The 1,153,433-nt window shown below is 42.2% G+C and overlaps 3 protein-coding genes across 6 annotated transcripts; all 3 read right to left on the bottom strand.

The window, feature by feature from the left end:
• Positions 1 to 193,871: 193,871 nt before the first annotated feature.
• On the bottom strand, positions 193,872 to 196,733 carry DKK1 (dickkopf WNT signaling pathway inhibitor 1). The gene is made up of 4 exons (XM_054983944.1): positions 196,500 to 196,733; positions 196,250 to 196,403; positions 195,148 to 195,285; positions 193,872 to 194,122 (listed from the first exon to the last, which is right to left on the bottom strand). Exons 1-4 carry the CDS (start codon positions 196,731 to 196,733, stop codon positions 193,872 to 193,874), a joined length of 777 nt encoding a protein of 258 aa, XP_054839919.1.
• A 25,069-nt stretch (positions 196,734 to 221,802) lies between these two features.
• LOC129332770 (cGMP-dependent protein kinase 1) lies at positions 221,803 to 378,912 on the bottom strand. Of its 4 annotated transcripts, none has more exons than XM_054984006.1 (12): positions 378,669 to 378,912; positions 374,694 to 374,759; positions 355,037 to 355,111; positions 285,009 to 285,105; positions 244,689 to 244,828; positions 240,605 to 240,694; positions 233,236 to 233,377; positions 230,188 to 230,351; positions 227,790 to 227,912; positions 227,605 to 227,667; positions 224,971 to 225,037; positions 221,803 to 222,446 (listed from the first exon to the last, which is right to left on the bottom strand). In XM_054984006.1, the coding sequence occupies exons 1-12, from the start codon at positions 378,776 to 378,778 to the stop codon at positions 222,348 to 222,350; spliced, it is 1,236 nt and encodes a 411-aa protein (XP_054839981.1). In that variant the 5' UTR covers positions 378,779 to 378,912; the 3' UTR covers positions 221,803 to 222,347. The 4 variants fall into 4 exon arrangements, with proteins under 4 accessions (XP_054839981.1, XP_054839984.1, XP_054839983.1 ...); XM_054984007.1 differs by lacking the exon at positions 221,803 to 222,446 and adding an exon at positions 222,780 to 222,896; XM_054984009.1 differs by lacking the exons at positions 355,037 to 355,111; positions 374,694 to 374,759; positions 378,669 to 378,912 and adding an exon at positions 328,098 to 328,200.
• Positions 378,913 to 447,135: 68,223 nt separating this feature from the next.
• On the bottom strand, positions 447,136 to 1,139,196 carry LOC129332771 (cGMP-dependent protein kinase 1-like). Its single transcript, XM_054984010.1, has 7 exons — positions 1,138,886 to 1,139,196; positions 1,055,542 to 1,055,708; positions 793,375 to 793,488; positions 561,400 to 561,505; positions 513,663 to 513,726; positions 449,838 to 449,915; positions 447,136 to 447,234 (listed from the first exon to the last, which is right to left on the bottom strand). Exons 1-7 carry the CDS (start codon positions 1,139,194 to 1,139,196, stop codon positions 447,136 to 447,138), a joined length of 939 nt encoding a protein of 312 aa, XP_054839985.1.
• Between the last annotated feature and the right edge of the window lie 14,237 nt (positions 1,139,197 to 1,153,433).

Here is a 1,153,433-nt window from a genome sequence, read left to right as displayed (position 1 = left end):
AAGAAACCATGTTCTTAACCAAGGGTTGTAAGTAATAATCCACATACTGTGCCAGTGGCTCCAATATAGAGTTACTAGCTGAAACAATGGGTCTCCCCAGCGGGGGGGTGTCCCTCCTTATGAACTTTCAGTAGGACATAAAAAGTAGGAATCCTTGGAGTAGAATTGATCAAAAATTTACATGTCTCCTGTGTGATTAACCCAGATACAAAAGCCTCCTCTACAGGCACTTTAATAATATTTGCTATGTGATTAGTGGGATCCTGGTTGATTGGAAGATAACTGAGTCTATTGCCCAGCTTGAGTCTCACCTCGTACAAATAATTTCTAGTATCTAAAATTACAATCTCCCCTCCCTTGTCTGTGGGATTGATGACTATACTCTGATCCGTGGCTAAATCATTAATAGCGCTTTGTTCCTTCTTTGTTAAGTTATTCCAACCCCTCCTGTTAGATCTTTCAACCTGGGATATATCCCTCAAGACCACCCGCTCAAAGGTAGATCTATTGGGATCCATGATGGGGGGAGTGAAAGTGGATTTGTTAGTAAACATCCTATACTCAGGTTGAGGTGTTACAGAGTCACCAAAATGCTTCCTCAACTTTAACAACCTGGTAAGTTTAAAGAGGTCCACACGAGTTTTGAATGCATTATATTTTGGACTGGGAACAAATCTCTATCCTTTATTCAGAATATGTTTATCCACAACCAACAGTGGCCGTGATGATAAGTTAAACACCAGATTTACCTCTTGTTCCTTCGTGGTGCCTTTGAACCTTTGCCTAAAAAACAACCCCTGTTCTTGTAAGTTACAGTTCGATTCCTCAACTGTCTACCTGAGGGACCTTCATCCCCCAACTGTCTGGTTCAGATGGATTGGAGGTCTCATAATCAGAGACCTGATTTCTAGACCAATTTATTTTATTATCATTCCTCTGTTGTTTATCTCTCCACTCTCTCGCTATAATTCCGACAATCTCTCTGATATTTCTTGAGTTTGACATCCTTAATCCTATTTTCATAGGCTTTGAGGTCTTTATCCAATTCACGTAATTTAGCTTTAAACTCATCTTCTGTCTGTGTCTCTTTAAGAGTAGTGGAAACCTTGTCTATTTCCACCGCTAACATATCAGATTCTAGTTGTGCTATATCTACCAGTAGAAGTATCAAGTCCATGGAACACTTGTTTAGAATTGCCATCCACCTGGGCCGTTTCCAGACGGCTTACCTGCACCCGGGACGTCGTGCCACGTTTTGGATTGTGCCGGGGGAAATGCGAAATATTGAGTTTTCTCGCGCGAGTTTTGCGCAACATCGTGCAATACTCGTGCGAGAAAACGCGATATTTCATATTTTCCCCGGCATGATCCGAAACATGGTGCGACGTCCCGGGTGCAGGTAAGCCATCTGGAAACGGCCCTGGACTTAAAGTCTTCGTTATCCTGAAACATTTCCGGTGGCTTGTAAATACATAAGCCATGGGAGATCTTTTTAGTGACATGATAGTGACTAAGAGACAAAACATGTAACTTTGTCTTCATTTGCCTGACCCTGAGGGTTTCCAACACATTCCAATCATCTTTCCTTTTGCTATTTGATTCCACAGTGAATAGAGTATGATTTTTCAAAATCCTATCATGCTCCGTGTCCATGTATGCAAACACTTCCTCTAAACTGCTCATGGCCCACACAAAATAACTAGTGACCCAGAGGGCAATTACAGGTAAAGAGTAACAACCAAACCAACAATCCCCGCAACAACACTTCACCCAGTATTACTTAATATTATTCACACTGCAGGTGCAACAGACTAAGTACATAATATAGTATAACATAAACATGTAGGAGGTTGTACATAAATAACAATCTTCCATTATGTCCCAACTTTTACAGTTCTTCCTTTGTGGTATGACCACTGCAAATTAGTCCATATAAGGCTTGTCTTCAGCCCGACGTTAAGTTTCAAAAACAGAAATATAAGGCTTATCTTCAGCCCGACGTTAAGTTTTGAAAACAGAATGACTTGTAGCATGGGGAACCCCGTAGGCAATGACTCGGGTGAATCCCGCTCCAAAATCTCCCAACAGGACTCCAGACACTCTCCCATTTTGGCACGTCTTTTTCACGGGAAATTTGTGTTCTTTTGTAAAATAAACACCAGTATATACAATACCACCAGAATTATTTATCTCTAGAGTATATGTTACCTCCCCCTAGAAAATTCTACTCACTGATACACAGCACATCAATTTCACGACCGCTTCTCTCGCTTGGTCTTAAGCTGGTACGGAACATCCCCAAGGGCGTGTATTTAAAGAGATGATCATTTCTCTCATTAGCCAAAAAACAGTAAGTTTTTGGTAAGTAACATAAATAGTTTAACTCTTTTATAACTCCTTTTCTCATTTTTCTGCAAACCTGGGGGGCATATCTGCAGAAGAATACCCCCTATCTAAACCTAGTCCCATTCTTTAGGTCCATCAATTATTGGATATAGGATATAGATGTCCTGCCCTTCAGCCAAAAAACTGGTTTCTGGAGTGAGTTAAATATTCAAATCAAACAATCAATGTATCACTAAATAGCAAAACAATAATAAACTTCTTCTCCTTGTGCCACAGACATGATCTGAGCTATTTACATTTATATAGGCATGCTTGGAAGATTCATTCTTAGATTTCCCCCAAGCATCTTGTCTAATTTAGCCCTAAAATATAAGAGTATCTATGGCCTTTAGTATGAAAAATACAGCAGTGCAAGTATTTTTTTTAAGGCCATTACAGCTCTTATTTTAAAATGAAATATTTCTTTCTTCGGTGTAATTAGTACTGCCCAATTGATTTTTGCAGTTCTGCATCATTTTATGCCATTGAGATGAATGAAGCTGCAAATGAGCATCCGTTCCTGCTTGTACTTGGTAGTTTGTGGTTCTGCTTGTGACAGCACAGAGCACAGAGGCAGATGCTCTTGCCAACAAAACAATCATTCGAATTGCAACATTACATGGTGAAAAACATACGCACCGGTGAGAATATGTTTAGTTCAGCGTATTATACATTAAACAGTTTATAAATGATATTGGCCAGTATACATCCATGCAAGTAAAGAAGTCAGAACTTCTCAAGCTTGGAAATTAATAAGACCCAGAAAGTGAGCCCTGGGATTTATTTTCTCACCAGTGGAAACTGGGATTTACTTGCCTGTCTCCAATCTAGCTGTTGTGGTTTCCATGGGATCTACTTGTGAGACTGAAAGTCCCAGGAAAGTTTCAACTATGCTGTGTCTCTGAATCATATTTTATTGAGTCAGATGGGGGGAAAGGAGGAATCTATTTGAAAATAAATTTTATTTGATATACCTAAAACAAAACAGGCTTTACAGTCAATATATATGTTTAGAGCCCTGTGGTGCAGAGTGGTAAGCTGCAGCCCAAGCTCTGCTCACGACCTGAGTTTGATCCTGGTGGAAGCCGGGTTCAGGTAGCTGGCTCAAGCTTGACTCAGCCTTCCATCCTTCTGAGGTTGGTAAAATGAGTACCCAGTTTCCTGGGGGTAAAGTGTAGTTGACTGGGCAAGGCAATGGCAAATCACCCCGTAAAAAGTCTGCCAAGAAAATGTCATGATACAGCATCCCCCGAAGACTCAGTGCTTGCACAGGGGTCTACCTTTACCTTTTTTTTACTTACCAGTATAAAGCTGACTAAATGGTTTGTGTCCCGAGTCTGTGGCTCAGCCCCTGGACTTGCCAGGAGAATGGGACAGGAGACATCTGGGAGGCAGCTGCCCAGCCACCCCAAAAGACCCCCAGGGCCAGAACCTGCCAGCACCCAAGGGAGAGAAAGAAGCACCAAAGCCCCAGAGGGTCAGAAGGAGCAGGTGGAAGCCAGCCAGCCCCACCCTCCAGTGGGAAGCTAAGAGCCCTGCCAGGGGAAGTAAGGACAGGCAGGAAGGGGGCAGGGCAGAGGAAGAAGGCACAAGAAATAGGGACAGCCAGCCCTCAGCCAGACAGACAAATACCTTACCAGTAGGACAGCAGAAGCAACACAGGGCCATGCCCTAAGCTGCAAACAGGGAGGAAGGGAGTAATAGAGACCAGCTGAGGCTGCTGGAAGCTCAGAGCAGGGGAAGCTTGGCAGCCAGCCAAGAGAGCACAGCTGTAGCTGTCCAACGCAGCCAAACTAGCTACCCCAGGTACAACTGCTTGAGGCAGCCCAGGCCAATGCTAGGAGGCAAAAGAGGGGTGTGGCCTGGCAGGTGGAGCCTGGAATGAGGGACAGGATATAAGGGAAGTCCACCCACAGGGCATGGTGGGTTGTGTAGGAGCGAGAGCAAGTGCATGCATGCACGTGTGCATGCACGCACAGTGGAGAGGAGAGAGGAGGCCGAGGCCGAGGCCGAGGCCGAGGCCGAGGCCAACAGCTGGATGGGGGCAGCTGTCATGGAAGGCTGCCGGGACAAGGCCAGGTTGAGGGGACCTGCGAGTGGGTGTGGTATACCCCCCTCCTTCCACAGAGCGGGATCCCACATATTCCCTGAAGTTCCTTTAAGGCGGAGGGCGTCTCACAGGTCGGTGCCCTGGGCAGAACTTGACATCCCTGAAGGTCCTTTAAGGCAGAAGTCAGGCAGGCTGGCATCTCACCGGGCGGCGCCCTTGGCAGAACCTGACAGTTTGCATAGCCCTACCTGCTGGTTAGCAAGCCTATATAGAACTACCATTTTTATGTTGCTTTTTGGAAGCACCTGCTGCTGAAGTGCATGCAAAAAGTGGAAAGATGGCTTTACCTACAGACACAGTGAGGAGCAGCAAGGCCACGTGGTATCAGAAAGGATTCCTCCATGACTCTAATCCTTGGCTCGTGATTCACTTTGGTACCTCCTTTTATATATGCACACTTTTATATATACACTCTCCTGTTTGCTAAAGATCCTACAATCTTCAGGAGGATTGGACCCTGGGGCCCAATTCTGTGGACCCCTGAACAAGCTGCTCCTAGCCACTCTCCATTGTTTCCTTTTAAACTTTGTAGCCCCCAACCCCACTCCACCCCTGCTTGGGATTCTCTGGTTCTACATTAACTTTCTTGCAAGCTTACTGTTGAACTAGAGAATCCCAATGTCTTAAATTGTTCCTTTAAGAAGTAATATTTTGAAAGGGCACCAACAGCTTGCAATCTAAAAACAGCATCATGTGCAACATCACAAATGATATAGGGGCACAATTCTTGGAAGATGTGGTACAGCTGCTTGGAGCAGTCAAATCCCTTGAACTACTTTTGGTAGAAAAGTTCTTACGTTGCATTGACATATGGCCCTCTCTGCTTATATTAAGACTAAATTTATTACGAAATAATATATAGAGAAAAAATCAGAACCTGAATAACACACACACATGCTTGCATTTTATGCTTGCCTTTCTTCTAAAAACCTTTTCTGTCTTTTGGTAATGTCCGGGTATTCATGCCCATTGCTTGAACATCCTGTCGTCCTGTTTCTGTATCATCATGCTGTTTAGAGGAAGTATTCTAAGTGCATGATTTACGATGGTCTGCTTCTGTGGCTGGCAGAATAATAGTGTGTTATGGAAGAAACTGATGGAGCAGAACATAATGTGGGTTATGGGAAATCGCAAGGGTATCAGCTGTGCCACATTTCTTCCACAAGGGACCTCTGTGACAGCAATTTGGTAATCACCGTAGTTTACTTGCACTGCTGCCAATCTCAGTATTCCAGCGGCTGTGCAACTTCACAACAGCAACCAATCATTCAACAAAAACTGAAGCAGAATTTTTAATGGTAATGAAAACAAGTGTGAAAAAATAACATACACGAGATATTAGCTGTTGTTTAAAACTCATTGGGCTGGAATCCATTCAACCAAATTTGCTTTGGAGGCAGGGGACAGAGCTATTTATTTAAAGTAAAACATTAAAGCAAAATATATGCACACATTCCATCTTTAATAAAGATGAAATTGCAATGCCGACTACTTCAAAATAATTTTAAAAGTAACTACTAACCAAATGCCCTCACTCATTAGCTAATACCTTGTGTAAATATTTGCCCTACCTGGCTGCCCAGTTCCAAACCATCTACCTCAAAAGTTCTGCTGCTTTCTCTTTTTCATAGTAGTCTGATCTCAACACACAGAACACCAAAGAAACTTTAAAAATTATCTTGGTGTTAATTCTGCAATATTTAATTTTATTTATTTATTATTTATTTCAGATTTGTATTCCGCCCTCCTCGCGAGCAGGCTCAGGGCAGATAACAACATATTAAAAATACAATTAAAATTTCATGTACATTAAAAACAACACATTTAAAACAGGATGGTGGACAGCCTTCATGGGGAGGGTTAAGATTTATACACCCCTTTTTTCAGACTGGTAGAGGCCCAGCCTCAGCCATATGCCTGGCAGAACAACTCTGTCTTGCAGGCCCGGTGAAAAGATAGTAGGTCCTGCCGGGCCCTGATTTCAGCAGACAGGGCACTCCACCAGGTGGGAGCCAGGACCAAAAAGGCCCTGGCTCTAGTCAAGGCTAGGTGGGCCTCCTTGGGGCCAGGGACCACCAACAGCTGTTCGTCCACTGATCAGGGTGTCCTCTGGGAAATATATGGGGAGAGACGGTCCCGTAGAATTCTATGGACCTTAGAAGTGATGTTTTTATAGTTTGGGATATTTGTTTCACTGACTTTCTTATAGAGAACAAACGTGGATTGTAGCATGTGGCCATTCCTCTGGGTACAGGGGATTACCAGTAAGCAAAAAAGAGAAAAATACAACTTTGAAACAACTCCTCAAATCACTTTTTACCCTTCAGAAGTAGAACTCAAAATATAAACAGGGTTTGTTTGACAAAGAGGGATGGAAAATCAAAGCAGGGTATACATATATAAATGCTCAAACGTGGGTAACACAATTTAAAGTGGAACCACAAAGGTGATGGTCTTTTATTCTCTCTCTGTGGCCTTTTGATTTTCTGCAGTTTGATTTTCTGTCTGGAATGTTGTTGCTGCTGCTCTTGGGACTGCTGGAGATTTCCAGAGGCTGCAGTTTTCTTTAGGATCTTCATCAGGTTGCTATGGTTGCCAGTTCTGGTTTGGGAAATTTCTGGAGATTTAGAGGATGGGGCCTGAGGAGGGACTTCAGTGGTATATAACGCCATAGAGTCCGCCTTCTAAAACAGCCATTTTCTTCAGGGGAACTGATCTCTGTAGTCTAGAGATCAGTAATAATTCTGAGAGATCTCCAGCCACCACCTGGAGGTTGGTGACTTTAGGCTGTTTTCTGCACATAATAGTACTTCTCAGATAGCTTTCTCCTCAGAAACTTCCATCTTTCTGTTTGGTGCAGTGGTGGTGGGACTCTAATCTGGAAAACAGGATTTGATTCCCCACTTCTCCACTTGAAGCCGGCTGGGTGACCTTGAGTCCGTCACAGCTCTTCCAGAGCTCTCTCAACTCCACCCACCTCACAGGGTGATTGTTGTGGGGATAATAATAACATACTTTGTAAACCACTTTGAGTGGGTGTTAAGTTGTCCTGAAAGGTGGTGTATTAATCCCTGATACTGATTGTACTAATCTCCCACTGCGTAATCCGCCTTGAGTCTCAGTGAGAAAGGTGGACTATAAATGACATAAATAAATAAATAAATCGAATGTTGTAGTTGTTGTTTTCTCAGATGATTTCCTATGCTCCCTCAAGGACAAAGAACTGTTTCCCTCACAAATGCTACTGGGGCAAACCCATAAGATCATATATATGGCAGGATGCACTTCAAGGGACTGTTTTTGTAACTGAAATATAGCTGCTACTGATCGGTGGCTTGAAAGCTAGATTTACTTCTACCTTAAGTGAAGTGTTCCCCAAAAGATGGATGTGTATCAAAATCCTTCTGGTCACAGAAAAGCTCTGGTGGATCCAATAATAAATTGGTATTACTTGTTTTTCAAGGGTAAAAAGAACCGGGGGTTGGGCAGCCCAATCAGATCATTTATTCGAGGAGTGTGGGGAGGACTTACTACAGTTGAGCAGATACACGAATTCATTTCTAAATCTAGGCACTAGAGGGCGCCCACTGCATTTTAAATGAACCTTTAAAAGCTGTGTGTAATCATTAACGCCCAGCTGCTTTAACCACACTTCTTGTGGTACTGACAATTTACCTAGTGATCTAGCTGAAACTGGAAGCTTCGTGTCAAACTCTGCAACAAACAAGAACATTCACATCCATTTTATCAACTGGCCTTACTATGTTTATTCATTTATTTGCTTCTTTTATGTTCCTCCACCTCTCTTCCATTTTATCCTTACAATAACCCTGTGAAGTGAATGTGTGTGACGGGTCCATGATCACCCAGCAAGCTTCCATAGCAGAGTGGGGATCTGAATCTGGGTTTTCCAGATTTCCTGCTACACCATGCCGTTGCTCCACAATAACTTCACAACAGGCCTTACTATATAATTTGTGTTGTACGTACACTTGAATGAACTTGTGTGTTCCACTTTATAGAGACATAAAAGTGTATAATGTAGGAACTAGTGAGCATGGTGCTGCTCTAGCTTTTGTTTCACCAAAACAATTTGTAAGCAGCTATGCAAACCAGCAAGTCCATCGCTAGCAAAGTATGGCCACCTGTTACAGCTTCACACACCCCTTGGTTTTCATTTCCCCCAATTTCAATAAGTACGGGTTTATTGAGTTCCTGGTGGGCTGTATCTTACAAAACTAGTGACTGTATTCATCTTGGTGAGAAGGTAGTTATACTGCCCTGTTGTGCACCTCTTCTGTTGAGCAGATTCTATAAGCCAGTGCTATGAGACTCTGCCCTGTGACCTTGGGCTTACAGGGTGCCTCCAAGTTCCATTATCTTTCATGCTATTCAGTATCTACTTCAGAGGTCCCTAATCTTATTCAGTCTTCTGAGGACCACAAATGCCACAGGGGGCAATCTGAAAATCACTGTCATGCAGTGCTGGGGCCAGTCACAAAGTGTTGTGAGGTTGCAAGCCAATCATCCTTCTACGATGAAGGCAGCTGTTTCTGCATGGGTGATCCCGGCAGACTCGAAAGTGATGCCAACTGAGTTCTTCTTAATCTCCTCCTGCTCCAATAAGGTGGTAGAAAACCAGGTTTGGCTTTTTGTTTTGGGAATGAGAAGCCGTGTCAAAGAAGCAAATGGGCACCAGGAAAACCATTCGTGAGTACCAAGGTGCACACAGGGCATCGTGGATCTGTACCATGAGGCCCTAACCCTGTCCTGCCACAGTGCTCATCATAATGCTTGGTATCTTGTTTAAAGTTTTAATTGAAAGAAGTAATGGTATATCAGACTGTAAAATGACACAGTTGAACTAGATGACCCTAGAGGTCCCTTCCAACCCTATGATTCTATAATTCTATGACATTGAATCTCGCCATGTAATTTGTGACATAATGGAACCGGTTCCCAACTTTGGTGATAGAAACATTAGACACAACTGTGCATGAAACTGAATAGATGTTATTTGAGAATTAAGTGATAGGTTAAAGTACTGATGTGCATAAAGCCTGGAATAGTATATATCAATCGTTCTTGATGCTTTGGTCAATTTTAAAAGCATTCTTCAGACACTGCATCCATAAGAACATGAAGCTCACTAATGGAGAGCATCTGGTCCCGGAAATGCTCTTGATACATGCAGTTGGTGTCTAATGTGAACTGGGCAATGCTGGGTTTTCCATGTACATAGTGATTCCATATATGCAAAGTAGAACTCTGAAAAAGCCATGTATTCTCCATTTTACATGAAACAATGACCACACATACTGACTGCATTGTAGGGACTCCATGATCCTGATACAGACAGTTGGCAAGCTCCCAATGTGTGAACATAACATCAGAAGAGGACTAAGCTGACTGTGAAATCTATCTTTGGAAGGCTGGAATGGTGGGGTCGGCTCATGATCTAGGCCAGCACCCAATGGTAAGGGAGTCAAAACTAATCACAGTAAAGTAAAACTTTTCTTTGTGTCTGAGGTACCATTAGGTTGTCAAACCAGCATTTTCTGAGATCGAGGCTACCAAGGGGCACATAATTCCTGAGGCCAAGGTTGCTGCAGTGGAGGGGTAAGGTTGCCAAATCTGGGATGGAAAATTCCTGATTATTTGGGAATGGAGCCTGAGGAGGGACTAGGGTTGGCAGGTCCCCTGAGGCTCAAAGTAGGGGACGAGGGGTGGGATGGGTGCAACAGGAGTACTTACCTTCTGTGCGCACTGTGCACGTGCACTCTGGAAAACTTCTCCATTGTCCAAGGAACTGAATTGGTAAAAATAGGTCCCCAATCTAGCATTGTGGGCTGATTTTTACCAAATTGGTCCCTGGCGTGACCGCATGCTTCCATGTTGTGCCAGGAATGACATCATTCCCAGTGAGATGCAGAAGCATTCTGGATCATGTGAGACAGCACTTGGGGGGGGGGTGTTCTTGACCCATTCTCATGTCTCCCCCCCCCCCGCTGACTAGTTGAGAGGTGGCAGTGGTTGGAGATGGAGAAGTCTGGGATCCCCCCCCCCCCGACTACAGAAACACTGGTAGTCTCAATTCAAAATGTATAAACTTTAAAGAATGTGAATTTTAAAATTGAAGATAGTGGCAGAGTGATAGGGCTGCTGGGGCACAAAAGTGCTATATTCATGTGAGAAAACTGCATAATCATGTGATCCAGACACATAGGAATTCATTTGGATATAATTCAACAGTTTACCAAACTATTTGACTCCCTGCTTACAAATGGTGAACAGAATATGAGCTGAACCAGCAGATGGTTGAGAACGTCTACTTTTTTCCTCAGCCAAGCTTGCTTACCCAGCAGAGGAGAAATTAAAATAGCCTGGAGGCATTTTTAAGGTAAGAATTATGGGTTCCTCCTTTTCCTTCTATCTCTTCATTACTGTTCTGAAGGAAAGAAGATGCAGAGAACTCTATCTGTCTTGGAATGTATAGTGGAAAGTGGTGCAGAACTTTGTAGGACTTTGTATGCTTGGTCACAAAAAATATGGCACTCCTAGCCAGTGGCAACAGACACTTTGGCTGGGGACCACAATTTGCCTCCCTGAAGGAGGAGGAGGCAGCTATGCTTTCCCAGCCATATGGGAATGCTGGAGGCAGTGGAGCAAGAGGCCTTATAGTGCTGCTCCACCCCTCAGTGTTTCATTCGTGCCTTGTGCTTGGCCCACCCACCTCACCCTATTTCAGTGCAGGCTTAGCCGGTTGCTGTTCATCAGGCTCAAACCACTGGGGGATACCTCCGAACCAACTCAGAAACAAAGAGGCAAACCTCTCAGAGGTAACAAAACCGTACACTTAACAACAATTTAACAAACAATTTTTATGGCTATTGCTCAGTAATTTTTAAATATTATGCTGTGCTTTAGGAAAAAACAGTTATACAAACAAATAGAGCAGAGATGGCGATGCTATGCTCCGCCAAAAGAGTCCAGGTGGTTGTGGAGCCTTCCAAAACTTGTCAAAAATTAATTTATTTTGCTGTTTTTTCTTTTAGGTGTGAGGAAAGAGTTCCATTGAGAGCAGTCCAAACAACTTGACTTGCTCAACACAAGCATAGTGTAATAAAGCTTCTTATCTCGAGCCACACGTGGGATGTGTAATCATTTAAAGCTGATCGAGGTCTGAGCTGGGCGTAGCCTAATGGGCGTGGGTCAGCATTCTCATCCCATTTCATATTAATCACTTTTTCAAAGGCTTATTATTTATCAATCTATCAAGAAATAATAATGACACACATGATTATTGTCCTATACAAGAATCTCATTCCCACCAATGTACTGCCAGAGATACATACCTTATCTACTCAAGTACATGATCATCTTATCCGATTTTCCATGCATTTAATTTTTGATGGACAGTACCATGGCGTGCCTCTTGCATCATGTCTTAATATGCAAAATTAGTTAATTGAACCTTCCAAGTCAGTTAGTACACTTAAAGAAACAAGCATTTTTGCAAACATTTTTACAAAAAGCAAGTGAAATCCATGCTGCTGTTTAAACCATTTGGTAACAAGGAATTGGTTTTATAAATTCATTCTGATTCGTACTGTAAAAGTTTTTGCTGGGGTCATATAACCTCATTAGTTTTGAGGACTGTCAATACTGGCTGGGGGGCACAATTTGTCTCCCTGAAGGAGGAGGAGGAGGAGGCAACTATGCTTTCCTGGCCATATGGGAATGTTGGAGGGGGTGGAGCAAGAGGCCTTATAGTGCTGCTCTGCCCCTCAGTGTTTCATTCATGCCTTGTGCTCATCCCACCCACCTCACCCTATTTCAGTGCAGGCTTAGCCAGTTGCTGTTCATCAGGGCCAGGTAGGAATTTTTTCTCCTTTTCCACAATTGGCAACAGGGTGAGGAGGTTTTTTGTCTACCTTGCACTGTTTGTATGGAGAGGTAATTGGCTTAAGGTGGGTCTGTTAGGAGCTGCTTCTGGCAGGTTAGAAGTTGGGGAAAATCAGCAGGCCAGTGAGCCCCCTTGGCATATCCCCATTGGTGGGGAATTGGGGTCTGTGAGGAGCAGCTGCCTGCTTTACGGCCCAGTGGCAAGGACAGACGCCCTGATGGGAAACCCCTGGACAAGCCAGTCTGCCCCCGCAGCTTTGCAGCTGGGTGGGGGAGCTTTAAGGGGTGGAACCACTTTGCCTGGCTGGGCGTGTCCCAGCCATGTGCATGGATGGCTTGCACCCGGGGCAGCGAGGGTTCACCCAGACAGGTCAGGGCGGAGGTCCAGGAGTGACCCCAGGGCCTGACCTGTACCGCTAGTTAGGCCCTTGCCGTGTTGACAGTTATGTTGTTGTAATTTAATAAAGCGACTCTTTAGTTCCCAACTCTTGTGTCTGCCTCTTCATTCCGAATTGGGCGGGGGGGATCACTCTTTCTTTGGAAGCTTCTCAACAGAATTGAGAACTGCAAAAGAAGCAAAGTAGGTTATCTAACAGCTTTCTCTGATTTAGTAATGTAGTTCACATCTAATGTCCTAAGAGCATGTAAACTATGACAGGCCAAATAATTATGTGGACTTTCCCCGTTTTCTTTACTTTGAAAGATAATTGGTACTCAAGTGCCATTATGTTAATCGGGCCTCTTGTGGCCAACTATATTTTAATTTTTTGTCTTTTAATGCTACTTGCTGAAATGCTTTTACAGTTTGCTCTTTTTTTGTATAGTAAGAAACATACACAATAAAGCAGTCATCTCTTTCTCTAAATGTGATGGTCTGTCATGAAGTCATCTTGGTCTTGTGTAAACAATCTATCAGTAATATTGTTTGAGGTTTTTTAATGCAGCATGTATCTTCTATGGCTTTCTAATATCCATGTCATAAAGTTTGGTATTCCTCATTCCTGAGTGGTGGGAAGTTTCAGGGTAGCTTTACAAGTCCAGCTACCTCAGGAAAAAGAAACAGAGCATGCACTATTTCTCTGATGGCTGATGGCTGTTTACCAGTATACAAGTTGTGCAGGTATGAAGCATGTAGGCATACAGGCAGGCACTGATAGGATTAAAACAGCAATACACTACAGCAGTTCCCCTAGAAACACATGTTACCACATCTGGTCAAGCCCATGTGTTTTTCTAGGCCATGACTATCTGAACATAATTCAGTTCTTCAAATGGAGCCATATTTACAAAATGACCTTGGAGAATCAATTTATGTTCTGCATCCCTTCCATAGACTCACTCACTCTCTGGACCTCAGTCTAGACTGGACTTTAACACTGATTCATATTTTAGCAAAACCTCCTACAAATATTTCCCAAGCATGAATAGCTGTATGAACAATTCTGCCACCCCATAAATCAGTAGCTTTGACTCGGGTTTGTGGGGCTACCACATAGTTTGAGTGGATAAAGGCACGCGAACGCATGTATCCCCATACATGTATCCCCCATGTATGTCTTTCTACACATACGTAGAAAGAGAGAGAGAGACCCTGTAGAGTCAAATCAGAAGTTTATTGAGCATCTCAGCCCACTATGCTGCAAACCAATCAGGATTGGGCCCTCATGGCATTTTTAAGCAGCTTTAAAATGGAGGGGGTATCCACAGGTTGGACCCATGAACACCATCACATTTAGTTTGGCCCTTAATTCAGTTATGGGGCAAATACGTAGAATGCAGAAAGAAGAAATGTTGTTCTTTGTATGAGAAACAGGCCCAGCTGGGACTGCAGACCTAGTTGGCCCTAGAGATACGCATTGTTTCTGTATGACGACAACGGACATGCTAAATGGTGACAGTAAAGACACTTTGTGGCAAAAGGCACAATGATGTGTTTTCTGGAGGTCCTTAATTATGCTTCATTACTGCTAAATGCTGGTTTCTGGCCAAGGCATTGCCTCATGCTCCAGCATCCAAATCTACAGGAACTTCCCAACCTGGAGCTGGAAACGCTTGGATGAGTTGAGGAGGGGGGGTGGTCTCTCTAAGACTTCCACAGGGTTTTTTATCTGAAATGATACTATAGGGTTCAGTTTACCCATTACTACAGTCCCCAATACAGGATTTCCCCCTGAGCTGTGGTTTCACTCTGAATCAGGAACCCATGCCCTAACTGCTGTAGCAGTTAGATTATCAAATCAGGATCTGGCAGACCCAGGTTCAAATCCTCACTCTGCCATGGAAACATGCTGGGTGACCTTGGGCCAGTCTCATTCACTCAACCTAAATTGTCTCACAGGATTGTTGTAAGGATTAAATGGAGGAGAGGAGAATGCTGAAAGTGGTTTTGGGTCCTCATTGGGGAGAATGGTAAACTATACAGTAGGTAAATAACTCTAAAAACTTGGAGGGCACTTAAAATAAATGTTGATTGATGAGTGGGAAGGAGAGAAGGAAGCATGACAAGGGGAGAGGATATGGGGGCTGCCAAGAAGAGAGAAAGAGGCAATAGTACGGGGAAGGGAATACAGGAGTAAATGAAGTGACCCTGCAAGTCCTTGCAGGTTCCCTGTTTGTATAAGATATATTCTTTTTCTGCATATAATTTGTATAAGAGCAGGCATAATTACTATACAACAATAGTTATAGGAGCCCCGTGGCGCAGAGTGGTAACCTGCAGTACTGCAGCCCAAGCTTTGCTCACGACCTGAGTTCGATCCTGGCGGAAGCCGGGTTCAGGTAGCCAGCTCAAGGGTGACTCAGCCTTCCATCCTTCCAAGGTCGGTAAAATGAGTACCCAGTTTCCTGGGGGTAAAGTGTAGATGACGGGAAGGCAATGGCAAGCCACCCCGTAGAAAAAAGTCTGCCAAGAAAATGTCGTGATGCAACGTTCCCCCATGGGTCAGTATTAATGACTTTGTACTTGCACCTTTACCTTTTAAACAATAGTTATATTCAATACCAGCTATACTGGTATTGAATATAACTGTTTTTCCTTTGGACTGCATTCTTCAAAGACTTTATATTTACCAAAAGGATGCTTAAGCTGAATACCTATACAACCAGCCTGAAGTTTGAAATTGATGCATAAGAATATAAGTGTACGTAAAGAGCTATACTGAATCAGACCCAGAGTCCATCTTCTCCAGCATCCTGTTTCCAAAAGTGTCGAGCATCCAAGCACCAGCCTTTCTTCTCTTGTACATGCCATCATCTCTGAAAAGGAGGGAAAGGCAAAGGACATGGCAGAGGCAGAGTCTATTCATTAGGAATTTCACAGGCAACTGAGGAACCAGATCAGCAAGCTAGCCTTTTCCTTTGGTAAAAAGAATGTTTCAACTTCGCCCCACTTGGCAAAGAAAGAAATTGAATGACCATTTACAAAGCGGTTACTTTAGAAGATGTGCACTGAATCACTCTATAAGACAGTCACCTGCCATTTAACCACAGTTTTACATTTACTCAGCAATTGGAAGAAGCAAAGGAACAATAGATGGTTGTTGTGGGTTTTCCGGGCTGTATTGCCGTGGTCTTGGCATTGTAGTTCCTGACGTTTCGCCAGCAGCTGTGGCTGGCATCTTCAGAGGTGTAGCACCAAAAGAGGTGTAGCGTCTTTTGGTGCTACACCTCTGAAGATGCCAGCCACAGCTGCTGGCGAAACGTCAGGAACTACAATGCCAAGACCACGGCAATACAGCCCGGAAAACCCACAACAACCATCGTTCTCCGGCCGTGAAAGCCTTCGACAATCCAAAGGAACAATAGTTTTCCTACCCACTTCTCAAAATGATACCGACTAGCTGAACAAGTGATTACAAGAACGTTGATGATAAGATACCAGGTAGCAAATAATTGCATCCATCCCACATTGCTTCAGCACCAGCAACTGCAGTGAGCTTCTAAACGTGGGTACCAGATTCCCCCAGGGGCCAAACTTGGGGGGGGGGGCTAGGAGGAAGCAGGGCACTTGCCTCCAAACAGATTTTTTTTTTATTTAGTTGGGCTTCAGCGTGACCTACAGCTCTTCTGTGCTGGAAAATGATGTCATTTCCCAGGGTGATAGGGAGCATGGGAGTACACACATGCACTTCTGCCCCCCAGGCACCTTTCCCTCCTGCCATCCAGGTGAGCATGGCTGGGGTTGGGGCAGGTGGGGGCAGAAGATCCCCCACCCCAGGTGAGGAACTGGCAAACCTAATAAACACTCCAGTCTTCAGAAATTGTAATTACTGATTTGCGCTCATATTCAGGGAAGCAAATGCTGGTTTGCTCACTACAGTTACTAGCTCCTCATTCTCAGATAGCAATCTAAATATAAAACAGCATTACTTCTATTTGACAAATGTTCATAATCTCAGTCAAGGACTACGGGCCAACTCATTTGGCAATTGCAAGTGAAAAGCTTTCCAATGACTTCTTCCTGCGCTTCTTTAGGACTGGGTGAATGAAGAACCGCATGAACAGAGCTGGCCAGCTGCTTGGCTGCTTCTCACCTGATTACTGCCTTCTGGTAATTACTCCCAGCAGGGTAATTTTTATTTCTGATTACAAGATGTTTGACTGTACAAAATGTTAAACATGTGAGTCCTAAAAAACAATTAATTAGAGATGCTTACATTATTGCTCATCATTGCTTTTCAGTAACAACATTTGAGCAAAGATCCAGTTAACTCTGAAAAATGTGACCTTCCATTGTGAAATACCAATATGTCAAACCAGGGCAGCAATATTAGAACAATTCATGTGTGCAAAAGAACTGCAATTCTTTAGATAGTATCCAATGGTTTAACACAGCTGCAAAAATCTGAAACATTAAACATGCCGTCGTCATCATACTTCCTCCTATCATTAGTTCGTAATGCTACAGTCATATTTTCATAGTGGTACTCAAATATTATTAACCTTTTTGCTAATCATAAAATCAACATTTTTTATGGGAGGAATGTTTCTAGCTAAATAGGAGTTCTGTTAACTTGAGCACTTATGAGATGAGATGCACAAAGGTACCGGCTGGATATTAGGAAGAACTTTTTCACGGTCAGAGTAGTTCAAAAGTGGAATCAGCTGCCTAGGGAGGTGGTGAGCTCCCCCTCACTGGAAGTTTTCAAGAAGAGGCTGGATGAATATTTGTCAGAGGTGCTTTAGGCTTATCCTGCATTGGGCAAGGGGTTGGACTAGAAGGTCTGTATGGCCCCTCCAACTCTGTGATTCTGTGATGATAAAGTTAAGCTACAAGAACTGAAAATTAGACAAACCAGATTTGTTCAAGATTTGCTGATGTATTTCTTTTATTAGAAGGAAAAGTTATCCTCAAGTATTCTTGATGGTGCAAGTACATTTTATTGCACGCAACTCAGAAGCCTGTATTGAGAAACTATTATTTCGAAAGCAACAGATTTGGAAATTATGATTTGAGAAAACAGAACATTGACATCAAGAGGAGTTTTGTTTGGTTAAGGAATGTACAAGTTGGCCTGAAGAGTCTAGCATGGAAATAATAAAATGATCATTAAAGGACCGAGAAACTTAAAGACGGATTTGCTATGGAATGATAAGAGAATTCCAGAAGATACTACACAGGAAATAGTTTTGTCAGTATACCATCAAAAGAAAGGCAGGATACATAAATTTGCTTTAAATCTCAGAACTCTGAACGCCTGAGTCTTAAGAACATTACATTTATACGGCAAAGTTGCAACTGACTCACTGTGACCCCATGAAGTTTCACCTCATGGGGTTTTCAAGGCAAGAGATGAGCAGAGGTGGTTTGCCTTCCTCTACATAACAGCCCCAATCTTAATTGGTGGCCTCCCATCCAAGTACCAACCTTGCTTCGCTTCCAAGCTCTGACAAGATTAGGCTAATTCCGGGCTACTACGTTTATGTCAAGTACCACTAAAACAATTGTGCAGGTTGCTTCTTTTGAGACCTTGTGCATTCCATTTACTAATTAAAACAAAACTTTCAACAGCCAGTGTTTGGGCTCAGATATGTTATAGACAACATGTCAATTATTGGTGATGCTTGCTTAGCAGTATGTTTTCACATATCGTTTTGGGGTTTGTTCATCTCTTGCTTTGAATTTTGCCATAGTTTGACTCTTTAAAAATAAAATGGTTGCTGATTCATGCTCTAGTGGCTTATATTTTCCTCCATATTGCATGTATTACTGTAAAGGAAAGATTTTGAAAATGAAGACTGGCTAACCATGATTCATTCATTTATTCAAAACAAAATAAAGAGGACATCCTGACCAATTCTACCTGTTGCCTCAGCTGCAACCATCTGTCTCAACTGTAACAAACATCCATCTCTGTAACCCCCTTTGTTTTCTAATTGTGACCACACTATTTACACACTCATTTAGGTGATCTCAGAGATGACTACATGATATATGCACCTTAGTGCTCCATTCAGAGAAGTGAACAAAGTCAGTGTATTATTATCCCCACAATACAGCTGGGAAGTTGGAGCTGAGAGGAGTGGCTTACCTGCTGAGCTCATGGCAGTAGTGGGTTTCAAACCAGCAGAATGCTGATTGGCAGCCCAAACACTTAACCAGTATGCTGCAGCAGCTCTCAGATATATGCAACTTCCCAATACCATTTTTTTAAGAAGAGGAATTGGGTAGTATAAACTGTTGCCCTGAAAAATAACTATGGCCTCTTCCCACACAGTTTTAGGTTTATGATGTTGCCAGAACAATAGGGGAAGGATCTGTGCACAGATGCTCCAGCACCACTGAAGTAACACCCAAAGGGCCCTGAAGTAGCACTTGCCTCTGTTAGGGAAACTTTTTTCCTCCAATAATCACCACAATATTTAGAACTCTTTGTATATATTATTCCTATAACCCTGACAATCACTCTGAAAGGTAGGCTCTGTGTTGTTGCCCCCCAGCAGCAGATGGGGCGGGAGCCAATTGAGGCTGAGTAAGGGTGGCTTACCACTTAGTGGAGTTCATGGTAGGGACATGATTTGAAGCACAGATGTCTGATTCATAGTTTAGGCAATATGCCACACTAGCTTTGTAGAAATATGAATGCCGGCATGGTTCCCCTATCGGTTGGGAGGGGGTAAAAATTGGAGCACTATAGTGGTTTTCCTGTCAGCTTCTACTCCTTGGATCATTCTAGAAAACACCATGTAACTGTCTTTCTGACATCACTTTTTTCTTTTTTGTCTCTTTCTCATTGTGTGTATGCTCATGCACACACAGATGCTTTCACTGGAGTCTCTCCAAAAGCACTCCTGTGGTAGGCAAATGTTATATCAGCAGAGGCCTCTCTGTTAATCAAAGAAGGTGGTGACAGAAATAAACTCTTTTATTAGCATTTGGGTACATGTACTAGTCCTTTAAGCCTTCCTAGTAAAGCAGAGCACTCTGAAAGCCAAGTCTTACAACTTGGTGGCAGTGGGTAAAACATTTGGAACATACAGCATTGCCTGTCATAAATATTCATGACCTCTTAGAACAGATTTGATACTGTCGTGCTTAGAGTTTGGGACCACACATCACTGCCCAAGGCATGGTTTTGATCTCTGAACCACCTCTACATAAACGGCCATTCTGGCTCCATGCTCAGGATTAAAAAGAGCGTGCAAGAGTGAACTGGTGCCTCCTTCAAATATTATTAACCCGAGAAGAAAAACAAATCTTGTGGTGACAGATGTGGTTTACGACATAAGCAGGCTGTTGTCTCCATGGGTATTAGTGTAGACAAACAGCCTGGAGCAGGAGAGAGACGCGCAGCTCTTGTGTGGCTCAGTACATGCAAGGAAACAGAGAGCAGTCGGCTGAGTGTGTTTTCCATTAACATGGGAGATGCTTGGCGACAATTTCACCCTGGTTAAATGACTGACAGCCATTTACCACCTCAGGCGCTGTCACCCTTACTGCTCATTTATAGGACAATAAAGAGGCTGGCTCCTGGGCCACTTTCTGGCATGCCAAGTACCGTTACATGTTTTCTTTCTGTGTACCCCCAAACAATAACTGTAGGATGAGGAATAAACTGGACTAGCAATTCTTAGTGAAATAATCTAAAAGGCTGAAGCACTTACAAAGTTGGCTCATATGATATATGTTATAGCAACGTGGACTTCATTGCAAGATAGCTTGCTTTTCTTTATTCTACAATACAATTAGTCAGGCATGGGTTGAATCCACAGCATTTTCCACTAACACAAGGACCATTTTTGCTGATTCCTTGCTTCTGCTTCCGCCCAATGATCTCCCAAAAATTCTGTTTCTGGGTAAAAGTGTCTGTGTGGGGCTTTGCACCCAGACAGGGGGATCAGCAAAAAATCACCCCTTTTCTGGTTGTGGAAAGAACCTTTGACTTCAACCACATTTGTTACAGGTATCAAACTTTCAAACTATTCTTTCATAGTAATGTCCAGATGCTATCATTATAAGAGGTTGGATCCAGCAGTAATTTCAACAGATAGAAGGAATTTTTGTCAGCACCACAGGATTTTTTCACGTCTCCCATCCTCCTCCCGCATCCCAAAATTCTCCCTTAGATCCAGGAGGACCCCAGGAATGGCATGAGGCACATGTTGGAGGTCTGCAGTGGTAGGGGGATCCTTTGCTTCATCCTGTTTTCTCTCTGTTCCTCTCGGAATCTTGCCCTGCTTAAGGGACATCATGCTAGGCCACTTGTATTTGGATTTTTCCATGGCAATGAAGGGCAAACTATTATTGAGGGAAAGAAAAAAAAAGTCCTTCATACTTAAAAGGAAATAACTGGAAAAGAACGTGATGTCAAAAAATGGAAAAGAACTTGATGTCATTTTATTCTTACACAAATTGTTACTTTACATGACCAATGGGAAAATCATCCTGTGGGAACGTAGAATCTAGAGAAAGATGAGTGTAATATTCAGAAACATATTGCATATTTGGTTATAGTTCCAGGAGATCAGAATCTGGAGGAGATCCAGACCAAGTTTTCATTTTAAATAGGCTGGATGAAGGCAAGCTGCTGTGGAGGACTCTTCTTAGCTCTCTCTCTCTCTCTCTCTCTCTCTCTCTCTCTGCTTCATAACATTTACTTTGAAAATATTTGAACTTTATCTAAGCAACCCACCCACCCCCAGCATATTCCTGAATCCCAGCACCTTACAGTGGGGGTAACATCGAAAGAATATGAGAAAATGCAGCTACACATACTTAAAATTTGTTTCAGTTGAGAATGAGGACTAAGAGAATTCACAATTTCAGAGGTATTTATGGTGGGGACCCTGCAAAGGCCTTCTCAGCAGTATCTCCGATTATCCGAAACTCGTTTCCTTTGGATTTGCAGAGGGCCTCCTCAAATATAAAGCTTATGGCACCAGTTAAAGATCTTTTTTGTTATTCCGGAAACTGAACTCCTTCCTTGGCAAAAGTCTTGCTTGATGAAAAATGGGAAGAAAAATAAGAGAGGGACATACATCCTGATGGATTTGTTAGTGCTAGATCAACTCATACATTTTGCTGGTGTAATTTCCCTTTCTTATTATAAACTTTCCCCCTAATACTCCTGATGTATCCATAGGCAAATTGGGACAGAGGCTTTGTTATTTACTTATAAAATACATGGTGCTAATCATGCACATACTTATAAATTATGGGAAATTTTCTCATGTCCAGCTGTGTGTAACATCAAAGCCGGTCTCCACAATCACTAAGGTTAGCCATGATGACTAATACTGGAACTCTAAGCTCAGTTACACCCTTCTAAGTCCATTGAAGTTATTTGGAAGTCATTTTCACTGTCAAACTTATTGGCTCTATTTAGGAGTGCACTGCCAGTCTATGAAACCCAGTGGACTTAAGTTGCTAGCTTCTTCTGTTAATTATTTTTAGTCATCATGACTAACTTTAGCTAGATATGACCCCCAATTGGGAAGATCCTTAGTAAAAATGCAAAAATAAATTGTCTTACAGAATATGCTTTTTTCCAGCATGAACATGGAGATTGCCTTTAACTATCATGGTGGACAGACCTACCTTACATGGATTTATCTAATCCTGTTTTAAAGTCATCACCATACCACTGCAGTGCAGTGGTCAAAATGTCCGCCTAGGATCTGAAAGACCAAGGTTTGATTCTCTACATTGCCATGGAAGCTTAGGCTAGCTATTTTCTCTCAGCCTAAGCTACTTCACAGGTTGTTGTGAGGATATAACTGAAGTGGGGTGAATGATGATGTAAGCAGTTGTGGGGAAAAGTGGTTTATGATTATCTAAATGAATAAATATGTGGCAGTAAATTATGTGAGTTGATGAGTAGTGAATGTTCAAAAAATCTTCCTCTCAGTTCCATATATTTGGGACAAGCAGCATGCCCTGCCCATGAGCTTTTTAGAGGCACCCAGTTGGCCACTCTTAGAAACCAAATGCTGGAGTAAATGGCTGTTTGAGGTGAACTAGCAGGGCTTTCATGTTCTCATGATCACTTCAGAGAGTTCCCAGTAAAATTCCTCTATCCTTCTGTGGCTGCCTATGATTCACTTTAAAGCTGGTGAAAAATAGGTAAAGTATTTGTATTTAATCATGGCAGCAGACAGAGATGGCTTATAGCGAAACCACTTATTTGCAGACAAAATCTCTATGGAGCTAGTCAGAAATCTCTAGTCTTTAGGATTGTCAATCTAGCACCTTTCTGAAGTGCTACTCTAATTAAAAGTCAAACGCAAATCTCCCCTTTTGAATGTAAGTGCATAATAGAGCTCTTAAGAGAAAAACTATCCTAATGCAGGGTCATCCACAAAGGAGACACAACAATCTTTATCTGAACTCCCTGGCAAAGGAAAATGAAGGATTTTTTGTTGTTGTTTTGCTGCATTTCCTAACGTTGTCTCCACTAATTAAATAGCAGTTTAGCTACTTGTGCACACTTTGAAGTTTCATTCAATACCTGTCCTGTGTTAAGTCAACAAAAGGCGAGCTCTAAGGCAGTGAGGGGTTTGCGATTCCCTTTTTGGCTGCCTAATTAAGTGTAATTACTTTATTTTGTACCAAGGTTCATACTTGTAACATTGCCTTGTAATAATTTAAATTGCATGCATGCTTCAGGGGGACTGTTTGACGCCAATGAGGAGACATTCCTGCTGTCCCTCCCTTGTGGTAGCATCAAAGTCAAAAGTACAGGGATGTCATTCCCCTATCTGCTTATTAACCTCATTACAAGAGAAACTTACCAGAGGTGTTGTCTCGGCTGAAATGGACAGGATATATATTGACCCATATGTGTGGCTAAGGTGGGAAGGGGGAGAGGTTGTTTCTGGACATACCAAACCTTGGAAGTTTGTAAAAATCTTTTAAAGCAATTAAATGTTTTGAGTGGTTAATTGGCTTGCTTTCCAGCAATGGATGGATTAATTTAATATTAGAATTAGTGGTACATTATTCCAGTACAGGCAGATACCCTGTGAAGATTTGTCTTGACAACATATACACTAGGAACAAGATTTAAAAAAAAAACTGATGAAGTTGTCACTAACCACCTTTTCAAAGGTGATCGAGTTAAAAATGAGCCTGAGGCAGATTGTTTAATCGACGAATGTTTCTAGTCTACCAAAATCCTATCTGCAAAGCATTGAAGTAAAAAAAGAGTATACATTTAAAAGATTTCTCTTCCAAGTTCCTGTGATTTATTTTACGAGCATAATATTCTTTCAACAAAGTTTAAAAGAATTCTTCTTAACTATCACTATCTTTGCTTAAAGACTTTTAAAAGTGTTCTACGATTCGAATTTCCAGCAAGCTCTTCCATTCACTTTCCCCTCCTGAAATGTTAACAAGAAGTATTAAATCAGGAAAAGTTTACTAATGTCATAGGAAATGAAAATTACAAGCCTTTCTAAAAAGATGAGCTTAATGATCTTTGGAAAGGCTCTCAGTAACCAGCCAGAATTTTGATTCTAACTTTAGTGATTAATCATATAGTAAATCTGGGATACACTAGCACTAATAATAGGCTTGCCATTGAATCTTTGTTGGCTAGTGAAATAATAGTATCTTTTCTGAGTGTCAGAGCCCTCCCCTTTTGTTAATGGTGCCAGCAGGTCTACAATGCTAGCAGTTAAAGCTAATATGAGACTTAAGTCTCTCAAATTGCATCCAAGTTTAAAGAGCAAAGGGGAGCCGAGGGGTGGAGAGGAGCGCGCCACACTTCTCAACTTGAGAGAGACAGCTAATTGTTGTAGTGCCGGGGCAACTTTACAAGGAATGCAGGTAGAAGAACCAATTCAGTCAACAATCAGAAGTGGCCCTTTTTTTAAAAGTAAGATTAACATTATACAGTATTGGAGGAGCACCCATAAACAGAATTATATCACATAGTTTAAATCTTAGCACTGTACCTCCTAAGTCAAGTAACCACAATAGGACAACAACTATGTAAGTTTTGAACGATTCTAAATTATTTCATATTAAAATCTGTATTTTTAATACATAAAAACCATTGGAGATTCAACAGCTAACTCTTTTTGTTATCTCTGTTCATGTGGTGCATCCAATGGGTTATGGAGATACCACATAAACTGATAATTCATCTGGGAAAGTTTGACTCTATTTTTATAATATTTGTAGCAATATCCTCTCTTTGGGATCCAAGTTTGTAGCTCAAAGAGAAAAACTAAACTACATTCCTGTGAGACTGATTCACATTAAGCAATACACATTACATTGGGCATCAGTTAGATAGAGATGTCCATGGTCATTGTCATTTTTTTTTGGATAGTAGGTTGGTTCCAATGCAAAATTTATACAGAAATGCAAGAAGAAGACTGCAGTAGCCAATTATGCCAAATCAAACTTAGTGCATCACTACTTGCACAATATTTCCATTTGCACAATAATTTGTGCAACCAGTATCTAGTACATTTTTATCCTACCCTTCTTCCAAGGAGCTCTGATTGACATATGTGGGTCTGTGCTCCTCCATTTCATCTTCACAACAGCCTTGTAAAAAAGATTACGCTGAATGGGAGTCACCGGTCCAAGGTACACAGCAAGCTTCATGGCAGAGTAGGTATTTGAACCTACTTCCAGATCCTTGTCCAAAATTCTAACCACTACACCATGTTGTCTACTTGCAGTAGTCAACTCTGTCCTCTAGGTTTCAGGGGAACATTACAAAAAGATTGCAATGGCAGAGAGAGTCTGTCCCTGTGGAGCAGGCTTGGTCGAGACTAGACATGGGCAAGAACAGCATTACGAATGAAAAAAACCACCGAACAGGCCACTCGGCTGCTCACAAATGGACTGTTTGGGTGCGCCACTGCAGCCGAACAGATGGTCAGTGCAAGCCTCGTTCGTTGCGCTCGGTCGCCATTCGGGAAGCTAGACTCTCAGGTGCCTTCAATCAATTGCCTCAGCAATGGAGGGGGGGGAGTGCCTGAACTCTGTCTGCACTCCCTCTGTCACCCCGGACACCCCAATCAAAGCCCAACTTAGCTTGATGGGCAGGTCTTCCTTCCAAGCGTGGAGCTGCAAATCAGTTACAATTGATAACGTGGGAGCAGACACCAGGGGAGAGGGACGTAGGAGGGGGGATGTTCTGTGGCCATGGGAACTCCAATCTCATCCTTGCAAACCCTGTTAGGCAGTTCTGACTGCCAACCACAGGCCTCCTGCATTTCTCAATCAGTCCTCAGCTTATAAAAGGGCACTGCACTCCCAGTTCTGGTTTCACTTTCAGCAAGCAGTGGAGTGGGACAGAGCTGTTGATAGCCTTTTGGGAGAGAGACAGGGAGAGTGTGTGGTGGGTGGGATAGGGAGCTATCCCCTCTGGTTCCAGGGCTCCTGCCAGGTCCTGGGGCCAAGCTCAGTGGGCACCTCGGCTGAGGGCTCACCCTGATCATTAGTACCTGATCTGGTCAGGTCTCTGGGAGTGTTGGGCTAGGGCTCTACCCCCTCCCTCCGGGAATGTATAACTCCGAGATCCATACTGCAATCTTGACCAAACTTGGGTAGTGTCTGGAGAAGAGCCTGCTGTACATTCCCTGTGATTATAGGCTCTCAAAGTGCTAAGGGGGGTGGTGCTCTGGCACCAACGAACACTGAACACATTCGGTAACAGGACATGTTTGGTTCTGGTTGGCTATTCGTGTTCGTCATCGGGAACGAACACTGAACAGCCTGTTTGGGTTTTTTTTCCTGTTCGTGCCCGTATCTAGTTGAGACTACAGAGCATGCACTGCTTCACTGCAGTTTCTACCGGGAAGCATGCAAGAAAATTTTACATCCCTTGTTTAGGAAGTTTTCCACCTGCTCAGATTTGGAAATCACAAAGAAGCTATTATCTGATGCAACCCCACAGTTCAAATAGGCTTACACTTAGATTAAGCAACAGATGACCACAGTATCTAACCCATTATGTATGATACTGATTTACTTATGCACACATTATTCTGTGTCTGACCCAAGGTCCACCAGCTGGCTTCAAATGGAGGAGTGGGGAATCAAACCTGGTTCTCCAGATTATACAGTCCTACTGCTCTTAACCATTACACCAAACTGGCTCTCCAGTTTGGAACCCATTGTGCCCTCCCTCCCTTTCCTTGTCCCTGAATTCACTGTTTGGATAGTCCCGCGCCAACCTTTTTTTTTTTTTTTTTTTAGAATACTGGGAGGCAATTAGCAGCAGAGTTCTTTGTGAGTGCTCTGGTGTAGTTTGAATTGTCTGCTTGATGCAAAACGGCACTTCTCTGCCAGAGCAAAAGCTTCAAATCTTGCTGCCTAAACAAAACAGCATTCTCACTGGCCATCTCACATAATGTGACCATATTCTGGGACGGATGGAGCGGAGGGATTCTTAAGACAAGCCCACTCACCCCCCACCCACCCACCCTCCGTTTCCAAATCATTGTGATCATGAGCCCCAGTTACAAAGAAAGGAAATAAAAAGTAAACCCAAGAAACGATCAGTGGGGAATGTGGATTGCCATCAAGGAATGGGGCGGACATTGCTTAAAGGGATAGAATGCACGAACATCACAGTGTGTGTGTGTGTGTGTGTGTGTGTGTGTGTGTGTGTGTGTGTGTGTGTGGGGAGGGGTGCTTGGCTGCTTCTTCTGTCAGGCTGTCAGGCTGATCCCAAAAGGTCTGTCCAAATGAGAAAAATGTAATTTGCAGTCATAGTTTGCAAGGTCATGAATCTGCAGTCTTGATTTCACAATACAGCCTTATAATAAATGACATTACAGCGTTATAAACCTTCCCTGGTTTGAAAAAAATAATAAAAAGGGAGGGTGTGGAGAGCTGGGGGGAGAGAGGGGTTTCCATCAGGTGACCAACCAATCAGCACCCAGGCAAAGGAAAAGGGAGGGGGAGAAGCAGTACAGGACTGAAAATTCTGCACATATATAAGACATTGCAACAGCGACTTAACACGACTTCAAAAAAAAAAGTTGCCATATGTGCACAGGGGAAAAAGTCACGGAAAAACCAAGGAGTTTGATTCTGCATCTTATACCTCTTTTCCTTGTGCAGAACTCTGGAGATTCAGAAGAAACAGAATGGAATCTGAATCTCTGTAAAATGACTGTGCAGAAAACACCTGTATTTGCACTCTCTGAATTCATTATTACCCATTCATTGATGTTCAAGATTCCTCAACTATGTGATCGAGTAGAGCATCTTAATGGATTATTGTGATCTGAGAGCTGGTGTAATGATTTTAAGTAAATGTGTGTATGTGTCTTTAAATGCTTGGTGTAGTATAGATGAAGAGTGGGGGTGAAAGAGAGGGATGAGTGAGTGGTATGATTGGTTGATGACTGAGAGTGTGGGCAGAGTGAATGCAGTTTTAGACTGTGGGCCAAGCTACAAGGGACGAATGACACAGGTTGGACACTTGTCAGCTTCCTTCAAGTTTTGGTGGGAAATGTAGGCATCCTAGTCTTGCAGCTTGGCTCTCCAACTGCTGTCCAATGGACTTTTCAACTGTCATTGGTCCAACATTCTGCCAAGCTGCCTACATTTCCCATCAAAACTTGAGGGAAGCTGACAAGTGTCCAACCTGTGTCATTCATCACTTGTAGTTTGGCCCTGAGAGTGGAGAAAAAAAGATTCAGTCAGGGCAAGAGGGGCAAGCTGTGTGCAGCCTGAGTATTTTTAAGCAGTTCTGAGAGAAATATTTAGTCAGGAGAAGTTGTGTGCAGCCTGAGCTTGTTTATGTTGTCAGAGAAATATAACCTGTGTGGAAACCTGAACTGTGTGTTTGTGAAAGAACATTCAGTCAGGGAAAAGCAGGCAAACTGTGTGTGCACCTGAGAAAAGGTCTTGTAATTGAGAGAGAAATTAATATCAAAAGCAGGCAAACTGTGTGTGAAGCCTGAGAGAAGATCTGTGTGACTGGGTTTAAGTAAAGTAACTTTAAGAATTAAGAACTACTCTTTGGAAACCATCAAGTTTTAGAAATAACATAAAACCGATATGCTTCTTATAAAAATAAATGTTTATTTTGTTTTTTTAAATCCCAGAGTTATTCCTATATTCCATTCCTTTCCTCAGGGCCACATAGTACCATGAAAAGCCTTACCCTTGGGCACGTTACTAAAAGGAGAAATTTAAGTTATTCTGGAATTTAATTCCTGGTGGCAGCAATCTACCAAAAGGGGGCAAGAATAAAAGGCTTAAAGACCAAATCTAACCAAGAGAAAGAAAGGGGCCATAACAGCTGGTTTAATTGTTTACCATTTGTGATTTAGAACCTACAACAGTCTTCTATTAATGAGGAAGCTTTCCTCTGACAGAGCAAGCCTTCATGTGACCAAACAAGGCTCTAACCTTGAAAAGGAGTCATGGCTTCAACCTTCTGTGTTACACATAAAAGGAATGTACTGTTCAAATATCATCATTTTTACCTGAATGAATGGCTCATTGCAGTCTTACAACAAGTTTACTAAGACAGGATGCACACGTGTAAAAACCTTGCAAGTGACTAATCTGCATCTTGCAACTAAAAATATATATAATCTTACAAATAAGTAACAACAGTTCCCTGCTTCTCTTCTTTACAATATAGCTGGAAGTGTTAAACTTTTGTATGAAAAAGTATGTCCACCTTCCACAGGGGAAATAAAAATACATTTCTTTCTATATGCTATGCATCTGATGAAGAGAACTGTGATTCTCGAAAGCTTATGCTACAGTAAAGTTGGTTAGTCTTAAAGGTGCTACTGGACTCTTTTCTATTTTGCTACTACAGACTAACACGGCTAACTCCTCTGGATCTTTCTATATTGTATCTGGACAACACCCAACAGTGTAGTTGAGTCATGAAGTCAATGGGCATAAATAAGTGTAACTGCTTTGGACTGAACTGTAAATGCGTTTAATGAAGCATCAGTTTAAAGGGGCATGCTACCAGATCAATCATTTGTGTACAGCTAATTTCTCATCCAGATTGTCACAGGAGTTAAATGTATATGACTTCCCTTACATCCTTTTGCCTCAGTAAGAAATGGTGCTGAATCACTGCTCTGCCTTCTTATTTACAATTCTTGTGAACAGGCTTCCTTGAATACTTTGCTGCTGTGGAATCAATACAATTTAAATTTACAGTATTCACTGTAACTTTTGATGCCAAAGGCACAGCCTCAGTTTTGCATCTAACTAAATATCCTTTTGTATTTTCTCTGCGATCTCTTTCCATTCCACAAATGAGACTGAATGGAATTCAATCACTTCCTCTTCTTCACACACAGCCATTATACTAGGTCCCTCCATCTTCTTCAGTATGGATCATTTTCAAGAGAACAATAATGAATGGAAACCTGTTATTTAGACCATTTAAAGTCCATGCAGAAGCATGAGGTGTTTCTAGGGTTCCCAACTCTGGACTAGGAAATCCTTAGAGATTTGGGGCTGGGGCTTGGGCTGGGACTGGGGAGGGCAGAGTTCAGGGAGGGGCCATAGAATCTTCGCTCCAAAGCAGTCATTTTCTCCAAGGGAACTGCTGATCTGTTGTTCGGAGATCACTTGTATTTCCAAGTGATATTCAGGCCGCATCTGGAGGTTAGCAATGCTAGGTGTTTCTGTATGTAAATTATTATTTCTTCTGCTTTTCTAAGCTAGTTAACACATCAGCTTATTCATTTCTACACACAAATTTCTCCACTATCATCATATTAGTTTTGATGATAAAATTTGATTACTGTTTAGGAACGACATTTTTCATTTTTCCTTAAAACTACCGTATTTTCGGTTTGGGGACTTGAAGGTGCTAATTTTAGTAATTTACCTCCTGTTGTTTGTATCTTGGATCATTTGTGTGTTGCCAGACACACAGTCTCCTTCTTTCATGATAATATTCTCTGTGTAGTTACTTCCTCCTATTCCTTCCTATCCCTCCCATTCATTTATAACATTATATAATGCAGCCATCACTGCTTCAAAAGCCCTGTGCAGATCCCACAGTCAGTTCAGTTAAATGTATGAAAGTGGAGAGAAGGACCAGCTTCGAAATGTCCGTATATACTCAAAAGGCATAGGGTAATCATTCATTAATATCTTCAGTAGTAGTGTTTTCAGCATTCTGTAAGAGATATAAGATCACTTCTAGTTCATAAGAAGTATATTTAATTTTCTTGCTTTTATTTCAGCCAAATCAAGGCCTATTTTCACATGGTGATCTGCTTATTAAACAAGGCTCGATTATAAGTCTTTTGGACTTTCCTGTTTCTACAGTAATTAAAGCAACAAATTAGCTAAAGGTTGCAATGTGGAAGAAGACTGGTAGACTGTGGTCACGACATAGATTTATGGATTTTTCTCTTAAGCTGCTTTCTTCGGGAAGCTTTGATAGAGAACACATGATCTCAATTATCATCAGCTCTGTGTGGTTTCTCTGTTGGGTTCTCTCAGACTTTAGAAGGCAGAGACATTGCACTACTAAAACCTTTAATGTATATTATTGAGAGCCTTGCAGCAGAAAATTGGGATATAAACTCAATACAAATGTATAATAAACTTAAATATAAATACAAATAAATACTTTATAATTCAACCACAGGATTATTCTTGATTCATCGCCTGAAACTGGACTCCCCAAAAACTCATTACTTTTTAATTCATATGTAGCCAGAGATTAGTTTTCACTGAGGCAGTGAAGTTTTAGCTGAACTGTACCGCTTTGGAGTAAAAGTACAGGCTTATGTGATTTTCAGTGAACCCTAAGCAGAGTTACTTCAGCCTAAACCCATTAATTTTAATGGGCTTAGACTGGAGTAACACTGCTTAGGATTTCACTGTCAGTGTGTAAATGCAGATGAACATCCGTATCTGCACGAGCTGCAGATATGGAAGCTTGTTTCTACATATAGAAATTAAGTTGAATTAAGACACCCAAATTTATATATAAATGGATATGATTTTTTCTTCTTCTTAGTCCAATGACAAAAAACCAACAAAACAATTTAATTGGCTTGAAGCCAGCTGGGTGACCTTGGGTCAGTCACAGCTCTTCCAGAGCTCTCTCAGCCCCACCCACCTCACAGGGTGATTGTTGTAGGGATAATAATATACCCTCTGAGTGGGCGTTAAGTTGTCCTGAAGGGCAGTATATAAATCTAATGTTGTTGTTGTTGTTGTTGTTGTTGTTGTTGTCATTATTAATTTTGATACACTGTTGTTAAAATTGATATGCCATAAAATAATGTTGGATCATCTTTTTTTACAAAATGAAATGTAATTCTAATGCAATAGCAGTGATCACTGTCCAAGGCCTAGTTCTCTTCGAACTTGTGAACTCATGTTTGGGCTGTACCATTTCAAGATGGGGAATCACATGGAATACCCCTCCATTAAAAATAGCCCCACATATTTAAAAGGTGTGTGTGAGAGGATGTTCTAGCTTAGCTTTCTTCTTGAGGCATTTTGTTAATGTGCAGGGATATTGGGGGTTGTATCTAACTGTCCCTCTTGAACTGGCTGATGCCATCCCATCTAGAGGCAGGAATAATAGGGATATTAACATAACTGAGGAATAACTGAGGATGACTTAAAGCACAATTCTAAACTGAGTTACACCCTTCTCACCCCACTAACTTCTCTTTAGGATTGCGTGCTTAGACATTGCTAGCACTGGGATATTTAAGCATTTATTCATTTCAGAACTTCAATTTATAAAAATACATTTTATTTACCTCTAGCTATCTTCATATGAACGTATTTCTGGCTTACAAGAATCCAGTGGGTTTTAGTGTTTCTATAACAATCTTATCTTCTGTTCTGTGGGTATATTGCTACAAAAGCCAAGCTTCATAAATGGTAAAAGGAACTCCCTAGATAATTCCTAACTTGATTTTCTTTGAAGAACATGCATATTTGAATAAGTAACTGATAAAGCATACAGGCATTTTGCTGACCAGATTCATGATACTAGCAATGAGGTTAGTAAATTGCAGGATGGTGCTGTGAGAAAAAGGAGGAGGGCTGGAACATTCTTATAACTGAGGAAACACGTAGTCAATCTGGACAGTTCCTTATCCAGAGAGGAGAAAATGTAATGTGCCAGATGGGTTTCTCAGCTGAGAAAATGGGGCTTTTAAAGTTCTTTCTTCATTCTGCTGAACTGCGGTTTTTAAAAAATGAATCCTTGTACATATACCAGCTTGCCACAAGGTAGGGTTTTCTACCATGTGACTGCTTGATCATCTCAAATAATACAAGCATAGTGCAATTTTTATGCACATTAAAGGCTGGTGTCTTTACCAAGTGTAAAGTTTCTCCATATTTTCCTAACAATTATCTCTATTAATAGTCTACTGCTGATGATGCTAAGTGCATAAGGCATTCAACAGACTGTCAAGTTTTGTAGCTAGAGTTTAAGGAACAGTTTTCCTTTCCTTTCTTTTCTGTCATAATTTTAGATTTCGTGGTTCTATTGTTTGTTTATGCTGAAAACTTTAAATTCTTGCAGTTTTTATGAGAAATGTTTCAGTTTATTAATTTTTCATTGATATGTTTGAAGGGTTTTTTTTAAATTGACAAACTACATGCCAACATCTTTGAATTATGTTTGTTCATGTATTGGGTGGGATATGAACATATATACCACCTATGAACCAATCAGTTGGGTCTTAGGCCTGGTTTGAAGGCTAAGACAGCTTTGATTGCTCTGGTCAATCAAATAGACCAATAGCAAATAGACCAATGTCCCATTATTGATCCCTCTTAATTTCTCTGTGGTTTTTGATACTTACCATTCTTCAATTTTGTTGAAGGGCTTGGAAAATGCGGTGAGGTAGGATTCGGTTTCGTTTTCCCGGCCATGTCAGATGCTCCTCTCAGCAGGTCTGGGAGGAAACGTCCGAGCAGCCTGACCGGGCGGTTGACCTGCAAGGGTTAACCCCCAGGACTCCCAGTGAGGGAGCGAGGGGTCCGGAGCGCTGCGGGAAGAGCCCCCTGAATGCAATGCAGGGGGTAAATTGCCCGTTTGCTCCAACGGAGGCCGGCAGACTGGCGCAGCGCCTCGCGTGCTGCCGGGCCATGGAGAACGGCAATAAGCAGATTTAAGGTGAAAGCCTGTAAGTAAGTGAATCCCTTCTGATTCTTAAGCGTATGCGAAGGATTGGTGGGAGCTGAAGCTAAGAAGGCGCGGATTTCTTCCCCCTTTACCGAGTTTCGGAACTCAGTTGGCGTCCCCCCCCCAAGATGGCGACGAAAAAGCAGAGCCCAGCAATGAGTAAATCGGTGATGGCGACGCTACAGGGGAAGGGGGAAAGTTTGGAGGAAATGGTGAGGCGAGCAGTCTTTGATGCTGTGCAGCCCTTTGTAGCGAAATTGAATGAAATGGGGCAAAAGGTTGATTCAGTGGAAAGCGAAGTGAAAACCATTAAAGAAACAGCGACCGGAGCAGAGCAGTCTGCACACGAGAACGCACTACTCATGAAAGCAACAAGTAAGGAAGTGAAGCTTTTGGAGAATCAATTAATAGGATTGCAAGTGGACCGTGCCCAAACGGTACTGCGTCTTCAGAATGTAAAAGAGGAGGAAAATGAAAATTTAAAAGATGTGGTGTCTGGACTTTTTGGATTATGATTATGCCATAAATCTCTCCTCTTAATGTGCTTCAAGCACTAAAACTACTGCCCAAGCTGGCAGAAAACATGGAAGCTGCTGCCAAAGCAAGGAGAATCATGGAAGCCAGATTCTGGATGGGGGATGAAACATGCAAACATGGGGAATGACAGGCGAGACCAGCTCACCCCCTCCTATGCCCCAGAGGCACGCAAAGGATCCTGATGCAATAGGGCCTTTCCAGAGTTCCTGAATTAATCAATGCAACACACCCTATTGATCTCCCCTTAACCACTCTCCTATCCTTAGGCAATTGAGAGAGCTGACAGCATCACCCATCCACCTCGCAGGTCATCAATCATAATTGATAACTTTAGTTCTGCCCAGGAAGACCTAATCAAACCTTCCTAGTTCATCGTCACACCCTGGAGATGGTTTACTGGCTTATTGTCCCTCTTCAGAGCCAGTTTGCCAGCTCTTTGTCGTGTCCCAGAGACAACTTCTTAATCCTTTGTCCCAGTCTCAGAAACGACGACTCAAGACTTTGTTTTGGGGGTAGAAAATGCAATCTTGCCCCTGGGTAGGATCCATAGTATAAATTAGGCTGCCACCGCCCTAAACTGTGTGCATGCTTTGGATCAAGCATCCACCCTCAAACCTGATAGCTGAGTGCAAATAATGCAGTGAAGTTACGCTATGCTGATTAAAGAGGCAAAAAGTTTATTTGAGGAAATACATACTTGAGAGTAAAGAGGAGAGAGAGATTCCTTGCTATCTGACTACATCTTGCAGAGAGAGAGGAGAAGTGTGGCAGGAGAGAGAAGAAGCAGGATATTGCCCTGTTTAGCCCAATAGGAGACAAGACAAGGAAATGACCCCCAGGAATCAAGACAGATGCTGCACTCACTGTCCTAACTAAGTGATCCTTGCTGACCCCTGCATAGAAGGCTCTTCTTCCTTCTTGCTGCTGCAGTACACCATACATTGCTATTTCCAACAAAAACTTCATTTGAGCCCTTCCACCTTGAAGCACAGGCTGCTCAACACTCTTCTCTCCTGGATGTCTGGATGGTAAATATAACCCAATCCCTCAAACTCTCTTTCTAGCTAGCTCTGAATGTGTGTTTGTATGTGTGTTGTATGCTATTGATCTTTGTTATTTTCAGTAAGGGGGAATAAGGTAATGGTGGCTGAGAAAGTAAATAAGTCAGATAAACAGACTGCAGCCCTGAACTAGATACCCTAGGGTAGCCAGATCTTGTCAGATCTCAGAAGATAAGCAGGGTTGGCCCTGGTTAGTAATTGGATGGGAGACTACCAAGAAAGTCCTGATTTGCAATGCAGAAGCAGGCTTTGGCAAACCACCTCTGAATGTCTCTTGCCCTGAAAACTATGTGATTGACATGCCATAAATCAGCTGTGATTTGGCAGCAAAAGTCAGAAAAAGGGAGTGCCTGGAAGTACTTTTGGTCCCATCTTGATTAATGGAAAAGCAACTGTTGCTTTAATTAGGGCTGCTTTCTTCTCTTTACACCTGATTTGGAAACTGCCCTCTTTTCTTGTCTCTATTGACCTAGCCAGTCTGATTCATGCTTCTGTAACCTCTAGACTGTTGTAGCACAATGTGCTGGCCTACCGTTGGTCAACTCAAAAGCTTTAATTAGTGCAAAATGCAGTAGCTTGCCTACTTGTAGGACTTAGCTGGTGTGAACATGCAACACCGATCATGAAGCAGTTACAACAGGGTTCATATATGTTTGAGTTCAATTCAAGGTCCTGGTTCTTACTGTAGCTGAATGACTAGAGGTGGGCATTGACTGGGAAAAAACCATGGACCATGGGTCCATGGTCCATTGATTTTCACAGACCATGGACCACTGAGACCCGCCCCAGTTCACAGACTGGTTCATCAGTCCATGATCCATCAATTCTGGAGCGGTGGGACCACCCCTTCACGCTCACAGATGCCAAACTCACAGCGAGTCTTCAGCAGGCTCTCCTCCAACCACCCTACAAATTTGGCCAAGATTGTAGTTCAGACGTCTGAGTTACAGACCCCCAAAGCGACCACCCCCAGGAAACTTCCAGTACATAGAATAGGAGCTGCAACTTGTATTGGCTTGCAGCACCAAAAAGTTGTAATGAAAATGTGGGATGGAGTTGGAGAATCTTCCTCTGAGAATGGAATGACAGCTCCCAGAGTGGAATGATGGTTCCTGTGAGCAGAAAACCTGCTCTGGGCCTGGAATGGGGATGGAGAGAAGTACTCTTTGAGGGGGCAGTCAAGGAGACGTTATGGGGGAAACAGCAGGAATATTCCTTTAAAGGACACAAGGACAGAGACAAAAGGAGAAACAAGAGTGAGCCCTCAGCAGAGGAAGCCCAATAAGTTTGCACCTAGAGCCTGACTGCAGCTCTGAGACTGGGTTGGGGCACAGCCCTAGGCTAGCCCACTGCCCCACAAGAAAATAAGAATTGAAAGAAAAAAAGGAGGAACAAGAATTAGCCCTCAGCCGAGGAAACCCAATAAGCTTTCTCCCACCCAGCAAGCCCCAAGCCTCCCTCTCGTGATGCGCAATGCAAAAAAACCCCTCCTGCAGCAAGCAGTTCCTCACTCGGTAACTGCAGCTGGAAAGTGAAGCCGTGGCTCCACACTGTCTTATATACTAAATGCTCACATAGAGAATAATGGGAGCTCTCTGGTTGGCAGGTTTTCAGGGCTAAGATTAGTGTGTTTTGAGGGCAGCAGAAGGTCTGCAGGTGGCTCCTACGTTGTCTAGGGAATTGATTGCTCAGCACTGAGATGTCTGGTTTCATGGACCAACGGACTGGTCAAAGTTCGTCACATCTGTGAAAAAAGGTGCGTCCCACGACTCGCTGGCTTGCAAATGCCGAACTGGCCCAGTCCATGTAACAATTTGGTTCATTTTCTGGTCCATGCCCACCTTTACATTAAACACATAAGGTGTCCTTCTACATTTTTAATAGTCCCTTTAATTGGCATGCCTTACAGCCCATTTTGTCCTTTTTAGTCCCTCATAGTACATTCAAGAGTTCTCAGTCATTTCTCATTATCCTGGCCTTTTCCTTTCTTGTTCTTCCTTACCTTGCCAACCCATGATGATCTCAGCACTTGGTAGACCAATCACATCAACTCACTTCTTAGAAGCTGGTTAACAGTGCAGCACAGGACAGTAGTGCCAACAGACTGCTTGTTCCAGTTTCCATTGTTAGGAGCAACCTACATGTCAAAGGACAGTATGGTATTTGCTTACCGTCACAAGAATTAGAAAAACGATATAGTGGTTGGGCATCTTTGGTCTGTATTTATCAACCATTAACAGTTTTTGCCTTTGTACCCTCAAATCGACTTCTGCTATCCTGAGAGTGAAACTTGTATTGAGAAAGAAAACTAGAATTTTCTTGAACGTAACAAGCACTTATGAGTTGTTCCTTGGCCATCCCAAAGTATCTACTTTTAATTTTTTTTTTTTAAGTTAGCAGTAGTTATGACCATATCTGTTTGGGACGAGAGAGGCTATAACTTTAAATACACAATTAGGGTGAAATTCTGTGCTGTCTCCATCCATCATGTTTCACTGCATGAGTCCCATCATCCAATTTGGAAAATGATTGTAATAGACTTTGGATGTCAGCTTGAGTCTGAGAGGAGTAAGCATACACAGTCGAGTGCCTTGACTTAAAATTTACGTCTATTAACTTGCTAGATTTTACTCTTTAAATCTCAATTGCAAAGTAAATGTGCTTCATTTAGCCTGGATCCAGCTATGAAAGACCATGGGTTTTTACAACAGTCTGGCATCACTACCTAGAAGTAATTTTCAGCACCACTAAATAACAGTCTGGAGCCCTCACTGCAGCAAATAAAGTGTTTTCTCATTTTCTCTATTCACCCTGCATTTATTCATCAATTTGCCTTACTCAAATAGAGGAAGTTTAAATTATTATCTGGAAGTTTATAAAATACTCATTTTAAAAAATGCAACAGGGAGTTCTGCCAAACCAAACGGAGCCTGTGTACCTTAACTCTTTTGAGAAAATGGATTTTAGGAACCAAATTCAAATGCTTCCTCTACTGTTTTACCCCCCACTCCATCCTACACATACAAATGTTGAATCACCTTGTTGTATCCTGTTACATATTTGTTTCCTTCCTTCCTCGCTTGCCTTTCTTTGCAATATAGTAAAGAGTCCAGTAGCACCTTTAAGACTAACCAACTTTACTGTAACACAAGCTTTCGAGAACCACAGTTCTCTTCGTCATATGCATGGAGGTTATGAAGAAACTGGCCAGATATATATAGGTGGTGAGGGAAGGGGGGAGTAGATGCAATCAGTTGCAAAAGTCATAAAAGAGGTGGAGTGCACAATCCAGGCTGGATGTGACCCCTCCCCTCCATAGCTGAATCTGAACAGAATGCCTGAAAGGCGGTTACTTCGTATAATGGGATAACCATTCACAGTCTCTATTCAAGTCTGACTGAGTCAAATTTACATATGAATTCCAGTTCAGCAGCTTCCCATTGGAATTGGTTTTGAAAGGTTTCTGTTGAACTATAGATCCAGAGTTAGCCATGTTAGTCTGTAGTAGCATCTGATGAAGAGAACTGTGGTTCTCGAAAGCCTATGCTACAGTAAAGTTGGTTAGTCTTAAAGGTGCTACTGGACTCTTTTCTATTTTGTTTGTTTGTTTGTTTGTTTGTTTGTTTGTTTGTTTGTTTGTTTGTTTGTTTGTTTGTTTGTTTGTTTGTTTGTTTGTTTGTTTGTTTGTTTGTTTGTTTGTTTGTTTGTTTGTTTGTTTGTTTGTTTGTTTGGCTCAGGGCGGACTATAGTGACCTTTAAGTCCTTGATGGAATCTCCTAGTAGACTGAAGTGTTCTCCCACTGGTTTCTGGATGTTGCCATTTTTAATGTCAGATTTGTGTCCATTTATTCTTCTGTGCAGAGGTTGGCTGGTTTGTCCAATGTACAGAGCAGATGGACATTGAGGGCATATATGAGGCACATTAGGGCATATATGGCACATGAGGGTATATATCACATTGGAGAATGAACAGCTGTAAGAGCAGAGATAGTGTAGTTGACGCCATTGGGTCCTGTAATAGCATTTCCTGGGTATGAGGGCAGAGTTGGCATCTGGGTCTGCTGCAGGGTCTGGTACTTGTGTTGGTGACTCTGCTAGCCAAGTCTTCGCAATGCGGATGCAAAGTGGCTTACATCATTCTCCACTCCTCTATTTTATCCTCACAACAACCCTGTGAGGTAGGTTGGACTGAAAATAGTATGACTGGCCAAAGGTCACCTAGCAAGCTTCCATGGCAGAACAGGGATTTGAACACTAAATGTGCTGGGTGTGGGAAGTGGCAACCTACACTTCCAACAAGCTCATTTAGTTAAAGACGTAAACTTTCCTTTAAACTTCCTTGAGTTAAATAATTAATTTAGTACAAGAATTTTTGAACTAGAAAAATAGAGGAAGAGAGCAGCATATTAAAAATAACAGTTCTGTTTTTATTAAGCTATACATTTCCTGAAAAGGCCTTTAATTTTACAAAAAGTATTAAAGTTTACATTTTGTGTTTCTTGAAATACCAGTATTAAATGCTAATCAACTTAAGCTCAGATTCCTAAAAGCTGGATGTATTTGTTATTTTAAGGTAGGAGTTCCAAACATAGTCATTATGGTAAACTCAAGAAGTGTAGAGGAACAGCAGTAATAACGTAGGAATGTTTTGACCAAAAAACATTTGAGAAACACGAGTGAAATTATGCCCCTCCACTGCGATTTAAAATATGAAGTTTACAGCAAATACCTGAAACATCATTTATATGGCTAGAATGTAACATTTATTTTGTTTTATGCCCTCAGAAGGCTTTCCCAATTGGAAGTGCTCTAATGTATGGTGATAGCAATGATGTTTTGCTCCAAATAAGCTTCATGTCAGGAAGTGGACTTGAGTCCAGTCTGCAAACACCAGACATTTAAAGTCTAATATGCCTTATCGTTCAAAAGATCATATCTGAACCGATAAAGTCACCCCAGTTGAATGCTTCCTCTATCCACTCATTGTCACAGTCATGAGAACTGCCATATCTTGTATCTCTTGCTAATATTTAGATTTTAGAATGAGAACTGTTCTACTTATGGGCTGCTTAGAAGTTATAGCCTCTGACAACATGGAATCCCTTCTTACAATGTCTGTTAAATAATAAATTTGTTGTGGTTACACTTATATTATCAAAGGGGTGTCAGATGTGTTTCAGTGAACTTGGGGACAGACAGCAAGAAGATATATTTTTTAACGTATGTGTTATTTATAGTCCGTCTTATTCACTGATACTCAAGGCACATTACACAGTGTGAGTCAATACACTCAACAGCTGGGATATTCAATAAAGAATACAATAGGATATGGGTTGCAGAAATCTGAAAACAAGCATCATTACAAATACAGAGAGGAAACACTGCATAAAACCAAACACAAATAATTTGACATGGCATATTAAACAGTGCAGAGACTACCCACCAGAAGGATACCTACAGCAACAGGCAGCATCGTACAGTCCCTGTCCCTCTACCAGAACCTCTCTCTGAGCCATTTCTTACAGCACAGCACAGTGAAAAAGCCCTCCTGAATAATTCAGTTTTACATCGTTTGAGGAAAGCCAGGAGAGCAGGAGCTCTCCTGACCTCTCCAGGCGAGCCATCCCACAAGGTAGGAGATACCACCAAGAACGTGTGCTCATGCGCAGCAGCTGAGATGAAGTACAGCAAGGCATAGAAGGGAAAGGCCAGAAGATATGAAAGACAAAAGCAGAACAAGAGACCGCAGCAGGCAAGGTGGTGCACATCTTTATGGAGCAGGGAATAACACTTGGCCCCACTTGTCTATATGGTTGCCAATCTCCAGGTGGGGCCTGGAGATCTCCCAGAATTACAATCGATCTCCAGACAACAGAGATCCATTCTCCTAGAGAAAATGACTGCTTTGAAGGGTGAACACTATGGCATTATAACCTGCTAAGGTCACTCCCTTTTCCAAACCCTGCCATCATGAGTTTCCTCCCAAAATCTCCAGGAATATCCAAACTCAGGGTTGGCAACCCCACCTATTACTTCTCAGTGTTCCTTGGTGCAGCTAGTATCCCTGCTGTTCCCTTCTTTGACTTGACAGATCTTAGAAACTAAGCAGGTTCAGCCCTGATTAGTAATTGGATGGGAGACCACCAACGAAGTCCAAGGTTGCTATGCAAAGGCAGGCAACAGCAAATCTCTTCAGTTCATTTCTTGCCATAAAAAACCCTATGGGGGTCACCATCGGTGGGCTGTGACTTTATGGCACTTTATACACATGAAAGCACCCTGTATATTTTATATGGTCCCCAGAACAGAAAACATTCTGAGAAGTTTAGCAACTGCTTATTTCGCAAAACGAAATTTGAGCTTTAGATATTTATATGCCACTTTCCTCACCAGAGGGGATCCAAAGTGACTTATAATACAAAAATGCTATGTAAATGAACTAACAGGAAAGGAAAACAAACAGATTCCGAGTACAGAGAAGGTCTCTCTCTCATTCCGACATCAGATCTTCTTCGCAGTTTCAGGCTACAGCCCTCAGGCTAGAAGCAAGACTAACATCTCTGTGGCTCCTGCCATTCAGTTCATACCACAGGCTTGCACATCTCGGCCAGCTGAGGCTTAAAGGGGGGCAGGGCAGAGACCACAGATCAAAATGACCCATTTGTTTTTGTTCTTTGGGTTTTTAGGACTGCTTCTGTTGTGTGTTTCTGCATTTTTCAGCAGTACAATTTAAGGCAGCTTCACAAATGCATTGGTAGACTATGAATAGCGTTATGTACTGTTTCTCAGTCCACTTCCTGTTATAGTTCCATCTCAAGGACTTTGGAGTAAGCTGGCCCCAAAAGCAAAGCTGGAAATGGATATTTAGTCACTTTGCACAATCTTCCAAATAGATTTCTGGAAAGAAATCGTTCCCAATTAAACTCAGAAGTGTCTATTGGCATGTCCTATTCTCACAATACAATTGCTCCTTTTCTCATGTGACAGTTAAGAGTCCAACATGTGGGGCAAGATTGCTGAACACATTGGTTTAGGTTTCTTATTGTTTAAGCAATAAGACTATGCTATTTGCCCCTCACATAGATTTCATCCCAAGGGTAAGAAAATAGCTGTGCAATAACAGTCCCAGATGATAGACATCTTTTGTAGAAGATGCAGTTATAAGAGATCAAAATGCCTTTTTCCAATCTAGCACAACCACTGCGGTGGAAAAACTGCATTTTACTAACAGTACACACAGTGTTTTATTGCTGGGAACATGTGATTTGGCTGCCAACAAGCGCCACTAGTAAAAGGAGCAAGTAAGCTGTGGTTGTACGTAGGCACCACTGGAATATATGTCAGAACATGAGCCCTAAACTTGAGACATACTAATTATCAGGAAGAATGCAGTCTGATCCTCACTGTCAAACTCTTGCTGTAGAAGGAACTAGAGGAAAGCAACAAAGTAAAAACAACACAGCCTTTCCACTTACAATAGGCCACAGAGAAGCTCTGATGTTACTGTGACCCCTATGTATATTCCAGGTCAGGCTTGCTCAGAAGTTTTTATCCTGTTCCTTGTGTTAGACCTGCTTCATTCTACTGTACCTTCTGCCCCAGTTTGGCAGTCTGACACACAAGTTGAAGACATAACTGTGGCAACTGTGGGCCAAGCTACACATGACGAATGACACTTGAACAGCAAGTGTATTTCTCCCTGTTCACTTGCCCTCCACTCAATCCACTTGCTGTTCAAGTGTCATTCGTCATGTGTAGCTTGGCCCTGTGAAATCCATCATGGGGCTTTCTAAGATGTTATCCTATTGCTCATTACTTTGGCAACTAACACAATGCCACCTATTTACTCACACCATTTTGATTCCTTTTGAGAAACTGATTGTTTTTCATTCTTAAGAGATTGGCTATTTCATCTTCTTTGTCATATGTGGGAGTGCAGATAACACTCTAAAACAAAAGAAAACAGAAACAAATATGAATACATATGTGCTAACAAAGCCCATGCACCTTGTGATATCATTTGCTGTATCATTTTTACCTTTCTTTAGTTTAGAGTTGCCAGCTGTAGCTTAGGAAATTCCTGGAGATTTGGGGGGCAGAGCTTGGAGAGCGTAAAGTTTGGTGAGGAGAGGGAACTCAGTAAAGTATAATGCAATAGAGTCCACATTCCAACACAGCCTTTTTCTCCAGCGGAACTGATCTCTGTGGCATGGAAATCAGTGGTAATTCTGGGATATTGCCAACCACTACCTCAAGGATGGCAACCGTGCTTTAACCAACCCCTGAAAGGAAGGGGGTAAGCCTTACTGCCAAAGATAGTGAGTAGAGGTGGCCAAGGTCCAGAAAACGGACCAAAATTTTGCACGGTCCAGCCTGGTTTGTGGTTCACAAACACACAGTTCATGGGACTCACCTTTTTCACAAATTTTGGTCCATTTGGGCCACTCCGTTGGTCTATGGTTCGTGAGTCCAGATATCCTGGTGCCCATCTATCAATTCCCTAGGCAATGGAGAGGATGTCCGCAGATCTTTTGCAGCCTTTAAAGATTTAATAGGCGGCTCTGCCTGCTGAGCAGAGAGCTCCCATTCTGCTCTATGGAGCAAGAATGAATTCTCTAGACAATGGAGGGGTGGATGTTCTGCAGCCAATCTTAGCCCTCAAAACCTTGATAGGCAGCTCTGCCTGCCAACCAGAGAGCTCCCATTCTGCTCTATGGAGCAAGAAGCAAGAACGAATTCCATAGGCAACAGAGAGGTGAACATTCTGCAACCATGGCAACATCAGTCTTAGCCCTCAAAACGTAGATAGGCAGCTCTGCCTGCCAACCAAACAGCTCCCATTCTGCTCTATGCGAGCAAAGAGGAAGAATAAATTCCCTAGGCAACAGAGGGTGGACGTTCTGCAGCCATGGCAGCACTAATCTTAGCCCTCAAAACCTTGATAGGCAGGCAGCTCTGCCTGCCAGCAAGAGAGCTCCCATTCTTCTCTATGCGAGCAAGGAGCGAGAATGAATTCCCTAGGCAATGGCTGGGAAGGTGTCTGTGTGGTGAGTGAGGGGGCTCTTTCCCCACCCTTTTCTGTTTGATTTTGTCTCATTGCAACTCTTTGGTGCTGCTAGCCAATGCAAGTCAATTGGCATTTGCAACTCCAGTATCTACTGGAAGTTTCCTGGGGGCGGCTGCTTTGGGAGTCTGTAACTTGGACGTCCCAAATGCAAGCTTAGAGGGTGGCTGGAGGAGAGGCTGCTGAAGATTCTCTGTGAGTTTGGGCTCTCTGGGTGTGAAAGGGGTGGAGCCAGGGCTGCGGGAAGTGACAGACCACAGACCAATGAACCAGTCTGTGAATGGGGCTGGTTCATGGAAAGTTCATGGTCCGTGGTCTGTGAAAATCGATGGACCATGGGGCGGTGGTCTGTGGGGGTTTCCTGGTCCATACCCACCTCTAATAGTGACCTTTCCTGTCCACTTTCCTGAATGCAGTAATATATTCTTTTACTTAGCATCAAAGGAGTGGTTATAGGGTGCTCCTCGGTCACAAGATGCCTATTGGCAACAAAAATAATACACAAATGAATTTTTTTTAAAAAAAATGGGAATATGTTAAAATCAAAACAGCAGAACTAGTTTTTAAAAAGGATTAAACCTATACAATGTGGTGTAATGGTCACAACATTGAACTAGAATCTGGGAGACCCAGGTTTGAATCCCCATTCTACCATGGAAATTTGCTGAGTGGACTTGGGCAGTCACACATACTCTCTCTAACCTACCTCACAGGGTTTTTGTGAGAATAAAATTCGGAAGAATAGAATGATGTAAACTACTTTAGGTATACATTAAGGAGAAAGGTATAAATGATGCACATAAATAAACATAAACCATTACCCAACTGGGTGAGAAAAGGGAGAAGAAAATGTAAAGCAAAACAATTGTCAATCATTTGTTTTAAAGCAGCCCTCAAAACTGAGAAGAACCAGTGCCAGGAAGATAGCTGATCTCAGCTGATTTTCTGTAGCCCTTATTGCTTCAGATGGCAAAATACCTGGAACCAGCCTTGCCAGTACCCACAGATTTTCCTCTGTAAATTCTTCCCATCTGATGTGATTTTTTTCATCAAGCTTGCTACTGATTTTCGAGGCCAGCTGGTCAAATATTGATTGAATGACTGGGGATGGGGGACAAGTTGAGCACCCCTGTTCTGCCTCCATATGATTTTCTGTAAATGCCCATCAATGTTAAAGAATTAACAGTGCATTGGAAATATCATTTCCCTGCATAATGGGCAGTTCTGCCCTTAGCTTTTCTCAAATAGAGAATTAAAGAGTAGGCTTACCAAACTATACCTGACTGCATATGAAAACTCATACACAGATCTATAGTTCACAGAATGTTTTTTTAAAGATCTGTTTGTTGTGTGTTCACTCAGCCTCCCTGACTGCATCTGAATTAAATATCACCAATAGCATTCAGTATCTGCAAATATTTCAAAGCACTGTGCATCATTGTTCTATGCAGTGAGTGGGGAGGAATTCTTATCTCACCAATAGCTTTCAAAAAGATACATTATAGTATGTTATGGAAAAAGGGTGTCCCCCCCGAAGTTTTAGCTTTCAGAGTTCTAAAACTAGATTTGCATATGCTGTAAACTGGATTTTGAATGCACGTACACAACTTTCAAGTTAAGTTTTGTGAATTTTGGAAAATAATTACAACCATACTACATTACATAATTATCACCAGTGAACGGGCTAGATGGACTTTTGTTCTGGTCAATCCCTACGATACTAGGAAATTCAACCTCTGCTCAGGAATCTATGTGGGTTACTCACATTCAGTACAGCACAGGGTTCCTGTCCCATTATTTGCTGTGTAGGGAAGCTGTAATAACTCCTAGACAAAGCACAGTAGAATTAGTATTATGTATATGTACAAGGTTTTTGCACCACATTGTGGATGTTTTTATATCTAATGTATGTATTTTTATTTGATTAATTAAATTATATACCAGTTTTTAATATTTTCTCTTACAGTCATAGTTATATTTTTTTCTTTTGTTTCAACGTCCTTGGCTATCTTTCATTTGCACGATTGTTGTTTTTTCTCCCTTTTTCATTGTCCTTATCAGAAGGTGATGCTGCAAGATATGGTGAGATTACAGGGTTTGATACAAAGGATTCACTAGGATGCAAGTTCTGTAAAACTGCATACTGCTCGATATCCAATGGACAGCAATGAAAACTTCAAATGATGAGAAGTCACCTTTTGTATTCCACCCTAACTTTTTATTTTTCCATGATAATAATTAAAATAGATGATTACGTAAGAGTTGCCTGACATTGTATTACAATACAAACAACGTCGTTATACTGAATCTTCTTTGGAGGGCTTGAGTTCAGTACAACTTTAATTTGATTTTCACGAATTCATTGAGTGCTGAAGTTTCCTCTTAAATTTTCCTTGCAGCCAGGCAAACCGCACATTAAGGTTAACTGCTGTAATTTGACTTAGAAAAAATACTTTACAGGGAAAGTGGTTTAATTGGGAGTATATTGGGTGAATTAAGGATGGCTCTTTATGAACAGCTTTGATTGAAAATAAAATAAAATTTGTGAAAACGAAAGCCATAAAAATGATCCAACCCAACTCATAAATGGCATAACTATATCTTCTAAGCTAAAAGTTTAATAGAAGACATTGCCTGCTTTTCAGAGTACCAGATTCAAGGGCAGCAGAGCATGCAGCAGACTGTGGGTAATTGTGGCTGCTTGATGATTTTATAATAAGATGGTATGTAAATTTCTTTGGCAACCTATTGCTGCATGTTAGCGTGATCTGGGAGAACCAGGGCCGTTTCCACAAGGCTTACCTTATTCTGCAAAATAGCGAAATCTCGCGCGAAATCTCATGAGAAGACGCTGTTATCGGGTCTTCTTGCACGATAACAGCGTCTTCTCGTGAGATTTCGCATGAGATTTCGCTATTTTGCAGAATAAGGTAAGCCATGTGGAAACGGCCCAGGTGTGAATCACCACTCAGCCATGAAGTGACCTTAGGCCACTCCCACTAACCTACTTCATGGTGTTGTGCTGTGAGAATAAAATGGAGGAGAGGAAAATGATGTAAACTACTTTGGGTCCACACTGGGGAGAAAGGTGGGAGTATGAATACAGTAAATAAATAAATAAGCTGCCTTAGAGAAATGTGGATATAAATAAATAAGCATCGCTGCTGTGGCACGGTAGAGAATAAATTTTTAAACTCTGGTTTTAATGCTGTGGAGAGGGTTGGTTGGTTTTAATAGTTTTAAAATGTGATTTTATTATGTATGTGGTGGTTTGTTAGCCATCTTGGTGGCTCTTGTTAGGGCAGAAAGGTGGGGTATAAATTTTGTCAGATAAAAAAATAAAATAAAAAACACATTTACAGTCCCATTCCTGTCCAGTAGTGGTATGGAATTAATGTAGCAATATTATTGTCTATAGCAGGGATTCTCAACATGGAACTCATGGGTGCCATGGTGCCTGCCAACATCTTTCCTGTCACCCATCAAGTATTCTTAGAAAGTGGGCAGGTCCTGGTGGGGCTTTTGCTCAGCAGGGCTTCTTATTAGTCATTGGAAATCTGATTGGCTGTGCCATTTTTTAAAAAAAATTCTTTAGCAGCAGCTGCCAGCATAGCACAAGGACCCTCACTTTGTGAGTGAAGGTAAGCTGTGTGTAAGTAAGGAAATTTTTTCAACAATATATTCATTTTAACGGCAGTATTTGAGTCCAGTGACACTTTAGAGACCAACAAGATTTCCACAGTTGACAGTCAAAGTGCCCTTCTTCAGATTTAAATGGCCTCCTGTTAAGCAGAGCTTCTGCATCAAATGCTGAACAGGTATGATCAGAGTTATGTATAACCTCACTCCCTGACCTTTTGTGGTTGCCTCCACCTCTTGGGGCAGCAATTCTGTGGTTGTGCCTACCACCCTTTGTCAGAATTTCAAAGATGCCTGTGGGCTCAAAAAGGTTGAACACCCCAATTGAACAGGGCAGTCATCTCCTACTTCATCTTCCAAGTATCCAACAGGCTTCCTATACAGGGTATAATCCAGTCAAAGTGAAACATTTTAAGTTTATATCCAGGTAACCCAATCTCGTCAGATCTCAGAAGCTTAGCAGTATTGGCCCTGGTCAGTAATGGAAGGGAAACCACCAAGGAAGGCCAGGGTTGCTATGCAGAGGCAGGCAATGGCAAACTACCTCTGAATGCCTCTTGCCTTGAAATCCCTATGTGGTTGCCATAAGTCGGCTGTGACTTGACAGCACACACACAAATGTCATGGGATACTTATGACACAATCTTAAACTTCGACTACAGCAACTTTGATTGGTAACTACAACCCCATATTGGTATATTTTGGAGATTCACTGCTGCAATCCTAGCTTCAGTGTGAGTACTGTACGAGTCAGAACTGGCCGATGTCAAGAGCCTGTCAGGGAAGCAGAACTTATCCTACATCTTGAACCCTCTCACTGCCCAGTCTCCATCCCTGGTGTTGGTGTATTGTAACTGCATCTTTGCGTAGCATTATAGCATGTGTAGTAAATAATTGATTAGTTGTACTAGCTTTGCCTACATGGGATTCCTCAATCCCAAAGTCTGCTGAATCCTGTAACAGAATAATATGTTGCTAAACTCTGGATATATAAGAAGTCAGGCTACATTTCCACTATGTATATGACTGATATTTAAAGAACTTGAGTAGCATCAACATAAACTTTATTGCACTCGCTCATAGCCTTTGCAAACAACATTAAAATAAAACAACTATCCAGACAATCTCAATACTGATTAATGCCCATAAAATATCAATTAAAAATTTAAATATATAATAATAATGAAAATCATAAATCTCAATAGCAAGAAATATAAAATAAACAGTAACTTGCTATTCCTATCATAATTCATCAGATCCAACACAGAACTTACAATTTATCCATTAACCAAACTAGCAATACAAGTTTTTGACAGTCTTTATAACCGAAGTGGTAAATGTTGCCAATTGTAATGTTACTCATTTATTTCTGTCAGCAAGCAATATCAAAAGTTTAATCTGGTCCATCTTTCCTGGATACTGTAATAAAATATTTCCAAGGTATCTTTCACATTCTACTGTGAATCTTGGGCACTGAAAAACCACATGGACTAGGTCCTCAGTAGATCTCTGATCACAAGGGCAGACACGTTTGTTATATAGGATCCCATTATAATTGCACTTATTCAATCATATTGTTTAGGTTGAAAAACAAAGGGGCCAAAATACAAGCCAGGAACACTCCTTTCGAAGTTACAACTGGGTTGGATGATTAGCCATGAATAACTTCAAGGAGCAGCATTGCCTACACAGAGTTTAAACTGTACTTAACCTCATGATAAATTAAAAGATTTAGGACGAGGAGCCTTCCACATGTTGCTCTGACTTTGGAGAAGATCCATAGGATTACAGTACTTGCTTTTGTCTTAGAAATTCTTTTGATCTTTACAAAACAAGTTTAATTATAAACTTCATAGCTACAAGGAGTTAGCTTTAATACATAAATAAAACTACTTTCATTGCCTAGCAGATTCCAAAGAAGTATTAAGACTCAGGGTATGGTTTTAAAGGACAACAAACAAGATCTGGTCCATGCCGGATGGGAGACATTTGGTGAATAAGTTTGTTGCCTTGAGATTTATGGTGGAAGAAAAGTGGAATACAAATAATAATAATTTTGGAAATACAAGTATATATACATTTTTCCAAAACTGTTTTAGAATAGCAATGTAATAATCCAATCCTGATTCTTAAGCACTAGCAAATACAGAGGGCCTTTTCAGTAGCGGCCCCATGGAATAGTCTCTCCAGGGAGGTACACTTAGCCCCTTCAGTCTTTAGGAGACAGCTGAAGACCATTTTATTTAGGACAGCATTCAGTTAGTTTTTACTTGTTAATAATTTAAATTGTGGTTTCAAAATGTGTTTTTATGATTTTAATGCTTATTGTGTAATTTACATTGTAAGTTGCCTTGCGTTCCTTAAGGTAGAAAGGCAGTTAATATTTTTTTAAAAAAATAAATAAGCAGAATGCCCACATCCATACTGTGATTCAAGCTTTCAAACATTCTACTCTTCAAATGAAAACTTAGGGACCACACCTGTAACTGGAAAATATTTCAGAATCAAGAGATAGTTTAATAAAGGAACAGATTGTTTCCCCTATGAGTTTTCTCCTTGTCAATAACTGCATCAGATCAGAGTGTCAAGGCAGTCCCTTTGGACTGCCTAAGTTTAAAGAGAAGTTCCTTGAGACACCAAAGTTTAAGAGACCAGATCTAAGAATATATGAAGAAAACATATTTTTTTTAGAAAAAAAAATAGCTATGATACAGACTCCAGTGTTGCTTATTTCAGAATAAATATTGAGTTTTGTTTTCTTTGGAAAAGTTAAAATTGTACGGGTTTTTTTGGTCCTACCACACTTCTCTTTCAGTGTATTATTCCCCCCTCTGATATATGTATTGCTTTCATGTTAATCTTGGCTGGTCCCTTTGATCTAGTTTAATAATAATAGTGAGAACTTGGTGATGTAAGAAAATCTAGACTTTTCATATTGTCTCTTTGCTAGCTCAACTTCGACAGGAATGGTTTCTCTGCTTGGTGTTCTGAAGCCATAAACACGTGGTTTTCTTTTTGTGGTTACATCCCAGATAAAAACCATGTGCTTGTAGTGGGAAATGTCATGAAGAACAGTTTTCTCATGGCATTCTATCAAAGAGGAGAAATCTGAGGATTAGCAATAAGCAAGGGGGGTCTCTGAAAAACAGTCATTTTAGCTCATTAAAACTTTTGTTTTTATTTTATTTTAATGTAGAGTGTCAACCTACTTTGGAAACTGGTGCATGACCCACTGTAAGGCATTTTTTGTGCATTCAGGGAGTTACCCATGCCTCTGCAATTCTCTACTGAAATGCTGAATTAACAGTGAAGAACTGGATTATTGAGTATGTCTGGAACACATTGACTCACTACTGGCTAACTCCTCCTATGTGCAGAAACCCACAGAAGGATTTAATCCAACAAATTACACATACAATGATCATATTTGAAGTGAGGAGAGGAAAGATTGTGTACCTTGTACACAATTTTGACACCCTTGTGTTTGATCTTCTTGTAATTCTTATCAAAATGGCTTTATTGTAGATTATTACCACAATCTTCCTACCCTGGTTTATGTTCACAGATATAATTAGAGAAATATGGACATGGTGCTACCATAGCATGAGGCTGTCTGGACACCAGATACCAAACATCATTCAACTTTGTGGTTTGATCAGAAATTTAAAATTAAGAGGCTTTCGTGAATTTTTTTGTCTTGTCTTGTCTGTGGAATATGATACTGATACTGAAGATAAGGAGATACAGACAACCATTTCATACACATCTTTACCTGAAGTGTAGTGATTAGTGAATTCTCATTATTGCTTGACAAAGTGATACAAACAACTGATTTTCCCGGTGGCTACTTACCTCATGGTAAGTTACCATTTGGCAGTCATCTGTATCCATGGATATTTATAGCAATGTAGCAGTTACAGAATCAGTCCATTCTTCTGTGTCACATGTGAAAAGTGTTGGTAACTAACAGTGCTACTCTTATCAGGTCTACTCGGAATTCTACTCAATGGGGCTTAGTCTCAGTAAATGTCTTTAGGATTCCACCATTAAATTAAAACGATATCAGAAATGCTTGAGTTTGTTGCTATGTTCACACAATCCTCTCGCTCATCCAACTTCCCTTCTGCTTTTACACATGGTGTTTAATCCAGAACTAACTTGTTTGATCAAGCTCTATTTTTTTATTTTACAAAATTTATACCTAGCTTTTTTGCCTTCATAAGGGACACCAAGTCAGCTAACAAATTAAAACATACTTAATAAAACCATATTTTAAAACCAACAAAAACAGACCATTAAAACAAGAGAGAAAGCCCTCTCCCAGGTTGCTACCTGCCTAATCTCAGAAGGCAAGGGCACCTGAAGCAAGGTCTCCAAAAGTGACCATAGTGGTTGTGTAGGTTCAAAAAGGAGTAGGCAGTCCCTTTATAGCCTAGTATGGTTTGTCCCAAACCATATAGGGCTTTAAAGGTCAGCACTAGCACTTGAATTGGGCGTGGAAATAGATTGGGAGCCAGTGTAGCTGGACCAAGACTAGAGTAACATCATCTCTATGACCCACTCCTCTTAATAGCCCAGCTGCAGATTTCTGCAACTATTGAAGTTTCAGAACACTTTTCAAGGGCAGTGCCATCTAGAGCACATTGCAGTAATCTAATCTAGACAAAACCTGGACATGCATCACAGTGGCCAGATCTTTTCTGCCCTGGAAAGGCCAGAGCTGGTGAACCAACTGAAAATGATAAAGGCACTCCTGGCCACTGCCATCACCTGCTTATCTAGCGGCAGGCCTGAATCCAAGAGCACCCCCTAACTCCTGATGTGTTCCTTTAAGGGGATTGCAGGCCCATCCTGAATGGGTGATATCTTAAACCAAAGGTCAGATCTTACACTCACCAGTAGCACTACAGTCTTGTCAGGATTAAGCTTCAGTTTCTTAGCCCACATCCATTCCAAAACTGCCTCCAGGCACCTCCAGGCCTCCTTGGGATCAGCAGGAAGCATGAGATAGAGCTTAATGTCATCTGCATTTTGGTGACTACCCAGCCCAAATCTCTGGATGACCCCACACAGTGTTTCATGTAGATGTTAAAGAGCATAGGAGATGAGATGGTACCTTGTAGGACCCCACAAACCAAAGGCCAAGGGGCTGAGTAGCAATCCCCTGAAACCTATCCTCCAGGTAGGACCAAAAACACTTTCCAATTCCAGCCCAGAAAAGCAGTCCAGAATGATACTATGACTGTTGATATCAAAAGCCACTGAGTGATCCAAAAGAATCAAGAGAGCTGTACTCCCTCTGTCCATCGGCTGCACAGGTCTTACACCAGGGTGACCAAGGCTGTTTCAGTCCCATAGTCAGGCCTAAAACCAGATCGGAAAGGATCTAAACAATTTGCCTCATCCAGGAAAGCCTGAAGTTGTTCAGCCACTGCCCATTCAATCACCTTTCTCCACCTGTCTTGCTCTTCTCCCAACACCATCTCTTTAATAGACATGGGCACAAACCTACAAAAAACCAAACCACGTGATTCATGGTTCGTCACATTTCCATGAACCAGGAACCAGGAACTTCACGACCCTTTCCCAGTTCATGAATCAGGTTCGTGGTTTATCGTTCATGGAATTTCACTATCACACATCCCAAGGCAGCTTCAGCTGATGGGCTGAAGTCCGTGCAGAGTGTGTGAAGCGAACAGCCCCTGTTTTCCTGTTGCCATGGATGGAAAGAGAATGGGGGCTGTCAGTTTGACAGAACCTGCACCGGCTTCAGCCCGGGGGCTGCCCTGGGCAGAAAGAAAATGGGGACTGTCAGTTTGACAGACCTGGTGTTGGGGGTTGCACAGCAATGAGATATAAGTTTGCAGAGTAGCAGAGTTTGATAATAGCATAATGGAAATAAGTAGACAGACTTCTGTGATTCTAGCGCTATAAAAATACTTTTCCTCCAAGTGCAAGCCGAGTGGTGCTGGGCTTCAAAGGAACAGTAAGCTGCTTGGATTCCTTCTGCTCTGCTCCTTTACTTTCATTTGTGACTGGGGTGGGGAGAGAGAGAGAGAGAGAGAGAGAGAGAAAATGAATTAGTACAAGGCGAGTGGTGCTGAGCTCCAAAGGAACGCAAGCTGCTTGGATTCATTCTGCTCTGCTCCTTTACTTTCATTTGTGACGGTGGGGGGGGGAGAGAAAATGAGTGAATGAGTGCAAGGTGAGTGGTGCTGAGCTCCAAAGGAACGCAAGCTGCTTGCATTCATTCTGCTCTGCTCCTTTACTTTCATTTGTGACGGCGGGGGGGGGGGTGGGGAGAGAGAAAATGAGTGAATGAGTGCAAGGCGAGTGGTGCTGAGCTCCAAAGGAATGCAAGCTGCTTGCATTCATTCTGCTCTGCTCCTTTATTTCATTTGTGACGGGGGGAGAGGAAGCTCTTTTAAGACAAAATATGTTAATTAGTTCGGACAACTGTATGAGTTGTTGTTTCTAAACTAAAACCTCAGTATTCAGGTTTAATTGCAGTGTTGGCACTTTGAAACAAATAAGTTGGTTTTGTGTTGCAGTTTGGGCACTCGGGCGTCCTGGTTTTACAGCTTGGCTCTCCATTACAGCTGCAAGACCAGGATGCCTACATTTCCCATCAAAACTTGAGGGAAGCTGACAAGTGTCCAACCTGTGTCGGGCGTCACTTGTAGTTTGGCTCTCAGAGGATGCTTCCTGCTTCTAATCAGTCCTTCTCCCTTTGATTAGCCTTGATGTCCGAATGCAAGAGCCTCAGCAAATTAGAATTTGAATACACTCCATAAACCAGGATTCTAAACTGCAACAACTACAATTAGCTGTATGTGTGTGTTCCTTGGATCCACTTGCACATCCTCAGATGCAGATATGAGCCTTCTCCTTCCTACTGTGAAGTGCTGACCGCTGATGCTGCTACTCTCTATGGACGTCCTCTATCTCCTAGACTGGTAAATATCACTTGTCTCCCAAATCTGCCTCCATTTTCTTCTGTGCCTTTCTAGTTAGCTCTCTGTGTTTGTCTTGTTATTTCCCCTTAATAAAAAACATTCCTGTTGAACACCCAGCTGTTTATTAGAGAATCCTCTAAGGGAATGATCCTGGTATACACGGGTGGATAAGATCCCTAGTTACCCCTCCTCTCGTTGCGTCTTCTTGAATGCTAATTCCCCCATCTCAAAGGAGACCCCCCCATTTAGGTAACAAAACAATACAAACTACTAAGCTTGCTCCATCAGCCCCTACCCGGGCAAACAGGATGTGTCGCAAATTGCAGTGGCTTGCCACTAACCACCAAACCACTCACTAAGAACCGTTCACCTAGACAGAAGGTCAGTCATTCTTTATGTCCAAAGAGCGTGTTTGAGTGATTACACCCTTAGCTGTTGTGGCAAAAAGTTTCTTTTGATAACTGCTGGAATTGTTAAAAGAATTCCAAGTTGTAAATAGATTTGAAGAAATGAAAGTAATAGGGCTAATGTTGTCTGACTCCAAGAGACCAACCTTATGAAGGAGCAGTTGAGGCCTGTGTTTAAATAGTTTAGCTGTGGCACACTTGAGCTCCTTGGTCTTTAGGGTTGTCTCCGTCAGAGAATTGATAATTATAGTTCTTTGCCTAATGTTATGCTTGACCCCGCAATTACAGGTATTGAAGCTGCCATTAAGTTGCTTTATCATAAGCAAGGGTCTGATAAGGGGCACATAAGTAGTACTTAATGTCAAAATGCCATGTTATGGATAATGTGGATGTAGTGCTTATCTATACTATTTATGAACCAACAAACAATATAAGTATTTCCATTCTTTATAAACTATGCAGTTTCAGATCAAAAGTATCCACCATCTCTTGTTCAATTCATGTACAGGCTGCCATCTCTCATTTACTCTGTTCCCCACTTTAAAAAAAACCAACAATTTAATTAGCTTATAGCTAGCCGAAATTGCTAGCTAAACACCTATTTGGATTGGAGAATTCCATGTTGAAGCTTTGCTGGGGTACTTTATAGATGTAAGATTGTATCACAAGCCCAAGTGACAAGTAGGGATGTACATTCAGATATTTCTGGTCCAAATATATGTATAAAAAATAACTTACTAGTAGGTAAAAGGTAAAGGTAGTCCCCTGTGCAAGCACCGAGTCATTACTGACCCATGGGGGGGATGTTGCATCATGATGTTTTCTTGGCAGACTTTTTACGGGGTGGTTTGCCATTGCCTTCCCCAATCATCTACACCGTACCCCCAGGAAACTGGGTACTCATTTTACCGACCTCGGAAGGATGGAAGGCTGAGTCAACCTTGAGCTGGCTACCTGAACCCAGCTTCCGCCAGGATCAAACTCAGGTCGTGAGCAGAGCTTGGGCTCTGCGCCACGGGGCTCTGTCAACTTACTAGTATTATGCGGTATATTCAAGTATCCATAGCAGTATTTAGGATTCTTAAAATACTGATAGTAGTATCCTGAATATTTCAGGGAATATTCAGGAATGTCCTGGACTAGGATTTTAATGCTCTCGGGTCTTTTCTTTTTCCATTTAACAAATTTTCCAGGCAGTGAGAGGAAGAGGGGAAGGAGGCAGCTATCCCAGAAAATGGGGGTCACACATTAAGGGGAGCACGAAAGCTATCTCTGCCCAATCTTGACAATTCTCTATGCCTGCTTGAAACTTAGTTCTGCTCCCTCAGATATTTTTGAGCCTTCCTCCCTGGCCAAGACGCTGGACGTTCGAAGCCCCCATCCTCTGTGGACTACTCCTGTAATGGTAACTATATCCCGAATCCCACACTCTATTCCAACCACTGGCTAATTTCCTAGGACTCTTGTGTGCTTGTACAAACCGTTTATTTGTATTGTGTGTGTGTGTATTTTCCCCTTTAAATAAAAACTACTCTTTATTTCAAAGAACACCTGTCTTATCAATTTCCTTGGGAAGGGGACTCTGTAAAAATTAGTGGAGGATCTCGTTTGTTGCCCCTCTCACATAGCCTTCTCTTAGCTGCTAATTCCCCCAACTCACAAGGAGACCAATTCCAGTAACAGATCCAGAACCTGCCCAGGAGGTGGCGCTATGTACTGTATTTTTTGTTGTTGTCCATCTAAGTGATACCTGTTTCTTTGCAAGCCACTTCCCAGTGGGGAGGAAAACAGGATAAAAATACTTAAATAAAAAGAAGTGACTGTTTTCTTCTTCACTGAGACATTAGTATAGACTTAGAAAACCATAATGCATTATGAAAGATTGATCCTTGTATTTCTACTATACTGTTTATCTCCACCACTGTCAATGTTGGTGTACCGGCACATCATACTGATTAATGTTGTCACTGTTCATTTGGACTACATCCCTCTACCCAGTCTGGAATTTAGTTCTTCACAAGTGGGAACCCACAAGGACTTGCAAGGAACATCTCATTCCCTCCTATGCCCTCTCCCCCCCTCCCCAATAGCCTCTCCCACTTTTCCTGCTTCCTTCTGTCCTTCCCACTCACCTTTGACTGTTCCCCTACTTCACCTTTCTCCCCGCACTGGCAGTCTCTCCCCTATGGCCCAGTGGTGTGATGCTGATTGAGCCAGGCCCAATTGCATGGGGAACCTGCTAGGACTTGCAGAGGGTATTTCACTTTTCCCTGTATCCCCTTCCCCCAAACTATTTCTTCTTTCCTTCCTCCTGGCAGCCTCCATATGCTCACTTTTCCCTACATCCTTCTCTCCTTCAAACCCAATAAACATCTTACTTTTTATCAGCCTCTCATCTTCATCTATATTCATCTATATTTCTTAATTTACTTCATTTATATATTGCCTTTCTCCCTAGTGGGGACCCAAAACAACTTACATCCTCCTCCTTACCTCCACAGTACCCTCACACTGAGAATGTCTTTTACTGATAGAAACCAGGACCCAAATGCTGGCTAAACTATTACTGTTGCCTAGCAACAACAACTGAGAACTTCTGGTTAAAGCTACAGGTGCTCCTTTTATCATTTGAGGTTTTTAAAAACAGCTCCCCATGAATTTTTTTAGCTTTCAGATTTTTCTGTAAATCTGGTGCATTTTTTTAGGTAGGTAGGAAGAACTCCAATCTCTGGATTTAAGCATCCTCAGAACAGGGCCGCTTGGCTATTGTTGTATAAGATACCTATTTCATTAATGATTTTATAAAGACAACAGAATTTGTATTGTCGAAGGCTTTCACAGCCGGAGAACGATGGTTGTTGTGGATTTTCCGGGCTGTATAGCACAGCTATACAGCCCAGAAAATCCACAACAACAACAGCATTTGACATTAAAGTAGCGAGAGTGGTGGTGGCCAGGGAAAGCAGAAATATGTCCCATCAAAACCAAAAATAACACTTTCATGACATGATCTGGCAAAGTGGTTGCACTAGGCTCCACAACTTGAAAGAGGATGGCATGGTTAGCAGCAAGTATAGCACAATGTTTTAACTGTGGTTTGTGGCCTTTACCTTGAGGAAATTATCTTGAGGGAACTGCCTTGTCTTACAGCTGGAATCCTTATCATTTTATTAATTATACTCAGGAAAATTAAAGGAGATGTGTCTACTAAGTTACCTATGGAAACATTTCTCTGAGAGGTTGTCCTTTCTTCTTTTCTTTTCCAGTGTAGGGTTATTTGAGTTACCCATTAAATCCATGCAGAATGAGCCATAAAGATTAGTTGGAAGTATTTGACTAGCTGGAATTATATAATGTAGTATAAATTTTCACTAGGGCAGTTTCCCCAGAGATGCATTGCTACCATTCAACAGTTCATGAACATTTTAAAAGAATAAAGCATTACTACCTTTTTAGATTGTTTTTTATTCTTTCTTTTTGGATCATTTGTTTAACGAACTATCCTTATACTGGTTTTTCAAGAAAATGAGAGAGTCACTGGAAATAAGATGGCAGGGAGGAAGATTATGCAGATTTTTATCTTTATTGTGCTATTGCCATTTTACGAGTTTCTCATTACGTCTTTTACAATATTAAAAATGCATAATGAAAATTGAACATAATAGAAGAGTAATATCATTTAAAATTTTGCCCTGCATCTTTCAATATCATTTCCTTTGTATTGCTTTTTCAAGAGCTGCAAAATATCAAACTTCCTTTGTAACATACACCGAAAGCTAACATTGGATTTTTTTTTCATAATCTGATTTATGGGACCAAACAAAAGCCATAGGTTCAGCATCTGTTATTAAATTTGGGACTAGATTAAAAATTACATGTTTTGCACAGTTTTATCCATTTGAATCCCAAGACGTAGAATATTTTGGTTCAATAGTCTTATTAGTTGTAATCACATGGTTACTTTTTTATATCTCATTTTCCTAAATGTCAGCCTACATTTAAGAGCTTATTCATACATACACATAGCTATTTTATTTCCTCACAATCCTTGCCAACATATGAGGTTGCCTGGAGAATGTCAGTGCGGACCAGGCTGTATACAGATACAGCTAACAGCCAGTAGCAACAATTGTTGTGGATAGTAGTTACACTTTTCTTAATTGCTAAGATGATATGCATTCCTGCCATCTGTTACTCTTGTTCTTTATTGTTTTTGAAGCCGGTGCTCAGTGTCACTGGCAGCACTGGGACATGGGCAACTGGGAGCATACAGTGGTGAATATAGGAACCCTGGCAGAATAAAACTGCTGGGAAGGAATTGGAAAGAATTGCAGTGGAAAAGCTTGCAAGAGATGTAGGCATGAGAGTGGGATGGCAGACCCAGACAGAGAGAGAGAGAAGAAGGAAAGACGGGGAGTGTTGGAAAGTATTAAGACTGCCAAGCAGATAAAGCCCAAATTCTGTTGTTTCCAATGGCTAGTAGCAGTTCAGTTCCATCTAGGCTGAGTTTCTGTTCTCCTTGCAGGTATTAAAAGCCTGAGTGGGGCCAGAGGAGTGAGTCAAAGAGCTCTTAGCCCAGGGTCTGAGTGGTCAGCCTCTTCAATCAGGCCCAGACTGAAACATTTGTTTTGCTGCTTTATAACTTTAAATTAGTATGTTTTAGGAACTGCTATGGAGCCCTTTGGGGAGATAATGGCATATAAATGCCATAAATAAAATTTAAATAACCTGCGAGGTAAGAGCAATTGTTCAGCTCAGGTAGCTTACCTCAAGGGGCAGCTGAACAATATACCAGAAACTCTAGATCTAGGAATTCTTTTCAGACTGTTTGGCTAACAGTCCCTGATAGTCAAATGTCCTATTATACTCTAGTTATCTTTTGGATAATTCCTTACACGTTTTTAAAGTGTGCAAAAAGTGGTGTTGGAAATAGCTCTCCATCCTAAGGACTGCTTAGGAGAATGCCACTCTAATCCTAAATTAAAGATATGGCAACAGGAAGGAAGTCCTATTATTTTCAGTACAACTTGCTTCCAAAAATGAATTTAGAAACAAAAGATCCCTTTTTAGCACAGGATTTCAACTTACTTCTAAATAAGCTTACTTATGAGAAGGATTGTGCCTCTGGAGCCTAGTCTTAAGAGTTTCCTGTGCTTTTGCATATGTTTAATCAGTTCTATGTTATTAGTGCCACAGACAAAATATGGATGCATCTAATGATGCATGGTAAGCTGTGGATGTTTTTGGAACTGACTGGTGCCCTGCATCCCCAGATGTCTCTGATTGAAACCAGATGTGCTTTGTATCAGAAAGACTTCTAACAACATCTATGGGAAGCTAAACTGAGTAAGTGAAGCCAGATAGGCCTGCTTTGATTTAAATAAATCAAAGCCCATCACAGTCATAGTAATGAATAACTCAAGACGAGAGAAAACATGAACAATAAGAGAAGTCCAGTCGGAATGCTATCAAAAAACGAACAGAGGCCTTTGGTTTGAAACATAGGACAGTCATTATAATCATGGAAACCAATTGGTAAGCCCCAAAAATTAAGGGCCCAAATAGCAGACATAAATCAAGAATAAAGATTTTGATTACAATGGCCTTTTTAGTCATGACAGCACCTGAAAAGCAATTTTTCACTTGAATCACTGTGGGCACAAACACCAAAGCTCAGGCTAATGATATAAGACAAGGTCTTGAGCTGTAATTAGGTTCCTTACATCAAGTATCTGGCAGAGGTATTAATGAATCAAGGCTCCAATAATTACAGCTGCAAGGTTTGAAAAGTATTCAGATAGGAGTGGGGCAGAAAGATCTGATTTTGCTTCCACTAAACTAAATGCAGCTTTGCATTACAAATAAGAGAAAACACAAAATATCTTTGAGATCCATGGAGGTTACACTTCTAGAAAGGCAAGATATTAATACTGAAAAACACTTATGGCCATTGATTTTGTAATAATTCCACATTCATCCAGGGCAACAAGGTAAATACCTTATTGAAATCTGAGCAAGGCATCCTTTAGATCCTATCTCATTCAAAACTAAAACTACTAACAAGAAGGAATGCGAAACTGCATAAAAAGTCTTTCTGCTGCCCCTAAAGAGCTACCTTGAATTATGCAGTAGAATATTACCAAATCATGAATGTTCCACAATAAATTTCAACAGAAATGTATAGACTATTGTTTTAATAATAGAAACCAATGGGTAAGCACTGAAAATTATGACTAGAGATGGGCATAAACAGAAAAAACCCCGAACATGATGTTCGTTGTTCATTGCCATCCATGAACAAGGACTCACAAACAACCATGAACATGACCTTGTTCATGAACATGTTTGTGGTTGGCTGTTCGTAGGGGCCAGCAGGCTCTCCTCCAGCCATCATCCAAGTTTGGTCAAGATCCCTACTGCACCACTCCCAGAAACCTGACCTGAGCAGGCACCAGGAAAGATACCAATAATAAATAATAGCTTGGCCCAGAGCCTGGCAGCAGCCCTGAAACTTGAAGGGGTAGATCCCTATCCCACCACACACAAAGAAAATTCAAGCTCCAATGCACTCTCTCTATCAAAATGCCAACAGCAACTGTCGCCACTATCTGCAAAGTCAGAGCTGGGAGCCCCCCTCACCCCTGGTCTTTGCTCCCTTGTTGTAACAAACTTGGAGCTCCACACTTGAAAGGAAGACCTGCCTATCAAGCTAAATCGGGCTTAGATTGGGGTTTTCAGGGCAACAGCAGGAGTCCAGACAGAGTTCAGACAATCCCTGCCTAAATTGCCAAGGGAATTGATTGCAGGTGCCAGACTGTCTGGCTTGACAAACAGCAAGATGAACAGCAACAAACGAGGCATGCAATGACCACCTGTTCATTTAGAATGGGGCCTCACGAACAGCTTGTTCGCGAACAGCAGATTGGGCTGTTCGTGGCTTTTTTTTTTGTTCGTATTGCTGTTCGTGCCCATCTCTAATTAAGACCCCAAATCACAGGCCTAGAACAAGAGCAGAGATTTTGATTATAATGGAATGACAACCCTTGAAAAGCCAGTCTTGAATTGAATAGAAAAAGGCAATTAAATATAAAGAAGTAAAAAAAATTGTGCGCCCAAAATGTCAGGAGGAGCTGTGAGCCTCATTTGGTGCAGTGAAACCTCTTATAACTTGGTTGCATTGTCAGACGTCAATGAAGGGTACTAAACAGAAGCAACTTTTATTAAAAGGATAAAAGTAAAATAGGGTTACCAACTCCAGCTTGAGAAATTAAGAGACAGATCCTGGGGGGAAGGGCGCAGTTTGAAAAGGGGAAGGTACTCAGCAGGAATGTGATGCCACAGAGTTGGCCCTCTGAAGCTGCCTTTATCTCCAGGAAAACTGATCTCTCTAGTCCGGAGATTATTTTTAAAGTAGAGCCATGTGTGGCCCTAACTTGAAGTAGTAAATGGTTTCAGGATTGTTACCCACTGCTGAACTATAGAAACAATTTATATGCTAGCACAAATTATTAGAAATCCAAGAGCTGCTTAAATATTATTTCCATTACTTAGGACTTAAAGATGCCCATAGAGGGGAAATAAAGTTGGATGCATGCAGGTTCATAAAGTCTAAAGAGTTGGATGTATGTCAAGCTAGTGGCTTAGTGGGTGAAGCTATCTTTGTTTATCTCTGAGGAGATAAAATGTTCCAATAAAAGGAGCAATTAGATGGATCAGAGCTTCTGGGTGACTGTCTCGGTTGCCATCTTGGATCAGCTTGGATCCAGACTGTTTAACTATACTTACACAATTAATGAAAGGGGGAAACACTGTTTCACAGCATCCTAACTGAACCTTGTACCTTTGCAGAATAAGACCTGTGATGTTCAAAACTGGCTAATAAAATACCACCACTGTGGTATTATCCAGTGAAGCACCTCCATGGGCAGAAGAATTTCCACCTGTGAAACATGACCATCTCATCACCATCATCCTGCAGCCCAAAACTGCTTTTGCAATCCTACATTAAAACTAGGGGGGGGGTTGTAATTTAGGATGCAACAGGAAGGAGGAGAAGGCAAGAAAATCACGTGGGTAAAGCCACTGGATCTAAGCCAGGAGGATCTTCCAAAATTTGATAATAAATCATATCTACACCAAATGTGCAACAATGCACTAAATTATCCAAACAATGTGTCTTTTTAATTTAATTGTGGCTTGACTCTTAAATTTTAAATCCACTTTGTTACACTGAGTTCCTGATAAAATGTTTTCATGAAACTGGCCATGCCTGTTTTATACCATTTTTGCTATTATCAAGAATGTAGTCACAACTGAAGAAATAACAGCTAGTTGTTAACTCATCCGCTGCTGTGCTGTCACATCTCTCCCTAGAGGGGCCTTGTAAAAATCTGCTGATACCGATGATAAGAATAACTTATGAGCCACGGGACTCCTGAAGCAGACAGCAACTTTTCTCCCCTTTTCAACACACACTTAGAGGGCTGTTACTTATTATTATGGAGGAAAGAAAAGCAGAGACTTCCGCAAGAAACTGGAACCTCAAGCAACTCTGGGATCCCAGCACATGATATGTCTTGGTTCAGAAAAGTAAACAGGCTGAAACAAGAAAGCTATACAACTGATAATTGAAGACGGGCTGCTGTCTTCAGCAGCATCCCATGTCAATATTAGATGCTGCAATTGCAAGTGTCACGGGCTGGGCCAGCCCAAGCAGGGTGGTGCAGGTCCAAACCTTGATACCAAGTCCAGAGGGAGTTTCAGGAGCCAAAAGCTAAGTCAAAGCAGTGGTCAGAGCACAAGCTAATGCCAGAGTTGAGTCCAGAGTCCAAGAGCAAGGTCAGGCACAGTCCAAGGTCAGTTACCAGTAGTGTCAGGTCCAACAGTAGGCACGGGCAAGGTTCACGGAGCACGGAGTGGTTGCAAACAGTAGAGACATTGCTTCCACGCCTGGCTGTTGCTCCTGACTGGCTTTTATAGCCAGGCATGGTTTTCAGCCAGCTGCTGGGGCTCCATCCTGAAGCTACTCATCATCACCCTCCAGCAGCTGGCGTTGGCTCAGGAGCCGAGCACTGCCCGTCTCTCCTGCAGCTCCAGTCTCTGGCGCTGTCTGCAGCGTTCTCTGGGTGTGGGTGAACCTGGGGGGGTGGAAGCCTCTGGCTGGGCTTCCCCTGTGGTGCTGGCAGTCCCTGGCTGGGCTTCCCCTGTGGAAGTCCCTGGCTGCACTTCCCCTGTGGTGCTGGGGCTGGAGAGTACTGATGGCTCTGCTTCAGCTGCTGGCTGTAGGCTCTGATTAGCCAACAGCTGTGGCTCCTGATTACCAGCCTCTGCTGAGTCAGGGCTGGCTGCATGGAGCTCCTCTTCTCCTGAGGAGTCCTGGCTGGCTACACGAAGCCCCTCTCCTCCTGAGGAGGAGTCCTCGCTCTCACTGAGCCCAGGCTGGACCATGACAGCAAGCTTAACTGTTGGGATATAGTCCATCAAAAAAAAAAGAACAAGCTGTTTTCAGGTTCACTGTTGATGGCTCCAATGTACCTCCAGCTGGCTCTTCCTTTGCACCCAAGTCTCCACAGAACACACTCCCGGGATATTTTGGCTTGTGCTCATGCTGTTCAGCTGAGAGAGAGACCATCATGGAAGCAGCATTGGCAATGAAGCCTTCGTGGATGGTTTAATGCTCTCAGTATGGGGATGTCCAAGGAAAACAGTATGTTAGTGCAAACCCAACACGCTAAAACTGTTAGTTAAGCAGAGCCACAACTACAGTTGGGGAAAGAGAAAATGGCTTCTCAAAATTTAGATACAGGGCCACCTCCAGAAGAAAAGCACATTCCCACAATTCCAGATGGCATTCTACAAGTAGATCTACTCTTTTTTAAAAACCCTCCCATTCTGGGGCCCTTTGTGGCAGGTTGGGCAGCTTCCATAAGAGGAGATCTACACATGAGAAAATCACACCGATGACACGATCCGAAAGTCTTTAGTACTCTCTTCTTCAAAAAAAATTGCGAAATTTCTTCAAACTCAGTGACGAATAAAGCTATTATTAAATTCACCCTTATGCTAAATTATCCCGATCCAATCCAAGCCACACAGTCGCGACCGACCCTCGGCTACTCCGTAGATCGACCCCCTCCAGGCCTTTCTGTCCTATAGCGCGTCGAGAGAGAGCTGCAGAGTCTCGCAGTGAAGTTTTTACAGGGTAGTTCACCATTGCTTTCCCCAACCCAACACACTTAGCCGTACGACAGCCACGAATGGTAAGTCATACGTTGCCACCCCCTTGGCACTTTGAGCCAGTGTGGGATAAGGGGGCATGCTAAATTATATACTATAAAAATATGATTTCTTTAAACTCAGTGAAAGAGAGAAAAAATATCAAATTCACCCTCATGCTAAATATATTAGGCAACCTGATATGATACTTAGATTATCTACTGCAGAATTCTGAGTTGGAGTGCCTTTCCATGTTACTGAATGTGGCACAAAACTCAATATTTTAATCTGAAATCCAGACAAGGGATTCTCAGGGTATGCTTCCACCTAGGATGTAGACATATTTTGAGATTGGATTTGCTGAAGCTTTTTCTTGTAAAGTGGAAACTCAAACCCCTCCCTGCATCTCGCAATGCATTTGCACATAAACTTACCAGCAATTCAAATACTGATCTCAAGCATGGATAGTGACCCACCTACTCATCAATCTTCAGACGTCCTTTGCACATTATTGAGTTAAATATTTGTCACTTTTAAAAGGGGCCCTGTAGCAAACAGTGGTAACACAGGAGTAGGTAGCATGCACAGTCAAAGACAATAAGAATATTTCATGTGATATAATCACAAATGAACACAATAATAAACAAAAATCAATGATGATACCAGGTGCACATATAAACCAATCAATCACAAGGTAAGTACAATATACAGTGGTGAATGTCCACACGAAATGTAAAATCCATGTGATTGATTGGTTGATATGTACACCTGGTATCATCATTGATTTTTGCTTATTATTGTGTCCATTTGTGATTATATCACATGAAATATTCTTGTCTTTGACTGTGCATGCTACCTACTCCTGTGTTACCACTGTTTGCTATAGAGTTACGTTTGAGTGGGTTCCTCTTTTATTTTTGCCTGACTTTTAAAAGGGGGGCAGAAAAAGCATTCCGGGGGGGGGGGGTAAGATGGGTTTGTAAGATCTTTTCATTGGGGACATTAGAGACTGAACCTATGATCTTTTGCAGACATAGCATATGCACTACCACTGAGTTACAAATCTCTTCCACATATCAGTACTTAAAGTCTCACTGATGTCAGTTATAAAGCAGGATAGACATATAAGACCAGCTGTGGATTAGTTTTAGGAAATACAAAGATATTCTGAGCAAAAGGGCAATTTCAGGGCAGCGAAATCAGTGGTAATATTAAACCCTACAAGCACTGGACCATATTTTTGATCCTAGCATCCGTATTTATTGACAGAATTCCTGTAATCTAGGGGAGAAGGCAGAGCAGATGAAGGACTCAACTGGATCACCATGAACGAAATGTAACAGTGTTATCAACAGGGCCATTTAAATGATGGCTCACTTCCTGGTTATATGGTGTCCATATGGTAGAAGAACAAGAGTGAGGTCATCCTTAGAGGGAATGTATGGAAGATCAGCGGAAGGAAATGCTACAAGACTGTTGTGGGTTTTGCATACAACCATGAAATAAATGTAATAAGTGTGTATGTATTGCACGGGGAATAAAACAGAATGTGTACAATCAAATACTTTTAAAAGCATTGTTTGCAAAAGACAAAAAATATGAATGTGTTGTTACGAGTTCATTGACAGAGAATAATAGAAAAAACATGGCAGCTTTAGATTTCATTATTAAATATTATTTTACATAATATTTAAAGGACAATATGCCAAATTTCCATTTTGAGCAAATCATACTACTGTAAACAACTGATTTGCTCAATCAGTTGTGTATTTGTGTAGTTAAATAGGAAACTTATTATCAGTAATAAGTTCCCTATTTAACTACAGCAATACACAGATTCTAATATCAGTTAGCACATGCAGTGGTGCACACCACTCACTGTCCAGCAAGTCAACCACAATGATAAAATGCAAATAAATCAATCATGATTTGGTGAGGGTATTACTAACTTAGTAAAAAATACACTGTCTTCCCACCAACTAGAATAGTCAAAGGATAGACAAGGCTTATATTTCAATCAATATCTAAAAACTTAGAGCATATTTTCACATTGCAGCAACTGCATTTGTAAGCCCCCCCCATCTGAAAGAACACGCAAGGTTTCTGTTGAACTATATTAAAGGGCAGCCCCTTTGAAGCGCTTCCTGAGATTAGTGTGCATTGATCTGAACACTGGGAATTCAAAAGTAACTAGGAGAACGGCTTAATAGAGATCATTTTCATTCAGATGTGCTATAATGAATATAGCCTTCTTGATGGTAGAGAAAAGAGAAGCACCAACCACTTACATAGCCCTTTGTTTTAAAGGATAGTTGGATAATCACAATGGAAGCTCAGACGTAGCCCATTGCATATGAAACAAAAACTTTCTTCCTCAATACATAGGTTTTTAGAAACATCATTCTTAAAAAATAGTATATGACAGATTGCAAAATGTACTAACATTTCAAAGAGCTGCAACTTTGTGTGGGGGGGGGCAGGGAAACACTCTGCTGTTTAAAAATATGATTCATTTTTCCAAAGTCTCCTCCTTTGTGCTAGTATAGCTAAGGGCTGCAATGCTACATGCAGGCTGTATAAACTCCATTGATCTCATTTGGTTTGTATGTGTGTATCGCTCTGCTGGATTATGAACATTGTCATGGTGTGCTGGACAGAGAGACCCCTAGGTGGAACAGTTATTGCTGTTTGCACTATGAGCCATGTGAGGAGCCGGGATGACTATACAGCCCCCCTGACAAGAGACCAGTAGGGAGGCTCGCCTGATGAATGCAAAATTGGCTTTAACCAGATGCTTAGCGGAACATCTCTGTCTTACAGGCCCACCTCAAGGATAAAGATCTTGGTGAGCCCAAGTATCTACAGACAGAGAGTTCCACCAGTTTGGGGCCAGGACTGAGAAGGCCCTGGCTCTGGTCGAGGCCAGTTAAGCCTCCCCGGGACCAGGGATTGGGCTTGCCTGGGCTGTCCAGGCCAGGGTTATGGCACTCTCCTTTAGGAAATTTCTCCTTTAGGAAATGTATTGTATTTGCTTTCTTTTGTTCTTCTTGAGCATGTGTCCCATCATTCCTTGAGCTCTTTTAACTAGTAAAGATAAACACAATTCAGTAGAATTGTTTTTATTTAGTTTGTCAGCTTGTTTTAAGCTATATCCAAAAGGATTATTTTATTGTAAACCATAGATCATTTCTCTAAGACTTTCTCCCCCATAGTACATACAATGTAATCATTCTCCTGCCCTGTGAATCATACTTGATTTCCCCCCCCCCTTCATTAAATGTCATTGCATAGAAATTCCAGAAACATATGGAGGAAACACTTTCTTTTCAATATTTGTTTCTGTTTTATAAACTATACCAGGCAAAACATAAGAATCCTTCAACTACTGAGACACCATACAGTTTATTCTTCTTAAAGATATGCCAACTGTAGTTACATATTTTACTTCCATACAGTCATGAGATGTATATTAATCCAAGGAAACAGTAATTTGCAAAAAAAATGAAACAGTAATTTAGTATTGAAGTTTTGCATTGCACGTGCTGTGTTCTGTATTAACTGATGCTGAACTCCTTTAATTACATTGACATATAGGCAATGTGATTTCTTTTCAAAACAATTTTTCAAAAAGAAATGCTTGCTGTGCTGTGTTTTACTACAGTTTCCAGGAGTACACCTTATGGTAGTTTTTTAGCAGGTTTTTCAACTCCTAGTGAAAGCCTAAGCAGAGTTACTCAAGTCTCATCCTATTGAAGTTAATGGGCTTAGACTGGAGTAACTCTGTTTAAGATTAAACCGATAGTGATTTAACAAGAGACCACCTGCTTTCCAGTCAGGAATTGCTGTTTCATATAGAAGACATCAGAGGAACAAGCAGATAGGCGTATTGTAATTTGTTTTCCATTGGATTTTCCAGATAATTTTTGCAAATTATTGCACTTAGTTTTGTTGAGTTACTAACTTTAATCTTTAACAGCTGCATTTCAAAGATTTATGATTTTAATACAACAAAATGTCACATTTCTTTAAAATAAAAAGATTTGGGCTCCATTACATGTTATAATCGCTTTTTGTGGAGACCACTTTAACTTGTTCATGTCAACACATTTGTGGTTCACCAGATAGATCAGATGATGTTCTTCACACCACTGCATTCCTTTGTTTTTCTGGACTATTTGTGGCCTTGTGGAGAAAATAATCTGAGCTACGTGGTGAACCACTACACATAAAAGTCTGGCCAGAAGGAATAAGTTAAAGCAGCTCCCATGAGGTGGCTACAATATGTACAGCAGCCTTTAGCTAACTAGACAGACAGAGCATGCCTTTGGTCTAATTAAGTTCCATTTCATTCAGTGGGGCTTAGTCCTGAAAGTGATCTTCACGTTGCAGTGTTAGAGTGTAATGGCAAGATTAGAGTGCTGAACTAAAACAGCCAACTAGGGATATGCACCTTGGGGCAAAAAAAAGCATTTTTTTTCAGATTGAGATTTTGGAAAGAGCATAAATGCCAGTATTTGATGGTATTCAACTTCCTGGTACAATTTTATGACTAGAATTATTTGGATTCCATTATTCCCTGTGGGGTACCTTTTTGAGGGGCTGGAGCAGCTGTTTATCAACCAGATGACACCACAAATGCAGGGGATCTGGTGCTGCCTGTGTAACAAAGACCTCTTAAAGTTCAAGCTAATTAGACCAAGGGGTCCAATTCTATAGGCCCCCTCGTCACAGAGCACCCAACAGTCCAATGGGGGGAGGGGAAATGGCCCTCGAAAAGGGCTTTGTTCCCATAGAAGAGGGAAAGAAGGAGAAGGAGCTTGCCAGATCCACAGCTCTGCTGGGCCCTTCACTATACTCATGCCCACCAAGAGCCACCTTCCCCAGGCTAGGCAAGACTCATGCTGGCTTGGATCTGCCTTCCCATTTCCCAAGAAATCTGTTAAAGGGATCTTTAAAATGTCAGACCTGGTATTCTCAAATATTTCCAGGAATATACAGGCCCTGGATACTAGTATCCAAAAGAATTCCAACTACTGTTTTGGATACCCAATTATATCCCCAAAATCTCAGCCAGTTCCCCTCTAATTAAGCTGGGTAAATACTTCATATATTGTATGTCTGGCCGGGCCTCTGAGAGGAATTTTATGAGGCAGTGCAAAAAAAATTCAGGGCCCCTTTCCTGCTCCATTAGCCATCTTTTTTATCCATAATGGTTTTAAGCATAAGGTCAAAAAAGGTTAAAAATAGGCTTTGTATTTACTTAAAAATGAGCTTTCCTTGCCTTTTTTTGGGAAAAATTTCTAATGACAGCATCAAAATTAATTGTTCTGGCTATGTTTGATTCAATACTCAGCCTGGCTAAATCCACAAGACGTTCTTCAGACATCGTAGACCTTAATTTTTTTTTAATCAGCTTGAGTTTGCTAAATGATCTCTCTGCAGAAGCTACTGTTGCTGGAATTGTTAAAAGAATTTGTAAGCTGACACAAACATTTGGAAACAGGTCACCAAGTCTGTATTCTGTTAATACGTGCAACAGATCCAGTGGTTTTAATTGTGCATTTCCAAAATTTGCCTTATGTACTAAAGGTAAATGCTGCTTTTCTGTCAAAAAAATCCTCATCATTAAGGTCATCAGGATATTGTTTTGATAAAAATAAAGCTTTTTCTTTCAAGTCACTTTCAGACATTTCCATAAGAAATTGAACTTTTCAGCCAACTGCTTCACAGCATTGAATCATACAGTTAATCCTGCTATAACACTGTCTACCAAAACATAAAACACAGACTTTCTGAAGTAGGCTTTTTCTGGTGAATCATGTGTGTCATTCATTTCCAGCAAGTTACCATCAGGTCTGTTATCATGCAGCCTCACCCTCTTGTGCATAACTCCACCACATCCATGAGATAATTTTATTTCTATCTTAAGGGTAGATGCAACAATTTTGGCTTCATTCCACATGCATTTCCAGTTGTTTCAAAGACGACACAAAATATCTATCTATTGAAAGAATCCCCAAATCCTATAGCAATACATTGCTGTAGTTTTGAAAGTGCTACTTAACTGTTTTTTTATTATTATTATTTCTTCTCTAGGCATTAGTTAGTTGGTCACTCCTTTGAAACTGTACCGCACCATTTTAGGTACCAGAAAAATGGAGAGCATGAATGTGTACAGAGTGCACATTCCTTGCCAATGTTCTCTCCAGGCTGCACACAAGGCAAAAGGAAATTTTAAAAAGCCTCTGATCAGCACCCCCCCCCAATCCTTTTCATGCAGATGGGGTTTCTCATTGCTTTAGAAAGACTCAATTTTAGGAATTGTCCTTTTCTACAATAGATACCACCTCTCCATTTAAAAATGGAATGGAAATTGAAAGAGGAGCTTAGGAGTGGTTGAAGCAGCCCCCCCCCCACACACATTACCATGAAAACACTAACTGTTCTTCCATACCTAGCAAAAAAAAACCCCTCAAAAAACAGAAAACAGCAGCAACAAAAAAAAGAAGCTATTTCAACAAGGAAACATAGGGCCTACCCTTTCCCAGTTTTCCATTTCCAAAATACAACGTAATGATAACATAACTGAAAAGTAAAATAAAATAGAGACTTACTTTTTCCCTATTAAAAGGAACAGAAACTGGTCCTTAACAGAGTAGCATTGATTGCAGAGAAAATGTGGTGATGGGTGGTTGGAGTATGCTGGCTGGTGTGAATGTGAAAGTTTTAGAAAAGTTTTAGTTTTAGAAAAGAAGTAAGACATCTTTATTATAGGAACTCCATACTTGGATAAGAAAGTGGAGAGATAGATTCCTATCTACCAATCTGTTTCTGAGGAGGAAGTCCTGAGATTAGCAATCTACGCATAAAAGGATTGTTCAGGGCAGTAAAAGAGTAAACAGTAAACAGATGCTCTGACCTGTCTTTCTAACTCTATGGTTTCTCCCCCTCTGAAACCTGAGAAGAGAGACAGAGTTAGAAGTGGAGTCTTCTAACATTCCCCAAATGTAAATTGTAGCCAAGCAATTATATTGCAATTATGTCCAACAGAGGCCTTGCAATCCAACTGTTGCTACATTGAAAATGGGTACAGCCAGCCAGGGGCAAGGACTAAGCTAATTAGTGTGGGCTATAGCCATAGGTATTTTAAGGCAGTATATAAATTCTTTTTTTATTAAAATTTATTTGTATAAATATAAGCAGAACAGAAAAAAGAAAATAACAATGATTGCACAATTATAATTATATCAAAAGAAAAAGAAAAGGAAGAGTAAATATATAATAAAAAATATAAATAACTCAGTTTTTTTATATCCAGCACATATCAATCCTTGAATGTGTTTGGTGTCTGTCAGAAAGGAAAGTATAGTTTCCAATATTCAGAGTTTTGATACTTCAAACATCTTCCAATTGTAAATTTCTATATAATTAAACACATTTTTGGGAAGTTTGCCCTCTTTGGTTTTTTTTCACCTACCTTTTTTTTCCAGATCCATTACCCCATTCATGGCTCTGAAGATCATTATCTTGAAAGTTGAAAATGGATTGGAAAACATTTTCATAAAAATTTTCTCTTGTGTTGTTTGGCACATTTATTGTTGCTAGTGTGTAAATCTTGCCTTCTAGGAACTTGATTTTCAAAATAATTTATCTTCTGTCAGAGTCTCTTAATTCTTCTGTAACATTTATTTGTTATTTTTTATATAAGCCGCAATTCCTTTTTTAAATTATAAATTCTTAATAAACACACAAATACATATGGAAATTGTAACATGATACAACAGGAGGGGTGGACAGTCCTGTGCTTCGCCTGCCATTGTAACTGAGTTCCTCATATGAGCTTGTCACTGCTTGCCCCCCATGGCCAAATCTGAGGGGCCTTGAGCCCCTCAGCCCCCATGTAGTTCACTGGTTGCCCAGGGGAGCTCAGCCCCTCTGGCCAAATCCGGGGGGGGGGCTTGAGCCCCTCAGCCCTCCTGTAGTTTACACCTATGTACACCAACATGTCCACTACAACAATGGCAAATGGCCTAAACATTCTGTTTGCCTGGCTGGAGAATGGAGAGTCACATGATCTTCCATCTGGCACATGCTGCCCCTAGTGGAAGAGCTTGAGAAAGCAATGTAACAACAAAGTAAAGGATAAAACTATGCTATGTAGGCCAATAACATAAGATATAAATTCTAGTCTTCATATGCAAACTGCAGGAAACTCTTGGGCCACCTTTGGGCCTCTTTGGCCCCCCTCTGGGCTCATGGGCCCCGGTGTGATGCACCTGCTGCCCCTCCCTCTGATAGGGCCTGGTGTCTGGTATTCCTCAGTTCTGAGCAGACTTTTCAAAAGGTGGCAGGAAGATTTGTGGATTTTCTCCTGACACATACACCATAAAATCTTTTGCTGTAACTCAAAGAAAATCAGCTCTGGGTTTGGGGTTTCCTGCTTTTTTAAATCCCCATTCTTAAATCTCTTTTTCTAATTGTAATCTTTCTCCTTCCCAAGTGGTTTTTCTTTTCATTTCTTTAGCTCTTCCTATTTCTCGAGTTCTAAGTTCTGCTTCAACTTTCTACTTTTCCATTTCAAACTATTTTTGTTCTCTCAGAAACTCTAAATATTCTTGATTGGGGTTGTACATCACCTCACCTCGGGGTTTCTCTCAGCTGTGGTTCTACAAGGCTCCACACTACTTTGTAGCAGTATAACTCTCAGTTCTTTTACATTTTTTCCCTCATGAGGTAAATTTAACTCTTTGCACTTCTGAATCAGTATCCTTCATCCCTAGAAACTCTGTCATTTTTCTTTTAATTGTATTTCCTTCTACAATTTTATTAAACCTCACAAGATTGTGTTATTTCTTTTATTTATTTATTTATTTATTTATTCAATTTATATACCACCCATCCCAGGGGATCTGGGCGGTGAACAGTTAAAATTGATAAAAACAAAAACTAAAATTAATATACAAATAATAAAACAAATTAACAAGGTGCAGTGGTGGGGAGAACCTTCCCCACCCCAAAGGTGGGAGGCCGACATGGCACCGCCCCCTTCAATCACCAAACGCCTGGCGGAACAGCTCTGTCTTACAGGCCCGGCGGAACGATAATATGTCCCGCTGGGCCCGGGTTTCCATTGACAGAGCGTTCCACCAGGCTGGGGCCAGGACTGAAAAAGCCCTGGCCCTGGTTGAAGCGAGGCGGGCTTCCTTAGGGCTGGGGACCACAAGTAAATATTTATTCGCTGATTGGAGCAATCTCCGGGGAACGTACAGGGAGAGGCGGTCCTGAAGATATGCCAGTCCCAACCCACTCAGGGCTTTAAAGGTAAGAACCAACACTTTGAACCTGATTCGGAATTCAACCGGAAGCCAGTGCAGCTGGCGCAGGACAGGTGTGATGTGTGACTGGTAAGGTATACCAGTCAGGACCCGTGCCGCCGCATTCTGGACCAGTTGTAGTTTCCGGATCAGGCCCAGGGGTAGCCCAGCGTAGAGTGAGTTACAGTAATCTAGCCTGGAGGTGACCGTTGCATGGATCACTGTAGCCAGGTCCTGGGGCGTCAGGTAGGGGGCAAGTTGCCTGATCTGACGAAGATGGAAAAATGCAGACTTGGCAACCACCGTGACCTGGGCCTCCATCGATAGGGAGGCATCCAGGAACACACCCAGACTCTTTACCACTGGCAAAGTTGCCAGCGGTGTCCCATCCAGGGCAGGGAGCTGGATCCCAACATCTGGCAGCCCCCGTCCCAGCTACAGGACCTCCGTCTTCACTGGGTTCAATTTCAGCCTGCTCTGTTTCAACCATGCCGTCACAGCCTCCAAAGCTCTGGCCAGATTGTCTGGGGCCGTGTCTGGCCGGCCGTCCATCAACAGAAAAAGTTGGGTGTCATCCGCGTATTGATGACAACCCAGCCCAAACCTCCGCACCAACTGGGCGAGGGGGCGCATATAGATGTTAAATAACATTGGGGAGAGTATCGCCCCTTGGGGAACCCCGCACACCAAAGGGTGACGGGCCGATAGATCTCCCCCGAGCGCCACCCTCTGTCCCCGACCCTGGAGAAAGGAGACCAGCCACTGTAAGGCTGTCCCCCTAATCCCCACGTTGGCAAGGCGGCTGGCCAACAAATCATAGTCAACCGTGTCAAACGCTGCTGTGAGATCAAGTAACACAAGCAGCGCTGACCCGCCTAGATCCAGATGCCTGCGAAGGTCATCTGTGAGGGCAACCAAGGGTGTCTCCGTCCCATGGCCAGGACGGAAGCCAGACTGGAATGGGTCCAGGACTAGAGCATCATTCAGGAATTCCTGCAGTTGTACCGCCACCGCCCGCTCAATCACCTTGCCCAGGAACGGGAGGTTCGACACTGGGCGGTAACTGGACGGGTCGGTGGGGTCCAAAGATGGTTTTTTCAGGAGGGGCCGCACTACCGCCTCCTTTAACACTCCTGGAAAAACCCCAGAGCTCAGGGAGATGTTAACAATGGCCTCCAGATGGTCCCATAGCCCCTCCGAGCTGGCCTTCACCAGCCAGGATGGGCAGGGGTCCAGAGGACAGGTGGTTGGCCTCATCCCCTGCAGGATCCTGTCAACATTGTCCTGGGAGAGCAGCCTGAAATGGTCTAATACGGACCCAGAAGACGGCCAAGGGGTCTCCAGTTCCCTTACTGTATCAACAGTGGGTGGCAGGCCACGGCGAAGGGACAAGATTTTACCCGCAAAATAGCTCGCAAAAGCCTCGCAGACAATAGTTGAATTAAGAATTTGGTGGTCTCCCTGAGAGAGGGAGACCAAGGACCGAACTGTTTGAAATAATTGAGCCGGGCGTGAGCTAGCGGATGCAATGGAAGCAGCAAAGAAATCCCTCTTTGCTGCTTTCACTGCCACCTCATAGGCTTTCATAAACGTCCTATAAGATGTTCTTGCCTCTTCGTCGCGCCCCCGCCTCCACACTCGCTCTAGTCGTCTCAGAGACCGCTTCATCTGGCGAAGCTCCTCGGTAAACCAAGGAGCTACCCGTTTGCGGGCTCGGAGAGGACGGCAGGGGGCAATAGCGTCGATGGCTTCGGAAAGACGGCCATGCCAATCATCCACCAGCTCATCTAACGTACTGCCAGGGGGCATCGGATCCCGCAGAGCCGCCTGGAAACCAATTGGATCCATAAGCCTCCGCGGGCGAGCGTAAATCCGCTCACCGCCCACCCGGGAAAGGAGCGGCATGCTCAGACGAGCCTTCAGAACAAAGTGATCTGACCATGGCACTGCATCATAGGCATCTAGGACCACCATCATCCCCGCCCCAAAAATCAAATCCAGCGTGTGACCTGCTTGATGCGTGGGAGCCGAAACAAACTGGGAGAGTCCTAGGGCCGCCATAGAGGACACCAGGTCAATGGCCTGCATGGAGGCATCGTCGTCAGCATGGACGTTGAAATCCCCGAGAACCAAAAGTTTCAGGAATTCCAAGGCCCAGCTGGCCACCGCCTCCAAGAGACCAGACAGGGAAGATGCAGGTGCAGTAGGCGGTCGGTACACCACGCATATTGCCAACCTCTCCTCGGCGTCCAACACTAGGCCCACACAATCAATGCCAGTAATTTTTGGGGTGGGGAGTGGTCTGAAGGAGAAAGACTCCCGAATGAGCAAAGCCACGCCTCCCCCCGACCACTTGTCCGGGACTGGTGGAGGACCGTATAACCTGGGGGGGCTAGTTCTTTCAAAGCGACCGTCTCGCCCTCCATCACCCATGTCTCGGTCACGCAAGCCAGGTCCACATTCAATGCTGCAAGATAATCCTGCAGCGTTTTGGTCTTATTATTTATGGACCTGGCATTGCACAGCGCCAGTGTCGGAGAGTGGTTTAATATCCTAGCCCCACAACAGGTATATCTTGGGATGGGACGCAGATTGGAAGGGCACCGAGCCCTACCATGTCTCAATGCCCTTCCCTTCCATAATCTGCTCCCACCACCATACCTCCCGCGTCCCCGGATCACTGGGATCCCCGACCCCAAGCCGGCCTCCTCACCAATGATCATAGTGCTAACCCACCACCCTCACAAAATCAACAGCCCACCAACTATCACAGACTAAGCTATCAAACATACACAAAACCCCAATACCCTACCAAATTAACAACATAGACTACAGTAACTAACACACATAGTATAAAAACAATAAACAGTAACAAGGCGAGAAGTCCCCTAGCAGCAGTCTTATAGGCTGGAGCAACAAGGGGCGGGGCCGGGCAGATGGAAAGCCCAGCCCTTGATGGAAGCAGCTCCCCCGGCAGCAGCGGCAGCAGCAGCAGTGCAGGCCACAACAACCCCTGTAGGCTGGAGCAACAAGGGGCGGGGCCAGGCAGATGGAAAGCCCAGCCCTTGATGGAAGCAGCTCCCTTGGCAGCAGCGGCAGCAGCAGCAGTGCAGGCTACAACAACCCCTGTAGGCTGGAGCAACAAGGGGCGGGGCCAGGCAGATGGAAAGCCCAGCCCTTGATGGAAGCAGCTCCCTTGGCAGCAGCAGCAGCAGCAGTGCAGGCTACAACAACCTTTGAAGGCTGGAGCAACAAGGGGTGGGGCCGGGCAGATGGAAAGCCCAGCCCTTGATGGAAGCAGCTCCCTTGGCAGCAGCGGCAGCAGCAGCAGTGCAGGCTACAACAACCTTTGTAGGCTGGAGCAACAAGGGGCGGGGCCAGGCAGATGGAAAGCCCAGCCCTTGATGGAAGCAACTCCCTTGGCAGCAGCGGCAGCAGCAGCAGTGCAGGCTACAACAACCTTTGTAGGCTGGAGCAACAAGGGGCGGGGCCGGGCAGATGGAAAGCCCAGCCCTTGATGGAAGCAGCTCCCTTGGCAGCAGCGGCAGCAGCAGCAGTGCAGGCTACAACAACCTTTGTAGGCTGGAGCAACAAGGGGCAGGGCCGGGCAGATGGAAAGCCCAGCCCTTGATGGAAGCAGCTCCCTTGGTAGCAGCAGCTGCCAAGGTTTCACTATGTCGCCTTCCTTTATAACAATTCTATTTCCCTCATAGAATTTGATTGAACACACTGGGTGAATCCCCACTAGTGGTTTTCCACAGTTCAGCTTCCAAATGACCTTGATTTTTTTTTTTGCATTTCCACATGTGGGAAGGCGATCCTAGCAGAAGCTTCGAAGTCACTGCAGGTTTTGTCCATTTTTTTCCTTCCTGCTTTTCCCTGACTTATTTTTCCATTTGCTGCAGATTACAGCTTTTAATCGTGCAAAATTCTTTATCCAATGTTCTCCCCACCCTTGCCCTTTTCTCCCACCCTTTGAATCAACTAAATTTGATTGGTTGATCACGTTCTCCAAGCCACACACACTATCCTTTCCCTTCCCTGCTTATTTCTCTTTTTTTTAAAAAAAAATTATTAAAAACGTTGCAACATTTCTACGTCTATGCAGAAACATATCCTGTGTCACGTGACAACAGCTGCCCAGTAATGGGTCCATTTTTCAATGCCTCAGATTTGTTACTTGTTGCTTGCTGACAGCTCAGAGCTGACAGCTTCTGAGGCAGAGGGAAAGCGGGGTCATCGGTAACAATTTTCCCTCCAAATGTCAATAACCAATACTCATTCCACAATATCGGTGGGAAATGCTCTGACCTATTAGATGTGTTTGTTTGATGCAACGTTTATATGTAGCAACGTTTTTTTGAGGAAAAAAAAATTAAAAAATGAAGAAGATGCATGTCTGTTGACACTTCCCCCGGAAAAAGCAACGAGGAATTGATTTTTATAGTGGCAAATTCCGCACGATGGACTTTGAGCATGATGAAATGAAATGTCAATGCAAAACAAAAGCCTTAATGTGGAATCAGGGAGTGGTGGATTCGTATGACTCCACTGCAGCATGATTGCTCAGAAAGTCTGATCAAAGTTGATCATGCAGAATTCCCCTTTATCTCCTTAGCTATCTGTCCCTTCAGAACGCCTTTCTCTCCGAATGTTCTTCCCAGGATATTTTATCCCATTTAGAATATTTTCTCCTCCTCAGAATGTTTTATCCCACTACTAAGCCAACGTGCATCACAACTACACTATTTTAATTGTATGGTTAGATATGGTGTGTCTTTAACATTCTTGTTATTTCTCTCTCACACTGGATTTGTAACGCTGCCACCAGGAATTTAATTCTAATCTGATTAATTAACCTTTCCCATAGTATTGTGCCCAAGCTTTAAGGTTCCTTCGTTAGAGACTATGTGGTCCTGAGGATGAGTCTGCTGTATAGGAATAGCATATTACTCTAGGTTTAACAAGAAACAAACTAAAACTTTATTTGTACAAGAAGCATATTGCCACTCCAGTCGGAATAAAAGACAGAGACCATATTGGGATATAAACAGGGCCGCTTTATTAATTAACACCAACATAACATAACCTGTCATTGCGGCAAGGGATCTAACTGCGGTGCAGGTCAAGCCCTGGGGTCCTGCTGGACCACCGCCTTGACCTGTCTGGGTGACCCCAGCTGCCCCGGGGGTGTTCCATCCGAAGGATGGCTGGGACCCGGCGGCCAGGTGAGTGGTTCCCCTTTAAAGCACCAGCCCCCACTAGCCATGGAGCCTAGGGGCGGCCTTGTCAGGGTTCCCCACCAGGCAGTCTGCTCTCGCAGCTGGCAGCCGTACAGCCTCACCAGCCGCTCCTGACAGACCCCCATTTCCCAACTAATGGGAATGTGCCAAGGGGTCACCGGCCCGCTCAAGCTATCCTACCTGCCAGTGGCCAAACTATATACAACCCACCATACCACCAATTCAAAATTTTTGCAGTGTGAGGTAGGCGAAAAACAACTTCCCAGTCAGCCAATTGGGGAAGAAGAAAAAATTCCTACCTGGCCCCGTAAACCGGCGACCGGCTAATCCCGCACTGTAACAGGGAGAGGTGGGTGGGACGAGCAGACACGCGGCGACTGAGGGCGTCCTATGGGGCGGAACCGGCTAACTAGCCGTTTGCTCCGCCCCTAGGCTGAATGCCCGAATGGGCAAAAGCGCGGGCTGCCTTTGCTCCTTCCGGAGCGGCAAACCCGGCCCCCATTCGAGCAGTCTTTCTGCCGAATGGGAAGGTGCCGAATTGCCACTCCAGTCGGAATAAAAGACAGAGACCATATTGGGATATAAACAGGGCCACTTTATTAATTAACACCAACATAACATAACCTGTCATTGCGGCAAGGGATCTAACTGCGGTACAGGTCAAGCCCTGGGGTCCTGCTGGACCACCGCCTTGACCTGTCTGGGTGACCCCAGCTGCCCCGGGGGTGTTCCATCCGAAGGATGGCTGGGACCCGGCGGCCAGGCGAGTGGTTCCCCTTTAAAGCACCAGCCCCCACTAGCCGTGGAGCCTAGGGGCGGCCTTGTCAGGGTTCCCCACCAGGCAGTCTGCCCTCGCAGCTGGCAGCCGTACAGCCTCACCAGCCGCTCCTGACAGACCCCCATTTCCCAACTAATGGGAATGTGCCAAGGGGTCACCGGCCCGCTCAAGCTATCCTACCTGCCACTGCTAAGGGTCAAGCCTCTGCTTAGGCCCTAGCACCCCACAGGTGGCTTATGGCCAACCTGAGCCCTTGCCGCAAATCCTCCAGGAAAATTTTGTTGCCACTCACCGACAGGTGGACCCCATCACTACAATAGAGGTCAGCCACCTCAGCCTTAATAGAGGGGTGTAGCAGATAAATCCCCAGACCCCGGCCCAAGGCCTTCTCCAAGGCCCTATTGGCCCTATGACGTGCCCGTTCAATCCCCACAGGGTCCAAAGCTTCCCTCCAAACACGGCGGGGAAGCATTGCCGACCATATAATGAGTGTGCCAGGCCAACGCTCCCTAATCACCCAAAGGTCGGCCTCCGCTTGCAAAGATAGGGCCTTACCCTTCACCAGGCCAAGGTCATTGCCACCGAGGTGGATGACCAGGATGTCAGGCTGAGGGCCGTACCTTCCCTCAAATAGGAGTGGCAAGAGACCAGGCCACCGCAAACCTCTGCGACCCTGCCATTCCACCGTAGCCCACAAACTGAGGCCCAACTGCGAGCCGAACTGGGTCTTCTTTGCTTGATGAGCAGCCCAGAAGACCATACTATGGCCACAAATCAAAACCCTCTTCCGCGTGTAGCAAGCCGCTGCACCTGCAAAGAGACCAAAATCAAGAAGTGTTCACCTCTCCGCCCAAAGGGCGAACATAAGACCGGAAGGCCGCCGACCGCCAGCGTCCCAGTCGCTGTATAACTGGGCCTGGGTAGCCCATAGCCGCGGCCGTCGAGGCCGCCCCGATCCTAAAAGAATGAGTCCCAAATTTTAAGCCGCCGAGGCCCAGTTCCGACAAAGCCTTCCCAGTGACAGACCAAAACTGATATTTGGTCAATGGGGAGCCATCAACGTGCCTGAAAAGTGGCCCGTCACCCTCTCCCCGTAGATCCACGTAGCACCTTAAAGCGCTAACTGGGCATAAACCAGGCTCTGCACAGATGCCCAAACGTAACATGAACCCCTTCCCCGACTGGTCAGTCTTGGACCTCCGTACCCTGAGGGTAACTTCGTCACCTTCAAATTTGAGATCCTGCGCCCTCAAGGCATGGCCCGAGTGATCAGCCCGTGACAGAACCACCAGCTCGCTGACCCTAAGCGCCCCAAAAAACGCGGTAAGGGCAGCCGCATGAAACAACGCCGCCTCGAACTGAGAGCGACATAACTTATCCCAAAGCTCACCTAAGCCCCTGAGAATAGCAGGGGAAATTGGCTGTCTGTCATCCCTACGAGTCCCTGATTCACGGGTCCACCCTTCAAGCATTTTCCGCAAACGGAAATCGCCTGTCCTATCCGCAAGACCCCTGGCCTTACTAGCGAAGGCCAAAGCTGCTAGCTGACCCCTGATGGACTTAACCGACAACCCGGTACCCCTCTGGGCCACGCAGAAATGCATGAGGTGCTGCACTGGTATGGGCCATACCTGCTGCAAGCCCGCATCCCGCCTAAAACCCGCAAATTGACGCACTGCTCGATCATACGACCGCCGCGAGCTGGGGGCCAGTGCTAGTTGAATAGCCCTTTCAGCCTCTAGCCTCCAAGGTTCCACAGTTCCCACGGCATCGTGGTCGGCGCGGCGTCCGCCTCGGGGGCAAGCTGCCGAAACCGGGGAACCTGAAAGCGAGACAGAGCATCTGCCATGCTATTGTCCAACCCAGGGACATGCCTGGCCAAAAACAAAATATTCAGTTTTAAGCACCGGAGGGTGAAGGCACGAACCAGCCTCATGACCCTCGCTGACCTAGATGTAAGAGACCGGAGGACATGAACCACCGCCTGATTGTCGCACCAAAAGTGGACAGAGTGGTTTGCAAATGCGTCCCCCCAGAGATGCACCGCTACGAGGATCGGAAACAGCTCCAGGAAGGTGAGGTCTTTACACCATCCCTTCCTGACCCAGTGTACTGGCCACCGCTCGGCACACCAGTGTCCTTGAAAATAGACACCAAACCCAAGGGACCCAGAGGCGTCGGACGCGACCTGCATATCAGCCGTTAACGTGAGCGGCTCCCTCCAAAATGAGACCCCGTTAAAGTCCCGGAGGAATGCCTCCCATACTTCCAGGTCTTCCCTCATCCCCTTATTGATGGAAAGGCGATGATGGGGGAGACAAAGCCCCCCCATGGCATCACACAAGCGCCGGAGGAAGGCCCTACCGGGAGCCACGACCTGGCAGGCAAAATTTAAATGCCCCACCAGCTGTTGGAGCTCGCGCAACGTGGCTTTCTTTTTTCCTTTAAAAAGAGCCTGCCGAGTCCGAAGATCAAAGAGCTTCTGGGCAGGCAAACGGGAGGCCTGCCTGACTGTGTCCAGCTCAATCCCTAAAAAGGTGAGGGTAGTGGCTGGACCTTCCGTCTTCTCATGGGCGAGAGGCACGCCCAACTCCTCCGCCAAGGCAATAAAGCCCGTCAAAAGGCGGTGACATTGCCCCACCCCGGGGGGCCCAATGAAAAGGAAATCATCTAAATAATGGGCCGTAGCGCGGCATCGAAGCCGTGACCTGAGGGCCCATTCCAGGAACGAGCTAAAACGCTCAAAGGCAGCACACGAAATCGAGCAACCCATCGGCAATGCCCTATCCATATAAAACTGGCCATCGAACGAGAAGCCAAGCAACTCAAAGTCGTCTGGGTGAACTGGCAGAAGACGAAATGCGGACTTTATGTCGCATTTCGCCATTTCGGCCCCCACCCCGCATCGCCTTACAATCTGGATAGCCTGATCGAAAGAAGTGTATCGAACAGAACACATGTGCTCCGGGATGGCATCATTCACTGACCCGCCTTTAGGGTAGGACAAATGATGAATGAGCCGAAATTCCCCCGCGGCTTTCTTTGGGACCACACCTAGGGGCGACACTCTCAAGCACGGGACCGGGGGGGGGGGCGAAAAGGGGCCCAGCACACGCCCTTCCAAACATTCTTTAGCTATTTTACACCTAACAACCTCCTCCATGCCCACAACCGAACGTAAATTAGAGGACATGAAGGGGGCCCTAGGACCCTGAAAAGGAATCCTAAAGCCGTAACAAAAACCTTCCAACAAAAAGCGCGCTTCAGCGCGCTTAGGGTACTCCCCAAGGAGGCGTTTAAGGACCTTCAGGTTTATGGGGCTGGGGCCCTTTTCCAGCGTTAGCTGGGGGCCCCCCGCCCCCACTCCCGCCCCCACGTCTTCCCGCCCTCTTGGATTGCCTGGTGCAGGAAGTGAAAGGGTGGGGGCCACCACAGATCGGGCACTGGTGTTTAAAATTACACACCTTTCTGGAGCACACCCCTTGGGAACTAAAGTCCCAGCACAGTAGCCGGGGTTGAACCGGCTGCCCCGCGGATGCGCGGGTGCCCTGTGCATTCTGACTCCTCTGCACCAGGTGGCCGCTATCCGAGCGGTCACCCGCATTTGGCTTGGCCGGGGACATAACCTGCAGCCAAAGCTGCTGGTGTATCCTGTCCCACTGCCAGGTCGGGTTGAGAGCGGCACGCATACGGAATTCCTCATCGTATTGCAGCCAAGCTGCACCAACGAAGTCCGTATGTCCTCTGTAAATTATATCGATGTATTGAAATAACTGGGCAGCCTTCCAAGGCTGGGACCTAGCCACCACGCCAGCATAGATCAACATGCCTGGCAGCCAGTTGTGCCAGTTCCGCTCTATCTTCCTGCGCTTCAACCTTTCCTTATCGCGATCATCTAATTCCTCTTTATCTTTCTTTTCTAACTCTCGGAACAAGAGATTGAAAACATCTACATATTCACCACGCAGAATCTTATCCCTGGTGGCGGGTGTTAAATGATCACCTAGGGGCATCGCTGTATCCCCAAAAGGCATAGCCCCAAATGGAATGGTGCTGTAACCGTGCATCCCCCCTGCAGGAAAGCCCCATGGATAACATCCCCACTGATTAAAGTGGCTCCCCGGTGCTTGGGAACCAGAGACCGGTGGAGCCTGTCCTGAAGACGGGCCAGCTACGTCGCTACTAGCTCCCTGAAGCGCATTCCATGGCGCTTGCAGCCATGCAGGACTAGCCCCATAGCACTGAGGGGTGACTCCCATCGTGGGAACCATGTGCCCCTGGGGTGCAGAGGGTAGGGCAGGTACGTGACCCCATTGCCCCCAGGGCCAAGACCCTGGTGTAACAGGTGCAGCCGACTTACCATCACCTTCAGGAGGTTGAATTGCCACTGCCACCTGCCCAGATTCCTCCTGCCCGCTTTGCTCCGCTGTGCCGCTTTGTTCACCTGCTGCGGTTACCGTCGCTGACACCTCGCAGGCTCGCTCCCCAGCTGCTGGTGTACCTGCACTTTCCAGAGCAGAAAGCCTGTTAAGAACATCCCGCTGAAAGGTGGCTGAAGAGGCCAAAAGGGTTGAGCGAGCCCTCTTAGCCCTGCCCAATGCTGGGCCACCTGCTCCCCTGGCTTGTTCTAAGGCAGCCAAGCGGGCCAAGATGTCTTGCCTGCCCTGCAAATCACCCTCATCCTCTGAAGAGGATGAAACTGGGGCAGGCCTTTTTGATAGGGGACGCTTCGCCGGCTGTTTTCCCTTAGACAGCCCTTTACCTTTCCCAGGCATATTGCACTGCCGGACCCGTGCTGGACTAACAGGAAAAAAGGGGGGGCACTCAAATACCCTGTTCAAAAGGCTGTTTGCCACTCCCCACAGCAACGGGGACAGAAAAATTCAAGGCCCGCACCTAGCCCCCACCCTGTAACACCCACCCTGACAACGAGGGGGGGTGTGAGATGGTACCACTTTACTGGGAGGGGGGGCGACGCACCAGTCCCTACCCCGCCGCTTTCCAGGGGGGGAAGGGTTGAAGTATGAGGGAGATACCCTCACAGATAGCCACCCACCGGAGGCAGGGGGGGGAACTCGCCCGCCACCCAATATGGCCCCCCTCAAGCAAAGTTCCCCTGTCCCAACGGCCCTGTTGGCCCACCGCCAATCGCTGCCAAAAGGGGACTCACAACCCCTCGACTAATTAACGCCGCGGCGGCGCAAGCCGCGGCGGCAAAGAGACAGACAGGCCGCAACAGGCCGAGCCGAAAAGGCAGATGCCGGGGCTCCTGCCCCTCTTCAGCAGCCACGGGCCGATCGCTCCCTCGCCGCGGCGTAAAACGCCGATGCAGCCGGCCCGCTTCCGACGGGCCGCAGAAACGACGCGGGCCCGTCTGCACACTGCAGCCACGAGTAAGTTCAGCCGACGGACGGCAGCAGGCCCTCCACTCAGCCACCAGCCCTGCCGTCGAGGCCCGCCAAGGCCGCCGCCCGTCCACCTGATGAGGCTCTTAAGGCCTGTGCGCAGGCCTCGCAGCCGCCGGCCCTGCTCTCGGAGAGCTGCGAAGAAGCACCTCTCCCACGAGCAGACACGCGGCGACTGAGGGCGTCCTATGGGGCGGAACCGGCTAACTAGCCGTTTGCTCCGCCCCTAGGCTGAATGCCCGGATGGGCAAAAGCGCAGGCTGCCTTTGCTCCTTCCGGAGCGGCAAACCCGGCCCCCATTCGAGCAGTCTTTCTGCCGAATGGGAAGGTGCCGAATTGGTTTCAGAAAGTTTAGCAACTTTTCTTCAGTAAATGAAACCATGTATGTTAACTGTGGCCTGAGGTATCACAATCTTTCATTTCACAATCATGCCTCTCTCTAAAATCCTCCTTTCTCTTCAGAATCTACTTTGCTCAATCTTTATTTCTTTAGCTCAGTTTAATCTTTCCCTTTTTAAACTCAGGTTTCTGTCAGCTTCTTCTCCTCACACTCTTATAATACACTGACAATATTAGGATTTGACTCCCGTTAGCTCTTAATATGTCCTCTATAAGTGTTCTACTTTCCTCTTAGAATCTTAATGCTTTTCACAGCACTACATATTACTACATAATTGGGTGTGTTTGAGATGACTCACTTTTTATCCTTGTGCAGGTGCACTCGTGGGGATAAAAAGGGAGTCTCAGCAGCATGCCTTGCCTTCCAGCCACCACGGCAGCCTCCTTGGAGGCTGCTAGGAGTGCCGATGCTCCCTGCACCCCACTCCAGCAGCTGGGAGCCAAGCGGGCAGAGCACCCCAAGCAGCGGGCGTTGAGGAGGAGTTGCTGAGTGGGAGCCTCTGGCACAGGCCTCTGGCACAGGGGCCTCCCGAGCAGCGGCACTGCCCCTGTGAATGAGGAGGCTGACTGGGACCTCCCAGCACTTCAGGTTGCCAGGCCTTAACAGGTAGCCAGGGGAGGCCAGAAGCAACAGAGCTGGTGCTAAGCCCTATTCCAGCTGAGGGCCGGGATTCCTCAGTGCCCCCACGAGGGTGGTGCAGCCTTGCGGGCGGAGACAAGTTGCACACCTCCCCTCTCTCAGCGAATGCTGTTGGGGCTCCAGCATGAGAAGTAGGCAGCCAGCAGACCCCTGAGCCCACCACACCTCACAAGCACTCCAGAAGGCCATCAGGTTGCCAGGAAAATTCCTGGAGATTTTAGGAGTGGGGCCTGGAAAGGGTGGGGTTTGGGGAGAAGAGGGACCTCAGCAGAGTATAATGCCATAGTCTGCCTTATAAAATAGCCAAGGAAACTGATCTCTATGGCCTGGAGATCCACTGTAATTCCAGGAGATCTCCAGCCACCACCTGAAGATTACACACCAGATACTAATCCCCATCATGAAACACTACACCACTGGCTTTATGCAATAATTATAAACAGCTCTAATAAAGTGCAAGTGCAAAAAATAAGTACAGTATCTTGAATGTTTTGTCTCATTGCCTTAGAGCCCAAAATAAGCGGGTAAATATACATTCAACATCACAATATTTCATCCAAACCGGAGCTGTTGGAAATGACCAATTAGGTGCTGACGGCTATAGCTCAAAGATAAGTATCCATCCAACAATCAATATTACAGGATATTACAGGATATATACATCACGTGCTCTTCCGGAGAGGGGTGGTAGAGGTAAATGCTGCTCTTCCTTTGTGGCAGAAGTAAGTGTTAGTTCTTGTATCCTTTACCACAGGTCCAGATGCATGTAGCTATCAAAAGATGGACGCCTCCTGAAAGAACCACTTGCAGGGGGGACCCCGTAGGAAGACTCACCATGGGTGTGCCCCTAGAAAATCACAAATTCCCAACAGGATGCCAGCTACTTTCCTGTTTCGTCATACCACTTGCTTATGGGAAAATTAACATGTTCTGCAAAATAAGCATGGTATAAATGATACCACTCTAACTACCTGCAAAACTGAAAATCTAAACAGTCTCTCATTTGTATGGCAATCTAAAAAAGGTAATTAGAGTGGATAGATCTAAGGATTTCAATAGAGAATTATTGAGGAGAGAAGCCTTTGGGACCTTTGAGTTGAACTGCACAGGACCACACAGTTTGAACACAATGATAGATTATTCCTGCTTCTTATAAATGTGTCCAGTTTTCTGGGAGAATAAAACAATGCATGGAGTAAGGGACAGATATAGGAATTGTTGAAACATGTACCGTCAATGTACCTTTAATGAATTAAGAGTGTTAATGAGGTAAACCTAAGTTCCCCTTTAAGAATCCACCCCTGCGGCCGGGTCTGTACCAGCCTTTTGACCAAAAGAAACAGACATGGTCGTAAATTTGAAGTGCTGAGATGGAGTGAGTACACTTTATTGAGTGAGTACAGAGTGAGTACAATTTATTGGGACACATGCACCCCACACTCTTATAGCAGTGGGTGGTTATGATCTAAATTAACAGGTGTCAACAGCTATCTAAGATTTTTGCTATTCTCCATCAGCTTCAAAACCATTCTTCCTCCTCTCTAATGGATCTCAACTTAATGGATCTCAACTGTCGTTAATCTCAGCATTTTTCCAGCTCTCATTGGCTGTTCCCCAGGAGAAGAGGAGCTGAAACTATTCTTGTCCATCACATTGGTTTTCAGTTGAATATCAGAAATTCAGGTTTGATTTGATGTTGATTGTTTTCTATTTCTATGAACAGCTCTGGAAGTTTTTCCAAGGCCCTTCCCACCCCTATTCAACCAGCTTCCATATAAAAATTATTAACCAATAAGAAAGTATTTTGCTCCCCCTGTACTAAGACTCATCTAATCAAGGAGTGAGATTGAATAGAACTTGGGTCAGGGACTTTTGAGTTGTAGCCCTGTAGAACTCATGTCAAATCAGAGGTGAACTCCTAGTGGGAGACTGAGAGGGAGCAGGGACGTGGGATGGGGACGGCTAGTGACATTATGATATTACTTCTAGGAAAAATCCAGAAACAGTATCATGCCTGTTTAGGAATTGTCAGAAACTCCATGGTAAAACAATAGAGTTTTCAGCAATTCCTAGAGAGGTGTGTAGTCACTTCTGGATTTTTTCCAAGAAGTAATGTCATACCATTGCCAACATCCCCCTCATGTCCCCACTATTGGCCCAATAGCCATTTTCCCTCCCACCACTTGACAGGGAACTAGCAACCCTGATTGTAATCAAAACTAAAGACAATGCCCTTCCTCCTACCCATTCATATCACTGCTGACTGTGACAGAAGCAGAGGTGCTAGCAGGAAGAGAGATGCCCCTTCCACTCTAGCATTTGCTGGAATACTGCTTCAGAAGTATCCCAAATGCTGGGGAGTCTAGGAAATGTAGTTTCCTGACATCCATACAAAGGATATCATGAGGAGATAATGGCAACTGAACTGGAATGGGGTTCAAAGAAACAAATTTCCTATTTTTAAAAAACAAAATAGTTAAGTTGCCAAGCCCAATACCAGACTAAACTAGGAAGAGGTTTCTACATCTCTAGTTATTTTGTAAGTGCTGTGAAACAGACGTAAAGCTGATTAGGGAACTTTCAATGTGAAAGGCCTACTTGGAGAAAGTCTGCAAGCATGACAGAAACTACACTAAACAGATTCTATATTAAAGAGCAGATCTCATGGAAGAATGTTTACAATCAATCTTGTGCAAAGTTACTTCAGTCTAAATCCATCAATTGACTTAGCATGGAGTAACTCTGCATAGTAGTTCATTGCCATAAAACAAAATGCAATTAAAATTAACACACTTTAAAGCCCTTTCATAATTTTGACATGAAGAAATTAAAATAGTTTTATACCAATCTCAAGAGTTTTTCTCTTGTGGGGATAGAAGCATGAGATATTGTGGTGGTGAGTGACTGAACATTAACTCAAAAGAAGTGGTAACTTAGCTGGACCAAAACAATCCAAGCATACTCTGAACTTCTGGGAATACCAACTGCCACCATGCCAAAAAATTATGTATATTTCTGTCTTGTAGCATTGCAGAACAAAATATATAACAAAAAACTTGAGCTTCTAGAAAAAGATCAAGCATACCAGAGAGAATCACTGTCTAATTTGAGATAAGGTTGCAGGCTGTTACTCAAAGAAAGAAAAGATTTTTGGGGAAGCAGAAATCCCAGCTGAGCTGCCTTTTGGTACAAGGTGAGGGAGATAGTGAAAGGCAGAGAAATCTCCAATTCCCTCCTCAATTGACCAAATGCTACCTTAACTCAATCATTCTACTAAAAAGACCCAACCGGATGTTCCTGAATATTGCTTCTTAAGGAGACTGATGTAATTTTTTTTTAATGTGGCTAATCTTCTGGTTCTGGCAATTGTACACACACAGTGGGGGAAGCTTGGGAACTACAAAAGAATTACATCAGTACAGCAGAATACTGCAATAAGCTTCCCATTGAAAAGAATACCAGGCCACATGGTTCAATACCGTGTAAACAAACACTTCCGGGCACTTTTTATCTCCTTAAATAGAAAGTGTAGTGTCCAACTGTTAATTTAATATTGGAGGAAGTGTGGCAAAAAATAGTAAATAGGAAGGGGTGTGTGCTACCTCTTTCTGACCTCTCGTGGTTAGTGTTGCATGCTGAACAAAAAACTGTTGTAAGAAGAGCAAAACCATAGAGCTACATATGGCAAAATAATTGCTAGCATGCAGGCTAATGCACTGAGGACAGAAGGCTGAATAGATTAATCTCTGAGCTAAGGTTGAAGGATATTAGACCTAAGGTACATCCAAATATTGGGGATTCTCTGTTTCCTGTTATTACTGCCACCACGAATGCAAAGGCATTCTTAATGGCAATGTGGCACTTACTCAGCAGTTGTGTGTGTACTTTCCTCCACAAGTCACCATTTCCCCGGCGGTTTCCCCTCACCATATCATTGAAGGATTTTTTGAGGTTTCTTTTATTGCTTAGGGTTGCCAGGTCCTCACCTTCCTGGTGGGAGTGGGGGGCCCTGGCACTCACCTTGTGAGACTTCTTGCACACTCTTCCAGCGCGGCGCAACAATGTCACTCCTGGAAATGACATCATTGCATACATGTGGAGTGCGCCTGCTGCACACTGGCCCAGGGAAGTTTTTTGCCTCCCGGGCCCATTCCCTGGGGCCTTTTCCCCCTTATGGCCAGGTGAGTGGCGGCAGGGGGGAGAGGCTGGGAGCGGGGGATCCCCCATCCCCATCAGAGCACTGGCAGCCCTAATGTAACTATTGTGCAATAATGTCAAGCTGCCACAATCTGCTCGTGCATTTTCCCCACACCATAACAACAAAGGCCTTTTTCAGAGTTTTTAAAATATTGTGCAGTAATATTACTTTGCTATGGTCTACTAGTGGCATCTGGTGCACCCGTCCCTCCCTATCCCTATCTCCTCACAACTGCCATTTCCTCCCTTCCCTCACACAAGCATGCTTTTTTCTGGCTTTTAAAACTATGGTAGTAGGTATATTGATAAAGCACCATAACACTACAGCACTGCACCTACTACCAAAGGCACAGGGAAAGGGGATGATGAGCATAAAGAAGGGATAGGGAGGAAAGAATGGAGATTTGCCCTAGTCTGGATGCTCTGTTACTACTAGAAATGCCTTTGCGCTTGCAGTAGTCATGAGTCTCTAACAAGGAGTTGTCCCCTTGTAGAAGCAGCTGTCATTCATCTGGATTTTTAGTTCCCCCACTTGACAGAAGCTGAGAGCAGAATACAGTAAACAAACACATCAAAATAATGAAAACCACAAAAAAAGCATCACCAGTTTGGTGTAGTGGTTAAGAGCAGCAGGAGTCTAATCTCCACCCACTTCACAAAATGATTGTTGTGGGCATAACAACAACATACTTTGTAAACCAGTCTGAATGGGTGTTAAATAGTCCTGAAGGGTGGTATACAAATCGAATATTGTTGTTCTTGTTAAAGAAACCCGTCTTCACACTTTCCTTCTTCTACTATCCATTCTTATTCCTGGTCCTCTCAACAAAGAAGAACTGGCTAATATGATGAGAAAGAAATAAGGCAACGGCACAGCTTTTGGGTATCCTGGCAAGGCATTTGATGACTTCCTGCTACGGTCTGCTTTTTGCCTTCTCTTGCAAATTATTATGTGATTTCCAGACTATAGATCAGTTCCCCTGGAGAAAATGGCAGCTTTGGAGGGTGGACTCTATTGCTTTACATCCCTGCTGGTTTCCTCCCCCCCCCCCAAATGCCGCCCTTGACAGGCTTCATCCCCAAACTTCCAGGAATTTCCCAAGCTGGAGTTGGCAATCATATCCCAAGGGTAGGAAGAGTCTGACTCTCTTCTCTAGGGATAGGCTGGAGGTAAAGGCAGACATGCACTTCCCAGCAGCTTGCTTTGCAGAGGGAAATATCAGCCTGCACTACTTCCTGGCCACAAATGTAAAAGCTGGCTGACTCCTGTCCCAGCAGTTGGCATTAGGACTGGCTCCAAATTCAGAGACTCTTACAGCAGCAGACTCCATATTTGTGTCATGGGATTAGAATCCTTTCAGACAACAAAAGTGTTCTATTTTCTAACCTCAGCAACAAAAGTTTTAGTAAAAAAAAAGTTGTCCACTTCTCTTCCTGAGACCGCCAATTATTTTTAGTAGACTTTATACAGTTTTGTATCCGATTGTTAAAAACAGCCCTTTTCCTCCTTCTCTACTCCACAAAGCCCCAAGCAATATTTGATTTCATTTTCTTTTGCCTTTTTATATTTGTTTGATTGCACACCATGGCATTTTCTACAGAACCTTTCCCATGGGCCTTTCCTCCAGAGATTACCCTGCCCCAAAGTATTAACTAACTATCCATATTCTGCATTCCATATCTGTCAATACATACACATTTGCTGAGACATCACTGATGTCTTTCTGTTTCCTTGTAGTAGAAACCATTCCAAAGAAGGGTCACTAACTGGATGAAGGAAAATAAAGCATTGGAGATGCCTGGTGATATCATCTTCCTGTCTGCAACCCCACCCCACTCCCAGCTCTGTAGCAGCAGGCACCTTTCCAGCCCTGCACCACCGGCTCTGTCAGTACCTTAGCTGCAGGCACTGCCACAGAGCCCCAGGCCACCTTGCCTGTCATGACAGCAGATGCCAGCAACCATGCACAATGCTGGGGAACAACCCCCAGCCAGCTTTCCTTTCTTTTGCAGTTGTCTAAGCAGCTCAGCCTGGATGAGGTTCACAGGAGGTCGATGGCAGCATGAGCAGAGCAAGCACAGGCCCCAGGCTGCCATGTGAGCCACTGGAGAAGCTTCAGAAGCAGCAGAGGTAAGCCAGGCAGAGATCAAAACAAGCACCCTGCCCTGGGCTGAAATGGAGTGGGCGGAGCCAGGGGACTGCAGAGTCTACCCAGTCCTCCCATCAGATAGGCTGAAAGACAGGCCACTCAGGGAGGCTAGGTGAGGATTGGGAGGAAACCCAGGGAGGTGGAAAAAGGGGAATCCTTTAAAAGCTGGTTCCTGTGAGGGCCAGCTAAGGAGGAATCAAGGAGGGGCAACTAGTCCTGGACCCATTCCAGTCTGGCTTCCGTCCTGGCCATGGGACGGAGACAGCCTTGGTTGCCCTCACAGACGACCTTCGCAGGCATCTGGATCAAGGCGGGTCAGCGCTGCTTGTGTTACTTGATCTCACAGCAGTGTTTGACACGGTTGACTATGATTTGTTGGCCAGCCGCCTTGCCGACGTGGGGATTAGGGGGACAGCCTTACAGTGGCTGGTCTCCTTTCTCCAGGGTCGGGGACAGAGGGTGGCGCTCGGGTGAGATCTATCGCCCCGTCACCCTTTGGTGTGCGGGGTTCCCCAAGGGGCGATACTCTCCCCGATGTTATTTAACATCTATATGTGCCCCCTCGCCCAGTTGGTGTGGAGGTTTGGGCTGGGTTGTCATCAATACGTGGATGACACCCAGCATTTTCTGTTGATGGACGGCCGGCCAGACACGGCCCCAGACAATCTGGCCAGAGCTTTGGAGGCTGTGACGGCATGGTTGAAACAGAGCAGGCTGAAATTGAACCCAGTGAAGACGGAAGTCCTGCAGCTGGGACGGGGGCTGTCAGACGTTGGGATCCAGCTCCCTGCCCTGGATGGGACACCACTGGCAACTTTGCCAGTGGTAAAGAGTCTGGGTGTGCTCCTGGATGCCTCCCTATCGATGGAGGCCCAGGTCACGGCGGTTGCCAAGTCTGCATTTTTCCATCTTCATCAGATCAGGCAACTTGCCCCCTACCTGACGCCCCAGGACCTGGCTACAGTGATCCATGCAACGGTCACCTCCAGGCTAGATTACTGTAACTCACTCTACGCTGGGCTACCCCTGGGCCTGATCCGGAAACTACAACTGGTCCAGAATGCGGCGGCACGGGTCCTGACTGGTATACCTTACCAGTCACACATCACACCTGTCCTGCGCCAGCTGCATTGGCTTCCGGTTGAATTCCGAATCAGGTTCAAAGTGCTGGTTCTTACCTTTAAAGCCCTGAGTGGGTTGGGACCGGCATATCTTTGGGACCGCCTCTCCCTGTACGTTCCCCGGAGATCACTCCGATCAGTGAATAAATATTTACTTGTGGTCCCCGGCCCTAAGGAAGCCCGCCTCGCTTCAACCAGGGCCAGGGCCTTTTCAGTCCTGGCCCCAGCCTGGTGGAACGCTCTGTCAATGGAAACCCGGGCCCAGCGGGACATATTATCGTTCCGCCGGGCCTGTAAGACAGAGCTGTTCCACCAGGCGTTTGGTGATTGAAGGGGGCGGTGCCATGTCGGCCTCCCACCTTTGGGGTGGGGAAGGTTCTCCCCACCACTGCACCTTGTTAATTTGTTTTATTATTTGTATATTGATTTTAGTTTTTGTTTTTATCGATTTTAATTGTTCACCGCCCAGAGCCCCTGGGGATGGGCGGTATATAAATTGAATAAATAAATAAATAAATAAATAAACTAGAGCATGTTGTCACCTCCTAGGCAGGAGGAGGTGGTGCTACACTTGGCCTTTCCTGCCCTTCTGAGGTCTGAGGACGCCTGCCTGGGGAAGCGGGCAGGATGGAAGATTGTCAAGTGGGGGTGCCGGTGAGGGAAGAGCCTCACAGGAGTGATTAATATGTTATTTTTTAAAAAAAAATAGAATCAATAAAAATGTCATTCCATTCAGGGCACAAAAACCATCTGTAAAAATATGCAAATACTTATGTGAAAAATACTTATGTGAAAAATAATCACAAGTAATTAGATGAACAACACCATCAGTATTCTGAACTGCATATATTTATCAGAAAAATGTTATTTTAAAAATAAATTTATTCATATTTTATTTATTTCAGAAAAATCATGTCACTTCTTCAGACAAAATAGTACAACTATAAAAGGTCAGAGACTTAGACTATAGGCTTTAGACTATAAGCCTAAAATGTTATCTATGAACAACCCTAGGGCTAGAAGCAGAACATAAAACACCTTTTTAAAAGATGGAACATTCCGTTCAAAGACTGGGTAAAGAGTAAAGTTGCCAGAATGGGCCTAGGAACCAGCAGGGGAGGGGGGAGTGGCAGAAAAATAAATAAAAATAATGCTTCAGCCTACTTGCTGGAACATTATTTCTGGGGTACAAATAGAAATAATAATGGGTAACTCTAGGAACTGAAGGACTCTATGGTGAAACACCATGGTTTTACCACAGAGTTTCTGGTAATTCCTAGAGCTATCATTGTCACTTCTGGGTTGTACCCTGGAAGTGAAATGCTAGGAACTGGGCTGGAGACTTTTTTTTTCTGTCACTGCTCGGCGCAGCAGCAAGCAACAGAGAAAATTACTTGTAGATTGCCTGCCATAAGTTGGCAAACAGTAACCCTAGGAAAGAGAAATGTTTTTACCTGGCATCTAATAATAAAGTAGCTGCCAGACAGATCTCAAAGAGGGTCATCTCAAAAGTGAGGCATTCCCACTGAAAAAGCCCACTGCCCACTTCTGCTGGTAGAAGCATATAGAGCAGGAGAATGGTGAGGAAGAACTTAATTGATGGAATGGACAGTAGAGGAGGACACCATCTTTCAAGTACCCCTATCATAAGCCATTCAGAGCCTTAAAGTTTAAAAAAACAATCAGCACTTTGAATTGTGTTCAGAAACAAATGTGCAGCCAGGGCAGATTTTCACCATTGGGATGATACAATTCTTGTATTCAGCCACCAAGAACAACATGGCCACCATATTTTGGAGAAATTTATATTTCCAAACAGTTCTCAAAGGCAAACCAATGTAAAGTGTATCACAGTGATCTAACAGAGAATGGCTCAACATGGTCAGATTGTGGATTTTGAGGAATGGCCATTGCTGATGTAACAACTAAAGCTGACAAAAGGCACTACATTCCAAGAAGGAGACTTGAGCCTCCAACTGTAGATCAGCAGCATCCCCAAGCTATGAAACTATTCCTCCACTTCCTGTGCCATATTTCCACTCCACCCTACAGTGTCCATTAACTGATTCCAGGAGAACCTGCATATTTACAATGCTGAAAAAAGTGAACAGATTGGCCTGCCGTAGAGTGCCATGGAACCAAAATATTAATATGCATTAGTTATCAGATGTAAATGATTATTTTTCATATGTTAGTGCAACAAATCTATAAAATATACTAAATATAGTAATCTAGGGTTACCAGCTTCCAGATGGTTCCTGGTATTCTCCTGGTATTAAAATTTATCTCGAGAGATTACAGAGATCAGTTTCCCTGGATGAAATGGCAGCTTTGGAGGATGGAGTCTAATGGTATCCTATCCCTGCAGAGCTCCCTCCTCTCCCAAATGCTGGCCTCCCCATGCTCCACCCCCCCCCAACCAGGAATTGCCCAACCTGGAGTTGGCAACCCTAAGCTTAATGGATTCTGTATACAAATTCTATCTGAAGCTTTATTTTCTTTCCTATGAATGAGTGAACTCGTATTGGGTTTCTTCTTCTTCTCAGCTTCCTCTCTTGAGCTTTATACAGCTCTAATGTCCTAGATCATTTAAAATCTGCTTTCACAAAGAGCGACCTAAGAAGCTGTGGTGAATGGCCATGCAAATATTTGTCCAGGCAAGTGCTCTGATTGTATATGCAATGTTAACTTTGATGGCAGATCACTACTCTAGAAAATAGAAAGCTCTCTTCCAGAACCTACCAATACTATCACCTGGCCCATGTTGCTAGCAAGTGATTCTTTACTTGCATTTCCAGATGGCCAAGATGCCATGAACAGAACCAGATTTATTGTGGATAGGTAGAAAGAAGCTGCATCACCTGGGCAAACTCACTTTGTCAGGAGCTTGCGTTAGATAAAGAATAGGCCAATGGTGGATTTGGGGCTGTCTGGCCACTGCTTCTTATACTAGCTGCTGAAAGAAGCATCTGTGTAATCAAGCACATATCCCATCATTACAGAGTATAACACATGAACTGTCCCTTATTCTTTTTGCTTAGAAGGAAAACAAATCACAGTCACTGGAAAAGAAATGGTCATGGCCTGAACTCCAGCTTAAATTCATACATTCATTTTTTATTTCTTTAAAAAAATGTGGCCGCTACTGTTGTTAAATGACCACTATTTTGCATACAAACATCTTGGTGCCCTGATTAAGTCAGTTAAGAAACCACATCATTCAAAGTCAGTTAATAGTTCTGAAAAAAGAAATTCCTTTCTGAAATTAAGACCTCAGTTGAAAACTTCAGTCAAGACCTTCTAGTTTTTGCGCAGGGGTGGGAGCAGGATTTAATTTGATTAAGAACCATTCTTACCCAAGAGATATTACTGACAGATTGCAGCCGTTTCCTTCAGAAAGATACATGCGTGCACATACGATGGCACAGAACACATATTAAAAATTCAGAGCACTCTGTCAAACCATTGCTTAGAGATCAATTCATGGTGGTCTTCAGCAATGTTTTTGTTCTGGCACATTAAACAGACTGAAGACATATGTCTGAATTTAAGACATCCTTTTGGTTCTCTATGCATATGAGCCAATGGAGAAATTTGAACTATTTCAAAGCCCTAAAAAAAAAAGAAAGAAGGAAAAAGAATTGTAGACACATCCTTTGTTTAGGCATATATTTTTAATTATCCTGCCTTTTACTATTCTTCTCCAGTTGAGTATAATCAGACAAAATATATCCTGCTGGGCATTGTCATACTTAATAAAAGTAAGGCTGAACATCTGCAAATGTGGCGACAGTGAGGCGCATATGATGCACCAGTGGTTCTGCTGCAGTCCTAGTTAATTATAGCACCACATGCAGTAGTAATAATGTAATGCTCTGTTTACATTAGTTCTAGCACTTCCGCAAGACTTTTGCTGAGCTGGGGTGCTAAAAATTGGCAGCTTAGTAGCACTCTCTGTGATAAGGGAAACTCAAATAGGAAGTGTGGAGGGACAAAAGGGATTCAGCTCAGCAAGGGAGGGGGAATGGGAAGAGCTTATGCTGTTGAACCTGATCACAGTCTGATGCAAATTTAGAGACACCCCATCTTCCATTAAATCAGTGGAATGAGTGCAAACCAGAGAAAGGAATCAGGTTCTTCTTCCCTCTTTCCTATTGATGTTGGTGGATCCACCATACAAGATGTGAGTCAGGGCCTTCTTCCCAAGGCTTTCCTGAGACAGTCAATATTAAAACAAAGCATCCCCCTTGAGCTTCGGTCTGATAGGACTCCATCTTCTCTGCTTCAGTTTCTACAGTCTTCAGTGGTACCTTTCCAGCTCTCACAGGCGTGGCCCTGGCTCTAGTTCTCTCTCAGACCTCTTTCCCCTCCTTCTCAGAAAAAAGGCAAGTCTTTCCTAGGTCAGAATCAGGGGCTATCGGGAGATGTCATTCCTCAGTATTTCCACTCCTTATGCTTTCCAACATGCACCAAAATATACATCATTTTGAGAACCACCTAGAGACACACCTATGCAGTAAGTCTCAATTCAAAGAGATTGTTTTAAACTATGTCCCTTTTAAAACTGAATATGGCAGCAGATAAGGAGCTGTAGCAAAAGCACTAATCATGTGAGAAAGCAATAGAATTATGCAAAACAGGCACATCGGAATTAGTGCAAGCACATTCAAACAGCTTGCAGTAGTTTGATGATAAAGCAACTGCTTTACAAACAGAAGCACCCCAGGTCCAACCTCTGGAATCTCCAGTTAAAAGGATCGAGTGGTAGGTGATGTGAGGTAGAACCTCTCCTGAAGAGCTGCTCCCAGTCAGAGTAGACATTACTGACCTAGACGGACCAATGATCTGACATTATAAGGTAGCTTTATGTGTTTAGGACCAGCTGTTTGCAACCAGCGAACAGGACATGAACTGAAATGGTGTGTTTCAGCATGGCTAATAAAAGTGAGACTGTCTCACAGCGGCTGACAATTTGCGGTGCGGATATAACCACTAAAGAACTTCATGGTGGTCTACTTTATGTGAGTTGTTTTTAGGTGTGATTATTGGGTGACTTCGGAGGAAGTTTTGACAAAACAAGATATTAGCTGGCTCCTTGTTGAGTCGCGAGGTCCTTGTACCCCTGCTACAGCACCTGTGGAAAGAAAAGAGTATAAAGAACATTGAAGACTTATCATTCTCACTTTTATGGATATTTGACTGTTGAAGCTCAGACGTCTTTTCTTTTTGCTTCTGATTTACACCAGCACCTGCATTAGAAATATAAAATATAAAATAGACTGTTACTGTTGTTTGTAATATCTTTTTGTAAAATTATTGTATATTGGATTTGGACATACAGATGCCATTTTGTATATTGATATTTATTATATATATTCATGTAGCACTTTGTAATATAATTGAAATATACATATACTTTCTAGAATTTTTTGTTATTGTTCCCCTCTGCATTTTTGTATTTTTATAAAAAGAATGACAACACTGAACATAGGCCTAAGAAATTCAGGTTAGATGTGAGTCTTGGACCCATCACTACATCTCTCACAATGGAGGCTAGGCATGAACGTTATGAACTTCAGCTCATTCACCACCTGTCCTTTAGCAGAAGGCACAATGAAGCTACAGTAATTCATAGAGTTGAAGAGACGTTCCCGAGTGTCACCTGGCAAAGCTTTGGCCTCACTCTGTGTCTAGTGTTCAGACCATTAATCAAGGACTCTCAGTAATTAATTAATTAGTTTGCTTTTGTCCACCAGCAGAATCTGTCACAGTTAACATTTCCATTATCTAATAACTGGATCCATGCCCAACATTTGAGTAAATCCGCAGCTCAGTTTCCTCCTTTCATTAGTTGTCTAAACAGTTCTAATTTATACACTTTGAACTGCTTGCCAAACCCACCTCCTTGTTCTGACAGAATCTACCTCTGAACAATCCGCATTCCCCACCTGGAACCTCTGCACTTTTCTTATTTGGCATTATTTGAAGGATGCTGAACCACCACTCCTTCCCTGTGACCAGTCACACCTGACCCCTACCTAAAGCCTGACCCCTACCTAAAGCCTGGAAAGAAGAAAATCTGTTATTTTGAGATTCTGCCGCTTGTCCTATTACTAGGAACAGAAACCATCCCCATCCTGCTTTGTACCCTCCCTATGCTTTTGACTGACTCCATACATCCAGTGTTTGTGTAGCTGCAAAGTTCCCATCTGGCACAATGCTATATTTGCCCCTGCTGGATTACGTACTGCCCTTGCACCGGGACCTGTTTCAGTTCGGGACCTTGTTGGACTTCAGTATTGATAGCTATAATTTCTCCCCTGCCTCATTCTTTTCTGGCCTGTTCTACTTGCTTAGAATTTGTTTTATTTTTAATTTTTTAATTTATTTGTGCAAAAAAGGGAAAAAACAAAAAAGAAAACAAAAAAGAAAAACGATGGCAAATCTATACATAAGCATCTATAAAAGGTCTCCAAATATCTAAAAGTAAGCCCATATGCAATTGCTGTCTACATGCAATACATTCAAATGTTGTGAGTTTATAAGATTCTCAATCCAATAACATGTGGGAAGTGGGCTTTTGTCTTTGTTGGCTGTAGCAGCTGTAAAGTCATAGAAGGTCCATTTCCATTGACCACTGGTTAGGTTCCAAGAGACAGGCAAATAGTTATAAAGTACATAAACATTCTCAAAAACATTCCGATACAAAATTAATATAAGCAATGACTTCCTTCCAAAAGGACCAAATAACTGGACACGTTCAAAGCATATGCTTAAGAGATTCTCTCTTGAAGAGACTCTCTTGGACCCTGTATTTAATCCTTTACTAAAAAGGCGCTATGATGTCCAATATACCCTAAACATAATTTTTTGCGGAATAGGTCGCAGTTTAACATCAAAAGCAGCAACTGGTATAAGGCTTAAAGCCACATCCCATTGCTTTGGCAGAAGGGATGCTCTAGTCTAGCTCATTATTCCATTCATCTCTGAGACTCTGCGTATCATATTTATATACCGACATGAAATACTTATAAACAAATATTGTAGGTTTAATTTTCTGTATTGATTCAATAAGAGTTTCCAAAGTGGGGGTGGGGGGAGATTCTGAAACACTTAAAGCTGCAGGGACATATTTGAACACCAACAAATGTTGCAATTGTAACATTCAGCAGAAGTTGGCAAATCATATCTAAACCTCAGCAGAGAAAATGACAAATCATCATAGCCTATCAATTAAGGTAAAGTAAAAATCCCTTTGTAAGTCCAAGCCTTCCATGAAAAAGATTTCCTCCCGATTTTTAAAACTAGATGGGACCATAATGTTAGTTTAGCATCTGAGAATGGGTCAAATGGATACTGTCGATATATTACGCGTCATTCTTTTCTAATGGCAGAAATTGCAGGAGAAACAAACCCCCTTTTAACACGTTACTTGCTTAGAGTTTAAGTACTAGAAATAAATTGCTTTTTAGTGGGTACTTAGTATTTAGTACAGAGACTTTGGTATTATTTGACAGCTTACAGTTTCCTATCCATATATTTGCATTGTTTCCCATCATTGACTTATTTCTGATGTTCACTATATTAGAAATGTAAATCCCGCTGTTCCTTCCAGCCTTGTAGCAGCAGCTCACCACTTAGTCATGGACCCCTTTATTATTGATGTGAAGGTCACTGTTTGGGTCTGAGGGTATAATTAAATCTACCATGGAACGATACATCATTGGATGATTCACGCAGGCAGCCCCATGAGGGCAGAAAGGCAGAGTAAAAACATTATTAATAAATAATAAAGTAAATAAATGTTGCCACTTGATACTGAAATGTTGGAGAAGACATGAACCAGCACTTGTGATTGAGAATTGGGCCTTGCCTTTCCTCTCAGAAAAAGCCTTCAAAGTGACTCTGAACTAACCCATAGTGTCCCAGCATCAAACTCTAGACAATCTATTCATAGTTTCCAGAGGGAGGAGGGCAATATCATAAAACAATGTTTTCCTTTCAGATGCTTTAGTCTGAAGAATGGGGCTGCAAAGGGGCTTTGGAAGGACTTGCAATAATGATCTTTACAGTCTAGTAAGCCTGACAAACCACTGTAATGCACCACTTGAACACAAGGCCAATGGACAGTTTATGGTCTGCGGGTCTGGTGGTATGATGATGCCAAGAAAGCTCCTTTCTTTGTGTTACCCAACTCAGACATATCACAAAGAATAAGCAGCTTTCACATTGTAGGGCCTATTCAATGGCCAGATGTAACATCTTTCCATCAGCGGTAACAGAAGGCCGGTATAAAAAGGTGCCATTGATAGAGCGGCTCTGCCTGTGTGGGTTGGGGAATATAAAATTGATTGAACATGTATTATTACATTGTAGGTTCTATGAGGACAGTAGAGTAAAGTTTATTCATCCTTTATTAAAGAGGCTTCATGGGTTCATGGACGAGAAAATAAGCCAAAAGCTACTTTTCGACCCTAATCCTCAGTATATACTGAATTCCGCCAAATTTTTAGCTATAGTCCTCAAAATTTGCAAAGATAAAGCCCAATGCAGTAGGGTGGTTGTGGACTCAAGAGAATGAGTAGTTCCTGCATTTTAACTGTAATTCTCCTAGCGAAGGTGGGGACATTGCATTTGTATAGTTTGGTTTTTAGTGTATTTTTGCTTATTTATACTGCTACTCTGGGTTTAATACAGAGACCTGTGCTGGTTATATACCAAATAAACGAATACTTGATCTTGAATAAGCAGCTTGAATGCATCACACGACACCACCAAAATACATCTGTAAGTTCTAGATCCTTAATTATTCTTTCTTTTGTGTATTGGGGGAATGGCACATAAATTAATAGTGTAGCTTCTCTTTATTAAATTTAGACTTGTCCACATGCTGATATTTATGCACCAAAGTGTTGTATCATTCATTGAAAGAAAACAAAAAAAAAGCCTAATCTGTTACTGTTAACTTTGCTTTTGCAAAAATCACTTCCCACCAGCAACAGTGTGGTGGGAAAGTAATGGGCTTGTTGTGGAGTGCCTTGAAATAACACACAAAAGACCCTCAGTACATGTGCTCTCCAGCTGTCCTCTGGATCTCTGATTGGGGAAACACAAAGAAGAGAAACAGATGCTGTAATTTTAGGAAGTTGATACTATGGAGTATTTTTTCTCTGGACTTGGATCATGCATCAGAGACAGAATCACTCCTTCATTAACCACCTAGCTTTCATTTACCAACTAGCACCACAACAGGAGCAGGGAATGGGGATGGTATTATGATTATCTCCTGCGTCCTTCCTCTGGTCTTTGGACATCAAACTATTTTTATTTTTATTTCATTTATATCCTGTCTATCTCCCCAACGGGGATCCAACATGGCTTACATTAGTCTCCTCTTTGCCATTTCTCCTCGCAACAACCCTGTGCAGTAGGTTACGCTAAGAGTACATGACTGGTCCAAAGTCACCCTAGCAAGCTTCCATGGCAGAGCAAAGATACTGGGTCTCCTAGTCCATCACTCTAGCCACTACACCACACTAGCTCTTACCCGAGCTCTACTTTTTGGACCAGTCAACATGTCTTTGCCTTTCCTGCTGTGATAGAAGCCCTCTGCAGACCTGTGTCCACATGTACATTGTGTATTTTATCTTTTATTACATATTGTTGTTTTAATTTATTGTATTACTGTATAATGTTGTAACCCGCCCTGAGCCCACTTGTGGGGAGAGCGGGTAAGAAATCTAATAAATTAAATTACTGGGAGGCCAGAAACTATGCATATTTCCACCCAATATACATGGTCAGTGTGTTGTCTAAACAGGGCCAATGCAAGTATTTTGGCTGTGCGTAGCATTGGAATATGTGAACTGATCATTGGATTTCTAAGGGTTCTGATTCTCATACATACTGAATGTGTAAGCAAAATATGTGCATTCTGACAACACTGGCAACTGCACATATTGGGAGCTCCCAGCATGCCAATTGCCAGATTCCCATTATGCATAGACATAATGTCTGACAAGGGCTATATTCATTCCGGATAGATAGATAGATACAAAGGATTCTTTTCCATGTATGATTTATTATATAGGTTTGCAAGTAAGCTGTCCTACTATGCTTGCCTTTAATTAATGTCTGAGCCACTAACAATATAATTATAATAAACTGAATTATTTCATAGGATGTCAAATGTAAGATCAAGTGATCAACAGCATAGTTCCTGCAGCATGTGATATTCTATCATCTACCCATCCTTTGAGAAGTGCAAGACAGCATACATTTTATTTATTTATTTATTTATTTATTTTATTTTATTTTATTTGACTTATACCCCTCCTTTCCTGCGAGCAAGCTCAGGGCAGCTTCCAACAACATTCCAATAAAAATACAATAAAAAAAAATTAAAACCACTTAATTCAGATGACACGGCTGTCCCTTTTCTACTTTATCCTCACAACAGACTTGTAAAGTAGGTTAGACTGAGGGAAGGCCCAGAGAACTTCACTGCAGAGTAGAGGTGTGTACCATAGTTTGCCTAATCCTAAACTGAAGCACTATGCCACAATGGTTCATTCCATATTCCAAAATTTGTTTTTGAATACTGGTCACATTCTTAAATCTGGCTCATGGAGATTTTTTTTTTGAAGCAATCCCCAAGTCTGCAATTTATTTGTCTTCACTATCACATCCGTGCTGTTACTAAATTATATAAAAGCAAATGTACTTCATTTGTTCTTATTACCTAGGGCAGGGAGGGACACATAAAACAGGACTATACTCATAGAGAAGGTGGTGTATCTGGATCCATCAGAGATATTCCAGGATTATTTTTTTTTAAAGCAAGTCCCTAGCTTTTGGCCTAAGGTAATACAAGCAAACATATCAGCAATATTCTACTAAAATTTTACACATTAAGATGTAAAGCTGCGCTTGCATTCCACTACTTTTAAATTTAATGTTGTCTTTGTTTTTATTACAACTTCCCCAACCTTACACCTAATAATTATAGACTGACCATGCAGGGGAAAAAAATCCTACTACAGGGTATATAGGGCTAGGATACACATGTCTGCAAACCCAGGGGAATCCCCAAGTTTTCAGGAAGAAAACTGGTTTTTAGAAAAGTAAAGCATTGGCGATAATAAACCCTCAAATGGTAAGATCAAGAGGCGGCGTGGCGTTGGCTCGAAGCGAGATGGACGCATTGTGCTGAAGCTCCGTCTTGATTCCACCCCAGGCCCCTAAAACAACACATTCTACTTCACGTTTCTGAAATTGACATGAAGGATAAGCAGGATCAGTCTTTCAAGAAGCAAAATATAAAGGCTGTAAAGAATTTACAAACGTTGTATTGTCGAAGGCTTTCACGGCCGGAGAACGATGGTTGTTGGGGGTTTTCCGGGCTGTATTGCCGTGGTCTTGGTATTGCCAAGACCACGGCAATACAGCCCGGAAAACCCCCAATTTACAAACGTATTTCCCTAGTTCTCAGGCTGAAAGTGCTGAGGGGGAAACGGAGGGAGGGAGGGCTAATATGGCGGCCGCGGGAAGCTCAGCGGAGGCACGGAAGCTACCGGCCGTACCCTATGACCCTGCACTGAAAACGCTGCTAAAAGAGATCGAAATGAGCTTTGCTGATCGGATCTCTATCATGATGGAGCCCCTATCTAAACAAATAAATGAAGCTGGTGCTAGATGCGGTAGCTCAAAGGACGGACCAAGCCTTGTCCCAAACGGCAGCTTTAAAAGACGATGTTCGGCTCCTCCAGTCTGAGAACAACAAAGTCCAAAGCAAAATCCTGGACATTGAATTTCAGCTGAGGAGTTCTAATTTGAAGTTCAGAGGACTGGAGGAGGATTTTACAGCAGACGTAGATCTTTCTACTTTTCTCTCTGACTGGCTGGCAAGTGAACTACAATTGCAGGAGGGAGCAACCGTCGCCATTTCTAAAGCGTACAGAATTGGCGCCAAAAATAATGAAAGGAGGAAGGGGCCGAGAGACGTAGTGGCGATGTTCGTTGATTGGAAAATAAGAAAACAAATCCTGGAAACGGCCAGAATGAAAAGGTTTCTAACGTACAAAGGAGCAAGAATTAATGTTTTCACAGATCTCCCTTCTGAAATACTTGAAAAACGACGGCAATTTAAAAGCGTAACAGAAGGTTTCAGATCGGCCCAAGTCGACTACAGCTGGACCCGCTTCTCTACGCTCCGTGTTAATATCAACGGCAAGATTCATTTCATTTCGACACCTGAGGAGGGACGTCGCTTCATGCAGGAGCTCGGCATTGAAATCGCCATGGAGACGGAAGCGGGCGCACAACGGAGGAAGCGCAGCATGCCTTTATCGCCACAGAAGACCAACAAGATTGCTGCCCGTGATGCCTAACCACGACGGTTCTGATTGACATGTCTATGTGAAGTAGAATGTTTAAAGCTAATACTATCCATTTCATTTGAGGGGGGCGGGGTGGGATTGAATGAGGGGCTTTTTTGCGCTATTTAGCTCCTTTTTACAGGCAGTCCTTTCTGTTGGTCTGAAGCTGAAGCTCAGAGGGGTTCTCTTCGCTGAGCTTCTGAAGACTGCCTAGCAACGAGATAACCAGTACTTAATTACTAAAGTTTTATTTGCGATCTCCTTGCTTGCCCTGCCACTCAAATAGCCCACTTGACTCTAATTGATAGATCAGCTGTGCGGGGGGCCACCACTGTGATTTTCAGCCACATTGAGATCTTCCCTTCCCTAATTAATTAACACCACCTTCCCAACTGTAATAAACCCTGACACAAAACGCGCTAGTTGCACTAGCTGATTGATTAATTCATTGAATATATTTCAAACTAGAATAAGGGGGGGGGGGTAAAGGGAAATCTTTTTAACAGTACTTGATTTTGGGGGGATTGATTCACATTGCTGAAATTAGTAAACACTATAATCGCATAGTTAATAATTTTTATTTTTTATTTTATTTCTACCACATAAGGGAAAGCCAATAAATTCTCCAATTGATCAAATATACCCCACGCGATTGACTACCCATTAGGGATTGGCAGGGCTCCATAAAGTGATATAGGGGTTGAATCTTAAGATCTCATCAACTGTTTTAATATTTAATCAACTTGAAATATCATAATTAATTGAGGGGAGAGGGAGGGGGGTTGTCTAATATTGGGGGGTCTGATTAATAGCTTATTGATTTTGCACTGAATGAGGACGTAAGAAGCACTATCAACAATTAATTTCTGAGTGACCGCCTCTTATTGATTATCCTTGAAGTCACTTCATATCTGTGTATACGTATCAACTTGATCTCCTACAGAACCACTTGCAAATTCCTCCATTAATTGATCATAGCTGCTAAACCATCTATCCATATAGCCTAACATATAGATACAGGGTAATCAACAACTTTATTATCCATTTCAAATCGACCTTCACAATCCTGGGTGTCTTAGAGACGGGGGAGGAGGGTCCTATTATTTTGGAGGAGTCAATCTTGCAGTCAGCTGTCTGCGAATTATTGTGTGATTCCTCTCTCATAACCAGATTGGTTATATGTTATATGTTATATAGTTGGATTTAAGGTATAATATTTTCTCCCTACATGTAAATAGTTAGAAGAACTTAACTGTGTTTGGCACTAGTGTTGATAACTTCTTATTTTGCCTACCTTACCTGCCCGTGCTAAGCTGCACTATCTTAACGCAGTACTGCTTGGTTGGCAACGGAAGCACCTTATTTGCTTGTAACACTCCGATAGTACCACTTTGGCCTAAAGAACCTCACACTTCAATCACAGGGTACCTGATTGCTTAGCAATGACCTCGCAATCAGGTTTGCATGTTGTCACCCAAAATTTAAGGGGGCTTAACAACCTTATAAAAAGGAGACGGGTCCTATCGAAATTAGCAAAACTTAATGCTGATGTGATTATGATCCAAGAAACTCATCTCCATGCGGTGCACGATGAGGAGCTTAAGGCCCCCTGGATTAAAATGCAGTTTCATGCAAAAGGCTCCTCAAAGGCCCGAGGAGTGGCAATACTGTTAACTAAAAATTGCCAGTTTGTACATAGGGCTAGTCTAAAAGACTCTAAGGGACGATACCTCTTCATCAAAGGCCTACTGGATGATCGGATGGTCACACTGGCCTCAATATACGCACCTAACGCAAGCCAGCTTGATTTCTTATCTGAAACACTGCAAAAACTACAGAACTTTCAAGAGGGACCGGTGATAGTAGGTGGGGACCTCAACTTGATAGAGAACCATAAATTGGATAAATCCTCATTTAATCGTACCAACGCCAATCCCAAAAAGGTACTTAACGCTTCATCCTCAACCTCGAAGCTGCTGGCGCTCCTCACTCGCTTCCATCTAATCGATGCCCAGAGGGAGCAAAATAAATATACAAGGATCGATTACATTCTTGTATCAACAGACCTTTCTAATAGCGTGAGCCACTCTGAGATAGGTACCATAGATTACTCGGATCATGCCTGGGTGGACTGTAGGGTAAACCTAACCTCTGAATATCCTAGGGAAAGGTATTGGACCTTTAATAAAAACCTCCTACTCAATGATAGCACTACTACAATGATAGAACAATATATTAAACAGTATCTAGAAGAAAACAGAACGGGACAAACCTCAACCCAAACGGTGTGGGACGCGCTTAAAGCGGTGTTGCGAGGGAGGTTAATAGCGCTCTCAGCATCTCTATACAAAGCTAAAACGCAGCAGAAACAGACCCTGATTGACAAAATTAACACCCTTGAACGTCTACACAAAAGGACTGGCAGTAAAAAGGTATATAAACAGCTACTACACGAACGTAAAACCCTAGAGGCATTGGAAACTCAGCAAATTCAGAAAAATCTTTTATACTTAAAGCAAAAATACTGGTACCACTCCCCTAAATCCCTACGATACCTAGCATGGAAAGTAAAAGACAAAAAAATCAATAGGCATATCAGGCTTATCAAGGATTCCAACAACCGGGTGCTCACTGGACCTGTCGACATAGTAAAAGTGTTTAGAGACTTTTACGCCAAGTTATACTCCTCAACCAAGCCAGACAAAGAGAAAATCAAACTATATCTGTCTAAGCACAAAAATATTAAACAATTAGCGGAGACCCACAAGATGATAATGGACAGTCCTATCTCCAGTGTTGAGCTCCTTGACTCCATCAAGGGCTTGAAACGCAATAAAGCCTCGGGGCCGGATGGCTTCCCGGCGGAATTTTATCAGAAATTTGCGGCGACACTGCACCAGCCCTTGCTTTCGGCCTGCAATGACATTTTTGTGTTAGGCACCTTACCTGGAACATGGTCAGAAGCTAACATTACATTAATTCCCAAGGAGGGCAAGGATCCTTCGAACCCTAGCTCTTACCGCCCAATATCTCTTCTAAACACAGACTATAAAATCTTTACCTCGATCCTAGCGAAAAGGCTGAACTCTTTTATAGGGAAATATATTAGTAAAGATCAAATAGGCTTCATCCCCAACAGGGATATCTCGGAGAACATCTATAAAGCTTTAAATATACTAACTCATAGCAAGCATTACAATCAACAACTACTGCTCCTATCCCTAGATGTAGAGAAAGCTTTTGATTCACTTGAAATCTCTTACCTACAAGAGCTCCTGTCCCTTATGAATTTTGGTTCTGATTTCCAACATGTAATTAAAGCCATATATGACTGCCCCCATGCAAAAATTAACACCAATGGTGTCTCCTCCCGCTCACTCACCCTCCACAGGGGCACACGACAAGGTTGTCCGTTGTCTCCCATCCTTTTTGCTCTAGCGATCGAACCCCTTGCTGAAGCTATAAGGTCTAATGTGCAAATCCATGGAATGAAGGTCAATGACAACACCTTTAAATTGTGTCTCTTCGCCGATGACATTTTGCTGTTTATCTCTCACCCTCTAGACTCCCTGAAGTACCTCCACAAAGAATTGGCCCAATTTGAATTAATCTCAGGGCTAAAGGTTAACCAGAATAAGTCTAGTCTCCTCCCCATAAATTTACCTGCTCCTGTGAGTAACAAAATCAGACGGCTCTACCCATATCAATGGGCACAATCCCACTTACATTACCTAGGCGTAAATATCCCCCAAAACCCAGACCACCTGCTCCGACTTAATCACCAGCTGCTGATGAAAGAAATTAAGAGTGTATTATTCAAATGGAACAAACAAATGTTATCTTGGTTTGAGAGGTATAACTTGATCAAATCCTTCATCCTTCCAAAACTAATATTCCTTTTCCGAACAGTCCCAATACAGATTCCCCATCACTTACTGAGCCAATGGCAGACGTCCCTCAATAGGTTTCTTTGGGATCATAAGCGTCCCAGAATAGCTTTTAAGATCCTGAGGACCAAATGCTCTAAAGGGGAATTTAACTTCCCTGATGTTGGCATGTACTATACAGCAGATAGGCTATCGGACGTAGTTCAAATCTTGCACCATAACACACACTTTGACTGGATGGATGTGCTGCATCCACAACATCAAACCCACACGATTGGCGAACTATTCTGGACCAATACTGCTCACCGCTCCACTTCATCGAGCGGAAACATCTTCCTCATGGCCCTTCTGAAGCTCTGGGATAAACACAGGTACAAACTGATCCCTAAAATCTCTAGATTCTCACTATTGACCTCACATGACGGGGCACCGCCTCAACATAATAGTGCAAACTCATCAACCTGGGAGAGCCTTAGGAGCAAGAGGCTGACAGATATAACATCTAAAACTGGCATCTTAGACAGAGCAGAACTAGCCCGCAAACTCGGTGGGGAGGTTCCGTGGTACCTCTACTTTCAGTTAACCTACTTTTTGAGACACCTGGAAATAGGGCACGTCCTATCCAAACCTATGACGGAATTTGAAAAGATTCTTGAACCTGATTCTCTCTCCCGCAAAGGGCTTCTGTCCAAAATCTATAACATGCTGATTAACTCCCATACTAAACAGAATGAGACACTGAAAGATAAATGGCAACTAGATTGCGGTGTTGACATCTCGCAGTCTGACTGGGAACGGGTTTGGACTTCCAAACTACTAAGCACCCCAGTCATTAATGCCAAACTACAAAATTACAAAATCCTTCACAGGTGGTATCTTACCCCACAGCAGCTAGCAAGGATAGACCCCAAAAAATCCCCTCTCTGCTGGAAAGGGTGCGGTGAGCAGGGAACGTTTATACACGTATGGTGGGGATGCCAATCCATTCAAGGATTTTGGCGCTTAGTCTTCAAAGAAATCAAAACCATCACCTCGCATGCTATCCCTCCTAGCCCTGAACTGATCTTTTTGGATGTCTGGACTGACTCTCCTGTACCTTGCCAACGGAGGGACCTAATTCGCACCTTTCTTGACTGCTGCCAAGAATGCGATAGCAATCAAATGGAAATCACCTGTTCCCCTGGATTTACACATATGGTACAGGATGGTGTGGGACCATCTTATAATGGAAAAAATATCTGACAGATTGCAACTCTCTACAAACCCCTTGAAACCCTCTGACTTTGCATCCAAGTGGTTCCCTTTCTTGGATCATCTAGCCAAAAATGAGTTCTTAGCATCACAGCTGCCCTTTCAGGCAATCATAAATCCAGAAGTGTGAGTGATCAAGAGGCCATTGTGGTACTGGAGTAGTTATGTTATCTTGTCCATGAGATGTAGTTCAACAATCATCCTTGCTTGTATGTTCGCAGATTAGGTAAAGTGTGTCAGCTAAGGTATATGTATTAGAAATCTCCTCTTGTGTCCCAATTGTATATACAGAAATCGTTTTGTGTATTGTTATATGATATATCCTCTTACAGTTGATGTTGTTATGACTTATTGTTAATAAACTTTTAAAATTGAAAAAAAAAAAAACCTTGATGCAAATACTGCAGTATCCTCGTATAGTGCTATTAGGAAAAAAAAATGGTAAGATCAACATCTGTGCATGAACAGACATCCCAAGGGGAAAAAAAACAAAGGTATTTTGGGTTCCCAAAATGGTATTGGACACTACAATAGTGGCCATGACTGTCATGGAGTGTGTGTGTGGGGGGGGAGGACTTCCTTGTTTTGGTTGCAGGGGGGAGGAGAAGTATGGCTACCATGAGGCATTCATGAACTGCTGCAGATCCAGACAGACCATTGCTGTGCTAGACAGACAGGCAAACACCAAACAGTATGGGTATTTTTAAAAAACTTACTATTTAACTTAATAATTTCTATATGACTGATTGTGATTATTGTTTCAACAAATGGTCGTCGTGGCCATGCAATGTGAACAGTTGGGAGATCACTGGGCAAACAGAGGCTACCAATGGAACACAATACATAGGTAGCAAAGCAACCTGGGGAATAGGCTTAGGGAACCTGAACTGCTGAACAATCAGCTTCCTGTTCTGACAGGCAAGTGGGACATGAGCCAAACCACCATTTACTTGAACATGCTGATAAAGTTATAAGTTAATACCCAAAGTGCAACATGTATACCTCCTGCATATCTGCCATGAATGCATATGGGTTCTAAGTTCTAACTATGGCTCCTGCGAATGGGGGAAGTTCTTTTTTACTCAGTGCCTGTTATCTTGCAATGTTTACTTTCTCTTTCCCGCTCCGATGAGCTATTGTCTTTGACAGCCAGCCGAAGCTGGCTCATGATGTGCTTCTCCTGAGAACCAAAGATAAGTCCATCTTTCTCACTGCTTGCTCTAAAGAATATCTCACTCCAACCCAGGCTCACCCCAGGCTAACAGCCAAAATTAAAGCGGGAATATGCCCTATAACTAACACTGCTAGCTTTACCTACCTCACTTCTGCCAATTTCACTGTCTATGAACCTTGTACTGAATGGATCTCTAATAAAGTTACTTCAACTGGAACACCTACGTGTTAACTGTGGAGAACTTGGGGACCTAACTGCCAGGGACTGACATGACCCAAGCACACTACTAACTTACATGATATGGAAATGGAGGGATCAAAAGAAATAGCAGCTCTTTAGTAAAGCATCTGCTTGGCAGCAGAAGGCCCCAGGTTTAATCTCTGGCATCTCCAGCAGGCAATGTGAAAGCCCTTTGCTTGATATTTTAGAGAGCCACTACCAGTCTGAGTAGACAATACTGACCAGGATAAACCAATAGTCTGATTTTAGCATAAGGCAGTTTAGTGTGTTCATACAGAAAGTGTCTGTGCATGTGTAAGTGGGGAGGAGGAGATGAAGAAAACAGGGCTGCAATGGCATGTCACCGATATTCCAACTTGCTTGTGGCTCTGTATAACCTGACATATGAAAACAGTTATATTTGTTACATAATTTTCAGATGCTTACTCCTTCTGGTTAATTTTTCACTGACATATACTGTTTTAGAGAACTGCCAAGATGTCTACAATTCTTAACAGCTGGACAACCCCAGTATAAATATTCCCATTGTGTCCTAATTCTCCAAATCTTTGTGGTTGCCCAGAGGAGCTTCTGTAAAGGGGCAGCGTCTGGCGGAATTGGAACTGGCGGTTAGTGAACGGCCACAAATTGAAGACAACAGAATATGTCAACCACAAGATTAAAAATAATCAAGTACATAAGAGGGATTTTTTAAACCAACAGCAGAGCAGCTGATGTATGGGTGGCCTACCCTAGACTGTGTTCTTTTTTTCTTTCTTAAGTGGGAAAGTATATTCTTCTTCTAAGAGAAACCTATGAGGTTGCTACACTACCAGAGAGATCCTACCAGAGAGACCCTACAGAGATTCTAATTGGAACAGGAATTAAACCAAGGAGAGGGCCTTGCTGAGATTTTTTTTAAAAAAATGGTCATTTAAATGATACATTGGAACAATGGACAAACAAAGAAGCATATTGGTTAAGATCTTCTTCCTAACAAAACTGGAACCATAGTAGCAAACAATGTACAAGGGGGTGAATGTGTTGTACCACATTCTGCAAAGACTGCAACAGTGTATAAATCCTTTTTCATTTCATGAATAAAGAATTTTATAAACCTTAATCTGCCACGCTCCTTGTAGCCAAGATAGGACCACCAAGTGTCAAGACCTGCAGTTTCCTGGTTTCATACCTCTTCTCGGGAACAGGAGAAGGGCTGAAACATTAAAGTGAGCAGACAAAACCAAGGGGATGTAGTATTTGGTGCTTGGTTTGAAAGATGTTACAGTTTGCTTCTTCCCATGTTTATCAGGCTCTACCATGCAGGTGACAGGTTCCTTCAAAGAAGAATATTTAGGTTAAGACCCTACAATTTTAGAAAGGGAAGTGAAAGCAACACTACCTGGAATATCAATAGAGCTCTTTAAGCTACAGAAACTGAGTTCATCAAAATTTTAAACAAATATGGGGGAAAAAACAATCGCCCACAGACTGGAAACATTCTATACTCTATTTATGAAAAAAGGAGCTGTCAAAGACTGCAGCAACTTTTGACCTATTATATTAATTTCCCAAGAAAGCAAAGTGATGCTCAAATTTTTACAATAAAGACTGATATCATGTATGGAATAAGAAATGTCCACATATTCAAGCTGGCTTCAGAAAAAGGAAAGGCACTAGACATCATATTGCAAATTTATGATGGTTACTGGAGCACGCCAGATAATTTCAGAAGAAAATCTGTTTGTGTTTTATAGATTACAGCATGAAAAACTATGGACTGTTTTAAAAGAAACGTGTGTGCTGCAACATCTGATTGTTTTGATGTACAACTTGTACTTGGTACAAAAGGCTTCTGTTAGAACAGAAAATGGGGAAACAGAATGGTTTACAATTGGCAAAAGTATCACACAAGGATTTATATAATATCACCCCATCTGTTCAACCTATATCCAGAACATATCATAAAGAAGGCTGGATTTTTTTAGATGAAGGTGGACTGAGACTTGGTGGACGGAACATTAAGAATCTGAGATATGCAAATGACACCACATTACTGGCAGAAAACTGTGATGGCTTGAAATGACTACTGATAGAGAAGGAGAAAGTGGCAAAGCAGGATTACAGCTGAACATCAAGAAGACAAGACTACCAAGGAATTACATAATTTTAAGGCTGACAATGAAGAAACTGACATTATTAAAGGTTTTCCATTCCTTGCCTCAATAATCAACCAAATAGGAGGCTGCAACCAAGAAACCAGAAGGAGATTGGAAGGTTCATGAAGGAACCAGAAAAGATCCTTAAGTATAAGGAAGTGTCTCTGGGGACCAAGATAATCCACATTATGGTATACCCTATTACTATGTATGGATGTGAGAGTTGGACAACTTAGAAAGATACATGAAGAAAATTGATTCATTCAAAATGTGATGTTGGAGGAGAATTTTGTGGATACCATGGACCGCCAAAAAGACAGATAAGTGGGTTCTAGCCCATATAGAAGTCTATCAACAATGAACTATATATTCTAGTGCATATGTATTTCGATCTTCAAAAACAGTCTACAGTGACACATTGGAACTGAGTGTAATATGTCAACATATTCCTCAGAAATCTTCAAATCTGCATAGATGTTGCACAAGAAAAAGGCACAATTTATTTTACCTACATCATAAATCAGAATTAAAAATGAAAACTGAAGAAAGATTTTCAGGAGAGGGGAAGGAGATGAGCTCGTGGTCTATCAGAACATCTGGCCGTTTTGTTATTGTACAAACATGAAGGCCTGAGGCAGTATTTGAAGGATTTACTTCAACATGATTGATAAAGGATGATTCCGCATGATCAATTTTGATCGGACTTTCTGAGCAGTCATGCCGCGGTGGAGTCCTACGAATCCACTTCTCCCCGATTCCACATTAGGCTTTTGTTTCGCACATTTCATCGGCTCAAAGTCCATCATGCAGAATTTTTGACAGGATAAAAATCGATTCCTCATTGCTTTTTCTGGGGGAAGTGTCCAATGATGCACATCTTCATTTTTTTTAATTCCCCCCCCCAAAAAAACATTGCTACACATAAACGTTGCATCAAACCAACACATTAGAAAAAATTTTCTCACAAAAAAACGTTGCTACACATAAATGTTGCATCAAATAAACGTATTGGATAGGCCAGAGCACTTCCCACCAATATTGTGGAAGAGTATTGGCTATTGACATTTGGAGGGAAAATTGTTACCAATGACCCCGCGTCTATCTTTCCCGCTTTCTTCGTGAACAGTGTGGTTTCGTGATAGGTGTTGTGTTGAGGACGGTCTCTTTCTCCCTCCATGAAATGCCTAGACCACTAGTTGAACGCTGAAGTCCCTCCATCACACTTTCACTCTACCTCAGAAGCTGTCAGCTGTCAGCGAGCAACAAGTAACAAATTTGGCGTGTTGTAAAATGGACCCGTTATTGGTCAGCTATGGTCATGTGACACAGGATATGTTTCTGCATAGATTTGTAGAAATGTTGCAACGTTTTTTTTACATTTTTTTTTTTAAAAAAAAGAGGGGAAGGGAAAGGGTAGTGGGTGTAGCTTAGAAAACATGATTGGCCAATCAAATTAAGTTGATTCGAAGGGCAAGAGAAAAGGGCAAGGATGGGGAGAACATCGGATAAAGAATTCCGCATGATTAAAATCCCTAATCTGCTGCGCTTGGACAAATAAGTCGGGGGAAAGCAGGATGGAAAAAAAATGGACAAAACGTGCAGTGACTTCCAATCTGCTGCTAGGATTGCCTTCCCACGTGTGGAAACACAAGAAAAAATCGAGGTCATTTAGAAGCTGAAGCAGGGAAAACCATTCGTGCGGAATCACCCAAAGTCTCCTCATTATATAACTCTCAGAACATCACACATGGTTAAAGAAACTTTCAAGTATCTATATTGAAGGATGAGACCTATACTAGATAGCTATCAGACAGCTATATGAATAACACCTTGTCTAAAGGAAGTACAAAATACTTCAATGAAATACACTTTACCAGAAAAGTATAAAGCATATGGCAAAACCAATGGCTGGTAAGTGTTTAGGAGTGGCTCAGTACAAGACGGATAGATTGGTAACCACCTTCAATAACAATTATTGCATAGTAAGAGAAGGCAGCAAACCTGAGAGCTTTACAGCTGACAGTGGCAAGGGATTGGCTTTCTGGGATCCTCTGATTTATAGAACAATAATTTCTAGCCCTGCCTCAAAATGCTTGCAGTTCCATTCTCTAACTAGCAGCTTCAGTCGCATAGAGAGTACAGAATTAGCACCAGATCTCCGGGGCTCCCAGTTTGAGCCACATGGCACCTAAGTATTAAAATGTGGAACACATTTTATACATATTCTTCATTAACAAATTTCCTTCAGCTTTAAACATATGATAATTAGTATATGGAAAATACAGGTACTGTATTTGTACTTAAGACAATTCTCTTTTTAGCTTTGTATTATTTCGAAGGAAGCAATATGTATGATCTGACATTTAAATCTGTACTTATGGTGATTTCTTATGTAAGATTTCTTCCAGTTAAATGTATATTCAGGGTTAATCTCACTAGAAAACTGTACACAAACCTAGAAAAAGATGCAAATTCTCCGTTTTATACTTGAACTTAGGGATACTCCTGTGTATTAGCAAATGCATTTGGTGTGGATCCGCAGCTGTTATGTGGCAAGGCCAAAATAAGCCATACTCATATTATTACAAGCAGAAAGCACGATCTAAAACGTCATGCAGTAAGAGTTTGGCCTTCACTGAGGAAGCCGCATAGAAGACTTAGATTCAGGGCTGGCCTGACTATATAGCAACTTACGTGGTTATCTAGGATATCTCATTTTATTTTATTTACTGTAATTATACCCCCAATGGGGACCCCCCCAAAGTGGCTTACATAATTCCCTCTTCTCCATTTTATCTGCACAACAACCCTATAGGTAAGGCTGACAGTGTGCAACTGGTCACCCAACAAGCTTCATGGCAGACTGGGGATTTGAACCTGGTTCTCCTAAATCCTAGTCCAACACTAACCATTACAGTACACCAGGCTGAGGTGCAAAAAAGCCAGGTCCTCCTCGAGCTCCTCTCCCTGTGCTAGGGTTACGTACCACTCTGGGGCAGACAATTGCCAGGAAAAAGTACCAATCTCCCTACTAGGAGAGATCATGGCCTGGGAAATAAAATGGCTGCCAGGAGGTACTTACCAAAGTACTAGAATAGGACTCATGCCAGAGTTTTTGTGCAGATGCACACAGCATCACCTACCAGTGCACACCTCTGCTCTGCCTCATTTTGAACCTGCCAGGACGTGTCCTGGCAGAGAAGGTGGGTACAGTTGTGGGTCTTTGTGCTTACCTGGTAGTTGTTAAAAGCTTCTACCCACACAACTTAATACTGCAAGCTTCTCTCACAAGTTGTATCTGATTTAGGCTGGGCTCCTGAGTAAGTGAGCTGTGGGGTCACCCCATGTTTGTTCCAATAAAAATGTGGGTGCTTTTGCATTGCCATATCAATTAGAATCCTTTAGGAAGGTTCAGTAGCTTTCTTCTTCCAGCCAATCCCTCTGCATTTGCTTGCTTCTCTGTACCTGCCATTTCCCTCTTCCTAAGTATCCCCATATTTTCCAAAAAGAATTCTCCTTTAAAATAATCCTTCCTGCCACAATTTTGGGTATGATTTAATCAAACAATTAAGTGGTCTTGTAGTGGGTTTTTTTTGGTAAAAATGCTAACTATGATATTTATTTATATTTATTTTAAACGTGTCTATCCCTCCCACTCTTATATTGGAATGGCTTTTGTTAGTCTTTAAGTTGCTGCTGGACTTTTGTGCCTTCAACAGTAATCTGATGTGATTAAGCAAGTTATGCTTTTTTAGACATGGATGTAAAGTGACAGAAAAAAAGCTTTGCTTAGTTACTTTTTTCATGACAGGTTGTTGTTAAAGGTTGTAAGAACAGGATTAGTCAAAGGAAAAGATGGGGCAGCACATCCATCTGCTATAGCACAGTGGTTAAATGGTTCAGCTGCAAATCAGCACTCTACTGGTTTGAATCCCTCTACAGCCATGAGTGCGGTAGGTGGCCTTGGGTAAGCCACTCCTCTCAGCCCCAGCTCCCCAGTGGTATTGCGGGGATAATAATAACACCAACTTGTTCATCGCTCTAGGTGAGGCACTAATCTGTCTAGAAGAGTGGTATACAAGTGCAGTTATTATTATTACTTGATCCAGGAACCTTCCTGAAGCAAAGCAGATCTGATCTGGCTCATGTCAGCTTGGTAGGTTGTGTAGCCTTTATTTATTTGTTTAGCACATTTTTATCCTGACCTTCCTTCAAGGATCTCAGAACAGCAGACATAATTTTTCCCTCCATTTTATCCTTACCACAAGCCTGTGAGGTAGGTTACTTTGACAGCATGTCACCAGCCCATTGTAAAATCATAGTTTGCCTAGGGCACCCCAAATCATTGGGCTGGCCCCCAAATGGATTCCCACGGAACAAAGAAGCAGAGTCAACGGGGAGAGCACCAAACACAAACCTGGCTCCTTGGTACAGGCTTTTGAACACTTATATCAAGCTTTTGTTAATGGGATTTTGTTGCTTCATCTTCCATTTCACACACAACCATTAGAAGCCCATCCACAGCTTGTTATGTGACATACAAATAACACTGGGAAGCAGCCAAACATTCACAGGCTGTTTGTTTCCAAATCATCCCAATAAAGTTAATGAAGCAGCTATGAAGAAACCATTTGCAAGTTGCAGTCCAAATCAGCATTGATCTGGACAGGATGAACTATATTTACAGTCCTAAGGAGAGCTAACTCTTCTAAGCCTATTTACTTCAGTGGGTGTAGAATGGTGGTGTTTGTTTAGGATTGTACTGTTCATGACTGACATTTCAGCTTTGCTACATACGAAGCTGAAGTTGGTTCTCAGTTCCCAGTTCCTTATTCGCAGTTCCTTATTCGTTATTCGCAAAGCCAAAGAAAAATATTGTGGGAAAACTGAAAAGCTGTAACTCCAAAATGAAGTTTGCAGGGGCAATGGAAGACACAAGAAATACCAACTGTAGAAGACTGGATTTATAAATTGCTGTACATGGCAGAAATGGATAAAATGACAAGGAAACTTAAAGATCTTGACCTAGGACAATATATTGTTGATTCGGGGAAATTGAAACAATTTTTGGAAAAAAAGTGGGATGTAAAAGGAGAACCGTGGCAGTTTGAATTTTTTTTAAAAAAACAATGTTGCAATGAGAAGAGAGAAGGGATCTTACCATTTAGGGGGAATGTAATTATAATCTAAGCTAATATAATATTTAAGGGAATTTTACATTGAATATATGAGATAATGAGAAGGGGTAAATAGATATCTCAATGAGGTATACTATATATGATATATAACATAAAATAACGGGTTAGTGGATCAGACTTTACATTATAACACATAATGTTGTTATGCTATATGGTGTTGTGCGCTGTGCTACATTGGTGGCATAGCATACAATATATATATATAATATATTACTATAATATATACTATATTGATAGTGTATTTGATGGAGTATATGCCTAAAAGAAAAGAAATAGAATAAGTTTAAAGTAAGATATATATATTATATATATATATATATATATATATATATATATATATATATATATATATATATATATATATATATATATATATATATATATATATATATATATATATATATATATATATATATATATAAGTAAGATATATATATTATTACTGCTATATATTATACTATATTGTTATGTTATATTGATATGAGATATACTATATTGATAGTATGTTTGATAGAGTTTATGTAAAAGAATAAGAATGTGCATAGAGTAAGAGATATTATGATTCAAAGTTGGTAGGAAAATATAAATGAAATAGATTTAAGTAATAAGAAGAGTTAAGGGTTGGAAGGCTGTTGGAAGTCAATAGGGAGGGGGGAGGAAAAGGGTGGGGGACAGAGTAAGGGGAAAAAATGGGATTGTATGTGTTAAATTTGGAAAAATTTCTTTTGTTTTTCCACTCACCAATAAAATTTTATTTATGAATGAAGTTTGCAGGGGCACATATTATACACCTTCATATTCAGAAGCCTCAGCACTCTAAGTGGACCTATACTGGGTCATCCTACAAAACCCAGATCTTGAGTAAACAGCTTCAAAATAGGATGCCCCCAAAACATTTCAATAAGAAGAAAGGAGCGGCAGCTGCAGCAGAAAAATACTTTGGATCACCCCAAATCACACAGATCTGAACTCCAGAGATTGTCCCCTACAAGAGGACATGTGCTGGTGCTGATCCAGTCTCTGGTTCTGGACCTAAGGCCTCCTATGTGGCCTGCCTGAAAAAACTTGTATTAGGCATTGCTGTGAATAAGGAAGTGGGGAACTATAAGCCCTCTGAAACCCAAAACAATCTTTGGATCACCCCAAATCACACACCCCTGAAGTCCAGAGACTGTCCCCTACAAGAGGACATGTGCTGATGCTGATCCAGTCTCTGGTTCTGGACCTAAGGCCTCGAATGTGGCCTGTCTCCAAGCACCCTGTATTAGACATGGCTTTGAATAAGGAAGTGGTGAAGATATAATCCCCCTGCAACCCCAAATAATCTTTGGATCACCCCAAATCACACACCCCTGAACTCCAGAGACTGTTCCCTACAAGAGGACATGTGCTGGTGCTGATCCAGTCTCTGGTTCTGGACCTAAGGCCTAGAATGTGGCCTGACTCCAAGCACCCAGTATTAGACATGGCTTTGAATAAGGAAGCGGTGAAGATATAAGCCCCCTGAAACCCCAAATAATCTTTGGATCACCCCAAATCACACACCCCTGAACTCCAGAGACTGTCCCCTACAAGAGGACATGTGCTGGTGCTGATCCAGTCTCTGGTTCTGGACCTAAGGCCTCGAATGTGGCCTGACTCCAAGCACCCTGTATTAGACATGGCTTTGAATAAGGAAGTGGTGAAAATATAATCCCCCTGCAACCCCAAATAATCTTTGGATCATCCCAAATCACACACCGCTGAACTCCAAAGACTGTTCCCTACAAGAGGACATGTACTGGTGCTGATCTAGTCTCTGGTTCTGGACCTAAGGCCTCCGAAGTGGCCTGCCTGGAAAAAAACTTGTATTAGACATGGCTTTGAATAAGGAAGTAAGGAAGTATAAGCCCTCTGAAACCCAAAACAATCTTTGGATCACCCCAAATCACACACCCCTGCACTCCAGAGACTGTCCCCTACAAGAGGACATGTGCTGGTGCTGATCCAGTCTCTGGTTCTAGACCTAAGGTCTCCTATGTGGCCTGCCTGGAAAAAACTAGTATTCGACATTGCTGTGAATAAGGAAGTGGGGAACTATAAGCCCTCTGAAACCCAAAACAATCTTTGGATCACCCCAAATCACACACCCCTGCAATCCAGAGACTGTCTCCTACAAAAGGACATGTGCTGGTATTACAGTATATCTGAATGGGAATAATAGGAAAGGGCATAAAAATCAACACTCTAGTCCAGGCTCCAAATCTGAGCAGACCCGAGACCAGGGCTGCTTTGAGAGAGAAACTTTTCCGAATACAAGCTTCTTGAAGGCAGCTGAAAAGGGAGCTCACAGCACCAGAACCACTTTGGGGGGCAGAGCGCTTATATTTCCCCCACTTTCCCCCATTTTCTTATTCAAAGCAATATCTAATACAAGTTTTTTTCCCAGGCAGGCCACATAGGAGGACTTAGGTCCAGAACCAGAGACTGGATCAGAACCAGCACATGTCCTTTTGTAGGGGACAGTCTCTGGACTTCAGGGGTATGTGATTTGGGGTGATCCAAAGATTATTTTGGGGTGCAGGGGGGCTTATATTTTCACCACTTCCTTATTCAAAGCCATGTCTAATACTGGGTGCTTGGAGTCAGGCCACATTCGAGGACTTAGGTCCAGAACCAGAGACTGGCTCAGCACCAGCACATGTCCTCTTGTAGGGGAGAGTCTCTGCAGTTCAGGGGTGCATGATTTGGGGTGATCCAAAGATTATTTTGGGTTTCAGAGGGCTTATATTTTCACCACTTCCGTATTCAAAGCCATGTCTAATACAGGGTGCTTGGAGTCAGGCCACATTCGAGGCCTTAGGTCCAGAACCAGAGACTGGATCAGCACCAGCACATGTCCTCTTGTAGGGGACAGTCTCTGGACTTCAGGGGTGTGTGATTTGGGGTGATCCAAAGATTGTTTTGGGTTTCAGAGGGCTTATATTTTCACCACTTCCTTATTCACAGCAATGCCTAATACAAGTTTTTTCCAGGCAGGCCACATAGGAGGTCTTAGGTCCAGAACCAGAGACTGGATCAGCACCAGCACATGTCCTCTTGTAGGGGACAATCTCTGGAGTTCAGATCTGTGTGATTTGGGGGTGATCCAAAGTTTTTTTCTGCTTCAGTTGCCGCTCCTTTCTTCTTATTGAATTGTTCTGGGGGCATCCTATTTTGAAGCTGTTTACTCAAGATCTGGGTTTTCTAGGATGACCCAGTATAGGTCCACTTAGAGTGCTGAGGCTTCTGAATATGGAGGTGTATAATATGTGGCCCTGCAAACTTTATTTTGGAGTTTAGAGCTTTTCAGTTTTCCCACAATATTTTTTTTTGCCTTTGCGAATAATGAATAAGGAACTGCGAATAAGAAACTGGGAACCAACTTCAGCTTCTAGGTTAAAGATAACTTTAAGGATTGGGACAAGTTAAATTTGTCCTGGGCTGAAAAAATACTGCTAGTCAAATCCATGATTTTACCTCTTTTCTTATTTAACTTTCATATGCTGCCTATTCATCTCACGGATCAAGATATCCAGTCATGGCAAAGTCTCATAAATAAATTTATCTGGGCTAACAAACGCCCTAGAATCAACTTCTCAACCATGAAACGTGCCTCCAATAGAGGTGGATTGGCTATACCTGATTTAAAACATTATTACATGGCTGCTCAATTAGCTAATATAGTGCTTTTGTTAAATCCTACAGAAAATTTAGACTGGAGCTATGCTGAAACGACACACATTTCCCCACATGACATAAAAGATATAATCGGGACAGATCATAAAAGCAGACCAGTTCAAACATTTACCAATCCTTTTCTGAAATCTACTCTAATAACTTGGGACAGGGTAAGGCAATATCTACCCCCTACTCCTTCTCCGTTATCATCCTTCCTGGACCAATCTTGGTTTCCACCTGGAAAGGATTAACAGTGCAATCCTAAGAAGAGTTACACCAGTCTAAGCCCATTGAAATCAATGGGCTTGGACTGGCGTAACTCTGCTTAGGATTGCATGGTCAATCTCATTCCAGAAATGGAAGATACTTAAGAAAAGTAGAATTATGGATATAACTAAACAAGAGGCCATCCTAAGTAAAGGGCAAATTGAAAAAGATGCAGCTGATACCTTGCCATGGTACCAATACTTACAACTGTCACACCTTATAAACAGCCAACCAATTGCAAATGCTTTGAAACGTGAGCTAACAGACTGAGTTCCTGCTAAAACAAATATCATCTCAACATAAGGGACTTATAGCAAGAATTTATTCCATTTTAAACCTAAAAAAATGAACATCCACCCTTAAAATACCAAATGAAATGGAATAGGGATTGCAAGAACATACTAACGGACAACCAATGGGCCCTGATTTGGTCAGGCAGACACCTAAAAACTAAAGCAATCAATATTAAAATGTCATCTTTTAAAATAATGTCGAGATGGTACGTGACACCTAGTTCCCTCCATCACCTTAATCTTACTATAGCCCCGCTTTTTTGGAAGCAATGCGGCCAAATTGGAGATTATATTCATCTCTGGTGGACGGGCCCTAAAATCCAGTCATTCTGGGACTTAATCTTGAGGTCTGTTACAGAAATCACAGGCTATGATGTACCTAAAAATCCTGAGACAATCCTGCTGGGTCTCTGGGAAGACCCAACAGTACCAACGATCAGGAGAAACTGAATACTCTTGTTATTAGCTGCAGCGAAAATGCTTCTTGTGTTATATTGGAAACAAGACAGACTTCCAAAATTGCAGCAGTGGTACCAGAAAGTGTGGGATATCTTCACCATGGAGAAAATAGCAGATTATCTTCACTCTACTGATAATCCACAGCATCATTCAATGTTCTTTACACAATGGATACCTTTTTTGAGCCATCTTCATGCTACCAATAAACTGCCGAATGCAGATATGAACACTTTCAGCTTTTTGGCAATCTTATGAGTCTTCTCTAGTATTGAACCTTCTCTAACAATAATGTACTTTTCAGTGATAGCTGATCTCTTATTGACTGTTCCAAGGTTCACTGTTTATGTTTTTTGCATGTTATGTGTAAAATTTTTGTTTAAATTGTTATGTATTCCAGAAAATCAGAAAATAAAAAGTTCAAAAAAAGAAAAAGAAAAAAGAACAGCAGACAGCAGGGTTTTCTGCAGTGGCTCGGGGCTTTATGTGCACCCAGATCAGGTTTTCAAACCCCCTCCCCATTGTCTGGAGTTAGCCTGAGGCTTAAAATATGGCTTCAAGCCAATACCGGTTGCCTGGCTGGAGGCTCCAACAAACAATCAAAAAGAGATGTCCTATCTATCTATCTATCTATCTATCTATCTATCTATCTATCTATCTATCTATCTATCTATCTATCTATCTATCTATCTATCTATCTATCTATCTATCTATCTATCTATCTATCTATCTATCTATCTATCTATCTATCTATCTATCTAAAGACAAGTGTCCTGACTGACTCATCAGTGCCCAGCCCAAACCCCTGAACCTAAAAGCATGAAATATGGGGAGAACGTTCCTTTTGTGGTGTAGAGGCTCACTAAGAAGGGATTTTAAGAAATTTGGCCCCTAAGGAGGTAAAAAGGGGTAAAATGTGTTTTCCCATAGGGTTACAGCTTCCTTGTGTGGCTGGGAGGCTGCTCATCCCACTTCCCCTGCCAACTGCCAACTCAGCCGCTGTGCTCTGAGGTCATTTGCATATGTGGCCCTGATTGGTCATCATCCCAACATTCTAAACAGTACTCAGGACACATTCAATGACTCCCTATGGAGTTCCTCAACATGCTCAACCCTACTGACTTCCAAGCCCACAAGCTTCTCCTCAAAGTGGGGGCTCCAAAGTGGGGGGAAACCACCCATGAGGTTTATAAAGAGGTCCTTCAGTAGAAAAATAAGGTTGTACATATTTTTCACTTTATTTCTTGCACTACAATCTTTTCCTTTTAAAAATCTCTTCAATAAATGTTACATTTCGAAATTCACTTCATCAGTTTTAGGCATCAACACCCTTCGCTTTATTCAAACACTTTTGTGAAGCTCGGGTACGATGGTATTATACTACAAAACCAACTCAACCCGCCCCCCCAAACCAAAAACGTTACTTACCCATAAATATTATAACTGGATTTTAAGTAGTTAAATACCATAGCGAAGCACGGGCATCAAGCTAGTTAATATATATAATCAACCAAACAAAGGAAACTGCTTCCCCATAGATCAATTCAGCCAGTGGGTCAAAATGAAGGTGAATGCAACAATAATGGAAAGGGGCTGTGTGTGAACATTGGATGAATGTGAACAAAACTTGGCGACATGTCGGTCAGAAAGCTGAACAAAGTGTGGTTATTTGGAGAGGGATTTGACTAAAGCGTCAGTAAGTGCATGGAGAGATGATTCAAGCATATAGAGGAGAACAGCAGAGCTGATTTGAAGAGCGGGAGACTGGCTAAGATTGCCAACCTCCAGATGGGGCCTAGAGTTCTCCTTGAATTACAGCTGATCTTGGGGTTCAGATGGAACGTAAGTTAAATATGAGCAGCCAGTGTGATGCAGTAACAAAAAAATTTATATTGGAATAGATATTAAACACGTCTGTATGCAAGCATCTGATGGACAACATAGTGATATGCGGAAGTCAGCATGGATTTGTCCTCAATGGGTCCTGCTAGACCAACCTCATCTCCTTCTATGATCAAGTGACAGGCTTACTGGATCGTGAGAATTGATGTAGTTTATCTGGATTTCAGTAAAGCTTTTGGCAAGGTTCCTCATGATGTTCTGATGGGTAAACTAGAGGACTGTGGACTGGACTCTAGGATAGTTAGGTGGATAGGGAACTGGTTGGAGAACCGCACTCAAAGAGTAGATGTCAATGCATTTCATCTGAATGGAGGAAGGTGCCCAGTGGGGTGCCACAGGGCTCGGTTCTGGGCCTGGTACTTTTCAATATTTTTATAAATGATCTAGATGAGGGTGTGGAGGGGCTATGCATTAAATTTGCAGATGACATCGAATTGGGAGAAGCAGCAAACAAAATCAGTAGATAGGGATAGAATTCAACAAGATCGGAACACATTGGACAAGTGCATGGATGTGAACTAGATGCAATTTAACAAGGATAAGTGCCAAGTTCTACATCTGGGTAGCAAAAATGAGGAACACACATACTGGATGGGGGATACACTTCTGGTTAGCAGTGTGTGTGAACAAGATCTTGGGGTTCAGATGGAACGTAAGTTAAATATGAGCAGCTAGTGTGATGAAGTGACAAAAAAGGTAAGTGCGATCTTGGGGTCTATCAACAGAGGCATAACATCCAAATTGCATGATGTCATAGGGGGACATGATTGCTCTCTTTAAGTATTTGAAGGGCTGTCACTTAGAGGAGGGCAGGGAGCTGTTCCTGTTGGCAGCAGAGGATAGGGTTTAAATTATGGGCCAGATGATACCAGCTGGATATTAGGAAGCACAGTAAGATGGGCTTCGGAGGGGTATAATGCCACAGGCACTGACCTCCAATGACACCATTGTCTCCAAGAGAGATAACGTCACCATATGGAGTTCAGTTGTAACGGAAACAGATCTCCAGGCAGGTTGGCAACTACTGTAAAGAGGTGCTTCAGACACCCCAGTTGCCAATACTCAATACCACCATTGTCTCCAATTTAGGTAAAATAGGACATATGGAGTTCAGCTGAAATGGAAGGAGATCTCCAGGTACGGCAATCATAATATGGAGGGTACTCAGTGGGGTATAATTCCACAGAAGCCACACTCCAAAGCCACCGTTCTGTTTGAGATAATTAAAACTTGTCATTTGAAAGTCATTTGTAATGCTTGGAGTTCTCTAGGTGGGTTGGCATCAATTGTCAGGTAGTACCTATGTGGGGTATAATTCCACATAGGCCAGCCTAAGAAGCCTCCATGTCTTGGAGAATGTTAAAATCTGTCATTTGGAGATCAGTTGTAATTTGTGGGGATCTCCAGGAGGGTTGGCAACCACAGTGTCATCAAGCCAGGCTGCCTTAGCATGGACCTGCTTGCTGCCAGACCTGCCACTGCCTCCCAAAGAACTCCAGGAGCAGTGAAGGCTGAGGGTAAGGGCAGAGGCATGGACCAAGCACAGGAGTGCATGCCTGGCAGACCACGGCCTTCCCCCTGCTGAGGAAATGTCAGGAGAGCCAGTACAGGATCTGATCTACTCCTCCTGAGTAGCAGAGATGAGCCAGCTTGGAGAAAGAAGCTTAATGAACCCAGCCTCACCTGTAGGAGAAACTCCCTTTATAAGGCCACAGCTAGCATGGGCTTAGCTAGTCACAGCTGTGGTATTCTGGACTTAGCTGTTGGTGAGCTCTTAGGTTCTGGCTGCCTGAGCCTTGGTGGGTCACAGTCTTTGATTTTGGAATCTGTTACTTGACCATGGAGTTTGACCTGAGAATCTTTGTTGTTGGCCCTGTTGTCGTCAGAACTTGCCTCCAACCTAGTAAGCAGGATACTTTTAATCCTTCTGTTTCTATTTGTTGTTCTTCATTATACTCTTAGATTATGTTGCTGCTGTTTCTGTTTGTCATGAAAATATGGTTTAGAGCACATTATACTAAGTGATACATGTGTATTCTAATGAACTTTGTTTTAGAATTTCATTAGGCTGTCTTGGTTTGGGGCATAAATTGAGCCAAATGTGTAAGTTTGGTTTTCTATAGTGCCTTTAATAAATATGAATCTGCCTTTTGGATCTCTTAGTGTATCTTTATGTTGGAAGGGTAAATATTTTTACTTTACCCTTCCAACATAAATTTTAAATTTCAGGTATGGGAGAGACGGAGCTCTTTCAATGTGCTATCATTCTCTTCAACACCGACACCACACCCTCCACTTTTCTCCGTTTCTCAGCTTCTTCTGGTGGTAGCTAGGATAATTCATCCAATGAAGTAGGTCCAGGTATTTCTGCTATTCTTAGTGCAGAGGTAGTCAAGTCACGTTTATTATTATAGTCTGCAACCAGTACATATAAAACCATTTGCAAATCAGTTTAAAAACAGTCGAGATTGGATACAGGGGAAGAATGATGAATAAATATAAGAGTAAAAAAATAAGATCATCATAAATTAGTTGTTTAAAAGGTTAAAATACATTCAGTCTGCCTTATGCGATTTACGTTGCTTGTAGACCTGGCCACAGAATCTTGCTACTTGATGTGTTGTCTGGTGATTCCGATCAGACAAAAGATAATCAAGATTGATTTTATTTGAACTTCCAGGGAATCTTTCTACTAATGGACTGATGGTTTCCGCTCTAATTTTACTGTGACTTGGGCAATTAAAGAAGATGTGCTCCATTGAGTCAGTTTCTCTTAGAGGATAGGAGCAAAGCCTAAGAGAGTAAGGGACAGCTTTAAACTTTCCTTCCAGAATGGCAGAGGGTGGAGTTGAACTCCGAGCTAAAGTAAATGCCCTTCTGGAATTACTGGATTCAAGAAAATAAAAATAGGCTGCAGGAGCGGCAATATATTTAGTAGTATCTGAAGAAATAAAACCTGGTGCTCTAAGTAAATCTGTTTGTCTTTCAATGTCTGTCACTCTCTGCTTAATGAGTGATTTTGCTCGGTCTAACCCCATGACTAGCAAACTTTGAGGGGAAAGACCCAATTTTCCCAGGGATTTCAGAGTCGCCTTTTGCCAATTAGATTGAAATTTGTCTTGGAATAACAGAAGGAGCAGCCCTTGCGGGTTTAGACGTCCTGACAGCCATTTGAAAATTGAAAGGATGGTGATTCTGGCCTATACCCTTAACATTCCTGTTTCCAGTCTAAGCCATGAGTTAGGCATGCATTTGGGCACTTGTAATAGGGCTCTAAGGAATTTGGACTGCACTCTCTCAAGTTGAGAGAAAGAGGTGGATGGCAGCCCCAAGAATGATCCGTAAACTAATTGGGCCAATGGTTTGGCTTTAAACAATCTGAGTGCAGCCAGTACATACTGCCCCCCTTGTGATCGATAGAATTTCAGTATACCGTGTGCTGTTTTTTCTCCCACGTCAGCAATGAAGCTGCTATGTGTTGTTTTGGTACCTGAAGCTTGCAAAACTACACCCAAATATTTGAAGCTGGTAACTTGTTCTAACTGATGCCCCTGAAGCTCCCATCGTCTGATCTTTGGATTTTTACCAAAAGCCAGGATCTTAGTTTTTTGGTAATTAGTTAGAAGGTGTTCAGTATCACAGAATTGGGAGAATTTTTTTAGGGCTCGTTTCAGCCCTATGGGGGTCCTAGAAAGTAATACAGCATCATCTGCATAGAGCAATATGTGAATGTGCCTATTTGCTAATTTGGGAGGGTGCAATCCAGGGTCATTCAAAAGGTTTACCAAATTGTTGATGTAGAAGATAAACAGAAAGGGGGCTAGAAGGCACACCTGCCTGTAAGTTTGAATGGGGTCAGACAAATGCCCAATTCGGCTGCACCTTACTCAGGGCAGTTTGGTTGTGCATAGCCCCAAAAAGGAACAGCAGTCGCCTATCAATAGAGGAGGTCTGCAGTTTCCTCCAAAGTCTATTTCTAGAGGCTGTGTCAAAAGCTGCTTTTAAATCAACAAATGCCCGGTAAAGTGATGCTTTGTCTCCTGTAGCGTATTTCTCTACAAGGTGTTGCATTACTAGGCAGTGATCTGTTGTTGACCTGCCAGCTCTAAACCCAGCTTGCTCATGAGCAATTATATCCTCCTGTTCTAGCCAGTCTAAAAATTTCTCCAGCAGATGTTTTGTAGACAACTTGCTTACAATGCTTAGTAAGCTGATTGGTCTATAATTGGATGGATCCTCCTTTCCCTTCTTATGGAAGGGGACTACTATAGCCATTCCCCAATCATTGGGGATGTAGCCGGTTTCATCAATATAAGTAAATAGGGAGGCTAGGAAAGTTGCCCACCAGTCCTTATTTGTTTTTAGTAATTCTGAAGATATTCCATCAAGCCTAGGGGCTTTTGCATTCTTTAACTGGCTAATATAAGCTTTTACCTCTTCGGCATGAACTGGGGGGCATTTGTCCAGATTTTCTATTGTTAGGGCAGGAGGGGGTTGAATAGGATCATTATACATTTTTTGGAAAAAAGAAGTCCATTTATCTGGGGGGATACAGGAAGCCAAGGGGGAGGCGGCTGTGGAGGCGCAGTTTGACACTAGTTTCCAGAACACCACTGAGTTTTTGCTCGTAGCTGCTTCAATTATATTGGTCCACAGTTTTCTGGTATGTTTTTTCTTACAGTGGGCAACCAGTGATTTATCTTTCTTTTTTTAAAATGAAAGAGAACGATATGCATCCTGGCTGGTCTTTTCATCAGCTCTCAGTGCTAGCTTATAGGCATAGATTAAAGCATTTTTAGCACAAATACAGCTTTGATCAAACTAAGGTTTAGATGACAAATTGGTCTTGACCAGTTTTCCCTCTCGAGCACCTACCAAAAGTGGCCTTAAGGATTGGACGAGGTCATCATAACTCTTTAAAGGATTTTCAGATTTTGAGGAAACCTTAAAAGCTTGACTATATAGTTGTAGGTTCTAGTGCAGAGGTATCTTTCCCTGCACTTGTTCCTCTGCAGCAAGTATGCTCTGCGCATTGCTACAGTAGAATTTCCCTACTTTCCTCCCTTTTATTGCAGCCATGAAGCTGACTTTCTGCCCATTTCTTTCCAGACACAGCAGAATAGCTGTGAAGATTTTAGTGTTTTCCACTCTGCCTCTTCTCTTGGTGTTGCTGGGATACAGTTTGCTCTATGAAGTGGGTTTTTTTCTTAGCTCTGGAGGCAGTTTCCCACCTTTTCCTTTTTGTTTTCCTTCTCACTTCTTGCTTGGCTTCCTCAAGTTGCTGAAAAGTTTCTTTTTGTAGCATTGGAAGCTATTTCTCCACCTTTTTCCTGGCTGGCACAACAGAGTGTCTTCTACCCCCGCCCCCTTCTCATGTTTGCTGTGAGACAATGATAGAATTATGTTGTACTTGAAAAGGAGATACTTTTGTCTGCAGTTACTTTGTTTGTTTGCTTTCTTCTTTTTAGCTGGCTCTCTGGAGAGCTAAAAAGGAGTAGTTTCAGTAAGGATTGTTCTTCTCAAGTTGACTGAGACTTCTGAGATAACTTTGAGTCTTCTAGACTATTTTGAGATGCAGCAATGACTGGCAGTATTATCTGAAAGCAGGATGATATAACTCATAAGGTTTGCCTTTTTTGAGAGTTAATGATCTCATCAGGGTGGATTTGATTTAAATCAAACTGATTTAAATCACGATTTAAATCACGATTTAAATCATTAGTCATTAAGGCTTGATTTAAATCATAGTTTTCTACATAAACTGGTATAACTTTAATATGCAAGTAGATGCCTGCCTTACCGATAGGTAAAGGAACTTCATTAAAGTATTCCCAAACTGGGTCTCTTTTACGGCCTGCTGCCATTATAGGTTTTTTCCTCCAAGGAAAGAATGTGATAAACCTCAGGTCATACACACAAAAGATCCAAAGATTTGTGCAGTATTGTGCTCAAAAAGTTTCACTTTCATTTTGTACTGCTTGCCCCTCCCTCCTCACACTTAGTTTCTTCTTGTGCAGATCTAGTCCACTCCAAACAATCAGAAAAATATTGTTTCGATTCACTGAACTTCTTGAAACTTAGCACTGGAGGGGTTGATTCTGTCTTCATAGGTTTGTAGAACAATAGGATTAAGGTCTTTTTCTCAACTCTGTTCATGTTATAACATTTTTGCTGTGAAGAAGAGGCATGTGATCTCTGCTCAGCTGACACAAATTCAGTTTTGAGAACTGCAAAACCAAGCATCTGTGATAATATCTTGTAGGCAGAGAAACTGCCCAATAGTCTTACAAAAACCTCTGGAAGAGCATGACATTGTGAATGGATTAATGGAATTTATTTACCAAAAAAATTAAACATATACAGCCTTATTCTACATAATTAAAAACTAATCTTTATTTCATGATGGAATAACCTTTGGATGGTAATATATTTTCCTCAAAAAGCATTTTATTTAAAAAAATCTAATTTAAATTTAAAAAAATACGATTTAAATAAAAAAATCTGATTTTTTTGATTTTTTTTAAAAAAAATCATTGATTTTTATCCACCCTGGATCTCATATTGCCTATCCAAAGCCATACCATACTGCTGTTATTCAAAGAACAATATACACGAATCGCTAGCATCTTTTTCACCTTAATAATTACTTCAACTGGTCCACTTTGTTGGGGAAAAAGGTTTAAAAAATAGCTTTTCTTCAGAGGTGCACTGGATCTTGAATCAATAGAGAGTCAGCACACGAGTTTAGCTTTTAAAATCATTTACTTCTAAACAAAAAAAGGTTAACAGGATTGCCTACAAAATAACAAATGCCTGGAGCTACATTCTCACTACTGGTTACAAACAAAGAACTGGGATAACTGAATGGAGAATCTTCTTCTTCCTCTGTCTTCTTGACCCTGAAAGAAAATCACCTGACCTGTTGACCAATAACAGTTTACAAACACTCTCAAGTTTCCCGGGCTTGCAGATTATTGGCTTTGAGCCAGGTTCCCCTTCCAGGTCAATCTAAACAATAGCATGGTAGGTAAACACATTAACCCCATAATGACTGAATCTCAGACCTTGCAACACACATATATTCCAACACATTTATGGTATAGGTTTCTCATACTTGTTTTACATATTGGTAAATGTCTTGTTGGGGTAGTGGTGCTCATTTGAGAGTCTTTCTCCATCAGGCTGCTCCCCTTGCCAAAGATTGCTGGCATTGATTGTGTGGGCCTGGTGTGGGATGCCGAGGAGAATATAGCCATCTGTCTGGTGTACCGATCGCCCAGCGCACCAGCAGATGCTGTGCCTGGCCTGTTAGAGGCAGTGGCTGGCTGGGCCTTGGAGTACCCCAGACTTCTGGTCTTAGGGGACATCAATGTCCATGCCGATGATGCTACCTCCTCACAGGCCATGGACATGATAGCATTAGGACTCACAGGCATTAGGACCTCACAGGCCATGGCAGCATTAGGACTCTCCCAGTTTGTATCAATGCCCACACATCGAGCAGGACACACACTGGATTTGATCTTTGGGTTCGGGATACAGGTGGATCTGGATGAAGCTATAGCTGTGCCATGGTCAGACCACCTCATCCTGAGGGCTTGTCTGGGCACTATGACCCCCTCCTGCTTGGGCAACTAGCTGATTTATGCTCACCCGTGGAGTCAAATGGATCCAATTGAATTGCAGAACGCTCTGCAGGATCCAATGCCCCCTGGTGGCTCATTGGATGAGCTGATAGAGGACTGGAATGCCTGTTTCTCTGAAGCTATTGATGAGATCGCTCCCCGTCGCTCTCTCCGCCCCCGAACTAGTTGCTCCTTGGTATACTGATGAGCTACGACAAATCAAATGGAAGCTGAGATGGCTAGAGTGGGTGTGGTGGCGACTCCATGATGAAGTGACAAGAACATCTTATAGGATGTTTATGAAGGCCTATAAGATGGTACTGAAAGCTGCAAAGAGAGACTACTATGCAGCTTCCACTGCGTCCACTAGTTCTCGCCAAGCACAACTTTCCAGAGTGATTTGGTCTTTAACGTCCCTCACACATGGGACAAATAAAAATGTAAATTCGGTAATAAGCTGTAAGCCTTTTGGAGACTATTTTGCGGATCAGATCTTGTCACTCCGCCGGGATCTGTCCACCACAGTTGATGCAGTATGTGTACTGGAGGCCCCTTGGTTGTCCTCAGGTTTGATATTAGATCAATTCAGGCCACTCTCCCAGGAGGAGGTGGGCAGGGTCCTGCATGCTGTGAAACCTACCACATGCCCACTGGACCCATGCCATCATGGCTGGTGAAAAGTGGTGGTGATGGGATTTGGGCACCATTAGCTGACATCATTAATCTTTCTCTGAGTTCTGGTTTTTTTCCAGACTCACTGAAAGAGGCAGTGGTGTGGTCCTTATTAAAGCAACCATCACTAGATCCTGCTGATCCAGCCAATTATCGCCCAGTTTCGAATATTCTGTTCCTGGGTAAGGTAATTGAGAGGGCGGTAGTGGAACAGCTGCAGGTATACCTGGGTGATGCCTCTATCCTGGATCAATTCCAGTCCAGCTTCAGGCCTGGCCATGGTACAGAGACGGCTCTGGTTGCCCTCACAGATGATCTGCGGCGACACCTGGACCGGAGTGGGTCGGCACTGCTGATACTTTTAGATCTTACAGCAGCATTTGACATGGTCAATCATAATCTTCTGACCCACTGCCTTGCCGATGTGGGGATTCGTGGAACAGCCCTGCAATGGCTGAACTCCTTCCTTCACAATCTAGGACAGAGGGTGGCACTCGGGGAACAGATGTCTGCTTACCATTCTTTGGTATGTGGCATCCCTCAGGGGGCGATTCTTTCCCCAATGCTATTTAACATCTATATGTGCCCCCTTGCCCGGTTAGCCCACAGCTTTGGGCTAGGTTGTCACCGGTATGCGGATGACACTCAGCTCTATCTGCTGATGGATGGAGTTATGACCTTTACTTTCTCTAGGGTAGATTTTTCTTTTAATATATCCCTTAACCCTCTGGGTAGTCTGCTGCCACCAGGAATATTTTATTCCAAGATATTTTATTTAAATTTTCCCTTTGGTAACGTTACTAAGCGTCAGGCTCCTTTGTGGTTCTATGTAGCCCTGAAGATAGGAATGGGATATAGCAATGACAGCTACACTGGGATATAACAAAACAAAAATAAACTTTTATTTAGTCAAGAAGCGTATTGGTTTCATAAACGTAATTCTCGGTTCTTAAAGTTACTTCAGTTACTCTCATTCACACAGCTGGCCTCTCTTTCCCTGACTGAGTGTCCTTTCACTGTTGATATCTAAGTGTCAAAAGCCAGTGTGCAGAGGCTTTAGATCAGAACGATCAGTATGACAGGTAGACACATCAGGTGACATAGAGTCAGATGGTTAAGTTAAGAGTCAGGAGACCATGAAGTGAATGACTCAGCTAAACTCATGCATGTATCTGATTGGGTGTCTACATGTATATATAGCTACTATGTACAGTATGGTAGGGGCTTCTTGCAAGTCCAGGTGTAGGCGAAGCACTTTGTCTCTCTGGACTGTAAACTTGTATATATTGCTCTTAATCCACCTATAAATAAATTGTATTATACACCTTTACTAAACAAACAAGGTGTGGACTCTTTGTGGATCCTCCTTACGCTGGTGCAGTCATGCTGAATACACACTATTCAACAGGGCTATGGGCCCAGATAGACTGCGCCAAGCTGAGGAGGCTCTACTGAAGTAAAGACGCAACAGAGTCGGTGGTGGATGTTGGCACCTGACGGCCGCGGTCACTCAGAGGAGGAATTATTGGCGGTGGAAAGTGTCAGTGACCAGGAGGAGGAGGAGGAGGAGGCAAACGAGCTCCCTCAGATCGGTGCAGAAGCAAGTATGGCACAGAGTACGGTCATGTTGGTGGAGAAGCTGACCTCCATTTGGTCGTTACGTATGGAGCATTTTCTAAAGAGAGAGGAGCTGTGGAAAAGTGTCAGCAACCCCCCAGCAGCCCGCAATGATGCGGAAAAGATTGCAGATGAGCGTGCTTTAGCTCATATCATGCTGGCTGTGGGGGATGACCAATTGCTTCACATCAGGGACTCAGCTACCAGTTCAAAGGCCTGGGAAGATTTGAAGCTGATCCATGCCAGAACATCTGCAGGGTCATTAATTATGCTGACACGTCGCCTCTACAGACTTGCTTTCAAGCCGGGGGAGAGCATGCAGAAGCATATAAACAGTTTGACGGAATGCTTCCAGCAACTGTCTGCTCGTGGAAAGCCCATGGAAGACTCTGATAAAGCATACATTCTGTTATCAAGTGTGCCTGATGTATATTTTCCTCTTATTGCAACCCTTGAGAGCCTGGAGCCAGATAAACTCACTTATTCCTATGCTACGTCTCGTCTTCTTGAGGAAGAGGCTTGTGTTTCAACATATGGAGGCTGGCATTCAAGGGCGGAGCAACGAGCAGACGGAGGGGCCCATCGAGGGGTTTCAGCCACTGACGGCGGAGGAGTTGCTAGCAAGCAGTGGGAGGTCACCCAGTTGTCAGCAGCAGCCGTGAGAAGATGTTACAGTTGCGGCTCCACTTCTCACCTTTGTCGCTTTTGCCCGGACAGGAGAAGAAAACAACAGAAGCAGAAGCAAGGACGTGTACAGGAGCCTCGGTTTCCGGATGAACATGCGAGGCTGGTCACTGCATCTACTGCAAATACATGTTCCCAATGACTACTGGATAGTGGCGCTACTGAGTCCTTCTCCCGATCGGGGGAGGTGCTATATAATTTACAACGAAGCATCCTGCAGTCTGTGTTGTTGGCAGATGGGAGAGAATCTTCAGTGAGTGCTATGGGAACTTTGCGGTTTACAGCTCTGGAGGAGGACTTTGCGCCTGTATATTGTGTTCCCTCTTTGGACCATAATCTATTATCAGTAAGTAGGTTGACCCAAAAGGGGTTTGAAGTCCGGTTTATAGGGGACAAATGTTCTATAAGCAGGGCTGGCAAGGTTCTAGTGAATGGGGAGCTGAAAAACAATGTTTATATTGTAGAAAATAGGCAGGCAAAGGCTGACACGGTTACAAACAAGTGTAGCCATGACAATTGTGTGCATTTATTGCACAGGCGTTTAGGGCATGCTAGCTTTGGGGTTATAAACAAAACTCTAACACTCCTGAAGGGAGAAAAGGTGTCAAGCTGCTCAGAGTTCCTAGACTGCACTGTTTGCAAAGCAGTCAAAACAAAGGCATTCCCTGTAGCTAAGAAAAGTGGCTGGGTGTCTACAAAGCCACTTGAATTAATTCACATGGATCTGATTGGTCCATTCCCCAAAAGCCATTCTCAAAATTGTTATGCCCTGGTCCTAACGGATGATTTTAGCCAGTACTCATGGCTGTATGTTATGAAACACAAGTCTCAAACTTTTGATTTGTTTAAGGTTTGGGCAAAAAGAGTACAAAAACAGTTGGGGCTGGACATAAAGGCCATCCAGTCTGACCAGGGGGGGAATTCATGTCTGTAAAGTTCTCTCACTGGTGTGATAAAAATGGTGTTTTGCACAGGGTAGCAAATACAAGTGTGCCACAAGAAAATGGTCTGGCAGAAAGGCATGGTGCCATTATACAAGAAAAAATGGCTGCTATGTTAGCTGATGCTGGTTTGCCAAAAACTTACTGGGCTGAGGCAATTATCTGTGCCTGTTATGTGGTAAACCGTCTGTGGTCCCGTGCTGTGAATGAAATACCTTTTAGGTTACTTTTCAACAGGGACCCTAATCTAAAGTTACTAAGGGTGTTTGGCATGACTTCTTGGGTGCATATCCCTTTAAAACAGCGCAGAAAAGGGGGCCCAAAAGCTTCTAAGATGATATTCATTGGATACCAGAGTGGCATGAAGTCCTACAGGTTCACCAATGAAAACAAAAAGGTATCTTATAGCCGGTCCGCCAGTGTATGTGAACATGCAAGTTGGAAAAGGCTTCACGGGTATGAGAGTGAAAGCCAGATTGCGTTGCCAGTTACTGATGAAATGCCTGAAACAAGTCCAGAGGGGGATGTGAGTGTGAAAGAGGAGATTAGTTCTCCAGCCAGGCAGGTAACACAGGACACACAGAGGTCTAGTCCTCCTATACGTGTGTCCAGTCGTCCTAATAAAGGTGTCCCACCTCAAAGGTATGGTTTTGAAGCTGCAGCAAACTGTGTACTGGTAAAAGAGCCAGCTAATTATTCAGAACTTCTCACTTATGAGGGGGAAGAGAAAAAGGCTTGGCTCGAGGCCATAAAGGCCGAATATCAGTCTCTAACTGACTATGAAGTGTTTACAGTTGTACCTTAGCCAAAATACACAAATATCATTGGCTGTAGGTGGCTGTATAAGGTGAAACGACTTCCCTCAGGTAATGTGCAGAGGAAAGCTCGCTTGGTAGCCCGTGGTTTCTCTCAGGTACAATTCCAAGACTATGACCAGGTATTTTCTCCTACTGTTAGGCCTGAAACAGTAAAATTAGCCTTATGTAAGGCAGGGGCTCAACACAAAAACATAGATCATTTTGATGTCTGTACAGCCTACCTCCATGCTCCTATACAGGAATGTTTATACATGAGCAAATACCAGGGTATGAGGTGTCAAATAAACATATGGTGCTCAAACTAAACCGAGCTTTGTATGGGTTGCGTCAATCAGCACGAGCTTGGTTTCAATACCTGTTGCAATTACTAAAAGCAGCAGGCTTTGAGCAGGGCAAAGGTGATGCCTGTATTTTTACAAAAATAGTAGGAGGTTCAGAAGTCCAACTCCTTATTTTTGTAGATGATATATTGTGCATATATGAAACAAAAGAACAATTATGTTGGTTTACACAAATAGCTAAAGATATTTGCAAAGTGAAACATTTGGGTCCTATCTCCAACTATTTGGGAGTGCAAGTGTCAAAAACCCAGGACGGATTTTTCAACTGAATCAGAGAGATAAAATTACAAAGTTGTTCTCAGAGTATGGATTAACTGAAGCACATGGTGTGTCCACTCCTATGACTACAGGGTATATCAGGGAGCCAGATGATTTTCCCTGGGAAGATGTACAGAGATATCAGTCATTGGTGGGCAGTCTTTTGTATCTCTCATGTTGGGGCCATCCAGATATAACACAAGCAGTAAACATGCTATGCCAAAGGTGTGCTAAGCCTTTCCATAGGGATTGGATAGCAGCAAAACGCGTCTTAAAATATCTAAAGGCTACTCTCAACTTCTCTTTGGTTCTAAAAGCCACTGAACCTATGCAGATCACTATGTTTTGTGATGCTAGTTGGGCAGATCGCCCTGACGGTAAATCCACTACAGGACTACCCATATTTGTAGGAGGTGCTCTCATTGCACATAAGACATTAAAACAGTCTTTGTTGGCACACTCATCTTGTGAAGCGGAGTTCGCGGCCATGAGCCAAGGTATCTTAGAGCTGGAAGTAATACAACAGCTCATGTCTGACATGAGAATGCTTTGTGCAGTACCCATTGCTGTTTATGGGGACAATACAGCAGCACAACAGTTAGCCCAAGATGGTGGAATCAAAACACGCAGTAAACACATCTTAATCAGGTATTTGAACGTAAGATGTGCTGTAGAGCAAGGATTCATAAGATTGTTTAGATGTACATCTGGTGACAATATAGCAGACATGTTCACTAAAAGTCTGTATGCTGTACCATTTGAACGATTACGTGATGCCTTAAACTGCTCTCATACTGGCTCATACTATAAATACTATACTATACTGGCTCTCATACTATAAATAAATTGTATTATACACCTTTACTAAACAAACAAGGTGTGGACTCTTTGTGGATCCTCCTTAAGCTGGTGCAGTCACGCTGAATACACACTATTCAACATTCACAAACATGCTCAGTTCAGGTTCCACACAGGTTATATTTCTCTCATAAACACTTCAACATATTCAGGCAGCACACAGTTAGCCTGCTTTCTTCTGACTAAAAATTTTCTCTCTACTCTCAGTCTCAAACTGCATTCACTCCACCCACCCTCTCAGTCCTCAACCAATCATATCACTCACTCATCCATCTCCTTCACCCCCCCACTCTTCACCTATCTCATCAAGCATTTAAAGATACATGCACACATTTACTTGGAATCATTACAGATGGCCAGTCCGATCTTGCTTTGGATTCCTTGGTCAAGGGTCTTGAGGCTGTGACGGTATGGTTACATCAGTGTTGCCTGAAATTGAATCCCCTGAAGACAGAGGTTCTGTGTCTGGATCATGGGGCAATCGAGCTGGGAACCGGCTCCCAGCCCTCAATGGGGTACAATTGAAACCTTCATTGATGGTGAGGAGTCTGGGTGTGACCTTGGATGCCACACTTTCAATGGAGGCCCAGGTCATGACTGTTGCCAGGTCTGCCTTTTTTCATCTTCGACAGGGCAGGCAACTGGCACCCTATCTTTCACCCCAGGACCTGGCCACAGTAATCCATGCAATGGTCACCTCCAGGCTAGACTACTGCAACTCACTCTATCCTGGACTGCCCTTGGGCCTGACCCGGAAGTTACAGCTGATCCAGAATGCAGCAGCACGTGTCCTTACCGGAACGCCCATCCAAGCGCACATTCATCATGTGCTATGCCAGCTGCACTGGCTTCCAGTGGAGTTCCAGATCCAGTTCAAGGTGTTAACCTTGGTATTTAAAGCCCTTCATGAACTGGGAGTTCCATACCTGCGGGACCGCCTCTTCCATTATGTCCCCTGCAGGGTGTTGCGCTCTGCAGACAAGCAACTCCTGGTGGTCCCTGGCCCAAAGGACATCCATCTGGCCTCAACCAAGGCGAGGGCTTTTTCTGCCCTGGCCCTGGCCTGGTGGAATGATCTCCCCGCTGGAGATCTGGGCCCTGTGGGACCTGTTACAGTTTTGCAGGGCTTGTAAAATGGAGATGTTCTGCTGGGCCTTTGACTGAGTGCCAGCGAGTGTCCTTCTTCTTCCATCTAAGACCACCATTTCTTCTGGAGCTGCCCTCAGCCATCTGCCATGCCTGTATACGGACTCCCAATATTTGTTTAAATCATTTTTTAAAAAATATTATTGATTGTATGTTTCTGTGATTTTAATGTATTTTTTAATGTTGTTAGCCACCCTTAGCCCATCTGTGGGGTGTGCAGGGTATAAATCAAATAAATAAATGTTACGGTGAGCTTTTGAGCTGCTTGATGTCTGTGGACAGGACCATTTAGGGGGTGCTCAATAGGTTTTCTTAGTTGCATTTTTTCAAGAAAGTAATCTGTATAAAACTATGCCCCTCTTGAGGTCTGTGCCCAAGGCGACTGCCTAGTTGGTCTAATGGTAGCACTGGCCCTGTCTATAGTTATGGCAAACAGAAATGGGGAAAGGGGACAGCCTTGTCTAGTTCCCCTTGCTATATGGATATCTATTGAATGTACATTGTTAGTCCTAACTGTAGCTTTTGGAGAAAGATAAAGAGCATTAATGGCATTTTAGAATTGGTCACCAAAACCCATTTTTTGAAGTAAAAGTTTTAGATATGGTATTTCCACTTAATCAAATGCCTTCTCTATATCAAAGGCCAGAAGTAATGCAGGGGTTTTGTATGCTTCACAGAAATTAATTATACTTAAAGTGTTACATGTATTGTCAATAAGATTCCTTATTGGCATAAAGGCAGTCTGGTCAAGGTGAATGTAGTTGGTTATTTAAATTTAGAAAATCTTTTGGCAAATATGCTTGTAAAGAACTTTTGGTCTTGATTCAGTAAGGGTATTGGTTGAGAAGATTTAGTATTTGTAATATCGTTGTCCTTTTTTGGAGTAACTACTATTTCAGCCTCTGACCAAGATAGAGGGATGCTACCTCCTATCATAACAGAGTTGCATGTGGCAGTTAGTGGAGTTGAAAGTAGGTGAATGTATTTTTTTGTAAAAATTTGGCAGGGAATCCATCCCTGTATGAAGGTTTATTATTTTTTTCAAGGATTTGATAGTGACTGTAACATCTTCTGTTGTGATTGGTTGGTCCAGATATTGTTTATGTTCTTGTGAATTGTTTTCCAAATAATTTCCTGTGATGATAAATAATATAAAATATGATTAGTGTCAGGATTGTCTGATGTACAAATAGTTTGGTAGCATTCAGCAAATACATCGGCTAATTTTACAGAATTAGTTCGAGTTTTTCCTGGGTGCCTTTAATAGCTTGTATAGAATGTGAGGAGGTTTTTTCCTTTAATTTTCAAGCAAGTAAGTTTATAGATTGGGTGGCCTTTTTTGTGTTCATCTTCTAGTTTTCTTATTCTAGATATCATTTCATTTCTAATGTTTTCTTTTTGCTCTTCATGACAGGAGGCAATGGAGATTAATTTCCCTCTAAGTACCACTTCCATAGCATCCTACACATGGATTTGAGGAATGCCACATAGTTTATTTGTTTCTATTGTTTAATTTCTAAAGAGACTTCAGAAGAAATGGGGAAAATATAAGCCCTCTGAAACCCCAAATAATCTTTGGATCACCCCAAATCACGCACCCCTGAACTCCAGAGACTGTTCCCTACAAGAAGACACGTGCTGGTGCTGATCCAGTCTCTGGAATGTGGAATTGTTAAATAAAAGTGATTTATTTAGTTTCCAGTTTGTTTGATGTCATGTATTCTCAGTGTACATTCTGTCCAAGCATTGTCTGTCCACAACTTGTCACCAATCCTTGATGTAAAGAGTTTGACTAATTAATTTAGGAGATAAGAATATGTCATTTAAATATGTAATTTAGAAGATAAGAATATGTAATCAATCCTTGTGTATATATTGTGGATAGAAGAGAAATATGTATAGTCTGTTACCAGTGGGTTTTGAAGATGTCACTAGATCAATAGATAAAGCCTAAGAGCCATTAATTGATCTTAGCAGCTTAGTAACTGTATTGTTAATTTTAATTGCTTTGACACAATAGGAAGTAAAATTTAAAAGTTCATTCAGAGAGGAGTGATACAAATGTTTACTGCTGCTGACACATTGATTTACCCGTGCTGAACGAAAGCAGAATGGAAAGCCAAGAGAATCAAGCGCACTCTGCATGAAGACAGCTCGCCAGGTTGTTTTGATCCACAAGCAGCTCTCCACACTGAAAGCAGTGAAAGCAGCTTTCTCATTAATCATGCTTTGCTGTATTATCCAATAAAATTTTTAAAGTTTGTATATGTACACTCACACATTATGCAATGCATTTATATTTTGTATCATTTTCATATTTATCAAAATACTTAATTTCACAGGTCAAGGGATGGCATCATGGAAATATAAATAATAATAATAACTGTGCTTATATACCGCTCTTCTACACATATTAGTGCCTCACCCAGAGCAGTGAACAAGTTAGTGTTATTCTTATCCCCACAATGGAGCTGGGGCTGAGAGGAGTGGCTGACCCAAGGCCACCTACTGAGCTTATGTCAGTAGTGGGATTCAAACCAGTAGACTGCTGATTATGGTTTAGAACACATACTTCGTGAAACATATGCATTCTAAATAACGCTGTATGAACTTCACTGTAGTTCTTTTTCTAGTACGGTGTATAACTGGTGCTTCTTTATCTTTGACAGCCAATTAAAAATAGTGAACAGTATCAGATAAATGTTCTGTAATTGTTAGCAGAGACCAAGGATGACCTGGTCATGTAACTTTTCCTGTCATTTTTACTATCCATATCCCTTACCTTGCAGCTGGGCATAGTGGTACTTTCGGCTAGGTAGAATGTCACATGATTGGAAATAGTAAAAAAGAATTAAATTATGATTGGTTTGATATTTATCTATGTTATCATATGAAAAGATCTTAGATTTCCGCATAAGATAATATATAAAAATGGTAATCCAAATAGCAGATCGGGTTTTGGCCAAAAGAAATCTCATGAAGATCTAGGCAGGAAACTTATCCTTGTAATATGTGCTACGGTAACTTAAATGCATTACATCGTTAATCTGACTGAGTTAGATTTCATTAAAAAATGTTAGGAAAATTAATTCTTGTGTTCATCTGTTCTATTTTTCTATGTTTTATTTAAATAATCATTTATATTTTGATACCTCACTTAATGAAAAAGACTAGCGTTTGTTAATGAAAGAAGCCATTAAACTCTTAGGAGAAGTCTGTCTCCTGGTTGGAAGAGTGCAACAAAAACATCCATCCTGTTAATTTTGTACTGACAAATAGTTTCTCTAAAACAGAGAAATGTGTTTTCAGTTCTCACTTGAAGGTTTCAAGCTGCTCAAGAATTAAGATAAAACTACTGAGTATTTAATACTTTTTATTTAATGATTAAAAGTTATGTTTAATATTTATGCCTAATATGATTATAGAAGCAATACTGTTTGAATTATATATATACTTATTTGAGTTGGATTGTTAGTAAAATTACAATTTTATGAAATTTTTACCTTTTTATAACATAACAACATTGTACCACAAAAGTTTTAAGTTCTGTATGAAGAGGTTGCCAAAAATAAAAATCCCCATCCCCATCCCCATCCCCATCCCCATCCCCATCCCCATCCCCATCCCCATCCCCATCCCCATCCCCATCCCCATCCCCCATCCCCATCCCCATCCCCATCCCCATCCCCATCCCCATCCCCATCCCCATCCCCATCCCCATCCCCATCCCCATCCCCATCCCCATCCCCATCCCCATCCCCATCCCCATCCCCATCCCCATCCCCATCCCCATCCCCATCCCCATCCCCATCCCCATCCCCATCCCCATCCCCATCCCCATCCCCATCCCCATCCCCATCCCCATCCCCATCCCCATCCGAAGACGAAGACGAAGACGAAGACGAAGACGAAGACGAAGACGAAGACGAAGACGAAGACGAAGACGAAGACGAAGACGAAGACGAAGACGAAGACGAAGACGAAGACGAAGACGAAGACGAAGACGAAGACGAAGACGAAGACGAAGACGAAGACGAAGACGAAGACGAAGACGAAGACGAAGACGAAGACGAAGACGAAGACGAAGACGAAGACGAAGACGAAGACGAAGACGAAGACGAAGACGAAGACGAAGACGAAGACGAAGACGAAGACGAAGACGAAGACGAAGACGAAGACGAAGACGAAGACGAAGACGAAGACGAAGACGAAGACGAAGACGAAGACGAAGACGAAGACGAAGACGAAGACGAAGACGAAGACGAAGACGAAGACAAAGACAAAGACAAAGACAAAGACGAAGACGAAGACGAAGACAAAGACAAAGACAAAGACAAAGACAAAGACAAAGACAAAGACAAAGACAAAGACAAAGACAAAGACAAAGACAAAGACAAAGACAAAGACAAAGACAAAGACAAAGACAAAGACAAAGACAAAGACAAAGACAAAGACAAAGACAAAGACAAAGACAAAGACAAAGACAAAGACAAAGACAAAGACAAAGACAAAGACAAAGACAAAGACAAAGACAAAGACAAAGACAAAGACAAAGACAAAGACAAAGACAAAGACAAAGACAAAGACAAAGACAAAGACAAAGACAAAGACAAAGACAAAGACAAAGACAAAGACAAAGACAAAGACAAAGACAAAGACAAAGACAAAGACAAAGACAAAGACAAAGACAAAGACAAAGACAAAGACAAAGACAAAGACAAAGACAAAGACAAAGACAAAGACAAAGACAAAGACAAAGACAAAGACAAAGACAAAGACAAAGACAAAGACAAAGACAAAGACAAAGACAAAGACAAAGACAAAGACAAAGACAAAGACAAAGACAAAGACAAAGACAAAGACAAAGACAAAGACAAAGACAAAGACAAAGACAAAGACAAAGACAAAGACAAAGACAAAGACAAAGACAAAGACAAAGACAAAGACAAAGACAAAGACAAAGACAAAGACAAAGACAAAGACAAAGACAAAGACAAAGACAAAGACAAAGACAAAGACAAAGACAAAGACAAAGACAAAGACAAAGACAAAGACAAAGACAAAGACAAAGACAAAGACAAAGACAAAGACAAAGACAAAGACAAAGACAAAGACAAAGACAAAGACAAAGACAAAGACAAAGACAAAGACAAAGACAAAGACAAAGACAAAGACAAAGACAGCCAGGCCCCCGGGGGTCGCGGCTGCGCCGCTCCCCCCGACGCCCCCCGCCCCGCCTGCGGCGGGCCGGGGGCCCCCGGGGGTCGCGGCTGCGCCGCTCCCCCCGACGCCCCCCGCCCCGCCTGCGGCGGGCCGGGGGCCCCCGGGGGTCGCGGCTGCGCCGCTCCCCCCGACGCCCCCCGCCCCGCCTGCGGCGGGCCGGGGGCCCCCGGGGGTCGCGGCTGCGCCGCTCCCCCCGACGCCCCCCGCCCCGCCTGCGGCGGGCCGGGGGCCCCCGGGGGTCGCGGCTGCGCCGCTCCCCCCGACGCCCCCCGCCCCGCCTGCGGCGGGCCGGGGGCCCCCGGGGGTCGCGGCTGCGCCGCTCCCCCCGACGCCCCCCGCCCCGCCTGCGGCGGGCCGGGGGCCCCCGGGGGTCGCGGCTGCGCCGCTCCCCCCGACGCCCCCCGCCCCGCCTGCGGCGGGCCGGGGGCCCCCGGGGGTCGCGGCTGCGCCGCTCCCCCCGACGCCCCCCGCCCCGCCTGCGGCGGGCCGGGGGCCCCCGGGGGTCGCGGCTGCGCCGCTCCCCCCGACGCCCCCCGCCCCGCCTGCGGCGGGCCGGGGGCCCCCGGGGGTCGCGGCTGCGCCGCTCCCCCCGACGCCCCCCGCCCCGCCTGCGGCGGGCCGGGGGCCCCCGGGGGTCGCGGCTGCGCCGCTCCCCCCGACGCCCCCCGCCCCGCCTGCGGCGGGCCGGGGGCCCCCGGGGGTCGCGGCTGCGCCGCTCCCCCCGACGCCCCCCGCCCCGCCTGCGGCGGGCCGGGGGCCCCCGGGGGTCGCGGCTGCGCCGCTCCCCCCGACGCCCCCCGCCCCGCCTGCGGCGGGCCGGGGGCCCCCGGGGGTCGCGGCTGCGCCGCTCCCCCCCGACGCCCCCCCGCCCCGCCTGCGGCGGGCCGGGGGCCCCCGGGGGTCGCGGCTGCGCCGCTCCCCCCGACGCCCCCCCGCCCCGCCTGCGGCGGGCCGGGGGCCCCCGGGGGTCGCGGCTCCCAGTCCGTTCTTCACAGCAATGCCTAATGCTGGTTCTGGGAGAAACGTGAAATCGATCAGCACCAGCAGATTTCCTCTTATGGGGGACAGCCTCTGGAGTTCAGATCTGTGTGATTTGGGGTGATCCAAAGTTTTTTTCTGCTTCAGCTGCCGCCCCTTTCTTCTTATTGAATTGTTCTGAGGGCGCCCTATTTTGAAGCTGTTAACTCAAGATCTGGGTTTGGTAGGATGACCCAGTATCGGTCCACTCAGAGGGCTGAGTCTCCTGAATATGGAGGTGTATAATATGTGCCCCTGCAAACTTCATTTTGAGGTTCAGAGCTTTTCAGTTTCCCCACAATATTTTTCTTTGGCTTTGCAAATAAGGAACTAGAAACTGCGAATAAGGAACTGGGATCTAGGAACCAACTTCAGCTTCGTAAGCTACATGTTAGAGACAAAACAAAATAATTATTAATAGGCTCTGCCATCTTTACAACAATTTGTGAACAACTTTAGGAACAGATTATTATTCAAATGGGGACAGTTCCTCATTAAATGCATCCAGCTGCCCACAGCATCTACCTTATCTGATATTTGTAAAGTTTTGATTATTCTGAGCTATATCTTTAAAATCTGTTACAAGTGTATATTGAGAAAGGAAAGAGGGATGATTGCCTGCAGAGGTCCAAACTTACATGGCAGATCAGTTTTCACTATAAAATGAACCTCACCTTTTATGTCTTACCACACACTATGGTTTCAGATACAGAAAGAAGTGACAACTCTTCCTGCTTCTGGTAGTTTTAAAAAAACGTGCTAATGTTCTGATTTGCTGCCACCTTCAACAAGAAGTGTTGCTTCAAAATGGTTGAGATGAAAGTTAGAAATCATTTCAGTTTTCAAAAGCTAACAACAACTGAATTAAATCTGGCTAAAGAATACTAGATGTGAACGCTTTGTGTTTGCTAAGTGGGCTTGGCTTTTATCTTCCAGCTGCATTGTCTGCGTGCATTGTTTGTTGCTACCAAAGCAGTAAATGTTGTTTGGCTTCTGTGGAAAACCCAAAGGCCCTGCGAGCTTTGAAGTGTTTCTCTGACTTAGTGTCACCTACTGTTCTGTCAGCAAACTGAGATAAACCTGATGGACTCAAGGTGTCTGGTCTAATTCCTTTATTGACACATTGTCTTGTCTTCAAATACTTGTGTAAATGAATGTGTCCACATAGTAATGCCTCTGTAATGGCCTGCCAGATAAAGGTCATTGTTTACCTACCAATTCCTTGCTTCCTAAGTTCTTAACAACCTCCAGATCTTACAAATTAGCACCTCGCTGAGATCAAAGTGGGTTTTTTTCTTTTCTTTCTACAATTACTTGCTTGCATAGCAGAGCCAAAGGAGACACTTCTAAAATCTCCCTTGCCTTTCTGAAGTCTTTATTTTACATAGGACAAATGGGCAACATTTTTACTCTTCAGAAAGAATTGGTAGCAAAGTGCTGTCCTTCTATATAGGTATGTTAGAGACCCGGTAGAACATTTTCCAATTTCCTTCCCATTGGAAGCAGGAATGAAATGTAGCACAAGCTTTCCAGAACTACAGCTCTCTTCGTCAGATGCATCTGACGAAGAGAGCTGTAGTTCTCGAAAGCTTATGCTACAATAAAGTTGGTTAGTCTTAAAGGCGCTATTGAACTTTTTACCATTTTGCAACTACAGACTAACAATGGCTAACTCCTCTGAAGGAATGAAATGGAAACTGTCAGTCTGAAGAACCTTCTTGGGTCTTGAAAAAATGTCAGTTGCATTTGTATATGTTGCAGAGAAAGTCTGAAATCTGGTGAATGTTTTCATATGTGAACATTGACTATCCCAGACAAATTGCAAATGAATGAAAATACAATAATGCATACATATTTAGGACTGTCTCCTCACTACAGTTATCAAAATCCCCTGGTATATGTCTGTTGGAGAAATTTTAGTTTCCTCCTATGGCCCAATGTAAGAGTTCCCCATATTCTCACAGTCTGACTGAATGATCAAGGCAACAAATTCTGCTAATTAACGAAGACAACGTTTATTGAGAGTAAAGTGCCCAAAATAAACCCGATGCATGCATTAAGACAGGGTGCATGTCAGAAACATGCCTTGCTCCTTCAGTTATACCCGCTCTTAATTATGATACAATAAACAATAAAAAAGGATGGCAAAGACAGATATAAACAATCAAAACAGGATTTTCATGATGTCCATAGCTTGACAAGATTGGCAGGTTATGTACAGAGTTGCACAGGTCGTGCTATACAATATATTTTAGCTGGCACCAATAGTTATCTTAAACATGCTGAGAAACAGCATACTCGAGGCTGAGCCTAGAGACATTAAAGGAATCCAGCCTTTATTTTGTCTTGTTTATGCAACCTAGCTGTAATTTTCATGTCTTTCCTTTGAGAACACTTTCTCAAAACAAAGAAACATTATGAAATGTACATAAAAGAGAAGAAGGAAGAAAGTTGATAGGGCACAGTTCATCTAGACCAAGATCCTTTAGCAGTAGCAGGTGGTACCCCACCCCCCAAATTCCCTAACAATGTCCAGTAAGTGGGGTGAAAGATTCTTTTAAAAAATCAGGAACTGATTTGTGAATGTCAGCATTCTCCATGGAACGAGCTCATCTTCCAAAATCCTTCTCTTATGCACAATCAGTGTACATCCCATTCAATGCTTGGTTCTTTGAAGAAAGGGCTGATTTAACGTTAAGCAATGAGCATGTGTTCAGCCCATGAATTTTTTTTGCTTACTAATGGGCCATCTCAGAGCTTTGTCTGGATATGCTACTGCTCAAGCAATTTTGCATTAGTGCATCAAATGTCAATCTGGCCCTCAGAGCAAACTGAAATCCAGAAAATCTTCCTTGAAACAGTTGATCTCAATCGGGCTTGGACCGGGGATCCAGACACTCAGGCACCAACAATCTATTCCCCTGGCAACAGAGCCAGGGGAATGCCTGAGCTCTGTATGCCCTCCTCCTGTCGCCCTGGAAACCCGAATGGAAGCCCAGCTTTCCTTGATCAGCAGGGCTTCCTTCCAACCGTGGAGCAGCAAAGCAGTCACCAGTTGGGAGAAGACACCCAGGGGAGGGAGGGGGAAGGGGGTGTTCTCCATTCATTCATCCTTTTTATATCCTGCTCTGCTTCAGAATATGCTGAGGGTAGCATATGGGGTGATCCCATCACACAGGCTTTTAAACTTCAAGAGCCAGTATGGTTGGTGTAGTGAGTAGAGATGGGCATGATCCAAAAAAAATTAGTGATCAAGGTGATCGTGGATTGGTGCCAGCAACGATCCCGATTTAACGACCCGCACCGAGCATCTCCCGTTCCCGATCCATGGATCGTGGACTGTGGACCGTGGATCGTGGAGGCAAAAGTGGAGGGGCGCCCCGCTGTTCCCAGCAATACAGGAACGGTAGGTGATGCCAGCGGCATCTGTGTTTGTGTTTGGCTGTCTGTGTTTGGCCGTCAGAGCTGCCTATCAGGGTTTGCAGGGATGAGATTGGAGTGCCCATGGCAACAGAACCGTGGAGTCTAATTATATCAGTTTTTTCTAGATTTCTAGTACCCATCAATAGACAAGATTATAGTTCCAATAAAAACTGTCCAGATAAATAAGTTCTGCCTGAGATTAATCAAAATAGAAAACTTACCACTGAAACAGATATCCAAAATTATCTGTCTTGAACTTTTTTTAAAAAAAAAATTTTTAAGACATTACTGGATTCAATATGTTACCATAACAGGTACGTACACCAATGATTTTTAGAAGGTGGTTTTTCATTATTACAATAAATGACAAATATTTATTTATTTATTATGTTGGATCCTGTGAAACTTTCTGCTGCCTGAAGGAGAGGATTTTCCACCGGTTTTCCCCTCCCCACTCACTGTAGTGGTTAAGAGCGGCAGGACTCCAGTCTGGAGAGCCAAATTTTATTCCCAACTCTTCCGCTTGAAGCCAGCTGGGTAACCTTGGGTCAGTCACACAGCTTCTTGGAGCTCTCTCAGCACCACCCACCTCTCAGGATGATTGTTGTGAGGATAATAGTAACACACTTTGTAAAGCACTCTGAGTGGGTGTTAAGTTGCCCTGAAGGGCAGTATAGAAATTGAATGTTATTATTATTATTACAACCCTACAACTTGAAAAAATACATTTGTATTTTAAAAACTGTTTTCATATTTGAAATGTTTTGCCACTATGGGGACCCTGATTTGAGTGGAAAGGCAGCATACAAAAGTAATAAATAAATAAACAAACCTTTTCTGGGGCGGGGGGGGGGTCTATTGTCTCCCAGGAGCAGCATTTGGGAGCATTTTGGTCATCAGTGGCAGGGAGTGATTCAAACATTGTCTCTGAGCCAGCTAACATACAACTACAGTGGTGTGGGTGTCTGAATGGCATACACGTGTGTGTATACAAACATGTTATTGTGGCCAATGGCATGCTTCCTTCCCATCTGACAGCAACCAGAAGGAAAAGCACTTTTCATGTGGCAAGAAACCACACTATTTCTCCCACTGTTTTATTCACACATTTATTCCCAAAGCACTAGGATCATCTCCATGGAGGTCAAGTTAGTTCCACGTAAAGGAAACACAAGGATCATTCTTCCGGGTGTTCAAAGAGGCTCTATATATGAGATCCTGCAGTTTGTACATCTGTTTAAATTATATTAATTAACTCATTGGTTAGAAACCAAATGCTAGATTTTTACAAAGCATTTTCTCGATTGACTTCCCTAATGAGCATTCCTGTTTGTCCCAATGAACTCACAGAGGGATTAGTTTCTGTGTGGCACTGCAATATATACATTAAGTAGTAGCAAATAATGATTTGGCGTCTTGAACACAGAAACTGAAATGTCAGGCAGACATTTGATAAATTCAAATAAGTTAGAGAGCAGAAAACAAGCTGAGTTTACAGTTGATATTTATATTACACATGAGTATACAGAGTGACAAAGGAAGTCTCTTAGCTCACAATTTTCAAACCCCTTTTCAGTACTGTAGCTGAACTAAACCTATGGTTTGTTTCAACATTAAAGACAATTAGCTGTCAGCCAGACTTACAGTGCAGTCCAAAAACGCTTCCCTAGGAATAAGCCCAATTGAATATGAGCGCTATCTTAATTATTTTGTTCCACAAATTTTGTTGTTCTTATTTCTGTCATTACCAGAACCCGAATCTTGGTTCTCTACAAAGTTTCTGACCACTCAGTATCAATCAAGGACTGTATCCTTCATAAGAACTTGTACCTTTCTTATACAATTCAAATTTGTTTTCACAGGGGTTATGCAGAAGAAATTAGAGCATGTCTCTGCTATTCCAGCCTCTCTCTATTTTTAGTTTGGCGAGCTCACCTCCATACTTTTGAAGAGTTCCAGAAGTTGTCTAACCGCTAACATGGGCTGTTTCTTTTCTTTTTAAAGGAGAACTGTCTTAATGTGTTTGTGTGTTTGAGCACATATCTCTTGTGCACACAGAATTCAGCTTACTGGATCTCAAGCAGTTATTCACTAACTGCTGGAGTATAGAAATGTCTAATACACAAAGAAGAAGAAAACAAGAAAATCTGCAAGGGGTAGCAATCTCTAAATAGACAGGAATGTATGAGGACTTTCTTTCTTCAGGGCATTTCTTCCTTGTCTGTCTGCAGAATGCTAATTTTAGGCTGTCTTGCTAGAAATCTCTACACTTCACTCTTTCTAAAACTAGCTAGGTAGCTAAATTTATTTCTGCACTGTCCTATCCAGTTTTGTCAGTTCTAGTAACAAAGCTTTTGTTAACTTTAAATCAATTCAATGCCATGACTGCTGCTTATAGGGTTGCCAGGTGGTCTCCCCCCAAAAACAGATGGGAGCCTAGCACTCACCTTAATTTTTTCCCTCTCTTGCATGCATAGTACATGCACATTCCCAAGTCCAGCATGCTGATGTCACTTTGGCTATGACATCATCACTGGCACTGGTGCCCGGGCTGGTTGGCTGTTCCTGCAGGCATGTGTAGCCTCAGGAGGCCAAAAGAAGTGCTGTGGAGGTTGCTCCCGGGCACCCAAGCTGGGTGGCTGCTCCTGCAGGCTCACAGCCTCAGGAGGCTGGCAGGGGCACCATGGAGGCTGCTCAAGTGCCCAGCTGCTCCTACACGTGCATGCAGCCTCAGAAGGGCAGCAGGAGCACCGCAGAGGCCGTGTCCAGGTTGGCTGGCCACTCCTGCAGGCGTACACAGCCTCAGGAGGGCAGCTGAGCACCCAGGCTGGCTGACCACTCCTAGGTGGCACTGTGCAGCTGCAGGAGCGCCACAGAAGCTGACCAGCCTGGCTGGCTGGGAAGCATTTTCCCCAAATAGTCCCCCCAAATACTGGATTGTCCAGGTGAATACTGGACATCTGGCAACCCTTCTTAGGCACTCTGCTGAGTGCTTAAGTAGCTAGAGTTGATTTTGTCTCTGGATCTGCATATCATAGGAATTTACGGTAATGCTAATTATTGAATAGGAATTTATGCTGATTCTGAAGAAGACTTAATTGCATAGACATAAACCTCTTTTTGCTCATTAATTTCTTTTTCCCTTTCCCCGATGAGTACAATCTGCTGCTTTCTAAAGTTAACTGTCCCTTCTAGTCAGTGAAGAATATTAAATTCTGGTCTATTAGGAAAATTAAATGATATGCAAGTGGCTAATGACCTGTTCTGGGAATTGAGAAGATTATGTTTTCAAATCATTTTAATTTTGAACTGTCCGACTCAGTCAATTTAACTTTACAGGAGAGATCTAAAAGCTTTTAAAAAGGGACTCATTAAAACCAAATGGTAAAATAATTTTAATTTTATTTTCTTAATAAACTGGGATTCAGGTTCAAATAACAAATGTTACATGCTCAGCTTAAAGTTTTTGAAGCATTCCAAAAAACAGATGGCAAATACAGAAACTGGCTCACAGATACTAAAAGGTAAGTCTTTATTGATGGTTCAATACTTCACAATAACATCATTAAACTTTACACAGGATGGCTCCATTTCCTTTCCTTTCCCGATGTAGGACATTGTATGATTCCTTTGTATAGCTTGTCCTGCTACAGACACACACATCTACCACCAAGTTGATCACATCAAGTGTCACACAGGATTCTTGCACATTTTCTCATGTGAAGGCAACATCTTTGAGCAGAAACACTTAGTCTTGTGAATGTAAAAGTCATTTGGCAAAGAGAGGAAAGAAATGACAGCTTGTGAATCCCAAGACAATAACTAGTATAATAAAACAGCGAAGAATCATAATAGTGAGTAAAAGTGTGTGGACGGAGGGAACAAGCCAAATCAGAAAGTAGCCAAGGATTGAGACAGGTACAAGGATAAATTCAGGGATTAGCAGGATTCTTGGAACCTCAGAGCAGGGAATGGGAAATGAAGAAGCTATATCAAAGTCGTCTGCAAGATATAAGGAGTGATGAGCATACCATAACAAAATTCATTCAGGAACTTACTGCTCTTTATTACCACAGATAGAATGTAATACCAATCTACCTGAGAAACAAGTATCATAAAAATGAGGTATTTGATTATTAATGTCTAGGATGTTTGTTTGTGTTAAATCCCTTTTAGGGCTTGGGTCTAAGCAACTATCACAGCCTGCCAGTGGTACATGTGTTCAGGTTTTAAAGGATGGATGCTGAGTCCTTATTTTATTCACAGCCTTTCATTTCAATGTATCCTTAAATATACCATGCACACCAAAATACAAGCAACCTACTATCAAGGGTCTTCTGGTCTCTCTTTGTGCTTCGAAAATTGAGGGTGCTTGGCACCTTAGAGTAGATGCCCAGCACTTTACACTGTCAAGCTATAAATAAACAAGAGTTATGTAGCTATTCCAAGTTCAGTAAACTAAAACTAGGGGTCCGTTCAGTTCAAACCAATTCTTATCCTATGCTATTTGCAATGTGCTATCTTTAACTCAAGATCACAATTTTTAGCAAGTTGGACTAGAAAGTCATTCAGACAGGTTGGAATTTTGCTGGCTGCTGGCAAGCTTTGGGTAGTTATTTCCTGTTCCTGTTATTTAGCTGCTTCTACAGATGGTACAGAATTAGTATGATAGATTTCCAGCATCTCTCATTCTAGCTCAATGGCTAGAATCATAAACATGGATAATAGTATTCTTTTCTGAAAATATGTATATGGGGAATGGAAGAAAGAGTTTCTACATTTTATAAAAATGCATCCCATGTATCCCACTAAGTATGCTTATTTATTCAAATATTTATACCCTATTTCCCATCATCAAATGGTGTCTCAATACTGCTATGATGGACCTCCCCCCTCCTTCACTCTCCTATACTGAGGCAGATTTTCCTGCCAAATCCAAGTTTGCTTGCTATGGCTGAGCAGCCCCAAGTAGCATGTCTCTGTTTATGGTTCTAAAGTTCTTTTTGTCCCGCCCTGATAAGCAGTTATATTTTTGACTTTTTAGCCCAGCCCAGACACTGGATAAGGAAAAAGCAGGAGCTCTCTTCTTCTTTGATGAAATGACACTAGAAGCTGAATAACTCTCAAAAGGAACAACAACTTTATTGAATAGGCAGGGATGGAATATGGGCAGTCAGGGGATGAAATGGCTGAGGTGAAATTTTATGGTAGAATAGAATACTTTAAAAGTAATAGGCAAAATAGTTTTCTGGCAGCTTAGTTTCAATGTTTACAATCCTTACGAGTTAGAGGTATATTGTTTAATACTTTGGTTAAAGCAACAATGTTTCTTCATAGATTTCCCTTTTCAACTCAGGTGTTCTGACATTAGTTCAACATTGTTTTCCCTTTACAACAGACCTGGAGTCCTCCTTGGAACCAAATCCCTTCTATACACTGGTCAGGAATTATTATTCTTCACGAAAGAAGACATAATCCTATTGTAGGAAATAAATACTTAATTAGCAGAGTTTAAGGCAAAGATTGTGCATTGGAATTAATGAGAACATACATACACTCCAGTATAGCTCTGTAAGAATACTTTACTACATGAAGGATAAAAAAAGGGTTACATTGAAAGAAAATAAGAAATTGCTATACTGACTTGCTAGTAAAAGGTAGTCCTAAGACTTAGAGCACAAGACTGATTGAGTGACTGAGACAAAGCACAATAAAACTTCAGTGTAGAGCTTCATTTAATTGCCCCTCCCAATAAACAGGTTGCCCAATAGAAAAGCCGAATTCTACTTGATTATGCTTCAAGACTTCCCTTTCCATGGCAGGAATCCTTACTCGAGGCCTAAGTGGTTACATGCAAATAAGTTTACTAACTAACTAATACAAACAGTTTAACTATTTCATGAACTGATATGAAAACACTTGCTAAATCCCAACACCTATTCCCTTGGCTTGAATGAGAGTCTCCACTTACTACCCACTCATTCTGCCAAAAACACACAACCAGTTCTACCTTGACTGTGTAAATGGGTTTCAACTTGTGCTAGCTTTTATACTTGGAATCCTTAACTGAAAGTCTTTCTTAAGACAAAGTTGTTACAGTCAGGGCAAATGTTTTCCTTTCCCTCACTTCAGAGGGGAACCTGTCTGATCCTCCTTGTCAGACTCACACACTCTTTGAACTAACCCCCTCCCCTGACTGTAAGCACCAACTGTCTTCCTGATGGCTGGTTCTGACTGGCCAATCAGAGAGAGGATGGAGCAGCCTGTCAATCAAGTTCTCATTCCAGGCAGTCGTTAATTCCTTCCCTTCCAGCTCTGAGTGCTGCACTAAGGAAACCTTCTTTAAAGTGAATTCTGTCACAACGGCTTACAAAAACAGATGTAAACCAGGGCACATGACTATATTCAACACACAATAAATAGTTTATAATGGATTGAAAAGAGATATAAAATTAACTTTGCAACAAGTATACAGCTGTTCAACATCATCTAGTTCAAAGATTCCTTCCCAAAGCCTATTTGAAAAATTCCAAGTTTAGCAGTGCCTCTGGAATTATGCCAACACAGGAATCTTTTGACCTTCTCTGGGAGACTCTTTCAAAGAATAAGTGCCAAGGCTGAGAAAAAGCATGGCAGATGTTATGGGCTTCCAGTATGGACCACTCAGGTGCTCCTGGAAGACTTAAGTAAAAAATCAAGTAAATACTAGAAAACACAGCTTAGGAGATAAGAACCAGTATCTTCAGTTTGATCCAGAAGCAAATATGCGGCCAACATAGTTAACATAAAATTGGAAGAATACGAATAAACTTCATAGCTCTAGTTAGCAAATGAGCTGCTGCATTCTCTACCAAGAGACCTCAGAGGCAGCCTCACCACTGCACGTTACAGTAGTCCTACCTTCATGTCATGAAGCATGGCCAACTTATGGCCAATTTCTACTCTAACACAGTTGAAAAATGCACTTCTCACCTTCTCAGTCTGCACTACTCAATCTGATCTTATGGCCACAAAGTAGGAGCTAATCAAACTCTCAAACTCTTCATTGAACTCACCCCATGTAGGGTAGCAAAGGTCAAGACATCTGCTTTACTGACCAGCGTCACTTCCTTCTGGTCTGTATTCAGCTTGAGTTCATTATCCCTGTTTAGCCACTTGGCTGATGCTTCTAGGAATCAACCCAAAACAGAGACTGCACCTTCTATTGACTTATTCAAAGAAATATGATGCTGAGTGTTACCAACATACTAAAGATACCCAACCTCAAAACTCCAGATTATCTCACTTGGAGATTCGTATATAAACAACACTGACAACAGAACTAATCCCTGTGGAGTTTCACAGTACAGATTCCATGTCACTTTTAAAAATACAACTGTATATTATATTTATGTGTCTTAATTTTTTTCCACTGGGGAGTGAGACAATTTTGAGAGGAAAAACCCCCCACCATCCAAGAAAAACGTAAGTATCCCTTGTGGATTCTCCCGTACGAAGCCTCTAGTGGTTGCTTTTTCATTTAAATACACCAGGGAAAGTTGCATAAACTCCATCAGGTAGTTTGTCACCTCCTGCTGATCACCAGCGATTGACAAAAGAGAATACAATACAGGAGGGACAAAATATAGTGGTTTCAAAGAACAAAATTTTAACCTCTTATATCCATTTAGCTATACATTACACTCTAAAACCAAACATTCTCATATCAACTTGTGAACAGTTATATCACATGAAATTGTAACAAAATTTTCTCTGGGAATCCAGTTGACGTCCCCAAATGGAGGACATAGGGGTGTGATGGCAAAGGTAAGTCTTTGGCAGTGGAATGTTTGTTGTGCGTATTTTCTTCCTTTTTATAGGTGGTCTTGAGACACTCCAATTCAGGAAGATGGAAAGCACAGTCCCAAGTATAGCCCGGAACCAAGGCCGGCAATTTTCTAAAGTTCTTTGTCCAAACAGACTTCCTCAGGGGCAAGAAACTGTTTTTGCAAATAAAAAATAAAGACAGAAACATTCTTATCACCTCCCTGTTCTGTATCATTCCCTCCTGTATTGTATTATCTTTCGTCAGTGTCTTTTCAGGGGGGAGCCAACTTTGTTTAATCCTTTCCACTAATATGATCACCAGCGATTGGCTTGCGACTGGGTAAACCTCCAGGAGATTGCCCACCACCAGCGGGCAACTGGCAAGCCTACTGGGGTTGTCAGGTCCCTTAAGACCCCCAGCGGGAGACTGGGATGCTGGCAATTAACTAACAATTTTTAATCGTTATTGTAATTGTTGTTGTAAGTATGTATTCATACTTACACTTTAAATGGTGATGAAGAAATATGAACATTTACGTTGCATAAAAAGTGCATGCATCCTTCAAATAATTGGTTCATGCATTCTTCAAATAATTGGGTTTTTTAAGAGAAGGAAAATGAAAAGTGCCTATATGTAAGTGCTACAGTGCTTCCATGTTCAGTCACTAAAGTATGTTTAAAAAAAATCAAAATGACTCAAAATGATTTATTAAAAATATGAAAAATAGCACACGGTTGGGCAGGGGGAGGGATATTGTTACCTATCACTAAGACATTTTCCAGTAGGAGTCTGTGACATCCATCCATCTTCATTCCTTACAGTAGTAATATACCCTCCAACTTTTTACAGATGAAAATAACTGTGCAATAAATGAGGATGGCCAAAGGTGGAGTCTGGCAACCCAATAATGTGGCCTAGTAGAACAAACATAACCCAAACGAAAATGAACCATAAGCGTAAAGAATGAATTAATGCTTCTTGTATGCTACATACTGCATTTATATTTTTATATGATATTAGTTCAATTTTATAACTAAGGAATAGTGGGCAGCACAGCATCAATGAACACAGGCTCTAGGGTCACCTCCATGGCTAGTAAACTTCCAAAGCGAACATATAATCTGTTCCCTTCCACACAACTCCTGAGAAACCACCACATGCCTTTTTCTCATTGCTGAATAAATGCTGTCTCCTGCTTCTTACACTGGGAATTCAGAAGGAGTTAATCACAAGCCCAGGCAGGAGCTTCAAGTATATTGGTTGATGAGCACACACCCTCCTCTCTCTCACTCTCACAAAAAAATCCACTTCCGGTTTCCTTTCTCCCTTATTTTTCGTTCTAGCAAATCAGTTCATTCATTCATTTGTTCGTTCGGTTCATTTGTTCATCCATTCATTCTCTCTCTCTCTCACACACACTCTTTAAAAAACCTTACTAGTACAGCAAAAGAACAACTACATCTTGATGCTTTATCATAAAATTAAGGTGTGTGCATAAGGCTAAATAAAGTCCTTTATTCCCAAACTCTTCTTTATTTGGAAACTTCTCCATCTGGCTTCCCCAACATTAGCCAATAGCGAAAGCATCTAATTTCCATTCAACACTGAGATTTTGGGGAGGGAAGTTCAGAGAGGGGAAAAAATCAGCAGATTCATTAAAAGAACAGATTTTATGTTAGTTTTTCTTCTTTGCTGCCTTAGTGAAAGCTTTTATAGTTATTAGTTCAACAATTAAGGGTGTGTGTGTGATTATTATAACCTATGTGACAACCTCCCCCCCCCCCCCGCCGCCACTATATACAAACACTTTTGGAGATAGCTTTTACATGATGCTGAGCTTCAGTTGTACTGCTATGTACACATTTTTAAATGAAAAACAGAACATTTGTTTGTAAATGCTTTTGCTTTAAAATCAGGATGTTTGGTAGGTAGGGTTTCCCTGTGACAGAATTCTAAAAAAATAAGGCTGTCTTATCTGGAATGAGTAATAATTGCAATAATATTGCAATATGAATAAAAATTGCAATTGTAATATGCTTTCTGCGGAGGGGGGCATGGCATTTCCTCATTAATAAATACAGTATCAGCCTCCTCCACGGAAGAACTACCTAGAATAAAGACATCTGGAAATTATTGTGCTATAAACATATTGTCAGAGTGGGCCTATAGTAACTTCTTCACCCACCTCTGACCCCTTGTCCTTTTTTACTTCCTAAAGAACTCCTAAAAGGTTAGGCCCCCTGTACCAATCTGTCTTCCTTGGACCAACATGTTGACTCTGCAATGCTTACATAACCATCTCTGTTAGGAAGGCATGTAAGACCAGACTATTTGCATGTGGGTTTGTGCAAAAAACATAATTTAAACCTAGTAACAGAAGCTAATTTGAAAAAAAAAATGATCTTTTTTTAACGAGTTCTATGTGCACAATTTTTCTTCAAAATGTATATCAGCAGGGTGAGTTCCTAGCTAAGGAAGAACCACAGGCCAATTAGAACTTTAAACTGTTGAGCAGCCAGCGTCTAATTTAAGTCTCTACATTTTGGCTGTTTTATTTTTACCATTTAAAGAAAACTAGTTCCACACAGGGTATAATCATGTTTGTTTAAGGGCAGTGTGTACCTCTGTGTGAGTGTATGTGGGGGAGCTAACAGCTAACAGGCAAATTTGCTTTAAGCAAAGACATATGGATAGAATATAAGAAAGATGGATAGTTTGCTCTCTTCAAGATATGAGAGCATATATTGCCCATCTGAAAAGAGCTTTCAGTGGCTGCCAATTCAAAGTTCTGGCGCTCACCTTTAAGGCCCTAAATGGCTTGGGATGAGGTAAATGAAAGGCTACTTTCTCCCATAGCAATCTGCACACCAGTTAAGAAAGGCATCGGAATGCCCTGTTCACTAGTGATAGGGTGAATGACAACTAGAGACAGGGCCTTTTCTGAAGTGGCTCTCCAGCTGTGAACCATGAAGTTGATTTGCATGATGCTTACAAAGACCAAGGTAAAATTCTTTACATTTTATCTGGGTCTTCTCTTGATGTTAATTGTCTTTTGTTTGATGGTATAAATTGATTTATGGTGCTTATTGATTGCCCATTGAAACCGCTTACTATAACTTTTATTCTGCTATTTAATTGTGTGGTATTGTTTGGATTAATAATATTGACTTTCCAAGTGGGAGACCATGGCAGCTGGTACAGGTGGGCCAGGCCCAGCTGTGCCACAGCTGGACCAAGGTACCTTTCACATTCGTACTTTACAGCATATCCATACCTGTTTCGCATCTCATGTTTACAGAGGTTTCACACTTGCAAGCTAATCATGGGATGCAGTATCCCCTGTTTTCCCCTTTGCGGGCATACCGCAATTTTAATTTTGAAGCCGCTGCCGACTCGTGGCTGACCCGGTTAATACCAGTGTGAACACTTTTATCCCCTTTTTGCTTCTCCCCCCCCTTCTCCTTTTCCACGGGAGCTGATTGGGCTGTGCAGATCTGACCACACCCACTCTCCTCAGCTCCCCGACCACTTTGTCAGCCCCCTTTTTTAACATTTTAGTGTTTGGTAGCAGTGCGATGAAGCGTCCCCAGCCCACCCAGCTGGCTGGCGGCAGGGAGCCAGGCACCCGCCTGGCCTGGCCCAAGAGCAGAAAGCAGAGCGCATAGTGGGAGGGAGACAGGCAGGGCTGGGGTCACGGAGTGCAAGTGTGCCCCGACACCTCCATCCAAGCAATACCCCCGAAAGGCTTGGCTTAGGCTGTGCAGCATGCAAAGTGCTTGGTGCTTGGTCTAGGGCTGAGTCGACTTTAATTTTCACTCAGCTGCCTCTTGCCCTTGCCAAATCCCGGTGGGTTTGTGAACCAGGGATTATCTGTGGTTCAGAGCGAAGGAGGGCAGAAGGCTGGGAATGAGCAAGGGGCGCGGGGAACTCTCCCTCTGGCAAGGCCTCTGCTCAGCTTCTCCTCTCTTTTGGCTCTCATTCTTGCGCCCCCCCCCCCCTGCTCCTGCATCCTGCTACCATGGCTTCCTCATCACATTTGAGCTGTTTGCTTCTCTACACTGCCCACTCCTTTTCCTTGAGCTGATCAGTCTGTGTGAATCTAATAAAACCCACCCTCCACAGCACCCCTTCTGCTTTTTCTGTAATTTTTTTTTGTATTTATAAAAGACAGTAACATTTCAGAGTTGTACATCTTTTTTTTTATTATTGGATAAGAAGCAATGCTCTTACATTACTGCTGTATGGAAAAAAGGTGCCACGGGAAATCACCACCAGTAGGTGTGCTTTCTGGCTCCACAAAGAACCACTTCTGTTCATTTGAACATTGGACACGTTTCCCTTTTGATTTTTAATGCTTAATATAAATGATAATGATGGCCTTAAAAATGGCAATCGAACAAGCATGAAGAGTCTACATTTTCTCCAAAAAGATCACCACACCCCACCCATTCAGGGTTCACATGATCGTGTGAGACCAATGGTGGCAGGAAAATTTGTTGGGCCAGACAATCAGCTCTCAACACCCCTTGGAGCTATTTTCAAACGTGAAAAGTTAGGGTGCGAAAATGGCTGCACAGAGACGCAGTACTGATGTGCATAGGGAGGGGGTGGGGTTTCAAATGGTAACATCACAACGTTACAACACATGCACAAACTTTTTTTTTTTAAAGAGTGACATGAATTCCAAAGCCCACAAAGCCTGCAACAAAAGTGGGGCTTCAAAGCGAGTGTGAAACAAAACACAGGATGCCAATTCGAAACTTCTCGGACAGTGTGAAATGCGTGGGTGCTGAGCCAAATCTGTTGCAATCATGGTGACTCCTCGAAAATGGCGCGTTAACCTGTGAATGTGAAAGGTACTCAAGTTGTGTGGGTAGCAAGTTTGCAGTGGTCACTGCTGGGCCTGGGTCTATCCTTGGTGAGTCCTCCTCCTTCATCAGGAGACACAAGACTGGGGAGGGGGATAGGACCTTTTCCATTGCTGTTTTGGCCCCCCAGGGATCCCTCCAATAGCTTGCTTTAGCAATATTGCTGTGTTTGCCTAGTAACTTCCAAAACAGCCGCTGAAAATTCAGCAGGCATTCATTTCTTAAAGCTACAGGCATTGTTTCTATTGTTTAATTGCCTCCTGGGTTTTGGGTTTTTTTTTTTGCTTTGTTTAGATTTCAAACTTGTAATCTGGGACTTCTTGCAGCTTTTCTAGGTCCATTTTGCAGCTCTGTTGATTCGCACTCTATGACCTGGTTTAGCATTAGATATATGATTAATTTATAATGGGTTTATGTTTCATTTGATTTTATTGTAAAATGATTTGGGCATATTTTTATGGGAAATATGGCTGACAAACAACCTAAATAAATATCCAGTGGTAGATGCTGAATAGAGGGAGAACAGAAAGTTTCAAAGTTGTTCAAGAATGAGGCACAATACACATGCCAAAGAGCAGTAGGGAGTTAGCATCAAATATTGCGCTATACTGTTACAATGATTGCTACTAAACATGTAGGAGAGCTCTCTGCAAATTGCAATGTACCACAAAAGCAGTTACTTTATCAATAGGCTTGCCAGGTTCCTCCTATTAATTATTGAGTGGTTGGGGTAGGAGTCGTAGGCACTCTCCCCTTCTGTTCATGTGTGCTGCAGTGCCAGTTGATGATGTCACTTCCAGTGCAATGGTATCATATTTTCATTATTTTTGGGGTTGATTCCTAAAGAATCGACCCTGAATGAAAGTGGCTCACTGGATCCAGGACCAGCTCAGGAGCTGGGATTGGGGGTTTTCCTGTGTTTGTACATCTTTCTCTGTTTTTTGTAACCAAGGGAAAACATGCAGGATATAAATATCTAAATAAATGTGCACTGTATATTAAGAAGCCATCTTCCTTGTAGAAACTGCAATAGACTATTCCAGCCATTCCTGTTCTTCTGTTTTGCCAAATGTGTATTCAAAGTCTCACTTCTCTTCCTGCCACCTTGTCTTTGGAATACATCTAACTTCTCCTGTACAGAAAAAACACACACACACAATCATTAATTATGGCCAACTATTTGATCCATTTAGGGAGATTCTAATGTGATTTCTCCCCCTCTGGGAAGATTCTTGGTAGCATCAGACAAGTAAATTGTATATTGATGACTTCCTCCATCATCAAGGTCTGAGAGATTCCACTTTCAAAGCAATTCTTTTATGCTGAAGGCCACTTCATACATTATGCTTCTTTGTATACAATCTTTACTTTCTTAAGTAGGCAAGATGTAGCCCTTAATCTGAATTCTCATAAAAAGTATTTTTAGTACATTTTTATCCTGCTCTTATCTCAAGGGACTCAAGGTATCATACATCATTCTCCCTCCATTTTATCCTCACAACACGCCTGTGGGTAGATTAAGTAGTCTGAGATAGAGTGACTGGCCCAAGGTAACCCAGCAAGCTCCACAGAAGAAATAAGGATTTGAACCTAGGTTTCCCAGATCTTAGTCTGATCCTCTAGCCACGCTGGTTTTACATTTGCTTGAAGTCCAATTTAAGCTCCAGTAATAGTGGACAAGCTGACCTGAAAGAAACTTGCCTGCAGTTGCTGATCTCCTTGTGCAATATGCTGTTGCTGTCAGATCTGTGGCTAAATAATAATTGTAATCCAGACTACCTTCTGCAAACAGACAAGAGTCCGTTGTTTCCAAAAAGATTTACTGAAAAAGCAATCATTATAGTCCACTGGCCCAGATGCAATATCTAGGCTGGTACACGTGTATTGTTACGAATGACAGGCAAAGCATAAGGTACAAAGTATCAGAACCCAGCAGACCCAACCTCCCCGCATAGTTCTCAAAACAATCCCTTTGAAGCTGAGAAAGCGAAAGTTTCCCAAGGCTGGAAAAGCGATAGCCAAAACAATCCTCTTCTGTGAGATAGCTGCTTGGAACGTCTTGGCATCTGTGAAGAAAGTACTTAGAATACTGAAAGAATTAAAATGGAGTCTCTTTGGTTACAGACACAGGAGGAACAGTCTAACCCTGACATTTCTGCTCCCCCTAAGATGCCCCTCCCCCAGGTTTATGCGGATAGCGATTATGAAATGCCTGAACTAATCTAGGGGCATGAACATGTACAGAGTGCACCCATTCATCAAACCCAGAGTCAAAGTCTTTCCATCTGATAAGATAAAATAGCTGATTTCTTTTAAGTTTAGTGTCATGAGTCAGCCCCAGCCCCGACTGGCCACCTTACCTACTGCCTCAGAGTCCTCCTCAGAAGATGAGCAGGAAGGGCCAGCAGAATCTCCTCTGGAGTTGGAAGCCCCTGCAGAAGCTATGGGAGAGGAGGAGCAGTCAGAAACTACTGCTGCTGCTCCAGAGGGAATTCAGCAGGAACAGCCTGGAGCTTCTGCAGAGACTGTCAGCGACGAGGAACAGCCAGAAACCTCCACAGAGGCTGTAAGAGACAAAGACTCCCCCAGGGCAAGAGCGAAATCCGAGCCTCTGGTGCCAGCTGAAAGGAGGAAACTTAGAGATAAGGCAGCGTTTCTGGAAAGGCGGAGGAGTAGCCGGCTACAAGCACAACACCGGGCGGGGCTGTTCGAGGAGAGGCAACAGCTGGCCCTCATTAGAACAGCAATAAAGGAAGACGCTGAGAAGACCAAGCGTGGAAGCAACTCAGCTCGCCACTCCCTGCTACCTGGACGTTCGTATACCCTGCTCTACTGCTTGTTTGGACTTTGACCTTGGCCTGCCTATTGACTACTCTTCTGCCTGCCGCTCTCTCTCTCTCTCTGACTGATAGCCTGACCCTGACACCTGGCCTGACTCCTGGACCCTGGTTTGCTGTCTTGTAATACTGAACTCCTGCCTGCTGTGCCCAGCCCTGTGCGCGACATTTAGAGTCCAAAATTTGTTGTACTTCATAATGGGTTTGATCATCGATCAAGGTTGGGATAGGAGGGGCTCGAGCGTGCCATTGGTCTGCTGGTGGAGCCCTTTTTAAAAGGCTGACATGGAAGGTATCATGAACATGGCGCAAGTTCTTTGGCAAATTTAAGGCAACAGTCACTTTATTGATTACTTTACAGGAAAGGGTCCCAGAAATTTCAAAGCTAGTTTGCGGCTGGTTTGTGTTACTTTCAAGTTTTTTGTTGAGAGGTAAACAAGATCTCCTGGTTGTAAATCCCATTTGTCCACACGATGACGATCGGAGTATTTTTTGTAATCCTGTTTGGCTTTGTCGAGATGCTTTTTAATTAGAGTCCATTGTTGAGCAGCTTCCCCCCACCAGTCTGAAATGTCCTTGGCTGCTGAAGTAGGAGGGGGGAGCGCTTCAAACGGGAATAGTTTGAAGTGGAAGCCATAAACGACTTTGAAGGGAGTTTCTCCAGTGGAGGCATGCACACTGTTATTATATGAGAATTCTGCTAGGGGAAGCAAATCAACCCAGTTGTCTTGTTGAAAATTAATATAACAGCGGAGGAATTGTTCTAATATTTGATTAGTTTTTTCGGACTGTCCGTCGGTTTGAGGATGATGACTTGAACTTAAACCTTGCTCAATTCCCATAATTTGTAGAAGCTCCCGCCAGAAGTTGGCAACAAATTGCCCGCCGCGGTCCGAAATCACCTTTGACGGAAAAGAATGCAGTTTTACAATGTGTTTTAGGAAGATATCTGCTAGTTTTCGAGCTGAAGGTATAGTGGTGCAAGGTATAAAATGATCTTGTTTGGAGAATAAATCCACTACGATCAAAATACAATTGTGACCCTTGGAGGGGGGAAAGTCGGTGATAAAATCCATGGATATGATTTCCCATGGTCTGTTTGGCGTTTCTAAAGGTTGTAACAGTCCCGGGGGTTTGCCCTTGCAGGACTTGGCACTAAGACAGATGGGGCATGACGCTACATACTGAGAAATGTCTTTGCGCATGCCCGGCCACCAAAATTGCCGTTGCACTAAATGGAGTGTTTTTAAGTACCCATAGTGTCCAGCCGTAGGGGCGTCGTGACGGCGTTGTAATACTTCTTTCCTTAAACTGCTGGGTACATAGAAGCGGTCTCCCCAAAGCCATTCTCCTTGTTCAGATTGTTGCAATTTTTCTTTGGGTACGTTTCCCCCCTCCTTTTCTACTTCAGCTTTCAGTTTTAGTCTCCACCCTTGATTGGGTTGAGGAGGTTGGGTCGCGTGGCTGCACGTTGTTACCACTCCCCCTAATTGCGTAGGCGAAAAGACGGTGTCTATCGTCTCTTCCCTCTTGCTCTTGTGTTGGGGCATGCACGACAGAGCATCGGCAAGAAAGTTAGTTTTGCCAGGCAAAAAGTTTAAAGTGAAATTGAATTTAGAGAAATATTCCGCCCAAAGCAGCTGTTTGGCATTTAGTCTTCTGGGACTGCGTAAGGCTTCTAAATTTTTGTGGTCCATCCACACTTCGAAAGGATGACGGGCTCCTTCTAACCAATGTCTCCAGGCGGCGAGTGCCGCTTTTACAGCGAACGCCTTCTTCTCCCACATATTCCAATTTTTTTCAGTTTCCGAAAATTTCTGGGATAGGAAGGCATAGGGTTTAAGTATACCGCCCTCCCCCCTCTATAAGAGGACGCCTCCAATTGCAGTGTCGCTGGCATCAACCTGTACTATGTAGGGGGAATTTTCATCAGGGTGTTGTAGAACGGGCTCAGAAACGAACTGGGTTTTAAGGTGATTGAACGCTGCCTGGCATTCCGGCGTCCAGGACAATTTGGCACTTGGTTTTTTGGCTTGGTCCCCCTTGTCTTTGGTTTTTAACAGTTCAGTTAGGGGGAGTGCTATTTGAGCAAAGTTCGCTATAAATTCCCTATAGAAGTTGGCAAAGCCCAAGAAGGATTGTAGTTCTTTGTGGGTAGTGGGTGTTTGCCAGTTTTGTACGGCTTGTACTTTGCCTGGGTCCATTTTTAGACCATCTTTAGAGATGCAATATCCCAGATAGGTAAGTTCCGTTTTGTGGAATTCACATTTGGACAGTTTAATGGGCAATTTGTTACACATTAGAGTAGTCAAAACTTTCTTCACGCGCTCTACATGTTCCTCTTCCGATTCGGAATAAATTAAAACATCATCTAGGTACACTACTACTCCTTTGTATAAGAATTCATGCAGTACTTCATTGATCATGGACATGAAAACCGAAGGGGCCCCGGCCAGGCCAAAAGGCATAACTAAGTATTCATACTGGCCGAGGGGCGTATTAAAAGCGGTTTTCCATTCATTGCCTTCTCTGATACGAACGTGGAAGTAAGCATCTTTTAAATCCTATTTTGTAAAGATTTTACCTTGGGCCACGACGTTGAGTAAATCTCGGATGAGTGGAATGGGGTAGGCGTTGCTGGAGGATACGGCATTTAATCCTCTAAAGTCCGTGCAAAGTCTTAGTCCCCCATCTTTTTTCTTAACGAAAAGTACTGGAGCAGCGATTCGTTTTCGTTTTCGCAGCCATGTTGGACGCTCCTCTCGGCAGGTCCGAGAGGAAGCGGCCGAGCCGCCTGGCCGGGCGGCTGATCTGCAAAGGTTAGCCCCCAGACTCTCAGGCAGGGAGTCTGAGTCCGGGACGCGGCGGGAAGAGCCCTCTGACAGATCGAGGCAGGGGGTAAATCGCCCGTTTGTCCCTATGGAGGCCGGCAGATGAGCGCGGCACCTAGTGTGCTGCCGGGCTATGAAAAACGGCAAGGAGCAGGATTAGGCGAAAGCCTGCAAGTAAGCGAATCCCTTCTGTTACTACAAGCGTATGTGAGGAGTGGTGGGGTCTGAAGGTTAGAAGACTCGGATTTTTCCCCCCTCATAGAGTCTCGGAAGATTGGCGGTTTCCTCCCCCCCTAAAATGGCAGCGAAAAAGCAGAGTCCTTCTCTTGGCAAGTCAGTTACGGCGGCCTTGCAGAGGAGCGAGACGCTTGAGGAACTGGTTAAAAGAGCGGTTATGGAAGCCATAAAACCCTTTGTTGACAAGCTGAATGAAACAGATCAAAGGGTGGGCTTAATTGAAAGCGATGTGAAAGCCATTAAAGAAGCAGCGGGGGGGGGCAGAGAAGTCTGCCCGGGAAAGTGCGTCAATTACGAGAGCAACAAACAGGGAATTAAAGTTGGTGGAAAACCAGCTGACCGGACTGCAAGTGGAGCGAACACAAACCATTTTGCATCTCCAGAATGTTAAAGAGGAGGAAAAAGAGGATTTATGGGATCTCGCCTCGGAACTTTTAGCGACACCCACGAGGGCAACTAAAGAAGAAGTGAAAAGCGCCATTTTGGGAGTCTGTCGGGCATCTTCAAAATATGCAACGAAGCGGCAGCTGCCTCGTGAGATTGTTATCGAGTTTTCATCTAGGAGGGTCCGGGACAGTATCCTATATAATTCATACAATGCGGAATTGGACTTTCTGGGAAATAAAGTCAAGATATTGAAGGACGTTCCATTTTTAGTGTGTAAGAAAAGATTTAAGTACAAGATGCTGGCAGCTCTTTTGAGGGAATGGGACATAAAGTATCAATGGCTACTCCCGGAAGGAATCGGGTTTAGTTATAAAGATAAAGCTTACAAGATTAATTCGGAAGATCAGCTAAGGGATTTTGTGGATAAAAATCCAGAATTTGGACCAGACACCAAGCAAAAAGAAGAGGATCCGAAGCCTGAAGGGAGGGGGGAGGCAATGAGCGCTCCGGCGGTAGCTGCGCAGAGGGAATTGCGCCCGAGGCCCAGGGGAGGGAAAAAGATTTAATTTGAACTGTAATTTGTAATTTGTATGATCAACCACTCCGTCACTATTTTATTAAGCTATTTTTTTACTATGGCAGTATGAAGGGAAAGCATTGAAATGTAGTGTTTAGTGTTTGTAGGTTACCTTCCCCTTTTTTCCACCCCCCCTTCCCTTTCTCTTTTTTCTCCCTTCTTTCCCATCCCTTGTGCTATTGTAGTCTTTTGTAGTTACTGTTTTGTAGGTTATGTATGTATGTAGTAGTTTTGTATGTTAGATATTGAAAAATAAAAAATATTATTATTAAAAAAAAGAAAAGTACTGGAGCAGCATGCGGGCTATTAGCGGGTCGGATGAATCCTCTTTGAAGATTTGTGTCAATGAATTTGCGGAGCTCTTCACGTTCGTTAGGACTCATGGGATACAGTCTGCCTTTAGGTAAAGATGCGCCTGGTAATAGCTCCACGGCACAATCCGTCCTCCTGTGGGGACGTAAAGAGTTGGCTTCTTCTTCAGTGAAAGCTTGAATATAAGCCCTGTATTGTTTAGGTATTTGGTTGATTTCTTCTTGAGTTAGAAGGGCTTGCTCAATGAGGGTAGGGTCGTTACCCCAATTTTGGTTCCAGCGGTGATTTTTACATGTATCATGGGAAAAAGTGATACTTCCAACTGCCCAGTCTATATAGGGGTTGTGATCCCACAACCACCTGCTTCCCAGAATCAACGGATATTTGGCGGTGGCACTAATTATGAATGATCTTGTCTCCCAATGCTGTCCCATGCCTGTGATGACTGGCATGGTTTCGGTAGTGACAGGATTCATATTAGCGCCATCCATCTGTTCAAAGATGACCGGAGTTTCCAGTTCTTTAATGGGAAGTACTAATCCATTTACTAGGGCTGGTGAATTAATGTCTCTTGAGCAGCCCGAGTCTATGAGAGCTTGAACGCGGACATGCGTTTTTCTTTCTGGATTAACCAATGTTACTGGTATGAAGCGTATGGACCCATGAGGTCTGTTCGGAGTAGGAACTGCCATTTGGGTCCTTTTACGACAGATCCATTTCGTTTCCCGAGGTAGGACTCTCTGGATTTTCCTCCCTGATTAGAGCGGTTGAATCATAGTCCATAATTTCTTCTAGTTCTAACCCTCTCTCAGGAGGATTTCTACGAAATGCCCCTCTGCCTCTTGTTGCTCTTGGAGCGGGCGTCGGGTGGGTTGGCGCGGGTAGAGCGGTGGGGGCTGGACACCTTGGCGGGAACGGAGTTCTTTGCACAGGCCTGTACAGACATTGCGCTGCAAAGTGACCGCTTTGTCCACACTGCAGACACAATCCTTGTTGCCATCTAGCATCTCTCGCTCCTCTGGTAGCGTACCCAGCACCCCTACTTCCTCTCACCAGTACTGAAGAGCGCCTTTGTCCAGTGTTTTGCTGTTGCTCGACTAAGCGTACTTCTTGCATGCGATTTTCTACTTCACAAGCTAACTGAACCCACCCCAAGAGTGTGGGGGGATTATCTTGCATGAGAGCTCTATCCAACAATTTGGGATTCATGCCTTGTTTGAACAGAATTATTTTGGTGGACTCCTCACACCTTGGGCACTTAGCAGCCAACTGTCGGAATTTTGTAACATAGTCTCTAGCCGACATGCTGCCGTGCATAATAGACTGTAATTCTGTTCTGGCTCTGCTTTCTTCCAAGGGGTCTTCATATTGGGCGCGAAGCACATTGACAAGACCCTGGAGAGTATTCAATTCGGGGGCCCCTAAGTCATAAAGGGCTACATACCATTCTGCCGCCTTTCCTTGCAGACGAGACTCCAAGTGTTCGATTTGGCTGGCTTCGTCTCCGAACAAATGTCCCCAACGGTTAAAAAATTGTAAGGCTTGCACTAGGAAGAACCCTAGTTTGGAGGGATCTCCATCAAACGTGGCTTCCAGTTTCACCCACCCCATTGGCAGTTCCGGGGCTTGGGCGACCGGCGCCAGTAGAGGGTAATATTCGATTGGTACTGGTTGGGGCTGAGGCAGAGGGTAATGGGGCCCCGGTTGAGGTTGCAACGGGGGAGGACCCCTTGGCGCTGGCTGTAGCTGTGGAGGGGGTCCTCTAGGCACTGGTTGTAGCAGTGGAGGAGGCCCTCTGGGCACCGGCTGTCGCGGCGGTGGCGGACCCCTCGGAGTTGGAAGTCGCTGTGGAGGAGGTAGTCGAGGAGTTCCTCCCAATATTGGCTGTATGGGCAGAGGAGTTATTCTCGGCCCTGGCGTCGGGGTTTGCCGAGGAGTGGTGCCTCTTGGTATCGGAGCCACGAGTCTCAGCAAAAACGGTCAGCCTCCTGTCTGGGTTATCGGTATCGGAACTATTTGTAGCGGGACTGTTGTTGGTGTGACGAGTGGTGGCCCCTGAGGCTGACTCGTAGTTGGCGTGAGTGTCGGGGTCCCTCGTGGTGGATGCTGAGGAGTACCCCCAGATTGAGACGAGGTTGTTGGAGGCTCCTCTGGTGGTTGTCCTCCTCCTTTTTCCTCCTCACACTCTTCTTCGTCGTCTTCTTCTTCTTCTTCCTCTTCTTCTTGACCCGGAACAGGATTTGACGGCTGTTCATTTGGATCCTCAGGAATCGGGGGCGATTGGTTGTGGTCTGCCGTCTCTGTCTGGGGAATGATCTTCTGCAGAGTTGCCAGACTTTGACTGATAGTCTGCATACCTGCAGGGACTGTTTGATTCTCTTCTGTTCCCCCGACCACTAATATGGAGAGTAAATGGACTGCATGGGCCAAACTTTCCTCCATGCTCGTCAGTCTCTTTTCTAAAACTTGCACCCGGCTCGAGTCCCCTGCAGTGGCCTCGGTTCCCGTACCCTGATAGGGCGGTTCGCCGGGACCTTGTGGGGCCTCTCCGTATTCCGTATATGATTCCGCACAGGTTGCTCCAGGCCAAGGTTTTATTTCCCCCATGCCTTGGACCCCCGCACCTTGCTCTTCTTGCGATCTCCCCACCAGGATTCCTTTCGCTAATCCTGTGACTGCCGAGATTCCTGCATCCACGGCTATAGTTCGGCTTTTATAATTGTATCCACGAATGTTCATTCGGATCTTGGTGTCCCGTCCACGGGACGACCTCCGCGTAGTCCCAACTCATCACATCGTGGCGCGACGTTTCCCAAGTGTGGGTACTCTCCGAGGCTCTTCGATCCCATTCCAACTGGTCAGACTCTTGATTCCAATAATACCAAGGTTGACTGCTGGAGTGCTCTGCAATCACCTCGAGACTCCGTTGGCCTTCCATCGGGGCTTGCATGAACACCGTACTTGCTCTCCTCTCCCTCGCGTCCCTTGGCCTCGATCCCCACTGTGTTGGCATCAGCAAGGAAATCAGCGGGTCAGCGGCGGCTGTGGGCCGTGTATCAGTCCTACTGGGCGCGAGGGTGTAGATTGTAGTAACAGAGGACCCTGTCCCTCTTTGAATGGGTCCTTGAGGTTCCAGTCCTTGAGAGCTGGGAGAGGCATATGGATCAAACAAAGGGTCCCTGTCGGGTACAGCTTTGGAATCCATCTTCTCCGGCTTAGGCATTGGAAAGATGTGATTCGTAACAAAATGTCAGATCTGTGGCTAAATAATAATTGTAATCCAGACTACCTTCTGCAATCAGACAAGAGTCCGTTGTTTCCAAAAAGATTTACTGAAAAAGCAATCATTATAGTCCACTGGCCCAGATGCAATATCTAGGCTGGTACACGTGTATTGTTACGAATGACAGGCAAAGCATAAGGTACAAAGTATCAGAACCCAGCAGCCCCAACCTCCCCCCATAGTTCTCAAAACAATCCCTTTGAAGCTGAGAAAGCGAAAGTTTCCCAAGGCTGGAAAAGCGATAGCCAAAACAATCCTCTTCTGTGAGATAGCTGCTTGGAACGTCTTGGCACCTGTGAAGAAAGCACTTAGAATACTGAAAGAATTAAAATGGAGTCTCTTTGGTTACAGACACAGGAGGAACAGTCTAACCCTAACAGTTGCAAGTAAGTGTCTGGTGTGTTTAGTCACCCTTTCCATTCATGAAAGTCAACAGCAAGTTCTAAGTGGTTAGCCAACACCTGACACCCAGGAACAGCTCCCAGAATCCTCTGCCACAAAGAGAGTGGAAGACGTCTGAATCATTGAATCACTTTGGAAACAGTGGTCAAAAGGTATGCAGTCTCAAAACTTCTAAAAGTTCTTAAACATGGTAACAGAGAAACATACATACTATTTCCACCAATACCTCCTCTACCATTTGTCAGAACTTTGCTACGCCCTCCCTTCCTGTTTATGTTAATTTTTTTTAAAAAAAGAAGGCTCCCCAAACATAGGGGATAGCAACTCTAACCAGCTGTGGTTAAAGGAAGAGTGGTGGAACTATGAGATGCAGGCTCACACTACCAAAATCCTTCTTCCTGTCTCCACTGTGCATAGTGTTCTTAATTTTAATAAATGAAACAGTTACTAGAACATCTGTTTTGATGGCCACACTACGATTTATGCTGTAATCTTTTTTCGTTATAAACATTTCTCACTATAAACCAATATATTATTTAAAAAATGAAGTAAGATTTTTCTAAACAATTTCTCTTAGGTTGAATTAGTTATACAGCTGATTTTAAAAGGCGTATGTAATAAATACTGATTGAAAAACATCTCAGTCTTAACACACCATTCTTCATGAGACCAGCAGCTGTTCTACTTGCATTCATAAGTGTATAACGAAGCTGGCACCAGTTTTTCCAGGCTCCTGCAGCTAACCGTACTGCATTGTCCACTTGCACCTGGAACTCCTTAACTACCTCAAACAGTGGGGAGAGTGAAAACCTTGTGTGAGTTACCCAACTCACTGAAAAATAATTTCTTCTCACCAAGGAGTTCCATCTTTTTAAGCTGTTTCCATGGCCTACTTCTAGTCTTAGTATTGTTTTATGAATATCGTTTTAAGCTGCTGAATGTTGTTTTGTGATGTTTTAATGTCCCTGGCTGGTTTTTAACCTTTTTCTTTAATAGTGATAATTCTTGTGTTCTTGTTTCAATGATTTTATTGTATTGTTTTTACTTTGTGAGTTGCCTTAATTAAGCAGATAACCTGTTCTCTAAATAACAGAAGAGATAATGGCAATTTCAACATGGGTTATATGCAACAAGTTCAGTGCTTTGGGGAAGCACCCCCCCCACCCCGCCCCACAGCCTCATGGTGCATTTGTGCATATCAGGGTATTCCCTGGTTTTTACCCCTCAAGTCTGCTCAACCCGCCATATGGAAACTGCTGCTACGCTTTATCTGCAGCAATACCAACAGGAAAGAAACCACAAAATCCCATCCTTGTGAGGAAGCCACCAAAGTGAGGAGCAGAAATAAAGAAAGAAGTGGAGAACTGAGAAAATAGGGTATATAAACAGAAGGAAGAATACCATTGAGAATACCATAGAGATAAAAGAATGTGACAGATGCAGAGATATTTTTTGGACGTGTTTCCAAAAAAAAAAAAATGGAAACACTGAGAAGCAGAATAAGGAAACAAACTAAAGAGTGGGGCAGAAACATAAGTGGAAAGAGACTGTCAGCAAGGAAACAGAAAAAGAGTATAGCAGAGACAGGGCACAGTCCCACAGTGATTCAGAGAGAAAAAAAGCCCTCTTCACAAATTACAGTGAACTCACAAGCACACGACAGCTCCACACATTCATTGAACATGTGGGAAGGGAGAGCAGAAATGAGTATGCGCTGGCCCTGCTCTCTGCCTCCGTGTGATCTTGCCTGGTCATCTGCAGGGGCGACTGCCCAGAATGGACAATGTGATCAGTAATGTTCAAAAACCAGTGTCACTGATCACAGGGAGGGAGAGATCACACGGTCACTTCCTCCTCACAGTTGCCCCTCAAACTATCAGGCAATCCTGCAGAGGCCAGCAGTGGGGCCAACATGCTCGCTCCTGCTCTTCCTCCCTGTGTGTTCAGTGAACACATGGGGCTGTCATGTGCACCAGGCTACATACAATCTGCAAACACTGTGCATTTGATTTTTCTTTATATGTGTATCGAATAACTCTTACATTACATTCAAAACATGTACAGTTGAACACGTAATTTAAATCCCATATTTATCCAGGTGCATTTATTCCAGTTTCATTCATAAAAACGAATGTGTGTTGGCTCTCTCTTACAAACAGATGTACACATACACATGCAGGATGTTAGTGTGTTCACTGTAATGTGTGAACAGGGCTAAAGACAGCATGGAATGAAGTGCAGCGGTAAGATACAATGCTCTAAGTTGTAAAGAAAAGGAGTAGAAAGTTAGTACAGCTTAAGAGTGATACTGGAAGTGCACGCTATGGGTTTAGAATAGTGGTCCTCAGTCCTTTTGAAGAGACTTCCACTTGTATACTTTCTCTGCTTTTTGGAATCAATCAAAATAACTCCATGCCACTTTCCCCCTCTCCAACACAAAATGGAAGCCTCTGCCAACTTAACACTGAACAAGTTTATCAAGCAACAGGCTTCCTATGTATTTCTGTGCCTGTTTCACTCATTAGCCAAAGGCAAAGCCAAATTTGCCATCCACTCTCCCAGGGCAATGTCATCTCAAAGGTTGCCAGCTGGGCAGGAAAAAATTCCCTTTCCTTTTAATAATGGGCAGTTGAAGCTTTTTCATGGCATGGAACTAAGTAAGTTCACACCTGGCATTTGTTGCAGATCTTGAATTAAAGGAAGAGTTAGGGGGACCCAGTTTAAAAGCTGACAACCCTACAGATCTCCCAGCTCACCCAGTTCCTTCTCCTCTCTTACAACACACATTTAGGTCCCAGTCAGCAGATTGAGAGCCATGGGTTTGGAAGAAAACCCTGAAATAAATTGTAGAGCAATGGTGCATTTTCTGGATAAGATTGCAGTGCAGCCATTTTGAAGAAGTAAAAATATAAAACTAAGTGGCCTTCTGAGTAACTGGATTTGCGCACCTCTCTGCTGCCAGACTGCTAACACAGCATCGTCAGTTTAAGAGAACTTTCTGCTCTGCACATATCACCAGATAATCTTTTATCTCCAGACACAGCAAACCCTTGACTCATCATTCTTGCACACATAACCTGTCAGACCTGAAATTTCATTTCCTCTTGAAGCCCCCTGCATTTTGACAGCCCCAGGTCCTGTCCACTCATAAAAGAAAACTAAATTAGGTTTGCAGAAATCATGTCTTCTACACAGCTAATGCACTCTGTCTCTGAAACCAGACAGCTGCCGTCTCCAGCGGTAATACTTTAGTTCCGTTCATTACTCGTTGTCAGCCAACCTGCTCCTTACTTCCCCGTTCCTCCGGTCTGCCCTTCAAGACAAATATCTGATTGATGTTTCTAAGTATGTCTGCAGTGAGCAAACACAGAAGGCCTGGAAAACCTCCGGACTGTCTCTGTGTCCCATGCAATCGATTTGTATCCATTACTTCTTTCAGAATCTTGAGAAGCTTAGTTATCATTCTAAGGACAAGAAAGTTTCTAGTCCCCAAGGCTCCTTGCTGCATTCTAAAGTTATAGTGGAACAGCAGGATTTGAATCCTGTGACACCTTAGAGACAAACAAGATTTTCTGGGTATAAGCTTTCAAGAGTCAAAGCTATCTTCTTCAGAAGGGTTGAAACTTCAGTAAAACATATTCTATAAAACTCCAAAAATATAATCACAGCTGCTACCTATTAGATGCTTGCCATGAGCTACTCAAGTTAAATAACTGGTCCATGGAAATATATATGTTTTAAATATCGTTTTAGGTGCCACGATTTTTGCAAACAATTAGGATGTTTAAATTTTCATTGACTTCAGTGGGACTGGAGTAGCCCTTCTGCCGACAACAGTCAACAACAGGAATATGTTTTTTATTATGATGTCTCATCTGCCAATTTTATTGATCATGTAAAAATCATTTTGGGAAGTGAAATTCTTGTAAGGGGATGCCTGAAAACACTGCTGCACAGTGCAATACGTATCATTTGAATGATAAACTCAAAAGCAGGGTTTGATTTACAAATGAAACTGGAGGAGCTACATAAGGGACAAGCTGAATGGAAATAACTACAGAGCATCACACATGAAATTAAATTATTAGCGGCTGTATTATCAGACAGAAGTAAGGCATTTTGAAAAAAAAATTAATTTAGAAATTATTGTAACTTCCATTCAACTTTTCTTTACTCTTGCTTTTCTCCAGTGTAAGGAGTCTTCCCTTGATGCAACATCAGGGGAGACTTTTTGTACCAAAGGAAATTCAACTGTAATTCAGCAGATTCATGGGATCCAGCCCAGTATGCTTTCACTATGTTCTTTCCTGAACGTTTTGGAATGGGATGATCATAAAGTTTTCTGAGATATTTGAGATGATGGATTGTCACTCAACTGCTACATGATGACAGATGTGGAAGAACTTTGGTGCCCTTCCACACTCCGCCAAGTTTGCTTCATTAATAGTTCATGTTGGCCATCAAGGCCTTTCTCAATTTTTCTTTATCATGTCCATAATGGAAACTATGTCAAAGGCTGCTCCTTTCTCCTGGGGCAGTTCCCGATGCTTGGATCTCTACTGTGAACTGCATTCAAACTACCACTTCACCAGGACTTTTAGAGAAGAAGAATGTGTGTTGGGCGGGAGGGTGTTCTCTACTGTGACTTAACTGTTACCATTTACAACAAGGGCCACAGTGGTATTCGCATGAGGTTCTCCGTGCTCCATATTTTTCTTGCTTTTTCAACCACAAGACACTAAGCAACTTCTTCTGCCGAGTCTAAGGAGCAGCAACAGGCTGGGCAGATGTTCTTTTAGCTATTTTCCCACCCATAGTACTATTTTTTTCTAAAACAAAACCTTCAATTATGGACAGAAATAAAACACATAACAAACATGGCTAAAAGATCTTTAAAACATCATTTTGAATTACCTAGGGATATACGTTCTTTGTTGAAGAGAGACATGCGGTTTCATGAACAACATCTATACTATCTCTTTACAACTATGGTTTGCATTAGAGATGAAATAATTAGACATTGGACCACCTGTATGCATTTTCCGACCTTAAATAGGATCAAGATTCAATTACACAGACCTGTACCCAAATTAGAAGACAGAAGAGAACAGCTTAAACAGGTGGCTTACCTTGTTCTTTTCTTTTGTTTAATCATTACATACAGGTAGCCTCCCTTCCAAAAAAAATTCACCTGTTTTCTTTGTAGAGTGGGTTTAAAAAAAAAAAACCAGAAACAAAACCCCTGTACATATCACTTACTTAGCAGGATCAAAAAAGGAAGCTTGAAGAGGAAATAACCTGATTCCCAGCACGCAGACACACTCCCCAGCAAATGGCAGTTAAAGGTCCTCTTAGCACATGAATCATGGCAGATCTGTCCTTTATTTTAGAAAGGAAAGCATTTGTTCTTGAATTGAATATCATGGGCATGACTAATCTCATTAAAGCTGCAAGCCTGTGCACACTTCTCTGGGAGTAAGTACCGTTGAGCACTATGGAAATTACAGCTGAGTACATATAAAAGTGATCAAATCGCATGCTTGTAAGCAGGGCTTTTTTTCTAGGTAAAGAGGTGGTGGAACTCAGGACCACACAATGATGTCACTTTGGGTCAGCTGGAACAAGGGGGGAGGGAGTTTTTTAAAGTTTAAATTGCCCTTGGCGAAAATGGTCACATGGCTGGTGGCCCTGCCCCCTGATCTCCAGACAGAGGGGAGTTTAGATTGCCCTCCATGCTGTTGGCGTCTCCCCTCTGTCTGGAGATCAGGGGGCGGGACCACTGGCTATGTGACCATTTTCAAGAGGTGCCGGAACTCCATTCCACCAGCTGAAAAAAAGCCCTGCTTGTAAGACCTTCCTTTGCTGGAACTATATCTTATGTTCATTTAATAGAGAACAAGACCACTGAATTAATTAGGACTTGTAAGTAGATATGTATCAGGTCACATTGTAGGGCTGCACTGAACTAGGGACCTTGTCTGGACTTAGACATTTCCATTCACAATTTTTTTAAACATCCACCACGAAGAAGGCTTCAGTATAGCATGAAAGCCTACCTCACAAATAAAAGCTGTTCCTAATCAAGGTAATATTTTACTGGTTTTCTACATCTTTGCCAAAGAGTTTATATTTTAAAATGTGCCTAGAAGCAGTCTGTCTGTCTGTCTGTCTAAAGTTTAGGGGCTGTGAGCTTAAATGTTTTACCTACATCATTTATTTTTTATATAGTTATATCCTATTTTTTCTCCCCAAAGGGGCTTACAACAACCTTCTCTTCTCCTCCATTCTAGTTTCTAAACACCAACTCTGTGAGGTAGGCTAGACTGGGCCCAAGGTTACCCAGAAAACTTCCATGGCAGAATGGGGATTCAAATGGGCCTCCTTGATTCTAGCCCAACATTCTAACCACCACACCAGGGTCAAATCCACATTACTCATTCTAAGTCGCATGTTCCCCGCATTCCCCACGCAATCCCGAGTGCCGGTCACATTACCTCATTAAACAGATGCATTTCATTCGCATTTCTCCCAAATATGTAGTCACAGGTTTTCAATGGGAGTTTCACGGTGGCCGTGAACGGGCCAACACGCAATTTACGTGGTTTTTTTTAAAAACCACCCCCCTTCCTGTCTCTCCGGCCGTTCCGAGAATTCCTATTGGCTGATTCAACTTGCAAGTGCTCCGTAGTCTGCAAAAGACTGTTTTTGACTTCATAGCATTGGATTTATTGATTATGCTGTTTCTGAATCAAATCTGGTAGTTTGAAAAATCATTTTGGGGTGAATCCACCCTCAGAACGGACTCGCGAAACTTCCCTTTTAACTGTTTTTTATTTTTTTATATTACTGTAATATCGAAATTATGAAATATCGAAATAATGACACTCCAAGGAAGTGAAACTTCAGTAAAATTCAGGCACTGAACTGTCCTGCATAGGAAATGCCCACGAAAGCTTCCCACATGCTTCCAAATTTCCAAAAAAGAAACAGGAGAGAGCCATCAGTGCTGTCAGTGGGGGAAAGAGAGGCATCATTATCTTCAATGATGTTTCTTTATAGGGCAAGATAGAAATAACGGAAAAGTGCGCTCAAAATTTTTTTTAAAAAATGGGCGGGAAAAAAGGTCCTGCCCAAAAAAGCGGTTTTCGAGCGTCCGTGTGACCGGAGGGACGCGCAAGAAAGACGGATTGGAAGCAGGAATGTGAGCGAAGAATCGCGGACTGGAGGCAAACGGAAGATATCCGATAAAACATGTGGGTAATGGGTGAATGTGGGTTTGACCCATGTTGGCTCTCGTGATGACTGTGCTTCCAGCCTGATCCTACCTATGTTTATTCAGATGTAAGTCCCAGTGTGGTCTATATAGGTCCAAGTAAATGTGCCTCAGATTGTAGCTTTCTTGGTGGTTACATCCAACAAAAGATACCCTATTATCATTCTGCAAATACCTGCACAACTATTCCACAGCAGTTCTCATGCTGCCACTAGTGGAAAAGGCTGCACATTAGACAGTGTCTTTTTTCTCATAGAATACTCTAGTGTGGACCGTACAACATCCCTTCCATGAGCAAAAGATGCCTCAAAGGTTGCCTTCCCTCACAAATGGGCATCCCTCACACAAACGGGCACCAAGTGTCGCTCATATAAAAACATCTTCACATTTATGATGTAGTTTGTAAATTGATAAGTTAACCACACAGATTATTCAGCTAATGCTTCCTACACAGTTAAATCACAGAGGAAATCCTAATATGTAGAAATGGTTTATGTACAGCCTAGGCCTGTATTCTTTGGTTCAAAAATAAATCCCACTATATTTAAGTAGGCTTATTTTCAAGTAGGCATTCACAAAACTGGAATCTTACAGTTAAATCTTACATTGAAGCAAATCTTACTCAATTTAATGTGGCTTACTCCTAAGTGTGGGCCAGTACAGAGTACTGGGGAGGAACCAGCCAAAAGGATACTTCTCATTCTTCTGCTTTGAGCTCCCACAAGAAAGCCAGTACTAGTGAAGAAACTGAAGGCATTTTTACCTATGGTGTGCACAGGATGGAACCTTGGGTGCTTGACCAACTGGAAACAAATTGTAATGGTTCTCCAGAGAAAGTAATTTAATTGCATAGTGGAGATTCTCAAACCACTTGCTCCAGAGGAATCTCATAGCAAATTTAAAGGATGTGCTCCCAAGACTAGGAGCTTCTGTGACCTCAGGGAAAAGACACTTCGTAGTTAATGTTATTCATTATTTATGATCAGCAAAACACTTTTGATATCTTACGGTACAGGGTAAATACAATGAACTATTATTATAGGCTGCTTTGATGTTTTGCCTTTATTTTATCAAAGCACTCTTTTAAGAACAATTAACTATGTGAAAATAAATGTTAAAAAGGCACCACACCCACAAAAAAGCACCTTCAGAACACTTACATAAACTGTCTTTAAAGTGGAGAAAAAATACATATTAGGTGTAATATAATGATCGGAAAAGAAGCACACACCCAGAATCAGGGACACCCAAAACATTTTTGTAATGATACACACAAGCGAAACACCATCAAAGTAGTCTATGTGCTTTCCACTGAACTGCTCAAGGCAACCGCATATTTCATTTTTAAGTGCTAGCACCATCCATAGCTATCCATTTATTTTCCTGGGTTCAATTCAGGCATGATCAGAGGGAGCGTGCAGGAAAAAAAATACACTGAAATGATCAGGGAAAAATCGTTTGAGAAAATAAACTAATAGAGCTGGCTAGGGCAAAAAATTCAAAATTTAGAGCATATTAAACTGAGACATAACTGTTTAGCAAACAATTTCATTATCAGGTTATTTTACCAATAAGACTGCAATCCTATGCACACTTTACTAGCAGGAAGGGTCAGTGGATTGTATCTAACCAGATTTTCCATTGGTGAAAAAGGGAGGAAGGGGTCCCCTACAACCACCAAAAAGGTTTGTGGGACCTGTATGGACAAAACCCATGTGAAACAAGGGCTGAAATAAGAAGGATGGGATTGTGTGAAAATGCTGGCAGTGTCCAACCCATTGACTATAGTAGAACTTACTAAGAAAGATGCTTACCAAAGACAGAGGCTGGGATCCTAACCTTGATCTTTGCCCCTTTCCATTGCAGGACTGGTCCTCCTGCGTGAGGCTGTGGCTCAGTGATAAAATTCATTCTTTGCATGGCAGAAGGTCCTAGATTCAATCCCCGACACTTGCAGTTAAAGAGAATCAGTTGGTTATGATAAGGAAGTCTTTTCCTCGAGACACTGAAGAGCTACTGGCAGACAAAGTAGATGATAATGTCCTAAATAAGCCAATGGTCAGATTGCGTATAGAGCAGCTTCATAGCTGTTCTTGTCTTTCAATGAGCTGAAAAGAACCTAGCACAAGAAGAATGTTCATCCTAGCAGAGGACTGCCCTCACAGTGGATGAAGCACCAATTGGTATAATTAAAGAACAGCGGGGAGGGGAAGAACAGCAAGTGAAGATTCATGGTCATTTCTTCTTTCCCAATGTTCATTCGAAAGGCGCGCACACCTTTTTAAAAGAGAAGATACTTTCCTTTCTGCTTAGAGGAACGGGGCAGACAACACAGAAGAGAGACTGCAGCCCTTAGAATGTCTAGAGCAGGCATGCCCAAATACCTGGTGGTTCTGCTTACATCCTGTACACAAATCTCACACACAGAGGGATAGTTGTTCAGCGATCTGCTCAGATGCTTCTAAATGAATTGTAATGTATCTGTCTGCATGATTGCACTGTTTTCTAGATTAGATTTTCTTGCCACTGTCCCTCCCCAATCACACATCTGCTGTTGTCTCGATTTTTAAAAATAACATACGGTAAAATGGGTGGGTAATTTTTGAGTTGAGACTATATAGTGTTTCAGTGTCTAACCAAAGTCCAGCTAACCCCGCAATCATTTCTCAAATAGATGCTGCCGACTTCACAAGCACAAAAACAGGCAATGTATTATGCCTGATGAGGGTCATATTAGAGATGCATCTGACTGCACTGTTCAAAAAGAAGACAAAGGGCAAGTGACTGTGTACTTTATACAAATCGGTCAGTGTAATGACCAGAACAGCTATGACCCCAGGGCTACCGCTGCTTCTCCAGCAAATGGCATCATTTAGCTCTTCAACAGGGCAAAAGAAGCCACAAGCAGTGGCACAAAGCCAATCAGTGCTTAACCAGGGAGCATCAAGGTGATTCACTTAGGAGCTCACTTGGCATGCAATCAAGGGCATTTGAAAAAGGAATGCAAACGTCTCAGGGTGCCTAGCTTGGAAGCAAGCAGAAGGGCCACTTTCTGTCCCACTAGCTGTGCAGCAGGCTTTTTTGCCCAGTTTTCCAGCTTCAAGCCAAGTCACATTAACCCAGCCACTTTTTCAGCACTGCAGCCGGCTGTCTTTGCCAGGCATGGCTTTTGTATTTCCAAGGGTGATGGTGGTTTCAAAGAAGTAAGGCAGATCAATGTTTTTAATCATGATGGACAGAAAATTCTATAAAACCATCTCCGAACCCGTGTTGAGGTGTGTGTTTCTGTCTATGAATGGTTAGTGCCAGAAACCTAAGTGGAATAAGAACAGTTATTTTTAAAGTTCAGATGCTTTTACCTGCTACTAATGACCACTTTCCTTAAATAGATTCTTTCTACCCTTTAAAACATCCTGCCATGCTCACAAGAACAGTGGCTCGGATCGCTAAAGCATTTTATCAAAATCTACTCTGAAATGGGCAATTGTGGATAGGTGGGCTGAGATTTGTGTCTCTTCATGAACTCAGCTAATCTTGGCATCACTTTTGAATCCATGCTGCTGCTGACTCCATGGTCTATGGGGAAGAAATTTGGAGCACTACCATGGTGGGGGGGGGGGGAGGAAACCTTTCATCTGTTAAATGGAAATTCTACCTTTTGAAAGGGGGTGGTCTTAGGTGGGGCAAACCAGAGTTGCAGATTGGGCATGGGACACTATACCCCTTAGTCTTTTTGAAAGTCATCTTCTCAGCCACAGGCAATTTACAGCTTTAAAGGGCCCATAAAGACAAATTATGCTCACTTGGCATGCTAATTCTTACTTGTTCTGCTGATATTGTGTCCAGTAAACCCCCTGCCCCTTTTCCTTTTCATTTGGGCTCAGAAGGCTAAAATGAGCCCAACTTCCTCTTTCACTGCTCACTAGTTCCCATAGCTTCTACATCCATTTCCAGAGCTAAGTGTTTCTGTTGAAACCAAGTGCTGAGATCACTATATGGGCAAACCTCAGGTGTGGGATTTTTCTTTCCTCCGAGAACCATAATTTGTTTGTAATGTAGTGTTTGGCTAGCTTCTGGTGCTGGAACTTCATATCAAGACTTGCCTTCTCTACAAACCCCCCCCCCTCCTGCATATATCCAATGCTGCCTCTCTCTTTAAGTCCTGTAAGTATTTTCAAGGCTGAACATGACAGAGGCATTTGCAACTAGAGACTGGCTTATCGTCACTCAGCAGGACTGATTGCTAAAGCAATCATCTCAATGTGGGCTGTGGCTCCATAGCAGAAAATCTGCTCTTCATGCAGAAGGTTCCAGGTTCAATCCCTGGCATCTCCAGCGAAAAGGATCAGGTAGCAGGTGAAAGGACTCTGCCTGAGACCTGCTACCAGCCAGAACAGACGATATTGATCTTATGGACTAATGGTCCAACTCAATATATAAGACAGCCTCCTATGCATCATGAGTACCATGTCTCACAGAATCCGTGCATATATCAAACTTCCAGTGCAACATCAGAACAGCAGGATAAGCAGCAAAGCCAAAGATATTTGCTTCCAGTGCACTGTGCAGCCAAGAGCCAACATGCAGGATGGAAAAGCCGGGTGCTTCTGATCTTGGCTACTTAGTGCTGCAAGATCGGGCAGAGTGCCAAGGGTGGGGCAGGAAGAGAGTAACTGAAGCATATGAACACATCAGCAAACCGTCACAGTACGAGATAAGCCTTTGATTGTTTCCTTGCTTGAATTACCGCAACATTTTGTTTTGTAGTCATCTTTTCCCCCCATCTTCAATTCCTGTCACCTGTGTAATCCACAAGAAGTGTTTCTAACATGCCATTTATTTTCCTGGACACTCAATTGGCTCCCCATTGGGCATTTCTGCTTATTTTTCAACCCATGTGCAATCTAGCCGTGGAAAGTGCTGTCAAGTCATATCTGACTTATGGCATTCCCTGCTCAGGTTTTCGAGGCAAGAGATTAACAGAGCTGCCTGCCTCCACTTAGTGAATCTTGTCTCCCATCCAAAAAATAACCATTGCAAACTTGTGCCAACGGTAATGTGTCATTTGGCCCTTAGTCTACTTATAGCCAATGTTAATACTCTTGTAAACTTTGCATGAAAATTCAAGGAGAAAAGATAAGTCAGATGATACTAAAAATTGACCTAACAAAGCAGCATCAACCCTCTGACATTTCATAAATGAAATAGGGACATTTGTAATATCCTTATTCTTATTGCAAAGATCAGTGTCTGAGCTGCCACCATTAAATGTTGCTGAGAACACTTTTTGGCATGCTGTCTATTAAACTGCCCTTAACAGGTTACTTGGAAAAGAATGCAAACCTTCATGCTGAGTAGCAATGGATCTGGTTGTACCTATTACAGAATGACGGTAACTCAGAACTCTTTGCTATCTAAATTTGGAGCTACTATAAGGAAGGGAGCATACAGGCATTTTGGTCAATGACATATGCATTGATGTACATGGACACGAGACTCAACCAACCTTCATCTCTGTACCTCACCTTGCCCATAATTTCTCTTCTAGAGATCAAGGAAAGGATAAAAATCCTTGGGGGCAAGGACGACTTAGCACACATACACAAATACCTAGCCAACATTTTAAAAGGCCCTATTAATAGCTCCCTAAAAGTAACATTTACTGGATATGGATATCATAATGGAAATTTATTTGAAAATACAGCAAATGCTACAAAATGTCTTAAGTCTCCAGTCCTCCATCCTCCAAAGAGAACTAACTAGGTACAGTACATCACTCGAACTTCTCGCCACTCACAAAAGTGAGGTGTACATAATATGTTCTAGCAATCCCAGTAACTTCAGTTTTAATTTTTACCAACCTTCCAGAACAAGAACACATACATCTGAAGCACTTAAAGAATCTATATACTACTAACTACATTTGTGGTGGTGTGTACGGGGCTTACATTGTATGTTTCAAAGTCAGCACTTTAACAAGGTGCTGAAGATTCTTTTTACATTTTATATACTTTAAAAGTATATAATCTTCCAATTGTTTGTTGATAGGATTCTTTACTTCTAGCCAAGGCTTTTTTTCTGGGAAAAGAGGTGGTAGAACTCACTGGTGGAACTCAGGACCGCACAATGACGTTACTTCGGGTCAGCTGGAACAAGGGGGAAGTTTTTAAAAGTTTAAAAAGCCCTCGGCGAAAATGGTCACATGGCCAGTGGCCCTGCCCCTGATCTCCAGACAGAGGGGAGTTTAGATTGCCCTCCACGCCGCATGGCACGGAGGGCAATCTAAACTCCCCGCTGTCCGGAGATCAGCGGCAGGGCCACCAGCCATGTGACCATTTTCAAGAGGTGCCGGAACTCCATTCCACCACATTCCAGCTGAAAAAAGCCCTGCTTCTAGCTATCCCTCTGTTGTTGCCATTATTAATTGGTAATTATGGTTGTGGCATACCAGTTCACTAGTTCTGACACTAAAAAGGCTCAAGTTAAATAAAACTCTAGATAATATATTCGTTCTACTCAATCTTCTGCTTTCAGCAATTCAGGGTCTGTCATGGTGTCACCATTTACTCCGACAAAGAGGGGAGCCTTGTAAGATTTTATATACCCCCACATACCTACAGTTGCTTTAGGAAACACACCCAGAAGGCATGTGTGCCTGAAGATTTCTGGATTGGGGAAGTTGGCTTGAAAATTGTTTCAGTTATCCAGCAGAGGTGGAGAGCTTGCAGTGATTTGGTATATCCCTGGAATATGTTTCCAAACATGCATCCATGTGTGTAACTCAGACATATCTAAGTTTTACTGAAAAAACACGACCAGGGTCACTGCACAGAAGCAAGCAATGGTAAAACACACTCTTTTAGTCTCCTGCCTCCCCTACAGTAGGGGTCACTGTAAGTGAGCTATGATTTGATGGCACTCTCCACCACAACAAAAACAAGTAAGATGCAAGTATTGGCTATAATAGGCACAGCATTCAGCAACACGCATAGACTTAAGGAGAGAGATGTGGAGTACATAAAAACCAAGACAGCATTCAAGGCTTGGCGGGGGGAGATTCTCAAAAGGACAGTGCTGATGGCATGAACTATGCAATCCCTTTATTGAGAAGGGATAGAGGAGGACTCAGGACTGTCTTACAGCCTAACCTTTCCCACAGGGTTAATACGCACATAAAATATGGGAGATCCGTGGCCACGAATAGATAGCATGAATAGACTAGTTATTGGAAAGTTACAGAGTTTGCTTTCATACAATGTAGAGTTTGATCAGGGTAGAAGGGGGTCTTCTCCCCTTAGGGAACTTTCATTTGGAGCACCTGTGAAGACCCTGGCTGCACTGGCTACAGTTTTGACTGTCCACAGAAATGGTTAGCGTTTTCTCTCATACTAACGGGACTATTCAGATATAAAGTGCAGTTTGAAATAGCAGACATTCGATGTGGAACAGTATGGTGCATATTGCCTTGACTCTGCAAATCTATGATGTTGGGTGAGCTTATAAAAAAAAATCTGCCTTCAAAAAGATGCCACAGCTGGGAGAGAGCCCACATCAATGTACTAGTCTGGTTTGCATAACAAGCATAACTTCTATGAGCTGTTGAGGCGGAAAGACACGCAGAACAAAAAAGAACAAAACTCAGAAGCGTTGGAGGATCAGTCCTTTCTCCTCCAAACCTCATCCAGGCACTACTTGTTTCACTTGAATATTTGTCACCAAGCTGCCCCTTGATTTAAATGAAAATGCTTTTTCTCAACAGCCTGTTCATCTCATAGGCTATTGAAATGAGCAGCTCTCTGTACAGGATTAGAAAACAAAAGTCCATTTAAATGTGGTGGCCCCCCTAAACCACTGGGCACAAAATAGGTTATAAGAGCACCCCCCCTCCCTTCCTCAGCGTCATAGCTCTCTTCCCCTATGCAGATACAGTTATCGAACTTGAAGGCCTGACAAATGATCTGAGCTGCAGACTCAAACTACCCTAGTTGCTTGCATAAAATTATCATTTCTTTTTTAGGAAGTAGTGCTCCAGTTATGGTCCAATTACACTGAATCCAGTACAACTATGCTCTAAAAAAAAACACATACCAAATCACTGAACACTTTCAACTGCGCAAACGACTTCCTCAGAAGTGAGATGTACCTTCTAGCCTGATCTCATTCTGCTTCCTCCTGTTTTATGACAATTAGCCTAAGAATTCCCACAGGCACATCCTGTTTTCATTCAGTTAGAAGCTGCCACCATCTCCTCTTTCCTGATGGCAAATTCCCATCACTCTGTAAGAATGTACAGGTGAACCTAATCTGCAGCACTGATAGCTGTAGAAGCCTGGTAGGGGTGGGATGGGGAGGATGTGGTTAGAAAAGGGATCACCTAACAGTTTTTCTCCCTCAAAGGAGCTGCCAGTCATCACCCCCCCCCCCCCTGCCCAGGATCAGTTTGCTTCCTTCTGCAGCAAGCAGTTTCCTGTTTCCTCCCTTCAAGAGTGTCAGGAAGACTCAGCAACCACAAATCTTTGGGAGGGAAACTGCATCTTCCCCGGGGAGATGAAGGCCTACGGGGGTGTTTGTGTGTGTGAAAAATAAACCACCATCACCCCACTTGCTGCTCAAGACAATGTCACAGGAACATTTCCTGTGCCTTGGTAAGGCAAGGAATGTCTGCACAGCAACACCTCTCAACCCACTGACTGAAGCTTCTGGAGATGACAAAACTGGATTCATTTTGGAAAGGAAGAAAGAGCAACAGTTAAGATTGTTTGAACAGAGAGGAACACCTATAACAGAAGAAAACCAATAGCATTCTTCACCTTTAACCAACTTTGAAGCACCCTGCCAAAACCCCAATGTGTCACAATCAAGCTTTAAAAAAAAAATCACACGAAGCATAGAAGTGGTCCACAGGGGGAACTGCAGGGCCTGTGCAACTTTAAGAACTTAAGTATTACCATGTAAGCAAAGTTTACAGATTTGCCTCTGCTTCTAGGTATTGTAAAGCTTCTGTCCAGTAACTACATGATAACCAACCAAGTCAGCCCACTTGGAAAATTGTATGTTAGCTACTTGGTATATCTTATATTTTTGCCAGAAGTCAACTGAAGAACTTGGTAGGTGGGACACCAAAGAGCCAAGAATCAGAGCTCCAAATGATCATTAATAGTGGACCCCAATGGTCTACCCATACATCTCATGGTATAGGGGGAATAAATGCACCAGACCTAATATTAGCATTTAAACTTTTATTGTCCTTGTCCTTAATTTCTGTGACCCATATTTTTAACTATCTTAAGTAATGCTGATGCCAGCAGAACTTTTTCAGGAAGAGGCTGTTCATATGCAAGCACACTGCTCCATAAGGTCTGTAAGAACTTATGGAACAAAATGCACCCAACTTTACTCGCACACCTTAGGACACCACGCACAATTAGGTCTTTAAAGGAAAATTAGTAGTGTCCCCTCTCTGCAAAAAAATCCAGATTGTGGCATTACAGACTGAAGCAAGTTAGTGGGAAAGTATCAAAGAGGTTACTTGGCCTTTCTATTTATGGAATTCAGGCATATGAAGTATTCAGTATCCTATACAGATTTACAACTTTACAGTACAGTTCAGCCAGCATTTTATGTCGTTATGTTTTTTTCACAAGTACCAGTACCATGTCATAAGTGAATATGGAAAGGAGCATATTCAGAACGTCGCCTCATATATTCTGTGGCAATACCACACAACTGAAATGGGGTGGGGAGGGGAGAAGAATCTAGCACAAGAAACCATACAGGCTATGCTGGCATTCCGTTCCCATCAGTCTGGTGGACCAACGGGAACCATTTCCCCCACCAGTTCCAACACAGCATGTACACAGGATGTACGCATGTATGCATGATATACACATGATGCTCTAAATTAAAGCTTCCAAGCATCTCCCAATACCAGGAGCATGCTATTTGTGATCCTTTCTAGTCCACAACTATCCTCCTGCCCAACATTTCATATGCTACTAAGTTGCTCTTCATGATCTTCTATACAGCAAGTTCTCCAGTTGCTTCCAGTCACGTAGGTCCCCAGGAACGAGGAACATCAGTGAGTTACCAACTAAACTGAGAAATCATTTATTTCACTTAGCAAATATAATAAAACCAGTGTGAACAAAACGTGTCACAATAGACAATAGAATCATGCAGCACATGAAGAAAAAAAATTAAAATCTCTGCTGAGGTACAGAAGTGCCACACTCAAGAATTTACAGACACAGTAATTTACTGTAAACCAGTCACTTGAAAAATTAGTTCCCTAAAGAAACAAGCCTCTTCACTTCAGCTGTGGAAGAGAAAGTTGCCAGAGCACTTTAATGTAAACTCTGAAATGTGTCAGTCTTTGGGAGGTGATCTTCCATAACAACAGAAGTCCCCACACTTCATTAGAAAGTTTCTCAAGTCCATCAGGTTTTATCAGAAAGTGGCATCTAGTGTCTCTGGCAGGTGTGCAGTCTGGAAGTGTTGCTGGTCGTGTGGTCTTTCTGTATCCGACAGGTCAACCCATCCGCGCAGTAACATCGCTGGAAGATCTCCAAACCATGAGCGCCTTTCTTTCGATGTTTTGTGCACACTTGGCCTTCCTTCAGGACAGGTTTGCAAATCTTGGACCAGAAGTGACGGGCACAACACAGCCCTGCAGCACAATCTGAGGAGCGGAGGCACACGGAGCCTTCTTGGCCTTAAGAAAGAAGGGTGTGGAGAAGAGCTGAGAATACTGTACCCAATCCCCTTTTTTCCCCCTCGAGCAACACCACTCAAAAGGTTAGTAATGGCAAGCAAGCTGTTTATCATAATAACTAGCCTTCCTCTGTGTGTGTGTTTTAGAAAAGGGATATATTCTATTCATATTGGACAAAGTCTGGCCAGTGCTCTGCCTGAACAAGGTGTGCAACTTAGAACTGACCACAGACCTTCTGCAAAGGTTCCATGACAGACATGCAATTTTGGAAAGTGTTTAAATTATTCCCTGTAGGTTAAAGCCAGTGGGCTTAGCAAGGAAGGAAATTTTGCCATTTCTCCTACTTATAACTGTTGCAAGTCTCTCTGTGAGATCACATGTCTACTGGTATCCATTCTGAGGAAAGCCTTGCTGGAAAGCCGCATCTCATAAAATGGATATAATAACAATAATAGCACTTATATACCACTCTTCTAGACAGATTAGTGCCTCACCTAGAGGGGTGAACAAGTTAGTGTTATTATTATCCCCACGATACAGCTGGGGAGCTGGGGCTGAGAGGAGTGGCTTACCCAAGGCCACCTACTGAGCTCATGGCAGTAGTGGGATTCGAACCAGTAGAGTGCTGATTTGCAGCCAAACCACTTAACCACTGTGCTACAGCAGCAGTTGTTAGTGACAAAAATATCCTGATTTAAACACATATGAAGAAGCTTAAGAGAAGGTGAGCACACCTGTGTGAAGCAAAACTGTAGCTGTAGGAAAAAAATATGTAGGGACAGATATAACTATATGTAGAGGACAAGCCTGTCATTATCATTGGATTGTAAAAAATACCACCACCGATTTCCAGAATTCTATCATTTGCAATGAACAGCTATAGTGGCCCTAATGGTAGACATACCCTGCCGACACCATACCATCCTTCATTACCGAGGATTCCCGCCCTCCATGATGTTTCTGAAAATCTCACTAACATACTCCATCACATCCACTCTATGGCTGCTCACTAAGAGCATCCTTACCTTTCAGATAGTGAAGGCGTGATGAAGAAGTGGTCCTTTTGGGATGGGGGTCTAAAGTGCCATGCTCGAAGTTCTCTCGCAGGGTCTCCTCAATATCCCCAGGATGGAAGTGATCATGTTCTGAAGGCATACACATTCCTAAAAAGAAAAATCAACACTTAAATACACAAAAGCACCTAAACATTATGAACAGCTCCAAGTGACTGAGTCATATCATAGTGGCCAGAAAAGTTAAGCTCCATTTATAAAAGCAAAAGAACCACCAATGACACATTTAGATCCTGGAGTTTCAGACCTCGACAATCAATGCTGCTCCTTCATTTCATTACCGTGTTTGGGGGCTCCTTTTCTTCATTTTTTAAAAAATCCCCGGCTGAACTGCTACTAAAAGGCAAGGCAGCAAGAGCCAGGACCCTGAGAAAAGCCAGCCTTCTTGCTGTCCTTTCAGAGTTTTACTTTCCAAGTTTCTCTGACACCCTCACCTTCCAGTTTACACAGACTTTTACTCACCAGTGAATTTGGCAAAGAGAGCAAAAAGGGAAAGGCTCCCCAGAAAAGTTAACCTCTAAGAGTTTATTTAGTATATTTTTAGTGGCACTATTTCTTCAAAGAGCTCAGGGCAGCAGACATGGCTACCCTGCCCTCCTCCATTTTATCCCTGAAACAACTCTGTGAGATAGTTTAGGGAGAGGGAGATTGTGTGGCCCAAGGTCTCCCAATAGATTTCATGGCAGGGTTGGGGATTTGGAGCTCTGACATCCCCAGTTCAACATGCACATTGAGATGCTGCCACTCAAGCCAATGGCTGATCATTCAAGCGAACTTCTCCACCCTACCTAGTCAGCAGCAGCAGGAAAACCCACAGGTAAAGCTTCTACCCGGGAAGTGATTGAAAAGCCTTTGTCTTTTTGAGGGCTCCCATTTCCGTTAAGGCAGAAAGGTAACCAGTTGGGCAAGGCGGCAGATACCGGGGAGACCACCACGAACTGCAAGGGGATAAATCTGACCCGCAGAATTATAGACCACCACGAACGGCCAGCAACTGGTTCATCAGCCGGCGGGAAAGTTCCACCTCCCGGCAGGGCCGGCCTCCGACACTCACCGTTATTGCAGTAACTGCCCGGGCAGCACATGGCGTCGCGGAGGCAGCGCTTGCGGCGTCTCCGGCAGGCCAGGCAGACCTGGCTTCCCCCGCGGGCCGAGACAGAGCAGAACTCGTCGGCGCTGCAGTCCTCGTCCCCGCCGCACGCGGAAGGCTGCAGGGGAAGGAAGCGGAGAAGAGCGCGGGTGAACACGGAGCCGGGCGCCGGGACGCGCCGGGAGGGCCCGCAGCCGCCCCGCCAGCCACCTACCTGGTGCGCCTCGGCGCCTTGGTGCTTGCTGCCGCCGTCGCGCAGCCCAGAGTCGCCAGGCGCGAGGCTAACGGGGGCGCCCGGGACCATCGCAGCGCCCCCGGGCGGCAAGTTCTTGATGGCGTTGGAGTGGAGCAGGTTCGCGCTGAAAGCGGCACTCGCCGCAACCCGAGAGACTGACAGAGCGGCTGCCAGGATCGCGAGCAGCCGGCAGGGCCTTTCCCCGCGTAACATCTTCCCCTTATGGTGATAGCGAGCAACGATCCCGGGTTCGAATCCCAGCCAAGTGGAAAGAGGGGGGGGGAATCAGCCCCGCTGCCGAAAACCAGCGTTAATTCCCAGAGAAAAACGTACCGTTTCAGAGAGTAGCATCTACTACGATCTTAGACCGGCTTGCTGCGCTTTTATACTTCCTTGTAGACCTTTTCAATTCCCGCCCCTCGGGGAGGAGAGCGGGCAGCAAGGCCACGGATGGGATTTCAAAGGGATCACGGCGGCGGGGGGGGAGGGTGCCACGATGCACCCCTGCAAGGGGATTCGCTCATTGGATGATTACTACGCCTGGGGACGGATGAAGGCTTTCTCACTCGCTGAAACTGAATGAATGAATGAATAGCTATCCGGGTTGATTTGATTAAAACAAGAGCGTTGCGCCGCAGACTGCGATCCACACCGCTCTGCAGCAATATATCTTATTTCAGTGGGATAATTCTGATGTCGAACGGTTTGTGGATTGCGCGCCGCTTAACGCTTCCACAGAACTCGGCGTGAGGGCTTTTGCGCCCTTTTAACTAAACATGTCTGCGATTTAAAGCGCGCGATAAACTAACGAGGCTGTGAATTGCCAGCCCTGCGTTCCTCTTGCTGTTTCCAGCCCTACCATTTTTATCCTTATCTTCAGCGAGAGCAGAGAAGCCACACAAAGGGCCAATGGCAGCGGGGCAATCTAATAGCTCTTTGATGGGCTCTTCAGAAACGAGGCGATAGACGGGCATTTGTGAATTGTAAATTGCCTCGGGGAGGGTTGCCCACGGAATCGGACGGGAACGTTTTAAAGGCACGATTGACCTGCCAGCTGTCTTACTCATCCCAAAGCTACGTGCGCCTTTTCCGACTCAGTTTCCAAACTGTCATAGATGGGGACGTTGATTACGCACATCAAAGGGCTTCCAGACGCAACGCGCAGAATTATCTCCTTTCCAGCCCCCTCGGACCACACCAGCTTGATTAGGTCATGTCGATAAGGAGCCCTCTGAACTAGGCCGTCCTTTGGCGGCCCAGGGAGCTGCTAATTGGCCTGCCCTTGCGCCCAGATCTTCGGGCAGTCCGAGAGTTCAAAGGACAGCTGTAATTGGAGCTCGCCGCGCCTAACCCGTTTATTCTCAAACCGATGACTGCGTATGCCTCTATACTAGAGTACTTGAATGACACGTGATCTCTGTGTAAGCGTGCGGGATTCACACAAGTCAGTTACTGAATCAGATCGTATCGATCTCATTCTTAAGCTGTGCCATGAAAGAACTGCTACGGTGCTGCCAGCAACAACAACAACAAAACGTTAAATAACTGAGTTTTGTGAGGCTAAAGTTCCCATCCCCCGCAGAGGCTGCCCAGTGTATCTCTGACTGAGCCACTGCTCTGGCTCTTTCCAATCTGTCTTGACAGATCTATGCACTCAGGTATCGCATTCCCACTATTCCTCCAAGGAGCATGGGTCAGGATTTCCACCCCCTCTACCAATTTAATTCTCAGAAAACGTGTGAGGCTTAAGAATAGCAATCGCTCAACCATCACCGGCCGATATTCATGACTGAATCAGGATTTGAAGCAGGGCTGTTCATTGTGTCTGCTCCAAGCTGATCAGAATCAGACATGCAGAAAAATCAGGTGGATTCTCCTACAGGTGCGGAAATCTTTCATTCTATAAATAAATGAGTCCAGAAGAGCAACATGCCTCTAATTTTAATTCAAGTAATGATGGTCAAGTAAGCCATCAACCATTTAGGAAAGGCTGTTTTCTACAGTCTAGCACTCTTCGTAGTGGCCCAACAGAGAGGTAGAAAGGAATTGAAATATTCATCAAAAAGAATTTACCACCAGACTTCTGAGATTTTATTTTCATAGTTTGTGAAAAGCTTCCAGCAACTAAGGTCACAGGACCCTTGTGGCACTTTAGGGACTAACAAGATATATGATAAACTTTCAGGAACTGGAGCCCAGCTTGGCTAGTTTCAGGAACTAGAACCCATATTATGCATGTTTTTACTGCAGTGATATCTTGTCTACTTAATTAATTTATAGACTGCTTTTCAAATAAGAGTCCCCAAGACAGTTTACAGCCATTAAGTTAATTAAAAGCCTGTAACACACAAGAAAAAGCCAATTAAATTAAAATTCAGTAAATCAATACAAATTAGTTTCTCAAAAGTGCCACTACCTTATCACACCTTTTCTTATTAACTTCAGGTCTTGTTGGTAAGGTACCACTAGACTTGTTTATTTTGGAGGGTACATGGATGTTGTTGACTCCTGGAAATAAAATTATTCCACAAATCAGGAGAAGAGATTATTGAACCAGCTTCTTGTTGGGATTCAAATGAGACTGAGATTGAATGACATTTCCTCAACAACTATTTTTGAACTGGAAGTGGTATGGAACACAGAGCTTTTAATTATAGTCAGTTTCAATGTCCTTTCTCTTGCGTGGAATTCAGGTTTGAAACCTCATGCTCTGACCATGCTTACTCAGAAGCAAGTCAAATTGTCTCCTTGACAACTTACTCCCTTGCAAGAATGTTTAATAGGCAAATTCGGGGGAGTGGGTTGGACAGTCAAGTTTTTAAGCTATTTTGTAAGACGTTCCATTATGGTAAATGCATTTTTCTGCATCTTTTTAGAATTTTGTAATACTGGTATTATTGTATACATTGGGTTCCAGCCTATAGGAGCAAGTAGACTATTCTTCAGCCTGCTGCAATCATTTTGTGGAACGTGAGAGGATAAAATCTCTCGCATCCATTCCATCTTGGATTCTGCATTAGCAGGGACAAGATCAGATGGTCCTAAGGCAAAAACTTGTCCAATTGGGTGGGATACCTTTCAGCTTGTCCAGCCTGAGGAGGTGGACAGGATTCTTGGAAGTCTGAGACCTACCACCTGCTTGTACAACTCTTGCTACCCCTGGCTGCTTAAATCTGCTGGGGGGGGGCTGGCCTAGGAGGGGCCAGGAAACAATAGATGCCTTGAGCAAGAGAGTGGTTGCTCCTGCCTTGAAGCAGGCAGTGATGCATCCACTCCTAAAGAAAACCAGGAGAGCTGAATAACCATCATCCAGTCTCAAAGTAACATTCTTGAGCAAGGTGATTAAACAAGGGATGACTGGTAACTTCAGGGATTCCTGAATGAAGCAGATTAATTAGATCCATTCAAATCTTGTTTCATGCCAGTTTATGGGACTGATATGGCCTTGGTTGCCTGGGTGGATGATGTGTACTGGGAGATGGAGAGCTGGAATGTGACCTTGTTGCTCCCTGGACCCCACAGCAGCTTTTTATACTGTCGGTCATGGTATCTTTCTTGTCTGCCTTTCCGGGTTGGGACTGGAAGTGCTGTTCTGCAATGATTTCAGTCCTACCTTGAAAGTAAGTTTCAGTCTTGGGGGCTGCTTTTCCATCCCATGGCCTCTGGCCCACGGGGTCCCGCAAGGTTCCATCTTGTCCCCCATGCTTTTTAACATCTACATAAAACCACTGGGAAAAGTCATTTGGAGATCTGGGCTGAGTTGCCAGCAATATGTGAATGACACTCAGCTCTATCTTGGCTTCCAGCAGATCATAGGGAGGCTGTGGAAACTGTGAAAAGGTGTCTCAGGGTGATTTGGAGATGGATGAGGGCTAAGAAACAGGAACTTAATCCCAACAAAACAGGGGTGCAACTGGTGGAGGAAGGGTTTGATTCAGGAATTGGGCTGTTTCCTGTGGGGTTGCAATCCCATAAAAAGAGACAAGGTTTGTAGCTTAACAATGTTGCTGGAAAAATAGGTGGCAGTGGCGGCCACCTACAGCCCTTCTTGGGTGTAAAGATCTTATGGTATATGCCCTGGTAACATCCACATCAGATTTCTGCATCAGACTACCACTGAAGACTGTCCAGAAACTACAACTGGTACAGCCAATTTGCTTCTGGACCCAATTAAAGGTGCTGGTATTGACCTTTAAAGCCCTATACGGTTTGGATCCAACATATGTTAAGGACTCCAATATGAACTTACCCATCCACTTCAGTCAACTTCAGAGGCCCTACTGCAGGTGATTCCACATCTGAATCTAGATGGGTGCCAACCCAAGAAAGGGCATTCTTGGACACGTTGGTGAAATTCTGGAATTGCCTCCGTAGGAATACCCCTTCTCTCCATAGCTGTCTTCTGCCAGAGGGTGAAAACTTGTTTTGTTTGGCGTTCTCCCATTAACTGTTACTGGCTCTCCTCTCTGGTTATGTTGTTCTGTGCGTTTATATACACTTCATTTTAAATGCTGTTTTAATATTTTAATGTTGAAATTGTTTAATGTTTGCTGCCTTGGGGACCCAATTTGGGTGGAAAGGGAACAGATAGATGTTTTAGCTAAAATCAAGTAAAATAAAAATTCCACATTGGAGTGAATCTGTATTGAATGGGGACTACCATCTTTCTCAGCCCTCTGTAACAATGCAAAATCTTCTATATGGTGTGTTCTTAATCCAATGAATCAGGATGATACAGATCAGAATACTGCACAAGCTAAGTGATGAAGCTAATAATAGCTCACCAGCAGGGCTGCTAGTTTTAGTCAATCAAACCAATTAATTGATTCAAGACTTCTAAACCAATTTACGAATGGCACCCATTTTAAATTAAAACTGATTACAAAATAACTATCTTACTTTACTCACAAGATACACCATGTTTTTGGCTACCCAAAGCTGTAGCAATTCGCTATGCCCTAGGAAGAGCACAGAAAACAGGAAGGGCTGCTGCAGCTGTGGTTTCTTTCTTTCTTTCATGAGAGCACAAAGTCAAGGAACTTACTTAGTGGGCTTCAAACCTAGACAAGTCCATCACAAGGGCTTTCTTGCTGGGGGCAGCTTAAGAAGTAGGATACAGCATTCTTGCATTGGATGTTCTTGTTTATATAAAACAAAGAAAGGCTTTTGATTGTCACCTAGCTTCTCAAGTACAATGAGAACAAATTACAAGAGGAGGGGGGCAATTCTGCCAGGTTGAGTGGGTTGATTTGTACATCAAGGGCTTTAAAACAAAAGGAAATCTTCAATAAGAAGGAATTAAATTCTAGAGGAAAGAGAGTCAGAGATAAAGTAATTAGGAGGAATTGTCTGCTTCTTATATATACTAGGCTATACAATCCTAGAGGGTATAATCTGCAGCAGAAGAGAGCCCACCCACCATCACGGTGCTATTCAATGCGAATTTTGTAACACTACCTTAAAGTAAAAGCAACAATAAGCTAATGCCTTTATCAGGACCCACTAAAACATTACAAAGTCACAAGCAAGCTTTCAAATGAACCTAAAGTCTTCATCAGGCAGGACATTAAACAAAATGGAAACTGGAGTTGGGGGAGTGGAAGAAAAAGATGCTGCTAGGCAGGATGGAAAATCCACATCTCAGACTTGAAACAGTTTTAAGACTGAACTTAATTAGATTAGACCATGCTAAATATACAAAAGATTTCAAGTTACACCAAAGGCCTCCATGACAAAGACACAGTGCCTGCTCTCCTTTTGAAAACTCATACGCCAGCAGTCATTTGTATTGTGATTAATTATTATCTTTCCATGAATGTGAATTGCCCAGTTAGAGACAACTGTGCCACTTAGACATTTTTAATATAGTTAATTCCTCCATAGTGAAAAGGACCATATCTTCCTTACCTGTATTATTTGAGCATTTCTGCTGCTTGCAAACAAAACCCAACTTATCCCTTCTTTCTTTTTTGTTACTGTCCCTTCAACCCAGTGGTCTCTAACAGCCCAAATACAACTTATTAGTGCATTTGTGTTGAGAATTCTGAATTGCATTCAATGACTTTCTGGGCCCTGCATTCAAATTCAGATTTCAGTTTTATTACAGTCAAATGACCAGCAAGAAAAAAGATCACATATACAAACCACAGTTCCTATCTACATAAAAAGAGAGAAAGGATTTAGTTAAAACCGTTATCATACTCAGCAGATAATAAATCCTAAAAAATAAAACTACCTTCAGTCTCTCCTTTTGTTAACAACTTCTTGTTTATGACCAAAAAACAATGTTTTGCTACTGTCGAGGATACAGTCTTCTAAGCATCTTCCAACAAATATTTCAGTAGCACAGAATCATCAAATTTCAAATGATTATCCAAAGATTTAAACTTGGAGAGTAACGGATATATTAACTGCTGTCTCTCTTCAGAATACAACTTACAATGTAAGATAATATGAGCAACGGTTTCAACTTTCTTCTCTGGGCATATGCAACATCTTTGATGGATAGGCCTGCGGAGAAACCTTCCCTGCAATACATTAGAAGGGAAGGCATCGAAACATGCTCTAGAAAAGGCCCATCTTTACTTTTGATGCGTGATGTTAGAGAGAGATGGGGCTGCTGCAAATCCAGACCAGGATTTAAGACTACTATACATACTAGGTAAGAGTGCTCCATCTGTTTGGACCTCTATGTCAACCAAATGTTGTTGAACCATAGATTTGGCTTGGTCCTGCACTGTGAATGTTCACAGATTCTGCCCTTAATTCCCCTCAAATCCCCTGCAGTCCATACCACAGGAGGAGATAAACCCAATGTCAGCATGGGTTGTACATTCTATATATGTCAACCCATCTGCAGAGAAAAGGTACCTGGTGTTCTTAAGGGCACTTCTTCAGCTTTCAGTTCAGTCCTACAGGCAGCAGTAATATGATAAAGACCATAATGGTCTTATTAAATTAGGGGCCAGTTAATTCCCAAGCCTGGAGAGTTACATCCCCAAAGCTGTTGGGTTAGACCTTTTTTGTTGTTGTTCAAACAACAATGAAGGCCAAAAGCCAAGTACTGCAGTTCTGAAGGAAAACAGAACCAAATGATTATCATCACAACTTGGGTATTTATTAAATTATGAGATTGCTTTAAATAAACAATTAAACGTTTTTAAAGTCTTCCTTATTCAGAATCAGGATCATATAGCACTAAGGTTACCAATAGGCAGGGTACCTGTACCAGAACTTCTGCATCAGAAACAAAAATTGAGCACCTGCTTAGAGATCCAGTAATAGGGAAAAAAGTTTATTTCCAGTCATAGAGGACGTATAGGCTGAAGAGCCCTGCCATGAGGAAAAATGGTGGCAATTGTGTTTAAGACAAGAGCTATAATATATATGCCAAGAGAAGAAAATAAGTATATTTTTAATATCAATATGAATGTATACTGGGATTTATTTTGGGAATAAATCCTACTGAACTCTGTAAGAGTTCCTTCCTCATAGCCCTGGGCTCACAATACTAACATAAACTTTCCTATCTGGGAATAATATCCATAAATATCACTGGAACTTGTACAAAAGTATTTTTCTCTTCTTAAAGCAGTATAGAAAAGGTTACATGAATGAACCAGCGATAGGTTCCACTAATTCAATGTTCTGGATATCTGAACTTCAAAAACATTCATTCCTTATAATCTAGTAAACAAATATTTTTACATTAAGAAAATCACAAATATCTTTTTTCAAATGTTTACAACTGACTTGCACCCCTGAACTAAATGGGTCCTAGTTTGGTTAACATCCATAAAATTACACCACACATTTCCTTAGCCTTTGGGACAACTCTCATGAGCTTTTTGTCATGGTTGGGTACTTTTTCCCCTGCGTGTCAAAAATATCTTCTGCATAATCTGTCATGAGCACAGGTGGATCTTTCACCTCGCCAAATTTTTTAAGTATGATGAGGAGTAGCATTTATTACTGCAGTAAATGATAACTGATTTTAACAGAACACTTATCAAGAACAATCCAGGAAGAAACAAAAAGCATCCAGACATACAGTATGATTGTATAAAATGGTCCTCATTTTAACTACTGTACTACTCTAATGTAACCAATGGAGCTAGAAACAATGTGAAGGTAATGACTGGATTAATCTTAAAAAAAAACCTTACATGCAAGTAATCCAAATTAATTCTGGGCATTCTTACTGTATAAATTTAGAACACATAGGTGTCCCCTGAAGATTTTAGTATCTACAAAAATCATCCCCTCTGACAAAAAGAATTGGTGATTAATTTGCAGCAGAAACAACATTTCAGATGAAAAGGAGGGCAGAGATTGCTGTTCATAATTCAAGGTTAAATGGCAAAAAGGGGACATATATTTGCTTCTAGATGCATGTTTTGCCCTAGTTTGACATCCCTATGATATCATCCCTAAATCTACTTTCTGGGATTTCCTTGCTCTGTTCCATTCTTTTCCAAACCTGGTCTGATATGACCTTTTTGGAAAGATGGCAGTCAAAGCATCTTTGCATGCCATGCTGATAGCAGGTGTACATTTTTTTCACGGATCTGTGGCACAACAAAGGGTAAAAAGCAGTCTGATGCAGCAAAGATATGTTCAGACCAGTCCTGGCTTGTGTTTATTTTTTTTTCTTTAATGGCCTGGTTCTTAATTTTTCAGCTATGCTCATAGTATATAAATAAATAAATACATTACTTCTTTGAGAGAGCAAAATCAAATCTTTCTCTTCATGATAAAGGAACTGATTTGAAACAGTAAAATTCTTCAAAAGAGGAATAGAAATGGATTGCTCGATTTCAGTGAGAAATTCAGCAAAGAAGAAGCAAGAGAATTTCACTTAACTCTATGGCTTACTTTCAACCCCATTGGCCACTCTCATGGCCCAGCAAATCAAAGGAAAACACAGTAACTGGATTGGCTCCATCCTAGAAAAACACCATTGAGGAAAAAACAGTCAGATCCCAACAGAATGTAAATGCCTATAATTTTACTGCTTTGTTGTGACTTTTTTTTCAAATCGGCCTCTCTCTACCTATTCCCTCCACATTGCCCTTCCTCATGTTTGGTTTGTTAGTGTGTAAACCTGAGAGCAGGGCCTTTATGTTCATTTACATAAAAATCCCTGTTGCCAGAAGAGTTTTTTTTTAAAAAATTAACGTGAACTGCTTTGGGAGGGGGTTTTTTTTTGTCTCAAAAGCAGGGTGCTACTACTATGTAATACATGTAAATACAAAGAGAGGACACATATGCGTCCTAAAGTTTATAAAAATAAGCTCTCATCATTTCCCATCAGAAAACCGCATATGTAGGTGGTATGTGAGGTGTTATGTGGTCAAAAGGACGTCAGTAATGTTCCCCCGCTCCAACAGCCCAAATAAAAGGTAGAAGAAGCTAGAGTGAGCAACCTGTGTGCAAAGCAGAGTCTGGCAAATCGTGTGGAAACTCAGAAGCCAGACTTATTTACTTAATATTTATATCCTGCTTTTCTCTCCAGTGGGGCCCAGAGCATCTTAAATAATTCTTTCTCTCCTCCATTTTATCCTCACAACCTTGTCGGGCAGATTAGGCTGCGTGTGACTGGCCCAAGGTCATGCATGACATAGTGAGAATTCAACCCCAGGTCTTACCAGATCCTAGTTCGACACTGTCAGCCTACTACACCACATTTTCTCGTGGATGTATATTTTGGCTTACAAAATACTTTATTGCCCCAAGTTGCAACCGGTAATTGAGGGGCCGGTTTAATGTTTCTCTGGCAGAAAGCCTGTTCCAAGAGCCCTCACATAGGCCTGGTTGGACATTTAATCTGAGAGGAGTGTTGCACGTGCCCATGGAAAACTTGATGAAGAAATTTCCCCAACTAGTTCGCTTGCTCCTGACCAGTCCTGTCCACTAACCTGGCGCAGAGGGCAGGGGAGCCCGTCCACTGCAGAAAAGGCACAGTAGTTCGTTCCCCTCCCTTGGGACTATGGAGAAGGGGGCAACGGCAAAGTAGGGGCTAAATGGAAGACTGTCGCTGCCAGCGGGCTTCTTCTCTCTGCGGGCAGCGCTCCAGGCCTCGGCATCCGCGCTGTTTTCTCAGGCCCTCTCGAGCAAAGCGAGCGCTGCCAAATGAAGCTTGCTGAGGCCTCTCTTTGAAGAGCGGAGATCAAACAGCTGGGACCTCCGGCCTTAATCAGCCCTTGAGCCCGGCCAGCCTTTCCACCGACGCTCGGGTCGTCGCAGACCTCGGGCTCAGCACATTCAAGGCTGCCTGCAGATCAGTTCACAGGACAACTGAACGCGCTGTTGGGTTGCCCCCGATCAGTTTTCCGGCAGGCGAAACAGACCGCTTCGGTGGGCGTCCATGAAACCGAGGGAGACGCAAACCCGAAGTCTCTCCTTCCCCTTCGTTTTCTCTGGCGGGCTATGAGGAATTGTACTCGTTTGGCTCCCTCTTGTGGAACCGTTGAGGTTGCTTTTCTGAATCTTTGGGTCGGATTTCGAGGACCGAGGCATACCTTTTAGTAATGGGCGAGGAGTTCCCGGGTTAAGTCTGCTGTATTAAAAGTAGCAACGGAAGGGTTTTGTGGTACCTTAAAGATTAACATTGATGGCGACAGAGCGCTGCTGCACTGGAGCCCACGCTTCCATCTGATGAACTGGGTTACATAGGCGACAAAAGTTTATGCCAAATAAATCTGTCAGTTATGTGTCTGATGATGATGTGAGCTCTGAACCACGAACACTTATGCTGGAATAATTTTTAATAGTCTTTAAGGTGCGACTGGAGTCATTTTTATTTTATTAGGTTTTTAAGATGTCTTATCTTTGCTTCAATGCATGGCAGTTGGTTTCTCAGAGGATCACTTAGCAAGCCTTTCCTCGCAATGGCCAGCTTTTCCAAAAACGTCCCTCAGTGTATGAAAATCAGCATTCAACATTTTTGTTCACTGCTGGCATGAAAGTAAGCAGCCAGTAAGGCATATGGGTAAGAAAATGACTGAAGTGATAACTCGTATCTTCTGCTTCAAGCCCTCTGAGAGAGACACTGTAGGTAATAGCAGTTACTTTCCCCCTTGGGGTTAACAGCACCTTGAATGGGGAAATCAGGAAAATGGCATACTGTCGCCACGGTGCTGCTTTGAGCAAATCTGAATTTGACCACAGCTGCTTTGACGTAAAAACAATGCAGTGGTGCAGTGCAGTGGTTAGAGTGTGGGACTGAGATCTGGGAGATCCAAGCTGGAATCACTACTTTGTCATGGAAGCTCTCTGAATGAACTTGGGCCAGTTATACTCAGGGCCAAGCTACACATGGCGAATGACACTTGAATGGCAAGTGTATTTCTCCCTGTTCACTTGCCCTCCACTCAATCCACTTGCCGTTCAAGTGTCATTCGTCATGTGTAGCTTGGCCCACAGCCTAGCCTACCTTTCAGGGCTAGTGTGGTGATAAATGGAGGAGAGGAGAATGATATAAGCTTTGGGTTCCCATTGGGGTCAAAGGTGGAGTATAAATGAAATAAATAAATATTGTATTTTGTGGCCTGATGTTGCAGTCCTATGTGGAGTTACTCTTGTCTGAGCCCACTGATTTAAATGGGGTTAGACTAGAGTAACTGCATAAGGCTGCACTGTAAGTTGCCACCTTGGTGGCCCTGATTGCGCTGAAAGGTGGCATATAAATCCTGTAAATAAAAAAAAAAGTTTTCCACAGTGCCATACATCAATAGACCTCTTAGAACTTTCTGTCATGCCTAATTAAATCGTGCTTGTTCGGAAAGAATAGTTCCTAGAGAGAAGACAAGCCTCTTGGTGTTAGGCAATCAAGCTGTTAATCAGGACCTCTTAAGCTATTAATCAAAATACAGTTAAACAAAAGCATTTTGCTACTTTCACATTCCCACCAGACCCATATTAGTATTTTGCACTAAAAAGATTCCTAATTCAGATTGAACCAGTATGAATTAGTTTGCATTTCCTGTAAGACCGTCTCCCCCCTTCATCCCCATACTCAACAAGGGAATTAAACTTCCCCTAAATGTACCTCCTCCTGGCCTATATACTTTCCATTTGTTCCTAATTTGGGAAATGTGCCAAACTGTATAGGAACAGGCTTGAAGACTAACATGGGGAATCATATGGGGAAGCTTTTGATAAAGGCTAGGGTGGGGGAGAGAGACTGAAATCCATATCTCTTTCTAGACAGAAACGTATGTCTAAGATTCCAATACCCTCTCCTGGATAAACATAAGCTCTGATGCCTGAAATATGTGTGTCCTAAAAGAACTCAACTCAGATTAATTTTATACTGCTGCTGAAAATTTCATTATTCCGAATATAAGGTTACCACTTGAGTAGATTTGAATTAGTCAGAAGGGCATTTTTGGTTTCCCTTTATCGGTTAGATGGATTTTTTTGTAGTTTAGTCTCAGTTTCAGTCAATGGTCACACAGGATATTTCCATAAATGTAAATGAACTAGTATGTATAAGTGAACAATGGCTCGTTTCCTCTCTGTTGATTAGATTGTAAAACTCTCCTGGAAACCTCTAATGAGGCAAAGGATATTAGCTTAGTGTTACTTCATAATATTATGGCCCTGTGGGTTGCGCATCCTTACTCAAAAGCAGATTTAAAAATTTCCCATTGAGGAGACAGGCAGTTTTAAATGAAGTAAATAAATATCAGTATAGCCAAAGATGGGTGTTTGCTAAGAAGTATGTTGGTTGGTAGGTGGGAAGGAGAGAAAGAAGCAGGGCATGGCGAGGATGTGGGGGGTCTCCAGAAGGAGGGAAAGAGGAAATATTTTAGAGGGGGAGATACAAAGGAGAGGGAGGTGCCGCTGCAAATCCTTGTGGGTTCCCCACCAAATAGGCCATAGTATTCCTGGGCAGATGGACGGAGGGGAAGCTGAAGATGGAGGCAGATAGGTTGGCTGGAGCGTAGGAAGGATAGCAGAATGCAGGAAAGGGGGAAACGCTATGAGGGCTTTCAAGGAAGGAACAGAGGAAATAGTGGGGAGGGGAAATGAGATGCTCACCCTGCAAGTCCTTGCCAGTTCCCTGCTTGTCTCTTTAAAACCCTCAGATGGCACTGTTCATCAATAGCAAAGATTTATTTCCCTGACTTAGAAGAAGAGGGGAGGACTTTACCATGTCTTTCCCCAGCAATTGCATAGTTCTTTGGAAACTGCTGTTTAACATCAATATTGGTCTTTTCCCATTACCCTTCAAATCCATGACAACTATGGGTTGAAGACTAGGCAGCCTTCAAATCATTCTGCCATGTAAAGAGCTAGTCAAGTGCATGACAAGGGATTCTTCTGCCAGAAGTTGTTCCAGGACAGGAATTCAATATATGGTGTCAATATCTACATGATGTGTTCATCCCATGGCAGTGTGCTTCAAACTTTGTGCAGGCTGACTAAACATTCTTGCCTCTCAAAGTGTGATCTGTCTCTTGGAATTCACAGCTTTTGCTCTCATGAAAGGCAACAAGAACCTATCATATGTGTGGAATAAAGAAAAAAAATTATTCAGATGTTGAGCAGAACCACAAGTGACAAAAGGCACAGATTGGACACTTGTCTGCTTCCCTCAAGTTTTGATGGGAAATGTAGGCAACTTGGCGGAATGTTGGACAAGTGACAGTTGAAAAGTCCATTGGACAGCAGTCAGAGAGCGAAGCTGCAAGACCAGGATGCCTACATTTCCCATCAAAACTTGAGGGAAGCAGACAAGTGTCCAATCTGTGCCTTTTGTCACTTGTGGTTCTGCTCGTTGTCTCTGAATATCTTATTTGCAAAACTATGTAGTTAAATTTAAATGCATTTTCTTTGTAGATCAGTCCTGTGCAAAGGTGAGCATGCCTAAGCCCATTGAAATAAATAGATCTGCACCCTGCTGTCGTGTATCAATTATGGATTTTTCTGTTCAGCTGCATAACATCGTTGGTTCATCTTTAAAAAGCAGCAGCTGTCTAAAGTACAAGCAGAGAATGGTGCATCACTGTGGCACTGAGATAAATGCACTCTTAGCTGGAGTTTTCCATCAGGTCTTAATTTTCCCTGTTCTGAGCCAAGTTGCTTAATTCATTCTGATTTCTTTGAACAGTTTCTTTATATTCCCAGAGAGTGTAGTCAATTAATTTTACTGATTTCCTTCAGTAAGAAGAGATAAAAATATCATTACGCTTATCATGCCGATGGAAATGGTTTCAGAGGCAGAGGCAGAAAAAGGCAAACAATAAAACCCCACAAAGTTGCGCTAGTACCCACTTCATCAAAGCTGTACAGATTATAAATGTTAATTTCCCTTAAGGGCTGGGTGTTTGTTTCAAAAAAATGGAACCTTTTAATTAGAGAAATGTAATAAGTGACCACCCACATAGAGCGTTATTATTGCCACTTGACAGGTAGAATATTGTCAGATCTTGCTGGAATGAAAGGCCAGGTGAGTTGGTGAGGTTGGTAAGTGGGTGGATATGGAAAGCCATTATATTGCAATTTGCAGGAAAATGTTTTCCAATCCTTTTTCAAGAAGATAATGATCTTCGGAGAGATGAATGGGGTAATGGTTCTTTAAAAAAAAGATAGGTGGAAAAAAAACAAAGAAGGCAAACTTCCCCAAAATGTGTTTAATTATATGGAAATGTTACAATTGGAAGAAGATTAGATCAAAAATCTGAATACTGGAGACTATACTTTATTTTCTAATAGACACCAAACACATTTAAGATTGATATGTGCTGGATATAAAAAATTTGAGTTATTTATATTGTTTATTATATGCTTACTCTTTCTTTTCTTTTTCTTTTGATGTAATTATAATGGTGCTATTGCTTTTATTTTATTTTCTCTGTTCTGCCTCTATTTATAAAAATAAATTTTATATTAAAAAAAAATTTATACACTGCCTAAATTTATACACTGCCTGGCTGGCTGCACTCACTTTCAATGTAGTTGCAAGGTCTCTGTTGGACATAATTGCAACATAATTGCTTGGCTCCAATTTACACATGGAAAACAAAACAATGGCCTACAGACTGGAAGCGCTCAGCCTACATTACAGTTCCTCAAAAAGGGGATGTCAAAGAATGCAGCAACTGTCAAACTATCACGTTAATTTCCCATGCAAGCAAAGTGATGCTCAAAATTCCAAAGCAAAGACTCTTACCGTATATGGAATGAGAAATGCCAGATTTCAAGTTGGATTCAGAAAAGGAAGAGGCACCAGAGATAACATTGCAAATTTACAATGGCTAATGGAACATACCAGGGAATTTCAGAAGAAAATCAGCCTGTGTTTTATAGATTACAGCAAAGCTTTTGTCTGTGTGGACCATGAAAAGCTAAGGAGACTGTTAAAAGAAATGGGGGGGGGTGCCACAACATCTGATTTTTTTGATACACAACCTGCACTGGACAAGAGGCTACTGTCAGGACAGAAATTGGGGAAATGGAATGGTTTCCAATAGGCAAAGGTGTCAGACAAGGATGCATATTATTTCACCTGTTCAATCTCTATGCAGAGCATATCATAAGGAAAGCTTGATTAGATCTAGAAGAAGGTGGAGTGAAAATTGGTGGAGGGAACATTAATAATTTGAGATATGCAGATGACACCATGTTACTGGAAGAAAATAGTGAAGACTTGAAATGACTACTGATGACGGTTAAAGGAGGAAGTGCCAAAGCAGGATTACAGCTGAACATCAAGAAGACAAAAGTAATGACTACTTAGGAATTACACAATTTTAAAGTTGAGAATGAGGAAATTGAAATTGTCCAAGGTTTTCTATTCCTTGGCTCAATCATCAACCCCAAGGGAGACTGCAATGAAGAAATCAGAAGAAGATTGAAACTTGGAAGAAGAGATGTGAGAGAGCCAGAGAAGATCCCTAAAGATAAAGATCTCTTTCTGGGAACCAAGATCAAGATAAGCCAAACTGTGGTATTCCAATAGGCAATGCAGGGCCAGATCTAGGGTTGCCGGCGCCTGGTGCAACCCTTGTCTGGTCCCCTGCGTGCACGTGGAGTGTGATGACATCACTTCTGTGATGTCATCACATAGGGGCAGGAGGCGTACCACCTGCACAGCAAGCCGGCCACCCCAGCGCCCGGTGTGCTGCGGAATTGGCAGTGGTGGCATGGGCATGTGCTGGGGTGGCTGGATTGCCATGTGGGCAGCTCAGCGCAAGGCTAGGAGGCCCTCCGCACAGTTCGCCTGCCCCGTTGTCCCATGCTGCCCATGTGGCAAGCTGGCCGCCCCAGTGCACAGTGCACTGTGGAGCTGATGGCAATGGCGGCGGCAGTGCGGGCATGCTCTGGGGCGGCTGGCTTGCCACGCGGGTGGCTGAGCACAGGGCTGGGAGGACCTGCACGTGTGGCAAGCCAGCCACCCCATCGGTGGGGCAGGCGAGGGTCTCCCAACCCTGCGCTCAGCCTCCTGCGTGGCAAGCCGCTGCGTGCTCCCGGTGGCTGGCAGCCGCACCCAGCACCCCTTCTTTGACAGCGCCAGGGGCAGGCTACCCCCTGCCCCCCTCGATCTTGCCCTGTTACTATGTATGGATGTGAAAGGTGGAGACGAGTGAAGAAAACTGGCAGGAAGAAAATGGATTCATTTGAAATGTGGTGCTGGAGGAGAGTTTGTGGATACCATGAACAACCAGAAAGATGAATAAGTGGGTACTAGATCAAATCAAGCTTGAATTTTTCCTAGAAGCTAAAATGACAAAACTGAGACTATCGTACTTTGGTCATATCATGAGAAGACAAGATTCTCTGGAAAAGTCAATAATGCTAGGAAAAGTAGAAGGCAGTAAGAAAAGAGGAAGACCTAAAATGAGATGGCTTGACTCAATAAAAGAAGCCATGTCTTCCAGTTTGTAGGATTTGAGAAAGTCTGTTAATTATAGGATGTTTTGGAGGTTTTTCATTCATAGGGTCGCCATAGGTCAGAGGCAACTTGACAGCACATAACAACAACAACAAGACTCCACTTCTAACACTGTCCCTTTCCTCAGGTTTCAGAGGGGGAGAAACCAGAGAGTTAGATAGCCAGGTCAGAGCTTCTGTTTACTGTTTACTCCTTTACTGCCCTGAACTATCCTTAGATGTGTATATTGCTAATTTCAGGACTTCATCCTCAGGAATAGATTGGTAGATAGGAATCTATCTCTCCACTTTCCTATCAAAGTATGGAATTCCTATAATAAAAACACTCTTAATTCTTTTCTAAAACTAAGGCAAGTATAAGTTTGTTATTTTCTCTTTCAATTTCACACTAACACCAGCCAGCATGCTCCAACCACCCGTCATCACGTTTTCTCTGGAATCAATGCTATTCTGTTAAGGAACTGTTTCTGTTTCTTTTAATAGGGGGAAAAGTGAGTCTCTATTTTGTTTTACTTTGCAGTTACTTTATCATTACATCATATTTTGGAAATGGAGCAATGGGAAAGGGTAGAACCAATGTTTCCTTATTAAAATAGCTTTGTTTTTTGTTTGCTTGCTCTTTTGGGGGATGCTGGGTGTGAGAGAATAGTTTTTTCATGGTAGTGGGGATAGGGGAGCTGCTTCAGCCACTCCTAAGCTCCTCTTTCAATTTCCATTCCATTTTTAAATGGAGAGGTGGTATCTATTGCAGAAAAGGGAAATTCCTAAAATGGCAGTCTGAGTGTTCTCTCTCTGAAACAATGAGAAATCCCACCTGCATGAACAAGACTGGAGGAGGGGGATGCAGATCAGAGGTCTATTTAAAATTTCATTTTGCCCTGTGTACAGCCAGGAGAGAACATTGGCAAGGAATGTGCATTTAATTATGTGATTTTGTTAACAATGTGTTCTAAATGTGCGTTTTTTAAAGGTGGAGTTTCTAAGCAGTGTGCTGAGAAAGCAAAGTATATACAATCCTAGGCAGTATAACTGAGTTTTCTTTGGGGTCATGACTAGCACTGTTCTGAATTGCCTCAAAATGTGCTTTTACTCAATTAATACGATATGAGTTTGAAGTGAGAAGATTGCTACTACTTTGAACTCTGCACGTTGCTCAGAAAGTGGGTGCATAGCAACTATTTTGTATTCTGCCCTGGTTCAGACTTCAACCACACATTTATCAAATGAAGGCATCTGCGATGCCACAGTTTAATAAATTTCAGTACTAAGTCACCATTATGAAAAATCAGAATCAAGGCTCCTGTAAATGAATGTCCAGGAAAACTTTAAAAATTTTCCCCTACAGGCTTTTCTGTGTTGACTTTCTTAGCGTCAAATTTGTGACTATTAGTTTGTCCTATACACATGGTATATTTGTAGATCTTGTGACTATCCTAAAAGTGAAATTCAAAAACAGGACACAGCAGGAGATTGCTGAGATAGCACTATAACCACTAGCCAACTCCCACCTTTTTCTAATTTGGCCCAGCCCAGAGGCATTGTTAGGGGGGTCCCCATGGGTGCCCTGGTCCCCCTAAATTTGTGGGGAGCCACTCCCTAAATTCCCCATAAATCCCCTCCATAGATGGTGGCAATGGAAGCCTCTCCTTGTGATGTCATTGGCTCCTCCCTATGTCACTGGGCCCTAATTCTTTTAAGGACCGAATATAGCAATGCCTCTGGCCCAGCCCCAGCCCCCCCCCTGGGAAATTGGAAAGTCTATGTCCCTGATTACAGGTCTAAGATTTAAAGATACAGGCCCCAACTTTTTGTGGCATGAGGGGCACTGTAAACTTTTGTTTTCTGGAGCTTATAATACCCTTCAATTTTGAAGGAAAGTATAATAGAAAACCTAGCTTCTCCCAAAATATGTCTCAGGTAACTTGTGTTTTGCAGAAAGAAGAGAGAGAGAAATATTAAAAGAATCCTGCTACTTCAGTTTGGATGACAACACTCCAAAAGATAATAATGCTCAAGCACAAGGCAACAATATTCAAAAGTAATTTTTTTTTTAATTTCAACTCTATAAAGTATACAACAGGCACTCAGCAATTACAGCTGCAGGGAAAGTACAGAGCAAAACAAAAGCAGTTAGGTTTATGGTAAAAAGGTTTTTCAGTCTACATCAAAAGAGTGCAACTGGTCAACGACCATTCGATGAAAGTGTTTCTTGGACAAACAAAAATCCCCCTCTTTCACATAGAATATTTAATAAGAAGAAAACGGAAGGGAAAAAAGATAGCCATAGGAGTATAAAGGAAACCACCAGTGTAAAAACAGCATACGTTGGAGTAAGTACGGTAGTAGGCAACTCTGAATCAACTTCCCTTTGCTATTAAAGCCTGAAACATCAATGTCTCAGTGCTGTGGTCTGTTTATGGAGTGGACCATTCACAGAGGAAGAGGACTAAGAACACACTTTCAGTGTTTAGCTTTCTAGGTGTTCTGAGAGCTTGTCTCAGAAACAGTTTGCATATACAAGAACTCATAGAAAGCACTGGTCCTGTTTTGTTCAGTGGTGCAACAAGATTCACTCCCTTTGCAGTCATTGGTTTTACAACAAGAAGAATGTGATTCCGTTTGGTGTCAATTTTTACAGTCAATTTTGCTAATCATTGGTTTGATTGGAACGTTTTTGCAATGGAGCCTATTAGAAAATGTGATATGTTAGAACTTTTACTGCACTACAGTTTTAAAACTTGCACAGCTTAGCAAAACAGGAATACCTGTATACAGACTGATAGTATGTCATATATTAATTTGACCTGCACATACATTTATACATTTCACAGAAATGACGCTGTATCTCATTAACAGATACACAGCTCTGGTACATTTATAACAGAAATAAGAGAACAACTTCATCATTTCTGTAATTCATCAATATTATATAATAAAGGCTTATAAACTGTTAGCCGAAAGAACTGTAAAACGCAGCAAGCTAAGAAAGGACAACATTTTGAGGTGTGTTTGTCTTTGTCATGCAGCATAACACCAAATTTGTATTTTTTAAATAGGATGCCATGAATTTAAGGCACTTGCAACAATGCCAAACAGCTAGAAGATGGTCTAAACTATGGGACAGATGGACAACGGTACAGTTGACATAAGTTTCAGTAATACTGACAATTATGACATTAATTCAAGTCTACTTTGATCTAAAAACATTATTTTACAAATAAGAAAATGAAGGACTAATGCCATGACATTCTAAATCAAAAGCTATTATGAGTACCACAAAATATCAACACGAAAAATATCTATTTACATAAATATTTGCTTGTGGTCCTATTATTAAATAATAATTTTAATGTGGATAATGTAGCACTGTAATAAGCTACAGCTCGTTTATACCTTTAGAACCCAGTTTTAGCGAAAAGTGTCTTAAATAGGATAACAAATTTTCTTCTTATACAAGTACACCAACATCCCATATATTAAAGGGAAGCAGAGATCCCAAACTCAAACACACAATTAGTGAGTAAAGCCTGCTGAAGTGAATGGATCTTACTCATTTGAGGACTGCCACCATAAATATATGGATCTACACATTACACTTGCCACAGGGATGCTACCACAAACGACATCCCCACAGTGAATTTTGTGCTTCCAGCTGTAACGTGAAGCAGCGCTCAAAACATGGATGTGGCAAATTGTCTTTCCCCTGCTAGCAGCCCCGATGATGCTGAACAGGGAGCAGAGAAACGCGGTACCTGATGGCCCAGCTTCAGATGGTAAATACCCTGACTCATGTTACAGCTGGAGATGCAAAGCATGTCCCGGGGTGCAATTTTTGGCAGAGTCTGCGTGGAAAGAATAACATGTAGGCCAGTTGTAAGAAACAGTACATGGAAATGTGAATGTGTGTTTTATCTCTCTCTCTATATGTAAATAAAATATATTACCTATAAATGCAGGGTTTACTAATATACATATGCTAGTTTAAAGTTATTTAAAATACATTTGGTAAAGAAAATGCAAGGTGAATTAATCATATGACAAAATAAAATTTGTATTAAGTGCACACCGCACCAATTACATATAATTGAGTGCAGCTGAAGGACAAACAGAAGGGAATCAAGCGTAATAATTCATTCCAAGCTCATTTGGACATTTTCTGTGCATAATTTTTTCTTCTTTTGTGTGTGACTTCTTCAGCTGAATGCTTTGCATGACCCATTATGCTAAGAACTCTTTAGGCTTGAGACAGCATGTTCTTATGCACGGCGTAGGGAAAGTCAATTAATTAAAATGAACAAGCTTTACATTTCTGTTCACTCAGTGTAGCCACATCACTTGCCAAAAATAGAGGAGTGGGGGACATTATGTGAAAGGGATCCCGGCTTTAATGCAGCAACAAGGTGACTTTTGACTAAAGTATTGTTTTAGCCCTAGTACCAGATGTCTGCTTAAGACAGTGTCTAAATTCTTCCATTACACGTTTAGAATTAAGTGTTTGTGAGACTTGTGGTGCACAAGTAATTCTGCCTTGCCAGATGCCGTGCCACACAGGATTAATGAGCAGCCAAAATGATCAACAAGTGATGCTATGCGTTGTCTGTTATGAATTGATATTAAAAGTGGCATGAAACTGAGCATTATTTTAGGGGGCAGTATTAAATGAAGTTCTCTGTTCTTATGGAAAATGGTTGACATGTTCAGCTTAGACAATACTATTTTTTTACTTTGTAGAAAGCCCTGTTCAACTTACAGGTGGCCTCAGAAATGTGAAGAATAGTCAAACCAAACTGAAAAGAGATAGCTCTGAAGTGGAATAAACTGATTCAGTGTTTTCCTGCACCTGCAAGCACAAACCAGTCCATTTTAATGGTTTTGGCAAAGCATGAAATCAAAGCAAATCTCCTACTTAGCTGAAAAAAAAGCCCAGGCCCCCAATTTTCCTTACATAGAAAGAAGAAAAATAAAAGCATCCATGACAAAATAGCAATCTGTAAGACAAGTTCAAGAATTAATATTTCTGAACATGATCATGCAGTGCTTTCCAGGATTGCCACAATGGTTGACTAGATTTTGAACGATGCACATTTACAGAAGCTGACAAATGTGCATTCTTTACTAGTTGTACAAAACACGCTTAGGGGTGGGGGGACATGAAGGTGCACCTCCAGCATCCTGATCCTTTGGAGTGGGGCTTTAGCAGTGACAAGTCTTTATTCTTACGTGATGCAGTATTGTTTTTCTTACACCTTTAAAATTGTGGTGTTTATACTTTTTGTAAATCACCTAGAGCAATTTTTAGAAATAAAAATGATTAATAGATGTTATAATAAGCAAGACAAAACTTACATTGTTCTAGACAACCCAGTGTTTTGGAAATGAAACATTTCCATCTCGCTGCTCTCCAGCTTGGAAGGAAAAGCCCTGTATTTCCTACTTATGGGCTCAGTTTTTAGACAAAGCAGCCCTAAATATCCAGTGAGAAGCCACAAGGAGGGGTGTGTGTGTGTGTGCATGTGTATGCCTGTAACCTGACCTGCTATAGTGCATGGCTAGTAAGTTTGGGTTCTATTATCACCTAACGCTGTATGTGCAGGAAACAGCCTGCTCTTTCTTACAACGTGGTATCCAACCACCTGTATTTCTGGTTAGTGTGGATCAGAAATATGCCATCACAAATAATGGGAATGCATTCTTTTAATACAGAAAATACTAAGATACCCAGGACATTAGTACTGAACAACAGCACAGGGTGTCATTAGCTGTTCTAAAGTATACCTACTTAATCAGAAATGAGTCCACAGAGATGCTCATTCCAAACCTGTGAGAAGGGAAATTCCAGTCCGTGGTACCTCTTTCCTCCCTACACTCTTTTTGTGTTATCTGTTGATGACTAGAAGCTTGTTGTCTTGGTTAACTGAAAATATTGCTCTAAGCAGCTGCTAATTTGTAAGAACCTCAGATTTCCTCCCCGTGTCCCAAGCATTTTTATTGAGCTAGAAAAAAAAAAACAAGCGTTGCTCCTACTATAAATTGTAATTCAGGGAAACAGCCTGGAACATAGGTGAGGAGGAACTGACATTGCACAGACTGCAGACTGGGAGTGGAGGCTCACAATGCTGAAAAGGGCAAAGCAAGTAGAGGAGAGGGAAGCGGCAGAGGGCTGCTTTCACATGAAGGTTTTTCTCTACCTTGCCTTCCAAATGGAGGGCTTCTCTGGAGCTTCTACACAATATGGTGCTGTAGCTGTCCTCTTTCCAGGTTTTCTCCATCCTCAATGCTTTTTCCAAAACCTGCTTTATTTAATTTTTTTTTGAAAGAATAAAGTCCAACTACATTATTGTACCATCTGGAAGGAATGGTGCACAGTTTTCCTGTACAGCAATAGTCTTACCTACATTGGCACCATTTTCTCATCATTCCTTCTTCTTTTTTCTTGCAGCATCAACGCAGGGCTTTTTGCCGGGCTTAAAAAACAACAAACTGGTAGTTGCCATTCCACTATAGCACAATAATTTTATAATGCTTGCTCTACTACCACTTATCTTTTTTCCATTTCAAATTTTAGTTCCTCCAAATCCTGTTTACATTTTTTTTTTAATTAAATTTCTAGCCCTCTTCATTGTATTGATATAAGGGGAAAGATGCAAGCAGTTTTGTCTGGATTTCTTGGAAAGGAATGGAGAGGGGAAGCTGAAAGATAGGTGGAGCAGAGTAGGAACTTGCTTCTCAAACTCGGAAAATTCCCTGGGTGGAAACTCTGTCACTACCACACATGCAGGGCTTTTTTCCAGGGGGAACGCAGGGGAGTGGAGTTCCAGAACCTCTTGAAAATGGTCACATGGCTGGTGGCCCCGCCCTCTGATCTCCCAACAGAAGGGAGTTTAGATTGCCCTCCACGCCGGCAATCTAAACTCCCCTCTGACTGGAGATCAGGGGGCGGGGCCACCAGCCATGTGACTATTTCTCTGAGGGCAACCCACAGAGTTTCACCACCTCTTTTCCCAGAAAAAAAGCCCTGCACACGTGTCCACAATGATGAAAGCAAAGTGGAGAATCCTTACTATAGGGAAGGAGCTGAAGTTAGGAAAAACATGGGTGCAAAAACATATCAGATTTGACTAAATGAACACATAAGGGGCAAAAATGAGTTGAAAATAGGCTATCATTGAATTTAGAGGAAGGCGTAGGTTGTTAACCTTTGGTGGTGCAGCTGTAACCAGAATGGGTGGGTGAACTAATAGATGTGAACGAATGGGTAGTGTGGTATATTTTCAGGGGCATTTCGTGTTATGTGATAGTTTTTAGAAAGTAGGAAAATATTTTCTAACTAATAACAAATTACTGTATCTGTAAGGCTGCGTTATCAGTTACAATACTTGGCGTAAAGGTGCAAGAATATTGGAAATGTACAGTTGCTGGTTGATGCCTCATGTGGGGTGAGGGATGCCTGCACTAAGATTGTGTTATGTGTTTGTAATCTATTACTGACAATACAGTGACCCTAGTATGTCAGGATTGCTGCCTAGTGGGTATAATCCTCCCAAAGAGGAGCATTTTAAAGATGCCTTGATTCCAGCAGGAGAAATTGAAGCCTGTGCTTAACTCTTCCTTTGGAATGAACGGCACTTCAAAGTGCTCCACGCTGGCTGCATTGTGCTCCATGTTTTAGACTGAACGATAAAGTTATATTATTATATTTCACAGGAAGAACTGAGCTACTTATCTTTTGAAAAAAAAATAAACAAATATAGACTGATCACTGCAGGATTAAGAGGGTCAATAAAATAACAAAACAGAAATGACAGCAATGCGGAGGAGCCGAAGCAAAAACCAATATATAAACAATCTTGTGTGTTTTAAGATTTTCATGCACAATATTTTCTCTTGCTACATTTTTCCTGAAATGATTGTGGATGTTTGGTTGTTTCACACATGAAAAATGTACATAGCACCTATATAGTATGCAGTGGGGTCTTGCATGTTCCCTCATTGGGCTCTGAAAGGTAAATGTAGTTTGAAGCTCCGTGTTCATGCCTATTAGACCAGTTGGCCTCTATCAGTTCCTTTCTTGGACCTTTCTATAAGCATAGTTTTCTTTGTGTGTGTACATAACATAGATGTTTTTTATATATATGTAAAATGAGTACTTTTAAGGATAATTTTCTACATGCGTTTATGTAGCTGTATCAACAAAATTAAATGTTAGATAGACCATGTTCCCAGACACATCCGAGAACAGACCGACCCATATCTGCCTTAACAGTTCAACAGAAACTGTAGCAGTTGTGCTTTTGTTAATCAGTTTGAAAAAAGCACATCAGGAATTAAAAATGGAAAAAAGGTAACATTCATTCTTGTCATGAATACTGCTTGAAAAGAAAGACAACTCATAGCACTGCTTTGACATAAGCTTCTCAACTTGATTGCTTTGTGGTCCTCCATACATGGGCCTCCTTGAAGAGACCCTCACAGACTCATTTTGCAGTTTGGGATGACCCCAGATTCTATACTGTAGATCTTACAGTGTAGAATAAACTACAGTACTTAATATTTCATAATTGAGAATTCAACCATAAAGAAAAACGATCTTGCAGCTAGAATTATGTGCATCTTACTCAACTTTCAAATTATGACTGAAGCATAACAAATTCATTACAGTGATAGAAAACACATTTATTTACCAGTGAAAAAGGCTTTGCTTCAGGACCACCATGTCAACTGCTATGGTAAGTTCAAACAGAAAACATGTGAAGAGCACTATTGTCATCTAAGCAATAAGTCCTAATGCCACTGTAGTTACTGTAGCAGCATCAATCAAGGCATCATGGTGACCCCGAGCACTAATCCTTCCCAATTCCTTCAGGTCTGCTGGCAGCCATGTCTCAGGAAGCTGTCTTCAGCAAGGCAGAAGCAGGTAAGAGAGATACATTAAAAGTCTATGTCCCATCCTGAGTTGTCGTCAGGTGGTGGTTCGTCGTTGTCCTCAGGGAAACTATCAAAATTGCTTGTATCTGTGGGAGATGAAACCTGTCCAATGAAGAAAATGAGGCTTTTGATATTTGAGGCTTCCAAAGCTCTGTTCGGAATCTTTCTTTCTGCTTTCAAATCTATGCCTTTTTATGCCCATATATACTGCTTCCTGTGCATTCATGCTTACCAAATGAAAACAACATATTGAAAAAGCTTGGAGAGGAACAGGAGTTTCATACACTTCAGTTTCGATTTACAGTGGTATGGTATATAACGAGAGAACGGAACCCATCGTTTGCAGAAAATGACATTCAGGAGCTCAAGCAACGCTAAATCGATTTCAAGATTCTGTACACTTGGAAATAATATTAATCTGCTATTCCTGAATTGGTAATTTACTATTTGCAATTGCATAATTTATGGATTGCTTTCCAGTATATCACACTGTTGGAAGGAGGGCAGGAAAGGTACTGCTTCAGTTTTGTTCAGGAGTGTCACAGTGAATTGCTGAAATCACAAAAGCAAAATGTTTAAACTGAAATTTGCAGCAATCGTGAATCTGAGCCTGACACTCAGTAGAAATTCAAAGTTTATTCATAAATTTGAAAAATTCAGCTTAAATTTTGTTATAAAGCTGATGTTTCTTTTGGTTAGGTCTGTAATATAAAAAAGAACTTTTTTTTTGAGATCTCAGACCACTTTGATGACCATATATAATCTAAAATTGAACTTCTCAAATGGGAAAAACCCAATTGTACACAAAACCATCAGAATTTTTAACATACTTCTGTTTGCTAGAAGGCCCAGCTCCTGCAAATGCATCTGGCAGAATATGGTAACTAAGACTAGGATAAAAAATTGCTTGTAAACATTTTCAAGGCAAAAGGCAAGTTTTAGGGGTGCAAAGTGCCTCTTAGGGAGCCCCCTGAATATACCTTATCTTTTCATTTCTTCATGGCTGTTCACAGACACAGTGCCCCCCCCCTTTCTGTACTATTTCATATTTTCCCCTGTGTGTTCTAGCCAATCAAAAATCATGTAGTGAGTAAGCTGACACAAGACTGGCGAAGTAGTGTGAACAGGAGTATTGCCAAGTTGCCCTAGGAAGCTGTTACCACTGCTGCTATTCCAGCACTATGCTGCAAAAGACTGCAATTAAACTAATGTAGCCGTAGCCGAGCATGGGAAGATTGCCTAGGCAAGACAGGGACACATTCCTTCCCTTCCATGGAAAGGGAAACCACTACAGTGGTTTCATTGACCACCCTTGAAGTGAAGTGCTGGAAGAAAGGCAGCAAGAAGTGAACACATTCATTTCTCCACTATGGGAAAGCATTTCATCTCTGACTGTCACATTCATCCCTAGGCATCAAATGGCCTTCCTGAGTTGTCTACAAACAAAGCTGTGAAATTTGGGAATCCTATTTGACTCAGTACTAATGGACAATAGAGTTGTGCCCTGGGGTTTGTTTAGATGGTTTGCTCCCATGAGCACTACAACATCCAAACAAGAAGAGGTACACACTGTTGTGGGAGTCTCTGAGCGCAACCACATGATACACCTGACACATGTCTGGTCATGGTCGTGTGACCAGATTTGCAGTCAGACATACATTGGAGGAACTCACCTTAGCTCCTGAGCAAATGAGCACTTTTTAATGAGCATTCACATCTGGCTGTGAGTCTGGTTGCACACTGATGACCCAACATGTGTCGGGCGTATCATGTAGTTTGGCTCCCAGGTTGCTGTAAATGTTTTGATGCAACAGTTGCTGTGTCACCTGAGCTCGTTCTTTCAGTTCGACTGAACTAGTGGCACCTGCATCTTGAATACAGAGGCAGCAAGTAACCAGGGCTCTGAAGCACAGGTTTGACTTGCAAATTCATTTATTTGGAAGCAGATTTATTGCAAACATGCTAAACTGTGAATATGTGTACAGGTGTTACTGCACAGAAAGATTTTTTGTGCTACTGTGGCAGACTATGACATCAGCGCTGATCAACTTTTGGGAATCACAGGGATTATCATGGGAATGGGCCAATATACTGAATCAACAGTTGTGTGGCTAATATCCTGATTCCATCCTGAGTCAACATGCCTGACACTAAAAAGGCCTTTGCTCTGGAAGTCAAAGCATAGCCTCAGGGACTGATGTAAGCTTGCATGAATCTGGTGAGTTTTTCAACTGGCCAAATAGGAACAAAATGCAGAGAGAGGAGTCAGGAGCAAAAGAAGAAACAAAAAAAAGTGTACTGTCTGCGAAAGGGCAAGTATTTTTACTGTGATAAAGGGTGGGGGGGGCGGGATGTATTTACAGAGGCATCTCGGTTCAGGGCTTCTGCATTTGTGGCAAGTTCTGATGCATAATCACTTCAATGCCAGGGACAGGCATTGCAGCCCAGTCATGATCCTGACAACCATGTCAGTAAGAAAACCACTTGAGGCACACACACACATGCAACTCTAATCCAAACATCCGGATTGCTTTGCCACTGATTGTTCCCAGCCATTTAGACTATTCAATCGTTCCACTAACACAACTAGGATGTACAAGCAAATACGTAAGTTAAGTGTACTCACACTTGGTATTATAGGAGGCGTCAATGTACCTTTTCTTAAACCTTCCCAGTTAAAGCCTTCAAACCACCTAAAGGCAGGAAAATGTTCAGATCAGACAAGGTTCAGATAGGGTTGCCAGCCTCCAGGGGGTGGTTGGAGATCTCCTGTAATTGCAACTGATCTCCAGGTGAGAGAGCTCAGTTCCCCTGGAGAACATGGCTGCTTTGAAGGATGAACTCTAATGCATTATACCTTGCTGTGGCCCCTCCCCTCCACAAACTCTGCCCTCTCCAGGCTCCACCCCCCCCTCAAATCTCCAGTAATTTCCCAACCTGGACCTAGCAACCCTAGGTTCAGATGCCAGGGTAGAAGAATTGGACAGCCTAGTAAAACAATGTTTGAAATCCTCAAAGCATTGATACACGGCCATTAATATTTTGTGTCATATTTCTTTGTTTTGGCTTTTTTAAATAAAGGGAGGAATTCTGCAATGCCACGTGAATGACCATTTTTGGATCACAATTACCTATTTAACAATTTGTTTAGTTTCACTTGCATGCACAGTGCAGTATAGAATAGAAATTAGCATGGGTTTATAGAGAGGGCTCGAAATCTATCTAGAAAGATTAGCATAAAGGTGACAGAGAGGGAGTAGGAGCACTGGAAAATAGCTGGCTGGTATAAAGGAGGGGAAACTGGTGTAATCAGACAGCAGGACTGTGGTGGCCTAGGAAAGGCTCACTTTTACAAAAGAAGTTCCTTTTATGGTCAAACATGAAAGGAAAAAACAGAAAAGCTAGATACCTGCAGATGTAAAAAGAAGGACAAGGTACGAGAACAACATGGAAAACTAAATGCCCTTGCACAAAATCAACCATTTTACAAAGGCCGCTTCCATTGTTTTAAGATTTATTTATTTACTTACTGTATTTAATACTCCACTATTCTCCCCATTGGGAACCCAAGGTGGCTTACATAATTCTCTTCTCCATTTTATCCCCATAACAACCCCATGATGTAATTAGGCTGATGGTGTGTGAAAGGTCCAAGATTACCCAACAAACTTCATGGCAGAATGGGGATTTGAACCTGGTTCTTCCACATCCTATTCTGACACTCTAATCACTACACCACACTGGCTCTCAGGACTATTTCAGGACTATGGAGCAAAGCCACAAAGGTATCTCGTGGCATCTATGGATGATGGCAACTCTGAGTGCCAGTCATTGATAGCTTTTTGGTCTCTTTGACTGGGAAACTATTCTTCCTTTCTTACAGCATTCCATTCCATTTGGCTTCCCAGTGATTTGCACTCACTGACAGGTTGTTTTTTCAAAGGATTGCTATTCTCCAAAGTTTTTCTCCAAGAAAGCAGTCTTGACTATTCCAAGAAACATATATGCATGAAGAAATTAATAGTGGATTGATTGCCATAATCACAACAAACGTTTCTGACTACATTCATGCACTACTAATTCACATATTCACGTATTCTAGGCCTAAGGGCAACTTTCTATGATCAAGTAAGTGACTGATGAGGCAAGTGGATCTTTGTTTAGGTGGCAATTCAGCCAGTGTTTGTCAAGCCGCTCAACTTTTGGAAGTTTTTCAGTAATGTGATAAATGTGGGCCGAACTTCAAACTGAGTACATGTGCAGATGATATCTTCAGCCTGTGGCAAGCTGTATCACCGATCTATTCAACTTAATCATCATATTATTTCATTCTGGTTGAGTGACTCAAAGTCAACTGTTGCTAAGACTGAATAAGGCTCAGATTTCCAAGGAAATGCATGAAGTAATACAGGGTTTTCATCTGGGGTTTGAGATTTTCAGGATCCAGAATTGATTCATCAGGTAAAAGGAGATACATGTCACATATGGAGAAAGAAGGTGAGGAGGTAACTTAATACTGATATGTTGTTTCTTGCACCATGCAGGAGCAAAAATTATGTGTCTTTACATGTGGTAAACTTCAAGGGAAACCTGACTTTTTGACAAATACCACTAATACTGTATATCATCCAGTTATGTTGTATTATACTGACTAGTGCCGGCTCCTTCATTCATTATCTTGTCACTGTACAGACAGTCAACAGATACCATGGGATAAGCTCTAGGGGTTTTGATACAAAGGTTCAGTTCACTGGATTCTGATAAATCCTGTCAAAATCCAAGGAGATTGCAAAAAAGAAATACTTGATGAACTGTACTCTTAATTGTACAGAGATGGTTTACAATGATACAGTTGCCGCACAGGCAATAAAGTGAGAGCTTTTAAATCTCCTTCTGAAACAAAGCCACGTATAACTGCAGTTTTAAACATTTATTTTGCTTCATTTATACCTCACTTTTCTCACCAATGGCTCAAATCATTCTCCTCTCCTCCATTTATCCTCACAGCAACCCCTTGATGTAGGTTAGGCTGAGGGAGTATGACTGGCCAAAGTCACCCAGGAAGCTTCTTTGGCAAAGTGGGGACTTGAACGTGGGTCTCCCAGATTCTACTCTGACACTACATCATCCATAGTCTTCCCCATCAATTTTACTTCAGTTCTCTTCAGACTACAGGCTCCTGGAGGCCCTATTATGTGCATTGCTGGTACCCTATAAATAGCAACAACACAACAATTTCCCCCTTAGTGAACGTACTTACTTGTGCTTTTGAATATCCTTGACTCCATTTTTCAAGTTCCCTAATCTTTCTGATGGGTTGTCCCTGCAAAAAGAGTCAACAAAGTAGAGTGACAAAACAACATTCGGAAGCAGTGTTTATTCTGTCTGTGATTGTGTGTGTGCTTCCTTTTTTGACAAAACCAAAAATACATTTAAAGTGTTTACCTGCATAGTTTTTTAATTAGGTTAGCAGCATTTTTGGCAATCTTCTTTGGAAATTCAATCATGTCAATCCCCCTTAGTATGATGTTATAGGTTTTCATGGGATCTGGGCCTGAGAAAGGTGGACTAAAGGAGGAGGAAAAACCCAAAGTTAATGTCTGTGTTTAAAAATGGCATACAAGATTATAAAATGAGGTAGCAGAAAAAGTTCATACATCTGGTAAATATATTCTATTATAAACTTAATAAATTAAATTCCTTAAAGACCTTTGCAGTATTTGAATAACACTGCTATTGGCCAAGGTTAGTCGGATTAGGTCTGTTGCAGCTAATATTAGTATTTATTCCATGAGATGACCACGTGAATCTGGCAAGAATAGCCGAGTAATCATGGATTCATAATGAAGTGGTATGTAGAATTATCAGCTGTGAGAACTATCATGGCAAAATTGCAGTGTAGTCCTTTTGGAGATTACTCCATACCAAACCTATTGAATTCAGTGAGCGTTGACTGGAGTAACTGCATAGGATTGCACTGTTGGTTTCACAAGTGTAATAACTATTATGGAGTTTGAACAGGAAATACTTGTAGGAGAACAGCGATAGTGATGAAGAGTGTCACTGATTCTGCATATTGGTTGTTTTAAGTGCTATTCTACAAATACCAGTGGATTGAATGTATGGGAGACTGTCTCCTTCATGTATAGTCTCCCCTCATTTTCATTCTCATTATATAGAAGAGTGTTTTTGTGACCAAAAGAAATCATGCTAAGGGATCTGTCACAGCAAAGTAGCAACTTTCTTTCAACTTCAGGTGCAGTGGTAGGATTCCTCAAACATTTGCAGCAGGATATCCACAAGATTAAAGACTGGTTCCGAAGAACGGCAAGTGAAGCTCAACTTGCTGAATATATTATTGTTGCCCTCACTTCCTTGCAGCACCACCTGGTGTCCCCGAAAAGCTGCTCCTGATGGGAACCAGGACAGGATGTACCAAAGAAGGAAAAACCAGCGAAAATTAGCTTCTCTTTTCCCAGGTGGGGCTGTCTATCTGCTTGCACAAGGGGAGGATTTCATTCAGGATTCTAGAATTTGTACTTGTATTAGAAAACTAATAACACTAATAACACAATTTTATTTTTAATTAGTCTTTTTTCTGGCATCAAATATATATATTTGCAACTTTAGGCTGAGTGAGATATATGCATTTTTAAGATGCACATATAATTATATATGCATATTATTTAAATTGTGTAAGACTGCATGCAGAATGTTTTTTGTTTCTTTGCTATAATACATATACTTCTCTTGGTGACATAATTGTAACTATTAATAGTGTAAAAGGGGTTAACTTTATATTTCCTATAGTGGTATGACAATTAAAAAATGTAGCTGTGTCCATACTTTGTATGTATGTTATATAATTGATTAATCATGATTCTGATTATTATGTATCTGGGATGAAAATTCACTTGAAAACCATGCATTGTCCTAGGATGAGAGTAGTATTTTAGTGCACAGATTAATACAGACAAACAATTTAGACATCATGGATGTGCCTGTATGCAAACAGCCACGCTGTCTGAAAGGGTCAAAGATGCCAGGGGTCTGAAAGTTAAGGAGTATTCTAAAATTTGGAATGAGGCTTTTGATACTAGCATCCAAGCATTTGCAAAAGCATGAATGCAAAGGCACACACATAAATTTGACCACTTCAAACTGAGAAGCATTTTGTGGATCTTAATATATAACTATGCTGCTTATGCAATGTATCCTGGTGTCTAGGTGGTTTTACAATTAGGTAGGCATTTTTCTTAATAGTCAATTTAAATGTGGACAATTATAGTAGGAAGCCATTGGCTCCTCTCTTTTCTCAGTTGAATAGTGGTTTATATTTTTTACAACAGCCTATTATGTATTTTAAAACAGATGAACTGAGTGCTATCTCAGGGCTCCTTGATGTGTACAGTGGCCACGGCACACTGAACCCAACCATCTTGCATGCTGCTGCGAGCCTATACTTTGATGGGTTTGTGATAGTATGCAAACAGACTCCTATTATTTGTGGTTCCCATTGTAAACTGAGAGCCACAGAATTTAAAACTGTTGTCATGCACCTTGGAGATTGCATTGACCTTTAATCTCTCTTTACCTAAACTAATGTTACAGGTGGGTGAACCTTTATATTGATTGTTCCAAAGCTGTTATGGATCAGCATGCTGACTATAAAGCACAAAACAATAATGAACAGACTGAACGGGATAGTTTTCACACCTTTTTTGCCATCATGGAATATGCCAGCTCTAAACTTCCAGTTCTCTTAATCAAAGTGACAAAGCCAGAAATATTCTCTAATTTGCCTATCTATTTTTATCGGCAACTCAGATTCCAATGTCCATACCTGCCAGTCAAGAGCTCATACATTAAGATTCCCAGTGACCAGTAGTCTGCTGAAATGTCATGACCTTTGTTCAGGATGATCTCTGGGGCTACATACTCTGGAGTTCCACAAAAAGTCCATGTTTTCTTTCCAAATCCTATTTTTTTTGCAAAGCCAAAATCGACCTGTGAATGAAGGTTCACACACCATCAAGGAAGAAAAAATAAATAACAATTATATGAATAGAAAGGCTTGAGGAGATGATCCTGTTTTGATTAGGATAAAGAACATCAGAAGGAAAGTTTTCACCATGGGAACATTCTTAAAGCAAGAATGCTGGCTGTAACAGAAACAAAAAGGAGGGCCACGTAGCAGCATCTTTTCAGAGTTAAAGATATGCAAAGGAAAAAGCAGACTATAAAGTGCCCAGGAGTGGACGTAACACACCAAGCCTTCTGGACAGATTTTTATCACTTTTAACAAGCTTCTGGTGGTTGTGTATGTTTTATCATGTGCCTGGTAGCACTTTGGGAGGCGGGCCAAGAGGTGCTGGTGGTATGATACTAGTGGACAGAAAGAGTTATGGTGGTGGGAGAGCAACAGACCAGGTAAAGGAGAGAAGGGATCAGTGGGTTATGTGTTCATTCATTCTTTGAGTCCTTCTCTCAACTGAAGGAACTCTGGCAATCTGGCTGATCATCCATCAAGCTTAAACGCACCCTACAGCCTGGACTTAATACTTGATGAGCAGGCCAGTTGGGTACGTATCAGAGACCTAAGTGAGTGAAGAGGGAGGGGTGACACTTTCTCAACTTTGCCCTCCCTCCATTCTCCTTGTTCAGCACTAGGCTTCATGGGTGGTGGTTGCCATGGTCTGTTTGGCCTCTTCTGGCACTCTGGTTTTGTTAGGCAGACCCCAATTTGACTGTATGTACCTGATGCTGGGGACTCAGGACAGAATAGGGATTTTGGTGGTGTATTGCCCAACAGTCTGCTTGTTCATACTGAGTCTGTCCTAACAGGAGCAACTCAGGAATTCACGGCTGCCATAACCATGGGGCTGTCCCAGAACATTTTGGTACCTATGCATACAGGGGGGGGGGGTCATACACTCGATTTGGTTTTCTCTGGGGATAAGGTACATGGTTTGGTAATGGGCCGATTTAGACTCTTGGACATTCAGAACTTCTGTGAAGGTGGGGGACAATCAGGATGGTCTGCTGCAGGAGGCTGATGGGTCAGGGGGTGGGGGGAGATTTCCTAATATCTCCTAGGGATTTTCCAGTCAGCAAGACTGGCTCTCCTGTTGCACACTTAGTTGACCTGGGGAATACAGAGATGACCTAGGCTGAGGATACAAATCCAGATATGAGTCTGGAATGCCCTTGGTTTACTGAAGAGCTTCGGATGATGAAACAGTTGAGTAAACTGATCAAAAGTAGAAAAAAAAAACATGAAGCGAGAACACAGGTGAGAAAACAGTATTGTGCCTACTCTGTGCAGTAATAGCAGAAAGTAAGCTCACTTCTCTGCCATCATTGCATCTGCACCATGCTGTCCAGGAGAGATTTTTCAGGTTGTGAAGGGGCTTCAAGCAGAGGATGTTAACCCAGAAAACATTGTGATTCCTTTACAATGCATTTTGCAGATAAGATTGCATGCCATCTACCAGGACTTAGACACTGGATGTTATAGGAGTGCATTCTGCTCCTAGCTGTATGGATAACTTTCAGTTAGTGAGGCCTGATGAAGTGGACTAGCCTGTCTTGCTCCTTGGGAGCCCAGTTTGGTGTAGTGGTTAAGAGCATGGGACTCTAATCTGGAGAACCGAGTATGATTCCCCACTCCTCTGCTTGAAGCCAGCTGAGTGACCTTGAGTCAGTCACAGCTCTTCAGAGCTATCTTAGCCCCACCCACCTCACAGGGTGATTGTCATGAGGATAATAATAACACACTTTGTAAACCACTCTGAGTGGGTGTAAGTTGTCCTGAAGGGTGGTATAAATTGAATGTTGTTGTTGTTGTTGTTGTTGTTGTTGTTGTTGTTGTTGTTATTGCCCGTCATGGTTAATAGTATCATTTATGCATCTGACAAAGAGAGCTGTGGTTCTCGAAAGCTTATGCTACAAATAAGTTGGTTAGTCTTGAAGGTACTACTGGACTCTTTACTATTCTGGGCTGGGTTAGTGAGGTCAGGAGGTAATACATGCCTCTCTAAGAAAAGGTGTAGTTCCATTTACTTTGAAAGAGGCGGCTGTGAGACTGCTCCTGAAGAAGGCATCCCTGGGCTCAAATCACCTAAACAACTACCACCCAGCGGCTAATATTCCATTCTTTGACAAGGTGTTCAACCAGATAATAGTTACACAACTTCAGGAGGTCTTGGAGTTGATGGATTATCTAGACCCATTTCAATCTGAATTCAGGCTTGGCTTTGTGGTGTAAACAGCCTTGGTTGCCCTGACTGAAGAATCTAATACACATTAACACAAATGTTGCCTGCCTCTTGCTTTTGTAGCCAAGGGTTTCTTTTTCAAGGATAGCATAAAATGAGTTCCACAGGTCTTGTAACTAGCTAGGATTAAGCAGGTTTGAAGCCTAATTGTTTTAAATCATCTAACAATAATACCACACAGATTCAGCTCTAGAAAAATTGAACACTGGAGAAAATAACAGTGGTATGTGTTTTTTTTAAAAGGCAATTTAATGAAGAAATTGAAAATTTAATCAAGCACCAAAAGTATGGTGCTTCAGGAGGAAACTGAAGATACTTCTGAGTGAAAGTACACTGAAGACCTTTAAAACCAACAACTGCATCTTTTGCACCTTTAGAATTCAGAAACAGTGAGACGAATTTGTTTTTTTTCGTTTTCTTTCTAAACCGATTTGTCCTGGGACTGCAGTCCTGAATACTGCTTTTCAGCCAGAAGCACTATTTTATGGCTGTTATAAACTTGTTGGAGAAGGCATTTTGTAATGGAAGAGGAGACAGAGCTTTAACTATAAGGCAGTGACCATGACATGGTAATATTTTCTTGCTGCTTGGAAGAAAAATATCTGAGCACTCACCAGTTTGGCATAACCTCGATGATCTAGGATGAGGTTTTCTGGCTTGAGGTCCCTATAAATGATTCCTTTGGAATGCAGATAGGCAAAAGCTTCTACCACACATGCTGTATAAAATCTGGTTGTAGAATCTTCAAATGAACCTCTGCATAGCCAAAAAAAGAAAAGAAAAAGGACAATAAGTTATTTCATTTTACTTAAAAACAGCTTATAGGAAGAAGCAAATTGGATCAGGGCCAGTTTGTCAAACTGGGTCACTAGGGAAATCATGCACATTTTCTTGGGCATCCACTTCCCAACCATATGCAAGCCTACTTTTTGACATGACATGTTCTCTCATTTATATCTTTATCTAATTCTGAGCATGGTCCTGGAGTATAAATCAATCCTCACAATGGGGCCACGTACAGATATGGGTGATTTTTCTACCAAACTGAAAAGTGGGGGGGGGTAGTGCCTCCCCCCCACCCTAGAGAAAGCACAGTCTGTGAAACTGAAATTGCTACTCACAGTTCCAAATGCTATCTCATTAGTTTTGCAAGATTTCAGCAGAAACTATGGGTAGAGATGGGAGGCTTGAAGCAGAAAGTATGCTTTATGTCCAGACTGCCCACCACTAGCAGTCAGGTGATGTGTGGATCCAGGCTATGGCTGTCAACCTCCAGTGGGGCGGAAGAGCCACTGGAATTACAACTGATCTCTGGATCAGTTGTAGTAATATAATTTAAATGGCTGCTTTGGAGGATGGACTCTAGGGTATTATACATTGCTGCGCTCCCCTCCCTCCCCCAAATCTCCAGGAATTTCCCAAACCAGGGTTGACAACCCTAGTCTGGGCTGACATGATTTTCCCATCAAAACTCCTCTGAATATCTGGCTGGTAATGAGAAGAAGTTTGCAGTAATGGGGGGAACAGAAGAGTCACACTGTCACACTGGGGGGGGGGGAAGGAAGTGACAGCGGGATCATAGGAATAAGGACGAGGGGATGAAGGGCTGGGTGAATGGGATGTCCCCTATATGACAAGTTTTCACAGATCTCCACTTCCGCATATATAAACGTGTGCATCCTCTCAACTACATAAGCCTGCACACAGCTTCCTTTTCAGCTGGTACCAACACAATGAAAAAGGCAAGAAGCTTGACTAGCTCCCCCCTGCCCCGACCACACTGGATGCAAAGAGAGGAGCCTCTAAATAATTGCACTGACCTCACCGGCAGTATTAAGTCTTACAAACTGAAAAGCACAGCTCAGGCATTTTTAGAACGTTATGCCCATGAAACCAGCTGAAGGGCTTGTCTTGTCAGGAGAGCATATTTCTTATATTTAATGATGTGGCTGCCAGAGAAACCATACTGTGAAACAGCTGTAGGGTTATGGTGGAGTCATATTTCTCTGCTTGTTTGCTTAGTTATGGTAAGCTTATAATTTTTAAGGCCACAAATAACTTGCCCACATGTTGCATTTTTTTTCCACCGGTGGGAACAAAGTGGCTCATTGACATCACTACTTTATAATGAGCGTATTGCAAAGTCTGAAATAATTGCTATATATTACAGTCAGCTGCCAAGTTAGTATTGGATGTCAGGAACTAGAAATGGTAATCCTTCTTCTCATGTACAATCAGAAGCGTTGAGATTGACCATTATAATCAGCAATTAAAATGCCTTGAAAACTATTTATTGGCAAGCTGTATAGAGAAATATACTGCATGCTTCCTTGAACTGTTTGTAGAATAAAACTTCTTAAGAAATTGCAGACATCTTTATAACTACCCTTCTGCTTTTATATCCCTGAATTCATTCAAGTAAACACTTTAAAGCAAGGCTGAAGGATAGAAAGTGTTACAACATATTAGTGCTACATTAAATAGGAATTAATAAACAATTATGGAATCATTAACAGCAGATGCCATTTAAATTATATTCTGCCTTGCATCTTCCCCACTTGAGCAATACAGACAGTGGACTCCTAACTGGAATTTTTTTTATAGATCCTGAGTTTCAGACACTGGCCAACATTTCTATTTCTGCCTTACAGTTGGTTAGCAAGTTAAAGATGCTAAAGGATTTCTTGGAATGAATGCAATTATAATTTTAATGCCAGCTGTAAGCACTAATGCACAGCAAGGAAGTAAAAGGTGAATAATATTCAAAGCTAGATGGCAGCAGATACCATGAATATAAGAGGGAAATAACTGGTTTATTTTTCAAAAGCTTCTGCAAATTTTTTAAAAAACCTAATACTTAATAAATTGGATTTTACTAAGCTGCTTTCAATGTTTATTGAATTAGATTTAAAAAATAAAATATACTTCTAAAACTCCCAAAGAAAAGTAACTATACCAGTAACTTATACAGGAAAACTAACTTATTCCAAATAGTTACCTTTCCCCTTTTTGCCTTGTCTTATTTTGCTATGACAACCTTGTCATGCTTACTAAACAATTTCGGGTTGGATCCAGACTAAATATTCCAATAGCAAAATGGAACTTCCCTTGCTTCCCCTCCCACTGCAATTCACTGATCTCAAATGCCTCTACACTAATGTAAGGAGTATGAGAAACAAACTGGAGGAACCTGAAGTCTTAATACAGGAAGTGGACTGTTGCCTAACAGGCATTACTGAAACTTGGTGGGATGAGACTCATATTTGGAATATTAAGATTCCTTGTTTAAAAGAAACAAATCAGTGAGGAAGAGGAGTAGCATTAAATGTCAAGGAGGACATTTGTGAGGGAATACATGAATCTGAACATGGAAGGTCTGCTGAGAGCCTCTGGGTAAAAATAAAAAGAGAAAGAAATAATAGTGATACTATGGGGTAGGGGGAGAGCCACCAAGGATAGACCACCAAGCCAGGCAGAAGACTTTGATGATACACTCCTAGACCGGAGACCAGACAAGACTCTCTTCACAGGTTGGGGGAGAGCCGCAGCCCACCCCTTCTTCCCTTCCACTCCTCTAGTTTTTGTCCTCACCTTCCCTCCAGGGCTCTGCTGTACTTTCCTTTCATTCATTCTGTTCCCCTAGTACTGTTTATCCTAGCTGCACTGCACTATACTCACTCACTAACACAGCACGCCAACCCACAAAACAAGAAGAGGGAAGGGAGGAGGAAGGAGTGGTTTGACTATGACAAACAACCAATCATCAGACAGTGGGCTGAAGATGGGTAGGATGGGCAGGACAAACAAAACCAAAGAAAACATTCTGCATAAGGAACAAAGGGGAGTCAGAATCGGCTTCAAAAAGAAGATTGGGGTAAAAGTGGTGTCAAAAGAACTGGGAAAAATCTGGGGAGGGGGGAACACCAAGTGAAAAACTGAAGTCAAAAAATGAATGCAGAAGTCAGGGGATAAATCAAAGCTATATGGGGCCAGAACCGATGAAAAAAACCCATGCGGGGAAAGCCCTGATTTGGGTTATAATTGTTCACTTTTGTTTCCAAGATTTCCTCCTGTGGCTACAAATTCTGACACTCATTGTCATTGACCAGCGACTTTGATCCTTCCCCCATCACAGGGAGGATTCAAAGGCAGGGAATCAGGAGGCCTGGGTTTAGAATTTAGTTATTAAAGCAGTCATTCTTTTGGGAAGTCTGCAGAGAAGAGGAAGAAGAATCCCAAAAGGCAGAGAAATCTCTTTCCTCTGTTGCTGGGGAAGTTGCCTGGCCCACTTGTACTCTCACTCTGCCCCAGGCCCAGAGCCATCTTTAGCAATTCAAAACCCTCTTCTACTACCCTACCCAGTCCTGAGGCAGCAAGATGATCTCTAGCCTCTTGTTTTCCTCTGGGACATTCTAAGCACCAGTCTCCAGGGACGCAAAGCATGACTTACATTCCCCCAGGAGGGCAGTTTCAGATCCCATTTGACTCCAGTCTAGCTATACAGCTACAGTTTAGGCCCCCTGCACAAGCCCTTTCAGCGGTCTAGCAGGGTACTTTGAATGCCTGCCATATTTTACAAATAAACTAACCTTGGTCATGAAAACAGTACTGAAGAAGAAGAAGAAGAAGAAGAAGAAGAAGAAGAAACGAACCAAAAACAATTCATTGCATGGGGTTTGAATTAGGAGGCCCATGCAATGATCAGTGATTAGGCTCCCTGAGTGTTAATTCTGTGCACGTGTGTGTCCACTAGGCAGTGCCTCAGATCACATGATTACTCAAGAGTCAAGGACTCACAGCTGAACTGCCTTCAACAAAAACTAATGTGTTTGAAGTGATGTCAGCTGATATGAATGATACATCTGTGGTTGCTGATCTGTGACGGCTGTTCATTAAACAGCTTGAAGCTGGGCAGCCAAATAAAATCATAAAATCATGAAAATATACCCATAAAACAATCATTTTAAAAATCAAGGCTCCCTACACTGCAAATCTAAAAAAATGACTACTGCAACAACTGGAATGGTAACCCATAAAAATAGTGATGAATCCTAGTGACATAAATAGAAAGGATTAAGACCCTTCCAAAGATTTCCGAAAACAAAAAAGTTTTCACCATCTGTCTAAAATGTGACAGGAAACAAATCTGGTGATCATTCATCATGTACATGAGCAGCATGTATCAATCAGCCCTCTGTTGCATTCTGATTATTAAAAGGCTCTTTGGTATTAAGCAGCAGTTAACTACATGAGGTTCCCTCTGGGTTTTTCTGCAGTGTTTTTTTGCTACAGCTTGGTTTCTTAACTGCATCACGCCGCCACCCCCCCCCCCCCCACCTCCTTTATACCCAATATTGTTTACTTAGTCATTGCTCTTCTGGTTTTCTTTGGGTTTTCGTGTGTTTTTTAGACCATTTGAGTGTGTGTGTGTAAGGGAGGGGAAAACCTGATACAGTTAAGAAGCCAAGCGGTATGATCCTACTGGGTAGTTATATGTTGTCTAATGTCAATCCTAGAATTGCTTGTGCTCTGTTTCAACATTTCTTCAACTCTGTATTGGATCCTTGCTAATGCTATGTCTTTGTAAACTTGCATTTACTTACTCAATGGCATTGTTTATGGAAATGGTTATTGCACTAATCTCATACTACATAATCCACTTTGGGTCTCAGTGAGAAAAGTGGACTATAAATGAACAAACAAACAAGCTGAAGCAGAGATCTGGTGACTTTTGGGTTTGAACCATATTTGATATTTTAGTTAATTCCCAATACCCATGAGGTCTTTTGGAGTTGAGTTCCTCGAACAGCAGTTGCTAGGGGTGTGCACCAAAATCAATCAATCAGCCAATCAGTCAATCTGTGTGATCTGGATCCATCTTTTAGGGATACCACAAAAAAAATCTGATATCCTTGAAATCGGGGTCACTGGCCACTATTCTCTATGGGGAAAACATATTGGGGGAGGGGGCATTGTAAAGCAAACACCAGCAAATTTGCAGGAAACCTACTAATGACTGTCCAATACCCTCCCGCCAAATTTCATGAGGATCAGATCATGGGATCCAGTTCCATGGATCCCTGAACAAGCTGCCCCCAAGCACTCTCCAATGTTTCGTATGGGGAAACATTTCCAAAGCTTTTAAACTCAGTGACTTGTAGCCCCCCCTACCATGCCCCGGCTTTGCTTGGGATTTTCAGGTTTGACATTACTCCCTTGCAAGGTTAATCAACAAAGCCCAACAGAACTAAACTGTAGCAAGGGAACAAATGTCAAACCAGAGAATCCCTTTACTGAAGCAAGGTGGTGTGTGTGTGGGGGGGGGGTTGAGGTTGCTGAGCCACAGAGTTTAAAAGGTGTCTGGAGGTGGCTTGAAGTGTTCTTTTGGAGCTCATATGGGGGTGGGGGGTGGAATGGGAGAGGAATCCACTTTGCCTGCTGCCTCCTCCCCATCCTGCCAGACTCACCCTGCTACCCTGCAGCAGCTCTGAGCTTGGCTCCATTTACAGCACTGCCCTCTCGCTCTAAGCTGTTACCTCTGCTATGGCTGCCTGTGGTGGCTGCCTACAGCTGGATAATTCAGCCCAGCAGAATCTGGCTGCCCAGATTGTATCTGGGGTTTGTCCTGGGGAACAGGCGTAGTTGGATTATGCTAGATCTGCATAAAGCCAGCTTGTTTGCCAATTCCTAGACCCGGATTGAACACCCTTAGCAGATGTTCTGCTTCCCCAATGTCACACAGCTAACCATTTCTGAAACTGACAGGAATTTCAAAGCAGTTTATGCTTCTGATATGGCATGAGGAAGTTCTGGTCAAAGCAAGAAATTCCAGAGAGTGTATATACACAATTTCTTGGATCTGGGCTGTAACTTGGAGTGGAAATATTGGTCTACATTTAGAATTTATATTTTCCATGGGTAGAAAACATGACAGTGTCTATAGTTAAAATGGATGAAACCAAGATACCTATGCTGAACAAAAGCTGTGGTTTTAATTACAATGGTTTAATAATAATTTTTAATAATAAAAGTTCTGGTAAAGCTTGGTAACAAGACGTGGAGCCATTGTCTTTGTGGTTGGTTCCATACAGAGAAAACACATCCACATGGCACCTGCCTTCTTTCCAGGTCAGGTGTTCTACCACATAGTTGGCATCATTCCAGACCTAATTCCCAACTTGGGTCCAGTGTGCAAATCAAAAACTTCACACAACAGGGCATCGGATAAATGCTTTTGGAAACCTTGGACAGGGCACCCAGTTTTACAAAGGCTCAGGATACTATAAGTGGGCTATTCTCAGGTTAGGCCAAAGGATGTGTGTGGCTAAAACTAAGCAGTTTGCTTCATAACTCAGGATTTGACTCAGGTGTCTCCTCTTCAAACCCAGTACTCTTTCCATTATGCAGGTGACTGTTCTCCTGGGTGCCCCCTTGATGAAAGCAGGGAGTGCTAAATACCCAGCTCATACAAATGCCACAGCTATCTTGGTCAGCCATGCCTGTGGAGTGTAGCATCTTGTGTTGAAACCCTCTATGCAAAAACACTGCAGGTGTGTTGTATGAATGCCTAACGTTTTCCAAAATAAGCTCTGAACTGATGAATTGTGAGAGACAGAGAATAAGCAAGAAAAGGATTTCCTGTTCAAAAGGAAAAAAGCAAGATCTTAAAACACAGACAATGGAGGATCAGTGAAAAGAAGGTCATTGGAGCCTCTTAATTTAGTTGCTATCATGGTCAGAGATGCTTCTTTTCATGCTACAATAGACAGTAGTGGGATGACTCCTGTGTCTTTGAAAAGACACGCACATGTTTTATTGTAATGAGTAATACATACATTCGGTTCTCAGCCAGAGCCCAGAACTTCACACCTCTGGGAAAGAATTTAGAATTGGAAAGTCTAGCTGTAAAGAATGCAGACTGATCATGTGAGTATTTTGCATGTCATATGAATTTTGATTCAACGAATAAAGGAAATCTCTTACCTGTCCCTGAGAATTGTCCAAAGCTCTCCTCCTAAACAAGCTTCCATCAACATATATAAATATTTGCTGTCCTTGAATGTCCTGTACAGCCTATAATGAAAGGCAAAAGAAGGAACAGTAATGTGAGTGCTTTGAGATATTAAAACCATATAACCACAGTGTAGCAGAATTGTAGAATCGTTACTGAATGAAAATTTACCACAGTAAATATAACACAGTAAAGGGGAAATGCTTATCTCCAGAGATCCTTGCAGTAACACTAAACAGCCTAGACACTGGATGCATGCAGTGGTAAGGTATCTTGACAGACAGCTGGATCACGGGTCTGTTAACAGTGTATACAGTTGTTTTCTAATGGTTGTTTGTTTGTTTATTATAGTCTGCCTTTCTCATTGAGACCCAATGTAGATTACATTGTATGATTCATTTGCAGCATTTTGCACCAATGAGACAGTGTTTTATAGTGGTTAGAATGTTGGACTAGGATCTGGGAAACCCAGGTTTGAATCCCTGCTCTGCCACGGAAAATCACTGGGTGACCTTGGACCAGTCACACTCTATGAGCCTAACCTCCCAGGGATGTTAGGTGGATAAAATGGAGGAGATGAGAATGATGTAAGCCACTTTGGGTCCCCATGGAGGAGAAAGAAGGGGTATAAATGAAGTAAGGAAAAAATTAAAAAACGTAAATCTAAGCTGCAAAGAGGTTTGCAACATAACATACCACGATAGGCCTTTTCTTTCCAACTGAGGGAACCCGTAGCCTTCTGTATTTTGGGGGAATTAGGCCGGTGTTGAAACGTATACCTTCCCCTCAGTTGCTAGATTGTCTTATGGTAGTGAGTGTGAAGCTCTTGGGTGTGAGCCTGACCATGGCCCTGCCTGATTTTCTTAAAAACAGCAATGTTGCAACATTGGTGTGTTGAAACCACCACCACCATCACCTGCAACTGACAGGGGGAAAGGCTGCAATATGGCTAACACAAAAACTCTGCAGAGAGCTCTGAATTCCACTTGATGTTCTAGAGTTTCTGTCTGTGCTTCCTGTACTTTTCAGTCCATTCTTTTTTAGCAGTTATTTTTATTTTTAAACAACAAGGTGCAACATTGGTGCCTGAAAAAGGAAAGAAAAAAACTTGTACATTTCCTCAGCAGATCAACTGACGAAACTGACATGTCGTAAGCCAATCAGTTGACAAAATTGACCTGTCCTCAGGCAGTCAACTGACTAAACTGATGTGTTCCCCAGAAATCCATGGCAGAAACATGGCATTTTTCAAGTGCAGAGAAAATAAAGAGACAGCATTTGGGTTTGACCTCATTAAATGCAGAAATACAGAGGCCCAAAGCAGATTTGATCCTCATGGATCAAATACCCAGAAAACTCAGTCTAAGTGTGCATGTGGAAAAACCCTAGTTATGGCTTCAGGTTGTGATTTAAATTCCTTTTAAATTCTTTTTAATACTTATGGTTACAAACATATGGTTAGGTTTTCACTGCCTAACCACCAGGTTGGATCCTCTCATACACCAGATTTCACACATACCAGCCTGTCCTTTCCAATAGTTAGACTGAAGAGTCCTCTTTCCCCAGACTAAATGGTACCATACTGAATGGTACTGATCATCAGAGACAGGCCTCACAACTGGATACTCTGTCCTCTCTCGGAAGTAGAGTTAAACCACTCCCTCCAACCTTTCATCCCCTCTCTGAAAGTTGATTGGATGCTGGAGTGGCACTCCTAGAGACTAAGAGATGAGACAGCTGAGTGGCTGTTTTACTTTTGCAGGGCAGGATAGCTTTCTGTCTGTCACACATACCATCCACAAAAACCAATACAAGCAAAAACAAATCAATAACCAACACCAACAGGAGCAGGATTTTCCCCTCAATATGGATCAATTTTAATAAACAGCTTTCATTTTCATAGTCCTGTAAAGGTATTTTGGCTCATATAAGCCAATCCAAAACTAGAATAACCTGTCTTTTGTTTTTTCTTTACTGCAGATGGACTGTCACATGTTTGAATCTTCCTCCATTGCGGGGGGGGGGGGACCTTTCCTAGTTATAGAAAAATAGCAAAGAAAGAAAAGTTCTAGGCTAACCTACTACCTGAGAACTATGAGCAAGACCTTTTTCTACAGAACAGAGTTCAAACTTTTGATTCCTCCACTTTTAGTTCAACATCGTAGAGTCCAAACAAACAAACAAACAAAAAGCATTATCATGATTCTGCTGCATATATAGATTGGTTCTAACTAGTTGGATGGAATCTGTATCATTCTTTGTATCATATCTGCATTATTTCAGAATAACATAGAAACTATAGTTGGTGATGTTAACAGCATTGTATTTGCTGTGGGGGGGGAGGACTGTTGTTCTAGGAATTCTACAGCATGACATTCTGTTAGCGGCTGAAGTGATTCCGCACATGTTGGATAATGCACTTTCAAGGCACTTTATCAATCGTTTGAGGTGGATTTTTTGTTCTGCTCACGAAAAAATCCGTTCCAAATGATCTATAATGAGGATTGCATTATCCAATGTGTGTGGAATCACTCTCAGAAAGAAATGTTGAGGAACATCTTACCAGCCATGTAACATCTAGATGAATATAGATCTCCTTCCTGTTTGCAGGTAACATAAGTCTGGGTGTGGCCAGAGAAGCAATCCTTTTGGCATGAGCCAAAGGACTCTTGGCCCTTGGCTCTTGCCTGATACTTGCAGCCTGGGGTCTGTGACAATTAGCCCAATGAACAAGGACCCACTCAAGGTGTGTGTCTTTTGTTTGTGACCCTACTTGTTTGATTAATGTATCATACTGTTTAATTTAGAAATTTCTGTAAGCTACTTTGGGTACCCTATTGAGCAGAAAAGTAGCATACAAATGCTTAAGTCTTTTGCAAGCCCATTTGGGCCAGAAGACAAATGCTTTCTACTCACGTCCTTCTAATAAGTACACAATGTTATTTTTCAAAGAGCTGTCAGCAGATGTGCTTTTTTCTTTTCTTTCAGCACTTTCAAAGAAGTGCTGCTAAAAATGCCACAAATAATTTTCTAATCTAATTTTTTTAAAAACCCAATACCATCTGGATATCAAAGGATAACTTCCCGCTCTATACCCAGAGGATGAATATGTGGGAAAATCCATGTAACGAGACAACTGGGAGCTGGTAACATCCCTCTTACATGTGCTGTGTTATACAGCAGGGTTGACCTAAGGTCTTCAACAAATCCCCAAGTTTCTACTGCAGTAAGCAGCAAGCAGTTTCCCTTTCTGGAAGAATGTTTTAAGGACTCTAATGCATGGCATCCAGAGAAGGTACTCCTACAGACAATTCCTTGGCTTTTTTGTGTTAAATTATTGCTGTGACTGATCGGCTGATCATTCATTTGTTATGTTATTGGCTCAGAATGGTCAGTTCATGTTTCTCAGTGGGTGCTATCATTGTTAGGAGATGGTCCCCTGATAACTCCAACAAGTATCCATTAGAACTTGGAGAAGATGAGCCCTTTCTGCTGAGGGGAAGGAGCTGACGTGTACTTAAGAAGACAGGGACAGTTCTTCTGAGTCTGGAAAGATATAACCACAGGAGTGGTAAGTACGTGTGGTTTGATCTTACTCATCAGATGCAGGTATTTTATGAAGCAGAGCCCAAAAAGCATTTTTGTGTAGTATGTGTCTTTGACAGCCATCTGTAAGTCATATTCATGTATAGAGTTAAATTTCTTTCTCTCTCTGGATAGAGAAGGGTTCACATCTTCGTTGCACACACACTCATCATAGTTCCCCTTATTCACATTTCCCCCAGTGTCTATGCTTGCATTGTTTCTTATGCTGTTGAATGGCCTTGAGAATAATATAATTTTAGTCAGTACATTAAAAATCCAACATTAAGAATTACAGCTCCAGAAGAGTGGCTACATTCCTTCTCAGGGCCTTAAAAAGTGAATGACAATGTTTAAAACAGATGAAACAACCTGTATATCAATTTCATCGACCCTTGTAAGAGAGAAGCTGAGAAGTGGAATGCATGCTGTTGCATATGGGGAAGTTGGTTTGGGCAAGGGAAATGACAGTACCTCACAATAAAATCTGAGTGCGCCCCTTGCATGATCTGCTTCTCTGAGCGTATGTGCTCCTGTTGTCTTGTGTCTACTATGTGGCGTTTCTTTAGTATCTTCATTGCAAACGTTTTTGATTCATCACTTTTCAACTGGACCTTGAGTAAAACAGAAAATTGAATTAATTGGAATTAGTGGGCATAAGAAATCTCCAAATAACTACAATTCAGACTTGAATTATAGCTGAAGGTAAAAGTGAATAGTATTTTAATGCAGAATGTATACACAGTACATAAAAGTGCAAATACAACCAAAACAGCTGGTCATACTAACAAGCAGAACTTTTAGAATTCTAAATAGCGAGTTTAGTTTAGTTCCCAAATGCCACCTTATCTGAAGGACTGACAGGTGATCCATTCCACCAGCCTCCTTGCTCAGTCTCTGTATATTCTGTGACCTGAAACATTCCTAAGTTTCAGATCTTTTCGCTAGCACTAGCCTAATGTTTTCTTCCTTGGATACCTTCTGCCACCAAGAAATTCTTCAGCTCACCATTCTATTCTCCACTTGAAGTGGACCAGCTTTTGTCTACCCTAATGGGACCAGCTTGTGTCCACTAACGTGTGCACACACTGAACAGACATTAAAATATATCATTTGAGGGGGAAAAACAATAGGGCCTGTAACCTTATGTATTCTTTATCACAAATTAGATCAAAATTTCCATCAAATTAGATCAATCACATCTTCTATACCAAAGTAACAAGATACAAGAATACAAACTACAAGAAACCCTCTCCTGGATCAACAACACACAATTCTTATCTGATTTCTGGAGTGTATGCAATAGTCATTTTGAACAGGATTCACAGAAGAGAGGTTTCATCTAGATTAGATTACTGGTCACATGTAGATTATATCTAGATTAGATTATTGCAAAGTGCTTGTGACAGAAATGGTATGAAAATCTCAGAACTGACAAACACTGCATCCAACAAGAGGCAGGTAAAGGCTTGAAACAGCAACAGGAAGGGAGGTGATTGACAGGCCCCTTCCTCCTTCTGTGGCTGGCCAGAGAGAGAATGGCAATAGGCAATAGAATGATGAGCTGATGGTTAGTGCTAAAGGAGGGGTTGACAATTGGAGCAAACTGAAGATTAGGAGTTGGAACCTGACCAGAGAGGATCAGGCTGAAAGCCCTCTGTCTAAGGAAGAAAGGGAAAGGTGTACCCTCACTGTGAAAAAAAGAGTTTATGAAGCACTTTTAATTCAAGTATGAAAGTGGAACAGCCAGCCCTAAATTGTACTGAGACAAAAGAGATCTGGGAAGTTGTAGTTGGCCCAGCAAGTAGGTAGAAAGGAGTCTCCCCTTTGGCCAAAGGAACAGGGTTATAGCTTGGATATAAGTATATCTTTGGCCCAGTATCTGGAGAGGGTTCTAAACTTAGTGGAATATCGTGAAGTCTGCAATAAAAGGCAGGGAGTGCTGTGGGTGCATAAATTGGAGCACCTAATCTGTGAAGGGGTGAAAGAGGAACTGTACTTCAGAGAGATCAATTTGATAAACCAATTTCTCTCACCAAAACCAGCCAACATAATAAACTCAACCAGACCAAGTGTTTTGTGCATCACACAAGTGAAGTAATTTGTGTAAAAACCACCTACTTACTGAAGCTTTTGAGTACCTGCCTATACTTCTACTTGTAAATATCCATCCTACCTATAAATAAACCTTATGTTATTTTTAAAACTTCAATATGCTTACTGTACCAGTTTCATTTATAAAGGAAATGTTAACCCCCATTTTTCCCTCTATGTAACCTTGACTGGGTAACATCACAAGCTATACATTCTTTAAGGGTGGGGCAATAAAGAAAGTTAAAGTTACAGCCACAAACACGCTACTGAAGGCTTCCCAGCCCAGGAAACAACTTCATTCACTTTGGGAGGAAATTTTTTACCTCAAAGTAGGGGAAGGGCAGTACCAGCCTTTCTTTGAGTGTCCCTGTTATGTATTGCTTGAGTAGAATGAAGGCTCCTGAGGCCTACAAAGCTATTGGTGTTTGGGTGCTGGCACGGCCAATCACAACTGTTGCTTTGTAGCCAATCGCTGTGCTGAAAAATAGATACTTGCATATAGTTCATGCGAACGAAGGATTCTAGCTGCTTACATTGTATTGGTTGTTGTACAAGTGGGTGTGGTTTCTACAAGTATAAATTAGTTCCTGTTGAGCCTGAGGCTTCAGTCTGTCTGCTTCCAGTTTTCAATAAAGATGTTTATCATAATAAAGAGCTGTTAATCTCAATATATAATAGTCCTCACTTTCTGAAATTAGGCAGGTGACAATCCAGGAGAGGGCCTTCTCAGTCACGGCACAAAATTCTGTGTGGCCCAATACATCAGCCATTTGTGATTCAAATTAGGTTGTTGGCAGAATTTTTTTAAATTCATAATTTTTTTTTGCTTGTGTTTGTCAATGATTTTCTGTTCATACTTTATTGGGCTCCTGCTGCATTATTCAGCTATAAAAATAAATGACAAAAGAAAACAAATCCTATTTGTAATGCCTGCATTACTAGCATGGATGGTGTACTGGCTTTTGTTTGAAATTATTCATGTTGGCAGCTGTTTTCTCTTTATTGAATGCATAATTCTGAGAGGAGCCTGGGCAATTTGGCAATGCTAAATGAATGGTGTAGTAAAAGTAGAACTAATTTTGCTTCTATTTTAAAACTTTGTAAACAAAGTATTGCAGTAAGGCATAGCATAAGGTAAATGCAAAAGCATGAAAAAATCTTTCTATTGGCGTCTGTAAAACTATGCATTGTCTCATGAGGTGCTGTACTAAACTATGAAGATAACAAACGAGTTCATGGTGAGACACAGTGAGGAGCAGAGTGCTCATTTCCAGCAAGGCGGCAAGTTTCATGAAGGACTGAAAAAGTTAGCAGCTGTGGCAAAAATGGAAAATGACACAAACCAGCAGTGAAATCATACTGCAACCGATTCAACACAGCGCCGGCCCTGAAGCTGACACCCACAGTCCAATAAAAGAAGCTGGAATCTGCTGTTTGAGGAGGAGGTCTTGGAGATGGGAAAATTGAATCCAGACTTCCCCTCTTCCTCCTAAATGGCTGATGGCTAAGCTGTATGTAGGCAGTTCTAACTGTTGGATCAGGTTGAGGAATCACACCAGCATTATGCATTAGGCCTGGATATGGTGATCTAGGTGGCCCATGATGAAGTTGCTTAACCTAAGCTGGCTCAGGTCAATGTCTGTCTGGCATTCTGCCTTGATTTTCACAATAGTTTTTAAAAAGTCAATTTAAATGTAATAAATGTATTGTAAACAGGGTTGTACTTTCCTGTAACCATTGTTCATCATGTTCTTCTGTGCAGGTGCACATTGGGACTGTGAATGCATAGGGCTGCCAACCGGAGAAGTTTCTATCGCTTCCATACTTCTCCAATAGGGGTCCACTTCCCCCAGTCACGTCCCAGCCTGTTTCCCCACCTAAACAGCCATGTGACTGTTTAGGCAGGAAAAGTGAACCCTTCCCCTCAGTTCTCCTGAGTCGCCGTGATCTCCTTCTGGACCTTGCCAGAGAGTTCACCGCAGGGCAGGAGGGGAGGAGATATGTGCCTGCATGGAAGAACTTGATAAACAATGGTTACTGGTAAGTACAACCCTGTTTTCATCTTCATTCTTTGTGCCATCATACATTGGGAGATTACCAAGCTATACACAATGAGGATGTGGGGTGAATCTCTCCAAGGCATACCTTACCAACTGAATCATGTCTGGTGTCTGGGAAAGTGGAATATACTTCTGTTTGGACAGAGTGAGTAACTTTAGAAACCAAATTTGCCTGGGCCGAAAGGGGGTTATGAGGATGCAATCTGACTTGCCCCTCTCTATTTGGCAAATGACTCTGGTACCAAGGGAATTGGCCGAAATGCGTAAAACAGGCAACCTTCCCTTACATGTTGGAATGCATCCCTAATAGAGAAGGGATCACTGCCTGCTGCCATAGAACAAAACACTTGTGCCGTGGCATTGGCTGTAGTTGCGAACAGATCAACATCTGGAATGTCCCACTGCAGGAATGTTGGACATGGATTGATACCATTCATGGTCCATTTGTGATTGGAACTCAGAGCCCTGATCAACACATCTGCTCTGGTGTTGTCTGAGCCAGCAACATTGATAGCCTGCATGGAAACATTATTGTGAATCACCCAATTCCAGATTGCAGTAGCCTCTGCACAAAGGGTTAGCGATGCCGTGCCTCCCTGCTTGTTGAGGTAGTACATCACTGTGATGTTGACTGTCTGTATTTGAATGTCTTTGTCCTGGAGTGTAGCTGCGAATGAGACAAGAGCACACCCTATGGCTCTGAGTTCCAGTACATTAATATGCAATGTCTTTCCCCTGTTAGACCATTAATTTTGTATAGCAACATCACCACAACACACACCCCAGCCTTGCAAAGATGTGTCAGCCTTTAGAGTGATTTGATGCTGTCTCATGACAAAGGGTATAACCATAAACAAATTGCTATCCCTGCACCACGACTCAAGAGATCTGAGAACTTAACTTGGGATAAAAAATTTATGGTTAGAGGAGTATGAGGATGCTTGCATATTCAGTCTCACAAAAGACACTACAGATGTGGTATCTGCCATTAACTCTACTCCCCTCCCTATGAGAGCTGCCCACCACTGTTCTGAAGCTGCTGCTATGTTCAACAGCACTGTTGCACTTTTTGTAATCAACGGTATTGCTGCCATCAAGAAAAGAGTGCTGCTATCTTAATATCTTTGTACAATGTTTTAAATGTTTTATATGAAATGTTTTAAATGTTTTAATGTTGTTATCTGCCCTGAGCCTGCTTGCGGGGAGGGTGGAATATAAATATGATAAATAAATAAATAAATAAATAAATAAAATAGTAACCTCTGTATCTTCAAAATGGTTTGGAAGCATTTTCTTAAGAACATGGTCTGGCCAAAGACACTACAGATTTAATTGCCTGTGCCCTATCTAGAGTCAGGGTACCCTGCAAGTTATGAAGTCCAAGACTGCGCCAGTGTAGGCCACTTTGTGGGGAGGCTCCAACCTTGATATTTTATATTGATCACTAGGCTCAGCCTTTGGCATGTCTCTAAGACCTGCTCAACATCATTTATCAACTGGTCCCTAGATGGAGCAGTGATGAGCCAATCATCCAGGTACAGGAAAAAGGAACATCCCAAAGAACTGAGATGGGCTACCACTGATGCCATACACTTGGTGCAGTTGAGAGTCCAAAGGACAAAATTGTGTATTGGAACACTTTGTTCAGAAATTTGAAACAAAGATATTTTCTGTGATTGTCCCTAATGAACGTGAGGAAATACACATCCTTGAGGTCATGGACAGCAAACCAGCTATTCTTCTCTAAGCAAGGCAGTACAGATGATAGTGTGACCCTTCTAAATTCTGACACTTTGAGATATAGATTTACAGTGCAACCCTACACAGAGTTACTCCAATCTAAGCCAATTGAAGTTAATGGGTTTAGACTGGAGTAACTCTGTTTAGGATTGCACTGTTCGATCTCTAAAATCCAGTATAGGCCCGTTTCCTAGGGACTAGGAAAAACCTGGAGTAGAAACTATATTTGGTGCCTGGGCTCTGAACTTCTTGAATGACTCCTTTTGCTATGAGGGACTGAATTTCTTGAAGCAATTCCCATAGGGAATTATTTACAGCTGCAGCAGGTAATATACACACAGGCAATTCCTTGAATTCTAACCCGTAATTTTTCACTATGGCTAAGATCCAAGAGTCAGATATCACTGATTCCCATTCAGAGAAGCAGGGTTTAAATCTGTCTTGGTAACAACAGTTAGGGTTACAGAGGCCAGAGCTCACTCAGAACTGTTTAGAAGGGCCTTGGGAGTCCTTGTGCTGCTGTGAGTGCTTGGGTCAATATGGAGCCCTTCTTCTTGACTGTGCTGGTGGGCTGAAAGGGGAATTGTGGCATTGACTGGCTCTGCTAGTACAGTCAGTGAGGCCTTCCATATTGTTGATAAGAATAATGGTGGCGTGGGAATTACCTGGTCCTATATGCTTGCTGATCACTAGGTGTCTTATGGCTTCTGTTTGCAGCAGACTGACTAGCAATTTTTTGTCTTCTGGGAGATCAGAGATGTAAGATGACAGCTTCTCCCAAAGATACAGCTGGTAACCACCCATGATGGTTTGGTAGTTACCAATAAGCAGGTTTAAAGCTGAGACAAAGTATTGCTTTCTGCCCATACCATCAAGTTTCCTGCCCTTCCTGTCAGGAGGAGAAGAGGGTATGTCTTGATGATGATGTTGTTGCACCTCCTCTGTAACCAGTGAAGAAGGTTGTGGGGGCTTCACCAGGGATGGCCAGGTGTTGTGTTTGACCTTATACATGAGCTCAATATTTGGATGGGATCTCTGTAGGTCTGTCCCATATATCTGTAATCTCTAGACCTTCAAGAATATGGATATGACCGAAGGTGAATCTGAGTAAAAGTTGCTGAGGAGCTTCTCCTTCTTCCTCGGATCTGATGAAGATACATCCAAGGCCAGTACTTTTGCCATCCTGGACATCTTCTCTGAGAAGATTCAGAGATCTTCATAAGGGGAGCTGAAGCTCTGGCCCATGTCATCAAGCGATGGATCCGAGGCTGTCTCGGATCTGACCTCAGAGGCAGCTGCCACAGGTTCATCTTTATCCTATGAGTCATACTGGGCCTGCAGTTGGGAAGGACAGGGCAGAAGTTGCCATCTCTGACCCAATGAGGTTGAAGGCATTAGGTCAGCAGAACAATGTCTCCCTGGATCCTCCAGCCACTGGCAATGATATGGTGGAAGAATACAACATGAATAGTGATGCCGGTGGGCAAAAGACAGCAGCACCGGTTTTGACAAAGCACATGGATCCGACCAATGGCCACAATGGTCTCTTGGATCTGATGAGTAGGACTGAGGGGTCTCCATTGAAACCCTGGAAGTTCTTGGATCTGGCAGTGGTGTCTGGGAACTCTGAGGGTCTTGCTCAGGCCCGGGTTTAGATCCATGTTTCCAGCCCTCTTCTTCAAGCTGTTCTGAATGATGAATCTCTGAGTCATGGGGATCAGCCTCACCATCAGAGAAAGACGACATTGGGGAGCTCGAGTGAGTCAGGGGAGTCCTTGGGTGAAGTTAAGCCGAGGTTGGTAGAAGCATGGATCCGACCAATGGCCACGATGGTCTCTTGGATCTGATGAGAAGTAGGACTGAAGCTGAGGTTGGTATAAGCCGAGGTTGGTAGAAGCATGGATCCGACCAATCCGATCCGACCTCACCATCAGAGAAAGACCACATTGGGGAGCTCGAGTGAGGCAGGGGAGTCATTGGGCGAAGTTAAGCCGAGGTTGGTAGAAGCAGTTTAAGAAACACACAAGCCAAATCACTAACCGTAAAGGGAAGTCAAACACAGTCCGAGGTCAAAATCAAACTGAAAACACAGTAGATGGAAGATAACAACAACATTCAATTTATATACCTCCCTTCAGGACAACTTAATGCCCACTCAGAGCAGTTTACAAAGTATACTATTATTATCCCCACAACAAAACACCCTGTGAGGTGGGTGGGGCTGAGAGAGCTCCAGAGAGCCGTGACTAGCCCAAGGTCACCCAGCTGGCTTCAAGTGAAGGAGTGGGGAATCAAATCCAGCTCTCCAGATTAGAGCCCCATGCTCTTAACCACTACACCAAACTGGTTCTCATGAACCAGGATCTCATGAACAAAGTTCTTTTCTTTGCAGTGGTACGAGACAACTGAGAGGGAAGAAGTTCCTTCTCTTGTGCGAGTGCAATCCCAATGTGAGTGGGACTTCACAGAAGAACAAAAATGAACACAAGATTCTCGATAGGGGCTGTGTGCAGCACCCCATATCTCTGCATGTATTGCTCCTAGGTAGATTCAATCTAAAGAGTTTCAAAATATTTTGACATCTAAAATGTATTACTCTCCTAGGAAATTAGAAAGAGGAACAATTGTTTGAATAGCAGCAGAAATGCCAAGGAATGGCACGTAAGCCTATCATGCCTGGAGTAAGAAATAACATCCACTAGCCACCTTTTCGGGAACAAGGTGCTTTTTCTACAAACAGGGGTCAGAAATCTTTGCAGAAAATCTTGGCATTTTGAAAGAGTGCTATACATCTTCAGTTTCCTGATCTTATTAGAATTCATCCATCTTAAACAGTGTCATATAAATACAAGTCAAGAGTTTCTGTAGCTTTTCCCAAGGAGCATCCAGTAAAAGTGATTTATATCTCTAAGAAACATCAGGGACTACTATACTGTGTCCTGAGCTATTATAGATGGAATCTCTGGAGTACACAATAAAGCAAAGTGTTTTATTATAAAAACATCTGTCTTTAGTGAGAAAAATGGAAAATTTAATTGGCAAAAACATGTTCTTCCAATCTTATCTTATATATTTTTATATGTGAAATATATAATATACTATGTTTTTTATCAATCTATTTGTGGTTTTAACTGTATAAATCAATTTGTTTTAATATGTTGTAATCCGCCCTGATCCCTTTGTGTGGAGGGCGGAATAGAAATCCAAATAAAATAAAATAAATATATCTATATTGTCTTATATTATCTTATCTTACATTTTAAATTATCTTATATAGAAAGGAAATCTGAAGCACTGTGCTAAAACATTCCAAAGTCAATGATCACAGGCCAAATTTTGTAGCTGGAATAAATTATGCAAAACAAGTTTAAGGTTTTTCATATTGTGACTTGCTTGCCTAGAAGTAGCTACATGCTCCTATGAGTTTTTCCCAGTGTCCACCGCATACTGACGTAGTCATTAGAACAGGACTCCTATAGACACATGTGAACACACATTAGTTTGTTGGGGAACTGTTCTGATTCTTTGCTGATTGTTCTAGCACACTTTTAAACTTTAGCTTGCTATATTAAGCTTGTCAAAACTCTTATTTACTTATTTAGAAAATTTATATGGAGCCTTTCCAAAGACATGCTTGAAGAAGCTCACAAAATAAAAACAATGCAATCATAAAAACAACAAACATACAATTATTAATATTAAAACAAGTCATAGAGACAAGCTAGAAAAGTATATTAAGCATTGTAAAATTATATGCATCAAAAGCAGTCTAGAAATGGACCATGAAAAAGAAGGGGCATTTCAATTAAAAGATAAAGAAAAATGTTCTGGCCTGGTAACAAAAGATGGTAAAACAGCTGCCAAGTGAGCCTCAGGGAGAGAGACTTTCCAACGGTGAGGAGGATCACTACAGAAAAAAGCTTGTGTCTGGTTGCCACCTGCTTTAGTTCTGCAGGTGAGGCACACAGAGCAGGCTTTGGGACAAAGACTGTAACTGGAGAGGCTAGACCAGAGGTCCCTATCCTTTTTGAGCCTGCAGGCACCTTTGGAATTCTGACATAGGGTGCTGGGTGTAACCACAAAATATCTGCCACAGGAGGCAGAGCTGACCACAAAATATCTTGTTTACACATAGCTTACCTTCAGTCATGCAGTGAAGATCCTTGTGCTGTTCTGGCAGTTGTTACTGGAGCAATTTCTTTAAAAAAAACCTACACAGCCAATTGGATCTCCAGTGGCCAATGAGAAGCCCTACTGGGCAAATGTCCCATCTGGTCCTGCCCAGTTTCTAAAAACACTTAGCAGGTACCAGGAAAGATGTCAGTGGGTGTCATGGATTCCTTGGGCACCAGACTGGAGATCCCCAGGCTATACAGTATGGGTAGCCCTTCAAGTATCCCAACCCCAAGCCATTCACCATCACCTTCTTCAACTGGGGAGCCAAGAAAGAGCAGAACCACTGAAGCACAGTGCCCACTACTAACAATCCAGTCAGCCTCTCTAGAAGGATATCATTGTTGATGATATTGAACGCTGACCGGAATTTCAGGAGAACCAACAGGGACACACTCCCAGAAAAGATCATCAGCCAAGACAACCAAGTCTATGTCTGTCCCAAACCCAGGCCTGAATCCAGACTGAAATGCCTGTGTGTGTGTGTGTGTGTGTGTGTGTGTGTGTTGATAACCTACGTGAAACTGCATAGCCACCATCCATTCATGTGCTTTGCCCAATAGGCAAAATTAATTAGGTGATTTGGATCTGGGGACATCTTAATAAAGAGAGACTTTACACCACTTCATTTAAAGTGGTTGTAACTGCACCCACCTGAAGAGAGGCAGTTGTTACTTCCCAAACCCGTTCAACCAGCCTCACCAAAGCTAGAAGTTATCCACCAGAAAGGGCAAGGGTTGAGCCTAGAAATGATGGGTTGCACTTGATATCCATACAACTAGGACCAGACTATTCTCCAACAGAATCCTGAGACATCTGAATCAGCCATTACATCTAAGTGGGTAATTTTATCTGCAAAATGCATCACAAAAAGTCACATTGAGCATTTACATTTTCTGAGTCCGTATCCTGAGAAGCCTGACAGAAGTCCCCCTTACAATCTGGAAAAGCTCCTGTGGATAGTATAGCGTGTGTTCACTTGGCCACAACAATAACTCAGCATGATCATCCATTCTCACCTGTGTTTGGTCGAGTTTTCCTTTGGTCAAGTTTTCCTTCACTTGCACCTCTAACCATCTGCTCAACTGTGTCATGACCCTGCAAACTGCTTCGTCACTCCTGGGTCCACCAAGAGTCATTCTGGATTCTGGAGCAATATTGTCCACCACACAAATAATCTCTGCATTCCATAAGTTGACCAAGTTTCCTACAGGCGGGCTAACCCAAAAGACTCCAGGAAATCCCTCTTCTGGAATCTTCCTAATGGCCATCACTTTTGCATAGGTTCTTAGTGTCTGTGAGATGCGATCTCATCAGGTAATAGTCAATCCATGACAAGAGTAGGGTGCTAAACTGTAATTGTAAACTACCTTGAGCAGACCTCTGAAGAGGTGGCATAGAAGTCTCCTAAATGTATAAATAAAATTTCCTTATGACCAAGCCATGGACTTTTCAGAGAAGACCAAATTAAAAGGATAAGCCCCTCTATAGGCATAGGAATGAGAATATTCTGAGACAACTCCATGGTTATCATGGCAGCCATGAAGTCTTGAGCCATGCCTTATTAAAGCAGGCTCGGCATGAATGATGAAGTCCCTAAGGACAACCTTGGGGTTCTCAACACAACCATCAGCTCAGTTAGGGACAATCCTCTCCCACCAGGATTACTTTTAGACATACATATATTTTTTCTCCAAATACTGATAATGAACCCAAAGTCATGCTCACGGAAGCAAATTATTGCATTTGCACCATATTTAGGAAGCATCTTACATTGAATGTCTCCTTGTTTCTTGGACAAGGTCTATTTCTGCATGGACTGAATAATAAAATGCAAACAGACAACAGTACTTGATCTGAACTAGACTGCTCACTGCACAGGTCTATGCACGTCTTCTTTATTGTTTCTTGTAAAAAGACACACTCATGCATAATGAAGCACAAAAAGTAACCTTGGTATTTAAACCCTGAACTTTTATCTGTGGCATAAGTGTATTTGAAGCACGCAGACAGAAATGTAAGTTTCATTTTTGTTTTGTTTTTTTGTTTGCAAATGGTCTGTATTCTAATGACACAAGCAAAATGAGTCCTCGGTTAAAAATAAATTAGCCAGCACAAGCCAAAACACAAGGAAAGCTGTGTCCATTTATTTTCTGAAATGCTGTGCTTCATCACACACTATTATACCTAAAAGGCTGCATCGGTATTTAGCTAAACCAAATCCTTATTTGGCCAATTAACACAGCCAGTAGCTTGATTTCCTGCTCAGAATGTAGCACGCTTGTGGCAGCCAGGTTGGCTGAATCTATTTGACATGACACACAGAGAACACAAATCACAATTTTGCATGCTAGGAAGTTAAGAGTGCTGTGCAAAATTATGGCTTGTGCCCACAGTGGATTAGCTTGGTGACTCTATTCATGAACATGGTGCAAAGAAGGAATAAAAAAAGCAGTCAGTGAGACTATGGCCACAACAGACAGGCAGACAGACAGACAGACCATGAAGAGCTAACAATTGGATCCCCACTAACTGCAATTAACAAATGAGGAACACACCTCTCAAATGCGTACTTCCTGGCAGTCCCCCCTTCCAAATTAAGAAGTTCAAGCCCACACTAAATTGTGCTGTCCGACCATGGTATAGCTGTATCATCAATGCTTGCAAACTGCAAAACTACAGCTGTGTGGGTGTTTGTAGTGGGTGGGGTGTTCCAGAAAGGGAATGAGCCCTGGGATGGGAGTGTGTGGTGCTGAGGCTGAGTTCCAGTTTGTGAATAGGAACTAGCGGGCATGGAACCAGTGTTAGTGTGAATTGGATCCAATGGAGCTTTTCTACATATAGAAGACTTCTCACCTCCTTCTCCTCCTGCAGCCACAAATGCCCCCCCCCACCAAATGCTGTTCCTTCCATGCACTGAAGTGCTCTATTGGATGCAAGCATATGTATACACCTAGCAAGAGCCAAGATAATATTTATTTTAAAATATGTATATCCCATCTTATCTCCTCAGACTTGAAGCTGCTGACCAAGTGGTAAGAGCCCCATGACCTGGCCACTGGAAGCCTGGAAGGATTGGAGTACAAAGTGTTTCTGTGCCAAGTCTTCCAACCCTACCCAGCAGTGGTTTCAATTGAGATCTTTCCCACTCCATAAATGGCCCCAGTCTGTTGACTGTTTGAGCCACACCATGGGATCATGCTCAGAATTAGATACATAGATGAATGGAGGAGCCTTGAGACAAGGGTGGATGAATCACATCCTCCACCCTGCTGGCTCACCAGGCCACCCTCTTGCCAGCTCCTGCTCCTCCTGCTGCCTGCATGCTTGCATTGTTACTTTCTCTGCCACTTCTGTGTTGTCTGTGGCATCTCCAGCTCCTCCCTCCCCTGCCCACATTGCTGCCGCTCAACTCAGTAGTGGAGGGGGTGGCTATAGGGACTCCCACTACTTCCCTGCCTGTATGTCCACCTTGCTACTGCCTCCTTGATTCACAGACTGACAATCCCCTGTCTGGCCACCTGCATTGCCACCCCTTAACAAGTCACACAATGATAGTGGTGGAAGTGGTGGCTTCCACTCTTCCTTCACCTGTATCACCACTGCCTCCACAGCTCATGTGGTGGCAGGAAGGCTGTGGTGGCATCTGCCACTCCTCCCCTGCCTGCACTGCCATCCCTCTGCAGCCCACATGGCAGAGGTGGTGGCAGCTCCCCCTCCTGCCCCATACATCACCATGTCTTTTGCAGCTCACAGAGCAGCAGTTTCTGTTCCTGCCCACTCCCACCCACATCAATGTCATCTCTGCAGCTCACACAGCAGTAGGGGGGATGGCAGACGCTTCTGTTCCTAGTCCTCTTCCTGCCTGCCCCATTGCCCTCTATTTACTGCCTCCAACATGAGGAGGATGGATGAGGCTGGGCCAAAGGAGGTTCAGTGCAGACCACACTTCTCTGCTTTGGGGGAATTTAACCCACTTGTCCATTTTTAAAAACGTTTTGCATTTTTCTGCAAACTTGAAGGTTCCTCCAAGTTTGCAGAAAGATCTTTCTCTCGACCTGACCTCAGTCTAGAGATTTATATCTCTGCAGATAGGGCCTCGTTGAAAATCCAATATATTGATATAATATAAGTTTTATTAAGTTTTCAAAAAAAAATACAAAAAAAGACAAGAGAACTTTTTTGTCTCAGATTTGTGTACAAGATAATCCATTATATGATAAATATTTCAGAAAAAAATGGCAACATAGACATCAATCCATAGAAAAGGAAACTGAATAACCACATACCCCCCTTCTTTCTCTCTTTATATAGTACACAGTCCATTTAAATCTCTCCAAGCACTTTTTAATTTTCTTGCTTTTTAACCCACCTATTCCATTTCCTTTCTCATTTCTAACGATTATTTATATTTTAAGTGAGCATCATCTTAAGGCACATTTCAATCCTTTAATTCTTGAGCCCAGGGTATTAAACCCTTAGTCTTTCCAGAAATAAAGCAAATAGGAGGGGGAAAAAAACAGAAAGTAGAAGTAAACGTCATTACATTCTATTATTAGTCCCATTATTTGTATATGTCATTAAGTAAACATTTTCTTAAAGGATAGAAGCATACAATAAAGTTTTTATAACAGCCTACCCTTGATCTTTAATATATCAAATCTCAAGCCATCTAAGATTTACTATTTGTATTTTCATTATATAAAGGCAGAAGAAAAGCAAAGCAAATATATAGGCAGACTTAGCTTAACCTATAATTTAAATTTAAAAATTAACACACTTATAAGGTTCCCTCTAGTTCCCTAGTGTTTCCCCTGTTAAACCTACCAGCTATCTTATATCAAAATCATTCTCATCCCCTTATTTAAAGGAATAAAAAGACTTCCAACAAAAAACATATGAGATAAGAGGGGAAATAAGAGATCCCCAAGACCCGTTTACCGGGTCATACTTTGAATTTCATTTTTATTCCTCTTATCCCTCCCTCCAAAACAGTATTATGGCTCCTTCTTTCCTACAATACTTTTATTTAAGGAAAAGAAAAGAGCTCCAACAGAAGGAAAGTAAAAAGAAAAATAAGACGGGAGCCCCTCTGCCCCACTCCCTCTAATCCAATTATCAAAGCCCCAGGATCATAATTTAAATTCCATCTTCTAGAAATTAAAAAAAATCAATAAAAAACATAAGAAATAAGAGGGGAGATAAGAGACCCCCAAGACCCATTTACCGGGTCATACTTTGAATTTCATTTTTGTTCCTCTTCTCCCTCCCTCTAAGAACCCTTCTATCCCACTCCCTCTAATCCAGTTGTCAGAGCCCCAGGATCATGATTTAAGTTCCATCTTTTCTTTTTTCTTCTTCTTTCTCCCTCTAAAATAATGTTGCAACTCTTTCTTTCCAACAATCAACCATAAACGGCTCTTCTTGCCTTCCAAGCATTTTTGCAAGTTGTCGATGGGTACATTACTCTGTCTCTGATTGTCTTTCTTCCTCTTTGTGACATATTTCTTAGTTGAAGTGCGTTGTGTGCTTTTTGCTTCGTACAGAGGTGGTACACTAGATCTCTTCCTCACAGCCTTCCGTCCACGCCCTTCCCCCTTCTTCTCCAGCTTTTGTACTTTCACAGAAAGAGACTGGTTTTCTGTTTGCTTTTGTTGTAGTTTCTCCTCCAATTTTCTTTCAAATAAATCTGTCCCATCAAGGTTTTCTTCTAATTTGGCATCTATCACTTTGTCTTTATCTGATTTGAATTCAAGTGTCTCGTCTGCTTTTCTTAATACATAATTCAACAGCTTAGAGATTTGCTGCAGCTTTGAAAATATTTCTTGAGGGAGCGTCATTTTATTCACTCACTTCCAGATAGTCACCAAAGATCTCTTAAAACAGGTAAAAAGTTACTTTGCTCTTGCTGTTTATAATTCAGAAGATTTTTGCTACCCAGCTCTCTCCCAGAAAAACACTTTTTGCAATCACTCTTCAATAACATTCCTCTCGGTCATAAAATGGCCGCTTCTCTGGGGGATAATGAAACCCCCCTCCGCAAGCTGAATAGTCCTCATAAAGCCATAAACAATTCTCTTACTGGAGAGATATCAAGTAGAATCACTCTTTTTCGGTCCTTCAGTTGCCTTTACTTATTATCTTGTCAGGAATCTTCGCTTTATTTTCGCTTTATTCAAAGTTCCAGAGTTCGCAGTTTGAGAGCCATAGGGCCTCTTCCGCAGTCCTTGCCTTGAGCCGGTGAGGGGGCTACACAGGGGGTTGCCAGTCCCCTTGAGCTCTTCCACCTTGCTCTGGCCTACCCCCTCTCCATGGGGGGCGGTTTGGGGCCCCAAATCCTTGAGTCCCAAGGAGTCAGGAAGATCATGGCACTGAGCTCATAATTCAGCTGCCAAGATGACACCATGCCATTCCAGAAGTCGAAAATCCGATATATTGATGATGGCCAGTTGCACACCATTACAGATCATGTTAGTTATTGCATCACTTCAAGTTATAGAACCAAAGTTTTATTAATGCTCTCTACAAGTTGAAGTCACTAGGGATCATCGGCATCTTAAAAGGCCACATAATATGTGCGTGGGGTGGTGGTGGTGGTGGCAAACTTCAAGTCTTCTAATTTTTAAAAAGTCTTCCAAGCAGGTGTGTGTGGAATTAGATAAAGGCCATGGCACTAGGAGAGTGATAATTAAACCTTACCCCACACCATTTCTCCCACTGAATACCTGCCCCCCCCACACCGGAAACCTGAATTAGTTGTGGTGTGGGGAAAAGACATGGACCCAGAGCAGAGGAAGGTAATTTCCACATAGAATCAGTGTAGGGAAAAAATTAATTCAATTCACCATCCACCTAAAACAGGTGTCCCCAGTGTGGTTCCCGTGAGTACCATGGAACCTGCCAACATGGTTGCTGGCAGCCACCGAATAATTTTAGGAAATGGCTGAGGCTTTTGTCCAGCAGAATTTCTGATTGGCCATTGGAAATCTAATCATTTGTGCAGATTTTTAAAAACATTGCTTTGACAGTAGCTGCCACCACATCACAAGGATCTTCACTGTGTGAGTGCAAGAAAATATTTTAAAACAATATGTTCATTTTAAAAGGCATCCTGTTAAACAAAGGTTCTGCCTGAAATACTAAAGAATTATTATCAGAGTTAAGTACATTTTATGGTTGGTTCCACATAGGAATCCCATTCCCCCATTGGAGGCGGAGGATCCCATTTTCACCCTCCATCCCACTTCCACTTACCTGGCTGGCAGGAGAAGAAGGCCTGGGAATGGGCCTTCTGGGCACGCTCCTGGGGTGACATGATGATGTCACTCCTTGGGAGTGACATCATTGCCCCCCTTGAAAGTGCTCCTGTGCTTTGCAGCGGGCCAATTTTGGCCCCAAACGGGCCTGTTTTGGCCCATTTGAGTCCCAAATCGGCCCACTGTGACGTGTCCCCCCGCTTCCGCTGGTGCAATGATGTCCCTTTCCGAAAGTAATATCATCACAGGGGCATGTGCAAGGAAGATCATGGGCCCAGCAAAAAGGTAAATACTGGGTTTCCCACCTCCCGCCAGGAGGCTAAGGGGATCTGGTAACCCCTGTTCCACCTCCCGTGTCAGCTATTTTGTGGTTGGGCCTGCCACTTCATGTTAGAATTCCAAAGGTGCCTGCAGGTTCAAAAAAGCTAAGGACTTCTGCTACACTTACAGAAAAATATGATCTCATCACAGATCTCCTGTCTAAGATCTTGGCTGGCTGTTTAAATGAGTAGTAACGGGTTCTTCACTAGAATGAGCTATTATTTATAAATATACGTAACAGTTTCTAACCTCTGAATTTTAAGAATCCATTACTGTTAGAAAAACAGTACTGTTACTGTTAGAAAATGTTTTCTAACATTACTGTTAGAAAAACATTGACCAAAGCATTTTTATTTGACTTCTAGCCAAATGTATACCTTGGAGCATCAAAATTATAGTTGGGCTCTGATTTTATTTTAGAATCAATTTTGTAAGGGGTTAAGGGATTTACAACAGAGTCCATAAAATCAATTAGGTCAGGGGTATTAAAATTAAGGAAAATCCTCTCCCACACTATTACTGATGTTCTTATTTCATTTACATGCTAGCTGACATCTAAATGTCTCATACTCAGCTTATAGAAAATGCTTCTTTCCTGGAACAGCTTCAAAGGCCATGCTTTATGATATGTGAATGTCTTTATAGCTTCCAGTACTCATATTGCATGGAAGGCCTGGTATTTTTCTTCTAAGATGTCTAGCCACACCAATAAAGCTATTCTTTGCTTAACATTTTTTAAATGTTCATTTGTCTGGAAAGTTTGGAAATGATCAACAATAGTTTTAAAGCTCATTTTTTAAAAAAAATATGAGGTTTTCCATTATGAAACCCTAAGGAACATTTCTGAAAATGTTGTATATATTGTTTGACTTTAGCTAGCCCTGGCAAAGTTTATTTGGGAACACTCATATATTTCTCAATTTAAAATCCTTTTTAAATCATGTTTTGTAATATGTTTTGTATTCTGTATGATATGGACTAAATAGTTTATGCAGGCAAACTAAGGAGTATAATTCAGTTAAGCACTGTGATCTCAGTGGAGAATTTGGCTTGTCTCAAATCTCACCCACTGTAATCTTTGGGATATAAAGCGCTTGCTTAACTTTAGCTGGATCATGCCCTGAATGAACGAGTAAACAGGCACAAAAAAGATCCAATTTTTCGTAGAGACATTTATTTAGAGAAGGGTGATGTGGCATATCAAGTTAAGGACATTCAAAACTTTTTTGACCTCTGTCACACACCAGTGTTACCTGTGAATATTGGATTAGGTGTGGAAAACTGCATTGGTCTCATTAATAATTGTTTATCTCCTTCCTTCAAGAGATGAAGGTCAGCTATTCAAGCACACACATTCAAGTGTTGTTTGTAAGCCTATGACTAGATTACTCAGAGAACAGGCAGGGTGGTCAAGAGAGTTTGCTCTTCTGTACTAAACTAACGGTCAAATTACCGAGTATGTTTTCAGGTCATATGTAACAGATTTCATGGGATACGCAGTACCTAGCACATTTCAGACACACTGCAGTTATCTTTTTTTAGTTAGATTCTATTTACAGCAATTCTAAACAGTTACATCCTTCAAATGATGGCTTCAACAGATTTTGGAGGGTGTAACTCTGTTTAGGATTGCGCTGGTACTGACTCAAGTTTAAAAACACATTAAAATAATTTAGATTTGCTCTTATTTTCTCTGCTCATACAACATAGCACCCTAATGGGCACTTGTGAAGAATTCATCTATATTTGTATGTTTTATTGCTTTATTTCTTCTTGATTATGGATGTGCAAAGACATCCGGGCATGGGGGGAGGCCCGCATCAACTCTCCCCAATAGGAAGCTGTAGCTCCCCCAGGAATGCTATCCTCCCCCTGGCAGCTTTGCATGTGTCAGTGGAGCCCCCCTGCCTTTTTTCACTTCATCCCTAAGCATGTGTTACTTTTTTTTTAAAAAATCAGCCATTATATCAATATATACTAATATAAGAATGCACAATATATAAAAGGGTGTGTGCGCGCGCTGATACACCACCAATGACAATAGCACACTCCCTTAGAAATCCTGGTTATTTAAGGAATGTGTGGAAGAAAATAACTTGACTCCACGAGTCCACAGCTGTAAAATGCAGAAGGAGGGCAGATGAATGGGGGAACTGCACCTGAAGAGATTCCAATACTTGTGGATCCACTGCCAAGAAAATCAGAAGTAAGCCAAGTGCAGAAATCTCATGGAATAGAACACATTTTGTCTGGTTCCGAAAATCTATGAATGTTAATTTACTTACACCAATAATTGCTTATGAGTAATATGAGCAGTGTGATGCTGGAGGAAAGGATCTGTACTTCTCCCTCAGTGAATAGCAAAATCAAAATGCTGTTTTCTTCCAATTAAAAGGAAACAGATAGATTGTCTCTCAGAATAAGTTCTCAGTGAGGTTCATTTTGCCATCTCCTTATCAAGACTGCTGATTTCATCTTAATGTAGTCCAATTATTTCTTAGAACAGAGAGAGGGCTGTAACTACAAAGGAAACTTTCCAGTTAGGGTTGCCAACTCTAGCCTGGGGAATTCTTGCAGATATGGGGGCAGACTCTGGGAAACAGCTCAGCAGCATGGTGATTTCAGAGTCTGCCCTCTGGAGCTGCCATTTTATCCAGGGGAACTGATCTCTGCAGTCTGGAGATCAGTTATAATTCTTGGAGCACTCTAAGCCCTACCTGGAGGATGGCAACCCTATGGTGGATAGCAGGAACAGCATGAGAATGGCAAAGTAGACATCAGGTGAAGGAAGAGCTGAGGAAGAGAGCAAAAAAGGGAATTTCCTATGCTAGATCACACTGCAGGAAATAAGGTTGCCAGCCTCCAGGTGGTAGCTGGGGAACTCCCGGAATCACAACTGACCTCCAGGCAACAGAGACCAGTTCCCCTGGAGAAAATGGCTACTCCGAAGGGTGAACTCTATGGCATTATACCCCACTGAGGTTCCTCCCCTCCCCAAACCCCACCCTCTCCAGGCTTTAACTCCCAGAATATCCAGGAATTTCCCAACCTGGACCTGGCAACCCTAGCAGGAAAGCATGTTTCATGTAGAAACATGTGTCATATGAAAATCACACATCTCATCAAAATCTGGAGTCCCTAAAGTACAGAATTAAAGGACTGTCACCTGCCTTCAGTTACTAATATGGAAGACTAGAGGTGGGCACGAACAACAATACGAATGAAAAAAAGCCACAAATAGCCCAATCAGCTGTTCGCAAGCAAGCCGTTTGTGATGCGCTTTAAACGAACAAGTGGTCGTCGCAAGCCTCATTCGTCCGCTGTTCGTGAAGCCAGACAGTCAGGCGTCTTCAATCAATTCCCTTGGCAACAGAGGCAGGGACTACCTGAACTCTGTCTGAACTCCTTCTGTTGCCCTGGAAACCCCAATCTGAGCCCAATTTAGCTTGATGGGCAGATCTTCCTTCCAAACGTGGAGCTCTAAATTGGTTACATGAGAGCAAAGACCAGGGGGGAGGGGGGTGTTCTGTACCCATGGGAACTCCAATCTCATCCCTGCAAACCCTGTTAGGCAGTTCTGATTGCCAACTACAGACCTCCTGTTTTGCTCTATGGGACCTCTGGTTATAAAAGGAAGCGTGCTACAAGCTCTGGCTTTCAGTTTCAGCAGGCAGTGGAGTGGGAGAGAGCTGTTGCTAGCATTTTGGGAGAGAAACGGAGAGTGCATTGGAGCTTGAATTTTTTGAGTGTGTGGTGGGATAGGGATCTATCTCTGCTGGTTCCAGGGCTGCTGCTAGACTCTGCGGCCAAGCTCAGTGGGCACCTTGGCTGAGGGCTCACAGTGATTGTTAGTGCCTGTCCTGCCTGATCTGGTCAAGTATCTGGGAGTGCTGGGCTAGGACTCTAGCCTCCTCCCTCTAGTTCCAGGGTTGCTGCCAGGCTCTGGAGCCAAGCTCATGGGCTCCGTGGCTGAGGGCTCACAGTGATTATTATTAGTGCCTGATCTGGTCAGGTATCTGGGAGTGCTGGGCTAGGGCTCTAGCCCCCTCACTCTGGTTCCAGGGCTGCTGCCAGGCTCTGGGGCCAACTCAGTGGGCACCTTGGCTGAGGGCTCACACTGTTAGTGCCTGTCCTGCCTGATCTGGTCAGGTCTCTGGGAGTGCTGGGCTAGGGCTCTAGCCCTCCCTCTGGTTCCAGGGCTGCTGCTAAGCCCCGGGGCCAAGCTCAGTGGGCACCTCAGCTGAGGGCTCACATTGATTATTGTTAGTGCCTGATCTGGTTGGGTCTCTGGAAGTGCTGGGCTAGAGCTCTAGCCCCTCCAATCTGGTTTCAGGGCTGCTGCCAGGCCCTGGAGCCAAGCTCAGTGGGCACCTCGGCTGAGGGCTCACAGTGTTCTCTCCTTTTCTTTCCTCCTTAATTCTTATTTGCTGGCACAATGAGTCTTTGGGCAGGGGTCAAGGGTGGTCGTGGGGGGAAGTGCAAAGATTGTCCTGGTTGCCCCATGGGAAGCAGTACTGGGCGAGGCTTGGGGGCAGTAGAAACTCCTGCTCCCCAAGATTCACCTGTGGGGGCTGTGGAGGAGGCCAAAGAGGTCTTGCCACTGGGGAAAGAGGATCTCTTTAAACTTTTTGCGGAGGAGGGGGGGAGGGATCTGTAGAGGAATGGTTGCAGTTCGATAAAACATCTATCCCGTCCCCAACCCAAACTCTCATTGCTGTCCCTGCCTGCAGTCCACCCCTCACTTTGTCTTCCAGTGTAAGCTCTGCAGTGCGGCCTGTAACCCTTCGTCCTCCTTCTCCTGAAATAGTTAGTGGGCCACATTTCAAACTCTCCATATGGATGCACTTTCGGACCATTCCGAATAACCCCCATGTGGTGCAGTGCTGTGCCTGTGATGGCCTGGTGCACAGGGGCAATGACTCGAAGCACCTGTCATCGACGGTCCTGAGTAGGCACCTGAAGACACACCACCCGAGCCTGTGGTCTCCGTCCTTGCCCAGAGAAACTTCCAGTGGGGGGAGAAAGAGGGCTACCAGCTCTTCTGACCAGGGATCAGTGGGAGGGTCATTGGAATCCACCCCAAGCAAGAAGCCTTGCCCCGAGGGTGATGCTGGTGGGAGTAGAATGCTCAGGTAGGCTGCCCTTGGGGAGGTTGTTTCCTCAGGGTCGGGGACAGTGCCGCTGAAGAGGGTGAGGTTGAGGGCTCAGGAGGCAGGCATTCACTTTGTGGCAGAGATGATTGCCCTACAAGGATTCCCCCTATCCATCATGGAGGGTGTGGGCTTGCACAGGCTGCTTCAGCATTTCGCCCCATGGTTCTACATACCATCACAGCACACCGTTGTCTGTTAAGTCCTGCCTTCCCTCTACCAGTGCGTGCAAGACATGGTGCTCAGGGAGCTGTCAGCTGCCAAAGGCTGTACCGTACACTTCACGGCAGACCTTTGGAGTGGCTGCCATCATGGCTACCTTGGCATCACCGCCCACTTGTGGCAACTAGAGGATCTCTGCCACCCTAGGCCAAGAACTGGAACCTGAAAAAGGTGCCATGCTTGATGTTCATACTGGGAAGAACATCACCACTACCATAAAGGAGGCTCTGAGGGAGTGGATGGCCGAGGGAGGGGGAATGGTTTGTCCATGGCTTCATGGTGACAGACGTGGGAAGTAACATGTTGGTAGCCCTGAAAGAGACATCCCTACTAGGCCTGGTGTGCATGGCGCACAAGTTGCACCTGGTCATGAGGGACATTCTCGGGCTAGGGAGCAAGCCGAGGGACAGCTGGGATGAGGGAACTTTGTGGATGTGCAAACTGCTGGACAGCTGCTGGCGCATCGCTTCCCACTTCTTCCGCAGTGTCAACTCTTCCCCCAAGCTGCTCCAGAGGCAGGGGGAGGGGAGACCCCAAGCACCACCTCTATCAGAACCTGCCCACCCGCTGTAACTCCACCTACAACATATGTCATCTGTTGGAGAAGGGCCCGTTGCAGGACATCCTGTCATTGACGAACATTCTGAGGAAGGGAGAGGAGCTCAGTCTCAGATCCATGGAATGGAAAGTCCTTGCCCAGATGTCCTGGTTGCTGAAACCCTTTAAGGAGGCCACCGAGCTCTTGTGCTTGAATGAGGTCAGCCTGGGTCAGGTCATCCCCCTGATCCACGGGCTCGACTAGTTCCTGGCCAAGGAGCTCGAGCACGAGGAAGTGCTACTCCCCAGGGTCAGGGACTTTGTGAGGAGGATGCAGGCATGCATGGCCAAGCGCTTGCATCCTCTGCGCCACGAGGTGCCGTACAAAATGGACTCCCTCTGTGACCCCCGTATCAAGGGGAAGCATCACCATGCAGGAGGGCGAGATGCAGCGCTGGAAAAAGGAGCTCCAAAGAGCAGTGCTCCATTTCCAGACAGAAGGCAGGATGGACGGAACCAGGCAGAAGCAAGGGGTAGGTGGCGGAAAAGGAGGAGGAGGGGGGGAGGAGGTGGGAAGACAGCCATGCCAGGAGAGACCCACCGAGATGGGATCACTTGATCTCTGGTCCTCGGCTGCAGGCTGTGTGGTACATCTCTTGCATTGGAGGACTCGGCGGGGTCCATGGTGCGAGAGTACCTTGCAGAGCCCACCGAGCCCCCTGTCCAACCCGTTGGAGTACTGGATGAGTAAATCTGCCGTATGGCCGTACCTGTCCATCGTGGCAACCGACATCCTGTTCTGCCCACCCACCAGTGTGCAGAGCAAGCGGGTGTTCTCCCACCTGGGAGACCTCCTCCATCCCAGCTGCACATGTCTGCACCTGGACCTGGTGGACATGTTGACCTTCATTAAGGTCAACCTCCACTTGCCTGGATATCCCTCCCTGGACCTGGACCTACCTGGGCTCTGAGCCACCCCAGTCTACTGCGGTTCTAGGCAAAACTCCTCTGCAGCGGCCTCAAGATCTCTGGCCCACTGACTAGCTCCAGGGCAAAGCCATTTACTGCTATTACTTGTCCCACGGCTGCCAAGGTCAGGTTTTTGTGAGTGATGGTGTCGTGCTCTAGCCCCCCTCAGTTCCGAGGGATGCTTCCACGGTCGGGTGCCAAGCTCAGTGGGTATCTCGGATGAGGGCTCACACTGGTTATTATTAGTGCCTGTCCTGCCTGCGCTGGTAAGGTGTCTCTGAATGGTGGGGTGCTGCTCTAGCCCCCCTCAGTTCTTGGGGCTGCTTCCACAGTCTGGTGCCAAGCTCAGTGGGTTTCTCAGATGATGGCTCGCAAATGTTTGGGTCTTCCTGGTCCTGCTCTACAATGCGGCTGGTAACCCTTTGTCCAACTCTCCCTGACAAGTTCCCAGACCCTCTTTCAACCTCTCCCTCTCTAGAACCACTACGACCCTTCCCGATGACTTGTTGTGCCCATCCCGTCCTTTCCGCGAAGGCACGTAGGTGGGTGATATCTGCAGCTGCCACTTCTGGACACAAGGGACACCTCAGCTGCTGTTGCACATATGGTTGTACAGCATGGTACCCCCTATCCATGGCAACTGCTGACCCCTCTGAGCAGGGGGGAATGGGTCCCATGACTCCCGTCCTTTCCGCAAAGGCAGGCAGGTGGGTGATGTTGGCGGCAGCCTATACTTCGACACAGGAGGGGCGACAATTGTCTCCAGCAGTAGTCTGCGCATTCTCTCAAGGTGGATCCCATCACCCGAGGTTCTTAGTTTGGGCTGACTGTCCTCCCGGCTCCACCATGTCTGGCTGGAGGGACCCTCAATGGCATCAGCCTTCGCTGAAATGCTGTCTTCTGTAGGGTGCTGAAAAGGCTGCCATGTCTGTGATGGTAGGCCAGTGGGTGATGCTGGGGGCAGCCCACAGCTCCCCACTTGGGCACCTACCTGTCTGCCCACAATCCCCTTTCCTAGGGGAACAGATGCCTTCCCCATGACCAGGGGGAAGGCATCCTCCACTGCCTCGATGGCCAGCACATGAGCCTCCACTTCTACACATTAGGGGTGGGCCCCACCTCCCACCCTCGGTTCTTTCCTTCCAACTGTCTAATGCCAGGACAACCAAGATATTTATGCAATACACCTGTCTCCCCAATAGCCCTGTACACGGCATCTGTCTCTCCTGTCAATCCAATACAAGTATTCAGTGTATCCATGCATCCTTCTATCCTGTACACTTATTCCATACAGCTATGCATCTGTCTATTGAGAAACCTATCTATCCCATGTACCTAACCGTCCAATGCTCCTTGTCCAGCCAGTATGTTTTGGCGGCAACAGCCTCTGCAGCACATGAGGTGCGGACAACAGCATCGTCCCCGATGCCACGAAGTCCCCACCTGGTGGACGTATGTTGGTGTCTCTGACCCACCGGGGTGTGTGTTTGTGTGTGCAAGGCCTCCATGTATGCCACCATGTCTTGCTGGAGGTTTTCTTAGCAGATTGTTGCTGGGTCATTTGGTAATGCGGCGGCCGCTGACATTGTCCATCTCCCTGGCTCCTAGAAGGTGGCCTCTATGAGGCCTGGTGGGTGAGCACATGTGGGGTGCTGCCAGTGAGTGGCCAACCCCTGCCCCCTAGAGGGGAGGCAGCCTGCCATCGCCTCCCTCAGCCCACCAGGCCTGGCGGCCACCGACATAACCCATCTCCCTGGTGTCCAGAAAATAGCCTCTCTGAGGCCTGGTGGGCGGGCACATGAGGGGTGCTGCCAGTGATAGGCCAACCCCCCTGCCCCCTAGAGGGGAGGCAGCCCGCCACCACCTCCCTGAGCCCACCAGGCCCAGAGGCCACCGACATCACCCATCTCCCCGTCTCCCGCAAGGTGGCCTCTCTGAGTCCTGGCGGGTGGGCACATGAGGGGTGCTGCCAGCGAGCAGACAAACCCCCCACCCTCTAGCAGGGAGGCAGCCCACCATGGGGTTTTGAGTCCACCACTTGAAAACAGGGCCAAAGTCAACTGATGGCTCTAATTGTATCTAATGGGAGTTTCCTGGGGCATCGGATTTGGGAATGTATAACTCCAAGATCCGAATTGCAATCTTGACCAAACTTGGGTGATGGCTGGAGGAGAGCCTGCTGAACACTCCCTGTAAATATGGGCTCTCTAAGTCTAAGAACAACTTTGTTCTTTTAAAGACACCGTCACCTGCATATTGGTAAACAATGATAAAAATTCTATGAACATTATCCTGGAACTAAATTCCATTGAATAAAATAGGACTAAGTCCTGAGCAGACATGTTTGGGTTGCTTGTAACATTCCAGAAGTACAAGTCAGTCACCACTTACAATTTTCTTTTTGTAGACAGAAAGGCACCTGGAGCGTAAAACAACCCCAGAAATCACATTTTACCAATGAGGATTTTCTTTTTAACCCCCACTGATGCAATGTATTGGGGTAACAATATCCCATGAGTTTTTTTAAAAAACAAAGGAAAACTGATCAAAGAAAATACTGAAGTACTGTATTGGTCAGCAGGTTGTTTCAAACAATGGTCTTTTATCAGAGGAGCACAGACATATATGTGCTAGAAACAGAAAACTGTCACCTCAAACTCCCATAACCTGAGTAATTCAATAGATATTTTCCTTTGCAGCTTATGCTGGTTTTCCAACATCTTGGGTTCAAAGCTTGGGTCTTGTGAAATACTTACTTCTGCAGGCCCTGGCAATTTTAATACCACTCTCAATGTATGGTCCTTTCATTGTTGTTTTATTTATCACTGCTTGCGCAGTTGTTTTTATTATATTGTAATGATCTCTGACCATATACAATAAATTTTACCTACTTACCATGTCCGCAGCAACAACCATGGTGTTACAACAACAAGCTACAACAAGCATGGTGGTTGCTGGAATTTGGAACTGGACTTGGAATAGTGAATGCTTCCAAATGCAGTTTGCATGTATTTGTCACAGATTTTCCAAAGAGTTTTAACAGAGATTTCTATAGATACAGTATATTTTAAAATTTGAAACGTATTTGGCTTAACGAGCTTAAATTGGATTGTATGCACATATACACTGCATACGCTCCATATTAGAAGTCGAGAGAATGTGAATGCAGTCACATTATCATGAGAGAACAGCTCTAACAGTCCAGTTAATTTCCATGCAACATAAACTAGAGTCTGTACAATCAACCTCTGATGTATTAAAAAAAATTGTAATACCCAGATGAAGTCTCTAGAAACTGCGATGCAAGCCTCCCTCTCTATATTTAAATGTCTCTTTATGAGTTTCTAAAAGGTATGAATTTAAAATGCCAAAGATAGTAACACCTGTTACATATAGAGGTATGAAGAATGTAGACAGGCTATAAAAATCACATACAGAGTTATATTAATCCCAACAGCTGAACTACAGCATGCCGAAGTAATACATATATTTTCCAAGCACAGAAACATCACGTCTGCAAAGTAGTAAATGAATGTATCTGATCAGAACTTATCTATCATTGCTTTTTTTTATTTGACAGACTTGGAAAATTCATACATTCCCATCTAGTTAAAGCATGCCAAGTTCATACCAATGTCTGCATTGTAACTCTGACTATCTGACAAGATAGAATCATAGCCTTGCTCCATACGCATAGTCCTATCCCTATTGCAGTGAACATGCTGCCTGTTAATTTATAGAAATTACATATGTGTGCACTGAATGAACATCATCATCATCACCACAACATTCTATTTATATACCACCCTTCAGGACAACTTAATGCCCACTCAGAGTGGTTTACAAAGTATGCCATTATTATTCCCACAACAAAACACCCTGTGAGGTGGGTGGGGCTGAGAGAGCTCCAGAGAACCGTGACTAGCCCAAGGTCACCCAGCTGGCTTCAAGTGGAGGAGTGGGGAATTAAACCCGGCTCTCCAGATTAGAGTTCCACGCTCTTAACCACTACACCAAACTGGCTCTCATAGGACCAGGGCATAGGACATAGACTAGGACAAACCCAGTTTTTCCCTGGTAATCCCTTCCCTATATTCTAACCCAGGGAGCATTCTGAAAGCAGATTCTGCCACCTTTGCACCCAAGTCCCTTATAGATCTGGTGAAATCATTCATATCATAAATATCCTCCTCAGCATGGAGATAGCATAAATTATGCTCTCTGGATTTCATGCTACATCTTCTGGTTCATACGATCTAGTCTACCTGCCTGTTACTTTAGCTAGAATAAACATAGCTAGCACAGACAAGTATTAGATGCTAAAACTGTTGCACTTTTTTTAAAAAATTGTAATTCAACACAATCAAGTTTTGCATTGGTGCCACGCCAAAACTTTTCCTTTTACCTTGGCTTTTAATTAGGATTATTGTTTTAACATCATTTTTTAAAGTCTGCTTTCAACCTGCGAACTGTGTGAGACTCATTTTAAGCTGGTTTATGTTTGATGATATACTCTGGCTAGGTTTTTAATGCTGAGTCTTAATCAATAACTTATGGTGTTTTATGTTTTTCTTATGTTTTAATTTGTAGGCAACCCTGGGCAGGTTCTGTAAAGAGGCAGCAAAGAAATGATCTAAATAAATAAATAATAAACAAACTGTTCAGGTATATGAAAGAAGTAACAGGGTGGAACGTCACTGTGATGCAAACTAATCTTTGTGGTAATCCCCTGTGATCCTAATCTGCCTTGATTCTATTTGCAGAGTCACATCTCGGGTACTGTTTCTTAGTCATAAGTAACTCTAAAAAATAGATATGATATGATATGATATGATATGATATGATATGATATGATATGATATGATATGATATGATATGATATGATATGATATGATAAGGAAAATATTAATAACAACAACAACAACAACATTTGATTTATATACCGCCCTTCAGGACAATTTAACGCCCACTCAGAGCGGTTTACAAAGTATGTTGTTATTATCTCCACAACAGTCACCCTGTGAGGTGGAAGGAGCTGAGAGAGATCCTAGAAGCTGTGTTTGACCCAAGGTCACCCAGCTGGCTTCCAAGTGGAGAAGTGGGGAATCAAACCCAGTTCTGCAGATTAAAGTCCCGCGCTCTTAACCACTACACCAAACTGGCACTCATGGTGACTTGTGAGAATTTGTGAGGGTGGAGGAATCTATTCCCCTACCATCCATCACTTTCTCCTCTCTTACTCTGGGCCTTAGCAGAGCTCTTTGAGGTCACCTAGGCAACCCAAAGGAAGACAAGATCTCGAAAGAGCTCAGTAGTTACTAGGCTTTCTTGGTTACCTAAAATAAGCCTAAATGGCACCCAAGAACTCATGTGATAGGCTAGTGAAATCACAATATTTTTAAGCTTTGGGAATTTATTTAATTCCACTAAACTTCTTATATTTTTGTAGGTTTGCAAAAATGAATACCTGAGTCATTGATGGCTCTCTAATGCATTTTTTGATGTTGAGGGGGGATATCCATGGCTACTAGATATATTGTATACAATGCACATAACATCTAGTGGTCCATTTGCTCAATACAGTTACCAAATGCACTGCAAAAGAAGCAATAGTTCTGGAATATGCCAGGCAAGGGTTCCCATGAAGTATGGGTGGAGAAATAATAGTAGAACATATGGGAACTGATGGCCTCAAAAGGTATCTTAAATCATAATTGAAAACTATATGACGACAGTCCAGAATCTTGAGCTCCAGATATCTACTTCTTTTAAAAAAAAAAGACTTAAAAAAAAGACTTTTAAAACCATATATCAGCAGGATATGAGTCCAGTGGCAACTTAGAGACCAACAAGTTTTCCAGAGTGTAAGCTTTTGAGAGTCAGAACTCCCTTCATCAGATATGAATAGGGACCATATATGCCCTTATAAATCCCTTATGAGTACCTAATAATTCACATCAGGCACCAGAGTCCTTGTTTAAAAGTGTAAGATGACATGCTTTGCTGAATGAAACCTAAAGTTTTGTAACCATTTGCTGAGTAAAATCTATACACAGCAAGTCAATAACAGAACTTCTCTGATGGCAGTGTTTTATGCTTTAAAACCAGGTAGTCCAACAGACAGCTACTATCCAATGACTCCTTGAGCATAGTGGTCAAAAGGAAGGTTTTCCAGAATCAATAACTTTGACTGACATGGAGCCCCTGGAAAACAGATTATCATTTCAACCATCTATCAAACCGGCTGAGTCATGACTTTGTTTCGTGCTAAATTATTGTTAGTTTTTTAAGAAATATCTTAGTTTTGCCAAAAAAAATCCACCACATGTTCTAATAGTACTCTCCCTCTTTAAAGTGCTTGCTTATTCTTGTTCAGTTAGCAAAGCATTAACTCACTGAGTCAAAAAGAAGGATCAGTAAACTTGACATCCCTCCCACCTTCTGGGTCTGCCTTCTGACAAAATGAGTATTTTTGCCCTTCTCAGCACTAGTTCGAGCATTTAACCAATGACTATGTCCTCTCTCTCTTTGTTTTGGCTTCCATTTAGACGTTGGGATAGCAAGTAGAAATTTAGGACTTCCTCATGAAAAGAATTTGGGATGTTTTTCACTGCAAGCATTTCAATTCAGGATGAGATACATTGGTGTAGGATTCTGCCAGAGATCTGCAATAGGAAACCTTTGATTAAAAGGAGATGGACAAAATGCTGTTTCAGTCAGGTATAGGGCCTTTATAATACAGGGTTGGCATCTCCACAGTAGGATTATATATTGATTGATTGATTTCACTTATACTCTACCTTTCTCCTCAATGGGGACCCAAAGTGGCTGCTTGTTAGCCTCACATTACTAGTATGCAGTATGAGCCCTCCTGAACTATGTTGTTGAGTACACAAGTGATGAAAGTTCAGGAGTCCATGTAACTGAGGTGCTAGAAAGGCATTCATGGACCAGTGATCACATCCTGCACCACTATAATACTATAGGTACTTGTCTAATTGAATAACAACAGGCATGACTTGATCCCAAATGGACTACAGCCAAAGGTGACTAGATAGGTGACACAAGGTCCAAGATTCTGTTCTCTCTTGATGTCTATTTTCTTCTTCTTTTTTGTGGCCATATTATGGCTGTTTAAATAGTTCTGTCATGCAACAGCAATAGGAAAATTTTTTTTGAGGAGTGGGCTTAAGAATGATTAGAAGGTCTCATATGTTGATGTAGGAGATAGTCTCATGGGATGACCACTTATCACTGACTGTATGGCCTTTGCATTGTGGTCCCCCTCCCCACATTGTAAGCAGTCAGCTCAGTCTCCGCCATCTTTAATAGCCATTTAATATAGCTACCTGTGATACAAAATCACAAGGCCCCTGGATTAAAATGCAGTTTGGTTTGCAAACAGGGGAATTCCAGCTAGCAGTTGCTGTGTCCTGTCTGGGAGACCCAGGTATGAATGAAATGCTGCATGTAAATGCAGAGTGACCACTGGTGATTAGTTTTACAATCTCCCCAGCTCCGAAAGGAATCCAGAGCAACAAAGGTTTCACAGAGTCATCCCACTTAACACATTCCTTTCCTTCCTTCCATGATGAGATCTCCAGCCCATGATTGAGGAGAAAACCAATTAACATTCATAAGCTCTTATAATTCATTGCTGGGAAGGTACATTCCATAACTAAATTCATCAACTTAGCTCCGGTAGATTCCATTAACAAATTGCCCCTTTTGTGCAGTTCCAGGCAAGAGTTTGCATTCTCTTTCACACTCTCCAGCAGCTAGCAATCAAGGTAATCAAACCTTTTGTTACTCCCAGGAACTGACCATTGCAGTCTTTGTTCCAATGGCTAGGTGGGCTCTCCCACCTCAGGAGGACATGTTTTACCCTATAAGAGTAGTGCCCCGGCCCCATTCAAATCGTGCACACTTATTGGATCTGAAGTGTTGCTCCCTTGAGGTTGCTACTCTCTTCCTCCATGGACTGGACTACTCTTCAGGATCGGTAGATATACTTTCCCCTCTCTCACTCTATTCCAACTTCTGACTAGCTTCCTAGGACTCTGTGCGCGTGTAACCATTTTATTAATTACTCCTGTGTCTCTCTGTGTGTGTTTCCTCTTCAATAAAAGTTTGCTCTTTGAATTTAAAGCACCAGCCTCCTCTGCTATCTAGGAGGGAACTCCGTAAAAATTGGTGGAAAAGATCCCATAGTTACTGCCTCTTGCATAGCCGTCTTCCTTGCTGCTAATTCTGCCCCCCCCATTCTCTTATTCGCAAGGAGACCAATTCAAATAACAACATGAGGAAACTGTGGAAGGAGATCATCCACAGATCTGAAGCACAGTCATCAGTAGGCAGTTGACACACAGCCCTATCTTTCCTTTGCACTGAAATTCAGAAAGGCAGTGGAAGTGTAAACACAATGTCTGGAAACAGTGAAAGAAGATATGAGGGTTTTTACTAAATGGAAGCTTAAACCAAACAATACCAAAGTGCTAATGCTGAACTAGTGCAGTCAGTATGAATAAAGGAGAGCAGAGAGGCCTCCAACAGCAGTACATTTATTCTGTGTACCCATGCCATTATTCTTGTAAATAGATACTTTAAACATGCTTATCTTGAACCCAAGCATTTTATTTAGGAGCAAACATTTGGCCAAGAATGATTTCAGGGCTAGCTGGACTCCTAGCACTCTGCTCTGGAACCAGCTTCCCACCTATCCCACCCTCATTTTGAGGGATTATTGGGCATTTGTAATGGCTCTTGGCTTAAGTAAAACCTTCTTGATGTTTGCTTTTGTGATCTGTAACATCTTGGAGTCAATGTGGACCCATGCCTGTCATGGCTGGTGAAAACCGGTGATGCTGGAATCTGGGCTCCTTTAGCCGACATCATCGATCTGTCATTGAGTTCTGGGATTTTCTGGATTCACTGAGGGAAGCAGTGGTGTGGCCCTTATGAAAGAAACCATCCTTGGATCCAAGTACTGCCCAGTCTCGAATCTCTCGATTCTGGGTAAGGTAATTGAGAGGGTGATAGTGGAACAGCTACAGGTATTTCTGGATGATTCCTCCATCCTGGAACCATTCCAATCCAGTTTCCAGCCTGCCCATGGCACGGAGATGGCTCTGGTCGCCCTTATGGATGATCTGTGGAGACACCTGGATTGGGGTGGGTCAGCACCGCTGATATTCCTAGAATTTATGGCAGTGTTTGACACGGTTGATCATGATCTATTGACCCACTGCCTCGCAGCCATGGGAATTCGTGGGACAGCCTTGCAGTGGCTGCGTTCCTTTTCTCCATAGTTGGGTAGTGGGTGGCGCTAGGGGAATAGATATCCACCCACTATCTGTTGGAGTGCAGCATCTGCCTCTTGCCCTGGGACTTTGCATCAGTAATCCATGTGATGGGCACCTCTACGCTGGTTTACTGTAACTCACTATATGTTGGGTTGCCTGTACCTCTGACCCAGAAGTTACAACTGGTCCAGAATGTAGCAGCATGCATCCTTACTAGGATGCCATTTCGGGCTCATATCCATCCTGTGCTGTGTCAGCTGCACTGGGTTCCAGTTCAGTTCCAAATCCAGTTCTAGGTCCTGGTTTTAGTGTTCAAAGTCCTTCATGGACTAGGACATGGATACTTGTGGGACCACCTCTCCCACTATGTTCCCTGCAGGGCCTTGTGGATAAGCAGCTTTTGGTGGTCCTCGGCACATGGACTTTCATCTGGCCTCGACCTGGGCCCTGGCCCTGGGCTAGTGGAACACACTCCCAATTGAGATCCAGGCCCTGCTACAGTTCTGCAGGGCTTGTAAAATGGAGATGTTCTACCGGGCCTTTGGTTGAGAGCCAGAAAATTGTCCTCCACCAGTTCCCCCCAACGTATTTCATCAGGGGTTGCCCCAGGCCTGCACCACAGCTGTATCCATGTTTATAGACAATTATTGTGGCCTGTATTGCTCATAGCACCAGTCTTGTACTTTGTATTGTATTGGGTTTTAAATATTGTTTTTACATATCTGTTTATGATTTTAATGTACAACGTTTTCTTTTGTTGTTAGCCACCTTGAGCCCGTTCACGAGGAGGACGGGGTACAAATTTGATAAAATAAATAAAAGATCTAGGCTATTCTATCTGTTACAACTTTGGGAGGGTTGATTTTGACAGTGGCCATGGATACTCTTGGAGGGGAAAAGGGCCATGAGGCCAGTTTCCCCATTCTTGGGGATCCTCTTAAGGGATCTTGGGAGTGATGCATTCTATGGGCAAGCCTGGTTGGGGCATGTTCACTCCCAGATGGCAAGGGAATCCATACAGAGGTTTGTGCCCATGTGGAACTTCATGGCCTGTCATCCATCCCATGATTTCATCCTTCAGCAGGCGGGCTGAAGGGGTAAGGGAATCATTGGCTGGTAGGTGGGTTGGCCAATGCTGGAATCCATGCTCTATGCAGTGTCAAGGCTCCATAAGCTGTAAACCAATGAAATTGGCCTTTTTAATTCCAAGAAGTTATCTTATGTCTTCTGTTGCCTTGCCTTCATCCCTCATCCCCTTAACGTGGGGCCTGAAAATAGCCCCACTATTCCAAGAAGTGGGGGAGGGAAAAAAGTACAATCCTATGCAGAGTTAGTCCAGTCGAAGCCCAGTACATGGACTTAGACTGGAGTAACTCTACACTGAATGTTGTGTAAGCTCAATATCCTTTGAAAAGGTATACAGTTTTCAGGAGCTTAGGTACTTTGTGAGCTTCATGAAACAGGGAGAATCTATATGGCAAGCTGTAGTAGGTTACAGCCACTATGTACAGGCAATGGAAACTACGGAAATGTATAGATCCCATTTTACAGCAAGAATGAGGTTTATTTCCGTTGAGCTATTGCTGTTAAAAGAGGATGCTTGTTCGGCTATCTTGTATTACTTCCTTTTTATTTTGTCTTTGGACAGAAACACAAGACAGACACTTCTTGGAATAGCCTCTACTTACTTGGCAGTCTCTGTTGAGATTTATGATTGTAGCTCTGGGGATTGCACCAGGTCTCATGGATATGTAGGTTGTGGAATTCTCAAACGATCCTTCTTATGTGTTTCAGGAAGCAGGGAGGGGGACAAGCCAACACTGATTATCTCATTTATGAAGAGAACATAAATCTATAAATTTGACATTGGTGATATATTCTGCCCAAATAGCTCATATTTTATTATTAACTAGCAAACTGCCCATTATTTCAGCAGGTGGTGCATGTATATGAAAGGGAGAGGGTTTCTACATTGCAGGTACCTGCACGTGCAGTGCAAGGCACACTTCCCAGCTGTACTCCATGTGGGACTCAACTTTGGATGTATGGGGTGGACACGTTTTCCTCTCACTGCAGCACTTTATTTTTCTCCATAGGCATGGAGAAAAATCTTGTATGCAAAGTGAATGGCACCATTCACTTATATGGGAGAAAGTAAAGAGGGGTACCTGACAACACCATTGTTGTGGGAGCTAAACCTCCTCCCTGTCTATTGAGACCCCAGCTGTTAAAAAGCAAGCCTGCTCCTGTCTGCATAGCCCCATTCTGGTTTCTTAGGCAAGAGTGTTTCAGAATGATAGGAGTTTGGGGTGCTGTCTTTTATAAATAGGCAGATGTAGATATAGATTTTCCTACAGTTATCCTTCTTTGTGGCAAGTACAGAATGCAAAGATAGTGTTGAATATTATATGCAAGTATTAAATTATTTGCATTGACATAAGTACTGTATCTCCTTCTGCCTCAAGTAACTTTGCCTTTTATTATTACACAATGATGTCCAAACTCCAATATCAAACAGTTGGTTTTAAAGGACCTTCCTCTACATTGTCCTGTTTGCTATAAGAGAGAAAGAAATCAGGATTCCTCTTCCTTTCCCCTAGTTTCATTGAAATCTCCTCCATAGCTCTGGTTAATTTGACTCTAACCACCTTTTTTTGCCTGCCCCAAGACTCAACTTTACAGGTCTTATAAAGCAGATATGAGATCTTAGTTAAAAATGTTGCATTCTGCAAAGAGATTGAAACGACAGCAGAAGCCAAGAGTATTCTTCCTTTCATTTACAATAGTAGCTTGCCTCTTGGAATTGTGGGCATACTTAACAGAGGTGAAATGTGGGCAAGATTTGTAATTCCTCAGCCCACAGACCAGACCAGACCTTTTGCATTCTTTTTCATGGAAAGTTAACATGATTCTTCTTCTTCTCTCTCTACAAGCTCCTTATTGATGTGCCAGCCATTTGAGGTGAAGAAAAGGGCAAAAATAGTTTCCTTCAAGAGATAATGAGACTAAGGTCAAGTTTCTTAAAAAAATAAAACACCAGGAAACTCCATGGATAGTAATACTACCAGAAATGTCTCTTAACTTATAAAGACAATCAAGTTACACAGGAAAGACCACAGGATTGTGTATGACAGCTCACATTTTCTACTGCTCAGGTTTTATGATGTGGCTTTTTGCTGCTAAAGAAAATCCCCACCCTACTGCAAATTCGACTCTAATCTTCTTAGAAATGACAATTATTTAAATAACTGTCTCCTTGTAAAGGACATGCAGCTGCATCTAAATTGATTCAGGGAAAGAATTCTCAAAACAACTATCAGAGGTGTCTACAGCACCATCCATGTACTTCTAGAAACCATATCTGAACATTAAGAGCTGGTTAATGCATTCTTGATAGTCAGCTCTGAATTTGCTCTGAATCCCAGATACAGCAGTTTTTAACCATATCACTAATTACATTACTAAAAGAAAAATGACACCTTTGGGATGGGAACATTTCCATCACAAAAGTCAGGCTAGCAGTATAAATGGTATTTTCCAACATAATACAATTTTCACTTGATCAGTGACTCCTGAAAGAGTGAAATCTAAAGCTATCCATTTCACTGTGGGTGTGTTATGGTGGTATTTCACATCATTTTAATAGTAAATTGCATATTTAGCCTCCTCTACCCCTGGCTGCTAAGAAAAACCGGGCTTGAGCTGTACTTAATTGAGATTCCTTCACCTGTGTATAATGAAAGTGATTATGTGTTCTAATGTACTTTTATGTATTTTTAACATTATAGTTTATTATCTATTGTTCATGTTTTATTTGCTTAATTGTGATGGCCTTTGGTCGCATGCAATAAACATTATTCTGTTCAAAATTTTAAAAACCCATTGCATATAACTAACATGAAGATTTTATATGTACATTACATTTTACATCCATAACTAGCTGTAGATATGTGAATACGGCAGAATTACACATGAGCATGTTATACTGAATACTTATTGCCATTTTCACCACCTGACATACACTACTCTATTCCCTTTTACGCTAAAATAAAAAAGAAATGCTACAAAGTAAGCATGGTGTAGTATTTCAAGTGTTTGACAAGCATCTGGAAGACCCAGGTACAAATCCATGCTCTGCCATGAAACTTACAGGGTGACTTTGGGCTCTCTCTCTCACCCTAACCCACCTCATAGGGTTGATGAGAGGATAAAATGGAGGGAGTAGAATGATGTATACCCTGCTTTGAGGAAAGGCAGAATAGCAATGTGTTACATAAATAAAAACTGCTGAAATGTTGGTGATTACAAAAATGAGGGATTTTGCAAAGCTTGATCTGACCCATGAACTTATTTCTTATTTGTTCATGAGTGGCACTTTTCAGAGAGGGAGTCTATGGATGGAAAACACGGTTAGTTCTGACATGCGGAAATCTCACCAGATGTCTCTGGGAACGCCGTCCTATTGCGGAAGCAGCCCCTGACTGAGCACATCCAAGCTGCTGCCATCACATCTTCTGGGAAATTGCTACGGTATTAGGGAAGGCTCCAGGCAAGATTCTAAACTGGTCCATGGGGACAGTCTGTGCAATTGCTGAAGCACTAGTGATGTCTTCCTATCGGCCCTGTAGTACCTTGCCCACCCTGCGATATCGTTTGAGGAAGAACAACTGCTCTGAGGAGAAGGCCATATTGCCAGGCTCTGATCTTTAGAACAGTGGAGCAGAACTTTCTAGTGGCCTCTTGCAAAAGGCACAATCTGAGACTTTCAGTGGCACCACAGCACAAGGCTCTGAGCCAGAGTGATGTAACTTCCCATTCCTTTAAATCTCCACTGAATGCTAGGGCATAGGTAGTCTGCAGGCGATGTCTGGGTTTTGTTGGGGTTGGATCTACATGCAATTTCCCCCCCCCGCCCCACCATTGCAGTCCACTGATGTCCACTGATGTCCACAAAATGCTGCCCCTGGGAGACAGGGGAATCCGAGGAATGACACGAAAGGTCTGCAGTGGGAAACGGCAATTGGTGGAAATTGCCAATTTAGTTTGGATCCAACAAAAGGCCTGTGGTACTGACTAACTGGCCTGGTTTCTGTTGCCCATACCACAGACCATGGTCCTGATGCCTTATGACCTTGGATTGTGCTTCTCATTCCCAATGACTGGCTACCAGAAATTTTCTGACTGAAGCAAATAATATCCTACTATCCCAGCCAGCCTTTCAAGCCTTTGCACAGTAGCTGACCAACAACATGACCCTTTTTGTTCTAGTTACAAAACACATAATAAACTGAAAATGAATGGAAATAAATTGCTATTTATTACATGCAAACTACAGGCACAGTTCTGGATTTTGTGGGTGCACCAAACCAAAGTAGTTTGAAAGTTTGTCCCCATCAGCAGCTGTCTTCTGGAAGCACTAAGTAGCTTCTACTTTGCCAAATATGCAGTACGGTAGAAGAAGAGATGCTGCTAAGAAAAAAAAATTAAAGAAAAAAATAGAAAAAAAAGACATCGACTGAGAGCCACCTTGCTATGGCAGCAAAGTTTGCAAATACCTAACATATGACTTTATCCAGCTCATAATGTTTGGCTGTATTACAAATCAAGCACCATTTCTCCAAGAAGCTCTTCTTTTGCTCAGAATATTCAGTGGGATTCTGTGCATGCATGTGATCTGACTTGGTTGTGAGTGACTATATGAGCAGAAGTCCTTCATTTTTAATCCTTTAATTTCAGTACAATTCTCATTGTTTGCTATATGAACTTTTAAAATGGGATGTGCAATTTACAAAACAATACAAGGCTATAGGAACAAACAAACAAACAGGGGGAGCCATAGCACTGCAGCATCTGCATTTGCTAACTTAATCATATGTGTGTTACCAATCCAAAAAATAATTTGCTGGGGAGAATGTGATAACAGTGCTAATACCATTAGTATGCACATGCCAGGAACAGGGAGAGAATTCTTGGAAAACAGACAAACTTGTAAACATTGAGTTCCAAAGGGAGTTTGCACACCACTAGATCTGATTTATTCTAGGTATTCCCAAGGACTTGCACTTTGCCCCTGGGGATTCCTTATCTCTTTTGGTTGAACAGCAGATCCCCAACAGCATACCGCAGTCTGTTCTGAACGCTTCTCCCTTCTGTTTCAAACACCAGGCTGCTGGTGGAAGGAATTAGTTGCACAATTATTCAGAGACTGGCCCCTGAAAAAAATTTGGATGCACTATTTGGATTGTGCCACAACCTGTCAATCTGTTCTGAGCAGATGTGGGGTTAATATGCCACTTGCTGACTTTCATGGAAGGGATATCCTTTATTACTGCAAAGGTAGCAGTTAAATCTGTTTACTGCACTGTACATAACTTAAAGGAGTTCCTGGGAGTCCGCCTGGTGTCATTTACCAGGGAGTCCTTGGCTTGCTAGCATAAATCTTACTGGCATGATCTCACAACTGAGTCACTCAGTTAATAATACTACACATTCTGTCTGTTTATTTTATATATATCTAGACAGAACACAAGAGTTTACATATTTTTTCAACATGATTTTCAGTTTTCATAATTCAAGTTGGAAAATAAGTCTTTTTATCTTAGTTGCAAACATAAATGACCAGATTTTTATTCCCTCTGACATTTTATCAGGGCCAATAAAGTCTTATGTTAAAATGTTAGTTGTAGGAATTTTTCCTAGCTGCAGCAGTACTTAAATATGAAAGCACACTGGGGAGTGCTAAATCTAGAGTTGTGAAGTAAATGATGGGTTTTCTGAGATTTATTTTTTTTCATCGATTGGAAAATTTATCTTAGCTTTTTATTGACTGACATTTATATTCCTACCTCCAGTAATGTATCTCAGACACAATAACTACAAAAAGCTAATCTTTTTCTCAATATTCCCCACAGTAAGCAATATAAAACAAAGATTTAAAATACTTTTTTTTTCAAAATCAACGGTTACCTACCAGCTCAACTCTTCCAAAACCTCCAACTCCAAGGGTGTCAATGATGTTGAAGTCAGACAGTTTCAGGTTGGCGAAGAAGGCAGCTTCGGCTTCATATCTGGATTTTTTTATGCGAAAAAATGGAAATTTCTTAGAGGTGCAGACATGAGTACCATGCAATTCTGTTCCCAGGTGGCATGAACGCTGAACGGGGTTTATCGCCTTAATTTCCATCTTGCCTCTTAAATTTCACTGGTTTTCTCGCCCATCATTTTGTTGGTCCCCGTTTCAGAAACAAAATCTGTTTGCATTTTTTTTTCAGAATAGGAGACCCAAATGTATCAACAGCATGCCTGTGATGCAAATGCTCTGTGCTGTAATTCAATTTCAGTTATCAATTGAATGCTACATCTTGACAGTTTCTATTAATCTTCTGGTGAGGGTATTGAGAGGGGAAGTATTTCTTTTTCTTTTTAGTATTTTTGGAAGATAAAGACTTTCATATGAGTCTCCTTTATCCACAGGCTGGCAGAGTTTCTATAAATGTTTATTGAAAATGGCAAGATCATTAAGGTCCCCGGAGAGAAATCACAGCCAGGTTTTATGAAATCCGATCCAATAAACCCAGAGCAGGCGTGCAGATGTCTGAAAGGGATTTTTTTCAGACACCCATTAACATTTCCAAAACAGCATTTTCTCCTTCTCCTACATTTAGAAACTTAGCCTGTGGATTCCAAAGCTTGTGGTCCCAAAGTCCAGAAGCTGTCTCGTCTTTAGCCTCTGCAAAGAGTGGCTCGAACTAAAAAGGAGACAGTACTACTAACTATGCGAACCATGGGAAACTGACACATGCACACATGCCAAATGGGAGCTTACCACTTGCAGGGCCATGGATATGAACCTCTTAAAATAGTTTCTTTGGGTGGTTTAGATTATTTTTAGAAAGGTTAAGAGGGGGTAAGAGAAGAACAGGTTCCACCCACTTACTGAAGTTTGATCTGGGAAGTATTTGGCTTCCAGAAACAAAAAGGAGCTGATGCCTGTGTGACCCCTTCAAGCACAAACTTTGTTCTTCAGACCTGACAGAGCCATGTTCACCATGCAGGGAGAGAGGATCTCCAAGCATTCCAAAATAGACTGTTTGTAAGGTCATACAGGATTAATCAGAGGGCTCTATTCAGAAACAGCTAGTGGGGATTTAAAACATTGATCTATGACTTCTTCAGTCTAATTTATTTCAGTTACATTTAGGTTCAACTGATCTATTTTTTCCAGATGCTGATAAATAGCTGGTTTTTTTTAAAGGCCAGCACACGGAAGTCCAGGGGTTCTCCTGTTGAGTTTTCTGTGCAAAAAAATTGCAGACCCACACCATTTCCTTATAATTCTGCCATGAAATACTGGAGTTGGGGGTAACAATGGTTATGAAACCTGCTTGACATGTAGAAATAATGGCAAAGATTTTGTTCCCGTTTTAAAATCTAGGTTTTTTAAAAAAATGATCACAGAGAAAAAATGTAGATGTTGAAGAGTGCTTGATACTGATGGCATTTTTGTTTAACTATATATTCACATTATTTTCTAATATGCACACTCTAGAGAGAAAACAGCAGACAGCCAAATAAGCTTCCTAGAGCTACCGACACGGTCAAAAAATTATGCAAATCAGATATGTTAAAAACTGTTTATACTAGACTAAGGTTTTCAGCATTTATTCACAGTGCTACAGTAAAAATAAAATGACATACTGCTACTGATTTTAATACATATTACTCTTTCCCTTCCTGGCATTTTTCATACGTATTGTATCATGTTTACTCGTCTTTATTTTTGCTGCCTTTTTTTTTTTTAGGTTTGTGTAAATAGGAGAGCAGCAGCAATTCCACTTTTCTGTGAGGCCCCTGATAAGCATTCTCCTGTCCGTATGATTGGTGGGCGCAGTAAAACTGAGTTCTCGCTTCTCTTGATGACCGTCATCAGCCTCCTCCCCCTCCCACAATCCAAAGGTGATGCTGAGGAAGAAGGGTAGCAATTGCTACAGTCACAGCTGGTACACTACTGTTTTCGGATCTGCTGAGTGTCTCCCATTGCCCTTCTTTTTCCTCCTTTACCAACTGGCCATCTGGAGAAGACTCTGCTGACTGAGAAAGCTGCAGTTGTGTATGAATTTTGGAGCATGCACAGAAGGCTAAACAAATCAGTGGCAGCCAGCCGTAATTAGAGAGGCTCCGGTTGGGACTGGACCCTTTGCTGAGCAAGAGCTGTGGCAGGTGGCCAACCCTGATGGTCCCTGATGCTGTCTTTGGGGATGGCATGATGGGGAAAAAAACCCGCATTTTTGTTAGAAATCACCTATAGCATAAAAGATCACCACAAGAAAAGTTTTTTAAAAAAAAACCCTGAAAAGCTGCAGAAGCATATTGCAAAGTTGGCCAAATTTATTCCAAAAGATTCTGATGAACAATGATTGGAAGTTTGTTTTTTATTGTTTATATTGTGACCAAGTCCTCCTGATGACCTTGTGTCTGTGACCACTGCATTGCATCTGATTTTAGAGCTAATCAGCAGCACTGAGCTTGTGGTGGTTCATGGAATAACCTTGTTTGACACAGTTGCTTATTGATCATTTTACACTTGCCATGATGTGCATGTTAAAGGAGGAGAGAAAGCTTAACTGCTGCCAAATGGAAGATTAACTTACAAATCTCTTTATATTTACAATATAAAGAACGCACAATAGAAAGCGTTGAATCTTATTCAAGAAGAGTGTTTTGTCTATGTACTGACCGTAGTTCTATTTTTCACTTGTTGCTGTAGATGCTATTTTTTAAAGACGTTTGCACTTCCTAATATGTTTAATATTTTCTTCTTCCTGTTTGCAATGACACATCCATCACGCAGCTATGCTGAAATTACTAACGTAATTGTGGTCCCCGTCACAGAGAATAAATTAGTTAAATCTCTGATCTGTGTCAAAACCTAATCTGAAAGCCTGTTTATTTAGAAGTGTGTCCCCTTGATCTGAGTGGCATTTACTTTCGAATAATTATCTCTGTTTAAGATTACAGACTTAGGATTCACAGACCCGTATTATTCATATGGCAGACCAGACATTGAACCTTTTATTAAATTGTGAGTAACCACAAGATTGGCTATTAATTAGTGGAAAAGTATTCCTGTGAGATTACTATGGGATAGATTGTTAATGATTGTCTGCAGTTTATGGCACTGGTAAAATACCATAACATTTAAAAAATTGCCACTGAAGAAGTGGTTACTGTTTATTTTACTTATTTTCTTATTTAATCCCCCATATTTTTGTTCATATGCTGCCCCCATACAACATCCACACAGATATCTGCGTTCACATATTCACTTCCTCCACACAACGGTGACCCTCTGCAAGTCCAAGGATAGACCTAAATATTTCCTAAACCCTCATCACTTGTCGCCATCAGACCACACTTGCTATGGAAAAGTCTTTGTCCATGGGGAATAACATTTTCACTCAACATTCCAAGTATTCCAACTGAATGAAGTATTAGTATTTGCTGGTCTCTTATCAAAACTAATTTTTTCGTTTCCCTTGAATTTCCTGTTTATCCTAAGCACGATTCCCTAAATTCTTCTTAAAATATTCTTTAGGTAAAATACAGCACAGGGCAAACAGTGCAAGTAAGAAGCACATAATGCGGCAAAGCTTTGCTAACAACTTAGTATTTCTTGTGTAATGATACACAGATCCTGCACCATTTATTAAACTTTATAGGAACTATGTTTTCTTTTCTCCGATAATGCTTTCATGTCCTACCCAATAAGAATCATTCACAATTTCTTCAAATTTTTGCACTCCCAAATATTTGGTGACATTTCTTCTCAAATTTAGTTAAGTTATGAATAATTTGATAAATATTAACTTTATTAACTAATGTTCTGTATCTTAGTTACAGCAATCTTAGTTACAGCAATTGCACATTCTTTCGCCTGTTGAGTAACATTTTATTATCCCTCCCCCCCCCACACACTGTGGAAATCTAGTTGGTCTCTAAGGAGCTACTGGTTCCAATTCTTGCTCTTCTACAGACCAACACAGCTACCCACCTGAAACTATCTTCTCCCACATAGATTACATTTGAAGCTAATATTATAATATATATAATATCTGAAGTTAGTATTAACTTAAAAATATGCTAGGTATGAATGAAGACACAGAACGTTGTATTTCGTGTGGGGTAGACATGGGCACGAATCGAAATACAAATAAAATTTTGTGACGAATCAGGCCAATTTGTGTATTGCGAAAACACGTTTCGTGGGGCTGCATTTTTCACAAAATCCACAACTTTTTGGGCCAATTCGTTTGATTTCTGAATGCTTTGTGATGCCAGACAGGCTGGTGCCGATCCATGCATTACCTAGGCAACATAGGCCTGGAATGTCTGCAGACCTTTTGTTGCTATGGAAACCCCAATCTTAGCCCATATAACCTTGATAGGCAGCTCTCCCTGACAACCTGAGAGCTCCCATTCTGTTCTATGAGAGCAATGAGCAGGGGGGAGATGGGCCTTCTGTAGCCATGGGAACACCAATATTATCCCTCCCAACCCTGTTAAGAACATAAGAACATAAGCAAAGCCATGTTGGATCAGGCCAGTGGCCCATCCAGTCCAACATTCTGTCACACACAGTGGCTAGAAATCCAGTGCCATCTAAAGGACTGTCAGTGAGGCCAGGACACCAGAAGCCCTCCCACTGCCTTCCTTCCAGCACCAAGACAACAGAGCACCACCTCCCCACAAAGAGAATACCATCTATCTCCTGTGGCTAATAGCCACTGATGGACCTCTGCTCCATATATTTGTCCAGTCCCCTCTTGAAGCTGGCAATGCTTGTAGCTGCCACCACCTCCTGTGGCAACGAATTCCATGTGTTTATCACCCTTTGTGTAAAGTAGTATTTTCTTCTATCTGTTCTAACCCGACTGCTCAATAATTTCATAGAGTGCCCACGAGTTCTTGTATTGTGAGAAAGGGAGAAAAACACATCTTTCTCGACCTTCTCTAACCCGTGCATTATCTTGTAAACCTCTATCATGTCTCCCCTCAGTCGTCTTTTCTCCAGGCTAAAGAGCCCCAAGCGCCTCAATCTTTCCTCGTAGGGAAAGTGTTCCAACCCTTTAATCATTTTAGTTGCCCTTCTCTGTACTTTTTCCAGTGCTATGATATCTTTTTTAAGGTGTGGCGACCAGAACTGTACACAGTACTCCAAATGAGGCCTCACCATCGATTTATACAGAGGCATTATGATACCAGCTGATTTGTTTTCAATCCCTTTCCTAATAACCCCTAGCATAGCATTAGCTTTTTTTATGGCAGTCGCACACTGTGCTGACGTTTTTAGTGAGTTATCTATCATGACTCCAAGATCTCTCTCTTGGTCAGTCTCCGCCAGTTCAGACCCCATCAACTTGTATTTATATTTTGGATTTTTGGTTCCAATGTGCATTACTTTGCACTTGGCTACATTGAACCTCATTTGCCACATGGATGCCCACTCTTCTAGCCTTGACAGATCCCTTTGGAGTGCCTCACAATCCTCTCTGGCTTTCACCACCCTGAACAATTTCGTGTCATCTGCAAATTTAGCCACTTCACTGCTTAATCCCAATTCCAAATCATTAATAAACAAGTTAAAAAGCATTGGACCCAATACCGACCCCTGTGGCACCCCACTGCTCACCACCCTCCACTGTGAGAAGTGCCCGTTTATGCTCACTCTCTGTTTCCTATTAATTAGCCAGTTTTCGATCCACAAGAGGACTTGGCCCTTTATCCCATAGCTACTGAGCTTACTTAGGAGCCTGTTAAGACCTGTTAAGCAGGTCTATCTACCAACTAGAGAGTTCCTCTTCTACTCTGTGAGCATTTCTTACAAAAGACACCACTTTGTGCCTCCTGCTTTCAGTTCCAGTAGACGGAGGGAGAGGGAGGAGCTCTTGCTGGGATTTGGAGTGAGAGAGAGTCCCGGGCCCATGAGGAGGGGGTGGCCACCAACAGAACCCATCTGGCAAAATTGGTGGATGCCTGTTAGGGCACAAGGGGGGTACTTTAGGCCACCCCCACACCCCGAGGCTGTGGCACTCATGGCACCCGGGGAGACAGAAGGGAGGCAGTCTCCCGGTAAATGTATTGCAGTCTTCACCAAACTTGGAGGGTGGCTGGAGGAGAGCCTGCTGAAGTCTCCCTGTGAGTTTGGTGTCTTTGGGGGCCATTGTAGGTTCCATTCATCCTAGATCGGATGAATCACGAACTTAAAAAATCGTTTTGTGAAACGGAACAATTTCATGAAAGTTTGTGGTTTGTGGAATGTGACGAACCACAAAACTCAGGGTTCGTTTTTTTCCCATTTCGTGCCCATCTCTAGTGTGGGTGTTGTTGTTTTTTTGCTCCTTTAGGAAATTTGCTTCTTTTCCCCTTCAGCTCATCCATCTAAACAAGAACAACCTTAGCAAAGTAAGAGCCACTGGGACATTTATGGCTATAAAGGAAGCCTCAAACATAATCTATGTGGGTGAAGATAGTTTCAGGTGGGTAGCTGTGTTGGTCTTTAGTAGCAAGATTTGGATCCAGTAGCACCTTAGAGAACAAGAAGATTTCCACAATGTGGGTGGGTGGGTGGGTGGGGTAGTGGTGGTAATGAAATGTCAGTCAACAGGCAAAAGAATGTGCAATTGCTGCCTAATCTGACAACATTCCATCCTTTATAGAGGCATCTGAAGAAAGCCACCTTTAACTGTATTACTTCAGCTGAAAGAAAGTTGCAAGGCTTCTTCACAGTTTCTTTACAAAGGTCTTATCATTGTTAGGAATTCCCTGAAGAGGAGGAGGAAACATCATTTTCCATGTCCCTTCTCTTTTCCTTATGGATCTTACTAGGAAAACATTTCTGTCAGGATGTCTCCTGTCATACTCTGCAAGGCCTGTTTGATTCTGTGTGTCTCTGATGTTAGAAGCTGTTCTCTGCCTGGAATGTGACAGCCTGCTGTTATCTCTCAGCCTGCAGTTTCTCTTTTGCCTGAGAAGCTGGGCCTCATGGCCTTGGAGTTTCTCACACATCATCTCTGCTATATCCTGCTGCACATTTATTAAACTTAGCTAACTATTTCCTGAAGAGAGGTGGGAACTCTGGGGCTGGGCTTAGAATCCTATATACGTTATCTGCTTGTAGAGAAACACCATTCCTGGCAAGGAGTGTAATAGGGAATGAACTAGTAGCTTATCAAATAAAATGCTTTAACTCATGCAGCTCCTGGACTCATGCAGTGAAGTGTTTTGAGAGTTACTTGGCAGAACTTCACAATTTCCTTCTTTATGCCAAGGGGTTCTTCTGGATCCTACTGTAAAAGAGCATGAACTTTGCCAAGAGTTTAGAAATCCCTTGACCTGTGTCAGAAAGAGTAAAAATCCTTCTTGGGGTGAACTGAATCCCATGGAGTTATATACTAGAAACGTATAGCTGTGAAATGCTCTACACGCAGTTTTTAAGAAAAACAGCTGGCATCTGATTCAGTCCAATTACCATCTGGGAACTGACCCCCCCCTCACTCTCAGAGGCTTGCATTTTACCACTCCGTTCAGCATGACTGAAGGTCTTCCAACCTAAGGAGCCTCCTGCCAAATGGCACTTCTGCAAAAGAGGTGCTCAAGTTGGAAGCTTTGTGAATATTGGAATTTGTGCCAGAGAATCCACTAGCCAACACCCCACCTCAAGCCCTTATTCTGCATTCATTCTCGAGAGCTGGTCTCTCTCCCACCCCCACCCCCAGTACCACAGTATGACTTTCTAGAAAAGAGTTCAGTAGCACCTTTAAGACTAACCAACTTTGTAGTGGCATAAGCTTTCGAGAACCACAGTTCTTTCTCTAATGGTGGAAAAAGAGATACAAGACTTATTCCCTCACTCCAACACATACACACACGGGTTTGCCAACAGGCCAAGAGAAAAATGTCCTCTCCCTTAATACAGGTTTAGTGTGTGGAAATGGGAAGCTGAAATTTTTCATGACATGGAGGTAAAATAACATCATCAGTCTGAAAGATGGCAACTATACACACACAGAAAGTGCGGTAGGAAAGTGGCCTTGACTCTGAACTACTCTGAGAGAATTAAAAATAGACAGCAGCACATTGCTACTACCTGTGCATCCCTTGGACCTGAGCTGACACTATGACTAAAGAAAATCTCTTTTAAGGGATCTTCCCAAGTGAGAATGGCAGCTGCAGGGCAGGTCACATAGTACCCATTAAAGTAAAGGCAGTCCCCTGTGCAAGCACTGAGTCATTACTGACCTGTGGAGGGACGTCACGTCACATTTTCCTTAACCTTGCTGAGGATGGCACTGACAGAGTTATCTTGTCTTGTCTCCTCTTTCTCTAGGTCTCAGGTGATCTCTGGCAACCTAAATCAAACTGTTTGTTTTTGTGCTAGCTCATCTCTTTGTTAGACATCATAGCAGAATTGGTTCTATAAGACTTTCCCCCCCTTTTGCATGCATTCCTTCTCAACTAGGCCACATACATAAAGTTGTATTTTTTTTCACTATATCTATTATTAAATAGTTAATTTTGAATGGTACTTCAGAGTATAGCTATTAAAAATGGAGCACATCTGCTAAAACAACTGAAGACAAAGGCAGGCTAAAAGAATATGATGATACAAAGCTCTAACAAGTCCCATAGTTCTAATACACAATTACATAACAAACAAGACAAAGGGTGGGAGATACAAACACATTACAAGCCCTATGTTTAAATTTCCCATTTTATTTAAGAGGCATCATGGTTCTTCTAATCACTCATCAGCACAAAATGATAGATGAGCTTCGTAATTACCCTACTGCTTTAGGTTTATGTATCTAGTTCTAGTAAATAAACGAGATGTGTTGGGAAACATTAGACATCTGTTAGATAGCATCCTCTCGGATAAACAGCCAAGCTCAATTCCACCATGTGGTAGTCTGATACCTAGACAGAAATGGGAACCAGCTGCGACAGACCAAAATGAAACACAAAAGAACCTAATGTTTAATACAGAAGACCTGTCATTCTAAAGGACAGTAATATGTTTCTTTTTCTTCTGCTGGCACTCTTCTACTTATGCAAAAGTCATAAAATACTACAGAAGCATCCAGGGTGCAGAGACAGGAGGAAAAATGGCAAACTGCCTGGGGACCTCCAAGGCTGAGGGCCTCCAATGTACTGGTTCAAATGGCCTAAGGTTAGAGGAGAAAAAAGGTTGCATCTATCTGATTTCTTACCTGCAGGGAAGTGGCTTAAAAAGTCAAAAGGGAAGACTCTTTGACTAACCAGTGAATCTGCATTCATGGTCACTGTTATAGTTTGTGTGGGTTGCCTGCACCATAAGGGAAGGAAGGTGAGCCAAAACATCTTTTGTAGCACCGTTTTAACTCCTTCCAATGGCCTTTACTTTCTTTCCTTGGCCACTTCCACCAACTAGCTTTTCATTATTACCTTATAGGTTTCTTATAGGATCACAAACTACCAGGTAGAATGGGGTGGCTTTAGACTTGGGGCAATAAGCAAAGATTCAGTGACTAAAGTACTTACTGAATAAACTTATTCAAGTGTCGATATATTGTCGAAGGCTTTCACGGCCGGAGAACAATGGTTGTTGTGGATTTTCCGGGCTGTATCAAACCACTGTTTGACACTGAGAGATCTCTCAGTGATCTCTCATGTTTGAGAGATCTCTCACAGAGAGATGAGAACATGAGAGATCTCTCACAGAGATCTCTCATGTCTGACACTGAGAGATCTCTGTCTTTCGGTGCTACACCTCTGAAGATGCCAGCCACAGCTGCTGGCGAAACGTCAGGAACTACAATGCCAAGACAACGGCGATACAGCCCGGAAAATCCACAACAACAATTATTCAAATGTCTATTACAAATCTTTAAAAACATCAACATAAATAGATGTTAAGCACAAAACCTTAAGAGCATTCAGGATAAGAACATAACACAGAATGGTAGATGCCTCTGTATTTTTTATTATAGGTACTTATTTGGTTTTATTGTTCTAATCTAAATTGTATCTGTACTATTTGATATTGTTGTGACCTGCCTTGAGCCTGCTTTTGGGGAAGGAAGGCTATAAATGGAATAAATGAAATGACAATGCATCCAACTAAACCTAGACTAGCAGATTTTAAAATAAGTTCTTTTAGCAAAACCTGGTTCCCTTCTTAGGTAAGCTCCATGTTCCTCTTACAACAGCCACATTCTGCAGCAAAGATTTCATCTCTCCTATGGTGCTACTCTGACATCCTTATTTCAGCTCTTCCTCCTTGCCTCTTGGCCTCTAGTTCCTCTTGTTATACAGTTTAGATTGATTTTGACCAGGAAGTGTGGGCATCCCTAAGTTTAGTTATCAATACCTGTATTTTTAATTTTATTTTTCATCACTCTCAAGAGATCTTCTTGTTATTGTTCTGGTTTCTGATCTAGACGTTTAAGCGAAACCATTGATTAATTAAACTGGTTAGTGTTTAATTAAACATCAGTTCTTTATAATGTCTGAACCAGTATCTCTTGTAATTTTGTAATTACACCCACAGGGTGCTGGGCGCAATTACAAAATGGCTACTGCAGGAAATGGAGCCATCCACAAAATGCTGCCATAGATGGTAGTGCCAACGATTAAATATCAGTAAGTGAAGTTATGCAAAACTCTCATAGTAATTCTTCAACATTTCACACAGAATAAAAGATTAAAAATCTGCACAGCTAATCAGATTTCCAGTGGCCAATCAAAAGCCCTGCTTGCAAAAGGCGCACGTGCCCCCACCCACTTTCTAAAAACACATGGTAGGCACCATGAAAGGTGTTGGCAGGTACCATGATGCCCATGGGCATCATGTTGGGGACCCCTGCTATAGACACTTTTGCTGTAATTCAGATTTAATTCAGAAGGCCCTTCCAAGAAGAGGAAGTATTCGATCCACAAATTGTTTTCCTAGGTAGTTCCAATGGTACTTCAAGGAGACTGTGCTCAAAAAAAGTGTTCTGAAGCTCATAATGTGCATATTTACACAAAGCAGTGAGAAATTAGCTTGTTATGCCAGTGGCAAATAAGCAGTTGAAATCTCCAGCTGCACAAACAATGGCATTAAAAACTATAGATCTAGAGGGGTTAGCTGTGTAAGCCTGTAGTCGCAAAATAGTAAAGAGTCCAGTAGCCTCTTTAAGACGAACCAACTTTATTGTAGCATAAGCTTTCGAGAACCACAGTTCTCTTCATCAGATGCAATTAACAACAACAACAACAACATTTGATTTATATACCGCCCTTCAGAACAATTTAATGCCCACTCAGAGCAGTTTACAAAGTACGCCATTATTATCCCTACAACAAAACACCCTGTGAGGTGGGTGTAGCTGAGAGACCTCCAGAGAACTGTGACTAGCCCAAGGTCACCCAACTGGCTTCAAGCGGAGAAGTGGGGAACCAAACCCGGCTCTCCAGATTATAGTCCTGCAGTCTTAACCACTACACCAAACCGGCTCTCTTAAAAACTATTTTTTCTTTCCCCCTTGTTTAAGATACTTATGTTGTAACTCTTACGTTTTGATTAAGTTTTCCACTGTTTTAACTTAAGGAGGGTAGAGGAGGAGGATTCCTATCTTTCAGGGATATCATTTCCCTGTCCAGACACTGCTGCTGCCAAGAGTTACTTAAACCCTGGCTCTGTCTGGTTGAAAAGACACCTCAGCCAAAAAGAGCCCCAAGCTATAATAGTGTTATAATAGGCTTTAGAAGAAGCATTTGTTTTAGTCCTGGCTGAATGAAGGTGTAGGTTATAAAAACGAAGGCAGTAGTAAGCTGCCAAGTCTGAGAGGCTTTGTTACTCATGAAAGAGGAAAAGCTAAGGGCTGGCAATGTATATTTTTTGCAGTTGGCCATGACAGATACCCTGCCAACTCACAAATTCTGTGTCAATGGCTTATGTCCTAACATTTTTCACAGTGCAGATGTTAAGGTCTCTCAAATCTCTCAGCCAAAGAAAATCAAGGATGGTGTATACATGATACTCTTTATACATAGGCTCTGTAGGATTCTTGTTTTCATCTTCTTCATACACTTTCATTTCAATCTGAACACCAAGAGAGCCATCCGTGACTCAGAACCTTTAGTGGCCTAGCAAGTGATGCAAGTACTGTCCAAGTACAAGGAACGGCAGAAGACCCTTATATACCTGCCAAGCTTAGGCAGCGAAGATGGGGCAATCTTCCTGGGCAACACTGCATCTCGCAGAGGGCTTAGTGGCAGATGGTCACATCTTCTGCCTTTCTCATTCAAACTGCAGGTACAGTTTTCCTAACTCATTTGATTAGGAGGAGCAGATATATTCACTGAAAAGTTAAGAATGGTTCTTATTTGTCCTTCCTTGTATTAGGGAAAATAGATCCTTCATCTGTATGCTCAGAAACACACCTATTTGCACTTCCAGTAATTTTTGGTTCAATCGCTATCATCAGTTTAGATTAGAATATTAGTGAGGCTCTGCATTCGAAGGTATGTGAATATCCTAGGGTTTCTCTGAACATAAGCCAGAGCTTGCAACAGTCAACTCTCCCCTGAACAGTAGTGAATAACATGAAGAACCCAGCAGCACCTTAATATAGGAGAATGTTTCCTGCACATCAGCATATTGTTGGGACCTTTTTTTAAAAAAAACATTAAGTCTGCCCAGGCCCTCTTGAAGGGCAAGATCCTACATTTCCCACACTTCAAGGATTCTTATGGAAGCCACGCCCACACCTTGCTGCAGTGGTAGCCGTAATGAATCTATATCAAGCTGCTGATCAGAATACATTCAACCACCCCAACCCAGCGTGCTCTTCAATTTGCCCTTGGGTTTCCTTGTGGCTTAAGCCTAATTCTTAAAAAGGCCAGCTTTCTTTTACATGTTTACATCTATAAGAAGATACAGCAGCTGCAGCAGAACCAGAATCTTCTGAGGGCTGTCAGGGAACTTTTGCCAGATGTGTCTCCTTCCACCACAGTTCTGCAGCAGTGATGCAACAGGGACACATTGGGTGGCTTTAAGAACAGTGGCCCAGGAGAAGAGACCATTCCAGCCCCCACGTGATTGTGGATCGTTAACTGATGAGGCTACAGCCTTCAAAAAGCCAACACCTGTGGCAACCATCTGAGGCAGGGGTGAAGGATTTTTTTTTGCCAGCTTTGCCGCTCTTCCGATAGTGCTGCAAGGATTAACAGCAGCAGTTTCGACTCATCGCTGATAAATAAAGGTCCAGTTCTTCTGTATGCGAAATTACAAATGTCCATTTTAAAATAGTTTCTAGTCAATGGAGGTGGGATACTGATGTGATAATATCAGCAAACTGCATGTAATTGGTCACCTGAACTAATTTTGTATAATTAATTCCAGCCTACCTCTTTCCCAAGTCTCAGGAGCATATAAATGTATTGAACATTGTTAATTAGGGGCCATGAACTTAGAAGTGTGATCATCTAAGCATGTAAATACTTGATGGGCCTCTAGTCTCCAGTCTGGAGAATGAAAGATGGCAAGGCTTGCATAAATAAATGTTCACCACAGCAACAGCAATGCCCTGATGAATAACTTCATTGTACTTCTGGTTTTTGATTTTTTTAAAAAAAATCAGAGAAGCAAAAAAATGAAAAAGGGAGCGAAAATCACATGCCATCTGTCTATTGTGTCTATCGTGCATAACCTGTTGGCATGGTGCATATTTATTTGTCCCGTGCTCCATGTACTTTAATAGCTATGTATTGACTGAAATCACAGCAGGGAACAAGTCATATTGAATTGCTCAGATCTTTTGCTCCTGGGAAACACTCATATTAACCTGCTCCTTCTTCAAAGATTTCCCTTCAAAATCAATTGGAAATATTCCCCTGACAAAAATACCAAATTCATTGTAAGCTCAGGCTTTTGGGCTTGGTGACAAAGAGATTTTATTATCATGTAGTATGTGTGATATTGTAAATGTCCTTAAGGATAAGCATTATATTTCAATTTTATTTGGGGCATTCTGCCAAAACCAAAAAAAAGAAACAATTTTCTCTATCCATCAAATATAAAAATGCAGAAATCAGCTTTGATAGTACTCTGATTTAAAAACATATTAAAAATCCTTTGGATATCCTTTAATTTTTTTTGTGCTCTGACCGCAGAATTCCCGAATGCATAGAGAACTGGTATAGAATTATTATTGCCCCTATACTGTGTTTTTCATCTGGTTAACTGATATTTCAAAATGGTTATCAAGGGGTTCAACTCTCTTTCCTTAAGTTGAAGCATAAAGGACATAGCTATAATTAATGGCGATTTTTATAACCTAAACAAATATATGTCTATTTTAACTAGCATAGGACTCATTGAATTGCAAACACATGAAGGGATGTCATGTGACAAGAAGAAGTGGAATCAGACTTATGATTACATCAGTGTCAAGGCCAGTGTCTTAGGTAGGCCAAGAGTGCTGGCGGGGGGTGGGGTGGGGAACCAGAAACACAAATACATAATGATGAGGGAAAAGCCAAATGTCAGATCCATGCCCTCTGCCAATGGGTGACCATACCTCACCATCCTTTTGTTCCTCTGAGGTCACCTCTAGATGGTACTTTTCTGTATGGTCACCCACTGGTTTTAATGTACTCCCTGCAGATACAGGGAAGCTGAGAGGAATTGCTTCTTTTTAAAAAAAGGATAACTAAAAAGGGCTGGGAATGGTGCTGTAGGAAGAGGAAAGGCTCCTGCCTTCTCCCCAAAGCTGTTTTCTCACATGAAAACTATGCACGAGGGAAGTTATTTTGCTGATTTTGCAGCTTCAAGTGGAGAATCTCTGTGCACAGGTTCTCCATGTGGAGTTGCAAAATTGGCAAAATAACCCTCCCCACATGGGGTTCATGTGAGAGAATTGCATTGTGTTGGGGGAGGGCAGGAGGCTTTCCTTCCCCTGCAACACTGTACCCAGCATATTTGAGATCTTCTTTTTTTAAAAAAAAGCGGTTCTCCACAGCTGCCATGTGACTGTAGAATGCATGTTAAAACCTTGCATGTCCATGCAGGAATGTATTGTCTAGAGGTGCCCTCAGTAGAGATGGGCACGAACAGCAATACGAACTTAAAAAACCCACAAACAGTCCAGTCTGCTGTTCCCGAACAAGCTGTTCATGAGGCCCCATTCTAAACAAACAGGTGGTCGTTGCAAGCCTTGTTCATTGCTGTTCATCAAGCCAGACAGTCTGGCACCTGCAATCAATTGGCAACTTAGGCAGGGATTGTCTGAACTCTGTCTGAACTCCTGCTGTTGCCCTGGAAACCCCAACGTAAGCCCAATTTAGCTTGATAGGTAGGTCTTCCTTCCAAGTGTGGACTGGAGCTCCAAATTTGTTACAAGAGGAAAAGATCGGGGAGAGGGGGGGGCTCCCAGCTCTGGCTTTCAGGGAGAGACAGTGGCTGTTAGAGAGACAGGGTGAGTGCATTAGAGCTTGAATTTTCTGTGTGTAGTGGGATAGGGATCTATCCCTTCAGGTTCCAGGGCTGCTGCCAGGCTCTGGGGCCAAGCTATTATTTATTATTGCTACATTTCCTGCTGCCTGCTCAGGAAGTGGTGCTGTAGGGATCTTGATGGCTGGAGGAGAGCCTGTTGGCCCCCACAAACAACGAACATGTTCATGAACAGGATCATCTTTGTCAATGTTTGCTGTTTGTGGATGGCAATGAACAACGAACACCATGTTCGGGTTTTTTCTGTTCGTGCCCATGTCTAGCCCTCAGTGTGTGTGCAAATAGAGGAAACGTGTGACATCCTAGCTCTCACATGCAAGAAAATAGCCATAAAAAGGAGGCTCTAAACCCAGTAGGTGTGACCCTTCTAAGGTTCCCCCCCCCCATGGGTTGAAGACCTCTGCACTATAATCAGTGTTTTAATCATATGAACAATGTGACTGCTATGCCTGTACCATGACTATAAGTCACTCTAATCGAGCAGCCAGAAATGCACATATGTAGGTCTTTTGAAAAACCAACCCTAAAACAATGCCAGATCTGGAAAAATTTCAGAAGAGGATAAATGAGATGTTTAAGGGGTAAGATAGGGGTAATAAGGGAATAATGAGTTTATTTTTTCCTAAGATATGGAGTAGAAATAGGTTTGAATCCTGTTGTTCTTGAAAATACACACACTAAACAGTTTTATTATTCTAACACTTTTAAAGGTTATGATGTCTGTACTCTGTACTTTGATAATCCTCGTAGCACACAGCTTTATATTTGTTTTTCTTGTCCCCTTTCTTTATCCCTCTTGTTTCTTTTAATATTTTTTCTTTTAATAAAATTATTATTATTATTATTTTTAAAAGGGGGCTGGATAATGTTCCTGGTGAAGAAAAGCTGAAGATTCTGGAGCTATTCAATGTAGGAAGAAAATAGCTAGGGGGGGCATGATATATAAAATTATTCATGGAGTGGATAAAGTGGTTAAGAGAACTATTTCTCCCTCTTCCATAGTATTAGAACTTGGGGACACCCAATGAAGTTGGTGGGCAATAGATTTAGGATGAACTGAATGATCTGCCTTGAGCAAACTTTAGAAAGGTAGTGGATAAATTCTCTAAATAAATAAATTGTGGAATTCAGTGCTAGTGGATGTAGTGATAGACATGAGCATAAATGGCTATAAAAGGGGATTAGAGAGGTATCATGTAGAATACATCCATCAATGACAACGAGCCGTCATGAGTTAAGGGACCTCTGCATTCCAAGACGGTAGACTTGAATACTAGTGCTAGGAGGTAATATTAGGCCTCCATGGTTTTTTGGCTCTCCAGGGCAATAGGTTGGCCACTGTGTGAAACAGGATGCTGGACTAGACCGACACTGGACTGATCCAGCTGGATCCAGATGATCAAACAATACAAATCCCCTTCTTGAAATAACCATTTCCTGCTAAATAATTGATTGGTGGGATTTCTGTCTTTAAAAAAGAGTTACCTATGTGCAGCCCTCATTGCTCTGTGAACTTTGAAACAGATAGCAGATTTGCAAAAATGTCAAGTTAAGTAGGTCTACAATTTGCCTGTTTTATATACCCTGTTTGTGTGGAAGTGCATTATCACATATACAAGAATAACTGGAAACAGTGATAACTGTACATGTAAAGCAAAGCATAGTAGTCAAATTTAAGCTGAAGCTCTAAATTACTCTTTGCATGTTCTCAGATGGGACATTTCAATCACCCAATAAAAACTTCCATGAAGTACTTTTCTATACCTCCACTGGGGGGCAAACATGTTCTAGGCTTCTATAAGGAAAAAGCCCTTTAGTGCATTTTCATCTTGGTAAGATTATTCAGCATGAATTGTGACAGACTTTGATTTGACAAACGGTTTTAATAGACCAATAAACTATGGCTCTTGCTCTACATTTCTTCCCTATCAAAATTTCTCTTAAAAACTAGACCGGCCTGGAAATCACTATTCTTTAAGTTTTTGTATATGATACTGCTATGATTTCATATATGTCACAGCAGGACATTTTCAAAAGATCCCCTAATAATCCTGTAATCTAGTACAGTATTCAATCTTCATTTTAAAATACTTCATGCACATTTATCAGGGGAAATAACAATCGAAAAGGCATTGTGAATCTGAGGTGGACTGGCCATTTCACTACCGGGACAATTCCTGGTGGGCCACAGCCTTAGAAGCAATAGTTGGCTTCCACTGGTTGGCACCACTGTAGTTCTAGCTTTTATCACCGTAAGGGTCACTCAGTTTGGCTTAGATCCAGAGGAGTTAGCCTTGTTAGTCTGTAGTCTGACGCATCTGACGAAGAGAACTGTGATTCTTGAAAGCTTATGCTACAGTAAAGTTGGTTAGTCTTAAAGGTGCTACTGGACTCTTTTCAGTTTGGCTTCTTTCAGGGCCGTTTGAACTTCCCTAATCTGCGTGTTGCAAATAGTACAGAAAGCTTAGTTTATCTTCCGAAGTAATAATGATTGTTTTTAAGCCTTCTAGCAGCTCTTATAAAATGGCTTAGGAAGAGGCTGAGGACAGGCCAATCAACAGCATCGCTTGCGTTCTGATTGTCTGTTTCTTTTGCCTTGCCCTTTTCTCACTCTCCACAGTCTGCTCAGCTCTCTGATCTTAGCTGACTGCCAGCAATGCAGCCCTTGCTGTGGCCTGTTTCCTGACGTAGCCTAAATGGGAATCTGCCGTAACTTGAATCCTACCTGTTTATTCTGATGATCCCTGTAGGTCTAGTGTTGTTGTTTACTAAACCGAACTTTATATTTTATTAAAGTTCATGTTGTGCCCTTCAGGAAAACATGGCACAAAAAATCACTTCGTGTAAAATTGGATGAGAATACTTACGGGAGAATGTTGAAATAGTCCCGTCAATACTGAAAATCTATTTAATTTGAATGTGGATTCTGGGGTGGTGGGAGCAAGGTCTGTTTTGAGAAAAATCTATTTATGTAGAAAAGTCCCGCTCCCAGCCATGAGTTGGAGCATCATTTGTGTTTGAGAGTGGGGGAGGGAAGCAGGATAATGCTGGGCAATTTGGGCCCAGCACTGGCTGTCTTGTCAGCTGGATTACCTCCAAGCAGCTTCGAACAGACCAGCCCCCCCCCATGGGCTAGCTAGGAAGGGGGGAGGGGGAAATGGACCTGAGGGCTTCAGGTTTCATTCTGATCCATTATCAGATTGTCTAGTGCTGTTGTTTACTAAACCAAACTTTATATTTTATTAAAGTTCATGTTGTGCCCTTCAGAAAAACATGAAGACTGAAATGGTGTACGGTTGTTAGGAGGGGGTGGAATTTCTTTTTCCAAATTTTCTTTCTTTCTTTTCTTTTCTTTTTGATATAGCAATTGGTTCCTCTTATTCTCTTTTCCTCTTTCATAAGAGGAATTCTCTTTGGTTTCTAATTAATCAATCATGTGATAGTATACACTTCTTCATCTGTGGATTTCTGCCTGTTGTTAGGCCACTGTAATGTGATGCAAAGTGTAAAAAGCAGTCTGTTGCAGCAAAGATATGTTCAGACAAATGGTTCATCTTGTTAATTTTTCAACTATACTCATAGTATATAAATAAACCACTTCTTAGAGAATAAAATCAAATCTCCCTCTTCAGAAAGAGGAACTGATTCAAAACAGACTCAAATTCCTAAAAAGAGGAATAGAAACAGATTGCTGAATTTCGGCTAGGTTGGGAAGGTGCTAACAGCTCTTGGACTACCAACTACAACCAACAGAAGCGCTGACAACCGCATTCACTGTCCCCAGGCTATATTGCACCAAGACCTGTGGAACCTGTAATCAATAAAGTTGGGGCCTGATTCTCCCCAGTATGGTGTTTTTGTATAATCTCTCCCCCCCCCCCACACACACTATGTCGAGTCCCCACTCCAGGTACAAGTTATTTGTGTGTGTATGTATGAAACTCTCCCTTCACCTTCTTTTAAACCAAAGGCTCAGCCAAGAAGAGCTATTGCTAGCAGCCACACATTCATGTCCACCAGGAGCTTCTCTCTACACAAACTTCATTGAAATGGAAAGCAAGCCATTATCCTTCCATAACTTCTACTGGATTTCAAAAGACCTATACTACAAATGTTCTCAATTCCAGGTTTTTATTGCTTTTGTGTTTTATGGATCACAGAATCCGTCTTCTCCTAAGAAAGGTTAACTTTTCTTAATGGCCAAACTACACAGATGATTGGAGCTGCCAACTTGTTTTCCAAGTTAAAATGCAGCTGAGCTGCCAATTTGATCACAGGAATTTTGATAAATTACCACCACCACCACCACCCAAGTTGCAGTTAAAATATAAAAAGCCACTCTGCTTGATTTTTCTAGTCTCATTCATCTACATCCCCGCCCCCTGCCCCCACAACACACACACTTTTAGACCTGCTAGGAAAAGCTTCTCAAGCCAAAGGTAAAAGATGACTTTGGGGGAAAAGATTATTTACCCTTACACCAGGTTTCCTTCTGAAGATCATCTTTCTGCATTTCCTCTCCATTAATGGAAACATCGGCAATCGAAACTCCCAACAGAGCCCTAATGGCTTCTATGTTTCCGGATATTAGCATTAGTGGTTTTAAATTAGTATCTATTTCTACCATGTAGAACTGGAGATGTGTTTGAAAAGTCTGAACACCCAAACGCCGAACAAGTCAGGTATTTTACTGTGTAACACTTTACCGTAAGGGACACTGACTGTCTGATTAATGGTACAGAAATACTACAGCCAAGTTGGGGTTACAATAATTACATTGGATTGTTTATTTTATTTTATTTATTATGTTACAGAAACACCGGCATCAACTCCTAGTATATTAAATATATTTTGATTCCATATATATTCAGTTCTTATGCTCTTCACAGATAATTAAAGGCTTTGAGGCTTTTGTTCCCAATCACTCTAGGATACTTTCTTTTAGTATTCCCTTTCTCTTTTGGAGTTACGAATACTGTTACCCACTTCTCTTCACACACTAGTGCTTTTCTTCAGTTGTTAACTGGATCTGAAGATCTCTACAGGCAGTTTCCAATCACATCCAACCAGAGATCTCTTCACTCTCCAGAGCTGCCTTCTTCTTTGACTGGGTAGGGAAAATCTCCTCTCATTAGAAGACCTATCCCTTTCTTTGGCCTGTTTGGGAATCTGCACAGTGATTGACTGCACTTAAGAGCAGGTATCTGAAGTACAGCAAAATCAGACAGCTGGGAAGGGAAGGGTTAACTACTCCCTAGAATGGAGAGCTTGAGCGACAGGCTGCTCCCTCTTCTCTGATTGGCCAGTTAGAACCAGTCTGAAGCATTTAGTTGGTTTTCTGACAGGATTTGGAGTCAGGGAGTCTGACAAGAAAACTCAGGTTCATCTTTAGAGTAAAGGGAGAACACTCCTTTGCCTTAACAGTAGTATTAATGTCCTGAAGAATTCTACCTAAGAATTCAAAGTCTAAGTGTCAGCATAAGCTGAAGTACACTTTACACAGACACCAGAGAACTGGAGTATGTTTTGGTGAGAGTAATTGGGTAGTGGGTTGAGACCCCCTTTCAAGCCAAAAAGAAGAGGGGTTATATCTTCTGAGGAGAAGAAGATTAATTCCGGACCAGTTTCAAAGGGGGTTTTGCTCTGAAGAGGCCCCTAGGTCTGTTGTGAACGGAAAACGGTTTTATACCTAAGAGATAGAAATTTCCTCTAGTCTCAAGAAAGAAGTGAGTTAGATGTTCAAAGAAAGTGACTAACTCCAGAAAGCCTGGACTATAATAGGAAACTCTGAAGAAACATTGTTGCTGTACCTAAATTACTAAGTAAAACACCCCTCACTGTTAAGAAACAAGAATATATGAAAATAAGCATTAAGAATACTATTTTGCCTTATTACACGAAGTGTAATACCAACAAAATGTTACCTCCACATTTCCATCCCCTGACTACACTTACTCAATCCCTGCCTGTTAAATAAAGTTGTTCTCTAGTACCATTTCCAACAAAAAAGAAGAAGGCTCCTGCTTTCCCCCATCAAGTTCCTGGGGTGGGCTAAAAAGCCCAAATTAAAATCTGCATGTCAGGGGGCAACAAAGAGACTTTCAGAACCACAAATATTTACACACCACTTGGGGTTGCTCAGTCAAAGCAGTGAAACAGAAGTTTGATGGGGAAATCTGCCTCACAGTGGGGACAGTGAAGAGGTGTCTGGCAGAGCACCTACTTTCCAAACTTCCTTACCAACTTTCCCCAGTTCTCCTGCTGGTGTTAAAACTAGTCTCATTTAGGACTCCATCTCCCAGCTCTTCACATTTGATTTTTCTCTCTGCTAGGACTGAAAAATAGACCTTCCTCTTTCCAGCTCATGCTACTCAATCAGATCCCTTGAAATAGCCTATCATTCAAAGCTCTCCAATTCTATGAGGTATTAACCCTTGACAGTTCTGCAGATATGTGTGTACAGCACTTCCAGGCTTTTTAGAATGTGCAGTGCATCACAATTGTATAGTTATTGAAAGAACGGGGACCATGCAAAGCCATCAGAGATACCATTTAGGAAAGTCAGATTCTGCATCCCCTCCTCTAGATTCCAGGCATGGCTGATTCCACATTTAGGTTTTTTCCCATGGAGATTGTGTTTCCAATGTAACTGCCGCTTAATTTGCACTTGCAACAGAGGTTCCATATGGCACAGAGCAATTCAGTTTTTCACCCTTGTTAGCAGTGGTTTCCCTTTCTATGCCAGATGCAGGTTACATTGCTCCCCTGCTGTTGTTGTTGCCATCATGATTCTTTACCCACCTTTAAAAAATAATTTTTGTGCATATGTGCTGTCAAGGAAACTGTAATACTAAAAAATCCCAACACATCTGTATAGAACTATTCCAGAATTACGCAATGCTTGAATCCTTAGGTAAAGCTAATTGCTGGAAGTTACTGTGTATCCCATTGCAGTCATCTTCTACACTGAAAAGACTGGTTGGCCTCCTACTGCTTGGGGAAAGGGGAAAGAGCACTTCTGGAACTTTTCAAATGCTAATTAAGGGCAAATCCACATTACTCATTCTAAGTCGCATGTTCCCCGCATTCCCCATGCAATCCCAAGTGCCGGTCACATTACCTCATTAAACAGATGCATTTCATTTGCATTTCTCCCGAATACGTGGTCACAGGTTTTCAATGGGAGTTTCACGGTGGCTGTGAACGGGCCAATGCGCAATTTACGCGTTTTTTTTAAAAACCACCCCCCTTCCTGTCTCTCCAGCCGTTCCAAGAGTTCCTATTGGCTGATTCAACTTGCAAGTGCTCCGTAGTCTGCAAAAGACTGTTTTTGACTTCATAGCATTGGATTTATTGATTATGCTGTTTCTGAATCAAATCTGGTAGTTTGAAAAATCATTTTGGGGTGAATCCATCCTCAGAACGGACTCGCGAAACTTCCTCTTTAACTGTTTTTTATTTTTTTATTTTATATTACTGTAATATTGAAATTACAAAATATCAAAATAATGCCACTCCAAGGACGTGAAACTTCAGTAAAATTCAGGCACTGAACTGTCCTGCATAGGAAATGCCCACGAAAGCTTCCCACATGCTTCCAAATTTCCAAAAAAGAAACGGGAGAGAGCCATCAGTGCTGTCAGTGGGGGAAAGAGAGGCATCATTATCTTCAATGATGTTTCTTTATAAGGCAAGATCAAAATAACGGAAAAGTGCGCTCAAAATTTTTTTTAAGAAATGGGCGGGGAAAAAAGGTCCCGCCCCAAAAAGCTGTTTTCGAGTGGCCGTGTGACTGGAGGGACGCGCGAGAAAGACAGATTGGAAGCAGGAATGTGAACGAAGAGGAAAAAAATCGCGGATTGGAGGCAAACGGAAGATATCCGATAAACATGCAGGTAATGGGTGAATGTGGATTTGACCTAAGAGAGCAAAGAAAAAACACTTGCCACTTGTATTGTAGTAATGACCATATTCAGATGCTAGGCCAAGACAGAGATGTTTACACTGCAATCCTAAGAAGAGTTACTCCAGTCTAAGCCCATTGTAATCAATGGGCTTAGACTGGAGTAACTCTGCTCAGGATTGCACTGTTAGAATAATAGCTAATTGTCACCAGCATAGTGATGTCAACCTACCACAAAACTTTGGACTCTCTCATTAACGGGGCTTATGTAAATATTAGACAACATGGGAAATAACTTGTGTTTCCCATGTCACCTTTCAAGGAGTTCATTCAGCCTTTTCCAAAACAATCTTCTGCTGATGGATTGTGATATCCAACTTCCTGAATTTATAATATTGCTATATTTTTAAGGAGATATAAATGTAGCCCCAACAAACTGGCTTAAAAAGCAGTTATTTTATGCAATTAATTTTTCAACTCATCTGAGAGTAGACCTTTCAACTTGGCTAGTACCCATTTACTGAAATCTCCTAATTCCTCACATCAACTTAGAGCTGAACTAGTGTTCCCTTAAGCTCTGGGAACTTATGGTCAAGCTGAAGATGGCATGCACACATTAAGAGGAAAAATATACTATAAAAATTATAAAACATTAGAAGGTTCAAGATTAGAGGATTGAGGTAGCTAGGAATTAGCTCAATAAACATTTTTTTAGTCTCAGCCCCCAAACTGTACTCCATCTGTTTGATATCTCCATAACCATTTTTATTCTGGACAGACAATGATGTTTCCTGAATTAAATCATTTTTTTTACACCTTCTAAAGGTGCATGGTACAGCAGATTAAAAATTAGCTACAAGCATAGAATTTTAGCAAGCTTCAATTATCCTTCACCCCTTGTATCTATACACTGAAAAACTACATTATTCAAAACTCCTTTATCAGGAATTGCATATTAATACACTGAAGAAAAAATGACATGGTTGTCGCTTCTATTGCAATAAAATTAATACTTAAAGTAGTGCTAATCCATAACAACACCAAATCAGGCATCTGGCCATCAGTTGCTGCTATGGCCTCTTTTTCATATCTTTCATTGCTACAGTATAAAGCCCTTACAGAGCCACCCTTTCCCACCACTTTTCAAAATGGAATGTAACAACTGTACAGGTTTTCTTCAAGGTGTACATTGCAAATGTCAATAGAAGATGGAAGATAACACTCTAAGACCCTACCATTCCCCTGAATTCCTCATGACACTTGAAGTCAAAAGGGACATGTATATAACTATCGCTCAGTCCACTTCACTTACAAAGCTGCTATCGAGACTAATACCCTCTCAAAGCTGAGCCTGACACAGACAATCTCTCTCTTCTTTGCTTGAAGATCTATAACCCTATTTTCTCTTTGATCTCATGAGGTAAAGCAAAGATCCAAGCCATGCCTAACATACGCCAGTGGTCCTTATACTTTGGCTGTGCTTGGATCCCACAGAGTTTTTCCATGGGCAGAAGGCTTCCTATAGGTGGAGCATTACCTTTTCACCTCCCTCCCCACATTCTAGCCCCAAAGGACTCTCTGAATGCTGCAGGGGACAGCACTGGTTACAGGGGGAGGGGGTAGGCCATGAAAGTCACGCTCTGTGGGCAGAAATCCTTTCAAGGAAAAACACTGTTGGATCCTCCCCAGTGGATTACTCTACACCCCAGTGATTACTCTACAAAGACTGTCATGAGAGTGTCATGATATGAATTTGCTGTTTCATGCAACCTGTTTTATACTCACGACAAATTTATCAGGTAGGAAAAGTACATGCATATATTATATGGAACATTTCCTATAGAGTATCTGTGCACATCTTCTGGAGTTGAGTAGGCCATTCTTTGTGGATATTTTGAAAGGAAAAGCCATGTTTGAACGATGAATGCATTCTTCATACAGGATACCATACATTCATATTATGTATTTGGGTATTGCCTTTATTTATTGGAATCACCTGCCACAGAAGCACTCCAATCAGAGACTGCAAGGTGTGCACAGGGTTTCCATATTCAAGGTTTTACAAATCTGTATAACCTAATTTGCAGATTATGCAAACTGTTTGCTAATTATGCAAATCAAGCACATTAACTGCTGTGCTATATGAGAGCTGCTTTGCATCTCCTCCTGTTAACAATGATAAAAAAGTGGGGAAGGATCACAGAAAACATCTTTCCCTGACCTTCTGCTCATGCCAGGATTTGCTTAGAATCTCTTCTGAGACAACACCAAAGCTTGTCTGGGAGAGAAAGATAGAGCAAAGGCACTGTGCCATATGGTCTCTGGTTTTGTCATTTCAGCAGTAAATTACTCTTTTTTTTATGATTAACAAGCAAGTAGAAGTTCCCATGAAGGAAATGCTTGTTTTTCTCAGTTAAATACTAAAGCACAACACTAGGGTTGCCAGATCCCCCTACCCCAGATCAGGTGCGGCAGAGTACGGGAGCACTGCTGTGCTCTGCAACGGCCCAATCCAGGATGAATCAGGCCCGATACAGCCTGATATGGGATTGATACAGGTCAATTTGGTAGGGGATGGAGGGTGGGAGCGGGAGATCCCCCACCCCCAGCGGGGGGACTGGCAACTTTATACAACAAACATACTTAGCTTATAGCATTTAGCTTTAGTTAGTACAAATGGAAAGTCCTTTTAGCCGAATGAAGTAAGAGTTGGGATTAGGGTTGCCAGGTCCCCTTACTTTCCTGGTGGAGGCAGGGATGTAGCACTCACATTTTTGTAGCTCCTCACATTCCCAGGCATGTGCAATGACAGGCCCAGGAGCGCACACAGGACTGGGATGCAATTTGGGCCTATTTGGGCTCCAAACGGGCCTGATTTGTCCCAGTAGTATGCCCCAGAGGCCTGTTCCCCTGCCTTTTCCCCCCTGCTGGCCAGGTGAGTGGTGGCAGGGGACAGGGGAGGTTCCTATGACCCCACTGGGGGATCTGGGATCCCTAGTTGGGATGCTTTTTATAACAACAACAACAACAACAACAACAACAACAACAACAACAACAACAACAGTGTGCTTATATACTGCCCTTCTGGACAGATTAGTGCCACACACAGGGTGATGAACAAATTCAGTGTTGTTATCTCCACAATACAGTTGGGGAACTGGAGCTGAGAGGAGTGGCTTGCCCAAGGCCACCTGCAGAGTTCATGGCAGTAGTGGGAATAAAACTAGTGGCCCAGCCACTTAACCACTCTGCTACAGCAGCTCTATGCTACAGTTACAGTTACCTCCTATTCATCTCAGTGGAATTTCATTGCTTTCCATTAAACTTCATGTCAAGAAGTGTAAATAAGACTTAAGGTCTAATCCTAATGTAACCCGTATGATGTAATCAGTTTAGCCCAGTAGAGTGGAACCAGTAGCTAGAGCCAGGTAGCTGAGGAAGAAGCTAGTTGCTAGGGAGCTTAATAATAATTAATATGTTCTTATCACCTTGAGTAACGTAATCAGAAATGTTTTATATGAACAATAAGACTAAAGGTGGTGTATGTGTATTGTTTTTTGGTTGGTGTTACTATTGGTGTTACAATTGGTATTGTATTAGCTCTTCCCCGAGAAGAGGACAGAATTGGTAATTGTACTTCTAAGGTTTTATATGTTTTTCTTAACTTACAATTGTGTGAAAGTTTGCTTTCTAAGCCTCATAGAACCCATATAAAGAGGTTGCAGTAACTTACTCAGAAGGAAATCCTATCCATTTAAATATGACCAACTTCCAAATATGTATGCATATAGTATTGCAGCATTTAATCATCTCAAATATCTTATAACAAGCACGGTGATACTTTATTTTATTTATTTATTTTATTCAATTTGTATTCCGCCCTCCCTGTACCAGCAGGATCAGGGCAGATTCCAATTAATAGAGTAATATAAAATACAATATCTTTTAAACCAATAAAACATCTTAAATATTTAAAAAAGAACACACAACAAGCAATACAGCAGATTTTGAAAAACATATGGCAGCAGATTTCACCAGCAACCACCACCCAACCACCTCCAGAAATATATGGCAAAGGCCAGGTGGTAGATACCCTTTGTAGGGGCACAGAATTCTCTAGGTGGCTGGCAGGGAGGCCCAGAGCATCAACCATATACCTGGTGGAACAGCTCTGTCTTACAGGCCCAGTGGAAGAATAGCAAATCCGGCCTGGCCCTGATCTCTTTAGACAGAGCATTCCGCCAGGTTGGAGCGAGGACCGAAAAGGCCCTGGCGCTGGTCGATGCTAAATGGGCCTCCCTGAGGCCAGGGACCAGTAGCAGCTGTTTATCATTGGATCGAAGCATCCTCCGGGGCTTATACAGGGAGAGACGGTCCCGTAGATACGCTGGTCCCAGTCCACATAGGACTTTATAGGTTAGTACCAAAACCTTGAATCTGATCCGGTACTCCACTGGTAACCAATACAGCTGGTGCAATACTGGTGTTATATGTGCAGTGCAAGGCACTCTGGTGATGACCTGCGCTGCCGCATTTTGGACCAGTTATAACCGTCGGATCAGGTTCAGGGGAAGCCCTGCGTAGAATGTGTTACAGTAGTCTAACTTAGAGGTGACCATTGCTTGAACCACTGTAGTTAAGTCGTGACTCGCGAGTCGAGAGATAGGGGGTGAGTTGCCTGGTCTGTCAAAGATGGAAAAATGACAACCTGGCAACTGCCATGATCTGGGCCTCCATTTTCAAGGAGGCATCCAAAATCACCCCCAGGATCCCAACTCTTGGGGCAGGTGTAAGCACCGCCCCATTGAGTACAGGGAGCTGGAGTCCCGAATCCACATTCCTGTGACTCAAGTATAGGATTTCCATCTTCAAGGGATTTAACTTCAGCCAACTCTGCCGCAGCCATCCAGCCTCAGCTTCAAAAGCATGCTCCAAGGCATCTGGGGCCGATCCAGGCTGGCCATCCATCAGCAGATATAGCTGGGTGTCATCAGCGTACTGATGACACCCAGCGAAGACAGAGGTCCTGTACTTGGGCCTTGGGCTGTCAGATGCAATGTTCCATCAGCGTACTGATGACATCCGAGCCCGAAACTTCGCACCAGCTGGGCAAGGGGGCACATATAGATGTTGAACAATAGCGGGGAGAGGATTGCCCCCTGCGGTACACCACATAGTGGGTGGCGGGATGACAACCCCTCCCCAAGCACCACCCTCTGTCCTCGACCATGGAGAAAGGGGACAAGCCACTGTAGTGCTGTCCCCTGTCTCAGTATCCTCAGGGGGATACTGAGTCTAAGAGTTTTTCTGCATATTTAAGAAACTGATTATAAAGCTCAATTCACCAGTCCATCATCTCAGCCAGTTAACTGAATCTCAACAAGTTCTGTCACAGACTGGTCTCTCGGGAGGATGTGGACAGGTTCTTGCGGCTGGTTAGGCCCACTATGTGTTCCCTGGACCCCTGCCTGTCGTGGCTGGTGAAAGCCAGCGCCGATAGGTTGGGGGCTCAATTGGAGGATATTATTAATTCATTTTTAAGCTCTGGGGTTTTTCCCAGGGCATTGAAGGAGGCCATTGTGAGGCCTCTCTTTAAAGAGACATCTTTGGACCCCACAGACCTGTCCAGTTATCACCCAGTATTGAACCTCCCGTTCCTGGGAAAGGTGATTGAGCGGGTAGTGGTGGAACAGCTGCAGGCTTTCCTGGAAGAGACTTCTGTCCTGGACCCATACCAGTCCGGTTTCCGTCTGGGCCATGGGATGGAGACAGTGTTGGTCGCCCTCACGGACGATCTCCACAGACACCTGGATTGAAGCGGGTCGGTGCTACTGATATTGTTAGATCTCTCAGTGGCGTTCGACACAGTTGACCATGAGTTGTTGGCCCACCATCTTTTTGATGTAGGGACTCAAAGGACGGCCTTGCAGTGGCTTGTCTCTTTTCTCCACGGTCGGGGACAGAGGGTAGCACTGGGGGAGAGGATGTCCATGTGCCAGTCACTGGTATGTGGTGTCCTGCAGGGGGAGATACTCTCTCCTCTGTTGTTCAATCTTTATATGTGCCCCCTTGCCCACCTGGTGTGGAGTTTCGGACTGGGTTGTCACCAGTATGCAGATGACACCCAGTTGTATATGTTGATTGGCAGATGACCTAGCTCTGCCCCGGATACTCTTCTGAGAGCTTTGGAGGCCGTGTCTGGTTGGGTGAAGTAGAGCAGACTGAAGCTGAACCCTGCGAAGACAGAGGTCCTATACTTGGGCCTTGGGCTGTCAGATGCAAGGTTCCATCTCCCAGCCTTTGGGGGGGGCCCATTGGTGCCTGTCTCATCGATTAAAAGTCTTGGTGTGATCTTGGATTCCTCCTTGTCTATGGAGACCCAAGTTGCATCTGTTGCCCGAACTGCTTTTTTTCATCTGCGGCAAGCCAGGCAAGTTGCCCCCTATCTCTCAGCCCAGGACTTAACGACAGTGATCCATGCAACAGTCACCTACAGGCTGGACTACTGTAACTCACTCTATGCAGGGATTCTGGAAACTACAGTGGGTCCAGAACGCTGCTGCTCATCTCCTGATGGGTGTCCCGTACAGGGCACATATTACATCAATCCTATAGCAGCTTCACTGGCTCCTGTGGAATTCTGGATCCATTCCAAGGTGTTGGTTTTAACCTTTAAAGCCCTAAACGGATTGGGACCAGCATACCTGAGGAACCGTCTCTCCCAGTATGTGCCCTGGAGAGTGCTTCATTCCGCAGGTAAGAACTTACTGGTGATCCCCAGCCCTAGGGAGGCTCGTTTGGCCTTGTCCAGGGCCAGTGCCTTTTTGGTCCTGGCCCCAACCTGGTGGAACTCTCTGTCTGAGGACACTTGGGCCCACAAGGATCTTGTATCATTTCAGCAGGCCTGCAAGACGGAGATGCTCCACCAGGCTTACGGTTGAGGCCAGCGTCAGGACCATCATTGAGCCTCCCACTGGTCTCCAGTATTCGAGTATAGCTCATGTGTCTGTCTACCTCCTCTTTGTATGCTGGGGGCAGGAATGTGTAGCCAACTATATCAGGTTTTTGTATATATATGATTTTAATTGCTGAATTTTATTGTAGAATTTGCTATGCAATTGTATTTTATGACTGTTGTACCCCGTCCTGAGCCCACTTGTGGGGAGGGCGGGTTAAACACCGAATAAACTAAACTAAACTAAACTAAACTAAACTAAACTAAACTAAACTAAACTAAACTAAACTAAACTAAACTAAACAGATAATAATATAACAACAATATTTGATTTATATACTGCCCTTCAGGACAACTTAATGCCCACTCAGAGTGGTTTATAAAGTATGTCATTATTATCCCCACAACAAACACCCTGTGAAGTAGGTGGGGCTGAGAGAGCTCAAGAGAGCTGTGACTAGCCCAAGGTCACCCAGCTGGCTTCAAGTGGAGGAGTGGGGAATCAAACCCGGCTCTCCTGTGCTCTTAACCACTACACCAAACTGGTTGTCCTTACCAACATCAGACTCAGGGTGAGACTACACAATCTGTTTTACTACTAGAATTCTCTCAATCTACAAATGCTGCAGAGGCTCAATTCTGCTTGCGACTGGCTTGGGGGGAGGGGCTCCTGTCCTACCCCCCACTGTTTTCAAGAGCCCAAACACCTGAGCAAGATCAGCCCCAGCAGCATTTGTAAAGCGAGTGAATTCAAGTAGTAAAATGGCAATGGGATCCTCAAGGAAAATATATCATCAAGTTGTGCCCAAAGTATAGTGTTGTTCCTCCCCTATCCCAAAACCTGAATAAACTATTTATGGCCATACCCAATAAAACATATTGCTAAGAATCAGTATATGTAAAATAGGGTTAATCCTCTTTCTTTAGAGTATTTAACACTTAACTAGGAGAGAGAGTTCTACTGTGCAGAAAGGTTAGTTGGGACCTTGAAGTTTTCTGAGCGTTCAGAGTGTTTCTCAATCATGGATAAAGAAGGCTTGCAACTGGACTGTGTAAAAAAAATACAAACCAGTCCCCAAATTCTCTTCACAGCTTACAAAACAAAGGACTAATTACATGCTCTCCATCCTCTGGGCAATGCTGCCAAGTTTGACTGCCTTATTGGTAGTATACCTTCTAAAATTATTTTCCTGTTTTGAAACTATGTATTTTAAAGAGAGATAATTTTTACTACATTACTGTTGAGCGGGTATCTTGGCAGGGAGCCGCAGAAGAGGCATAAAACACAGGCTGAACTGTAGGCCAGCCGCAATACCAGGAAACAGACGCAAAATATTCTTTAGGCTTTCCATGCCCAAGAGTCATAACCGTGATTTCCCTCATTGGCTGGAACAAAGGGAATGTGGCACATACTTGTTTCCATTTTGTAACTTAGGTAAACAACTACCCTGTGGTCATCTTGCTCTCTATCTCTAGATCTCGAAAGCCTAGATACTTCCTTAAAAACAAAAAAGAATTAGGAATCTGGGCCAGTTAGTGTCAAGACTCACAAGGTTTACTCTGGTGTAAGTTCTATTTTATTCAGCTTCCCATTTCCACTCATTAAACTTCTATTAAAGGGACATGACTTTTTTTCCTGGCCAGCTGGCAATCCTACCGCTGACCTAGATCCTTCCTCTGAGAGGCCCTCGGCTTATGCTAGATGACAAACTTCGCTAAGTGCTGTAGTTCCTTATGAGCAAAGTACCTTGTGAAGATGAGAAGAGGGGGGATTCAAGTTATACAAATCAAACAACAAGAGAGCAAATGCTGGTCTGCACGACTGCAGCTAGAATTTATTTATTAAAGCGCTTCTATCCCACTTTCTACACAGTTTGAGGCAGTTTAGCATCCTCTGATTAAGAAGCAGAACCTCTCTTCTTCTAGATGGAATATTTTTTTACTAGGGTCCTGTCAGAAGAAAGCAGTAAGAGTGCAGTACTCTTTTACCTAGCAGCCTTTCATGTAAGAGGGCATTTCCCACAGCCATCTATTGCCTTTCTCCCTTGCTTTCACACCCAGTCTAATTTCACAATGTGGCTCGAGCCATTACAAAATGCAATGAGATACAGTTTTGTTTGCACTTGGTCCATAAAGGGTCTGGGTGCTGGCTTTTGGTTTGATCGCTTCTCAGTTTCACTACAATTCTTACTTATGTATTTATTTCACTTGTTATCTGCCTTTCTAGAGGCAAAGGGAAATTGGTGGAAATAAACATGCAAGGTTGGGTGAAAACTGGAGGGTGTTGGAGTGGAGGAAGATGACCTTGGTGAATAGAATAGAATAGAATAGAATAGAATAGAATAGAATAGAATAGAATAGAATAGAATATGGGTGGTGACCTGTCAGCCTTATCTTTAAACAGAAAATTGGAGAACAGCTTCACTGAGCCTGGATGAGCCAATTCATGAAATCACCATAGGCGGCTTTAGAATGATAACCCATATCAACCTAACAATCCCACAGGATAATCCCAAGCAGAGTTATACCCTTCCAAGCCATTGGCTTCAATGAACTTTAGAAAGTTGTAAATCTTTTTAGGATTGCAATGTTGGTCTGCTGAGGCAAAAATCCAGTAGCACCTAAATGGCAAACAAAATCAATTTCAGCATAAGCTTTTGTGAGTCTGAGCTCACTTTATTACAAGTATGGACATGTTACTTTATACTTTATATTACTTTCTACTTAAAGTTACATGCAACAAAAAGGTGGGAGTGGAGAGATGTTACAAAGACAGGCAAGTTAGAAACAATAACCAACCAAAGAGAAAATATATTTCATATTGGTGTATTTGTTATGCACCATGTACCTGATGAAGTGAGCTCTGCCACACAAAAGCTTACACTGAAAGAAATATCCCTTTTAAAGATGACACTATACTTCTGTTTGATTTCATAGGCCCTTTCAGTTGCACTTAATGTGCAAATGGTGATGTATATGAGTATGTACATATCTGATCCACAAAATATGCTGCAAGAGGTATATCTCTGACCTCCAGAATTGCCTAAACTTTGTCTGTCCCCATTTCTGCAGCTGCATCCAGTAGAGTAAATATGATGTGGCAATGCAGAGATAATGTATTACTTGTTTAAATGTATTTTTTCATTGCCTGAGAACTTCATTAAGTAAATCTGTCTCACTTACTATCTTCTAGACAGCTGCTTCCAAGGAGAAAAAAAAAAGAAAAATGCTCTGTGACAGTTTCCCACTCTAATTGAATAGGGGAAAAATAATAATGATTGTATACAAGCTAGAGACATCAAGAGAGCACTAGAAAATAATGCAGAACAATATGTCAGATGAACAGAAAACAAACAGTATAGGAGAGAGACAAAAGATACGTAATAACAGGAAAGGGATGGTGATACAAGATCACTGGAAGGACACTCAAAACATTTATTTTAGAAGTGTTACAAAATGTCATTTTATGCATCATATGGAGGTAATCCAAGGCTTGCCACAAAGAGTACAATCACGCAAACACAGGAATCTACACCCCCCACTATGAACATTTGATACCATACATGTGCTTATAACATTTTTGAAATGTAAATGTTTTCCAAACTACAAAGCAGGGTAAACAAAAATCAATACACTAAAAAATGGCACACTTAAAGCCATCCATAAAGCAATTTAGGTCAGAATTAAACAGAAGTAACCAATCTGTTAGTCTTACATGATTGGAACACATCAACACTTATAAGTAAGGTAACCTCTCTGGCAAATCATTTTGGACTGGCTCAGAGAATGTCAAGTTCTTGTGTAAAACAATGGATTCTCTTGGAATCTATCCGAGTTCTCGCTTCTCCCCCCACTGTAGGAAGTTGGGGAGGAGTAGCTTTATTATTCTGCAAATTTTCAATTGCCCACAGGATTCCACAACTATTTAGACTTAATTTCAGAAACCGAGTTATGTCTGTAATTCCAATAATGGGAGAATAAATGTTCAGGATCTTTTATGTCCAGGGTAATTTAAAGCACAATCCTGAGGGCTGCAGTAGTGGAGTGGAAACAGCAGGGCACTGGTTTGTTCCCTAAGGGGAAACGGAATAGGGAGATGAGACAAACAGCCCTGCAGCATTAGAATTGGAACCTTGCCTGTCTGTGCACCGAGTAGGGTTTATATTGGCTGTCAGGAGCCAGCACTGGCCACCATATGTGTGGAGGGGTTCAGCTGGGGGCTAATGGGTGTTGGTCACAGCACTCGTTGGCCTCATGTGGTCCTCAGGACACCAGAGGCATGGTGGGTGGGGTTGCATTTCCCAAACTCATTAGATACCTATGGGCTACACTGCAATTTTGGGGGTGTAATTTTGTGCCTGGCATTCCTGAGCTGGGGTGGCTTAGGGAACCAACTAACCCCTGCCATTTTCTTGAGCCTTCCCCCTCCCCTATCAGTGCTGCTCTGCCAGATGGAATGGGCATTGCCCAGTGGTGTTTGGCAATGGTGTGGTAGCAATGGGTTGCTCTGCTGCTATATATTCAGGTCATGCCCGTGTAACTTGGGGATGAACCAATACAGCAGTTGGGTGGCTCCCTGGGTACATTCACACACACACACACTCTGGAATATGTTATCGGTCTGTGCTGGTACCTTGTTAATCTGCATGCAGAACAAGACTGGTATGTGACCACCATCAAGGTTAACTTCCTGTAATAAAGGCTTGAGATTTCCATCAAGATGTGAAGACTCAAAAAACAAAACAAAAACAAAAAAACCTGGGAAAACTGGAAATCAGGGAAAGCACTGGGGAAAAATTCCTTTGAAATATTTTCTTTTAAAATTAGCAAAATGCCTTTTAAGACAAGATTTTACTCACTCAGATCTTGTAGTATGAAGGGCTTTTAAATGTACCACAACTTGCAATAATTAGATAATTCCTGTTCATATTACAGTCATACACAATAATAACACGTTTAAATAAGAATAATTTTGTCTACAAATACTATCTTACTATAGAATTGAGCAAGCGTATTTCAGACAACTCACTTTATACCCTGATGCACCACCAGAGGGCGCTGCCATGGAGGGAAGCCTAGGCAAGGCACCATGTCCCTCCAGAAAACGTGCCATGGTGGGAAGCCCAGGCCGGGAGCAGGATGGGAGCATGCGGCAATGTGCGCCTCCCGCCTTCATGCAGCTGATATTAGGAGTGGAGCAGGTGGCAAAGACCACCCCCTGCCTTCACCCAGCTGGTATTAGGAGCAGTAATGCCAAAAGATAAGGCTGTTCCCGATTACAGTCACTAAATAAAGGTGGTCAAAAGACCATCGGGAAGGAAAATTCTACAATACTATAGTGCAACAGTTTATAAATCTTTTCAAGTGATTTTAACAATAATACATAATTACATCATATTACATATCATATCATTTTTCAACATTTTTTCAGCAATCTTATTCATAATACATAGAAACAAGAGTCCTCTGCCAGCGGACCTGAGGGTGTGACAGCAATGCAGCAGGAAAAGTCTTTAAAGACTCAAAATAACGTGTCTTCTTTAGCTTTTTTCTTTTTTCAAATTTTTCAAAAGCCAAGATGGAAAAGTACGTGGCTGGTCCAAAGATGAAAGTTGGAAAGCCCAGCGGTGCCCGGAACTAAGACCGGCAGATTTTCCTATAGTTCTTCGTCCATAAGGACTTCCTCAGGGGCATCCAGCTATTTCTATATTTCAAAAAATAAATGCCATAAAATATAAGCCACTCCTGGCTTTACGTGTATTTCCTTACAATGATAATAGCAAACATAATAAATGAACATCCAGCTTACCCGTACACAGTTGCATCATGAACCAGGATGTCCTTGATATTAGTGGTTCCATGGCCCATGGGCCATGGACTATACTCCACTGTCAGGACAGATTAAGAAAATAGTCCATAAATACTGGCCATTACTTACTGAGATTCCAGGGTGTGAAAGGGAACCAGATATTGGTTATAGAAGAACCACTAATATCAAGGACATCCTGGTTCATTCAGCCACATGGAAGATTGACCAGGAGGAGAGCCTAGTGGGTAGATTACCTCCCCCTAAGGGTACTTTTAGATGCGCACATTGTACAGCATGTAAATATATGCTACAGGGGGATTCTGTGGAACTAGGAAGTATCAATGTTAAGGTTCGCCTGAAACAACTTATCACTTGTCAAACCACGGGGGTGGTCTATTTGATTATATGCCCGTGCCCTAAATTATATGTGGGTAGCACTACGTGTTCATTACAGGTACGGATCCTGGAACACATATCAAGAATTAAAAATGGAGTATTAGAAGCGCCACTCACACAACATTTTTTGGACAAGAAGCATAACACAGAAGACATTAGAGTGGCAGGTCTCTATACTACCATTAGAGGATCTGACTTGCAATTACATCTCCTCCAGAAAGAGGCAAGAAGGATCCATTCTTTAAATACCATGCCTCCACGGGGCTTGAACAATGAACTGTCTTTGAAATGTTTTTTGGTATAGACGGATATTTGCCATTTGGGGATAATATGCTGTAAGTTTTCTCAGGATCAGGATGGTTCTAATGTACAAAAGCTAGAATGCCCAAACTCATAGTACGTAGGATTATCTCAACGTCCATGGGTGTTCTCTCGGCGCGTATATGATGCAACTGTGTACGGGTAAGCTGGATGTTCATTTATTATGTTTGCTATTATCATTGTAAGGAAATACACGTAAAGCCAGGAGTGGCTTATATTTTATGGCATTTATTTTTTGAAATATAGAAATAGCTGGATGCCCCTGAGGAAGTCCTTATGGACGAAGAACTATAGGAAAATCTGCCGGTCTTAGTTCCGGGCACCGCTGCGCTTTCCAACTTTCATCTTTGGACCAGCCACGTACTTTTCCATCTTGGCTTTTGAAAAATTTGAAAAAAGAAAAAAGCTAAAGAAGACACGTTATTTTGAGTCTTTAAAGACTTTTCCTGCTGCATTGCTGTCACACCCTCAGGTCCGCTGGCAGAGGACTCTTGTTTCTATGTATTATGAATAAGATTGCTGAAAAAATGTTGAAAAATGATATGATATGTAATATGATGTAATTATGTATTATTGTTAAAATCACTTGAAAAGATTTATAAACTGTTGCACTATAGTATTGTAGAATTTTCCTTCCCGATGGTCTTTTGACCACCTTTATTTAGTGGTATTAGGAGCAGAGCAGGTGGCAATGCCCATCCCCCACCTTAACCCAGCTGGTATAAGGAGCAGAGAAGGTGGCAATGCCCCCCCCCCCGCCTGAACACATTCGGTATTATGAGCAGAGCAGGTGGCAATGTCCTCTCCCCACCTTAACCCAGCTGGTATTAGGAGCGGAGCAGGTGGCAATGCCCATTCTCCCTTCAGCCAGCTGGGATCAGGAGTGGAGCAGGAGGCAATGCATGCCCCTTGCCTTAACCCAGCTGGTATTAGGAGCGGAGCGTATGGCAATGCCCATCCCCCACTTTAACCCAGCAGGTATTGGGAGTGGAGCAGGTGGCAATGCCCTCCCCTGCCTTAACCCAGCTGGTATTAGTAGCAGAGTAGGTGGCAATGCCCACCTCCCATCTTAACCCAGTTGGTATTAGGAGCAAATCAGGTGGCAATGTCCACCCCCTGCCTTAACCCAGCTGGTATTAGGAGCAGAACAGATGGCAATGCCCAACCCCTGCCTTAACCCAGCTGGTATTAGGAGCAGAGCAGGTGGCAGTGCCCTCCCCCCTTTCACCCAGCTGTGATCAGAAGCAGAGCGGGTGGCTTTGTCTACCCACTTCCTTAACACAGCAGGTATTAGGAGCGGAGCAGGTGGCAATGCCCACCCCCCACCTTAACCCAGCTGGGATCAGGAGTAGAGCAGGTGACAGTACCCACCCCTCTTCAGCCAGCTGGGATCAGGAGCAGATCAGATGGCAATATCTGCCCCACCTTAACCCAGCTGGTATAAGAAGTGAATCAGTTGGCAATGCCCACCCCCTGCCTTAACCCAGCTGGTATTAGGAGCGGAGCAGGTGGCAATGCCCACTATCTGCCTTAAACCAGCTGGAATTAGGAGTGGCATAGGTGGAATTTCCCCTCCCACCTTAACACAGCTGTTATTAGGAGCAGAGCAGGTGGCAATGCCACCCCCGAACTTAACCTAACTGGTATTTGGAGAGGCGCACTTGGCAATGCCCACCCCCCCTTTCACACAGCTGGGAACAGAAGCAGAGCAGGTGGCTTTGCCCACCCACTGCCTTAATCCAGCATGTATTAGGAGCGAAGCAGGTGGCAATGCTCACCCCCCCCACACACACCTTAACCCAGCTGGGATCAGGAGCAGATCAGACGGCAATGTCTACCCTCCTTCACCCGACTGGGATCAGGAGTGGAGCAGGTGACAATGCCACCCCCACCTTAACCCTGCTGGTATTAGGAGCAGAGCAGATGGCAATGTCCATCCCCCACCTTAACCCACCTGGTATTAGTAGTGGAGCAGGTGGCAATGCCCTCCCCTGCCTTAACCCAGCTGGTATTAATGGCGGAGAAGGTGCCAGTGCCCACCCCCACCATCATCCATTTGGGATCAGGAGTGGAGCAGGTGGCAATGCCCCCTTCGCACCTTCACCTGGCTGGGATCAAGCTCAGAGCAGGAGGCAATGCCCTTCTTCTCTTCACCCAGTCAGAATAAGGAGCAGAGCAGGTGGCAATGCCCACCCTGTCTTAGTCAGGAGCCAAGCATGCAGCAATGCCTGCCCCCCTTCACCCAGCTGGGATCAGGAGCAGAGCAGGTAGTAAAGCCTGCTGCCCACCTTCACTTGTCAGGATCAGGCGCGGAGCAGGAGACAATGCCTGTTCCTCCCTTCACTCAGTGGGTAGCAGGTGGCAATGCCCACACCCCTTCACCCAGCTGGGATCAGGCTCGGAGCAGGCAGTAATGCCTGCCCCCCTTCACCCAGCAGTAGTCAGGTGCAGAACACGAGGCCATGCCTCCTCTTTAACCTGGCATGTATCTTGCTAGAAAACTTAGTAGAATCATATCCTAAGCAGAGTTACTCCAGTCTAAGACCATTGATTTCAGTGGGATTAGACTGAAGTAACTCTGACTAGGATTGCACTGCTAGGCATCTAAATGTCATAAATAGGTCAATAATATAATTTTATAGGTCATCTACAACCTTATGCAGTTTATATCATTAAAATACTAAAATAAGGTTAGGGTGTATAAATCAGCATTGCATATATTTTAGGTTCCCCTCAAACTTCTATTTTTTTCTGAGAAAGCAAGCAAGCAAGCAAGAACCAACCAAGTTGGCTAAATTTATTGAGGCTAAATTTATTTCATGTATACTCTTCTTTTCTCACTCAGATTTAAGGGTGATCAGACATAACATGTGGAGTGCTGTGGATGGAGCCCAGATGGAGCCCAGATCTATGCCATTTTCTCAATCTGAAAAGGCCTTGGAGAGAGTTGCTATTTGCATCATTGGAGCAGATACACATATACTAATAAGTGTATCTGTGTGTTTACCTCATTGGGGCAAACAACACTTCCCTGAGGTCATTTCAGGTTGGGGGAATACTGTAGGGGAGAAGGCTTAAAGTCCCATTTGCACTATCGTTTGCAATCAAGTTTCTGAATATTTGATAATTTTTTAAAAATGGTAGCTAGTTTGGCCTTCAGTTATGTGAGGAATCTTCTAGTTGGACATGCTTTAAGGGCCAGTTCACGAGACTAGTCACTGTACCCAGAACATGTCGTCCCAGGCTTTTCGACATATCAATGCCATTTGAACTTTACAGAAATTACACTGTTAACCTTTGGTAGAAATGTGTGGATACATTCTTTCTGTAAGCAGCCTCAGGAGGCAGATAAAGCATTAAAACATCGTAATCATCATTATTTTTAAAGGATCATTTTTTTACTCAGTCAAAATATCTTCTGAAATTTTCACCTTATCCACAGGGGTATATAATTTTTTCATTTCTGTAACATTTTTTTGAAGAAGGGTTTTTTTTTCTGGAAAGGGGGCTTTAACTCTTGCAAGCTCATAACCTGAAAATCTTGTTGTTCTCCAAGATGCCCTTGAACTCAATTACTGCTATTCTACTGCAAAGCAACATGAATATCTACCTGAAAATGTAATAATTTTCTGTTTCACAATTCTCATTTGTTCTCCTAATAATACTATGGGGCAGGTTGCCTGACAGTCAGAAAAGTGCCCAGAAGACCTTATGAGTGAGATTTTGAACCTGAATAAAGTCTTTCCTACAGCTCAATTATCTATTAATTATGTCATAAGGGTATTGTCACATTTGATCAGTGATAAAGACATTTATCATCAAATTCACATTTGCGTTACATCTAGACAGTTCGGAGTGGCAAACATGATAGTTAAGGTGAGATAGTGACAGACCAAGGTGAACATCAAAGATGAGCAAGGTAACTGTTTAAGACATTACCATCTTCTTAATCTTCTTTCTGATAATGAAAGAATGACACCACACTGGCAATTTCCAAATATATATCTGTGCCACTGATCCTTTGTTATACTTATTTAAATGTAGGTTGGCCATCACCCTAGAATTAACTCTCATCTTTCTTCTTACTCCATTTTTATTCACTTGATTCTGCTACTTATCATGGTTAATCAGCATGACTATATTATTGATAACAAAGTGATGAGAGCTTAACTTGCAATTGATGGTTATAGTTCAGAACTGCCTAATAACCAAAGAAATTGAAATACTTGACAAAAATATCAACCTTGGAAACAAGAATGCACCCCATAGGATTGTTTTACAAAAGGTTTATACAACAACGTCAATAAAGACGTTTATTGATCAATAAAGATCAATAAAGTTTTAAAACTTCCTATTGATCATAATTATCGTATCTTTCTTTAATCATTCCAAGTAGTCCATTCCTCTAGACAAGCAGATGAGGGTCTATATAAATTGTTACATTGCAATTATCAGTTTATTAAGATAATGCTTTTATTTGAAATTCTTCATGTGTATAATGTTTAGACTGCAACTTTTTCTAAAGGCAGTTTGAACATTTTATTGATCCAGGCAGGATTTTCTGATGAAACATAGGGGAAAAAATTGTTAAGTGGTTCCAACATCTTCTCCACACTGTGACACTGAGAGATCTCTGTCTTTTGGTGCTACACCTCTGAAGATGCCAGTCACAGCTGCTGGCGAAACGTCAGGAACTACAATGCCAAGACCACGGCAATACAGCCCGGAAAATCCTCAACTATTAGTAACATAGATCAGTTATGAAATTTGTAATTTAAAATGTTAATATAAATGTATCTTAATACAAGTATCATTGTATCTCATAGAAAGTCTTTAAAAAAAATAATGAAGGCGATGGTTGGGTGAAATATTTTGGGTTTTATATATTCTATTATATATAACTATCTCTGATTTACACTATTATGTTATATAATCCTTTTTATTTTCTGTATTCCCTCTTTCTACTATTCTATTTTTCAAAATAAAAATATATTATCCAAAAAAGGTAGTACTGAGAAATACTGGAGAAGAGGAAAAAGCAAGTTGCTCTGGGAGAATGGATCATTTGGATCGAGCCATTCATGCTGTGCTTGATAATCTCTAGTTGATCTCATTTGGATTGAGCCATTCATATTGGCTCTGCTGATCTCTTATCCTTGTGGGAATCCTGTGTTACACTCTTACAAACACACACACACATCCTCTGTTAAAATAAATTTCTATACAAAGCATTTTAATAATCTTATGAATGTTTTTCTTTCAGTTTTGCTCACTCAATGTGTTCCAGTTTCTTTCCATCTAGGTGTGTGAATTAGAAATAAAAACAGACTAGCTAATTAGGCCATGCCCTTTCTTACTGCTCCTCCACAGAATTTGCAATTTAGTTGAGAATATACACAGCTCAAATGCTAATACCTAGATTGTTTCTGACGGGTATATAACCCATGGAATTCTATAGTGAGATCATTTATATCCTTGAAGAACTGTTTTCATGTCTTCATTCTCTGTTGTCATACCAATTTGGGTTTCCATAGAAACTGAGATGAAAAAGGGAAATTGTAAAATCCAAATGAACGGGACTAAGCTGACAATGTTATGATTCATTATACATCAAAATGCAAACAAACAAAAAACTTTTTAAAAGGTACAAACTGGATATTCACTGAAATATGGTTACAAAGTAAAATGTAGTATTGCTTTTTCACGATAAAGCTACATAGTATTGTTAAGGAGCTTAACAGCAATGCTTATATTAAATGAGATTATAGATTAATACAAAACTGAGAACTCTGAAGCATGCACAGATTAGCACTTTATTACAGCTGAAGTTTTGGTTTTTCAGAGCTGAGGCATTCATCTCAGTGTCCCTATAGCAGCTTCGAACTGCATTTGGTTCTATTTGTTATTAATTTTCAATAATTCAATACAATTCCACAGAAGAAAACAAATAGCACTCATGGAAAGCACATGCATAATAACTTGCTATTTACACTTATTTAAGTATTTAGTGCTTGCATAGCTAAGCCATCTCATACATGTATTTATTTAATAGCACTGATGTTTGCCAAAACTGCTTGATAGCCTGCTTACGTCATTGAGTGTTGTCACACTTTTTTCTATCAGGATTCAACCCAAACTACTTACCTAGTTTCATGTTAACTTAGTATCAAAAAGTTTCTTCTGCTTTTGATATCTTTTGACATTTCTTTTAAAAATGTTTGTTTTAATGACCCCTATCACTGCTGCTCCTTCTCTGTGTCATTTTACTCCTCCTTTATTGTTCTCACTGCATTTAATAAGATTAGCTGTGTGTTATGCAAATAATGTAGTCATGACACTACCTTGGATACTAGTGAACAAAATCACATGTGCCATCACAGCCAATCAGATTAAACAGCAGTGAAGATGTAGCAATCAAGAGAACAAAAATGTATTGACCAGCATCAAAAAAAAATGCAGACGTTCAGGAAGTATTTTTCTGCAATTGGTCAGATGTACTGATTGAATATACAAAATTCAAAGCAATTGTCAAACGTCTGGCAAATATCAAAGCAATTGTTATCTGACTGGCTGCCACCTCCCACTACGGAACACCTCCCCCAGAAATGCTCATCTGGCAGCACTAGATTGAAAATTGTTTTATTTACCCAAACTTTCAAAAATAATGTTTTTTTAATGGTTGCAGCTATGCAGTTTTATTGTTGTACTTGTGTTATTTATGGTTTTAGTGTGTTTCAAATTGACGTTATTTATGTTAATTTTTATTACTCATAGCAGACTGAAATCCCTGCTCTAGGAGGAAGGAAAAAACTTGAATATGAAATATAAAATATAAAATACTAGAGGGGAATACACACACACAAATAAATATATGCATATATGTATGTCTGTGCACGTGCATGTGCGCGCACGCGCGCGCACACACACACAGAATGTGACCACCTTTGGCTAACAATGAACTGCAATTAATTCCAGCTGGACAAAATACAGTTTGCTGTTGTGCTTGTGTGAGACCATTTGGTCCTTCCAGTCTTTCTTCCTCAGGCACAAGAAGCATGACTACTTCTTGGCTCAATCAGGGCTGGCGCGTCCATGGAGGCAAGTCTGGCAACTGCTGCGAACACAGAGGCGCCAGAGGGGGCACTGGGGGCGGGGGGGGGGGTGCGCTGCGGAGCAACTGAGCGGGAGGGCAGGGAGGATGCATGCACGCCAAGCATTCCCCCCTATCGCCTGCCTGTCACCTCACAAACTGGAAAGGAGCAAAGGAGGAAAAGTGATACGTTTCTCTGGGGGGGATGTGAATAAATGGCAGAATAATGGCAGAATAAAGCAAAGGGGAAGGGAAAGGAGAAAGCGGGAAGGACCTTGAGAAACAGCTGCACCTCAGGGTGTGCACTTTGAATGAGCTGCTGAAGACACAAATCCTTCTTCCAGGCACAAGCCCCCCTCCCCACCCCCAACGCGATGGTGTCCTTGGAGAGAGCAGCAGCAGCCCACCCCGGAATGGTCTTTAGGTGCCCTCATGTCCAGCAGGCTTGTCCAGCTCAGTCTGCTATGAGTAATAAAAATTAACATAATGTCAAACTGAAACACATTAAAACCATAAATAACACAAGTACAACAATAAAACTGCATAGCTGCAACAATTTAAAAAATTGGAGAAAAATACTTGCTGAATGTCTGCATCTTTTTGATGCTGGTCAATACATTTTTGTTCTCTTGGTTGCTACATCCTCACTCCACTCCTTTCCAGTTTGTGAGGTGACAGGCAGGAGATAGGGGGGGGATGCTTTGGGGCTCCACCCCCACACACAAACACACATGTTCAGAGAGGGCAGTGAGAAGCGGCAGAGAGAGGAAGGCATCTCCTACATTTCCCAAGAAAACTTGCGTGACCCTTGTCTCATTTGGTCCTGCTCTAAGTTGCCCCATGCTGCTGCCACCACCACTAGCACACAGCTGTGGGCCAGGCGCAGCAGGTGGCCAGGGCAGTGTGGGGCAACTGAGCAGTCTGGGTGTGTGTGAGTGTGCATGTGTGCACGGCAACAGCCCTGAAGCTGCACCCCCCCCCACGGCACCAAAAAGTCTGGCACCGGCCCTGGGCTCAATCAAGGTCCAATACTCTGTGCAGTCTAAATGCATGTGACTGCAAATGCCTTGATGAGCTGGAGTTTGTTGACTCAATATAGACTGGGATTCTAAACCTCAGTTTAATTTCTCTTATCAGTCCTTACATCTGTGGAGCAAACAATCACCAACTCACTGAAGAACCTTCACACACAGCTCACAATGTATTGGAGCTTGATCATGATGACTGAGGAATCCATGTGAGCACAGCAACAAATTGTGTTTGCACCTCATCAGAGATAATTACATCTTGTCATGACACCTGAATACAACCTGCTATACAGCAGTTATTTTGCTGAATAGCATACAGCTGAGTTGGATGTTCCTTACAATTCACATCTAACCTGTAGCGTTATTTGAGATCACACATGGTACTTTAGCTTGGAGACACTAATGCACAATCAATCGGAAACCTTTCACCACTGCATACTTGGGTTATGACTGCAGTGATGAAGCTAATTAGTACTCAATGGTATTATTGGGTTTAACAAAACTTCTCATAAGTACACACGTTAAAGATCAGAGGTTTTTAGAGGAACAGATGCAAAGATAATTGAATTGCAAGGAAAGTTAGTTAACATCTTTCTTTCATATGGCTTCATTTAAACTGATATGTGAAGGAGATATTTTAGTGAAGGAGCCAGTTTCATTTCTCACAACAAACTAAATTTCTGAATGAAATTTATTCCAGAATGTCTCCTGGCAGTTCTGCTAACATGCATGCCACACCTCGGCCAAAGGAAACTGTGATCGGATGCTGTGAGTATAATGACTTTGGAAAATGAAGTATGTGGGTATATTAAAGAGGCTGAGCTGTGAAGAAATTTAGTAATTTAGATTGGCACTGAGATTTGAAACTTTAAAATCTTTCACTTAATAAACAAGTTATGGAAAACTGATAGTAATGAGAACCCAGATAGTTGGAGGTACAGAAAGCCTAGAATAAACACATATATTTTGTCTTAAGAAATACGTTAAAATAAGTCACATTGTTTGTAAAATATTTCCATGTAAAACACCTGAGTATTTCCCCAAAGATATATATCTTTCTATACCAAGAGCAGTGTTTATATATATATATATATATAATGTCTGTTGTGTGGATATTATGGCTTTTCCATAAACTTAAATGTCATTTGCATGGATATTTGGAATACTGGACTTAGGAGCATTAAATAAAACCTAATTTAGCCTCTTATCTCAACATAGAACTTTTCATGCATCAGCCCATGACAGAGGTTACTAGCACTGCCATCCTAAGCAGAGTTATCCCTTCTGCATTCAATGAATTTAGAAAGGCGTGCCTTTGCTTAAAATGGCAATGCATACAATTCAGGCCCTTGTGTGCTCTACTGGTTTAGAGCGGACAAGGAAAGGTATCAGCACAATAGTCCATTGAACTGGGCTTAAAGAATACGCACTGGCAGGAATTAGGACGGCTAACTCGGTGCACATACTCCTAGCAGCCAAAAAATTCAGGATCCTTTTTTTTTAAAAAAAGATTTTGTATTTTCAATATACACACAAGCTGTGATAACCCTACACATTACTTTCTTGAGAGTACCCCCCCCCCCAGGGTGTCCCTCATTAGGGTACTTAAGCTGCAGCATCTTTTGCTTTTAAAAGCCTTTGATCTGACATAGCTACAAGCAGAGTTATAGGACAGAGAGGCCCACTATTAGCAAAGACTTTGCTTGCTGCTCCCACTGCACTATCTTTTAAAAAATACATATAAATCCCAAGCGTGACAGTCAACATTTAGAGGCACCAAAAGTGGAATTAATTTATGGACAGCTACTGTTCCTTCTCTCTAGAGTCTACCCCCAGAAGCATGCCTTAGAGCTATGCTTTTTAATGCCAGGCTCTTAAGCTAAATGGTGCTGCCAATGCTTGCCTGTCTGACAAACGTTTTGATTCAGTTTCCCTGAGCTCTAAACTGCAGTAAGACAGAAAGAAAGAAATAGTCTGGACATTACACTCTACTGGATAGATCTCATTGGGTTGCTTTCTTTGGTCTCACATAGCCCTCACACTCAAAGATAATCCACACTGGCCTTGATTTGGATACAATTAATTTCCAGTTTGGGGCAAGGCCATTCTCAGGCCCAGCTTGACTTTGATTCCTCTGCCTCTTACTTAACACAACAACTTCCTCTTCCAACACACCACACAACTCACATCCATGCAGTGCCTTCCAGTACTCAAGTGAATGGATCAACAAGATTTTGGATTTTTAAAAAATTTGGAAGCAGTTCTGGAAAGGTTGCAGTGTCCAAAGGGTTATAAATGCCATACTTCCTATGATACTTTCTTTGTCCCTCGTGTATTCTTTTCATAGTCCCCAACATTGTGCAGTCCTATTATCCAGTTACCTCTGGATTAGACATGGGCACGAACCAAAAAAAAAAAGAAATGGAAAAAATGAACCACATGATTCGTGGTTCATAGCATTCCATGAAGCACAAAACATGAACTTCTGACCTTTTCTCAGTTCGTGGGATTTCAACCGCCCTGTACTGGCTGCTGAAGCCAGTGCGGGGCATTTGAAACAGACAGCCTCTTTCTTCGGCTGCCTGGGCAGCAGGAGAACGGGGCTATCAGTTTCACAGACCCCGCACTGGTTTCAGCCCGTCAGCTGAACCCAGCGCAGGGTCTGTGAAACTGACAGTTCCTTTCTCCTGCTGCTCTGGCTGTCAGTTTCACTGTGGGAATTAGTGAGAGTGGCAGAGAATCAGGGATGACAGAAGGCTGCTGCTCTGTTCCTCCTAAACACTATAGAGGCTAGAAAACTGCAGATACTAAAAATAATTTCGTGCTACAAATATAATGGTCCCTTGGCAAGGGGCTGACCCATTCTTTGATAGCTCAGGTAGCTTTGAGACACAGTCTGCCTATGTAGGAGGTATGTAGGACAGCAACCCGGTTCTTTGATTTTGGTCCTGGTGCATAGTTAGTGTTATGTACTCAATACACAGTAATGATCAGATGCTGCAATACAAGAAATGGCTTTCAAAGCCTATTCCAGTAATAAAAATTACTCTGTACTCCATTCAAGGCAAGTAATCAAACTGCACTGACAAAGAAGTTGCTTACCTATAACTGCTGTTTTCTCAAGTACACTGTGCAATTACTCATCCCACCCAACTGCTGTAGAGAAACTACAATTCTTTTTCTTACTTTGTTCATTTATCTATTTTAAGAGTTTCTGGGGAGACACATTTTGTTAAGAAGACCACAGTAAACCAGCAGCTTCTCTGACTTGACAACTTGCTCTGCAGTTCTGTGTGGTCGAGGTATCTGATGAGTAGATCACTGTGCAGTGCAGAAATACAGGCAAGTTGGACAATGTGCTCATATAGAAGATATATTTGGCTGTAGCTCCTACTGAGTGGACACTTCATGGCGAATGTGGGTTTGTCTCTGCATGATGTGTGGAATGGCCATGCTCTTCCATATTGATAGGTGTTTATAGATGCATTAAAATGAAAAAATAAAATATAAACTTGATCAGTATCAACTAATATGATATTCTTGCATTTTATGTTAGGGAGGGGGAAACAGCATGGTGTTGCATTGCAAGAAGGCCCTGAAAGATAGAATAAGGTTAGAAGCGAGTTCCACTTCCAATAGGTTTGAGAATTTCCACCTTAGGCTGAAACACAGATTCTACTTTCTGTCCCAAATTTTCTCTGTAAACATTGAGCAAACAGGGGAGATGCATGTCGTACCAGAAAGAGAGACATTACTAAACTCTGAGCTAAAGGGACTGCTACCAGGAGCAGTCCCTTTACCACCTTGAAGGGAAAAAGTCAAAGATATACAGGCTCTACAGCATACTGAATTCTAGCCTGCACACATACATTCCTAATTGTGAGATGGCACAAAGATGCATAAGAGAAGCAAAGTCCATAACGCTCTGGAGACCTGAGAGACAGGTTTGATGTTGGCAGGGTGAAGGGTAAAAGGAGAAGGAATCCCCAAAAGGCAGCTAGAGGGGAAAGGGTTTCTGCTATTATCAGTCATTGAATGCTTTTGGACAAAAAAGTGTCCAGCGCACCATGTTTGGATCCATTCAGGACCCTGGACAATGCACAGGCATAAAAAAGGAACACAGTCTAGGATGGAAGGTTAACCCCTTCCTTGCTTTGCTGAGGGGTTCTCTAAACAAGCACACAAATCAAACAGAAACAACATATGTCAAGTGAAAGAAAGTTTGTTCTGATAAAAGAAAAGGTAAACAGGATGGGATGACACTGGAAGTAAGTACAGATCTAATTTGATAATGAAAAAGGATTCTGGCAAAAACCTCAAAGGAATACGTGTTTCTTTTATTTGTTTTAAGTATCTTATATACTAAGAGCCAAGTGATGAGCCTACACTAGCCTGAGCGCAGCAGCAGCAAGATTCCCAAGGCTATGTGCAGGGATTTCCTTAATAGGAATTATCCCTGGAGGGTTGTTCGGGCGGCCCTAAATCGTGCTAGGGCCACTGATAGATCACGCCTGTTTGAGACACAGCTCCAGCAACCAACACAGAGAATTAAATGGGCTCTTGACTTTACCCCTTTGACAAATCAGATTATCAAGATTGTAAATAAGCATTGGCACATTGTTGAGGGTATTGAAGGATGTGAACAGCGCCCCGTCTGTGGATTACGCAGAACAGGTAGCCTAAGGGATAGGCTTGTCCATGCTAAGCTGGGAAAACCGCGAGTTGATTCCAAACTCCCGTCAGGTACCTTTAAATGTGGTCACTGTAGTGTGTGCAGACTTATTTGGGAGGGGCAGGAGATACAGATTGAAGACAGGAAACTGGTATTGAAACAATTTGCTACCTGTCAAACTTACAATACGGTTTATATAATTGAATGCCCATGTAAATTATTTTATGTTGGATGTACTACTAGACCCCTTAAAGTACGTATACTGGAACACATGTCTCGAATCCGGAATAGAATATTGGAAGCGCCTCTAGTTCAGCATTTTGTGGAAAGAACTCACGATGAGAGATGTTTTAAAGTTGCGGTCCTTGAGGTAACAGATCAAACTGTTCTTTTACGGAGGGAGGCTTTTTGGATTCATGGATTACAAACAGTTAAACCTTCAGGCTTGAATAATGAACTTTCTTTAAATTGTTTTTTGTAAAGGGTTTTCTGATAAATGAATCCACAATTGTTGTAACAAGGGTTTTACTTGAGAATTAGAAACGGTCCCTTTAAATGAAATGGTTGATTCTAAAGGATTCTAAAGAATTTGCATAAGAGATACCGATGGACAATAGGGAGGCTGCGCGAATCCACATGCAGCCACCGGTGTCCTCCCTCTCCAAGGGAAATTCAGAAAATACAAGAAAGCAACAGGTCTGTATGGGTAAAATGATGAGGAGTTTATTTTTTAATTTGCTGTATTGATAATACAATGGTTATGTATGAATATATGTATGTATTACAGCGGTATATAATGCCCCTGAGGAAGCAAATGAACGAAATCTGAGTTTATACAGCCGGCAGTCAGATTGGGCATTAACCATCATTTGGAATACTACCGCGGCGTAATATACTGGGAACCTTTCCGGAGAAGAGGAAAAGGAAAAATTTCGTTTGGGACACTGTTGCTTTAATTTGATACAGAAGAAACTACAAGGGAACAACACTTAATGAACTTTTTGAACTTTTTCATCCTGATTCTAATGGACTAAAATGAATAAGGTCACTCTTTATGAGTAATATGTAGCAATTGCACTTGATTAATTGACTTATAAATTTATAATTTGTATGCTCCTGTGAGTGTATTCTCTTTTGGATTTTGTCTGTTTGGTACAGGAACAGCCATTTTTGTTTAATTCCATGTGAGGAGGCGGCAAGCCTATCCAAGCCCAGGCACGGGGGCAGTGAGCCACCAGAGGTCCAAGCAATGAGGCAGCAATCTGACAGAGGCCCAGGCAAGAAGGCAGAGAGCTGCTCTGAGGCCAGGCATAGTAGCAGTGAGCCATCCAGAGCCCAAGGCCGGAAAAGCCTGGGCATCGCAGAAACAAGCCATGCCAAGGCTGGCCACCAAGGTGGCATTGAGGCTCCATACAAGCGAGCCTCACTGAGACTGGGTATGGTGAGCCACAGCAAGACTGGGAGAGCCCAAGTGCAGTAGTGATGTATCTCGTCCAAGTATATCATAAACAGTGTTTTAATGTTTACATCAGTGACACCCACCAGGGACATGTCTCCTTCTTCACTCTGCCACATTGGATGGGTCAGCACAACATAGGCTCAATCCCAGCAAATGGCACAACCCAAGACAAGGTAAGACAAGTCTGGACAAAATTCAACAGCTTGAGTTTTCTTTTTATAGACCATTTGAAACTTTGTACCTAGCCATTTTGAGATTCACAGGAATATGAAGGACAACTCCCTCACTTTGACAGGTCAGGAATTCAGTGGCCAATCAAGAGGTGTAAGGCTAGGTATTCACAGGTAGTTCGGCTAGATAATTATGCTTTTAGCATTGTCAGAGTTTGGGACATCTCTGTCTCTCTTTCTGGATATGATACCTGTCCCCCATTGAATCTTCCTACTACCAGGCAGCCATCTAAAGTTTTGCAGACATGGAGAAACTGTTCCATCTTAGAGATTCAAGTCCAGTAGCACCTTAAAAAACAACAAGATTTTCAGGGTACAAACTTTTGAATGTCAAAGCTCTCTTTGTCAGAGAGCTTTGATTCTCAGAATCTTATACCCTGAAAATCTTGTTGATTTTAATGGTGCTACTGGATTCAAATTTTGCTCTTCTACTGCAAACCAACAAGGCATAAATTAAAGTCATTAAATTAAAGCAAGGAAAAACTTTTAATAATTCTCCCTGCTTTAATGCATGAAAGCTATGCTTTCCCTTCCAGACTCGGTCCTTTTGTGTGTATTATTGATGTGTACATATGAGGGTCTTATTGGGCTAGTAACTTGAAACTTTCATTTTAATTATGGAGGAAATGAGAACTTTAGAGAGGGTTAGCTGGCTTGTCATTACAGATGCTCCACTCACCTCTTGATATTTCAACTATGGTTTGGTAATGTCTTTCTGATAGCCTGCTCATCGCTAGGAAAGACTGTAAGGGCCCTCTGTACAGATGAACCACAGAATAAAAGTGGGTAAAGATTTTTTTGCTGCTAACTCATCCCTGCCTTTGTTCCTGTGAAAACATACCTGTACACTTTGGGCAAATCCTGATTGCCTTTTCCTTATCTTCTATACTTCAAGGAGACCATTTGTTTTGTTTCTTTGCTGTGCTTAATTTTTAAAATTATTTTGTAATTTGACAATTTAATAATGGCTCTGAGGCCTCTGAGGGCATAAGAAGCATTGCTGTATCAGACCAGTGGTCCATCCAGCCAGTACTCTGTGTCACACAGCACCCAATAAACAGAGCATAGGAGTCCAATGCCTTCCCCAATGTCTCCTCCTAGCACTGGTATTAAGAGGTGCAAGAAGGCAACATCAAGGAAGGCCTTGGCCTCTCTGCCATGTTTGTTGGCCCTCCGGGGCAACTGGCTGGCTGCTCTGTGAGACAGAATGCTGGACTAGAGGGAGTGACAGAAGGGCTGGTGAATTAGAGATGTGCATAGCCCTGCTCTGAGAAGTGGTGGGGGAATGGAGTAGGGGTTAAAGTATTTGACTAGGATCTAGGAGAACCAGCTTCATAGAAACATAGAAATGGAAGGGACTCCAAGAATCATCTGAACAATGCAGGAAATTCACAGCTATCTCCCCTCTTCACCTCCCCCAGTGCCCCCTGCTCTATGCTCAGAGGAAAAAACTTCCAGGATACCAGGCCAATCTGGCCTGGAGGAAAAGTCCTTTCTGACCCCAAAGTGGCAATCAGCATCACCCTGGGCATGTAAGAAAAGGCCACAAGAGCCTAGCACTGGCTCATCCCTTCATACCCTCCTTCTCCCAATCTGTGTATAGTCATACTGAGGCCAAGCTACACATGACGAATGACACTTGAACAGCAAGTTCAATGAGAAGAAGCTTAACGATTTAGTCTCAATCTTTAAATGAAGGAACTCATCAAATGAGCAATGCTTGCATTCTAAAAGTGCCGGGAGCTTAAGACGTATCTTATTTCTCCCTGTTCACTTGCCCTCCACTCAATCCACTTGCCGTTCAAGTGTCATTCGTCACGTGTAGCTTGGCCCTGAGTCATGGAATTGTTGCTGCCAGGTGGCCTTCTAGCTTTTTCTTAAATATCTCCAGGGAAGGAAGTTCGTCCACACTCTGTCATATATCCCTGAAATTACATACTTTTGTATGCTCCCACAGTGGGCCTAGAAGTCCTAACTGAACCTTTAAAAAATACTTTAAGTTGGATCCTCTGCTGACAGGACTGAACTTCAGAAACAGTCTGTTGTTTACATATTAAATAATAATGAAAATTCATTTCCATAGTATAATTACATTAGCTAGCATGGCCTAGTAAGGTATCCTCTATTTCATTGATTTCAAAGCACTAACTATAAGCACTGCTCACATGACCCTGACAGCCTTTGTTGCGCTTCCAATCCATTTTGTGCCTTCTGGCATCTCAGCATTGCCTACAGCCATACTTAAAATGGCTTCCATTGCCAGCTAATCACAAACTAGTCAAACTCAGGGGGATAAGATGGCAGTCTCTTCAATCTGCTCAGCCATTTGTATTCACAGAAGCCAGAAAAAAATTTCCTTTTTTGCAAAGGAAAAAAAAAAGCTGTCCTGTGATTTTCCACCATTAACATAATGAGCAGTCCCATTATTTTCTGGAAAGAGGTTTAATTTGCGAATAAAGGGCCAATAAACACATTCAGCTTCTCATTATAGCTTTGCATTGAACTAGCTTAATTGGCTTTTTTCTCCCTCATTGGTGAGTTCAGTGAAGTTTCATGGGTAAAAGAGAAAACATTTTCAAGCTTAAAGATACGTCTTAAGCTCCCGGCACTTTTAGAATGCAAGCATTGCTCATTTGATGAGTTCCTTCATTTAAAGATTGAGACTAAATCGTTAAGCTTCTTCTCATTGACTCTAGGGTTTCCTTTCCATCTACCCTATGTTGCTCTTGGGGACTGTGCAACCGAATATCAGTTACACTGAGGAAAATAGTCTCATGTTTTACAGAGGAGAAGCCAATGAGGTGTATTTGATATACACTTGATACAGATGTGGGAGACCTTCATTCAGCCATAAGACTCACCAGATGACCTTGGTCCTTCTACCATCCCTCAGTGAACTTCACAGAGTTGTGAATATAAACACAAAAAGGAGAAAAAAATAAAGATGGGTGTCAGAACTTAGGAGGAAAGGCAGCATGGCATAGTCCAGTCTCATCAGATCGTGGAAGCTAAGCAAGGTCAGCCCCAGTCATGTCTTGGATGGGAGACTGCCAAGGAAGACCAGGGTTGCTCTGCTGAGAAAGGCAATGGCAAACCACCATCTGCTCCTCACTTGCCTTGAAACTCCTTGATGCAGTCACCAAAAGTTGGTTGTGCAAACTGATGGCACACACATATACATACATATCAGGGCTTAGATCCAGATGAAAGGGATTTATAACTGTGGAATATGAGTTTCCCACCCTCCCCCTCCTGCTGCTGCTCAAAATGCCCCACAAAACATTGCTCCTGAGGGAAAGAGGACCCCCCCAGGAATGGCATGAGGGGGGAGTCAGAGGTCTTCTGCAGGAAGGGAAATCAAGACAAACCACCACCTCCATTTACATATACAGAAACTCTCTAGTGAACTGATGCCAAAATGTAATGAATAAAAAAAGGAATTTTTTAAAAATAGCAATTAGAAATAAAATGGTAGCAAACAATTAATATTGTATGGGACCAATGCTAAACATTTAAAATCGTATGTAACTTATGGAAAAGGGCCAAACTACACGCTGGCTGCATTCAGATGCCACAGGCATGCTTGGCTTGCCATGAGAATGAGCCCTGGAATTGTTTGGGCTCACACGCTCCCTTATCCCTTCCTTGCCTCCTTTTTTGTGCCACTTGGGAATCAAAGACTTCCGGGTTCTCCACAAACTATATGGTTAGCTTCATGCGTACAAACCAGAATTTCCAACCAGGATTCAAGTTCTTATAATGCTCTAAAGAACAGGTACAATGTTGAAGGAAGAATTAGCAAAGTATGGAAGAGGGAGCTGCATAAGCCTCACTTTATAAGGCATAAGCCTCATAAGTCCCAGTATATTTCTCCCCAGAAGAAAAGAAAGGGTTAGGCCTCTTTGCTTGTCCTCTGCATAAGATTCCATGTTCCTGTTGGGTGCTTTTCTGTATGTAGAAAAAAAATCACTGAAATCAATCTCACAAATACTACATATCTTGGCAGAGAGAAAGAAGGGGTAAAGAAATAGCATAAAGGTTTTCATATTGAAGTATACAGAACAAGAATGATGTTGCAAATGAGGTATTATAGGAAGAAAGTACTGAACAGCAGATGGCACCTGAAGACAAAACAGGAGTTATTGTAAAGCACCATTTGTCCATTGCAGTTCAAAAAAACCACGGTGTTGTTTTTATGCACTTTCCCTGCACTCTCCAAAGAAGTGCTGGTGCTTGTAAGCTGCACTGCTGCTGAAGCCATAGAAATGTAATGATAAATCCAGGCCAATCTGTTCTTTTGTGAGCAGCCTGTAAAATTAAAACATGGCATGCATTTGTCAACCATATTTGCTTCAATGACACAACTGTTTCTGAAACAGCAATGCCTGCCGAGAAACCCAATATTAATGCTCCAGGAAATATAAAGGGCAGAACTGCAGAGTGAATGTTGTGTAAGATGGAACCCAATCAGCTAAGAATGTCAAAAGATGTACAGAAAAACCACCTTGCATTTTAATACCTGCAGATCATGCATTCCATGATAGAAAATGAAGCAATTAAAAAAATTAAAAGGGTGGCCAAATGAGAAGGGGCATGGTTATGTTTTTGTAAAATTCCTATAGTGTTGGCCTCTTTTTCCCTGACAGTGGTCCTACACAGTGGCAGCTCATGGAGGGCAGTGAACAGCTGGAACAGCTGTTTTTGTTACCAGCAGCCAAAGGGAAATGACTGACATCCTTCTAGGCAGGCATCACCGAGAGGCAGAGAGAGGCTGAAGCACGACTGTGCACCTTGCAGCTGTTGAACAGCCAGCACATCATAGGCTTTCAAGCACTGCACAACAGGAAGAAATTCATCTGGCACAGCTGATCTCTCCATATTATTAAAAGCATGGAGCCTCGGTCAAGAAAAAAAGGCAGAAACGCTTAAGCTCATATTCATCCTAGCAGAAGACAAATGATAGTGGTTCTCCTGCACGTTCTGCTTCAAATAAAAGTATTTTCAAAAAGACATAAAGGGGATAAATAACCTTACTGTTTTATGGAGAACTATTATCCAATGTGTCAAATAAATTCAGAATTGGGATGTATTCATGCAGTCATGTTATCAAATACTACCATGTGACAGCCTACTTGCAGAATAACATTAAGGCACATGTGGGCCCTGGTCAAGAGAGATTGTTTTACAAAGCAATGGCTAAAATCCTAAGAATACTTTTGTGGGCATCAGTCCCACTGAGTAAAAGAGGACTGCAAGTGTCAACATTATTTTAAAGAATTCTATAGTTTTTCCACAGCAAAGATTTGTGTTTTCTCTTTTTAAGAGCCATTTTTTAATGTGGATAGAGTGATGAAGGTACGTAGAGCAGATTAGTTTCATAAAGATTGGATCCTATCAGCATTTCCATAGTGCTAGAGGCAGAAGAAGCCCTGTTTAATTCTCAAAAAGGCTATAATGGGAATTGCAGAATCCACAAGTACATGTAGATTGGGACCACATGATGAGGGGAATCAAGTGAGATCACCACTCTTCCCTCTGTATATTCCACTCCATGTATTTTTAAAAGGCGTTCATGCCTGTTATCCATGTATGTGCCTAACATGTTCTACTGAGTTCCTTGAAGGGAAGATAGAACACAAATGTAATTTGTATTGTGATAGGATTTCATATTTGTTAGCCACCTTGGGTATTCTTTTGAAGAGAAATGCAGGATATAAATATATAAAACAAATAGGTGTGGGAGGTTAGGGAAGGCGAGCATGCACATGATTAAGCTGGGCTCCAGGACCAGGACTTCTCTAGGCTGCAGAGGAGAGACTTGGGGAAGAGGAACAAGATGCAATTATCCCCCTCCATTCTCCACATCTCAGGCCTTTGCTGGCCCTGGGATCTTGGCTGGGACCATGGAGGCAGACAGGAAGGACCAAACAGCCATGGATGCCCTGGATCCCCACACACATATACTGTAATCTCTCTTCACTTGGGAATAGTGTTCCCAGGTACCCACCTGGTGGCAGGCAGTCTCCTGGTAGTTTGCCCTATTGCCTGCAGATCACTGGCAATTGATGGAAGGTTGCAAGCTTCCTGGCGATTGCTTGCCACAGGCAGACAAACTGGGCGAACATGCGGTGGGCGCGCTCCTGATGGGATACCAATGCCACTTCCTGAAGTGACATCATTATGCTTCATGCAGGCATGTTCCTGAGCTTTGCAGGCACTGATTTTGGTCCAGAAGTGACTACATTGTGTTGGCACTGGGAGCAGGAGTGTGTTTTGCATATACACAAAGAGTTCCATGACATTGAGTACTGGATCCCTCCCCCCCCCCCCGCAACTGGGGGTGTATTGTGACCTGGTAACCCTATTACACATTCAGAAAAACACCAGAATTTCATTGGCAATAATTACTCAATTTCTTTGTTCATCTGTTGTACATACAGGGTAGTTCTTTAAATAAGAGCATGTATTAATTATTAACTTAAATTGAGTGCTAAAATACAATGGGAACAGATATCATCTATATTTTCTTGTAATGCTATACCATATGTTGTTAATTGATACTGATAAGGAATTTTGCATACTGCTTAATGAATTCATCAGTAACATTACATTTATATTTTAAGGACCTGCGGCATATTTAAGCAAACACTGCAATTGTTATTGTTTGATGGATCATATTTCCTTTTTTGCTTTTGTAACACAAATGAATACCGAGGGGAATAAAATATTAGTTGTGGTTGAACTGATTAAAGAACTGCTTTGAAATGCCTGATTATAAGAAATACTGACCAAAATAAGTTGCAGGAACTATAATCTTTACTCATTTTATTCTCAATATACATTTATATTTCAACTTGGGTAAAAACAGTGTTTCTTACCTGTAACTGTTGTTCATCTAGGTCTTCCGTGCAGGCCCACATGGGACTGTGCACGCGCAGGCCTGCCAACTCCGGAGGTTTTTAAAGCTCAAAAACACTAGGGGGCGTCCTCGCCTCTCAGCGCGCATGCGTGGGCGTCTTTCCCACCGAAAACAGTCTCTAAGAGGTGGGGTGCCCCCGACGTACCTTCAGTCCTCTTTCACCGCCGCACTACAAGGTAAGTACCAAGAGAATTAGCAGGGAAGGAGGGAGGGTATGTGTGCCTGCACAGAAGACCTAGATGAACAACAGTTACAGGTAAGAAACACTGTTTTTCATCTACAGTCTTCCTGTGCAGTCCCACATGGGAGATTATCAAGTTTAAATACCTGGGTGGTAGGCAACTTCGAATCATCACAGGAAGATTGATTGTAGGACAGCTGTACCCACTATCGTTTACTTCCTGTCTAGGACATCCAGGGTGTAGTGCCTGACACAAACGTGTCCACCGAGGCCCAAGTCGCAGTCTTGTAGATGTCTTGGAGCGGGACACCTCTCAGGAGAGCTGCTGCTGATGCTTGAGACCTAGTGGAATGAGCATGTGCTTCCAACGGACAAGGTAAGTTAGCACACTTATAACAAAATTGCCTGAACTACCCAGCGAGCCAGTGTCTGAGGCCAAGCTTTCTTTCCCTTATTTGGGCCTGCAAAACAAACAAAAAGGTGAGAATCCATTCGAAATGGCTTCACGCAGTCTAAGTAAAAAAGGAGAGCCCTGCGAACATCCAAGGTGTGAAGGGCCCTCTCTGCCTCGGAGGAGTGATCTCTAAAAAATACAGGTAAGGAAATCTCCTGAGACAAATGGAATTTAGACACTACTTTGGGTAGAAACTCCACCTTGGTCCTAAGGACTACCGTTTCTTGATGGATATTCAGGTAAGGAGCCTCACAGGATAGGGCCGCTAACTCTCCCACTCTCCTAGCTGAAGTAACAGCATTCACGAATGCTACCTTAAAGGTAAGTAAATTCAGAGGGCAAGTGGCCAAAGGCTTGAAGGGCTTGGAAATAAGCCTAGTTAAAACCAAAGGTATAGACCATTGGGGAACTAACACCCTGACTGGAGGGAATAGATTATTCAGTCCCTTCAAAAACAACTTTGAAGTGTAGTGAGAAAACACCGTCTTGCAATCCACAGGAAGAAGGTAGTGGCGACGTTCTGTCCATATGAGTCTTGCAGAGCACCCTGGTTAACAGAGGGAACGGAGGAAAAAGATAATGGAGATGGTTGAACCACTTTAACTGAAATGTGTCCCCAAGAGACTCGAGGCCGACTCCTCCTCTGGAACAGAAATGGGGAGTCTTGTGGGTTTCTTCCGACGCAAAAAGGTCTAAGTCTGGAAATCCACATTCTGTAAAGACAGGACGTAGATACATGTCGTGAAGGGACCACTCATGGTTGTCCCCTTGAAGTCTACTAAGATGGTCAGCCATAGTATTATCAACACCCGGGATACGGACTGCTAAAAGCCACACCGAGTTGTCTATAGCCCAATTCCAAATTTTTATTGCCTCCTCACATAGGGTCCTAGACATAGTCCCCCCTTGCTTATTTAAGTAAAACATTGTGGTAGTGTTATCTGTTAGAATTTGGACTGTCTTATTTTGAACAGTAGAAGGAGACTAGAGCATAGAATACAGCTCTCAACTCTAGAAGACTGATGTGCTATTCACCTTCCTCTTCATCCCACATGCCATGGGCATAAGACCCCTCACAATGAGCGCCCCACCCTAGCGTAGATGCGTCTGTTGTGACGGAAACCTCAGGTTGCCTATAACCAAAACTGACCCCTTTGAAAAGATTTGAGTCCTTCAGCCACCAATCTAAAGACAGAAGGACCCTCTAGGGAATGCTAAATCTCCGATTTTGTGAGTCTTTTTCTGGGGAAAAGGCTGTGGTAAACCAGACTTGCAACGGCCGCATCCGAAACCTTGCCAGGGGGATTACGGCTGTAGTGGCAGCCATATACCCCAGTAACACTTGGATAAGCCTAGCTGACTGAAATCTGTATCTCTTAAATTTCCTGATCAGCTTCTTAATCTTTTGCACCTTTTCTACAGGTAAAAAGCCAGAATCCTTTATCCCATCAATGACAGCCCCTATGAATTGGGTGACTCTAGAAGGGTACAGTTTTGATTTCTTTTGATTGACAAACAAGCCCAATTTTAGGCAAGTGGATAAAGTAGTGGAAATTTGATTATTCACATCCAACTCTGATTGTCCAACAATCAACCAGTCATCAAGGTAAGGAAATATACAACAACCTTGCATTCTGAGAAAGGCAATAACTACTGCCACGCATGTAGTAAATACCCTGGGGGCAGTGGATAAACCAAAGGGGAGTACACGGTACTGAAAAATATGAGTACCATAAGTGAAACGGAGGAATTTTTTATGGTCAGGAAAAATGGAGATGAGAAAATACACATCTTTTTAGGTCTATGACCCCAAACCAACAGTGGGGGGGGGTATCAAGGCCAGGACTGTCTGTAACATGGTCATTTTAAATTTACGGACGCTTATAGACTTATTCAGTTCACGCAGATCCAGAATAGGGCGGAGTCCCCCATCATTCTTTTCTACTATGAAAATTTTGGAAAAGAACCCAAGGGGAGGGGCAGTATCTAAAACCTCCTCAATAGCCCCTTTCTGTAGCAAAGCCGAAAGCTCAGACACTACTCCAGGTTGAGTACTCTGAGAAGAAAAAACAGGGAGCCGGAGATTAGGCCACTGAAAAAACTCAACTTTATATCCAACTTTAACTAACTGTAAAACCCAAACATTGGAAGTAATACGGCACCACTCAGAGAAAAAGGAAGACAGCCTGTCCCCAAACAATGGGTCAGGCCCCTGTAATTGTCAGAATTGCTTCTGAGAGTGTGCCAGATCTTTAGGTTGATGTTGGTTGTTTCCCTGTTTATTCTTACTGCCCTGCCTTCTCCTCGAAAAGGACTACGGGCTTTGATACTGCCTTTGTGGTTGATAGCCATACCCATGGTAGGGATGAAAACAGTGTTGTTGACCTCTAGTGAAAGATCTATATTGAGGTCGATTAGGAGCCTGATGCTGGTGCAGGACACCATAGGAACGCGCCATGAGCCTATCTTTGCGCTTCTTAGACAAGTAGTCATCTGTTTTATCTGAAAACAGGGTTTGTCCTTCAAATGGTAGGTCCTCGACCTTGCTCCTGGTTTCTGCTGGTAGAGCAGTAGTTCTCAGCCATGTGAATCTGCGTATGACCAGTGTTGAGAGAAGAGCTCTGGCTGAAGTATCTGCCAAATTCCTGCTCACATTGATTTGATGGTGGGACAATCGAACCGCTTCCTCCTGTATGACCCTGACAAAGATCTTTTGGTCATCTGGTTATTGTGGAACAAACGTTGCTACTTTAGTCCACAGCAACAATTGATAAGCAGCTATCATCGCTGCATAATTGGCAATCTTGATGCCAAACGCTGCAGAAGTATAGACTTTCCTGCCCAAGGAGTCGATCTTCCTGCTTTCCTTGTCTGAAGGAACTGACAGGGATCCTTGTTTTGGTTTAGCTTGCATGTCCTCCGTCACAAGTGAGGATGGGGGGGGGGGTGCACAGGTCGTCCTTGACCCTATACAGATTCTCCACCTTCTTGTTGGTGGCAGGAGTTGATGCAGGTTTAAGGTTTAAGCCCGTCAAAAGTTCCACGAAGCCTTCAATCACAGGAAAGGCTACAGCCGGGGTCGAGCCAGAATATATGTGTTTTAATATTTTGTCCGTCGAGCATAGTTCTGTAGAGGCTACCTCAATTTCAAGCGCTTTCACCATGCGTTGGAGGAGCTCATTGTAAGCGCGGAAATCATCTGTTGGGGAAGCCTTCTCTGACGGTCCAATCACCCTGTCAGGTGAATCTGAGGGAGGGGAGCCATACGATCACTCGTAACGGGTGTAGTCCTCATATTCCGTATCAGAGAACCTCAGGGTCCTTCTGGATTCCACAGAAGAGCAAGCTTGCATCGAAGGGGATCTGGAGCGCCCTCTGGTTCCACGGTTCGAGAAGTAGGAACCTTCCCTGTAATAGCAATGTGAAGTACAGCCCGTTGGGGAGCGATGATGTCTGGAGTAAGGGCTGTGTCTCTCCCTAAAACATGAGCTCTCCCTCCGTCTTGGGTGACCCCTCTCAGCATGAGAGGAGTGTGACAACCATGAGCCACGAGAAGGTGATCGAGCTATCCCCGATGGTGTTGGGGGTTTTTCGATCAGAATGACATCCTGCTCCCCAGACCCCTTAGATCTCAGGGTATCTCGGGGGGAGATTCTATCACTGGAACCATGACATCTCTTCTCAGGTGGTTCGGGTCTAACTGCAACGTACTGTTCCGCCGCTGGTTGCGGAGATGTGACACTCTCCAAGACCTGCTTATCTGATTTAGAGGATTGACGTCTCTTTTTCTTTTCCAGGGTAGAGCCTGATGGTTCCAAAGATCCTTTCAGAACCAAAGTCTTCCGAGCCGAGGGGCTACTCTGACGATCCAACGTGGCTCCACTCTGAGGAGTTCTTGGTTCCGACAACCCTGGAGTCTTGGAACCGTCCTTTCTGGATCAATTATCCAACAACGCCAACGATGGTTCTGAAGCTGGCCTCGATTCCGAAGGGGTCGGATCTGACAGGGTAAGCATAGTCCGTTCTGAGGAGCTCCAAACCGGTGTTGTCAGGCCTGATGGCTGAGGCTTGGTGTGGGCAAGCAATGGGCAGGAGCGAGGTGATTTAGCTCCAGAGGGCCCGGGCATTGGTAGGGTAGCTGATCCTTGCACAGAGGATTTTTCCCTAGAAGGAGGGTCGGTCACCGTCATGGCGTGCTGCCACAAAGAGGCTTGAAGCCTACCCACCCGCTCTGCCCTGCCCTTCGGAGTGAAAGTGCGGCAGTGCTTACAGGCCTGAGTGTTGTGAGTTTTCCCCAAACAGTACAGGCAGTTGGAATAGCCATCAGATTTGGTCATCTTCCTATCGCACAAGATACACCTTTTGAATAGAGCTTTCTCTGACATTCTTACAGATTAAGAAGATCTCTCTCTGAAGAAGTAGAGTGAGCAAGAACCTCTCAAGTCGGCAGCAAAAGAGGAACTGAGGGTACGTCGGGGGTGCCCCGCCTCTTAGAGACTGTTTTCGGCAGGAAAGACGGCCGCGCATGCGCGCTGAGAGGCCAGGACGCCCCCTAGTGGTTTTGAGCTTTAAAAATCTCCGGAGTCGGCAGGCCTGCACATGCACAGTCCCATGTGGGACTGCACAGGAAGACCGTAGATGAAGTTGTTGTTCACTCACTGTTACCCTTCATGTTTGGGCTGCAATCTTATACCCCATTACTGATAGGTACATTTTCGAGAAAGTTTGCATATGTGTTCATTAATTGGGGAAATTTTGTATATGTACTTATTAACACATTGGAGACTCACAAATTTTAGTATGAATTGTCCTCACAATCACACACACAAATGAGTATGTAACAGTTTTCTGCAATAACAAACGAGGCCTTCCAGAAACTCACTGGGAAATTCCCTCACTGGCCTCCATTTCCTCCTCTGGCTTCTGACTACACCTCTACAGTTACCTGACTCTACCACCATTGCCTCCCATCTCTTTCCTTCCACACTCTCCTCCTTCTCAACCCCTCTCCTCCCAGTACTGGTTCCCACTTCCTTATTTGCTGCTTTTCTTCAGTTGCTCATCTACTGCCCCCTTTTTTCTCCATCACCATCTCCTCCTCTCCACCAGGAGGAAAAGACTGACAATAGCAGCTGGGGGAAAAGGGGTCTACACTCTAGCGGTACTTGGGCTTGGAGGGATCCATGGCCTTCCAGATTCACTCCCAAGCCAAACATTGCCAGTGGCAAGTGTCCATCTCCCAACAGCATATCCCACATCTGAGAAAAACTCAAAGTGTCAAATGAAGTTCTTCAGGAATCTATCCTGGGCCTTGTGTTGTGCAACATTTTTCTAAATGACTTGGTTGAAGGTGATATTAAATTGGGAGGGTTAGCTAATACAGTAGAAGATAGAATCAACATTCAGTGTTATCTTCACAGGCTGGAAAACTGGGCTAAAACTAACTGAATTTCAACACAGATAAATGTAAAATTCTGAATTTGGGTAGAAAAATCAAATGCATAATTATAGGATGGGTGAGACTTGTCTTGGCAGTAGCGCATGTGAAAAAGATCTAGGGATTTTAGTAGACCATACACTGAATATGAATCAGCAGAATGATGCAGCAGCTAAAAAGGTGAATGCATCAACATAAGTATAGTGTCCAGATTACACAAAGTAATGGTATCATTTTATTCTGCTGTGGTTAGACCTCATTTGGAGTGCTGTGTTCAGTTTTGGGCACCACAGTTTAAGAAGGATGATGACAAGTGAGAATGTGTCCAAAGGAGGGCTACAAACATGAGAGGTCTGGAGACCAAGTCCTATAGGAAAGGTTGAAGGAGCTAGGTATGTTTAGCATGGAGAGGAGACAATTGACAAGTGATATGATAGCCATCCTCAAGTATTTGAAGGGCTGTCTCAGAGAGGATGCCCTCACCTGGACAGCCCAGGCAATCCTGATCTCATCAGATCTCAGAAGCTAAGCAGGGTCAACCTTGGTTAGTATTTGGATGGGATTGTCATAAATCAGCTATGATTTATATCAACACAACAACTCAGAATGAGAACAAAATAAAATCCATTTCTGTACCACTGCTCCCAAGATTAAGCAAGGAAAAGGGGAAAGCAGCTAACAGGGATAGGAACAGAAGAAATGTTAAAAGATGGTGAAAGGAAAGCAGTTGCTGTGTGATCCTGTGATTCCTTCTGCTGTATACACTGAGAAACCTTCTCTCTCTTCTCTAAGGAGGATAGTGTAACACAAGAAGAACTTCTTATGCACATGTGTATTTTTTCACCTTACAGAAGAAAATGGGAAGAGCTTGCACCTGTAGACCTTCAGAATAGATCTGTTTCAGGATGGATCCAGTCTTCATGTCAGCAACTAACTTCAGGGAGAAATAAACCCTGTAATTTGAACCTGTTCTTGAATCTACAGTGGTTTGTGCTCAATAACATGATGCCTGCCAGAGCCAGGTGACAACAGAGCAGAATAATATTATGCCACTTAGCTTATTAGCAAACGAGCACCTTGCACAGACAGAACTGTGTCTCCCGCTGTCACTTCACAGTCTGATACCTTGAAAAGACATGCCCTTGAAGGGCAATTAGTAGAACTCAATTAGAGCAACACGAGAAACCACCATAGAGGTGCTCTGCTGTGTGTGGTACAGAAGAAGGAACTGTTGAATGCTACACCTTAATGAAGCAAGTTTTGATGCAGCTTGTTACGGGCAACTTTTCAAATTCTTTTAATTTTTTCACATTTTTGCCTTTTCTCATGCAGTTGCTTTCAAAAAGTCGAGAAAATATATCTGGGTTGGGGTATCTGACTACTAAATTTCATTTCTTTTCCTGTAAAAGCACTTTACTTTGTGAGTTATACAGTGCAATCCAAAGCACAGTTAACACCATTCTATGTCCATTGAAGTCAATAGGCTTGTAATGGTGTAACTCTGTTTAAGACTGCACAGCTAGACATAAAACATTGAAGCCTTCAAGCTTTTTCAAAGGCTAAAGGCTGGGAGCCAATAATTTTGCTATGTAACAGTGCAATCCTAAATAGTATCACACCTTTCTAAGCCCATTGACTTCAATGGATTTAGAAGGGTAGAACTCTGCTTAGCACTGCAGTGTAAGTCACTTTTAGATTACATCTGAGACTGCAACATAAAAGTAAATATCTTAAAATATAAAAATTAGAACAGATACGTTTAACTAGCAACAAAGCACATTGCGTAAAAAATGCTATGGGCTCTAGCAAATGGTTGGAAGGGGTGCATCGTGTCAGGCCTCCCTGACACCACTGTGGCCTCTGGAGGGACGTGCCACCTTGCCTGGCCTTCCCACCGCTGCAGCCTCTGGAGAGCTGTGCTGCCGTGCCTGGCCTACCCAGCACCATGGCCTCTGGAGGGATATGCTGCCTCACCTGGCCTTTCCACCGATGCGGCCTCTGGAGGCCATGTTGTCGACGATTCAGTTTTTATCCTAAGAACTGAGTTGTCACCAAATAGGCTTGGCTTTTATGTGGTAGGATTATATAGCTACCCAGGATGTGTCTATGGCTGAAGGAGCTTGGAGAGCCAAAGCACACCCTGCCACGAGATGCCCCTGCGGCCACTTAATTCTATGCCAGGTCTGACTATCTACAAATAGGCCAGTCACCCCAGTGTAAAACCTTTGGAGGTGGGCATTGGGCTGCGCTGACAGAACCCCACATCAATATATGGATGAGCTTTGATGGACTGTAATGGCCTGACTTGCTATAAAACAGCTTCATGTGTACAATTTGTACTGGAAATGTAGGGAATTTTGTTTTAAATCCTACTTCCTATTACTTTCATATTGAGTCCAGTAGCACCTTAAAGACTAATAAAATTTTCCAGGGTATAGACTTTCCTGAGTCAAAGCTCACTTCATCAGAGAGGCACATTCCAAGATCACACCCTGAAAATCTTGCTGGTCTCCAAGGTCCCACTGGACTTGAATCCTGCCACCCCACTGTACACCAACATGGCTTCCCTCTGGAAACATTTCATATCGTTATTTCACCACTTAACTTTTCATTTATTTTCCAATATGCACTATATTTTTGGTTTGTGAGAACTTTATGCACATTCTTTGCACAGCTTGGTTGCACTTGGCTGTCACGTGAGCGTGTGCTCGGGCACTGCCCCTGTGCTCACCCTGCCAGCTTGTGAGTCCGCTGAGCACCAGGTAAGCCTTTGGCCGATGAGACGGGCTGTGCGGGCGCCTCATTTCTTTAGTGGCAGAAGCACCGCTGGAGTTCAGTTCCACCTCTAGTTCCTTGTACACCAAAGTTGAGATGGGTTTCAAAGGCCAAGCCGCAGCCCCAGTGCTGCACTGGACTGTGGCAGCCGAGGGCACAGAAGAGCTCCCTCAGCCCTTGCAGCCTCTCCACCAGTGCTGGCAATGCCCGTCGGCCTCTTGCAGAAGCCAGGGAGAAGGCTGCGCCCTGGGCTCCCAGTTGGGGATTGAACCTGAAGACTGCGATTTTTTTGGGGGGGGGGTAGGGACCTCAGTGGGTATAATGCCATAGAGTCCACCCTCCAAAGCAGACATTTCCTCCCCAGGGGAACTGATCTCTGTCATCTGGAGATCAGCTGAAATTCCAGATCTCCAGGCTCCACCTGGAGATTGGCAACCTCATAAACAGGCAAATTTATTGGGGGGGTGATCTTTGTTTTCTGGAAATAACAGTTGTAAATCTGGGAAATCTATGGGGCCCAACCTGGAGACTGGGAACCCTACCCGCCTCACCTCAGAGTTGTCTGCAGAAGAGCTCTGTGCAGCCTGGGAGCTTGCATGCTCCCTCACTGACCTTGAATAGTTGAAAGCAAAGGTTTTATCTTCGCTTCTGAGTTCCGAAGTGACTCATCTGCAGGGCGGTTGAAAACATTTGAGGGGGCAGGCGGGCGTAGAAGTGCATTCTGTAACTCTGCTGTGAATGTTGATTTTCCTTCTTCGGCCCAGGCGAGATCTCCTTAGCAACGGCTGATGCAAAGGACACTTTTTTCTCCCATTGGCTGAATATCCCCCGCAAAGTCAATCCCAGCTCTCCCCTCCTCGTTCTTATTGCTCTTGCAGTGCCAGAGTCCAGCTCTCTCCCGATGGGGCTGCCCTGAGGGTCACCACTACCTTCTTCCTGTGGGGGTGGGGGATGAGTTGAGCTTGCACCCTGCCTAGGGGGCTGAACAGCAGCAGCTGGCCAGAGCTAGGTGGGCTCGGTGCAGCCTCCAGCAGGAGTGGCAGTAAGCTGAGTGGGGCAGAGCTGGCTCAACAAACGGCTCCTTCTAGCCATTCTTCTGCTGCCTCTGCTTGCAGCAATGCTGTGGAGCCTCTGTAGGGCTATGTTGGCCGACTCACTTTTCCCCCCCGCAAGCGTGCTTGCGCAGGGATAAACCAGTGAGTCATCTGGAACACGCTTACCCTTTTATGTATTAAGATTCGCCAAGATTTCTTTAATTCTTCTGATGAAAATCCTTTTGGTGATTATGACGATATGATTAAATAATACAGACACAGCTTTACGTTGGATAAATCTGTCAGTGCACATAAATTCCTTCTAGTTATCCTCTGCTAATTTTATAATATTCAACCTGACACCTGCTTCAGATAAAACTGAATGTTTTGTTAAAAACCATATGTTTATGAAACAAGTTAATCAGGGCTGTGTCCCAAAAATAGCCCTTTCAAATAAAGCTGAAATTGTATAGACCAGCTGTTATTTATAAACATTTACATCCTATTCTTCAGAGTGGTTAACTACAACAAACCATCACAACACTGCATTAACCAATATAAAACAGCAGGAAAAAACAATTTCTACACCAAGAATATATTAAAACTAGAAATCTCATAATTATTGGATGCTGGATCCTTCTTCCTTGCCCAAATAGCCAATCCAACAGAACTGTAATTGTGTTTAAAGGGCTACATAGCTATGATGATAGAACATACACAACTCTCTTAACACAGAGAAACGCTACAGCATTATCAACAATACTCCAGAAATGCTATAAATACAAGAAAGAGTTATCATATCAATTTTAAACTATTTAGGTATTTTCCCAATTTGTGCCCCTTCAGAATCTTTCATTCTGTTCACCTATTGCAAAAATTATGAAAGTCATTTCTAGTTTCACAGAGAAGATTAAATTATAATGCATAGTTGTAAAACTTCCTATTAAGATCATTCAGGTAGAAGAATATCTAAATGGCAATTATAGCAGCCTTTATCATTGATTTCTATAATGTAGATTATTTTTACATGGGGCTTTTGAGAAGTAATATCCCCAAGTTACAGGATCGGCACAACCAGCCAGTATACTGGTGGGGCTGCTGCGTATGCTCTGTGTATGTTCTGCATTTTCTTTTTGCACATTAGAGCTATACTTTGTACAACAAACCATGAGGATAAAATCTAAAACACTTGTGAAATGACAGTGGATGGATGTGCCCATCCATTACCCTCTCCTTCTTTCCACATGCACTGAACCTGTGCACAGAAGGATTCATCCATTGATGCTGCTGTGTGGCAATTACGGAACTTGGGATACAGCACCACCGAGTTCTCCTGCCCTCCAGCTTTATGGGGTTGATTAGCAGAAGAATCTTTACTGATGCCTTAGGCTGACAGAGAGCAAGCTGATCCACTCCATGCTAGGTCCTTTTTCCTCCCGGTACCTCTCTCTTCTTACACATGCCAAGCTAAGGGAACTACCATGGTTGCAGCTACCAGCCCTGACCTGTACAACCTCTGGCCCACCAAGTCAAATGCAACCCATCACTAGCCTGTGACTTTACTTATTTTTGTCTTAATAAATACCATCTAATCTGCTCTATTCCTTTGGGAAGAAGTAGAATTGTAAAAAAATCAGTAGCAGAAGAAATAATTCTTTTATTGTACTCTTTTTCTTTTATGCCACCAAAGAAAGAATGCTTACAACATGCATCTTAATTTGATTTTTTTTAAAACAAAAATGTTAGAAAGGTAGCATGCTGGCCAGAACAACGAGAAGGATAAAAGGAACTTGGAAGGACTTACTTTGCTTTTGCTTCGGCATCCTCATATGCTTTATTGGAAACATCATCCAAGCCCCCAATCAAATGTTTGAATGAGCTGTAAAATAAATGTGTATTTTAAAGAAATGGTCTGTGGCATAAATAATTAAAAGCTAAGAAACATAATCCTTCATCAGCAATTAGAGGAGGGGCTCTGCCTTGTGGAAGAAAATCTGCTTGGGATGCAGGAGGCTCCAGGTTCAATCTCCGGCATCTGTAGTTAAAAGGATCAGGCGGTGTGAACGGCCTCTGCCTGAGATTCCGGGCAGCTGCTGCTAGTCTGTGCGGACAGTACAGGCCGTGATGAGCCAACGGTCTGGCTCAGTATGAGGCAGCTTCATGCTTTATTCGATTCTATTCAACTGAATGTGTGTGTTCATGTGCTTCCAAAATATTGCAGGAAGGGGAATGGCATAAAGAACTAGTAACTACCTTCTATATAATCTTATAAACACGCCAGTGGATGATAGCAATGATTAAATAAGCAACAATACAAAAATGGTCATGCTAATCACACTGGTTTTAAGGATAGCTCTTAAGAAAGAACAGAGCTTCAGTATTAAGTGAGGTATCTTTGTCAGAATAAATATTTATGAGCCAACATAGACCTATGCCCAGGGTATGGTTTCTACTTTTTGTACAGAGGTGTATCTTAAACTGACTCCTTCTTAAGAAACCCACATTAACTCTTTTACCAAATAACCCCTGCATATCAGCTCTCAAACGCAGGCACGCTGCAAAGGACTTGGGGACTGTTCTCAAGTGAATAGCCAGTTCACGTACATCTGTACATTTTCTGTCTCAACCATCCTCAAAATAACATCTTTATCATGCTATCGCCCCTGTTACATTTGCAAGTGGGTAGCCCAAGGTCACTAACAGTGAAATCCTAAACAGAGTACTCCAGTCTAAGCCCACTGATTTCAATAGGCTTAGACTGGAGTAACTCTTCTTAGGATTTCACTGTAAGTGAATTTCATTTCCGAATAGCAAAGAGGCCAGTAGCACCTTTAAGACTAACCCACTTTACTGTAGCATAGCCTTTCGAGAACCACCATTCTCTTTGTCAGATGCATCTGACGCAGAGAACTGTGGTTTCTGAATGCTTATGCTACAGTAAAGTAGCATTACTAACAAACAGTAAAGTTTGTTAGTCTTAAAGGTGCTACTGGACTCTTTACTATTTTGCTACTACAGACTAACACCGCTAACCCCTCTGGATCTATATCTGAATAGGGATTTGAACTTGGGCCTCCCAAACCTACTTAAAGACACTAAGCATTACACCATGTACGGCATGCTAGCAATGCCTGCTATAAAGCACTTCTGCTATAAAGCACTCCCAAATCTCGCCTGCAACTATACACGGCCAGGGAAGATCAGTAAAGGTGGGAAAACTGTTGTTCTGCCTCTGCTGGTCTTTTTGCAGAGGAACCCCTGAGAGTTCTAGAGGAATAGTTTGCCTAGACTGAAACCAAGTTGCAATAATATCCAAACAAGACTGGTGGAAGTAGGGTGAACACATAACTCAGGCAACAATAATAACCTATCCGGACTCATCACTTTCCCTAGTGAAATCCAGGAAATGTTTTGTGCACAAAGAAATACTACTTCTCACATAATTATAGTTCCCAGAGTCATACTTTCATGATCAGTAAAGCAGCAGAGGTTGTAATACACATGCCCTCAAATACCCCTGATAATACCCCAGTGTTGTTCCTGTGCGGGTACTATATTGTTTAATTGGTGTCTGGGAAGAGCTATTGAACAAAAAGCCCTATACCTCTGAGACTGCAACAGCCAACTTCCTATTAAGGCCCAATTCTTCTCCATCGTCATGTACAGTTTTCACTAAGAATTCCCACCTTGGTATGAGTTATGTGGTCTTGCATTCCCTTCTCCCTCCCCATGAGGAGGAAGTAACAAATTCACAGCATTATGCCCATATTTATTTGAATGTAGCATTTCCCTGTCTGATCTGCCCTGAAGGAAGAAGAGAGGTTCCAAACAAGTGACCAGAAAGATGACATGACACATATTAGTTCACTCTTTACTGTACCCCAATGGAAAGAGAGAGCGGCATACATGCATGAACATGAGACCCATACTAGGTTGAGAACTCTCCCCAGAATATGTCTAAGAAGACTACTTTTTCCCTATGGCCAGAAATAAAGCTTACCTTCTTTCTAAAATTGATATGAGACTGCCTGATTTTATGAAGGGCTGAAGGAAATGGGAAATGAGGACCAAATTTACTTCTAGATAACAAGGAAAGAGGAATAATCTGTGGCTACAGTATTTTGGGGAACTAAAATACACAGAAATGCCTCCCCTGCTAGGTGAACCAAAAATAAGCAGGTAAGAATGGCACAGTACGAAGAATGTTGCCATGGACTGGATCTTGGATGATTGCTTGTGAAAGCCTATTGCAAAGCAGGCCCAGGATATTAGATTATTATTCCTCTGGGGGCTTCTGCCTCATTTACTCATCAAAGCAAATAATGGGTAAGTCTTTTGACATAATCACAGTACCTCATCTGGTATCATGGAGACCTTGCTCCAAGAGTCCCAGTACATTGCTGAGACAAGCAAAAGCTGATTGCTAAAACATTAGCAGTATCCAATTTTATTTCTCATGTTTTTTAATAGAAGTATAAAACAGATTAGGGAAGGGATCACAGGATGTGACTGACTAAAATGGTACTTTAGTTGTAGTTTTGCACATTCAAATAACCTTCAAGGAGTGTGTTCTGGCACTGAATGTGCGTCTCTGTGCTCAAACTAGGCTCTAATTAAGTTTTGCAGGACCCTAACTCAGACAATAAGCATAGGCTTAATATTAAGACTCCACCAGCCATTGGACTTTGAGGGATGCAACAGTGAGGGGATGCAGATATTATACAGACTGCGTACCAATGGAACTGACTGTTCAGGTGAGCAGCATAATGTTGGAGAAGGGGTCTCATGGATGATCTTATGAAGTTGATTCTTTATACTGAGTAATTCATCCATCTAATACAGTCTGCTTTGAATGGCAGGAGCATGCCAAGCCTTATACCTACTGTGAGTTCTACTGCTTCCCATCAGCATAATTACCTCAAAGATGTGCTTCTACTTTGGCCATAGGTCATCCATAGTGCATAACAGTATCCTCATACTCCCAAGTTCACAGCATGCACCAATAACAGCTAGCCCTAACCTAGGGTTGCCAGCCTCCAGGTAGTGGCTGGAGATCTCCCGGAATTACAACTGGTCTCCAGGCCACAGAGATCATTTCACCTGGAGAAAATGGCTACTATGGGGGGAAGACTCTATGGAATTATGTCATGCCAAGGTCCTTTCCCTCCCCAAACCCCACTTTCTCCAGGTTTCTCCAGGTTTCACCCCCCAGATCTCCAGGGATTTCCCGACTTGGAGCTGGCAACTCTACCCTACCCACCTGATTATTCTGCTTTGTTTCTAATACCTGGCAGCACAGCCAGTCTTGCAGGAGGCAGATCAAGCAGAGGTCAACAGATCTCCCAAACAGAAGTGTATATTACTTTGTCATTTGGAAACATGCACTGCATCTCACAGCTGTCTCTCATGAGTGGTAGCCAAGTATGTACACCAACACCCACTCCAAAGGAACTATATACCCCATTGTTCAACTTAAGGAGCATGCCCACATGCACATGAGGAGCGAATACTTAAAAGGTGTCTGATAGTGCAGTCCTAAGCAGAGTTACTCCAGTCTAAGCCCATTGATTTCAATGGAGTAACTCTGGTTAGGACTGGTTAAGACTGGAGTAACTCTGCTTAGGACTGCACTGTCAGTCTACTACATTGCTGACAAACTAATTGTGCAATCCTATGAAGAGTTATTCCAATTAAATCAATGGGCTTAGACTGATGTAACTCTTCATAGGATTGCACTGTAAATATGAGATACTGCCTTAGATGAATCAAGACCTCCTGGCTCAGCACTGTCTTCTCTGACAAGTTCTCATGCACGGAACGGTCTTTCTCTATCCTGTAACCTGGAACACTTTCATGAGAACTGCTGCAGATTCAAATTGGGACTTTTTGTATACAAAGTATGTGCTACACTGTGGCACTTCTCCCAGGAGTCTTCTGCCATATTTTAAAAACTACATTAAAAAAAATTGTGGAGGTGGAGACATTTCCCACGAGATTCTGGTTTGGATGTTACATTGCCCATGTAAGTAGACCATTCACATAGCTGTTATAGCCACAGGAGAACCAGCTGCAGTAACATTATTTTGATTTTATGTATTTTGATAATACTATATAAAACCACATTGAATGCTGGAAAAACAGTATAATTTTTAAAATAAAACAAAGTTCAGCATTAATTTTATTTCTACAGACCAGTGAATCCATCAGCCTGATGGATAGATACAGATCCAATATTTGGCTGAGTGGACTACAGGCACTCGATCTGCATGAGTCTGAACACTACTTCTTTAGAAAGTAATGACTCCAGGAAATACATTACAACATACCTTTTAAGTGCATGTATTTAATTTCCATTAGATACTAATGGAGCATTTCTATGTCCTTTATGTACTTTGCTAACTGGGGCTGCTAGTACAAAAAAACAACAACAACAGAAAGTCCCTCTACCGTATAATTTCCTTTATGCAATAGCCTTAGAACATTATATTCTTTCAAAAAAATCAATGAAATGGATATAAGCGTCAAGGCTAAAAACGAAACACAAGACAACAAGATTCTCCTAGAATATAAAGTATAAACGATTAAGATACTAAACGTTTTAGCAATCAATGCTTTGTAAAGTATGTGGGGTGTGATGGGTTTAAATTACCACATGGGGCACAGCTTTTGCCACCAAGGCAAGAGGGCACTGATTCTTCTGCCTAGATCCAAGTGCCAGAAACACTGCATGTCTACCTCCTTGGCTCATTTTGTACACTTATAGTGCAATCCTATGCAGTTATTCCAGTCCAAGACCATTGAAAGTAATGGACTAAGACTGCAGTAAAACTGCGCAGTATTGCACCTTTATAGTCCCATCCTAAGCAGAGCTGTAGCCTTGTATGGCAATTGCAGTCAATGGGCTTAGAAGACTGCGTAGGATGGTATTGTCATAGACTCTGCACCTTGCACCAGGGAACCAGGATCTTCTTCAGTTTAGTAACTCTTCTTTGACAAAACACCACAATAAAATCACTTTACTAAAGTCAGTTACTCTAAATTTAATAAAACATCAGGAATAGAAATCGATCAACAGGAGAAATTAAGAAATCACAGCAAAAATTTCCTTTCCTCTTCTAAAGAAATAATATAGAAGAAGAGTTAAGATATGGGTCCAGTAACACCTTAAGTACTAACTAGATTTCCAGAGTATGAGCTTTTGAGAGTCAGAACTCCCAGAAATCTAGCTAGTCTTTAAGATGCTTCTGGACTTGAATCTTGCTCTACTGCAGACCAACAGAGCTAGCCACCAGAAATCATCTAGTTCTTGAACTATTCTCAAGGTAATGTGATTTATAAGGTTACATTTTTATTAAATAACATGAACATTACTAAGTTAAAAGTTGTTTTCAAAACAGATCACCTAAAGGTAATTCTAAAACCAGTAGAGTGTTATTTAAAGGTTTAGAAACAACTTTGTGAATCCCGGCCACATTTCCACATCAATATAACTGGGATAGTAACTAGCAATATGATTAATGTACGAACTAGATAGCAAGCGAATTCTTTTGCCGAATGAGTTCAAGATGACTTTTGGAATCAACCTTTTCCTCTGATAAGGCAATTGTCTTAGGAAGTTTTTAAGATATCAATTTAAAGTTAATAAAAGCACTATAACCTAAAAATGACTCATTCATGAAGCTTATCATCTCAGTGACCTACCAGACGCTAATCCTCCTAACCCTGAACACTGTAATCTGCCTCCTCTACCAGGAGCTTTGGGAAAGATATTTTTCACAGCCTCACATTTGTGCCAAGTGAGTGCCAAATGACTGCATAAGCATTTGACGATCAAGAACCTGACCAATGCATGAAAAAGAGAGAGGAGGAAAGAAATGAAAGCTCTATATAAATTGCTGTTAATTTCAGACCCAAATATTAGGAGGCACAATAGAGTTATAGGGCCTAACTTCCTTCATGTCTTGGGCAGGTAGTGAAGCCTATAGCCACCAGCATAATACACATTCTAGAACACTAAATCATGCTGTACTTTTAGATCACTTCAAAAAGCTTTGTAATTTAAAAAAACCCACGTTTTGCTTCTTTTCTGACGTTTTATTCCGTCCTCTGGGGCCTGGTATGGTCCAGAGGATAACATTAGAAGACCCAAGCCTAAGCCACCATTTTATCCATAAACTTCACTGGGTAGCCCAAGAGCATCTCCATTTTACTACTTCTCAACCCTATCTGAGTCAGAAATTGGTTGTGAGGATAAAAATGATGTAAGAATTGCAACTGATTTTATAAACTGACAAAATGGCATCACCACTGTTTGGGGCTGCGCCATTAAAAAAAAAAGAAGAGGAGGAGAAGAAACGGTTAGAAAAAGTTGTTCCTACCCACTGCTGATGGAATGGTCATTAAATGCAATGGTTACCGAATGCTGCATCCAGAGAGCGGAAGTTTAAGGGTGAAAACAACTGCTTGAAGGGAGGATGATTGACATGCTGCTCCCCCTCTCTGTGATTGGCCAGTGAAAAGGTAACAAATTAGAGCTGATAGGATTGTCAGAGAGAATCTAATCTTGTAATCTGACCTGGAAGGGTCAGATTGAGGAGCCTCTGTTTGAGGAAAAGAACTGAAAAGTTTGCCCTTACTGTGACAGTTTATGGTTGATAAAAAGCTTTTAGTTGAAGAACTAAAGTGGGAAAGCCAGTACTAATATTACTCAGACAAGCCAGAAGTGGGAGTGCGGATTCGTGGAAGTGGGGATAAATACCCGAACCGGACCCAATTCGTAAAGATTCATGATTTCCAAATTGGGCCCAGCATTGCGGGCCCAATTTGGGAATCCCAAATCAAAGCTTTCCAAAGTGATTTGGGCCACTTTGGAAAGCTTCAGGTACATTTAACCTCCTGCCCTTGCTCCAGCTGACTAGCAGAGCCCGACAGCCAGTTGAAGCAAGGACAGGGGGACTTAAACTTTAAAGTGCCCCCTGGGCCGCTTGCAAGTGTCACGGTGGTGCTTTAAGTTTGCGTCCTTGCTCCAGCTACTGGTGGAGCCTGCCAGTCAGCTGGAGCATGGGCAGGAGGGCGTTAAACTTTAAAGCACACCCTGGGCTGTTTGCAAGCAGTGTGGGGGGTGCTTTAAAATTTGCACCCTTGCTCCAGGTGATGGTGGAGCCCACCAGTCAGCTGGAGCAAGGGTGTGCGCTTTCAAGTTTGTGTCCTAGCTCCAGGTGATGGTGGAGCCCACCAGCAAGGGTGTCCTTGCTTTAAAATTTGCACCCTTGCTCCAGGTGATGGTGGAGCCCACCAGTCAGCGGGAGCAAGGGCAGGGGTTTAAAGTTTAAAGCACCAAAGTGAGAAACTTGTGCACACCTCTAGTTTTGACTCTGGAGTACCCTTGGTCTGCAGTAAAAGCGAAAAGTGCTATGTGTGGAAATATGTACCTCTAAGCTGTGAAGTGAAATCTCTGGAGGAACTTTGCTTTAAGGAACTTAGGTCTGTAACAATCACTTTTCACATCTAAGATCTATAAAAATTTAAAACTAAGCTTGAAGAAGACTATTGTGCCACAGGCTAGTGAAGTATTTTGATCAAGAAACTAAATTTACCTCAGCTTCTCTTTCCCTGCCTATCTTCATACCAACCCTGCCAGCTGAATAAAACTGCTGTTATCTTTTTGAATCTTACTTAGCCTCTAATGCCACTTATTTTAAAGGAAGTGTGGGCCTCTGCTTTTTCTCTACTTAAACTTGGGCAGAGTAAGATTTCCAACTATATATACACAATCCAACTATATATACTGGAAGTGTGGGACAACAGGAACTCTAAGATCCACCCAAATACATGCTACCAAAGGCTTCTCAGCCCCAGTAAACAACCTTGTTGTTTTTGGAGCGAAAATATACCTCTCAGTGGGGGAGTAAGCAGGCCAGGCCAGCACAAACACGAGCCAGACCTTTGCATGCTATACCATCCAAGAACATAACTAACTCTGGCTGACTGGATGATTGTAAAAAGGTCTTGATCTCAAAGGGCTTTCATTTCAATGGGTTTAGACTGGAGTAACTCTGCATAGGATTGCACTGTAAGAAGTAAATATCTGAGAAGGTCACCTCTGCCCTACTTTTACTATGCACGCAGTTCCATTATGCATTTTCAAGAGGAAAGCCAATGCTACTCAAATTAATTTTTCCTCCACCTCCAGTACATATGCTGTTTGATATATCTCCGCTATAACCGAATGGCACAATTGTATTAAAGATTTAGAGAGAAACTTGAAGTAACTGGCAAATTTGTAACTATAAAAAGCATGGCAACATCTTATGTATCAAACTGCAGCGTATTTGCATTCATTTCTGTTACCCAGAGGAGAGAGTGAAAAGATCAGTTTGGCCAGGAGATGATGATGCAGACGCTGAACAAGAAAACAAATATTCTAATTTGTGAAAGATTGACTGCTATTTTTGGCATTCCTAGTATCAGGCTGACATATACAAGAACAACTCAGCTTTACATTTTCCTTCCAACAAATATATTCCCCCAAGCCATATCTGCATTTAAGGGGGGGTATCACTTGAATCTACTGCAAATCCAGAGTGGGCCATGCTAATTAATGGAAGCAATGCAAGTTAACTAATATCCAAAGCAGATAGTGACTCCTTTAAAGTCCATTAAATTTTCTATTTAGATATTTATATTCTGCTTTGCTCTCCAAAATGAGGGATAGCAGCATGATGGCATAGCCCAATATTGACAGATTCTGGAAGCTAAGCAGGGTCAGAACTTGGATGGAGGACTGCGAAGGAAGACTCTGCAGAGGAAGGCAGTGCACATGACATGACAGGTGTTTCATATAAGTGGTTTCCCATAAACTGAGTGAAAATGGGCAAGGAAAGGGAAAGCAACTGTCCCCTCAAGCTTATCTTGGCCTTAACTGACCACATCTGCATGAGTGGCCACTCATACAGAGCAGGGGAGATTTCTTTTTAGAAATCAGTCATAAGGAGACAATTCAGAGGCAGCTGTGGGACACACAATGCCTAAGATTGCCAACTACAGTTTGGGAAATCCTGAAAATTTGGGGATTGTGCCTGGGGAAGTTTGGAGAGGGGAGAGAGATCAACAGGGATGTGATGCCACAGATGCCACCTTCTGTAGCTTTCTCCTCCAGTGGAAGTATGTGTAGTCTGGATAGGGTTGCCAACTCCAGGTTGGGAAATTCCTGGAGATTTGGAGCCAGAACCTGGAGATAGCACAGTTTAGGGAGGGGAGGAACCTCAATAGGATATAATGCAAAACAGTCCACCCTTCAGAGCAGCCATTTTCTCCATGGAAATTTATCTCTGTCATTTGGAGATCAGTTCTAATACTGGGAGATCTCCAGGGCCCAACTGGAGGTTGAGAACCCTAAATCTGGAGATCAGTTGCAATTCCAGGAAAACTCTAGGCCTAGGATTGCCAGGTCCCCTTACTCTCCCAGTGGTGGTGGGAAACCTGTCACTTATTGGGGCTGATTGTGCATACGTGCAAAGCACACTCTCTCCCAGAGGGTGTTATGACATCACTTCTGGAAGTGATGTCATCATTCTCAGTGGTGGGCATAGTCCTACACTTCACGGGGGCCAATTTGGGCTCCTGTGAAGTGCTGGAGCCTGCCCACCACCAGGCGCAATGATGTCACTTGACGAAGTCACATTGTCACACCCAGTGGCAGTGCACCCGCTGAGTGTTGGCCTGGGAGGTTTTTTGCCTGCTGGGCCCTTTCCCCAGGCCTTCCCCCCACCAGCTGGGTGAGTGACAGTAGGGGGCAAAGGCTGGGAGCAGGGGATCCCCACCCCCACTGGGGGCCTTGCAGCACTATCTAGGCTGCATTTGGAGGTTGGTAACCCAAAACATACATGTTATCACCTCTGCTTCTGCACTTCTTTGTATTGAAATGCAAACTGCTTTTAAAGCTCTCTGAAATAAACAACAATATGGATTTCAAGAGTAGAGTTGTCAAGCAACCAAAAGGAAATGGCATCCCTGGTAGATAGGGTGTAGGGGTGCTATCCAGCTCATTGTTAGAAATTCAACATGATTTTACTCTGGTCTTTTTTTTCTTTTTCTTTTGTATTCCTTAGATGGCTATACAGCTTTGCTGGGTTCCACCTCCAGGCCTTGGCCCTGCCCCTGCCAAAACCCCACTCGGCACACTCCTGGCTCCACTCTCTGAATCTGCTCCAGGCACTGCACCCAGAATGAGATAGTAGCATAACACAGTATAACATCTGTGAGAGCCAGGTTCGGATCCCCACTCTGCCATGGAAGCTCGGTGGGTGACCTCGGATCATTCCCACTCTCAGCCTACCTCACAGGATTGGAGGAAAAACAGAAAAAAGAAGAATTATGTTGTAAGCTACTGTGAATCCCCATTGGGGAGAAAAAGCAAGGTATAAATGTCTAAGTAAATCATTTTGTCAATCGGTTGTTTTGAATTGAATCTGCTAGCTGCTTCAAAAATAGGCTCACAGAAGCAGCCTGAAGCACGCTGAGCTTGCTGGACTCTGACACTGGCCTCAGGAACTGAACTGGCTGTGATGGCTGCTGTTCTTCTAGCATCCCTTCTTAACGTTAGATTTGCAACTACAAACATATATGTGTAAAGTCACCATATATTTCTGTCACTCTGCTCCAAAGGAAACCAACTCTGAAAATGTTGCTCTAAACGTCCCACTGCTCTGGGGAACAACAGCTAAAGAATTTCATTATTTTTATTCACCATCCTGCAGAGTCTAATAAATTTGTGTGATGATAACACAGTAAGTTGCCAAGAGAGAGTGAGAGAGAGAGAGAGGGAGAGAGCGCTGCAATACTATAATTGAGTTCACTGCAAAATGAAACACAGAGGTTGCAGACTTGTTCAAGTGCAAAAAACGATATACAGATTAAGAATTCAAACATGATTTATTACTTAATCCATTACTACACATATGCCTAAATTAATGTGAGTCTTACAGATAAAATGGACATTAAAAGAGAAAAGTATCATTGGCACGTCTGTGTACAGAATAGCTTTTGCTTTTTCACTTTTTTACATATATGTGTCATAGACATCTCCAGGCATAGACTGTATGGGCTGGAACAGTCAAAGAAATACATTTTTCCCATCTAAATGTTTCTGCTGTCCTGGGCACATATGCTTGGCTCAACATTTAATTCTTTTCTGGGTTTATATTTATCATATTCAGTAGTTCCCATCCCTTTGCAAGTAATTAGTAGAGAATATCCATCAAACAATAACAACCATTTGAGGATTTATTAGATATTTCCTCATCCCATAGAACCCTGTCCACTGTAGCTCTTTGAGGACAGTTAGGGATAATGCACATTTTCAAGTACTTATAATTCCCAGGAGTCTTGGGGCGGGGGGGGGGGGGACATGACAAACTTCTGTAAAACCAATACAAGCTTGTAGGTTGGATGTAACCAGAGTGTGATATAAAACACCAGGGGTCCCCAAATTTTTCAGCTGGGAATTCTGATACAGGCTGGTAGGCAGAACCACAAAATGGCTGCCGCAGCAGGCACAACCTAGTGCAAACTGGCTGCTGCAGGATGCAGAACCAATTGCCGAGTTTCAGGGAGTTAAGTCATGCATAATTCTAAGGAACTCTGCAGAATTTCAGGCTTTTTAAAATGAACATATTTAAAAATATTTTCTTGCATACACAGTAATGCAGGAAAGAACCTTGTACTATCATGGAAGCTGTTGCTGAAACAACTTTTAAAAATTCTGCACAGCCAATCACATCTCCAATGGCCCTACTGGGCAGAAGCCCCACTTAGCCTCACCAACTTTCTAAAAACACTTGGCAGGCACCAAGTAAAGTGCTGGTGGGTACCATAGTGCCCGTTGTCATCACAATGGGGACCCCTGTAATACAGGTATGACTGACTGGTGCCCCTTGGGCCATATGTGCACCTTGAACCATTTTTTCTGATTCCGGTAGCCCAATCCAATGTTTTTAAGTATAAAAAAGAGATTCCATATTTTAATGTTATTGTTCTTTTTTTTCTTAAATTGTTTTACATAGGTGAAAATTGTAATATTTGATTATGCTGCTATGCCTGAGCAGATGAGCTCCACTATCTATGAAGCCACAGCTGCTACGTGATGTTGCATTTATTAGCTGATCACTCCTGGCCCCAATGAAAAGTATAGAGAATAACTTTAAGTAAATTACTGAAGTTGGCCATCCCTGATGTAGCAACTGCTTCAAATCAACAAAATCCCTTGATTTCTCTGGCTAGTGTTGTTATTTAAGAGAGCTTTAGAAACTTCTTATGGGCTGAAGTAGAAAAAATGTAATTTGGTGACTTCACTGAACAGGGTTGTCAGCTCCAGTTTGGGAAATTGCTGGAGATTTGGGGGGTGGAGCCTGGGGAGGATGGGATTCGAGAAGAGGAGGAAGCTCAGTGGTGTATAATGTCATGTAGCCCACCCTCCAAAGCAGCCATTTTCTACAAGGGAACTGATCTCTTTTTCCTGGAGATCAGTTGTAATTTTGGAAGATCTCCAGCAGCCACCTGAAGGTTGGCAATCCTGTCACTGAAGCATGGCTAATTATGAGTCTATAATCATTCACTACTGACATAACCCTTCAAAGAGCCTGATAGAAAACATGATTTAAAGAAAGGAATGAAATGAGGCCACATTTGAATTCTAAGTCTATGAAGCTCATGTTACAGAGATAAAAATTTGTTTGGTATTCCAACAGACAGTGAATTTAAGCATTCGAGTTGAACAGACTATAAAAGTGACAGGAGTAAATGCTATTGAAAGCAGAGGCATAAGTAAGCCAATAAAAAACCTGAGTCAGAGCATCTGGCAAAATAGTCTTGTAGCGGTATAAAACTAGTTGGCATATCCATTAACACAGTGATAGATATTCCCTTTAATTTGACAGGATGCCGTGCAAAACGTAACATCTCCGCAACAACTTTTTGCCATAAATTTGATTGTGTTTGGAAAAATCTTTTCATGCTATTTAACCAAGGTACTTTAGGCAGCAACCGCCAGCTTTCTTCCCCTAACAGCTGGAGGAGGAGGGTAAGAAAATGCCTGCCTCTCCATTCTCAGACATACGGACAAATCTCCACGGTATCTCTCTGTCAATGACAGCAGTATTGAATGTTACAGTGAGTGTCTGCTCCTGCTCACTTGATTCCTCTTATAACATCTGAAAAGGAAAGGGCATCGAGAGAGTGGACAAGTTCTGGGTGTGAAAGTGGTTTGCACATTCTCTCAACTGAGAATTTTTATTTTGGACTTCACACTAGAAAAACCACATGTAAAGCCTCTTTCAATGGCAAGTTAAGTCAGCATGCTGTACTGGTTAAACTAGGAACTGGAAGAACCAGGTTCGAATCCCCACTCTGCTATGGAAGCTTGCTGGGTGACCTTGAGCCAGTCACACTCTCTCAACTTAGCCTACCTCCCAGGATTCAAGTCCAGTAGCACTTTCAAGACCATCAAGATTTCTAGGGTATAACCTTTCGTGAGTCAAAGCTTCCTTTGTCCGAAAGCTTTGACTCTTGAAAGCTTATACCCTGGAGTTCGAATCTTGCAGAACTATACAGCTACCCACCTGAAACTACCCTCACTGGGTTCTTGTGTGGATAAAATGGAGAAGGAGTGAATGCTGTAAAGAACTTTGGGTCCACATTGGGAATAAAGAAGGTTTAAATGAAGTAAATAAAAATAAATAAACATTGTAATGTCTGCACCTCCTGCCATCCTAGAAATACACTGCGAAGATTTAATTCCAACTGAAAACAGCAGTTATTATATATTCTACCTGGATGTATAACCTCTCCTGTTATAAATACTCAAGGAAAGCTATCTGTGCTCTAAAAAGCAACGGAATTATAATCTAAAGCCTGCCTTAACTTCTATACTTTGTTGTAAGTAGTAAATATACTGGCCCAGTTTAGAGAAAACATCAAACAAATGGTTTATTTTAACTATGTTTAGTTTGTGAAACCAGGATTTAGTTCACAGATGATCATTCGATCCTAGCTTTGGCGAATCTTGTTTTCTTTAAAAACAGGATACTATCCCAGCCTGGATTTGAGAGCGCCACTGGGGGAAAGCTTCATCCCGATAACAGCTTACTTTTATCAGCCAATGTTCCTGCAGGGTCATAAATCTATGCCCCCTTTCCCTGACATTAACCCTTTCTTCTCACCAAACCAGAAGACATCCTGATTAAATTGAACCACACTTTCACACATATAGAACTTCCAGGAGTCCAACGGAACATCCCCACCAACTCATCCAAGTTTCAGTCCTTTACTGGTAACTTTCTTCCATTCCTGCTGCTGGAATTTGCCTTGCATGCATATGGTAGTGAGGCAAGTTTGGAGGCTGACATCCTTTCCAGACCCTGCTGGCAGTAGCACAGGTCACAGGGAAGAGGCACACACCTTCCAAGACCAGTGCCCTGCCACTCGAGCTGCCTATGGAGGCTGCAGCCACGGACTCTGCTGGCGCTGGTACAACTGATCGGCACAGTAGCTCAAGGCATCTAGCAACCCCAAGCACCTTCCTCCATGGTTACTCATGCTGGGTCAGATGGGCTGCAGAAGAAGAGCGGTTTCTCTTTCGAGCTAGGATGAGTGTGGAGATTCAGCAAGAAACAAGGCAGGATTAAGACAGGATACGGTGTTTGTATGTAACAAGAAACCATTCTTAAGACTAACTCTAGTTAATAAACTAACTTCACTCCTGGCTTCAGATATTGGTTTGAGAACCCCTTATTAACCACAATTGGTATATAGGCTCATATTCACATGATCAATTAACCGTGGGTAGTTTAATTAAACCATGGATTTGCATTATATCTGAACTGGGCCATTGTCTAATATGTGACTGCTTACAAATGAGGCTCCAGGCACACACACATTTTGCTTTCATTTTCAAGCTCAGCAAAGGACTTCAGAGATGTGTTGGCGCTGGTACAGCTTTCTCAAACACTTGCTCTGCTGCTGTTCTTGTGTCTTTGGCAATTATCTTTTTTTCCTTTCCTTTTCTCCCCTCCCCCCCAGTTGCAATAGCTACACCCATTAAATTAGTAGATCAAAAGTGGATTACTGGAGATACTCCCTGACAGATAAATATTCTGAGTTGGAACTTTTGCTTCTTGGAATTCATCCCTAGTACTCTCTCAGCATGGATGAGACTTTCATACTTTAAAAAGAAACAAGTTCATCACAAAATAAAACAGAATGACTGGTGGCAATTATTGGTCATTAATCACTGTTAAATCATAATAATAAATAAAATAGTTCTGTATTAAAAACAGATTAATGCAAAATTAAAAGACAGCCTCTTTACAAAGGAAGAGCTTCACAGTATAGTGACTAACGCTCCTAATCAAATTCTTACCCCAAATTTTCCACAGTACAGGGGCTGTCCAAAGGGACACAAAGCTTTTTGGCCAGGGTTAAGGAAGTTTGGCTAAGGCTGCAATCCTAAGCAGTCTAACATTGAAGGGCAGCTGAGGTCAACGTGACTTGCTTGTAAGTAGGATTTTGGACAGGATGACAAAGATTTGGGGCTGCAACCTTGTGTCTGGTTGGGCCATAATGCTCAATTCTGATGTGGAAGTCAGTCTTCTGAAACAGGAGGTATTAGAGTTCTAATAATAAACACAGAATGACTTTATTCTAGGGAAATGCGTCTGCAGTCAGACCCCATTATAGACTCTGGAAGCTTGACAAGCACAAGCTGTGCCATATGCAACTGATCATATGAATACAAAACTGATGCTTAAGAATTCACTTGTCTCCTTCCAAAGGCATCCCCCCACCCAGTTTCATTCTTCATGATCTGATTTGATTCACTCAGCATAGGCCATGTTAATCCACATTGTTAGGGTTGCATCTGTAATGAAATCTTTGGCCTGTTCATTTCTGTCAACCTTGGCTGTTTTTGAAGCTTGTTGATCAAAAATATCAATTGATGTAAGGGGCTGAATTAATTCAAGCAATTCCAAAGGGGTCTTAAGTTTTATTATGGGAAGGCCTACAATTTCCCCTGATTTCTCCCTCCAACAGCAGCCCAATGAACGTCACAATTAACAACATTTTGTTCCTGGAAGTCAGCAAACTGCATAGGGAGCACAGGAGGGGTCTACAGCAGGAAGGAGGAATCAGCAGAATTCAATGCCACCTCTTTCAAAAACTTTAAAGTGTCTTTAAGTATAGTTGGATGGTGGCTACCACTTTTTAAAAAGCTGATGGTAGGCCCATCAAAAAAGGACCCTAGATTCTCCTGCAAAACAGATGCAGCACTACAGAATGGGTCTGCTTCTTGGGGTGGGGTGGGGGACAGGTTTTTACATCTGAGGTTTAAATCATGTTGGAGCCTCTCCTACAGTATTTATCCTTATGTCTATCACGTTTCAATCTCATCCTTCTTCCAAAAGTTCAGAGTGGCCAACAAGGTTCTGCCCTTTTTCCATTTTATCCTCACAGCAACCTAGTGAGATAGGTTAGATGAGAGAGTTACTGGTTCTTGGTTACCTTGTGAGCTTCATGGGCACAGCAGAGCTGAATCTAGATCTCCCCAGCCCTAGCCTGACACTCTAACCATGATACCATTCTGACTTGAATAGAATGCACAAGACAGGTGCTTATTAGAATTAGCAATCTGAATGCGCAATGTACATTCTTTTTACGATTCAGGTTACAATGTAAGTTTTTCATTCATATCACAAAATGATGCAAAAAAGTTGAAAGTTGTATATATGAAAACATCTGTAATGTTCTCAGTGTGTGCCTTTTTTTGACTGTGATATGCATATGGAAGTGATTCTCTTTTTTAATTGTCAATGACTAGGGCTCTGACTCCTCCTCACCAGGTGAAGAAGCAAAAGACTCTGAGGAGGAGGAGGAAGCAGTCCTGACACCATACTAGAAGGAAGCATTTGAGATGCCTCACTTTTAGCCCTGGAGGAATTCCTCTCCTAATATGGGATACAGTCCTACCTTCTCTACAAACTTAGATTCCAAACCCTGCCCCCCCCGATCCACTGGATCTCCTAAAGTTTCTCCCAACTGACCCCTCAGTCCAAAAGGCCATCCCAACCGCATCAGAGTACTTGCTATCACAACCAAGCATGGTGCCCTTAACAACTGCTAGTCTGTTCCTAGAAAGGTAGGGCTGGCATCTCCACCTCCTTGCAGGAGTACTTTAAGGCCTTAGCTCACCTTCAGCAACATATGAGCTGTCTGAACTGTTGGCTCCAGCCCTAATGACTCCTGACTTGCCTTTGGGACAGGGTTGCCAGGTCCGTCCTGGCAACTGGCAGGGGGTAGGGGATCTTATGTGGTTGCAGTGGGGGGGCCTCATTGGCAACATTGTCACATCACCAGCGGTACACCCATGTGCCAGAACTGACATCAGCACATCGCCTGGAGACAACGGGGATGCTCTGGTATTTGGGTAAAACTCTACATTTAACCCAAATACCAGAGCATCCCGGGCTTTCCAGAGCTTCACACTGACATCACTTCCAGGTAAACAGGAAGCGACATCAGCATACCAGGACACTGCTGATGTTCTCCCCAGTTTCCTGCCATTTCCCCCCACTGCCCAGCTGAGCAGCACCAGGATATGCCCACTGGTGGTGAGGGATCCCCTGCCCCAACAGGGAGAATGATAAGCCTGCTTTCAGACCTCGCCCTTGAGCAGGACATTGAGTTGAAATCAATGGGATTTAGAGGCTCAGTTATGTATTAATGTTCTCTTGACAGCATGCACAGCTCCCAGTTCAGAGCTCCTATGAGAACAGGCTTCCCCAATCACTTCTACTAAAGGGTAGCTTACTGGGTGCATCCCTCTTTTTTCCTGTCAAGCTGCCCTTCCATGGAAGTTATGGTGAAGCAATCTGAGCATATTCAAGCACAGTTCACAAGATTTATGACTTGAAATTACACACTTCGTGGAGTGAGCAAAATATAAATGGCCACAGGGCTGCATCCCTAATGTGCAGCTTGTATATTCTGTGAGGTAAAATCTTGAAAGTATTGATTTAAACTATTAACAGAGGGGTGTGCTTTTTTACAAAAACTAATAGGTTTCCACTAATCTAAGCCAAGTCTCTCCAGATAAGTTTCTGCATACAATTTATTGAGGGGTGGAAAGAAACAGATATGCCAATAACAAAATCAGATTCTTCAGGGTCACAATGCAACAGAGTACATATTTGGTTATAAATAGCATAAATGCAGTCATACTGCACAAGGCTGCTGAAATTCTCTGGTATGCTGTGGATGAGCTGCAAGCCTTCAGAGTTTAAAGTTGTATCTGCACCCTCTTGCTACTTCAAGGGCACCATCGACAGCAAAAGAAAAACATATTAGGCCATCTCCACAAAAATCATAAATAATTACTTGATGATTAAAGGCTAATTTTGAGATTAATTCCACCCATTCATTTTAATTATGATTAAACTCTAATGACAAAATGTTTGTACAGGATCATTCAAATAAAATATGAGCAATCATCTAGCGGCTTTCCCTCAATGAATATCTGCTGAAAGCGTCTAATTGGGTTCATTAATTTCCATCTTCCCCTATGTATTGGTACAGCACAATGGTTGTTTTATGTAACATGGGACCTTTCTTGCAAACAAGCCACAGCAACAACTTAGCCGACATTCTTAATGTCCCCCATCTGCTTCTATTGGACATAACCCCAATGAAATTTCAGTGGGTCATAAATTTAAAGCAGCCAACACATTTCCTTGGAACTGGGGCTTTCTTACTATTCAATAATACATTGTAAAAGTTCTTGCTGACAACTGTTTGTAACTTCTCAACCTTCCTATTTGGGGTCATTTATCTAAACTCAGAAGTACATTCAAATCATCTAATAAAATTTCCCCCAGCTGGTGTACCACTTTATATTCTCCCACTATAATAGAGTCATAATTGCTCTTTATGCTTTACACATACTTCCAGAGGCCTTGGAATCGAAGGAAAATAATGTATTAGGAGTCTGAGAGACCCAAATGGAATGAATATTGGGGATAATTTCAGCTTCTAGATGTTCCCCCATATACAGTTCTGTCTCTATACCATAATCTTGATATAAATTAGAGTCATTGTAAAATACTTCCAAGTGAGTAGCCATGTTGGTCTATAGTAGAAGAGCAATATTCAGGTCCAGTAGCACCTTAAAGACCAACTAGATTTCTAGGGTATGAACTTTTGAAAGTCAGAGCTTTGATTCTCAAAAGTTCATGCCCTGGAAATCTAGTTGTCTTTAAGGTGCAAAATACACCTCACTTTTAAACAGTGACTTAATTGAGGCCAGTCTGATCTTAGTACATGTGTAAGAAGCTTAAACAGTGTCAGCTCCTAATAAGTAACAGAACATCAGCATCAGACTATTTGTATTATATGCTAAAAAAAAGTATACTTACTCTCTGTCGATGACAAGACATGTTACAGCTTCAGCAGCAATAACATTGGCTGTCCTGACATCTTCCCTGAAAGGACAATAATATATATTTTAGACAGAACATTCCACTAATTGTCTCAGCAGTGCTGTAAAAAAATCAAGAGTATTAATACCCCTTGCAAATGGGAATGATCTTTTAGCAATTTATTATATTTTAAAACATACACAGACAATAATGTGAAGACTTTTTTCTTGCGTCTTTGTAGAAATGTTCACAAAACATTAACATACAAAGTTATTTTCTCAACCACTAAGCTACTCAGTCATTTAGATTACCCCCCCTCCCGCCCCCATTATTATTGGTGTTTCTGATTTTGGCAGAAGTGGGCAACTTAATTCAGGCCATTCCAAGTTCATTAAAAGGACAAATATTTAGCTGAGTGCCAATAATGTAATTTTCATGCCTTCTTAAAAAAAAAAAAAAGAACATGGGCGGTAACGTAGTCTATGTGAAGACAGCAGACTTGTACATTGAAATGCACATTTGCTCTTTTCAGGATTGAAGTGGGAATATGTTTTAAAGAATCAGAGTGGGATACAGATATGCCAAACGACACCCTCACCCGTAGCTTTTGCCCTGCATTCTGATCACCCAATTAGCTACTTTTCGACTGGGTAAAACAGCCAGTGGAGGTAACAGTGACAGGTGGGTTTCAAACATTTTTACCTTGTAATATTTAGTTTGGGCTTTTATTTTATTCTACTGTTATTCTGAAAGGATTGTTCTCAGATTTGAAATGTATGTGGCTCCTTTATAAATCTTGATATAACAAGACTTACATTCTTAGGTTAAAATCTGTACTATTATATGTAGAACTTCATCCTAAAATCAATCACAAACTGTAACCCAGTTTGCAACATTTCTCTGACGATACACCTAAACCTAAGCACTGACATACTACTAGCTGGCACAAGAAGTTATATGATCCTGCCAACAAAAATCATGACACTGGTTGGGTACATTTTGCTAACGGACAGTTGGGAGTGATTTGCATTGAAGTCAATGGGCTTAGAAGGGTTTATCTGCTTAGGACAGCACTTTCAAACTGTATTTAATATAACAACCTAGATAAGCCTCCCACAAAGTAAAGTAAATGTAGTTATCCAAGAAAGAAATCAGAGTTTGTTAGCTCAGTAAGCCTTGTTGATACCTGATGATATAAGCATGGAAGCAGATATGATGACCACACATTTTGTTCCTCATTTCGCCAATCTTCTTCCCTAACAGATAATGTTCTAACCTCTTCTAATCTTCTGCAGTTTTTCTTGCAATTGCTTACTAGACCTCTGAAGGTTTATGATTATGCCTCTGGCACAAAAGTGGGGAATGGAGATTGAAGACAATTGTCTTAAAGGAACTGAGCTGGTAAAAAGGGTCTCTGAAGAAATACATGGTTGTTTTAAAATCAATACCATACTTGGTATCTATTTTGATACATTATGAGAACAATTTTAAAGCAGATTACAGAGGATTATAAATGAAGTTTCTCAGTACCAAATACTGAAACATGATGAATGATATATTGCTGTTGGAACTTCTGTATAAACTGGGAAAGAACCTCTAACAGAAGACTGCTGGAATTCTAAGAAAACTCGGGACACCACCAGTACAGGACTGCAGGTCACTTCTCCTTCAGTGAGCCAGGGGTGAACTCCCTGCACTAGCAGAAGGGAGCTACTTATATTCATACACCACAAACTCTATCTGTACCCCACAGTGCAATAAAATAGACAATATATAGCTCGGGTCCTAAACTCACATGCCTGCAAGAGTTCCTATAATAACATACGCTTCTTTCACACAGCGATTTTCCCTGCATGGAATGAAGGAAGCTCCTGGGTTAAAGAACTGTGGACTGGACTCTAGGATAGTAGATGGATAGGGAACGAACTGGATAACTTCACCCAGAGTAGTTGTCAATGGCATCATGTCTGATTGTTCAGCGGAGTGCCGCAGGGCTCTGTCTTGGGCCCAGTGCTTTGCAGTATTTTTATAAATGATCTGGATGAGGGTGTGAAGGGATTACTCATTAAATTTGCAGATGACAACAAACTAGGAGGAATAGCAAACACCCTTGAAGACAGAAATAGAATTCAATGAGATCTGAACATACAGGGGGAATGAGCAAATTTGAATAAGTTGTGATTAAACATGTATAAAGTGCCAGGTTCCATACCTGGGTTACAAAAATGCAAAGCATGCATACTAGATGAGGGATACACTTCTGGATAGCAGCGTGTGTGAACAAGCTCTTGGGATACGGGTGAATGGGAAGCTAAATATGAGCAGTCAGTGTGACACAGCAGCAAAAAAGGAGAATGCAATCTTGGGGTGTATTAACAAAGGCATAACATCCAAACCACACAAGACGTCATTGTTCCACTATATACTGCATTGGTCAGGCTCCACCTGGAGTATTGTGTGCAGTTCTGGAATGGGTGCAGACCGCAGAGGAGACTTGAGAATGTTCAGTTTGGAGAAAAGGAGATTGAGGGGAAACATGATTGCTTTTTCTAAGTATTTAAAAGGCTATCACTTAGAGGAGGGAAGGGAGCTGTTCCTGTTGGCAAAAGAGGATAGGATTCAAAACACTGGGTTTAAATTACAGGAGGGAAGGTACTGGTTGGACTTTAGGAAAAACATCTTCACATTTAAGAGTAATCCAGTAGTGGAATCAGCTGCCTAGGGATGTGGTGGGTTCTCCCTTATTGGCAGTCTTTAAGGAGCAGCTGTATGGACACTTGCCAGGGATGCTTTAGGCTGTTCCTGCATTGGACAGAGGGTTGAAGTAGATGGTCTGTAAGGCCCCTTCCAGCTGTATGATTCTATGAACATCCACATGATGTTGTGCTAGGCAGAATGCATGGTATAAAATTACAGTTATGTGCAATAAGAAGTCAATACAACTTTTAAAACATTTTATAGGTATAAAGGTTATTAAAGTAGCTGAATATGAAATATTAAAGTCAATTATTTATAGCTACAGAAGATCCACCTAACATTGGGGCACATCCTAAGTGACACAGGGAAAGTTATTTCCCTGTAAACCCATAGTCTAGACCTGATGCCATAATTATCCCAAACAAGGGGAACTGTTCATCAAGTCACTTTCTAAAGAGACAGTGTACAAACAAAAAGGATTCTAGTCTTTCTGATAAAAACGCTACTTTCACTTAATGCCCAAGTACACGAATTGACAGTTGTCATTATGAATCAAGATCAGTCGAGTTGACATTATACATCAGTATCAGCTTTGAGTTCACAATGCAGAAAATTCCCAAACAAACCAGAATGTATATTAATAACATTTGAGGCAAGATAATAGCTAATTGTAGAGCACTGTGCTTGCTTATAGCACTGCATGCAAATGCTCAATTCTGCCTTTTACTTATCTGTATTAGTAGCATAATGTAGCAATATATGCTGCCAAGAGAACATTGATTTTGTGGTGCTGAAGCAGGATAACAAAGCACAGAAATTATGTTTGTTTTCTTTTTAAAAAAATGTTACAATACAAGGCGGGATGTCCTTTAATGTCTTTTAAAAGGTCACATACACAGCAAAAGCTATTATACAAGAGAGCTTAGTTTAGAACTTAACTCAAGCTTCAAATTCTGGCTTAAAAAGAAGAGCGAAAAGTCTACTATCCCTATACTGCAATTTAGCAATATTAACCCAAGGTTACTATTTATAGTCCAATGTGTGCTATTTATTTTGTTCAATAATACATCTTTAGGTTAATACTGCTTGACATAAAATGAAAGGTTAAGATCTGAGAAATTACATCAATTTCAAACATGCAACAGGTTAATAAACCTTGTTTTATTAGTCTAAGCCAAATGTTCATTATAATGCAGTGGTCTAAATAATCACAGTGCCCAAACCAAAAAGCTGCTGCATAAAATCATTCTTAAAATATAGCTTAGGAGCACCAACTCTGAGTTTTTTCCAGCTTCAAGTCCATAATCTTCATCGCTGCTTCCGGATAAGTAGCGCTGTCTTTCAGAAGAGTCGCTTTCACTGTCTGAATAGCCCATAATTTGCATCTACCATTTCCTCTAAAAAGCTGCTGCTTTCTTCTGCCCAGCAGACCTATCTTGCAGTCTACTAGCTCTGGAATTTTACAGACCTTCCAAATTAAAACCTCTAGGCTTGAAAAAGGTCACAGCTGCTCGGGGAATATCTCCTGTGTATCACTGGAAAAACATATACTGAGTATTGAAGCATGGAGTTCATTTACTTGAAGGCACTTCCTCTCATCACTGGTAGTCTTTTAGCAGATCTGAGACACTGAGATCTTCTGCCCTCAACAGACTTAGCAGCAAATGCTTTCCACCAGCACATACTTAAATATGACACCTGTTAACTCAATACAAGAAGACTGAGCTAATCTGTAATCCAAAGCCTTTACATTATTTTCCTGTCCAGCTCAGCTGTTTCCTACAGTTCCTTAGGGGGACTGAGCTTTTGACAGACATTTCGGAAGACACATGACGCAAAACAGCAACATCTCAAAAAAAAAAGAAGAGGTGCCACCAGGGCTGGAATTTGGAGCAAAAGTCTGGACTTCTGGTTCACCAGCTCAGCAAGGGTTGGGGGGAGGCTATAGCTGTACATTTAAAGTATACTTTACTATCCAAAAGTGTGCATGTGGGCGGGGGGGAGTCCATAGAGAGTCTAAAACTGCCTAAGAGTTCCACTGGGGAAACTACAATTAGTGATCCTTAGACCTGAATGAATATATACTATAATTGACTAATAACTGAAATAAACTAATGATCATTCTGAAGGGAAATAATAGTTCACAGAGACTGAGTCCATTTGGAATTTCTAACTAATAATGAACAATTCTGAAATAAAATTCATTGATATAACTAGTCTTAGAGTAGTTTACAGGGATTACTTTGAATTTTATTTCTTCTGTGTATACACGCAAGGTGTCTGTCTTCTTTATAAACCAACTGTTGCAAAAGTTACACAGACAAAAGGATTCATAAGGAAAACACACTGGCTTGGGTCTGAAGGGGCTGCTCCATCAACAAAGTGGCAGCTCCTTTGATGGAACAGCTTTTTATTTATGGAGGAGAGGAAGGAGATTTTTACTGATTTCTCCTTTCTCCTTTGCACCTTTCTTTGACACCCACCCCCCAATCACGTGAACAAATAGACACAACAGAACACTGTGTGTGGGGGTGGGGAAGGGCAAATTGGGGGTCTGCAGTAGTTGGGGAAATCAGCACACTATTGCCTTCCTCCTCTTCTCTGGAATGATTCTGAGATGAAAAGAAAGTTGCAGTGAGAAGGAGAAGACAAGAAATTTGACTTCCTCTAGCACCACTCCGTTCAGACTGCTCAGGAGGCTCCAACCTGATAACATTGGACAAATCAAGATATTATTGAGGTTGTATTTATTTTAGATGTGAAATGCAAAGTGTCTTGTATTGTGAAACATAAATGTTAGATATCTGATTTATTAATATCCGAGCAAACCAACATTACAACAGTTTCAGCTGAACAAAAAATGCTGTCCGCAACGTAATGCAGAGTTAAATACTGAACTCTTGGTAAGGGTATGTTGAGATCAATGTTCAAAACCACTGGAGAGTTAAGTTCCAGAGCAGCACATTTAAGTCTTCCTGAGCTGAGAACTGGAAAGGAAGTTATTAATTAGGTTCTGTTGCTGTGTATCAACTGTTAATGAAGTTGATTCTAGTTGATTCTAAAACTGAGTCTTGCAGTTTTATTGCAGAGTTGGCAATAGCTGTTTCAAGTAAAAATAAAGGCAGCATAACATAGAATCAAGTGTGTTTCTACCTATTGATTTAGATAGACACAAAACAGACTCAAGACTGTGTTGATTCATGGTCAAAGCATTTTACAGTTCTTCCCTATCTTTGTAAAGGTTGGTTCAGAATCAACAATAATGAGTTGTCCCAGGCTACCCTGAAACTGTCGTGGTAATTTCCTCAAACTCGGCCTCATAGCCAAAACCAACACATTGTGCATTTTCCTTATATTGAGTCTGGACAAATCACAACCGTGGATTAGCAAAGATAACTGAAATAAATGCAGTTGCTTAAGTGTATACCATTTTCTATGAGTGGGCAAAACTTGTGGGCACATTCATTTGACAGAACCTTTGTGCCAGCAAACTAGGAAAGCAGAGCACATGTACTTTTTAAAAAGGAAAACTGATAGACATTTGCTAAGCAACAAGGAGAAAAAACAGTGGGCACGATTTCTCTGGAATATTATTAGGAAAAGCAGCACTTTGCAGAACCTTCTTTGGCCATGCAGCTAATAAAAGGCATTTCCAAAGTCAAAGGACAAGGTCTGCAAGTATCCTTTAGAGGTTGCAAACTTCATAATCCGAGGAGCTCATTGCTCAGTGCCATATGGGAGGGTAGTGGAAGGAAATGGTGAAGGGAATAGATTGAACATTCATTGTGCCAGAGTATATAATTTATGACACCATATGCCATGTCTCCTAAAAATATATATTAATTGTCACTGGAGCCTTTCTCAGTGTAGCTCTTTCAATGATCCTCTGATTAAGACAGTGAAGCGATAGTCTTCTGCTGCACACAGTCTGTGTGAAGCAGGTGGTTCTGCTAAACTGACAATATTATTTTTTTTTTATCCACTGAAGCAGATTCAGATTATAGAGCAGACAGAACAAAATTATGTCAGCGGTATGTAATTCGTAGCTATCAGAGAGCCTGCAAGATTAGACATAATTCGGTCATGTTCTGTCTTCTGATACCTGTTAGCAGCTCAGAACTGTGAGATGCTCTGCTCTAAGTTGAGTAACACCATGGAATCTCCAGTGCCAAATCTTAGCTGCAATTGCTTCCTAGGTGTCACTTTGACCACAGTCTTCTGTGACTGACAGATCTATTAAAACTGAATTAATACTGCCTGTTTAAACACTACTCCCCCCTACCAGCTGATTCTCCTCTCCTGCCCTGCCATTTGGTTTACCTGAACAGGCACAGATTAGTGAACATCATGAAATTTCCTCCCCTCAAATGCCCCGACTACTCTATTACTGTCCCATCAATAGGAAATCAAAGGAAAGAAGTGCTGCGCTTGGAACTTCTCACTGCTAAGGGAAGTGGAGAGTTTATAACAAATTGCCTAATATGCTACACGTTGCCATTGGGCTCCACATTGGGCAGCTCTGCTATAAAGTGCTGCTTCCACACAAATCCAACTCTATTGAATATATTGAGGGGAAAGGGATTTTTAAAAATAGTCATTTAACAAAAGTTTATTATTTCTGGAATGGGTGTAATTTCATATTACGTCTGTTCCAAAAGTAGTTTTATTTATATTGACAGTATTGCACTTCTGTATGCAGGAATTGGGAGTCGGGCGGGGGGAGCAAATAAAATTGGCTTGCTCACTAACTTCACAGCTGAAAGGAACAGCAGCGCTTTGCTATTTTGAATTTACAAAAGTGCTGGTGGCAAAAACATGTTTTATTATGCCAGAAATTAGCATAAAAACCAAACTTAATATTAAATTTTACAAACACTTTCTATAGCATCATAAATATTTTATGCATTCTTGCTGTATTCTGTGCCAACTTGAAAAGAAATGAAGCCGTTTCCAGCCCCAGTATGTGTGTGTGGGTGGTGGTGGCACTTGTTCGACCTACAGGAAATTATGTTGCTGAGAGTATGATAGGAGTGTTAGGAGTGCAATTATGGTTGTCACCTGCCATATTCCCCGAAGGAATGGGATGGATTTTTTCCCTCGTGTTTTATATGGGCAAAGGAATGTTGCTGAATATGCCTATTTATAAAATGCCATCCTAAAATCAAATGGCAGGGTATCCTCCTCTCTCTAGACAAAATGGTTTGCCTTTCAGCACCTATCATTTCCTCATACTCCCACTTACAGCAGATTTTGTTTTTTACCCCAAGCCAATATCAATATTGCCCTAATGGCCAACAGAATTCTAAGGCAGTGGAGTTCCTAACCTTTGCTCCTCTGCCGCCCAGCAAATCTGCAACATTACCACTGAATGTCCCCCTCTGACCTCTCCAGACAGGGTGTATACAGATCCCGGGGATAAAGTCAATGAGGCAGTTGTGCCTGATAGACATCATCCATTATGTCTGGATGTGAAATCTAGAATTTTTATCCACAGAGCAGTATGAAACAACTCTCCATCACTGGCTGTCAGATGCTATTGCAAGTGGGAAGAAGGGGCTGCCCCCCCCCTTTTACTACCAAAAGTTCTGAATTACTTCCAAAAGTTGTACTTTACCTCCTGGAGGGCCATATGACCTCTGTTAACAATCACTACTTTGCAAACATGTCCAAACTTATTCTTAAAATATGTCCAAACTTATTCTTAAAATACTGAGAACTGTGGGATCTCAATCACTTGTCAAGAGAGAGCAGCAGTGCCAAGTAGTTAGAAAACCTATGGTAGAGAAAACCCACACAAAGCTGCTTTATACTGTCAGACCATACTGCTTTACAGTGAATCAAAAGCAGAAAGCCGGTTAAGAGTGGCAGGACTCTAATCTGGAGAACCAGGTTTGATTTCTCACTCCTCTGCATAAAGCCAGCTGGATGACCTTGGGTCAGTCACAGCTCTCTCAGAGTTCTCTCAGCCCCACCCAACTCACAGGGTGATTGTTGTAAGGATAACGATAACACCCTTGGTAAACCGCTCTAAGTGTGGCATTAAGTTGTCCTGAAGGGGGGTATATAAATTGAATGTTGTTGTTATTATTATTGCTATTCTTATTGGTGTTGTACTGTCTCCTCTGGCTGTCAGTAGATCTCCAGGTCTCAGGTGGAAATCTTTCACTTGATCCATTTTACTAGAGATGCTAGAAACAGAACATGGGACCTTTTGCATGGAAAGCAGGCCACTTCTCCAATAAGCCACAGCGACCATCAAAGAGTTTTTAAAGGTATGGCCTCCTTTATTCCCCAGTAAAAATGACGACGGGACTTGAACCAACTTCCATCAGGTTGCAAAACGGGCAGGAACTTCCAACTATGTGTTGCTGACACATCAAAGCAAAGTAAAGAAGCAGATAGACTAGATGAGTTATGGGAGGAAGTATGGGAACAAGAGGTGAGACAATACAGAGCAACAGCAGGTAGATTCCTGTTGGGTCGCTCAGGAAAAAAAAAGATCTAATAAACCAGAAGGTCATAACATTTTCAGTTAATTACAGTAATGTCAGACGCTTCATGATTATATCCCAACTGCATGGGGCTAGGATTTAAAGAACTTGCAATATAACTTTATGATGTCTTAGAGATATGTGGTACAATCCCTCATCTATCCCATACATCTTGAGCAATCCTAATAAGGGTGTAGGACCTAATAAAAGTGTAGGATTGCAGTGTTAATTCAACTTCTGTTCTTTGAATATTGTTTTTGCCTCATTTTTGTTTCAGCTAGTTATATATAAAGGCCAAATGACTCTGGACATGAATAGATATCTAAAGTATATTCAGAGTGTCAGTGTATATCCTTCTTTTTATTTGTGTTTAATTTACTGAATTTGGAAGAAGGACAGAAGAGTCTTTTATGCATTGCAGGGGGGGAAATGAAGTTCTATTATGAGGAGTTTGAGAGGGGTAGCTGTGTGAGTCTGTTGCTGCAAAAATAAACTGGATTCTTTCTGCATCTTAAAAACTATCACCATTTTATTCAGCATAAGATGTTATTATTAGAATCCACTTCTTTCAATGCTATGAGTTGAACCTTATTATGTAGTAATTTTATATAGCAGAATAGAAATTATAAACAAGCAACACGGTCATGGAGCCAAAAATGCAAGAATTGCAGAGTAATTATGTTAAATTCATATCAAGAAAAGTACAGAGACCTTATGCTAGTTTTATTAAACAAGTTAACATCTGGAATGAGTTTACTCTCCCAGGTTTTGCTAAGATTGATAATTTTGCTATAGATAATTAGAAATGCCAAGTCCCTGTTCAACTGCGGGGAGTGGGGGGGGGGGGCAGATAGTGTGAAAGTATTCATTTCAGATCAGGTCTGATGTCACCATAAATGCAACTATTTGGGGGGTTTAGATCTAAAATCCTCAATGATTTGCAAGAGATTCTAAAATGAAATTTTAGCTAACTGAATAACACTGAACAACCAACCACTCTGCTTTCTGTTTCCCTAAAGCTGAAAGCTGTGCTGCTTCCAAGAGAGCTGAAAATGACTCCTCTGCTGATCTAAAGATCTTGAGTAGGGTTACCAGGTCCCCTTACCCTTCCAATTGGGAGGGTAGATCTGGAAGTTACCTTTGTTGATGTCCTTGCATGTGCTGCCGGCAGGTATGATGACATCACTTCTGGAAGTGACATCATTGCGCCCATTGGTGGGCATGCTTCTGAGCTTCGTAGGGGACAATTTGGGTCCCTGTGAAGTGCGGGAGCATGCTTGCTGACAGGCATGATGATGCTACTTAAGGAAGTGATGCTGTCGCAGTCAACGGGAGCATGCCTGCTTAGCACTGGCCTGGGAGGCTTCTTGCCTCTCAGGTCCATTCCCCAGGACTTTTCCCTCTGATGGCCAGGTGAGTGGTGGAAGGGGGCAGTAGCTGGGAGCGGGGAATCCCCTGCCTCCATTGGGGGACCTGGAAGCCCTAATCTTGAGAGAGCTTCTTTAATGGAATGTCCGTTTGTTTAAGGTAAGTATAATGTTTTGCATGTAATTGCATGTACAGGATCCTGCGGCCGGTGAAGCCCACTACATGCTCCCTGGACCTGTGCCCGTCGTGGCTAGTGAAAACCAGTGACGATGGGTTGGGGGCCCAATTAGAGATCATTATTAATACATCATTGAGCTCCGGGGGTTTTCCCGGGGCGCTAAAGGAAGCCGTAGTGAGGGCTCTTTTGAAAAACACCATCTTTGGACCCCACTGACCCATCCAGTTACTGCCTGGTATCGAACCTCCCGTTCCTGGGAAAGGTGATTGAGCAGGCGGTGGTGAATCAGCTACAGGTGTACCTGGAAGAGACCTCTGTCCTGGACCCATACCAGTCCGGGTTCCATTCGGGTCATGGGACGGAGACACTGTTGGTTGCCCTCACAGACGATTGGCATAGGTACCTGGATCGGGGCGGGTCAGCGCTGCTCATCTTGTTAGACCTTTCAGCAGCGTTTGACACGGTCGACCATGATTGTTGGCCCACTGCCTCACCAATGTGGGGATTTGTGGGACAGCTTTGCAGTGGCTTGTCTCTTTTCTCCACGGTCAGGGACAGAGGGTGGCGCTGGGGGAGAGACTGTCCGCACGCCAACCTTTGGAGTGCAGCATCCCACAGGGGGTGATACTCTCTCCCCTGTTGTTCAATCTTTATATGCGCCCCCTTGCCCAGTTGGTGTAGAGTTTCGGACTGGGTTATCATCAATATGCAGATGACACCCGGTTGTATCTGTTGATGGGTGGCTGACCTGACTCTGCCCCTAACACCCTGTTGAGAGCTCTGGAGGCCATGTCTGGGTGGGTAGAACAGAGCAGGCTGAAGTTGAATTCCGCAAAGATGGAGGTCCTGTACTTGGGCCATGGACTGTCAGAGGCAGGGATCCTTCTCCCGACCTTTGGGGGGGACATCACTTGTGCCTGTACCATTGGTTAGGAGTTTGGGAGTGATTCTGGACTCCTCCTTGTCTATGAAGGGCCAGATCATGGCTGTGGCTCTGGCGGCCTTTTTCCACCTTTGGCAGGCCCGGCAACTGGCGCCCTACCTCTTGGCCTAGGGCCTAATGACAGTGATCCATGCAACGGTCACTTCCAGGTCAGACTACTGTAACTCGCTCTATGCAGGGCTGCCCTTGGGCTTGATCCGGAGACTTCAACGTGTCCAGAATGCTGCTGCGCGTGTCCTAACTGGAGCTTCGTGTAGGACACACATTATGCCTATCTTGCAGCAGCTTCACTGGCTCCCAGAAGAATTCCAGATCCGGTTCAAGGTGTTGGTTTTGACCTATAAAGCCCTAAACAGACTGGGACCAGCATACCTAAGGAACCATCTCTCCCTTTATGTGCCCCAGAGAGCACTTCGTTCAACAGGAAAATATCTACTGGTGGTCCCTAGCCCTAGGGAGGCTCAGCTGGCCTCTACCAGGACCAGGGCCTTTTTGGTCCTGGCCCCAACCTGGTGGAACTCTCTGTTTGAGGACACTTGGGACCACCAGGATCTTGTATCATTTTGACGGGCCTGTATGATAGAGATGTTCTGCCAGGCATATGGTGGAGGCTAATTTTAGCCCATCATTGCCGAGCCTTCTACCAGTCTCCCTCTAGAAGGGGCATGGAGAGTCCACTCAAGCTGGCTGCCCCGAAAGGGGTACAGTATTTTATCTGTTGCTGTTTTTATGATTGATTTTGTTGTATTTTAATCAATTTTGTACCTCGCCCTGAGCCCGCTTGCGGGAAGGGCGGGTTAAAAATAAAATAAACAAATATATAAAATTTGAGTGTTTTATTTCTGCTGATGTGGATTTTTAAATATTTGTTACTGTGGGTTTAAATGCAGGCTTCTGAGGAAAGAAATGTTGGAAATTGCAATGTCTGGCGTACTGCAGCAGGAAGAAGGGAAGAAGTGCCTTCTATGCAGGGGGCAGCAAGGATCACTTAGTTAGGACAGGGAGAACAGCATCTCTCTTGTTTCCTGGGGTCATTTCCTTGTCTTGTCTCCTATTGGGCTAAACAGGGCAATATCCTGCTTCTTCTCTCTCCTGCCTTATTCATTCTGTCTACAAGATGTAGTCAGATAGCAAGGACTCTGTCCCTATCTTTCCCTCTTCACTATCAAGTATGTATTTCCTCAAATAAACTTTTTGCCTCTTTAATCAGCACAGCGTAACTTCTCTGCTCTGTTTACACTCAGCTAACATGAAAGGGTGTCTGTTCTGATTGGATGGTAGCTGACCCTAAGGGAAAGAAGTGAACTGGAGACTCTAGTTAGTGCATTGAGAGAAGGTATTCATTCTGACTAAGTCAGAATGACTCGTTTTTATTTTTGTTTAAGCAAAACTTATCCCTCTTTTACCTCACAAGCACCCTCACATGCTGACCATTCTGTCATATTACCATATATAACAAACCTTTCCTATAGTATCAGTTAAAAAAGGAGATCTAAGGTGAAAGCCTTTGGTGGCAGCAAAAACCTTCTGAATAACTTAGGGAGGCAGCAATATATATCAGTCACACAAACATAGGTGGTGTTAGCAGTGGTGTTCAAACTCCAAAGGGGAGGTGTTCTCAAGGTATAAGAATTAGGGTTGCCAGATGGTTTCAACCTAAATCCCAGACATACCCCATGTTTCTTGTGTGCATGCATAGCACTCACATGCTCCAGAGGCTCCAATGACATCACTTCTGGTTGCAAATCGGAAACTATGGGATCTCAGTGGGGTTAAAACCAGCCCCCCAAAGTATTTCTGCACACAACCTCACAGAACACAACCCTAAGCCTACAGCCACAGTCTATTTCATTTATACTGCAATAAGAAAGAAACATGCCTCAAATCATGTACAGAGTGTCTCCCCTTCTCCCCCACCTCCAGTTCATACATTTTCTTTTCCTTCCCTCATCTAGCTTTTCTTTATCAGCTTAATTTAATCTGATGCCATGCAGCAAACAACACCTCTCTATTGAAACACTTATCTTCCCAGCTTTCCTGTGACTTCATTTCTCACTTTCCATTTCTCGCTTTCTCAGATTCACTGCTTGGGGGTGGAGGACTAAGAACAGCTCTTGGGCTCTCCCATTCTCTATGTTCCATTTCCTCTATATCCCTCAAGCCCAGGAATAACGTGGAGACACTGTTAATGCAAGCAGCGCAACAATCTTGAAAGAGGGAAACAGAGCTTAAATGCTCTTTTTTGTCAAGGGAGCCTAAAACTGCCTTCGGGAAAGGGGTGTGTGTGTTTTCAACATTTAATTGTTCTCCCATATTGAGATTTGGTGTGGGTGGGGGGGCTGCATGAATACTTGGGCTAAGGCATAAAATGAGAGTTGAATTTCAACTTGCATCCCAATCTATAGCTGTCAATTATCCAGCTCAGGCAGGCTCTATCACTCCCTCTTGCCATAAACTTTGCGAGAGGAAAAGGGGATTGAATGGGAAATTTGAGCAAGCGTGCTGTTGCCTTAAGACAGAGAATTTGATGCTGGCAGAAGTGACTGAGCAGTCGACTGGGTGGAATGGAAGGGGGTGGAGGCAGGGAGGTGGAGCCTGCATTCTGCTCTTCTTGGCAAGGGCCTGTGCTTTTGTGCCCTCCAGCACCAAATTAGATGCTGGGTAGAAGCACAGGGGAGAGGAGGCAGGAAGGTGGAGCCCAAGCCTAAGCCCAAGCCCTGCTCTCTTTGGCAAGAGCTCTTGCTCGCCCTCCCCTCCTACCAGACCCTGAGACACCAGCCAGCCATGTGGCATATCAGCAGTGATAGTAATCTGCTGGTGTCACTGGCCACCCACCAAAATTCTTGTGCCTGGGCACAGTAGCAGCTGGTACCATTGCTCACCTTGCTTGTCTTTGCAGCTCATCCTCTCCACAGTGCGAAAATACTGGACATTTAAATGCCTAGCTTTTTTTTTTTTTAAGTTTTCCCAGACAGTGCAAAAAAATACCAGACTGTCCAGGTGAAAACTGGATACCTGGCAACTCTAAGAACGGGTAAAGTAGAGGACACTTGAAGCTCTGTTTGTGTGGAGACAAAAGGAGATTGTAGGTTGTGAACAGGGCCCTCCTGAGGTAAAAGGTTGAGATAACATAAAGAGGAGATGAATTAAAGGTCCAAAAATCAGGATACAAACTAAGAAAATATTACAGTAAGATAGACAACAATATCAGTATTTGTTGAATAGCCACTGTGTTAAAACTGTGTGGTACGGAGGGGCTATCACGGAATAGAGGGGGCACCAAGGAGACTTGTGAAAGAAACAACTGACTGCGCAGAATGGGTATGAAGGAGATCCTCCAAAGCAGGCCTAAGAAAGAGAATGAGGGAGCAGAAACAAAATTCTTATAAGAGACTATTTATATCTGAGTGTCCTGTCATACTTTTAAGGGCTGAAGGGCTTCAGCTTCTCCCAAAAGGCACTATTAAAAACTGGCGCACAGATGAGGAGAAGCCATTGAAACGACAATGATACTGCAACTGAAGAATTATGTACAAAGAAGCCACAAATTGCAAACTGCAGGGATTACAATTTGGCATACACAACTGGTAACAAACCAAATACAAAGTTGCTTTGAGAGATAGTTGCTTCTGTTATAGTGTACTGGAACACTCAGAAAATAATAAATGATAACAGAATTAAGTGACCAATTAGCAGCCTTTCTAACAGAAGTGGTTTGTGGAAGGGGTAGAGGCACTGGGCAACAATCATTGCACTGAAGTCATCTTGTCTGCTTTCCCACCCTATTATGTTAGTGCAATTCTAAATTTTCTAGAACACTAGGATTTTCATGTGCATTTTCAAAACAATATAGAAATATGCTATTTTCACTGGATACCTAACTTGGCATCACATTGCAAAGCATCCAATAAAACTAAGCATGGAAGGCTAGATCCAACTATTGCTAAGAAATAGCAATAAAGATCTAAATAACTAATTAATCAGATGGATTCATCTACCTGACACTGCAAAGCAATTTATCCAAGTTCTGGATGTTTTTTTTTTAAAAATAAAACAACCACAACCTTCTTTTTAACGCTCACAGTCTAATTATGATTTCTTATTAACCACATTAACAGAAGGTAAAGAGAATTTCTGTATCATTAACATCAAGCAACAAATATGTTACTTGCACAGAAAAACAAGGTATTAGCTCCATAAATTTGAAATCCTGTTAGAATGATATACAATTCTCAGACATGTGGTCTGACTCTTTTCATTGCTCCTGCAGATCACGTTGCTGTGCTGAACTTAATCAAATCCTTTAATTTTGACACTAATTTTTAAAAAATCTAACACTGGCAAACAATTGTGTCTTCAATACCCCTCTCTATCCTGCTGCTTCTCAACACCATTTTCACTGCTTCTTTGCCCTCATGGAGTGGGCCCAATTTGCCCTCACAGCAAATTGGTGCTCTCACTGCCACTGAATCTGATTGGCTGCGGCAACCCATAAAAACAGATCACAGTGGCCACAATTAGATGTACAATGTATCTGATCTGTCTTTATAGGTTGCCACAGCAAATCAGATTCAATGGCAATGAGAGCAAATGATGTTGAAAATACTGAAATCAAGGAAGAAGAAGATGAAAAATAGCACTCAGAAGCAATAGCAGTCAAAAAGAACCTAACCCTACCCAGAGTATATATTAGTAGAGGCATACAGTTCTGGTCCATTTTAGAGAGCTATTGTTCTTCTGACAAGCACTATTCTCATGGCAGCATGTTTCTGCATGTGTATCCCTCACTGGATTTGGAACCAACTCTGCAACTTCCCCTCTCCGGTCCAATAGCTGGAGCTGTATATGCAGTGATCTTTTCTGAAAGAAAAATTCTGGAGATGGGGAAAAAAGCAAAGAGGGACCAGATCAACAGTGAAAACAAGAGTTTTAGACTGGATTAACTCTGCATTAGATAGCAGTTTCCTCGTCAGTCTCCAACAGCTGATCTCCAAAATTTTAGCTTTTAAAAATGGCTTGACATTTTCCTGGGTATATGCTTCATTGAACCAGAATGCATTTTTGGTACGCTTTTCATCAAGTTAAGGCACTGAAACATACTTGACAGGTAGCACAGAAAAGAATTTGGGCTGGCAAAAAAGATCATCACACAAGAAAAGCAAATAAATAAATAAGATCTTACACAGTGAAGCCATACAGACAGACATCATCATTGTTACTCATTTATGCAGAGCAAATTATCTGATTTAAAAGTGTGAGAACGACAAAGATCATGTCAGCTGTGTTTTCTTATTTTCCAATGAGGATTCAGCAGTCAATTTCCATGACACTGACTGCAAATCAAATACAATTCCAAAGAAAGGAGTAAGGTAACATGTTACATTCTACTCTAGTTTCTTTTTAAAAAAATCTACAATCAGAGTTGTAGGCGTCACACAACACAGTTGCATTTTTTAACTAACAGGTTAATTAGAAAACCCACCATTTAACAGTTTTGCTTGCTAGCCTCCTGATGCTGTTTACAAATTTTGCTATATGGTGCTGTAAACTTATCAGGAATCCAGTTTAAAACAAAATAATAAAAAGGTGGACTTTGGCCACAAATATTTATAAATAAATCTGTATTGGATTGCTCCACTAGTTCTTGAAGACGAGGGATGACACATGACTCATGAAACTACCTTATATCAAGTCAGACCGGTGGTGTTGTGTCCACTGTGACTGTCAGCAGCTGACCAGGGGTTTCAGGCAAAGTTTTTTTAATGATCTACCACCTGGGCATTTTAAATGGATATAGAATCTGAGACCTTCTGCAGGAAAAACAGATACTTTATCTCTAACCCACGGCCCAACTGACCGGGGGACAATCTTCTGGTGTCTTGCTACTCTTATCTATCTTCAGTCCTTAAAAGAATTAATTCCACAGTGTACTGTCTCTCAGTATATAAATATATAAAATTATTTCAATATTTGTACAAATACAGAAATGAACTCTCACCCCTGGAAGTTATAGAACAACTACAAATGTTTACAATTCTCTTTCACGGGCTTTTCAAAATGACATTTGTCTAAATTTAAGAAATGTGCTGTTTGTAGGCTTTCGTGTTGCTTATTAGCAGCCCCACTCAGTGTTTTCCTTTACTTCCAGTAACAACTTTTCCGATCTCCTGCTGAATTACTTAATTGCTGCCACAGTCACATATGTCATGACCTGCTTGCAGAAAATGCTAGATAATTAAAGGAAAATCCTACATATAGATGAAATCCCCTGGTGCTCATGCTTTATGGATAAGTTATGGGTCGTAGTCTGAAAACAGAGTTAAAAGGCTCTTATTTCATTATTTGCATACACAACACTCTCTATAGGAAGAGACCTTCTAACCCGACTGCACAGACTGTTGGGTTGATAGTGAAGTCGATGCAATTAGGATCTTGCAAAACCGCTTCTGAAGTTCTTCATAAGAAAAACAACATATGTCTGTCATTTATAGCTGTCAGATTTTAGGTAATTTCCACAATTTTTAATGCATGTGAGCTCATAAAGAAATGATATTTTGGTTCATTTATGATAATTTACCATGTGTTAAAGAATAAAGCTTACAGGTTGGACCAATAAACCATCCATTACAAGTCTGTAAAAGTACGCAACCGCACATTTCTCCAAGGACATGACTGATAGAATGTCACAAAAATGAAGGGCTTTAGATCATGTAGTAAAGCCTCATTTACACATCAACAGAAGAACCAGGCATTATACTGACTCTTATTCTGGCATGTTCCTACTGTAATGGATTTAAATTATGAGATCTATAGAGTAAAAGGTGAATGATAAGCAATAAAAAATTTACAAAATAGATAAAAAAATAAACCCATATAGTTAAGATCCAGCATTTAGATATAAAAGAGAATAAAAAACTTTACAGTTTCTGAGTACAAACAACAACACAGAATCTCTCCTCAAAACTAGTTTAGGATGAATTTTGGTGTTTCAATGAGATGATGATGACGATGACGATGACAACGATGATGACATTCAATTTATATACCGCCCTTCAGGACAACTTAACGCCCACTCAGAGTGGTTTACAAAGTATGTTATTATTATCCCCACAACAATCACCCTGAGGTGGGTGGGAGAGCTCCAGAGAGCTGTGACTGACCCAAGGACACTCAGCTGGCTACAAGTGGAGGAGTGGGGAATCAAACCCGGTTCTTCAGATTAGAGTCCTGCTGCTCTTAACCACTACACTAAACTGGCTCTCAGTTTATAATTACTAAAAATTTCACCACCAAGACTGTTATTTCCAGATCAATGTCCACTAGAAAATGACTAGTAAATCATTTACCACTAGTAAATCATCCATGGCTTCAATGAGAGATGGTTTTGAAATAAAATGGGGAATATCCGATAGGACTTAAGAGCAGTCCATTGAAAACAAAACAATAATACCAAATAAGACCAAAGTGCCTATCATATCAGACACGCACACACAAAGTCTGTCTAAATAAGAAATTAGGGTAAATTGCCCCATTAGTTCCGCTGATGGGAAAGCATTTAATCTTGCAAGAGGAAAAGCAAATCTATGATGGGAATCATAAGATAGCTTAAATATGCAGGAGACTTTAGTGGAGCAGAGGAATCCCTAAAGTGAGAGGTGAACAAACATGTCTAGCTTGGGCAACTGTACAATATCCACAATAAAAGCATTCAGCTTAATCAATCACCAAGCCTCTTGTTGAGTTACTTTATTAAGCATCAAGTGAGGGAGATGAAGGAAATACAGCTTCTCATCGATCAACCCTAACCAAGTGTTTATATAATTTTCCTCCTTCCATAGATGAAGGAGACACCCCCCAGACGATGGAATAGAAAAAAGAATCTTCAGTCTTTATTCAAAAGCATCCAACCAGGCTCTCAATTCAACGGAGCACTGTGTTAGCTCCAACCTAAGTGCACTTCCTGCCACACATTTTGGGGTTCCTAGTATCTGATGTATAAACTGAATCAATATGTTATCTAAGGCTTCAGAAGCTTTGCTTGTCCAGATGGCTGCCCCATATAAAAACTAGGCATTATTTTTGCATTAAAAGTCCTAATAGCCGCCGGAACATATTAACCACCCATTGAAAAATAAAACCTAATGAAAGCATTTGACTTTGGTCTAGCTATGTCCCTAGCTAGTTTGAGATGTGGTTTCCAAGATAAATTTTGGTTTTAAAAAATCACTCCAAGGTACTTAAATTGGGCCGTTAGTTAGATTTCTCAGTCCTTCATTTTCCATATTTTCTAGCTGTGGCCTAGCTTTTTAATAAAAAGCATACCTTTCTATTTGTTATAGTTTACGGAGAACCCTTTTGTTTGCAATACTTGGTAATGGTATTGTTTTCCAGAGGCCTACTTCAGATCTTGATAATAAGACAGTATCATCTGCATATAGTAGCACAGATAATTCCCAGCCAGTTAATATGCGTGAAAGATGGGCATGTTTTTTAATAAAGGGCGCTATATCATTTATGTAAAAATTAAAAAGCATAGGGGCCACTAAACAACCTTGTTTTACTCCTTTTGCGAGATGAATGTGGTTGGTAAACTGACAAACCATAGCATATTTGAACAAAAGGCTCCCTGCACATTTTAAAGCTAAGCCATAGAAGCCTTTTATCTATTGTGAAATTATTTCATTTGGTCCACAAATGAGACCTAGGAATGGAATCAAAGGTGGCTCTAAGATACATAAATGCAACGCAAAGACAGTTGCCTGCCCTAGATGAGTATTTCTAGGCTAAATGATAAAGAACAAGGCAGTGGTCCAAGGGAGAAGTACCTTTCTCCCTTGGACTTGCTTGCTCAGGATAAAGGATCATATCAGCTTCCAGCCACGTCAATATCTTAGAATGGAGAAAAGCCGCATATATTTTACTTAAGAATGAAAGGAGACTAATTGGCTGATAAAAGGCACTTTTTGGGCCTTTTTATATATTGGCACAATTACAACATACTTCCAAGAGACCAGTATAGTTCCTGTTTTATTAAGTTGGGTGCATTCTGTTTAAAAGATTTCTTTGCAGAAGTTCCAGATTTTATATGGTATGAAACGTTATAAAAGCACATATTTGTACCATTCAGTGGGGTCCTTGGACTTTGTATTTCACATAGCTGGTTTTAGAATTCAAATTACATGGTTACTTATCCATCTAGTTGTCCACTTCAGCATATAAACACTGAAGACTTCAGTAAACTGCAAAGCTAGAACATAAAACAAACTAGGAGAAAAACACAGATTTCTGTTTCTTACCTTCATAACACAAAGGGAAATCCAAATATACACTGTTATCTGAGAACAATGACTGTGTTGCTTCTTTCACAGTTTATAGCTGCATTTCAAGAAGCCAAGTACTGAGTTTTGATTTCACTTCTTGAACCGTGTAAGCTTTTCAACTGCAAAGCTACTTGACAACTACAGGGAGAGATTTCAGAGGTAGACATTGAACGTAAACCAAATTTCAGAAACTCTCTCTCTCTCTCTCTCTCTCTCTCTCACACACACACACACACACACACACACTTTTTTAAAGATCATAAGCATGTCTGATGATGATAGATTATTTGATACCTTTTCTCCCCCAGTGTAAAATTATTATTAGCATTATCAACAGGTTCATGTTTGGCCACAAACACACATCCCTGAAAAGAGATTCTTGTGGTGCTTGAAAGAGCCACGGCTCAGAGAAAAGCTATATCCAGATTGTGGCTAGTGTGCGCTCGGCCTCCTCTAAGAGAACAGGTTCTTTGAAAAATAGGTTTTTATAATTTGTGACATGGAGCTTCCTTTAAAGTACTAGAACAGTTGAAAAACTAATTTTTTAAAACAGCAGCAACTGTTGTCCTACAAAATGGCAGTGTTTCAAGTTTGCCCATGTTACCTGCCAGCCAAACTCTACCCAACTCCTTTGAGTGGTTTCAAGATTGTTATTATCCTTATGATTAAGTGATCTTGAAAACCAACCTGTGCAACCATGGCATAGCATGGCAGGTTACTTAAAAGAATGTGTTAACAATTATTATTTATGTGTCAGTGAGGCTCATTCTAAGTGCATCCAAGCTTCCAAACTTAAAAACAACTGTTCTTATTTAACTTTTGTTGAAACTAAATGCTGAAATACATGAACAGGCACAGGGCTCTAGAAGTTACTGTTGACTATGAGAAAAGTCACTTATTTTCCACTTATGTCTTTGAATCCTACTTGGGAATACAGGAGCTTCACCTAGTTGTATTGTTTCCAAGCTTCCAAATTCCCAGGTGGCACTTCAAAGACATGAATGAAAAATAAAGGGCCGTACATTTGATTTGTCCATCTGCCATTTCTTCTGATCACTCTCTATTAGCGCAGCCGAAGCCTAGGCTGCCAGGCCAAGTTTTCACCCCCACAACAATGCCATTCTAATCATTCTGTATAGGCAGGAATAACTAAAAAGATCTGCATAAAAACATGAAAATGTCATTTATAGAACTGCCAGCCAAATATTTCATAAAGATGCAGCAGGAGTCTTGAGTGAGTGAAACTGGCATTTGGGAAAGAGCGAGAAGCTGCCATTTGAGGAATTGGCTGTTGTGGAAACCTCCAGCAATATCGCAGCTATACTTAATGATGTCTTTAGGGTCAGGCTGCACACTGAAAGTATATGTGAATCAATCCACTTTGAATGATTACCTAGCCTTGGGATGCAGTGATATCTAAATCAGGATAAAAGATCAAAGTCTTTTGATGAGAAGGAAACAAAGCCCTATTACTTGGGAATCAATGAGTTTGCAAAACATATTAATGAGCTCAGTTTCATATAATTAAATGGTATAAGTAAAATCTGGGATCAAAGGCTGGCTAAGGGAAACAGATGCTCTCCAGATTAACTTGTACATAATCAAACACCCAGGTTAAGTATATGGATTCCCCCTTCCCCTTTCATATCCCAACTATAGGCAGAGTTTCAAGTATTTAAATATCACACTGGATTGAGGGGTGGTGTATAAATTCTTTGTACACAAGGAGGTTGTGTATGAACGGGAGAGGAAATCTGAACTGTTGTGGAGATTTTTTTGTACAACTGTTTTCTCAGTTCAATATTTACAAAACATTGTTATAGAGACATTATACAAAATGGTCCCTTCCTTAAGCCAGGCATGGCCTGAGGAGAGAAAAAAGACCACTGAGGCAAGTGAGGCCATGACTCATAAAGATGCACTCTGCTTGTTCAGTCTTTGCATCTTCAGTTAAAAGAATTCAAGAATAAGTTGTCTTTCCCCACCAGAGACCCTGGGAAGCCACTGCCAGGCATTATAGACAACATTGAGATAGATGGAGTAATGGTTTAACTTGATAAGGCACCATAGAAAGGCACATTCTGATGTCTGGAATAGTCCCCTGCCCAGGTGGGGGAACCCCCCCCACACACACACACACCTGCCGCCCCCTGGCTCTGTTCACCTGGTGGGTGGAGGAGGCAAAGGCGGGAACAAGTACACACGTGCAGTCTCCTATCATGGTAGAATACGATATCATTTTCTGGCGCAATGGAGAAGTTGGGAGCTGTGCATTACTGTTAAGGAGGAAAATCCCATAGGGAAATGCCAGACAATGGCAGTCCCATCCCCCTCTCAATCCCCAATTGGCATCCGGCCCTTGTCATTACTGGTGACAATCAGATTTTCCTAGAATCTATGACTATGAGAAGTGCAAGTCCTAGATCATACATCCTCTCCAGCCTCCAGGACTTCCATTTCTACTAGAAGCTGCCATTTCCTCCAAGGAAACTGATCTTTGTAGTCTGGAGATCAGTTGCAATTCTAGCAGGATTAGGCCTTATCTTGAAGCTGTTAACCCCTTCCGAAGAAAGCATCCTTGGACCCAAATGACCTAAACAACTACTGCCTAGTGACTAACATTTCATTTTTGGTCAAGGTCCCTGAGCAACTTCACTGCTTTGAGGTATCTTGGAGGAGATCTAGACCCTTTTCAATCTGTCTTTAGGCTTTGCTTTGGGACAAAAACAGGCTTGGTCTCCCTGACTGAGGACCTTTGCAAAGAGAGTGACAAAAGGAGTGCATCCCTGTTGATTCTCCTGGACCTCTCAACAACTTTCACTATCGACCATAGTATCCTTCTGGAGATGCTGGTTGGGTTGTATTACTTGATCAACCAATTCAGAGGAAGGGGGGGTGATGCTCAGCCTCATTGCACTTATGCATAAAATCACTGGGAAAGGTCATTGAGTTATTTGGAGTGAGATGCCACCACTATGTGGATGACCCCCCAAGTGGATCTGAAGAAGTCCTGAATAGGTGCCTGGACAAGGTAATGACATGGGTGAGGACCAATAAACTGAAGCTCAGTCCATGCAAAACTGTACTGCTGTTGGTCAATGGAGAAGCTTCTCAGAGACTGTAGAGTCAGCTTGTCCTGGAGGACAATGCACTGCCCTAAATGTAGCTTGTGGATCCTGTCCTACAGGTGGAGGCTCAGGTCTCCTCAGCAAGTAGTGCCTCAGCTCCAACTGGATCACCAGCTACAACCATTCCTCAAAAAGCACAATCTGGCCACAGAGTTGCATGTTGGATTACCATAATGCTCTCTACATGGGTGGAGCTGCCTTCGAGAATGGTCTGGAAACTTCAGTCGGTCCAAAATGTAAGTGACATTGTTTTATTTGTAAGCCACCTCAAGCAGGACTCTTAAGAGGTGGCACAGAAATATACTAAATAAGTAGATAAATAAATAGAACTAGATATGAAGATATAATTAGACATTATATTTTATCCAATATATTAAAAAACCTCTTTTGAAAACAACCAAGCCACCTAATTATGTAGGTTAGAGTAGGGTCGGTAGTTAGGGTTATATTGTTTACATTACTTGTTTTTAAAAAACCCTTTTGATAATATCAGTAAAAGTTGAATAAAACAAGAAATGATGATTTCTAATTTCAGTGAACATGGTTCAGTAGATTTACATGAGGCCAATTAGTCTGAATTTATTTATTTATAAAATGCTAAAGTGTGAATGGATCATACTAGGAATATGAAGTATCAGAAATGAAAGCAAACAAAAGCTTAACTACCACAACCCCACGAAGGGGCAATGGTATCTTCCTGGATCTATTCCAGTGAGGTTCCTTCACCCAGCTTCAGATGTCCCTATGAAGGGCACAGCGCAGTCAGAGTGACTCAGGAGTCAGCCCCTTGCTACAGGGGCAGTATGGTCACTGATACTCAAATCCTCTGGAAAATTAGAATAGTTGTCTGCCTCTGTTTCATTTTGTTTACCCCAATCCAGCTCCACACAAGGGAAATTAAGTCCCGGAGTCCAAAAGTAGTAAAAATGAAGGTATAATTTTGTAGAAAGGTAAACAAAGATGTTTTATACATAACAACAAGAACTGTGTTAAGCTCTTACATGCTTTTCTAAATTAGTCTGTATTCCTCTGTGACTTCTTGCTTGGAAACGTATTTGAAAAATGTCAAATCCTTCACCGGCATACAATGGTGTTAGTATAAAAATCTAAACATTTTGTAATTATTTTGTAAGAGTTGGGCAATAAACCAAGAGATACAAAAGAATTCTCTCTGTTCAAAATGCTGCCAAGTCTCTTACGGAGGACCTTCTCCCACAAAATGTCACGGTATTAATTTATTTTTCACAGACAAGTAGAACCTTTAGCTCACAGGATGTGGCTCTTTGTCTATCTGAAAGGCAGGTATCCTACACAGATGGACTCCTGTGGCCTTGTGACACCACAGTGAAATCCATGGTGCTCAGTTAAAAGGCAGAATGAAGTCAATGACATTCAGTACAAATGCAAGCAGATTGTTATGTGCAACACAATGGATAAGGTGTCTAAATAAAAACACCTCTCTAAGGGCCAGTTCTCATTTTATGTGGTAAGCATTCTCAATTTACACAACAAGCACATGCATTTCCAAGTATTTGGAGACATGTGATGAACACATAACAGAGAAGGAGTGATTCGGGAATCTGACTCTGTGTTTGGAGGGATGGAAGATGATTTTGGGCTGGTATATGTGAAATGTTATGGAATCTTGTTGTTTCAACTTTTTTTGTTTTTATTAGTTTATGGAGACTAATAGGTATTCTTTTGTGAGCCACTGAGATTTTCAGAGGAAAATTATCTTTAAATATTTTAAAATAAAGACATTGCACATATCCGTCATGTACCCGTGGTTGTTTTAAAATTTATGTCCCTCTTTCACACTGCATAGCATTGGGCATATAAAGTTGTCTTATACCAGGGGTCCCCAGTATGGCTCCCATGGGTGTGTGGCACATGCCCACACATTTCCTGGCACCCACAAGTGCTTTCAGAAAGTAGGCAAGGCCAGGTGAGACTTTTGCCAAACAAGGCTTCCAACTGGCCACAGGAGATCTGATTGGCTGTGCAGATTCAAAAAAACATTACATCAGCAACTGCCACCCCAGCAGAAAGATCTTCACTGTGTGACTGAAGGTAAAATATGTGAGAAAGCAAGAAAATGCTTTAAAACAATATGTTCACTTAGAAAGCATCCTGTTAAGCACAGCATCCGTCTGAAATGCTGGAGTTTCTATTAGAATTATGCATAACCTCACTCCCTGAGATTTTGTGGTTGGCACCGCCTCCCACAGCAGCCATTTTGTAGTTGCACCCTCTATGCTGTGTCAGAATTCCAAAGGTGACCACAGGCTCTTTCTTACAATACAAAGTCAGAACACTGGGTTATCTGACCCAGAATCAACTAGTATGACTGTCAACACTCTCCACGGATCTTATTATAGTCTTTTCTGCACCCTGGTCAAACTATGACTTTGGTGCCTCCATCTCCATTCAATAGAGAGAAATCTCGAATGAACTTCGGTCTACTTCAAAACTAAGGGTGTGTGTGAAGGAGACAATGATGATTAGTAGGGTTACAAGGATTTTGCTATATTATGTTAAATGCATGTTATACAGCATGGAGGAAATAAGGTTGAACATGATTCTTGTAGCACCTTAAAGACTCACTACTTTTTATTCTAGCATTAGCTTTTGTTTAGTTTTTATCCTAGTACTGGACTAGTTCACTGTGTCTCATTCCCAAGTAAACAAGTGTTAGATGCAGCACTGAGATCCATCACTAGGTATTACAACTATACATGGGCACAAACAGCATTACGAACAGAAAAAAACCACGAACAGCCCAATCTGCTGTTCGCAAACAAGCTGTTCGTGAGATGCCCGATCCTAAACGAACAGGTAGTTGTTGCAAGCCTTGCTCGTTACCTTCAGCAGCCGTTCGTCAAGCCAGACAGCCAGACAGTCAGGCACCTGCAATCAATCCCCTTGGCAACCAGAGGCAGGGACTGAACTCTGTCTGAATTCCTTCTGGCTTTCCTTCTGGCTTTAACCCTTCAAAGTACGAGAGTCCCATTTTTGCCACTGTGAAGCGAAAATGACAGCCAACGGGGAGACCCGTGGATCATGCCTTTCCCAGGGTGCAATCTCTCTGAAACTTGGGGGGTCTTCAGAGGACAGTGAGGACTTTGTCCCCTGCAAATTTGGTGGGTATTGGACATTAGGAAGGTCAGTTGGTAAGCCCTCAAAGTAGCTGCCAGCAGACACTGCTGTTTTTGCCAGGACAGGGCCCTTTAAACTATCAGCTGATAGTTTAAAGGGATCTTTAAGGGGCCAGGTAAGTGGGTTTGAGGGGAGGGGGCTAAGTGGGGGGGTTGGGGGGGTTCTGGCCTCCACAAACAACAAATATGTCCAGGAACAGTTCATGTTCATCCATGTTCATTGTTCGTGGATGGCAACAAACGACAAACAGGATGTTTGGGTTTTTTTCCCCCGTTCGTGCCCATGTCTAATTACAACTCTTGTTCCACAGTATTATTTGCAACAATCAAGTATTTTGAATATTTTGACAGTTTGCACTGTCTGCTTCAAGGAGTAAGGGGCACATATGTAACTCTAAAAGTAGCCATGAGAGTAGATAAAAGTAAGGAAGAGATCTCTTAATTAATATTGCATTGACATTCAACACATAGCCTGAGGAATAGTGAAAGCAACAATGCAGAGCAGGTCAGATGATTTCCTGGCAAGATGAACAGTGCAACAGAATAATAGAGAGAAATCTGCTGATGTTGTTGCTTCCAACTGGTTATGGGATCGGAACCTTTCAAGGACCCTTTAGAACACTGGTTTAAACTGCAGATTTATGGCACTGAGAGAAGCTGAATAAAATAGCTATGCTTTTACTTTTATGATGCTTTTCAGGAATGTACCACTTTTTATAGTTGTCTATTTCAACACTAACCTCTTCCTGCTACATTTTACCACTTCAGTGGAAGTATTTAAAACTCATAAATATATGCTTTTAAGAAATAAAAAAGTCCTCAAGAAGCAATCTCCTGTTTCACTGACTGATGGAAAGTCAGCAGTATTTCCACACATCAAACAAAGCAATCCAGCACTGGACTAGCACATGGAAATCCAGTACTGACTAACTGCAGGATATAAGTAAAAACAGAAGCACAATCTCCTGGAGCTTGGGATGAGAGCGCAGAAAATGCTCCTGGCCCCAAGAAGTTTGGCTAACTTCTCAAAGGTCATCTCAAACACTTCCTTTAGGAACACTCAATTTCTGACCTTAGTATGTTACAATACTGTTTTATTGGCAAGTCATTCTATCACTTGGACAACAAATTCATAACAGGAAAAAAAGAATACAATTATACAAATATTAGGCAAGCTTGACCACCTGCTGGTTAAGTTCATCAGCTGTTCATCAGTCATTAAAAGGAAGCTGATCATCCGAGGAACAGTTTGCTGTTCTTGAAAAGTTCAAGCCTGCTTCTCAGGTGACTTTCAAATATTCAGACAATACAGTGCAATGTAAATGTTTATGTTTTACATAGGCATTCTCTCAGAACCGAATGTCAGTTCTACTTTCTTCCGGCCCTACATATGGACACACAAACAGATCAGTCATTTGACTCACAAATGACTACGGCAGTCAAACATGGAACATGTTTTGTTCAACTATCTCATGTGTTCACTGCAAAAGTCACAGTGTCTCTAACAAACACACCAAATAATAAAAAGGGGTGGGTGGCTGCTCAGCTTCCCTTCCCACGTCTCCCTACTTGCTGTATCTTGTCGGCCTGCATTCCACATACTGTACCAAATGTTTTTTCAATACATACTTAACAGTGGATTTATTTTAAGAAAATAAGTATGATCCAAAACAAATGCCATACTGTATTTACCGTACAATCCTAAGAAGAGTTACTCCAGTATAAAACCATTGAAATCAATGTGCTTAGTCTGGAATAACCTTTTTTAGGATTACACTGAAAGTTTTTCTATCTCCCAATTAAAGCAAGTTACCTCCTAAACAAGAAACAGTGTGATCTGGGGAGGGTGTGTCTTACACATTGTTTACAAGTCAAGTCAGCAAAATACGAAAATCAGGCTACTTTGTATTTATTATAGTTCATATTTTCACTTAAAAACAGCAGTGTTTTAATGTATTGTAGCCAAAGCAAAGCATTTTTTTAAAGAAAGAGTGGATTGATGTGATATTTATTACACCTCCCTGCCTCGCCCCCACCCACCCCCCGGTTACAACTTAGACCACCAGTGAGACTTTAAGCTTGGACATTACCACAAATGAAGAAAATCCTGAATTTGTTTGCAAGGGGAAAGGGGAGCAAATACTGGCCCTTGAAACCAACCTGCAAGTGCCTCACGAGAGTAGACAGGAGAAACTTCCTGTTGCCCCCTAAACTTTTTCCAGTTTCCCTCTCCTCTGACTACTAGTGATCTTCAATCCAGTTATATACTAAAATCATTTCATTATTTCCACGTCCTTGCCAGACTTCCCTTCTCTAGCATGCCTGCTTCCTTATCTCGCCTGCTTGCCACATCTGCTTCCTGAATTGCTCAAGCATTGCCCAGTCCAATCCTGCCTTGCTTGATTCTGTAAATCATGGCAGGAACTGCTTGCCAACTATAAAAATGCTTCATAATTGCCTGGATCTGTGAGTCTGTGTTTGAAACAAGACTGAGCTGAATGCAAGGGGACCACGAAGAAAACCAACAGTTGTTTGACAACCTGAAACTCAAGATTTTTTCTGTACAATTACACACCTACCATGACTAGAAAAAAAATTTCAATAAACTGTTGAGGCCCTTGTCTGCCATGTCACTCAGTATGCACCACAATAATTAATGTTTCTTAAGGTCATGTTACCAGGTTCTCCCACTATTTCAGTTATGAAGGTTATAGCAGAACTTGGCAGTACAACATCCATTCCTCACTGACTTCTAAAGTGCTCCAGGACTAACTGCATAGTTATGGGTCTTTTTTTCTGGTAAACAACCCTGAGCAAAAGCAGAGATGCATTATGGGAGAGGAATGGCTTGGGAAAGAGTGCCAGCCCTGGCTCTATGCCTCCCTGCCACAATGCAGGAGGTTCCTTGCTGTGGTGAGGCTGGGGCAAGGGATGGAACCTATCCCATCCCTTGCTGTGGCACAGGTGGCCCCAGCCCATCCCTCACTGCAGCCTATCCATCGCTCCTCTTTTTGGACTGTGGTGGCCCCCCAGGATGGAAGTGGGGGTAGAATGTGCTTGTATGAATAGATGAAAATTGTGCTCATGGATGCACGAGAGAGTAATTGCTTAGAGCCAACAGATGTATATTTATGTATCTCTTGTCCTGATATTTTCTAACCTGAGGAAGGACACAAGTATGGTCAGATTGTGTTGTTTCACTTGCAATGTGCTTACATAAATTTGGGGGGCAATGGATGTTGATCTTTGTTTTAATAGAAGGTTGAACTAAGCAAACACTCGGTTGTTTCCAACACTGTAATTTGAAATAAATTTACTAAAAAAATGCATCAGCTTTTCAGAATTTTTGTGTATTGTATTATATTTGCATTTGTTTACTTATATCCCCCATGGGGACTCCAAGTAGCTTGGAACACTATTCTTTCCTCCTCCAGTTTCTCACAATCACTCTGTGAGGTAGAACAGACTGAATGAATGTGACTGGAGCAAGGTCACACAGCAAGCTTCCACAGTAGAAGTGGGGATTCAAACCAAGATCTCTCAGGGTTCTAGTCTAATACTCTATCTATCCATTATGTGTCATGCCGGCTCAGTGCACTATTATTATTATTATTATTATTATTATTATTATTATTATTATTATTATTATCATCATCATCATCGTCATCATCGTCATCATCGTCATCATCGTCATCATCGTCATTAATAATAATTTGTTTGTTTGTTTGTTTGTTTACAGAATTTATACCCTGCATTTCTGCCTTCATCAGGGATACCAAGGTGGCTAATGAGATTTAAAATATACATAATAAAAGCACATCTTTAAAAGCAAGATAACAATAAAACAAGTACTCAGAAACAAAACATTAAATAATCACAGTACCTAAAATCAAATGAAGAGCGACACACAAACATTTAAAAAGTTGGTAAACAGAAAGCTCTTGACAGAACTCCTGAATGGACTGGGCCTTCCAAATTCTGGGGCAGCTATAGAAACTACAAGTATGGACCTGAAGTAAAGCCTCCTCAGCTGATCTCAAATAATCAGAAGGTCTCAATGGGAGAAGCCCCTCTCTGAGATAAACTGAACAAGGTCATTCGGAACTTTATAGAACAAAGACAGTTACCTTAAACTTGGACTGAAAACAAGAAGTATGGGCACTTTTTAAATATTGGTATAATGTGTAGCTGTCTGGCTAAACAAAAGTCTGAGTGTGGAATTCCACACACCAAATGAATTTCCATAATCATATTAATTGGCAATCCCACCTAGGACACATTGCAGTAGTTTAATATAAAGGTTACCAAACTATTTGAAATAATATTCCTGCCTCTATAAATACTGTAAAACCTGAAATTTTAGAAGTTGAGAAACATTAACATTCCAATTTATATTTGAATTTTCTCAGTCCACCCTCTTTGTTTCCATTTCTAGTTCTTCAAAGAATATTCTCAGGGTTGTGCCAACAGCACTGCCAACAGTTTCCAGGTTCCTGGTCCAGGAGGGTAGAGAATATTCATGGTGATGTAGCCAAAAACACAGTAGAATATAAATAAACTAAATAGCAGGAAACATCAGCTTTTTGCTGTATTACATTTTGTACTAGAAATGCCAAGGCAATCTCAAGCTAAGAAGTCTCTTTGTTTTCACTGTAAAGGCACCTCCTGTCTTGCTTGAAATTTTCTGACAATGGAAAAATTAGAAATGACAGAGAAAAAACCCTACTTTACACCTTGAAAGTTTCCATTGATCCCATTGAAACCACACTTAGCCTTTAAGTATTATCATGAATTGTATTAATCCAGGAAAAAAATGCTTCCAGATTATCACCACTGCAAAAAAAATAAAATGGTCATCAATATAACATTTGTAAAACAGTGTTTCTTTGAAAAAAAGGGTTTTCTACTTGATGACAAATTATTGTTTCTTCAAAAAAGTCATAAACAAATTAGCCACAATGGGAGCAAAAGGCCTGCCCATTACTACCCCCTTAAATTGATAATAAAACTGTTCATTCAACCAGAAATAGTTTTTCTCCAACATAATATCCATGAATTCCATTAGAAAAAAAGTAGTTTTCATCACTGAGTGAGAGTCCAAAACTTTTTCTAACGTGGTCCTTGCTTCCCCATGAGGAATACCGGTATACAATGAAGTCACATCCATGGATACTAAAACTGAGCTTTCGGGGAAACTCATACTTTCCACTAAGTATAAAGTCCTTAGTGTCTCTAATAATGGTTCCAAAATAGAATTTGAGCCTGAGGCAATAGGTCTACCTGGTTGTGAGAAACGCTGGCCATTTTCACGTCTTACCGGCTCCGGTAAGTCGCACAAAGCTCCCACAAGGACAGCGTCTTCCTGGTGCGATTTTGCGCAAGAACTGGGAAATTGTGCCAGGAAGACGCTGTCGTGGGAGCTTTGTGCGATGTACTGGAGCCGGTAAGACGCGTGAAAATGGCCCGTTTGTGTATTTTATGTAAGACATAAAAAACAGGGATCCTAGGATGCTGATTTATCAAAAATTTAGAGGTATGTTCATCAATACAACCCAAAATGCAAGCTTCGTCCACTATGATTCACATTAAATATAAAACATGATCCATAGGATCCTTTGCAATGTAGGTGACTATGTGCAACCTGGGTATCAAGGGCACCTTTGCAGAGCAGGCTGGGAAGCTCACCAGCTTGATAGATGAACTGTTTCATCAGGGAGACCAGGAGGGACACCATGACAGCAGAGGGGATTAGCTCTGCTGGCCCCTAACACCTCCTCTTCTTGATTGGGTCTCCCCATGGCCACTGCTGTAATGTCCCTCAAGATAGAGGCTATTGGGGAGGTGCTCGGCCCCTCTAGGAATGTGAGGCACGTGAGCCAGGACTCGATGGACACAATAGTCAGGAACTACCTTTCAGAGTCCTTCAAGTTGCTTTCCACCTGTCCTCTGAGCTACTGGGCCAAGAGAGAGGAGGTCTGGCCAGACTTCTTCCTCACGGCTCAGAGGCTCCTCTCATGCCCCCCAACACGCGTGCAGAGAAAGTGTCTCCCTACCCATGCAGGAAACACTGTCAGCCTTTATCACACTTGCCTGCTCCCCTGGAGAGTTGAGCAGTTGATCTTCATGAGGTCAACTTATCACTCTTCAACTTCCCAGCCCAGACTATCAGAGTGAATGAAGTAAGCACATTTGTGCCTGCATCCTCTTGTCAGTCAGTCTTTGTTGGAGAGATGGGGAGAAACGCTCTTCCCAAAGGTAGAAAACCAGCAGGAGTGACACTTGATCCAGTTGGCACTCTATAAAATGCACATTCCAAGTTAGAATCTCTCCTTCAAAAAATACCAGCCCAGCCAGCACACTCCTTTGACCTTGGTACAAATCTATGCAGAAAATTAAGAAGAGCAGCACCAGAAACATTATCTTGCCACTGGAACAGGAAGATGCAGAGAAGGATGGTAGAGAAAGTAGAGAATTTGACATCAGCCTCAGCCTAAATAGGCTGAATGGTGATCTGGCAAGGCTGAATTTGCTGGCCGGTGTTGGAGCTCAGGAGGTTGGCCATGATCCTGCTAGTGCATGGTCAGCCAGTGCATCTGCAGCACTGGACCCATCCTGACCCGGTTGGTCCTCAGGCTCTTCCTCTGAGCCCTCCAGGTCGCGGGTCATGACAAAAATGAAGCTAGAGAATACTGTTGTTGTGTTCCTGTATGTAATGTTAACTTTTCTTTACTACAGGTGTGGGAGGAAACACGGGGGCAGTGATGAAGGGCAGCTACAGCTTGCAGCTCTATTTTAAGGCTCTGCTGAGCCAGTAACAGTGAGTGATAGGTTGCAACAGACTGCAGAGAGAGGAGAACTTGGGTTACCCTGAGGGTAGCTTGTCACCAACAGCAACACTCTGGGTCCATTCCATGAGGAATGACTAAAATCAATCCAAGGTATATCCCCTAACACCCACTTCTGCCTCCAAACACCTCAACAGAATGGTATGGTTTGTTGTAGCAAAGGTTGCAAAGGAGAAGCAACAAAGAAGTATCTATATTCAAAAGGAGGTCATCAGCTAAAGCTACCAGAGTCATCTCTGAGCCATAGCCTGGCCTGAAACCAGTCTGAAATGATCCAGAGCACAAGAGCTATCCAAGAAGACCTGGAGTTGGTTTGTTATTGCTCTCTCAATCACTTTGCCCAGAAAGGCCAGATTAAAGGCTGGGCAATAATTGGTTACATCGTTCTTTTGAGGGATTTTTGTTAAGGTGACCACTTCTTTGAAGGGCCAAGGGAAAGTGCCCTGCATTAGTGACTAATTTATGATATATATCAAGGGTTCATTTATGTGGTCTTTACAAGATTTTAGCAGCCAGGATGGGCAAAGATTCAGTGCACATGTAGTGGCCAGGATGCTAGGATCTGGTCTGTAACGCTCACTGTAACTGGGACAAAATGCTTCATAAACTGACCAGATGATATTAATTTTATTTATTTATTTACTTACATTTATAGTCCACCCTCCCCAACCAAGTGGGCTCAGGGCAGATCACAACAATTTAAAACACACAGGATATCTTCCAGCGCCCCTATATTACTGTTTGTATCCAGAGTAGAGCAATTTCGAGCTATTTTATAAGCAAAAAGACTTTGCGAAGGTGTCACTGCTAACTGCCTGTTCTTGAGCCAGTAAAAGTTCAGATTTAGGAGTCAAAAGATATTGATACCTTAAACAACTGGGATGGTCATGAACCAGCTGATGCAATGGTTTCAGAGAAATAACATTTCTTTGCCATTGTCACCGCCACTTCACAGGTCATCCAATGGGTACTGTAGCATGCTCTGTCAGATTCAGCACAAGTTTTCCATGGCTGTCTAGATGTCTTCCAGCCCTCTTTAGATCACCCAGCTCCATAGTAAAACATGGGGCTGGCTTCCAATGCAAGATTGGTAGAGATTGACAAGAAGCCATCTTGTCAATGGCTTCAAGGAGTTTCCCGTTCCTAGCTTCCACAGCAGCTTCAACAGAGCATGTGTTTGGAATTCTACCCCCCCCTCCGAGCATTTTGGAATACAGAAGTCCCACCCCCTTTTATTATTATTTTTGGTGGTGTCACCCTTGTCTTCAGTTGCTAATGGTCAGACCATGGTCCAGGCCAAATCCCCAATCCTGAAAGGAGACCTTCCCTCAAAGAGTCAGTGCAAAACATTAAGTCAAAGGTGTAGCCTCTTTCATGTGGAAAGCGAAGTAATCCCTGATGTAGAACATTCAGTATGGATGTTGAAATCACCCAGAACAATAATCCTAGCTGTCTCCAGCACCATGTCTGAGAGCACCTCTGCCAACTCCAAAAGGGTACAGGCAAGGATACTATCAAAAGTAAAATGTATTTCTATCATTGCATGACTATTATAGCATGCAATTCATCCATAGCAAAATTATCAGAATGAAGTTTAACCTGTAACAACATGAAACATGATTAAATGTGTCTATCATTACAGGTACTCACAGTATGGCAGATTTCACCAATAAAACTAGAACTTGCACTGACATTATAGACGAGAATCTACTTCATCAGAACCATGTAGTTTGTTTAGAAAAACTCACGCCATAATTAATCAGTTTATCTTTAAGATGCCACACTACATGGAGCTGATAAAGTAATAAGTGCCTAACATTATGTAATAATAGTGTATAACATTAAAATATATTTTATACATTCTGTTGTGGGAGCACAGATGTTCTTTACTCTTTTCGCTGCTTGTTAGCCAAATCTCTAGAGTCATTTATAAGCAACATTCAAAGACATGATGTTTCAGCAATATAACGAAATGTATCCCAAATGTCATCAACTTCATCAAATCCTCCTTACCATTTTCTCAGGGTAATTTACTAGTGCACAGTATGGTAGGCCCAACCTAACTGCGCTATTATTAGTTTAGAATTGGAAGTACCTGTGATTTCAAGATGATAATCTTGAAATTTCCACAGGCATCCTCCTGGCAACAAAAATAGAAATGCTTCACAACTACCTTGATATGCTCATACGTGACAACAGATTCCATCCTCTCACTTCTGGATTGCATGGCTACCAAGTAGAGGTCATGCTTTCATACACAGCAATCAGATAAGGCACAATTATTAACTAACCAGACCAATACTAAATAATCTTCCCATAAGCCTCTTCTGTAGCCTACATTTTCCTCCCACTATTAAGTGTAACTAAGGGCCAAGCTACACATGACGAATGACACTTGAACAGCAAGTGTATTTCTCCCTGTTCACTTGCCCTCCACTCAATCCACGTGCAGTTCAAGTGTCATTCATCATGTGTAGCTTGGCCCTGACACAGTCCCCATTCTTTCCTTTTAAGCAGTTCAGTGCAGAGGTTTATTTGGAATCAGCTCAAATTCTTGCTTTCTCTGAAGCTATTCTATGCAACTCAATGGATCAGTGGACAACATACAATGCAGAAATGAGCAATATGCTCAGTGGGGTCATCATCACATTCTTGGTTACATTTCTAAGTTACTAGGCCTTAATTCATTCTGCTTCCCTGTTTCTGGACCTTGTGTTAGCAGAGAAAGGGCACAAAATCCAATTGATCCCAGATGACCTTCTTCTCCAAAGTAGACTTCTGATAATTCGGCACACCCGGCTGCAGCAATGCTGCATAAGCTGGGGACTGTTCATTGCTGAGTTGCCTGGAGGGAGGGACAGACTACCTTCCTGGGCATATGGGGATTTGGCCAGGGGCGGAGCCATAGCCTTAGTAGGCGGCTCTGCTCTCCCAGCCAGCAGTTGCTTTCTTGTCTTGGCCCACCCACCTCACCCTGTCATAGTGCAGGATTAGCCGGCTGCTGTTTCCAGAGCCTGCAGAGGTTAGAGGTCTTTGGCCTGGGTGGTGCTGATTAGGTTCCCCTGGCAGGAGATTCTTGGGGAATAGGGAGCAGACCATTGAGCACCCAGTGGCACTTCTCCATGGATGGGGAACAGGGTCTGCCATCAGTGCGGTATGCTTGTGACGGCTACCACAGCACAGGCAGACGCCTGCGGGGATCCCCAGGGACAAGTCCTCCCCTCGTGCTGTATGGCTGGGGCATTAGGAGCTTGATGGGGGGGATCCATTTGCCTGGCTGGCCGGGTTGCAGCCATTCCATGGATGGCCTACACCCAGGGCTGTGGGGCTCGCCCAGACAGGTCAAGGTGGAGGTCCGGGGCTGACCCCGTGGCTTGACCTGTACCACTTAGTTGGCCCTTGCCATAGTTATAGTTATGGTTATTGTTATATTAATGAATGGTCCTTTAACTCCAAGCCTGTGTCTGTCCTTCATTCTGGCTAAGGTAGCAATTGCCCTTCCATAACCATGCATTCCCTTCATGTACCTCTCTTGTATCTAGCTTGGAAGGCCAGCAAGTAACAGGGTGCCAGATTTGGTCCTGGGACTGTCAGTTGTTGCTAGTCTCTGGATTATACTCACACCTAACAAATTAAAGAGATAAAAAAGGAATGGGGTAAATACAGAAGGATACAAAAGTTTATTTGTGCAGCTTTAAACTTCATCTTAATTTTTTGACTTTTCTTCATCCTTTATATTGCCTTTCCTGAATTATTGTTCTAACTTTGCTTTGGCAACTTACAGTATTAAAGAGTATATTTTATTAAAGTTCTAATTTCTTAGAATTATATAGATTTATAATTCACCACAGGTTTTATAAAGGGCATGGCATTTGGGAAACTTAATAATCTTTTCCCTTCTTCCAGTACTTTATGTTGCCTGCTTGTTTACACTGGTTGTTGTCTTTCTGAAATCAATAGAAGATATTCACAGACTCTATAATCTTCCTTTAAAACACATCCTTTCTGGCATAGTTAGATGAAACAAGAAGCTCTACCTTATTCTGTAAACACATGCCTATCTTATTAAAAATATAGCTTTAAACTGCCTCAAAAGGAAATTTCAAAAATAATTTTAAATTCTGCTTTTCCTCAAAACAAACAACCTATGCACGTCACAACACTGTGTGCTTAGAAGGGCTTAAGGGAAAATATATTCTATCCAATTTCTCCATGATGAGTAATGTTTAAAATTATTGTGTTCACCAAATCCTGAAATGAACTGGTCACTAATTTGTAAAGGAATTGCAGTAATATACTCTAAAACTAAACTAACATTTTTAGAAAGCAAATAGTAGTCACAATATGTAGCCCCATCTCTTTGCCAGTGCTAGTACAGAAAATTAAAGTTTAATATGTGGTAGGAATATCTGGTCTTTCGGAGACACTGAAGGCTGCACAATAAGCACCAGCACTGCAGCTGTTTGAAGCAGTTACAGTTAAAGATGCAATGAATTTTGTGGTGAATGCTGGTTAATGGAGCAATGAGAATAAAAACTGGGTGGAGGGGACAGCATCACACAGTGTTATAGGAATTTCCCAAATTCCTAGAGCATCACACAAGACTGTTTTCTGCAGTCCCTGCCCCCACCTCCCCACAAGGCTTCTAGTCTGTTCAGCTTGGCACCAAACAACTCAAATGCCTACCTAACAGGGTTGTGGGATTTTTCGTAAAACTGCGCATCCACAAAAACACAGCTAGTCTAAAGTGGCATCAGTTAATTTTGCTAAGGGCTACTTATTTATGTCTGATTTATATGATCTATGACTGATTTAGTTGTCTGTTTAAACTATTGCCTGCTGAGCAGTGCAGGGAGTAGACATGGGCACAAACAGAAAAAAAACCAAACATGGTGTTCGTTGTTTGTTGCCATCCACGAACAATGAAAAACGAACATTGACGAATATGACCTGTTCACGAACATGTTTGTTGTTTGTTGTTCATTGTTCGTGGGGGCCAGCAGGCTCTCCTCCAGCCATCAAGATCCCTACCACACCACTCCCGGAAACCTTACCTGAGCAGGCACCAGGAAAGGTACCAGTAATAAATAGCTTGGCTCAGAGCCTGGCAGCAGCCCTGGAACTTGAAGGGGTAGATCCCTATCCCACCACACACAAAGAAAATTCAAGCTCCAATGCACTCTCCCTGTCTCTCTCTCAAAATGCCAACAGCAACTGTCTCTCCCTCACTATCTGCAAAGCCAGAGCTGGGAGCCCCCCTCCCCCCTGCTCTTTGCTTCTTTGTAACAAATCTGGAGCTCCACACTTGAAAGGAAGACCTGTCTATCCAACTAAATTGGGCTTAGATTGGGGTTTCCAGGGTGACAGCAGGAGTTCAGACAGAGTTCAGGCAGTCCCTGCCTCAGGTTGCCAAGAGAATTGATTGCAGGTGCCAGATTGTCTGGCTTGATGAACAGCACCGAACAGCAACAAACCAGGCTTGCAATGACCACCTGTTCGTTTAGAATGAGGCCTCACAAACAGCTTGTTCGCGAACAGCTGATTGGGCTGTTCGTGACTTTTTTTATTTCATATTGCTGTTCGTGCCCATCTCTAGGGAGGAGGGAAAAGCTCTCCTTCTGGTTGTATGAGAATGTGCAATATGCATGCACAAAAAGCTCATTGTTCTATCTTGTACTGTTACAAAGGAATAGTTGAAGCAAGTCACTGAATAGGCAGAAGCAAGTCAACAAACAGAAGAACAGCATATGAATAATATCAGTTCCCTGTTCATTATGGCCAAACAAGGCTTGAGTCAAACTGGTGGGTGTTCACACACCCTTAGGCACGATGTTGCTAGGCCATCCTTGATCAGATTGTTCTGTGCTTGTATCTTTTAGTGACAAGGTGCTGTTGTGATTCATGGCAGTTTTGGATGTTGATTAGGGGTGTGCAAGCCAAAAATTTTCGGCTAAAGCTGAAAGCAGAAAGCCGAAAGAGGATTCTCTTTCATATAAACCGAAAGCCGAAACGGCCAGCCGTTTCGGCTTTCGGCTTACTTTCGGCTTTCGGCTTTCGGCTTTTTCAATGGGAAAATGCCTCCGGCGTCTTCCCGGACGTCTGGGGGAGGCATTTCCCCACCGAATCAGCCCAAAATTGGTGGGGACCTTCCTCTAACCCCTCTCTACAAACCCTCCAAGTTTCAGACCGATTGGACTTTGGGGGGCCATGTTATGGCCCCCCAAAGCAGGTCCCCCTATCCTCCCATAAGAAAGCGAAGGAGCAGCATATTGTTAGCATGCTGCTGCTCATCTTCTTCATTATTTCCTATGGGGAAAAATGAAGAAGCAGGCTTCCTTTGCCAGGGGTGGCATTTTGCATGCAAAATGCCCCCTCATCCTCAGGGGCCCTTCTCCCACCCTTCCTCCCACCCCCCACCAAGGCTCAGCCTGCTCCCACTTGGGGGGGGCATTTCATGGCCTCCCCAAGTAGGTCCTCTCAGCCCCTAAAGTCCACCCCTTACAGCCCCACACAAACCCAATTCCCCCCCAGCTGCCACACACAGACCCAAATCATCACATTAGCCCCTCACAGACCCAAATCCACCCCCACCTGCCCCACACCCATAACCCCAGGAACAGGCTGGCAAAGGCCAGCCCTCTCCCTTTGTTCCCTATGCTGGGAACTTCTAAACTCTCTTTCCCTGGGCAATTCTGCACAGCCCAGGGGTGCCACAATGGTGGGCACACTTCTGAGTGCCAGCTGGTCCCTGTGAAAGAGCACCTGAACCACAGACACCCTCCCTCAAATTCCCCCACCACCTACAGAGATGGCTGGCCAGCCAGCCCCATTGTTCCCTATGATGGGAACCAACTGCACAACAAAGAATAAAACACGAACAACACAAAATAAAGGTTTTAAAAAATTATTTTCTCCCTTCCAAAGTACAAGTAGGCAAAGCATTATGACACATTATGACACCCCAGCCTGTTCCTGGGGTTATGGGTGTGGGGCTGCTGGGGGTGGATTTGGGTCTGTGAGGGGCTAATGTGGGGATTTGGGTCTGTGTGTGGCAGCTGGGGGGGAATTGGGTTTGTGTGGGGCTGTAGGGGGTGGACTTTGGGGGCTGAGAGCACCTACTTGGGGAGGCCATGAAATGGCCCCCCCCAAGTGGGAGCAGTCTGAGCCTTGGTGGGGGGTGGGAGGAAGGGTGGTCGAAGGGCCCCAGAGGGCTGGGGGGCATTTTGCATGCAAAATGCCACCCCTGGCAAGACAAGCCTCCCCCAGCTGTCAGTGGTAGAGATGAGAGCACCTACTTGGGGAGGCCATGAAATGGCCCCCCCAAGTGGGAGCAGTCTGAGCCTTGGTGGGGGGTGGGAGAAGGGCCCCAGAGGGTTGGAGGGCATTTTGCATGCAAAATGCCACCCCTGGCAAGACAAGCCTCCCCCAGCTGTCAGTGGTAGAGAATGAGATTAGAGCATCTACTTGGGGAGGCCATGAAATGGCCCCCCCAAGTGGGAGCAGGCTGAGCATTGGTGGGGGGTGGGAGGAGGGGTGGGAGAAGGGCCCCTGAGGGTGAGGGGGCATTTTGCATGCAAAATGCCACCCCTGGCAAAGGAAGCCTGCTTCTTCATTTTTCCCCATAGGAAATAATGAAGAAGATGAGCAGCAGCATGCTAACAATATGCTGCTCCTTCGCTTTCTTATGGGAGGATAGGGGGACCTGCTTTGGGGGGCCATAACATGGCCCCCCAAAGTCCAATCCGTCTAAAACTTGGGGGGGTTGTAGAGAGGGGTTAGAGGAAGGTCTCCACCAATTTTGGGCTGATTCGGTGGGAAAACGCCTCCCCCAGACGTCCGGGAAGACGCCGGAGGCATTTTCCCATTGAAAAAGCCTAAAGCCAAAACGTTTCGGCTTTTTTTCTTTCGGCTAGCCGAAACGTTTCGGCTTAGCCCGAAACGTTTCGGCTAACCTGAAAGAAGCCGAAACACTTTTGTTTCGGCTTTCTTTCGGCTTTCAGAAAGCCGAAATGCACATCCCTAATGTTGATACATGGCTTAAAGGCTGTGCCATATTTGGATTACAAGTATGCCTGCATTTTGGAACAGTTGAAATGGTTACAGCTGGTGAAGAGAGAGAACAGCATAGTAAGCATTACATGGAAGGTTTGTGAATTGCACACTAAGACCCTAACAATGCTGTAGGCTTGCACTGGTCTGATATCTTTCAAAACAGATGCAGTGTTGTGTGTACAATATTATGTGCTAGCTTGGATAACAACTGAACAAGGCATACACGCAACAACATTAAACATGTACACTTGAAGACCTGGGATGAACAAGCATTACTTCCCTCCACTTATTAATACATAATTTTCCTTCTCTAAAGCACTGGACACTATAGAATGGTTTCAGGAGTGGCCACTCTACTCTGTACTTCTGTTTGTCTCTGGCTGAAGTGGTAATTATGATGAGTTCACAGAGGTTCCTGAGCACGCTGATGTCCCCTTTCATTTCAATGGAAGAGGAAGAGTTTCAGTTGCTCAGTTACCCTGAATGCTAGTGAGGTACTCACTAGCCCGACCATTGCCAACCCTTTTCAAGCTAATGATGACAAAGAATCTACATGTGCACAAAAACATAGGTTTCTTCCATAGAGCAAGAAAATTGCTTTTCCAGAGTTCCTAATCATTGGTCGAATACATGTAAGTGGGGGCAGGACTTGCATGTATCAACTGACACCCATTTCTATGCACTTTGCCTATATACAGTTATGCTGTACATACAGAACTACTGTTTTGTATATACAGTGCATGCACTGACATGAATAGAGAAGTCTTTGGGGGTTCCAAAGGTGATTCAGAGCTCCAACATCCATAAAGCATCATCCAGTCAGATCAAGAGCACATAAATATTATACCATGTACAAGTGGAAACATACTGCTAGTGGACACTCCATTCATTTTCTAAAGCACTGGAAATGCACATGAAAGATTCTCCAGAGAATGACTTCAGAAGTAGCCCAATTTTGGTCCGTACATCTTCTCTCTTTTTTTTTACTGAAGAGCCAACCAATATTCTGTTGCCTTCTAAAAAGAACAGTGATAACTTGTTTTATTCAAGTATCCATGTTACTTTCACTTCAGGTCTTTTACTGCCTTTGAACTTCACCTTCTAAAAATGCTCAGCTTACACATTAAAAAGGAGCAGGAAACTTTAATACTCTTTTCTTGACAAAGGCATAAACTATCCATGCATATTAAACAGAACTGTAATTTATCTTCTGATATACTTTTGCCAAAGGAACAGGTTTTTTTTTTAAAAAAATCAGGCAGTCAATTAAAAATGGCAATATTTCTTGTACAGAGAAAGCAGGTTTTATTCACAGAATTTTTATTAACATGATTGTTTCCTTTGAGTATCTAATGCATTTTCATTATTTTGTATTTTATTGTAAACATGTTTTTTGAAATGCAAAGTGGCAATTTGAAATTCAGCACAGAAGGCAGACGGCTGATAAGGCACAAAAGAGTCTAGTTTTAGTGTTCACTGATCTTCTGGCTCCAGTGTATATTATAATCATTTGCTCATTACTCTTAGTGATGCATTTGCTAATGTTTTTGATTGGAATGAATTGTTGCGGTTCAAACTTTATTGTAAAGGAAACCTATGTAAAAGTACACAGGCAACTGCACATTATTTCAAAAAGTTTTCAGTTGCTGAAAAATAATCCTTTGCTTTTCTGTGACTTAACAGAATGGGACCGTTGAAAGAGATTCATTCAAGTCATTGTTTCTTGATAGATTCACTTTTCCTGCTTGAAAACCAGGTTGAAAATTCCCTTGCAAGCATGTTGGCTTGAAAAGTTTTTGTCATATATGATATACACATGCTGAAAGCTGATGCGTCAGAATTCTTGATGATTAACTGTTGAATCACATGATCTCTGTGTATAAGATCCCACATCATGCATGGATTGCCATGTGCACCTAAAAAATGGTGTCCAGGGGTGCCAGGCTCCTCTCCCCTCAACTTACCTCCATTCCCCCCAGACTTACCTTCACCGGGGTCCACAGTTCCTGCTAGGATGAAAGTCGTGAAGCTGAGACCAGCAGGAGGCTTGTGTCCCCCCCCCGAACTTACTTCCATTCCCCCTAGTTACCCTCACCAGGGTCTACAGTGCACGCTGGGACAAAGGCCACCACATAGAGACCAGAGGAAGGCTTGCCCCCTTGCTTACCTCCTTTCCACCCAGACTTACCCTCACCAGGTCTACGGCACCCACCGGAATGAAAGCCGCCAAACAGAGACCAGTGGGAGGGTCAGCAAGGGAATGCCCACCCCAAGAATGGGGCAGGAGGAGTCCTGCAGCTGCTGTGACACTGGGAGAGCCTCTGAACCTGCCTGATGAGCCAGGGCCTGCAGTGGTAACTTCCCCCTCCAAGAGTACACAGACCAGAGAGGAAAGCCCCAGCAGCAGCATCCAGGCAATGACTGCCAAGGAAACCAGTGCCAGTAGGTCCAGTGCCTTCCTCCTGCACTCATGGCAGGTGCAGCTCGAGCCTTGGAACTCACCCAGACGTGCCACCCCCATTGACAGCCAAGACAGGATTGGCAGCAACAGACCTGTTGTGTTCTCCAAATTTACTATCGATTACCAACAATATTGTTATAGAATCTCGTACTGAAAGTGATCACTTGCCTTTAAAACTAGATTCGGTGGGAAATGATCTTCCATCTGTGCAGATTGAGGAAGCTCCTAATGACATCTTGAGAAAGATAAGGTGGACTACGTTACAAGAAAGAGAATTTTCTACTCTTTTTGATTCTGAAATGATGAGTAGGTTAAGACTGGTGATTGTAAACTCAAATTCATATGATGGAGTTCTTTCAGGACTTTCTCTGTTAATTAAGCATTGCCACTCCAAAGCTAAACCTGTGATTCTATGTGTCTCTAATTCTTCTAATTGGTTTGATCAGGATTGCTACACATGGAAAAAGAAACTGAGAGTTTTGTTTAAAGAACTCCAGCAGACCAGCGACCCAAAGAAATTAAATGATTACTTCCAATGTAAAAAATCCTTCTTGGAAGTAGTCACAAACAAAAAGAAATTATATTGGGAACAACTTTACCATTCTTAAAATCTAATGATAGCAAATCCTTTTGGAGAATAATTTAGAGTAGCTTAAACCATAAATCTTTTATTAATCCCACCATTTCTCCACAAATATGGGTTGATTATTTCTCTTTGATATTTGACGCTCCATATGTTTCTCATATCAATACAGAAAATACCATTCCTTCTGATATCTCCATCTGGCCTATTGTTGAACCTGATAAAATTATTGATCTAATAGAGGCTCTAAAAACGAGTAAAGTGCCAGGTCCTGATGGACTCCCCGCTGAATTTTTTTTTTTAAATTTGCTAACTGGTGGTCTCTGCCATTGGCCAAGTTGTTTATATTGATAGATATGTATGGAATAGTTCCAAATTCCTGGTTAAACTCCTTTATAAAAAAAGGAGGCTTAGATTTACCTGAAAACTCAAGTCCCATTAGTTTATTATCTATTATGGGTAAATTATATGCTAGATATTTACAGCATCATTTTTTTTAATTAATGCATCACATATTATTACATTTCAATACAGTCACAGTTCTCCTATGATACATCTTTTACCCCTTTTGTAACCCTCCCCCCCCGCAAGGTGGCCATCCTATAACTACAAATTAAATTTTTAGCCACGAGCACATTTTTTCCAATTTTTCAAATATAGTTGTATTGGCTTCTCCATTATATACCCATTGAAAATATACAGACCATTTCTCTTTTATCTCCTCCATTTTTCCATCCCATGCCTTATCTTTTTTTAAACATTCCAACATATCTGATTGAATATATTCATACAAGTAATCATTCCATCTTTCTAAGGTCCATTTTAACTTCTCCTTCCAACCGTATGCAATCACTGCATGTGCAGCTAGTAACATTGCTTTGAAAATATCCTGGTTTTGTTTCTCAATTCTAGTGTTTCCCAATACACCCATGAATAATAGATCTACATCTATATTAAGGTTGACCTTACATACCAATGCTATTTTTCCCCGTAACTTTTCCCAAAAATCTATGACCTTTGGACACTCCCACCATAAGTGGGAGTACCACCCTTCTTTTGCATTGCAATGCCAGCAGTTAGGTTTCATCCCTTTAAGCATGTATGCCAATTGGGCAGGAGTTCTATACCACTTCATGATTATCTTTCTTTCAAGTTCTCTATACTTTTCTAGCTTAATTGCCTTCAAATTCACCATTAACTTATTAACCTCCTCAGAAGTTATTTGTTTTTCTTTATTCCATTGATTTTTTAGAGTTCTAAACATAAACTCCTTATCCCTCACCAATTCAAGGTAGATTTTCCCTGCCAGACCTTTCTTTATTTCATCCACATATAATGCGTGTTCTATATTATTGTCTTCCCTTTTAATAGCTTCTGTATATTTATCTTGTTTAATTAAATGGTGTAACCCCATTAAATTTAACCAATATCTTTCCCCCAATTTTTGATTCAATTCCTGAAGTGGTAACAAATCTCCTTGACCATTATACATATCCTTCAGTCTAGTTATACCTTCCGCCTTAAGATCTCCCCAAAATATTTACAGCGTCATTTAATAGATTGGTTGCAATTAAGCTACATCATCGGCCCAGAACAAATAGGATTCTCGAAAGGAAAGTTTGCCGTTGATCATTGTTTCACCTTGGCCTTTCTTGCTGATAAATACATGAGTACAGGAAGGAAAAAACTTTATGTAGTCTTCATCGACTTGAATACTGCATTTGATTCAATTTCCAGAGATAAGTTATGGAGCAAACTAATGAATTTAGAGATAGATATGTGACCGTTATTTTTATTGAAGAAACTTCATACGGCTACCACCTGCCAAGTAAAATACTCTACAAGAGGCCATTTAACCGACAAAATACCTGTGTTGGGGTTAAACAAAGCTGTGTGTTAGTGCCCGATCATTTTATCTCTTTTTAAATGATATGGTACAATCTCTTAATCCCATAAACGGCCATCCACCTAAACTAGGAGGTTTGGCTGTTCCTCTGCTTCTTTACATAGATGATATAGCCATCCTTTCCTGTGAAAGAGTGGGCCTACAAAGATATTTGAACACATTTTGCATTTACTGCAAAGGCAATCTACTCTCTGTTAACTATTCTAAATCTAAAGTAGTATTTTTTTCCAGAAACTGGTGTCCACAGAAATGGTTTATGGGTAATTTGGAAATCGAGCAAATTAAGTGCTTTAAACATCTGAGTATCACCTTTAATTATAATCTCAAATGGGTGACGCACTGTAATAGGATATTAAACTTGACCAGATGTTCTTCATCTCAAATTAAACAAATTTATTTTACAAGGGGCAACCAATGTGTTTCAGCCGCAATTAGAGTATTTAATGCTAAAATGTTGTCACAAATCTACGCTATTCCCATATTGATTAACACTTTTAATTAAAAAGTGGAGGATATTCAGACTTCTTTTTTAAGGCAAATTTTGGGAGTGCCTAATAGTATTTCATACTTTGCACTTTTTTCAAAAACTGGCAAATCCTTGCTGGAAACAAAGGCGTGGATTATAAATTTCAAATTTTGGCTCAAAATTTATTTTAGAGCTGAGCCTGACAGTTTGCTTGCTCATTTAAAAAGCAATTCATACAATGCAAACTGGTTAGTTGGAATTATGTCCAAACTCATCCATATAGGGATTGCAATAGAGGATTTATTCGTCTGATGAACTATATAATTTTAGATTTATTAAACAGAGATGGTTAGATCTGGAACATTCTAAACTTTGTCCTGTACAGCCTTATATATGTTCTCCCACCTCATAAGGTCTTGACTCTGAGCCTGGGAAGATGTCTCATTATATGATCTTAAGATCCCTCTCCAATGTAGGGCTTTTATGTTGGCTAGACTGAATGCATTTCCTTCTAACGTTCTTTGTGGAAGATACCAGCAAGCCCTTTTCATGAGAGGCTTTGTCCCTGTGGAGTGAATTTTTCCAAATCAATTCATCATATAATGCTCGACTGCCAGTTTTATGCAAACCTACATAGGAATTTGTTTGATAGTCTTCCCCAGATAACAGTTCTTCAGAATACTGTGATCAATTGTCAGTTCTTATTGAGTGATTCCATATGGAAATTACTAAAGAAGTTGCAAGATTTTTGGAGGAAATGCTTAAGATCAAATCCAAATATGCTGTAAAATGAGGTTCTATGATAATTTTGTTTTTATGTTATATATATGATCTTAGCCTCTTACTGATTGTAAACGCCATTCTATGTTTCTATTATGCCAATAAAAGGTATGATGATGATGACGACGACAACAATGACAGCCAAGACAGGACTGGCAGCAACAGACCAGGCTGGGTAGCCAGGCTGCCACAGTGCCTGGAAGGGCCCAGCCAGCCCCACTCTGCAGGGATGCACAGATTGACCAAACGAGTGGCCGCCGGATGAAGTAGCCAGGGCAAGAAGCCCAGGATTGGGCCAGCAGCCCTCAGTCAGGCAGAAAGGATGAGCAATGGTCTGAGAAGGGAAGTGGTGTAGGGATCTCACTGGATTGTCTCTATAAAGGCAGGTCCTCTCAGGCAGGATGTGGTGGAATGAGAGAGAAGAGTGACAGAGAGAGCAGAGTGTGCACATATGAGAAAGAAGCCGGTGGTGCAGTGGGGGAGAGAGGGTGCAAGGGTGCTGTATACCTCCCTCCTCTCCCTAGTTTGGAGGCCTGCCTGAAGCCTGCCAAACAACAACAACAACAACAACAACAACATTCTATTTATATACCACCCTTCAGGACAACTTAATGCCCACTCAGAGCATTTTACAAAATATGTTATTATTATCCCACAACAAAACACCCTGTGAGGTGGGTAGGGCTGAGAGAGCTCCTAGAAGCTGTGACTGACCCAAGGTCACCCAGCTGGCTTCAAGTGGAGGAGTGGGGAATCAAACCTGGTTCTCCAGATTAGAGTCTTGCACTCTTAACCACTACACCAAACTGGCTACACCGACACTGGGCGCCAAGCCCAGAAAGCGCCCCTCCCAGGCTCCAACCCCCCAGCAGCAGAGTCTGGCAAATGGGTTATCCAAAATATTCATGTGATAACTATATGGCTCTTGCTTACTGTCATTCAGCTCACATTAAGAAGATTTGACACGACATGCATGATTATGTTTCAGGACAAGGGCATTTTGTGTGGTGGTACTCACTGGTACTACTGAGTACTGGCACATTTTTGGGAGCTCTCCCAGGTTCTGAAGAGGTAATTGGTAGAAATCAGTGCAATCTTATATATGAGCACGAACATCTCTTTTAAAACAAAAAAGACACTGTTTGTGACAAACAATTTAAAGTATTTTTTGAAGAAAATCCTTGGGGGGGACATGAAAAGAAAGGAAAATGCCGCTTACCAAATCACGAAGCTAAATTACTCCTTTAATGGATGTAATGTTCCTGCATTCTGCAATGAATCACTTTTGCAAAATAGTCTATACCAAGTAGCAGTTTCTAATGCCAAAAGAATGAAATTCACTTGAAAACACAGGAATGGAGATGATCAACATTTTGATCACATCCCAGCATTAAGTTTGCACAAGATTTTTTGACTTCAAGAAGCTTAAGTGCTCTTGACTACATAGGATTGCAGCTTCTAAGGGTTATTCTGAGACTTGACATTCATCTGTATCTGATTTCTCTTTCAGTCACCCTACTTATCCTTTTGTCCTGAAGAAACCTTCACTACAAAGTGCATGTTTGCAAGCAGATGATTCAAATCCCCAATGTCCCCAAGTTTTCACATGCAAGCATTATAAGAAATACAAACTGCAAGACTGCATAGACTATACGTTTGCAAAATATTGGGACATGATTTTGCTAAAGCTAAAAACTTCTACATCTCATTGATTTCCCTGAGAAAATTAAGCATTCACATGCCATGATAAATCTAGCGAATGGAAGCTGAAAAGTGATAAACTTGATCATTCGTGATGAATGATTCAGGCGATCCATTCTCTGTGTTGCAGATCATACTTGGGGGAGGAGAGTCCTCCTCCAACTATATGAAATAATATGAAGCCGCAATTGATCCTCCAAAATCTTGGTATTCTGCTTTCAGCATGGGCTTAATTGTCTATGGAAGTTAATAAACTGGAGTATTATTCTGCAAGTTAAGTACGTAATAAATTTTCCAATTGAAATAAATTGATTGTAGGAATGTCATAATCTTAGATTAGTTTTACTGAGGTCAAAGACAGGATCCGGCAATGTTCACTCCCTCAATACTACAAATATCTTTTTTTTTGCAATGTTTTAGAATGCCCATACATGTTTTTAAAAACCCTCAAACATTTCATATAGCATTTTGGATATCAGATTCTAATAAGCAATTTCAAATAAACTTTATGTAGTGGAAAAATACATCATGAAGACATCATATAAATAAACTTTGACCAGGCAAGAATATAAATAGCTGCCTCTTAAATTGCCTCATGCTATCTGAAAGCAACTGTGTTAACTATATTCTTTAATTCATATTTTAAAAGGAAACTATAATCATGCCTCCCATACTGATGATATGTTCAGTGCTGGGAAGTTATTTTTGAACATAAAATAAGATGTCCAGCTTACAGATTTGTAATGTGTTCTTTGAAGTTCCGTACAATGACATTGGCTAAAATTAGGAAGTTCAGAAGCAATGTGATCATAACGAAGTAAATCTGAGCTTGTTCAGAAGGTTCTTAGCTGAAGAATATGAAGTTAAAAAGATGAATGCAAGTGTAGCAAATATTCATCTGAAAAAGTCACAAATGAAAACAGCACTCTAAATTTGGAAAGGAAACCAGAAGTTCAAACCAGATACGATGCAAGAGATCTGTGGAATCTCTTGCTTTTAAAAAAATTAGCAGCTCCATATATGGTTGTTTTGAAGATCAGTTTAGGGTTGCTGTGGTGTGCATATGTATGTACACACACTTAAGAGTCTCTGTCTGTGTCTCTTCAGTGATTGATATCACACTTCCAAAGTTTCAGGTAGTTCCACTGAAGGAAAAGTAAAGGTACAGTACTTGTGCCTCTTTTTCATCTTCAGAGATAACTGCAGCCCAAGAGGGCAACTAAAATAATCAGAGACATAGGAAGAAAGGGTTAAATGCTCCCCACCCAAAGCAACTCATATCCAATCTTCAGAGCAGCGGTAAGGGGCTGTTAATGATTTCTTTAAAGAAAAAGATTCCTATTTGTGGGTCTGTCCTATCTTAGTTGATTTCATCTGAATTTAAAGATAACTAGCAAAGCCTTAGGATTTTACACAAACCCAGACTCCCTTGCTGCACAGCAAGATTGGCAATCTAAAGAATATTTTCCTACCTGCCCTATCTATCTTTAAGTGAAAATTTCAAATACCTCTAGAAAGGGGAAGCTTCTACCTGTACGTTGGGAAGGAGGATTCTTTTGGTGTGGGGTAAAATCATTGAGGAAGTTGTCCAAATCGGTTAGTAGATGAAAACAGACAGATTTGTATCTCCCCCTTGAAGCCAACAAGAATATCATCTGAATACAAGAATGATTCAATGCATGTCATCATGATATTAAAGAATATGAACTTTTTACAACAAATGATACAAACTCATATCCAATCTGTACACATCACTAATTGTAATAAATTTGGCATTCTGGATTAGAATGAATGGGTTATCATTATGGATTTGCCTGACAAACTTGGTAGGTCATTGACAATGTAACAAAAGGTATTTAAAGGTCCTTAGTGGTCTTGAATCTCCACCCAGCCTTAGGAATGCAACACTCATAAGAGTTTGGGGGAGTAAATCAGAGACAGCTCTTCCCATTTGATTTGGACACAGAGGAAGATTAATTTTTACCAGTGATAGTCTCCTCCCCTGTGAGAGAATTATAAAGGCACTATAAATCTCCAATGCTCTATCACAGGGGTAGCCACGGGACTACTCCTGGACATCTCACCTCTCAGGAAATAAGGAACACACAATAATAAAGACAAAGCTGGCTCACAATGAGTCAGGCCACTGATGTATTTTGCTTAGCATTGTGAATTTTGGCTCCAAAGCACTCTTCAGGCAGATACCCAGATTATCTACCCAAGATCCTGTAACTGGAGTTGCTGTGGATCACTGAACATGGGACCCTGTACGTACAAAGTGTGTACATTACCACTTGACCCTCGCTGTAGCTAGGTATCATCAGTTAGATCAACCTTCTAAACACTGTTAACAACCACTAGTATTCTAGTCTAGTTACTTCTTGAATGCAATTATAATATTAAAAATATTTGACCTATCAACATTCTTTTATCAATGCAACCATTTTGATGGCTCATAGAGTGGTGCAGATGAGATTAATTCATCAAAATTGAACACATCGTTGTTATAATTAATCCATATATAAAATTAATGCTACTGATGAAGATTACAGGAGAAAATCCCAAAGCAAGATTACAGCTGAACATCAAGAAGACAAATGACTACCGAGGAATTACACAATTTTAAGGCAGACACAGTTAAAGATTTTCTATTCCTTGGCTCAATCATCAACCAAAAGGGAGACTGCAATCAAGAAATCAGAAGTATATTGAGACTTGGAAAGACATGAAGGAACTAGAAAAGATCCTTCAGGATAAGGAAGTGATGCTGGATACCAAAATCAAGATAATACATACTCTGAAATTCCCCGTTACTATGCATAGATGTGAAAGTTTGACAATGAAGAAGGCTGACAGGAAGAAAACTGACTTCTTTGAAACGTGGTGCTGGGGGAGCGTTTTAAGGATACCATGGATGGCCAAAAAGACAAATCAGTGGGTTCTGGGTCAAATCACATCTGAATTCTCCCTAGAAGCTAAACTGAGGCTACCATACTTTGGTCATATCATGAGAAGACAAGACTAATGCTAGGAAACTTTGACAGCAGTAGGGAAAAAGGAAAATTCAATATGAGATGCCTTGAATTAATAAATGAAGCCACAGCCCCCAGTTTGTAAGACGTGAACAATGCTGTCAATGACAGGATGTTTTAGAGATCTTTAATTCATAGGGTCGCCATAAATTGGAGATGACTTGATGGCATATAACACATACAGTAATATTTGGAAACATCCATAACTAATGGTTTTTCTAGCATCTGACTGTCTAAACCCATTCCCAAGTAACCCTGAAAAGGATTGCATTATTAGAGGTCAAGAATTTGGGGGAGGAGAGAAGAAGAATGAGGAGTCTCATGAGTGACAGGGATGCTTACCAATCAACAAAGTTATTGACATATATTACCACAAAAACAGATTGTACAGATAGGTCTGTCTTTCAAAAGCATTAACACCAAAAATTTGCTGGCTAGCTTTAATTTTACTCTCTATAAGCACAATTTATTTATTATTTACAAAATTTATACCCCGCTGTTCTGTGTTCATCAGGGCCATCAAGGTAGTGCTATTTTATTTGCTTGGGACTGCAAGACCCAGAGGAAAACATTATTCGTGCACCTAAGCATGTTAATGACATAGAGACAGCCAGCACTGCATAATGGGGTGGATGGTGGACGTAAAAGAAAGATTTCACATTTCTTTACTTCCAGCTCTCAACAAGAGGAATCTGCCACTAGCAAATGATTTACTTCCATACACTGGGATACACTGATGAGGGAGTGCTAGAAAGGAAGCCCTCTGTCTAGCAATAGGCAGCATCTACTGTCCAATAACGTGTGTGAACCAGAATCAAGGCAAAAATGGACAAGATGCAAGAAATCAGGGGTGAGGACGAATCTGAGATATCTTGAGGTCTTCGGTGATCATTATAAATAACTATGGGGGGGTCTTGATCTGGAGGGTTAATCTTTTCACCTTGAACTGCTTCCTGTGGGAAAAATCACACTCCTCCCACCTTGAGTGACATTATGTTCAGCAGGTAAGGAACACACATCAGTTCATATTTAAAAAATGAAACAAAACATGGTGGCCATGAGGCTCTTGTCTATTTCCAACAAAATAGACTATGCAAGAAACTGAAGCCAAATACACCCTTGTGCCTACTTTGCGAGGTAGAAATTTAACAGCATATGAAATTGGAATGCTTTCTTTTCTTTCTGTGTGAAACCTGGACCAATGGGGCCCTTGGGTAAGGGGCACAATGACTGAGAATTCAATGGAAGTGGGATCTACCAGAATGACTTTCCCACTGGAACCAATGGAAATGAAAGTGAACACACTTAATAAAAATAAGAAGGATTTTTTCAAAAGTAAAACTAACATAAATTCAAACTAGTGAAAAGTTTTGTGTGCACCTTTAATGGCCCAGGGATTCTATAACAGACCTTCTACTTATTGTGCTCTTGCACCTGTTCATTCCAACAGGTCTTTCACAGGAGAGCTTTTCAGTGGATTGCACTCTACAGATCACCTGGGAGAATCCAAAGAATAGCCAACACAGACTCACTTTCCTTTATCTTTACAGTTTAAGAAATATTTCTATGGGAAAGGCTTGGTGTTGAACATTTAATTGGAAATAGCTTGTTCCTATCTTCTGCTACCCTTGTCTCATTTTCTCTCTGGCGACTTGCAGAAAATCACACCTTTCCCAAGCAATCTGAATCCATTTTGAGGTAAACTACAGGTGGGTGAGGAAGCCGGGGCTTATTTGGTGTTTCTCCTTTCAGCCAGTAAATCATACACCCACCAAAAATGTATCAATATCAACATATTCATCTGAGGCATCTGGCAGGGATTTTTCTTTTCTTTTTTTAGCACTGCCCTTACAAATGCTTTGTATCTTGAAAGCATTTGTAGTGGCAGGTCCAAAGAATTCCCACAGGAATTTCCCAGCAGTTCAGACCTTTTTCATGATCTTTCAAATGCAAAATATCCTACTTTTCATGGTGCTGGAACCCAATATAAAGTCCTAACAGCATGTGGATTCTAAGTTCTTTCTCAAAAAGGTTATAACAAAGAACACCCTACAGTGCATATTCAATTCTGTTCCACCAGGAAAAGCAAACTATTGTTGGAAAGAATGAATCTGAGAGGGAGTATTCACAAAGTGACCATCAGAGGCTGACAATACCCCTTTGCAAATTGTTGAGCTGCTACAGCTATGGCAAAAGTCAGGCAAAAATTGCATGTGGTATACACATATGTCCTTGGCATCTGAAACATGCCTTTTATGTAGGAGTTGTTCAAAGTATATCTCATATTGTATGCCTTATGACATTCTTAACGAGAAATGGAAGCCACATTTCTAATGTCTAGATAAAACAGAAAATTTTACATCCAGAGGCATCATTACAGATAAGGAACCTCCTGATTTTTTCACTGCTTTATTGAAATGCTTTCCTCTGAACTTTAACCAAGCTCTGAAAACAAGTTCTCCTTTTAACGATTCAACACAACATTTCATTTTCACTGCACAGATGCGAAATTATCAGCTTGGATCCACTGGTGTTTTTCTGTGGATGGAATGAGCAGCAATTCAGGGATATTTTGGGCTGCAGTGGATATGGGGAACTGAGAACGCTGTACTCTGTGGGCAGAAATTCTTCCATTCACAGAAAAGCTTCAGTGGATCTAAGCCACCATCTTGTTCTGCACTAAATTTCATCTTACATCCTGGAACTTGCTTCCATACTTCTTCTTCAACATGCTGGAATTCCCATGCCCTGAATATCTATTGCCCTGAACTGGATAACCAGGCTAGCCAGATCTCATCAGATCTCTGAAGCTAAGCAGGGTGAGCACTGGTTAGTATTTGGATGAGAGACCACCAAGGAAATCAAGGGCTGCTACACAGAAGCAGGCAATGGCCAATCACCTCTGAATATCTCTTGCCTTGAAATCCCTATAGCATCACCTTAAGTTGGCTGGAACTTGATGGTCAAAAAAGAAAAATCTGTCTCCCATATTACAGGCAAATATAATTGCAAAAACAAATATATTTTCTCCTTCTTAATGTGTAGCCACACACACACAAACATCACTTTACATAAGTTTTCCCTTTGTAGAGGATTGGAAAAGAGAAGTCTTTATGCAGGAAAAAGCATTACCAAGTGTTTCCTTCCCTGCTCTGCTTATATATTAAGGTTCTTTATTATTTTGCTGAGGACACAAAGGCTATCGCCACTCACTTGAAGCAAAGTGATGCAGCATTTACACATCAATGCAAATGGAGCATTGGAAGTGTCAGGAAGCACTCCACGGGTACACATATGTGCACTGAAATTCTCTCAGTGTAGAATTGGAAAATACAAATGCCATCAACTACCTGCAGAGTTATTCGTCATTTCACCAAGAAAGTGTGTTTATAATGCACAGAAGTAGATCTTGCTTATGCAAATTATAGATTTGAATATATCTGCCTTTCACCTCGAGTATTCTTTCCAGCTAATGCGTTGGCTCCAGAGCAAAACAGTGCACTATCTGCTTGCGCTAAGTCCAACTTACTGTTATCCCCACTTGTGTTTCAACATGCACAAGATTTTGTGCAACCAGTTTCTACGCATTATACTATACCGTATAGTATAGTACACCTGGTGGTGGCAGTTGGGATTTTTTATTCTTTTAAATTGTTGCCAAAAAGTATGTATTTTGTTTTATACTGTTATTAAATATTGTAAGCAGCCTTAGACACTAATGAAGAAAGGCAGCTTAGAAGTGCTTTAAAGAAATTAATGGACTGATTAATTAATTGACTAATACAGCCTCTGCAGCACCTGTTAATGCCTGTAGCATCCAAAGTCACACTGACCCTTCATTAAACATTCCCAAAGCTTTGACTTCAGTCATCAGCGTGGCCCATTCCTTCTCTGAAAGGATCACAGACCAAGTTCATCATATTTTATACTATATCAAGATCACAAATCTTCAAGTGTTGATAAACTGTCTAATAAATGTTACCCTCTACAGAAACTAATTGTGTTACAGAACCAGCAACTACTGTGATTCAAATGAAAGATGGTATTAGGCTATAAAACTGTGCCCAGATTGGATACACTGTGTTGATATTTAATGATAAACTTACTCAAGGACAGCCCAATAGCATTAAAATAGAAACTGTTCAAGCATAGCAGAAGCCGAGTGAAATGGCAATGAATTTAGAAAAATTAAAACTCACATTATCTGTCTCAACAGGTGATTTGCAATAGGCTGTGTTTCTGTGTGTCAACCGAAGAAGAAATGAGGGAGCTTTTGAAAAACAATGGAATGAGAGAAAAGCTTTCTTCTACTTGTTATGGAATGAATCTATACTCAAAATCTGAGAAATGTGCAATTGCCTTCTAAAGGTTCAATATAGTCTATTAGGAAATTCTTCCATGCAGGTCCCTTCTGACAATAATGAGGGTTAAAACTGTGGTCTGAGTTTGGGTTAATAAAAACTAAGCAGAAAGGAACAGTCTTACTGCTAGGCAGTAAGAATGTTCAAGTTTTATATCAATAAGAAGGTATTTATACTCCTGCCCTTTTTAAAGCTAACAGAATGGGAACTGATGAACTGAGCTTCTTCAGCTCCTAATCCTGATCTCAAGGAGCCTGAGTCTTAGACATCAGTGGCCCACAGCTCAGATGAGAGTTATGCCCAAGGATACAGCAACATCTTCTACATGAGGTTTTTGAAGGGTTTCATTGAATCAAAAGCGGCCTTCTGTTTGTGTACAAGAGGCACAGTGAATGTATCTCATCCTGCCAGACTTAAAAAAATCTATACGTATTGCTATTTTTGTTCCTGGGACTAATTCAAAGTACTGGTTATCTATCAACTATATGGCTTTCAACAGCTAGAAGGATCACTTGTTCCCAAATGAACCTGCTTGTCAATTAAGAGCATCTTGAAAGGCTCTCTTCTGCTTACCATCAGCTTCAGAGGTAAAGGGGGTGAGTGCCAGAGCGAAGGCCTTTCCATTAGGAAACCCTAATTAGGTAATGCTTTCCCCATGTTCATTTGCCTGGCATTGAGCCTGTTGAGTTTTAGGTATCTAATAAAAATATGTTCTGTTTTCCCAAACTTCTAGTCAATTGCTTTGGAGTTGGTGTTTTTTCTCGTTTCCTCCTATTAAACTCTATGTGCCAGTCCAGTTAAAAAAAACCACTGCTTTCCCTCTCTCTATTAAAACCTTTTAATTATTATTTTATTCTTAGCTGCGGCTTTATTGACATTTTCTGTTTCATTCTTATTTATTTTATGTGAGTTTTGATGGCATCATAGCTTTTGACTGTATTATGATTTTTAAAGAAGACACTAATGAGAGTGCGGGAAATGGCAGATATATAAGCAGGGAGCTGCCTGAGCACTGATGATCAAGTTCTGAACATTTTGATGCAGCTTGTACAGAACCTCCCATCGTCATTTTTATGAACATGAACTTGCCATCGATCCACTTTTATACAATCTATCCAAAATCTGGAAGAAGGTGTATCAACATATCGAGAATGAATGAGAAGCTCTTATAAACATGTGCTAGGTTTGCCAACTCTGAGTTGGGAAATTCCTGGAGATTTGGGGTGGAGCCTGGGAAGGGTTTGGTGATGAGAAAGAACTCAGTGTGGTGTAATGCCATGATGGAGTCCGCCCTCCAAAGCATCCTCCAGAGCAACTGATCTCTGCAACCAGGAGAGTAGTTCTAATCCCGGGAGATCTCCAGGCTCCACCTGCAAGTAGGAAAGCCTATGTACTCATGTAAATTTGTTAGACAGTGGAATTACTCCTAGCAAAAAGTGTGACAATATTGGCTTCACTTTGCTTTCAGTTGCTGATTTTAGGTAGTTATAAGATGTGATTTAGGTAGTTATAAGATGTGATAAGTGTATACTTATCTTAATGATGATGTGTATGTGCATTAACATTATGAGCCATGGTAATGGCTGCATGGAGCAATGTCAGCAGGACAGAAATTTCAAAACAATAAAATATGTAAGTAAGATTAAGTGCCACCTTTCAAACAATATTTTATTTATTTACTTCATTTATTACCTTTCTTCCCAATGGGGACTCAGATTGGCTTACATAATTTTCCTCTCCTCCATTTTATCTTCACAACAACCATGTGAGGTAGGTTAGGCAGAATGTGTGTGACTGCCCCAAGGTCACCCAGCAGTCTACCACATCAGAGTGGGGGTTTGAACCTAAGCCCTGCCACATTTTACTCTGACAGTCTAAAAAGATGCACCCTACTGTGTTAGCTCCATTCACATGTTATAGTGAAACATGCACATCCTGCATATATAGGCATTCATCTGTTTGTAAGAAAGTGCCAGTGGGAGTTCATTGTACAAATTAAACCAGGGACCAGTACCTGGATAAATGTGTGGTTTAAATCACACACTGCAGTGAACATTACTCAGGAATTACTGAATGCATGTATAAAGAAAAATCAAGTGTACACTGTACTTGGATTGTACATGTCAAGTGTTCACTGTAGATCCCTCAGGAAGTCAGAGGAAAATAAGTGAGAAAGAAATATTTCACCATAGTATGAAAAGTTGTTCTTGCAAAAATGATTTAAGAGCATTTTTTCCTCCCCTCTTTCATCTCCCACTCAAGAATACTCTCCTCCTCCAAACATGCAATGAAACTAAAGTCAAAGTAACAAGTGGATTAAAATTTAAATATTGTTTGGGGCAGTGGGTCAGGGTCACCAAGATGCACTGAGGGCCCCCAGACAAAAATTCCATCTGGGCCCCCCCCCATGAAGAAGAATGTGCTGTTGAGTCTCAGGTGACTCGTGGCAACCCCAAACATGGGGTGTTCAAGGCAAGAGATAACCAAAGTCGTTTGCCATTGTCTCCCTCAATGTAGCAACCCCCTCATCTAAAACAAATACCTGTTACCAGGGCTTTTTTTCAGGGGGAATGCAGGGGAACGGAGTTCCGGAACCTCTTGAAAATGGTCACATGGCTGGTGGCCCCGCCCCCTGATCTCCAGACAGAGGGGAGTTTAGATTGCCCTCCCTGCCGCTGAGCGGCGCGGAGGGCAATCTAAACTCCCCTCTGTCTGGAGATCAGGGGGCGGGGCCACCAGCCATGTGACCATTTTCTCTGAGGGCAACCCACTGAATTCCACCACCTCTTTTCCCAGAAAAAAAAGCCCTGCTTGTTACTGAATAATAACTGCAATAGGATATGGTGCAACCCCCACCCCCTAACAACAAAATAAGAGGAAGCAGAATCAGGAAGTCTCTCCAGCCAAGAGCCTAGCCAGAACACTCAAGCACACTAGCAATTAAACATTGGTGAGACACAAATTGCTTGCAAATGAGCCCCATTGAATAAAGTGAGACATCAGTCTCTCAAAAAGTACTCAATTGAAAAAAAATACTTTAAAATACTTCTGTTAACTCAGAACCGAAAGCAAACTCGCAGCTACATGAAAATGCTTGAAGGAGGAAGTAAAATTGGGGGGAGATGTGGAAAGTCAGTTTTATCCTACAGGGAGAGGAGGCAGGTGAGCCAAGTCCCCATATTATGTTTTCTTCCCGCACCTGCTCTAAAAAGAGATTCTAGTTCCCGAGGCTGAAATCCAACCAGCTCCAGTTCCCCCCCACTCCTGCTGCAGCGGCCTCCATAAAGAGAAAAAAGAAAACAGAAGCAAAGGCAGGTTGGGCAACTGAAATGATTCTGGAAATAATTTCATGCTCTTGGTCAGTTGAGGATACTGATCAACAGAACGGACAAGATCTTTGGGGAGTCTAAGAAGACTAGTTTTATGCAATGGGGCTTGCTTCTTTTTCCCTTGTATGTGTGCCTTTTAAAAACTTAACATATATACTGTCTGTTGCCATAAGTATACTTCTATAGGATAGTTAGTTCTACATTCGTTCCAATATGTCATGTCAATTTGCTTATACTTTGTTTCAGCATTGTTTTCTGCCCCATATTGGATTTCTGTTTGTTTTCAAATTGCTGTAATCCTTATCCTACTGTGTTGTTTACCAAATGTCCCAGCTGTTGATTGAATTGACTTACACTGTGAAATCCGCCTTGAGCCTCAGTGAGAAAAGCAGACTATGAATAACACAAATAATCAAATAAAATAAATGACAATAAAATAAGAGGCTGGTTGGAGGTCCCTCTAGTACAATGTCATGTTTCCTGTGCTGACCAGTCAGTTGCTTCTGGGAATTCCCCCAGCTACCCCACATTTGCCCTCCAAAATTGGCATTCAAGAGTACAGCCTCTGAACATGGAGGTTCTATTTAGCTATCATAGCTAATGGCCCCTCATGGACCTGTCCACCTCCGCAAACCCTTCTAATAGCTTTAAAAAGTTTTCTAAACCAGTGGATGTCATCTCTTATAGTAGTTTATTCAATGAATTGATTATGTAGCAGGTGATATAGTAGTTCCTTTTGGTTGTCCTGAGCCCCAGGTTAAATATGGATAAACTCTGACAGTGAGGCAACCCCCCCCCCTCACCTTAATGGTCTTCACATCATCCAGTCGTTTATAAGCCTCTATATTTATAAGAGTTATCTATCTATATAAGCCTTTATAAATGTGTAAAAGGAGCATGGGTAGCTTTCCTCACCTCTTTCCAGTCAAACTTCCTTCCCAAAGCGACCTCCTATTCTATTTATTTAAAAGATTCTGAAAACTCCCTTGTTCCCTTTGTATTAGGCCCTGAGGAGTCCCTGTATCAAATACTCAGTTTGTGCAGTCTGTACTTCTTAATATTTCTCTATATAGCCATGTGCCTAATTTTGTAATTTTATATATTTATACATACACACACGTGTCTACCAGTACAGGATACACTTCTTACATCTGATGAAGTGTACCCAAAAAAGAAACAAAAAGCATTCTCTGCATGAATTATTTATCCAGGAGCTGATGGGCCCAGGGAATTTTGTCCTCGGCCATTTCCACACGTCCTTAAAGGGACGGCCCGGCCCACTCACTGAACGCTGGCAGCTTTTCTCCTTCACTCCACACGTCTCCAATTTCAAATTGGTAGCAGGCTGTTTGGCTTCTGTTTTTTTGGTGCCTTTTATGAGAACACAATTTCCTGCACTTTCCTGCATCTCTGAAAAGGCACCAAAAAACTAGAAGCCAAACAGCCTGCTACTGCTTTGAAGGGGAAAAGCCGCCAGTTTTCGGTGAGTGGGTCATCCCTTTAAGGGCATGTGGAAACGGCCCTCCTTTTCCTTGTCTCTCAGCAGCACTGGGAATAAAACACATTCAAACACTTCATGCTGATTTTCAAAATCTGAACTTATTTATGTTATTTATAGTCTGCCTTTCTCACTGACACTCAAGGCAGATTACACAATGCGAGTCAATAAAATCAATGGTTCAGACATTCAATAATAAATGCAATAGGGTATGGATTGCAGAAACTTGAATACAAACAGAAATCTGATACAGAACTGAAACAATGCTGAAACAAAGCATAAGCAATTAAACATGGCATATTAAACAACACAGAACTGCACAGTAGTATAGTCCACAGCCCGTCCTTTAACCAAAGCATTTTTCTGAACAATTTCTTTAGTGCACAGCTCTGCTACGTGTATAAAATAGCCCTTCTGAATAATTCAGTTTTGCATAGTTTGAAGAAAGCCAGGAGAGTGGGAACCCTCCTAATTTCATCAATCATACCATTCCATAAATATGGGGCCATAATAGAGAATGCACATATATGGACAGCTGCTGATTTTGCTCTTTTCAAAGGTGGCACCTGCAGAATGCCCTGCTTCCACAGTGGAGCATGAGGAGACAGGTGGTCCCACAGATATGAGGCACTAAGGCCATGAAAGGCTTTGTATGTGATAGCCAATACCTTGAATTAAGCCTGGCAACTGAGAGCCAAACTCCAAGGACAGTAGGTACAAGTCCATTCTGTGGCCGTCAACACCATTTTAGAAACATTTTTAGTTCTTTTAAAATTGTCATGAGTCCCCAATCCTGGGAGCATGTGTGGCATCCCCAGGAGATTTTGTCCCCCCCCCCCCACACACACACATACCTTTTCAGGCGTGAAACAACAATGTCACTTGTAGTTTGGCTCTGATAGGTAGCCAATGGAGTGACTGCAAAATGAGAGTAATATGCCTCCTAGCTCTTGATAATAAATAAGCTGAGGTGCTCTGCACAAACTGGAGTATCTGTGTTGACATTAAGAGGAGGCCTATCTAGAGAGCATTACAGTAGTCTAGCCCTGATTTGGCTCTTGGTCTGCGTGAGGAAAAGGAATACCCTTGAACTCTTCTGTCTCTGTGGTGGGAAGACTGCACTTGGTCTTGATCTGAGATCAGAGGAGAGCCAAGACTAGAATTTAATCATTCTCTTTGTGCTGTTAAATAATTAACACAGGTGCACTTGCAAAATCAGAAATATAAAAACCAGCAGTACCACCAAAGCCACAATGCATTAGTGCTTTTAGCACACATTGATTCCCAAGCAAAGGTTTTCTTCTTCAAAATACTCAGAACTGAGTATTTTGAGTGTCTTTGGCTTCCCTTACAACCCACACCATTTTGTATAGATTCAAGAGCTAAAGATACACTAACTTTGTAACATGCGTCATTTCTTGCTATTGAACGTAAGTTCTCATACCATCTCTTATTGTAATTATGAGTACAAAGAAATGCAGGAAACATTGGGTGAGAGGAAGGCTAGAAAGTGCAAGGCAAATGGCGTGTCCTATAGAAAGGCATAGAACGTAAACAGCTCCTCTTAGTCTAGTTTCTGGGATGCTCCTGCAGAAATTTTCTTCTCCTTTGTCTGCATACAGATCACACAAAAGACCACTACAGCATTAATTTAAGTTACCCAAGTTTGATAACGATACATAACACACTGAATGTATTTATCAGATCATATAAAGTAGCTAATGGAAAATGTCGTGCTTGAAGCAGCACAGCAGAAGCACTGGACAGAAGGGTATTAATGAGAATTTCTAAGAAAAATTGTATAGGTCAGCAAACAGAATGGATCAGTGCATTTTTCCAATGTTACAAAAGGGTCAAAGTAGATCAACTTCATCCAACAGAAAAAGTTAAACTTGCCATCAACAGAGCTTCCCATCTCATCTGAGAAGAAGGCTGGAAGGCATCATTTCTTTCTGAGAAATGAAGATAAGACAAAAGAAGGACAATTGGCTGAGGTGTGTGTACTCGGCCCATGGCTCAGAGTTTGCTAGTGTGGGTAGTATTTCAAAACCATCAGCAAAAAGACTGAGTTGGATCCCACCAGGGATTAGCAGAAGAGGAATTTTACTCAACAGAGTTCCATTTGTACAAGAGCTACTGTAAGATCAAGTGCTGGTTTTTCATTCCAATCAGTGATGCTGTGTACAGAAATCAAAAGGCTGCTATTTGACGCAGTCATTTCAGTTCAATTTGGTACTGCTGTATGATTTGATCAAAGGCGGTCATTATCATGGGGTGCTAAAATATACCTTGTGTTACGTCTTGTGTAGTGGAACTGGAACTTCGGACACAATCAAATTGACATAGTGCAAGGGCTACTTTCAACAACTTTCTTGTGCTTCACTCACATAAGAGTTCTTGCATAAGTAGAAATGTTCCATGGGGTCTAACCCTTTTCTTCTGAAGACACAGCTACCAAATTACATTTACATGTTGTTTTAGCTAACGAAGGGGGCAAACATGTGTAAGTTGAAGCTATACCCTTTAAATACATGTGAGTGGCAGCCACAAGAATGGAGTCCCAACCTGCATTTGGTTGAAAGGGGCGGGGGGAAACCATGCGTGCAGGCACTGTTCACTCTGGACAAAATAAGTATTAATTGTGTATTCAAGTACCTGAGTACCAAAACATCTCATGAGAAGCAGCTATAAGAACCATCAATGCTTCGGTTGAGTTACTTCAGCGTCTACCTAGAATGTTATTAACAAAAACTGTGAATAGTGCTTGGAATTGTTGGGAAACGGCAAGTGTTTATGTTCAGTCATGAAAGAGTTAAACTGTCTGTGTTACTTAGTAAACCTATTTGCATGTAACCACTTAGGCTTCAAGTGAGGATTCTTGCCAAAGAAAGGGAAATCTATTCTTAATGAAGTAGAATTAGGATTTTCTATTGGACAACTAGTTTATTGGGGGGGAGCAATTAAGTAGAAAAATATACTGAAGTTTTATTGCTCTTAGTTCAGTCAGTCTTTTTCCAGTCTCTAGTCTAGAAGCTAGCAAGATGTAGCTAGTAAGGCATTTCTTATTTTATTCCAATGTAACCTTTTATCCTTTATGTAGTAAACTATTTTATAGAGCTAAACACTGGAGTGTGTGCATTCTCATTATGACCAATGCACATTTCTGCTAAACTCCATGAATCAAAATCAAATATATCCCTACAGGAATATTATCCACTAAAACCGACAAGCCAGGCTGTCCTTGCTGAAAACTCTGCACCATTATTTCTTACAAAAGCCACCATCCCCCTTCCTTTCACCCATAGCTGTCCTAAGTCATTTTTTCACATCAAAGGGCTGCACGCCTGCATTAAAGTAATGATCTTCAAGACTGAGTTTGAGGGAGGATGCTAGACTGCAGCAAATGCAACCCACGCAAAAGATGGCATCTTCTTCAATATTGCAAATTGCAATATTGCAAAGGAGGCTCTTCCTGGTGCAGGTCAAAACTCCTAAAAAGACCAGCCGCCCAGGTAACTGCTTGAGCAAATGTGTCAGCTTTGCTCCTGTCAACAGTAATGCAACACTCTTATTGAGTGAACACAAACTTGCGCTGCAACACTGACTGAGTATTATTCTCTGAATTTCAGATACAGGATTGCTTTAAAAAAACAAGCTCTGGAGCCAAGACAAAAGGTGCATCTCAAGTTTGGAAAGAGACTAGCAAATCCAAAATGAGGCACTCTTTTTCAGCTTCTTTTATTTTTCCCATGATACAGTTTGGTGCACTTGGAGTTCTACTTAATTCTTGGCTTTTCTTCCTGAATTGGAATGACATCACCATTTAATTGTGCAGTAACATACACCCGAGGTGAAACCTCGTTCACCAGCATGACAGTTTTGGATTCAGAAAAAACATGTTCTGTGGGCCATTAGAGGACAGCTTGTGACAGCATGAAGCACATGTGCACTATAGGAAATGTAGTTAATGTATAAGAAACTGAAGATATTCTGCCTCCAGAAAAAGCCACCAAGAGCAAGGACAAAGCAATCGGCTTTCATTTGCCCTCACTGAGCTGAATGAGTTTATTGCATGAAAAGCTCTGCTGCTGAAACTGTACTTTGTGTATGAGCCTGCAAACTATCATGGGCGGAAAGTATGTGTTTATACAAAGGTAGGAATTCTTTGTGTGAATTCTTTGCCCTTCTCCTTTCTCAGTATGATAAATTCAATGTAGAAAACTCCACAACTAAGATATCGTTCCTGATATTTTTGTCTCCCTGTACCTGCAGTTCAATACCTTCTATGGGAGATGAGATGGTGGGATCAGGCCTCATCATGAGGGGAGAAACATCTAGCAACTAAGCTATGCTTCACTTCACCCAATTCTCTTCACAGCAGAGAACTGTGTGTTTCGTGCTACAAATGCCTGAGAGACTGTAGGCTGAATCTTTACAAACTCTCATAATATTTCACATTTTGTATAAAATGTACTGAAACCAGGCACGTAATTACTGTATTGTATTATCAATGATTGCTCAACTAACTTAACATGTGCGTGAATTATTCATAATAGTGTGAATCATAAATGTTATCTATGGAAAATGAATGGGAAGTGGACTTTAATAGAAAAATCAATATGACTGGAGAAACGAATTCTGCATATTAAAATAGTATTTTTCTCCTTTCTTTTCAGCTAGGTTACCTAGATAACTGAATCGCTAGGTGTTCAGCATGAACACCTAGTTATAGTTCCCCTGAAATCAGTAGTATATTTCAGTCACATAAAAACAGCTACCTCTTGTGGTTAATGGATTAAACTACATTTAAGTTAACAGATTCAAACAGGTGTTTCACAGCATATCGGAGGCAATATTCAAAACAGCTTCAACAAAGTCTTCTGCTGAAATCCTACTGCAGAAAACATTACATACTGGTTATCTGAATAAATACAACATTAATTCAGTAAACCCCACACATGGGCAATATAAACCAGCCATGCATTGTCCTAAATTTAATTTCAGTTGAAACATTAAGTACATGATAAATTGTTCCATTAGAACCAGTAAGATTTAAAGTCCGACTGGATCATGCCTACTATTGTGTTTCTGTTGTCTAGATGACCAAAAGAAAATATTATGGGCATTAGTCAACCAATAGATACCCCCAGGATTGCTATATTGTTCTGTACATTTTTTTTTCAGTCTGTATAACTGGCAATAGATACATGCAAATACTGTGAATGTACTACAAAGTTTCATAGGCAATTCGTTCACAGGGCTCCTATACACATATCTTCTCCATTATCATTAGTGAGCAAGGAGTCCTTCTCCATTATCATTAGTGAGCAAAAAGTCCTTCAAGAGCACGACGTACGAACATAGATGAAATAATGTAAGGTCACAGCCAGCAGGGACCACTGAAGTCTCAACATTATTACAGTCTTCAGAACCTCTAGATTTTACTACTGTCATATTTTGCATAGAGATGCCCTTGAAAGCTATTTGAAAACTTGAATGCCTACATAATACCACCATGGTTCTTTTGATGGGAACACGAGATGTGAATATAATACTTAACATGTATTGAAGCAACTGTACTGTTGAGATTCTGGGATTCATCTATAAACCCTTAAATGACATGAATCATGGAAGTGACAAAGAGTACTGTTCTATATTGCTCTATACATGCACCTATTTATCTGCTGGGTTCAACTTGGAATTCCTGCTTTATTTTAAAAAGAGAGAAAATGAAGCCAAATTTCTGAGATGCTGGGGCGAGACCTCCTGAGATGGCCTGTATATTGCAGAACAGAACTTCTGCTATAGACTACATAATAGTACAAGCATCTTACAAAGTCCTCTAAATTCTTCTTGCTCCACTAGGCTTCTATGAAGATACCACAGTTATTTGTTATGTTGAACTTACTGTTTTTACAATGCTTTGAAAATATATAGGAAGTGGTACGTTATATAAATAAATAAAAGCACATAAAAATATTGAAGGCACAGCCAAATTTAATCATTTTTTCTGTCCAGAAACAGGAGACGCATTGTGTGTTATGAATATGCATGCCTGTGGACTCCCAAAGCTGGAATATTAATTTTAAAAATTTTAACAATATTCAGAGTCCTAGATGAAGGTTTCATTCAATAAGGGAATCAATGGATAACATATGGCTAAAATGCCGAACAGGCTTTTAAGCTTTGTCTTTAAATGCTAAAGTGCAGGTGGAAGAAAAAAGATCAGATCTGTGAAACAATATGCCAGCTGTTTATCTTGGACTCCTATTCAGCAGCACATTTTATTGACATGTAAATATATTTCAGTCATTTAACCTATATTGCTGAAATCAAATCATGCTCACACTTAACAAATGTGCTAGTAATATGGGTCTTACAAATGCTCAGCTATGTACTTTTAGACAGAGTGTAGTTTTATGATTAAGCTAATAAATAATATCAGTGTTTCACCTTAATTTCAAACCAAGGTATTTTTGCCCCACTTCTAACTACACTCAAAGTAGCTTACACAAGTCAATAAAAACAATACAATGAAACACACACAGAGATAACATCAGTAAAACCAGTCCACATAACCAGCTCAGTCAAAACAGTTTTACTGATATGCAAGCCCCAAAGGCAAAATGACAGAGAACTCACAGGACACTCTCAAGAAGCCAACAATGACAAAAATAATCTGACAACTATCGTCTAAACTGGAAACTGTAGCACACACTACAGAATTTAGCCAGAAATGGTTTTAATTAGGGTTGCCAACCTCTGGGGGGAAGGGCTTGGAGCTCTCCCATGATAACAATTTATCTTCAGGTGACAGAAATCAGGCTCCATCCCCGGATCTCCAGGAATTTTCCATCCAGAGTTGGTAACCCTATTTATACTCCTCTAACAATCCCTTCTAAAGGTTGAGAGGCAATCACTGAAAGTCATTGCTCAAACTGAGGTTAAGCAAATCTCCTACAAGAATTGTTGAACTAAATCACATTGTTAGGCAAGCAAGGAGTGATCTTCAGGGAACCACCTCGTCTACTGTTCCAGACAGCCTGGATCTCCAAGCTTCATCAAGGACTCAATTGAGCTGTCACTGATGCTCCCAAATCCGGCAGAAAAATTTGGAAACCAAACAGATTTGTAAACCACTGGTGGCGGACCATCTTCATAGGCCCACACCCCTGTGGAATGGGATGGCATCACCAACTGGACCTTCAGTAGATAGGGATCAAGCTATGACAGAGTATAAGAATGTGACAATTTGACGTATTTGGAGTGGAGTACTTTAATATATACAAATTATCTGTGCAGTTGCTTGTTAATAAATTTGTTAATTCGATTCCAATTTTTTTAATGCAGTCCCACGATTTTAGCCTTGGGGATATAAAGCCAAGAGCTAGCACTGTGGAATAAGCAATATTAATACTAACTGCTTCGAAGAATTAATCCTTCCAGTATAAATATCTGGCCTTTCTTAAAACTGATTAATTTAGCCTGTACTTCTAAAATGTGACAAATTCTTGTTAATATAATGAAGATTTGTTTATCCTACTATATAAAAGGCTAAGCGCATTCACAACAATTCACTTCCTACCCTGGTGCGCCATCAGAGGGCGCTGCTGTGGAAGGAAGCCTAGATGAGGTAGCCAGATCTCCAGAGAGCACATGCCAGGATCAGGCATGGAGCAGGCAGCAATGCCTTCCCTCCCCCACCTTCACCTAGCAGGGATCAGGAGCAGAGTAGTTGGCAAAATCTCCCACCTTCACCCAGCTGGAATCAGGAGCAGAGCAGGTGGCAATGCCCACCCTCTGTCTTCACCCAGCTGGAATTAGGAGCAGAGCAGGTGGCAATGCCTACCCCCTGTCTTCACCCAGTTGGGATCAGGAGCAAAGCAGGTAGCAATGTCCGTCTCCCTTCACCCAGCTGGGATCAGGAGGGGAGAAGGTGGCAATACCCGCTCCCCTTCTTCACCCAGCTGGGATCAGGAGCAGAGCAGGTAACAATGCCTGCCTGCCCATCCATCTGGGATCAGGAAGGGAGCATGTGGCAATGCCTGCCCCCCGCATTGACCCAGTTGAGATCAGGAGTGGAACAGGTGTCCATGCCCACCCCCTGCATTCACCCAGCTAGGATCAGGATGGGAGCAGGTGGTAATGCCCGCCCACCACCCACACCCAGCTGGGATCAGGAGCAGAGCAGGTGGCAAGGCCTGCCCATCATCTATCCAGCTGGGATCATGCGTGGACCAGGGGGCAATACCTACTCTCTACCTTCACCCAGCTGTGATCAGGAGTGGAGTAGGTGGCAATGCCTACTCCCCATTATCACCCAGAGGGGATCAGGAGTGGAGCAGGTAGAAATGCCCATCCCCTCTTCACCCAGCTTGAACCAGGAGCAAAGCAGGTGGCAATGCCCACTCCCCCCTTCACCCAACCAAGATCAAGAACGGAGCAGGTGGCAGTGTCTGCACCCCGTCATCATCCAGGTGGGATCAGGACTGAAGCAGGTGGCATGCCCGCACCCTGCCATCATCCAAGTGGGATCAGGAGTGAAGCAGGTGGCAATGCCTGCCCCTGCCTTCACCTAGATAGTATCATGAGCGGAGAAGGTGACAACATTCATGCCCTTTCATCCAGCCGAGATCAGCTGCAGAGCAGGAGGAAATGCCCATCCCCCTTCACCTAGCCAGAATCAGAAGCGGAGCAGGTGGCAATGCCCTCCCCCTTCACCCAGCTGGGATAAGAAGTGGAGCTTGAGGCAATGTTCATCCCCCTTCACCCATCTGGGATTAGGCACAGAACAGTAGGTAATGCCTGCCCTCTACTTCACCTAGCCGGGATCAGGAGTAGAGCATGAGGCAATGCCCACCCCCCTTCACTCAGCCAGGATCAGGAGTGGAACAGGTGGTAATGCCCACCTCCCTTCACTCAGCCAGGATCAGGTGCAGAGGAGGTGGCTATGCCCCCCCCCACCTTCATCCGGCCTGGATCAGTAATGGAGGATGAGAGAATGCCTGCCTGCCATCCCCTTTCTAGAGCCCCTTGTATTTTTTCCTGCAACGGGCTTTGTTGCTAGTAAGGGAATAAATGTAGACTAGAAATCTATATGCTTTACAGACTGTATACTGGGATTATTTTGTAGGACTATGTGTTATATATATTTCCTACCCATATCAACAGAATTCTATAACTAAAATTTTACCTTGGGAGATACTGTTTCTTCTGTGCATGACAACTCAGGGTCTGATTAGATGAGACGTTGTACTATACATGTGAGTAGAGTTGGGGGGCAGCCCAATCCAACTTGTGTTTAATATGTAACCTTGCACACCTTAAAAATAGTGTGGGGGACCAAATCATCTGGGGGTGGGCTGTTTGTTTTACTGACTTTTTCTGCTTGCAAAAATGCACAGGGTGGAAGGGGGGCATGATTAAGCCCCTCCTGCTGCCATGTCACATTTGGGAACAGATTTGGCCTCCCACACACGCCATTTTTAAAGTGAGTGCTAGGTTACCTATTAAACTTGAGCTGGCTTGGGGGTTTCCCCAACCCCACCTATTTTTAAAGTCTCATCGAATCAGACTCTCAGAAGTGCTATTTGTTCATTTGTTGTTTTTTCTAAATGAGTACACATAGGATTGCAATCAACAGACTTAATTCTTAAGATATCATAAAACAGCAGTTTTAAAATACTGTGCCTTTTTCATTTATCTCAAATTCAAGTAAAGCATGCAAAGTAAGTAATATAATAATCTATTTGCAGACTACCACACTGCACAACTTCCAACGCTGAAAAAGGTCTGTTTTCACTTTGCACCTGTTTCCCTGACCCTACTGTTTAAGTACTGTGAGTATATTAAGTATTTTATGAATTAAGCATATTCCTAAACAGATCTCCCCTCACCATCTCTAAGTCCACTGAAGTCAATGCTTAGGATTTCCCTGTTGGTCTCTTAACAAAATTCAGTATTACCGTAAAGACACAAAAGTGATTAGACAGTCTTACAAACAGTATGAAAGAAATCTTAGCACAGCTTCTATTAAAGTGTTGCTTTTGATGCTGCTGATTTTTCACCAGCTCAGGATGTATAAACTATTCTTTAAACATTACTCCAAACAAATCTTTATTGTGCATCTAGATAACGTTTAATACTTACCCCTGGAGGGCTTTTTCTCCAAACCAATCTCCTTTTCCTAATGTACGGAGAAAGATTGGATCTTCCCCTGGAGAATCTTCACGAGTAACATTTACCTGATCAGAGATATTGAGAAGAATGATAAAAATAGACTATCAGTTTTGACAAGCTATAACGTAGAGGTTAAGTCAGGTACCAGCTGGAAAAGTCCCCTGTTCAAATGTCAACTCAATAATGAATAATTTCAGTGGCCTTTGGCAAGCTCCTCATCTGCAGCTCCTATTTGTAACATGGGAGCACCAGCCTTAAGCTGCCTTAAAAGGTTGGTGCAACTAATATTGAGATAGGTTCAAGAGCAGTATTGGGGGAAAATACTGAATAAATGCTTTATTGTAGTCACCACATCACTGAAACATTTAAGAATTGTCTACCTGAACAATAGGGCTGCCAGCTTCCCTCTGTCAGCTCAAAACCTCCACTTAGTTTTTCTGCCACCACTCAGCTGGATAGCAGAAGGGAATTGTCCAGCAAGGTGGGGAGGAGAGGTCACGAATCAGTGTCCCTTGTACAATGACATCTTCAAACCAGGTGGCACTCTGGTATTCACCCAAAACCCTATGGTTAAAATTAAATCATGGTTTTGTGTGATGTCTGAGCTGAGTCATAATTTTAGCCTCATTCTAGACTTTATATTTAATGGTGTGAACTCTGAGTTTTCAGTTGATTTTGTATGAGCAGATATCTCACATATCTTCACATAGACTTGACTTCTGAGACTATAGTATAAAGCTTATTTATAAGAAAGGAAGGCTTCTGCTTTATTATCTTCTAACAGATTTCTATTACTTATTCTTACAGCTAAAGTGACTATCCAATGCTAGTGCTGTGATGTTTAGTTAGCATTACTGAAGTCTTCGCTAATTCCACTTTGCCTCCACACTAAGCAAATATTTAAAGCCAAGGTCTTAGTCAACAAATGACTGCTAGAAGAACTGCACACGGAGAATGTAGCTCAGAGTAAGGACACTGCGGTTAAATGAAACATTTAAAATATAATAACATTAAAACAGAGCAAAATAAAATCATTAAAATTAAAGCAACAGAAAAACAAGTACAAATCACACCATGTGATCCAACAAAAATGGCACTATAAAAACGAAATTTTAAGCAGGCAAATGGGTGGGTGCAGGGGATTATTCTGTGAAAGAAGTTCACAAAGTGGTCAAGTGGTCACCACCTGTGAACAAGCACAGAACAGATCAAAAAGCAGCAAAAAGGAGATCTGGAATAAGACTTCAACTGACCAAAGAAAACCAGTGGAGATGAATCCTAAAGCATCTAAGGAGCATCCATGAACTGGGCAAGAAACAAACCATTTAGCCGAGCCAGAACTGGAGTAATGTCTTCTCTGCAACTTATCCATTACAGCCCACAGAATTCTGTACCAGCTGTAGCCTGCCAATTCAGCCTACCCAGCCAGCAGTATAGCTCTTTAAGGCCAGGGGCCACCTTTTGCCTCCTCACAGGAGGAAGAGCTGACAGACAACTTCCCAGCCAATCTGGGGATTAAGGACGGGGCAGAGCCAAGAGCCTTATGAGGCAGCTCTGCCCCTGCTCCCCTGCAGTTGCCTTGAGCTCGGCCTGAGCAGAGCACACTTCAAGCCGAGCTGCTCTGAGGCTGTTTTTATTGAAAGCCCTCAGGTCTAGGCAGCAGTAGTTGCCTTGGAAAAGCTGTGTTATTCCCCTGCTTGCTACCTTTAAACTCCAGGATGAGAGCCAGGGCCTAGCGCCAGGCTCAGTGGTTTGGCAGGGACTTTTTCTTATTTACATTTGGGGCTTGTTGTCTATCAGTCCGGAGGGCTGAAGCAGGGTGAGGCCCAGCCCCTATAGGCCTCTGGCCTACCTAGGGTCCTCTGCCCCTCCCCCCTCGCCCCCTCTGTTGTCACTTTGTTGGGAGGCAGCATTAGCAAGGACTTTGCTGTAGTCTGCAGGGGTGAATTGCAACCATCTGAGGGGAGGATTTCCCTCAGGCTGGGAGGGCTGGGAGGATGCATGCCGCCACGCGCCACCATGGCCGCCTGCTGCATCTGGCCCACAGCTGCTGCACCTGGCCAGGAGCACATGCTGGCGGCAGCAACATGGGGCAGCCTTCCATTCAGTTGCTCTGCAGGCCAGGCGTAGCTGGCGGCCAGGGCAGCCAGCTGTGCCTGGCCCGCAAAGCAACTGAACAGGAGGGCTGGAAGGCCCCCCATGCATGCACCCAGCCCTGCATGATGACATCACAAGCAGTGACGTCATCACTTAGTCTGGCGCACATGAGTGCAGCAGCAGCCCTTAAGCTGCCTCGGGTGCCAGCAATGCTGGAGCCAGCCCTGGCCACTGTGCTGTGTTGGATCAAAGCCACTGTACTTCAATTTTTGCACAGATCTGGGATCATTCACAGGGGTCACATTTGGAAAATGTCATATGAAATTTAGTTCTAACAGTTATTCATCTCTGCGATCCCTGTAGGAAAAGTCCCAAGGACCACAGTATGCAAGCAGCTCTCTTTCAAGTTGGAGAGGCCAGTCTCCATCATCAACATTACCAATACAATACAATTAAGTATTGCAACTTGGTTGGCCCTGCATGAGAAGAAGCAATAGATTATGCTGTGTTCCCATAAAATGCAACCATTGCACATGACATTTGCTTAGAAGACAGTGTCGCAAGAACTTACCTTGCCTTTGCTGATTATGAAGAAAGTGTCCCCTCGAGCACCTTGCCTGATAATGTACTCTCCATTTTCATAGTGTGTCTGCAGCAAATAAAACAAGAACAGAAGGAATCAGAGACCAACACTCGGCTTGCAGTTCCCCAGTTTCAAGATAATTTGTAGGACGGCAACAGGGCTAAATGTGATTTATCCAAGCCGGCAACACATCAGTATCAAGAAGTAAAATAAGTAATAATTTTCATCTTGCTAATTGCTGGTTTTCATCAGACTATATTACACAACATTATTACAATATTATTACTGTACAAAACTATTTTTCATTCATTCATTTTGGGAATTATTCTTTTGTTCACTGTGGGGCAAGTGACTAACATTGCCAGGGTTGCCAGTTCCCCTGGCAACCAGAAGAGGGGACCACAGGGTGTGGCAAACAGATTTACTGGCTGTGCTTACTTTTGATGTAAGGACGTTACCAGCAGCACACTAACACTACTCTGGTATTTGGGTAAAAACTCTATAGTGTTGGCCCAAATACTAGGACTTTATCCAGCAATGTGCTGACATCATTTCTGGGCACAAGGGAAGTGACATCAGTGTTTCGCTGGTTAAGTTCCTGGTTCTCTCCCACCCCAACTGGGCCAGGTGACTGGTGGCAGGAAGAGGCAGCTGGGGTGGGGGATCCCTTTCCCCCACCAGGGGGATGGCAGCCCTGAACAGTGTAATCAGATGCAGAGTGACAGTTAGGGCTGCCAGTCCTTCTGCTATGGTGAATTACCACATGGTTATCACAGAGTTTCCAGCAGAAGAAGCTAAATGAGGTTTTTATCTCCACAGACTACACACATGGAGCCACATTGGCTATAGAGACCATCTTTCAAAACAGCCATTTTCTCCAAGGGAACTGATCTCTGTCACTTGGAAATTCTATAATTCTGGGAAATCTCCAGCCATCACCTGGAGGCTGATGATCCTATTTAGCATCATTTTAAACAGAGTTACACCTTTCTAAACCCACTTACTTCAATAGAAGGGTGCAACTTTGCTTAGAATGACATACGGTTTATCTACCTAGTTGTCTATGATGTATAACCATTTTTAGATCTCATATGTAGCTATTTACCTATATGTCTGCCTATATCTCAAGACAAAAAGATCACTGAATTTTCAACAATAAAATGTATCAAGTAGCTATATCAAGTAGATATATCAAATTAAAAGCCATTATATGAGAAGTGAATTCGGGTGTGGGGTGGGGATATTTCTGCATAGTTTAATTTAACTGCTTTTATAAATTAAGTAAAAGTAATAGTTCTGGATGATAGCTTAAGGCAAGATATTAGTATTATTTATAATATAATTATATAATTATTAATGTCAAGTAACCTCCTTGTCTCTGGGAAGAAAGGCAATTCTAGGGTAATATTAGCTTCTAAATGCTCCTGAGTCCCTCCATTTAGACACTTGTAAATAGCATCCATTGTTAGAGTCATATCCCTTCTCTTTGCTGAAAGGGCAGTTTATGACTATGGAATATCACAGACCCCTTTTTCCTCATGTGCCTTAAGCACAGTGCACTGCCTAGCCAGGCAAACAGATGCCAACCCAGGCAGGAGTTGGAAAATTGCCAGAAGGTGTGACAGGCTGACTAACTACCCCTCCGTGCCCAAGAGAAGCAGTCTTCCAGGAGCTCCTGCTTTATCTCATCAACACCCTTCCCAATTAGGGCTATTCGGGGACCTGATAAGCCCTTCCCATCTGGCAATTGTGGGACATCAAGCACCCTTCTCACCTATAGTTCCTCTCAGAAATGGATAATCAAGCCTTTTCCACTTTATTGTTTCACCTCTGGGCAAGCCTCCAAGCTATTGTTTCGGGAGCAGAAGACATAATTCTGCCCAAGGATATGTTTTGCTCTGTAATTAGGCTGCCGCCAGCCATGTGCTCCGTGTGTGTTCCTTGGATCCATATGCATATCCTCAGATGCATGTCTGAGCCTTCTTCTTGCCACGAAGCACTGACCACTCACCCTGCTGCCTCTATAGACATCCTCTCTCTCCTAGACTGGTAAATATCACCCTGTCATGAACCTCTCTCTCTTCATTCCTGATTTTCTAGTTAGCCCTAATTGTGTTTATGCTGTGTGTGAATTTCTGTGCATTTGCATTTACCATTCCTTTAATAAAAAGCATTCACTAAGGGAACAATCCTGGTATACATCGGTGGAGATATCACAGTTACCCCCTCCTGCTGCATCTCCTTGAATGCTAATTCCCCCAACTCACAAGGAGACCCCGCCCCTTTTAGGGTAACACTATGTTGCAACTACTTTAAGCTGCTACTGCACAGAGGCCTCACCATGGAATAAATAGTTTGTGTATAGCTGCTTGTGACACAAAGTTCAATTTTCACTAAGGCAACAGAAATGCCAACTCTGCTTTACAGTGACATGGTGGACTTAGTAGTGGCAAGTTCCTAATGAGAACGGTTGAACACACAGCAACTAGGCTTTTGAGTGGCCACAATATGACAGCTTGTTTGTGTGGATTTGGATCTAGGGTAGACCCACAGAATAGTTTGACAATGAACCACCTATTGAATTAAAGAGAAAACAAAGACTGTAGAAACACAGAGCTGGAAGGGACCCAAAGGGTCATTTAGCCCTCTGCACAATGCAGGAAACTCATAGCTACCTCCCCTCCCACTCCCTCAGTGGCCCCTACTCTATGCCCAGAAGACGACAAAAAAACTCCAGGATACCCAGCCAATCTGGCCTGGAGGAAAATTTCCTCCTGACCCCAAAGTGGAGATTGGCATGTTAGAACGCACCTCAAGAGCCTAGCACCAGCTCAACCCTTCATGCCCTCCCTCTCCCATTCTGCTTGCATTCATATTGAGTCAAAGAATCATCATTGCTGTCAGATAGCCATCAAGCCTCTTCTAAAATACCTCCAAGGAAGGAGAGCCCACCACCACCTGAGGAATTATGTTCCAATGAGGAACTGCTCTGTCAGGAAGTTCTTCCTAATGTTTAGCCGAAAACTCTTTTGCTTTAATTTTAACCTGTTGTTTCTGGTTCTACCCTGTTCCTGTAATAATTGCTAATAAAGATTGAGCAATTATATTTCTTCTTTTAAATTCTATAACTAACAACTAAATCAGCACCACTACATTATGTTTGGTCAGCTTCCTTGGTGGATCTGCTGATAATGTACTGATGGCCATGTGTGCTGGTGATCTGCCCAAGGTGTACACTAAAAAAAAAAAAATCTAGGAAATCTGGATGGATACAGGTTTCGGGGGGGGGGGGAATTCAGGTTACCTTAAATCTAGGTAAGATTCTCTAATCTGATTCAGCAAGATTAGAGAATGCTGAATTTATTGAGCCATTATTTTCTATGAGGAAACCTATCAGGGGACAATTGGAGGACTGGGGGGGGGGTGTCATTTTTCAAGCAAACTCCATTGTCTTCTAAAGACACCCCAAATTTCAGGAAGATTGGACCAAAGATCCAATTCTCTGGACCTCTGAACAAGGAGACTCCAGCCACTCTCCATTGTTTCCTAGGTGGGCTCCTGTCTTGGCCTCACTATTTCACACAAATTGATCAATCTGGGAAAATCCCTAAAGACTGGGGGGTTGCTGTCATAATCTCTCTTTACAAAAAAGGTAACAAAGATGACCCTAATAACTACAGGCCAATCAGCTTGCTCAGTATAATAAGCAAACTCTATGCAAGACATCTTTTATGGAAATTTAGAGATTGGCTGGAAGACTAATCCTATTTAGCAGAAGAACAGGCTGGATTTAGGGAGGGTTGTTCCACTTTAGACCAATGTATGTTGCTAGACCATCTGATTGCAAAATACTCTTCCAACTCAAGTGTGTCACTCTGCTGCCTTTCTGGACCTGAAATCAGCCTTTGATTCAGTTTCCAGAGCTATATTATGAGATAAACTAAGGTCCACAAGCATTGACAAATGTCTATTGTTTATAATTCAGGCTCTGTATAATCATACATCTATAAGGGTTAAGTGCACCCCCCCCAAGGTCATCTTATGGACTCCATCAGAACCGACGGGGGTCAAACAGGGATGTCTTCTTGTGCCCCTCCTTTTTAATTTTTATATCAATGATCTGGTTACACACATAAATAGACCTGAATTCCATCCTCCAAGGCTAGGTGACAAACATATAGGGGTGCTTCTTTATGCTGATGATGCTGTTTTGCTCTCAATTGGTCTCAGGAGAGCTATGGGCTCTTTTGCCCAATATTGCTAACAAAACAATTTAGAGGTCAACTATTCTAAAACAAAAGTTATGGCCTTTGCAAAAAATAAGACCCCCAAAACTTATCACTGGTCTTTAAACTCCACTACTAACAAGTTTCATACTTCAAGTACTTGGGCGTCTTTTTCCAGGCTAATAGCCAAAGAACGGTTAATATAAATATAATAATATAATATAATATAATATAATATAATATAATATAATATAATATAATATAATATAATATAATATAATATAATATAATATAATATAATATAATATAATATAATATAATATAATATAATACCTTGGAGGCCGAAAGAAGCTCAGGGGCAATTCAAAAATTCTATTGGCATAAAGGAGGTAAATGTCTGACTGCTGCCCTTAGATTATTCAAGGCTAAATCCCTCTCTCAGCTTACCTATGGAGCCCCAATAAATGTCACCTCAAATCTAAAGAAGTGGACATAGTTCAACCTAAATTTCTGAGAACAATCTTACAAGTGTGCCATGGTGTTCCAAATGCACTTATCAGAATTGAAACTGGCATGATTACAGTAGAGGCAAGGTTGTGGATTGCAGTAATCCTGTATTGGCTAAAATTAGTATTTTTTCCCAAAAGGCTGACGAGTCTAATGTTATTGGATTCCTTTGCCCCCCCCCCCATGGCTTAGGGCACTGGACAAGAAGTTACTTCTACACGGTCTTTCTAAACAATACCTGTGCTCTATGGGCTACGAAAAAGCTTAGGATATAGTAAAACAGAGGTTATCAGATATTGCAAGGCAATATGACATAATTGGAACAGAGAAATGGCGAGATCTCTTGGAGCCCCCTAATAGGGTAACGCCTATGCCTTACCTCCTCTATCAAATCAGGAATATAGGCGAATTTTTACACTAATGCAACTGGATGCTTTTCCCTCGGCTGTCCTCGAAGGGAAGTTTTAAAAAAAACCCTATGAGGAAAGGATTTGTCCCTGCTGCGAGGAAGGGATAGAATCATTAGAACATATTATATTTGATTGCAAGGTGTACAGTAATCTTCGTAAATCCCTCCCTTTCTCCTCAACTTTGCCCTTTACACGCAGCCAAAGGATATGTATTTTGAGGGGTCTCTTTTCAGATAGACACCCTAAGATCACGCTTCAGGTAGCCAGATTTGGCTGGATTGCTTCAAGGATTAGGAAATCCTTAGTGGCTAAGTGAATGGTTTTATTGTACCACCGAGAATTTTAATCTTACACTATTGTACTAAGAATGATTTTACTCATGTATTGTGAATGATTTTATTGATGTTTTATCTTCCTCTGTGGTACTTTTAATGGTGTCTTTGTCAATTGCTGGTCATTGACCGTGAAAATAAACTACTACTACCATTGTTTCCTGTGGGGAAAAAGTCAAAGCTGACTCCCACTGCAGAAACACACTGGGAAAGGCTGGGCTTCCATGGCCAAGACACTCTCTCAAATGCAACTCCAACACACAGAAAGCCCAACAGAACCAAACTGAAGTCTCCCCCCACCCCACCCCCCCACACACACTGGCTGATTCTGCACACATTGGATAATGCACTTTCACAATGCACTTTAGCAATCATTTGGAAGTGGATTTTTTGTTTCACACATGAAGAATTCAGTTCCAAATGATCTCTAAAGAGGATTGGAAGTGCATTATCCAACGTGTACGGAATCAGCCACTATCCAAGTGTCCCCTGAGCAAGATGCCCACAGGCACTCTCCATTGTTTCCTATGGCAGAAAAGAAGTCAAAGCTGGCTCTCAGGCCAAAATGCACTGGGGCAAGGCTGCCATGGCCAAGGTAAACTCCCAAATACAAGATCGACCCAGAGAAAGCTCAACAGAACAAAACTGAAGCAAGGGAATGGAATTCCCCCAGAACCAAAGTGAAGCAAAGACTTACATCAAACCAGAGAATCATGTCAAAACAGCAAATTCCAGCTAAATCAAACTGAAGCAAGGGTCACTTAGCCCAATTGAACTAGTGTCACTCACAGCAGCCAGGTAGGCAAAAGAGCTCCTGCACAGATTGGCCACTCACCCCCCCCCCTCCCTGTCTCACTCCCCCTCCCGTCTCCCCTTCTTGGAAAAAAATGCAGAAAAAGCCTACAAAGGTGCCAGCCTGAGGCTGAAGCAGTTTTCCCAGATAAATCATAATTAACTCAGATTTATCCAGGGCTCTGGATCTGGATTTCCAGATCAGATCCAGTATTCTGATTTGATTTGGTAAAGCTGGATGTAGCTGCATTGGGAAAAATTGGCTCTTTTCCTGAATCCTGGATCTGGATTGCACACTCCTAGGCTGAAGATTAACTAATGTGTCAAAGAATAAGGATATGAACCCAGAGTGTGTCTGTCTGTTTTAATGATGAAACAAGGCTATCAGTAGCATTTACTGGCCATTTCCACATGGCTTTCCCAGACTATGTTGAGATGGAATCTTCCAGCACAGCTTGTTTAGTAGTGCCATTAACCAGAAATTTGGGGGGCAGGGGGAATCATATACAGACTACATTGGAATGGCCTCATTTTGGATTGGGCTGTCCAGACTGATGAGTGATTAAAACTCCACATTTATCCAGGTACTGGTCCTTGGTTTCATTTGCAAAGCTAACATGCATTGGCTCTTTCTTATAAACAGATGAACACAGTTACAAGCAGGTTGTAGATGCAGTCACTGTAATGTGCGAACAGGGCTAAAGTTCTTGTGTTGGTTGGATGACAACACAGGGATTAAGAGTCAGATATTGAACTGGAGTTTGGTGTATCTCAGAGTCACACATGCCCCCGTTGCCTCATAACTGGGGCACATGGGCAGAAGAAACTAAATGAGGTTCTTATCTCCACAGAGTACCCGCATGGAGCCACTATTGGCTCCATTTGCAAAATAACATTACTTACGTGGCTGCATGTAAGTTTTGCAATTGAGCCAATAGGGGCTCTACTGAGTGGCTTAAGGAGTAGAAAAATGAATGCAGAGGAAGACTGCAACCTCTTCTACCCTTGCACTTCAGTTGCAAGGAGAAAAGGGCATATGTGAATCTTGGAGGCACAAAGCTCCCACTGAATGTCTGATTCAAAGTCATAATAATGTCACCCAACAAACATGAAGTCTTTGTAAAGTGTCAATGGCCTTCAGTGTTCCTGGATTCCTGGATATTACTGAAAACTTAATGCTTCATCATAGCAGTGAGTTTAAGGGAAACAGGAGTTCAGAACAACACACTACTTTGCTATTATATTTTTCTGTGTGTGGCTTTAGGGAGGTTGCAAAGATACCTTGTCTATTCCTTTTAGTGACACTGTAGAATTGATATCCCGGTCCACTGATTCTCACACACTGGAGCAGAGTGCATGTACAAAGATCTCTACATATTCATGAGTGTAACTAATTACTAATACTGGGCTTGGGCCTCAGAAAGTAGCTTTAATTAAGTAAGAGGTCTAAGTTAAAAAAACCTGTGAAACACTGGACATGCAGAAATCAAAGAGATTGGAAGGGAAAATGGTGGACGGGGAGGCCAAAACAGCCCTGGAAAAGGGATCCTTTCCCATTCTGCCTCCCCAACAGAGGGGAAAAGGGAAAGAGGAAGATCACCTGTCCACAGCCCTGTACCCCCTGAGAGAGGGAAGAAGGAATAAAAGAATCATAGGGGTGAAAGGGCTATCTAGGGTCATCTAGTCCAACCCCTTGCACAATGCAGGAAATTCACAACCCACCACACCTCCAGTGACCCCTGCTCCATGCCTAGAAGATGGCAAAACACTGTCAGGATCCCTAGCCAAACTAGCCTGGAAAGTGGCGATCGGCCTTACCCTGGACACAAAAGAAGGACCACGAGAACTAAGCCTTGATGTAACCTTTCCCGCCCACCCTCTCATGATCTGCCTAGGTTCATAGAATAAGCATTGCTGTCAGACGGTCACTAGCCTCTGCTTAAAAACCTCCAAAGAAGGAGAGCCCACCACCTCCTTAGGAAGCCTGTTCCACTGATGGACCACTCTTACTGTCAGGAAGTTCTTCCTAATGTTTAGCTGAAAACTCTTTTGATTTAATTTCAAGCGATTGGTTCTAGTCTGACCTGGGGCAGCAGAAAACAACTCCGCACCATCCTCTATATGACAGCCCTTCAAGTACTTGAAGTTGGTTATCGTATCACCTCTCAGTCATCTCCTTGCCAGGCTAAACAGTCTGAGCTTGTTCAACCTTTCCTCATAGGACTTGGTCTCCAGACCCCCTCACCATCTTTGCTGCCCTCCTTTGCTGCCCTCCTTTGCTGCATTCCAGCTTTTATATATCTTTCTTAAATTGTCTCACCAAGGTTTCCACCTGGCTTGTGCCTACCTACTTTGTACAGGGCAGGGGCTTCCAGTTCATGATGGCCCCTACCTGCCTTGCAATGGCTCATGTCCAGCTCACAGCCGTTCTTGCCAACCTGAATATAAGGGGCAGGGACTGTTGGCTTCCACAAGAAAGGAGCTACCAGCAACTGTGGTAGAAATAGAGCAAAACGATTTATTTATTTTAATTGTATGAGTGCAAGATTGATAAAGTTGTCATGTATGTTCCTATTTGAAACCTAGAATATGCCTGCAGGACTCTTGAAATTAGAGCAGACAAAAGGCTTAAAAACAAAAGGGTTGAAACATCTTTTTTCTCCATTTTTAAAAACATCCAGCCAGATGCACAGTTCTGGATAACTAGGAAGTGACTTGGAACTGGTGACAAGCAAGAGTTAAAGGCACCCATGGAGGACTGAAGGATACCACAAGGTGATGGTAAAGTCAGGGAATGTGGGAAAAGAGATGGTAGATAGGACACAGTAGACTGAAGGAGAAGAGGAGGCAGAGGGAAGTAAGTAAAGATCCGCAATAAATACATTACTGGGATCTGCTGCTCTGAAAATGTGGTTTTATAAATACAGTTATTTATTTTATATTATTCAGTGCTTGGTTTTGGTAGAATGTGCATAGGCTTTACAGTCATGCCGCATTTCTTCTGGTTGATATTGCAATTATTGTTATTGTTGTTTATTTATAATCTGCCTTTCTCACTGTTATCATACAAGAGTATGGTAGCTGTAAATTTGAAAACTGGCATGAGAGCCAGTTTGGTGTAGTGGTTAAGAAGAGCGATGGGACTCTAATCTGGAGAGCAGGGTTTGATTCCCCTCTCCTCCACTTGAAGACAGCTGGGTAACCTTGAGTAAGTCACAGCTCTCTGGAGTTCTCTCAGCCCCACCCACCTCACAGGGTGAGTGTTGTGGGGATAATAACAACATAGTTTGTAAACCGCTCTGAGTAGGTGTTAAATTGTCCTGAAGGGTAGTATATAAATGGAATGTTATTATTCTGAAGTCAAACACATAGATGAAACCTTTCTAAATTAAAGAGCAAGTAATTAAAATGACATCTTTAGCAACATCAAACTACTCAACAGGAGTGTATCTACATCAGAGGAAAGTACCCAATAGCCTAGTCTACAGTCCCTGACCTTTACCAAGGTGTCTTTTTGAGCTACTTCTTATGAAACAGCTCTAAGAATAAAACCCTCCTGAATAATTCAGTCTTGTATACTTTGTGGAAAGCCAAGAGAGTGGAAGCTTTCATGACCTCCTCAGGCAGGTAATTCTATAAGGTGGGGGCTACCACAGAGAAAGTGTGTGGAGTGACTATTGGTGGTCTAATCAAGCATTTTTATTTCCTTAGATGAATAAACAACATGTTTGAATCTCAGCTACAGAAGTCAATGGCACTTAAAAATGTTTTAACTTTGGCTGCTATATGATAAATGCATAATATATAATTCTAGTTCTATTATTTATTTTAGATATTCATACTCCCCTTTCTCCCCAGCAGGATCAATTCGCCCCTCCTCCTAGAAACAGGAGGTAGGTGAGTAGCCCAAAGTCACCCAATGAGCTTCTATGGCAGAGTGGGAATTCCAAGCACTCTCCCAAATCCTAGTCCAACATTCTAACTGCAACAGCATGCAGTTGTCTCATTATTCAAACAAGTTACTTCCCAACAAAGTTGACAACTTTTGGGGGGGACTGCTTTGTAAAATGTTGCTGGTGAGCCAGAAACTTCCTGACCCAGCAGCTCAATTAATTTACACACTCGTTTATTAAGACAACATTAATAGGCAGGGGAACTGGTTGTCAAGAGTGGTGCATTTGTCTGGTTACTTTAGAGTGGTTGATGATTCACTCTGGTCAATATTACAGCTCACACATAAACATTAGTCACTCTCTTGGACCACAATCCATTACAGAGTTAGAAAAGTTCAGGTCATATGAACATATGAACATATGAACAAGCTGCTTTATACTAAGTCAAACCATTTGTTCATCTAGCTCAGAACCAGGGCTTTTTTTCTGGGGAAAGAGGTGGTGGAACTCAGTGGGTTGCCCTTGGAGAAAATGGTCACATGGCTGGTGGCCCCACCCCCTGATCTCCAGACAGAGAGGAATTTAGATTCCCCTCTACGCCTCTCGGCGGTGCGGATGGCAATCTAAACTCCCCTCTGTCTGGAGATCAGGGGGCGGGGCCACCAGCCATGTGACCATTTTCAAGAGATTCTGGAACTCCGTTCCCCCGCGTTCCTGCTGAAAAAAAGCCCTGCTCAGAACTGCTTACTCTGACACAAAGCAATTCTCCAGGGGCTCAGACAGAGAAAAAAAATTATTTCCCACAACCTGCTACTGAACCCAGGATGGTCCATGTGCTAGTATATGATTTGCCACTAGCCACAGCCTCTACTGAAACTGTTATTTTCAAGCACAGCTAATAATACTGTATTAGATTCTGGCCTCTGTATCTTTACGTGTGTCTCTGGGATAGAGAACAGTTGACTGCGATTAGGAAAAAGGAACAAAACCCTAAGGAGCCTAAGATAGAGGAACATTTAGAAATAGTGATTTTTTCCCCTTTAATTTTAATTTAAAATTAACTGCACAGCAGTTCCTTTATTGTATAATGTAAATAATGCATTCATTTATTAGTGATTTTTTTTCCACCTCAGGGTAGAATTAGAAAAATTTCATTAAAGGTTAAAAAAACCTCTATAGAGAGGTCTTAATTAAACACATATTAGCATAAAAACCTATAGACATTTAATCTAATTATACTCGGAACTGATCCAGAATATCCAACACCACCACCACCCCTGGCATGCAGTTTTTCAAGGTAAGTAAGTATTCCATGAATTGGTAGCATGAATTCTTCACTGCAAAGAACTATTGAAATATCTGTAAACTAAACTTCTTGACAATGGTCATAACCTGAGGCAAACTGTTTCATTTTTTCATTACTCAAAGCAGAAATAATTCCATTTTTACCTTTAGATTAACTGCCTTGAAATGGCAGCACTCTCTGCTCCTTCATCAGTATACATCTGCACGCCACCCCCGCTCCTCTCCTTTCCAAAATGGGCAATGCCACTCTTTTCAAATGCCGCGTTCTTAATCATCCCAGCTGCCCTTCTGTGAACCACATTCAGGCATGCAATATCCTTTCAGAGATGAGGTCACCCATATGGCATGCAGCATTTCGAGCCAGGATGAACCATTGACTTGTATAATGGGGTTATGATGTCTTTGGCATCCCCCTCCATACAGTCCTACTGTACTCCAACTCACAAAGTACCTTCCACATGCAATGCTAGGTGGCATAAAAAGACAAGCAATACAGGTACAGCATGTTTGTTCCCATTTAAAGCCCTCCAGAGCAGATTTTCAACATATTTTTGGTCATGTTCAAAACCCAAGCCTTTTTGGAAACTGATAATTTGGCAAAGAAATATTGGGCTATAATATACCTCTTGAGCTAAACATTATTTTGTTGAGTTATTTAAAAGAGCATATTGCCCTTTCAGAAATAGAACTGGTCCTGACTCTGAGCTAAACTGGCAATTTAGCCAATGGAAAAAGTTAGAACTTCCTTTGGAGGGCAAATTGTTCCACTGTGCATGTGTAATACATTAACTACATTATCATATCAAAGGGACCAGAGAAATAATTTTCAATGTTCAGATAAATGTATTGAGTATTGGATATTGTAATGTTTTTGAATAATAATGTAGGAGAGAAAGTGTTTCCTTGGGTATTTTATGAGTTAGTATAATGTTTCTTTCTGTAGCTGGGAATATGGAATATTTTGTGTTATATTTTTTAAAAATCTAATTAAAATTGTGTTGCTCCAAATCAATCAATCAATAAAAATCTGATAGAAGCTTACACTGCAATATCTGTAACTAGGATTCTAGTTGATTTATTGTAGAACAGGAAGAAAACCTACAATATCTATTAACAAGTACATCAGTAGAAGTCATTGCTGTCCTCAATGTGCAATGCAGAATAATGCTCCCAATCTATTCACCATAGTTAAGAGATTACGAAGGTCCACAAATTCATGCACATCTCCCTCTTTCCTTTTCTCCTCTACCACCTTAATTTTCTTCCCTTTCCTTATTAGTATTAATCATAATAACATTAATAATAATAACAATCTGTATACCATCCTTCAGGACAATTTAACACCCACTCAGAGTGGTTTACAAAGTATGTTATAATTATCCCCACAGCAAACGCCCTGTGAGGTGGGTGGGGCTGAAAGAGCTCTGGAGGAGCTGTGACTGACCCAAGGTCACCAGCTGGCTTCAAGTGGAGGAGTGGGGAATCAAACCCAGTTCCTCCACAGTAGAGTCCCAGCACTCTTAACCACTACACCAAACTGGCTCTCATGGTAAAGTATTACCTATGAATCAATTTTAACAGCAGTAAACACTAGCCAAGGTCACCAGGGACATGAATATCAGCTTCAAAACCTAGTTTAAAACTATGGCATTAACATAAGCCTGCTTAGCATTGGTGCATATGTAATTGTTAACCATTGTTAATACTGAAAAAAAGAAATAGGGGGATTAGAGTGGGAGAAAGGGAAAGGAATTATGTCTACGATGGACTAATTATGTTAAAAGGTTGAATACCCGTAGTCGTAAAGCATATCATTACAAAACAAGACATTTCTTCTGTTTTAATCATTCCTGCTATCATTGGTTTATTATTTTTTCTAAAGTGCAGAGATAAAATTTCTGGTCCAAATGTGATTAAAATTACTTAAGGAAAGGTTATCGTGATTTATAGGAGACATTGTAATGGCACTGGCAAAGTAACCGAGTAGGTCAGAAAATAATTGTCTCTATAACTCACGTATTCTTTTATTGAATTAAAAGAATACATTTTTTACATTCTCCCCTCCCCCTGTTGATTAGGGTATGACTGAATGGGGATTTTTTCTACTCCAGCTACGGGAAGTTTCACAAAAGAAAAAACAACAACATCTAACAACAAAAGGCCAATGGCCTCTTTCCGTCCAATAATCTCTTTCTATGGTGGAGATATGTGTGTGGGGTGGTGGTGGTGGTTTGTTTTTATTTTTATGCAGAGTCATTAATAAATGCACTATAATCAAACTATAAACCAATTTTAGCACACTATTAAACTAATACATAAACCACACTAATTAGACACCAAAAAACTCCAGCCATAGAAACAGTTCCAATGAAAACCAGAGTTCAACAATAAGCTAAATGCAAGAAGCTCTATTTGAAACAAAAGTCTCTATGTAACATCAGCTTAGTGTTTGCTTCAGAACCAGCACCAGATATGCCATGGAGAACTCCAATGTGGAATTCATGTGGAAAAGAGGAGAGTGCCCTGGCTGCCTCCCTCCTCCTCTTCCTTCAGTCTTCATTTTAACCATGAAGTTGTATTGTCTGAATTAATGCCAACCATAATTAATACCAAGCGGACTCTGACTTACCCAGGAATTGAAAACAAATTACAAATAAAACTATATTTACAAATGGGATCCTGGAACAAAGAGGGAGGGAGGAAGCATGCGTTCTCTGGTATGCTTCTAATAACATAACTATGGATAGGCGATCTGGAACATTCTGTCTCCTTCAAGCCACAAAGGAAAGGGATTTAATGTGAATGTCAGAATAGCCCTGCCATTATCAGTTGATTTGGGGATATGGGAGATTTATGATGACTGAGTGAAATGGCCCGCACCTTCTTTGTAGGAAATCTTTTATACACTTCTGTATCCTTTATGAATTCAGTCTGTAATTAATTAAAGTAAGAATGTCCCATGTTAGGGAGGAATAAGAATGGAGAATTCAGAATTAGAGAAAGTAATTCTACAAGGAGATAAAAAAGAAATTTCAAAGGTCTACAAAGTGTTGCTAAAATGGTATACTGAGGATGAGGTAGTTAAAGTGCAAATGGTGAAGTGGGCTATAAACTTTAACAAAGAAATAACAATGGAGGTGTGGGAATACTTGTGGAAAAATACGTTGAAGATTACGACATGTACTAATATTAAAGAGAATGTTTATAAAATGATTTATCGTTGGTATCTGACACCAAAGAAGATAGCGCTAGGGAATTTGAACATGTCTAACAAATGTTGGAAATGTAGAAAACATGAGGGTTCTTTGTACCATATGTGGTGGACTTGTGAGGTAGCTAGGCAGTACTGGGGGGAAATAATAAAAGTAATGAGTGAGATTTTACAATTTCAAGTGAATAAGAACCCAGAACTCCTGCTACTGAACTTGGGAATGCAAGATATGCCAGCACAATACAGGGCATTGTTATTCTATATGACAGCAGCAGCTAGACTTTTGTACGCGCAGAAGTGGAAAGTACAAGAGGTGCCAACCATTGAGGATTGGATCTACAAATTGCTGTACATGGCGGAGATGGATAAAAAGACAAGAAAATTGAGAGACCTTGACCCAGGGCAGTTTAACAAGGACTGGGAGAAGCTGAAACAATATCTGGTGAAAAAATGGGAGGTGGGTGGAGAACTGTGGCAGTTTGAAAATTACTGAAACACAACGGAAGAAGAGGGAAGTGACTATACCGAGGGGGGGAGAGTTGACTGAATAATTCTAAGCAAATATCATATTGGATTATTATATAGGGTATTAGTAGTGCTATTATTATAAGAAATGTAAGGATAAAAACTAAACTAAATATCTTTCTGACGTAAATAATAGTTGCAAAAGGGTGAATGGATACATATCAGTAGGTGAAATGTGGAAATAATAGATTGACTTATGTTAAACGAATATATGAATGGAGTACTCTAGTTAAATAGCTCTATAACGGAGAAATTAGATAATTATATTGGATAAGATATGTAAAAGGAAGTAAGGAGCAACATATATAGAATATAAGTCAAATTGATTGATTTATTATGAATGCATGCAAAGTTTATAGAAGTACTAGAAAATATGTATAAGGTGGGGCAAATTGCTTGTCCCATATTGAAGAGAGTAGAAAGAGTAAAATAGAGTATAGGTGATCAGAATGAATATTATTGAAAGGAATCAGAAATAGCACAAATATGATAGATAAGCTTAGAAGAATTTGAAAGTATATTATAATAAATATAGTAAAGTTCATATGAGTAAAGGGAAAATAGATGAGGGGCTGGAAAACTGTTGGAAGTCAACAAAAGGGGGGGAATGGGAGGGGGTTAGAATTGGAAATTTAAAGGAATGTGAGTGTAAATGATATGATATGATATGTTTCTAATCCAATAAAAAATTTTATAAAAAAAAAAAAAAGAATGTCCCATGTTCCTTGAAGAAAAAAATAGGCACATAGATTCAAGTACTATATTGCTGGAATCATATTGCCGTAATTCAGAGGGTCATTTCAGGCATGTCTATGGAATCATTTAGTGAAAACTCTGACAGATTTTGACTGAATGGTATGGCCACAGTAATTTAGAAGCTTTAGAACCATCCTATCAGACTGATGTAATATGTGCTCAGTGTGGAGCTGCAACTGAACAGTATGTGAAATCTGCAGCTGGTTCAGAATGTGGCTGATAAGGTGCTGACTGGGCGATGAAGTAAAATGCTAACCTTACAACAATTTCATTGGCTTCCAGTTATTTTCTGAGCCTAATTCAAAGTGCTGGTTTTGATCCTGAAAAGTCTAAGTGAACAGGAGTCTGGATACTTTAAAGACCATTTGCTGTCATATGAATCTACACGTATATCAAGAACCTCTCAAAGGGTCCTACTCTGTGTGCTCTCTACTTCTCCCCACATCCAATATATAGCAGATGAATACATGAAACTGCTTTATTTGCAGTCAAGCCATTGGTTGATATAGCTCTGTTGAAAATGGGTGAACATTGACAACTAATGTACACATGAAGCTGCCTTTTGCTGAATGAAACCATTGGTCTATTAAGGTCAGTACTGTCTACTCAAACTGAAAGCAGCTCTCCAGGTGTCAGGTCTTTCACATAACCTATTTCTGGACCATTTTAGCTAGAGATGCCACTGATTGAACTGGGGGCCTTCTGAATGAAAAGCAAGTACTCACAACTGAGCCACAGTCCCTTCCTGCCAGCGGTGGCCGGTACTCATTGAAGTTTGTGGGACGGAGAGCTGGGCAGTCAGTGGTAGGCCTCGTCAGAATCAACAGCAGACAGAGCCAGCTAATTTTGGTTTTGTCCCCATTTTCCTCTCTTAAAGCACTTTAGAAGAAAACTGCATTTTGCAGACATTCTAGAAACATTTCTCCAGTTGTACAAAAGGACAACATCAATCTCTGTTCAGGTACCAACCTTTTGCAACTGCGTTTACAACAATAGTAGGAATACCCAATGCAGGAGAGAAATCCTATTACACATTCCCTTTTCCTTAAAACCACTACTGAGCACACTAGTCAGAAGAGTAATGTTTCTGAAACAAAGAATGATAGGAAAACTGCAGATCTCAGTTTGATCAGTCCTCCATAACCCTCTATCAAGAACTCATCCTAAGACATAAAAGGCAAGCCGTGTTGCCGATGACTTGGCAGGTGCAGTATTCAACTCAGCAGGTGCAGTACACGACTTGGAAGGCGCAGTACACGAGGATAAGAACTGAGTCAGCGGCAAGTCAGTTTGCCTTCCTTCTGCCTCTGCAGGGGCCTCCAGAGGTCCAGAAGGCCACGGCCCAACAATGGGAAGCCCCGATGCAGTGGCAGCCTCGAGCAGGCTGAGGCGACGCAATGGACTCTGGAATGTTCTTGCGCTCCGCAGCGGGCTGATTTTAGCCCGTTTGAGGCTGAATAAAGCCCGTTTGGGGCCAAAAGCAGCCCACTGTGGAGCTAGGAGGACTCCAGGGCCCATTGCACTGCCCCAGCAGCATTCCTGCACTCCACAGCAGCCTGATTTCAGACTGTTCAAGGCTGAATTGGGCCTGTTAGCTGCGCTGGGCCCTCTCCCCACTATGCCAGGCCTTCCCGCCACAAGTGCGCCTCTGCAGGGATAAAAAGTAAGTCATCGCCAATATGGCTTGGCTTTTATATAGTAGAGGATGATTACATAAGCAGCTTATGTACCAGCCTATACTTCTAATCATCTCCCACTATTCTGCTGAAAATCTTAGCGAAACTTGGTAAATTACTCTATTCTAAGCAATATATGTTCAGGACAGGTGTCCTACGGATTTTTTTTTTAAAAAAACAGTAGCTAGAGAGCATAGATAACAAAGGAAAGAATAGTTAAGGAGAGATCAAGGTGAAGACAAAAAAGATGGGGAGCTGCTCTAAGAAGACATGTAAGGCATGAATTGTCAGACAGATGCATGTTTGTAATTAAGACATCAAAAATTTTCTTTTCAAACTATGGCCTCATATTTTTTATGCCTGGCATTAATTGGAATTTGCTTCTTGCATTCTTAGGGGATCTGACACACTGTTCCAGTTTAGCAAAATTTATTATCCAATTATTTTCTTTGGGGGAGATCAACATGACTGATATCTGCCAAGGACCCTCCCTTCCTTATCCATTATATTCTCAAAGGAGCCCTCTTAACTGTCCATTCATTCTTCATCACCACACACAGGCACATGCAACACCATTTGGTTCATTAAACAACCTGTCCTGCTGTTCTTCAACTTTATTATATTTACATATTCAATGAAACAACAAAAATTGGTGTTTGCCAACTTTGGCTTGGGATATACCTGGAAATCTGGGGGGTACAGCCTGGGCAAGGCAGGGTTTGAAGAGGGGAAGGAGCTCAGCAATAATGTTATGCCACACCGTTCACCCCTGCAAAGCTGCCATTTTCTTGAGTGTAAATGATAGATAGATCAGTCGTAATTATGTGTTTAGGTTGCCCCCTCTTGAACAAGATTCTTCTCATCCTATGACAGACCAATAATCAAACTGGACTTCTTTAGTGTTTAGAGACCAGGTTTTGAGACCAGCTGAACAGTACTGTGGACTCTGACTTCAGAGAAAGTCTTGACTGAGGATAAAGTGGGTACCCCATGTTATTTCCATAACCCAGTTTGTATGTTAAATACTTCCAATGCCTCAACTTCACACATCTCTTCTATTAATACATATGTTAATTGATGTTAATGCTGCAAGAAATTACAATTACAGTGCAGCTCCACAGGGTACTCTTGTCAAACTGGATGCCTTTGTAGCCCTCTTGGTACAAGGTGATCTTTTGCATCACGAAACTGTGTACACAGATTTCATGTGCTGTGATAATTCTATAACATGGCACTGAACTGGCTTGGAATTTGGAAGGAGCTGGGAATAATTCTTTTTAATGTAAAAAGTACTACAGAATGCAGTCTAAGAAAATCCTCTGATCTCATCTCCACAAAAACCTTTCAATGAAGTTGGGGGCTTTTACATGACATCATTGAAGCTGGAAGCTTTTACAGGTGTCAGGAGTAGGACATTAATCTTCTATCCTATTTAGAATCAGTGATGTACTGAAAAAAGAAACAACCTACAAATCCTGCACACTGAATGCTTCTCTCACAGTGCCTTGAAAGAAAATAATTCAAGCAGACTTCCTGCTGTCTTGGTTTGGAGAGGAAGGAGTCCTGTATTTCGGGGCCACCAGAACACAATAATTAGTGGTTGGACCCTTTCAGCTTTTCCCCTAGCACAAGAGGAAGGAAAGGCCCTTTAAGATCCCCTCCAAAGGCTACATTGGGAATCATGGGATGTGGGAGAAGGGAGAAAGGGAAAGGGAAAAGATTGTCCTCCCTTCCTTCCCCCTTAGCCAGTGAAAAAGGTGGTAGGACCCAAGGCTAGTCAAGCAAGACTGAACTCTGCTCAGCCCTACACTAGACTTAGAAGCTAAATATAGATATAATATCCCCAGCCAGGGCGTTAACCAGCTCACAAAAATGGATGACTTGATCATGGAAGTTGCATGACTTATGCAGTTTTCTTCCATAAGTATCTTCTTCAACATTATACTACTTACATGTTTAGTATGAACAGATATTCATGCAGTCAGTGAGAATTTCATAATATATAAATCAACTTTACACCTCTTGCTTTTAGTCTCCAAGGAAAGCAGAAATCCATCTCCCCTGGTGATTTATGGGTGATTAGGGGGTTATGCAAGGTTCTGAAAGCTACTCCTGTTCCCATAACAAGTGTATGTCTTGATAAAGATAAAAGATAACACCCTAGATAACCAAGATAAAACAACTTCAGAGTTAATCTCTCTATTGGAGAGAAATATGAGAGATGAGAAATAAGGAAATCAGTGGAATTTTATGTCAGGGGAATATTCCAGAAGAAGCACTCAAGAAGTTCTTGAAGAAGATTCCCAGTGATGGGTAAGGGCAGTTAGGTTAAAAAAAAGAATCATATCATATATTGAGAAACGAGGTTATAAATATTTGGTTATAAATAGAGTAGTGATCTTCAAAATTTCCAGACCTGGGATCCAACTTTAATCCTCAAATGGCTACCAGGAACCACTGAAGTGGAAGCACATGACAGGAAATCAGAATCATGTGACCTCAGAGCCACATGATAGGAAGAGGGAGAGCCAGAGTTATGACCCTGAGGGCAGGACCATGGACAACAGTCCAAGAGAGCCAGGGGCAGGAAGCCAAGCATCAGAAAGTTTATTGAACAAACCCAGGTCTATCTCACTGTCTTTCTGCTCCTCTCAGCATGTGCATAAAACAAGACAGGAGGCATAGTGCCCATGCAGTCTGTACATGCAGTATATAGGACTTGCGACTCAGGAGTTAAAAATGAAAGGAAATGGGGTGAAAGTGAAGCTAATCTAATTTATGGAAATATTGTGATTCTATAAAAGGGAAACAACATGCTATGAAAAGTAATAATGGCTGTACAGTAAAAGTAAGAGAAAATAAATCCACTAACTGGGAATCAAGTGCATAAGAACAATCAAAGTGGGTGAGATTAATGGCATATCTAACTCATTTGTTCATCCAACGTTGCCCCAAATACTTTGAACAACCTCACAAAAAGGACATATTGCCAACAGTCACCCCCTGAGGTTCCATTTAGAAGTAGAGCTCCTTTGAAGCCAACAGCTGAATCTTGATCAAGCAATCAATGGACTACATCAGACTAACAGTCACAGTAATTTACAATAACTGACTAGGGACTAATCATCTATTTATGTTGATGGACCATCATGCACTCAGAGAAACTAATTAAGAAGTTTAAAACAATGGCTGCAATCCTGTTAATGGAACTTATACACACATAATTGCAGGTAGGACTGAATCCTAGATGAATAATTAAGTCAATGAGTGGACAATCAGTTTGAGCAAGATGAACACAAATCACAATCAAAGCTAGTTGATTCCAAGTCATAATTTAATTCTTTCACACAGTACAATCCTAAATCCTATAAAGAGTAACTCTTCTTCGGATTGCACTGTCAGTTACTTACAATTAGCCTAGGGATATTGGTCAGCTAAGGGAAAAATAGTCAAGGCAAAGGCACAAAAATGTTACTAAGACAGCTACAATTAACTGCTATTACATGAGGCAAATGGTGTCTGTTTCTAATATAGAGAAACCTTTCAGTAGCTTTTGCACTGTATGCTTATTATTGCTATTCTTATTGCTTCTTAATTTTGTATCCTGCTTTTCAGCGAACCAGCCCTGAAGGTGGCTTAAGTAAAAGTAAAGTCAATCAAAGCTCTTTAAAAACCATTATTAAAACCAATTCCTAAACCAATTCCTAAACCAATAAAGAGGCCAAACAATCTCTCTCACTTTTCATCAAAAGAAGCTCAAGCAGATACCTTGAGAAAGGAGGTTCCCAAGAGAGAGTGCCACACCCCCTTACTAGCTACAAATACGGCATCTGACCAAGGAGTGCAACAGGGCCATGACAGAAGATCTTCATTTAGGAGGAGCTTTATATGGAAGGAAGAAGGGATCATACAATAGGGCATGCTTCCAGGAAATTGTACTCAGGAATCCCGGTTATGATGCTGGGTGGTAGGTGCATCCTTGAGGGGGGTGGGAAGAGTGAGCACAAGCGGAGGCTGGGGAGTGACTGGTAGTTGCCCCACTGTACTCTGTGAAACTGCTGGCCAAGAATCCTCCCCAAGAGCTGTTAAAAGGAATTCCCTAGTGGGAATTCACTGCTACAAAATGGCAGCGTATCACAGGATGAACGTGGAGATGCCATCTCATCTACTTCGGCCCTAGGTAGATAGGAGGGATCAGAAAGGGTAACAAGTAGAAAATGGCAAATGAGTTAGAGATGGAGAAGTCAGTAAGAAAAAACCCTAGTGAAAACATGGATCTAAGAAGAGCAACACATGCAGAAACAGAGTACAGAAAGGAAAGAAAGCCAGGCAGGAAGGGAGAGACAGTTTTAAAAATGGAAGGCTACCACACTACAGACATGTTGATTCCCAGTAACAATGGAAGGAAGATGAAGGAGAATCAGGAAAAAGAGGCAGTGGGAGATGAAGTGCAGTTTTAAAAGAATGAGCAACTGAAGGCAGATGGAGGGATAAATGATTGCCAGAGACATGATGACGATGCAGCTTGAGGAAGAACATGCAGCTTCATTCCCTTAGGATGTGGAGAAGAACAGACCCAAGTATTTGAGGAAAGAGCTCCTGATGGCCCTTTAAAAGTCATCTAGGTCATACTCATCTTCTGTCAGTATCTAAATACTAATGGTTGTAACTCTGAACAACTAGGTCTATACTATTTCAGCTTTTTTTCCACATTGTTTTTTTATTGAGCAGCTTGAATGTAGGCTTTATCTTCTTAGCTGAGAGTATAGCAAGTACTCTCTGTGCTGAACTATGAAGGTATCAGCATATGAGCCACTGCAGTCTATTTGGGGACCACTCACATGCTTAATGTTAAGCATTTTCTGGAGTGCTCCTGTGAGTAGCTAAGCACCTTGTAAAATCAAGCTCTTGAATGGATCCACAATTATGTTTGGCAGATGATGATAACAGTGTCATTTATACTTAGGTTTCAGATGCTTATTTATACAAATATCACTTTGTACAAGTTCTTCCTAAACAACACCCAGCTCTTTAATGAAAAACAATAATAAAAAGAGTTGATTCGAACTTTTCTAACAAATAGAGCATATATTTTGAAGAATATGAATAATAAATTAAATAGCGTGTTATTTTCAAAAATAGTTACCTTTCCAAACAGGAAAAAACATCCAAGGCATTTCTGCCTAACAGAAATTAAAACACATTTACCAGAAACATAAGTATGTCATTGATTTGTGTATGTTTATTTTACTATAGTAACAATAATAAACAGCACAATTAGTGAAAGGGTCAGAAAGCCCAGGTGTGGAAACTATGTCATATCCCCATTTTATAAGGAGAAGAAACAAGCCTTGCTAGTGGGTGACCAGTTGTTTGCAGCCTCACTGAGAATGACAGCAAGAATCATAAGACTACATACTTGGTAGGGTAAGTTGTAATCCAAACGGTCCTTTCTTAGGAGTAAGCCCCACTGAATAACATGAGATTTTTTTCTGAGTAGACAGGATTAGACAGGAACGAAAAAAAACCCAAACATGCTGTTCGTTGTTCGTTGCCATCCATGAAAAACGAACAATGAACATTGATGAACCTGACCTGTTTAACGAACATGTTCATTGTTCGTTGTTTGTGGGGGCCAGAATGGTCCCCGTGGGACTTAGAGAGCCTATTAGGGGTATGCACCCCCAAAATATTTGGGTTTCCTGCTTCGCATTTACCTAAGGCAGGAAAAACATTGGAAATACCCAAAACCTGAAGTGCAAGCTGCTTTGGATTCGGGTATTTGAATCACTTTGGATTGCTCTGTAAAGATTCGAAGCATTCCAAAGTGATTCAGAGGGCTGGGTTTTCTCCCAGCACCCCCCACCCTGACCCCCACCCCCTCAATTAGCCCCCACCCCTCCAACCCACTTACCTAGCCTGTTAAAGATTCCTTTAAACTATCAGCTGGTAGGTGGCAGGGGGGGATTCCCCCCTACCACCTGCCAGCTGAAAGTTTAAAGGGCCCTATCCTGCCACTTGCAAGCGGCAGGGCCCTTTAAACACCCCCAAACCCCCAGCCTCTACCCCCCTGCCCCACCCCAGTGCTGCTGTGCTGCTGCTGCTGCCCAGTGCAAGAGGGGCAGGGAGAATCTCCCTGTCCCTCTCACACTGAAAGAGTGAGCAGCGCTGGGCTGTTGCGGCCCGGAGCGAGATGGGCAGGAGGATTCTCCCAGTCCCTCTCGCACCAGGAGAGCCGGCATCATAGGGCTGCTGCTGCCCAGTGCAAGAGGGGCGGGGAGATTTTCCCCGTCACTCTCGTATGGGGAGAGCCAGCACCACCGGCTGTGGCGGCTCAGTGTGAGAGGGCAGGGAGATTCTCTCCATCCCTCTTGCACCAGGAGACTGGGCACCACCGGGCTGCTGCTGCCTGGTCAATATGGGCAGGGAGATTCTTTCTGTCCCTCTCGCACTGGGAGAGCGGGCGGTGCTGGGCTGCTGCTACCCAGTGCAAGACGGGCGGGGAGATTCTCTCTGTCCCTCTCGCACCAGGAGAGCAGGTGCTGCCAGGCTGCTGTGGCCCAGTGTGAGATGGGCAGAGAGAGGAGTGGGGAGAATCTTCATGGGATCCATTGGTTCCTCCCTTTCCTGTCATTTTCTTTTCACAGTGGAAAAAACGACTGTCTGCTGGAAGCTACTTTGAGGGGTTACAACTTACAAGCCAGAAGGAAAGCCAGAAAGAGTTCAGACAGAGTTCAGGCAGTCCATGCCTATGTTGCCAGGTGAAATAATTGAAAGGTGCCAGACTGTCTGGCTTGATGAATGGCTGACGAATGCAATGAACAAGGCTTGCAAGGACCACTTGTTCTTTTAGAATGGGGCCTCACAAACAGCTTGTTCGCAAACAGCAGATTGAGTTGTTCGTGGCTTTTTTATTGTTTGTATTGCTGTTCATGCCCATCTCTACCTGTGACCCTTTTCCCAAAAGCCTTCCCTACAAACTCATGGCTTGTCCTTATGGACTACATTTCCGCATGTGGATTCTGATGATTATTTTCATTTATGATTTCTTAACTTCTCCAATGAGTTTCCAAAAGGTAGGGATGGCAGTGATCAGGCTTTAAGTTTAATTCCATAAATCCTTTGATCGGTTTCTACAAATATTAAATAGGCAATCAATTTATGTTGCATGACAAGAACGTGCAATAAACAATGTAAAACCAACATACTGCTGCCTACATTTTTCTTAATTTGGAACACTTTTCATTTGCTTAACTCTGTCACTGTTGCTGTGTAGCCACAAGGAACAAAACTAATTTTCTAGTGAATTACGACGACTTCTTTTCAAGAAAGAAAAAGATTAATTGGAGCTGTTCAGACAGTCTTGCTGACACAGAGTGATAGAATTGTATTCTTATAGCCTAGGTTGTGAGGCTTGTCATAGGAATCAAGGGGCCTTAGGGGATAAGGTATCAAGGGAAGAGTTATTACTTATGCCAAAAAGGAAATGAAGTCATTGCTGAGGTATACATCCTTGTATGCAAATGAGAAGACAGATAGTTTATGCAAATAATGATGTATCTGAAGCCAGCACATATCCGTTTACTTCCACAGAGAAGGCAGCACACATCTCTTCATAAGCCATGGGTTCATCCGCTGACATGAATGGGAAGCCCTTGCAGGTGGGTAAAACTCTTTGGGCACTTTGGGGTTCTCACCAACAATAAATCTATGGATTGCAGCAATTACAGTTAGCCCTTTGTGTGTTATACACAGCATTGCCATACATCACCACAAGCAGTGTTCTAGTAAACTGGCAGTTTTATTGCACAAAAGTCCTTATATATGCAACATATATCTGTACAAAGATAGGGGAAGAGCGCGACTGAGTGTAAGAGAATAGAGATGGGCATGAACAGAAAAAAACCTGAACATGATGTTCGTTGTTATCCACGAACAGGGACTCACGAACAAGCATGAACATGGCCCTGTTCACAAACATGTTTGTGGTTGGCTGTTCGTGGGGGCCAGCAGGATCTCCTCCAGCCATCATCCAAGTTTGATCAAGATCCCTACTACACCACTCCCAGAAATCTGACCTGAGCAGGCACCAGGAAAGGTACCAATATAAAATAATAGCTTGGCCCGGAGCCTGGCAGCAGCCCTGGAACTTGAAGGGGTAGATCCCTATCCCACCACACACAAAGAAAATTCAAGCTCCAATGCACTCTCGCTATCAAAATGCCAACAGCAACTGTCTCTCCCTCTTCACTGTCTGCAAAGCTAGAACTGGGAGCCCCCCTCCTCCCTGGTCTTTGCTCCATTGTTGCAACAAATTTGGAGCTCCACACTTGAAAGGAAGACCTGCCTATCAAGCTAAATTGGGCTTAGATTGGGGTTTCCAGGGCAACAGCAGGAGTTCAGACAGAGTTCAGACAATCCCTGCCTAAGTTGCAAAGAGAATTGATTGCAGGTGCCAGACTGTCTGGCTTGACGAACAGCAACGAACAGCAATGAAGAAGGCTTGCAACAACTGCCTGTTCGTTTAGAATGGTGCCTCACGAACGGCTTGTTCGTGAACAGCAGATTGGGCTGTTCATGGCTTTTTTTTGTTCATATTGCTGTTCGTGTCCATCTCTATAAGAGAATAGTTGTTAATCATGCATCTCAATGGGGTTCACACACAACACAAGGCTGGGTTGATTAATTAAACATATTCAATTGAGTAGCAAACATATTAAAACAAATCCATAAAACATAACAGCAGATTCATCACCACCAGCTCCTTAGTGAAACGTAATTGTGGATTTGCTTAGACACATTCAACAACATTAGACAACAACTGAAAATGCTGGCCTTGTTTCTAATTCTTTGGCCCATGTGGGCACAAAGTTTACTGAACAATTCCATCCCAGGAAATCAGGCTGTACTGTGAGGAAATGGTTCAGAAAGATGCTTTCATAAAGGTGCAGGGACCATGGACTACACTACTATGTTCTGAAAGTTTGAAAAACAGTGGTTCCAAGGGACAGAAAATATGCATGAGACAAACGTGTTGGTGGGGAAAGAATGCTTAGTAAAGCATGGGTGTGTGGCTTTCCCTGTACATCATTGGCCCTGGTCAGGCGCTGATTGATTGTAAGATCTACTCTCCCCTCACCCCAACACAGAGACAGAAAACTGCATTTTTATTTAAAATAGCAGAATGCCATGCTAATCAAGGCTGCCAACCTCAAAGGTGAGGTGTGGAGATCTCCTAGAATTATAACAGATCTCCACAGAGATTGGTTTCTCTGGAGAAAATGGTTGCTTTGGAGGGTGGACTCTATGGCATTATACGCACTGAGAGCCTTTCCCTTCACAAACGTTGACCTCTCCAGGCTCCACCCCCAAACCTCCAGGACTTTCCAAAGTCATAGATAGCAACCGTAGTGCAAATGAAAATAATCAGTAACATTTTCAAATTTCTGAATATTTATTCCTTGCTTTTCGCCCTAATTGGGGCTAGGGTTGCCAGGTCCCCTTACCCTTCTGGTGGGAGGTGGAAGACCCGACACTCACCTTTAGTGAGGATCTCCCAGGCTGCACAATGATGTCACTGCAGAGCATGGAAACACTGCCGGGGCAGTGCAACAGGCCCTGGAGTGCTTCTGCGGTCCACAGCAGGCTGATTTTGGCCCTTTGGAGGCTGAATCGGGCCCATTTGGGGCCAAAATCAGTATGCTGCAAAGCGTGGGAGCCCTGATGGGGCAGTGTGATGGGCCAATTTCAGCACCAAATGGGCCTGATTTGGCCCGCTGCGGAGCACGGAAGCATTGCCTACTGAGCTCCCGCACTTCTCAATGGGCCAATATAGGCCCCAAACAGGCCTGGTTTGCCTTGTTTGGGGCCCAAATCAGCCTACTGAGGTGCATGGAAGGTGCGTTTCCCCACCTTTTCCCCTGCCAACCAGTTAAGTGGGGTAGGGTGGAGGGTGGGAGCAAGGGCTCCCCTCTAATCGGGGCCCACCGTGCCTTACTTCATCATTCTCACATCCTTTTTATCCTCACAACAACAAACCTGTGAGGTACTTTAGACTGAAAAACACAGTTAATAATTGGGCCAAGGTTATCCAGCAAGCTTCCATGGAACAGATTTTAAGGTGTAGCATCATTTCCCTCCCTAGAAATTCTCAAATGACAGAATCCAGAACAGGAGCGTACCCTGCCCCCTTCACCAAGATGTCTTCCATTGGAGCCCAGTCCTAGATGACTGTGATCACTCAGTGGGGAAAGAAACACTTGGTAATGGAATTCTGAATTATATACATCTTAAACATATGATTGCCAGTTCTTTAAAAAGCACCTGTTGTTTACATTTACACATGGCAAGTATCTTAATTTATCACTGTGTCACTCAGAATCTTTTAATTTCACAGCTTCCAAACTAGGTCAATGTAAGTTCCCATAAATTAAGTTCGATTTATGCCCCATCGACCATGCATAGGCTTGTAGGCTGCAATACTTTCGCTCATTAGTGGCCAAATCCTGCACTGAAGGCACCTGCAAATCTAGAGACTAAAATTACCCAACTGCACCACTGCCTACTATTTTAGTGGTCTACTCTAGTGTGAAAGCTGTGATTTAGTTACAGAGTTCTTGCTTTGCTTGCCTAAGTCCCAGCCAGTTCCTGGCGCCTTCAGTGAAAGTTTCTTGGGTAGCAGGTATTAGGGAAGGCCTTTCTTGACCTGAGACCCTGGATTGCTGCTCCACAGACCTAACTATACTGCATAGGCAGAAACAGCCAGAAGAGTGCAGCAAAGATCTCTAGCTAGGAAAAGTAAGAGATGGCTGCTGTTTGAAGCAAAGCAGTAAAAGTTGGCTTGCAAAGGCTATAAGCTCCCCTGGGAGATCCTTGATAGAGGAAGCTGGCTGTCCTTGCATGGACCCACTTTTGCCTACTCTCGGTGGCTTCAGCCAGCAGACTTTTGAAGTTCTGGCTCCTGCAGTGGCCATCAGTGGCAAAGACAACATCCCAAACCCTCTACCTCTCTACTCAGTGCAAAAGTATTATTTGCTTTTATGCTAGAATACCTTTTCCAGGTAGATCACCGTTCTGTCACCACATGGTAGCTATGAATGCCAAGCAAACGGTTTTCTCTTCATTTGAATCTAAATATAGTGCTAACTCAGTACATAAAAGGGGGCAAATGAATGTTGACCCAGCTGTACGGATTTAGTAAGTAAGAAAATCAATTGGGCAGCTCCAATTATGCCTTCTAAGCATACAAACAGTACGGTCCTATACAGAGTTATTCCAGTCTAAGCCCATTGATTTCATTGAATTTCATTGATTTTCATTGTGACACCACCAGGGATGTGCGTTTCGGCATTCAGAATGCCGAAAGAATGCCGAAACAAAAGTGTTTCGGCTTCTTTCGGGGAATGCCGAAACGTTTCGGGGAATGCCGAAACGTTTCGGGTAGCCGAAAGAAAAAAGCCGAAACGTTTCGGGATTCTTTCGGCTTTCTTTCGGCTTTTCTATGGGAAAATGCCTCCGTCTTCCAGGACGTCTGGAGGAGGCATTTTCCCACCGAATAAGCCCAAAATTGGTGGGGACCTTCTTCTAACCCTTCTCTAACAACCACCCAAGTTTCAGACAGATTGAACTTTGGGGGGCCATGTTATGGCCCCCCAAAGCAGGTCCCCCCATCCTCCCATAAGAAAGCGAAGGAGCAGCATATTGTTAGCATGCTGCTGCTGATCTTTCTTCATTATTTCCTATGGGGAAAAAATGAAGAGGCAGGCTTCCTTTGCCAGGGGTGGCATTTTGCATGCAAAATGCCCCCCAGCCCTCAGGGGCCCTTCTCCCACCCCTCCTCCCACCCCCCACCAAGGCTCAGCCTGCTCCCACTTGGGGGGGCCATTTCATGGCCTCCCCAAGTAGGTGCTCTAATCTCTACCACTGACAGCTGGGGGAGGCTTGTGTTGCCAGGGGTGGCATTTTGCATGCAAAATGCCCCCCAACCCTCTGGGGCCCTTCTCCCACCCCCCCTCCCACCCCCCACCAAGGCTCAGCCTGCTCCCACTTGGGGGGGGCATTTCATGGCCTCCCCAAGTAGGTGCTCTGCTCTCATCTCTACCACTGACAGCTGGGGGAGGCTTGTGTTGCCAGGGGTGGCATTTTGCATGCAAAATGCCCCCCAGCCCTCTGGGGCCCTTCTCCCACCCTTCCTCCCACCCCCCACCAAGGCTCAGACTGCTCCCACTTGGGGGGGCCATTTCATGGCCTCCCCAAGTAGGTCCTCTCAGCCCCTAAAGTCCACCCCTTACAGCCCCACACAAACCCAATTCCCCCCCAGCTGCCACACACAGACCCAAATCCCCACATTAGCCCCTCACAGACCCAAATCCACCCCCACCTGCCCCACACCCATAACCCCAGGAACAGGCTGGCAAAGGCCAGCCCTCTCCCTTTGTTCCCTATGCTGGGAACTTCTAAACTCTCTTTCCCTAGGCAATTCTGCACAGCCCAGGGGTGCCACAATGGTGGGCACACTTCTGAGTGCCAGCTGGTCCCTGTGAAAGAGCACCTGAACCACAGACACCCTCCCTCAAATTCCCCCACCACCTACAGAGATGGCTGGCCAGCCAGCCCCATTGTTCCCTATGATGGGAACCAACTGCACAACAAAGAATAAAACAAGAACAACACAAAATAAAGTTTTAAAAAAATTATATTCTCCCTTCCAAAGTACAAGTAGGCAAAGCATTATGACACATTACACCAGCAGTCCCCCACACAGAAAAATTAAAACAAAACTCACTTAACATCAGAGAATCACAAAGCATGATTCCTGTCAAAAACACTTTATTTCTTGAACAGCTTTAGGTTACACAGCAGGGGGGAACACCAAAGGGCATGGCAGCACTATCTTACACAAAAATAACACAACTCACTTAACATCAGAGAATCACAAAAACACAATTCCTGTCAAAAACACTTTATTTCTTGAACAGCTTTAGGTTACACAGTAGGAGGGCACAACAGGGCATGATAGCAATGTACTGCAAAAAATAATACAACCCACTTCACCGTTTTTGACAGCAATTGTGTTTGTGTGATTCTCTGATGTGAAGTGAGTTGTGTTATTTTTGTGTAGTACACTGCTTTCCTGCTCTGTGGTGCCTTCCTAAAGCAGTTACAGAAATAAAGTGCTTTTGACAGCAATTTTTTGGGGTGATTCTTTAATGTGAAGCGAGTTGTGTTATTTTTGTGTAAGATAGTGCTGTCATGCCCTTTGGTGTTCCCCCCTGCTGTGTAACCTAAAGCTGTTCAAGAAATAAAGTGTTTTTGACAGGAATCATGCTTTGTGATTCTCTGATGTTAAGTGAGTTTTGTTTTAATTTTTCTGTGTGGGGGACTGCTGGTGTAATGTGTCATAATGCTTTGCCTACTTGTACTTTGGAAGGGAGAATATAATTTTTTTTAAACTTTATTTTGTGTTGTTCTTGTTTTATTCTTTGTTGTGCAGTTGGTTCCCATCATAGGGAACAATGGGGCTGGCTGGCCAGCCATCTCTGTAGGTGGTGGGGGAATTTGAGGGAGGGTGTCTGTGGTTCAGGTGCTCTTTCACAGGGACCAGCTGGCACTCAGAAGTGTGCCCACCATTGTGGCACCCCTGGGCTGTGCAGAATTGCCCAGGGAAAGAGAGTTTAGAAGTTCCCAGCATAGGGAACAAAGGGAGAGGGCTGGCCTTTGCCAGCCTGTTCCTGGGGTTATGGGTGTAGGGCAGGTGGGGGTGGATTTGGGTCTGTGAGGGGCTAATATGGGGATTTGGGTCTGTGTGTGGCAGCTGGGGGGGGGAATTGGGTTTGTGTGGGGCTGTAAGGGGTGGACTTTAGGGGCTGAGAGGACCTACTTGGGGAGGCCATGAAATGGCCCCCCCAAGTGGGAGCAGTCTGAGCCTTGGTGGGGGGTGGGAGGAAGGGTGGGAGAAGGGCCCCAGAGGGCTGGGGGGCATTTTGCATGCAAAATGCCACCCCTGGCAACACAAGCCTCCCCCAGCTGTCAGTGGTAGAGATGAGAGCAGAGCATCTACTTGGGGAGGCCATGAAATGCCCCCCCAAGTGGGAGCAGGCTGAGCCTTGGTGGGGGGTGGGAGGAGGGGTGGGAGAAGGGCCCCAGAGGGTTGGGGGGCATTTTGCATGCAAAATGCCACCCCTGGCAACACAAGCCTCCCCCAGCTGTCAGTGGTAGAGATTAGAGCACCTACTTGGGGAGGCCATGAAATGGCCCCCCCAAGTGGGAGCAGGCTGAGCCTTGGTGGGGGGTGGGAGGAGGGGTGGGAGAAGGGCCCCTGAGGGTAGGGGGGCATTTTGCATGCAAAATGCCACCCCTGGCAAAGGAAGCCTGCCTCTTCATTTTTTCCCCATAGGAAATAATGAAGAAAGATCAGCAGCAGCATGCTAACAATATGCTGCTCCTTCGCTTTCTTATGGGAGGATGGGGGGACCTGCTTTGGGGGGCCATAACATGGCCCCCCAAAGTCCAATCTGTCTGAAACTTGGGTGGTTGTTAGAGAAGGGTTAGAGGAAGGTCCCCACCAATTTTGGGCTTATTAGGTGGGAAAATGCCTCCTCCAGGCGTCCTGAAAGACGGAGGCATTTTCCCCCCAAAAAAACCCGAAAGAATGCCGAAAGAATGCCGAAAGAATCCCGAATCCCGAATCCCGAAAGAGATTCTTGTTTCGGCTTTCGGCTTTAACGGTAGAGAATCTTGTTTCGGGTAATCCCGAAACAAGAAAGCCGAAAGTTTTTTCCTTGCACACCCCTAGACACCACACATTTCAGATCTCATGCTGGACATCTGTCTTGCCACCATTGTAAACTGCTGATGGAATCAAATAGGAACTGAAGTTCCTTTTATTGCATATAACAAGGCCCCATAGAGAGTGTCAAAGGAACACGATTCAATCAAATCTGACCCTTGTCCTTGCATCTGGCATGTAACATATAGGGATCACTAAAGCTTGTACAATGTACAGCTGAGTATCTCTGCTGTTGTCAAACAATAACCTTGTAAGATGGCCTTTAGAAGGCGGAGAGAAAATTGTCTAAAAAACACACAGTGTGCCTCTTCCTTCCTTGTAAAATACTCTCCATTTATAATGAAAGCATGTAAAAGTACTATTTCTCTTCCCCAACTGAGAAGCTGATTGCTAGAATGTTCATGTCAATTTTGACAACAAATTTATACAAATAAAATCTTTCCCCTCATTTCTGACTAACAAAATGTTATTGGAGAAACAATGGCTGCACTAGTAGGCAGAAAAAAAAGAAGAACAAGGTGATACCAGCTATAAGATACAGGCAGCTCTACTTGCTTCATTTCATTGCTCAAGGTGAAACTTGAAATACTCCATACTGATACTCCCCGACGAAGCCTAAAGCAAAACACATAGGGATCTAAAAAAACTTCAATAAATCCTTTCACCTTGCACCTGTTTTTTCTTTTTTTTTCTAACAAAGTGTTGTATCATCATGATCAAAGGCTCATTTGGGGAATTTTCATGTGAATACATGACACTACTTTATATAGTATCGTAATATTGACTGCCAATGGCATCCAAGGTCTCAGCCTTACTATCCAAGATCGTTTTAACAAGAAATACCAAGGACTGAACCTTGTGCATTCTTTTGCACCCATAGCTGGGTTATGGACCCACAACTGGGTTATATATATGAAATATATGAAAGAAAATTACACATTCCAAGGACCAAGAGGCACACAACTGTTCAAGGAGATCTATTTCTTTCTACTGAATAGATGGTTGTAAGAACAAGAAAGCGTTACTGTGATCCATGAGCACAGAAGAAAACGTGAAATGTTCATGAACCTCCAGATCTAGATTCCCACAGCATGCAACTTCAACCTGTCACAGTCGCCACTCATGCATGTTGTCAACAAGAGTCAATTAATTGCAATTACACAAGGACAAGTTCATGGTAGAAAGTCTGGTATCTTATATACTGTCTACTACCCTAAAGATACTACTCTGGAGATACTTAAATCTGGAGATTGGAGCCATGAACAACAGGGCCGGATTTAAGGGGGCAGTGGGGGTAGTCTGCACCTGGCGCTGCCAAGGAGGGGGCACCAGGCGCAGCTGCCAGCCACCGGGAGTGCGCGGGTAGCCTCCGAGCCCCTTACGCTGCCTTTCGCCTGCTTGCCGCACGCCCCCTGTCCTGTGGGGCAGGTGAAAGGCAGCACAGGGGGCTGGGAGGCCGCTCGTGCCTTTCACCTGCCCCGCAGGACAGGGGGCGGCCGGCTTGCCACACGCCCCCTGTCCTGTGGGATAGGCAAAAGACAGCGCGGGGGGCTGGGAGGCCACCCACACCATTCGCCTGCCCCCGCTGTGGGGCAGGCAAATGGTGCAGGTGGCTTCCGAGCCAAGCCCCATGCTGCCTCCACTAACTTGCGGTGCACTGGGGCACCCGGCTTGCCGCACAGGGCAGCACGCTCTGCCCTGTGTGATGATGTCACGGAAGTGACATCATCACGCAGCACTGGGAGTGTGCACGCACGTATCTTGTGCCTGATGAACAGACAAGACAGATCGTCCTACACATCTGAAAAACACCCCAGGTTTGCAGAAAGATCTGAAATCTTAAAAAAAAGTTTTTTAAAACACTCAAATTGCTAAAGTGCCTATAGCTTTAACCTAATGCCTTCAGGGACTGTTGCTAGGCAACCTGAGTTCAGCCAGTGTCCCAGGCTTGGTTTCTGTCAATAAAGAGGTGGGAGGAGCCAGGGCCCTTTCTGGAGCTATTTTGGCCTTTGATGGTGGACTAATTGGAGCCAGTCTTGGAAGCAATCACCTGGTCACTTGATAGCACAAGACTTGCATGACTCACCAGTACCCCTCCCCACAAAAGCCAGTGTTGTTTAGTGGTTAATTCTAGAGAAGGATCTGGGAGACCCAGGTTCAAATCACCACTCTGCTATGGTGATTTGATCCAGTCACACACTGTCAGCCTAACCTGCCTCTCAGGGTTGTTGTGAGAACAATATGGCGACAGAGAGAATGATGTAAGCGGCTTTGTGGAAAAGGCGGTCTATAAATGAAGTAAATGTAGAAGTGAAGATCAGGGGCAGATAAAGGGTAAGTTGTTTAGTGAGTTTGAAGGACATAGGGAAAAGTGAGCATATAGAGGAGTCAGAAACACCAAAAACCTAAACATGCAGTCATTATGAGGAAAAAGTCTAACAACCCAAGATGCTGAGTGATAATATGGTGACTAGAGCCACTGAGAGCAAATAGATTATGAGGCTAAAGTTGTCTCTAAGTCCTCTTATATTTACATTTATTTACAATTCATAACTAGCACATATCAATTAAGAAAATTATACCGAAGAAAAACAATAGTGAAATTTACAGACATGACGAGTATAAAACATTATAGGTTTAAAAACAAGACTCAGGCTCCCAGTCCTAATTTGTAGTTCCTTATTCTCAAAATGTGGCTAGAAATATTTTCCTATTTATAATGCTTACTTCATGTTAAAAAAACAGAAATATTGACGATGCTTAAAAAGCTTTGCACCCTAGCATTTAACCACCACAAATCCTACATCCCTACATTCAGGGGACTCTTTCATACAAGGGCAAGGTATTGCCCATCCAAAGCCTAGTTTTTGTGCTGATGTTGATACTTACTGACCCGAATGGTCTGATTCAGTATAAAGCAGCTTTGCATGTTAATGTGAAATCTTCCCAATACAGAAACTGTAGTACAATTTTGCCATAGTTCATTTCAGCAATGACTCTGTTTAAGTGAAACTCAAATTTCAATACACTTTTCCACACCAACATTGACAGAGATGAGGGATATATATGAGCTTTACCTATGATAATAGAGACAAATAATAGAATAGAGTTAATGATAAGAAATAAAGAGGTTATAGTGCTGTTGGGGGTCCTAAAGAAAAGGGGGAGGGGGAGGGATGGGGACATATATATATATATAAATATATATATATATATATATATATATATATATATATATATATATATATATAAATATATATATATATATATATATATATATATATAAAGGGGTATATACAGTTATATTGTGTATTATGTATTATATGTCAACCTACCCAATAAAAATCTTTATTAAAAAAAAACAAAACATTGACAGAGATAATAAAAGCCATACCAGTTGTTTCTATGCCTCCTTTTTAATAGGCACCTTGGCAAAGCTGATCATTTCTGTCTTTGGAAGTGATTCTGCTTTACTGAACTCTTGTGAAGCTTTACATTAAGCACAAACTACATTGACAATAAAGTCCCAAATTAAAAAATGATGCTGTGCTGTCAGGTGCAGAATTAGGATTACTTCATTCTCTTTCGATTTGCTATGTGGCTAGAAATATGTTCCTATTTATTATGATGCTTACTTCATGTTAAAACAAGGATAGCTGTGCACCTGTCTCTAACTCTGTCTCTTGTTCACCATCAAAATTGGGCATTGCAAACTGCCCATTTTTGTCTTGGGAACCAGTTTAGTTCATAAAAGCAATGAGGCTCTATCATTCATTTCTGACATAGTAAAGTGACCCCAATGCATTTTCTCTATGATAATTTCTTTTGAATAGACACTAATTTGGAGACCTGATGTTTGCCACATCTTGGGCAACTATCAAAATCCTAAGGACCACAATACTGACAGTGAGTTCAGAAAAAAAATTCACCATCCAGAGCAAACAAAAACACAGGCAGCACAGCTGGATCAAGGGGAAAGCTAAGAGCAAACAGCTAAGGAACAGTCAAACAGTCATAAAGGGTTGGGGAAGGAAGGATCAAAACTGAGCAAGATAAAGGGCAGTGGAAAGCAAGCGTATCAGTCTGAGACCCAGTCAGGGAGTTACAACAAGTGAGGTTGACCATCCTGCCAATAGCCTCTTCCTGAATCGTTGGATCCTGCAGCCAAGGAAAGTAGAGATGCTCAAGTAGCTTCAAGGAAGCCAGCAAAACAGGGCAGTGGAGAAACAGTTCCTGACACATTGTAAGAAAACGGCATGCAGTTAGTGTTGCATTGTCCACAGTTAGAGTTGCCAGCCTCAGACTGGCAACTAGTGGGAAACTCATCTTACAGGAGGGCCTTGGCAGCGACATCGTGATGTTGCGGGCAATGCAGTGATGTAACTTCCAACATGACTTTGAAGTGATGTCATTGCATTGCCAGCAACACTCTTAGCATTTGCTAGAGTTTGGGGTGAATGCAAGAGTGCTGCCCAGAGCAATGAAGTCACTACCAAATTGCTCCAGGAGTGCGTAATGGCATCAGCAGGATGCTGATTGCTCATTTTTCTCCCGCTACCTAGTTAAGCAGTGGTGGGAAGGGCCTGCAGATGGTGGAAGATAGCCCACTTTTGTGGAAGACCTAGCAACACCATCCCAAGCTGATGAAAAAGTGGATGGATCATTAACTGGTTAAAAAACAGCCCATCTATCAATAATTGGGAATGGTTCTCACACACTCTGAATGCACTGCTTTCTCATTCATTAGTTATTGTTTCTAACTGATCTTTCTGGAACATCTTGGCAGTATCATCTTTCTTTTATATCTGCTATGGATGCACACAGCATACATCTAATGAAGTGAACTTTGACACAGTAAAGCTTATGCTGGAATACGTTTTGTGCCAATGGACTTAACTTTGGTTAACAGGAACCAGAAAGTAAGAATAAACTCATAATAGAGGGCAGTAAGCCACAGAGGTCTCCCCAAGACCTATATTAGGGCCAGTGTTATTTAACTTGTTTATCAACAATCTGGAGTCAGGGTAAGTAATGAAGTGGAAAGTTTGCAGAAGGCACCAAATTATTCAGAATAGCAAACTAGGAAGAGAACGGTTAAAATATTTGGGTGAACTAGATGCTGGCAACAAAAATAGCAAAGCGGTTCATTACAAGTAACCATACAGTGCTTCCAATTAAGCACAGAACATTTATATGCTGATAGGAGCTGAACAGGTATTCACAAACCAGGAATCAAACCTCAGTGCTAATGTGCATGGTTCAGTAGTTGCTAATTTATTATTTGCTGTGTGTGTGTGAAAAAGGCAAATCTCACACTAGGGAGTACTAAGAAGGGGTTAAAAATTAAAATTCCAGAATCATAATAGCTTTGCATGAATTTGGAATGCTGCATTCAGGTCTAGTGGTTAGGGTTGCCAGGTCCCCCCTGGAAATCAGTGGGAAGGAGAGCAGACACTTAGTCCTGTCTCTTTTTACTAAACTTCTCTTTTTACTATGTTTTGGGGCAGTTCTTAAAGAACCTGGAGCATGCCATTGTACCAGAAGTGATGTCATCGCACGGGCATGGGAGTGCATGCGTGGCCATTTGCCAAGGTTGCCTGCTGATGATGGGCAATTTCCAGGCAATCTGCCACTTTTTGTTGATTGCCAGGAGAGAGGTGCCAGGAGAGAGGTGAATCACAGGCACTGGGCAACCCTACTTGTTGCTCACTTTAAAAAGGAGAGCATAGAGCTCAAAAAAAGGAAGAAGAAGCTGGAAAGGACAACTATAATGATCATATGGTTGAAACAACTCTATAAGAAAATGCTAAAGCTACCTCAAGCAGGACTGCGGAGAGGTGGCATAAAAATCTCTTAATAAACCAACCAACCAACCAACCAACCAACCAACCAACCAACCAACCAACCAACCAACCAACCAACCAACCAACCAACCAACCAACCAACCAAGTATTTGGGTCTGTTCAGTTTAGAAACAGATGAATAGGTGGTATCATCAGAGAATTTTGTAAAACTATGCATGGGTTGAAGGAATCAGAAGGGAAGACTCACTTCCCCCTCTCATAACTCTTGAACTTGGGGTTGCAATAAAATTGATATGTAGACAAATAAAAATGCTTCTCTGCATTACACATGATGAATTTAGGAGATATCCTGCCATAAAATATCATGTTGGATTGACCATAGAAGGCTTTGTACAAGACAATTCACTGGACTATGCCTCTAAGTTCTAGTTGCTGGTGGACAAACAAGGGCTGTTGTCTTCAAGGTCTGCATGTGGCTGGCCGCTGTTAGGAAAAGGATGAACTACATGAATAAGCTGAACCTTAGTCTGATCCAGAAGGACTCCCTTTCTGACAATCAGCACCATGGTAACATGTTGATTTTAAACTGGTGGCAGCGGATACATGTCTGTGCACCCATAAAAAAGTGACTGGCACACTCAGGGTCAATTTCCAAAAGATGGAATTCACAATGGGAGACCACCCTGTGAATAGTAACATATATATATATATATATATATATATGATTTTTATGTTTTCTACTATTCCCACACATATTGCTCCAGCCAAACAGGAACTGTCTGGGGGAATAGTCCAGTTGTAGAATGTCATGGGTGCTACACGCTCTTCTGCAATACACCAAATCATTCCTTTCCTGGGCCGTTTCCAGATGGCTTACCTGAAGTCGCTCCGTGCCGCAATGTTGTGGATCGTGCCGGGGAAAACGCGAAATATTGTGTTTTCCCCGGCACAATCCACAACATTGCGGCATGGAGCGGCTTCAGGTAAGCCATCTGGAAACAGCCCTGGAAAATTCTGATCCTCAGTGGGAACATGGGTGTGAGGGAGGAAAGCCACAAGAGTGGGGTGTGACAGGGCTGCAGTGGGCAGGGCAGCTTCCCCAGGCTGGAACCTGATAAAAAGGCAGTTCCAGCTGGGAGAGGGGGAGGACAGATTGCAAAGAAAGATGGCTGCCAAAGCAGAGAGGGCCAAGCAACAGAGAGCAACGCCAGGCAGAGCTGCCCCCTTGTGGGGAAATTAAAAAGCAAGCGGGCTCCAAATCTAGAGAAGGGACTGCAGACTCCAATTAAAGGAACATCACTCTTTAGCTAAAGGGAATAAATAAATGGCTCATGGCAGCTGAAATTGAGGGTGGGCAAGGGGGGGGGAAACACTCTAAGTTGTCCCTGCCCCCTGAGGCATCACTGAACACTACTGTGACAATAGTAATAGAGGAGAACATGCAAATCATGTATGGCTGTATTATTTGTCTCGTGGTGGGTCTGTAGTCTGACCCTATGAACTCTGTCTCATAAAAACTCAAAGTTCAACATGCCTTTTAGTATGGCCTGGAAAGTGCCCTGTGTGCTTTCACTTGGTGCTGCCCATTTCTGCCTCTGCTTGTATTACCAGTCAGCATGAGCAATGGATGCCCTATTGCTAATGCACGAGAATCAGCAGTCAATGTGGGCCTAAGTTATTTCTTGGATGCACATTCTGTTTAATGACTGATGAAAAACCAAATTGACACAATTACATCTCATTTGGGAGTGAGCAGGTCCTGCATGTGAACAATGAGGCACCTGCAATTTCCTTCTCTAAAAGTCAAAAGTCATCTTTCCGGTATATCAGGAATTTCCAGATATATTAATAAATTATACCAGTTTTGAATGTCGACAATTTATTTGCAAAACATATATGTTACTAATTGCAGTGGAATTAAAAAGCAGAATATATGATTAAGAAGCAATAGTTCTTAAGAAACTCATGTGGCAAAATAGAATCCCTGTAAGTCTCTATTAATCTAGCAAGACATAAAGTAGGGATATAATGGGATAAAATGAGAAACTGAATAACACTTAAAATTTAGTAACAGTCTAAATCTTAGCTAAGCCTTCAATGATGAAGTGAACAGAAGTTTAGAAGTTAAACTTAATTAATAAAACAGATGTTCCCAAGCATGGCTCTTCAGAAGACCCTAACGTGGCTGAAACATCTGCCAGTGATAGCACAAGGCAGCTATGTGTAGATGTCACTGTGAGCAAGTAATAATGGATCGAGTATGAGAAACAGAAATCTAGGCTTAAAAATGATTCATGTTCATTTCTCCTTAATTCAAACATATTAACTTTTTCAAAGAACAAAGTGCAGTTTACATCATAATTATATAACACCAGCGAGCAGGATTCAGGTTATGAATGCCTTCAAATAGCAAGAAAGAAACACCTGAAAGAAATTCTCTTCAAGACTTCTTGCAGCCTGGGAGGACTGGGGACAAGGAGAACTGGGTACTACCGTGACTTTATTGCTAAAAACTAATCCATTTTCATTGGTAAAGGACCTGTTGCAGGAGTGGGGGGAGTTGTTCTGAATTCCTACTGAAATAAAACTTGGAAGAAGAGACCCACACAAACCATACAACTTTGTGGAGACCTGGAGGCCTATTTCAGACGCCTAAGACTGAAAGAATTCTTCAACTACTCTGCTGAACAAAATGAGGAACAAAGCACTGAACAGACACCATTACAGCAGCCATCACCCTCCCAACCCAGCAATACACAATCATCGTTACAAAACTCCAGAAAAAAGAATTCCACATGGACACCCCCTGAGGGCCGGAACTCTTCATTGGACTTTTACATTGAATGCTTCCGTCGACGTACCCAGGCTGAAATAATTGACAAACAACAACACCTAAAGCAGAACCTCAGCCATGCAGAAAGAGATGCCATAAACAGCCTCCAAAACAATGCTGGCATCGTAATCAAGGAAGCCGACAAAGGCGGAGCAGTGGTCATCATGGACAAACAGAACTACCTACAAGAAGCAGAAAGACAACTCTCCAATACAACATTCTATAAAATACTACCTGCTGATCCTAGGGAGCAATACAAAAGAGAACTCAATAAAATATTAAAGACTCTCCCCATGGACATACAAGAATGCATCCATATGGACACACCCCAGGAACCATGACCAGGAAAATTCTACCTACTACCCAAAATCCATAAACTGGGTAACCCAGAACACCCCATTTTCTCAGGAAGAGACACTATCACAGTAGGAGTCTCAGGATACATGGACTCTATCCTCAGGCCCTATGCCACCAGCACACCCAGCTATTTATGGGACACCACTGACTTCCTCAGGAAAATACAGTCCATTGACAACCTACCAGATGACACCATCCTAGCAATCATGGATGTGGAGGCTTTATACACCAATATCCCACATGCAGATGGACTGCAAGCCATAAGGAATATTATCCAGGACAAAACCACAGCACACCTCACCACTGAACTTTGTCACTTTGTACTCACTCACAATTACTTCGAATTTGGTGACAACTTATATCTACAGATTAATGGCACAGCCATGGGCACATGCATGGCACCACAATATGCTAACATATTCATGGCGGACTTGGAGCAACGCTTCCTCAGCTCCCATCCACTGGAACCACTACTATACTTAAGATTCCTGGATGACATCTTCATCATTTGGACCCATGGGAAGGAAGCCCTTGAGAGATTTCATCAGGACTTCAATAACTTTCACCCTACTATCAACCTAAGCCTGGACCACTCTACACAACAGGTACACTTCCTGGACACCACTGTACAACTACATAATGGACGAATAAATACCACCTTATACCAGAAACCAACAGACCGATACTCATATCTACATGCCTCCAGCTACCACCCTAAACATACCACTCGGTCTATTGTCTACAGCCAAGCCTTACGTTACAACCGTATCTGATCCAATGCTCTTGATTGAGACTCACACTTAAGAGATTTACAACAAGCACTTTTGGGACTACAGTACCCACCAAATGAAGTGAAGAAACAAATCAACAGGGCCAGACTAGTACCCAGAAACAGTCTGCTCCAGGACAAACCTAAAGGAACTAACAACAGAACACCACTGGTTGTCACCAATAGCTCCCAGCTCAAACCCATCCAACGTATCATCAGTGAGCTACAACCCATCCTGGAAAATGATACCTCTCTCTCAGAAGCCCTGGGTGGAAGACCTTTCCTTGCCTACAGACAGCCCCCCAACCTTAAACGACTTCTCACTCACAATCATGAATCGGCTAGCAGAGTCACCAGCACAGGTACCAGGCCCTGCAACAGACCCAGATGCCAACTCTGCCCCTATATCTACCCAGGGAATACAATTACAGGACCCAATGGCATCAACTACACTGTCTCTGGCTCTTACAGCTGCTCATCCTCCAATCTGATATATGCCCTCATGTGCCAACAATGTCCTTCTGCTCTGTACATTGGACAAACCAGCCAACATCTACGCAAAAGAATAAATGGACACAAATCTGACATTAGAAATGGAAACGTCCAGAAACCAGTGGGAGAACACTTCAATCTACCAGGACATTCCATCAAAGACTTAAAGGTCGCTGTAGTTCAACAGAAACCTTTCAAAAACAAAATCCAACGGGAGGCTGCTGAACTGGAATTCATATGCAAATTTGACTCTGTCAAGCTGGGACTGAATAGGGACTATGAATGGTTATCACATTATCACAGGTAACAGATTTCCTTTACAGAGGCGGGGTCTGGGGGAGCCCAGGGGCACCTGGCGTGGGCTTTCGGGGACCACAGTTCTCTTTGTCAGATGCATCTGATGGGGAGAGCTGTGGTTATCGAAGGCTCATACTGCATTGGAATTGGATGGTCTAGCTGTTTTGCTGATACAAACTAACACGGCAAACTCCTTTGAAGCCTGTCAACTGATCCCCACACCAAAAGGAGATGTTTACATTTACTAGCAAAGGAATGTTTTGGTTGCATCCTCCATTTCCCCCCCTAATTGCATCTTCTCTCTCCTCCCTTCCTCCCCCCTCCTCTTCTATATTTGACCAGTTTCTGTACCATGCATCTGACAAAGAGAACTTGATTCTCGAAAGCTTATGCTACAATAAAATTTGTTAGTCTTAAAGGTTCTACTGGACTCTTTTTAATTTCCCTCCAAAACAGTTCACCATTTTATTTAATTCTCAACAATATTTCAAAATATAAATTAGGTCACCAAGAGTAATAATCCATTATCCCAGGGACAAGACTATCAGGCCGCTATGATGCTGGATTCTCAGAGCTACTAAATTTTATACAGAAAGATAAAAACAGCCACACATTTCTAAGAGTAGCCAGGGTCAACTAATAAATCAGAATGATAGGGCCAAATGCCCTACATAAACCTTTCCAATCAGATACAAATCCAAGATGAAATGCTGTAATCCTGCAAGAGAAAGGGGTACTGAGACAGTGTGACTTGCACTGCAGTAATGGGCAGATTGCTGTTGATTATTTCTGTATTGCTTCAACATACTCAGAATGCTTTACAAGACTGAGCTCGTATCATAGAATGAAGTGACAGGAAATAAAAGAACTAATGTAGGAGGGCAGCATGCTCAAGATCACTTACCACAAATGAATTACCCCTTAACACGTTTTAAGTGGTACACAGTTTAAATATCCCTATTGTAGACATAATCAGTGCAATACAAGAAAGGATATTTCTCCCACACTCCAAATGAGAACTTTAAAATGTTAAACAATATATTCTACATATGCAGGACTAAACTGTGATTTAAATTCCTAGAGCATTACAATATCTGATCGGTGGTGGAAAGTGCTGTCAAGTCGTAGCTGACGTATAGTGACCTCTGTGCATTTTCAAGAAAAGAGACTAACAGAGGAGGTTTCCCATTGTCTGCCTCAGCATAGCGACCCTGGTCTTCTTTGAATTAGCTCCATGTATAGTTTTAAAATTCCTTTCAGCTCAGATTCAGAGTGGAGGTTCCTACATCATCATAACCAAGAAAACAGCTGCCATGCTGACAATAGAGAACAGTACAAAATTCTGGCCAATATGAAAAGATAAGTATCTGCAGATGATTTCTGGAATAAGGAAAGATGGAGACGACCAGTGATTCTGTGTCTGTAAGCTCATATTTGATAGTGCATCTTGGTATGTGAATATCAAGTTTTTCTTTGGGAGTAAAGGAGATTTCATAAGATACCTATTCAGTATACACTAGAGTTGGGCACAAACCAGGAAAATACCGAACTGTATGGTTCGTGGTTCATCGCGTTTCATGAACCATGGACCATGAACTTTCATGAACTTTCCTCAGTTTGTGAACCAGTTCGTTTGGTTCATGAAAACCAACCGGGACAGCAGAAGGTCTGCAGAAAGCCCCTCCCCCTGTTTCCTAGGAAACTAATTGATTGGTGCCAGGCTTTCTGCAGTGACAGAACCAACAAACCAACTGAACCAGCCTAAAGTTCATGGTGGTTCGTCGGAAATAGGCTCTGAAGAACTGCCGGTTTGCAAACCATGAACCAGCCCAGTTCATGACAAACTTTGGTTCATATTTCAGTTCGTGTCCATCTGTAGTATACACATACATGGAGTACACACTAAAAGAGACAAACATATTTTAAAAGATATGTATCCAATGTAAAATGTATGTACCTGAATTCTGAGGTTCCTGAACACACATGTAGTCAACACTAAAAAGTATACATTTCTTCTGTAATGGTTGAAGAGGTTCTCATAAGATGCAAGAGTCATATCATCATCACTGACATCATCATCGTCTTATATACTAATAGCTAAGTGGCCTTGATTTGAGGATACTTAAATCTTGAGATTGGAGCCATGAAAGGACAAGTCAGATCTTCCTACATATCTAAAAAAATGCCCAGGTTTACAGAAAAATCTGAAATTAAAAATACCATTGGGGGTCAAAAAAAATCCAAAATGATAAAAGGAGCACCTGTAGCTTTAAGAATCAGATGCCCTCAGCAGCTGTTGCTAGGGAACCATAACAGTTTAGTATTCTAGGTTTGGTTTCTGTCAGTAAAAGGTGGCAGAGGAGGGGAGCAGGACCCTTTCTAGGGCTGTTTTGCCCCCCCCCCCCCACACACACACACAAGCCAATGTAATATACTGGTTAAAGTTTTAGAGTAGGATTCAGGAGACCCAGGTTCAAATCACCACTCTGCTGTGGAAGCTCACTGGGTGACCTTAAGCCAGTTAAACACACTCAGCCTAACGTACTGCACAGGGTTGTTTTGAAGATAATGTGAAGAAGAATGCAACTTGTGGAGAAAAATGGGGGGGGGCAGATAAAAGGTAAGTTGTTCAGTGGATTTTAAAAAGAAAAGGAAGTAGGGAAAAGTGAACATATGGGGGCTGCCAGGAGGAGGGAAAGCATGAATAGTGTGGGGAAGAAGATACAGAGGAAAGTGAAGTACTCTGGTGAAGTACCAGGTTCACCACCACAAAACTGGGCCCAGCTCAGCCACCACCATGCAGCTGGGCCACAGGGGAGAGACTACCCATGGGGAGAAGGGAAATCTAAAGATGGTGCAGAGAAAGGGAAGGAGAAAAGGAAGGAGGGAAAGAGAGGAGGCTATGGTAGCAGCCAGAGAAGGGAAAGAGGAGAGGTGGGGGAAGGAAAAATGAGATGCCCTCTGCAAGTCCTTGTGGGTCTCCCAACTTGTTATAATTATTATTGTGAATTAACCTGAGGTAAATAATCTTTAAACTAACATGTCAACACAAACACAAAAAAGGAAAAATATAAACAAGTTCATTTTGTATTAAATCTTCTAAAAATATAGCTCAGTAGGAGTCCCATAGGCAATTTCAAGAGCAAGTGCTGGATCAACAATACAAGGTTTAGAGCTCAGTTCTATGTTTATGTACTTTAGTGATGCTTAAAAAGTGAGCAAATAATGGATTTGAATTGAGTATTAAATACCCAAGCTTGCAAACTTCTAGAACCAGCCATGGGAAAGAGATATGGATTGTCCTCCACTATGCTAAAATACAAAAGTACCTCAGCATAGGCTGTTGCTATAGCCATCTGGAGCAGTGTGTGACAGATATTCTTATTAACCCCAAGGGAGTTGGGCATAAAAACATTTTAATGTTAACCTTTCTCCTGCTCCATCTGGTGCTGAAGCCTGGGGATAGAGCCATTGGCCTCTATATTTTTAGAACCCTTGATGGAAAGCAATGCAAATTATTTTGCAAAAAATATTGCTTTCCCACATAGGTTTTGAGCTGTGGTAGAAAAATATCAGAAGGAAGAGTGTTGTAGACGCCTTTAACTATTTGTATGTGACTGTTTTTATACTGTAGATTGTGCCTTTAATGTAAATTTATATACTGTTTTTGTATAACATTTGCTTGGTTGTAACCTGCCCTGAGCCTGCTTGTGGGGCAGGCGGGCTGTAAATCGAATGAATGAATGAATGAATGAATGAATAACTGGCTTGGTTATACATTTAAAAACATATATAAGAAAAGGGTTACACACTGCAGGATGATTTGATTCTCTTTAAAGTAACACTTCAAGGCAGCATTATAGCGCCTTGTTCCTTTTAATATAATTTGAATCTCACATCAGCTTTAAGTTGCACCTGAATACTTTAGGATTGAAAAGATACTTTTCACATGATAGGCACTGTTCCAGAATTGTTCACTTAGAACCAATCAGGAGTAAACGAGGAGCAAATTCAGAGATCTCAGCATACTTAAAGGCACATATAAAGTGACATTGTACCAAAATCAGACTATTGGGTCCTCTAGCTTAGTACTGCCTATTCTGAATAGCAGCAACTTTCCTGGGTCTCAGGCAGGAAAAAGATTGCTCTCAACACCAGCTACTTTAGCTCCTTTAACTAGAGATGCCAGCAACTGAACGAGGAGCCTTCCACACACAAAGTACGTGTTCCACCATGGCCCTTTCCATACTACAGAGCTAAGACAGAGTAAACCGGCTCCCATCCATATATTTTAAGATACTCTTCAAAATGATGGCTTTCTACTACTTTCTTCTTTGCAGCACATTTGTCTTTTATCTGTCTTTTTATGTTTGGAAGAGGGGAAGAAGATTTGCTCTAATGCAGATTATTCTACTAGTTTTTCAGCGCTCATGACGAGCCGCTCTCATCTCGTGTGAAGGTAAAATAATGACGGCCTTGTTAGATGAGAAGAAATTGACAATGAATATTAGGGGAAAAGGAGACTCTAATCAAATACAATTTGAGCTGTTTTCAAAAAACCTGGCAAATAACGTATGTTCTGAAAGCATTGCTCTTGATTTTCTGTAGCTGAACAGCTATTAGAAAGTGATCAACAACTGAGCTACAGTATTTGAATTGTAAGCAAAAGAGAGGAAAAAATCTGTCCAAAATGTAATTTCTTAGGTTTCTTGTTACTGTTTAGAAAACACAAATCTATAATTTTCTACAAATGAATCTATTTGTCATAGTTCCATATACCAGATAATGTTTCTGCTAAGATGCTTGATTAGAAAGATGTTTAAAAAATAATTACTACTGAAAAGCTAATGAGAAGAGCTTTACAATTCTTGCCTCACAATGAACCATGTATTGTGTATGGGTGCCACTTGCTTCAAACCTATATAACTATACTATGCCTTTGTCCACCTGCCATGATGTCAGCACATAAATTATAGTCATGTACAATTAATGCATAAAAAGTAGTCAATGGGACTATAGCGGGTCATCTCTTCCTACCCCACTGAGCATTTGGCATCATATCTGAAAGAGTCTACATGTGTATAAAATGTGTGTTCTTAGCCTCTCTCTTAGCAGTTGGGAACTTTGTCTTACCAGACAATAGAACCTATGTGCACCTTTTATTCATTTATCATATAGCTGGTCATGAACTTGATTTCTTGCAAACAGAAAAAACCTAGAGAAGTTGCCAGGTTCAGATAGGGGGTATTCTTCCACGAACTTGAGAAATCACCCACATTTGCAAAAACGTGAAAACTAAAAAAAAAGGGGGGAGGGGGGTGGACATCCCAAACAGAGGAATGCAGACAAGAAAAAGGAGGGTCCTCTTCGGGGCCACTGTGAGGGCATGGAAGAGAGAGCTGAAGGCAGCATCACAGGTAGAGGCAGCTCCACAGTGCATGGGTGGAGGGAAGAACCCTCCCCCCGTGTGAGCCTAGCAGCTGTTGGCAGCAGTTCCGCAGGCAGGCCAGCTGCCTAGTAAGTGAGCAGCCTAGTGAGGGAGTGAGAGATGGACAAAAAGGCTGGGATTCCCTCCCATGAATTTCGTGGGTTCCCTGATTATTATTCCAGTTGCATTTAGAGGGTGTGGTAATGATAAGTAAGCATTAGTGCTTGTAGTCCTACACCACCCACTACATTTATAGTCCACCCAGTACATGTTTATTTATTTAATGTATTTTATTTACGTTATTTATAGTCTTCCTTTCTCACTGAGATTCAAGGCAGATTACACGGTGTGAGTCAGTACAGTTAATATCAAAGACATTTCAATAAACATGTAAAGGGTGCATACATGAGCATTTGCAAAGATTTAAAAACCAGCCAAAATCCAATGGTGAGCTGAAGACATGTTGAAACAGAGCATAAGCAATTCTACAACTAACATATTAAACAACATGGGAACTACCCAGTAGGATCACGCTCATAGCAATAGTCATGAAGTTTATGGTCCCTCAATGTTTACAAGAATGCGTATTTCAGCATACGCGTGCACATACACACCTTAATGCCCACCTTCAGTCCACTCATTGATTACACTTCTGAACAGGTCTACGACAACTGCATCAAATATTCTTTTGTATTTTGATTTTTTTTTGGACAGCAACACTGATCGGAAATGAAAAATCAGTGATTGATCTTTTCAGGAAACCCATTTTGGTGGTTTTTGTTCCAAAGCAATCATTTGGTTTTTGGTTTTATGGCTGGATAGATGTGTTTCTGTTCAGGGCCTTTTTCCTTTATGTCCCTCCCCCTCCTTTTGACATCTGAGAGAGAATGTTCCTTTGAAGGCTGGGGCCATTTGGTACCACAGCTTCTAGGCTGATAAGACGCAGCCTGTCTCTGGAGGTGTGAAGGTTCTCAAGGACAGTCCAGCTCTGGCATTCCAGTTAATTAGCACAAGGCTTCCTTGTGCTTGAAAAAATATCTCTGTTCTCACACTTGCAAAGTATAGTAACTGCAGTACTAGCCTCACAGGCTTGCCTTCTGATTGGCAAACTTTGGGCTCACTGCTGCCAGAGCGCCTTTAAAAGATCCTTTTTTACTTTAGCATTGTTCCTCTTGAGGTACCTCCATAGCACCTTTCCCGTCTTGTTTGTCTACTTTGGTGAAAGCTTTGCTTCTGGAAGACCATAGCCTTAGCTGGTCTTCGGGGTTTTTTGGGGAGGTGTGTGTGTGTGTGTGTGTGTGTGTGTGTGTGTGTGTGTGTGTGTGTGTTTTGCTTTTTTGGACTTTTTTCAGACTTGCCATCTTGAAGCCTTGCTGAAGCCTAACATTGGAAATTAGTTTAGGGATTTTTTAGTGAATGATAGCTTATTCATATAGTCTTTGTTATGTTGTTTGCTTGCTGTGCACTTCTGTATTTCTTCATAATTGGCTTGCACTTCTTTAATACATTTTATTAACTACATACGGTGTGAAATTTATTGTGTTGGTGCTCCAATCCAAATCCAGTTCTTTGGCCATTTTGCCACATGCTACCAGGCTAACTTGCTTGGAACTTAGTCTGTGTTAGTGCTTTAGTTTATCTAGTGCTTTAGTTGATCTAGTGCCCTGAGGGCTGCAGGCTTGCCTCTCTGTCTCTAACTGTTGGGTTAGTTAAAGAAACTGGTGGTAGCTAGATATGGGCATGAACCAGAAAAAAAAACGAACCATGAACTTTCACAAACCTGCCCCTGGTTTGTGAACCGGTTGGTTTGGTTTGTGAAAACGTCACTTCTGGGCCAGCAAATCATCACTTCCAGGTCAGCAGAAGGTCACTTCCAGCAAATCACCACTTCCAGGTCAGCAGAAGGTCACTTCCGTGTCAGCAGAAGGTCTGCAGAAAGCCCATCCCTTGTTGCCTAGGAGCCAGCTTGGTGTAGTGGTTAAGAGCACAGGACTGTAATCTGGAGAACGGGGTTTGATTCCCTACTCCTCCACTTGAAGCCAGCTGGGTAACCTTGGGTCAGTTACAGCTTCTAGCTCTCTCAGCCCCACCCACCTCACAGAGTGTTTTGTTGTGGGGGTAATAATAACATACTTTGTAAACCGCTCTGAGTGGGTGTTAAGTCATCCTGAAGGGCGGTATATAAATCGAATGTTATTTTTATATTATTATTATTAGGAAACTGATTGATCAGTGCCAAGCTGTCTGCAGACGACGAACTGAAAAATGAACCAAACAAACTGCCCTAAAGTCCATGCCGGTTTGTCAGAAATGAGCTCTGATGAACCGTTGGTTCACAAACCACAAATCGGCCTGGTTCGTGACGAACTTTGGTTTGTATTTCAGTTTGTGCTCATCTCTAGTGGTACCTGCTACCAGATTTTGTTTGCTGTTTTGTCACCATGGGATCCTTGGGCTGTTCTTTCTTGGAGGATCTGGGCTGGGGTAGCCCTTGTTTCTTGTACAGATCTTACAGTATCTTTTTATTTATTGCATTTCTAGCCCGCCCGCCCTGTCAGATGAGCTCAGGGCAGTGTAACAGCATATAGTTTGTAACATGCAATGCACAGTGTCTTGCACAATAGGACTGCATTAAATAAAACTTCTTTTCTGTTATCATTTGGCAGGATCCAACCATACTCTACTGCAACATGGGGTCATTTGTTAAGTTTTTGTGTCAGCTTTGTACAGCTTTTAATAGATTTTACATGCTTCATGAATCTTTATAATACATTCTCTCTTTTGCTATTAATTCCACACCTGAAATATATCATGATACAAATACAGACATTATGCTTATCAGTGTTGCACAGGATAGCAGTTGTTTTATTTTTCTCACAACTGGAAACATGGCCATTGGATATGTAATAGAAGAAAAGTATTATAGTGTGAACTTTGGGGGAGTTTATTTTAAAACTGGACAGCAGAATAAAAATATACTTATAGAGATGCTGTCAAATAATTGTTTCTACAATTTAATTCTGGGCCTGCTGTAAAGCACTATGTTCATCTTGTAAATTTATTTTTAATATAAAGTTTTCAAAAGTATTTATCATTACTATAAATTAAGGTACAAAGGTACAAAAGAGTTGATTGTGTGTAGCCAAAGGCCATTACAAACACAGTGAATTAAAAGGAAAAAATACTTAAATCATAAATATCACCACTAAAATGAACAAGTCTAAAAATTATCATGTTAAAACATGATATTCTTCGGATGTAGCTTTCGCTTGTACTTTCTTAGATGCCAAACCAAACAACGAAACTCTGTATGATACAAATGGGTTGGCATCTGAGAGAAAGAAAATCAATGTGTCTGCTTCCAAGGAAGAATTTAAGCCCTTCAAAATCACTTGGGAAAATGTGGTTCTAGGTAGAGTGGACAGAAGAGAATGTAAAGGGGTAAACAGGCCCCAACACAAAGTTTTTGGGAACAGTAACTGTCAAGCAAAGCTCTTGGCGTGTTCTGAAACGGGGCAGATGTAAGTGCTATTCTAAGGTTGGGCTTACCTTAGACTGCTTTTTTGTTGCTTTTTCATAACATAATCAGACCCAGATTTGCACTTGGAAAACCACTGCTGAGGTTGAGTCACTTGACTGCCTTGCTTGAATTATTGCAGTTTGTCTGGGTTGATTTGCTTCTGGTCATGAAGGGCATGCACCAAAGGTTCAAGCCCAAACATCTCTGGGATGGGCTGAAGTGTTCTTTGAACCTTCCCGCAATTCCTAGTCCCTTTTGTGTGAGATCAGAGGCTTGATAGTCTGTTGAATCAGCATCCTAATTTGTTTGAAGTGGTTGCTTTCCCCACTCTTCTGGCAAAAAGTTCCCCTGTCACAGAGCCACCAAGATTGGGCTGCATGCTGATGTCACTTGAGAGCATCTGAGGCCAGTGCTTCACTTGCTGTGTAAGAAGGGTACTTTTTCCCAATCAACAGAAAGAAGATTTGAAATAAAAAGGATGTTAATTCAGCAGTCTGTTGCTGCTGCAATAAAGGCTTAATTTAGAATGTTTTTGCTATTGCTGAGAAGGTACTGGGTTTGGAAATAGCTAGTTCTTCCCTGAGGGCATGGTGGGGGAACTGATGCTTAAAAAACATGGTAGCTCAAAAGAGAACATATTCAGATATATTTATCCCCTTTCTAACCCCACACCCCAAATTTGCTAAGAGAGGAAACATAGGCGCGCCCAGGAGAGAAGGTTGCTTTGAGATATTTATAGGAACTCTTTGAGACTTCTTTTCATGTAACTGCCATGATGAAGAAATATTGAAACAGGAGGATTTTGCAAGCTGGCCCATAGCAGTTACATTTGGAAAAGCTGTGAAGGCTTCTCTTCCATGCTCCTTTGAGTGTATAAATTTGTATTTATTTATGTGATTGGTTTATTGATTTGCTGGATTATACTTGGTATTATTTGTAATTGCATTGTTATTCAAGTCTGTGAATCATTCTAATCTGCTTTATATTGTATGAAGCATTGTATATTGAGAAGGCGCAGTCACTTTATGAACAGGCATTATCCCTTTGCATATTACCACGAAGAGTGATGCTGCCCAGATAGGAGGTTCTGGCATGCTGTCTTTTAAATAGTTTATACCAAGGTTAAAGTTTGGAAATTGAGTTTGTCTATCTGAGGTGGCATCATATTTGAACACCAAGTTATGAATACTGGTGCCAGCTACAGGGACACCTGACTGGTGGGCACCCATTCTAGCTAACTGTTTAATCAGATTAACCTAACTGGTGTTCTTCCCACAGAGTGGAAACTAAGTACTGTAGTTTCAGTATAAATTAGGATGTTAACTCTGAAAATTGTTCAGAAGGGATTTCAAACTTCTTTGATTCTCTCTTTTTTAGAAAATAAATTAATTAGGCCATTTACACACAGCCATTGCATAAATATTGCATTGGAGAATACTGGGCCGTCGTCACACGGGCCCTTATTTCATCAGTTTTGCACTAGAAATAGTTTCTTCTGTTATTGTTATTAGAATGGATTCTCCCATCTTTTGATGACTGCTTGCACTTCCAGTCAGTCACATTAAAAGGGAAAAGTGCAATTCGATGGTCAGTCAAAGTGCCTCCAGAAATGGGCCCCTAAAAATCATACCTTTTTAAAAAAAAAAAAATCGCATATTTGCGCTATATCACTCTTCTATTATACCAATGTCGTGCTGGGCCAACCCAAAAGCCAACCATGATAGGTAGCAGAGATTTCCCGCCCATGGCAGAATAGTGCTATAGCACTATAAGGCTGACTTTTTTTAAAAAAAATTACTTTGAGGCTTAATTGCGGATTGTGCTGGGGCTTGTGGGAGTGTAGGGCAGGAGAATCAGAGTTAGGTGAGACAGATGATCGGGGAGAGTGAGCGTTTTGGTGTTGCAAAGCGTTCATAGTCGATCCAGGGCATTCACATGGAAGTGAATAAAGACGGCATAAAGAGTCACAAAGCGTGAATTGGGGAGAATGGTAAAATCGCAAGAGAGCTGGAATAAGGTGAGCATTCAGCGGGAGATGGTGCTAGTTTGGCGCTAAATTTATGGCCATGTGACAACGGCCCTGGAATGCTTTATCTCCAGACATGGGGCTGAGTGTTAGCATTCATGTACCTTGCTTATAATTAGTAAATATTAAGTCACTCCAGAGGAGCATTGGGAGAGCTATGAGGTAGGAGGAGAGTGGATATCGAGAACTCTCTCCAATGATCAGCACATTTTTTTAAAGAAAGCCCCCCAATTAGCTATTTTGTTTATTCACTGTGGCTTAGTATGCCTCTAGTTGGGTGGGTTGCTACAGACAGCGCAAGTATTGTTAAAACAGTTTCAGAATGTGTAATGCTTATATTATACATTTAAAAGCTAATTAAAAATTACCCTTCTGGCAATAAAGCTGCAGACTTTTGTTCTTTTACATGGGAATAATTGGGACTTGAATCTCAGTAAACATGCTTAGGGATAGGCTGATAAAAATCCAGAATAAAGAGATCTAAACCAATCCACAGCCCTGAAACAAAAAATAAATCTATCCCAAGACACTGCAAAAAATTATTTTTATTCTCAAGAAAGTAAGTGGAGAGAGAGAAAAAATTGTCTCTTCCATGAAAGAGCTGAAACAAAGAAAAATATCCCTAAGGAAAGCTTTATAGCTCAACATGTATTGGGTCTTTCAAGAATACAAACCACTTTCTACAGCAACTTTAACTAGAACTCTTCTTTGTTTTAGACTGTGTTAATTAAAACTAACGATTACATTACAAACTGTTTGCGTCTAATTGCACATAACTTCAATTCCCATCTTATTCAGGCAATGATCACAATTAGCATGGTTCTTTCCCCCCAAGCTATCCATGTGATGGATGTTCCATCAGGCGTACAAGGCAGCCATCAATGGGAAGAAATGCTCTGAAGGGATGTGATGATCACCAGATGAGATCAGTTTTGGTGAAAGTGCCTTACGTTTATATTCAGCGCAACTGTGCTGAATTGCAAGGCTTGCTGATCATGTGCTGGGGACAAGGTCCTCAATTTTCTTAGCTTGCCCAAGCCCACAGTGGGAGGAACACTGATTCTTAGTTTGAGAAGTGGTTTGTGGATTACATGCTAGCTCCACTGACAGAGTGGCTAAGTAAGATTATTATCCTTGCCTAAAGTGATTATTTATTTTATTCAATTTTTATACTGCTTCTCTTCTGTTAAGTTCTCGAAGCGATTCACAACAATTACAATGGTTAAAAACAGCACAAAAATATAATATTCAATAAAATCACAATAAAAAGACCTAATACAAATAATTTAAAAATGCTCTAGTCTCGATCCCAGCCTATAAAACCCTGCAAATAACATAAAAATTACAAGTAGATAAAATGCACAGAAATTTGCTCTGCCTCACAAAAGAATATTAGATAGCAAAGGCACACCAGAATAGTTCTGTCTTACAAAGTTTCTGAAACATCACCAGGTCCTGCTGAGCATGAGTGCCTTCTGAAATGCATTCCAAAGGGAGGGCACCACAATCGTAAAGGCCCTCTTCCTGGTGGAAGAAAGTCATGCCACCCCTGGGCCAGGAACTACCAGTATGCCCTGCAAAGATGAATAAAATGGAGGGGTGTGTGTGTTCATAATGGGAGCGGCAGACCTGAAGGTATGAGGGTTCCAGACCATGAAGAGATTTAAAGGTGAGGACCTTGCACTGGATCCAGAGGTTAATTGGTAACCAGTGCAGCTGCTTCAAAATTGGTGTTATATTTGCTGACCATGGTGACTTAGTAACTTAGCAGCTGCATTCTGTACCACCTAAAGTCTCTGGAGTGTCTTCAAGGATAGCCCTAGTCTAAACAAGAGGTGACAATTGCATGGATCAATGTGGCAAGGTTGGATTGAGATAGATATGATGAAAGTTGTCAGGTCTGGCAAAGATGGAAAAATGCTGTTCTAGCCACCATGGACAACTGTTTGTCCATGGAAAGCTCAAAATCAAACCAAACCCTCAAACTTTTTATGGAGTCAGCAGCAGAAATCTGGGCTCCTTCGAGTAATGAGAGTGACTAATTCCCAAAAACCGAAGTCCTTCCCAGCTACAGGATCTTAGTTTTCAAAGGATTTAACTTCAGCCACCTACCCCTCAGCCACTCCACCATGGCATCCAGGCATTGAACCAAGGAAATGACATCTGCTTTTGATTGCTTATCAAGGAGAAGGTAGAGTTGAGTGTCATCAGCATATGGGAGCATCCAACCCAACAGCCCTCTTCTTTTGCCACTCACGGGCAGCAGGGGAACGGGGCTGTCAGTTTCACATACCACTCAGCGGCACTAGCCTGTCTGGGGTCACGAACTGCGCACGAATCGCACGAACCCGGTCCCAAAAGTCATGGGGGGTTGTTAACACGCGGTCGCACAAAACACATGTTAACAGACCACGAATCAGCCAGGTTCGTGTGTTTTTTGGTTCATATTGCAGTTTGTGCCCACCTCTACTCACTACCTCCTCCTTGAGGAAGCTAGGAAATTGGCCCAACACAAGGGAACAGTTAATAATTCCTTGCAAGGGACTTCCCACCACATCATGGCAAGGTTTAATTAGCCAAGAGGGGCAGGGGTGGTAGGCCTTACAGCCATCAGGGTTCTGCCAACATCTGCGGGTGAACTGAAGAATGGACCCAATAATGCAGACGGAGCTGCTGGTATGCTACTAGCAACAAACTTGGCAGCCAGGTCAGCACGAAACACAGAGACTTTATCTGTAAAATAAGTTGCAAATAAGTCACAACTAAAAATTGAATTATCTATCACTTTACACTTTGTAGAAGGAGTAGTTAACTGTTGAATCAATATAACAATTGAGCTGGGTGTGAACTAGCAGACATGATGGAGGCAGAAAAGTAATTCTTCTTTGCCACCTTCACCACCAATTCATAGGCCTTCAACTGAACCCTATAATGTGTTCTCATAGCTGCGTCATGAGTCTGGCGCCATTTATGCTCTAGCCTTCCTAACAGCCTCTCCTAGCTTCTCATTATACCATGGAGCCATCAAGGGTGAAGAAAGAGTTGGGGAGCAACTCTGATGATGGCCTCTTGAAGACTCTTATTCCAGGACTTGGCAAGCCCATTGAGTGACTTGCCAGCAGGCCCAGAGAAATCCTGCAAAGCAGCTTATCTTTCTCAGCATAGGCAGGAGTTCTCCCACTTTCGCTGGCAGCATAGGCCCCTGGAGGCAGGTGCTGTAATAGATAATAAAGAAATAACTGGCCAATCCACCAAGTCTGCAGCCCTAGGAAATCAGTGATACTGGCCTCCATGAAGTGGTTTATTTAAAGATAGACTTGCTACAGCTGCTCTTCTGAACTAATATGCGCTCATTGTTGTTCTGCAGCCAAATATCATGCTGTTGTATGGCAATCTGCAATTAAGAAGACAACATTAATCTGAGTAGCATCCAATAGAACATTTGGAAGACAAGCTACTTTTTTATTTTCTGTTTACGTTCACTGGATATACTATTCTTATCGCATGGTTTTATACTGTGTGGTCTACCTTGAGTTTCAGCAATAAAGGCATATTGTAAATGAAATAAATAAAATATTTGTTCATGCTCTGTGGCTTTCTGAGAAAACCCAAGACTTCAAAAGGAAGAAATGCAGTGGTTTGATTTGATTACTGTGGTGGGGTAATCTTAGCAGAATCAAATTTCTGCTGTATACTTTTCTCCTAAACAAGTGCCTGCTTTCAGAGGCTTTACCATAGCTTTAAAATGTCTTTGATATCATTCAATGGCAACAGGAGAGAGAATTTCCTATTTTAGCTTCTCTGCAACCTTGTGAGCCTTCAGTTGATTTAACAGTTTGTAGTGGACAGAGTCTTTTGTCTTGTAGAGCATAATATGCTGATAAAAAACAGCAGCTGCATTTCTCAGTACAACTGATCTCCTTTTGGTATGTGCAGGGCTAGCCTTCAGTATGCTAGCTTGACATTTGCAAAAAGTTCATGCCTAGGTTTCTATAGAACCATATCATTCATTTTTTTTCATTTTGCAATACTTTTATTTTTTAAAAAAACCAACCAACCAAACAAACAAAAAATATCATTCATTTCTGATATACTTATTACCCCCCCCCCCTCTTTCTTGGGCATCTGGCTGGCCACTGTGGAACATAAGGTGTTCGATAGATCTTTAGGAACACTGTGTGGCAGTTTCTCTTCTCATTTTTTTGTCAGGAGAACCGTTGTCAACAATAGCAAACTATATAATTTACTAAATGAAAATTTGTACAATACTTGCTTAATTGTTGCCTAAGAACAGCCCAGAAAGAAAGAAAGAAAGAAAGAAAGAAAGAAAGAAAGAAAGAAAGAAAGAAAGAAAGAAAGAAAACTTCCCCCACAGTGTATTGTTTAGCTCCCATGTTCGGGTCACCCGGAACTGTTGCTCTAGGCTTCTTATTTCAGTTGTACACATTTTCTTTATGGTGAACTGAGGGTTTGCTTGCTTAAGTTTTGTGATGGAGGAGACGATGTCAATGCTGTCTTTTACTGCCTTCCCACTTTGTTCTTCCCACCATTCCTAAGAGTCCCCTATCCCACAGCAACTGTTCAGAGGGCTGCAGCAGGAGGAAAGAGATCAGAAAGATTTGTTCCACTTGCAGATGTGCCTTTTGTTGGCAGAAAACAACCTTTACATACAACCTTTTGTTCCTGTCTTGCAAATGTTGTATGTGAAGGTTCAATTACAGACTCTTCCTAAAATATACAGTTCATACACATAAATCTCAGCCAGATTACCATCTCAATGAGAACAAGGCCTTTGTGAAGTTCACAGAGACTGAAATGGCCCTATAGACAGGAGCAAAAGAACATCATTTAATAAAGACTGGATACTTTATAATTTTTCTGTCATTAGTAGTGAATCATGCCTATAGGGCATTTCAATGGCAATGCTCTAAGACTGATGCAGCAAAATGAAAGCAGCGAGATGGCCTTACAAATAAGGCAACTGAGCCTCAACAGAATATCATACTCCATCTCAGAAAACCAAGCCTAATTCCTTTAATATAGATAGCAATAAAATATATATAAACCCACAAAAGCAACTAGTTTAGACTTTAAAATCCTTTTGGTAAATGGACAGGTACTATTTCTATACTGAAGAATCTGAAAAATATCTGCTATTAAGCAACGTGTAAATAATGACTAATTGCTAATTCACATCCACTGCAGTATGTAAAATGAAAATCGTCTTAAATTGTTTCAGCGTTCAAGGTGCAATCTCATTACATAACAGTCTTTTTTTGCCACCATTCGCACAATAATGTTTGCACATTAGGATTGCACAAATGGGCAATTTAAAGTGGCTCTATTGCTTCTGGGTACCAGCTAGCAGTTCGTAAAGGTTAAGAGGCAGTATAGTGGTGAGTATGTTAAACTGGGCTGTGAAGAAAGAATATTCCCTGCATCAAAAGGTACCAGTAGGACGCTCTCCTACTGGTTCTTGTTGGACTAGCAACCCTGATAAAATCCTTTTGGGGTTTTTTTTGCTGTTTGAGTTAAATACATTTGTTTTTTCTGAAACACCGGTAAAGATATTTCTACAATATGTATAATTAATACATTAGTATTAAAAACAAAACAGGAAGATGAGCCTCACAGGAAAAAAAATAAGTATAACTAATAGTAAACTGGCTGAATCTTTTGTGCACGATGAAAGTAGTAAACTGGGGCTGTCCACAAACAATGATGGGGGCTCTGTATAAATTGGGGACCTCCTACATATTCTGAAAAAAATGACTGGTAATATTATAAAAGAAAAACAATGGCCTGCCGAGTTCTCAAAATGTCCAGAAAAGACAGGATGTTGAGATTAGCCGAGAGTCAGCTAAAGGAAAGGGGTGTGTGTGGAGGAGACATAAACCTGCTCCTGTCCATCCATATCCCAATATCATGTTTACACAGACTGTGACCCAGAAGTGTATCCCTCATCCAGTATGCATGCTTTACATTTTTGTTACCCAGGTGGAGAACCTGGCACTTGTTTAATTGTTTAATTATTTAATTAATTAATTGTTTAATTATTCACATCTGCTTTTCTAGATCTCGTTGAATTCTATCCCTGTCTTCAAGGTTGTTTGCTAATCCTCCCAGTTTGGTGTCATCTGTAAATTTAATGAGTACTCCCTTCACACCCTTGTACAGATCATTTATAAGAATATTGAAAAGCACTGGGCCCAGGACCTTACCCTATGGCACTCCACTGGACACCACTACTCTTTGGGTGCAGTTATCTGGCCAGTTCTGTATCCATCTAACCTTCTAGAGTCCAGTCCATACTAGTTCACCAGGTTACCCATCAGAACGTTATGAGGAACGTTGTCAAAATATTTACTGAAATCCAGATAAACTACATTGACAGCCTTTCACTTGATCATAGAAGGAGATGAGTTTGGTCTGACAGGGCCTGTTGGGGACAAATCCATGCTGACTTCCCATATCATCATGTTGTCCATCAGATGCTTGCAGATTGACACCTTCAATATCTATTCCAATAACTTCCCTAGGACAGAGGTCAGGCTGACTGGCCTGTAGTTCCCAGGATCATCCCTTTTCCCCTTTTTGAAGATTGAGATGACAAAACACTCCTTTGACTCCATATTTGCTACTCAACAAAGCATCTATTTCTCAGAAGGCAAACTAGTGATACTGAGAAACAAGTAATTTGCACCAAGAAATAAGCCCCTCCCAACAAATCATTCGCGTTATCTCATATTTGCTCCTACATCACAACATACTTTCTCCAATAGTGTAACAGGTACAGTGCAGTCCAAAGTGGAGTTATAACCTTCTAAGGGCCAAACTACAAGTGATGAATGACACTTGAACGGCAAGTGTATTCTTCCCTGTTCGCTTGCCCTCCACTTGCTCTCCACTCAATCCACTTGCCATTCAAGTGTCATTCGTCACTTGTAGCTTGGCCCAAAGTCCACTGAAGTAAATGGGCGTAAGATTTATTAGTGTATTTATTTATTAAAATATTTATAATTTGCCTTTCCTTTGTTGCATAAGGAAGATTACAAATCCAAATTCTAATTTGGATTTAAATTTAAAAGATTCAAAGTACATCAGACCCCCAAATAATCCCACTCAAATTCCTGAAGTCTATTTCTCATTAAAAACCCTAGCAGATAAAGTGACCTTGCAGCATCTCCTAAAAACTTTTAGAGATGGCATCCCCCCTCACCTCTACAGGAAGCCTATTCCATAGAGAGGGTCCTTCTATAGAAATGTTATCCTGAGAACCATAGATAAAGCATGGGAATATATGGGAAAAGAAATGCCTTTTACATTCTACTGTTAATATCCCCACTAGATCTCTGCATCAAATTCCCTTCTATTATTTTACTCCAATTAATAACCTACCAACCAAAGATTGTTGAGAGGTTAACAAGCTACAGCAAGCGTAATCCAATATACATTATATATAAATGGTTCCTGAATTAATCTTAACAACCATATAGCATTAGCCCAGATCCATGACCATTTATTTACATAATGCACACTTGAGTTATCTAATTTGGAGTACCTTGGAGTAAAGTTTTTTAAAGTGTATTCTTTCCAACCCCAGAATGTTTCTCTGACCATCTGATTGGCTGTTGTGTGAAACATTATCAGACCATGAAAGCTTGTATAATATTCTAGAATTTACAGGTTTGGTTTTTCAAACTTTGCATCTTCCAGTACATGTCTTACTTTTTTATTTTTGTTAAGAGCATTTATATACTCTTATATTTGTAGAGCTCTTAAATTATGTTTTGCATAAATGAAAATAGAGGACCAGTACATAAAAATCAATGTACATAAAAATCAATGTTTTCTTTAATATGTGGCTGATTTGTTCACGTGTAGATAAGAGAGTGAAAATGACAACTGAGAAATATTATTTAAGTTACACTTCTAAGAAGTCTAAAAAATATTTCTGTGAACATTTAAAGAATGTGCACAAGTTGCCAGAGTTATTTTCTTTAATCATGGTAGAACAAGTGAAAATACATCACCACCATCATCATCAGAACAGGCAGAATGTTGTACGCATGAGTGTCACATGACAATATACTAATGGCCTTTTTAAATTGTGTCTGGCTGCAGAGCTTGCTAGCATGTAATTTTGCAGGTGCAAAACTAGTAATTAGGCAGGCAAATCATTAAGTTGCTTGGCATGAAATTAACATGCGTTTAATATATTTTGAATGAGAAAACCCATATCTTTCCATATCCTCCAGGACCTGAGGGTCATTAAAAATGTTTCATCAAAATACTAGTATTCTAAACCTTAATTGTGAGAGATTCTATTAAACCCATCAAAATTCAACTAAGAGGTGTGATGTGTGATATGTCAGATACAGAGAGCAAGTATTAGGCCAAAAGAATAATGAAGAAAAACAATACTCCCCTACAGGGAATAGAACACGCATTAAGTTCAAGAAAGCTCAAGAATTCGCAGAATAAAGCTAGAAGAAGAAAAAAGACTTCTTTTCAAAAGCTAACTGATATTCATTCTATTGTTAATTGAGTACCTTTGTAGATAGATTTCAGCTTAGCAATCCAGTGGTAGCACAACTTTTGCCTATCTAAAACTTCTGCTGCCCGCACTTGAATCAGCAAACAGTTTGGAGGGAAAGATTAGGCAGCTCAATAAGGAAGGACCTTTTGCAGCCAAACTGTGCTGACTTCCAACAACACAGTCATAAACTGGACATAACATGTGCGAGCCAGCAAGACTCTGCCTGATCCAAACAGTGTTGCCCTAAACACAATAGTTGCAATTGAATGTTGTGATGGAAACCTCTTAAGAAAACAGTTTCTGAAAGTGTATTAGAGTGTTTGAAAAGACAAAAATTGCTTTCCATTGCTTCCAGCCCTACAATATTGCCATTTCCCTCCTTCTTCTCAACTTGATGCTGTGTAATGAAGGATGGGAACTGACAGCAAGGAGGTCTAGTGATAACAGATGCCTCACTCTCAAGTCATCAGGTCACAGACAGCGATGCTTCTGAATATGCTCTATTACCAAAAGGATGTCTGGGAACAGTAGTTTTCATTGAGCCTAAAGAAAACATCCAGCTTCCTGGTGGCAATGGAGATTTTGACTTTGCCCTCTACTATGCAATTATCTACCCTTACCTCAACAAAGTGGCTTCAACCTATCACAAACTGGATCAAAATCAGAGTGGGTCTGAATTTCATTTGGAACAGGCAGGTTTTGCTAGTCTAGATTCCAAATGATGAGACTTGGCTTCATCATTACTAATTGGCTGTCAAAAGACAATGGCGATTGAGAGCCAAGCTACAAGTGACGCCTGACACACGTTGGACACTTGTCAGCTTATCTCAAGTTTTGATGGGAAATGTAGGCGTCCTGGTTTTATAGCTTGGCTCTCCATTACAGCTGCAAGACCAGGATGCCTACATTTCCCATCAAAACTTGAGGAAAGCTGACAAGTGTCCAAACTGTGTCAGGCATCACTTGTAGCTTAGCTCTGAGATTAGTGTGAGGCAACCAGTATGCATATGATCTGACAGAACGATTTTGAAAACTGTTAACAGCCAAGACATCAAAGAGTTGTGTCAATAGTCTTTAATTAAAATGTTGCTTTTGTACCTCTCTAGAAAACAAGATTTATTTGAATTGGAATATAAAGCATGTGCCAGTTGACCTTTTCTCCTAAAGTTTGTTTTAAAGAACAGTGAAACACCGTAATCTCAGAAAAGATACTCTGCATCAGCAGAGATATCCCAGTGAACAGAATATTGTGATAGCTGAAATACTGTAGCCAAAAGACATGCTACTTATGGCCCTTATGATATTTTCAAGAATGAAAAGCAAATACCTCTTCAAGGACATCAGCAAGTTTACTGAGTATCTCTTCAGGGAGGCTCTGGAATGTCGGTACACTGTAATATAAAGTGAGAAATAATTTGTGAGCACTAATGTGGTTACTTCAATAAAACCTCTTATCACTCAAGAAAAGTTCTACAAGAAGAAAACAAACATGTTACTTTATGAATCCACATGGATTAACACCTGTGCAATAGTTTTTAAAATAAAATCCCACCCCCTTGCTCCAGCTCACTGCCACCAGTCAGCTGGAGCAAGAGGGGAGTTTAGATAGCCCACTGTGCTGGCGCAGAGGGCAATTTAAACTTTAAAATTTAAACTTTAAAAATTTTAGATCACCATTCGTGCGGAGGGCAATTTAAGCTCCCCCCCTTGCAGGAGCGCTCCCAGGGGTGGCTGTGCCCTGCACAATGACATTGCTTCCAGGAAGTGATGTCATTACTCAGTCCCGGGAGCGTGTGTGTGCTTCGTGCATGTACTACCAGGGGCACCACCTCCTGCCGGGAGTTGCCCTGTGTGTCACCAACCCACTGAGTTCCACCACCTCTTTTTGCAGAAAAAAGCCCTGGTATTTACAATGTATAGAGAAGACAAAACCACCAAATGGAATGCCCAGTGTAAAAAAATCGATTTCTGTATAGGCTTTCCAGATACAGTTAGACCAATTTCTGTATCAGTGGCATATCAGATGTACTTAATCTCAATGAACTACAAAATGCTATTGTTGAAAGCTTACAGTAAGGAGCAAATTAAGTTCATACGTAAATATGACAGCAGAAGGGGAAATGTTTAAACCATTATTCCAACCATCAGTAATGCTGGCAAAGTACACCTTCCAAATAAATGATATCCTAGAGCTACAGAATTGATACTACAGTAAATAAGAAGTTTTACCAAGGATATAGTACAGATAGGTCTCAAAAGCTTTTAAATGATGTGCACGGATCTAATGGAAGACTTCTAATACCACAGAGACAGACACTCATATTAAATCGAGATTAAACATACATATTTACAAGAACGTATACATTTAAGACTTCCATAACCCATATCATGAATAAAATTATGCTCATGTTCTTCAGCCACATCAAATTGATAACTATGGCATGACAGCATTTAATTAAATAACAGCATTTAATTAAACGATTGGACACTAAGTGTTGGTCCTTGCCAGGTAGAATCCCCAAGTTCTCCGCAGCAAACACACAGGTGTATTGGTTGAAGTAACTTTATTAGAGATCCATCAAGTTCAAGGTGCTCAGACAGCTGAATTGGCAGAAGTGATGTAAATGGGGTTGGTGATGTTAGTTATAAAGTTTCCACTATCAGGATAAGGACCGTTAAAGTTTTGGGTGCAAAAGAGCCAGGGGGGTGATTGGGAGAAGCTTTAGGCTAGACAGAACAAAGAATGAAATTATCTCAGTTCCCAAGAAACATACATTTCGAGCTGGCCGCCACCAGCCTTCAAGGACACTTGCTGGAGGCACTGGGAAAGAGAAAGTAAATACTTGTGATATAACCTACTGTCTTAAACATCAATAAGAAACTTCTTATGCCCTCAGAGAACCAGTACATAACACAGAGTACGTTCATGGCAGATATGCAGACAGGCATATATGACACTAAGGCCCAGAGTGCAAGTGTGAGGGCATTTGCGTGGCATACAAGAAGCCAGCAGAGAGGACTAATATTTCCTTAATATTAGGAGACAATTTCATGTGTAGCATACACCTAAAAAGTTCTATGGGACCATTCATTGCTTTTAAAAATTCCTCCCTCTTTCCACACTGTTTAGTATATTAAGGAATCCCTGCATATGTGCCATGACACTCTTCCACATTGCAAAACTTTCTGGGATAAGTTTTGAGCTATCAGTTTCATGAGTGTTCCTCATAAAAAAAACATAGAGCTGGAAGGAACCCCAAGAATCATCTAGTACCTGCACAATGCAGGAAATTCACAGCTATCTCTCCCTCTCACCTCTCCCAGACCCCTGCTCTATGTCCACAGACGTATATGAATATGAATATCAAGTAATTCCCTGCAGGTGCATAGAAAAATTGATAATGGCAGAGAATATGCCTAAATGGATATTTTCCCAACTGATAAACACAGTTTAAACTCTTAATGGAAAATGGGCTGCAAACTGATTCCCAAAAGTAAGGAAAATGATAACGTGTGTTTTCATCTTATTTATTTATTATTTATTTATTTCAAATTTCTATTCCACCCTCCCCGTGAGCAGGCTCAGGGCGGATAACAACATATTAAAATACAATAAAAAATTCATCTACATTAAAACAGTGTATTAATACACATTTAAAACAGGATGGTGGACTGCCTTCACAGGGAGGGTTAAGGTTTTATACACCCCTTTTTTCAGGACGGTGGAGACCCAGCCTCAGCCATATGCCTGGCGGAACAACTCTGTCTTGCAGGCTTGGCAAAAGGATAGTAGGTCCTGCTGGGCCCTGATTTCAGCAGACAGGGCGTTCCACCAGGTGGGAGCCAGGACTGAAAAGGCCCTGGCTCTAGTCAAGGCTAGGCAGGCCTCCTTGGGGCCAGAGACCACCAACAGCTGTTTGTCCCCTGATCAGAGTGTCCTCCGGGGAATATATGGGGAGAGACGGTCTTGTCTTCTACAACTTCATGTATTTCTCAACCTTAATGAGGTAAAGTGCCCTGTAGAGTTTCATCCCCAACCTTCCAAACAGACAGTTATAATTTTTATGAATATAGTGTATACCCTGACAATGTTTGGATCATTACCCTACCTACACTGAATGGAAATGGTAAATTAGAACCCTGAATGAAACTGATAATACTGTATTTTCTTATATTTGCCCCTGAGGTTTCTGCTGCTGTTCTGCTACACCAACGAAAATAAGTATTTGCTGAAATATAGATCCCCCATCAAGCTTTTCATTGCTTTTAACATACTTTGCATTATGATTAGTAAAGTTTTTGTTCCGTCAAGAACAATCACTAGATTAGTTTTTTGTATTTGTTTTTTTAAAAAAAATTAGAATTAACATCTTTGTACAAACCATTTACATGATACTGTGCTGGCCTATGTATGGCTGCTTCCACACACGTTGGATAATGCACTTTCAATACTCTTTAGTGAACATTTGAAACTGATTTTCCATGTGTGGAACAAAAAATCCACTTCAAAAGGGTTGTGAAAGTGCATTGAAAGTGCATTATTCAACGTGTGTGGAAATGGCCTATCTTTCACCTTTTCTTTAAGCCAGCAGCCTTTAAGACATGTTCTGATTGGCCTACAACTCTGCTGAACTCAAGATCAGCTAGCTAAACATGTAAAATCCAAATGACTTTATTTACCATCTTCTCAAGTTGAAGAGAGAAAGATAACAAAAGCGACAACCACACAGCATCAGCAAAACTCCCTCAGTACTTTGAAACCGCTCCTGTTCTTTTGCCTCCTTTGTTACTCAATGAGGAGGTCTCCTTGCAAGTTGGGGAAATTAGCATGCAAGGAGAGGCAGCAAGAGGCGGGTAACTTAGTGAAATCTCCACTTATGTATACAAGGGTTGTCCCTACTAGAGAACTCTTTCAATAACAAGGCAGATATTTCAATCAAAAGGGTTTTTAATTGAAAATAATAAAGATCAACAGCACACCAAAACACACACCACACATACTCAGAGCTAACTAGAAATCAGTGGTGAAAACTGGATAGAGCTTGAGGAACTGGGTGATAGCTACCATCCAGAAGAGAAAGAGTGTGTGTTGAGCTACCAATGTGTTCATGCGGAAGAGCTGGATGGAGGTCCAAGGGTGGATGCTGGATCTGAGGGCATGCCCAAAACTATAGTGGAAGGATAGTCCAATTATACTGTGGAATGTACATTGGGCAAGATTGCATCTTCTGCCCCCCAAACAATAACTTAATGGTTGTCCCCAGGGTGAGACAATGAACTGGTGAGCTGTCTCTGGGTTAAGACAATAAACTGGGAAGATTTGATAAAATCTTCCTGGGTGGAACTAAAGTTATTGATGATTGACAACTTGTGTTGTATGGGTGGGTAAGGCTATCAGAGCTGAGTCACCTGAGAATAGGAGGGTGGATAAGGGAAGATTGGTAGGGTGTGTTATAGTGATTAATTCATGAACTCCAGGAAGATGCTATTGTCTTAGGATCTTTGCACATCTCTGAGGAGTGGGGGCTGAAAGCTGGCCTTGCCTGACACCTCATGTGCTAGTAAATTTATGTCTCTTGGCCAGGATCTGGCTTCCATATTTCTGCCTGACTTGGGCAGCATTTTGTATTTAAAACACATACTGAGAGGGGCTTATGGCATAGCCATATTCATATGCCTTCTTACTATCATGACGACAAGTCTGACCGCTAACACCTTCTGCAGAACTAGGCCCCTCCATCCAGCTGTTTCTCCTGGAGAAGAAGTAGCACCACCCCTACTTTTTAATTACATGTAAAGGTAAAGGTAGTCCCCTGTGCAAGCACCGAGTAATTACTGACCCATAGGAGGACGTCGCATCACGATGTTTTCTTGGCAGACTTTTTACGGGGTGGTTTCCCCAGTCATCTACACTTTACTCCCAGGAAACTGGGTACTCATTTTACCGACCTTGGAAGGATGGAAGGCTGAGTCAACCTTCAGCTGGTTACCTGAACCTGGCTTCCACCAGGATCGGACACAGGTCTTGAACAGAGCTTGGGCTGCAATACTGCAGCTTACCACTCTGCACCACGGGGCTCTATTAATTAATTATATTAATTATATGTAACTGAATTAATTATATGTAGCTGGCTCTTTAACTGCATTTTTTCCTGATAAGTACAAACAAGCACAGCTCAACATATCTAAAGTGACACAAATATCACACAAATATCTACAGATTGGTGGAGAATTCTCTCCCCCCCCCTCTGTCTCACTGTGACTTTCACAATATATTTTAAAAACAGGTTATAACAAAATTGGCCAAAACAATATAACTGTGACATAAACTATAAGAAATATAGTTCCAGAGGCCAACAACTTCCAGATATTAGGTTGCTTGAAAGGAATGGGGTTCAACATCATGAGATGAATTTTGATAATGCTGTGTCTGCAGCATCTCAGATGTGTACTAGCAGAGTTAATCACACAAACTAGACCGTGTTCAACCACTTTTATATTTTATGCACCACAACAATGGATATGTAGAAGTGTATGTATGCCTGACATGTTTAATGGGAGAACCTGCAGAGTAAACATGGTATTTGGTCCCATAAATCCACTAAAGGTAAGAGGCTCTTAGGTCCTCTGCTATCAGCAGAAAGCTCTTTATTCAACTGTAAAGTGTTACCATTACCAGGACTGGCCCATAGGATCAATCACCATATAATTCTGAATACAAAAAGGTAGGCAACATGTGTCGTTTTCCTACCATAATGTATGGTAGCTTGACATGAAGACGAGATACCATTTTTCCAGTGAATAAAAATAAAATAGAAGTGACATGTGATAAGTGCTACAGTTATAATATGACAACTTAGACTGTGAAGCTTGAGTAGGTGGAGCTGCATGTTTCTATATGGCAGAACCAACATCTAAGAATGATACTGGCACTAATGAGATGTTACACCTTGCCATCAGGGGGTTCTGCTTGGATGGTCATTTTATTGTTCAAGGGAGTGTAAGGAAATTGAAATTTAATGGTAGAAATCATAAACTATGACTTTTACCAATCTGTCACACATCCTAATATTTGTTTAAAGGGAATGCAGACCAGACAGCATTTTTCTGCCAGCATAGGAGACGTGATCAATATATGCCTAAGTAATCCTTGACATGAATAATTTTAGGCTTGTGTGCTCACTTCTGTAAGAATGTTGAAAGAAGTACTTGGTTTTATAATAACTTCTTGAAAATCCTACTTTATAAAAAGCAAGCCGTATTGGTGATGATGCACCTCTTATCCTCGCACAGGTGCACTTGTGTGCCCCCTGGCCAACATGGCTTGCCTCAGAGAGCCCAAGGAGGCCATTGCAGCTGGCTGGCAGGGCTTTGGGAGGGCCTCACCCCCCTCCCCCAGCCCAATTCTGTACTGTAGAGCACAGGAGTGTTCCAGGGCACATTGTGCTACCACAGGAGTCCAGGAGTCCTGGACTCCTCAGCAGCCAAAATCGAGGGCACAGGAGTGCTCTAGGGCCCCCTGCACCACTCCAGTAGTGCTCCTGGTCTCCGCAGTGGCCCATTTCAACAGCCCTGCCCTCCCCCAGCCCCAACTGGGGTGCTGTGGAAGGGCAATGCCCGGCCCCGCTGCCCGGCCCTACCCTCATTTCCCCCTCCTTTACTATTTTGTCTTTCCCTCCCCATAGCTTTTCTCCTTTACCTGCTGCCTTCTTGCCTCTCCAGCCAGCAACCAGCCTACCTTTATCTGCCCCATCTTCATATTTCCTTCCCTGCCCCCTAGAAGTCTTTCTTGGGAAAACTCAGGTCATCACATGGTACCAGATGAGCTGGGGCCCGTTGCTCATTGGGGAATCTGCAAGACCTTATGAGAGATACCACACTTCCCCCTATAGCCCCTCCCCACCCCATTTTCTCTTTTCCTGGAAGCCACCATATCCTCATCTTTTACTGTTTCCTTCTCCCCGCAATCAACCTATCTTCATCTGTCTCCCCATTTTAGCTGTATTTATTAATTTTTTACTTCATTTTTCTACAATGGGGACATTTTGTCTTCAACTGTGAGGTAGGTTGGGCTAAAAGTGTGTGACTGGCCCAAAGTGACCCTGTTAGCTCCCACAATACAGTGAGGATTCAAACCTGGGTCTCCCAGATGCTAGTCTGAAACTCTAACCTGTACACTGGGGTTGCCAGGTGCCTGCTGGTGATGGGCAAAGTCTCAGCAGTTTGGCCCTCTGCCATGATTGACAGGAGGAAGGAGTTGCCTGGTGATCATCTGCTACCAGCATGCAGCCCAGGCATAAAGGTGCATGCCTCCATGCCCCGATGCTATGACATCACTTACAGATGTGACATCAGCATGAGGGGGGCAGGAGAGTGTGTTCATGCTTTGAGCCAGGGCAGATTCCTTAAGAATTGGCCCCAAATGCTATGTTCCTTAAGAACTGGCCTTGGTGCAAAGTATGCACTCACTCTCTAGCCCCCCTCATGATGATGTTTTATGGACACCCCCATGTCTCCACCTCCCAATCTCCTGCCAGTTTCCAGGGAGACCTGTCAACTCTTCAGTACACCTCACTGGCTTTCCTGGAGTGGCTGCTGTTGAACAGTAACAAGTAGTCAGTCATGCAAGTTGTATGGTTTCAAGTTGCCTGGCCGTTGCTGCTGGGCCTGGCTGTAATGAGTTCTCCCTCAAAGGCCAAAACAGCCCTGGAAAGATTCCTGCCCCCTGCCTCTTCTTTTTGCTGACAGAAACCAAGGTTTTAAGGCTGACAATAATGTTTTGGTTGCCCAGCAACATCCACTGAGGGCATTTGTTTCTTAAAGCTACAGTCACTGTTTCTATTGGATTTTTGGGGTCTCTGTGTGTGATAAACCCCTCCCCATGGTTATTTTAAGATTGTAGATTTTTCTGCAAACCTGGGGCTTTTTCTCAGCTTTGTAGAAAAATCTGTCTTTTTTGTCCATTGTATTAGATTTAAGTGTCCACAGATTGGCAATGTTGAGAATTACATATATTGATAAGAAGAGCCATCTTGTTGCTTTAGATGAGCTGTAGAATATTTATCCTTAGCTTCCCACATATTAGAAGATGCTGCAAAGTGAACATGGAATTGCTAAAATGTTAAGGTTGGAACTCTACAAATTGTTGATTACAGTTCATATTGATAACTGTGGGGTTAATTTGCTAGCAAAATGTCTTAGCATGTTGTATTATGTTAAAAATCTAAAAACATGATGATGATATGTGGAATGTACAGATATTCAATAAAGCTTAATAACGCTACTTCTTTAAAAAAAAAGAAAATAATTAATTTGTTCCGTGATTTCTGTGGGCATGCAGCTTGCTGGGCTAAAGCTTAACGGATATTAAAATCATTTAATACCTTCCATTTTGGTGATCGTGAAAATGCAAAGTCCACAAAGCCTTTAAAGCTCTGCCAAGCAGAACAAACATTTTCCTCATACATAAACTCCTTCCATTATCTCCCAAATAGTTTTTAACTACTCCTCCCATATGTAAATACAATAATCAAATTATTTGCTGCAGCTTGATGTAAAAGCTGGTAATATTAAGTATGAGAGAAGTTATTAGAATGGAATCGGGTTGGGAGTAAGCTGAGTCAAGTGGCCCTGCTGTGAAAATGGAACTGCAACCTTAGCTTTTAGTGATGTTGTGAATTGACACTGTGGCCCAGGGCCAAGCCAAGGAGCCCCCATGACACTGCCAGCATGCTTGGACCACTTGCTTGAGCTTGCTCCTACCACCAGTGGCCATTCCAGGACAGCAGTCCACTGGGAACTTTTCGAGTAACTTAATGTTTCAATCTATCCCAGAATGGAGTGTTTGCCTGGCTTCAATAAGAAAATGGACCACACACTCTTGGTTGCTTTGTTAGCCTTCTTTTTTCTTCATGTCATATCCATGATATTTGACTTCGTATAAACTCCAGAAAATCTATAAGCACCAGAAAATTTAGGAAATGCTGGAGATGCACTGTGTAGCAAACAAATTACATGCACAGGTAATCAGCTTGCCTCCAATTTGCAATTTATTGGGAAAACAATTGAAGATTGTTAAAGCAATTACTAGATTCAATTTAAATATCCAGACCTATTAGTTTCCCTGTTAGGTTATTTATAAAATTATGTTATAGATCTGTTTAAAGGGCATATAATATTGCAACCATTGAAAAGTTAACTAGATATACTAGCATGGAAGAAAGAAAACAAACCACAAATATTTTATGAAAAGGTAGCGAGTTTCACAGGTACAATTTTTAATCATATATTTTATTATACCATAAACACTTTTCATCATACTTGTAATCCTTCTTGAGTCCCAACAAGAAAGGTGCTATTAGGGTTGGCAGGTCCTTCAGGTGGTGGTGGTCATTCAGGGGAGGTGAGCATGTGCTCTGGAATGCTCCTGTGTTTCACTGGGAATGATGTCATCCTGGCACAATGCAGAAGTGATAGGTCATGATGGGGGCTGATTCAGTAAAAATTGCCCCCCCCCAATTTAGTGTTTGGGGCCAATTTTTAATGAACCTGTCCCTGGCATAACCCATTGCTTCTGCGTCACACCAGGAATGTCATAATTTCCAAGGCAACGCAGGAGCATTCCATTCCCACACCTCTTCCTGTTGGCTAGGTGAGAGGTGGTAGGGGCTGGGAATGGGGGATCCCCTGCCCTCAACAGGGGGCCAGTAGCCCTAGGTGGTAGAAATGAAAAGTATAAAAGAAAAAAATAATAATAATTTACAAATTTGCATGGAATGTTAATTATCTATGTTCCAAGAGCTAGCACTTGTGATGACCTCAGGGAGACGGCCACTGGTTTACCTAAGACCACGTCTGTATGTGGTAGCATCAACTAGATGACAGAATTAATAATTACGGACATACCAAGGGTAGCTGCAAGAGCAGGTCTGATTTTTTCTTGTTGTTTGTAACGATTACCCTTTAATACTAAATAATTTAATTACCTCCTGCCTTACTATATGAAACACTAAATTAAATAAATAACAAAAAGGACCTTGGTTAGTACCTACTATAAGAGGAGAGAAGTTAAAAGGAGAAAAGGTGTTATAACATTCTGGACTAAACTACTTTTCAAAACATGATTTAATATGATTGGATACGATTTTGATTAGTATAATTCTAGGTTTTAATAACATTCTCAAGAATAACCAAAGTTATTTTTTTCTAGTGACTTTCTAAGTCTGTTTTTCTGTTCATTTATACCTCTGACAGTAGCTCAGTACAAAATACACTTTTCCTACTGTTTTCCATTTTGCACTCTTTAGACAAATAATGCATATTTTGTTTTTAATTGCTGTTATGATATTAAGGGAATGAGTGATTAACTGGTAAGTATATAATCATTCCAATTTCTCACACATTCTAAGTATCTCAAAAGATGTTCATAAAATTCAGGCTGTAATTTTGATCCAAGGATACCCTTCCATTCATAGGACAAGAGGAGTCTTTCCATTCCCTTGTAACTAATGGAAGAGCTCCAGTCCAGAATGGAAGCCTCCTTCCATGACATGAGTGGAAGATTCCTCAGTGAGTGGAAGGAAAACTTTGGATCCAATCTGCTAGGCTGCAGAGAAAATATAAATTGTTGTTATTTATACTGAATCATAGAATCTAATTAGTAAAAAAAAATCAGCATTCTTTAGCTAAGATTGATTATCATCCAAAGAAACAATTTAGACACAACTAAAAAAAATAACTGCATGCATAGCTTGTTCTTTAGGTGAGGATTTTTTGCAGTATCTTCTACTTCTGTAGAGTGGAACAGCTTTAAAATTGAAAAGAGACTTGCCTTTTCACAAAATAAAAATGCTCCAGAAAAATCTCTAAAGAAAGCTCCACCTGGACTTGCAGTTGTACAACTTGTGCATAAATTACTTTTTAAAGCACCCTCAACAATGGAATTCCCCCTCTCCCCATAAGATTTACCCAACTAGATAAATAAGATTCTTTCCCATGACAAAATGAACACCTAATCCTCATGATATCATACGAAGCTTATTGAACAAAAAAAGCCCCAAACCAAATCTTCTTTGTATTTTGACATTACTGAGAGAATAAAAAACAAACAAACTAATCTTGGTGTCAGACAAACTAAAGCTCAAATCACAGACATTACTAGCTCTTTAGTGTTAGAGATTGTCAAAGCTGCTAAGAGAATCAAAAATTCCCTGAGAAGAAAACGCTTTATTACATAGCCATTTTTATTGAGATGTGGACCTTATGGTTTGATGTCAAAGCTGGTTAAATATGCAATGATGATACAGTTTTGTCATATTTCTGCCAAGATATGTACAAGACCTGGAATCAATTTCTACTGATTATTTGATTTCAGTTTAATAGATATGCTTCATATGTTTGTCAGTGTTATCAGGATAATAATACTTGATTGTCTATTACTTCGGAAGGACAAGAAGAAACCATTTGAATTTTCAGCACTCTAACCCAACAACTATGCACATATGTCATTCTGTCTCTAATACACATATTTTCAAATAGCCAATTTATATATATATATATATTCAGAATTACTTTTTTAAAATATATATATATATATTTATTTTTTAATTACTAAACTCAAAAAACTACAAAAGGGAAAAAGGGAGAACAAGGGGAAAGGAAAGGAACAACATATAAAAAATCACACACTACAACTACAACTACAAGTCTTGCATTCCCTTCATAATACAGTTATTTAAAGTTAAACTTTCTAATATGCCATTAGATTGGTAGACCTTATAAAATACAAACTACAGTCAGGATCAGGTCTTCTTCCCCCCCCCCCCCCGCGTCTCGGTCGCAGCTCTCTCTGAACAGCTATAGTAGCTGCGCTCACTGCCTCCTCCCCCCTCCCCCCTTCAGATTCTGGATCTTCTCCTTGCTGAAACTCTTGATGATTAAATACAAAGTCCAAAACAAAGGGAGAAGATTACACTTCCACAATAGTTAAGTACACACCAATACAAGGAAGTGTGCCAACACAGCTATTATTATTATTGCAGCACAAGTAAATTATACAATCAATATAAACACAACAGTTTCGATTCCATTCAATTCAATGTGGCTGCAAACTTGTTCCAATAGACTGAGAGAGTCAAGTCCCATATATTAACGGAGCCTCTTTATCACAGGCTGCAAACGGTGCCAGTTGAAGTTAATCGGTGGCGTCCACCGATTAACTTCAACTGGCACCGTTTGCAGCCTGTGATAAAGAGGCTCCGTTAATATATGGGACTTGACTCTCTCAGTCTATTGGAACAAGTTTGCAGCCACATTGAATTGAATGGAATCGAAACTGTTGTGTTTATATTGATTGTATAATTTACTTGTGCTGCAATAATAATAATAGCTGTGTTGGCACACTTCCTTGTATTGGTGTGTACTTAAATACAAAGTCCCTCAGTTGTGCGTCTGATGTTATCTTGTAGGCTTGATCTTTATAACTGAACCAGACACCTTCAGAAAATAACCATTTGTATTTTATTTCACGCTTCCTCAGAAGAGCTGCAAACCTTTTGCATTTGAATCTTCTTTTCCGAGCTAGAAATGGAACATCCTTCAATATCTTAACCTTGTTACCTAGAAAATCCAAGTCCACATTATATGAATTATATAAGATGGTGTCCCGAGTCTTCTTAGATGAAAAGTCAATAATAATCTCGCGAGGCAGCTGACGCTTTGTTGCATATTTTGAAGATGTCCGGCGGACTTCCAAAATATCGCTTTTTAACTCTTCTTTAGTTGCCTTTGCGGATGACGCCAAAAGTTCCGACACCAAATCCTTTAAATTTTCATTTTCCTCCTCCTTTACATTCTGAAGACGCAATACTGTCTGAGCACGCTCCACTTGTAGCCCTATCACTTGATTCTCCAAAAGCTTTACTTCTTTGTTTGTAGTTTTCATGAGTGCTGCATTTTCCCAAGCAGACTGCTCTGTCCCAGACACTACGTCTTTAATGGTTTTCGCTTCATTCTCAATTGTGTCAACCCTTTGACCGATTTCATTTAGCTTATCAACAAAGGGCTTCATAGCTTCAACGATCGACTGTTTAACCACCTCTTCAAGAGACTCTCCTTTCCCCTGCAACGCAGCTGAGACAGATTTGCCCACAGCCGGGCTCTGCTTTTTCGTCGCCATCTTGGGGGGGGGGGGAGTCCGCCAACTAAGTTTCAAAACTCAATGAAGGGGAAGATATCCAAGCCTTCTTAGCTTCAACTCCCACCAATCCTTCGCATACGCTTGAAATAACAGAAGAGATTCACTTACTTACAGGTTTTCACCTTAAATCTGCTTGTTGCCGTTCTCCATGGCCCGGCAGCACGTGATGTGCTGCGCAAGTCTGCCGGCCTCCGTTGGAGCAAACGGGCAATTTACCCCCTGCATCGACTTCAGGGGGTTCTTCCCGCAGCGCTCCGGACCCTGGCCCCCTCACTGGGAGTCCTGGGGGTTAACCCTCGCAGGTCAACCACCCGGTCAGGCTGCTCGGGCGCTTCCTCCCAGACCTGCGGAGAGGAGTGTCCGACATGGCCGGGAAAACAAAACCAAATCCATATATTCAGAATTACTCACAGCAAAACTAAAATGCAAAGATGTTTGAAATAAATTATATTCTACTCAGCTTGTACACTCTGGTGCCTTTTTCCTATACAAAACTGGGAATGCCTGTGTGAAAGTATAATTGCATACCCCTTCTGTGAGACACCTTGGTACAAACCAATGTCATCCAGCATGAGAAATAACTGGTGTAAAACAACAAACTAAAGTTCTAATCTGAAACATTACACAGAAATGTTGTACTTTTGAATAGCAAGTGTTCCATGCAGTTTTAAGCTACCAGGTTGGAGCTTTAAGGCCATTTTCTACACAATGCATCCTGATTGTCTATAGGACACACTGACCTGGAAAATACAGTGTGTGACACAGGGCATCCATGAACACAACCACAACTACTTGGAATCTTGTTGTCTGCACCAGCTGAAGAAAACCATCCTGCCACTGTTACAGGAATTATCACCAGGAAACTGTGGGTAACTCACAGGTAACACAGATCACATATTCTAGTTCTTGGGGGAAGAATATAATCAAATATCCAGTGCTGTATTAAAGAGTTGCATTAAAGATGACATCTGATGAAGTGAGCTTTGACTTGTGCTGAAATCAATCTTATTAGACTTTAAGTTGCCACTGGGCTTCTGTCTGATTTTGTGATGACAGACCTACACAGCTACCCCTCTGGAATAACTGGTGGAAGCCTGCTTACTTCACTCTGTCAAAAAGACACAGTTATGTTGCAACACTCGCTGCTCTGTGGCAGCAAGAGTCACAGGAAACACATTCTAGCCCCTACGATGATCCAATGAAGGAGAAGGGCAGGGAGATCACATTATCTACCTATCAACAAGAATACCTGCAACAATCTATTTGTTTAAAGATATGCTGTAACACAATATTCATGGAACCCATTCAAAACTTCTAGGATAGAGCAGAAGAAAAAACTTAAGACCCAGATGATCTTTAAATGTTGCTATCTTTGGTGAGCGGCTAACAGACTTTTCAGAGCCTAGACTATTCTTCACTTTCTGCATATAAAAATGTAAATTATACTCCATACATTTTGGGAATTTTCCCACCATAAAGCCAAACTGTTGGACAATTGTTTTCAAGCAAACCTCACATCAGCATTAACCTTTGTTCAGGATCTTTGGAAGCACTAACATACAGGTTCATAGCCCTTTATGTTTGAACACTGACTTCACTGGCAGTTCAATTAGTGTTACAAGTTCCTTGAAAACCATTGTCTGAATCACTCCTCTGCCACCCACTGAACTTATTGTCATAGAACAAAAACATCCTTTTAGGATTATAACCTCTACAACTTAAAGGCCAGCCTAAACAGCCTGCTTTAATAATTGATACTTGTGTAGAGACAGAACAGGAACACTGGCTTCAGGATTTGCCCAAGGAAATAATATACTGATAAGCAAGTCCCTGCCTATTTTAAGAAATGTCATTGTCTCCACAATCTCCTAATTGGCAGCTTTTCGAAGTGCAGATGAAAGAGAAAATATCGATTTTCTCTTGTGTGTTGTAATTCAGGACATTTTTCCTCTGTGGTTTCCTGAAAACCAACAAATAATCTCTCCTATTAATATCATCATCATTATTATCAGTATCACTATTATTATTATTTTAGTACTGATAGTATCGGTGTTGACATCAAAGAATTTCCTCTTGAGATACAGGCACTAAAGCTGCTTAAAAGAATGATATTTAACAGTGTTGTTTGGTGCTGGAACGTAAGACTTTTTGTCATATTTTGAATTATCTGTTGATTTGGAATTGCTTCCAACCTGGGCTCTGTGGAGGAGAGCTGAGAGTGGTTAGTTCAGGTCCTGAGTCAGTTTGGGCACCCAATTAGGTGTGTGTGGGGGGGGAGGTGCTGCTTCTTCCTGCTCTGCATTTAGTGATGAGGAGGATTCCCCAGCTGTCCACCTTGCTTGCAAGGCACAGATCCTGAAGGGCTACTATGTCAATGTCTTCTCACTGTTGAAACTGGGAGCTGAGGACAAGTAGAGTGTCCCACCCACCTCCAAAGGAACAGAAAAAAAATGCAAAATATACATTTAATAACTGGCTCAAGGGTTATGCACTATTCCTAGGGGTCCACATATCCTGATAGGGGCTGGTACTTGTCTAATCACCTGGGGAATGTCTTGCTGGGCCCTTATAGGCAACATCATAGCTATAGATTTTGAAGAGGTCTTTTGAAAGTGTGCTTTCCACAGGGCAAAGGCCATGTGGGACCTAATTAATCACAAGCTGTGGCTGTTGTATGTAAGTCTCCGTATTTAGGGCAAATTTGCTTCCTCCAAGGGGGGAAGTGGGATATGGGATCACACCAGGCCTGTCTAGTAGGACTGCAACCAGGGGAAGTACCAGCAATGATGTGGTGGTTTGACTACAGCTGTTTCGGTCCACATTCCAGACTATCCTGCCATGCTGTAAGTGGTCATACTTGCCCTCACGATATTAAGGCTTATAAATACGGCAATATCATAAGCCCCTTTGCTCATGTGTTTAAAACACAGACAAGCTGCCTGGCTAGGCAGGAGATGGAAAAGTACTGGAATGTGAGAAGTGAAGTAAGACTAACTTAACCCCACACCCCAGAGTTTGTGCATAACCATAGAATAATGGAGGTCTCCAGAAGTACTTGAATGAATCCATTCACACATCCTGCCAATTCTACCCTTTACCCACTCTCCTATTATAGCCTTGCCCATCCAGCCATCATGGGTCATCAAATAGTCTTTTTACACCTATAGTTCTTCCCAGGAAGACCTATTCAAACCTTCCTAGTTCATTGTCCCACCTTGGAGACAGCTCACCAGCCTTATTGTCTCATCCTGGAGACAGTTTCCTTGTCCTTTGTCCCACCCTGGGAAAAACCATTAAGGCATTGTTTTAGGGCAGAGACTCTCAGTCCTGCCTCAGGGCATGTTACACAGTATATATGACTGTCCTACCATGTGCTCAGTGTGTGTGTTCTGGACCCTCTCCACATGCCCTCAGATGGCATGTCTGAGCACTTCTCCCTCTTGCCATGAAGTACTGGTCACTGAAGCTGCTCTCCCTTGGACACTCTCAATCTTCTGGACCTGGTAACTATAAAACCAACTCTGCAACTCTCTCCAACTTTCCTCCCTGTTTTTTTCTAGTTACCTCTGTGTGTGCATGCTGTGTTTTGTGTGCAATTGATCTGTAATATTTTAAATAAAAAAAACTCTTTTTGATTGAATATCTGCCTACTTATTTAAAGGGTTCTATAGAGGAACGGATTCTCGTAGACATTGGTGCACAAGATCCCATAGTTACCGGCCTCTCGCATACCTCTCTTCCTTGCTTGTTAATTCCCCCACAAATTCTCTTACTTGCAAGGAGACCAATTCTGGTAACAATGCAACCCAAGCAGCCAACAGCCCTTATGGCCAAATGCAATGTTCAGTCAGCTTTCTAGCTGTTGCCTGTGCACACCAATGATTTTTACCTGCTGGGATTTAAATTTAATGATGCTTGGTATTGTTGATAAAGCAATGCCTATGGGGTGCTCCATTGTTTGTGCTGCCGTTGAAACCTTCAGCACATTCTAGAATAGGTTGCAAAAGATTGCATGGGATGCCCACATGTTATACATTACCTAGATGACTTTCTTATTGTGAGTCTGGTGGTGCAAGGAAGTGCAGAGATCAGCCCTGAAGTTTACTAAGAATGGCTGAACTTTGGCTCACTGTGTAAGTGGCTGCAGGCCCAGGCTCTGGCCTGGCTTTAAAAAAATGTATTAGCCTTTGCTGATTCTAACACCTGCAGACCAATTCCTATTCCCTGGAGATTAGACTTTAGGAGACTGGCTCTCACAGATCCTATCTTCACTCTCCTGTTTTCACATGGCTGAAACACTAGACAGTTGAGCCCTGATTGGCTGTTGGTTGGTAGGGTGATGGCTGGAGACCTGAAAATACGGCTTCCCAGAATACCCAGCTCCCTTCTCTAACTATTCTTCCTTCACAATCATGTGACAGAGAAGCTGCAGGCTCCATACTCCACAATGCTTCCACAATACCTGGAACCATTTCCACAGGAGCTGTGGGATCTTGGGAGCAATCAATAATGCAGGAAGTACTTAGATCAGTTGCTCCCTCCACCCTGTGGACATACCTGGCTGCACCCTCCAGTTTCTTGGCCTTTTTGGCATCCTCTGGTGGTCCAGCCTCCTGGTCAGCTACTGCATGCATGGTCTTGTGCTACCTGACTTTCTTGAGGGAGAGGACATTGCTCCCCAATCCATGACCAGTCACCTGGTGGCCATTTCCTTCTTTAGCAAGGCTCATGGCTTTCTGGACACTTGTAACTCATTTGCTACCCATTGGTCGATAGAGGGCTGGAAAAGGATGATGCTAAGCTCCCCAAAGCCCTACAGGCCCATCACGTTGCCCATCCTGTCCAAAAACCATACAGCAGCTCCCCAGCACCTGTCTGTCAACCTTTGAGGCTCAGTTATTTGGAACTGCATCCATACTGGCCTTGTATAGGGCCTTCAGGGTTGGCTAGCTGATAGCCAGCCCCAGCTAGGATGCTTCTGGGCATAGAAATAGAAATATCCTCCATTTCAGGAAAGGAGAGAGTTAGGTGCACAAAGAAAGTGACTAACTCCAGAAAACCTGAACTGTTGTAGGAAACTTCCTGAAGAAATGTTGCTGTAACTAAATTATGAAGTAAAACACCTCTCACTATTAAGAACCAAGAATATATGAAAACAAGCTTCAAGGATACTATTTTGTCTGTTACATGAAGTGTATTCTGTAATGCCAACAAAATTTTACATTTGCATTTCCATCCCTGACTACACTTACTCAGTCCCTGCCTGAGTAAACAAAGCTGTTATTTCTTTCTGAATGTTGTACAGTCTCTAGTGCCATTTTCAACGAAAAGGAAGAACCCTCCTACTTTTCCCCATCAAGTTCCTGGGCTGGGCTAAAACCTAAAATTATATCTGCGCGTCAGGGTGGAACAAACATACTTTCAAAACCACAAATATTAACACACTAGTTGGGGCTGCTCAGTCAAAGCAATTTGAATTTTGATGAGATAATCTGTCTCAGAGTGGAGTGAAGGGGGGGGGGTCCATGATAGTATCACAGCAGAAAGCTGTCTTGTCCCAGCATTTTCTGTACCTTAGCAAGAAGCCGGTGCATGAATTCTTTTGCACACCTTCCACAAGGCTACATCTACAACTGAACTCATTGTTTGATCTCTCAATGCAGAGGTGTTCAGTCTACTCCTGTAATATGATAATCAATTACAGCAAACATGTGCTTTGATACAGGGGTTGCAAACAAAAGATGACTGCTGGATATAAAATGCCTCATTAGTAAACACAGTGCACTGAGGCACTGTTAATTCATAATTCTTCTTGATGCAGGGGTCAACCAGTACATCCATGTTAAAAAGAAAATCACAGCAGAGAGGACCTCTATAAAAATGGCTATTTTCAAAATACTTGGTAATGCAGATGCTGTTCACAAAAAGCTGGAAAAGTCTGTTTGTTGCCTCTGTTATAAATCATTATACACATCTGTCAATGATTTGTACCATGACTTTGCCAGGCAGAAATTCACCGAAGTGTTGGGAAAAAATGGGGTTCCCCCCCCACCTGTGCCAGGTTTTCTTCCAGATCAACACAAACAATAGAAACACTAGGTAAACACATTAACCTCATAATGACTGAATGTCAGACCTTGCAACATATATTCCAACACGAAGAGTCTGGTCTACCACTTTCCAGCAATGCATCGATTTCCCAGGACTTGAAGCAAGAGCCTTTTGAAGCAGGAACTAGATCCCTGAACTGCTGAGGCTATAAATTGGAGAAGTTATTCTAGATGTGATGTTACTATAGCACCCATAGCCGGGAAGTCTGGCAATGCTGAAAAGCCAAGAGTTGCTATAAGAGGCACATACCCTAATTTAGGGTCTATCTAGATGTGATAGAGAACACAGTTAGTCTTTTAGTCAAGTTATAGTGTGTACAGCCCCAACTCAGACCAGAGTTTCATGGTGAGGGGATATGCCCCTTCTTCTCCATGTTGCTTTGATAATTTAAACCAGCCCCACATGCCAGTATTAGCCCTCTGAAGGGAAAAAAGTCAGGTATTTCTCTTTTGCTAGATTTTTCTATAATGAGGCAGGGGTCTCTGTTTCAATTTGTCAAATTGTATGAGGTCCAATGTGTAACCATGCCACTGTGTGGGACACTATGTGGGCTTTAACAGTTGCTGGGAGGTTCCCACCATGATCCCCCCAACATCTGATCTGTTTTGAATCTAATAGTTCTCCAGACTTTGCTCCGTCTGAGCAAAGTGTCAGTGTAAGAGGCCTTCTGGCCCTGCTTCTCTTTCCACAGACTTTCAGTTTCAGACTGTTTTTAGTCTACTTCCCAACTTCATGCTTGCTTCCAGCCCATCTGTGTCCTGCCAGCCTTTGGACAGCTTGCTTGTTGCCAAACCTCTATGATGGAATTGATCTGAGTATCTTGCTAGTACGCCAACTGTCACTGAAGATGTCTCTTCTGAGGGCCCGTTACCAAAATGATATATGTCGGGCTCTGCAAAGGCATTCTACTATAAGTCAAAGTTCAACAGAAATGGAACTTCGAGACAGATTCCCTTTGACATAGTCAATGACAATGTTGAGTAAAATGTATGACCGGCCTCACAGATGTCATCTATGCCAACATCATTTCTTGTATTAAATTTGGTTAAAATAATTAAAAAAAACTATGCCAACACAATGATGCCATTGCTAACAACTAGACTCTTTTAGCCTACTGGCTGGAAGTCAGTAGAGTACATAGGATTATATAGTGACTAATCTATTAATTAATGTCAAGTTCATCGACTACTGTTAATTATTTGTGACTGTTGATTCATGCATGCTTAAGATCGAAACCTAATTTATCATCTACATTCTATGTTTAACAGATACTAATTGCATGCCCGATAATTCTAAACCTGCTCCCAGACTGCAAATCAAAAAATCTGCACACTGTGGCCATGTATGGGCAGGCAGGAGATTTCTACAAATTCCCAAGTTTGCAAGAAACAAATTTAAATTTTTAGAAAGGTGATAAGATTTTAGAAGTTTTAAAATACCAAAATCTCAGAAATTACCTCACAAAAGCTAGCCAGCCATTTTGAATGCCATAAGTTATCACTTGTCACTTAGGTAGCCTAAAATAGACAAGGGCACCCCCCCCCCAAATGAACCATGAGGTTCATGGGTCGTGGGTTTTCACGAACCACGAATCGCAAACTGGCATGGAACTGGGGCCAGTTATGAACTAGTTTGTGGTTCATGGGGTTTTAATGCCCCTTTAAGCCACTTAGCAGCAACAGGGAAAGAGGCATTTAACAGTTTAAAGGGCCCTTTCCTGCCTTGCAAGTGGCAAGTCCCTTTAAACTGTCCAAACCCCAGCTCCCACCACCCTCACCCCCACCCCAACACCCCCAGCCCCAGCCCCAGCCCCACACTTACTTTCCCCTGCGGCACATGGTGTCCTCCCTCCTGCGCGACCATTTGAGGGGTGGCAAGACCGTTTTCGGCCTCCTCTGCTGCTCTGTGGGCCCGCAGAGGGACGGAGGAGGCCGAAAAGGGCCTTGCCGCCCCTCACAGGAGGAGGGGGAGGAGGCTGCGGGCCCGCAGGAGCGTGAATCAAGGTAAGTGTGGGGCTAGGGCTGGGGGGCTGGGGGTTTGTGGGCCATTTAAAGGGCCCTGCCGCTTGCAAGCGACAGGTCCCTTTAAACTATCAGCTGGCAGGCAGTGAGGGGGGGATTCAATACAACCCAAACGAACCAGTAACCAATTTGTGGAAGTTCGTGGAAAGGAGCGTCCACAAACCACTGGTTTGCGAACCATGAACTGGGCTGGTTCGTGGGTTTTTTGGGTTGTATTCAGGTTCGTGCCCATCTCTAGTCTAAAATGGCTGCTGCAGTTTAATTTTGAAGCACAAAATAAACTCAAGGGGATGATGGAGTGGGGCAAGCCAAGAAGGAAAACTGGGAGGGAAATAAAGCCAGAGTGGAGGGAAGTAGTTATGAAATATGGAACAAAATGGGGAGAGGAAGGGTCTGTAGACAGGGAAGGAAACAGGGAAGGAGTCAGAGAAAGGGACAAACTGCATGGGCTGTAATGGGAAGGGGAAAAGGGCAAGTATAGGTAGCATGGACAGGAAAATGGGGAGGGTGAACCTCTCTTCCTTGCAAGTCCCTCATTCATAACACCCTACTAAAAATTACAGTACTGAAAATTCCTTGAGCTAAGAATGAAGGTTATAATTGGCCTTCAATTTAATAAAAACATTCAGTACCATACACTTGACAAAAACAGAGTAGAAATTAGAATTCTGCTGTCAGGTTTCTGCCTTGAATGGGAACATTTTATTTATTATCATTTATGTTAGGAATGGTAAGGCTAATATGTAAACACTCCCAAGATTTAAAAATGCCAAATATCATATAGTTCTGTTAAGCCAATATTGCACACCTGATTATTTGCCTATGCCAAATAATGACTCTAATTCAGGAAAGCAATTTTAAAATAAGCTTATGGCAAATGAAATAGCATTTATAATGTGACCTATTTTTGTGATTTCTTGAATGCAAAGACTCTCTTTGTCTGAGCTGGTATATCAGACTGAGTGGGTGCTCTACATATCCAAGCATTTTCTTGGATATGTAGAAACTGCTCAGGATTTTAGGCTATCACTTTACATAAAACATTGTTCTAACATCTTAGTCTTTGGAGTGGTATCCTACCACCCTGCTCTAAGTGCAAAGACTTCCTTGCACTGGAGGAAGGCTCTACACAGCTATAGAAATATTAGGATAAAACCCTACATTAGATAATCAGTTTGTATAGCTTAGCACTGCTGAGAATCATTATTATATGGCTGGTTAGAATACATTAACTCGTGTTTCTTACTTAGCAGGTTGGGAACATCTGTGGGCCAGCTGTATGAGATTTAGGCTGAGCATCTGCTCCTCCTCTGTTGTATTAGCCTGGGTGTGGCTAGATATTACTATATTACTTTGCACAATATTACTTTCTTTGTAATATCTCTTATGAGACAGCATGCAGAAGGCCAATCACTTCCAGACCGAGGAGGAGAAAACTGATGGAGATCTTTGAAGAATGTCATCAGTGACCCTTATTGTTTCTCACGCACTGCTGGAGCCAGGGTTTTTGGCGCCTGCGGCACCCCCTCCCCCGCACACGCACATGATGTCATCGTGCAGCACAAGCCGGGGACATTCGCCGGTAGGTGGCTGGGGTGGCAGGCGGAGGCTGCTCCATGCTTCGCACGCCGCCCCGGCAGCAGCTCATGGCTGCTGTGCCAGGCTGGGTCATGTGGCGGCGGCGGCGGCGGCAGCATGGGGCTGGCTGGCTGCAGCAGCTGTGGGCCAGCCACGCCAGCTCCGCAGCATGCGCCTCCACCCCCGACACCCCCTCCGGTGCCTCTCCAGTGCCCTCGCGCCTGAGGCCACCGCCTACCTGGCCTCTATGGGTGCGCCGGCCCTGTTCTCAAGCTAAGTAGTTTAGGAATTTTCTGTTCCTTAGGGATGTTAATGCCTGTTCATAGTACTATTTAAAGCTGGAGCTACTACAGATAGTTTAAATGTTGTACTGTTAACTAGGGTTGATTGGAGGATTCTGTGAGACAGTTAATTTGACATCCATGAAAACTGCTTGCCAATGATAATATTTATGACCAGGGGATTGATCTACTGTGCTTGACAATGCTAACATCTAACATCGAAGAGAGCAGGTCATGCATCTTTATGTTCAAAATATTCCTGCTACTAGCTGTGTGATGTTATTGTCACAAACAAGATTCTGAGTTAGAGGAGTATGATTCTCACAAAGTCCTAATATAATGTGTTTTTTTTATTATTTTTAGCTGGCTGCTTTTCATGTTACACATTAAAGAAATGTTGCCAATGGCATTCTTCTAAGCAGTTTCCACTTGTGCAAAGCAGTCTTCCTGTTAACTTACAGGAAATGGTTGCACTGATCAAGTCACCACTTTCACCACAATGATCATAAGCAAATGGTGATTTCCCCTGATTTCATCAGTGCCGAATCCAGGTCCTGAAGATACTGAACTATATTCAGTGATGACATTAAAATCCAAGGTTTCTAATCAGATTTCTGGCTCCTTTCTGTTACAATTTGTTTCTCACTAATTATACACACTGGTCTGTGTTTAAATCAATACTTCTGATAACTTAGTTCTTCAGCTTATTTGATCCCATAGTGTAAGCTCGTTAAAGGTGCTTTGTGGCAAAATACCAAATCTCTAGTCAATTGCAAATCATGCTCAGTGTAATACGTAACTTGAAAGGTCAAAATATCTGTCAAAACGCTCTCACAGTTGACAGGATTTAGTCCATACATCTCAGCTGTTTATAGAAAATCCTCTTTAAAAGCTTTAGCCAGTCACCAAAAAGGGCAAGGATAGCGCTGAGAATAAAGGTGTTCTGGATTTTCCATAACATTTATGCATTCACTGAATTCTTACAATTTGCACTATCAATCTTCAGAAAGATTTCCACCTTCTGGAGATACCCAATGCAAGCAATTGGCAACTTGCATTGTATGCCCTTTTTGTTGCTCTCCAGAGACTTTGGATCTTCGAGCCGTATCATCCGGTGATACCCTTGGCTGAGCTGATGGAGGTAATATCTGACCTGGTGACTTAGACCTCTAGACTGTGGTAACAGATCTCAAAATTTATGCTGAGTCTACATTATCAGACTGTATTCAGGATTTCACAGCCTCAGTGGTAATTATGGAGCCTATCCAGGTTTTGTGCACAATATATGATCAAAGGCATAACTTGCATTATCTGAACTCAGCTGGTTCCTGGTGACGTGGTTTTAAGTGCTTGCATTAAAACTACTCTCTGTGGAAGATTTGGTTAGTGTTATTCTTGCCTCTTCCCCAGTCAATGCTGTACAGGTGGTGGACCTACTAAGATTATCCACCATTGCAGTCACAGGAATCTGGCTGGTGTCCAGAATGCTCTGGAATGGTGACTCTGTTGAGTCTCATGTAACAGCCTAGAAACCCAGGACTGCAGAGGTGACTGGATTGTCCTCGGGTGTCCTCTCCCCGTGCACCTATACCCTGATGCCTGGTATACTGTGTATGAACCATGTTGGGAGACATCTGGAGCAACATTAGAGGATGGATGACCTGGAACAAATCATCTCAGAAGAGTTCGCCAACATTGCCTCTATTAATTGCAACTCTGATCACTATCAGCACTTCACTAAAATAGTCTGAGACTCTGAAAGAGTTAGAATTCAGTGTGGGTTGAGTTCTTAATAGAGTAATGAGGAAAGGCTCCTGCATTGTTAGCTTCAGAGTTCTTTAAACTGGATACTAAAACCATCACAAGTGATAAAAGTTTCTACTGCCTATCCTTTTACTACTTGTGGTCATCATTCTCAGTATACTATTTAACCTGAACCAATTATAGCTAACCTTGAAACAGAAATGTGTATATAAGGGTAAACAATGGCACTTATCCCACTCAGACTCAGCCTAAATGCATTATGGCTTTGGGTATTGGTTTGGGTGGGGTGGGGTGGAAGGGAGAATTTTTTTTAAAAATCACACTTTCATGGGATTTTTAGAATCTGTTTTGAGTAAGCATAACCAGTCAATTGCATATGCTTGGTAACTCTACAGATAAATCCAGAGGAGTTAGCCGTGTTAGTCTGTAGTAGCTACTGGACTCTTTTTGATTCTACAGATAAATGAGATGCACATGTAGAGATATGGCAGAAAACTGAAGTCTGTGTTTAAAAAATGAGAGAGATCTGGTGTGTTTAACAAAGGTGCTCCCAACTCAAACATATAAAACAAAGGACATATTACAAAGGCACAGTATATTCAAGCATTTTACCCTGGTGGCTTAAGAATATAAAAATGCAATTAAAATAAACAGAAAAAGGTTAATAGAATGGCTAGTTTGGTATTCACTCATTCAGGGCTACAGGTGTCAAGCTATGTCCCAAGAGCAAAGCACCCTTTGACTCACACCCTTTGTCTTGTGCCTCTGGACACACCCAGGCTTAAATACTTGTAACAGGAAGGCAAGTAGAAGCTCACCCCAGATCTTATGCAGCTCACAGAGATGTTCCTAAGGTTCCAAAACTGAAATCTAAGGTCTGCAGAACCTTTTTTAAATGTAGCAACAGGAGGACAGAGATTAGTGAAGTTAGAAGTCGAACTTGTGATTGTTAAAACCGATCTTGTCAGATCTTGGAAGCTAAGCAGGGTCAACTTTGGTTAGTAATTGGATGGGAAACCACTAAGAAGACCAAAGCCAGATAATAATAAATCACCTCTGTTAACCACTTGCCTTGAATATCCCAGCAGGAGTTGCCATAAGTCATCTGCAACTTGATGGCACATTGCAAATTTAAAGCAAAAGGAACAAAAATGTCTGACAGCCTCTGTATTACTAAATATTTTCAGGAAACTTAATGTTACAGTACAGTAGTGTTCTAACCCAGAGGTTAAGCAGCTTTATGCTTGTGGGAGAAAGAACTGGCTTTAATTAACTTTCAGATCAGTACCAGTTGTTTATATATGAAGTGACATCCTCTAATCCTCTCCATGATAATTAATTACCCGTTGTCCAGTCACTGGAATATTCTTATTCCTTGCCATTTGTACTTGGCATTTAATTTGTTCAGGTCTAACAGCTGTGTGTGTCTAGTATTTTGCTAAATATTAGAAAAAGTTTTTCTATATCTCTCATCTTTTCATAAGAAATAATGGAAGTCCATGAAGAGTCAACAAATCAAATATATTAATAAAAGTTCTAAAATCTAAATTTAGGAAGCCTTCCTGTTGTCCAAGCACATGCAGAAATGGGCAAATTTATCATCCACCTAAAATGATAGACTGGTCTACACTTTGGGCTTCAGAAGACAAGACAAAATTAGCAAACTGTCACCCCATGAAACATGCATAAAGGGCTTATTTGCAGTCATTATTCAAATACAATTAATAACATTTTGTCTTTATTATGGGGACAATTATAGTGTGTGGGGGGGAAATCCAAGAACACAGCAGAGTAAACAGCAAATTAATCAGCATTCATTGAATAAACTAGCTTTGAAGCCACCTGCCTAAGGATGTTCAAGACAAATATTTTCTTGTCTGAGATTATTGTGTAAAATGCTGCTAGAATACAGCTTCTTCACCCCTACATCAATATGTAGACTTTTATTACTAGAATTTAGTAAACTGAAAGTTTTGGGGTGAACATCATCACTCTCTTTGGATCTATTTGGCATTTTATACCACAATAGTACATTCATGAAATGGGCCCATTGTTGGAATAATCTGGAGCCTTCTGTATTTCATGGATATATACTGTGATATATAAATCCAAATTCTTTGACTGATTTGGCACATTTTCATTCACTTGGTCATTGCTTTTTTTGTAAAAAGATGTGCCAGTACTCACATATAGGGTTGCATGGATTTCCACCATTTCCCCATCTCAGGGCTTGCAGCCCATAATTGGTGTTGGTGAGTACCGTCACAAAACCCCCCTGCACTAGGTAAATGTAGGCTCCATGCTCCTATATGAACCTGTCCCATATGAACCTGTCAATGATTTGAGACCCAAAAGAGGGCCTTTTCTTTGGTGGTTCGAAATTCACTCTAGAGAGATTTCCATGGCACCTTTTGACCAAACTTTTAATGTGGTAGTTGGAATCTAGGAGTCCTGTGTTCAAATCCCTACTCTGTCATGGAAACTTACTGGGTGACTAGGTCAGTCACTCTTAGCCTAACCAACCTCACAGAGTATTGTGAGGACAAAATGGAAGACAGAACAATGTAAGCAACTTCGGATCCAAATTGGGGTGAAAAGTGGGGGCATAAGTGAAGTAAAGCAATCAATCGATAGAAACTGTCCCAAGCAAACTAATAGAAATTATAATCAAAGATAGAATTATTAGGTGAATAGAGGAACCAGTTTGGAGAGAGCGCCAGTTTGCATAGAGAGCCAGTTTGGTGTAGTGGTTAAGAGCATGGGACTCTAATCTGGAGAGCCGGGTTTGATTCCCCACTCCTCCACTTGAAGCCAGCGGGGTGACCTTGGGCTAGTCACAGTTCTCCGGAGCTCTCTCAGCCCCTCCCACCTCACAGGGTGTTTTGTTGTGGGGATAATAATAACATACTTAGTAAACTGCTCTGAGTCGGCATTAAGTTGTCCTGAAGGCAGGGCTGGCGCGCCCATAGAGGCCAGGTAGGCGGTGGCCTCAGGCACGAGGGCACTGGAGAGGCGCTGGAGGGGGCAGAGGTGTGCGCTGCGAAGCTGGTGTGGCTGGCCCGCAGCTGCTGCAGCCAGCCCCATGCTGCTGCCACCGCCGCCACACAACCCAGCCGGGCGCAGCAGCCACGATCCGCTGCCAGGGCAACGTGCAGAGCATGGAGCAGCCTCCACCTGCCACCCCATCCATCCGCTGGCGATTGCCCCCGGCTTGCGCTGCGTGATGATGTCATCGTGTGATGACGTCATCGCGCAGTTCGTGGTGCGCGTGCGCGCAGGGGGTGCCAAAGGCACCAGAAACCCTGGCGCCAGCAGTGCCTGAAGGGTAGCATATAAATCAAATGTTGTTGTTGTTGTTGTTGTTGTTGTTGTTGTTGTTGTTGTTAACAAAGCCTGCTAATGGAAAACTAGCAAGGCTTCTGCACAGGCAAGTTCTGCTTCAGCAGTCTTTTGAAGTTCTTTCAGAAAGTGAAAAAGCATTTAGATAAGGGAATCCAGTACATATTATTTACTTGGTCTTTAAAAATGTACCTAACCAAAGACTCCTGAGTAAGCTTAGTAGCCATTAAACAACAGAAAGCAGAGAGTAGTACTAAAAGGGACAGTTCTTGCAATGAGATCCCACAAGGATTGGTATTAGGGTCAGTGATATTTAATTGGTTCATACAGGATCTGGATCTGGGGTTGAACAGTATAGTGGCCAAGTTTGCAGATGGTACAAAACCATTCAAGATGGTGAAAACCAAGGCCAACTGGGAAGAGCTCCAAGAGCATTTCCACAAATTGAGGGAGTGGGAAATAATGAGGCAAATGAAGTTCAGTGCAGGCAAGTGTAAGGTGATGCACATCGGAACAAAAAATCCAAACTTGTTGAGACTGAGAGGAAAAGTGACCTTGGGGTTGTAGTGGACAGCTCAATGAAAGTGTTGACTCAGTGAACAAAAAGCAACAAAAAGGCAAACTCTATCCTGGGGATTATTAGGAAAGAGATTGAAAATAAAACAGTCAGTATTATAATGGCCCTGTGGTATGGTCTCATTTGAAATACTACGTGCAGTTCTGGTCATTGTACCTCAAGAAAGACATCGCAAAGCTGTAAAAAGTTCAGAAGAGGGCAACGAAGATGATTAAGAAGTTTGAGCACCTTTGCTATGAAGAAAGGCGGAAGAGCCTGAGATATTTCCGTTTAGAAAAGAGACATCTAAGGGGGAACATGATAGAAGTTTATAAAATTATGGGAGGACAGGGAGAACTTTCCCTCCCTCTCCCATAATACTAGAACTCGAGAGTATCCAATGAAGCTGATGGGTAGTAGATTCAGGACAGACAAAAGGAAATACTTCTTTACCCAACAAGTGATTAAGATGTGGAAAACACTTTGAGAAGATGTAGTGATGGCTGCAGGCATAGACAGCTTTAAAAGGAAATTAGACAGAGTCATGGAGGATAGGTCTATCGGTGTCTACTAGCCATGGTGACTAAAGTGAACTGCCCCATTCAGAGGCAGTGGGCCAGGAGGCAACTTCAGGGAAAGGTCCTATTGTTGGTCCTCCATAGCAACTTTTTGGCATTCCGGATCGTTTAGTTGGGTAGCTGTGTTGGTCTGCAGTAGAACTGCAGGATCTGATTCCAGTGGCACTTAGAGACCAACAAGGTTTTCAGAGTGTAAGCTTTCCAGAATCAGAGCTTCCTCTTCAGACTGCATGAAGAAGGGAGCTCTGACTCTCAAAAGCTTACACTCCACTGTTTGGTCACTGTGTGAGACAGAATTCCTGACTAGATGAACCACTGGTCTGATCCAGCAGAGCTCTTTTTATGTTCTTATGAGCCTGACCACACACTGACATACTTTGCAGACCTGCTTTGCTTCTTACCACCGTTGGATGTTCAACGACTGGGACTTATCAGTGGCAATGTCAAAGTTATGAAATTCCTTCCCTGAGAAGCTCCTCTGACATTGTCTCTGTTATTCTTCCATAAACTGGTGAAGACCACTTTTAGAATACTTTTAATCTCATTTAGTTCATTTGTTTGCCTGTTATAAATTTTGCTGGTGCAAGCAGCTTTGTTTCTGTCTCCTCCTTTTTTGAATTTCTCCGAGAAAGATACCAGCTCTGTGCTTGGAATGCTACTGAAGCAGAGCAGCAAGGCCATGGTTTTTTTTTTTTAATCATTGACAATCAAGAAAGAAACACTAATAAATGATTAATAGAACATCTGCTGCAACCCCACAATATATGTCTGAAGCATGTATCCGTCCAGCACTGAAAGTCCAGATATTCTAGACATGGCATAGCTATTATATGGGGAAAAGGAGGTTATGCTTGAATGTTGGGATCAAAACACTCAGGGACAAAATCAAGAAATAACTGCTTGTAAAAGCTTGCAGCCATACATCTAAATGAACTGGAAAAACCAGAGAGCAAATCCTCAAATCTTTGGCAGACAGAGCGGTGACCCCATCTTTCTTGTTTATAGCACAAGACAGGTCACTTGATTGCTTACAGCTATTTTTCTGATATCTGAAGATACACCTGAACATCTGAAGTACCAATATGATTTTGCGAAAATTGCTGCCTAATTGAGCTGCTTTCTTGTCAGAGAGGGTGCTTTGTACTCTTCCATCTACCTGTCCACCAAATGGTCACCTGCTGCATTTATTAGTTATTTTCCCCCCAAAGTGGATTGATTCCATCACAAAGGTTCCACAGCCTGTTGTGGGCTTTAAAGAAATGTACAGCTTTATAAATGATCAGTTGTTGCTGAGTTTTTCACTTGGCTTTATCCAGTGGATGCTAAATTCTGTAACTTGTCTCTAACAATAACGTGTGTAACTTTATAAAATGGATTTCAGATTATAATTTTTATTCATTTATTTATAAAATTTAACTACTGTGCTTCTATGTATTCAAAGCAGTGTACAAATGAAAAACTGTGAGGATTAAAACAGCAAGTCAAAATAAATAGAACAGCAAAATATCAAGCAATAAACATTAGAATTCATCTTTAAAGGCCTTTCAATAATTTGTTGGAAAATCTGGATGGAACAGAAAATATCTTAAAAAGTCTTTCCTAAGCAAGTCTACTCAGAAGTAAGTCTCATTTTGTTCAATGGAGCTTGCTCTGAGGAAAAAAATTTTTTTAGTATTGCAGCCTAGCAAAGTTACACCATTCTAAACCCATTAACTTAAATCAAGTTAGGATGGTACTTTAAGTCCACTGGATTTAGAAGGATGTAATTTTGCTTCAGATTGTACTGTGATGTCCTCAACTTTGTAAGGGACATAGTCAGGCAGGTGATATGTTTTATTATTGTAGTGTTCCCACACAGAAGCTTTGGACATGCGCAGACTGAATCTCACATGAATGTGGGAAAGTCAGCAAGCCTCCTTAGTACATCTCTACGATGGAGAGAGCTTCATATGGAAGCAGGCATTCCAAAAAAAGTTTGCCAGGTCCAGACTGTTTAGAGTTGGCCACGTGCCTTTTGAAGGAAGGCAATTTGAATGCACATCAAGAGCCATCAAAGAATGACAATGTACAGATAAATTGGCACATCTGTGTGCTATACTAATTGCATACACCTGTGAATTTTACCATAATGCACAAATGTCCAAAACAATCCTGAGCCTTTCCTTTTCAAGGAAAAAAAACAACTATCTTGATGCTTGCCTATGGTTGAGAATGAAATAGGCAGCTGAAATTAGAAAACTGAGGTAGAGTCTTGGATGTACCATTTTGTTAACAATAAAACAACAAAGACATATCCATCTCATTTCTGTCCCAATCACCCACCACAAAATAGTGATAGTCCTTCATAAACATCAACACTGCAACATTTCAGAGTAATAAATGGAATCTGACTACTAATCCAAGGCATTTATTCAGCCTTCATAGGTGCATAGCAACTGGCTTCTATAAACTGGTTCTGATCTTGCTAGGTTGTAATCCAAAAAGATTTATGGGCACTTGTATGGGAACTATGAGCACACTCCTCATAGCTCATAGCCACATGGTTGTTTGGTATTGTGATTGGCTATCAGAACAAGTGTGCTGAAAAATAACAGAAAGCTCTCGCTGGGTATACATCATTCCTTTGTGTGTATATATGCACATATTTCCATTGGATTGCAGCTCATGTTTATAACATTTTCTAAAACCACTAAGGTATGAGCTAAGTGCAGTTAAACGAAACCAGGTACTTCACCTTTTTTGTACCACAAAATGTTTTCCTTAGAAGCCACAAGACTAAATCTGGCAAAAAGAGCACTTACTGTAAAGGTCTTGGCACATTTTCCCTTGAAACGCAGACATTACACCATCTACTAACACAACAGTCCCCTGGCAAATTAGACCTTATCTCAGCAAGAAAACTCCTGGTTGTATTGAAAAGGACATTAAAGAAAAGTCAAATACTTCAAAATCTTTAACATCCACAGATGCCTTATTACCAGCTACCACCTGTGGCCTTTGTTGCACAGTCTGTAGATTTCATTTATATACACAGCTCTATCTAGCAAGCTGTTTCTTACCAGACATATCAATTCATCATTTCAGTAAGGCCCCAAATTGCCCCATAGCTGGACGTTAGGGAGAACAGGAACCGTCAACCACCTGCCTTTTGCTGAATTATTAGCTGCTGACTCACAGATCGGAATTATAATCGGCATAGTCAAAGGTATGTATATCTATAGCACAGAAGTATATTCTTTTCTTTTTTAGCTAGCAGGAAGATGTGTGAAGGCATATCAGAATACTGCACCTCTAGAGAAAAAGTGCATCAAGCACAGGCAGTGGCAGCAAGAATTAAAGAAAAGCATTCAATGGCATTTATAGCAGAAACTATAATTAAATAACCACAATGAACCCCAGGATATGTTGCTGTACAGTTTTAAAAAAAATCAATTTGTCAGCCAACAGGAGTGTTCAGAATGAAATCAAATGGTATTAGTCAGCTTCTGTCGCTGTAAAAAAGTTTTGAAAGTGTGCGTGTGTCTGACAATTCCATGATTTGAAAGATGTTAACATCAATCCAGAGCCTAAACCTTAGATGGAAGATTACAAAAACCTGATAGCCACTCTTTCTAGACTATCTTGTAATTTATGGTTTAATTTCACAGGCTCTAATGCTCTATTATTTTTTCTCTGGAGGAGAAATAGATTGGGTTTAGGATCTTCAGTCTTCCAAACAGGTAACTGATGTTGGCGGTGTTAACAGTATATATGAACACAAAAATGTCCATGCAAATCTCTGATCTAATGCCAGATAAATACGCACACAAAAACCCTGCTAAAGGTTAAGACAATTCAAACATCATAATAGAAGGAGAAAAACATAAAGGGAAACCAGTAAAGGCAGCCTTAACTTTGCGTTATGAAGCAAGATAGCAAAAAGCACTTCTGAAAAGCTAATCGAGAAGACCCTTCATATAGAAATACAATTTTGGAAAGAATTGTGTAAAATTCCTTCATCTATGGTGAACAACCAATTGATATTAAGTTGAAGACCTAGGAGCAGAGTTCCAGCTGTGGAAGGGGTATTCCAGCTTCCCACTTCAGCTGTTGTGAAACCCTCAGGATATGACTTGCAGGTCTACAACTTTAATAATAATAATAACATTCAATTTATATACCGCCCTTCAGGACAACTTAATGCCCACTCAGAGCAGTTTACAAAGTATGTTACTTTCATCCCCACAACAAAACATCCTGTAAGGTGGGTGGGGTTGAGAGAGCTCCAGAGAACTGTCTGTGACTAGCCCAAGGTCACCCAGCTGGCTTCAAGTGGAGGAGTGGGGAATCAAACTTTGAAACTGCAGACACTCTTTTAAGCTACACTTTGGATCCTGCCCATGGTCTGGAGAAGAAATTAAACCTAAATTCATTGTGGTCCCCTCACCCCTCATTTGTGGATCTATATGATATCCATGGGGTCTTTTAAAACTACCTTCTATTTTAAGGTACCGCTGGCCATTGAAGGCAGGTATTCCAATTTGCCAGTTTCTTGTTTTTTTACTGCAGAAATGGTTCTGTTCTCTCACTTAACTGAACATAACTGACTTTCCCACTGAATCACATCAAGCTTCCAATATAATCTCTTATTGATATGCATGGATTCTTCAACTGTACCTTCCATTAGCATTAAATTGAGCATTTCAGAGATGTTCCTGAACTTTATAATGAGAGTACAGAACCAGTGGATACTCTTCTAATCAAAACTGTTGAATACAGTGAATACCTCATTTAAAATCACTTTGCCACCTGTAAGTAGGCCTAAGGTATGTTATATAAATCCCTAAAGACTTGTTAAGGAAAAGTTGTTACCTTCCATTATTCAAATTTGCTCCTATGTAAAACCAGTGATCCATGTTTAAAATGTGATAGAAAAGGCACAAACAGTCCTTAAAACTTTTGCTGGGAACATAGTAGCAATACAGGAGACACTCCTGAGAAAATTCAGTCCAGATTAACTAGCTGATGTATACTAGAGTGCAACAGGAGCCATCTGACATATTTTATTAATCAATGCTCATTGTTCCTCTACCTGAGATGGGAACAGGAAACATTCTCACACAATTTTAAAACTGTACAAACATCATCCCAACCCTCTGCAGAATTCTTAAAAGGTAACTGACAGGTGTGTGGGGGGGGAGGGGTCTTAAAATAGTCAGTGTGAAAATGACAGTTCGATTCTTTTGACACATTTGCTTGGTTCTGCTCCACTGCCTGACTGGGTTCAGACTTCTAGTGAAAAACCGCCTTATTTCAGTTCTTTACTGCAAACCTCCTTCAAGAATAATCCTCATCTGCTCTAACTTCTAGCTGCACTTGAAGTAATAGTGCAGAATGTAACAGAAGGGCTGAAGGGCCAGCTGTTCTTACAAAACTTGAGCAGTACGTTCTCTCAGGGTCCACTTCGAGTGTGACATTTTTCCTTTAAAGAAACATCACCTGTACAAGAACAAGCTTGCAATGTCACCCATAAGATATGACACGAAAGTTGCCATTTTTTAGGTACTCAGGTTTCCATAGAGAAAGAAATATTTCTACTGACTACCTGAAATCAAACCTCTGAAGCCCAGAACTAGGAGGCAATATGCTGCGTTTGCTAGCCTTCCAGCTCCTGGGTGAAACAGGATGGTGAACTAGATGAAACACTGGTTTGACCCAGCAGGGCTCTTCTGCTTCTTAACAAGTTTTCCCCCCTACATGGTGGGAAATCCTCTATGCATAGAAAGTATCCAATAAGAAGCTGCCCTCAAAGTTACAGGTAGTTTCACACAAGGAAGTCATCATCAGCACCTCTTTAACTCCAAAGAGATTTCAAATGCTGACATTCTTAGAACAGCCATGCAGGTCCATTCACACATGCATGCTTGCTTATCATTTCACATGACTCTCCCTTTCTCTTTGTTTTAACTCTAGCATAGTGCTACTTCTGTATCATTGCTAACATTACTCAGGATTCCCCTCAATATTTGAAATCATTTTGCAAAACTTGGTTACAACAAGGAAATCTGGTCAGCACTAACCACGGTCAGTGTAAATGCAGTTATAATGTTATGCTATGATTAAAGAGCATGATTTGGGTACAGTAGCAACTTAAAGACCAACTAGATTTATGGAGTATGAACTTTCTAAAGTCAAAGCTCCCTTCGTCAAATACAAGGAGTAGAAAACAGTAGGAGTGTTTCTAATCCAGGTAGAGGGTGGGATGGTATTGCAAATTAGAGTGTCAGGAAGCTAGGTATAATATATGTCGTAAATTGTAATTAGCTTGAAAGAGCAGGAGTGCAAAGTGCAATAAATGAGCATCTGTAGTGCAAGAAAAACCCAAAGTCCTGATGCAATCCTGGAGGGTTCATTGTTCCGAATCTGCAATTAAACTCAATTTTCAGCAATCTCATGTTGCAATTTCCCTTTGAAGTTTCTCTGCTTGAGAAGTGCTATTCTTAGGTCAGTAATGGAGTGTCCTGGCAGACTGAAATATTCTCCCACTGGCTTTTGAATGCTGTGATTCTGATACCAGATTTTTGTCCATTTATTCTTTTGTGAATGGACTGTCCGCTTGTCCAGTATAGAGAGTTCAAGGGCATTGCTGACACTTGATGGTTTATATAATGTTGGAAAACGAACAAGTGAATGAGTCTGAGATGCCTTAGCTGGTGCTGTTAGGTCCAGTGATTGTGTCATTGGCGTGAATATGGAGACAGAGTTGGTATTCTGATTTATTGCCGTCCCCGTCCCAGAGTTCATGTTCACGTTGGGAAGGGCATTGTTGTGAGTGAGAAATTGTTTAAGATTAAGGAGCTGCCTGTGGGCAAGAAAAGGTTTCCCTCCCAATGCCTGTGAGAGAGTAGTATCATTGTCCAACACAAGTTGCAAGTCATTAATGATGAGTTGAACTGGTTTGAGTTGGGAACCATATGTGACGACCAGTGCGTTCTGTTTCAGCTTATCTTGTAGTACTTCAGCCCTTTGTATAATTCTGGGTTTGTTGATCTGTTTTCTTACTACATCTGGTGGGTATTGCAATTCAAAAAATGTCTGTTGTAGATCATGCAGGTGAGAAATGGAGTATATGACGCTGTAGTGTAGAGCTGCTGTAGACAATGGATTATTTGGTGTGTTTGGGATGATGACAGGAGGTGTGTAAATATGTTTGGTGATCAGTTAGTTTTTGGTATAAGGTGGTTTTTATACTTCCAGCATGTATTTGTACATCAGTGTCTAGAAAATGTACTTCTTGTGTGGGTTGATTCATAGTCAGGTTGATCGTGGGGTGGAAATTCTGAATGCCTGGCAAAATTTCTCCAGTGCTTCTTTCCCATGGGTCCAGATGATAAAAATGCCATCAATGAATATGAGGTACAAGAGTGGTTTTAGCGGGTTGGAACTGAGTGGGCACTGCTCCAAGTCAGCCACAAAAATGTTGGCACACATGGGTGCCAATGACTGTGCTATTGATCTTAAGAAATAAATTATCACCAAATCTGAAGTAGTTGTGGGTGAGGACAAACTGGCAGAGATTGGTAGCAAGGTCAATTGCGGTGCTGTCAGAGATGGTGACTTTTTGAGAAAAATACTTTCAATTTGTTCTAACAAAAATACATGCTGTTAATAATCTTCCAAATAACATTATTTTGGCCACAATATACACCAATATACTATACACCAACATCCCTCGCAAAGATGGAATACAAGCCATTAGAGTATCAGTTCTGAAGCAGAAAAACTTCAAAGGAAAATTACAATGCAAGATTGTTGAAATGGAGTTGATGTATACATTCAGAACCACAGACCACCAATCATATCGTTGAAAGGGACTTCTGGGGTCATCTAGTCCAACCCCCTGCACAGTGCTGGAAATTCACAGCTACCTCCCCCCTACACTCCCAGTAACCCCTGCTCCATGCCCAGAAGATGGCAAAACACCATAAGGATCCCTAACCAAACTGGCCTCAGGAAAATTGCTTCGTGGCCCCAAAGTGGTGATCGGCATTACCCATGGCATGTAAGAAGAGAACACGAGAACTAAGCACTGATGTAACCCCTCCTGCCCTCCCTCTCATGATCTGGTTCATAGAATCAGCATTGCTGTCAGATGGCCATCTAGCCTCTGCTTGAAGACCTCCAAAGAAGAAAAGCCCCTCACCCAAGGAAGCCTGTTCCACTGAGGGCCAAGCTACACATGACGAATGACACTTGAACGGCAAGTGGATTGAGTGGAGGGCAAGTGAACAGGGAGAAATACACTTGCCGTTCAAGTGTCATTCGTCATGTGTAGCTTGGCCCTGAGAGATACTTTGTAAGGAAGTTCTTCCTAATGTTTAGCCGAAAATTCTTTTGATTCAATTGCAGCCCATTCGTTCTGTTCTGACCTTCTGGGACAATGGAAAACAACTCCACACCATCCTTTATATGACAGCCCTTCAAGTACTTGAAGATGGTTATCATATAATCTCTCAGTCATCTCCTCTCCAGGCTAAACATACCAAACTCCTTCAAACTTTCCTCATAGGACTTGGTCTCTAGATCCCTCACTATCTTCAATGCCCTCCTGTGGACATGTTCCAGCTTGTCTGTATACTTCTTAAATTGTGGTGCCCAAAACTGAACACAATACTCTAGGTGAGGTCTAATCGGAGCAGAGTAGAGCGATACCATCACTTCTCATGATCTGGACACTATACTTTTGTTGATATAGCCCAACATCGCATTCGCCTTTTTACCTACCACATCACACTGCTGATTCATGTTGTGTATGGTCGACTAAGACCCCTAGATCCTTTTTGCACATACTAATTCCAAGATAAGTCTCTCCCATCCTATAATTATACATTTGATTTTTCCTACCTAAATGCAGAACTTTACATTTATCTCTGTTGAAATTCATTTTGTTTTAGCCCAGTTTTCCAGCCTGTCAAGATAATCATGTATCCTGACTCTATCTTCTACTGTATTTGCTACCCCTCCCAATTTCATATTATCTTCAAATTTAATAAGCATTCCCTTTATTCCTTCATCCAAATAATTCATAAAAATGTTGAACAGAACAGGTCCCAGGACCCATCCCTTAGGCACTCGTTCCTCTTCTCCAAGAGGATGAGGAACCATTAACAAGCACTCTTTGGATGCGATCAGTCAACCAGTTACAGATCCACCTAACAGTAATAGGATCCAAACCAAATTTTACTAACTTGTCAAGAAGGATAGTATGTGAAACTTTTTCAAAAGCCTTACTGAAATCAATATAAACTATATCTACAGCATTCCCCTGATCCAGCAAGGTAATAACTTCCCCCCCAAAAAGAGATAAAGTTAGTCTGACATGACTTGTTCTTGAGAAACCCATGCTGGCTCTTAGTAATCACAGCCATCCTTTCTAAATGCTCATGGACTGACTGATGATTTGTTCTAAAACTTTTCCAGGTATAGACTTCAAGCTGATGGGCCAGTAGTTACCTGGATCCTCCTTTTTCTCCTTCTTGAAGATGGGGACAACATTTGCCCGCCTCCAATCTTCTGGCATCTCACCTGTTCTCCAAGCATTCTCAAAAATAATGGACAGTGGTTCAGAAATTACATCTGCAAGTTCTTTGAGTACCCTTGGGTGCAATTCATCTGGGCCTGAGGACTTAGTTTCATTTAAAGAAACTAGACATTTATGTAAGAAACTAGTTGTTTATGTAGAGTTCCTCTTGAACTACAGATGCTAATATTTTGCACTTCACACCCCTGGTCTATCAAGCTAATTACAACATGTATTATAGCTAGCTTCTTAACACTCTGATTTGCAATACCCCTCCCACCCTCTGCCTGGACTCCTACCTTTTCCCACTCCTTGTATCTGACAAAGGCAGCTCTGACCTGGAAATCTAGCTGGTCTTTAAGGTGCTACTGGAACCAAATCTCACTCTTTTACTGCAGAACAGCATGAGTACCCACCTGAAACTACCTTGATTAAAGCAAACAGAAGCCCTGTTCACTAGTTACAGTGACCACTCGTACAGTCAATTGCAGTGTACTGTACACAACTTGTTTTTCTTTATAGGTGTACTGAGTAAATCTGATGTTACATTCAACTCTTGTGCAGTTGAACATATGATTCAAATCTAACATTTTGTGATTTAGACCCTACATTTATTCAGGTATTGGTCCATGGTTTAATTTGCAAAGTGAAACTTCAAAAGTGATTAATTAACTCAGTGATCAAGTTTCAGAGACATTGTACATATGTGTTTAAGGGAAGAAAAGTATAAATTCCCCAAATATGTCTATGGGACACAGAGAAGGTTGGCTGTTAGAATGATAGGCTAGGATCCAGGAAACCCAGATTCCAATCCTCACTCTGCTATAAAACTCACTGGGTGACCTTGGGCCAGTCACCCTCTCTCAGCATAGGCTACCTAACATGGTTGTTGTGAAGATAAAATGGAGGAAGGGAAACAGGTAGGCACCATTCTGAGCTCCTTTGAGGAAGGCATTAAATAAACAAATAATAAATAAATAAATAAATAGGGCTTGTCTTCAAATTACTATTAGTAAGAACATTTCATAAATCTGAACAGACACTTGAGTATACGTTGTAGGGCAATAGCAATTGCATATGGATAACACCTAACCAACCTGGATAACAGCCAACCGAAAGGGCCAAGTAATGGGCATGAGGGACAAACTACACATTAGTGTTACTGAAGAGTTGGGTCTGGGTTCCCTGAACCTGACTCTGGTTCCCTGCAACCACAAAGCAGCTGCAGAAAATGGCTTCTAAAAACAGGAGCTCAAACTGACTTGGAACACCACTTCTGGAGAAGGAAGGGCTCCTCCCAAAGCCTTTTTCCTGCATGGAGGGAGGGGAATTCCTCATTTTTGCTGTTCTTCATACACAGAAGGTTACATGGACTCAACTCTTTAAAAAACACCAGGGCTTTTTTTCAGCTGGAACGCAGTGGAACGGAGTTCCGGCACCTCTTTAAAATGGTCACATGGCTGGTGGCCCCGCCCCCTGATCTCCAGACAGGGGGATTTAGATTGTATGACCATTTTCGCCTAGGGTGATTTAAACTTTTAAAAACTCCCCCCTTGTTCCAACTGACCCAAAGTGACGTCATTGTGCGGTCCTGAGTTCCACCACCTCTTTTCCCAGAAAAAAAGCCCTGAAAAACACTAATGTGCAAGTTAGTGCTCGGAGGGAAAGGGATGCATTACAGAAAGAGGTATGTTACTTCATTTTCCTTTGCTCCATACTCTGCCATTAAAACTATTGATTAAGTTATAGTGTATGATATTTAAATAGAATGCACTTTATCTTTGTAAAACATAGCCTGTGGTACATCTGAAAACAACTGACATCTTGAGATCTTTTCTAAACAATGAGCTTTGATTCCACAGAGATCATCATCTTTCCACTTTTAGAGAGGGATGGAAATCAAGCTCAACAAAAGTAATTATCAGCAGTTGGATGCACAATACAAAGGCAAGATAATAACTTAATCAGTGTATTCAGTCACCTCATTTCTTCCCTGCTCTCCCTCAGCTGCCACATTGACCAGAAATAAGAACCAAGAAGATAGTAAATTTCATAAGAAATAGACATTTAACACTTTACCATTTGAAATACCAGTACAGAATTGTGAGAATTTTAGGGAGCAAACCTAAGCAGATCTATTCAGAAATAAGTTCCATTTTATTCCATGGTGCTTACTCCCAGGAAAGTGTTCTGAGGGTTGAACCATTAATGTTTTTGAAAGTATGTACGTCATCTGCAAACCATTCCCTAGTTTTTTCATTCAAGAGTATGTCTTGCCCTGCTTGTTCAGTATAAGACATGGATTGGTCTACTGTGTAATTAGGGTTCTAAAAACATGGGTTGGATCAAGAAATGTATGAAACCCAACAGGAACCCTAAAATGCCAATAATTCTTAGACAGCTGTCAACTAAACTCCATTTCAAGAATTTCTTAGAATTTAATCTTATATCACTCTGATTAGGTGACTGTCAAATGCAATTGCCATTTATATAAATACCTTCACAATAATATCTACTGAGCATCAATGTTTCATGTACCTCTTTATATTTGTTTAGATATTTATACCCATCTTTTCCCCCAATGGGGAACAGAGCAGCTTATAACACTGTTCACTCCACCATGTTATCCTCACAACAATAACTCTTTTAAGTAGGTTAGGCTAAGAGAGAGTGACTGGCCCAATGTCACCCAGCAAACTTTCATTGCAGAGTGGGTAGCTGAATACAGGTTTCCAAGATACTAGTCTTGGCTCCACTATGCCACTCTCCATAGTGCTGGCTCCTGCCTTCTCTACTGTGCATTATATCACAAGTTACATGTGAACCTGCTGCACTATGATGTGGGAGTATGCACAAGACCAAGTTGCAAGTTTCTGGGTATATTTCTTTCCAACCCATGACAAACATTTTGAATAGACAATTTTGCAGGTACTTTGTTACTCCTACCTGAGAATCCAGAGGCTGTTTTGAATTAAACTGTGTACTATCTAGTAGAAGTACATGTAAAAAAAAATCCTCAGCTATAAATATCATTTTTTAAAAAACACAGTTTACTGTTCTCCAGAACTGTTCTCCAGAACAGAAACACTAGTCCTGGCTGCTTGGTAGTCACAGAAACCTTCCCTCACAAAATCCATGTTTCCCTCCAAATTCTGTCATTTACCATGAGCTCACATTTTACTTTGAATTCTGTACTGAATTTCTTCCTTTCAATCAGATCATTGGAAGGAAAGAGCAAAAAGCACTCAAAGCCAATCCCAAAGAGAGCTGCTATTCTTCCCTCTTTCTTCTGGACTGGAAAGAGACTTTTTTGTGTGTATGAAAGTAGAAAAGCCTAATGCCAGGGGCAGCTTGCACAGGGGCCCATATAATTCAAATGCTTTGTCTAATTTGCTTGAAACTTATGGGTTCTCTGAAGGACAGGGAGAAGATACTCCACTGCAATTTTGGTGACATTTGGTTGAAAAACAATTCCAATCTCCCATGGAAGTCTCATATTGAGAATAATGAAAGTGCTAAGATAGCTGGGCAGGGGGGCCTGAAACGGAAGCCTTCCTCACTTTCTCAAAGGAAGCAAACAATACACCTCAACAAGGAAGGAAGGCAAATGCATAGTTTTCAGTGGAAAAATAACCAAAGAAATTGTACGTCGCTGTAAGAGTAGGGAAATCAAATTAATAGAGACAGGACTCTGGTTTTTTTAACTGTGGGGTGCTGCATGATGGCTGGGGCTGCTGCTTGATGGCCATTTTAGGAATTAGTAGAGAGAACTTAATGTGGTTGCATGGAGAGAGACCTCCTTTGGGAGTCTGTAAAATCACCCCTTTGTTCAATCTGCTTGAAACTTAGGGGTTCTGTAGATAAGAGGGAGGACTATGTTCTGTGCGATCTTGTTGTAAAAAAGAAAAGCTGCCCAGAGTCTCCAATTGGTCTTCCCTTCCCTTCCCTATTGAAAAGAATGGCCACAGATATCATGAGAATGAAAGAACGCTAACAAATTTTGAGTCTGACTGGCAATACCCCACCAGAAAACTAAAACTAACCAATCACAATAAACATTTTACTCAACAGCCCCAGATGAAATTTTCAAACCAATGAAATTTTCAAAATGTACACCTCTACTTGTCTTGTACTTTACGTATAGGTTTCCTGAAGATTCAAGATTAGAACGTTCAGTAAATTGCCAGGGTCATGGGTGGATAACGAGCCAGAATCTACAGCCAATGTAGGCCATTTCCACACACGTTGAATAATGCACTTTCAATGCACTTTCGCAATCCTTTTGAAGTAGATTTTTTGTTCCACACATGGAAAATCAGTTTCAAATGTTCACTAAAGAGTATTGAAAGTGGATTATCCAACATGTGTGGAAGCAGCCGTAGTGTAATGGTAAGGGTATCAGACTAGGTCTAAGGGCCATGGCAAAGTGGTTCTTTGAACACAATTTTCACTAGGTGAACTTGGGCCAATCTCTCTTTTTTTCTGTATAACTCACTTCACAGGTTTGCTGTGAGGAAGATGGTCTTTGTATGCCTTTTCCAGCTTCTTGGAGAAAGGGTGGGATAGGAATCCAATTTAATAAATAAGTCAACCTGTAGGCCTAGATCTTTTGGAAGTGGTACACTTTTTTCAAGGTTGTATCAGTTTTGATTGAAGGCAGTGATCTGGCTTACAAAAACATAAGGATTCTCCATGACATCTCATTTTGTAGGCAAATATGTATGGGGAAATATTTCACATAAACTGCTGTGTACTAATAAGAAGTCATGAGAACAACTCACCAATTCAGATTTTAGAAGCCTTAAAACTAACTTTCAAGGAAACAGTCATTTGAATTCCCATTTGCTACCCTAGTCGGAAGTAAGAGACAGACACAGGCTTAGCTTCTAAGGGCCACTTTATTGAAGCAACAACATGAATAGTTAATGTGGCAATGGAGGGCTAACTATGTATGTATGTATGTATGTATGTAATTTATAGTCCACCTTTCTCAGCATAGGTCAAGCCAGCGGTCACCCTGGGACCTCCTCCTTGAACCTGTCTGTGTGAGACCCACTGCCCCAGGCAAGAGCCATCCATGAGGCATGGTTTGGTCCCGGCCAGCCAGGCGAATGGTTCCCCACATAAAGCTCCAAACACCCCATTTAGATAGTTATGCCTGGGAAGGAGAGGATGCCCATTTTCCTTCTAGGGCAGCAAATTACAGCACTCGGCTGTAACGGCCATTGGCCGAGGCCAAGAATTGCCACATTCTTCATACTGGAACTAAGATCTAAGTTGCATCTCCAATTCCGCTATGAAAAGTGTGACTGAAATTCCTTAAAGTTTCACAGCTTGCTATTTTACACCTTGCAATAAGCCATTTCATCATGCTTTTGTAGTTCAATTTCCCACAAAAAATATAGTTCAGAAAAACAACAACTCTGCTGATGTGGTATGGTTAGAAGAGCAAGGCTGTGGGTTTCAGCACCAAATGGAAGTCTACATTTCTCTGTTAAGGTCCCCTGAGACTTAATTCAAGTGGAAATATTTTTCATTCCAGTTGTGCAGCTTTGTCACTCCTTATAATAGTTTAGAATTGTGCAAGGCAACATACTGTGACAGATTTATTGCAGAGACGGTGCTTACAAATAGTGAAGGATTTAGCCAATAAGGAAGGGGGGGCACATTACACATGAGGAGTAGACTTCACAGCATAATTGGGAAATTCCAAAATGTTTTTAGGCAAGTAAATTTAATAAATTAAGGATTTAGATTTTCCAACTTCTTTGATTATATGCAATTTCTACTTCTTTCACTCTATATTTCTACTCAAATTTTCTTTTCTATGTACAGGATTGAGGTTAAATGTCTTTTAATTTGATACAGAAGCAGAAGAAAATAAAATGAGCTTAATGTTTACAGGAATTGCTATTTGCAATATTTGCACATGGTATCACTTACTTATTTGATTATATGAGGAATAATTACAGAAGAGAATATGTGTAAATTGTTAACTGTAAAACGTGTGTGTGTGTGTGTGTGTGTGTAACCATCACTACCACTACCGGTTTGGTGTAGTGGTTAAGAGTGGCAGGACTCTAATCTGGAGATCCAAGTTGGATTTCTCACTCCTCTTCTTGAAGCCACCTGGGTGACCCTGGATTGGTCACAGCTCTTCCAGTGTTCTCTCAGCCCCACTCACCTCACAGGATGAGTGTTGTGGGGATAATAACAACATACGTTGTAAACCTCTCTGAGTGGGTGTTAAGTTGTTGTTGTTGTTGTTGTTGTTGTTGTTGTTACTATTATTATTATTACATACTGGTGAAAAAAGATTCTGAAATAAAACACTGCTGCACCAGTCCAGAGATCCCTAATGGATGCAGAAGATTTGATGTACATGCTGACCTTCAACACTTGCAAGGTTGTTTTTTTAAAAAAAAATCTCAGTTGAAACAGAAGGCATCTGGTGCTTTACCACTCTGAGGAAGCTTGCTGAATAGGGAAATCCCTGTGCTGAGGGCAGGACATACAAAACTATGGGATCAGGGCTTATAACTGAAATATGCAGCCTTCAGAAAAAGAAACTGACCATAGCTTTATCCGTTCTATTTATACTCACAGAAATTTTAATATTGAGGAAAGGGAGGACTCATGTAACTTAATCTTGAACACTGAGTTCAATGGGACTTAAACTATAGATATTTGCTTTATAATCTAATGCAGGGGTCTCCAACAGGAAGTTTGGGAGCTACCTGTAGCTTGCCTGCTATTGCAGAGTAGCTTGTGTATCTCTAAGCAAACTAAGGAAAGAATTATGAAAAAAATCTGATCCAGGCTCTTTAAAATAAGTTTTTTTATTTCATACAGTTTTTCTCTGTGCTGCTTAGTTAATAGTTTCATTTCTGGTCTTCATTCTAGTTAGGGTTTCCAGGTGTCTGCCGGAGGATTTGCCCCCAAACTCCCGGGGATTTCCCCCCAGTGATTGGCAGGAGGTTGCAAGCCCTCTGGAGGTTGCCTGCCACCTGCAGGCACCCAGGGATCACATGCTGTGTGAGCACTCCCTGAGGGCATGGCAACATCACTTCCAAAAATGACATCACTGCGTAACCCCAGGGCATGCATGTGTGAAGAATAGCCTCCTGCCCTATGCGAGGTAAATGCCAGGAACCCTACCCCAGCAGGAGGGGAGCGGGACTTGGCAACCCTAATCCTAGTCCATGTTCTGTTTCTATGACTCACTATAACTTAGTAACATGCTAGAGTGTAGAAGGGGGAGAAGTAGCTCAGGATATTTTTCAATTAGGCAATTCACTCTTCTTCCTACTGATTGCCAGCTGATTGATGGAAGGAGGAAGGCCGGGGATATGGATACAAGCGCACCTGTGATCCCAGTTGATGACGTCACTTCTGGACCAACCCAGAAGCAGCAATTCTTAAAGAGTTGGCCCAAAACATAGCAAAGTGACATAATCAACTGGGGTTACAGATGTGCATGCCAATGCAAGCGAGCAAGGGGGAAAGTGCCCCCCCCCCGGCAACCAGAAGTATCTCATTAAAGAAAAAGTTGGCAACCCCTGATCTAATGTTTTGAGCTTGATCATTTTTTCATGCGCGTGTGAAGTGTGTGTACTCCCCTGGCAGGGCTTGAGGAAGTGATGTCATCACCCTTGGTGGTGGGAATGCTCCTGTATTTTACAGGGGACAATTTGGGCCTCTGTGAAGAGTGGGAGCATGCCCACTGCAGATGCAATGATGTCACTTAAGGAAGTGACGCTATCACAGCCTTGACCCATCCAATATTGACCCATCCAATAAAAATTTATTAACCAAAAAGGAAGTGATGCTATCACAGCCAACTTGCTGTGCACTGGCCTGGGAGGTTTTTTGCTTCCCAGGCCCATTCCTCAGGCCTTTGCCTCTGCCAGCCAGGTGAGTGGAAGTAGGAGGAGGGGCAGAGGCTGGGAGTAGGGAAACTCCCACACCCACTGGCAGTCCTAGTCTAAGCCTATATAAAGATAGGTGTGTCCATCAATTTTAATGGCCCAACTTCTGTAGGTATATTAATTGTTGGTGGATTCATTTTTTACCATTTCAGATTAATCAAAACATTTATTAGCTTTATACTAGAAATATGTTCAATGTATTTGCTCCATACTTTATTCACAAAACAAAATCTCTGTTCATGGCTTTACCAGTTTGATATACAGTGACAAATCTATTACTGGAATAAAAGAGATTCGATAGGAGTAGGCCTCAAGGCTTACAGAAACACTGTTGCTAAGCAACCCAAGCAATTTAGTGGTTACTAATAGCTTCCCAGTGGACTTCTGTGGTTGTTCTTTTCCTGCTCTGAACATGGGCCACTTAGTTCTCAACTCTGGTGTATTCTTCATTATTTTTATTAAAATATAGTTAATATTTGTTTAATATATTAATAGGTTTAATCATCGTGGAATTATGCAGCACCATATTTTGTCAGGTCTATGATGTTTCAGGAAGGCAGAAATACTTGAATAAATTTGAAGAGCTAAAACTCATGTTTAAAGGATGAAAAAGCATCTCATTATCCCTCTCTTCTCTGAATCAACTGACCCATATTGTAGATGCCTGAAGCAAAAAAAACTTTTGTTTCACTTAAGCCTTATAATTTGCCTCTATTTGAGAGATATGCAAAAATGTGCTTTAAGTGGAATAGTTTGCAGATTGGCTATGTACCATTTCCCTGAAAGATGATTATTTTATTTCTTTGATACACATTCTGTAAAATAAAAGATCTTTGATTGACTCATATAAACATTTGCTCTTTACCCGCGTACTATATTTTGATACCGTTATAATGGTGGGTGCCATTTCCCTACAAAATAACCATGCAGATGAACAATTACAATGAGAAGAAGTGAACCTTAATGAGGCTATGATCTTCAGTTATTATTTTCCCTTCTTCAACGGGCTGTGGTATACATGTGGGTAAAACACAAAATTAAAAGGAATGAGGAGAGATGAGCACTCATTAGACTGCATTCACAAAAAAAAAGCTGCAAGAAGTGAGGGCAGCAAATTTAGTGTGTGTTCCAAAAAATAAACAAGTGCCATACCTTTTCAAAAATTCCATATACTCTGTATGCTTGATGAGGCCAGTCCTCATCATTATTGTTTGAAAACATTGCCGATCAATAGCCCAAAGTTTCACATTTACGAGAGCTGGAAAAAAAAACAAGACAAGGGGAAATTTTAATTAGCAAATTTAAAAATTAAAAAAAACCTTTTGTGAATTGCAGAGGAAATGAATAAATTATGAGAAAACATGAGAATGATAAACTTTAAAAACAAACAAAATAAAACAGTTACAAAAGAAAGAAAATTTTCTGGGCAATGGATTCAACATGCATTTCCTGATTCATCATCATTATTGGATTAAAAAATTTCATCAAAAATTTCCCTGCTAGATCCTATTATTATAATACAATAAAAATACTCTAAGGAAAAATCCCTTTTAATAAAGCAGTTCATCTAACTAACAAGTTTACAAAAGGAAAATACTGCTTTAATCACTTTAGATTGGTTCCTACAATTCCATACAAGACCCTATGACTTTATTCCATCAAGATTTTCTTCAACAGAGAGAGTTCCTCCAACTTGGTAGATTTAGTAGAAGAACATTGTAGGATTCGACAGGTGAAGCACATGTGTGTTCCAATATTTTTATTGGAATACTTTGGAATATTAAGTTAGAGGGAATTAGTTTTTTTAAAAAGCAGAAATAATATTTTCAAGCCCATGTATATAGAAGGAAATATTTTAATGAAAAAGCATAAATAATAGTTCATAAGTTAACATTTACTGGGCATGCATTGAAAACATCCTACTCAACTTCCCATAGACCTGAAGGAATTTGGTTTTTTCCACCAAGCCTGGAAATGATATCATGATATCATGATTATTTTACTTTTATTCAGCATTAGAAAATATGTTTAGCCATGATTTTTGTGAATATAACCATGAAGATATGAAAGCTGTGTATTTCATAGAAAAATCAGAAAGCAAATCAAACAGTTTTCCAGAAATTATCGCTAAGCCCAGGGGTCATTTCATAGAAAAAGAGCTGGAGGAACTCATTAGCATAATTCATTCACATAACTCATTAGCATATGCCACACCCCTTGACATCACCAGAAATGTATTATTAGCATGACTGATTTGCATATGCCACACCCCCTGACCTCACCTATCTTGGCTGTTTTGGACCCAATCCTGGCCATTCAGGACCGAAATTGGGCCCAAAATGGCAAAAAGGAGCTGAAAATGGCCAAAAAGGGGCTCAAAATGGTCAGGATCAGATCGCTGCTGAACAAGAGAGTGATCCACCACCCATCAGAGGCCCAATCCAGGCCTTTTTGGCCCCAATCCAGGACAAAATGGGCCCAAAATGGCCGAGAGTCAGGTGGGCAGGACCACCTGACATGTCACCTCTTTGGGGAACTGCCGGAACTGTGTTCCTGTGCATTTCCCCTCGAAATGAGCTCTGGCTAAGCCCTTTAATTTCAATGGGAAGGAGCTTATGTTGACTGCTCTGTTGAACTAAATGACATGTCCCATCGCAGGTCCTCAACTGAACTTTTAAGTTAAGAGAAATGTGTATATATATTATGCAAGAGAAATATAATGAAGTGGTGCCACAGTTACTAGACTTCTATTTGAGTTCAAGTCCATCCCTGGCCATTGATGCAATGGCTTTTTCAGGTACAGAAAGTCAGTACAAAGTACTCATGATTTGATCAGTTGCAAATGGCATACTGCTGCTTTTGTAAGTAAAAAGTAAATAATGTGATGACTAGGAAAGGACCAGGACTTTGCTTGTATTTTGCTGAGGAAAAACAGTTGAAACAAGTATGAAGCATTCAATACCGACGTGAGGCACATTCATATTGTACTTTTGTATCTTCTATACAATACAAAAAGTGTTGGAAGAAAAGACCATCAGGGAGACCCTCTCTTCCCAACAAATTATTCATTTGATTTTTATGATATACTTAAAAGATTTCACAAGGAAACTGGGGGGGGGGGGGAATCCAGCCTCAGCAGTTTTAAAGTTGCTGATTGCTGCTCCCGTCCCAACCCCTATTGTTGCTGGTGAACAGGTCTATGTTCCTCATAATCTGCTTTAAGCCAAATGTTACTGGAAAAGAAAGCTCCATTAGGCACCTATTAAGGGAGATGAAAGTCTTGAAAGTATTTTAAAGTATAAGCTTAGTCTAAGTAAAACTGCTAATTTATGCTAAAAACATTTTGGATATTATTTCTATATATAGTGCTCCAAAGCAGTTAGTCTGCATAAATATTAACCATGTTAGTATCAAATCCTTAAAATATAGAAGGTTTTCAGTTAAATCAAGGCCTATTTGATTTTTGAACAATCTAATCATAAGTGATACAGAAGCAACCCCTTGTTAAGAAAAGTCAGAATAAGATTTGTATAACTGTAGAAGTTATGGAGTCTTCAGGTGAGGTTTTAAAAGAAGTTTTGCCAAGTGAATGATAATCATGGAGAATTATTCAACAAGATTTCAGGAATGAATTATACCTCAGTAGTAGAGGACACACTTTACATGCAGAAAGTCCCAGGTGGTATTTCCAGTAGAAACAATCTCAGGAAAGCAGTATATGGAGAGCCCTCTACTCATAACTAAAGATGGGCACGAACAGAAAAACCCCCGAACATGATGTTCATTGTTCGTTGCCATCCATGAACAGAGACTCATGAACAACCACGAACATGGCCCTGTTCACAAACATGTTCATGGTTCGTGGGGGCCAGCAGGCTCTCCTCCAGCCATCATCCAAGTCAAGATCCCTACTGCACCACTCCAAGAAACTTGACCTGAGCAGGCATCAGGAAAGGTACCAATAATAAAGAATAGCTTGGCCCCAGAGCCTGGAAGCAGCCCTGGAACTTGAAGGGGTAGATGCCTAGCACGCCACCCCCAGAAACCTTACCTGAGCAGGCAGCAGGAAAGGTACCAGTAATAAATAATAACTTGGCCCAGAGCCTGGCAGCAGCCCTGGAACTTGAAAGGGTAGATCCCTATCCCACCACACACAAAGAACATTCACACTCCAATGCACTCTCTATCAAAATGCCAGCAGCAACTGTCTCTCCACGGTCTGCAAAGTCAGAGCTGGGAGCCCCCTTCCCCCTTGCTCTTTGCTCCCTTGTAATAAATTTGGAGCTACACACTTGAAAGGAAGACCTACCTATCAAGCTAAATTGGGCTTAGATTGGGGTTTCCAGGGCAACAGCAGGAGTTCAGACAAAGTTCAGACAATCCCTGCCTAAGTTGCCAAGGGAATTGATTGCAGGTGCCAGACTGTCTGGCTTGATGAACAGCAACGAACGAGGCTTGCAATGACCACCTGTTCATTTAGAATGGGGCCTCACGGTCAGCTTGTTCGCGAACAGCAGATTGGGCTGTTCGTGGCCTTTTTTGCTCATATTGCTGTCCGTGCCCATCTCTACTCATAACCCTGGAATGCCAGTATTGGACAACATGGGCCAATAGTCTGTCTCTATATCTAACTAAATTTGGCAACCGTATGCAACAATGAAGAACTGAGAGCTGCCAACAGAATGACTACTGATGTTTTCACTAGGCAAATAACAATGAAAAATGAAGTAGATGGCCTAATAAAAAGTAGTTTAATGTATTAAAAGGGATGACTAAGGAAGCCCTCTGCCCTCTCCATTCTTGAAGATGGCATTTCTTCTTATGTTTCTTCTGGTTAATTTGCTAGAAACAGATAAATGCATTTTTTAAAAACAGAAACAGACACAAAAATTCAAAGGATCTTACTCAAACAGCAATTTGGAAGCTTGTCTGCATTTTGGTATTTTGATTGTCATTTATCTTTTTCAGGCAGGGATTTTCAGTGCCCTGAATGAATGCCTGGTCACTTGCATGGTGCTGAATAGCAAAAGCTCTGGGTTGCCTGCAAAATGATCGAGTGAATATGGAATGAAGTGAGGCAGTGTGCTGTCATGCGTTTGAAGCTGGATTAAGTAGTCACTTAGAATTTTGCCACTGAAGTTTGCCATGTCTGCTATAATCCTTTATGGGGGGGGGATGTCTCTGGTTTTTCCCAAAAAATAAACCATGAAACTATTTCAAACCCTTGATAAAATCATAGTAATAAAAAATTCTTCTTGAAAATGATGAAAATGTTCTAGTGCATTCACCCATTCTGAAAAACTCATCAAAAGCCACCTGTTAGCCACGTAAACCTCAAATACAAAAACATATTCCTGGCAGTATCATAAATGTGGTGACAGATATTGTCATGAATTGAAAATCAACCTGATATTTTGAACTAATCTGCATAATCATTTCAACAAGCTTTTTCAGCTAAAGCACATATGGCAGAACTATAACAGTTAACAGGAATATATGGAGGGGGGATTTGTAAGATAGAATCTGTGTGTGGTAAGGGGATTTGTAAAATAGAATCTGTGTGTGGTAATTCTAGTTTTACACAGATGAGATTATTCTAGTTTCAGAGTGCTCCTGAATGCACAACTGGAAACTGGGTGGGGAAAGAGTTAAACAACGCCTCCCTGAGGCCCATAGCCAGAAATTCTATGGTTGGGAGCATGAGTATGTTTGGGTAGGGTCAGGGCTTTTTTGGTTGCAGTACTTACCAGTATTAAGTACCTGCGCCCTTGTGGGGTTCTCCCAAGTCCTTAAGGGGGAGGGATTGGTAGAAATCAGTGCAAACCTAGATATAGCAAGAGCCACAAGGAGCGATACTCTCCCCATTATTGTTCAATATCTATATGAGCCCCCTCACCCAGCTGGTGCGGAGTTTGGGCTTGGATGTCACCAATATGTGGATGACACCCAGTGTTATCTGTTGATGGACGGCCTACCTGGATCGGCCCCGGATGTCCTGGAGCATGTTTTTGAAGCTGTGGGTGGATGGTTGAGACAAAGTCGGCTGAAACTGAACCCTACAAAGACGGAGATCATGTACTTGAGTTGTGGAAATGTGGATTCAGGACCCTGGCTTCCTGTACTCGATGGGGCAGTGCTTACACTGGCTCCAAGAGTTAGGAGCCTGGGGGTGATCCTTGATTCCTCCTTAACAATTGAGGACGGGGTCTCAGCGGTTGCCAGGTCCTCTTTTTACTATCTTCATCAGGCCAGGCAGCTTGCCCCCTATCTACCACCCCCGCGACTTGACTACAGTGGTCCAAGCAATGGTCACCTCTAGACTGGACTATTGTAACGCACTCTATGCTGGGCTTCCCTTGAGCCTGATCTGGCGGTTAAAACTGGTGCAGAATGCAGTGGTGCGAGTTATTACCAGATCACCAATATGGGAACATATAACACTGGTACTGCGCCAGCTGCATTGGTTACTGGTGGAGTACTGAATCAGGTTCAAGGTTTTGGTACTAACCTATAAAGCCCTAAGTGGACTGGGACAGTCATACCTGCGGGACCGCCTCTCCCCATATGAGCCCCAGAGGACCCTTCGCTCGAGCGACAAACATCTGTTAAAGATCCCTGGCCCTAGGGAGGCCTGCCTAGCTCCCTAGGGTTTTCGGCCCTGGCCCCAACCTGGTGGAACGCTCTGGCTTGCGAGACCAGGGCCTGGCAGGACTTGTTATCATTTCACTGGGCCTGCAAGACGGAGCTGTTCCGCCAGGCATATGGGTGATGCTGGGCGGTGCTCCTCCCCCCTAGTGGGGGGGGGGTGAGATTTTGTGCCCTCCCGCCCAAAGACACCTCACATCTCTATATGATTGTTGTAATCTGCTCTATAGACGGTGACAGGTGAATGTATAACATGCTGCTATGTTTTTATTGTTATAGCTGTATTTATATGGTGGTAATATATGTTTTAAATGAATGAGATGTATTATTTATATTTTTAATGGCTACTGCTGATGAATTGCATAGTGTGTTTTAAATTGTTGTGATCCACCCTGAGCCCACTTGGTTGGGGAGGGCGGACTATAAATTTAAGTAAATAAATAAATAAGTACAGGAATGTTGCTTTCCCACAATAAAGCACTGGATGGGGTTTGGTTGCCAGGTCCCTATCATCTTAAATCCTGAAGCACATTGTATGAAGACTGAAGTTGTCATGAGGGGCTGAGTTTACTTATGTTATATTGAAGAGTTATCTTACAAGTATAATTTTCACACACCAGTATCTGTAGTTACAGCCATGAGGCTTGGAACAGATGAATTTATGCAGGCTTATAGTTTAATTCAAACTCCAATGGTTAAAGGGGGTTCTTGAGGGACAAAATTGTGGTTGTCAAACACATTTGGCTTACAGAAAAACATTGACAGCAGACAAATATTGTTGCCTGCTTCGGAATTAAGTAGCTTTTTTCCTAACCTGCAGCTCTCTGCTGGTTGATTATTTCTTTGTTATGTCGATGACTCAAAATAATTGGCAGATGTCTCCTTAGATTCAACAGATTAGAAATGCTTGGCTTAAAAGAAAGAAACTTTGCAATGTTCTTGGTAGTTCTGTTCTTTTAAAAAACATCATATGCAAACATTGCTTTCTTACTCTTTCATTTGATTTCAGACTGTTTAGAAAAATTATTAAGTACTAGAGATGGGCACAAAACGGAATACAAACCAAAAAGAACCATGAACCGGCCCAGTTCGTTGTTCGCGAACAAGCAGTTCGTAGAAGCTCATTTTCACGAACTTCCAAACTGGTCTGCTGGTTCATTTGGTTTGTTTTAAAAAGCAATACCCCTTTCTGTGCTGTTGCAAAGCGGCACAGAAAGGGGCATTTAAACCCACCGATTAGCTGCATGTCGGGGAGATCCCCAACAAACAGCCGACCATTTAAACAGCGGGGTTTGGCTGCCTGGCCAGGAGTTCCCGGCTGGCCAGCCAAGTCCTGCTGTTTAAATGGCCATTTCTCCACCGCTCCGAGTGGCGGGGAAATGGCCATTTAAACTGCAGATGGGGCTTGACTGTCTGGTCGGGAGTCCCTGGCCGGCCAGCCAAGCCCTGCCAGTTTAGTGTAGTGATTAAGAGTGTGGGGCTTTAATCTGGAGAACTGGGTTTGATTCCCTACTCCTCCATTTGAAGCCAGCTGGGTGACCTTGGGCTAGTCATAGTTCTCTGGAGCTCTCTCAGTCCCACCCACTTCACAGTTTGTTTTGTTGTGGGGATAATAATGGCATACTTTGTAAACCACTCTGAGTGGGTGTTGTCATCCTGAAGGGCAGTATATAAATTGAATGTTGTTGTTGTTGTTTGTTTGTTTGTTGTTGTTGTTAAATGGCCATTTCCACACAGTGCCGAGCAGCGAGGAAATTGCCATTTAAACTGTGAGTGCGGCTTAGCTGGCTGGCTGGGAACTCCTGGCTGGGCAGCCAAGCCCCGCTGGTTAAATTATCAGCTGCTTGTTAGAGATCTCCCCAACAAGCAGCTGATCCACGAGGGCATTTAAACCCCACAAACTACAAACCATGAAACAGTTCGTAAACTTGCACCAGTTCGTGGAAGTTCGTGGTTCGTGAAAACGCACGGACCACAAACTACACGGTTCATTTTTTTCACAGTTTGTGCCTAGCTCTATTAAGCACTCTTCCCAATACAAATAGTTGGGGGTCACCCCTCTTTACTTCCTTTTACCATGAAAAAGGGCTTTTCTTAACTTTTTTTTACTTATTTACTGAATAATCCTTTGTTATATTGATGACACAGAATGTCGGCAGATGTCTCCTTGGTGGTTAAATTGTTAGGAAATAATCCATTAGCAGCATTTCCTCTCCTCCTCAGATGAAAGAGGACTGATGCATTCAGTTGGAAAACTGCTGAACTCTAAAAGTGACAGCATAACAGTAAATTTTAATACAACAGTTGAACTCAGATTTTTTTTAAAAAACATTTCATGTAGGAAGAATTTAGACTCCTAAAATATAGCAAAACGTAAAAAAAAACCCTCAACATGTACATGTTTGTGCATCCATGCTTATGGCTCATAAATATCCATGAAAACAGTCAATTGTATCTTGCCAATATTTTGTATGCGGTTGCAGTTAAATATTTAGACAGAAAGTATATTTTACTTGTTACAGTAAGATTCATGTGCTCTTATCATATGTGAAGACACTGCATATCTCTGAAATACACTCCAAGGGGAAAAGAAGATAAGCCACAGTCACTCATACCTCCTTGATCAGCAAATGACTCTGAAATATTGCGCTCATGCACACGCACGTGCACACCCACCCACAACACAATCACAAATGATATCTGTGAGGACTACTGCTCTATGGCTGTTGTCAGGTTCACACCTGTTCATCATGACTTTCACAATAAAGGGCCCAATGAATTTAATTTAGTACGCCTTCAACACATAACAAGTATTCTGCTTTTTTTAGTGTGTGATATGCCATCTAATGGCAACTTATTAAAGGTAAATTTGACTGGATTCTAATCAATCACACTTAATGGTTACTATTTCAAAATTGCAGCTTTTGGTTTCAAATTAGTATAGGTACTAGCATACTATTAAGTGTTGGACTGTGCAAAGTTAACAGCTTAGTAAACATTAAGGCACTATACACATAACAAATGATAAGTAATAGCAACCTCTTGGATGTGCCAAGGATCATAAATTCTCTCTAAAGGTTATGATCTCATTCATAATGTGATGGAGCTTCATACTGAACATTCAATAACACAAGGGAGCACAGTTACAACTATAGCTACTGACTTTCGGCCTGCTGCTAAGGGTGCATTCAGACATCCAATTTACCTATAGTTAAATAAAGATATCCAACCTGAGTTGTGCCAGGCATGCACATGTGCCTGGTTACTCCCTCTTCTGGCTAAGTTAGCAGAAGAAGCACTAACTCTTGTTAATTTGCAGGCCACATTTGTATATTACAGGCAATCCAGAGTTAGTCTTAAATTGCCATCCTTTCATAGTGCACTGCACATGAAGGTGCGTGTGTGTGTGTGTGGGGGGGGGGGGGAATATGCAAAAGCCCAGTAGAAACCACCTGAATACGTGGGTTATAATCGCAGTAAGCAATATTATAGCAGAGGAAACGATGCCTCCCAATGCACAGCAAGGCTTATTTTCCCAAACAGTCATTTTTATTCTAGGATGAAAAATGCCAAAGTGATTGTTCAATATATGTGTAATAGAAAGCAATCTCCACTGTTTGTAAAACGCAACCAAGAGCCTAATTCTTTTTCATATTCCAGAGTGTATTGCCACTTTTTTAAAAAAAAATCTATATATGCTTCTTAAGTCAGCTAAGAGGTGTAAAGTTATTGTAGTAATACACACTAACCACTTGATGGTTGCCTTCCAGTGAAGCAAACTGTAATAATGTCAACATTTCCCCCTCTAGCTATAATTCAGTCTCTAGTAAAAAAAATTCAAAGTATTGTGGCGGTTGTGATTACCTGTTAGAGTGGCTTTACTTTAAAAATATGTGTAATATCAACTGAGAATTTTCTGCTCTGAGTCCAAATGTATACAATTTTATGACAGGCTTGCAAACGCTTTCACCAGGGCAGGCAATCAGTCCTCTGAAATTCTGCTGTTCCTTCCCATTTAGTTGTCTCTCCTACCAAACAGAAAGTGATCACAACACTATGTTGTGTAAGGCATTTCACACCCAACTTGTATTATTTGAAGATTCCATCTTGCATCATCTAATGTGGAAGTCAGGGCTAAAATACTGATATTTGCCTGAATTTGCCAAATCTGCAATCAGCTTGTACTAAAAGTCCAACCTGACAGTGGAAGTGCATAAAGGGATTGGCGGGGGGAGACATGGGAGAAGAGGTTCACAGTTCAAGTGCTGGTACTGAGTGGTCCGGGATAGAGATTAAGCATCAGATACTGCTTGGTGGCATCTATGGTGAACAAAGGGTTCAAACAAGATGTTAAAATAGTAACAACAGGTCAAGCTTGCTCACATTGGTTACTGCTAACTATTCTCAAAATGCTTCACTGTGGCATCAGAATTGCGTAGCATTGGACTACACTAGCCTTGCCAACTCTAGGTTGGGAAAATCCTGGAGGATTTGGAAGTGAAGTCTGTACATGGCAGAGTTTGGGGGGCATTCCTCAGCAGGGTATAATGGCATAGAATCCAGCCTTCAAGGCAGCAATTTCCTCCAGCAGAACTGATCTCTGTCCTCTGGGGATTAACTATAATTCTGGGGCATCTCCAGCCACACCTGGAGGTTGGCAACCCTAAACGATACCTAATCTCTGCTTCTGCCCAGCAAATGCTGTCAGCAAGCACCCAGACTCCTATTCCTCTTCTTGGTCTCTAGTACTCAATCCCCCCATGCTGCTGCCCTGTTAAGTATAATTTCACTAAGAAATGTAAGTGGAAGAGCTTGGGAACTAGGGTTGCTAGCCTCCAGGTGGCTGCTGGAGACCTCCTGGAATTACAGCTGATCTCCAGGCAACAGAGATCAGTTCCCCTGGAGAAAATGGCTGCTTTGGAGGGTAGACTCTAGGGTATTATACCCCATTGAGGCCCCTCCCCTCCTCAAACCCCTCTCTTTCCAGGCTCCACCCCCAAAATCTCCAGGAATTTCCCAACCTGGACCTGGCAACCCTATTGACAACAGTGTGGAAATTCCACATTTAAACAACAGAGTGGATTTCATTTATTCATTTGGAAGTTGCGGGGATGTAGGACTTCCCAGTCTTCATTTTTTAATTTAGGATATCTTTCATCTCATTTAAGAAAGCATTTTTAAAGTACAGTGCAGTAGTGTGTTTACCTCTTCCAAATAAGGTAAATTTGCCTCACTGTATTTCCTAACACTAGGATTCCCTCAATAGGGCCAGGCAAAGCACATTAGACACAGAGTTTCACATGCAAGTTTAGATATTGTTCCTTTTCTATGATAAAAGACCAAAAGTCAACCCAAGTTTTATAAACAGGAATGAACATAGTGTAAATTAAGCTTGATTCCATAAATAAGAAATGAATACTACATTAATGTTCTTTTAAAAAACCCTACAATAAATCTAAAAAGCTGTTTTTTAAAGGACACTACCAGTGCAATCCTAAACATAGTTATACGTTTAATCCCAATTACTTCATTGGGCACAGACAAGGGTAATCTTCTTAAACCTGTAATATATGACTTGCTTCAAATGGATATTTTTGTTCAACAATATGAAGGAAATAGAAGGGAAGAAATACTTGTTACACAACAGCAAGAATTAACAATAAGTACAAAAGATTTTAGAAAATCTAATTGAAGTATTTATTGTGGATTCTGTTCAAACATTTCCTAATTTGCAGCAAGTTAACTTTATCACACAGTACAGTGGGCCGTACTTATTTTCTAACCACATTCAGTAATAACAGCCTGTGGATTATTTCTAGAGCAAACTTTGAGCAAATCCATGGAATAGTTTCTGGTCTAAAAAGAACAAGTTATCATCATAGAGTGACAAAATTGAACAGTTTATTTAAAACTCTTTATTTAAAACTTTATTTAAAAACAAAATGGAAGCCATTGTTCTCATTGTGCATAGAAGAATGGAAGCCCCTTGAAAAAAACTTTTTTAAAAATTGCAATGCATTTTAATACTATTTTAATGACCTTCAAAAAGTGTTGACACCATCAGGTGGGACCTGGAGATCTCCCAGAATACAACTGATCTCTAAACTTCATAGATCAGTTCCCCAGGTGAAAGTGGCTGCTTTGCAGGGTGAACTCTATGGCTTTATACCACACTGAAGTCCCTCTTCTCCCTTGTCCTCAACCTTCTCAGGTTCTGTCCTCAGATCTCCAAGAATTTTCCAACTCAGAGCTGGCAATACAACTTCAAAACTGATAAAGTTAAACATGCACCAGCATGGGGGACTATACCCACTGCCCCATGTTCACCAAACCTCCACAATATTCAGTGAAAGGTCTGTATGCACACTGGACCAGTACCAGTATGCTATCCCAGAGGAATCTGGGATAGTACCTTTGAACTGTACCTTTCTAGAAGGGGCTAGATTAGATTTTTTAAAAATTAATCACTAGTCCCAAAGATTGGCATGTTCCAACAATCAACTTAACCTGTTTCTATAAAGTTTCCTTAGAGTTGGCAGAGATCAGCCAGTCATCTAGATACAGGTAGATAGAGCATCTCCAAGTTCTCAGGAATGTCACTACAACAGCCAGGCCTTTTGTGAACACCCTGAGGGGCTGTTGTTAGCCCAAATGGCAATACCCAATACTGATAGAACTGCTCCCCTAACTGCAGAATCTGAGAAGGTTGAGGACTAGGGAGAAGAGGGAGAAGATGTGAAAGTAGACATCGTTCAGGTCCAGAACTGTGAACCAAGATTCATGGGGTATTTGTAACACCATGGTAAGAGTTACCATCCTGAACTTGAGATCCCTGACCGATTTATTCAAATCCCTGAAGTCCAATATGGACCGATTTATTCAAATCCCTGAAGTCTAATATAGATTCTGAAACCTCTATTCTTTTTGCCTGTCTAGGGTCAGATCCCAATGGGTACCCATTGCGGTAGGTGTTGAGGATGGCCATCTGGCTGTCATTTCCAATGACTCCCTCGATCAGGGCCATTGTTGGTTCCGGGGTGTCCGCATCAGAGCCAATATGCTTGGAACATTCAATGTTGAACCTGGTGACTAGGGATGTGCGTTTCGGCATTCAGAATGCCGAAAGAATGCCGAAACAAAAGTGTTTCGGCTTCTTTCGGGGAATGCCGAAACGTTTCGGGGAATGCCGAAACGTTTCGGGTAGCCGAAAGAAAAAAGCTGAAACGTTTCGGGATTCTTTCGGCTTTCTTTCGGCTTTTCAATGGGAAAATGCCTCCGTATTCCCGGACGTCTGGGGGAGGCATTTTCCCACCGAATAAGCCCAAAATTGGTGGGGACCTTCCTCTAACCCTTCTCTAACAACCACCCAAGTTTCAGACAGATTGGACTTTGGGGGGCCATGTTATGGCCCCCCAAAGCAGGTCCCCCCATCCTCCCATAAGAAAGCGAAGGAGCAGCATATTGTTAGCATGCTGCTACTCATCTTCTTCATTATTTCCTATGGGGAAAAAATGAAGAAGCAGGCTTCCTTTGCCAGGGCCCTCAGGGGCCCTTCTCCCACCCCTCCTCCCACCCCCCACCAAGGCTCAGCCTGCTCCCACTTGGGGGGGGCCATTTCATGGCCTCCCCAAGTAGGTGCTCTAATCTCTACCACTGACAGATGGGGGAGGCTTGTGTTGCCAGGGGTGGCATTTTGCATGCAAAATGCCCCCCAGCCCTCAGGGGCCCTTCTCCCACCCTTCCCCCCACCCCCCACCCAGGCTCAGACTGCTCCCACTTGGGGGGGCCATTTCATGGCCTCCCCAAGTAGGTGCTCTTTTCTCTACCACTGACAGCTGGGGAAGGCTTGTCTTGCCAGGGGTGGCATTTTGCATGCAAAATGCCCCCCAGCCCTCTGGGGCCCTTCTCCCACCCTTCCTCCCACCCCCCACCAAGGCTCAGACTGCTCCCACTTGGGGGGGGGCATTTCATGGCCTCCCCAAGTAGGTCCTCTCAGCCCCTAAAGTCCACCCCTTACAGCTCCACACAAACCCAATTCCCCCCCAGCTGCCACACACAGACCCAAATCCCCACATTAGCCCCTCACAGACCCAAATCCACCCCCACCTGCCCCACACCCATAACCCCAGGAACAGGCTGGCAAAAAATAATACAACCCACTTCACCGTTTTTGACAGCAATTGTGTTTGTGTGATTCTCTGATGTGAAGTGAGTTGTGTTATTTTTTTGTAGTACACTGCTTTCCTGCTCTGTGGTGCCTTCCTACTGTGTAACCTAAAGCAGTTACAGAAATAAAGTGCTTTTGACAGCAATTTTATGGGGTGATTCTTTAATGTGAAGTGAGTTGTGTTATTTTTGTGTAAGATACTGCTTCCATGCCCTTTGGTGTTCCCCCCTGCTGTGTAACCTAAAGCTGTTCAAGGAATAAAGTGTTTTTGACAGGAATCGTGTTTTGTGATTCTCTGATGTTAAGTGAGTTTTGTTTTAATTTTTCTGTGTGGGGGACTGCTGGTGTAATGTGTCATAATGCTTTGCCTACTTGTACTTTGGAAGGGAGAAAATAATTTTTTAAAAACTTTATTTTGTGTTGTTCTTGTTTTATTCTTTGTTGTGCAGTTGGTTCCCATCATAGGGAACAACGGGGCTGGCTGGCCAGCCATCTCTGTAGGCGGTGGGGGAATTTGAGGGAGGGTGTCTGTGGTTCAGGTGCTCTTTCACAGGGACCAGCTGGCACTCAGAAGTGTGCCCACCATTGTGGCACCCCTGGGCTGTGCAGAATTGCCCAGGGAAAGAGAGTTTAGAAGTTCCCAGCATAGGGAACAAAGGGAGAGGGCTGGCCTTTGCCAGCCTGTTCCTGGGGTTATGGGTGTGGGGCAGGTGGGGGTGGATTTGGGTCTGTGAGGGGCTAATGTGGGGATTTGGGTCTGTGTGTGGCAGCTGGGGGGGAATTGGGTTTGTGTGGGGCTGTAAGGGGTGGACTTTAGGGGCTGAGAGGACCTACTTGGGGAGGCCATGAAATGCCCCCCCAAGTGGGAGCAGTCTGAGCCTTGGTGGGGGGTGGGAGGAAGGGTGGGAGAAGGGCCCCAGAGGGCTGGGGGGCATTTTGCATGCAAAATGCCACCCCTGGCAAGACAAGCCTTCCCCAGCTGTCAGTGGTAGAGATGAGAGCAGAGCACCTACTTGGGGAGGCCATGAAATGGCCCCCCCAAGTGGGAGCAGGCTGAGCCTTGGTGGGGGGTGGGAGGAGGGGTGGGAGAAGGGCCCCAGAGGGTTGGGGGGCATTTTGCATGCAAAATGCCACCCCTGGCAACACAAGCCTCCCCCAGCTGTCAGTGGTAGAGATTAGAGCACCTACTTGGGGAGGCCATGAAATGCCCCCCCCCAAGTGGGAGCAGGCTGAGCCTTGGTGGGGGGTGGGAGGAGGGGTGGGAGAAGGGCCCCTGAGGGTAAGGGGGCATTTTGCATGCAAAATGCCACCCCTGGCAAAGGAAGCCTGCCTCTTCATTTTTTACCCATAGGAAATAATGAAGAAAGATGAGCAGCAGCATGCTAACAATATGCTGCTCCTTCGCTTTCTTATGGGAGGATGGGGGGACCTGCTTTGGGGGGCCATAACATGGCCCTCCAAAGTTCAATCTGTCTGAAACTTGGGTGGTTGTTAGAGAAGGGTTAGAGGAAGGTCCCCACCAATTTTGGGCTTATTCGGTGGGAAAATGCCTCCTCCAGGCGTCCTGGAAGACGGAGGCATTTTCCCATAGAAAAAAGCCGAAAGAATGCCGAAATAATGCCGAAAGAATCCCGAAAGCCGAAAGCCGAAAGAGATCCTTGTTTCGGCTTTCGGCTTTAACGACAGAGAATCTTCTTTCGGCTTTCTACTTTCGGCTATAGCCGAAAATTTTTGGCTTGCACACCCCTACTGGTGACATTATCAGATCCGACCACTCAGCCACTTCTACTAGTGCTGAGGATTTGGCGGATGAGCTATTAGTGGCTGATAAGGCTTGCTCCCATAACACAGCCCTGGTAGCTCTTTCAGCCTGAGCCTTCAGGGTGAAGCCTTGGCAATTCTTAGAGGCAGAGAAATTATGGCCTTCCACTAGACAGATGAAGCAGGAGTAACCTTGTCATCTTGGAATTGCACTGCGTGTATTTCTTAAATAGGGCTTTTTCTTCCATGTTTACAGTTTGATTGATGAATTCCTTACCTTCCTTGTCTTTGTTCAGGCAATCAGTGGCGTGGGAATAGGCCTAATGCAGTGAGAATGGAGGAGCACACTTCAGAGGAACCTCTTTGGCTGGCAGCAAAAGAGGAACTGAGGTTTGGGGCATCACTTCTCCCAGAGCACGATCTGTTTTCAGCGGAGATTGGCGAACAGCAGTGCGTGCTTTCTAGGAGGAGAAGCACTCCCTTCTTTGATTCAAAGTTGCCTGCTCATGTGTAGTCCCCAGGTGGGTCTGCACAGAAAAGATTCAGTATATGCTTAGCTGTGACAGCATTAGACATGGGCATGAACAGCATTATGAACAGAAAAAACACACAAACAGCACAATCTGCTGTTCACGAGCAAGCTGTTCATGAGGCCCCATCCTAAACGATCAGGTGGTCATTAAAAGCCTTGTTTGTTGCCTTCAGCAGCTGTTGGTCAAGCCAGACAGCCTGGAGCCTGCTGCAATCAATCCCCTTGGCAACTGGAGGGAAGGAGGGACTGAACTCTGTCTGAACTCCTTCTAGCTTTCCTTCTGGCTTTAACCCTTCAAAGTACTTCCAGCAGAGAGTCCCGTTTTTGCCCCTGTGAAGAGAAAATGACAACAAAGGGAAGGACCCATGGATCATGCCTTTTCCAGGGTGCAGTCTCTCTGAAACTGGGGGGGGGGTGTCTTCAGAGGTCAGTGAGGACTAAAGGGGGAGAGCCATGGATCATGCCTTTCCCAGGGTGCAATCTTTCTGAAACGGGGGGGGGGGTCTTCAGAGGACACTGAGGACTAAGGGGGGAGAGCTGTGGATCATGCTTTTCCAGGGTGCAATCTCTCTGAAAGTGGGGGGATCTTCAGATGACAGTGGGGACTATATCCCCTGCAAGTTTGGTGGGTATTGGACATTGGGAAGATTCTCCCAGGTGCAAGAGGGACGGGGATAATCTCCCCACCTCTCTCGCACTGGACAGGCAGCCTGGCTGTGTGACTGCTCTCCTGACCCTTTAAACTATCAGCTGGCAGTCGGCAGGGGGAATCCCCCCTGCAGCCGGCCAGCTGATAGTTTAAAGGGATCTTTAAAGGGCCAGGTAAGTGGGTTTGAGGGGTGGGGGGGCTAAGGGGGGGTTGGGGTGGGGGTGGTTCTGGCCCCCACAAACAGCGAACAACGAACATGTCCGGGAACAGTTCATGCTCGTCCATGTTTGTTGTTCATTGTTCATGGATGGCACCGAACGTCAAACAGGGTGTTCTGTTTTTTTTTTCTGTTCGTGGCCATGTCTAGACAGGATTCCATGACAGCGACACAAAGGCACAAGCAATATACTCTGTATAACTGAATTAACCTCTCTTTGTAAAACTATTGGATAGCTCTGTATTAAGGTTAGATATTTGAGTGCTAATGTGAAAGACAGTTGTTTGAAATAAAATGAATTTACTACTGATAAAATGCATTTAGTAATACTGAAAACCTGGAAGGCAGGTTGGTAAGTTCATTCTTTGTGGAAGGCTGCTAGGTAAGTTCGTCCACATAAAACAGCTCAGTAACTAAGCAACTCAAAAGGAAAATAAAAGACCTTTGTCAAGAAAACAGAGCTTCGTGGTTGTCCCTCGAAGGTCCCCCATCCATCTCCAAACTAGAACTGTTTCCACCTAACTTCTGAGAATCATTAATGTCATTGCAAAATGTGCCATTTCTGTAGGGGAGATGTAAATCAAATGTGACTGGTAGGTTGAAACACTGACTTATTCACTGTGAAGTTCTGCACACAGAAAGCAATTTAGGAAAATATTTTTTAAGACCTGCTAACTTCTATGTTGTCTGCCTTAAATACATTTACTACTTTTATGTAATATAAAATTGTTCTGCCAGACAAAAATATCTGCACATGTAGCCCATCTCCTACCTGCCAACAAAAAAGTGTAGTGTCGGTCCCTTTAGAGAAAAATGCAAGGACCTTGGTAACAGAAAATTATAGAACAGCATTTCCATGGGAATCTTATTTCCTTTTATTAGGAAGCCTGTGGTTAGAGAACATTTCCTTTATCTGAAGTGATGGCAGATGCCTTTTCTCTTATCAATATCATGGCCATCCAAGCTCCCCAAATTATTTTGACATCCATGACCATTTTTAGTTCAATTTAGTAAGCAGAGAATGACTAGGTGGTAGAGAACGAATAGTTTCATCTTAGGACTCATCCAATAGTTTTTTGATTTGTTCACAAGACTAATCCGGACTACATGGCTGCAAAGCAAGTCAACTTATTTTTATCTTTTTACTGTTTCTAGTGATATTAATTTAATATTCTGACAGGTTATATAAAATCTCCATGCATCTTCATTACCCTACTCTTTTTTATATTTCTCCAAAAACATCTTCTTTGTTAATCTTTTCTGTATTAATATGTCACGTAAATACTAAGGCTTCTGTCCTATGCTCACTTCCTTAGGTGAACATAGGAAGTTGTAGTCAACTTCTGAGTAATCAAGATACATTGATCAGGCTGCAGACTATGTAGTCCAATCATATGCAAATGTATTTGGAAGTAAGTCTAAGGTCGCTTCCACATGTCCTTAATGGGATGGCCTCCCAACAAAAATCTGGCAGGTTATCTCACTCATTACACACGTCATTGCTTCCCATGGGTGAGCAGATCATCATGATCCTGGTTTTTAAACATTTTTTGTGAGACCTGTGTTGGTCCATCTATATTTTTGATGCTGCTTTTTCAGTGCAATTATCTACTGTACCAATGCATGTGGAGGCTTTTTTGTGCTTTTGAAGACCTCTCCCACAAATCTCCAACTCCTCCTCTCGCCATTACCCCTCCCACATGCGTCTGGCTTGCATGCATGATCATATAATTCCCCCCTCCCCTTTATACTTTTTAAACAGTCCTTGTGCTATTACAATATCTATGTATACAAAGCAAATCATACTGTAGTGCTTACTACTAGAGATGGGCACGATCTGGATTACGATAAAAAAAACCCCACGATAATGGCAATCTCCCACTCGTGACCTGGTGGATCGTTGTCTTCCACGGCAAACGATCCAGCAGTCGGGACTCCAGGGCGATCGTGATAGGACCGGGAAGCTAGACATTCAGGCGCCAACAATCTGTTCCCCTGGCAACGGAGGCAGGGTAATGCCTGAGCTCTGTTTGAAACTTGATAATATTTCCCCTAGCGAGGAAAAGCAAACAGTTGAGTGAAAAGGTGGCTTCCTGAGAAAAATATAAGCAAAGTGATTGGGAGAGGAATGGGTTAAGAGAGAGAGAAAACTTTGAGTGCAGCTATCATCAGCAGAAGCTGTTTTGTGCTCCTGAGTTCATTCAATGCCATTGAAAGAGTTAAGAAGAGATCTCTTCTCAGTGTTAACTCTTTCAAAAACCCCTTGCTTTGAGAGCAGCTATCAAGCTGTTTTGCGCTCCTCTCCTGAGTTCATTCAGTGCTGACAAAGTTAACTGAAAAGAGATATCTCTCTCCTCCTGGCTTCTCAGCCCAGTGCCTGCTTTTTGCAAGAAGTTGGTATGTGATTGAATGTTTCATTTGTGGTTTTCCTATTTAAAAAACCATAGGATCCACGAGGATCCATGTGGATCCTGGTTTTACTTTCTTCCTGTTTAAAATATGCTTTTGGAAGACTGGCTGCTTGCTTTTAAAATCGGGTGGGATGGAGGATTCTATCCCTGCTTTTTTTTCAAAGCTGGCTGAAACTTGTTGACGGGGTGTCTCCCTCTCTCTCTCTCTCTATTTGGAGAGGCAGGGACGGGTTATAAACTCCCCCCCACTCTAAGTGTGTGCGTGCGTGTGTGCGTGTGTGAGAGAAAACGCCGGGTTAAAAACTCCCCCCCCCCTCTGCTCTAAGTGCATGTGTGAGAGAAAATGTCCCCTCCCTGAGAGGAGGCAGCTTGTCGCAGGGTTAAACACTTTTTTCCCCCTCTGCTCTAAGTGCGTGCATGTGTGTGTGTGAGAAAACATCCCCTCCCTGAGGGGGGGCGGCTCGTTGCCGGGTTAAAAACTTTTTTCCCCATCTGCTCTAAGTGTGTGTGTGTGGGGGGTGCCCCTCCGATCCCAGATCCCAGATCGGAAACGGGACTTGATCGGAGTGAATTGGTGATCTGGGGTCATCACCAGCATGGATCCACAAACAGCTTGATCGGTGTATTGTCGAAGGCTTTCACGGCCGGAGAACGATGGTTGTTGTGGGTTTTCCGGGCTGTATTGCCGTGGTCTTGGCATTGTAGTTCCTGACGTTTTGCCAGCAGCTGTGGCTGGCATCTTCAGAGGTGTAGCACCTTCAGAGGTGTAGCACCTTCAGAGGTGTGGCATCTTCAGAGGTGTAGCACCTTCAGAGGTGTCTTTTGGTGCTACACCTCTGAAGATGCCAGCCACAGCTGCTGGCGAAACGTCAGGAACTACAATGCCAAGACCACGGCAATACAGCCCGGAAAACCCACAACAACCAGCTTGATCGGTATTTTTTTTTGGATCATGCCCATGTCTACTACATTGGATCACTCAGCAATCAGACTATCAGTCTAGGAACAAAATGCCATTTCTGATTTTATTTTAAACTAGCAATAAGGCCCGTTGTTTGGGAAAATACAACAGGCCCTAGCAGCACTTTCCCTGCACCTCCCCCTGCAGCATCAGTCAAGGGGGGAGTCAGGGAAGAGAGCGGGGGCTCCCTCCTCCTCTGATCCCTTGGCTGACACTTGGCTTGTGCATGGCCCTCCCAAGGCTGTGTGGGGTGGTTTTGGGCCTCTGGAGGCCCCAAGGAGGCAGCGGGGAAGCAAACCATTTTGCCCCCCACTCACTTCTTATCCCTGCGTACTGCATCTCTACAGGGATAAGGAATGAATGGTAGGGAACACAGTTTGCCTTTTATATAGTAGGATATGGAATTGCACAATTGCGCTACTCAAGTGTTCGTATATTTATTAAACACTTTTGCATTTAGAACTTTGAGCAGGAAATCAACAGTAGAGAATGGAGTACTATGCATGCCCAGTTTCTACTGCAGCTGAAAGACAGGACAATGGTATAGTGCAATCCCGCATGCGCTCAAAAAAAAGGAGAAAGTTGGGTGGGAAGGTGCCCACGTCATTTGTGATGAGGCACAGATAAAGAATGCATTTTCTGTTTTGGGACTTTATTTTTTTCTGTGACAAACACCCACAAGACACACATGAGGATGACGCATGTGAAAGGTGAGTTCTCGAAGCGGATCAGGAAGACACGGCTTTGGGACAGGGAAACCCCCCCCCCCCCCAAATTGGAACATGTGGAAGCGGGTGTAACTGTACTGTAGATTGCATTGTCAGCGTCTATCTATGTTACACATTTATATGGTTTTATACCATTTATGTGCCTCAAGAAATCCTGGAAATTGTAATTTGGTGAGGTGCTGAGAGAACTTATGTATGAACTTATGGTGCTGCCTTACACTGAGTCAGAACAGCAGCTGGTGTAAGGGATCACCTACCTCCAGTGGGGGGCTGGCAACCCTGGTTCCTAGTATTGGCTCGGGAATCTCAAACAAATTAAAGAGATTGTGGGAGCTGGTAGCAGCTCTCCAGGGTCCCTGGCAGAGGACTTTCATATCACCTATGTGACCCAGCATATTACAGCTATGTTCCTAGTGAATACCAGTGCTGTGAGAGAGGACAATCAGAAGAAATACTGTTTGCAAGACAAGGACATTTTAGAATCTTCCCAACTGCCACACCCCTCCTTCAATGGGACCACCTGTTGGCCCCATGCTATACTGCCGTGGTACTAGTCCCTCTTTGCAAGGGCTCTCCCAGGGCCTCAGATATAAGGGTAGGTGACCCTGATTACCTCACTGGACTGACCGAACCCCTCCTGGTGATCACTGCCTTTCTGACAGCAAGCCAACTCCTCCCCAGCATTGCCTGGTCCAGGTTCTGGAGTTCCCTTTTATCCCTCTTCTCATTACCAGCATCACCCCCAGGGCCCCACCCAATGCCTGAGCCAGTTGCAGACAGCTGACTGCTTTCCTGGCTCCTCTTCCTAAGCATGTGTTGGTTGCGGGGTCATTACTGCCTCCCCCCTGGGAGGCTTCTCCCACTCTATGCCTTGATGGCTGCAGCCGCACCTCAGCCTTGGCTTGCTGCTATGAGACTCCACCTGGCCCCACTCCAGCCACTGCAGTGTCCTCTGGCTCCATCCTGCAGCCTCCCGGCACTACTGTCCCTGACCAACCTGCTCTGCCCAGCCTGCTCTGACCAACCCTGGCCCTGCCCTTCCTGGTGTTCGGGGATGACATCACTGCTGCCCCTGGAGGTTTCCTGGTGCTCTCACTGCTCTGCATGCTGGGTTCACATGGTGGCTCTGCCACCCTGGCCTTGCTGCAACCCAAGGCTGCCTCCAAAGGTCCTTTCAGTGGCCTAATAAGCCCCTTCTGCTTGGTGAGGAGATGTGGGTCTCCCCAGAGAGTTGGGGCATTGGGCTACTGCTGGGGCAGCATTGGGGTCAGGAACAGTCCCAGGCTTGGGACGCAAACACGTCATGGGTAATTTTTATTTTATTTATAACTAGTTATGACCATCAATATAGATAGCTTTCATTACTATTACTAACTTCTAGAAGACATGAAGGAATGAACTTTCCATACACTGCTCACTGTCAAAGATAAAAAGCTAATATCACTAAATTATCTGTCTGATCTCACACAGATGTGATTATCTTTCTCTGTTTGAGTTCTGTTTATTTCCTAACTTTTAGGTATCTTTGCATTACTTTAGGGAACCACAGAACTCAGCAGAATTCCCATTTGTAAAATATAACATTACATTTGCTCCATTTCCATTTAAAATCTCTTGACTAAGTCTTCTTTGTAAAATATTTTGACTGTTCATGATAAATAAAATAAATTAAAAATAAATTAAAACAGTACCAAAAATGCAGATTGAAGAAGAAAGAAAATTGATACATATGATGAATTAGTGGCTAAGAGCTCTGTCTAGTTAATGTGTTCATATTTTTTTTAAAGAAAGTAAATCTGCATAAATAATCTTAGGTACTTCTGGTAGAAAAGTAGTTATTTATACCATGTTCTGTAATAAATTATGCAAATCCTGTATTTGCTTTGTATCTTGAGAAAGTCAAATAAATAATCTAATAGAAGACTATAAAAAATGGCCTGGACTGGCTGTTGTAGTAGAAATGTGGCAGAAAGCCATGGTTTAAAGCCTAGGATTTAGTTTGTGAAGGTGTATGGACTCATACAAGCCATACCACGTGCATACTCATACAATCACTGCTAGCTCCCAGGAGATGAGGTTAGAGTCTTGAATCTGTTTATGCGTTGAAACTCAGATGTATTATTTATTCAACAAATCTGAATGCTGCCATCAAATTCCTAGGTCAGTGATATGACAAATATATAAACCAATCAATCAGGAAAGCCCAATAAAGGAAAATTCAATACAGCAGGATACTTACCCTCAAGCGCCCTCTCAATGCACCAGAAAATGTTATTATTTTCCAGAGCAACATGAAACCTTTGGGTTGAGCCAGAGGACAATTCACTAAAAATTACTCGCAAACTTAGTGCACTTTTTAGTCATGTGCTCCTCCTACCTCCCCACACCTCCCACCATTTGCCAAATGAGTAGGGTGCCAGAGCTGGTGCCAGGGATCCCCCACCTCCAGTGGCAGGCTGGCAACCCTAGTTCCTTGTACTGACTGAGGAGTCTCAAGAAAATGAAAGAACTGAGAGCGGAACTACAAGTGACAAAAGGCACAGGTTGGACACTTGTCAGCTTCCCTCAAGTTTTGATGGGAAATGTAGGCATCCTAGTCTTGCAGCTTGGCTCTCTGACTGCTGTCCAATAGACTTTTCAACTGTCACTTGTCCAACTTTCCACCAAGCTGCCTACATTTCCCATCAAAACTTGAGGTAAGCTGACAAGTGTCCAATCTGTGCCTTTTGTCACTTGTGGTTCCGCTCTGAGATTGTAGGAGCTGGCTAGCGAGTAGAAGGAGATTTTGACTTCTCTAAGTTGCCTCAGATGGGGGTTAGGGGGGAGTGCAGTTTGTTTACAGAAGCAAATATAGCAACACAAGCAGACTAGGGGGTGGGGAGAAACAAGACAAAGGGGAAAATCTTGCTCCAGTTCGGTTAGGTTAAATGTGAGAGACAGCTGATATGATTAGGTGTCAGTGCTACCTGAGGTAAGCCCTCCAAAGTGTCTGGATACTCAGCAGTCATCCAAAGTCTCTTCCCAGTGATGTATTGCTCTCCTGACTCTGCCCAACTCTTGGAGGGCTTTTCTCATGCTTCCTCGTTGGTACACTGCCTCCACCTGGTCAGTTCTGGAAATTCTGACCAAGAAGGCCAGCACTCTTAGCTTTTCTTCTGTATTGCCATTTAAAGGCTCAGCCTAGTTTTTATGTCTCCTGCTACCCAGCTACTGGTTATCATGGGGATCTGCACACTCCTAGGGAAACAGTGATTTAGCAACTAACTGCTTCCCTTCCCCTGGTGTCCCATGTGTTTGAACAGTGTATTAGGCTGTGTGTTTGAACAGTGGAGGTCTATATAGTATGAAGAGCAACTACCAGTATTTAAAACAGAAAAAGTATTTACTGGAATGGGAAAAGCCACATACATAATGTACACAGCACAGGATCAAGCAACAAATACAAAGAAAACATGCAAACACTCAGCCCTACACATGCCAATATGGGAGCTCTCCTTTCTCCAGATGAAATCAGCAAAAATGGACTTCATTCCCTCAGTTACAACAAAATTTATCTTCTCTGTCGGCCCATCCTGTAGGTTAAATCTTTCCTTCCTGAGTGCTCCAGGTAGAAACAATCAGTTCTCCCATATTCCAAGTCTCTGTCACCTTCTAAGTGACAGATTCCAGCTAAGCCATGAGCTGATCTTTTCATTGTCTTCCAACAGGAGAGCCATTCACATTTATAAAGCTGTGATGGCAGGATACTCAGCAAAGCATTTGATAGGATTTATAACGCTTGGGAGCAATTGACTTCCACCTTCCCACCTCTCTTCTGCCAATAGGAAAGAGAAACTTTTAAAACCAAGTGTGGGGTTTTTGCAAGCCCCCAACCTTAAAATATTGGGATGTATCCCCAAAGTGGAGTGCATTTCCCCATAAATAATTTATCCCCTCCACTCACATGCCCTCTCTTTTTATACCCATCTTCCCAATCTAGACCACTTCTGGGGAGATAAGTTTATCTTCTTTTTATGGTTTTGAGACATGCTTTAGCTGTGTGCCAACTCCTATCCTGTTGCCTGAAGATGATTAGATCAGGGATAGGCAACATTTTATGGTCCAAGTTCTGAAAAAGTGCAATGTCTATCTGTGAAGATGTTGACAAGCCAGAGAACAAAAGGATGGGGTTGAGAGAAGGGTTGTACTTGGCCAGATGCTTGGAGCAAGCCATGGCCTAGAAACTCAGGGATTCACTTGTACTTGGCTGGTGATTGTACAGGTCTGGGAGGCAATGATAGGGATCAGCAACACCTGTTGCCTTCTATGTCACTGCTGATCTTAGCAGTGCTGTCAGTGCCTTGGCTAGAGTTGTGACCCTGGTGTCAAGCAAAGTGGTCTGGTGCGCTACTGTTGCCAGGGGTTGCCTACTTCTGAACTATGCCTTCCACTGAAAGTCCCCTCACAGCATGGGGTATCCCCCACAGCATGGAATATGCATTACAGATGGCTGGAAGGAAAAGGGAGGGAACCTTGTAACATAAGGGGTAGCATCCATACCTAAATGTAATTTACAGCTGTTTTTCTGACAAGTGAGTCCAACTAGATTTGCCATTGAATTTCACTCAAAATAAAAAGCCCAAAGCATGTGACAAGCAATTTTTTAATAGAAGGTAAAAGAGCTTGGTAAGATGAGCAAATCTATTTTGAAAGAAAGGGGCTTCACATATCCCAGTGTTCAGTTTTGCACCATAACACCCTCAATACCATTCATTTGGCCGCACTGCATCAGGCTGCTCAACAATGGACAAAGATCTAGTTCTGAAGTGATATCTGTATCAGGAAGATGGAAACAAGTATAGGAGAAGAATCAACTCCCATATTTTGTAGACCTCTTTCTGAAGAAAGAAGCTTTCACTCCTTTGTCATTAGATCTTAGTACAATAAAAGGTGCTGGCTTTGTAATTATCATTGGGTTAAAAAACAGATTTCATTTGAACAAATATTTAGGATTTATCCGTGAATAATGCAGTTGACAGTGAGCCCCGTGGTGCAGAGTGGTAAGCTGCAGTACTGCAGCCCAAGCTCTGTTCACGACCTGGGTTCAATCCTGGCAGAAGCCAGGTTCAGGTAGCCGGCTCAAGGTTGACTCAGCCTTCCATCCTTCCGGGGTCGGTAAAATGAGTACCCAGTTTCCTGGGGGTAAAGTGTAGATGACTGGGGAAGGCAATGGCAAACCACCCCGTAAAAAGTCTGCCAAGAAAATGTCGTGATGCAATGTCCCCCCATGGGTCAGTAATGACTCGGTTCTTGCACAGGGGACTACCTTTACCTTTACCTAATACATTTCACGTTTATCATTTCAGTGCAAAGTAATGATCACACTTGGCTTCACAACCACCTAGTGAAGCAGATGATTATTATTGCCTTTCCACAAAAAGGGAGACACTAAACTGTGGAAAAGCCACCAAGAGAGTTCATGGATTAAAATGGACTTCATCCTAACACTCAAAGCTTGATGAACAAGGAAAACCTTATTACAAGTGACAAGCAAAGCAACACACAGGCTAACAAGTCAGGCTCAAGAAGAGAAAGGAATGGTTGAAGACACCTCCGTCACGTAAGCTCTTTGGTAAAATACATTCATGGCTTAACAAATCGAGGGGAAAAGTCTAATTAATTATTATTTATACTAACCACAAAGGCATGATTTCCATGTCTTTTCCATTTGAAAAGATGCTGTTTTGTGATATTACATCATTAGGTGGGCAGATATATGGGAAATGGTTAGTGGAGCACACTCCCTACAAAGCTTATTCAAGGAAGCCGACCAGCATGAAGCCATGTGGAAATCCATTTACGCAGCTAGATACTTTCGCTTACAATCCAGCTCTGCTGGATACTTTAATTCATGAATAATAATAGCAAAGAGAGAGGGGAAGAGAAAAAAGACATTGGCATGACTTCTCTTGAGTTTGAGAAACAAGCAGCTTCTTATGACAATGCATTTTTATTATTCCAGGCCCTTCCGTCTAATTAGAGCCACAAACATTAGCGACAACAGAAAGTGAAAGGAAACCCCATTCATTATGCATCGAATAACAAGCATCAGGACATCCTTTGACTGAATCTCATGGTTACATTATGCATGAAAGCACTTGATGCTTTTGAGTACAACATTTACTGGAAAGTCTAATAAGTTCCCCAGGGTTCCATTCACAATTTCACTATTTTTTCATCTAACACTGTCTCTCCTGATAATATGACAGGGAAAGGTGTATAACCCTGAACAGTACTGCAAATGCAATGAGCTTGGATCTAGTGAACGTTGTCGTCTTATGATATCGGCAGGAGACATCAGCTTCTTTGTAACAGTAATTCAGAGTGAAAAGCCATTAAAAAAATAAAACTGGCAGTATCCTAGGGTAAAGACAACCAAAAATTTACAGCCTGGTTTGAAAACTTGCAGCTCTTGCAAATAAATGTTTAAAAGAGGGCATAAAAAAGTATGTTAGAAACAAAATACAATGATAAAATGGTATTACACAGGCAATAGAGACAGGAATATTTGTATATGTTCAGTGGCTGGAGTATTTAGCAGAGTTGCATCATTTGTAGGGAAATGGGGGGTGGTATATGAGGCTGCATGACTGGGTGTTTGTGAGAGAGAAAACAACAAACTTGGATTCAGAGCCTCAGTTAAGGGTTAGAAAAGAAATGAGAGTTCTTTATTGTAGGAACTCCATACTTGATAGGATAGGATATCTATCTGGTCTAAGGATTGCCAGTGGATAGCAGGATGAGTCCTATATCCATCATGTAAGATAATGAGGATGGAAGTGACAAAGAGAATAGCAAAGAAGAGGTGTTACAAGAAGGAAGTCCTGAGAATAGTAATCTATATATCAAAGGATAGTGCCAGGCAGTAAAGAACAAAGGGTAAACAGATCCTTGACCTCTTTCTAACTTTCTGGTATGTCTCCCCTCTGAAACCTGAGAAAGGGACAGCATTCGTTTTCCTCTTCCAATAGGAAGTCCCTAATAATAAAAAGGAATTTGGGTACTTTGAGTTGACAGATACTGTTTTTTAAAGTAAGTGGGGGTTCAACTGGGAATGTAAATCCGGTGCTACAGTTCTAAGTTTACTCAGTTAATTAAGTCTAAATCCTACTGAAATTACTCAGAATCACTTTGCACTATGAACATTTAGGATCAGAATCAAAGGGCAGCACTGCACATTAAGAACTGCCAGAAATAGCAGTCTTGTGTTGTGTCAAGTTCCCTCTCCCCTTCTATAATACCTAGCTCAACTTATATACATGCTATGTAGGCTTTCTTGTCTCCATCAATGTTAGGTTTAAATTACTAGACCATTCAGCCATTCATTACTTAATCTGTCAGATTGGTCATTCCTGTCTTTACCACTTGAGATTCTTTAGCTGGTAGTGACAGGGATTCAACTTGGGTCTTATATAAATCAAACATAAACTGTTACTGAGCTCTGAACACTTCCTATACAGATAGGAATAGCAAAATACTTCAAATAATATCTGGTAACAACTATGGTAAAGACTTAACCAAACTAAATTTTCTGGCAATAAAAGGAGAGGGGTAATTTCTATACAACCCCACTTCTGCTGCAGACCTCCGACTTGCCTCTAATGTTGTTTCTGAGGGTCCCCTGTCACCTGGGAACAGTGTTTTGGGAAGAGCAATGGACTACAGTGGGAGCAAAGGAGGCAGAAAGGCATTGCACAGACAGAAGTGCCTTGCATGAGCAGAAAGCTTAGTCTGGAATCCAACCCAATAACAACAAATGCTATTCCATAAGCCAGTCTCCATTCCTGTTTCTGTCTCTTAAACTGAATACTGGTTTGTGTGATTTTACATCCCAGCCATACCTGAAATGGGTTTTTTTTGAAGTCAACCAGAGATAATTCTCAAGTACTTTAATTTCTTAAACCATACCAGTCAAATCTACAGTCTCTCCAGAATGAATAAGAAACATGCAATACTTCCATTAGAAGAGATGGACTAATCTCAAGATCAACTGATTGCAAACAACAACAACAACAACAACAAAACAGCAACTCCCAACAATATTTCTTGATGAAGTATTTAAAGTTGTCTTGACATTCATTTCAGCCTCTCTATGGGACAGTCATATATTAGTATTCTCTGCTATTTTAAATTTGAGGATTAAAAGCTTTTGCATCCTTGCCATGGCAGACTTATGAATCCTCAAAAGCTGGCACAAACATCAGCTAAACATTTGTGTGCGGTATTTAGCCCTCCACATGGCATATAGGAAATAGTCATTTTAAAAGGTTTTTAAAACCTTGCATTTAAAGCAAGCATATTTCACACATTGCTAATCTTTTAATATCTTTTTTAGGATCCATCCATCATAGGGTTCCCCCCTACCTGAAAAGCAAGGGATGGGGGTTGGTGGGCATATGTGGGGCCCTGAACTATGTTCACTGCACATGTGCTCTGCTCAAGTCCACTCCAGAGGCCTCCCATGACATCACATCCAGCTGAAAACGAAAGCCATGGAGTCTCAGTGGGGTCATTAGGGCTGATTTGCTCCTATAGCTTCTGGTTTTCAGCCAGAAGTGTGTCGTCATAAATTCTGGAGTGTGCACGCACCATCTCACTACCCCCACTGGGGGGCTGACATCTCTAATCCACCTTCTACACCTGTTTAGTAGTCTTGTAGATTACTTGTCCTTCCTCCAAAACCCTATTTATCCTCTTTTGTTTCTTGTGATATTTTCATCACTTACTCTTTGTCGCTTGGGCATTATCTTTGCTCAAGCTAAATGCTACTTTTTAATATTACTGTGAACATTCCATTCTTCCAATTATCGAAAACCATAATGCAAGTTATTCTTTCACATATGGATATTGCAGCATTTTACTTTCTATCCTTTGGTGTTTGTTTATTTGGAAAATGTATATGCTATCTCTCCAGAAACCTGTTTCAGGATGTTCACAACTTACAACACAACAAACAAAACTAGTCATTAAAAACAAGCTGTTTTAAAAGCATCATATTTTAAACCTCTCACCTTGGTCCCAAGCTCCTCTGCTCATGTAATTTATCTTGCTCATTAGTCTAACCACATTTCATACCCCTGCTTTCTTATACTCTCCATTTTTTATACCAATTTTACTTAAAATTTGTAGTCTGTGCACTATTTTATGCCTTTCTTGCTGCAGCATATGGTTGGAATTCCCTGCAGACATTCACCCGGCAACTTCTTTTTCCATAAAAAGCCTCATTTGCTTTCTTCCTCATTTTGATTAAATCATTTCTTGTTACATTTACTCTCATTTTTCCTTTCTGATATCGTACAGTATGCTACTTCCCACCTCCATTTTCCTTTCCTTGTTCCATGTACATCCATGTTCCTATATCTTAGATCATTGATTTAAAATGATTTAAAAAGTACATTTAAAGTGATTTTTGATAGATTAGCGTATGCAGTTTGGATTGATTTGTTAATTGGTGGTGATCCTGACTTTTGGACAAATTTGAGTCCATGTTCTAACCTATGTGTCCATTCTTCTGTCTTGGTTTTGCTTCTGTTCTCAAATCCCAGCCAATGATATTCAAAGCACATTTATCCAGAAATACCCCAGAAATAAGCTGCTGCTGTGGATTCTGCACTTTTCTGCAGCTACTATATATAGGGTTGCCAGGTCCTGTGAGTGAAGGACTGAGTTTGTATCTTCACGAGCGCACGTTCCCAGCGTGCGTGATGATGTCACTTCCAGGAAGCGGATGTCACTTCCAGGCAACAGAGATCAGTTCCCCTGGAGAAAATGGCTGCTCTGAAGGGCGAACTCTATGGTATCATACCCCACTGAGGCTCCTCCTCTCCCCAAACCCCACCTTCTCCAGTCTCTGCCCTCCAAATCTCCAGGAATTTACCAACCTGGACATGGCAACCCTAGGAATTTCCCAAATTTCTGTAATAAGAAATTGTGGAGACTCCTAGAGCATTGTTCAAGTATCAATCGCCATCACCACATTGCTCTCTCTCACCATGCCCTGCCCCCAAACGCTCCAGCCCACAAAAGCCTCCCAGCTGACATCCCTAATCTCTTTAGTCACACAAGCCTTATTAAATCCTTTTTGGTGGTCATAAGGAGAACCCTGCTTCTTTGACCAGAAGAAAAACGGGTAGGGTACAACATATATACAAGAGGTGACATATCTTGTAAATCTCAAGAATATATATAATAAGCACAGTGTCCATTCAGTACAACTGAGCTGGTGATATCTAAACCACAAAAACTGATGCTATAATGAAACTGTTAGTCTTTTGCAGTGCCATCCTAAGCAGTCCATGGGCTTAGAAGAAACTAACAGTGCTTACGATGGCACTGTAAAGGGTCACAGCACTTCTTTTGTTTTGCAACAACACACTAACATGGATACCTACTGGGATTTTAACCTTCCACCATGACTGGTATCCTGTGAATACCAATTCCCTCTGTAACATGGTTGCTTGTTGGATGTTTTGGTTTATTGTCTTTCCTTACAGGTGCAACTGTTCCTACCTAGTTTCCTTTGAGTCATGGTCTCTTCATTTTCTTCCAATGTTTCTCTTAAATTTAAGCTGTTACTGAATTCACAAGCTCTCCTTTCCTCGCCTCTTGATTTAAGGTGGTCAGTACCAGGTTAAAGTCAGACAGAGAAAAGCTTTTTTCCCTCATTTCAGCAGATATCCTAATAAAGACTGTGGTAAACAAGCCCATCTTGATTCAATGCCTCCACATTTACAGTCCCAGAGAGAGTATCTTGAGAAAGAAGCAGTGATTCAGACATATTTTTTAAAAATCACATGTTGGAAAGCCTTTATCATAAAAAAAAATGAGAAAATTAGCATGAGCAGATTCACAGATTAAGTTGAATGTGTGAGATGGCTCAAGGAAAAAGAGTGAACAACAGTGTATGAAAGGTAAAGAAATGCAAGGCAAACTGTCAACCATTTAGCAAATATTTGTCCACCAAATACTTTCTTCATTTTTAAAAAAAATCACATGCCTCTTTGGTCAATTCCAAGTCAGTTTTGCATACATATATCATCCATATTTAGTGCTGGCATAGGCCTGAATAGACTTTATCTAGATCCAGTACTATAATGTGTAAAAGTAAATTCTAATCAGCTGGACTGTAAAATTTTTCACATATTACAATCATAGATAACGGGAGACTACCAGCTGCACATAATGAGATAATGTACAACCTGCCATCCTCATGATATGCAAGGTCATATTGAGTGAACTCAACATGCACACAATTTTGGTATCTGTGAAATGACCATTGGATTTTTGAGAGTTTGCATTCACGCATACCACAGCTGTACATGCACGAGAAATACACATGTTGCCTGTTTCCACAACATGGTGACGAGTATTATAATTTATGGATACAGCATGCTCCCATTACACACGATTGGTAGGTGCCCGCTAGGGCCGTTTCCAGATGGCTTACCTGAAGCCGCTCCATGCCGCAATGTTGTGGATCGTGCCGGGGAAAACGCGAAATATCGTGCGATGTCGCGCAAAACTCATGCAAGAAAAAGCGATATTTTGCGTTTTCCCCGGCACGATCCACAACATTGTGGCATGGAGCGGCTTCAGGTAAGCCATCTGGAAACAGCTCAGGTGTGACAAGACTTGTGACATGAGCTGAAGTGAAAATAGATGGAGAAAATATCATGATAGCAGTGGTATTATTTTGACCCCCTCCCCCAACTTCTGAAAAGCACTTTTAGCCTTAAAAAAAAAAAAGTAATGAAATAAATGCCTGGTGCTAGCATTTGCTACAGATGATGAACAAATACTTATTAAAAGGAGAAAGACAAAGGGAGCTTCACTGTCTGCAGAACGTAGCTTTAGAGAAAGCACAGCAAGAGGTTTAAATTTCTGGTGAGAGTTATAATAGACAGCAATCCTATAGGGTGGAACAGCTAAAGATAATGTAACCCACAATGAGCCATTTTCAAAAGTCAAAGCCTAAGCAATGAGTGTTTTTCCTTCCAAGAAGACACAGCTGTTGTTAAAATGTACTCCGTTTCAAAAAAATAAATAAATAGTTGTAGTCCATTTGTGCTCAAGTATTCCATTGTTTATCCATGTTTACTCGCACAGCATAATAATAGACAGCATGTCCAAAAGATTTTCAGTTGACAATCATATTTGGAAGAAAGCCAACACTGGAAAGACAATAAAATAGTTAATATTTCTGACCACAGATTATTGTTTAAGCCACAGCTGTTTTAAGATGAAAAAACTATGCAACTTATTTCAATCACATCATTGCATCAATAACATCAAAGAAGACAGAAGAGCTAACATTTTCCTAAACTTTCAGGTAGAAAATATAGTTTAAATAAAGGTCAAGAAATTAAAATGGAACTTAATGCAACAAATGATTTGTATTCTTATTTACAAGACAGGTTTTTATTAATAAGCATGAAATATCAGTCCTATCTATTCCAAAAATGTCAAGAACCTCCAGTGGTGCTTTGCTTTAATTCTGTTCTAAACACCTCTCCATTGTGCTTTGTTTTACAGTTGCAGTCTATATTAATGGCAACAAAGGTACACAAATTCTATCCCATTCTGCCATTTCCCCCCAGTTGCATAATTCAGTGTCAACAGAGACCAGTTACTAGACTGGGCATGAGAGGAGAAGACTACAGCAGCCATTAGATTCTTCTAACTTGTGCTCTCAAGCAATGAATTTAATTCAAAGTGGCTATGTGGAATAAGGGAACATCTGTATAGATGTTATGAGGGAGGACAGATGTTATTTGCACTGCATGCTACAGGTCACACACATAGAGGCACAATTTTAGCTCACATTTATCCTTCTGACTTTAGCTACATCCATAACCACAAACAGGATGAACCAATACAAGTTGTATAACATTCATGAAATGCAGCAATAAAAACAACACCAGGATGCTGCACAAACCCAGAATTATCTATATTTGAGTTTCTGATTCATGAGTTTTTCTGCATGTAGTTTTTCTGGACTCCTGTGGGACTCCAGATTTCATAATACTCAGCTGCCTGTTATTCCATGGAACTATGATATCACTGGCCTACACTGGCACAACAGGCCTTGGCCATCAAGATGCTTCCAATTCCAGCAAGCCTGAATGTTTTTGAGGCAGGAAGTGAAGGAGTTTCCCAAACCCCATTTGACAAGATATCTGGTTGTCCATTTCTTTTACTTGCTAGCTTCAGCAAAAGTATGGAACCAAGAGTGGGGGAAATCGCTGCATGGATGTGCTTACTAAATCTGTGAAACTACCTTGTACAGTTTACTTACCTCATCCTACTGCATGGCACATTGTCAGGCTTAGATCCTAAGCTACTTTTCGATTTACAGAAGAGAGAAGAGTAGTTTTCACCAAATTTACCCACTCACAGCCATTCAAACTTTACTATGATCTTTCCCAAAACTTCAGAGCAATGAAGGTTTGAGAAAGTTCAAAGAAAAGCTGGGGTAACCTCCAGAGGTGCAAGAATGCAACATGATGTTGTAAGGAAGCAGGAAAAACCCACTCATCAAAAGCATAACTCAGGTGGAAAACCCTTGAAACGAAAATCCAGTTGCAAATGATTGCTAAAGCGCAATTAAAAGGCATTGGAAAGTGCATTATCCAAAGTTGAACAATCTGGGGTGGGGGGTATAGATATCTAAGCCACCAGGATCGTAGCCTAATAATAATAATATATTTGATTTATATACCGCCCTTCAGGACAACTGATAAAGTATGTCATTATTATCCCCACAACAATCACCCTGTGAGGTAGGTGGGGCTGAGAGAGGTCTGGAGAGCTGTGACTGACCCAAGGTCACCCAGCTGGCTACAAGTGGAGGAGTGGGGAATCAAACCTGGCTCTCCAGATTAGAGTCCTGCGCTCTTAATCACTACACCAAACTGGCTCTCAGTTTCTAGACACCAATGTACAAACCATCTTATACTGAAAACTGACCACAAAACATTTTTACACACCTCCTGTCATCATCTCAAACACACCAAGCAATCCATTGTCTACAGTCAACCACTAAGTTACAACCTCATATGCGCCAGTCCCGCTGACAGAGATTTCTCACCTGTGTGATCTACAACAGAGATTTTTTTGAATTGCAATACCCACCAGATGTATTAAGAAAACATATCCAACTCTGTGCCCAAGGAATTTTTTCTTTCTATTTTTTCCATATATGGCAGGTATGTGAAAAGAAAGCACAACATGCTTTCTTGACTGCAAAGTAATTTCTTGTCAGTTACCTGAAGAGTGGCCAAACTGTGTTTTTTATCATATTGACTGCAATTTCTTTTAAGTATACTCAGATAGAGTTGAGTCTACTCCTCATCTCTAGGTACACACTGGGGAATGATAAATAAATCATTATATAGGTCCCAGAAACCTAATTAAAGGATTCCATGTTTGGGCAGTTAGCAGAGTCTATCGTTTGGTATAGGAAGCGTGATTATAGGTGGATGTGAGCTTGTTCTGCTGGCTGGTGTGTTTGCAGGAGAGAAAATAATAAATCATACATTTGCTTTATATTTAGAAAAGAAATAAGAATTCTTTATTGTAGGAATTCCATACTCTGATAGGAGTGGACGAGAGACAGATCCTAACTACCTATCTAGTCTAATGATGGACATGGATGCAGGGCAAGTCCTGCATCCATGCTGCCAAGATAGAGGGAGGAGAAGGAGAGAGGTGTTGCCTGGAACAAAACCAGGAAGAGAATGAGTGAGAGGGAGGAAGTAAGGAGGAGGAAATCCTGAGAATAGCAATCTATATATCAAAGGACAGTCAGAGCAGTAAACAGTAAACAGAGCGCCCTGACCTCTCTATCTTTCTAACTCTTTGGTTTGTCCCCCTCTGAAACCTGAGGAAAGGGATAGAGCTGAATACTCCTCTTCCAACAGGGAAGACAACCAGAAGAAGGAAATGCTTGCAGTAACAACATTCGCTATTGAACCCCAAGACAGAGGGGCCATTGATACAATGGACAGGGCAAAGAGGAGACAGGGAATCAGACATGGAAAGAAAACCAAGTAGTTTCCAGCCCCTAGTGGGGCAGGGGATCTCCCACCCCCAGCTGCCACTCCTTGCCACTGCTCACCTGGCTAGTAGGGAGGAAAGGTGTGGGGAGGCTGGCCAGAGCACATGGCAAAACGGTGAAAATATTATGTTTCGGTCTGCTTCCTAAAGAAGTGACAGCAGTAGGAGACAAGAAATGGAACAAGAAAATTATGGGTTGGATTATTAGGGAAACAAACAACACACTTCCTAAGAACTTAAGAGGTAAGCAAGGAAAGACACAGGCCAGGAGGAGGCTGTTGCAGTTATGGGAAAGAAGCAGACACAGTATGTTCCCATGAAAGAATTTTATCCATCTATCTATCACATTTTTATCACACCCTTTCTCCGAGGAGTTCAGGGCAATTTGCCTTATTCACTCCTCCTACATTTAGTCCTCACAACAATCTTACAAGGCAGGTTAGTGTGATTGGCTCACAGTTAGCAACCTTGGAAAGAAAGAGGCAGTGATAGTGAGTGAATAAAAGTGTTCTGTCTCACTCCACTAAGTTTAAAAACTGTGGTCACTTCAATATGTTAAAGTAGTCCAGAGCAGAAGAAGCCAGAGACCCTAAAGGCACATTATGCGTCTGACATGGGTGACAACAATTTTGCCACCCCTGCCTCTGGCTAAAAGAGATTGGATCTAACACCAGATCCAATCATTATACCTTCATTTCTTTTCCTAAGAACAGCAATAGAAAAGAAATTGTTGTCAGATTATAGGAAGGAGTCGCTGCCAAAAGAGTTATTTCTTGGAGGGAAAAAAAAACCGTGCCTGTTTTCAAGTTTCGTAAACTGGTGATCCTGTTTCAGCTGCTCTGATGAGAACTGATAACCGAAGTAATAAGAATGGCCTTCACAATTATTCCCACATGAATTTGACCAAAGCACCTATTGCTCTCTCTGAACTTTTGTTTGCACCAAGAATTCCTTATCTGTCAGAGGACTGGACAGCTTAGGGATTGGAAATAGTTTATAAAGCCCTTAACCTCTCAGGTCACTGCTGAAATCATGCTGGGTTGGTTGAATCCACAACTTACCTTTGTGTGTTGGCTGTTAGCTGACTTACAGAAGTGGGGGGGGGGGAGGAAAGAGCAGATGTCCTCAACTCTGCTGCTATGGACTGATCTGTCCAAACTTCACAGAAAGCATTTTCAACAACAGAACCCTTATTATCTGTTTAGATAATCTCTGAAATATATTGTGCTCCATAAGAAACAGATAAGCCTCAAGTAACTCAGCTTTATTTACTTTTTTTAGCTTCCTACTGTTAGCCATAACTTCCATAATAATTCATAACAGAAAGATTAATAACAAAGATATAAGTATCAACACATATATTAGCAGCATGAAAGATCAATTAAAACATCTCTTTTCCTCAATCCCAGAACAAACCACAGTTAAAAACACGAACAGCAGAAAGGAACAGGAAACTTATCCTTATGTCAAATACATAAAACAACAACTACAAGTTTTCAACTGGCACCTAAAGTGCTACAAATAAGACACTATGTCAAGGCATTCTCTAGTCAGAAGAATGTCTCCACCGAGAGGGGCCTATTTACAGTAGTCACCAGTAGAGGCTGGTCTGTTAGGGTAATTGGGGAAGTGTCCCACCAACTCAGGCGCCCCCCAGCCTCCTCCTGCTTGTCTCCCTACTGTGCTTACCAGACCATCGAGGGAAAAGGTATGCTGTCAGTTAAGTCTGTCTTGACTTTAATTCAGCACTATAAGTTAAGCCCTCCCAGTAAAGGGCTTCCCCCCCCAACCAGGACTATTCACACGAGTACACTGGCTCACTGGGCAATAAGAATGGCTCCCTTTGAGTCCCTGGGAGGACATAAAGCAGGGAGGCTTGAGGAGAAGGGGGGACCAATCAGGGTAGGGTTGTCAACCTTCAGGTGGGGCCTGAAGATCTAGAATTACAACTGATCTCCAAATGACAGAGATCAGTCCCCTTGGGAAAAAAAATGGCTGCTTTGGAGGGTGGACTCTATAATATTATACCCTGCTGGGGTAGTAGGTGATGTGAAAGACACTGGAGAGCTGCTGCCAGTCTGAGTAGATAACACTGGCCTTGATGGACCAACGATCTGATTCAGTATAAGGCAGCTTCGTGTGCCCCTGTGCACCCCCCCCCCCCCCACTGTAAAACAACCTTGCTCAAAGCAAGGCAAACCTCCTTTGCTTGAGAATGAATTCTATTGAATATGTTAGGACTTGCTGCTGATTAAACATGCATTAGTGATAAATTGAAGGCAGACTGCACATTCTCTCATTTTGTTACAAGAACTTTTGAATAATGGAAACTATTGAAAGTCTCTTAGCAAGCCTGAATCTGTTATGGTCTGGCTGTATGTAGTTAATTATCCAGTGGAGAGGGAATGCCTTTGACATGCTTTGGGTTACTTGTCTCCTTGCTTTGTCTTCAGTTACCGCATGGAAATTGAGTTCTTGAGCTAGGGGTCTGGAGAGTTGATCAAACTGATGCCTGCACAGTTCCTATTAGGCTTACCAACTGACTGCTACAGTAGACAACCTCTTACCTCTCTGTAAAATCTCCCAAGCCCACTCAATGGAGCAGCAGGAGAAAAAATGGAGTGGACAGGAAAAAATGCAACAGCATCTCTGACATTCTGGGAATATGGCCTTTACCATAGATATTGGAAGAGCTCCTAGAGCATCATAAACGGCATGATGTCACTTCATGCTTACTCAGAAGTTATGGCCTCTTCCACATGGAGAACTTTTCATCTGGCTTTCTATATTCAACCCATGAGGATCGGATCTGGCCCAATACTGCTTAGATTCTTGAATTCTACTTTTTAGGGAGTTGAACTGAAGTGGTGTCTGTTTTTTATTTCTGCACTAGAAAAAAGGTCCTGTTTCTGCTCCAGGTTTTTAGGACATGTCAATTTCCTCAGCTGATTGGCTGAGAACTTGTCAGTTTCCTCAGTTGATGGGATGAGGACAGGTCAGTTTCCTTAGTTTAAAATTTCCTCAGGAAATTTACATGGGCTTTTTTTTTTTTTTTGCCTTCTTTAATGGCACTGACTTTGCAACATTGCTGTTTTAATTTTTTTTTAAAAAAAAACACCACAAAAGAAAGGACTAAAAATACAGGAAACACTGGTGTAAACTTTAAAATAAGTGGGATTCAAGGTTTTCTGCAGAGTTTTTTTGTTACTTATATTGCAGCCCCAACGAACCCCCCCCCCCACCAGTTGCAAGGTTTTTTTTTACTTAAGACATCAATGTTGCAACATGGCTATTTAATTTTTTTAAATTCAGGAAAAAACTGGGTTAGTTGCTGTTCAACCAACCAGGAAACGGGAGAATAAAGGGGAGGGCAAAAGGCAGAGTCAAGGCCAGGCCTCGCACTGAAGAAAACATTCTGCACTTCAACAAAGCCCCAGTTTGACTTTGCTTGGAAAAGAAAAACATTGGGGTATGTGCACAGAGAGAAACGCTTCAGAAAAGCTGGGAAAAGATCCATTCTGTGGCAGATGCAGCCTTTCTCCTTGTGGAATGCAAAAAAGTCTGGAAAGCAGTTTGGAGACTGAACCGGGGTATTTTGACCACTCATGCAGAACTCTGGAGAGAAACCGATGCAATACGGGGCCAGAACAGATGAAAAAGCCCCGTGCAGAAAATAATTTACATCAGCACCGTTTCCCTTCCCAGGCTCTACTCCTAGTGCCCCTTGAAGCTGCTAGTGTAGGGCTGGCATCCCTCATTCCTATCCTTCTTGGTCTCATAAACCTTCCTGTAATGTTTTGCATATAAGTAAGTTTGAATGTTTTATTTCTGCTGGTTAATATGGGATTTTTTTAAAAAAATTGTTACTGTGGGGTTAAATGCAGGCCTCTGAAGTAAGAAGGATAGGGATAGATGGGTGAATGGAGTGTGCTGTGAATGAATGGTACATGTACCCTAGGGAGTGGAGCGAACTGCAGTTTTTTGTCACTTTGTGCAGCGAAACCAAGCAATCTGTGTGGACCCTGAACTGTTTATGTGTGCTGACAGAAAGTGTTCATTCTGGCCAAATCAGGCAAACTGTGTGGAGTTTGAAAGTCTCTGTTTCTGAGAGACAGTTAACCAGCCAGGAGATTAGGCAATAGGTGCAGAATGTCCCGAACTTCCGAGATTTCAAGGCTTAGAGAATATCTCAGCCTGACGCCTCAGATAGCCTCAGCAACTCTTGAGTAACATGGCTTCCCATAGGCACTTTTTTGTTACCTATGCCTACTAAAAAAATTTTGAAATTTCTTCCAGTTTCAAAACGGCATTGCATTGGTGGTTGCTGCAGGGTGTCTCTTTGGGTGTCCTGAACTAGCTCTGTGGTTTTCTGGATCACTGCTCTTAAGAGTAGAACTAGATGTTATGTAGGAAACATGGGATTCCAGACTCATCTTCCCTCATAAAGTGAATGTGGGGACAGGGTAGGCAGGCATTTGCTTGGGAGAATGGGGGCAGGGGGTGATCTTTTTTTCTGCTTGTCAGTTTCATGCTGAAAATACCTCCCTTCATAGCCATAAAAAAATCATCTTGCTCCAAGGCTGGAAGAATCACGTTTGTGAGGAAAAGCAACTGTAGATCGGAGACATTTGTACAGGACAATGTGGCACTCCCAGCTGGTGGCAATGGCCGCTTTGGTCAGGGGCTGTGATTTGCCTCCCCAAAGGAGAAGGAGGCAGCAGTGTTTTCCCTGGTCATCCAGGAACACTGGAGGGTCAGAGCTCGAGGCCTTATAAGGCCATTCCACCCCTCAGCGCAGCATTCATGTCTGGTGCTTGGCTCACCCACCTCACCCTATTTCAGTGTAGATTTAGTCAGTTGCTGTTTATCAGGGCTAGGCAGGATTTTCCCCCCCTCCTTTTCCCATAATTGGCAAATGGGTGAGGAGTTTTTTGCTTACTTTGCACTGTCGCCTTGGAGAGGTGGCTTGAATAAATGCTCTCCCTGGCAGGTTAGAAGATGAAGAAATTGAGCAGGCTGGTGAGCCCCCTTGACATATCCCTATTTATCTAGAATTGGGGTCTGTCAGGAGTGGCTGGCTGCTTTATGGCCCAGTTGTGAGGACAGACTACCTTATGGGGAACCTCTAGACAAGCCAGCCCTTCCCCAGCTTTACGGCCAGGTGGTGAAGCTTTAAGTGAGGGGAAACCACTTTGCCTGACCAGGCCAGGTCCAAGCCGTACAATGGATGGCTCAAACCCAGGGCAGTGGGTAGATTGCCCAGACAGGTCAGGGCAGAGGTTCAGGAGTGACTCCAGGGCCTGACCTGTATGCTAGTTAGGCCCTTGCTGTGTTGTTAGTTATGTTGTTGTAATTTAATAAGGCAGCCTTTTAGTTCTCAAATCTTGTGTCTGCTATGCCATAGTAGAACTATAGTTTTTGAATATACAAGTGCAGCCACCTGTACACTTCTTCTTGGAATGGAACACATCCACACAATCCGCATACACGATTTTCATTTAAAAAAGAAAGGAGTGGGCCTTCCTCTATACTACTTGCTCGTCATGTTTTGTGCTCCAGTTAAGTGTGCCCTGACAGCCAGGTCCTCCACTTTTCCCCAGTCTTGTAGTTACTTCAACCTATTCTCTGTTACATTTGAGCTCCTGCCTCCTTGGGAAGCACCTGTGCTCTTACCATTTTATAACTATACGGAGCTTGATGAGAATTACATCAATTAATGTTCAATCCTGACAAGCAGGCTTAACACCCTCTTAGCCAACAGTCACTTCACCAGACTTCATATGCCAGAACATGAGTCAGAGGCAGAAGAGCTCAAGACAGTGTTTACCATACTGAACTAGAATGTTCCACATAGCATCGAGCTTTTACTTTTTCATCAGCACCATCCAAGACTATTCATCAAGTCTAACTGCAATATGAACCTAAATCTCTTAAGCCACAACCAACAGTGTAATGACCGTACAAGTAATGAAGGTCTAGACAGATTCAATGGCTACGGGCCATAACTAAAGGGAATTTCCACATACAGAGGTAGTAAAATGTCTGAATACCAGTGCCAGGAGGAAACATCAGAGGAAGACTTTGGCCTTTATGCCCTGTTTGTTGGCCTTCCAGGGCAGCAGTTATGAAACTTTCCTGTTCTAGCAGGACATTTATTATGTTCTTAAGCCACTCAGAAAGCCTGCAAAGAAAAAAACAGCAAGTGTTTTGTTAAACGGCACTTGTTAGTGTCTGAGAAGCATCTGTGAGGGGAAAGGGCCATCTTAGGTATAGTTTCAAATATAACAGGACCTATGAAGAGGTCACTTTCAAAACAGCAGCCAGCCAGCATATTCTGGAGTTTGAAATAAAAGAAAGCCTTGAATATGTCCTTAGGCTTCTTTTGTAATGGGCTCCCAAAGAGTTTGGGTAGGTGGCAAAGGCACAGGGTTTCTCTCTTTATATGTGTGCCAAACTACCAGCTAAGCTTCAAGTATTGAAAGCATTGTCTAACAGTTAGCCCTATTATTTTAATGTTTTATGATCTGCTGAGACTGTACTGGCTTTTTAATAACTTTTATTAAAGACTATTGTATAAAATATAGAAATCTTCTTTAGTTAACAAACTTGTGTTTAATGTGTAACCTGAAGTTTATCGTTAAAATAGTGTGTGGGGCTGCAAATTAACTCCTGTGCACATGCAGATGTTAGAGGAGCATCTTCACACACACACACACCAGCGCTTTAACTAGCAGGGCCATGCAGGCAGGACTATTTGTATTACAGGCCATTCTATGCATTTGCCCAAGTGTGATTAAATAATACAAGAAGATCCTGGGCAGATATGTGGAACTGGCTATAACACAAATATTTCCCACCTGCGGCCCTTCTCTGCTAGTTAAAGCACACAGAGTGAGGGAATACAGATGTTCTTCCTGCCTTTGTATATGCACAGGAGCCAATTTGTACCCCTTCCCCCACTGTTTTAAAGGTAAGCTTCAGGCCACGTATTAAATACAAGTTGAGCTGGGGTTTCCCCCAAACTTGAGTTTGATGCACGTGTAAAGAGTCCCTATGATTTGAGCCTATACTGACCACTGAAAAGATCAGTAAAAAAAGGGTGGGGGGCTTGCTCTGCAACTTCTGTAAAAAACAACAACTTTGCTACACAGGTATGGCTCACTATAAATCCTACTCCTAGTGCCTGCCCTGAATACAACATCTGAACTGAGATGATTATTCAGCCACCCTTGATATGCCTGGAAAAAGTAGTCAAGTCAGACAAACAAGATTAAAGCAGAAATTACAGGATTGTTGCAGGATCACTCTAGGTATTGGTTTATGCTTCTGGGAAAGAACTGACTCCCCCCCCCCCCCGCCCAGGTTCCATATTCTACATTCATAACAGTGATTTGTCACACCAGTGGTGCTTCAGCCCAGAAATCCAGGCCTAGCCAAAAAACTATGTATAATGTTGAAATCCCTTTTGGAGATACTTCAGTTTTCAAAGATTCACCAAATAGGATATTTCATGGCCAAAGGCCATGGACACAAATTCTGTGAAAGACAGATCCTTTAAGGTCAAGTACAGTCCCTCCCTGCCAACATCCCTCTTGAATTCCTAGTGTGTAGCAAGCTGGTCAGTACAGGATGGATCAACATCATCCATGAACATGAAATGGATACTCCATTGTGATTTTTCAAGTTTGAGCTTGATCAAATTTCAAACATAGAATGCCTACCTGTAATCGTTCTTCAAGAAATCAAACTTATGCGCTCTATTCAAAAGCAGCTAGGCAGGTGCAAAACTAATACATAGAAGTACACAAAGATCATGAAGGCTGGTAAAGACCCGGGACATTTTAAATTCAGTGCATTTTAACATAGATCCTTTTTGCACTTGGACTTTAAAGCATTTCAGTATCTGTTCTGCTTCCCATGTTTGCAGGAGTTTCACACTTGCAAGGTAGTCATGGGATGCAGTACTGATGTTTGTCTGCGAATCCCCGATATACCACAATTTTATTTTGAAGCTGCTGCCAAGTTGCGCCTGGCCCGATTAATGTCAGTGCAAACTCTATACTCCCCTTCTTCTCTTCTTCCCCTTATCCTTTTCCTTGGGAACTGATTGGTCTGTGTGGAATTAACCACTCCCACCCAACTCAGCTCTCTTAACTCCTTTCCCATCATTTTTGTCAGTAAAGTGAGGTTAGGGTCATAAGACTGCTTTTCCATTGGCTTCCTTCCTCCTGGGTATGCAAGCACTCTTATTTTTTTCCAAAGCTTATTCTCTGCTGGCTTTAAAAGCCAGGAAAGGGTTAAATGGCTGCTTTTCCCTTCCTCTCTTGGGGTATGCCCACACTTTCCTTTTTTGTTTCAAAGGTAACATTGTAACATTGTAATACTGTAAGGTTATTGCACATTCTTCCTGGCTTTAAAAGCCAGGAAAGGATTAAATTGCTGCTTTTCCCTCCCTCCCAGGCATGTTTCAGGCTTTACCAAAGAGGGAAAAAAACAAGCATTTTGCACAGCCCTTTGGAAACAAAGCAGCAGGAAAGCTGCCCGGAGGGGATGAAGCAGCAGCATTTTAACCCTTTTCTGACTTGGCTTTAAAACAAAAATGAAAGTGCAACAAGAACAAAAAGGAAGTGTTTTCGCCCAGAACTCTGCCACCAATTCCCTCTCCAGTAGGCATGGACAGCTCAATCAGCAAATACAAGGGGGGGGGGGAATGTGTTCCAACTTTGCAACATTACTACGCCTGCTCAAAGTTAAAGAAAAAATAGCGTAATTTGAATTGCAAAGCCCTGAAAGCCCAAAACTGCATTGAGGCTTCAAAGCCTTTCTAAAATGAAAAACAAGATGCCAAACTGAAACTGCCTTGAACAGTATGGAATGTGGGGGTACTATGCCGAAGCCATTGCGATTGCAGCGAATGCTCATAAATGATGGTTTAAACTGTAAGTGTGAAAAGGACCCTAACGCAGATATTGATGTGCTGGTTTCTTACTAAGGCTGAGGAACGTTGTATAGCCTTATGTGCTTCAGTGACCATCTTCCTCCCCACCCTTTATCCCTTATTGGAATTAACCACACTAACTGTGATTAGCACTAACCAGACTTAACTTTTAACCATGTTTTGAAATCAAGGATAGAAGCTATTTTGCAAATCCCAGTATGGGACCCTAGATTTACCAGAATAGCAGCAGGACTAGGGATGTGCACTTAAAAAAAGAAAATTGGTATTTTTTTTAATTCAAGTATCTGGAATAGTATATATATATTTCATATTTGGGTCCAAAAATACTGGTTTAGTATTTGGATTGGGTTTTTATTTGGAATTTTGAATATATTTGGCTCTATTATTCCTTATGGGGGAATTATTTCTTATGGAAGACTGAAGGGGCCATTTTTCAAGAAAACTTGACCGAAATTGCAGGGAGCCTAGTCCTACCTGCCAACTAAATCTCCCCCAAGTTTCAAGTTGATTGGATCAAGGAGTCTAATTCTATGGGCTCCCTAAAATTGTGCCCCCAGCCATTCTCTGTTATTTCCTGGGGGGGGGGGGACCCTATCTTATGCTTTCTCCAGGTCAAAGACAGATGCTTAAAAAGTAGCTTTTAGCCAAACACACAAGAACAACAACTCTGGCCAAGCCTTCCAATGCAAACAGAATTAATAAATTCCAACAGAACTGATGTCAAATCAGAGAATCTCAGAAGAACCAAACTGAAGTGAGGGACACTGTTACAAGCCCAACAGAATCAGTGTCACTCACAGATGCCAGACAGAATCCAGGGTCAGTTCAAACCCAACAGAACCAATGTCAAACCAAAGGATCCCAAGCACCCACACTAGCAGTCATTAGTGCCAAGACAGCCAGCCAGTCTTGGCAATGGCATATGTCAAGCAAGCAACACTGACACAGACACATATTAATAATACTGTTTTTTTTCTTCTCCTCCTGTAGCCCAGGAAACCTGCAAAGGTGGTTTCAACCTTTAGGTGCTGCAACCTTTAAAATGCAATTTCTGGATATTCCCAAATATATCCAGATAATTCAGAAATGTAAATACCTGTTTATCCAAATATATCCAAATAGAATCATAGAGTTGGAAGTGTCCTCAGGCAGCGTTAGCCTGCACCCTTTGTAATAAGCTTTTAGCCATTCATGAGCTCTGTCCTCTGCACAGAATCCTGATATTGCCTTATAATCATTAACCTCTTCCAAGCCTGTGTTCCTAACTGGAACCTGGTAAGTCAAATTCACATAATACATTTCTTTTACTACTATAACTACTAGATGTTTAGAAAGCATTGTTTAAGTTTAAGGAACTCTTCTCTTTCATTTTCAAGGATTTTATACTTTAGAAGCTATTTTCCTAGCTACTGAGTACATACCTGTCTGCACATTTCATTAGAGAAAGCAATGGCTTTTCAAGATACACTGCAGGATGGCACTCAAGAAAAAAAACACATCCCTTTCTGTTTTCTTTGAAACTGCATGGGATGCACATCTAACACGAGCTGCTAATAAATACAGACAGTGAATAAAAATCTATTGCTGGTATACAAAGGCACCATTCTGCCATTATAAGCAATCGGACTTTCTCTCTTTTTTAAAATAAAGAATGGAACTTACTTAAATCATTGTCTGAAATGAGAATTCCTGCTGAACAGAGTCCAAGGAAGCTCTTTAACAGCAAAAAATGGATCTTGAAAGAAAAACATATTTTCTCCTTAAGGACAATTCCAATTGAGGGACACTAACCAAGACACCAGCAGTACAAGCCTAAATAATCCTACTTGGGCTCCTATTAAGTCTATTCAGTAGGGCTTACTCTCATTAAAGGGTTCTTAAGATGGTGCGGCAACATGTTCTTAAGATTGTAAAGCTCATGTCAGTTTGGTGTAGCGGTTAAGAGTGGTGGGACTCTAATCTGGAGAACTGGGTTTGATTCCCCAGTCCTCCGCTTGAAGCCAGCTGGGTGACGTTGGGCTAGTCACAGCTCTTCCAGAGCTCTCTCAGCCCCACCCATCTCACAGGGTAATTGTTGTGGGGATAATAATAATATTCTTTGTAAACCGCTCTGAGTGGATGTTAAGTTGTCCTGAAGGGCAGTATGCAAATAGAATGTTATATGATGATGATGATGATGATGATGTCAATTGACTAGGGAAACAATCCTAAGACAGTCAACTAAGAAGTAAGCCACATTTTATTCAATAGTACTAGCTCCCAGAAATGTGTCCTTTGAATGCCTAGATCTGCACAGGGTCAGGCCACATCTCTTCTGGGTTTCTTTAATACACATCTGAGACAAAAGGAGTCCACTGTAGAGACCCCTTTCCCTCAGTATTTTCTGTGCACTCTTGCAAGTCATTCCCATAAATACATATGTACCATCAAGTCACAACAAACTTATGGTGACTTCAGCAATGGGCTTTCAAGGCAAGTGAAAAGCATAGGTGGTTTTGCCATTGCCTTCCTCTGGCAGAGTCTTCCTTGGTGGTCTCCTCATACAACCCTGCTTAGCTTCCAAGATCTGATAAGATCAGGCTATACCATGCCATCTTCCCTCCCAAGTCATTCCCATACTTCAATATATATTTTAAGTATAGTTAAAATGAATGTCTCAATTAAGCTCTCAAGAAGAAGTTCGATGAATGGCAGTGGAGGGGTAGGAGACCCAGGCAACTACTTTTTGCTCAATTTGGGGCACTAGCTTTGGCAGGGTATCTACCATGACATAATCAATTATCCACTCAACAACAGCATGAATAGTGCAAAATAAAGGACTAGGTGAACATGCTTAGACTATCTCCACCTGTAATACTGGCTCACTCATTGTTGACACACAATTCAGATTCTTAATGTTAGTAAATTTCTGCTATTCTTAATGTTTTTAAAAGCTCATACTAGCTTCGAAGAAATACTTTTTTGTTTGCTAATATATGGCATAAATAAATAAAGATTTACAGCTCTATGAAATTAATTATCTTATGTGATTGGAGCAAATGATGCATGCGAACTGTACATCCAAGTTGAGATATTGTCTACAAATGGATTTAACAGTAAGGTATTCAAAAGGTGAGGACAGACAGCAAAATCTCACTGTTAGGATATTTGATTTCAATGGGCTTAGACTGGAGTAACTCTGCTTATGATTGCACTGTTGGTCTGGGATCTGGCTTGGATGGCCAGATTCCAAAACCAGTTGTGAGATTCATGGGTATCTGTTGACCAAAACAAAATAGCTTCAAGGACACTAAAGCAGCTCTTTAGCCAGACTGATGGATCCTCACATACTACTCTGCTTCATACAGTTTTAGCTTACATTGTTATTCTACTAAGATCTCAGCTCTGAAGTGCATACTCCTAAGTCACACCTCAGAAACACACTTCAAAGCACTGTAACAGCCCCAACTGTCAGATGCATTTCCATAATGTGCATGAGTCGAGTTGCTTGAAACAGTATAAATACACACAAGGATCTGTAATGTATACCTTTAATAACTGACATGTAATTCATCGCAAAACAAAGGCAGCATAATTTCCTGGTTGTGCTACTGTCCCATTAAGGATCAGGTTTCAAGGCTGCTCAGTTCTCTGTGAAAACCACATTACTTAAGGGCTACATCGCCCTTGCATAACAAGCAAAAACTAAGGTGAGAAAACAAGAAGAGGATTAATTGTGCCATTCTATGACAAGATGCACCCTTCTAAGCCCATTGACTTCATTGGATTTAGAAGGGTATGATGCTGCTAGATTGTATTTAGTCACATTGTGTTCCCTGAGTTTGACTATAAAAGCCAATTCTGACTTCAGGTCGGACTGTTAAAGAGAAATTCTCTTAATTCCTCTTTACCCAGCTTCTCCCTGAAATTCAACAATCCTTTCCCTCTTTTTAGGAACTTGGAGTCATCATCCTAAACTTTATTGCCTTCGCTCACAGCCTTAGCAGAATTTGGAGTCAGTTTCTCATCAATCCCTTTTTGATCAAAGATAAATTTGTTGAGAGGAGGGGCAGAAAGGGAGGCTCTGCAAAACTACAGCATTTCACTCTGTAAATACCCAAGGCAGACAATGCCTCCCCAAGCCTTCTTATCTTCTTGCTAGAGCACCACCCTGGGGGGCATAACATAAAACAATTGCAAGGGCTGAAGTTACAAAAGGGCAACTTGATTTCTCTTTGAACAGAAACAGAAGAGAAATCCTGCTCTTAAAAAAAGAAAGAAAGAAAACAAGAGGACTCAGTGGCTGTATCTTAAAAAGGGAATTTTGGAAAAAGAAATTCCTCACTCCATAACAACCCTAACTTCAAAAAACCTTCCAATTCCTTTGGATATATTCTAGGACATATTAGATATGCATCCGTTATCACATTATCACTTAGTATTTTTTCTTGTATGAACTGCAGTTTTGAAGACTTAATTTGAGATAGCTAAAGCTTTCTTGTATCAGACACAGCAGAGGAGATGGGAACTGAATCAAGCATTTTTTCCATTTAAGGACTTGACCTCTGCACAGCAAATATCACTTTCGATTTTTCCTAGAGTAAAAATACTAGTAACAATATCTCATTGATTTGTATGTTAAGAATTCAACATGACCATAAAGAATGGGTTTTTGAGAAGAGTCAGATGAATGATGAGAGCATAGTTCTCTCTAGATGACAGTACAGGACTCTTGGATGGGTATTTCTGTAACTAAAGATTGCACAAGCAGGACAGAAGCAGTACATCCTCTCCTGAGGATTAGAGTAATGCTTTCATGTATTTATATAATGTATAGACTGTTTTTCAACCGATGTTCCTGAAACAGTGGGGGAGATACAAATTAAAGCTGCCAAAATGAATTAGCATCGTAGCCAGTTTTTAAGCACCTAAAGAAGATCTGTTTAGGTTGAAACATGATGAGCAATTATAAATTTGAGCAACTCTGTGCGTTTTATGCCTGCCCCTTTTTTATGACACTAGTGGTAGCATTCCCCTCCTCTTCATTACGAAGGTGAGGTTGAGAGAGAGCCAAGGTCACATGACGAGCCCCAGAGTTGAGTGAAGATTTGAAGCCTTCTTCAACACTCTGACCACTCTGACTACACCAAAGTTTTATCCACCAATGCCACTACAAGTAATATGCATAGGTGAGACAGCATGGAGAGGAACAGGATCTTTTTTAAAGGTGGAGATAGAACTGTGATGAGCAGATAGTGTGAAAGTAAACCCAAGAAACAACTAACCAAGATAAATCAATGATTCAATATCATGTCACCTACTACTTTATCCTTTTAACTTGAGATGCTGGGGATTGAACCTGGAAGTTTATGTATGCCTTACCACTGAACCACAACCCCTTCCTCCCTTAGTAGGTTGAGAAGGGAAAATAAGACAACAGAGGCAGCTGCAGAAACTCTGCATATTACTACAACAGAAGGCAAAGGAAACAATTGCCAGCAAGCACTTCCAGAGTGGACCCCCTCCAGTTTAACGCCGCTTCATTTGATACCCTTTTATGAGCCCTGAATTCCCAAAGCAAAAAAAAAAAATCATTTGGACTTAAAAGTGTTAGAAAATGCACTAGCCATGGGGAAGAGAAATGCCTGTGGGTTTTTTATTTTTTCCCCCCTTCTTCTGGCTAATGACAAATTTGAAAGTAAAGACACTAGAAACTGGAAAGTGCCCCAGGCATTTCTGTTTGGGCAAATCATCACATTTCAGTAGTGGGAGTTATTTAATATCTACTTTACTTACTCCGCACATTTAAACTCTGTCCTCTAATCCATCAGTAGGGATTGGGAACAGTGTAGTAGTTGTGTCCCCCCCCCCCCCCGTTTTAGGCTTTGGGGGTGAATTCTATAACACAGTTTTAAAATCATTAAATATAATAATGGTTAATTTTTAAAAACTACATGTAGAGGTTTGTTCTCTGTGGGATAAAGTCAGTTTGAATTCCATTTTCCCACAAAGCACATTTAAGGGAAGTCAAAGACCCTCAAATCTTATCTTGACAGTACAAGACACATAAGTACCATCTGCAACATGTCAAAAAGGTGCAGTATCTACTTAGCTGCTGTAGTAGATTTGTTTTCCTCTCGCCCATCAGCTCCTCTCCTAGATTCATCATGTTTATAGAATTAACATTAGTAACAGCACACAGTGGCAATAAACTGATAACTAGGAAACATTTATCAGGCATCATTTGGAGCTTTGAGGAGAAATAGCAAGCAAGGACCAAATACACAGGGGGAAAACAATATCAATACTTCAAATCCACATTAAATCTGTTTTAAAAGTTCAGAAATGCTCAATGAAAGGGGGAAAGGACATGATTCTGCAAGATGATGATGATGATGATGGTAATGATGATGATGATGATTTATAGTCCACCTTTCTCATTGAGATCCCAGGCGGATTACAATACTGCAAGCAAATAGAATATAATCAACAGGTAGGACAGGCAGGACAATTAGAACGTTCAATAAAAACAGAGACAATAGGGTATGGTAGCTGCAAAAATGAAAAACTAGCAGAAAGCGGAACACACAGATGAAGTCTATCTGAATTTAAACATAAGTAATTAACATGACATGTGAGCAGCTCATTTAATATTCGGGGTATATTGTCTAAGTAAACAATAAACAGAGCCTATACAGGAGATCACAAAAACAGAGAACTTAACTACTCATTAAAACGGAGTAACTTTATATATAATTCTTAAAATTGCCCCAGAATGCAGATTTTAAAAAAACTACACAACAAAAGCACGTACATGTCTGTGAAAAACCCCAGGTTTGCATCAATCTCTTAAATTTAAAAGGAAAGGAATAAAATTAAACTTTTTAAAATGCTGCGATTTCTCAATATTACTTCACAAGACCTCAGCAGTTGATTTTGAATCCTCCTCCTCTATTTTTGCCAGTGCTATCTGTTGTTTGTGTAATCCAAAATGGCTTCTGTCTTTCATTTTGAAACTTCCTGTGAGTGAGGAGAGGGCAACACAAGAAGGAAGATAGGGAGAACTTAAAACAGAGTAGAGGGCAGTATGGGAGACAAATGGAGCATAAAGGAAGGAGGGGACTGGAGGAGGGGAAGGGGGACAGAGGAGTTTGTGGCCTGTGAGAAAGAGCGAGGAAGAAAAAGTGGAAATAGCAGGGGGAGAAATTAGCATCACCCCATGAGTTCACCTCATTCTAATCTCAAACTGCAGCCACAGTTTGAGTAATCTCAAACTCAGGAAAGGGGATGGGGAATGTTCCCTCACAGCCATCTCCCCACTTCATTTTGCTGTTCTCAACAGGTTCATCTTACTTCTTTTCTTGGCTCTGATGGAGCTGACTTTTAAAGTTGTGGTCCTTCTCTTCCCACGAACTCATAATGGGTTTCACCTGTCTGAGACTAATTAGCTTGGCATGTGACACTGAACAGTCACCCTGTAGGAGCTCACATTCACTAAGCAACCCAACCAAGTACAATAACAATGTATTGTCGAAGGCTTTCATGGCCGGAGAACGATGGTTGTTGTGGGTTTTCCAGGCTGTATTGCCGTGGTCTTGGCATTGTAGTTCCTGACGTTTCACCAGCAGCTGTGGCTGGCATCTTCAGAGGTGTAGCACCAAAAGACAGAGATCTCTCAGTGTCACAGTGTGGAAAAGATGTTGGCAGGTCATTTATATCTACTCAGGAGGGGTGGGGTTGAGCTGAGTCATCCTGTAAGAGTTTCCCAGGGTGTGGAATGCTAATGGCGGGAGGCTTCACTGTATCCTGAGGAGGTTCTTTTGCATATGGATTGGTGCTTGATGTGCTAATTCCTCACTACATCCCGACACGCACAGAAAACTATGCAAGACAGAAGCACAGCCACCTAGACTATATGGACTCCTTAAAATACATAAGGATTCAGTCCTACTCTGACCCATTGTGAGTGCCATTGGTTCACTGACATATGAATTAGCTAGACATCTGGCCGATCTCCTGCAGGACCACATCGGGAAAACCTCGTCTTACATCAAAGATTCAGCAGATTTCATCAACAAAATCAGTTCTCTTAATGAAGCGTCAGCTGCCTCGCGAGATTATTATTGACTTTTCATCTAAGAAGACTCGGGACACCATCTTATATAATTCGTACAATGTGGACTTGGACTATTTGGGCAACAAGGTTAAAATATTGAAGGATGTTCCATTTCTGGCTAGTAAAAGAAGATTAAAGTACAAAGGACTTGCGGCTTTCCTGAGGAAATGTGATGTAAAATACAAATGGTTGTTTCCGGAAGACGTTTGGTTCAGATATAAGGATCAAACCTACAAGATTACATCGGAAGTACAGCTGACAGACTTTTTGTTCAACCATCAGGAGTTTCAGCAAGAAGAAAGTTCAAAGTCTGAAGGGGAAAGTGGGGGGGAGGAGAGAACGAGCGCAGCTGCTGTAGCTGCGCAGAGAGAACTCAGACCGAGATGCGGGGTGGGGGGGAAGAAGACCTGATCCTGAACATAGTCTGTATTGTATAAGATCTACCAATCTGATAGCATATTAGAACGTTAACTTTAAAGAAAAATTGCAGCATGAAGGGAATACAAGACATGTAGAGTAGTGTTTTTTGTTTATATGTTGCTCTTCCCTTTTCCCCAGTCCCCCCTTTTCCCCCCTATATCTCTGTAGTGCTTTGTAGTTTTTTATGTTAGATATTAAAAATAAAAAAATATAAAAAAAACAAAAACAAAATCAGTTCTCTGAAACTCAATCCACAAGACATACTTGTCAGTTTTGATGTTGTATCCCTGTTTACCAAGGTGCCAGTAAAAGACACTATTGCACTTATTAATCAGATTTTCCCAGAGGATATAACAGCCTTATTCCATCATTGTCTGACAACCAGTTACTTCCAATGGGATAACGAATTCTATGAACAGATGGATGGGGTGGCCATGGGGAGCCCTCTCAGCCCAGTTATAGCAAACTTCTACATGGAACATTTTGAAAAAACAGCTCTAGAATCAGCACCCCACAAACCTAGTGTATGGTTCCGGTTTGTGGATGATACATTTATCATTTGGAGCCATGGGGAGGAAGAATTGATGGGGTTTTTGAATCATCTCAACAACATCCACCTGAACATACAATTCACAATGGAGAAAGAAATCGAGGGAAAACTCCCATTCCTGGATACCTTGGTCATCCGCAAAGCAAACTTTCAGTTAGGTCACAAGGTCTACAGGAAACCAACTCACACTGATCAGTACTTACACAAAAACTCCAATCACCACCCCCGACAGAAAAGAGGCATAATGAAAACATTAGTGGATCGTGCAAGACGGATATGTGAGCCGCACTTTCTCAATGAGGAAATTAATCATCTAAACCACGCACTTCAGGCAAATGGCTACTCCAGAAATGAAATCCAAAGAGCAATCAAACCCAGGATGAATCAAACAACCAAGGAAAATCAGTCTACTACAGGAAAAGTGTTTTTGCCATATATCAAAGGAATTACTGATCAGATGGGAAAGCTGATGAAAAAGCATAACCTTCAAGCAGTATTCAGACCCACCCGAAAAATACAACAGATGCTACGATCAGCAAAAGACAGTAGAGACCCCCTCACCTCTGCAGGAGTATACCGTATACCCTGCAGCTGTGGACAAGTTTACATCGGGACCACAAAGCGTAGCATCCAGACAAGAATAAAAGAACATGAAAGACACTGCAGACTTGGACAACCTGAAAAATCAGCAGTGGCTGAACATAGCCTAACTCAAACAGGGCACAGTATCTTATTCCAGGACACCAAAATACTGGACAACACTTCCAACTACTTTGTCAGACTGCACAGGGAAGCCATTGAAATTCACAAGCATAAGCAAAACTTCAACAGGAAAGAAGAAACCTTAAGAATGAACAGAGCATGGTTTCCAGTTCTGAAAAACACCAGGCTAACAAAACACTCTACACCCGACAATAGCCCTGCAGAGAAGATTAGCACATCAAGCACCAATCCATATGCAAAAGAACCTCCTCAGGATACAGTGAAGCCTCCCGCCATTAGCATTCCACACCCTGGGAAACTCTTACAGGATGACTCAGCTCAACCCCACCCCTCCTGAGTAGATACAAATGACCTGCCAACATCTTTTCCACACTGTGACACTGAGAGATCTCTGTCTTTTGGTGCTACACCTCTGAAGATGCCAGCCACAGCTGCTGGTGAAACGTCAGGAACTACAATGCCAAGACCACAGCAATACAGCCCAGAAAACCCACTACAATAACAATGTTGCGGCACATAGACAACCCTAATTCATTCTGCCTCTTCGTCTCTTTTCATGTTATCAGTGCAGCTCTTACTAACCAGGACCCCAAAATACCCCAAAACATAAACCATTTTTGTTCATATCTCCACAGGCACACAACTACCTAGACGCGTATCTATTTGATACCAGTGAAAAACCTGAGCGAAGCTGGAGAAGGATTTTGGAAGCAACAATGCAGTCTAGTCATTCTAAAGGGATTTCAGCTATATGAAGCCTACCAAGTGAAAACATAAATTCCAAGGGAAATATAAATTGAACAGAACAAAAAATACCAAAAGTCATACGACATGTATATGCATATGCTTTAATAGTAATCTGAAGGATGAAAGAAACATCTTGAAACCTAGAATTCAACCACAGCAGTTTTATTGGGAAGGGTGGTTCTGAGATGATAGCCTATGCCCACAGGAATGGCAACTGCTTTAAATTTTAGCAACAGAGAAACAGACAGCATAGCTTTAATATTACATAAACATCTAATGGGCCTTACAGCAAGGAAAAGAGAACAATGTTTCAAAAACCTTTTAGCATCCTGTACAGGAAATATTCTCAATCTGTTCCCAATAAAAACTAAACATGCTGAAGAGGGTTACACTTATCCTCTCTCTTGAGCTTGACTTTATTGGTAACTCCATAATAATTAACATTTATCTCTGCAATAGCTGTGCTGATGAAAGTTATAACAAAAGCAAAACAGTAAACTTCCAACTGTGCTACGCTGCTTTTATACAAACCTGGGTTTTGTTGTTGTTTTTTGCTGCTTCCTTTGTCCAGCATCTCACAGCTTAGACATTACTGCTTTTTCCTTCACTATAATATCAGTTCCCAAGAGAAACCTGCCAAGTTCACTCAGTTATCACTGGATTTTAGAATAATGGCCATGCCAGGTCTTTTATTATGAGTTCTGTTTAAAATACCAATGCTTTTTAGATAATTTATTCTAAATAATTGTTGGTTGTTTTATTCTTTGTCAATGTTTTTGTTATGATCACATCTAGCGGGTTTTGATAGCTTCAACTAAAAAGTAGGATATGAGTTGTTAAATAAATTCTAGAATCGACAATTATGTTGATTTACACTGATGCTGTTAATTATGTCATGTCAAATTGTTTGTTTTGTTTCAACATCTTTTCAGCTCTGTATCAGATTTCTGCTTGTTTTAAAATTTCTGCAATTTATACCCTATTGTATTGTTTATTGAATGCTCCAGCTGTTGATTGTATTAAATTATGCTGTGTAATTTGCCTTGAGAGCGAGAAAAACAGACAGACAGACAGACTGATTGATTGATTGATTAAAGGTAAAGGTAACGGTAGGCCCCTGTGCAAGCACTGAGTCATTACTGACCCATGGGGGGAACGTCACATCATGATGTGACAAAAAGCAGACTTTTTGTTACGGGGTTGTTTGCCATTGCCTTCCCCAGTCATCTACACTTTAACCCCCAGGAAACTGGGTACTCATTTTACCCAACTCAGAAGGATGGAAGGCTGAGTCAACCTTGAGCCGGCTACCTGAACCCAGCTTCTGCCAGGATCAAACTCAGGTGAGCAGAGCTTGGGCTGTAGTACTGCATCTTACCACTCTGTGCCACGGGGCTCTTCTAGATTGATTAATTATGGGGACCTTAATCCTAATTGACCAGTGATCACACAATAAAGATCAAAATGGTACCCACATCTATGAGGATGTGTCAGAGATTAATTGCACTGAGCCCGCAAAATCTTTCTGTTTGTGTCTCAAGAATACAGTTCCTCCCACAGCCATACATTCCTAACCTGTGTAACATGGAAACATAGACTTAATCTCCTTCTACCCAATATAAAAATTCAAAAAGAGGATGAGGATCTTTAAAAAGAAACACTCATCCTTCAGCAGCCCTCACAAAATCATCAACTAAGCCTAAGGCAACATTATGAAATCATAGGATCCTAATGGAATCCAAAGTCCATGGGAAAGGGACATGCCACATATTACCATGCCTCTTTAAAAAACTCAGAGACATCTCTTAGTATGTATTGTCAAAGGCTTTCACGGCCAGAGAACGATGGTTGTTGTGGATTTTCCAGGCTGTATAGCCGTGGTCTTGGCATTGTAGTTCCTGACGTTTCACCAGCAGCTGTGACTGGCATCTTCAGAGGTGTAGCACCCAAAGACAGAGATCTCTCAGTGTCACAGTGTGGTAAAGATGTTGGCAGGTTATTTATATCTACTCAGGAAGGTGGGGTTGGGCTGAGTCATCCTGTAAGAGTTTCCCAGGGTGTGGAATGCTAATGGAGGGAGACTTCACTGTACCCTGAGGAGGTTCTTTTGCATATGGATTGGTGCTTGATATGCTAATCTTCTCTGCAGGGCTATTGTAGGGTATAGAGTCTTTTGTTTGCCTGGTGTTTTTCAGGACTGGAAGCCATGCTCTATTCATTCTTAAAGTCTCTTCTTTCCTGTTGAAATTGTGCTTATGCTTATGAATTTCAATGGCTTCCCTGTGCAATCTGACGAAGTAGTTGGAAGTGTTGTCCAGTATTTTAGTGTCCTGGAATAAGATACTGTGCCCTGTTTGAGTTAGGCTATGTTCAGCCACTGCTGATTTTTCCTGCAGACTGCAGACTTGGCCATCCGGAAAAATCAGAGAAGATTAGCATATGAAGCACCAATCCATATGCAAAAGAACCTCCTCAGGACACAGTGAAGCCTCCCTCCATTAGCATTCCACACCCTGGGAAACTCTTACAGGATGACTCAGCCCAACCCCACCTTCCTGAGTAGATATAAATTACCTGCCAACATCTTTACCACACTGTGACACTGAGAGATCTCTGTCTTTTGGTGCTATACCTCTGAAGATGCCAGTCACAGCTGCTGGCAAAACGTCAGGAACTACAATGCCAAGACCACGGCTATACAGCCCGGAAAATCCACAACAACCATCTCTTAGTATTTTCAGTGTAATTCGGTGAAGTTGCCACTACAATCCAGGTATATAACAGCTACAATACACATGACTAACTCTCCCATCTGCAAGGGTAGTGCCATTCATTTCAGTAGAGGTGGTAGACACTCAAACGGAAATTCCTTTGCACAAGCAAATCTGTCTCCATGCACACTGCCACCATTGAAATAGAAGGGGAGGCTGCACAGTGCGCACACAAAGGCTCTGTATTTGTATCAGAATGGATGTTTTGATGGGATCACTATAACAGAATACAAAAATATATCTGTTCTAGACATCATTAAATCATTTTGGTAACTATTTCCATTGCTGTATTTTACCTCCCCCCCACTCCCCATGCTGGCATTTCAGTCTCAAGCATTGTTTTTAATATACTTCTAGTCTATAAGTATTATGAAAATATGTAGAGATTGTTTCTGTCTGACAGGAGATAATTCTGATGTTAAATTAAATTTAGCTGCTCGTTTCTCCCAGGCAGAGTTAAATTGTATGTGTCAGGCTTGTTTTAATAAAGGAAACTGCTCCTTATTGCTCTTCATGTTAAGCTTGACCTTAAGACCTTTGATAAAAAGCTGTTAGTGTCTTATCTCCAAATTATTCAGTCTTAGGGTGCTTCCAGATGGAGGAGCCTTTTGAGTGTCGGGTACATTGATTCTGGACGGTTAGACAGGTAATTATGTTGGTGTAAAGTGCAGAGAAAAATTCTGGTGAAGACCTTGCGTTGAAACTTCAGGATAAAAATAGCTCAACAGAATGAAAAGATCGCTGCTATATTGTCCGGTTGCTGGACTAAGCGGCACAAAATAAAAATATACAATGTCTTATACAAGCTCAAAATTATAAACATTATGAATGTTGGCAGCTCCATCATTTCTCAGGCAACCATATCAGCTTTGGTATTAGTTTAGTATTGATTGTTTTCAGTTCCTTATTCTTCTAATGTAACAAGGCTGTTATTGAAATCTCTGTATAAAATCCATGAAATGAATTCTTTGGAATATCAAGCTCTAAACTGGCATGCCCTATTTCTTTTTATACTTGAGGTATCTAATTCACTTATTATCTTGATGTTTTATATTTAGAGAGAGAAACTGTGTAACGTACCCTGAGTCATCATGGGACAGAGTAGAAGAGAAAGAGAGAGCACTTAGTAACCCCCCCCCCAAAGTATGCATATTTATTCAGAAATAAAACTCACTGTGTACAGTGGGCACAAAGCATTGCAATGAATGTACTTGATAGGAAATCAGAATATGCACCACACATACACACACACATGCATGCACACTCACACACCCGAATATAACATGCTGAATTGGTAGTATAGTATGATGTGCATACCAAGCTACTCTTGATATATGTAAAAATATATTAAGGGCCACTAACTGATTTGGGCACATAAATGTTTCCAAAGATTTCGTTCTTTGTTGGGCATGTGCATTGCGGGAAAATATGCATTTCTTGACTGGCCGGGGGGGGGGGGGGGGAAGCATGATTTGCTTTGGCTCCCCGCTCATCTGTGTGCCTATAAGCTATAGAACTCCCAGCTGCTTCAAGTCCTTAGCAAAGAAGATCATGAAGAACTCCCGTCACATGAAGATTCAACACGTCAAACATTTGAAAATAATCATTTGCAAAGACATGCCAAAAGCAGAATCCTATGCATGAAAAGAGGGGCAACATTTGCCAAGAAGCAGTTGTAAGTCATGCAGCTGAACATCTTTTCAAAATTATTAGGCACCTATTTAACATGCAGTAAACTTTTAGGAAGCTCATAAATCTCCTATTTCCATTGGCTTGCATTGACTTTGAATTAGTTATGTGAAGACTCTTGCCAAAAATCCTTGTAAGAGATACAAAATATGTCAGCCAACTCTAGTTATTTACATTTGCAAAGTTTTGAGTTTCACAAGGCTTTATTTAAGTGAAAAAGATATTCAGATATTATCTATCATCTTTAACTGACCTAATGACCCATGAGCTTCTACATCTTCAAGAGAGCTCTGTTAATTTTATTTAAAGGGCAGGCCGCATATACATTTCTTTGGGTTTATAGGATTCCCCCCTATAACTGAAATTAATGGGGAAACCATGTTCATGAGGAACTTTAGGTGCATATTACTCGATAATGATATTGGATCACAGTGGCCTCTGGATAATAGGCCTGATGCTTTATATTATAATTCCTAGTTTGTACAGTGTATTCTCCAAATAGGTTAAAACTAAAATCATATTCATGGGATCACAGGATAGTTAATCATAGGACAATTAGTGGATCATAGGACAATGGATTGGGGGGGGGCGGTTCATGGCTGCAGAACTTTCAGTGGAATTCAACTAAAATCTCAAGGAACCATACAGATTCTATAATGCTCTTTTGCCACAGGCACAGAAGAGCTCTGCACTCTTCAACCAAAGTCTATGTTCCAAATGTTCCAAAGAAAGAATGAAGTCCCCAAGTCCAGACTAAAAGCACTAAGCTTAAGAAACATCCTCAGATCCAGAACTGAGTCAGCTTTCTACAGTATATATCAAGGTAAGCCATCACATAAGTCCACAAGCAGTAAAATCCTAAAAAGAGTTACTCCAGTCTAGAGATGGGCACGATCTGGATTACGATAAAAAAAAACCCACGATAATGGCAATCTCCCAATTGTGACCTGGTGGATCACTGTCTTCCACGGCAAACTATCCAGCATTCGGGACTCCGGGGCGATCGTGATAGGACCAGGAAGCTAGACATTCAGGCGCCAACAATCTGTTCCCCTGGCAACAGAGGCAGGGGAATGCCTGAGCTCTGTTTGAAACTTGATAATATTTCCCCTAGCGAGGAAAAGCTCTTCTCAGTGTTAACTCTTTCAAAAAACCCTTGCTTTGAGAGCAGCTATCAAGCTGTTTTGCGCTCCTCTCCTGAGTTCGTTCAGTGCTGAAAGAGTTAACTGAAAAGAGATATCTCTCTCCTCCTGGCTTCTCAGCCCAGTGCCTGCTTTTTGCAAAAGTTGGTATGTGATTTGATGTTTCATTTATGTTTTTCCTATTTAAAAAACCATAGGATCCGCGAGGATCCATGTGGATCCTAGTTTTACTTTCTTCCTGTTTAAAATATGCTTTCGGAAGACTGGCTGCTTGCTTTTAAAATTGGGTGGGATGGAGGATTCTATCCCTGCTTTTTTAAAAAAGCTGGCTGAAACTTGTTGATGGGGTATCTCTCTCTCTATTTGGAGAGGCAGGGATGGGTTAAAAACTCCCCCCCTCTGCTCTAAGTGCATGCGTGCATGTGTGTGAGAGAAAACTCCGAGTTAAAAACTCCCCCCCCCTCTGCTCTAAGTGTGTGTGTGTGTGAGAGAGACAGAAAACGTCCCCTCCCTGAGGGGAGGCGGCTAGTCGCAGGGTTAAAAACTTCCCCCCCTCTGCTCTAAGTGCGTGCATGTGTGTGTGTTAGAAAATGTCCCCTCCCTGAGGGGAGGCGGCTCATCACCGGGTTAAAAACTTTTTTCCCCATCTGCTCTAAGTGTGTGTGTGTGTGGGGGGGGGGCACCCCTCCGATCCCAGATCCCAGATCGGAAACGGGACTTGATCGGAGTGAATCGGTGATCTGGGGTCGTCACCAGCGTGGATCCACGAACAGCTTGATCAGTATTTTTTTTTTGGATCATGTCCATGTCTACTCCAGTCTAAACCCAATGAGATTACCTGTGCAATCCTAACAAGAGTACTTCCTTCTAAATCTATTGAAGTAAATGAATTTAGAAAGGCGTTATTCTGTTTAGAATGGCGCTGTTAGACTGGTAGATTAAGGGACTGAACATCTGCCAAGAATTCAACAGTGTTATCCTGTGTCAATTGAAGTTAATGTCTATAGAAGGGCATAAACTCATTTTAGGATGACACTGTAAATTCCTTGCTCCCCCAAAGGTGTTCCTTTAAGAAAAAGGTCCAATCCACAGACATTGCAGAGGACTTTAATTCCTCATGTACTTATTATATATATACTGATATTTAGATACTTTGCCAAGGTTTCAAAGGAACCTAATTGGGTCTGATGGAAATTGACAGATTATCAGGATGTTCCATGAATCTCTCCCTGCCCTGAACTGAACATGAAGTACTCTACAGAAATCAAAGGTCTGGTTTCTAAACAAAAGGCTCTCACACACTGTCCCTATGGTATACCTAGCAAAGACTATTAAGCTACATTTAAAGACTAAATGTTTGTAAGAGGGACAAATGACAGCAAAAAATATTTAGAGAGAACATGGTGCTACTTAGAGATCTTTTATTAAGTCAGAGTTATGTTAACACAAGCACCCTGGAAGAGTTGCGGGCAGGATCCAAAGATATTGAAACACAGGACAAAATCAACATTTTCTAACATCCACCAGGATTCAGCTAATACTCTATGAAGCTCCTGGAGCTCAGGTCTGATATGATCTCTAACTGAACCACCACTTAATAATGCAGTTTTCATTTTCTCACCATCTGCTTTGGTACTTGAGATATAAAGCACCATTTCTCCATTTTAATAGATTTTTTTTGCAGCCACAGTGTGCTATCATGCAGCCACTATAAAAGCAATACTTCATTTTATTCCATGTAAGATGTCCAGATATTTAATTTTTGCAAAAGCAAACTTGAAATAGCCATCATTGTAGGATCAGGTCACCTCTGATGCAGAAAGATCCTACATTTTGCTGTATACTGAAAACCCCCAAACTTGCATCTGTCTCTTTAGAGTCAAATTGTAATGGGTTAAACAGAAGTTATTATCTAGTAAACAAAGGATAATTTATGATAGCTATAATCTAAAATGCACCTGGAAACTATTAGTAGTAAACAAAGTTGAGCAGAAAGATTTTTTTTTTGTTTTTACTTCCATTATTTTTCAAAAATACTTTTTTTCTGAATGCTTGACTCATCTTGTCCATTTCAGGACAGAGGCCTTTGCTGGTGATATAGTGGCATAACCAGAAGTGACATCAACACTTTACCAGCAACACACTTGTTTTCAGCCCAAACTAGGGTTGCCAGGTCCTCCTTACCCTTCCGGTGGAGGGGAGACCCAGCACTTACCTGTCAGTGCTCCTCATGTGCATGCAAAGTGTGCGCATGCTCCTGTTGCAACATGATGATGTCACTTCCAGAAGTGATGTCATCACACAGGCCCTGGGAGTGCTCCTGGGCTTTGCATGGGGATGATGGGCCAAATCGGCCTGGCACAAAGCCTAGGAGTACTCCCGGGGCCTGTGTGATGACATCACTCCTAGGAGTGTATGTGGTCACTCAGTGCAGGGAATGGGCCCAGAAGGCCCATTCTTGCACCCTTTCCCTCTCTGGCTAGGTGAGTGGTGGCACCGGGAGGAGACTGGGAGCGGGGACTTTCCTGTCCCCAATTGGAGACCAACAACCCTAGCCAAAACTCTGTGGTTTAGAGTTATGCAGATCAGTCCCATCCCAACCCCATTTTCTCCTGCTGCCTAGATGACTGGGCTGGGTGGGGGGAGAATGGCCAATGCTGACATGGCACTCTTACTTTACCTGTTTGGGAAAAGATTCTCCCTCATCAGATGTATAAATTTTCACACAAGCTCACAGAACATTAGTTAAGCTCTAGCTTTAAGGCCTCAAATTTTAAATCTTAGCGGAAAGTGATAGATGTGTTTCTAATTATAAATTATAAAACATTTTACATGTCACCTATTTTTACAACAAATAAATAGCATATAAAGGTCATTTTGCAAACTGGATACTATTTGAAAGAAAAACAAAGACTCTACCGACTTAACCCCAGATAGAGATCCCATTCCCTCAGTGGGAGTGCGGGATCCCCTGCTTTCACCCTCCACCCCTCGCCTCCACTTACCTGGCCAGCAGGGGAGGAAGGCATGGGAATGGGCCTCCTGGGTGCACTCCCAGGGTGGTGCAATGATGTCACTGACGTGGTCTGATTTGGGCCCCAAGTGGGCCAAATTGGGCCCGTTTGAGGCCCAAATCAGCCTGCTGTGAAGTGGGCATGCTGCCTGCACCCATGTAGTGACATCACTGGAACTGACATCATTATGCAGCCATGATATCATGTGCACGAGTAAAAAATAAAGAGGGGAAGAAAGAAGGTAAGAACCAGGTCTCCCCCACTTCCTGCTGGGAGGGTAAGGGGACCTGGTAACCTTAACCCCAAATCAGGAGTCATGGTTCAGTGGTAGAGCAGATATCTTGAATACAAAAGTTCTGTGTTTCAGTTCCTGCCACCTCCAGTTATAAAGATCTCAGGTAGAAGATCAGGGGAACTTCCTTTGCCTGAGGTTTTAGAGAGCAGTCAACAGCCAGAAGACACTATCGTGTGCAAAGTGGTCCAAAATTCTACACTGAATTCACTGGAAATTGGGATTTTCATAGAATCATAGGGTTGGAACTGGGGACCTCTAGGGTCATCTAGTCCAACCCCCCGCACAATGCAGGAAATTCACAAATACCCTCCCCGACTGACCCAGTGCTCCATGCCCAGAAAATGGCGAAACACCTCCAGGATCCCTAGCCAAACCAGCCTGTGGAAAACTACCACCCAACCCCAAGGTGGCGATCAGCACCACCCTGGGCATGTAAGAAGGGCCACATAAACCAAGCACTGATGCAATCCTTCTGCCTGCCCCCCCCCGCCCCCACGGTCTGCCCAGAATCAAAATTGCTGTCATATGGCCATTTAGCCTCTGTTTAAAAACTTCTAAAGAAGGAGAGCCCACCACCTCCTGAGGAAGCCTGTTCCACTGAGCGACCCTTCTAACTGTCAGGAAGTTCTTCCTAATTTTTAGTCGAAAGCTCTTTTGATTTAATTTAAAGCAATTGGTTCTGGTCCAAGCTTCTGGGGCAGTGGAAAACAATTTCGTGCCATCCTCTATATTGCAGCTGTTCAAGTACTTGAAGATGGTTGTCATATCACCTCTCAGTCCTCTCCTCTCCAGGCTAAACATTCCAAGCTCCTTCAACCTTTTCTCATAGCACTTGGTTTCCAGACCCCTCACCATCTTCAATGCCCTCCTCTCTGGACATGTTCCAGCTTGTCTGTATACTTCTTAAATTGTGGTGCCCAAAACTGAACACAATACTCTAGGTGATGTCTAACCAGAGCAGAGTAGAGCGATACCATCACTTCTCGTGATCTGGACACTATGCTTCTGTTGATACAGCCCCAAACTGCATTTGCCTTTTTAGCTACCACATCACACTGCTGACTCATGTTCAACGTCTGGTCTACTAAGACCCCTAGATCCTTTCTGCACATACTACTGCCAAGACAAGTCTTCCCCATCCTATAATTATGCTTTTTACTTTTCCTTCCTAAATGCAGAACTTTGCATTTATCGCTGTTGAAATTCATTTTGTTTTAACCCAGTTTTCCATCCTGTCAAGATCATCCTGTATCCATACTCTGTCTTCGGCCATATTTGCCACCCCTCCTAACTTAGTATCATCTGCAAATTTAATAAAGCATTCCCTCTATTCCTTCATCCAAATCATTTATAATAATGTTGAACAGAACAGGTCCCAGGACTGATCCCTGAGGAACTCCACTTGTTACTCTTCTCCAAGAGGATTAAGAACCATTGACTAGCACTCTTTGGCTGCAATTTGTCAACCAGTTACAGACCCACTTAATAGTAATAGGATTCAAACCACATTTTACCAACTTGTCGACAAGGATATTATGTGGAACCTTATCAAAAGCCTTACTGAAATTGAGATAAACTATGTCTACAGCATTCCCCTGATCCAGCAAGGTAATAACTTTCTCAAAAAAAGAGATAAGGTTAGTCTGACATGACTTGTTCTTGAGAAACCAATGCTGGCTCTTAGTAATCACTGCCTTCCTTTCTAAATGCTCAAGGACTGACTGATTATTTGTTCTAAGACTTTTCCAGGTATAGATATCAAGCTGACGAGTCAGTAATTACCTGGATCCTCCTTTCCCCCCTTCTTGAAGACGGGGACAACATTTGCTTGCCTCCAGTCTTCTGGCACCTCACCTGATCTCCAAGAATTCTCAAAAATAATGGACAGAGGCTCAGAAATTACATCTGCATGTTATTTTAGTACTCTTGGGTGCAATTCATCTGGCCCTGAGGACTTAGTTCCATTTAAAGAAACTAGGTGTTTCTGTACTACCTCTATGCTGATCCTAGGCTGTAACTTCCTTCCCCCATTATATGTTCTGTTATTGCCATGTTGAACACCATCTCCCTCATAGGAGAAGACCGAGGAAAAGTAGGAACTGAGCAGTTCTGCCCTCTCTTCATCACAATTTCACTTCCCTGTCCCTGCAGTGGGCCTACCATGGCCTTGCTCTTTTTCTTACTTTGAACATAAGGAAATAACACTATTTTTGTTGTTTATAGTATCTCATGCTAGCCTAAGCTTACACTGAGCTTTAGCATTTCTAACACTCTCTTTACAAGCATAGGTTTTCTTTGCTCTTTTATATTATGCATGATTTCTGTGAGCTGGAACTGTCACCATGGCCACTGAAATTCTTCTACTTTCCACCCCATTCACATGATTCATATGATTTCATATTACAGAAGGCCAATACTAATTTCATGCAGGGCAAATAATATTATGTGAATTGGCCTTTTTATTTTGTTGAGGCCAAACTCCAGGCTACATTCCAGTTTAGAGATCCAATTCACACTCAAATCGCACTTCTAGTCTCTGTTACCAGCTGCATCCTGGTTCACAAAAAAGCTATGTACATTCAAATACTGAAATGCTTACTGAATATAAGTGGCATGGTAGAATCTAGCAAAAGGGCAAATGATGAGAAAATATACTTGTAACCAGAGTTCATAGATGCCCCTTCACATGCAACAAATTGCATCATATGTTTCAGCTGCAAACTTTTTATTGCATCCTCCATTCCAGTTAAATTAAAGCTCTCAATAGCTTTACAGGGGTTTTAGAATCAGTATTTCTGCTCACTGGTTACTAACTTATCATTTATGCTACTCTGTGATATCAAGAAAATATGAGAAATGTTCAGCTTCTGATTTGCTCTACTGTATTTTTATAGATTTTTCCACCTTCTCTATATTTTGTAACAAAGCACAATGTAACCTGCTGGGTGGAAAACGTTATTTGGCTGCATATTCAGCTGCCTAACAAAATAGCGAAGGAGTGGATTTTTATTTACCATAAAGTGAGATTTGGAATAAAAGTGTGTGTGTGTGTGGGGGGGGGGGAATACCTCCTGCCCAATGTGTGGTTCTTTTATAATTTCAGTAAAAGGCTATTAACTCAAGTAGGTAGCATATGAAATGACGGCAGCTGAATTGGAATCCCAACAGAATGAAAACTCTCATTTAACATCACAATAGTTACTTGATATTGATATAACAAAATAAGGTGTGTAATCAGTTGAATATTTTATTTATACCTCAAGGAGGGTTTCCATTGCAAGAAAAAGTACATGAGTCCATGGGATCCATGGGAATTAATACTGGGGAGTGGATCACATAAGTCCAGATATTATCCTCATGTAGTTGCACTCCTGAACTATAAAAAATAAACCCCAATAAACTTTCATTTTTTCCATTGTGATTATTGTCATGTGCATCATTGTTTTGAACATTTGATTGAACAGGGGCCTATTTTATTTATTAGTTTGCTTATTTATTTATTAAAACATTTTTTTGCTGCCTTTCCAACCCACTCAGAGTCATCAAGGGGACAAACATTAAAACTTTTCAAATATTAAAACAGCAAACACACACACACAAATATAAGATATAATCACATAAACACATAGAAACACAGACAAGAAGGAGGGCTAATAAGAATTAAAGAGGGAACACCAAACAAAAGAAGTCTCAGTATCAAAACCTCAGTATCAAAACAGTAAAGTGCATTTTACAAGCACTGGAAGGTTTAGGAACTATTTTGCTATATATATTCAATTTCATTTAAAAACTTTTTTGCCTTCTCTGAAACCCTATTATTTCTTGCTACATTCATAAACTGAACTCAGTTTACCCTACCTGAGAGCTGAAGCATTGCCATCAAAGTGTGATCTTTGAACTCAGAGCCAAGCTACAAGAGCCAGGGAGATCACTGCTCAGAGGGTTTGTTAATTTTCTCTTTGCCTCTGGGAGACTCTGTCAGTTTCACCTCCCCTTCTAGGAGGCAAAGAGGAAATAAATAAACCTTCTGAGCAAGGATCTGTAGAGGGGGGAAATTGACAAAGCCTTCCCATCTCTTTTAAAACTCAGCTTCCCAGCTAACATTGAGACCCCCTTCACGTGCTCCTCCTTGTGTAATTCTCTTATAGCTTAGCTCTCAGATATATCACTAGCACAGATAATTGAGAGTAATTATTTGCATGGAAAGTACAACACAATGTGATCCTGGATACACTGAAAATGCCATCTTGGTTTCATACTATACAACTGGTGGTGCTCCCTCAGGGAATTTCTCCTTGTCAAAACTCATACAGCTATGAAGCCAAACAAGCACAGGTGGTCATTTAAAGATTCGGGTACAAGTAGGCTGAAAACTGCAAAGATGACTCATTTGTTGTTTTTTAAATACACAACCACTGACAAAAAGAAGAGTATACAAAATGCATGTTTTTTCATTCAAGAAACAGATGGCAAATGAAATGGACAACGCAAGTACAGAAAAGCAAAGCTTATTTCATATTATAAATATGTTTGGACATACAATATTTTAATAGATTATTTTCAAATTATATACATCACGGTAAATGTTTAAAATTGAGTGCATGTTGTCATTCACACATGAATGCTGACAATCCCAGCTGCATCTTTGTGAATATCTCCCAGCTTCCCCACCTCTATTACTGCATCTGGAGAGGCTATTTCTACCACCAACTTAAAAAGAAAACCATTAAAAGGACTATTTAAAAGATTACATTTTATGTTGAGATGTACTTGTTTGCAGTACAATTCTAAGCAGCGTTACACCCTTCTAAATCCACTGAAGTCAATGGGCTTAGAGGATTTGACTTTAACAGAGAATGTTTGCGCACTCTAACCAAAAGGGTATAACTGTTTAGGATTGCACTGTTGGTGTCCCTGGGAGAATTATTAAGCAGGTCTGCTCCAAATGGTCTCATCCCATGTTATTCAGTGGAGCTTACACCTAAGCAAGTGCCTTTAGGATTGCATCCTCTTTGTGCATTATAGCTTGTGAACCATGTGACAATTCTATTAACAATACATGCCACCAACTACACAGGTGGAAAAAGAAGGCAATGTATCCACTGTAGGTTAGTTAAGTGATAGATTTTATTGTGAGTGACCATAGCTTAAAAAATTGACTTTAATGACCCAGTCATGACCTTGGGGGAAGACTGATTTTGCCCACAGCGGGGCTGCAAAAACAGCTCAATGGTGTAACACAGAGGAAATGAAAACTTGTCTTAACAAGGCATGACCCTATAATGTGATCATGTTTGCATTAAAGTTATCAACATCTCTAATTATTTACTTAAAATGAAATTCAATTTACATAACAAAATAAAAATTAATTTTACTTTCAACCCCTGCTTTTCAGTAAGAATATTTCACCACTGGAAGTTTAGTTTTACCTGAAAGTCAGCATAACAACAACAACAACAACAACATTCAATTTATATAACACCCTTTAGGATGACTTAACACCCACTCAGAGTGGTTTACAAAGTATGTCATTATTATCCCCACAACAAACACCCTGTGAGGTGGGTGAGGCTGAGAAAGCTCCTAGAAGCTGTGACTGACCCAAGATCACCCAGCTGGCTTCAAGTGGAGGAGTGGGGAATCAAACCTGGTTCTCCAAATTAGAGTCCTGCACTCTTAATCTCTACACCAAGCTGGCATGTTCCTGAATACACAGTACTTCTAGCCTCCTGAATCCCCACCACTACTTAAAAAAAAACCCTTTGGAATTCAAAGGGTTTGTCTGGGAGTTCCTTTTTTTTTTACAAAAATCCCCACATTTTTGGCAGCACTTCTTAACAATACTGTGAAATGAAGATTCGGTTTCGTTTTCCCGGCCATGTCGGACGCTCCTCTCCGCAGGTCCGGGAGGAAGTGCCCGAGCAGCCTGACCGGGTGGTTGGCCCGCGAGGGTTAACCCCCAGGACTCCCAGTGAGGGGGTCAGGGTCCGGAGCGCCGCGGGAAGAGCCCCCTAAAGTCGATGCAGGGGGTAAATTGCCCGTTTGCTCCTATGGAGGCCGGCAGACTTGCGCAGCACATTGCGTGCTGCCGGGCCATGGAGAACAATTTGAAAGGCCATGGAGAACGGCAACAAGCAGATTTAAGGTGAAAACCTGGAAGTAAGCGAGTCCCTTCTGTTATTCTAAGCGTATGCGAAGGATTGGTGGGAGTTGACGCTAAGAAGGTTCGGATATCTTCCCCTTCATTGAGTTTTGGAACTTAGTTGGCGGACTCCCCCCCCCCCCTTAAGATGGCGATGAAAAAGCAGAGCCCTGCTCTGGGCAAATCTTTACTCAAGTATGTACAGTTGACTTCTGCATTTTGTTAGAGAACTGATTAAGAGACAAACAAAACTGAAAAAGAAAGGCAGAGGGATGTCACTTGAAACATTTAGTATGCTTTTAGCAAAATACTACATATTGGAAAATTAGCGTTTTTGATAAAGTCAAAATTATCAGTAAACTGATCTTTACTAAAACATTTGTATCACTCTCTGTGGGATTATTAGGTTATATTTTCACCAGCTGTTTCCTCCCTGACTTTGTCTGGGACACATTAGGAACTTAACCTGGGTTGCTCAACTTCCAATTGAATTGGTACTTCGTCAAAGAGATGCCACTGTGTTGGGAACTGATTTCAGGCAGCATCGTGGAGCAAGTATATTATAGTCTCAGAGCAGTAAAGGGGATACGAAATTACACATTACAGCTGTACTGAAACCTTTAACACCTGTCTTCATTGATTGTATTTTACCAATCATTAAGACAAAAATTAACTCCCAAAATATATTTCAGCAATTTGATACATAGATACAAACAATAACTGCTGTTTGGGGAAATACATCCACCCACCCAAGACAGACCATAAGGTTATCAAATCACTGTACAATTTCTTCTTATTCGCCCTTCCCATTCCCAGGAACTTTTAACCTTCACTATAGGGCATGGTTCTTCTGTACTTTATCCCATAGCTGATATTTCTTAATCTATCCTTTCTCCAATTAAAAAAAACAATAACAACACTTCATTATCTTTTCACTTCAAAGCATTATTCTTAAAGGTGTATCTCTTAATGTGAGCATTCCAAAGACATATCTAGGGGCTGTTCTTCCTCATGCATAATTCTGCTGGTAGGTTTGGAATGATAGTTGCTTGGATGATGCGTTCCGTTTTTCTAAGGACTGGAAATGAATAGTCTGCTTACTTATATCTTACGCTTTTTGATTCTGAAATTCCTGTTTCAAGCCTCAGACTACTTGAGAAACCTGAAGAAAACGCCTCACAGAACTTTAATTTTGGTTCCTGGCTTAGAACCACTTATTTTGATCCCTACTCTGCTATCTAGTGGATAGCAACCATGTCCGTAATATTAACAACAACAACAACATTCGATTTATATACTGCCCTTTTGGACAACTTAATGCCCACTCAGAACAGTTTACAAAATATGTTATTATTATCCCCACAACAAAATACCCCATGAGGTGGGTGGGGCTGAGAGAGCACCTAGAAGCTGTGACTGACACAGGGTCACACAGCTGGCTTCAAGGGGAGGAGTGGGAAATCAAACCCAGTTCTCCAGATTAGAGTCCCATGCTCTTAACCACTACACCAAACTGGCTCTCTTACACCAAACATTCTTAATGCCAACTAAGCTACTATTTTATTATTCCTAAGCAGTAGCATTTATGAGCAACTTGACTTGCTGCCTTTGACAGACTTAAGGTACAATTTTAGGATCCAGTTTTCATTAACTGTGTGCAGTTCATAGAAAAAACTCTGAAAACTTTTATTCTTCATCCTCTTATTATACTAAAAGATTTGGAGAGCACAATATAATCCAGCTCCCCTCCAGGTGCTTCTATGGCCCCAGGGCAACCGCACATTTGCTAGGAACAGTAAACAGGATGAACCAACTTCAGTCAGGTGCCTGTCAAGTTGCCAAACAAAGCCCACCCAATAAAGGCGCTAAACGCTCCTTGGGGGCAATGTCTCATAGCAGGTTTCATCTTCAGTTAAAAGAACACTGCCTAAAACCAATGCATTTCTGAACTCTAGCCTTTTCAAACAGATATCATATTTCCTTCTCTTTCAAAGGGTTTGGAAAAGGGTTTGAAGACTGTTGACAAAATGAATTTTTCAAACGGGCAGCAATGTGACCTCTTTTGCAACCTGTTCATAAGTCCAGCATCAAAACTATGATTATTAGATGAAAACCTTGGCTTTTTCCCTAACTATCGAGCTCCCTGAAATCTATAATGAGCCCAAGATATGCCCTGCTTTTAAAAAAGGAAAAAGTTCTAATGCTTAGTACTTCTTTCCTCTTGCAATGCTACAACTTGGAAAACTTATTAAAAATGTTAAAAGTGTGCTAAAAACAAAACAAATTGTAAGATAATTGTAAGATAATTTGATCCAGGAGGGTCACTAAGCATACAACGTTAAGTCAGACCTTGAATAATAGTTGTTGGAACAAAAACAGATCACTTTGCTCACTTTATAGCTACTATCAACAGATCTGCACATAACAGACAAGGATATGATTTTGCTGACAGCTTTGCTCGATCTGCCCCATCCTTGCTCCACTGAACCAGGAAAAGTTCCAAACTTGATTTGCCAACCTGGCAATGGTGGATGGCTGATGGAGAAAAAATGTAAACAAAACATCCAGCTGCATATAACTACAAATTGAAATGGATACCAAGACCTTGGGGGGGGGGGGGGGTGGAGTCTACCTGACCACTAGATGTAGTAGAGTTGTCTGCTTTATTTATTCATCTTAATTAGGATTATGATTTTTTTTTGCCATACTAATTAGGTCAGCTGGTCCAGATCATGGTGAGTGCAAATGAATTAGTACTCTACTGAAGCTGATAGAGTTATGCCAATCACAGAAAAGATTCTCATGAATTGCAAAATATGTTTTCAGAAGTCTGCCACTCAAATCCTGCCAAATACAAAACAGAGGTGGCCCCATGGAGTATTCTCATCTGCCACTATGAGCAGTAATGAAGGAGAATGAGAAGATCTCTATCTGCTGGCATTTCCTGGAAATGAATGATGATGGTTAGGTAGCAGTGGTCCAGCTTTGTTCTGGTCAAAGTTTGGATGCACGAAATGCTGTGCAGAAACCTCTAATAACCAAAACTGTCCAAGACAAAAATGTATCCCACCATAAGAGCTGCTACTGGTATATTATAGCTTATGCCCTAACTATTGATCCCTGCTCTATTTCACATACTGAATATATTACCCCATTCCTTAAATTAATGTATTATTAGATGCAAAAGGAACATGTTTATTACCAGTGCAAATGCATACTACCTAATGTTGCTACATTGTTTTAACAAGCTGGTACATGTTCAAGTCTTTATCTGCAGAACACTTGACCTAATGTACAGCATAATATTTCCTATACCCCAAATATTTATTCATTACACACATTTCAGCAATTCACAGGATTAAAGTTTTCTTCTTGCAGGCCAGATCTGACAGCTCATACGTATGGACTCCAAAGTAACATAAACTGCAAATAATGAATCACTAGACAATTTAGTCATTGCCACTGTGACAGGAGCATGCCAGATCTGAAATTCTTAGTTGTCATCGCTACCGCCATTGTATTTACTGCAAAAAGCACTGAACAATTCTTAAAACACTGGCACTTACAACAATTCACTTATTTTCTTTCAGTAGAAAATGACCCACAACTGAGTCACAATGACTTGGTCAAAGTAATTTAGTGCATCATGCCTGATGGGGGCCTAGTGGTAATCTCTGAGGCAGGTGGCAAGGAAGGACTCTCTTGCAGGCTGTGGCAGGGTGATCTCTGCTGCTGCGGGGGCATGATCAGCTGGTGCCTCTGCAGAATCTGGTGCCCTCTCTGGACTTGCTGGCCCTCCTGGCTCACTCCTACCTGTGCTGTCTCTGTAGATACCTTACTTTCCTTTAGGCGGCCAGCCAGAACATTTCCTTTGATTTCAGGCTTTCTAATAGTTTGTTAGTTTTTAACAATTTGATGTTGCTTTATGATCTTATCATGCTTTATTTTATAAGTTTCCTCAAGCAGGTTCTCTGGAGAAGCAGTAGACAATTTGTGGCTATGCCTGTGTGTGCCTCTATTCCAAGGGCTGGGAAGAGCATGTAATGCCATCTGTGCCTTACATGCGGGCTCCAAGCCCAATTTGGAGTCTGGCTGTGGAAGGACAGGCGACACACACTTTTTCTAGTACTGCTTGTATGGGCTACAAGCGGGTATTGAAACCTGGCATTTTTGGCAGGAGTGGAACATTGGAGCATCTCCTTCTCATCTCTCTGCCTCTGTTCAGAAGAGACTGTCTCAGATGACTTTGGCAAATGCTGCCCTTCCCCTAACAATAACAGTACTTGCTGAAAATATCACTGACCCTCTTATTGCAGCTGAAGGGAAGAGGGGATGGAAATGGCTTGAGTAAGCTCATTCCTCTGTCACTTCAGCCAATGTCAGAGGGATGTGCAATGGTTGTTAGGTGCAGGGCAGCACTTGCCAAAATCATCTGAGACAGTCTCTTCCAACTACAACTGGAGGAAGAGAAGACTGGCCTGCCAGAGAAGGGACAGACTGAGGGCCAAGCTACAAGTGACGAATGACACTTGAACGGCAAGTGGATTGAGTGGAGCGCAAGTGAACAGGGAGAAATACTCTTGCCGTTCAGGTGTCATTTGTCACTTGTAGCTTCGCCCTGAGCAAACCAGGGGTGAAATTGCCATTCCTATCATCATGGTGATCCATGGTTCCTTATGCTGTGAATTGATCCTCAGTCCAGCAAGCGATGTATTAACAAGAGTCTTTTGATCAAGTAGGTCAGCTCTTAGTGGTTACCCTGGTAAAAATTAGCCCTAAGTCAAATCCCGCCATTCTTTTCCGCAGACGATGTTATACCTTTTGTGATTAATATTATTTTCTGACATCATAACCTTAAACTTGTCTCTCCTTTAGGGGGTTTCTATATATTCGCCAATTGCTACAGCAAGGGTGATTCCAATTTCTTTATGCATGAAACTTATAATTAATATTTATACTAAAAAAACTTGAGATGATTACTTGGAAGCTAATGTCACAATATCACAGACTGCTCATCAGAGGATTTCAAGTTGCAAATGCTACATTTAATTAACCTTTGAGAAATTTAGCCACAAATAGATAGCTACATTAACACAGATCTGATAGAAATAACATCTTGCCCTGCATACTGAAGGACCATCTAAGAAATAACCACATTAATATTTCCCCACAAAACCTTTCTAATTACACAATCCTGATTATGTCTCTATGAGCACTTAATGATTCTGCAGACTGATAATATTAGAAAGGACTAAAGACATTCTTCCTGAAGTACAGAAATGCTATTTTTTTTGGGGGGGGGGGATACGGAAGAGAATAGGCCTTGTACTTTTAATGGTCAAATATACCGTGGAATTTATTTTATGTACATCACCTGAGGCCTGCTGATTTGTCTCTACAGTTCCACAACTCTTTTTAAGAGGATGCAGGAAGAGGCAAGAAAGCTGCTCAACAATTTCTGAAGGGAGCTCCTAGGCTGGGCCCTTTAGACCATTTTTTGGTTCTTTGCCTTGCTGTGATCAATCTCTCCAAGACTATTTAGCTTGTATCTTCCCTGTATGTCTGCCCTTAGCTTGTCCCTATGCTGTTCCATCAGTGAGCAGGGGCTTAATACAACAGATGTGGCACACTGCTTGTTTAATGCAGGAGTTCATTACTCACAGCTTTGGGGTATAGCCAAGATAAAAATTAGAGCCAAAACTAGCTATTTCAAAATAGCTGAGGATCACCCAAAATGGGGGGAAACCCCACTTGGGGAGGTATTTGCTTCAAATTTCAGGAGTGTTTCAGGGAGGCCCAGGAGTGGGGAAAGAGAGGAAGTCAGTCTGGGAAACAGCTGTTTGTTGGTGTCCATCTTCTCTTGGGAATAGAGATACTAACAGTTGATGTTTGGATAGACCTGGCCTCCACCCAATGGCCCTTTGAATTCAAAAGGGAAAAAACTAAACTGGCCCTGGATATACTATAACCTCCAGTCCCCCACTGGAGGTTTCTCCCCACCACAGGCATCAGAGATAGCAGTGTTCACCCCCTCAGCTGGAAAATGGCAGCAAGCTGGTGGGCTCCCGGACTCTCACAAGGCTTGTGAGAGTAGCCATTTCCTTTCCCACTGCCAGGGAACTTTTTAAAAAATCAGCAACTGACTACCGTCATATCAATGTAACAGTACACCAATATGTGTCCCAGGTTCTCTAAATGCTCAGGTTTCATTTTTTTTTAAAGGTAAGTCTCTAGCTTCTTCCATTGTGGAAATAAATTATCTAACCCACAGCCCTGTTCTTTAATATGTCAGAGACTATATTACACAAGTGTTAACTTGTTAATTATCCAAGCACAATCCAGTCTGGTGCAAAGGTTCTTTTCAGGATGCTCTCTCCTTGAAGTCACAAATAGACAGAGGGAGATACATACTCCCCTTCAACAAGAAACTTTTTTTTCCCAAGTATAAAGTTGGAAATGCCTGTGGTAAAGCAAAATTAGATTACAATTCAATCACAAAAATCATCCCCATCTGCATATCAGCCCAGTTTGTAAAACAACATGAAATGGTCCTACAAGCAGCCAATTGAAACTGGTGCCAAACCAAGGAACTGAACAAAGCATACAACTTAGTGGTTAGAGCTGCATCATTGATTAGGTAGTTGCTTAGAACACACCCAGGCAAAATTACACTCCCAAACATAGTCAATTATACATAGGTTTCCCAGGTGCCCAGTGATGGCAGGCAAACTCCCAGGGATTTGCCCCCTCACCTGCTTATCCACATGGAAGGGACAGAAAAAGATGTTCCAGGTCATAATGGAAAGGCAAGAGCATGTAGAGACAGTGTCATGAGCCAGTCTGGATTCAGCTAAAGTGAGGACTCCTCAGGAGGTGAGGAGCCTCATGTAGCCAGCTCTGACCTCCTGACTTGACTTTTGGACTTTGGACTCACTCCTGGCTTTGAACCTGTGCTCTGACCTTGGAATGGACTTTGACTACTCTGCTTGGGCTGGTCCAGCCCACGCCACAGAGGATATGTTGCAGTTTTAATTTGATTATGTTGCACTAGATGTAACAGTTACTATGTTACACCCAAGTCCACATGGACAGATGGGAAAATGCTAAGATAATACATGACATTTAAGCTACTAAAAGCAGCATATGATACTTAAAATAATATGAACAGAATAAAATTGCTAAAAAATCTGAGATGTCTATGCTGACAAGTGACCACAGAAAGGTAATTCTGCCTATTGATTGTGAACATTCTCCCTGAATCCTTTTGTTTAATAATAGATTATACTACAGAGTCATAAATTACAGAGCTATAAATTAAAGCAAGTGAAGCACTGATTTTGCTTAATTAAATCCCCCTTTTCAGTTACTAAACACCCTGCTTCTGTGAGTTCTTATTCCGTTATGATGCAATTCAAAGGAAACTGTGCCAATATGATAGCATAATCTGAATTATTACAACTGAATTGTGCATGACCAGGAGATCATTTGGAGCAGATGCATGGTGCAGAAGCTCAAGGTGGGAATGACGAGGAAAAGGCAAGGAAAAAGGAGGTCCCATGAGATCCTTAGTGAGCACGCAGGCGCCAATGAAGTTACTAAATCCACTTCATGGTGCATTGTGGACATGTTGGCTCTCAGGGAGTCAGCTATAGTGCCACTAGCCTATCTGGCTTGATGTTTTATATAAAATAGCCCTCTCTAGATATGGTGTTGTCATTCTTGTTCACACAGAGTGGTAGCCTGCCAGCTGCATCTTTTGGGGGCACAATTTACAACATATATGTAACAATTATGTAACACATGGATTTCCATGAGGGTAAAACTTTTATTCACATGAATGCAAGCTGTGCTCACATGGAAAATGTACATTGCCCAATTCACATGTTATGTGGCCGTTAGAGATGGGCACGAACCGAAATATGAACCAAAGTTTGTGACGAACCAAGCCAGTTCGTGGTTCGCGAACTGGCAGTTCATCAGAGCCCATTTCTGACAAACCGTCATGAACTTCAGGCTGGTTCGTTTGGTTCATTTTTTTGGTTCATCACTGCAGACAGCTTGGCACTGATCAATCAGTTTCCTAGGCAACAGGAGAGGGACTTCCTGCAGATCTTCAACTGGCCCGGAAGTGACCTTCTGCTGACCCAGAAGTGACGATTTGCTGACCTGGATGTGACATTTTCATGAACCAAACAAACCGATTCACGAACCGGGGCAGGTTCATGAAAGTTTGTGGTTTGTGAAATGCAATGAACCACGAACCGCACATTTTTTTTTCTTCTGGTTTGTGCCCATCTCTAGTGGCCGTGCATACTGGGTGCATTACTGGAACCTCAGTGTTTTCAATACGCCCAGCTGGCAGACTCTTCTTTATGTAAACAGAATGTCAGCATAACATCTGCAGAGGACTGGTATTCATTGTGGAAGAATATGTCAGAAAAGAAGCAAAATACCAAAACAGTGATGCCCTAACTGGTGCATATAGAATGTTGCTCTAGCTATAACTGCAAAAACTGCTCTGCCTGATATTGCTATAAAGTTCTGCATCTATAGGATGGAACTGAGAGGTTTGTAGAAATACTACTCAACATACTACTGAGTAGGTAAGTTGCTCCTCAGTTTTCAATCTGGATGTAATCAGTATAGGCAAATTAGTCAAATTAACATCTGTCAATTAAGAAAATTGTTTCCCTTCTCAACATCTTAAAGGCCGCTGATTCACTAAAAGTTAAGCAAGTGACAGTTTTAAAATAAAAACTAGGAGACTTTCAGCACACTTATGAGCACATATTTGTTTGTTTGTTTTCTGTTTAGACAGCAATAGTATATTTGTAAGGGAAAATAAATGTGCACAATCAGAGTCTTTTATACATGAATATGGAATGATTTGAGAGTCTTGTAATTCACACTAAACATGCAAAATTACTATCTCCCTTTCCTAGCGAGGCATTGAACCGGAGAGATACATACTGCTGTCTCTGCTATCTCCCACTGGATGAATGCCCATTTCCTCAAGCTGAGCTCTGCCAAAACTGAGCTTCTGGTTTCCTCCTTCAGAACCCTTTTCAACATCATGTTCTCTTGTTCTCAAGAACATTGCTGTTTGTTCCTTTCCTCAAGTTCAGAATCTGGCATGACCTTTCTGATTCTTCTTCTTCTCCTAAAGACCAAGTTGTTGCCAAGTCTTATGATTTTCAGTTGAGTAACACATTTAGAATTTCTTTCTATTTCTATTTTTTACAAGCATTGCCAACGTTATTATTTTCCAAACTGATAGCTGTAACATTCTTATTGCAGATATTCTGGCCTTACACTCATATCACTTGGGTATTATTTCTTTACTCTGTTCCTTCACTGGTTCCCTCTCTATTTTCATCTCCATTGAAAGCTTCTTGTATCTAGGTTCCAGGATCAAGCTGCCCTTGCTCATCTCTGCATATTTTCTGTCTGTTCTCTGTGTGGTACTCCTTGGAACATCCACTATACAGGTTGCAGTCTTTTAATTAAACCAAGCACTAGCAACTGACCGGAGGCTTAGAGGGTGGGTGGATATTCAAACTGCCATTGCTCCAAAAGTGTGATGTCACTTCAGACACAACCTCAGAAGTGCCATCATTACTTTGAGATGACAATCTATGATTCCACTGATTGTGTTTCAAGTGATGTCATGCCCTCAGACTGAGAGTGATTTTGCCAGCATTCCTCCACATGCCCTTCTGAGTAGCATCAAGGGGTCAGATGCTGCTAGTGGGAAGTCTCCTGCTATTGCAGAAGACCTGGCAGCCCTACCCCCTCTACTCCCTGCCTACATCTTTTCCTTTTTAAATTTTCCCATACCTGTCATTTGACTTATATTTAATTTCTGTACAGTAAAAATATACGTATTATTTGGGTATAATAATAATTCAGCGACCATAACATTAATCATAAATCATCAGTGCATCAACCAACGTTTTGCAACGTACATGATCAGGAACCTGAACTTTTACTGGAGTTTCATCAACATCTTTGCCCAGGCCTTCTCAATTTGTAGAACAAATACAGCTGCTGACCATTTCTTGTTGGCTGCCCCACCAGGCAGGCTGCAGAAACAGGATGTTAATCAAATACATGGAGGGTATTTCAGGCAATAGGTTTTCCCTTGCATGAGGATAACCACCAATACCAGACTATTAGAATGCCCACAGGCCGTATATCAGTGCAACACACATCCTGCAAATGCATGCAACCAAGGCACAGCACATATCAATGATAATTACTGCAGAGAGTCTATTGTGTATTCAGAACAATGAGCAGAAGATGGAGGGGTGGTTAGTAGAAAAATGCTTTATCAGTAAAGCAGGGTTGATGGATTGCACCCTAAGATCTTGTAGAAGGCCCTCACAGAGATCAAGTATGTATTCAAGAACTGAAAAAATAATTTTGTACTGAAACATTCAGCATTTTATGCCTCAGTAAACATTTTGCATCAAGAATAGCTAAATATTCCAGTTTTAAACCAAATTATGCAAATATGAATATACTTGCTTCATTGCATAATTTGCCTCTGCTAGTCAAGGGATAGAGCAAATTTCTATGCCAGATCTCTTCCTAGAGCATTGGAAATCTTTGGCCTCTTCTGACTTCTGTGAGAATTTGTAAACAACGGACTTTGAGATTCTTAAAGTACTGAATTCTATGCTATTACCCAACCCCCACCTATGTCTGGGCTTTGTAGAACATATTATCCTTCCACAGAAGGGTGAGAGCTATTATCTTTGAAGGGTGTTGTATTCCACTTTCAAACATGGAAGTCACTGCATTTGTATACTGATTTTCATTCATTCTGTAGTAGAGAAAGATATTGTTCCTGGGTATACAGCTATCTTTAAAAACTAATTATCACATTATCCCTGATAATTGCAGCAATTTATCAAGCTGCATCCCACAAGATTTTTTTTTAAAAAACTACTTTTGCATGGAGGGGGACTGTCAAATTCCATTCTGTTATTAACACAGTAAATGAAACTCTGCTCATTATTATGTATGTCTAATTATAGTCGGCTAAAGGTAGAGGTAGAAATGATACTAGCGAATTTAGAAATACATGAATGCCAAGTGAATGCCTTTAGGTTTTAACCTTCAAGCCCAGGACTGCAGGCAAATAATCCTTTACCTGAAATGGTGTCACTGAAGTCATGCTACTGTGATATGAACATGCCACTATTAAAGAACTTGGCTTATTAAGAGTTTTCACTGTACAAACATGAATTATTTCATCTTTATTCTGGTCAAAAACACAAAATAGTTACCACTTCAGAGTGTTATATTTTATGTTGCTTTCAAATAAAACATTATGTTACTACATCAAAATGTAGCTCTCTAGTGTGCCTGACTGAACATTTTCATTTTTACCAGAGGGCCTCTTGGTATATTTTCCCCCCTCAGAAAAATAAATAGTTGAGGCACTAGGAAGTGAGTTATGTTTCAAAGAGAGCTAAAAGGAGGAGGGAAAAGAGTTTTGTGTTCCTTACAAAAAATATATGGGCTGGTATAAGCCTCCATTCATGGGTACGCAGAGCTGTCATAGATCTTTTGAGTATGTAAGAAATGCACAGTCAGGCACTTTATGGCAGTCTGCAAATCTAGGAGGCAACATGAGAGCGGTAAATTACTCATTGGAATGTCACTTTTCTGAAAGCAAGGAAAGTTCACACTGCTTTATAGTCATGCTAGTATGTGAGTTACAGAAATAACTGGAAAGTTTAAGCTGTCCCTTGGTGTGTGCTTTCTTTTCTGAATGGTCTTTCCCCAATTTATCTTTTAGAAATTTGCTATATTGCATTATCAGATCTTCCACTGTTAGGCTCGGCATGACTGTGTTGTTAAAAAGTCCACAGTTAGTTAAAGCTTGTGCACCAAACTGAAGTTAAGCAATTTCCCATTGCCAGTGAGCATCTACTGTCATAACTGCCAGCAGCATTTTCATATATGACTTTTACAGTCCAAACTAGAGATGGGCACAAACTGAAATACAAACCAAAGTTCAGCACAAATGGAGCTGGTTCGTGGTTCGCGAACCAGTGGTTTGTCAAAGCCCATTTCTGATGAACCACCACGAACTTTAGGCTGGTTCCTTTGGTTCGTTTTTTTGGTTCATCATCAATCAGTTTCCTAGGCAATGGGGGGGATGGGCTTTCTGCGGACTTTCTGCTGCCCCAGAAGTGACATTTTCACGAACCAAATGAATGGGTTCGTGAACCAGGGCAAGTTTGTGAAAATTTGTGGTTCATGATATGTGATGAACCACAAACCGCACTGTTTGGGTTATTTCCCAGTTTGTGCCCATCTCTAGTCCAAACTCAACCAAGTGTGACAGAGTTCATGGGACTCACTCCCAAACAGGTGAGCACAATACTGCAGCCTTATTGCCAGAGTCCTTGACAAAACTTCAGTCCCTGACCATCACACTCCAATCTTGCCTCTGAATCAAATAATCCATCCTCTCTCTGACAGAGTGGCTTTTTGTGCTGAAAATGCTTCAACATGGCTGCCATAATTAGATGCACAGCACTCTGCTCTAGATACTTGACTATGTACTTAACATATTGGAATATTAAACACCCAAATCTTGAAAGTCAATCTGTTAAATTAACCATTTTTAGGTTACATTCTTGAGGTAGGTTAGGCTGAGAGTACATGACTGGCCAAAAGTCACCTAGCAAGCATCCATGGGAGTGTGGAACTGAGCCTAGGCCACCCAGATCCCAGCCTGCCACTCGAGCCACCGCACCACACTGGCTAACAAACTTGTTTGGAAGCAAATACCACTGAATTGAGTATAAATTTATATTAAGTATATTAAAATTAGGTTTCTTATTCAATTGGATCTGATTCTGACCCTATCAGATTGTTGATGTACGTGGATTAATCAGTTTATTCTCCATACTAATTCCCTGGCAGTGGTGAATACATGGATACCACTGAGAACAGCAGGGAGCACTCTGCCATTTAGATGGTTGTTGTTATCATAAATCACTGACTATTAATCTACTCAGATCGTGTCCTTATCACTTGACAGCAACAACAATGCTATTTGTATACAGATGGATGACTGAAACTGAGAAGCATGAAGCTTCTTGGGGACCATGAGAGGAGTCCCTTTGAGAAGGAGAACCACTCAGAAAGCCTCTTTCAGTCCTCCCCATTTAGAATCCACCATATGAACCATATGAACACCATATAGAATAGATTTTCCAGACTGCAACCCAACCTTGTCCCTCCTATTAGACCAGATTCTTGCACTGGGATATAAAACTGCTTACCCTTCCAGGCACTAGGACCAAAAGGTACCACACCAGTAATACTGGAATTAAAAGGTGTAACTAATTCAATTTGCTCAGATGAGTCCATGCATCACAATAAAGTCTGTTAAGCAGGCCCATATAATTTACCTACTAGCTTGGTCTAACATTCAAACATTAAGTTTTCAGAGTAACAGGACTGATATTTATTCATTATAAATTAATAATCAATATAAATTATATCATTAGTATAGAAGACAAACCAAGGGACTTAGTGTTGCTGATGCTGCCTAAGATAATATTATGATGGAAGGGCAGTTATGATCTCTCACTCTGTAGAGTGACATGAACTCAAACAAGTACGAAGGTAAGCTACAAGAAACACTGGAATGCTAAATTTGCTCATCTTCCACGCAAATTAAATGGCTGATTATCTGAACCACATTCTTTGATCACCGAACATTTTCTTCTATATACTGTTCTAGACCTAATCATATTCCTCACTGCTGTATGCGGCATCCATGTGCTACCAATTTGTATTCTAATATTATCTCCGTGTGAATGAATTGTACAAGACTCTTATTGAGGTCACAAATATTTTACCTAAGAAAAGTGAATGTGTACAAAAATAAGTTGCAGTAAAACTTGTCTCCAGATTACAGAAAAGGCTAAAGAGGTCTATTTAGAAATAAACCACTGCCATATTTTGGTTACCAAAAAAAGTATGTGTAGCTTTTCAGAAAGGCCACTTGAAAATTCCAGGGTGCACAAGGGATGACTGGTTGAGTTAGAATTCACTTGTCATTTGGGAGCCAGTTCTCTCCCTGTAAGGGTCTAGTAAGAAAAAGGTGTAGGGACACTGCCAGCCCCTCCAGTGGCTTGCAGAATGAGATTCTCAACTCATTTGTTATGGTACTTGATACAGCTTCATTACCAGTTTCTAATTTCTGCACCAGACAAGAAGGAAGAGAGAATACTGCACACCAACAGACAAGAGCACTTGATACATCTGACAGAGTAAGCTCTAGTCGACCAAAGCTTCTGTTTATTATAAATTTATTAACCTTTATGGTGCCACAGGGTTCTTTGTTGCTTTTGGAATCTATAGGGACCTTTTCTCCAGCAGCTGGAAAAAGCAGAGTGGGCACCAACCACATGGACAAGAACCATAGCACTTTGCATAACCACACTCCTGCAAATACTCTGCAATGTTCAATGGGTTTCCAATTTGCTATGTTTTTCTGGATTAATTTCTTGTCCCCTAAGATATTTCAAGGAAACGGGTGTGTTTTCTTGTAATAGCTCTCTGTTCTCTTTTGTTTTTTTCTTGACTTTGGTAACTTTCCTACTAGTTTTGCTTGTTTTTTGGAACTCACAAAATTCCAGGCCTTTCACCACTTGGAAGTATCCTGCAGTTTGAGGCATCCTTGATGATCGTTGTATAGAAAATTTAGATTTACAGAGCAGGAATATTAACAATTTATGCAGCTGGTAAACATGCATCACTGTACATTTCCTTTTAAAGCACTTTTCCTATCTTCATTTAAAAAAAAGAATTGAAGCTTGCATTTACTTATTTTAAAAGCACATGACAATTCAAGGGTATTTTGTTATCCCGCTGCATCATCTCTTTGGCAATTTGATATTCTTAAAGTAAGTGGTGGTTAAACAAATAACTATAAAAGCACTCAGCAATATACTTATTTACGTTCCTGGTCTCTGCATTCTTTTGATGTCTAGGGCTCTTACAATGTGAAGTAATTCCAGCGAACCCAAAAGTGGCATTATGAACAAAGAATAGTCCATAAATGTGGTTTTGAAATCCATATTATTGAAGTATTAGAAAGTGGGTATTATATACAAACTGTGCAACTAAATGTTAATTGTACTTTAAAGGCTCAATCAAAATGCTTTTACAGTGCTGCTCCTTAAAGTACCACAATCAGATGTTACGAGTATGACTTCACTGCCAGATGCCAACATGTTTATAAATGACCACATCTGATGTTCTGAGCTAGGGGTGTGGTACAAGTAGAGCTCAATAGTCACAGTTTATTAGTGATCCACCATAAAAAGTATCAGAAAATTTTCAGGCAAGTTCTAGTTTTTCATGTATGTCCACTATGAAAGCATGAGCTAGTAAAGCACTTATTAATGTTCATGTAAGGAAGTTAATGGTGTAAGGTTGCAATTAATTTTATGTTATATGCATTGGCAGAACCCTAAAAGGACCCAAACAAAACCTTATAAAGTTTATATTCAGCTGTTCAGGGCCACATTATGTATCCAAACTAGGGCCAGGGAGTCTCAGGCTCATAGGCTCACTTATCCAATTATACTCACTGGGCAGGCTTGCCAGCCTTGAGGTGAGGCCTGGAATTTCAAATATCGCCAGACTACAGAGATTAATTCCCTTGGAAAATATGGTCATCTTTGGAGGGTGGATAACATCACATCCCTGTTGGGTTCCCTCCCATCACCAGACTCCATCCCGAGAAGGTACCATCTCCAAATTTCTAGAAGTTTCCTAACTGAGAGTTAGAACCCGATCACTTGGTGACCTCACACAGCCTAACCTAGCTTGTAGTGTTGTAAGGCTAAACTGGAGATAGAAGAACCATCTATGCTGCCCTAAGGTCCTTAAAGGAACAAGAGGATAAAGATCTAATAGGAGATCCACTGATATTTTTAAATGGAGGCTGCATAAAAAATACATATAGACAAAACCATCATAAAAAGTTTCCACTAGAGATTAAAATTTTATTAATTTAATAATAATAAAATAATAATAACAACATTCAATTTATATATCACCGTTCAGGACAACTTAATGCCCACTTCGAGCGGTTTACAAAGTGTGCTATTATTATCCTCAGGACAATCACCCTGTGAGGTGTGTGGGGCTTAGAAAGCTCTGGAAGAGCTCTGACTAACCCAAAGTCAGACAGCTGGCTTCAAGTGGAGGAGTGGGGAATCAAACCCAGTTCTCCAGATCAGAGTCCCAATGCTTTTAACCACTACACCAAACTGGCTCTTATTTAACTATCAAATCGGACTTTATTTACAACTGTCCCCTGTAGTTGGCTATGGAAGACAATGAAAAATTTCTGATCTGTAAATGATGCACTAGTATTGGTTACAATGACAGTACACATGAAAGAAAAACTAAGAAACCCTTTCCATATTTGTATTTATTCACTAGGCATGAAACATTTCATTCCCATAGACCACTAGGATGGCGGGTGGAATGGAAGAAAGCATGTTTTACATAGACGTTATGCCCTTTGCGGTTCGGATTGTAAGGCCAAATCCCACCCTACAATGATAAGTTTGGGATGATAAAAAACTACTTCACAGGAAGAAGTTTGGAGCTAAAAGGAAAAAATGACTTTTTAAAAAATCCTCTTTGGTAAGAGTCAGTCAGTCATTTATTTACTTTTATTTATTAAAGTATGTATATACAAATGGCTTTGAACCTGCTCTCCATATATTGTTCAATCAATCCTGGGCATTCTCCTTATGTGTTTAATGTCATACAAAGGCCCTAGAGACGGGAAGCCTCGTTCCACTGGCAGATAGTAGGTGGACAAGAAGCTTGGTCTGCACCTGAGTTTCAGCTTATTCTGACTGAGCCAGACCACGCTTGGGAGCTTGACAGGGCTAGGTTGGGACCCCTATGAGCTCCTTCCTTCACTTGATCATTGCTGGGTTGGAAGCTGCTCTAGACCTACCATTGTTTGAGCGCTGCTGTTAGAATTCTTGGTTCAACAGTCTTGTTACTTTAGAATGTATTAATTAGTTAACTGTTTACTTGCTTTCCGTACATCCAATTCAATCAAAGTAATACTAACTACAGTTTATCACTAAAGGCCAAAGAGTTGTTGACTGAGAACTCCAGGTAACTATGTGCCCAAAGGCAGTGGAGTTAGAGGTCCTCCTGAGGTTCTCTGAGTAGTAACATTACATGACATATGATGTGTATAGCAGCTATTGCCAGCATAATTACTGGCCCTGAATGCTGTATTAACACAGGCAATTCATAATGTTAGCACTATCGTATACAACAGCTGCTATACTTCATTCTAAATATTTATAAAGTGACTGACTTCTCGGAATAGTTTGTTACACCTCAGTTTCACAGAAACTATAAGCTCTGATCCAATGTAAGATGTTACAAGGTAATCATGTTAAAAAAGCTGAAATTCCACCAATCAAATGCATGACAAAGAAGGGGTAGAGGAAACTAACAACCCCCCCAACAGTTATTAGGTGTGATTTCAAGGGGAGGGGGTTGTTTGTTTGTTTGTTTTTGAGGATTCCACTTGTCTTCCAAACCAGAGCTGGATATCAGAATCAAACTATAGTTTCCAAATTTGATTTGGAGAACAAGCATAACGGCAAACTATGGTTTGCTTCAAATCAGGAATGGAGGCCCTCAGTTTGTGATGGGAAAAGAAAGCTTTTAAGACGCTTATAGTGATAATTGCTAATAAACTAGACTGTAGTTTACTTGAACTGATAATGTAACAGAATCTGTGAATGTATGTAAGTTAATGCAGCAAGCCTAATTAGGTCAATTCAGAAGTAAATTCCATTGGTCTTAGTCCCAGGAACATGTCTTTAGTATTGCAACCTAAATATCTTTAAAGGTTTTCCTAACCAATACTATCAACTGTACTGAACTGGCCCATCTCAGTTTACCATACAAGGAAGTGCTTTTAATTCACCCTCTTTTTGAGATCATTCTCACTTTCCAGTTCCAGTTCATTTGTAGCTCTTGGCAGCAAGCAGTTCAGTTCAAGAATGCTTTGTAATGTTGAATCTCTGAAGTTACAATAAAGTTACCATCTGTATGGCCAGTGATATTACAATCAGGAGTATATTTAACTACTTCGGCTGTCAGTATAATCCAGCCAAATAAAAAAAAGAAAAAACCAGAGATAGGGTAAGCCAGATACACTAAACATGCAAGAACAACAGCCACTACCATTTCTACTTCTTAAAATATACATTGCTAATTCAAGTTCCTTTGTATGTTGTCCATTAAAATCCCTGCAAGATTGTGAATGCTATACTTCTCAACACATGCAAACCTAGAATAGAGGCATGACACAATCAAACAGAATTACACATTTAAACCAATTGATTTCAAAATACTTATGCTCATTTAGCTTTGATGGAGTGTAGTCAATGAGTTACCACTTAAATAACCTGCTCATCAAACGGCTTCTAGAATGGGCAACTAAATCACGCTCCATCAGGACTTTTTTTCCAGCTGGAACGTGGTGGAATGGAGTTCTGGCACCTCTTGAAAATGGTCACATGGCTGGTGGCCTCTGGAGAGCAGGGGGTGGGGCCACCAGCCATGTGACCATTTTCGCTGAGGGTGACTTAAACTTTAAAAAATGCCCCCCCCTTGTTCCAGGTGACCCAACGTGATGTCATTGTGTGGTCCTGGGAGCATGCGCATACTTTATGCACACGCATGTGGTACCAGGGGCACTACCTCCCGCCAAAAGTTGTCCCTTGTGCTGGCAACCCACTGAATTCCACCACCTCTTTTCCCAGAAAAAAAGCCCTGCTCTCCATCATTCTCTTCTCAGTGACAACAACAACAGAGACGGTGGATAGTCATTTCACTCTTCGCAATCCACATACTTCAAGTTGAGAAGAGGAATAGGAAGAGACCATGACCTCAGAGTGATGAGTCGTGACTTATGGGAAGGGGACTCTCACTCCGTTATTGATGAGAGATGCTGCAAGATATGGCAGTTGAGGAGCACCTGGAGTTGGCACTTTTAGCCATGTAGCTGTTCATTGGCCAAGAGTAACCAGTATGGGTACCAGGCTGCTAATATGCAGAGTCCACAATGGCACTCCTAGTCATTCAGCTACCACACACTCTCCCCACTGCTGATTCTAGTCACACAAGAAACACAGATTTTACCTTCATGCCAATAAAGGTATGATGCTCCCTCACAACACCAATCTGAGGTGATACCCTTTCTGACTATATGAAGCTTCATAGGTGTATTGTTAGAAGACCAAGATCAAAATTACTGCCAAGCTGCACTACTGAGAAATAACCATTTTAGAAGGGTTCACGAACCATGTCCTGAAGCCACTGGGTTCAGCCAGTCAGGCTGTACTAAAGAAGAAAAACTCTAACCTGATATGCCACGGAGCACTCACTGCTCTCGATCCATTCCACTGGCACTGTGTATGGTCTTCTATTATTTAGTGCTTCTAAGTCACAGGACAGAAAATCAAAATTTCAGAATTTCACATGTGGGGTTTAAAGTCTTTAGACAGCTTTGCAACTCATGTAAGAGCGACACTGGTCAGAATGCCGAGTCAAATTACAAAAGCTTCTCTTCTGCTTGAGCAACAATCACACTTTCACATGCTATGACACATTGAAAAGCAGTTTTAAAGGACACATGCTCAAAGACACAAGTATATATAAACCCACCATGGAGCTGCAAGAGGAATCTGATGCAGAGGACCCAGCTCACTAACAGTGAAATCCTCCTAACCAGTAACTCCTGGAAGTGTCCCCATTGCCTCATTCTGCAGTGATGTTAGGTGTTGAGCTCCCTCCTCCTCTGAGTCTTTGGCCTCTTCATCTGACAAGGAGATTATGAGAAAAGCCTGGAAGCTGCAACAGAGAGACCTTGTCTCATGAGCGTTGCAACTTCACTTCACCATAAGTGGACGCTCTAAGAAGGGCAACCTGTGTGGATCTTAAACTGCAAATATGTTCACATTTTCGGACAGTCATTCAGGTACCCAGGACACAGATAATCCAGATTTTAATGTTATACCTGTCCTTTGGCTTTGATAGGTAATATGCAAGTAAACATTGGCTGTTTTCACATGCCCTAACCCTCCAGAAAATCGCGCAAAACTCATGGCATGAAGCATTATCCTAGCGCGATTTCCCGGGATGATCCTGTTTAATGGTGCATTTTCTGCCGTCATTGTGCCCTTAAAGGGGATTGCGCCGGGAAATCACGCTAGGAAGACGCTTCATGCCATGAGGTTACGTGCCTGTGTGAAAACGGCCATTCATATTTCAATTTTAGCACATATGTCTGAGTATGTATGCTATATATTCCGTAGGTGTGGTTTGCTGCTAAACAGTGTCAAATTCACTATGTCACTTGCTACTTATAGTTCCCGGATTATTCCTTGGAGAAGATAGTGGCAGCAGTTGGACATCCCAGTCATCTAATAAATGGGCATTCATTTTTTGGTGCAGTGAGTCCATGTTACGGTGTACACCTGAACCCCTAGGAAAAACAGAATCCAACAGATTTCAGATGGTTTCTAAACTGATTTGAATGTTAAGGTGCAACGAAGAGGTGAAAAGGCAGTGAAAGAGGAAACGTTTTTGGTTTGGCCTCTTGTTACCCACATTAGTGGGGGCCTAAATTGATTGTGCAGTGAGTTTGAGTTTGTTTACTAGCATGAAAATGGGGGGAGGATTAAGAGAAAAATCAGACAATGTCGCTTCCTTGCATTTAGAAGTCTACTATTAATATTTTTGCATTGATTACAAGATAAAATATAAGAACACTGAAATTATGTCAGTTTTCCCCACTGGCAACATAATTTCTCAGTTTCAAGCTTTAAATTCCTGTATAGTACATCCAGAAGCATAATGAGATGCTTGAGTTTTAGAACATGCATTATTGATGTTTTCAGTTAACGCAGTAATTCTTTCTTTGTCACTCCGCATTCACGCTGACGGGATTGGCAGGGCAAATATTTTGAAGGCCTGTTTCTCTTAATTAGTCCTTGCTGTTTATATATACAAATGTAAGCTGCCTGCTGGTAGCTGGATTGATTATGATATTTAGCCCATTAAAAAAGTAGCCTTTTGACTGCTTCAATCAAATCAAAACAGTCAAATAATCACTCTCCAGTCTTCCATTGCTGTAATTCAGCACACATTTTTAAATTGTGGTCTTTTAAACAAAATTCAGAGTGGGTTGGGGGAGGGACCAGAATAAATAAGGGCAATTCAGTAACACAAATCTACTGTAATATATCTGTCGTATTACTTTAATGCTGAAATAACTATATAATCCTAAACAGACTTACTCCAGCCTAAACCCATTGATTTCAATGAGCTTAGACTGGAGTAACTCTGTTTAGGATTGAGCTGTAAAATCTCTTAATGCCTACTACATTATAGATTTGTACAGCAGATCATCTTTAAGTAGCCATCAAATTAAAATATTTTTTATCTATGACTACACAAAGGATGAAAATATTTCTATTTATTTTGGTCCACTTCACAGAATAATTACATGCTATTACTCTTTTGTTAATTAGGTGAAAAAATTAAACAGTTTAAGGGGGGGGGAGCCATTTGTTGTAAAAGTTCTGATGATGGAATCACACATTTTGGAATCATCTGAGAGTACAGGAAAAGAAGAAATACAGCAAAGTCAGAATTGGCTGGAGAAATACAATTCTTCAGCTGGCTTAAAATAGTAGAACCTCTAATTGATGTGGCATACAGAATTACAATCAAAGCAGCTCCTGCTGTCATCTTATTTAACACGGGGGGTCTCAGGGTCCTCTTCCCTGCTGCCTCTGTCTGCTTGCTTCACACAGCTGCTTTGAGCCACTGCCAAACCGACACTCATTCTGGGCCCAGAAAACTCTGCAGACTGCTTTCCCAACTGGATCATGCAACCACCTACAAGACTCAAGAAAACAAGGGAGGTTCCCACCACCCCCCACCCCAAATCTTTTCCTAATAATTTCTTCTCATCAGCAGGTGTTGCAACCATTCTCCCCTGAAAGCACTAAAGTGAGCCTGCATATCAGCCTCCCTTCCCAAGGCATAGAGATACATATAGTTCAACAATAATTTAATACTGTTAAGAATTATTGTTTTATTAGCATTGTTGGTTTAGAAGCTATATTCCCCAGGCTGCACAGAGGCAGGAAGAGGCTGAGATAAGAAGCAGGAGGAAAACTGGGAGACTTTTCTCTCTCCGTTAGATAGCTGGATGACTAGTCCACTCATCACGATAGCAGATGAGCCAGGTTGGAGGTTCGGACTCTCAGGAGCCCCTTGGTTCTTCAATGACATTACAAACAATCCAGAGGAGTTAGCCATGTTAGTCTGTAGTAGCAAAATCAAAAAGAGTCTAGTAGCACCTTTAAGACTAACCAAGTTTATTGTGGCATAAGCTTTCGAGAATCACAGTTCTCTTTGTCAGATGCATCTGACAAAGATGCATCTGACGAAGAGAACTGTGATTCTCGAAAGCTTATGCTACAATAAAGTTGGTTAGTCTTAAAGGTGCTACTGGACTCTTTTTGACTGCAATCAATGACATTACAATCAAGGTCAGACTTGTGAGAGCCAGTTACGAGGCATGGAATGCATCCGTTTATCCTCAAGTAGCTTGGTTTATCAGAGGCCATAATGGCAAGATAAATTTATTTAGGATTGTTTGTTTGTTTGTACTTAGGATTGGAGATTCCAACCCATGGGCCTCCAGTTGCCTATCCCTTAACACAACAGGCCTTTATGAATTTAGCGGGAGTGCTATCATCTTAAAATGCCTGTGTCTTCCCAATAAACTCACTAACATGTAAGTACTTTAACCTTAACCAAAATCAAATGTATTGATGAAAGATGACAAAATAATCCTATTATTATGCTGTTTTACGAACAAGTATCTAAAGCTTCCTGTACCTCAGCCTTTAGAACATCTTATCGCTTTGACATTTATTAATCCAAGCCTGATTCAATTTGTTAAAGCTTTACTTTACCATTCTTAAATAGATCACTGGTTTGTCCACTGATTATTATCTGCATGTCTACAGCTTTGAGTCGTCTAAATATTCTTTCCCTAAACTTTAAATTCCTCGGAATCCTTTGATGCAACACTTTGACAACAGAGAATCTCTCATGGATAAGAAAAACTAATACTATTATGTTTACTACCTTCTTTAAAGAAAATAAGAATAATTCCTCCTACTGAATTTTGCAATCCTGAAAATTTGTCCCAAGAGATGAAAAATCTGCTATCACTGCCATTATATCTACTTTGCTTTTGCATTCCTTGTTATTGATCAGAATCAGGAAAGCAGCCAAAGAAAGCCAGCAAAGAGGTGAAAGGGCTGCTAAGAGACAAATTGAGTGAACCACAAGCCCTACCAGGCAATGGTTTTGCCCACTTTCCCAAAACATGGGTTGGGTGCCATACTAGGGAAGAGCTGCAGGCAGCAAGTGAGCATCATTGGTCTGTGCTGAATGTCAACATTAAAATGGTTAAAACACAACTGTGTGTGTGTGTGTGTGTACACACAACACACTAACATACACCCACCAAGTTTCATTGTGAAATTACACATACTGCACAAATGTAGTGTTTTTTAAATCCAGAGCAGGCCTACAAGGGTGTGATTTTTAAAGTACTGGAAAAGAAAAGTAGATGCTTAACTTTCCCTTCTGGCTATTTTCCTGGTCAATAGTACTACCACTTAGCTACTTGCACTCCCACATAAGGTAAAAATATGGGTGGCCCTGTTTCTTCCCCCTTAAGAGCAAAATGTAGCTAGGAAAGAACATTTTGAACAAAAAAGCAACCAGAGGGAGTTTAAACTGTGTTCCTTGAAACTGCCAATTTAATATTTTATGTTTTTTAAAGTCAGAGAAAACACACTCCCAGCTGTGTAGCACAAATAGTTTCAAGCCTTAGCATTCAAAGGAGATACCATTTTATAGCACGTGCTGTGTGTTGTGTCCCCCAAATGACAACTGGAGTGGAAGAAATCAAACCTGAATTGGGGAATTGTGTCCTGCACATGCACAACAACTTTCCTTCCAATATTTCAGTATTCAGGGGTAATATCACATGAAACAGTATTTTGCATCCCCCTCCTCACCTCTTTAGGATAAAGATATGAGAGAGACGAAGCTCCTGTTTAAAGCTGAAATGTAGAACTGGAACCTGAACGCGTACAATGGATTTTCATTCAGATGTCTCCGTGTTCAAGGGTAATTTTGTCTTATAAATAAGCATAGAAACAGAATGCCAAACTGAGGAATTATCCAAAGGGCTTGTTTTATTAGAATGGGGTTCTGTAAACATATTTTGACTATGTAACCATTTTTTTAGTGAAAATTTGGTTGACGTCTGTTAAGTGAATGCAGCTTAATTTTACTGTAACACAGAGCAGCTTCATCTTCCCTAACCGCTTAGAATGGGACCAAAACATGAACTGTATCAGATAACATTTTGCATCTCAAACCAAGTCTAATCCAGGATTTGCTTCATGCCTAAAGAAGAACTACAAGTGGCAATGGCTGAGCAGACCCATGTGGGTCACCAACAAGGAGTATTGAGCAGTAATATGGGGATGAATTCCCAGGTTAAGCAAGCGGGGGGAGATGTTGAACCCTTTCTCCATTCCCACTACTTCCTCCCCACCACTAAAGGATACCCCCCCCCCCAGTTCCAGGTTTTTTCCTGGTTTCTGGGTCTGGCTGGTGAGAAGGCAATGGGGCAGAGAAGTGGGAGGTAGAGAAATATTTAGCACCCCATTGTATCTGTGTTCTAAAACATGGATCTTATCACAGCCACATAGAGGTCCATTACCACAACAGATCTGAGACATCAAACTTTCCTATGCCTAACAACATTATCTTTTTTGCTGAGCTTGTTAAGGTGTAAAGCTAAACCAAAGCAAGTAATATCTCTCATTACCTCTACTGTTGATACTACAGCTGTGTAAAGGTGTAAAGTTAAGCCAATGCACAGTAATGTCTCTCATTACCTCTATTGTTGATACTACAGCAATGCAGTAAACCATGAAAACTACAGAGGTGCAAGAAACAATGTAAACACAGTGTCTGATATACCTAAGCACCCATATAGTTGTTAAAAGGTGTCATGATGTCATCTACCTAAACATTACATATCATTCAGAAACCACAGCTTTTTTTATCAGAGACTGAAAAAAAGAGGAGCGAATTAAATGCTTTTATTTTTAAATCCATCTAGAAAATAATGCTATCATACTATGCTGTCAAACCAAACCACAGCATTATCAGAATCAGGTGTTGGGACTGAATGCACCATTCGATCTCACCCAACTCCTTCTGGAACAGACTTGTGTTGAGGCAACCCATCTAGACGAGTCAATCATTATTGCTTTGGCTGATAATACGTTGTGCTTCCTTGGACTTCTTCAGCACCTCCCATAATCTGTCATCATTACTTCTCCAGCCAGCAGCCATACAATCCTGATATCTGGTTGCTTCTTTCCACTTTGTTCCTTGCCTACCTTGTTAGAATTCATTATTCCAAAGTACAAGTTTCCCCTTCTGCTCTTTACCTTTTGGGATTTTACCTCATCCACAAAATCAGAACAGCTATACCAAAGCAGGCTGCAACCTGTATTTTCCTAAATCCTGCCTTCACTTGGTTTTTTTTAATCTGTATTAAGATCTGACGGGGGGGGGGGCATGGGTTGGATCCTCTTTTCTCTTCTGTTTTTTCTCCCCCAAAGTAAGATTTACTTTCCCAATCGTGAATGACTTTGGGGCAAACTACACAGCATCCTTGGGGCCATCACGAGGTTGCTGTCACATCTAGTTTGGCCCATTGTCTGATGGTGAAAGTCTTCATCAGAGGAAGAAATTCTCTCTTTGTTGAAAGAAATCTCTTCTTTGGAGGAAGACAGGAAGTCATATGATCTAACATAGCTCAAGGGAGTTATAGGATCCAACACCGTAACTTTAGGTTGAAGTTTGGATTTAGATCTTTTTCGTGGGGACTGTATAAAACTGTAAATCAGAAGTTCGTATGTTAGAAATAAAGGAAGGTTTTCTCTTTTTTAATTGTCTTACTTCCAGTTAAACACAACTATACTTTGAGTTTGGTAATGAACATATAACTTACATTTTTGACCTAGCTTAAAATATTAATTGCCATTTTTTTCCTTTTCTGACTGTTTCCAGCCCGCACAACAAATTTTTAATGCTCACATCTGCAATAATTTTACAACTAATAGGAAAATTATTTATTTAAAAAATCAAGAATATTTCTTCCCTTTCATCAGATAAATGAATCCTTCCATTCTCAACATAATCTTTGCCTTGAGAGATTAAATTGTACTTTGGCAACTGCGCTTTAGCTCCAAGTTCAATTAACCTCTAGCAGTTTAGGGTCAAATTATGCAGACATTTAATAACTACAATAGAATCAAGTGGGAGGTGCATAGGTTCCTTCCTCTACAGAAGCAAACCCCACAGTGCAAGTACAAGGATAATGGAGCACCAGTGTGGCTTTCTTACTCTGTGAGCGGCTGTGTTTGAACAAATCTTACCATTAAATCTTGCAAAGGCTAATACAAACCCACAGTTCTCTGTCTTTGATCCTGGAAGTACATTTGATGGGATGCTATGCAATGTCTTGAGAACAAAAGATATGAGAGTACTTACTTTGCATCCTATTAGAAATGGTAAGCATTTCTTTAGGTCATTTCAGATCAGTTCTAAAACTATCGTCTAAAACAATACTGTGTGAAATCTATAATATCAGTCTTGCCTTGCTGACATCCTAGTGATTGGCCTCAAAGATTTTCATTTGTGTGCTTACGTTTCAAAAGGATTTAGACAGCTCTATTTTTTCCCCCTGAATTTTGCCCTACAAGCACAATCCAGAGTATGTTTAATACTTTAACGCTCAGTGGATGAATGTACCTTGAAAGATGTGTTCTTCAGCTCAGGGTCTCAGATATCAGTGGCGGAAACTGGAAGCTGAAATGCAACAGGCAGAAGGCCAGGTCGAACTGGCAAGTGCAAAAGGCCTGATCTATCCAGAGGCTTCATACTGCCTGCCTGCCATAGGGGCTGATGCTGCACAGTTCTATTCCCACAAAGTGTGATGAGAGCAAACACATGGTGGCTTACTAGGTTTTGTCCTAGACTTAAACATCACAGTGGCTGATGCGCTCCCAGCATCTATTGTCACATGAACTACCTATTACATGGTTTCCTATACGGAGAAAGGCTATCCAGTCTAACCATTTTTCTTCCAAAATGTGTCCTGTATTTTGCTAGCGGTAATATATAACAATGTTATTGTCATGGTTACTTTCCTTTCTGCTTTTGCAAGAAAGAAAGAAAGAAAGAAAGAAAGAAAGAAAGAAAGAAAGAAAGAAAGAAAGAAAGAAAGAAAGAAAGAAAGAAAGAAAGAAAGAAAGAAAGAAAGAAAGAAAGAAAGAAAGAAAGAAAACCAGTGCATGATTACTTTTCAGATAAATTGTTTGTGCTACACTAACTTTCCCAGGTAATTCCTTTCAGTGCCTTGCATACATCTTAACACACTTTCTTGAAATCGTTTTCCTGCTTATAACTGATTATTAAAGGTCCACAGTTAGCTGTGGACCTTTAAATATCTACATACACAACTTCCTCAGTCAATGGACCATAAGAGGCCCAAACACTTTCTTGCTTAGTTGTCTTTTCTTCTCCCTCCTGTCCCTCTGTCTCTGCCTCTATTCATATGTTGATAGTGGCAGTGTAGCATAGTGGCTACAGCATTGTGATTCTGAAATCCCTTTAGGAGTGGTGGGATAAAAATTTGTCAGAGTGCTATAATAGATAGATAGAATGGTAAGATGGCTAGATTGGATTAGGATCTGGAAGACCCAAGTTCAATGCCCCAGTCTGCCATGAAGCTAATTTGGTGCCTTAGGATCAGTCACCCTTCTCAGCCTGGCCTACATCATGGGGAGACGGTGGGAATGAGGTATGCTGCCCTGAGTTTATTGAAGGAAGGGTCAGATAAAAATGTACTAAACAAATAAATAAATGTAGCATAAAGGGTGTTGTCAGGGAGTGGGATACAGGAATTGTATTGCCCCGGTGCTGAAAGACCTGTATTGGGCTACCTGTATGTTTCCAGGCAAAATTTGAGTGCTGGCTCTTGCCTTTAATGTGCTTAATGGTTTAGGCCATGGTACCTGAAAGACCTCCTCCTCCCACATTGTCCAGCCTGCCAGATAAGTTCTGCCTCTCAAGTCCTGCTATCTGTGCCCCTGCCTTCAGAGGTGAGGCAGGTAGCAACCAGAGACAGGGCTTTTTCAATAATGCCCTTCCCCTTGAGGCTTGCCAGGTGCCTCATTTCTATTCTCCAATGCTTTTAATTAGGGGGCTGATTTTTCTTAAAACTGTTTTAGCCTGGAAATGGTTATTTTAAGTTGCCTGGACTGTTTTATGATCAATGTTCTTATGCTAGGCTGGGGTGTTTTTAATGCTGAGTTTTATATATATATATATATATATATATATATATATATATATATATATATATATATATATATATATATATATATAATTTTTATGTTGTAAGCTGCCTTGGGCAGATTCTGAGATGTGAACCAAGTGGTCCAAAAAAAATGGCCAATAGGTAGGATTTTTCTAACCCTTTCCTTCCTCATTGGAATATAGAATAAAGACCAAGAGCAAGCATCATTTTGTAAGAGTTTCTATCTTTTTGGAGTTTCTATGTTCTTGGAAGTAGTCATGTTATCTCCATTAGTGTATGAACTAAGGCTTAGGGTTTCTAACTCATCACGTCTGCCTGCCTTCATCTTTTCTTCCTGAAAACATGCTGGTTTCTCTCTCTTTTCCACTCCCAGCCCAGAGTTGACAACCATCTCTCTTGTGCTTGTGCCTTCTCCAGTAAGGCTTCCCTGCCATGGTGTGTGAACTTTACAAGATTTTTACAAACTTGTAACTTTGTCTCCATGTCTATACTTTTCACATTTATGTTCCATTGTTGTACATTGATATATCGGGGAGTGATTCTCCATTCTGCCATGGAAGCTTCTTGGGTGACCTTGGGCCAGGCACACACTCTCAGCCTGACCTACCGCACAGGGTTGTTGTGAGGATAAAATGGAGGAGAAAGGAATTTTGTAAACCTCCATTGGGGAGACATGTGGGGTATAAATTTGATAGACACATGTGCATATATTCACTTTTAGATTGTTTCTTCACATAAAGTATCTTTGCTGAAGATACTTTAATAAAACTCCAGAGGAGATAGCCGTGTTAGTCTGGAGTTGCAAAACAGTCCAGTCCAGTAGCACCTTTAGAGTAACCAACTTTATTGTAGCATCAGCTTTTGAGAACTATAGCTCTGCATCTGACGAAGTTTGCTGAAGGTAAAACTCAACATTCAGCAGCAACAAACACAGGATTCTGAATTCTCCGATGTGCAGAAATGCTATGTTTGCTTAACTGTGTTGGAATTCTGTCTTTGTACTGGCCTAAGTATTTTTGCTAGATTCTCTCTGAGTTTATTTCTACAGTGCCTTTCCATCCAAAGGCATTTCCACCATTTTGATCCTCAAAATGACTCATTAAAATATAATTTTTACATATAACTTTTACAAATGTTAACACTCATAACACTACTAGCAGCTGAGTAGAGATAAAATTCAGCAACCTCAAAGCCCACAAAACTCCAAAGCTGGGGAAAAAAACTTGGTGAAACATTGACTTTTCAACAGATACCTAAAAGTGAGAGCAGAAGAGGCTTAACAAAAATCACTTGGGAGTAGGATTGCCATGTACCCCAGGGGCCAAAGTGTGGGTACAGGTGAGCAGGGAGGGACATACCTCCTGCACAAGTGCAAAATGGTTTTGTGCTCCTGTGGTCCCCCATCACGCCAGGAAATGATGTCATTTTCCTGCACAACAGAGGAGCTGTGGGGCACGCCGAAGCCCATTTCAATAAAAATCACTCATTTGGATGCTATTTTTACTTGGCTGGGCTTCTGCATGCCCTGTGGCTTGCAGGTGTGATGGGGGATTGCGGGAGCACATGAACACACTTCTCCCCTCTGCCTTTCTTCCCCAACAGTCAGGTGAGCAGGGCCAGGGGGCGGCAGGTGAGGGTGGGGGGATGGCAAGCCTACTTGTGAGTCATAATTTTGGAAACATGCTCCATTGAGGGGAGTCTCAGTCCAAGCCTGGAAATGAATTAATAAGCAATGCTGATTTTTTTAAAAGAATGATGTTATATTCCATGCCACCTATTGGAAAAAAAACTAAAGTAGAGGGGCTTCCTAAATCTGAACCAGTTGAATTTTCAAGGACAGCCCTGCACACAGTTCATTACAATAGTCCAGGGGGAAGTACCAGGTCATGCAGCAGAGAGGCCAAACTGTTAAGAAGGACACATCAATCTAAGCCCATTCACTTCAATGGGCAGATTGGAATAACTCTGCACAGGCATGCACTGCGTACTTGTTACATAGTATTTTGTTCAGTTTAATGTTTATACACATTTCTTAAAAGAGCTTTTTCATATTTTTTCTGTCCCTACCACTCTCTCCATTTACAAAAAAACAAGCATCTTCCTAAGAACACAAAGATCAATACTTGATTCCAAAGAGGGTTTTCTATTTGCTTTGCCTTGATTCTAACAGTTGTTGCATACATTAATGAACATGGCACAATTTTTTTTTATTGAAAAATCAACCACCACCACATTTTATACCATTTATTTAAAGCCAGAAACCTTTTGAGAACATTTTCAAAAAATCACAATACTTTTTTTGTGTATGTGCAGCTACCAACCTTACACAAATTTGCAATAGATGCACCATTACGGACAGTGCCCTCTAAGGACAGAGATTTTAAAACCTTTCTTTCTCCCGAGATTCAGAGGTAATTACAGCTATTTGAGAGAAGACAGCAGGGCTTTTAAAAGTTCCTTGGCACACAGATGCGCGATGTCTTTTCAGATGTGTAGGATGCTTCCACCTGCTGAGTTTCATTTCAAAGAAGCACAAAGATATCCATTTACTCTCCCGTTTGGTGGGTACCAATTTTGTTTTAAAACCTTTTATGTTTGCTGTAATATGACCCTGGCATGTGTAGCATACCCAACTGTTTCCAGAGTTATTTATATCCCAGGCCAGCAGAGACTGGGCTTCATTTCACCATAGCTGATGCTCAAAACCGTCACAGAATATTTCTGTCAATAATTCACATGCAGGGCTTTTTTTCTTGGAAAAGAGGTGGTGGACCTCAGTGGGTTGCCAGCACAGGGGGCAACTCTTGGTGGGAGGTGGTGCCCCAGGTACCACATGTGTGCACGCAAATTGCACACATGCTCCCAAGGCCAATGACGTCATTTTGGGTCAGCTGGAACAAGGAGGGCGTTTTAAAAAGTTTAAATCGCCCTCGGCTAAAATGGTCACATGGCTGGTGGCCCCACCCCTGATCTCCAGACAGTTTAGATTGCCCTCCGTGCCACGCAGAGGGCAATCTAAACTCCCCTCTGTCTGGAGATCAGGGGGCGGGGCCACCAGCCATGTGACCATTTTCAAGAGGTTCTGGAACTCCATTCCACCACGTTCCAGCTGAAAAAAGGCCCTGTTCACATGTAAATTCCAGCCTTTAAACATTCAAAGCTGCCATTGGTAGATCTAGCTCAGAACTGGCTACTCTGGGTGGCTGTGGGTCTCTGAGATTGGCTACTGGGAAGTGTTTTAACTGGAGATATTCAAAGATCTTCCTGTTGAGGCTGAGCTACTGAAAAAGCTACTGATCAGGAGAATATATTATGGCATTGGGAAGGGGGGGATCTCTTGGATGTGACTGAGGATGCCAGCTCTGGGTTGGGAAATTCTTGGAGATTTGGAGATGGAGCCTGAGGAAGAAAAGAAACTCAATGGAGATAGGATGCCATTGAATCTGCCCTTCAAAGCAGTCACTTCCTCCAGGAGAACTGATTGCTGTGCTCTGGAGATCAGTTTTAATTCCAGGAGATTGCCAGACTCCACCTGGAGATTGGCAACACTAAATGTGACAATGAAAGTTGACTGCAAAATTTATAACAAAATAAATCAAGTTTTAACAAACTGCTGATTTCACAAGAACAGCTGTCCATATGATACATGACACAACCCATCTCAGCAATGTTAAAGGGGCAGAAGCAATATCCCCTTTATAACACATTAATCCTGTTATTATATGCGAGTGCTTAGCAAATAGTTTTTCTGAATGTCTATTTTGGAAACCATACCTGGTTTGAGGAGCCAAGGTTCCAGCTGACCCATCTCATACTGTTAAGTTCTTTTTGCATAAATTGGAACCAATCCCTCCCTATTTTTTCTTTTGCCTCTGGGTTGACAACTGGTAAAACAGATGGTATTTCTCTGGATGGCTAGATTTGGCCCAGATTTTTCCAATTGCTGAGCCCTGTTTACGCTCAGTTTATCAGTTCTGTTTTTCTTATGTATCCATCCCATCCACTTTCCCAGCTTCCTCTTTGCGATCCCCTTTCTCCTTTGGCTTTTATTCCTTTAGCAAAACTATCTTTTTTCTGTACATTGTAATTTCATTGTTTCCCTTGTTCTCATGTTGATTATATAGAAGATGAGATTTTTAAAAGGCTCTGAGAAACCAAAAAAAAGGCCACATTCCACTGGATAGAATCAAAGATTAAAAATTAAACTGTGAAATAAAATAGGAAACAATGCTGGTAAGACTGCAAGTGAGAGACGGTGAGAACTTGATATCATTTAACAACCATGTCTTTAATGGATGGTTTCATATCAGTTGTATTTATATTCTCTCTAAAATCACTGACTGTATGGAAGTTGCTAACCTGAGATTAGGTCTTTTGAAGAAAATGGCTGAACAGGTTCAGGTTGTATTATAAGGTTTGTGGCCAAGGTCAGGAATGCAAAACTGATTGGAAACACCTGTGGAGCAATCTCTAAATTCCCCAGAGATTGGACCTTGGAGACACTGTTCTCAGAGATCTCTGTGCTTAACGCCTTAGTTTTTACACAGCTGTGATTCCAATTAATGGCTTAGCTCTGATTGGTTCTAGATAGGGTTGCCAGGTCCCCAGACCTCCTAGGTGGGAGGTGGGACGCCCGGCACCTATCTTTCTTCTTCTCCCTCACGTGCATTCGGTGTATGCACACTCCTAGCCTTCATGATGATGTCACTTCCGGGAACTGACATCATCGCACAGGTTATGAGCCACCCTGGGAATGCTGCTGCCCTCCTCAGCATCCAGAATTGGGCTGAATCAGGCTGAATTTGGGCCCAAATCCGCTCAAATCCAGCCACTGCAGAGCACGGGAGCACTTCCTTGCTCCACAGTGGCTCAATTCGGGCCAAATCCAGCCTGAATCCGGTGCAAATTGGGCTGCTGTGGTGCCCAGGAGCATGCCACACTGCCTGGGAGTGCGCCCCACCACCCAGGATCAAGCCCTGGGAGGTGCATTCCCCCCAATGGGTAGGTAAGTGGGGGCAGGGGGTGGAATGTGTGAGCGGTGGAACCCCCGCCCCAGTAGGGGACTGGCAACCCTAGTTTTAGAGTTGCCAGCTGATTCACTGAGGCCTGAAAAGATGGCTGCTCAACTCACTCAGTTCCTTCCATAGTTCATCATGAAGCAAATATGCAAGAGAGGAGCTGAAAGCTGCATGCTATTTTTTCATCTTAGCACATCTTCATGCTAACTCAATCAAGCATGAGAGAAAGCTTCCTTTCTAATGGATGGGTGAGATAGGCAACAATGATAACCACTTAGGAGATGCTTAGCTCGCTCTTAAGTTTTAGATAAGCAGTTTTAATACTTAGCAACAGAAGGATTTCTTGTTTTAAACGCCTATTGCCTGATTAAGAATGCTTCATGCTTTTGGAGACACTCCTTAAATTAATTAATAAACTTGTCTTTTACTAAGCTGAGTCTGGAATTCACATCTTGTGCATGGGTACACCCCAGAAACAAACCTGAGGTTGGAAAGCCTGGACTTTAGGAAAGGGAGAGCTTTCAGTCTCACAAATAAGGTGAATGGGTCCTGTTGGCCTGGTTGCTGAGACATGGTTTCCATTTGTCTTATTTCCCAAGTGCTTTTCTGTGCAGCTTCAGTAAGTTATCCTTTTACTTGACACATCATACTCAATGCATTGTTTATTGAGCTACCTGTAGTCTCAATCCAGAGATAGATTTTGCATGGATGTTTCTGTTTTGTTTGTTTCATTTTTATTATTAATTCCTAAAGAGACTGCTGTGTTATTGGGTAGTTTTGTATGGTTTTATTTCATTATTGTATCTTTTATTATTGTTTCTTTTTGATAATTTCATTTCATTATAACTTCCCATTAGCTTCAATGAAGTACCCTTCCTCCTTCCTGGGTCTATACTTTCCTAGTTTTATGTCCAAGCTGGATAAAACTCAGGGGGATTGCAGTACTTCACTCGGACATCCATACTGCCAAATATCAGACAAATAGAAAAAGGGGTCCCCCTTTTTGAGGCAATGAAATGTGCCTATGTTTAACATTAAAGCCTATGGGAGAATTGATAGGAAACAGTAACGCAAAGCATCTTGAGGAATCGGCAATGCAGCCACTTAGCTTGAAGAACAGTAGTTTGAGCATGCGGGGGAGGGGGGGCCTTCCTGTGCCAGGCAGACTACTATTGCTATTGTCTGCTTCTGCTTTTTCAAAATCACTCCTTCCTCTCCCTCTCCCTCTGTCAAATCTACCCCCCCATGCTGCACATTCTTCCACCAGAGCCAAAAGATCCCCTGCCAGCCATGATGTGTTGTGCACAGATGCCAGATAAGATACTGTGATGTGTTTATGAAATTTATGTAATTTTATTACTGTGATAAAATAAATAAAATCAAAGTGTCGTAGTTGGGTTACATGAGGGATACCAAGGGCCAAGCTACAAGTGACGAATGACACTTGAACGGCAAGTGTATTTCTCCCTGTTCACTTGCCCTCCACTCAATCCACTTGCCGTTCAAGTGTCATTCGTCATGTGTAGCTTGGCCCCAAGGCACACAGACTGATTTACACAAGATAGACAAATCAGTTTTGTTTTCATATTAACTATTATAATTATGAAATGTCTCATTTTTGCAATTAATAACAAAAGAAATACTAAAGTCTAATGTGCAAATATATTTCACCCACAATTTCCTACCTAAAAGATAGTCATGAGCCAAACAGGAATAGGTTTCCAGGAAATATAAAGAAGAAAAATTCCTATTAATTGTAAAGAAAAATATGTTGGTAAAATCACATAAGATTAGATGTTAAATAGAATTCTGCATTAAAGGGTTCGATGTCCTGGCAGAAAAAAGTAAATAGACATGTAAAAAGATCAAAAAAAAAATAATTCAGTATTTACAGTCCAGTTTTAAATATAGACCCTGTCTCTAACAATATTTTTAACTTTAATGATTCCATTCCTAATTACATCCAGCCATATAAACCTGTCTTTTGGGTAGATAGCTTTACATTTTGTGCTACACCGGTTTCTCAACAGTGGACTTGGAATACTTCATAACACTTCCTGAGACAAAGAGTAACTATTTACCTTTAACGTTACTTTTAACTGACACATATTATTCTTTGATTCTTTGATTCTATTTGTCACAGGCATCTTACAAGTATGTACTGATATTTGTTAAGAATCTCTGATTGTGAGTTTAGGGCTATACATGTGTAACCCTAAAAAATAAAGTGTCATTATTCTGATGTGAGTGGGAAAAGAGAGGGCTAAAGCCATTTTCTTCTAACAGCTCATCAGTGTAATTGCTCCTGATTTTATACGTTCTGCATGCACAGCCCCAACTGCACATAGTACCAATTTAGATGTCCGGTTTCCTACCAGTATGGGAATATATGCCCAAACACCTGGTTCTGCATGGACACTGCTGTTGGGCTGGATTACAGCAGAACTTACTAATCAAAATGACAATTAAAAATAGGCTGTTCAGATTCACAGAATCACAGAGTTAGAAGGGGCCATACAACCCCCTGCCCAACGCAGGATGAGCCTAAAGCATCCCTGACAAATAGTCATCCAGCCTCTTCTTGAAAACTGTCAGTGAGGGGGAGCTCACCACCTCCCTAGGCAGCTGATTCCACCTTTGAACTACTCTGACCGTGAAAAAGTTTCCCCTAATATCCAGCTGGTACCTTTCTGCATGTAATTTAAGCCTATTGCTTCGGGTCCTATCCTCTGTTGCCAACTGGAACAGCTCCTTGCCCTCCTCCAAATGACAGCCTTTCAAATATTTAAAGAGAGCAATCATGTCCCCCCTCAACCTCCTCTTCTCCAAACTAAACATTCCCAAGGCCCTCAGCCTTTCCTTGCAGGGCTCAGTCTCCAGACCCCTGATCATCCTCGTCATCACTCTCTTCTGCATCCTCTTGATTTTGTCCACATCCTTTTTGAAGTGAGGCCTCCAGAACTGCACACAGTACTCCATGTGTGGCCTGACCAGGACAGTATAGAGAGTAGGGTTGCCAGCCTCCAGGTAGTGGCTGGAGATCTCCTGGAATTACAACTAGTCTCTAGGCCACAGAGATCAGTTCATCTGGAGAAAATGGCTACTTTGGGGGAATTATGCCGTGCCAAAGTTCTTTCCCTCTCCAAATCCCACTTTCTCCAGGTTTCACCCTCCCAGATCTCCAGGAATTTCCCAACTTGGAGCTGGCAACCCTAATAGAGAGGGACTATATGACCTTCTATGATTTTGATGCAATGACCCTTTTGATACAACCCAAGACTGAGTTTGCCTTTATTGCCACTGCATCACACTGACTGCTCATATTTACTTTACAGTCCATTCTTACCCCAAGATCTCTTTTGCATACACTATTACTCAGGAGTGTATCCCCCATCCAGTATCTGTGCTTCACATTTTTGTGGCCCAGATATAATACTGTGCACTTACCTATGTTGAACTGCATCCTGTTTACAACCACGCACTTCTCCAGAGTATTCAGGACATGTTGAATTTTAACTCTATCTTCTTGGGTGTCTGCCACTCCTCCCAATTTGGTATCATCAGCAAATTTAATGAGTAGCCCACTTACCCTTTCATCCAGATCACTGATAAAAATATTGAAAAGTACCGGGCCCAAAACCAAGTCCTGCGGCACCCCACTGGACATCTCCATCCAGTCTGATGAAACACCATTGACCACCACTCTTTGGGTGAGGTCCTCTAACCAGTTCCCTATCCACTGAAATTTCCTATAGTCCAGTCTGCAGTCTTCCAGTTTACCCATTAGAGTGTCATGGGGAACCTTATCAAAAGCTTTGCTGAAATCCAGGTAAATCACGTCGACTCATTATCTGGGTTTTTTTCAAAGGTCATCATGATATCTACTTTATGTTACTGGTTCCAGAACTTAGTTTAAAAACCACTCTTTTATACCAGCTGAAACTGAACAAACTGAATTGCCCATTGCCCATTGCCAATAGGACTCTGGGGATGGGAGAAATTATTCTTTATATGTAATAAACCAAAATGGTTCTTAACATTTTAAAACAAATGCTTTAGAAAACCCCTTTAGGTTCTCAGCACCTTTTAAATAGTATAGAAAGTTAGCTGGTAAGTGATTTTTCCCTAGTTTACAGCCAGTAATGTTGCCACTGCAGATTTTTTGGGGTCTGCATTCTAAAATGCAATAATCCTATTACCACTATTATTTATGCTTGCTTGCAACACAAGCACCAGCTTTTATAACTGCATTATTAAAACACATTACTAAAAATTCTCAAAGAGAGAGGTAATACCTGCAGCATTTTGCATGTGTATTCAAAATGTTGAAACTTGGGACCAACTGGGAAAGAACAAGGACAGTAGAAGTAAAATGCCTTTTCTACAGCATCATACAAAGATGAATGTTTTCTTATATTCAGACCTGCTCTTCTGCATCTGCTATACATGATATTTACTTTAAAATAGGTTAATTCTGCAAGTGAAATGCTAAAGCCCCAAGTTACTGGAACTTTTAAAATGCTGTAAATATCACGATTAGAGAAAAGGGAATTCATTTAAATTGTATATTCACATTAAGCGACTGAAGTGTGAAGCGCAAAAATGTCTATGAGCACTTAGTGAAAGGGAAGGAAGCCCATGATTGGCATCTCAGAACATTACAAGGATTATATGCTCCAGTGCTTCAGTCTAAATGTCTACTGTCTAAATGGTCTAAATGGTACTGGCAACATGTTTTTCAACATCTACCTTTTGGGTTTACAATACAGTACAATTAGAAATAGTGAAGGCAACAGTAAGGCTGCTCTCTTGCTTGAATCCAGCTCAGATTCACTCAGGATATTGCTACATTGCTGTGTCAAGATGCATACCTGTTGGAGTTGAGTAGTGCTCAAAATGTTTTGCCTCTCTTGTCTTCAACTCCAACAGGTACATATCTCACCAAATCTTACTCAATAATTTCCCACAGTCTGTCTTCCCTGTCCTGTCAGCCTTGATGATATAGGAAAGAAATATGTCATTGGAAAGCTGAAATAGAGGAAGTAGTAGATTATGAGTTGAATGCAAACATAGTCTTCTATTAGTGGAGAGGGCATAGTGATCATCAGGGCTTTTTTTCAGCTGGAACGCGGTGGAACGGAGTTCTGGCACCTCTTGATAATGGTCACATGGCTGGTGGCCCCGCCCCCTGATTTCCAGACAGAGGGGAATTTAGATTGCCCTCCGCACCGCTGGAGTGGCACGGAGGGCAATCTAAACTTCCCTCTGACTGGAGATCAGGAGGCAGGGCCACCAGCCATGTGACCATTTTTGCCGAGGGCAATTTAAACTTTAACCCCCCCCCCCATTCCAGCTGACCCAAAGTGATGTCATTGTGTGGTTCTGGGAGCATGCACACACTTTGCACACAGGCATGTGGTACCGGGGTGCCACCTCCCACAAAGAGTTGCCCCCTGTGCTGGCAACCCACTGAGCTCCAACATCTCTTTTCCCAGGAAAAAAGCCCTGGTGATCATTAATTCTCTCTTCCCATTGCCCATCACCTGACCCCAGGGGACTGTTTCATGGGACATGTGAGTTGAAGCAGGATGGGAGGAAGTGGAAATGTTCCATTCTTTGGCTCCAAATTGGCAGTCAGAGAACCTGCAACCTTTTCCTAAGGAAAAGTGATGAGAAAACCCAAGAGCAACTTCACCATGTTCTGTAATGCTCTAGGACCCCCTCCTCCAATCTCTCTCATAAGAACAACAGGGATCTGGAAAATTCCTAAAGCTTTGCACATTGCAGTGACATCACTTCTGAGTTCTAGCTGGAAGCTGTGTTGCAGCATCATACAACACTGTTCCTCTCTGCCGCTCTATTGAGCACTGGCAGGGGTTTGCCTGCTTATCATGGCCAAATGGCACAACTACCTATTGCCCTTCGCTCTCATGGGACACCCATCCTGAAGACTTTGCTCTGTCAACAATGGCTGCACAGACCACTGTTTCCAAGTTGCCAGGGTGATACAAATATTCATCTCTGGCTAGATGCTGAGTGAATTTCTGGAGTGCAGCTCACACCTATACCAACTAAGGGTAGTGTGTACTGCCCTTAGCTGGTAAAGAACTAAGGGTAGTATGTAGTTTTGTTGCTATCTTCCCCTGAAAACTCCTTGCAGCCCCTGGTTGCCCCTAGTTTGAATGGGATTGAAAAGAAAATAGCCAATTGTCATTAATACTGAAATTTGTTGGTGGTTGGGGGGAGAATTCAGAGGGAATATAGATAAACAAATTTAATGTAAATGCTAGTTTATTTATATGACTCAGTAGCTTAAAACAACTTTAGTTTTTAGTGTTACCATAACCCTTACAGATTCAGGGTCATATAAACAGGATAGGGAAAATGTTTCTCCATAATACTCATTTTGGGCTCCATATTTTAAGCATCAGAATAGTACCATCACCCCAAATAAAAAGTGGGGTATTGCTTTAAACTCAGGATGTGGCAGGAAGGTGCCTCTCCGACAGGCCTCTGAAAAATATAGCAGCACTAGTTAAAATGTGGCAGTTGGAGGGTCAGTGCCGGTTGGGCTTAGAGATAAATCTAAGAATATACAACTCACATTCTTAGTTAGTATACTACATCGACTCACACCGTGGCAGCCAGGAACACACCAATGCTTCCAAAACAAGATCCACATTTACTCTTTATAAGCATAAATGTATTTGACATTGTAGCTTGGCGTCCTAGATCATTGCACCAGACAACATAAGTGCTTTTCTGGTTGAATGAACATGTAATGCCTCAATATATCATAATTACATATACACCTGTTCTGAATATCGTTTTATTTGATTACAGTAAGAATCGTACCTTTTTACGAGCGGGTTTTGATTTTATAACCTAAGGATAAAATCATTACAAAAATCCAAGCATAACATTTTACAGGAGCTTATTGTAAACCCACACAGACCCATATAACCAAAAATGAGCCAGATAACCACTGCCACATGGGCCCAGTTAAAGTGCAAAACAAAACCACAGCTTATTTTAACTGTGGCTAGTTAGTGGAACCAAAACTATGCTTGCACACTTATCCTGGCTTCGAGGCTGTGATGCTTCCCACTTCTTCTCTGCCACAGATGTGGCTGCTATCCCAACCTGCCTCACTGTGCCCACTGCAAAACCTTGCTGAATTTCTATCACTGGCTTATCACTGGCCACTCTGATTGGCAACTGTCTCCCCTCCCCCGAGGCTGGCCATGAAAGCTATTAGGCTGTCAGGATGACTCTTTATTTACATAAGGCTAAAGAAAACCTGGAATTTTTTTAGAGCAAATTTTAGAACAAATACCTCCGTCTAACTGTCCCATCTTGGATGGGACATTTGGAGGGCTCCTACCCTCCCATGCTCATTCTCCAGGAGAAAGGTCCGGAGGCAGAAATGACATTGCACAATATGTAACAGTATGTCTGACCAAAAAACATGGATGTGACTTGTGTTGTGTGATGCTCTGGCCGTCCCCGAAAACTCAGTATTCTGGAATGGCTAGAATGTTGGCCAGTGTGCTTATGTCACATCCATGGGTTTGGCTGGACATGATGTCAAGCATCTTGTGGCATTATTTCTACCTCCAGATCCACCCCTAAAGCTCCTGGGAATGCCAGCCAGCAGCCTGGCATACTTAGTCCCATCTCTGCTTCATGTCATGTACGATGTTTGCAGTCAATATTGTATTTCTCCTCCCAACTTTTCACTCATACACCCCAGAAAGTTTTTGACTTCCTAAAAAATTACACATCAACAGATAATCCAATGCCCCCAAGCCCTTGGAACAGCCTATTTGCCCCACACCAGTTTCCATTTATACAATTAACACAGAGATTAATTACGATACATGCATTTTAACAAAGGGGGGGGAGTTCCAAGCAGTAACAGCTGAGAATGCTTACAGGTTTGTGGGAAATGTTAGGGTACGGAATTCCACCCATACCCCATCCAGCACAGGCAGTTAAGGCAGCCAGGGTCCTATTGGCATTGCTTCTTTCCCTGGGGGATGCATGGAAGTGAATTTCCACATATCCTTTAAAAGAGGGGACATGGAGGTGGAGAAAGGAGCTGAAGGCAGGGAAGTGCTTGCTGCTAGGGAGAGCTGGGGGAATGCAAGAATGACAACTCTGTAGGAAGGGCAGGCATGCAGTGTCAGTGGGAAAACAAACCAGGATTAAGGCAGGATACAGCATGTGCAGGTAACTTGAAACCATAGATCAGACTGTTCTGAATGACTCTTGTCAGGCCTGATTCAGATATAGACCTGCACTTAAGAAGCCCTGAGAGTTTAGTTATCAAAGCATTTAACTCTGGAAAGAGGCACACCACAGATAAAGATCTAGCTTTGTTACCGGGTATTGTACACAAGCAATACAATTGCAGAGTCTCTGCTTCCATTCTAAACGTTTATTATTACAACATAATTTTTCAGCATTCTTAATATCAACTCAATCAACAGAAAATCATACCATCCCTTATAATAGCTACACAGATCATTAAAAGAGAGCAATTACATGAGTCCAAAAATGGGTATCTTACCCCAAAATACAAAGGTGACGGGCAAGGAGCCCCTTCTAAGAGGAAGCTCCTGATCAATTCATATTTATAGGGTTTCAGAACAATCTCTATACAATAGCTATCTGTCCCACTTCAAAGGGACTCACATTCTCAGCTAACTTATTATAAATTCAAGCACCAGTTATCCATATTTGGATGGTCCATGCATCTGACGAAGAGAACTTGATTCTCGAAAGCTTATGCTACAATAAAATTGGTTAGTCTTAAAGGTGCTACTGGACTCTTTTTGATTATGAGGTGGATGACTCTTCTAATCTACACATGACAATATAACTATGTAACTCTATTGTTTTACGCTCTTATCCAAGGTTGTTCTGTTCTATGCCTCTGGACTAGCCCTGTTTCTGTGCACAAAGGTATCTTGAATGATTTCCTTGGTCATCATATCCAGCAACTGTTCTCCTATAGTTCTAGCTATAACCATGACAAGATTAACTAGGATTAAATAATCTATCTATATAGCCTGGCTTCAGATCCTGGTTTGAGGTTCCTGAATCAACCAGAGTTACTGAGGTTGGCACGGGATTGGATGATTAGTTAGCAATTAGCATAATTAATTAAACCATATGAAAGCTGAACTTAGTCAGTGTCTCCGTCCTCTATTTCTCTGCCTGGAGTCCCTTCCATTGGGTCCTAAGAATAGTATTCCTATTTTCTGGTTGTCAGGATCAAATTCCATTTGCCAGTTCCAATACTGACAATGAAGCAGACCCCGCCACCCCCTAAACTGAATTTCAGAAATAGAAACAATGAAAAATGACAGTCAGTTGCAAAAGAAGCAGAAAGTTCCATCATTGTACATGCTAGAACAATCATGCCATATGCTTTGATTTGGTGCCTCGTAAATGAGAAATGGCAGGAGAATGTGGACGACTATGGAAGTGATGAAACCTAAGCAAGACAATGATGAGGTACCAGCATCACATCCAACAGTTAAATAAAAACAATTTAGCCCAACCTCTTTCTTTGCTTTAGTTATTTCCTGTATGTTCCTTTGGACACTCTTGAGAAAGCCAGTTTGGGCAAGGAGGGAGAAAACCAAGTTACCAAGCAATATTACTGGAGGGTTTTCCCCCCTGAAGCCTAAAGACATTTTCAGCACTAATGCTGCCAGAAACTCATCTAGCACTGTTATTTGAAGAATGTATCTGCATCCTTTAAGTTTAGAATTTGAGAGACATCTCCAAAAACTTTTCACCCCCAAAAGGTTTTATTACAAATAACAGTATTTGGCTTCCGGAGAATCTATATTCATTTAAGCAAGGATACTATAAATATGTTAAAATATAGAATTGGCTGTTTCTCATGTAAGTGTTAGGAAATACTGCTTTAGAAAAGTGTATAAAAGTACAGATCTATACGTTCTTAAAGAACAAGTTCACAGAAAATATGAACCTCCTGACATCCACCAGTACAAATATCAGATCAATGGGAACAGCAATACATTTCCTCGTTCCTTGAGTGTCATTACTGAAAAGAGTTTGGTGCAGTATTACAATGCACAGAAATTAAAGTGAGGCTGCTTTTTTCCTTTTCCAGGTCAAAACAAGATCTAGGTATTCAAAAGGCCTGATATGGTAAAAGCAATCTAAAGAAATAAGGAAGATGTCGTTACTGAATAAAATAATACATGGTGGTGATGGAAAGTGCCATCAAGTCACAGCTAACTTACAATGACCATCCCTCCCCCAGCTTGGTTTTCAAGGCAAGAGACTAACAGAGGTGGTTTGTTATTGCCTGCTTCTGCAGTCCTGCTCTTCCTTGGAGATCTCCCATCCACTTACTAGCCAAGGCCAACCCTGTTTAGCTTTCGAGATATGAGGTAGGCTTGCCATTCCCCTGCCAGGGGGGGATCCCTTGCTCCCACCTCCTGCCCCCACCCCCACTTAACAGGCCAGCTGAAGGGCATGCCCCCTGGCGTGCCCACCGGTAGCACAGCATACCCCTGGGCAGTGTGGCACGCTCCCACACCCGCAGCGGCACGATCCCATGCTCTGCTTCAGGTAGAATCGGGCCCTGCGGGAGGGCAATTCAGCCCTCATGAGCGCAGGAGTGCTTCCAGGCCGACCTTTTACCCACATGATGACATCACTTCCTGAAAGTGATGTCATCACACCAGCCGGGAGAGCACGCACGCACGAGGAGAAGGAGGGGAGGTAAGAGCCAGCATCCCAATCTCCCACTGTGGGAGTAAAGGGACCTGGCAACCCTGATCTGAGGGCAATAAAATGTTTTAGATTTTTTTGCCTTTTTTCACAGTTATAAGCCTTCGGGGAATGATTCTCAAAATACGCACAGTCAACCCAACATATTTATTTTATTTTTTATAAATTCAGGCAAATTTCTTATGAATTCAGGCAAATATATGCCTGGCCTAGTATTTACAAGGGATTCATTAGCTTAGCTAAAGATTAAAAAATAAGTTTGGAGATGCCGTATGCTAGCAGAGCTTCTAGTTCAAATTTTGACAAAGAGCTGGTCAGAAGCTTCAATCAGTTCAGTGGGGTGGGGAGAGGAGGTAACCTCCAAGCTGGGAAAGAGCAGGTATTAGCAAAGGCAGTCAACAGTCACAAACATCAGGCTATATATTGTGTGAACTCTATACGCATCTTATTCTGTCTCATCTATTTATTTATTACTTTGTTAATCTGAAGCCCTAATCCAATTTATGAAGCAAGTCAGAGTAACAAATATTTTTCTCTGCATTAGTTTACTCTAATGCATGATGGTCTGCTGGAAGGATCTAAGAACTGAGCCTGGGAATGGCTTTGGATTGCAGTGAGCCAGAGCACAATTGCTTCCAAAGTCTGCCATCTAGCCTGTCACTCACACATAAGGCAAGCACCCCAGGGCAATGCTATATGTGTATAGCTCCCTTGCCTCCTCTCCCTAATAATACAGAACAAGATGCATAGAATTCTTTGTTTCTGTAATCCAATGATGTAGCAATGAAGCACATCAGTTTAAAAGTGTGTTCAACAAGAACTCAAATATGTGAGAAGTTAACATGACGGCTCGTTTGGGTAAAATCCATGAATTTGGGCATCCGTTGCTCATCAGTTTTGGGGACACAGAAATTAGGAAGCCAGCAGGGAACAATATATTTGAAAAGGTCTAACTACTGTACATTATTATAGCACATGGGTCAGTAATGACTCGGTGCTTGCACAGGAAACTACCTTTACCTTTTTTTTTACATATATAAGGAGGGGACAGTTTTTTAAGTGTCGGATCAGCAGTGCAATACTAAACAGAATTATGCTTTTCTAAACCATCTAATCCAGTTTAGGATTGCACTGCAATCAGTTTAAGAACTGAAGAATACAGCAAATAGAACCAAGATAATTAAACAGAAATAAACACCTGAATCAACATAAGACTTCCAAAAAATAGAGAAACAAAAGGATTCTAAGAATGAGTATCTACTACCGATGCATGTTTATGTAACAGACCAAATGGCACTGCATCTCCGTGATTAAACACACAATATTGTTTGTTTCATTTTATTATTTTTTCAAGCAAAGGAACAATAGTAATTGAATATAAAAATACATCCTGTTGTTATGGCAACTAACTTTGGGGGGGGGGGAACATTCAGGAAAAGATACTTCACCAAGAGAAAATGTGTTGTTATAGCAACTAAAATTTTCTAGAGTAATTATATTTAAAAATGTTCCTTCTGCTTTCAAATATTTTTTACAAAATGCTGTAATTAAAAAATATTCTGTATTGTAATCTTATATTCATTTTTAGTGTATGAAAAACAGCAATTATTTCTTATATTTGAGTTTTATATTGTTTAATTATTTACTTGTTTACTTCATGTATACCCCACTTTTCTCTCCAATGGGAACCAAAAGCTACTTACATCATTCTTCTCTCTTTCATTCTATCCTCACAATGTATCCTGCGAGATAGGTTAGGCTGAGAGTGTGGGATTGGCCCACAGTCGCTCAGCAAGCTTCCATGGCAGAGTTGAGATTTGAACCAAGTTCTGCCAGGTGCTAATGACGGATGGAGGAAATGAAATTTTATGTTATCTTTTCATCATTATAACAATGACCAGCAGTGAGTTATTAGGTAAAACACCCGAATTTTTGATTAAGATTCATGCAGTTTAAATATGTGCAAAAATAACGTGAATAGTTTACACTTATGTTGCATCCTTAATTCTGAATTACTGGTTCTTCAATCTAATACATTTTTACAGTGTTTTGACATATATATATATATATATATATATGACATTTAGTAAAGTGGATTTCAAAATACTATAATACTACAAAACAAAAATTATATACTGTATTTTATAATCTTGATATGGTTACATCAATCATCTTCTATATTCACACTGAGTGTTACAAAACCATTTCCAACTTCACCCTAACAGGTTTTTCTCATTGATCCATATTAATTTTGAGTTATACAAAACCACCCCACCCCCTCAAAACAACCAATATCAGTAAGCTTACAGGCAGTGGTAAGAAGACCATGTGTACTTGCCTTGCACCTGATTGGTCACTGTGTGGAGCAGGATGCTGGATTAGATGGACCACTAATTTGATCTTGCAGGGCATCTGTTATGTTCTTATATTCTGTGGGGCTGCACTCAATTGTCTTGCACTACCAAATTTTTAGCACACAGCACCAGATATGGCTGGTCCCACTCAACGTATCATGCCAGCGCCTGAGCCACAGAGCTCCTGGTTCAAGCCCCATGATACCTGCCAATTACTTATGTTCTCTTCAAAGGGAACGGAGAGAGATTATAATTAGAGATGGGCACGATCGGAATCACGATATGAAAACCCCCCCTCCCGATAATGGCGTTTGCGCCATCAGGACTCAGCTAATCGGTTCCGTCCACGGCAACCGATCCAGCGTTCGGGGGGGGGCTTGATCGGGGGGGCCATCGTGATCTAATTGGAGAGCCAGACACTCAGGTGCCAATAATCTATTCCCCTAGCAACGGAGCCAGGGGAATGCCTGAGCTGTGTTTGCCCCTCCTTCTGTCACTCTGGAAAACTGAATGGAAGCCCAGCTTTCCTTGATTAGCAGGCTTCCTTCCAACCACGGAGCAGCAACCCAGGGGAGGGAGGGGGAAGGGGGTGTTCTGAAGCCATAGGCAAAAGGTTTTTTGCTTTTTAAAAAAACGGGGCTTTGTAGGAGGAATGGGTGTTTTTCTGTCTGTCACTCTCTGCAAAAGGCAGTGCAGGTGGCTGGGAGGCTGCCTGCGCCGTTCGTCTTTCCCCAGGACAAGGGGCGCGTGGGCAAGCCAGCCACCCCTTGTCCTGGGGAAAGGCAAAAGGCAGCGCGGGTGGCTGGGAGGCCACCCGTGCCATTCGTCTTTCCCCAGGACCAGCGCCGGATCTATGGTTGCCCGTAGATCCGTAGTGCACATGCACAAGAGCCTGACTACAGTTGCCCTGGGCACTGGCAACCGTAGATCCGGCCCTGGTGTGAATGTCCCCTCCCTGAGGGGAGGCGGCTCGTTGCTGGGTTAAAAACTTCCCCCCCTGCTCTAAGTGTGTGTGTGTGTGTGAACGGCCCCTCCCTCCCTGAGGGGAGGCGGCTCATCGCCGCCTCCCTATGCCTGCCGGGCCTGGCAGCCGCTGCCACCAACCATCGTTCCTATATCGCTGGAAACAGCGGGGCGCCCTCCTGCTTTGGCCTCCCCGATTCCCGATTCCGGATCGGAAACGGGCCTTGATCAGTTAGAATCGATGACTTGGGTTCGGCGGCGGCCTGGATCCACAAACGGCTTGATCTGTATTTTTTTTGGGATCATGCCCACCTCTAATTTTAATCTTCTCGATTTACTGTTCCCATCAGAATTTGACACCTGAATTTGACACACTGTGAATTGGCACTCTGAATGAGATTTTTCGTAATTATATACCTTCTTCTACCCAAAATGCTATCTTTACGAGTTTGGAACATTTATACTGTGTCATTCCCTCATCCTTAAACAACAGAAGTGGCACCACAGGCATTTTTAAAATTCCAAAAATAATTAACTAGTTTATTTACTTTAGAGGGGAAAGGTCAAGTGAAATCAGGGGTTCAAAATTTTTAAGGTAATTAAACATCTCTCTCTCTCTCCTCTCTCTCTCTCTCTCTCTAATGAGCTAGCTAGATGTAAAATCCGAACATACAGAGACTTCAGTTCTTATGCTCTTCACAGATACTTAAAGGCTTATGTTTTGAGGTTTTGGTTCCCTTGTTTTTTTCCCCAAGCACTTTCTTTTAGTATTATCTTTCTCTTTTGGAGTTAGAATGATGGTACCCGCTTTCCAGTACCCTTCTCTTCACACAGCAGTGCTTTCCTTTAGTTGTTAACTGAATCTGAAGGTCTCCACAGGCAGTTTCCAACCACACCTGATCAGGGATCTCTTCGCTCTCCAGAGCTACCTCCATGTTTGACTGGATAGGGAAAATATGCTCTCCTTAGAAGAGCTATACTGTTTCTTTGTCCCTACTTCCCAAATCTCCTTGCCAACTTTCCTCAGTCTGCACCTACTTCCCAAACCTCCTTGCCAACTTTCCTCAGTTCTCCTGCTGGTATTAAAACTGCTCTCCATTAGAATTTCTCTAATCTCTCTGCTTTCACTTTGTTTTTTTTCTCTCTATTTCCTCCTTTTAAAACTTTTGTTTTTCTTTTTTAATTTTTATGCTCTTATATTTTCATTTTCATTTAGTCTTTTGCATCTCTTTTCCTAACTGTATGTTTTATAATTATGCTGGAATTTTTGAATAAAAGTTATTTAAAAACCTGCTCTCCATTAGGATTCAGTCTCCCCACACTTCTTCATACTCAATCTTTCTCTCAGCTATGACTGAAAACAGATCCTCCTCTTTCCAGCTCATACTACCCAATCAAATTCCTTGGAATAGCCTTTCACTCAAACTTTCTTTCTGTGAGGGATTAACCCTTAACAGTCCTGCAGCCTCATGTATGGCACTTCCAGGCTTTTAAAAATGTGCAGTCCATATAAATACAAAGGAAATAGTACCTGAATGACAGTGGTTTGGGGGGGGGGACACCATTGTACAACATGAACTAGTATCTAGTATAGTTATCTTACCTTAGCACCACCGGCGCCAGGGTTTCTGGCGCCTGCAGCCACTCGTGCATGCACGCACACAGCACGCATGTGCCCGGGGAGCTGCGTGATGATGTCATCACGTGATGATGTCATCACGCAGTAAAGGCGGGGCCATTGGCCAGCGGGTGGCTGGGGCAGCATGAGGAGGCTGCCCGCGCTCCACATACCACCCCGGCCGCCTGCTGTCCCTGGCCCGCAGCTGCTGTGCCCACCCAGGGGCGCGTGGCAGTGGTGGCGGCAGCGTGGGGCTGGCCAGCAGTGGCAGAGGTGCAAGGCAGGCACGCCAGCTCTGTGGCGTGTGCCTCCACCCCGGCACCCCCTCCGGCCCCACAGCGCCCGCAGCCCCCACCTCACAGCTTCAATGGTGGCACCGGCCCTGTACCTTAACAATTGTATGACATTTTTGTTAGAACAAAGTATAACTGGTTAGAAATCAGTTAGGTTTTTAAAATGTGAGAGAAGCATCCTATGTGACCATCTCCACTCATGTGATTGGAATATGTCCAGACTGGGACAATACCACAGTGAAATATCTCCCTCAGTGTGCATCCTCTCTGTCTCCACAGTTAGTAAGTGTGAAGGAAATTACATGCATCAAAACAGCTGTTCAATCATCCAGCTGCTTTAAGTAGAGTATTCCATCAACCTTTTGCTATTACTTTTTAAAAAATGGCTCTTAAGATAATTGTCATGGCTAAGCCATTAATAAATAAATTAATCTCCTCAAAAGTCAGGACACTTCCTCAAAACTCATCTGTCCCGATGCAGACTCACACTGGCAGCAGGCAAGGGAAGACTCCCAAGTTGTCCGAGCAGGGCAGCACCCAGTTCCAAGGTTCAGGCACCAATCGGGCACACTCACGGCTTCAAGTCCAAAGGGGGATTCCAAAAACACATCCACAGAAACAGGCCAAGGTCAGGGACAAGAGAATCAGTTCAAAACACAGCAGCAAGGTCAGTAGTGAGCAGACTCATTGCTTCCACGCAGCCCCTCCCTCTTCGGCTGCTTTTAACCCTCACAGTGCTCAGCTGCCTGTGCTACAGCAAGCACCTACCAGCTGTCTCAGTCCTGCTCCTGCGAGCACTCATCATCACTAATGATGCTGGGCCGGTGCTGTGCTGCTAGCCTGGCACTGCGCCTTCTGGCTTGGAGGGCTCTTCTAGCCCTCCTCTGGCAGCGCTCCCGAGGCTCTGGTGAGGAAGGGGGAGAGCTGGCCTGCCCCTGGCTTTCTGTTGCCAGCCCAGGGCTGGGAAGCTGAGGAACCGATGTGCTGGAACCTGGCTGTGGATCAGTATCTGAGCCTTCAGGGCCTGCCTCCTCCTGCAGTGCCTCTGCCACTGGCTGTGGATCTGGGTCAGGTTCACCAGCTGCCTTTTCCTCAGAAGAGTCCTCTGTGGGCCAAGCTACACATGGCAAATGACACTTGAACGGCAAGTGTATTTCTCCCTGTTCACTTGCCCTCCACTCAATCCACTTGCCGTTCAAGTGTCATTCGTCATGTGTAGCTTGGCCCTGAGTCTCTCTGCTCCGCTGGGCCAGGTTGGTCCATGACATCATCACTTACAAGTAGCATGATCATACAGTACTAAAATACCTGCAGCCCCTGTCTTCCAGTCTTGGCCTAACCACTAGCTGGGGAGGGGGGGGGATATGCAAGGGGGGAAGGCCGTTCTATCTGATACATTTAGTTCTCTCACTGAGGTCGAACACAAGGGGATTGTGCTTTGAACAGAAAGTAAAGAGAAAGAAGGAAGAAAGTCTGCAAGAACCTTAATCAGAACTCTGTTTGAGAAAACATTTCATTTTTTAACACTGCGGATGTTACTACACTTGACATTGCAGTGTCAAGAAATAGATACTTTTTGGATGAACTAACCTATCCCTTATTTGCACAAGGGACTATTTTTCTCCCCCAGTCTTGTTTTGTTCAAAGGCAGAAAACAGCCACACATAAAATGTCTAGAAGTTGGCTACAATTTTTCAAAATAAAAAGTTAGTTTATCTTCTGTCATTAGTGATGCCAGCTAGTTACCACCTGAGGACCAATGCGTCTATTACCAAAACCACCTGGTGACTTGTGTCATTATTAACATTTAACCCTGTTTGGTAAGTCTGAATGGAATAGATTGGATCTTACACTGAGGCAATGTAGGAGGCCCATGTAGGAGGCCAAGCAAACCCACGGGATATATAGATTGAGAAGCAAATCTGAAAGTGAGCATTCTGTCCGCAGGAAGCTCTGTCTTCAAAACCATATGTAGAATTTCTATATAGCAGGAATAAGATGTTAACCACCCCATGTACAAACACAAGCTTCCAATCCGTATCAGGCTTGGATGCATTGCACAGCCCTGGGCAAGCTGAAAACCAATTCAAAACATGCATATATGCTCTCACACAATTTGTGAACCTAATATGTACATGCATATTTGTAGTTGTGAATTTTTGTTAATTTTAAGTTGACCTGCCATATCATCTTACAACGGCACACAAGCAGTCTGCTTTTTTCAAACTCCCCCCAACATTTCTAAAGTACTAACAACTCCCCCTCCCAATAGACTAGCCACATTCATGACAATAAAACTGAGGATGTCAGCCCCATGATCAGGTTCAAGCATTCCATTTCAAATACTAAGAAAGAAAAAAAATTAATTTTAAATGATAAAAATTCTTTTTTTCAATGATAACATGTCAGTCAGGTAAACATAACTTTCCCCCACTACAGGAGCAAAAAAGGAGTATTATTAGAGTACAAGAAATAATGTCACTTTACTAAGAGAACAGAACATAAGAGAACATAAATGAAGCCATGTTGGATCAGGCCAATGGCCCATCCAGTCCAACACTCTGTCACACGATGGCCAAAAAACCAGGTGTCATCAGGAGGTCTGTCAGTGTTTTTTCCTGTGTATGTTTTGTCAATATCAACAATTCTTTTACACTGACATTTTTAGTCCAAGTAGCACAGTTATTTGGTTTCTGGTTCCTGTCTTGATCCCTGCTGAGCAGTCCATAGACACCGACTTGGAATCTTCTAGAGCACAATGCACACTTTCTATTGCTGTTGCAAATGCCTTTCCATTAATCATAGAAAGAACATGCAAAATCATTGCTGTGTGGACACAGCCACAGTATCAGGTCTCAAACTAACAGTGGCACCTGATGTCCTCCTAACTGATCCTCTTAACAGAGTTCAAGCAAGAACTTAGGCCACATGCCATGATCTAACTCCAGTCAAAGAGCAGGCAAGCTGTCCAGGACAATCAAGGAACAAATAGGCCTAGACAGAGCAGGTGGTACTTCTTGGCCCCTATAAAGGCTTCTGAGTTGCTAAACAGAACAGTTAGGAGACCCTGCCATTGCTGGCTATGGCTACAGATCACCTCTCACTTCCTCAAGCCAACTTCAACTTAAAAACAGCTGGGTCTGACATATGGAGCAAAAATCACATCTACTGATTAGAAGAGTGGGCTTGTACTCTAGAGATTATCTTGACCTTTTTTGGCGCCCCAACATCACTTGGATTGCTTTCCAGTTATGTATTTGCTATGAATCAATACACTTCTCCACATAAGAATATTCTTTTGGGGCCTTCTATTATACCCTTCAGGTATCTATAAACATGATCTATTTCATGGCCAAGAGGAGTTCTCATTCCTTGGCACAGCTGCTGATATGCATGGTGGGGGTAGTTTACTTGATGGATATCTACCCGAGGCACTGGTATATCTCATATGAAATGCAAATAACTCAACAGTGGCTTACTCAAGGAAAAATTTTCTTTATGAGAAGTGGCTTTGGCTTGTACAAGGATGAGAAGAACTGCTTTGGGCTGAATGGAAAGCTAGAGCTTATCATTCCAGTTTGGTGAGAAAGGTTGTAGAATTTATAAGCATAAATATATTTGGCGGGAGAGAAATGATATTTTCAGATGGAGACTGGCTCTCATCAGAAATTTTCCAAACATCTTCCTTTTGAATTCTCTCACACAAATGTTCACCTTTTATCAGTTTTACAGTGCAGATGGAAATCACAATGCAGGCTGGAGAACCTAAGTGAGCACAGTAGGTGGACAGCAATCACAAGCAAACTTCCTACTCAAAAAGACAAGCTCCAATAACTCTAGCTGTGCATCCTCTTTTTGCTGAACCTGATTATTTTCCATCCTAACAATCCAGTTGCTTTCCATAGATTTGTTTTCTTGAATACCTTTCAATACTTCCACATTTATTCAGCTGTTTTGATTGCAGCTTACTCTTACTTGGTGTAAGTTTTGCTAACATAGTTACCTCCATCTTATTCTAACCTTTAGAATTAACCTCCATGCTCTGCTTTGCTAGGACAAATGGTCCAATAAGAATTTTGGATACTGCAAAAGAGAACAATTAATCTTCCGTATAAACTAGTAAAGCCACAAATAACATAGAGATAAATTTCTGAATGAAACTTTCCCAATGGGTGAAATACCTATGGTGCTTTATTATTTAATGCAATCAGAATGTCTCTATTTGTGATGAAGTGCCAAATTATTTGCAAACAGTTGGCTTAAGTACAGACTTACTTTCCAGGTAAATATCCATTTGGGGGTTCAAAGTGATCAGTGTTGTAAGGAAATAACAGAATCTGTTACACTGATCTAGTTGAGCATATTAAATTAGAATGATTTGGAGGATCTTTCTGTTATCTACCATGAAGCATAAGCAAACAAAAGTCTAAGATAAATGGAGCTTTAAAAAAACAGCTAATGTCCCCTACATGGGGGGGGGGCGGGGGGACAAGCTCCTTTCTGAGCTGCTGATCTCTTATCTCATCAAGAGCCTTGGGGAAACTGCTACTCTCTTGTAACCAGACCAAACCTTTGTTCTGTCCCTCTCTTCAACATGATCGTACATGCAAGGCTGTCTTTGAACCACTGAGCCACCTAGCTCAATACTGTCAACCTGGAATGGAAACATTTTCCCAAGATCTCAGAAACAGATCTTTCCCAAAATGTGTTACCTAAGATCCTCTCATTAGAGATCCTGGGTGTTGCTTGGTGTTTGCTGTATGTTAATCTCAGCAAAAATGTAGCCTTCAACCTGCAGGTATCACAAGACTTCAAGAGAATGCTCCAATGGAGGCTTTAACAGAATTGATAATTGTTTACTTAAATTTGTACCGACCACCTCTACATTAATTGTGTCTGAGATAATAATATAAAGATATAACCTTCCTGCTCAACACAATATTAGGCTTTAAAAAAAAAAAGAAGTAAAGCAGCACCAGTAAAATGAAACAACAAATAAAACCAATAGCAGGGCTGGCATCAGCTTACCCCAAGCTTGGGCAGCTGCTCATAGGCCCCACTGCCACACTCACCAGCGACCCCTGCTGTCTGCTCATGTGCTGCTCCTCCCTCACCCACCTGCTTTCTCATGAGCCCTTTCAATATCAGTGCTCCCAGGTGCACAGTGCTATCAGGAAAAGTGTGTGCATGTGAGTCTCTCTACTTGAGACATTTGACACATGAAGAACGCATGTTGGGAGATGCAATGTTAGCTGGGAAGGGTAGTTTAAAAAGATAGAGCCGGCGGCAGGGCAAAGACTATGCTATACCCTGGAGCTGTGTGAAGGGGCCATGAAATGCCAGAAGGGAAATTTCAGCCCATTATAACCTCTCCAGGTCCAAGCCTGGCTCTGGAAGGCAGCTCCAGCCCATTTCCAATCTTCACTGCCCTCTGGTTGCAATCCCTCACAGTTTTAGACTGGAGAAGTGAAATTGATAGAGCCTTTGGGGAGGCGGAGATGAAATTAACAAACCCTCTAAGGAGCAATCTACCTCTACCTTTTAAACTATGCTTCCCAGCTAAAACTGTATCTCCCTAAACTTGATGAACATACGCTGAGGCATCCCTTATAGAGAGACTCTGTGTGGTTCATGTGGCTGAGAGTATAGGTGGTGGGAGTATTTGCAAGTGAAGGACCTGGCGGAGAAGGATGCACAGGTGGGTAATAGGGAAAGGAGCCCCAATGGGCTCAAGCAGGAAGATGGTGGCAGGCTGGAGAGGGTGCCCAGGCACACTCTGCCTGCCCCCCCCCAAACCCAGAATCAACCCTGGCCAGCACAAATAAAACAGAAAATAAAAATCAATTTAGCCATAAATAGGGTTCCCAGGTGCCTGCCTCTGTAGGGTAAAATCCAAGCAGTTTGCCCCTGTGCCCGCCGATCACTGGTGACTGGTGGGAGGTGGGAAGCCCCCCAGCAATTGCCAACCACCAGCAAGCAACCCAGGCAAATGCATGGTGTGTGCATTCCTGGCAGAAGTGACGTTGTCATGAACCTTGAACCTGTTTCGGTACTCCACCGGCAACCAATGCAGCTGGCGCAGCACCGGTGTGATATGCCCCCACACCGGTGCTCTGACGATGACCCGCGCCACTGCATTCTGTACCAGTTGTAACTGCCAGATCAGGTTCATGGGAAGCCCAGCGTAGAGTGTGTTACAGTAGTCCAACCTAGAGGTGACCATTGCTTGGACCACTGTAGTCAAGTTGCGGGATGATAGATAGGGGGCAAGTTGCCTGGCTTGCCGAAGATAGTAAAAAGAAGACCTGGCAACCGCAGTGATCTGATCCTCCATCTTCAAGGAAGGATCAAGAATCCTTCCAATTGTCAAAGAGTTGGACCCACACAAAGGAAAGAGCACCAGTGAGAACTGCTCCCCCTCCCACTGGTTGCTTAGGGAGACTGAGCAACCTTAGACATAAAGCACTGAACAAAAAGCATCAACAGGGCTGAAGATTAATTAGAAGGTATTTGCAATAACGAAGCCTTTGCCTGTTGCTGAAAATCATTTCTTGGAGGGGGGGGTAGACGCCACCCACTTTTATTTACTTTTGACATCTTTCTGCAAACACAGAAACATCTCCCTTTTTTGTACTTAGCCCCAATATGCAACTGTTTTGCAAATTCAAGACAATTGTGGAAATATAATGAACGGATTTTTTAAGAATAAGAGGCAAAGTAAAGTTTATTGAAGAAAATGTACATTTTAAAGATCCTTGCCGCTGCACTACTGACAGATACATGCTATACACTGCACTTCAGATACATGCTATTTTTAAAATGAAAAAAAAAATTACAGTTTCTGTTAGACATTTAGGTCTGTCAGGGCAATCGACTGGAAATCTAGCAGTACAACAGGCAAGACTACACTAGACTGCATTCAGATATCATAATAAACCAGAAGTTCTTAACCTTTACTCCACAATTGTCCACCAAGTGCTCTCTGAAACTGTAAATCTTCCAAGTCTCACTCGTGCACTGACGAACAGCCAGAACAGCTCATTGTAAGATGTAAATGAGATGTTTATAGGTTTCTTGTCTGTAAACAACTAAATTCTAATGACAATCATGTTGTCTCTTTTCTACACACACCTTCTTTCCTCTACAAATTATTATGTCACAGCATTTTAAAAAATCCAGCAAGTTTGCTGTATAGGCTTAAACGGAGTTAATTTTCTCATAAAATGTGTAAGCAAGCTCTTTTCTGCATCCACACATATGCAGGAGAGAAGAGAAATCCTCCTAATTTTTACGTTAATCATGCTTTGGGGAACAGATTTAATAACTCAAACATCTGCCACTTTACCTTGGGAACATTACACAGATGCTAAGAAGAATAATTTCTCTCAGCTCTGAAAAGTATTCTAATTTTGATGCGTACATGCACTTATTGCTTAGGTACTTATAATCGAATTCACCATTATGAAACATTCCTTCCTTTTTAAAAAAAGATCTTCAGATAAAATTAACAGTTTTGCACAACAAGATGCACCAGAATGCTAGATGAACTGCCTCGTTCTATTTTTAAAAGTATTCTAGGAATTGCTAAGCTGTAGCAGCACAGTGGTTAAGTGTCTGGGCTGCAAATCAGCATTCTGCTAGTTCAAATCATACTGCTGCCGTGAGTTCAGCAGGTGGCCCTGGGCAAGCCACTCCTCTCAGCCCCAGCTCCTCAGCGGTATTGTGGGAATAATGATAACCCTGACTTTGTTCACCGTTCTGAGTGGGACACTGATATGTCTAGAAGAATGGTGTAAAAGTGCAGCTATTCAGGCTGCAGAGACAGGATACCAACTAGAGGCCAGAGCAGAACTTCATTATGGAATTTGATTGGGAACCAAATTGGGCACGGCACACTGTCTGGTTGTAAAATGTGGGATTTAAAGAGTTTCTAGAAACTTTCTTCCCAGTCCCTCAGGGTGTCTTTGATTTATTTATTTATTTGTAAATGATCAATTAATGTCAAATTGGCCCTGGGAGTTTATGAGAAGGCAATGGCATAGAGTCTCATGTAAGTCCATGGCCAGAACATGGGCTTGGATCTCTCTCTCTCTCTCTCTCTCTCTCTCTCACACACACACACACAATTATCATTAATGGGAGGATTTCTGTCAGCAGAGCATGACTTTCTCAACTTTCCTTCCCATTGCAACACCAAATGCTGCAGCGAAATGCTGTTTTGGGGTGACAGTGGACTTCCAAGAATGCTGTGAGGATGGAGTCAGAGGCCTTCACCAGGAAAGAGGATTTAACAACCCCCCACCCCGATTTCTGTCAGCAGAGATGTCAGTTTGTTTGTTTGCTTATTTAAAACATTCATTAGCTGCCTTTCCAAAATATGGAACTCAAATACATATGTATCAAAACACATTTAAAATCATAATTTGAAACTATCAGTACATTAAAATACTGGTAAACTAAAGAAATCCTGGATAAAACAGTCTTCACCTGCCTCCTGAAGACTGAGTGCGAAGGGACTAGGCTCACCTCCCTGGAGATGCTATTATATAACTGTGGGACTGCCACCAACAAGGCCCTCTCTTGCATATCCACCAATAGGCGTGTGCACCCCCCAAAAATCTGCGTGACCAGGATCTGCTTTTCAGGGATACCAATTTATATAGTATTCCTTAAATCCAGGACAGATTATCTGATTCAAGTTAGGGAATCCCATTTTTAACCAGCCATTATTCCATATGGGGGAAGTTGTCTGGGGGGGTTGGGAGGCCATTTTTGAAGCAAACTCCAATAAATCATTATGCCAGATTGGCAAAAAATCCAGCTATTTAGCAGGTTCCCAAATCTATCTTACACTCCCCTAACCACCAGGTGAGCTTCTATAGCTGATGGGAGAGTAAGGGCCTCTCTCTGTGATATTAATTCAGAGGCAGGGACATATGAAAGAAGGCAGTCCTTCAGATACTCTGGTCTCAAACCATGTAGGGCTTTAAAGGATAGAACTAACACTTTGAACTCGGTCTGCAGCGGATCAGTAGCCAGTGTAATTGCTGTAATAATTTGGTATTAGATAAGGCAATAAACAAACTGCACACAGAAAGCTCTCATCCAAGTTAGAGAAGCAATAACTGTTTATTTGTGTAAAGAAATGTATTTATATCAGTTTAGTGGAGAGAAAGAACTAGTAACTGATCTAACTAGCTAGGATGGCTTTAGATTGTAAGTAGGCCATCTCTCTCAGAAGGAGACACCATCTGCCTCTCCTGGTGCGTGCAGGGAAGAAGAGAGAGAGAGGAGGGGGAGAGAAGGGAAGGAAGGAAGTTCCCCTGGCAGGAAGGAGACTGATAGCATTAGCGGCCTATCTAACTGACTCTATGGTGGTTGCCTTCCTTCTTCTCTGCTGGCAGTCCTAAAGGCCTGAGCAAGAGACATCGCCAGTCCCTTCTTCTAACAATAACAGGGTCACGTGTCCTCTGTAACTGGCCCTGACCTGGGTTTAGGCTTGCCAACTTCAGCCTGGGCAACTCTTGGTGATTTGGAGGTAGAACCGGGGGTGGGGGGAGTTTGGGGAGGAATTTAACCTTGAATCTCTATAGTATAGCATGGAGTCCGCCTGCCAAAGGTGCCATTTTCTCCAGGAAAACTGATCTCTGTACTCAGGAGGTCAGTACTAATTCTGGGTGAATGACAGGCCCCACCTGGTGGTTGGCAACCTTAGTTGCCTTTCTATTAGCCCTGTTTCCACCCCTTTAACAGCAGCTTAATAGAAACAAAACTAGGTCAGGCTTTTGCTAGTGTTTAGTCTGTGTACAGAGACAAGCTTAACCTAAAGGGCCAGGGAGCATGGCCAGTTGTTAGGTGAAAGCACTAAGGAAGACAAGGTATCTGGAAATGATTTGTATGTGAGGATTTTTTCGCCCTTCAACAGTTCTGGGGTTTCATTGCTAGGTATTTTGATCAAGACAACTCAGGTAAATGTAATCTTACCTACTGGGGGGTGAATGAGGGAGCTTGCAAATTACGCAGTGGTTCACTGCCATGTATTTCAGTTTACTAGAGTCAATTAATCGGGGAAATTACTCACTTTTAAAAACATAGATACTACTTTGATTTTAACACTATTTACATGTCTACATAAAATAACTAGTGGTTTAGGAAAATGAATATGGTTCTTTTTAACCACACCAAGTAACTCATATCCAAAGTGTTTATAAGAATAACTCACTCTATATAATGCACACTACCAGGATGTGTCGTGAGCAGGGCTTTTTTTCTGGGAAAAGAAGTGGTGAAATCAGTGGGTTTCCAGCACACTGGGCAACTCTTGGCCGGAGGTGGTGCCCCTGGTACCACATGTGCACGTGAAAAGTGCATGCATGCTCCCAGGGCCAATGCTGTCACTTTGGGTCAGCTGGAACAAAGGGGGAGTTTTTAAAAGTTTAAATCACCCTTGGCGAAAATGGTCATATGGCTGGTGGCCCCGCCCCCTGATCTCCAGATGGAGGGGAGTTTAGATTGCCCTTTGCTCCACGGTGCAGAGGGCAATCTAATCTCCCTTCTGTCTGGAGATCAGGGGGCGGGGCCACCAGCCATGTGACCATTTTCATGTGGTTCCAGAACTCCGTTCCATTGTGTTCCAGCTGGAAAAAAGCCCTGGTCCTGAGTCTTGTTAGAGAAAACAGACATTATTAGGTTGCATTACTCTCCCAAAATTACAATTCCCCCATCCCCAAAGCATAGAACTAGAATTTTCTATTATATGACCAATTCACGTATAAGGAACTGAATAGCATCATTCCAAGAATACTTTTCATTTTCCTAAATCAAAATTGAATGAATTCTGAGATCCTGTAAGCATCCTCATGGCTTATCCTTGAATCTCATTCTATGGACTTCTGATTCTTCTGAGAGTCCTAGGCGACAGACAAAGTTATCAGATACCAGCCTCACTGCTACTCATACTGGCTTTTATGCCACAAGAGAAGTTTACTTCAGGACCCAATGTAACAGAAATATAAATTAACCATTGCCTTCATTGACCAGTTTTATGCCATAGTATTTTGAGTGACTTACAGGAAAAGGAGCTGATGGTGGACTTAAGTATATGAACTCAAAATCAGTGGGCAAAGTTTACATGGTCTCCTGTAATGCTGTGATTCCTGGCAAATTGGCTTGTCCATAATGTTGACGTTCCTATTTTGTCTACTACAAGAAAAAACCAATCAAAGGATGGCAAATCTCTTTCTAAATGACAGGAGATGCATTTTTTGTTGTTGTTGTACTGACTCCAAAAGTTGAGTGTATTTGATAACAATCCATTTAAAAGTTCATCATTGAAGAACAGGACACACAAGAAGGCATTAACAGAGATTTCCATTTAGCAAGCTAAAAAATGTCACTTGTAATGTTCCAGAAAGCAGGTGATGGTAACAGCCACGTGCCTCAAAAGTCTTCACGACTGTATTGCAAAATAAATGAGTGTCAAATCTGGTGTTTTAAGATGCTGGTGAATGTTAGAAACTTATTTCACAACACTTATTGTCAAACTTTCATCTCACTAACTTTGACAGGAACTTTCAGCCTTGGAAAAAATCAGAAATGACAGAATCGAACAGAGCTATGAGATAAATCAGGTTCTCAACAATGCTTTTTTATTTGGTGCTTTTGAGGCAGATCCAGTTATGTACAATATAAATACATTGTCGAAGGCTTTCACGGCCGGAGAACGATGGTCGTTGTGGGTTTTCCGGGCTGTATTGCTGTGGTCTTGGCATTGTAGTTCCTGACGTTTCGCCAGCAGCTGTGGCTGGCATCTTCAGAGGTGTAGCACCAAAAGACAGAGATCTGACACTGAGAGATCTCTGTCTTTTGGTGCTACACCTCTGAAGATGCCAGCCACAGCTGCTGGCGAAACGTCAGGAACTACAATGCCAAGACCACGGCAATACAGCCCGGAAAACCCACAACAACCAATATAAATACAGTTTTAAAAAGTTAAATCTCTATATTGGGGATCAACAGGGAACAATTTTAGCCCAGTTAATGTATTTTCTGAGATTTTATGCATCTTTAAGTTTTGATCAGTCACTTCACAGACAGATGCACATCAAAACTCATTGAGCAATGAAGCACAAGCCCTAATTTTTAAAAGAGATGTAATGACGTTTTCCTACGCAGAAGATGAGTGGATTAAGCCATAAAACGTGCCCCAGAATAAGGTTTTACAGAATTACTTAAATATCTGGAATAAAAAATTATGAAAATAATAGTGAACTTTTAACTTTTAGTCAAGATTGGAGAAGTTTATTTTTGGAATATTGGCTTCCCACTGATATGTGAATTTCAAACGAAAATGTGGGGATCCATCTAAGGAACATAATAGAGCAATTTTCACGTAGGTCACAGCTGAGAAAAATACTGGTTGTGCTAAAACAATTTGTTCAACAGTTTGAAACCATGTGCCTGTTATAAAGAACAACGACCTTGGATTTAGCTTTATGTTTCTTTTTTACATCTTTGAAGGTTTTTTTTATTGTCCACTATAATAAAATTGCATACACCACTGGTTAGAAAACCAAGTTCCTAAGACACATCCATGAAATTTGCACAGTATGGGTTTTAGATGAGTTTAATATTAAGAACAGCCTTGTGAGATCAGACCAAAAATCCATCTAATCTATCACCAGCATACTGTTCCTGTACTAGCTAAACAGATAGCCCAACAAGGTCCAGAACAGGAATACTGAGGCCAAAGCTTTCCTCTGCTCTTGCATCTGAACATGCAGATCCTTTATTGCTATTATGGCTAATACTAGACAACAAGTGAAGATAAGGCTGCCAGTGCCCCGGTGGCGGCAGGGGATCCCTCACTTCCAGCCTATGCTCCCCCTGCCGCCACTCACCTGACCCCCAAACAAAAAGACTGTAGCCCCCATGAACACAATCAAAATGTTAATAACTCATTCCAGGTTTATCATAAAGTGCAAGTTGCATAGAAAAGTGAACAATTGTATGAATACAACCAATCACACTGTTACAAATATCCAGCACCCGCTTGATAGTGCAATATCACAATGGATCATAAATACACCAATTTACACAGACTTCATACAATAAATACTCAATAAATATTCAATAAATAATACACTTTCAAAAAATAGTAAAATCAGAATAAATAGGAACAAATAGGAGGTACTTCAGGTCCTTAAGAGCCAGTGTGAAAAGTGCAACCTCGGTCCATATATTCCCGGAATGTCAATAGACAATAGTAAATATACAACATCCCTGCAAGGTGGGCAATGCCACATAGGTAAGTATAGATTGTATCTTTGTTACACTAATCTTGTGTATTGTTTTTATTTCAGGGTAAATCCAAGGTCTCGCTCCCAAACCTTGCACCAATTGTCTGCCCCTTGAGGATGACACGGGGTGCAGCTACTCCCAAGAAGACTCGATAGGCTGCTAGCTCGAATCCTGTTTCGTACATATTCTCTTTCAAGGAAATACTCTTCTGGTCCAATCAGTCAGTCTGTTACATTCTCCAATCAACCAACCCATCGTCTATTGACACTCCAGGAATATATTGATTGTATTCATACAATTGTACAATTCTCTGCAACTTGCACTTTATGATAAACCTGGAATGAGTTATTAATGTTTTGATTGTGTTCATGGGGACTACAGTCTTTTTGTTTGGTGACTCAGACCTATGGAAGTCCTATTATTTGTTGCCACTCACCTGACCGGCATGGGAGAAAGGCCTGGGGCACAGGCCCAGGAGGCAAAGAACCTTCCAAGCTAGCATGCAGCCGGTACGCTCCCACAGAGCATAATGATGTCACTTCTGGACCATGTGAAGCACAGCACCACGCCTGCTGCCGAGCACTTCCAGAAGTGACATCATCATGCCCACCGGGAGTGTGCATGTGCTTTGTGTGCACATGAGAAGATATTCACGGTAAGTGCCAGGTTCCCACCCCCCATCAAGAGGGTAAGGGGACCTGGCAACCTTAAGCGGGGACCTGCAAGGATTTGGGGGATGCTTCTCATTTCCCCTCCCCCAACATGTCCTCTTCCCCTTTTCCTGCTTCTTTCCTTCCCACTGACCTTTGTCTGCCCCCCTGCTTCATCTTTTCCCCTACCTCCCAGACAGTCTCTCCTCTATGGCCTAGTTGAACGTTTGGGAACCTACAAGGACTTAGAAGAGAAACTTCACTTTTTCCCCTACCCCTTTCCCCACACTATTTCCTCTTTCCCTCCTCATGGCAGCCTCCATATACTCATCTTTCCCTATGTCCTTCTCTCCTTCAAAACCACTAAACATCTTACCTTTTATCTGCCCCTCCATCTTCACCTATATTTCTTAATTTGCTGCCTTTTCATACTGCCTTTCTCCCCAGTGGGGACACAAAGCCGCTTACATCATTCTCTTACCTCCCCAGTATACTCACAACAACCCTGAGAAGTGATTTAGTCAAGATAACGCAACTAAATCAAAGTCACCCAGTGAGATAATAGAGTGGCAATTCAAACCTGGGTCTCCCACATCCTAACTCTGACCACTATACTACAGTGGCTTTGGGAGGGGGCTGCTGTTGAATAGTGAGTCAAGCAAGTCATGTGGTATAAAGTCACCTGGAGGTTGCTGCTGGGCCTGATCCCAATGAATCCCCCCTAGAAGGTCAAAGCAGCCCTGGAAAGACCCCCCCTCCCTCCCCCTGCCTTTTACTGACAGAAACCAAGATCAGAATATTGAGTGAACTGCTATTGTTGCCTAGCAACAGCCACTGAGGGCTTCTGGTTAAAGCTAAAGGTGCTCCTCTTATCATTTGGATTTTTTTAACCTCCCCAATGATTTTTTTTAGCTTTCAGATTTTTCTGCAAATCTGGTGCATTTTTCAGGTACATGGGAAGAACTGTCTTGTTAATTCATAGTTCCAGTCTCTGGATTTAAGTATCCTCAGATCCGGGTCACTTGGCTATTAGTATATAAGATGCTTAAATGCCTGCTGTTTCAGTTCCATTTGTGCTTGCCAGTCACAAACAGGGAGCCAATATTTTGATGCACTGTTTATAGGTTTGCCAGTGTGCTTACCACTATTTGACAGGTTGCTTCATTGTATTTCTTCCTAATAGTACAGCACAGTGCTATCAGCTTTTCACACATGTACATTCTCACACAACCTGATTGAGATCCCTCCTTCCACTGCACAACCTCTCTAGTTGTCAGGAAATTATTCAAACAGACAATTAAATAAGTGACAAATCTTATAAATCAGTCATTCATCAATAGGGTTTTTAAAAACTTCTGTAATTCCATGTTCATCTATGTAGTTCTTAGCAACATTAATGGTTGCCAATCTGTTTGGATCAACTGAATTTTCATGCATGCACAATTTTGGGGAGAAAATGCTTGGTAAGCTGTTTGGTAAGCATTCAAGTCATTTCAACTTCATTGGGTACCCCAAATTCTAGTATTTTGAAAAAAGGAGAAATTATTTCTATCCCCTTTCTCAACTATATGGATAATTCCATACAAAATGGTTGCCAATTCATTTTTATCAAGAAAAAAAGTTTACAAATTCCTTTCATGATTTTCCTTCAACATAAATAATGTCCCAATGAGAAGTGCATATAAAGTACACTTTATAAAGTTGAGGTGATGATATGGTTGCTCAGAAAAAATCCCTGCATTCAAATGATGTTATACTGTATATGTGCGGTGAAACAAAAATCTTTCAAAATTAAATCATTTATTTATATCCTACAATAAATGAAGTGTTGTTTTCTGACATTTCATTCATAGATCTTTAAAAAAGATTAGACCTTCTGGCATACACAGTGCCTTTTTCCTAACCAGTCGCTCATTCTAACCATTCTTGCTGTTCATTCTTTGTTGCTCAACTTTTTCTAAGGTAGCCAGCTGAAATTGCTGGAAACATTGTCCACATATTGTCAATATTGAATTTAATTATGCCTACAATGTTGTTCATAGTCACAAATTGACTGGGGAGGGGGGCGGTGCTTGTTTGTTTTATAGCCATTTTGTTTGGTGTTTTTGTATTCCATCACAAACAAGAATAAATTACTTTCGTTTGCATGAACAGGAAAGTGGAAATCAAGTTGTCACTCTCGAAATGTATTATGGACATGCAACAGCAACATGACAGCTAAATAATCCCATGCTACGATGGAGCAGCGAATCATTTATAGGTACATGGAGAATATAAAATTGATTCCTAATCATAACACATCCCATTATTTTTGGCAGAGACTTCATACAAGAATTACCCTCCCTTTCCTGTAATATTGACAATTATTCTAGTAAAAATTGTCACCATTTTACACTTAATTTGAGGATCTGGAGAACTCTACAATGAAAACAGAACAATCCTAAACAGAATTACGCTCTTCTAAACCTCACAACAGCAGGCTCAGAAGGATGTAGGATAGCATTTCAAGTCACCTTCAGTCCAAAGGCTGCTTATAGAAATATTTTTAAAATCATGCATAAGAATTAACCCTCCCACCCAGAAACATTACACAGGCTAGTCACCTAAAGTACTTGTTAATGGGTGACTTGTTGGGCAAATAGTACATTTTGGGATTTTAAAAACCTGTTGTTTCTGCTGGTTTTCTTTTAATTTTAAAAGGGTATTTTACACTGAATGGGATGTTCAAGTGTAAATAGGTATGCTGTAAAACCAAACCTGGGCCAAAACACTCACTTTAAGACCCCATGCCCTGTCTCAAAATGGTTGAGTGGGCTATATAGTACCGCTTCTGGTGTGCTGGACTTTCTCCTCTTCCAGAGATTTTACCCTACCACCCTTGCTGCTTAAAATTTTGAATTAACCAAGCCTTGGCAGGGCAAAGTCTCCAGAAAGGGAGACACCAGAGCTGGTGGAGGGCTGTGAGAGAATCCGTCCCCTCCAGAGTGATCTCCACCAGCTCTGTCATTTAAAACTACGCTTCCCAGCTAACCCTGTGTCTCCCAACACGTGAAGAATATGTGTCAAAAGTATTGTGTAGAGAGACTCTCAAACAGGTACCTTGTTTCCTAAGTATAGTGATTCTGTCTATGAGTCTTATCTGTAGATACTGACACACCATGTTGATCTTCTAAACTAGAAAAGTACAAACAGACAAATTTCTCGGTAACAGGCTTCTGCACTACTAAGGCAAACACTTAATATATTTATAGTACAATTATAATATATTTATAGTACAATTCTAAGCAGAGTTAACATCCAATTTAGATGCATTGATTTCAGTGGACTTGTAATTCTATGCAGAAGGGTATAAGTGAAAGGCAGTTTTCTGGTTCACACATGCCCATCATCACTTGATGGCTACAGTTGGAAGTGGTAATTTCTCATGTGTGGATGAGACATCATAGATGGAACATCAGAGTTAGGATTTTTATATCGCTTCATATGATTAAAAATGATTTTATGGCTTTGGAGGCAACTGTAAGCGGAGGACAGGCGGGGTAAAAGTAAAACAAAGAAATCCATGATCTTACATTGATGTTGGAGCCATACATTCAGCTCTGAGTCACTAAATAATTATCATCATCATTGATATTGATAATAGCACTTATATACCGCTAATCTAGACAAATTACTGCTTCACCCAGAATGGTGAACAAGTTAGTGGGGAGCTGGGACTGAGAGGACCGGCTTACCCAAGGCCACCTACTGAGCTTATGGCTGTAGAGGGATTCGAACCAGTAGAGTGCTGATTTGCAGCCAAACCACTTAATCATTGTGCTACAGCAGGCTATATTACAACTTGCATGCATCATTTAGTCATCATGACCAAGGCCAAAGAACACATGGCAAATACATACCAAATAATCAGTTACAAAGTAACTGAAGAAAAAAAGAATCCCTTTCATAACTGACAAAAACTATACCAAGTGAAAGAGCAGTCATAGTTTACCAGAAATATTGGAAAGACAATATTTGTATGCCAATATGTAGATGATGCCCTTTTTTCCTGAAAAACAGCCTGAGATTTTAAGCAGAGAAGCTGTTGTGAGGAGGGAGGATCTTTTCCTTACCAGCTATTTTTCTCCTCAATATAATCTCTTCCTTGAAGGCCAGATACATATTTTAAAATATAAATACACATATGGAAGCCCATGGGAGAACACACAAGGGGAAAGGAAAGAATTTAGAGTAGAAAAATGGATGGTAGGGTTAAACACCATCTTCTAGTCCTTCTCCACAAGCAGGGTTGCCATTCTCCAGGTGGTGGCTGGAGATTCCCCAGAATTACAGATATCTGATCCCCTGGAGAAAATGGTTGCTTGGGGGGGGGATGCTATGACTGAGATCCTTCCCCTCTCCTAACCATACTCCACCCTCTCCAGGCTCCACCCCAAAAATCTCCAGAAATTTCCCAACCTGGAGTGGCAACTCTACCCCCAACTTTGTACTTTTGTTGAAAACTGCACCCTCGTGGGGCTGCTTTTCAGGAAAAGCAAAAAAAAAAAAAAAAAAGGATTTGTTGTGTGCAGTTTGTCCTTATCTTACAGAAGCCCTTTTGCCCTCAAGGATATGTCAAGGATAGTGTAGTTATCAGATAGCTGCAGGTGGAAAACTTACTTTTTGTTATTTATGTGATCTTTGGGGCCTCTTTGGAGAGCTTTTCTTTCAGACTTCAAAAAGCAAGGCACTTGAATCATGAGCAAAAGAGAAAAATTCTTTTTGATAATCAACCAAAGACCAGCATTCATAAAATGGTGTACTTTCACAAGCAATTGCATTCGTTGAATGCTCCCTACCCCATTGTCAGGGGAATCACTTCTAAGTTTGGTGCCAGTTTGGTGTAGTGGTTAAGAGCACGGGACTCTTATCTGGAGAGCCGGGTTTGATTCCCCACTCCTCCACTTGAAGCCAGCTGGGTGACCTTGGGCTAGTCACAGCTCTCTGGAGCTCTCTCAGCCCCACCCACCTTATAGGGTGATTGTTGTGGGGTAATAATAACATACTTTGTAAACCGCTCTGTGGGCATTAAGTTGTCCTGAAGGGCGGTATATAAATTGAATGTTGTTGTTATTATTATTATTATTATAAGTTATCTTTGGAATATATATATATATATATATATATATATATATATATATATATATATATATATATATATATATATATATATATATATATATATATATATATATTGGAAAATGAGAAAAATAATGCATGAATAAGATTAGTATCTTTTCTCTAGCATTAACCTTTGCACTGCAAAGTTGGAAAACTATGGAGCTATGCAAATATTAATGAGACAGTATTCATTACAATGCAAACCATTACATTTGGGTGAGGGTGGACTGGGATGCACATACAGGCTACAAAGCTTGTGGCTCACTGTGGTCTGCATTAAGAGGGTTAATGAGAGCCAGTCTCTTCAATCTGGTAGAGGAGAATTAACCTCCTGTCTTACTGTAACAGCTTTGTGATCCTTTCTGTTACGATGATTTCATAGGATTTGTAGACGGTCAGTCTGGCATAGTGGTGAAAGTTCTGGACCAGGATCTGGGAGACCCTAGTTCCAATCCACACTGTCACTCATGAAGCTCACAGACTGATCTTATGCCAATCAATCTCTGTCAGCCTAATTTACCTGACAGGGTTGCAGGCATGGATCTACAATGAAACTAATGAAGCTTAAGCTTCAGGGCCCCTAATTCTGGAGGGACACTGAAGCAACGGGTTTTTTTTAATGATGGAATTTTTCAGCAAAATTGATGCAGTTTTTTTAAGTGTTTGTTATTAAAATAAGGCTATTTTAGTGACAGAATCATAAGCCAATGGGTTGAAGTACTTAATACTGGCCTTAGAATATGCTCTAATACCCATTTCATATGGTCTCAAAATGTCCCTGTAATTGGTCAAATTGAGAAGGGGCTCCCATATCACTGCAAAAATGTAGGTCCACCACTGCAGGGTTGTTGTGAGTGTAAAATGGAGAAGGGAAAGTGACTGCTGCTGCCCTGAGCTCCTTGGAAGAAAGGCAGGATAAAATGGACTAAATAAATAAGTCCAATACCGGTAACCCACCTGCACCCAGTTGCTTGAAACCTTTTCTTTTCGATTTTGCACTTCCAAACAGGCGACAGTAGTCTTTCTCAAGCCCCTGGTGGCTTGATATACTTGGCTGTCGGGCTGCATTTGTCTTGGCAGGTCTAGAGCTGTACAGGCCTGTTACAAATGATTAAAGGCACTGTTCCATGCTAAATCTGACAGCCACAATGTCAGGCCAGCTAACAGGATCAGTATTCAAGCCTGCCCCACTGCACCTCAGCTAAGCTTCCTCAAACCCAATTGTTATCAGTTGACTCTTGCGCCAGTTGGCTGCAACATCTGAGCAACACCCCGTGAAAAGAAGCAGGGGGAAGCAGAGGGCAATCAAAAGCCTTTTATGACTTTGCTTGCCGAGGCTCTCTCTCCAGTACCCGAGAAGTGCATCCTAGGATCAAAGTCTGCCAACTCTCCTGCCTTGGATTTGATCCAGCCAAGCTGCACAATATGCCACATGCCAAACCATTCAGAGCACATGAGGGACTCTTGTGGAATCAAAGCCTTGCAACTATTTTGGGAAAATAACCAAATCCATGTTGTGATCTCTTAACAGCATAAACATTTTGATGCCATTTGAACATTACAGGCACATCTTAAATAGCCTTGCAGAGCTGCTCCTCTTGAGATGAAGAATTAAAAAAAAATACTCTGACATAATCAAAGCTTATTAGGATTTTTGACATTTATAAACCTCTAGCTCTAAGCCATGACTGCATTATTCCTCGGATAAAACTGTCAGCTACTGATAACACAGGGCCTTTTTGTCTTCCTGGATTTGCTGTTGCTTGAATGTACACACAAAGCAAATATAGCAGAATTTTTCTTTTCAAATTTTGGGGACAGGATACAAGGCAGAAAACAGTATCCAAATTTGCTTCCTGGGTTTCAAATGTTTGTAAAGTACACTTTCACCTCTCCAAGGAAAAAGGGTCTGCTAATTAAATTAAATTAATTAACATTTTCTTGCCTGCCAGCATTGGGGAAGGATAATATTGACAAGGAGAAAGCAACTTTATTAAACACCAGACAAATACCTTGATTAAATATAGGAGACAACTGAATGCTTATGGACTGGACCGAACAATCGCCTGAAAATACATACTACTCTAAAATATGGATGTGCAATTCGGGTTTGGTGTTCCTTTAGAACTACCAGATTTTACCCGTTTCAGTAAAATCCGGTATTACCGAACTCAGCTGGGCTGTTCCTTTGCTTTTCCTTTGTTCCACTGTTTCCTGCCTTTTTTACCAGATTTTTTTTAGGGGGGGGGACACAAGGGATGGGGGGAGTGAGGCAGAAGGCCAATGAGATTCTCTAGAAGGAAAGTGCCTTTTTAAAACTGCCCTGCAAGGCAAAATAAATGGAATGTACAGCTGCCGTGTCTGCCTACAGCTGCTGATCTTACTGTTAAATTCAAAAGCACAATGCACTATAAGGCATGTTTTAGAATATAGTCTTAATTCACAAAGAGTAACAGTAAACTCCACGAAACCATGACGGGACACCATGAAAAACGATTATTCACAATAAAACACATCCAAGAATCCTTTACAACTTGCAGAGATTTCATGGCAGACACTCAGTGGTTTCTTGGCAGACTAGCTGAAGTGGAAAGGTTTCCTTGAAGGTAGAAAATTTGAAAGATTTTTATTATAGAAAATGATCGCATACTATAAAAACAGTTATAGGAATGACATACTGAAAGGTCAATAATTTTGTATTCCATAGCATTGCCTCTAATCAGGAATGCTTAATCACTTGCTTGTTTGGCTTGTAGTTTTTTCACCAATTGTGACTAGGGCACAAACAGCAATAAGAATTTTAAAAAGCTGCGAACAGCCCAATCTGCTGTTTGTGAACAAGCTGTTCATGAGGCCCCATTCTAAACGAACAGGTGGTCGTTGCAAGCCTTGTTTGTTGCTGTTCGTCACTGTTCGTCAAGCCAGACAGTCTGGCACCTGCAATTCCCTTGGCAACTTAGGCAGGGATTGTCTGAACTCTGTCTGAACTCCTGCTGTCACCCTGGAAACCCCAATCTAAGCCCAATTTAGCTTGAAATTCCTTTCAAGTGTGGAGCTCCAAATTTGTTACAAGAAAGCAAAGCCATGGGGGAGGGGGGGCTCCCAGCTCTGGCTAGTCTTTGCAGATGGTGGCGAGGGAGAGAGACAGCTGCTGTTGGCATTTTGATAGAGAGACAGGGAGAGTGCATTGGAGCTTGAATTTTCTTTGTGTGTGGTGGGATAAGGATCTACCCCTTCAAGTTCCAGGGCTGCTGCCAGGTTCTGGGGCCAAGGTATTATTTATTATTGGTACAATTCCTGCTGCCTGCTCATGTAAGGTTTCTGGGAGTGGTGTGGTAGGGATCTACCCCTTCAAGTTCCAGGGCTGCTTGACCAAAGGGATCTTGACCAAACTTGGATGATGGCTGGCCCTCACAAACAGCCAACCACGAACATGTTCGTGAACAGGGCCATGTTCGTGATTGTTTGTGAGTCCCTGTTCGTGGATGGCAGCAAACATCATGTCTGGGTTTTTTTTTTCTGTTTGTGCCCATCTCTAATTGTGACCAGAGAGTTGAACACCTAATAAGTTGCTTGCTTGATTTCAAACAGTTGGCATATTATGGAAAGAAAGAAAACACACACATATACAACCATATACCACTGCTTAGCTTCCCGTCTACCATCATTGTTCCCTTCCTGTCTGCTATTTGCTCTGTTCTTTAAGTTCACAAAACTTAAAGAAGGTGCCTCTCATTTTGCTGTCTAACACAGTCAACATTAATGGCAAGCAACCTGTCTACTCCTGTCCTAGATCAAGTTACACTTCTGCATTCCTGCTGTGCCTAATGGGAACAGTAGTTTTTAAACTGTTTTGATTGGCTGCTTTCCCAAACTCATCAAATTGAAACATATGAATCAAATTAATTAATTATGAAGCAGCTATTGCACAGGTGCAAAGCCACTCACTATGATGTTCAATTTCAACTTTGAAAAAAAAATTAGGCAATCTGACAAAAGGTGTAAATGAACCGCGTGCTTTGAAGAGCAAGATTCAAGTTCAGTGGCACCTGTCACACCAACAAGATTTCCAAGGATAAGGTTTCAAGAGTCAACGTTCCCTTTATCAGATACCATGTGTGCTTTGTTTGGAAAAGGAGGCAGTTTTTCAAATAATCATTTAAATAAATAAATATTCATGTTGAAATCCTCAGCAACTTAGCAGCTAATTCATATGATTTTATCCAGAACCTAATTTGTGGTGAATTTCAGTTTTTGTTTTTGTTTTTAAATGTGACAGCTGTAGGATATTCTAGACTGCAGACAAGAAGATTCAGTTCCACACCTATGATTAAGGGTGTGAAGCGCACTCATTTTCAATACAGAAGCTCCATCCACCACACGAGCTGCTGTAGCACAGTGGTTAAGTGGCTTGGCTGTAAACCAGCATTCTACTGGTTTGAATCTCTCTACTGCCAGGAGCTCAGTAGGTGGCCTTGGGGAAGTCACTCCTCTCAGCCCCAGCTTCCCAGCTGGGTATTTTGGATTAACTAAATTGTTGACCACTCTGGGTGGGGCACTAATCTGTCCAGAAGAGCAGTATATAAGCATAGTTGTTACTACTACTACTACTACTACTACTACTACTACTACTACTTTTAAGATTTTATTCTCTGCCCGAGCTGGGTAATGAGAATGGCCATTTTAAAGAGACAGAGGGAAAAAACAGCAGACTCATCCATTAGGCACACCTAGACAATCACTGAGTTAGAGGGCATCAGAGAGGGCAACCAGCCCTGTCACCACCCCCCACCTGCAGCGTAGGGGCTAAGGCAGCAAGTGGCAGCCCATGCCAGCACCCCTGGCCCCAGTGGGTGATCTGCAGTGAGTCTGAGCCTTCCTTTCCTCCATCAAGGGGACGGAGGCTTGCCCTCTCCTTCCTTTCCTTCCCCTCTGTGTGGGGATATGTGACTGTGGGTGGGTCAGGAGGCAGGGCTCTTTTCCTGGGCAGTTTTTGCCTCCTAATTGTTCTATAATATGAGGTGTGGCATCATAGCAGGCCCCAGCCACAGTAAGGGAGGTCTATGGGAGTGATTCCAAATGGTGCAGAAGGGAGGAAGGTTGAGGGGGGCAGCCACTTTCCTGAGGTGTATGAGGGGGAGAAGTGTGGATATGATATCTTCCTCACAATTCAATGGAGGAGGATAGTGGAGGTGGTTTTCCTGTGGTGTGGGAAAGGGTGAAACGATTTCTTAGGATTTCAGAAGTCCTTGGACCAGCCCTGAGAAAAAAGGAGAAACTCCAAGTGGTTGCTATCCTATAGCATTTTGGAGATTATGGTCTGTTAAGGGCTTATATGTGATTGATCCTATATGTGATGTAATGTGCAAGTTCTTCAGAGGTAAATCTTACCGACTTCAATTGGACTTACTCCCAAATAAGAGTGCAAAAGAATGCAGCCTTAAGCACTTAATCCTCACAGTTGTATATATAGCGAAGCTGTGAATTTTTACAAAGCTTAAACCCTGCAGCAAATGTATTAAAAACCCCAAAGAAATGTGCTATTATTCCTTGTGGTCTAAGTGTTGGTTTAGCTTGGGTTTACCTTTCTTTTATCATGACAATGTATCTTAGAAGGTATTCCAGGTCCTTTACAGAGGAGAACATACAGTGTAGAAGCCCAAGAAACCTTTTGAATTTACTAATTCTGTTCTCTAATTCTGTAGAGAACATACAGAAAACAGATTACATAATCTATGTATATCTATCATATCCAGAAGTGCCAAGACCACAGGTTTAACAAGAGGAACACTCTTGTAACTTCAACACTTGGAAGCTACAAAAAGGCAAAGCATTAAAAATCAAACATGAAACAATACACTTGTTTCTATGGTAACTATAGACCCTACACATAAATAAAGGGAAGAATTGACTCCAGGGACTCATCATACCATAGCTGACATTTGAAATGTATGTTACAACATTTCTGTAATGTGCACATATAAATCACTATGGCAAATGGAAACTGTTCTTTTAAGGAAGGCAGCGCCTTCTAACTTTTAAAATATCTTCCCCAATTAACTTTCCGAACAAGTGTAACAGTGGTGGTGCTGGGGAATGAAACAGATCTAGAGCATATGGAACCTTAAACTAAATTATTCCTTGTCTAAACGTCCAAGATTGAAACAATTAACTTGACCCCAAATGTTACGCTACTACCTACTGTCATTTTAGTCTGAGAAATTAATATGGAAATTAAGTTACTCTTTATCTTCATTAAGTGACATGCAGTTGATATAATCTATTATTTCTTTTGCTGCCTATGAAGTCACACAAATAATGAATTAGGCTGACAATGCATAATAAATGAGAATCTTACCAAAAGATTTTAAATGTCAGGGTGATGTAAGAGAAAAAACGACTAGCTTTTAAAGAGCAGACCTAGCTTGGTGCCAAGTAATCCATGCCTGTGGAACATTAGGAAGGTCTGTAAACTCACACTGGAATAGAGATGCTGAAAAGTTTGCAGAGTTCTGTCTTTAATTATGCATTGTTTGTTCTGTTTGGAAATTATGATGGGTGCTCATCTCATAATTTAGAATCCTTAATACTTCACAGTATCATATTTAAGGACTGCCTTGCTGGATCCAACCAAGATCCATCTGGTCCAACAATCTGTTTCCGAAGCAGATGGCCAGATAACTTTACAGGTAGGTCATGCTTGTACTGGTCTCCTGAGTATCTGGTCTGGCTGGTTATATACACATCCTGGCTTGTATCCTATCACTTATTTTCTGATCAAAGAAGCACCCTTTCTGATTTTCACTGATTCTTCCCTCTCATTGCAGACCCCCACTTTGCCTCCTACTTGTTCATGAGGACCCAGTGACCTACAGGAACAAAATATGGGGCAGAAAACTCAGTAGGATGCGCTGGGATAATAGCCACTGGCTCATTAGATGTTTCTCCCTGGTGGATACCAAACCAATTAACAATGTTTCGTGTACCTTTTATTCCTGCTTATTTATACTGTATTTTGTTCCTTTAAATTGTATTAGGAGTTTCTTTTGTAAAGCCATTTTGGGTCCCCATTGGGGAGAGGGGTAGGATATGAAATACTTTAAATAATTCCTTTAAATAAATAAAAAATTGTTAGACAGAGGGAACAGTATCTCCCTTTTGTATTAAAAACTTGTCTTTGCAAAACAACATCTGTAATTTTGCACTTCTCATGCCATACTTTAAAAGAAAGCATATTGTTACCTCTTATATCAGAATTATGATCATGTGCATCCATAATTAAGGACTTCAAAAGAAGATCATATATATCATGGTATATGATATTATCAAATGATTGACATGGTATTTTTAAAATTTTATTGGATCTGTAATCGAAAAAATAATCATGAACTATCTGAGACAGATAGCTCAAAAACAATAAACTAGGAATTTATTTTAATATGACTGCAGCTCAGTACTATATTTGCATTTTATGTTTCTCTACTGACCTTAAGAGAAGGGATAAGAGATTAAAGCATTTTTAAAAATAATCTCTGAATATATAAAACTAAGAAAACATTTCACTCCAACCTGTTCAGATTAATGGAGGTATACACCGCTAGGTACTGATAGGTATTATTCAGAAGTAAGTAATCTCTTCTTTACTGGACAAGGAAGCAATCAATAATTGAGGGTGGACATTAGGACATTAGGAAAAGATGCAGGGAGTTCTATTGTGGAAATATTTTCATAATTAAAACACATATATATTACAAAATAGATAACCTGACATGTATTGTATGAAACAAAGGAGAAAATTGCTAAAATTTCTCATGCATATTTGCTTCGAAGTCCTAGAAAATGAGGGGTGTTTTGCAGAATAGGAGGACTCAGTCTATTTTATTGTAATCATTGCTGGAATACCAATAATGTAAATGTTAATTTGAAACACACTCAGCATTAGTTATTTAAATTGTGAGACTAACCTTTGGAAACTCCAAATGAGTTTGGAATTAGAAAGGCTGAAATAACATGTAAATGTTCTGTTCCTGGAGTTCCTGGGAGTCCAGTGATGAGACTAGGAAATACTAAAGCCTCCTGTCAACCTCTGTTATGCATATTAATTTAAGAGATCGCAAATTTACAGTGGCTCCCTTTGTATGATACCATTTGCGTGCTGGTAATATATCCAGGAATAAAAGGTGTTATGGAGCTTCAGTAGGAATATATAATATCAGGCTTTAAAAAAAAAATCATGCTCGTCAACATCATTGTCACACTAGCTACAAAACAGAATCATATATTTATGTTGCTGACAAATTCCTAAAGCTCCTATTTGTATAATTAAAATACAATGGTGAAAATTAATAATTGAATATCCATTACACTATTCTCCCAGTTCTTTTAAAAAATGCCAGCCCCCAGACTCACCTGGGGAAGCTGGTGGCAGCCTGTGAGGTGAGGGGAGCACAGCATGGTGGAGGCCTGGTGGCTCCCAGCGGTTTTCTGGGAGCCACCATGTTGCCAGATTCAAATTCCACCTGGCCAATCAGGGCCTGCCAGCAGGTTTAGCAGGGAGCGGACTGGTGACGGACCTGAGAGATGCAGAGGGTACTTAGGACAGATCAGGCTGGGCCTCCTCATCAGTTGGCTCTTGCCAGCGTCCCTCTCATCCCTCCCTAGGATTACCAGTGCACAGGAGGTGGGTCACTTTCTGGCTGTTGAGGAGGATGGGAGGATATCTGCAGGTTTAAGGGCTTACTGGGGACTTTGTAATTGCTTTCTTTGGTAGGGCAGTTTGGGCATGGATCCTTTTGTGGGGAAAGTGGGGCCTGCAAGCCCAGTTTTCCCATTTTGGGGGGTTCCCTTAAGGGATCTTGTGAGGGAGGCATGGCAGGTGTACGCCCAGTTCAGGGGCTGTCAAGGCAGCCTCGCTCCCAGGTGGCAGGGATTCAAACAGAGGTGTACACGCAGATGGTATCCTACTGTCATCCCATAGTCCCCCCCCTGCTTGTGGGCTGAGGGGGTGTGGAGGTCATTGGCTGGCAGGTGGGTATGCCAATGCTTGGATCAGTGCGCTATGCAAAGCCAATGCTCCATAAGCTGTATACCAATAAAGTTTTGGCCTCTTAACTCTAGCAAATTTGTAATGTGTGTTCTGTAGTCTTGCCGTTTCCCCTGTCACCCATCAGTGCTGGGTGTGCAACTAAAGATTTGCTTACCGTGGTCCAGTCAGTGTCTGCGGGCAACTGAAGCCATGTTCTGCGTTTACCCAAACAGTGTAGGGGAATCTGCAGAACAGCTGTCCTCTATATCTCTATACAGTCCAAAGCCATAGAACACGTATGGTGTGTCCACAGTATGACTCTTTGTCTCCAGTGCATACTCACAGAGGTGCAGCATTCTGACCTTGGTCAAGGCATCTCACTCTTATGTCACAGGAAGAATCTGTGCTACAGTGGATCCAGGGTTGCCAACTATAGATTTGGGGGGTGGGGCTTGGGGACAACAGGGTTTGGGAATGGAGGGACCTCAATGAATATAATGTCATACTGTCCACCCTCCAAAGCAGTCATTTTCTTCAGGGAAATTTATTCTATAGTCTGAAGATCATGTGTAATTCTGGTAGATCTTAGGCATGTGTGGTTCGGGAATCTGATTTGGAAAAAATGCCCGATCCATAAAGATTTGGGATTTCTGAATCAGGGCCAGCATTCTGTCCCCGATTCGGAAATCCCAAATCAAAGCTTTCCGAAGCATTCATAATGCTTTGGAAAGCTTCAGGGCTGAGTTTAAAGGGCCCCACCACTGCTTGCAAGCAGCGGTGGGGCCCTTTAAACATCACCCCAGTGCCAGCCCCCCACCCCCACCCACCTACTCCCACTTAACTTTGCAGCAGGTGTTGGCGGTAGTGGTGGCTTTGGCCTTCCCCGCCACCCACGGGGCCATGGAGTGGTGGAGGAGGTGGAGAAAACTCCTGCCCCTCAAATGGCTGCCGCGGCCATTTGAGGGACAGGAAGGGCTGGAGGCGGTGGCTCCGGCCTTCCCCACTGCCCTTCAGACTCAGGAGGCAGTGCAGTGGCAGAGGAGCCAGCTGCCCTTCAGACTCAGGAGGCAGTGCAGTGGCAGAGGAGCCAGCTGGCTCCAGGCCCTCACAGCCTTGTGCTGCCACTGCCGCCGCCACAGCCTGCTGCCCAGCTGATCACCCCCCCTCTCCCTCCAGCCAGGTAAGTGGGTAGGGAGTGGAGGGGTTGCCCCGGGGGGTGGGGGGTGGATGGGTTGCCCTGGGGGTAGGGGTAGGGGGGAGGGGATTTGCTCCCCCCACTTCAGTATGCTCCGAATATTTATGGAGCATACCAAAGTGAGTAAAATACCATAATTTTACCATTATGATGTTTCTGAATCTCCCCCCCCCCCGCTTCGGGTAAACCTGAAGCAGGAAACCTGAATCTTTTCGGGATGCATACCCCTAGTAGATCTCCAAGCCACAGAAAGAGGTTAGAAACCCTAACTGTGAATCCTGTAATTACTTTTCCAGTGATATTATTTCTTGCAAAACTGTGCAAGTAACTCAATTGAATTATCTAGTCATGTAAGCAACGTATCTTCAGAAGAGTGAACTTGCACAAAATTCACCTCATCTGTTTGCTGAATTTACCTTGAAAGAAATGCTGCTCACATTCAAAAATGCAAAAATCCAAGTGCTATTATGAGTTCTAACTCAGCCTGTTTATTTCATAGGTTAGTATCATTATCCAGTAAAATCTCTAGAGAGATTTGGGGGATTCAAAGGCCATCTGGAACTGAATTAAGCATTTACTGGAATAACTTATTTACTGTAGAGCCACCTGTGAATGCTGTGGAGAGCTTCATTTTCCAGAAATGTTGTTAATGCACAGTTCAGGAGTTGCACTCGTACCTTATTATCTAATTAAGCTTGGATAATGCCTTATCAAAGACAAGGAGGGGGGGACCAAGGAGGAAAATTATTAGGTTAATTATTAATATTTATTACTCATAAATTAAATGGAACTGCAATTAATCGGAAAAGGCCTGCCTTTTAAGCTCCTTGGTATAATTATGACAAGCTGCATCACTGTTTTAGAATTTTGTTTCTCCATAATTATTTCTGATAAAATGCAAGGAACTCATCACACATTACTAGTGGTATATAATATTATTATCGTTTCTTAAAAATGAATCATAAAGATACAAAAGGTTCTTCCCTGAGAATAGATCACTCTTTACTAGGAGAATTTCTATCAAACTTTGTGTTCATCTTCAGTTTATGTTCATACAGAAGAATAATTTATGAGATAAATTCCCAATATAACCATTTTGTATTAAAGCATAGTCTACGTGTTTTCCCCAGTAGATTGCAGTGACCAGACTACTATGACTTCCCAAGTATTTGGTAACTGCTGAATCTACTAACTGAGTCAAATGTGCCCTTCAGGTCCATAAAACCCACATAAAGCTTTCCCCCCTGAGAAGGCTGTATACTTTTCTGCTAAATGATCAATTATTAAACTGTGATCAGTGGTGGAAAATCCTAAAGCCAATGTGTTCCCAACCTAAGATCTTATTGGTCTCAATCCATTCCAGCAATCTTAGATGTAACATGAAAGAGTATAACTTCCTGACCAATGACAGAAGGCTAACTGGGCAATAGTTAGCAGGATCAAGCATGTCCCCCTTTTTTAAAGTTGGAACAATTACAGAATTCTTCAAAATGGGAGGAATTTCACCAGTCTGGTTAATCTATGAGAAGATTAGTACTAATATATTGCTCCACCAAACAGGATTTATCTTGGCTAGATCAATCAGAACCTGACCCAGGCCAGAGGCCTTACAGAGATGCATTTGCGAGATGTTAATACATACATCATTCTTCGATACCGGAGTCCAGTTAGGGAGATCCTCAAGCATTATATCCTCTATCATAGAATAACAGGAGGAACGGAACAGAAGCTTGATATATCATTGTTGTTAAACGACTTAATCAGAAGACACCATCCCTTATACTTTTCTTGCCATTTTTTTCCTGAATCAGTTGTTTGTATCTTTTTTTTAACTCCAGTAATTATCAAGTGATTATTAACAGTGTTATCTCTTTCAAACTTCTGGTACAGTTGCCAAATTATTCTTTTCTAGTTTTGCTTTCAGAATCAAACCATTTATTTCTGTTTGTTGACTCAGATGTACTCATATGCTTATATGGACTTAGATAAAAAGGTTATATAACAACTTGATAGACAGCTTAGTAAAATAAAATTTAGAAAGTTCCTGATAAAACCAACTTCTGTCGAATGCAACATACAACTGACATTTTCTTCTATTTACTGAGACCAGACCAATAAGAATGGCAAATTTCATTACCCTGTTGCAGCAGTTGTTCTTGTTCACTAACTGGGAGGCTACATTTGATAGGTAGCATCATAGAAAGAGAGGCAGGAAAGTGATTGCCATCCCTAAAATCTTGGACAGCTAAGCTTCTGATCAAATATAAGAACTTGAAAGCAACCAAGAAATAATCAATGGCTCTCTCAGCCCCCAGAATAAAAAAAAGTAAAGTCACCCCTTTGCTCCATCTCTGTACACCCATTCATTATAATAAGTCCACTTAGGATAAACTACAAAGACCAGACTACTATGACTTGCCCAGAATTTGGTAACTTCCAAATCTCAGTTTACTTTGCTGGCTTGTCAGATGAGTTGTATGATGCACACCCAACTTTGTGCAGATTACAAAGAAAATGCCTAGTTCCCTTTATCACGATTCTTAAGAAGCATGTCCTAAACAAGTCCTACAAAAAGACAGAGGAATAGAACGTGCATTCATTGTGCAGGTGCAGCAGGGTGGACTGGGAGGGGAAAACACTGGAAAATGGCCTCACTTCTTCCCCTGCTAGATCTGGCTCTGCCCCTCCCCAAAGGAAGGAAGGGAGGCAAGGCAGTCTGCCTACCTGGGCCCCATCTTCTAAAGGAAGGATGAAGGGCAGCCTGCTTACCCAAGTGTCAGGTACCTCCTCACATGATGACCCACACATAGCTTGTCTCTCCTGGCTTGGGCAGGGCTTGGGCAGGCTGGACACCATTTCCTATGAGGCAGACAGGGCCAGGTGGGTGGGGCACAGGCCTTCTGCACCTTGGCTGGCCTGGCCCAGTTGAGGAGGGAGGCCCACCAGGAGATGTCTCAGTAGTACCCATAATGGCCAATTCACCTCTGTTGTGCAGATACAAAAGCAGAAAGGAGTGAAATCTGCAATCACAGCTGTTGTACGAAGCTGTTCAGCAAGTGCTCAGAGCAGAAGGTGGTGAGGCAAGGAGGTCTGCAGTTCAGCTTACATATGATCCTGACTGTCAAACAGAATGTTCACGTGCCAAACACGTTTTCCATGAAGTTCACAGTATCTCTGCTCACAATGGATCTAATTGTAGTGTCAACTTAAACACTTGCAGTAACATCTACTGGCTGGAGAGCTAGCTATATAGAGGTACAAGATGGGATAGAAGGAAAGCACTGCACTGGTCTTTGGTGTCCAAGTGCCTTAATATGCACACTAAAAAACAGATGCAGCTGTCATAACCCTCAAAAACTATTTTGCTTCTACACACCTGAAATATGAAGAATTGTGGCACGTGTGTGTGCTGCACACTAACAATATATTTTTTAAAGGCAACATCTTCATTAACTCAAAAAGGTAAATATAAAATTGGGACACTTTTATTTAACTGAGCACCAAGAAATAGGGAAGGTCTCTGGTAAATAGTTACCACCAGACCACACTAAAGCAACCCTATTCTCACCACTTCACATGGCATAAAGAGCATATTTTTAATATGCTACTTTGTTTTCAGTTCTTTCATAGTTAGCACTAGACCTCAATCCATTTTTTATCTTTGTTGGAACCCTAGTACAGTTTGGAGGTGAACCAGTGCACAAGTACCTAGCACTATGACAACATCATGTAGAACAGTGCATCTGATTTCCCATGATTGGGCAGAAACACCCACATTTCTCACCACTACCATCATGGAAGCCAAAGTTCCAATGATAGAACTCACTGGAAGTTCCATTTGTTCACATCAGCAGTAGTTATGATAGTAACTGTGCATCTTAATACATTGGCATTACTCACTGCTAGAAGTTGCTAAGTGACAATTACATTTATAAACGAGTGACTTGATGTCATATAGGTACAGTCATTTCAGTGACATCCATCATCTATTTTATCTTCTCAGCATCACCTCAGCAATTTAAAGCACAACAGATTTCTGTTTGTGTTCATAGCTGTCAAACACATGATATATGAAGGCCATCCCTTATTTTTTCCAAAAGAGGTGACCAATTATTTTTTATCATGTGTGATAAGACTATTGGATTATGTTGGCTCCAGAATACATTGAACTTCTAAAGAAAATTGTAGAGCCACATTTAATTCATTTTGTACATTAAACAAACATGTACATCATGTTTGTACATTAAACAAACAATTGTTTTTTTTCTTTTAAAATTATTTTATTAAAACAGAAAATAGCATTTAACTGTAGAAAAAATATCAAAAGCAGAATATATAACAGAAACTGACATTAGACAGTAAATATAATATTGAAAACAGAATATGTAACAAATTATTAGAACTACATAATAATATAACAAAAAGTAACATTAGAGGATAGACATGATATCAAAAACAGAATATATAGCAGAATATTAAAATTATATAATATTTATCCTCTCCACCTACCCCCAATTATTTACGATAAAATACATTATACTTGCCATTTTACTCATTGAATATGGTGAAAGATTAGTGGTGTTTAGATGAGAAATGCGTGCACGTAGATGCAGCATCTATTTGGCTTGATCTGCCATAGAGATATTTCACCTGCAAAGGATTTTGGAAATAAATGGAAATATATGGAAAAACTAACATTAGCATTCAGTAGAGAATGTTAAGCTTAAAGTACTTGGGCCAAAAGAGGCAACAGCATTTTTCCAGTTCAAAAGATCTGAAAGTAGAAAAAGGAATGTTATGGTGTAGGAATGTCAGCAGTTCACTACTTTAAAATCTCAGGGGCTAAGTGATTGTGATTATATAATGTCTCTTATTCGATCCTCTCATCTTGAAGTCTCATGCATATTGACATGGAAGTATGTTTCTAGAATAGGCATGGGCACGAATCAAAATACGAATCAAATTTTGCGACAAATTGGGCCGATTCATGTATCGTGAGAACGCGTTTCGTGGGGCCGCGTTTTCATGAAATCCACAACTCTGGGGGCTGATTCATTTGATTTGTGAATGCTTCATGCTGCCAGACAGGCTGTCGTTGATCCATTGACTCCCTAGGCAACATAGGCCCAGAATGTCTGCAGACCTTTTGTTGCCATGGAAACCCCAATCTTAGTCCACATAACCTTGATAAGCAGCTCTCCCTGCCAACCTGAGAGGTGAGAAATGCGGGTCTGCGCAAGTTTACCTGGGAATTGTAGTCAGAGACTCCTTCCCCCCTCTGTTTCCCTTCTCCATTTTTAAGAATGGGATGGTGGTGGGAGTCTCAGCAGCTCCTTCTGCCACTGCTTGCTGCTTGCCAGCTTCAGGAACCCTTCCCTGGCTCTCTACCTCTTGTCCTCCTGCTGCTCTGACATGCCTTCCCACCCCCTGCACCCAAGCTCCCTGGAGTGGATCCTGAGTGGATCCACTCTGCCCAGCTTTTCCTTCAAGAACTTGGAGGTGGGGGTGTGTGGACATGAGGATGGGAGGATGGGAAGGAAAAGTCAGCAAAGAGAACCTGAAGAGAAGAAAACCTAAGCAGATCCACTCTGCTTGACTTTTCTTCCAGCAGCGGCAGAAAGCAGGAGGACGGGAGGGAAAAGTCAGCAAAGAGAGCCTGAAGAGAGCTACTTGGATGGTGGCTGGAGGAAAGTTTGCTGAAGTCTCCCTGTGACTTTAGTATCTCTGGGTATGAAGGGGGCCGTTGAAGTGCCCCAGGTTCTGATGAATCACAAAATGAATTGTATCGCAAAATGGGACAATTTCATGGAAGTTCACGTTCCGTGATTCATGGAATGCAATGAAACACGAAACTCTCATTGTGGTTTTTTCCCATTTCCTGCCCATTTCTATTCTAGAATAGTAGTGTAGCCTTAAGTATGGTTCTATTTTGTTTGGTTAATGAGGTAACTCCATTTAATTGACAACCTAAGTAGTGAGTGATGTAGACTGATATGGTCTTGCTGTCCCAGTGAGTGCATTAGGGCTGAGCAGAAGCACTTTCAGCTTCACAGGGGGAGGACATCAAGGAAAGTGCATTGCCTTCAAGACTGTTTGATACATGCATTGCTTTTAACCTTGAGAATTCTTATCTGGGGACTGGCATCTCTAGATCTTGCAAGTTAACCCCAAGTTAACTCTTTCAACACTGCCATTAATAATGGGTTTCAAAAGTAAATGGCACATGTCTATTAAAAAGAGATTTAATTTATCCTTTGACATCCATCAAAATTAGCTTGTTCATTTTAACTGCAAATCACAGCTGACTCATGCCACTCTCATACAGATGGGGATTCCTTTGAATGTCTAGGAAAGGAATGTATGCCAGTAGACTGCCAAGGGAAGCTGTTATGATTCCTGCTTTGATACGCTCAGTTTCAGCTCAGTTTGGTTTCCAAGTATAGCACGCTCTACAAAGATCAGCCAAGTTTGCATTTGTAATCTTTCTAATATGACCTCATAGTTTCTGCCGGTATGTGACTGATTATATTCAGGCAGGGACTGTTGTATAATAGTCATTACTTCAAACAGATTAAGCTTTCCCTAATGCCTGGGAATGGTTGGCCAGAGGAATTTAGTTGTTTTAGCTGTAATCAAAGGTGTTCAGAGAAAACCTCATGCCAATACTGTGAAAGGTGATACACATTCTAAAAACTCCTCATCCTGCCACACTCTATACTTCATGTTGCAATGTTTACTAATAACTCCTCAGCATTTCATATTAATGCATGTTGAATGACACAGAAAAGTACTTTTCAAAATTTCTGGCAGCTGAGGTACCCTTTTATATATAAAAATTGGAAACACATTTCACATTTACACCCCCAAATCTTTATGTTATGAGAGTCACTGTTTTGATGACAGGGCTGGCAAGTCTTTGGCAAGTCTTTATTTTTATTTACATTATTTATAGCCTGCCTTTCTCATTGAGACTCATATTGTTACAGCACCTCTGCATTAGAAATGATGCCTGTTCAACACAGGAGACTGCCTGCTGTGCCTCTGCATGGTTTATTGTGCTAATCAGATTCCTCAAGGAAGAGCATAATTCTCATCTGTCTCTGCACTGGGTGCAAATGGATCAAGAAGCTGACTTTAAGTCAAGGACAGTGTAGCAAATCATGCAGAGATACAACAGGTGGACCAGCTATTGCTCCCCCATTGGGAATGAAGAGACAGACAACGTTGTTAGATCTAAGGGCCACTTTATTAATTAAACTCAACATTAACATTAACCCAACTGCGGCAAGGGTAAGTGGTACAGGTCAAGCCACGTGGTCACCCTTTGACCCCCGCCTTGACCTGTCTGGGCGAGCCCCGAAGCCCCGGGTGCAAGCCATCCCAAGAGATGGCTAGGATACCCGGCCAGCCAGGCAACATGGTTCCCCCTCCAAGCTCCCAATCCTCAGCCGTGCAGCAGTGAGGCAGGACTTGCGCATGGGGTTGACCTAGGCAGCCTGCCCACGCACGCTGGCAGCCGTCACAAGCAGTACCAGCCGCTCCTAGCAGACCCCTCTTCCCACAAGGGAAGCGCCAAGGGTGCTCACCAGCCCGCTGCCTAAATCCCAACTCAATCCCGCCAGGACTCCTAACAGCACCACCCTAAGCCAATTCCCCAGCCCCTGCTATGGTGTAAGGTAGGCGAAAAAAACCCCATCCAGGGCCAATCAGGATGAAAGGAAAAAATTCCTACCTGGCTCCGAACAACGGCAACCGGTGAAAACCTACACCAAAAACAGGGCGAGGAGGGTGGGCCGAGCTTTTGGAAGCGACTGCTGCAGAGTGGGCTGAGCCGCCTAAAACGGCTGCTAGCTCCGCCCACTCTGCAAAGCCCCGTATGCCCGGGAAAGCTCTGCTCTCCCTCCCTGCAGGAGAGCAAATGCCGACCCCCTCCTTAAGCAGCTGAAGCTGCACGGAGGTAGGGTCGAATTGCTCCCCCATTGGGAATGAAGAGACAGACAACGTTGTTGGATCTAAGGGCCACTTTATTAATTAAACTCAACATTAACATTAACCCAACTGCGGCAAGGGTAAGCGGTACAGGTCAAGCCACGTGGTCACCCTTTGACCCCCACCTTGACCTGTCTGGGCGAGCCCCGAAGCCCCGGGTGCAAGCCATCCCAAGAGATGGCTAGGATACCCGGCCAGCCAGGCAACATGGTTTCCCCTCCAAGCTCCCAATCCTCAGCCGTGCAGCAGTGAGGCAGGACTTGCACATGGGGTTGACCTAGGCAGCCTGCCCACGCGCGCTGGCAGCCGTCACAAGCAGTACCGCTCCTAGCAGACCCCTCTTCCCACAAGGGAAGCGCCAAGGGTGCTCACCAGCCCGCTGCCTAAATCCCAACTCAATCCCGCCAACGCAAGGGCCAAGCCTCTGCTTAGACCCTCTGCGCCCCACTATTGGCCTAAGGCCAACCTAAGCCCTTGCCGCAAGTCGTTGAGGAAAATCTCGTTGCCGGCCTCCGACAGATGCACTCCATCACTACGGTAGAGGCCGGCAACCATGGCCCTGATCCTGGGATGAGGTAAATAAACCCCTAAACCTTCCCCAAGGGCCTTCTGAATGGCCCTGTTGGCCTTCATCCTGGCCCTTTCAATGGCCTGCCTGTCCATTGCCTCGCGCCACACCTTGCGAGGCAACATGGCTGACCACATTATAAGAGTCCCCGGCCACCGTATCAAAATATCCTGCATGTCCCACTTGGCCTGCAAGGATAGAGCCCTACCGTGAATGAACCCAAGGTCATTCCCACCCAGATGAATGACCAATATGTGCGGTATTGGCCCCTTACGCTGCTCAAATAACAACGGCAACAAACCAGGCCAACGCAGGCCTCGCAGGCCCAACCATTCAACTGAAGCCCACTCACTGAGACCTAACTGGGACCCAACAGCAGACTTCCTGGCCTGGTGGGCAGCCCAAAACACCATGCTGTGCCCGCAGATCAAAATCCGTCGCTTCTCCCGGCGAGACACAGCACCTAGGAAAACATCAATTAGTAAACTCTTAAAACTTTGGTAAAGGGCGAACATAGGACCTATAAGCCTCGGATTTCCACCTGCCTACCCCCTGAATAGCCCGTGGTGAATACCCCATTGCAGCCGCTGTGGATGCTGCCCCAATTCTAAATGAATGGGTACCAAACTTAACCCCCAGCAACCCTAATTTGGCCAACGCTCTCTGCGTAACTGTCCAGAATTGATAACGTGTCAAGGGCGACCCGTCCACATGACAAAATAAAACCCCAGGATCGGATTTTCTGACTCGTATATATCTACGCAGAGCACGTACTGGGCACAAATCCCGATCAGCGCAGGACCCCAATGTAAGGGTCACACCCCTCTGCTTCTGATCAGTCTTGGATTTCCTGATTAAAATGGAAACCCCACCATCTATAAACTCAACATCCCCAGCCCTGATAGCCCGATCAGACCTGTCAGTCTTAGACCGAGACACCAATTCACTAATGCGCAAAGCCCCAAAAAAGGCCGTAAGGGCCGCCGCATGAAATAACCGGACCTCAAATTCAGAGCTGCAGACAGTACCCCAAGTAGAGATCAGTCCTTTCAAGACTGAAGGTGACATAGGTTCCCTGGAATCGACGCGAGGACCAACCTCACGTGACCAACCCTCTAACATTTTCCGAACTCGAAAGTCCCCCGTGGCCTCCGAGAACCCCCGAGCCTTTCTCATAAAGGCAAGCGCAGATAACTGGCCCCTTATGGACTTAACCGCCAGTCCACGCCCTTTCTGATAAATGCAAAAACGTATCACATGGTCAACAGGGATGGGCCAAGTCTGCTGCAGGCCCTCCGTGTTCCTAAACCCCAGAAATTGCCCTACCGGTCTGTCGTAGCTCCGGCGCGTGCTAGGAGCCACTGCGAGACTTATGGCCCTGAAGGCTTCGGCTTCCCAAGGAGCCATAGTTCCAAGGGCATCTGTGCTGGTACCTGGTCCGCCTCCGGGGCAAGCTGCCAGAAACGCGCCATCTGTTGGCGAGACAAAGCGTCTGCCACACCGTTGCTCACCCCGGGGACATGTTTGGCTTTAAACAAAATATTCAGCTTAAGACACAGCAATGTGAAGGAACGGACCAGCCTCATAACCCGCTCAGATTTAGAGGATAAGGAATTAACCACCTGCACCACAGCCATGTTGTCACACCAAAAGTGGACAACATGGTTGGCAAACTCCTCCCCCCAGAGGTGTACAGCCACGAGAATGGGAAAAAATTCTAAAAACGTCAAGTCTTTATCCAGACCCACCGCGTGCCATTCAGGCAGCCACTCCGCCGCGCACCAATGCCTGCGGAAATAAACCCCAAAACCGGTAGAGCCTGAAGCGTCGGACATGACCTGAAGGTCTGCTTCTAGAAGCAGGTCGTCCCTCCAGAAAGTGACCCCATTATAACCCACAAGGAAGTTAGACCAAACGTCCAGATCCTCTTGCATCCCCCTAGAAACCCGAAGGTGATGATGCGGCGCCCGAATGGCCGCCATAGCATCACACAGACGCCGCAAGAAGGCCCTACCCGGAGAAACCGCCTTACATGCGAAGTTCAAATGGCCAACCAATTGCTGTATCTCTACCAAGGACACTTTACGCTTGGCCCTAAATTCGTGAAGCCTAATCTTGAGGTCAGAGACCTTTTCAGGGGGGAGACGGAAACATTGCTGCACAGTATCAATCTCAATTCCCAAAAACATTAATACCTGGGAAGGACCTTCTGTTTTCTCCCCTGCCAAAGGAACGCCCAGCTCCTCTGAAAGCTATGTAAAGAGAGACAACAGCCGGGCACACTGCCCGGTACCAGCCTCCCCAACAAACAAAAAATCATCCAAATAATGACAGGAGTTGCGGCTATGCGCCCTGCGCTGTAGTTCCCACTACAAAAAGGAGCTGAAACGCTCAAATGTTGCGCAAGAAATGGAACAGCCCATAGGCAAGGCCCGATCCATATAAAACTTCCCCTCAAAAGCAAACCCCAGCAACTCAAAGTCATCAGGATGTACTGGGAGAAGGCGAAAAGCAGACTTAATGTCGCATTTTGCCAACTCCGCCCCCAAACCACATCGGCGCACAACCTTGACCGCCTGATCAAACGACGTATAGCGAACCGAGCAAAGATGCTCAGGAATAGCGTCGTTCACAGACTCACCTCTGGGGAAAGAGAGATGATGAATCAGGCGGAACTCCCCAGCCGCCTTCTTAGGCACTACACCTAATGGGGAAACCCTCAGATTGGGAACCGGGGGGGTGTTGAAGGGGCCCAAAACTCGGCCCTCCGCACACTCTTTGGCTATCTTATTTCTCACTACGTCCTCCATACCCACCACGGAACGCAAATTAGAACACATATAAGCCGAACGATCCCCTTGAACTGGAATCCTAAAACCTATAGAAAAACCTTGCAACAAGAACCAAGCATCCTGCCTGCACGGGTAAGCCTGCAAAAGCCTTCTAAGGACCTTCAGCTTTATTGGGCTGGGTCCCTTTTCCAGGAGCCTGCTGCTTGTTGGCTCCGCCGCCCCCAAATCCCCGGCTGGCACCTCCCTGTCTTGCTTTGGGGCAGGAATTGTAAGGGTGGGAACCAGCACAGGAGGGGCATTCATGCCTGAACCGGCAAGGCTTACGAGCACATGCCCCTTTGAAGGCAAACTCCCAACACAACAGCCGGGGTTGAACCGGCTGCCCCGCAACAGAGCGGGTGTGGGATGCAGAGGAAGAAGCTGACCGCTGTACAACGTGGCCGCTGTCCGAGCGGTCACCCACATTTGGCTTAGACGGAGTCATCACCGACAACCAAAGTTGCTGGTGAACCCTATCCCAAGGAATGCTGGGGTTAAGAGCAGCCCTCATCCTGAACTCCTCATCATACTGCATCCAAGCAGCACCTGAGAAGCCAGTATAACCCTTGTAAATGATGTCTAAATATTGAAAGAGGGCAGCCGCCCGATGAGGCTGAGCCCTCACCAGTACCCCAGCATAAATTAAGAAACCCGGAAGCCAATTGTGCCAATTCCTATCCACATGCCTCCTCTTGAGTCTCTCCTTATCCCGATCATCTAACTCATCTTTGTCCTTCTTTTCCAACTCCCAGAAAAGAAGGGAAAAGACGTCAACGTACTCGCCCCTGATGATCTTGTCATGTGTAGCTTGCGTTAAATGATCCCCCAGTGGCAGCGCAGTGTCGCCAAATGGGAGAGCATTGAAGGGGACGTTACCATAAGCTAGAGGGGAATAAGGATAAAAACCCCAGGGAGCACCCTGGAAGCCAGGCCAAATGCCAGTTTGAGGCTGCCCCCACATAGCATCCATTCCGCCCCAAGCCAAATGAGAAGGGGCTCCCTGCTGGGGACCTGCTACCCCTGACCCAGCTCCAAACCACTGGCCTTGAGTCCCTGACGCCCATGGCACAGGTAACTGTGGGTAGCCACCAGCACCAGGCGTCTGAGACCCCCGAGCCTCGGTATGACCCCAAGGCCCCCAAGGCCAAGGGAAAGTGTTCTGTCGTGTGGCATCCTTACCGGCACTATCCGTAGGCTCGACTGCCAGTGCCACCGGCTCAGGATCCACTGCTTCATCATGCTCCAGGTCCACCAACTGCTGCTCCGGTCCACTGGTTTGAGCCGCTGACACCCTGGTTCCATTGGACTCACCAGCCCCTGCTCCTGCAGAGCCCTCAAGGATAGAAAGACGTCTCAAAATTTGTCTATTTACAGCATCCCTAGATGCCCCCCTAACTGGCCTGGAACGTTCATTGCCCGCTATGGGCCCAGCAGCAATACCCTTACCCTGCTCTAAAGCAGCCAGCCTTCTCAAAATATCCTGTTGGCTCCCAACCTCCGCATCCTCATCCGAGGATAAGCCCCCAGCGACAGGCCGTTTGGCCGGGGCCCTAGGAGCAGGCCTCTTGCCCTTAGAAGGGCCACCCCCTTTTTTGGAAGGCATATTCCCTCAATCGGGCCAAAAGTACACAAAATGGCCGCCACAAGTTAACCACACTTGCAACCAAAATGGCTGCCAGCCACTCCAACTCCTGAATGGAGGTTGGAAAGACCTCTCCCTTTTCTTCCTGTCTCCCCGTCTCCTCCAGACAGCACTGCAAACAACACCCCCTCACAATGCCAGCGAGCCCCAATAGTCCCTCTAACTGGGGATTGAGGGGGGGGGTGAGCACCACTCCCCCGGGCCGGCTAATATGGGGTGATGGGAGAGCGGGGGGGGGGTCCTCCCCTCCCAACTCAAGCCCCCTGTTAGAAGCCCAGGCCCCCGTAAGGCGAAGGAAGCCACAGTCAGCCTCCCAACCCAGTGCCGATAGAGCAACCCACGGCCCCACAGAAAGCTGGCTGACGCCCGACCTTGCAGGGACGCCTTTAGCGCCAGCTGGCACAAGGAGGCCTCCTGCTCTGGGCGCGCTGCTACTCGCCACCGCCTCCGTGCAGCCCGACGCTGCCGCCGTCCGCTGCTGCCCCGGGAAGAGCGGATCGCCGCGCCGCCGCCTTCCGTGCAGCACAATGCTGCAGCCGCTCTCCTCTATCCCGGGAAGCTCCGCCGCCACCCGGCAAAGCCCTACACAGCCGCTCCCGCTCGCAGAGGGACACGTCCATTCCCTCCGAGCTTTTGGAAACGACTGCTGCAGAGTGGGCTGAGCCGCCTAAAACGGCTGCTAGCTCCGCCCACTCTGCAAAGCCCCGTATGCCCGGGAAAGCTCTGCTCTCCCTCCCTGCAGGAGAGCAAATGCCGACCCCCTCCTTAAGCAGCTGAAGCTGCACAGAGGTAGGGTCGAACTATATGAATAGGTGCTTGGACTTATAGGATCAATTTATCATTATTGGGTTCCCACAGATCGTTTGGGAATTACTACAGTGGTAATTAATATTTTATTTTTAGGCTATAGTGCATAGGAGATTTTTTATTAAGTTTACCAATAAAGATTACCAAGGAAATTTGTCATTTAATATCCTTCATACTTTCTGATCTCATGTCTTTCAGTAACATAGATTTATAAGCACCTTCAGTTTATTACATAGGCTTAAAAACACAGAAGACAAGTCATTATGCAGGCATAATGCCTGCCTGCATTATGAATAGCAACTTTTGCCGTTAATGTCCTGTAAGATGTCCAAATCAAAAGATTTACTATACAACAAGGTTCTGACATATTTTACAGCATGCTATTTGATGAGTAATACTATTTAAAGGAATACACTATGTTATTTACTGCCTACCGTAGTTCAGAACTAGACATGGGCACGATCGGAAAAAAACGAACAAGCTGTTCATTGTTTGTTGCCGTCCATGAACAATGAACAACGAACAGTAACAAACATGACCCTGTTCACAAACATGTTCATTTTTAGTGGCCCCTTAAAGATTCCTTTAAACTATCAGGGAATGCCCCCCTGCCGCCTGCCAGCTGATAGTTTAAAGAGCCCTTTCCTGCCATGTGCAAGGGGCAGGGCTCTTTAAATGCCCCACAAACCAACCTTCCCAATGTCCAATACCCACCAAATTTGCAGGGGACATAGTCCTCACTGTCCCTCGAAGACCCCCCAAGTTTCAGAGAGATTGCACCCCAAGAAAGGCATGATCTGCATGTCCCCCCCTTTGCTGTCATTTTTTCTTCACAGTGGCAAAAACGGAACTGCCTGTTGGAAGGCAGTTACTTTGAGGGGTTACAAACTGACCTTCTCAATGTCCAATACCCTCCAAACTTGCAGGGGACATAGTCCTCACTGTCCTCCGAAGCCCTCTCCCCAGGTTTCAGAGAGATTGCACCATGGGAAAGGCATGATCCATGGGCCCTTCCCTTTGTTGTCATTTTCTCTTCACAGTGGCAAAAACAGGACTCTCTGGTGGAAGCTACTTTGAGGGGTTACAAACTGACCTTCCCAATGTCCAATACTCACCAAATTTGCAGGGGACATAGTCCTCATTGTCCCCCGAAGACTCCCCCAAGTTTCAGAGAGATTGCACCCCGGGAAAGGCATGATCCATATGTCCCCCCCTTTGCTGTCATTTTTTCTTCACAGTGGCAAAAATGGAACTGCCTGTTGGAAGTACTTTGAAGGGTTAAAGGCAGTAGGAAAGCCAGAAGGAGTTAAGACAGAGTTCAGTCCCTGCCGTTGCCAGGGGAATTGATTGAAAGGCCCCAGACTGTTTGGATTGATGAACGGCTGACAAAGGCAACGAACGAGGCTTGCAATGACCACTTGTTTGTTTAGAATAGAGCCTCATGAACGGCTTGTTCACGAACAGATGAACGGGCTGTTCGTGTTTTTTTTCCATTCCTAATGCTGTTTGTGCCCATATCTATTCAGAACTACATGATACAATGCTGATATTCTATTAGTATTTGGATATGATGCATATAGTTTTGAAGATAGTTTCAGGTGAGTAGCCAAGTTGGTCTGCAGTAGAAGACCAAGATTTGAGTCCAGTAGCACGTTAAAGACTGTTAAAAATTTGGTGAATCTCTCTGTATTAATATCCAGATTACTTAATGCATGTGAATGAATCCTTTCTGCACCCTTTCTGTTTAACATTCTTCTTCCTACAATTAACAATAACAATGTAAAGACCTCAAAAAGCACAGCAAGCCCTGCAAGTTAATTTCCATTACACACCAAAGGTTATAATTGTCCACAACTTTTAGCCCCAGCCTTGAGCATTTTCTTTCCCATATGATGTTATGAAACTGTCGCAGAATGTTATGAACTGCCATGCAGAATGTTATGAACTGCCATGCAGAATGTTTTTATTAGTGACCTTTCTAAATGTTAGTCATGACCTGTCAATCCATCATATTGAGGAAATCATGTAACTTTGATTTGATTATTTGAAGAACTGATTGTTAGTTTATAGAATTGTATGAGATCCTCTGTACTGTAAACAATATTGTCTTATATTGTATAAATGCAATTGTTGACAGCTTATTGTTATGCACTCAGATGTAAGAATGCATGTATCCCGTTTATTTCTCTAAATAAATTCTCAAAATAAACTTTATTCTTTTATAATCACCATGGTTTGTTGCCTTGGAAAGTTTCTCAGATGTGAAAAGGAGAAAGTCTAAATTGGCTGCTCAGTTTTCCCCCAACAAAGATCAACAAGATTTCCAGGGAATAAGCTTTTGAAAAAGGTCTGTTATTTGCCAGATGAAGGGAGCTTTGACAAAGGTTGCTTTCTGACAATGGGAGTTTTGACTCTCTGAAGCTTACACCCTGGAAACTTTTGTTGGTCTTTAAGGTGCTACTGGACTTGAATCTTGCTCATATACATTTGAAGAGATCTGTAAATTTGGCTTCCAAATTCTCTCAGGATATTATTAGAGATATGACTGAAATTCATATTCCTGGTCTCAAAATACAAATTTCAGTGACTTCTAATGCTTGCATCAACACAAGCATTAGAATCCCAATTTCCCCCCAAATTTTCTTGCTATCTCTAAAGTGAAAACGTGATGGATCATCTGTACTCCAACTAGTATGAGCAATATGGGAAATGCAACAACTAGGTAGCACCTTTAAATGGCAACATAGATACAGAGAGCAAGATATACAAATTCATCTAGCAGGAGATAATCTTTCAGATTTTTTGGTGGGAGTTAATACTACCCAGAGAGGAAGTGGTACCTCCAGGAATAAAGAGAAAGGGCAGTATCACTAGGCAGAGACCTGGAACAGCTATAGGCCTTTTTGAGCTTCTGGACCAATAGAGAATGGGGCTTCTGAGAACAGCTCCTCAAAGAGACCATGGTGCAAAGTGGGCTTAAGCCTTCTTCCTGTACCATTTCCCAATCTGAAATATCAGCTGGGAGTCAGTACTTGCCCCATAGGGGTAAACATACAGGCACTGATTCAGACATGTTTACCCCAATGGAGCAAATAGTGGTTTTCCAGGAGCCTTGTAGATTGAGAAAAAATACATAATAGAGGAGGCTTAAAACCTCCACTTTATTTGTACCAAGGTTCGAGTCCAAACTGGGCTTCTATATGGTTATTTTTTTTTCTTTTAAAACAAACTATAGCAGCTCTATCACAGAACTTCCAGCATCTCATCTGGCTTGGCCTTTACCCTAGCTGCACTTCTGAGTCTCATAGTCAAAAAAAGAGGTAGGTCTAATTCATGAGAAGAGAAATCTCCCACAATGTTACTCGCCAGGCTCATGAGGAGATGGCCTGTAGGATACTTCATGTTTCCCTGCAATCTTAAAAGTCACCCATTAAGGTTTTTTGCCTGGGTTTCTCTGTGCTGTGATCTTCAACAAAAAGCATAGAAGTACTTTTCATAACTGTACAGTTTGCTGCATGTTGGTATCTGCCCTGAGCCTGCTTGCGGGGAGGGCAGAATACAAATTTGAAATAAATAAAAATAAAATAAATAAATTGGAAGTGCAAGGTTATGCCTTACTGTTTTGACATGAAAATCAAAAGTCATGAAAATTCAGCTAAGCTGTAGAGCTAAGTGCCATTTCCAAAAGCCAAAGAGCCTCACTGTTCCATTTAAAAGAAATACAATTATAATTTCTTGCAGTTGCTGATGAGAGACTGCTGAAGAGTTTTCCACTATCTAGTAATGAATCTGCTTCACCCTTAAAAACTCTTGCTCCTTCTTAATAACTTCCCAGCCCTCTCAATTTTCAACTTATCGCCTGATCTTACTCCAGCCACAGAAGACACACTGAAGTAACTGGTTAATGAGGCCATCCCCTCTGAACTATGCTCCGTCAGGTATGCCTCTTTTGACCATGCCGTCTGGCTGGTCCGATCCTGTGGTACAGAGGCCCTTATGGTCAAGTGCGACATACAGTTGGCTTTCCAGCTCCTTCCTGTTCGTCCATCAGACTTTTGCCTGCTCAGGTTCAAATTCCAGGATATGTGATATGTAGACAAGGCCATGTCTATGGAGTACTCCATTGCCTGTGCAGCATTTGAGACATTCAGCTCCTTTTTAGAATGGGCATGGGTTCCCCTCACATCACGCACTATTTAGATGATTTTCTGATAGCGGGTCCCCTGGGCAGCACAATCTGTGCTGATTGGTTACATACCTTTCAGGACCTGGCCAGGGACTTGGGGGTTCCACTTGCAGTAGAAAAAACCGAGGGGCTGGCATCCTGTTTGATCTACTGGGGCATTGAGCAGGATTCCTTAGCTGGGTAGTCCCGCCTCCCCACAGACAAACTGGGACATTTGTGGGACCTCATCACTCAGCCCTGTCCTGACAAAAATGCACCCTTAAGGAGCTGCAGTCTATCATAGGGCACCTTAATTTTGCATGCAGTTTCCCCTGAGTGGGCTTTTTGTGTGCATTTAGTGTGAGCCACTGAGGGGGAGGGCGTTTTCACCTCTCCATCACATTCGTCTCACGAAAGGGATCAAAGAGAACCTGGGGGGTCTGGCTAGACTTCCTGGTGCGGTTCAATGGGGTCTCCCTTGGCAGGAGCTTTGGAACATGGGATCTGACTTCCAGGTGCACTCTGATGCAGCTGGCAGCCTGAGGTTCAGCGTTTACTTTGGGGGCACTGGTGCACCCAACTGTGGCTGCAGTCTTGGGCCAGGTTCAGTGTTCTCTGGGACCTTACATTTCTTAGAGCTGTTCCCCATTCTGGTAGCTGTGGTAGTTTGGCAGGAGTGCCTCCAGAACAAGCGGGTCCTCTTTTGGTGTGACAACCAAGCTGTTGTCTGGGAAATCAACAAGCAGTCCTCTCTCTCTGAGTGGGTCATGTGTCTAGTGCAGCATTTTATGCTCATCTGTCTCTCTGCTAACATTACTTTCTCAGCCTGTCATGTAGCAGGTACAGATAACAGCATATCAGATGTCTTGTCTCGATTCCAGATGGAGAGGTTCTTTAGCCTGGCACCAACCACTCAGTGCATCCTAGATCCATTCCCAGAAGACCTGTGGTGGAGTTCCATAATGCATGGAGTACTTGGCACTGTCACCCGGGTGACCCTCTGGGCTTATTCCACATCTGCAAAGCTCTTCCTGGCCTTTGTGGCAGGGGTGGGGGGCTCTGCGTCATGGCCCACCTCACAGCCCATTGTACTACACTACTTAGCCCACTTAAGGGAATTGGGCCGGGCACACAAGAATATACAGAGAGACCTTGCCACCATCTCGTTCTTCAGCAAGGCCTTGGTTTCCCAGACCCCTGCGACTGCTTTGCAGCTGGAGGCAGCTGTCCCCTCCCCCTCCTGACCATTGGCAGCTGATCACCCTGGCCATTATCCATGGCATATTACACCGAATCCCCTCTATCTATTGAGGCACAACTTTTTCATACAGCCTTCTTATTGGCCTTTTACAGGGCCCTTCACATTGGGGAGATTGGTCACTAGCTCTCACACAGACTCTTCGGGGTGGGCCTTGCAGCGCCAAGATGTCAGCTTCTCACCTCAAGGTATGACCATCACCATCCAAGGCCAAGGCCGATCAGCTGGGGCATAGGGCCAGCATCCTACTGTGGGTTGCCTCTGACAACTTCCTCTGCCCAGTCCAGGCAGTTAAGGCATATTTGGCCATTCGCTCTCAGCACTGCTGAACCAGGGACTTCGGCACCCACTCTTTCAGGATATGGACTGCCCCTGTAGTGGTGGACCTGGATCTCCAGGCCACCCAGATTCTGGCCATTGGACGCTGGAGGTCCAGGGCCTTTGGCACCTACATATGTTCAGCCCAGGGTGAGATAACTAATGGTTTCCTCTCCAGTTAGTTCTTTCAGATTGGTGCAAGAAGGTGTGGATTTGTGGTCACTGCATCGTTCACTGTGCCGGGAAGTATGCAGCATCATCAGGATGGGGCTGGCAACTGGAACTGGAGGAACACATCAAGATCACCTGGATTGGCATTCAGGGAATGCTGTGGGAGGCTGTGGTTCTGTTGCTGCTGTGGAAGGCTTGGTGCGAAGGACCACCAAACGCCTTGATAATCCATCTTGGGAAGAACGACCTTGGCAAGTGTGAAGGACTGGATTTACGGCATTCCATGTGTGCAGACTTGGACTATCTGTTGGAGATATTTCCTGGAACTCACCTGTTGTGGTCAGACTTGCTTCAAAGGTGCAATTGGCATGGGGCACTATGCCCAGAGAAGGTGGATAGGGTCAGGGAGAGGCTTGCCCAGGCAATGGGACAGTACACTTTGGATGCAGGGGGCTTGCTCATCATGCACTGGGATATCTCCTTTCAGATTGGGGCCCTGTTTCAGGCTGACGGTGTTCATTTGTCCAGTTGGGGGCATGACATATGGCTGTAAGATAGCCTTTTGGGGTGGTTGCACCCATAGGAGCATTGACGGGAGATGTTTTGTGGCTCTTGTGGCATTTTGCATTGGAATCAGATCACTTTGTGGGGAGACGGGGCCTGCATGCTTTATCTCACCATTAAGGGGATTCCCATAAGTAATCTTGGGGTGAGTTGTGGAGGTGCATGCCCAGCTTGGGGCTGCCAGGTATACTCACTCCCAAGTGGTGGGGGATTCACACAGGGGTGTACACCCAGGTGATATCCCACGGACTGCCAGTCCCTGATTTCCCCCCTCAGCTGGGGTCGGAGGAGGGGGGGGTATCAACTGACAGGTGAGTCAGTCAATGTGTGGGATCTAACCCCTATGCAATGTCAATGCTCTTTTTCAGCTGTAATATTTAATAAAGTTGTGGCCTTCTTTTCTCCAGTTGTAGGTTGGTTTTGTCACCGTGTCCTCCTCCCCTCTGCCGCCCTTCAGTGCTGGGCTACAAGATGAAAAATTATTGAACACACATGGAACTTTTAGCTGCAAAGGCTCTTAAGAAGAGCATTGGGAAAGGAAAAGAACATTCTTCTACCTGTCCTTTTACTTTCCCACTTCTGTAATGGTAACTATTACATCAAGTGTTTTCACCATATCTGTTGAAAGGAAAGAAGATGTAGTTTAGTTCAAGGTCATGTCACTCTGTCAAGAGTCTGTGATTATGTTTGTTGGGCAGAGTACAGAGAAAGAACAGGACCCTCCAGGGAACTCATCTGAAGAAATCAATCAACCTTTTTTCATTAAATAATGGTTCTCCATTGCTGAAATTACACTTAGGTAAAGGCATTTTGCCAGTAAGACATAGTGATGCCCATGACAACTGATGGCTTTAAATGAGGGTTAGACAGATTCATGGAGACTAGGGCCATGGCTACTAGCCATGTGGACTAAGGGGAACCCGCATATTCAGAAGCAGCAAGCCTCTGAATACTGTGCTGAAATGCAACATCAAGTGGAAGGCCTTGGTCTCTGTTTATTTGTGCTCCAGGGAAACTAGCTAGGTGAAGCAGGATGCTGTACTAGACAAACCTCTGTCTGATTCAGCAGGACTTTTCTTTTTGCTGCTACTCTGAAAACTGCCATGCACAAATGGATGTCATATAAATATAATGAAGACATTATCGTCACCCCCTTCTTACCTTTGGCTGTCCCTTTCATATCTTCCCTCTTATCACAGTTGGCCACATTACTGTTGATATTTCAATTATAAACATCATGGAGGGGGTCAGAGAATCATTTGTCTGTTACTCTGAAAGTCACCATGTGCACTGATGCTACAATTCATCATAACAACAACCCATCTACCAGCTAAGTCTACAATCTTTCAATCTTTGGAGAAGGCATGAAATTTTGGCTCCTGGAGAGGATGGGGATCTCCATTTATTCTGGTGTCTCCAAATATATTTGTATTTCTCCTATTAGGCTGTAGAAGCTACAATTAACTGTCAAATAAAATATACTAACTAATGAAGATTGCCTAAGATGAACTGCCCAGACAAAAGACTCCCAACAAACCTGTCCATTTTCCTGGAATAATTCATTAGTGAATATGTGTCCTGCTGGAAATTTAACAGAGGCAATTACAAGATGTCTCAGAGTTTCTTGTCTACCATATGCTAAATAGACATTCTTTTTCCATATTTTTCTTTTGCTTAGTAATAGCTCTCATGATAAACAAGCTCCTTAAAAACTAACAACAAGGCTCAGGAAAATTTAGCAATGTTTGTGATGAAAATAATTTTTAATATGACTCCTACTTTTTATGAAGTCTAAAGATAAACTTAGGTTTTTTAAACAGCTTTAATTTCATGAAAAATATATCCACATTTAAAATTTTACTTTTTCCTACACTCCAGCCAGAACCAAAAAGAAACAAATTTGAAGCAATGGCTGCTAATATGCAAACAACAGCTGCCAATTAGGGCTAACTATAATAGTGTTTACTATAATGGCATCAAGCATTCTGCACTTAGACGGCTGCCGCCATGTTTGCCAATCTGTCAAGTATCTCAAGTACATCAGCTAGAAGAAAAACTGTCAGCATGCCAAACAAAGGTTGAGTTCCCAAAAATTCAAGAATATATTAAACCTATCAAATTGCTCACAAATATTACAAATGAAAAGAGAAGTCAACCATAATAAATAGTTTTACAATCACCAAGAGACCTGCCAGATCAGAATTATTTACCTGAAATTACAAATCCGCAATCGTGTTCTCTGCCTAGCAGAACATATGAGCAGAATGGGATTGCCCTTATAACTTTTTGGATAAGCCCCACATAGAAAATGCATTTTATTTGTACAAGTAATGGAGGGAATACCTGCCAGCTGTGCCAGAGAGGAGCAAGACAGAGACAAATGGTCAAGTAAGTCCTATCCTCCAGTTCAAGATCAGAAGCACTCCTTGGCTTGAATCTAGTGGAGATTTCCACAGACTGTGAAACATTATTTACTTGCTCTCCCTTCCAACTGTTGCCTGAAATGGCCACCAAAATGCTAGTTCTGGGGACAGGGGATCCCATAAATGTATGGGTCCTGCAATGATCAGGCAAAAGACAGGCACATACAATTTTAATTAAATGAATGAATTGGGAGTTTTGTTCCCTGAAGGGGAGGGGAATCAGGAAAAATCCTCCCTCTATCCCTGGGATCTAACTCCTTCTGCTGAAAATGATAAGTGACAAATAAAAAGCACACCAATATATTTAAAGGATTGCCTGGTTGATCAATAATGTCCCCCTCCCCATACGCTATGACTAGAAACTGTTCCAGAAGCCTATCACACAAGTGGCAGGAGAGGAACACATCTTATGCATCAAGATATACTTTATCCCATTATCTTGCATATTTGTGGAACTGTGAGATACACACACACAAGAAAAAAAGTATTGATAGGAACAAACAATAATGAAAAGACTCATATCACAGCCGTCAAGAATGCAGAACCAACCCACATCCAAAATGCAGGGGTTCCATAGTTAGGAAAAAAGAGCCATTGTATAGTATTCACGTTAACACTGCCTACATCACACCTCTGATTACAACTCTCTCCAGGAACATCAGTTGTGCAGCTTTAACAGCAGATATAAAGACAAACCAATGGGATCAGAAAGAGTACTAAAAACACACTCAAGTAGGCATGATTGATAATCAGTTGCCAGGAATTCACTGAGCATGAAATGGGCAAAGCAAAGGCTCAAGAATTTCAGTCAAGTAGCTCTGGATTGTGAGAGGTTTTGACTTGCTGACGGCAAGTTATTAGCAGAATGGCTACATTTGGATGTTTCACAGAAGCAAGTAATTTATATCTCGTTCCCCAAAACTAAAGCAAAGGGATTGGGAAATAAGCAAAAGAATACACAAAGGTAGGATGGGAGTACTTGTTCTCAGAACAGACAGTTGGGAAACTGAAATACTGAGATTCTGGCACAGGTACCAGAAGTTTTGCCGATACTTTAGATTTACCTTTTTCTCTGAAAAAAGTCAGACTTAGTTCCAAGTAAATACAGAAGGGATCACAGTTTAAGCTTACTGTTGGAATGAATAGTACAAATGGCTACTTCCTTACAGAATGATGAAATGCAGAGTTGCTTGCAGAAAGCTGGTCACAGATGTTGCTTATTCAGGTGTTTGCAAATGCAGATTTCATTCTATGCCAGAAATCATAATGTGGGCAATTATGGGTGAAAGCGTTCTGTCTCATGAACGTGGTTCTTCCTTTATCCTTTGCAATGAACTTGGCTGTGACGATTAGAAAGAGGAACTGCAAATGCACATCAAAGTGCCCTCATATTGCTTCCTTGGATTACGATATAATATAGTGACTCCCAGGGATCCAGTCATAAAAGTGTTTATACCAAGGCCATTTGTACAGATTTAAGCTGGGTCAACAACAACAGTGATCACATAAATTGTATTCCTGAATTCCTTTTAGAAGTCAACACTGAAGCATAAGAACATCCACATTCTCTGTTCTTCAGGGAAATTCCCAAATATTTGCCCTGCAAAATAAAGGACATCTTCCCTTGTCTCTAAGGAATTATCAATGACACAGAATTTTGTTCTTCCCACACTTTTAAGGAGCTATTAGTGACACTGAAGACTTTGTTCTCCACTTTCTTCCTACACAAAAGGAAATGAGGAAAATATGGAGGAAACTGTCAGTTGCCACCAAAGCACGAACCAAACCTGGGCTTTCTCAAGTGAAATATTTGCCAAATTTTAAGGGAAATGAAAAGATTTCCTGTAATGCCAGAAAACTTTATTAGGAAGGTTTTATATATCTCTGGGCAGTCAGTATTTTCTGCTTTTAGTTCATTGCTTGTAGAGAGACAAAGAAAATTCTGCTTGCAGTGATAAGCAAAAAAGAGAAAGCAGCATTCCAGCAGAAGTGTGTTTTCCACTCTCTGCCCTAGATGTGGAGGTGGCAATAGTTAGTAGAAAAATCAAAAAGACCCAAAGTAGCAGATTTTAAAATCTGAGAGATGAAAGTATTATAAGAGCAACTATTGGCAGGAAACAATTTCTACCTCTTCTGTAGACTTCTGTTGTGTAAATCTTGTTCTTGACAAATCTTGTTCTTGACACACAAAAAAACCTCCCGCCTGTTTTTCTCTGTGCACAGCTCCATCAATCAAGCTTCAAGGTGCTCAACTCCCATCAATCAGGCTTTGCAAACAGCACATAAACTTTCAGATAATGCGGACAATGACTTAAACTGACACTAAATCCAAGTTTAAAAGACACGGACTGTTCCTAATACCTAATTTACTTTAAAATGATGGAAACTCATTTTTATTACATTTTCTGGCCCTAAAGCAAGTACTTTTCCACAGGTCCATATGCTAACAGCCTGGGCTTTTTTTCAGGGAAAAGAGGTGGTGGAACTCAGTGGGTTGCCCTTGGGGGAAATGGTCACATGGCTGGTGGCCCCGCCCCCTGATCTCCAGACAGAGGGGAGTTGAGATTGCCCTCCATGCTGCTGAGTGGCACGGAGGGCAATCTCAACTCCCCTCTGCCTGGAGATCAGGGGGCGGGGCCACCAGCCATGTGACCATTTTCAAGAGGTTCCGGAACTCTGTTCCCCCGCGTTCCTGCTGAAAAAAAGCCCTGCTAACAGCTATTGCAGTTGGTCTACTCATTGAGTTGAATCCAGACAAAATGTTTCCTCATGTGCATGAATGCTTATGACGCATGATTTTCCTGCCTCTCCCCTCCCCCAGCCACCTGAAATGCCCCCCAAATTCTGTTATTGAAGGGGGGGAACTCTTGGGAATAAAATTTTAGGCAGAATTTTGGACTGCTGAGGGAGTAGGTGAATTGGGAAAATCACTATCCCTTAGCAGAAATCCTTATACCCACAGATACATTAGTCTGGATCTTACCCATTGTTCTGTTGTAGTTTCTGGCTGATTTTTAGTGTTTTAGTGTAAAACATCACAAGAACAACAATGACACATCCACAGATCAGCAAGCAACTTTCAGGTGAAATTTGCCTTAATAGTTACAGTTGCCTCTGGTTACTGGCTTGTACCTCCAATCCCTCATCTGGGGAACAAACTATGGCCATTTCCACACGTCTTTCCCCCTCATGGAAAATTGTGCAAAACTTACGGAATGACGGCATCTTCATGGCACGATTTCTCACTATGACTCCATTTCCTGGTGCGACGATGTCATAAATCGTGCCACAAAACAGAGTCATGTTGGGAAATTGTGCCATAAACATGCTGTTGTTCTTTAAGTTTTGTGAAATTTTCCATGAGGGAAAGACGTGTGGAAACCGCCTATATGTATAATACACAGAAGATTCACCAAATGTTTCCCAATCCATTTTTTTTCTTTACTAAAGGTGTGGGTGCTTCCAAATTTGAATGGCAGGGAGAGTGGCAGGGAGAGGTTCGGAACTCTTTTCTTAGGGGCTCTTTTCCTGTTCAAAATAGCACTCTCTGTTCCACAGCTTCTTTTCTCTCAATGGAAAAAGGAGGCTGATGATATGATTTTTTCTTATGTACGAAGAAAAACAACTAGAGATATTTTCATTGGGAAAGGAGCCACTACTAGGAAAACACCCCCTCCTATCTTGCCACTGTTTTGATCACACGGCTCTAAAGTAAAGATTTGGGGGTGGGGGTGGAGGAAACAGACAGTGTCTCCCACGTCTTATCTAGTTTGGATCTTAGACAATCACTTATAGTATTATCCTAAGCAGAGTTACACCCTTCTAAGTATTGGGACATCAATAGGCTTAAAAGGATGTAACTCTGCTTACGATGGCAGTGTTAGTCAATGAAATAATAAAACTGAATAAATAAACATGCTTCCTTATACTATTTGGAACAATTATATAAAGTTATAATTATTATTTATTACATATTACTGTATACACTGGAGTACTAAATGTTACAAAATGCTGACACTGGCTAATTAAATGATATAATTAAAAACTGGCATCTTTCATTATTTTCTGTGAGCTATTTTTGGGATACCATCTTTTCCCCTAATCCATCACATAATGCTATTATAAACATATTACTGAAGAACAGTGCATTGGCAGTATCTAAAATGTATCTGTTATGTAATGTGTTAATTTTTATGCAAATATATGTGCCTGTTTGGAAAAATTCCTGCAGCCACAGTTGAAAGTTTCATCAATACGCCATAAATCAAAGAAAAAGATATTGTCTTCATGCAGAATCAGTACTACTGAAACTCTAAAACTAGTAAAGCATAAAAATTGTAATATATAATTTTATTTAAGCTTGCTTTTTTAAAAGTTCTATTAAAAAGCCAAATGTACCTACCTGTTTAAAACAGATACAGCTGACCTGAGATAATAAATAGAGCAGATAATACATAACCTTTCTTTAAAAAAAACAAATTGACTTTTTATTTGATCTATGAGATTTTTGCAATGCAGGACAGACGGAAATGGAGTTTATATCTAGTTATTAACTCCAATCTGATTTAACAGTGAGTATAAATCTAAATACAGAATAAGGCAAGACTGTTACAGAAATAATGACTACTATTTGCTGAACGAATTAAGATTGTTATCAATACCTAGGTCCACCTATAGAAGCTCTAGTGCATTATTCTACCATCCTGATCCTGTGGACAAGCTTGGACACTGAAAATCTAGGACATTCATATCCAAAATCATAATGCTCACCAATGTACTCTCTGACACAATTGCAACATAAATGTCTGATATTAGCACATACCTAATTCCCATTCTGCTTCTACTCAGAAAAGAGTGGAAGGATTGAAAGGGCATCATGCACACAGGACATATTACATTGTACACAGAGTGGAAGCCATGCACATAAGTCTGTGAGATACATATAGAAACGCATTCCATTCAATTGCTTGTTTGATTTTGTGGGTCCAAATTTTTCTAAGGCCTCATTGCTTGTCCATTTAATTTTTGCAATTAAAAAACAAACAACAATAATTTTACATATCAAAAGACTTCTTTTGATCTAATCATTAAAAGGCTGACCCTTTCATAGATAACTAAAGGCATAAAATTAAAGTTACCTACAAGCAAGGTAGGAGTCATTATGTACCCTGGGAGACTCTCCAGGCAGGGAGAAAAATATGACTTTGCCAACTACACTTTTCTCAATGTATCTGACACACTGCAATAAGAATTTTCATAAACATTACAGCGCTTCAGCCAAGACAACGATGGGGACTTCCAGATCAGCAGCAGATGCCATCATTTTCAGTCTATTTTCTATAATATATATTTTAAAAACTAGTAAAATTTACATGGACACTCAAGTCCTGGCAAAAAAAATTCAAATAACTGTAAATATGCATTCATGCAAATGTACAGAAAGTGTTCTTTTCTCATGAAAAAAAGATGCAAACTGCCAGCTACAGCAAAAGGTGTATGCAGAACTTGCAAAACTGATTTGAGAAACTCTCCATGTTAAGCCAGAAGAAGACAGGCAGAGCAGAACAGAAAGCCAGCCTACTGATCATTAACAAATGTATCAGGGGATGTTCATTCATTCCTTGTTTTAGTAAACAAGTGGTAATTGGTCAAGCTTATCAGTTTCTCTACTAAAATATGCCTTATCAGAATGCAATGGGGATAAAATATGTTAAAGAGAAAAAAGTGGATGCATCCCCCCTACACTTTTTTTTGTACATTCTTACATTTCTGACTTGGTTCCAAAGGAAAACAGGATGACAAATGAACACAAGCTTTCTTCTCCATGATGACTAGCAAAGAGTTGCAGAAAACCACCATGCTAAACATTCTGGACACAATGCACTCAAGGGAGCCTGTGTCAAAGGCAGTTATCATCATCAGGACAGTAAGGGAACATGACAATTTGTGGTTTCATTCCTGATGTTTAAGAGGAACACAAAGCTCCCAAATAAGAAAGAGTCCTCTTGACCTGTTCTGCGACAAAGGAGATGTAGCCATCGGTTATTTATTAGAATCCCTTAGATACTCGTGTTCAAAAATTTGTTAGGCATTCAAGTCAAAGACAGTTCCATAAGGATACCTCATAAAATTACTTGAAATGGAAATTGAGTTTTTAAAACTGCAATTATGACAATTATGCAACTTGAATAATGGTAGCCACTGGAGAGTGTTCACAGATGGAAAAATTTTCACCAGCAGTGTGTAACCTTCTTACCTCTACCTTCCCACTGTAGCCCCAAATACCCATATCATTTTAAAGGAATGCCAAACAGGCCGTTAGATGTCAAGTTAGCCTTTTAATTCACCTTCTGACTCCAGTCCTGGGTACAGATGGGCATGAACAGAAAAAAAAAACGAACATGATGTTCATTGTTTGTTGCCATCCACGAACAGGGACTCATGAACAATCACAAACATGGCCCTGTTCACGAACATGTTCATGGTTGGCTGTTCGTGGGGGCCAGCAGGCTCTCCTCCAGCCAGAAACCTGACTTGAACAGGCACCAGAAAAGGTACCAATAATAAATAATAGCTTGGCCCCAGAGCCTGGCAGCAGCCCTGCAACTTGAAGGGATAGATTCCTACTGCACCACTCCCAGAAATCTTACCTGAGCAGGCAGCAGGAAACGTACCAATAATAAATAATAGCTTGGCCCAGAGCCTGGCAGCAGCCCTGGAACTTGAAGGGGGAGATCCCTATCCCACTACACACAAAGAAAATTCAAGCTCCAATGCACTCTCTCTATCAAAATGCCAACAGCAACTCTCTTCCTCTCAACTGTCTGCAAGCTAAGCCAGAACTGGGAGCCCCCTCCCTCCTGCTCTTTGCTCCCTTGTAACAAATTTGGAGCTCCACACTTGAAAGGAAGACCTACCTATCAAGCTAAACTGGGCTTAGATTGGGGTTTCCAGGGCAACAGCAGGAGTTCCAACAGAGTTCAGACAATCCCTGCCTAAGTTGCCAAAGGAATTGATTGCAGGTGCCAGACTGTCTGGCTTGATGAACAGCAACGAACAGCAATGAATGAGGCTTGCAAAAAAACCACCTGTTCGTTTAGAATGGGGCCTCACAAACAGCTTGTTCACAAACAGCAGATTGGGCTGTTTGTGGCTTTTTTTTTTTGTCGTATTGCTGTTCGTGCCCATCTCTAGTCCTGGGTAAGCTGATCTCAGGAAGAAAGGCCATAAAAGTGTAGCCATAAAAGGTCATACTGTCTTCCTGTGATGGAGAAATGGATGTTTTCCTAGCCTTTTGGTGGCACCATAATGCCTGTGCTCTGTGAGCAACATGATTGGGTTTTGGGTGCTATGGAGCCAGGCTATGGAGCCAGAGGGAGGCCAGTCCTAACTCAGCAGTGGGAGTGGAAAATCCACCTCTCTTAAAAAACGTTTAAAGAAATCTGCAATCTTTTGTGTGGTGTGGTTCATCTGAGAACTGGAGGGAGGAGGTTGAGGACAGGCTTGTCTCTACTGCTTGACTCTCCAAAAGGATGTTCACCCATCCTGAAGGATGCTAAGGAATGTTTGGTAACTCTCAAGCAGTGTAGCTAGACATGAGTAATTTTCTTTTTCTCTTCATATTTAGCAGCCATCCTTAGTGGGATATACCTTCCTGTATACTGTGTGCTCTCTCTCTTTTTCATTCTAATGTAGTACAATAAAGATCTTTGTTTGGTTAAGAGCAAAGCTGTGTCACCTACCATACATCCATTTGCTAATATTTTGTACATGGTCAGAGGTTCACTATGTTCCAAATGGCTGGAAAAAGTTGGAAGTGGAAGCAATATGATTGGAGCTGAAAGGAACCAAAGGAAAATATGACCAGGAGGGAATGAGAGAAGATGCCCCTTGCCATAATAGCCCGTGGGTAGCACAGGGGGAGAGGAGCCAGAAAGCTGTGGTCTATGGGCAGAAATCATTCCATCTCAGAAACACTCAGATGGATCCAAGCCCCTTTTCCTTCTAGTACCCTTGACAATATTAGGAGCTGATATATGGCCATAGACAAGGGCCAAAGTAGATCTGATCTGGGGACCCATGTATAGTTCACTTCCAGAATCAGAGCTGGCGGGGGGAAAGATGCTTCAGACGAGAGCCTACACTGAAGTAAGATGAGAGAGGAAGACTGTTTATCTCCTCTCTCCCATGCACTCTATTTTCGGGGAGTGGGGTCTTACCTGGACATGTACATAAATAAATGGGGTTCCCCCCCACCCCCACCTAGTTTGTCTATAAGGTAGTGTGCTGTGAATCAAAACCACCCTGGGTTGAATTTTGCCATGAGCTCAGATCAGCTATGTTCTCTTTTATCTTCTGCACTTCCATTGCAATATAGGAATAATACTGGCCTTTAGAGGTCAGTGTAAAGAAAATAAGACGATATCCGTAAAGTGCCTTAAAAACTCTAAAATGATAAATGACAAATGTTATTAGGAAGCCATTGGATGCATCATTCCACAAGAGGAAAATAATCCATATGGAGTTCAGTGGAGTTAGATCCACCATACATCTTTAGAGCAAAATAAACCAGTATTCAAAAACTTAATATAAATGACATAGGTTTTGTCAAGATCCTTAGGAGAAACTTAAATTAAATAATTTTCAAGCTTTTTACCACAGAAGTATTGCCATGAATTTTGTTAGGATTACTCCACAATAAAAAGCTAAAGGCCTGGAAATTGCCTTTAAAACCGCAGCTTTAATTTGTTGAAGATCATTTTGGGAACCCAGTTATAAAACAGAAGTAGATTCAAAACAGATAAAAAGTCACGATTCATTGTGATTTATATGTAACAATAATAAGATTAATCCTCTGTAACTTGTCAAGATTTAAATACTTATTTATTATGCTCCTCCCCTGTAGATAAATCCATAAATATCCACAATACATTTGCTTGCTTTTCGTTTTACTGAAAAGGATGTACTTAATATTCTTAGACATTTTGCTTCTTCAGATTGTTTACACACAATGAAGGACTATCAGGTTTCAAACGAGTGTGTGTGTGACAGAATGTTGGACTGGATGGGCCACTGGCCTGATCCAACATGGCTTTGCTTATGTTCTTATGTTCTTATGAGTTTCAAAACATCCATTTTACTGAAAATATATATATAAGAAATCCTCAAACAATTGTGGCATTTTAAAAAATTGGTCCAAAGTGAACCACTTTACAAGAGAAAGATATGAACACATGCTTCTCAATGAATTTAAAAAGAGCTTATACCATTTGTAGAGAAGAAAACATGTTCATTAAAAAAAAATAGGTATCTTGTACAGACTGGGTGGGAGCCCAAATGACACAAATTAAACCATTTGATCACACAACTGACAGTTGTTTATAAATGAAAGCAAAGTAATATGGACAATCAATGCCATATTACTTCACATAATAAAAATAGCTGTAAAATAAGTTATATCTGCACTGTGCACAAAATGAAATGTATAGCACTCCCACAATGTTAAACATTTAATCTTTAATACACATGTGCACGCTTTCAAAAGCAGCCACATTGGACTGTTGAGAGACACATACAGACAAAACTACAGAACAATTTCTAAGTTTCAGCCGTTGCTCTTTAGAGGTATCATTTAGCTGTCATTCCCAGCCAATTTCCAGCAGGTATTTGCTCAGGTTTAAAACTCTCTAGAGTTTGAAATTCCTTTATAGGCATTCAAGCAACACCACTCTCATCATAAAAAATTGTATCAGGTACTATTTTAAAAACTCCACAGTGTGGCAACTTTAACTATGACTGTTCACAGTTTGTTACAAGGTGATCACACATCGTTATGGTACATTTATCCATGTACTGAATAACTAATGGATATTATGTAATTAGATGGCTGGGCCAATTGCACAGGCCAATTTTTTAAAAAAAAATCAGCCCACAGCGAAAACATTATGTTTGGGGCCAATTTTAAAGAATCAGTCCCTGGCATGGTGTGTTGCTTCTGTGTCACACCAGAAATGACATAATTCCTAGGGGACACACACATGCACAACGGTTGCCCTCCCCCGCCCCCAGTGTGTGTGTTACGTGCTGTCAAGTTAATTCTGACTTATGGCAACTCTATGAATTAACAGTCTTCAAAACATCCTCTTATCAACAGCTTTGCTCTTATCTTGCAATTGGAAGCCAGTAGCTTCCTTTATGGAGTCAAGCCATCTCATGCTGGGTCTTTTTCTTTTCCTACTGCCTTTCATCTTTCTTAGCATTATCATTTGTTCTGGTGAATCTTCTCATTATATGGTACAAAAAAAGAGACAAGCAAGGGGCAGCAGGAGAGTTGCTTATTGACCCTTTTAGATCCCATGCTGGTGATAGTTTCAGTGGAAACAGACTCATGTCGTTCTTCCAAAGCATCTGGAGAACCTGCAAATGAAATCCAATATGCAGGAGCTCTTCTGCTCTTGAAGAACCAAGGATAGATTTGATTGTTGTCTTGGTCTTGCTGGTCCCATCGGAATTTTTTGTGTTTAAATTCTTTCAGCTGTTCATTAAACTGTGGTTGCTTTTCATCCAGCTTTTGCAGTTTCAACTCCAGTGTGCTTCCACTCTGTGTTTCTCTCAGCATAGACATTTTATCTTCTTTGGTGGATTGTAACTGAGCAATGGGCTGTTTAGAGATCACTATAAAAAGGACCATAAGGTCCGGTGAACATTTATTAAGAACACAGCACCATTTTTTCATAAATTCTTCATCTGGAAGTGATCAGGTTCTTTACTAATTCTAAGTCTTGTAAGGATGCTTAGAAGTATTCTAGTAGAATAAAGGCATGTAAGTCTGTTTTAATAACTTGTATAGATAAACAAGTTAATACCAGTCCACATTTTTGTTTGATGGGTGGGATCGAAAGATAGATGGTTTTTCCTGACCAGAAGTTTATCTACATGATCTTGAGAGAAGCTAACTATATTGTCTCAATCCATGGGAAGAAGGCCCAATTGGAATGCCAACAACAGTCTAGAAAAAACTCATCCAACACTAAGTTTCAAATGAATGGATTTCTTCTTGTCAGCTTTCTTCACTGTTCACCTTTCAAATCTATGCATAGCAATGGAGAATAACTTAGTATGAATTATCTGGATCTTGGTCTCCAGTGGCACTTTCTTATACTTAAAAATCTTTTCTAGCTCCTTCATGGCTGCCCCTCCAAGTTGCCGTCTCCTTTTGATTTCTTGGTTGAACTCTCTTTTGGTTGAGCCAAGGAATAGGAAAATCTTTAACAACCTTAAAATTGTATAATGTGTACTTCCTCAATAATAATTATTTTTTTCTTCTTAATGTTCAGATGTAATACCTGCTTTTGTATTTTCTACTTGAACATTCATGAGTAGTCATTTCAAATATTTACTGTTGTCTGCCAGTAATTTCGTGTCTCAAATTATCTCAAATTGTTAATGTTCCATCCATCAATTTTCACTCCACTTTCATCCAAATCAAATCCAGCTTTCCTTATATGTTCTGCATATAGATTGAGCAGACAGAGAGATAATATACTCCCTTGTCTGACACCTTTGCCAAGTGGAAACAATTGTGTTTCCCCATATTCAGTCCTATGAGTAGCCTCTTGTCCTATGTTGAATTTAACCAAGAAGGCAGCAGGAATAGCGACCTCTATTAATGTACACCCCTTATATCAATGAGGCTTTTAGTTGGGGTCGAAATCATACTTCACAACTGGAAATTCATTAATAACATCCAGGGATCCTTCATACAAGATATTTTGTGTCTTAGAACAGAGTCCAAATTACAATACACATGTGTACTGCATAAATGGTCAAGGGGGCACGTGTGCATAAATTGACAAAACCATTGAGCTCAATTAATGTAAGGTCACCTATTGATCATGTCCACATTGAATTTTTCAGTATGTCTGGTCTCACATATGGCAGCCCATCCACTTCTCAGTTTCCACAAGTTTCAAAGCTGGAATTTTACATGGAGTCCTTCTTAACTGGAATAATCCATTTAAAGTATTTCTACAATCCATTTCCAAGTACAAAGCATTTTTTAAGAAGGACCTTGACAATCAATCTCAAGAGTTTTCTGTTTTAAGAGAAGGTGGCAGGAAATAATCTCTGAAAAGAAAAAGTATTCCCTAAGAAGGAAAAGTGATAATTAGTTGCATAACCAAAGTTGTCAGCCTCCCACCCTCATTTCCCACTTCCATTCAGAGCAGCAGCAGGAGAAAAAAAAATTAAATGGCTGTTGGGCCAACAGCATGATGTCACTTCCAAGGAAAACCCAGAAGTGTTATCATCCATCTTTAGGTTTCACGATAGAGTTTCTGGCAATTCACAGAAAGGCGTGATGTTACTTCCAGGTTTTCCTGCAAGTGATATCACACTGTCACCAACAGCTGTCCCCCATACCACCCCAAGTCTTCCTACCTGGCAACTATTTATTTATTTACGTCTATGTACAACTGATGTTTATATGAACTGGTAAAGACCATGTTAATAACTCATCAAAGAAAAGTATATTAGACAAAAAGAAAACTAAGTGGTTATTAGATAATCAAAATTCAAACGCTATGTATACCATATTTTTTTTCATGTTGGTTCCAAAGAAAGCTAAGGGTAGATAAAATTTTAATTATAATTACTAATCAATGTTGTAGAATCATGTAGGTTTTTCAGATAGCTTTAATATTCTGCTGTAAAATATTTATTGGATGAAAAGCATAAATTCAGTCACTGTATAAGAAACAACATATTTTTGTACATTGCATATAAAAATAATTTTACCCCCTTTAATGGGTCTGCATGCACATTTAAATTAGAAAAATGGAACCGTGGTAAATAGCCACAATAGTAGGCAATGGGAGGAGAAAGCAGGATAGCAATATTTTTATTTATTAGTTATTTTACAAGAGGGCTGTCCCTCCAGACAACAAGAAACAGACATAAATATTTGCATTGTAAAAATAGCCTTCAAGATCCTCCATCACCCCTTTCTTAATATGAAAAACGGTATTTTGAAATATAGATGCAGCTGCTTGATTCCATTATAGAAACTTGATTCCATTATAGAGTTGCCAGGTCTCTTGCCCTCATACCAGCAATCCCTGCTGTCCACCCACCCCTTTTCCAGCTATTAGGAGAAAAATAAATTTAAAAATTGGTGTCAGCGTGATAGCTTTATGTCACTTCTGGAGAAAACCTGTAAGTGATGGCAAACCTTTCTAAGAATTTCCAAAATCTCAATGATTTCTACAGTGCCTCTTTTCTGTCCCGACCTCCAAGAATCTTCAACACCCAATTTTTTTAAACTGGTTTCTGGATAATTTACAGAACATTATTAAACATATATTTGGGGTTCTGAATATTCATTTCTGAGGGTGACTTTATTATAATCCGATGGAATCTAAATAATAATGGAGGTTCTTATAGAGATGGAAGCATCATCTATTTATTGGAATATTTTTACCCCACCTTCCTCCATCAACTCTAGACTCAAAGCAGCTTACAATATCAGAAAACAACATCAACTACAACAAAAGTCAGTCACAAACTAAACTATGGCATCATCTCCATTGCACACGACAGATTCCAAATATCCCATATTCCAGTCATCCCAGTCAGTTTGGAACACTTCTGTCTAAGTGAATCAAAGTATATATGGCTGGATTCCATATTTTAAAAATATTTGGCAGCATTCCTACTTATATTAAAATATGGCTCGATACAATAAAATATTCCTTGTTGTAGGAACATCTCTGTACTGTAACAACCTTATGAAACATGAAGACACACATTTCAGAAGAATTTTAAAAGAACTGGAGTCACTACATTACAGAATAGATCAACGTGCTTTTAATACTGGCACTCAATATTACTTCAATAAGAGCCCTCATAGTCCTTTAAATAGTTTGGCTTCATAAATGTCATTTCCATTCTTGCTTCAGGGGGGAAAGCTCTCTTTGAAGAAACAAAATTTGTCATTGAGTGGCTCAATTCACACTTCTAAATGCTCCACATTAATTTTTGGTCAGGAATCATTCAGTCTAGTTTTTAGTAAGTTCCCACATGTCATGCTTCTTGACACAATGATTATGCCATGAACTGGATGCACTTTAGCTTTTGAATGTTAAATAGATTATAGCTTCAATCTTAAGGTTACTTACTTATAAGTAAAAGCCATTAAAATCAATAAGATTCTTTTTAGGTTCAAGGACAGCAAAAATCTAGGTGGGACAAGATTTTGCTACACCAGCAACCAAGAAAGGTAGCACTTTGTAGCATGGTGTGTGGCACTGCTGGATTTTGCTATCCCTGCACAAGGTGAGGCTAGAGAGAAAGGGTAGCAATGCCTGTCATGTCTGGTTGAATTAGGGTAGTAGGACAAGCAGCAAGTTCTGGTAGGATATCTTTCTCTGGACAGATTATACAAATCTTGGATTGACTAAAAGTTATGCCCTTCAGGGATGCAAAGGGGTGCCGAGTCCAGGAAGCAAGCAAAAAATTCTTTAGTATAATTCTTTTAACCTGTACCGAAATCTAGCACAGAAACCCAAGCAGTGGGTAAACAGGGACATTGTTCAGACTCAGGAATCAAGTCAGAAATGTTTAAAGGATCAAACAGAACCCTAAGCTAGCATCATTTGAATGTTACTGAATCGATGACTGCAGTATCAGCCCCTACCATCAGCAATTATGGTACTAAAAGACAGCAGACAGGGAAACATTAGCTTCCTTTTCTGAAAATTACCACATTAGAAGTCCCTATAAGACCCCTTTTCCACACTATATGGGAAATTAGTTGTTCTTTTTCACCCCTTTGCAACTGCCATTCGTCCACTGGAGGCAGAGCAACACCTGGCTCCTCTCTGCTTGGCTCTGAGAGCCAAGCTACAAGCGATGCCTGACACAGGTTGGACACTTGTCAGCTTCCCTCAAGTTTTGATGGGAAATGTAGGCATCCTGGTCTTGCAGCTGTAATGGAGAGCCAAGCTGTAAAACCAGGACGCCTACATTTCCCATCAAAACTTGAGGGAAGCTGACAAGTGTCCAACCTGTGTAAGACGTCACTTGTAGCTTGGCTCTGAGACTCCTCCCAGGGGAGAGGTCATTCAGTCAGCAACCAGGACTAATATTGAGAATGGGATGGAGGGGAGATATGGTTAATGTGTTTTTTTTTTTACTCTTGTAAGCTGCTTTGAAGACTTCGTGTTCAAAAAGGGAAAGCTCTTGCCTATAAGGTTGAATTTGATAGTTTTATTGTAAACTGTTTGGCGCAACAAGAAAAGGCAGCATAGAAATATAGTAAACAAGCAAAACACAACATGTTGGCTAAGATCCAAATAACTATTCTGTAAAACCAATTTATTATAAAGCCTGTATACTGCCTTTTGTCACATCGTGGCAAACCTAAGGCAGCCTTTAGATTTATTTCTTTCAAAAGGAACTTCCTCTTACCACACTGTAAGAGTGCTAAGTTTATTCTATTGAAACAGTTTATTCAGTTTATTCTATTGAAACAAAGAAGACTTTCTAAGACAACTCATCATCTATCTTTTTAGAAAATAGTTTTTTTCCCCAAAAATGCACCTGAAACCTAAAGGAAGTTTCTGGATGCCAGATGATGTCTAGTCTCGTTTCAGTTTATTCTATTTGCACTTTCAGCGCTATAGTATAGTAAGATTGATAAAACAAAGCATTAGTAATGCATGCATTTCATGATGTTTCTGCCTGCCATTTCTGTTGCAATGTAATGTTTGTGTCTCTTCTCATTTCACATATTGCTGCATGGAGGCAATGGAGATTGGATGTTGTCTTCGACACATCTGAAGTCATGATTGCTTTTCAGCACAGATGTAAAAGGTTTGCACAAACATCATCAAGAAGCAAATAAAGTTGTCAGACTCTATTGTCTGGGGGTTCGCTAAAGCTGTCGTGAGACAAATAAAAGTTTTCCATTCTAATTATCTTCAGAAAGGACACCTAATTCCTGAAGCATAATGAGGTTTCACTCTAGCAATGCTGAGCCATTTTTATTCAAAAGTGTATTTGATGTTTTATTGATTTATCCTGGTATCCAGGAGGTTTTAAAGGTTGGTACTTCAAGGAGATTTAAATCCAACCTATAAAGGAACATCTTTTGAAGAAAATTGCAAATAAATCACATTCATAGCCTGCTAATTCAAAATGTAGCAGTATAGCATAAACATGCTGGTGCTAAGACATGTGTGTGCTTTTTGTGAACCCTCTTCCTGTCTGTGAAGTTTTCTCTCTTTGAGTGATTTTTCTACCTCTTTATAGAAGCGAAAATGTTCAAGAGATGAAAAATGCTGAGGGAAAAATTTAACGCCCCCCCTCGACAAATCAACGTAGGTGACACTGCTCACCTAAATCCAGTTGCATGTAGTTACTTACTAGCTAGGCAGAAAGAGGATAAGCTTCATAACAAAATGTTGACCATCTGTACCACACTGACTGTAATGGAGTACACATTTGGCTGCATATCTATAAATATATTCCCATCCACATATTGCCCCAGATCTCATATAATTTGTGCGACTAGAGCTAGGTAAAATTGTTACCACTCAAGACTAGCAGGCAATGAAATTCAGCACAGCAAGACAGAGGGAGTGTTTGTCTAAGTACTGTATTTTCCTCTACCATTCAGAGTGAGGGAAATACATGGATGTTGTTAACCCCAGTTTTGCCATCCCTCTGCCTGGGGGTGGTAACCTCCGCCACCTGCCTCCCCCAGCCCCACTCAGCTGGCTGGCAAAGGGGAAAGGCAGGGGGGAGTGTGTGCATGCACTCACAGGCTTCCTCGTCACGCCAGAAAGTGTTATTATCCAGCACAACAGAGGAGCTGCAGGGCATGCTGAACCCCAGTTCAGTGAAAAACACCTCCAAATGGGCATTTAGACTGGACTGGACTTCAACACACCCCACTGCTCCTCTGTTGCACTGAAAAATGATACTTTATGGCATGATAGGAGAGCACAGGAGAATGTGTATGCTTTTCATGTGCATTCCAGAGGTAAGTACCCTGCTGCCCTCCCTCATTCAGCCCCTGTAGACCTCACTTGGGCTTTTGGTGACCCTGGAAATCCTAAATCAAATCTGCTTAAGTTGTTGTTGCTGTTAAAATACTTATATCTCACATTTCCATTATATCTTCCATGGTGGTTCACATTCATTAGTCAGTATAAAACAATACATGCAGCCTCACAGTCAATAAAACAATAAGAACAAAACACTTTAAAGAAGCAGAACAGAAGACAACTGAGTATGACATTCAAAACATCATTATGATGTTATCCCATAATCCCCTGTGGGCTGGGTTTGCCTGGTAAGGAAGACAGATGTCTGAACAATGGTGCTGGGCTGCAAGCAGGAGTAAACAACATGCCACTAAGATAGAATTATACTGAGAGATTTTTCACAGGTCATAAAAAACAACTTTTATTGTCATAAAAATGTTTGACACAGCACTACAATATAGGAAGATCATGTAATGTGTGAATTTAAATTAGTAAAAGAAATACAGTTTATTTTTTGCAATCTGGATTTTGCATACGTAAAGGTTATCAGCTGAAGCAAAGGATTTTCAGTCGTTTTTTTAATACAAGAAAGGTATTGAACCATGCATGTTCTTCAAAATGATTTAACCATACAGTGTCACTTTCCAATAATCTTTGGTCTTTAAAATGCGTTTTTGATATGCAGTCCTTTGAGCCAGAATATTTAACCAAAAAGTGTGCTAACCAACTAATGGGTTTTTTTTTGTTTCACACAATTTGACTACAAGGCAAGCCAATCACATTTTTGTGCATGGAGAGCAAGTGGTCAAGACTTCCACAGACACATGCAGAGACCTACAGGCCAGGGTAGATGGTAACTGCTCCTGCAACCAGCCCTAAATGACAGCACACATGTAACTCCTGTGCTGTACTGCTGGTCAGGTGGGCCACTGTTAGCAGGCTGTGGGTTGGCAATGGAACACTCTCCATACCCCCTCACCAAACAGGAAATCCTTCCCTGTGATGCTTGGCCAGCAGCAGGACCACTCAAAGGTTTTAGTTTGGTGTAGTGGTTAAGAGCAACAGGACTTTAATCTGGAGAACCAGGTTTGATTCCCCACTCCTCTGCTTGAAGCCAGCTGGGTGACCTCACAGCTTCTTGGAGCTCTCTCAGCCCTAACCCACCTCACAGCATAATTCTCATGAGGATAATAATAACACACTTTGTAAACTGCTCCGAGTGGGCATTAAGTTGTCCTGGGCGGTATATTTTGTAGTCAGAGAGCATGTCTGCAACACCGGAAGATATTCTGCTGGGGAATTTTGGCTGTTTTTGACTGCTGGGTCAAAAAAAAAAAGCCTCCTTAACTTACAAACATAGGATGAAAGCAGGATAAGGAATACACTCAAGACAATGAACAGCCTTATACTTCTATAATCCTGCCCATATAATGCAGTGAATAAACAATCCGGGATACAATACCAGCTCCATTCTTTTCTTTACAGCATTGGAAGAACCTCAAAAGAGGCTCCCAATAAGCCTGTTTTACATACTAATACAAACTCTGCATGAAAGAAGAATTCTCCACAAAATTTCAGATAGATACTTTTTCTGTCTTTTATCATTATGTACTGTCTTCCCTCTTGTTTCATTCAAGCTGTCTTTATCTGCTTGACTTTTGCCCACTTGAACCATTATGACCAATTTTTTTAAAAAAAATTGAGATAAGAGGGAAAAGTCAAACAGAGGCAACTTAACATATTCTGTTGTCTGAGGTAGAAAATACAAGTAGCACCTACAGTGATTCAAAAAACTAAACTAAATAAACTAAATAAACTGGCAATTTGCTCCACTTTCATAGCACCCCAAAAGCTATCACCCAACACAGACCTCTCCTCAGCCAAATTAATGGCAGAGCTGGCCCTACCCCCAAGTGACATCACTGTTGTTTTACATTCCTGTGTTTAGCTCTTAAGGAAGAAAGTGCCTTCTTCCCAAACTGTAGATCTAAGTTAAACACTAAAATACCGTAGCAGAAAAATAACAGTGTCTTAAAAGGTAGCTTGGCTATCAAGCAGCCTGAAGATATTTTCCCCCTCACACCATTCATATATCCGAATTTACATGGCACATATTTCCTTATCTAGTGATTTGCATGGAAGTTAGTAGAAAGTAATAGTGTTCCCTGTACTGAGATTTCCTGCAAAATAGCAATATTAATATTAAAGTATCACTTTTGATGTACTGAACACTAGTCAGAAACAGGGGTGTGCACTTTGGGTTCGTGGTTTGAAAAAAAAAACAGTGTTTAACATATAAGGAGATAACCCAAATAGAATCTTCCAAACTTAAAATAAAGACACAGGACGAGTTATCACCCAACTATGATTGGTTCCAGTATAGGCAGATCAGAGATCTCTACAATTCGGATTGTGCAAAGGGAGGCATAAGAACAGAGAATTCGGAACTAGAGCAGACACTTTTAAAAGAGGATAAGAAGGAAATTTCCAAGGTATACCAAGTACTGTTGAAATGGTATACTGAAGATGAAATAGTTAAAGTACAAATGGTGAAGTGGGCCATAAACTTTAATAAAGAAATAACAATGGAGGCATGGGAACACTTGTGGAAAAACACAATGAAGATTACAACGTGTACTAATATTAAAGAAAACATTTACAAAATGATCTATCGTTGGTACATGACACCAAAGAAGATTGCGCTAGGGAATCTGAATACTTCTAATAAATGCTGGAAATGTAAAAAACATGAGGGCTCTTTGTACCATATGTGGTGGACGTGTGAGGTAGCCAGGCAGTACTGGGGAGAAATAATAAAAGTAATAAGTGAGATTCTACAATTTCAAATTAATAAGAACCCAGAACTCCTGCTACTGAACCTGGGAATGGAGAACATTCCAGCCCAATATAGAACACTGTTATTTTACATGACAGCAGCGGCCAGACTTTTGTATGCGCAAAAATGGAAAGTACAAGAAGTGCCAACTATTGAGGACTGGACTTACAAATTGCTGTATATGGCCGAAATGGACAAAATGACAAGAAAACTGAGAAATCTGGACCCAGGACAGTTCAACACAGACTGGGAGAAGCTGAAGCAATATGTGCTGAAGAAATGGGAGGTGGGAAGAGAACTGTGGCAGTTTGAGAACTACTGAAATATGATAAAATGTAGAGGGGGGTGACTTTACCGGAGGGTAGAGAGAGAAATGAAAATGTCTAAGCAGCTATTTTGTTAGAGTGTTATATATAGAAAAATATATAGAAAATGGATAGAAAATAATTAACTATAAGGACCGACTAATTAACATTGTTTCTGGTATAAACGTGTAACATGTTAAACTGAATGAGCCTACCTGAAGAAATATATGGATCAAATTGATTGATAACTTTTGAGGATAGTTATACAAAGCAATATACGGAATATAAGTTAAATTGGTTGACTTATACAAATGCATGGATTATATGGTTTATATGGTATATGGTTTATAGAAATATTTGAAACCAGGAAACTATGAAATTATGTTAAAAAGGGACAAATTGTTTGTCTAATATGAAAGAAGGGACTCAAAGATAAGGTATAGAGTATTAAAAATAGTTAAAGAATTATTGCTTAGATCAAAGGGAAAGTATATGTTTGTTAGATAGATGAATTTAAAATGAGTAAGAGAAAAGGGACAAAGGGTTGGAAAACTGTTGGAAGTCAAAAGAAAAGGGGGGAAAGGGAGGGGGTTAGAAATTGGGAAACGGGAATTGATTGTAATGTGAAATTATATTATTCTAATTCCAATAAAATTTTATTAAAAAAAAAAAAAGAAAAAAAAACCTGAACCGGGCCCGATTTGTAAAGATTTGGTATTTCCGAATCGAGGCCAGTATGATGGCCCTAATTTGGAAATACCAAATCAAAGCTTCCTGAAGCAATTCGGATTGCTTCGGGAACCTTCGGGGCCTTAAAGGGTGCCTGGCCCCCCGCCCTCCCACCACCACCCCACTTTACCTGGGGCAGTCTTCTGGCGGCGGCGTGGGCGTCGTCGTTGTTGTTTGTTGCCGCCCTGCCGGCCACTGTGTCAGCCTCTGTGGTGATGGGGGCGGCAGCGGCATTTGCTGCTGCCCTGCGGGCCACCACTTTGGCCTCTGCGATGGCATGGGCAGCAGCAGCACCAGCCGCAGCATTCACTGCTGCCCTGCTGGCCGCTGCTTCGGCCTCTGTGGTGGTGCAGGCGGTGGCCGCGGCATTCGCTGCCACCCTGCTTGCTGCCGCAGAAGCTGAAGTGGCAGCATGGGTGGCAGCAGCACTGCCACCACCGTTTGCTTCCATAGAGGCTGAAGTGGTGGTGCTGGTGGCACAGGTGCCGGCTGCAGCCTTCCTCGGCACCCTGCGGGCCGCGGTGGCAGCAGCAGAAGGCCTGCTCCAGCCTTCAAGGTAAGTGGGGTTGGGGGAAGGGGGGCTCAGGGGAGAGGTGGGAATCTCTCTTTGGTATGCGCTGAATCATTTCGAAGCATACCAAAGTGATTTCCGAAACCCGAACCCGAAACGGCTTTTGGGTTATTCTGGATCGTTTTCCTGCTTCAGGTACATCCAAAGTGGGAAAACCGAATTCCCCTCCCCTGCATACCCTTAGTCAGAAATAGGTGTATATCACTTTCTTCTTTAAAGCAACCCATAAAAACAGTTTATATGGTAGAGAACATAATAGCATACTCATTCCATTATTTGCTGTTTATTTTTATTTATTCTTAATTTTTTCTACAGCTTTCTATTATTTCTGTACATAATGATATTCAGATCTTCCATGTTGATTTCAGGTTTTTCAAGCATGCTCACTAAACTACCCTAAGCCCAATTCCATTATGGGACTTTTTTTCAAAATAAAAATGATAATACATAATTTACTTCACATTTAACTATACTGTGGATCAGAATTTAGTGAAATAAAATACTTGCATTCCAAAGGGCAATTTTAAACCATTTGGTCACTAACACATGAATTGTTAAAGACAAATTTAAATTAAAGAAATGATAAGTTGAGCAATACCCAAGGATCTTAAAGATGAAGGAGAGAGAGAGGTTCTTGTTAGAATTTTGTCAGCTTATAATTTTAAGTTTAATGGCTGCACTCTGTAATTTAGAAGTTGAACAATGGCTTCATGTCCTGAGGCTAAACCAAGATATTTCTGTGCACTGCATATATTTTTGTCACCTTTTACTTCTTTTTACACAGAAATGATCTAAAACAGTAGTTATACTACCATATGTCGCAAGTACTCATTGCCTCTTGACAGGAACACAGGAGCCTACTACAGGCAAAGTTATACTGCGGAATCAATTGGGGAAATTAAAAAGCATTAAGTCTCCAGGTCCTGATGGCATATATCCAAGGGTTCTCAGGAAATTCAAATGTGAGATGGTTGAACTACTAACCAGTACATGTAACTTGTTACTAAAATCAGCCACTGTATGAGAAGACTGGAAAGCAACAAATGTTACACTAATTTTTAAAAAGGGATCCAGAGGGGAACATGGGAAATCACGGGCCCCTTAGCCTAATGTCCGGACTTTCCAGGCAAATTAAAAGAATCAAAAACAGAATTATTAGTTTGTTGAGTAACCATGAATACACTCTGATACGCACTCTTGTACTGATATGCTGGCACATCCCTGAGATATGCCAGCAAAAGGCACAGGCAGTGCTGCTCCCCATCCAGGCACTGACATGGGTGTGCCATGGAGCACCAGAAAAAAACACAGGATATCCCATAGATAAAGGAAAAAGCCAAGTGCCCCCTCCCAACAGGCACAGTCCTGCCCAAGAGTCTTAGCCGAGCACATGATGCCAACTAGGGCCACAACCAATCACCTCCTTCCCCAACAATGACCAACCTACTCCTAGCACCCCATCACAGCCCCCCCCCCGACTTCCACACTACATAAATCCAAGCTAGGATCCTGTATAATTCATTAGGTAGGATACGTAGCACTGGAGGACTCAGAGCTTTCTTCCATGCAGACTTAGAACATGTAGTGCTGCTCTTCAGTGGCAAGAAAGGCACAGAGTGGCCACTTAGTGCTTCCAGGGGAGCATATAGCACTAACTTCCAAAGGGAAGCGCAAAGTCCATACCATGGGACTACCATGTCTCATTTCAAAGCACTAACAGGTACTCAGTGTTTCTAGAGGCTGAATTCAAAGGGGTGACCATGCACTGACAGGTAGGCATGGGTGGAAATACAGCTGACCCAGGCTGGGAGTCTTCACTATCCCCTTGTTCCTCTACATGAGAGCAGGCACCACCTTGGCAATATTGGCTCTGAAAGCTGAAGCCAGTGGCATGTGTACAGGGGTGGCCTGAACTAGCTTCCCCTCAGCTCCATGCCCATATTGTGCAATATAGTGTCCTCTTGGAGAGGTGTTCATGAGAGAGATGCCTATGATGGCAGCAGGGATGCTTGCAGCCCTGCATTAGCATACTCGCTTGCCAGGGAGCCCCCTTCAGGTGAGAGACAGGGCGCAACTGAGGTTTGGGTTGTATGGCAGCTGTCCCATTGTGCTCTGAAGATCAGCTGGCCAAGCAACCAAGAGACCCATTGCCTTGCAGAATCTAAGCCAGACCCATCAGATGCAGTAGCAGACCACTTCCTCACAGGTCAGGAAAGTGTCATTAGGAGGGCAACAGTAGAATCTCCTGGCCTATGCTCCCCATGGGAGTGGGATGACAGACTCTGCTGGGGAGCCACAGACATGGCTGTGGGTGGTCCAATCTCTGTGCTCTCAGCGAACACCACATGTGTCTCTGTTATGAATCAGTGCAGGTGGTGATTCAGCAAGGAGACTTGGGACCACTGTAGTTCCTGCCACTCTGTCCAGTCACCAGTTCCAGCCTGGCTTCTGGAGCATCCTGCTTTGGGCCACTTTCCAACCTGGCAGCCTGCCTCATTCCAATGCATGCTGTGCTAAGGATGGCTCAGCCTGTCTTCTCATGGCCCCTGAGAGCCATTCTCACAGGCAAAGGTGCTATACTGTACAGAAAGAGTTGGCAACTCAGCCCATTGAACCTCTTCATGATCTGCAGTTCAAGGAAGATTGGGTGAGACTTGCTCTATGCCCTTCCCTCCCCCACCTCCTCCCCCCACTGTGATTTCTCCTTAGGGCCACCCCTTGCCACATCCAGGAGGGTGGGCTCTCACTCAGGGATGCCCGTGCTGGAATAGCTGTGGTTGGTCTTCCTGGTGCAGCTGGACTTCTGTTTTGCGCAGGGACCACACTTAGCAGGGATCCAATGGCACCGTGAAGGCTGATCTGACACTTAGGTCTCTGCCCTCTTCCCACATACACATTCTGTCGGTTGCTGTGTGCAGTGTGCATGGGGAATAGGCTAGTGAGGGAGGGATGTGCGGCTGCTTTTAGAGGGGGAGTGGTCTCTGGGTCCCACACTCTCCTACAGCACTGCCAGCATTTGATAAGCCACACAGCTTGTTAGATTTAAAACAAGAATGGCATTGTTCTTGTTTAAAATACCCTTAGTTCACAAAACTGTAGCAAAAGCAGGGCTGGCATCACTGGCATTCTGGAAGGGCGTACAGCCAACTCCTCCTGACTGATCATGGTACAGCAGCTACCACTGCAAGCTGCCCTCTTTCTTTGATTGGCAGCAGTCAGACTGGGCCTCCTTCATGGCACTATCCAGTACCCTCAGTGTTGACTCAGGGTGCATTAACTGCACTTCTCCTTCCTCATGTGAGTTCAGGAAGAGAGCAAAGAGTGCTGTTCTCTCTGTGCTGTTGCTTGCCATCAATCGCTTGCTTGCCTGCTCGTCTGCCTGGGCGAGAGGGGTGAACAAGCAGCTGCTCACAACTGCTAACTGCTGCCCAGCTGGGATGGGGTATGTTGCCCCGAGACCCTGAGTCCTTCCATTTCTTGGGAACAATGGTTGCTTCACTCAAACAGAAATAATAGTTTTATTTGTAGAGCATTTTTATAAGACATTTCCCACTATTGTCACAAAAGAGAGTGATTTACCACTGCACACACAAGTGCTGTTCAGACTGATCTCGATGGTGCTCCCTAAATTCCATTAATATTACAGGGATATTATATGTTCAGCCATTCCCCCAGCAACTTCAACACGCGACTGAAAGTGGGTGTACAGATGCCAGAAAGCAGAAAGCTTTAATGTTCCAGCCTTCTATTTGAATTGAGCCATCTGCAATTCCAACTACAGAAATTCTCTTACAATACAACCCTAAACAGAGTTTCACCCTTCAAAGTCGAAGTCAATGGGTTTAGAAGGGTGTAACTATGCTTTGGATGGCACCGTTAAATACCTACTTTCTTCAGAGCCTTAAGTTTAGTTTTTAGCATATGAGGTGTTCGGATGTAGTCATTCAGTTTGAATTCAGTAGGAGGTCTCACAGGCCGAAAATAGACTCATAATCAGGGCCTAATACTTCAATTTCCTGTTTCCTAATGTCCCTGGAATGCTGCAAATAGCTTTAATTGCATTCCAGACTTCCAACCAATCTTACAAAGTACCTCTGGGCATCTTCTTTTTACTTCTGCCATTAAGTTAGGTTGTAATATCTTCACTCAATAAAATAGCTCAACGAAGTTTTTTTAAGAAAGAGCATTAATTCCTCCTGTGATCTAGAAAGCCCTCTTAGGGGAATGCACATACAAAGGCTTTTCCTCCTAAATAATAGAAAAGTTGTCTTATAAATGTAATAAGTTGAAACCCATGGAAAAAATATCTCAGAGTGTGGGGAAACATCTCTGATCAGTGGTTGTTATAACTTGTTAAAATTTCAAAAGGCCTTTACAGGCAGGGTTTCTTGAAGCTGCCAGGCAAGCTCCACATGGTCTTTCCAAAGCCCTCAGAGGAGATCTGATTTGTGAGTCCTGAAGATCAGCTGGCGAGCAAGCCATAATGACCTTTCCTCTTTGAACCTATATTTTTAACTCCAATAGGGCAATCCTATGCAGAGTTATTTCAGTTTAAACCCAGTGAAGTCAATGGGCGTAGACTGGAGTGATTCTGCATAGGATTGCACTGCAAATAAATGTGATAGTCGGTAGTTGCATCTGTCTTCTACTATAATATTGGGAACCTGGCAAAAAGTTGTAAATGAAATAGCATTTTTCTTAGAAATTTACATTTATTAGGGCTGCCAGGTCTCCCACCTGGCAGCTTCCATCTTCTGCCACCACTCAGTAGGGTGGCAGAGATAAAATGGGGGTTAAATCAGTGTTGTTCAAATGTCATGGCATCACTTTTGGCATGAACCTGGAAGTGATGTCATTTTGTTGGGTTGGCACTCTAGGATTCCACCAAAACATTATGATAAAACTAGGTCCATAGCAGAAATGATGCCACAGCATTGGACTGACACTGATTTATATGTCCCTGCCCCCCGTCAAAACTCCCACAGCTACCAGCACTGGGCTGGCAACTGTAAAATTTATCTTCTATTTCCACCCAATGTTATCGTGGATTTCCTTAGCCTCTTCCTGACACTACATCCAGTTGTATCGCTGGCACTTTCAGAGTACCATCCTAAGCATTTTTATTTATATTTATTTTATACTCCACTTATTTTATACTCCATTTATCTATACTCCACTTTTCTCCCCAATGGGGACTCAAAACAGCTTAAAATATTGTTCCCCCCTCTTCCATTTTATTCTAACAATTCTCTATGAGGCAAGTTAAACTCGACAGGAGTGTCTGGCCCAAGGCTTCCATGTAGGTTGCCAGGTCTTCTTACCCTCCCAGTGGAAGGGGTGGGGGAACCCAGCACTCACCTTTTGCAATGTCATTGTGCTGACCCAGGAGTGCACCTGGGAGGCCTGTTCCTCTTCCTTTCCCTCCTGCTGGCCAGGTGAGTGGTGGCGGGAGGTGGGGGATTTGGGATCCCCACTTCCATGGCAGAGCTGGGATCCAAATCCTAGTCCAATCTTCTAACCCACACTTAGAAGGGTGTAAATCTGTTTAGGATTGTACTGTTATAGCTTCATTCCTAAGTGCACTAACTAAGCAGTAACTTATAGTCCAATGTTTAGGATTGAACTGCAAATGTTAGCCTTCTAACTCACTCACAACTCACACTCATCACCTTAAAACTTTCAGGTTCGCTTAAGGTGGGCATGCTCAGAATTTTTACATGATCATTTTGTTAAGAACCCTAATGCTAGGTTCACAGGTCAAGGGGAGTCTATCTAGAGTCCGCTTGCTTCGAAGTTCAGTAGCTTCCACCAGGTTCCCTACTAATGTTAGAACAGGGAACCACACCTCAGGCCGAACTTCAGAGACAGCAACCAGAATCCCAACCAAAAAATTACAAAGGTAGAACTGGGCCAAATACTATTTCAGATTGAAGTAATCAAAGTAATGAAACACCACACAGCTGTAAAATATAATTTGTTTACTAATAAGTGATTAAGATACTGAACTAGAAAGTGTGCATAAAGGATAGAAAAACATCAACGCTAAATAACCTAGTAGCTAAACATACATGACAGACTCTTTGGTCATTATATCACATTGTCGAGGATCAGAGTTTCCAGAAATCAAAGTATGATTGTAAAGCCAAGTGGCCAAGAGCTGATGGAACACTGTCTGGTCATACTGGCCTTGGGTGCCTCAATTCCCTTCTTAGCAGTTTCATAGGAGCCCTGATCCTGGGACAGATAACAAGCTTCAAGTCTTTTCTGGAAATGAGATAATTCTTTTTGCTAATGCTTACAAAGAACATTTATACCCAAAAGACCTTGAAGACTTTGGTCAGGCAGGCATAAACTTTGAGCATAACTTAGGCCCAAGCAGGCCTGGTTCTTCACACATTTCACTCAGAAGCCAGAAACACTAATGATTCTTTTCTTCTGAAAGGGAACATTTTGGCCTTCTGCAGGGGCATGTTATGACCCAACATCATTCTCTGCACATCTTCTCAGAGTGCCTAATTTCATTAAAACACTAAACAGCAAGCATTCCGTCAGCAGCAATTCCTTTGAGTGTGATGTCCTAGATCACACATGATGCTTGCTCATACAAGCACGTACCCAGGGATATAGAATAATGACATCTGAAATCAACTGTTTAGCCTAAAGCTTTTAGAATACCCTTAGGAATATGAACCTAAATGAATTAAAGTATCTAGTTGTTTTACTAGTTTTACTTTCATTGTTGATTAGCCTGAGAAGACAGAAAGTCGAGACTTAGTGGCGCATAACAGCCCAATCCTGATAGTTACCGATGTAAATCTTTAAAAATAATTTATTGTTAGCATGTTTGTGACCTGTTTTTTCCAGCACAGAGGATCCTGGTCTGGAAACACTGCTCTCTGGAGCACTGCCCTCTGATTTCTATGCGGCCTTGGAGAATTGTTGCCCAGTAACAGGATGGGGTAAACTCCAAGAGAGAGGGAGCTGAGGCTTTTTTTTCCTGAGAAGGCGGAGGATTTTCTATGGAAGGAGAATTCTCAGAGAAGATGGCCTATACGGAAGGGCAGTTGGCAGAAGAGTGGCCATTTTTCTGGCAAGAGATTTTTTCCTGCAGTGTTTGAGTTTTCTCCTGCTGTTGTGAAGAAAATTTGTTTCCCAGACTCTGTAGGGAAAGTAGACCTTGCCAAGCATCCATATCTTCCTGGAAATCATTATTAAGAGCCCAGAAACTAAAGGGACTTGCCTTTCCTTTCACTTTGACTTTGGAGACTAACACTTTTGTATGGAAACCGAATTTTACCACGAAATTCCAACATACTATGTTCAAAGGTGTTTATCACTCATCATGAGCCAATCAATCACCCAGCACATTTGTTTTATTCTGAACAGCCATGAATACCTGCCAAAGAGGTGTGCACAGGTTTTAGAGACTGATTCAAACTAGCTTCTCTAGGAACTTAGATGAATGCCGAATGGTAGGATTTTATAGCAGGATTTATGCTGCATTTATTTATGACTGAGTTATATGATTTGTGACGGATTTGTCTATTTAACCATTTCCTGTTGAGCAAAGCAGTTACACAACAAGGACTGGGAGGGGTAGTAAAATTCAATCGGACTATATGTGAATGCACACACATGAAATGCCAACTGTGCTGCACTGCATGGTTAGGAATATAGTGAAGCAATCTGTCAAACACCCATGAATGAGTCAACGAACAATTGAACCAATCAGGAAAAACAAACAAACAAAAAAAGCTCCTTGTTTGCAATCAAGAATATTGAGGAGCAACCTGATGAAAACCCTTGAATGAGTTGACAGTCAAACTAAGTATCAAAAAAACAAGGTACGGTCGGCGGCAATGGAGACGGGCACATTCTAAGGAGCTCCGATCCTCCCTAGCCCTAAAACCTGATGGTAAGCAACAAAACACTTTCCTAAAAATAACTATAAGGTGCAAACAAGACATGGGAAAAAATCGGCAAACAAAGCAGCTAAAAAACTGCAGGATTTTTTCCCATCTCAGAGTCAATCATCCCTACAAGAAACGGCAGGCGGGGATAGTGTCAAAATGGTGGACGGAACGAACACAGAAGAGTATACTGACAATTCCCCCTCCGAGGCAATTCTTTCTCCCCAAATGAATGCCCTAAAAACCAGCATGGTTAAGGAGATAGCGACGCTTTTAAAGCCGATTAATGAACAATTAACAGAAATTAAACAAGACTTAAAAAGCACTAACCATAAGGCAGAGACAGCACTAAAAATTGGCAATTCAGCACTCAGTAACATTAAAGAGCTGCAAAGTGCTAACAATGACTTACAGGACAGAATCCTGTCATTGGAAATCAACTCCAGGCAACGGAACCTCCGATTTAGGGGCATAGATGAATCCTTAACTTTGAATGAAGATTTAATAGCCTGGCTGACCACGTGGCTTGCAAGAGCTCTGGCTCTTGCAAGAGCTCACAGACCCACCTGGAGAGGTCCTAAACAAAAGAAAAGAGCTTAAAGCAATGACAGAGGCATTGCAGCAAGCTGGAATCCAGTACCCGTGGCTGAACTACACCAAATTATCAGTTTATTATCAAGGGAAGCACTACAGCGTGACTGACTCTGACACAGGATCTTCTCTCTTGCAAAACATCAACTTGGAATCGTCAATGGACATAGACAAGACAACACAAAAACGGAAGATGCCACAGGACTTTTCACCAAGCAAAGGAAGTAAAATACCAGTTAGATTCAACTGAAGAATAAATGAATGGAACGCTGAAGGAAACATTTGGCTATACTTTACAACTTATCCTTACAACAACCGTCAAGGTGCAGGGAAAGGGAGGACTGGACTTCCAAGGTTAAGTCCACTGTATTAAGAGTAAAACTTTACTAAATTTCATTGAAAAAATCTTTAAATTAAAAATTTAGCTTCATCCGTTTATTTTCGTACAGTACCAACAGTTGGGTGGTGAAAGATAACACACCAGCTATAAGGAGTTGATATTGCAACTTTATTATTCAAACTAGATTTGTAAGTAAGAAATACTACTGATAGCAAATCAAAATACAGAATTTATCTGGCTTAGACTAGGGGAAAGAATTAGGATAGAAATAGGGAGGGGTGGGTAAAAAAGGGAGGGACTCACTAAGTTTATTTGTTGAGCTAGAGGTTTATTGTTAATTGTGGAATATTATACAGCAATACAATAAAAAATTTAATATTTAACTTTAAAAAAAAAGCTTATACTATAGGTAGGGAATAAGTTTATTAAGGGGAATATTTTTAGGGAAAAGGGAAGGGAGGTGGGCAGTGGGAGGGGAAAGAAGTTCTAATCAGGCAGTGAAACTTAACAGAAACAAAAAGTACATAAAATTTGTTTAAGTATTATCAATTGTTTATTGTTGACAATGAAATCTTATTGCAAAACAGTTTTTTTTCCTTTTTCTTTTATTATAAAAAAGCGTCTGAGGGCCAAACAACCTTTTTAGACTGTGTTATAAAAACATTGTTATTTACACAACTGATTGTTTACAAGTTATTATTGAAGCCAATTGCTTACAATTATTACGACAAATTACAAAGGGTCTTGGGTTAATAGTTGGAAAGTACAATACTGCTAATTAAAGCAACATTGAAATTCAGCACATAAACATTTCTAGAAACGGTGTAACCGTTTAAAAATAGTAGTTGATAACATGTACAGACCTTTTTCGTTAACATAAATTTTATTTAGATCCAATATATTATACAGATCTTGTTGTAAAAACTTTATTTACACTACTAACTATTTACATTTCATATATAGTAACAAACTACAACCACATACTATAACAAAATACAAAGAGTTCTTCTGCCATATCTAAAATTAACAGTACCACTAATTAGAGTACTATTGATATATTGAAAAAAATCAAGAAATAGAGTGATCTTTACTTTTACTAATCTATACACAACTAATAGAAGACTAGTTACAAGTTTTTTACAGAACGCTTAAAATTGTAATTTATATGCAACTTCCCTAATATAAACATGTCAACAAAAATAAATATAATATCTTATAATGTGAGAGGTCTCAATAACATAATTAAAAGAAAGAAAATTTTGAACGATTTGGCCCAACAGAAAACAAGCATTGCTTTTCTCCAAGAAACACATTTTCATTCTTCCAGAAATATAGTATTAAAAGCAAAATGGATACAGCAGCAGTACAATGCGAAAGGCTCCTCCAGATCCAGAGGGATATCGATATTAATACCTAAGTCAACCAACTACCAACATAAATCATCACTAATAGATCCTAAGGGGAGATTCATATTTATAAAAGTCACCATTGACAATCAATTAATAACACTGGGTTCAATAGATGCTCCAAATTCTAATCAACTAGAATTTCTAGAAGAATGTTTAAACAAACTAATTAACTTTCAAGAGGGTGAAACAATTATTGGAGGAGATCTTAACTACATATGCAACTATAGGTTAGACAAATCAACTCACAAGCCCCAAAAACAAGGAAAAAAACAAGACACAGAACTACCAACACTTCTAAAAAAATCCAACTAATTGATAGTTTAATTGAGTTTAATGCATCTGAATGAAATTACATTTAATGCATCTGAATGAAAAAGATTTCACTTACTACTCAACCAGACATAAAACATATACTAGAATCAACTACATTTTAACAACCAACAATATAAGAAGCAAGGTCATTAGCGCTTAAATAGGAAATTTCACAAATTTGGATCGTGCATGGGTCTCTTGTACACTAACCACACAATCACCAGATAATTCTGAAAAGCACTGGAGTTTCAATAAATCTCTTCTTCAAAATGATAACACCTCCAAACTCATAGAACAGGCTATTATAAATTATCTCAAAGATAACAACTCACCAGAAATATCTCCCCATTTTAGATGGGATGCATTAAAAGCAGTATTAAGGGGACAACTAATCTCAATTTCAGCCCAAGTTAACAAAACTAAACAACTGCAAAAACAGTCAATATTGGAAAATATCGCCTCATTAGAGAAACAACACAAAAAAACAGGTAGTAATAAAATCTATCGTAGTCTGTTAAATGAACGCAAGTTGTTAGAATCCCTAGAAACCAATTGAATTCAAACAAACTTATTATACTTAAAACAGAAATACTGGTTTCACTCACCAAAACAATTAAGATTATTATCATGGAAAATAAAAGAAAAAAGAGCTTCTAGGATAATAAACGCAATTTGAGATAAAAACGGCAAAACAATATACAAATCAACAGATATTACCAATTGTTTTAAGGAGTTCTATAATAAGCTATATTCTTCAACTAACCCATCAATAGATAAAATAAATAAATTTTTATCTACATCAAAACATATTAAACCATTAAAGAGGAACACAGACAGTTGCTAAACAATCCAATCACAAACACTGAAACTCAGTGATAAAAAACTTCAAAAAAACAACAAATCAGCAGGACCTGACGGTTTTCCACCAGAATTTTACAAAAAATTTAGCACAATTATAATTCAACCGTTGACAGAAGCATGTAACCTTTTACTAAATACAGGTACACAACCCCCCACATGGAAGGAAGCAAATATAATAGTTATACCAAAACCTGGCAAAAATCACCTCAATCCGGCCTCATATCGTCCCATCTCACTCCTCAATCAGGACTATAAAATTTTTACTACCATACTAACCCGAAGATTAAACTTCATAATTAAGCATTACATTCATCAAGACGAATCCAGCTTTATCCCAGGAAGAGATATAACAGACAACATACATAAAACTCTACATATTATCTCTTTGAGTAAAACACAGAAATAAGATTTATTGTTAGCATCATTAGATATTGAAAAAGCATTTGACACCCTTGAAACATCCTATCTTCACTCTCTACTACAGCATATGAACTTTGGATTTAAATTCTGTCAAGCCCTACAAGCAATATATTCACAAGCCAAAGCAAAAGTTCAAACAAACAATATAACATCAACTGAAATTAATCTTACTAGGGGTACCAGACAAGGGTGTCCCCTGTCACCACTTCTATTTGCTTTAGCAATAGAACCTTTGGCCAATGAAATCCGCAGCAACACACAAATCCACGGAATAAAAATTGCCTCTAAAACTTATAAGCTAAGCTTGTTCGCAGACGACATGCTTATTTATAAAACAAATCCAGAAACCTCGCTAAAACACTTAGATGATACCCTTGACAATTTCTCCCAGATATCTGGTTTGAAAGTTAACATACAAAAATCAATACTAATGTCAATTAATCTATCACAATCAGAAAAAAACAAAATTTCCTCAAAATATAAATTTCAATGGACAAATAAATATCTTCCTTACTTAGCGTCAACATTCCATCTAATTTGATCCACTTAATAAAATATAACCACTTACAAACAATCCAAGATATAAAAAAATATATTCTAGCATGGAATAAACAGCAACATGGTTGGTACTCTAGATTCCATCTGATCAAAAACTTTTTGCTTCCCAAACTGATTTTTTTGTTCCGCACTATTCCTGTATCGATACCGCACAAACTGATAAGACAGTGGCAATCAATTTTTGATAAATTTTTGTGGAGTTACAAAAAACCTAGGATAGCATTCCATATACTACGTCAAAGTCCTAATAATGGGGGCTTTAACTACCCTGATGTCGAACACTATGCACATTCAATTTACCTCTCAACAACAGTACAAATATTGAGATCTACAGAAGAAACACTATGGTCACAAATTCTAGATCCACTACACTCTCCAATCCCAATACAGGAGATTTTATGGTGTAAACATCATCTCAGACCGACTCAAATTGAAAACAATATATTTTGGTTAAACTTACTCAAAATATGGGACCACTACAAACCCAAATTAGTCCCACCAATATCACGATACTCAACTATACTCATGCAAAACTGGTTCCCACCAGGCTGCAACATGATCAGTCGCAAACATTGGAAATTCTTATCTAGTATAAAACTTTGTGACATATCATCTCAAATGGGAATTCTAACAAAAAATGAATTGGAATTAAAACTAAACACTACTATCCCATGGTTTCCATATTTACAGTTGACAAATACGGGAAATAAAATACACCTAAAGGACATAATATCAAAACCAAAAACTCAATTTGAAGAGCTTTTGGAAACAAATAATCATCAAAGACGTGGATTGATCTCTAAAATTTATAAAAATATTATGACCCTCCATAGACCAAAACAATATGCCTATCAAAATAAGTGGCAACAAGACTGCAATGCTCTGATCTCCTTTGACCAATGGAAAAAGATATGGTCTTCCTTCACATTAAACTCCAAAGCAATAAATATAAAACTTCAATCATTTAAAATACGTACATGCTGGTATCAAACCCCAAAGAAACTATCGGTTATAACGTCAAAATATTCACCTATGTGCTGGAAAAATTGCAGTAATATAGGCACATTTGCTCATCTTTGGTGGCAATGCCCTAAAATAAATGCATTCTGGGTAGAAATTCTAAAACAAATAAAATTAATAACGAACTAGGATATACCATTAGATCCCCAATTAATCTTTTTAAATCTCTGGCAAAACTATAATGTACCGTCCTCACAGAAAGAACTAATCAACAATTTACTAACCATCGCTAAATCCTCAATAGCCTTCTTTTGGAAGAAACAAACACCACCATCAATTTCTCACTAGCTCTCTAAAGTATGGGACCAACTTATCATAGACAAAATAACAGAAAATTTAGCTAACACCTCATCTTCGTCTAATTTCTATGAAAAATGGTGGCATTTTCTAGAATTTATAGATAGGACAGAAGCACACCCTCCAAATCATTTATATCATTTTTTTTTGGATAGTTAGTTCTACAGGCAAATTTATATTAAAAGCATTTTGTACATTGTTTCTAGTTGTAATGGTTAAAAATTATGGTATTTTGCTGTTAAGACATATTTGTAAACAACTTTCTTGTTATTCTACAATATCACCTTTTGTATTCACTGTTTAACATTTAATGTTTATTGTTTATTATTATTTTAAATAAATTTTAAAAAAAATTTTTTAAAGGTACCTGTTTGCAATCAGCATACAAGATGTGAGCCAAACTGGTCAGTGTTCAAATAAATCTGCTGTTCTATTCAAATCTGGAGGTTCACCACAGAGCTAGGTGATCTAAAGAGGACTGGAAGAACTCTGGAAAGATGCTGGCAGAAAACTCATGCTGTATCTGATAGAGCATGCTAGAGAGCCCACTGGAAGACTTTGGCAGTGATAGCAGCAAAGAAACATTATTTTTCTGCAACCCTTGCATCAGCTACATCATGTCCAACCCAACTGCTAAAAGTATTGCAACATCTTTTGCCCCCTAAATTTGAACTTCAGCTGGTTCAAGAACAGACAATTAGCTATAACACCTCTACAAAGTTTTTTTTTGCTGATAAAATAGCTTGAATATGGTCTGATCTGGATGCCACTTGTAATATCAGTGAGTCAGAAATAATGCTTAACACACCACCTGGCCCATTTCTGAATCATTTCAACACAGACACAGTGATGGACAATGACAATGACATGATTCTAGCATCTGTGAAGGCCACTACTTATATTCTGGATCCTTGCCCATCCCGGCTACTAAAATCTTGTAAAGACCACACAAAGGAGTCCTTAATATCTATCATAAATCAGTGACTAACTCAAGGCACCTTCCCTCAGCCTCTTAAAGAGGCGTTCATCCTCCCACTACTTAATAAACTATCCTTAGACAAAAATGATGCAGCCAATTATAGCTCAGACTCTAATCTACCTTTTCTCAGCAAAGTGGTTGAGAGAGCAACAGCTGACCAACCCCAGGCCTTCTTGGACAACTGTAACACTTTGGACTCTTTTCAATCTGGTTTCAGGCCAGATTAAGGGAGAGATGCAGCTCTGGTGGCTCTAGTTGATGACCTCCACCTGAATGTACACAAAGGCCATGCTTCATTGTTGCTCCTCTTGGAACTATTGTCAGCCTTCAATACAGTGGACCATGTCATCCTCATGTTGAAGCGTTTTGAGGTAGAAGTGGGTATTAGGTGATATGCCTTGGACTGGTTTAAATTGTTAATCATGTATGGACTCAAAGGGTTGCTATCAGAGACTTGCTATCTGGAGTGTGGGAATTATCTTGCGGGGTTCCACCATGCACAATCTTATCTCCTGTGTTGTTCAATCTCTATATAAGGCCTCTAGGAGAAATCATTTGTAGTAAATGCAGCTGAACAAAGACTAGCCTAGAAAATGGCCCTACCTTGACACATCCAATCTGGCTACCTGGATTCATGCCATAGTAACATTGAGACTAGACTACTTTAAAGCACTCTGCATATGTCTCCCCTCAAAGCTGACACAGAAACTAAGCTGGTCTCCTAAACTGGTGCTTAGGAAATAGAAGGAGCATGCATGTCACTCCCATTCTGCAGTCACTCCATTGTCTTCCCATCAGTTACTGGGCTCAGTTCAAGGTCACGAGTCACAACATTCAAAGTCCTTCATGGCCTCGGCCCTTTGTATTTGTGCAACCACCTCTCTTCCTATGTTCTACCATGGCAGCTTCATCCATCTGGACAGGGCTTTCTGTAGATACTGCCCTGCAGTGGGGCAAAATCAACAGCTACCTGCACACATGCTTTCTCTGTGGTAACCCCCACTTTATGGAATAGCCTGCCTGAAGAGGTTAGGAAAACTCCCGCTCTCCTGGCTTTCTGCAAAATATGCAAAACTGAATTATTCAAGAGGGCTTTCTACTTGGATTATACAGCTGCATCATAAGAAGTAGCTCAGAGTGATGCCTTGATTGGGACAAGGCCTATAAATTACACTGTTGGGTACTGTCTGTTGATGTAGACATCTGCCTTCTAGGGAGCTTCTATGTTGCTAAACATGCCATGTAAATTAGTTATGCTTTGTTTCAGAAATATGTCGTCTCTGTGCTCGGCTTTTGCTTGTTTTCTAATTTTCTGCTACCATACCTTTTGTATCTCATTCACTGAATGTCGTAACTGCTTTTCATTATTCTGCCTTGCTCATTTAATGTCTTAGCTATTGATTATATTGTATCTTCTCTTGCACTGTGTAACCTACCTTGGATCTCAGTGAGAAAGGAATAATAATGATGATGATGATGATGATGATATCATCATCTCCCTGCTCTATGTCACTTATTGTTCCTGTCTTTAAATAAACGTTTGTTCATTTTTTTTAATGGAGCATTCACAATACTGACCACTAACCTTGGCCATTTCCACACAGCTTACCTTGTTCCAGAAAACAGAGAAATCTCACACGAAATCTCGCGAGAAGACGCTGTTATTGCTTCTTCTCGTGCGATAACAGCATCTTCTTGCGCGATAACAGCGTCATCTCATGAGATTTCGTGCGAGATTTCACTGTTTTCCGGAACAAGGTAAGCCGTGTGGAAACGGCCCTAGTTTTTTTAAGGCTGAAAGAATTACATTGAATTCTAGGGGCCTCAGGCATAGATCTGCAGCCCTAGTCAATCATTGGATTTTCAGAAGTGATGGGATTATGAAAGCTGAGAAGTATGACCAAGCAAAAGAAAATTCAGACAGGAACATAATAAGAGAGTCCACACAGAAGACAAGTCAATAAGCAAACATAAAATGGAAAAGAAAATACTACTAATAAAGTTAAGCTACAATGTTCTCTGCTTCAAGAAACAAGCTAGAAAGACTAAATGCTAAAATGCCACAGGCAAACAAATAAAAACCACAAAACTGAGTACTGAGGGACGATAAATGAGCCAAGAAGTAGAGACAGAAGACAGATAAAAAAACCAAATCTTCCTCAAGAGGCAAAGAAAATCTCACATTAAAGGTGGGGGAATCAAATGTACACAAAGAGAACAAAGATCCAAAATAATTTAACTCCATTAAAAATAGGAAACCTTGAGGATTTGTTTTCTTTTTCCAGCTAGAAAAACATATGATGATATCCTTGCTAAAGACACAGCAAGCTGGCTGAAAAATGTAGAAGTGTGAAGAAAGAGGAAAAGTGGCAGATAGCTACACACATACCCATCAAGTAAGGGATGCCCTCTTAAGACTCGGTATATTTTATATTCTGGAAAGGACAAACAGAAGGCAGACACACAACAGCTGTGAGAAATGGCTGTCAAAATATAAAGGACAGCCCAAACGGCCTCAAAACACCTCAGTGGTGGTGGTGGGGGGTGCTCCTGCTTCTCCTACATGTCAAAATAGCATGAGGGGAGGGTATTTCCCTGTTTTTACTGCTCCATGTGTACAGAATACTCCATGTGGAGCAGCAAAACTGGAGAACTCCTTGCTCACTATTTTGGAAAACAGCTTGAGAGGGGAGGTAGGAGCCCTTTCTCACCCCCCAGGGAAGTGTTCTGACACCGTCTAGGGAACTTGGACCCAACTATTTAAAAATCTGCACCTCTAGAGAGACTCTAATACAACTTCCTCAGCTCACTGAAGAAAAGACTGGGGTCATGTTTCTTGATAATACAGCAATCAAGGAGTCAGCCTTTACTAGATGATGTAGCACCCATTTTTGAAAGAGCAAGTTTATAGCTCAGTGGTACTATTATATCACTACACAGAAATTGAGGTGGCATGTAGGACTCTTGCCAGTGCTGGTGCACCAACTGCAGCACTTCCCAGAATATGTAAAATCTGACTATCGCTGTTCATGCTCTAATCCCATCCAGATCTGACTACTGCAATGGAGACTGCCTTTAAATACTCTTCAGTGGGTTCAAGTTGGTTCAGTACACTGCAGCAAGGTTTTCTGACAGGGGCTAGTTACTAGAACATACTGATTCAGCCTTAAGAGTAATTGTATCGGCTCCTTCTGGACATGATACTGCTTATTACCTTAAAAGACCTAAATAGTCTGAGACTGATGTATTTAAAGCTCTCAACTGAACCTTCTGTTTGCTCCCGTAAGACCTTACTCAGAGGATCTAGTCTGTGTGTCCTCCCTTCGGTAGTAAGGTTGGTAGCACCACTACACAGAGGACCTTTTCTGTAGTGAGACAAGAGTTATGGAATCCCTTTCCACCTGCTGTCTACCAGATGCATATATACATTGACGTGCTCCCTCCATTTTGTTTGTCACTTCCACTGCCGTGTTGAGATAAGCTTTCCTCTATGTTTTGCACAAACCAACAAACTTCTGGCCAGCACAGAACAAAAGGAAGAGGAGCAGTAGAGGGTCACACCTAATTCAGTCATTTAAGGGACTCTTATAAAAGCCTTACATTGCCCAGTGCCTGGAATTCAGTTCAGTAATCAAGAACTATTATTCCCAGGACCATCCCCCCTTCCTCTTCTCCAGATGCATTCTGCCCCCTAAATTTGCCCTTTCCCTCTTTCCAAATAGCAATTGACAAGAGGGACAGGAATATAGAATAAAACTAAGAGAAACGTTGTGGGAAAGTTCTTAGTTGCTGCAGAATTGTATGTAAATGTTCCAAGATAATAAATGCTATTAATCCCCAAAGTACTACTAGGACTCTTGTATTATTCTTCTGCTACAGATTAGCAAGTCTATCTATTTGGAATTGTGAAAAGGATGAAGTTTGGTGGATCTTTCAGAGAACATTTTGGGCCTCTGAAACCTTTTTTTTCCGCGCTGAATACATCAGTTTTTAGGTCATCCCTATTTCCCTGAAACAAGTGATATGGCTCTCTATAAATAACATGCTAACAAGGTTTGTGAGAGAAGCTGAATGCTTGGACAACTCTTCCTAGAAATTATTACCTCAGCCAAAAGGAAATCCAGACCACACAGCAATAACTACAATGGAAGGACAGAGCCAACTGGTACCACAGAGTGACTGATTAAAGAGCAGATTCAAAATTATACAGACTTCCTGATGCTTTTGAAATAAATGCATTCTTCTAGCTTTACATTAAGTAATGGAGGGTGGGGGGCTGTTTCTTTGAACTTGACTGCTTTTATTACCTGTAACATCTTACAACTCATACTTCAAGGATGGAAAAGTTCATTGTGGCAAATCCAGTTGCTTTCCCCAAACTATATACCTCTGAAATAAGAAAACTACAGATAGTTTTCCTTTTTTAAATGCAGGGTTTAAAGCTGAGAGCACTGGAGCTTTCCCAATTTTTCTCAAACAGAAGTAGTAAAAGTACGGCAAAGCTGCAACCCATTCTAATAATATAATCTTCAAGCACGTACGCAAAAAGGCAGTAAGTGTTATTACTGTGTATATGCTACACTTCTGTTCAACTGGAGAAGCACCTAGCAGTAGACATGGGCCTGATCCAAAAAAAAAAATTCCGATTCAGCTGTTTGTGGATCTGGGCTGTTGCTGAACGCAGGCCACCGATTCTAAACAATCAACTCTCGTTTCCAGCCCGCAGTCGGGAATCGGGGAGGCCAGCGCCCAGGGCAACCGTAGTCAGGCTCTTGCGCGTGCGCACGTGCACATGCACGCGCACTCCTGAGTTGCCCCTGCCCACACAGCAAGCCGGCTGTCCCAGTGCGCTGCAGAGCTGGCGGCAGCACAAGTGGCTCGGAGGCTGCCCACGCCGTTCACCTGCCCCGCAAGACAAGGGGCGGCCGGCTTGCCCACGCGCCCCTTGTCCTGAGGAAAGGCGAACGGCGCAGGTGACCTCCCAGCCACCCACACTGCCTTTTGCCTTTTGCCTTTCCCCAGGACACGGGGTGGCCGGCTTGCCCACGTGCCCCTTGTCCTGGGGAAAGGCGAACGGCGCAGGCGGCCTCCCAGCCACCTGCACTGCCTTTTGCCTTTCCCCAGGACAAGGGGCGGCCGGCTTGCCCACGTGCCCCTTGTCCTGGGGAAAGGCAAATGGCACAGGCGGCCTCCCAGCCTCCCGCGCTGCCTTTTGCCTTTCTTTTGTGCCCACCCCCTTCCCCCTCCCTCCCCTGGGTTGCTGCTCCGTGTTTGTAAGGAAGCCTGCTAATCAAGGAAAGCTGGGCTTCCATTCGTGTTTCGAGGGCGACAGAAGGAGGGCAAACACAGCTCATTTCCCTGACTCCGTTGCCCCGGGAATAAATTACTAGTGTCAGAGTGTCTGCAATTCCGAACAGAAACTGACCCATCCGATCAAGTCCCAAACAAGCAAACTCCCAACCGCTGGATCGGTTGCCATGGACAGAACCAATTAGCTGAGTCACGATGGCGAAAACGCCAAAATCGGGGGGGGGGGGTTTGAAATTGTAATTCAGATCGTGCACATCTCTACCTACCAGTCCCCCCTCCCCGCTTAAGTAATAAATTAAAATTTATAAACCATTGCCTGGTTGTTCTATAGGGATCCCAGTTCTCAGTGGGGGTGGGGTATCCCCTGCCCCCACCCTTTGCCTCCCACCACCACTCACCTGGCCACCTGGGTGTGCTGCTGGGGTGGCCCAAATCAGCCCACTGCGACGCACAGGAGCACTCCTGGACCCTGTGCGATGACATCACTTCCTAGAAGTGATGGGAATGCCGGTGAATGCCGGGTCCCCCCTTCCCAATGGGAGGATAAGGGGACCTGGCGGCAACCATACTGTTTTACAAGCTTCTACTCTTTAAAAATGAAGTAACTGCTCCAACAATTAAACCACACATAAGAAAAACGATCTTCTTTCAGTTATGCCCTTGCTATACTCTGAAGCTTTGCCAACCCATTCTTTGAATTCCTGGACATTTTCTACCTAATAAAAATAAAACCGTTTCACCATTTTAATTCCTCTGGGTTTCCCAGCACTGTTCTACTCTGACCTGAAAACCATGATAAAGAAAAGAATTGGTAAGTTTGCCAGTTCATCCAATGTTCTGATTTTGCTGCTGAATTTTATGCAGCCACACTGATCATATTTTTGATACCCTGCTGGGCAATGAAACAAAATAGCAAACGGACATAATGTTCATAACCCTGTGGGCCAGAAGCCAGTTTAGCTGGGTGCCAATATTTCCACCACCTTTCATCAAGGTACATCTACATAGTTATGATTTCCCCTTCAACTCATTGCTGTCTTTGTAATTTCCAAATTACTTGTAAAAATGGTACTGTAAGTCAGCAAAGGCATTTCTGTTTCTTGGCTTTGTTTAAAAGCTCAGGATATTTCAGGACAGAACATTTCCATTTGCAACTGAGTGTTCATAAGATTGACACAGAATGACATGGCTCTAGAGACTGAAATTGTAATTTAAACCACAGAATAGGTACTGTAAGCTGCAAATAACCACGTTGTTCTTCCAGAGGGCATCAGCTGTCCTAATGAGCTCCAGCTGAAATATCGAGTCTAGGATTACGTAGTCACTAAAAACTGCTCTGACCAAAAAAAGAAAGACTTTAAACACAGCACGGATAAAGCTAAGAGCTTATCTATCACATTCCCTATCACAGTTCAAACTGGCATGGTGGGGTCTTCCTGTGCTGCATTTGCAGAATCTAATTCTTTGAATTTTGCCCGATTATAAGGCCACCTGATATTTACACAGCAGGCTTTCGTTTTGTGCCAAAAAACACAGCCTGAAGGTTTTATAATCAAGTTTTATTTCCCCACATGATTCTCAATATGATAAATGGGAAAGGTTTGGTTTACTTGCCTCTTACCTACCTATTTTATTCTTTTTAAAAACAGTCTCCTGTAAGAAATATGCAATAGTGTATTTCTTTACAATGACAGAAATGCAGATTTTGTTACAGTTTCACAATGAAACAAATAAAAAAGCAATTTTTTTTAGAAAATAAACATTATTAATAGCTAAATGTCACGTGTAACAAGCCAAATGCTAATTCTGAGAGGCAGAAAAACTAATCCTGAATAGTTTGTATCATCATTCATTACAGTGAATTTGGATTTTAAATGCAGAATTCATTTTACAGTTATAAAAGATTTTCTACAGAGAAATAACCTTTCAGAGATAGGTGGTGTATATATCCACAGGATGACTGCAGCTATCTTCCCAGTACATATGGTAACCTAGAAACAATATACACTAGTGGCCAAAATTGTGGAAACCTTTTGGAAAAGGTGTATTTTTGAGGTTTGATGGCTCATAACTAGAGATGGGCATGGACTGGCATTTGCCTACGGACTGCCGGTTCGGGGTTCATGGGCTTCCACGGACCACGGTCCACGAACTTTTAATGGACCGGGCCCGGTCCATTCGAGTCAGAAAAGGCCTTGGTTTTCCCACAGATTTTCACTTCAGTCGATTTTCCCCACCAAAGGTTCTCATGTAACGCTCCTCGATTATCACTTTTCCAAAGAGACAAACAACAACTTTCCCTCCCTTATTCTGACTGACCCTTACCCACCCTTGGGGGAAGGAGAGAGACTTGTGCTCCTGTCCAGGAGAGGTGGCTGCCCACAAAACCCACCTACATGGGGCTGCATCAACAAGAGATGCCCTCACTGGGGGCGGGGAGACCAACTCTCCATGATGGGAAATGAATGGATGTACTTGAGTGAAAGCCAACTCCACAACAGGATCATGTAGCAATTCAAAGGCCCCTTGCTGGAATGGAAGGCACAGGAGGGATGGAAAGGATGTCTTCCACACCTTGAGGGAAGGAAACTTATGCTACCCTGTTCAGAGGGAGCCTCTTTGGGCAGTGGACAAAGAGTCCCACCTTAGTGACGTGGTGTGTCAGCTTGCTTGCTATCAAGCAAGCTGACCTGGGCCACTGTCCAACTTCTCACTGGACTTTGGGGATTGACCCTCAGAGGGGCCCTTGTGCTCGCAAGAGCAGGATGGTCACCGACGAAACCCACTTCACCGAACGTGATGCAGTCCATCAAGGAAGCTCATCATGTGCCTTAGACTGTTTTGTCAGCATACAAATCATATAAAGAAAAAGAGGAGGTACTTAGAAGGTGCCAGGGACAGGGCTTGTCGTCGGGAGGAGGATAATATATGTTTGTAAAGCTCAGTCATCATGTGCCTTACACTGTTTCATCAATATACAAATACAAATCCACTATTTATGGAGTGAAAAAGGCTTAGAAAAAAGTGAAGCAGACAGAGCCCCCCCCCAAACCTGCTGCCAGTGGTTCTAGGGTGGGTGTTTCACAGAGGCCAGTAGCAGTCTTCTCCCTGTACCTCAAAAGCCAGGCTGGAAATATCCCCCCAAGTCACCCACTATTTAGGGAGTGAAAAAGGCTTTGAAAGAAGTGAAGCAGACAGAGCCCCCCCAAACCTGCTGCCAGTGGTTCTAGGGTGGGTGTTTCACAGAGGCCAGTAGCAGTCTTCCCCCTGCACCTCAAAAGCCAGGCTGGAAATATCCCCCCACGTCACCCACTATTTAGGGAGTGAAAAAGACTTAGAAAGAAGTGAAGCAGACAGAGCCCCCCAAAACCAGCTGCCGGTCATCAGAGAGTGGGTGTTTCACAGAGCCTAATAGCACTCTCCCTCCGCTTGCATCTCATCAGCAGCCAAGAAAGAATGTGGGGGAAAGAAGGCAAGAACTCAGGCAGACAACGCCCAAAGCTGCCTTGAACCCACTGTGGGTCTGTGAGTGGGTGGCGTCAGAGCACAATAGAACCCACCGGCAACCCAGAAAAATAGATTTGCGGGGGGGGAGAAGGGATTAAGGCCGAGAAGAACCCAAGGACTCAAAAAACGCAGAAAGAAAACAGAGTAACCCGATAGTGCGGTAAAAGGATTTTTTAAAAAGTGCTCACAAGAAAACTAGAATAGAAAGCAGGAGAAAAAAATTAAACAGTAATGGAGAAAAGAGTAAGCTCTTTTGCAACTGAAGCCCCAAAGCCCCAAGGCACAAGCCGCGCTCTCTCAAAAAAAAACCCTTCCCCACAGCAAGCAGTTGCTAAGCTAACTCGCGTTCCCACGCCAGCAAAATGGAGCAGAGCTTCGCGCGCTTTGTCTTTTATGCAGAAAGGCTGGTGATCTCTGTTTGGCTGACAGAGCTGCCAATCAAGGTTTCCTGGGCTAAGATTGATGTGTTCCAAATGGGGAAGGTGGCTCCACACTGCTGCCGAGGAAATTGTTTGAGCGGGAATCCTGGCATGATGGGCCAACGGACACACGGACAGAAAGCCCCAATGTTCGGCGGTTTCGTGAGAAAAACACGCGCCCATGGCCCGCGTGTTCGCGAAAGACAAACTGGGTAAATTGGTGACGAAATTAGGTCCGTTATGCGGACTGTGCCCATCTCTACTCATAACACCACTTTTTTTTGGAGTAATACCATAAAATTATATATCAATGGAAAGATAATTTAATCAAGAATTTAATGCAATAACTTTTATGAAAGAATTTTTTTAGAACAGTAGTTATAAAGAAGAAAATTGAAACACAGAAAAAATGAGTTATACAACAATTCTCACCATGTCAGTTAATACTTAGTTGGGTAACCTTTTGCTTTCATTACGGCCTTACAACGCCTTCCCATGGAGTGAACCAAGTTTTTTAGTTCTGCAGCTGTTATAAAGTGAAACCACGATTGAGTTATTGCTTCTATTAATTGTGGTTTATTGCTGGGTTGCTTCTCACTAAACAGTTTCTTTAGTCAGCTCCATAGATTTTCGATGGGGTTAAGGTCTGGGCTATTCCCAGGCCATTCCTACAGTGGAATATGATTATCTTGAAACCACTTTTGCACACAGCAGCAAACATGACATGGAGCTGAATCTTGTTGAAATATAAATGCTTCATTATCTTGGAAAAGATCACGTGTGGAAGGCTTCAGTTTGGGCTCAAGTATTTCATTTATGTATTTTTGGGCATTTATATTGCCATTTATTACGCAAATTCTGCCCACACTTTTTAATGTCATACAACCCCATATCATAACACTAACTGGGTGTTTCACAGTAGGTGTAATGCCATCAGGATGCAAATCTTCTCCAATTCTTCTTCTCACGTATTTTATGCCATCACTACCAAACAGGGAGATTTTGGTCTCATCACTCCAAATAACAGTGTCCCATTGTTCTGCTGTCCAGTTAACAAGGGTTTTAGCCCAGTTTAATCTTTTCAACCTTTGTTTGAGAGATAACAATGGTTTTTTCGTGGAATTCTAGCATTAAGACCAAATTCCTCCAGTCTGCGCCGAACAGTCCTTGCACTCAACTTCACATTGAATTGCACCATTTTGTTCTGTATACACCCTGACGATTTTCTTCTCTCACCTAGGCTCGGTCTCTCAATTCTTCTATCATCCATTGCTTGTGTGCACCTTTTCCTGCCTTTACCAGTCTGGTTTTGTAGTGACTGAGTTGCCTTATACTTCTTCAAAAATTTAGAAATGCCACCTTTGGTTAAGTTTCCACCAATTTTTCTTCTAATTTCTTCATAACTGTAGCCTTGTTCACTTAATAGTACTATTTTACATCGCTTTATGGGTGACCAGTCAACTCTTTGTGCCATTTCTTTAATTGCATTACGTTGAATGGCTACATTCAAATGAAGGAAAGCTACTTCATATCAACCTAAGCAAGTTGTGCTTCCTTTTCCTGGTTATTTGGCTATAACATTTGATAGAATACAGATAATTGAACAAACTTTGTTGCATTGCATTCTTGATTAAATTATCTTTCCATTGATATATAATTTTATGGTATTACTCCAAAAAAAAAAGTGGTGTTATGAGCCATCAAACCTCAAAAATGCACTTTTTCCAAAAGGTTTCCACAATTTTGGCCACTAGTGTACAATCTATTCTAAGCTGAATGTGTAATTAAATTACAAGCATGATGGTTTTGTTCTGTTTTGTTTTTTTTTTAATGCTGGCCTCCTCTAAAACTATCTAAAACAGCTAACAAAAGGTAGGCATAAAATTGTGACTTGGGATGTGCAGGAGACCTCCAGTCTGATTCCGTCCTAAAATTCACTGTGGAACCTTGTAGAAATCACAATCTCTCTGCTTAACCTTTATAACAGGATTTTTGAGATGTAGAAATAAGGGAAATGTTTTTCGTACTTGTTAGAGTAGCAGCAAGTTGTAATGGTTGCAACAACAGCAAATAGCTCCATTTTGAGGAGAGGTTTTGGTATTTTCTGTAGTATCTGCTTATTTGAAAATATACATTCAAAATCTCCCTTCTTTTCTCTCTAGCTTGAGCATAGAGTTGCCAGCTCCAAGTTGGGAAATTCCTGGAGATCTGGGGAGTGAAACCTAGAGAAACCTAGAGAAAGTGGGGTTTGGGGAGGGAAAGGACCTTGGCATGGCATAATTCCATAGAGTCCACCTCCCAAAGTAGCCATTTTCTCCAGGTGAACTGATCTCTGTGGCCTGGAGACCAGGGCCGTTTTCACACTACTAACCTGCTTCCATAATGTTATGCAATGTTGCGCAAAAAACGCGGATGATAGTGTCTTCTCATGAGAGTTTTGCACAACATTGCACAAAACTCTTGCAAGAAGACACTATCTTCCGCGTTTTTTGCACAATGTTGCGGAAGCAGGTTAGTAGTGTGAAAACGGCCCAGTTGTAATTCCGGGAGATCTCCAGCCACTACCTGGAGGCTGGCAACCCTACTTGATCATGTTGGGTGTATTGCAAAGGCGCTACCCATAATCAGTGCTCATTAAAGAAACATATTTTAAGTAATAAAACACCCATTGAACAAGCATCTTTAGAAAGCTTGGAATACATCAACTGACTTATCCATGCCCAGTACTATGAAATCTTGTTACACAGAACAAAGGCGTTTTCCTTGCACCATTGTAAAATGCTTTTGATGAAATCCTAAACAAAGTGAAATCAATGGGCTTAGATTGGAGTAACACTGCTTAGGCACTATTTGTATCATAAAGATCTTGTGAAAAATAAACAGCAACAGCTCCAGTTTAAAAAGAGCATTTACTTTCAATAAAATGTACCATATGCAAAATCATTGCACATAAAGAACAAGATGCATTGTTTGTTCTCAGTATTTCTGTGCAGCCACTGAATAAGATTAGCGATTTCTAACTCCAAGAAAGTAAATCTTTTAGCCCAAGGTTTATTCTCTGCAACTCACTAAGAATACAATGCTCATTTATCAACCATTCCCATTCTGGTCTAGTTTTGATCTCCTTAGCATCACATTCAATAACTTCTTAAATATTTTTCATAGCCAATAGGCCCAGATGTTCTATAAATGTTTCAGTTCACCCTCCCAACTCAATCTGCTCTGTCTTTGCTTCTGCCTTTTCTTTTCTGTCGTAAATAATATTTTAGAACTTTTGCTATAAGCATCTTGACACAGTGACACTGGAAGCAAAGGACCACCCGAGACCTCTACCACACGAGTACGAATAAATCTGAGACACATACCATGATTGAAAAGAAATCTGTAGTATTTAATTATTATATTCACCTCTGTTTTTTTTAAAAAATGGTGTCCTCCATAGTCTGATAAAATGCATGGTTTAATCCGAGAAACCAACCATGACGGACACATATTCATGCTTTTTAGAAGCAGATTTTTCAGAGGAGGGAACAGTAGAATGTTCTTGCACATACGCTTTGTCATCAGCTATACCCTTGGCTGCTTACAGCCAGAAGTAACAGTTTCAAAGAGAACTGTATCTTATTTAAAATCACCTGAGGATGTTTGCTTTCAGCCTTCACTGTGCACTTAAAAGCATGGCTTTGTTTTCTACAGAGCAGAACAGGTTTAAATTTGAATGAGCGCTCACCATCTCTAACAGTGAAATCCTAAACAGAGTTACTCCAGTTTAAACCCACTGAAATCAAAAAGCTTAACTCTGCTTAGGATTTCACTATAAGTGTTGGACTACCGGAGTTGCCACATTAGTCTGTTACAGCAAACATAAATAGAAGTTTTGTGGCATGTTGAAGACTAGCAAAATATTATTCCAACATAAACTTCCATAGACTTCACCTAAAGAAGTAGGGTCTAGTTCAGGAAAGTGTATGCTAGAATAATAATATTAATCTTTAAAGTACCCCAAACTCTTGTTTATTGATGAACTAGTATAGTGGCTCATGTGCCTTATCTCCTCCTGAAGAAAGGCAATCTCAAAGCTCCTGCTAGTAGCAATAAGAGAGACTGTTACTTGTATCATACAGGATTGGGTTGAAATGCTATGGATTTCTCTTCTCTGCCAGACATATGCAACATTTCCCCCTCCACTTTAGTTTGGGTGGTTAGATCACTTGCTCATGAACATAAACTAAAGTGGAAGTTAATAAGAAAAGTACTGAGCTGCAAAATGTGGAGTAGCAACAAAAATCTGTGGCGGTACAACTGGGCAAGGAGGAACTTTCAAGAAACAGTTTATAATAATCTCAATGCCACTTGATAGCATTAATCCCAGTGCTAGTCCTAGGTATACTTGAGTAGGAGACAGCAGAAGAGGAATTCCTTTTCAAGATAAATGTCTCAAACAAGTTCAATTATTAAAAAGAAGAATTATATAAGAAAAACTGTCCCTGAAGTAAAGTTTTAGATGCCAACTACATGAGGTTTACCATGTTTATACTAGATGTTACCTGGAATATTGGGGAGGGGGAAATGTATGACAGCTCAGAGTCTAGTTCTGCCTTAGAAAACACCACTAATAGGTGCAGAGTGGCAATGGATATTCATCCACACACAATTGCTTCTTGCCTATTTTCTGATAGGGGAATGGGCTTTCTGAACCCACACTAGGCCATTTTAAAATATGGGTTAACGTTGGTGATCAGAGATGTCACCAAACTTCATATTCCTTTGGCATGGAGAAAAAGCTTCAGCATTTTTTTTATGTTTACCTTCAAAATCACAGGATCATTATAGCTCAAAATTCTCTGGCTCGGATGTACCATCTGGACCAGGGACAAATTCCCTCTGCTCTCTCCAATTTATGTTCTGTTGATGCAGCCAAGACATGTGCGGCAATGCAAGGCCAACTAGGTCAGGAGAACAGAACACTCTCCCCGTCTCCCGTCTCCCTTGTACTCTTCCCCACCACCACTGGGCCTTTCGGTCACTGGGCTTCCAAGGATCTGGGAGCAAGGGGAAGAGAGCAACAGAAAGGGGCAGTAGGGAGAATATTCTCTCTTTCCACCACTGCCTACCTCCACAACCGAAAAGTTCCAAGGGTCTCAAATCCAAAACTCAAGGAAGCAGAGCTTAATTCTTGTGTCACTGCTTGAAGGGAGCCACAGATCCAGCCACTCCACAAGTGGCCATTCTGGGAACTATAGAATAGGCTAATATTCCTCATAGCAACTTGTTTAAAGTGAAATGACCTACCTCTGAACTCTGTTAATTGGATCTTGATCTCAGGGTTGCCAGGACAATGCCCCAGCATGGTAGAGAATCCGTTTCCAACCCCATCCCCCATCTGACTGGCTGGCAGGGGTGGGAAAGTTGTTGGGAAAAGAGAAACGCAGGCCAGCAGGCCCATGCTCAAAGCGTACACGTGGCCCCAGTACCAGAAATGATGTAATCGCTGGGGGGGGTCATACAGGTGAGTACCCCCTGCCTCTGTTTTGGACTTGGGGGGACCTGGCTGCCCTGCTTGATCTTCTGCCTCCCTTGATTGCACCTCTGTTCCCACTGCTAGCTTCTTGGAGTCAACCTTCTGATTGCCACAGATACATCTACCACCTCGGGCACTGTGGGCTGCCTAGTGGATATTACCTATTACCCCCCCCCCACACACACACACACATGCAGCCTGCCTTTGCTACTACCAGGTCAGCTTTCTGCCCACAGAAGCTGGCCTAATCAGAATCTGCCCCAGCTAGCCCTGACCATAGCAGCGGGTAAGAGAGGCACGCAAAACCCCCATGGCTCTGCACCTGGGCTAATGCAAATTATGCACTGGCAAATAGGTCAACCTGGCCAAGGCCGTTTTCACATGTCTTAACCGACACATGTCTTAAAACTCACAGAATGACGGTGTCTTCGTGGCGCAATTTCCCGTCATGATTCCATTTTGTAGCGTGATTTCTGATGTCATCGCACCACGAAATGGAATCATGATGGGAAATCGTGCCACGAAGATGCTGTCATTCTGTGAGTTTTGTACTATTTTGTGCAACAGTTAAGACACGTGAAAATGGCCCAGGTCTGATTCTGAGTTAAATCAGAGGGGGCTATCAGTGTCTTGGTGTCTTGCAAGTACGAATCTGCACATGGTGGCTCAAACGACTCCAACAGGAAATATTGCTTTATTTGGAGAAAAATTATGTCTGTCTCTCTAAACACTTGCTTGAGATGCCATACAAAGTAAAACACACTAAAACCATTTTTAAAACTGTAAGAATTATCAATCATAAAAAAGCTAGAAAAACAAATAAGGTGCACTGAACATTAAATATTAGCCACTACAGAAGAAGAAAAATCTGCTTCTCACCTCTGACTGGCCTTACTAATGGTGGAAATAGGGACACAGACAAGTTTTTCCTCCATCTGACTTGAAAGGCTTAGAAGAGACATATTATTTCTCCAGAGACCTGAATATGACCATAGCGTGGCTTTCAAAAACCACATTCAGCACTTCTAACTTGCCTTCAACATACAGGCAGCTTCTTCACCCTGACAGGAATGTAGTTAGATAGAGCTTCCAGTTTTCTTCTTTTGAGCATTGCAAGATATGAGTGTAAACAAATCAACAAAATTTTGATTCAAACTGGAGTATTTCAAAGATGCAGATGCTGAGAAAGAAGAACCATCAAGGCAGGAAAGGAGGAGTAAAATGGGACGAAGACAGACAATTCCTTTAACATTGTCACATTCAGGGCTTTTTTTCAGCTAGAACGGAGTTCCGGAACCTCTTGAAAATGGTCACATGGCTGGTGGCCCTGCTCCCTGATCTCCGGACAGAGGGGAGTTTAGATTGCCCTCCGTGCCGCCAAGCAGCACGGAGGGCAATCTAAACTCCCCTCTGTCCGGAGATCAGGGGGCGGGGCCACCAGCCATGTGACCATTTTCTCCAAGGGCAACCCACTGAGTTCCACCACCACTTTTCCCAGAAAAAAAGCCTTGGTCACATTGTCTGCCAGTATCCGAATTCTTCTTCAGATTGACTGAGGTTGTCAGGAGATGCTAAGGGAAGCCAACATTTTTCATGATCTTGTCTCTGCCCAGGAGCCTTCCCTTCAGAACCTTGCTCTTCTGCTCCTGGGTACAATTGTGGAGCTTTCCTTTTCTCTCCTGTTTCTTTGCAACAGTTCCTCTCTCCACCCTTCTCCTTAGCTAAAGTAAGGGCATTCTTAGGTAAGGACAGACTTCAGCCCCTTCAATGCCCCCTGTCTTTCTACCTTTCCTGTGTGAGGAGAGGGTCAGCAGACTCAGCACCTGCTTTGCATGGAGAGAGTTCCAGGTTCAATCCACAGCATCTCCATGTACAATGTAGCAAGTAGGGTTACCAGCCTCCAGGTAGTGGCTGGAGATCCCCCGGAATTACAACTGGTCTCCAGGCCACAGAGATCAGCTCACCTGGAGAAAATGGCTACTTGGGGAGTGGACTCTATGGAATTATGCCATGCCAAGGTCCTTTCCCTCCCCAAACCCCATTTTCTCCAGGTTTCTCCATGTTTCACCCCCCAGATCTCCAGGAATTTCCCATGTTGGAGTTGGAACCCTAGTAGCAAGCAATGTGAAAGACCTCTACCTGAGACCCTGGAGAGCCACTGCCAGTCAGCACGGACCTTGACAGACCAATGGTCTGACTACATATAAGGCAGCTCCATGTGTCTTTCCCCAGGCAGAATTCCACCGTTCCTGCACTTTCCCTGCCTTAATGCCTTCTTGGAATTTCACTACTTTGAAATCCAAAGATTTGCTTCCAAGAGATGCAGGATCTCCTACTAGCCGCGTACCTGAAAAACTGCCAGCGTGACTCTTTACACATCCCCTAGTACACCAACTGTTTAACTTTCACATCACAGTTCTGTATCATTCTAATTTTGAATTGACTGATTATTCTTACTTTGGTTTTCCTGAACCATCAATAGTCCCCAGCAGCAATTTGGGGAGTCTTGCTGGGAAATAAGAGACAATTTCCCCATCTCACATTATTTAGTTTCTTATTAGACAGAATACATTTATAATTAGCCGGGTAGTTTAATCTTCCAACTTCCTCAGAATAGAGAAAAAAATATGTATGTCAGTGCAATCAAGCTACTTTATTAGAACCACTGCTAATGTTTACATTTATAATCTGATTGTTTGCTATGCTAGGACTGTGGAATGCATGGTCTTCTGTATAATTATTTGGAAGCATTTCTATCACAAAATATCACGCCTCTTGCATGCAAAAATTAGAAGTTAATCATCTGCCCTGGATTCTGTCTTCCTTTGCCTGCATCATCTATATCCAACTTAATATTTCCATAATGGTGTACTATTATTTAACTTGTTTTGTATTAATTTCTTTTTAAGGCACTGGAGCAGGGCAATTGTTAGATGCCATTTTTTCAGACAACCACAAGTAAAAAGGAGCAGCAGCGTAAGATGACTGAATGACTAGAGACACTACAGGGATCTTTCTTATCAGCTTTCTAGTTCCTCTTTCATCCTTTGTGGATGGAAGGAAGAAATATTGATTCTATAAGCACTGGAGGACTGAGAAACATCTACCTAATTGCGTCAAGTCTGTGAGTTACCATTGCACACATTATGCAGTATACAGGTTGGGTCTGGACTGGAGTACCCTGAGTTGTGAGTTCTCCACAATTTCTGTGTACGCAGTGCCCACGTTGGAACATGACCACAGCACACTTGGGGAAGGGGCTTCTGCCTTCCTGCCATAGTCACTTCCCAAACTGAAACAAGCTGGAAGGGTTGCTGTTTGGTCTATAGGGAACATAGACATGTATCCTAGCAAATACATGTGTTTCCATAAATAGTGCTCCCCAGTCCTGTTTCAAATTGAAAAAAAATGCTATAGAGGGAAGGCTGAAACACTTTCCTCCATGAGTGCCATGGTCCTAATCCGAAACAGAAAGCACATGGGCAGGAGTTGAGTATTACACCTGCAACCCATATATGGCAGTATTGTACACTGGGTGGGGACACCAGACCCAAGCTGTATATTCTTTAATGTGTGGCTTTCAGAAAGTGTGGCCCCACTGGTTAAAGGAAGGTCTAGTAATGATGCTTAAACTGAAAGAAAGAGCATTAGATGCAAAGACTGATCTTCTCTAGAGCAATGCCTAGGAAGATTTTTTTTTAAATTGAAGAATAGGAATACAATGGGTCATTCATCTAACAACATTAACCATAACACAATCTCTGTATTTGTATTGCAGCTGTTCTACTACTTGGTCTTAATCCAGGGGTGGGGGTGGGGTGGACAGATAAATAGATCATTCAATAAATCATACTCATCATTACCATTTTTTCTGTCTTTTGCAGCAGGAAAATTATTTTTGAGTTATGATACTGTTTTTTCAATGAGAATAGCTTATTGATTATTAAAGAACAAGGACTAATATCTTATTTTTCAAAGGCCAGGGAACAGCTTTTCAGTAATAATGTTTTTATTCACAGGCCTCTTATGCTGAATTTGAACCAGTGACCCATCATTGAATGTGAATAAATGTATATGTCAACTGTAAAAACTGGCATAAAAAGGAACTGCTGACCCCCACATGGAGCACTCACTCTATTGTCTAGAGAGCAGGCTTTCTTTTCAGCATGCTGATGGTTTAGAGATGAAAAATCGACATTACTGGAAACTGCTTGACTTACCTTTCTAATAACATTTTTTCTCTGTGTGTATGTAAAGCCAGAATACACAAACATGTAGTAACGCTAAATAGCTGCTGTATTTTTCTGATATGGATCCATACGTTTAAAATATAGTGTGTGAGTATGCAAAAGCTGTTCTGAAACATCAATATCTAGTATTTAATAAAAGCATACTTAGGTGCAGTGACCTGTTAAAAAAAATCAAGCGTGACAAAATACTGGATTACTCAAATTCAAAATACAACCTAGTTGAGATTAAAAGCAGGTTACCTACCTGTAACTGTTGTTCTTCAAGTAATCATCTATGCATTCACACAGACAAGCCTCATGCCTGCACAAAGCTAAAATCTGGAAACGTATAGCGGTAGATTTTAGGTGGAAAAACTCCTTTCCCCTTCCTGTTCAATGTCTTCCCAAATGTAAGAAAACACGGCGATAAGTAAAAGGCACCTGTTGCTTAGAAGGTGGGTTTGCCATCTGAATATACAGACAACAACCACTTGAAGAACAACAGTTACAAAGTAAGCAGTCTGTCTTCTGCAAGTCTCCGTCTAGCTTAGCAAGATAACCAACCTGGAGACAGGGAAGGTGCTTCAGGAAAAGAGGAAGTTGAAGACAACTTTACCAGAGAATGTGTCTGCTCTGGTTCTGACATCTAATACACAGTGCACCATGGAAGTAGAAGGCTGGACCCAGGTGTCTTCTCTGCTGAAGGTGGAAGATATAGCAGCTCTAGTGGAGTAAATTAGAACTGTCCCTGGAAGTCTTTGCATGGGACTCATCACACATCTTGATTATGTGACAGATCCCAGGGCTAAACCACTATGCTTCTTTTCTTAGGGCCCTTGTAGTCTAAAAAGAGCCCTTTACGTTGACATAAGATGGCAAGGAGTGGAAGGCTCATTCTGCATCCAAGAAAGGCAGTGGAAAGAAAGCAGAGAGCCCTATACAGAGCAGGGCCTTTTATCTCAAAGCCCTTAGTTAGGAGGTCCTAACTGAGGTGGAAACCTGCGCATAAGGTCCTGAGCTGGTGACCTTCAGCACAAAGGAAATGTCCAAATGGAGAATGACTTTGTGGAATTGCCATTTAGGAGGATCAAACGAAACAGCACATAGTTCACTGGCCTCCCTCAAGGAACAGATGGCAACAAGAATTCTGCTTTGAAAGTAAGGAAGAGCACATTGCAAGTGGCTAGTGGTTCTAAAAGATTTGATCATGAGTTGAATAAGGACAAGCTGCTGATCGTGTGCAGGAACTGATTTTTTTTAAAGCTAAAATCAAACAAAGGACAAGCAATTCTCACCTGCCCTGGAGCAGAAATGGTATTTGGTATTGCATGGAGTGTTGAAGTGTTAGATCTCCAAAAGGCCCCAGTGGTGAAAGACCAGTTTCAGGTAATTGCCACTGAGTACCAGCGCTCCTTATACAGCTGGTATCTGAAACCTATTCTGAGCGATGGATCCCAAAACATTGGAGAGGAGGGCCTGGAGAAGTCACAGTACCAGGACTGAGATGGAGAACAGGGCCTTGATATGGCAGTAAGGAGTATGCGTGTGGGAGGGCATTTGAGGAGTTCTAGGAGCATTGTCTAACTGGTCATCAGACAAAGACATATGGACCAAAGGGGTCCCAGTATAGACGGGCAATTTTGGTAAGGGCAGACAGTACTTCTAGGATAGGACAAGTTTCAAGATGAAAGGAATGTTAGGTCAGCTGACATTTGTTTCTGAAGAACTAACAGAAACAAAGTAGGGAATAGGCTCCTGGTAACGCTTTCTTTTCTTTCTTGGCTTTGTCTGTTTGGGAGGCTTAGCCTCCCTTTTTTTTTTTCCTTTTGCAAAAGGCCAAATGAATTATGAAAAACTGCCTTGTGAAGAAAAGTCCCTAGATACTGCTGATGTGGCAGGCAACAATGAACTGAGTGACCAGGCACCACTCCTCATGTGTAGCCATGCACAGCTCAACATGCTTCTTAAGGGAGAGATGTTTTTGTGCCTAAATGTTAGTTCTACAGGTTTCTGGATCATGGCTTTGTGCAAGTACAAAGCCCAGCAATGTGATGCACAGAAACCGCAAAGAAGTAACATACTTGATCCTACAGCCAGGGTTTTGAGAATTTCTATTCTTGGCATAGAACCGCTTGAGTACTAACCAGGAGAAGCTAGGAAAGCAAATTCTCTTATATTAAAACCAAGGGACATTCAAAATATTTTGCAATGCTTCCTCACAGCACACAAACCACACATCTTTCTTGTGGTTGTGGTTTTGATTTGGAGCTATCATGTTTCACCAGCATATTTGTTTCATACCAAAAAATTTTGCCCGAGAAATGAAATTCTTTGTACAGTATGGTTTCCAACTGTGGGTTGGGAAATACTGGAGCTTTTGAGACAGATCCTGGGAAAGGGGAGAGGGGAGGGGACTCAATGGGGTATAATGTTATAGAGTCCACCATCCAAATCAGCCATTTTCTCCAGGGGTACTCGTCTAGTCTGAAGATCAGTTTTAATTCTGGGAGATCGCCAGGCTCTGCCTTGTGTATTCAAATACATATGTCTTACCTCTCCTGCCACCAAGTAAAAGATTAGTAAGAAATCATGGCTGTTTCCACAGTAATCACCTTCATCCAGAACGCTGCGGAATGTTGCAAAAAATGCGGAAGATAACATCGTGCAAAACTCACACGAGAAGACGCTCTCTTCCGCGGTTTTTCGCAACGTTCCGCAGTGTTCCAGATGAAGGTGAGTAGTGTGGAAATGGCCCGTATCTACAAACTCAGTTTGCTCTTCCCTTCCTGTCTGCTTGAACAGAAGGCCATTTTTTCAGAAGATCAACAAGGAAGAAGAGCACTAACAAACCTTATGTACACAGCCTGAGGACCGTGAGAGAAAAGGCCCTGCTTCTTGTAGCAGTGGTTTTAATGGGATGGATCCAACCAACCTCAAAGGCACATTCCTTCAACTTAAGTGGATCTTCCTCCAACAGAAGAGTCAGTTCTAGGTTGAGAAATCTCTGGAGATTTGGGGAGTAGAGCTTAGGGAGGGTGGAGATTGGTGAGGGGACTGACCTTAGTAGTGTATAATGCCATAGAGTCCACCTTCCAAAGCAGCCGTTTTCTCCAGGGGTACTGAGCTCTATGGCCTAGAGATCAGTTGCAATTCTGGGAGATCTCCAGCCGCTAGCAAGAGGCTGGCAATTCTAGAAGAACCACTTAAGTTGGAGAAAGCTTCCTTAGGCTGGATGAAGACTTCAAACTTTGCTTTAGTGGAGTGGTGGGTCAGGGTTGGACCCACCTCAATGCCACTGGAAGAGAGCATTTGGGGCAGAGTCCACCTAGAACAAGACCCAGGAACATATTCCATGTATCATTTCCCTAGGATACGTAAAGTCATGTTTTCACTTTCAAAACTAATTGCTTAACAATGTCAATTTTTTTCATATGCTTTGCTGCTTCAGGAAACATCTGCCTTTCCAGAGCTGCAACAAGTAAGCTGAATTATCTCACAGTCAAAAGAATAAACAGATGTTCCAATCAGAGTTTCAAAGACAATACTAATAATTTAAGTTTATTAGTCAATAATCTTCTTAAATGGCTCTCTGTACCTCAAGGAGCTAAATGTGTTTGTCTAGATCTATCTGAAATGCCTCCCAGTTCTAATGAGTGACCTCCCCTGTCAGAGCACTTTGGAAGGGATATAAAGCTCATTACAATCAAGACTGCCATTCACTTATTTATGCATTAATGAGCAAGAGAAATTACACTGAAGTCACTTGTTAGCATTCTAAATGGCAATATGCTCAATGCAACTGCCTAAAGAAGATGCATAATTGCTAGCAGCTTTAAACATCCACAGAAAAAAGAGGAAAAAAACCAAGTACTAATACTGCCCATTTCTCTCTCCAGAAGTCTCCTTTCAGAATAACAATAGTCCTGACCTCACTGATGCCCCTGTTTAATGAGGAAAGAATGATGCTGTTAAAATCAGACACAGAACGACATCTTGGGGGGAAAAGGAGAATGAGAAAGGACGTAGCATGAAATATAATAGGTATAATAGCACCAACTAGTTGTGTTCAGTTTGTTTGCCTAGGTACTTGGTAACTGAGACTATATAAAAGTGAAAAACGTTATAATGAGGAGCAGCTATCCCTTTATTCCAGCAATGCTCTCTCTTCTATTTTCTTTCAGTTCCTTTATCTTACCTATTAACAGTGGTAGATGAAGTTCCATTTGCTCTGTTTTGTGAAGAAAATGTTAGCAGTCAATGAAGCTTCGAAGACTCTTGACTGAAGAAAAAAAAGTTTGATCATAAAACTGCTGAAGAACAGTGTCTACAAAATGGTATAACTCTAAAGGTGTTTTTTCTTCTTCTAAACATGAGATGTAAGACATAATTTTGTACAGACTGTACATGCTACACTATTGAAGATGGATGAATCTGTAAAGGTGATTTGCTGTAAAGGTAGATTTTCACCTGTGAGCAGTACAAGGAATCAAAAAGTCGTTAAAGTATATACAAACCAAATTTCAACACTTGCCAACAATAGTTCAGGACTAAACTCCAGCACAATCTTACTTTTGACGGTGGCTGTCCGGGTGCAGTTGTAAAGGATGGCCAGTTCCCCAAATACTTTTCCAGGCCCCATGGTACACAGCTTTACACCTTCCTTGGTCACCTCAACCTTTCCATCTGAGGAGAAAGAACAAAATTTTACATCACATTGTTTTGACCTTTTCCTGTAAAGCATTATTTAAATATAAGTGTGAACTCCTAGAATTTTCCATTATATTGAAAAAGATTACCATTAAAGCAATGACAAACTTTAAACTGGAATTTATACTTCCAGTTATAGCTAAAAGATCCACCCTAAAGTTGCACACATTCCATTTCTCTGTCTAAAACAGTGACTCTTAATAGGCATCCTAAAAAGAAGGAATTCAGGACTTCAACAGAGGGGGGCATAATGAAGACATTAGGGACTTTAAGAAACACAACCTACCCCCTTGCAGTGGCTTCTGGTCTGATTGCCAGTAAAGAGTTTTCATATCGCTTATCCTGCCTGGATAATAATAGTCCAGACCCTGGGTTTCTCCTAGAGGCCACTAGCACATAGCAAACCCTAATCAAATAAGAATGTTCACCACCCCCACCACCACCCCATGTGGGGCAAAAATTAAAAAAAATAATACTTCAAAGCTGTAAGTATGCGTGATGAGCTATCAGAAAGATGCACTTGCAACAATGACAAGGAAGAAACATTCTACGAAGATGCTAACTAAATGTGTACTTTTTGCAGACAAAGCTATCTTGTCTGGAATGAAATTTTTATGCCCAATGTTTTCACTTGTGTCTGGAAGCACCAGGGTTGCCAGGTCCCCTTACCCTCCAGGCAGGAGGTGGGAGACCTGGCACTTACCTTAGTGTTGCCCCTCACACACACACTCCTGGCCAGTGCGATGATGTCACTTCTGGGAAGTGACATCATCATGCAGGCCACATGCCACCCTGGGAGCATTCCCATGCTGAATTGGGCTTGCTGCAGAAAATCGGGTTACTGAAGCATGCGGGAGCACTGCTGAGGCAGCACACAGGTCCCTGGAGTGCTCCCATGCTCTGCAGTGGGCTGAATTGGGCCGAAATTGGCCTACTGTGGTGTACAGGAGTGTGCCCTGGAGGCACCTTTTCCTACCTTTTCCCTTTCCTTCACTGGCCATGTAAGCTAGGGCGGGGGGTGGGTGGGAGCGGGGGATCTCTCACTCCCAGTGGGGGACTGGCAACCCTAGGGAATACCCAATGGTAATGCTGCTTACTTGAAGGGCAGCAGTGGTTTAAAGGTTAAAAGTAAACAGTTTGAGCACCTAAAAAGGACAGGCTTTGAAGCCTGGGTAATTTGAAACCGACAAGTTAGTCATCCTCAGAAACCTGCCGGTTTTAAGAATTTGGTAATCAAGTAAGCTTCTAGTAATTTTAATTGATTCTAATTATTTGATTTTTCTGCATGCTCTACTTCTAGGGGCTATCCCAGAAATTTTCCATACATACTACAAACTGCGGTGAAGACATTTTTGAAAGCACATGTACAATTTACTCCTTAGCTCTTCTCTTCCATGACATGTTGACAACATATAAATCACTCCTCTCTCCTCCTGTTGCTATCTGGACTTTTCTCATTCCCATGTTATATTTTTCATTCATACATTTGTTATAGATATGGCCAGGAATATATGGGAAACTGTTGCTGAACTTGATCAAAACAATCATAGAGGATGTCTCTGCACACCAGGGCTGCCAGGTCCCCTTACCTTCCCAGTGGGAGGAGGGGAGACCTGGCACCTACTGGGAAGACCTTGCTCGCACAAACTCAAAGCACGCACATTCTGCACCCAGCACTGGGCATGATGATGTCACTTCTGGAAGTGACATCATTGCAAAAGGCGGGAGAGTGCCTGCTACAAGATGGCCCAGGAGAAGTTTTGTCTCTAGGACCCGTTCCCAGGCCATTCCCCCTTGCTGCCCAGGTGAGTGGAGGCGAGAGGCAGCAGCTGAGACCGGAGGATCCCCTGTCCCCACCAGGGGACTGTCAGTCCTACTGCACACCAGAAACAAAGCTAGTGTAACCTTGTTTAAACATGCCAAGAAAAGGAGCATAAAGACCCAGAACAGAATAGCCCTAGTGATAGGGGTAAGAAACAAAGAAGCAACACAATTATAGGGACTTTTGTAGATTAGAAACCATCCAGCCCAGGAAACTAAGCACTGAAGCCCATGTGCAGAAGCATCTGAGAATGGCAAGAATGTCCATCTCCAGAGAACTGAAGACAGTTCTAGGGTTAAGACTAGAGAAATTCTCTTAATTCTTTTTTACCCAGTTTCTCCTTGAAATCTAACAATCCTTTTCCTTTTTTTAGGAATTTGGAGTCAATTTCTAATCAATTATGTTTTGATCAAAGAGAAATTTGAAGAGAGGAGGGGCATGAAGGGAGGGTATACATGCAGAATTTCAGAATTTCACTCTGTAGATGCTCAGAGGCAGGCAATGTCCTCCCAAGCCTTCCTCTCTTCCGGCTATAGCACCCTACTGGGATGCAGAACATAAAACATCTGCAAGGGCTGAAATTACAAAAGGCACCTTGATTTACTTCAAAGAGAAATGAAAGAGAAATCCTGCTCTTAAAAGAGGAAAAAGAGAATAAGAGGAGTCAATGGCTATATATAAAAAAGTCAGTTTTGCATAAAGAAATTCCCCACCCCATAACAACCTTATTATTTCAAAGATGAGGGTTATTAGCTGACGGTCAACATTTATTCATTTGTATGAGAAACTAGTAAGTGTAACTACTATTTTTAAATAGACTTTTTAAAGGTACAAAGTAGCGAGAATGAACTAACAGTTTTTATATATTTTAAGAAGATATTCAAGTATGGCTAACTTTTTATGATGTTTGAAGTTATAAAATAATAAGCCAAGAATGTGTGCCCATATCACATGGGACAGATAGCTGTTGTTAGAAGATAATTTTTAAATTTATAAATATGAGAAGCTTCTTAGAAAGGGCTCCTTCTTGTGACCTGTCTATCTTTGGATATGATAGTTTAATAGAAATTTCTGTTGAGTTAGTCAATGTTAAAAATGCAAGACAGTTATGCTTAGAGATGGGCACGATCCGCATTACGATAGAAAAAACCCCACGATAATGGCTATCGCACGATTGTGACCCGGCGGGTTGTCATCATCCACGGCGAACGATCCAGCAGTCGGGAGGGGGCTGGACCGGGGCTGGACTGGGGTGATCGTGATAGGATCAGGAAGCCAGACACTCAGGCGCCAGCAATCTATTCCCCTGGCAATGGAGTCAGGGGAATGCCTGAGCTCTGTTTGCCCTCCTTCTGTCACGGAGGTTTCATGCTGCACACGGAGGTTTCATACTGCAGCTTGAAGTTAACTTTTTAGCAAAAGAAATTTAAGGCAAGAAACTTGATAATATTTCCCCTAGGAAGGAAAAACAAACAGTTGTGAGTGAAAAGGTGGCTTCCTGAGAAAAATATAAGCAAAGTGATTGGGAGAGGAAGGGGTTAAGAGAGAGAGAAAACAAAAAACCCTGGCTTTGAGAGCAGCTATCAGCTGAAGCTGTTTTGCGCTCCTCTCCTCCTGAGTTCATTCAGTGCTTGAAAGAGTTAACACTGAAAAGAGATCTCTCTCTCCTCCTGGCTTCTCAGCCCAGCGGACTGCATCCCTTTTGCAAGCAGTTGAGAAAGAGAAGGGGGAGAAAGTGTGCAAAAGAAAATACAGCCACCTTTACACTCTCAGCTGGTGGAACTCTAGACAGGTGGTACAAATGATTTGGCTTTTTCATGACTAGAAGGGTAATACTTGGTAAACAGAGGACTGAGGGTGAAGCTACAAGTGACGAATGACACTTGAACGGCAAGTGTATTTCTCCCTGTTCACTTGCACTCCACTCAATCCACTTGCTGTTCAAGTGTCATTCGTCACTTGTGGCTTGGCCCTCAGAGGAGCTGAGCAGGAGTGTTTGCACGTGCCCAGCGGCCACCACCACCCACCTTCCCACCTAGCTGGGAGGTTGCTGCACATGGAGGTTTCATACTGCAGCTTGAGGTTAAGAAAGAAAGATTTTGAAACAGAGCATGCACATGGAACTTCTTTTGTATTTTTGAACTGGAAAAAGCTTGTGATATTCACTGTTCAACAGACTCCATGCTTATAAAGTAATCTGCATAATTATTTTTGCTCATTTTCCTTGGAAAGAGAGGGGGAACCCTAATCCTTGGGAACATTCACCCATGAACAAACAACTATTAGCAAAAGAAAAATTATTTTGACCCATGGAGGTATCATTAAAATAGTTCAAATACCTCTGACTTCCAAACAAGATGGTGCAATATGACGAGGAGGGGCTGTTTCATATCAAGATTTGGGAGAAAGGGAAGACTGACCAATTTGTTATCAGAGAAAAAGTACCAGAGTATAGAAGTGGAATGAACTCAGACAGTTTCTGGCGCACACAAACAGCTCAAAAACTGGTTTCTGGCGCACACAAACAGCTCAGAAACTGGTGGAAGGGTGGTTGGTAGATGAGGAACAATTTTAAACTAATGTAGACTGTAAGTGCTGTGTGGGCACTGCTATGTATGAGACTAATGTTTATGATGTGACAAAAATGCATCATAAACATGGAAATGAGACTTTACCACAAAAGTGAAACAAAATCTAAGCAAACTTCAACTACTGATTCCTCTTATGCTAGAGTCCTCTAAGGTAGGTTTCTTCTTCACTGCTGTCTTGGCATTTATTACATTCAAGTATTTTACCAGATAGTGATGGCTAGGGGCATACACCTTGAATATTCTAGTTTTTCAACACCACAGGGTAAGTTATATAATGATAGCTTATATTTTTTTTAAAAAAATCATTAGTGCCAGGCTAAAAGAAAAATAAAGCAAATAGTATATAGACTTCTTATAATGAAGGCTTTAAAAAGCTATTCAGCAAAGTATCAATATTTTCTATTGATAAGGGACCATAATATAATGTGATCATTTTGTCACATTATGTGGGTGCTCCAATCCTTACCTCTTCTTATTACAGTTCTTTAAATTACAACTAAGATCACTCTGGAAGGCATACTGCATGCAGCATGAAGTCCTCAAAAACTCCAGGGGGCATGCCAAATTCTGTGCATGGCGCTGCTAATTCCAGTCACTGCCTGCAGAGTTTCCATTAAATCACACTGATAGCATGTTTCAGTCTAAAGGCTGGAGTTTGTAACCCCATGGAGGGAAATTCCTGGAGATCTGGGCAGCGGAGCCTGGGCAGAGACCTCAGCAGAATATGTCACAGACCCCCCCCCCAACTCTCCAAAACAGCCATTTTCTCCAGAGGAACTGATCTCAGTTGTAATTCTGCAAGATCTTGAGACCCTATCTGGAGGTTGGCAACCCTACCTAAGGCAAACTTTTGGGTCCTCATACAAAAAGTGCTTGTGTGGTCCTCCAATGTCCCACAGAATATCTGCATATATTGGGGGTATGCAATGTCGGGGGGATGTGGCACCCTTGTCTCCAAGTGGAGCAGTATTTTATGGAGTACTAAATGGTGCAGCCTATATTGTTAGAAAGATCTGTGTGTGCATTGGAACATTTATGGAGCTTTGGATTGGGCTCTTGCTTTTTAAAGTTTAACATACAATCAAAACCTGGTAAATATTCGACCACTATTTATTTATTTGTAACTGTCAGTGCTCATTTCGAGGGGGAACGCACCGGAACACAGTTCCGGCAGTTCCTCAAAGAGGTCACCCCGCCCACCTAACTCTCGGCCATTTTGGGCCCATTTCGGCCTGGATTGGGACAAAAATGGCCTGGATCGGGCCTCTGACGGGTGGTGGATCACTCTACTGCTCATCAGCAGCCCAATCCTGACCATTTGGGGCCCCTTTTCAGCCATTTTCAGCCCCTTTTTGCCATTTTGGGCCCAATTTTGGCCCTGAATGGCCAGGATTGGGTCCAAAACAGCCAGAACAGGTGATGTCAGGGGGTGTGGCATATGCAAATCAGTTATACTAATGACACACTTCTGGTGATGGCTAAAAGGCATGGCATATGCTAATGAGTTATGTTAATGAGTTAAGCTAAAGAGTTCCTCCAGCTCTTTTTCTACGAAATGACTCCTGGTAACCGTAATACAATCTGTATCTCTTGCTTCACTCTATGTATTTTATGCCAATAAAGGACTGATGGATGGGTGGATGGATTTCTGACCACTTGTATGTCTTACAGTTGAGATGCATTAAGCTCTGTTGATCTGCTTGAATATTAAATACCTCTATCTGTAAAGGTAAAAGATCTTGAAAACTTCCCATCAAAGTAATCATGCTGCTCAAGTGCATTCCTCTCTTAAAATATGTAACAAAAATATGCCTGCAGATAAAATCTTGTGCTTTTATTAAAGAAAATGTGGTAGCCAATTCCTTTTTTAAAATCATTTTATCATATATAACTATGTCAAAAACAAAAATATGTTATACCAGTCAGAAGTCAAGCAGAGCTGCTTCAGGGCAACTTCTGCCATTTTCCAGATGAACAACAAACCTAATTTTACCTAATTATGGGCCCTTGTTTAAAGTTACTGGAAATTTTGAACAAGTACACATAACCATAACTCAATCATTCAGGATCGCAAAAATAATGCAGGACACTGCAATGCCTAGCAGCACTTTTAGATGGAAAGAAAAACAAATATATCATGCCTTTTCAAACTACAAGTGATGTAACATTTCCACACTGTACATTCTCCCTATTTCAAGAATTAGGCCCTAGGCACAGTTGTCATTAAATTGCATAGGAAATTCTGAAGTCTTGCTTTGCAAAACATCAAGGAATTTCAGGAAATACAAAATGTTTTTGATGTAGCTTAAGAAGTGTAGCTAGAAATATGGCATATTCTTTGTGGTTTAATAGTGCCTCCAACCTTCCTTGCCTTATTTTGTTGCCCTTCTTGTCTTCGATTTGAGATCATGAAGTCCCCAAAGAGGGTTAGCAAATCCATCCTGGCACCTAGTGGGACACCAGGGTGGTGGGTGGCAGTCAGTGATGGCCTGATGTCACTTCTGGGAAAACTGTGAAAGTAATGTTGCACCTGTCTAGGAATTGCCAGAGATTCCTAGAGAGGTGTGATATCACTTCCAGGTTTCCCCCTACAACTGACATCACACCACAGGCCCAATGGCCATTTAAAAAAAATTCTCATACTGTGACTTTTTGTGGTGATAGGAAACAGGAACTGGGGGTGCCTGACTGGTAGTCTGGCAACCCTATCACCAGAGCAGGGAACTTATTTTCCTATGTTTTTGAAAAAGTGCCATAAACACCAATGATGTAAGAAATAAATACCTTAAATTGACGGTGTGGGCTATATTCACCTCAGCTGACATCCAGTGTTGTCGAAATTGAAATTCTGAGGCAAACTGGAGGTTTCTAATAGTCCTTAACTTCTTAAGAATTTCAGTGGAAAGCAAAGTAAAATTTATTGAGCTGACAGTCCTTGTATGGCTTTTACTGAATCTTCAGAGTTTGGTTGGATTATTAAAGATTCTTAATAACTAAATTTCAGCTACTCACAGGTGCAGCTCAGTGCTGGCCACATCCTAATTCAGTTTTGTTGTCCAAGGAGCTGCTAGGTCAGATATTCGGAAGGGCTGCTGATCTAACTTGAATCTACAATCTGTCACATTTACCAACTCTGGTAAAGATCGCTGGGCCTTTGTACTGTTTCTCAGTTCTGCTTCATGTTAAATATAAGACCTGGTCCTCAAAACCTCTACTTAATATGAGGGGGGGGGAAACACATGCTCTCTAGAATAAAAGGGAAGGCAAGCTAAAGGTTGTATTTTGCTTTGTGGTGACTGGTGAGAACATTTGGTACTTTTAGCACATTGAGTCCATCCAATTAAAAATTAAATAACATCCTTAGTTAAATTGTATTTTGATTTCTCAAATAAATCAGACTATAAATGAAACAGCCTTATCACAAAGCTTTCATTTATTGTGAGGATCCCCCCGCCCCATAATTAAATGGTTATTTTCTGTTTCCTGTGAACAACAAGGGGAAAAAAACAGATTTGCTTAGCTCCAAGAATATCATCCTCAATGTAATTCTTCCTGTAATGACCAATCATCAAGCAGCTTGTTACAACTTTCTACTTTGTTCAATACAATTAATGAGTTTATGAAACCACACACTTCTTAAGGCAATTTTGATTTTTAAAAAAATTCCAGAAACTAACAACTAACAATAAAATACATTCTGGAAAGTTTTACTGTGCAATCCTGAGCAGAGTTACACCAGTCTAAGCCCAGCGTAAGCCCATTGATTTCAATGGAATAACTCTGTTTAGGATTGCATTGTTAGTTTGTTACTGTCCATAGTTTAACATTGTACTTCTCCAACAGCAAAGTTGCTCTAAAACAAGTTCATACAACCCAGGGCTCATTTGGAGGGGGAAGGTGCTAGAAAGGCATTCCTGTAGATCTGAAAAGAGGTTACCTGGGTTTTTGCCCCGACCACATGATTCCTTTTCCTCCCCACTGCCTCCCCTCCAAAGGAGGGCAAGCTGCTGCTTTAAATCCATTCTGCTGCTTTAGTTTCATTTGTGACTCATGAGAGAGAGAGAGCAAGCTGGGCTACTGGGCCTGGAACACCAAAAGAGGGTAAGCTGCTACTTTAAATTCAGCAGAATGACCCCTGATACAACCTACAACTCATTACACAGAATGATGCGCAGGAGCAGTCAAGCATTGTTGCCTTCTCAACAGTTGGTAACTTTCCCTCCATTTTATTAAAATTTTATTTTAATTTTTTAAAAAAATTATTCAAATGCTCCTTTGCCATTCTCATTCAAACACCCAGAGAAAGAGTTAGGTTGATCTGAATTCCAAGGACCATCTCTCCTATATAAACCCTTGCACCAATTGTGTTCCTTGGATCAGCTCCTTCTTCTTGTCTCTCCACCTAGATCTTACTCAGCTTGAGCCTTCACAGCTGTGGTAGCAACTGTATGGGGCAGCCTGCCAGAGAGGGTAACATGCGTGCCCTCTTTGATGAACTTTATGAACAAGTTTATAACTGTTTTGTTTGGAAGAGCTTTCCAATGATGACTGTTATTATTAATTGTGGGAGGTGATCAAGATTATGGTACTGGTCTGGTAAAATAATTTTTATTGTTATTACATATGTTCCTTTTTTACTTTTGCTTTTGATACTGTTAGGTTTTTTTGTAACATTCTTGGGCCCTTTAGAGGAAACATTGGATAGGGGTATTTTAAAGAATTATAAACACACAAAATATTTTTCTGAGTTCAGCATGCTAAGCACAAGGATTTTTCTAGAGAAATCACCATTATTATGGGCCACCCTCCTTTGACAATTTCATCATCGGTTTCAAGCTTAAGCTATCTAGTTCATGGCCTCTTTCTTTTAGCATTTGGTTGAATTTCTAAAATTAAATGTTATACCTAAATAGTATTTTTCTCCTGTTTTGATGACTTTTGTTTTTCTTAATGCATTTTAATAGTTTTTACTAGTTAATGCTTAGTTTTGTTCTAATTTATGGCATTGACATTATCTTGAATGCTATGTGGAGCCATGCAGTGAGATATGTTTTCGAAATAAAACTTTTTAAAGGAAATCTGTCAAGTGCCTGCTGAGCCACCAATTATAGTTGGTGTTTGTTTGGCTTGGTAGGTTAAGATGTATAAATTTGCTCTAAAAATAATACTTTGTTACATATACAAAACTGTGCTACTGCTTGACTTTCAGAAACCATTTTAGCTTATGGGCTCAGATTTATAACTAGAATTTTTCATCTGAAGATGCTACACTACAAATGGAAATGTGATGCTAGTCTTCCACTTCTGACCCAATGAACTTAATGGTGCTAATTTGGACTGCTTCTAACAATGGCCATTAGTCCTTAAGACTTGGAGAACAATCCTAAGCAGAAGCAAGTCCCATTTCATTCAATGGGGCATCCTTACAGGAAAGTGTTCTTAGGATTTCAGCCTTAAACTCATGAAACCTACTGTATTGGTTTATTTATATAGCTAAACATACCCCGTGGCACAGAGGGGTAAGCTGCAGTACTGCAGCCCAAACTCTGCTCACGACCCGAGTTCGATCCTGGTGGAAGCTAAGTTCAGGTAGCTGGCTCAAGGTTGACTCAGTCTCCCATCCTTCAGAGGTTGGTAAAATGAGTACCCAGTTTCCCAGGAGTAAAGTGCAGATGACTGGAGAAGGCAATGGCAAACTACCCCATAACAAAAAGTCTGCCAAGAAAATGTCATGATGTGACGTCCCCCCCTTGGGTCAGTAATGACTCGGTGCTTGCACAAGGGACTATCTTTACCAACTGTTACCTTTTCTTCATATATCAGACTACTGCCTATGAAATTTCTTGCAATTTAGGACATCATGCAATCATTTAACATTACAAACCTGCTCTGCTACCTCTAAATTTTGAGTTAACAAACCTCCAAAATCATTAGACCAATCTGCAGCTTAATAGGATAGAAGAGAATTTAAAGATTAGTGGCTGGGTTCGTTACACATTCTTGGAATAATCACTTTTGACTGTTGAATTTTTTTTACTATTGTTATTATTAGAATTTTCATTATAAGACAACAGCTTTGAACCTATCAGTTGTGTCTGATACAAAAGGATTCTTTTGTTACAAGGATAGAAGAGTGATTTCTGCTTATTACCCCCTACCCTACAGATCTCCAGCACCTTATGCTTGTTTTGAGGGCTGGCTGACCCCAATAATTAAAATTTCACTATCAGTAGATTTTGTAGCATACAAGCCACTGTCTGGAATATATCTGGTGCCAATATGGAAACAATAATCTAAGCTGATTCAAACAGTGAGTAGTTCACATTATAAAATTAAATTTTATATGAATAGGAAGATTGTAGGTTGGAATTAGATCCCAGTTTAAAAAATTTTCTGGGCATGCAAAACTGGAGCTTCATGAAGAAAACTTTCAGCCTAACCTTTTCTACCATGCCCCAGAATACTTACTGCATTACTGCACATGTCCCTTGACCTATAGCCATGTGTATTTCAGCTATGGTTGCAGAGAAAAAAGGACTTCAGAATTATGTATTGTCGAAGGCTTTCACGGCCGGAGAACGATGGTTGTTGGGGGTTTTCCGGGCTGTATTGCCGTGGTCTTGGCATTGTAGTTCCTGACGTTTCGCCAGCAGCTGTGGCTGGCATCTTCAGAGGTGTAGCACCAAAAGACAGAGATCTCTCAGTGTCACAGTGTGGAAAAGATGTAGGTCATTTGTATCTACTCAGGAGGGGTGGGGTTGAGCTGAGTCATTCTGTACGAGTTTCCCAGGGTGTGGAATGCTAATGGCGGGAGGCTTCACTGAGTCATTCTGTAAGAGTTTCCCAGGGTGTGGAATGCTAATGGCGGGAGGCTTCACTGTATCCTGAGGAGGTTCTTTTGCATATGGATTGGTGCTTGATGTGCTAATCTTCTCTGCAGGGCTATTGTCGGGTGTGGAGTGTTTTGTTGGCCTGGTGTTTTTCAGAACTGGAGCCCATGCTCTGTTCATTCGGTACTTACACAAAAACTCCAATCACCACCCCCGACAGAAAAGAGGCATAATGAAAACATTAGTGGATCATGCAAGACGGATATGTGAGCCGCGCTTTCTCAATGAGGAAATTAATCATCTAAACCACGCACTTCAGGCAAATGGCTACTCCAGAAATGAAATCCGAAGAGCAATCAAACCCAGGATGAATCAAACAACCAAGGAAAAACGGTCACCTACAGGAAAAGTGTTTTTGCCATATATCAAAGGAATTACTGATCAGATGGGAAAGCTTATGAAAAAGCATAACCTTCAAGCAGTATTCAGACCCACCCGAAAAATACAACAGATGCTACGATCAGCAAAAGACAGCAGAGACCCCCTCACCTCTGCAGGAGTATACCGTATACCCTGCAGCTGTGGACAAGTTTACATCGGGACCACAAAGCGTAGCATCCAGACAAGAATAAAAGAACATGAAAGACACTGCAGACTTGGACAGCCTGAAAAATCAGCAGTGGCTGAACATAGCCTAACTCAAACAGGGCACAGTATCTTATTCCAGGACACCAAAATACTGGACAACACTTCCAACTACTTTGTCAGACTGCACAGGGAAGCCATTGAAATTCACAAGCATAAGAAAAACTTCAACAGGAAAGAAGAAACCTTAAGAATGAACAGAGCATGGGCTCCAGTTCTGAAAAACACCAGGCCAACAAAACACTCCACACCCGACAATAGCCCTGCAGAGAAGATTAGCACATCAAGCACCAATCCATATGCAAAAGAACCTCCTCAGGATACAGTGAAGCCTCCCGCCATTAGCATTCCACACCCTGGGAAACTCTTACAGAATGACTCAGTGAAGCCTCCCGCCATTAGCATTCCACACCCTGGGAAACTCTTACAGAATGACTCAGCTCAACCCCACCCCTCCTGAGTAGATACAAATGACCTACATCTTTTCCACACTGTGACACTGAGAGATCTCTGTCTTTTGGTGCTACACCTCTGAAGATGCCAGCCACAGCTGCTGGCGAAACGTCAGGAACTACAATGCCAAGACCACGGCAATACAGCCCGGAAAACCCCCAACAACCATCGACTTCAGAATTAATTTAATTCATTTTTTGCTGGAGCTTCTCTGATGGTATAGGAAAAAAAATCCAGAGAGAAAACCACGTTAATCTGCATGGATGCCTAATTACTGCTTTGTTCAAATCACAATTTGTTTGCAAATTGTGAGGTCAATTGAACCTCAAACAGTATTCAACTGGCTTTGGGATGCTCAACATTGGATGGAAAATATTCTGTGCGTGCTCAGACTCCCACTGCTTCCACCTTCCCCATGTCTCCAATATAATTGTCATGTAGTAAAAAAAATTAAAATCCATTTTTAAAAAAGAAATGTTTCAGTCTTTGGGGGGGGGGGGTGAAGGCAAGAGTCACGTGACTCACCTTATCTATTCTTTCCCATTTAACCTGAATGTTGGTTGCATCTTAATTGCAAAAATATTGCCATGGCTGTCCTCTTTTGGATCCATTTGCCCAACACATCCAACAGAGAAAAATCTCAGTTTACAAAAAAGATAGGCTTTTTGGTTGTTTTGTTAGATGAATGCCACCAACTGTGCATACATAATAAAAGCAATCCAAGAAATTGTAAATGCGTACCAACAGGGGCTGCCCTGCAAGCTACCATGCTGAATGCCATCACTGCACAGATGTGATACTGCTCAAAACACTGTTCATTTTGAATTGTAAGCAAATCACAAAGGAGACATTAAACTTGCCATAAAACATCCCAGGCAAGTTAAGTTCAAATGTCAACTGTGTTTTTTGAAAAGTTTTTGGGAGAAGTTAGCATCCCTGTTAGTCTTTTGCAGCAAAAACAACTAATGATCTTATGGTAGCTTACAGATGACATACGGACTATATATACTACATGGGTATAAACAGAAGAGTTCAATCCACCTCCCCACCTCCATTTGTACCAATATGCAACTGTTAAGTGAAATAACTCATACACTGGACAGAGTAAATTCTGGTCAGTGAAAGCTTACAGCACAAGAAGCATGTTGCTCATTAAGATGTCACGTGAGTCTTTTACTGAATACAGAATATTTTTTACTTATTTCACCTTCATTTTCATTGTCATCTTTCAATATCTTTTCTACCATTAACAGCAATCCAGAAGCTCACAGCGTTATCAGAATTATTTCATACAACGATCTCTTGGGTAAGGAATGAGTTCATTTAGGAAAAACTAAATGACACGTGCAAAGTTTAGAGCCTGAAACTTTTAACAGGTAACCATTTCTAACTTTCAGCCCCAAAGCTATATTACTTAATGTAACAAAGCTGAGTTTTTTCTCTTATGAAGTCTAGAGGGGGAAAGGATTTCAACTGCATAAAGGAAATAGGTTAGCTGAGTCTCAAAAATCTGTAAGTAGCCGCCTGGGGGCACGGAACAGACAACTGACAGTATCTGGGAGGAAAATATAGATACATACTCAACAGATGCACTCATTTAGTGCTGTCTTGTTGGCAAAAAATTCTAATGCAATGAGAGGATTTAACTCAGCAAAAATGGAGGCAAAGAAATGCATTCGGGGATCCAAATAAAATGCCCAGGAGATCTTTGAATGGGTAGGCACTAGGGATGCTGAAACTTTGTGGCAAACATGTTCGGCAAGGAATATATTGTTTTCAACCACAGTGGTCACTCATGACATGAGTCTTGGGTTGCCTTACCTTGCAACCCATAAAATTCAGGCCGTTCACCAAACGGCTTTGCAGAGGCACAATAAACGTGATGGTGAAGTTTCATTTCTTGCAGCAACTTTTGCACCTGGATACCAGGTGATATAAATTTCCCCCCAGAGTTGCAGATGGTTTGGTCAGGTAATGAAATAATACTGGGAGAGATGGTGAAGCCATGACTCCATACGAATGTAGTAAAATATCTTTTACTAAATAACCTGGACTCAGAAAAATACCAATCGACAAGGCTTCTTTTAAATGAAGGTGTTATTTATAAATAGCTAACTGGTTTGCTCTCCCTTTATTTGAACAGCTGATTGTGGAGTGGTGTACAACAATGAAGAAGAATGATGAATGAGGACTCCCATCAGGCTTAGTGAGAATGTTCATGCGTGGAATGCTGCCAAACACTCTATTGTTCAAATAAATGGAAAGAAACACAGTATTGAGCTGTTCTCAAACACCTGAACTGCCTACTGAAAAACATGATTGACAAGCAGAACGTTAGTAGAACCAGCTGTTTTTCAAGCATCCACAGAATTGAGTATAATAATTCATAAATTAAAAGCAGGTAGTGAAGAAAGAGAAACATCCACTCTCCAGTAAAAGAGATGATGTTATCTGAAACTGGAAAAAGAGAACTCAAAAGAGCACATTAAAACAAAGAGTTTAAGAACATAAGAGAAGCCATGCTGGATCAGACCAATAGCCTATCCAGTCCAACACTCTGTGTCACTCAGTGGCCAGAAAACCAGGTGTCATCAGGAGATCTGTCAGTGGGGAAGGGACACTAGAAGCCCTAGAAGTTTCAAAGAAAATATTGTGGAGGATTTTGCCTGCTTTTTGCTATTTTGCTTGGTCTTAATTAAAGGTATGGATTTTTAATCTCTGTGAGGATCCAAAGAGTTCACACTAAGAATGTGAAGGAACTTCAAAAAAAGCACTGGAGGGGAGGAGGAGTGGCTGAGGCTAGCAAGATGAGCAGTGGCACCAACTGCTGCTGTGTCTGGGTATACAAGAATTTCGGTGGGATGCTGGTGGCACCAGTAGCTGATATGCTTCATAGCTGGCTGATGTCTCAGCATCTAGTAGGAGGGGAGGCAAGTATGGGCTCTTGCCAAGGAGAGCAAGGCTCAGGCTTGGGCTCTGCCTCCCTGCCTCCACCTCCCTGAGCTTCCACCCTGCAGCCAGTTGACTGCCCAGCCATCTCAGCCAGCATCACATTCCTCAGTGGGCTTACTCAATCCTGTGCAATCCCCTTCCCTCTCGCAAATTTCCTCCTTTTCAAATTAATGTCCAGAGGAAGCAATGGAGCCTGCCTGAGCAGGCTCCACCCCTGGCTCTGCCAAATCTCAATATGGGAGAATGATTACATGTTCAAAACACCTTTCCCAAATTGATTGCAACCCCTTTCCCAAACACACCCCTTTCCCAAATTGATTGCAAACTTGGGGTCAGGGAGCAATTTTCCCCAGGCTAGGGATCCTGATAGAGTTTTGCCATCTTCTGGGCATGGAATAATGGTCACTGTGTGTGAGGGGGAGGTATTTGAGAATTTCCTGCATTTTGCAGGGGGTTGGACTAGATGACTCTAGAGATCCCTTCCAACCCTGTGATTCTATGATTCTATAGGCTGCATTAACAAAAAAGAGCATTTAAATTCTGTTGCTCTTTCAAGATGGTTGTGCTGCTTGCATTGTCAGAGTCTTCTCATTATTCATGGGATTGAGTAACATTCAGGAAGTAGAACAGAGATTACTGGGAAAGGCTAAGAGCTGTTCTTAATCCTCCACTCCCACGCAGTAAATTGTGCAGCCGAGGAAAGAAAGAAATGTAGTCCCAGGGAAGCTGGGAAGATAGGTGCTCCAATAGAGAGGATTTGTTTGCCACATGACATCAGATTGAATGAAGCTGAGAGGGGGGAAGTTAGATGGGGGAGGGAGAAAAGAATGTATGAACTGGGGGTGGGGGAGAAGGGGAGGCACTCTGTACGTGATTTGAGGCATGTTTCTTCTTATTGTAGCATAACTGAAATAGACTGTGACTGCACTCCTAAACTAGGCTGTAAGTCCTATTGAACTCCAAAGTATTTACTTGTGAATATTCAGGCTTTGGGTTGTGCTCTAAGAGGTTGTGGGCAAAAAATACTATGTTTTGGGCTGACTTTGACCACACCAAGACCCCACAGTTTCCAGCTGGGAGATCTTTTTAACAAATGGATTACTTCAGCAAAAGCTGATATGAGTGACAGTGCTGAGGAGAAGCCAGGGGATGGCAAAGTGCCAGAAGCAGGAAAAGTTGCAGCTACTACTCCAGTGGAAGATACAGCAGAGGGACAATGTAGAAATAAGACTGAATTCCTGCAGCAGGTAAAGTCTGATGCCAGCCTAGAACCTCTCAGAATGATAGCAGAACAAACAGATATGCCCAGAGAATGTTGGGCATCAAACTGCTTAAAAAGTTATGAAGCAGAAGAAATGCCATGTATGAACCCTGACTAGCAGCTCTCAGAGAGAAAATTGAAGTTGGGAAAGGTTTTAGTGAATGAAAGGGGGTAAAATTAGAGAGAAACATTCAGAAAGACAGAAACCTTAGAGAGAGAGAGCTAAGTGAAAATGCACGAGTGGCAGAAGATAAGCCAACAGATAAAACTTAAAAAGCAAATGACAAGTTAATAAGCTCTAATGCTGTTAAAGAATTTGATTACAAAGTTAAAAACAAAGATAAGCTTGAAGGGAATCATGGGCAGAATGCTAAAGCTATGCACACTAAAGCTACACACACTCCCATGGCACTCCCACTAAAGCTATGTGGGAGTGCCATGGGATAAAGCACTTAGAATCGCTGCCTAGCACCTACAAGCTAATGGCCTGTCAGAAATAGTACCAGACAATATAGCAAAGACTCGTGCAAAACAACAGAAATGGTCTGATGTAGATGCCCGAAACAGAGAATTTAAAAAGGGGTACTAAATGATGGTGTTCTTACTAGAGATGGGCACGAACAGAAAAAAAATGAACACGATGTTTGTTGTTCATTGTTATCCACGAACAGGGACTCATGAACAACCACGAACACGGCCCTGTTCATGAACATGTTCGTGGTTGGCTGTTCATGGGGGCCAGCAGGCTCTCCAAGTAAAGATCCCTACTGCACCACTCCCAGAAACCTGACCTGAGCAGGGAGCAGGAATGGTACCAATAATAAATAATAGCTTGGCCCAAACCCTGGCAGCTGCCCTGGAACTTGAAGGGGTAGATCCCTTTCCCATCACAGACAGAAAATTCAAGCTCCAATGCACTCTCTCAAAATGCCTACAGCAACTGTCTCTCCCTCACTGTCTGCAAAGTCAGAGCTGGAAGCCCCCCTCCCCCCTGCTCTTTGCTCCCTTGTTGTAACAAATTTGGAGCTCCACACTTCAAAGGAAGACCTGCCTATCAAGCTAAATTGGGCTTAGATTGGGGTTTCCAGGGCAACAGCAGGAGTTCAGACAGAGTTCAGACAATCCCTGCCTAAATTGCCAAGGGAATTGCAGGTGCCAGACTGTCTGGCTTGACGAACAGCAACGAACGAGGCTTGCAACAACCACCTGTTCATTTAGAATGGGGCCTCACAAACACCTTGTTCGGGAACAGCAGATTGGGCTGTTTGTGCCTTTTTTTTGTTCATATTGCTGTTCGTGCCCATCTCTAGTTCTTACCTCAGAAAGCCTACAAGCTAAAAGCAAGCTGGAAAGGACCTTATGTAATCATGGGAAAGCAGGACAGCCTCACTTATGCAATTTCTAAATAGAAGTGTGAGGAGGAGTGGGAGATGGTTAAACATGCTTAAGCCCTATTACAGTAGAATCAGCCATGATCTATATGCTGCTCTTCAAATGAATTCTGATGAAAACCCATTACTTGACCTAAAACAATAGACAAAAGAGGAAAGCACCATCCAAATAGATCAAATGGTTCCCGGACATAACCTCAAGTACTAAAAAAACCTCATGGTCATTAAAAGAGAGGCCAAAAGATGAATTGCTGTAAACTCCAGAGGGAGGACAGAAAGATAAAAAAGAGATATGTATAGACAGATATAAAGAATGTGACAAATACAAAGAGAAAATACAGCAAAACAACTTTATTAATTGAAAGCTTGAAACTGAAACGCTTAAATGTAAATCAGCACCAGCACTTAGAAGTACTTGGCATAAAGAACAGTTACTATTAAGTGAGGAGGATCTGAGGGAAGACAGCTATCATAAGGCACCTAGTTTTGCACCTGAGCAAAAAATTAACTGACAGAGAACAGAGCTCTGCTTTTGTGCAGAGTGCCTGGCAAATTGCACTCTCCAAGTTAAAAAGCTATATTTGGAGCCAAACATTCAGAGAACCAACCAACCACTCTTTGAAATGGCTGCAAATTCAGAAAATATGGAACACGGATTGTTATAACACTATATTGATGCAGCAATATTCAATTGCCATTTTTAAAAAAATGAAAAAAGCCCTGTAGCCACTCTGCTGAATGGACAACTGCACCAGCAACGGGAAAACCACACAAGCCCATCGCTGGGGGGGGGGGGGGGTCAAGTAAAGCTTTGGAAGAGTGGCAAACAAGAAGGTAAACATAAATGGAAATCTGCTTAGTTGCATCACCCATATTTCTATAAAATAGAAATTATAAATACAAATTGTAATTACCAGGAAGTATATAAATCATGCAAAAAATAAGATGGAATCTACACCAAAAGAACCTTACTAACCTCAAATACTTGGCTGATAACAACTTTGTTCTGTAGTTAGCCCATCTTACTAGTTTCTCACTATTTACAATGAGATACACACAAAAAATGCAATAAAAATGCATTATATTCTGATCAGCTCTCAACATTCTCAGCAGCCTTTTAATCTACTTGTTATCTCATGGATTGAGGGTTTTTTTGTGTCAAAGAAAAAACGGGAACATGTAAAATATTTCCCTTAGCAGATAAAAATCACTGTGACAACGGGGTTTTCCACAGGTTTTTTTCCCCCTAACAGTTCTGGCCCCATACGACTTTAATTTATTTCCTGATTTCCACATGCATTTTTTTACCTTTAGTTTTTCTTTCTTTTTTTTGTCCCCTCCCTGCTTTTTTCTGGTTCCTTTGAGATCACTTTTACCCCGATCTAGGGATACCAGACCCCTGACAGGGGCGGGGGATCCCCCGCCCCCACACCCCACACCCTGCCCCCACTTAATTGGCCAGCAGGGGGAGTGCACCTTCTGTGCGCACTCCCGTGCACTGCATCTGCCTGGATTGGCCCCATTTGGGCCCGGATCAGGCCCAGATTGGGGCTGCTGCGGAGCACTCCTGCCCTCCACAGCTTCCCAAAATGTGCCCATTTTGGCCCAGATCAGGCTCGTTTCATTCCCATTTTGGCACAGATTGAGCCCATTTTGAGCCACTGTAGAGTGTGGGAGCACTCCTGTGCTCCACAGCGGCCAGAAACGGGCCTGTTTTTGCCTGGATCAGGCCCATTTTGGGCCACTGCAGAGCCCAACTGGTGCATTTGGGGCCGCTGTGGAGGGTAGGAGTGCTTCTGCGCTCTTCAGCGGCCCCAATCCTGGCCCTTGCAGAGCATGGACATGCTCCCAGGGGCCACGTGATGATGTCACTTCCTGGAAGTGGTGTCATCCCCCAACCCCAAAGGTAAGTGTCAGGCCCCAATCCCCTGCCAGGAGGTTGAGGAGGTCTGATCTTTTTCTGGAAGCTGATTTTGAGTCAATTTTTCTGCTCACATGTAATGTTTCTTTCAGTTTGCTTAGTCTTGCCCATTCTCACCCACCTCCAACCCACTTTTTGATAACCTCTCCTTCCCCCAACCTTCCTTCCCCCCTCCATTTTGTGTTCATCTTTTTTTTTTAAATTGTCATTTTCATAGTGTTATATTGACCTACTGTTGTAACAATACCTACAGCAGGTTCTGTGAATTCTCAGCTTTCATTATAAAAAAGAGTCAGTCTCTAGCTAATTCCATTTTGGAGATATAAGGAAAAGAGCATATCTCTGCAATGGAAGGAGCTAGAGATTTACTTTTTAAAAAATGAAATTTGTGAATTCAGAGAATCTGCTGCATATATTTTTTTATAATGCCTTTTATTGAAATTTTCCACATAATTATAAAACATGCAGTTATAAAGGAAATAAAAATAACTAGATAGAAACATAAATAACAAAAAAAATAGTGAAAAGGAGAGAAAAAAAAGGAAATAAAAACAAATTAGTAGTAATATATACCAATTTTCCATTTTCCAGTTGAATCAATCAAAAGCTGATACACGTATTGTTACAATGGCTGGTTACTGTAACATTCATGAAAACAAAGACATAAAAAAAATATGAACACCCTAGCGACCCCAGGGGGGTGGCCGCTTCTGGCTTCAGAAAAAGCAGCACGATTTGAAAAGCACATAACCACTGCTGCTCAGGGATACATCCCAACAAAGGTTGGTTTGACCCACTAGTGCTGGCCTTCGCCTCCTAGCTCTGGGTTAGCCCAGGCTGAGCTCTGGGTTGGGCTGTGGGAATGAAGGCCTTAAGTATGGGTGGTTGGAGCTGCTCTGCTTTTAGGCATCCCCATGCAAAGACTTCCCCATGTGTTCATTTTTTAACTTGGAAAAAAAATCAGCCCTTATATCAATATAACATTATAAACATGCACAAAAAATAAAAGGGGGATGCTGAGGTGTCACCAATGATGCCACTGATAAGGACATCACCCTCACTTGAAAATCTTGATTATTTAAGTCCACTGCAACATTGTGGTGACCAGTGGGAAAGTTTTTGCATGAGAATTTAAGCAATCAGATAACAGCAGTGAAAAATCCTAGGGATTATTTTTTTAAAAAAGATCTGCAGCAGAACTTTTTGACATTTGTTCCTGGGTCTTCCAGGAAGGGTGTGATTTGCCCACTTATAGTGGGCAAACTCCTGCTGATGCTCTCCTATCCCCTGCTGGCAGTCAATGGAGCAGCATGGGGAAATGGTTTTCACCACAGAGATTGGGGGGAATCCTAGAGCATTATGTGATGTGGTCATGTCACTTCCTGGTTCCTAGCCAGAAGTGGCATTGCAGCAATGCACAATGCCATTTTACAAGTCTGCCCCCCCCCCAATGCTCTAACCCCCGTGTGGGGCTCAGCTGCCAATTCTACTTCTAGGAGAAGTATGAGCTACTCCCCACAGCAGCCAGTGAACTACCGGTAGCTCATGAGCTGCCTGTTGGAGACTCCTGGAAAAAAACAAATTCACAGAGGATAATTTATCAACAACTGTTAGCCAAGAGACTTCCTGTTCAGAGGCCAGGTTCCTCTGAACACCAATTGCTCAGGAGACAACAGGAAGAAAAGGCCATTTCGCCAATTTCGTGCTTGTGATGTTCCTAGAAACATCTGGTTGGCCACAATGAAAAACAAGACACTGGACTGATCTAGCTGGATTTTTCTAACATCTGGAACTTGTGTTCGAATGAGCTACATACTACACACAGGTTGCATGTTTCTCTCTACCTACTTTTTTTCTCCTCAATGAAAAAGCTGGTGTGAAAATTGTAATCAAAAGCAGAAAAGCAGTGAGGGAGAACTATTTTCCTTTCTCTCCTCAAAATCAACCACTCCACACTAGGGATCCCAGGTCTCCTGATGGGATGGGGGACCCGCCCCCGCTCCCACCCTCTGCCCCTCACCACCACTCACCTAGCTAGTTCATGGGGAGGCGGGGGAACATGCCTCCCTAGCATTCTCCCAGGACAGTGCAATGATATCACTCCTAAGAGTGACGACTTTGTGCCACACTGAGAGTGCTCCTGCGCTCTGCAGTGGGCTGATCTGGGCCCCAAGCATGCACTTCCTGGAAGTGACATCATTGCACTGCCCCAGGAACACGCATGCACAAAGTCAGCAAGGAAGTTGAGTGCCAGTCCCCCCTCCTGCCAGGAAGCTAAGGGGACCTAGCAACCCTATTCCACACATTGCTTTTCCATTCAAGAGGAAAAAAAATAAATGACACAATAATATGGCTTTTATCTTAATGCCATTTGATAAATCTCTGCAGCAGCCTTATTTATAACACTGAATAAGTTCTGGTAATCCAGCCTTAGAAAAAGGATCCAGAGAGCTTGAAAAGGTAATGAAAAGGGTAACTAAAGCGTTCATAGAGGCCAGGAGCAATAAAACTGTGGAGCCTCTGGCCAAATACAAAAGCAACAGAAGGGGGGCAGCAACACAAAACAGAGAGATTAATGCATAGTTGAGGCAAGCCCAGCTATCAAATCAAACATCTGCTTTTCCCTTGTGCAATGCAATCATACTGCCACGGCAATCAGGCAGCATGAAAGCAAAGTTCAGGCACAAGGCCTCAGTAGCCATTATCACATGGAAGGGCAAACATCAGGAGCACCCACTAGCAATGCTCAGCTAACTGGTTGACCTGCCTCTTCCTGACAGCATCTAAAAAAAAAAAAAAAGATCAATTCAAATAAATAATCCAGCTGCTGACCCTGGCACAATTCAAGGCAGATGTCTATGGCATCAGGGCAGCTGGACCAATGAGTCAGAAGATGCATCAACTCCAGCAAGAGTATTTCTGGACAGCTATAAGGCACTTAGCCCAAGTTGGTCCAAGGATGTTCTATTTATACTTTTGGAATACGTTTGCTCTACCTAGACAGCATCTTTTCACAAACAGATGGCACAACTTTGTCCACTTATCCTGTAATGGGTCTGACTTGGGGGATGAGGGTGTTGAGTCTGCCCCTTGGCAGCTCCAGCTCTTGCTGCATTGGGGCATCTTACTTTCCCATGCTCACCTTCCTGAGGGAAATTCAAATGAGAGTAGGGCTAGAAAAGCAGCTTGGCTGCAGCTTAAGCGAGTGCACGTCTACTCAGAAGCAAGCCCATAATATTCAGAGGGGCTTACCTCAAGCCACAAATGTATAAGATTGCAGCCTTAAAAGGGGGGGGGGTAGCTGGAACAATAGAGAGAAAAGAGAAGGCAAAAAATTCAAGTGCAGTCCCCTTCCTTTTAACCAAACAGAAAAGGGGACGTTTTCGAGGAATGAAGAGGATGGGAAAAATTTTCCTCCACTATGATACCTGGTGGAGGTAATACAATTTGTCTTCAAATAAGAAATGGTTAAAAGTTTGGGGTTTTTTTGTTAAGGCAAACGATGAGTCAAACATGAGAAAAAAATCTAAATGTATAAATAATGCAGAGAGGAAAACTTTTTGTCCCGCTGTCATACTATTAGAACTCAGGGGCAGCTAATGGAGCGGACTGGCAGTGAGTTCAAGTCTAACAAAAAAGTTATGCTTCATCCATAATTGGGCCTGAGCATCCTCTCTCAACCTATCCCTATCTAGTTTATAGGCACAAATTAGAGGAGAAGTCACATATGCTACTCTTTGTAGAGAAAGGGCAGAAAATATGTAATAGATTACATTAGACAGACAGTAAGGTACAAAATCCATTTCCACAAGATATGGTAATGGTCATTTCTTTTGGTGGGTTTACAAACAGTAGGACTGCAACAGCTATTAACAATGAAAGCTAAATCAAACACCATCTACAAACCCAATATTCTTTGAATTTCAGATGTTTTAGGCAAAGATCAGACGGGGTGTCTATGTCCTGTTTGTGAGCTTCCATGAGACTCCAAAACAGATGCTGATGGAAATAGAATAGTGTGCTGGACAGGCTTTGGTTTTATTCTTATTTTATTGGGAGGTACTAACTGTAATTTTGCTTCAATTCAACATCTTGCACTGGCTAGTCTTATTTTTAAATTTCATTAAATGCTAACTAGTTCATATTTGTTAATCATATGTCTAATTCTCAACTGGGTCATAGAGTGTGGATCAAAACTCCACCAAAAAGGGATAAGCAGGGAGAGATTACTCTACAAACCTGAAGGAGGCCCCAGGTTTGGAAGAAAATCTGAAATCTTAAAAAAAAAGTAATTAAAACTTCCCAAAGTAATAGGAATAATGCCAGTAGCTTTAACAACAGATTTCCCATTGAGTCGATGTTCTGAGAGCTCAGTGACCATTTTGGAGGTTACTAGGCAATCTCAAAAATGTTGCCTTCCAAGTCTTGGTTTCTATAAAGCAAAGTTGGGCAGAGGGACAAGGGCTGGGATGCTTAATCATCCCTGGAAGAGTCCAGCCCACTGCCCTCCTCTGATGGAGAACTTGTCAGGGACAGGCCTGGCAGTGACCACTGGAGAGTCACTACTCACACAACTTGGTCAGTCTGGCTGTGGCAGCCATAACACAACATAGCTGAGCCCAGCAGCAGCAGCCACTGCACAACTTGGCCAGGCCTGATAGCAGCAGTCAACACACAGCTCAAGAAGACTTTTCCCAGGGAGTGGCTGCCAGAGAGAAAGAAGGCAGGAAAGCTGAAGGGGCAGATATGAAAGCTGATTGGCTGGTAGGTGTGAAGGAGAGAAAAGGAAAAGGGGAGAAGCTATTGGACCTGCCAGGGAACAGAAAACGGAAATTGTGAGGGCAGAGGATACAGGGGGAAATGAGACGCCATAGATCCCCCACTTAAATAATTTATAATCCAAAACAATCTACACAAATCTACAACCTTGTAAAATATACCACCATGGAAGAGAATCAGAATACATATTGGAATAATTGTTCAGTGAGCAACACATGAATTACACCCACATCCGATGGTTATGCTCTGCAGTCAGCAGCAACTTGTGCAGTGGTGCACTAGAGGACTACCAGCTTGCATCACTGAATGAGAAGCAGGTTCTGGTGTCCTAAGTAGAGTATAGCCGGAGGAGGTGACAGACTAACTTAAGACTGCTACGCGGCACCATGGAATTGAATAGCTGCCAAATGGGTAGCAGTGCCCAGCAATGACATCAGTGACTTATGCCAGGAGCTGCTAATCACTCAGAAGTCACGTGCTTATATAGTGATGAGGTAGCAGTCCCACACCTCAGTCAAGGGATCTCAGAACAATGCTGGATTCTGATCTCTCTTAGGATGCTGCCAGTCCTCCTGTGAATCACTGCACATGCCAACACTGTCTGGAAACTGTGTTAACTCACAGGTCCGATGCTGGGTAAAATCCTTGGCTTTTTAACCATGGCTATTCTCCGGTGAGCTCAAGTTGACATACTTGGTCAACTTCTCCTCTACTTCATCCTTACAACCACCTCTGAGAGGCAGGTAAAGCTGCAACAGGATGACTGGCTCAAGGTTATCTAGAAAGTTTCATGGCAAGCAAGGTTAACTCTGTTAACCATTACACCCCACTGGCTCTCTGGCTGCATTCAGACTTTGCAAATAAACCACAATGTGTTCCTGACAATAACTAGCTCAGAATTCTCCAACCCAGATGATCCCTCCCAAATGGAAGTCTAGAATCACAGTTTATGGGCCAAATTGTTTAAGCACCCAATTTGGATGTCAAAACAGGAAAGTCTTCGATTAAGTCTTCAATGTGATTTTCAAAGAAAAGAGAAAGAAAGAGGGATTATACATATCCAAATTTCTGGCTCATTTTTATCATGAACAAATTGTTGTTTATTTGAGTTGTTGGCCTGCAGACATTAAATGTTTATTAGCACTACAGGCAACATCATAATATCTTGTTTGCAGGAAATGGATACTTGGTACTGAACTGAGAATCACCTACAATGCCTATGTGCCATTCAAAAGATTTGTTTGTTTCTGAACATTATGGCTGGTTTCTCTGATAATCACTAGAAAGACACATTTTGCTCATCAGCCCTAAACAGCTGCTGCTGGACTAGGCCGTTCAAATTAATATTTTGGTTACAGTACTCATCCTCCTCAGCCTTAGGGTTATGCTTTTCATTTCCTGGTTTTTCAAGGTATTTTAAGAATTATTTCTGACTTTATCAAAAAATCAGACATTAGGAAGTATAACCCTGTGAATATTAGAGCTGACCAGCCATGGCAACTTTAATTAATTTGTTTTGTTACAATGCAACACATGTTTGGTATGTGCTGTACTGAATGGGAAAGAGAGGAACACATTGCAGTGTCTCATTACAGCAGACAAAGAAACATGACCAAAGGTAGTGATTATCTCTTTGACAGGGACAATAGGCATTCTCCACTCATTCATGGGCAATCATGTTGGAAGAACAATGTCTGCATTTTACTTTATAGCAGATATGCATTTGTTGTTCTTTTAGTATAACTTCTCAGATACAAAAAGCTGTACAAACTTAGTCAAATATGGATATTTTTAATTATATATACAATCAATTCTCAGGTTATGCCTAAGGGGACTGATTCTCCAATCCTAAATAGAGATACACCCTTCTAGAGCCCATTGATTTCAACTGATTTACAAAGGTGAGTAACTTTATTTAGGATTGCGCTGCAAACTGTATACAAGACAGGAAGACATGCGTCGCATAGGTGTATCTTCACCCATCATAGTATTGCTAAGATGGAAAGAAATACTTAAATCTAATTAACATTTCTCTTGTTTTGAATATTACTTATTCAAAAGTAACAATGGCATGTCATTCCAAGGAGAAATTCTGACTCTTTCAAAAAAATACATGCCAACTTGCCCATTTTAGCAATATCCAAAGATTTTCTTTTCCACTCACAAACTAGTGTCACTTCACAAAGGTATCTTTGCTCTGTTACTATCTCTACAATTATTAACCTAATGTTCAGGGGACAGCAAGTTTATCACTAGAGGGTATGATGCTCCATTTGGAACCTTTTAGTTATATTTTTCTATTGCCTTTTCCAGCTTTTGGTTTTCTTTTTCTGAGGCTGGATTTTCAGAACTGTATTTCATTGTTATAAATGAGGCTGCATCACCCACCCAAAGCAAATGAAACACATGATAATCAACTGCTGCTGGATCTTGCATGTTTCTGCCTTTTGATTTTACACAATATACCTCTATTTACTGTATTTGTACTCCCCCCCCCTTTTTCCAAAGAACAGGGAAATATACATGGGTCTGGCAGCACCATACTGACTTTCTGAGAGTTGTTAAGGGAGCTCTGTTTTGCTCTTGTAACAAGGCTTGAACAGGAAACTTGCTGCTCTAAACCTCCTAATCCCCAAAGCATGCAGCAGCTGTTCTAAATCAGTGACAAGCTTGACTCTCCCAGATAATTTTAACAAAAGTATGAAATATTTTGATCTATAACCATCTGCCCAAAAGGTCTGTGGCAGGACTTGGCCCTTTACAGCCAAGAGGCTGCTTATTTCCCCCAGAGAACAGCCCTGTTAGATCAAAGCACTGGTCCCTCTACAGTGCCAGCCTAAGCAGAGATACACAATTCTAAGCTACCGAATCCAGGGACTTCTAAGAGTCTCTCTCTACATGTTATTAAGTACCTAGAGATGCTTAAGTGAGCCTTATTTCACGTGTCTCCCCTCCAACTTTCCATGCACTTGATCCCACAGTCACACTTCAATTTGTTCCATGTCATGTGTTTGATATCAGTTTCTCCTCAACTGCTAAAAGTATTTGTTTCCCCCACATCTATTCACTGAAATGAAGATCTTGACACTTTCTCATACCTTAAAGAAATGCAAATTGGCAATTCAAAGGAGCCTACAGTACTTGTTCTCACAGCAAAAACAGAACAGAATTGGCACTTTGCCCTCCAGAATCACTTGCAGATACAGTCACACAAAGAGAGCTCCCATGAAATCAGCATCCATGTGCATTGAGCAAGAACAGTCTGCATGCAAATTGAGGACTAGACATACAATCCTGCACTTGTGCATCCCCAGGTACTTAGTAACGTGTAGAGAAACTCTAAGCCTATTGCTTAGTTGTCCACCTTATTTTCCACAGTGGTCAACCAGATGCCCTGGAAAGCTCAAAGCAAGGATTGCAGTTGCTGCCTCCAAGCACTGATAGCAAAGGCTTCCTGCCTCTGAACATGGCTTGACCCTGATAAACCATTTGTCTGAGCAGCCAGAATACACATGTTAAGTATTTTTTTACATTCAGTGCACGTATGCCAACACATGATTTTAACCCTACATTTTTTAAAGGTGAATGCATGCTGAGTCTTTTTACAAAAAGATATATACGCACTAACATCATTTTCTTATTATTTATATAGCCCACCTTTCTCACTGAGATCCAAGGCAGATTGCACAATGCAAATGAAAATACAATATAATGAAACAGCTAAGACTTTCACTAAGCAAAGTATAAAAATAAACAACAGATAAGACATTCAGTGAAAGAGATACAGTAAGGCATAGTAGCAGAAAATTTGAAAAAACAAACATAAAGCAGAGCATAGAGATGAAATCTTTCTGAAACAGAGCAAAACTAATTTACATGGCATGTTTTGCAATGTAGAAACTCCCTAGTAGAAGCGTGTCTACATCAGCAGACAGTTATCTAACAGAGTAGCACGTAGTCCCTGTTCCTGTGAATGCACCTCTGAGCTACTTCTTATGACACAGCCCTATAATCTTCATAGAAAGCCCTCCTGAATAATTCAGTTTTGGATAGTTTACAGAAAGCCAGGAGAGTGGGAGCTTTCCTGACCCACTCAGGCAGGCCATTCTATAAGATGGGTCACCAGAAAGAATTCATGTGTATGGACTGCTGTTGGTTTAGCCCAGCGGCAGGACGATATCTGCAGAAGGCCCTGACTAGACGAGCAAACCTGCCATGAAGCATGTGTACCGTTAGCACAAGGTAGCTTCATGGGTTTATTTGCTATTAAAACAGACAGCTCCCCAACCACCAGGGAAGCAAGGATTTCACCAGAATACCATATTTAACAAGGAACTGGATAGGCAGCAGCAAGTTGCTGGAAGGGAGGCTTTGTTTGAAAGCAAGTTAAATTGAAAAGGTTACTGTCCATAGTGCTGGATGACCGTTATACATAATAGATACAGTATTGAATCTGGGGTATGTGAAAGTCTCCCCTGAAACCAAAGACAAATTTAGTTTTAATTAAGTTAACGTACGCCCAGCCTATATTGGACAGGTTTCAATAAGCAACCTTTTATACCAGTAAAGCTGCCAGTTCCAATATTACTAGCTAATCCAGTATCTTAGATATTTAATATCTGAAATGTGTACTTTTTATTCTCTTTTGATTTGTTTGTAATGTTGACTCAGTACAATCAAACATGGGATTTGACTCTGAAAACATTGTGCAGAGCGAAACGTCACTGGCATTAAACAATGGAAAGATTGACAGGTTGCCTTTTGATTCCATTTCTTGAGTAAGGGAATGGACTGCAATAATCATGATGAACAAGCTCACTTTTTAAAAGGGAGAGGTAATTGTGTAAGTTTACACGAAATAATTTGAAATCAGTCCCTTGTCCTTTTGCTGAGAAATGTCATATCACAACACGGAACAATCGTGCCCGGAAAAATAGCCCATTTCATTTTCATTTGAATTAAATGACATACAGTGATTTCATTTAAAAAAAACGAATTGTTGACATTCCAGAGAATATCTGGAACATTTAAAAAGTCAGTTCAGAAGATTTTAGTAAGTTTCCAAATATATGTATTATTCCCTTCAAAATATACATCAAACACACAGATTCAGTCGTCTAAAAATAGGATTAATTGAGGCAGTGCCAAGGGTTGGACAGCTGTCAGGGCTCACATCCCAAGAAAAGTTCCACCACTTGATTGGCCTTTCCATTTGCATTAGGAAGTGAACTCCCATTTCCTGCTTGGAGTAGCATAAGGAGGAGAGAATAAAGTTTGTCTCTTTTTGTATTCCTCAGAGCCTCACCTCTCCAGGTACTTCTCCAACCTGCTAGAGGGAGAGAAGGAGAGCCATCTGATCTTCATCTGCTTTGGTGGGGTGGCCAGACTGAAGCAAAGTCTAACCATTAGCTGCAAGGTTTTTTTCCCCTTTGTGTTTAGTTGTTATTATAAACATTTATACAAGGCTTCCTTTAAGACAAATTACAAAAATTACTTTTAAGAGCATATAGTACAGCATTAAAATGCAAATAACCATATTATACAACAAGCAGGAAAAAACCAATTTTAATAACTGCAGTTAATAAACATAACTAGGGACCATAAAAGGAATAGCAATTTAAAAAGATTTGCCTTGCATCTTTTCTCAAGCAATTAGAAGGAAAATGTACCTCCCAAGGAAGCTTATTCTACAGTCCTGGGGTGGCCAACTCTGCGTTGCGAAATTCTTGGAGATTTGGGGGGTGAAGACTGAGGAGGGCACGGTTTGGAGAGGGGAGGGACTTTCCATGCCACTAAGAAGAGCTGCGTTATTCTATGCCCGTTGACTACAAGAGATTTAGAAGGGTATAACCCTGCATAGGATTACAGATCAGCAGTCCGGGCATTGATTGTTGTAGGAACTGTGCCCCTTTTATGGCTCACTGAGTAAGTTAGGCCTGTCCATTTCTCTCCTTCCCAGGGAAATGCCAAAAAAAAATTCCTGCTTGTTGTATAATGTGGTTATTTGCATTTTAATGCTGTACTGTACGCTGTTAAAAATAATGTTTGTGATTTGTCTTAAAGGAATTCTTGTATAAATGTACATAACAACTAAACTCAAAGGAAGGGGCAAAAACCTCTTGCCACTAACTGTTAGAGTCTGCTTCCGTCTGGCTGCCCCCCCCCCACAAAGCAGATGCAGATCAAATGTCTCTCCTCCTCACCCTCTAATGGGTTGGAGCAGTGCCTGGAGAGGTAGCAGAATGCAGCTCTTTTGAGCTGTCAGAAATCTTGGCAACCCTGATGGGACTTCTAGGATTAAGGGAAACGGCAGTCTAACCTATGATCTGAGCAAGCAAGAGGATTTTTGTGGGGAGATGTTATTCTGAGATACGAAGGTCTCCCTCTGTACAAGATTTTCAAGTTCAACCACCCTGATATGGGCTTGGACAGTAACAGGAAACCAGAGCCACTGCTGCAGTGCTGGTTACTTATAGTCCTGCTTCACTCCACATCTAGAAATAAATGGGCTGTAGCATTCTGCACCAGCTGAAGCTCCTGTTCTACAAAGTTTGTTTGCATTAATAATGGAAAGACTGGAGAAGCAGAAATCCCAAAGGAAAAGATGTCCCAGTTGTGAAGGATGATAGAAAAACAGAAGTAATGAGGAGAAGGCACGCTCAACATGTTGTGTTGACTGAAGGAAGAATGAAGCATACTGACAGTCAAGACGGAGTTCATCTATCTGCTCCAGCTCTGCTCACATTTATGCCAACCATGCTCTCTAGCTGAGAATAAGAAAGTGATGGCTGCCAACTGAGCTGCATGGAAGAAGCTTGCTGTGCTGCCAGCTGAAAAGATGCAGCTGGGACCTGAATACAAGATGTCACAGTCTATTGTGAATAAGGAGGGATCTGGCTGTCTGCTGCAAAAGATATTTTCCGTTTAATTCAGTGAGTTTTCTGTCACATATTGGAAACTGCTTCATACCACAATGAGTTATTGGCTGCCACAGCCACTCAATCCCTGACAGTAGGGCTAGTGTATTGAGACTGCACAGTTTTAGCCTTTTAAGGCTCTGAGATATCTCCTCCATGGCTGACCTAACGCAGTAATGCTAGCATTAACCCACTAGAGGGGGGAAGTGTATTGCACAGAAGAGGTGCTACCAGCAACAGGGGGTGGGTGGGGGTGGGAGAGATCTAAACTCCATACTGTTGGGGGCTGAGCCATCCACACAGATCTTGCTAGCTCTTCAAGTGGTATGTGAGCATATGGCATGTGGAATGGTTAGAGCATCACAGTTGGATCTGGAAGACCTTGGTTTGAATCCCCACTCTGCCACAGCAGCTTGCTCAGTGTCTTTGTCTCAAGGTGTTGTTGTGCTGATAAAATGGTGAGGAGGAGAACAATGTTCTAAGTCATTTGGATCCTCATTGGGGAGAAAAGGGGGGAGTATAAATGTCCAAATAAATAACAATAATGCCTGATACTCAAAAATCCCCCCAAATTCCACAAGAATCATCTGAATACTTTGAAATATTGCTGGAAACTGTTGCCAATTTGTCCTTTACAAAAGCATTTTTCTTCCACAAAGCATCTTTCATGTTCCTGAAAATCTGTCAAAGCCAGCACTGTCATGTCTGTGTTCAGTCATGCCATGATTGTCTGTATGTTGTAACCACAATGCTCATTATTAACCTGATGTATTCTCTCCTTAGTACAAGTGTTACTTTTTGAGACCCAGAGTGGGCCTCTCCTGTTATCTTATAGAAATATGCTAGCACTTACCTTGGAGCATCCAGATGCCAGCTCTTGCTACTTCTCCCAGATGCTGGGAATGTATGATTGTATACTGAATGTCTAGCCATAACTAAAAAGGGTTCTCACAGGACCTGTGTATACTACATGCCAAAATCTTAACAGTTATTTGAGCGGGAAAATCAAGTATAACTTTGCCTTGATGAATTAGTTTTTCTTTCCGAGAGGTCTGCATTTGCTTTGATTAAACAAAGACTTGTAGATATTGAGATGCAAGAACTTAGGAGCCTCGCCTCTGGTAGATGTTCCCCTATGAGATGGGGGATTTCCTCTAATGGTTCTTTGGCAGAGTATTTTTCTGGTTTGACTTCCCCTCACCTTTGGAGAGCATTTATGTTAGCATGCTTTAATGTTCTTCCTTCTGAGGTACTCCATGGGAGGTTTAAGAAAATTCCTTACTCCACAAGGTATTGTGCCTGTGGCTTGAGGGATATAGAAAGTACTGAACATCTTCTCCTGTACTGCTTATTGTATTGTGATATCCGTGCCATTTATCTAGAACCTTTGCTTCAAAATCATGAAGGTCAGTCGGATGACAGTAAGACACGCCTTTTACTATCCACACATAATGCTGGGATCATTGAGTCTGTGGCTAAATTTCTTTGTTGTGCATTGAAGAGAAGAATGGTTTAAGTGATGGGGAAAGAGATTTGTTGTTGTTGTCTCCTTGCTGACTGCATATGTATGTCCTGTTATGCCAATAAAGGTATTCGATTCGATTCAAAGTATAACATAGAACTGCTTGCCTTGCCATATCACATCTACCAAGCTCCGTGATGGAGTGCAGACCTGAACTCTCAAATCCTAAATAAAGCTTTTCTACTGGAACCAATGTGTGTACACTGGAGAGGGGCTTAGGGATCTGCCTGCCAGGAACTGACACGCGCATGCTTCATGGTGTTACAAAGAAATGTGCAGTAAGAGTTAGCCAGTGACTGGCTCTGACCCAAAAGTTGTGAAACATCATTCATTATATCATCTACAAAAGTGTGATATAGTGCTTTGAGTATTGGACTAGGATCTGGGAGAACCAGGTTTGAATCCCCTCTCTACCACGAAGCTTGCTGGGTGACCTCGGGCCAGTCACGCACTCTGAGCCTAACCTATCTCACAGGGTTGTTGTGAAGACAAAATGGAGGAGAGGAGAACCATGCAAGCCACATTGGCTCCCATTGGGGAGAAAGGTGGCATATAAGTGAACTAAATAAAATAAAATAAAAACTGTAGAATATTGTGAAGCATATATTACTATTTCTGACCTGTACAAGTCAATTCACCTTCTCTCATTCAAATTGGTGCTTACCTATAAATTCTTTAGCTTTCTATCAAGCCTGCACTCTGCAGCCCATTCCTCAGAACAGTTGAGAATAAGACATAGTCCATATTAAAAACATTTGGGGTTGAACAATGCTTAGAATATGAGAAAATCAGCTGGAGTATCCCACAATGCTGAAAACACCTGTTGAAGTTTTTAACTTGACCCGATGTGATATTCATAAGTGGCAGGACCAATTGTGACACTCAAACATTCAGAAAACTGTACAATACATTAGGGCCCATGTAAAGGGAACAAGCATTTTGTGAAGGACAGGGACAAAGCCCACAAGGCAAGGAGGAATGCATCCTACAACAACAAGGTCACAGGAAGTAATGCTGTGAGCTACCTGAGTGCACAAACGTATGGAGCTGCCTTATACTGGAGATGATGGGGATAGAACCAGGAGCTTTCTGCATGCAAGGCAGATTTATTACCACTAAGCCAGAGCCCACCCATGGAACCCAGTAGTTCAGGGGAAGAAAGAAGGCAATGACATTCAGTGCAAGTTCCACTCTGGAAGATAGTGACCTCCATAGATGATTGCTTAACTTTTTGGCATAATGCTGGAAACAAGAAATATGGCTATAAAAGGAAAATGTTGCAAGACATAGGTGCCAGGCTCCAGAACTCCTGCCGGGGGAGTCGTGGGAGCTGGCAACCCTACCCTCACCACATAACCATAGAGCCATACAGAAGAAAAGTTCTCGAAGGTACTTTGTAGCCTACTGCTTCCAACCCTCTCGTGCATGGACACCCTGTCATAGAAAATAAATGGACACAAAACTGATGCTAAAACATCAATATTCAGAAATGAACAGAGGAAACATTTCAGTCTTCCATCGTACACTGTTGCTGATTAAAAGGCATTACCTTCCAGAAAAAGGACTTAAATGGGAGACTCCAGCACAAAATGGCTGAATTAGAATTAATCAAAATGTTTGATGTCATCTCTTTAGAAGGATTTGAGAGTCCTTGGTCATTATTAGCTGAGCAAAACTCTGGAAATTATGTTACCACCAGCACTGTTACTGTGAAATGGTTTTTCACAAACTTGGGAAAGAGAATTCTCAGAGTGAGGGGTACAGTTTCTCAGAAATTCATCATAATTGGTTACAAGTGGTAATATAGTTCTCCTGTAACCAAACACAAATATTACAGATGTACAACACAAGTCAAAATATATGCCATAACAATATTAAAGAATCTAAATAAAAAGTTTACTGAAGAAAACAAGTTGAACCACAACCCGAATAACAATTCTGGGGCTATCCTTGATAACAACTTCAGTGGTTTGAGCATATTTGACATCCATCTATGGCACCAGGAGTTTGTTTCCATTTTGTACAAATGCAAATAAGTGACTAATGCACACCGAAAACTGAAGCAATGAAGCAATGAAAGGATGAGAAAGGCTTTATAAGGTATATTTAGATGCTGCAACATTGATAGCACACTGTCAATATCAAAAAATGAGCTGCAAAAGGATGTCAGCATGTACATGTACATTTGCAATTTTATCTGAGTTTACTATTGAGCTTGATTAATAGGGGGAATAAACAGATTTTTCTGAGCTTACGCAAAGGGTGAGATTTGAAAGAGGACAAGAACGCAAAGAAAAGCTGAGAACATATATATCTACAAATGATTCATCTTGTATATGTCGGGAAATGGCACATGTTATAAAAATATATTAAGGGAAATGTTAATCTATGCACCTTGCAGTGGTAAATGTCACCGAACAACTTAGCTGTTCAGAGAGAAAAAATAATTAACATACTACTGTACAATTTTGTTTTGCTATGTTATCTTGAAATTACTAGATAAAGAATTTTGCTTGCAGCAAGAATTTTTCCCCATCACCCATCCAGCTTTACATTTTTGTCTGCCCCCTTAAAAAATTAACATGGTCGTCAAAAGAGGCCACAGCCAAGTGAATATTCTGATGAAAGATTCCCTGATAGCAGCATAAAAGAAAATGTTAATTGTGGAGCTGACACTTCAGAATTTCACATCAGAGATCAAAAAAGATGTGTTGCTATAAATATTTCCATATAAAACAAAGATCTAGCATCAAGTGTAGGCTCTAGAACAAACAGCAGGAAGTGCAGGCCAGCCCTGTGTGATCAGGCAGCCCCTCTTGGTCTCTGTATGTACCCAAGCAAGATTAATCCAACTACAACCATCCAATCACCAGCTTACTTCTCTCTGCTCTCTCTATCCCTGTCATCTCTCTGATTATGTACCAAGGAATTCAAGGTAGGGATTCTACCAAATTGTGTCACTCTGTGAAATAACAGAATTCTCTCTCCCCAGACACTGAAAGGGGGTTTCCTTTGATACATGGAAAAATGACTTATTTTCATTTCTCAGAGGGGGCATTCATCCTCTATATCAACTGAAAGCAGAGGAGGAATCAGCTGGTCACCTCTCACACAAATGCAATACAGTTGGCTAATAGCTTGTGACTAGAAGACTTAAGAAACCCAGATTGGTAGCCATTTCTCACATGTGATAATAGAACACCTTGGTTACCATGTGGGTAACAATTATGCAGACATGATAACACTATGTACACTGATTTTTTTAGCAGTGACCTGCAAATACCCATTTCAATCTAGGTCCAATCCACACAGAAAGCAGAGTGAAGCAGAAATAAGGTGGCAGACCTCTGAGGTGGCAGACTGGACTGAACTATTTCAGACTGTAGACAGAATTGTATTGCTGAATGTTCTTTGAATCAGGAGAACTTCATGGAAACAGAAAACACCAGCATAGTAACAGACTATGCCAGAAATTCTCTCTGACGTGTTCAAAACCAGCATTGCCCAACCTACCATCAACTAGAGCTCTAGATTCCACCCACTCATTAAGCAGCACATCGGTACTAGGCCTAGTGACATTCTTTCATTCCCTTGAACATGGCTGCCTCCATTCCTGACAGCAGTAACTAACCATTTGTGAGCAGCACTTGCTGTTCTAGGGAGGTCATGAAAATGTGGTCTGTATCTGGATCTTGAGAAGGATGTGTAAGAAAGATATGGATCTCAATAGTGTAATTCAGGCCTCTATTCAAAGGGGTGGATCCAACCACTCTCCAAGAAGCCTTCTTCCGATTAGAAGAGCCATTTAAGTTAGAGGAAGGCTCCAGACTTCATTCAGTGGAGTTGTAGGACAGGAGTAGTTAACTGTTTATTAGTTGACATGATGTTTGGTAAATTTGTGATGGCCTTTGGCTACAGACAATAAACTCTGACTGACTGACTAACTGACTGACAGGAGTAGGATCCACTTCCAAAGTGGCATGTAAAACACAGAAGTAAAAAATCTTCTATGCATGTCATAGAAGATTGAGCTTTGAATAAGAAAACTTCCCAGGTCAAATTTCACATGAACTCCCTAGATGATGGCAGAAAAGTCTCTTCCTTTAAAATCCCTCTCCAAAGCTTCTTTCTTTTAAAAAGCTTTCAATGGCCCATCATAGCCTCTTTGCATTGCCTGATACTGCTGCTCTCATAGCTGTTCCATTATTGCACCTTCTCGTCTCTGCTGTGGTGTTACCCATTTTACTCAGAGAGAAAGGAAGTGCACCAGGAATGGACTGCATCATGGTTTCTTGGCAGCATTTAATAAACGGCAAATTACAGCTGAAGTAAGAAATTGGAAAAATCAATGTAATTAATTCCATCCTGTACATGATGCATACCATGTGTGCACCTGTCAAAGAAACAAATATAAGACAAAGTTTAAATTACAAATCCATGTGCTATTGGGCATTTTTTCTATTAGACGTGATTCCAAATTATAACTGCCCCTGAGACAAAGGTGGGTTAAATGCCTTAACTAAGTAAAATGAGCCAAATTAATTCTTCTAACATACCTTCTAGCAACAACTAATGATGCAGCATATGGGAATAGCAAATACAAAATGTGGTAAGTTTTACTGTACATTATTATAGAAGGGGCAGAGAACACAAACTGTATTTATTTAGATAGATATTTATTTCCCACTTTTCTTTCCAATTGGGATGTTACGCAGCTTGCAAAAATGTTCTTCCCTCCTCTATTTTATCCTCACAACAACCACCTTGTTAATTAGGTCAGAAGAGAATAACTGATGGAGTGGGGATTTGAACTAGGATCTCCCCTATCCTAATACAATACCCTAACCATTACACCATGTAAGAGAACAAGCAAGATGCATCAGTAATATTAAACTGGGAGCAAGTCTAAAAAGGCCAACTCAGAAGTAAATTCTATTTTATTTAATGGGGGTTACTCCCAGGAAAGTGTTCTTAGGACTGCATCCATTGTTTTCTTGCAACTGCTCTGTGTCTCTTTATGTGCAAATCTGCCTTTACACAAATGCATATCACTTTGAGGAATCAAACAGTATCTGTGGTATAGGATGGATTTCTACATGTATGCTTTTTGTTTAATACAGGAATCATACCGCTGATTTTTCAGGAGAGAAACCACAACTTCCCTAATTGCTGCTACAATACATAGTCCCTGTTATCTGTGCATAGTGTTCTTATAATGCTGCTAACTTATGAAATCTTCAGTGGAAGAGCAAGCTCAGTGAGAAAGAGAAAGAACCAAAGAGATGAACAAATTGCCTCCCTATATTATCATGTAGAGACTGTTGCATTCTTGGCACATTGAAAGATTTTAACACCAATCCTCCCCCCTTTTCCCTGTTGTTCTGCCTCTGGATCACTTTTTCCACTGAACAAAGTCATGGAAGATTTACTGCATTTTCTTCATCAATTCTTATCTTCTCCCTACACACATACCAAAAAAAAAAGTTCTGTACTGCAACTGGTAAATATTTAAAGCTGAAGTGCAAAACAGAATCATACACAGCATGAATTCTACTAATAGGAGGTAGGCAGGGGACACCCCTGCATCCACAGTCGGGGATTAACAAGTGAACACTGCAGGATCATTAGGGTAAAACTGTCCATTGTGGAGGCCATAGACAATTGTAACCTAAAGACACCTCAGCAACCAGCTTAAATATTGAACAAGGAGGAACATATAAAACTAAAATTAAATTCCAAAGTTTACCCATGTTACTACATCTAACAGTAAATTAGCTGGCCCTCGTGTGTACAACATAAGTGAAGAATGAAAATGATACAAAAAGGATGGAATTTTGAAAACAGTTGAGTGACAAGTTAGAGGGGAAATGCAGGATGGAATCAGCCTATTCAAGCCCTGCCCTGAGCTTATAAAATCAAATCAGCCCCTGTGATTAGCCAGTCAACAGAGCAGTGCTTGCTGTTTGCTCTATTTGAGGCTCAAGCTTAAGCTACTAACCTGAGAGACCTTCAGCTGGAGACCCTCTAGATTTGGGTCTTTAGGGGTATGCACTTCGGGTTTCCGATTCAGGTTTTTAACCCGAATTGGGCCCGATTTGGAAATATTTGGGGTTTCCAAATTGGCCCCAGCATTGCTGAGCCGATTTGGGAATCCCAAAGCAGAGCTTCCCATAGTGATTTGTATCACTTCGGGAAGCTTTGGGTAAAGAGCTTGCAAGTGGCAAGAAAAATGTTGCTTTCAAAATGCCAGCCACTTTACAGCTGATGGAAGGGGATTCCCCTCTCATGAGCTGAAAAAAGCCTGATGGGAGGGGGATTCTCCTCTCATCAGCTGTACAGCAGCCAGCATTTAAAGGGCTTGTTTTCAGCTTATGAGAGAGGAATCCCTTCCCATCAGCTGTAAAGTGGCTGGCATTTGCAAACAGCAAGAAAAGCGCTGCTTTGAGCTTTGATGTGCTCTGTAAAGATTCCCGAATCTTTACAGAGCATACCGAAACATTTAAATACCTAAATCCTGAAGCAGCTTGCCACTTCGGGATTTGGGTTATCCTGAATTGTTTTCCCACTTCAAGTAAACCCAAAGTGGGAAACCCGAATATTTTTTGGGTGCACACCCCTAGTCTTGATGCTTTGGCCCTGGGCCTTCCCATGGTAAGAATTTCATTCCAAGTCCAAAAGTTTGTAAATTACTTATGCACAACTGATGTCTGTGTCATCTTCTAAAAATCTAATAAAAAATCAGGTCTGCGACCCAGCAGAAGACCTCAGGAACCTTCTGTCTTGCCTTCTGAAAGAACCGTAGTCAGTACTTTGCCTCATAAGACCCCATAATATTACAGTTGACAGAAACTGGGTAAGGAGCAGGTACAGACCTACATGGATGTTAGCAGACTTGGAATGAGATGGGAAGCAAGGAACTATTGTGTTCCACAGAGAATACAGGGGTGAGGACAGAAGGAGATGCCCAACAAGTCTTTAACGTCAAACTGCGGCTTATTGTCCTATAACCTGAATGTGTGCATGTGAGGGAATGAAGGCATTGAGTCCAATCCTTACAGAAGGCCAGGAATGTGTGTGTTAAATTGCAGCCAACTAATGATGACCCCATATGGTTTTCAAGGCAAGAGATGGTCTGAGATAGTTTGCTACTGCCTGCCTCTGTGTAATGACCATGGGCTTCCTTAGTGGTCTTCCATCCAAGTATTAACCAGGGCTAACCCTGCTTAGCTTCAAGATCTGACAAGACTGGGCTAGCCTGGGCCATCCATGTCTGAGCCAAGCCATGTGAATCCCAGTTCAAAATGTGTCATCAAGCATGTAAGAAAAATATATTATGTGATGCTCCATTTGGTTAATACACAACTGAAACCAAATTCCTTGCCTTCTAGCGCATCATGTGCATTAGTTTCCAACTGGTTGCCATATTGGCACACTAATGCTAAACCACTAATGGGTGAGAACTCAGTTTAAATGAGACAGTGGCTGAACAGAGCACTGTGCTGGAAAAGTGTTTCATACATGCCCTGGGATCATGTTTAAAATTGGACCATTAAAGCATCATCATGAGGAAAATGAGTTTTCATTTAACTTAACAGAACAAAGTAGAGAAGAAATTCCCCTTGCTGTTTCAATACATTTCATGCACTACAAAAAAAGTGCAAGACTTATGTATAACAGCACCATCTGGTGACTCCCACTATCACAGTATTATTTTCAACAGCCTAACCACTCTTCTGTTGTACAATGTGTCCAGTTAAACGTTTAGAGAATGAAACTAAAGAGTAAAGACCTTTTGCACTGATTTAAAGTATGCTCTGATATACTTCTTAAAAACATTCACAACAAAGCCTAGAATGAAAATAAAGTAAAACACAAAAATACGCACAAAAAGGGGGGGAAGAAGGAATATACCGAAATTCAATTGTACTCATCTTTGCCCACTGAGTCTAGCTATGCTGAACCTGACAGCATAGCTAGAATCAGCTATGCAAAAATGAGGCATAGAGAGGGAAAAAATCAACTGGGCTTCTGTAACCAGCAACAGGTGCTCAGGCCAGTGTGCAAGCAGTGCATGTAAGCCTTTATAATGGCCAGGGAATGCCACTGGACCCAATATGGCTTGTTGCTGCCTATTAGGGTTCCTTGCTGGTCTTGTTATTTCTGCCTTGGGCTGAGAGGGGCAGCCAGTGTACAGGCTAAATCTCTGCCAGAGTTTCTGGTTAAGGACCACTGTAGGCTTCAGTCCTGTTACCATCAATGAAGTCCCTTCCCACGTTCTAAAAATCGTAATTCTTGGACACCACAATGTACAAAATGTGACGACTATGAGCCAATACAGTTGGCTTACCACAGAGTAGTGTTTTTTACCAACATGGTTGCTTAACCGCCCATATTACTAAAAATGTGGTTTTGTTTTTTCAACCACATGTTCTTTGGTGTGGTAATAGTTTCCCTCACTTCCCATATGCTTCTGATTCTGCAAATTTGGGGCAGCCCTCAGGCTTGCAGAAAAATATGAAGATTAATAAAAGTATATTGGGGGCTTTAACCCTCCCCCCAACAAAACCTTCAACAAAAGCATTTTCAGTGCAAATGCAAAAACCACAATCACCCTTTCTCTCCCTCCCCAAATGTCACAGCAAGGCAACCCAGGCCAGCCCCATGTAGTGTGCAGTGTGGAAACCCAAGCCGACCTGTGCAGTGCTGTTATGCAGTGACCTGGGCTGGCTCTGTGCAGTGCCGTGCCATGGCATGGTGACCACATGGAGCACCACAGGAGGCAGCCCAAGCTAGCCCTATGCACTATTGCAGCAACCAAGGTTGTCCCAGCCAGTGCCACAGCATGTCAAGGCAAACCGGGCCATCCCTGTGCAGTGGCACAGCAACCTGGGCCAGCCACAGCCAGCACTGTAGTGATTCAGGCCACTGCTAACAAAGGTAAGGAATAGGAGGGTAGAGGAAAGGTGTTTGGCAGGGAGGGAGGGGGCACAGAAGAAAGGTGTTTGGGTGGGCAGGAGGACAGGGACATCCTACCCCTCACCATTTTTGCAGGTCCGTCTCCTTATTTACTTCTATCCCTGGCCTGATGCCTGCATCTCAGGGAGGCTCACGGCTTATCTATTCCTCTAGTGATGGCTGTTTCAAGTCAAGGACCAACTATCAACCACAAGCTCCATCAGGTTCTCATGGAACTACAAATAAAGTTATTGTTAACAATGAAGCTATTTGTATTCAAAATAAAACATTCATACCATCTCTTATGGAATCCCTATGAAATTTGATTCCATTGTAGTATCAAATCTGCTCATATCAGATCTTATTAACATGTCATGTATGTTTAGCGTAGAGCCAGTTTAGTGCAGTGGTTAAGAGCACGGGACTCTAATCTGGAGAGCTGGGTTTGATTCTGCAGATGAGTTGTGGTTCAGTGTAATTTTTCAGTACTCCCCACACCCCTACAATAGGGATGACGACCAGAAATTACTATTGAAGCAGGAAATTTTTTGGATTCATAAATTAGGAAGAATCATGCCATGTGGATTAAATCTGAATATGGATTTCTCACCATATATATAAAATTTTGAATATGTATGTATAAATTACAGCTAATAATTACTGATATACATATACTGTAAATGACTTTAACTGACAATCTGTAAAAATGATATGGTTCTAATACAAGTGATCTATCTCTTTAAATACAATAGGATTTGACACATAGATGGTTTTGATTAGAACAGTATGTTGCTTTAAAAATTATCTAGTGATCACTGTATCTAAGAATTTTCCAGCTATTGCATTACGAAGCAGACAGCTGCCTGTGGTGTTGGAGGAATTTATCCTAAGGAAAGCAAAATTATGTTGGGAAATAATATATAAAGGCTTTGGGTAAATGTAATATTAACAATATATGGATTTTATAAGGGATGGTATAAATGTTTATTCTGAATACAAATAGCTTCATTGTTAACAATAACTTTATTTGTAGTTCCATAAGACAATTGTGTATCTTAGGTGGCTTTGAGGAAGCTCACGAAAATGCATCCACACCGGTAGCCCGTTTGGTTGCTGGAAAGCTGGAAGTTCTCTTCAAGAATTTGGAAGATAGAAGATAAAACATTAAGAGACTTTGGTTAACTTCACATTTACCTTTAGAATTTTGTACAATTATTTGTATCTTTGGAATTGTGTATTATCCCTTTAAGGAATTTTGTATCTTTGTAAGAATAAAATTGTACTGAACATGAGTGTATGGTAGATTACTAAAAATATTTGGATTTTATTTAAGCATGGTGGTAATTGTATTTATATTAGTGTTACTAGGGCAGCATGAGAAGCAGACATGCTGACTGTAGTGGCTCTCATGGCATGGAGATACCATCACACAACACTTTTAATAAGTCGCAGTTGCATGAATTACCTCCACTGAAAATAACTGAGTTTTATGTAATGAACTATCAGATACACTGAAAGTTCTACCTAGAGTGCATGATACAGTATGTAATAACTTGTGATGGACTACGCTTAACAGCAAGTTTCCAAAGTGCAGCAAAATCAGAGACCAGGGAGAGGAAGGGTTAACTATTCCCTAGAATAGAGAGCTTGAGTGACAAGCTGCTTTTTTTTCTCCAGTTGGTCAGTTAGAACCAGTCTGAAGGCAGTCAGTTGGTTTCTGACAGGATTTGGAGTTAGTGAGTCTGACAAGAAAAGTCATACAAGTTCACCTTTAGAGTGAAGAGAGAAGACTCTTTTACTTTAACTGTAGTATTACTATCTTGAGGAAGAATTCTATTTCAGAATTCAAAGTATAAGTGTCAGCATAACCGGAAGCATGCTCAGACACTAGAGAACTGGGAGTGTGTTTTGGCAAGCGTGATTGGATAGTGGGTTGAGACTTCCGTTCATGCCAAAAGAAGAGTTATATCTTCTAAGGAGAAAAGATTAATTCCTGCCCAGTTTCTAAGGGGGTGGGGGTTGGCTTTGAGGAGGACCCCTGGTCTGTTGTGATGGAAAAATTGTATTAGACTAACTCCAGGAAATCTGAACTGTCATAGGAAACTTTCTGAAGAAACATTTTTGCTGTGACTAAATTACTAAGTAAAACACCTGTCACTGTTAAGAACCAAGAATATATGAAAATAAGCTTCAAGGATACTATTTTGCCTGATACAAGAAGTGTATTCTGTAATACCAACATTTTACCTCTACATTTCCATCCCCTGACTACTCTTACTCAATCCCTGCCTGTTAAAAAGTTATTTCTTTTTTAATGTTATACAGTAATGTCATTTCCAACAAAATGGAAGAGATATATTGTCGAAGGATTTCACGGCCGGAGAACGATGGTTGTTGTGGGTTTTCTGGGCTGTATTGCCGTGGTCTTGGCATTGTAGTTCCTGACGTTTCGCCAGCAGCTGTGGCTGGCATCTTCAGAGGTGTAGCACCAAAAGACAGAGATCTCTCAGTGTCACAGTGTGGAAAAGATGTTGGCAGGTCATTTATATCTACTCAGGAGGAGTGGGGTTGAGCTGAGTCATCCTGAAAGAGTTTCCTAGGGTGAGGAATGCTAATGGAGGGAGGCTTTCCTGTATCCTGGGGAGGTGCTTTTGCATGTGGATTGGTGCTTGATGTGCTAATCTTCTCTGCAGGGCTATTGTCGGGTACAGAGTGTTTTGTTAGCCTGGTGTTTTTTTAGAACCAGTTTTGTTAGCCTGGTGTTTTTTCAGAACCAGTTCTGAAAAACACCAGGCTAACAAAACACTCTATACCCAACAATAGCCCTGCAGAGAAGATTAGCACATCAAGCACCAATCCACATGCAAAAGAACTTCCTCAGGATACAGTGAAGCCTCCCTCCATTAGCATTCCACACCCTGGGAAACTCTTTCAGGATGACTCAGCTCAACCCCACCCCTCCTGAGTAGATATAAATGACCTGCCAACATCTTTTCCACACTGTGACACTGAGAGATCTGTCTTTTGGTGCTACACCTCTGAAGATGCCAGCCACAGCTGCTGGCAAAACATCAGGAACTACAATGCCAAGACCACGGCAATACAGCCCGGAAAACCCACAACAACTATCAAAATGGAAGAGAACTCCTGCTTTTCCCCATCAAAAGTCAAAATTATATCTGCATGTCAGGGTGGGACAAATAGACTTTCAAACCCACAAATACTAACATGCTACTTGGGGAGGCTCAATCAAAGCAGGGAAACTGAATTTTGACGGGTAAACTGAATTTTGGCAGGGAAATCAGCCTTACAGTGGGGAGAGTGAAGGGTGGGGGGTCTGTCATACAACTCAATCACATTAACTTAATGTGCAGTTAGCAAGCAATAAGAATACATGTGTGAGCCAGCCTATAAAGCGCAACCCTTTCTCTAGGAAATATGCGCATTATCTTGCAACTAGCATCAAGAACATTGTATCCCATATATTGCAATTTCTACCTTTAACATTAAAACACTTTGGGTAAAAATTAGTTTGCTTGCCAATCAAACGTTTCACTTTGTTTCAAAACCTTCCTGCAGTTATTTAGGAAACATTCACCAAAACAATGTAAAGATATTGCTAGATCTATTTAATGTTTACATAGCTTAATAGAACAGATGGCTGTTGCAGAAAAAAACACTACTAAGGCATCTCTCACAACCATGCCTTTTAGAATTGTTAAAGAAAGTTTAATTGCATAAAGTTGTACATGCCTTTTCCCCTCCCCTTGAGCTATAAAATGGTGCCACTGGATAGAAGTAAGTTATGAGGTTCTGCACAGACTGGAAATAGTGCTATTTAATTTGTTCATAAAATATGTTGTAACTGGCAGTGAGCAGAGAGCTGTTAAGATTTATAGACAACAGCATATCATTCTGGATAGTGAGAACCAAGCTGGATTGTAAGGGGCTCCAGAAGGATCTCTCCAAATTAGGTGAACCGGTGACAACAACTAATGATAGCACCATTACATAGATCCACAGAATGACTGCATTTGAAATAGAGTGCATAGTTCTGGTGGCCATATCATCCCTCTGTACAGAAAAAGGGAACTGAAAATTATGGGGGTGGGGGGTGTTGGAGAACTTCAAAGAAAGGCTGAGTAGTTTGGTGCTTTTTTAGTTTAGAGAAACGTCAACTGGGGGAAAATGATAAAGGTTTACACAATTATGCCTGGGACAGAGGAATGGGAAAAAAGTTAATTCCATAATACTAGAACTTGTAGGCATCTGATGAAGTTGATGAACACTAAATTCAGGACAGACAAAAGAAGTAATCATACTGTCAACTCTGGTCCTGGGACCAATGCCCTTCAAATGCTACTAACAGAGAATTAGGCCGTCCCTGTAATAAACTATGATGCAAAAAGGAGGGAGGTGAATCCCACAGTGGGATTCACCTCCCTCCTTTTTGCATCATACTTCAAATGCTACTGGCAGTGGTATGGGAAAACCCTTATTGTAGCAGTTCCCCCTGGCAACATGTGAAACAGCTGTAGTGTAACTTTATTGGGAAGTAAATGCTTACACTCTATTAAGGGAATCAAAAATATTATTATAGAGCAACAATACAGTGTAGTGGTTAGAGTTAGACTAGGCTCTGGAAGGCTGAGGTTCAAATCCCCATTATCATAGAAACTTGCTGGGTGACCTGGGGCCAGTCACGCAGTCTCAGGGCCAAGCTACAAGTGACGAATGACACTTGAACGGCAAGTGAACAGACTCACGTGTTTTCCTCCCTGTTCACTTGATCAAGTGGAACACAAGTGAACAGGGAGGAATACATGTGAGTCTGTTCACTTGCCATTCAATTGTCATTCGTCACTTGTAGCTTGGCTCTCAGCCTGTCTTCATGATAAAATGAGGATAGGGAGAACTGTTTCGAGGATATAACAACAACAACAACAACAACATTTGATTTATATACCGCCTGTCAGGACAACTTAATGCCCACTCAGAGCAGTTTACAAAATATGCCATTATTATCCCCACAACAAAACACCCTGTGAGGTGGGTGGGGCTGAGAGAGCTCCAGAGAGCCATGACTAGCCCAAGGTCACCCAGCTGGCTTCAAGTGGAGGAGTGCGGAACCAAACCCGGCTCTCTAGATTAGAGTCCTGCACTCTTAACCACTACACCAAACTGGCTCTCTGTTTGGTGAGGAAGGGAAAATGAGAAAGAGAGAACTATGCACGTCACCCTCCGCTCCTTGGAGGAAGAGTGGAATAAATATTTACTAGATGTGTGTGTGATTATATGTGTATTTCATAGAAGAGAAGAATGTTCAGCACTACTACTGAATTACATCATAGTGAAGTAAGCCAAATTTGTGTCAAAGAAGATTCTATGTTAGGAATTTCAACTGGATAAACTGCAGTGAGGTAATCCTTTATTAAATTTGCCAATTATATGAAATTGGGAGGGGTGGCAAATACAGTAGAAGACAGAGACAGGATACAGGATGATCTTGATAGGCTGGAAAACTGGGCTGAAACAAGTAAAATGAATTTCAACGGAGATAAATGTCAAGTTCTGCATTTAGTTAGGAAAAATCAAATGCATAATTACAGGATGAGGGAGACTTGTCTTGGCAGTAGTATGTGTGAAAAGGATCTAGAAGTCTTAGTAGACCATACATTGAACATGAGTCAGCAGTGTGATGTAGCTAAAAAGGCAAACGTGATTTTGGGCTGTATCAACAGAAGTATAATGTCCAGATTAGAGGTGGGCATGGACTGGAAAAAACTCACAGACTATGGATCCGTTGTCTGTGACGTTTCATGGGCCACAGACCACGAACTTTTCATGTTCCAGTGCCGGTTCATGAACAGGCCAGTTTGTTAGTCTGGGCTGGATGCCAGGAGTGCTTTAACCTCCCCTTGCTCCAGCTGGCTGGCGGGCCGCCAGTCTGCTGCAACAAGGGGGATTTAAATGTTAAAGCTCTCCCCGTGCTGCTTGCCAGAGGGGCTTGGAAGCTTTAACAGACCAATGGACCGGCGAGAAGTCTGTGGGGTCTGTGAAAAAAGGGCGTCTCACGACCTGCCCGTTCACAAACACTGAACCGGTCCAGTCTGTGTTAAATTTTGGCCCATTTTCCGGTCCGTGTCCACCTCTAGCCCAGATCATGCAAATTGATGGTATTGCTTTACTTTGCTCTGGTTAGACCTCACCTAGAGTACTGTGTTCAGTTTGGGGCACCACATTTTACGAGGGATATAGACAAGCTAGAACATGTCCAGAGGAGGGCAATGAAGGTGGTGAGGGGTCTGGAGACAAAGTCCTATGAGGAGAAGTTGAAGGAGCTTGGTATGTTTAGCCTGGAGAGGAGATGACTGAGAGGTGATATGATAACCATCTTCAAGTATCTGAAATACTGTCATATGGCAAATGGTGCAGAGTTGTTTTCTGTTGCCCCAGTAGAGTCCAACCTCCAAAGCTTCCCTGTCTTCCAGAGCAACTGATTTTTGTAGTCTGGAGAACAGATGTAATTCTGGGAGAACTCAAGGCCCTGCCTGCAGATGAGCAATCATATTTGTAATAATCTTTATGAGCCCAATACGAGCAAAAGCTAATATTGCAGCTGCAATTCAAAAATGGCATAAAGATGGATTTGTTAGACAAAAGCAGATCTCTCAAGTACAGAGACAGATTTGACAGGCCTTTACTTGCTGCCACTTAGTTATGATAAACAGAGACGTAATTTCAGAAGTACCCATTCTTCACACTTAAGGCTGAAACTGATTTTCCTGATAGGTCATTGTTAGCATGCTATGTGCTTTGTTAAATGATAGCCTACTGTCTGTTTCTCCACTTTGTAGCATACCTGGCATTGGCCAGAGCCAGTGCAATTTGTGTCACAGCTCCCAACTCATGGAACAGGCTTCCCAAGGAGGTTTTAGGTGATGCTGCCATTTTATTTGCTAGGGTTTTTAATGGGCATAAGCTACAGCCATTTTAGGGAGTGGGGCTATTGGGGATTCTATTGTAGTCTGTATGTTTAAAATACATATTTGTAAGCTGCTTTTGGCCCCAGGGAAAGGTGTGTATATAAATATTTTAATAAATAAATTAGCGTGTTACATTGATTAAAGCAACAATACCTAGATAGTACATAGACTTGTATATGGCAAAGGGCCATGAAAATATATAGTTATATAGTCGTATGTAATTTCACAAGAAAATACCTTGATTTTACAGGGGTTTGCTAAATTTACTAGCCACACAGACAATTTTACTGGGTCAAAAAGAAGAAAAAATATTTACAGTATAAAATACTGTACCATGTGTTGTTGAAATTTTATTTTGCTGTTTGGATATTATAATCTCTGAGACATTGCCCATTAGCTGAAATGAGAATAAATGGTGAAGATAATTGACTGGTTAAAGGGGCCAGATGTTATGGTAGTGACAGATGTGTTTAGAAGTGTACTCATCCACACCGTTGCCCTCTGAAGTCATAATTATAAAACCTTTACTAAGTTCGTCTAAATGTAAAAATATCAAACATGGAATTGCTGATGAAGTTTCTCTTTTTTAAAAATAGCTCCACAAGAAAAGCATTCTGTTTGATCAAAACATCAATAAGGTTTCCAGATGAATTATAGTTTGATAGATTGCATTATTCTTCCTTTGTCTTCAAAGAACAAAGGGGAATAGCAGCCACTCTGAATGAAGGAGCAACTATTCTGGTGTGTTTGCAAGTGTGCTCAATTAGAGTTCCCCCCACACAACAGTGATAGAGGGAATCATTCACGAGCTATAGTTAGAAAAGGAAGTGTAGATGAATTGTGAAAGAATAGGGTTCTGAGTCCCCTGGTGGGGGCAGGGGATCCCCCACTCCCAGCCACCACTCTATCTGCCACCACCTCTTACCTGGCTAGCGGGGGGAGGGAGGTGCAGGGAATGGGCCCAGGAGCTCTGAAACACACTTGCATGTGGTCCACAGCATTCATTCATTCATTGTCAAGCTAGCTGAACCCACCCCCCAACTCTGCCCTTCCCAGGCAACATCCTAAATCTCCAGGAATTTCCCAGCTAGAGATAGCAAACCTAATTACAAAGTACACATTGTCAGCCAATCAGAGCCCCTGGAACTCTACTAGATGGAAGGGGGTTAGCCAGCCTCAGTTTAAGAAGAGAAACTGCTTCCCTCAGACAGTGTACTATAAGAGTGTCAGTTTAGCCAGGATTTTTATTTGGCTTTTAGATAGGATTTTGAGTAGGTTTAGGGAAGTAAACTAAAAACTACAGTTCACTCGACCCCCGGGGGTACAGCTAATGTCCAATCCGATTACTCTCCACTAGACATGGGCACGAACCGCATTACGAACCAAAATAACCCACGAACTGCCTGATCAGCGGTTCGCGAACCGGTGGTTCGTGAGTGTCCATGGCCAACAAACCAGAGTTTGTTGGAAGCCCGGTTTGTTGCATTCTTCCGCAGTTCGTGAAGCCAGACAGGCGCCAATCAATTTCCTTGGAAACGGAGCTGGAGGAATGCCTGAACACTGTCTGCACTCCTTCTATCGCCCTGGAAACCCGAATCAAAGCCCAACTTACCTTGATCAGCAGGACTTCCTTCCAACCACGGAGATGCAAATTGGTTACAATTGGTTACATGGGAGAAGACACCCGGGGGAGGGAGGGGGAAAGGGGGTGTTCTGTAGCCATGGGCACTCCAATCTCATCCCTGCAAACCCTGATAGGCAGTTCTGACGGCCAACCCCTTGTACACTGGGCCAACGTAAACTGGTGGCTCTATTTGCATCAAATGGGAGTTTCCTGGGGGCCTTGGACTGGAGAAGGTATAACTCTAAGATCCCTATTGCAATCTTGACCAAACTTGGGTACTGGCTGGAGGAGAGCCTGATAAACATTCCCTGGGGATATGGGCTCTCTAAGTCCAACGGGGGCTGTTCTGATGCCCACAAACCACGAACCTCGAACCGGTTCATCAGAGGGAAAAGTTCATTTCGGTTCGTTAGTCTGGGTTCGTCGGTGGCACCGAACCATGAACTGCTGGTTCATTAATTTTTTTTTGGTTCGTGCCTATGTCTACTCTCCACTCACCCATCCAGCCCCCCTCCTTCTTTCTTCAGAGGCCTGCATTTAAACCTACCATAACAAATATTTAGAACCTCCATATTAACTAGAAGAAATAAATCCAAATTATTTAGATGCAAAACATTACACTTGGGATTTTGAAATGTTGGCATGCATTCTTTTTATAAATTTTTCACCAGGCAGTTTTCCAGGTCTTTAACAGTCTTGTGCCTTCAATGTCAAAATATGCCAACAGAACAGACAACAAATTACAAGGCAAAGGGAATTAAGGATTTTTCCACATTATCTCCAGTCATCTCATTTTGGCTCAGACCAGCACACTGGTTGACCATTCATTTATTGTTCAAACATAGAAGAGCCTCCATTCGTACATTTCTTATGCAGGAGGACATAAAAAGCTGTAATGCTAATATAATCCAACACACCAAAAGCCTCCAGCCAAAGCACTGTCTAGTTCAGGGGTCACCAACCTTTTCTTTAATAGGAGCTACTTCTGAGTAATGAAAAATATACCAAGCTACCAAAAAAAGGCTATTTAAAATTTCCTGTTAATATATGAAATTGGCTCCCATCCAGAATGTTTATCTAGTTTTGTTCTATCCTAGAAACAGAACGATGATTAGGAAGAGCACCAGCAATGAAGCTATCAACTAAGCAGCACTGAAAAATCATATGACATAAAAGCTTTTCAAAAGAAAAAACCTAGAGCACTATTTACATGAAAGCAATGATTACCATGCTACAGCACTTTGCTCAGGGATAAAAGTAAAGAAAAAGCAAATACCCATACTGGTAAGCCAGTGCTAAATCTCAAATAAAGACCATTGCAAAGAGAAAGCAGTAGACTTGTGAAAAAGATGTAAACAAGGATTACCATCTGTCGCAAACCCTCATTTAACTCAGGCTTGGGCTGACCTTCCTCTGCCCTGAGGTAAAATTTCTCCTCATCAAGCACATGAAGCTGAATACTGGACTGGGAAGCCTCTGGTAGCATGGTTGATGTTAAGCTTCAACCTTCTTTCTTGTCCCACCCTTAAGAACCATATAAATGGTATGGTTACCCAGCCAAGTCTAAGTAGGGGAAAGATCAGGGGTTTGCACTTCCCTTAGAAAGGAACTGGCACACAAGGGTTAGGGAGATTCAAAATGAAACAGAAGGTTTATTTACAAGTAGGTAAAATAAGAAGGCAAGTAGGCAGGTGTTTAAAACTGAAATAACTTAAGAGGTTTTTGAACTGAATACTTCACTGGTGTGAGGCACAGAACACTTGGTGTAGTTCTTAAGTTGCTGGCTTGTATAAGAGATGTTGGTGTTATCAGATTTAAAGATGTTAAAGTGAATTCTTTCTGAGGTTGGCACTCCTTTGCGACTTAGGTGCTCCAAGTTTAACACCTACACAGCATGGCTTCCCCTTTTCTGCAGACCTCAGGATACTCCACTGAGTCAAAACCTGTTTAAGATACTGGGCAGAAGTTATAGTTATAACCCAAGCTATAACCCTGTTCCTAGTGCTGAAGGGGAGACTCCTTTCTACCCAATTCCTTGGCCCACTATAATTCCCAGATCTCTTGTGTCTACACAGAAGTGAATGCTATCTGTCCCACTTTAGTCCACGTACTAAAAGTGCTTCATAAACATTATGATTTCTCTTATAAGGGCACACCATCCCTTTACTTCCACACACTGAGGACTCTCTGGATGACCCTCTCTGGTCAGAAGAATTCAGGCTCCAGCTCCTTTCACTCTTCAGTTTACTCCAACTGTCCGTCCCTCCTTCTGGTAGCACCATCACCTCAGCATTCCAACACCAACTGCCATTTCAGGCTAGCCACAGAAGAAGGGGGGAGGAACGTGTCGATCACCCTCCCCTCTTTACTGCCTGGCAATTCCAGCATTTGAAGCTGAGTCCATCACACAATCATAAAAAGGCAAACAGCTGACTATGAAGAAGATGGCCTGGCAGTTTCCCATTCCTAATTGTTCCCTTCTACATTCCAGCCTCTGGCATCTTCCCTTCCTATTGATTTCACATATTTAACCAATAGAACCCTGCAGCCTATGCCAGAGCTGGTTCAATTCCTTCCCCATGCCCCCTTGAGGAAACTAGGATTGCCAGCCTCCAGGTAGTAGCTGCAGATCTCCCAGAATTACAACTGATCTCCAGGCAACAGAGACCAGTTCCCCTGGTGAAAATGGCTGCTCTGATGGGTAAACTCTATGGAATTATACCTCACAGAGGTCCCTCCCCTCCCCAAACCCTGTCCTTTCCAGGCTCCACCCACAAAATCTCCAGGAATTTTCCAACCTGGACCTGGCAACCCTAGAGGAAACTCTCCCCATTACCATTCCCTTTCACTCTCACCTTGACCACTCTCAGCACAGAAAAGGGAAGAGCTAATAGCACAGAGATACAAATCAGGCCAGTTGATGGATCTTTCCCATGTCTTTGAGTCTTGCAAGAGCATTCTTCTTTTTCTAGGGGCTGCACAAGATACATTTCAGCAGCCACTGAGCTGCTTGCTGGAGACCACTGGTCTAGTTTATGAGGTCATAATACTGCACTATCAGCAGAAGCCACAAGTGGCAGTACCCCACTTCAGTGAAACTCTTAAATGTAATGTACTGCCAGGTACTAGTATCAGGACCCAGGATTGTCAACTTCTATGCTGAAGTCCTGAGGGCTATGTTATTCTCCAGACAATTATTTAGTCTGGGAAAGACTGGCTACGCAGTAAAGTCTCCCACCAATGCAGGATGTCTAGTCTCCCATCTCTCTTAGCCAAATAATCTCATTCTTTTCTGTCTTCTGCCATAGCACACAACCCACCCTGGACCTAACAGTTGGGGCAATTGGCGTTAAGGAGGCTGCAAGAGGAGGTAACTAGGATTCTCCATCTATTTATTTTTTATTTAGAAAAAAATATTTATTTATGTCTACGGGGACTGTTCCCTTAGAGAATTCTCAAATAAACAGGCAGATGTTCAACCGAAAAGGTTTCTTTCTTAATAGAGGAATAAAGGGCAAGTATACAGAAAACACACAGAGCATACACACAGAGCTAACTAAGAAAACAGTGAGGAAATGGAAAAGCAGTTTGAAGTAAGGGCAATAATTACCAGTCTCGGAGTGGAAAAGGTCTGTGGAGAAGCAGCAAAATGACTAGTGTTTCACAGATAGAAGAAGCCCAAATGGATTCGGGCATGTGTGTGGATGGGTACCAAGACACACACACACACTGAGCACATGGCTGGGATACCACATTACAGGGCAAACATTCCTTGGGCAATGCTGACGTCTTGCTCCCCCAAAACAATGACTTAATGGTTTGTCCCAAGGTAGGGCAATAAGTTGGGAAAGGTATGATGTGACTATCTGCAATGGTCTATAGGTGAAAATAATGCTTGATGACCTGCTAAGTACTGGACAGGGAGGCTATCAGGTGTGCTGAATTGCTTTGATTAGGATAAATGGGTGAGGGGAAGCAAAGCAAGGTATTGATGAGATTAGGCAGGGAGTTTTCTCAGGAAGCCTCGTTATATCTGCTTCTCTCTGGAACATGGGGGCTGTCAGTCAGTCATCCCTCCTCTGACTCACGCCCTGGTAACTTTTTAGTCTGCAGGCCAGCTGGCATCTGTTCTGCCTTGGGCCAAGCAGTGCCTAGGATTTATAGCAAGGGATTTATGATATTCCGTATCTATAAACTGTCCTTGCAGTGTGGGGAGGGGGTCTGATGGCCTACAATACCCTTTTTGTCACCTTGATGCTGGATTCCCTATCCTTTAGCTTTTAAACTTTCTCCAGACTCCCTTCCATGTCATTTACCTGCATGACAAAGATAGACAACTTTCCATTCTCTCACAGAAACTGAGTTACCCTGTTCACAAGTTACAGTGATTGCACATAAACACCATGTACACTTGATTGTCCTTTATACATGTGTTGAGTAAGTCTCATGTTACATTCAAGGCATGTACAGCTGAACGTGGGATCCAAACCCCACATTTATCCAATACTGGTTCCTGCTTTCATTTGTAAAGCAAACGAGTGTTGGCTTTTTCTTACAAACAGATCTACACATGTACATGCAGGATGTATGCTCATGCACAGTAACATGTGAACAGGATTGATGTAGTTTCCTGAACTGAACTATGGAGCAGTTCAGCCACCTGTTGTAAGAGGCTTCACACCACTACAGCAACTGTGCAATATAGATTATTGTACTTGTTAGCAGCCACATCATTAAAACTCAAATTAATTTCCAAACCTTTTCTTTCACCAAAGCTAAGAATGTGTTGTCAGTTATTCAAATGCAAATTAAAAGGCAGAAGCCAAAAACGGAAAGCTTTAATATTTTTGCATCTCTGACAGAGTACAAATATAGTGGTTTTCCCCAGCAAAATTTACTGCCTTTCAACCTGAACTGAAGAATTGCTTTGAAAACTGAAACTAAAACTGGAGAGCAGGGTTTCCAATGTTTAGGCTAAAAAAAAAACATAAAAGAAAATGAGTTTCACTGCAGTCTTCTGCACTATTAGCTAGAGAAATAAAGTCAACAAATGAACTCAGCACTTCAAAAGTGAATTTCACTGTCTCTTGCACTGTAAAGGCAAGTGAAGTTGCACACTGGTGCAGTGCCAAAGAGATTGTCCCCCACCACAAAAATTCTTCCACTGGGTAGCAGCTGGCAATAAAAAACTGCAAGTCCATGCTATGGCTGAATGAACAGTTCAAAAGGAGGCCTCAACCACAGGAAGTCTACTGTGAGAGTCTGAGTCAGGAAACAGGCAATTAGTTATATATATATATACACACACACACACACACACACACATACACTCATAATACACATTGCAGACATACATTCAACGAGCCCATTGTGCCTGATGGCAAAGCAGCCAAAGCCTTTAAGTTTGGTTTGATTCCTATTTCTTCTGTACTACTTTGTAAAGGCAATAGGAGAAATCTATTATAGAGATGTGCAATTTGGGTTCAGTTTTTCTTTAAAAATACCAAATTTTACCTGATTCGGTAAAATTTGGTACTGCTGAACTCAAAAGGGAATACCAAATCAGATTCAGTATTCAGGTTAATTTGGTAAACTTCAGTAATAGTGGATGGGCTGTTCCTTTGCTGTTCTTTGCTAAGGAACTGCAAAGAAGCATTTTTCCTGCCTTTTTGACCAGATGGGAGGGAGGAGTGAGGCAGAGGCAGAAAGGAGGGAGAAGGAGGATGGGAGGGGGAGTGAATGACCAATCCTTGCAGGAAATCTCCTTCTCTAGCCAATGGGATTCTCTAGAAGGAGAGTGGCTTTTTAAAAGTGCCTTGCAAGAAGTTAAATAAGTAGGCTCGCCGGAGAAAAGCCTCTGTCTTGGGTGGTGTGTCCTGTGGCTGCCTGAAGAGATCTGAGACCTTGCTTGCTACCTGAGTGTTTGGTCACTGTTGTTTTCTTTTTTCAATGACCTTAACTTCCGTGGTTTGGTTCTGTCTTCGTTTTCCTCTTTCTTGCCACACATTCTCTGTTTCCATTAATAAGTTTTCTTTTAATCTTGATCTGCTGTTTTCTTATTTAGTTTTCCATCTTCTTGATATTTACTCATGATAGCCTGCTCACTGTCAGAACAAAACCTTTCAAAAAATTAGCTTCTCATTTTTCCTCTGGATGTGTCCTGTTCTTGTTATTTCTTTGACTATTGGTAACAGTACTGTTTCAGTGTTTCTCCCTCTCCTCATACTAAAGATCATAGCCTGTATCCGATGATTCCCTTCTGTGTGGTATATTTTCTTGGCTTGTGGGAGGCTGGGCTAAGAAACTTTTATCATATCAAAAATGGTTATCCATTAGCAGAAGGCACGGTACTGGCCTCACGGTTATTCCAACAAAGTGTTAATGTGACCACAGCAAGTTTGCTATGAGACTCTCATACACAGCAGTTTTTACACGTCCTTGAAACTATGTACCTGAGCTTGTGAAAGTGGCATTGTGCTTCTGCAGCTTTCCATGCACACACAGAACTGTGCTAAGTTGATGTTGTCTTACACAATTTGTTGGGTACTGGCCAATATTTGTCTTTATTCTTTTCATTATTATTTCTTCTCAGAATTCACTATTAACTAAATCTCATTGTTTTCATTGTTTGGCCTTTTATTTGTTGATTCTGATGACACTTTCATTCATTCTCCTATTTCGTTCATTTTGTATTATGATAATGCTCTTTTAGTCAGTCTTTGTAATTCTTATCTTAAGCCTCTTGTTTCTATTCTGCATTTTCGTCTACCTTTTTTCAACACACAAATACAATAGTGTTTCTCTGCTTTATATTTCTCTTCATTAGTTATCTTTTCTTTTTCAAATTGGGGGAAAGATGCTGGTACTTCTAAATTCATTCATTCTTTGGCTCCAGCTTGTCTTTTCTCTCAGATTTCTCTCTCTCACATATATTCTCCTACTCAGTTTTTGCATTCCTCTAGTTATTTGTGGCTTGTTAAATTATGTGTCTCTTTCTCTACTTTGAATTTTTGTGCTTCTCCCCCCTTCTCCTTATTTATGGATTTTTTTCAAAGAGCCAATATTCACTTAATTGATTCTCTCTTTTTTTAAAAAGCCCCCAAAATTAATTTAATTCAGCTAGCCTATGTATAATTGCTATTAGCTTTCTCTGCCTTCAGTTTTTAGCTTTTCTATTTTGGTCTAAATTGGACTGTTAGCCCATCAAGCAGAAACTGACTTAGTGGGCTTTGGGGGCATTTTTGGCATAGTATCTAGTTTCACTCTTATTAGTATTATTTTTCTAAGATCCATGAGCAACCTGGCCAAATACATAGTTATCAGTACAACCATTCATTTCAAGGATGCTGGATTAAGTGGCAATTATGGTTGCCAAATTCCAGGTGGGGGCTGGAGTGCTACTGGAATTGCTACTGATCTCCTCTTTTTGATTTTCCTGACTACAGAGATTAGTTCCCCTGGAGAATATGGCCAATTCAAAGGCAGAGTTTATTGTATCACAATCCCACTGAGCTCCCGCTGCTCTCCAAACTGTGTCCTCCCCAGGCCCTGCCCCCAAATCTCCAGAAACTTCCCAAGCCAGACGTGGCAACTCCAGTGGCAATGCAGAATGCCCACCCCCCAAAAAAAAATCCCCCAAAGAAGGGAGAATCCAAACATACACTCCAGAAGGCCAGTTTCAGCAGTTCAACTATGACAGAGACTGGCTGAGGATGTCTCATCTCAGCCCACTGAGAGTAACAATGCTATTGTCAAGACGTGCAGAGCACCACAGCCCATGAGATTCCATTATCCATTGGATCCACAAAGCCACAATTAATAATAGGGAAAAAATAGCACTGAAGTACAACATATCTCAAGGAAAGTGCACAGCCAAATTGTGTGAACAAGAGAAGGAAGAAATTTAAAAGGTGGGTGGGTGATTCTCTCTCTCTCTCTCTCTCTCTCTCTCTCTGTGTGTGTGTGTGTGTGTGTGTGTACAGTATGTATGAACAAGTGAGACATAGGGAATACTGCTGAGTGAAGTAGTAAAGGAAGTATTAAAGGATGCTGGGGTGTCAATATTAGGCTTTGGGCATTGGAAAGAGGACAGTGGAAAACCTCAAGAGTAGTTCTGTGGAGATTTTTGCATTTCATTGGGGTGGGGGAGTGCCTTCTAGAAATCAGGACATACACAACTCACCTGTAGCTATTTCTGCCTACTAGATGATGCCTCTATCTTGTCTTTGGAGCACTGTCTTTATCTCTGCAAAGCTTAATTTTGAAAAAAAAAGCAGAATAGAGGTACTTATGATAATATTGTGGGCAGGGGGAGTTCACCATCCTAGAGATGTGTTACCTCCTTTTTATTAATCACAAAATGCATATTCCAAGATGTATTGCTATATTGACCCTTAAAAATGTGGTTCAAGGACTCATCATTACTTGTTATTTACTTACTTCTCTGTTTAGTTTGGCAGCCCGACAGCCAACACAGTAGTACTTATGGAGAGATCAAGCATCAGAGTTATTTCCCAGGCGATGCTGAGTGTGGAATTATTCATCTCTTCAGCAGACAATGTGGTTAATTGTTCTAAAAGTACTTGAAGGTACTTGATAAAAACAGATTACCAGGCATGGGAAAAAGTTACTCACTGTTTCATTGTTAACCATTCTTCATATTTAAACTTGAAAGGATTGTGAGAGCCCTGATAGTCCTTATAGCAGGAGTAGATTTTTGATATGAGTCCTGACAGCTGGCACACTGCATGCTCTGATTCACTGCATGGGTCTTTTCACCCATACATGACTTGTTTTTAAAAAGGTGCTGCGCATATCAGCATCTTTGGGAGTTGGAAGATTTATTCTGCCAGCTGCTATGTGTCAACAATGGAGGAACAGAGGTAAAAAAAGGGGTGAGGGGGAATCAGAGTAACGATAGCAAATGAGCACTAGGAATTACTGAAATGAGAAACAATTGCTTTGGTATACAGCCTTTAAAATTGCAAATCTATACCATTTCAACTTTGCCTAATCACTGCAAAGTTGATTTCATTTCACTTAATAAATCAGAGGAGATTGAATTCCACAGAAGGGCTAATTACCTAAAAGCACACTTGAAAAGATAATAGGTATATCCACTAACATACAGTTAAATTAGCTTAACACCAATTGAAGTCAATGGGACTTTATTTAGCATTATTCCTGTACTGACCTGTACTGAACTAATTTCAGCTCATCCTAACAAACCCTGTTTGGCTGATACAACCAAGACATCCAGTGAGCTTCATGTATGAAAATGCATCTGGACTTGATTTTTCTGTGGTCATGGCCAACATTCCATCCAGTAGCTATGGGGTAGGGCTATGGCTCAGTGGTAAGCAAGCACCTTCTTTGCATGCAGAAAGTCCCAGGTTCAACCCCTGGCATCTCTGCCTTAAAAAGATCAGGTAGTAAGTGATGCAGAAGACCTGAAATCCTGGAGAGGTGCTGCCACTCAAGGTAAACTATACTTTGATAGCCCAATGGTATGACTTAGTATACAGCCGCTTTTTGTGTTTAATCTTTCACCTGGCACTTAAGCTCACTTAACAAGTGACAATCCCTTTGAAAAGATTTTTCTGAAGAGTTTCTAGGGCTCTTCATGGTTTATTGTTTATCCTGGCCTCTTGAATTACTGCAACCAGTCAAAACGCATGCAGAATGGAGGAAATTTCAGATGCTTTTTCACCCTAATGTAGCAATCAGAATATTTTAACTTGGCTGTCTCCTTACTTCCTGTCCTATCACAGATGCACTTGAGTGGTAAACAAGGAGTGAAAGGTTAAAATCACAAGTCACAATAGTGTGAAGTTATAATACATTAAGTGCCTTAATATGTCAACATTTAAACAAAGCAGTTACTGCAAAATCTAACCAACACCTATCTTGTTCTGAAGGCAGAGCTGCTGCATTACCAAAGTGGAAAAGGGCCGGGAATGCTTCTTATACATTAAGCGAATGACAACTGATGAGGCTGTAAAGGAAATATAAAATGGCTCTCTAACCCCAGCAGCCATGCACACAAATTAGGACACTGGGATTCTCAGTCACACTACACTGTTCCGATTGCAATTTGTGAATAGCACTGAACAATTGAAAAAGTGTTCACTTTCTTCAAATCTTTGAAAAATTTGTGCACATGCATGTATTCATGCTGATTCCCTCATCTTTGTTCTTCATCCACCATCAATAAAATACAAAAGAAGTGTTTAAATCATGCTGACCTGGAGAGTGGGGAGGTAGGGTGTTAATCACATTAGCTCTTTCTGCACCGGGGATATAACTCCTCATTTCCCTTGAAATCAAGCCAAAAGGCACTGGATCGGCTTGTATGTGGCCGTTCGCACCTCTCTAAAACTTGATACTAAAATATTTATTTTTGAAACCCAGATATTTAGCCCCCTATACAATATTCCCACCTGTGCCAAAGCAAAAAGTATAAGAAGGGAAATTCCCCCTGCCTGCGATTCAGCTATCCTGTGCTGGATTTAAAAAAAAAAAATTAAAAGAGTAAAGAGGGGAGTGGGGAGTGGGGAAGAATGGAAAAAGGGAGGGGAAGTGGCTGGCTAGACAAGAGTAGCCAATCATAATGCAGTGGGCTGGCAGTGGGATGGGATATGAGAGGGGGGAACATGAAAAATGGAATAAAGAGTATGCACAGAGAAACAGCCTGCTGATGGCATTCCCAAAGAGCTCTGTTCAGTGCATTACACTTTGTTTCACCAAGCGGTGAAGGTTGTGCACCAGTGTTGGGTGGGAGCTGAAATGACAAAGTGTGACATTAAGTCTGCTTCCTGCCTGCTCCCAGTTCACCCAGAAGACTTTGAACTTCTGGGGTTCTTGTTTGAGGGCAAGTATTACATGGACTGGGCCCTTCCAATGGGGTGTTCCATATCTTGTTCGGCGTTTGAGTGTTTCAGTTCCTTTTTGGAATGGGAGCTGCATCGCCGCTGTGCTTGCCCTGATACTGTTCATTATTTAGAAGATTTTTTGCTGGTGGGACCAGCTGACACAGGGCAGTGTGCTAGACTTTGGGCTGGATTGATGGCTCTTGCGGAGGAACTGGGTGTTCCTTTAGCCCATGAAAAAACTGAGAGTCCTTCTGTAGTGTTAACCTTCCTGGGCATAGAGCTAGACATGGTCCAGCAAATCTTGAGGATGCCCCTAGAAAAGGTGATAGATCTCAGAGCACGGCTTTGTCTTGCCAAGAGATGGAACAATTCTGGTAGCTTCCGCCTGGGGCCAACAGGAAACCAGCATGGATACCCCAAGAGCTTTGACAGCTTGGGCGGCAGAAGCAAACAGGGCGATCCAACTGTCCATTGCCTCCAGCACGTGCAGGGCCTGTGACAGTGCAGTAGGGCAGCTTCACGAGTTTAGGAAGATGGCTGGGTTTCAGCAGTTCTAGCCTATTCTGCCTGAACACCTGATGTACTTTTGTATGATTCAGTGTGGGAGGGGCATTTTGGTCAGGTCCATTAGGGGACAGCTGGTCGCTTAGACTTTGTGAGCAAGGCACATGGCCTACCAGAAGCCACAGGGGATTTCCGGATTCGTAAAATGTTAGAGGGCTGGTCTAGGGAGGTTGGGGCACCTGGTAACCCCAGGCAGCCCATCTCTCCATCAGTATTAAAAGGATTGGGGGCTGCCTGGAGGGAGGTGTGTTCCTCAGTGTATGAAAAGAAGCTCTTTCATGCTGCTTTCTTAACGGCATTTTTTGGAGCACTTTGGATCAGTGAATTGGTGTCCTAATCCTGTAAGGACACTACTGGCTGGGCCTTAGTGGCCCAGGATATTAAATTTATAGGAGATAAGGTCTAAATTAATATCAGGCCTTCCAAGACTGACCAAAGGTGGCGGGGGAATACTTTCCTCCTTGGCCCCTGTGTGGAGCGGGAGCTTTGCCCTGTTTTGGCTCTCAAAGAATATCTAGAGCTTCATGGTGAGGGCCAGGGTATTTTGTTTTACCATGAGGATCGGACCCCATTAACTAAATATCAGTTTTGGGCTGTGACAGAGAGGGCTCTTAAGAAAATTGGTTTGTCAGGAGTCAAATTCAGCACCCATTACTTTAGGATTGGCGCTGCCTCTATGGCAGCAGCCATGAGGTATTCCCACTGGGTGATTCAGCGTGTGGGCAGGTTGAGGTCAGACATATTTTGAACCTACATCCGCCCCTTGCCTCAGTTTTAAAAGGCCATACTAATTGCTCTTTCCTTAGGTGCCGTGTTGGGCCAAGGAAGGAAGAGGATCCTGATTTGTGGCCACAGCATGGTATTTTGGGCAGCCTATCAAGCCAGGAGAATGCCGATTGGATCCCAGCTGGGCTTGAGTGCTGTGGCCACTGTCAACTGGCAGGGATGGCATGGCCTTAGATGGCTGGGCCTACTACCACTTTTGTTTCGGGGAAGGACGGTCCTCATACACACATTCTGGTCATCCACCTTGGTGGTAATGACTTGGGGTTAGTGCAAGGAAAGGCCCTGTCACTGCAGGTAGCTGAAGACCTCCGGGTTATAAGCAGCCGATGGCTGGGTATTCTTATATTTTGGTCTAAAATGCTACATAGGCAGGTATGGCAGGAGGCCTTAGACCCGCAGGCAATTGAAGGGGCCCAGTGTAAGGCCAATAGCGCCATCAAAAACTCTTTGGGGGAAGTCTTGGGGATTTATTTGCCACACCCCAGAATTAGGGCCAAATTTGCCCACCTCTACTGAGGTAACGGTGTACACTTGTCAATTGAGGGCAACGAGATATTTCTCAGTGACCTGCAGCAAGGGCTTCAGTTGGCTTTAAGCCACCTATGTGGTGCAAGGGTCTAAGCAGAGGCTTGACCCTTGTAGTGGCAGGAGAGTTTTGGGATAGGGCATGGGCCAGTGAGCACCCAGTGGTGCTTCCCCATGGGTGGGGAACAGGGTCTGCCATCAGTACAGTATGCTTATGATGGCTACCATAACAAGGGCAGACACCTGCAGGGATCCCCAGGGACAAGTCCTTCTATCATGCTGTATGGCTGGGGTGTTAAGTGCTTGATGTGGAGATCCATTTTCCTGGCTGGACAGGTTGCAGCCATTCCAGGGATGGCCTACACCTGGGGCTTTGGGGCTCGCCCAGGCAGGTCAAGGCAGAGGTCTGGAGTTGACCTCTTGGCTTGACCTGTACTGCTTAGTTGGCCCTTGCCGTGGTTTATGTTTAATGGTCATGTTAATAAATGGCCCTTTAGTTCCAAGCCTGTGTCTGTCTCTTCATTCTGGCTGGGGTTGCAATGGTTTTTGCCAGACAATGGAAACAAAAAACACGCTAAACTACAAGATTGTTGAAAAAAAGAGAGATCTATACTTTAGTGAAATTAACTGTATATCACAAAAACAGAGATACTGGTAACAGATCTTTTGTGGTCAGGAGGAGCAATACAAAGAATGGAACTTGTAATTGGCTGATTCCGCACACGTTGGATAATGCACTTTCAATGCACTTTATCAATCATTTGAGGTGGATTTTTTGTTCCGCACACAACAAAATCTGTTCCAAATGATCTATAAAGAGGATTGGAAGTGCATTATCCAACGTGTGCGGAATCACCCTCGATGTAACTAGAGGCAGTATTGATATTATGAGCTGATGATGAGTGAGTTTGTGTATTGGTGGAGTTGGGCTAGGAGGTTTTGGATTAGTGACATGGTCGGTAGATACCAGTGTTTTTATTTGTATCCTGTTTCTTTTCCGTGTGTGTGTTTTTTCTTTTGTATATGTTTACAGTCTGTTAATAAATTTATTTTAAAAAACCATAAGTTTGAATGCCAGTTTTTTTGAAAAAAATGTAGTTATCGCTGTTAAGAAGTAGGAGTCAGAAATTACAACTTCTATGAATTATAATTACTGAATATGTATCGTACTTCTTTGTTCCACTGTCATCTGTTATCCTTAAGCAAGGATATTTAATAATCTTTATCACCAAAACATTTATGTAAATGACTGAAATCACTGTCCACATAATGTAGCACACACTAACTAGATTTCTTCTTAACCACAATTTGCAAATACAATTCAAAGCATGTTAGCTTTAACCATGATGCATGCATTGGAGGTAAGGAAACTTTCCCTCAAACATCTTTCTACTCTCTTTTCCCTCAGAACTCTCTTCTCAGCAACTTTCTACAGCTTCTCCTCAGGGACAACCTCCCCTTTCTCCTGCCAAAATGCACAGGGTGGGGGGAGTGAGGGGCATGATTATACCAGCATTGCCCTCCTCACAAATTGGAGTCGAACTAGTGTTGCAACAAGCTACAGCATGGCTGTACCCACATGACTTCATTACCGTCATGGTGGCCGAATCCACATTACTTCCACGTGTCCCGGTGTTGCACTAAATGTCCGCGAAACACCCGGAAGTATAGCGTCTTTCAAGCGCGATTTCTGAATCACGCTTGAAAGACGCTATACTTTCAGGTGTTTCGTGGACATTTAGTGCAACACCGGGATGCGCGGAGGTAATGTGGATTCGGCCAGTGTTGGAAGGGGCCAAGCTGCAATGGCTCCCAGGCTACAAATGCAAAGTGAAAACAAGACAGATAAAGACACCAGTAACCTTAAGCCCAGGAATATTTATCCTAGCCAGGACTACATGTGTCAGTTAGTCTTTTGATCTTCTAATAAGCTCGATTCCTAAAACAATCAGTGCCGTGCATATTAGTTGCCCTGATTTATCCTGGGGCCTTGTCACTTGCAAAAGCACAAGGTTCCATTTGCAACAGAAAACTTGAAACATTCCTGGAATCAAAAGAAAGTCTAACTGTGTGGAACGGCAAAAGGCAATTTGGATTTCATAAAACTTCCCATTGCTCTGAACTGTTTTACTGGCTGTGACTTTCTGCTGTCACAGCGTGAGCAAAGAACAACTTCTTTGTCTCTGTCACACTCCCAGCACTAGAACATAAAAATTTTGTATGCTGTTATCAATCTGACTTGGAGTGCATTTTCCTCTATCATCGCTGCAGCCTTCTTCCTTGTCACTTCATTAGTCACATGGTGACCTGTGAAGACCATGAAAAAGTAAGGGCATACAGGTTTCAGGCTGCCACTGCCTATGGATAAGTGATTTCTATAATATTTCACTAAAGCACACTGACAAAGAGGCTTAGCAGACATATGACAACAATATCTTTCAGACCAAGCTGAAGCAAAAATAGGTCTATAACTCTTCTTGGGCAGCTCATCAAGAAATATTTCCACCCTTCCAGCAAATAAATAGATTCCTATTTGTCCTACTGACATTTAATCAAGAATGTCAAAAAATTATTATACTTAAAATATAAGCAGTTGGGTGCAACCACCGACTGAAAAAATAAAAAAGGGTTTTTACATACTTAAGCATCAAAATTTATGGAGGGAGGGTTATGTATGATGTGCTGGATGGGAGCTTTAGCTAAACTGGGATGTAGAAGTGGGACAAAGATTTCAGCAGCAGGGGAAAGATTTAGAACAAGATTCAAGGTTCTGTTCTTCAACATGTTCATGATGAAACTGCAAATAATCACTGTATTTAAACTACATTTCCTATAAAAATATATTTCATTATAATCAGTGACAGAGGTGTTTCTAAATAATACTGGCATAGTCCAACCGTACCTGTATTGCATGGAGCAGTACTTTTTCCATTTCTCCTCTTGCTTCAGCCTCCTGTGGTCACTTCAGAACAGGGGATGTGCAGGGAATCAGCAAGAATGTTGCCTTTTCTTCCACAAACAGAAATGCCATTCCATTAAAGGTCCTGCATGGCAGGACATATGTCAACATTTGAGTTGCAACACAGTGTAGGAGACCACCCTCCTTAATCAGCAGCACTCCTTATGTAGTCTACAATTTTGGTACGGAGAAGTTCTATGAGCCAGGAAGCAGATCAAGCATTTTCCTTTTCTACCTCCTGTCCCCTTTCAGCAACATTTAGACAAACATAATGTCAAAACTGTCCACATTTTCCAGCTGTCACAGTAGCAGAGGTGACTAGGACAACAAATGAGATGCAGAAACAAATCCCCATTGCAATCTTCAGTCACATATTAGCTGCCTTCACTTTGTACCAATCAGAGGACAAATTTTCATGTTTGGGCACTACAAGAATGCCTGCCAAGTTCAGCCTAAGAAGGATTCATAACAACAGGATGCCATATCACCATAACAATCCTGATGGAGTCTAAGCCTCCCAATACATTTTGTGCGATAGTGACCTAAATTGAGGGGTGTAAATATTGTCACACTCTTCTCAGCTATAGATCATTAGTAGAAGAAATAATTATCACAAAACACTTCTGCCAGGGTTCAAGTTGCAGCAGATTAGACAAAGTATTAAAAAATTCTGTAATGAATGATAAGGACAGCCATAAGCTATCACAAATATCAATATGAAGGCATTGTTTTTTGTGATGGAAAGACCTGACTCCTAAGCATGGCTTTTTTTTCTGGGAAAAGAGGTGGTGGAACTCAGTGGATTGCCCTTGAAGAGAATGGTCACATGGCTGATGGCCCCGCCCCCTGATCTCCAGACAGAGGGGAGTTTAGATTGCCCTCCGTGCCGGAGGGCACTCTAAACTCCCCTCTGCCTGGAGGTCAGGGGGTGGGGCCACCAGCCATGTGACCATTTTCAAGCAGTTCTGGAACTCAGTTCCCCCACGTTCCCCCTGAAAAAAGCCCTGCTCCTAAGCATCAAATTTTCATATACAGTGGAGCCTTTTTGAGATTAATAGGGCAAATCACAATAAATGCACCATTATAAACATCTTTCACTTTATTCTTTGTCTTACTTCTATCTATTAAGGGGCAATCTATATAAGTGTTTTAATAAGTTTTTACTATTATGATATGACTTCTCCAGGGGTTTGGCTGGTACAAACAGTCCTGATCTTTCCAGTTCTCAATTCATGCTTACCCAAGAAGAAACACTTTTTAAACATGGAACCATGCTTTATTTCAATGCACAAAAAGTGACCAGGTGAAATGGACCTGAATTGCAATGCTTGTCTGGCCGGCTGGCTGGCTGGCTGCAATACAATATAATTGTTTGGATTCTACTACCGTTACGTGCCTTTGTAACTGGCTGACAAATCCCACTCAAAGAGTACTTGTAAGTAGTTTCTCAGCCTCTTGGAGAGAAGTGATAAATGGAGTGCCTCAAGGCCCTGTGTTGATCAACATCTTTATAAATGACTTGGATGAAGGAATAGAGGGGATGCTCATTAAATGTGCAGATGATACTAAATTAGGAGGAGTAACAAATGCAGTAGAAGACAGAATCAAGATTCAGCATGATCTTGACAGGCTGGAAAACTGAGCTAAAACTAACAAAATGAATTTCAACAGAGATAGATGTAAAGTTTTGCATTTAAGTACAAAAAATCAAAAGCATTATTATAGGATGTGGGAGCCTTGTCTTAGCAGTAGTACATGTGAAAAAGATCTAGGGGTCTTAGTAGATCATAGACTGAATCAGCAGTGTGATGCAGTAGCTAAAAAGGCAAATTTGATTCTGGACTGTATCAACAGAAGTCTAGTGTCCAGATTATGTGAAGTAATGGTATCATTTTACTCTGTTCTGTTCAGACCTCATTTGGAGTGCCATGTTCAGTTTTGGGTACCACAGTTTAAGAAGCATGTTGATAAGCTGGAATATGTCCAAAGGAGGCAACAATGATGGTGAGGGGTCTGGAAGCCAAGACTGAATGATCTTAGTATGTATAGCTTGGAGAGGAGATGACTGAGATGTGATATGATGGTCATCTTCGAATATTTAAAGGGCTGTCACATAGAGGATGGAGTGCAGTTGTTTTCTGTTGCTACAGAGGGTTGCATCAGAACCAAGAGTTTTCAGCTGAGCGCTAGGAAGAACTTCTGAACAGAGCAATGGAACAGGCTTCCTTGGGAGTTGGTGGGCTCTCTTTCTTTGGAGGTTTTTAAGAAGAGGCTAGATGGCCATCTGATAGCAATACTGATTCTATGACTCAATATGAACTTAGGCAGATCAAGAGAAGGAGGAATGAAAGGAATGAGCCAGTGCTAGGCTCTCATGATCCTTTCTTATATACCCACTTATATGACATTGTGAACTTAGGCAGATCATGAGAGGAAGGGTAGGAAGGGTTATATCTGTGCTTAGTTCTAGTGACCCTTTCTTACATGTCCAGAGTAATGCTAATCGCCACTTTGGGATCAGGAAGGAATTCTCCTGTAGGCCAGATTGGCCTGTGATCCTGGAGGTTTTTTACCTTCCTCTGGGCATAAAGCAGGGGTTACTGGGAGTGTGGGGAGGGGGAAGGTAGCTGTGAATTTCCTGCATTATGCAGGGGTCAGATTAGACGAGCCTTTGGGTTCCTTACAGCTCTGTTTTTATGTTTCTTATGCACAGGCATGCATTCAGTAAGTTCCTTGTGCCTGATTACCATCACCCAACAGCTTAATGTTACCTTTAATTCCTATTTTCTATGTGCCACTTTTTTAAAGACTTGCAGGAAAAATTTAGTATTTAGGATTAATCTCAGGGAAAGTTGAGCAGTATGAAACAATTTCCACTGGTTATCAGGAGCCATTGCAAAAAGGGAGAAGGAGCTCCTAAAATCTTAAAGGCCCCTAATCTGTCCACAAAATTTCTGAATGCTGCACAAGATTTGTAGATTGCCCCCAGGGAACCACACAGTCCCTGTTAAGAATCACTGAGCTAAAGTTGTTATAAAGTCCCATTAAAATCAATGTGATTCCAGTAAGTTCTGACTAATTTCTTCTTTAGCTAGATCAGTGACTAACCACATCCTTTTAGTGTTTACTTGCTGACGCAGTAAGGTTTAAGTACAGACTATTAGATATACATAAACTATTTTGTCACCTCATAAATGAAAGCATCTTCAACTCACACAGTGCCATCCTAATCAGAGTTGCATCTTTATAAGCTTGTGGAAGGCTTAGAAGGATGTAACTCTTTTTAGGATGGCACATTCTGGCTCAGTTTTACAGTCACCTCTGTTCCCCATTTCCCCAGTAGCTGTTGGGTATCTCTAGTAATTAACAGAATTAGCCATGCACCAGTAATGCTTGCTCTCCCAGTCTCAGCCATTTGGAAATAATACTGTTTTCTTCTCATTTTAATCATTTACTGTGGAGGAGATACCTTAAATTTTTCTTTCTGTAGCCATATGTTGCTTACCTTGCTATTGTATCCAAAATGCTTCCCAGAACTTGAGTACCCCATACCCAGATATGTATGAGAATGTCTCAAAACCTATGTGCAAGCTTCTTAAAAACACTTTCTTGATACCTTAGAGGTGGGGGGAGTAGCATCCTTTTAACATGACATCCCTGTCAGTAGTAGACATGGGCACGAACAAAAAAAAACTGAACATGGTGTTTGTTCATTGCCATCCACGAACAACGAACATTGATGAACATGATCCTGTTTATGAACATGTTCGTGGGGGCCAGCAGACTCTCCTCCAGCCATCAAGATCCCCACTGTACCACTCCCAGAAACCCTACCTGAGCAGGCAACAGGAAGTGTACCAATAATAAAGAATAGCTTGGCCCCAGAGCCTGGCAGCAGCCCTGGAACTTGAAGGGGTAGATGCCTAACACACCACTCCCAGAAACCCTACCTGAGCAGGCAGCAGGAAAGGTACCAATAATAAATAACTGCTTGGCTCCAGAGCCTGGCAGCAGCCCTGGAACCTGAAGGGGTAGATCCCTATCCCACCACACACAAAGAAAATTCAAGCTCCAATGCACTCACCCTGTCTCTCCCTGAAAGCCAGAGCTGGGAGCCCCCCTCCCCTCTGGTCTTTTCCTCTTGTAACAAATTTGGAGCTCCAGTCCACACTTGGAAGGAAAACCTGCCTATCAAGCTAAATTGGGCTCAGATTGGGGTTTCCAGGGCAACAGCAGGAGTTCAGACACACAATCCCTGCCTGAGTTGCCATGGGAATTGATTACAGGTGCCAGACTGTCTGGCTTGCTGAGCAGCCATGAACAGCAACGAAGAGGCTTGCAATGACCACCTGTTCATTTAGAATGGGGCCTCATGAACAGCTTGTTCGCAAACAGCAGATTGGGCTGTTCCTGGGGTTTTTTAGTTGGTATTGCTGTTCGGGCCTATCTCTAGTTAGCAGTAACCATTATTCCGTAATTAGAAGGAGAAATAACATTCTGTAATAAAAAAACTCTCAGGTTCCAAATCCTGATTAACAGGACTTTTATACGCAGTACATAAACGAGAGCACATTTTGAACACTGGGAAATGAAGAAACTGGTATGTGCTCAGAAGCATTTTATAAGGTTATTTGGTTATTTTTTTGCCTAAAGGGATACAACCTCTGCACCAGGCAAGCCTCTGTGGGGACTGAGTTCCAGATTCTCACCCCAGGAGAGTCCTCCTGCATGCCCACTTAGCATCAGAATGTGAAATATGCAGAGCTGGAGTTTATAGGTTAATAACAGCACTTTTTGCCTGAAAGCAAAACTGCAGCCAATGTAAAGCATCCAACATTAAGGAGAACCCATCTGCTAGCAGTCTAGCTGCTGCATTGTTGTACCACTTGAACTGTATGTTGAACCTTCCAGACTGTCTTCATGGGCAGCCCCATGTAAAAGTATGTGGAGGTAGTAGTAAAAGTGCATTGTCATGTGATCAGGGTGTGGATAACTGTGGCCAAATTTTGCCTTATCAGGTAGGGTCACAGTTCCTACATCTACCAAATTTGGTTAAATGCCAAAAAAGATACCTGCCCCACGATCTGAAGTCCCAGTGTGAAAAGAACTCCAAACTATGCAGCTGTTTTTTTAAGGGTGAGTCAAGAACTATTAGAAGACTTCAATATCCTCAGTCCAGATAAGCACCTCAGGCTTATCTAGACTGAGTTTACAATCTTTTTAGGCCTTTTTTTCAATTGCTTCTTTACTTTGCCCTGCCATTTGATCTTTCTCTACAGAATTCCCAAAGAAAATTTAACAAAAGCAGTTTTTGTGTGGCTTTCGGAAGTACAACAGCACTGTAGGGCAGCAGCTTCACAATCTAGTTAGTTCATGTTGCTTCAAGAGTATGGCAAATCAGGGAAATACATACTGTGTCAGCTGAAAGTATAAGAATATGAAAATGAAATATTGAATGAACCTGCTCCTATTGCATCCACATTGATATTTATTAGCGATGATATCAGTATATTAGGATCATTCAATTTATTTAAGTAACACACTGTCCAAATTGAAGTTATTTATTCCTAAGCAGAGCCACACCCTTCTAAGTCCATTGACTTAGATACTCAAAAGCCCTAATAATAGATGCGCCATTTAGGCCTGGCAGCTTTGAGTGCTTCAGAATCTCCCCTACTCTTGACAACTCTTATTGAATATATACAGAAAATGAAACCTACAATATTTGTATATAAATATTTGAGGTTGTTCAATAAATATGATGCACAGAGTCTTAGAGATGAATGGAATAACGATCTGGAGCATCCAATTTTGCTAAAGCAATGAGATAAGGCTTTAAGCCATATACCTGTTGCTAGTATGGATCTTAAATTCCAACTTATTCAGCAAAAAAAAATGTTTTGTGTATATTGGACACCATACCGTCTTTTAACTAAAGGTTTAAGCACAATGTCTAATTGTTGGCAGCGTAATTCACAAAATGCATCTCTTAAGCATATGTTCTGGACATGTTCAGTCATTCAGGCCTTTTGGGAGGAAATTGTTAATTGTATTAATTTTGTATTAGAATACTCATTTATTCTATTTATTCTATTTTAAATAGAATATTTAAAATATTATAAATACTCATTTATTCTATTTTATTCTATTTATTCTATGAGTATCTATACTCATTTATACTCAACAACAACAACAACAACAACAACTGTGCTTATATACCGCTCTTCTAGACAGATTAGTGCCCCACCCAGAGCGGTGAACAAGTTAGTGTTATTATTATCCCCGCAATATTGCTGGGGAGCTGGAGCTGAGAGGAGTGGCTTACCCAAGGCCACCTACTGAGCTCATGGCAGTAATGGGATACAAACCAGTACAGTGCTGATTTGCAGCTGAACCACGTAACCACTGTGCTACAGAGGATGTTAATGTATTGTTAAACTATTTGTCTGTCTCTTGGAATCTGGTCAATGGAAATGGACCCTCCGTGCCCTTACAGTTGCTAAAAAAACTTATACTACAACATTGGAAAGACAAAAGCCCACCTCCTGTAACTCATTGGATTAAGAGCCTTATAAACATCAACATTTGAACATATAGCATATAGATGACAATTGTGTATGGAATCGTTTCTTGATATTTGGAAACCTTTTATAGATGCCTATATATAGATTTGCTAATAATGCTTTGTAGTCAGCTGTTTTCTTTTTTGTTCATTCTTTTTGCACTAATAAAAATAAATTTAAAATAAAAAATAGACATGCCATTTACCTAATCAATACACTGACATGAGACCAAGTGGTGACAGAAAGTAAATTTAAATCACTAATTTCAGCTCAGAAAACTGTTTCACTGGAATTCAATCACCATCATAGAGAGAAATCTAATTAGCTACATACTGATGTTTCCAAAAGATTTGTGAGTTTGTTATTTATCATCCCTGCTCAGGCATCCCCATTTATATCCATTTATAAATGGAGGCATATTGATTTATCAGAACTGGCTTAGTTATAAGAATGGATACAACATGTCAACAAGAGTCAGAATGTTCAGCAACATTCTGTAAACCTGCCAGTCTACCGAGTCCTCAAATATAAGTCTTAGAATCTCTTACTGTGTCAAGCCCTGTCATTACATAGCTAGTACTGCTATGCCCTCCGGGGGCCATTGGTGGAAGGGTGGAATGGGAACAGGGAGGATACTCAGTAGAATAAGACTCTATGTCATAAGAACTTCTACATGCTGTGAGATCTAGAATGCTCCAGGTTTTCCACAGTCCCCATATAAGAAAGAGTAACATGTATGCCAGCTCTTTAGTGAAATGCCAAGCTTTGTTTTGCAGTTCAACAATTAAAATGTTGAGAAGTGCAATACCTATTCTCCTGGCCTCATATATCCAGATACTACCAACAGAACAGGATAACAGTGAGACACTTTGAATGAGATTTCTGATTATGTTTCATTCTCCAAAGAAAAATCTCCTGCTGAAATTAAACCACTATTCAAAAGCCATAGGATACTATTCTGCTTGGTAAACTATTTTTATATGACTGGATTCTGAGGAAACACACACACACCAAAAAATCATTGGAATCTAAGGTGGTTAGGAAAGAGATCTCTGTGCCTATTTGTAAAGTAAGTATAATCAGGGATAAGCAAAATGAATCAGCCACTCATTTATCCCTATCAGTTAATCATCAAGTGAATGAAGATAAGAGGTGACCATGAGGCAAAAGCAAGATAAATCTATAACCATTATCCACTACAAAAACAGAACTAAACTGCAACAATATTTCTTCAGTTCAATCTCCCTTCCTAAAGATTATAACTTTTTGAGTCCAACGTATTTCAAAGCCAAATGAAATTTATTGAATATTAAGTATGTAAATATGAGATGTTTAGGAGATACATCTCTATCCCCTACAGATAGAGGATTAAAGCACCTTCTCTCTGATTACTAAAGGAGATTTATTCTTGATACAACATAAATGAAATGAAAAATAAGTTACAATAACACAATAGCCCCTTCTGCACTAGAGACATAACTCCTCACTTTCCCTGAAGACAAGCCGAAAGGCATAAATCAGCTTGTATGTGGTCATTCTCACCTCTCTAAAACTCGATACTAAAATCTTTATTTTTGATAACCAGATATTTAGCCTTCTATACAAATAATTCCACTCATGCCAAAGCAAAAAGAATAAAAAGTGAACTTCCCCCCTGTGCTTTCACACCAGCAATTCATCAATCCTGCACTGGTCTTAAAAATATATATATTTAAAAATAGGAAAGAGGGGAGCAAGGAAGAATGGAAAGGAGGAGAGGAGGAGTGGCTGGCTAGATGAGAGTAGCCAATCACAACGCAGTGAGCTGGCAGGGGGCAGGAGAGGATGGAAGAGGGGGGAACACCAAAAATAGAATAAAGAGTATTCAGGGGGGAAACAAAGCAATTTTTTTAAAAAGTCAGGGTATAAGCGCTCCCGGGAAAGCTAGGGAAAAGCCACATAGTAGCCAGAGTGACTACTAGAGGTGGGCATGATACAAAAAAAAAATACCAATCAAGCTGATCGTGGATAGGCCCTGGCGACGATCCCAAATTAACAATCCACACCGGTTAGCTCCCATTTCCGATCCATGGATCATGGATCGTGGAGGCAAAAGCGGAGGGGCGCCCTGCTGTTCCCAGCGATACAGGAATGGTGGCTGATGCCGGCAGCATCTGTGTTTGTGTTTGGCTGTCTGTGTTTGGCCGTCAGAGCTGCCTATCAGGGTTTGCATGGATGAGATTGTAGTGCCCATGGCTACAGAACACCCCCTTCCCCCTCCCTCCCTTGGGTGTCTTCTCCCAGCTGGTGACTGCTTTGCTGCTCCGTGGTTGGAAGGAAGCCCTGCTGATCAAGGAAAGCTGGGCTTCCATTTGGGTTTTCAGGGCGACAGAAGGAGGGCAAACACAGCTCAGGCATTCCCCTGGCTCTGTTGCCAGGGGAATAGATTGCTGGCGCCTGAGTGTCTGGCTTCCCAATCTGAGCACGATCGCCCCGATCAAACCCCGATCCAGCCCCCCTCCCGACCGCTTGATCATTGGCCATGCCCGAGCATGATCCACCGGGTCCCGATCGTGCGATCGCCATTATCGTGGGGGGGGGGTATCATAATGCGGATCGTGCCCATCTCTGGTGACTACTCATGATGGTGCAGATGGTCATGAAAAAAAATGCTGTAGTATGGGAACTGAACTGTTGCAATTGACCCATGCAGACTCTACAAACAGTACATGAATATATATACAAGAAACAAGGGAAAGGGAAAATGTAGTTTTTCAAAGCAAAGTAGAGTTTTCAAGGTGATACAAGGGAGAGATTATTGGTACTGGGATGGATAGGAGAAGAAATGGAGTCATAGCTAAAATAGTCTAGATAACTATCTTGGAATGAAGTTGGGTTGTCGTTATCTAGGTAATCAGATACCAAAGAAGTGAATTCATACAAGATAAAATACAGTTTTGTTCTGTTGCAAATCCTTCATGTTTCTCTGTCTTAAAAAACCTTGCAGGGTCACAATTTTAAAAGACGAACATACCAGCTTCTTCAATCAAAAAGCTTGCTTGTATGAGAGTGGAGGGGTAGCGATGGGGAATCTTAGTTCCTATTTACTATTGACTCATCATGACTTGAAGTTGTCTTTTGTATTAATAAGATGGTTGATAATCAGTTTTGTTTGCTAAGTATACATGGCAAACATATTTGAAGAGCTTTGCCATTTCACTTTACTATAGAAGCATCATATTAAGAGTACTATGCCCGCAGGATCCTTGGTAAAATTAAATGTGATAAATAAAACCTAGCAGGAGAAAATATAGAATTCAGTTATATAGCTTTATCATGTTTCTAATTACAGGCTTTTTAAAATGAAATAACCAATCTTTTTTAGTTTCAACCTGAGCTTATAATAGATTACTATAATAGGGACTCAGTATTGTTATTAAGTGGAATTATTAGCTTCTTGTTGAACAAAGTTAAATGGCACAGCCAAATCAATTTACAACACCAAATTTAGGATGAATTGGATGGTTCAAGATGCCAACCACTGGAGGACAAAGGACAGCTTGCTGTTTGGTAGATTTCTCATCTGGCTCCAAAAAATCTACACAATTCTACTTAGTGCCTTATACCTCCTTTATGTTGCTCCATTCACAATCTTTTCTCAGGCTTCTATTCTAATTCTTTCTGATTTGGAACCTTCCCTAACAGATATGGCTGCATTCTTTGGGACAGCAAAATAGCCTTGACTACCTCTTAATAGTTGTTTAATTAAAACCAACCTTGGGGGGAGGGAATATGTTCTTGAATTAGAATCATAGGTGCTGTCTTCACTCCAGCAGGAGCACAAATTAAGGAAGCAATGTCATGACTGTCTCAGAATTCTTCAGTCTCTATGATCAAAACCATGGAGATTTGGGGAATTCCTAGAGCACCATGAGATCATTTCCTGGTCCAAATGGAAATGATGTTATTACACTGTGTGACATCCCTCCTCATCCCCAATTTTTGCTCCTGCTGGAGCAAAGAGCCCTGATGAGGACTGGAGTCTGGGGATGGGAGTTTGCCAGTCAATCCCAAGGAAATGGCCTTATCTTGAAGTTACTATGTTAAAAAGCTAAGATATTGCAAAGTATATTAGAAAACTAAATATTTTATTTTCTAGATATGAGTATTATTACAGTAAAGTGAGAGCACGTATGTATTTTTTATTGTATTAAATGAATCCTCTTCACTTTAAACTCAGTAGGAATGACTATCAAGTAACCATTTATAGGATTGGGCTGCAAGTGCGATGTCCAAATATTTATTTATTTAGGAAACTTTTATGCTGCCTCCCCAGAGATCTACATAAAGCAGCTTACAAGTAGACATGGGCACAATCCAAAAAATAATCCCGATTTAGCTGATCATGATTCCGCGGCGGCGCCGAACCCAGGTACCCAAACCTCGCTGATCAAGTCCCGTTTCCGATACAGAATCGGGAATCGGGAATCAGGAATCGGGAAGGCTGACGCGGGAGGGCGCCCCACCACCAACACTCCCCCAGACCAGAGTGACCAGGCACTAGAGTGTGTAATACTGTGTGAGCCCTCAGCCAAGGAAGTGCCCACTGAGCTTGGCCCCAGAGCTAGACAGCAGCCCTGGAAGCAGAGAGAGAGAATAGGAATAGAGCCCAACCCCAGCTGCAACACTCCTCCCCCAGACCTGAGCCCTCAGCCGAGGTGCCCACTGATCTTGGCCCCAGAGCTAGGCGGCAGCCCTGGAACCAGAGGAGATAGCTCCCTATTCCCTAATTCCCTATCCGCTGAAGTCCAAAGCTAAAGCTCCCTCTCTCTCTCTTGCACCTTCTCCAAAAGCGGCAAGCGAGAGCTTGCCTCTGTCCCACAACACCCGCGAGCGGAAAGTGAAACTTTGTTGTGCAACACATGGCTATTTATAAAGCCTGGGTCTGCTACGCAGGAGGGCTGTGTTTGGCCGTAAGAGCTGCCTCTCAGGCTTTGCAGGGATGAGATTCAAGTGCCCATGGCTACAGAAGAACACCCCCTTCCCCCGCCCTCCCCTCTCTTCTCCCAAATGGACGACACGGGCGTGCGCTTTTCTGGCTGTTCCATGGTTAGAAAGAAGCCCTGCTGATCAAGGAAAGCTGGGCTTCCATTTGCGTTTCCAGGGTGACAGAAGGAGGGCAAACAGCTCCGGCATTCCCCAGGCTCCGTTTCCACGGGGCTCCGTTCCCTTGGGAACAGATGGCTGGCGCCAGACTGCCTGCAGACTGCAATCCCGAACGTAAACCGATCGATCCGATCAAGACCTGATAGAGCGCCCCACCCGACCGCTGAACCGGGAGCCGTGGACGGAACCGATCAGCCCGGGCCCGATGGCACAAACGCCAAAATTGGGGCAATTTTCAGACAGCAATTCCGATCATGCCCATGTCTACTTACAAGTAAAAGCAATATTATAAAATCATCATTAATTATTATTATAAAAACAAAACAAGCCATTTCAAAAACCATTAACAACAAGCCAAGGACGTGTACACACCATAAAAATCTATATAACAGAACTCAGACTAGAAGCAGACCATAAAATAGCTAAAAAGATAAAAACCCATTAGTTTCATTAGAAAATAAATAATTTGGCCTGATGCCTAAAAGAAAGAATGGTAGACACCACGCAAGACTCAAGCAGGATGGGCAGCATTCTAAAGGCAAGGTGCCATCACTAAAAATTGCTACCTTCCTCATCTCTGAAGGCAGGAGGAGCACAGAGAGCAGGGCTTGGAAGGTAGAGCTTAACTTTCAGGCTCAGAGAAAATGATCCTTCAGATACCTTGGCCCCAAGCCATTCAGGTCATTAAAGGTAAGAAACAACATTTTGAATAGTGCCTGGGAAAAGACAGACAACTGATCTTTCAGCACAGAGGTGATATGATCCCAACTGCGACAATAGCCTGGCTGCCCCATTTTGGACCAGTTGAAGCTTCCTGACCATTTTGAAAGGAAGTCCCATGCATTTGAGGAACTGCCATAGCTGGTGTACCAGCCAAAGCTGACAGCAAATGCTATGAGCGATGGAGGAGCCCTGCCACAGTAGGTTAGGATCCAGTAGCACCTAAGCTACAAACTTGCTTCTCAGGGGAAGCATATATTCTTCTTTTAGTTCTTCTTTTAGAAAGCCAGCATGGTGTAGGAGTTAAAGTGCTGGACTAGGATCTAGGAGAGCCAGGTTTGAATCTCCACTCTGCCATGGAACCTTGCTGGGTGACCTTGGTGGCACACTCTCAGCATAACCAATTTCACAGGATTCTGGTGGAAGAGAGGAGAATTAGGTATGGAAGAGAGGAGAATTGTACTGTGGTCAATGTTTTGTGAAAGTATACTGAGTTTTTCATTCTACAAACCACTAACATTATTTCTTTTCTCAATGTTAGCATCATTTTATTTGTTTCGATAAAGGCTTAGTAGTAAATTGCAGAGCACAGTTGTCTAATTAGAAGCAACTTTTTAATTTACTTTATTTATACCACACCTTTCCCCTCAGTTGGGACCCAAGGTGGCATACCTAAATTTCCTTTATTTGAAGTGTGGCAGCCTAAATCATTGAAACTTACTGCATTGCAAGGACTGTTATTATCTTTGTGCAAAAACAATGAGATCAGATAAGAGATATCATAAAAGTCAGGAAAAATGATAAGTTAGCAATGAAAGCTAAGTATTCAGTGGCTGAAAGGGTTCATCTCTCCTCTATGAAAGATTTGGCCATTTTACCCAAAAACAAAAAACAGAGAAAGAAAGAATAATTACTATGTGATACTAGGAAAGATTTACTGTGTGACACTAGGAAAAATTAATTGTGTAATCCTATGCAGAGATACTTCAGTCTTCTAAGTCCATTAATTTTAATGGATTTAGACTAGAGTAACTGCACAGGACTGTGCTTTTTGTCTTTTTTTCAGAACTTGGGGGTAGCATTTATTTCCTGGCTATAACTTAATGCCTATTCCAAGCATGGGACTGAATTCATTTCCATATCAGATAACTGGAAGTTTTCCCACAATTCCACATAGGATTATGGTGATCTTGTGCACATTCCAGCTTGTCCCCAGCTTTCCTGCAATCTATTCGAAACCTCCTTTACTACAGTCTTTTTGGAAAGATCACAGTAAAGTTGGGGTAGATGTCATCTAGACAGAGCAATCCAGATCTTTCCCAGTCTTGTCCACATTGGCACCATTTTCCATGCACCAGGCCCCCACAGCAGCCATTTACTCCCCACACACCGCCAGAGGACCTTGGGGGGGAGGTTTCAAACCAATAATTGACAAATCACTAATAGTGCATTATAACTCTATAATGAATTGTCAATAACAAAGTAAAAAAACCTGGAAAAGCTCCTCAGTTGCATAGGAGGGAATAGCCACCATAGGAGCCTGAAGAGGAACAACTTGGGGAAACTGCCCATAAAGGAGTCCCACTGAGATGGCTCTGGTGGCTTTACATGATAGCCTCCATCTGAAAGTAGACAAAGACCTTGCTTCTCTGTTGCTCCTCCTGAATCTATCTGCAGCCTTTGACACAGTCAATTATGCTATCCTGTTGAAGTCTTTACAGGCAGAAGTCGGCATTAGGGAATTGCCTCATGGAACAGACTCAAAGGGTTGCTGTTGGAGACTAGCTATCTTTAGTGTGAGAATTACCTTGTGGTATTCCACAGGATGCAATCTTATCCCCCACATTATTCAATCTCTATGTAAAACCTTGACAAGAAATCATTTTTAGCTATGGAGCTGGATGTCATCAATATGCAGATGACACCCAGCTCTTTCTAAATCCCCTGGTGCTGCAGTAGAGGCCCTGAGTCATTGCCTGACGTCTGTGGTCAAATGTCTGAAAGTGAACAAACTGAAACTGAACCCAGACGAGGCAGTAGTGATACTTGCTGGGAAGGCAGAAATATTGAAGGACTTATGTTCTCCACTTTCGACGGAGCTCAGTTCACCCTTGCAGACTCGGTTAAGAGACTAGGGATTATACTGGATCCAGCACTTCTGCTAGAGAAGCAAGTTAATGCAGCTGCAAAGAAATGCTTTCTACCAACTCAGCCTAGCCTGAAAGATGGCCCTTACCCAGTCATGGCCAAACTGGATCCATGGCATTGTGAGACTGATACTAGATTATTGTAATGCACTCCACATAGATCTCTCCTCAGAGTCAACTCAGAGACCTTTTGCCCATCAATTGCTGGCAATCAGTGGGAGGTGGCAAATCACCAGGTAATTATTCGCCACAGGCAGGCAACCCAGGGAAGCATGCAGCGGGTGGGCTCCCAGTGAGATGTCACTTCCCCAAGTGACATCATCACACTGGCAGCAGGCATGCTCTAGTGCTTTGCAGGGACCAATTTTTGCCCCAAATGGGCTGAATTGCCCCCACGTGAAGCATGGGAGCATGCCCTCTCTTGGCGCTGGGAGCATGTGCGATGAAGATTGTCCCAGTGAATACTGAGTCCCCCCTCCCTCCAGGAGGGTTTAGGGACCTGGCAACCATATTGGCTACCCATCAGTTACTGGGCTTAATTCAAGGCTTTGGCTATCACATAGAAAGTCCTTCATAGCCTTGGTCCCTCATATATGCACAGCTTCCCTCCCTATGTTTCCCTATGGCAGCTTTGCTCATCTGAACAAGACTTCTGCAGGTAGTACCCTGCAAATGGGCAAAAACAGCTACCTATAAATGTATATTCTCTGTAGTGCCCCCAACCTTATGGAATGGCTTGCCTGAAGAGGTCAGGAAAGTTCCCACTCTCCTGGCTTTCTACAAACTCTGCAAAACTGAATTATTCAGAAGGGCTTTTTTACACAGGTAATAAGGTTGTGCTGTAAGAAATACTTCAGGGAGATGCTTTGGTAAATGAGGGACTTTAGATTCTCCTGTTGTGTAGTTGTCTATTGCAGCAAGTATTTTCCTAATAGGTAGTTTCTGCATCATTTAATATGTCATGTTAAATTGCTAATGTTTCGTTTCAGCATTTTTCAGCACTGAATTGAATTTCTGACGATTTCAAATTCCTGCAATCCGTATCCTATTGTATTGTTTATTAAATGTCCCAGCCATTGATTGTATTGGTTTACACTATGTACTCCACCTTGAGTCTGAGGGCCAAGCTACACATGACGAATGACACTTGAATGGCAAGTGGATTGAGTGGAGGGCAAGTGAACAGGGAGAAATACACTTGCCATTCAAGTGTCATTCGTCATGTGTAGCTTGGCCCTCAGTGAGAAAGGTGGACTATAAATAATATGAATTTTTAAAAAGTTGCTGTATTCAATTAGCAGCCACAAGAAAATTCTGGGACTTAGAGAAATCACCTGAGGCCTGATTTAAATATGACATTAGGCACAATAATGGCTTTCCTAAGGCTGCAATCCCAAGTATAGTTTTCTAGGAATAAGCTGCATTGATTAAAAGAGGATTTACTTCTTAGTAGATGTGCTTAGGATTGCTTTCTTGGTAGCATTTCATGCAAGGACTTACTGTTGGTTTGTTGCTTTATCATTTTTATTATGGCCGCATTTAAACTGGTTCTAGGTTTTAAAGCCAGATTTGGATAAGTTACTGGAGAGTTTGTAAGTACTGTTTTTATACCATGGGGTTCTTTTAAACTTATTTTATATTATTTCTTATTTTGGCAAAAATATTTTTTACATTTTTTTAATATTACTTTATTCTTTTTGTAAGCTGCCCTGATCACTTTTTAGTAGAAGAATGGGATATACATTCTGTAAATATTTTAAACTTTACTTTCAAAAGTAATATGTCATTTTTACCAAACAAACAAGCTAATATTACCTAAGTATCAACTGAGGGCCAAATTTAAACAAGAAGCTACCCACATGGAATGCTGCATATGTGAGCTATTTTAGCTCACATTTAAATTGGGCCTCTGAGAGGTCATTGGCAGAAAGTTGGAGTTGTAATTTTAAAGGATGCTCAGGTTTCAATTATGCTTGCTGGTCCACCCCTTTCAGAGATAAGGAAGAAATTTTTCTCTCCATATGACTGGCTTTTAGTGAGGAGGGTTTTTTTGTTTGTTTTTTTGCCTTCCTCTCAGTGCCTGTACTCTCCCTGGGCACCAATTTAATGATAACGGTTTTCTTCCTGCCTGAGTCTTACACAGACAGGGAACTTCTAGCAGCCTAGACATTTATGGTTGGTGAATGACAGCCATCAAGTCTATGAAGATTCTGCATATTTGGTAAGTGATTACGGAGACCACATCTCTCTGCCTGGTAGGAAAAACTGGTGTCATAATAAAACATGAAATTCAAGGTTTTCCTGGCCGAGGGGAAAACAGCAACTTTCTAAAGAAGTTTTTAAATGATTTGTTTGTTTATTTTTATTTAGGTATATATAAATGCCCACCTCAGCTATCATTCTTCCTTCTTCCATTTTATCCTCACAATAACAAACCTATGAGGTAGGTTAGGTTGAGAGAAAGCAACTAGCCCAAGATCTCCCAAAAGCCTGTATGGTAAAGTGCAGCAGGAGGATAAAGCCTGCAAGATCCACTCTGTTAGTTTCAGTGTCTGCTCCAGGGCTGGCATCTGGACACAGCGGTGTGAGGCAGCTGACGGCCTACTGCTGTTGACTCCTATGCACACATCTCCTCTGATACCTGCACTCACACCCTTCCATTGCTTGCTTGTGAGTACTTTTATAACCTCTGCTCCCTGCTACATATACTGTTTAGTGCTGCTAGAGAAAGGCATGTGGGTGGTGCACAAAGCACCAGCATTCCTGGTGGCTGTGGCAAATGGCACTCCCAGCTGCACCCACCACCCAGCACCATTGGGGAAAGGGGATGCAGGCAGCATGAGCAGCTGTGACTGCAGGTTGTGGGAAGTTGTGTGAGTGGGCAAAGAAAGGATGCAGAGGCAGGTGGGGACATGCAAGTGGGAGGGCAACAAGGGGAACCTACTAGTGGCCTGCCCAGGCCTCCCCAAAACTGTAACCAGCCCTGGTCTGCTCAACTAGGCCTCGGTCTTAGAGAAACTCATAATGGTTCTGTGCTGTGGGTGCTTTTGCCAAGAATACCGTTTCAGGCTGTATTGATATATCATTCATTATCGATTAAGAAAAATAAACCCACAAAAGCCCACTGGTAGTAAGGGAGGTGATGGTTGACATGAGAAGCTGAGGCAGGAAAAGTACAGGGAAACATGCCATGTGGGTGTTCCATTGCCACTGCAAATGCCTCTGTGCTCACAGTAGCAGTGACAGCCCCAGTGCTGTCTGGAAACAGCCATAGGTTTGTGTATAGGTTCTCATGTGGCTTGAAACAAAGAAGATGATGACAACAGGTCTCTCCCACACTTCCTAAAAGCTTTCCTTGGTTCTATTACCATGTACTTGAATTGGATTGCTGGATCTCAGGTCAGATGCAGAGATGCTGGTGTAGTAAGGTTCTCAGGTACCCACTGGTGGCAGGCAAACTCCTGACTATATACCCCTCTGCAAACTGCCTGGCAATCACCCACCACTAGCAGGCATTCCAGGTAAATGCGTGATGTGAATGCTCCCAGCTGCATGCAGTGGCATCACTTCCTGAAATGATGTCATTGCATTGGCCATGGGAGTGTTCCCACACTCCACACAGGGCCAATTTTGGTGCCATGCAAAGCGCGGGAGGACTCCCATGGGCTGACTGATGATGCCACTCCCAGACGTGACATCATTGTGCACCAGCCAGGAGCAGGTGCACATATGATGAAAAAGAAGCCCGGTACATACCACCCACCCCATTAATTGCTAGGGAAATCTCACAACCCTACTGTGTGGTTATCTGTAGTGTAACCCTCTGAGCAGTGTAGCACTTCTATAGCTCTGAAATCAGCGCATGTGAATTTGTGTACTGAGGCACACAAGGATACAAAAAAGTCCCTCGCTGTGTCAGACCAAAGGTCTGTCTAGCCCAGCATCCTGCCCCCAACTGTGTCCAGCTTTGCAACAATGGGCAGCTTTCTATTGTAGCTCTCAGGATTTAAAAAGCTTTTAAACACAGACCACATTTTCTGAACGTTGTCTAAATGGTTCATTTCTTCCAACACTGGGAAGCTGCAGAACTTTTGTTGAACTTGTTCGAGCATACAACCGCTTATGAAGCATGGTACCCAGGATTCTGAATCTGTGCCTGGAAGCTGGGTCTTAATGAAGACTTCTTGAAGTGTGTCATGTGACCACTTACTGGCCAGCCCCTGCATTTTACAGGTTTCAAAATGAACTCCTGCTGGCTTTTTTCCAGCAGCCTGCAGAATTTGACTTCCTCCTGTTAGCACTTGTAGAACCTGAACAGTATTATACCCACTGACATTTTTAGCCTGTTGAATTCTATGTTCCATTATCATATTTAGATTTTTTTAATGCTCTTTAATCATACATCATATATTTGTCAGTGTTGACGTATCGCTATTACTTTGCCCCTTCTCCCTCCTGATATTTAATACCTGACTGGATTGGATTCTATCCTGATAAATTATTTTGCCTGAAAATGTTCTTCCTGTGGCTAGGATCAAACCAGCATGACACAAATTTGCATTTCTTTCTTCCTTTAACCATTTCATCTCTCAGTAGATTCAAATTGACCTTGGCTACTTATTTTTACAAGGAATGTGAGGAAAGTGAATGTTTGTTTTGCTCTCACTAAGGAAAAAATAATATGAAGGCAAAGATAAACTGACAGAGAAAGCAAAAAGAAGGATAGCATACATGACATATCTTTTCAAAACACAAGTTGTACTGCAAATTCATTTTCTACCTATCTTTGATGCCATTGCAGTATATTTCTGCCTGAATCAAAATAAGAAGTGGTTTTTATGGCATAAACTGTAAAAATGGGGATTTTTTAAAAGCAATCTTGCCTGTACAACCAATACATTTTTACTTTTTTAGTGCAAAGACTACGGTTTTTTCTGCATTGGGTATTTGGGTTCTGCTTTGCAGTTGATTGGAAGTAGTTTTTCCCCATTTCCACATAGCATTGCGGCACTCTTATGCACCTTCCAACTTTTCTCTGGCTTTTCTGAGATCTTTCTTAAACCTGCTTTAGTACTGTCTTTTATGACAGATCACAGCAAACCGAGGTAGTTGCTATGTGAAAGGGACTATTTGGCTCTTTTCCTATTTCCACCCACATTAGCCTCACTTTTCCAGTCACCTGTTCCCTGCTGTGGCCATTCCAGGCAGCACATCACAGGAATACAAGTCATACCATTAAAATAGTTACTGTTTTTAATATAGATAACTTTAAAAAAAAACTGTATCAGTCTATTAAATCCTCTGATTCCCCAGCTTTCTTTTTAAAAAGTAAGCCTTTAGCCCCTTTAGTTGCAGAAAAATGCCCAAAATAAAAAAGAGCTAGAGGTTTGCCTTTTTAAAATATAAACGCTGGGAATTCAAAGGACATGGCAGACAAAACATTATAATGCTATAACAATTTGTCAGTTACTGATTACTCCTGCCCCTGAAAAAGCCCTCCATTGGGGTTGGGGTATGGCCACAGTGGAGGACTGGCTTTTTTTACAAACAACTTGTTCATATACTGTGATTTTTAACTGTAAGCTGCCTCCAGCAGGACTCTGAAGAGATGGCATAGAATATTCTTAATAAATAAACAATCAAATTTCTCATTTAGAATATTCAAAGCATCTCATATGCATTATCTCATGGTCATTCTTACCATGACTGTGTAACATGGACCAGTATTACTATCTACCTATTGGAAATGAAAAAGTCAAGACAGTCACTAACCTGAAGTCACTAAAGCAGCAATTAAACTAGGAACTTCCCAGACAGTATCCAATACTCTTCATATATACTAGAAACAACTGAACTGTTTATATTTTTTTTCTTTATCTCCTAAGGAAACCTACAGCAGAGTGAACAGTACCAATCCAATCCATCCTCCCAGAATTTCATGTAAATATTTACTATGCTTTTCTCCTCAGCTCTTCATTCCCTCAGATAACACACAACTGATATTTTTTGCATTTTCAAGTTATTTATATTTGTTATGATAAACCATTGTATTTTATTTTCATTTGTTTTAGAAAGATAGTGTTTCAATACACTTCTAAGAGAGCAAAGTATGCAAACTCACCCCCCCTACAACCCCCCCCCCCATGCCACAGGGGTGCAATCCTCTGATGGAATGCCCTAGCTGTGTGTCTTTTCCTAGGGAGATAGATATAAATATATAAAACAAAGGAAAAAAGTCTTTCTTCCTGATTTAAAAAGATTGAGTAATCCCTTCCTTTTCAAAGAGTTGTGTGGATTTAGCCACATGACTCCCATTGGTGTCAATAGGAGCCACGCAGCTTAATCCCAAACAGTTCTTTGAAAATGAAAGCGCTGGTAAGGCTGGATCACAAGAGCATCGTATCTAAAACAGAATCCAGTTCTGACTGATCTGAAAGCACAGCAAAGTCACATTGTAACTCCCAACATGAGCGTTTTAGAACTGCAGGTCCAGCCCAGTGAATCTCAGCTAATTGTCTTGAAAATTTTGTAAGCAAACAGCCATCTCTGTTCAAGTTTGTATTATATCCCACGTGCAAAGTAGGAATCAAAGTTTGTCTGTTTGATACCTGGACAGAGAGAAAGACCGAATTATGGAATTCACTGGAAAGAAGCAGAATAGGCAAGCTTCAAATGAATGCTCCTGTATTTGAGGAACTGCTGTACCTCAGGATTAATACTGCTGTTAAGGTGGGCGCTTCCTCCCTCACTGCTCAACTTGTACCTTTCTAAAGATACATAATAATAATGACAATATCTGATTTATATTCCACCCTTCAGGAAAACTTAATGCACACTCAGAGCAGTTTACAAAGTGTGTTATTTTTATCCTAATGACAATCACCCTGTGAGGTGGTTGGGGCTGAGAGAGCTCCAAGAAGCTGGGCACCCACTCAAGGGCACCCAGCTAGCTTAAAACAAAGGAGTGAGGAATCAAACCCGGCTGTCCAGATTGGAGTCCTGCTGCTCTTAACTGGCATGCACCTGTTCCCAAATCATACCACTGTTTCTCAAAATTTAATGTGGGTTAAGAACTACCCTGCTTGGGCCAAGACAAGTTGAACTTAATGTGACTATATCCTATGTAAAAGGTTACATCCATGTCCAGATATCCAGCCAAGGGGCAGGTAAGTGGACAAGTAGCCAATAATTAATACCCAGTACTATACTCACTAAAAAGAAAGTCATTTCAAGCAGCTGAATTCTAAGCCACATAAGCAGGGAATTAAGAAGCCATAGACAGAGAAACAGAACGCAAGGGAAAGGTTTATATCTACCAATCCTGAAGTTACAACATTGATTCAGAACTCTCGTCCTAGGCATTCAGGCAGCTAGCAAATCCAAAAAGGTGTACAGCAGGCTCACATATCATGTGCCAGACAGGAGATCCATAGATGCCAAAACATTAATAAGTTGGGATCCAGACAAAAATAGATTTGGAAAATGATTCTATCCTCATATTTAGGGCAAGCAGCAAAGAGCCAGAGGAAAACAAAAAAAATCTTTTTCTCAGGCTTGGAAAGAGGAAAGGCATGTAGGTCGCAGGTGCACATCCTGATGGGACAGGAGAGAATTGTTCTGGGAATAATTCCACATAGGATAAAAGAAGGAAGGAAATAATGTATTCCAAAATAGGCTCACCTTAAGTGAGAAAGTGGGGTTTGGCAGGCAATTTGAACTGCTCCAACTGGAATTGCTGTGTCACTTGTCCAAAGGTGTTGAATGAAACAGAGGTCAACCCAAATATGTGCATGGATCTTGCATTTAAGTAATAGAATGCTTATTTTGACAGGTTCTGCTAGTGGCTAAATGCACACTGATTAATTACTCATGGTCCTTGATTAATGAACTAAATGCCAGTCACCAGCCGAGGTAAGGCCTTTCTAGCTGACTCCCTGGGACGATTCAGCTCCAGTTAGCATGATTGAATTAGCTGCTTCCTCTGTTGGCTCTCTGCCTTTTCATTCTGTGATGGGCAAAAGTGGAAGTGAGGAGAACAAGATGGGGTAATTCTGGAAATGTAACTCTGGATCAGCTGTCTGGCTCATGTTGAGGGTTGTTGGACATAGATACAGACATTACTATCTGTTCCTTGACCCACTCCATGAAACAAATGGTAGATGCAGGCACAACTGTGCATACAGTTCAGAAAAATGGTACAGAAAAATGGTTCAACTGCCCTCTATACATACCCTGGCCACTATCAGAAGCAGCCCCTTCATGGAAGTTAAAAACCTTTTTAAAAAACTGGCAATCCTATTCACAGGTTGACTTTGGCCCTCAGTCTGCAAAAGATTGGGAATACTTTAATCATGTGAATAGTAAAGAGAATATAAGATTTCTGACTTGGTTCACCATGATAAAATAAACAGAAGGATGCTGAGGATTTCCTAAGTCCTAATTTCAAGGAAAACAATCTGAAAGTGAATTACATGTGAGGAAATATACATTTGATTTATGCTATACTTTGCAAAAACACAGTTACTTCTCAACAGTTCAATGATGGCTAATATCACATTGTGCACTAGAATAATTATTAAAAGACATTCTTCACGGAGACATTTCTTCATTGTAATGACTATTTATTAGATTGCACAGATATTTAAAACCACTCATTTAAAATTTCTGTTTAATGACCATTTGGGATTTGTCAAATAGTGTTCCCTTATTTGAATTTCTTGCTCTTACACGAGGATTGGGTTTCTTTTCCTGGACAGATTTCTTTGCAAATTCACACTAAGCCCTAGAACACTCAGAAAGTAGTGAGAAAGCAGCATAGAAGTGAACAAACATTACTTAGAAAAGATGTCCGACTCAAAATGGGGAGAAAGGCTGAGATTTAGCCTTTAAAACAATAAAAGGAAGTTTAAATACAAAAAAGCACTGTGTCTATAGAAGAGGTATGCAACATGGGAGTGCTATGGCACCTGCCGACACCTTTTTATCTATTACATCTCATCCTTCCTCCAAGGAACTCAGCATGGTATTGCTCCTAGCCCTCCCAAAGAACTTTTACAATTTTATCTTCACAATGATCTTGTGAGAGAAATTAGGGCTGAGGTAATGATTGGCTCAATATCATCCTGCTTGGTCTATTTCATAGAAAGAATTACTGCAATTAAGGGATTACAACAAGTCCATTATATAGCAAAGCTAACTACAAATAGTTTTCAAGGCTCTTTCCAGTCCCCACCTCCTCTGAATAAAGGGGAATATTTTGAGTAAACTAGTACTACTTGCTTTACCTCAGCAGAAGCAAGAGCCTAATTTGGTTTTGCCATGAAATGGATTGGGAGTGAGTAAGCTTACAGACAGCATACGTAGTATCTAGTGCTTAGGAGGAAAAAGGCAAAAGAACTAAATAAAATAAGTGTAGTGGGAGAAATAAATAAACGTTTCACAACATCTGCACATTCATTGTGTAATAAAACAATGGATGGGAATGGTCCAGACAGTGTGTTTGTGTAGCGTTGTATGATTAGTCTAAATTCCAAAACCTCATTCAAATCCTGTTTTGTTCCTTCTGATACAAATGAAATTCGTAAGTTTCATGACAAAATAAACTGTATAATTTAATCTTTGGACTTCAAGGTCAATTTATTTTACGGCAGATGCATTATTTAGTTGCTTGTTTGGTTAGATTTATGGTCTGCTTTTAAAACTTAAAGCAGTTGACAAGCTTTCTTATTTCATCTGTCCTCTCAGTGTTCTGAAATACGTTGCTATTAGCCTGTGTTTCATTCATGAAGAGTTGATTTCAATGGGCTTAGCCTGAAGTAACTCTATTAAGGATTTCAGCAAAAGTCCTTTAATACAAGTTGTAATATTTTACACGTAATTAAGTTTTTTATATTTTATTTCTTCTGGTTAATATGAGGTTTTAAATATTTGTTACTATGGGTTCAAATGCAGACCTCTGAGGTGAGAAGGAAGGAGGGATGGATGGGTGAGTGGAGTGTGCTGTGATTGGATGATACTTGTACCCTAGGGGTGGAGTGAATTGCAGTTTTAGTCAAAGTGCTGAAGGAAAGGATTCATTCTGACTAAGTCAGGAAAACTGTGGAAGCCTGAAAGGTAGAGATGGGCACAAAGTGAAACACAAACCAAAGTTTGTGACAAACCAGGCCGGTTCGTGGTTTGAGAACTGGCGGTATATCAGAGCCCATTTCTGACAAACTGCCATGAACTTTAGGCTGGTTCATTTGGTTTGTTTTTTTGGTTCATCACTGCAGACAGCCTGGGGCCGATCAATCAATTTCCTAGGCAACAGGGGATGGACTTCCTTTAGACCTTCTGCTAACCCGGAAGTGACCTTCTGCTGGCCCGAAAGTGACCTGCTGACCCAGAAGTGATTATTTGCTGACATGGATGTACCATTTTCACGAACCAAGCAAACCAGTTCATGAACTGGGGCAGGTTTTTGAAGGTTCGTGGTTCGTGAAATGTGATGAACCACGAACCACACGGTTAGGTTTTTTCCAGTTCGTACCTGTCTCTACTGAAAGGGGTTCATTTTGTCAGTTCAGTGAATCTGTGTGGAATTCTTAGAAACTGTATCTAAATCAGGCAAACTATGTATGAGTCTGGGTCAGTCTGTGTGTATCTCAGAGAGAGAAGCTGCCAGTGGGTAAAAAACATCTCCAAAAAGATCTTTCCTTCAAAACTGGCAGCATCACAACTCAGGAACCTGAACAAACGGCAGAAACACAGGAATGTAGAAAGGCTGGATTGGGCAATTCCAGTTTGGCCCCAGTGTTTTGTGCTCTGACTGTATAAATATAAGGGGACAGGCTTGGTACAAGTACTGATTTAGGTAAGAGTTCTCACAAAATTACAACTGAGACTGCACAGATCTATTCCCCTGGAGAAAGGGACAGCTTCACAGAGTAGACTTGTAGCTGCTGAGCCCCCTTCCCTCTCCGGACTCCATCCTCCACATATTCTGCACCCAAATCTTCAAGAATTCCTCAATCCACTGTTGGCAACTCAAACTCCCATACATATATTCACAGTTTTATGGGTCACGTTAGGCAGGCTTAGATCAGTATATGCTCTTAAAAGAGCCATAATACTTCAATTTGAATTCATAGTTCAACACATTTCACTCCATTAAATTTGTTCAACATATTAAAATGTTAACACTATAAGTATAGGACAAAGTTGGGAAAATCTAGCACAGCTCCAAAAAATACTTTCAAAAAAGAGCCTTAATAAAATGCCATTTCCAATACATTTCAGCAGTAGACTGGTGAAATTCATTTCAATTGTTGCTGAAATGTTTAGAGGTGTCTTTGAAAATAAGAAAGTATCAAAGAGAAGCTATGACCCCCTCTCCTTTGACATAAATTACTTAACTGGCAGTAGAGATGTTTTTAAAATCAAAAATAACCAAAATATTTAACATAGAGAGGAAAGGTCAGTTGAAATCAGGGGTTGAAAATTTCTGAGATAACTCAGTATAGATATAGGTAAAATCAGTACATGCACAGACTTATGGTCTTATGTCTCAGACTAATTAGAGTTTCTTAAGTTCTTCGCAGTTTACTTAAATCTTTATGCTAAGAGGCTTTTGTTCTAGTGTTTTCCCAAACACTCTAGTACACATTCTTTGAGTCTTCTCTTACTCTTTTTGGTTTCCAGAAGGCTGGTACCCGCTTTCCAGTACTCAAACCCCTTCGTCTTCAGTTTTTAACTGATTCTTAAGGTCTCCAAAGGCAGTTTCTAACCACACCAGACCAGGGATCTCACTCTTTAGAGCTAACTCCCTGTTTGACTGGGTAGGAAAATTCTCCTCTCACTAGATGATCTATCTCCTTTCTTTGGCCTGAATGGGAGTCTGTGCTTACTTCCCAGACTTCCTTGCCAACTTTCCCCCAGTTCTCCCATCAGTGTTAAACTGTTCTCTGTCAGGGCTGAATCTCTAAACCATCAGTACTCGACTCCTCTCAGCTAGGGCTGTAATCAGACTTCCTTCTCCCCAGCATCCAGTTCAGAAGTTTTTCTCTGTTCAGCTCATACTACTCAATCAGATTCTTTTGCATGGCCTGTTGCTCAAGGCTGTCCGTTTCTGTGAAGAATTAACCCTTCACAGTCCTTCAGCTGTTTATACAGCTCTGCTAAGCTTTTAAAAAGTGCAGTCCGTCACAGAAGCATAAAGAATTATAAGTATTTTATCATGTTTTAGTGTGTCTTATTTGCTCTAGAAGAATTTTGACCTCCCCAAAAATTACAGTTTATGAGACAATTCACTTGCAAACAATGTTTTGGATCTCCAACAGATTTTCGGTTGCTGTGCAGCAAAGAGAGAGAAGTGTTTTGTTTGTGCTCATGGCAATTATTGAACTCAAAATACACATTAGAACCACATTTGGTGCTGCCTAAGAGCTGTGCAGCCTTTAACACAGAGAAACAAAAACAAAATACAAGGTAGTGTGTATCTTATGGTTGTAAAGGGAAATATGGAACAAAACATACTTCTCTATTCTTTGGCTCCAAGCCCTAGATGAGATTGTGATGATAAATCATATGCCTTATTTTGACAATGTTCTGTCATAAAGTTCTGCTTAATCACAGAATGGAATAAGGCTATTTAGAGTGGTTTTCAGCTAGGTTACACCAATTTCCTGTGCAAATTTATTTACTTTATACGGTGATACATCTTGGTTAGCTTTAAATTAAAAAAGAACTGCATCATCAAAATACCCATAGACTAAAAAGTCAAGGAAGTCCCCCAAAAGCAGGATTTGATTAATTTTCTCTGGTTTGAGAGCCCAGCTCAAAAATTTAGAGCTAGACCATATTCCAGCCTTCAGGGTTTCAAACTTTAATGATCACATCTTTAAATTATTGCTACCACAAAATCTAATCCTAACTTTTTTGCACTTTGTCATAATTTTATATAAATTACACAAATTATTTATAAATAAATATAGAGATAACTCTGTCAATACCACAACAAAAATCTAGTCTAACTTCTCCCTTGGTTCTCATGATTCTGTTAGTGCTTTAAAAGCTCCATTACATAAATATTGGAGGCACTATAGAAAGCATCTAGTTAAGTAATGAGTTCATTCACCATCACTGAATGGTGCGAAATTAAGTTAACATATAATCAAGTAATGACATTAACTTCATGTGGATTCATTTTTATGTCATACAACACATTTTGATGCAAAACAATAAATAAACTTTGGATTGAATTCAGCCAGAATTTTTGACTATTTCATTTATTGGGCTTCTGGTAGGGTTGCCAGTCCTCTGCTGGGGGTGGGGGATACCTCAACCCCCCTTCCCCCTCTTACCTGGCCAGCGGGGGAGGCATGGGCCTCCTGGGGCAAGCTCCTAGGCATGCTCTTGTGGGCATGCTCTTGTGGGCCTGAATGGGGCCAGATCGGGCTGCTGCAGAGCCGGGAGTGCTCCCGTGTTCTGCAGTAGCCCAATTTGGGCCTGATTCAGGCTCAAATCTGGCTGGATCAAGCTGCTGTGGAGCGCAGCAGTGCTCCCATGCTCGACAGTGGCCCGAATTGGGCCAAATTGGCCCAAGTCAGGCTGATTCAGGCTCAAATCCGGCCTGATTCACACACACACACACACCACAGGAGCGCTCTCAGGGTGGCCACAGCCCAGTGATGATGTCACTTCTTGGAAGTGGTGTCATCGCGCATGTACATGAAGTAGAACACAGCAGGTAGGTACCAGGTCCCCCACCTCCCGCTGGGAGGACAGAGGGACCTGGCAACCCTAACTTCTGGGCAAGAGTAGACTACTAGATGCTTCAAACGTGAGGTCTGGAAAGGCCAGATCAGTTTAAAGTTAAGTGGACAGCCAAATCACAGCATGCTTGGCAGAAGAATTAGGCAGGGAAGAGAGGATTAAACTGTAGCTGGTTGCGTGGTTACAACTTGACTGTAAGTATTTTTATGTTAGTTGAATCACTGTATATTTTCCTTTAACAGAAAAGTAGCTCATAATAAACAAACATATGCTGCTCTGAGGGTCTTGAAGACAATTGTTTTATGGATGAGGGTAATTGTTGTTTGGATATCTAAGATTTAAGACAGTGTCATACTGAGCAGAGTTATAGCCTTTTAATGGATTTAGAAGGGTGTTACTTTGAATAGGATAGCCCTGACACTTCATTTCAAACCTGATCTCTGGGTTTCCAGCAATAATACCAATGTTTTTAGACAGAGAAACCTTTGTGAACTAAAAGTGAGAATGCAAATTTAGATATACATTATTCATTTTTCAATGTGAATTTAAAAGCATCCAGAATGCAGCCGATTGGTTACACTTATGTGTGCAAGCATGTACATTAAGGGAAGGAGTGTACTTAATGTGTTGTGTATTGGTGTTCTAGCTTCCATATTTTAATTTACATCCATCACAACCTTTGAACTTCAGGCATCACACTATAATTCATTCAAGAGACTAATTAAATATCACCACACAAGGTTAATGCTCTTAGAAGCATCAATTTTTTTTTAAACCCTATCAAATAAAACAATAAAAAGCCAACTGTAAGATAAAAATGCCTTAGACATATTCCCACAAGGATCTGAGTATGACATGGCAGCACATTACTAAATGATAAGATTTAATTTGCTAATTAATATCCCATGGAGAGAGAACTAACACTTCCTTCCATAGAAAAATGAGACCTGTAATTTTCCAGAGCACAGCAAATTTCATCAGAAATATGCGTGCAGTCAGCTGCCTTCCATCTGTGTCTTGCCATCTGCATATCAAATACGGCAGTTCTGTTCATGTTGCTGAGTATGTAGCTTCTTCAGTCTTGTAAAAGGAACATTGTACACCTTATTTTACTCCTACAATGCTGCAAAAAAACCCAGCAATCCACAAAAGCTCTTTGGACCACATTCCTGAGATATTCAAGCCCCATTGCTACATGCCCAAAATTTTGAAGGACCTACAACTCATACTGCAGGGAAGTTAGGATGTGGGAGACTGACAACAGTGTTTTGTGATATGTTAAGCAAAGAAGGGCTGGATTTGGATTAGAACCATGAAGCAGAGGATGTTCCCGATATAATTGTCTGTGTTGATTTCTGTGGGATAAAGAGCTAGATATTGGGGACAACATGGGGGGAGGGAATTTAATTCTAACTATCTCGTTCAGTCTGGTTACAACTTAAAGACTCCCACAGCACTTTTAAAAACCTGCTACAATTGTTAGGAACAAGGTGGGACTTGGGTCTGAGCAAACATATGCATTTGAACAGGCTTGACAGCTTCAACCATCTGCTCCCTTCCTTGGGATTAAGCCTATTGAAAAAAAAACAAGACTAACTTCCAAGGAGGCATGCACAGGATCAGCTTGATCATACAGCTATAATTCTGGAAGAATTCCAGCTCCATCTGGAAGTTGGTAACCCTAAGCCTGAAGTCAATTTCTTGCACCTCACTGGAGCAGGAGGTGCTTTTAAAAACTCAGGAGTTACCATCACCTTTGTGGCTGCAAAAAGAACTGTCTCCATTATAGTGCTAGAAATGAAGGACTTCGCTCTCACAATTGCTGATTCCGCACACGTTGGATAATGCATTTCCAATCCTCTTTATAGACCATCTGGAATTGAACTTTTCATGTGTGAAACAAAAAAATCCAGTGCTTAAGTGCATTGAAATCCAATGCTTAAGTGCATTGACAGTGCATTATCCAATGTGTGCACAATCAGCCTTAGTCTCAGACTCCAGAAGATAGTCAGGCAGACAGACAGGTCAAGATCTGCGTACCCTTCCTTTCTACTGCTTTGATGCTATCCATTTGATATGTAGATTGCTACCCTTAGGGAATCTTCCTTCCTTCTGGCCAAACACCTTCTCTTCCTTCTTCTCCCTCTTGCAACCATGAGGGCATCACTCCCCATCCTAGCTTAGCTAGTTATAAAGGACTCATATTCCTTTACTAAAGATAAAACCTGGTTCCATGTGAATCTTTGTTCCTCAGCAGCCAACACTCATATTCCACCATGCTCCCTAGGTACTCCATCTATCACATAGCATGACACTTGGCTTACAACCTCCATGGTTGGCCCCCAGTACTGTATGGCAGACCTTTTCAAAATTCCCAGCATGCCCACAGGCTCCACATGACTGGGGGTCCTGGTCTAACACCACATAATACAGCAAATTTGCTGAACCTAAGCTCCTTGCATTCCATAATGGAAAAAAGGTAAGATAAAAATGTAATAAAATAAAATATTTTGTGGTAACATCATGAAAGAACAGTAGCTTTAACCAAAGGATTCAAGTGCAATAAAAAAACCAGTTTTTTTTAAGGTGCTAGTACTTATATATAAGGATGCACCAATTTCTACCCAAAGGTGCCAGTACCCAGTATCAGTTTGTACTGCTAGAAAAAATCCTGACAATTTATATAAAATTCACACAGAAGACTCATGTTTCTGTTTTGTCATTGCCATAGTTAGATCATAGTTATCTTGTATAGTTTATCTTCTGTTGTTAATAATAATAATAATAATAATAATAATAATAATAATAATAATTAATAATAGTTTCTTCTCTTAGGAACACTTGTTCTGACCAGGTTTGATAACTCCTCCTATAAATTACAACATCCCTTCAAAACAGGATAATATGAAAAACGTACAGAATTGCACCTATTTGGGTTACCACCTCTGGTTTCACACACTCTCCTGTTGTGCTGGGAGCCAAAGCTGCTGCCACACCACATCGCCTTCAGCTCTTGTCGCCCCCCCTGACCCCCTTCTGTGTGACTTGAACAAAGGGGCAGTCAGTGGACAAGTGAGGTGGGGGGTGGGGACTAGCTGCAGCCTCCATTGCATCAGAAGACTTAAAGGTCTCTATCTGGTGTCTGGGTAAGAGGTGGTGGTGCAATACGAGCAGGATGTTAAACTGCCAAATATAGCAACAGCAGACATTTCTGGGAAAGTGTCTGCTCCGATTCCAATTGCATCAGTAATTTCAAGAGATGCTCCAGTTAGCAGATGGATAAAACATAACCTTCTCTGAGCCATAAACAAAGAAAATAAGTTGGCCTCTTTATTGCTATTCACTAGTTTAGAGTCATCTGAGATTTCCACATATTCTGAGGAGTGTTTTTTTTCAGAGACAAATTCTAGTCCTTCTTTCTCCATCAGTATGACTCCCACACCCCTCCCACATCTCAGACTGCAATTCCTTCTCTCTTACTTTCTTTGCTTATAATGCCTTAAAGAGTTATGGAGATAGAATGTTAGGTACTCTGTGCATATGTGTGAGTTGAACAGTTTCTGAAATCTACAGGTCCAGAGCTCTATGACAGAGCTCTGGACCTGTAGATTTCAGAAGCTGTTCAAGAGATAGCTGCATCGTCCCACAGAAATTATACTTCCATTTCCTCTTGTGATTATCCTATACTCCTTGTGATACTCCTATACTCACTGATGTTCCCATTTTACAAAAATTGGCATGAATCCTACATAATGAAACTTATAGCAGAAGACGTACTCTACCAGTGGAAGAGGCTCCTTACTCAAATGCAAGCTCTGCTAGCAGCAGAATGGAGTTCTGCAGATTCCTTTATTTATTCATTTCCCCATCCAAGGTGGCATTCACAGTTCTCCTCCACTCCTCCAGTGAGACAGATGAATGCAAGAGAGAAAAATACACCCAATAAGGTTGAAGGCACGTGAGGATATGAACTCAGGTTCATATCCAGGTACAACACTCTAACCAGTACAGTGTGCTGCTGACCCTCCTTGGAGGAAGGATGAGATAGATATGTACAACTAGAGAGAACACAGTGATAAGATCCAACCCTGTATGCAGGGACCCATTGAATTTTATTCCTGTGCAACACCCAGAAGATTGGAGGCATTATTATACTAAATTATACTTGCTGTGATAATAGGGATCTGAGACAGAGCCCCAACTGACAAAACTACCCAAAATATTTGCTGCTAATTCAAGGTCAGGTCCTTGTAGCCCAGCCCCTGAACCCACCTATATCCAATAGATCCTACAGGCTCATAGGTTGTTGAAAAATTGATATTAACATCCTGAGTCTCCAAGTAGCTTTGTTTAAAAAAATCTCTTGTATCTGCCATTAAAGGATATTTGCTATCCCAAGGGCATCCTATCAATACTTCATATAGTTATAAAGAGGGGAGACACCATGGATGCCATATAGTGAAAACTTCTGCTGTAAAGCAGGAACGTTCCATCCATCACAACACTTCACTTTCCAGACTAAAGTCTGCCATAAAACAGAGAACAGGAGGATCACAGAAAACACTTTTCCTTGTCAAATACATCCAGAGGAACCCAAGCAAGGACTAAATATGACTAGCAGCCAATATTCAATAGATGCCCCCTCTACCATTCGCCAAGCACTATAAAGAGTCAATGAGAAATCATTTCAGGAACACTCTCATGTTAAATTTTGAGCCTTGAGTGCACACAGAGTTTTTCACTGCATTATTATGTATGTCAGAGTTAGTTTTCAAGAGCGCTTCCATAATCACAATAATGAATAAAGCCCTGTGATATTTAGCTAAATGTGAGTTCATTATAGCTCTTATGCTGAGTTAAAAAGTCATTGTCTCCCATGGTCCTGAAAAAGCCTTCTGATATTAAACGTGGATCTTTTTGCTAATTAATTTGCATCCTTCTTAACTTCATCTTTCAGTGTTGTATAAAGGCATACCAGTTATTCAGAGGAATAACCAATCGTATTGGAGCAGCAGTGGCTCAGCTCCTAATATTTCATATCTTTGCTTTTCATTCCCATGCCAGATTTCAAATTATAAGCAACAAATGAACTGTAAATAAAATTCATATCTGTATTCATGTTATTTCAGCTGACTCAAAGGACAAGAAAAGCACAATGGAAAGCATACTAGTCTTGGTTCTAGTTTTCAACATTTCATGCCGCTTTGGATTTTTTTTAAAAAAATTGTCAATATAGAGACAATATCTGCATCCATTCAAAACATTTTGTGCCACCTTTCCACCCAGCATATGGCCACCAAGGCAGCAAACAATCAAAACATTAAAATAAACTTTTAAAATGTATATATATATAAACAATTTAAAACAACAATTAACAACACAGATAAACGTATTTTTATTTTATTGATTAAAATATTTATACCCAGGTTTTCCTTTGTGCTCAAGGTGCCTTACAATTCCAGAAATTAGTAATATACAAAATACGGTTAAAAGGCCTGCAGTTTAAATCCCATCAAAAGCCCTGGCAAATAAAACAGACTAATTTCTAAAGATCGTGCTCCTTCACCTCCCACGGAGATTCTTTCACAAGGTCCGAGCCAGTATAGAAGAAAAACGGGATCTAGTGGGCCATGTTATTAAGCGGGGGTGGGGCAACTAGAAGGTCACAGCAAGAAGACTGCTGTTGGCACATGGGGACCTATTGGGGGAGATGGTCCTATCACACCCTTACCAGTCATCAGGCACATTCAATATGACTAATACATATAATTACATAAACCAAAATGGGGAAAAGTAGGGAAAATGTCTTCGAGGACAACAACTGGATAGTTGGAGTTAAAATAGGAAAGCAATAAAGGAAGTTTGGTGTAGTGGTTAAGAGTGGCAGGACTCTAATCTTGAGAACTGGGTTTGATTCCCCACTCCTCCACTTGACGCCAGCTGGCTGACCTTGGGTCAGTCACAGCTCTTCCAGAGCTCTCTCAACTCTACCCACCTCAGAGGGTGATTTTTGTGGGGATAATAATAACATACTTTGTAAACCGCTCTGAGTGAGCATTAAGTTGCCCTAAAGGACAGTATATAAATTGAATGTTGTTGTTGTGGTTAATCTGCCATCACTATCTGAATATAATTTAGTTCAATATCATGTCAATGTCCCCAACATCTAGCATTGCCATGTCTCCTTACCCTTCTGGCAGGAGGGGGGGGGACTCAGCACTTCCTTTCTGACGTCTTCGCATGCATGCTTTGGATGCATGCATGCCCAGCATGCTGCAATAACATCACTTCTGGGAGCGATGTCATCATTGGCCACTCCTCTGGAGCTCAGGAGGCTGGGTGAGCAGGTGGGCTTGCAGCTTCCCAGGCATGTAGGAGGAGGCTGGGCCAACTGGCTGCTCCTCCAGCACTTGGGTGGGTGAGCAGGCTTGCTGCTTCCCCAGACGAACTGGAAGCAAGGGGGAGGATGTGGAGACCATGCAGGAGGCTGGATGGGCTGGCTGGCCACTCCCCAGGGATTCAAAGTCTGAGCTGCCTGGAAGCAAGGGGAGGGGGAGGAAATGGAGCCAGCTCAGGAAGGCCTGCGCTGGCACAGCCACCAGCATGTGGACACCAGCAGCCAGCAGACCCTCCTCCCCCACACAAACATACCTGACATTTATATATCCAGTATTTTAACCGTGTTTCCCCGGACAATCCCAGACAAAAACTAACATTCTGGGGGGAAACCAGACACCTGGCAACCGTAGTATCTAATTCAGATCCTATTATTAGTCACGTATACTGAATGCAATACATGCAACTTATATAAACCAGCGTCTTCATTTACTTCAGCAAAGCCAAGTATCTTGTATATGAATGTGTACATTTTGAGCTATCTCCTTTATTGTGGATGCCCTTGTAGATGGGGGAGTTTACATGTGCATTCACCCTCCCATGTCCTCAAACAAAGCTGGGTCAGAGCCTTAATTCACTGTGACAACATTTTTCTAGTTCAGGCTGCACTTACTAAGGAGCTGCTTGCTGAATTGCTTATCAATCAGAAAAGGTATAGACAGCTGTAGTTTAATTGCCTGTAGTTCAGGAGGAGAAAGGGGATCTCATATTTTCTCTCTAGTGAAGCTGTTTTACTTGAACAACATCTCGGCTGCTAACCACTCTTTAGATAATGAACCATGGTCTCTTGTTCACTTTGGAGATTCAGTTCTTGCAATTAGCATTACAATATCTTCACCTAACACCCTCCTGTCAGAGCAGTTTATGTATTTCTACATGTATACACCAACCAAGAGAAGCATGTCCCTGCTGTAACATTCAGCACTTTCAAGGAATACTGCATTTCAATATCACATCCTGTGAGCACATACATATGTAAATATGAAGTCAGAAGAAATGGCTTATGGCCTAACTGTATACAGGAGTTCTAAAACAGGACAGGTGTTGAAGATTCTGTTTACAGACCTTCCTGGCAAGGCCATGTGGGTAAACAATTCCCATTTAATATTTCCTATATATGTGCTTCAAAAAGCAGTCATGCCACATAATCAGCTTCCAATGATCAAGTGCAAAGTAATTCAAGTATAGTACATCAAAATGTATGTGTGAACAAGCTAGAGATTTCATTAACAAACTGAAAATTAGTGGAAGGAACATTAACAATTTGAGATATGCAGATGACACCACGTTACTGATAGAAAATAGTGAAAACTTGAAACAACTACTGATGAAGGTTAAAGGAGAAAGTGCAAAAGCAAGATTACAGCTGAACATCAAGAAGACAAAAGTAATGACTACTGAGAAATTACACAATTTTAAAGTTGACAATGAGGAAATTGAAATTTTTCAAGATTTTCTATTCCTTGGCTCAATCATCAACCAAAAGGGAGACTGCAATGAAGAAATCAGAAGAAGATTGAGACTTGGAAGAGCAGCTGCGAGGGAGCTAGAGAAGATCCTTAAAGATAAAGATGTCTCTCTGGGAGTCAAGATCTAAATAATCCAATCTATGGTATTCCCTATTACTATATATGGATGTGAAAGTCGGACAGTGAAGAAAGGTGACAGGAAGAAAACTGATTCATTTGAAATGTGATGCTGAAGGACAGTTTTGTAGATACTATGGACAGCCAAAAAGACAAATAAGTGGGTACTAGATCAAATCAAGCTGAATTCTCCCTAGAAGCTAAAATGACAAAACTAAGGCTATTGTGCTTTCGTCACATCATGAGAAGATAAGATTCTCTGGAAAATTCAATAATGCTAGGAAAAGTAGAAGGCAGTAGGAAAAGAGGAAGACATAAAACAAGATGGTTTAACTCAATAAAATAACAACAACATTCGATTTATATACTGCCCTTCGGGACAACTTAATGCCCACTCAGAGCAGTTTACAAAGTATGTTATTATTATCCCTACAACAAAACACCCTGTGAGGAGAGTGGGGCTCAGAGAGCTCTGGAAAAGCTGTGACTGGCCCAAGGTTAGCTTCAAGTGGAGGAGTGGGGAATCAAACCCGGTTCTCCAGATTAGAGTCCCACGCTCTTAACTACTACACCAGTTTGCAGGATCTGAGCAAGTAGGATAATGATAGGATATTTCGGAGGTCTTTCATTCAAAGGGTCACCATAGGTTGGAGGAGACTTGACAGCACATAACATACACATATACAAACTAGGAACTTTCCAACTACAGTAGTGGAAATGCATGCTACCCACAATCTGCACATGGTCATCATGCTGTGAAAACAAGAGCAATGCACATGTTTACTGTTTGCATACAGCCTCAGTATACATGAATGTGAACCCTTAAAAATATAGTGGTCAGACTGGATGTACCAAATATACAAGTTTGGATATACCAAAGCTATACACATGTAAGAGGAGTATCATTTGTTCCTTCATTTCATCTCCAATGTACATTCCTAGCTCCTTTCTTTTCAGTTTGGCTGTGATCTCCCACATATCAACACATTGTAATTCCAGGAAGAACTTGTACTTGAGCTACAAGCTAATATCTTTCTGACAAGTATGGCCACAAGTTTGACAAACGCTTTGAAGGGGATGTGTGTTTGGAGGATTGGGAAATGAATCATGCAATATCGTGGCTATGCATGGTGCCTAAGCCATTTAAGAAATGTTACCAGTGGTGTTGCGGACTGGCTCTGCTCAATGCTGGTATCAGCCCAAGGGTGCTTTTTGTAATTTTTAAAATGCCACTTTGAACTAGGATATCGTAATCCTAATTTAAGGAATGGCCTTTAGAATATTGTACCAGGACCAAAGTTGAAAGAAACAACCTTTTATGAAGCCTCAAGGTAGCAAGAGAGATAGATTCAGTTTCTATTATTATTTACTATTTACCTAATGCATTTTTATAACATCTTTCCTCCAAGGAACTCAGGGCAGCGTACATGGTTTCTCCTTTTATTGTCACAACAACTCTATCAAATAGGCTATGCTGATAGAGAATGTCTGGCCCAAGGTCATCATGTAAGTTTCATGGCAAGTGGGGATTTGAACCTGCCTCTGATCAGTCCTGCTCCAACACTCAACTATTATAACCACTCTGGCTCTTTCAGCGAAAGATCTCCCTTTACCATTGACCATTGCAATTATGCACCTGAAAGTTACTTCTGGGAAAATAAGGAAGTGGAGGGATAAAAGATAGCTTGTTAATTGAGGATGTACTAATAAATATCTTCGTAACCATTATATTCACTAATTTTGTGTTTATTTTCTTCCACAGAATATACTTTATTATGCACTTATCACTCCACACAAAGATCCCTGAATAATCTCATTTCCTCTTCATTTTATTATGCATGGTTTGTTTCCATCTGCCTGATAAATGGCTATCATTTGGAGTGCAATTCTAGAGAGAACAGTTGCTCTAGTGCTTGTCATGTGAACCTCTGTGATGCTCTGTAACAAGATATTATCATAAATCTAGTTTATGTCTAAAAAATGCAACAATCCTCCTACTAGTTAGACAGAATTTCTGTGGTGCTGCTGATTCATCCAATGCAAAATGATTTCACTTAACATTTTTAATAGCATTTTCCTGCTCATTTTTTCCCTTGGTTTTATTTCATTCAACTCAAAATATGTTAGCCTCGGCAGTTTGAGCTTTAAAAAAGCCTGGTGAAGTTATATCAAATTCTATTTAATTGATTCTGCATAATGCTCTTTAAAGATCTGAATTTCCCATATTTATGAAATTGTGAGAAAAATAATACCTTCATTAAGCCTCCCCTCCCCCCGCCTCCATTCATACAGCGTTTCTGGAATCAGCTGTGGCTGACAACTTGAGAGCACCAGGACAGAAAGCCCCCCATCCCAGTTTTTATATCAGAGTCACCAACTTTTCCTTTCGTGACAGCTACTTCTGAGTAATGAAAAAATATCCCGAGCTATACCCCCTCCCATTTTACTAAGTTTTGCTCTGTTCTAGAAATAGAACACTAGACTAGGAAGAGCACCAGAAATGAAGCTGTAAAGATAAGCAGCAAAGAGAACAATCCTATGAAATACAAGCTAAAGCCTAGAGCAAATCCCTACCCCCGGCCTAAAGCGCATTTCTCAAATGGTGGACCCTGACTCTGGGTCCACTCCTGACCCAAAAGTGGGTGACAAAAGTGAGTCCCATGATTTTACAGATTTACTAATTTGTACATGCTTTTTTTTTTTTTGAAGTGAGCAGGTCACCGGGCCATTTTCACACTACCAACCTGCTTCCATAACATTGTGAAATGTTGCACAAAAAACCGCGGAAGATAGCGTCTTCTTGCGAGAGTTTTGCGCGACATCGCACAAAACGCTCGCGAGAAGATGCCATCTTCCGCGTTTTATGCGCAACATTTCGCAACATTACAGAAGCAGGTTAGTAGTGTGGAAACAGCCCATATCAAGTAAGTTCAGACTTCTGGGTCATCATACCAAAAAGACTGGGAACCACTGTTCTCAGCGGTGCACAAGCAACTCTGCAGCAGCTGGCCAGCTGCCTGTTGGAGACCTCTGATTTAGATACTTTCTCGTCTGCCTCACCAAACTACCTCCAAGAAGGCAGGACCAGACATTTATATTATATTATATTATATTATATTATATTATATTATATTATATTATATTATATTATATTATATTATATTATATTATATTATATTATATTATATTATATTATATTATATTATATTATCTATGATACTGCACAATTTGTTAACGACAGTAAAAAATTAGTCTTTCCTTAAGTCGACGGTCTCTAGCAGATCACGACCAGGCTCTTACCAATTTAATAATTACTTCAGCGCCTCTTAAATATTTTACTAATCAGATCTCTCATACTTTTAAAAATATCTTCTGTTAAGTTTAACCACTTTTATTTATTTTCTGCCAGTATGCATATGAAAAGCAGCTGCAAAATGCTAGTTATTTTCAAACATTAACAACCTGTCAGAAAATCAGCTTTCACAGGTTTTAAGAAATGACAGACTGAAAAGTCATTTTTTTCAAAACACTCCAAAGCAAGGCTATCCATCCTATAACATGCCAGAAACACGGCTCTCCAAATTTGTACACTGCCCACGGCAACGCTGACTGAAGAAACAGGCGAATGAGTCACTGATTTCAATTAGTAGTAAATGCCATACATTGTCATCTAAGGAATACTGCCTGAGTTACCCTTTCCTTTACATGGGTCAAAAATTCCACAACAAAAACAATCACTCAATACTGTGATGTACATATCCAGCTGTGACTTATCTTTCACTCTAAATGCAAGTGTAGCCAATTGAAAGAAACTACCCTCCAAAAAAACAAACATAAATATGGGTGCCAGCTAATTTCCATGCTAGTGTTAACCTCTTTCTGTTTTTGCTTGTGTTGCACACAACTTCAAAAAAAAAAACTTGTTTGCACTTGGTTTTTGTTCTGGATCGGCTTCTTAAAGGCACTATTTCCCCCCCTCCCTTACACACAGTATTGGTTGCGGGGGGGGGGCGTTACTTTTCCCCGTTTTTTCCAGATTATTGCAGAAGTGCCAGAAAAAACACAGGAAAAAGTTGACTAAAAACTGGGAGAGCGAAAACTACTGTCTGTAAGGGAGAGTTAAAAAAACCACACGGTTAAAAAACCAAATTGGAATGAAAACCTGGTGTGGAAAAGCCCAAAATCACATTCATTTTTTTCTCACTGTATTGAAATAGGATCCAAAAGGATAGGATTAAAGCCTGAATAGCCCAGAATAGTCTGAGCTCATTAGAGCTCAGACATGATTAGAATCTGGATGAGACACCACCAAGGGGACACCAGAGTTGCTATGCAGAGGACGGCAATGGCAATCGGCCTCTTCTCTAGGGCTGCCCAGGAACCGGGAGGGAGCTGGAAGGACAGTGGAGTAGTTACATCTTATGGCGTACCAGAGGAGCCACGGGGTGCACTGAAACCGAGCTCAGTAAGAATCGTCTCCAAACAGGTGGTTTTTACTGAGCTTCGCCTCAGCATATCCTGTGGCTCCTCCATCACCAGCATGATGGGGCACTGCAGGAATGCGTGCAAGCACTTCTCCCCCCCGCACACACCCCACACCAGCCAGGTGAGTGGGGCTGGAGGGGAGCTCATTTCTTGCCTTGCCAAAGCCTATGATGGGCCGCCATGAGTCAGCTGCAATTGGATGGCACACAGTCATTATTATTATTATTATAAAGCTAAGGGTGAATCTTAACTTTTGATTTTTTTAAAAAACTGCTTAGAAATACTTACAAGCAGCTGCCACTATTGCAAAGGCTCACGTTATAGAGCTAGGTTGCTACCAGAACATTAGCCAAGGAGTGAGGCAGACCTGTGTGTTTATTGGCTGTCATCAGGGAGGGGCGCAGTAAAGTACTGCCTAACATTAAATTATACACATAAATTCTTCTCTCTATCACATTCTACTTTGCCTCAGAATGCGTAAGGAGGTTTAGAGAACTGTAGAGGAAAAAAAGACAGATTTTTAAGTAGCTGTCAGGTTCTTCTACTTGCCCAGCCAAGCCCCATTGTACATTAAAACTGAAATAAAAATTCCAAATATTCACCATATATCAACATTTTAAATTTAAATTTGAATTTTGGAATCTAATCTAAAAATATGACAAAATCTGAATGATGGCTATGGAACATTCACTGAATTGTTAATGCCTTTTCGGAATCAAACTGGTTATCCTTAATTTCATTTTGTGATAAACATATGCAACAGCTTTGCCGTCTCATCACACTTTTAGCTTTTCTTCTAATGTTACATCTGTCGGCCCATAGATGTCCACATCCCATTTGCACTTGAGAGGGCTACTAATTGGGAAGTGTAGTCAGTAGCACGAAACTCTGGTGCACAGAACAGCATGTGTGCGAGGAGATGTGCAACTGGACTGGAGCCATAATCTTTCATGTATACCAATATATTTATGTGACATAGACATCATTTGATAGATACTAAAAAGATCAAAACTCAGTGGATAGACAGATAAGAAGAGAGTGAAGCAGGGAAGTTTTTTATGAATCCTTAAAGAGGAACCAATAAGTACCAACAACCAATTAAACGTATCACATAATCTAGCCTGTTCCATTTTCACTCAGAGACCAGAAGGATGACAAACATTTTTTGTATACAAATTGAAGTCACTCTGTCAAGGTTGGTAGGACAAAATGGCTTTAATCTGAAACCAGAGGTACTTATACTGAGTTTACAATTTCTATATGGGCCGATTCCAGACGACTAACCTGAAGGCGCTGCATGCCGCCATGTTCCGGATCGCGACGGGGAAAATCGCGTTTTCCCCGTCACGATCCGGAACATGGCGGCATGCAGCGCCTTCAGGTTAGTCGTCTGGAATCGGCCATGGACTTTTAAGTCAATAAACATTATTGTAATACATTCATACTTAACTGATTAATATCAAATAACGTTTCAGTTATTTTATGTAAATAAGGAATTAAACTTTGCATTTCATGTTGGTAATTGTTTTACACCAAGCTCACAGTTTAAAGAAAACATTCACATAGAGAAAGCAGATACTTACAACCAACTAGATCAACTAAATCACAGGTGGTCACCTGGCAGCCTGGGGATAAGGTATAGCTCTAACAAATTTTAATAACTATATGGGGAAAAAAGGTTCTGCCCCAATTGCCGTTGCAAAGGAAAGAAAACATAAGTTCCCTTTTCAGTACTACAAAGGCAGACATTTATAAAGATTCATAATGTAAGTACGATCGATTAACAAAATTCCTTCACCATCCAAGATCTAGTCTCAATGGCATCTTTAAAAACAGACATTGTTTCAATAATATATACACTACAGCAAAATATACACTATCCACAGCAAGAAAAAACTGACTTCTATTAAACAGCATGGTACAAAGGCCAACAGCTTCTCCCAAAAAACTGTAAGAAAGAAAAAGAACCCACACTTTAATGTTACATATGACAAGCAACACTCCCCCTGCCCCCACAAAGGACTGTAACTTCCCTAACTATGCCTGAGCACCTGTGCTTTATAATGCAGCCATTTCTGTTTGATAACACAAATGCCATATACAGATCAGCTCTGAGGTGGACAGTTTATGTGGCAAAATAACACTTCTACCCTACACACCATTGTCTGAAGAATACAGTGACCACTGATGCTACTGGAAATGCAGTCCTGAACTGAACGGACTATGTCACTCCATAAAAAATACCACCACTTGTTCAAAATATTCTGGCAGATCTTTGTGAAACTCAAAAGATGGGGATGATTACAGATCTGGGTCTGGAATCTGGTTTGGTCCTGAGCAGCTCAGGAGGAATCCACAAAAGGACTCCTCCCCCACTGCAACTCTCTCTTCCAGAAGTTTTCTTCTGTAAGGGAGCAAACCCACATCTGGAATCCCAGCTTGAGGGAAAGCACTTGAGGATTAAGTGGAAGATTGGCAGGTGGAAGAACAGTTAAGCCCTCCTCCTCCTGGCCCAACGTTTCTATGCTGAAAGTTACTCCTTCACAATCCTACTTTGCCTTTCTTTGTTTAAAAAACCCAGATCCACAATGAACATCTAGTCCCACCCTGGATTTATACCTTAGTTGCCTTCTAAAGGTTGTTTTGTAATCTTGTTTTGTCAAAGGCTTCCAAAAAAGAGGAAACAATGAAATTTCTTGTCTTCTATGGGCACTTTGTAGATCTATTTTTCTCCAGGAGATCTTCGTTTCTACTAGCATTAAAATTAAGTGGCGACTTTTTTCAGTCTTTTAGCACAATTGTATAACTAGAGGAAAGTACAATTTATTCCTCCTCTTTTCCATGGGAACTTTCCTCTGAAGAATAGAAAGTAAACATCTCAGACTTATTTCACTCAATGGTATTCCTCATTTCTAAATGATGAAACAGAGGCAGGCAAGGGAGGAAATCCACTTTTTCTTCGTCTATTTCAGTAGAACTAAACAATAATTACAGCCACTCCCACCTCCCTTCAAATTAACATGAAACCATTACTTTGTCTGAAAATGGTTGCTTATTTATAATACCCTGAGGCAATGGCATATTGCTTACATTAAAGGACATAATTGGCAGGTGTAGTACAAAACAGCCAAGAAAATGAGATTTTAGATATAATATAAAGTTCACATATAAGTATAGTTGGCCTCCTGTGCTATTTTTTTATTTTATATAATATATTTTTTATTTTATATATATATATTTTATATTAGTCTGTAATATTTTATTTTAGACTGTAGTATATATCTGTTTATGATCTATTTCATAAATTATTTCAGCAAACAAAGTGAGTACTGTAATCAGAAATTGAAATTTTGCCTTCTGACTCAGATTTGTTGGGACGGAGAGCAAGGTCAGCTAATTACACATGAAAGTTAGAGCTGCCTTTGTGACTTGCGAATAAATATATTGTTCAGAGGCAAAAATAAGCTAATGCCACTCCATGCTCAGTATACAAAGCTAAATCATCAGCCCTCACTAGTACACATCATGTCTAAATTTATTCAGTGGAAATGGATAACAGACTTTTATTCTGGTCATAGATGCAGAGGAGTTAGCCGTGTTAGTCTGTGGTAGCAAAATCAAAAAGAGTCCAGTAGCACCTTTAAGACTAACCATTTTTATTGTAGCATAAGCTTTCGAGAATCAAGTTCTCTTCGTCAGATGCATGATACAGAGACAGGGTTGTGCATCTGACAAAGAGAACTTGATTCTCGAAAGCTTATGCTACAATAAAATTGGTTAGTCTTAAAGGTGCTACTGGACTCTTTTAGACTTTTATTCTAGCCTTCTGAAGTGGGCCTTACCCAATCTGAAACTTCAGCAGTTCAGTACTAGAATAACAGTAATACATAAGAACCTTCACTAGTTTGCAAAACAGCCATTTCCTCTTACTCAGAAGCAGGGCTTAATATTTTTATCTGCCACAAGCATGTGTCAATGTTGGTATTTTCTGGCACAACCGAGGCAAACAAAAACTGCTGGAACCGCAAACTTCTCTTTGTACTTTACGATTTGATCATGACAGTAAAGAAAATACAGTTCATTACTCACTGAAGTTACTTGCCACTTTCAGAAATCTTTTTTAAAAATTGTAGGTTTCCTGGAAAAAAATATAGTTTATAGTAGATTTAGACAACTTCAGTGCAAACCGATTGTAAACTGGTTTGATTTCAATGGGCTTAGACTAGAGTAAGTCTACTTAGGATTGCACATAGTGACTCAGCAAGCCAACACAACCCATGAGGGGCTCAATAACTTCCTACTTTTGTTGCCTGCCTGGAACTCACTATCAAAATCATCTATACGCTATACATGGCTTGCAGGTTACATTGGGCAATTAGCCCACAGGTGAATGATTGAGGTCCAGCCCTGCTCCAAAGGTGAGGAGGAATCATTTTGGTTGAGGGAAACCCACTCTTCACAGTAAGGAGTCAGGACCCCTCACTGCTCCCCAATCCCTTCTTAAACAGCATTTAAAACCTTTCCCTTTGGAGCTGCCACCACCTCCTGATCTTTGCCAGTTTGGTGCCAGCATCAAAGTGTTTCAGGAACACTAGCCATAGTAAGATGTGCAGGAATCAAGGCAATCACTGGGAATCAAAGCAATCACTTCTCTCTTTAAACAAATGCAAGCTTCATTTTACTGACATAACTCTAGAGAGGATACAGGTTACAGGACCATGGTACAGAGTAGTCTAATAAAAATAATGAAACAGAGGAAGTTTGCCAATCTAACTTGGAACTTAGAAATACATGAGCATCTGAACTCACAAATACATGAGCATCTGAACTCCCCTCCCTGTTTGGAGTTTCAGAGGATGCAGTTCTTGGCATGTTCGTACTCCCCTCTCCACAATCACATACACAGAACAGCTCCTTTTCAGTTCTCCCCCCCCCCCCCATATGTAAAAATGTCTTATTTGATCTGGGTCTTAGGTTCTGGCACCCTGGGACAGCCAGACAGCCATATACAGGGCTCTGGCCATCAAAGAGCTCCCATATTTTCATTCCTGGCTACATAAGCGATGCCTATTCGGGCATGATGAGAGTTCCCAGCCCAGCAGTCACCACAAACACTGCTTAATCTCAGTAAACTTCAGCCCCTTCTGCTCACATCCCAAGATGAAATGGTTTTCCTTTCTGCTCCCATCTATGACAAAAACAATTAAAACTAGAACAAAAATACATATACAAAAGTATTAAGAACAGCAATTAAAACATAGGGAAGTAAGAGGGGATCGCTGAGGGAATGAATGCCAGATGAAACAAAAAAAGTTTTTGACTGGTAGAAAACAGGAACAAAAAAGAAATATGGTGAGTGACACTAGAAACAATGGCCATTGTGTGAACAAATACAATGGGCTCTAGAAAATTGATTCAGTGGGCCCCCTCCCAGTGGCAAGTGACCTCTTCCCATTGTACATCCTAGCCAAACAAAATAGATGTGCACCACCTTGTGCATTTTCTGACTGTGCGTTCAGAGAGGGGAATGGCAAAAGTTATTGCTGGAGGGGCAGAGATAGGGAGAGAAGTGGCAGTGCCAAGATAAGGAGTTGCAAAGATTAACACACACAGAGGGATGCACACCCTTGCACACCCGCACTCACCGAGGTTTCCCTTTGCTCGCCTCTTCCTCCGACTGGCTCCCTCCCTCCTCCCCATTTCTCCTCCCTCCATCTTTGAAGGTAGTGGTAAGAGCCCTTCTTCTTACGTAGTCACCAATGATTGGCAGGGCTGACCGTGATGGGCAAGGTGCTGCCATGCCAATGCAACAATGACACCCAGCAGGCCAATAGAAAAATGAAATGAAATGCTTTCGTGCTGTACTCATTATGGATTTAGGGGAAAGCCTATTCCCAGGAGCAGTCATTCTACGCTGTGACCTGTCATTCCAGTCCAAGAACACTTCTGCTACTCCCAGGGGCAGTCATTCCATTGTGGGGCCTGTCATTCCAGTCCAAGAACACTTCTGCTACTCCCAGGGGCAGTCATTCCATTGTGGGGCCTGTCATTCCAGTCCAAGAACACTTCTGCTACTCCCAGGGGCAGTCATTCCATTGTGGGGCCTGTCATTCCAGTCCAAGAACACTTCTGCTACTCCCAGGGGCAGTCATTCCATTGTGGGGCCTGTCATTCCAGTCCAAGAACACTTCTACTACTACCAGTCCCAGAGAAGTCTATCTGGGCCAGGAGATTTTTATGGAAAATCCATTTTCTTTGCAACTTTTTTGTGTGTGCTGTAATGCTTTTCAGTGGAGCCCATGTAAGTAAATTGGCATTCTGGGCTCCCATTTTCTTCACTGGGTCTTCAAGCATCTCCCATTAGTTTCAATGGGCAATCCTGTCATTCCTTTTTGTACATCCTGCCGCTGCCCCACCTGACTGCCGCTGCCCCACCAACTCCTCCTGAGGGCTTCTGTGCGTGCTTCTTTCAGAAGCCGCGCAAGGTCTCCTCCCCCACCCCCAGCCTTGGTGAGCCTCCCCTCTTGGGAACCACCAGAATGCCTGTGGGGATGGAGGAGGGCCAGTAGGGGCTGAGCTTCACTGGGCTCTCCACAGCTGAGAGCAGCTGTCTAGAGGGAGGAAGGGGGAGAAGCCCAGGCACTATGCTTCAGATGCTGGGGTGGCCTCAGGACCAGGCCCTTACCTCCAACCCTCCCACTCTCCACCCAGCCACTGCTGGCTCGAGGGCCTGATGTGTAGCTGCAGCTACCCATCACGCTCCCAGCCCATTGTGCCGGGCCTTCCTGAGCCTCCTGAGATTCATGCTGGGCCTTCCCAAGACTACCCCCACCCCCAATGATTGCAGATTAGCTGGGCAGAGAGAAAGCATGTTTGCACAGCTTTCTCCCTGCCCAGCTGAGTGGCGGGTGGGTGGGCAGGCTCCTCAGAGGTGGAGAGGCAGGCTCCTCAGCAGCAGCGAGCAGCGGTGCTGGGCTCCTGGATGGCGAGTCACAGTGCTGGGCTGGGTCTACCCGTCGCTGGGCTGGGTCTTCCTGGGCCTCCAAAAGACCTGAGACAGTGGGATGGCCTGGCACCATTGCGCGGGGCCTTCCCGCTGCTGCACTGGACCTTTCCAGGCCTGTGGAGGCTCCAAGGAGGTGGTTTGCCTCCACTCACTTCTTATCCCCACGTACTACACATGTATAGGGATAAAAAGTGAAGCATCGGCAACACGATTTGCCTTTTATGTCTTAGGATGAGTGAGAAGGCCCTTTTCCAGTTTGCCAATCTGCCTGACATCAAAAGTAGGGGCACATAAAGCAGGGCCTTGGAAGATTACAGTGTTTGGGTAGATTAATAAGGAACTAGATGCTTGAATTGACAAGTAGGTGAGTAGGTGACAAAGAAGGTGATTTTGACCAATTATCATTTGACTTGGTGACTTGAACAAGTCACCATCTGCCTTGGTGAACAATCCAGTCCTGGAAGTTTTTCTGACTCAGTGTTAGAAAAAATACCAAAAGAGCCCTAAGAGCAGTCAACCAGCAAGGTGAAAGAGTGTTTTGAGCCAGCTAGTTGCCTCCTCCTCTGGGGATGAGGAAATGGTAGTCAGGCTCTGCACTAGTGGGATCCCCACCTGAACAGTTGGATTTAGAGGCAGAGCAAACAGAAGAAATTCTGCCTTGAGTCTCGGTGAGAAAGGTGGCCTATAAATTACATAAATAAATAAATAGATAGATAGATAAATAAATAAATAAATAAATAAATAAATAAATAAATAAATAATAAAAAGAAGCATCAGAAACGAGGCTTGCTCATTCTTGCAGGACACAAAAATGGGAACAGAGATCACAGTGTCATTCACCACTAGAGTCCCCTGAACCAGCTGAGCATAGGGGATGCCGGGAGCATTTGACAGCTTGGGAGAGATGTAGATACACTAGATAATTGCACAACAGTGATCAGCAATCAGCTCCTGCAGCAGAATCATTACAGGAGCAGGAATGACAAGTCTGTAAGAAGCAACACCTGTGCTTCAGGGATGAGTTAGCTAATAAGGCAAATAAAAGGAACACGCTGCGCAGCGCTTGTTGTGGAAGCAACTTTGCTTGCCACTGTTTCTGTGAGCTGATTTTCTCAGTGAACAGAGAATTCCCTTGCACGCTGCCTTGGATTCTGCCTTGCTAACCTGTGCTTGTTTTTCAGCTAGAAACCCAGTCTGTGTCTCCTATCCTGACTCACTAGCATTGGACCCTGCCTCCTTGTTTTTGGGATGGAACCTTCAGTTTCCTGACTCTGTACTGGTTTGTTAACATTGCTCTTGTCTAGTTCCCTGATTGTGAGTACATTGGTGGATCCCTGAACTTCCAGGTAGAGTAAAAGTACCAGGCTCTGTCCCGGACGTGACATTTGATTTGACTGCTTATCCTTGTGTTTGTACATTCCAGAGGATCATGTATGATAAATACCTGACTCGTTCTTGAGCATGACAAAGATGATAGAAACAGAAGTGTGCAATCCAGATCTGGGACTTGGGAAAAGGCTGGATTTCTGCTGATCTGGCTAAATCTGGCTTTCCCAAATCAAATCAGAGAATCAAAGATCTGACTCAGAAACCCAAATCCAGACTCCTGGATAAATCTGGGTAAATCCAGGAAATGTGGCTTCAGCCTCCGGCTAGCTCCTTCCTGGCTTCTCCAGCTTTTTTCCAGTAGTGTCCCTTCTTTCAGTTTGGTTTGAGTGGAATTCTCTATTTTGATGATTCACTGGTTTGATGGTTGCTGTGGATTTTCCGGGCTGTATAGCCATGGTCTTGGCAATGTGTTTCTTGTCATCTTTCTACTTGAGGAAGAAAATATCAACGATCTTGAATGGAAATGAAGAAACCTAGCTTTGGGTTGTTGCCTACCTGCTAAACTAACAAAGCACTGATATATCGTCGAAGGCTTTCACGGCCAGAGAACGATGGTTGTTGTGGATTTTCCGGGCTGTATAGCCGTGGTCTTGGCATTGTAGTTCCTGACATTTCGCCAGCTGCTGTGACTGGCATCTTCAGAGGTGTAGCACCAAAAGACAGAGATCTCTCTGTCTTTTGGTGCTACATCTCTGAAGATGCCAGTCACAGCAGCTGGCGAAATGTCAGGAACTACAATGCCAAGACCACGGCTATACAGCCCGGAAAATCCACAACAACCATCGTTCTCCGGCCGTGAAAGCCATCCGACAATACACTGGTTTGATGTTGGTCCCCTTGATTCACTTTGGTTCTGGGGGGATTCCATCCATTTTCTTGCTTCAGTTTGGTTCAGTTTGGTTCTGTTGGGCTTCCTCTTGCATTTGGGAGTATGCCTGCAGCTACTGGCAGCCTTGCCCCTGTGTGTTTCTGCCTGAGAGCATGCTTGGAAATGTTTCCCCCATAGGAAAGAATGGAAAGTGACTCAGGGCACCTTCTTCTGGGGTCCATAGAGTTAGACTCCAGGGTCCAATCTTCCTGAAACTTGGGAGATCTTTAAAGGACAGTCAGGAGTAGGTTTTCTGAAAATTTGGTGGTTTTTTAAAAAAAAATACCCCACCCCCACCCCTGGATAGCCTCCCAATAGTAAAACAAAGCCAGGATTCTTTTATCTATCTTCTGGCTCAGATAATCTTTCCCAGATTTCAGGGATCCCAGAGTTGGGGGATCCCTGAAACCAGATCTGGATTTCCCAGAACTTTTTGGTGCACACACTTAGGTAGAAGAGCAGTGTTTATAAGCTATCCAGCCCTGTACTTCCACCTGCCCCCCCCCCCCGGCCCTGCTCACCAGGCTGGTGGGGGGGTAAGACAAGGGGGAGGAAAAGCACATACATATGATCCCCTATCACTCCAGCAACAGGGGAGCCATGGGACATGCTGAAGCTGAGCTCATTAAAAAATTACTGTTTGGAGGCAATTTTTACTGAGCTAGGCTTCAGCATGCTTCACGACATAATTTTCTGATGCAACAGAGGATCATGGGACTGCACATTCACTTTAAGAGCACAAGAGGGAGATAAGTACCTCACTGCCCCCATGGCAACCCTAAGTGCTTGCTTTAATGCCTGTGTGGTCTCTTTTCAAGTACCTTCAAGCCTTAAATCCCCCTTGTAGATGCAGGGCTCATCTTGCAGGCAGCCTTTCTTGTAAAGTAACTTCACTTTGCCGTTGCATTTGAGACATAAAGTGCAATTCCAAATTCATACAAGATAAACTTCAAGCAGTTCTCCGTGAATGAAGCTAACAATTGATATGACCCCCCCCCCCCAAATTGTACAAAAGACATATAAGTCAAACAATAAGTGGTGCTATTTACTGTATACTTGAACTGTTCTTTATTGTAGAAAATAACAAAGCTATTTTAGACATGTATACTACTTAGGGCATTGAGTGGCTTGCTGCTATTTCATATCTTGCATTAGCTATGTATCACTGGCTCACAAAAGTCAAAGCTGTTAGCTTGGGCTTCCATTTTCACATCACATGCCATTGCAGAAACAGCAATTTCTTTGCCACATTCATTTTGATCAAATAATAGAAGATAAGCAACTGAGCATTTATAAAATAGAAATGCCAGTATCAGCAGAAACAACCTAAACTACCAGTTAACCGCCAGCCTTGTTATAAGCCTAAACTAACTCACAGAGTTACTGGAGCAGGGAGAATGATGCGGTAAGCCACTTTGGATCCCCAATCATTAGAAAAAAATAAATGAATGAATGAATGTCCAACCTCCCCTTTTTTAAAAAATGGGATACATTAACTCCAGTACGGGGATGGTAGGGTGCAATGGGTTTCAATTAGGAATCAAAAGATTTGCCTAGTTCTCCTCAATTCCAGCATGACTAGGATAATTTCTTTAAAATTTTCTTTTAAAAATGATGGATTTCAGCATGTATATCTTGCCAAGGGATTCAATTCCCTTGCCTGCTTTTGTGTGCCCCCACATCTATATAAGTGATGGGGTGTGTGCTGTGCATGTTTCTGAGTCCTTGTAGGTTTAGAAGAATGCCTAAGTACATATAATGTTGCAAACATGCAGGGGCAGTCCACCTAAGGCTCACTGGGACAGCCACCTCAGGCCCCCATTTGGGGGGGGGGGACCGCCAAGAACACTTCATTCCGATGGAGAGGTAAAAGGGAAAAAATCAAGCCACCACAGCTGCTTGTGCCTACTCAATCTGGGGCTCAGGCAGCTTGCTCCACTGCAGCAACTGCTTGTGCAAGCCTGCCCTGCCCAGGGCTGGGCCAGCTAGCTTCTAGTAGCAGCTCCTGCCTGCCTCACATGGGTGAGGGCCACCTTTTTTTGGCCCTGCAGAGATGGCTCTAATTCTGGGGATCCATGCCGGATGTGCCCAGAGCCCCAGAATCACTAAGACTGTACACTGTTTTTGTTTGGTTGGTTGGTTGGTTTTTTTAAAAAATAAAAAAATGGGGGGAAAAAAAGAATCACTAAGACAGCCCCTGGAAACATGGACTTGATTCAGACTTCAGAACAAAGCTTTTTTTCCTTTTCCTCTAACAAATTACTGGTACTAGGCAGTGCCAGTAACTCTGTCTGGTTCATGCAATAGTTCTTTTTTTCAGAGCTGAAGGCAGCTTGAAAGAGAGACTGCTACCTACAGTGGTGAACACTCATACCATTTCCATACCATTTCAAAACCCTGCAAACCATTTTTGACCCAGGTGACAAATGAGATAAAACAAATACATGTGAAATAAGTTGGGAAGCAAATGGTTTCCAACTAAGCTAAGGTCTGCCTCCAGTCTTTTAGTATCTTATCCCATAATAGGTTCTTATTTGTATGCTGAAAAACCAATAAGCAGCTAGAAAGATTTGATCAGATGTTGGCAAGACAGTATTCAAGCTTTACTGATTTTTCTCTGAATTTGACAAAACTCTTCAACTACAAAAATAATTTTTTTAACATTAACAGAAAAAAACTAAAACTTCAGTTTTAATTAAAGCCATAAGAGCTTGGGAAAAATAATAAAACCATAAAACATGTTTATTATTTGCTTCATGGATTAGAAATATTTAGCCACATAGGTAAAGCAAGAATACAGTAGTAAATGGGAGATCAATTTTCTAAATTACCTGGAAAAAATAAAGCAGTATACTGCTTTAGTTAGACAACAGTGGTGATTTCACAAAAACAGAAAGCCAGCTATATCAGGAAACACTTAACTCAAGTGACCTGACAGCCTTGTCAAAGCTGCTTCTGCATTACAAAGTGGCTCAGGAGCAAAAGAAGTCAGAGGAGAAAAGCAAAGAGTGGAAATATGGCACTGGCAGAAATGAAAGAACGTAAAGAGTGAAAGGTTCTTAAGGAGAATGAGAGAGAAGGAAAAGAAAGGGGGGACATAGACGCTAACAGTGAAGTGGAAAATTGGCAGCAAAGATGGATGATGACAGAGAAAGGTGTTATGACACGGGAGATATATGAACAAGGAGGCGGGAAAAAAAGAAAAGAAACATTATATATAAGGAAGAGAGAATGAAAATGTGAAGACAGCCAATGTAGGACTTTTCTAGTAAATAGCAAAGAACCAGCAGGTGTTATGAACTCGCTTTCCAGTAATGTAGAGTGGGTTAAAGTGGGATACAACCGTGAGGGCCCTTGATTCAGGCAGCTGTGTGTTTACTCTAACAACCAATTCAGCAACAATTTATCCTATAAATCTACCAGTTGATGGATTAGTTATCTTATAAAGAAGAGTTAGCAAGCTAGCAGGTGAAAGGCTGCCAGCTCTTTACTCGCATGATTATTTTGTAACTAATGTTTTGGAATTGTAGGAGTACAATCGGATCTCAGACAACATAGCACAGGGACTACTCAGGCTTTCAAATCTAGTTTGTGAACTTCTCAGAGGTGTCTGGCTGTCACTGTTAAAAGACAGAATGCTGGACTAGATGGATATTGGTGCTCAGCCAACAAGACACATTCTTCTTACCTTAAAAAACAAAACAAAAAACACAGCATGTTTGTATACTTAATAGTGAGACCAATGTCAGGAACTTAGCCTTCCCGTCAGTGTGGAGGTCCTGGATCAGCTATTGCTAACCTAAATGACTGAAAATAATTAGCACTTCAAAAGTAGATATAAAGGAGGGAAAAAGCAAAGCAGGAGCAGACTGGGAAGTGACAACGACAAGCCTGGCAACCAGTGGGAGGGTCGGGGGGTGGAGACATGGTGGGTTGAGACACAGTGGCGTCACCAATGTCACTACATCATTTCCAGGTACAACCCAGAATGACATTGGGTAGCTCTAGGAATTGCTGGAAACTATGGTAATTTCCAGCAAATCCTAGAACTACCTAATGTCACTTCCAGGTTGTACCCATTAGTGATGTGCCTGCACACAGGCTGGCAGCATTTTTATTTTAATTTATTCAAATTTAGTTTGATTTTTCTCCTGCTGCTGCTCCTGGATGCCAGTGGCCCCCTAACTTAAATGGACATTCTGCCTCTGCAGCAAAGAATCCAAGGCAAGTGGTTCATTCAACAACATAAACTAAATATGCAAAAGGATTAGCAATACAGATTTGCCACTGGATGTGTGTAAACAGAGGCACATCTGTAAGAAGACGAAGGCCAAGCACTGTCCCTTACTCAGGTTTCAAAGGAGGACAAACAAAAGAGTTAGAAAAGAGAGGTCAGGGATCTGTTACCTTTTTCTTTTTAATATCCTGGCATTCTCCTTTGATGTGTAGATTGCTATTCTCAGGGACTTCCTCTTTGTGCCACATCATCTTCCTCTCTTTGTCACACTCTGCTCTCTTCTCCATCTTAGCATCATGGAGGCAGGACAGCCCATCCTGCCATCTACTGGCATCCTTAGACTAGATAGCGAGATAGAGATCCATCTCTCATCTTTCTTACCCTGTACGGAGTTTAACTCTTATTTCTTTTCTAAAGCTTAAAGACGGATCCAGTGTAACTTTGTTTCTCTCTCCCATGCACACACTGCAACATAGGCTCGCACACTCCACGTTTCTCTGCTTACCTTGCTTCTCTGCTAAACAAATTTGCCATTGGATGTGTGTAAACAGAGGCAAGTAGCATCCATGGGTATAAATGAAAAAGTAGTATATGAGTAAATAAATAGCATGGAATAGGTCAGAGGTCAGCAATTAAACAGCCAAGCTAAGTCAACATTCACAGAAAGAGATCAAAGAAGGACCAATATAATAAAGCATATTTACATAAATGGGAATATATAATTTAGCATTACAGATCATTAATAAATGCCAATCTATAAAGTTTCTGCAACCCAAATACTGGTTGTTGTGAGTCATTTATTAGAAAGTGGAACATACAAGGTCTCACAATAAGTAATAAATGTACTCTGGGCACACAGTACAATTGTTTTAGGGCTTGCCCTAAATCTCAGCATGGTTTGTACTTGGATTACTAGAAAATGTTCACCTATATTAATAAGAACATAAGAACATAAGAACATAAGCAAAGCCATGTTGGATCAGGCCAGTGGCCCATCCAGTCCAACATTCTGTCACACACAGTGGCTAGAAATCCAGTGCCATCTAAAGGACTGTCAGTGAGGCCAGGACACCAGAAGCCCTCCCACTGCCTTCCTTCCAGCACCAAGACAACAGAGCACCACCTCCTATGTTGCAGTGTGTGCATGGGAGAGAGAAACAAAGTTACACTGGATCCGTCTTTAATATTAGAGCTGGGCACAGACCAGGAAAACCCCACAGACAACTAGCCTGTGGTCTGTCGATTTCCACGGACCACGGACCACGAACCTTTCACAGACTAGCCCCGTTGGTCCATGGTCAGTCAATTCTGGCAGATCTGGCTCTGCCCCTTCACATCCAGAGAGCCCAAACTCACAGAGAATCTTCAACAGCCTCTCCTCCAGCCACCCTCCAAGTTTGGTCAAGATTGCATTTTGGACGTCCAAGTTACAGACCCCCAAAGCAGCTGCCCCCAGGAAACTTCCAGTAGATACTGGAGTTGCAAATGCCAATTGACTTGCATTGGCTAGCAGCACCAAAATGTTGCAATGAGGCAAAATCAAAAAGAAAAGGGTGGGGGAAGAGCTCACTCACCACACAGACACCTTCCCAGCTGTTGCCTAGGGAATTAATTCTTGCTCCTTGCTCGCATATAGAAGAATGGGAGCTCTCTGGTTAGCAGGCAAAGCTGCCTATCAAGGTTTTGAGGGCTAAGATTGGCTGCAGAATGTCCACCCCTCCATTGCCTAGGGAATTAATTCTTTCTCCTTGCTCAATAGAGAAGAATGGGAACTCTCTGGTTGGCAGGCAGAGCTGCTTATTAAGTTTTTAAGGGCTGCAAAAGGTCTGTGCACATCCTCTCCATTGCTTAGGGAATTGTTAGATTTGCGCCAGGATGTCTGGACTCATGAACCATGGACCAATGGACCAGCCCAAATGGACCAAAATTCATGAAAAAGGTGAGTCCTATGAACTGTGTGTTCGCAAACCACGAACTGGGCTGGACCATGCAAAATTTTGGTCCATTTTCCAGACCGTGCTCACCTCTAATTAATATCCCTTTCTCCAACCCCACCTTATTCTGATCATTTTTCCCCCTGCCATTACCACCACATAGTAACTCCCAACCCCTCTAATCTACAATAACTAGAAGTTTTGCTTTTCTTTTAAAAAGAGCCATATTTGATCCCATAGCCATAGTTTGCAGATCCCTGGCATAGGTCACCCTGAACTTTAGCAAAATGAATGAGAGATGTGGAAAGCCCTTTTGCTTGAGTCTAACTTATTTAGAGGGGGCCTATGCAACAGTCCGCCCTGGTGCCTACCATCACACAGAATGAATAAGTGGAAACATTTTATGTCTACATACTGGGTCAACCTCCCATTCAATCTGAGTATATATTCCCCAACACAGATCATTAGTGAGATAAGAAGATAGGACTAACTCTCTTCTACAGAAAGAATGACTATTATTAGTTGCATCATAATTTGATTTTTATCTACTTTTATTGCAACTGGATGGCTGTCATGCCACTGCTCCTCCTGGAATGTAACACAAATCATCATCTCTATTATCTGAAGCCGACTATGTTTCACTCTTCCTTTCAACTCCATCCTCCTCTTACAAGCTGGAGATGTGATGAGTAATTTGCTGTTTTAAATCCAGAGTGGAGTTTTACATTAAATTAATCTGAGCACTCACTGAAATTAGATAGCTTTCACAAACAGCCCACTTTCAATTTATAGGACAGTTCAAGCTCTCATATATAGTATAATACAATTATGGAGGGTAATTAACCTGACGTGTATTCTCAAGGCAGCTTTTTTATAAATTAGCCAGATGACAAAATGGATCTGCATACCATATAATAGGCTCACAGTCACTCTATCTTTTATTTAAAAATTTAACATGATATTCAGAACTGAATATCCTGCGAGTTTTGACTAGGCAAAGAATAGATTGAGGGCTATGCAGAAGCAATGCCTGATGGATTGCTCTCAACATGTATAATAATGTTACTCAGCAATAAAATGGTGTTTGTTTATTATAAAATGCTTTTGTTTATTTCCACTTACTATTATGGCTCACAGCAATTATGGCCAATTGTAAGAATGCATTGATATGCAAAATCCATGTTCTAACATTTGTTTCCCATTCCTATGAGGAAGGGCTAAAGAATTTGGAGCTTTTTAGACACAGCAGAGGCTGATAAAATTATACATGGGGTAGAGAAAGCAGAGAAAGAGAACTTTTCTGACTCTCCCATAATACTAAAACTTGAGGCAGCTAATGAAGTTGATGGACAATAGATTCAGTATGAACAAATGGAAGCACTTCTTTACTCGACAAGTAATTAAACTGTGAAATTCACTGCTAGTGGATGCCCACAAACATAGAAAGTTTTAAAAATGGATTAGCCAGATTCACGGAAGACGGGCCCATCAATGGCTACTAGCAATGGTGACAAAAGGGACGTTCCACATTCAGGGGCAGTAAACCTCTGGATACCAGTGCTAGAAGGCAACATCGAGGGAAGGCTTCAGCCTCTATGCCCCTTTCGTTTGGCCCTCTGGGGCAACTGTGTGAAACAGGATGTTGGACTGCATAGACCACTCGTCTGATCTAGCAGGCCTGTTCTTAGGATCATCTGTAGGAAAAGAGTAATGTAGTATCTACACTTGTGTAGCACACCTTTAAAAAGGATGAGGATCACCTATACAGAGTAAAAGTCTTACAGCAAAATTGATTGCTCCTCCACCCCACCCAGTTGGAATAAAGAGGCACACACAAGGTTTGCGTATAGGATTGCCAGCCTCCAGGTAGTGGCTGGAGATCTCCCGGAATTACAACTGGTCTCCAGGCCACAGAGATCAGTTCACCTGGAAAAAATGGCTACTTTGGGGGGGGGGGTGAACTCTATGGAATTATGCTATGCCAAGGTCCTTTCCCTCCCTAAACCCCACTTTCTCCAGGTTTCTCCAGGTTTCACCCCCCCTCCCCAGATCTCCAGGAATTTCCCAACTTGGAGCTGGCAACACTACTTGAGTACTAAAGGGCCACTTTTATTAAAATGCAACATAAACTGTCAATACAGCATGGGTCTAACTAGTGGTGCAGGTCAACCCCTGGGATCACTTAGGACCTTCACCTTGACCTGTCTGGGTGAGCCACCTGCTGCCCCAGGCGTGAGCCATCCAAGCATATGGCCAGGATCCGGACAGCCAGGCAAATGGACTGCTACAGGGAGGGAGGGTGGGTGGGCCAAGCACAGGGAACTGACTAAGACCTGAGGGGCGGAGCCAACTTATAAGGTGCTCAGCTCCGCCCCCAAGGCAAAGGCCAAGATGCCTGGGAAGGAGACCAATGCCTTTCTTCTTCTGGGGCAGCAAACGTAGCCCCCGGCCCCAGAAGCCTTTGCCTGCTGGCCATGAGGACCGAATTGTACTAGATTTGATCAACTTAACAAGGAAAAAAATAGTTTCAACTTTCAATCCAAAGCATATATGCACTATTTTCTGCACATACGTGAGATTTTCAGCATCCCTCCCTGCAAGCATCACACTGCAGCATCCGGTGCCCTCAAAAGTTATGGTTGAAAATTGGGGGAACAGTCCAGAGGGGAATTTGTGAGAGTGTGCAATACTGCAGCTGCAAAGAAAAAATCAGTTTCTCTGTACTGCTGTTCAGAACTACACTGAGTATATGCCTTTTTGAATCCCAGCCCTTATTATTATTTTTGACTTGCTGAAGAAATTCAGATTCAGAAATCACAGCAATGTTATTGGACTATTTACAATAAAAAATATAACTCTTTCACTAACAGATTTGGAGATGAAATAACTTAAAATGTTCATATGACTAATCATCACTGGTTGTTTCTTGTCATGGCCATGAATATTTCAGTTCCTGTGTACAGTAAAATGTGAATGAATCATTAAATTACGTTCCAAATTTTAACATTAAATAAATACTTCTACACTTTGCTGCTATTTTAAGGTTACTGCTGTCACTGAATATGTTAATACACATTATTACCAGTTCCATTTAACCTACTTTTTCGTTTGTGTTTGAATTATGTTTTTCACATGGCAAACATGTAGGTCTTTGTATGTAACAGAATATGCATGTATAATGACATATAATTTTTTCCTAGCATGTGAGAAATGGATATCTGTCGTCTCAGAATTCTCATGAATATTTTTCTACTAACAATAGAATGTGGATTGTGGATGAACCACAATTTTAGGTTGGAAAAAAAATCATGAAATAAATGTCATTTATGTATCCTGAAATTGCTCAAAAAGAAAATTGCTAGTGCACTAACACGCACATATGTATACACACATACACACACGCACATAAGTGTGTGTGTGTGTGTTTTCAAATTACTGAGGCTGCCTATCAAGTTGGCAGAAGATTCTTTTCTCTCCATCATCTCTTCTGGAAGCATGTAAGACCTACTGCTCAGTTCAGGAAAATGAGGGCAAATGTTGATAGCTAGGGTGCTGCTACCATGCAATCTAGATTTAACTCCCAGTGGTGAAAAAAACTCTACAAATGTACTGTTGTACTGACAAGGGGAATTGCTGTGCCCAATTCAGTGGTCTCTATGATTGAAAATTTTGGAAATAAGGTGGGAAAAGACATCACTACAAAGAATAACAAAAAACACAATAGGACATTACGGGCTTGCAATTCATTGGAAATAGTGAAAATTTGCTGAATAAGTTTGCTAATGATATTATTTAAAAAAGGTGGCTAATCTGTACTACAGCTGCTATAGTAGCATTGGCAGTTTATAGCAATATAATAATAATAATATAATAATAACATTCAATTTATATACCGCGCTTCAGGACAACTTAACGCCCACTCAGAGCTGTTTACAAAGTATGTCATTATTATCCCCACAACAATAATCACCCTGTGATATGGGTCGGGCTGAGAGAGCTCCTAGAAGCTGTGACTGACCCAAGGTCACCCAGCTGGCTTCAAGCGGACTAGTGAGGAATCAAACCCGGCTCTCCAGATTAGAATCCCACCACTCTTAACCACTACACCAACTGGCTCTCAGTCTGTCTTGAAGTATGAGAGGCTGCAGGACTGGCTGCAACTTACAGTCGAGCTGTGGGCATGTTTGTCTGTCTTTTCATTGGTGCCATGCTACTTACTCCTTGGCTCATTAGTTTGTGTGTAAAGGGAACTTAGACGCAAAGGAAGTTGTTCCCCAAAAGAGCCAGCATGGGATGCCAATCTGGTAGGCCTGGATATGAATCTCCACTCTGTCATGGAAGCTCACTGGGTAACCTTACGTCAGTTGTTCTCTCCCGCCTGTGTCATGAAACGATTGTTGTGAGGATAAAATGGAGGAGGGAAGAATAATGTTGTAAGCTACTATGTGACCCCATGGCGGGGTATAAATATCTAAATTAAATAAATAAAAAGCTCCCTATCAAAGAGCAGTCTTTTCAAGCTATATTTTCAAAATAGAAGAATCAATAGTCCTACAATATTATGAATGAGCTCACTGACTTTAATTAGCCAATGAAAACTTTTTTTTTCTGTTGTAACATCAATTTAGCCATGCTCCAAAAAATTAAATTTGGCAGATGTTGACAGCAGGCACCTTGGGAGCTCACTTTCCCATGTAAATGCAAGCAAAGCTTTAATAATTGCATTCAGTATTGTTTCTAACAGACAACACATTATGTCCGCAAGGAGAATATAAGCCTTGTACTAAAACAGTTTCTCTCAGCAAAAGAACACCAGCATAAATAATGTACTTTTGTCTCTCTCTCAGAATATCATAATATCTAGAATTAATTTATATATTCCAACACTAAAAAAAAATCCCTGCTGTACAGAAGTAAATTTAAGGTGTGGTCTTGTAATTTTCCAAGCAAGTCTGAGTGCAACTGCAAGTTTTAAAAAGCGTTTTATTCTTTTTTTAACATTTGATATCCCATGTGAAACCAAATGGGCAGTTCTCCAAGTATAGCCTTCCATTACAAAATGAGAAGTACAAAAGGATGGGTAAGAGAAGGAATAGAACAATGACTTCCTCCCCCAAATACTCTGTGTAATAAAATATTTTTTACCAGTGGTAAAGAAGAGAGATGCATACCGACTCTTTTTAAAATTGTCTACAATTTTCCAATCATTGGAAAACTAAGGCACTTTTCACACATTTTAACAGGTTGAATTTATATGATTTAAAAATAATTCAGAATTCGTATCTTCCAAATGTGAATTAACACATCATAAATCAACATGAAATATATCCTTGTACAATGCATTTAGCAAGGTCAGCCACCCCCTGCCTCCTGTCACACTCTGAGCCCGGGCAAATGACTAAATTAAAGTTTGGGTATCTGCATTTCTAACATAGTAATGTGTGTGGGTACTGTACTGGAACTGCAACATTGGGGGAAGGATTTTATTTTAAAAAATCCTTTCCCAATGTAAATCCCAATCCAGTTTGGCCTCATCTCACCACAGCTACTATTCATAGAAATTTAAAGAAACAGGAATTTAATCAAGGATTTCCAACGTTCCATCTAGTTTTGATGTAATAAGCCAGGGAAAGATTAATTCTGCAGCAGATGTAGCCTTTCTCCATGGGGAAGGCAAAATATATTTTTTTAATTTATTATTTTTTTATTAAATTTATAATCCACTTCCCCACAGTCAAAAAAGTCTGAGAAGCAGTTTGGACTGGAGACTGAATTTGGGTAGTTTGATCATGCATGCAAAACTTTGGAGAGAAATCAATGCAGTATAGGACCAGAACAAATGAAAAAGCCCCATTTGGAAAAAGCCATAGAATAGTACGGCCAGAGTGTAAAAGACCATATTGGCTCTAAGCAAATTCATTGCCTTCTCAGTGGTGTATATAGGTACCTATTTTTCCACATATCTGCATATGATATGTGGTAAAAACCTTTTCTGCAGTTTTTTATTCCTTTGCATATATCCTGGGCATTTTTGAAGTGCAGAATGCTTTATGTGGTGTGAGGCCTGGCCTGGTCCTGCTTTTCACCATCCTCTTTAGTCCTCTGCATTCTGATTGGTTAAACAGCAAAAATTCAGGGAGTTTTTTTCTTGATTAAAAAAAAAATTAAATAGCAACGTTGCAACAGCGTTGCCTTAAATTAAAAAAAAAACCTTGCAACTGCCAGGAAGGGGTGGGGGGAGTGGGAAATGCTTTAACACAAAAACTCTGCCGAGATCTCTGAATCCTACATGGTGTTTTTTCACCTGTTCTCCTGTACTTTTTGTCCATTCTTTTTTTGGTATTTTTAAAATTTAATCAGCAACTTTAAAACAAACAAACAAACAAAAACCTTGTAAGTTTCCTCAGCAGATCAACTGAGGAAACTGACCAGTCCTTGGCCAGTCAGCTAGGAAAGTGAAGTATCCTCAAAGCCCGCAGCAGAAATGGGGCATTTTTCTAGTGGAGAAATAAAAAACAGACACCACTTCAGTTTGACTTCTTCAAAGTGTAGAATTAAAGAATCAAAGCAGTATGGGGTGAGAACCAATAAATAAAGCGGATCTGATCTTTATGGATTGAATATGCAGAAAGCCCAGTGTAAAGTTCACCATGAGGAAGATGTCTATGATTTCATAGTAATTCCCTTGTCCCATGAACCTTGGTAATGGGTTGTTGTTGTTGTTTTGAGAGGATGAGGAATTCTTTCAATACATCCAGAAAAATTAGTTTAAAAAGTCCATGACATCATAATTCAGTCTAGGTTTGCACTGACAAATGCTGCTTTTCCAAACTCCCCAGCAACACTTTCCCCAAAATCCCTACAATGGTAAGCAACTTGTACTGCACCATGATGACTGGATGCAAAGCTTTAGCGTGTCACCAACTCCCATACTACTAGCCAATTTTCCTGTGAAAGCTACAGATACTCACTAAGGAGGCTGTCTGACTTTTCACACTAATACGGCACTCCCGGCTGGCAGCAAACAACTGCTGCGGCTGGGAGCCATGATTTGCCCCTCCAGAAGTAGGAGGAGGCAGCAGAAGCGCTCGCCCTGCAAACAGGGCTGCGTGCATGGGGCAGAGCTAAGTTGGGCCATTGGTGCCGCTCCGCCCTTCGGCACCTCAGTGCGCCTCGTACTCGGCCCACCCACCTCTCCCTATTTCAGTGCAGGTTTAGCTGGTCGGCATTTATCAGGGCCAGGTAGGATTTTTTTCTCCTTTCCCTTATTAGCACCTAAGTTGGTAGTTTTTCGCCTACCTTGCACTGTTAGGATGAGGGAGTAATTGGCTCAGGTGGGTTGAGTTTACTATCCTTTGGCAAGTTAGGAGTCGGGGAAATTGAGCGTGCCGGTGACCACCCTTGGCATATCCCCATTGGTGGGGTTCGAGGTCTGTCAGGAGCAGCTGGCTGCTGTGTGACCCCGTCGCGAGGTCAGATGCCCTGGTGGGGAACCCCTGGACAAGCCGGTCCCTCCTGCAGCTGTATGGCCAGGTGGGGGAGCTTTAAAGGGGTGAACCACTTAGCCAGGCCAGCCAGGCCCCAGCCATACCATGGATGGCTCGCAGCCGGGGCTATCAGGGGTTGCCCATACAGGTCAGGACAGAGGTCCAGGAGTGACCCCAGGGCCTGACCTGTACTGCTAGTTAGGCCTTTGCTGTGTTGACAAATATGTTTTTATAACTTAATAAAGCGGTCCTTTAATCCCAACACTTGTGTCTGCCTCTTCATTGCGACTGGGGGGAGAATTGCAGAGTGGTAGGCATGTTAGTCTGTAGTAGCAAAATAAAACAAAAGTCCAGGGGAACTTTAAAGACATCTGTTTCAATATGAGCTTTTATGAGTCAGAACTCCTTTCCTCAGATTCATGAAGAGAAAATCATTTGGGGATTTTTTTTGTAGAGAAAATTACTGAAGGAGGCAGGGAGGAAGAGTTGAGGTCAGGGGTCAGGGGTGAAGATTCTCTGCCTCAGCTCTTCCTCACTTCTGTAATTTTTTCTATAAGAATTCCCAAAATGATTTTCTTTTCACAAATTGAAGAAGTTGACTCACAAAATATCATACAAAAATGAATGTTGTTAATCTTTAAGGTGCCGCTAGACTTTTCCTGCCACACTAACTCATTCCAGACACCAAATCCTGGGACTCGAACTTCCCACTGCAAATGTAACTATACTCCCCTTCAAAACACAAATTCACCCAAATACTCAAGTTTCCAAAAGATTCCCCTCCCAGAGTTTCATCCCACAACTGACAAGCTTGTTTAATCCAAACACACTACTCTGCTCATTATTATACACTTGCAGCAGTTACTGTATAAACCCCCCCAACCCCCTTTCTCTGAGGGCCAAGCTACACATGACAAATGACACTTGAATGGCAAGTATATTTGTTCACTTGCCCTCCGCTCAATCCACTTGCCGTTCAAGTGTCATTTGTCATGTGTAGCTTGGCCCTGAGTTTCACATTTTCAAGAGTTGCTTTTTCTGTCTTGCAAACACCAGCTGCCAGCCATATACTGTGAGCATTCTCACAAGCGAAATCCCTGCAAGTGACTCACAAAGTACCAACACTAATAGTGAAAAATCCTAAGCAGTTACACCAGTCTAAGCCCATTGAAATCAATGGGCTTAGGATTTCACTGTAAGTGTTGTTTGAGTTATTTGTGGCCACTAGCATGCTGAATATGTGTGAATATGTGATTTTTGGGGTGCATTTGTTAGCTTTGTTTACTCAGTGCAGGATGGAAGGTGGATGTACTATTCCAGTACAGGGCAGGCTAGAGCTAGCAAATATGGAGTGGGATTTTTCAAAGGTGGCCAGTTTTGGGCAAAGGTGCTCACTGATCAACTAACCTCTCCAGCATACTAACAGTGGACAATGCAAGGGCCACTACCTCCCCTACTGCTATACTAATATTATGCAATACCAGATCTGTAAGAAACAAAGCTGCATGCCTTACTGAGAAGTTGCAAGAACAGGAAAAAGATGTGGCATGAAAGAGACTTGGTTGGAGGAAAACGATGTAGTGCTCTGTCTCAACTAGCACCATTAGGATTACCAGTCCCCTCCTTGGGGCTGTGATCTCCCACGCCCATCCTCCGTCCCCCGCTACAACTTACCTGGCTCGTGGGAGGAAGAGGTGAGGGAACACACCTCCTGGGGTGTGCTTCTGGGAGGCATGGTGTGCTCCTGTGCACTGCAGAGTACCAATTTGGGCCCTAAACAGGCTGAATCTGGCCCATTTGGGGCCTAAATTGGCCCACTGTGGAGAACAGGAGCTTTCCAGTGCCCTCCTGGCAGCACTCCTGCACTCTGCAGGCAGAGCAGCCCTGGAATGCTCCTGCAGTGGGCCAAGTTTGGCCTGCTGCAGACTGCGGGAGCACTGCTGGGAGGGCCCTGGAGAGCTCCTGCACTTCACAGTGGGCCAAGTTAGGCCTCAAACTGGCCAGATTTGGAACCAAATGGGCCAAAATCTGCCTGCTATGAAGCACAGGAGCACTCCTAGGGGTGGCATGATGCCCCACACAATGATATCACTTCCCAGAAGTGACATCATCACACAGCCCGAGAGCACACTGGCCAGGTTGCCCACCTCCCACTGGGGTGGGGTAAGGGGACCTGACAACCCTAAGCACCATCCTGGCCATGTGGTCCTATACCAACCTCACAATGATGGCCAGAAAGAAGTGGTTGTGTGACTACATGAATCATTCAACTTTCGTGGACTTCCTGTTCAAACTATAGCTAGCGTTGACTATATTGTCATTGGGAATTAAAGATAACTGGGTATTGCTTGTTTACTGCCCATCTGGTGCCCAGTAAGCACACTTCCTGAGTTGGCAGAAAGGCTCTCAGATGCGGTGTTGGAGACGCCTAGACTGATTTTTCTGGGTGACTTCAACATTCATGCTGAATGTTCCATGTCAGGAATTTATAGCTTCCCTGGCAGCCCTGGGCCTCTCTTAAATACTGACAGGCCTCAAACATTTAAGAGACTGAACCTTAGACTTAATACTTTGCACTGACCCTTTGAAGGGAGGTCTTGTTTCAAGGTTGCAGATTTGGACTGAACAGTGGTCTGACCATTATTTTCTGAAGGCAAAAGTGAATATTGCCCTCAACACTCCCCCCAAAGGGAGGACCCATTAAAATGGTTTACCCATAAAGGCTCATAGCTCAGTTTAGATTCCAAAATGCCCTGGGGGATTTCCAAACACTTGTTCTATAGAGGCTATGGTCAGAATGTGAAGCTCCTCAATGCTGTTTGCAACAATTGTCCTTGCTGACCTTTCTGACCCTTAGGACAGAAGCCAGCCCTGAGGTTTACTATGGAGCTGGATGACCTAAAGAGGGCTGGAAGACATCTAGAAAGATGCTGGCAGAAAACTCACGCTGAAACTGATAGAACATGCTACAGAACCTATGAAGAAGCGATGAGAGCAGCAAAGAAACATTACTTCTCTGCAAGGACTGCATCAGCTAGTTCATTACCATCCCAATTGTTCAAGGTATTTCAACATCTTCTAACTTCTAAATCTGAACCTTTACAGTCTCATGAACAGACGATGAACTGTGATGCCTTTACCCTTTTTTTACCAATAAAATAGACTTTACTATTATGTACTGTCTGTTGCTGTAAATATGACCCTACTGGATAGTTTCTATATTGCTTAATATTGCTTATGCTCTGTTTCAGCATTTCTTTAACTCTGTATTGAATTTTTGCTAGTTTTAAATCTTTACCACTTTGCATTTATATACCCTGTTGTATTATTGAAATGTCTTTGAGATTGACTGTACTTTCTCACACTGTGTAATCCTTTTTGAGTCTCACTGACAAAGGTGGACATAAATATAAATAAATTAATTTTTTTTGCAGGAGTACATATGGTTAAACAAGTAAAACTCCTTTATAGTTGTGTCCATTGTGTAACTGCCAATGGCTCTATAGATTTGCTATCATCTTCTACTGCTGAAAAAAACATAACAACAATTCAAATTTTACAAATTCCAATTATTTAAGATTATTATCGATAGTAGCGAAAATTAAGATGACCTGGTCTCCAGAATACAGACTAGATGCTATCCTTCTTGTTCCTCAAGCCCTATAAAGCAATTTGAATGCCACAGGGCAGCCTGTTACTGATAAGCTTTAAGGAAAGAAAAATATATATCAGTGGATTAAAGTGCTAAGGGAAAAAGTGTTATGCCAAACTGAATATGTGATAGTACAACACCTGTTGTAACTGAAGTGGAAAATCTTCACATATGATGAGCTTGTTTCTCTGGAATAGCCTATATGGACGGAAATTAGGAGGACCTGACCTCCAGACAGCAGAATAGATTTTCTCTCCTTCTTGCCCCTCAGGCCCTATAAAGCATATTTGTATGACACAGGGCATCCTGTTACTGATAAGTTTCAAAGAAAGAAAAATATATATCTGTTGATTAAAGTGCTAAGGGAAAAAGTGTTATGCCAAACTGAATATATGATAGTACAATACCTGTTAGAACTGAAATGGAAAATCTTCAGTGTGTGATGATTATCTCAAGTGAGGTCACCATGTCCGTGATATGATTCAGCCCATGCAGCTTAATATAAGAAAGCATTTCATTTATGTCCCAGGGGCAATAAGACACCAGTTTTTCTCATCATGGACCACAGCAATTTGAAAAATCCCAACTCACACACTCAACTTAACACTTAGTGATTAAATGTGGTCAACATTCCATAAAAACCCGGAGCACAGAACCCCTCTGCACGTTCAGTTAATGCAGCAATAACTCTGCCCCCCCCCAGGGCCCCTCGGCTCATCAGCACGTTGCCTATGCATGGAGGAAATGTCCAAGCTTTGTGTGTGGGCAGGGCCGGCACACTCATGCCCACTCTCATTCTCTGTGTCAACTGAACTGAATATGCAGAGAGGTCGTGAACTCGTGGCAAGATTTATGTGTACTTTTTAGCACTAAGGGCCAATTCACCTGGCATGGTGAAGTCACCTGAACTCCTCAGGAAAGCACACGTCCATCACACCAGGCATGGCTAAGTCATACTCAAGAAGGGGGCTGCACATAGGCCTTTTTTAATGGCAGAGATACCACCACCATAGAGAGTGACCTCCATAGAAGTATGACACTGCAAGCTCTTGAAGTAATATGGTCCTTGCCAGACAGCAACTAATTCACTGTTCTGGCCTCTGGCCTTAACGGTGGCCTTACTTCTTGATAAAATTTGTGTTTCCAGATAGCATAGATTTAACCGCAGCTTGCATGACTGTTCTGGAATTGATAGTTCCCAGCTTGGCATCTGGCCTACATTTTGTCAGCTGCTCTAAGAACATTTTCCCATTTCAGAGCATGTCACTCACTTGGATTGTGGGCACCCAAATAAATGTGCTACAAGCTACCTATGCTAGACCTGATCTGAGTTTATACTGGAATTCTTCAAATGCCTTCAGGACAGTGAACAAATTATTATTGGGAGGTCCACCATAGGCAACAACTTTATACTTCTCTCTTCTAGTATTTTGTGAGCAAATTTTATTATCCACCATGCTGCTCTCATACTTGTAACTCAGACACAAACTCTGTTACCATAGTAATTGAGTCAATGGCTCAGTGTATTAGTTCCTTCTTTATGCATCTTTAATTCGTATTTATTTTTGTGCCTGTTGCAATAAAGATTTTAATGAAAGCTCTGAGCTTGACTATTACAGGCTTAAGGGGAGGGAGGAAGGAATACAGTTAGACAACCACATGCCCTTATTTATTTTGGCCTTCCAAGCTAATTTATAGTTTGAACACAAACCATCACTGAGGCATGGGGCAGGGAGTTTAATGTATCACATGACAACTCTGGCTGTCTTCATTCTCTGTGGAGAATGCTGAGACAAGTTGAGTATTAGTTAAAGGAAAATGGGAGGGAGAATCATCTTGTTCAAACCAACAACCACTTAGAAAAACCTACAGGGGGAGATTTGGGGAATGCAGCAGGATTTCAAAATTGTTCCCCTTCCTGTAATTCCTCGGCTTATTAACATTTATTACTTAAACAGGTGTCAAAAGGGAAAAGAGATTCAGCTCACACCTTTTCAGATTTTGGGAGATAGAAAGGAGAGTAGTTTCTTGAGAACTCGCTTTGAAAATTAGGGGGAAAAATGGTATCAGACTTTGAATGTGAGCTAAAGAATAGTGTTTTTCATACTTCATTTACCCTAGCGCCAATGGAGCTTAGAGGAGTAAAAAATGTTCAAGCTTGTTTCAATATCTATTGTTAAACTATTATTTTTAAGGATATATTATTTGCTGGGTTGAATGGGATATAAATCTAATAAATACATAAATATAGCCAATTTTGTATGTTGACAATTACTAGGAGATTCTCCTACTTTGATGCTTAAATAAATTTAAGCTCCTCAGTATGATTATAAGGAGTACCAGGTTCAAATATATTGCTATCCCATAATTATTTTCTTGGTTGTTCATTTTCTGAACTTTTTCTTCTACTTCTGTATGATAATACTTTACGCCTGCATGCTTTTTCGAATAGGTGGAGGAGTTTTCAGTGCCACATCTAGAAACGGAGATATTTGTACCTTTTTTCTGAATAAAACATAAGCATTTCTATTTTACACTAGCGAGCTGTATAATTTTATAAGCTTATACATAACATACTTTATTTTTTAAAAAAAGAAGTATAAAGTTTAGGCTTGAAAATAAAGTAAGTACTGCATATATTTCTATTTCCCCCCAAGACTGAGAGAAAAGTACAATTTAAATATTGTAAATAAACAAACAAGTAAAATTTCCCTCCTCCCTCTCAGGAAACACATTTCTTGACATTTTACATCTTGAGAGAGGGGCATTTTCCATAATAAAAAGAGACATCAACAACCCTATACTGTCTTTAGGGTTTTTTTAAAAATAAACAATGCTAAAACAGCTGTTAGTCCAGGCCTGACTAGATTGGATTCCGTAGCAAAATATGTAAACAGAAGCAGAATATTAACTACTTATTGTTAATGAAAAATGGAAAGTAGCCTTGCACCGTGAAGGAATCTTCTTTTTAAATTAAAAAAAAAATCTTCTAGTCAGTTTAATGTGGCTTGATAAAACAACCTGTAATTTTTAATGCCTGTAGGTAAACAAGAAATTAATTCCAAAGCTTGTGTTATTTTTTTTAAAAAGCTTATTTGGACAATAAAAAATATAATTCTACCAATTCTATATCTGTATGAAGTCAATACAAACATACTGATTACAATAAAATATCATGAACTCTGCTGCCCAATAGGAAATATAATTAGGTAGAACTCTGTACGACTGAGAAAAATTAGGTTTTGTATTGACAGATCTTCACCAGTCAAACTTGAACTAATGTTGGTTTAATGTATTCCAAATCCATCTTCAGATGGGATAAGACAATGGCTGCTTGCGTCCACATAGGCGAAGTGTGAGACTGGTGTCCCCGGGCAAGGAATACACAACACACCATTGTTGGATGTAAATGGGCTACACCTGTATTGATTACAGCAAATGGAGCACTGGCACAGCACGGATCCATTGCATCAAACAGTCCCCTTCCACTCAATGGCACACATTCCCCAGCGCACCTGTTGGGCACCACGGGATGGCAGGAGATGTAACACCCATTCAGACATGACCCTGATGGTTCCTGCCACCCAGGGTAAAGCCTGCAATGGCCAGCCCAGGCACATACCCTTTGGCTTCCTTAAAGGAACCCTGATAAAAACAGGGTGGGGTGAGTAGATCTGGCCCCATGTCCCAAAACCACCCCATCAAGTTGTGACAAGGATCCCCAGCAGCAGCTGGTACTTAGGGATGAAGGGAGGAAAAACCATCTGTCCTCCTCTGCCACCATCCAGGAATGGCAGTGACAACCACGAGGGGCAGATGGCATGACGCCAAGTCTCTCCTGTGATCTCCTCCTTTTCATCTACCTGGCAATCTCAGCGTTTTACACCTTTCCTTAGATTACTTAAAGGGACCCTGATAAAAATGGGGGGGGGGTGAGCCACCCAGCCAGCACAACTCACCCCAGTAGATCTGGCCCAATGCCCCAAAACCGCCCCACCAAGTTCTGACAAGGATCCCCAGCAGCACTTGGAACCTGGGCAGGGGGGACGTCTGTCCTCCTCTGCTCCCATTCAGGAATGGCTGCAACAATCATGAGGGGCTGATGGCACAATACCAAGCCCCTCCTGTGCTCCTCCTCTTTCCATTCCCCTGGAAATCTCTGCTTCTGCCACTGCCAGATGGTTTGTCCTTTGCTCCAGTCTCGCCTCCTGGCTGCAATGTAGCTTGCCAGTAATTCTACGAGCCTCCTTTCCTTGTCTTTTCTGTTCTGCCCTTTGTTCAGTGAAAAGTATAAACAAAGCTATAAAGCAACAGAGAAAGAGAGAAATGAATGCACTAAGAAAAAACTGAAGAAATGTCTGTAAGATCCCACAATCGCTCAAGAATATGCCGAGGATTTTCTTAAGTAACTGAAGTATAATTCAGAATAAACAAAGGGCTTTTCTCTACACTCGATTTTCTTGGCAGTTGATCCACAAGCATTAGAATTGGTTTGGGCACAGTCCCTCCACGCATCTTCCCTCCCTCTTCATTTTTACAGTTGTGGAGTTGGTTTATATTCTTCTATATGTGCATTAAATAATCAGGATTTTCAAGGGAGAGTGCTGTTGTCATTGGTGGTGTCAACAGAGGTGTCACAGCATCCCCATTTTTAATTTTTTGTGCATGCTTATATTGATATATATTGATATAATAGCTGATTTTTAAAAAAAAGATGGAAAATGAACAAACTTAGGGACAAAAAGACAGAGAAGGGCTTAATTGATACATGAAAGACTACTGCAGAGAAAGGATAACATTTCTGGGTGGGCAACTGGCTATTGGAGAAGGTTCATGCAATCCCCCCCTCCATGCCTGTCTGTCTTTGTACAGGGAAGCTTAAAAGGAGAGCAGCTCCACCACCCATAAACATATTTCTCTTTGAATGCATGCCACTTTTTTCAGTGCCGGAACTACGAATAAACGTGAACCGGACATCTGAATGCCCAACTAGTCTGTCTCTCAGACCCACGTATCTGTTTCACTATCTAGTAATGTAAAATAAATGATGATGGTGCACAAGTAACTTGACATCATCATGCTGTGACACAAGACACAGTAGGGGTAGGAAACCTCTGAGCATGGTGAAGTTAACTAACATTATCAGAGAGGTATGAATTAGAAACCGAGAGCAGCCGCAGCCATACATTGGTCCTCATGCTTAATACTTGCTCAAATTCTCAACATGAGAAGTAAAGTTCCTTTGACAGCAGCCATAGGCTGCATGATCTTCTTCACATGCAGCTCAGAGCTAGTTATCAGCTCCTGGCCAAATGCAGAAGTTTCTTGAAATTGGCTCCCCAAGGCAGCTGCTCCATGCAGTGAGCTGGTTTTGTATCTGCAAGCCGCACGGCCCACTCTGAGTCCTGACAGTGAGCATTTGTGTCCCTGATGTTGCTGCCAAACATTCCTAATGGTGCCTTAAGGCAGAAATTCCTCTGGACGCTGAGAACTTCCAAAGAAAACAGCATCCAGCTCTCGCAGCCTAAAGAAAAACACTGTGACTCACAGCTCAGAAAAGAAAATACCAAATGCCACCAGCGTCACTGAAAAGAGAATATCCATTAGACTGGGTTTCTATACCTTAAGTTAAAATGATAATTTTAGGGCTTTGGCCAAGAATGCAGGGCATAAACCAAATCAATCAAGCAATAAATCCTTCACACCATTTTAGTTTTGGTTTACAACTCAAGTTTTAAAACAATGTGAAAGGTATGAGTTCCAGGCAGGCCTTCTGGAATTTGTTACCTAAAGGAACTGCCTCTTGATGCCTGGTGGTAAAGACAGCTCTCTGAGTGAGTGTAAATTCCTGTTTTCAAATTATTCCTTTATTTAGTTTAAATTAAATTAAAGCAGCAAAATAGCCTCTGCTTCTTCCACAGTTTGCTCTCTCTCCTCTTAAGTAAGTTAGCTTTATTTATAGCATATAACAAGTGAAAAGAAAATCCTGTTCTCCCAGAAAGTAATTCACAAAAGATAACCATAGCAACACATTAACCTCAAAACTGATCCATGGATTTCTGGCATATAGGATTCTGTTGCCCTTTAAGAGGTTGATATTTTATTTGATGCTATGTCCAATTTACCAATTTTCATTTAAAGTATTAGGCTTACTCTGTTTTATAGCTACAAATCCATTCATTGTTTTCTCCCTGGATTCTAAATTTTATCTAATTTTGCCCTTCAGCAGGTCAAACAGAAATCACACATCTGTCCTTCAAATATATTAAAGCTCTTTCACTTAAAAGGGGAACATTTGGCTTAAAATTTTCATCTGTTGGTTCATGAAGACTATACAACTGGGATCTTATCTACTTTGTTCTGGCTTTTAGAGTAATCTGATAAAACAAGAAACTGCTCAACATCACACATCCAGTATGCATTTTCCCCAGAGTAGAAATGACATAAATAATGTTAGTAACATCAATGCTTTGCTGATAATAATTTTATCAGAAAATAGAAAATTGCATCATTTGATAGCAATTCACATATTCTTTTAATATGTTGATCAAAGCATCAGCAGAGGAAACAGCCAGCCTCTGTGGATGGGGATGATAGTCAGTTCAGTACATAGGTGTCAGTGTTGCAGCACTATCCTTAGGAGGGACTGCAGTTTAGCAATAGTTCACGTACAAAACTAGGGTTGGAGGGCGCTGCCTGGCAATGAGTGGGAGTCAAGAGGGGGGCAGGGACATGGAGCAGACCATAAGCAACAGTGTGACATCACTTCCGGTGAAAACCCAGAAGCAATGTCAATCCTCTCTAGAAACTGCTGGAAACTCTAGTAAAACCAGTAATTCCTAGAGTAGACTGATGTACCTTTCAGGAAGTGATATCACTTATGAGGACTGATTTTACTTCCTAAAAATACAGCAAAGATGCTTTTTTGCAAATATATTTTATACATAGTACTACTCTTATATGTTCTGTAAAGATTTATGTAAATTTATTTTTTTAAAAAAACTTTACTTAGCTTGTCTTCACTTTCTACCCATATGTGTTCCTTGTATACTTCGTACACCTTCAATCCCCTTGGTCTTTCTGCCTCAATTCCTGCTACGGTTCAGTTTACCTTTTTATTATTCCTTGTGTGTATATTAAGAATATATATGAATATACTCCATCTTGGTTTGCCATATGCAATTTACCAAAACAAAGAATGGTGGAATAGAAATAAATAATGTAGTTTAAAATTTGGCTTGCTAAACTATATGATTTTCATTTTATTCATTCTTTTTATTTAAGACTTCTACCATTATTACTTCCCGAACTTCACTATTAAAAAAATCTAACAACCCTTTAGACAGGTTTGTACTTTTTGCAATCCAGTCTAATACAATATGAGTAGCATTATAGTTTAAAAAATATTTGCAAACTTCAACTGTATTTTTCCGCTTTCTTCCATGACTCTCTTTTGTTGGTACTTTTAGAAAGAATACCATGCAGGGAAATACTCTCCAAAGCAATTCAACACCTCTACAATACAGGGGCTGAACAGAGCAAACTTTCAGGCCATTTGACATACAGCTCTTCAAGAGTATATAAAGTAAAAGTTACAAGAACATATTAAAATTAAGAAAAGAGAATGCTAGTCATAGAACCTCAGGCAAAACCAGAGAGTACTGAACATCAGTCTGAGCATGACATTCATGATGCAAGATGCAATTTCTGGTCAATAATACAGAGCTGTGTTCTTTAGCCTTTCTAGATTCAGAATTCAGGACTAGAGATGGGCACGAACCTGAATACGAACCAAAAAATCCCACAAACCAGCTGGTTCGTTTGGTTCATTTTAAAGGGCAATGCCCCTTTCCATGCCACTGCAAAGTGTCAGGGAAAGGGGCAGTTTAAATGACCATTTCCCCACTGCTTAGAGTGCGGGGGGGGGGCATTTAAATTTTACATGCCACTTGCAAGTGCCAAGGCCCTTTAAATGGCCCAAAGCCCATAAAACCCATCCTCATCCCCCCACCCCATCCCACACACCCCCAGCCTCAGCCCCCCACTTACCTTGGCTCTGCTGCTGGGGTGGTAGAGGCTGCAGCCCAGCAGCAGCAGTTCCAGCCTTCTCCGCTGCCCTGCAGGCCTGCAGCCTCCTCCCCCTCCTCCAGTGAGGGGTGAAAAGGGTGTTTTTGGCCTCCTCTTCTGCTGTGCAGGCCCACAGGGCGGTGGAGGAGGCCGAAAATGCCCTGCCTGCCCCTCAAATGGCTGCCGCTTGCAAGCAGCAGGAAAGGGCCCTTTAAACTATCAAATGCCCCTTTCCCTGCCACTGCTAATCGGCCGGAAAGGGGCATTTAAACCCCACGAACCACAAAACACGAACTGGTTCATGAAGTTGCCCCAGTTTGTGGGGGGTTGTGGCTCCTGGTTTGTGAAAACGCCTCAAACCACGAACCCCAAGGTTCAGTTTTTTTGTGGTTTGTGCCCATGTCTAGTCAGGACCTGTCTTTAACCCTGATGAAGCAACATGACACCTATTGAACTACGAGCATGCAATAGAAAATCATGTGATACAAAAATGAGAGCCAGATGAATATGTCACCAGCTTCAAGACCAGGACTATGGGCAGCTGAGGGCAGAAACACAATCCGATCACCAGGAAGTGTGCCATAGAAAGGAATTAACCAAGGCTCTCAAAGTTCAGATCTAGTCCTGATATAGCGATTACCACCTTTGTTCACTGTTCTACAGATGCAGGGGTTCCAAGGGCAAGTCTTTTGAATCTGTTCTCCCTGTACCTTTCTGGAGTCACCAGATCTGAAGCAAAAATTTGGACGCTATGGAACCATGAGTCAAGCAAGTCATGATGTAATACTGGATTGAGATGGGCTTGGAGCCAGATTGCATCACCTACTATACCTATAGTACTAAGGAGCCAAGAATGAGATTCTTCTCAAAACCTCACAGCTTTGCCATCTGCAAAATCAGTAAACCACCGCAGCAGATCCCACGACTTCCTTTCTGTAGCTGGAGATACATTGCAAATAGGGTTGCCATTCCCCCGCCGGGGGTGGGGGAACCCCAGATCCCACCCTTCCCCCATGCCCACTTACATGGCTGGTGGGGGGCACACTCCCTGTGGCACCCCCTTCCTGGGAGGCGCAGCATGCCCCCAGGCAGAGGGCGCACTCCCATGCCATGAGAGTGGGCAGTGGCAGCAGCAGCAGCATGAGCAGGCCGCTCTCACTGCCACTGCTGCCGCCAGCTCTCACCACCGCCGCCTCTTGCTTCCGCAGCCCCTGTGCACCAAATGACAGCAGGCTACGGTGAGAGTGAGCGGCGGCGGCAGCAGCGGTGAGAGTGAGCAGCCGTGGCCGCAGTGAGAGCCTGCGGTGACAGCAACAAGGGGCCCCTTTGACCCAGGGGCACCCTTTGACCTGGCGTGATGACATCACTCGTGGAAGTGATGTCATCATACAAGCTGGAAGCACACGTGCACATAGTGCTTCCCTTTCTCAGCAGCGGCCATCTAGAAAGTCTTCAGTCAGGAAGCCCTCCCTCCACCCAAATCTGACAAAGCACACATCTGAATTCAAAAAAGAAAGCACACAATAAAGTATCTGCACACTGCCACAATAAAGCAGTCAGTCTCCATAGGAATGTGAGAATAAGTATGTATTACCTATTTGCTGTATGTATTTTCCTGATCTCTCTCTGCCTTGTTTGCTACTAACTTAATATCATTTTCTGCATTGTTTGACATATTATGTCTAGTCTATATGTGTTGTTTCAGATTTCTGTAAACTTAGTCCGATTACATTGCTTATTAGATGTTTCATTTTAGTAATTTCATTGACTTACACTGTAAGTCTCAAGTGAGAAAGGCAGACTATAAAGTATGTAAATAAGTAAATAATTTTCGTCTTCGAGCATGCTCTCTCTGAGCATAACAAGAACGTTAGGAGTTTTCTGCAGCATAACATGAATCTCTTTGTAAAAAAAACACTGTAGTTTCTTTGGAACTAAGTCTGCAATACTTCATTAGTTATTCTACAGTATAAGTAATATAGAGTGTATATATTGCAATTTGTTGATATTCTGTGTATGTGTATGAGTAAATTTATGGGCATTTGTATATCTCTAACAATGATAGCATAATCCTGTTTCAAATACCATCCTATCAGGTTTTTACAACCCAGCTGAATCACATTACCTGCAATGACATCAAGAGTACTTAATCTCTTGGCAATTGATGAGCAGTGGCTAGAAAGCCATTCTAAAAATTAGACACAGCTGGAACCTTTGAAATCATTGTGGCCATATTCTTTGACAGCTTAAATGTTTTGCAATCTGGAAGCTGAATTGCAATAGAAACATTTCCCCCTGTAGACTGAAATAACCCACTGGCCAAATCCTCTCAGTTACCCTGAAGAAATTCATCAAAAAATCATCATGGAGATAGCAGCTTAACTGAAATCAGAGAGCAAGACTTTTTTAATGAGCATCGGGAGCAATCCTTCAGCATATGCAATCCATTCAGGCCCCCTCCAGAAAAGGTGCATAGCAGGGCAGCCCTAGTCTCGCGGGCTTGTTTTTCTCCTGCTCTCTCTTCCGTTCGCAGGAGGAAGATGGGCTACCTGGCTGGTGAGCCCCACCACTGACTCCCTGCTGTTAACTACACCCACCAAACATGTTCAAGGTGCAAGAGATATCCAGGCTGTTTGCTGTGCCTGAGGGTGTCCCTTGCCAATCCTCACTGTGTACAAAAATGGCCAGATTTTGTATTTTGAGCTGCCTTGGATTTCTCTCTTTTGAACAGCAGGGTCAAAGGGAATAACGCAGAGTGATTCATCATGAGCTCTTAACCATCCTGGAGTTATAGCAAGATGACAATGAAGTAACAGCTCTGCTCAGAGCCCCTCCCACCTTTTATGGTTTTCTTCCTTGTGTGAACATTCAGAACACCGAGTTTTTGCCAAGCCTCATGGACAGTTGTTTAAGAGATCACAGCCAGCAGTGGGATGTTCTTTCAGCCTTGAAGTATGGCCTGATACTGAAAACACAGATGCAACCTGGTAGCCTGGGAGAATCTTAACACTCAGCTTTTAGCATCTTCAGGCTGGTGTGAGCTCTTGGCAATCAGATGGTGAGAGTTTCACTATCATTATCTCTCATTACTCTATCACTTACTGGTATGCAAAAAGTAGAGCCGCCCAAGCTCAGGGTCATCTCTTCCAACAAAATCCGTCAAACAGCTAAAGATTGATGAAATGTACTCTTTGAAGGAGGATTTGAGAGATTTGTGAGATCTTGTTGGGGTCGCTTTAAGCAACAGATACGCTGCACTTGAAACAGAAGAATCTCTTTGGTCTCCAGATAGTCCTGATTCATTGGGGCAAACTTCTCTGTTTGATCAGGAGTTCATACAGGACAGTTTGGGAAAAAATGCTAAAGCAGGATGGCAATGAAACTCAGCAGTCTGCTTTTATGGAATTTGTGGCTACGCAATGTCTATTGACAGCTGAAACTGTAATTGGTATCTATGAACAACTTGCCTCTGTGTTCAGCAAAGCTGAACATCTATGAACCTCTTTTGAATCCTCTACTGGAAAATATATGGAGAGTTTTGCTTTCACAACTAATTGCTTGGCCTCCAATACCAAGGCATCGCATCCTGAAGAGGACACTAGCCTAACTAATCTGCAAAACTGCTCCCCTAAAATGCTGCCAAACTGCTGCTGCAGCCAGTGATTATGTCCCCCAAAATTGTAATCAGCTATTACAGATAAAAGAGGTCACACTCAGTATTGGCCTGAATGCTGATCACTCATGCAGGAATGTCATTGGCTTATTGAGTAAACTTCTACCTAGTATAGACCCTCCATTAGTTGATTGATCAGCCATTAATTGGCTGCCAACAATGCCTGCAGCCAAGAGGGTGCTTTTGACTTTTAAACAACCTCCCCTCCCCCCTAATGCTGTTAAAAATGAAAACTTTTTTACTGCCGCATCAAATCACTCCTGTTCGAGTGTGTCGTGGTATGACTGTTCAGCCACTTTTTGCCAAAAGAAGTGCAAAGCAGCCCTTTGTGATAGGTAACAGGAGCGAATGGCCCATAAGGTAGGCAATTTCCAGTTTTTAAAGAAGTCAACTTGTTTTACCAGTTATCAAAACCTCTTATCCAATTCTAAATGTAACTCCTCCTCACTCCCTTCTGGCATCTTGGTCAGCAGTGATTCAGATGAAATTATTTGGAAGATGGATGAATGTGGGAATATGTTAACTTGCCTCTGTATGTCAGTTAAATCTCCCTCTATTAGCAACAAACAACCCCCAGAAGGGAAATGAGGAAGAAAGGCCACTGATTTGAGAATTAACTGCACTTTCACCTATTTCTACTACAAACTGTGATCTTATGCTGTATGTTAAGCTTCTAAACTGTGACACTGAACTGGCCTACTTACCTACAGACAATACTATAAACCCTTCAGTAGGAGTCGCCACAGGCAGGGCCCGAATGACTGAATACACAAGCCCCAATGCAATGGACCATGCCTCATTGCTGTTTAGCACAGGAAAAGGTGATATCAGGGGTGAAACATTTTAATCAGCCATCCTAAATTCTACCAAGTGACTATTAAAAGGCTCTGGGAGTATCAGAGTTATTTCCTGGAACATAGTTGGATGGCATTCTAAATTTGAAAAACAGCTTCGAACAATATTTTTAAAAATTTAATATTATCTTCCTCCAGGAAACATGGTGGACTCTGGACCCCCCCCCCCATTTTCCCATCTGAAGAAGGGAGTTCCTAGCCTGAAAATCTTGTTGATCTCTAAGGTGCTGCAGAACTCAAATCCTGCTGTTCTACAGCAGACCAACATGGCTTACCTACCTAAACTTTTCCACTATGTGATTCTATAGAGCACCATGTAACTGGATTGAACTAATAATGATAAACACAAGAAACAAAGCCCCTAAAAAAAAAGAGCATCACATACTGGAAAAAAAGCATCACATATCCTGAAAATATGCATGCTACATCTCTAATTCATCATTTTCCTCAAAAAGTATGCTGATATAGATGGAAGTCCTGCACAGCGCCGGATCCAGGCATGCGGGCGCCCGGGGCAAACCTTGCCCGGGTGTTCCGTGTGCACATGGCATGTGCGCATGGCGTGCGTGCTTCCGGCGCTGCGTGATGACATCACTTTTGTGACATCATCACGCAGGGCGGGAGCCATGCCCGCCTGCGTGGCAAGCTAGCTGCTCCAGCACCATGGAACTGGTGGCGGTGCAGGCGGGCGCTGGGGCAGCTGGCTGGCTTGCTGCGCGCGCAGGACCTCCCAGCCCTGCGCTGTGCTCAGCCACCCACGCGGCAAGCCAGCTACCCCAGTGCACGCTCTCGCTGCCGACAGCTCCGCGGCTCACCAGGTGCTGGGGTGGCCGGCTTGCCGCGCGGCCAACTGAGCGCAGGTCTAGGAGGCCCTCCGCGCAGTTAGCGTGCCCCACTGCCCTGTGCCGCCCGTGCGGCAAGCCGGCTGCCCCAGCGCACGGTGAGCCGCGGAGCTGGCGGCAGCGAGGGCGTGCACTGGGGCAGCTGGCTTGCCACGCTGGTGGCTGAGCGCAGGGCTGGGAGGTCCTGTACGTGCGGCAAGCCAGCCAGCCGCCCCATTGGCGGGGCTGGCGAGGGTCCCCCAACCCTGCGCTCAGCCGTGCCCGGCGCCCCCTCTTTGGCAGCGCCGGGGGCAGGCTACCCCCCTGCCCCCCCTCGATCCGACCCTGGTCCTGCAGTGTACTGTTTGTCAGTATTGCTACCTCTGCCTAAAACTTCGCTTCCTGAATATACTTTTAAAGAGAGTTGTTCTTCATTAACTTCTTCATAGAAAGCATTAAAGCAAAACTGGCAAAGATAAATTTTACTACATCAGAAGTACAGAGACTGACCTATGACACCTTTGGCAGCTAGATAATTACTTTAAAAATATAGGCTGCTGTTTATGAACATTTCGATTTCTTTCCCTGTCTGCAATGAAAGCCATCTGCTGTGCATGGCTGACCTCATGAATTTTCAAGCCCATTTCTGTACAAAAAATGCAGAAATGGTTGTTACAATGTGGAAAAATGTGAGAGAACCATGAATACGTATTAAAAGACCGTTGTGCCTGGTTCAAGTCAAAAAGTCATAGCTGATTATTGCGCTTATTTTTCACACATTAAGTATATATCTCAGGTGTATACACCTGATGGCTGGCATGGTGTAGTGGTTAGAGTGTCAGACTAGGACTTGGGATGACTAGGTTTGAATCCCTAGACAAAATGGAGAGAGTAACGGCGTCAAACAGCAACACAACCAATATAGCCGTCACTTACTAACTACTGTAGCATTAAAGAATACTTGACACGCTTATATGCAAAATTACAAAATTTACTCATACATAAAGTGAATTCTAAATGCTCAGTAAAACAATTTCTGTTTACACAAACATGTTGGAACATATATCACACCCTCACCTCTACTGGAAAGGAAACAGGTTTTGGCAGGTTTTAAAAACCTCAGACCAGTCCAGGGTTCCACTATGATTGGCAGGTTGTTCCTACCTTGAAACAGCAGCTGGCATAGGGACTAGAGAATGGGTAAGCTGCAAGCCTCTTTGAGCTGAATCATTCATGCAAGGGATAGAAGTAAAACACCCTCTCTCTAACAGCCAAGCTACAAGTGACACCTGACACAAGGAGAACTCATGTCAGTTTCCTGCAAGTTTTGACGGGAAGTGTAGGCATCCTGTCTAGATTGTAGCTTGGCTCTAAGAGTTGGGCCGTTTCCACACGTCTTACCTGTCTGTGGAACATCGCGCAAAAGACCCGGAAGACAGCATCTTCTCACACAAAATAGCGCCAGGAAGACGCTGTTATTTGGTAGTTTTGCGCAAAATCTCATCTTCCTGGTGCAATTTCGTGTGAGAAGATGCTGTCTTCTGGGTCTTTCGTGCAATGTTCCGAAGGCAGGTAAGACGTGTGGAAACGGCCTTGATCTGGGTAGGGCTGATGGAAGTTGTTGTTCACTGATCACTTCCCTGCTTGCTGCTTGTCCCGATGGCCCTCCTGAAGCTTGAGGGTTCTGCCAGAACAGGCTGCAGGGCTGCACTGCCTGCAGATGAGACAGAACCACCCCCCTCACCTGAGAGAGGACCCTGCCGCACAGCCCTCCCAACTCCCCAGCTCTGGCACCTGGGCGTGGGCAGAGCTACTCACCCCAGGGACCATCCCCCTCCCCCTCCACAGCTGTGGCCTCATCCTGCCACCACTGGAAGCAGGGACCTTGGCCCATGGCTCCATCAAGCGATGTGCACGCTGGCCCCACGGCCTTTTGGCAGGGGGCAAGCTGCGCTCTGGGCCAGGCGTGCTCTCCCAGCAGTTGCTCCATTTTTTCATAGCCTGGCGGCAGGCCGGGCACAATCAGTTGGGCTGCCTCGTCTGGCTGCCGCACCTCAGAGGCGGCTGCTGAGAGACGCGGCCCTGGCAGCGCTCCCAGCTTCTGGCTCCTCTTGGCCTGGCCACAGCCCAACCCCACACGGCTCTGGGACAGGGTGGGAGTGGGACACAGCCCAGCCCAGCTGATCATGGGCCAGAACAAATTATTCAGAAGGCCTTTTATACACAGGTAATAGGACAGTGCTGTAAGGAAATGGTTTAGAGAGATGCTTCAATAAAGGCCATTACTGTCATTTATTATGACATGTCAAAATTGTTTATGTTTTGTTTCAACATTGTTTCAAATGTCTGCAATCTATACCCTATTCTATTGTTTTTTTAATGTTCCAGCTGTTAATTTTATTGAATTATACTGTGTAATTTTCCTTGAGTCTCGGTCAGAAAGGAGGACTATAAATGATATAAATAAATAAAATTTAGTCAGTCATTCCTTGCATCTCTCAATATATCCCACCAAGGCAGGCTGTGCTTCCTCTGATGCCCAGCACAAGAATGGCACTATGGTGCAGAGGTGATTGGGCCAGCAGCTCTTCTGGAAAGTGGACAAGTCAGCTGGCACATAGAGCAAAACTCTGGAGCAGCTGGACCCAAGTCATGGGTTTGAACCCTCACCACACCTGACAGAAATATATGTTCTTGGTATTTGAAAATCTATTAGAAAGAGATGAAAGGTTGAGTTTGGAGAATGCAGCTTGCCAATTCTCTGTTCTCTGAAATGTAAAAACTTACAGCAGCTGTTGTCAGTCTCATGTTAAAAACTAAGTAGTACATTTCTCATTTCCTTGATGTCTTCCTATTAGCCAGTAGCGCCAAGTCCTGTGAATTGCAATCACTTGCTAAAAGCTGTGACATTCATGAGGCAGAGGCCCAGTAACAATTTTATTATCTATCAACTGGTCTGATGCTGCTGTGCAGCCCTATGCAGAGCTAGCCTAGTTTCAATTAACTTAGACTGAAGCAAGTCTGAATACGACTGCACTTCAGCAATGCAGTCCAAAGAGAGATGGGCACAAACAGGGAAAAAAATGAAGACGATGTTCGTTGTTCGTTGCCATTCACGAATAGGGATTCATGAACATTGATGGTCATGACATGTTCACGAACATGTTCGTAGTTGGAGGTTCTGGGACTTTGCTGAACTTGAGCCAGGTAAAGGAGAGTTCATGGGTCTCTCCTCTCTCAAATTGACCCTCCCAATGTCCAATACCCACCAGATATGCAGGGGACATAGTCCTCACTGTCCTCGGAAGACCCCCCCCCCCAAGTTTCAGAGAGATTGCACCCCAGGAAAGGCATGATCCATGGGTCTCCCCTTTTATGTCATTTTCTCTTCACAGTGGCAAAAACGGGACTGTCTGCTGGAAGCTACTTTGAGGGGTTACAAGCCAGAAGGAAAGCCAGAAAGAGTTCAGACAGAGTTCAGACAGTCCATGCCTATGTTGCCAGGGGAATTGATTGAAAGGTGCCAGACTGTCTGGCCTTACGAACGGCTGACGAACGCTACGAAGAGGGCTTGGAACGAACACATGTTCGTCAGGAAGGGGGCGTCACAAACAGCTTGCTTGTGAGCAGCGGATTGGACTGTTTGTGGCTTTTTTTTGTTCAGAATGCTGTTTGTGCCCATCTCTAGTCCAAAGCATAGTTACACCCTTCAAAGCCTATTGGGCTTCTATGGACTTAGAAGGGTGTAGCTCTGCTTAGAATAGCACTGTGAGGCGACTAAGGCAGGCACAAGGTGATTAAGTACTTCCTGAAATTATAAGATGAGTGTCTGCTTCACTTATTCCATGGTACCTTTCTTGGACACTAAACCCTGCCTAAGGTATCCTAGAGAAGCCTTACTGTAATGCTGACTCAGCTGGATTCTTGGCATAGAGCACTCAAGAGGATACTTAAGTAATGATGGATGTTCCAGCACAAGCTCAAAATGCCTAGAATGGTTACTCAGAATTCCAGACACCTCATACTATTGGGGGGCAGGAGAATTTCCAGCTCAATCACAGCTTTAAGGACGCTAAAAGCTCTGAGCAAGCACACCCATAGGGAAGTTTATTGCTCATATACTTGATTACAGCTGCCAACAGACCATGTCTCTATGAACACTTTGTCCTTGGGCTAAATTGCTAAAAGATGAAATGTGACCAAGTGTCCATCTATGTGCCTGAAGAGACCAGGAAGGAGAGCAGATTAATTCTTAACTTCTTCCTCCTGAAACCTAACACAGAAAATGAAGTATCTCAGGTTCAGAAGAAGAAAGGTCATAGAGACTTGTTCACATTCTCTCTTTCTTTGTCGTTCTTCCTTTCGCACAAGATACTTCCATAGCTTGTGTCTGGGAAGCCACTATCTGCTTTTCTTGTTCTAGCATTCTTAATATATGGTACTATTGTCTTTGGAAAAACATGAAGTATGTATGCATATATTTCACAATAACAGAACGAACAATGATGAGTAAAATGTGTGCATTGCAGAATTCATGTATCCCAAACTGTATGCCCCATAAACTTTTAGAAGAAAGCTTGGGCAAAGAACTGGAGATAGGGGAAGAGGGAATGAACAAGAATAGGTAGCAGAGGAGGAGAAACATCTTGAGATTGCCTACAGAGTCTGGTTGATGCAACTTGACCCTAGTTCACATGTTACTGACATACAGTTTGGGATACATGAAAGGTCTTGCATCGTGAAGAAAAAGATGCTTGCCCTGATTATTCACTATGCAATACAAAGAAAGTGTGAACCAGGTATTCAATGCTGACATCTATTAATGCAGCCTCTTATTGGAGTGCAGTGGCACCTTAAAAACTAACAAGATTTTCAGGATATAAGCTCAGACCTCCCTTCATCAGATACCACATATCTGACAAAGGGAACTTTGACTCTCGAAAGCTTATACCCCGAAAAATCTGTCTTTAAGATGCAACTGGACTTGAATCTTGCTGTTGTACTATGGACCAACATGGCCACCCACCTGAAGCTATCATGCAGAGTCTTCATTCACATGACTTTTCTGTCTCAACAAAACAGATTAAAAATCATGCATTGGCATGGAGGATCCAACTGATACATTCTTTGAAGTGAAATAAGAGAAGGGATGGCAGGCCATTCCTCCTCCTTGCAAATGTCTCTTTGTAAACATTAAACTAACCTGTAAGATGGGCCAGTACTATTATTTCCATATTGCAGATATGGGCCAATGTGGGAAAGGGAGATGCCTATAAACTGAAAGTCGAATGAGAGAGCAAACTATACATGCATAGCTTATAATACATTACACCATATCATTTGAAATAAACTGCATAGTGAATCAATTCTTCCATAAAAACAAGACCAGTTAATTCAGAAATCCAAAATCCATGGAGAAATTAAGATAAGGAGAATTTTGGAAGCATTTTTTCAGTCTGTGTGAAACCATCCTTAAGAGTCACTTCAGGGCATTCCACTGTGACATATCCCCATGTAATCTCAAAATATTTATGCAAGATATAAAGTATATCTTCTTCTGCATGAAGTATTGACTTCTTCTTTGTGGGAATATGTTTTGTAAAACTAGCAATGAACTGCAAAAAATGAAGATGAGAATTCTCATGAAGCCTATAGAATTGACGGTACTGCTAACTTTAAGCCAAAGGAGGATTAGAGGCATCCAGGAAGCTGCATTATTTCTGAACCACTAGCAGCAAAGTTTAATCTCCACAGCATGTTCTATCCAACTCATTGGCTGTGGAGAAAAATTAATTTTTGTTTGTGATCCAAGGAGCCTCTATTTTCATCTTGTTAAGTCAAAAAAAATTAAAACGGAAAGTTTCTGAAAGATCTGATCACTGTAGTGTGAAATGAAGATAATGGACTCACTGCTTATTCTATGTAACATTGTTTTTTTTCCCCTCCCCAAATGCTTGGCCAAAAAGGCAGATTATACAAATAAGGCAAAATGAAAAGTCCTACATCATTCTGTTTAACTTGACAGGGAATTAGAGTTCTAGCTAGCTCCTGGAGGTTGCTATTTCCATATAAAAGTTACATTTTACCAGGAGAGGATTGTATTTATTTAAAATAAATAACTGTGGCATGCCTGGTTTTACTGGGGCATACGGTTTTAAAGCACAAATGGTAGTATTCCCAGGGTAGTCTGGCTTTGGGTTTTGCCTCTAGATTATGGGTTGCATTGAAAATTAGCAGGGTTCATAAAAGGTGGTTGCAATCAGCTGGTTTTTGAATTTATGCTACGCTTCAAGGTACCTCAGCACTACTCCACAGCAATTATCTCTGGACTAAGAAGCTTTTTGGAATGGGTATTACAATGTAATCCTAAACAGAGCTGCAGTCTTATAAATCCACTGAAGTCAATGAGCTTCAAGGGGTGTAACTCTGTTTAGGTTTGCATTGTTGGTGGATGAGCCAACCTTCTCCAGAGATTGCTCATTTGTGAGGGTTTTGAAACTATGGAGTTCATTTTGAGTATCTGAACTAGACATCGGCACGAACAGCATTACAAATGGAAAAAAACCATGAACAGCCTGTACATCTGTTCGTGAACAAGCCGTTCATGAGGCTCCATTCTAAACGAACAAGTGGTCCTTGCAAGCCTTGTTCATTGTCTTCATCAGCTGTTTGTCAAGCCAGACAGCTGGGGGCCTTTCAATCAATTCCCCTGGCAACGGCAGGGACTGAACTCTTTCTGGCTTTCCTTCTGGCTTTAACCCTTCGAAGTACTTCCAGCAGAAAGTCCCGTTTTTGCCACTGTGAAGAGAAAATGACAACAAAGGGGGAGACCCATGCATCATGCCTTTTCCAGGGTGCAATCTCTCTGAAACTTGGGGGGTCTTCAGAGGACAGTGAGGACTATGTCCCCTGCAAATTTGGTGGGTATTGGACATTGGGAAGGTTAGTTTGTGGGGTGTTTAAAGGGCCGTTCCCCTTGCACGTGGCAGGAAAGGGCCCTTTAAACTATCAGCTGGCAGGCGGCAGGGGGGAATTCCCCCTGCCACCTGCCAGCAGATAGTTTAAAGGGATCTTTAAGGTGCCATGAACAACAAACATGTTTGTGAACAGGGTCATGTTTGTTAATGTTCGTTGTTCGTGGATGGCAATGAATAACAAACAGCTTGTTCGGGGTTTTTTTCCGTTCGTGCCCATGTCTAATCTGAACAGCTTTAAGTTTTGAGCTAGCTATAGATTTGTGGAGCTAATGTTCAGTTGTGAACTGCGAAGACTGAAAAGTAAACACAAGAGGAAACTCACAGTTGTGGTCCTCATATAACCTTAAATATTTTATATAAACTGCAAAGTGCAATATATGATTCATAAATAGGAAAGGATCCACATATTGATATCTCTATTACAGTAAAAGTCTAAAACCTTGGTTCCATAAAAGTCTCCTGTAATCACTCAAGGTAAGTTACAAAGTCAGTTTCAAAAGTAGGTAGATATATCTTATATGTCCTTCACTTTGTATCTTTCAGATGAAAACAAGAAGGTCATTTCACAGCCTTGCCACTCGCCATGTCACTTCACTTCAACAAGACGCTGGCTTTCTTTCCTTGTTTCACAAAGCTTCCTCAGAAAATACATACGGCATGGGTCTTCTTTTTTTTTTATGTACATTTTTATTTTTAATTACTAGCCACAAAAACTACAAAGAAGGGGAAAAGGGAACAGGGGGAAAGGGAAGAAACAACATATAAAAAACACACACTACATCTACAAGTATTGCATTCCCTTCATAATACAATTATTTAAAGTTAAACTTTCTAATATGCTATTAGATTGGTAGATCTTATAAAGTATGAACTACAGTCAGGATCAGGTCTTCTTCCCCCCCTACGTCTCGGTCGCAGCTCTCTCTGAACAGCTACAGTAGCTGCGCTCACTCCCTCCTCCCCATTCTCCCCTTCAGATCCTAAATCTTCTCCTTGCTGAAACTCTTGATGATTAAACACAAAGTCCCTCAGCTGTACTTCCGATGTTATCTTGTAGGCTTGGTCTTTATAACTGAACCAGATGCCTTCCAGAAATAACCATTTGTATTTTATTTCACGCTTCCTCAGAAGAGCTGCAAACCTTTTATATTTGAATCTTCTTTTCCGAGCTAAAAATGGAACGTCCTTCAATATCTTAACCTTGTTACCCAGAAAGTCCAAGTCCACATTGTGTGAATTATATAAGATGGTGTCCCGAGTCTTCTTAGATGAAAAGTCAATAATAATCTCGCGAGGCAGCTGACGCTTCGTTGCATATTTTGAAGATGTCCGGCGGACTTCCAGAATATCGCTTTTTAACTCTTCTTTAGTTGCCTTTGCGAATGACACCAAAAGTTCCAACACCAAATCCTTTAAGTTTTCACTCTCCTCCTCCTTCACATTCTGAAGTCGCAATACCGTCTGAGCACGATCCACTTGTAACCCTATCAATTGATTCTCCAAAAGCTTTACTTCTTTGTTTGTTGCTTTCATGAGTACTGTGTTTTCCTGAGCAGACTGCTCTGCCACAGACGCTACGTCTTTAATGGTTTTCACCTCGTTTTCAACTGAACCAACCCTTTGACCGATTACATTTAGCTTATCAACAAAGGGCTTCATAGCTTCAACGACCAACCGCTTAACCACCTCTTCAAGAGACTCTCCTTTCCCCTGCAAAGCAGCCGAAACAGATTTGCCCAGAGCAGGGCTCTGCTTTTTCGTCACCATCTTGGGGGGGGGGGGAGTCCGCCAACTAAATTCCAAAACTCAATGAAGGGGAAGATATCCGAACCTTCTTAGCTTCAACTCCCACCAATCCTTCGCATACGCTTAGAATAACAGAAGGGATTTGCTTACTTCCAGGTTTTCACCTTAAATCTGCTTGTTGCCGTTCTCCATGGCCCGGCAGCACGCGATGTGCTGCGCAAGTCTGCCGGCCTCTGTAGGAGCAAACGGGCAATTTACCCCCTGCATCAACTTCAGGGGGCTCTTCCCGCGGCGCTCCGGACCCTGATCCCCTCACTGGGAGTCCTGGGGGTTAACCCTCGTGGGCCAACCACCCAGTCAGGCTGCTCAGGCGCTTCCTCCCGGACCTGCGGAGAGGAGCGTCCGACATGGCTGGGAAAACGAAACCGAATCGGCATGGATCTTCTTTTTGTGTGTTTTCCCTCACAGCTCACATTGAAACCAAAACATTCATGACCGTCATTCTTCACCTTATACATTTAACAGGAAATACCAGCACCTTGAATTGTGCCTGGAGTCCATGTAGATGGGCCCAATCTAGAGTGATATGGTCTCTACAACCTACTCCAATCAAATTCCTTAGGAATCGTAGGATTATTCAGTAAGGCTTACTCCCAGGAAAGTGTTCATCAGATTACATTTTTAATCAGTTAAATCCTGACAATTAATACTTTATGGAAAAAAGCTAAAATATGTTGTACGCATTCAAACCATACAATCAATCAATATTCAATATTCAAACGTATTTAAATGGACTGTATCCTTCATTGAGTACCCAGGATTTGTTCCATCTATGTTACTTACCGGCTTTTATATGTGTATTTAATGTACTCATTGAATGTATTTATTGCAATTATTGACTGATTATGAATGCATCTTTAATGCACTTTTTGCACATATGCACTTTCAATATGAATTGAATACTTACTGATTGATTGTATGGTTAGAAAGATCCGTTACTGGGAGTTTTGTTTGGCATTGCGTTGGTGTTTCTCCCTGTTTTCGCCCTTAGTAGTAGTGACTTTATCCATTAACATTAACATAATATTCAGTTCAATATGGGACACAGAACAGAGAATTCCTCTTACTTTTACTACTATAGAATTAAGAATGTTATATGGATTATTTGAAAGCAGTAACCATACTGCTGCTGGTGTTTTTTAATCCTTTCCCTCAGCCTTTATGGGACATTGTCTTAATCATATGCATTAGATCTAAACTTAACAGAGTTTTTTTTGCCATCAATATTAATAAAGATAGCACTCATTTGAGAGCCACACATAAGTTGCAAACTAGAAGAAAGGGTTACTTGTTTAATTTTCCTACATAATAGTGAACTCTGCTTTGGTATCGTAAGTTATGCCTACACTTCATTTTCCAGTAGGTGTTCCAGTAGGTGTCCATTGTTTTCCAGTCCAAGAACAAGTTACGGAGTCATAGTCATTGGACAAGGGGTGAAACAAAGGTCACATATCAGGTATTTCTGTCTTCTCCCTCCCACCATAGGCCGCAAAGTACCTGCTCCAGGGTGGTGAGGGGAATGAAAATCATGAGGCAAAAGGGGAAGGGGGAAATCTGTAAAAATGGGCTCTCTCTCCCTCACAACAAAAGTACCATTCCACCAGCAGAAAATAACAGTTGGGTAAAACCCAAGGTTTGTATAATTTCTCTAAAAGTTCAGTAGTCTTATATGCAGTATAGCATGTGTATCTACATATTATCTTTATTGCATTATTTTCACTGTTTAGCATGTGGCTTATCATAATTAAGTTGTATTTAAATTAAGATAATTTACATGAGGGGGATATCTATCAGGTGAGGATTATTGTTAACTGCAAGCATTTATTATTTTTTGTGTACTGATCCATGATTTCTTTCATGTAGTTAATTATGGGTACCTTGCAGAGAATGTTACATCCTTATGCCCCACTGAATTAAACAGAATCTGAACACAGGGTTTACTACAAATTAAATTTATTTTAAAGGACTTAAATTGCTTGATTTTTCTGGGTTGCATCCCATTTATTTGGAATGTGTTATGAATGTGGGGCTATTGGTGACATCCTATACTTTGGGGCTGTATAAAATCGACCCATTCAGAATATTAGTGTGTTACAAGCTAAGGGGGGGTGGAGAACAGGTAGGTTTCCTTTTTCCTTCAACTGACACTACAGGGGCAGTGCCAGGGTTTCTGGCACACGCATGTAGTGTGTGCTCGCGCCCCCTGGACTGCGTGATGACATCACTGTGTGATGATGTCATCATGCAGCAAGCCAGTCCCATTGGCTGGCGGGTGGCTGGGATGGCACGCAGAGGCTTCCCATGCACCCAGTTGGGCGCGGTGGGTGGCTGGGGAGGTTCCGCACACTGCCCCAGATGGCTGCCGGGCCTGGCCCGTAGCTGCTGCACCCAGCTGGGAGTGTGTGTTGGTGGCGGCAGCGGCAGCGGTGCGGGGCTGGCTGGTGCAGCAGCTGCGGGCCAGGCACACCAGCTCCGTGGTGCGCACCTCCACCCCCAGCACCCCCTTTGGTGCCTCAGCACCCGCAGTGCCTGCCTCACTGCCTCAATGGTGGCACCGGCCCTGCTCAGCTATTTCTCAACATTCCATACTTTGAATGCTCAATAGTTTTTTTACAGGGGTTTCTTTTCTAGTTAATGATTCAAAATCAGAATTTGCTGCATACTCAGAAGATGTAAATACTCTTTAACTAATCTGTGAGTGGCCCTAAAGTACTGATTAGATATAGCTGAACAATTGCACAATTAGATATTATATTAGATATTACTGCAATGTTCAATTAGATATAAGCCCCTTATGCACCGGGGACATAACTCCTCACTATCCCTGAAGTGAAGCTGAAAGGCATGGAATCGGTTTCAATATGGCCATTTGCAATGCTCATGGCTGGTCTGCATGCCCGCCCCCTTTTTTAGTCTGCACTGTGCCAAAATGAGTTGGGATCATGAATGCTTATGTTGTCATCACCGATGTGTCACAGTGCCACCACTTTCTTCCTTTTCCCCCCACATGCAATGAATTGATGCATCGCAGGAGCACTGGATCAATCTATTTCCTGGATTTCAGCCGCACCACTCCGCCAAACCTCCCTTTGTTGATCCTGATTTGCTGATTCACCTGTGCTTTTTTCCTTTTAAGGAACTCCACATGTGATTGGCTGTGAGAATTGTCTATTGGCCAGCATAACAATAGAAATAATAGAGGAAGTGGAGAAAGGCGCAATTCACACATGAGCTTGAATCACTCACATGAACAAGGAAATGTTCTTTCTCAGAAACAAATACTACTTGTCAGGGCTTGCCGCCACTGCCGCTGGGTGTGGCACTGGGCAGTCTGCTCCTGACATCATAGGGGGGCCAGGGATGCTGCAGGACCCTGCTCTATGGAAGGAGGGGCGGTATACCTCACCCAGACTCCCTCTCAGTCCACTCACTGGCCTGCTCAACCTGGCCTGCTTGCCCCCTGTGTCCTTCTTCATCCCCTCCTTCCAGAACTCTCCTCCAAACCTCCACTCTTGCATTGCACCGCTCTCACTCCACATCATCACTCCTTACTCACATCCACCACCCCAGGGCTCTTCCCAGCCAGCTTTTATAGGGCTTCCTTCTACTGTCCCACCCCTCTTCCAGCCTGGTCTTGGGCTGCACCAAGCAGTTGCAGCTGGGGTAGCTGATCTGGCCCCACTGACCAGCACCAGCTGTGCCTTGTTCCCTGGCTGCCCAGCCTCCCTGCCTTGGCTGATTGCTGAAGGCCTGTCCAGCTGCAGTTCCCTGGCTAGCAGCCCGGCCTCCCTGGCTGAGCTGATGGTTGAAGGTGGGACCAGCTGCGGCTCCTTGGCTGGTTGCCCAGGGCTTCATGCAGAGTGCCTCCACTAGCCCCACCTGGAGTGGCTTGGCTTTTGGCAACTCCTGGGCCAGGCTACTATTTTCTAGCTGGGGCGTGGCTTTGGGTTGTTGGGGCTGCTGCTGCTTCTCCTCCTCAGGTAAGGCCTTTGGGTGGGTGACTGCTGGGCCCCCAATCCCTCTGCCCTTGCCCCCTTCCGCCTTGCTTAGTCCCCTTTCCTTCCCTAGGGGAGTGGGACTCGCTGGCCTCTCTCTGTCTCCCCCTGCCTCCTGAGGCCCTGGGCCCTTGCCCCTTGTCCCTGGCACTGACAGGTTCTGGCCCCATTTGCCCATGGGAGGGGTTGGCCTGCTGTTCCCCGGCTGCCCCCTCTGCCTGCCAGTCAGACCGGTTGACCTGCTGTCAGCTGGCCGACCAGTTGACCTGCTGTCTGCTGGCTGACCAGTTGGCCTGCTGGCTGCTGGCTGCCCCCTCTGTATGCCCGTCAGACCGGTTGACCTGCTGTTCCCTCCTACCAAGTCTGGGGGCTGGGACCCAGACCCCGGACACTACTAATATTTTTTAAAATGAATTTTATTTTGAAGTGATCATCTCATCAGAACAGCAATGTATCATAGGCAAAACTAAGTTCCTGACTCCTCCTCTGCTGGCCCCAAGCATCTGTTTCTTCACCATGGCATAAAAAGATAATCTAAAACTTGATATTAATTTTTTTATTTCTGATATGCAGATATTTAGCCCCCGATACAGTATTCCCACCAGGGCTTTTTTTCTGGGAAAAGAGGTGGTGGAACTCAAGACCGCACAATGATGTCACTTCGGGTCAGCTGGAACAAGGGGGGAGTTTTTAAAAGTTTAAATTGCCCTCAGCGAAAATGGTCACATGGCCGGTGGCCTCGCCCCTGATCTCCAGACATAGGGGAGTTTAGATTGCCCTCCACACCGCTTGGCGCGAAGGACAATCTAAACTCCCCTCTGTCTGGAAATCAGGGGGCGAGGCCACTGGCCATGTGAACATTTTCAAGAGGTGCCAGAACTCCATTCCACTGTGTTCCCACTGAAAAAAAGCCCTGATTCCCACCCATGCCAAAGCAAAAAGAATAAAAAGGGAACTTCCCCCTGTGTGCTTTCAAACCAGTGATTCATTGATCCTGTGCTGGAATCATTTTTTTTTTAAAAAAAAGAGGCAAGAGGCAAGGGGGAATCGAAAGGAGAGAGGAAGTGGCTGGATAGATGAGAGTAGGCAATCACAATTAAGTGAGCTGGAAGAGGGTGGGAGAAGGAGGAAGAGGGTGGAACACCCCAAAATAGAGTAAAGAGTGTGCATGGAGAAAGAGCAAAGTGGAATTCACCCAATGCGTGTTTTTTTTAAAAGTCATGGTGTGAGCGCTCCCAGGAAAGCTGCAGAAAAGCCAGAATGACTACTCATGGCACCAAATCTGGTGCAGACTGTCAGGGGGGAAAATGCTGCAGTATGGGAAGTGAACCAGCAAAATAGACCCATTGAAGATTTTGCTATAGTTATACTAGAACTGTAATTTGTAATCAGGTTAGGGTCAGGAGAATTTTCAGACTGAAAAAAAACCTTAAACTTAGTATTCTATTGAATTTTGTGAATATTCTTGTACTTTTTTTTCTTACACAAGTCCAGCATCTAAAACTATGTCACACTGGACATAGAGGTAGTATGTATGATGCTATAATGATATTCATTTCATTTTCTCCCTTGTTTCTTCCCAAACAGGCACTTGTCAGGTTACTGCAATTCTGACATTTGGAACCTCCAAAGGCTTCAGAATTGTGAAGTACTTCAGCCTTAGACATTTTTGACATGAACAGTGAAGGCTCTGAACTGATGTTGTACGTGGAAAGTAAGAAAATATCATGATAATTTCAGCGAGTGCTCAGGGCACTGTATGTGTACATACAGTATAGCTCATGCCAACATTTTTCTGAGTAATGTTAAGAAGGTTGGAAAGGTATTTTAATTAGGGGGAAAGTAGCCATCCACTATTAGCCCTTTGATTCACTTTCTTCAACATATTTGAGCCAGTTTGGTGTAGTGGTTAAGAGCATGGGACTCTAATCTGGAGAACTGGGTTTGATTCCCCACTCCTCCACTGGAAGCCAGCTGGATGGCCTTGGGTCAGCCACCGCTTCTAGGAGCTCTCTCAGCCCCACCCACCTCACAGGGTGTTTGTTGCTGTGGGGGAAATAATAGCATACTTTCTAAACCGCTCTGAGTGGGTGTTAAGTCATCCTGAAGGGTGGTATATAAATCGAATGTTATTATTGTTATTATTTTTTATTTGTTTGTTTAGGATGTTTAAAGTGTCATCCTAAGCAGAATTACATCCTTCTAAGTCCATTGACACCAGAGGACTTAGAAAGCTGTAGCATTGCTTAGGATGGCACAGTTAATCAGAATTCTATTTTGCAAAGCAAATCTTCACCTTCACCTCAGTTGCTAGGGACACTATAAATACAAAAATGATTCTTCCACAAATGGATTGCAATTTTTATTTTATTTATTTATTTATTTATTTATTTATTTATTTATTTATTTATTTATTTATTTATTTAATTCGATTTGTAGTCCACCCTCCCCACACCAGCAGACTCAGGGGGGATTCCAATTAATAGAATAATATAAAATACAATATCTTTAAAACCAATAAAACATCTTTAATATTTAAAAAAGAACACACACAGCAAGCAATACAGCAGTAGGTTTTGAAAAACATTTGGCAGCAGATTTCACCAGCAACCACCACTCAACCACCTCCAGAAATATATGGCAAAGGCTAGGTGGTAGATATCCTTTTGTAGGGGCACAGCTTTCTCTACATGGCTGGCAGGGAGGCCCAGAGCGTCAACCATATGCCTGGCGGAACAGATCTGTCTTATGGGCCCGGCAGAAGGATAGCAATTCCGGCTGGGCCTGTTTAGACAGAGTGTTCCACCAGGTTGGAGCCAGGACCGAAAAGGCCCTGGCTCTGGATGATGCTAAACGGGCATCCCTGGGGCCATGGGCCAGTAGCAGTTGTTTATCATTGGATCGAAGCATCCTCCGGGGCTCATACAGGGAGAGATGGTCCCATAGATACGCCAGTCCCAGTCCGCATAGGGCTTTATAGGTTAGTACCAAAACTTTGAATCTGATCTGGTACTCCACTGGTAACCAATGCAGCTGGTGCAATACCGTTGTTATATGTGCAGTGCAAGGCACTCCGCTTGATGACCCATGCTGCTGCATTTTGGACCAGTTGTAACCGCCGGATCAGGTTCAAGGGAAGCCCTGCGTAGAGTGAATTAAGATTATTATTTTTAATATTTTAAAAATGGAAATCTATCATATGCATGCTGTAGTATGGATCCATTTAGTAAGAGCTGAAGAAGCTTCAAGACTGGGTAGACAGAGAGGAACAGGGATTAAGTGTCATCCTACTTAGTTCACCCAAGGTTTTATTACCCTAAGAATAATCCTGTGAGGTAGGCTAGAATCAGAGATAGTGACCTATGCAAAGCCATCCAGTGAGCTTAAGGTTTCAGGCTGAAACTGAAGCAGGAATCTGCTTCCGCAGCTAGATCAGAAAGTTCTGCTCACCTCTATGACGGAGGCACTGAAGGAATTTCTGCCCGCAGGAAAGGGCTGTGAGCTGTCCCACTTGATTTATGTCATATGGGATTTTTAGTGCTACTTATTGTATTTGTCATATCTGTGCAGAGTGTTTTTTATTGTAAGCCACCTTGGGTCCTAAAGAGGTAAAAGCATTTTTAAATAAATAGATAATACTCTAGCCACCATATTACACTGGCTGTAGGGAGTACATAGTATAAAATTATCCTCCCTCTTTTTCCCCTTTATAGAATAATAGGGCCTATAAGCCACATTTGCAATAGGGGTACATTATCTTTCATGCCCCTCATCTAGAGATCCCAGGTACAGGTGGGGGGTCAGGGGGTTTCCCCCCTCCCCCCTCCACTCACCTGGCTGGTGATGGGGAAAGGGGAAACAAGCCTCTTGGATATGTTCCAGAGGTCATATGATGATGTCACTTCTGAGCCCCAAACGAGGATCGACAAAACGGTGAGTGCTGGTTTCCCCCTCCCACTGGTAGGGTAAGGGGTCCTGGAAACCGTACCCTCACCTCATAGCAAAAACTACCAACGCCCAACATGTGCTGAAATGGCATAGCTGCTTCAAAGTTGGTTTCCATTTTCCATGAAACAGCATGAAAACAGCTTTTGTTTGTTAACACCAAATTTGTCTGTGCATTGTTATGCACTCTGCCATACTAACAGCACACAATTATAATAAAAAAATGCTGTATTATGTCCAAAACATTAAACACATTTTGCCATAAAGTCTATTTCACAATGCATTCTAAAATTTAGGCAGCAGACTTGCAAACATCCAGCAAACAGCTGTTTCCAAAAAAACTTGCCATCACTCTCAATTAGGAAGGAAGACCATTCACAACCAATTGTACTGTTGCAGCATTTATCTCTCTGAAGGTGTTAATATGATTCAATATGACCCCACACATTAGGATTCTCTTATGCTGCTGGTTCAGATAGCAGCCTGCCACCTGCCAGAAATAACTCACACCTTTTTCACCTTTTTGTAAACTACTCAGGTGAATCTTTTTTCAGCTTTTCGCTCACAAGGCCAGTTAATATGCACACCTGTCCTTCTGTGCTTTGGGTATTGCTTGTATGCCAAGAAAAAAAATCTAGTAGGCGAAGATTACTTGTCATGTTTTGGCTATTGGAATGGCAGTTTGTAGAAACTGGTTAAAAGTAATAGAAGGATGACAAATATGCAGACACTTTCTATTATTGGAGATATTTGTTAAAGCAGCAAAGTTGCTCAGTCAGGAATGTGTGGAATCATGTATGGTGAAACACTCTCCAAGTCAATATAATGCAACAGATAAAACTTACTTTTATTGAAGCAGATTCACATCCACTTGTATTTTTGGAGTGGCAGAAGGAAAACAGAAACCTAATCAAAATAACTTATTACAAGTGATCAGCTAATCTGTCTGCATGTGAGTGGAAGTATGGGTATGCCTCTTGCAAACTTGCACAGGAGAGCTCTGCAGAACCATCTTGCTTCATGTAAGACCAATAGGAGAGAGAGAAAGAACAAAGGCACAAAAAGAGAAGAACTACTACAACCTACAGGGGCAGGTCTCAACAACTACCAAAACCAAAAGGGACTTAAAGTCCTATGAGACCTGAATCAATTATGAAATTTTTATAAATTATATAATTTCCAATTTTAAAGTGCAAGTGCAGAATATGAGTGCAAAAATATATATAGTATGAATACAAAAATATATATCCAAAATTCTCATAGACAACAATTCCATACAATATGATACAATAGCACCCCAAACTATAAAAGTTCAAAGTAGGTACAATGCCACAAATGTTTCAAAGTAGGTAACGGAATGGAGATGATGAGATGAGAACACCAATGTCTGTAGTGAATTGATTAAGATGGAATCTACAATTAACAAATAAGATTGGCTTATGAAGAAACAAAAGCGAAACGGGATGTTGTAAGGGCTGGTTTACCCGTTGCCAACTCCCCTGGCGAGCCTCCTCCCCCCCGCCGGTTGCTGATTCCTTCCAACCGGCTTTTTGCCTACAAAAAGAAAATACAACAAATGAACGTTTTACTGATGGACTGTGACTACATGTGATGAGAGATATACTTCTAGTGCAGCATTGGTTTGGATTGGATTTGGATTATTTATGATATTGTAGCTACTCTGAAACATTTGTGGCATTGTACCTACTTCGAAAATTTTATACCTTGGGGTGCTATTGTATCATATTGTATGGAATTTGTTGTCTATGAGAACTTAGGATATATGATATTTTTGTATTCATACTATATATATTTTTGAACTCATATTCGGCACTTGCAGTTTAAAAGTGGAAATTATATAATTTATAAAAATTTCATAATTGATTCTGGTCTCGTAGGACTTTAAGTCCCTTTTGGTTTTGGTACAAAAACAGAAGTGTCAGAAGTTTTCAGAGAAGGACATCATACATACACACTGTCTGATTCTTCTGCAAAAGAAAAAAAAATAGCACACACAAACACAACAAGTGTCTAGACATGCTGAGTTACCTCTATTCCAATATTTACAATATAGGTAAAAGGTAAGGTAGTCCCCTGTCCAAGCACCGAGTCATTACTGACCCATGGGGGGATGTTACATCACGACATTTTCTTGGCAGACTTTTTGTTACGGGGTAGTTTCCCATTGCCTTCCCCAGTCATCTACACTTTACACCCAGGAAACTGGTTACTCATTTTACCAACCTCAGAAGGATGGAAGGCTGAATCAACCTTGAGCTGGCTACCCTAAGGGTTCTGCCAGAATCGAACTCAGGTAATGAGCAAAGCTTGGACTGCAGTACTGCAGCTTACTACTCTGCATCACAATATAAGAACCAAAATTAAGATTCAAATAATAACCAGTGAAGGAACTGGGTCTACTCTGTGGCTGTATCAACAATTTATGGATTGCAATGTCTGCCACGCTTCTTTAAATAGTTCAAAGTTTCAGGACACTTTGGAAGCAAGAACAGGGAGATTCACTTTGTTAACCTCTGAGATTTCCAAGCATGCCAAGGAGGAGGACAAAGGCTAGAGCCCAACTACCCTTCAGCTGTATCAGGCCCTAGACAACATTTAGGCTTGCCAGGCCTCACACTATGGCAGGAGGCCTACTACCAGCAAGTCCCATTGACAGCTGCTACTTCCAAGTACAAATTGACAAAGGTAGCTCTAGGAATCACTGGAAATTCTATGATTCTTTATGAGAATCACTGATATTAAAGCATATGCTTGTCCCCGCCCCAGCCCCCCTGTTGGTTGCTAGGCTTAGTATGGCAACTGTAGCAATATTAAAAACTAAACAAAGCTACAAGGGAATAGGCATGTTCGCCTTTGCACCTGACATGTCTCACAAAAAGGTATTTTGTGAAATATTCTAAATACTAGGGATAACTAAATATATTTACTCAGCCTTGTAAAAAGTCCACCAGAGTTATTAATTGCCAAACATATCCTGGAGCTCAGGAATCGATGCTAGTTATTTATCACTGGGAGTGGGGGTGGGGGAGTAACCCAAACATTTTTTTTAAATCCTGCACTGTTATCTGGAAATACTTTTAACTCACCTTAGGATAGGGCTGCCAGGTCCCCCAGTAGGGGCGGGGGTCCCCTGCTCACCGCCTCTGCCCCCTGCCACCACTCACTTGGTTGGTGGCTGGAAAAGGCCCAGAGAATGAGTCCAGGAGGCAAAGAACCTCCCAGGCCAGTGCGCAGTGGGCACGCTCCCTCTGGCTGTGACAATGTCACTTCTTTAAGTGATATCATTACACATGTTGGTGGGCATGCTCCTGCACTTCAATGGCAATTTGTCATGGCCACCATTGGGCATGATGACATCACTTCCAGAAGATCCTCAAGGTAAGTGCTAGGTTCCCCCCTCCCACTGGTAGGGTAAGGAGACCTGGCAACCCTACCTGAGGTAGTGTTGCCAACAGGCCTGGAGAAAAATATCCTGTCCCTTTAGTAGAGGCTTAAAGGGATTACAACATTTTTCCACAGGTATTTGCAGCCACACCACAGGCAAGTATCGTTTTAACAAGCCTGCATCATCATCTCAATTTGCTTTTGCTTTGCAAGCATATATTTTTAAAAATTGTATTGCTATTTGGCTTTTGCCAGCAAGTAATACAATGACCTCCAAAAACACAGAAAAGCCAGACTTCAGATATGTTTTTGTCTGAAATTATTTAGCAGCAGATGGTGACTTTTGTTTAGAACGTATGGGGTTGCATACTTTTGAACCAATGTGAATTCAACAAGTTTAATTAACATACTATTGACAGAAGTTGTTCTTTATCAAAAACAAAGGCAGTTCCCATGAGGGCACAAAACTTCATCTTCCCTCCCCCTTGTAGCAATTTGTTATCTTAATAATAAACATGTTTCTAGAGAAAACAGTTTTAAGTGCACAGATTTCATCACTGTGTCCTCCAAAATATTTAATTTTCTTTATTTTATTTAACAGAGCCAGTTTGGTGTAGTGGTTAAGAGCGCAGGACTCTCATCTGGAGAACCATGTTTGATTCCCCACTCCTCCACTTGAAGCCAGCTGGGTGGCCTTGTGTTAGTCACAGCTCTCTAGAGCTCTCTCAGCCCCACCCACCTCACAGGGTGATTGTTGTTGTGGGGATAATGGTAACATACTTTGTAAACCGCTCTGAGTGGATGTTAAGTCATCCTGAAGGGCGGTATAGAAATCGAATGGAAAAACTAACCTTCCTTTTTTCCAATTTGGATCTGTAATCTCTTATAGAGTAGAACAGTTCACCCTGGCAACAAAGAAAATTTGGGCTCCCGCTATGACTCCTTCACCTGTGCATAACAAAGATGCTAATGTATTTAAAGTATTTTTATGAGCTTTTAACATTATAGTTTTGTTGTTCTTTTTTCATGTTTAACTTGTGTGTTTATCTGCTCAATTGTAATGGCTTTTGCCCGTATGCAATAAACGTTTTTCTTCTGAAACACTTTATAGCCAAAGGCCGATTCCAGACGACTAACCTGAAGGCGCTGCATGCCGCCATGTTCCGGATCGCGACGGGGAAAACGCAAAATATTGCGTTTTCTCACGCGAGTTTGGCGTGATGACGAGCCAAACTCGCGCGAGAAAATGCGATATTTCGCATTTTCCCCATCGCGATCCGGAACATGGCGGCATGCAGCGCCTTCAGGTTAGTCGTCTGGAATCGGCCAAAGTGTTGAAATCTAAACCAACCCAACATGGTATAAAGCTATGTTTTTTCACAAAGCAACAGTTAATTTATAGCAATGAGCTGCTAAAACCACAATATATTGTTTTAAAAAATGTATGTTCCAAGGATATCAGTAATCTGAGACCATACAAGAGATAATTATAGGTCTCATCTTTAATATAATTTCATATTTTACATTAAAATGAACTGTCAGTCTCTTTTTTAAATGAGGACTTCAGTTGGGACTTATTTGGCCCCAATCCAATTTTAAGAAAGTACTTTTTCCAAATGATTTTATCTTTGTTTTGTTTTGCATTTCCTGCATCTATCTATAAAGTGAAGGAAAACCTCCATCAACTGCATTTCCTCTGAATTCTCAGCTTTCATTTTTAAAAAAGTAAGTCTCTAGCCCCTTCCCTTGCAGAGATATAAGGGGAAAGGTATATCTTTGCAACAGATGGGGTGGAGACTTAATTTTAAAAAAATAAAAGCTGGAAATTCATAGGACCGGTGGCATCTATTGTTACAATGGTATATTGCTTTAACAATATTCTAGTGCTGATATTTTAAAAATATACAAAAGCTCTGGTAGCCCAGGGGAGGGAATCTGGCCACTGATAGAAGACCAAGGCAGGGAAACTGTTGGAAAATTTTCTATGTGACACTTTGTTGCCCCTTTCCTTTATCAGGAGCCACACCAGCAATGGGGAAACCACACAAACAAATCCTTGTGTGGAAACCATATTTGCCTCAGCAGACTGAACAAGGCTACTTATAAGATCATTAAGAAGTTTGATTCCAGCTCATAAGTGTCATTCAAAATTGCTTTAATTGTATCAGTCATGTTGATCTATTAACACAGAAATCATAATGTCATGTAAGTCAAGAAGTGCCTGACTCACATCCAAGCTACATTATTTAATTATGCGAGGGGCTATTAATATTTAAGGTCTCCAATATACTAAAGTATTAAAAGTTGAAAAGTAATGTATGTTTGCCTCGTCATGTTATTCCATAGCTGCCTTTTGCACTGCAGAAGGCATTTGGACTCACCAAGATCGTCTTCTCACATATGCTGAGTACAGTACTTCCCATATGCACAAATACTGCAAAAATAATGGGTGCATTTTGTACTCACAATTTCCTTACTTACAGAAGGGGAGCTAGATAACTGCTCAGAATTCCGCTTCTTCCCCATCCTTAGCTCATTATAGACTAGATACAATGCAATAGGAGACTGGGGGGGTGGGAGCATGGTGCCAAGCCCTACTCTCAATTACATATATTCAAGTGCACAGTATGACTATGCATATGTAGGTCTTTCAAGGGATCAGCTCGTAGGAAAAGTAACTGAGCAGAGTCAGCAGGTTTGTGAATATCCCTACTTATTTTGGCCACCTTTATTGCCTTTTCTCGGTTTTTATATTTATCACTTTCTTTACACATATTATATGATTTTATTATGGTTGCTTTTATTGTTAGATGATTCTCTTGTCTTTATCATATTAATATTTTACATTGTGTAAGTTTCCTTGGTGATGTATCCAAAGACAGGGACAAGTGTTTTAAATAAATAATATATAAGTTCCAAACCTCTTGTAGAGAAGCAAAGCAGCTACAACTACATGTCTTCAAATTCAGAGGTTATCATTACATACAAGATTAAGAAAGCTATCTTATCAGGGACGATTATCCTGTCCCTCTGTCGCCTGTGCTATCTGTGTATGCTTTTTAAATCTATTTCTTCTGTTCTGCCTCTGGATAGTTCAGCTTAGTGGTTCTTTTCATTGCTTGTGGCCAACTACAAATTGAGAGGTGCAAGATAATCTTCTAGCAATGCCTAGGTTTGAAGACTCTTTCTTTCAAAGATTGTAACTGGACCAAGCAATGGTCCGGCTCGGTTCAATCATTAGAGACCTTCTTTCATCCTCTGCCCTGTAACGATAACAAGATCACATCAAGAATTTATTTCCTGTCAAGAAAACTGCTGAAGGCATCCATTCTACCATTCATCACTGACTACCCAATCCATAACTATCCTGACAAAATTTAACACATTATACCTAAACAGGATAGAACATTACTATGTATGTAATCGTTTAATTATTAATCATTGGAAGGAAGATGCAACACAGCCTTCCAAAATCTTGTTCTCTGAAAAACCCAAACCCTTGTACTGCTGCAATATGTACAAGGGATATGTGCAATATGTACCAATAGTGTATTAGCAATTTTTTTAAACAGACTAACGTGTATCTGGAGCTCTTTTACTCTGAACAGAATACATTAAAAATCATCGGCTTGGCAGACGGATCAGCCGATGCTCGGATCTGTACCCTATGCGTGCCTTTGCTCCCTGAGCTGTAATCTTAATAAAGTTGTGGCCTCTTTACCTCCAGCACTGTGTCCGTGTGTTTCTTGTTGCCGTGCCCCCTCCCCACTCTCCTCCCCTATTTAGCACTCGCCTGAAAAAAAAATTCACAGGATGGCCACACCATCAGACTCCACTGGGAGTTAACCCTATTAGAAATCTCCCTGTTGCTACAGCCTTCTCTTCTCTCCTATCAGTGGCAGTTATAGAAAAAGCCTTAAGATGAAGGACTTCTATATATGGACAAAACAGGAGATGGGAAGGAGTAGGAAATGGGAAATGGAAGTGGTTCAAACTGGAGAATCAAAAAGGAAGCATAAAGTCCTCCCAAAGTTCTTGCTGCTAGAAACTGAGTTTTTATATTTAGAAAAGATGATCTGACTTCTCCTGGACCAACCTGAGGAAAATAAACCCAAAGATACACAATGTATTCTCAACATTTTGAAAGCATTTGGCCAACATGTTTGACAGCATTATATGCTTGAGATAATGACAGTTTAGCATACTTTGAAATTTGCTTTTATTTTGCAGCAAGTTAAAAACTCATGCATTTTAGGTCTTCCCTAAGCTTCTGTAACTCTACACTTTATTTTCTCTCTCATGCATGCATACATAGTGAGTTGCCAGGTCCCTCTATCCTCCCAATGGGAGGATTGGGACCTGGCACTTACCTCTCCCCTGTTCCATGGAGATCTTCCGAGTGCGCACCCTGGACCTGGCATGATGATGTCACTTCCAGAAGTGATGTCATCACACCGGCTGTGTGGTGCCGTCACTTCCAGAAGTGACATCATCATGCTGGCTGTGCAACACCATCATTTCTGGAAGTGGCGGCGGCGGCGGGTGGAAGGGTGCTCCCTGTGCCCCTGAGAGGCTGAATTGCCCACTGTGGGGGCTGATTCTACTCAAAACAGGCCCACTTTGGTGCACGATTTGGGGCACGGGGGCATGCCGCGCTGCCCAGGGAGCACACCCACCCACCAGGCAAGTAAGTGGGCATGGGGGGGGAAAGGGTGGGATTTGGGCAACCCTGATATTGTATTCAGGACAATTGATTGCTCCCTGTAATTTACAGAAAACCCTCCCACAGAAGGAGTGTTACTGGATCCATTGCTTGCGCTCCCTTAAACCGAATAGTTTAAATAACGAATTGAGTTTGTCGTTTCATGTAGATATCCATTATTAAGTTGTTTCTGGGTTGCAATGTCAGCAGTTTGTAATTCATGTATTTTGTACTCAGTATTCACTAGTTCGCGGTTTGTCACTGCTCATTAAGAGCTCCGCCTTATTCTTGGGTTATTTTTCTTTAAGACATTTACCTAATTAAGGCTATAAAAGCTGGGCGTCTTGGGCAATTCGGCACTTGGCCGCCATTTTGATTCATTCTCTTTTTGACTTCTACTTGAGGAAATACTTATTCTTGACTATGTGTATTGTATTGGTGAGTTTTTACTTGTGTAAAGATGGTCATGTGTAACTCATGGATATGAGAGATATCGTTTCTTATGAATTTTTGTATATCTCTGCTTATTATTATTATGTGACTACAGGGGATAATCATTGCTGCCCCTGAGGAGGTGTTTTCGGCACAAAACAACAGGCAACAGCTGGCCCTGGTTGTTGGGCGGTGGAGTATGTACTCCGGGATTTTTTCTCCCTGCTGTAACACTATTGCAAGACAGCAAGAAAGAGACATTGCCATCTTGTGCCTTGTAGAAATCTTCATCTGCATCTTCCATTTGGTTCATTTCCTCTTTGACTTCACTACAGTGGAGACCAGTCACTAGGTGGACTTCATCTGTTGGACTGCGAATTATGCAGGTTCTCTTGAGCGGCTTGCCTGCACATAACCATTGTGTATGAACTTTGCTTCATTGCAATTATGACTTGGTTTGTTATTATTAGTATGTGAATTTTCATTGGATGAGACTTGATATTTACTGATCACATTACAGAGTTCATTCTTGTACTTGTGAGTTTTTGGATAACTTTCCCTCTCCCTTTTGTTCACAGCGTCTGTGTGGAGGAACCTCTTTTTCATTGTTATCAACCCTAATACACAAGCATATTACAAAGTATCAGGAAACATATTGTGCAAAGATAACATCCTCAGAATTGCTAACGATGGGCCAAATCTGTTGGCTTTCTGTCTCCCAGCTGTACGTAGCATGGACTGGATGGAAAGCAACACCTGTCTTCAGCACAAAACCTGTTAATTTCATTATTCCTTTATTCAAAATTCATGGTCGTCCCTAGGAGAGTAGATATTTTACTGTAGATATGCAACATTAAACTCCTAATTTAAATAAAGCAAAATCTCTCTTCTGCAAGCTAGATGGGTCCTACTATGCATCTATGCAAGACATAATCCATCACACTAAAGTGACCGAACATCACCTCTATGCTGAAGGAAGCAAAAAACCCAGAGACTAGAACAGCTTCATTGCTGATGGCCTTCTGAAGATCAATGAAGACAGCTCTTAAAGAGCCATCTTCCCATTGTGCATGTTTTTTTGAGAACTTATGCTTCTGATTTTTAATCAATGCTGTTGTTTTCATGGTTTTATCATTTTTATTATTTCTGCCTTTAATGGTTTCAGGGTTTTAAAACAAGATTTGGATGTGCCAAGGAAGATTTTTTAAAACTTCTTTTGGGGAGGGGGATTAAAATACATTTTTAAATGTTTTTTAAGAAGAATGGAATGTAAATCTTATAAAGAAAATGAATTATTAATAAATTGTTGAAAGCTTACTATAAGGTACTGTGATAATAAAAAAGATCAATTCACAGTTTGGCCCTATGAAAATAAAAACATATACCATTATGCCTTTGTATAAATGTATATCATCCATACATTTAGAATATGGGGTTAAATTCCAAGGAATAAGTGTCGAATATTTTTATTTATAATTCAAGGGACTTTACAAACACTGTACTGAAAATATTTATTTACAACATTTTCTTATATTCTTAAAGTGGATTAAATTACAGAGAAAACCAACCATTTAAATCACTGGTTTAAATCAATGTTTCCATTGTGAATGTTGCTATAATAACTACATGTTGCTATAATAACTTAGGGCCAAGCTACAAGTGACGAATGACACTTGAACGGCAAGTGTATTTCTCCCTGTTCACTTGCCCTCCACTCAATCCACTTGCCGTTCAAGTGTCATTCGCCACTTGTAGCTTGGCCCTTAGAAAAGCAAAAAAGTTCACAAAACTGTCCATTCATATTTTTTTGCACACACCTTTTGTCAGCACACAGCTTCCTCTTTGTTTGATCTTAAGTTAAAAAACAAAAAAAAGTCCATCTTCCTCGGGGGATTTCAGCCTGAGTGTGTGTTATGTTACCCTGTTGTTGTTGTTGTTATTTTGCCATATGCCTGCTGCCCCCCTCTTTCCCAACACCATCCCTCTCATGTCTGCCAGGTGAGCAGAAGCAGGTGGTAGCCGCTGGAGGTGGGGAATCTCCCAGCGCCAGTAAGGGGGAGCAGGCAACCTTACTTTCCATTCTTTTAAATAAAAGCTGGAGAATTCATTAAAAAAAAAAAAGAATTATTGGGTGTAAAATGACCTTTTGCTAACAGAACTTGACAGAAAGAATTCTGTCCAAACATGACTACGGTTGGGTGAGGTTTTGTGAGGTGCTAGCCACTTTATGTAAGACAGACAACACTTTACAATGCTCTTGAGCTTGTAAAGCTTTCTTGCTTATTTGTATTGGCTCTTTTATGGCACTGAAATAAATAATTTGTATTGGCTCTTTTATTGCACTGAAATGTACAATTTCTGCTGAATCCTTGCATTTTTAAATCAGATGCTAGGGTACAAGCTCATTACCAAAAGTTAGAAACCGCACACCCAAGTCTATGCTCCTTACTTACAGGGAACTCCCCATCTACCGCCTTACTCTCCTTCACCATTTATCACATTCATTCAGATGCTATTTAATTATTAGCTGGTTTTCCTTGTTCGAGCGTCACCCAGAGTTGTTTTAAATTTTAAAATATCATACATAATGAAAGCAGAACGAAACGAATTCAGCAGCTTTACAAGCAATTAAGGTTACCAAGTTCAGGTTGGGAAATCCCTGGAGATTTGGCGTCTGGGGAGGGCAGGGTTTGGGGAGGGGAGGAACCTCAGTGGGGTATAATGCCACTCTCCAAAAAGATAATTTATCCAGGAGATCTGATCCCTATTGTCTGGACACCAGTTATAATTTTGGGAGACCTACAGACCCCACCTGGAGATTGGCAACCCTTACATACACTCAAAATAATTCAGCATGTGCAATAATACATAGAATTGTTTATTATTGAGCAGCCTTTGCAAAGTAATAATAAAGTAATAATACTTCAATGACATCTTTTAAAACTAAAAAATAAGTTTAAACACTTTACCAGTTAAATCCTTACAAATTCCCCTACATGTTTACTGACAAAATACATTTATTCTAACTGTATCTAGCAAATAAAAAAGCAGCAGTGAATGTCATCTTTTGGCCTTTACTGCCAACGAGACTTCAAATCTTCTTCACCTCTGGCCACCTTACCAATAATACTAGCCAGCACATTTTCCCTTCTTCCTTACATAGAGAACATTAAAACAAAAATGGTTCAGCAGCATATCAACCTACTTTGAGTCACATGGTTTTCCTCATAAAGGATCTGATTGTACCTCCCCTTGAGCTCTGCTGCAGCCATTATCTAGAATTTCTCAGAGTTAAAAGATATTTTTCAACTGGCAGAGAGCAAGCATCTGATATTTTGCCAAGCCATACTCTCTCGGCATGAGATAGATAAGGTGAGAATTTAAAAACCTGAAGAGCAGTAACTGAAACAGCAGGATAATCTCAATGATCTTTCCAAAACAAGACTAGAGGCACAATACTTAGTAGAATAAGTGCATGCCTGTTCATTGGCCCCAAACACTGTATCGTATCCTGAAGTAAGGCAGCACCCTAGTGGCATGGAGGTCCCTAAAGCTCCAATAACATCTTATACATTTACCAAACTAGGAAGAAGTAAACATAGACAGGGAGTGGGCCCTGAACCTGGCCTAGCCCCACATTTAGTGATAGTGATAGGCCCTTTCCCCACGAAATGCCATGAAAACGGAATCATCATAACTGCCTGCATCTGTTTGGGAAATGGTGATGTCGGAAATTGCACGAAAAAGCCGCCAGCATTCAGTGAGTGGGGCATTATTTTTAAGACGTGGGGAAATGGCCATAGGACAGGACAGGACAGGACAGGTCAGGACAGGCAGTAAAACGAGTGTAGACGACAGCAGAACTTTCACCAGTGGTCTTAGCAGCACAAACTTCAGCACGTTTTTAAAAAATTATAAATCTTTCCATAGTGGTTGCAGTAGTTTGAATCTCAATCAAAAAAAGAGGAGTCTGTAAGTCTCAAAAGATGTCATGAACTCCTTCCATGAGACAATTAGCTTAAATATTTCATTTCCATATGAAAGGAAATACTTCCTCCCCTTCTCTTCCTCATAACTACCCTATGAGGTAGGTTAGGCTGAGAGTATAACTGGCCCAAGGACAAATAAGAAGCTTCATGGCTAAGTGGGGATTTGAACTGGGTACTTTTCACACTTGTACTTTACAGCGTTTCTGCACCAGTTTTGCGTCCCATGTTTGCAGGTTTCACACTTGCAAGCTAGTTATGGGACACAGTGCCGCTCTTAGTTTGTCGTATCCCCAATTTCCCCCCCTGCGGACATACCACAATGTTATTTTGAACCTGCTGCTGACTCGTAGCAGGCCCGATTAATGCCAGTGTGAACACTTTTGTCTTCTTTTTGCTTCTCTCCCTCCCTTCTCCTTTTCCTTGGGAGCTGATTGGTCTGTGTGGTTCTGACCACACCCTCTCTCCTTAGCTCCCCAACCACTTTGTCTGCCCCTTTTTTAACATTTCAGCATTTGGTGGCAGTGCAGCGAAGCATCCCCAGTCTGCCCAGCTGGCTGGCAGCAGGGAGCTGGGCACCCATCTGGCCTGGCCTGAGCAGGAAAAACAGGACACAGAGCGGGAGGGAGGCAAGAAGGGCCGAGGTCACAGGATGCAAGTGCACATGTTCACCCTCAGCACCCTGGAGCCTCCATCCAAGCGATGCCCCCGAAGAACTCAGGCTTGGCTTAGCAGGCAGCCCTGGTGGGGTGGAGGGATTCAGCTATGCAAAACACGAGGTGCGAGGTGTGCGGACTGGGGCTGAGCTGACTTTAATCTTTGCTCAGCTGCCTCTTGCCCTTGCCAAATGCTGGCGAGCTTGTGAACCGGGGATTATCTGTGGCCCAGAGCGAAGGAGGGCGGAAGGCTGGGAATGAGCAAGGGATGTGGGAGACTCTCCCTCCAGCAAGGCCTCCGCTCAGCCTCTCCTCTCTTCTGACTCCCATCCTTGTTTCCTCTTCGCCCCTGCATCCTGCTGCCGCGGCTTTCTCTTAAGTGTCCTTATCACATTTGAGCCGTTTACTTCTCTACACTGCCCTCTCCTTTTTCGTAAGCTGATTAGTCTGTGTGGCTCTAATAAAACCCACCCTCCTTAGCACCCCATCTGCTTTTTCTGTAATTTTCTTTGTATTTCTAAAGGATAGTAACGTTTCAGCTTTGTGCATTTTTTTCTATCAATGGATAGGAAACAACGCTCTTACATTACTGCTGTTTGGAAAAAAGGTGCCACAGGAAATCATCACCAGTAGATATGCTCTCTGGCTCCACAAAAAAACACTTCTGTTCATTTGAACATTTGGACACATTTCCCTTTTGATTTTTAATGCTCAATATAAATGATACCTATGCTGTGGCCAAGTTCCCTCTCACTCTCATCTTTACAGAAGCAAACAAACAAAACAGGCCCTAAGGTGCCTCCTAAGTTGTTAAGTTGCTACAAAGATAGGAGTGGCTGAACCTCACAGCCTGAGCAGCCTCATGATAGCTGGGGTGGTACTGGCATTGCCCCTGACAGGAAATCCTGGAGGGGCTTGACACCTGCTGCTTCCCTTTAGATTTACACCACTGACCCACCGCCGGCGCCAGGGTTTCTGGCGCCTGCAGCCACCCCCACATGCACAAACTTTAACGCCCCAGACTGCGTGATGATGTCACCATGTGATGATGTCATCACGCAGCAAAGCCGGCCCCATTGGTCAGCGGGTGGCTGGGATGGCGCACGGAGGCTGCCGTGCCTGGTCTGCAGCTGCTGCACCCAGCTGGGGGTGTGTGGTAGCGGTGGTGGCACGGGGCGGGCCGGCTGCAGCAGCTGCGGGACAGGCATGCCAGCTCCATGGCACACGCCTCCGCCCCGGCACCCTCTCCGGCGCCCCAGCGCCCATGGCACCTGCCTCACTGCCTCAATGATGGTGCCAGCCCTGCACTGGCCACAGAGAATGGTATGCTCTTTCCCACTGTCATTCTGCCCTCTTGACCAAAAAGTAGAAGCCCACTGACTACACAGTTTGAGGAGGAAAAACCAAAATCTGCCTCTTTTTAAACACTGATAGGTATAGTTCTTCATTACTGTTTTATAGTAATATAGTAACTGTGAAGGGTACTGATTTGATTTATTTTGGAGATGCTAAACATACCCTCATGTAAATTTGAATAAAAATGATCCTTCCATTACAGAAGTTGTATATAAACAGATATTTCCCAAGTAGATCATTCATCAGGAAAGTAATTATATTTATTTCTTGTGTAAACAATATTACCCTATTTTCAAGCTTAGTTTTTAATGTTATTTAACAAACCTCAGATAAAACACATACATAGTGTCAAGCCAGTGGGGTATTATCACATAATCCAATTGTGTCAGATACAAGGCACACACAAGAGACTACACAGTAAATCCTTTACATCAAGCATTAAGCCAAAATGTAATACTAACAGATGCACACTTTGGGGCTTCCATCCTGTTACCAATTTATGCAGAGCCCAAATAAGGACAGCAAAGTGCAAGGAGCAAATATTAGCAGTGTCTAAAGTTTTTACCTATCATTCTCAATTTGGATGAAAGCACATCTTTAAAGAGCATCATATGTTCTGCAAGAGATGACAGCTGCCTGCCACTTGGAATAAGGGACAAAAAGCAAACTTTTACAGCTTATTTCAGTATATCTACCCTGGTATGCTAATACCAATTACTGATCTTTGACTAACATTATATGGTGGGCAAAATAAATACCATTTGTGGTTTTGTTCAAAAGAAAAACATCACTTCTTTTAGCTTTGCAATACATCTAATATTGGAGTTTGAGAATAAATCTACATTTTGTAACCTATGGTTCTAAAACTAAAAAAGTAACCTTGTCCATGTAATACTTTTTCCCTATATATTCTAAAACAGTAATGGTGCTATTTGGAAACATTTATGGAAAATAGGCACGTCCAATGAATATAAACATCCTTTCAAAAACTGGTTAAACTGCTCTACTTCCTTGTTGACACTTGTTTAGACTAGATGAAATTTTCCACTGTTTTATACCACTTTAAGCCATTTAAGAAACATAGTAAGAGCCTTAGTTCTATATTCATCTGAAAGATCCCCACACGTAACACAGACATTCTTTTGATTAATATTTTATAGTTTTAATTTTGCAAAATAAGTTATAAGGACTTTAGCACACAGCTTCCTAACTTGGTATATTATAGTTCACTCACTGAAAATCCAGTCAACTTCCAAACATTAAGCAATTGAACAGTCAAAATTAAAAATCCATAAATCACAATAGTTTAAGATAACATTTTTTCTACAGCAGAATCTGAGTCGAGTGACACTATAAAGACAAAACAAGATTTTCAGAGTATAAGCTTCTGAGAGTCAAGCTCCCTTCAGCTGAAGAAGGGATTTAAGGTACCACGGGACTCAAATTTTGCTATTCTACTGCAGACCAGCACAGCTACCCACCTGAAAATATTTTTTCTAAAATCTGTGGAGTTGGATAGCCCAATATTTTGATGCTTTCTGCTGCTATAACTAGAATTAGAATAATGCTGTGCACCTCTGCACAACATGCCAATAAAATCCTAACACAGCTTCTTACAATGCAGGCTTTCATCCATTTAGAGTCCACTTCAATGGGCCTCGAGATGCTACATGAGAGTTTATTACTGGGCCCTTCCTCCATGGCTCACACATGCATAGAATGGGTCATGTTAATGGCTGGATGTAACTTAGAACCAGGTCTGAACTCTGAAGCTGAACCTTAGGGCTTGACGTAAGGAGACCTTTTTGTAAGTTTGAGCTTGCACAATATGTAGGGCAAATCCACACTCACTCATCTTCCACTTATCTTGCACTGTTGTGGCAATCACCTTTATTCCGCTACCAGGCTGTGCATCCTCACATCCACCCTTCTGGTGCATCTTCATGGCGCAATCAGTTCTCCACACACCACCGAGTAAAGCGTTACCGTGGGCGGTTCCATCATCTGCTGTCAGAATTGATGGCGCACGTCACTTCCCTTTTTTTTAAAAAAAGGGGTCAATTATCCAGTATACCGATATCTTGAAGAAGTGGCAACGTTTCCCACACCTGCCGCTCACTGGAGACGACCATTGTGGGAAATACAGGATTGCTCAGCTTAGCACCTCGCACTCTTGAAAATTGGGGAACTCAATAGGGAAACGGTCTCCGTGTGACATGCGCATGCTCCGGTGACCATTTCTTTTCCCGTGCAAACCGCTGCTCACTACGGTTGGTTTACCAGTATACCGACCATTATGCACTGTTAGAAAAAAGGGAAGAAAACGGATTTCCGCGAATATCACGTGGTTTGGAGGGAAGGCACAACAGCGGCGTGGTGATGGTGGGGAACACGCAGAATGGGAATGCATGTGAGTATCTGCATGAATAGCGCGCCAATTGCGAAAAAGCCGCGGAAACAAATAGGTAGTGTGGATTCGGCCGTGTTTGCTTCATTTCTACCATCTGTTAAGGAACAACATAGTCGTTAGATTTAAATGAGAGGGTAATTCTGTCAGCAATTTATAATGGAGATGCAGAAGCAGCAAGTTGTTTTAGAAGTCCAGGTTAACAGTGTGTATTTCTGAATCAGGGAATGGAGTCAAAACAGAGGTCCCACTTCACAATATCATTCTTTGGTGTGTCATAGGGTTGTCAGCTCTTGCTTGGGAAGTTCCTGACGATTTGTGAGTAGAGCCTAGGGAGGTCAGATTTAGTAAGAGGAGGCACCTCAGCAAGGCATAAGTCCACCTTCCAAATCAGCCATTTTCTTCAAGGGAACTGATCTATGCAGCCTGGAAATCAGTTGTCATTCTGCGAGATCTACCTGGAGGCTCGCAAATTTAGTGAGTCTCCACAGCAGAAGGCTTCAGAACTGCTTGTACAGCAAAATCTGGTATTCTCATATATACTTTAGCTTATATATAAATTACAAAACTTTAAAGAATCCCAGTTATTGATGTGTAGTTAATTAGAATACAATCAAGAGATCTTTTCAGTATTAAATGTGTAAATGTCTCAACAAACATACATGTCTGCCTGTTCATCCCCTTCTATTAATTTTACGCCTTCAAAATATTGCTATGAGTCTACTCAAATTTAAAGAAAAAGAGGGAAACACAAGAAGGTTTATGAGGCCTCTTGTTTTACACAATATTACTAATTAATTACCTGTGACTTCTGCTGCTATCAAGGTCACGTTTTATTGCTTAATTTGCTGCATTGTGATATATGTTTCCTTTCAGAGGAATAAGAGGTTGGAGAAAGACAAACTAATACAACTCCTACAAATTATTATATTAAAAAGGGCTGTGACAAATGCACAAATAATTCTATTTCTTAAAGGGAAAATGGATTTCAGCTGGAAGTTATTTGATCAGTACGTACTTTTACTAAGAAGGGGAGGATAATTACATTGAATAATGAAGAAATTACCAACAATAAAGGAAACTAGGGAAATGTTTCAATAAATCTATATTTTGCTTCATTAAAAACAATTACCACATTGGTCATGAAGTGAAAGGGCACTCACTATTAGGAATACTGCATTTTTTTCCGTAAACACATTTAACTGTCAAACTTAACAATCAGATTTCCGTGTGCATTTTTTTTGCCTTTAGTTTTTGCTTTGGTTTTTTTTTTGTGTGTCTGTGTTTCCCCTGTTTTCTCCTGGTTTTTTGAGGCTAATTTTGCTGCAATCTTTTTCTGGAAACTGATTTTGTGTCAATTTTTCCTCTTGCATAATGTTTCTTTCAGGTTTGTTTGTCCTTCCCAATTTCACCCACTACCAATCCACTTTTTAATGATTGGATATTCTTCATCATCATCATCATCATCATCATCATCATCTTCTTCTTCTTCTATTTATATACCGCCCTTCAGGACAACTTAACACCCACTCAGAGTGGTTTACAAAGTATTATTATCCCCACAACAATCCCTTGTAAGGTTTCCCCACACCTTTCCCTACTGCCAGTAGGGAGTTGGGGGGTGGAGGCTGTGAGCAGGGCATCTCCTGCCCCCATTGGGGGACAGGTAACCCTAACCATAGCCACTGTTATATTGCTGATGCAGATTTGAACTTAGAGGCATCCTGTTGTGTTATAGCCAAAACAAGCTTTGCCTGTATAAGGTGATACTGGTATCTTGAGTATCCTAAAGGAATTTGTGAGTGTCATATATTTCCAAACAAGCTAATAATTTAGGAGAGTAGCAGAGGACTATTGCAGTGCATGCAGGATCTCATTACTGAAGGCATTGGGCAATTCTTTTGAACTGAAGAGTGGCAGAAGAATATTCGTTAGATAGCACATGTTCATCCAAAAGAGAGGAGAAATCCAAGATCTTCTCTAACTTGCTAGCATGATAACATAACCATGTAAAGATCTGGAGAAAAACCAGAATGAATCAGGGGGGAAAGTTGTCCCCATTATTTCCCTCTAGGACCCTGTTTTCCAATGAAAGCATGGAAATGCTAGGGAGCACTGAATATTTGTCAAATGTTTTCTCCTTTGAACTGAATGCAATGCTTACGATAAGACAGAATGTGTACTATGATTTTAATGTAAGCGTCTGCAGGATAATTTCAGTGCATACTTTAGACATACACAATATTTTCAAGGATCTATTTATTGTTCAAATGTGACTAAGATATGTAAAGTTCACCTTGATCTTTTGCAGCTCATTTTCAGGTGACTGTCATGAATGAGGCAGGGCAAGAGCATCTGAGGGAGGTAACATTTGGCCGATAGGGCGAGGGAGGGCCCAAGTAGAATCTCTCAGTCTACATCCAGGCTGAAAACCAACCTGCAACTCCAGATGGCTGCTCTTTGAACCCAATGTGAGAACATCACCATCTCTTTCATTTGTTAACTCTATTCTATTGAACCAATGGAATGGTGGGCTCTAGAGGGCCAGCACCCCAAACCCAGATTGGATAATCTGCCTGGGCTCCATGTGGGTGAACCCCTGAAGAAATGCTGCCTTATCTGTGTTGTGTGTGTTGCATGAGATGGGAGACCATGTGTGCCAGTGTGTGTGTCTTAAACAAGGAGCTAAACACCCACTCTTCTGGCTCAGCTGGAGCCCAAAACTATGGGCCTTGTAAGCCTCTTTCAGCTAGCAATCTTTCCCCTGCTTTCCCTTTTATTTTCTCAGACTGCATGCTTAACTGTATTCCTGTATTTTGCATTTGAGATTGTGACTAGCAGATAATAAAGTTAATTAATTGAATAAGCCATGCTTTGATTCCTGCTATAACATGCCTTGGCTGTTCACTATGTTACTGAGTAAAAAAAACCCTGCATGGCTGTTTCCACCAGGGCAGTTATGGCAGACAGGAGGCATTTCAGCTGAAGAGGGGCATGCAGCAGATATCCAGGATGTGGTCATACCGCTACCCAAAGAACAGCGGGAAAGGCAGTGGCAAGTGTTTCAGCTGACTTTCTCTACGTGAAACATGTTGAGCTTCTTTTTAAATATATCAGACTTTAAATGTTGGCTTTCTGGTTTTGGACTTAATTAACATTAATTCATATATTATAAATGTGCCTTTCAGATTCACTAATGAAGGGAAGGATAAAATATTTTAATCAATAAATCAATTTTCTTTTCTTTTTCTTTCCTGAACATCCTGAATGTTCTCATAGCACATTATTGTTGTACTTGGCAAATGTGTGTGGGAGAAATATGTATCTCCAGTTAGGGAAGCCACAAAACCACATTCTTCTGAAAACAAAACAAAAAGATTAAGTTATACTTGTTACATTATTATTGTTGCTTGTATTTTTTTTGTACCTCTGGGGAGATGCTTTTTTTTATACAGGGCAACTAAACACACACTAGTAGAAAGAGAATGGATGCTATCGGATACACTTTATCAGAGCCTTTATCTTTTAAAGGCTTGAACTCTTCTTGTGGTTTACATGGCAGCCTAGGCATTAATATCACAAACTATAGAAATCAGAGAAACAAGGACATCATCCCAACAGATGACCTTGCCTTTAAGTTGCAGAAATGTGATTCTTGTCACTATAGAAACTAAGCCATCAACATTTCATCTTTAATTCATTTGATTAATTTGAAGGCAGAAGGAATTGGGAAATTGAAAATTAAAGTTTGGCCTGTCTCAAGAAAGCAATTCAAATGCTAATAGCAGCAAGCTTGCCTCGAGGGCTTGGGATACAATTCACTGATACTTAATTACAATACAAAATTTTTGAAACATGTGTCAAAACTGACAAATAGCAGCATTTCCACAAACCCCCAAAATGTGCGGTTTAATCTTATCATATTTTTAGGAAGTCATCAAACGTCAGAAATAAAATTCATGTAGAAATTCAATGAGAATCCCCAAGATATGATGTACTTCTTTCTTCATAAAGAGTCCAGTAGCACCTTTAAGACTAACCGATTTTATTGTAGCATAAGCTTTCGAGAATCAAGTTCTCTTCGTCAGATGCATAGTACAGAAACTGGTCAAATATAGAAGAGGAGGGGAGGAGAGAGAAGATGCAGTTAGGGGGGGAGAGGGAGGGTGCAACCAAAACATTCCTTTGCTAGTAAATGTAAACATCTCCTTTTGGGTGTAAACATCTCTCTTTCTTCATGTTAAGGTCTGCCAATGTTATGACCAACTGGTCAAAATGTCTATTGGTAGTTGCTTTAAAGTAATCACTTAAATATCATCCTGCAGTTTCTCCAAACATCCATCAGTACAAGTTATAAGGTCTTCTCACTGGAAAAATTGCACGGGGAAGAACCCTCTCTTAAAAGTAGGGCCAAGCTACAAGTGACAAATGACACTTGAACGGCAAGTGGATTGAGTGGAGCGCAAGTGAACAGGGAGAAATACACTTGCCGTTCAAGTGTCATTCGTCACTTGTAGCTTCACCCTGAGACAGAGACTCCACTGATGACCAAACAAATCCATGTGAGCTCTCAATATCACAAGGCAGCTTGGTTGTTTGTGTAATCCTGCTGAGTGAACTGGATGACTTAACCATACACCAAGCACAGAGGTACAGCACACCAGTCCTCTATATGGGGTGAGAGTTATTTGAAACAATTCTAACTGTCCATCTATGAGATATTATATAGAAGCATACAGCTTACATTATTCTTTTTAAAAAAAAAAAAACCTGTGACGGACAGGAATAATTCCAGTTCTGCTTTTCCTGAGAATCAGCCAATGAGAGCTAGCAGAATGCTGGTCCAGTGACAGCTGAGAGCCTGTCAGAAGTTCAGTTGGAAAGCAGTTACTGAGAAGAGATTTTTTTGGAAGCTGCTAAGGAAGGCAGCAGAGATATAGCTGGCTGTTGACACCTGTACTTAGTAATCCTTCCATGGTTAACTGCAATATATCTATGAGTTTTAAAATCATTTACTCCAGTGTTCTGTGTTGGAAATAAAAGTTATTCTTGTTTCTGGTTTAACCCTGGCTGGCTTGAAGTTATTGGCTGAGGTCAGGGCTCTCTGCCTGATAGAGGTTAGACAGGTAGCATGTTTTGGCTGTTAACTGCCTGGGAAGGTAGGTATACGGAGGTTGAAGACAGGCAGCAGAGTGTAAAAAGAGTCACACCTGCATTAGAAATGAACAGTCATCAAGGAACCTCCAAAATCCTAACAAATTTTATTCTAGCATAAACCTTTTGTGGGTTCTATCAAAAGATCCTCACTTCCTTCCTTCATAGTGTCTGAAGAAGTGGGCTCTAGCTCACAAAAGTTTATGTTGGAATAAAATGTTAGTTTTAGGTGCCACATATTAAAGCTAAATAGATTCTTAAGGAATAATAAACGTATGGTTAGATTTTTATAAGGTTTATAAGATGTAAAAATGAAATGTTAACCCATTCACACAAATAATAAATAAAATGGCTCCTAGAGAACAAAGTCCACCTGCAGTGTCTAAGATTTACTTAATTTCTAAGGAAGGAAGATCTTTCCAGTCTTAAATCTTATTTGCCAATCATGTTACTGAATCAGGATTTTAAAATCATGACTTCAGTTGGTAGATTGAATTCTGTTCTACCAGAGTAGCTCAAGCAAGTCTCATTAAAGAAGTAATCTTGAAAGACAACATAAAACCTGCAGTTAATTTAAACCAAGTATTGGGACCTTAATGAATACTAGAGAGATGTGACAGGGATGGAAAGAGCATTTCTTGGTGCAATTTGAGAGAAGATGAGTGGGATCCAAGTAATGGTATCACAAAACATTTCTCTCCTCCTTGTCTTTGCACTCAGCTGTATATGTCCTAAAAATCTGATCTTGAGGGTAAGAGGAATCTTGTAAATAAAGGGGGGAAGGGCACTGCAGCTTGAGGGGAAATCAGGAGAAATACCTTCCCCCTTTTGTGCAAGAATTTCTGCAAATCAAGCAAGAGCCCTCCAGAGTATTCCAGAGTATTGCACCCTCAAAAGCAGTTTCCTGAGGGGCATAAAAAGCTGTAGACAGAAAAAGGAGAGATCTATTCCTTCAACCCAGTCAATTTGCACTTTATTGGTGCCACCCAATTCTGCTTTGCTAAAAGATTTATTAAATGTTTTAGCTAGGGCTGCCAATCCCCTGCCCGGGGCGGGGGACCCCTGTTCCCACCACCTCCTCCGACCCCACTTACCTGGCCAGCAGGGGGGCATGCTCCCCAGGATGCGCCCAGCAGCATGGCGTGCCCCCATGCCCTGCAATGGGCCCATTTCAGCCTGAATCAGGCCTGCGGGGGGGGGGTGATTCAGCCCTTCAGCAAGCACAGGAGTGTACACTGGGCTGCCCTTTGACCCGCGTGATGACAGCACTTCCCGGAAGTGACGTTATCATGCAAGAGGGGGTGGCAAGCTTACTCAGAGTCCTCAGGGGAAGAGCCTGAGGAGCCAAGTTCAACTGCAGAGAGGACCAGCAGGAGCAAGGAGTGCCTAACATTGAAGAGGCACAGGCTGACAATGTTCCAGTAGTGCCAAAGGACACCTTTTCACAGCCTACACAAAGGACACCCTTTCACAGCTTCCAGCAGAGAGTCCTGTTTTTGCCACTGTGAAGAGAAAATGACAACAAAGGGGGAGAACCATGGATCATGTCTTTCCTGGGGTGCAATCTCGCTGAAACTTGGGGGGGGGGGGTCTTCAGAGGACAGTGAGGACTATGTCCCCTGCAAATTTGGTGGGTATTGGACATTGGGAAGGTCAGTTTGTAGGGTGTTTAAAGGGCCCTGCTTCTTGCACGTGGCAGGAAAGGGCCCTTTAAACTGCCAGCTAACAGTTTAAAGGGATCTTTAAAGGGCCATGAACAATGAACATGGTTGTGAACAGGGTCATGTTCGTTACTGTTCGTTGTTCATTGTTCGTTGTTCACGCAGCTTTTGGGTTTTTTTTTTTCCATTTGTGCCCATGTCTACTCAGCACCCATTCAAGTAGCCTCCGGACAGTCATTTCTTCTCGAGAATAGCAAGCTAGAAGCTAGGTGAAAGTGAAACGCAGCATCTGGTATATTTTCTGAGAAGGAAATAAGAGACAAGTACAAGGTTTTCTTTAAAGATGGGGATACAGATATAGAAAGGAAACAACAGCTACAGGGAGATTGGTGGCAAAAGCAAGTGAAGGGGTTTTCTTCCTTTTCACCTCTTACCTCCCAAGGACGGGAAGGGGAATTATTTTGATACCAGATACCGCTGGCTTCTTTCAAAATGCAAGCACATCTCTCCAAATTTGCAAACACAATTTCAAGTCCTGACCCTACAAACAGCCCAATTACTTAGCTAGAGTGCTCATCCAGAAGTTGACATGTTGCATCATCCTTCCATTGCTGACAGAAGGTTGCAGAAAACAAGTATATGATTATGTAGTTTCTGTTGCAGATTACTACACTTCTTCCTTTGTACATTTGTATGTTTATCCATTTCCTTTTGACTGACCTTTCAACACTTCTCAAAATTCATCCTTATGTGCCAAGTATTACCCTACATTTTTGTGGATAAAGGCAAAGAAAATACATAGTAAGATTCTGATAAATCCTGGCATTAGCTGTAATTCTGTGTAATTTAATTCTTAAGTCAGTTCTGCTTTAAATAACAATACTTGGAAAACCGTCATCAACAAGTCAAAAACAAAGAAGAGGAGACGATAATATTTTTGCCACTATTCTCTTAATTACCAACATTGAGCGGGAAAAAAACAATTACTGCAACGGAGAAATGCTTTGAACACTATATAATATATATAGTGTGTGTATATATGTATATGTATATGTATATGTATATGTATATGTATATGTATATGTATATGTATATGTATATGTATATGTATATGTATATGTATATATTTACAAAGTGTGTTATTATTATCCTCACAACAATCACCCTGTGTGATGGGTGGGGCTTAGAGAGCTCTAAGAAAGCTGAGACTGATCTAAGGTCACCCAGCTGGCTTCAAGCAGAGGAGTAGGGAATCAAACTAGGGGTGTGTGCTTCAGTAAAATACCCGAATCAGGCCCAATCGGGAAAGCTTCAGGATTTCTGAATCCTGAAGCCAGCCGCCCCAGCGCACGGTGCACTGCGGAGCTGGTGGCAACAGCGATGGCACACGCATGCACTGAGGCGACTGGCTTGCTGCGTGGGTGGCTAAGCACAGGGCTGGAAGGTCCTGCGTGCGCGGCAAGCCAGCCGCCCCATCAGTGGGGCAGGCAAGGGCCTCCCAATCCCACACTCAGCCTCCCGTGCGGCAAGCCGTGGCATGCTCCCAGAGGCTGGCAGCTGTGCCTGGCGCCCCCTCTTAGGTGGTGCCGGGGGCAGGCTACCCCCTGCCCCCCCTCAATCTGGCCTTGGACAATACAATATATACATCTTGTGGATATGCCCTGTGAGTTCAAGTATTTTCCCCTTTGTTAATCTCTGCTAACAAATCCACATTGAAACCGTTCATATAATATCTCTAATTTTTAGTAACACATGATCAAAGACAATAATATGGGGATGTGACATCAACAACACTTGGCATTCTCGTAATTCCCTTTTGGAACAGTCGGTTAGCAGAATAATCATTGTGGATTCATAAAGAATTTGAGGAACATCTGGAATTTTTACCACCAGGCAATTAGAAATGTTTAATTTCATTTCAAGTATTCGGATTTTAGTATAATTGAAATAAATGGTATTAGGAGATAAGACTGGCTAGCAAAAGATATGTTACTCTGGCATTATATTGACTTCTCTCAAACTAATGTAAAAACATAATTAAATTGTATCTGTCCAATCATCTGAATACACAGCCTCTAAATACACAGCCAGCGTAAATGGGCACTGAAGTTAGCCAAATGGAAACAGAGCAAATGAAAAGAATCTTCAGCATATTGTTTATTTACTTGAGGTTTGGTATTTTATTAAAGCATATTAGAAACAAACTAGACTAGTTACTGTTGAGTTACTCACTCCTATGTCTGAAGTCTGCACACTGACCTATTCATTCATTCTATTATTCAGAGCACATTAAAACACCATCCTCTGTTTAATATCCAAGAAAAACCTGAGCAGAAACATAACCCTGGTATATATTATGTTGGGAAAAGATTAAAATATGAGTTGAGTGATGTATGAACTGTTACAAATACTATAAACAACCAGCTTCCAATAATGCTGCTCATGTGAGTGATTAATAAGAGGAGGAAGGCAGGTGTTTTGGAAGATTTCAGTTCCACCTCCTTGATTACAAAAAAGATGCAGTTGTTCAAACCAGACTAAACGTTCTGTTAATAGAAAGAAAGGGGAAATTTCTGCCAACTGCCTCTTCCCACTGCAAAGATCCCATGTCACTACTCAGGGGGTCCTGTCTCCTAGAAGCAGCATTTCATAGCTTCAATTGGACAGGGAAGGCAGGAAAGCTCCATTCCTTTGATGGAAAATTCAGCCTGGATCCATCTCACTGAAGGAGACTGCAATGAATCTCCCCCACCCTATTTCTTATATGTTTTACACAAATGAACTGTTCAGATCAGTAGATGTGTATACATGGGCCAAATGGCAACAGTTCACCCATATAACCGTGCACCCATCTTTTTTATTACCTCCTTATCCAAATAAGCTAAATATTTATCTGCCATGCCAATAATAACCAATTGAAAACAAAAATTCGGGAATATACAATCAACAAGAGCAATACATTAGTATCAACACTGTTTTAGTGCAAAAGTGCGCAGTGCAACAATCGTGTACAATTACTCATTAGCATAACTCATTCGTATATGCCACACTCCTTGCCATCACCAGAAGTGTGCCATTAGCATAACTGATTTGCATGTGACACACACCCCGACATCACCTATCCTGGCTGTTTTGGGCCCAATCCTGGCCATTCAGGGCTGAAATTGGGCCCAAAATGGCAAAAAGGGGCTGAAAAGGCGCCCACAGTGGTCAGGATCAGGCCACTGCTGAGCGGGAGAGTGTTCCACCACCCGTCAGAGGCCCAATCCAGGCCATTTCGGCCCCAATCTAGGCCAAAACAGGCCCAAAATAACCAAGAGTCGGGTGGGCGGGGCCACCTGTCATGTGACCTCTTTGGGGAACTGCCAAAACTGCGTTCTAGCGCATTCCCCCATGAAATGAGCCCTGCATATCTTAAAATATTATGGCACAAACATGACTAAGATGTACAGAACAGTCAGAAAATAAAACATTTATACAGAGCTACAGAAAGTAATAGCATATTACTTATAATTAAACCGCAGAGTACTGCAATTTAAAATGAGCAGATTGAGGGGGATATAACAGCCAGAAAATATAGTGGTTAGGAGACCCAATAACAAATCACACACTGTCATGGACACTTGCTAAAGGTCACCTAGCAAGTGACCTTTAGCCAGACACACACCTAGCTAGGTGACCTTTAGCCAGACACACACTCTTAGGGCTTTTATTCAGCTGGAACGCGGTGGAAAGGAGTTCTGGAACCTCTTGAAAATGGTCACATGGCTGGTGGCTCTGCCCCCTGATCTCCAGACAGAGAGGAGTTTAGAGTGCCCTCCATGCCGCTGAAGTGGCACAGAGGGCAATCTAAATGCCCCTCTATCTGGAGATCAGGGGGCAGGGCCACCAGTCATGTGACCATTATCACCGAGGGCGATTTAAACTTTTAAAAACTCCCCCCTTGTTCCAGCTGACCCAAAGTGACATCATTGGCCCTGGGAGCATGCATGCACTTTGTGCGCGCACATGCGGTAGTGGGGCACCACCTCCCACCAAAATTTTCCCCCTGTGCTGGCAACCCACTGAGTTCCACCACCTCTTTTCCCGGAAAAAAATCCCTGCTCTTAGTTAACTTCATGCACAGGGTTGCTGTGAAGATAAAATGGAGGAGGGGAGAATGATATAAGCTGCTTTGGGTCGCCACTTTGCTTTGGGAGAAAGGTAGAGTATAAATGAAGTAAATAAATAAAGACTATATAAACTAGTAGAGCTAATTTAAAAAAATAAGCACCCGTGTGAATTTACGGATACACAGTGAGTTGGATCTGGGCTAAATTGGCAGTTTCCCGGTTCCCACTCCCCACTACAGACCCTCCCAGTTCCCACTCCCCACTACAGACCCTCCTCATGTCATTCTTCAGGTTTCCTCTTCTGCAGGAGCAGCATTTTGTGGACATCAGTGGGCTGTAGGAGGAGGACAGCAGAGGCAGAAAAGTTCCGTGACACTGAGAAAATTTAGTCTGAATCCCCCCCAACCCCAGTCTCTGAACTGACTATTGAAGCTACTTCTCTTGAAACCACTAGTGAGACCATCGAGGGATTGAATGTCGTCAATATGTCAATGACTGTTCTATATCACTTTTAGAAAAGAAGTGGTGGACATGCTGAATAGATGTTTCGAGTCAGTAATGGACCAGATTAGAGTTAATAAATAGAACTTCAGTCTAAGTAAGGTGGAAGTGCACCCGATAAGAGATCTATTGACCTACAATGGTTGTATTACTCCAATTATACTCTCTCTTAAGGATTGGGGTCACAGTTTGGGGAAGTAGTTATGTGCCATTTGTTATACAGCATACCTTTACCACTCTGGTTGACGAACCACTTGTGACCCCTTCCATACAGAGATTATGTTGGTACTGTTATCCATGCACTGGTAACTTCCAGGCTTTCATTACTGTTATGCACTCTAAATGAGATTGCTTTTGAAGATGGTTCAGAAATTTCAGTTGGTCCAGAATATAGAAACCAGATTTGTTAACTGGGGCTGGCTTTAGGAATCATATTTACCCAATTTTGAAAGAAATTTGCCGTTTAAAAAAATGTCCTACCCCTTTAATAAAGAATTAGCAGGATGTTATTTACTTTCATTCCATAAAAAGGTTCAATTGTCCATATCCACAAATTAAGCCTTTATTAAAGGGGAGGGGGGCACACTTTTTCACCAGGTTGTTGACAACCCTTATTACTACTACTTTGAGAGTTGTAGAAACCATGCCTACAAGAAAAAGAATGGGAATCAAAATGAAGATGGAGTATTTTAAAATATGCAGATTTCTCTGTAGCCTTTTCTCTCTGAAAGAAATGGAGTCAATATTCTGCTGTGGTCTATATTACTCAGGTATTATATCTCCAATAGACATACAACTAGGATTGCTCACCTTCTAATGGACTTTTGTCTTAAACTGCAGCATCATAGAAATTAAGCAAAGAAAGCACTTAAAGGCTAAATTTCTTCATGCCAGGTTTTTGTTTGAGGCCAATAAAAAAAATAAGAACACAACACAGTACATATTTTTTAAATCCCTGAAATGACCTAAATTTATGCCATGGAAAAATGAAGCCATATAGTCTGTTCCTTCACTGACTCATACATAGTACATTTATATTGTTTATGCATCAGCAATGTTCTTTCTTCCAACAATAACTGTAATCTGAGCTGGAGGTCTAAACAGAAGTCACAGAATGATCTTTCTCAGCCTTTCCAGCAACAAAGATTCTTTGAGAAGGACCAAGGTGAAAGTTTTTAAAAAAAAATATTTTATTTAATGCCTGTTACAGAAGACAAGATATGAGGCTTCTTTCCTGTGTATATTGGCACTGGACTGCTGTTCTCGCAAGAGGATCAAAGGACTAGCTGATGTAAGTAGCCTCGACATCAAGGCCATAACCCAGCATCACACTTCCCACCCTGGATACACAATATGGAATCACACATTTCTTTTCCAGCAACCATGTTTATTCAGAGCCAGTCACCAAGTCTAATATAGGCCACCATCTTTCACACAGTTAACCATGTTCAAGCCCAAAGGGCTCAACTGTATGTTGATTTGCAGCCTTAGAGGGTTTTTAGTACATTTTCTGCAGGTGGTTATTAAATGAATTTGACTGTAGGGATAAAACCCTTGGACTCTGTCCTGACATTACCTCTATATTAGGTGTCTCCACCAGGAACCAGGTACTCACCAACTGATGCAGAGTGGCTTGAGCTAGAAGACCCAGGAAAAGACTATGAAAAAAAATCTACTCTAGGCTTTTTTTTAAAGGCTTTAATGTCATAGGATTTTTTCTGTGTTGCTTTGCTGATAGCTTTATTTCTGATGCTCCTCCTAGTCCATGTTTTGTTTTTAGGGCTGAACAAGTCTTGGCAACATGCCCAGGAGGAAGGGAGGAACTTGGGTTACGTTTCTTTACTCGGATGTAGCTCTTGTTAAAGAATGGATTGGCAATTGCTGCTCTATAGTATTTCCTTTTCCACAAACCCTCCATTATGTAAGAAGAGACAGTAGAAGGGAACCCACAATGTGGTTCTTAAGGTTGCCAACTCCAGCCTGAGCAATTCCTGGAGATTTGGAGATGGTGCCTGTGGAGGGGGGAAATCTGGGGAGTAATTTTGCCTGGAATCTATGCTACACCATAGAGACTGTCCTCCAAAGCAGCCATTTTCTTTAGGGGAAATAATATCTGTAGTCTGGAGGTTGGCAGCCCTAGTTGTACCTCCTCAACTCAGCATTGTCTCAGCTAGGGTTGCCAGATGGCTCCCCCCCACCCAATCAGGCAGGGGCCCTGGCACTTACCAGTGTTTTTCCTTTGTACATGTGCAAAGTACGTGCATGCTTCCAGCTCCAGCATCACTTCTGTGATGTCATCACTGGAGCATAAGCTGCACTGGATCATAAGATGCAGGGCAGTTGAACTGACTGACTGCTCTCCAGGCATGCAGCAGGCTGGGCATTTCGGGCAAGCAGACCACGTGCACACCACGCAGTGGGTCAGGCAGTCAGGTGCGCAGGCCAGCCACTCCCTGGGCACATGGCAGGCTGAGCATTTGGGCGAGCAGGTACAGAACATGCCATGCAGCAGGCTGGGTGGTTGGGCATACAGGCCAGCCACTTCCCAGGGATGCAGTAGGCCGGGTGGTCAGGTACATGGGCTGGCCACTTGCACCCCAGGGATGCTGCAGGCTGGGTGGTTGGGTGCATGGACCGGCCACTCCCCGGGAGCACAGGCTAGGCTGATGCATGGCAGACCAGCCTATATGTCTCTCCTGGCGCATCCTGGGCATGTGCATGTCAGGTGTCCAGGTTTTCAACTTTGTTTCCACCAGTCTGGCAAAAAACAGACACCTGATAACCCTAGTCTCAGTTCCCAGAGAGCCAATAAGGATATGGGAAGCAAAATGGACAGGAATAGTTTACATCATATGACTTTTGGCCTCTAACATTTCTGAAGTAGCACAGGGAGGAGGCAAGCTGCAACATCTTCTATGCAATGTCCAAACAGGCCCTAGGTGTAACAGATATTAATAAGTTTTAATGATGAAATTTAGAATAAATTTATTACTGCCACAGTAACTAGGGAATTATTAAGAGAGACCATGTTCTTCAGTGAATAACTGACATTGAAATAGCCAAGACAGCACATGAAGCCACATCTCTAAATATAGTACCATTTTAAGCCCAATTCATTTGCTTGCTGTTGCACTAATAAAAGCAAATGAGCCATATTTGGAGATGTAATTCTTATACATACTGACTAGCAATGCTAACCCTCTTCTCTCCACACCCTCCATCCTTGTAGCCTTTCTAGATTAAATTACTCACTTTATGCAGACATGCCTAGCATAATATGAACCCATGTGGCAACTACACTCCTCATAGCAGGGTCTCCTAGCAGCCCCCTTGCTCTCAAGGATACAATCTGCTACAGCCAGAACTTTTCTATTACCGCTCTGCCTCTGTGAAATAGCTTCTCTAAAAGGGCAAGGCAGGCACCTACCCTAAAGACCCTACTGAGCACTTTGAAGGCTACTGATGTGGGCTCTGGCTTATCTGTTTTCATTTGTTGATTTAAAGATGAATTTATTATTTTAATATATTTTTGTATTGCACTTACAGTGCAATCCTAAGCAGAGTTATACCCTCCCAAACACATTGCTTCAATGGACTCAGAAAGATGTAACTCTACTGAGGACTGCAGTGTTATTGTTGTCATTGAGGTTGTCGTCTCTGGTTTGAAATCCCTGGAGATTTGGGTGCTCTGGGAAGGTGGGGTATAACGTAATGAAGTCTGCCCTCCAAAGCAACCATATTCTCTAGGGAAAGTCATGTCTGTAGTGTGAAGATCAGTTGTAATTCTGGGATGATGCCAGACCCCACTTGGAGGTTGGCAACTCTGTTTCCCACCTGGGGTCCTGACTGTGCCAGGTGAAACTCATAAACAAATGGCACACCACCCTTTCAAACAAGCCCACACAGAAACTTACTGAGCCTACACATGCCAACCCTTGTCCAGTTTGCAAGATTCTCTGCTTAGTAAACCTTGGGTAGGGTTGCAAGCTCTGAGCTGTGAAATTCTTGGAGATTCAGGAGGTGGAATCAGGTGACGCTTAGGAGGGGAGGAACCTCAGCAGGGAATAATACCATAGAGTCTACCCTCCAAAGGAGCCATTTTCTTCAGGGGAAATGGTATCTGTCATCTGGCGATCAGTTTTAATTAGAGATGGGCATGAACAGCAATATGAAATTTAAAAAGCCATGAACAGCCCAATCTGCTGTTCGTGAACAAGCTGTTCGTGAGGCCCCATTCTAAATGAACAGGTGGTCATTGCAAGCCTCATTCATTGTTGTTCGTTGCTCTTTGTCGAGCCAGATAGTCTAGCACCTGCAATCATTTCCCAGGGATTGTCTGAACTCTGTCTGAACACCTGCTGTTGCCCTGGAAACCCCAAGCTAAGCCCAATTTAGCTTGATAGGCAGATCTTCCTTCCATGTGTGGAGCTCCAAATTTGTTACAACAAGGGAGCAAAGACCAGGGGGGAGGGGAGCTCGGGAGGGGGGCTCCCAGCTCTGACTTTGCAGACAGTGGAGAGACAGTTGCGGTTGGCATTTTGATAGAGTGCATTGGAGCTTGAATTTTCTTTGTGTGTGTTGGAATAGGGATCTACCCCTTCAAGTTCCAGGGCTGCTGCCAGGCTCTGGGCCAAGCTATTATTTATTATTGGTACCTTTCCTGCTGCCTGCTCAGGTAAGGTTTCTGGGAGTGGTGCAGTAGGGATCTTGACTTGGATGATGGCTGGAGGAGAACCTGCTGGCCCCCACGAACAGCCAACCACGAACATGTTAGTGAACAGGGCCATGTTCGTAGTTGTTCATGAGTTCCTGTTCATGGATGGCAATGAACAATGAACATCATGTTCATGTTTTTTTTCTGTTCATGCCCATCTCTAGTTGTGATTCCAGCCACCATCTGGAGGCTGACAACCCTAACCATGGCTGATTCATGCTCAAGCTGTCATATACCTCATTAGCTCCTACCCTGTGCTGGTAACTCTCTAATATCACAGATAATGCTAAGTAACATTCATAGCCTTTCCAGCCATGGGTTATAATTATTTTCCCAACCTAATAAAACAATAGGTGTGTTAACTCTGCATGTTGGAACATGCCTTTACAGATTCTCTTGGGAGGCATTGCAGATTAATGATATTAAGGCTGTTGGCATAGCACATGAGTAGGAGTGACAAAGGCACCATTCAGAGGCAGGGCACCACTTTGCTTTTTACCTCCATAATAATGTGTAACATGGAAGACATTTTTAATACCTAAGGACAAATTAGCATAAGAACCGAAATATTCCCTGAAAACAGGAGTCATTTTCTGACTAAATAATGCCCCTCTCAGAATGTGTGCTGTAATTCTACGTTTCCACATTACTGCAGCATGCCTATATTACTATATTCCAAGTCAAAGTAAAAACATTTAATAGCATAATATACAACATTTTGCATGTCAGTTTCTAGTTAGGTCCATATGCTAATATTAAAGATCTTTTTAATAATCCTCTTATTATAGCAATATGCTAGAGGTTAATTATAGATTGCAAAATATTTTCTATACCAAGCCTAGTTATGGTTCTTTACATTAAAGTGTTCAGCAATGTCACTTCAGCAAATGAGGTACTTACCCAGAAATAAATACAACATCATAGAATGTATCTTGACAGTATCAGTAACTACAATGTTTATGACCTAATTAATTGAGAATAAAACCTTCACATATTGGGAGAAAAACAGAAGACAGATGTTGCAGACCTTGCACTGATTTTAAGATCATGTTTTCCCTCCCTTTACCAAAAAATTTCTATGAAGAGTGGTTTTCAAACTGTGTTTCAGGGAATCCTGGGATTCTTTGGGAAATGATCAAGAGATCCTCAAAGAGAAATTATAATGGAGGACAATGTTCCCCAAAAGCTAGTTTTTTGTTGCTAATGACCAGAGTTTTTTTCAGTGGGAACGCAGTGGAACAGAGTTCCGGCACCTCTTAAAAATGGTTACATGGCCAGTGGCCCTGCCCCCTGACCTCCAGACAGAGGAGAGTTTAGATTGCCCTCTGCACCGCTCGGCTATGTGACCATTTTCGCCACGGACAATTTAAACTTTAAAAAACTCCCCCCTTGTTCCAGCTGATCCAAAGTGACATCGTTGTGCAGTCTTGAGTTCCACCACCTCTTTTCTCAGAAAAAAAGCCCTGCTAATGACTGTTCTTTTCTAATTTTTTTTTAATTTTTATAAACTTTATTTAAAAGAAAAAAGAGACATTGGAAAGTGCATAAAGAATCTTGAACAAAGTATAGAATAACAGATTTAAGCTACAACAAAAAAATAAGAAAGATGTATAACAACACAGCTAAATTTCATATTACTATTCTCTCTCAATTACTTATACCCAAAGTTTTGTACTCAACATGCTATATTCAGTCCTATAAATCACATTTTATATTTGACATTTTTAAAATCTTAGTTTTAAAGTTGATCTAAACTATTCTTATTATTTCTTAATTTCCAGCTGCGTATACAAAGAAATCTCTCAGTTTTTCCGGAAATTCCTGTGTCAATCTGTTATGCATATAAGAAGTTAATTTAGCCATAGAGGCTAAATGCATCTCCCCTCCATCTCCATTTGTATTTCTTTCCTTCATGGCTTCATCCAACTTACGTGTCTTAAGTTGATTCTAGTAGTTATCTCAGTTTCCAAAAAGCCACATATACTGTTCTTTTTCAAATGTGCAGCAGTGGTTCTCAATCAGTGGGACACAAAAGTTGCCTGGGTGGGATGCAAGGCTTTCATAACAGTTACTAAGAATCCATTCTCCCTGCTCACCTGCAAGTGTGGGAGTCATCTCCTCCTGAGCCTTCCTGCCAATGATTATCCATTTGTGACCTTTTGGCATACAAATAATAACAGAATGCTTGTAAGCATAAAAACATCTATCTCAGAAAAAGTGGGCTTTTTGTTTCTTTCATGGTGGGACCAAGGTTCTTTAACAGAGGGATTGGTGGGGTGAAAGATAAGAAAGGCTGTTCTAGAGAGTAGGCTCTCAAATGGTGCGGAGCAATGGGAAAACCCAGCAGGCCTGGCCAGAATTCTGTGAACTGGTTGAGCACCATGAAGCACTTCCAAAATATTTTGCAGAATGCCAGGTGTTCTTCAATACACAAAGCAATGTGAAAAGAGTTTCCTAGAGCTTGAAAATTTAAAACCACTGGATGTCAAAAGAATGTAGATGAAAGTGTTACAATCCAAAAAAACCCTCAGTTTTATATTCTGATGTAATGTTTTTCACACTGTATTCCTTACGGAGCGTGTTCATTATGGAGAGGAACAACTTTCTGTCAAAACTAGTCCTATGCATCTTGTTTGAAAACTTTTACATCTAACTTAGAAGGCATGAATACTATTGGGACATTCATGAAACTGGGCTGAGAAACTGCCTCAAAGCTTTGTGAAGACATATTTTTAATCACTGGATGAGTAGAAAGCATATAGACGACACTGATGCTAAACAGCAACATACAATATTGATAGGTACAACAGAAATACAGATTAAGCTGTGAGCAGAGCTTGAAACTGTCTCAAAAACTGGACATTCAAAAAAGATGGTCAAAACCTACTCACAAAGGAGAGTGATGTTACTGTGCCCAGAAGCACCCTTTATATTTACTTGCCATTAAAATATATCCCAGCCTTCCTCCTATATGGCTTATTTCATATTATCTTCACAAACGTCTTTATGTTAGACTGTCCCCAAATCATCCAGTGAGTACGGCTGAGCATCAGGGCTTTTTAAATGATGGTACTGAGTACCGACACCTTTTTTCAGGCCTCTCCCAAGTTCTGAGGGAGGAACTGGTGGAAATCAGTGCAACCTCATCTGTGGGAACAGGCAGTTTAAAAAAAAAAAAGCACCGTGGACCATTGTCAGCAATGGTGTGAACCCACACCTTTATATGAAGACTAGAAATTTTGGCAGGAAATGGACAACATTACCATATGGACCACCTTCTCCCATATGAACCTGCCCTTTCACTCTCTCATACTTGGAGGCCCTGTGTTGGGTGCCAAGCCATGTGAGGCTAGACAGGTGGCAACCTGAAAAAAGCCCTTCTCAGTTGTGGTGCCAAAACTTTGGAATTCCCTCCCAAGAAAGATTTGTCTGTCTCCCTCTATTCTTGTCTTCCATCAGTGAATGGAGACTTTGGCTGTTTCCGCACAGTCTAAAAATAGCACAATACTCACAGAAGACTGCCAGCTTCCTTGTGCAATTTTTGATGCCATCCATTTATAAACGGAAGCAGGCAGCCACAAAAGCACCATCATCACTGCCTGCCTCCATTTTGTAAACGGATGGCACCAAATATTGCACAAGGAAGCCGGCAACCTTCCGTAAGTATCACACTATTTTTAGATCATGGGGAAACAACTTTTGTTTCATTAGCCATATATCCAGTAACTGTTACAGGTCCTTCTCCCTGGTTTCAGTGTTGTGTTTTTATGTATTTTTACTGAATTATATTCAATATTGTTTTAATGAACAAATGTTTTCATTTTGCCACCTTGGGGACCTTATTTGGGTGGAATGTTTTCAGTCAATAAATCTATCAACCTGTCAAATCAATGTTGACAGTGAAACTAACAGAAAAAAACAAAGAAACATGAACAGCAACCTGAATTTGCACCACCCATCCCCCAGATCATCAGATCTAAATCCAATTACCTCCTCCATATTACTCAACCTTCTGCAGAGCTCTTCCTTCCTCCTAAACCTTAGCTGCTACCTTCATTGTAAATTATTCCTTGGAATTCTGTGTTGTGTACAAATAGTTTGAAGGAACTTACAAGGTTTTTTAAAAATTATGTTAAATGTAAAATAGTATCCTGAGTAGAGATGGGCATGAACCGAAATACAAACCAAAATTAAGCACAAACCAGGCTAGTTTGTGGTTCGCAAACCGCGGTTCGTCAGATCCTATTTCTGATGAACCACCATGAACTTTAGGCTGGTTCGTTTGGTTCATTTTTTGGTTCCTGACTGCTGACAGCCTGGTGCCAATCAATCAGGGGATGGACTTCCTGCAGACCTTCTGCTGACCCAGAAGTGATGGTTTTCTGACCTGGATGTGCTGTTTTCACGAACCAAACAAACTGGTTCATGAACCAGGGGCAGGTTCATGAAAGTTCATGGTTCATGGTTTGTGAAATTTGATGAACCACGAACCACATGGTTCGGGTTTTTTCCGGTTCGTGCCCATCTCTAATCCTGAGTAGGAGTATCAGTTCCTCAAGCAATGAATAACGATCATGACAGGAAAACTGATATATGGGTCCCAAATATTTCAAGAAATATCCAGGGCCAGAATTTTAAGGAACCCAGGCCTGTTTCCCCCCTTTTCAAAAGTTTCCCAGACAACAGGAGAGAAGAGGACGGAAGGCAGCTCTCCCAGACAAATGGGACGGTAAGTTAGGGGAAACTCTTTGTCTGCCCAATCACAATGATTCTCACACAGCCCATAGTTTTCTGGCTATGAGCAAAGATAAAAAAGCAGGTCCGGTTGCAGTTTGACTCCATTTCAGGGCGAGGTTTTTTTGGAGTGGTGATTTGCTGTCACTGCTCTGATCTGACTGTGCCTTAGATTAATTCTGCTGCCTGCTACCTGCCTGGGAGGACCTTGTTCTGTGCCAGGACTAGTTTGCCCTTTGATTTAAATGGGGAGAGTATCGCTGATGTGGGAATTCAAAGAACAGCACTACAGTGGCTTGTTACTTTTCTTCACGGTTGGGGACATAGGGTGGTACTAGGGGATAAGCTATCATTCCGTCAGCCACTAGTATGTGGTGTGCCACAGGGGGTGATACTCTTCTCATTACTGTTCAACATCTATATGCGCCCCCTCACCCAGTTGGTGCAAAATTTCGGGCTTGAGTGCCACGAATATGCAGATGACACCCAGCTATATCTGTTGATGGATGGCCAGCCTGGATCTGCCCCAGATGTCCTGGAGCATGCTTTTGAAGCTGTGGCTGGATGGTTGAGGCAAATTCAGCTGAAGTTAAACCCTGCAAAGATGGAGATCCTGTACTTGAGTTGCGGAAATGTGGATTCGGGACCCCAGCTCCCTACACTCAATGGGGCAGTGCTTATGCCAGCTCTGAGAGTCAAGAGTCTGGGGGTGATCTTGGATGCCCCCTTGACAATGGAGGCCCAGATCACTGTGGTTGCCAGGCCCTCGTTTTTTTATCTTCAACAGGCCAGGCAGCTTGCCCCTTATCTTTCGTCCCACAACTTGACTAGAGTGGTCCAGGCAATGGTCACCTCTAGGTTAGACTACTGTAATGCACTCTACACAGGGCTTCCCCTGAACCTGATCCGGTGGTTACAGCTGGTACAGAATGCAGCGGCGCGTGTCATCACAGGATTGCCAATGCATGAGCATATAACGCCGGCACCGTGTCAGCTACACTGGTTACCAGTGGAGTACCAAATCAGGTTCCAGGTTTTGGAACCTATAAAGCCCTATGCGGACTGGGACTGGTGGATCTGCAGGACCGCCTCTCCCCATATGAACCCCAGAGGACTCTTTGCTCTAGTGAGAAACATCTGCTAAAGGTCTCTGGCCCCAGGGAGGCCCGCCTGGCATCAACCAGGGCCAGGGCCTTTTCGGTCCTGGCCCCAGCCTGATGGAACGCTGTCTAATGAGACCAAAGCTCAGCAGGATTTGTTATCTTTCTTCCAGGCCTGCAAGACAGAACTGTTCTGCCAGGCATATGGCAGGTGCTAGGCAGAGCTCCCCTGGCCAGTTGATGGTGGAATAGGCCCTCCCTACTACCAATACCACCATTTAGTAATCTCCTTTACTACTAAGATGTTCTGGAGATGGTTAAGGTTTGGTTGGTTGGATTTTGTGCTGCTATGTTCATTTTTATATGTATTTTAAATTGTATAATTTTGGATGTTTTTATGGTTTTTAACTTATATTAATTGTCTTATGTATTTTAACTTGTATATGTTTGTAATCTGCCCTGAGCCTGCTGGTATGGGGAGAGTAGAATATAAATTGAAAACAAACAAACAATCAAACAAATAAAATGTTTAAAGTATTATTTCAAGTTTTTCTGGTGTTTTTTTTTTTTTGCCAGTATGGGAGTGGGGAGCTTCTGTTGTTGTTTTTCTGGTTCTTTTCAAAATGGAGTGGAGAATACCAAATTGTTGCCCAAAACAGGATTCCTTATGGGACCCCAGTTTAAATATATAATAAAACAACAAATCCTAGGGAATTGTGAGATTAGGGTTACCAACCACCAGGTGGGGCCTGGAGTTCTCCTGGAATTACAACTGGTCTCCTGACTATAGAGATCAGCTTCTCTGAAAAAAACCGACAGCTTTAGAGGGCAGCCTCTATGGAATTACACCCCTACCAAGCTCCCGTACCTCAAACTCTGCCTTCCAGAAGCACTACCTCCAAAGATTCAGGAATTTTACAATCCAGAGCTGAAAATCTTACCTGAGAGACACTATCTTTTGGCATACTGTTTATAAATGCAAATCTTTGATCATAGTGGCTGCCTTAGTGGATACAGGAGATTCCACTGTTTGCTGTCTTTCACAATGACTGCTTGGGGGAGGAGAGGAAGAATTGGTCTTGGAGATATAATGTCCCTTTTATGCTAATTTGGATCCCGTGTCCACTAGCTGTCTTATATTTACATATACAACTTCACAAACAAAACCAAAGATATTAAACATTCTACAGCTTACTTGTTTTTTAATGCAAGTTTTTTTTAAGTTGCAATGAAAATCCAGGCTATAGGACTATCTTATAAAATATGATAAGATATTAATATCATATACATATTATAAGCTATTAAACATATCTTATGGATATGTTTAATAGAGATGGGCACTGAGTGGTAGATCACTCCCCTCTTCTTACTGTAAAAGCAAATGCTATTACTTCACTGTTATTGTTGCTACCTTCCTGCAACAGCTTTCCACCTTGTCTCCTGCTCTGGATTCCAAAGAGGCCAAGAAGCACCAGAGTGACTGAAGAGACTAGAGGTGTGCTTTCAGGTTTCCGATTCGGAAAAAATTCCTGAATCGGACCCGATTTGTAAAGATTCAGGTTTTCCGAATTGGGGCCAGCATGGATCCGAATCAAAGCTTCCTGAAGCGATTTGGGTTGGTTCTGCAAGCTTCAGGGCCCTTTAAAGCTGAAGTTTAAAGGGCCTTCTGGGCATGCTTAAGGGGGGGTTAAAGGGAAAAATGCTCCTGTGCCGTTTGCAAATGGTGCGGGGAGCCTTCTACCCTCCCCCCTCCCTCCAGTCAGCTGGAGGGATGGGGGAAGGGCTTAAAAGGTAGAAGGCTCTCCGTGGCCTTCAGAAATGGTGCATGGAGCCTTCTACCCTTTATGTTCTTCCCCCGTTCTTCCAGCCAGCTGGAAAACAGAAGAGTTTAAAGCGTAGAAGGCTCCCAACACTGTTTGCAAATGGCACACGGAGTCTTCTACTCTTTAAGCTCTTCCCCCGCTCCCTCCAGCCATCAGCGAAGGAAGCAGAGGTGGCCCATCCTGCCCCTCAAACGGCTGCCGTGGCAGCCGTTTGAGGGGCAGGAAGGGCCAGAGGAACCAGCTCTATGCTTCCCTGCCAACCAGCTGGCTGCTGTTGCAGCGGCTGAGGCAGCCTGGGCCCCCAGGAGCCGGCTCTGCACTTCCCCACCGCACAGCTGGCTGCTGCAGCAGCAGAGATGGTGGCACTGGCCCTGCAAGAGCTGGCTCCACTCTTCCCCACCACCCAGCTGATCGCCCTCCCCTCTCCCTACCTGCCAGGTAAGTGGGGTGGGGTGGGGGTTGCCCCAGGGGGGTGGGGGTTTGCTCCCCCTCACTTCAGTATTCTCCGAATATTTATGGAGCATACCGAAGTGAGCTAAATACCAGAATTCTGGTAACTCTGGATTTTTTTCCAGATTTTTGGAAACCCCAAATTTTTGGGCAGTACACACCCCTAGAAGAGACCTTGTTGGATAGAGGAAAGAAACATGCATCTATTGTTCAGTGGAGGAGTTCTGTCCATCTTGGACCTTTAAAAATAGATTCTTGCTTAAGTTTGATGCAAAAAGATAAAGGACATTTATGTGGTAATCCCAACTGTAGACTCAAGACATTCATCTTTATTCCTGAACAGAGGTGGGCACAAACCAGGAAAATACTGAACCGTGCGGTTTGTGGTTCATCGTGTTTCACAAACCATGAACTTTCATGAACTTGCCCCAGTTTGTGAACCAGTTCATTTGGTACATGAAAACATCACTTCCAGGGCAGCAGAAGGTCACCTCCAGGGCTGCAGAAAGCCCATCCCTCCTGTTGCCTAGGAAACTGATTGATCAGTTTATGAAAATATCACTTCCAGGGCAGCAGGTTACTTCTGGGGCTGCAAAAAGCCCATCCCCCCCTGTTGCCTAGGAAACTGATTGATCAGTACCAGGCTGTCTGCAGTGATGAACCAAAAAACAAACAAAAACCAGCCTAAAGTTAGTGGCGGTTCATCAGAAATGGGCTCTAACAAACCACTGGTTTGCAAACCATGAACTGACCTGGTTTGTGACGAATTTTGGTTCATATTTCAGTTCGTGCCTGCCTCTACTCCTGAACATTCTTGCATCCATACAAATACCTCTGAAGTCATGCATGTTAGGGAATGGATTTACATCCAATAAACTTTGGTGACAATTAAATGTAATTAGAATGTTAGTTCAATGTAAATGTAGCTTGGTAAATGTAAATTAGATTTAAATGGAGCATAAAGAAAATGAAACAAAACCCTTTGTAATTAGCTTTTTTTAATTCTGGAAAACTTCAGCTTCTATAATGAGACAGGCTTCTATATTTTATACAAAGAATGCTCATTTTTAAATCACAAGCTTCAAAACCTGCCCACTGTAATTTTCTGAGTTTTTCTTCAGTTTTTATCAAGAATAAGAAGCACTTTAATTTTGCTCAACAGCAGTAAAGAGGAGGATAAGAGACCAGAGTGGGACAGGAAGCAAAGCATCCCCCTTTTCAGCTGCCTTGGAGAACAGGCATCATCTCCAAATGAGGTCTGGGAAGTGTTAAACTGTTACTTATTCTCTTGTATGTTTAATTGTTGAAATGTTTTATACCCTGAACTTTCACCAACAGGAGCACTCCTTAGGTGCTTTCCAACTTGTGCACTATTAACACAAAAGGCCATTTTCAATTACATTTCAACAGGATTTTTTTTAACAAATGAGTACAGAGTGCGGGTGAGGTTTGTGTAGGATGGGGTGACAACACAAAACATGCTTTTGATTCGGTTCTGTTCTATGAAAATGAATGAACCCATTATTTAACTGATCTGTTTGATAAAAGAAAACTTTGTTTGAGAAAAAGGTCTTTCCTGCACAGGGTTTTTTCTGGCTCCATAATGCATCGATTTCTCTCCAGATCTCTGAACGTACAATCTAAATATCCTGATTCAGTCTCCAAACTACTTTACAGCCTTTTTTGTGTCCTGCATGGAGAAAGGCCACGTCTGCCACAGAATCAATTTTTCCTCAGCTTTTCTCCTTGTGCACATACTCTGATTTTTTTCCAGTGAAGTCAAACTACAGCTTTTTTGACAGGTAGAATGTTTTTTTCGGTATGAGGCCTGGCCCTGCCTTTTGCCCTCCTCTTTATCCCTCTATGTCCTAATTGGGTGAACTGCAACCAATCCAGGTCTTTTTCCTAAATTAAAAAAAAAACAATTAAACAGCAACGTTGCAACAAGGGTCCCTTTAAAAAAAAACCTCTTGCGATTCCACTTAATACTTTAAAGTTTCCCATTGTATTTTTAGTCCCTTTTTATTTTTGCTTGTTAATTTTTTAAAAAAAACAATATTGCAACATTGGTGCCTTTAAAAAAAAAAAAAAACCTTGGAGGTTTTCTCAGCCAATCAATTGACAAAACAGAGGTGTCCTCTTTCCTCAGAAAGCCCACAGCAGAAATAGGGCATTTTTCTAGCGCAGAAAAAATAAACAAACACCACTTCAGTTCAACTCCCTTAAATGCAGATTTATAGATGCACATTGCACAGTACCTAAGCTACTCTTAAATGTGGCCATCCTGCACCTGGCGCAGACTGCTGCTGTCCGCTCCTAATGGATCTCTTCAGATCCTGTATTCAGCTGCAGTAACCTCTTTTCTGATTATCGTCTTTTCTCTATATTTTTATACTTGGAGATAGTGCTGTTTGTGCTTTCACCATGCACAATGTCTTGTGGAGCTGAATTGAAAGGGGCAAGAAGAATCATTACCTGTGTCCCTCCTTGTTGCTGCAAAAGATTAGCAGTATTTTGCATTTAAACTGGCATTCAGTCCGCACTGCCCTATGATTCAATGATTCAATCGGCACTGCCCTATGTATAAATTGTTCATTGACAGTTCCAGGTAAAGTGAGGAAACTTTCAAGTGAGGAAACATCAAGTCTGTTTGAATAAAGCAAGGCAAATTATATGCCTCCCAAAAAAGCAGCAAGTTTAGGTAACTTTGCCTGGAAGAGAAAGGAAAGTGGAAAGACATAGGGCCATGCTACAAGTGATGGGTTCCATAGTTTTAAACCTGTATCTGCAGACTCCATTTTTTAATTTATTTGTAGTTTTTTAACACAGAGCTGTGAGGCCTCCCTCCAGAACAAATGCACAGTGGGGCAGCCCTAGTCAAGTGGGCTTGCTAACTGGCCAGTTTATCCAAGGAAGATGCAGAAAGAAGACAGTAACCCAGTTGCCCCTCTCCACTTCTCTCTGATCATAAGGCAGCTGAGCACTACCTGCCCTGCCTCCCATTGCCCAGCCTAGCGCTGAATCCATATGTGGAGAGGGGAAGGCAGACTCTGCTTCAGCAGTGCTTCTTTGCAAAGGGGACAGGGAGGGTAGGGCAGGTGTTCTGGGCTTCGGGGAACACAAGAAAATGGAAGCATCTAGCCCTTCCCCCATCCCAACTCCTTTCAGTTTGGAAAGTTCCCTGAATCCATTGCTGGCAGCATTCACAGGATCCTGAGCAGGGGTCTGTAAATTGGACAGAATCTGTGCTTTCATTTGGGCACTTTCATAATGAGAACTGCCAAGTGTGCACAGCAAACAGCCTGGAAGTCTCTTGCACCTTGAACATGTTTGGTGGGTGTAGTTAACAGCAGGGAGACAGTGATTGGGCTCACCAGCCAGGTCACCCATCTTTCTCCTGTGAAAGAAGGAGAGAGCAGGAGAAAAGCAAGCCTGCAAGACGAGGGCTGCCCCGCTCTATGCCTTTTCTGGACAGGGCCTTGTGGCTCTGTGTTAAGAATCTACAAACCCATTAAAATGGTGTCAGCAGACACAGGTTTCAAACCCAGTCAATTGTAGCTTGTCCCTCATTCTACTTTTCTTAGGAACTTAAGACTTGCAAACTAGCATATGACTGAACTCCATGAAAAAGAAGCAAATTGCCTAGAGCAATTTGATTTTTTGTTTTAAAAGGCACATGACCTACGGGGTGATAAATACCATTGTGCTCAGAAATACTGTCCCGATGCAGACTCACACTGGCAGCAGGCAAGGGAAGACTCCCAAGTTGTCCGAGCAGGGCAGCACCCAGTTCCAAGGTTCAGGCACCAATTGGGCACACTCACGGCTTCAAGTCCAAAGGGAGCTTCCAGAAACACATCCACAGGAACAGGCCAAGGTCAGGGACCAGAGCATCAGTTCAAAACACAGCAGCAAGGTCAGTAGTAAGCGGACTCATTGCTTCCATGCAGCCACTCCCTCTTTGGCTGCTTTTAACCCTCACAGTGCTCAGCTGCCTGTGCTACAGCAAGCACCTGCCAGCTGTCTCAGTCCTACTCCTGCAAGCACTCATCATCACTAACGATGCTGGGCCGGTGCTGTGCTGCTGGCCTGGCACTGCGCCTTCTGGCTTGGAGGGCTCTTCTAGCCCTCCTCTGGCAGCGCTCCCGAGGCTCTGGTGATGAAGGGGGAGAGCTGGCCTGCACCTGGCTTTCTGTTGCCAGCCCAGGGCTGGGAAGCTGAGGAACCGATGTGCTGGGACCTGGCTGTGGATCAATATCTGAGCCTTCAGGGCCTGCCTCCTCCTGCAGTGCCTCTGCCACTGGCTGTGGATCTGGGCCGGGTTCACCAGCTGCCTCTTCCTCAGAAGAGTCCTCTGAGTCTCTCTGCTCCACTGGGCCAGGTTGGTCCATGACAAATACTCAATAAACTCAAGTTTGTAGTGAGTGAGCTAAGTGCTATTTGTCAAACTATGCTCCTTCAATGACACTCATATTAAAGATAAACTTTCCTGAAAAGACAACTGTTATGATCTTCACTTTCTTTAGGGTGGATTTTGCTTTAAGTCTCCCCCTCACACCCTCCGGGTAGTTTGCTGCCACCAGGAATATATTATTCCAAAATGTTTTATTTAAATTTTCCCTTTTGTAACGTGTTTGAGCGTCAGGCTCCTTCGTGGTTCTATGTGGCCCTGAGGATAGGAATGGGAGATAACAATGACTGCTACTCCGGGATATAACAAAACAAAATAAAAGTTTATTTTTTAAGAAGTGTATTGGTTACATAAAAGTAGTTCTTAGTTCTTCTAGTTGCTTCATCCGAACTCATTCACACAGATCTCTTGTAAGGCTTCACACACAGTTAGCCTCTTTCTCTAGGCTCTATATTTCTCTCACAGAGAACTCCTCAGACAGCACACAGCTAGCCTGTTTTCTTTTCACTCTCAATTCTTTCTCTCTCAGGCGCACCCACAGTTTGCCTGCTTCAAATAGAATGAATATATAGTCTCACAGACACACTCAGTTCAGGCTTCCACTCAGGTTGCCTTTCCCTCACAAATACATGAACACACTCAGGCTGCACACAGCTCGCCTCTCTTGCCCTAACTGAATCTTTTTTCTCTCCCTCAGTAACTGAAAACTGCCTTCACTCCACCTACTCTCTATCATCAACCAATCATATCACTCACTCATCTCTCTCTTTCACCCCCCACTCTTCACCTATCTCACCAAACATTTAAAGACACATGCACCCATTTCTTGAAATCATTACAACAACTATGATGCCTCCTTTTCTTGTTTTACTTAAACAACTTCAATAGCACCAGAGGTGCCTTTAAATTCAATAATAACAAAATATTTTATTTAACATAGATGGGAAAGGACAGGTGAAATCAGGGCTGAAAATTTCTGAGGTAACTCAGTATAGATGACTCTGATATAAAATCATGCACAGACTTAAGGTTCTCTAAAGACCCCCCAAGTTTTGAAGAAATTGGGCCCTGGGGGCATTTTATGGCTCCCCCAAAGAAGCTGTCCCAGCACTGTGGGAAAAAACTGACTCCCACTGCAGAAACACAGGGATCATGGCTGCCATGGCCACATCACACTCCCTATTACAATCTACTCACCAGACAGCCCAGCAGAATCAAAATGAAGTTCCCCAAAAACCCCAGTAACCCCTGAGCAGGTTGAGCAGCCACTCTCCATTGTTCCCTATAACAACCAACATGATACCAGAGAATCACCCAAACCAAAATGAAACAAGGGACAGTCTTGCAACTAGAAGCAAACTCAAGCAAAGGAATGGACCCCCCCCCCCCTTGAACCAAACTGATGAAAGAGGAACGCTTCAAATAAATAATAGAAAATTAGAATAGTAATTTTAAGGTTATTAAGCAATAGCTCACCTTATCTTTCTAGATCTATTTTGAAGTTAGCAAATGCTTATTTTAAGACCTCCCTTTTCCCTTCTCAAATCTAGCTAGACTTTCTGCTTTTCTCTTTTGTAGCATGTGGAATAACATAGAATCCTAGAATAATAGAATCATAGGGTTGGAAGGGACCTCCAGGGACAACATGTTTATTTTAAAAGCTCAAGTCTCTATCCAGCCAAGTTAAGCAAGCTCCTTTAGTTACTGGCTTCAGTGATAGATTTAAGCCTGTGTTGCATCTTTTCTATTGAAATAAATTGGACTGAAAATTGTTGTGTTGTAATAAGCTGGGGTTGTTGAACACTTTGCCTAGACTTCCTTAACTGCATTTCCAGTTTCAAGACTGTCCCCTCGTGTTTCATTTTGATTTGAGTAATTCTCTGGTGTGATGTTGGTCCTCATAGGAACAATGGAGAGTGGCTAGTCAGCCTGCTCGGGTGGGGGGTTGATTAGAGGGGGCTTCAGTTAGGATCTGTTGGGCTTCCCCAGGGATGAGCTTGTATTTGGGAGTGTGCCTTACTTGTGGATTCCTTGCCCTGTGCATATATGCCCCTAGGGAAACACTTTTAAAAGTGCTTCTCTCATCATGGAGAGTGGCTGGTCAGCCTGCTCAAGGGGTGCTGGGGTTTGGGGGGGTCATTTTGGTTCTGTAGGGTTATCTGGTGTGTATATTGTAATTGGGAGTGTGCCTGTGGCCATGGAAGCCATGATCCATGGGCTTCTGCAGTGGGAATCACTTTTCCCACAATAGCAACAAATGGGGTGGCTGGGGGCACCTTTGTGGGGACCATAAAATGCCCCCCCCCCAGGGTCCAATCTTCATGAAACTTGGGGAGTCTTTAGGGGAGTCAAGAGTATGTCCCCTGAAAATTTTGTAGAATTTGTGTGCAAAATGCCTCCCCGGTAGGGATGTGCGTTTCGGCATTCAGAATGCCGAAAGAATGCCGAAACAAAAGTGTTTCGGCTTCTTTCGGGGAATGCCGAAACGTTTCGGGGAATGCCGAAACGTTTCGGGTAGCCGAAAGAAAAAAGCCGAAACGTTTCGGGATTCTTTCGGCTTTCTTTCGGCTTTTCAATGGGAAAATGCCTCCGTCTTCCCGGACGTCTGGGGGAGGCATTTTCCCACCGAATAAGCCCAAAATTGGTGGGGACCTTCCTCTAACCCTTCTCTAACAACCACCCAAGTTTCAGACAGATTGGACTTTACAATAACATGGCCCCCCAAAGCAGGTCCCCCCATCCTCCCATAAGAAAGCGAAAGAGCAGCATATTGTTAGCATGCGGCTGCTCATCTTCTTCATTATTTCCTATGGGGAAAAAATGAAGAAGCAGGCTTCCTTTGCCAGGGGTGGCATTTTGCATGCAAAATGCCCCCTCACCCTCAGGGGCCCTTCTCCCACCCCTCCTCCCACCCCCCACCAAGGCTCAGCCTGCTCCCACTTGGGGGGGCCATTTCATGGCCTCCCCAAGTAGGTGCTCTAATCTCTACCACTGACAGCTGGGGGAGGCTTGTGTTGCCAGGGGTGGCATTTTGCATGCAAAATGCCCCCCAGCCCTCAGGGGCCCTTCTCCCACCCTTCCCCCCACCCCCCACCCAGGCTCAGACTGCTCCCACTTGGGGGGGCCATTTCATGGCCTCCCCAAGTAGGTGCTCTTTTCTCTACCACTGACAGCTGGGGAAGGCTTGTCTTGCCAGGGGTGGCATTTTGCATGCAAAATGCCCCCCAGCCCTCTGGGGCCCTTCTCCCACCCTTCCTCCCACCCCCCACCAAGGCTCAGACTGCTCCCACTTGGGGGGGGCATTTCATGGCCTCCCCAAGTAGGTCCTCTCAACCCCTAAAGTCCACCCCTTACAGCCCCACACAAACCCAATTCCCCCCCAGCTGCCACACACAGACCCAAATCCCCACATTAGCCCCTCACAGACCCAAATCCACCCCCACCTGCCCCACACCCATAACCCCAGGAACAGGCTGGCAAAGGCCAGCCCTCTCCCTTTGTTCCCTATGCTGGGAACTTCTAAACTCTCTTTCCCTGGGCAATTCTGCACAGCCCAGGGGTGCCACAATGGTGGGCACACTTCTGAGTGCCAGCTGGTCCCTGTGAAAGAGCACCTGAACCACAGACACCCTCCCTCAAATTCCCCCACCACCTACAGAGATGGCTGGCCAGCCAGCCCCATTGTTCCCTATGATGGGAACCAACTGCACAACAAAGAATAAAACAAGAACAACACAAAATAAAGTTTTAAATTTTTTTTTCTCCCTTCCAAAGTACAAGTAGGCAAAGCATTACGACACATTACACCAGCAGTCCCCCCCACAGAAAAATAACACAACTCACTTAACATCAGAGAATCACAAAGCACAATTCCTGTCAGAAACACTTTATTTCTTGAACAGCTTTAGGTTACACAGCAGGGGGGAACACCAAAGGGCATGGCAGCACTATCTTACACAAAAATAACACAACTCACTTAACATCAGAGAATCACAAAAGCACAATTCCTGTCAAAAACACTTTATTTCTTGAACAGCTTTAGGTTACACAGCAGGGGGGAACACCAAAGGGCATGGCAGCACTATCTTACACAAAAATAACACAACTCACTTAACATCAGAGAATCACAAAAACACAATTCCTGGCAAAAACACTTTATTTCTTGAACAGCTTTAGGTTACACAGTAGGAGGGCACAACAGGGCATGATAGCAATGTACTACAAAAAATAATACAACCCACTTCACCGTTTTTGACAGCAATTGTGTTTGTGTGATTCTCTGATGTGAAGTGAGTTGTGTTATTTTTGTGTAGTACACTTCTTTCCTGCTCTGTGGTGCCTTCCTACTGTGTAACCTAAAGCAGTTACAGAAATAAAGTGCCTTTGACAGCAATTTTTTGGGGTGATTCTTTAATGTGAAGTGAGTTGTGTTATTTTTGTGTAAGATACTGCTTCCATGCCCTTTGGTGTTCCCCCCCTGCTGTGTAGCCTAAAGCTGTTCAAGAAATGAAGTGTTTTTGACAGGAATTGTGCTTTTGTGATTCTCTGATGTTAAGTGAGTTGTGTTATTTTTGTGTAAGATAGTGCTGCCATTCCCTTTGGTGTTCCCCCCTGCTGTGTAACCTAAAGCTGTTCAAGAAATAAAGTGTTTTTGACAGGAATCATGCTTTGTGATTCTCTGATGTTAAGTGAGTTGTGTTATTTTTCTGTGGGGGGGACTGCTGGTGTAATGTGTCGTAATGCTTTGCCTACTTGTACTTTGGAAGGGAGAAAAAAAAATTTAAAACTTTATTTTGTGTTGTTCTTGTTTTATTCTTTGTTGTGCAGTTGGTTCCCATCATAGGGAACAATGGGGCTGGCTGACCAGCCATCTCTGTAGGTGGTGGGGGAATTTGAGGGAGGGTGTCTGTGGTTCAGGTGCTCTTTCACAGGGACCAGCTGGCACTCAGAAGTGTGCCCACCATTGTGGCACCCCTGGGCTGTGCAGAATTGCCCAGGGAAAGAGAGTTTAGAAGTTCCCAGCATAGGGAACAAAGGGAGAGGGCTGGCCTTTGCCAGCCTGTTCCTGGGGTTATGGGTGTGGGGCAGGTGGGGGGGAATTGGGTTTGTGTGGGGCTGTAAGGGGTGGACTTTAGGGGTTGAGAGGACCTACTTGGGGAGGCCATGAAATGCCCCCCCCAAGTGGGAGCAGTCTGAGCCTTGGTGGGGGGTGGGAGGAGGGGTGGGAGAAGGGCCCCAGAGGGTTGGGGGGCATTTTGCATGCAAAATGCCACCCCTGGCAACACAAGCCTCCCCCAGCTGTCAGTGGTAGAGATTAGAGCACCTACTTGGGGAGGCCATGAAATGGCCCCCCCAAGTGGGAGCAGGCTGAGCCTTGGTGGGGGGTGGGAGGAGGGGTGGGAGAAGGGCCCCTGAGGGTAAGGGGGCATTTTGCATGCAAAATGCCACCCCTGGCAAAGGAAGCCTGCCTCTTCATTTTTTCCCCATAGGAAATAATGAAGAAAGATGAGCAGCAGCATGCTAACAATATGCTGCTCCTTCGCTTTCTTATGGGAGGATGGGGGGACCTGCTTTGGGGGGCCATAACATGGCCCCCCAAAGTCCAATCTGTCTGAAACTTGGGTGGTTGTCAGAGAAGGGTTAGAGGAAGGTCCCCACCAATTTTGGGCTTATTCGGTGGGAAAATGCCTCCTCCAGGCGTCCTGGAAGACGGAGGCATTTTCCCATAGAAAAAAGCCGAAAGAATGCCGAAATAATGCCGAAAGAATCCCGAAAGCCGAAAGCCGAAAGAGATTCTTGTTTCGGCTTTCGGCTTTAACGATAGAGAATCTTCTTTCGGCTTTCTACTTTCGGCTATAGCCGAAAATTTTTGGCTTGCACACCCCTACTCCCCGGTCAACCTGAATAGCCCCCATAGTTTTCCCCACAGGGAATAATGGAGAATCAAGGTGACTGGGTGCAAACAGATGAGATGCAGTGATTCTTGCTGACAGCAAGAAATGTTGCTGCCATGGCTCCTGAAGTTTACTGAATTTACCGAATATATTTGGTACACTTCAGTTCGGTATTGCTGAATCACATCAGCAATACTGGATTGGGTTCAGTAATGCTGAATTTTACCAAATGAGGTAAAAATTTATATTTTTTACCAAACTTCGAAACAAAATCGCACATCCCTAGATCTATCCCTTTTCTTTGGCCTAAATGGGAGTCCCCACCTACTTTCCAAACTTCCTTTCCAACTTTCCCCCAGTTCTCCTATCTGTGTTAAACTGTTCTCAGTCAGGGCTGAATCTCCAAACCATCAGTACTTGCCTCCTCTCAGCTAGGACTGAAATCAGACTCTCCTCTCCCCAGCATCCAGTTCAGGAGCCTTTTTATGTCCATCTCATGCTCCCCAATCAGATTGCTTGGAGCAGCCTGTTAATCAAGGCTGTTTCTGTGAAGAATTAACCCTTAACAGTCCTTCAGCTGTTTGTACAGTATTTCTAAGCTTTTACATAGTGCAGTCTGTAACAACTTTCTCACCACCACTGCTGGTGGTCTAAAATGAGCATAAAGTATATTCTAAGATATGTAGTTTTTGCCAGAGGGGTGCAGCAAAGGTGTACAAAATCAAAATTATTATGTTTAACTGTGATGATCTGACATGAGTCAATCATTCAATCTATTCAGTTCACACCAAACAACTCAAACCCCTACTAAACAGGTTTGCATTTGAATTTTTCAAACTGCAGATGCACAAAAACTCTTCCAAACCAAACAGATTGGTAGCTATTAATGTTACAAAGGACTACTTTGTGAGCACTGAATGGTAGGAAGTTTTTTTTATAAAACCACAACATTTATTTGCAACTCATGTATATGATTTCATTAGCAGGATTTGAGTGCAGTGGCACCTTAGAGGCCAACATGATTTTCAGGGTATAAGCTTTTTCAGAGTCAAAGCTCATCAGAGCAACAGAACAAAAAGGGGGATGAGAAATAGAAAACTGGACTATATGAGATCACACATGTGAGAGAAGCTAATTATGTTGTACTGCAGTGTTAGAAAGGAAAACAGTGATATTACCAGCCAAATAGCCAAAAATAGGTTGATGAGGCAACAGTCCATTGAAAAACTGGTTCCCAAATCATTATGTATTTCAGAGAGATGGTTGGTTTTATCACTGATATAACACAATCCACATAACTTTTCATTTTGTAGTCTTCTTTACCTTCTTTTATTTCGACAATTCTAGTTCTTACCTAATTTTCACAGCCAATGTTTTCAATGCCATAATAAACAATAGTAGTGATATTAGACACCCCTGTCGTGTTCCTTTTGATGTTTTAATTATCTCCATTAAGTAACCATTTACTAAAATTCTGGCTTGCTGATCAATATAAATGCTTTGCATCCAATTTAAAAAATTGGTTTTACAGTTCATATTTTGTAACACTTTCATCAAAAATGCCAAGACACATTATCAAAAGCTTTCTCTACATCTAAAAACATAAATGCTGTTTTTTTTTTCTCCCTTTCTCCTTGAATACTTAATTGCATTAAGCAGATATCTGATGTTATCTTTCATGTATCTCTTTGGAACAAATCCTGTTTGATCTTCATGAATTATATCTGGAATACCTTTTTTAAATCTCTCTGCCATTATTGTTGTGAAAATTTTGTAGTCCACATTCAATAATAAAATTGGTCTATATGACTGTGGTAATAATGGATCATTCCCTTCTTTATGTAGTTGAGTTATACTCACTTCTTTCCACATTGGTGGTATATACTTTCTGTCTCGTATTTCATTCATTACTCTTTGTAAAGGTATTGAAAAGATATCTTCGAAGCATTTATAAGAAGTTGTCAGTTCATCTGGGCCAGGTGCTTTGTTTATTTTTCCTTTTTTGATGGCATAGTTGATATCTTGTATTGTTATTGCTTGATTCAGAGTTTTTCTACGTTCAGATGTAAATGCTTTAATTGAAACCTCAGATAAATATTTCTCCATCTCTACTTCATCTATAGAATCTTCATTATAGAGACGTTGAAAAAAATTATTTGCTCCTTAATTTCTTGTTCCGGGTAAAGTACTTGATTTCCTTTCCTAATTCCAGGTATTCTTGTTTCTGCCTCTTTTCTTTATTCCCTGTTCATGACTTGCTACCAGAACATGAGCTGAACTTGAAGGCATTCGAGCATTTCTACTTTACACTGCAACAACAGGCCTGGCTAACACCATATATAAATTGTGTATGTGTGTTCTAGAACATTTCCCAGAATCCACCTCAAGCCACAGGAATACCATCGAAGATATGAAGGGTTCCCTGATTGTCAGGTCTAAGCTAGAATGCATGAAAATCACTGATTTGTTCTAACCCGGGTTTTTGTTGTTGTTGACTTTGTCATCCTTCTTCCCTCCTACTGCAAGCTGAAGTTCTAACCTTTAAGCAGAAAAAATAAGAAGCTAATATTTTAAAGGAAGCTCAGGACATAGTGAGCAAAATGTCAGGACTAATCAGATATATGTGGATGTGAGCGAGCCCTAAAGCAAACTGTGTGTCACTTGTACATTATTAAATACTTTGACAAAATCTGCAGGTCATTTCTGTACATGACTCAGAGATTTGGGTTTTTCCCACAAAGCATGTAGAAGTCAGCATCCATATACCTACCTACACAAAATGCCTACTTTATCTCACTTTTAGAGATAGCTTTCCTCTGCAGTTTAATTCAATGTATGGGGGAAAGCAGTATTGTATCAATGTTTGATTTTTCTATTACTTGTAATTTTAAAAATGCCTTCACAGACTTAGTTACTGTAGCAACTCTGTTATTAATAATTAATTTGGTTGCAAGGCAGTTCTTTAATATCATCTTCATTAGCTTGTGTTTGAATTGTTTCCTCCAGAACTTGTACTGCTAAGCTTTCATTAACTGCAGTTGAGGTTATATCAAAATGGATTAGCTATCAAACAAATGCAGTCCTTGGAGTTTTTTTTTAAAAAAATGCATCCTCTCACTGCTACTCAAGAGGAACATACATTTTGAATTTAAATAATATTTAAAATACAGCAGACATGTGAGTGTTAGAAAGTCCACTGGCCTTTGCTTTTAAGAAAATGCTTTACTGTGCTCTGCCTGACTGTTATTGCGCAATACAATGGGATAAACACACACACACACACACACACATATATATATATATATATATATATATATATATATATATATATATATATATATATATATATATAAACATTGTCAAGTATTAGAATTTGTTAGTGAAGCCTGCCCTGTGTTGAGGAGAATTTGACATCTACAAGGAGCAGGGCCTTCTCACAGAATGCTCTACTTATGAAACTGTAGCACTCATTTCTGAGCATCAGTTCCTGCCTCCCGCCAGGGTTGAGGAATAGTGGGGTAAGGAAGATGCTGTTTTGCCTCTCACTTCCCATCTACTTTTGCTTTTGAATGTATAGGAGACCTCTGCCAATGTGGGATTCACCATAAAGTCTTGGATTTTTAAAAAAAGAATATGCCTCCACCACTAGCAGAATGGAACCATCCTATCTATCCAAGCAGCTGCAGTCCATCAAGACCCCAATAGTAGGGTTGTCAGGTCCCTTGACTCCCCTGGCAGGAGCCTGGGAGCCTGGCACCTACCTCGTTGTGCCCCCAGGCCCTTGTGTTGTGTGCTTGCAGATTGCATGATGATGTCACTTCTCAGAAGTGATGTCATCATGCAGGTCAAAGGGCAGCCCAGGAGGGCTCCCGCGCTCACCAGGGGGCTGGATCGGCTTGCTGTGCAGCATGATTCAGTCTGAAATGGGCCCACTGTGGGGCGCATTTCAGGCCACTGTGGGCATGGGAGCATGTCCCCTTGCCGGCCAAGTAAGGGGGCATGGGGGGAAGGGTGGGAATAGGGTATCCCCCGCCCTGAGCAGGGGAATGACACCAACTCTGGGTTTATTTATTTATTTATTTGCCTAATTTATACCCTGCCTTTCTCCTCAGTGGAGATCCAAAGCAACTTACATAATTATCTTGTAGTCTATTTTGTCCTCCCAACAACCCTGTGAGGTAGGTCTGTGCGAGAATGTGTAAGTGGCCAAAGGTAACCCAGCAAGCTTCCATAGCAGATGACCAAGCTAGACATGCAGGTTTTTAAAGAGTTGGGTCTAGGCTCCCAGACCCAACTCAGGTTTCTGCAGCCATACAACAGTTTAAAAATAAATGAATAGATAAGAAGAGCCCAAATGGCCTCAGAATGCCTCCACAGGGGGAGGAGGAGATACTCCATGTAGAGCAGAAAAAACAGGAAAAAATCTCCTCAGAAAAAAGCCCCTCCCTCCCCTGTGGAGGTATTCTGAGACCATTTAGGATCTCCTTTATTTTTAACAGCTGCTTCCAAACACTGCTGTGTAGCTGCAGGGAACTTGAGTTTCATCTGGGGAACCCAGACCCAACTCTTTAAAAACCGGCACATCTAGCTTGGCTCAGAGTGAGGATTGGAACCTGGGTCTCCCAAATCCTAGTCTGATACTGTAACCACTACATGACATTGGTTCTCTTCTGGTTATGAAATTCATCACAGTTTGGAGGTTGGTGGATAGGGTTTGGTGAAGAGAAGGATTTCAGTGGGGTACAATGCCATGAAGTACATTAGCCAAACCAACCATTTTCTCTAGGGGAGCTGATCTCTGTAGCCTGGAGATCAGCCATAGTTCTGGGAGAACTCCAGGCCATGCCTGGAGGTTGATAACCTTAACAAACACTCAAAATAATAAATCAAATCATCCCCCCCTTCTCTGCTCCCAGGAATAGCAATGACCATAGTGTGGGTCTTCAGTTTAAAGAGGGGAGTCAGCAAAATTATACCTCTTTCCTCCATGAGCATAAATTCCTTTCCACTAGTAGAAAATGAGATTTAGATTCAACTAGAGATGGGCATGAACCGAAATATGAACCAAAATTAAGCATGAACCAAGCCGGTTCGTGGTTCGTGAACCAGAAGTTCATCAGAGCCCATTTCTGATGAACTGCCACGAACTTTAGGCTGGTTCGTTTGGTTCATTTTTTAGTTCGTCACTGCAGACAGCCTGGTGCCAATCAATCAGTTTCCTAGGCAACAGGGGATGGACTTCCTGCAGACCTTCTGCTGACCTGGAAGTGATGGTTTTCTGACCTGGCTGTGACATTTCCATGAACTAAACAAACCGGTTCACGAACCAGGGGCAGGTTCGCAAAAGTTCATGGTTTGTGAAATTTGACGAACCACAAACCACATGGTTTGGTTTTTTTTCCAGTTCGTGCCCATCTCTAGATCCAACCCACTCTCTCCTAGGCTTTTCAAGTGTTTACACATGGCATGTCCACATTACAGATGGATGGCTGTAGTACATTCACACTCCTTGAGCATGAATTCTCTTCACATGAATATAAAGAGTGTAGTGAACACTGCTTTTTTAAAATACAGATGAGGATAGGAAATCTCTGCACATTTGAGGTTTCAATACGAAATCACATCAGCAACGACCAATGTGAGCTAGCTGAAACAAGATTGCTAAGAATTCATAAAAGTAATTAGACAACATACAAACAGTAAACAGAACTTGTAACTTCCCTGCTCACACAAGATGGCACCCAACTCTCACCCCCTCTCTTGCTCTTGTGGCTCATCTTTCTACTCAAAATCCATCATAATTTTCCCCAAATCAATCCTGTACCTTGTGAGCTCTTTCCCTAATTTTGTTGCTAATCCCATCTAATATAACTGTGGATGTTCTCATTAGCCACATAAATGACTAATCCTTTTTTTGAATCCTGTTAATCTTTTTGAGTCAATGATATCTTGTGTCAATGAAGCTTCGCAGGTTAATGATGTGTTACAAAAAAGCACTTCCTTTTATCAGTTTTAAATAGGATAGCTTGCAGTTTTACTAGAGGCCTTGTTTTCATATTATGTTAAAATATAGGAACGCCCAAATGAATCTACCTATATAAGAACTGGTCTTTATTTGGTTTGTCCCTGCCTTGCCTTTTACAACTGAACTTGCAAATATTCTCTGTACAGCATGTTCTCCCCACAAGGCAAGAACTTCTTGAGGACAGTAAAGCAGCACGGCAGGAAGGTAGCACTCCCTTCTTCCCACAGTGTGACTAGAGTTGCCAGCCCCCAGGTGGTAGCTGAAGATCTCCTGGAATTACAACTGGTCTCCAGGCAACAGAGATCAGTTCCCCTGGAGAAAATGGTTGCTTTGGAAGGGTGAACTCTATAGCATTATACACCTCTGAGGCCCCTCCCCAAATCCTGCCCTCTCCACACTCCACCTCCCAAATCTCCAGGAGTTTCCCAATCTGGACCTGACAACCCTAACTGTGATCCTAATCCAGACCCCTCCATAAACACACACAGAGCTGGTATTGTGGGAGTTCCATCCACAGATATCTCAAAATCACTTTTAGGCCGAACCCACACTTCCCTACCTTCCGCTTTTCATGTGCATTAATCACGCTGGATTCTATCCTGCAATGTCCCAGTCTGTGTTCACATCCCTTCTCTTACTGCCGCTGCCTCGCACTATACTTCATCCACATCCCTGGTAGAATCACGCAATACGGGGTGGGTTTAGATCCGACGTCACCGATGACAACATCACGTTCATTTTTTTTCATTTTTTCATCAGATTTCCGCTATAGCGGTTTTTTTGCTAAATTGCTATGGTGAGGCCACACCCCTATGATGCCTGTGAGCAGTTAATGTTATTCTGTGCCTTCTTCTTTGAAATCCATTGGACCATTATTCTGGCGGGCTAATTTACAGTGATATTGGGGGTGTGGGAGTGATCCAAATTCTCCAAACTCTCCAAACAGGCAGACTAATTATTTGACGCTTGAATGTAATGTTAGAATGATGGATTTCCGCTATAACGGTAATTTCAACAGTTAAAAAAAAATTAATAGCCACCGATATTTCTGACTGTCCGGCATCCTAAAAATGACATGGAAATGGAAATGACGCCACCCCTTGATGTCTCCGTGGGAATTTTGGAGCACCCCAATTAAGATTTATGGCCGGGATTGTGCAACAATGCTGGGAAAGTCCCTTTAAAAAAAAAAGGGAAAGGGCAGGCAGGCAGGCATGCTGCGGAGAGAGTGGAAAAGCTTGATAATTGCACGGCAAAGAGGGATGGTGTTCCAGAAAGGCTGCAAACACGGAAGTGGGGTGGTTTGAAGGGGGTGGTCTCCTTGTGAAATGCTTCTATTTGTCCACATCCACGGTGAGAACTGCACAAGAGAAGCGTTTGAACGCATGACAAATTCGTCTGAGGCGCAACATGAAAGATGCGAGAGAATGGTGGGATTGAGGTAAGAGTATGTGAACAGCCCTCTGAGAAGCGAATAATGGGCAGGGGAAAAGCGGAAAACTTAAGACGCGTGGATTCGGCCTTAGTTTGGCCCTTGGTGTTGTAAAACTGTTAAAGTGGATTGAGCAGAATATTTGTATGAGCTGTAGACATTCCATGTGAAACAAGTGAAATCTGATTGTGCTATACCCCTGCCCCATATTGTGCTCTACCTAATTTGGGAACCATTTGCTTTCTAGGGATCTGGAAGCTCACAAAGTAAAAACAATAACAAAATAACCATTAAACCGCCAATATTAAAACAAGTGATTAATAAGTAAGCAGCCTAAATTCATATCTATAGTATAAAAAAATTTGGAAAGAAGGGCGTCGATTAAAAGCAGGGGTAAAAAGAAATCTTGTGACTTGCTGCCTAAAGCATAGTAAAGTAGGTGTCAGGTGAACCTCAAGCATAAGGACATTACAAAGGAGAGGCTCAACAACTGAAAAAGCTACCCACATGCTGTTGCCACTCACCTTACTGCTGTAGGCATGTTGAGGCATAGAAAGCAGGGCTTGTCCATTAACTGGCAGAATGGACAACATAGGAAGAAGAGGTCCTTCTGGTGCCATGGCCCAAGCTGTTAAGGACCTTAACAGTGCAATCCTAAGCAGTGTTACTCCAGTCTAAGCCCATTGATTTCAATGGGCTTAGACTGGAATAACTCTGTTTAAGATTACACTGTAAAAAGTAGGAACCAGCACTGTAAATTGTGTCCTGATGGGCAGTCACTGTAGATCTTTCAGCACAGGGGCAATAGGATTTCTGTGTTCAGCTCCCAATAATAACTCGGCTGCCACAATTTAGACCAACTGAAATTTCCACACAGTTTTCAAAGGCAACCCAATGTAAAGTGCATTACTGTAATATAATCAGGATGTGACTACAGATGTAAAATTTCCAGGAATTTTGAAGTGGGGAGGGGGGATCTACAGGGTTTTTTTTTTCCTGAAAAAAATGGAAATTTGAAGAACATTGAAAATTGTGTAATACTTACTTTCTGATCAAACTTAACTTCTTATACCAATTTAACAACATAAATTGCATAATTTATAACTCAGTATATAAAATTGTACTATTAGGTATATTTTTGGAACTTAAAAAAATAAATGCCACCATTCAAGTTGAAGACAGAAGACAAGTACTCTAATAATAAACACAAGAAGTATATTATTTGGACAGAAATACATAAGAAATGTAGTCACAAGAGGTAGAACTACCAATGTATTTGGATTTTGGTAAACTTTATAACGTTGAAAACACTGAACTCTTTAATATTGTATTATCATTAGAGGTGGGCATAGACCAGGAAAAACCCACGGGCCATGGGTCTGTGGTCCGTGGCATTTCATAGACCATAGACCACGAACTTTTCACAGTCCAGCGCCAGTTCACAAACGCTGGGAGCACTCTAACACCCCCTTGCTCCAGCTGACTGGTAGCCCACCAGTCAGCTGGAGCAAGGGGGGATTTAAATGTTAAAGTGCTCCTGGCGCTGCTTGCCAGCGGGGCAGGGAGGCTTTAACAGACCATGGACCAATGGACTGGCAAAAAGTTCGTGGGTTCCATGGAAAATGGGTGTCCCACGACTCGCTGGTTTGTGAACGCCGAACCAGCCCAGTCCACGTTAAATTTTGGTCCATTTTATGGTCCATGCCCACCTCTAATTATCATTGTCTAAGCTAGCCGTGACAAATCATTCCACACATTATAGCATATTAACTGGTACCAAAATTATTCACATTTGAACAAAAAATCTGGAAAATGTTGTTTACGTCTTACATAAACATTTTAATACCACATATTTTGTATAAAACATTTCATTTCATTCATCAAAAGAGGTTCTTTTTAGTGTTCCCAAAGAAAAATTGAGCTCCTCAGACTTTTTTTATACTATACATTTTTGAGTGAGAAAAACCTTGCTTTAAGAAGCAATATATGGGGGCATTCCGCGTATGACTGTGTCGATGCACAAGCTGTACTCTGGACAAGAGGCTATTATTAGGACAGAATATGCAGAAACAGAATGGTTTCCAACCCTATCTGTACAACCTTTATGTATAACATATAATGAAATCTGGATTAGATTTAGATGGTGGAATGAAAATTGGTGGAAGGAACATTATCAATTTGAGATATGCAAATGACACCACATTGCTTTCAGAAAATAGTGAAGACTTAAAACAACTACAGATGAAGGTTAATAGAGAAAGCACCAAAGCGGGATTACAGCTGAACATCAAGAAGACTAAAGTAATGACTACTTAGGAATTACACAATTTTGAGGACAATGAAGAAATTTTAATTGTTAAAGATTGTTCCTTGGCTCAATCATCAACCAAAAGGGAGATTGCACCCTAGAAATCAGATGAGATTGAAACTTGGAAGGGCAGTCATGAAATGAACTAGAAAGGATCCTTAAGGATAAGGAATGTGTTGCTGGGGATCAAGATAAAGATAATACATACTGTGGTACTGGGCAATGTAGAAAGCTGACTTATTTGAAATGTGGTGCTGAAGGAATTTTACAGATACTGTAGACAGAAAAAAGACAAGTGGGTTCTAGATCAAATCAAGCCTGAATTCTTCCTAGAACTAAAATGACAAAACTGAGGCTATCATTCTTTGGTCACATCATGAGAACTCACAGGAAAACACAATGATGCTAGGAAATGTAGACGGCAGAAGGAAAAGAGGAAGACCCCAAATGAGATAGCTTGAAATGAAAAAGGAAGCCGTAGCCTCTAGTTTGCAAGATCTCAGCAAGGCTGTTAATGATAGGGTGTTTTGCATATCGTTAATTCATAGGGTTGCTATAAATCAGAAGCGATGTGATGGCACAGAACACACACAGGAATCATTTCACTCATTCTGAAAGAGAAACTATTTCATACTATTTTTTCTGTGCTCCCTAAAATTGCTCAATTTTTCTAACAAACATAATTGGGAAAAGCCCTCCAAAAACTGGGAGGACCTTATTTTTTTTCCAGGTCTTCACATCTCTATTCACAGCATAGATCACCATGGCCAGATCTCACTTTCTGAGGAATGACCATAGCTGGTATATCATCTGCAAATGATAAAAAGCATATGTACCACAGAGGAAATATGAGCCTCTAATTGTAGGCCAGGATCCAGCAACACCCCCAAATTCTCTTTGTCTGTCTGTATGCTTCTTCAGTTTGCACTGTGGCTATGAGTATTTCAGTGTCTTCATCACTTTGGTCCCAAGCCATCCTCTCAAAATATGACAATCTAACCTCCTGCAATGATACAGCTTTCCCATTCATCTAGATTTGCCTAAGGTTCCTTGCAACCACCTTTTGCCTTAATACATCCACTCTGCTTCCCAATTTTCTTTCTTCAATTTTATCCTTTAAAAATCTACCATGAAGTCTTGCTGTGTTAATGAACGAGAAACAGCAGTAAAGCGAAGGAGGGTTGACTAGTGATCCCAAAGTTGTAGAACAAGTTCCACAGTTTGATGGCCATTATTGCCCATTTTTGTTGACATTTAAGAACAGTCATAATGCATTTCCGTTGTATCTGACTTTTAGGAGACCTGAGGAACAATCTACTGATTATGATGATGATGATGTGCCACTGGTAGATTACATCTTAGTTGCTATGTGTTTGACGTGACTTTTACTGTTCTGCATTGCCTAAACTACCTGGAATATGGTAAGATGAAATACACATTTAAAAAACAGATACATATTTTTTTTAAAGTTGTTTTTACCTACGAGGGATAACTTACATTCTGTGTGGTAGTTAGGACTAGACATGGGCACGAATGGGAAAAAAACCCGAACACCCTGTTCATTGTTTGGTGCCATCCACGAACAATGAACAACGAACATGGCCGAACATGGACTCTTCCCAGACATGTTCATTGTTCGTTGTTTGTGGGGGCCAGAACCCCCTCAACCCCCCCACTTAGCCCCCTCCCCTCTAACCCACTTACTTGGCCCTTTAAAGATCCCTTTAAATGATCAGCTGGCAGGTGGCAGGGGAGATTCCCCCCTGCCGACTGTCAGCTGATCGTTTAAAGGGCCCTTTCCTGCCACATGCAAGGAGCAGGGCCCTTTAAACATCCCACAAATGACCTTCCCAGTGTCCAATGCCCACCAAATTTGCAGGGGACATAGTCCTCACTGTCCTCTGAAGACCGCCCAAGTTTCAGAGAGATTGCACCCCAGGAAAGGCATGATCCACGGGACTCCCCATTGGCTGTCATTTTCTCTTCACAGTGGCAAAAACGGGAATCTCTGCTGGAAATACTTTGAAGGGTTTAGAGCCAGAAGGAGTTCAGACAGAGTTCAGTCCCTCTCTCCCTCTGGTTGCCAAGGGGATTGATTGCAGCAGGTGCCAGACTGTCTGGCTTGCCAAACGGCTGCCGAAGGCAACAAACAAGGCTTTTAACGACCACCTGTTTGTTTAGGATGGGGCCTCACGAACAGCTTGCTCACGAACAGCAGATTGGGCTGTTCGTGGGTTTTTTCTGTTCTTAATGCTGTTCATGCCCATGTCTAGTTAGGACTGTAGTGATTGATACACTATTGTGGCTACTGTGGTACATATGAAAAGTATGAAGAGGGAAACTTAGGGACAAACAGTGATAACGCTTTAGGTGCTTTATCACCATATTGATCACCTACAGGTTTTCTGCCAAATGCCTACTGTATATTTACATACAGGGGTCTTCTTTTCATACTTTTTGGTTCCCACCAGTGAACAAATCGCTAGTAAAGAAGACTGCTAGTAAAAGAAGACTGTATAGAACATATGTCTTTGTGGTAGAACCAGAACCACATCAGATTTTCATATGGTACTTAATGTAATTTTAATAATAAATATTTAGTAGCTGTGTCAGGCAAAGACATATTTCACTCATTTTAGATCACCATAATAGTTCCTCAGTCTGGTATCCTACTGCCTGCCCACTCAGTTCCTTTCTTCCTACCAAAGCTAACTCCCAACTGTTTGCCTGAGACAGGAAGAGACAGCACCAGTCCAGCACCAATTTCATCTCAGGTAGTCTCCACCACTGGTGGAAAAGGAGGAGGAAATGGAAACAATAGCAACCAAAGCCAGAGTAAGACAAAGTAGGCAAGAACCACTTAAAACCAGCATTTTATTGACCAGATCTGTCAACTGAATAGCAAAACTGCATTTGCAATACAACTGAAACTTTCTTTCCTCCCTCTCCCACTGCAGTCTTCTGTGCCTCCTGAAATTATACTCCTTTGGACTAGTGGAGGTTAAAGGAGAGGGCTGCAGTTGAAGGGGGCAAGTTGTAAAAATGGCTCCACCTCTCTTCTGAGAACAGAAGGGTCATCCAAAAGTAGAGATACAAGAAAGAAATACTTCTAGTATACTCATATCAACTTCATCAGACTTCAGGTTCCAATAGGGAATGGATGGGTACAAATTTGAACAAGTTCAATCATGTAACTTTGCCATATGGTCATTATCAAAATCTCTTTATTTCAACAGGCAAGCCATCAACTCTTATGCAGCCATCAATGAAAATAATTGCTAGTAATAATGTCATTGTTCTTCTCAGCTCTGCACATTATCATCATTTCTTCAGCACCAAAAATAACATCTCAAAGAGAATTCAGATCACCAACAGTCTATATATCCAAAACCACATACAACACCTGTGGCCTAATATTATGTGGGAGTAAGCTTTTTTTTACTGCATGCCAAAGACAGAAAACACACGCAGCAGCTGTTCAGGATGCGTGGAGGCAAAGGATGATTCAAAGAGGAATGGCCATAAAGCAGGCAAAACCATTTGGTAGGCAGGCATGGCACAAACAGTCATATCAGAATCTAACAGCCGGAGCTGATTTATACTGTACCTAGCAAGGGTATTGCTGCATAGATAGTGACAATTAAGATATTCCTGAGAAGTGATTGTGAATGTGATAAACTGAGTTTAAGATGAAACCAGCTAGTTGAGACATGGTCTGTGTTATGATTACCCATTTCCTGCATTCACAGCAGGGCTTTTTTTCTGGGAAAAGAGGTGGTGGAACTCAGTGGGTTGCCCTCAGAGAAAACCATTTTCAAGAGGTTCCGGAACTCCGTTCCCCTGCGTTCCCCCTGAAAAAAAGCCCTGATTCACAGTGTGTGTGATATGTGAGGAAATGGGATTGCAAGCCCCCATTCCCTCAGGTGGCAGGAGTTCAGAAAGTTCTCCATTCAGTGGCATGTCTATTTTTTCTTCTCCCCTTACTTCTGGTGGGTCCCCCTCTGGCAATTTCTCTCTCCATCAACAAATCTGAAACAGTATCTCCCGCAGGAAGGATTTGTCCTTCCAGCACTGCATAGCCATTTAAAGGCTCCACCTCAGCGCCGCATCTCCCACTCACTCATCTATTGAATCTCATAACTTGCCACTTTGGTGAAGGCATCCTCACCCATGATCACTCACCTTTACTGCTCTTTAGAAAGCATGACTGAAGCTGGGACTGAATAGGGACTATGAATGGTTATCACATTATCACAGGTAACAGATTTCCTTTACAGAGGCGGGGTCTGGGGGAGCCCAGTGGCATGGGCTTCCGGGGACCACAGTTCTCTTTGTCAGATGCATCTGACGGGGAGAGCTGTGGTTATCAAAGGCTTATACTACATTGGAATTGGATGGTCTGGTTGTTTTGCTGCTACAAACCAACATGGCAAACTCCTTTGAAGCCTCACACAAGCCAATTAATCTCCATACCAAAATGAGATGTTTACATTTACTAGCAAAGGAATGTTTTGGTTACATCCCTCTCTCTTCCCCCCTAACTGCATCTTCTCTCTCCTCCCCCCTCCTCTTCTATATTTGACCAGTTTCTGTACCATGCATCTGACGAAGAGAACTTGATTCTCGAAAGCTTATGCTACAATAAAATTGGTTAGTCTTAAAGGTGCTACTGGACTCTTTTTGATTTTGCTACCACAGACTAACACGGCTAACTCCTCTGCATCTATGAATCTGGCATGGTATGGGTAATAATAAACCAATAAAAAGCACACGTGTTCTGTACAAGCTCAGCCCAAGCAAGCTTATAAAGCAAAGGTGGAAACACACAGTCTTCTAGCCCTATCATTAGATATACCTTTAAAATACTGTTGCTAGGATAGACTATTAACCCCTGAGGTTACAACAATTGAAGAGTCTTCCATTACCTCCATTCTCCAGTTTAGGGGCTTTCCCCCACTGTCTCTCAACACAATGTAAAAGTTAGCCTTTCATGGCTTGAAGAGGCACCCACTAACAGTCTGACAAAAGAGAACTTCTCTAGTGTATCCCAAGAATGTTTAATACCCCCTTGAGGGTCCATCCCCTCTTGGGATCATTTATTTCTTACTGATTCAAGAAAGAGATGCAATCTAGCATTTGGCTCTCTTCCCACCTCTGTTCCTAGGTGTGCCATTCTAGCTGAGGTTGTAGATGGTAAATCTGTTGTTCCACTCATGACTGCATTGAAGTTCTCTGTGCTTGGAAAAGAGAGATGACTCATCTCCTGTGAGCAAGACCTGGGTCCAATAGCACCTTAAAAACCAACATACAATAGATTAAGAGCAATGGTCACAAATGTGGAAAAGTAATTTAAAGATGACAAAATTGGCCTCACTGAAAGAAAATGGATATAAAATGTTTTATAGGTGGCACTTAACTCCCATTAGGTTAGCTAAATCTCGCTTAAATATGTCAAATAATTGCTGGAAGTGTGAGAAGACACCGGGATCTTTCTATCATATGTGGTGGACATGTAAAAAAGCAGTGGAGTTTTGGAAGATGGTACATACAATGTTACAACAGATACTCAAGACTCCACTACCTTTGAAACCAGAATTTTTTTTATTAAACCACATATCGGTCCCAGTCAATAAAGAGCAAAAGCATTTGATGTTGAATACAATTACAACAGCTAGGATTGCATATGCAAGACTTTGGAAAATGAAAACTATCCCAACACAAGAAAACCTGGTCGAAAAAATACTTGAGACGGCTGAAATGGACAAATTGTCGAGTTTATTGAAAGAGTTGGACAATACAACCTGTAATGACATTTGGGAGACTTTTTACAAATGGATACAAGATAAGTTTGGAGAAATTTAATTTTCAACTAAGATGTGGTCCTTTATGGACATTATAGAAGATAAATGGAAAAACTTGCAAATAGAGAGCTGACTAGCAGAATACTATGACATGTATTAGAGTGGATGGTACAATGCAATAGATATGTAACTTCTTTTTTCGTTCTTTCTTTTCTATCCCCCTTCCCTCTACTTTCTACTCCCTATTTTCTATCTAAAAAAAATAAAAATCTTATATATATATATAAAAAAACAACTAAACTTCCAAGGTATGAATTTTCAAGAGTCAAAGCTCCCTTTGTCAGATACGAGGGTTGGGAAAAGGAAGGAGTCCTTATAATCCAGGCAGAGGGTGGGAGAGGTATTGTAAATTAGAATGTCAGGAAGCTTGCTATAATAATTAGCTTGAAGTAACAGGGGTGTGAAGTGCAGAAAATTAGCATCTGTAACTCAAGAAAAATCCTATGTCCCAATTCAACCCTGGGGGATCTATTGTTCCAAATTTGCAAATAAAGTCAATTTCAGTAATTTCACACTGTAATTTTCCTTTGAAGCTTCTCTGTTTGAGAACTGCTACTCTTAAGACAACAATAGAATGTCCCAGAAGGTTAAAATGTTCTCCCGCTGGTTTTTGAATGCTGTTATTTTTTAATATCAGATTTATGTCCATTCATTCTTTTCAGATTTTCATCCATTTATTCTTTTCTGTTTATCCAATATAAAGAGTTGAAGGGCATTGCTGACACTTAATGGCACAAAGTTGGAAGATGAACAAGTGAATGATCCTGAGATGGTATAGCTAGTACTGTTGGGTCCAGTGATTGTGCTGTTGGAGTGAATATGGGGACAGAGTTGGCATCCTGGTTTATTGAAGACCCTGGTCCCAGAGTTTGTGCCCATGTTGGGAAGTGCATTGTTGTGTGTAAGGAGTTGTTTATGGTTTAAGGGGGGCTGTCTGTGAGTAAGAAAAGGGTTGCCTTGATCACTTTCCTTTTGCCAGTCTTTCAATAAAGCTTTTGGAGCATGCATAGAGTGCATTGAAATATTGATGTGAATGCTAGGGTGAAGAGAATTTCTGCACAGAGGTGTTATGTGGGAAGCCCAGCCTCTTCAGGCCCCAAACCTTATGGTAGCTTCTGCTTATGCTGAAACTCTTCAGCTGAGTATGTAGTCATGGAAACCTGCTCGTAAATTCTGTGTTCGCTGGGAAATAGGATAGTGCTGTTCAGTGACATGTAGTGCCATCCTGGGCAGAGTTAATTCCTTTCTAAGCTCATTCACTCTGTTTAGGACTACACTGGAAGCCTGCACATGCTCATAGGGTATCCCATGTTCACAGTCTTGCCATGGTATTGAGCTGAGGTGTGATGATGAGACTTGGCACAAGATAATTGGGTAGGAAACTTGTAACAAGAAGAAGGTAGGGTGAGTTTGCTGGAATGAAAGTGAAGCAAAAAAAGTTGGAATGGACTGTTGTTTGGAGGTGAATAGAATGTGTGTGTGCTCTAATTGTATTTTGCTAGTACTGGAAATGGGATCAATGCTATCAATGGTGATAGGGCTCAACTCTGTGAGCGAAATTTGCCATCGCTCTGTAAGCCCTGCTTCAGAGTATATGGGAAGCTGAGGGGCTACATGTATAAGCAGTAAGTGAAATATGTTCTGATGGGGGGCTTCGGTACACCTCTCCCTACCACAGGGGAGAGGGTGTGGGCTGCAGAACAATTCCTCTACCCTGGGAGTCAGAGTCCACTGCGCGGCAGAAGAAAGAAGTGGGTCTGTTCTTGTGTCTTCAGTGGAGATCAACTGCACTGTCCAAGGATGGAGAGCAGTCCTCATAGGCCCCAGTCAATATGTTCTGATGGACACAGATCCTTGTTTCTATGTATCTGAGGAGGCTGCCAGTGCTCAGTGGTGTGTTGTAAGGCACTCTGCATATGTTGAAAGCATATTGTTATTTCATACTTTGTTACAATACTGGTGTAGAAGAGTGCCACTGTGTTCACTTGCAAAGTATTGCAGAGCATGTATTGTCGAAGGCTTTCACGGCCGGAGAACGATGGTTGTTGGGGGTTTTCCGGGCTGTATTGCCGTGGTCTTGGCATTGTAGTTCCTGACGTTTCGCCAGCAGCTGTGGCTGGCATCTTCAGAGGTGTAGCACCAAAAGACAGAGATCTCTCAGTGTCTGCAGAGCATTCATTCACTGCGCTTAACACCAGGTTTCCACAGTGCAGTAAAATCAGAGAGCTGGCAGAGGAACGGTTAACTATTCCCTAGAATGGAGATCTTGAGTGACAGGCTGCTCCCTCTTCTCTGATTGGTCAGTACCAGTTTTTTTTTAAAAAAACTATATGATTAATGGAGTGCTGAGGAGGAGGGGGTATTATTATTCGAGACTGCAGTTTCTGTCAGTTTGAACCAGTTTGGTCAGTTGTTTTCTGACAGAATTTGGAGTCAGGGAGTCTGATAAGAAAAGTCAGACAGGTTCACTTTTAGAATAAATGAAGAAGACTCCTTTGCCTTAACTGTAGTATTACTGTCCTGAGGAAAAATTCTATCTAAGAATTCAAAATATTAAGTGTCAGCATAAGCTGAACTACACTTTACACAGACTCCAGTGAACTGGGTGTGTGTTTTGGGTGAGAGTAATCAAATAGTGACTTGAGACTCCCTTTCAAGCCAAAAAGAAGAGGGATTATATCTTCTGAGGAGAAGATTAATTCCTGCTCAGTTTCAAAGGGTGCTGACTCTGATGAGGACACCGGGGCAGTTGTGACGGGGAAATGGTTTTAGACTAGAGGTGGGCACAGTCTGCAAAACAGACCTAAATTTAACACAGTTCAGCTCGATTTGTGGTTCACGAACACGCGGTTCGTGGGACTCACATTTTTCACGAGCTTTGGTCCATTTGGGCCCGTCCGTCGGTCCATGGTCCATTAGTCCAGACATCCTGCCACTGATCTATTAATTCCCTTGGCAATGGAATGGGTGTTTGCAGCCCTTCTGCAGCCCTTGGAACACACCAATCACATAGCACTCAAAACCTTGATAGGCAGCTCTACCTGCCAACCAGAGAGCTCCCATTCTTCTCTATGTGAGCAAGGAGCAAGAATTCATTCCCTAGGCAATATTTGGGAAGGTATCTGTGTGGTGAGTAAGGCTCTTCCCCCACCCTTTTCTGTTTGATTTTCCTTCATTGCAGCTTTTTAGTGCTGCAAGCCAATGCAAGTCAATTGGTTTTTGTGTCTCCTAGTATCTATTGGAAGTTTCCTGGAGGTGGCTGCTTTGGGGATCTGTAACTGCAATCTTGGCCAAACTTGGCAGGTGGCTGGAGGAGAGCCTGCTGAAGCCTTGCTGCGAGTTTGGCATCTCTGAGGGTGAAGGCAGCGGTCCTAGGGCCCCCAGAAGTGATGGATCATGGACCAACGAATCAATCCATGAATGGGGCAGGTCTGTGAAAAGTTCATGGTCCATGGTCAGTGAAACTTGATGGACCATGGGCCAATAGTCCATGGGTTTTTTTCCAGTCCATGCCCACCTCAATTTTAGACTGCTCAGGAGATAGAAATACCCTCTAGTTTCAAGAATGGAGTGAGTTAGGTACACAAAGAAAATGATTAACTCTAGAAAACCTGAACTGTCATAGGAAACTTCCTGAAGAAACAGTGTTGCTGTGAAGCAAAACACCTCTCACTGTTAAGAACCAAGAATATATGAAAATAAGCTTCAAGGATACTATTTTGTCTGTTACACAAAGTGTATTCTGTAATACCAACAACATTTTTCCTCTGCATTTCCATCCTCTGACTACACTGACTCAGTCCCTGCCTGTTAAATAAAGTTATTATTGCTTTTTGAATGTTACACGGTCTCTAGTGCCATTCCAAGCACAAAATGGAAAAGGGCTCCTGCTTTTCTCCATCAAGTTCCTGGGCTGGGCTAAAAGCCAAAATTATATCAGTATGTCAGGGTGGGATAAACAGACTTTCAAAACCACAAATATTAACACTTTCTTTGGGGCTGTTCAGTCAAAGCAAGGAAACTGAATTTTGATGGGAAAAATCTGCCTCACAGTGCAGAGAGTGGGGGAGAGGTCTGTCATAATTGGTGGTAGAGGTGGGATTTGAACCCATGCCCCTGAAAAGATTGGAGCAAGGTTCAGGTAATTCAAGAGTGGCGCAGACTCACCACTAAAAAAACAGATAAGCGCATTTGGGGGGGGGGGGTTGTGGGATATTATAGAAAATTTACCCCAGAGTTCAGTACAATCACTGCTCCTTTATGTGGGTGCATGCAGAAAACATACCTAGACACATTATCTTGGATTCTGGAATGCCAAAAGACATTTTTTAATAACATGAAATGTATAAAATAACATTTTATTGGTATTGTGTGGTGACAGCTAAAATGTGCTTCAGTTCTCTCTTGCAATGCAAGTCCCAACTAGAAAAATGATGACTTTGTCTGAGATTTAAAACCATAGGCTTTTCATTAATGCAGTGTGAAAAGCTTGCAAGAAAAGAAAATCACTATAAATTATACATTATACATTAGAAGTATGTACAGTTCCTGCAGCACTCTGAGATTTTGTTTTTAAAAAAGCATATTTTGACATGTAATTGAAGGCCTTGTGCACATAAACAGTTTTTGTGGAATTTTAGAAGTCAAAATCTATCGGAATGAAGTCAGACAGAGAGCCCCTTGTTAGCAGAACATTTTTGAAATACAGAAAACATTGGAACATTTAGAAAAACACCTCTGTTTGCTTAAATATAATATTTCTATTCCAGCAGAGGTAACTTAGTTATCTATTGCAAGAAGTCAGGAATTTTGGCCAGAAATTAAAAACCTGACTTGTAAATATGTTTATGTGAATAATCCTTACAAATACTATGTATTCCATTGCATTTCATTGGTTCATCAGTGAAACTTTGTATGTGCATGGTATTAGAAAAATGTACAAACTGATGTTTTTGAAACAGGCCATGAACTTCTAGCAATTATCTGGGCTGTTCCTTTTCCTCTGTCCAGTTTTTCCGTATCAAAGTGATAGCGAAAAGCATTTTTTCCAGAAGGCCAAATCCCTGGGCAAGTAGATCTTTTTTGGTTTTATTTATGCAATACTATTTTCATATTCAGTATAGTAAAGATAAATCTTTCAGCAGCGCAGCCATTTATGGCAAGCTTTCCTATTCAGCTTCAAATAAGCTTAACGATTATGATTCTTCAACAGAATACTTATTAGTGCCACATTAGTTGTAACAGAAGAATACTAAAGTATATGAATTGGATTGTCAAAAGAAATAGAATGCCTTCTGCAAAGTGAATCTGAATAGGAGAAAAGAGAGTAGCTTCATGTGAGGAAATAACTGCTTTTTTAACGGCCATGTTAAAAGCGGGGACGACAGCTTGTCGTGAGGGGGATATTATGGCTTGATTCAGACATACTGGCCAAACTGCATCTTTTCTCTCGGCTTGCACTTGATTTAATGAAAGATTTCCAGACTTACCACAAACCATAGTTTGTTGCTATCTCCCAAACACAAACTAGGCCTTATTCAATGATACAAGATGGTAAATGAGGGAGAGGGAGGAGAGAATATTATGAGCCCGAGCATCCTCCTGGCTTGATCTCAAAGTAATGATAAGAACATAAGAACATAAGAACATAAGCAAAGCCATGTTGGATCAGGCCAGTGGCCCATCCAGTCCAACATTCTGTCACACACAGTGGCTAGAAATCCAGTGCCATCTAAAGGACTGTCAGTGAGGCCAGGACACCAGATGCCCTCCCACTGCCTTCCTTCCAGCACCAAGACAACAGAGCACCACCTCCCCACAAAGAGAATACCATCTATCTCCTGTGGCTAATAGCCACTGATGGACCTCTGCTCCATATATTTGTCCAGTCCCCTCTTGAAGCTGGCAATGCTTGTAGCTGCCACCACCTCCTGTGGCAACGAATTCCATGTGTTTATCACCCTTTGTGTAAAGTAGTATTTTCTTCTATCTGTTCTAACCCGACTGCTCAATAATTTCATAGAGTGCCCACGAGTTCTTGTATTGTGAGAAAGGGAGAAAAACACATCTTTCTCTACCTTCTCTAACCCGTGCATTATCTTGTAAACCTCTATCATGTCTCCCCTCAGTCGTCTTTTCTCCAGGCTAAAGAGCCCCAAGTGCCTCAATCTTTCCTCATAGGGAAAGTGTTCCAACCCTTTAATCATTTTAGTTGCCCTTCTCTGTACTTTTTCCAGTGCTATGATATCTTTTTTAAGGTGTGGCGACCAGAACTGTACACAGTACTCCAAATGAGGCCTCACCATCGATTTATACAGAGGCATTATGATACCGGCTGATTTGTTTTCAATCCCTTTCCTAATAACCCCTAGCATAGCATTAGCTTTTTTTATGGCAGTCGCACACTGTGCTGACGTTTTTAGTGAGTTATCTATCATGACTCCAAGATCTCTCTCTTGGTCAGTCTCCGCCAGTTCAGACCCCATCAACTTGTATTTATATTTTGGATTTTTGGTTCCAATGTGCATTACTTTGCACTTGGCTACATTGAACCTCATTTGCCACATGGATGCCCACTCTTCTAGCCTCGACAGATCCCTTTGGAGTGCCTCACAATCCTCTCTGGCTTTCACCACCCTGAACAATTTCGTGTCATCTGCAAATTTAGCCACTTCACTGCTTAATCCCAATTCCAAATCATTAATAAACAAGTTAAAAAGCATTGGACCCAATACCGACCCCTGTGGCACCCCACTGCTCACCACCCTCCACTGTGAGAAGTGCCCGTTTATACTCACTCTCTGTTTCCTATTAATTAGCCAGTTTTCGATCCACAAGAGGACTTGGCCCTTTATCCCATAGCTACTGAGCTTACTTAGGAGCCTTTGATGAGGAACTTTGTCAAAAGCTTTCTGGAAGTCAAGATAAACAATATCTATCGGGTCTCCCTTGTCCACTTGTTTGTTCACTCCCTCAAAGAACTCTAACAGATTGGTGAGACAAGATCTTCCCTTACAGAACCCATGCTGAGTTTTCCTCATCAGCTTTTGGTCATCAATGTGCCCACTAATTTTATTTTTGATAATAGTTTCCACCAACTTACCCGGTATTGACGTCAGGCTGACTGGCCTGTAATTTCCCGGATCTCCCCTGGAACCTTTTTTAAAGATGGGGACAACATTAGCTACCTTCCAGTCCTCAGGAACAGATGCAGAGTTTAATGACAGATTACATATTTTTGTGAGGAGATCTACAAGTTCACACTTGAGTTCTTTCAGAACTCTTGGATGTATGCCATCTGGGCCCGGTGATTTATCAGTTTTTAAATTATCTAGCAGTCGCATAACCTCCTCTCTCGTCACCTCAATGTGACTCAGGTCTTTCAAAACCCCTCCCAAAGTCAGTGCTTCCGGAGTGGGCATGCACTTCTTATCTTCCACAGTGAAGACAGAAGCAAAGAACGCATTCAGCTTCTCGGCCATTTCCCTATCACCCTTTAGTAATCCTTTTACGCCTTGGTCATCCAAGGGCCCCACTGCCTCCCTAGCTGGTTTCCTACTTCTAATATATTTAAAGAATTGTTTATTGTTTTTCTTTATGTTCTTTGCAATATGCTCCTCATATTCCCTTTTTGCCTGTCTGATCACAGACTTGCACTTTTTTTGCCACAGCTTATGCTCCTTTTTATCAACCTCACTCCGACTAGTTTTCCACTGCCTAAAAGAATCCTTTTTACCTTTTACAGCTTCTATTACATTGCTTGTTAACCATGCTGGCCTTTTCCTAAACCTATTTGTGCCTTTCCTAACCAGCGGTATATATTTAATTTGAGCTTCCAGGATTGTAGTTTTAAATAGTCTCCAAGATTCCCCAAGTGTTTTGACCTTTTTTACTTTCCCTTTCAGTTTCTTCTTCACGTACCCCCTCATCTCAGAAAAGTTACCCCTTTTGAAGTTAAACATGGCTGTGTTGGTCTTATTTGGCAATTTCCTATTTATACATATGTTGTACTCAATAACATTATGGTCACTGTTCCCAAGTGGTGCAATCACATTTACATCTCTCACCAGGTCTTCAGCATTACTGAGGACCAAATCCAGGATCACCTCTCCCCTAGTAGGTTCTGTAACCATCTGTTCCATAGCACAGTCATTGAGACAGTCTAGAAACTCACTTTCTCTCCCCCGATTTGAACACCCATTGGCCCAGTCAATGTGTGGGTAGTTAAAATCACCCATTACAACACAGTTTTTTTGTTTAGCAGCCATTTTTAATCCTGTCATCATTTTATAATCCTCCTCTATTTTCTGATCTGGAGGGCGATAACAAACTCCCACAGTTAAGTTTCCATTTGGGCCCGTAATTTCAACCCATAGCATTTCCAGAAGCGAATCTAATTCAGTTACCTTCTCAATCTTACTGGAATGTATACCTTCTCTGACATATAGAGCCACCCCACCACCAACCCTTCCCTCCCTATCCTTCCGATATAATTTATATCCAGGAATCACCGTGTCCCACTGATTTTCCTCATCCCACCAAGTTTCTGATATGCCCACAATGTCTATGGATTCGCCCAACACTAAACATTCCAGCTCCCCAATTTTACCTCGGACACTTCTAGCATTTGTATATAAACACCTGTAACTTCCCCGGCACACTTTGCCTCGAGACGTAGTTAGGTCATCTGCACTGTTTGTCTCCATCTCAGTTGACAACTCTAATCTATCTCCCTGTAGAAGTGTTATACCTAGCCCTTCATCTCTCTGAGATGAACCATCCTGAACCAGAGACACTTTATCTCTTGTCGGCTTTCCCCTAGCATTTAGTTTAAAAACTGCTCTGCCACCTTTTTGATTTTAAGTGCCAGCAGCTGGGTTCCCTCTCGGGACAAGTGGAGACCGTCTCTCTTGTACAGCTCCCGCTTGTCCCAAAAAGAATCCCAGTGCCTAACAAACTTGAACCCTTCCTCCCTACACCATCGTCTCATCCACGCATTGAGACTCCTGATCTGCGTTTGTCTCTCTGGCCCTGCGCGTGGAACAGGTAGCACTTCTGAGAAGGCTACCTTGGAGGTCCTGGCCTTGAGTCTCCTGCCTAACAGCCTAAATTTTTGTTCCAAGACCTCATGACTGCATTTCCCAACATCGTTGGTTCCAACATGGACCACGACCGCTGACTCTTCCCCAGCACTATCTACCAGCCTATCTATAACACGCGTAATGTCCGCTACCTTCGCACCAGGCAGGCAAGTCACCATACGGTCAGAACGCGGTTGTGCCACCCAGCTATCTACTTGTCTAAGGATCGAATCACCAACTACCAAGAGCCTCCCTCCCGCCCCACCCAGGGATGGTTCCTTGATGCGAAAGGAAACCTGCTCACCAACTGAAGAAGAGGTCCCTTCTGAGGGCATGTTCCCCTTATCCTCAGTACGGTGCCCTGATTCCACAAGATCCTCATTCTCCTTGACAACAAGAACGCTGCCATTTTTAGAGTGGGACACATCTATCCTGTCCCTGAGAATCTTGTCCTCGTGCCTATCTAACTGTCTCCGCTTCTCCAGGTCAGCCACCTTGGCCTCAAGGGTACGTACTCGTTCCCTGAGAACCAGGAGCTCCTTGCAGCGAGCACACATCCAGGACTTCTGACCAGAAGGCAGATAGTCATACATGTGACACTCAGTGCAATACACTGGAAAGCCCCCAACCCCCTGCTGGCATTCTGACTTCATTATTCTGTTTTAGGAACAACACACTAAGAGGAAAGAAAACGGCTATGATCCCCTGGCTAAGAGCCACAGGCCAAGAGCCCTTTAGCTCTCGCCCTTCGGCTCGCGCCAAAGGCTCGCACCCCTGCCCAGCAGTTGCCTTTTCAATGCAAAAGGTCACTTCCTGCTAAGCACAGGAGGTGAGCACAAAGGGGGTGTGTGGCTTGTACTCCAGCAACCCCCAGCAGCCTTACAAACACACTCACCCTCAAACACAATCAAGCCCAAACACACTCAGCCTCAAAACTACACTCAAATCAACACAAAACTACACACAAAAAGCCCCAAAGCTAGAGAGGACCACCCTTAGCTTCTCAGCTTAACCCACCACAGCCAAGAAAGGCAAAAAGCCCTTACCTCCTCTAGCAGCTGCAGACCATGTGCTCCTGAGCCCAAGTGACTCTGCTCTGCAGATGGATGAGTATTTTTTTTATTTTTCATTTTACTCCATATATACCACACATTTCTCTCCAATGGTGACCTGAATGTATCAGATTATCAGGTTATATCTTTCTCATCTCCATTTTGTCCTCACAACAACAACCCTGTGAGGTAGGTTAGGCTGAGAGTATGTAACTGGCCCAAGGGTCACCCAGCACGCTTCCATGGCAAAGTGGGGTTTTGAATCTGAGATTTCCAGATCCTAGTCTAACACTCTAACCACTATACAATACTAGCTCTATATAACTGGACTGCCAATAGAATTGCTTGTACAAATTAGGCACAGAGTGATAGATTCAGCACAATGCTAGCTCTATTACCTGTCATCTGTGGCTTGTTATATCCTGGCAAACCCTTGTATTTTCTCCTTGCCCCAACTTTCAGTTACTGTTAGGGTTTCCAGGACCCTGCACTCACCTTTTTAAATTCCTCACGTGTGCGCTCTCGGGGCACCACTTCCAGGAAGTGATGTCATCAGGGCCTGGGAGCACTCCCACACTTCACAATGGGTCAATTTAGACCCCAAATCGGCCTGCTGTGAAGTGCAGGTGGCACAATGACATTACTCAATAATAATAATATTAGATTTATATACCACTCTTGAGGACAACTTAACGCCCACTCAGAGCATACAAAGTATGTTATTATTATCCTCACAACAATCACTCTGTGAGGTGGCTGAGACTGAGAGAGCCCTGAGGAGCTGTGACTGACCCAAGGTCACCCAATTGGCTTCATGAAGAGGAATGGGGAATCAGACCTGGTTCTCCAGATTAGAGTCCTGCCGCTCTTAATCACTACACCAAGCTCGCTCTCCTGGGACTGACATTGTCACACCACCTAGGAGCATGCCTGGGAGGCCTGTCCCTCTACATCTCCCCCCCCCCCCCACCGGCCAGGTGAGTGATGGCAGGTGGCGAAGGGTGGGAGAAGGGGATCCCCTGTCCCAGCCAGGGGACCTGGCTGCCCTAGTTACTGTTCACCCATATGTTTGGGGAAGAGAACAGGCCACGTGTAAGATTTCAATCCTAGACTGGGGGTAGGGTAGGGGTCAGTACATAAATGTCACATGTGGAATCTGTCCCAATGACTTGGTATACATTAACTAAGAGGGGCAATCAGTGGAGAATTTTCTCTGGTATAACATTTGTTAATTCTTCTTTGTACTATACACCCTTCATTTGCAAAGAACTCCATTATCATGGGGAAATATGTACAATGCTTCTTTAAATGTGATTGGTTAGATGATAGGGATTTCCCTTGACTGTGCTTTGAAAACTATCCCAACTGAACTGGGGCAAGGAAGTGTAAGCTGCATAATGTTATATCAAGGATACTGCTTTATGTACAGTGCAATCCTAAGCAGAGTTACCCCAGTCAAAGCCCATTGATTTCGACTGGAGTAACTCCACTTAAGATTGCACTGCTAGTCATTCATTAAAAGCACCTTACCCATTATCTACTGTATCTTTTTCACTGAAAGGGTCATGGGATCAGACTACTTAGGGCCCACTTACTGTGTCTCTGTATGAGTCATTGCTCTTACAACAAAAAGGCAAACAGAAAAAGTGACTCATGTATAAAAATGAGGGGCATGGTGGCCATTTGTACTCTAAAATAGAATATTCTCGGGGCCAATTTGTAAAGTTAAGACATGAGACATGGGAACAAAAATATACGTATTTTTTAAAGTTAAAAATAAGTTTTTTGGAATACCTGGTCAGTTTTGAAAGGGTTTATTTTATTTTTATGTTGTAGAGGAGCACAACTGAACTCACCTGCAACATTAAAAAAATTTTAAAAGAAAAAAAACACCTTTGCAGGATTTTTTTTAAAAATGGTTTTATAATTATTGCATACATTTCAGAAATACAAATTCTGTCATTATTGGTTCTTTGTTGGTAAGTATTTCCAGTAACATGGAACCTTAAAATGCAGGAAGAAATTTGGCAGAGAAGGATTTCATAAGTTTCACTGTTAGAAACATCTAAGAATTGGACATTTCTTCATCTAATGATTGGATTTTGGGATATAGGAAGGATACACATTTTTTTTTCTCCATGTATGTTTCCAAAATTTCTGTTCATTTGTACCAAATTGATATCAATCCTATTCATTTTCATTATTACTTTCATCTTCATATGCATGACATTCTGGACAAATATATCAGGCTGCTCCTAGCTCTCATTTGACTAACTTTCAAATAAAGAGGTAAACTAGGACTTTCCTGATCAGCACAACCCAACATAAAACTTGTGAGGCACCCAAGAGACATGCATGTCTTAGCAGTGTCAATGGAATTATCTACAGATAAATGAACGACATAATGAAAATCGACTACATAATAAGAATCATCTGGGGACCAAATGACATGTTTAATTATATTCTTGAAAACTGTACGTTCAAGTCTTACATTATATCATTCTGGTCATCTCCTGTCCATATTGTGGTGATAAGGGAATCTGTTTGGCTTTAAGTCAAAAGGTGAACTTTTCTTTACGTAAGGGCTAAGTGATGAACTATAAAAACGGTATTTAAACTTCTTATCCCCATATTTCACATTTGTAAGTAAATTTGCTGGTAGTCTAATAGTGGATAGAGTGTCAGACTAGGATCAGGAAGACCAGGGTTCAAATCCCTGCTCTGCTATGAAAACTCATTGGGTGGATTTTGGGCCTGTTACATACTCTCAGCCTAGGGATGCCAGATCCCCTTACCCTCCTGGTAGTGGGGGGGGGGAGGACCCAGCACTTGCCTTCCTTGGTCTGTTCACATGTACGCACAAAGCACATGTGCACTCCAGAGGGTGATGTGATGACATCACTTCTGGGAAATGAAATCATTGTGCCATCCCAGGAGCATGCTGACTGGTGAGTGGTGGTGGAGGGCAGAAGGTGGAAGCAGGGGATTCCCTGCCCCCAGCAGAGGACCTGGGATCCCTATCTCAATCTAACCTACCTTACAGGGTGGTTGTTCTGAGAAAACAGAGAAGTAGAGAATAATGTTGTAAGCCACCTTCCTGTGGAGAGAAGAAAGGTATAAATGTTTAAAGACATTGTATATTTAAACTGCCATTATATTTGTAAGTTTTAAAAAGGATACTCTTATAGGAACATTATACTTGTAAGAGCATTTATCAATTATATTGTGATGAAAATGCCTTAATTCAGCTGTTAAAATATGGAACATTCACATAGACAACTTTGGAGAACAAGCAAAATAATACAGATTTCTAGCTTCAAATGTGAAATAACACATTGATCCTCATTAGGAACAGACAACACCCACACATCTGATAGCTGTTAACCCAGCACAGGGTTGGCATTATTAAAATGCTGCACTGTCTCTTCATAATGACCTCTGTGAATAGTTTAATTAAAAATAATGATTGCAGAAAGATGAGCATGTTTAGCCGAAGGAAGCATACAAATAAAGCTGAACATAACCAAGAACCAGTGTCTTGCATTAATATTGCAGCGGAGAGATCTACAAGTGATTACTTAAGCTTCGAGCTTCAACTGTTCATTCACTATTTATTAAACTAAGCATTTATTAAACTGCGTGTTTTACAGACAAACACAAGGCCAAAAAATTCTTGCCTTGTGGGGTTAATATATCTTGGACAGGATCAGAAGTCTGCAAAAGTACTGCAAGAGAAATTCTTTCAAGTACTTCAAAGAAACACCCACTGCCTTTCAACACTGTAACAATGTTTTTGGCTTGAAATATTTAAACTTGCAGGTTCTATGCAGCAAGATAATTGGTGTGATTCCTTGGCAATGTGCCATGTAAGTGCCAGCCCATGATAATTTTGCATCATTTCTCCTACTTGATAAACAATCCTTTCATTTCCCCTTTTTGCTGTCAATTTCAGCATGCTAAAGGAATGCAACTGTTGTGAGGTGATGAAGAATGAGTTTGATGCTGTCAAGTAATCTCTAGTGGACTTTTACTCACAGCATCTTCCACCAGTTTCTTTACTAGGACATGGTTGCTAAGTAACCTCCAGGTATTGCTTAAGTGTATAGGATGTTACTGTTTTAGCCATTGCCAAGTGTGTGCACGAGTGAACATGTGTCTCTCTCTGTGGTATGTGTTTTCATAAAGAAGTAGGGGCATGAAAATTAAAAACAACCTTTTCTCAACAGCAAAACATTCAACATTCTTAAATTCCAGTTTCTTGAAGATAAACCTTCATTTTATGAGACAACTTCCAGCCACATATCCTTAGGACTGTATATTGGGCGCATAAAGGATCATATCCTCCTTCAGCAATGAAGCTCAATGGGTGACCTTGGGCTAGTCATTGTCTATATCTGACCCATCTCTCAGGGCTGTTGAAGATAAAATGGAGGGAATCATGTATTCATTTATTTAGAATGGATGCCAATCGGGTCCCAGCTTGGCCTGAGTCATTGGGCTACAGTGGAGTGGCAGGGCCATTGTGGCCTGTGGTGGCTGGGCCTGCTTCCACTGCTGTTTGAGGGGACGAGTGGCTCTCCACCTCATATCCTTGTCATTCACCTGGGAGGTAATGATTTGGGCTTGGTGAAGGGTAAGGCCCTGTCATTACAGGCACAGGCAGACTTGCAGTTGATAGGCAAGCGCTGGCCTGGTGTCCTGATTGTTTGGTCTGATATACTTCCCAGGAGGGTTTGGTGGGAGGCCTTAGATCCTAAAGAGATAGAGGGTGTGTGCTACAAGGCCAATAAGACTTTGCCTAAGGCTTAGGGGACTGGATTGTGGGTTTACTTGCCCCATACAGGTATAAGTGCCGAATTTGTCGACATCTACCAAGGCAATGGAGTTTACCTCTCCTATAAGGGCAACGACATTTTTCTAACTGATCTGTGGCTAGGGCTTCTAGAGGCTTTACACTACCTGTGGAGTGCCGAGACCTAAGCAGAGGTGGCAAGTTAGAGTTGGGCTGGTGAGCACCCTTGAGAGTGGGCTGGTGAGCACCCTTGGCATATCCCCATTGGTGGTGAATTGGGGTCTGTCAGGAGCAGCTGTGGCTCCAGGGCCCAACTGCAAAGGCAGACTACCTGATGGGACCTCCCGGACAAGTCCTTCCCTCAGGCTATACAGCTTGGGGGTGTTTGGAGCTTTATGGGGGAGCCATTTGCCTGGCCAGCTGGGCCCAAGCCGTGTCTCATGGATGGCTTGCATCTGGGGCAGTGGGTCTCACCCAGATAGGTACAAGGAGGAGGTCCCTTGGCGACTGCTGGCTTGACCTGTACTGCTAGTTAGCCCGTTGTTGCCGCTGTTAACTGTTATGTTGTTGCTTTAACAAAGTAGCCCTTAGTACCCAAGCCTGTGGCTCCTCTTACTTCTGACTAAAAGGTAAAGGTAAAGGTAGTCCCCTGTGCAAGCACCGAGTCATTACTGACCCATGGGGGGATGTCACATCACGACATTTTCTTGGCAGACTTTTTACGGGGTGGTTTGCCATTGCCTTCCCCAGTCATCTACACTTTACCCCCAGGAAACTGGGTACTCATTTTACTGACCTTGGAAGGATGGAAGGCTGAGTCAACCTTGAGCCCAGCTTCCACTGGGATCGAACTCAGGTCATGAGCAGAGCTTGGACTGCAGTACTGCAGCTTACCACTCTGCGCCACGGAGCTCGCTACCTACTTCTGACTAGGGTAGCAATATTTCTGTGCCACCTGTTCAGAGTCCTGCTCAAGGCAACTTACAATGAAAAACCACAGTATTAAAACACAAGTAGACCATTAAAAAGCTGAGAAGATAAAACCTCTAATTAAAAGCCTGTGTAAAAAGATATGTTTTAGCCTGGTGTCTAAAATAAAGTAAAACAGGTACCAGGCGAGCTTCAAGGTGGAGGATATTCTGAAGTCACCTGGAGCACTTCATAATGGATAGATAGAAGCCCCCACTACTGAGAAAATGGGACCTTGTTGTCTCATACAATTGCACCTCAGTTCAGTTCATTTGCTTCTTGCTCAGACCTGCATGCGGAAATGGATGCTTTCCATTAGCTCATATTACATCGTGGCACAAAATGCAAGTGTTGCATAATGATCCAAGATGTGGTCTCCATATATTGGCTAAACTTCTTGCCTTTCAAAGCCGATAGTATCAAAGCTAGTTGGGTTGACCAAGTGTGTCTGAGAGAGAAATACCTCTCTGAAAGATTATTTATGAGGTATCTCTGAAAGAGACTGTTGTGAGGTGCCTTCTGCAAAGTGTCTCTCTGGTCCTGAAGGACCTAAATAACTATTGCCTGGTGCCAAACATCCCATTCTTAGGCAAGGTGCTCAAGCTGCTGGTAGTTACGCAACTTCAGGCAGCCTTGGAGGAAACTAATTATCAAGATCATTTTACTCTGGACTCGGGCCTCAGTTTAGGATGAAAATGCCACCTGTTCAGAGTCCTGCTGGACAGACTGAATATGTTCACAGGGAGACTGCATCCCAGTGGATTCTACTGGATTTTGAGGCTGCCTGGTCTGTGAGTAGGGTGCACAATATTTTGCTTGCTCCACTGTCATTTGATTGCACAATTCCTGAAGGTGGCACTTATGGACCCCTTGACCCCACAGCATTTATACTACGGGAATGTGCAAGAATTCATATTGTCCTCCATATAACCTCCTATGAGTCGCATGTAACCTCCTATGGGCTCTTGCTGTTCATGCATTTGTGGTCATCCGCATTCATTTGAACCTTGGATGGCAGGATGGATTTGTATAAGCTACATGCTAGTTTTACTTAAAGTTAATCACACACACACACAAAAATCACTAGAGCAGAAACTAGTCTATTCAAATGATGCATGCACCATCTGACTCCCACACTCCTGTTTTCTTCCATGCTTTTCAGTTTCTACCCAAAAGAAGTAGAATTTCATGTTGACCTTTTAATTGAAGGGTTCCATCTCCCCACCACCACCCGTGTTGGTAGTTATCTGAAAGTGGCTTTTTGTTTGCTCCATATCCAATTACACTGTGCACTGTGTAAATCCAGTTAAATAAAATCTGTTTTTCCCTTTAATGTGGTTTACCTAATGAACAATTATTATTCTGTTCATGGTAACAGCAAGCCAGGTGATTTGTTTTGTTATATTTCATTTGGATCAGGGTCATATGTGGGGGAGAGGCAATCTTTGTCCAGGGCCCATGGTGGCGCTTAGCAGCCCCGTGTGGTTATACTGGTCAATGACAGAGCTGCCCAAGAACAGATATCAGCCTGTCCTGGTGTGTGTGTGTGTGGGGGGGGGGAATGTTACTCGCTTCCCAAGGAACAAGTTCTTAGAATGAGGTGCTGCTAGATCCTGGTCTACAGTTGGAAGCTCAGGTCTCCACCATCATACATAATGCCTTTTACCAGCTTTTGCTGATACAACAACTATAATCCTTCCTCAAAAAAAAAAGATTCTTTATGATCTACTTCATGATGTACTTCTAGACCAAGGTCTCTTATGAAAATCATACAGGGCTTTTAAGTGTGTTTTATGTCCTGGCTGCATTTATGCTTTTATACCTTGGCTGGATTTTCATTACTATGCTCTTTTTAACTATTTTACTTTACGAACCACCTCTAACTGAAGGATGAGGGATTCAGGACAGACAAAAGGAAGTACTTCTTCACACAGCACATAGTTAATCATAGCCAAAGGATGCAGTGATGGCTGCCAAATTGGAAGGCTTTAAAAGGGGAGTGAACAAAGTCATGTAGGACAGGGTTATCAATGGCCACTAGTCATGATGGATATCACTCCCTCCAGGACCCAAGGCAGTATTGCCTCTTTATTATCTGTGGCTGGGGAGCCTAGGCAGGAGGATGCTGTTGCAGTCCCAGAGTTCCTAGAGGCATCTGGTCAGCCACTGTGTGAAGAGCATGCTGGACTAGCTGAGACTTTGGTCTGATCCAGCATGGCTCTTCTCATGTTTTTTAGCAGGTCTTTGATGAGGCAGCTTATATGCTTGCTAAATAAAGAGCAACTGAGGTGGCTGCATGATCCAGTATACAACAGATGTCTGAATTTGCCCCAAATATGAGCCTCTGGACTAGAACCCAGCCTTCAGATCTTTGATCTTCTCTCCTTCGTGCATGTTGTGGAACAGTCTGTGGCAACATGTGACAAGTGAATTATGCCTTGTACAAAGAACTCTTTTGCCTGTCTGAATCTTTACCCATCAGCTTCATTTGGGTGCCCTCAATCCTAATATTATGAGAAAGGAAAGCTTGTTCTCACTATCCCCTTTCACCACTGCAGGTTTAATTTTATCAACTTTTCATCCTAGTCATCTTTTTTCTACCCTGAAAAGACCTCAAACTCTTTATAATATGATCATTTTAACTTCCCCTTTCTGTACCTTTCCCCAATTCTATACAACCATTTTGAGATGGGGGGTAACCACAGGTGGGTAGATGTGTTAGTCTGCAGTCAAAGAGCAAAATCTGGTTCCAACAGCACCTTAAAGACCAACTAGATTTCCAAGTCCTGAACCCTTGAGAGTCAAAGTGTTAGCAGTCAAACCCTACCCTCATGCTAATAGGGAAGTTTATGAATATGGAAATATCACAAACTCCTTCTCCGCATGTTTCCGACTCCTGAGCATAAGTCAAGCTGCCTGACTGGGCAGAATGGGTCCCAACCCTGCTGGAGTTGGAACAAATACTGGAATGGGAGTCATAGGCAAGACTGACTAGCTGCCCCACACCCCAGAGATGTGCAAGGACTTAAGACAAAAGAAGTCTTTCAAGAGTTCCTGAGTTATTCTTCCCCACACCCTTCTGTTTTTCCCCTTTCCTAATCAGAGGAACATGATAATTTTTCCCTTCCACAAATCGTGGGTCAATCACCTTTTAAACCTATAGTTCTGCCAGATATGCTCAATCAAGCCTTTCCCAGTTTGTTGTCTCACCTCCAGAGTAGCCATTAAGTTATTGTTCTTAAGGAAAAAGATGCAATCCTTCCTGTCCCAGGGAACATTTCACACTATAATTGGCCTGCCCTCAGCCTTTGCTCTGTGTGTGTGTGTGTGTTCTTCAATTCTATGCACACCCCCAGATACATGTCTCAGCCTTCTTCCTCTTGCCACAAAGTGCTGGTCACTCAAGCTGCTACTCTCTATGGATGTCCTTTATCTCCTAGACTGGTAAATTTCACCCTTCTCCCGAAGCTGCTTTCCTTTTTCTTCACTGCTTCCCTAGTTAGCTCTGTGTGTATGTTGTGTGTGTTCTCTATGTGATTCCCTTCTTATTTCCCTTTAATAAAAACCATTCCTGTTGAACACCTGCCTGGTTCTTTCAGAGACTTCTTTAAAGGAACAATCCTGGTATACATTGGTGGAAAGATCCCTAGTTATCCTCTCTCACTGTGTCTCCTTGAATGCTAATTCCCCCAATTCATAAGGAGACCCCCATTTCGGGTAACAAAAGCTCTTTTCATCTTGAAAACTCATACCTTGGCAATCTAGTTGGTCTTTAAGGTGATATTGGACTCAGATCTTGCACTCAAAATAGTACACATTCAGTGTGGAAGTTTCATATATCTGCAACATAAATACCAGTCTTTTCCCCCGCAACAATCCCCAGCATAGAACTTGCCTTCACTGGTGCTGAACATTAACATTTTCATTGAGCTACTCACCACAATAAAACTGTTCTCATCAGCCACCACTGGTTGTGAGTGCATGTATATATAATATTAGAGGGTTTTGTCCTGACACATTGAACCTCATTTGCCACATTGTTGCCCACTCATCCAGTTTGGAGATGCTCTTGAAGTTCTTTAAGATCCACTTTGCTTATCACCATCCTGAATAATTTTGTTCTTTTGCATCCTTGGCCACTTCACTATACATGCAACCATTTCAGATCATTTATAAACAAATCAATATTACTGGTTCTAACACAGATCCTCTGGTGGGCATTCCACTTCTTACTTTCTTGCATTATATTTGCATTATATTTCTTGCACTATTTGGTTACTCCTCCCATCAGTTTCCTGTTGTTCAACCAGCTACTAATTCACTCTGTTCTCTTATCCATGTCTGAATAAACTTAGTTTATTAGTAGTTAAATAGAAAAGAGTCCTGTAGAACCTTTAAGACTAACCAACTTTACTGTAGCAGTTAGTAGTAGTTGTATTTAATCGTCAGCATCCAAACCTTTTTGGAAGATCAAGTATATATCTAGTGGATCACACTTATCCACAATGCTGTTAACCCTCTCAAAGAACAGAAAGCCAAAATTCCCCTTTGTAGAAGCTATACTAATTCTTCTTCAGTAGGACTCATCACTCGATATGTCAAGAAGAGTTCTATTTTTGTGTAGTCCAGGTAATGCTATTACTGCATATTGTTAGATAACCATTTAGCAATATCAGTCCTATTAGGAATAAATGGGGGTTATCACATTACTAGTTTTCTCCAAATGTGAAGAACTATTTTGGAGTCACATCAAGGAGTGTAGTTTTGTAGTCATGTCAGGGAATCTAGGGTGACACATGTTGGGCACCACATAACAGTAATGTGGGTCACCACAAGAGGAGCTGGCAGAGAACATTTTATAAAAATCAGTGCCAGATGAAGGAAGAAATTGGTTGTGGGAATTTGTGTTAATAGCAAATACTAGTTTGGAGAAGAGAAAGCCACAAGATCATCATATTTATAATATCTCTTTTACAATATTCCTATGGTACTGTAGATATAATATCCTCATATGTAGATTTATTTCAGAAGTACTAGGGGAAAAGCTAATCACTGTAAATTGCTTTTAAAAAACACTGCGTCCTAGCCAATTAATACAAGCTTATAACTAAACTACCAAAGCAACTTTATGCTGCAAATACTCCTAAGACACAAGAAAAATACACTTATATAATCTATGTAAAACCTTAATCTAATGTTGTCTTTTTATGCAGAATGCACTATTTTGAATGCATAAACATTCCCTGAAGTCATCCATAGGAAACTAAACAAAATCATTAATAAATCATAAGAAACCTCAGAATAAGAAAGAGACCATAATGGAGGAAACAACAGCAGCAGTACATACAGATAGGGATTATGTCAGACAAAACTCATTTACTAAATTGGAAAAGGCTTTTCCAGTGGAGTAGACGGTGTTCTTCTTTTAGATTAAATTAAGGTGAACGAGAACTAGATATCCATCCTAATAGCAAACTTACCAAGTTGTTTGTGGCCATGATGTTGAAGCTTTTGGCAGGGTCACACAGACTTGGTTCAAGGCTCAAATTAGACTGCACAATCTGTGGATGTGCTAACAAACAAGCAAGCTAGGAGCGCAGTAAGGTGAGGCAAGGATAGAATCTGAGCTGACAGTTATTATGTCAGTTGAGAGACAGCACTGCGGAGATAGAAGCTGACTCCCAGTCAGCATACAGCAAGATCAAGCACCTCAGGGAAGCCCCGAAAGGAGAAGGGTCTCCTCAAAGCAACAGTCAAGGAAGAACATAGTCTATGGGACTGCATGCAAATGCCTTATTTTGAGAATGTCACTGGGGAGGAACAGGGAGAATGGAATTGGAGAAGATACTGGTACACAATCGCCAGGAGTTGCAGGAGCAGATGTCAACCCAGTTGGATGCAATGATCACCTAAAGACATTGCAGACATTCCAAGATCTGCCATCTTTAAAAAGGGTTGTCACAAGTTGCCAGTTAACCAGTTATATGATTGGGAAAAACCCTATTAACACACCAGACACTCAGACAGTTGCCTATTACAGCTCAAATACAGGTTGGTCAATAGTAGGGATGCTGCAAATTTCACAGCAAACACATTCGATGGTTGAATGTACCATGTTCGAAGGTGGCAATGAGATGTGAGCAGATCTCACTCAATCTGTCCAGTTCATACCAAGCAATCACATATGCATGCTGAACCAGTTTTCACCAAGTTCCTCAAAAAAAAAAAAAACCTCTTGATTCAAACTGATCAGCAGCCGTTGGTGTCACTTAGGACTACTTGGCCAAACACAAAAAGGTAGGATTTTATTGAAACACAGCATTTATTGATTCATATTATTTGTGAGTGATCTCATTGTCTATTTAAAAAACTGCTTGCTGAGTCAAGCAATTATGCAGCCGGGGGGGTGAGGGGGAGTAAAACTCATCAGGCTGAGTGAGGACACGCGTGCATAAAAAGCATGCACTACATGGTTAGTAAGGAACACAGCGAAACAGCCTGTTGGATAGCCATGAGCAGACTGATGAACTGTTGAAATCATCATTGAAAAATCAGGTCTTTATTTGCAACTAGGGGTGTGCACCAAAAAAAAAAAAGGAAAGGAAAGGAAAGGAAACCAAATCCAGGTTTCATGGAAACAAACAAAATCTAGGCCTTGGATTTTGTTCTCTAAACCAGTTTGACAAGATTAGAGAGAGTCCTGAATTTATTTGGCCGTTATTTTCTATAGGGAAACATATCAGGGAGCTATCTGGGGGGCTGGGGGCCATTTTTCAAACAAATCCACCAAATTTGCCAGGAACTTACTCCTGACTGTCCTCTAAAGACCCACCAAGTTTCAGGAAGATTGGACCCCGAAATGCAAATCTATGGGCCCCTGAAAAGGTGCCCCCAGCCACTCGCCATTGTTTTCCATGGGAAAATAGTCAAAGACAAAGTTGACTCCCTTTGCAGAAACAGATTGGGGCAAGGCTGCCATGGCCAAGGCATACTATTGAACTGAAAGCTCAACACACAGAAAGCCCAATATAACCACACTGAAGCTCCCCCTAAACCCAAGTGCTCCCTGAGCAAGCTTCCCAGCCATTCTCCATTGTTTCCTATGGCAGAAAAGTTTCCAAGCTAGCTCCCAGGTAGAAACATACAGGGGCAAGGCTGCCACTGGCCAGAGGCACACTCCCAGTGCAAGCTTGAGAAAGCCCAACAGGACCAAACTGAAGCAAGGGAATGGAACCCCCCAGAACTAAACTGAAGCAAGACACCAAACCAAAGAATCATGTCAAAACAGAGAATTCCACCCAAACCAAACTGAAGCAAGGGACACTGTTGCAATTTAGCCCAACTGAATGAGTGTCATTCACAGAAGCTAGGCAGACAAGGAGAGCTCCTGCCTAGGTTGCCCACTCAATCCATCCTCCCCTCTTGGAAAAAGACAGGGGAGAAGCCCAGGAAGGAGCAAGCCTGCGGTTGAAGCAACGTTTCCTAGATGAACCCAGATTATCCAAGGGGTCTGGATCTGGGTTTCTGGATCAGATCTGGGATTCTCTGATTTGATTCAGAAAGCCAGATTTAGCCAGTTCAGCAAAATCTAGCTTTTTTTTCTTGAATCCCGGACCACACACCCCTATTTGCAACCAGTGAACAGGATGTAAGTCACACCAGAAGACTTTTGTGCACCCCTAACCTGCAGGAACTATAACACATCTATTTTGACTTTCACCATCTTGCTTTCCACTAGTGAGCATTTTAAAAAATGCATTATTGGTCCCATCTCTGACTTTCTCCTAATACTTCTTAGAAAGTATATCTACTATCCCTTCTAGTCTACCTTTACTGAAACTGTTGATCTTAGGAGACACAGCTGTGGTGTCTATCAACATTTTAGTATTCAAAGCTCACAAACTCTGTAAGGGGCGCCTTTGGGCTTTGCAAATGCCATTCAAACAATCAGAGTTTACGTATACTGCAAACAGCATACTGATTTCTGAAAATGTTTGGGGAAGATTAAGAGAGGGAAGGGAAAAAAGAAAAAGTTTGTCCATAGTTTGATTTCCATTACAGTTGAATAGTAGAAATGAAATGAATAAATCTGAGGCGTGATGCTGAGACATTTTACTGAAATATGAGCATACAGGATTGGATACTAGGTGTGCTTTGCTGGTGTGCTGCCACCTTGGAGTATTATACCAGTAATCTTTGTCAGAAGCATCTGACGAAAAGAGCTGTAGTTCTCAAAAGCTTATGCTACAATAAAGGTGGTTAGTCTTAAAGGTGCTACTGGACTCTTTACTATTTTGCAACTACAGACTAACATGGCTAACTCCTCTGAATCTATACCAGTAATGAAAACTAAAAGGGCTTTTGAGAAATCTTATTGAAGCATAAGCATTTGATGGCTAGATCCTATTAGAGACTATATATAAAACTGTATTAACCAGGCAATATATACAAACACGCACACTCTCCATGAGCCACTGTGAATGTGCACAATAGCCAGCTGCCATATACATCAGCAATTCGACTCATATAATCCACCTATACATAAAAGAGGGAAAGGGGGAAAGGTTGTTAACCATATATATTTCTCTTGACAGAGAATCTACTTCATGCATCTGATGAAGTGGGCTTTATAGCATTACCAGCTCCAGTTACAGAAATTTGAGGTGGAGGGAACTTCTGCTGGGTATAATACCGTATTGTCTACTCTCCAAAGCAGCCATTTTCTCCAGGGGAACTAATCTGTCGCCTGAAGATTCTGGGAGACCACCATACACCACCTGAAGGCTGCAACCCTAGCTGTAGCCCAACAAGATTTTATACTCAAATAAATCCATTAAACTAAGGTAGTACAAGGCTCATTTTTGTTCTTTTGTAACAGACTGTTGCCGCCACGTTAATAGAATTTATACCAGTACTAACAGCTAACAAAGTACATTACAGCTTTGTGGCACAGCATGTTGTGAAGCTGACAAACCAACAATGACCTCTTCCCAGGCCCAATGCTGTTGCTGCATACTGAGGTAAACTTTATGGAAATATCCCTAGAACTCCATACAAATGTTAAAGAACAAGATGTGCAATTGCTTAAATACCTACTCCACCATGCAGTAAATGAATAATCTCTTGAGTCCAGCAATGCAACCCCCAAGAGGACACTCTGTGCAAGCAGTGCTGAATCTTATGCACTCAAAAACACAAGCGACTATCAGGATTTATATGTGTTAAAAAACAATTTCTAGATCTCTTACTTAAGTAGCTAGCCTAGAGCAAGCATATGATAACCATAGTTCTTTCACCTATTACATTAAAAATGTAACTTCGGATGTTTTGATATAATTTCATTTACATATGCATTTTGGTACACATCCAAGAATATTTCTTTATGTTAGTAATAGTTACATTTTCCAACAACCAGCTTCAGAATTTGAGTCAATATTTTAAAGGTTCTCTTTTCTAATACCTAGCTGAAATTCCATATACACCACAACTTTAGCCCAGTTCAGGCAGCCGCACCACATGTTCACCAAACATGCAGGGAGGAAGAAGAGGTACAAGAGCACTGGCCCTGCCTCTGCATGACTGCCTGATCATCTGCAGGGGCAACCATGTTGTGGAAGTGGTTGTGTGGACTCTCCCTACCTATGATTGATGATGTTCAGAAAGCAGCGACTTCCTCCACATATTTGCTCCCTGCAGGTCACCAGATGATCAGGCGAGACCAGAATGCATACCTTCTCCCTCCCAGTGCGTTCAGCAGTCAGCGTGGGGCTATTGTGTTTATTGGGCTACAGCAAGAGTTAACGTAGGGGCAGAAGAATGTTTACAGTACAAATAATCATTAGCACTCCTTAAGATCCTGAAATACCTTAGGATTCTCAATTCATCACATTACATTTTTGTAGAAATGTCCTCTCTTCCAAGTATGCCCACATATTGTCTATGAAATTCCTCCAGGAAGGCCAACAGTGGCAAATGAAGTGGCACACCATTGCTGAACAGTATGGGGGTGGGGAGCTGATGGAAGGCAGCATGAGGTAATAGAAGCTCAGTGATTATTCTATCAGCAGGTACATAGCTACTAAATGTAAAACAGTGCCTGCTGTAGGTGCAGACTGTGACACAGAGCCTGTTCAATATACAGTCACAATTTGAGGTTTCTGTCCCATTTCCCCAAAGTGTCTCTCATGCATACCTTAGAAGATATTGTTATACCACAGTAACTAATATAGTTGCCCTCTAGCCATTAGGGTGTTAGTCAAGAAACTGGATTATTATGAATTTTATAATAGAATAAATTTCAACTTATATTAAGCCAAGAAAAATATTTCCATTCATCCAACTGTGAGCAAGAGGAAACAGTCACAGTTTTGCTTGTGTTACACAAGCAAAACTGTGACTGTTTCCTCCTCTATATTTTAATGCACAGAAATTGGGTGTGCAAGATCTTGCACAAATGGAAATATAAGTGGGGAAACAATAAGTTGAGGCTACCACGATCATCTTCCTCTGTGTTTTGTTTTTTTTTTTTGTGCAAGAGCTCCAATACAAGTGGAAATTTTATGCTGGGTCCAAGGCATTTTGAGCAGGGGAAAGCAGCACTGTTTCTGTCTACTGTCCTACTTATATATTGTAATCTTTCTATTTTTGTTGCATTTGTATCCACCACATACACTTCCCTTGAATGTTCAGTTGACCAAACCATTCCAAGCCATATTATACTGTGTATTCTCATACTTCTATTTGTTTTCTCTCTCATTGCCCAACTGCCTCTGAATGACTTCTAACAGATTCTAATGGCATCTAACCAGCTCTCACCAGCCTTAAAAATTGGTCACAGCTTCCCAACCAGACCAATCAAAGGCAAGCTAAGCCCAACCTCCTCATCCTAAATTCATTTTCTCCATTGCATTTTTCCTATTTCTTTTTAGCTTTACAAGCAGTCTGATCAGCTCAGTTTGGCCTGAGCTTGTTAGGGCTTGGAAGCTAAGCATGGTCAATACTTGGACTGGAGACAACCAAAGAAAACTGGGATTGGAGGAAAGCAATGGCAAACCGCTTCTGCTCATTCCATGCTTAGAACGCCCTGTGGAAGGGGTGGCCATGAGTTGGTTGTAACAATTATATATTCTTTTTCTTCCAAGTTCCAACTCTACCACTTGCTGTTTAACTAAGGCCCTCAGTTTGTCATACAGAGCATGAAGTCAACAGCCAACACTAAATACTGCTAACCACTCAGCAACCATGCACCTACCATAATTCTTACCTGGTATCCCAATGCCCCAACGGCCACTTTGCAATGTTTATCAGTAAAGGCACTGATTCACTCTTCCATCCAGTTGTCTCTCAGGGTCTCACTTCTAAGTGTGCTGTCTCAAAATTCTCTTTTCAAGCACAGGCAATGCGTACTTTAACTATTAATGCTATTAGGTTCCATATTTCATGGACATAAATAGTCAAATATAAGCATCTTTCAGAAACTCCACAAGATAATTATTTGCTTAATTCATCCATTAATATCACTGAAATTTTAAAAGTGTTTAAATTTAGTTTAGTTGTACCTACACAGACCAACATATATAAGCAAAATATGGATTTCCAAACAAATATTTGCTGATACAATACCAATTCAAGGGTAGTGCCTGCTGGTACAGGTGGGCATAGACTGGAAATTTTGACATGGACTGGCCTGTTTTGGCCAAGTGCTCCCCAAGGGGCTGGCTTCAGCTGACAAGTGGGGACTTCCCCACCTACCAGATGAAGCAAGGCATGGGGTTTAAAGAGCCTGTTTTCATGCCCCTTGTTTCCAAGTGGCATGGAAATGGGCACTCCCCCATGAGGCTGGCTTCAGCTGATGGGTGGAGGAGCTTCCACCCCCAGCCAGCCAGCTAAAGCAAGTAACATTAGATTGCAAAGCACCCTGTTCCACATGGTTTGCAAACTGCATGGAAAGGGGTGCTTTAACATTTAAACTCCTTTGGCTTGCTCCAGCTGACTGAGGGGGTTGCAAAGCATCTGTTTCCGTGCTGTTTGTGAGCTGCACAGAAAGGGGTGCTTTAACATTTAAACCCTCTTAGCTTGCTCCAGCTGACCTGTGGGGACTTCCCTGTGGGACAGCTGGAGCAAGCCGAGGGGGGTTGCAAAGTGCCCCTTTCCACATGGCTTGCAAGCCATGGGTAAAGGAGCCTTAACATTTAAACCCCCTCAGCTTGCTCCAGCTGACCTACAGGGGCTCCCCCATAGGTAAGCTGGAGCAAGCCGAGGGGGTTGCAAAGCATCCCTTTCTGCACAGCTTGCAAGCCACGGGGAAAGGGGCACTTTAATATTTTAACTTCCTCAGATTCTCCAGCTGCCTGTGAGGACTCCCCTGTGGGTCAGCTGGAGCAAGCCAAGGGAGTTGCAAGCTGCCCCTTTATATGCGGTTTGTGAGTCGTGGCTAAAGGGGCTTTAATATTTAAACCACCTTGGCTTATTCCAGCTTACCCACAGGGACTCCCCCACACGACAGCTGAAGCAAGGTGCGGGGTTTAAAGTGCCCATTTCCTTGCTTGCAAGCAGCATGGAAATGAGCGCTCCCCCCATTGGGCTGGCTTCAGCTGACAGGCCCCCCAAACTGACAGACCATGGACCGATAAATCAGTCCACAGACTAGGGTGGGTTCATGAAAAGTACATGGTCTATGGTCTGTGAAATGTGACGGACCATGGCCCGATGGCCCATGGTTTTTTCCCAGTCCATCCCCACCCCCACTTGCTGGGAATGATCACTGGCTGGGAAAGAGATAGTTAAGTCCCATGCAAGTGTACCCTGGAGGCCACTTTTGTCCGAAGAGAAGAGGAAAATTAAAACAATCTTGGCAGGTTTAAGCATCCTCCCCCATGCACCAGTTCTCCTGTCACATGTTTCCTAACATCTTAGGGAAATATAGGATAGAAGACCCTATGAATCATTGCAACATGGAGTTCTGACGTCACATATTATGGCAGTAAAATAGGTATTTTTAAAAGAGTTATTTTCCAAGCAACTTAGAAAATAAGTTTATCCAGTTGACTTTCTGTACCCAGCAATTAAGTACATAACCTTGGTCGAGTCAGAAAAAAAACATACATTTCAAAAGCTGGAGAAGAAAAACAGACCTCCTCTTGGATAGCCTTAAAAGGACAGAAAAACAAACTTTTATGATACCAGCTCAACACATGCACGCAAACACCTGTGATACAAGATCAGCATTAGGGTTCTGGCATGAAGTTACATTTCAGAGCGTAACTTGTAACTCTGAATCACCTTTTATTTAAACACACACACACACACCAAAAAAAGAAAAAGAAAGAAAACAGATGGTCTGGAAAAAGCAAAGCACATTTCCATCCCACTGATCTCAATGAGTGAGTTAAGCATGCACTAAGATTATTTTCAGTGAAATCCTAAGCAGAGTTACTCCAGTCTAAGCCTACTGATTTCAATGGGAGAAGACCCAATTTTATTAAATATGCTGGGTCATTCGGAGGCCTTGATAGTGTACCATCTTTTGAATAACTTGTCATTTGAAATAACTGAAAAGGTAGCCCTATTTTTAAGTCTGGTTATCAAGGATCGATTGAAAAACATCTAAATGTTTATACTCAAATTACCCTTGTCACCTTTATATTTGTTTACTGTTTGTATCGGTAACTTGAGATATGGCAATAAAGGCTTTATTGTTGTTGATTTCAATGGGCTTTGACAGGAGTAACTCTGTTTAGGATTTTACTGATTATCATTGAAATATTTTAACTGAAAAATGCTTGTTTTTGTTAGATAATGTCCAGAAGGAAGGTGATTTTGGAGAAGCAGAACTCTACCAAATATTGTAATGATAGTTCATGAATGCAGTGTTTTTACAGCTAATAAACTAAAGGCTCTTAGCTAACTGCCTTTACAAAAGATAGGGTAAATAACCCAGAAATCAGTATTAATACTTAATGGCCCTAGAAATTAATAGTAGTAGGTTATTACAAGAAGCAGATCATTTCCACTCTCAGAAGTGCAGCACAACTTCAGAAATTAAAGTGTTACACAAGGAGATATGTGTGATTATTTATCCTAAATCCTTTATGAAGACTTATTCCTTTTGTAGACTGTCCCACTATGATAAAACATCTCACATTATGTAATAAAAATAGATAAAAATGTAGCAATATGCTTCAGGATCAACTGAGTTTTAAAAACATTACATTAAATTAGAATTTTCTCCCTACAAAAAGATTAAAGAAGTGAACAACACTGATATTAAACTGACTCATCCATAGACAGGACTGTCAATACTCAATAAATGGTGGTCTTCAAATTTAAAGTCCCTTGACTGTGTTGAAATGGCAATCGATCCATTCTTATGCCCCAATCTTACAATGGAATACGTTGATCTGGCCATTTCCCAGATTACAATCTAGAAATCATTCAGTATCTGAAAACATCACAAAGGAATGGTTCAAATATACATCTAGTGTGGACAAAAACAGGTAACCAGTGAAATTTAAGGAAAAAAATAAAAAGATATCCCTTTAAGTACCTGGGAAGGCATGTAAAACCACACAAAGGGAAACAAAAGCCTACACCCACAAACAATGAAAATAGAGCCAAAAATCTAATAGCAGTTAATATACAAACTTGTACAGCAGACAATATATCAAAATATATCCAATGACACTGAACAAGAAACCATATGAAACCAAATAAAACCATGATGTTTAGGCATGCATGCTTGTATATAGATCAAGATGGGTAGTCATGTTAGTCTGTCTGTAGCATTAGAAAAGTGCAAGAATCAGGTAGTGCCTATAAGACTAACAAAATTTGTGGTAGAGTTGAGCTTCTGTGAGACACTGCTCTGAAGAAGTGAGCAGAGACTCACAAAAGCTCATACCCTGCCACAATTCCTGCTAGATCCTTCAACAATCTAGCAGGAATCCTGAGTCTTTTAACTAAAACAATGACTAATATACTGAACAACATGCTCATGGTTAAAATCTACATGTAAGTATCATTCCTTCATTGAACAAGTATGAAGCTTGCTGTGGAAATTCCAAACAAATAGAGAAATGTTGCATAGACCCTACGGAAGGTAATAAGGGGAAAGCACCTACACAACTTTTGAAGTATATTGACTGCACAACATACCTTCCATGACATACACCAGTGAACCCACATCTCCTTCTTTGATGATGCAACTGTCTTTGCCATATTCCACTGGATACATACAATCCACAATTTCTTGTATCTGAGACAGCTCCAGATTCTTCATGAAGTCATTGTCAAGAATAGCTTCCTTTATTAGATCCTTTGACCTAAGATGAGAAAGGAAAGTTGGATCTCTACATCTGAATCAGCTCTCTCTCATGAACAGACATGTGTGGATGTGCTAAATTGAAAATATTTCAACTCTTTCCCAAATACAAAAGCAAAACTCTGTGAAGGAGAAGCAAGAAAAAATGTTTAGATTTCTTTAAAAGCAGTTCTTTCATGTTTGAGTCATGAGTAGAGATGGGCACGAATCGAATTATGACCCAAAAAAAACGCATGAACCAGGCCTGTGTGTGGTACGCGAACTAGTGGTTCAGGGAAGCTTGTTTCAACGAACTTTCACAAACTGGTCTACTGGTTCATTTAGGTCGTAAAGGGGCAGTTTAAATAGCCATTTCCCCAGGGAGATGGCCATATAAACTTTTCTGCAGCTTGCAAGCGGCAGGTCCCTTTAAACTATCAGCTGGCAAGCGGCGGGGAGGATCCCCCCTCGCTGCCTGCCAGCTGATAGTTTAAAGGGACCTGCTGCTTGCAAGCCGTGGGACCCTTTAAACTGCCCAAACCCCAGCCCCAGCCCCACACTTACCTTGCCTTGCGGGCCGACGGCATTCTTCCCCTCCTCCTGTGAGGGGCAGGAAGGCCGTTTTTGGCCTCTTCTGCTGCTGTGTGGGCCTGCAGGGCAGCGAAGCAGGCCAAAAACGGCCTTCCTGCCCCTCAAATGGTTGCCACGACTGCCATTTGAGGGGCAGGAAGGCCATTTTCAGCCTCCTCCACTGCCCTGCAGGCCCACGCAACAGCGGAAGAGGCCAAAAATGGCCTTCCCGCCCCTCAAGGGAGGAAGGGGAGGATGCCGTGGGCCTGCAGGGCAAGGTAAGTGTGGGGCTGGGGTGGAGCTGGGGCTGGGGGCTGGGGTTTGGGCAGTTTAAAAGGCCTTGCCGCTTGCAAGCAGCAGGTCCCTTTAAACTATCAGCTGGCAGGCGGCGAGGGGGGATTCCTGCCAGCTAATAGTTTAAAGAGACCGGCTACTTCCAAGGCAGGAAAGGGCCTTTTAAACAGTCAAATGCTCCTTTCCCTGCCGCTGCTAAGCGGCCAGAAAGGGGCATTTAAACCCCATGAACCACGAACTGGTTCGTAAATTTGCCCCACTTTGTGCCAGTTTGTGGTTCCTGGTTCGTGAAAATCCACGAACCACGAACCTCATGGTTCGGATTTTTGTGGTTCGTGCCCATCTCTAGTCATGAGAACAGAACAACTGTTCTCATTGCTTAGCCTATGTCTGTCAACAAACATGAAACTGAAAGAGAACTATAATTGTTCTTCCACAGCTGATAAAGAAAATAGAAAACTTGCAATCATGTACTGAGAACTCCTTTTGTAGAATTATTCTGGCCCCAACTCCCGTATATCACAGCATGAGAGACTATTTAAGAAGCAGTATTTTGTTTCTTTCTCCAAGAAGTCATAATTAGTTCTATTTCCAAGCAGTTTCCTCAGCATCATATACCCCTCCCCCCAAAAAAAAACATACACACACACACACACACATCAAGATTTAAGGTCTCATACAAGACTTTAAGGAAAACAGATTTTCTGATTTTATACATTTTCATTGTTATGACCACAGATCTGTAAGTGAATATTTTAAAAATCATTACAGTTTCACTATTTTGTTTTTAATCAAGCATACTGTTGTACGAAACATAGCAGAACAGAATGACCTTTTAAGAAGCCCCTGAAGTACTTCAACAATGTAGATAGGAACAGTTTGGTTGTTTTTTTCATAATGTCTTACTAAGTTTGAATGAAGCATCACTGCAACACTTGAAGGATTATCTCCTACTCTGAGTCACTCTGGCGCAAATGTTAAACACCGCTCCACTCATCATGATTTACATATTGAATTTCCCCCAGAATGTCTATCAAATCTATCTTTATCCATCTGATAACACAGCGAACGTCAAGACTACAGACATTAATTGTTTAAAAGCTTATTTAAGGGATTTGGTGCAAGTGAGCATCTGTGAATGTGAACAAACTAGGGCTTAAAGAACGTCGTTTTTAAATGGGAAAACATGAAAGATAAATGCCATTCTACATCCATGTACTCTTGTGAAATTTGTTTATTTTTTAAAGAAAATAGAAATTACAAGCTTATTTTAATTATCATTTTATGTACTGAACCAATTTTTAATCTGGGATTAAAGGTGGCTTCAAAACATTCAGATAAGGGCACACATCTTTTGTTATATAACTTGACATTCTATTACTATGGAAAACGCAAAATGCCTGTTTTCTCTAGATTTGCCATCTAGCCAAACCTTCCCATTACTGTATTGGGCTTCTGCAGAAACCATTGGGGTCTACACCAGACCCACCAAAAACTAAGAATGAACCATCAGAAAATTGGTAAACATGATCTGACACAAACGACACCAATTGGTAAATTGAACAGAATTATTTCTGACATTTGAGAGTAGTCTGCAACCTTATCTGAACATTTATTCTTATTTCATTTGTGGTAGAAGGGACAGGTGGGGGAGAGATGGCAGAGCAGAAAGGGAAGCAGGGTTGCCAATAGGCCTGGAGAAAAATATGCCCAGTTCCTTTAACAAGGAAGGGCCTAATTTGTAGGCAGCTGAAGCTTTTTATGGTATACAGTTAAATAACAGCACCTTGTAAGTAACATCCTATTAGGCCTCTATTTAACGGGACAGGATTTTTCCCTAGACAGTTGACAACTCTAGCGGGGAAATTGTTTCATGTTTTTACCAGTCAGTGCACTGTCCTGATGACTGTGAGAGGGTTTTTCAATTTGTGTAAGTATAGGTATTTTGTATAAACTGTTTCTTCCTCATACGGCAATTGATTCCTATCTATAGCTCTGATCTCATAGAGAAAAATCAGCCAGTTGGAAGGAAGAGGCAGCAAAGCTATGTTAGAGGAGCCTGCCCTACCCAAAGCTAACTGGATTTATGCATAGGGATAGCAGGTGCCCTGTCACCGGCAACCTCACCAGTAACCAGCAGGAGGTTGTGGACCACCCAGCAATCACCCACAACTGGCAAGCACCATGGGCACAAGCGCTTTGCTTGGGGTTGCTTTTGGCCCCAAACAGGCCGATTCACAAAGAATCGGCTCTCTGCAAAGCACAGGAATACTCCCTCACCCAGTGTGATGATGTCACTCTCAGAACTGACATCATCTTGTTGGTGCCAGGAGCTTCACGCACACACAATGTACTCCTATTGGTGAGAACTGGGTACCTCCCCTACTGGAAGGGTATGGGGACTGGGCAACCCTATTTATGCAATTGCATTTAAAATGTCTCACAACTGCTGGCAGCTTCATTGGTAGGGTTGCCAGGTTCCTAGAGTCTCCCAGCAGGAGAGGAAAGCCCAGTACACGCCCTGCACATGCTTTTCACGTGCACACATGCTCCCAAACTCAGCACAATTATGTCACTTCTAGAAGTGACATCGACACTTTGACTGCAGGAGTGTTCCCACAGTTGGAGCAACAATGTCAGGAAGTGACATCATCATACCCTGATGGGATCCAGTGGTGGGTGATTGCTGGGCTGCTTGCCACCTCCCACTGATCACTCACCAGCAATTGGCAGACACCTGGGATCCCTACTCATTAACCATTGGCTGAAAGCTTTCAGACGAAGGGCTAAAAAGTGAAACAAGTAAATGAGCCTTCCCTGCACTAAGAAACATTGTAAGGGAGTCCTACCATGTCTGCAGGCCCCTCTTCTGAGTTAGAAAGGAGAAGTCTGGATTAAAGGCCTGTTTGAAACTAGAGACTCAGACATGAGAGAGAAGCTGTGGAATTGGACAACCAGAAGAAAACCAGAGTAATTTAGTCAGTGACTTAGGCTTGGTCACACAAGCCTAGATCACACAGAAATCTTTAATTTAGTAATTTAATACAATTTAGTATTTAAATTAATATTCTCTTTTTCTTGGAGGGACCAAGCCCCATTTGTCCCAATGGAGGAATTTCCACTGGTCCAAAGTCAACACACTTTAGCATTTTTCACTTCAAAAGTTAGCATCTCTTATCCCCCCCCCCCCGTTTTGTGGCACTCTCATATTTTACCATAAATCAAAAGTACAAGTTCTTTCTTTAAACTGTGCACTGAAATGATGAAAAGAAGCAAGCATCCTTCCCAAATTCTCTGAAAAATATAACATCAACCTCTTTTAACAACAGATGGGTATTGTGAGAAACCCCATTCCCTCACCCCTTTAACTCAGGCTTGAATACTTCAAACTCAGGTCCTGGGAAAGAGACTTTCTGAAACTACCTTGGTCCCAGACATCTTTATTTCAGACCAACCAACAAAAGGGAACCACTTCCTGAAATATACAACACCAAAAGAGCACTCAGGCTCGAGGAAGTTGCAACCACCCACAAATTGCAGTGTAATTACAATGGTAATTCTCGTACAGTCCCAGGCTTTCGACCCCACAACGCCCAATTGGGGACTACTGAAATACGAAATTAACATCCAATATATATCTGGTTCGAATTAACCTTCATTTGTACAATTCCAATATGCACCGCTCATACGTGATATATTTACATATACAATGTCCAGAAATGGTCAATAGCAGCAATGCCACAAAAGAGTAATAGTAGCTATTAAGTTCCTTAGAACCAATGTCCGCGGCATTAAGTTCACTGAAACCAGTGTCCACGGCTACGAGTTCAACCGGTCTCCTTCACTTTTACTCGTTTCAGCCCACTTCCTTCTTCAGGCCGTTATTTATCCATATCGTCTTCAACCTTTTCAACCTCCAATGTTGAGAGAACAATGACCAATGGGACATTGGTCCCATTATTTCAGAACCAGGACATGAGGCATTCTCCCTCCCCCACATAAGGCAACTCACCTGATTGCCTTTCTACAGTCACCCCAAATGTCTCACTCCCTGCTTTCTCTTATCAAAAACTAACATCAATACTTAGTCCAGTATCTGGTCCTTTTTATCTACCACTTCCTAGCCATACCCACTTCCTTCCTCCTTTGCCTTGCTCCCAAGTAGGCATTTACTCTTCACAGGGTTTTACTCATGAGCAGGATACCTCTCTTCTGCTTCCAGTAACAGCTGTAGACATGATTTGATTATTTGCCATTTACTCAGAGGTGCTGCTGCTTTTATCTTCCTCTTTTTTTTCCAAAAGTGATTTTAAAAACTTTCAAGCATAGTTTGGCATTACAATTCATGTCTAACTGATATGATTTTCTTCTCATGTCATGAACATTGCTTGAGTCCCACCTCACATGGTGAGATCTGGTCTGTTTTATGCCAGTCTAAACCTGGCCGTTTCCAGATGGCTTACCTGAAGCCACTCCATGCCGCAATGTTGTGGATCGTGCCGGGGAAAACGCGAAATATCGCGTTTTCTCACGTGAGTTTTGCACGACATCGCGCAAAACTCGCACGAGAAAACGCGATATTTCACGTTTTCCCCGGCACGATCCACAACATTGCGGCATGGAGCGGCTTCAGGTAAGCCATCTGGAAACGGCCCCTCACTCAAACCCTGATGGTAAAAGTCAGTGTTTCACAAATCCCCACACCTGTTTCAATCACCCAGTCTGGATACATGCTTTCACACGAGGTAGAATGTGTCTTTTGTTTAGATCCCAGCCCCTTATATATAAAATTATAATCACACCAATTCTATAGAATGTTATTAGGTTATCCTTCTGTGAAATGGAAGGCCTGTATCCCTCCAGAGCAGCTCAACAGTGCTTTCCTAGATTAATATGTTTGGGAGAAGTGGGAGACTCATGGGGTACTTATTTATCTACTTCATTTATACCCTATTTTTTCCACCATGGGAACCAAAAGTGGCTTATATAATTCTCCACTTCATCCTCACAACAATCTTGTGAGGTAAGTTAGGCTGAGAGTGTATAACTGGCCAAAGTCCCCCTTCCCCCCAGTAAGTTTCCATGGCAGAGTAGAGATTTGAACCTAGGTCTCCCAGATTGTCACCTGCACATTAACAAACAATTTCTTCATAAGGGAAACTTGTTGAGGAAACTGGGTAACATGGTTTACTCTGATAGATCAAGATGGGTAGCTGCGTAAGTTTGTCTGTAGCAGTGGAAAAGAGCAAGAGCCCAGTAGCACCTATAAGACTAACAAAATTCATACCCTACACTAATTTTGTTAGCCATATAGGTGCTAACAAAATCCATATCCTACTACTAATTTTGTTAGTCTTATAGGTGCTATTGAACTCTTGCTCTTTTCCATGGCTTACTCTGGTGTGGCAAGCACTAGAGTTCCCACTTGGAGAAAAAAACTCTTTCTCTTTCTCTGCCCAGAAATGGGCAATTGAAGCTTTTCATGGCAATTGAAGCTTTTCATGGTTTTCACTATATAAAATTGACATGGTAAAAGATTAATTAACCATGTCAGAAACTCATGTCTTGACTGGAACGTCATACTCACATTTCATGGGATAACCTTGCAAAGTTACTTTACAGTTACCAGCAGAACACTTTTGCGTGCCTGTTGTTTAAAGGGCTAGTACACACTAACATTTACTTTAAGAATGCTGCTGCAAACATGGTCCATGATAGTTCTTTATTCTCTAGCTATAATATTTTGAACAATTTGCAGAGCAGATCACCATCATCACACAAGAGAATGTATTATCTTGCCTGCAGATTCCTGGAAACCCCTTAATGGATATGTGTGTCAGGGATCATTTCTTTGTAGTCATAAGAATGCAGGTGGTAAACTACTTTGCACCAGCATACATGCCATTAGAGATGTGTTATCTAGAATTCATGAACAGGCAAAATTGCCAGATTTATGCTAATCGGGCATAAACCAGCTATGACGATCACATTGAAGAATCCTTGATTGGATCTGAGGAGATAAACTGTGATGGGTTGTATTATTCAGCTGTACCTTATGGAGAAAAGCAGGCAACCAGTGGAGCAGGAGTGAGCAAGAGGGCAGTGGGGCAAAACAGAGGCAAGCTTTGAGGTCCAATCTTCCTGAAATCTGGGACAATCAGAAGGAGGTTCTTTGCAAATTTTGTAGTGTTTGCTCAAAAAAATGCCCCCCTTCAAGCCCTCAGATAATTTTTCCCACAGGGAATAATGGCAGGAAAAAATCAGGATTTTTTTTATATCCCTGAAACCCAGATCTGGGAGGCACACACCTGTAAATGCCATGCTACTCACTTACTGGATACTTCCAAACACAAAGTCTTTTCCTTTTAGTCAACATTCTACACACTAGATGAAACACTGCAAACTGCTTACCACAGACCATATTAACATGTTGTGATCCTGTCTGCATTCCAGCAGTGCTCAAACAGGGGCTGGATTCCACATGATAACAGGAATTCAGATACTAAGCCATTCTGGTAAATAGCTAGATCACAGAGAACACTTCCTAGGGAGTCTCTTTTATGCAGCATCATGGCAGCAGACAAACTAACAGAAAATTAAGAGTCCACACAGTACGTACGTATGTATGTTTTGTGTAGTGGTTAAGAGAGTGGCGGGACTCTAATCTGGAGGACTGGGTTTGATTTCCCACTCCTTCACTTGAAGCCAGCTGGGTGACCTTGGGTCAGTCACAGCTCTTCCAGAGCTGTCAGCCCTACCCACCTCACAGGGTAATTGTTGTAGGGATAATATGATATACTTTGTAAACTGCTCTGAGCAGGTGTTAAGTTGTCCTGAAGGGTGGTATATAATAATAATATTTGATTTATATAGCACCCTTCAAGAAAACTTAATGCCCACTCAGAGCAGTTTACAAAGTATGTTATTATTATCCCCACAACAAACGCCCTGTGAGGTGAGTGGGGCTGAGAGAGCTCCTAAAAGCTGTGACTGACCCAAGGTCACCCAGCTGGCTTCAAGTGGAGGAGTGGGGAATTAATCCCGGTGCTCCAGATTAGAGTCCCATGCTCTTAATCGCTACCCCAAACTGGCTCTCGAGAAACGTTATGTATGTATGTAGGTAGGTAGGTATGTATCATAGTGCTTTAATAGTAGAGATGGGCACAGAACAAAAAAAATGAACCAGGAGGTTCGTGGTTCACGTGGCTTCACAAACCACGGAACTGGACCAGTTACGAACCAGTTTGTGGTTCGTGGGATTTGAATGACCCTTTCCGGCCTTAACAGTGGCAGGGTGGCAGGGAAAGGGGCTTTTAACAGTTTAAAGGGCCCTTTCCTGCCTTTCCACCGGCAGGTCCCTTTAAACTACCAGCTGGCAGGCAGCAGGGATGGATCCCCCCCTCACCACCTGCCAGCTGATAGTTTAAAGGGACCTGCCGGTGGCAAGACCCTTTAAACTTCCCAAACCTCAGCCCCCCTATCTCCCACCCCCAGCCCCCAGCCCCAGCGCCATACTTACCTTCCCCTGCAGTGTGGCATCTCTCCACTCCTCCCAGAAGGGGCAGGAAGGCCATTTTCAGCCTTTTCCGCCACCTTGGGGGCCCGCAGGGTGGTGGAAGAGGCCAAAAACAGCCTCCTCCACTGCCCTGTGGGCCACCAGGGCAGTGGAAGAGGTCAAAAATGGCCTCCTCTGCCACCCTGCAGGCCCCCAGGGCAGCAGAAGAGGCTGAAACCAGCCTTCTTGCCCCTCTTGGGAGGAGAGGAAGGACGCCACGCCCAGCCCCGGCGCCAGGGTTACTGGCACCTGAGGCCATCCTTGTTCATGTACTGTGCGTGCGTGCACCCCCGGACTGCATGATGACATCATCATGTGATGACATTATCATGCAGTGCCGCCGGGGCCATTGGCTGGCGGGTGGCTGGGGCAGCGCGAGGAGAATGCCCACGCTCTGCACACTGCCCAGCCGCCTGCCATCCCTGGCCTGTGGCTGCTGCACCTGCCCGGGGGTGTGTGGCAGCGGCGGCCATGGCACAGGGCTGGCCGGTGGTGGTGCGGGGCTGGCTGGTGGTGGTGCAGGGTGCACTTCCGCCCCCGGCACCCCCTCCAGTGCCCCCTCTGGCCCCACGATGCCTGCAGCTCCTGCCTCACCACCTCAACGTTGGCGCCGGCCCTGGCCACGCCACAGGGGAAGGTAATTGTGGGCTGGGGCTGGGAGGGGTAGGGAGGCTGGGGTTTGGGCAGTATAAAGGCATCTGCCATGGCAGGTCCCTTTAAACTATCAGCTGGCAGGTGGCGTGGGGGATCCTCCCCGCTGCCTGTCAGCTGATAGTTTAAAGGGAACTGCCCTTGCAAGTTTAAAGGGGCAGTTTAAATGGCCATTTCCCTGGGGAAATGACCATTTATACTGCTCCTGTAAATACGACCCAACGAACCAGTATACAGTTCGTGGAAGTTCCGTGAAAAGGTGCTTCCATGAACGCTGGTTTGAGAACCTCAAACTGGCCTGCTTCGTGGGGGTTTTTTGGGTCGTATTTAGGTTCGTGCCCATCTCTATTTAATAGCCAACAAAAAGGCCCCAATGCATCCACTAATATACAGCAGAACAGAATCCATGTAAAAAGTATCAAATCTTATCAGCCCTAACAAAATGATACTCAAGAGTTCAAAAGGAAACAGGAAAAAAACATTTCATTTTAAGATCAGAATAACATTTTTGCACTATTAGTCACTTGCAACAATGACCCCACTACTTTTGAGTATTTGCATAAAAATACCCCACTTTGGGCATTCTAGTAATAGAAAAGTAATTAGGGTTGCCAACCCCCTACTATCTCCCTATCCTCACTCACCTGGCTGGTGGGGGGAGGAGTGTTGGAAGGCTGGCTGGAGCCCCCAGAGCATGTGACCAAATGACATGGGGTCTTCCATTGACATCACTTCCCTTTTAAAATAGAAATGACAAAGGCTCAGTGGGGCCAAATCAGCCCCAAACATAGCAATTGTGCTATGTTTTGGGGTAAATTTGGCCCCACAGACCCCGTCACTTCCGTTTTAAGCCAGAGGTGATGAAAGTGGAAGGCCCCTGGAGCACCCATGCACATAGCCGGCTTGTGGAAAAGGAAGAGAGGCACCCCCTGCTCAGCCAGTACACACTTTGCACTCTTCAGCTAGCTCAAAGGTAAAGGGGGGGGGGGTTGGCAATCCTAAAAGTAATGTTTAAAAAATTAGCAAATAAATAATAAACAGCTTATACAATAGACATTTGGCTTTGTTTCTAATTAGTTATATGTTATCAGTTATATGTTATTAGTTATATGTTATTGTTAATTAGTTATATGTTATTGTTACTCTGTTCACTGAAGGAAGGAGTTGAAACCACAAATGAAGTCTTTCGATCTCAAGTCTTGTGAACTGGTGTAGCAAACTCTGTTGAGTTTCAAAAGGGACAAGTAAAAAAAAAGGGGGGGGGACAAGTGATAAAATAATCACATGACCTATGTGTCAAACTCATACAGATCCACTTAACAGGGTTGTTCTAAAGTTCTAAAGTTCTTGCCGCCTCATAATATCATCTTATACACCAGAACATTACTAGTATAAAAGAGCAATAGCCCAGTAGCACCTATAAGACTAACAACATTTGTGGTAGGGTATGAGCTTTTGTGAGTCACACAGCTCTGAAGAAGTGATCTGTGACTCACAAAAGTCTTATAGTTGTTAGTCTTATAGTTGCTACTGGACTCTTGCTCTTTTCTACTGCTACAGACAGACTAATATGGCTACCCATCCAGAATATTACTAGTTATTTATTTATTTAGAAACCATATATGCTGCCTTCTCCAGAGACTAGTTCATAAATTAAAAACAATACAATAAAATAATAAAATCATCATAAGATCATGAATAAACAAATCATAAAAAATTATTATAAAATACTGTCTTTGAAGTGTATTAAACTATCTTTTTTTTTTTTTTGCAACCCTACCTCTCAAAGCCGCATTCATTATGCACCCAGTTTGGGTCATGCACATTAGCCATAGCAGTATACACAATTACATTTATTCACTGCCTAGTATTTTCCTGTTCTTTCATGTCTCATTTCTGACATAGAAACTGGTCTTTTTATTTTTGCTTGACAAATTGCCCAACATGGGACTGTTTTAGGTACTAATGTGCTGTTATTTCATTGAAAGAAAATATGGTTTTAATTTTGCTGTTTCCCTGAATTGTTATGAATAACTTAAAAATGGAAACTTTAGATGAAAAACAAATAGTAGCAACTTCAGGCTTAACTGACAATAGTGGTGAAATGCTAATTAAAAATAATAATACCTTGTCAGAGGTCCCTGTTATTAAGATAGAGAATGACAAAACAATGTAAGAGTTTCACAGAAGAAGTGGCAGAAAAGAAAAGTATGTTCAATTGAGCGGACATGGGCCCAGAGACAAGTATCACAAAGAAGCTGTAGAAATGAACAGCAATTTATATGCCTCCTACTAATATAAAACAGACTGCAAAATGATCATTTTTCAGTATTTTGAATGTCTCTGCTAGAACACCTGATAGATCCCAGATGTTTAAGATGACAACAACTCTAACAGTATAATCTTAAATGGAGTTAAATTCTTCTAAACCCAGTGATTTCTATGAACTTGGAAGGGTGTAACTCTGTTTAATATTGCACTAAATCTTTTAGACTCCTTTTCTTGCTAATACAGGATACAGTCTATTGAAACAGGAAGCATCTCACTAGAGCCAGTTTGGTGTGGTGGTTAAGAGTGACAGGTCTCTAATCTGGAGAACCAGGTTTGATTCCCCACTCCTCTACTTGAAACCAGCTGGGTGACCTTCCATTGCTCTGAGTGGGTGTTAAGTTGTCCTGAAGGGTAATATATAAATCAAATATTATTATTAGTAGTAGTAATAGTTTTCATAGTAGCCAAATCATGAATGTTAGATGAGAAGCTCCACAAAACATTGCATATTAAATGTTATTGCATATATTGCAGAAATACCGGTTCTACTGCTTTTTAGAACTTCTTTCTAGTGCTGCTACTTTTTTTGGAATGCAACCAGTTTGCTAATGTTGAATGACGCCAGGGATCATTTCCTAGAAAAAGAACTGCAGGAACTCATTAGCATATCTCATTAGCATATGCCACACACCCTGACATCACTGGAAGTGTATCAGAAGGCACCATCCACCCCTCAGGCCCCTTTTCCCAAAATTCTCCAGGTATTTCCTTAAAGCAGAATGAACTCAAAGCAGCTTACCCTCCTCTGAAGAGCCAGCCCTGCTTGCTTGCACACACGAACGCATACACTCACTCTCTCTCACAAGTCACAAATGAAAATAAAGCAGCAGAATGAATTCAAAGCAGCTTACGTTCCTTTGGAGCCCAGCCCCACTCGGCTTGCACTCACTCACTCATTCTCTCTCTCTCTCTCTCTCTCTCTCTCTCTCTCACACACACACACACACACACACGAGTCACAAATGAAAATAAAGCAGCAGAGCCTGCTGCTAAAGACGAGGAAAGTCAAGAGGAAAAGGAATCATGTGGGTGGGGCCAAAACCCACGTGACCTCTTTTCAGAGTTACCAGAATGCCGTTCTGGCGCGTTCCGCCTCCAAATGAGCCCTGAATGATGCTAATGGCATCTCTGAAATTTCTACAAATCCTGCTGAAAATCCATAGCCACAAAATTCACATTTGAGGGCTTAAAAATGACAAATGTATTTTGGTTTCCTTGTAAGCACATAATTGTCAATTACGAAGCTAGTATCTCCCCACCTCAGCAATTCTGATCAAATTATATATCACAGTGACATTGCAAACAGCCACCATGAAGTCATACTTTATCGTGATTTCATATAATTCCACCCTTGGAAGCCAGGTGATGTAGTGGATTGAGTGACAGACTAGGATCTGGGAGGCCAGGGTTTGAATTCCCACTCTGCCATGGAAGTTTGCTGGGTGACTTTGAGCCAGTCACATTCTCTCAACCTAACCTGCAGCACAGAGTTAGAGGAGAGGAAAATGATATTGTAATCTGCTTTCTCTATAGTAGAGAAAACCAGGATATAAATAAATACATAAATAAAATCACAATTTTGAAATTTGGCTGAAATTCAAATGGTGATGTCATTTTCACTTCAATCTCATATCACATTGCTATTTTAGCCATCTCTTCCACACACAAAAAATGTTTAGCCTCAACAATTTGTTTTGTTGCACTCTCCAGTACCAAGTACCAGCACCTGGGGGGGGGGGGAATCCTAAGTCCTGAGGGGGAATCGGTGGGAATTGTAGCATAATGGGGGGGGGGGTGATGAAAATACACACGTAACTCACTGGTTGGGCTCATTAAAGTGGCTTCCAGAATTCTGAATCAAATCCAGGAAACAAGGCTGTAATGAGTCCCCCAGCCTAAAAGTGTGTGTGTTTCATTTTGATACTTGCCATGCCAAGGCCAAGCAGGCACACCAGACAGTGGGGTGGGCTAGCATTGCTTTTTTCCCACCATTGTATATGTCCAGCCACTGCCAACACTTGTATACTTTGGGGTTCATTGTTGTGTGAATTTTCATGTGCTTAATAAGAAACTCATTGGATCAACAGGTTTTTGGATAATGCAAAAAGAACAGTGTGTGCATGAGTACTCAGCTGCCCAACACTCTCCCCAAAGCATAGCTTCCTATTTCCTCTAAGTTCATAAAAACAGAACCCTGTTGTTGCGTGCTCTCAAACTCAGTGGATCGATGATGTAGTGGGAGGGCTGTATTTTGTATGCTATTTTGGTGCAGTTGCATACAAAAACAGCTGCCCCAGAGCCTCGCCTCCTTGAAAAGAAAAGCTTGCATTTGTGCATGTGTGGCTAACATGTGAACAAGGGGCCAAAATACATGAAACAAAAACAACAACCACAACCCTGAAACAGATCAGTTCTGAGCCAGTACCACCCCAGTTGGAAGAGACTGATAGTGAGATGTGATTGCTCTTTAACACCTTGAACTGAAACAGAAATGGAAACTTTCTAAATGCACACCTGTGAGTACTGGCACTTCCTTTTTAACAACAGCAACAAAAGCACTGAAGTGAACAGCAATATCAAACCATGGGACTTTCTTGTGTGTCTCAGCCATACACAGTGGATCCTTGGTTTATAACGAAAAGATAACTAACACACAATTCCAGAATGGTAGCCATGTTAGTCTGCTGCAGCAAATATAAATAGGAGTCATATAACTCCTTAAGGGTTTATTCCAAAACTAGCAACAAAGCCTGTTGTGGGGGAAAATACAACGGGCTCTAGAAAGGGGAAGGCGGGCAGGCAGGCATTTCTTCCTCCTCTGTCACTGATCCCGGCCAGATGAAGGAAGGGAGGGCGGGCATGGCAACCTCCTCTGCACCTGATCCTGGTTGGGTGAAGGAGGGGTGGGCATTGCCACCTGCTCCACTCCTGATCCTGGCTGGGTAAAGGGGATGGGCATTGCCACCTTCTCCTTGCCTGATCCCTGCCATGTGAAGTTAGGGGCAGGCATTACCTCCTGCTCTGCACCTGATCCAGGCTGGGTGAAGGGGGGCAGGCATTTCCTTCTGCTCCACAACTGATCCTGGCCGGGTGAAGGGGTGCAGGCATTGCTACCTGCTTCGCTCCTGATACCAGCTGGGTGAAGGTGGGGGGCAGGCACTGCCACCTGCTCCATGCCTGATCCCAGCTGGGTGAAGGAGGGAGTGGGTATTGCCACCTGCTCCACTCCTGATCCCACCTGGATGATGATGGGGCGGGCATTGCCACCTACTACACTCTTGATCACAGCTGGGTGAAGGTGGAGAGTGGGTATTGCCCCCTGCTCCACACCTGATCTAAGCTGGGTAAAGGGTGGGCGGGCATTGCCACCTGCTCTGCACCTGATCCCATCTGGGTGTGTGCGGTGGTTGGGCATTGCCACCTGCTCCATGCCTGATCCCAGCTGGGTGAAGGTGGCAGGCGGGCATTGCCACCTGCTCTGCTCCTGATCCCAGCTGGGTGAAGCTGGAGGGTGGGCACTGCCACCTGCTCTACTCCTGATCCCAGCTGAGTGAACGCAGGGGATGGGCATTGCCACCTGCCTCCCTGCTGATCCCAGCTGGGTTAAGAAGGAGAGTGGGTATTGCCACCTGCTCCCCTCCCGATCCCAGCTGGGTAAAGGGCAGGCAAGTATTGCCACCTACTCCACTCCTGATCCCAGCTTGGTGGAGGTGGACGGCGGGCATTGCCACCTGCTCCGCTCCTGATACCAGCTGGGTGAAGGTGGGGGTGGGCATTGCTGCCCACTCTATGCCTGATCCCGGCCTGGGCTTTCCACCATGGCGCGCTCTCTGGAGGTCTGGCTGCCTCATCTAGGCTTCCCTCCACAGCAGTGCCCTCTGGTGGTGCACCAGGGTAGGAAGTGAGTTGTCTTGAATATGATTAGCCTTTTATATATAGTAGGATAAACTTTATTCTTGCAGTTTTATTCCAGTATATACTGTTATGGATCATGAAAGCCTGTGCTTGAATAAAATTAGTTTTTAAGATGCTACAAGACTATTTTTATCACACAGTTGTCATCTTGCAGAGGCTACACTACAGAGAAAGTGACAACAATTTGCACCTTAGGATATCACAAAACTTTCAGCACACATACACTGTGTTTCCCAGATACCTGCCCAGTAACACTGGTTCATTTTTTCTAGAGCACTTTACAAAATGCAGTTTACATCTTGTATAATTTATAAGCAATTTCAGATATAATACACTTAGATTAGGAATAAATAGGAAAATGCCCGAGCTTCATATCATGCTTTATTAACTACAAACTCATATTTACATTTGTACTTAAAGACTTATAATATTCCATTTATCCATAAAATAAAGCCTGAATCTTGTTTACATCATTCTTTGCCCACACTAGATGATGAATAAACAGACTTTAGATTAACAGACAGCACTGAATAGTTGTGATTCTCTATTCTTTCAAGGACTCAACTGCGCTGAATCATTTGTTTGTTGGAAGCCACCTTCAGTAAAGAAGATTCTCTTTTGAATAGTTTTTATCCCACTCTTCTCAGGGTGGTCTGCACAGTACTCCCTTCCTCATTTTATCCACACAACAACCCTGTGAGATAGGTTAGGCTGTGGCAAGGGACTGGCTCGAAGTCATCCAGTGAGGAGTTTGAACCTGGGTCTCCCAGATTCTAGTTAAACACTTCTCTAGGCTATCCTTTTTACTCTAAACAAGATTACAATCTTTAATGACCCCATTAAAACAGTAATATGCTTTAGTGAGTATTCATTTAGCCACAAATCTGTTTTGTTCCACTAATTTCAACTAAACAATCTCTCAGTTGCTCACAGGCTTCAAGGTCCATGGGATTAGGGTTAGTTTTTGGAGCAAATTTTCCAGACTTGATTACTGTGAGAAGGCAGGGAGATTCACAGTTCTGTGACTCTCTTTAAATGCACCTGCAACTTATCAATAAATCATGTGCTTGTATATGCTATCAACACTGTCTAGCTGCTTTAACAAAACTTCCTCCTGTTGGGGAAAAAAGAACTCTGAACCTGGTAGAAATGGTCCTTTAAGTTACTAGGAATGGTTTCAATGGGCTCCAGTCCCTGGAGAGAGGCTTCTGAACTACAACACAACTAATGTCAATAAGCATCAGCTCAACAGCCACCTCCTTCTGCCCAAGTTGAGCAGCTATGGGTTAGACTTGGTTGCATGGCTTATGGCAATGTGTGAGGTGATACATGAGTCTATGGGTCTGAGCCAAATCCAACATCTGCTGCATGGGCTACTCAACTTCCTCCTGGCCTGCTTTAACTTCCCAGTTCACCCCAGCTCTGCAGCTGGCTGCCCGAGAGAGGAGGAAAGTGCATTGCTTTGCCCCAGCACTCTCCCGCAGGGCAATTTCTTTCATCCACACACTGTAGATCTGCAGAACACTTCCAGGTGGGGCTGTTGCTGGAATTCCTCTAAAAGAGCAGGGGTATCTTTCACCACCTTTGACTGGTGAGCCAGTGGCTGCTCTTCCTGGACAAGAAAGGCCTTGCCACTGTAATACATGCCCTGGTAACAGCTGAATTAGATTACTGCAATGTGCTATATGTGAGGCTACCCTTGAAGACTGTCCAGAAGCAACTGTTGGTACAGAATGCTGCAGCCAGAATGCTGGCTGGAGTGGATTACAGGGACTGTATCAAGATGGGTAGCTGTGTTCGTCTGTCCGTAGCAGTGGAAAACAGCAAGAGTCCAGTAGCACCTATAAGACTAACAAAATTAGTGGTAGGGTATGAGCTTTCGTGAGCCACAGCTCATACCCTACCACTAATTTTGTTAGTCTTATAGGAGCTCTTTTCCAGGGACTATACCATGCCACTCTCGTTCCATCTGCACTGGCTTCCAATGTGCTGCGCAATTCAAGGTGCTGGTCTTGACCTTTAAAGCCCTAAATGGCTCAGGACTAACATACCTTAAAGACTGCCTTCTCCCATATGAACCTACTCGTTTGCTCTGGTCATATTCAGAGGTCCTGCTTCAGGTGTCCCTGAGGCTAGTCAGGTGGGAACCTGAGAAAGGGTCTCTCTTTTCAGTCATAGTAACAAAACTTCGTAACTTCATTTCCAGGGATAGTCATCTGTCCCCCTCTATTGCTGTCTTCTGACAGTGGAGTAAGACTTTTCTGTTCTGTCTGGAACACCCCCCAAAACTGTTACTGGTTCTTCCACCTGTTCTTTGTATTGTGTGTAGACATGGGCATGAACAGAAAAAAAACCCCAAACATGGTGTTCGTTGTTCGTTGCCATCCACGAACAATGAAAACTGATGAACATGACCTGTTCATGAACATGTTCGTTGTTCATGGAGGCTAGCAGGCTCTCCTCCAGCCATCAAGATCCCTACCACACCACTCCCAGAAACCTGACCTGAGCAGGCAGCAGGAAATGTACCAGTAATAAATAATAGCTTGGCCCAGAGCCTGGCAGCAGCCCTGGAACTTGAAGAGGTAGATCCCTGTCCCACCACACACACAGAAAATTCAAGCTCCAATGCACTCTCTCTGTCTCTCTCTCAAAATGCCAACAACAACTGTCTCTCCCTCTCCACTGTCTGCAAAACCAGAGCTGGGAGCCCCCCTCCCCTCTGCTCTTTGCTTCCTTGGAACCAATTTTGGAAAGGAAGACCTGCCTATCAAGCTAAATTGGGCTTAGATTGGAGTTTCCAGGGCAACAGCAGGAGTTCAGACAGAGTTCAGGCAGTTCCTGCCTCCGGTTGCCAAGGGAATTGATTGCAGGTGCCAGACTGTCTGGCTTGATGAACAGCAATGAACAGCAATGAACGAACGAGGCTTGCAATGACCACCTGTTTGTTTAGAATGGGGCATAATGAACAGCTTGTTCGTGAACCGCTGAGTGGGCTATTCATGGCTTTTTTGAGTTCGTATTGCTGTTCATGCCCATTGTGTATTTGTGTGTGCGTTTGCTGAATTGTTTTTATACTTTTAAAAATGTTTTTATATTTTTAATGTTTAAATGTTCACCGCCTTGGGGACTGTATTTGGCTAGAAAAGCAGCACACAACTGTTTTTAAATAAATAAATAATTCCTTTCTCATCAGCAGATGGTGGTGGCCGTGGCAGTATAAACCACAGAGCTTAGAAAGAATGCATGCAGTGGCAGAGCACTTTCTTCTTTGCTTGCTCACTACCAGTGGCTCCTTCTCCTGGAAAAAAAAAGTGAGCCAGAGCCAAGCATCTGACATGAAAGGGGTAATATCAAGCCACTGCAACAGGCATTTGATTCTCGTGATGGAAGAAGGCACAGTAACAGAGAGGCAAGCTAGTGGCTGTAATACAGCTCAGCATTATGTTTACTTCTATCTAACAGCAATATGTTAAAAAACAGAGCTCAAAGTAATGCTATTTTAAGGTAAGTCCCCTAATATTTGGGGTATCTATAGGAAGAACATCTATAGAGAGAGGAAAAACCCCGCAATGTTTATTGTTACAAGTGGTGGCTAACAGCCTAAGTCTTTTCTATAGTTTGTATCCTGCCTAAAATTTCTGTGAACATAAATTTTCTGTGCAAGTGAAACTTTCCACCTCCTGCCTCCCGCTGCAGCCTGAAATGCCCCTCCAATACTGCTCCTGGGGGACAGGGAACCCCTAAAACAGTTGGTGGGATTCGGGGGTCTCCTGTAGGATGTGGGAATCATCACAAGGCCCCCACTTTGGAAAGTTTAGGCAGGATCCAAAACTCTGGTTCTGATGTAACCATTGCATTGCAAGACATAACTTTTACTTGAAGAAGAATCAAAATCATAATACCTGACTCTCTATTCATCAATCAAGTGTGCATATTTTAGGGGAGCTAGATTATTTTGTATATTTTTATTCATTTCCAGTCCATACATGGATACAGTTTGAAGCAAACAGAAAGCCATGGCAGATATCATACCCTCATTTGGATATGCAGAGATCCCATGGTACCCTGCAATTCAACTCTAAAACAGCCAATTAAGAGTAAACTGTTCTGGAGAGGATCTACTCTCTGGTTTGCTTCTGAACATTTATACCTCTAAAATCCAATTCACACTTTATGGGGATAAGGATGCTTGCTGCATTTATAACATAAACAGTTTCTCCTGAAATAATGCATGCAGTGGGAAAGGAGTATCTCCAAATATTTGCTAAGGAGCTTGGATTGTTCATGGCTTCCTGGCACGTGCTGATGGAATGTATGGAGAAGACTGCCTGTTCTGAGTTTCTATGTTTCTTTCAGAGATGGTCTTATGTGTGTGTTTTAATGCATTTACACTTGTAAATGCATTAAAACACACACATAAGACCATCATTTTTCACAGAGAGCCAGCGTTGTGTAGTAGTTGGACTAGGATCTGAACAGCCATATTCACATCCACTGTCTGCTATGGAAGCTTGCTGGGTGACCTTGAACTAGTTACTCTCTCTCTCAGCTTAACCTACTGCACAAGGTTGTTGTGAGGATAACAGGGGGGAAATGATGTAATGCTCTGTGAATGCTTTACCCTTGGAGGAGAAAATTAAAGTATACATGAAGCAAACAAAAAAGTAAAAATTTGAAAACGATTTCTGATAGGAGCCTATCAATAATAATGATAGTACTCAGTATCTGTCTCCGTATCTTTACTGTAATAGCCAACAGCTTGACAGAAAGCATGACACAACAATCTAAACTCATTTAAATTTGAGGACCAAGTTTGGTACTGCAAAATCTTGAACATATTTATTGTGAAGACAGTGCCATTCATTTGCATGAAATTTTCTGCCACATAAATGCACACAGAATCACAGTTATTAAAAAAGAGGATATCAAAAGATCTTCTTTGTGCTCCATTAGTCTAGAAAGGTTTATTACAACTAGTGTTACTGAACACCACTAAGCGCTGTACAGGTTTATATCACAATAGAGGTTTGGGCTGACACAATTACCAGGTAATTTGCTTACAGCCCAAGTGATTAAGTGGAGTTAATCTGCCACTAATACATATATTACATAACACACAATTACTGTTTATGGAACTATCTTTTGAAAACATTTGGACTATGTAGATTTTAAATTGCCTGTAGGGTTAAGAGCATCAGTCGCACATAATAAACATTTATGACAAAAGTTAATTAGCATCTCTTTCAAAATCAATCACTGAGGAGGAAAAAAGAGCAGGGATTAGAACTTCCAGAATGGATGGAAATACCTGATGTGTATATTATGTTCAGGAGTTCAAACTCTAGCAGCTCAGAAAGCATTTATGGCGTAGTGACATAAAAGAAAGCTCAGATCTGAATTGGTTTTTATAGCAGAAAAGCCATCGCGAACAATAAACACTAGCACCAAAGTGCTTGATATCACTTCTGAAGAATGAAGCCGTCGCTCATTTCCATATTAATTTATTTAAACTGATGCAAATAGTAAAACTGCCTATTGCCTAGCACTGACATCAAATTACATAGTCTGCCCATGTGGGAAAAAACCCCGCTAAAATATTTAAAAATCTTGTCAGGAGCCTTTCTTTCCTGCTACACAGCACAGCACAAACCTTACATTTGCTTCCTCATGTACAGTACCATGGCCTTAAAATGCTGACCTCCAGTACCCTACAGGAATACAGAGAGAGAGAGAGGAGGCATCAAGGAAGAGTCATCTGGAAACAAGAACAGCCTGTTTTATTCCTGTTCTGGCAGTTCCTGTTGTCAAAGGAATACAATATCAAGAAGTCAGTGGCAGACTCACCTGTCAGCCCCTGTTGCAGCTGGTCAGCAGCATGCCTTGCCACACTGGTTGGAGATTACTTACAGAGCAATCTTATGCACGGTGGGAACAGTCCCACCATTCCACTGATCTAAGTGGCTTTTCCTCCAATGGACACACTTCCAGCGGAAGAGTCACCTATATCAGAGGAAGGCTCCTTAGGCTGGAAGAAAGCTTCAGGCTTTGCTCAGTAGGATGGTTGCATCTACCCCAGTTACTCCAGTCTAAGGCCATTGAAATCAATGGGTTTCTGCACAGAATTAACCATAGAAGTGCAATCCTAGATCGAGTTAGACAATTCTAGGTCCACTGAAGTCAATGGTTTTAGGAGGTGTAAGACAGCACTGTAACATTTCTCCATTCTTTCTGCATGTACTAGATTTCACAACTACACCGTTCCCTCCTACTAAGATAACAACAACAACATTCAATTTATATACTGCCTTTTAGGATAACTTAACACCTACTCAGAGTGCTTTACAAAGTGTGTTACTATCAGGGCTTTTTTTCTGGGGAAAGAGGTGGTGGAACTCAGTGGGTTGCCCTCAGAGAAAATGGTCACATGGCTGGTGGCCCCGCCCCCTGATCTCCAGACAAAGGGGAGTTTTGATGGATGGGAATCTAAGCTCCCCTCTGTCTGGAGATCAGGGGGCGGGGCCACCAGCCATGTGACCATTTTCAAGAGGTTCCGGAACTCCATTCCCCCGCGTTCCCCCTGAAAAAAAGCCCTGGTTACTATTATCCTCAGAACAATCACCCTGTGAGGTGGGTGGGGCTGAGAGAGCTCCTAGAAGCTGTGACTGACCCAAGGTCACCCAGCTGGCTTCAAGTGGAGGAGTGTGGATTCGGGAATCAAACCTGGTTCTCCAGATTAGAGTCCCGCCGCTTTTAAACACTACACCAAACTACTACACCAAAGATAAGAATTGTCTTAGTAGATCAGACGAACAGTGCAATCCTTAGCAGAGTTACACCCTTCTACATTCATTGAAATCAATGATCTTAAAAGGGTGTAACTCTGTTTAGGACTGCAATGTTAACAAGATACATCTAATCTTCTTTCTAGCATAGATCAATGAGATGTCATTGGAAATTCACCATCAGAGCATGAAGGTGACAACCAGATGTTTATTCCTAGCCCTTGTTTTTGTACATGGAGAGTCCATTTAGGTATAGCCATTGATGGACTAATACTTCACAAATTTATCTAATCTTTTTAATGCTAAGTTGCAACTGTAAATAAACCAATTCATAAGCATGACTTTCTCATCTATAGTGACTTTACTATTTTAGAATTGCCACTCAATTATTTTAACTAGGATTGCCAACAACCTGGAGAAAAAAATGCCTTGCCCTAGGAATGGCAGCTCAATACATAGAGGTAAATAAATTCACCTGGTAAATGCCATTCCATTAAGCCTCTGTTAAATGAGCAAGATGTTTTTCTCCAGGTTGTTGCTATCCTAATTGCAGCTAAGTATTTGAAATGTCCAGGCCTGGAGAAAGTGGATGTTCAGTTGAATATATTAAAAACAAACACTAGGGCAGCTCTTTCATTGAGAAATGTTTTCCCTCATGTCTTTGTGGCATTATTAGAGTTTCCAGACACTGTCAAACATGCAGTCATTATTAAACCAGATGCTGTCAAGCATACAGAGAGGGCTTTTCTGTACAGGGGGTTTTCATTGGTTCTGGCCCCATACTGTTTCGTTTTCGTTTTCAATCTTTTTTAAAGATTCTGTCTATATCGTGATTGATATAAGCATGTATATACACACCTTGATAGGTTTAGTAGGTTCTCTGAATTTCCTGCTTTCATCTTTTTAAAAATAAGTCTCTAGCCCTTTCTCTAGCCCTTTTTCCTTATATGTCCATGAGGAAAGACTTTTTTTTAAAAAATGAAATCTGGGAATTCAGAGAACCTGCCAAATCTATATCACAATGGTATGTTGAAACAGCAATATGAAAGTACCGTTTTTAAAAAAATTGCAAAACCTTGGTGGCCCAGGGGAGGAGAGTGGCTACTACCAGCATCACAAAAAATGGGACCATTTTCAAAGGGAAATGGACTTACCATGTGGTTCATAAACTGGTGGGCGGCACAGCTGCTCCCCTTTTAGGCTTTCCTATGCAAAGACAAGCAGACATGGGGGGCTCACACAGACCCACCCCAATAGCCAGCTGCAGCCCTCCTCCCATCCAGGAATTTTATCCTTCCCCCTTGGCAGCATTGCATAAGTTAATGGGCCCCTTTCTCTTCATCCCTAAGCATGAGTCCATTTTTGATTTTTTTAAAAATTCAGCCATTATATCGCTTTAAGCATGTGTTTAAAAAAAGCATAGATGCTGTGATGTCACCAGTCATGTCACTGATGACCTTAGCACCTTCCCTTAATTATTCTAGGAAGAAAATAAACCAACTCCTCAACTGTAAAAATGCAGAGGGATGGTAGTCATACAGAAGATCCATATCCAAACCGATTCCAATGCTTGGGGATAGAAAATCAGGAGTAAATTAAGCGTGTGGAAAAACCCCGAGTTTGAGGATAATTCTCTCTCCCAAAAGTGAATTGCTTGGAGAAAAATGACCATTTCCACACATTGTGCCTCTATTAACAGGACTGGATTTTTTTTCCCTCCAGGACTGCCAGCGACCCTAGCACTGAATCTGATGTGATTTCAGTAAAGAAAGGCTTTCAGCCAAGGTCATTAATTCACTGTACTTAAAAGATGTGATCTAAATTTCAATTGTAAAGATAATCTTTGGATAGGAACTGTTTTGCTGTGTGGAAAGAAATGCCTGCTTAACTTTTTTTTCTGATAAATTTTTATTTTATTAATAAGATAAAAAGCCCAGTAAAAAGGACAAAGAAATAAAAAAGTAAAGAAAAAAGAATACAAAAAAGAAAGATAAAGATTAGAAATAACAAAGAACAATAATACATGTTTCATTTTCCATTTTTCTCTACAACACTTATCATATTTTAACAAACATTATACTTTTAGTTTTGATATCTCCAAAATTTACCTTTTCCAATACTGCCCCCCTTCTATTTATTTTTCCCAAATTTTCTTCTTAAAAATCAAAGCCACAAATGATCAGTTCATTTTTCATTGTCTCACACAGAAAGTCAATAAGGGGTTTAAACGCCTGCTTAACTTGAAGCATTTATTTATCTGGAAATTCACTTCTGAAAAATTATTTGACTGGGCATCATTTACATACCTTAATATTTTTGTCCAGCTGCAAATCTAACATAAGAATTTGAGAAAGAATAAGTGGTTCTCCCTCTGAACTTGGAGATCAAGAGTGTTAGAGCTCAGTTTGATGTATCTTTATACTCTGCTAAGTAACACAGAATAATCCCAAGCAAATCTACGCAGAAGTAAATCCCGTTTTTATTCAATGGGGCTCATTCCCAGGCAAGTGTTCTTACTTTTACAACCACTGTGATAAATGTTATATTGTCAAAGGAAGGGGGATTTTTCATTGAAGATTCTACACAGTTTCTGTTCCATCAGCACTCATTTAATGTGCATGAGATCACTGGATGAGCTCATAGACAGATAATAGAATTCAGCACCATCAATATCCTGGCAGTGTACTCCCTCTCCTTATTTATCTCACCCATGAGAGTTTCTAAAGGGCGTCAGTCTATAGTGGGGTCCAGATTGCATCTACACCAATGAGATCTTAATGAAAATTTGTTTTCTTCTAAAGAGGAAAGCAAATCAAGGGGGGGAAACAGTTCCTTTTGAACTAATAAGTCATTATAGTTAACACCAAACTTATAGTCCCTTCCTCTGAACTATTTCCCCTACTCTGCTGAGTCAGAGCTGAGCTACTTCTAGGGAGTCCGGGGGGGGGAGGCAACTGTGTGATGTTACTGTTGGGAAAAACCTGGAAGTGACATCAGTCCTGTCTAGGAATTGTGAGAAACTCAGTTACCATAGAGTTTCCATTGATTCCTAGACAGGACATGTCAATTTCTGTTTTTTCCTTTCATCTCTACATTGTCAACAGTGATTTACATTTTTCTCTCTCACTGGCTACTGGAGTGCCGGCAGCCAATGATCTCCCACCCCCAGCAGTTACATAGTATCACTAGCTAGATCTACATTAAGAAATGAGATGCTCTCTAGCTATCCTGTAGGCGGGTGGCACATCAGACACAGCTGAAGGAATGATAGCGGAAATCATCTAAGATCTGAAGGGGAAGGGTTCTCTTTTTTGCTTGTGCAGATGTTCCACAACCCATTGCTTGTGAAAGAACACCATTGCTGCTGTCTTGGCTCTTGGCTAGTGCTCCCCACCGTCTGTGTGTGTGTTATAGGTCATCAATTCACTTTCATCTTATGGCAACCCTATGAATGAAAAATCTCCCAAACATCCTATCATTAACAGACTTGCTCAGATCTTACAAATAGGAGGATGTGGCTTCCTTTATTGAGTTAAGCCATCTCATTTTGGATCTTCCTCTTTTCCTACCACCTTCAACTCCCCACCTTATTGGTGCTGCATTTAAAATAGGGACACAAACATAACAATAAAGAAGTCAACTGGCAATATATACACACTATCTTTTTATAAAGCTGTAGTGTAAGCACCTGTGCTTTTCCCATTAATAACCTCATTATCTGCAGCACTAAACCAATGAACATTTTTAGTTCCACACCAGGAAAAGCTTAACTTGCTGATTTCTACATATGAAACTGCTGGGACAGGCTCAGGCTCTTGTTCTTTTTTCTATCCTGTTTGCAACTGGACAGGCAGCTGAGTTCTCAAAAGACAGAATTCCTTGATTTCACAATGTTTGGCATGTGTATTTGGAAACAAAGTAGCATATGCATACATACTGCTATTATTTAAAAAAATTATCCTGGATTGAGCTAAATTCATTGTTTGACCCTTGAAGAATTTTTTTAAAAAAATTAATAAGTTTTACAGTGGGGAAAAAATCACCAAAAGAATGCGGTTTTCCAAAGTAGCTGTGCAAATGTACATTAGATATAAGACAATAAATTAACAAGGAAAATTTAGCAATTAACTTTTATAATAGTTTAGACAATCTGAAAGCTTCATGGATTATTTGGAAGCAAAGTATATAATTAAATTACATGACTGGATATAGAATATTGTTCCGGGCTGGGATTGGAAAAGCACTACTTTGCAGTGGCCTCATGAACCAGCACATCAGAGTAGATTTCTTTTTATAGAATGAGATGGGAAAACTATGTGATCATTAAAGTATTTGACAAGATTTAACTGGGAGGAGGAAGACCAAAACTAACATTTTCTTGAGATACAGGAAGGAGGTTGCTTGTCTCTGGAAGGCTAATGGGTCTGACAGTAGGAGGAAAATGTCCTTATGACAGTTTTCCTATAGCCAAAAGAAGTCAGGAACATAACATTACTTTCTACTGCTTGGTTGTACAGAGATATTTTAACCACCCTAATTCCCACTTGGATTGTACACTAGTTATATCACCACTGTAAAATTATCAGTTCATCGTTAGTTATCTTTTTGAAAACATTAGTTAAATCAGTTTGTTCCCAACTATTTAACTTCATTCAGAAAATGAAGCTCAGCTCAGGCAGCAGATTTAAGAGAGGCAAATTTTGAACAAATTGGACCCCAAATATGCATACCGTGGAGCTTATCATCTCCCCAGCTTCAAACTCTTGATAAACTCCTTCAGGATTGCAATGGGCACAGGTTTCCCAGAGCAGCCATTCAGAAAAAGCCTGCATGAAGGAAGCATATCCAACCTTAGCTTGAGGATACTTCCCCAGAGTTGGGCCCAACCATGTAAGAATCATAGAACCATAGAGTGGGAAGGGGTGTTACAGACCATCTAGTCCCACTCTCTGCCCCATTCAGGAACAATTTAAAGCTATTCGTGCAGCCTGTCCTTGAAGACTGCCAATGAAGGGGAACCCACCATATTCTTAGGCAGCTGATTCCCTTGTTGAATTATTCTTAATGAAGAAGTTTTTCCTAATGTCCAACCGGTACCTTCCTCCCTCTACTTTAAAACCATAATTTCAAGGCCTATCCTCCATTCCCTAAGTGACAACCTTTTAAATACTTAGAGAGCAATCATGTATCCCCTCAACATCCTCTTCTCCAAACTGAGCATTCCCAGGTCCCTCAGTCTTTTCTCATAGGGCTTGGTTTCTAGGTCCCTCATCATTCTGGCTGCTCTCTGCACCAGTTCCAATTTGTTCACATCCTTTTCAAAGTGAGGTGTCCAGAACTGCACACAATAGTCCAGATGGAGCCTGACCAACGTGGTATATAGTGGGACAATGACACCCTGTGATTTGGATGTTATGCCTTTGTTATACACCCCAAGATTGCATTATCCTTTTTTGCAGCTGCATCACATGATCAGCTTCCCATCACCTGTATTCCAAGATCTTGTTCACACACACTGCTATCCAGAAGTGTATCCCTCATCCAGTATGCATGCTTTGCATTTTTGTTACCCAGGTGCAAAACCCAGCACTTATCCATGTTAAATTACATCTTACTCAAATCTTCCCACTTTTCCAGTATGTCCAGATCTCATAGAATTCTTTCTCTATCTTCAAGGGTGTTTGCTACTCTTCCCAGTTTGGTGTCATCTGCAAATTTAATGAGTAATCCCGTCACACTCCCATCCAGATTATTTATAAAAGTATTGAAAAGTCCTGGGCCCAGAACCGAGCCCTGTGGTACTCCACTGGACACCTGTCTCCAATCAGACGCAATGCCATTGACAACTACTCTTTGGGTGCGGTTATCCAGCCAGTTTCTTAACCATCTAGAGACCAATCCATAGTCCTCCAGTTTACCTATCAGGACATCGTGAGGAACCTTGTCAAAGCTTTACTGAAATCCAGATAAACTGCATTAACAGTATTCCGGCAATTCAGTAAGCCTGTCACTCAGTCATAGAAGGAGATGAAGTTGGTCTTGCAGGACCTGTTGGTGACAAATTTGTGCTAACTTTCTTGTATCACCATGTTGTCTATCAGATGCTTGCAGACTGAAACCTTTAATATCTGCTCCAATATCTTCCCTGGAATAGTGGTCAGGCTGACTGGCCTGTAGTTCCCTGGATCGTTCTTTTTCTCTTTCTTGAAAATAGGGATGACATTTGCCCTCCTCCAGTCTTCTGGCACATCACCTGTCCTCCAAGAGGCCTGGAAGATGATTGACAAAGGGTCTACAAGTTCTTTCAAAAGTTCTTTAAGTGCTCTCGGGTGCACCCCATCTAGCCAAGGGGCGCATAACAAGTTCAGCTAGTTGCTTCTCAACAACTTCCCTGCCCATGTCAACCAGCAGCCTTGATGCCATGCCTTGCCTAATACCATCTTTAGGTGGGCGTGTTCTCTCCTTCACGGAGAAAACTGAAGCAAAATAGGCATTGAGCCTTTCTGCCTTTTCTCTATCCTCTGTCAGAGTTTCTCCATTTTCACCCAGCAATGGGGGTATCACCCCCTATACCTTCTGTTTGCTCCTTATGTATCTGAAGAACATCTTTTTGTTGTGGCAAGCCCCTCTGGCCAGTCTCAGCTCATGCTAAACTTTGGCCTCTTTGGCAGCTGCCCTACAGTGCCTAGCTATCTCTAGATATTCTTCTTTAGATGTATTTCCTTTCCTCCATTTCTTGAACAACTTCTTCTTCCTTAGCTCATTGCAGAGCTCTCTGTTCATCCACACTGGCTTCTTAGATCCTATACCACGTCTCCTTCTTACTGAAATGATGACAGCTTGAGTCTGCAAGAGCTCTTCTTTTAGAGATCGCATCCTTCACTCACTTTTTTCCGTTCCAGCATTCATGTCCATGGTACAACTCTCATCATATCTCTAAGTTTATTAAAGTTTGCCCTATTAAAATCTAACATGAATGTTTGGTTACAAACTCCCCGGATACTCCACAGCAAAAAGAATTCTAGGAGGATGTGATCACTTCTCCCTAAGGTTCCCACCATTTTTACCCCATCAACAAACTCTTGTTGGTTAATATCAAGTCCAGTATGGCTGAGCCCCTTGTCGCTTCCTCCACCATTCCTTGAGAAAAGAAGTTGTTGGCCAGGCTGGTCAGGAAGTTGAGTGATCCTGGACATATAACAGAGTTGGTCTCCCAGCACACATCAGGGATGTTGAAGTCTCACATAACAAGGTCATGTTTCTTGGATACCCTATTAAGCTGCTCTCAGAGGGTAGAGGGGGGGCAATCAGTGGGAGGGCTTCTAGTGTCCCTTCCCCACTGGCAGACCTCCTGATGACACCTGGTTTTTTGGCCACTGTGTGACACAGAGTGTTGGACTGGATGGGCCATTGGCCTGATCCAACATGGCTTCTCTTGTGTTCTCATGTTCTAATCTTCTGTTCCTGTTGCATTCCTCTGCTTCTGACAGGCAGGACCAAAGAGAATACCACCTGTGCCCCCATTCCTTTCAGTTGGCTCCTGAGGACTTTATTGTCAGCCTAATGTTCTCAATGGTGTTTGCGGCTGTATCATTTGTTCCTACATCAGCCATCACAAATGGGTAATGGTCTGTTGGTTTGACTAGCTTGGCCATCCAGAATGTGATATCCTTACTCTTCACTCCTGACAACACACCTCTCGGGCCATGAAGTTAGGCCTGGACATATGATGTTCCATACCCCTTAGAAGAGAGTCACCAATCACTTCTAAGGTTATTTGTTTGTATCTCCATGGCGTCTCTACTTGTTCTTTGTTGTTGTACATCTGCCAGTGATTCTGTCATGTCAGCAAGGGCCTGGAATGGATTTCTCAGCTCCAGTGTTACTGAGTGCCATCTTGCTCTGTACCTTCTGGTTTGTGCTGTCGATCTCTGAGGAAGTTCATTAGGAAAATATTCTTTTTTATTGTCCCTTCCATCACTCCCCCCACCCCCAAATCCCTTTGCAGGGCCTGAAGACTTTTGCTGATGAAATTCTCTCCTTCTTTGACCTCTTGAAGGGTACCACTCTGTTCCTCCAAGCTTTTCATTTTTTCTTCTAGTAACATTATCAGCTTGCACTTATGACAAAAGGGTAGAGGGGAAAGCTAACTGGAGCAGGGGCAGAGATTTTTCTCCTCAGAACAAAGTAATTATCCAGTGGTTTCTATGAGTAACTTAAATGCATTCTATTAATTATGAAAAATGTTGTAAAGTTAACATAGTCTTTCTTTCTTCCCATAACCCAGTGTCCCATATCATAATGCAGAACAGCCAAACATGAAGATTTGTGACACTGCTCCATTAAAAAAAAAATCAAGACCAAACTAAAAAGGAACATTACCATTTAATAATACATAATTTAGAGTCATTTCAACCCTCTTGTTTTGTATTTCACTGTGCATTATGGAAATTCCTCTGCAGAACATGCTTAGGAAATGAAATGCTAATGTTGTCATTGCAATCTGAGTTGCTTTATCTCAAAACAAGATCCACCTTTTAGGTCCTCAAAGTGCTAATGAACCTTTAAGGCTCTCTTTTAGCTCTCTGCATCTTTTCAATAAGTAATAATCCTCAATGGCAAAGTAATTAGGGCAGTTTGCACATGATCACCCCGGTCCAGATTCACCAGCAATTTGCCATGTTCTTTTCTTCTCCAAATTAAAAGAAGATATAGTCAATTTCACTTATTCCGGTGTGAACCACAAAAAGTAGAGCTTAGAGGACAGCGGGAAATCAGCTTAAAGACTATTTCTCGGGTTTGCTAGCTTCTCTTTCTGAGAATGCCCCAGAGGCTAGCGGAGCCTAGAGGATCAACTGATTAAATTATCTCAAAAGATTTTCTACCATCTTGCCTGGCAGATACTGTGCAAGAATTCCTTTCCCCTTTTTCTTTCTTTGATTGTATCTGAAATGGAACTATAAAACTTGCTATATCCAGGCTGGCATCTAAGTTTGAATCATAAATAGTACTCTTTCAAAACTAGGAGGAAGAGGTCAAAATTCTGCACTCTTCATTCATACCGTATAACCACTAGGGAACATCATTTATATAAATTACTTTTTAGTCCATCTGCTTTATTAAAAAGGTAAAAAATAAAGTTTAATTCTCACCAAATCACAATCCCTGAACTGCAAATTAGGGCTTTTCATAAATTACATTATACAAGTATATTACAGCACTTACCCAGCTGCTGCTTTGCAGCTTAGCTGGGTGCTGGTTTTGCTCCCACGGCTGGAGGAGAGACAGACTTTTCCCGGGCATCCGGGTCCTTGGCTGGTGGGCGGAGACAGGAGCCTTAGTAGGCGTCTCCGCCCTCCAGCAGCAGTCCCTTCCACGCGATCGGCTGGGAAGGACGTGTTTCGCACGCTCCCAGCGATCCGTGGAGGGGGCGACGACGGAGGATCGGCCTTTGGCGAGGAGAGCGGCGGCTTAGCGGCGGCGAGTCCCTGCGCCCGTCTCCTTGTCCGGGGGCCTTCACATCGTCGGCCGCCGCTTGTCGCGGCGGCACGGTTTGCGCCGCGTTCGCGGCTTTATTTAGTCCTTGGGCGGCTCGGCTTGCTTGCGGCCGGCGCTGCCCCGGCGGGCTTTGGGTGGCTTGGTTCGCCGCGTTGTCGGCGTTGCCCGGGCCTTTCTTTTTGGCCCTCTCTGGGGTGCCATCTTCTCGGCAGGCCCGGCCGCCATTTTACCTGCGTCCGCGTCTGCGGCGCATTGCCCCCCCCCTTGGTGGATCGGCTTCCTTGGGCTTCTTGGCTGTGGGGCGTTGGGAGGGATAAGATTCCTCTTCTTTCAACTCTGGCTAGTGGCCAATTTGAGCCCTGGTCTCTGGGTTGGGGCAGGCTGGTTTCATTTAGGCCCCACTAATATTGTTCCATTTGGAGTATTGCAACCATTGTTGGGGCTGTGTCACTGCTCGTTAGTGCACTTGGTACTTAAGCCTTGGTGCAGTTTTGCCCATTTACAGTTTACTGATGGCCTCCAAGAAAGGCAAGGGCCCTTCCAAGGGCAAGCAGCCTGCTAAGAGACAGCCTTCTAAACGGGTTCCTGTGGCTGTTTCTTCATCTGATGATGAGGGGGAAGAAAATTTCCATTTTGAAATCCTGAAACGCCTTGAGGCTTTAGAGAAAGCTAAGGGTGGTGATCCTGGTGCTGTAGAAGCGCAGAAGCGCTCTAGGCCGGTTAGAGCTGCTTCCAAGTCAGCGTTTCGGATGGAGGTCTTAAAACGGATTTCTGCCCTTGAGTCTGCAGCTGGAGCGGCCGGAGCTGGACCCAGTCAGGAGATGGAAGCCGAACCGTCGGAGGATCCTGCTGTGGCTGTGGTGGAATCGGGTGATCTAGGTGAAGGGGAGCAGGTGGCTGTGGCCGTACAGCCTGCCAGCGTGGAGGGTAAGTCCCCCCTGCCTGTTCAGGCATGCACATGGCCATGGGGGCCCTGGGGTCAGGCCGCTGCCTCCGGGTCCCCAGGTCTTGCTACACCTTCACATACACAGAATGCACCTATTCAGCCTACAGCAGGTTATCTGGGATGGCCTGGGTTACCCCCGGTTGGTGCCCCCGCGGCTGTGGGGGGGTATCCTCAACTGCCGTGGGGGGTTAGTGAGGGGCAGCATACTGGTGCCCAGTCAGCTACGGGTCAGTTTACAACTTATCCTTCTTGGGGGTTCCCTCCTTATGGTATGTCTCCTTATGGAATGGTTCCTTACCGCGCTTTGCCCTTTGGCGACACGGCGCTTCCATTGGGTGATCATCTCACCCAGGCAACAAGGGACAAGATAGTCAAAGGGGAATATGTCGATGTCTTCAGCCTTCTCTTCAGGGATCTGGAGAAGAAGGACAAGGAAGACTTGGACGATCGGGATAAAGAAAAGATTAAGCGGAGGAAAGTGGACCGCAACTGGCACAACTGGCTGCCGGGTTTTCTTATTTACGCGGGGGTACTTGGCAGGGCCCAGCCTTTACGGGCCGTGGCCCTATTCCAGTACCTGAATATTATTTACCGCGGGTACACGGACTTCGTTGGTGCTGCATGGTTGCAGTACGACGAAGAGTTTAGGATGCGCGCTGCACTCCACCCTCAGTTGCCGTGGGACCAAATCCACCAGCAACTATGGCTGCAGGTCATGTCCCCTGCTAAGCCAAATGCGGGTGACAGGGCCGACAGTGGCCATTTGATACATCGCCCTCAGGCGGCGTCATTGACCCGCTCTCAGGCGGGGCAGCCGGTTCAACCCCGGTTGCTCTGCTGGGACTTCACGTCCAAGGGAGTGTGTAACCGCAGGTCGTGCAAGTATAGGCATGAATGCCCTTCTTGCTCGGGTCCCCACCCTTACTCTTCCTGTCCAAAACCCAAGCCTGGGGGGGGCGGCCGGAAGCCAGGCGGTGGGGGACCCCACCAGTTTCCTAGTAAAGGGCCCCAGCCCGGTAAGGGTGAGAGTGCTTGAGAACTTATTGGAAAGTTACCCTAGGCGTCAGGATGCCTTATATTTGTTTGAAGGTTTTCAGTTTGGTTTCAGAATACCGTTTCAGGGGGCTAGAGCCCCCTTCATGTCCGACAACTTACGTTCTGTGGTCGGCATGGAGGACATTGTTCGTGAGAAAATCAGGAGGGAATGTGCTGAGGGCCGAGTCCTAGGCCCGTTTCCCACACCCCCTGTACAGTGCCTTAGGGTTTCTCCGTTGGGGGTAGTCCCCAAAAAGGCCGCGGGTGAATTTCGTTTAATTCACCATCTGTCCTTCCCTAAGGGAGCTTCGGTGAATGATTTCATCCCCGGGGATCTTTGTTCCGTGCGTTACACCTCTTTTGACCAGGCGGTCAAGGTTGTGCGTCGGTGTGGGTGTGGAGCTGAGATGGCGAAATGCGACATTAAGTCAGCATTCCGCCTTCTCCCTGTGCACCCGGATGATTTTGAATTGCTGGGGTTTTATTTTGAGGGAGGATACTACATGGATCGTTCCCTTCCTATGGGTTGCTCAATATCATGCTCTGCCTTTGAGCGTTTTAGTTCGTTTTTAGAGTGGGAGTTGCGTCGGCGGCTTCATTGCCGCGACACGGCGCATTACCTTGATGATTTTTTATTCGTTGGGCCGTTAGGTACCGCCCAATGCGCCAGGCTCTTAGCTGGTTTTCAAGCCCTCGCAAAGGAATTGGGCGTTCCTCTAGCGGAGGAGAAAACTGAAGGCCCTGCCCAGGTATTAACCTTTTTGGGCATTGAGATTGACACTGTCCACCAGACTTTTCGTCTGCCGGAGGACAAGGTGGTCAAGCTTAGGGAGCGCTTGCAAGACATTAGGGGCAAAAGGAAGGTTTCTTTGCTAGAGTTGCAGCAGCTCGTGGGGTATTTGAATTTCGCATGCAGGGCTGTTGCTCCCGGGCGCCCCTTTTTGCGCAGGATGTGTGATGCAATGGCATTGCTCCGTGCGCCTCACCACCGGCTCCGGATTAATAGGGGCATGCGGGTGGATATCGAGATTTGGTACGAGTTTTTGGGGTCTTTTAACGGTGTCACTTTTTGGAGGGATGACCTCCTGGTGGGCGATGGTTTGCAGGTTTCTTCAGATGCCGCAGGCACCATAGGTTTTGGTGTTTACTTTAGGGGCCACTGGTGTGCTGACCGCTGGCCGCGGGAGTGGCTGGCCATGGGTCTAGGCAGGGATCTCACGTTCCTTGAGTTTTTTCCCATTCTGGTTGCGGTTTTTGTATGGGGTCGAGAACTATCAAACCATGTTGTGCACTTCTGGTGCGATAACATGGCGGTGGTTCAAGTAGTTAATTCCCTTACCTCCAAATCGGCCAGGGTTATGTGTTTAGTTAGGGCATTTACGCTGAGGTGCCTTCGGCTCAACATTCTGTTTAGGGCCAGGCATGTCCCTGGCGTGGACAACGGTCTGGCAGATGCCTTGTCTCGCCAACAGATGGACCGTTTTCACCAGCTAGCCCCCGACGCCGACAGGTTTCCCTGCAGAGTCCCCCCAGAGGTGTGGCGGCTTGGGAATCTGAAGTGAACAGAGCTATTCTGTTGGCCATTGCCCCCAGCACGCGAAAATCGTATGGACGTGCGGTAGGACAGTTGCAGGACTTTCGGGCCCGGGTTGGGTTGCAGGAACACTGGCCCATTCCAGTCGACGACCTGTTGCAGTTTTGCGTTGCGCAGCGTGAGCGCGGTATGGCTGTCAGGTCCATTAGGGGGCAGCTTGCCGCATTTGCTTTCATTAGTAAGGCCCGCGGATTCGCTGATTTCAGTGGCGATTTCCGTTTAAGGAAAATGCTCGAGGGTTGGGCCAGGGAGCTTTCTGTTTCCGGAGATAAGCGTCAGCCTATTTCCCCTTCCATTCTTAGGGGTCTTCGAGCTGTTTGGGGACTGGTCTGTGCTTCACAGTTTGAAGTACGGCTCTTTCACGCGGCCTCACTTACTGCCTTTTTTGGTGCTCTGAGGGTGGGGGAGCTGGTTGTCCAGGCGCGGCTTGGTGATCCTGGCCGGGCCCTTCAGGCACAGGATCTTACCTTTCCTGATGGCCAGGTTTCTATTAGGGTTAGGCGTTCTAAGACAGATCAGATGGGCAGGGGGTCAGTTATTGTTTTGGGCCCCTGTAGTGAAAAAGGTTTATGCCCTGTGAAGGCTCTGCGGCGCTATTTAGTCGTGCGGGGCAGCGCCCCGGGGGTGCTGTTTCGTCATGAGGATCTTTCCCCATTGACACGCTATCAATTCTGGTCTGTAACCAGTAGGGCCTTAAAGCGTTTGGGTCTAGAGGGAGTTAAGTTTGGCACCCATTCCTTCCGGATTGGGGCCGCCTCTACTGCAGCTGTAATGGGGTACTCTAGTGACACGATTCGAAGGTTGGGCAGATGGCGTTCTTCTGCCTATCGATCATATGTGCGTCCATTGCCGGTGTGTGGACTGTCTACTGACTGATTATTTTCTTTAGGTGTGGCAGGGCGTCCAGATCGGAAGCGGATCCTTATTGTGGGACACAGTATGGTGTTCTGGGCTGCAGCGCATGCCAGAAAATCCCCGATTGGATCTCAGCTCGGGCTGAGCGACGGTGCCGTCATTGAATGGTGCGGCCGACGGGGGCTTCGATGGTCAGGGTTGTTGCCGCTTTTGTTCAGGGGAAGGAGGGGTCCTCCCCCGCATGTTGTTTTAATTCATTTGGGCGGCAATGACCTTGGCCTTTTGAAAGGTCGGGCCCTTTCGGCGCAAGTGATTGCCGACTTCCAGGTGATCAAGGCACGTTGGCCGCGTACATACATATTTTGGTCTGCAATGCTCCCTCGAAGGGCATGGAGAGAGACCCTCGAGCCTAGGGGCATGGCGCGGGCCTTGCGCCGGGCCAATAGGGCCATTCAGAAGGCTTTAGCCGAGGGGTTGGGGATTTTTCTTCCGCACCCCAGGATTAGGGCCGCTTCTGCCAACCTTTATAGGTCTGACGGGGTTCACCTGTCGGCGGCAGGTAATGATATCTTCTTAGATGATCTGCGGCTAGGCCTCAGGTTGGCGCTAGGCCACCTGTGGGGCACGGGGGCCTAAGCAGAGGCTTGGCCATCCGCGTTGGCAGGAGAAAGTCGGGGAGTAGGGAGCGGGCCGGTGAGCACCCCCTTTGGCAATTCCCCATAGGTGGGGAAAGGGGTCTGTCAGGAAGGATGGCATGCTTCATGGCTGCCACCACCTGGCTAGACCGCCTACTGGGAACCCCGGGTGCAAGTCCTTTCCTCATGCTGTATGGCTGAGGCTTTAGGATCTTGAGGGGGAACCCTTTGCCTGGCCGGCCGGGTCTAGGCCATTCTTCGAATGGCTCAAGCCCGGGGCAGCGGGGCTCGCCCAGGCAGGTCAAGGCGGAGGTACTGGTTGGACCCCGTGGCTTGACCTGTACCGCAGTTGGCCTTGCCGCAGTTTAATGTTATTGTTATGTTTAATAAAGCGGCCCTTAGTTCCAAATACTGTGTCTGCCTCTTTCTTCCGACTGTGGGGGGGCAATACAGCACTTACCCAGCTGCTGCTTTGCAGCTTAGCTGGGTGCTGGTTTTGCTCCCACGGCTGGAGGAGAGACAGACTTTTCCCGGGCATCCGGGTCCTTGGCTGGTGGGCGGAGACAGGAGCCTTAGTAGGCGTCTCCGCCCTCCAGCAGCAGTCCCTTCCACGCGATCGGCCCACCCGCCTCGCCCTGTTGCAGTGCAGGATTAGCCGGCTGCTGTTGAGCCAGGTAGGAATTTTTTCCCATTCCTGAATTGGCCATATGGGTTTGGGTTTTTCGCCTACCTTGTATTGTAGCAGGACGAGAGGCTATTTTTGGGTGTCGCTGTGTAGGTGTCCTGGCAGGAGAAAGTCGGGGAGTAGGGAGCGGGCCGGTGAGCACCCCCTTTGGCAATTCCCCATAGGTGGGGAAAGGGGTCTGTCAGGAAGGATGGCATGCTTCATGGCTGCCACCACCTGGCTAGACCGCCTACTGGGAACCCCGGGTGCAAGTCCTTTCCTCATGCTGTATGGCTGAGGCTTTAGGATCTTGAGGGGGAACCCTTTGCCTGGCCGGCCGGGTCTAGGCCATTCTTCGAATGGCTCAAGCCCGGGGCAGCGGGGCTCGCCCAGGCAGGTCAAGGCGGAGGTACTGGTTGGACCCCGTGGCTTGACCTGTACCGCAGTTGGCCTTGCCGCAGTTTAATGTTATTGTTATGTTTAATAAAGCGGCCCTTAGTTCCAAATACTGTGTCTGCCTCTTTCTTCCGACTGTGGGGGGGCAAATTTATAGTGTGCATGAATACAGTTTTTGTGTGAATATGAGAATCTGCACATATTCCATTTTTGCATTAAGGGACCAGTTGCCTAAAAATATCCAGGGTTCATATCCCACACATACTGTGTGAATGACTCACGTCTGTAAAAAGAACACGCAGAAAGGGAAGAGCTGTATCATAGCCCCAGACCTAGAGCCATTCATCATAAGACCTTGAATTCTGTATGTGAATACTGTATGTGTATAAGTGTACATATTTCTTCAAGTTTGGAAGCTGAGGAAGGCCAAAATATATGAGAAAGAGACCTGTGAATAGATCTCTGACCTCCCTCCCCCTTGAAATATTAGCAATAAATTGAATTGGACACATGATACTGGGGAGCGAGATTAACCATTTACTTCAAGCTTTCCCATAGTTGTCATTTGTCCCACAACTGAAAACAGACAGATACCGTAAAGTATTTTTACACCTGCATGGCCATACAGAGCAAACAGCAGGGGAGGTTTGGTTACTTAAATCAGGATAATGGCAAAGGGGAAAGGACTGAAAGGGGTTTAATAATTTACCCAGAACCATAGCCTCCAATTCCCCCCTGCTACTTTTAACATTTGGAGGAGGAAAAAATATGAAGTCTTACCCTAAACTTCCATCATATCATTTAGTTTGGCCCAGCAAGTTGGAGATTTGTCAGTCTTTTACCTACCTTGTACTCTACCCTTTTTCCACTGTACATCTCCCTCTCCTATCCCCCACTGAGTCTAGTTCCGTAAGCATTGCAAATAACTCACTGTGAGCCACTGAGAACAAAGCCAATCCTTATCTGAATAGTTCATTGTTTCCCTCTGATGTGTGTTCTTAGTCATACTAGGCCATTCCTCAACCATTGAGGAGATGAATATCTATGAGAATCTCCGATGTAACTGGGAGAATGTCTAAATAATCCATCCACTTGGGTGAGGGCAAATTATATGAGGTTCTTTCACTAAATCAGTTCATAAAACCTTGGTATTACTGGCTTGCTTAGTTGGATGCTGGGATTCTTTGGCTTGATGTTGGTTCTGTTGGGCTCATAACAGTGCCCTTGTTTTAATTTGGTTCTAGTAGGATTTCCGGTTTTGATATCCATTCTGGTGGGGTTCTCTGTTTTGAGGTTGGTTCTGTTGGGCTTGGTTGGTTTTGTTTGTACTGGGGCAATTTTGGTCATTGGTTGTTGTGTGTTTGGCTAAGGTTTCCTGTGTTCTGGAGAAAGCCTTGGATTATCTCGCAATAGGAAACAATGGTGGCAGCTTGTTCAGGGGCCTGTGAATTGGACATGTTGGTCCAATTCACTTAAAATTTAGGGCGTCTAACAAACAAATGCAAGTCTTAGTGTAACAGTGTCATAGAATCCAGCTTGGCAGAAGGGAGTCATAGAATCCAACCCTAGGCTGTTTCTTAAAAATAAATAGATGAGAAAAAGGGGTTAAAATAAGTAGCAAATGAAGATGAACATTGATTTTTGTCCGATGACACTGTCCCCTTCCTTTAGAAAAAGTCCCAGTGTGTGTGCTGTACTAGTTGCTTGAGTAGAGGAAGGGAAACGGATAGAAGAAATTTTGCGAAGCATGGTGAATGTTCTTTCTCATCAGGTTTATCTGTTATGTTTTGTACAACTATTCACAGGGTTACAATGCAACATAATTAGATTCCATGATACACTGAAAAGACTGGAACCAACTTTTCAGGCCAGCATCCTCTCCCTTAGAGATCCCATACATTCATGCTTCGTTTCTCATTCAACAAACCTAGAAGTTAAAATTCAGGAACAGAAGTCTGCCAGAATAAAGGAAGGATGAAATACATACAAGAATGGAAGAAAGTACTTAGGTCAACAGTCAGTTGTAATGGATATTCTTTCCACCCACATGCAAGTCTTCACTGCCATTTGCAGATAAAGGAACAAACCAGTTTTAAAGATGACTATTGTTCTTATTATGGTTTTAGCAAAAGTTTAAAATGCCATTCTCCATTTAAGAAGAGCAATTCGGCACTTTTCATTCAAAAGGGAATGTAACAAATGTAACTGAGTGCCAAAAAGGTGCATAAAAAACTGAGTGTATAAAAACTCATCATGAATGACTGACATGACAATGTAAATTCCCCTTTTGTGGAGCCACTATGTGGATGAAGAGTCTGAAATATTGTGAGAAATACCCAATTTAGGCTTTCCAAAGGAAAGTTTCACAGAAGAAGTCAGCTGTGTGATGCTGAAAGGTTCTGCAGCTTTGAATTATGTACTTTATTTCCAACTGTTGCAATACTAACACTTCTGGCCATCAGATTGCCTTCAGGTATGCCTCTCTACTACTGTGCCTTCTAAAATAATCTCCATCTTTGCTAATGTACTTACTAACGGCCAGTTCATACTTGATGGAGTTCTTATATGAGTAATGGCCAGATAGGACTGATATGCAGGTACCATTTATATGAATCAGTGCCTCCATATTGGAAATATGTCCATGGACAATTTGTATAGATACAGAAGCAGCTCCCATGTTGAGCTTGTGGTTTTTATTCATGGAACACTTTTGGACAGACACTGCAAAGCGGCAGTCCAGCATCCTCTGTGACATACACTTCTAGCCCTACATTTTGTCTTTACTGTTAACCTTATGGGGGCCAGTTCACATGTTTAAAAGTCCTCATGACTGCCACAACGCACCTGGGCTGCTTCCACACACTTTGGATAATCCACTTTCAATACTCTTTAGTGAACATTTGAAACTGATTTTCCATGTGCGGAACAAAAAATCCACTTCAAAAGGATTGCGAAAGTGCATTGAAAGTGCATTATTCAACGTCTGTGGAAATGGCCATAGAGTCATTCAGAGCAGGACTGTAGTCTTGCTTAGAGAAGGAAGATTGCAGCTCCCCCCTCCCTGCCCAATGTCATTTTCCCGATCCAGAATGCCCACCACATAACACACTAACACATGTTAGCTCAGGAGGACATGGCTTTTTGACAAAGAGGAAACAAATCCTCAAAAATGCCAACACAGAATAAAACAAAACTTCATGAAAATTGCTGTGTAAATTTTTCAAAGTATATTGGCATTTGAAATCTAAGAATCATCCTGGAAAAGCAGGGGAAACAAACTGTTCCTTAAAAGAAAACTGTAGCCTTGAAAATCTGGAATTCTGGAGAAATATTTAGGGAAATATTTCCCCTTAAAACATCACCAGCCACAGATTAGTAATTCAGACTATCAACAACATGGGAAAGATGGAGATGTCTTACTATCTGGAAAAGACCCTGGTCTTTACTATGCTTACAGTGCCATCCTGAGGAGAATTATACTCTTTTAAGTCCATCACAATCAATAAGTGTTGCTCCTACTTTATCTGTAAGCTTGCCAATCTCCAGGTGGGGCCTAGAGTTCTTCAGGGATTTCAATTGATCTGTAGAGTACAGAAATCAGTTCTCCTGGGGAAAAAAATAGCTGCTTTGGAGGGTGGACTTATAGCATCACAACCCTGCGTATCTTCTTCCCATCCTTAACTCTGCCCTTCTCGGGCTCTGCCCCCAAACTTCAGTAATTTCCTGACCTGGAGTTGGCAACCCTATATTTGGGGGTTTCCACATGACACTGTGAACTTTTCTAGCATTCATGGGCCTCTGAGAGCTTTCTCTTTTAACCTGGACCAAACAAAAACCTTTTCTTCAACTTAAAGGGGGAAGAGTGTGCAGAGTGTTCATGTGTCTTCAGCCAATCCAGAGGGGACAGAGTTTAGCACCACCTTCAAAATGGCAACACTAAGCTCCAATGTATCCTCCCCCTTATCCCTTAATAGAGCTTAAAACAAACTCAGCCAAGGCTCAGCTGTAAATGGAAGGGGGGACTTCCAGGTCAAAGGGGCAGCCAGCAAGATTGAGCAGGAAGGGGGTGGGCAGGGGAGGAGCCAGCAGTGAGCAGCACAAGAGCCAGTTTGGTGTAGTGGTTAAGAACGCGGGACTCTAATCTGGAGAACTGGGTTTGATTCCTCACTCCTCCACTTGAAGCCAGCTGGGGGACCTTGGGTCAGTCACAGTTCTCTAGAGCTCTCTCAGTCCCACCCGCCTCACAAGGTAATTGTTGTGGGGATGATAATAACATACTTTGTAAACTGCTCTGAGTAAGTGTTAAGTTGTCCTGAAGGGTGGTATATAAATCAAATGTTATTATCTCTGCATATCTCAATCCCTCTTGCTGCTGCTTCCACACCGGGAGCAGCTTTCCACACACCCTGTGAAATCCGTGTCTACTTAAGATGGCACTCTTCAGAATTAGAGATGGGCACGAACAGCAATACGAACAAAAAAAAGCCACAAACAGCCCAATCAGCTGTTCATGAACAAGCTGTTCATGAGGCCCCATTCTAAATGAACAGGTGGTCATTGCAAGCCTCGTTCGTTGCTGTTTGTCAAGCCAGACAGTCTGGCACCTGCAATCAATTCCCTTGGCAACCTAGGCAGGGATTGTCTGAACTCTGTCTGAACTCCTGCTGTTGCCCTGGAAACCCCAATCTAAGCCCAATTTAGCTTGATAGGCAGGTCTTCCTTTCAAGTGTGGCGCTCCAAATTTGTTACAAGGGAACAAAGACCAGGGGGGAGGGGGGCTCCCAGCTCTGACTTTGCAGACAGTGGAGAGACAGTTGATGTTGGCATTTTGATAGAGAGAGTGCATTAGAGCTTGAATTTTCTTTGTGTGTGGTGTGGTAGGGATCTACCCCTTCAAGTTCCAGGGCTGCTGCCAGGCTCTGGGGCCAAGCTATTATTTATTATTGGTACCTTTCCTGGCGCCTGTTCAGGTCAGGTTTCTGGGAGTGGTGCAGTAGGGATCTAGATTTGGATGATGGCTGGAGGAGAGCCTGCTGGCCCCCACGAACAGCCAACCACGAACATGTTCATGAACAGGACCATGTTCATGGTTGTTCGTGAGTCCCTGTTCATGGATGGCAACGAACAATGAACATCATGTTCGGGGTTTTTTTCTGTTTGTGCCCCTCTCTATTCAGAATTAGTGGCAGAAAGAAGTGAGACCACAATTTTAATAACACAGATCATCAAGCAACCATAACGTAAAAAACAAAAAAAGTAATTGGTCATCTGTACTGGCTGTTTGATATTCGAAAATGTAAGACATTTTTTTGTGAACAAATCCCTTAATTAGTGCTTTATGGCAAGTTTTAGATAATATACCAAAACAACACTGAAACAAATCTGTAGCGAGTATTTAAGGAGTTTCAGCCCTGAAGAGGAAGTAAGAATGTTACAGGAGGAACAAGAGCCTATAGAGAAGATTTCTTAAGGAAGCCTGGCTGCGTAGTTTAAAATGATTAGCTAAATTATATAGTGTTTTGGATAAGACTAGCAGCTGTTTCTTCTTGAATGAGTGTGGGGTGACAGTGATTTCTTTATAACACTCTTTGTCCTCGCTAGCTGTGATTACTCAGGGAGAAAAAGACAGAGTTACCTTACTTACAAAGCTCTAGAGTCATGCTCTCATGCTTAATAACACTGTATCGCATACAATTAATCTCTTGGCCATTTTAGGTAAGTATGTTTAAGCAATCAATCACAGTCAGTAAATACTAGATTTTTATTTCACATAGAAAATATGTATCATTGTGGAATCCTGATGTAAAACAAATGTGTACTTGGAAAGCATTTAAGGCAACACATTTCTTGAGCTTCCCAATATTTCCACTGGTGGTGGCTTGTTCACAGAGCTTATATTGAGCTGAAATGCGACAAGGTAGCTCCCCACAGTAATAACAAATTAGTGTTCTCATTTTTATCAGATAAAATATAGGAGGCTAGCCTTAAAAACTGGCTCATTCACCAAATTCCCACAGGATGGGTCAATGCCAAACCCAACTTCTCTCCTCTGCTCCCAGCTCCCAGAAATCTTCTTTTGCTTAGCTGTGCTTCCTCCATTTATGAAATAATATGGACAAAGGTGAGAAAATAACCAAGACCAGGTCGGGCTGACATGTATCTGCTCCCTATTGTTTTAGAATATATTTATGAACACCATTTATGAAAACAACACTTGGATATTTTTGTCCTTTCTACATACCACTCACTCTTCAAACCAGAAGCATCAATAAAAACAGATATATTAGTATATTAACTTTCATTTATGGAACATATATGCTAGCCATTCTTTAGGACTGGAATGGATTAAAACAGAACGCAGGATTTAAAGTCTGTGTATTGCTGTTTTCTCCAGATGTTAACTTTTTGGTTTGACTAATCCTTGAGGTTCATGTGCTGCCTGCACAAACTGTGACATGATAAGCTTACTGTACCTTCCACAAGCCCACTAGGAGTTTAATAATCCCCAGTATTTCTGCCTCTCAGGGGCTACAAAAGACAGAGATTAACACACACTATGTATAGTCCAAAATGCATAGCTGGTGGCAGATCTCAAGCTGGCATAGCACATTATAGGATGGTCAAATTAGCCATTACTTATATGATAGCAGTATCCAATAATTACAAGTGCCATAGTTTAATAACTATTATAAATTGACTCACTTCTCTTACATAGAATTGGTTGACCTAATAATACCACTTGGATAGTTCATAGCAAAAAGTGTGGCCAAATTTAACTATGCACACTTTTGGTTTTATCATCATGGACTATTTCCCAAAGATATTATAGTCAGTTGATTTCCTTTGTGCACAACACAAATGAGAAAGATTTCACAGAGGCTTGTTCTTGAAAGAAGAATAAAATATTTGTACAATCCATACACATGATATAACTAATTAATACACCAATGAGCATGCAAAATTTAGCACTGCTTTTCAACAAACGTTGCAATAGTTTTCTCAGACTGAACATTACTCTTTGCTAGGTCTAATAATTTAAAGGACCAATCTCTCTCTCTCTTTCTCTCATGACTAATTTCAACTTCAGAAGACCATCATAAAGGTGGCAGTCAGTTTTGATGAGGGACAACTAGATTGTTCTTGGTCCTGGATAACAGATGTTTTGAGAGGCATTTACCAGGGTGGCTGATGGGGAAGATAATGATACTTGTAAAAGCAGAAGGTATGGCAGCTGTTCTTCCTTAGCAGGAACAGAGATCTGGCAGAATGAGAATCAATGCTAGCTGTCCCCTTGTGCCTGATATCTAACAAGCAATGGTGGCACACACAAAAAAGCCAGGCTTTATGACTGCTGGTTGAAATATTGTGGCATTCAGCCCTGCTACGTTTCTCCAGCTAAATTCCCACCCACCCCTTCTTGCCATGCAAACAGACTGATAAATCCATCAAGTGAACAGAGAATAGTGGTAAGAAATCTCTAGTTTCCTGGAGATTTTCAGGCTAAAAGATTGCATGGTTACACAAGCAGAACAGAATCAATATAAGAAAGTGTTGGACGCTTACAGTTTCTCTCTTTTTCTCTCCTAAATGTTACAGTTTTGCTAACATTATACCTGAGTATGAAAGGCATGTTGATGGTAGCCTCTGGTAAGGAAAAAAAAACACATACCCTGAACTACTATTATGCAGAGGCATTGGATGCATGAATGACTCACATATCTTTTTTGCGCTTCTGGTGTAACTTCCAAAGAAGACAGTGCTGCATCCTGCCTATGATAATATGTATGACTAGTATCTATATCTGGAGATCAAAGTATCTTACCCTAGGAAAGAACCAAAAGTTCCCCCTTCAGATGTTACTCCAGAACATTCTGGAAGGCCAAAAACAATGACAGTATTTGTCTTGCGAGGTCTTTCCACAGAGTATTTGTCTTTGCACAGAGTGCAGCCTTATTCCCCATGGTATTCAACCTCTATGTAAAGCCTTTAGAAGACATCATTTGTAGTTATGGAATTGGATCATGTTATCAATACACAGATGACACCCAGATCTATATCTCACTATCCACATCACAGGGTGAAGCAGTAGACATACTGGGTTGCTGTGTGACAGCTGTGGTCAAATGAATAATAATAATAACAACAACATTCGATTTATATACCGCCCTTCAGGACAACTTAATGCCCATTCAAAGCGGTTTACAAAGTATGCCATTATTATCCCCACAACAAACACCCTGTGAGGTGGGTGGGGCTGAGAGAGCTCCAGAGAACTGTGACTAGGTTGAGGTCACCCAGCTGGCTTCAAGTGGAGGAGTGGGAAATCAAATCCGGCTCTCCAGATTAGAGTCCCACGCTCTTAACCACTACACCAAACTGACTGAAAGAAAACAAACTGAAAATGAACCCAGACAAGATGGAAGAGATGCTGCTTGGGAAGGTGGAGGGCATTGTGCTCCCTGCTTTCGATAGGGTTCAGCTGACCCTTGCAAACTTGGTTAAGAGCCTAGGGGTTACACTGGATCAAGCACTGCTGCTAGAGAAGCTAGCTAATGCAGCTGCAAAAGATGGCTTCTACAAACTCAGTCTTGCCCAGAAGGTGGCCTCCTACTAGGACATGGCCGATCTGCCCACCTGTATCCATGCCATGATAATGAGGTTTGACTACTGTTATGCACTCTACACAGGTCTCCCTTCAGAGTCAACCTGGAGACTCCAGTTGATGTAGAACACTGTAGCTTGAATATTATCAGGAGCTAGATGCAGAATGAATATTACTCCGATTTTGCAGACACTCCATTTGCTACGCATCATTTACCAAGCTCAATTCAGGATATTGGCTACCATAAACAAAGCCCTGCATGGCCTTGGCCCCTCATATCTTCAGGACAACCTCTCTCCCTATGCTCCAGAACGGCAGTTTCACCCATCTGAAAAGAACCTTCTGCAAGTGCCAACCTGCAAATGGGCAAAATCAACAGCTGCCTATACATGCGCATCTATGTGGTGGCCTCCACGTTGTGCAAAACCAAACTATTCATGAGGACTTTCTTACAAAGAGGATAGGACTGTGTTGGAAGGAAATGAGTCAGAGAGATGGAGAGATGCATTGTTGACTGTAGACTATACTATTGTGTACTGGCGTTTGCTGTAAATATGCTCCTATGGGATAGTTCTGTGCTGTTTTATATCTTGTTTCAGCATTGTTGTTGTTGTTCAGCTCTATATTATATTTCTGCTTGCTTTCATATTTCTGCTATCCTACCCTATTGTATAGTTTATACAACATCCTAGCCAATGTTTGTATTGACTTATACTATGTAATCCACCTTGAGTCTCAGTGAGAAAGATAGACAAAGAAAGAAAGAAAGAAAGAAAGAAAGAAAGAAAGAAAGAAAGAAAGAAAGAAAGAAAGAAAGAAAGAAAGAAAGAAAGAAAGAAAGAAAGAAAGAAAGAAAGAAAGAAAGAAAGATTTGGTTTTAAAAATCAAAGAGAAGCATCTTATATACTAATAGCCAAGTGTCCCTTATTGGAGGATACTTAAATTTGGAGACTGGAGCCATGAACAGACAAGGCAGATCTTTCTACACACCTGAAAAATGCCCAAGTTTGCAGAAAAATCTGAAATTAAAAAAAGAAACTTTTTTTTTTAAAAAAAGCTCAAAATGATAAAAGAAATGTCTGTAACTTTAATCGGATGCCTCAGTGGCTGTTGCTAGGCAACCAAGTAACAGTTAGGTCAGTATTCCAGCTTGGTTTCTATCGGGAAAAGGCAGGGGGGGGCAGGGTCCTTTCCAGGGCTGTTTGGGCCTTTGAAGGACCAGGCTCTTTTGGGCTGGGCCCAGCAGGACTTGATACCACCTGACTTGATACCCCTGACTTGCATGACTCATCCAGGCCTGGCTGCTTGCTACTTTTCAACATCCCCCCCCCCCAAAGCTAGAGTAGTGTAGTGGTTAGAGTTTCAGAGTAGGATGTGGGAGACCCAGGCTTGGAATCACTACTCTGCTGTGGAGGTTCACTGTGTGACTTTAATCTGGTCATATACTCTGAGCCTAACCTCCTCTCAGGGTTGTTGTGAGGATAATATGGAGGCAAGGAGAATGATGTAAGCTGCTTTGGGTCCCCATTGTAGAGAAAGGCAATATGTAAAGGCAGCAAATTAATAAATATAGATGAAGATGGAGGACAGATAAAAGATAACTTGTTTATTGGGTTTGAAGGAGAGTAGGATGTAGAGAAAGGTGAGCATATGGAGGCTTCCAGGAGAAGGGAAAGAAGAAATAGTGTGGGGAAGGGGGTGCAGAGAAAAGTGAAATGCCCCCACAAGTCCTTGCAGATTCTCCCCCATGCAACTGAGCCTGGCTCAGCTTGCACCACACAACTGGGTCATAGGGGAGAGGCTGCCAGTGGGGGGGAAATGAAGATGGGGACTGACAAAAGTGGGTGAGAAGTAGAGAAGGAAGTAGGAAAAGGGGAGAGGCTATGGGGACAGGAAAGAGAAAGAGGACATGGTTGGGGAGGGGAAAATGAGATGTCTCCTGCAAGTCCTTACACGTCCCCCACTTGTTATTATCTAATAGTAAAGTGGCCAGTCCCCATTCCAATCACAAAAGAGGTAAAACCAGGCTACTCACATGTGAGGCACACATCTCCATACACTCAAAGGAAAGGGCTGGGGGATACACAAAATGATGGCTTGCCCAAGAGTTATGGGATGTTGGGAGCAACTGTGCAACAGCTAAAGGGGGGAAGTGTAAGGGGAAATTAGCCTTCCCAGATCTATGAAAACTTGTTAATTCCTTGAAAGATAGATGTGAAAGAGGAGGGTTCCTAATTTTTTAATCTCCCCTCACCATAATTTCTCACATACCCCAAGCTTCTCTGAATATATAATCATATTGTCTTGTGCCTTTCATGAACAGCAAAAGTTGGCCATTCACAAACAAGGCAGGAGCTTCCACTTATTCAAAGGATTTCCCTGTCATTCAGGGAATTTGGTAAATTAGCCAAAAGGAAAATAATTTGAAAACGACCTGAGGGGGACTGTGCTCCATGTAAGGGTATGATGACCAATTCACAGTAGTGAAAAGAAATGCTGCAGGGAGATGAGGAACTCGATATAAAGCCCCTGAGAATGTCCAGAATTCTGCCAAGAGAAATTTAGGTGGGCAGGAAAAAAATCCAAATTGTCTGTCCCCCTTGCATGCTGCTAGTCTGAAATGCAATTGCTTAAGACAAACTAATATTTATAGAACATATGCTTTTTACATTCACGTATCTGCATCTTGACAGACAGTGTCTTTCTATTTGTCCCCCAAAAGACAACTTTATGCTGCATGGCAAATGTGAGCTAAAATGCCCCATTGTGCCAGCCATCTTCCACTTGCTTGTTCTCACTATTCAACATTAGCCGAAACATGCTGAGTGATGAGAACCAGCACTCAGGAGTCCGGGCTGGGCTTCCCTTGGGCTTGCAGTGGGAGAGATTTCTGGCTAAGTCTTATTGCCACTTGCAAGTGTATGAAGAACAAAAACCTTCTGAGCACCGGCTTACCACATAATACATCCAGGCACTAGCTACTTGACACAACTGACTTTAATTATAGTATGTTTTTTGAGTACCTTCTCTCCCTCAGGCTTATCCAGAACTTCCTCATTTGGAAAGAATAGCAAACAAGAATTTGATGAGTTGGTGTCCAACTCCTGTTCCCCTACTTCCACTGATACTGACAACAGAATTATTGAAGTGTATACCGAGATAAAGCCAGATGATTTAACTGCTCCTATTAACCCTGGAAGAACTCATCACATGGTTAGATCTCAATGATGAATTATTTGTAAGAGCTGCATTCAGCCTTGAAGAGCTGAAGTGTCATTTTCTTATGTGCAGAATGACCTCAAAAAAATTACAGCACAACTTTCAGTCAATGCAATGTTTGTATCATGATGTTTTGTCAATATAACTCAATGTCAGTGAGAACTAGGACACTGATAAAACAAACTGTTATGGGTGTTGTAGTATATCAGTTTGACTGACTTTATTACAGAGAAGCAGTGGTGATAGTGGATGTGTGAATGATTTACGGATCTCTTTTTCATTTGTGCTGACATTACTTTAAAGAAACTCATGAATGTATGAGAGGTACCAACATACAGAGCTCAAACCCCTTATTGTAGGAGCAAAGCCCAAATTATCCTTTCACATGTTGTACTAGTGGCAAGAGAAGCAGTTTGTTCACCCACAGCTTCTTCTAATCTCCACCAGAATATAAGATTTCTTTGTTTCGTTAGGTTGTTCGTGTTCCATGCCAGAGCTATATCAGGCTCATGCTCGTCTAGCTTTCTAAAGGTTTGGTACGGAGCATGCAAAAGACATATCCTCTCCTACCCTCTCACTTTTTCCACTCCGAACAGTTCAGCGGAGAAGTTACAAAAATTTTAGGACAGAAAAAGCTGTTGCATTGTAACAGCTTTGAAACAAGAGCTGTCTTCTGCACAGCCTCTTTTCAACTGGAAGATTAGTGCACATTTACCTACATTTAAACGAGTATAGTAAAGTTAATCAAGAGAGAAATTAGCTAGTGTGTAAAATGCGCTGGCTCTATCAACATCACAAAGACAATAAAGTAAAGCTATATACTGGGAAAGAGTTACATACAGGGCCTGCACATTTATGGATCCATGAAGGCGGGTCTGGCAGCCGGCTCAAGAACTGAAGCACTGGAGGGGGCGCTGCGAGACCACCTGCGCACCATCCCAGCTGGCAGCAGCCAATTCCCACTTGTTACAGCAATCAATGCAATAGACAGCACACGCTGGGCGGAGGGTGCTACTGCTTCTTGTTTCAGTGCCCCCCCACCCGTCCCTATGGCGACAAGTATAGATGCATGCTTACCTTGAAGTAAGCACCTTTAGGAATGAGAGGGGCTTACTACCAAGTAAACATGCTGCATTGGAGCGTACTGCAGCCGTATTTGTTTAGCAAATGCCTGCAAGCATTTCACCAGGGCAAATGTGGATGGGGGGGGCGCTTTGCTATTGGTCACAGTGTTGCAGCACACAGGGCGGGGCCACATGGTAGTTGGCAACTGGAGATGTAGCAGCGCAGACTGGCTGGCGGGCTCAGCTGAGCATGCGCACATGGCACACGCCACCTCCGGTCTCCCAAATAAATCCAAAGTGGTTTTGTGCAGCAATGGTGTTTCCTCCCATCCCCTTCCACTTTTCTGCCAGAGCTCATTGGCGAGCTCCGTTTCCTTTCTTCCCTTCCCTTCCAGGCTGATTCCGCACACGTTGGATAATGCACTTCCAATCCTCTTTATAGATCATTTTCGTGTGCGGAACAAAAAATCCACCTCAAACAATTGATAAAGTGCATTGAAAGTGCATTATCCAACATGTCTCATCAGCATCAGCATCAGTCTCATCCTTCCATTTTAAAATCTGCATGCATGCAAACAAAAGAAAGCGTGCCAGGCACCCCTCTCCAACAACTGAAGAGCCCTCCTCCTGGTCTCAGTGCCTGCCGCGCCAATGGTGCCAGCTTGCAGCGGCATGTTGTGTGATGACATCACACGCAATGATGTCATCACGCAGTCCAGGGGCAGCAACAGCCCTGAAGCTGCTCCCAGCCTCAGGCGCCAGTAACTCTGGCACCGGCCCTGGTTACATACATGCTTGATTATAGTAATGCTTTATGTGTGCCATTGTTTTTAAGTATATGTAGAAACGTTAACTGGTTCAGAATACAATGTCCAGATTATTAACTGTGCCCAGTACAATAGTGATCCAATACTGAAAGATCTTCACTGGCTGCCAGTTTTTTTCTAGGCACAACTCAAAGTTGACCCTACGAAGCCCCAAATGATCTGAGATGAAGATATCTATATTGCTTTCTCCCACATAAACCTGCCTGAGAATTACAATAATATTCACATGCCTAACTCCATGGAGATAAATGGTTATAGGGGAAAAAATCTCTTCTGTGATGGCATCCTGGTTTTGGACTTCTCTTGACAGGGGCATTTGACTGGTACCATCATTATTCCTTCCTTCCTTTCCTTCCAAGCTCCTTTGATCCAATGATCTTAAGCAGTGGATATGGAGTCTCTATTTCTTTAAGGAAAATATGGAGGAGAGACACTTGGCCAAAGCCAGCATGATCCTTGGGTCTCTATCCACCAACAAATAAAGGACTATATCGACTTTTGGTACAATAGAGGGTTTATTTCGGTGTAATCCACAGTTCATGATAAAAATTATAACGAGGGCATTCCAGTATTATATGGGGCAAAGAATTGACCTTTTCCATGTCACATTTGCAAAGTCTATTGGAAAAGGGATATTGCGGTATCTCCCATGTAAAACTGCTGCAGGAGCATCATTCAGACGTGCTCTGCAATAGCAAGGAACTGTTAAATGTTTAAAGTAGGTTGGGATTGTTGGGAATGGAAGAATGCCAAAGAACTGGGTTGAGCATACTCTCTGAGCGCGTATAACTGAGCTAGAGTAATCTAGATCTTTTATTCATTTCTTGATGGTTGATAATGATTCATTCTTCCCAAGTCTCAGTATATCATCCTTTACTAACCTGAGGCTAAATAGTTTCTTATCTATTTCTTGCATCCAACAGGAGTAGTATTGGTCTTGATTTAGCTCATAAAGCAGACCATTCTTCTTTGTGGAAAAGAAGACCTTGAGCCTGTGTTTCAAAGCATGTAGCCATGCTTTGGCTTCAATAGAGCTCTGACCCAGTTCTAATTCCAGTTCCATCATTTAGACATGTGGCAGCCAGGTCCCCAAATTCAACTACTTTTGTGGGGTGAACCTAGTGATGCACTGGAGTGGCACTTAGAAGTGTCACATGCAATAGTAATACAAAGAAAGTACTGGGAATTGTACCATGTGTAGCCTGTGAAGATGTATAATCTCAATCACATAGCTTTGAAAAGTTAGACTATTCACCATACAGCAAAATAAACCCATAAAAATATAAATGAATATTAACTACATATTAAACGTAAAATGTAATTGAGATCTCAGTGCCAGATTAGTGCCTTCCGTCTCCAATGTATACGTTCAGTACTTAACACAAGTATGCACGTATAGAAATATTTTAGATAATACAGAATCCTACTTTATTCTGTTGGGTTTACTCCCAGGAAAGTATTCTTCGGATGACACTGTAAAGTCTGTTTAAAGTAAAGCCTGTTCAAAAGCCTTTTATAAGTGGCTGTGTTTTCATTTTGTTGGTTTTGGTTGTATATTTTTTTAAAATTTCACATTGTATTTTACATTTGATAGCTAATATCAGGGCTTTTTTTCTGGGAAAAGAGGTGGTGGAACTCAGTGGGTTGCCCTTGGAGAAAATGGTCACATGGCTGGTGGCCCCACCCCCTGATCTCCAGACAGAAGGGAGTTTAGATTGCCCTCCGTGCCACCGAGCGGCATGGAGGGCAATCTAAACTCCCCTCTGTCTGGAGATCAGGGGGGCGGGGCCACCAGCCATGTGACCATTTTCAAGAGGTTCCAGAACTCTGTTCCACTGCATTCCAGCTGAAAAAAGCCCTGGCTAATATATTTTGTTTATTTAAAACATTTCCACCCAAACTGAGTCCCCAAGGTAGGGTTGCCAGCCTCCAGGTTGTGGCTGGAGGTCTCCTTGAATTATGACTGATCTCCAGGCCACAGAAATCAGTTTCCCTGGAGAAAATGGCTGCTTTGGAGGGTGAACTATATGGAATTGCACTATGCTGAGGTCCTTTCCTTCCCCATACCCTGCGTTCTCCAGGCTTCACCCCCCAAATCTCCAAGAATTTCCCAACTTGGAGCAAGCAACCTTACCCCAAGGTGGTAAACATCAACAGCATTTAAAATAAAGTATATATTTTAAAAACAAAAATATAAATGCACAAACCCACACAACACCAAAACTAGGGAGGATGGCCCATAACATTTAGGAGTATGCTAAACAAAACAAAAAGTCTTTACCCACTGACAGAAGACCACAATAGAGGGGAAGGAATGCCAAAGTTTTGGCACCATGACCAAGAAGGCCCTTTTTTAGATTGCCAACCATCTAGCCTCAGGTGGCAGAGGCACCCAAAGCAGGACCTCTAAGCAGATTCAAATGGGAAAAGGCAGTCCTTAAGTTATGCTGGCCCCAACCAGCATCTTGAATTGAGCCCAGAAACAAATTATGAGCCAGTGTAGATGGAATAAGATTGGAGAGCTATGGTCTCTACAACTCACTCCAGTCAACATTCTGGCTGCAACATTCAGTTCCAGCTGTAGCTTCCAGACAGTCTAAGGGCAATCCTGCATAGAGTCCATCACAGTAATCTAATCTAGATGTTTCCAGGGCATGTACCACAGTGGCAAGTGCTTTCCTGCCCAGGACAGTCTATAGCTAGCTCACCAGCTGCAGCTGTGTAACAGTGGGTTGCTATACAGATTTACTCAGAAGTAACCCCCTTTGTATTCTGTGGAGCTTATTCCAAGGTATATATGCTTAGCATTCCACTATTAGCCCCATCGTGAGCATTTCATTTTAATATAAATACTTTAATAAATACATACATTACACCCATCTATTGAAATCATTTTTAACTATGATATTACCAAATTTTGATTTATAGCATTCCACAATAGAACAACTAGAATATGAACTTGAAATAGCACAGAATCTATTTAATACCATCTGTCCAATAAGTAACAGTGTCCATTTCCATGAAACTAATTTTCCGCATTTATGTCGGGCTCAGAGAAACACAAATCAATTTCTTTCCTCCCTGGTGGATTTTGCACTCAATCCACATGATAGTTTTAACAGTAATAAGCATTGGCAGATTCAAAGGACCATTATCGTGAGGTGATAGGGATGAGAAAAAGATGTACAGCTAGTGCTCTGGGTTTAACATTAATTTTTCTAAGCTATTATCAGTGTTACACTCTGTGGTTGCCAAGCTGCAGAAACCAATAAAGTTTTTGAACCCAGAGACTAATTTCTTTCAAGGCATGTGTGTGTGTGCGCGTGTGCGCATGTACGCGCACACACACTTGTACACATATATACATGGGGGGAGAGACCATTTTTACATTTTGCATAAGTTGGTAGTAATTTTGTATGTTGATCTAAATCAGCATGTGTGCTAATTTTTAACCAGTAGGATGTTAAAATGCACCCATAAAATTACAACTAATTCTTGCCACCCAAATAATCATTTTTTCCATAAGCAAGCTAAGCAGGCAATGGGGCCTCTACAGCCAGATTTTTACTGCATTCTAATTCAACTAAACATTCGAGCTACCCTGGCATCTTAATTGTCAAAACTGCTGCTTTTAGAGCATTTGTTCAACATACCTAAATGACTGGCTCTTCCCTTACAGTCCTTTGTTGTTGCTTTGTTGAAAGGCTAAAAAGTGACTGCGGGGAGGGGACGATTCTGATCAGGGCCATTGCTTGAATCTGTAATTTGTTTTTTTCCCTATTGCCCCCCTCCAGTTCTTAACATAAACATTCCTTCTGTTTCAAAACCATGACTCTTATTGTTTGCTAGTATTATTTAATACCAGCAGCAGTGTTAAAACTTTTGGTATATATTCTCATGCACTAGTTTCCTAGGAAACGAGCAGTTGCATGACAAAAAAAAAAAAATCTCGTGCTTGCTTTTGCACCGCAAGAACTCTGTTATCTTCATTTTGGAAATTCCATAACAATGAAGTTATATGTCTACATATTCTATTGTTAGTGCTTTTATAGTTAAAGGAAAATTTCAAAGGCATGCCTTTTTTGCATGATGGACACATCTGTGCCTGCAGTGCTCTAAAGGGGCAGAGAAGCTGAAAGGTATCTATGAGAAGTACAACTTCTTCCATGACGCCTTCCAAAACATGAATCACTGCATATAGTCCTAGTCAAACTGAAAATCCTCCTGTGAACTGAGAGTCTTAGGATTTCCTAGTATGCACAGCATGTTTACTTTTGTTATGAAGTACTACTACTAGCAATAATGTGTGCCATCAAGTCACAACCAACTCACGGCATCCCCTCATGGAGTTTTCGAGGCAAGAGATGAGCAGAGGTGGTTTGCCATAGCCTTCCTCTGCCTAGTAACCCAGGTCTTTCTTAGCAGTCTCCCATTTAAATACTAACTGCGGCTGTCCCTGCTTATCTTCCAAGCTCTGTCAAGTTCAGGCTAGTCTAAGCTATTCAGCCTGTTTTACTACTCCATCTAATAGTAGGAAAGAGCAAGAGTCCAGTAGCACCTATAAGACTAACAAAATTTGTGGTAGGGTATGAGCTTTCATGAGCCACAGCTCGCTTCTTCAGGCTCACGAAAGCTCATATCCTACCACTAATTTTGATAGTCTTATAGGTGCTACTGGACTCTTGCTCTTTTCTGCTGCTACAGACAGACTAACATGGCTACCCATCTTGATCTACTACATCTTACAGTCATAATAAGGGAGGGTGGGATAAAAATTGAAAATAAATAAATAAATAATAGTGCTTCTTGTATTCTGATGCTCTACAAATGACCTGAAGCTCATAACATGTAGTTTATTTCTTCACCCCAAATCTAGGGCTGTTAAGAGAAATTCTCTTAATTCCTCTTTACCCCGTTTATCCCTGTAATCCAAAAATCCTTTGCTTTTCCTCTTTTTAGGAATTTGGAGTCAGTTGCTAATCAATTTCTTCTCAATCAAAAAGGAATTACAAGAGAGGAGGGGCAGGACGGGAGTATCTGCACAGTTTCAGAATTTCAGTCTGTAGATGTTCAGAGGCAGGCAATGTCCGCCCAAGCCTTCCTGTCTTCCTGCTACAGCAACCCACTGGGATGCAGAGCATAAAACAACTGCAAGGGCTGAAGTACCAAAAGGGCACCTTGATTACTCTTCAACAAGAAGTGAAAGAGAAATCCTGCTCTTAAAAGAGAGAAAAGAGCATAAGAGGAATCAATGACTATATCTTAGACGTGAATTTAGAAAAAACAAATTTCCCACCCTATACAAATTCAGAACATAAATTTGAGGATGCATGGATATGTTGTTTGCGTAATGACATCAGATGCCCTGCTGCACCTCTTTCTTATACATAGGCACATCTCAAATTAGGAGCGACAGTTTTCCCTCCTCTTGCTAGGGCACAACTGTGCAGACAGTGGAAGACAGCCTCAGCTTTTTCCCAGGATGAGCCCTGTGCTGCAGAAAGCTGAGATCATGAGCAGAGGATAGGAAAACTGATCGCCATCTACCAAACCCCAGTCGAACAGAGGCATAAGCTGGGGAAACAATCCACATATTTATTCAATAACGTCAGGCACAGAGTTCTGATAGACAAGCAAATGAAAGGGATTCTCTCGTTCCAACAAGGTTCCCATGTCCATGCAAGCTGCATGTACCAGCTACAGAATTGCAGGTAGAGCTGACCCTGTCAGTTCAGTTGCAACGAAGTTTTTGCTGGTATAACATTATGGAAGTGCTGGGAATGGGAAGCAGACTGGAGAGACTTTTGATGTTGACTAACTCAACTCTGCCTAGAGCGACTTGTTTCTGTTTTCTAGTACCTTTCCATAGTCAACCACCATTCATATTTTGGACCGTTTTGCAGGGGTAACATCTCGTTTGCGTTTTTAGCACAAGCTGATGGACTTGTCATTCTTCAGCTTCAGGATCTCAACAGGGAGCAGAAGCATCTTCTCTAGCATCAATGCATGTCATGAACACCATGGAGTTCACAGTCTGCCAATTCACACCCTGCAGCTGCTGAAGTCTATTTTGAACACTTGATAACATATTGTAGGACAATTATGTTTTTCTAGTATATCTTTAAACTCGCCAAATAAACACCACCTAGGTTCTCAATCGGCGAAAGGCAGGCAATTTTGGAGGAAATGAATACAGCATTCGGAAGGCAGAGTAAAGCCTTCAGCATCATGTAATTGTGGAAGGGGGGTGTCACCCAGGCAGTGACCCTTGGTGTTTCATAACAGGTCATTATTTTCATCTGTAAAACCTTGGAGAGAAGGATTTGTGGGCCGAAGATTCGGCATCACAGCACTTTTTTTGACCAGATTACCTTTGTAAGGTACACACCAGACTAACATTTCTATAAGAATGGTCATGAAAAATGGTTCACAATTCCCCACCCCTACCCCTGCCCCCAGTTCCAGCTTTTGCAATCATAATGGGCTCTTTCTGAAAGGCTGCAACAAATCAACAATGTACTAAAACTAGGCTGCTAGATTTACTTCTAAGCACCAAGTAAGGTGAGATGACACTTTTTATAGGATGGACTTCTTTCAAAGAGTCTGGGAAAACAACTGAATGTAAAAACATGTCACCAGGCACAAGCTCTACGAGCTAGATCAGAAAAGGAGACATTCTCCTCCTCACTTAAAAAAGAAATAGAATGCACACTCTTAACAGAATATACAATCAATGAGATGGTCAGGGCATGTCTATGATAACAGGAGGTCATTTTTATAAAGGGCATTGGGTTGTCATTTTAATTTCGGTTGAAAATTTTTAGAAAGTCATATTATATTTATTAAAGCATGTTGTATGCAGTCACTGCATTTATTGTATGCATTTTTGTAATCGTGGTGTCTCCCCTGCCAGGTAAGAACCTGCCCATGCAATAATAGGGAACCAGAATCGATTGCTCCTATTTTGTTGCAATATGAATTTTATGTCCAAATACGGGAAGTGTTCATTAATCCTATTTTGCATAATAGACATAGCCTCCCAGAAGTAAGGCTTGTTTCTTTTCTTTTATCGGATCAGTGTCCTCATATTACTCTCTCAGTAGCGAGATTTCTTTTGATTGCTATGAGAATTAGAAACTGTAGGATATAAGTTCTGGTTTTATTTTGTATATTTAAATACAGGTTTGTTTAATTTTGTTTTATGCCAATATAGGTATTGACTGAGTGAGTGTATGCATTTTTACTCTTTTATTGGTTTTTTTAAAAAATTGAAATCGTAAATTGAGTCTCAAGTGAGAAAATTGAACTGAAAATGAAATAAATAAATTTTAGGAAACATTGCAAATACAAGTACCATACCTAACAAGTGTTTGGCCTTTTGGGTTACAAGTTGTTCAGCTGCTGTACAGAGAAACCTTTATGTCTCACCAGCAACAAGAAACAAACAGCAGAAATATCTTACCTTGATCCTTAAACACAATTGCAGAAAGCCTACCTCTGAAACACACAGAAACAATATTCATACAGCATCATGGCAGAAAATTTATGTACAACAATATGTAAATAATAGGCTGCAGAATGGGAACAGTATGCACATCTACAAATATCGGAGCCTTTGCTTCCAAGGTAGTCGAAGTTTACTGATGTTAATGAATATTACAGTTTAATCAAGAATTAACAAGTTTCTCTCCTATGGGCACACAAATTGTATTTGTTAACAAAGATGACAGCCAATTCGTGTAAAATTACATCAGTTTCCCAGTGGGGTTATTCTGTGTGTGCTAATGGCAGCTAAAGGAATGATAAAGACGTATTTGAGGTGATCCTTTCCTTTCATATTGTGTTAGCATATTAGCTTACTACTTTTGTATAACAAAACAACATTTTAGTTCTCTGTGCTGTCTGAAGTATTAGGTGATCCCCACTGTAACTTGCGATGCAACCAGTGAGGTTGCCAACTGATTGGGAAACAAAACTGATTTAGGGACTCCTATGGGAAAGCTACTTTCCCTAATCCTGTTCATTTTTGCCTCCTCTTTTAAATAGTGTTCAAGTGCTTGAGCATCATGCCATTAAGTTCATTGGGCAGCAGGAGGGGGGACCAAGTTATCACAACCCTGGCCAACCTGAGCCCTAGGAGAGAAGGAGCAAGCACTAGCCTAAGCACGTCAGAATCACAGCCCTGTAAAGAGGCAGAAGAAGGCACCCCTGGGGACTGTATAGACAGGACAGGAGGAGATAGGGAAAAATACCTACTTAAGGGCAATGGGAGAAAAGACCTACTCCAGAGTAGGAACAGGGGAACAGGAACTGGGCAGGTCCAGGAAAAGGGGGGCAAAAAGGGCCCAACTGAAGGAGAGAAATATTTGGCTGGGACTAGCTAGGAATGGGGAAGGCGAGTAGCCAATTTGGCCTAAGCTGGCTATAAGAAGTAGAAACACAGGGCTCCCTGGGACCAGAAAGGTGGTGTTCCTGGCCAAGAGGCCAGAACTACGACTGTGCCAGGCCTGGAGGGCCTAGCTATGGTCAGTGATAGCCCTGCCAGAAGCTTGCCAGATCTATAATAATAACAATAATAATAATAATAATAATAATAATAATAATAATAATAATAATAATAAATTTATATACCACCCTTCAGGACAACTTAATGCCCATGCAGAGCGGTTTACAAAGTATGCTACTATTATCCCCACAACAAAACACCCTGTGAGGTGGGTGGGGCTGAGAGAGCTCCAGAGAACTGTGACTAGCCCAAGGTCACACACCTGGCTTCAAGTGGAGGAGTGGGGAACCAAACCGGGCTCTCCAGATTAGAGTCTCATGCTCGTAACCACTACACCAAACTGGCTGTCAAGGATCTAGGAGCTATCAAGGCCAAAGGAAGGACTTCAGCAGAGGAAGTGGGCCAATGAACCTGAATGAAAGCAGGTAGAGGAATTAAGGGACAAAACAGTCTGGCTATATAAACTGGGAAACTACTGATTAGAACTGAAAAGGATAACTGCAGCACATCTGGAATGTTTAAAACTGTGGATACAAAGGGGGATGGGCTTCCTGGCCTTGGGAGCATCACACATGTGTGAATATGCAGTTTCAGCTATACTCAAGATATGAAGTGGCTGCTGTGCTCAGTAGAAGAGACTGTGTCAGACAGCAAGGAGTCTGGCTGACCATTCAGCTTGGTGCTTTGGTTGGAGTCACGTTGCAGTGCATAAGCCCACTGACTTCATTGGGCTTAAATGGATGTAACTCCTGGGGTGGTCTAGAGACTCTTTACATATGAGAAAAACACAAGTTTGATTGGAGGAAACACTAATTCAGCTTGCTTTTAATATATGACCTGAAGCTTACCTTTAAACTGGGGGTGGGGTGGGGGGTACAAATCAGCTGCTGTGTGTAAGAGGACTTTATTCCCTCCTTTCCACACCACATACTTTAACTAGCAATGAAGGACTGTGATAGAGTGCTATTTGTCTTAGGCTGTTTCCACATGTCCTTAAAGGGGCAGACCACTCATCGAATGCTGCCGGCTTTTCCCCTTCACTCCACACCTCTCCAATTTCAAAATGGTAGCAGGCTGTTTGGCTTCTGTTTTGTTGGTGCCTTTTTGGGGACCATGAGAAAGTGCATTCTCAGAAAAGGCACCAAAAACCAGAAGCCAAACAGCCTGCTACTGTTTTGAAATCGGAGATGTGTGGAGTAAAGGGGGAAAGCTGGTAGTGATTGGTGACTGGGCCGTTCTTTAAGGACATGTGGAAACAGCTTTACTGCCGGTTTCATATGTCTGCCCAGACAGATATGGGCTGATTCTGTGCAGATGAGTGGAACTCCCCCACAGTCCTCCTCTGCTAGTTAAAGCATTCAGGTTGAAAAGGAGGGAATGAAGAAATCTTGCCTCCACACACACACAGGAGCCAATTTGCATGCCCCTTGCCACTAGTTTAAAGGTACACTCTGAGCAAAAGTCCAGGAAGGTGGCAGGAATCTGCTCTTCCTCTTCTTTCCCCCCTCTGTCAGGGCACCAGAGCTATGGGCTCTAGACCTTTTCCATAACTATTTTTGCCTCCCAGTCCTCTCAGGATCAATGAGTGTTGGGGACAGGAGCCTTCAGGTCCTAGAGGTGCTGCCATACATGTGATTGCCCTGGCTGCTTCTAGGGTTGCCAGCCTCCAGGTAGTGGCTGGAGATCTCCTGGAATTACAACTCATCTCCAGGCTACAGAGATCAGTTCACCTGGAGAAAATGGCTACTTTGGGGGGTGGACTCTATGGAATTATGCCATGCTGAGGTCCTTTCTTTCCCCAAACCCCATTTTCTCCAGGTTTCACCCCCCAGATCTCCAGGAATTTCCGAACTTGGAGCTGGCAGCCCTAGCTGCTTCCCAGAAGCCTCCACCACTAATTGGCACACCTCCAAACTCTGTAAAGAGGTCTGTAGCAGCAACACCCTGTTGGGTGGGCAGTCAGACTAATTCAGCATAGGGCCCAGGGCAACTTCCCCATGGTTGAACACCTCTGAGTAACTCTGCTTAGGATGGCATTGTTAGAATGCTAAGGTTCAACAGAAGGGCATGGAGTCCTCCTTGGAAAGGAGCTGTGCTAACTTGTTCCAGATGCTTGTAGCCATCTTTCACAGTCGTATAGTCACCTAGCCTAGCACATTGCCCAAGAGCTCACTGCTACCAAGCCAACTCCCAGCAGCCACCTCTTTCACTCAAGCCTGCCTGAAGGTGAAAAGTAGCAATGCTGGGTCCTCTTCCAACCTAGCATCTGTAAGACAGGAGGAGCAGCCAGGGCATGACCATATTTGCATGGGCGGGGAGGGGGGGAGGGCAAAATGAATGGTGTGAATCTGGGACTACGCTCCCATTATAGAATGGGTTTGGGTTATAGTACTTTGTGTGATAAGGAGAAACTGAAATAAATTGCTTATTTCCTACATGCTGCTATCCACGACTGTGTAATATTCTTCACAAGCAACTTACTTGACAAGTCTTTTCTGAGTGATCTATTTGGTATGTATTTGCCACAAATTAAGTAACTTCCTTGGAACTAATCTCACCTCAGCGGTTCCCAGCTATAAAATGATTACACATTTTTACAGTCTTCTAAAAGCTTAAATCTTCAATACTATGTTGCATATATTATATTATATATGTGTGACTTAATGTATAGACTGTGGCTGGGGTCATCCATTTGAATTATCTACTCTACAAATCCTTTCAGTTCTTGCTTTATGCTTCATTGATCGGTGTTGGCTTCTGCAGTAGTGAACAAACATGTGTCTGAGCAGAGCAGAGTCTGAGGGCCAAGCTACAAGTGACGAATGACACTTGAACGGCAAGTGGATTGAGTGGAGCGCAAGTGAACAGGGAGAAATACACTTGCTGTTCAAGTGTCATTCGTCACTTGTGGCTTCGCCCTGAGCAGAACAAACATGTGTCTGAGCAGAGTTGCCAGCCTTCAGGTGGGACTTGGAGGTCTCCCGGAATTACAGCCAACACTATCCTTGACCACTACCTGACTCCAGGTGTGCTAATCTCCACACTGAGTACTAAACTAAGATTGGCCCAATTGATATCTTCCAGCTCAGAATCTGTTTCTCTCAAGACAACTTGAAACCAAACAGATCTAACAGCAAGTAATAGAATCCCAACTAGCACTGCCAGGTCCCCTGGTGGGGGCGGGGGATCTTCCACTCCCAGCCTTTACTCCCCTCTCCCCACCGCCACTCACCTGGCCATTGAGGGGGGGAAGGCCTGGAGAACAGACCCAGGAGGCAAAAACCTCCTAGGCAGTGCACAGAGGGTGCACTCCCACCGGCTGTGAAGACATCACTTCCTTAAGTGATGTCATTGTACCTGTTGATGGGGGTTGTTCCCACACTTCACAGGGGCCCAAATTGGCCCCTATGAAGCATGGGAGCATGCCCGCTGACAGATGCAATGATACACTTCTAGAACTGATGTCATTCCACCTGCCAGAAGCGTGCACGAGGAGATCAACCAGGGTAAGTGCCTGGTTGGGTACCCACTGGGAGGGTAAGGAGACATGACAACCCTATTGCCCGCTCAGGGTTGGGAAATTGCTTGAAATTTCAGGGGTGAAGCCTGGGGAGGGGAGGGGCAGCAGGGTATAATGCCACAGAGTCCATCCTCCAAAGCAGCTTTTTCCTCCAGGGAAATTGATCTCTGTGGTCTGGAGATCAGTTGTACTTCTGGGAGATCTCCAGCTACCACCTCAAGGTAGACAAAATAGTGCTTGATGACTTTTTCTTAATTGGGTTAAACTGCTGCTGTTCAATGAAAAGAATTTTTATACTATGAATGTTGCTTATGATCCTTTTGAAGTTCAGTCTTATGGTAATACAGTGCAATTATTTGGCTGTTGCTTCAATTATTTCAGAATCAGAAAAACAGTGGCTTACATTTCATAATCTTTGTGCCTGTGAATGATTAACATAAAGATTGTGACTACCATTTGAAAATAGTTGACTGTTTTATGGACACAAGCTAGAAATAATGTAATATTCATCAGATCTATTAAGCATTTTTGATCAGTTAAATCAATTTTGCTACCTATGATGCAGAAGCCAGAATTCAAAGAACCATATAAGAACCATTTTGCAGGGTAAGATAGCAGAATTCTGCCCTGTACTATAATATTTTGAATTTTCTTCAAGGGATCTCTGTTGTCTGGAGATCAAGTGTAATTCCAGAAGAACTCCAGGCCCCATCTGGAGGTTGGCAACCCCAACTAATACGTTAGAGTGCAGAGTCTAATGTGATTCTTCAGATTGTGTTGAGCACATTTCTGTGAAAGGAAACATGAGCAACCTTCACATAGGAGTATTAGAGTTTTTCTTCTATATAGAAAATGCGTTTGCTGTTATCACTCTAAATCTTGTATATTCCCTTTGGCTAGCTATAAAAACAATTCCATCTCTAGAAGATGTTGAACACCATGAAATGGTGACAAATTGGCAATTTTCTAATTTATTATTTTAAGTGGAGGCACAAAAATTTGGATTTTTTCATCTCACACATCTGTATAAACCAGATATGTTAAATATAATTCTTGTAGGTATAAATGACATGCAGAATAATTTCCTTTCTACAAAATTACTTTCTGGCTGGTATTACCCAGGGAACTCTAGAATTTTGAACCCCTACCCCAGAACCAAGTCAGAAAACTTTGCTAAAGAATTAAAAGCTCAGCAGTTACAGCTGAGAAAAAGAACATTTCAAGCTATAAAAGAAGCATATAGGCTGAGAAGAATATTTGCTAAGTTGCAGTTAAACCCGACAGAGTCAGTTACCAGAAAACCCTTTGGGTAAGTATCTGGGAGCAAGAGATAAGTTAAGCAATTTGTGGTCAGAGTCCAGAAGTTCATTATTTGGGGTCTCTTTGCATGAATGTCTGGAAAATGGGGGAACAGCTCATGCAAAGTAATGAATCACTGCTTGAAGCAACATGCACAGATAGGAGGAAGATAGAACAGGACCCGTTAGAAAAGGCTGAATCTTATTTAAGCCCTTTCTTCATGTGTATACATCAAAGTAAGCTTCTCTTTTAATAGATGTAGCCAGAAGATGTGCAGAAGAGACAATGAACAGAAGATAGCATAACTGACCTTTTGATCTGTTCACTGAAAATAACAGAAACATATTCCTTCAGATTTGGATCATCTGGCCAATGGAAGCACATAGCATTCAAGGCTTGGAGATACTCAGAAGATACCATCCCAAGCAATAAAGTGCTTTCCATAGATGCTTGTTTCTACACTGCACAACACAACAGGAGCAAAGCTAGGTGTGACTTTAGGTGGTTGTCTTTGTCATCCCTGAGAAGACATGACATGTTCTTTACAACTGGCATAAAGAGCTGGCTGCTTTCATTTGTTACAACTGATGCCTGTGAACGAGGAAAATATAATGAGGATTAAAGAAATTGGGCACTGTTAACCATCCAGAGTGGAGCACAGTGTTACACTGGACCAAACTAGATGTGGTGGTGGAGTCCATCTGTATTTATCCACCCTAATGAAGAGAGTCTATATATTTGAACAAAAATGTAGTACATGCATAAGGGTAGCGAAATCTTGACCTTTCTACTGCCCTACCCTGTTCTACACTGTTGCTTCTCTTCTTCCAGCCACTCTTCTTCCAGCCTGTCTCGGTAAACATTGTCCCAAAGCCAATGCATGTAGAAGGCTAAGGTAAGATCGTATGCAGAATATACAACATCTTACCTGCATACTCCTTTCTTGCTAAAAATTATATTCTCCCATATCCCCCCACTTTAGACATGAACAGGGGGCATGTGTACAGATGCGTGTTGGTATCCATTCCCCATCATGTCTAGTTCAGTTTTGGATGTCAAGAGCCAAAGAGAGTGGAGGTTGCCTTTGTTTCTGAATTTCTGAACAGGCCATCTGAGATCATGGGTCAGAAGGTTCCGTGCCCACTGACTACCTCTGAGTTGGTAGGCATTGATGGGGCATTGATGGACAACAAGCACTGTGACTGTGCCTGCCTAGCTCCAAACTCCTAGTGGAGTATCGATCCAGGTATGGGTCATCCACTTAGGCCTCAAATTCCCCTCAAGCCAAACATCCTGATACGGCTGCTTTCCTATCTTTGGATTCCCAATAAGATAAAAGCTTAGCAGGACATTAAATAGGTCAATTTCCCTTTTTTCCTGAATTACTGTCTGTAAATTAGACTGGGTTTTCCTGTAAACTCTGTGTGTGTGCACGCGCGTGCGTGCGCGCGTGCGCATACACACGCACAGAGCAACATACACAAATATAGATATGCATGCTTGAACAAGTAGGTCAGGTCCTGTATTCCCTGTGACTAATGATGACATTGACCTCTGAGGGAGAGCTAGAGAGGCATCCAATATGGAACACACACCCATTAGCTCTTTATTCTGTTTAACATAAAATATGTATTCCCAGCATAGTTTATGATTTCCACAGGGACACACTGTACAGTTTCCTAAATGCATACAGCTGTTGTCTGTCAGAAAAGAAAACATTCTTTTTAAAAAACCATAGATCTTTTCCCATAGTAAAAAAATAAAGAGTCCTTATAAAGTGTTGCATTTGTTAAGGGAAACAGACAAAGAGCACAGTTTAAAAATAATTTTCAGAAGTACAAATGGCAATGACACACAGTTCAGCCCAGGCCAGGTTAAAAGAGTAATCCATTCACAGTCGCTTTTTATGGCCATTTCATTTTACAGATTTGTGGCATGAACACTGTTTTCCATATTTTAAAACAGTTTCAGGGTTTGAATATTTTAAACCATTGTTTACGGAACTTCGGGTTGTTGTTTTTTGTCACTGTCATGATGAGTTTTATTAATGCACATTTTAAAAAAATAAAGTTCACATCTGCAGTAATATTTAACAAAAGCTTTTAAAGACCAAATCAAAGTTTATTCCTGATTACACTGAATGCTAGAAGATGTGGTTAGAGTGAAGCCATAGAAGACTAATGAATAATAGACATGTTACAAGGACCTTCCTTCCCATTCTCTGAATAAAGGAAAGTTGAAAGTTATCTAAGCATGCACGATGGTAACAGTTATAATGTATACAGAAAGATTTCGCCTCAGGATTTTTCCTCATTTGTATAATCCCTCTATATGAAAGCCAGAGAAATTCTGCAAGCGATAGTTGGACAAAACAACATTTTACTTCCTCGTTCCAGCCTTGATCAGTCAATGTCCAGAAGAACCACACAGTCCTGTTATCAGACAAGGCAGCTGGGGAAACAAGTAAGGGGAACACTTCCACCATTAGTGGTTTTTAATATCCATAAACTTCCATTCATAGTGGTAAGTAGGATGGCAACTCCATATACCCCACAAGCAGAAGCCCCAGAAGGCAGAAAGTTGGGGGAACTTTGAGGTGTATTGGCTTATAATTCTAAAACTCATGGCTAATGTCAAGATTACTTGAGCAAAAGGCCAGCAAGAGTTGCATAGGAAATTAAAAGCATTTCCAAATGCATGTACACAAGTCTTTTGAATAGACCGCCTCTCCCTGTATGAACCAGTGTGCCAGCTCTACTCTAGGATCGCCAATTGCCTAACCCCCCTACCCCCAACAAAAACCTGTACCTTTATTAGAGGTTTTACGTGAATCCTGAAACTCAGTTTTTAAAGCCTCACACTCATTACTCCAAAAAGACAAGCTGCATAGTGACTAGTGCCTTATTACAAAATATAGTGCCAGGGAAGAGATGGATAGCGGAGTGAATAAGTAAGAGGCTGTTACAATGAAGATGAACTGAATGACACAATAAAGTGTGCAGATACCTGCATAGGCATAGCTAAGGGCCTCTGTGTGCGAGAGAGAGAGAAAGTATAAGCAAAGAGGATTCCCTTTAAATATATGCTTATTTTCTCTGACTCACACAATTGCAAAGCAGTAGGGAACTGTCTTCATCATTTACGTAGGTTTTAGTTAAACTTTTAGTGTTTCTTCAGGGGGCTCTTGGGCTTCTTCCACTAGAGTGACAGACCAGGATCTGGATGACCCAGGTTCAATTCCCCACACTGCCATGGGAGCTTGAGTGACCTTGAGCCAGTCACAGAACCTACCTCAACAGTGTTATTGTGAAGAAAAATAGAGGTTAGGAGAATGATGTAAGGCACTTTGGGTCCCTGTTGGGGAGAAAGGTGGGATATAAATGAAATAAAATAAAATAAAGAAGTTGGAGGGCAAGCACAAGTAGCTCTTCTCAGCTATATGGCCCATTTTATTCGATGGGGCTTACTCTCAGGAAGTGTTCTTAGGAGTGCATCCTACATCTACTTGCAACTTGGGACATATGTTCATTATACTTTATCTGTCAACCCCTCCGCATGCACACACCAAATCCTGGGAACTGTAGTTTGGGGAGAGTGCTGAGAATGTTCAGTAAGAGACCCTTACCCCACCCTTCCGAATCACAGACTCCAGTATTCCTTTGGGAAAGTGAATGACAATTAAGCCCAGTTTTAAGTATAAATATTTACCATATCAGACGTTCAGTAGTTTCAATTCATTGTGGGAACATTCCTAAGGAGAATTTAAAAATCTTGTCCCTTTTTATGAACTTCTGTCAATGCCTTGTTTCCTCAGTTTCAAAATATGAATTCCTCAAACGGGACAAAAATTTCGACCATGCATGGTCTATATGTCGGTCCCCCTCCTTGTAGTATTTGGATAAAACAGAAAAATTAGAAGCCAGATATTATTTATAGGCTATGATTCCTTCAGTAGGGTGCACAGAATATAAACCCTACAGAAGTGAGTATTGATTATTCAACTGCAGTTCCTAGCAAAGTGTCAGCTACAGTATTTAAGTGCAATACGCAGATTTATGGCATTATAATGTATTCATAATGGAAGTGTTTACTTTTTATTATTAATTTCTCTCTGTAATGAGTGCTAGTCATTCTTATTAGGCCTAATATGTTTCTGTGCTATGCAATATGTCTACTGAATGCATTTTCATATTTTAAAACCACAAATTAAAATAATACCTTGTCAGCGACACTGATTAGAGGAAGCATATTTTTCATCAAAAGATATGTGCAATTCGATTAAACATTCATCTTGCATATAAAGCATTTCATTTTGCCAATCTTAGCCCAAGGTATAATGATTAAATTACATATTTAAATGGGCCATATCAGCAACAATTAGTAACATTTATCCACTTATCAAAGAGTTTATTGCTACAGAAAGAGAAACTATTGCTTCCTAGACTGAGAACTTTAAGAATCTAAGCGCAGATGGCATGCCTGCACTGAAGGTGACAGAGTTAAGGAAAAGCTTCCTTAAAATGTAGTAGTTAATCTGGTGGGAAACCACATTTCATACACCCAAGGCCTGGAAATTAACTAATATCTCGGCCTGGTTTATAATACTAGGATTTCTATAACTCCCAGCAAGGAAGAGACACAGAAGTAGTGAAATTGTATTTTGTTACAGAACAGTGCATTCTGAAGCTAAGTTGTTCCAGTCTGAATCCACTGATGCCAATAGGCTTAGACTGGAGTAACTGTGCATAAGATTTCACTTTTAAGACTAACCAATTTTATTGTAGCATAAGCTTTCAAGAATCTTATGCTACAATAAAATTGGTTAGTCCTAAAGGTGCTACTGGACACTTTTTGATTTTGCTACTACAGACGAACACGGCTAACTCCTCTGGATCTAAGATTGCATTGGAAATGTTCTTTAGGATATCATTAGACATGTAAAATGCTTTTAGTGGCAGCCAGTCATAGTAGAAATGCTCCTTTTAAGAACAAGATTAATGACTTGGATAAACTTCACTCTTGTTAGATCAGAACAAATATATAGCATATGATGGCATTATTTGCAATAGCAATACAAAAGATCAGGTATAAATGTGTACATTCAAAGGTTCTTTCTTGTCATGAAGACCTTCTGTCACGACGAGGCTATCCACTGCAGGAAAACTGTGTGGCAACATTTTGTTTTTTAAATGCTTGGTCCAATTTCAAAAGAGCAACAGTATTTCACTTAGACTATATCCTTCGTAAGTAGCTATAAGTGTTCTCCCAGCACAGACAACTTTGGCTCACAAAGAAAAATGGTAACATGCACACATGTAGTCCACCAGCTATATACAGCAGCCCATCAGGGGCTCAATAATCCTTCTGTTTAAGCGGCTTCCTTAGGATAGGAAATATAAGTCTTATTGGTACACTTGTTCAGCTTGATGGGTCACAAGCTGTGCGGACTTGTTGGTATTCAACAGAGAATGAGAAAGAGGCAGACAGTGGGGAGGCAAGACGAATGGTTATTAAGGAACTGGAGCAGATGCACAGTATCTATGTCCCCCAAATACCCAGTTCTTATTATGAAAAAACCCGTATGTTTATTATTTTAAATATACTTTTGTCACAGAAGCAGCAGGCAAAATGGCTCTCTGGTGTTTCAGGAGGAGGTACAAGAGATACAAATTTTCAGGATTAGGGTCAGGTCAGGATTGACGGGAAGTGTTTCAGCCTCAAGGATAAATACGTGAATTTAAATGCAGTTGCAAATAAGAATCTTTTGTTAAAACCTGTGTTGAACTTGTAGGGGTTGGCTCCATCCAGCTTTTCCACTGTTGAAAAGGGAAAGAGCAAGTCATCATCATTGTCCCCTTTGACCACCAATAAGGTTTTGCTGGGAACCATGGAACTGGCATAGACACAAGCCATGTGGGGTATGGGCTGTGACAAAGAGAGAAATTTAGGCAAGAGTAGGCTGAAAAGTTGGCGGGATCTCACCCGTAATGTTTTTCAGAAACTGAAGGACCCATTTTCATTTTGCATGTAGGCATTTAAACATCACCCCATCCAGTTTCTGGATAAGTAAACTGGTTCGACCTAGCAGAAACGTGCAATATTTCACCCCACCTCCTACTTCTTCAAGAGTATATAAATTTACTAACAACAACAACAGAAAGTTACACACATACCCCCATAGACTATTGACTGGGGACCAAAGCACAATTCTTCGTGGGAGGCGCATGTCAGGAGCAAGGGTTGCCTCGCCATGTTATTATGTAGATCTGTCATTATTGCTAGAAAAATTGCAAGGTTCTCTGCATGGGATCCGATGCTGCCTGAGCTCCATAATAAAAATGCACGTGGTTACATATCTCTTGAATCCTAGTCTCAAGATATGATTGAGGTTCCTTCTTTTGGTTTTGTTACAGAAGAATAGTCTGGCAGGTAGATTATATTTTGAGGGCTTGGGGGGTAATTGAAGCCAGAAGCATTAAAGGAGGAGGAGCCGTTCAAATTCCATTTTACCAATCCATTCCAATCTCGTTGCTTACTTCCCTTGATTGATTAGGGCTTTGGGGAACACCTCCTAGTTCAGTGACTTCCACAGAAAACCAGACACTTGCAGGGGAGGGAGGGAGGAAATGAGAGGGCTTATTTTAAAAACGTCCTGTTACTTTGTCATTGCTGTGCAGTCTGTTTAAAATTGAGCCCCAGCACTGATCCCAAGCTATTTGCCTTAAAAGGGCAAAATATCTGTAGAAATGAACTTCAGCAAGTCCAAAAGACAGGAAGAAAGCAGAGAGACAGAAAATAGGATGTGTTACGAGGGCTGGAATAACTCAGCTACTTCTGCAAATGACCCAGCACTACACTGCCAGCTTCCCAGAAATGCAAAAACGTTTTGTCCAATATGGATTAGCGACAGAGTGACACAAGGAAAAGTAATGATGGAAGAACACCAGTGTCTTTATACAAACCTTTAAATTGTGTGTGTGTGTTCACTATTGCATGCAAAAGTATGTATCTGAACCTGCTTAAATTAGGACAGGCTCACACATGTATGTACATCACTTGCAGGTATTAAAGGATGGCTTGAATGTGTGAATAGGCATTATCAATTTAACAACCTACGTAAAACTTTCATATCCTCTGGTGTCACCTGACATAAGGTTTGTCCATGTTGCATCCATTAGCAAGTCCGCAAATGTGTATGCATGAACAAATGAGCCCTAAGGCAAGCAGAGCATTACAGATATATGTGCACAGTAAGAAGCGCCTTGCATACAACATGCTCTGGCCTTTGGTATAGTAAGCACATGTCAAATGCTGTGTTGAATTTCTAAGCTAAGCAATTACACTTCTTTTTTTCATTAGGAGATTGACAGTACTTCTGACTTTTTGCAAGCAGCACTCCCACGGGGTAGAGGCCAGGATGAACCCTATCCACAGTGCAGTGCCAACCACCTGCTGAGCCTGGATCATGACCAACAACCACAGTGAACAGTGGGCAGGTATCTGCTTTCCCATGGGGCTGGAAACTATCCTGTTCTAGCCTGGCTTTCACAACAGTTGAAGATGCTTAGCAGCCAGTTATCCAATCAGCACAGTCGTCCCCTTCATGGACATGCAGTGACAGAGACTGCTGTGATTCTGAGGTCTGTCAGTGTAGCTTCCAAAGGCACAGGAGCCTTGAGAGATGGCAACCCTTTTAATCTACCTCACGTTCAGATCTCTGCGCCTGATGCTAGCTTATCACTGTGTGGTCCATGTCAGTTATATCTGTTTCATTGGTCTGCATAGATAGAAATTGATTCCAATTACCAACCTCAGAGTGGCACACGTGTTGGAGGGGACGCTTACAGGGTTTGCACAGGTATGTCTGTGTAAGGGGGAGGGGCAGGCTACTGGGGCTTCTTACCCTTCTTGTCATTGCTGACAATATTTAAGCCATTCAGCCTGTGTGATGGAGAGTAGAGGGATGGGAAGGGAGCACAAGTGCTGCTGGGATGAAGGGAGTGCCAATGACTCCCAAGTCTATAACTGTGGGATGGTGCATGAGGGCTTGCCAGCGAAAATTACTGGTACATGAGACTTTCAGTCAGCATGAGTGGCCCATCTCAAGTGATCACATTCAGTGGCGAAACACCTCCGCTGTGCCTGCGACTCCCTCTAGAGCTATCTGGTAGCAATTCCAAGATGCTCAGCTCAGGAAAATTGCGCATGCCGTGCTTGTGCTTTCTCAACACACTATGCCTTCCCCTGCGTGATATATATAGCTGAAGCCAATACCAGGGCTACTGGGGGATTCATAATGCCTTATGCTGTGTCTCCTTCCTGTGATCCCAGCTGGGTGTGTTGTTAAAGAATTGCTCCCAATTACAGGTTCTAGGCCGGCCTTTTCCTTGCATTTTACTGCTGGTTGTCATGTTTTTGGTCAAGCGTGTACTCTGGCTTAGTCCCCTAGATGGGGTTTGAACCCATGCCCTCCTTTTGCCTTTCCTCAGTGAGCTATTGAGGGGATGACAGGAAGTCCTCCTGCAAATGTGCGGTTACGTGTTGCTGCCTTAGTGTCTGCATTCCACTTGCTTGGCAAAAAGGTGGCGCTCCTTAACTTCCATCCAACACAAGACCTGAACCCTCATGCCGGGGAGATCTTGGGCTTTCTTTTAGGGTTTCCTCTACCAAATGAGATATAAGGCACATGGGTAGAGTGGCAGAGTATCATTCCCTCTGTGTGCACTTTGACAAAAGGGACAGAATTGCAGGAGGGAGCTTGAGCATGGATCTGCAGAATTCCTTGGCATGTGGTTGTTCCAGGGCACCAACTGGTCACACCACAATCCTTCTTACAATGGAAAGGTGTTGTGTTCCCTTTGTTTCCATGCTTTGTTTCCACGCTTACATATGAGCAGAGCAGGTTGAGAAAAGGGATGTGGCCGCTTGATGTGCTGAGTAGCTGCTTTCCTGTATGCCTTTCATGGAGGCATTACTGGCACACCATGCTTCGATTGGTGGCTGTCACCAGAGTTGCTATGGTCTCTGGAGCCACTGCTATATTCTCTGTATCTCAGCGAGGGGTTTTCTTTCACATACATTCTCTCTGTTGAGTGAGCACTGACTACCAAGTACTGACAGTGGTACAGGGGGGTTAAGATGAGGCTGCCCGAGAGAGTCTCCAGCTTCCTAACAAACACTGTTTTTGCCCAACCAGATATACAAACCAAAGTCAAATATCTATTACATAATGATAAGGAGCCATTCAAAGAAAATTCTAAAGGCAAGTGTGCCTCCCTAGAACTTGCTGCATCAACTGGTTACTTTCTTAATAATATTGTACTGTATACTGACCCTGGTAGATATTACTGTACACATCCACTTAAGCAAAGGACACAAATACCTGTTACATTCTCCCTGGGGTCAGGTAAAGAGGCATGTTCTGAATATTCACATATGGACTTGGTTCAGAATGGGATCATGACATGAAGGAAGAGAGAACTTATACCTTTCCCCCTTATTTTCCCCAGGGGCACTATTTACCCCATTGGGGAAATGTAACATATACACATGTAGCCCCCTAACAGAGTAAATAGTACCTCCTGACCATTTCAGTTTAGAAAAACAGTGTGGAGGGGGCCTAAACCCACTCTCTCTTCTGATTTGAAGCAAGCCCCAACTTCAGGACACACCTCTCCACACATCCTAGGAACGCTCCCAGGGAAACTGTGATATTCGGTTAGGCCCTAAATTCAAACTGAGGTGAAAAATCTGCCCATCTTTTATCACTTCAGACTACAGGTGGGGATTTACCTGATTAGCAGTACAATCCTAAATTACACCCTTCTAAAACCCACTAAAATCTATGTATTTAGAGGGGAGTAACTCTGCTTAGGGCTGTACTGTAAATCTTCCGCCATTAAAAAAATACCTCCTCCATATAGGAAATCAGATGTCAGAGAGAATGCTAGCCTAAAATTACCATCTTCCCGACATCCATTTTTCCATGTCAAAGGAACATTTTTTTGTTTGGAGGGGCATTTAATCCCCTGTGCCTCAGTTGTAGCCTGAAGTGGTATAGTGAAAGAGATTTACCACTTCAATGAGAACTAGGCCAGAGAGAAAGAGAGAGAGAGAGAAGTTGGAAACATTTTTGATGCATTTCCAAATCCTGCATGAAAATGTTGGCACTGCGCATACTCTTTTCTGTTCCTGGCAACTTACATCTCAAAGCATGAACAAGACTGTTAACACCAGCCTCGCAATGTGCAGAACTAGCTCTGGATATGCAAATCTGGGGTGGGGGGGGAGCACCCTGTCCTGTGTAGGAGTCTTCCCATGTGCTCCTTGTGCTTCCAATTGAGCAGATTAGCATTAATAACTGGTAGCATGGAAAGCTGCCATGAAGACCTGCCTTTAGCGATCCGGCCTGCCCAAATATTACAAAAACACTTTCATTAAGATGTCATAGCAAGAAAGCACATTTTTTATTTAATTCAGTTTGACTTCATACAATGTGTGTAAGAGGTATGAAACTGTAAGAGAGAAGGGAGATTGGGGGAAGGGGGAGAGCTCAGACCTCCCATCTCTGTCTTTTCCCTCAGTAGAATCCCAGGGGCTCTCGTCACAGCAGATCTCTGACACTACGAGTGGCCGGCTAGCAGAAAAGTGGACAGAAAAATGATGGCAGGGTGGCAGTGAACAAAGAGAGCCCCCCCCCACACACACACACACACTATGCACCACTTTGGATCTTTAAATCTCACTCATACCCCTGCTTACAGGTGTATGGGCAGACGTGTTTAAAGACCAACTCTGCCACTACTACTGTGTACAGTTTGGATCCAAGAGAGAAAAGTCAGAGAAAGAAGACAAATCTAGGGAGGCAAGTCACCTCCTTGTGCTGCCCGTTAGACATTGAATAGTTTAAATATCCGCATGCATCAGAGTCTTCCCTCAAAGTGGATGCTAAGAAAAGAGCAGGAAGAGACGAAGCAGCGGCGACAGATTCTGCAACTGTCTCTCCTTGGGAATCTTTGATGTTGCTTGAGTTCAGGAGGGGAAAACCTGTCACCGTAAGCTGAAGATTTCCCCCTCCCCCTTTTCAGGTACCAGAATTGAAGCATCTTGCCCCAGAGCTCCAGTCCTACTCCCTCATTGGCACAGGCAAGACAGCTGAAGGAAAAAAAGAGAGATGGCAAAAAGACCAGCAGCCAAGCATTTTAGCCTGTGGTTGCTAGGATACTGTGAAGACCCTCCACTGCTAAGCAGACAAGGGAGAAATTTAAAAAAAAACAACCCATGCCCAGGCCTTATGTGCAAACAACAGTAACAATAGAAAGATGCCACTTCCTTCTGCCCATCTCTGCCGGGGAAAGATGCCAGTCTCCAGTGAAATAACATGCACTATAAACCTGAAAATGGATACTCAGTAGACTTGCGGGGGGGGGGCAGGGAGATGATTCATATTCTAGAGGCAGCAGAGACTGGCCCTTTAGTTAAGGGTCTGTCAGTTTGCAATCTGAAAGCCAATTTTCTAGGACACAGATCTCAACTATCCCTTTTAACCAGCTCCTGAGCATATGGAGGTTATCTTATTGATGTCCTAAATGTTTCATTGGAAATGAACAAGGGAAAAGGGAAGGGGGCTGTTCGGTTTTTTTTTTCTTTTATAAGTAGATGTGAATACAAATCTACAAAATTACAGCAAAGCGACATTCTGTATAAGATTGCATCACTGCAAAGGGAACTTAGTAAAAAGCCCGAGAAACATCAGTCTGATTTTGTGAGTGAAAAAGAGCACACAGGCTGTTTGCATCATGACAAGTTTTGTATTTTCATTTAATCAACATGGTTCTGGTAGTCATTCATATTAACAGGCAAAGATAACAGCAGATATCGTATTGAACAACATCTATTATCTTATGCTGATTGTAACACTCCCTTGTGCGAATGTTTGCGGGGGGGGAGGGGGGAGTGCGGAATCATAGTCTTAGAAACCATACGTCTAAGTTGTCGCTATATTTTTAAAGCAAAGAGTCTTGCTCTTAAGCACTAACAAATTTACAGGGCAATCCACTGCAGAGTTGCTCCAGTCTAAATCTATTGATTTTAATGAGCTTAGACTGGAATAACTCTGCAGTGGATTGCACATTAAGTGTTACATAAGCCTTCATGAGCCACAGCCCCACATCATAAGATGTGTCAGGATGCATCTGACAAATGGGCTCTGGCTCATTAAATCTTATGCAACAATGCATTTTGTGTCTTTAAGTGCCACAAGAGTCTTATTTTGGCTGCAACAGCCTGAAATGGCTACTTTCTGGAAACTGTATTCTAAAACTTTGCAAGGTCTGATTGCTAGCTATACCAAAAAGCAGTTTCTCTCTCATTATAGAACATTCCTCAGCTGATCTCAGTCTTACATATCCTGTTCTTACATTGTTCAAAAAGTGCCTGATTTTTTAAAGCGCATCCCTTGTGAATGAATTCCTTAAATGGAAAGGTATTGGCAAAGCAACATGTTTTGCAGTGACTAAACCAATTGCAATCATCCTTTGTACAACCCAATACAATCGCACATTAAATCTTGTATAGTAGAGTATGAACTGTGTGTGTAATACCGTACAGAATGGAAGACTAATCTTTAGAGTTGAATGTATGCTGTACGTTCTGTTATAGTTCCATCTTTCTATGATGTTTCCCTTTTCTAAAAGAAACTGCCATGTACAGAGTGAACTCCAACTATTGGACACTAATTATCTTGAGATCCTATCTATGGCTAACTCAACTGTTCAGGCCCTAGACAGACATTTGAAATGGCCCAGTTCAAGCGCTGCCCACCATGCTGGAAACAGAGAGCCTGCCTGCATTTCCACATTGCTCTTGTTTCAGCTTGCTTTTCATACCACTTTATTACAGCATTTTGGTGAGAAGGTGCATAAGACTCTGATCAGCAGGAAGTGAAAACATTTTAACTACCCATTCCTCCCTTCACATCCCAAACATTGTTGCAGCAGGTTCTGGAATACCATCTTATTTTGTGCAAGTATACCCTTGTCTGGCTCCTACTCCACTTACCATGGCAAAAGTTCTTAGACCAATCCAAATCCTAGCCATCTGACCAATTTATCATCTCTCCTGACAATAATTATGTCCTCCTTGTGTAAGAGGAAATCAGCAAATCATCCACAAGGAGCAACAATTGTAAATTAGTGAGACAAAGGCAAGGGATAGCTGTTAAAAGCTGGATATTTCTGTGATAGGATTTAATGGGATGAGTATGCTGTGATTTAGACTGGATATTTATATGGACTATTGCAACTAATTGGACTGTTCCTGTGTAAACATAGTACTTACCAGGGCTTTTTTTCTGGGAAAAGAGGTGGTGGAACTCAGTGGGTTGCCCTGGGAGAAAATGGTCACATGGCTGCTGGCCCTGCCCCCTGATCTCCAGACAGAGGGGGGTTTAGATTTCCCCCCACACCGCTGGAGCGGCGCAGAGGGCAATCTAAACCCCCCTCTGTCTGGAGATCAGGGGACGGGGCCACCAGCCATGTGACCATTTTCAAGAGGTTCCGGAACTCCGTTCCACCGCGTTCCAGCTGAAAAAAAGCCCTGGTACTTACAATTGAATCACAAATGCTATCATTTTATGAGAAAAAATAGAATACCCTATACTCCAAAACCTTTTTAAACAGATTTCCATGTTATCGCTTACAGCTAAGAGAAGCAGGTGACTGAAGTCAGATGCCATTTCCAAACATCCAACTCAGTATTGGAAGAGTTTGCAACTTTAGTGACTACAACGCGGCTGGTCAAGTCTTCTGCAAATGAATACATCCTTCCATTGCTTTTCAACAGGAAAAAAACATTCAGATCAACAAGAATGGGAAAATGTCATGCTCAAACAGGAGTGCTCTGTCCTATGTGAAAGCAGGAGCTACTCCTTCACAATCCAAATCACTAACTCTTTATAACTCAGGTTAGTGAGGAGACACTTTGGTGTCATTCACCAGTTCATTACCTATTTTGCAAAGGTGAATGCTGTTACTCATAAACATCAGATAGTTTGGTGTAAAAGGGTCCCTGTCTCCTTACAGCATACTGACCATTTTGCAGGAGAAAGAGTCATCCCTAAAAGCAAAGATTCTGAAAGTTAACTCTCAGGAAGACAAGTTTTGATGCCTACACACCTTTCAAGTGCACTTGATCAAGTCAAATGGCTAAACAGCACACTGATATGGCAGTGAGCTGACTCTAATAAGGAAAGCCAAAAAACACCCAGAGAAGTCAATATTCAGGTTATATATTGTACCCTCTGAAAGCTCACTCCCCTCTAGACATGTTTCTGCTCACTATATGTCCATTTTAAATGTTGCATTTAAATACAATAAAGTGAACTATATCTGCAAAGATATCTGTGTTAACAGCAGTTGGGTGCTATAAATAAATAAAACCATGTGGTGCATTTTGACATGAGCCATGATTTTTTTAAAAATCTGGCATGCTTTTTCATGATTACCACACCAAATACACAACGATTTATAAAGCAGTCATGAAAGGAAATTAAGTACCAGGTGAAGAATGTCATATTTCTTCTTCAGGGGGTGAGCTTTCTCCATTAAAAACTTGTGACAGCAAGTGTGGAACAAGAACAGATGATTTCCCCCAAATTTATTTAAAAGCTTCAAAGTAAGATTTATTACAACTGTCCTTTCAATATGTCCTTTCTGGGCAGGCAAGTCATCTCCATGTGAAAAGACACTGAACGCAGGGTTTTTCCTTCCCTTTGAAGACGTTCAAAACCACAGAGAGGAAAAAGATCTGGAAAGCCAGGGCAAGCCTCAGAGTCAGTGCCCCGTGGGACTTGTGCTCTGTTCTGGCTCAGTACTTTTGTCACAATGGATATTCCCTGATTCTCTCTTCTCATTCCACAGAATGTCAAAAACTCCCTGCAATGAGAGTCTATCCACTCACCAGCTCCTTACTGTCTGTCAGTCCACATTTGGCTGCTCACAATGTATCCAACAAGATTTTGTTTTACAAGAGGTATTTTACTTCTTTTCCTTTGGAACATACTGTCTCAACCTGTCTCTCATGTTTGTTGTTTCTTAAATTTTATTGCCTGATAATTTATCGCTCTGAAGCAAACCCATAAATCCAACAGGATGCCACACAACGGTCAGCTACACAGGGACATACAGCATACAGCTTTCCCCTTTATTCACACCTAAATGCGAAAGGCCACAAATGATGAACAGGCATGAACACCAGAGCTCCCAGCAGTTATCACATGGACCTGGAATTGTAATTCACATTTGGGTTTTCCTGTGGAAGGCATAGTTGCTGGGAGTCCAGTGTACTTAATGTATCAGTGTAATGGAATGTAAATCGGGACATTTGTTCCAACAGAAATGTTGCCTTTTCTGTACTCTCAGTACAACATAACACTGAAGTGAGAAGTTCTTTGCTTTTGCTAACTGTGAGGCTTTACAGATCAGTAATTTTGCATGTTGGTAAATTAAATGTGATCCTTGTCTCACTCAGGCTGTTTTAGAATCTCAGCATAGGATGACTCAAGTAACCCCAAACAAAGCTGGCAGCCACCTCAGTGACCACATGGAAAATTAGTTATTTGATGTTTCCATTGTGGGTTCTGGGAGTTCTCAGTACAAAAACAGACTCCTCACTTTGTTTGCTGGACCGCAATCTACACGTGACAGAGTGATTGGACAACTGGTTGACTCTGGAACATGGTGGATTCCCTTAAAGTTGCCACACTCAGGGAGCTTTTTTTTTTGTTTGGCTCTTGCCCATCAATCCTAAGCTCGTATGTGTAAGGTTATGAGCTGCTAAAGTGAAGGAAGGACGTCAAAAAATGTGAAAGTACAACAGAAGAAGAGTTGGACCAAAGAGCCATCTAGGCTATCATTCTTTTTCCAACTGCATCCAGCTAGGATGCTTCCTGCAGCCTTACAGGAAGACAACAGTAACCCAACGTAGAATTGGCAAGATTTTTGAGAACACATTGTTTGGCATCACATTCTGTGTGGGTTCGTTCAATTCAGACCTTTGTCTGGAGTAGCAGTTCTTACGTTCAGGATATGGAATGAGGAGATGGGGCTATGTGGTTAATTCTTATCTGGAGGAGAAACATATGATCTTGTACAGCTATTCTTAAATACATTCCATTTACTGTATTAGAAGATTAATGGTAAAATATGTGGCCTCACAACTGCAGTTTATGTTGCACCAAAAGTTTCCTATAAACCAGGGAAATGAATGCTTTCGTACTCCAGAGTAAGAATCTGAAACTGCATGAGAAATCTTGAAAGCACTTCATATTTCTCTATCAAGGGTATTAACAGCAGTTTCCTCGAAATATATTATTTCTGCTGCAGTCCCACAATGCACTTACTTAGGAGTGAGCCCTATTGGGGATTAGTATGGATATCAGTAGCAATTTCCTAAAAATATATGATTACTGCTATAATCCTAAAATGTACTTACTTGGGAATAAGCCTATTGAGAACAGGGGAACTTGCATTCTGTTGACCATATTACACAGGATCTTGCTGCTTGGATTTCTTTTTAGAATATCACATCCACGACATCCAGCTACCATTATGACCCATTGCCTACACCTTTAGAAGCACTGCTTCACCATTTGCTAAGCTCTTGTGGTGTGCAGATACTGCAACAGCAGCTAGAGACACCCGTTAATTCTAGCTTTGGTCTTCCTGACAACCAAACAGCCACGCTCCCCACCCCCCACCCCATGAGCTGTGAAACAAACCAGACTTCTCCAAGAGAGGTGTGAGAAAGATGAAATGCTGACAAGAGGAAGGGAGTAGAAGGAACTCCTGCACTGGAGATGCTGTACCACAGGGGAACAGAAACTGTGCGCAGGGCAAACCTGTATGCTCCTATGGACAAAAAACTACTGCCAACATAAGTCAAAGGTGCCTCTCCTAATGCCATTGTCTGTGGTAGAACCAGAGCGAAGGACAGAAAGAGACAGATCTTAGAGCAATCCTCACTCTTCATGGGACTCAGCAGATTGCTGCATAGAATGGACTTCATGGCACCTATTTTTCACGCTAGCATTTAGTTCTAAAATGTGCAATGCAATAAGAAAGAAGTGCAGGACATGGGCAGAAAGCCTTTTCTTCACTATGGAATAATCCGTGCTTCTGGAGATCAGAAGGGGCTTGAACCTGGGCACCTCTCTTTAGATACTGAGCTCTAGTCTGCAGTGGCTGTGCTCTTCTGCTGCCATGTTATAGCTTCACAAACAAGAGACTAATGAGGAATAACTGACAAACCATGGGATAAAAGAGTCAAGGCTCCCAAAGCCTTCTGCTGACCAGGACAGGAGGGGAAAGAAAAACATGTGAAGGTGAGAGATCAAGAAAAAGCTCTCCACTCTCCCCCAAACTTGTGTGCGTGGAGAAAAGCAAAGCCACTTTTCAGATGGTTTTTTGGGGGGTAAGGCAGTGAAGTAGACATATAAATCTTTTTGGTTCTTCTGTTCTCCTTGGTAGGAAAGTGGCTGAGGATTAGAGAAGCTGTAACTCACATTCTTGCATCTGCCTTATGCTAGCCCCAGCAGTCATCTTAAAGACATCCTTGCAGGAAAAGGTGCAAAGCAGTTTGCAGAAAGCCGCTAACTGGTAGATCTATACCACAGTTAAAGAGCCCCAGATCACCTTTTCATCAGTCATGCAAAATGATGAAAGAAACTACTCAAAATAATTTTGCCTGCCTGGATGCCAAAGGAAATCAGATCCTGAGGAAAACACACCAGCAAAAAAAAAAAAAAAAAACACCCCACAGCCCCCCTCTCTTTGAGTAAATAAAGACCTGGTGAATGGAATGAGTACACTTTTTTATCCTCTTGTCAGCAAATTCATATAGTTCAAGCGTCAGTCCCCCGTTAAATTCAGGTCAGAAGCCACAACGAAAACAATAAACCAGACAGAAACACATACCACATAGAAGAGACAGTCTACAGATGCTGTGTGGTAATTTGGAGGGGGGAAGGGGGTCAAATGAGGCAGGATACGTTTCCCCCTCCCAATGTTAACAGTCTAGAAACTCTGCTGGGGGAGGGCGCCTTGGTATCTGTTAAGGACGCAGAGGAATGCTGGCTGCGTGCAGCTGAACGTGGCTTGGGAAGTGTGGGCAGCCCTAAGAGAAGAGGGTTCGGGGCCAGGAGAAGAGGGCAGCAGGCAGCCGCGGGGAGGGGGCGATTTCTGCAGATGAGTCGGAAAGCGATGGAGGGCAGAAGGCGGGCGGCGCACGGGGATCCGCACGGCGAGTGGATGGGCAGCGCGGGCGAGAGACAAATACGAAAGGGGCGAGGGACGAGCGAGCGAGGGAAGGAGAAGGGGAGACAGAGCGAGCGAGCACGCCACAGGGACGCCACACGGACACAACGCTTAACCCCGGGCTTACTGTGGGCTCTTGGGGTAGAAAGGCAGGGTGACATGGCTGAGGTCCTGGATGTCAAAAGCGGTGGGCTCGGCTGAAATGGCCTGCCGCTTGGTCCTCTGCTCCCCTTGCAAAGTGCCGGAGCCCTGCTGCTGCGCCTGCTGGGTGGCGGGTCGGATCACCGAGCGGTACTTGTCCAGTTCGTTCTGCAGCTTCTGGATCAGTTCGTCCTTCTGGTCCAGCTCCAGCTCCAGCTCGTCGATGAGCGCATCCCGTTGCCTCAGCTCCTCGATCTTCTCTTGCAAGGCATATTGTAAATCCCGCAGCGTCCCCATCCTCAACCTCCTCCTCCTCCACCTCCTCCCCGGGGCTCCTGCCGGCGCCCCCTCTCCGCTTCTTGTAACTTTCCCCCCCGCCCCGCGAGGTAGCCGCTGCCGCCGCCGCCGCCTCCTGCCGCCGCCTGTCCCACTTCAAGCCAACTTTGCCAATTGCTCCGCCGATCGACCTCCTGCCGCCGCCAGAGCCCGTTAGCCCTTTAACGCGCGCCTCCAGCCTGGCTCGCTCGGAGCCGGCTGCCGTCGCTCGGCGCAGCGACCGGGGAGCGAGGAAGCTAGGCGAGGAGGCTTCCCGGGAACCTCATCATCTTAAACGGTGCCCCATCGGCACTCACGCCACCGACGGCTGGGCTGTTAACAATGATTTCTAGCTGCCTGCGTCAAGCTAGACTGGAGAGAGCGACACCGAGAGAGAGACGGAGGGAGGGAAGGAAGGAAGGCAAGAGAGCCAGCGAGCGAGCGAGCAAGGGGCGTCTGCAGCATGCCGTAGCACATGCACTTTCCCTCTGTCGCTCTTCGGAGGGCTACTACTCCGCTCAGCTGCACAGCCAGCAGCTCCCCCCTCCCCCCCACACGCACCAAGCCAGCCAGAGGAGGGTGGGTGGCCGGGTGGGCTCGCTCACATTCCGGGCACTCTGGCCGGAATGCCACGCCACGGTTGTAAAGAATGTACAGCCTTTGGGCACGTTTCATGTGCAGGACGGCGAGAGATGCATCCTTACGCACGCAGCGTCCACCGGAGGAAGGCTCTTGCGAGACCTTCTCAGCCTGCCCCCAAGCAACCTCCCGGGCGAGCTGAAGTTCCGTTTCCAGGCTGGATAGACACACGAGGAGTGCCTCGTTTCAGAATGAGGGGAACAGGAGGACTCAGCCGTTGCCAGGCAGAAAGGACTCCTGGAAGCCCAATTCTGGATATCTGCAGGGGGGCTGGCAGCGCTCAGTCAGTGCTGGGGCAAACACATGCCAAGTGCTACTCTGTGCATCAAAAAGAAACCTCTCAAATTATTTTAAATCCAGTTTTAGAACGGTCCTCACTAAAAATTAAACGCCCCTAGCTATGACAGGTTTGCAGCCTGCCCAAAGCAACCTCTCGAATGAGGGGAAACTTCATCAGTACCGAACATGCACATTAATGGTTGTAGAGAGACACTCACACAATTTAAAATATTCATTGTAATGCCATTACCAGGCCATTTCAACACGCCTAAAGCAACCTCCAAGGGTTTCTGTCTCTGCTTCCAGCTACCTGAAGTTTCATTTTTAAATGCCTGGGGATATGGAGGATAATTAGTTTTTAACCATCCACTTTTCTCTGGATAGTCACAAGGTTTGTCCCTCTCTATTACAGAGAGAGTAGTAAATTTAACCACCACCACCCCGTGTCATTAAAATAAGACAGTTATTTGCGAAGGGAAAGCAATTGGTTGGCTTGAGGGGAGGAAGCCTTTGCATTTTAAATGATTTTTTGAAAGAAACCCTAAAAGAAACCCTGATCAACCCACTGCAAGTCTTGGGTATATTTCTTCTTCCTTTGGGCACTGGAGACACAGACCTGGAAGCACTATCTACCTGGATACTGCCGGGTTTTGGCCCCAGTCCCTCAAACTGTATGATCTGCGAACAGGTGCAGCCACCCCTCCACACCAAAATCCAAACTAATTTAGGCCCAATCCACCCCTCCTCAGCAACTGATGTATGACTCTAGATTCAGCACCTGGATCCTACTCAGTCCAGCCAATATTTTGTTCCCATGCACAATTTCCAATTTGATATCAGGATGCAAAAATAGTTATAGGATAACTCACTGTAGGAAAATCAAAATGAAGAAGAGGTACACTGCATCTTATTAACAGGTGCTCTAAAGCATACATGGCACAGAATACGAGTGCATCTTTCAAATCCTGCACAACATTTCTGCCTTGTGCATTCATGTGCAAATTCAAATCCACAACAGGACAGCTGAATCCTGCCAAATCTGGGCAAGAATTAGCCAAATGATACCTTATAGCTTGAAAGGTGGAGTTGCTCTTAAACACAATGGAATGTTCAAACACAAAACAAACCTGGGTCGGAGAAAATAGAGTTTGTGCTGATCTTACTAGAGTAGTGGTTCTGGGGCGGGGCGGGGCATGGCTGAGTCACATAAGCATATTCATCACTGAATAATTTCAGCATCAACCTTGCATGTTTGAATGGGTCATCAAAGAATATATCACCAAACGCAAATATGTCCGATCTTTCCCAATAGAATTGGTTCACACTAGGGTTGTTAAGAGAAATTCTCTTGATTGCCTATTTCCTCTTTTTAGGAATTTGGAGTCAATTTCCAATCAATTCCTTTTTGATCAAAGAGAAGAGAGCAGGGGCAGAAGGCAAGTTCTGCCAGATTTATGTATTTCACTCTGTAGATGCTCAGAGGCAGACAATATCTTCTCAAGCCTTTCTATCCTTCTGCTAGAGCACTACCCTGGAGCATATAATATAAATCCAAGGGCTGAAGTTATAAAAGGGCGTTTGATTTCTCTTCAATGAGAAATGAAAGAGAAATCCTGCCCTTAAAATAGAAAAAAGAGAATAAGAGGAATCAATGGCTATATCTAAAAAAAGTGACTTTTGAAAAAAGAAATCCTAGTTCACATATACAGATGCTTGTTCCTCAAGTGAGGAACATCATGTAGGGAGCAAGTTTTGAGCCAGGGCTTTTCCCTAAGGAGTTGGCAGAAGAAACTGGCAGGGAGATGTCCAGCAATAGACATCAGAATAGATTCTGTTGCTCAGATCCAAGAGTAGCTTTGGCCAGCTGTCTGTATTCTAATTCTTCCATTGATTTTATATTCTTCCAGTATCACCCAATTCAAATCCTGTGATAGGAACCAGGAGGATTAAATATAAATAATAAATTAAATAATAATAAATTAATTAAATAATAAATGCATGTACAGAAATAGTAGGCCTAAATTATCACATACTGTGAACAAGTAACAGGAAGTTGTCCCTTTCATAAAGAGGCAGAGGGAGTTTGTTAACAATAATAGCCATGATTGGCTTCATGATTCGTGTGAGCTTCCTAGCGGCATCAAGATAGTTGCTGCTGAGGACAGTGCTGTCCTAAATTATCCTTTGCATTGCAATTGTTGTGTTCTTAGAGGTGTGCACTTTCCCTGCCGATCTCTCTTAAGCTGGTTATTGCATGTGTCCGGATTGACTGATATAGTAGAGTCATGATTGCTGCCTATGTCACTAAGACCTCCGAATGCAGGCGGCTGTGTCACGGCTGACAGATGTGATGCACCTTTTGATGACGAATTTGGAGTAAGGGTGATGAACAGGAAAAAGAAAAGCTCTTCATGAAGACATGTACAGGTCATTGTAGGTGAGTTGGTTGCTCCTAGGTTTTTAAAGAACAGAAGTCCATTGGGGCACAATGTTTTCTCTGTGGAAGAATACTCATGGAGCGGTGCGGGGGGGGGGAAATGTTGATCTTATGGTAACAAACAATTCTGAGTTGTATAAAAACAATCTCTGCAGCAAGAGTGGAGAGAACTACTGTCTCCTTTTCATGGGTCTTTTTCCCAGAAATCCATATTTATTTTGAATTCTGAGGAAGCCGTTGGATACTTGTGAAAATTCACGGAAAGGACTTGACTGTCAGGGTGAAACTACATGGAGCTGTACGTGATTTCTCCCCTCCCCCCCCCATTAGCCATTTTTCTGTTTAAAATTATTCCCTAACTGCTATTATCCCTCATAGGGAAAAGAGTATGGGTAACTATTGTTCCCCTATGGGGTAAAGTAAACGGAGGTGCAATGTTCAGCAGGAAAATGGCTGGAAGGGAAAGGATGAGGCCCTGGCATAATGGTCCTCTGCCCAAAACTCCAGTATGCCAAAGCTGTTGTAGGTTTTTGACAACTGCATGTCATGGGTTAAGTCAGCTTCACACCATCATTCAGAGAGACTCCACTGCTGTTTTCATCTCTTCCCCCCAACCACTCTGAAAGAGAGATGTGGAGAGAAGAGGGGTGAGATTGCTGGAAGGGTGATGTGCAGAAACCTTCATTCCTTTCAACTGTACAGGATATTAATCACTTCAGCACCACAGAAATGGGACAATAAAGCCCTACTTCTCCCCCTACCCATGAACATGAGCCCTATTTTGAGAGGTTCCATAACTATCTATCAGGAATATTTCAGACATTAGCACTGGGAGGCTCCAATTCTAGTTTTTAGGAAGTGGGTGGGGCCAGTCGGGGCTTTTGCCCAGCAGGGTTTCTGAATGGCTGGGCAGATATTTTAAAAAACATTGCTTTGGCAGCAGCTGCCACCACAGCACAAGGATTATCACTGCATGATTGAAGGTAAGCTGTGTGAATGCAAGAAAATATTTTAAAACAATATGTTCATTTTAAAAGGCATCTTGTGAATCAGAGCTTCTGCCTGAAATGCTGAAGAGTTACTCTTTGAGAGTTTCGCATAACCTCGCCCCCTGATATTTTGTAGTTGGTGCCACTTCCTGCAGCAGCCATTTTGTGGTTGTGCCCACCACCCCGTGTCAGAATTCCAAAGATACCCACAGGCTCAAAAAGATTGGAAATCCACCACCACCCCTTTTTTAAAAAAAATAAATATATAGTACTCATTCCAGAACTGTTGACAGTGGTCCCAGGATTCTGTTAGATATGAAGACATTGTTTGTCCTGGAACAATTCAAACTTTGTTTCAGGTGCTCCAGCCTCCAACTGACAGAAGTGAGATGGGTAATAAACAGACACAGGTCCTTTTTAGTGGTGGCCTCTAGACTTTTCTAAGGTTTTCTACTTTGCTTTTAGGATTAATTTTGGGAAGTTATAATGGTTGTATTAATAGTTCATTTGCCTGCTTGAATACTACAGTAGAAAGATGGCATAACTCAATCACCATTAGTCCATTAACAGGAATGCTGTACAGTTAGCTATAGCATAATGAACAAGGCTGTCTCGTACCTGCTGGAGAAATATTTGGAATACTGAGAATGTTCTGAAACCATGTCTGAGTTGCCAGTTAGTCACTTTGAAGCTTCACAATGACATCACAGTGCCAGCCAATGCAGAGCTTTTGAAGCTTCACAATGACATCACAGTGCCAGCCAATGCAGAGCTTTTCATCGACAGGAAAACCCTCAAATGTTTGAAAATATTTTCTGCAGTCATCTATGATGTGAGGTTCCCTTAACTTGCAACTTGCCTTCAAACTCTGGTAGTGTCCTGTGGTCTCATCTGCACAGTTTCTCAGCACATGTGGCATAGTGATAGGTGATATTTTTCATGGGCATTCATGTGGAATGAATGAATATGAGAAAAAACATTTTCTCATATTCAGCAGTGAATGTTTGAAAATTAATCTTGTTTTATCATCATTTAGAATTCTCTGAAGGTATCAACAGGCATATAGATAGCAATGATATGGTAGAAACTGGACCTCCAAAACATGTTGACAAAGTCTTCTAGGTAAATTCAGTAGTCATAGGATAAGACTACTGAAAGTTCTCGTTGTCTGGAAATTAGTAAAAAGCAAGCAAAGGTAGGACTAAATGGACAGTGTTCTAAGATGTCTTCAAGTTAAATGAAGATGATAAAATTCTAGACAGATTATGAAAAACCCCAGAAGAATTCCTCCAGACAAGATGAATGTGTAGCGGAAAATGAATTCAAGTGCAAAGTGATACATTTCAGGATACAAATCCTAACTTTAAATATACACCGAATTGGTCTTGAATAGACTATAATGACCCATGAAACAAGTCATGGAGATTATAACAGAAAACTCACAGAAAATATTAGCTGTGCATGGCCACAGCACATTAAATAGAAACTCGGGATTAGAGATGAGACTGATTCTCCAACAAAAATATTATAGTGCTATGTCTGAAAAAAGTAAGCAATAAAACAATAAATCCATTAAACAGCTTGAGGTGTCCAATTTGATGTGATTTAAATTGCACCTGTATGGAGAGGTCATTCCTCAATCATGTCCTTGCAGCTCAGAGCGGAACCACAAGTGACGCCTGACACAGGTTGGACACTTGTCAGCTTCCCTCAAGTTTTGATGGGAAATGTAGGCAGCTTGGCGGAATGTTGGACAAGTGACAGTTGAAAAGTCCATTGGACAGCAGTCAGAGAGCCAAGCTGCAAGACCAGGATGCCTACATTTCCCATCAAAACTTGAGGGAAGCTGACAAGTGTCCAACCTGTGTCAGGCGTCACTTGTGGTTCCGCTCTTAGTCTCCCTGTTTGATTACTGCTGAAGGACTGGAGCCACACAACTGCAGGTGTATGGGACCAAAACAGATGCAAACTGATTGCCTTATTTTGCACTAGTCTTTGGAGGTGACAGTGCAGCTCTAGCAGCGTACCATGGCCCATAAGTTTCACCACTGGATTTAAACAGTAGTATCACCCAGGTCAGAACAGCTTAGAAACACAGCATACTTGAAAGACATTTCTTTTTTAAGGCAGAACAAGTATGACAGAGGCACCTAAAAAGGTCAAGCCTTTCTTTCACATTTTAAAGAATTATTAAAGAAACTGCAAAAGAAAGAGTAAACATCTCACTTTCAAGCTAGCAAGTCAAGTTTCATTTTTCTGACATAATTTTCTGAAGTGAAACATTTCCCTCCTTCTTACTACTTTCCCTATACTGCACACTACAACTAAAATCTCTTTTTTAAAACTCTCAGGTTTCTGGAAGTGCATACTCTTGAGTCTTTGGCAATTTGTGGGCATTTTTGGAAGACAATTCACTCATCAGCCACATTCTTTAATGCCTTGAAAAGATCAAAGGGTTTGCAGTTAATGCCCTGGTGTAGGATTGAAGAAATATTTAACTTCAGACCATTTTCTTTCTTTGTAAAAACTTCCACCATGAGTGAAACATGTTCAAACTGACAAAACAGGTGAGACAAAATATTACTGGTTGCAATCCTACACAAAGTTCTCTATGTGAAGCAACTCAGCATTATTGGCGCATAATGCCTTCATAATTAGTTGTCGGATTGCCGCTGTCAGCAGATACACCCAAAAGGAAAAGCTCTTGTTAAAGAATAAGATGTCATACAGGCAATCATAATTCCCTTCTAGTAGTGAAGGAACTTGTCACCTTTCTTCTTCCAATGCTAATGTTCACACACTGAATAGTGACTGTCATAATTTTTTTTTGAGGGAAAGTAACCAAATATGAGACAATTGCTACAAATGCATGTTATCCTATCGTCACTTTTTTCAAAATAATCATACATTCAGATATCACAGAAACTGCATTTTCCAGAAAGTCATATCTTGAATATTAATTGAAAGAAAAGTCAAAAACGTTACATTCAATCAATAATTTCATAAGTGGCATAGAAGGTCAGGACTGATATGATTTATGAAGCATCATATACACTTAACGATGCTCTGTAACAGCTAATTGACAGCTCTGGGTATAGAAACTTACACACACAGCTCATCCAATCTATAATTCTCCTAGCAAATATTCTTTTGGCATAAGGGTACTGGCTCATATATTTCCAAACACTAATGTAAGTGAAACTGTTGAGCATCTTAACCGCAAATGACACTATAAGAGTAATATTAATCAGGTCTACTCAGAAGTATTCAATGGGGCTTACTCACATGAAAGTATTCTTACAATTAAATCCAGCATAGACTTTCTTAGGAATTGCTGGCCCTACAGCTGGTATAGCATATTGGCTAAGGATGTGCAGAATTTTGAACTGTGGGGGATTTTTTACAGATTTTTACACTGCAGCTACAGGGGCTGCAGTCTAAAAAGGAAGATGGGTGCAACAGAATAGCCTCTTTTTCACCCACTGAAAATGATGAGAAATTTGCAGTAACCACAGGATTTTCTCAACAGGTGTCAAACAAGCTTGGGGGATGTAGGTTTTGATAGGAAAAAGCCTGAAGGGAAATGATAAAGGAGCCCTTCTCCTACTATCCTAAATCACAGTCCAGAGGCTGCACTGTATAACATTAAAAGCCATTTGTAAAGAGAACCTTGGAATTAATGTACAAGGTTGTTAACTGGCCTGTGTTCTAATGGCATGACTAGGTTTCCCCACTTCAGGTTTCTTGTCAGATAAGGTTTGGAGGTAGGGGATTTGTATAATAGAGTGAATATGAAAAGACTATTTAAAACATTTCTGGTTTATTTTTTTTCATTTCTTCATTGTATTCCTCAAGATAGCAATGACTCAGATTATTTGGGGTGAGAGTGGAAAGTCTACTTCAGTCTGATTATGAGGGAAACAAAGAAGAAGGGAGCACGCTCAGCATTTAAAAAGTGTTTATTCCTTGAGATTTCCCGTTTCCTCCCCTTGAGCATCAAGTACTTGGGTAAAAATGGTAATGTTTAATATCAAAAAATTATTAGAGTTATCAGATATATCTGAGATGATTTTACTTCTGTGAGTGTGATAATGCTAGAGAAAGTAAGCCTCTGGGCAGCCTGCCAAACAGTAGAGCTGATGCCTAGTTATTGTTACCACGGGAGTAGCTTTCTTTCTGAGGTTTTCAGCAAGTCTCTCTCATATTTATAGGCAACAGCAGGATTTAAAAGGCATCACTTCTGACAGGTCAAGTTTATGATTAGCTGATGAGTTAAACACTTTTATTGTCATTTAGCTTAGAACTAATGAGACAAGGGCCTGAGACACACTGAATGAGTTGGTTTTAGGGTCTGGTGGGAGACAATAAAAGGCATGTGATCTGATGAGATACAGGTGTCAATCTCCAGATGAGATTTCCTGAAATTACAACTGATCTCAGACTACAGAGAGAAAATGGCTGCTTTGGAGGGTGGACTCTATGGCATTATACCCCACTGATGTCCCCTCTTCCGCAAATCCTGCATTCCCCAAGCTCCACCTCCAAATCTCCAGGAATTTCCCAACCCAGAGTTGGTAATCCTAGACAGAAGGAACTGAGAGGAGGTGGGAGTCTGAATGAAGAAGAGCCAAAGAGGAAAGAAATGGAATGGAGTCTTCCTGGTGTAGTCCTTCTAATGTCCTTATTACAACTTTTTCAGTGAGCTATTCTGGTTAGGGAGAAAATGCTAGCTACATGTATGTGCCACTGTTTTCAAGACAGAGAATAAGCCAAGGAAGCCTGAACAGGAGGAGGACTTAAGAGCAACACAAGCAAGGCTCTGTAAATGCTAGCTTGTGATGAAGAAAGAGAGACAGGCTATTTGAATTCTGTTAGGGGAAGAACTATCACAGTGATTGCCACTTCTCTTAGGGCCAAGCTACACATGACGAATGACACTTGAACGGCAAGTGGATTGAGTGGAGGGCAAGTGAACAGGGAGAAATACACTTGCCATTCAAGTGTCATTCGTCATGTGTAGCTTGGCCCTTAGTTACAGTAAGGCTAAGGAAAACAGTAAGAATAGCTACCCGCATATCAAATGTTTAGCTGAATATTCATATCACCCTTTTAAATTTTTAATTCTTTAACAGATATTTATATATTTTTTATTATTATTATTGCTTGATTTGAGGGTTTCAGTCCTACACCTAGTATAAACCAAGCTACCAGAGTATAAATAAGAAGTGTTACCTTTAAATATACATGGTGGAAGAGGAAACAGCAAATCTACCTAGTTTTTGAGAACCATAGGCTGTGAGGTAAAAGTATAAATCTATCCCTTTGAGGGACTCTTGTTAGGGTAACCAGTAAATCTCCTGACCTGAGGTAAAGGTTATGGGGAAAAGAAGTAATAATCTCACCTCAATGTTTATGTACCTGAGAGCCAAACTACAAGTGATGCCTGACACAGGTTGGACACTTGTCAGTTTCCCTCAAGTTTTGATGGGAAATGTAGGCAGCTTGACAGAATGTTGGACAAGTGACAGTTGAAAAGTCCATTGGACAGCAGTTGGAGAGCCAAGCTGCAAGACCAGGATGCGCACATTTCCCATCAAAACTTGAGGGAAGCTGACAAGTGTCCAACCTGTGTCAGGCATCACTTGTAGCTTGGCTCATAGTTTTGCCCAGTTACAAAGTATTCAGTCCCTTTGGGTGGGCAGGGGGAAGGTTGTTACTGCTGAGGTCCAATTGAGAGTCATTTTGTCCATATAAGCTGAAGCATTCTGTACGACTGAATACCTTTTTTTCTGTTAAATAACGTGTTATTTTTCCTTTGCCTGTACTTTGTCTGTCCAGCTAAATATTTAGTAAAAGGGGCGGGGGGAATAAATTTACCTCATAAGTGCATCCAATATTGTGGGAGGCAGTATGCAGTTTATATGCCACCAACACTTCATCATAAAGTCGTGTCACCTCATAAGTGTGGGTAGTCAAAGATAAAGAGAGGTTAGTGTGAGGAAGGGGCCATTTTAGAAAGGTTCCAGGTAACTACAGAGGACCTGAAGTGTTTCAATACAACATAATCCCAAACATAATAAAACCTTGAACCTGGTATATAGATTCCTCAAAGCTCCATCCTACACAGCCTCTTCCTGTCACTACAACACCTGCCTTGTAAGAATTTTCCTCCATAGCTTTACTTCAGTTTTGCAAATATACTGATTTGTATCCAATGGCAGTTTTATGCTATCAGAAGGACACTGGAAGGGCAATCTAGCCTTCTACTGCAGACCTCCCATATTGTGCTCACTTCTTTCCCTGAACCTGGAGCTAGCATTTTGGGAGGGCCATAAAGAGTGGAATTCCACTTATGATTCTCATTGGATACAAGCCATTACTCCAGCATCATTTTTTTCAAATGCAAACAGTCATGACAACAAACTGATCTTTTATTAGATGAGTGGAAGGTTTACATTTTTTCAATCTAGAAATGTGTAGGTGAACTAGTCCTGGCAGTTCATAACACATGTCTGGTAGGCTACTTTTGGCTTGGTATGAGCCTCACCCTTTTGTGACTTCAGCTAACATCCTGCACAATCTGTGATTCCTCAAGCTGTAGTGCCACCTCTCCCCACCCCATTTTTGCAATCCCAAAGAAGCAGCAGGAACAAGAGGATTTCCTAGCCCCATATACGTTTAACCCAGTTTGTAATATCTGGTCAAGGCTGTTAATGATAGGACATTTTGGAGGTCTTTTGTTCAGAGGGTTGCCGTAAGTGGGAAGCAACTTGATGGCACATAACATACACGCACACGTGCTTGGCAGGCTGTGGTCTACTTGGGCTGAAAGTTGTGCAGCATTGTTCTCTGCTTTCACATGCCACACCAACATTTTAAAGAACATGAGCGGCAGACAGGCAAGCCAGCCTCCTCTAAAATTCTGATATGGAGGCCCTCAGGCAGAAATCTCAACATGCATTAGATGAATTCTGTTCATTCAGGTCATTTAGGGAAGTGGCAGGAAGGCTACAATTTTGTTGAGGAAAAGTGTCACTAAACTTAGCTGCAATCAGAAACTAAAACCTCTTATTTTGTGATCAGCAGTTAACATCCCTTAGAGACATAGTATCTTGAATGCCAATAGAACCACCCTAGGCAGAGTTACACCCTTTTAAGTCTATTGAAATCAACTGGCTTATTAGAGTGTAACTCTACTTAGGACTGCCCTACAACTGAGCCAAAGCAGAACCATACCCTTCCAAGTCTATTGATCTCAATGTCTTCTCTAGAACTCTGCTTAGAGTGGCATGGTTAGCTTCCATATACTCACATCAACACTGTCCTAGGATCCATACACAACTTTTCAAAATCCTGTACACAACTTCATATTTTAATCTGAATATATCTTTTATGCAGACTCCAAGACACTAACACCAGATTAGATACCAATTCACTGGTTTATTCAGCAGAAGCAGCATCACAATTGTGTTTATATACTGCCCTTGTAGACAGATTAGTGCCCCATTCAGAGCAGTGAACAAGGTCAGTGTTGTTATTATCCCCACAATACAGTTGGGGAGCTGGGCTGAAAGGAGTGGCTTACCCAAGGCTCATGGCAGCAGTGGGTCAAACCAGCAGAGTGCTGATTTGCACCCCAGTCACCTAACCACTATGCCACATCAGCTCTCTACTGAAATACTAATTCAACTCCAGAACCTTCAGTTTCACTGAAACACCAGGTATTTGCCTGTATTGGTCATACCTTTCCCATTCATAATGTTTTCTATCCCTTTGTTGTCTGAGGGCCAAGCTACAAGTGACAAATGACACTTGAACGGCAAGTGGATTGAGCGGAGGGCAAGTGAACAGGGAGAAATACACTTGCCGTTCAAGTGTCATTCGTCACTTGTAGCTTGGCCCTGGCTTAGTCTTTTTCTGCACATTTGTCAAGAAAGAACACATGACCAGAGAACTTTCATCTGAAACCAAGATCTTCAACTTTCAAATTGGTTTTCACACTAACTAAAAGGCAAGTTTGGCCAGTTACACAATATAGAAAAAAGGAACACACTGCCCTCTGTTCTGCAAACTGGACATTCTCAATGTCCAGCTTACACTTGTTCGGCAATGTGATGAGGAGATATAAATAAATTCATAACACAGATAGCTCACTTCTGCCATTCAAAGCACTTCTCATACCTGGTCTTCATAATGCTTACAAAAATCCCACTCAAGGTGGCCACTGTTGTATTATCTCCATATTATAAGCCCTGTTCACAAGTTAAAGAGATGGCACATACAGTCCCTGTACAGAGTACAATTGATTCGAACATGTGTTAGATAATTTTCATGTTATATTCAATCCACATAGAGCTGAAAGTGTAATACAAATCCCACATTTATCCAGGTAGTAGTTCCTGGTTTCAATTGCAAAGTAAATATGTGTTGGCTCTTTCCTTCAAAAAGTTGTGCATATGTACATGTAGGATGTACATGCATTCACTGTAATGTGTGAACAGAATACAGACATCTGGACGAGACTATTAATAATGTGCTCTCTCTTTAATGGATTAGTAACTTAGGTGAAATCTGAACAAGACATTTCCATCTTACAGCCGCTTCACTCCATTATTTCAGTAAGACATGGCATACACTAAAATAGGGGTGACTACATGTGTCACAACAACTCACAATATAATATTGTCCAAGTCTTCCTGTGTGGAAATGGCAACTTCTGAGATTATTCCGCAATGTTCTCCATTAACAGAATGCCATTAGCAACCTGCACTCAGGTTGAATACACACACACACACCTTCTCATAGTTCTGAGGTATTTATTGTGCCATTTGGAACAAACCAGATGCTGAATGAAGGCTGAACTCAGAGCTGGAAGTCAACAGCAGGCCTTTTATGATTACTGCTTCATAGAAATGTCCTTAGACAGGACACTTGAATGATCAACATTGCTCCCACATTTGCAATTGTATGAGTGAATTTTTGCCCCTCTGAAAGGAATGCTCTGTGATACCATAGCATTTTCACCTGTTACCTGTTCAATACCATCTATACATAAGTGCCCATTGTAAGCATACAAGAAAAATCTGCTTGTTCTCATCTCCACTTTGACAGTTATGAAGAGGAGAAAGAAAGAAAGAAAGAAAGAAAGAAAGAAAGAAAGAAAGAAAGAAAGAAAGAAAGAAAGAAAGAAAGAAAGAAAGAAAGAAAGAAAGAGAATGAGAGCTAATGCAGAAATCTTTTTTTAAAATATTAAGTGCTGCCTTATTCATTCCATAAAGTCTTCCACTCTTCCTTGTAATTGATTTCATACTTCACATATGCCCAAAGATTAATTCACAGTCACTTATCTCCACATCATGCTAATAAAGTCCTTCCTTTTACCAATTCCTAAGTAACACAAAGCATATCATGCATTTTTATGGACCATATATCCTACTGAAGCTTCAGCAAACTGAAAGACAATTCAGTATGTACATTCTCATTTTTAAAAAATCAGGAAAGCACATTTAGAGAGATTACTTGTATGAACAAGGCATTGTTCCATGTTAAGAAAGAAAGTTATTCTGGTCTAAAGAAGAGTTTACATATCTAAAAGCAGATGGTTGATGAACAGGAGAAAAATGAAGGCAGGAGACCAAGGCTAGGCTAACAATAGATAAAGACACCTGCTGCGATGACTAAAAATAATGATTATAATTGGCAATATGCTTAGCTTTTTATATCTCATTAGAGCCATAACATACCAGCAAAAAAAGAAAAAGGATGGCAGTGTCATACAATCTGAAACCAAGACATTATTGAATTAGCAAATAAAATCATACTGTCAGGTCTGCTTTTTGTCCATGGAAAAAAACCAATTTATTTTTATATGTTCC

The sequence above is a fragment of the Eublepharis macularius genome, chromosome 6, assembly GCF_028583425.1.
Source record: "Eublepharis macularius isolate TG4126 chromosome 6, MPM_Emac_v1.0, whole genome shotgun sequence".
Taxonomy (NCBI): Eukaryota; Metazoa; Chordata; class Lepidosauria; order Squamata; family Eublepharidae; genus Eublepharis; species Eublepharis macularius.
Note: the sequence above shows the minus strand (reverse complement) of the source record. Positions and strands in the feature narration are given on the sequence as shown.

What these genes read in the sequence shown, in the direction of transcription:
- LOC129332771 (XM_054984010.1), bottom strand. Translation starts at nt 1,139,196, where the DNA reads ATGGGGACGCTGCGGGATTTACAATATGCCTTGCAAGAGAAGATCGAG. An exon ending in CCGGACAGCCACCGTCAAAA is followed by an intron (nt 561,506 to 793,374) that starts GTAAGATTGTGC and finishes TTTTTTTTCCAG; the next exon opens with CTCTCGTAAATGTGAAACTT. An exon ending in TTGCTGATGTCCTTGAAGAG is followed by an intron (nt 449,916 to 513,662) that starts GTATTTGCTTTT and finishes TATTTGCTGCAG; the next exon opens with ACACACTATGAAAATGGAGA.
- LOC129332770 (XM_054984006.1), bottom strand. Translation starts at nt 378,778, where the DNA reads ATGCAAATTATGGGCTATTCAGACAGTGAAAGCGACTCTTCTGAAAGA. An exon ending in TGTCTTGTCATCGACAGAGA is followed by an intron (nt 355,112 to 374,693) that starts GTAAGTATACTT and finishes TTTATTTTACAG; the next exon opens with CTCATTCAAACATTTGATTG. An exon ending in TATGAGCTCTTGACTGGCAG is followed by an intron (nt 227,913 to 230,187) that starts GTATGGACATTG and finishes CTCCTCCTTTAG; the next exon opens with TCCACCTTTCTCAGGCCCAG.
- DKK1 (XM_054983944.1), bottom strand. Translation starts at nt 196,733, where the DNA reads ATGTTACGCGGGGAAAGGCCCTGCCGGCTGCTCGCGATCCTGGCAGCC. An exon ending in AAGGCGCCGAGGCGCACCAG is followed by an intron (nt 196,404 to 196,499) that starts GTAGGTGGCTGG and finishes CTTCCCCTGCAG; the next exon opens with CCTTCCGCGTGCGGCGGGGA. An exon ending in ACGCCTTCACTATCTGAAAG is followed by an intron (nt 194,123 to 195,147) that starts GTAAGGATGCTC and finishes TTCTTTCTTAAG; the next exon opens with GCCAAGAAGGCTCCGTGTGC.